This window comes from Canis lupus, chromosome 26 (assembly GCF_003254725.2).
Source record: "Canis lupus dingo isolate Sandy chromosome 26, ASM325472v2, whole genome shotgun sequence".
NCBI classification, from domain to species: Eukaryota; Metazoa; Chordata; class Mammalia; order Carnivora; family Canidae; genus Canis; species Canis lupus.
The window spans coordinates 23990494-25138066 of NC_064268.1; the positions used below are offsets into that span (position 1 = coordinate 23990494).

Genomic DNA, 1147573 nt, shown 5'->3' on the forward strand with positions numbered 1-1147573 from the left:
GCTCTGAGGAGCGGGAAATGACTGAATCCTACTCAAATCAATGGATGTTTGCTGAAAAAACCCAGTCTATACCATCCCAGGGGCAGCCAAGGGTGAGAGAGAAACGGAAGTTGGGACTCCGAGTTCCCTTCCCTCCACTGTGCTCACTATTCTCTGTGTCTTTCCCATGTCAACTTCAGAGTGTGGCTGTAGCAGTGACTCTGTCACTTTCCAGTTCAATTCCCCAGCCCCCTCTTGCTTTTTCAGGGTCCAGGGACACCTGGCCCAGCCCAGCCCACCTGCGGATTCTGGGCCAGGTGTCCAGACTGGCATAATGTGCTGGGACCATAAGAAGGGGTGTGGTGAGAGCACTGTCATGTCTGGTGCAGGGCCCCATAGTAAGAGACTGATAAACAAAGGCCCTTCCTGGGGACTGGGGACCAGGTTTGTGTCTAGCCTGCATTTGGATCTTAGACCTCCAGACAGACCACTTCCCCTTCCCCTCCATGAGATGGCGCCAGGGTTTGCTTAGCATGCTCATGCCTTTGAGATCCTAACACGGATGGGGAAATGGAGGCCCTAGCAGTGAAGTGATTGATCTAGGCACATGCAGTGATGAGAGGAGAGGTGCAGCCCAGTTGCCAGAAATGGGTTCTTCTCCTGCTCCTGGTGCTTCCCGGAGTCCCTCCCTGAATCACCCACTTCCCATAGCAGGTTGGGGCTCCAAAGAGCAGCAATCGGATCTGAGGGATTTGAGTCTGTGGGCAAAGGAAGGCTGCTCTGGGCAGGTCTGGGCTTTTGGATTGACCCCAAGGACAGTGAAGAAGCCCGCTGCCCCCATTTTTGCACAAGGTAATATCCTGTGGAGAGTCTTGCTGCTTACAAGTCAAGGCAGGTTAAAAACTGAGGCTCTGTAACCCTCACCAGCACTCAGGCTGCACAACCCCTGCTTTGAGCTGTGCCCTCAGCCTCCCCCTTGCCCCCCACTGCAGTGTGGGCAGCTCCGTCCATCCCACCATGGCCCACTCAGGCCTCATCTTGATTAATGCTCATTATTCATAGCCCACCCCTTATGAGGCAGGGCAAGTAGGAGCTGCTTTGTGGCAGTCTTGGAGGAGTTGTAAACACTGCCTACCACTCCCTGCTAACTCAGCACTGAGAAGGTCAGGGTGTTTACTAGTTTTTAATGTATTATTATTATTTTAATTAAAGGAAACTTCCTGGAAGATTGACAAAATCTCAAAAAGAATATAACCCTTAGGTGGCACTGACTCCTCCTCTTCAGGAAATATGGAGGGAGGGAAGTTGCCTCCTTGGCTGCCTTAGTTTCTCTCCCACAACCCTTTCTGGAGAAACCCTGTCTAAAAACCCTTTATTTTAGTCCTTGATCTGGAAATCCTTTGCCTTACAATCTGGGCTATTAAGCAGCTATTTGTAGGCTCCAGCAGGCATCGGAATCTCCAGAGGCAAATGCAAAAATGCAGATTCCTGGGCCCACCAGAGAGCGTGGGATTCAGCAGGTCTCCCGTGAAGCTGGGGGCAGGTGTGGGGGGAGGACACAGATCTTGTTCAATGATTATGAGGGGGCTTGGGGTCCACTTGTCATCCCGCGGTCTGACCACGAGGGGGCGCCGCGGACCGAGCTAAGTGGTTGACCTTTGAGGTCCTGTTCCTCCCGACTGGCTGCTGTCATCAGGACTTGCCGGTCAGACGGCAGGCTACGGGTGAGCCGTGTTCTGGCGGGCAGCTTCCGCGGGGAAGGACGCCCGATGTCAGGAAAGAGGCTTGCAGCTGGCAGTGGGCACCTGCCTGCGCCAGGCATTCCACCTTGGTTCTCGCGCACTGGGACTCGAGCTCAGAGACTCCTGGGTCCATCCTGGAATCCCAATCAGCTTGTTCTGCTCTGGCGTGCGCGGTTTACCCAACCCTGAGCTCAGAGAGCATCTGTCGTTCAGATGGGAAAGCAGAGACCCAGGCAGGGGCAAGGGCTTAGTGGCAGCTGCTCTGGCTCCCAGCCCACCCAGGGCTCTTTGTCCTGCTAGGGCTGAGGGCAGAGGGCAGACCCCAGAAAGACCAGCTATTGAGTCAGCTGAGTGCCCAGGGGACGGGACAGGGGCTGCTGGCCAGGGATAGATGCTGGCTGGTACCCCACTTCCACAAATGTGGGTGGCCTTGGTGATTCAGTTTCTCGGTGCCTGCCTAGAGGGGGCTGGCCCCGGGCTGGGAGAGGGAGGAAGTGCTGGGAATAGGGAAGGGCTATGGAGGGGCCTGAAGGGGCCCGGTGCTCCAACTCCTCCACATGCTGAGGTCCCAGGGAATCGCTGCGGCCAGAGATCGGGCGACCCCAAGATTGGTCCTGGGATGAGGGAGGGTCCCTGGGTGGGGGCCCTTGAAGATGCAGTCTCTTGTAGCTGGGGCTTTTATTGGGTTCCCCCAGAAGGCCACCTCATTGTCCCCGCCCTGTGTTGGTCTCCATGGGGGGCTTGCCTTGGCGCGGGGTGTAGAGGGGCCGATCCCGCCCTGGGGGCAGCGGGGCCGGGCAGCGGGGCCCTGCGCCGGGGGGCTCGGCTGGGGGAGGCCCTGCGGGGCGGGTGGAGGAGCGGCTGGGAGCGGGCGGCGTGGGGCGGGGCGAGACATCCCTCCGGCTCCGGGGGCGGGGCCCGGCCGGGGGCGGCGCTGGGGGCTCCGCTCAACTTTCCGGGTGCGGCGCGGGCGGTGGCGGGGGCGGGGCCTCAGAGCGCGGGGCCTCGCCCGCCGGGCCGGGGGGGCTGCATCCTGGCGGGAGCTGCTGCCCGAGCCGGAGCCGGAGCCGGAGCCGGAGCCGGAGCCGCCGCCGCCGCCGCCGCCGCCGCGAGCCGGAGCGCCCGGGAGCCCGAGCCGGAGCCGCAGCCGGAGCCGCAGCCGGAGCCGCAGCCGGAGCGCAGGCCCCGCCGGAACCTAGCCGAGCCCAGCTCACCGCCTGGCACCGGCGAGCGCGGGGCGGGTGTCAGCTGGCGCCGGGCCTGAGCGCACGGCCGAGCCGCGACCACCGGACACCGCCGGACACCCCGGGAGCTGGTGCCGCGATCGCCCTGCCAGGCCTGGGCCCGGCCGAAGCAAGCAGTAGGTCGCGGGGTCTGGACCGAAGAGAACAAGGAACGAAGACTCCATCTCATCTTGGAGGGGCTTAAAAGCGGGAAGGAGAGTGGGGACTTCACCTGGGCCTGGGCAGAGGTGCCCGCAGCCTCCTAGGCCAGGCTTGAGCCCCGGAGAGCCCGGCACCCAGCAGCGTGGCCTGGGTTCTGCCCTGGCTGAGCCAGGGACACGGCATAGCTCCTGGACCTTGGCTGGCACAGGCCTGCCACAGAAGCAGTGCCCTCACCTGTCTGAGGCGGGCCCCAGGATCTGGGGAACTGGGATCCGGCCTGGCCCACAGGGGGACTCTGGTGGCCCAGAGCTGGTCACTGGGGAGCCGTCCTCCTGCCCCAGACCCACTGGTACGGATGTGTCGCTGCCCGCTGGAGCACCATGACGGCAGGATGACCTCAGCCGAGGCAGTGGCAGTGGCTAGTGGTGCTCGGGTGGCTGGGTCCCCTGAGTGGCCCCCTGACACCCCCCGGACCCTTGGGCAGCCTGGCCGGGCCCGGGTGGCAGTGGCAGCACTGGTGTGGCTGCTAGCGGGAGCCAGCATGTCGAGCCTCAACAAGTGGATCTTCACCGTGCATGGCTTCGGTCGGCCCCTGCTGCTCTCAGCACTGCACATGCTGGCAGCAGCACTGGCATGCCACTGGGGGGCACAGCGCCCCATGCCCAGCCGTACTCGCCGCCAAGTGCTGCTGCTCAGCCTCACCTTCGGCACCTCGATGGCCTGTGGTAACGTGGGCCTGAGCGCGGTGCCCCTGGACCTGGCACAGCTGGCCACCACTACCACACCACTGATCACACTGGCCCTGTCAGCCTTGCTGCTCGGCCGTCGCCACCACCCGCTACAATTTGCCGCCATGGGTCCACTCTGCCTGGGGGCTGCCTGCAGCCTGGCTGGGGAGCTCCGGACACCTCCTGCTGGCTGTGGCTTCCTGCTGGCTGCTACCTGCCTCCGTGGCCTCAAGTCCATTCAGCAGAGTGAGTGCCTGGGTCACTGGCTGAGAATGTGGGGATTGGGGAAGGCGTGTGGCCTGGATGTCCCTGTGAAGAGTATGGCTATTATCCCATTTTCTAAATGAAGAAACGGAGGTCCATGACTTTGGAAGAGGCAGAAATGGAGGCTCAGAAAGGGCAGAGAATTCCGGGCCCCAAACTTAGGCTCTAGACCCCAACCAATATTTAGTAGTTGCCATTGATCTCTGTCTCATGTTTTGTCAAACCGCTTATCTTGTTGAATCTCTATACTGCTCTGATGAAGGAAGTCACTATACTGTCCCCATTGACAGGTAGAGAGACTTGCCCTAGGTCATGTGGCCTTGAGCAGCAGAGGCAAGACCTGAACCCAGGCAGTCAGACTCCATGCTGTCCATGTGATGTGGTGTAAGGCTCTGGACCCACAGGAACACCAGATCATGGGAACCCAAGAGAGAGAAAGAGGGAGGGACCTTGAGCTGGGATTTGGAAGGTGAAGGGTTTGGTTAAGTCTGGAGAATGGCTGATATTTACTGGGAGCTGCAGTGTAACAGGCCCTATGCTGGGTGTTGACCTTGAATTGCCATGGCAACCACAACCTTCATTCTCATTTGATGGTCCAAGGAACTGAGACCTAGAGTTCATGAATTTGCCCCACCTGACCTCTAAAGAAATGAGACAGGGGGGCTCTGGGCAGAAGGTGATGTGGAAGCTCCAGGTTGAGACCCTGCTAAATCACTGAGGGTAGAAGATGCCTTCCTCTCTGTCTTACGAAGGGGCATCTGAGTCACAGTGCCCCCACTCCCCCCGCCTCAACCTAAGGGAGATGTGGGGGAGGGCAGGGTGCCCAGTTGGTGTGGAGAGGCCTGGGATCCAGCCACGCCTTTGTTCATACCTGCTGGTCAACCTTGGGTCTTATCTGGGTCTTAGTCTCCCTGTGTGTGTTCAGAGGAGGAGGTTTGGAGTTGATGGAGTTCCAGGGGCCTCTTGCTTTCTCGCCCTTCCAGCTCCGAGATCTGTGATCCAGGCCTGGGAGGAGGAGGGGCTCCAAGGATGCTAGGCTGGGGTTGGGGGCAGCCTGCAGGAAAGGGAAGGTGGAAGTTAGAGCTCAGGGCTGTCCTGGCATCTTCAGAGCCAGGACTCAGAGGCCCTGTCCCCGTCCTCCTGGGCCCTGAGACAGGACCAAAGCTCTGTTCTATTTTTGCCCTCTAGTTACATGAGAGCTGGTGGCTGAGCTTGGGCCAGAGCTCTGGGCCTAAGTCGGCAGTGGGAAACCTGACCTCTTGCCCCCCACCCCCACCCCAGGCCTACAGCACGCCTGCTTCTCACCCAGGCCTCAGGCACAGCAGGTGCCTGGTCTTGGTCTCTTTCTTGGCTTCTGCCAGCTACCTCCTTCTCTCCCAAGTGTCAAGCACCTGGCCCTTGACGTGGGTTGGGTGCTTCCTCCAGGCTCCTACTGCACCCTCTGCTTCCCATCACAGCTCTGAATGTCCTGTATTGTAGCCACTTGGTTACCTATCTGCATCCCACCAGATAGGAGCTCTGAGAGGGCATGAATGGCTTTCGGCATCTCCACGTCCCCAGCACCTGTCCTGAAGCCTGGCGCAGGCAGGTACTCCCCTTAAGTGGTTGGGTTGTTAACGGCTCTGATGGCAGAAGTGGCAAGCTGGTTAGGCTACGTGGATGCCGTGGATGCTAAGGAGGGAGCTTAGGAGGCTGGAGGCCCCACCAGTCGAGATGGGAGCCTGGCAGAGATGGGGAGGAACAGACTGGAGCCAGGAAGTGAGATGGGGTTTTGATAAGAGGAGGTTTCTACTTCCAGGGGTGCATTTTCAGACTAGAGTGTAAACGGCAGGTACCAGCTCCTTTCCTGAGAGCAGACTCGAGGGGGTAGGGATGAGAGTCCAGGAAGAGGATTACCCAGGCAGCCGAGGGCAGGACCAGTAGCTTCTTTCCCACCTGGGCCACTTGCAGGCCCACAGTGGGGCTACACTCACAGAAAGGGTGGGAAGTGAGGTGCCAGCTTGCTGAACTTGCTTTCAGCTTTACCCACCTGCATCCGAGAGCAGCCTGACCTGATCTCTGCCTGAGCTCTCAGGCTGGTGGCAAGATGCACTCAGAGGCAGAGACTACACTGGTGGGAGAAAAGTTCTAGAATCAAGGTGGGCACAGGTGTGGGGGCGGGGTGGGCAGTTTCTTCTTCCTGGGGAGACCAGAGGAGAGGGCATTCTGGGAGTGGGAAGCAGGCCTTGCTAGGGCACAGATGTCAGCCAGCAGGAGCGGCAGGGAGGATCATGACAGCTGCCGTGGTGAGCGGTTGCCACTGGGCACCAGGCCCTGAGCTCAGCACCTTGCACCCTCCTGTGGCGGGGGGTGTTGTCACATATGAGGACACAGGCTGACATGCGTGATATTACACAGCTAGTGCGGGAGCAAAGAAAGATGGAACAAGCCAGCAGTCGGCGGAACAGAGGGTCTAGAGAACCTTTGTCTGTAGGGTCAGAAGCCTGGGTGCTTTCAGATGCTGAAACAAAATTGCCCTTAGAGGAGGAGAGGTTGAACTAGAGGGTTTGGTGGGGCTGGCAGGGTAGGGATCATTAGGGGGACAGGAAATGGAGTAAGTGGCCTGTGGCAGAGGATCACTGCTCTTTCCCTGGAGGGCCGGAAGGGGAGGCAGAGGGCTGGGTGGGATGCAGACTGTGCAGAAGGGGCTGGGGTGGTGGGGAGGTTAGGACCCTCCTGCCTGGCTGCCTCATGGTGGGCGAAATTCACCTAAACACCTTCCCGTGATGGGACCTCTAATGTATAAGCCACATGCTGCTTGTAATAGTGCTAAATTTGGAGTGAACGAGCAGGAGGCATTCCAATTATCTGTTCATTTCTAGAAATGCTTGAGCTAGAGGGACTGTTGCCTAGAGAACAAAGCCAAAACATCAAAATGAAACCGAGAGAGAAATACGGTTTTCCTCTCCTGGCCTATGAGTAAGCACCCCTGTGGCTCTTTGGAAATCGTGTGTCAGAAAATGCACAGAGGCTCCAAGAGCCCTGGGAGGGGGCCTGGATCAATTACTCATCTCTCTCCACTAAAGCTTGGAGAGGGCCCCAAAACAGCATCACCAGGGTGCAGATACTATCGTTTCACTGGAGCGCTGTCTGACTTTGAAGATGGGCATTGCTTCCTTTGTGAACAGCTGTGTCATAATATGTCTAAGCACGCACACACACACGCACACACACATCTGCAAGCTGGTAGGATCCTCTTTCCATGCAAAACTAAAAGGCTTCCTCTTAGTCCTGGATTCATCTTGACAAGCAGCCTTCGTGTTAGTAGCAAAAGATGCTGCAGATCAGTTATAAACAGTGAGTGACAGCCAAGTGCAAACAATGACTTTCTTGTTCTCCCATCATCCCAGGGGTCATAGTGAATGAAGCAAAGAATGAACCTGCCATTTGACTCCAATTTATTATTATAAAACTTTTTTTTTATTCTAGTAACTGGCAGAGCTGACCTTCTGCTGGTCTGTCTGCCCTATGGTGGTGGGAGCTGCAGGGTGGGGTAGCGGGTGGGTGAGTAAGGCCTGAGAACAAGAAAGGTGGGTCAGGGTCACTTGGCACAGGGCCTTCCGAGCTGGTTAAGAACCAAAGAGATTTTTCTCCAGGGCCTGGGGAGCCCCCGAAGACTTTGGGGGGGGGGGCACTTTTGTGTTTATTGATCATTTGGCTATCACAAGCAGATGACTATTTCAGCATGTGGAAGGTGGTTTGAAGTGGATGATAACCGGCTTATTTATTTACCTTTTTTTTTTTTAAGATTTTATTTATTTATTCATGAGAGACACAGATAGGGAGAGGCAGAGACACAAGCAGAGGGAGAAGCAGGCTCCATGCAGGGAGCCTGATGTGGGACTTGATCCCGGGTTTCCAGGATCATGCCCTAGGCTGCAGGCGGCATTAAACTGCTGAGCCACCGGGGCTGCCTTTTATTTACCTTTTTACATTTAGCACTCACCTTATAGAGGCTTTCTAAGTGTCATCTACTTTAATATTTACAACAATGCTACGTATTAGGTGTTCTCACCCAACGTTGCAGGTGATACAGAGGTTAAGCACAGGTCACAGTCCAGGTGATGTGACAGGAGTCTTGGCTTTCGTGTTATGGAGCAGGAGCCAGTAATTCTGCGGAGGGGTTGAGGCAGGCTTCCTGGGTGCTGGGCCCCGGAGCCCACGCCGAGTCGGCCAGGTGGCGGGGGTTGTCTCCCTCTGGGTGCTGATGGCTGCTGTCCTGGTTGCAGGTGCCCTGTTGCAGGAGGAGAGGCTGGACGCGGTGACCCTGCTGTACGCCACCTCGCTGCCCAGCTTCTGCCTGCTGGCGGGTGCGGCCCTGGTGCTGGAGGCCGGAGTGGCACCCCCGCCCACTCCCACCAACTCCCACCTCTGGGCCTGCATCCTGCTCAGCTGCCTCCTGTCCGTGCTCTACAATTTGGCCAGCTTCTCTCTGCTGGCTCTCACCTCTGCCCTCACCGTCCACGTCCTGGGCAACCTCACTGTCGTGGGCAACCTCGTCCTGTCCCGACTCCTATTTGGCAGCCGCCTCAGTGCTCTCAGCTACGTGGGCATTGCACTCACCCTTTCAGGAATGTTCCTTTACCACAACTGCGAGTTCGTGGCCTCCTGGGCTGCCCGCCGGCACCCCTGGCGGAGGGACCAGACTGGCAAAGGTCTTTGAGACCTAGGGGAACACCTGGGTTCCCTGGGACGGACCCTAGCCTGAATCCAACGTTGGCCAGTGGCCATGGGAAAAGTAGAGAGCCGGCAGCCACTGGAGCCAAGGGAGAGAGAGGGGCCTTCTGGAAAGGCCACCTTGGAGGCTCTGCCTCCCAGAGAGAACCATTTCCTGTCCCTGCCTGCCTCTCCTCACAGACCTCACTCACCACTGGATGGTGGGTCCAGACCTGGCACAATCACTGTGCTTGTCGGACTGATTATTATGATTAGCATCAACTACTACTCCAAAAATTGCTGGCCAAACTTTGAAAACCTCACCATGTTCTGATGACGACGATGATTCTTGGCGATTGCACAATCCTTCCTCCAGGAAGTGGGGGAGGCAGCTAGGGGGCCCCAGGAAGGGCTTCTTTGTTGCTGGGATCCCCTGGGGAGTGGGGTCATCTGTGCCAACTCTAGGCAGCTGCTGTAGCCTCACCCTTGGGCCCCCCAATTTTGGGTCTTCCATCCTCAAATAAACTATTTTTGCTTGTATACCTGTGTCATTCCTCAGGGTTACAGCCAAGGAAATACAGGGAGAGCTCAGGGCCCCCTGGCCGCTAGCTGCTCCCCCAGAAACCAGGACATCCTCCCTTTCCCATCATGCCCTGTCTGGGTCCCCTTCTCTAAAATCCCTCCACTGGCCGGGCTGCCATTGCTCATTTTCTGCATGGTGGCGGTGGCTTCCTCCCTGCTCTGCTCTGGTTTCTCCACTCCACCTTCCACACAGCTCTGGAATTCTCTTTCTAAAACACACAGCTTCTGGGGCTCTATACTGCTCTGGGGACAAAACAGAACTTCCTGCCCCAGACCACAGGACCCTCAAGATCTGGCCCCTGCGGCCTCACCTGGCTCCTATCTTGCTTCTCTTCTCCTCGGGCTCCACCTTCCATCCTCACCACCTTCCTTCAGGCACCCGGCCCACGAAGGACAGGCGCAGGGTTTCCTGGCCCTGGTCTCCACCCAGGCTGGCCTTTCAGAGGGGAAGTGGGCTCAGGCTGAGTCACTCACTACCCACCCTGCCTGTGACTCAGAGATGCCGCTGGCCCAGCCCTGTCCCTGTGCAGCCTGGGCATTTCCAACCTCCACTCTGAGGCCTGGCCAGACAGGACAGATTAGATGTCTCTGGGTGCAGGGCCTCACAGTACTCAGGACCCTTTCTCTTTCAAGGGAGCTCATTGCCATAGCAGGAGCCTCCCTCTCACACCTGCGTCCTGGTTCCTGGGCCCCCATGGAATACTTGGCTGAAGGGTGAGCCTGCCCCACTGCCCCCAAGCCCTGTCCGATCAAAGCCAGCCCTTGGTGGTTGTAGGGGAGGGCAGGGTGAATTGGAGTCATGCTTGACCTGGGTGCTGGCTTGTCACCAGACTTAGAGCTATCCAGTATTGAGGAGATTCCCCCTGGGCTGGGCTTATATCCTTTCTCACAGTGTGACCTGTTTGGCCTCTCTTGGTGCCACAGCGTCACCAGGAGTGGGCATTGCTGGAATCACTGGTGGGAAGGGCTTAGCAGGTGATTCCCATGCAGGCCACTGTCTCTTAAGGCTCTGCCTTTTACTAGTTGTCTCAGGCAAGTCACTCCGCCTCTCCGAGCCTCAATCTTTGTACCCAGTCCTTGCTGGGAAGCCTCTTCAGGATAACAGACGTCACTTTCCTTGGGAAGCTCTTTCCTACCCTTACCACTGCCCTGCTCCAAGCGAAGCTGACGAGAAGAAGCTGACGAGAATCGCAGCGAAAGGTCATCCCAGCCCCCCACACTTCAGGCAGGGCGCTGAGCACATCCCATTGTCAGAACTAGTCGACCAGAGCCAGACCGGGCTCTGGAAGGGTCAAGGCAGCTGTCCTGCTCACCGTTGTCTCACCAACACCAGCACAGTACCTGGCATGGGTAGAGTGGGTGGAAGAGAATACTAGTCAAGAACAGGGAGTTGGACCTGGGTTCAAACCCCCGGCGTGTCTAAGCTGTGTGACCCCAGGCAAGGGCCTTCTCCTCCTGTGCCTCTGTGTGTTCAGTGGGCACAGCAGTAGAGAACCTAACCCTGTCTAGCTCTGGGGGGCTGCAGTGGGCTAACGTATGGCAAGTGCTTAGCAATAGTGCCTGAAACCTAATAGGTCCTCAAGAAATGTCAGCAGACTAACAACAGAAACCCCAAGGGGTTCCTCGGCTTCCCCCAAAAGCTTTTCATACTAGCCACTTCCCTCCTACCCAGCCTTCCATCCACATTGAGAGTCCCCCAGGACTTGCTCTAAGAGCACAGTGGGAGGGATGCCCCAGCTCTCACCCTCTTGCCCGGCTTTGGAGGAAGCTGGGGAGGCTGGGTCTGTGCTGGGCATCCTGCCACTGTGGATTCAGAACAAAGCTCCTGCCTTGTCTTAGCCCCAGCTGCAAGGGGGCCCCTCCCTACCTCCCCAGGGGGCCCTTGGATTGTCATTCCAGGGGCCAGAGCAAACAAGGACTCTTCTTGCTCTCTGCTCTGTTCCCAAATCAGCTCAGGGATGCCAGAAGCTCCACCATCGTACTGCCCCTGCTCATTTGCCAATACTTCCTGGAAAGAACACAAAACACAGTGGAGAGCCAAGGGAGATTTTGAGCAGGCGAGCGAGCCATGATGTTCAATAAATGTTTCTTGATAGTGGCCTTTTAGTTTGGTCTGGATCTGACATGGAGGGGAAATAGACTGGAGGTAGCGAGATCAGGGAAGAGGTAGTATAGGTCCAGAGGACAATGGGGACAGTGTTGTGGGCACAACACAGAGTACCAGCAGTTGTATAGATTTGGGGTAACAAACTATCCCCAAATATTACACCTTAAAGCAACATGCATGAGAATCTCACAGTTCCTGTGCATTAGGTATTCGGGAGTGGCCTAGTGGAATAGTTCTGGATGTCACCCACGGCTGTAGTCGTAGGAAGGCTTGACTGGGGCTGGAAGGTCCACTTCCAAGAGATGGGTCATACACATGGCTGTTGGCAGGAGGCCTCGGTTCCTTGCCACATGGGCCTTTCCATAGGGCATCTTGAGTGTCCTCATGACATGGTAGTTGGCCTCTATCAAAGTGAGTGAGAAAAAAAGCAAAGAGCCACAATGTCCTTTGTGACCCAATTTCAAAAGTCACACTCATTTCTCTAACATCTTCATTTATTATGTAATTCTAGTACTGTCATTTCTCTGAGATGGGTCAATCCTATCCAGTATGGGCCCTCCAACTTTGACTATCCTAAGGGCATGAATACCAAGAGGAGGGGATCTTTGAAGTTAGCTCAGGCTGGCCACATCAGTGAATGTTTGTTGAATGATTGAGGGGCACACAGCTTGGGGCCATGGGGCCTCCTGCTCCAGGTGGGATTTTGTTGGCCGCACCTCTGCTGTGGGGTCCTGCCCACAGCGGGCACTTGGCAAATGTTTGCTCAGAGAGGGCCGGAGGCTGCTTTCTCTTTTTCTCACTTGCAGACAAGAGAAAGTCTGGGCTCCTTGGTCTGGTATTTGAAGCCCTGGATGCTCTGAGATCTCCAAGCCCATTCCCCATGATTCTTCAGCTATACGAGGCCACCCTTGCTCCCTGTGCCTGATGGAACCCTCTAGTATCTAGGCCTTCTCCTGCCCCCTCCTGACAGCCACAACCATCATGTGCCCCTCCCTCCTCTAATCACTGCCAGCATCCCAACTGGGTAGATTCCAGTGCCGGAGTACCTGCTGCCTGGACTGGGCATTTCGCTTTGTGTGTAACTTTGTTTGGTGTGAGAACCCTGTCCATGCATCTTATGTTGGAACCCAATATCAAACAAGCTGAAGCTGAAGCACCTTAGCTAAACCAGGAAACCCCTCACCACTGAAGCACATCTGCCAAATTTCCCACAAGCCCTGTTTGAAAGCCACAAATCTAGTTTAATCCTTGTCATACATATAAGGAGCCCAAAGAGGAGGAGGAACCAAGATGAAGATCTTAGTCACCAAGATGAAGATCTTAGTCTGTTCAGGCTGCTATAACAAATGCCGTAGGCTGGCCGGCTGGCTTACAAACAACAGAAATTTTTTTAAGGTTTGTTTGTTTGTTTGTTTATTTATTTATTTATTTATTTATTTATTTATTTATTTATTTATTTATTTATGAGAGACACAGAGACAGAGAGGCAGAGAGACATAGGTAGAGGGAGAAGCAGGCTCCATGCAGGGAGCCCGACATGGAACTTGATCCCGGGTCTGCTGGATCACACCCCAGGCTGAAGGCAGCGCTAAACCGGTAAGCCACTGGGGCTGCCCTATACAACAGAAATTTATTTCTTCCAGTTCTGGAGCTCAGGGTGCCAGCATGATGGGGCATGGGGCCTCTTCTGGGTCACTTTTTTGTATCCTTACATGGCAGATGGGGCAATGTGCTCTCTGGGGCCTCTTTTAGAACACTAATCCAATTCATGATGGGTACACTCTCATGACCTCATTATCTCCCAAAGTCCCTACCTCCTAATACCATCATCTTGGGCATTAGGTTTTCAGCATATGAATTTCAAATATTCAGGCCATAGCAAAAATCTGATGCAAAGGGGGGAGCAGCAGGGCTAGGACTTCATCTCCTAATTCTTGGGATCCTGCCATTTCTTGCTCCATGCTCTGCTCTAGAGAACAGAGCCAGCTGTGAAGTTATGGGGACCTGTAGGGTCTGGCCCAGGAGCATCTGCCACAGAAGTTGCCAGCCGGGTATCCCCACCTAGCTCAGTCTGCAAATATTTTTTTTTCAGGGGAAAAGCATTACAAATGTTTTGCCAAGGGGACATCTAGAAACATTTGTGGCAAGAGGCTTTTACATGTGTCGAAAGCTTTCTGCTCTTGGGTGTCTGTTGGCACCTCCGGGAGGTGGGCAGCATGGTGGCTTACTCTAGGTCCTCTGAGACGCAGGCACCAAGATGGAAGGAAAAGTGCAAGGGTTTTATGAAGGCAAACATTTGTGAGAGAAAATGGGAAGCGGACGGGAAAGGCTGGGAGAGCTATCAGACCATGATGTGAGCCAGAGTCTGAGTGGAGGAGAGAGGAGAGCAAGGCTGGGAGAAGCGGTCCTGACCACACTGCACTCCAAGGAAGGTTCAGCATCCCTAAGCCAAAGAAGCCAACAGGACAAGCTCCAAGTCTCCCAGGAGTGGGTCTGCCTTAGCACCCCTGCTATGCTCAGGAACTAGCTAGAAGGAGTCTGAGGGAAGTCTCGCCTCAGCATAAACATGCCCATAGATTTCACATGGCCTTTGGTCAGTTTTACTTTCTGTAATTGGAGGTCTGTGGGACACATTCTTGGCTTACCACAGATGCCATTGTGACTTTTTTTTAAAAGATTTTATTTATTAAAAAAAAAGATTTTATTTATTTATTTATGAGAGAGAGAGAGAGAGAGAGAGAGAGAGAGGCAGAGACACAGGCAGAGGGAGAAGCAGGCTCCATGCAGAGAGCCCGATGTGGGACTCGATCCCGTGTCTCCAGGATCACGTCCTGGGCTGAAGGGGGTGCTAAACTGCTGGGCCATTGTGACATTCTTAGGGTCATCACAGATGCCATTGTGACTCTCGTTTACACAGCAGACAGAATTCCAGAAAAACTCCAGGGTCTGACTGAAGTCACAAAGCAGGATGAAAACCCACCTCTCAGCTCCCTCTCAAGCTTCGTAAGTGATACTGGTTCTAAGTCCAGAGATGAAGGCTGATGGGTTCCTAGGGCTTTTGGATGAAACGTCCCAGGTACAGGTAAGCAGGACTGTGTACTCTAGGGTCAAGAGCGACCTGTCCCTGGGGTTTGTAAGGAGATCACCATCTTACAGAGGCTGTTCAGGGAAGTCCCCAGGGCCGCTAGCGTGTCACTATTTACCTGACAGGGTATTATGAACCTCACAGAAACTCTCAAGCCAAATTTAATTCGTTTAATTCATCATAAAGAAAGAAAGAAATTCTGGACTTTGAAAGTGGGAAAGTGAAAGGCTCATAAAATCACAGTGACCTGGAATTCCTGCTCCAAGACAGGGTGTTGGGCTGTGAGGATCATTTCATTCTTCCCCTATTACAGGATTATGTTAAAGCTTCAATATGACCTACTTTCCTAGGTTGTTTGACTAAAGGGCCACTCTACAGAGTCTGAAAGAACAGAGTGAACTATTTGGGAAAAGGACTTGGGCACTCTCAAGAGCCCTCAATCTCCACCTCTTCCGCTTAGGATATGAAATCTTGGTCCTACCACAACCAATTCTGAAAATTAAAAAGAATGATTTAAAAAGGAGGATCCAAAATTATATCTCCTCAACTATGAAGAAAATACATGGAAGTAAATGTACACAGTGTACCAAAATGTGGACTTGGTTATTGCTTCAAGATAGTATTATAGATGGACCATATTTGTTTTCCTTTTTCTACAAATGGGCATATATTTTTAAAAATAAACTTCTTAGGGTTCCAGTTCTGAGTAAGGTAGAGTGAGCATCATCTGTCCTTGCCCCAAATGCAACTAAAAACACTGGACCGGATGGAGCAGCTCTCTGAAGACTCTGAAAACGAAATGGTAGCAGGTGGTTTGGGAAAGGGAATCAGAACTTGAAATATAAACAATCTGGCGGTGAGCTTCCTGTTTTGTTTTTTGTTCCTGTATCTCCTGGCCTGGTCTCAAAGGCAGTGTGACTCCTGGAACTGTGCCTGGGCATGGAAGAAAAAAACTCCAAAAAGCCCTGTCCTCCTGGTCTGAAGAGTAAGAAGGAGGGCCACTTTAGGACAAAGTAAGGGAAACCCTTTTTATTTCCCCCCTTTTCTCTTCTTTTGCCCTGCCCCCCAGGAAGGCCTGATACTTGTTAAAACTCAGGCAGCGGCAGTGGCAATGGCAGTGGCAGCTGGCAAAGTACCTAAGACTTAATTTTAGGTCAAGAGCTGGTAGTGGTATGTTTCCTTCCATATGAACTGCTAGATTCCATGAATGGATCTGACTCAACAGTATTCCAATGAGTTTCACACTAGGTAGTCTGACTCATAAACTAGGTAGTCCACCCAGATTTCAGACCGGTCCCTGGGTGGCACAAACTTAGGACAGATTTAAACTACATTGCCAAAGTTTTGAAAATTGAACTCACATTGGAACTATGGCCCTTTTATTTTATTTTAAAAAAGATTTTATTTATTTATTAGAGACAGAGAGAGAGAGAGAGAGGCAGAGACACAGGCAGAGGGAGAAGCAGGCTCCATGCAGGGAGCCCAATGTGGGACTCGATCCTGAGTCTCCAGGATCACACCCTGGGCTGAAGGTGGCGCTAAACCACTGAGCCACCTGGGCTGCCCACTATGGCCTTTTTATTTATTTATTTAAAAAATTTTTTTTTAATTTTTATTTATTTATGATAGTCACACACAGAGAGAGAGAGAGAGGCAGAGACACAGGCAGAGGGAGAAGCAGGCTCCATGCACCGAGAGCCCGATGTGGGATTCGATCCCGGGTCTCCAGGATCGCGCCCTGGGCCAAAGGCAGGCGCCAAACCGCTGCGCCACCCAGGGATCCCCAACTATGGCCTTTTTAAAACCCAAAATTCAACTGAGTAGATTTCAAAGATCTTATTGGCTTTATTCAATGATTCATGAACCTAGCAGCATCCAATCTAGCAGAGAGAAAGGTGCTCCAAGGAGCTATACAAAATGGAAGACTTCTATAAGCAGAAAGGAACAGGTACGAGGAAGTTATTTTAGGCAAAAAAGTGGGTAGGTTATTGCAAGGTTATTTTTCCTTCGGGGACAGCAAGGATCTGTCAGGCCGATTATCTAACTAGTGCCAATCAGGCAACTTTTGATTGATTGGTTTAAGATTCCATTTCTGGTAGAGTTAAAACTATAATTAAATTAAGTCTCAATTTGGTGGCTTGGGGCTTAGCATAAATGACTTCATTTTGTGCTTATAGTGTTGTTTTTAACAGTCCATAGGAGGCAGATCAGAACTGAACCTCAATGGGTCAACTGCCTCCTAAAACAAAAACTCATCATTTTCCATAGGATTTAACCAACACCTAGAGTCTCATAACATAATATTCGAAATGTTCAGGATACAATCTCAAATTACTCTACATACAAAGAACCAAGAAAGTCTGAACACTGAGATGATCTGGATGGAATAGTCAGAAAAAGACTTTACAAATGAAAAGATAAAAATAGAAAGATACAGAAAAATAGAAGATACAGAAAAATAACCAAATAGAAAAATTTAAACTAAGAAATTACACTCATCAAAAATTGAAAATATACTGGATGGCCTTAGTAGCAGAATGGAGATGACAGTTCAAGTCTGTGAACTTGAAAATAGATCAATAGAAGTTAACTGTCATAGGCAGAATACCCATCCTTTCCAAAGATGTCCATGCTGTATTTCCTGGAAATAGTGAATGTTGCTCTATATGACACAAGGGACTTTGCAGATCATTTGAAGTTTTGGACTTTAAAATCAGGATTATCTGGATTATTGGACAGGCCTAATCACATGAATCCTTAAAAGCAGAGAATTTCTCTGGCTGGATTTAGAGAGATGCAACAGAAGGAAAAGTCAGAGGTATTCAAAGTGTGAGAAGGACTCAACCCCCTGGATAGCATTTGAAGGAATATGGGCAGCTTCTAGGAGAAAGGACCAGCCTCCAGCTGATAGTTAATAAGGAAATGGGGCCCTCTATCCTACAACTACAAGGAACTGAATTCAGTCAACAACCTTAATAAGCTTGGAAGCAGAATCCTTACCAGAGCTTCCCTGTAAAAAGAAAAAAAAAATGCACATGATTTCAGCCTTATGAAACATTTTGACTTTGGCTTTGTGAGACTCTCAGCAAAGGATTCAGTCAAGCCCAACCAGACTTCTGACCTACAGAAATTGTGAAATATTAATAGGTATGGTTTTAAGCCATTAAGTTTGTGGTAATTTGTTATAGCAGCAAAAGAAAACTAACACATTATCCACTGAATATCAGAAGTGGTTAAGATATTAATTCTAAATAGATTCTGAAAAATTAAATACATATAATATATTCTCTAGTGTAACCTCTGAAACAACTACATAAAATCAAAATGGAATACTTTTAAAATATTCAATAACCTCTGAAACAACCATATAAAATAAAAATGGAATACTTTAAAGATATTCAATAATCCAGAAGGCAGCAGGAAAAGGGAAACAAATGGAAAACAGAGGAGACAAACAGAAAACAAAATGGTAGTCCTAGATCCAAATATTGATAATTTCGGTCTAAACACACCAATTAAAAGACAGATTGGATGTGTAAAAAAAAAGGACTCAAATCTATGGCGTCCATAAGAAATCCATGTTCGATCTAACAATATAGTAGATTCAAAGTAAAAGGATGTAAAAAGGTATGTCATGCAAATACTAAAAACAAACTAAAAAATTATTAATATTAAAATATTAATATTTGACAAAGTAGACTTCAAAAAATTAAGAAGGGGACGCCTGGGTGGCTCAGCGGTTAATGGTCTGTCTTCGACTCAGGGCATGATCCTGGAGTCCCAGGATCGAGTCCCACATGGGGCTCCCTACATGGAGCCTGCTTCTCCCTCTGCCTATGACTCTGCCTCTCTCTCTGTCTCTCATGAATAAATAAATAAAATCTTTAAAAAAATTAAGGATAAGGAGACAATTGCATATTGAAAAAAGATCAATTCACTATGAAGACATAATAATCCTAAATATATGTATATACCTAACAACAAAGCTTAAAAATACATGAAAAAATTAATAGAATTGAAAGGAGGTGTAAACAAACCTACAATTTTAAATACTTCAACACTCTTCTCTCAGTAACCAATAAAACAAACAGAAAATTAGGATAAGTATGAAAGAATCAAAACCACCATCAATCATCATCAATCAATAAACTGACTTTTATTAGCCACTCTATCCAAAATAACCTTTTTTTCCTCAAGAGCACATGAAACATTCACCAAGATAGACCAAATCCTATCTGATAAAGTAAACATTAACAAATTTAAAAGAAATAAAATCATACAACTTATGTCCTTTGATCATGATGGAATTAGAAACCAATAACAGAGATGGTTGTAAAATTTCCAATACTTAGAAATTAAACTATACACTTCTAAATAATACATGTGTAAAGGAGGATATTTTGAGAGAAACTGGAAAATATTTTGAAATGAACAAAAATTAAAATGCAACACATCAAATTTGTGGGATGCAGGTCTAAAATCTAAGTTTCTGCCTTATAAAATTAGAAAAGAGAACAAGATAAATTTGAAATAAGCAGAACCATGGAAATAATAAAGAACAGAAATCAATGAAGTAGAAAAGGGAAGAACAAAAAGAGAAAATAAACAGGGTAGGTAATTGTCTAAAAAGATTTTAAAAAATTGATAAACCTCTTGCCAGACTAATAAAGAAATAAAGAGAGAAGACAAATTATCAGCATGAAGAATAAAAAGGTGATATTTCTGTGGACTCTGCAGATAATAAAGATAATAAGGAATACTACAAATAACTCTCTGTGCATAAATTTGACAACTTGGATGAAATGGAGCTAATCCTGAAAAATCACAAACTACAAAAACTCACCAAAGATGAAATAGGTAACTTGAATAGTCCTAATGACTAAAAGAATGGAATTCATTGTTGAATTCTTTTTTTTTTTAAGATTTTATTAATTTATTCATGAGAGACAGAGAGAGAGAGAGAGAGAGAGGCAGAGACATAGGCAGAGGGAGAAGCAGGCTCCATGCAGGGAGCCCAATGCAGGACTCAATCCCAGGGCTCCAGGATCATGTCCTGAGCCAAAGGCAGGCGCACAACCACTGAACCACCCAGGCGTCCCAGTTGTTGAATTCTTCTGAAAAAGAAATCTTCAGGTCTAGATGGTTTCACTGATGAATTCTACCAAACATTTAAAGAACATTTAAATTTACATCACTTTCAGTAAGTAGAAGGGGAGACAATACTTTCCTCCCTAACTTCCTTAATTTAACAAAGGGCTTCCTTAACTACAAAAAGCCTATAACTAACATCATAATTAATGGTAAAAGGCTGAACACTTCCTAAGACCAGGAACAAAGAATGTCTGTTTCATCACTCATATTCATCATTGTACTAGAAGTCATAGCCAAGTAATAAAATAATAAATCAAAGACATTCAGGATGGAAAGGAAGCAATAAAACTATTTCTATTTGTACATGACAAGACTGTCTACATGTAGATTGCAAAGGAATCTACAAAAATGTTCTTAGCAAGGTTACAGGACACAAAGTCAAAATACAAAAATCAACTGTGTTTCTATATAGCACCAACAGTGAACAACTGGAAGCCAACATTAAAAACTTTTTTACACATGTCCTTCCTCAAAAGAAATACTTAGGTATAAATACAGTAAAATATATAAGATTTACATGCTGAAAACCACAAAACACTGATGAAAGACATCAAGACCTAACCAATGGGGAGGCATACTATATTCATGGATTGGAAGATTCAACTGAGTAAAAATGGCAATTCTCCCCAAAATTGGCCAATAGATTTAACACACTTTCAATGGAAATCCCAGGAGGTGTTTATTACTGTTGTTGATACAGACAAGTTGGTTCTAAAATTAATATGAAAGGCAAAGAAATTAGAATAGCCCCCCAAAACTTCTTGTAAAGAAAATTGGAGGACTCATACTGTCTGACTTGAAAACATATTATAAAGCTACAGTAATCAAGATAGTGTGGTATTGGTGAAGTGAAATCACAGGGAATAAAAAGTCCAAAACAGACCTACACAGAGGAGCAAAGGTAGCTCAATAAAGGACAGTTTTCAACAAATGTAGTTGAAACCATTAGATAATTACATGAAAAACTATGAACCTCAAACAAATCCTCACAACTTAAACCAAAGGACCATAAAAATAAGTGAAAAATTTAGACCCTCAAACTGAACATAGGAGTAAATCTTTGTGATCTGGGGTTAGGCAGAGTTCTTAGACATGACACCAAAAAACAATCCATAAAAGGAAAAATTGGCAAGTAGCATTTCATCAAAATTAAAAACTTTGCTCTGCAAAAGATACTTCTAGGAGAAATGAAAAGATAAGCTAGACTGGGAAAAATATTTACAAATCTTTATCTGACAAAGGACTTGTATTCAGAATATATAAAGTATTCTCAACACTCAAGAGTGAGAAAACAGCCCAATTTTAAAATGGGCAAAAGAATAGACACTTCACAAAAGAAGGTATGTGGAAGGCAATTAGGCACACAAAAAGATATTCAACATTAGGAAAATGTAAATTTAAACCACAATGAGCTAATACCACACACCTATCAGAATGGCTAAAATAAAAAATATTGGCAGTACCAAATACCAAATACTAGTGTAAAAATGGATCTCTTATAGTGGAATGCAAAACAGTATAGCCACTCTGGAAGTCTGGCAGTTTTTTTAGAAAGTTAAACATAACCTTTGCCATATAACTGATCAGTCCCATTTGTTGGTATATAGCCTAGATAAATGAAAACTTATGTTCACATAAAAACCTGTAAACAAGTGTTTGTAGCAGTTTTATTCAAAATTAGAATAACGCAAATATCCTTCAGTGGGTGAATATGAAAACAAACTGTGGTTATCCATACAATGAAATACTACTTAGCTATAAAAAGCAACATGTATGAAACTCAAAGATATACTGAAAGAAGCCTTTAGAGGTTACATCCTCTATGATGCTATGTATGTGACATTCTAGAAAAGGCAAATCTATAGGAACAGAGATCAGATTGGTATGTGCCACAGGCTGGGGGCAGGGCAAAGGTTTGACTACAAAGTGGTGGCATAAGAGGATTTTTTGGATGATGGAACTGCTCTGTGTTCTGATTGTAGAGGTAGTTATACAGATGTGTTAAAACAGAACTGCACATATAATTAATTTTATCGTATGTTAACTCAAAAATTTTTTTAAATGAAGATAAGATATGTCACAATCAATTTCTCTCTAAAAAGGCTCTAAGAGAAACTTTCCATCTGGGTTTCTTCCAGAAAGACTGCTTTGTGGGGGCCCTGCCACATCAGCCCTGGTGTTCGTGTGTCTGTTTGTTCGCCTGTGTAATGAGAAGTCAGTCCAAAGCAGTGATTTTCCTTCTCCTCTTCACCCTAAAATTGCACCCCTGGGCATGCCCTTTATGAAAGTGGCAGTAGGGTAGGTTTGGAGGGAGAAGGCAAAATTTGGCCTCCACTGGGCTCTGGATTCACAGAACAGTTGTGCTTTTGTCTGTCTCATATAAGGTTCATCTGAAAACCTCTGGGTTAGAATAACTGGTCTTAAGTCAGATCCTTAGGCCCCTACGAGGTTTGAACAATCCTGGACTTCAGGGCATATAGCTGGGGCTGACTCATTTGTCCCTTTGGCATGTGCCCCCATGGACCCAGTGGTTAGCCGGCACCCACATTAATGGTCAGCAATCTAAACAAGGCCTTTTAGAGGAAGCTGGAAGTGTGTTCCTTGCTTTAGGACCAAGATCACACGTGGATTGAACACAATGGGAACTCGGAAAAGGCTACGAAGTTTAGGCCTCTTCTAAGGTAGGGTCTGAAAGAACCTCAGACCATTTTTTTTTTTTTTTTTCCCACACAGGATGACTTTTATGAAGAGCATTTTGTAAACAGTGAAAGGCTGTGTACGGATGGTTTGGAAATGCTATCATGAGGATGACCACACTGACCCAGACCAGCAGGGCCAAAGCAGCATCCGTAATGAGAGTTGCTACCATAAAGTACCTACCACGTGCCAGGCGCCGTGTTAAGGGATCGTTGAATCTTCATGACAACGCTGGGAGGAAAGGGCTGTCAGTGGTTGGACAGATGAGAAAGCTGAGGTGCCAAGAGGTCCTGATCACATGGGGGAGGAAGTGACAAGGCTAGGTTCCGGTCTGCAGCTCTGGCTTTCCAAATCGAGACCTTTGAGGGGAACCCCTGAAGCCTGATGTCAGGTCTGCTCTTCACATGTGCCTCTAAGAAGAAACTAATGCCATCCCCCAAAAGCTGGCAGGGAACGGCCAAGGATACTTTGAGATCTTGCCATGTATGACAGTACTCAAAATCAAATATATTCTTAAAAATTTTATGACTATGAAATGCTTTCTTTGAAAAACTATGTCATATGTAAATCAAATCCAGGAAACCAGAGTTGGGCCCCTGTGGGTTGAAGGTGGAAGCAGGGTTGGCCTGGGCCCCCAGGACCAGTGCACTACCCAAAGGCCACTTATCTAGGGGATTGGCACTTACTGTGAACACCACAGGAGGCACCATGATGGTTAAGGCTCTGGCTTTGGGTTTGAAAGAATAAAGTGGAATTGTGGCTGACTCATTCATTCCTGGGTTAGTCGGTCTGGTGGAGGACAGCAGGATTCTAGGCTTGCTAAACGCGTAAGGTGCTGGACTTTGACCCGGACACTTGCCTCACTCTCCCCTCTGGCCAGCAGCCGTGACATGTCACTTAGAGGGTTGGAAACTTCTCTGCACCAATGGGCAGTTAGTGAATTTCGTCTTTGAAGATATGGATAATAAGGTTAAAATCTACAGCACCTTTCCTTTTTTTTCTGACCCTCATAAAAGGCATCATCTGTTTTGTCTGTACCAACAAAAGGAGAATGTTTAAGTTCAGATCGTGGTGGAGGGTCTACAGCAGATCTGCACCCCCGACCTGGGTGCGGGGACTGGTAGGATGGCTCACAGTGGAATCATCAAATGGACCTCCTTCTCATAGATGTCAGGGATCACTCCCATAGGGGAGCTGACCATGTGCACGGTATTCTTGCCAAACAGCTGGAATTCGTAGTGGATGAGCTGCTCCCAAAACCCACTGTTGGGTCGGATGATGGGCCGGCATGACTTGGTCCACGTGTGGGCATCCAGCAGGGACATGGCGTGGTACTTCATGAGGTAGGCCAGGCAGAGGGCAGCTGAGCGGCTCACACCAGCGGCGCAGTGCAGGAGCGTGCGGCCCTGCTTCATCTCTACACTGTGGATGTGGTCGGCTATGGGATCAAAGAAGTCACAGAGACGCGAGATGGGTGTGTCAGCCACAGGCACCTGTACGTACTGGATGTCCTCGTATAAGGTGTTTACCACTTCCACCGAGACGTTGATGACCGTGGTGATCTGGTTGCTGGAGAGCATGAGCTTGTTGTTGGCGGCCACTCCATTGCTGATATACAGGCTGCTGGTGATCTGTGAGAGGCCGCTGACCACGGGCTGCCGGAACTGAACCGGAAAGGTGCACGGGGGTGCTGTCATCAGGCCAGGCGGTCAGCGGCCAGGGAGGCACAAAGGCTACATCTTTCTGTTAGGCCATGCCATGGAAAACTGCAAGGAGGGAGAGAACATTTAAGAGAGCAGGAGGCCAGCCGGGCCAGAAAGCCAACCCCAGGGGATTTCTGGGGAATGGATAAATGGGTCAATACTGGATCTCCAAAGTAGTCCTCTGACCATCCCAGCAGAAGTACCCAAAGAACTTATCTACAAGTCTGGAACTCGAGGCCTCCCTTGAGGGGCTCCACATCTCTAGCTAAGCAAGCTGACTGGTGTCCATCAGCTGGGCCTTGGCCCCTCTGCCTAGGTTCACAGCCCTCTTCTCCCTCTAAGTGGGAGGAGCCACAAGCAGCCTCTTGCTTCTCCTCTGACTTTATGCTCAAATCATGAGATTCTGAAGCACTGACATGGTGCTAGAGCCTACTGTGCTGGAAGTCACTGGTGGTATAAGAGAAAGGGGGGTCTCAGATTCCCCCCTCCAAGAACCATCCCTCTGAAGAGATAGGTTGTGCTTCTGTGAAAGTGATGTCAAATTAGAGAGTCCTACATTAACGAAGCTCTTGCACTTTGCCTCTAAGGAGAGGGACTGGGGAAGAGGGTGGCTGAAAGCTTCCTGGAGGCCAGCATGAAGGGCACTAGAGCAGCTCCCAGAGAAACAGAGGGGCCTCAGGTAGACAAGCTATACCAGCATGATGCTGTGTGCAGCAGGGCTGTGGCAGGCACCCCAGGGAGGGGCACACCCCTGCTTTCTCCTAAGAAATCCTAGGCCCAGGCAGCCTGAGTAGCTCAGCGGTTTAGCGCTGCCGTCTTCGGCCAAGGGCGTGATCCTGGAGACCGGGGATCAAGTCCCACGTCGGGCTCCCTGCATGGAGCCTGCTTCTCCCTCTGCCTGTGTCTCTACCTCTCTGTCTCTCTGTTTCTCATGAATAAATAAGTAAAATCTTAAAAAAAAAAAAAAAAAAAAAAAAGAAAGAAATCCTAGGCGCTTCATTCTCCCAGTCTTGAACAAAGCTGCAACAATAGCACATTTTCATATGTTCCACTGAAACAGGAGTATTTGGATTTAGAGCACACTTCTCAAGGCCAAATGGCAGTCTTCATCAGGCAGAGACAAGTGAGGAGCAGAAGTTCTGTTCCCCTGCATAATATATTTCACTGGCTGGGCAGCCCTGGTGGCGCAGCAGTTTGGCGCCGCCTGCAGCCCGGGGTGTGATTCTGGAGACCCGGGATCGAGTCCTACATCGGGCTTCCTGCATGGAGCCTGCTTGCTTCTCCCTCTGCTTGTGTCTCTGCCTCTCTCTTGGCTCTCTATGAATAAATAAATAAATCTTAAAAAAAAATATATATATATATATATTTCACTGGCTGCCCACTGTCAGGATGAGATGGAACCCCTTAGCTTGGCTGTCAAGGCCATTTGTGGTCTGGCTCCTGCCCATCTCTATCCCTTCTATTAGCTTTTCCTACGTCCTGAAGGACCTCAGCTAGGCTGAGCCATGTACAGTGTCACATGGACACCTGGTCCTCCCTGGTCCAGGGCCTTCATCTTTGCTGCTCTCTTGGCCTAGAACCCTGTTTCCCTACCAGCCTATGACATCATGATCTGTTCCATTCAGCAGAGGACTTGGGATCTTAGCCAAGGGTCACTTCCTGAGGGAAACCTCCTGGAACCATACCCCTCCCCTATGTTTAATCAAGTCCCTGCTCCTCCAGGCCTTCTAAGTCTTATGTGCTCTTCTTCCTACTACTTCCTGAAGATGTGTTTTTTTTTTTGTCTTGATTCATCTGTGAGTTCTATTGGGATTCGCTATAACTATCTTTACTCCTACTCCATCACCAATGCTAAGTTCTGCGTCCGTACAAGTAGTTGCTTGATACATATCTATTGAATGAGGAATGACTCCAACAGCCATAACTCTGCCTTCTGAGAGATCTGGAAAGGATGAGTTCTCTGTCTTTGTTCATCTGAAATTTGGGGTTGGGGAAAGGGCTTGGTGGAGGTGAGGGTGGTTCCTAAGCTGCTGGAAAGCAAGGCCAAAGGCTACATAGGAAATCCTATCGGCCAATGCCCTAGAGTCAAATACAACAGGCTCACCCCAGGAAGGCCAGATGGGGTTGTTTGTTCTAAGGGTCATGTGGGGCAGAGAAAAAGCCCCCCAAAAACTCAGTTGAAAGCCTAAATGCTAAGGGATGTTCATCACGCAAAATGGATTCTTATCACCCGAAAGCCCAGAGAAAAGTGCACTGCGGGTCCCCAAAATTAGTGCCCAGTAGGAAACAGAAATAGAGGAAACTGCTATCCATCCCAGTGACAGAAAGTTAGCAAAGAAGACATTTCTCTTGAAGGTAAGGGTAGCAATGGGAAGAGAGACATTTTCATGCTAGTTAAGAAATATTTTTCAGGCTCTGTATTAGGGGCTGGAGATATTGAAATGTAGACAGTCATGGCCCCTTCTTTCACAGAGCTCAAAGTCTAGTGGGAGAGGCAGATATTAAATAGGCAATTGTAGGGCAGCCCGGTGGCAAAGCCTTCAATCCAGGGCATGATCCTGGAGACCCGGGATCGAGTCCCACGTCGGGCTCCCTGCATGGAGCCTGCTTCTCCCTCTGCCTGTGTCTCTGCCTCTCTCTCTCTCTCTGTGACTCTCATAAATAAATAAATAAATAAATAAATAAATAAATATTTAAAAAAAGGCAATTATAGGCACAACAGAGCTGGAAAATAAGAATAATAGTGCCTGTCTTATAAGACCTTCTGAGGATGAAATGAGGTAACCCAGGTAAACTAAAGGGCCTGACACAGAGTAAGCCCTCTATAAATGGTAACTCTTCTTTTTTTTTTCTTTAATGGTAACTATTCTTACTGCTGTTAGGGACGTTGAAACGTAAAGCTTTATGGGAGGGAAGAATAAAGGGATTTATTTCAGGCTTGGGGCCAGGGAGTTGCAAAGATCGCCTCAAGAAATGACACAAAGATTTGAAGAACATTTAGCGTGGGGGGTGGGGAGGGGGGTGGTGACTAGTTTCACCGTTTTATAGCCTATAAAGCCTCTGGCGTCCTTCATCTGGTTCTGTTTTCAAGCAAACATAATAGGCCGGTGTCTGTAACTAATATCTTCGTTTTACACAAGGGAAAGTGAAGTAGAGGAGAGAAAAGGGCCTGTCTAGGGTCACAAAGCACGGTCCGAAAGCTGGTCTTTCTGGTCTCATTATGTGTGGGAAAAGTCGGCAAGCACCGCGGGGCGTTCATTAATATTGGCTTATAAGCGTGCAACGAAGCCCGCGGGTTGACAAGAGCAAAGAGCCACATCCAGGGGTGAGCCGCCCAGGCTTCCTGCGCAGCTGACGTTGGCCTGCGCTCCCTCGTCTGTTGGGCGTCAAGACCCCCCCCAGTCTTACCTCTCTCCCGTTCGTTCAGGAAGCAGCCGCGCCGGAAGCCTCGGCTGAGGGTCTCCGGGTGAGGGAAGATCTGTCACCATCCGGGCGCCACCATCCCTGGCTACCCCGCGCTCTGGTTTCCATAGCAACAGTCCCTCCCCGCGGGGAGGAATCAGTAGTGCCGGGTCCTCAGAGAAAGCCCGGCCTCGTCTCAGCTCCCTGGAGCCGCCCCCCCACCCCCGGCCTTACTCGGTTACCCGCCCCGCGATCACGCGGGGGCCGCAGGAGTCCTAGCCGAGAGGTAGTGTCAGCTCAGCGCGCCGCTGCCCGCTCTGTCACGCGCAGCCCGTCTCCACGGCAACGCGCCCGGCTGCACCACGGCGGCCGCCGAGGGACAATCCTGGCCGCGTCCGCAGCCTCCTAGACTTCGCGCACACGTCCCGCCCCGCCCCCCCCCCCCCCCCCGCAACCTTCCGTCACGCGTCTCCCGGGCAACGCGCCGAGCTCAGCTCCCCGCGTCTGACCTGAGATTCACTCTGCGTCCGCGCCGGCGCCCGCCGACTCTCGTTCCGGAGTCGTTCTCGAGCATGGTAGACTCGGACTCGGCTGCCCAGCAGTCCAGGCCCTCGGTCACATGGAACCTGGGCTCGCCGTCCGGTCATTCGGCTGCCGCCCAGGCGACCACCAGCTCCGACGCCAACCCGGCCTCGGCCTCCCGGCACGTTAGGTTCAGCAGCCAACCCGAAATCAAAATAGGGGCCCACCCGCAGATCTGCTTCCTGCGGCCGCGGACCGTGCAGCGGCCGGTGCTCTTCAGGTGCGGCCCGGGTGCCCGGGGCTCTCCTCGGCCCCCAGCTCTCTTCGACCCCCCCCCCCCCCCCCCCCCCCGCTCCTCCAGCGGCCCTGGGGACCTCGGCCCTGGCTCTCCCCGAGCCCCGAGCCCTTCGGAGCCTGGCACTTTCTTAAACCCCGAGAGAGCCTGGATTTCTCACAGATGCGAGCCCCCGGTCCTTCCCAGTCCAACCGCTCGCACCTCCGGGAGCCTGGGAGCCCAAACTCTCAGCCCGGACTCCCGGGGAGAATTGCCATCTCCCACCCGCATGTCCCCGAATCCCCCCGGCCTGTTAGTCTTCCAGGCTCGACATCGCAGCAGAGCCCCGGGGTCCCCAGCGCCCTTTGGGTCACCCTCTAACTCACCTTAGAGCCTAGCGAGGCCCAAGGCCCCTCAAGCCTGACACCCCTCTCTGCAGCCCCAGAAGCCCTGGCAGTGCCCCTCAATTCAGCCACTACCCCTCCCTCCCTTCCATCCCACAACCCTGGAAGCCTCCTCCCCTAGAGGCCTTGCAGTTGGAAAGCATTGTGGTTCAAAATGACCATTTATTACTTGAAAGGAGGTATTTACAGTCACTGCCCCCAACCCTTTAAAACTTTTCCAAGAAGTGTTGATAAATTTGGTTCACCCGAATGAGTAGGTTCAGAGTATTTTATGTGTCTTTAAATATTTACAGTATACAAGGGAGACGTTTGTATGTGAGCTGCTTTTTTGTATGCGAGCCTTTGTATTTTCATGCCTTTGTTGTCAGAAAGATGTACATGGGAGACTGGGGACATTTGTTTAAACTAGTCCATAAGTGTAAAAATGTAACTCCAAATTGGCAGAAAATTAATTAGAAAAAAAATTTTAGTCCTTCAAAATGTTTTAATCTTTAAAAATTATCCTTTTGGTCCTGTCAAAGTAGTATACGCTTTTATAGGAAAATCAGACAGGACAAGCAAGCAAAATGAATGGCCACAGACAATCACTGTTAACATTTTTGGTGTATATTCTTTCAGAACCATTCATATATATGTACTACAACATGGTGATACATCTTTTGGGGGAAAAATTTGTCACAAGAAATTTTACTATTGTGTTACCTAGCACACCCCCCCCCCCACCTAGTACCCTGTGGATATCTATTTTATTCATGAGTGCATAGTATTTTATTCTATGACCTAATTAAAATTTATTCCATTGCTTCCTATTGTACATTTAGTTTATAAATTTTAGGAAAAAGTTTGAACAGTTATTTTGAAATGGGCAAAAACATTTAAAGGTACATATTTGCAAAACCATTTCATGCTGTAACTAAATTATCAAAAAGCAAAAATCTGGCGTTATCCATTCTTGACCAATTCTTCATTTTGGCCAAATTTTTATCTGGAGTTTCGCCTGGATCACCTGGCTCCGTTCCGTACCCCGCCACCCAAACCCTCCCATTGCATCTTCTATCTCTTAGGAAGTCTCCTCAAACTTTTTCCTACACAGCTTCCCTCCCTATTCCAGACTTTTTCCAAACCCTCTTCCCTTAGAATCCCTCTATTAACCAGCCTAACCTGTAATCTTCTCTTTTTCCCTGCTTCCTTTGATCCCTCCCCCTGCCAATCTTTCTTAGACCTAGGCTCTGGAGCAAGTGCTCCCCACTTCACCCCCCTCAAATTCATCCTTCTGAACCCTACCATACAACTTTTGTTCTTCTCTAAGATCCCCACCACTCATCTCACCCTACTCTTTCTCCTTGAAGATGGCTGCTTCTGAGGGCAGTTCTGAGTCCTGTTCACACTTTTCTTATGGACTGCTGTGGGACTTTCTACATCCTTCTCAGGATGACTTTTCCTCTCAGTATCCAGAAAATACCTCTTTATTTTTTTTAATATTTTATTTATTTATTCATGAGAGACACAGAAAGAGAGACACACACACAGGCAGAGGGAGAAGCAGGCTCCATGCAGGGAGCCTGACGCGGGACTCAATCCTGGGCCTCCAGGATCATGACCTGGGCCGAAGGCAGGTGCTAAACCACTGAGCCACATGGGCTGCCCGAAAATACCCCATTAGTGCACATTTTCTGCAAGAGGAAGCCTAGGCCTACTCCCTTGCTCCTCAAACAACTATGAGAGCTGTGCCTCTCCTAAGAATCCTGGGAAAGCCTCAGTCACTCCCCTAGGACCCTATCAAATCAGTGCCTGTCCTAGCCCTGGCCCCAGCCGTCTTACCGCATGCTACTTTTCCCTCCCGCTTCCAGCTTAATGAATTCCAGTGAAGCAGCGGTGAAAAAATTTTTACCGAAGAGCAACTTATCTCGGGTGATTATTCGTGACAACCTCAATGCACGACGACGAACCTATGAGAGGGAGGTAAAGTCATCAAAAGCTTCTGCATTAGAGGGTGTTCGTGGCTTGACCCATGTTCAGTTCACTCTCCCCAGTAGTCTGGGCAGGAAGTGGTGTGGAATCACAGATTTTAGAGGTGATTGGGAGCCATCAATCTGCTCTAAAGCCCCATTTTACAGGGGAGGCAACTGAGATTCGAGGTAACTGATTTGCCCCAGATGTCACAGCTCTTCCCCTGGGCCAAGGGAACCAGGGAGGATTCCATATTTCTTGGCTCTTGTAGCATTATTTTCCCCCTCCAATCATATTATTTCTCTAGGGACATGGATTCCTACCATCTCCTATAAAAAGAAGTCTTGGGTCTTGGAGTTTAAAGTGGCATCAACACCCTTTGGCTTTTTTTTTCTCTCAGGGATTCCCTCTGTGTTATAGGGGAGAGCTGAGGCCCTTCCCCTTTTTGCTTATGGACAAGTAGGGTTGGACCTGCTTACCCAAAAGCCCGCAGAAGAAGGGGAGGGTAAACAATGTTGTCACTGCACAGACCCAATTAATTAATTCATTAAATGCATCATCAGAGGCTGCATGGGATAGGCACTGTGTTGGGCATGAGGAAGAGGCTAGGGCACACAATGGACTGTGAGAATGTACTCATTTTTTCAAGTGGAGCAAGCAGCCCAGAGTGGCTACTACCCCCTTCTTTTTTTTTTTTCTACCCCCTTCTTGATTCTTGACTTCCCTCCATGTTCCAGGGCCAATCTGGATGGGCCTATGAGACTCTAGTATTAAGAGTAGAAGAGGCTTAAGAGATGGTGCCAAATCCTCTTAAAGCCAAAGAGACCAAAAGAAGAGCAGGGATCTGGGTTTTTCTCCCTTTGCTAAACTTCAGTGGCATGGTGTAGTGGAAAGAGGGTGGGCTTGGCAATGGACAAGCCAGCTTTGTGTGACCTCAGGGAATAAACATTTCCTCCAGGACTCTCTTTTCTCATTTGTAAAATAGGATCTATTAGGATCCTCAGTTGCAGGTGACTCAAACTGATCTTGTAGTAGAAGTAAAATAGAGAATGATGTGTTTATATAATCAAGGATGGGTAGGGCAAGGTCCCCAATGTTTGGGATGAGAGGAGCCAGGAGCTCCAGCACCATTGGATGAGTCCTCACTTTCCCTCTTCATCTCTTTTCTGTGTCTTTGTGCATGTTGGCGTCATCATCAGGCTGGCTGTCCCTGCTAAGCATGGCCACAGGAAACCTTGGCCCATAGCCTAGAAAGGAAATGGAGTGCTTCCACTGTTGCTCACATTAGACAAATCCTGGAGAAACTCCAGCTGGCCCAGGGTGTGTCACTGGCCCATCCTTGTCCTAGTCAGTGTGGTCAGGTGGAATGTGCTATTTTAAATGGCCCAGGATGGATTGGGGGCCAATTTCTATGACCAGCGGGAGAGGGGACGTTATACTTCTGGCAAGTGGGGAGAGGATCTGTAAGATGCTGTAACTGGAAACTCTCCTGAGGTGCTTTTTATATACCAGAGGTCTGTGCCACCCTCCAGCCATCCAGAAGTTCTCCTTTTATTTTTTTCTAAAGATTTTATTTTATTTTATTTTATTTATTTTAAGATTTCATTTATTTATGAGAGACAGAGACAGAGAGGCAGTGGAAGAAGCAGGATCCATGCAGGGAGCCCAATGCGGGACTCGATCCCGGGACTCCAGGATCACGCCCTGGGCCGAAAGCAGGCACTCAACTGCTGAGCCACCCAGGCGTCCCAAGATTTTACTTATCTATTCATGCGAGACACACAGAGAGAAGCAAAGACATAGGCAGAGGGAGAAGCAGGCTCCCTGGTCGGAGCCTGATGCAGGACTCAATCCCAGGACTCCGGGTTCACAACCTAGCCAAAGGGACATACTCACCCACTGAGTCAAAGGGAGGCATTCAACCACTGACACTCAACTGAGCACCCCGGAAGTTCTCCTTTTAAAGCTGTATTGAGCCCTTACATGTTTTAGGTATTCAACATCCATTTTGTATTATTAACCCACTTAATAGTTCAGGAAACAGACTCGAGAGATGGAGTAACCTCACTAAGGTCATACAGTACATCATTCTAGAGTTGTAAACCTGGGTCTGACTGACATTTTCCCTTAAGGATGAGACTTTCTTCTCCTTATTTGTAGACCTGGTGACTTGCTAAGGGCCCAGCTTGTAGAAGCTCATGGATTTGAGGCTTGAGGGACAGTATGGCAGTGTTTCTGCCCCCCCTCTCCAAAAAGTGCTCAAAAAAGAGGCACTGATTTCTCAGGACCTTGACAAGAACAGCTAAGATTCTGTATCTTGGGAATCATCTGAGCACACTCTAAGAACACACCCACCCTCCTTCTTCATCCTTGTTCCCAAAACCCACTTAGGTTTTTGGTTCATCCCTTGTTCCCTTTGTCAAATAATCATGGCAACACTGACTGGCCTTTATGGAGCTCTCCTTTGCTTACATTGTGCTGGGTTTTGAGACAGTGTCAGTGCTTAGAATGCCCAGGGGAGTTTGTGAAAATTGTTGGCTCCCAGGATCATCTCCCACCTGGTTCTGTTTTCACATGCCCAACACTTCCCCATCCTTCAAAACCCAATCCCAATTTATATGTCAACCCTCTGTGAGGCTTTTCTTGATATCTCTCTTCTTTGAACTCTGTACTTCTTTTAGGGATGTGTCACTCCCTGCCTCACTTAGAAATATTTAGGCACGTGCCCGGCCTTCCTGACTATGTTGAAGTCGCTATGAAGATCTGTGGTTGATTTTTGTTAGTGTCTGCTTCAGAGCGAGCTCATGGGAATAGGCAAATGAGCAAGTAAGATAAAGGATGTGCTTTCCTAGAGCTTCCAGTCTCATTGGGGACAGGACAGAAATGATATGCTAGACAAAACAAGCAGAGGTCAGTGTGATGTAGGGGATGTCAGAGACAATCTGTGGGAAGCACTAAGTGAGTAATCGGGGCAGGGTGATAGGATTAAGGAGGAGGAAGAACATGATGAAACTTTTCTCCACCCTCCCCACCCCACATCTCTTTTTGGCTTGTTTTCAAATAGAGATGTTGAGGTTAAAGTCAGGCTTCCAGCTGCGGACTGTCAGAGGTACCATAGGGGTTATGTAGCTCAATGGCCATGTTTTGCAAACAGGGAAACTGAGGCTCACTCTGAGTCCATATATTAAAATTTTTTTAAATTTTTATTTATTTATGATAGTCACAGAGAGAGAGAGAGAGAGGCAGAGACACAGGCAGAGGGAGAAGCAGGCTCCATGCACCGGGAGCCCGATGTGGGATTCGATCCCGGGTCTCCAGGATCGCGCCCTGGGCCAAAGGCAGGCGCCAAACCGCTGCACCACCCAGGGATCCCTGAGTCCATATATTTATGAACTATTGAGCCCAGCTAGCACATTTCCCACCTCCTTCCCCACATATCCCCAGCAGCACAGATGTCTTTTTTTCTGTGAAGTAGCTTCTTCATCCTAACAACAGCTCTGTTTTTTTAGATAAGAGCTTCAGAAAGGACCAAGAGAAAGATAAGCCACTTCTATGACCACCTGAAGAAAAAGTTCATGACAGACCAGCTCAGGAAGCTGGGCCGCTGGAGAAGGGAATCCATAAACATCCAGCAGTACCTGGATAGCATCCGAGTGTGCAAGCTCTAGTTCAAACTCCATTCTAGCAGGAGAAGCCAGCCACCCTAATCAAGGCAGAATGATCTGCCCCTGGGCCACAAGGACACCAGGGTACAGGAGGAAGAGAGGTAGACACTAGGCAGCCGACACCATCATAGAACAACAATAAACTGAGACCAGTGGATAGTGGAGCACAAAACCCTTCAGCCACTGTAATATTCCTTGCCCTGCCCCATCCCATCTGTTCTGGTGGATGTGCTCCTGACGGTCCCGTAGCTACCTGATTGGGAGGAGGCTGAACCAAGCCAGCTTCCATGGTTAAGGCAAAGATGGACCTTTGCTACCCACATGTCTGAAGTGGAATGCTGGGCCAAGTGTCCAGGGACAGTGAGTGGTAGCTTAGATGGGAAGGATTCAGTAGTGCCACTGACTAGTGGTAAGGGGGTCAAGGTGAGACATCGGACACACCTAGGTTAAGTGCTATAGCTGCCACCTCTCAGCTATGTGACTTTGTAACCTCTCTGAGCCCCTGTTCCCTTATCTGAAAGAATGGGGTCGTAGCGAGGGAACCTGCCTCCAAGAACCGGTGTGAGGATGTGGAGTGCTTCACCCAGTGCCCATCACTGCCAATGGCTCTTATCATGAGGGGGCCTCCCTGATGGCTTCTGGCCTGCCTGCTGTCCCAGCTATACCCTGACAATCCCTACATTGTACCTTTACATGCGCAGGCCCCTCATTCAGAAGACCCTTTCAGCACCCCCAAGGGCTCTCAGGAAACTCTTCATCCTTCAAAGCTTATCTCAATGCCATTCTCTGCAAAGGTTTTCTGACCTTCTGCCTGCCTTCTGCCTTTCCCCTCTCTGCCCCCGCCTCTCCCCACCACCCCTACCTTTGTCACATAGGTTTCCCCTCCCCTCTGAACTTTAATTACCCAAGTGGCTTAATTCTGCCTTGTGTGGTAGCTAATTGGGCATTTGTCCTAATCCCTGCTTAGATGGTATGGTCTTTGAGAGCAGGGACCAAGGATCCTCCAAGACTCAGTCCAGGCCTCTTCTGTGACACTTCTCCCAAACTGGCCCCAGTAAAAAAGGCCATGCCTTCCTGTGCCCACACCTCTGTCTGCACCAAGTGTGTGGTTGGCCATTTCTTGTTTGCTCAGTCTCCCTAGCCAGATTGTGAATGTCTTAATGGCAGGGATGCTTACTCATCTGTAACCACAATGCCTAGTAAATGGAATAGTCACTCAATGTTTTCTGAATAAATGACTATTCCTCTTTGTATTATAGCTTTAGCACAGTGCACAGAGCAAGGACCTAGTATAAATATATTATATATATTAAATATATAAATATATTAAATATATTTATAAATATAAATATATTTCCAGATGAGGAAACTGAGGCCTAGAGAGGTGACTTGATTTGCCAAGGGTCCTGCAGCAAGTTAATGGTAGAGAACTAGAAGCAGGTGTCCTGACTGCCATGGAATGGTCATTCTACATCACAACACCTGCTAGGTAAGGACATCAGTCCTCTCGTGGCTTTTTGGAAGACTTCCTTAGGAAGTCCTCCTCATTCATACTCATCCTCATCACGCCCCTCTCCAGGCTTGTTGCCTGGCAGCAGGCCTTCCTTTAAACTGAATATCTGGGGCAGCCCAGGTGGCTGGGCAGCCTGGGTGGCTCAGTGGTTTAGTGCCGCCTTTGGCCCAGGGCCTGATCCTGGAGACCTGGGATCGAGTCCCACGTTGGGCTCCCCGCATGGAGCTTGCTTCTCCCTCTGCCTGTGTCTCTCATGAATAAATAAAATCTTAAAAAAAGAAAAACTGAATATCTGGGAGCCTCCAGCCCAGTGGGCTGGGTGGCAAAAGGAGGGAGATGTTCATGATGTTTTTCTTTTCTTCCTTTATGGTTTTCTTTTGAGAACTGGGGCATGCTACTTTTCAAGAAGAGTCAAAACAGTCTGTTCCCAAGCTTTTCTCTGTTTTTTTGCCTGATTACAACTGATTAGAATTTACACTTTATCATACAACCAAAAACCTCTTCTGTTAGATCAACCACTGCTAGCACTTTGGTGTCTTTCCTATATTTTCTGTGTTTGTTTCCTTTCAACAGATATTTTTCCTTGACCATCAGCTGATGTGCCTGGAAAGGGGAAATGCTCTGGGGACCCTGGAGTCTTCAGAGGGCCCACAGAGCAGCCCCAGTCTCTCTTTCTCCAAACTGTCCCTGGGGTTCTCCCCACCTCCAGGATCTCACTTAATGTAGTCTCCCTGAGCCTTACTCCAGTCTAGCCTCCTGCCACATGCACTCTTCTCCCCTGGATGTCTGGCCTTGGCTGAGAGTCTTTGCATCTTCATGCTGTGGCCCAATGGACTGAGGGTTCCCTGGCAGTGAGATGTCAAACCAATGGGTCACTTTATAAATCACTAACTCACCTCTGATTGTGTGGATTCAGTCTTCCCATTTTTGCATTAAAAACCAGGGGATATGGGGATCCCTGGGTGGCGCAGGGGTTTGGCGCCTACTTTTGGCCCAGGGCGCGATCCTGGAGACCCGGGATCGAATCCCACGTCGGGCTCCCGGTGCATGGAGCCTGCTTCTCCCTCTGCCTATGTCTCTACCTCTCTCTCTATCTCTGTGTGACTATCATAAATAAATAAAAATTAAAAAAAAAAAAAACAGGGGATGGGGCACCTGGGTAGCTCAGTGGTTGAACGTCTGCCTTTGGTTCAGGTCATGATCCTGGGGTCCTGGGATCGAGTTCCCATGGGGAGCCTGTTTCTCCCTCTGCCTATGGCTCTGCCTCTCTCTGTGTGTCTCTCATGAATAAATAAATTAAAAAAAAAAAAACAAAAAACCAGGAGATGTTACACTTAAGCAGGGAACAAGAAGTGATGGAATTCTGGAGAGGCCGCTTAATTGTTGGGAGGGAAAGAGAAGAAAAATCAGCAAGGGAAGAATGGGGGTGAGGTTGTTGGATGAGAAGGTATTGTTCGAGAAATAGAATCTTGAAGCTAAGGAAAAGTTTTGAGATTCTTTAGTTCAGTGGCTACACATACGCATATGCAGAACTCTTAGTTCAAATGAAATCTTGCCCACAAGCCTATTCCAACAGTCAAGACTATTGCCATATTAACATGTATTCAGCACTCACGTGCCAGGCACAAGGCTCAGCTCTTTCCAAGCATGATTCATTGGATCCTCCCAATAACAAAATAGGTAATTTTAATAGCCTCATTTTATAGGTGAGAAATTGAGGCTCAGAGAGTTAAGAATCCCACCTAAGGTTGGGCAACTGGTAAGTGAGAAAAGCCACCCTAAGCCTATCTCACTCTGCAGACCATCTCCTAGTCAACATGTAGTAAGTTCCCCATCTTTATTATTCTAGTTGGAAGTGGAGGGCCTGGGACCTAGAGCCCTTCTGGAGTGTGATTTTACAGGTGATGTTGTAAGGGCCTCAGTTATAATGTCAGCTAGGCTAAAACACAAGTGTCCCTTCTACCAGGTGGCTAGGAAGACCTGGATATAGGATATAGGATAGAGGCTGTTTAGGGAGATCTAGATGAGGGGGATGAAATAGGGCACAGGATTCCCTTCCACTGCCCATTAGCTGTGAAAAGATGTTCTCAGTTTCACCCCCAGAAAATCTCTGTGGAATATCCTTTGTGTCTGAAGAACTATGCTGAGGGCAGGAGACAGATGAATGATACTCTCTTTTGAGCACACTTTTAATTCTTGCTGAAAATACATTTCATTCCCTCCTCTAACATCACATGCATGTTACTACTTTAGAATGCTTGGGAAAACCTCCCAGTTCAGAAAACTTGGTGGGGGCACAGTGGACCCTGTTTTCCTTCCCTCTCCAGAATTTCTCCTTGACCTGGAACAAAAAGAGGGACGTTCTATTTACTGAGCACCTGTTACAATGCAAGGCACTTCATATCTTACCTCATTCAGTCCTCACAATGGTTGTCCGGTATTGTGCCCATCTTACAGGTGAGAAAACCAAGGTACAGAGAGGCTAAGGAACTTGCTCAAAGTCAGTAGCTTTGAGCCAGGCTTGAGATGCAGAGGGCACGTTTTCCGAATCATCCAGTTACTGTGGTGATCCTCGGCCTCATCGCGAGCACTAAACTCAATTTTAGCCATTGTTGGTGGCAGAAACTGCTTTGTGAGGGATACTTATGCTTTGGGCCTGTTGGTGGCCCTGGCCCCGGCCCCTGACTTTCCTCCATAGAGGTCAGTGACAGGGCAGGGAGGAAGTGTTGGATTAGGATTTGTTCCCCTCACAGCAGGGCCCTGCTGCAGGCTATCAGGCCGGAGCAGTGGCTTCAAAACCCCAGCAGGTAAATGTGGAACAGGCTGTCACAGGCTAGGCCGCTAGAATCATAGCCACAGCTTGTCAGGGAGCAGTCAGCTGCAGCCAAGAGTGAACACAAAGTTCTTACATATCCATCCCATCAGTCCACCCATCCATTCCTCTGTCTATCCATCCATCCAACCATCAGTCCATCCATCCAACCAACCACTCAGCTGTCCATATGGCCCTTCAGCACACAATCAGAACACACAGATGGAGGAATTAGTTTTCTTGTTTGCTGTGATCCTCTCAGTTTTCCTGATCAGTGTGGGGAAGTGGGGTGACCTGCTAACTGGGAGTGCCTCTACCTGGATTCACTGCAACCTTGGGCAAGTCATCCCTTCACTCTGAGAGTTTGTGGGGCTGAAAATACCTTAGAGCTGCCTTGTGCAAGGTCACTTCTTTTATTTTACTGATGTATAACTGAGGCAGGGAGTGGGAAACTCGCTTGCCAAGGACAGGTAAGGAATTAATGGTGGATTTGGGACTGGATTGCAGGACGCTGCCACTCATTTGTAAAGTGGAAGTGGGGATCCTGTTTCTCCTTGCCTTCTGGGATCATAGGGAGGAGCCCATGGGGTAGTAGTGGTAGGAATCGCTTTGAGAGGCCAGAGTGTCTCTGAGGAGCCACCGAAGCCCTGGCTGCTGAGCCTGGACAGATCCCACAGTAACCACAAGGGGTCAGCAGATACTTGTGCGCTCCATTAGGATCTGCTGGAAGGCACAGCCTTGTGAGCTGGGGTCTGGGAGGGAGGCCAAGTCATTTAATTCCTGAGGATCCATAACACGAGTAGGTGGGGACATATCCCAGTTCAGCCCCTTGTGAAATTGAGAAGTGTTACTCTGGGTGTGATAGTACAGAGCCTGGTCCAGCTGCTGACTTTGGAACTCTGCAGGGCTGTGAGAACTGAGGGGGCAGAGCCATGAGCAGACCTGGGACTCCCTACTCCCCATGTAACCTTTCTTTGGGCTTTAGCTTTCCTACCTGCAACCTGGTGGCTGATCTCTGCACTCCTTCCAGTTCTCAGATCCTGAGATGTGGCAAAGGGCTTTACACACATGATGCTCCATAAATACCTGCATTTGAATGGATGGGAGAAACTCCTGCTCTGAGTGAAGCCAGGGTTATAAGGACACCTGGGTGGCTCATTTGGTTAAGTGTCTGCCTTTGGCTTAGGTCATGAACCCAGGGTTCTGGAATCAAACTCCCTGTTGGGTTCCCTGCTTAGTGGGGAGCCTGCTTCTCCCTCTCCCCCCTGCTCTTGCTCTCCCTATCTCTCTCTCAAATAAATAAAATCTTTTAAAAATGTCAGGCTTATATAAAATGATAATTCAGGGTGAGTTTGGCTTTACTAGTGTATTTATTATTTGGCAGAATGATTTCTGATGAGATCATGGTGGGCACTCTGCTCATCTGGGAGCCTTTTCAAGGTCCTGTCACCAAGTCACTGTCAGCTACTGGAATGATCTCCACCGAGAAGCTTTGTGTGATGGTCTTTATCAGTTCCCCTCGTACCTTGTACCTCGCCAACATTCACCTTCCACTTCATTCAGCACGTGTTTTTTGAGCTCCTTGTATGGCACATTTGTAAGTGCTAGAAATCACCTGTGAACAAAACTGACTCAAATTCCCTGCCCTCAGGGAGCTTATATTTGAACGGTCCCCTAGGGGTAAAAAATGAATCAAATGAAAACCCTGGCTTGTTAGTGGCTGGTGCCTCCTTTGGGGTCTACAAGGGTAACTATTTGGGCTTCATTTGCCCTGTTCAACCCTTTGGCCACTAAAAAGGCTGCCCACAGGCCTGGAAGGCTGCATGTGTCATCATCATTCCTCTCTGCTGCAGTAAGTTTTCGTTCCTCTGATGTATGCGGGCTCTGATTGGATGACTCTGAGTAGGAATCTCAGCTCTGTCTCTCAGGAGAAAGTCATTTTACCCTTCACCCACCCTCCCTTGGAGCTTCAGTTCCTCATCTGAAAATGGGAAATAATTGTGGTATCTACCTTATAGGCTCGTTCTGAGAACTCTGAGTGAATGCTCACACCAGGAACCCAGCATTAGGCCTGGCCCCTCCTGGGGTAAATGTGAAAGGGGTTGTGGTGTAATTGTAATTGTTGTGATGTGCTTGGAGTTGACATATAAACCTCAAGAGGTGGCCTGGTGCTGGAGAGTGAGCCTCTCAATTTGCTCTGAGACCCTGGGCAGCATACATCCCATCTCTGTTCTTGGGCAGACTTCCTCTTCCCTCAAATTTCAATTAACCCCTCAGAAGGAAGAAGCTGGACTGAGATACACCCATAGCCCATTAGGGCCCTGGGCCCCCTGTAAATCAGTGAGTGCCTGCTGGGAACCAACCTGGCCATGGAGCAGCAGTCAGTCATGGGGGCCCCAACCAAGCCTTCCTCTGGTAGTTCTATGGGGCTGAGTACCTGGGGCTCTACAGAATGAAATGGTCACAGGGAAAAATGGTTTCTTAGCTTTGTTCAAAAGGCAAATTAGAGGACCGGGAGCACCTGATCCCATAGAACCCAGCATTCCAAACTTATTTCCTGTACTTCTTCCCATGTGCCAAACCTCATGAATTCTCTCTCTTCTCCAAAGAGGCCTCTTGGTTTTCTACGTGGAACCTTTGATCCGCTGTTTATCTTGCGAGGAATATAGCTCCCCCTCCTCTCCACTGAGCCACCCAGGGGCCCCTAAACTTGTACTTTATACAAAAGTGAGATGTACAGTGTATATAATAATACAGGCACTCCCCTCTTGCTCCTCTCTGAGACCACCAAGTTTCTATATATCTCTCCAGAAATGTTCTAAGATCACAGGTCCTTAAGATGAAGTTCATGGTCTTCACAAATTGTATGTAAAATTTTAGATGTAAATGCTGACTTGTATATTCTGTAGGTTCCATCATCATCTTACAGGGGTCCACAATCCCCTCCCACACACATTAAGAACCACTGACTCTCAGACTTCTAGTTCAGGATGTTCAACTAGCACCCATGTTGGCCTCTCATCCACTGAAAAAGAAGTTATAGAAAATTAAAAAAGTACTAAACACTCAACAGCGAAGAGAACTAGAAAGAAAATCTTATCCAACAAATATTCCTTGAATTCATATTATGTGCCAAGTCTTCTAGACCCTGATGGTAGAGCAGTGAAATAAACCTGACAAAAATTCCTGACATCCTGGAGCTTACATCCTATTAAGAGGAGACAGAAATAAACCAAATAAATCATTTAGAAAGTGACAAATTTTGTGGGAGAAAGAGAAAACAGTCACGGGGGCTTGGGAAAGCCATACTGGAGGTTGTTTCAGTTTTAAAGAAAGATGGATCACTGATGAATGAGATTTCAACAAGTGTTTAGAACATGGAAGAAGGGGATCCCTGGGTGGCGCAGCGGTTTGGCGCCTGCCTTTGGCCCAGGGTGCGATCCTGGAGACCCGGGATCGAATCCCACATCGGGCTCCCTGCATGGAGCCTGCTTCTCCCTCTGCCTGTGTCTATGCCTCTCTCTCTCTCTCTCTGTGATGACTATCATAAAAAAAAAAAAAAAAAAAAAAAAAAAAAAACATGGAAGAAGATGAGAGTGCTTCCACACAGGTGGAAGTGGCAGCCAGCAGCCAACTAAAGAGGAAATGGGAGTCAGCTAGCTTGAAAGAACCCAGGGAAGCTTTGAGCTCAAAGTCAACAGGCTATGGAAGAAGGAAGAAGGAAGGGGAACAAAAATAGGGTATTTTATTTCTTAAGCTAGTTAGTAAGCTCCTGGGTGTCACTTGTATTGATATTCTTTTGTATCTACTTAGTATATAATAATCTCACACACAACCTGACTCAGAGGGGGATTTAGGGTGGTGGATAACTGCTCCAATCCACTGTCCCACCCCTCTTTACACTCAAGTTTCCAAAGCGCCAGTAACAGTTCTCCCAGGCAGAAAACAGGATGGCTTTTCCCTAAAGAAATTGAACTCAATATCTCAGGTCAGCTAGAGCTTGCAGTGTGGATGTTGGTACCACAGAATAGAGGCCTCCTGACTACCCATGCAGGGCTTCTAGCCAGGTATTCTGATTTAGCAAAACAACCAGAGGTAAACCAGGCCTAATTGTGTAATAGAAGAAACCTATACCAACTCATTTTACAAGGTATTCACTAATGGGCATTCAGCCAGAAGGCCCTCAATCTGGAATTCTAACAGAGACCTTCCTTCCTAACTTGTGCTCTTAGCTCATACAAATCCTTTCCTGGGTACAATGAGACACAAACTACTATCAACATTTCAATCTGTGCCCACAAGCTTAGAAGAGAATCTGGATTTTGAATAAAGACCAATGGGAAGTGAAAGGCCTGGGTTTGTTTTGGTTTGGTTATTTATTTTTTTAAAAATAGGCTCTATACCCAACCTGGGGCTGGCTTGAACTCACAATCCTGAGATTAAGAGCTGCACGCTCTACTAACTGAGCCAGCTAAGTGCCCTGAAAGGCTTGGGTTGTTATCCACTTAGCATTGTGACCTTGGGCTGACCTCAAGTAGAAGTGATGGCTGTGACCAGTTCTGTGGCATGAGGCTGGATCGGCTATCCTGGTCTTCCCACCCACAAGGGCCATCACTGGTTGTCACTCTTTAGCTTTTCCTGTTCCTAAGGTCTGCAGGGGCAACCTGGCAAGACTTCTTTTGGGGGTGGAAGGCAGGTCTCTGGGGGCTGGTGTCTGGTGTCTATTCTCTTATGACACAGGTGGACTGGCTTTGGGGCTAGAGAACCTTTTGTTTTGTTGTTGTTGTTGTTGTTGAAGATTTATTTATTTATTCATGAGAGACACACAGAGGCAGAGACATAGGCCGAGGGAGAAGCAAGCTCCCTATGGGGAGCCTGATGTGGGACTCATTCCTGGACCCCCAGATCAGGACCTGACCCAAAGGCAGGCGCCCAACCACTGAGCTATCCAGATGCCCAATAACCTTCTGTTCGAATCTTGGCTCCCCATTTAACCATAGTGTGACTCCAGGCAGACCTTTAGCCCCATGAACCTCAATTTCCTCTTATGTAAACATGGGGGAACTTATGGGGTCTTTGGAAAGGTAGGAGGTGAGGTTTGTAAAAGGCCCAACATTTGTAGAACAAAGGTGTTTCGTGGTAATTTTCAAATTTACATGACAGCTGAGAAAACAATATAATGTATTCATGTATACCTATCACCTGGCTTCAACACTGTCAACCCCTGGCAATTTGTTTTTATTTTTTAAAGATTTTATTTGTTTATTCATGAGAGACATAGAGAGAGAGAGGCAGAGACACAGGCAGAGGGAGAAGCAGGCTCCATGCAGGAAGCCCGATGTGGGACTTGATTCCGGGTCTCCAGGATCATGCCCTGGGCCAAAGGCGACGCTAAACCACTAAGCCACCTGGGCTGCCTGCCATTTGTTTTTCATCTGCTCCCCACCCACCTCGTTTTATAAAAAGCTGTATTATTTGAAAGTAAATCCAAATATCATATAATTTCACCTGGAAGTACATCAGAATATATCTCTAGGGATAAATCCTCTAAAAACTACAGTACCAAAAAATATTACAATACCATTATAACACATATAACAAAATTAACAGTTTCTTAATATTCCTTAAAACCCACTCTTTGTTCAATATTACTCAATTGTCCCTGAAATATATGTTTTGCAGTTGGTTTGTTTTTTTTTTTTTTATGTTTTTTTTTTCTTCTTTTTTTTTTTTTAATTGGTGTTCAATTTACTAACATACAGAATAACACCCAGTGCCCGTCACCCATTCACTCCCACCCCCCGCCCTCCTCCCCTTCTACTACCCCTAGTTCGTTTCCCAGAGTTAGCAGTCTTTACGTTCTGTCTCCCTTTCTGATATTTCCCACACATTTCTTCTCCCTTCCCTTATATTCCCTTTCACTATTATTTATATTCCCCAAATGAATGAGAACATATAATGTTTGTCCTTCTCCGACTGACTTACTTCACTCAGCATAATACCCTCCAGTTCCATCCACGTTGAAGCAAATGGTGGGTATTTGTCATTTCTAATAGCTGAGTAATATTCCATTGTATACATAAACCACATCTTCTTTATCCATTCATCTTTCGTTGGACACCGAGGCTCCTTCCACAGTTTGGCTATCGTGGCCATTGCTGCTATAAACATCGGGGTGCAGGTGTCCCGGCGTTTCATTGCATTTGTATCTTTGGGGTAAATCCCCAACAGTGCAATTGCTGGGTCGTAGGGCAGGTCTATTTTTAACTCTTTGAGGAACCTCCACACAGTTTTCCAGAGTGGCTGCACCAGTTCACATTCCCACCAACAGTGTAAGAGGGTTCCCTTTTCTCCGCATCCTCTCCATCATTTGTTGTTTCCTGCCTTGTTAATTTTCCCCATTCTCACTGGTGTGAGGTGGTATCTCATTGTAGTTTTGATTTGTATTTCCCTGATGGCAAGTGATGCAGAACATTTTCTCATATGCATGTTGGCCATGTCTATGTCTTCCTCTGTGAGATTTCTGTTCATGTCTTTTGCCCATTTCATGATTGGATTGTTTGTTTCTTTGGTGTTGAGTTTAATAAGTTCTTTATAGATCTTGGAAACTAGCCCTTTATCTGATATGTCATTTGCAAATATCTTCTCCCATTCTGTAGGTTGTCTTTGAGTTTTGTTGACTGTATCCTTTGCTGTGCAAAAGCTTCTTATCTTGATGAAGTCCCAATAGTTCATTTTTGCTTTTGTTTCTTTTGTCTTCGTGGATGTATCTTGCAAGAAGTTACTATGGCCGAGTTCAAAAAGGGTGTTGCCTGTGTTCTTCTCTAGGATTTTGATGGAATCTTGTCTCACATTTAGATCTTTCATCCATTTTGAGTTTATCTTTGAGTATGGTGAAAGAGAGTGGTCTAGTTTCATTCTTCTGCATGTGGATGTCCAATTTTCCCAGCACCATTTATTGAAGAGACTGTCTTTCTTCCAATGGATAGTCTTTCCTCCTTTATCGAATATTAGTTGCCCATAAAGTTCAGGGTCCACTTCTGGATTCTCTATTCTGTTCCACTGATCTATGTGTCTGTTTTTGTGCCAGTACCACACTGTCTTGATGACCACAGCTTTGTAGTACAACCTGAAATCTGGCATTGTGATGCCCCCAGATATGGTTTTCTTTTTTAAAATTCCCCTGGCTATTCGGGGTCTTTTCTGATTCCACACAAATCTTAAAATAATTTGTTCTAACTCTCTGAAGAAAGTCCATGGTATTTTGATAGGGATTGCTTGCAGTTGGTTTGAATCAGGATCGAAACAAGGTTCACATACTGCATCTGGTTGATATGTCTTTTTAAAGTTGATAACATTTGCCTTTTCCCATTTTCCCCTAGGCCATGTATTTATTTAATATGATAGATTACTTGAATATCGATTTTCCTATTTTATTTTATTTTTTTTTTTAAATTTTTTATTTATTTATGATAGTCACAGAGAGAGAGAGAGAGAGAGAGAGAGAGAGAGAGGCAGAGACACAGGCAGAGAGAGAAGCAGGCTCCATGCACCGGGAGCCTGACATGGGATTCGATCCGGGGTCTCCAGGATCGCGCCCTGGGCCAAAGGCAGGCGCCAAACCGCTGCGCCACCCAGGGATCCCTCGATTTTCCTATTTTATTAATTTGACTGATTGACTCCTTGAGTCATTCAGCATGTTTCTCTGTCCCTTGCATTTCTTTTATACTGATAAGGCTAGAAGCTAGCTTAGATTCAAGCTAAGGGGTTTTTTGGAGGTGAGAGGAGGGGATAAGTAAAAATACTTCATAGGTGGTGCTATGTGTTTCCTACTAGGTCATCCAGAGGCACATAATATCCTGTCATTGCACTTCTGGTGATGCAAGATCGATCTGTAGATTCAACTGACATCACTCTGATTCATCCTTTATGAAGTTCCCCATCTATTAAGGACTGGATCCATTATTTCATTTGGGGTTGCCAAAAGATGACATCTTTTAATCTTATTGTTCCTTCTGCATTCATTAGGTAATTTGTCTATAAAGATGTTTCCTTCATAAACTCTTAGGTTACTATATAGAGTTTGTATAAGACAGGAAGGATACAAACTTAATTCTCTCCCTTTATTATCAGTTTTCAGAATAATGAATTGGTGCTGGTAAACTAATGAAGGTAACTTATGAAGTTTTTTTTTTCTTTATGTAACTTTAGGTATTTGTGGGCCCAACCTACGGATCTTCACATAGTTGATGTTTTGACCCATTGTAATCATTATTATTTTTTTAAGATTTTATTTTATTCATGAGAGACACACAGAGAGGCAGAGACATAGACAGAGGAGAAGCAGGCTCCCCATGGGGAGCCTGATGGGGGACTTGATCCCTGAGATAACGACCTGAGCTGAAGGCAGGTGTTCAACCACTGAGCCACCCAGGTGCCCTAATCATTATTCTTTTGGATGCTCTGGCCTGTCTTTGGCCTGTGGGAGCCCCTTTATAGTTGGCTTCAGAGTCCTTAATAGCCTCTTTACTTTCTGGTGTGACAAGATGTCTCAGGCAGGCTCATCTTGCATATTTTCTGCTCCAGACTTGCAGACAGCCATTTCTCCAGCAGGTGGAATCTGGCATTTTTATTTTTTTTTTAATTTTTTTTTTAATTTTTATTTATTTATGATAGGCACACAGTGAGAGAGAGAGAGAGGCAGAGACACAGGTAGAGGGAGAAGCAGGCTCCATGCACCGGGAGCCTGACGTGGGATTTGATCCTGGGTCTCTAGGATCGCGCCCTGGGCCAAAGGCAGGCACTAAACCACTGCGCCACCCAGGGATCCCCCACTGCGCCACCCAGGGATCCCGGAATCTGGCATTTTTAAATTTAAAAAACTTCCCAGGAGATCCCAGTGTCCAGGAGGCCCACTTTCTGTAGGATACAGGGTATTCCTGATTGTGTGGTATCCACCTAGCTCCCTGTCTCATCTCCTGCCCTGCTCTTTCAAATATGCTGAACTCTTTGTTATTTCTCATACAAAATGTTTTCTTCTGATCTGGGGCTTTATGAATGCTGATTCCTTTGCCCTGAATGGCCCTCCACTGCCGGCCCTTCTGACTCAGTGCAAACCTTGTGCTTTCTGTGATACCTTCTTCACTCAGTCTGGCAGCTGACTTAGATCCTATCATCCATTTATTGCAGCAGTCAAAACATATCATTAAACTTTTAATAGTTGGCTTCCTTCCTTGGGGCTGCAAACACATCTGGCACATACATAGCAGGCACTGAGCTTTTCCCATTGTTGTGGCTGTGTTCCAAGCCTACTAACCTTGGTCTCATCTGTTTCTGCTCTGGCCTCTGGTTAATTCATTTCACCAGACATTTCACAGAGCTAAATAACTAGAGAATACTTACTGAGCACCTACTATGCCAAATGTGCTTTATATACTTGATTTTATTACTCTCAACCAGTGAGGTAGGGATTATTCTCCTTTTACAGAGGAGCAAGAGGAAGCTCGGTGAGGTGGCTGAAGGTCCCATAGCTAGGGAGTGGCTGGGCTGGGATTTCCATAGTGGATTGGATGCCCAAAACCTAAGATTTTCCCTTCACATCATTGTCCATCAAAGTGTGGTCAATGATCCATCCACATCAGAAGCCCCTGGGGAGCTCATTAAAATGCATGCTCCTGGATTCCACCCCAGACCTACTGACTCAGAATTCCAGGAAGATGGGGATGAAAAAACTGAATTTCCAGTAAGCTTCCTTGGGATGAGCTGAAAAAATTATTATTTTCTCAATAGGTGAAACACACAGTGAAAACATTCAAAAGGTTCAAAGGGTATAAGTGAAAGGCAAACACCCCAACTCCATCCCACTGTTGCCCAGTTCACAGAGGTAATCACTCTTTCTTGACTCAAACTGAAGTTTGAGGACCATCTTTGTTTTTACGTGATATACCAAGATAGGGAGGTCTCTGCACTCCTGAGCTCACACAAAACTGCAGGTAAGACCACCATTCACCGGCAGGTGCCCCAGGAAGGGATCCCAGTCACCAGCAAAGATGGCAAGGAAGTTCTGTTTGGGAAGCGCCTGCATTACTTGTTTCTAGGACTTTCCAGTCTGCTCGGCTCAGCTATCACTGTAGGAGGCTGGTCCCTGCACAGGCAGTCTTGTCACAAGCAAAGATCAGGAAAGAACAGTGGGCAAAGCGAGGATAAGACAGGTTAGGATGAACAGAGAGGAGCCTGGGCAGAGGTCTAGAGATGGAAGGGTCTGGGTGGGAGGCCCAAAGCCAACATTTCCACTTGTATTTCCCATTATTTGTGGTAACCATCGACTTTTCCCTTTAGGAGAGTCTTTAAAATATCTAACCTTTTTGGGATAACAGACTCCTTCGGGAATCTCATGAAAACCAGGGACCTCCTCCCTAGAAAAACGCAGAGACATAAAATTCTGCAGATGCAGAAGCTTCATGGACTGCCAGCCAGGATCCCCCAGGTATATCCAGGAGGTCCAGGAAGTCTGCTTTTAGATGTTCCTTGTTATATTTAAAACGCTCAGTTTACAAAAACTCTTTCTATATTCATTTAGAGCCTAAACTATGTCGCCACTTGCAGCAAAATGTGCCGGCGCATGAACTAGATAGAGGCCAGCAGCTCAGGAGGCGGCCTGGGTCCCAGCGCAGGGTAAGGACCTAGGCGGGGTAAGGACCCATAGACAGGTAATGAGTCCCAGGGGGGCAGGGGGCGTCCTCCTCAGCTCAGCGTCATCCGGTTGGGCCCCGGTGCTTCGGGCGCGTCTCGTGGTCTCTGAGCGCGGCTGAGGGCTCCCCCACACCCCACTCTCCTGGGTTTCGGGGGAGCGAGCCTACCCGGGCCGGCGGGGGGCGGGGGCCGGGGGGGCGCAGCGCGGGGCTCGGCAGGCAGAGCTGCGCCGGGAGGCGGCGGGCTCCGCATTCATCATTGTTCCCCCGGCGCCTGGCACGGGTTGGGGCGCAGGCAGCGAGGGTGGCCTGAAGCTCGGCGTCCCCTCCGCGTCGCCCGCCCGCGAGGCGCCGGCGCCACAGGTGTTTCCAGGGCGCTTCCAAGGGCCAGCCCTGAGCCGGGCGCTGGCGACGCGAGCGGGGGGACGCGGCCCCAAGCGGGGAGGACAGCAGCCGGCGGGCGCTGGCGGCTCGGGGCGCCCGGGGCCGCGAGGGGAGCTGCGCGCCAGGGGAGCTGCGCGCGCCCGTGACGGCGCCCCCGGCCCCGCCCCCGGCCGCCGCCCCCCGCCGCCGCCGCCGCCGCCGCCCCCGCCCCCGCCCCCGCCCCCGCCCCGCGACTCGGCCGCGCTCCGGGCGGCGGGCTCTATGGGGAAAGCGGCCGCTCTGTGCCGAGGCGGCGGCTGTGGCGGCCGCTCCCGCGGACTCTCGTCGCTGTTCACGGTTGTCCCCTGCCTGTCCTGCCACACGGCGGCGCCGAGCATGAGCGCTTCCACGGCCGGCCCGGGGCCGGAGCCCAAGCCCCAGCCCCCGCCGCTGCCGAAGCCCGAGCGGCAGCCGGTGTCAGAACAGGTGTCGGAGCCGGTTCCCGAGCCGGTGCCAAGGTCGGAGCCTGTGTCCGAGAAGACGTCTGAGCCAAGGCCGGAGTTCAGACAGGGAGCCGAACTGCTGCTGGGATTGGGGCGGGGGTCAGGGGGCCGGCAAGAGTTGGGCTCCAGGGCAGGGGCTGGGCCCTACTCCGAGGCCTCGTCGGAGCAGCTGCCGGCGCCGGGGCCAGGGGTGGGCAGCGCGCCCTGGGCCAGACCCGAGCCGGGGGCGCTGCCAGCGTCTAAGCCCCTGCCCCTTCTGCGACCCAGTCAGGTGAAGGCGTCCCTTGGGGTTCCGATGTCAGGGACTGGCACCACCGCCACTGCGCCTAAGGTCTTACTGCCTCTGGACAGCTTCAAGGGCTGGCTGCTCAAATGGACCAACTACCTGAAAGGCTACCAGCGCCGTTGGTTTGTGCTCAGCAATGGCCTGCTGTCTTACTACAGGTACGGACAAGCCAAACCGGGGCATCTGAGGTTGGGAGGCTGGTGATGCTGCAGTGATGGTGACGGCGTGTCTGCGGCTGGAGGACACTGCCACTAGCCTACGGGTGTTTGGGACATGGACCAGCAGGAGAAGTAATATCTCTGACCAGCCTCCCAGGGTTGGGGGCCTTGAACTGGGACAGGGGAACCCCCTGTGGACAGGACCTCTGACAAGCTTGGGCTAAAGGAGTGAGTTGGGAGGTGGAGTGAGAGCGTGACCTGGGGCCTCAGGGCCGCTCTGCTCTTCATAGCGCTGGAGTCTTGGGCAGCCAACCAGTGTCAGTTCCCCTAAGTCTTTGATTCTGGTTCAGGAGCTAAGATCATTGTGTTAGGGATTTAGGGGGACAATCACCTTGTCCAGTCTTTGGGACCCACTCTGGGAAGGAGTGCTTGTTTTCCTCTCCCCCAAGTTGGTCACTTAGTTTATTTCCCACTTTTCCTTACACCCCTGGTTGCCAGGCCTTGGGATGGGCACAGCAGACTTACAGATGTATCAGATACAGCCTGTTTTTTAAGGGCCCATCTTAGCATTGTGTGGCGAACCAGAATCTTCCTGCTGTCACTTTATTGCAGAAGCAGCAGATTCAAAATTGAAGTCCAGTGGTAAGATAGCTAACACTGCCCCATGAAAGGGAGAAAGGTACTGAAGTCTTCTCTCCCCCTCTTTGTTTTTTAAAAAAAGATTTATTTATTTGAGAGGGAGAGCACAGAGGGAGAGAAAGGGAGAGGGAGAAGCAGACTCCCCACTGAGTAGGGAGCTCCATGTGCGGTTCAATGTGGAGCTCGATCCCAGGACCCCAGGATCATAACCTGAGCCAAAGGCAAAACGTTTAACTGACCAAGCCACCCAGGCACCCCAGACTTCTTTCCTTTCTTACTGACTGTTGCCTTGGTATGTTTCCTGGGGATGGTTGGTTTCAACTTTGAGATCTCTGGTCACTCTATGCCATTGGTTCTCATACCTGAGCTGGTATTAGAATTCCCTGATGGGCTTGTTGAAACACAAAATACTTGCCTCTCTACTGAGTTTCTGACGCAGAGGGTCTAGGAGGACCTGAGCTTTGGCATTTCTCCCAGTTCCCAGATGCTGCTGCTCCACACCACGGTCTGAGAAGGAGTGCTCCATTGTCATGGTAAACAGGAGGGCCCTGCCTTGATGTTTGGTAAAACTCAGGTCTCCTTGGTCACTTCACTCAGCCAGGCAGTATCCCTTCAGGTCACTCACTGTATAGTTTATATGATCCTTCCTAGCGTTTTTGGAACACAGCATCTGGAGAATGGTCGAGTCTATGATGCCCCTGAGAATTTGGCAGCTCCGCTGAATTCAAATGATGGTTTCCACTACAAAATGGGGATCACTGTCAATTCCTGGCAGGGAAGAAAATTGACAAGTATTTCTCAAGTGCCTTTCTCAGGTGATATCCTGGTGCCCCTCACCCCACTCAGCTGCGCCCTCCAGATCCCACAGAACAAGGCATTCTTAAGAGTCAGGCGACCAAACAAGAAATGATTCTTTTCCAAACAGTGTTTTTATTCCGCTTATCCTTCTCTGTCAGGTGTGTAAACATTTCACCAAGACATGCAGTGATAGGGGTCATCGGTGATTTGCTATGAAATATGTCACTGTTGGCTATGAACCACACACTCTGTTTTATGTTACATTCATTTCATCCTCACAGCCACACTGTGACATGAGTTCCAGGATTGTCCTCTTGGACCAATGAGGTGTTCTGAGGTTTGACGGGAGGATGTAGTTTGTCAGAAGTCACTGGCCCCATAGACCACAGAGAGAGATTCTGACCTGGGCCTGTTGTACTCCATGGTCTGTGCCTGTCCCAGATGTGTGTCCTAATGCCTGAGTTAGTGTTGTTGGGTTATCCGTATTTACCAGGTATTTACTACTAACCTGGAGAGGCCAAGGTAATGTTTATGAGTATAGGGTCCCACAGTTCTAGTAGAAATAAAACCTGATCTCATGCAGTTTTGTTTTATTCTACTCAAAAGATCAAAGATGCCCTATTTTCTTTTCTTTAAAATAACTGGGTGTAGACAGTTGGCATTTCTAGGTTGTCTTAAATGTGCAGAGCCTCTGGCCAACCAAAAAAATTCTTACTGCTTGCTGATAAAGGTTGTAGGGACAGATACTAATTTATGGGAAGGACGAAGTGGGAACAAGTTTCATGTGGGTATGCTTGCACAGTTCATCTCTGTAGTTTTGTTTTTGGTCATTTCTAGAATCCAAAGTGGACAAAATTTGTTGCTTGACTTGTCTGGGTGGAATGAATGATTCCTGACATTAGTACAGCCCTGTGCTGTCATTTAGTCCCATGTGAGTCTTTCCATGAATACGGCCTCATTCCCGTTTTAGAGGAAAGGAAACTGAGACCAAACGAACAAACTTCAGTGGCTCACCCAGAGGTGCCTCACTTGTGGGTGGCACCCAAATGCCAGTGGAGGTAGGTAAGTCTCCAAGTGCAGAAAAGGCCCTTCTGACGTAGAGCCCAAATGGCCACTTCTTCCTTGCACTCCTGTTCTGCCTCCTGGAAAAGCCTTTGGTCTGCCCCTCCTTGTGCTTCTCAGCACTTCAGATGTTTGACACAGCTCTCCTGTCCCTGCCTCTGATCTGAATGGTCATCCTGCCTACTGGGGTCAAGGACAGAGCACCCTCCAGGCCTGTCGCTCATAGTTCTGACAGCAGCAGGGTGGGTTATCCAGGCTCTGTCTGTGCCCAGTGCTGTACATATATACCCTCCTTGGAACCCAGCTCCCACTGATTCTCCAAGTGTGTGTGGCTAGAAGAGAGGCATGACTCAAGTGCTTGTGAGCTAAAGACAGAGTGAGAGAATTTTTATTCATGATCTTTCTCCCTTAGGGGCCATGTAGAGCCAGATTTAACCTATTGGGGTGATGCGCCTGGTGGAGAAAGAATCAGAGCTGTTTCTCTTGCAAGCTTCCCTTTTGGAAAGACCACTCTAATTTTATTATGATTTAAAGATACTATTTATTTATTCATGAGAGACTCACAGAGAGAGGCAGAGACATGGGAAAGGGAGAAGCAGGTTCCCTGCGAGGAGCCTGATGTGGGACTCCATCCCAGACCCCGGGATCACTTCCTGAGTCAAAGGCAGACACTCAACCACTGAGCCACCCAGGTATCTCTTTTTATTATTATTTTAAAACTAAGTGAGGCCTGGTGTTCAGAGCAATATCATCAGAGAAAATGTGGGCACATATTTTTTGTGCTCCCTCTCCTAGCTCATCCTGCCCTGCTCAAGGGTAACCACCATCCCAAATTTGGGTTACTATCCTCTTTCTTTCCTTTTTATTCAGTTTTATCTCATCTATATGCAGCTTAAAAAGCCCCATATTTTTCATTTCAACCATTTTTAACTTTATAGAAAAGAGTATTGTACAATATATGATTTGGGGGGACTGATTCTGATTGCTTTATAGCAGTCTGGAATGTGAGTGTACCTCTTTTTATTTTTGCATTCTCCTCTTGATGAGTGACCATGACAGTTCTTGTACACATGCAGGAGCTTCTCTTGGGTGAAATTGCTGGGCTCTAGGCATGTGACTGTTCACCTTACATAATGCCAAACTATTTTCCAAAGGGTTGTACCAGTTTATACTCCCACCGACAGCTAATAGATTTTGCGAATCTGCATCCTTTGCAACACTTGGTATGATCAGCATTGATTTTACCAATCGAATGGGTATACTATGGCATCTCATAGTATAGACCTGAATTTCTATCCCCATTATTTTTATCTTAATATAAAATCAGTGGAGGTTTGGATTAGAATTTCTCTGTTAACTATGGCTTTCTCAGGTACTTCTGCCCTGGATTTTGCTTCAGGAGCTCATTTGATCACTGAAGCTTATTCTAAAAGAGAAAGTACCTAGTGTCAATAGCTGGGCTTGGTAACAGTCCTATTGTCAGGATTAAAAAATGGCCTTTGTAAATATTCACATATAGAAACAATTTCCAGGAAGTTTTTTTTCTTTTCTTTTTTTTTTTTTTTAAGATTTTATAATATTTATTTGACAGCGAGAGAGAGCACAAGTGGGGGGACTGGCAGACAGACTGCCAGCACAGCAGGGAGCTGGACTGAAGGACTCAATCCCACGTACCCCGGGATCATGACCTGCACCAAAGGCAGATGCTTAACTGACTGAGCCACCCAGGTGCCTCTTTTTTTACTTCTTTCCAACAAGGTGCAAGGAATCTAAATAAATACAGGAGGTGAGGTTCTTATTCCATTGCTGACATGCTTCATCACATGTCTGTTTGAAGACAAAGAGAATATAGTTTGTGCCTGCTTTTTTTTTCTTTTGGTTGTTAGTTCCCATTTTAAAAATCTTATCCCCAGTTCTCATCTCATAGAGAACATGTCATGACGTGAAATTAAGGAAAAATTCCTAAATGATGTGAAATTTTCAAAGACATCGCTTTAGCAAGTCCTTAAGGCAAGAGTGTCTCATGCGTGAGCTTTCTCAGCATTGATGACAAAATTGATTTGGTTAAGTAAAATTCTGTTTTGTTTATACCAGTTGCCTATTTGGTGACACTATAAATGACGTTTGTTTCCCAGGAAGGGAGTTCAAACAGAAGCATTTGTTTTCATTTATTTGTTGTTCAGACTGATCTGCATGGGGAGGCATGGCTAAACCAGTTAGCAAGGAAGGCCCCAAAGAAATTAGCCTGGGTCTGTAAGAAAGAAGGCTTCGGTCAAGTAAGAGTACATTTTTTTTTAAAGATCTTATTTATTTATTCATGAGCCACACACACACACACACACACAGAGAGAGAGAGAGAGAGAGAGAGAGAGAGAGAGAGAGAGAGAGAGGCAGAGACAGGCAGAGGGAGAAGCAGGCTCCATGCAGGGAGCCTGATGTAGGACTCGATCCTGGGTCTCCAGGATCAGGCCCTGGACTGAAGGCTGCAGTAAACCACTGAGCCACCCGGGCTGCCCAAGAGTACATTTTGAAAGTCCCCTGGTTGAGGGAGACCACTGAACATTTGGTGAGCCGGCCCCCTTTGGGGTGGTGCTAGATCAGGTCAGAGAAAATGGCGCACCCAGACATCTTAGACTCCAGGATGGATTTTGTACTCATTCTTCCCATGCGACCATCTCTCAAAGACAAACTCTCATGGAGACTGGGTGCCAGGAAATAGTAGTGTTCTCAAACGTCACTCTAGGTAATACTTGAGGGACAGAGATGGGAAAAACTCTCCAGTTGCCAAGTGTCCGTTAGAGTGCATGTCTGCAGGTTAAGCCACTGGGGTCTTTACCCTAGAAGATGGGCCTTATCATATTGGATTCAGCTTTAATTTAAAATATCATTTGTGGGGCGCCTGGGTGGCTCAGTCAGTTAAGTGTCTGCCTTCAGCTCAGGTCGTGATCCTAGGGTCCTGGGATGGAGCCCCGAGTTGGCTCTCCGCTCAGCAGGGAGCCTGCTTTTCCCTCTCCCTCTGCTGCTGCTCCCCCTGCTTGTGCACACACACTCTCTCTCTGTTACATTAATGAATAAAATCTAAAAAATATATATCATTCAGTGTTTCATACCTTAAGACTATTAGAAGGCTGAAAGGGAATGCACAGGTTGACAACGTGTCCACATTTGTTTGAAGTGTATTTTCTTAACATTTAGCAGAAGGGTGTGGCAAACAGGTCATGGATGGACTGGCAGCATATTTTGGCGGAACACGGTACACACCAGTGTTCTTAGCAAAGTCTGGTGACACAAATTATAATTTTCCCCACCGAGCCTGCTCCTCCTGCTAACTTTTCTCTTTCTATGAATAGCTGAAAACTTCTGAGTCATGCTTGCTGCCTCCTCCTTCTCTATTCCAACATCAGATGGAATTGCGAGCCCTGCCTGTCTTTCTCCTCTAGTCCCTCCTCTCCATTCCCAGTGCCACGTTGGGTTTCAGGTCTGCCTTCTGCTTCACTGGCGTCCCAGCTTCCGACTTGTGCCCTGGACAGCGTATCCCCACCGTGGTGCTAGCTCCCCACCCAGTCGCCCTAGAGTTGACTTGTCTTCTCCAGGATTCTTTTTCAACAGTTCCATCCTTTATGTTCATACATATCCGCTTTGGTTTTCTCCTATCTGAAATACCCACAGTGGCCCCTGACTGACCCAAAGACCATGTCTTCTCTGGGAACCATATACACAGGGTGCCTGTGTGGGCATCTCTGCAGCAGCTTTGTGCCAAAGGAATACCATGGCCAAGTTCGGCAGCTTCTTTGTATTCTGCACGGAGCCTAGGAGGTGCTTTGCCACTGATATGTTCTCAGTAGCTTGGCTAATCTGAATGGAAGAGTGAGTGAATGAATGAGAATTGCTTGCAATTTTATGAGATTTCAGAAAGCCAAGTATGTTAGTGCCAAACTTGGATTTTTCTTAATTTGTTTTCAGTTTCAAAAACTTGTTTGCTGGAATGAGATTGGGATGATAAGTGGGAGATTGTGGCTTAAGCCTGGAGTGCAGAAAAGCTGCAGTTATGAAATGCAGATTATCTGGATATATTATGTTGACAGATTTGACTGTGTTGAAATAGGCTCTCCGGTGAAATAGTAGCCTCTCTCTGTGGTCCTCATTTGTATTTCCATAGGGTTGCAAGTGTTTATACATGTGGTCTGTATATACCTAGGATGACTTGTCACTTTGTAAAGTGTAGAGGTGGTTGAAGGAATGGGGAACAAAGGTAAAGCTATTAAAAGGGCTTTTCTCAATCTTACAGCTCCCTCAAATAGTTTTACATGTACTGGAAGGTTTGCTCTGTCTGCACTCCATGTGTAAGACCCTGTGGGAAGCTGGCCATTGATCAGAGGCAAGGCCTTCATCCTAAAATGTTAGATCCAATTGAATAACAGCTCCTCACATCTGTGGGGTTGGGTGCAGGTGTCAGAACAATGTCCAGTTCATGCTTTCAGTGAGGAGTACAGGACAGAAGTGTTGTTCTGTTATACGGAACAAGTGGGAGTTCAGGATGGTAGTATGGATAGCTCATGGACTCCACCCACCTCATATGGTGGAGACCTCTGACTATGGTCCTTTTGGGATCTCCAAAACTAGCCCTCCAGGTTCCTTAAGGAGCCAAGAGGACTCTTAGGACTCGGCATCCCTTTGTGTTCACAGCTGTGCTTTATTACAGTGAAAAGGGGCAAAACACCATCAGCAAAAGGAAAACAGGTACGGGGTAAAGTCTGGGAAAACCACGTGCAAGCTTTTGAGGGTCCTTTCCCAGTCACAGGACACGCTCAGTTCCTCCAGCAATGAGTTGTGACAATATATGTGAAATGTTGCCAGCCAGAGAAGCTCATTAGAGACTCAGTGGCCATGTTTTTAATGGGGGCCGGCTACGTGTTCACTGTCTGCCTGGTGCATACCCAAAGTCCAGACTGCCAGGATTAAAGCAGGTATTCAGCATAGACCATAATTTTGTGCAAGTAGTTTAGGCACAGTGAGCCACCTCTAGCAATTAGTGAATGAGGCCCCCACCCCCCAAATCCAGACTCCCAGATGACAGCCAAGGGCAAATCTTTCAAAGGATAAGTGGTCTTAGGCCAACTATGTCATTTCTATTCTGCATTGCTCTGACCTCTTTCCTCCTTGCAGACTTAAGTAATGTCAGGCAGGGTTAAGGGCCAACACTCACTTTGGTTTAGGGAGGAGGAGTGCTTACATTTGGCGTTGAGTGGCAGAGTGGCTTCTTATTACCTATCAGAGAAGACACATGCCAGTCTTGCAGGGCATCAACATGGCCTGCTGCTCTGTATGCTTGACGGCCTTCTCTGTTGAGAAGAGAAGTGTGGTTCATGTTGTTCCTTTATAGTTTCATAGACACTTTCATAATCTAGACCTTTCCTGAAACCCTTTGGTGACTTGACTTTGCATATGTTCTTCCTTCCTTTACAAGTACTTTTGTGTCTCTGATAGAATGTCTGGTCTGAGTTCTTCAGCTGCTGCTGACCCTTGTGACTTCTTCAGGGAGGGTCTATTAATTCAAGACTGGGGCCTGATGAGCAGTCTGGAACATTTGTGACAGTAAACATATACTAGCGTTGGTTGTATCATTTACTGAGGGCCAAAAATCTATAAGGCAGTGTGGGAGATGGACATGCATACCATCATAAAACAGTGGTGTGGAGAAGGAGGGAGGAAATCCGTACCCATCCTGGCCATTTGGTAAAAGGCCAGCAGGTTCAGACACAGTGCATTGGGGGAGCTCCCTGGGAGCTGGGTGTTCAAGACTGCAGCTCCTGTAGTCTTCTGGGATATAGTTGGCAAATTATATCAGCAAAGACAGATATGTCTGTGAAAAGAATGTGGGGTTCCTTAACCAAGATCAACGTCTGCTTATCCTGGGAGAGAGAAATACACTCCACTGTAAACTGACATACAGAGAGTAGGAGATGGTAAGAAACACTCTGAACAAATTGAAATTGGCAGCTTTGATGTGTGGTGAATCACACATACCAGGTGCTGCCACACAGAAATGTGGCTTTAGGAGGCTCCTTTCATAATCAGACACATGAAGCAAACTGTCAGTGAGTTTCAGAGTCATGCTGGGTGCTGTATATTTTTTTCTTTTACATGGGACTCTTTCCTGCGTCTGTTTCTATTTTTAGGAGTTCTGATCACTAAGCTTCACTCCTCTTGACACCTCAGCACATGCTCAGCCACAGCTCCATGCATTGAAGGCTGATTTAACAATCTTGACTCACACCATTTGATCTGCATTGCTGGGCTATTTGCCTAAACCAAGAAGAGGGCATATGGTGTTGCTGAGCTTGCACAGGACACTGCCAGAACGTGTTGTCCTTTGAAGCTGCAGTAGGTACTCTCTTCCTGAAATACAGTGTGTGGCTTTCCTGGGCACACCACTCACTGCCCTTCCAAGTTGGGTGCCTCCCTCTCTCCCTCTCCCTTGATCCCTGGGCCTTGATCCATCTTCTATCTAACTTGCCTTATTCCCCTTCTGCAACCAACATGCTGTTCAGTCTCTCCTTCAGATCTCTGCACTGGACATCCTTTCAGCAAGGAGATCCCCTCTTCATTGCTATAGACATCCTAGCTGACAATCTTAATTCCAAGTCATCTCAAGATGAACCTGCCTGGATTCCCCTGCAGTCAGCTGGGCTAGCAGAACCATCCTTCCTCTGATGTCCTTTGGTGTATTATGTCATTTGGCCATATACCCCTATTAGCAGGATGTTGTTTTATTTCCCTCCATTAGATTAAAAACTGGCTCCTCCCCTCCAGAGCCTGAGGCTGCGTCTTCTTGACATAGTGTCCCCTGGGGTGCTGGGCAGTCACTTCTGCTTAGTAGATTCTCAAATTTCAGTGAAGACTTTTTTTTTTTTATAGAAAGCACTTTGTAATTTTAATCTTTTTATATGTTATAAAGACCCAATATTAAGTTTAGACTATTACAGTAGCCCCAGGGGGAGTCACTGTTTGCCAGGAGAATAGAGTGACCATGGAAGCTACTACACAATGCTCATATTTTCAGCTCCTTTTCTGAGGCTTAGCATGAGCCAAAGAGATGTGACAGTATTGAGAACTCATTGTACTCATTTGTATTTAATATGAATAGATAGTAGTAACCCCCGTGTACCCCTTACCCAGTATCAACAATTATTAACTTTCCAGCCAATCTTATTTCATCTCAGTCCTCCACCTGCCAATACTATTTCAAAGTGAATCCCAAATATCACATTTCACCCCTAAATGTTTCAGTATGTAGCTCTAAAGATTAAGGATTTTTAAAAACATATCTATAATACCATTGTTATACTAAAATTAATAATTCCTTATTATCAACAAATATCCAGTGTTCACAGTTTCAATTGTCTGAAATGTCCTAAAATTTTTTTTGATACATTTGTTTGCATCAGGACCCAAGTAAAGTCTCCCCACAGAATTTCTCACAGTCTGGGTTTTGCTGATTGTTTTTCTTGGTGTAGGTTAACATGTTCCTCTGGCTTCTGCAATTCTTCAACTTGGCAGATGGATCTAGAAACTTGATCAAATGGTAATGTGTTCTTCCATCAGGAGCTCATAATGTCTGGTGGCTTTTTGGTTTGTGATGTTAGCTGCTGGTGATCATCAGTCTTCAATGAGTGTAATTCTATCACTCCTTCCTTATTTATTAGTAGGAATACCTCTAGAGAGAAACTTCCCATCTTCTACTACTCTGGTTACTCAGGGGTATAGTTCACACAGGAAAGGCAGAACAAATTCTTGATTCTTTCCCTTTAATCACAAGCTCTCAAAATCATGAACTGGTTCTTATCTTCAAATGGTGACAAATCCATGTTGTTTGTTTTCTCAAAAACACTATAATCTCATGGACACAAACATGTTTCCTGTGTTTGCCTATGTTCAGCCCACTGTTGTATTGCCCTTAATGATGCTCATACTGTCCTGCCTTGTCTTTGCCCTCCCAAACCTGGAGCTAGTTAAGCTCCGATTTCATTCTTTTGCATGTAGACATTCAGTTTTTCCAGCACCACTTGTGGAAGAGACTGTCTTTTCCCTACTGAGTGGTCTTGGTACCCTGGCACTATATATGTAGAGATGAAAGATTTGAAAAACATCTATACTGATTGGATAGGACACCATGCCATTTTCAGGGTCCACCTGCAGCTCTGTCATCTGGGACTGTGGGAGGTTAATCTGAGAAGACAGACCTCTTAAGTTCACTTCCATGCACATCTCTAGATTTCTGCAGCTGGCTAGTAAGCCCTCCACTTACTAGTGTAAAAAGAATGATTGTGATAGCCTAAGAGAAGGTGGGTAGGAATTAAAAGCAGACAGTTAGGTTGCTGACAAAGATTGCTGACATTTTGGCACAAGAGACTCCTTTTTCTTTTTCTTTTTTAAGATTTTATTTTTTTATTCATGAGAGATACAGAAAGAGACAGAGAGACAGAGGCAGAGACACAGGCAGAGGGAGAAGCAGGCTCCATGCAGGGAGCCCGATGTGGGACTCGATCTCAGGTCTCCAGGATCAGGCCCTGGGCCAAAGGTGGCGCTAAACTGCTGAGCCACCCGGCTCCCCAAGAGACTTCTTTTTCATCTTCCCCTCATCCCAAACACATACAGCCACTGCTTATCCTCAGGACCAGCTTCATCTCTGCCTTTCCAGGATAATCTTTGGTTTCTTCCTCTACTGTCACACCCCAGGGACAATGGGCTCTGTGTACATCCTAAGAGGGGAGGAGGTAGATGAGAGTTAGAACTGGGCCCTCAGCTCACTTGTGCTCCTGGATAAGGCAGCCCCCAAATAAATCACCCCAAAAACTCAGAATTTAAAGCAAGGGTGGTTTATTCTTGCTTGCATGTCTGCAGATGACTAGAGCAGCTCTGCCTCCAGCAGTGACACCTGGGAGGCTCCTCTGCCTTGAACGAGTACAGTAACAGAATCAGTCTTCTCCCTATGATGGTAGAAGTACAGGGAGCGAGCAGGAAAGGAAGCACCCCAGTTCAAGCCTGCACACCTTCACTCTGGTCCATATTCCATTGGTTGAATCAAGGCACATGGCCTTATCCAATATTGGTGGGGCGAGAGGGTACCCATTGCCTACTATGGTGGGTGATCCTGCAAAGTCCTATGATGAAGGGTGTGGACATGTAATTGTAATTCAGGGAGGACATTAGGGATTGGGAAAAATGTTTCAGTCTTTACCAGCTTCTAACCTTCCTTCCAATAATCACACTCTTCATCTGTAAAGCAAGGGGGGTAGACTGGGTGGTCTGTGGAGTTCCTTTTAGCCCCAACCTCCTGGGAATTTGATGAGGAAACAATTGGAGGAAGTCAGGGGAGAGATGAGATATCAAAGATGATCTCTGCCTGGTGCTGGGCTTGGCACAGAAATGTCTATTGACTTAGTGGCATGGAGATCAGACTCCAGGCAGCCGCAAAGCTGGTGCTGACCTAGTAGAGAAAGAATGGGTGAAGCTTTTGCTGAGCCACAGATGGGCTAATGGTGTGTTTCCTGTTCCCAGTTTTGGGAGACTTGCAAGCAGACTCGGGGCGGGGCGGGGTGGTGGTGGTGGTGGAGAACACTGTCTTTTGCTGCATTGCTCACATGCCTGACAAGAAAGACACCTTCCTTGAATTTTCCATTTTTAGAAAATGAAATTATTTTGCCAGTTGCAGGCACAGAAGTAATTTTCTTCTTCTGAGCCCCGCAGTTCTCCTAAGTTTGAATTTATTTTGCCTGCCAGTTTACTGAGTCATTGCCTTCTGGAGATGGGATTAGGGCATTCCTAGCCACTAAGCAAATTCCCGTAGTGCCTTTTGTCTCCCTTGCATTTACCTGAGTGCCTCGCAACATGCCCTGCCTTTGCAGCCTTCTAGACATTAATGGTTTCGGGCTGCAGGCTTCCTGCCTCTTTTCTCCTGTCAGCCCTGGTTTGTACTTGGTGACAATATGTCATTCATGGGCATGTGCAGCTCTTTGAGGGTGGGACCAGTAGCTCAAGTGTTGTCTGTTTCCTCCCAGAACAAATCAGTTTTCAGTAACTGTTAGCCAGATATACACTGTACAAGCATGTCATCGGAGCCTAGGAAGCTGGTGAGCAAGATTTTCCAGGTCCTTGGGTAAGTTGCATAGTGTAGAAAAATCTCTGGTAGAAAGGAACTTAAAAGTTGTCCAATCCAACCATCTCTCTGTCTGTTGACTTCTTCCTATGACATCTTTGCCCCATTAGCACCAGCCTCTGAGCAAATCTCTCCAGTGACAGAGAGCAACCTGTATCTCCCAAGACAAGCTGGTATTCCTTGAATAATTCTGGCTATTATAAACTTCTTCCTCTGTTGAGCTGAGATGGATTTCCAGGCAACATCTGTCTTCACTGGGTTGTATCTCTGTCCCACACAGCCATACTCTTCATCCTCACTGGCTGGCTTAGCATCCCTGTGTATTTTCTCTTGCTCTGTAACAAATCATCCTGAAATTCAGTGGCTTAAAACAATAATAAACATTATCTCACAGTTTCTGTGGGGCCAGAATTCATGTGTGGGTGGTTAGTTGGGATGATTCTGGCTTGGGATATCTCATGAAGGCTGCACTCACTTGAAGGCTTGACTGGGGCTACAGGCTCCATTCTCAAGGTGACTCACTTATGTGCTTAGCAAAGCACTTGTTGGCTGTTGATAGGAGTTCTCGGGGCCTCTCTTTGTAGACCTCTCCAAAGGGCTGCTTGAGTATCCTCACAACATACAAAAAGCTGGCTTTTTCCAGAGAGTGATCTGAGCGAGCAAGCAGAGAACACAGTGGTTGGGTTGTTCTTGTTTGTTTGTTGTTTTGTTTTATTTTTTAAAATCTTTTTGACTTTTTTTGACTCTGTCATTTCCACAGTATCCTGTTGGTTATACAATTAGCCCTGCCAGTGTGGGGGAAAGTCTCTAAATCTCTGTGGCCCCCACTTTTATCATCTATAAGCAGCCATACTTGGCTGTTTGAAACAAACCATGAGGAAGTACTTGGTAAACACTTTCATCACTAAAAGGGATGTTTTGAATGTAAGGATTTTGCTAGTAGTAAATGCTTAACTGTTGAAAACCTACCATTTAAGCTCACACTTCTGTCTATCATGTACAGTCAAGGAAACCAGGGATGGATTTGCCAGAGGATGAAGAAGACATATTTGAAGGCTCTTTTGGGTATAGCCAGGCTGTAGTCTATCCTTCTGGAGTTCAGGAACCTTTTCATAGGAGAGTGCTCTGTGCTGATGAGGCCCTCTCTTGTTCAGCCTAAATGATAGAGGAGAGACAGAAAGTCATACACTCTTGATGGATTCTGTGGAGGCCCGAGAGAGCCACCACCCCATGAACCTGGACCTTCATCCTATGTCTTCTTCATCCAATTCATCATCTGTTTTCCTCACTGATCTGAACAAGTGGCTGGCCTGTCATACTGACTGAATGAAACAGTGAACATGACGAGGAGGGGTGTCAGTTGTTTTAAATACAGTCTCTGGGAAGTTGGTGACAGCCTGTGGTGTGAGGCCTATAGTTTCACAGGCTGCTGTCATGTTTTGATAGGAGTTCAGCCATTTTTGCTTCACTTGAAACCTGGAGGGAGTCAGTTTTACATAAGATTATTCCATCTAATATTAATATCAATGTGCATCATCTTGGAGGCCATGAAAGGAAGAAGTAGAATTCCTGAATAAATTACATGTCTCACCATCAGATCTGTAAGCTTGTATTGTAATCTGTGCATTTAAATTTGTAATTGGCCTCAGTGTGTTAAAATTCCATCCAAGTGTTTCCTTAATTGACTTCTAATTTGTAGTGTTTCAGTCTTTTGCTTGGCTTGCTAACTGGTTTTCTTTTTTAGAACCTCCTTTGCTTAGTGTAGTATTTTTGGGGGGTACGTTTAGGGCTGCTGAAATTTTAAGCCAACAGAGCACTTATAAAAGGAAGAATCTAGGTTGCTGGAACATTCTGTAGATTATGGCTGCAGCTACAGAGACTGTGTGATGATTTAAAAAAAAAAAAACAAATCTGTTTTCAACTATCCTGAATGGTTCTGTGCCCATGACTAGGTCTTGAAATAAATCCAGCCCTGTGCCCTGGGGACCTGTCATCTTTTATCTCCTCCTGAGACACTCAGTGCACAGCCTCATTCCTGTGCCTGGTCACTGGGATTCAAGATGTCCCCTTCACCATCAAAGTAGTTCAACTTAGCGGCACCTGACTGGCTCAGTTGGTAGAGCATGTGACTCCTGATCTCAGGGTCATGAGTTTGAGCTCCATGTTGGGTATAGAGTTTACTTTAAAATAAATAAATAAAATCTTTAAAAAGAAAAAAAGTAGTTCGGACTGCTGTTGGTCATCACTACACACAGTGAAGAACTTAAAATGCAATGGATTTTTTTTATTATTATGGGGAATTTCAAACATATAAAAGTAGAGATGTTGGTATAATGAGCCCCATATCCCCATCACTCAATGTGAGCAAGTCTTACCTTTAGGTCAGTCTATAGCCTCTCCACCCTCACTTAATTTGAAGCAAGTCCCAGACATCTTTAACCTAATTTTAATAATTAGTTTAAAAATAATTTTAATAATAATATTTATAAATATTTCAGTATGCATCTCTGTAGAGATGAAGGTTTTTTAAAAAAAATCAAAATGGCATTAATATGCCTAAAAGTTTAACAATGATTCTTTGATAAGATTAGATATCCAGTCAATATTAAAATATCCTCATTAATTTAAAATCATTTCTACAGTTTCTAGAAATCAGGATCCAAATAAGATCCATTCATTGCAATTATTGATATTTCTCCCAGGATTTTTTATTTTTTTATTTTCTTATTTTTTTTAAGATTTTTATTTTTATTTATTCATAATAGAGAGAGAGAGAGAGAGAGGCAGAGACACAGGCAGAAGGAGGGGCAGGCTCCATGCAGGGAGTCTGACGTGGAACTCGTTCTTGGGACTCCAGGATCACGCCCTGGGTGGAAGGCAGGCGCTTAAACCGCTGAGCCACCCAGGCTGCCCTCCCTGGATTTTTAAAAATAAACTTTTTGTTTTGAAATAATTTCAAACTTAGAGGAAAATTTCAAGAATAGCACAAATAGCTCCTATGTACCCATGTACTCTCAGATCCCCCAATTGTTACTATGCTCTACATTCTCTATGTCATATTTATACATCTTATTTCTTAAGATTTTAAGAGTAAGTTTCAGACATAATGCCTATTACACTTAGTGCTTCAGTGTGTATTCCTTAAAACAAGGGCATTCTCCTATATCCGCAGTGTAAACATTGATACAATGCTATCATCTAGGGATGCCTGGGTGGCTCAGTGGTTGAGCATCTACCTTCAGCTCAGGGCGTGATCCCACATTAGGCTCCTTACAGGGAGTCTGCTTCTCCCTCTGTCTCTGTGTTTCTCATAAATAAATAAATAAAATCTTTTAAAAAAATACTATCATCTAATCCATGGATGCCATCCAGATTTTTCCAGTTGTCTCAATTATGTCCTTTAGAGGTACAAGAGCCAATTCAGGATTGTTGATCGCATTTGGTTGTCTTACCACTTTAGTTTCAGTCTGGAACAGTTCCCCCATTTTTCCTTGTTTTTTATGACCTGGAAATTTTTGATAAATATATGCCAGTTACTTTGTGGATTGTGCCTCAGTTTAGGATTGCCTAGTGTTCCCTTATGTTTAGATTCAGGTCCTACATTTGTGGCAGGAATACTGCAGGATATACTACCATGTCCTTCACAGTGCATCGTATCAGGAGGCACAGGATGTTGATTAGTCTTGCTAGTAGTGGTGTAACTTTTATCATTTGATTAAGATGGTGTTTATTGCCAGATTTCTCCACTGTAAAGTTGACTTATAATTATTAATAAGTAATTGATCAGAACCAATGAATTAATAAGTAAGTAATCAGAATTAATAATTAATTGGAATTATAAACAATTAATTAGAACCAGCAAATAATTGATTAGAATTAAATTATAATTTAGATACTTGGAATAACCCCAGAATAAAACTAGAATATAACTAATGTGATAATTAATTAATAATTAAATTAGAATGTATTTTATGGGGAGACACTTTGAGGCTAGGTAAAACACAATTCTTTAACAAATCCCACTGGTTTTTAGTACCTTTTGGTTATTCTTGGCTGAATCAAATAAGTTATTGTTTTGATAGTTGCCAGTTGGCGATATTTCTTTTTACACCATTCCTTTCACATTTATCAGAAGGCATTGTACTATAAAAGGAGCTTTTTATTTAATTATCTGTTCATCTATTCATATCAATATGACCTCATAGATTTTTGTCTCATCCAGTGGGTTATTAACAGTAACTCTCATTTATATTGCTACTCAAATTTTCCCAGCTTTGGGTAGGAGGAGTCGTTTTAAATTGGCTCCTGTATACTTTTGACATTACCCATCACTCTGAACATTTCCTTACTTTTGGCACAACAAGATATTCTTTTTTTAAAAGATTCATTTATTTATTCATGAGAGACACACAGAGAAAGAGGCAGAGACATAGGCAGAGGGAGAAGCAGGCTGCCCGCAGGGAGCCCAATGCAGGACTCCATGCTGGATCCTGTGAGCCGAAGGCAGATGCTCAATCGCTGAGCCACCCAGTCAGCCCACAACAAAATATTCTTGGTTTGTCTTATACTGGAATGTGCATTTCTCTAATGAACCCCATCCCTTTTAGTGGAAAATGATATCTAGAAGCCCAGTTCTGGATGCTGGGTATACTCATTGTCACTGGGACATCATTGCTTCTGGCTCTCTCGGTGGATAGAGATAGTTTTTTTCTCACTCTCTCCTTCCATTTTTCCTACTTCAAACTCTGACAAAAAGAGCTCTGGCTCCCACTATCCTCAATATATTTAAATATTTGCTCAATTTCAGGTATGAAACTACTCTCTCAGCCATGCTGACCAAGTTCCGTCTGTTCCTTCACACCCAGTCATGCTCACTGAATTTTCTTGACCTTAGTGTTGCTCATCTTTGATGCCAGCCATACCTCTTTGCCTCAAGGCCTGGCTGCCCTGATGCTGCTGGTTGTGCTGAGTCCCCATGGCTGAGCACTGCCTGGAAAAGAGGAAGGAACTCCCCCGTCTCTTTTGATTTACAGATTCTCTTTCTCCCTTTTTTTCCTTTTGCAATTTATTGGTTGAAGAAACTAGGTCATTTGTTCTGTAGTTTGCCACAGACTGGAATTCGCTGATTACATCTCCATAATGTTGCTTATGATACTCTTCTATTTCCTTTATTTCCTATAAACTGACAGCTAGAGATTCAGAGTAAGATTCAGTTATATTGGCAAAATGATTCATAGGTATATTGAAAGGGTATGCATGTTGTCTGATTCTCTCTCTCTCTCTCTTGCACACACACACACACACACACACACTAGCAGCTACCGTGGACAATTTCCTAGACCCATTAGTTCAGTACAGGCTACAAAATGATGATATTCTATCATTCCTTTTGTAGTTATTAGTGAAAATAATTCTATAAAGAGAAATTTCCCCTCATCTAACCATTTGGTTACCCAATAGTTTTGCTAAAATATAAATGGTAGGGAAAATGTTCTATGCTTTCCTTTATTCACCAGTTATCAGACAAATGAGTTGGACTTTTAGTATCTCTCCAGGGTTACTAATGACTTATTTTTTAGTATAATTATACATTTCTTGACTTGAAGCCTTTCAATGTATTGCAGTTGTTATTCTTGTTCTGACCTTTAAGATATGATCTACATACTGTGCAAATAACCCACTTAAAGTATACAACTAATGGTTTTTAATATATTCACAGATATGTGCAACCATCACAGTCAATTTTATAACATTTTCATTACCTCCAAAGGAAACCCCATATCCTTTAGCTATCACTACTCTGCCCATCCCTCTCCCTCCAAATCTTCCCCTAGCCCTAAGCAACCACTCATATACTTTCTGCCTCTATATGTTTCCCTAGCATGGACTTTTGTATGAATGAAGTCATATGGTATGTGGACTTTTGTGGCTGGCTTCTTTCACTTAGCATAGTATTCAAGGTTTATCCAAGTTGTAGCATAGACCAGTAGTTTGTTCCTTTTATGGCTAAATAATATTCCAGTGTAGGAATGATTCCATTGTATAATATACTATTTTGGGGGTTCATTCATCTACCTATGGATATGTGGATTATTTCCACCTTTTATGTGTAATACTGTTGTAAAAGTTTGTGTACAAGTTTTTGTGGGGACATATATTTTCATTTCTCTCAGTTATATATCTGGGAGTGGAATCTGGGTCATATGATGACTGTATTTAATTCTACAGTGCTTTGAGTATCTCTTTGGATAACATTTTTAGTGATTCTTCATATATTACATTATATATACATAACTTATCAGATCTGCTGATGTCATTTAACCAGTTTCAATGAAGTATAGAAAATTTACTTCCCTCTAAGTTCCTTTACCTGCCCCCATTTATAGTCTAGTAGTCTTAAATATTCTTCTACATACATGTAGAACCACATCATACCACATCATACAGTGTTTAAATTTTTGCTTCAACCATCAAATATAATTTAGAAAACTCAAGAGAAGGAATATCTATTGTCTTAAGCCATAAATTTGTTTAATGTTCTTTCTTCCTTCCTGATGTTCTAAGATTCTTTCTTTTTATCATTTCCTTTCTTTTTAGAGAATCTTTCTTTTGCCATTGTTTTAAGGTAGATATGCTGGTGACAAGTTCTCTTTGTTTTCCTTCATTTCAGAATGTCCTTTTCCATCATTCCTAGAGGGTATTTTCACTGAATTCTGGGTTGGCACTTCTTTCCTTTCAGCCTTTGAAAAATGTTGTGCCACTTTATATATCAAAGTGCGTTAAAACTTAACATTTAAAAGAACAGGGATGGGGGATTCTTTCATGGCAGTAGAGGCAGCAATGACTAGTTCTCAAGGGCAGCAGAGGTAGCAGAGCCCTGGGAGCATCAACATCCAGTGCCCAGGTGGCAATGTCCTCTCCAGGACATGACTTTGGTCTGCCAAAAGTGGCTGTCCAGCCTGCCTTGTTCTCGTCCCCCTCTGACACCTCTATCCTCCTGCCTTTTCAGAAATCCTATGAGCTCCTATATAACCTTTTTTGCTTAAAATATCCAGAGCTGGGTTTCTATTGTTCTTGATTGAGAACCTGCTAGTACAGGTGGACAGTGGCCACAGAAGGGATGTCAGAGGGCAGAGAGGGCAGTGAAGAGAGTCTTACAAGAGACACAGGCAGGAGAAACAGTAGATTTCTATTCAGGAAGAGCTGGTAAGTCATATTCAGGAGCAAGGACTTTGACTCCTAGTCCTGAAGGAATAGGAGAGTTGTCGAAGGGTTTAACGCAGTATATTGACAGATTCAGAATGAAGTTTTAGAAAAAGGTAGCTCTGCCACAGGGGAGTGGCAGAGGCTGATGAGGAGACTATGGGTGTGTCTGAGTGAGGGATAACCGTGGCCTAGTGCAGGGCTGAGCGGAACAGCTGCAGTGTAGAGGGTGGCTTTGAAGGAGATTGAGGAGGCAAGCTGGAGAGGACTTGACATTCTTTTCAGTGAAGTCCAGGTCAGCTTTCGCCTGACCAGCCTCACAATTTAAAAGGGTAAATAACTTGGAAAAACGTTGTGGCTTATTGTTACTGCATTGGCAGCAAAAGTGACGTGTTCATCCATTTTCTACCTGATGAGGCATTTTAGTCTAAATATGAGATCTAAAGCATTTGTCTAATATTCTGTGACAGGGTTTCCATTTAAGAATCTTAGGAACCACCTTAGTCATTGATGGGTGGTACATGGTATTTTGACATTTTGGTGGAACCACAAAAAGAGTCTTGTTAATTTTCAGTGAGTGATGTGGAAGGGTGAGGTGTTGTTATCCTGCTGTTCCACCTTAAATGTGTGAGGTTGGCAGGGCTTCAGGTGGCGCTGGGGCTGGATCATCTCCCTGGGTTTGTCTCCCTGCTTGTGTAACACTCATGCATGAATTCTCGCAGCCAGCCCACCACCTCTGAGTTCTCACCATGCATCAGCTCTGAGCCAGGTAAGGACAAGATAGGCCAGTTCTGTCTCATGGAACTTATGTTTTCACTTGCAAGCGACAAACAGAAGTAATGACCAGAATAAAGCATTTCCTGGATGGATACCTTAGGATTCTCCATGGAAAGAGCCCTGTGTTGGTGGCAGAGATACCCAGTTCCAGTTGGCTTTATTGTTTACCAGTTTTATGGATGAGGGCACATGATTTACCTTTTCCTGGACATGATTTACCTTTTCCTGGCCTCTTCTCCTTTCTTGATTGTAAAATGAGGCTAATTCCCTCCTGCAGGTGCCTGCCATTTGGAATATACTTGATAAATATTTGCTAAGCAAATCAACATTTGCTTAAATATTTGCCCACTTTATGGGTTCTTATGAGGATTGAAGGAATCGTGTTGGTGACAGTCTCCTGTGGAAAGTGAAGTACTATCTAGATGTAAGTTGTATGGAGAAATGTGCTGGCCTTTTATAAATTGCTCTCTGTCACCATCTATTTGTGTAAACATGTAGTGATGTGAGTTTCAGTATTTGGAGAATGCTCCCAAGTCTCCTTTTTTATTAAAAAAACTGCATTAGAAATGTCCTTCCTATAGAATTTGCAGCAACAATTATTTCACATTTCTCAAGGGAAGCTTTAAATGGAAAAGAATGAGGCCAGAAGCCAAGTGAAACAGTGTCAGGTCTCGTGGTGATAGTCTCATCCATGCAGTAGATGCTTCTGTTCGATTGGCCACTTCTGACGGTTGCCATATTGAGCATTTTCTGGATGGTGCTATTTAACCAGCTCTGATGACTTTTTTTTTTTTATGATAGTCACACAGAGAGAGAGAGAGAGGCAGAGACATAGGCAGAGGGAGAAGCAGGCTCCCTGCACCGGGAGCCCAACGTGGGATTCGATCCCGGGTCTCCAGGATCACGCCCTGGGCCAAAGGCAGGCGCTAAACCGCTGCGCCACCCAGGGATCCCAGCTCTGATGACTTTTGAAAATAGAAATGAAGCGTGGGGACGTGTCCATGCACTCCCGTGGGTAAGAGACAGGGCTGCAGGTGGATGGATGGGCCTGGCTCTAGTGGCTTGGTCCTCTGTGGGACCTGCAGTGAGCTGCCCACATAGCCAAGCCTTTCAGCCTCTGCATCTGGAAGGTAACATTCCTGAAAGGTAACATTCCTGCCTTTCCTATCATATCTTAAGTGGCTAATCTATGTGAGACACTTCTAAGGTAAGCCCTCAGGATGTGGTAGATAGAACGAATAGCCTGAGCTTTGTTACTTAGACCTGGACAGGTCCTAACAACATCCTTGTGTCCGGAGAGGTACAAGAACCAAAATCTACTGTTTCTCCTGCCTATGTCTCTTGTATGACTCTCTTCACTGCCCTCTCATATCCCTTCTGTGGCCACTGTCCACCTGTACTAGCAGGTTCTCAGTCAATAACAATAGAAACCCAGCTCTGGATATTTTAAGCAAAAAAGGATGTATAGGAGCTCATAGGATTTCTGAAAAGGCAGGAGGACAGAGCTGTCAGAGGGGGGCGAGAACAAGGCAGGCTGGGCAGCCACTTTTGGCAGACCAAAGTCATGTCCTGGAGAGGACATTGCCACCTGGGCACTGGATGTTGATGCTCCTGGGGTTCTGCTACCTCTGCTGCCCTTGAGAACTTTGATTCATTGCTTCAGCAGAGTCACTGCTGCCTCTACTGCCATGAAAGAATCCCCCATCCCTGTTCTTTTTAATGTTAAGTTTTAATGAAGTTGGATATGCATAGAGACAAGTGGCAGGTAAGTGTACAGGGGATGTTCCCAAAATGAACACAGTGAATAGCCGATTCTCCTGTAAAGAGAAGAAGTAAAACATGACCATTCCCCACTCCCAGGAGCCTCCCACTTGTCCCCTCCAGTCATTGCTTCCCACAGACAACTGCTGCCTTGATTTCTTATCACAGAGCTCAGTTTTGCCTGTTACTGTATTTTCTCTCTAAGTAGAGTCTCACAATACATTTTCTTTGTGTCTGGCTTCTTCTGCTCAGCATTGTAAGGTTCTTCCAGCTTGTTTGTGTATGTTCTTATGCATTTATTTGCATTGCTGTATAACACTCCGCCATTTGGATAAGTCATCACATGGATAAGCCACCAGTTGTTTATCCATTGAATATCTATATCCATATCCATGATGGATATACGGGTTGGTACAGTTTTGGGCTTTTAGGAAGAGTACTGCAGACATTCCAGGACATGTCTTTTAATAACCACAAGTATACATACGTCCCTAATGGGGAAGTCCATAGGAGTGGAACTGTTGGATCATGATGCATACATATGTTTACTGATCACTGATGAAGTTGAACACTTTTTCATATGTTCATTTAGCCACTTGGAGATCGTCTTTTGTGAAGTATCTGTTCAAATCTTTTGCCTATGTTTAAATTGGGTTTTTGGCTATCCATTTTGCATCTCTAGATCCAGATTTTAAAACCTCTGCAAAACAAAACAAAACAAAACCCTCTGCAAATGCATAGAATTGGCCTGTGTGTGCCTTGGTTGCCAGAGATCTCAGGCAGCACATATCAGCACACATCACAAGATCTGCAATCTTGATTGCAGTCACGGGTATTCATTCTGAGATGATGTAGCCTCTGGGAAGGTGCCTTGGCCAGAACTCAGCTGAGCATACCAGAAATGACTCTGGCTAGTGTTAGCCTAAAGGCTGTGCTGTCAGGAGTGAGGTAGCTTCCTAGTCCCTGGGAAGGCTGGAGGAGCAGCTGCTAGCTGAAAGGAGCATTGTAGGTCCTCAGACTCTCACTAGCTCTGCTGGAGGCAGCAGATGCTGCTGTAGGGAGCCACAGAATTGGGAAGCCGATGGCTAAAAAGCCTGCTCCCTCTGTCAGAGTCCCTGACACCACAATGGATAACTTTTCTTCTGCTCACTTCCCTCTTAACTTACTTCTACATTTAAATCTTGTGTTAATGCATGTCATTGGTGAAACCTGAACCTTGGAATCTTTGCTGAAGGCCATTTTGGGTGCTCCAGCCTCAGTGGTATAGGAAAATGGAAAAGCTCTGAACTGCAATGGGTAGTTCTGGGACAGAGCTGCTCTAGGAACAAGAGGAGCGATATGGGGAATCCCTGGGTGGCTCAGCGGTTGGGCGCCTGCCTTTCGCCCTGGGCGTGATCCTGGAGACCCTGGATCAAGTCCCACGTCGGGCTCCCTGCATGGAGCCTACTTCTCTCTCTGCCTCTCTCTCTCTCTCTCTCATGAATAAATAAATAAAATCTTAAAAAAAAAAAAAAAAGAGGAGTGATATGGGTGCTGTGGTGACAGACTGTTCTAGGTAGGGACTGGATGGAGAGTTGAAATGCAGTCCCATGATTGATACGTAGGAATAAACCAGCTGCCAGACATGGCAGCTTCTAGAAGGCCATTCCTGTGCTCATCTATCTGTTCAGCCATCATGTTTAGTGTCCTAGGGATACTGTGATAATGCACCATAAACTGGGTGACTTAATACAGCAGAAATTTATTGTCTCACAGTCCTGGAGGCTAGAAGTCCAAAATCAAGGGATTAGCAGAGTTACACTCTCTCTGAAGCCTCTAGGGGAGGTTCTGTTCCAGGCCTGGCTAGCTTCTGATGTTTGCCAGTAATCCTTGGTGTTCCTTGGCTTGTAGATACATCACTCCCATCTCTGCTGCCTTGTGTCTGTGTTTTTCTTCCTCCTCTTATAGGGACACCAGTCATACTGGATTAGGGCCTACCCTAATTACTTCATCTTAACCTGATTATAACCTCAAAGACCATATTTCCAAATAAGGTCACATTTGCAGGTACTGAGGATTAGAATTTCAACATATCTTCCTGGTCAATAGAGTTTAACTCATAATACCCATTATCAAGCCAGGCCATGTCTGGACTTCTTTGGCTGCCTTGGATCCTGAAACTTTCCTAGAGCCACACCCTCCACCCACATCACTGTTCTGGGTTGGTCTGACCCTCCTCCTAGCCTTTGCCTGGGCAGAGTCCCCTCATTGTTTGAAATTCTGTTCCAGTGTACCTTCTTGATCCCCCTAGGACAGAAGGGGTCGTTCTGTTTTCTGAGCTCCCACCACCGGCAACCTATTCTTCCATTTTTAGTTTGTTTTTGAAACAAACTTTTGGGATGCTTGGGTAGCTCAGTGGTTGAGCAGCTGCCTTTGGCTCGGGTCATGATCCTGGGGTCCTGGGATCGAGTCCCTACAGGGAGCCTGCTTCTCCCTCTGCCTGTGTCTCTGCCTCTTCTCTGTCTCTCATGAATTTAAAAAAAATAAAATAAAACTTTTTTTTGACAACGGTTGTATCTGTAACACACAATATACTATATGTGTGTAACATACATGGAGAAAAGTAGGTAATTATAAGTATACAACTCAATGAATTTTCCTAAAGTGAATACTCCATTTTGAATTTATTTTCCTCTGCCTATTAAAATAGTAGCTTGCCATTTACAGGCCTGTCTCTTTCACAAAATGGAATGTTCTTTGAGACCAGAAAATGTGTTTTATTTATCTTTATATTTACCCCCTCTCCAATTTCTAGCACAATTCCTATATATAGTGACCCATAGGAAGTACTACTGAATTTGGGTTTGGAAGATTGGAGCAGACTTTGCTAATGAATCAGACTCAGCTTGAGCTAGCATTGAATGAAAGTCACACACAAGGCTAAGTGCTTTGCTCTAAATTAGTAGCCTTTGTCTTTCTGTGGATCTTGATCTGAATTTGCTGCTTGTCAGTTATTATTATTATTATTATTATTATTATTATTATTTGCCTATTTTTTATGAAGGTTCTAGAAAACATAGACCAAGGCAAGGATTAAAGAGCTGACACTTTGTGTTTTCTTTCTTTTTTTTAAGATTGATTTTTTACCTTAGAGAGAGAGGGAATGAGAGAGCACGAGTAGGGGGAGGGGCAGAGGGAGAGAATCCCCAGGCAGACTCCCCTCTGGGTTCAGAGCCTGATGAGGGGCTTGATCCCACCACCCATGAGATTATGACCTGAGTTGAAGGCAAGAGCTGATCACTTAACCAGTTGAGCCACCCAGGCACCCAAGATCTGACACTTTATGTACAAGGCGCAATCCCAGGGGGGAGAGGTAGAAATGGGAAGTGGACAGGTGAGCTGCAGAGAGATACAGGAGGCCTGCCATAGGGACATCTCCAGAAGATATGCAAGGAGAAAACATACCTCTGAGCAGTCTGCAGAAGAAAGAGTGGAGGGGGAATTGATCTGCGCCCCTTTTGCTTCCACCTTCTGTTTCCTACAAAACATTTCACAAAAGTCCAGAAGTAGAGGGACAATCAGGCAAGGTTGAGGTAGCGACAGAGAGAGACAGGGAAGGAGGTGGCCAAGGGAACCTGAGAAGGTGCACAAAGGTTTGTGTCCAATACGCTCCACACCTTGTGCTACTCAGGTCCACTCATGCCCTCCCATGGTGTCAGCTCTCCTACTACAATGTGGGAACCCCCATTCTCCTAAGAGAATGAAGACATCTTTACCCCTTCCCTGGGAGGGGAGGTGCAAATCTGAGCAGTTACAGATGCCCCTTCCTGGTGGCCTGCTGGGGTTACCTGGCAGAGGGAAGCAAGAAGGCCACGACACAAGCTCATTCACTGCTGTCCTGTCTGTCCTGACACTGTAATGGATATTCATTATCTTCCTCCTCCACCACCTGTTCTAGATCCTCTTTGCTCTCTACTAGCACTCTGGCAACTTCCTTGTTGCCTTGCCTATTAATAGCCACTGCCAGACATGGAAGTGTTAAGAAAGTCCTCAGGGACTCCCCTCAGATCAATTCCAGGCATTCCCCTCCCATCCCCATATGTGCTACTAACCTAACTCTTCATGGTGGTTAGCATCAGTAACCCCAGCAGTATTGTTATTCTCTTCTTGGTCTGTTGGTCGCTGTTACAAGGGGCAGAAAGTGGCCAGAGGGCATCATCAGCTTCTGATTTAATGCATGCCTTATTGTGTTGTGCTTCCCCTTTTCCTGGAAGCAGAACCTCTAAACCAGCTGAGCCCAGCTGATAGGAAGCACTAACTTTGCAAGGTGTCACTATGAGTAATGGTGAGCAGGGCTCACGGGGACACATCTTCTGTAATTATATAGGACACAGCACCAGATATCAGCTGTCAGTTCAAGGCATATGCTTCATCCTGGAGGTTAGATGGTCAATCCCATAAGACATCTCCTCAGTAGATGCCCCAGCTGAGCCTTCTTTTTTTTTTCTTTTTATAAGATTTTATTTATTTATTCATGAGAGACACACAGAGAAAGGCAAAGACATAGGCAGAGGGAGAAGCAGGCTTCCTGTGGAGAGCCTGATACAGAACTCGATTCCCCCGGAATCACCTGAGTCAAAGGTAAATCCTCAACCACTGAGCCACCCAGGTGCTCCCAAGCTGAGCCTTCAATAGGCCATTCCATTCTTCTGTCAGGTTGGCTGCTCCTGAGTGACAATAGGGTTCACAGTGAGATCAGTGAACTCCAGTCAGGAGTCATTGTTTCACTTTCTCAGTTGAAATGGTGACTTTGAGGCTGTGTCATATAAGAATCCAGGCCAGTGAATGAGGATTCAATAACCGGACCATAGTGCTGCTGAAGGCAACACCATTACCAGAAAACACATGGATTCCAGTAAGGAAAAATCACTCAATACCCGACCCCTGCCCCGTCCACACACACAAGGTGAAAGTGATCTGATCTAGTTGGTGGCTATCTTGTTCTCCCCAAGGAGGGGGTCATGCCATGGAGGTTTTGTGTCAATCCCTCCTGCTGGCAAGCTGGACACTCAGCAAGATGAGCGTTGGTGATGTGGAGGCCAAAACCTAAAGAAAGGCAAGGCAAAGATCCAAAGTAATGTGAAACTTTATTGAGGTGGCTAACACTTCACAGCAAACTCAAGGGTCATAGACTACTCATGTTCTCTAGGCTCATGGACTTCTCCAGAAGGTTTGCAAAGATAAAACATACTTTAGGAAAGTCCACCGAGGGGAAAAGTGAGGAGTATTTACCTGCCTGCTTCCCATCTATTTCCCACTTCCCACTGGTCATTGTTCAGCCTGTGAGGTGTTAACCTTTTCACATTAGTGGGTTACAAAAATCTGGTCTCTCGATGGGCAATCGGGAAGCCAGATCTCATACTCTGAGATTCAGCGTCCCTGCCAAGCCCAGAAATGGAGGAGCGACTCAAGCCAAATGGGGTTCCAAGAGAGATAATAGAGGAGGTGGTGAGGGGACTCTGGTGTACAAGTTTTGTACCCAATACAGGTGGGTTAGTCACTAGCCAAAGTGCTACATTAACTATTACAGCTTAGTTAGTGTTTAGGACGTGCTATTTCACTATTACAGGCTTCTAAGTTCTGATAACTGGTATCATGGTCTCATCTCTGGCAAGGACATTGGCCATCAGAACTGCTGAATGTTATTTGGCTGAGAGTCAGTGTGATTCACTTAGAAGGGTATTAGTTATGGTAAGCTCTCTTATGGTTAAGTTTACAAGGTGTTCCATATTTTGTCTTGTTCTAAATACTTAAAATATCCACCAAATGTAAAGTAATGCCACAAAACATGTTTCTTTTAAAAACTGGCAGAAGATAAATGATCATGTGTGCTGGATATGAGCTCTGACATAACTGGCAGGCCCTAGGACATAGCCTAGTTTGTCTTGAGGCACTGAAGGTGCCCAGGGATTGATGAGAATAGATGGTTCTGGGTTGCTTTACACTTCTAAAGTTCCCATCCAGGGAAGGTAGGACAGGAGTTGCCACTGCAACTTACAGACCCAAGTACACAGTTTTCTATGAGTGGGGTTTTAACTTTTCCACTATCTGGGATGTTGGGTGGCCCTGGAAGGGTCAGCTCTCATAGAAGGGTTGCATTAGCCAGGACGCACAATGGGAGAAACAAAAACTCTTATATACAACATGGGTAGGTGCCAAAAAACAACCAGAATTTTAGGAAATGTCCTGAATTTTAGATACTTTTGGAACTTACTTTGAAGGCATTGAAATTTTAAAAAACTGAATAACAGAACAAAAAAAATATCACTTTGGCTACTGGTGGAGCAGGGACTAACCACAAAACATCTAAATGAAAGAAAAAAGAACATAGTTAAATTCTAAGACAAGCAAATGTATTTAATGATTTTAATGGGTGTTTAATTCCTAAATTCATATGTGCCCCTATATAATTTCTTCTGATACAGAACAAAAACTGAAAAATTAATCTCAAGTCATCTACTATATTTTCATTTGCTGAAATTCTCTGGTTACTTTTCATACCTACCTGTTCTTGTTTCATTTTTACCAGGTTTTTTTTTTTTTTTTTAGATTTTATTTCTTTATTCATTAGAGACACAGAGAGAAAGGCAGAGACATAGGTAAAGGGAGAAGCAGGCTCCATGCAGGAAGCCCAGTGTGGGACTCAACCCCAGGACTTGGGGATCACACCCTGAGCCAAAGGCAGACTCTCAACCATTGAGCTACCCAGGCATCCCTACCAGCTTTTGTTTCACAAATAATTGCTCTTTATTGATGTTTTTCCTTCATCTTTAATAATATTAAGCCTAGGGATCCCTGGGTGGCGCAGCGGTTTGGCGCCTGCCTTTGGCCCAGGGCGCGATCCTGGAGACCCGGGATCGAATCCCACGTCGGGCTCCCGGTGCATGGAGCCTGCTTCTCCCTCTGCCTGTGTCTCTGCCTCTCTCTCTCTCTGTGACTATCATAAATAAATAAAAATTTAAAAAAAAAAAATAATATTAAGCCTATTTATGTTCATTTAAAAATATTATTCTGATCCATTTTGTCTGAAGTGATTCATCTGCTGAGCATTTGACTTTGTTGTTTTCTTTGTTAGCATTAATTTTCTTCTTAGGTTTGAGTTTTGGTTTTCAGTTTATCTTCACTGGGAGATCCTCCCTCCCTCTCTGAGCCTTACCCACCACTCTACTCCTCTTTTTCTAGTGATTTTTAGAGTGCCTTTACCTCACTCTGTGGAGAGCCTTGTCCAGAACCAAGCTTTATGATGGGGGCTGAGTTAGGGCTTCTGTCCTTCAGTGACATTGGGAATATCTCCAACTCTGTCACTGAGCCTGATGGCAAGTGAGTTCAGGTTCTGGACACAAGATTTCATATCAGCTGTAGCCCTGGGCAGAGTGTGATGGCAGCATTAAAAAAGATTATTATTTTTTAAAAAGATTTTTTTATTTATTCATGAGAGACACAGAAAGAGAGGCAGAGACATAGGCAGAGGGAGAAGTAGGCTCCATGCAGGAGCCCAGTGAGAGACTCCATCCCAGGACCCCAGGATAATGACCTGAGCCAAAGGCAGACACTCAGCCACTGAACCACCCAGGTTCCCCTAAAAAAGATTATTTTTAATTTTGAAGTAACTTAGACTGCAGCTTGGAGAGTTTCCAGGTAGGTGAACATGTGGAGATTTGGGGACATGGCACACTCAGAGATGATGGAAACTCCATATCCTTTCCCTAAACCTTATCCTATGTATCTCTTCCATCTGACTGTTCCTGAGTTGTGTACTTTTATAATAAATGGGTTATCTACTAACAAAAAGAAGAAAAAAAGAAAAGAATAGAAAAAAGAAATAACAGACTTATAGAAGAGTTGCAGGTACAGAGAGTTCTCACATGCCCTTCATCTAGCTTCCCCAAATGTTAACATCTTATCTCAGCAAAGTACAATTATCAAAAGTGGAAAATTAGTGTTGTAAGATACTATTAACTAAACCTCCAACTTTATTCATATTTCACAAGTTTTTCTTTAATGTCTTTTTAAAAACTTTTATAATCCAATCCAGAATCCCACATTGCATTCAATGATTTTCTATTTCTATGATCACATTTATGTTCATTAAGAAAGATCTGTCCCTTCTCCCTGATTTATTTATCCCTTTGACTATGGACACAGGGATATTTATTTAGTCAATGGATTGTAATCCAATGCAATAGCCATTGGGTAACTTCCAGCCCAACCCTAATACCATACAGTGGCCAGGCTTCCATATCCCCATCTCACCCCAAGTACTTCTCTTCCCTATTTTCTATAGGAATTTCTATAATTCTTGGCCACCCCTGCTTCTTTCTTGACGTTAGGCCCAGGAGGCCCACTGTTTTTGTTTGAGATAAGTCTAAATATTTAGGGTTCAGCAGTTTAGCGCCACCTTCAGCCCAGGGTGTGATCCTGGAGACCTGGGATGGAGTCCCACTTAAGGCTCCCTGCATGGAGCCTCCTTCTCCCTCTGCCTGTGTCTCTGCCCCTCCCCCCCGTGTCTCTCATGAATAAATAAAATCTTTAAAAAGAAAAAAAAGTAGGGGGTCCCTGGGTGGCGCAGCGGTTTGGCGCCTGCCTTTGGCCCAGGGCGCGATCCTGGAGACCCGGGATCGAATCCCACGTCGGGCTCCCGGTGCATGGAGCCTGTTTCTCTCTCTGCCTGTGTCTCTGCCTCTCTCTCTGTGTGACTATCATAAGTAAAAAAAAAAAAAAAAATTAAAAAAAAAGAAAAAAAAAGTCTAAATCTTTAGCATAATCTGCAAGGCATTACATTTGGTTCCTATACAATTTTCTAGCTGTATCTTTTTCTCCTTCACTCTGTTGTTCTCAATGCTTCAGCCACATGGAACTTTTTCCTGTTCTTTGAAAGCTATATACTCCACCTAGCCTCATGGTCTTTGCCACTTCGGTTCCCTCTGTCTAGAACAGTCATCCTCCCCTCCTTTTTCAGCTGAGCCAGAGTGGCATTTTTGGATAATTACTATAATGTTAATACCTGAACAGTCTAGGGCAGCCCCGGTGGCTCAGCAGTTTAGCGCCTCCTTCAGCCCAGGGCGTGATCCTGGAGACCCAGGATCAAGTCCCACGTCGGGCTCCCTGCATGGAGCCTGCTTCTCCCTCTGCCTGTGTCTCTGCCCCTCTCTCTCTCTCTCTCTCTCTCTCTCTCTCTCTCTCTCTGTGCCTCCCATGAATAATAATAATAATAAAATACCTGAACGGTCTCTAGCCTAAAAATCCTTTGATCTAAAAGGTAAAGCCTCCAACAGGCATGCCCAACTTTGCCAGTTTTGTAAATTAGGAGTCTCCTTCAAGTGGAATATGTCAGCGTCTATGAATTGGACCTCTCCTCGGGTATAAACTATGTCATCTTCTCTAAGGAATGTAACCACAGCAGAAGAGAATCGGAAAAGGAGGCTACTGTTCACATGAAAGCTGAATGTCTTATTGTCAAGTCATTTGACTTTAGAACTGGTAGAAGAAGGGTGCCTCAGTGAGTTAAGTATCTGACTCTTGATTTTGGCTCAGGTCATAATCTCAGGGTTGTGAGATCAAGCCCTACATCGAGCCCTGCATTGGACTCTATGCTCAGTGGGGAGTCTGCTTGAGATTCTCTTCTCCTTCTCCCTCTGCCACTCCCCCTGCTCACCTGTGTGCTCTTGCTCGCTCTCTCTAGAAACAAACAAGCAAATATTTAAAAAATAGAACTTCTAGAAGAATCAAGAAGATAACAGATGAGGAAGAGCTAGGAGAAATAAAGGAGCATCAAAAGACAGCAGAATTGCCAAATGAGCTCCTGTCACTGGCAGTGTTACATACTGACCAGTGGCTCTTCCTTTTCCAACACAGTCTATGGAAGGAGATTTGGTATGTTGTGAGGGTTCTCAATTTCCTTTGAGTGTGTGAAGGAGGGAGTTAAGTAGATCCAGTCTCCGTTTTCAAACATTGATCAGAGCTGGAAATGGCCCACACTCAGTCACCTCTGCTTCCCCTTACTTTGGTACTGTTAGCTCCATAATCTTGTAACTGGCAAAGGGTCAGTGTCTGTCATGAGTTCACACTGTGTTAGCCCAGCCATTGCCTTCTTTCATTTCAGGGTCTCTCCAAGCTTGAAGGGTCTGAGACTCTGAGGATTTGCCTTGAGGCTTTCTTTAGTCAGAGCTATTGAGTTTGGGAGCCTCACCTCATACTTTCTCTTACATCCTACAGAAATCAGGGTGAAATGGCCCACACCTGCCGTGGCACCATCAACCTGTCCACTGCGCACTTTGACACGGAGGACTCTTGTGGTATCGTGCTGACCAGTGGGGCAAGGACCTACCACCTCAAGGCCAGCTCGGAGGTGGAGCGGCAACAGTGGATCACCGCCCTGGAGCTGGCCAAGGCCAAGGCTGTCCGCATGATGAGCAGCCACTCAGGTAGTGAGCACTTGGTGAGCGGGTATACATGCAGTGTCATGGTTCTGGAGAAAATGGGAATTGAAAGCGTTTGGGGGTGTTGGTGACCAGGAGACCCGGGCTAGTCCAGACCAACCCTGGAAGGTGGAGGTATGTGTTCACCCGTCCCACCCAGCTCCATGTATCCTCAGCAGTGAGAGGCTTAGGTAGTCAAGGTTGGCTGGCAGTTCTGGGGATAGAAATATTTTCAGTGAGCAGGACCGTGTGTGTCTCTCTTTGGACAAGTCTGGTTTCTGGACTTCAGCAGACCCTTCAGATGCTGCAGTGGGTGAGACCCAGAGGCAGCAGCAGGGGTGGGAGTCCAGGATTATACACCTGTGCCTGGGACCAGACTTTCTCCCAGGCCTATTTTGGAAATTGAAAAGCCAGAGCTGCTGCCTTTGTTGAGGTGGAAGGCCAGCTCTGATATCCTGAGCAAGACATTTAATTATTTACTTTAATACAGTTATTTTCTTAATATGTAATATCTTAATATGATTCATAAAGCAGCAGTTTCCAAAGCACATGCAGTGACGCCTGCCCTGGACTCTCATTCCCAGCCACCCACCCTGTCATCCCTCCTAGAAGCAACCAGAGCTACCTTGTGTCTTTTACGTATATATTAAAATTGGTACTTATTTTAAAATAAATGCAGTGTTCCACCTTGCTTTCTTTCCATTTAACAATATATCTTGGAATTTTTTTCCCTATCAGTACATGAAAGTTTCCTCCTTGTTTTTACAACAGTATAGCACTTTGTTGTATGGATGTATCATAGTTTATTTAACTCAAAGCCTGTTGATGAACATTTAGATTGTTTATTTTGCTATGACACACTGTGTTGAAATGAGTAACCTTGTATTTCATTTCAATTTTGCAGAAATATAAATGAAGTATATAGTCCAGAAGGCAGGATTGCTGGGTTAACAGGAGTGTGTTCATTTGTAATTCTGAGAGATTGTCAAGCTGTCCTCCAAAGGGGTTGTACTACCAGATGCCTGTAGCAGTGTGTGAGAATGCCTGCCTCCCACAGCCTTGTCCACCCAGAGGGATAGCAAATGTTTCTGATGGGTGAAAACTAGGTCCACACACACACAGGGAGGACAGATTGAGAAGCTGTGATTCTTCTGAGGTTAACACAAAATGGTGTGTGTTTCCTCAGACCCATGTGGGGTTCTTTTAGGAAGGTAGGGCTCCAGGTATTCTCACAGCCTCTGCTCTCCAGGATTAGCACACAGTCTGGTTGGGGAGACAGTGAATCCCATGGAAGGAGCTCTAGCACAAAGCAGGATGAGGGGTGCTATGATATCAACCGCCAAACCCCATCCCTAGTCGGATTGTGTTGGGGTCTCACTCAGCAGTAGCTTCTCAGTGCACACTGAAGGTCATTGAATATAGTCTGATCTTCTTTTTTGGTCTCACACATTTGGAGCATGGATCGCCCTGCCCTCCTCCCCCTTGTGACTCTTCCTTGGGGTCAGCACTTGTGTGACTCTGGTGTGTCAACAGTGATGCTGAGCTTGGCAAGGGGTCCCTAGGATACCACACCATTTCCTACTGAAGGAGGATGTTGGGGTCATTTCAGGCATGGGGTATGGTGAAACCCCCAGTAGAGTCTGTGCTTTCTGTTTGGAGGTCTATGGAAACCTCTGCGGTGAATGTTAACTCAGCTGGGCAGTGCTAGGAATTGCTCAGCCTGGACTTCCCCTAGGGGAGGTTGGGACCCCTAAAGAAGTTGCCTCAGGCTCACCTTGCTTCATTTCATACCCCTTGGCATTTTCAGGGGCTGGAGACACAGCACATGTCTTGTGTTCCCCAGGGTTAGCTTGGTAAGGACACAGGATAAACATTCAGGTACAATTCAAGGTAGTACTTGCTATATGTTGATGAGAAATGGTAGGATTCCTCTCCTTTGAGTATTTTGAAATATAAATGAACTAATGTGTGTGAAAGAGAAGCCTTCAGGAAGATACTGTGCTTTTATAGAAAGGCTGATTGTTTCTTGAAAAATAGTTCTTCTTGTGGTAGCATTCTCTGCAAGGCAACACCCTTCTCCCACTGTTCTCAGGCTGTTGTTGGAGAGTTGTGGTTTGCAACGTTTCACATGGAGTAAGTTTCAGGCAACCCTGAATGAAGGAAGATAGCCTGGTGTAGTTCTCTGACTCTGGCTGATAGTGACCAAGGTAGGTCAAGGGCACAGACAGTACTCCAGAAAGACCCCCTGCACGTCATCCTGGGGCCTATCTGTTCCTTCTTAGACTGTGGACCAAGTATCTTCTAGCAAAAAGCCTACTTCCTACCTCTACCTACTTCTTGAAAACATCTGCTACTCCCCAGCTTTTCTGCCTCCCACCAGTCCAGACACCATCTCCTCTTACCGGGACATCTGCAACAACCTCCTCACTCTCTTCCTGTGAAGTCACTTCTCCAAACCACAGGCAGAATGACATGTTAAAAAATGGGAATTTAATCATATACTGGCACTGCTTAAACTCTTGGGTGCTATAAATCAACTAGACTTAACAGACATATACAGGGACGCCTGGGTGGCTCAGTGGTTTAGCGCCTGCCTTCAGCCCAGGATGTGATCCTGGGGTCCTGGGATTGAGTCCCACATCGGGCTCCCTGCATGGAGCCTGCTTCTCCCTCTGCCTATGTTTCTGCCCCTCTCTCTCTCTGTGTCTCTCATGAATAAATAAATAAAATATTAAAAAAAAACAGACATATACAGAACACTCACCCAACATCAGTGGAACACATACATTCTCCTTTTTTTTAAAAAAAGATTTTATTTATCTATTCATGAGAGACAAACACATACAGAGAGAGGCAGAGACATAGGCAGAGGAAGAAGCAGGCTCCATGCAGGGAGCCTGATGTGAGACTCGATCCTGGGACCCCGGGATCATGCCCTGAGCCAAAGGCAGATGCTCAACTGCTGAGCCACCCAGGCATCCCCACATACATTGTTCTTAAATGCATGTGGAAAATTCTCCATGATACGCTGTTAGGCCACATAAATCACACAAAGTATCTTTTTTCATGTGAGGTTTTCACAAAAAGTATTTTTTTTTTTCATTTCACTACAGTGAAATGAAGCTAGGAATCAATTACAGAAGAAACACTAGAAAATTCACCAATATGTATAAATTAAAACACTCTTGAATGACCCATGGTTCAAATATAAAATCATAATGGAAATTAGAAAATACTTTGAGTTTAATGAAAATGAAAATACAACATACCAAAACTTATAGGATACAGCAAGAGCAGTGTTCAGAGAGAAATTTATACCTATAAAATATACATTTAAAAAGACAAAATCTCTGGGGATCCCTGGGTGGCACAGCGGTTTGGCACCTGCCTTTGGCCCAGGGCGCGATCCTGGAGACCCGGGATCGAATCCCACGTCAGGCTCCCGGTGCATGGAGCCTGCTTCTCCCTCTGCCTGTTGTGTCTCTGCCTCTCTCTCTCTCTGTATGACTATCATAAATAAATTTTAAAAATGTTTAAAAAAAATAAAAAGACAAAATCTCAATAGCCAAACCTTACATCTTAAGAAACTAGATTAAGGAGACTAAACTAAACCAAAGCTAGCAGAAGAAAGGAAACAATAAATATAGAGTTGAGATAAATGAAATAGAGAATAGAAAAATAATAGAGAAAAATCAGTGAAACCAAAAAAGTTGGTTCTTTGAAACAATCAACAACATTGGCAGACCTTCTACCAGACTGATTAGGAAAAAAAAGAGAGAAGACTCCAATTACTAAAATCAGAAATGAAAATGAGGACACTACTACTGATCCTACAGAAATAAAAAAGGATTATAAAACAATACTATGAACTATTTTATGCTAACAAATTAGACATCGTAGATAAAATGGACAAATTCCTAGACACACAAATTACCAAAACTGACTAAAGAAGAAATAGAAAATAATAAGTAAAGAGATTGAATCAGTCCTAAAAAATCTCCCAACAAGGATAAGTCCAGGACCAGATAGTTTCACTGGTGAATTCTACTAAACATTTTAAAAAGATTTTTATTTATTTATTCATGAGAGACACAGAAAGAGGCAGAGACATGGGCAGAGAGGAAAGCAGACTCCCTGCGGGAAGCCTGATGTGGGACTTGATCCCAGGACCCCAGGATCACAACCTGAGCCAAAGGCAGACGCTCAACCACTGAGCCATCCAGGTGCCCCTCTACTAAACATTTAAAGAAGAATTAATGCCAATCCTTCTCAAACTGTTCCAAAATATGAAGAGGAGGGAAACACTTTCTAACTTACTCTGGGAGTCTGGCCCTGTACCAAAGCCAAACAAAGACATCACAGGGGGAAAATAAAAAAAGACTATAGGCCATTATCTCTTATGAATATAGATGTAAAACTCCTCAACACAATATCAGCAAACAAAATCCAACAGCATATCAAAAGGATTATACACCATGACCAAGTGGGATTTATCCCAGGAATGCAAGGGCAGTTCAAAGTAAGAAACCAATCAGTATATTAGACTACATTGATTGAAGGGAAAAAAAAACCTCACATGATCATCTCAACTGATGCAGAAAAAGGACAAAATCCAACACCCTTTCATGATAAAAACATCAGCAAACTCAGACTAAAGTGTAACTTCCTCAACGTGATAAAAGACATTTATGAAAAACCCCACAGCTAACCTCATATTCAATGGTAAAAAAAAAAAAAAAAAGAAAAAGAAAAAAAGAACAAAACTGAGAGTTTTCCCCTAAGATCAGAAACAAGACAAGGATGTCTATTTTCACCATGGATATTCTATACTATACTGGAAGTTCTAGACAAGAAAAGGAAACAAAAGGAAAAATTGGAAGGGAAGAAGTAAAATTTCCTGTTAGAGGATGACAAAATCCTATATATGGAAAATCTCTAAGAATACACACACAAAAAAAAACTATTAAAGCTAATAAACAAATTCAGCAAAGCTGCACAGCACAAGATCAACAACCCTCACTGGTATTTCTCTGTACTCACAATGAAGAATCCAAAAAAGAAGTGAAGAAAACAATTCCGTTTAAATATAATCACAAATAATAAAATACTGAGGAATAAATTTAACCAAGGACATGAAATCTTCACTGAAAACTGAAAAAAAAATTACTGAATGAAGTTAAAGAAGACCTAAGTAAATGGAAAGACATTTGTGTTCATGGATTGGAAGACTTAATATTATTAAGATGGTAATGCTGCCCAAAGCAATGTATAGATACAGTATGATCCATACCAAATTCCAATGGTCTTTTTTTCTTAGAAGTAAAAAAAAAAATCATTCCAGGGAACCCAAAATAGCCAAAACAACCTTGAAAATGAAAACAAAGTTAGAAAACTCTAATTTTAAAACTTACTATAAAGCTGCAACTATCAACAGATGCCTGGGTGGTTCATCCAACTCTTGGTTTTGTCTCTGATCATGATCTCAGGGTCATGAGATCGAGCCCTGCATCAGGCTCCAAGCTCAGCACAGAGTCTGCTTGAGTTTCTCTCCCTCTCCCTCTGCTCTCCCCTCAGTGTACTTTCTCTAAAATAAATAAATCTTTAAGGAAAAACCTACAACAATCAAAACAGTGTGGTACTGGACTGAGGATAGACATACAGATCAATGAAATAAAACTGAGAGTATAGAAATAAACATAATCTATGGGCAATGGATTTTCAACAAGGATACCAAGGTCACTCAATGGGGAAAGATAGTCTCTTCGACAAATGATGCTGAGATGACTGGGTGTTCACATATAAAAGAATGAAGTTGGACTTCTACCTCACATCATGTACAAAAACTCAAATGCATTAAAGACCTAAAAATATAAGGGTTAAAACCATAATACTTTAAGGGGGAAAAAAAGGAGTAAATCTTTGTGACCTTGGGTTTGGCAATGGTTTTTTAGATATAACACCAAAAACACAAGCAGCCAAAGACAAAATATATATATATATATATATATATATATGTAAATTACTTTATTGAAATTTAAAACTTTTGTGCATCTAAGGATGCTTATTGAGAAAGGGAAAAGATGGGGTATCTGGGTGGCTCAATGTTTGAGCATCTATCTGCCTTCTACTCAGGTTGTGATCCTGGGGTCCTGGTATTGAGTCCCATCGGGTTCAATACCCTGATGCATTGGGTTCCCCAGAGGGAGCCTGCTTCTCCCTCTGCCTATGTCTCTGCCTCTCTCTGCATGTCTCTCATGAATAAATGAATAAAATCTTAAAAAAAAAAAAAAAAGAAAGAAAGAAAGAAAGAAAGAAAGAAAGAAAGGGAAGGCAGCCCTGGTGGCTCAGCGGTTTAGCACTGCCTTCAGCCCAGGGCATGATCCTGGAGACTTGGGATTGAGTCCCACGTTGGGCTCCCTGCTTGGAGCCTGCTTCTCCCTCTGCCTGTGTCTCTGCCTCTCTCTCTTTCTTTCTCTCTCTCTTTCTCTATATCTCTCAAAAATAAATAAATAAATAAATAAATAAATAAATAAATAAATAAATAAATAAAGTCTTTTAAAAATTCATTAAAAAAAAAAGAAAGGGAAAAGACAACCCACAGAATTGGAGAGAATATTTGTAAGACATGTTTTTGATGAGTCTAGAATGCATGATATTAATGGACAGAGTACTTGAATAGACATCTCTTCAAAGATTTACAAATGGCTAATAAACACATGAAAGATAATCAACATTGTTAGTCATTAAGAAAATGACAGAACATGAGATAAAACTTCACACCCATTAGGATGGATATTATCAAAACAAAGACCAAAACCCAGCAACAATGGAAAGTAAGCATTGACAGGGACATAGAAGATTAGAACCCTCAAACATTGCCAGTAAGAGTGTAAAATGGTGCAGCCACCGTGGAAAATGTCTTAGTAATTTCTCACTAAGTTAAAAATATGACCACTCATATGACCCTAGCAATTTCACTCCTGGGCATATACCCCAAAGAATTGATAACAGATGTTCAAACAAACACTTGTACATAAATATTCATAGTATCCACTATCCACAAGAGCCAAAAGGTGAGCATAGCCCAAATGTCCATCATCAGATGAATGGATGAACAGATGTAGTGTATCCATACAACAGCATATTACTGAGCAACGAAAAGGAATGGAAGTACTGATACATGCTACAACATGGATGAACCTTGAAAACACATTAAGTAGAAGAAGCCAGATACAGGAGGCCACATATTTTATGATTCTGTGTATAGGAAATGTCTAAAATAGGCAAATCCAGAGAGATAGAGAGCTGAGTAGTGGTTGCCAGTAGCTGGAGACGGGATGAGAAGTGTCTGCTTAGTGGGTACAGGGTTTCTTTTTGGGTGATGAAAATGTTGTGGAACTAGAGGAGATGGTTGCATAACATTTGAATGTACTATCACTAAATTATATACTTAAAATGGTTAAAATGTTAAATTTTATGTGTATTTTGCTACACTTACACACACATATGCAAAGTAATCTCAGGTGGCTTGTCAGTGTTCTCAGGGTAAAGTCAGAGCTCCTTACCCTGCCTGACAGTCTATATGGTTTTCTTCCCTCACTCTCTCCCTGCTTGCTATATTCAGCTCCTGCCCCAGGACCTTTGTGCTCACTGGCCTCTCCTCTCTGCCTAGAAACCTCCTGCTCTTACTCTCTGCCTGCCTGGCTCTCATCCTTCAGGTCTCAGCTTAATGACCCTTCAGAGTGTTTTAAGTTGGTCCTTTCTCCTAAGACAGATCCATGGTAGTATCCTTTTTTTTTTTCTTCCCTGCAGTCTGCCATCATTAGTTGACTGGCTTGTTTAGTTACTTATTGTCCATCTCTTCCATAAAACCTTATTTCCTCCGGGGCAGAGCGATCCTGTATTATTTCCATGGTGATTTCAGGGCCCAGACCTAGGTTTGGCATTGGGGTCAGTTCCCAGTGAGGGTTTGTTGTGGGGCCAGTGTGCACAGCAGGCAGGACACCCTTGTCAGTGCTAGGACTGTCCCTGGAGAGGAGGATTGGGGTGTCGTGGTTTCTCTGTACCTGTCACCACTGGAGCAGATGAAAGGACTCATGACATGTAATGACATGTAGAAAGGAAGGCCAGGGAGAGCCTACTCATATTGCAAGTTTGAAGGATCAGAGCATGTGAATGAGAATGCAGATCTGTTCTTTGCTTTGGTTTTTTTTTTTTTCTTTTTGTGTGTATGTGTGTGTTTGTGTGTGTGGCACTGGGAGGCACAGCAGAACCAGTGGTAGAAGGGGTGAGACCAGTTTCTGCTTAATCTGAGAAACAAACCAGCATTTGTTACAAAAGAGAGGAGGGTGGTCAGGGACATGATGAGAGGTTCCAGCAGAGAGCTGGGCTGGGGGTGGGGGTCCCAAAGGTTCTTCAAGACTTCATCTTTGTCCTTCTGGGCTAACTTTGTGTTTCTTTTGCCATTCACTTTCCAAATTTGGTAAAATGTTCTCTGGCACTATGGACAGGATGCTGAGCCAAGGAGGGTCAGATTTGACCTTGGGCAAATGATTGTTTCTCTTGGGACCTCGATCTCTTTATCTGTAAAGTGGATGGTTGGCAAAGCTTCTTCTTCTTCTTCTTCTTCTTTTTTTTTTTTTTTTTTTTTGGCAAAGCTTCTCCCTGAGCTCCCGTCTAGCTCTAGAGCCTTAGTCAAACCAGTTAATCTTTCTGAGTCCCAGATTTCTCATCTTCAGCACTCCTGCACAGCCACCAAGAGGATTACATGATAACATATGGGAAACGTGTGGTGCTATGGATGTGACCAATTGCGTTCATCTCAGCACTCTGGTCAGGGAGTGTGCCCCAGCACCCGTAAATCATCCTACCCACAGCTGGTAGCGGATAAAATGACAGAATCATCTGCAGAAGGTCAAGCACCCAGGGTGTTTGAAAAGCTTTCACGGTCTTAAAATGACCTACCTCCAACAACATGGGGTTCTCTGAAATGTGGCACAGTAGCTCCAGCAGGCTGCATCTCCTGGAAGGCAGCTGCCCTCCCCTCTGCCTGCGGACGTGCTGCTGGTGGGTGCAGAGGGACAAGTCATGATCATCTTGAGGGTGTGCCTGCACCTCCTGAAGGAGTGTCTGTGTCCCACAGTGCTGAGTGCTGGGACAGTGGCCCTTCCGCCAGCCGTGCCCCAGCTCTGGATCTTCTCCAAAGCCTGGGACCTGGACACACTCTGGAGCCCAACCCTCAGCAGCACATATCTGCTCTCTACAGAAATAACCAACCTCTTGGGTACCTGAAACTTGGCCTTTTGAGCTTTTCAGTTTTATATTTGGAGCACCCGGATGGCTCAGTTCATTAAGCTTCTGCCTTTGGCTGAGGTCATGATCTCAAGGTCCTGGGATCAAACTCTACATTGGGCTCTCTGCTCAGGGGAGAGTCTGCTTCTTCCTCTCCCTCTCCCCTAACCCCCAGCTTGTGCATGCACACACTCTTTCTCTCTCTCAAATGAATAAATAATAAAGAATGAAAGAATTAAAAATTTCACATAAAAAAGAAGGAACCACCTATTTCCAGGCCACAGTAATTTTTGTTATACAAAAAATAACCCCTGGTAGACCTCTGCACGGTATGCACCGTTATATATTAACCTTTCAGAGGAAACAAACATCATTCAAATGGCACAGTCCTACATGAACTCAAACTTGATGAACGAGGCGTGACAGCTCCCATGGAGGTTAGAGTGATTTGCAGGGGAGGCTGTCACCACTGGGGTAGGTGGGAGAGAGGAACAATGTCAGGGAAGGCTACTTATAGGAGCTGAGACCTGAGCTGGATTTTGAAGGACAGAGAAGAGTTTGAAATGTGGAGATGGAGGTGAGAGGAGAAAGAAAGAAGGAAGACTATCCAGACAGTGGGAATGGGAATGTCTGGAGCAAAGGAATGGTTGTGTTCAGGGACTGTGGGGGTTCTCTGTGGCTGGGGACAGTGTGTATTCAGGCTGTATCATCTCACAGTCCAGTGGTTACCAAGGGGAGGTTTGAAATCAGTCAGGTAGGGATGGCCTTGGCAAGATCTGGGGCTAGGGCCTCCATCTGGCTGGGGGTACAAGTCTCCTGAAGGGAGGACAGTAGCCAGAAGGGCTGACTGATTCAGCAGCCAGAGCACAGAAGCCACCTGCCCGTCCCAGGATACCTAAGCACCTTTGGTCAGCAGCAGAAGCCCGCATACAGCAGAATGGCCTACTTTCTGCCCAAGGACCTTGCATCAGATGGTTTGAGCACTTCAGTTATTTGGAGCCCTTCGAGAAGGGGTTTGCTTAACAGCTGCCATTGGGCTCTTCTCCGGGAAGGGCTGATTTGCCTGCACCTCTTCAGAGGGAAGCAAATTGCTTGCTGAGACATATTTCAAATTATAAGGATTTGAAAGCAGTGAAGCATGATGTCCTGTCAAATGCCCTGTAATCCCATGGTCTTTTCTCTAGTCAATTTGTATTCCCTTTGTTTTGCTTAGTGAAGACTCTCAGATTCCCTCTTACCTATGTATTTGGGGTGCAGATTTGGGGTTCCTTGTTTGAGTTTACTTATCCTTATTTGTTATACCTGTTATGTCACAATCAAGCTCTGAGAGATACAAATGACATTGACACAGTTGTCAAATCTTTCTGCTACATGGGGAGAAAGACTTTTCTTTTAACCTTTTTGTGAATAATCACTAAAGAAATGAACTTTAGCCAAAAATTGGGCAGACTTCTCCAAGTGCACGGGGGCATCGTGGGGGGGGGGGGAGGATGTTCAAACTCCCTAGATGTTGTTTTTGCTCCCTCTGTTTATGGTTGCTTTTTATTGTTGACACTAGGCTTCTTTTCTGTCTGTGAAAGAAAGCAAGCAGTACAATAATGGGACATCGCTTGAAGCCAAAATGTTCCTTATATGCTAAAGTGCATGTATATGTCACAAAGGGCTCTGGTGGGCATCCTTTTGTGTCCTGGGGACTGAGCCATGTGTGGGTAACTCAAGAGATGAACAGGCACAGGCTTGGACTCAGCCTTGGAGGGGCTCTCTGGTTGAGGTGGAGAGTAGGCAGCCTGGATGCACCTTACCCTTTAGAGGGAGAAGTGAGGTAGAGTAAGAGGCCAAGAACATGGGGACACCTGTCCCAGAACCTGTTTCTGGAAAAGAGAGCTGCCATTGGACCCAGTGGCACCCCAGCCCAGGCCAGTACTCCCACAAGGAGGAGGCACAGGTTATAGGAGGAAGGGTCAGGCTGAGCATCCCTATCAGCTGGAGCAGGTTGAGAGGCCTTCCACAAGGGAACAAGGGAAGGAAGTATTACCGGGCAGCCACAATCAAAATGACCAATCTGAACCAAGAACAAGAGAGAGCACAGATGTGGAGTCCACTGTGAGGGCGTACTCTGACCACTGCCCCTCACTCACTCCAGGCCACATGGCTCACTTCTCTTGCCTCTGCTTTCTCACTGGGTCCTGGCCTTCCAGCTGCTGTACCTCATCCCTTTGGCCTGCTGTGCTCTAGGGAGTTAGGCCCCAAAGCTGACCCTAACTTCTAAAGATGCCTCCAGGGATGAGGTCAGCAAGCCAAGGCCCTGCGGGACCAGTTCTCACTAGGTCTGGGGCTGGCTTCCCTGGTAGTTTGGGAAAGCCTGGGGTCTGCATGCAGCTGCCATGTGTACCTGATCCACAGGACCCAGAGGTGCTCTTGCCTTCCATGTCCACTTTATGGTGATGAGCACAGTGCTCATTTTGGCAACTACCTTGGTTTTGTTGGTTTGTTTTATTTTGGTTTATTTTCTTTTAAGTTTTCTTTTATTTAAATTCGGTTAATTAACATATAGTATATTACTAGTGTTGGATTTATTTATTTATTTATTTATTTATTTATTTTTAAAGATTTTATTTATTTATTCATGAGAGACACAGGGAGAGAGAGGCAGAGACACAGGCAGAGGGAGAAGCAGGCTCCATGCAAGGAGCCTGATGTGGGACTCGATCCTGGGACTCCAGGATCAGCCCTGGGCCGAAGGCAGGCGCTAAACCACTGAGCCACCCAGGGATCCCCTGTTGGTTTGTTTTAAACGAGGTTCTCTTTTCCTTATTTATCGTCCTTACTGCTTCTTAGGAAGACAGGAACCAACCTGTCCCTACTATCCTCAGCCACTGTCCTCTCTTTCTCCTCTTGGCCAAAGGCCCCTCCCTCCCTAACTTTCACCCTATGTTCCTCACTCACACCCCGCCCTGTTTGTGGCAAGCCTTGTGCCCCCCTCCCCTGTCCTTTGATCTTTCTTGGAGGAAGCTTGTCTCTGGTGTGTACCTGCCCTGGTATAGCTGATTCCTTTACCAGAAGCTGCTCTTCAACGCTCCTGCTCCTCACCTCTCACCTCCTGCAACTTCACTGAAGGTGGGGTCAGGAGAAGGGCATAGATGACCTGTCCAGCCTGGAGCAAGTTCTGGCATCGTCTTTGGCCACATTCTAGGGCTGTCCCCTCTCCCCCTTCCTACCTCTACAAAGCCTTCCATTGACATGTTGCCACATCTTGCTCCCTATCACTGATCATCCCCATATGTGTCTTCAAGCTCCCAAAGATCCTGTCCTTCGCTTTCTTCTGTCCACCCAAACTTCCCACTATGCAGCCTTTCCCATGGATCCCCTGTGCAGCCCCTACCTTGCCAGGCCCTTCTTGGCCTCTTGACCTTTTAGCACATCCACCTGCCAAACCCCAAGCTGCAATCATCCTGCTTGTGTCCTCCCTTGGGCCTCTGCCCTGCTGCCGTGGAACGCTGGAGACAATGTCTACACATACGCAAGCCACAGCTACTGAATGGTCATGCTTTCTGCCTCAGGCAGCATGCCAGGCCTGGGGAACCTAAGAGCAGTGAGCACAGAGAGCTCTAGGAGGTCAAGTCAGGTCAAGTCTTGGGCAACTGATCAGGTGACCTTCCAGTGGGGCTGGAAATGGGCAGGGACCTGTGTCACAAGAGAGAGCAGAGCTCACCAGCCTTCCAGGACAGTCTTCCTTCATCTCAGATTTATAAGATTTTTCTCTTGTATTATTAGAAGAATCTGTGTGAGGAACAGCATGAAGTCTTCTGGTATTCTTTTTTTTTTTAATTTTTTTTTAAATTTATTTATGATAGCCACAAAGAGAGAGAGGCAGAGACACAGGCAGAGGGAGAAGCAGGCTCCATGCACTGGGAGCCCGACGTGGGATTCGATCCGGGGTCTCCAGGATCGCGCCCTGGGCCAAAGGCAGGCGCCAAACCGCTGCGCCACCCAGGGATCCCTCTTCTGGTATTCTGATGAGGAGCCAGGCAATCCCAGGACTGGCTGATTTACACTTTCAGTAGCTTCTGAAATGTGGGCCTCTCTTGACAATGGAAGGCTTTATCTGGTGTCTGCAGCTGCCATCTGGTGGCTGGATCAAGGCCCTTCTGAGGATGTGCTGGACCTGTGAGGGCTGGTTTGCATATGTGCCTTTGCTCACTCACTTGTCTTTTTAAAAAGGTCCGTGTAGGGTCATCAGAATGTGGTACCTTTGGGGAGAAGAACACAATCAAGAGAATGAATTTACATCTGGACAGCCCCCTGCTCTGAGAGGAGCAAGTGACCAAGGCCAGGGTCATGCCCACCTCCAGCATTTGCCTCCCTGTGCCACTCGTTCAACCAAATCTTGGCATTTTGATATTCCTATTGGGATTGCTCCCCGCCATCTCAGCCCCAGGTCTACCCGGGCCCTCAGCCAAGGAACTTGTCCTTAAGTTCCTGGGCCTTGTCTTCTGGTTGACATACCCTTGCACCGTTAGCTGTGCCCTGATTCCACAGATCCTGTCTGCCTCCTATACATGGCTACCTCTGCACCCTGGGGCTCAGGCTCAGTAATTTGAAGTCGGAGTCTGACCTCTTTTTGGCTGCCACATCAGCTACCCTCTCAGTACCCTTCTGGACCTCTGGCTCTTCCTCTAACAGCTGCCTTCTTTCCTATTCTCTCTTGCTTGGCCTGCCCCAGGATCTGTCCCTCAGTCCCTACTGAGAGGGGTCTTCCTCCCTCGCCTGATTGTCTAGCTTCCATCACACCCACACATCCTTTGGCAAACCATGGAGCAGCCTGGAAACCAGACAGTCCTGGGCTTTTCCTTTCCAGCTGTGCCATTTCCTAGCTGGGTAACTTTGGCAAAGTTGCTTGACCACTCTGTGCCTCTGTTTCCTTACCCTAAAAGCATGTCTATTGATAAAGACCACATAAGGTTGTCAAGAGGAATAAATTAAATATTATAGACTGCTCAGCTCAGCAACTGGGGTGTGGTGGCTGCTCAAGTTGACAGCAGTGAAGCTATTGCTCTTTTGGTGATGACCCTTCAGTTCTGCATATTCTGTCTTCAGGCAGGAGTAATAGGGCCCCTTCACTGAGCCAAGGTACATATACCACACAGCCAGCTTTGGGAGTAACCCCTCCCTACCACATGGATCAGCATACCCTTAAACCCAGGGCTTCTGTGGGGCCTTTATCAGTACCTCCCCAGTGTGGGTCCCCTGACAGCTTCCTTTCCTATCTTTCAGTGGCTCTTGAAGTCCTTGCCACTCTGTATGTCCTCGCTACCCCAGCAAAAGACCTTGTCTCCTTCCCATTCCATAGAGCAAAAAAGTCCACCTTCCACACCACCTCAGCTCTCTACCATCAAACTTAGCGACCTCCCTGCATCCACCCCTGTGTGACTCCGGTGGGACCTGGTTCCATTACTATTCTTTCTTTCCTGTAGCCTCAGCTTCTCTCCTGGCTTTTCCCCACTGCTCCATCTGACCCACTACCCACTGCCTTGAGACTGCCCTCATCACAGTCTTTGGGTTACCTTCCAGACCTGGAAGTCGGACCAGTAGTAAACCCGAGTGTCCTGTTTACTCCTGCCCTACTTCACCTCTCACATTCAGCTGTCCTAAGATCCTGTGAGTGCCAGCCCTGAACAGTTTTGCATCTGCCTGCTGCCCTTCATCTGCATGGCCTCCACCTTGGTTCAGCCACCTGGCCTCTTAGGTTCTGAACTCCAGACTCTTCCAATAGAGACTCCAACAGCCAGAGTGAGTCTGCTAAAATGCATTTCAGCTTGATTCCTGTTCTCAGTAGGATGAAGTGAAAAGTTCACTGTGCAGCTAGAAACCGTGAACAGAATGCATAGGGCAGCTACTTAAGCACGTTGGAAATTAAGTAGCCACAAGCATATTGGAGAAGACCATAATTTGAGTGTTCACCACAGTGAACAGGTGGTAAGTTTATAACTTTTTTTCCTTCCAGTATTTTCCAGTCTGGACTTGGGGGATACCCATGAGTGAGCAGACGGAGAGAGTTCCAGGATAAGCCCTCTTGTTCAGGCCAAAGGAGCAGGAAAGTTCTCCTGGCAGTAAGAGTGGCAGCAGGGGGGCTGCAGGTGCCCAAAGCTTTGAGGTAAACTCTCCCCTCCAGGAGAAAGAGTTGTGGTCCCAAGAGGGTGAGTGAGAATCCCTGTTGCATTCTTCTCTTTCTCCTCCCATCCACTTGGCTTCAGATGTGGGTGCAGTGATGGGAAATGGGCAGTGGAAATAAATAAATAAAGCCCCAGTCTTGGGCCAGAGGGCAGAAAGAAGGAGCCCTTGGGAATTGGAAAATACTGAGATATCACAGAGAGGAGCTTGGGAAAGTGACCCTGTAAAGTTGTTTATGAACTTCAAGGTTCACATCCAAACTACATGTGCATGAATCAGATCCTAAACTGCATACTTGGAAAACTGAACTAAAAGCCACATGAACATCAAAGTTCCAGTGGCCACTAACTGGCACAGATGAGGGAGAGATTAAAATAGCAAAGGCATTGAAAGAGAAACTGATAATGGAGCCATCACTAGGAGAAGTTTGGTCAGAACTTGTGGCTTGAACCCAACTGCCTGCTAAAGTGAACCTAAGCCAACTGCCTGCTAAAATGAAAATATCAAAGTGCTCACAGACAGGAATGAAAGAAGCAATTAGCAGTATAGATTCCACAGACATAAAATAATAAGGAATACTACAAATAACTTTACCCACAATTCTGACAACCTTGATGAAATAAGCTGATTCTTCAAAAATCATAAACTTCAAAATGCACCTAAGATCAAGTATATAACCTGAATAATCTAATGACATTGAAAAAACGCATTCATAGTTTAAAACCTTTCAAAAGGGATCCCTGGGTGGCGCAGCGGTTTAGCGCCTGCCTTTGGCCCAGGGCGCGATGCTGGAGACCCGGGATCGAATCCCACGTCGGGCTCCCAGTGCATGGAGCCTGCTTCTCCCTCTCCCTCTGCCTATGTCTCTGCCTCTCTCTCTCTCTGTGTGACTACCATAAATAAATAAAAATAAAAAAAAAAAAAAAGTAAAACCTTTCAAAAAAAAGAACAAATATTCAGACTCAGGTGCTTTCACTGGTGAATTCTATCAAGCATTTGAAAAAGTAATTAACACCATTTGCTCACAACCTCTTCCAGAAAATAGAAAAGGAGGAAACACTTCCCAGTGCATTATCCTGATATCAAATGGGACAAAGACTTCAAGAAAAAAACTTCAGATCAATATTTCTCATGAACATAGATGAAAAAGTCCTAGTGTATTGTAGCAATATTTAAATAGAATAATATGTAAGTAGCAATATATAAGTAGAATAATATACCATGATAGAGTGGGATTCATACTAGCTGCACAATATAGGTTCTATATTTGAAAATCAATCAGTGGAGTCACCATATTAATGGTCTAAAAAATTACATGATCATGTCAATTGATGCAGGAAAAAGCACTTGAAAAAATTCAGTATCATTCATGGCAAAAACATTCAGCAAATTGGGAGTTCTTCCAAGTAAAGGAATTTTGTCACCTGATTAAGAGGAATTTTAGTGGTGAAAGACTCCTAGATCATTAACAAGGCAAGGATGTCCATTCTCACAACTCATGTTTATACTCATACTGGAAGGAAGTCCTAGCCAGTATAATAAAGCAAGAAAAAGGAACCAAAGACATTCATATTAGAAAGGAAGAAACAAAAACTATCCCTATTTGCAAATGACAAGATGGCTATGTAGAGGACCTTAAGAAATCTAAAACAATACTCTCAGAATAAGTGAGGTTAACAAAGTTACAGTATACAAGATCAATACACAAAGGCCAATCATATTTCTATGTCCTAACAGTGAGCCTTTAAAAACTAAAATTTTAAAAAATAATTATAATGCACCCCCATGAAATACTTAGGTGTAAATATCACAAAACATATATAATATCTGTATACTGAAAACTATAAAATGCAGATAAAAGACCAAAATGAATAGAAAGACAATGTTCATGGATCAGAAGATTCAACAGAGTAAAGATGTCAGTTTTCTCCAAATTAATGGATTTAATGCAATTCCAATAAAAATCCTTTAGCAAGACATTTTTTTCAGTGTTGACAAGCTTATTGCAAATTTATACGGAAAGAAATAAGAACCAGAATAGCTAAAACAATTTTGAAAAATAAAGTTGGAGTAACTACCCAATGTTAAGACTTATTATAAAGAAACTGTAATGAAGATAGTATTGTATTAGCAAAGAGACAGACACACATATTAATGAAACAGAATAATCCAAAAATGGACCTACACAAAACAGTCAGTAGGATTTTGACAAAGGTACAAAAGCAATTCAATTGAGAAAAGATCGTCTTTTCAACAAGCAATGTTGGAACAAGTGAACATTTATATGTTAAAAAAGTATCTTGATCTAAACACAAAATTATAACACTTTTAGAAGAAAACATAGGGGAAAACTTTTGTGACCTAAGATTAAGCAAAGAGTTCTTAAACATGACATCAAAACCATAATACATAAAAGAAAAAAACTGATAAATTGAACTTCATCAAAAATGTGAAACATGGGCAGCCCGGGTGGCTCAACGATTTAGCGCCTGCCTTCGGCCCAGGGCCTGATCCTGGAGACCCGGGATCGAGTCCCACGTCGGGCTCCCTGCATGGAGCCTGCTTCTCCTTCTCCCTCTGCCTGTGTCTCTGTCTCTCTCTCTGTGTGTCTCTCATGAATAAATAAATAAAAATCTTTAAAAAAATACTAAGTTAAAAATGTGAAACTCTTACTCTGCAAAAGACACTGCAAAGAGACTAAAAAGTCAGGCTATAGACTAGCAGGTTGTATATTCAATAGAATATACATTGTGTATATAGATTGAATATACACTGCATATATTGTTTGCAGACAATGTAAGGAGTTCTTTTTTTTAGCGATTTATTTATTTGTGAGAGCATGCATGTGAGTGGGGGAAGGAGTAGAGGGAGAGGGAAAGAATCTCAAGCAGACTCCCTGCTGAGTGCAGAGCCCAACATGGGGTCGATCTCATGAACCTGAGATTATAATCAGAGCTGAAATTGAGACTTGGATCCTTAACTGACTGAGCCATCTATGCACCCTGGGACAATGTAAAGAATTATTTGAACCAACCACACACAAAAAAACCAAATAACCCCCTAAAGTGCATAGATCTAATAAGTGAGTTCAAGAGGGTCGTAGGATATAAGATCAACACATAAAAATCAACATATAACTATATATTGGAATGTGGGAATAGAAATTTAAAACACAATACCACTTATAATTGCTTCCTCAAAATGAAATAATTAGGCATAAATCTAACAAAATTTAGTATACAGAATCCGTATGCTAAAAATTACAAAATGCTGATGAAATTCAAGACCTGAAGAAATGGAGAGACATACCATGTCCATGGACTGAGAGACTCAATAAAGATGTCAGTTTTCCCTGAATTTATTTATATACTTAAAACAATTTCTGTCAACATCCTAGAAAGATACCTTGTAGCTTAATCTAAATTTTATATGGAAAGCTAAAGCAGTTTTTAAAAAGAATAAAGTGGAAGAAAAAAAAAGAATAAAGTGGAAGAAATCAGTTTACTGAGGTAAGACTTACTGTATAGCTAAGAGTAATCAAGACAACATGATGTCATGATGTTGGTGAAGGAAAAAAAACCTATAAATCAATTTAACAGAATTAAAACCTCAGAAATAAACACAAATACACCAAATTGATTTTTTGACAAAGGTACTAAAGCAATTTCCTTTTTTTTTTTTTTTTTTTACTAAAGCAATTTCGTGCAGGTAAGGTAGTCTCCTCAACAAGTGATGCTGGTAAATAAATTTAAAAAAAATTAAAAAAAAAAAAAAAAAAGGGATCCCTGGGTGGCGCAGCGGTTTAGCCCCTGCCTTTGGCCCAGGGCGCGATCCTGGAGACCCGGAATCGAATCCCACGTCGGGCTCCCGGTGCATGGAGCCTGCTTCTCCCTCTGCCTGTGTCTCTGCCTCTCTCTCTCTCTGTATGTGACTATCATAAATAAATAAAAAAAAATTAAAAAAAAAAAAAAAACAAGTGATGCTGGAATCATTGGACATTCATAGGCAAAAAAAAAAAAAAAAAAAAGCCTCAACCTAAGCATCAAATGGTATACAAAAATTAATTCAAGATGGGGCATGGATTTAAATGTAAAACTATAAAACTTTTAGAGTACATATAGGATACTTTTGGGACCTGGGGTGAGATGAAGAGTTCTTAGACATGTTTACAACATGAGAAGCACACTCTACTCAAGAAAACATTAAGACTTGCACTTTAAATTTAAAAACTTTTGTATTGCAAAAGACCCTATCAAAAGATGAAAAGAGGGACTCCTGGGTGGCTCAGTGGTTGACCATCTGCCTTTGGCTCAAGTCGTGATGCCAGGATCCTGGTATGGAATCCCACACTGGGCTTCTGGTGGGGAGCCTGCTTCTCCCTCTACCTGTGTCTCTGCCTCTCTCCTTGTGTCTCTCATGAATAAATAAATAAAATCTTAAAAAGGATGAAAAGACAAAGTACAGACTGGGAGAAAATATTTGCAAATTACTTGTCCAAGAGAGGACTATACCTAGAATATACAATGAAGTGCAAAAACTCACCAATAAAAAAACAATCTAAATATAAATGGGAAAAAAAAAACCAGAGATTTCACTGAAAAGAAGATACAGGCAGCAAATAAGCACATAAAAGGTGATCATTATCATGAGTTATTAGAGAAATGAAATTAAGATCATTATGAGATATTACCACACATTTATTAGAAAAACTGAAATAAAAAATAGTGATAATACCAAATGCTAGCAAGGATCTGTCCTATATGTTGCTGGTGGGAATATAAAATGGTACAGTTATCTTGGAAAATAGTTTGGCAGTTTTTTACAATACTAAACATGCAATTACCATATGACCCAGCAGTCACAGCCTTGCACATTTATCCTAGAGAAATGGAAGCTTAAGTTCATACAACAGCCTGTACACAAATGTTCAGAGCAGCACTGGTTTTAATGGCAAAGTACTGGAAGCCACCCAAATGTCCTTCAGTGGGTAACCAATTGAGCAGACTCTGGTCCACAACACAATGGAATACCACTCAGCAATAACAACGAATGAGGGCAGCCTGGTGGCTCAGCGGTTTAGGGCTGCCTTCGGCCCAGGGCATGATCCTGGAGACCCGGGATCGAGTCCCACGTCGGGCTCCCTGCTTGGAGCCTGCTTCTCCCTCTGCCTGTGTCTCTGCCTCTCTCTCTCTCTCTCTGTCTCATGAGTAAATGAACTTAAAAATCGTAAAAAAAAAAAAAAAAAAAAAACAACGAATGAGTTATCCATACATACAACAACTTGGATGAATCTCAGAGGTATTATGCCAAGTGAAAGAAGACATTCTCAAGATGTCCTATGACCCCATCTATATAATGTTCTGGGAAAGGCAAAAACTGTAGAGATGGAGGACAGATTTGTGATTGCCAGGGGGGAAAGCTGGAGGGAGGGTGTGATACAAAGTTATAGCATGAGGGAGTGTTTTAAGGGTAAAGGAACTGTTATGTCCTAGTTGTAGAGGTGTATTATGAATCTATACATGTGTTAAAATGCATAGAAGGCAGTAAAATTTGTTATTCGAAACAAATTTAATTTAAAAACAAAATGCAATTTTGACTTGTATTCTTTCTTTGGCTCTCCCCTGCCCTCCAGATCTACCCAGCTTCCTGACTCCTCATCAGCACACTGTCTTATTGCCAGACATGCTGAACCTCTTCCCTGCAAACCCCTAGCACCCAGCCTCTTCCCACACCCTGCTTCCCCTTAGGTCTGCTTCTCCTTTAAGGAAAGGGTCATTCTGGAAACTTCCCTGAACCAGCCCCCCCTGCGTGGGCCAGATGGTTGCTTCTCTGTGACTTGCCTTAGCTAGTGGTTAATGTGAATATGGGCTTCCCAGAGCCTCAGATTCCCTGTTGTCAGTCCATTGGAGGCTTTTATTATGTGCCTCCCAGGATCCTTGCAATTCAAAGATTTCTAAGTCCGTGGAACCAGGCTCGCTGGGTTCAAACCAAGGCTCCCTTACTTATTAGCTACATGACCTTGGACAAGTTGCTTGCTGTCTTTTGCCTCATTCTCTTCTCTAAAATGGGCTTAATAATAGACCCACCTCTTTGAGGTGCTGTGAGGATTAACTTGAATATTGCATGAAAAGAATTTAGCACTTGAATTGGCAAATGCTCAAGAACAGTTAGCTGTAGTCATTGATAATAGCCACCTTGGCAGCTTTAAAATAATACGGGTTCCCAGGTCCTGATAAATCTGAATGAATGAAAACAGTACTGGGTACTCCTTAGGAAGGAGTGCCAGAATTAGCACATAAAAATACAGGCCAGGGGATCCCTGGGTGGCGCAGCGGTTTGGCGCCTGCCTTTGGCCCAGGGCACGATGCTGGAGACCGGGGATCGAATCCCACGTAGGGCTCCCGGTGCATGGAGCCTGCTTCTCCCTCTGCCTATGTCTCTGCCTCTCTCTCTCTCTCTGTGTGACTATCATAAATAAATAGAAAAATAAAATAAAATAAAAAATAAAAATACAGGCCAACCAGTTTGATCTGAACTTCCATGTATACAGCAAATAATATTTTAATGTAAGTATGTCCCATATAATAGTTGAGACATAAACCAAAATGTATTCAGATGTAAAGATTGTCTTGTTATCTATCTGGATTTAACTGTATCCTGGGAGATCTTGACACTCAACCCACTTGAAAGTTATGCTCCTGACTCCTTGGGTAGGGTCGAAAGTTAAACCTCCCAGTCAAAAATAGTAGTTTTTCACTTGACACAGGGGGGAGCTAGAGGATAGTTGTTCACTTTCTTTGCTCCTAAATTGTCTAAGGAAGCAGGCCTGTGGGCTGCCTTGTGACTTACCTCTCAGTACTTGTGAATCATTTTCAGAAGATCTGCAAGCCTGTGTCCCAGCAGGGTCTGGGAGGCTATAAGAAGTGAACACAGAGCCAGCTAGCTCTCTCTCTTGACCCTACTTCCAAGAGGGTTAATCCATCCCCTCAGAGTCTTCATCTCTTCTGCCCTGCTTCCCCCAGCCTACTCTCACATTGATGTCATATCCCTATTTTGACATCACAACCCCATGCTTGGAATTAACCTAGGCAGCCTAGATTCTGCCCTTAGAGCAACCAAGGCTGGCATTTGAACAAGGGGTGAGGGGATTTTTGGTTGGCTGGTAGCCCTAGGGGTTGACCCTAAAGAACATCTGGGCAGCCTGCCATCCAATTGCTCCAAAATGAAAATCCTCTAAAAGGTAGGACTTCAAGGGCTTTCCTTTTGTCCCTGTTGGCTGTGGTCCTCCAAGGTAGAAATAAATTCCTGGGGAATGTGGATTTGTTCTGCTCTGTAAACAACTCCTGGGAAACCTGATGCCTTTGTGCCTTGGGATGCAAGTGGCTTAGAGAAATGCTGGTCTCTCCTTGGTCCACTCAACACTCTTCTCTTCCCATTTGAAGGAATGACTTCCTGAAATGCAGTTTCCTACTTGTTGCAGGGGAGTTGTTCCTTAGTGTTTGGAGAATGCCTGCAAGTACTAAACCACGGTGTATTCTTCTGTGGCCACTTCCTCTGTCTTCAATCCCTAGAGGCTGGGCGGGGACAGGGCTGTGCCCTTCTCAGCACAAAGGGAAAATGCAGCCACTTTCCAGCTATTAGCTCTCAGATCCCTCAGTCCCAAAGAGAAAGATCCCCCATCTGCTTAGCTGGCCCAAAGGTGTAATGAGATCTCTTGTGAGCTTATTAAATTAGTAAAATATTGACTGGCCTTGATTAAACAACACACACACAAAACCATGAATAACTTTTCTTTAACTTCCATGTGGGCATGAAGTCCCCTGGGATGAGCACGTTAAAAATCTTAGGGGAGGACTACCAAGATTCTGACGTGATGGTTATGTGGTGCCTAGGAACCCCCATTTTTAATAAGCATTACACACAGGGCTCATGCTGGCCTCCCATGGATCTCATTTTAAGAAATGTCATCTGTTCAGACTCTTTGGATTCTTTACCACAGCTGGCTTGCTTCCCCTGTTTCCAAATGTCATGGTTTCCATTGAATGGGGATTTAATTCCATTTTACTCCCACATACTTATTTAATGCACTGGATAGAGAGAGACAAAAGAGACGGTGTAGGGTGAACACCAGGTACATTCATATCCGATTTTTTGTCACCTGTCTTCCAGGCATAGATGCAGCCTTTTCTCTACCTGACAGGGGGGATTGTGTCTACCTTGGAAGTTCTGTACCCTTTACTCATCATAGTCTCTTCATGGTCCTTCCCTGAACTGAGAGAATGGAAGCAGGAATGTGAATTATTGGTTATTGAAATCAATAGTGGTAAAGCGTATTGCTGACTGAAGGGATTAGCTTTGTTTCTGTGGTGGCCCCAGGATGAACATTTACCAATCCCTGGGATGGTAGCCATTGTCCTTAATAGGTCAGCAGCTCAAGGTGGGCATTCCTTCCCCACTTGTGCTGTGAATTCAGGCTTCCTTGAGAATGCCTCACAGACTTCTGAACAAATCAACACATTTGTGCCTATTTGGAAGAGAAATCAGTTTCTGGTTTGGAGTTCTTTGGATAAGGCAGTGTCCCACATCCAGGTGTTAGGGCCTGGATCCCCTAGTGGTCTCAGTGCTGCTCTCTATGCTGCTGGTCCAAATGGGAGGCAGGTAGTGTCCTGGCCCTTGGTTCTTTGTCTCAAGTTATGGTGTGGAAGGATTGACCTCACCCAGATCCTCCAAAATGTGGATGGGTCGGCCTTTCTTTTCCCTGAAACTCTTCTCTGCCCTGACCCATCCCAGGGCTGTCTCATTCAGTAGGAGTGAGGGAAGAACAGAGGGAGTTGGTATCCTCTCAACGATGCTAGGACAAGAAGCTGGGCTCACTCCCTTCCACGTGGCCAAGGAAGGGGAGGCCCTGACTGCCCACTCTGGTTTTGGGGAGTAGAGAAAAACCACTGCCCAATTTGAGAAATGGAGCTTTGGGAACTTCGCTAAGATAAAGGACAGGACTGTGCAGGACAGGACAGCATCCTGAGGGCTCATTTCAAGTGGGGCCACTTAACTCTGCAGCTTCAACCTTGAGAGTAGTAGATGCTAGTAAACATGTGCCAGTGGAAAAGGATGCAAGGAAAAGGTCAGGTGGGACAGTTGGACTCAGGGATGCTCCAAAACCCCCGGGATGGGGTTTTCTAAAGCCTTTTCGTTGTTACAGAAAATTTAAGACAAGAAGAGAAGTGGGCAGGAGAGTCTCAGGAACCCACACATAGCTGTCACTCAGTTATCACCTCAACCTTGTCTCTATGCCTCTATCCTCTTTCCCCATCTTTTTGAAGCCAGTTGCAGACCTTATGTAATTCCATTTGTCTGTATTTCAGGATGTATCTTTAAAAGAGTAAGGATTAAAAAAAAGAAGAAGAGGAGGAGTAAAGATTCATTCTTAAAAATTTAACATAACCAAAATACTGTTATCACACCTAAAAAATGTAGAGTGCTTTGGAATGAGGTTTACTTAAGGGAACCAGTGCTCTCTCTGGTGTCTAAGAACTAGAACTAGGAATGCAGTGGCTAAAGAAGGGGGGCACACCTGTGCTTCCAGCTGAGAAGGCAGGGCTTTATTCAGAGTTTGAAGAAACCAAAGAGAAAGTTAACATCCTTCAACTGGTAGAAAATTCTGGCCTGTCACAAAGAAGCAAGGTGTGGCGAGGCTCAGGAGGACGCGGAAAGGTGGAGACTCCCATTGGTTTGGCCTTGTCAGGAGGCCCTGCAGGGCAAAGAGCAGGGCTTGAGCTGGAGTCAGTTCTCAAGTAGCAAAGGCAAGAGCCACCAGAAGGGGACTTAGCACAGCAATGGTATTTATTCTGTAGGGGGTTTTGACAATTTGGATTTAGATGTTACCCTGTGACCCATACAGATGGCAGCAGCTTACCCCGGAGGGACTCATATAAATCAGTGCTAGCCGAAAGAGGCCCAGGGTAAATGGGTCACCAGCAAGTTTGAATGTATGTGCAGAATTTGAAGAGATTGATGTTCAGTTCTCAGAGAAATTGAATTGGATTTTCACAGTGAGGATGACAGGCTGCGTCTGTTCTGACTTCAGCTCTTCCCTTTGGACCCTCTGCCTGCCCACCAAGCCTTGGAGCCAGCCAAAAGATGGTCCCTTATCTCAGTAGAAAATAGGCATTCTAAGATGTTAGTGTTGGGAGGTGGTCATTATAAGAGGATTAGAAGGTCAGAGTCATTGACTAAAAAAGTGGACTAAATGGTCACCATCTACATTTGATACAATCTTACCATTAAGATGGTTTGAGCATCATTTTCCTGCCAGGGCAATTACCTTGATTATTAATTGCTTTCTTCATAACTAAAGGACATAATAGCACTTTACTTTTTAATTATTAGAATCATAAGGCTTATGCTTTGTTACCATTTTTTTAAAAAGATTTTATTTATTTATTCTTGAGAGACACAGAGATAGAGAGGCAGAGACATAGGCAGAGGAAGAAGCAGGCTCCTCGCAGGGAGCCTGATGAGGAACTTGATCCTTGGACCCTGGGATCACAACCTGAGCTAAAGACAGTTGCTCAACTGCTGAGCCACCAGGTGCCCTTACTTTGTTACTGTTTAGATATTAACCTGCTTGTGTATCAGTGGGCATGAGTGCCAAGCTCTGACATAGGTGAGGCTGTTGGCTCATTGTGTCACTAGCTCCAAGGCAGAGGGCCCTGGGGACCAGGTCAGAATGTGTGACCGAGTCCTAAAGGCACACTAGGCTGGGACATCTTCCAGGGATCCTCCCGCACTTCATTTTGCCAGTTTGAGCTTTGATTTGGAGATAAGCTTTGAAAGGTCAAGGCTAAGTATTCTAGGATATAGACCTGTAAGCCTGGGCTCTGCTGGACTCCCAGGCAATTTCTGAGTCTGTTGCATGGTGGAGTGTGGCTTAGTAAAAAGGGTGCAAAATTTGGAATCCTAGATTTGCTCTGAGTCCCTTTGTGACTTTGCATGAGCACTTCAAAACCTCAGTTTCTCAGTCCATCAAAGGGAAGAATTATGGCTATATCACAAGATGGTTATAAGGATAAATAACAAGAACAAACGCAATAAGAAAATACAAAACAACCTAGAGAAGGAGCCATGAGGCACAGCTGACAGGTGCCAGTCATTACCACCACCCACTGTCCCTGACTCTTCAGTCCACATCCCTGGTTGACAATAGATCTGCATGTAGTGGTCTTATGCACGTGGGGATGCCTTCTAACTGCACTGGAAACACTATTATAGATAGGACTTGTTTACTAATTCTTTCTTTACAATTATTATTTTGTCATGGTTTTCTATTCAGGGTCAGTTAGTGACAGGGAATGAAAACCCACTCAAACTGTAAAAGTAGGGAGTTATGCTCAGGGTGTGTCCTGGAGGGACAGAATGTGTCTGCAGCTGCTCCCGATTTTTCCATTTCTGGTTCTCTCCTGGTTTCCTCTCTGCTTTCTTTTCCTCTGCAGATGGGCTTCTGTGTTCTTCTATGACCTTGTTCTGCTGATGGGGCTGACCTGCCCTGGCTGTGCTGGCCTTTGTGCTGCTGTCTCTGTGCCACAGTTTCAGATTCTTGGGCGAGAGGTCCCAGAGCTGCTCGTAGAAGGTACCCAGTCCCGGTCCCATCAGGTGTGGCCAGAGGAGGCAGGGTCATACCTGAGGGCACCTGAATGTGTTTAGTAAGGGAGAAATCCTGCCTCCTCTTGGATCCTGCCCCCTTTTCTGCAGACTCTACCCTGACCATGTCCAGCCTCCATCCAGTGGTTCCTTACTGTCCCCTCCAGGAGCAGAAAAAAAGGACAGGAGGTTAGACAGCAGATGTATGGGTTCTACATGTTCTGTGGCTGCCCCTTGCCCATATCCATCCCAGACCAGAGAACCATGGTGAGCTCACACCCAGCTCTGGAGGGAGGCCAGGCGAGCAGGTGGGTGTGACAACATGAATTGTGGAAGGGAATCATTGGGGGAGAAGACAAAATCCCCTGGAAGCAGGGGCGGGAGTCATGGAGCTTCTGGAGGCCCTTCACAAGTGGACTGTGTAGTCAGGGAGGGCCTTGTGAGCACAGGAAGAGCTGGGCCCAATGGAGGCTGGCTCTCAGCAGCTTGGTACTCATGTGGCACAACTGGGCACAATGGCTCTGGCATCCCAGGGCCTCAGAGTAATTCCTGCACCTTGGGCTGGTGTGGTGGGCTCTGGGCTGACCCCCTTCCACTCTGTCAGACTCAGTAGCTTCCCTTGTTCTGTGTCTGGTGGTCTCTGGTGAAGATATCTGTTTGAAAAATGGATTCCACTACAAAAAGTTTAATAACAATTGGTGTAGAGCTGTTACATGAGGTCAGCACTAGCTTTGAAACCAAGGCTGAACCTGAGGGTGGCAAGAGCATGGACAAGGGGCAGGGCCTGGCCATTTTCATGATCTCCCAAAGGAAGCTTGTAGGGGCACCTCCTTGGAAGGCTTCACAGTACTTGGCCTGGGTTTGCCCTTGCAAACTTAGCTGGCATTACTCTGCAAGGGCTCCCACATCAAGGGTCCTTTCTCCTCCCATGGAAAGGACAAAGGCTGTACCCATGCACAGGCCTTTAATGCCTGGATGCAGAAAGAACATTCGGTACAGCACTCAGATGTTTTGTGTGTACAGGGCTGCATGCTTGTAGGCTGCCTTTGTCCAGGTGGGAGTAGGGAAGAACGAAGCTGGGCCAACAGGCAGCCCTGAGGCCAGAGCCCCAGGCTGAATGCAGGCCACCTCTGGCTGCTCAGCTCCTGCAGCCTTGGGCGCAGCCCCCTATAGAGAGAGAAGAAATCATCCTAGTGGGTTCATGTGGGGCCAGGACGGAGACTGCACTCTGGGATTCTGGTGGGCGAGTTCTGCTTTTAGATGACTGGGTGGTGGATTTTCCTCTCCTGCCAGCACCACCTCACATTTTTCTATAGAAGACAACGGAAACACTTGACTGCTCAGACAGGGGGTGGCCTCTCTTGAGGAATGGGATTTTCATTTTAATTAGGCTCTCCAGTCATGGTGTCATGCCTGCCTTGGAAGAGTTGCAGCTGCCCATCTTTCTTCATCTCTGTTAGACGCTAGAAGTGGGGAGGCCAGACTGGTTCATGGGACGTCTTGTCATTGATGAGGCAGCTCTGTGTTTGCAGAGAGATCCTATTCATAGCTGTTTTGCGAGCTCAGCCAGAAGAGTCACCTTCAGGACCTGGCTGCAGAAGCCCTGGGGCCCCAGCCATCCTGGCGGCAGCTGTGCCAGCTCTAGGCAAGCCTGTGACTGGTTAGGCCCGGCTTTGAGGCTGCTGCCAGGTCTGGCTCTCCGTCTCAGCTGAGCACTGTCTTCTGTTGCCTTTGCTTTTCTGGAACTCAGGTTCCTGTCTGTAGAAGAGAACTGACGAGAGCCCCTAGGCAGTTAGACAGCTGGTGTGAGCCGCACAGGCTGTGCAGTGTCGCGCACACACACACACACACACACACACACTCACAGGATGTGTGACATAACAGGATGGCTGTTATGTCAGGAGTGTTCTTCTGCAGGACACCTTCCAGTCCAGCTCAGCCCGGCTGCTTCCCACACTCAGTGGGTGGGCTCCCAGGCCCTGGTGCCTCTGTTTCATAGCACTCAGTACAATCGTGATTGTTATTTACTTGTGTACTTACTGGTTTTTTGTGTTTTTTTAAGATTTTGTTTATTTATTCATGAGAGACAGAGAGAGAGGCAGAGACATTGACAGAGGGAGAAGCAGGTTCCCCACAAGGAGCCTGATCAGGACTCGTTCTCGGGTCCCAGGGATCACACCCTGAGCCAAAGGGACGCTCAGCCCACTGAGCCACCCAGACGTCCCTGTATACTTACTGTTTAATGTCTGATTTCCCCGATAATCCTGGCCTAGGCCTTATTCATCTCAGAGTAGACATGCAGCAACTATTGGTTGGGTGGATAAAGGAAGGGATGGAAGGAGGGAGGATGCATGAATGTAGAAGATGCCTGTGCTTTGGCCAGGCACAGGGGTTCCTTCCATTCATACATTCTGGGTACTGAGCCTTTAGGCCATTCAGATACATTGCACAAGGATCCTCACAGAGCCAAGTTTGAAAAGCATGTCCGTCTGAAGGGCATTACCAAGAGTGTGGGAGATCTGGAAGGACTCTAGGCAGCTAATCTGGAGAGACCACAGGGGAGCATTGGTGGCCTCAGCAATGGGCAGTTCAGCAGTAGTCACCATATTTAGCTCTCCAGCTGCTGCTGTTCACATGAAATGCCGTAGGAACGGGAAACACTTGGCTGTGAGTGATAATACAGGACTTAGGGTTTTTGCTTCTGCATGCAAGATCAATGTGTGGTGGTCTTTACCCCCTGTGTGTAGGACTGGCCTCAGCCCCTAGCAGCAGGGTCCTAACCACCAAAGAGGGGTGGTTCCTGAGAGAAAAAAGAGTCCATGTGGGGGTGGGTCCTGTCCTGGTTACTCAGCTGTGGTATGTGGGCACTGGCTTTAGCATCATCCTCACTGAAATGGGGACAGCCTCAGTGCTGGCCCAGCTGACTCTGCAGGGTAGCTATGAGGCTGGGTGTATAGGAGAAAGAGTTGCTAGGGGGCACTGTTGGGGTTGTCACTGGCAGAGGTGTCCAACAAAAGTTGGGCCCTCTTCAGTCCCTCCATGGGGTGGTGGTCTTTATAGACAGTCATTGTCATTGGAGTAAGTGCCAGGTGCCAGGCGGCTTTTGTTAGGAATGTGCTATTATGCAGGACCAGTCAGAATGCTACAGGTGAAAAGGGTATTTCTAAACATGTCTGCCTTTTAAGAAGAAAGCTTTATTGTTTTATAAAAGTATACTCAGTGGAAAAGAGAAGAGTAAACCATATTGAAAAATGGATAAAAGGGATACAAATCTCCTCAAATCTACTAACCCAGAAATGGCCACTTTGAAATCTGTACTCAACAGCATTACAGACATTTTATTTATGCATAGATGTGCATTTAGATCTAGGTATATACTTTCTTTTTAAAATTTTATTTATTTATTTATTCATGAGAGACACAGAGAGAGAGCAAGGACATAGGCAGAGGGAGAAGCAGGGAGCCTGATGCTGGACTCGATCCCACAACCCTGGGATCACGACCTGAGCCAAAGGCTCAACCACTGAGCCACCCAGGTGCCCCTAGGTATATACTTTCACATCATCAGGGGAAATTTCCAAGGTTCAGTTTTGCAACTGACTCATCAAACTCAGCATATTATAGACATCCCATGCTGACAAATATATATCTGTGGCATGGCTTATTATGGAAACTTGGTAGCAAGTTACATGCATGTGTACACACACACACACACACACACACACACACACTCTTGAACAATTCTCATGGCCAGTCTTATTTCATCTCCCCCCATCTTCTGTATCCCCTATTTTTGTGTGTGTGTGTGTGTGTGTGTAAAGTACATGTAACATAAAATTCACCATTAATGGCATTTAGCACATTGACAGTGTCATGCAACTGTCACCTCCATCTAGTTCCAGAACATTTTCATCACTCCTGAAGGAAACCCCATACCCATTAAGCAGTCACTTCTTATGTACCCTTCCTTCCACCCCTGACAACCACTAATCTGCTTTCCCCTCTATTTTTTTTTAAAAGTCCCATTTGCAAACATTTTGCTGAGTATCTCTAAAAAACAAAGACTCTTGTAAAAACACAAATCCAAGACCACTAACACACCTGGAATAACAATTCTTTAATATTACTTGTTTAAATGTCTAATTATAATGTCATTTTTAATCGTTCATAATATTCCACTGAATGGATATAGCAGAATTAAATTGATAATTTGTAGCCATTTAGGCTGTTTGCAATGTTTCCCATTATCAAAGAAAGCACAGAAATGTGCTTTTTTTTTAATGACAGTAGTGTGATTTCTGAAGGGTAAATTCTTAGAAAAGAGATTACTGGATCAAATACATGTTTCCCATTTAGATATCATTGCCAAGTTATCCCCCCATAAAGCTTCCACTTTATACTCTCCTTAGCAGAAAATGGATGGCTTGGTTAAGAGAAGGTGTTCCCTGGAAATATTCACGTTAGTCCTTTGCCATAACTTAAGTAAAAGTACCACTACTTTCCCATTTGTATAGAAATGCTCTGTCGCACTGGATGAAGGGTCTCCCAGATGCCATGGTAGCTCAAGGCCCTCAGTTGATAACCAAATGTAGGAGAAAAATGCCATGTTGCGGCATCCACAGTGACAGCCCCTGGAATCGTCAGCCAGGGAAGGACTCGGAGCTATTGGGGAGAGTGTTGGCAATAATATTGGAGGGCAGGAAGGCAGAGGGCCCATTAGTGGAGCCAGGGACTGGTTCCCAGATGTGCTTATCAGTCTGGAGGCTGGGTGGTGGGAAATTGATACTCTTTTGGAAGAGAGGGAAAAAGAGAACTGGTGAGAATAATTATCCTCTGCCATTCAGTTAAACTTGATTTCCTGTGCTATTAAAGACATTACTGTGATATTAAAGGACATCAAAAAGAAGAAATAAAAACATAATCATGATTCTGGCCATGGCCATGCCTTTGGGGCCCCAGTCACATCTCACCCCTCCCACCCCCACACACAGCTGAAGTTGTAGTGACCACCACACATCTTATCTCACTTGGCATCACAGTATCAATATTCAGCAGCACTGCAGCCTTGGTTGTCATTTTTTTAAAAAAGATTTTATTTATTCATGAGAGACACACAGAGAGAGGCAGAGACCCAGGCAGAGAGAAGCAGGCTCCATGCAGGGAGCCCGATGTGGGACTCGATCCTGGGACAAGATCCTGGGACTCTAGGATCACGCCCTGGGCTGAAGGCAGGCACTCAACCTCTAAGCCACACAGGTGTCCCTGGTTGTTATATTTACGCTTGCTTCTAGTCCTAGTTTTCGTACCCTGCTGTCCTTTGACTGGACACTTGAACAGCTTCCAGTTATGGCCTGTTATAAATATAGTGTCCATGCATGCAGCTATCCTCTCTTTTGTGATGCTTTCCTAGGAAAAGTTGTGTCTTGGGGGAGGGGCTGTGGAAGGGGACATGCAGGTGGTATTGTGGCTCTTGATTCTACTGTCTTCCAACGCAGTTGTTTTTAAGGAGGGGAATGCCCTGCAGGAGGGAGGGTACCAGATCATAAAGGGTTAAGTCAAGTATACAACATGTGTATAATCTAGAAATAATTATTATTAATATATTGGGGCCAAATAATAAAAAATAATTTTTGGATGGGGTGCATAATCCTAACAGCTTGGACATCTGGCTTGAGTACTATGAGGACCAGCACCACCTTCTCCTCGTTCTCTGCCCACTGCCCAGCACAGAGTGGCATTCCATAAACATTTGGCAAAACTTCTAAAAGGTGGTCCCGGGCAGCACTGCTCCCTGGCCTGCTCCTGAATGGCTGGACTTCGGCTTACTCAGGGAATTGATGCCCTGCTGCCTTAACTGCCTTGGCCTCCCCACACTTCATAGGTACACTTGTTGCTGCAGTAGCTAGATAGAAGTGACTCCAGTTGACAAGTATCACATATCCTGCCCTTCCCTGGGAGAGGTCCAGAAGGGAAGTACTTTTTTTTTTCTTTTTAAGTATCCCCAGTTCCTTTCCAGAATGAAGTTGAAATGGAGCCAAGGGAACAAAGGAGGGGTTCAGTTTTGTGCTTAAGTGGCAGGGACCAGACTCAAGGCAGAAGGATCTTGGGCCCCTTTAGTGGTTGGGTATTCTTTTCCCTGGTCTCACTACCCACCCTGGCCCACCTGGGTGGCCCTGACCTTAGCTTGTCTTCTCTCCCTCCCATTAGCTCTCAGCTCCTCATTTACACAGAAATACAGCTCATTCCCACTCCTCAGGCTTTCCTCTTATCCTTCAGTATTTCTTTGCTCATCATTTTCCCATTCAGATGTGTACTTTGGTGTGCCAGTCAGATTCTCATTCAATATGAAGCAAAAACTGTAATCTATTTGTAGTCTATTTAAAACCAAATGAAGGTGCCTGAATTGGATTATTCAAGCTGAGCATTCAGTCCTTGATGGGCTCACAGCCCTGGGTAAGCAGAATGGCACAGTTATTTGATGTTATCTGAAAATTGAGTCATCTCGTATTGTTTTCTAGATGGCAGTACCAATGCGTTTGCAGTAAATATGCTACAGTGATCCATTTCTTCTTGAAACAACAAAGTGATTATCCTGTAGCAGGTCCTGGGGACAAATTAAGGCAGCAGGGAGTGGAAAAACAGCTGAAAATCTCATCAGTGAGCTTTACTTAGCCCTTACTCTGTGTAACAAGCCAACGCTTGTGAAATACCAGTGGGCTGTGACTCTGACTTTCCACTATCCATTGTACAGACACCCTGGCCACTAAGATACTGTTACACTATTTTCATCAAATCCCTTTGGCATTTGTGGGTGCAACTTCTGTCAAGTCAACTTCCCATTCCTTAGGCTTTGGTGCACTCCTTTTAAGCAACCCGAAGAGTAAATTCCATGTACTAATTTTATTTTAATATAAAAATCATCCTCAAAAGGCAGCCATTCCTGCATTTTAACTTCATGGTTGCTGCTACACATCTGTCCCTTGGCTCAGGCCTCAACTTGAGTTGTGATTGTGGAAAAGCCAGTGAGGAGCCTAGGGGTCTCTTGGCCAGGACATCCACCTCTCCTTTGGAACCTGCACTCCCCACAGACACACTAACTCTTTGTGTTTCTCTGTGTAAAAAGCCCCTGAAGTGGGTTGGAGCATTCTGAGCTTGGGCTGTTTGGAGGGAAGGAGACATTAAGGGATGTCTGTTCCCTGTACCCAGGTACTGAGACTGACCATAGGTGGTGCTGGGTCCTGTGCAAGACATGATGGGGCACTATCTCAGTGACTCAAGCAGTACCATTGAGAGGGAGGGAACATTTTCCTGTTTATAGAAGAGGACCTCGGTGCCTTTTTGGAAATCACTGTTAGGAGGTAATGACATTTTGATTGCCATCTAGCTGTTTAGCTAGACAGTCTACTTCAAAAAGACTGCTGAGGGCAGGGTCCACCACACAGGAGATGCTCAGGAAAATGTCCACTGAATGCAAGGTGGCACGGAAATCCAAACAGAGACTTTTGCAGCTTCAAAGCTAGGTCTTCTTGCATCCCCTAGATGAGAACATAGTGAAAGGCAGGAACACATAAGGATGATTTTCTTTGTTATTTAGTAGGGGACACCCAGGAGTAGGGACATTTGCTCAATAGATGGCCATGGAGCTCTGCAGGCTTAGGAGAGTTAATGCTGCTTCCTAAAAGTCCAGGTGCTTTCCTGCTTTTTTGAAATAGCAGTTTTATCACATCAGAACTCAGGGAGAGGGAAATAAAGCATAACTGTTAAGTTTTTATCAGCTATAGTGCTGGTGTCCAGCCTAAAAGCAGCCCAAGAAGGTGATCTACAGTCACAAATAGAATTCTATCAGGACACCTCTTTCTTCTGCAAAGGTCCGAGCCAGTTGGTGAGGGGCAGGGAGGATATCCGTGGAACGTGAACAGTGGCCCTGGGTGGACGGTGGACTATGCACTGGCTTTGTGTAGGCTGACGGGAGAGGAGGACCTGCCTAGCAGAGGAAGGTGGGGCTAGCAGCCCCAGTGAACCAGGAGATCCAACCACAGGAAGGTGCCAGGCCTCATGGCCTTGGTGGCTTGTAGCAGCTCTCCCAGCTGGAGCACAGGGCCTTTTGATGGACAACCACTCTTCTTTGGTCTTCCGTATGCGTCTTTAAAAAAAATCCTGGCCTGAGATATAATCGATACTCATATCTCGCATAAAAACAAATTCCAGGACATAACTTAAAACATTAATGGTCCTTCATTGCAGTAAACTGCCTACATTTAAAGTGCCTAATTTGAGAGACGCCTGGGTGACTCAACGATTGAGCATCTGCCTTTGGCTCAGGGTATGATCCCAGGCTCAAGGATCAAGTCCTGTATTGGGCTCCCTGTAAGGAGCCTGCTTTTCCCTCTGCCTATGTCTCTGCCTCTCTCTCGGTGTCTCTCATGAATAAATAAAATCTTTGAAACAAAGTGCCTAATTTGATAAGTTTTGACATATGTATGCATCCGCGAAACCAGCACCACAGTCAAGATGATGGACGTATTTGTCTCCCCAGTGTCTCCCCCGTCTTTTGTGACTCCCGTTCAGCCCCTCCCTCTTCCCCAGGTAACCACTAATATGCTCTCTGTTTGAATTTTCTAGAATTGTATAAAAATGGAATCATACACTATTTACTCTATTTGGCTCCCTTACTCAGCATAACTATTTTGTAATCCATTCACATTGTGGCATGTATCACAAGTTTGTTCTTTTTCATTGCCGAGTGGTATTCCATTGTTTTTTTTAATTTATTTTTTATTGGTGTTCAATTTACCAACATACAGAATAGCCCCCAGTGCCCGTCACCCAATCACTCCCACCCCCTGCCCTCCTCCCCTTCTACCACCCCTAGTTCGTTTCCCAGAGTTAGCAGTCTTTACGTTCTGTCTCCCTTTCTGATATTTCCCACACATTTCTTCTCCCTTCCCTTATATTCCCTTTCACTATTATTTATATTCCCCACATGGATGAGAACATATAATGTTTGTCCTTCTCCGACTGGCTTACTTCACTCAGCATAATACCCTCCAGTTCCATCCACGTTGAAGCAAATGGTGGGTATTTGTCATTTCTAATAGCTGAGTAATATTCCATTGTATACATAAACCACATCTTCTTTATCCATTCATCTTTCGATGGACACCGAGGCTCCTTCCACAGTTTGGCTATTGTGGCCATTGCTGCTATAAACATCGGGGTGCAGGTGTACCGGCGTTTCATTGCATCTGAATCTTTGGGGTAAATCCCCAACAGTGCAATTGCTGGGTCGTAGGGCAGGTCTATTTTTAACTCTTTGAGGAACCTCCACACAGTTTTCCAGAGTGGCTGCACCAGTTCACATTCCCACTAACAGTGTAAGAGGGTTCCCTTTTCTCCGCATCCTCTCCAACATTTGTTGTTTCCTGCCTTGTTAATTTTCCCCATTCTCACTGGTGTGAGGTGGTATCTCATTGTGGTTTTGATTTGTATTTCCCTGATGGCAAGTGATGCAGAGCATTTTCTCATATGCATGTTGGCCATGTCTATGTCTTCCTCTGTGAGATTTCTCTTCATGTGTTTTGCCCATTTCATGATTGGATTGTTTGTTTCTTTGGTGTTGAGTTTAATAAGTTCTTTATAGATCTTGGAAACTAGCCCTTTATCTGATAGGTCATTTGCAAATATATTCTCATATTCTGTAGGTTGTCTTTGAGTTTTGTTGACTGTATCCTTTGCTGTGCAAAAGCTTCTTATATTGATGAAGTCCTAATAGTTCATTTTTGCTTTTGTTTCTTTTGCCTTCGTGGATGTATCTTGTAAGAAGTTACTGTGGCCGAGTTCAAAAAGGGTGTTGCCTGAGTTCTCCTCTAGGATTTTGATGGAATCTTGCCTCACATTTAGATCTTTCATCCATTTTGAGTTTATCTTTGTGTATGGTGCAAGAGAGTGGTCTAGTTTCATTCTTCTGCATGTGGATGTCCAATTTTCCCAGCACCATTTATTGAAGAGACTGTCTTTCTTCCAATGGATAGTCTTTCCTCCTTTATCGAATATTAGTTGACCATAAAGTTCAGGGTCCACTTCTGGGTTCTCTATTCTGTTCCATTGATCTATGTGTCTGTTTTTGTGCTAGTACCACACTGTCTTGATGACCACAGCTTTGTAGTACAACCTGAAATCTGGCATTGTGATGCCCCCAGATATGGTTTTCTTTTTTAAAATTCCCCTGGCTATTCGGGGCCTTTTCTGATTCCACACAAATCTTAAAATAATTTGTTCTAACTCTCTGAAGAAAGTCCATGGTATTTTGATAGGGATTGCATTAAACATGTATATTGCCCTGGGTAACGTTGACATTTTCACAATATTAATTCTGCCAATCCATGAGCATGGAATATTTTTTCATCTCTTTGTGTCTTCCTCAATTTCTTTCAGAAGTGTTCTATAGTTTTGAGGGTATAGATCCTTTACCTCTTTGGTTAGGTTTATTCCTAGGTATCTTATGCTTTTGGGTGCAATTGTAAATGGGATTGACTCCTTAATTTCTCTTTCTTCAATCTCATTGTTAGTGTATAGAAATGCCACTGATTTCTGTATCCTGCCACGCTACCGAATTGCTGTCTGAGTTCTAGCAATCTTGGGGTGGAGGCTTTTGGGTTTTCTATGTAGAGTATCATGTCATCGGCGAAGAGGGAGAGTTTGACTTCTTCTTTGCCAATTTGAATGCCTTTAATGTCTTTTTGTTGTCTGATTGCTGAGGCTAGGACTTCCAGTACTATGTTGAATAGCAGTGGTGAGAGTGGACATCCCTGTCTTGTTCCTGATCTTAGGGAAAGGCTCCCAGTGCTTCCCCATTGAGAATGATATTTGCTGTGGGCTTTTCGTAGATGGTTTTTAAGATGTTGAGGAATGTTCCCTCTATCCCTACACTCTGAAGAGTTTTGAACAGAAATGAATGCTGTATTTTGTCAAATGCTTTCTCTGCATCTAATGAGAAGATCATATGATTCTTGGTTTTTCTCTTGCTGATATGATGAATCACATTGATTGTTTTACGGGTGTTGAACCAGCCTTGTGTCCCGGGGATAAATCCTACTTGGTCATGGTGAATAATTTTCTTAATGTACTGTTGGATCCTATTGGCCAGTATCTTGTTGAGAATTTTTGCATCCATGTTCATCAGGGATATTGGTCTGTAATTCTCCTTTTTGGTGGGGTCTTTGTCTGGTTTTGGAATTAAGGTGATGCTAGCCTCATAGAACGAATTTGGAAGTACTCCATCTCTTTCTATCTTTCCAAACAGCTTTAGGAGAATAGGTATGGTTTCTTCTTTCAACGTTTGATAAAATTCCCCTGGGAAGCCATCTGGCCCTGGACTCTTGTGTCTTGGGAGGTTTTTGATGACTGCTTCAATTTCCTCCCTGGTTATTGGCCTGTTAAGGTTTTCTTTTTTTTTTTTTTTTTTAATTTATTTATGATAGTCACAGAGAGAGAGAGAGAGAGGCAGAGACATAGGCAGAGGGAGAAGCAGGCTCCATGCACCGGGAGCCCGATGTGGGATTCGATCCCGGGTCTCCAGGATTGCGCCCTGGGCCAAAGGCAGGCGCCAAACCGCTGCGCCACCCAGGGATCCCCTGTTAAGGTTTTCTATTTCTTCCTGTTCCAGTTTTGGTAGTTTGTGGCTTTCCAGGAATGCGTCCATTTCTTCTAGATTGCCTAATTTATTGGTGTATAGCTGTTCATAATATGTTTTTAAAATCGTTTGTATTTCCTTGGTGTTGGTAGTGATCTCTCCTTTCTCATTCATGATTTTTTTTTATTTATTTATGATAGTCACAGAGAGAGAGAGAGAGGCAGAGACACAGGCAGAGGGAGAAGCAGGCTCCATGCACCGGGAGCCCGATGTGGGAATCGATCCCGGGTCTCCAGGATCGCGCCCTGGGCCAAAGGCAGGCGCCAAACCGCTGCGCCACCCAGGGATCCCTCATTCATGATTTTATTAATTTGAGTCTTCTCTCTCTTCTTTTTAATAAGGCTGGCTAATGGTTTATCTATCTTATTAATTCTTTCAAAGAACCAACTCCTGGTTCTGTTGATCTGTTCCACAGTATTCCATTGTTGAATGGAAGATCTGCTGTTTCAGTTGATGGGCATTTGAGTTTTTTCCAGGTTTTGACTATCACCAGTAGAGCTGCCATAAATACTCATGTCCATGCCTTTGTATAGACACACACTTTTTCTCTTGGGTAAATACTGAAGAGTGGAATGACAGGGTTATCGGGTAGTAGGTATGTGTTTAACTTTTTAAGAAACTACCAAGTTGTCTTCCAAAGCGGGTGTACTATTTAAATACCACCAGTAGTGTGAGAGGGGCGAGGCTGGGGGACACTGGAGTCAACCACCCCAGGACAACCTGAGGAAATGTTGAGCACACATTTTCCTGATGAACAGTCATTTTGCCTTTAAAAAAAAAGGATTGTATGTTTTCTCAGGCATTACAGTGCCTTACATGTTTTCTTTGTTTCAAGGAGTAGGAGACCTGTGTACATAGGGTCCTAGTCATTGGTATCCATGGGGGAATCAGTGAAAGCAGTTTACTGAAGACGTAGGTTCTGTTTTCATTCCCCTGGGATGAGAAATACCACATTTTAGAGGCAGGGAGGCTTGTTCAGAGAGCATATTTCTGTCCAAAGGTAAATGAATAACTGCATAACACTCCTAGTACTATTGTTCCCCAAATCACCTAAAATCTTTGCCTTTGTGAATTTTTACATAAGAACTTTATGGGGAGTCTTTATTGTGGAAATAGAAAAACTGTGGCACCTTGAGGCAGAATGTGTCTTTTTTTCTCTAGCTTGTTTTTCTTTCTTTTCTTTTCTTTTTTTTTTTTTAAGATTTATTTATTTATGATACACAGAGAAAGAGAGAGCGAGAAGCAGAGACACAGGAGGAGGGAGAAGCAGGCTCCATGCCAGGAGCCCGACGTGGGACTCGATCCCGGGACTCCAGGATCACGCCCTGGGCCAAAGGCAGGCGCTAAACTGCTGAGCCACCCAGGGATCCCCCTCTAGCTTGTTTTTCATCACCAACATTGCCCAAGAGCCCCAGAAGCTTCCCAGAGCCACGCCTACTAGGTCAGGCAAGCTGATGATGGATAGGGGAGCATGGGTCTCAGAGATGTCCACCATAAACACTCAAGACTCTTGTTAATTGAAAGTTGTCTTCCGCGTGTATCTGCAGAATGACTGTTCTTCCCATAGAGAAGCTTCAGAAGCAGGGACAGCATTTTCAGAGGTGGGCATAAGTGTTCGTGCTCCGGTGGATAGTCTCACAGAGCCAAGCCTGTGGTTGCTTATTAACATGTCATGGGTGAAAATCCTTGCTTTTCATTCTTAAAACTAGAATGGCATCTCCAGAAATAGATTTGCGTATTTACAGGAGTTCACTTAGTGATAAAGATGCTGCCATTCAAATCACTTGGGCAATGAAGGACCATTAATAAGTATGTTTTAAGTTATGTCCTTCTGGAATTTGTTTTTATGCGAGATATGAGGTAGGCATCTTATTTTTTATGTTTTCCAAAAGTATATTTCATTTTTTCTCAGCAGAATTTATTCTGTTTTTGAACACTACTCTCCCAAGTTAGGTCACTGTAGCTTTATGGTAGAGTTTGACAGCTAGCTGGATAAATCCTTTCTCACTGTACTTTAGTTTCAAAAATTGGGATCCCTGGGTGGCGCAGCGGTTTGGCGCCTGCCTTTGGCCCAGGGCGTGATCCTGGAGACCCAGGATCGAATCCCACGTCGGGCTCCCGGTGCATGGAGCCTGCTTCTCCCTCTGCCTGTGTCTCTGCCTCTCTCTCTCTCTCTCTGTGACTATCATAAATAAATAAAAAAAAATTTAAAAAAATTTAACCATGGAATATGTGGACTGCGTTTTGTTCTCCAAATAATTTTAATTGTATATCTAAAGCAGTGTTTAATATTTCCGAGTTAGGAAACTTGCTTCCTTGCTAAACTTTATAGAGCTTAGTATATTTTAAGTCAGTATACAATAAATATTTACTGCACATCTCTCTGTGCCAGACAATGCTAGGAGATGAGGATTTAATGGAAAACAAAATGAGTCACTGCTGCTGTGGATCTCATACCTGCTGTGAAGAGGCAGACAACAAAAAATCACAGTGGAGGGTATATGTCCCAGCAAAGGACACAGAAGGAGAGGTACCTAGCCCCCAGTTCAGGGAAGGCTGCCTTGAGGTCAGGGAAGGCTGCCTGGAGGTCAGGGAAGGCTGCCTGGAGGTGATGTGTAAGCTGAGTCCTGAAGGTTAAGGAGGAATTTGCCTGATGAAGCACAAAGACTAAAAGTAAAAATGAGGCCAGAGGTGGGGAGGAGCAGGACGGTCTTGAGAGCTACAGATAGTTCAAGAGTAGCCCAGACAGGGAGGGCTGGGATGGGCTGGGCATGTCCCAAGATGAGGTTGGAGGGGCCATATCATGGATTAACGGCCTTCCCAGCCACATTCCCTGCTGGATCCCAAGAAGGGCTGAGTCTCCCAGAAAGGTGCTACTCTGGAGCCTGGCACTCTCAGCTTTGCTCCTCTGGCTACAGGGTAAACAGTGTGTCCGAACAAGGCAAGACTTGTTGACAGGGCATGCTGGCAGTGGGAAAGGAGAGAAACACTGGGATTAGAGAGGTTCAGGGGGCAGAGCCAAGCTCTGTGTCCTGTTTGTTCTTTATAGTGTCTGCAATACCAGAAGCCACGCAAACTAGGGTCTCAGCTGTGTCACTTCCCAGCCACACGACCTTGGACAAATGATCTAAACCAACCCCCAATCTTCCTGAGCCCCAGTTCCATTATTTGAAGAATCAGATGATTGTGAGGATGTATAAAGTATCAACACTCTGCTTGGCCTGTATGGCACCAATACAAGTGACGGTAATGATGGGTGGTGGTGGGGACAGTTTGATCAGCTGCGAAATGTCCTGCTGAGTGGGGAAGGGGAGAAGGGAGTGATACCCTTCCCTTTGATCTACTGTTTCTGTAATGCTATGGCGATTTCTGAAAATGTAGAATCCCACCCAGATCCCATGGGAGATCTTCTTCCAAGGAGAAGCTTTCAGTATAGAGAAGCCAGGCCTCTTTAGTGTGGAGAACTGGTGGTGGATGGTGTGCTCAGAGCCAGGCCCTGCCCTTCTAGCCACGTTATTCCCTTTTCACTTGGGGCCCTCAGTCAAAAGGCTGAATGTGCTCTGGGATGACTGACAAACCAGCCAAGGCATTTGGTATGATTTAATCTGACAGATTCAAAGAGAAGCATAAAATGATTTTGCTGTGGCTCAGACTTGCAGAGCTCCTGCAATTACACATCTCCTTTCATGTAAAATTAGATTAGCACCATGGCTCCAGTGTAATGAGTCTCTAATGCCAGAGACCATGTTAATTAATAAGTTGTAAATGTTTACTTTTGATTCAGGCCTTCTTTGGGGGTGAATAATTAATTTTTAATAGCTTCAGGCAAATCTACATGCAATACCACGAAAGGGCAAAAATCGCTTGGCATGAGGCCATCGACATGTATGGCCATCTCAGAAACTGTACCCTAAAGGAAAAGTGAAAGCGAAATGTTGGCTCTGGTATTAGCTGGTGAAACATCAGCTTTTGATTGTCACACCGTGTTAGAAAGAACTGTACTATTTTTTTTTTTTTTAGCTTAAATGGAGGATCTTGGAAGATTTACTGTTCCATTTCTGAGATGCATGCTAGATGCTGCAGGGAGGGGCTCTGGAAAGAAGTCCAAGAGAGAAGTCCAAGAGAGAGCCTGAGTCTGGCCAGCAGGTGGGGACTGCATCCTCTGTGGCTTCAAATGCTAGGATTCAGGGCAGTGAAATCCGCTTCCTCTTAGAAATGATTTGGGCCATCTTCTTTCCAGATTGCACGGCTCCCAACCAGTTCCAGAAGCCAGTAGTTAACACAAGTGAATGAGGTCTCCCTTCCATTGACCCACAAATTCAGCTCAGATACTTGCAGAGAGAATCAACCTACAGGACACATAGAAATCGGGGCGGGGCGGGGGGAGAACAAGAAAACCCAAAAGAGCCCCAGGACAACCCAGTACCCCTCTTTGGGGTTCACCACATAGAAAAAGCATTGGCTGAGGTTCCCAAGTCCGCTTGAGGCTCCAAGTCTAGGGGAAAGAAATGATTTGATTGGAGGTGGTTTGGGTATAGCCTTTTGGAAGGCAGCACCAATGACTAGAGGTGGATAGACTTCAGTTCTAACTCTAACAACAAAAGGCAGGATGAACTTTTCTCTAAGAACAGGACCTGCTCTTGAGATTCTTTCTCTATAGCAGCTTTGGCTCCTCTTCTGTTTCCATTTTAGAGCACAGCTTTATTTTATTTTGTGCCATGCTATCTGGGGGTAGAAAGGATGTGAATCTCAGTGAGAACATGTGTTGTTTTGTGCATCTCTCTATATGTGACAATAGCTGTCATCAGAAAGAAGCAGGGGTGGCAGAGGTGACTCCTGTGTCCATGCTACAAGATGACTGGGCTCAGAAGGATGTGGGCCCCATGAGGTCAGCAGACATGTATTTCATTGCAGTATCTGACTGGGTGTGGGCTCCTTGGGCTGGAGGCAGTGGTTGGCCAGATGACCCTCAGGGCTTATTGTCTCTGTTCTTTCCAGTGTCACCCTCTGCTTCCACATATTCTCAGGTTCAGGAAAAACTTTGGATATGTAGCCTCATGAAAATATGTGGCACTGCTGTTTGAACCCCCTTTTTAGGGAGAGAAGGGATAGAAGAGATTTGACAACTTGAAACCACATCACTCATTTGTAGGAGTTTGGGTTGCACACCTAATTTTTTTTTAAAGATTTAATTTACTTATTCATGAGAGAGAGAGAGAGGCAGAGACAGGCAGAGGGAGAAGCAGGCTCCATGCAGGGACCTTGACATGGGACTCGATCCTGGGACTCTGGAATCATGCCCTGAGCTGAAGGCAGATACTCAAACGCCGAGCCACCCAGGGATCCTATATTAGGGAATTTTATGACCAGTCCTTTTTCTTTACCATATCTGTGCCAGTCTTGTGAAATACACTGTCAATTGTAATTTCACTTTGTCAATAGAGAAAAGCAAATTGTAGACTGGCAGAGTGCCTTAGCTAGCCCAGAGCAGTGTGACTGAGAGGGTCAGAGTCATGTCCCAGGGCTGGGTCTAGGGCAAGGGGGATTTCAGGAGCCTTTGTAGTAAATAGTTTTTTAAAGAACCCAGCTAGCCTCCTACCGTGTTTCCAGATCAATGGATACATAGATATCACTAAAATATAGAAATAGAGTCAAAATACTCATGATTTAAAAATCCATAAGCATTTATCAAAACAGCAAAAAACTAAGGATTTAGGAACCATGTACAGAAGTTGTGATCACCATGATTTGCATAAGTTTATGAATGCAAGCACTTTTTTCAACCGTCATCTGCAGTGCTGTTGACTAAGAAAGCTGAGGTTATAAACCTTCTTCAAATGCCTCCTGCAGAGTTTACTTGCAAGCCCTTGGGTAGAAGTTTGCATTTCTATTTTTTAATGAATAGTCTCTATCGGGTTTAATTAGTCATTGTGTCTATGCATGAATCATTCATAATCTGGGCTTGCCACCAGCACATGGCATTTAAAGTCAGATGAACAGAAACAATATTTTTAAGTAAAATGTAAAATACACTTTGGCCAATTATCATTGGTTGACAACATGTCTCATAGAGATAAAAGTTGATTGGCAGCTGTTAAAAGTTTGTTTTGTCTTCTTGCTGGTTGGGGAAGAAATGAACACTATGAAAAGCATTAAGCCTCAGGCATCTTCTTCAGCAGCACTTTGAAGGCTCAAAGTCTGGAACACACCTGACATCAGAGAGCTTCTCTGACCTGGTGGAAGTAACATGAGTGATTGCTGCCATGGGCACCTGCTGTGTGCCTGGCATTCTTGCATGTGTTGTTTAGCCCTCCAAGAAACTTACTAGCCACTGAGCTAGTATGTGGCAGAGCCTGCTTTGAATCCAGGTCTATCTGACTTTAGGTTCTCTGGTTTATCCTGTCTACTACATTGTCTACACACTGAAATGTAGATAATCTAAGGTAGACTCCTCAGTGATGCGGATCATAGAGCTCAATGTGGGGCTTAATCTCACAACTGTCAGATCATGACCTGAGCCAAAACCAAGATTTGGACACTTCTAATTAAAGATTTTATTTATTCATGAGAGCCACAGAGAGAGAGAGGCAGAGACATAGGCAGGGGGAGAAGCAGGCTCCTCGCAGGAAGCCCAATGTGAAACTCTATTCCCGGACCCAGGAATCCCAAGAGTTGGACACTTAACGAATTGCTCCACCCATTTGTCCCTCTCTTTTAATAAAAGAGATTATAATGGGGACGCCTGGGTGGCTCAGTGGTTGAGCAACTGCCTTTGGCTCACGGTGTGATCCTCGAGTTCTGGGATCAAGTCCCACATCAGGCTCCTGCGAGGAACCTGCTTCTCCCTCTGCCTATGTCTCTGCCTTCTCTGTGTCTATCATGAATAAAAAATAAAATATCAAAAAGAGATTATAATATGAATCTTTGATATATTAGAATCTTCTTTAAACTATTACTTTTACGACTTCACAATTTAAGAACTCCACAAGTTAAATTCCATTTATCTCCTCTTGCTTTTCTTATTGTTCCTATATATATTTAGTTATGTTATAAATTCCACAGAGCATTATAATTGTTGATGTTTAAAGCAATATTTATACTTAGCTTTATTTTAAAAAGCAATTCTTTTTTTTTTTTTTTTAAAAAGCAATTCTTATGTCCTTTATTCTTTTCTTCCATCTAGGACCATTTTTCTTCAGTGTAAAGAACTTGAATAGTTCTTATGTGTGTCATCTGGCAGTGAATTCTTTGTTTATTTTCCTATTTTGCCTTAAAATATCTTTATTTCATCTTAAGTTTTGAAGGCTCTTTTCCCTGGGTGTAGAATTCTAGATTAGCAGTTTACCCTACCTCCTTTCCTCCCTCCCTCTGTCTCCTCCTTTTTTAGCTTTAAAGATCCTATTGTTTTCTTTTTCTCTATTTTATATTGAAAAGACAATCAGAAAAAAAGTAGATCTATTTTTTTCTCCAGCCGCTTTTGTTTTTTCCTCTGTATTTGATTTTTAGGGCTGACTATAATCTACCTAGGTAAGGTTGGATTTATAGTTCTTAGGGCTCACTGAGCATCTTGAATCTTTGGGCTAATGTCTTATCAGATTTGGGGAAATTCAGTCATTTCTTCCGTGACTGCTTCTGACCTATTCTCTTTTATCTCTCTGTGGGGCTCAAATTACATGTACAATAGACCTCTTGATCACCCACGTGACTTTTATGCTCCGTTGTAAGTCTTTTCCATCTTTTTTCTCTCTGGATATTTTTGATTGACCAGACTGAGTTGTTTTTTTTTTTTTTTTAAAGATTTATTTATTTATTTATTTATTTATTTATTTATGAGAGAGAGAGAGAGGCAGAGACACAGGAGGAGGGAGAAGCAGGCTCCACGCCGGGAGCCCGACGCGGGACTCAATCCTGGGACTCCAGGATCGCGCCCTGGGCCAAAGGCAGGCACCTAACTGCTGAGCCACCCAGGGATCCCCCCAGACTGAGTTCTTTAATCCTGTTTTCTACTTTATGCATTCTGCCATGAAGCCAAGTCAATGAATTCTTAATTTCAGACACTGTATTTTTAAATCCTGGAATGTCCATGTGATTACTTCTATAGATTTCCAGTTCTGTTGAAATGTTACATCTATGGATCCATTTTGTTTTTTTTCCTTTAAACTTATTATAGTTATTTTGAAGTTAGGTTCTTACCAGTCAAACTTCTTAGGATGCACTAAATATGCCAAGTAGCTCATCTCATGGCTCTTGACATTTCAGCCATCTGTATTTTTGAAGGTTTACATTTCTCTCATGTAGTATTTTCTTAGGTTTCCCTAACTGCCCATGGGCTTCATGCAGGGAGAATATTACGTCTTTGAGAACTTATCAGGAGCTATGGGGACCCAGGGCTCCCAGTTTATGTAGATGTGGTTGCTTGGTGACTGCTGAGGGAAATCTAGTCTCCTGGGCTTGGATCCACCTAACAGAGAGCTCCTTGGTCAGTCAAAGCTAAAAGCATGGTATTCAGGGTTGAATTTATTGGTTTTTCCTGCTTTTAATCCTTGTATATCACAAGTTTTTATACATTAAAAACATATTTACAAGGGAAATAACTGATATCAAGCTTAATTGACTATGTAGTATTTTTAAAAATTCTCTTCCAGGGGATCCCTGGGTGGTGCAGCGGTTTAGTGCTTGCCTTTGGCCCAGGGCACGATCCTGGAGACCCGGGATCGAATCCCACGTCAGGCTCCCGGTGCATGGAGCCTGCTTCTCCCTCTGCCTAGGTCTCTGCCTCTCTCTCTCTCTCTCTGTGTGACTATCATAAATAAATAAAAATTAAAAAAAAATTCTCTTCCAGGACACCTGGGTGGCTCAGTGGTTGAGCATTTGCCTTTGGCTCAGGTCATGATCTAGGGGTCCTGGGATGGAGTTCTCCATCAGACTCCCCCACAGGGAACCTGCTTCTCCCTCTGCCTATGTCTCTGCCTCTCTATGTATCTCATGAATAAATAAAATCTTTAAAAGAATTCTCTTCCACTGCTAATATATATACTTCAGTTAAGGATTTTGTTAATTTAATAGTAATTAATATTATTATATTACGTATTTGAAATTTTAACCATTTTTAAGTGTATGGTTCAGTAGTATCAAATACAGTCATATTGTCCAACAACCACTACCATTCATTTCAGAACTCTTTATCTTGATAAACTGAAATTCTATATCTAGGAAATATAAACTCATCCCCCCCGCCCCCCCGCCCCCATCCTGTCCCCTATGACAACATTCTACCTTCTATCGCTATGAATTTCACTACTCTGGGAACCTCATATAAGTGAAATTATACAGTATCTTTCTCTTGGTTACTGGCTTGTTTCACTTAGCATAATGTCTTCAAGGTTCATTCAAGTTGTGGCACATGTCAATATTTCCTTCCTTTTCAAGGTTAAATATTACATTGTATGTGTATTTCACATTTTACTTCTCCTTGCATATGTCAGTGAACCCTTGGGCTGCTTCCATCTTTTGGCTGTTATAAATAATGCTGCTATGAATGAATGTGGGTATAGAAATATCTCTTTAGGGCAGCCCAGGTGGCTCAGCGGTTTAGCGCCGCCTTCAGCCCAGGGCCTGATCCTGGAGACCTGGGATCAAGTCCCATGTTGGGCTCCCTGCTTGGAGCCTGCTTCTGCCTCTGCCTGTGTCTCTGGCCCCCTCTCTATCTCTCATGAATAAATTATGTTTTTTTTTTTTTTTAAAGAAATATCTCTTTAAGAATGCTGCTCTCAATTCTTTGGGTTATATACCCAAAAGGAGGATTTCTTGACCATTATAATTCTATTTTTAAATTTTTGAGGAACTTGCACTGTTTTTCATAACAGCTACACCATTTTATATTTCTATCAATAGTGTACATGGTCCGCAATTTCTCCACATTCTCCCCAACACTTATGTTGTTTGGTTTTCTAATATTAGCCATTCTAGTAGATGTGAGGTGAGATCTCATTAATAGTTTTAGATTTGTATTTCCTTAATGATTGGTGATGCTGAGCATCTTTTCACGTGCTTGCTTATTGCCTATTTGTAGATCTTCTTGGGATAAATGTCTAGTCAAGCCTTTTTGCCCATTTTGAATCAGGTCAGTTTTTGTTGCCCAGTTTTAGGAGTTCTTTATATATTCTAGCTATTAGTCCTATCTCAGATACAATTTGCTAGTATTTTCTCTTTCTGTGGACTGGCTTTGGACTCTCTTGGTAGTGTCCTTAGATGCACAAAAGTTTCTAATTTTCATGAAGTCCAGTTTGCCTGTTTATTCTTTTGCTTCTTGTGCGTTTGGTGTTATATCTAAGAAGTTATTGCCAAATCAAATGTTGTGAAGCTTTTGTCCTATGTTTTCTTTAAGAATTTTATTGCTTTAGGTCCTACATTGAACTCTTTGACCCATGTTAAGTTAATTTTTATACCTGGTGTTAGGTAAGGTACAACTTCATTCTTTTGCATATGGACATCCAGTTTGTCCAGCACCATTTGTTGAGATAATTGTCCTTTTCCCCATTGCATGGTCTTGGCACCCTTGTCAGAAAATCTTTGACTGGGATCCCTGGGTGGCGCAGCGGTTTGGCGCCTGCCTTTGGCCCAGGGCGCGATCCTGGAGACCCGGGATCGAATCCCACATCAGGCTCCCGGTGCATGGAGCCTGCTTCTCCCTCTGCCTGTGTCTCTGCGCCCCCCCCTCTCTCTCTGTGACTATCATAAATAAATTAAAAAAAAAAAATTAAAAAAAAAAAAAAAGAAAATCTTTGACTATACATACAAGGGTTTATTTCTGAAGGGCCATTGAGTTTTTAGAGGAAAAAGAGACTGCCAGAATTAGTTAATCCAGTACCTTCTTGTTATAGATAAGGACACTGAGGCCCAAAGTGAGAAAGCAACTTGCCCTGGATTTCATCACTAGTGTATGACAGAGCTAGGAGTCCATCCTTGGCCTGATTTCACATTGGATACTTTCTAAACGCTGATTGCTAGTTTGCTTTGTTCCTAGAGTAGAGTTATGCCAGTTACTACTTTGATGAAAGCAGCAAATCCACTCTCCAGTCTGCAGAAAACCAATTGTGGCTTATCCAGCCCCTCACCACTCCTGTGGAGCAGTCACTGGCAACAGTTGTGTTTTTGAGGCATCGCTATAACCTATATATTGACAGGTTACTCAACCTGTCACTGGGTTCCAATTTGCCCTGTCATCTGGTTTGCAGAATTACTTGAAGGGTCCTGAATACAGCTATGTAATAACATACCATGGAAAGCCTTATCAGTCTTGTCTTTACCACCCACTGGCAACTTGTTCTGTGAATTCTCTGGCAGCCTAGAGCCTCTTTTCTCCCCTGCCTGCCATCCCAAGCTCAGCTTGGCAGGATGTGGCCTGGGGGTGAGAGAGAGAAAATACAAATTAGATAAAATTCAAAAGCAGAGGGACACCTGTGGCTCAGCAGTTGAGTGTCTGCCTTTGGCTCAGGGCATGATCCTGGAGTCCCAGGATTGGGTCCCACATTGGGCTCCCTGCCTGGAGCCCACTTCTCCCTCTGCCTGTGTCTCTCATGAATAAATAATATTTTTGAAAAAATTCAAAAGAAGAGATAAAATTATCCCTTTCTTGGTATTATCCATGATGAATTTGCTCATTTAAGAACTATTGAGCAAAAAAAAAACAAAAAAAAAAAACAAAAAAAAAACAAAAAAAAAAAAAAAAAAAGAACTATTGAGCAACTCAATAGCACTATGAACATTTTGCTAGGAAGTGACAGGCCCCCCAAAAAACAGAAGTCAAGGGCTCCTGTAGACTTTCTGGAGAGGTAAGATGACTGGGCATGGACAGGCAGATAGTGGTATATAAATGGTTGGAAAGATTAAGTATCTGGTGCATGGTACTGTCAGGGAGTGCTCTAAGAGCTCAAGGAAGTAGAAGTGTGGAGGCCAAGGTGAGGAGCCATGCCCCAGAACAATAAGCATGCACTGCCTGGCACCAGACCCAGCACTGTCTGAAGCAGCACTTGGGAGCACTTCTGTATTAAGAGCTTTGCAACTCCAGTAGATGGACAGGGGACTTGAATGCCAGGGGCAGGATAGTAGCATCGATACTCAGAGTTGGCATGGGACAGTCTAGATCATGAAGCAAAGACTTGAGACATCATGGCCAGAGGTCAAAGCTGTTACTAGGGGGCTTGGGAAATGGGATAGAGAGGGCATGTCTGCCTATGACTCAAGAGAATTAGGCTTAGCAATTGAACATTGGTTAGTAGTAAGATGGTGGCATTTTAGTCTTGTAACAGTAGGGACAGGCTGTACCAGGTATCTTAGGAGTCATACGGCCAGAGAGGTTAAGAGAGGGGGCAGGGGGGACAGCCCAGGTGGCTCAGTGGTTTAGCGCCACCTTCAGCCCAGGGCCTGATCCTGGAGACCCAGGATCGAGTCCCACATCAGGCTCCCTGCATGGAGGCTACTTCCCCCTCTGCCTGTGTCTCTGCCTCTCTCTCTCTCTCTCTCTGCATGTCTCTCATGAATAAATAAAATCTTAAAAAAAATGAGAGCAGGCAGGGGCCCAGGGAGGAGGCTGCCATGGTGGACCAGGGAGAAGGGCGGCTAGGTCCAGGTCCCCAGTTGATTGAGCAGAAAAGACTGGGCTAAGGAAGTAGGGTGGACCTTGGGGCAGGCTTCTTGTAAGGGAGAAGGGATGAGCCAAGGACATGCTCATGTTTTCCCCCATTGCATGGTCTTGGCACCCTGTCCTGTTATCCCCACAGAATAAAAAAGAAGATTGTCTATGTGAGCTATTGTGGCAATTTCTCTGAGGTTTACCTCAAGTTGTCTAGGTTAGGTAAACACTTAAAGACAATCAGATCCAGATTTTTACATTCATGAAGGTGTTATTGAAAACAATTTTTCTCTCTAAAATAATCCTCATTTCTAGAGATAGTCAAGACCAATTTGTGAAACGATTCCAATTTTAACAAACTCGGCCTCATTATTTACATAAGCTCAGCAAGAATGATTGATCATATAAATCCTTCTCGAATCTGCTTTGCTGGAACTTTTTATGAGGAACCTCTAGGTTGAACTTTTAGTAGCCTCTCCAGGCCAGAAGCTAAGCCAAGTACTTGCAATCAATCAGACATGCCTTCAATATCTGTAGATTTGGGCAGATTTGTCTTCACAAGGTCCCCAAGTGACATTCTTTCTTCTTCTTCTTCTTCTTCTTTTTTTTTTTTTTTAAGATTTTATTTATTCATGAGAGACATAGAGAGAGAGGCAGAGACACAGACAGAGGGAGAAACAGGGTCCATGCATAGAGCCTGACGTGGAACTCCTCTGGGATCATGCCCTGGGCTGAAGGCAGTGCTAAACCGCTGAGCCACCCAGGCTGCCCCCCTCCCCACTCCAAGTGACATTCTTTACTCACCTGGTGAGGCTGCGGGTAACTCTGTAAGCAAGATAATCGGGCTAACATTTCCAAGTGGCCTATGGCTCCAGGTTTCATAAAGTCAACTTTAGTTCCTTAAAGCTGTTTGGTCATATCTGATTCTATGCAAGTCTCTCAAATATGACATTCTAGTCAAAGCGTTGGTAAAATAACCAATATTTCCAATGGTGTCCTGTTACAAGAACAGATTCTTATTGAACTTATGCAAATGACTATGATTGCCATGGACGAATATTTATTGAGACCCTTTGAATTTCAGGGGATTCAAGTAGAGACAAAAGTTAATGCTTACAAATGAATACTTTATCACATTTCTGTAAGTCATGGATATTTTAAGTGAGTGTTTTCTTAGCTTGGAAGAGCAAATATTAGAGAACCAGCAATGTTTTAACCAAGAGTACAACAACTATATATAATCATTTCCCCCAATTTACTTAGTGTCCCATATTAGGATTTTTGATTAGTTTGAATGCAGTTTAGTTCTGGAAATTATTACCCATTTCAGTTTTAAGATTTTAAAGACATTGAATGTCTGTATTTAAAGATCTCAAGATCTTTTATGAATCTCCTTGAAGATGAATCTCATTTTTCAAGAAAATAAGAACAATTATAAATGACAAGACTGAAAAATGGACATGGTTAAAAATCTGATATGTTACAACATAGCTGGCAAGGAAATCTAGTTATTTCTGTGACACATAACATTTCAATGATCAAAATATCAAGTGATGACCTTATATTAAAACATATTGAAGCTTTAGGAATTGCATGTAACCTCTAGAATAGTTACAGCATTTACCCAAACATAACCTAAGGCTTATATAACAGTGCTTCCAGAGTTAACATACCAAATAAAAAGGCCTAGTGAGTTAAAGAGACTTCGCTTACAACTCAAATCTTGGGAAGTTTGTTAAAACCTTAGAAAGTTGTATTTCCATTCCTTAGATCTTTCTTATAGATAGCAGTACTTCCCTTATTTTCTTTGCAGTAAGACATCCAAAGCACAAACCTACATCCAGTAATCAATGTTTTACCACTTTATCCTATTTGGAAAAGACCTAGATTATCCAAGCAAAACTTTGTAAGGTTTCAGGTTGCCAAAGACTTTGAAAGTTGTCCTAACAATTACTTATGAAAACTTTGAGACAGTTAACCATTATTTCAAGTTTTCTTTTGCTAAGAAATTACAGAGATAACATGAACTTACTTTGACCTTAACAAACCTTGGTAGAATAAAAGTTTCACATTTAATGCTGGTAACTTTAAAGACAGTTCTACCTTAAACCACTTAAGTTAGTTTACGTACCTATTTATCTTCCACCTGGATCCTTCCCATTGTCAATTTTTACCTGAAACACTGGTGGGGAAATCTGGAGTGGGCGTTTTTAAGTCCAGAGGGTGCTCCTCTTTGCTTCTTGAGAGCAAGGGTAGGAGGAGCTAATGGTGCTGGAGGATGATATAGAAGCCAGTTATGTGGGCTGCACCAAGGTGGTACAGAAACATGAGGAGGGGGGAGGGAGGCAGAAGAGGTGAAGTGCCGTCAGAAGGCAGAGAAAGGGTTCCTGGTTCTAGAGCAGACACTATGTTTTCCCACCAACAAGGGGGTGGGGGGGATAGGCAGTCCATGTCAGATCGGAGAAGACAGGGAATTTCCCTGAAACAGTTTTGGCAGCTGCTTGGAAGTATTCCTTAAAGTCCCTGTCCTGAGGTAGACTAAGCACAGTTGGCTCCAATTATAGTCATTAACCAGGGAAATGAATGAGGGAGGAACCCCCATATCTATTAGGGGGAACAGAGAGTCAGAGTCCCTTTTGTCTGGGATGGCCTGTATTTCCTCCAGCAACCTGGGTTTACTTGGAGGAGGCCTACCTAGATCATTATTATCCAATGTCAGAAGGGAGTTTACTAGCCAACATGTTTGGACCATTTGCCCTATTTCCTGCAGAAGAGATCTAATGGATAGATCCCGCTGAGGCCATGCAGTGTTAGTTAGAGCTCAGTCCTTTTCTAAATTTTGCAATCCGAATTGTTTCCAATGGGTTAAAAAGCACCCCAAAGGAGAGTCCTTGGGGACTGAAGAGAGGAGCTCCCATGCTCCTAAGGAGTAAAGAAGGTCCATTACCAAAGAAAATCCACGCCCCCCCCTACTGCGGGGTGGCGTCCCATGAGCAGGATATGTCAGAGGTTTCTAGTGTCAAAGCAACCTGAGGCATCCCCCAAACAAAATTGCAAATGATCACTGCAGCCGTTAAAGGCTCCAGTAGGAAGGAGGCCTGCCCATGGACTGAAATACCATGCCTTGAAGGTCATGCTATGAAGGTCACGCCTTATTTTACCTTGCCTTGAAGGCAAAACCTGCCATTTTTAACTCATGGAGTGTTGTGCCCAAGATTGCATATCCGAGAAACCACCAAGGAGCCGACACCAATGCAAACACACGAGGGCTTATTTACAAGCTCGAGCTTGGGTCCAAGTATACCCGACACAACAGAGCAGGGGCTTGGACCCCGAGGTTAAGAGGTGTAGCAGTTTTATAGGCGCCGGTGGCCAATGGGGATTGTAACACATAAAGAAAGTTACATAGTCATGTCGGTCCACAAGCAGATGGCCAATTGAATTACAATTCATCCTATAGGGTCCGTTTGAACTAGCCTGTTATTCTGGTCAGAATTGGCGCACGGGTTTGGCGGGCAAAGAGCAGAGTTTACATTCTTCGGTGGTTGGGGGGTTCCACAGTCCTATATGAGCCGGTGGCTTGACTAGAGTGGGGAGTGATTTCTTCCTGTAACCGGGATGGGGTTCAGTTCTTGGTCTGAGATGGCTGACAAAGTACAATGTTAAACCCAATGGCCCCAATTTCTCGCCCTTCACATGGAGAACACTAGAAAAGTTTTACAAGGGGAAATTACCTAATTTTGTAGTTTAAGTGGTTACTAGAGGACATTGACGGACAACAATAAAGAAAGAAATCCATCATGGTCTATGCGACATTCCAACACGTGTAATTCTTACAGCCAACTTCCCTAGGAAACGGTCCCCAGTTGGTTTTAATTCCATTGAGCACTAGTTTCAGCCAGCTCACAGTAGAGATCTCGCAGCTAGAAACAGCTAGACCAGGGATGTGGAGGGGATCACATTAGACCAATGGGGAGGAAACCTCACACAGGAGTCTTAAGATTGGCAGCCGTCCTGGTTACTTAGCTGGCTGTCCCATGCCCAAGACAGACAACTTTGTATAGGGACAGGAATAAAGAGAGGGCATTAAGTTTCTGGGTCTTATTACTATTCTGGCTAGGGTACTTACTAACTACCAGCCAAAAGGCAGGCTTTCTCCTCCCCGTAGGGTAGCCATGGGCTAGAGGATTGCAGCCAGAGCAATCAGCATGAAAGTGTTCCAATAAGACTGTACTCCTTGAAGGGCCCCTGGAATGAGAGTAAAAGGAAGAAGAGAGAAAGTACTCACCAACCTTGCACTGAAGCTCAGAGTCCAGATGTAAAGATTCAAAGCCCCATGTAGGGTGCCAAATGACGAAATTTCAGAACATAAGTGAAGTTTGGTGGGGTGCTGCGTCAGGCTTGTGAGGGGTAGCTGATTATATACCCAGGGGGTGGGGGAAGGTAAGCAAAAGGGAGATTTCAAAAGGATTTTTATATGCTAAGGAGGACCTACAGGATACTGGAGGCTTTGCCATTGTCAAGTTAAAGGTTGTTTTTCCCTCTAGCAAGGCATTAACATTAAGACAATTGGAAACTTCTTGAAGAATGTCACACATATCCCACCCTGGATGGGATATCCACCGTGCTTTGTCCTCAGCTAATCCTGTTCCCTCATCAACTGGGTCCCTCACTGATTTCCTGGAGATGAAGATGCAGACTCTGCTGGTGATTGCTGAATGTGCCATAAGTTAGACAATTAAAAGAGTTAAATTGAAGGAATTCTCTGTCTCAAAATCCTCAAGAAATTCCATTCCAAATGAGGAAATGCACAAAGAAAGACCTGAGACTTTCCTCCTAAGTGTCAACGTGTCCACTTGGCAAATGCCAGATGTTTGCAAGGCAGACAGGCAGCCCATACTCCATCTGATGCCTGTGACCAGTGCAGCAGGAAGCCCACATAACCTGGTGTCCCTGGAACCTGACTCGCTTCTTGTCTGTGTTTTGATGGTATGCTACTAAAAAAAAAAAAAAAAGTTAAAAGACTGTAGAGGTAGTGGTTTTGTTTCTTTTTAAAGGCACCACATGTGGGTTGTGATTCTTTTTCCTTGATGTGGAAACTGGAGGAGCCCCTCCTCCCTCCCCCCACTTGCTGCATTTCCTGGATGGCAAATGCTCACTCCTGTTCCTGCTGTGCCCTTCCTGAATGTTTCAGCTCTGGGCTCTTTGTGTAGCAGCCTTGATCTGTGAATGTTTGAGTGGAGTGCCTCATGCTTGCTTGGATAGCATTTATTAACCTCGACTAGAACTCATTCTATTTGATCTTCCCCTTTCAAACCAGGGGCTCAACCAAATGGTAAAAAATCAACATGTCTTTGGATTTGAATTAATAAGGCATAAAAGTTGTGGTTGCCTTAGAAAGAATTAAGCAAGAGTTGCTAGTTTTGGCAGTGGGCTTCCTCATTTTGTACATGGAAAGGCCCTAGGGAGTCCATGAAGTGAGTTTCGCTGGGGGTGGCTGCCCAGTCTGTGGATTCTCCTGCTTGGCCAGGCAGACAGGCTGAATTATCTCAGGCTTGGAGCCAGAGGTAGCTCCATCCTTACCCCTACATCCCAAGAGGAGAAGCGGAGGTTCACTGAGGGCAGAGGTCAGGGTGGCCCAGGTCATGTTTCTGGTCTGTGGCAGAGGCTCTCAGAACCAGGGCCCATCATCTCAGTCTCGACTTTCCTGGCAGGAGACAAGGACTGGTGGGAGGGATTTTAACAGAAATGAAAAATGTGGAAGCGTTCTGAATGATGTCACCAGGCTCCAGTAGTCCCATCTGTTGGTTGATTGAGGCTCTGGCACCAAAGATGTGGAGGAGGGACTTGGATTCCAGGTGGGGATGGAACCCCAAAGTCTCTCCCTCTCCCTAGTTCCCAAGACACTCTAACTGGTTAACACCTTACAACTCCAGGATATATGACAGCGGAGAAGTGACGGCTTGAGCCAAGAGCCCCTCCCACACTGGACCCAGGTGAAGGGCCAGCCCTCTTCGGCCTGATTGAGCCGCGATAGCACGCTTAAAGCCGGGTCGGGTTCCGGGCCATGCTCCTGCATTTTAAGAGGCTGAGCTGAGCTTTCCGTCGCCCGCTGGTGTTCGACACCGAGAGCTCGCCTTTGTCTAGCCCGCGGGGCGGGAGGAGAGCGCTAATCCCTGCTCCGGCCCGGCGGGAGGAGGCGCGTCCCGTCCTCCGCGGACTATCTGGGGGCCTGGCGCGGCGCCCTCTGCTCTTGGAGCGGGGCCCCGAGGGACGGAGGCGGCCTCCTCGGGCGGGTGGAGGAGGAGGAATGAGGACGCGGCGCGCCGCGCCCCTGCTGCGCTCCGGCTGACTGACCCGCGGGCGAGGCGGAGGGGCGGAGCGGGGCGCACGGCTCCTCTCGGCTGGGCCGCCCTCGGAGCGCACGGGCTGGCCGCTGTCCGCGGTGCTGAAGGGGCGGCCGCGGTGGGGAGGCGGGCCGGGAGCCGCCGGCTAGCACACACCCAATCCGGGGACCGCCCTCCTCCTCCCGGCTCGGCGGTGGCAGCCGGCACTGCACGGAGATGCACTGAGAGCGCGGCGGCGGGAAGGCGGCGGCGGCGGCTGCAAGAGCCCCTGCAGCCTGGGGGCCAGACCCACTTCCACACTCGGGAGCCCCTACCTGGGGTGAGTTGGAGCTGGCGGAGCAGGCATGGGGCGGGCGGGTCCCGAGGCATGGGATCTCTTGGGCTTTTAAATTTTCCTTAGCCATTGTAAATTTCTTCCAGCCCCGATCTTGAGCAGCCTACAGGACTGAGGGCTCAGATGTCTCTGTCCTGGTACTTACCCAGTCCTGGGATAGAGGGCAGTCCCTCTGCCCTCACAAGCCAGGGGACAAAGGGTTTAGCTAGAAGTCTAAGGGCAGTCACTAAGCATGTCCTCTTCACCACCCTGGGTGCTGCTCACTATATGACACTGAGAAGGGATGTTTGCCCAGGTTGGTGTCCCAAGGGCAATACTCTCCTCTGTCTGTGCAAGGGACTGGCCCTGTGTAGACCAGACACTGGAATTCAGCCCAGACAGAGGCCAGCCATCTTTTAGCAGGGAAGGCAGGCTTGAGCCTTCCCCAGGGGCTGCAAGCAAGAGGTAAAGCCCTTTCCCTGCCTTCCTCCAGTCTCCTTAGACACCTGAGCTGCCATTACCAGGACTTCAAGGGCAAGGGTCACCTGAGTGCACCTGGCTGATGTGAGTGAGCCGGACTGAGGCAGATCTTTGGAGTACATACTGGGCAGGCACTCCCTGCTAGTGTGTGTGTGTGTGTGTGTGTGTGTGTGTGTGTGTGTTTTCCCAGCACGCAAAGGGGATTTTAAACTCCGGTAGTGCCTGTCACAGGAAAAGCCCTTCTCCAGCTGGCCTGTGCCTCTGAGTAAGCAGTTTGGGGTCACGCTGGGCAACTACCCAGCCAGGAGCCTTGGGCTTCTTTGGTCCTTAAAGCTGCCCCCCTCCTGCTTTGAGCCATCCACTGAAGGGGGAGATGTGTTTAAACTTGATGGGTCACCTCTGCCTTCGATCCCACCAGCATTCGGTTCCCATCTCCATCACCTGGCAAGGTCAGACAGATAGACCTCTTGACTCCTAGAACCTGATGGGTGGGCTGTTGGGGGGCTCTACTACCTTGGTGAAGGACTTTTGGTGTGTTGGGGAGGTGAAGGGGTGGAAGGAAGGGGGGTGGAGTTGGAGGGATCATTCTCCAGGGCCCCATAGAAGTCTAGATTCCAAACCTTGTAAAATGCCTGTTGTAACCAGGTGGATGTACATGAAGCTTCTGAATCTGAATAGGCTTGTTCTGGAGGATCCGGGTCTGGGTTTTGTTCTGACTGTCTAACCTAAGTTATGTGCATTAGAAATGACTCTAGTGGGCAGCGTCCGTGGATCGTTGGATACCTAGTGGTGTTGATTAACTGAAAGAGAGGTGGAAAAGATATGTGAGATGATGTGCTTGTTTTAGGGTCAGTGTGAGCTGCAATGATGCTGCAGTGCTGATTGAAATGTATGCCAAGAATGTGGTAGCATTCCTGGGTACCATTAGGTACCAGGTACCATTTATCTCTGTTCTACAGTGTTCTGTAGAGAGGAAAGATCATATTGGGGAAAGCATAATAATTGCATATCAAACATATACTTGATTTACATTATTCATGACCACTTTTTTTTCCATCCCAAAGCATCTTTGTTTTGAATAGGTAAGTTTTGACCTACCATCTAAACACTTTGTATTTTGGCCAGATGAATAAACCTCTTTAGAGAGTAGTTGTCTGGAAGGATGGCTGACTCATAACTGTACTTTGACATCCTTGCTGACTTGGTTCCTAAAATTATGAAGTCCAAAATACATTAACTGCAGGCTTGCTGAGCAGCAGGCCATTGCTTTTGCTTTGGAAAAACAATGTATTTGAGCTTTGCATGTTGTTTGTTTTGAAAATACATTTATAGGCCTAAAGTTTTCTTTAACTAGATCAAGTTGTATATAATATATATATACATATATATATATATATATTTTTTTTTTTTTAGCATGCTCTAAACCTGTAATGCAATCAGGCTACCTATTTTTATTAACAATCTTAGCAACTTAAAACCTCCTCAATAATTAAGGTGGGCTCAAGTTCTCCTCTGTAACTGAGAAAGATAACATTTGAGGGTTGTCTAGGTGATACATAGTCCTAGATCCAGTTCACGGTCACTGTTCAGAAGTCCCACACTTGGTTATATCCCATGCAAGCCTTCATCTATATACAATTATAAAATATGCATGAAAAATATGAACAGAACCTTTCTGACTGGATTTCTCAAGGCCAAGGCAGAAAATAAAGATATAGTGATGAATATATGGCAATAGAACAAGTTTCATTTTGGTGAAAATAATTCATCCTGGGTTCCTGCTAGAGTGCTATTAGGAATGATGATAATACCTATGTTGTGCAAAGGAGTGAAAAAAAGGCCTCATTTTGTAGATTAAGAGACCCCAGTTAAAATTCCCATTTCACCTCTTATTAACCATATGCCATGATTTAGTCTCTCTCAGCCTCGGGGTTGGCTTTTTTTAAAAAATAAGATTTATTTATTTATTTATTTATTTATTTATTTATTTATTGAGAGAGAGAGAGAGAGAGAGAGAGAGAGAGAGCAGGGGGAGGGGCAGAGGAAGAGATGCAGACTCCCTGTTGACTGCGGAGCTTGTTGAGAGATTTGATCTCATGACCCTGGAATCATCACCTGAGATGAAATCAAGAGTTGGACACTGAGCCATCCAGGTGCCACCTGAGCCTCAGTTTTATCATTTGTAAGATAGAGAAAGTAACAGCTGTGTGGTATGTCAGCTTAGCACAGGATTGTAGGGGCTCAGTGTTATCCTTGATATGTCTTGCCATAGTCTACTGCCACTGGTTACTAGAAAAATCTGAGCAGATTGGGACAAAAGTCCCCACACACTGATGTTTTTACTGAAATCATGACGGCTGTGAAAGGACTCAGTAGTTTGCTTTGGGATAGCCTGGTCCTGCTGGAGGTGGTGTTCCTGAGGTGGGGGCTGTCTTTGGGTCTGCTGTCATCTAGGGACCTTGGCTGGCCAGCAATGAAGCTCTGGCAAAAGACAAGGGGAGTGTTCCCTCCAGGAAGAAGGGAGCCTCCATGCCAAAGGCCATGAGGGGAGTTTCTGTGCAGAGAAACCCCTTCCAGGAGACGCTATGTGGCAGGGGACATTTTCTTGTGGGGTGAGGCTACTGCTGTCTCCCCTGAGGTTCTCTCTCTCTCTGATACTGGTTGTCCTCCAACAATGTGTGTCCTGTTTATGTCCCCAATACCCTGTGGTAATAGCAGCTGACACTGACTGGGCTTTCCAGTCCTCATAACAACCCTGTGAGATGGAACCATTACCATACCCTATGATATGCGTGAGATTAGATCACACGTGTCCAGGTTCTGACTGTGGCACCTGCCTGGCTGGCATGGGGAGAAAGCCTCAGAGAAGAGCTGATGGCATGAAAAGGGCGACCAAGCGACACACCCATAGTCCCCTTGATCACTAGGGTCATAATCCAGTGCTCCCTTCTCGCGCTGAGTTGATGGCCACCCATTGCCGAGTGGCTAGAGGAGAAAGAATAAGCAGGGGTTAGGATCAGCTGTACAGAATCACGACTTGGAGCAGTTAGTGTCTGAGACCTTCCCTTTTAGGCTTGCCGGGTCTTCCCATCCTCGCCTGGGGATGAGGCATGTTTGTGATTGGGCAGCAGGGACAGCAGCCACAGCGGTCAGCAGGGCTGGAAGGTAGAAGGGCCCTTGGAAAACAGTGAGGCCATCCTCTCCTGATATGAAGAGCCCAAGGCCCAGGTGGAATGAATCACCCCTGAAGGTGGGAGGAGTGGAGAGAAGGGTCTTTATTCCATTCCCCAAGGCAAGAGTCTCTCCTAATGCTGTGCCTTAGTGGTGCCTCTCCAAGAATTCTGGGGTGTTGCTGGTAGCTCTGTCAAAAAGGGCATCCTAAGTCCTGGGACCTCCTCTGATCCCAGAGATGCCCCCGAGGTGGACAGATCCCACTGCCCCTGGCTCCCCTGCCTGGGAACCAACTCCATCTGGCCTCCACTGGCACACAGTAGCCATTTGCACACTGTATTGATTTCCATTTCCTGAGGCGATACAGTAATTTAAAGGTGATTCAGTTGAGTTTCTAGTTCCCTTGGCTTGAGACCTTTCTTCCAAAATGCCTGCTGCTAACAGCCTGGGTACTAGGCATTGATATAAAAAAACATGTTTGTTGCCCATAAACCTGAATTATTTATGAAGAATGTGGACTCACAGCTGCTTTGTACACTCTTACAGCTGCCCCACCTCAGCAGTTACTTAATGAGCACACCCATGAGCTTGCTTCTTAAATTGCATGGCATTTCATGACGCTAAACCCATTGCCACTCCTGCCAGCATGTTACTCTCCTTCAGTCACTGGCCTCATGAACCCCAGCTCCTGCAACCTTCAACTCCTTCCTCTCCTTGCTGCCTGAGGTCATGCCCTGTCCATTCTGTCACACTTTCTCTGGATTCTCTCCTTGTCCTGCCGCCACTGCCCTCATTATTGGTGACTCCCTGCATCAGGAGGGCCCTTTTAGACATGCCCCTCTATGCCTCAGGCAGAGTTATGTTTCAGGAACACTGGTCTGCTCTTGTCACTGCTTTCCTGTTGAACCTTCCCTGGCTCCCTCCTGCCCTGGCCCCCTACTGCCTCCAGGGTACCAGGGCAGATGCCGCAGCACAGCCTGAAAAGCCTTTCTGCAGGCTGGCTCAGCTCCCTGCAGCACAAAGCACAGAGCCATGGCTTCTTGTGCAGCCCGACTCTCCCTCCTCCCCCATGCTGTGTTCCTCCTTCCACCTGGACATGTCCCTTCCCTCTCCCACCTCCTCCAGGCCTAGCTTCAGAGCTACCTTCTTCAAGATGCCTTCCTTCTCTGACTGTTCCTCCCCTACACAGACCCAGAGCACACTGGCTAAGTCACCCATTAATGATTTTGGGCAATAGTGATGCCCAAGTGAGGGTTATGGGTTGTATTGTGTACCCCCCCCCAAAAGATATATTAAATACCTAACCCCTCAGTACCTGTGAATGTGACTGGAACTAGGGTCTTTGCAGATGCATCAAGTTATGATGATGTCATGAGTGGTACATAATCCAATACAACTGGTCTCCTAATATGAGGGAAATTTGGACTCAGACACAAAGGGGATGGTCATATGAAGATGGAAGCAGAGATGACACTTATGCTACTGTAAGCCAACAAACTTCTGCGACCACCAGAAACTAGAAGAGGCAAGGAAAGATCCTTCTCTATAAACTTCAGAGGGAGCATGGCTCTACCAGCACCTTGATGGTAGACTTCTAGTCTCCAGAATTGTGAGACATTAAATTTCTGTTGCTTGAAGCCATCTGGTTTGTGATGGCCCTAGGAAACTAATACAGTGAGTACCCCTCCTCCCTGGCCCTCAAGGTACTGACCATGTATTTGCAGGTGGACAGTCAAGATCCTTATGAATCAGTGTGATGAGTGCAGCAAGTGATGAGTGAGGGTTTGATGAGCACCCTGAGGAGGGGTCCTTCCACCCCTCTCTGGGGTGGCAGCTGTCAAGTAAAGCTCCCTTAGGGAGGGGCCCACACCCAGTTTCCAGAGATGACAGCAGCCAGTCAAGGGAAGGAAAGACCAGGCATCTCAGCCAGGTGAGCAAAGGCAGGGGCAGGAAGAGCAGGGGTGAAGCCAAGGAGTAAGAAGTGAGGAATTTCTGAGGCCCACAAGGCTTAAGCTCCTTCCTTCTGCCTTTTGGCTGTGGGCTGTGCTTTTCCAAGGAGTTTGAATTTGAACTTGCTGCTGTGGGTATCAGGGAGCCATGGAGGGGAAGTGACAGCAGATGTTGTATTTTCAGTAAATTGTCCCTATGGCAGCTTGAAAGATGGATCAGAAGGGGTAAATGTTGAAGCTGAGACCTTGGAAGTGAGCCGGGGCATGTCTTATTCCTCCCAGGTGCAGAATAGGGTATGGATTTGCAAAACATTTTGAAGTTAACATCCTTAGGACTTGGGGCCACATTGCGTGTAGGGGCCCCAAGGTGAGGGAGAAGCCATAGGAGCCCACCCTCAGGTCCTCAGCCTGGTGCCTGTGGCCAGAAAGAATTGTCTGGAGGGGGAAAGGTTGTCATGAAGGAGCAGAGGAGAGATGCTGGGCTCAGTTGGGGACAGGTTGAGTGTGGGGGATATCTAGTTGGCCTTGGAAATCTGGAGCTTGAAGGGGAAGACCGTAGCAATGGTATGTATGGGGAAACATGAAGAGGGAGACAGGACAGTGAGCCATGGGCATGGGCACCATTACTTGGGCCCCACCCAACAAGGAGTGAGAAGGACATGGGAATGAGGACTGACTCTTGCCTGGGAGGGGGTAGAGAGGAGGTTGGAGGGCAACCAGTGTGTGATTACACGACCAGGAAGTATGGGATTTCAAAAAGAGGCCTCCGGTGTGACTCATGCCTGCCACACTAAGGGCACTAGAGAGGGCATCAGATGGGGCTGCTGCATTTAGGGATGGCTCTTTTGAATAGCATCTGTCACTTCATCCCTGCATCTTCAGTCTACACTTGCCTACAACATCCTCTCCTTTTTTGACACTTCTCCTGACACCTCTCTGGACCATGCAACCTAGAGCAGTCCTGGTGAGGTGAGCATAGGTGGATGCCTGGCCATCCACATGGTGGCCTCTCCTGAGCCTCATCCATGAGCCACAGCTGCTACTCTCAAGGTCACTGGTGTCGTACCTGTGAGTATCTGCCAGCAGCCTTGTGGCTGAGGGTGGGGTGAGGCCTGCAGCCTGGCCGAGTGACAGGTGCATTTTTGCCTCCCAGACCTGGTTGCAGCTATATCCGTTCTTTGCAGGGCCCGTCACCATGGGCGGCTCTGCTCCTCCGCCTCATGGGGATTGTGCCACGGGTGCGTCAAATGATCCAGCCCCTCTCTGATTGCTGCCTCCCAGGTTTGTCTGTGTGCACTGATGTGGTGGCTTCTCTGATGTGACTTCTGGGTCCTCCTGCCCCCAAACTCACTCATTATGTACCTCCCTTCATGCCTGACCTTCTACCATTAGAGAGTCTTTCGTAGGGTCTCACAGGTTTCAACATGAGCAGTAGTTGATTCTGGCACACTCACCAATTGTAATTTGTTGAGAGATGACATTTGTTAGGAAATACAAGATTGTAAAATATTTAAATGACTCTAAAATATATAACATAAAATTTAGTCATCTTTCATTACCTCCCTCCCAAGAAATATACACACCCATTGGTTAGCAGGGTGCTTTTCCAGATCTTTTCTCATGCTTTTACAAAGCCATGTAAGTACACACACACACCCACACATGTACTTACATATATGTAAATGAGATCATATTGTGGATGTTGATAAGCAGCTTGCTTTTTCCCTTACCAATATATTTTGGAGATCTTTTTTGTTGTTGTTGTTAAGATTATTTATTTATTTATTCATGAGAGACACAGAGAGAGAGAGAGAGAGAGAGGCAGAGACACAGACAGAGGGAGAAGCAGGCTCCATGCAGGGAGCCTGACATGGGACTCAATCCCGGGTCTCCAGATCACGTCCTGGGCCGAAGGCGGTGCTAAACCACTGAGCCACCTGGGCTGCCTTATTTTGGAGATCTTTACATGTCAACACAAATAGACCTATGTCATTTTTAAAATAACTGTATAGGGGATCCCTGGGTGGTGCAGCAGTTTGGCGCCTGCCTTTGGCCCAGGGCGCGATCCTGGAGACCCGGGATCGAGTCCCACGTCGGGCTTCCGGTGCATGGAGCCTGCTTCTCCCTCTGCCTGTGTCTCTGTCTCCCTCTCTCTCTCTGTGTGTGACTATCATAAATAAATAAAAATTTTAAAAAATTAAAAAATTAAAAAATTAAAAAAATAAAATAACTGTATAGAATTCTGAAGTATATCACAATTTATTTAATTATTTCCCTCTTGATGGACAGTTAGGTTCTTTATGTTTTACTACTATTTCACGGAGTGCTTAGTGGACCTTCTTGTGTGTACAAATTAATGCATGTGTGTATAGATTCCTAGAAGTAGAATTGCTAAACTACAAAAGGATACCCATGGTGGATACCAACAGACACTATCAAATTTTTAGCCAAAAAGAGGGCATAAATTTATATCTCCCAATGGTACGGATTATCAACAGAGGCTACCCCATCATTCTTTTTATGCTTTGTTGCTCTGATGTGTGAATGATAAGGCATTTCTTTGCTCTGTTTTGCATTTTCCTTATTACCAATAGAGATTGAGTATACTTTTATCTCTTTATTGACCAATCATGCACATTTTGTGACTTGTATGTTCATATTTATTGCCATTTTACTGTTTAGATATTTGTGTAAATATTACTGTGTAATATTGTGTAAATATACTGTTTAGATATTTGTATAAAAATATTGATTTGTAAAAAAAATATTGATTTGTAGAAGCTCATTCTGAGTTATGGCTATTTCTCCTTTGTCAGTTATTTATTTTTCAAGTATTTTCTGTGTTGCTTATCTTCTAACTAGATTTATGGGGGCTGTGGAGTTTCTAAACCTTCGTGTTGTAGCATCAATCAATTAGAGCCTTATTTTTTAGTAGTGGGGAGAAGTGGAGCTTAGAAGTTTAAGATGTTGCATCAGTGACCCTTCTTGGTTTGTACTTGCTCTTTGACTATTTTTTTTAAAGATTTATTTATTCATGAGAGACACAGAGAGAGAGGAGAGACATAGGCAGAGGGAGAAGCAGGCTCCCTGCGTGAAGCCTGATGCGGGACTTGATCCCAGGACCCCGGGATCACAGCCCGAGACAAAGGCAGATGCTCCACCACTGAGCCACCCAGGTGCTCTTTGACTTTGAACAGAACACCTTAAATTGACTAAACTTTCATTTTGTACAGTGCTGTCTGTCCTGCCCAGCCCCATTCCGGCTGCGATGGGGATCACGGGAGAAGGTATTTTGCAGGACATCATAGTCGTTCTGAATGTCACAATAGAATGAATTCATTGATAGACATTGGGACCCAATTTTCCAGCACAGACCTTTGTCTGAGGCAGTGGTTTTCAGGACTCCCAAGACCCTGCCTCAGACCTGGTTTATGTTTCCTACGTGTCTTTTGAGTGCCTGCCTTGTGTTGGTGATGTTGTCCTCAGGGCTCTTCAAAGGGAGGTATATTTGTTTGCTCAGGTTGCCATCAAATACCATAGACTGGGTGGCTTACGCAACAGAAATGTATTTTCTCACAGTTCTGAGATCAAGGTGTCAGCAAGTTTTGATTCTTCTGAGGCCTCTCTCCTTAGCTTGTAGGTGGTTGCCTTTTCACTGTCTCCTCGCATGGTTGTCCTCTGCTCTGTATGTGTCTATGTCCTGATCTCTTTCTTATAAAGACACCAGGCCTATTGAATGGGGGCCCATCTATATGACCTCATCTTACCTCAGTCAACTCTTCAAAGGCTGTGTCTCCAAATATAGTCACATTCTCAGGTACTGCAGGTTTGAACTTCCACATAGGAATTGAGGTGGGTGGCGGGGAGGGACACAGGTCAGCCCATAATAAGGAGCCAGCACTCTGGCTGAGAATCAGAGAAACAAGGCTCAGAGAGGCTCCTGGACTTATTTCACATCACCCAGCGAGCAGGTTGCAGCTCTGTGCTCAGACCCACACATCTGACCCCTAAACGCAGGGCAGTCTGAGTGATGTTGAGACCTGCTTTGGCTCCGCTGCTGTGACTTCCCATTCATTGGTCCTATTCTGTTCCCTCGCCATCCTGTTGCCTCTTACCCCATGCTGAGCAGGGCACCTACTCCCAGCTGACTCCTCTGTATTTCCTTTGGCCCCTTGGGAAAGGGTTTCAGATAATTCATTTGATTGAATGTAGCTTGCTCAATTTTTGTTGTTGTGGAGAAAGATTGATTGTGGAAAAAGTAAGATAAAGAGCATTTGGAATATAGGTAACTCCCTAGGAATCTCACACCCTCACAAAACTGTTTTTGATTTTGCATGTTACCTTCTCTTCTGCAGCCTGCACATACACCTATATCTCATATCTTTGGCATGATATTACACATGGCCATCATGCTCTGCCTTTTTCACCCCACCTTATAACTAACAGTCTCTCTGTCTTTATAATGATCATTTTAATGGCTGTGTAGTATTCCACCAAGTTGATGTACTCTAATGTTCTGAATTATCCTCTGATTTTTGTGAATTTGAGTTTCTCATTTATGCTATTACAGATAATGATGCAATGAATGTCTTTGTACTGAAAGCTCTCTGCTTCTCTTGAATTATTTCCAAAAGGAATATTCCCAGGAGTCAGATTACTGAGTTAAGGGAAGCAACATCATCACAGTGCCTCCATGAGTTATAATATCTCTTTCTGGAATGAACATACCGCCGTTCCGTGCCACCAACAATGAGCATACCAGCTTCACTGTCATCTCACTTGCATTTAGTGTTAATAATTAAATACCTTTTGGGCCATTTTAATATACTTAAAAGGATACCTACATCAAGGCTGCTTTAATTTGTACTTTTTTAATAACCAAGCAAGGAGGAGGAGCATTCTGCAGTAGATTTGTATTTTTAATGATTTCTGTTATCGCTCTCTTTAAAATAATTTTTTTTTAAAAAAAAAGGAATAATTGAAGACCAGACAAATGGATAATAATCCCCTGGGAATCCCAGCTCTTTGATCATCTTGAGGGATTTGTTGGTCAAGTGATATTTAGACCTCAGCAAGCAAAAGGCCTTTTGGTCGATAACTGGTGTAAGCAATTGAATGGGCCACCTGGGCCAGCCACTTCTGGGAGCAGAAAGGACTAAAAAGTGCCAGCATCCTCAGAGCTGCCTGGTGGGATGTGACCCCAGTTCTCATGGGGTCCTCCAGCAACCTGGCCCTCAGGCAGGCCACTCCTTCCAAACATATGTGCAGGGATACAGGGCAGCCCCTGGGTCACTCTAGAACAAAGCCCACCAGGCTCAGCTCCCAGAGAGGTGACCTCTAGGGCTGCTACTAGCAGCAGAAGGCACATGCAGGCAGAGTCATGCCAGGCACCATTCCTAGTGAAATCTGTCGCGTGTTTCCTGTTTTTCAAACTGGTTTGAATAGTGTGCTCTCTCCTACTCCATCTTTCTGATCTAAAATAATCAACAATTAATTGAAAATTTTTCCCCCTCGGAAGTTTATTTTAATTGCCTAGCAACACATTATTATAAATTGCTCTCAAATTAGTTCTTTGGCTTTGGTGCAGACTCATTTATTAATGATGAGACCAGTCAGCATCTCTGTGTGGCTATTCTTAGAACATTGCTGTTTTAAAGAGCTTCATTCTTAAGATATCTCCATAAGAAACTTGTATGCTATGCAGACCCTTGGAGTGCTTGATTCCCTAGACAATATAGGGGTCAGTGCCTCTCTCCTGTGGTCCTGAGCCATTAGTGATAAACCAGAGGCCCAGAGGGGCAATCAAATATTTCTCAGTTCCACAGCAATGGAAGGCCGTGGCCAACTCAGGTCAGGAAGCCACCATTGGATCTTGCCCCTGTAGGCCTCTCCAGTCTGTGCTTACCTCTGCATGGTCCAGTCGAGGTTTGGGCAAGGGCAAAGGTGCTGAGGGGAAGGGGCTGCATGGTGGTGTGCACAAAAAATGCCATATACAAGGGGCCATGGGGTGGGAAGAGAAGGGTGGTGATGGAAAGCTTGGGAAGGTAAGAAGGGGGTGTGGATGTGTAGGCTTGGCCAAGTAGGGCTCTTGATAAAGTGGCTTTCATTGATTGGTTTATCAATGAATTAATTTATATGTTTAGTCCTGTGCTAATTCATTCAATGTGTGCCTACCACATGCTAGGCCACCTGAGAGACTGGGAACAGTAAGAAAAGCCACAATCTCTGCCTTCAAGGAATTTGCAGTCTGGTGTGGGAAATGTCAAGTAAATAGGAACCCCCACCTTAGGACAAGGAAGGTCCTGGAAAAGAAAGAAACCCAGGGCATTCTGGGAGCCCAGACTGGAAGAAATTCGCCTGTAATCCTAGTATTTTAACATTTCTGGGTATGGATAGTTTTCACACAATTATAAATATATTGCATGATTTGCCTTTTTTCCTCAGCATTTTCTTTTTAAGCACAGTTTTTTTTTTACTTCTGCAGAGTCATCCCATATATAAGTTTGAATGGCTCCATGATATTCCATGAAGTTCATGAAATAAACATTTGCCTGCTCTTAGGGTCTTGGGTTGCTTCTAGGTTTTTGCAACGAATGGCATTGGATACAGAGCTTTGTGTTCCTTTCCCATTTTTTGCTTGTGATGAATCCCAGGGGATTCGCCATTCTGGGCTGGAGGATGTGGACGTGTGTTTGTGGTTCTTAGCTTCTACATGCTCCCTCACCCCTCCTGTGGCCTCATACCAATTTCCAGGGACCTGTTTCTCTGTTGCCTTCAGTACTGGGATGGGCAACAAATATACCCACCTACCCCACACATGCATGCATGTGTGAATTTTAGTTGAGTGGATATGTGTACCACTGAACAAAGGAGACTTACTGGAAACAGTGCCTGCATAACAATGTTCTGGTAGCAAGTAGAAGTTGGGGGGTGGGGGACAGCCTCCAGGGAGGCTGTTGCAGCAACCGCAGCAGCCCAGGGGGGGATGTGACATGGAATATGTCACCATAGACACAAGGGGAAGCCAAAAACTCTGGTGACCACATCAACTGGCCTCGATGTAGGGTCAGATACAGCCTAGAGGGAGGGTGGCAGTTGCCTCCAGGCTTGTCACTGCAGGGTATTTGGAGTGAGTGGATCTCAGGTAGGTTGCAGAGTTAGTGCATTTGACTTTCAGATGTCATGTTAAGGGTGTTGGTGGCGTGGCCGTCCACCTAGAGCTGTTCAGGAGCTGCCCTCCATGAATGAATGCAGATGGAGGGACAGGAGCTGGCTGGGGTTCGGCCTCACCCTCACACACGAGGACAGGAAGGAAACTTGGACAGGCCTCAGGGTAGTCAGCAGAGCTGTTGGAATTACCCATTGGTCATCTTACACTCTATCCCTTGGCTTTCTTGCTGCTAAGACATCTTGGCTAATATATCTTCTCCTTTATGGACAAATCGGCACTCTTCTGGCTGCCCGTGAAGCAAGGTGGCAGATTTTTAAAGTATTTCCCATGAGTAGAGTCTGATAATTGTTTGATGTGGCTAATAGCATAAAACAATTATGTAGAAAGGAGAAAATTTGTATGTATTTGCCTTAGTAGGACTGCATGATTTTCTTTCCTCTTTCTCTTTACTGTTTTGCTTTCCTCCCTGGGTGCGTTTTGTTCCCTAACTCCTCCACTATTCAGCTGTCAGCCAGGTGCAGCTCTGAGGGAGGGGGGTGGGGAGCCCAGCATCTGCTCATGGTGAGGATATGCATGAGGTACTCAGCCCCTCTGCCCTCCCTTCCTCAGCTCTAGGTGGAGGGCACAGCGCCACATTCGAAAGATTCTTCCAGTTTGCAGAGTCCATGATAAAGTATCTGGTTAAATACCCTGGGTTGGATTATTCTTCCACACGCAGATCCTTTAAAAATTCCCTATGTGTTTATAAATATTACCCAAAGCACTGTTCCAGTCTCACCGCACGTTTCCTGATGAGACCTCTGGGAGCCTGGGGAGCAGTATTCTGCTTAAGGAACCCCACAGAGCGTGGTTGAGAGTGTGCCTCCAAGGTCAGCCAGAAGAGGCTGGGTCCAAGCCTGGTGACCCTAGGCAAGTCACTTTACCTCAGAGCCTTAGTCCTTTCATCTGTAAAAGAGGTCTGGTAGGTTGGTGGAACCTACCAGAGGCTATTGAGTGGGGACTAAATGAGGCACTGCAAGAAATGTAGGTAAAGTTTGAAGCCCAGCACTCAGCATTCAGTCAGCACTCCATCACTGGTAACCATTTGCATTATTATGCTCTTCATTTTGTAGCCAAAAAATCAAGGCCCAGAGTGGCTAGATATGCCTTATATCCCCTGGGCCAGCAAATCTAATACAATTGCTCTAGATCAATTCTCTAGGTAGAAGAAATACTCAGTTGCTTCAAAGACCTAGAGGAAATAATTGGCACAGCACCACCTTCCCTGAGTTTATTATGCTGTAACCAGGAGCATCATTGTATATTTGAAAACCTTTAAATTGGCAAAACTTGATTCCATCTCAATAGATTACACTTGATACATTTCCTTGACTCCTCTCCTGTGAAGAGGCGGTGTTGGGATGGAGCACGGGCTAAAGTCCAGTCCCAGGGCCCAGAGTTTGTAGGCCAGTGGGGAAAACAAGACCTAAACCCAGCAGAATAAGGCAAGGCGGTGGGTGGGGGGCGCCAACAAGGAGGGCCAGCCTGGGTTTGGACTGCCTTCCAGTGACTGTGTGTTCAAGCCAAGTTGTCAGTGTGGCTGGAGTGAGGGAGGGAGGGTAAGAAGATGGGTATGCTTGTGGGGACTTAGAGGTCACTGAGACCACTTCACTGAGTGGAAGTGTTAGAGTCTGAGATACCTGGAACAGGATCTCTAGGCTGTTACATTGAGCGTAGGCTGTGGGGGCCAGGGTGAAAGTGGGAGACCTGCTGGGAGGCTCTCTCTAGAAGAGTCCACAAGGAAAATGATGGTGTGTCTGGCCAGGATGGCAGCAGTGGGGGTGGTGAGAAGGGAGGGGATCCTGGCTGTATTCTAAGAGTAGAACTTGTTGGGGTGTGCTGACCAATAGGAGGTGGGTCTAAGAGACATAGGAGTCAGGGATGACTTCTGGGTTTCTGTCCTAAGCAACTGGAATATTGGCACCACCCCAGCTGAGGGGGGAAGGACTGGCGGAAGGGCAAGGATACAGGTCTAGGAGGCCATTGGGCTCTTTGATTTGGACATCTGGGTTTGTGATGCCCATTACGCACATCCCATGGAGCACTCCTGCAGGCAGCTGGACAGGTGAACTGTGTTCAGGAGGTCTGGGCAGAGACAGACGTTTATCCCCAGGTGCCTGCAGCCCTGTGGCAGCAGCGATAGCTGGACTCCCCGAGGCCCGGCCTGTTGCCTTCCTCCGGAAGGGTGGACAGGTGTCTGCAGGTGGGCAGACACAGGTGCACCAGGCACACCAGGTGCCACAAGGGAATCAGAGGGTGACCAGGTCTCAGAGGTGACCCCGATTTCCTGGAATCACCGCCAGGCCCTGGGCCATCCCCATTTCCCACATGGCCCGTAGCTCTCAAGGGCATCTTTCTTTACCTTTGAAATAAAACGACGCCAATCCTGCTACTGCAGGAGGTGACACTTTTGCTCGCATTCTCATTAAAATGTGACGTTTGGCTGAGGAGCACACCCGACATCCGTCCGACCTTGGTGCCCCAGGGGGGTCGCAGGGGCGAGCAGGCGGCGTGCGGGGCGAGGGGAGCGCTCCTGGGAGAAGAGGGGGGGCGGCCGCAGCTCGCGCTCCGCTGGGCTTCCGCGGCGCCGACGGGGTTAAGGCCCCGAGCACCGGGCGGGCGGGCAGCAGTGGTGCATTGTGGTAACGCGGCGCCCGCACCGCCAGCCCGCGCCGCCTCCGCCGGGAGGCCCGCCGAGCTGCGCACGCGACCGCGGGAGCCCCTGCGCCCGGCGCCATGTAGCGCGCGGCCGCTCGGAGGCCGCCCGGCCGCGGGGATGCAGGGACGCGGCTGCTGGGAGTCGGCCTCCGTGCGCTCCTTCTGCAGCTCCGGCTGCCTGAATAAATTTAAGAAGGGTTAGTGCTGCCCGGCTTCCGCCCAGGCCAGGCTCCCTGCGCAGCCCACCGGAGCCGGAGCCGGAGCCGGGGCCGGGCTTACTGCATGACCATTCCACGCGAGCCCCTGATGTCACTCCCTTGCGCGCGGGAGGCCGGGGAGCCTAGGGGAAACCCCTGTCCCGCCCCGCCAGCCTGTGCTCTCCGGACTCGCGTCAAGTGCGGGGCATCTTGGAGAGAGGGCGAGAGACACATGCGTCTGATTAACCTCTGCGGAAACGAGAGACCATACAATCCAGAGCTTTCTGGAAATAAGGGGCGGGGGGTGGAGGGGTGGAAGAGGGAGCAGCAGGTACCTGTTTAAACCCAGCTTCCTTTCCCAGAATCTGCTTGGGGCCCTCGTGCCCCTGGAGTCCTGCCAGAATAACTGCTTTGTCCACAAGGGCCTGGTCCTGGGGCCCGTGGTGGCAGCTGTGCTCAGTGCCTGACCCCACCAACTTCTCTTTACCCTTTGAGCAAGCTGCGACAGATCAGGAGAGTCCGTGTAAGTGGCCGCCCGGGTGTAAGCAAGGACCAGCCTTGAGGATGCCCTCCCAGGGCGGTGCTCTTGAATGACACCAGGGCTTGCTCCTCTGAGAGACCTCGGGTCAGCAGCTGTTAAGGTTGAAGCCTTGCAAGCTGGTTAAGCCTCTGCCTGCAATTCCTAATGCTTGAAATTTGCATTATTGGAGATTTTACAGGAGTGAAACTTGCTGTTTACCTTGTTTCTGTTATAGTTTAAAACTCTAGGGAAAATATGGAATTCTTCAACTCTGTAGATATAGAAAGGTACAGACTCATTAAATTCACTTAACACTGATTTCGTTTGAAAGAATTCCTTTTAGAAATTAACTCCCTCTGATCTATAATAAGCCTGGTAATTAATTTTGCTGACTGGTTACACTAATGGCTTCGTGAGGCCCTCCCTGATGTAGGGCAGACATCTTCGAAGTTATAGACTCCAAGCCTCAATCTTGGAGTCAGGTTTAATCATGCAAATTCTGAAAACACATCTGAAGGGTGTTTGTAATTACAAACATTTGAGATTTATTGAGCTGGTGCTGTGACTTCATCTTGAGAATCCTTTACATAAACTGACAAGTGAATTTTATATAAAGTATGTCTTCTGATTTAAGATTAGTTTTAATTTCCAATTTTTATTTTACACAGAGTGTCCTTTTAAATAGTTTTTCTTCTGTTGGCCTGCCTGGTGATTTTCTTGGTTGCCATTCTCTAGAACATTTGCTGCTGGTAGGGAGCATTGGGCCTGGTGTCCATTCGCTTTCTGCTTTGTTGTGAGAGATGCTCACAGATGAGATGCTTTTTTTTTTTTTTTTGAAAGATTTTATTTGAGAGAGAGAGAGCATGCACAAAAGTGGGGAGAGGCAGAGGGAAAAGGAGAAAGAATCTGAAGCAGACTCCCCGCTAAGCGCAGAGCCCAGGGCTGATTGCACAATGGTGGAATCATGACCTGAGCTGAAACCAAGAGTCTTAACCAACTGAGCCACCCAGGCTTCCTGAGGATGCTCATTTTTGGTCTGGAAGGTCAAACAGCTGTACCTCAGAATTGTTGGCAGAGTAACCTCTGACTGCTAGATCCCTCCAGACTAGGCCTTCCTTCTTATGCCTCCTGTGACTCCCACTCTCCACAGTGGGTCTGGGGAAAAGAAGAGGAGGAGGTTGTGTGTGTGCGGGTACCCTGCTAAGCTCAGGGCCTGGAGCAGAGCTTGTTGGGCTGTGGGAGGAGGCCCAGGAGCCAGCACAGGGCTAAAGAGCAGCTAGGATTAGGCTTCTGTGTCAAGATGCCCTAGGGGCAGACTTCAGAGTGTGTCCCTCTGCTGCCCTGTGTGAGTCAACACCCTGCACCGACAAACAGAACATGTCTGTGGGCGGGATACTGCTTGCAAACCTGGCCAGCTAAAAAGAGCAGAGTGAGGAAAGCAGAGATGGGGACTTCAGGAGGCCTGGTCAGTGGTCTGTTCTGGGAGGTGGGAGCCTCATGGGCCCTTACACCGTGGGTGTGGCAGACAGGGAGGGGCATGGGGCCCTCATCCCCAGCTTGCAAATGAGGTGAGACTTGGCCTCTTCGTTTCAGACATTGAAAGGTATTGCAGTGAGAGGCTACTCTAGACACATTTCCCCTTAGAAAATGGTCCTAGTGAAATGGTGCAGGTTGAAGAACTAGCTGGGCTCACAGCCTGACCAGGGGATTAGGGGCCGATCTCTAGGCAGTGATCATTTAGGTGGCAGGATAGCATCTGAGCTTGTGGAGGCTCATCACATGGACTATTAACTCTGTGGGAGATGGTAGGGTTCCCACAGCGGATCCAGGGTGTCAGGAGACCTGAGCACCTATCCTGACTCTACTGCTGGGCTGTGTCACCATGGACAAGTCCCTATCCCCTTGTGGGCCTCAATAGCTGCCACCTCTGTAAATGACAGGGGGAGGAGTGGGTTGGAAAGGGCTGATGCCTGTCTTGCTCTCAGGTCCCGCCCTAGGGAAGGGGAGCCCTGGGGAGTCCATTGACAGGAGGCTGCTCTTCAGCCAGTAATGGCCTGTTCAAACCTCACCTCCAGTGCTTGCCTGACCTTCAGCTAGCTTCGTAGCCTTTTTGATTTGCAATTTTCTTGTCTAAAACATGACATTAGACCTACTTACCTGGCAAGGTTGCTGGGAGGTCAAAATGAGATAATATATATCTATACCTACTAATCCATCCATCAATCTGTGTGTCTCTGTCCTTCAAACAGAGCCGGGAACCACAGATGGAGAAATGCCCACTCGGGGTCTCTCATGAGCTCCGAATTCAGCCGTTGGCAGCTCACTCATTTACGTGTGTGTGTGTGTGTGTGTGTGCATGCACGCACAGTTGTGTTTAGGATTTCTGCATTTTTTTGGAATGTAAAGTTCTAAAAGCACAAAATAGGGACCCCTTGCCCTGGCAAGGTAGACTCACCAGGAGTCAGAGCCAGGTGAGCTTGGACTGCCCGTGGCACTGCTGATGTCACAATTACCCATTTGTGGCCTCAGAGAGCCCCTGTATACCCATGAGCTAGTCTGTGTGGCTGTGATGAGTGCCAGGGCCTATTGTTTTGATGAGGGTTGCTTGTTTGTTTTTGCATCTTTGAGGCCTAGGACAGATACCATTCTCAGAGAAGGAGCCTCATAGAACATCAGCTGAGAAGTGCTGTTGGGTATGGTGTCTTTCAAAAAGTCACAGTGCAGGTGGTTCTTTCATGTTCCTTTTGAGACTTGCTAACATGTCCCATCTTGTGTTCCCCTGCATTGTGTTCCCAGGTGTCTGCTGGAATCCTTGGGAAGAAGGACAGGGGCATGAAGTGAGGGACTAGCTCTCTGTCCTAATCCCTCCGTATGTGTGTACAGAATGGCCCCCCAGTGTGGTGCCCCAAGATTAGTATCTGTGACCTCATTGGGCCTGGCCTTACTGCCCACCCGGTCCAGCCTCCCACTCTGCTCTGCCCACTCGGCTGAATGTCCTTGCTCATCCCTCACATGTTAATCAGATTCATCCTTTGAGGCCCAGTGCCCATCCTAGATCCTCCTGAAGCTGCCCCAAACTCCTCAAGGCTGGAGGTGACCTCTCCCCTCAGACCTCTCCTGGGCCTCCCTTCTGCAGTAGACCTGGATTGAGTGCAAGTCTTGCCCTCTTCTGAGGCTTTAAGCACCCAAAGGTGAAGCTTGGGTTTCATCTGTGTCTGTGATGTGCCCCTGCACCCCCAGGACCTGGCATTTTGCAAATTGCTGTTCCATAATGAGCCTACCAGCTGAAAGTGAGTGGAGGGAAGAGCCATCTGAGGCTCAGTGGCCAGGAGCAATCTTGGCTGGGGTTTCCCCTTCCAGCCGGGTTCTCAACCTCCTGAGAACCCTCTGAGGGGTTTTCCTGGTTCACCAGAACTCTCTTGACTCAAGATTGGAGCAATGGGTGAAATCTGTCCTGCTCTGCCCCTTCTAGTGTTACTGTATATGGCAAGTGGCTCCCCTGGAACAGCAGAGGAAGCTCAGAGGTGTGAGGAAGGGTTCTTAGGTGAACGTGAGAGATCATAAAGAACTTCCTGGAGGAGGTATAACAACCAGATGGGTGTTGGAGGATGGGGATAGGCAGGTGTTCACTTAGGTTTGAGTGAGGCGTCAGAGCCCATGACTGGCAAGAGGTGGAAGAAGGCCTCACTTTTTTTGTGGGTTGGATCAAAAAAGACAGGTAGGCAGGCGAGGAGGTGAGCCCTGCTGGCTCTGCAGGTGGTGTATGGATTGTAGGAAGGAGGCTTTAGGGTAGCACTAACCCCATTTATGTCTTCCCTGGAAGACATCTGGCCTCATGAGACGTCACCATTACTTGGTGCAATACATGGAAGAGGACATTCTCTCACAGACATGTTACCTTGTGGGAGCCTCTGCATACCTGTAGGCTGGGGGTGGTGAGCAATATGTATGAGAGCACTCCTCCCCTCCCCTTCCTGGCACATGGTAGCTGCTCATCATTATTACTGTTACTTTTGTGGGCTTGAAATGAGGGGGAATTTGAAGCCCTGGGTATACATAAGGGGCTTTATTGGTAGTAGCAAATAAGATGATTATTCTATCATTGTACTGTATCATTTTTTTTTTAAGATTTTATTTATTTGAAAGAGTAGGAGCAGTGGGGAGGGGAAAAAAGGAGAGGGAATGAGAGAAGCAGACTCCCCGCTGAGCAGGGAGCTCCACATAGGCCTGATCCTAGGACCTCAAGATCATGACCTGAGCTGAATGTAGACACTTACCCAAATGGGCCCCCCAGGCGCCCCTGTACTGTATCATCTATATCATTCTATAGATGGAGATGCCAAGACTAGAGGACTTTCAAATCATAGGCTTAAGTGGGACCCAGAGCCTTCATGCTCTGCCAGCACTGGCAGTGGAATGGAGGGTCAAGGGGCAGAGGAGGGCCAGCAGGGAATGGTTATAGACTGAGAGTCTGCTAGACTCTGAACAAGCCTGGCCTGAATAGAAGCCACAGTGGGTAAGGCTGGTGGCTGAATTTTTGGGCCAGAGCTTGGGAAGTATAAAGTGTGGCAATTTGGCCGGTGGGGATGGGGGATTCCTTATCGAAAGAGGCTAAATGCAGGGCAGACATTTCAAATGTTTCAATGCTTTTGAGTCAGAGTGAATAACAATAAATGGTAAAAGAGAAAAATTTGTCTTTTCTGTTAAGCAGAAAATCTGGCTAGTCATTCACTCTGTGCTAAGAACTGTCCCAGTAGCTGTGTGGGGTACACCATGTCCACAGCCAGGTGGCAGGAATTCAGCCCAGAAGGCATAGGCATGCTGGAGCCTGGCATGCATACTTCTGATCTACCATGCCAGTTCCTCTCCCCAAGAAGGAATGGACAATGGGCAAGGCCCTGGCTGGCCAGACTCAGAACACAGGAGGTAATGCCCAGTAGAGAAGAGCTGTGGCTCTCAGGAGTCCATGAGCTCTGAGGAAAGAAGCTGCCAGAGGACAGTGAGGTGAGCGGTAGGTGTAGGCAGGGAGCCCAGCATGGAGGGCCTGCTGTGGGCAGCTAGCTGAGGAGTGAGTTAGATGGGTTCCGTGCAGGGGTGCCCCAGGTAGAGAGGGCAACAGGTTGAGGGCAGTGAGGAGGGCTGCACACAGGGGAGCATGTGGGTGTCATTGTGCGTGGGGGCAGGCCGGTCAGGTAGGGAAAGTGGAGAGCTAAAGGCAAGAGTCAAGGAGGAGGATGGAGAAAGGTGGGCAGAGCAGGTGTCCCCCAGTGCTGTGGACCTGCTGTGCAGAAGCCCATGTCTGCCAGTGGACTTCCTGTCTGTGCCAGCTCTGAGTCCTTGGGTAGCAGGTGGACCGCTATGCTGGATTTGGGGACTGAGAGAGGAAAGAGTCTTGAGCAGAAGTGACCTCTACTTGGAGGACAGTAGAGAATAGAAGCTGCCCCGGGCATTCGTGACTGTACCCTTGAACGGCAGCATGCCAGCGAGGAGGGTATTGGCAGTATGGAGGTAACAAGGCTGTAATGGGCCCTGGGGCTGCCCATCTGGGATTCTGGTGGCACTGGTGGCCCCAAGGAGTGTGGACAAGGTAGTGTGCTCTCTAGCTGGTTCATTGGTTTTTCACAGGTTGGTGTGTAGGGCTGCAATGAGCCCACTTGGTACCCATCTTTTGAAAACAATCTTTGACCTCTACTCATCCTGAAACTGTTGTAATATACTAAGTTTGTTAGAGCAACGCTCTTTTCTTTCACTTGCTATTATAATAAAAGCAAATCTACAGTGTCCATTATAAAAGGTGCCCCCTATGGTTGTGCAGTGAGCAACCTGCTTAACCATCCGCAACAGCCCTATTGATAGAAACACTTACCAGGAGCAATGTTTGGCTAGCCCTGAGGACTACACAATGACCTCTGTTGCCTCTAGGTGAAGAGAGAGAGAGGGCTGCCCAGGTGCCACGCCGAGAGAGGCGACTTCAGGGTCCTGCCATAGGCCAACATGGGAGAAGGACCCGGAGGGGCCATTTAAACTATGTGGGGGAGGCTTCAGCGAGCCAGCAAAATAGAGAGAGGAGAGCCTAAGCCACTGTGGAGACAGGGGCAGCCTGAGTCAGGCTGCATGGGGACTGAGCGGTTTGCTCAGATCCCGATCCAGAGGGGTTTGCTCTAAGTACATCCTCCTCTGACCTCAGCAGGAGGTGTCCTATAACAGGCAGCACTGCCCTCTGCAGACACGGGTGGTTCCTCTGCCGCCTGGTTTTCCAGTAAAGTGACAGTCAGCAGCAGCTGATTGAATAGATGAACAGTATGAATAAAGATGAAGTTATGGGCTTCAGGCTGCCAACGCTAAAATTTCCCTTTGTGTCCTGCTTTCCTCTGACGTATGTGTTGAATAATGACACCTGATGTGCATCTTCAGAAGTCGTAGCTGCTCAGGCTGGCTGGTGTGGTGAGGTCAAAGGAGGCCACAGGCTCAGGGAAGGAGGATCCCCACGTGAGCAGCTCCCTGGTCTGCCCAGTGTCCTCGAGGCCCTGGGCGGGAGTTGGTTAGTGGGCACATGTTTTCCCTGAGAGGCTAGAACTGACAGCCAGCAAAGCCCCCTGGGTCCCACCTTCTGCTGGGGATATATTTTTTAAAGATTTTATTTGTTCATGAGAGACAGAGAGAGAGAGAGGCAGAGACACAGGCAGAGGGAGAAGCAGGCTCCATGCAGGGAGCCCGACGTGGGACTCGATCCCCGGTCTCCAGGATCGCGCCCTGGGCTGAAGGTGGCACTAAACCACTGAGCTACCCGGGCTGCCCAGCTGGGGATATTTTTATATCAGAAGCAGTGCAGTCCATCTGGAGCAGGGCCCCAAGAGCGTGACTCTTGGTTCATTGACCATTTGCCTGATGAAATCCCACCCCCTTAAACCCACTCCTCACCTCCCCCAACACACACACACACACACACACACACACACACACACACACACATACACGCTTTGTTCTTGGCCAAACTGAGCTTCATCTGGGCTTCTGCACCCTGCACATTCATGATTTTTAAGGGTTGTTTACCATGAAAGCAACAATTCCAGATGTTCAAGATCCTGGTGTTTCCATAACTCCATTACCCTTCACGCCGCTGTTTTTAGGTCTCTATTTTTAGTTTTTTTTCCTTTATGTGAACATCCGTTTTACATCATTGAGAGACAAAAAAAAAAAAAATCATCATTCTCACGTGGCTGTACATCATAAGCATTTTCCCACGTTGCCACAGGCTTAATATGTATCTGTTGAGTGGCTGTGGAACATCTTTTCCTTCTGTTAGGCATTTCGGTTTTTCCCAGATTGTCACCACAGCCAAACTGCCGCCTGAGCATCTTTGGCATGTAAAATTTTTCTTGGGTGTCTCTTCCCGGGACAGATTCCCAGGAGTGTGATTGCTGAGCCCAGGGGCGATGTGACTGCTTCCCTCTGGCCCTCCATGGCCCTCAGCCGAAGTGTTGTGCTTCTCTCCACCTGCCCTCCACTAGCCTTCCATCATTCTGAGAGAGCATTTTTTAACCAAGCATAAAATTGTGCCTTGTTAGTGTTTTAGCTTGCATTTGACTAACCAGAAAGGATGAATTCATCCCCTCCCATCTCCCTCCTCTGCTAAGTTTGGTTATTATTTGTGGTTTACCCTTCTGTGGCTCATCAGCTGCACCTTTTCCTGCCCTTGTGCGGAAACCCAAAGGGGAGCGTTATGAATGTTGTTGCTTTCTGTCGCACCTGGCTGGAACCCAATCCTGACAGGACTTCCCCGGACCCCAGCACTACCCTACTTTGCTTCATGGGTGGGGTTCTGAGAAATGGTCCTTGGATTTGTCCGTTCCCTGGCCAGATCTGCTGCACAAACTTGTGGCGTTCTTGTTTAAAAATTATTAAGAGTTTCAAGAGGGAGACAGCTGTATGTTGAACCAAGCATGGGGCCCTTCTGACTTTGGGTCCTGAGAGATGGTACAGGTCACATGCCTGTGACAGCCTCCCTGCCCCCACCCTCTGGACTCCTCTAATTAGAAGTGGACCAAGTTTGGAAGTGGCTTGCCTGACTGCTGTACCCATAGTCCAGCTTCCCCAGGACCCGCTCCAGATGCAGAGGTTCCAGATCCAGATATAGATGGACTTCTGACATGGGACCCCACCTCCTGCTGCTCTTGACTGACAATGGCCATGCATCCTGCCAGGTCTGCTCCACCCTAGACTTAGTCATCTTTACCTCAGTGGCCCTTTCTGTGCCCTCATACACCTCATGCTGACCCCTAGAGGCTCTTTCTGGTGGAGAGCTGTCCCTTCTGGTCATCTTTGTCTTAACTTTCGCCAAGCAAAACAAGCAGCATCTCACTGCTCTGAATATTTGGTGCTGTTCTTCCTGTGTGCGCTTTCACCTTTGCCTCTCCCACTTCTGTCTTACTTTCTCCCTCCTGAGCCTTTCCATGTCAGCCCAGGGCCAGGAGGAACTGTTAACACTTTATGTAATGAGAAGCTGCTCATCCAAGTGGCAGCAGATAACTGCTGAGAATCAGTAGCTAGTTGCACTTGCTGGTAATTGGAAATGTCAGGCTGTCTCCCTGGTCACCTTCCTCACCTTTCCCCACCAAACAGTATAGGTTCCAGGAGTGGGGATAGGGGAGGGAGTGTTAACTTTGCGGGGCAGGGAGGATGGGCATGAAAAATGGTGGCATTCTGAATGGAACAAATGGATTTCCACCGAAGGAGGGTATGTGAATCCTGTTGTGTGTTCTGAGTAGTGGCATTCTGCAGGGGACTTGGGGGGGCAACTCCTGGGATGCGTCTCCTGCCTTCTCCCTGTGAATTACATAGAATTTAGAGCTTTTTAAATGGCCCTTGGTTTGATTAAGCTCTTAGTCTCATGAGAAATGTGGCCTTACACGTGTGGGCTTTTGTTTTGTATTGTTTGTTTTTACGTATTTGAAAGTTGTTTTTTTTTTAAAGACTTTATTTATTCACTCATGAAAGACACAGAGAGAGAGAGAGAGGCAGAGACACAGGCAGAGGGAGAAGCAGGCTCCATGCAGGGAGCCCGACCTGGGACTCGATCCGGGGTCTCCAGGATCATGGCCTGGGCCAAAGGCAGATAGATGCTCAACCGCTGAGCCACCGAGGCATCCCCATATTTGAAAGGTTGAATCAGGAAGGTGTCTATGTGAATTTCAGAAGCATTCAGTTACCCACACAAAGGAAAATCGTGTAGCCACAGAATCCATGACTATCACAGTTGGAGAGATCTTGCAAGTGATTTGCCCAATCCCCATGGTACAGACCAAGGGAACTGAGGCCTGGAGACACACAGTTGGGCACAGTCGGGAATCCACAAAGCCAGCCATCCACTGCTAGAGACCACAGGATGCAGTCCCAAATTATTGCCATTTGGCTGTTAAAATAATTTTTGACATTTTTTTCTAGATTACAAAGATAATTCATGCTCAGTGTAGAAAATTTAGGAAGGAAAAAGCACTTTGAAGAAAATAAAAAGTACCTTTAATTCTACACAGAGAGAACCACAAATAATTTTAATCAGATTATTTAATGCATCTTTGAGGACTGACTTTTTCTCTTTCAACATTATGTTTCTAAGATTTATCTACATTGTTGGATATGGCTGTTGTTCATTCATTTCCATGGCTTCTAATAATCTTTTGTGTGACTCTATCACAATACCATGGACCCTTCCTCTATTGATGGACATGAGATTTATTTCTGGTACTTAACAGTAATGAACTTTGCTGCTACCATTATTCTACACATCTCCAGAACACATGTGTAAAAGTTTGCTGGGGGATACCTGGGCAGGCCATTTCCAGTCATGGCATATATGAATGATGAGTTTTGAAAAATACCACCAGATTGTTTTTCAAAGTGGTTGTACTGACTTAACTTCCCATTAGATAAGTGTGGGTGAGTTCCCTTTGATTATCATCCTCTTTGACACTTGGTATTGACGTGTACTTTTGCAAATCTGATGGCCCTAAAATGGTATTTCTGTGTAATCTTATTTGGCATTTCCTTGGTATCAAAATAGTGTGTTTTATTGGTAAGTATATGTTTCTTCTTATGTGAAATGCACTTTTCTGTTAGTGGTTTGTCCTTTTCTTATATATCTGTAGGAGCTCTTTATATGATCTGGATACCAACTGTCAGTGATAAGCTTTTACTTTATTTTATTTTAAATATTTTATTTATTTGTTTATTCATGAGAGACACGGTGAAGCAGAGACATAGGTAGAGTGAGAAGCAGGCTCCCTGCGAGAAGCCTGACGCAGGACTCAATCCCAGGATCCTGGCATCACGACCAGAGCCAAAGGCAGATGCTCAACCAATGAGCCACCCAGGTGCCCCAGTGATAAACTTTTAGTTTGTATTTTTATATCATCTTGCTTATGATGTCTTCTGATGAATACATTTTTATTTTTTTATTTTTTTTTAAAGATTTTATTTATTCATGAGAGGCACAGAGAAAAAGAGAGAGGCAGAGACACAGGCAGAGAGAGAAGCAGGCTCCATGCAGGGAGCCGGATGTGGGGCTCGATCCTGGGTCTCCAGGATCACGCCCTGGGCGGAAGACAGGCACTAAACCGCTGAGCCACCCAGGGATCCCCTGATGAATACATTTTAAAATAGCTTTATTGAAATATTCATATACCATACAAGTAAGTCACTCATATAAAGTGTGTAATTCAATTTTTTTAATATAGTCACAGGGTGCACAATCATCATCACAATCTAATTAAAGAATATTTTTGTCCCTCCTAAAGGAAACCATAGCAGTCATTCTCAATTCTTTCTCCCTCTACCAACCCTAAGTAACCACTGATCTACTTTTTGTCTTTATAGATTTACCTATTCTGGATATTTCATATAGATGTCATATATTTTTGTGTCTGACTTCTTTCACTTAGCATATGTGTTGTTGTTTTTTTAATTTAAATTCAATCTGCCAACATATAACACCCAGTGCTCTCCCCATCAAGTGCCCTTCTTTAGTGCCCGTCACCGAGTCACCCCATACCCCCACCCTCCTTAACATAATGTTTTTAAGGTTTATCCATATTGCATGCATCAGTACTTTGTTCCTTTTTTTATCGACATGTAATATTTCATTATGTGGTTCTATCACATTTTATCTATTCATCAAAGTACAGATAGGCACTTGTGCTATTTCTCCTTTTTGGATATTATGAATAACACTGCTGTGAATGTCAGTGTATAAGTTTCTGTGTGGATGTGTGTTTTCATTTCTCTTGGGTAGATGCGTATGAGTGGGATTGCTGGGTCATATGGTCATATTGCTGAGTTGTGACATTTAACTTTTAAAGGCACTGCCAAACTCTTTGTTACAGCAACTGCACCATATTACGTTACCAAGGTCAGCAGTGTATTAGGGTTGCGATTTCTCCATATCTTTACCAACACTTGTTCCTTTCTGATTATCATTATTATTATTGCCATTTTTTTATTATTGCCATTTTAGTGGGTATGAAGTGATATCTCATTATTTTGATTTTCATTTTCCTAATGACTAAGAATGTTGGGCATTTTTCCTGTACTTATTGGCTATTTATATATCTTCTTGGGAGAAATGTTTATTTTAATCCTTTATCTATGTTTTATTTGAGTTATTTGCTTTTTATTGTATGAGTTCTTTGTATTTTCTGGATGTCTTTTATGAGATACATCATTTGCAAATGTTTCTCCCCATTCTGAGGATTGTCTTCTCACTCTTTTGATGGTATCATTTGTAGCACAAAAGTTTTTAATTTTGTTGGTGTCTGATTTATCTGTTTTTTCTTTTGCCACTTGTGTTTTGGTGTCATATCTAGGAATCCACTGCCTAATTCAAATTCATGAGGATGAAGTTTGGATGTTTACTTCTAAGAATTTTATACTTTTAGCTCTTAACATTTAGGTATATGATCCATTTTGAATTAGTCTTTGTATATGATGTGAGGTAGGGCTTCGTCTTCATTCTTTTGGATGTTTTCCAGCATCATTTATTGAAAACACTATTCTTTTCTCTATTTAATTGTCTTAGCATCCTTACTGAAAATCAACTGGCCATAAATGTAAAGGTTTGTTTCTAGATTCTCGATTTTGTCCCATTGATCTATAATATCCTAATGCCATTACTACACTGTCAATAGACACTCTTAATTTTAATGTAGTTGAATTTACCAGTCTTATGATAAATTCAATTTTAGGTTTCTGTCTAGAGATAACATATTTTTCTATATTTTCTTCTTAAAAGTTTTAAAGTTTCACAGTGAAGTCCTTAACACATCTAGAATTGGTTTCTGGATAGGATTCAAAATCTGTAGTTAATTTCATTTTTCTCCATATAATCAATTATTTGGCCCAGTACTGTTTATTGAGCAGTCCTTTTTTTCTCCCATTGATCTGCTCTACTACCTCTGGCAGCTATGAAAGTTCCACATAGGGGCAGCCCGGGTGGCTCAGCGGTTTAGCGCCTGCCTTTGGCCCAGGGCCTGATCCTGGAGACCCAGAATCGAGTCCCTCCCTCATCAGGCTCCCTGCATGGGGCCTGCTTCTCCCTCTGCCTGTGTCTCTGCCTCTCTCTCTCTCTCTCTCCTTGTGTCTCTCATGAGTAATAAATAAAATAAAATCTTAAAAAAAAAAAAAAGAACCACATATGCTTGGATCTATTTGGGACTCTCATTTCATAGTGCAGTTTTTCCCTTTTACCATTATCACACTGCCTTAAGTACTTTATTATACATTTTGATATCTTGTAGATCAAGTCTGGCAGCTTATCAGGGTGATGTAATATTTATTTATATTTTACATATGGGAAAACTGAGTCTAGAGAGGTTACATCCCAGGCCATACTGCTAGTGACTAGCAGAGCCAGGCTTGTTTAAACTTGGGCAATTAGGATTACAGTGCATGCTCTTAGTCTCTAAAATCTGCATACCTGAACAACAATCATATACAAATGGTACTTGTTCTACCAGCTGAAAGTTTAAGACTTTACCCTTTTCACTTTATTTGCCAGGCAAAGGGAAGGTAAGTAAATTTTAAATATAATAAGATCTGGTTCATTTGAGGTTTTAATCCTCTCGTCTTTCCCTACTTGGGATATTTCAGGGAAAGCTTTCCAAAGATATTTACCACCAGTTTGATATTTTGGGGTAATTTTCTAGGCAAAGATGCAGGTGTAGTCAAGAGAAGAGCTGCCTGGAAAGCAGGTAAGACATAGCAGGACAAGTAACCTGTGGTTAGGACAGAGTGGGCAGTTGGGACAGGAGAGACACCAGAAACCCCAAGAAGTGGTAATGACTGGAGTTCTGGGTTGATGTTGACTGGAGAATGAGGCGTGGGGACTTAATGATCCTTAGAGACTGCTGCTTGTGTCCCTGGCACCCCACAGGGTAGCCGGCACATACAGTCAACACATTGAGTGAGTAATGTGATTAAGGAACCAATTCAGCAGATTCAAGATGTGAAATTGAATTTCTGTGTCTCCTAGCTGTCAGCTATCAGTCTTTTTGAGTGATATGGTGTGCTGGGGATCAGGGGACAAAGTTCTCACTCCAATCCCAAAGTAGATAGCTTATCCTGAGCCCCTGTGGACCTTGGCTTCCTTATCTGTTACATGCTGGGGGGATAGGGGGCAGAGATATGGCTCTTTGAATTCCTGCAGTGATGCAGAAGCAAGGGAAACCACCAAAACCCCTTTTGCAGGGGACTCCCTGCCACACCCCTGTGAGAAGGAGGCAGGCCATGCATTCCAGTTGTGTGCTGGTTTATAGGTACAGCTTGTGGCCAAACTGTGTGCCAGCTGCTCACTCACATTGCACTCAAACAGAAACTGAGCTTGTAATGTGGTTCTTTGCAGGTTCAGGATGGGAGTGAAGCCCAGGAAATGAGAGAAGCAATCTGATCCATAGGATCATGGGAGCTAAACCTTAGTGCCAGCATTACCCAGGTTCCTTCCTCTGTAGTCCTCATCTGTTGATGGACATTTAGGTTGTTCTCATTTTGTGGCCACTATGAGTAATGCTACTATGTAATAAACATTCACACACAAGTTTTCGTGTAGACATATGTTTTCATTTTTCTCGGATGTATACTTAGGATAGGATTGCTAGGTTATATATAACTGCCAAATTTTTTTAAAAAGATTTTATTTATTTATGTTGACAGAGAGATAGAGCCAGAGAACACAAGTGGGGGGGATGGCAGAAAGAGAGAGAGAGAGAGAGAGAGAGAGAGAGAGAGAGATTGAGAGAAGTAAGCTCCCCACTGAGCAGGGAGCCTGACTTGGAGGCTCAATCCCAGGATTCTGGGATCATATCTGAGCCAAAGGCAGACATTTTACCAAGTGAGCCATCAGGTGCCCCTGTCAAACTGTTTTTTTACAGCAGCTGTGCTATTTTATATTCCCATTAGGCGGGAGGTTCCAGTTTTTCTGCGTCCTTACCAACACTTAATATTTTTTTCTTTTGGTGACTAATGATACTGAGCACTTTTTTATGTGCTTATTGGCTATCTATATATCTTCTTTGGAGAAATGTCTGTTCAAATCCTATTTTTTAATTTTATTTTACTATTTAATTACTTATTTTCAAATCCCATTTTTTTCTTTTTCTTATTTCTTTCTCTTTCTTTCTTTTTTCTCTTTCTTTTCTTTTCTTTCTTTTTTTCTTTCTTTTCTTTTCTTTTCTTTTCTTTTCTTCTTTTTGGACATGGAGCCAAATTCAGGACTTGAACTCATGACCATGAGATTAAGACTTGAGCCAAGATCAAGAGTCAGACACTTAACCAATTGAGCTACCCAGGTACCCCTCAAATCCCATTTTTAAATTAGGTTATCTTTCATTGATATTTGAATGTTAAACCAACCTTGCATTTGTGTAATAAACTTCAATTAATTAAGATGTATTATCCTTTTTATATACCATTGGATTATATCTGTTTAATACTTTTTTGAGGATTTTTGTGTCTTTGTTCATGAGGAATATTGGTCTATAAGATTTTTCCTTGTTTGTTTTGTAATGTCCTTGCCTGGTATCAGGTAATTCTAGTATCAGGTAATTCTGACCTTATGAAATGAATTGGGAAATATTCCCTCCTCTTTTTTTTTTAAATTTTTATTTATTTATGATAGTCACACAGAGAGAGAGAGAGGCAGAGACATAGGCAGAGGGAGAAGCAGGCTCCATGCACCGGGAGCCCGACATGGGATTCGATCCCGGGTCTCCAGGATCGCACCCTGGGCCAAAGGCAGGCGCTAAACCGCTGCGCCACCCAGGGATCCCTATTCCCTCCTCTTTAATCTTCTGACAGAGTCCATGTAGAATTGATATTGTTTTTTCCTTAAGTGTTTGGTAGAACTTGTCAGCAGATCCTTCTTAGCCCTGAGTTTCCTTAAAGATATTTAACTATAAGATCAATTTCCTTAATAGACTATTCAGATTATTTATTTTTTTTTTTTTACTGAGTAATTTGCAGTATTTTTGTGTCTCAAGGATTTACTTCATCTAAGTTGTTGAATCTGTGAGCACATAGTTGTTCACAATATTTCCTTCTTACCCTTTAATATCTGCAGTGATGTCCCCTCTTTCATTGCTGATATTGGTAATTGGTTATACCTTTTTTTCCTCCTCAAACTGGCTAGAAGTATATAGATTTTATTGATATTTTCAAAGAATCAGACTTTGGTTTTAATGGTCTTATCAACTGTTTTTCTTAAATACTCTTTAAAAACATATACATTGTAGATACCCTTTAAAAAGTAAATTGAGGGGATCCCTGGGTGGCTTAGTGGTTTGGAGCCTGCCTTCGGCCCAGGGTGTGATCCTGGAGTCCCGGGATCAGGCTCCCTGCATGGAGCCTGCTTCTCCTTCTGCCTATGTCTCTGCCTTCTCTCTCTGTGTCTCTCGTGAATAAATAAATAAAATCTTTTAAAAAAAGTAAATTGAATCATACTATAATACTGTTCTATCTTGATCTTTTTCTTTGACTATGTCTTCAAGTTTTTTTCATATCACACAGAAGCTCATGGATTGTTAGAGAACAATGTTAGAGAACATCTTTGTAATACTCTGTTATATGCATGTATCATAGTTTAGTAACCAGTCCATTCTAAGGGGCATTTAGGATGTTTATAGACTTGTTACTATTGCAAACAATACTAAAATGTAATTTTTTAAAGTTTTATTTATTTAAGTAATCTCTACACCCAGCATGGGATTTGAACTCACAATCCAGAGATCGAGAGTCCATGTTCCTCCAATTGAGCCAGCTAGGCAACCCTGAAATGTACATTTATTATATATCAGTCTTTGGTCACATCTGCATGTGTATCTACATATCTGTAGAATATATTACTACACCTGGATCAGTGGGTGGTTATCCGTTTTTGTCTTTTTAAATCAACTTTATTGATGTATAATTTAAGTACAATCAAATGTACTGACTTTAACCATTCTGTGAGTTTTAACAATGTATATATATACCTGTATAGCCACCACTCCAAATAAGATATAGAACATTTTTATCATCCCAAAAAGTTTCCTCATGCCCCTTTGCAGCCAATGCCCTTCATGCCTAGCTCCGGACAACCACTGATCTTTTTGCACTATAGTTTTATTTGTCTAGAATTTTATATACTGGAATCAGACAGGAGTGTGTGTGACTTCTTTCATTCAACACAATGTTTTTGAAGTTCATTCTTGTGTGAATACATAATTTATTCTTTTTTATTGGTAATTTTCCATATGCTACAATTGTCCATTCACCTGTTAATGGACATACAGGTTGCTTCCAGTTTGGGGCTTCTATGAGCCAAAAAGCTGCTATGAACATTTAAAATGCATGTATTTTTGTGGACATCAATTTTTACTTCTCTTAGGTATACTTATAAGAAGAATTGTGGGTCATCTTGTAAGTGTACGATTATCTTTATAAGAAATTGCCTGTTTTCCCAAATGGTTGGTACCACATTACATCCCAATTAGCAATGTATGGGAGTTCTGTTGCCCTACATCCTGCCAACACTTGCTACCATTATTTTTTTTTAAGTTGCCTATTCTAGTGAGCATGTAGCATCTTATTGTAGTTTTAATTTATTTTTCATTGATTAATGATGTTGAGCATCTTTTCATGTACTTATTAATTATTTGTATATATTCTTTCATAAAGTACCTTTTCAAATCTTTTGCCTATGGGGGGGGCTGTTTGCCTTATTATTGAGTTTTGGCAGTTCTTTATGTATTCTGAATACAAGTTCTTTTTCAGGAATATGTACTAAGAACAAGTTCTCCTAATCTCTGATTTATCTTTTCATTTTTAATGCTGTCTTTCTGAGAGCACAGGGTTTTAATTTTGATTAGAACCATTTGTCAGTTCTTTCATGATTGTGCTTTTTTTGCATTCTAAGAAATTTTTTTGGCCACTTCAAAATAGCCGCATTTCCTTCTGGATGTTTTGTAGTTTCAGCTTTTATATTTAGTTGTAAGATCCACCTTCAGTTCATTTTCTGTATGGTGTGAGGTAGTTGTCAAGGTTATTTTCTTCTCCATGTGAATGTTCAGTTGTTAAGTACCATTTTCTTTAAAAAAATAAAGCATTTCTCTCATTGACTTACCTTAACACTTTTGTTGAAAATCAGTTGATTACACATGTATAGGTCTGTTTCTGAACTCTATTATGTCCCATTATAAATTTATCCTTATGCCAATACTATACTGTCTTGATTACTCTAGCTGCATAGTAAATCATGATATCAGGTAGCCTAAGTCCTCCAGCTTTGTTCTTTTCCCAAATGGTTTTGGCTCTTCCTTGTTCTTTGATTTCTATATAAATTTTAGAATTGGCATGTCAGGGATCCCTGGGTGGCTCAGCGGTTTAGCGCCTGCCTTTGGCCCAGGGCACGATCCTGGAGTCCCGGGATCGAGTCCCGTGTCGGGCTCCCGGCATGGAGCCTGCCTCCCCTCTGCCTGTGACTCTGCCTCTCTCTCTCTCTATGTCTATCATAAATACGTTTTAAAATCTTAAAAAAAAAAAAAAAAGAATTGGCATGTCAGTTCCTACAAAAAAGTCAGCTGGGATGTTGATTGGGATTGCATTCAGTCTATAGATCAATTTGTGGAGAATTGACATCTTAATGACATTGAAGTTTCTAATTCGTGAACATGATATTTGTTTATTTATGTTTTCTTTAATTTCTCTAAGCTATGTGTTTTCTTGCGCAGATTTTGTTAAATTTGCCTGTCAGTATTTACTGGTTTTGTTGCTATTATAAACAGTATTTTTAAATTTTTATTTTCCAGCTATTTGTTGGTATTATAGAAATACAATTGTTGTATATAACCTTGTATTCTGCTATCTTGCTAAATTCACCTGTTAGTTCTAGTGGCTTTTCTTTGGATTCCTCAGGATTTCCTGTATAGGTGATCGTGTTGTCTGTACCTAAAGGCCTTTGACCTCTGCCTTTCTAACTTGTATGCTTTGGTTTCTTTTCATTTTCTTTTTGCACTGGCAAGGACCTCCAGTGTAATATTGAATAGAGGTGACTTGCCTTGCTCCTGATCTTAGGGGAAAAAGTTCAACTTTTCATCATTAAGTATGAAGATAACCGTAAGATTGTCATAGATGTCTTATGTAATGGTGGGAAAGTTTCCTTTTTCTTCCAAGTGTTCTGTGTTTTTGTCTTAAATGGGTATCGAGTTTTGTCAAATGCTTTTTTTTTTAGTATTTATTGTGTTAATTATATATTTTTCTTTATACTGTTAATATGAATTGTATTAATTTAAAATGTTAAACCTTGCATTCCTGAAATAATCCCTACTTGTTCATAAGGTATTATCCCTTTTAGCTGAATTTTTTTGGCTAATATTTTGACAGGGAATTTTGCTTCCATATTCATGAGGGATCTTAAGCTGTAGTTTTCTTGTATTGTCTTTGTCTGCTTTTGGTATGTGTAATACTGGTATTTCATAAAATGAGGTAGTAGTGCCTCATAAGATAATTGAGAATTGTTTCTCCCTCTTCTTCTTCTTCTTCTTCTTTTTTTTTTGACAAAATTTGTATACTAATTGTATTACTTCTTCCCTAAATATTTGGTAGGATTTCACCAGTGCAGCCATTTGTACCTGAGTTTTCTTTGAGGAAAAGGTTTTTAATTTTAAATTCAGATTCTTCATAACAGGCTTTTTTAGTGTGTCATTTCTGGTAATCTCTTCTTTCAAGAACTATTCCATGTCATCAAAGGTATTATACTTATTGGCATAATACTTTACATAATAGTCTTTTAATATCCCTTTAGTGCCAATAAGAGTTGTAGTGATGTACTTCTTTCATTTCTGTTATTGGTAATTTGCATTTTCCTTCTTTCTTGATAGTTCTAGCATGTCAATTTCCTGATCATTTCAAAGAAAATCTTTTCAAAGCTTTAAATCTTTCCATTGTTATTCTGTTTTCTATTTCACTGATTTCTGCTCTTTATCATGTTATTCCTTCTACTCATTTTGAGTATAGGTGCTTTTCTTTTTCTAGTTTCTTTTTTTTTTTTTTTTAATTTTTATTTATTTATGATAGTCACAGAGAGAGAGAGAGGCAGAGACACAGGCAGAGGAAGAAGCAGGCTCCATGCACGGGGAGCCCGATGTGGGATTCGATCCCGGGTCTCCAGGATCGCCCCCTGGGCCAAAGGCAGGCGCCAAACCGCTGCGCCACCCAGGGATCCCTAGTTTCTTAAGGTGGAAGCTTAGATCATCCAGAAATAGTTCGTCATAAATAGATTTTTTTAGATCTATTATCACCTTAGATCATCATAAATAGATCTTTTAAACTTTTCTTCTTTTGTATAATAATTACGTAAATCTATGCATTTCCCTCCAAGCACTGCTTTAGCTGCATCCCACAAAATTGATATGTTACATTTTCTTCATCACTCATTTCAGAATATTTTCTAATTTCCTGTGTGGTTTTTTATTTGATCCGTCAGTTATTTGGAAACTGACAGACACGGAAGTGTGTGTATTTGAGTATTTAACAAAGAACACACATTTTATAATGTAAATTTAAGACCTGATTTGTGGCCCAGCATAGGCACTGATATGGTAAATGTTTAATGTATTGTTGAAAAGAATGCGTATCCTGCCATTGCAGCGTTGTAGTGTTCTATAAGTATCCATTAGGTCACGTTGACTGATAAAGGATACTTCGAAGATTCATGTCCTTATTCAAATCCTTTTTTTTTTCTTTTTTTTCTTTTTTTTTTTTTTGGTGTTCAATTTACCAACATACAGAATAACCCCCAGTGCCCGTCACCCATTCACTCCCACCCCCGCCCTCCTCCCCTTCTACCACCCCTAGTTCGTTTCCCAGTTAGGAGCCTTTACGTTCTGTCTCCCTTTCTGATATTTCCCACACATTTCTTCTCCCTTCCCTTATATTCCCTTTCACTATTATTTATATTCCCCAAATGAATGAGAACATATAATGTTTGTCCTTCTCCGACTGACTTACTTCACTCAGCATAATACCCTCGAAGATTCATGTCCTTATTCAAATCCTTATTCACTTTATCTATTTCTATCAATCCCTAAGAAAGTAGTATTGAAATCTCTAACCATAATTGCAGGTTTGTCTCTTTTTCCTTTCATTTCTGTTTTTGTTTCCTGTACTTTTCAAACTCTGCCAAAAGTTGCCTGTGCATTCAAGAGTTTGGGTTGTTTTGATGAATTGGTGTCTTTTGTCATTCTGAAAGTTTCCTCTTTATCTCTGTCCTCAAGCCTCCTTTTGGATGCTGATCTTGTAATTGCTGTTATTGCTGTTTGCCTGATGTTTCTTTTTTCCAGTCTTTTACTTTCAGCCCCTTGGAATCTTTTTTTTTTTTTTTCCCTTGGTATCTTTAAAGTTGTGTTTATTGTAGAAAGCATATAGTTGGTTATTTTATCTATGCTTTTATATTTACAGGATTCTTTGTAGATAGCATATCATGAGTCTTGCTTTTTTTCCCAGTCTGATAAAGTCTCTGACATTTAATTAGAGTGTCGAGACCATTTTCATTTAGTGTAATTATCGATATGGTTGGGTTTAAATCTACCATTTTGCTATTTGTTTTGGTCTCTTCTATTTCCAAGCACTTTTTTTTCCTCCTTGCCTGCCATCTGTGGTATAATTTTTGTATTCCATTTTTCCTCTTTACTAACCCATAACTATACATCTCTCTTCTTGGTAGGTTGCTCTAGGGTTTACATTACATATCTTTAACATATCACAGTCTTCCTTCAAATCCTTTACTATTTCAGCTCTTAAGAACCTTATAATGATGCTCTTCTATTGCCCTCATCTTCTCCACTGTGTTTTATTTTACTTTTAAAGATGATATAAAACCTACAATATACTTTTTTCTTGCTCTATACAGTCATTTATCTCAATGTGAAATTTAAAAGTGAGAAAACCAGCATCTTTTACATTTACTCACATATTTATCTTTTTTAGCACTTCTCATTCTTTTGCTGGGATCTGAGTTTCCATTTGGTATCATTTTCTCTCAGATTGAAGAACTTCCTTTAACATTTTACAGCACAGTTCTCAGCCAGCTGCAGATTCTCTCAGGTTTTATCTTTCTTTCTACTTTATTTTTGAAAGACTTTTTATGAGCTATATAATTCTAGGGTTTTTTTTCTTTCAGACTATAAAGAAGCTGTTTCTTCTTTGTCTTCTGGCTTATGTGCCCACTGCCCTGGCATATCCCTTCTCAGGAACCCCACAGCTAAGTCCCAGAGTCAAAGCAGCCCACAGATGACTGTAGGCAGGCACCTCACTTCATGGCACGTCAGCATCCCAGACATTTAAGGCCAGTGGAGCCCGCGGCACAGCGGAGCAGTGTGGTGAGCCAGGGGGGCACTGTCTGGCAGAGTGCTTAATGAGTTGTAAAGTAACTTGTGTTGTCAGCAGGCAGTGGCCACTGCTGTTGTTGTCCAGCTCTCTGCCTCAGGCTCACCTGCTCCAGAAAAGGGACTCTGTAGGACTCAGACATTCCAAGGTTCCAAGGCCCTCTGGTCTTAAATGGCCTTGGATATTCCTCAGCACAGCCCCCAAAGACCTCACGGCCCCCCATTCCGTCATTCTCTCCCCCCCAGTAGGCCTAGAGCAGGGACACCAGAAAGTTCTCAGCCACAGAATGACCTAGTTAAGGGGAGCATCACCAGGCCACCATGGAGATGAGTCTTGGGTGGAAACTTGGCCCCAAGATGTTGGCTTTCTGCAGGCTGGTTGTAATTCAAGCCCAGTTGGCTGTGGAGTTTGGGATTTTGCAGGATCATATTCTGACACCCTCCCAGCCTACATGGTGTGTGCATCTTTGGGGGTGTTCGGGTTTCTTTCTCAGCCCCACAGCCTATGTGAGCAATCTCTGAGCACAAAGTGGCTCTGCAGTTGAGGGGAACGTCCCAGCCAAGCTCTGAGGGTCTGCTATTGCTCAGGCTGTGAGGAGCCCCCCTGCAGGCTCAGGGAGCAGCTGCTGCGTAGTGGGGTCCCCAGCCAGTGGCTCTGAGATAAGGTTCTTTGCCACTCTTGCCATCCCTACTCCACCTCCTCCCTGGCCTCACATAGCTGTCACTTCCACCATATTACCCCCCACCTTAGGTTCCCCGAGGTATTTCCTGCCCAGGAATCAGCTCCTGGTCACCAGGACTTGGCAGTTGGAAACAGCTTCAGCTTTTAGGAACAGTCCCCTTTAGTTTCTTTACCAATATGATCCCACATGTAGGAATTTCTAAATTCCATTTCTTTTAGAAAAAAAATTATTACCTTACAGTAAAAAATGTAACTGCCCAAGAACCTGAGAGTGATGCTCGCTGACCAGGAGAAAGCAGTTCCCCTCTAAAGGAAGCTGGGCAAGCAGGTGGTCAGAGCTAGGGGCTGCAGGGAGGCTGGGATCATGGCCTTCACTCAGCCTCTTGAGGAAGAGGCCAGCTAAATCCCACCTCATCTGTCTTTGGCCAAGCTCCTGGTAAGCAGTTTCCTTCCCAAATATGGACTTTTTCTGCCTCATTATTTTCTAATTGATTTTCCTCTTTAGCAACAACAACTTGGGTAGCTTTCCCACAAGCCAAGTCTTGGAAGCCACCTTCTCACAGCGGTGTTTGCACTGGTCCTGTTGGTAGGTTCCTCCTGAGCTGTGGGCAGTGACTGCCCACCCTCAATCCAACGGGTATGGGTACAAGGGAGATGGGGCAGGGAGGTGATGCTGAACCTAGACAGGGATGGCAGCTGCTTCCATACTGACCAATGGAGAAGGAGCAGTGCAGAGGGGAGAGGGTGCTAGTGAGTGACTCTTCTTGAGTCTTTTCTGCTGCAGACCTTTCCTCAGCCCCTCTGCCTTCTCCCCATTCTGGATCTGGGCCCTGGTGCAGAGTCCCCAGGTGGCAGATCTGGGCTCAGCCTACCTGGCTGGATGCAGTTACTCTCTGTCAGCTTTCTGCTCCATTTCACAGTGGTGGGGGAGCCCATAGATCTTGGCCTCTGGCCTGGCTCCCAGGATTTCCTCATAAATGAGCAGTTCTGCTGAATTGTCAAATCCAGGGGACGCAGTTGTTTGCAGTTGTTTACACGGTCATGTCCTCCTTTTCCCACTCCCAGAGCACAAGAACCTGAGTGTGTCATCGCTCCCCTCTCCCACCCCCCTCACCCCAGCCCTGAGGCCCTGGACTGGAGTTGGCAGGCCTTCTGCAGAGGGGTGGGTCTGCCCAGTAGAGGGCCTTCTCTTACAGGAGCAAACACTGAGGAAAGGGACCTGCTCAAAGTCACACAGCCTGTTGGTGTCCAAATCAGCACTTAAAGCAAGGACCTGCCCACCCAGTGGTCTCCCTAATGACCTAGGGATGCAGACAACAGAAAATAAAGAACTCTATTGGCAATTGGACAGGCCTCAAAGTCTTTCGGGTGTAGGAATACCTTCCACGTCCTCCCTGACCCTTGCATCAGCCTCTCCCCATCAGTTCTGGGTCACCCCCACAAAGGAGGGCTGCCCACTGCCCTAGATATCCTCCAGGAAGAATGTTCAGGTGGCAACAAAGATAGAGCACGTGCCAGGCTCCCAGCTGCTCGGACAGTGACCCAGAACTAGGAGAGGTATAAAAGGAGCTCTGGAGGAGCTAAAATAGCCTCCCCCAAAATAATCCCCACCCCCTCCACCCCTTCTCACAGCCTCACTCTGGGCTCGTTTACTTTGAACATATTCTGTCGCCAAGTGTACTTTCCCGGTGTTGCCATTAGAGGCAGGCCCTCCCGAGGTGGCACCTCTGCCTTCTGGTTCTCCACTCTGTAAGCCTGTTGTTTGGCTCAGGCTTCACATGCTGGGCAGGGCACGGGGATGCCTCCAGGGATGCAGATGGAGAGGGAGCTGGTAATGGAGGGAGCCTGGCTCCAGGTGGGCTGCGACCCTGAGCACAGGTCTTTCAAATGACGAGAGTTCCCACCTGCTCTCCTGGCCCCAGAAAGGCCTCTTATTTGGGTGTTTGTGGCCACCTGGCTGGCACGGAATTGGAATGAAGGAGGCAGCCCGTGTCCCATGCAGCACGTTTGAGTGGGCAGGGAGGGGTTGCCATAGCGTCAGACAGACAGATGAGGCTATCTAGAGGAGAACTGCTGGAGATTGTTTCTTTGCTACTTCCTGCTTTTCTCTATAGAGCTTTTCCATTTTTCTACAAGTGTGGATCGTTTTTATAGGCAGGTAATAACGCCTGATAATTGTGGCCTCACTGTAGGCCAGGCACGGTGCTAAGCACTCGGTAGGCATTCACCCATTTAAGATGTTACATAACTGTACAAGGCCACAGTGGTAAGACAGGTCAGTCTATTTGACTCCTAAAAGGGGAAAACATCTCTTACTTGGGCAATTAAACGAGAAGGGCTGCTTTATCCTGTTGTTTAAGACACACATTTGCCTGTCTTGCCTCACATGGAACACAGTCTGAGACTCCCCCTCCACAGGGACTGTGGGTCTCTCCCTCACCCCTTGACCCTGCAGAGCTCAGCCAGGGCCAGGGCCCCCTTCTTGCCACCCTGCAGTCAGAAGAGGAGGGAGGGCACCTGGAGAACGTGTGCAAGGTGGAAAAGAGGATCTTTGCAAGGAATGTGTGTGGACGGCCACGGACTAGCTAGAGCTACTAAACCAAACCAAGCTCGGACTTGCGTCCCTCCTTTACTCATAAGGCTCAGGAGCCCAAAGGGTAAATAGTTGGTTGACGCTTGAGAAAGGGCTTGAGCAATGGTTTCCGGAGCTCACTTTTACGTGATCACCCACATAATACAATTGATATAATGTGTTCTAGCCTGGTAGTAAAGTTAAATATGGGTCTGTGCTATTCTTACTGGTCTGTTAATCATATCTATTGTCCTTTTGAGTGTATGTACCTAGAATAGCATGTTTATCTATTAACTAGGACCCTCCTGTGTCAGTAGGGTTTGTCATGCATGTAGGTATTCCTTTATTTTTGTTCTGCTTGTGCTATATAATACCGTAAGAACCCTGAATAAAGTTGACACTGCTTGGACATCATCCACTGTGTCCCTCCTGTCCCCATCTCTTTACTTTTCTTTTGTTTTCCTCATCCCCTTACCCTCGGGACCCTGATCATGTTGCCTCAGAGCACGCAACAACTGTGCAAGGAAGTCTGGTCAAGGGAGTGGGTCACAGGGCAACTGGGTTGTGATTCACTTCACTTCAGATTCCTGTAGTAGCCCGAGAAAACCAGAGGCAGCGTAGAGGAAAACTCTGCACCTGGACCCCTCTCCTAATCCCAAAGCACCACAATCCTCACTGCTCCCACTTGTATGCTGCCACAGTTCACAAAACACTTTTCCAACCCATTGTCTCTAGTGTCATCCATTCTCTCAACAGATTCCTAGTTAGCACTTCCTATGTACCTGGCTCGGGATGTGGGGACCAATCGAGCTGACTTGGCTCCTAGGTAATAGGACCTTTCTCCCCACCCCAGGCCCCCTGCTTTAGCTCACTCCTTGTGGTGGACGCCTATAGGCAACTGCACGTGGAAAGTTCTTTAGTGTGATTACATGGACGTCAGATGGTTTCCAAGGATAAGCAGCTGTGGCTGTCTTCAGGCCAGGAAAATGTAAATTAATAGTTTCCAGTGACCTGCTCAACAGCGCTGGCTCCCTCTGGGACAGATCAGAGGGTTTTCAGGTGTGGGTTGCCAGACCCTGCTTTAGAATTTAGTTCCCCTTGCTTCCGCCTTGAGGTACATGTCTGTGCCAAGTGAGTTGAAAGACTCAGACAAGTGGGATTCCTTGTTGTCCATTAAGGCTCCTTCTCGCTGATCCCATGGCCACGAACCAAGGGCTCAGGTGGAAGCCACAACTCCTTGCCCCAGTCAGCTTACAACAGGTGAGTGGGCTGCAGAAGCACTAGGCCTGGCCCTGATGTACCTGCCTCGAGGTGGCGGTCATTCCCAGCCCATTTCTGCACCTTGGGGTCCTGGGGCAAGACTCCAGCCAAAATAAGGCAGGTGAGTGAACCGGAGGCCCTGGGAGGTGGTCGTCTCCCTGAATAGCACCTCTATTCCGTCAGAGAGACACCCCTGCCCCCCACCCGGAAACCCTGGTTAGAGTGGAAGCTAGCGGTAGGCTGGGCATGCTGCCGGGTGGAGGAGGCTGTGGGTGGCAAGTTGTCCTCGGCATCACAGTGGCTGCCATAATTGGAGCACGCGCCTCTATTTTTATGTTCCGTTTCTGTGCCAGTGTTTATTTCCCTGGAGGAGGTGGACCCTGCTTCCAAAGCTGTTCGTCATCCTGAGAATAGTGTGGCTCCTGGTCGCAGCTTTCTGCCGTGTCGGGGAGGCACCAGTTTCTGTGGGCATCCTGTCACTCATGTGTGCTTACTTTTCACCTTTCACTGTGGCTCTTGGCTTTGACCCTGGGCCCTAGCCCCCTGCAGTGAGAGAAAAGGAGATGGCTTTCTTTGCCCTTGGGGATTTTTGCGCCTTCTGCTTGCTGGAGTCTATAGCCAGTCGAGGGGTCCCAGGGAGTATTTTTCTGGCAAAGATGTGTCTGTAGGATGAGGGTTCTGACCCTTGCAGCTCTAGTAGAATGAAAGCAAAGCCCAGTTTCTCTATCAGCCCAGGACATCCATCCCTCAGGCCCTATCCCTGGGCCTTGCTGATAACTGTCCCTGGTTAGGGTGTCACCCCATATGCCTCTCCAGGGAAGGTTGCCAGAGAGCCCAGATGTGTCTTACCAGGTCCTTGATGCCCTTAACATACCCTTTGCTGGTCACCAATGAAAGAGGAGGGAAAATGAGCCACCAAAGTCTCATTTTCAAATGAGCCACCAAAGGCCAAGACTACGATGGTGCTCTGGTTTGTGTTTTCTATCTGCCTGCCAAGGTCTCACAATTTATTATTTATCATTATCTGATTTTTCCATCCACATAGATCCTGACACGCCTTCCAGTGCCCTCAGGTCTGAGCTTCTCTGAGTATTCAGTCACCTGCCCCTTTGGGGAGGGACATCATTCATCCTATTTTCCAAAGCTTTTTTTTTTTTTTTAAATCATCACTGGTTCCTTTTTTGCAGAGCTCTCTACAGGACTAGTGTCCCACAGGACCTACTTTGGGGAAGACAGGCCTGCTTTCCTTCCAGGGTCCCCAGTCAGGAAGGACTGGCAGGGCCTTGGTGGCCAATCTATGCCCACGAACCCTCAGTGGCCCCCTGTCACATCTGACTCGGGCCACATGCTTCATTCTCCAGGATGGAGCCCTCTGACCTGCCTCAAGCACTGTACTTTAGGGGTGCTCATACTCAGTGCTCCAACCTGCTGCTCCTGCTCCTTCCTTTTCCTGTAGGCGGCCTCCTAGGACCCCTCCCCAGACTTGAAGTCCCCTCTCTGACACCGTCACCAGGGATTCCTGAGCTTGATCTCCATCAGAGGTCTCAGGCTCCCTGTTCTCTCAGAAGCTCCCAAAGACCTCTCAGCCTTGCCTGAGTGTAGCAGAGGACCGGCAGGTCCTCCTCTAGGGCCAGGGACCAGAGGACCAGCATGAGCCCCTAGGCAGAGCTCATTTCCCTGCCCACGCCCTCCAGGCCAGGCCAGGGCCCCAGCAGGCATGGGCTTCACTCAGTGCCGGGTGCAGGCCAGCCTCTAGGATCTGTCGTGGCAGGTGCCACCAGGCTCTCTGTAAAGACTGCACTGCCAAGTCCAGCTCCCCTCTGGGGAGCCTGGGGTCTTGGACATGATCCTTAACTCTCCATGCCACCCTTCCCTCTTTGGGGTGTGATTCGTGCCGCATACTGTGTTGTATGTGGGAATGACACAACAGATGGACGCTCAGAGTAGGCAGCCATTGAGCAACCCGGCTGTTCATTCTCAGACCCACTGAAGTCATTTGACATCCCGTAGACCTGCCTCAGGGCCTGTTTCTCTCTGTTCTCAGCAGCCGGCTGATTGGATTCTGCGATCAAATTCCAGCAGCTTAACAAACCTCCCGAAATTTCAATAAAAATCACTAAACCTGCCGTAATTGGATTTTTGAGGCGCTAAGACTGTGGATTGGAAAAGGCTGTTTTTGCCAAGAGTGCAGTGCCCCCGCGGTTCCCATTTAAATGCGATACCTCTATGTCTATGTCTTCTCTGAGGCCCTGCAGTGAGGTGTCTATGCACAGCCAGACTGCAAAATACTAGGATGCACTCCCTGTGCAGAGACCTTCCAGCTCAGGATAGGACGAAAGCCCTCCTGCGGGTGTCTGGGAGGTGTGGCCACTGAGGGAGGGAAGGGAGCAGTACCTGTCCCCATTAACCGTGCTACTGGCCTATACCCCTGGGTCAGAGTTAGTCCTGCTGGTGATGTGAGTGCCCATCAGCTGTCACTGGACAGTTGGGTCACAGACCACAGGTGCAGTGGAGCCCATGCTGCATTAACACAGGCTCCCCCCACCCCATTCCCTACTGTGGCAGCGGTGGGATCCTTCACCACTCTCTTGTGGAAGGCCAGAACAGGGCCAGTGGGGCCAGCCTGGGGGAGCAAGGACACACAGACATTGAGACAATGTGTGTAGCCATCTGCCAGACAGAGTCGAGGGAGGAAAGAAATGCAGGGAATGGAGAAGTGGAAAAGCACAGAGACCGTGTGGTCTCCACGGGGGTGGGGTTGTGCACAGGGCAAGCCGAAGAGCCAGGAAAGAGAAAAGACATGGGACAAAGGCAGGTGCTGCCCCAGGCCTTGCTGGGCATGGAGCATGGGGTGTGGGGTGGGGAGTTCCTGCCTTTTTGGCCTTCTGAATGTTCCTTGACATTCCTCTCTGCTCAGGACTCTGGGGGGCCCCTGTGCTTGTTGCTGCACCTCTATAGTCTGTCCCCTCCCTCTGCAGTCAGGACCCATCTCAGCACCACCTCCATACTCCCCACCCCTACAACTCATCCAGCCTAGTGCTGGGTGCAGGTGCAAAGGGAGGAGTGAGTGCTGGACTTCCTCTGACCTTGACTTTGCCTGTCCTGAGGCCCCTCCACAGTCAGAGCTGTTCTCACTCATCTCCAGCACGGTGCGTGGCTACCTTGTGCCTTGTCCCCGAGGAGCTCATGGGCAGATGAAGGCAGAGCCAGGCTTCCCAGAGAAAAAAGCAAGAGATAGTACAAAATGGGGCACACATCCCCACCATGTCTCCCTGTCCCCTCCAACCCAGTCTGTGCAGCCTTTTGGTTTCTTGGTTCTAAGCTTATATTTGCTGCCCCCTGACAGGGCTTCCCCACCTGTGGAGGGGGACACAGAGATCCATTTTCCTCCAAAGATGAAAAAAAAAGCTCTATTTCTAAAAATAGCCTACCTGGCTCCACTGTAATGTTTCCATGGCAACCCACTCCTTCCCAGGAGTCCCCCTGTAAAAGAGAGTGAAACAGGGTCCCAGCCCTGGTGTGGGTCCCCACTGGGCTCCTTGGCCTGAGCTGATAATTAAAGGCATTGAGGAGATCGCCGAGTGGGGGACAGCGGCAGGGAGCACAGCCAGCACACCGGAACCCTGTTCAGCTCCACACCTCTACCATTTGAAGCAAACTCAAGACTGGTTCTGTGCAAGAGTGAATTGTACTGATAAGGATGACCAGGGTCTGGGTGGGCTGGGGACCAGTAAGTCCCAGCTCTGTTCTGGTTGCACACCAGTCACTTAACTCCTTTTCCAGAGCAGGTATGGCTATCCCCATGCATGTGGGTGAGTGTATTACCCAAGGCCACATGGGGTCAAAGCCAGACTACCTGGCCTGCAACCCTGCTCCTCTCTGAGCAGTAGGAAGACATGTGTGCCAGGCTTTGAGGGTGGTACACAGGGATTTGGGAGGTGTCTATGCCCGGGTAGGGTCTCCATGTTTAACGAGAGAACATCTAGGGACCACACCCCAGGGCAGTAAGTCAAACATGATGATCCATGACCGGAGCCTAGTGTTGAGCTCAGCCATGGCTACTTGGTGTGGTAGCTGAATAATGGCCCCCAAAGACATCCAAGTCCTAATTCCCAGAACCTCTGTGTAGATTACTTTATATGGCAAAGGGATTTGCAAGATGTGATTAAGGACGTTGGGATGGGGAGACTATCCTGGATTATCCAAGTGGGCCCAATAGAATCACAAGCATCGTTATAGGATGGGGGCAGGAGGGTCAGAGTCAGGGAGATGCTACCCTGTTGGCTTTGAGGAGGGGGTTAGGGGCAACAGCCCAAGGAATGTGGTTAGCCTCCACAAGCCCAAAAAGGTAGCCTCCAGGAGGAATGCAGCTCTGACTTTAGGGCCGATTTCAGGGCCCTAAAACACCTTGATCTTAAGACTCATGACTTCCATGGCCAGAAGGTAATGCATGCGTGTTGTTTTAAGCCACTGTTTGTATTTTCTAGGGCTGCCATAACAAATTACCGTAACTGGTGGCATAAAACCACAGAAGTTTATTCTCTCACAGATCTGGAGGCCAGAAATCTGAAATCAAGGTGTTGGCAGGACCATGCTCTTGGAAGGCCTCAGGAGAATCTGCTCCAGGCCTTTCTCAGCTTCTGGTGTTGTCGACAATCCTTGGCATTCTTTGGCTTGTAAACGTGTCTGCCCCACCAGTCTGTCTCTCTGTCATATAGTTCAGTATCTTTTCTCCTCTTCTTATAAGGACATCATAAGGCCATAATAAGGAGGTACCCTGTTCCAGGATGACCTCATCCTAACCAGTTACATCTGTAACAACCCTTCTAAAAAAGGTCACATTCTGAAATTCCAGGAGGACATGAATGGGGGCGGGGGAAGGGAGGACTGGTCAAGCCAGTATGGCAACTAAAGGTTGGAAACTCATACACTGGGAGAGCTGGCCATGGATGAGAGGCCACTGCCAGACACTGCTGGCCTGGCCAACGTGGACAGAGAAGTTGGGACTGCTGCCTTAGAATATTGGTAACCTCAGTTTTATAGATTTATTCTCTTCTTTTTTTCTCAGACTGAGAGAGTGGAGGGGGGCACAGAGGGAGAGAGAGAATCCTAAGCAGGCTTTCGGCCCAGCACAGAGCCTGGTTCGGGGCTCAATCTCATGATCCTGAAATCAGGATAAGTTGGGCCCTTAACTGACTGAACTACCCAGATGCCCCAGGATTTATTCTCTTCAAACAAAAAGAATCCATTCTTGGGTGTAGCTGGTGGAAACTGATGGGTATTTTAGGAATCAGTACTTTTCTAGAAATGGTGGTGTTCGAGAATAGGCTGGCCTGTTTGTTTCACATGGTCCCACTGACCCGAGGGCTGCCTGCAACTTGTTTTGAGCTCCGAGTCTGCCTCAGAGGTCAGATCGATTTGTTCTTTCATGTTTTGCAGTCTTAGAGCTGCTGTTTGCTTTTGTTGCTTTAGCCAAGGAGGCTTGGGAGTGCCACTGGCTGAGGAATGTCAGGCCAAGTTCCCTGGCAGTTACTGAGAAGTCATTTTCCTTAGAAAGTGCAGGCCCTCTGGCCCTGCTGCATTGTCTCTGGGGAAGATGAAGAGCAGTCGGCTTCTCCGTCTTGCATGTCCACAGTGCCCTTGTTTCCGAAGCCACAGCCTCTGCAGATGGCAAAGCCACTCCCCGGGCTCCTGCGTGGTCACTTTGCTGTGGAGGTTTGATGTGAGCATTAGAAGCATGACGGGCTTGGCGGTGCACACAGCAAGGCCTGAGGAAGCAGGACAGGAGTTCAGAACCATGCGCTCTCGCAGCACTGCTGGGAGGTACAGCAGGACAGTGGCTTGTCCTTTGCAAAGCAGGCATGACCGATGGCCCTGAGGAGGATGGGGAGGTACAAGTCCCCTGTTGCCGGCCTCCTGCCAGGGGCCCTCTTCTTGCCCCCTGCAGCTCTCCTGTCCTTCCCGCATCACAGTCCCTCCAGTTCGTCACTCCTCTGTGAATAGTGCCCTTGGAAGTCAGCAATGCAGGAATGTGGGCTCCTACCCTGACTCTGGTGGTCTTGGTCCAGAGGCCTCCTGCCTTGACCCTTGGCCCTCTTGTGGAGGAGGGCACCGTGGTGGGGTTTGTAGGGCACTCTCAGTGCAGACCGTCTGGCTCTGTCCTCTTCCTGGCAAGCCTGACAGTCTCAGAGAGGGAGTGAGATGATGCAGGCCAGCAGGATGAGGGCAAGGCGAGATGCTTGCATTAGTCCCATGAAAAAGAGAAACCACTGTGCAGGGTGAGAGTGGGTGGTCACCCCGGGACCAGAAGTCCATACATGGCCTCACAGAAGCCAGGGTGTCCTCTCCTGGCCGTATGGCATATCTCCCAGGCCCACTGCACAGAGATCCCCTCAGTGTGGCCTGCACTGGAGGATGGGAAATGGCCATTATGGCAAGGCAGGGGGGAACGTGACCTCCTAGCCCTGCCACTCACTCATGTAGGACCCATCCTGCTCTGATCTCAGTTTCCTCACTTGTAAAACGAGGGTACTAAAGGTGCAAGGTTAGGACACTGCCCTCTTATCCAGCTGCTTCATTGTTGGGCGATTGGAAGCTGCCTCTTCCAGCTTGCTTCCTGAGATGCTGAAACCCAAGTTGGGTCTGAGTGTAATCTGTGCAGCATTTCTGGAGGGCACTAGCTGGGTGCAGAGCCAGTCAGAAGCCAAATGAGTGAAGCAGAGCTGCTGACTGCAGGGAGTTCAGCGGAGGCAGGCAGTGTTGGGCATGTAGAGCCAGTGTGACGGGGCGTGTCCTGGAGAGAAGGGGAAAGATAAACCCCAGTGGAGGGGTCGGTATTTGACAGGAAGGATGGGCAGAAAGATCCTCACCAAGCAAAGGGCAGGTGCCATGTGCACTTCGGGGTCCTTTCACTGGCCCCTTTGCTCACACCTGCTGCCCAGTAAAGGCAGTCCCTCATCCTCTCCTGCCTGCTCCCACCCCTGGGCTGTGCTGAAGGAGAAAGTGAGCCCCAACACTCCGCCCCTGCAGATCTGAGTGCCCCCCAGCGCTGTGGGCTCTTGGTGTCAGCAGCTGATGGGTGTCAGTGACCAGAGGCTGGCATCCTGGGGAGGAGGCTCTGATGGCAGGGGTGCAAAGCAGTGCCCCCCACCTACTCCCCTCCTAGGAAAGGCATCTGGGTCATCTGCTCCAGGACCCAGGCTCTGAGCCTCCACAAATGCATCCTAGCCACTTGTAAAGAGCCTGCCCATGGTCAAGGCCATAGCTGACAGAGGAGGGCTCAGTAAGAGCTAATTACAACTGCCGTTGCTGCTGCTCCAGTGTCTGACCTTGACTAAGCTACTCTCCTCTGTCTGGCCTCAGGTTTCCCATCTGAAAGCAAAGGCATGGGCCTGGATGCCATGGGCATGACCTCAAGTGGTCCATGCTCCGGGGGGAGTTCAGGGGCCAGTCCTGGGTTCAGCCTGGCCACTCCGTCAGTGCTGTCACCTGATGGCCCAGAGAGGCTGCCAGAACACTTTTGCTACTCTGGTATCAGCTGACAGCACCTGAAGAAAATGGGAGGAGTGGAGCAGAAGACAGTAAGGACTGGGAGCCATGCTGCTCCATCACCTCCCCTTGTCCTTGGAGCTACCCTCAGTGTTAGACACTTGTCCTTTGTCTGAGGGCCAGAGTCGGCCTTCTCAAAAGTTCTACTGGTTGTTCTGAACAGAGACAAAACAGCAAAGAGGAGTAGAGGCCCAGAAAAGTAGAACATTTCCTGGTGCTCTGCACAGCAGCCCCGAGGGACAGACAACCGAGACAATGGGCCACCACGGCTCTGAGCCTGGGGCCAGCTCCCCGCCTCCCTCCCGGCCTCAGCACATCTGCAGTGCAGCTTTTCCACCCCACCCCCCACTCCTGGCTTCACCCCTGGGCCTTAGGCAGAGATACCACCTGCTAGGCATCCACAGGTTCCTTTCTGGTCTCCACTGAAACTTGGGTGGGCCCGAGCCCAGGTCTGCACTGTGTCCTGGCTGGTGAAACATTTCACCCTCCCAGGGCTCATGTAGACTTCCTTTCTTTAAAGGACCAGCTTTTTCTGGGAGGTAACGGAAAGGCACTGGGTTCAGCCGGCACATGAAAACCAGGGCGTGGGATCCCTGGGTGGCGCAGCGGTTTAGCACCTGCCTTTGGCCCAGGGCGCGATCCTGGAGACCCAGGATCGAATCCCACATCGGGCTCCCGGTGCATGGAGCCTGCTTCTCCCTCTGCCTATCTCTGTCTGTCTCTCTCTCTCTGTGACTATCATAAATAAATAAATAAAATTAAAAAAAAAAAAAAGAAAGAAAACCAGGGCGTGCTTCTGCTGGTGTTACATCTTGTTTCCCAGGCCAGACGCACAGAGATCCCCCTCAGTGTGGCTGTTGCGAGGGATAATCCCACCCGATGCGGCCCACTTGACACCCAGGTGCCCCCCAACCCCAGGATGTGGGTGTTGGTGTTCTTCTGTACACAGGAGGATTCCAAGGCTCAGAGAAGGAAGATAGCCCCACAAAGCCACAGAGTTCAATGTGAACCTGGAACTCAAGCCTTCAAGCCTGTTCTGACACCTCCTTTTTATACCACCCCAGGACACTCCGGCACCCTCTCCCCCAAAAGCTGCTCAGTGTACTAAGTCTTGGTCTTTACATGGGCTTAGAGGCAGGCCAGGGGCTGTGCCCAGGTGCATGGCTATGATGTGGCCTTAGATTTTGGTTGCTGTTATTCTTGTATTAAAATAGTTGTAAAACTTCCATAGGATTTTAATGTTTCTGGATAGGTTAGTGCTTGCTGGGTTGTGGAGACGCGGATTGAACAGAAGGGACGTGCAGGTCATAAAAGCTTGAGGAGCCCCAAGACCAGAAGCTTGAGAGCCACAGGCATGAACAGTTTTGTGCATACAAGTGTTTGCCTTCCTTTGGACCAAATTCCCTGCCAGTAGAATTCCCCCATCAAAGGAAGAAGCAGGCTCTTCCTTGTGGCTCTTGATGGGTATCTATCTGTTGGTTTATCCTTCAGAAAACCTAAGCTAATTCAATGCCATTCATTCTTTTTTCTTAATTCAGGTAGTGTCACATTCAATAGTTTTATTTATGTCTCTAGTAGTGAGTTTCATCTCTCTTTCTAATGTCAGTCTGCTCCTAGCAAGGATCCCTGACCCCAGATTGAAACCTGGAGACTCAGCATGGTCAGACTTCATCATATCAGAGGCAGAGAGTTCCCTTCGTGGTTCAGCTCTGCTTCTGCCCAGGCTTGAGTGGGGGGTTCACAACGCTATGCTCAGTAGGTGTCTGAATAGCCCATGACACTGTGGCAAAGTGAACAACGGGGCCACATGTCAGCTTCTGAGTGACACCTACCCCCTCCTCCTTGAGGACTGGACAGGGATGGGGACTGCTGGGGAGCATGGCTGTCACTAGACAGTTGTGGCCTTGGAGCTCGGTGGGTGCTGCCATCAGCACTTCTGAGCTGGGTTCAGAGGTCTTGTTCTTTCCAGCCCCTGGCCTCCTGTGGCTTCTCTGGCCCTGCCAGGCCTCTGGCCTCTCTGTCCCTTCAGTCTGCTCATCCTGCCACTTGTCACTGGTCTCATCTTTCCCAGGGATCTCTGCTCAAATGCCCACAGTCTCCCTCTTGCCAAGGGATGAAGCTTAGTCTCCTCAGCTGTGCCAGAGGCCCTTTACCATCCCCTCTCTCCAGCTGGCTCCTCGGTGCCTCACCCCTACTGTTTATGCCCATCTCCAGAGTCTGCCCTCCCATTCCTGTGTGTGACCTGGCTCCTCTGTGTGTTCCACTGAGAACCCCTGGATAGGCCTCCTGTGAAACTCCCAAGATCATTCATTCCTTCACTCACCCACTGCCTCCCTCTCTCTTGCCCCACCGCCACACCTGCCCTCCCTCACTCGCTCTCCTGATCTCACTGTTCCTCTGGGAGAGACTCTCCCTGCCCATCCCCATAGAACACACTGTGCTGCTGGGAACCCCTGACCCATAGAATCTTCCCATCCCTTCCCCAACAACACGGCCCATGACTTGGGAGCAGAACAAGTACATCCTCTCATCCCTGGCCGCTGGACCTGAACTTGGACCCTAAGAACTGCTTTTAAAGGCGTACTAATGAACAAGTTAAAGAGAAATGTGGTTACTCATCTCTGCCTACCATACAGGCAGATGCTCAGAGTTAAGCCACTTGTGCTTCTTGCTTAGAGCACAGGGGTGGGGGAATGGGAGGGGTCCCATTCAGACTGACCCACAGCCAGCGTGTCCCCCACACACCCCTCCCAGCGCACAGCAGCTTCTGTTCTGATCGGTCGGTGGTTGGCCATTCTGGTTGTTACATGTGTTGAACCCGGAAAGGTGACAGGAGATTGCATCATAAGTGAGTGATGCCTGACAGACCTGGATTCAGATTTGGCTCTGCCCCCTTATCAGCAGCACCCTGAACTGGTGGCTTGGTGTCCAAGAAAGTGCATTTTCTCATTTCTCACTGTCCACCCACCACTGTGAGGCTGTGTTCACACTGATCAAGCAAGTGGCCCAGAGGCAGGTGCAACACAGGTAGTCTCCAGACACCAGGGCATTTCCAAGCGGTAGTTGGGCTGGCTGTGGTGGGAGGACGGAGAGTGCCTGTTTCAAGCCTGGATGCTGACCCACGGCCCCTGTGACCAGCGGGAACAGAGTGTGCAGTGGATGCTGCGCCCCCAGCGTCCAACCCACTCAGGGGCCAAGCTGCTGGCTGTCCTGGCACTGCCACCAGCTCGGGGCATGCTCAGAGTAGAAACACAGCCATGGCCACCCCCATGCACCCTGTCTACCGTGGGAAGAAATCTGTTCCTTCACAGCATGTGTCTTTTTAAAAATTTTTGTATCTTGGGTTATAGATTTCCTTTACAAAAGAAAAAATGTTTTGTGCCGATTATTTCTAAAACAAGACATTGCAGAAACCCCTGGCAGTTATAGGCTCTGGCATTCACATGGTGGTGTCTGCCTCTTTATTGTCGTGTGCCTAGTGCTAAAGCGACAGCAGAGCCCCGCCAGCTGCCCCTGTGCCCCACCCGCGGCAGTGCGTCCCCTGAGGTCCTCATGACCCTGCAGCCCTTTGAACACAAGCAGGGCTGGCCGAGGGCTGGGCTCCAAGGCACCCCAGATTCCCAAGAAGGGCCATGCTGAGGGCGCCTGGGCAGCTCTGTGAGAGGTGAGAGGGCTCGGCCAGGAGACGAGGGGGCACACACCTGGTCCACTCACAGAGGGCCCAGCGGCCCGGCATAAAGAAGGTGGCTACAGAGGCAGACTAACCAGGTGGCCTGGGGCATGACTTCACCTGTCTGATCCTCAGCCCCCTGTCTGTCCCTGGGAGATAGTATAGTCTCTACCCTGACAAGGCCATGGAGATGCCACAGCCAGTGTCTGGACAGAAGGCATTCAACAAATGCCACAGGGGAGGCAGGTAGGGAGCTATAGGAGGATGGCACAGAGTGGCAGCAGGGTGGGGGAGCATGACTTTGGCCTGAGTGTCTTCAGGTAGGCTTTGAAGATAGGGGGCAGGGGGTTGAGGCTGGGTAGGGGTGAGGCCTCTGAGAAGGTGGGGTAGGTGTCAGGAGGTTCCAGGCAGTGAGGACCAGTGGGAAAGGCCTCAAGTGTTGCAGGGCACAGGGGGCCCCTGGCGTGGGTGTAGAGCTTTGGACAAAGTGAGGCCGGCAGGAAAGTGTGGGTCAGCTTAAGCTGGGCCTGTGATGCAGGGAAAAGAGGTGGCCTTTATCCAGGGTCTCTGGTCTGCAACAGGAGCTGGTCCTCACAGCAGTCTCTACCTCTCCAGTCAGCATGGTGCACCCTGGGCTACATGGTGCAGCTTAGGGGACTGGGGCCCTGCACACAGGCGGGTGCCTGCAAACCTGCCCCAGACAAAGTGCAGTACACGCACTGTCTGCGGGGCTGGTCCCCCCTTCCTATCCCCTCCCACTGACCCAGGAGGGCCTGTGCCCACCCTGGAAGGCTGGCTGGCAGTAGGAGTTGGCACCATCTAGGGCACTCTGTTTTGAGCGGCTCTATCTGCTCCTTCCTCCGGGGCCCTGGCCACATAGGCATCTTGGTGCCTGTTGGTCAGTTAACAACCATGGCAACTTTCTCTTTCCACAGATGACTCTGGGGACGACGACGACGAGACCACCTCTCCAGCTGACAAGAGTGAGCTACACTACACCATCAAGAGCCTCTCCGTGAAGTTGGATGACCTCAGTACGTGCAATGACCTCATCGCCAAGCACGGCGCTGCACTCCAGCGCTCCCTGAGCGAGCTGGACGGCCTCAAAATCCCCTATGAGAGCTGCGAGAAGCTGAAGGTCGTCAACGAGCGAGCCACCCTCTTCCGCATCACCTCAAATGCTATGATCAATGTAAGTGCCCACCCACTTGGCACAGAGCTTCCCAAAAGGGAAGTAGCTCCTTGTCACCAGCACCGCAGTCCCTGAGTAGCTGGTGACCAGGAGGCTTGACAAACCAGGGCTCCATTTTTTGATGGCTTCAGGTCATTTCCCAAAGCCCCCCTGCCCTCTTTGTAATTCTGGTGGAAACCAGAGTGGGGTGCAGAATCCTGATTGAGACTTGCTGATGGTTCGGGCCTAGGTGAGGAAGACCAGGGCCCTGAGTTGAGCAGATGGCTCCGCCCCACCCATTAGGAACAAGGCTGCCACACTGATCCACCACAGCTGCCGCTGCTCCTTTCCCTAGTACACCACTCAGAAGCAACAGGAGCAGAACCCAGTAACCACAGGGGCATGTCTGCAGGTGGAGGACCGGCGTTATGGGTTCCCTTAGCCAGAGGAGCTTAAAGATGAGCCTGCCATGGGTCATGCCAACCCAACAGTAGCCAAATGAGTAGCCACAGTCTGTAAACTGAGAGGCACAGCCCCGGGGGTCGCCACTTTCCACAGGATTCTGGAAGCCACATTGCTGTGACTGGGAGCGGGAGGGTCTCTCCATGGTGGCAGAGAATATAATGCTTCTGGCTTCTGGGCCCTTCTTCCTCCTGCTTGGTGAGTTTTTCCCCCCAAGATGTGTGTGCTCATCTAGGCCTCCCCACTGCAGACACAGGTCTAACTACAACAGCCTCCTCCCAAGGACAGCCCCCAGGAGCCACACATCAGGGCCAGGGTGGCACACTGGGAGCAAGGAGGTCCAGAGAGGGGAGGTGTGGGGACACGGAGGCCACCTCAGGGGAAGCAGCCCTGTCTAGAGGCTGCCTAGAGGCTGGCCAAAGACAATGGGCAGTACTAGTGCAGTACTGGTGCCCAGCTTCCAAATTAAGGTGGTCAAACCAGAGCAGGGCTAGGAGTCGGGACTAGGCTATAGTCCCAGAGCAGGCTGGGAAGGTGGAGGCTGGAGCCAATGCAGGCCAAGACCCCTGGGTGACACTGTGGGCATCAGAGACTTGCCCCAAGCTTGACTCACTGTGGCCAGTCCATGTGGGGAGTAGCAGCCACACCCACCACTCATACCCTCCTGCACCCACCCTGCCACTGGAGCCACTCCTGGTGCAGGAGGAAGCCTGAGGAATCCTCCCCCTCGGGCCTTGGCTGAGGCAGCATACCCTCTTTCTAGGCTGCTGGGACACGCCATCCCCAGGCGCTTGGCTCCCTGCACTGGGCAAGTACAGACCTCCGCCCACAGCGCTCAGGGCTGCGTCCGGGGCATGCCCACTGAGAGGCTGCTGAGCTGCAGCTGCAGCTGCCCTGCAAGTTGGTCTCATCATCGCTTTACACTGGCATTAACCACCACCACCACCACCACCGCCCCCCTCCTCCCCCCCCCCCCATTCAGCTTCTTGGGCCAACGGCCTCCTTACAGCCCCCGGACTCTAGGGGGTGGGATCACTGCACTTTTCCCAGTGACGGGCACAGATACAAGCATTTGATGACAGAATGACACACCTGTGTTCCCTGTCCATCCTGGAAGCCATCACCCGCTCGAGGCTTCCCTGGCACTGCCTTCCCTGCCTGCCAAGACCGAAGCTACTTTGTCTTGAGTTAGCAGTTTTGGCTTTTCCCAGATAATGAGCTTCTCAGCTGGCGTCTTTAGCAGAAATCTTTTATCAGGCATTAGAGGCTCAGTCTGTAGGAAGCAGTAAAAACAGTGAAAGTTTGCTATCTAAGCGCATAAATTGTTTTATGGGAAGCAAGCCCCTGGGGTGGGTTACAAAAGCCTGTTTGTGGTTCTAGCACCAGGAATGTGGACCCAAGTGAGGAGAGCTGTTGAGGAGAGCTGCAGCTCTAGCTGGGCTGGGTCCATGAACCTGATGCGAGGGCCTCTCCCATCACCTTCCATCATGGGGGATCACACAGAAGTGAGGTGCTGGCTCCCAACGGGCTGTGCTAGTAGCTCAGATTCTCATGGAGGTCTGTGTTTCCCTCGGGGAGCCTTCCTGATGTTTCTCTTCACCTGGCAGGAAGCAAGTCAGCTCTGGGTGGACAGTTCTAAGACACCAAATGTCCAAACTCCCACTGTGTGCAGAGGCCACCCAGGCAGAGCATCCCCACCCCTGGCCACCACCCATGTTATAGAAGGGGGTTGGAGGGATCCCTGGGTAGCTCAGCGGTTTAGCGCCTGCCTTCAGCCCAGGGCGTCCCAGGATTGAGCCCCATATCAGGCTCCCTGCATGGAGCCTGCTTCTCCCTCTGCCTGTGTCTCTGCCTCTATCTCTCTCTGTGTCTAATGAATAAATAAAATCTTTAAAAAAAAAAAAAATAGAAGGGGGTTGGACCAGGGATCTGTAAGGAAGCCATGCACATTCACACCACATACACTTACCCCTCCCTACAACCTCTTTAGTTAATACCATTAGGTATTGTTAGTGCAAAGTGGAAACCAAGGCTCAGAGAAGTCACCTGAGCTGCTCAAGGTCATCCAGCTGGTAGGTATTTGAGCCAAGATGCGAGCTCAGATCTGCTCCGTGTAGCTCAGAGGGGCAGTGATGGCCTCCACAGTCTCAGAAGCAGCAAGGATGAGACCCCCAAGAGTGGCAAGGACTCCCTCCCCTCTGAGATCAGCACATGGACTGGGTGCCTTTGCATCCACTAGGACACAGCCACCAGTCTCAGGAACCTGCGTTTAAGCTACAGCCCCACCAGGGCCCCTCCTGGGGAGCTGGGGACTCAGGATGGGTGGAAGCCACCCCCACTGTCCCCAGAAGGCATACACTTGGGTCACAGGCCAGTTCTTACTGTGAAGGAGAAACCTGTTTCTGCCCCCTGTTGAGATCCCTTTGCAATTCCACACCCCCCTTCTCCTGACCTGACTGATCATGCTTACTCTGTAGGGAAGCTTCCAGCATCCCCCATGCCTGACTTTGAGGCATTTATTCCCACTGCCACTTCAGGGCAGGCCCTCCTCCTATGGACTGTGAATGGCTGTGGGTTTTCCACCCCATGGGCTCTGACTGAGCCTGGGTCATACAAGTGGAACAGAAAATGAGGGATGGCTAGCCAAAGCCTTACAGGGAAACACATCCTTTAGAGGGCCCTGGGCAAGCAGCATCCTTCCCACACAGGGAGGGATCAGCTGCATCACCCTTACTTTTACCCAAGATGGCCAAGAATCTGGGGTTGTCCATCCTTCGGAGAAAAGTCAGAGGGTCAATCGAATCTCCTTCAAATTTGGGAAAGGCCACTGATATCACAAGCCTTTAGGTCCTTTAGCTCTCAGCTGGGTAGCGTGAGGGGGCTCTCTGACAATCCCTAAGACCCCAGGAGCCATGGTTAGTGATGTAGCCCATTCCCGGGCCACTGTTCACAGGGGGCCGGCACAGTAAGATTCACCCCGAGTGGAGCCCAGCCCCCTTTCCTTCCATAAGTGTTGGAGGCAACAAGATGCTCAGAAGTTTCTGGATCAGGAATGTTGAACAGTGCCACAGTGTTCCACCTCTTTGTGCCTTTGCTTGTGCTGTACCTTCTAGAACTTTCCCCACCCTCTAGATACCTGGCAGATCCCTTCTCATCCTTTAGAACCCCACACGGCCAGGAGGCTTTCCAAGCTCCTTGTCAGGAAGCCGTTCCTTCTAGCTAGAACCCCCTGGAGCCCCAGGCACTGCTGTGCCTCGCTGAGCCCGCTGTGCAGAGCTTCCCCGGTTACTTTGACATTTGCCCCTCATCAGGTTTTGTCTCCCCAAAGTGAGATTCAGATCTTAACTCACCTGTGTCCCCAACAGTAGTCCGGTGGGTGTGCTTAATATGTGATACTTGAACCAAAGTGGGTGTCGTATCTCAGAAAATTCTAAGCAGCCCACATCTCATGTTTGCCCGCTGTTAGCATTTACAAAGCCGTTCCTGTTCCATTTCCTCACCTGAACAAGGTCAGTGAGAAAGTAGGTCCAGCATCCAGCCCTCAGCCCGTGGAGCCACTTGTCACATCCCCACGCCACTCTTATCACTCCTCCTTGCAGGGAAATGATCCAGCCTGGTCGCAGAGAAATAGGAAGAGTATTTTATGAAATTAAGTCATAATTGGGTTTTTCACAATTATGGGCTGTAATGAACCCTGGCCTCCTTCCCTCCGCTTGTGGTTTTCGTTGGCAGGACTCAGAGATTGGCTCCTTGGAGCAGCCCCTCTGGGGGCAGCATCTGAGCAGCTTGGGATAGCACAGCAGTGAACCCAGGGCAACCCTCCCCTCTTCCCTTGTAGTGAGGCCATGAGCATGTGGCTCCTACAGTTAGGAAGGTTCTGCCTCTTGGGATTTGAACCCAGACCTGAGCAGCTTCCCATTGAGCCTTCCCCAGGCTCATGCCAGACGGGGACTGGGCCCTGCCCCTGGAGCTCACGATCCAGAGGACCCACATAGTGGTGCTCTGTCACACGTGGGTGCGGCAATGCAGCCCTCTCAAGGGGCCCTGGGGACCGCAGCTCACATGCCCACTTTTGAAGGCCAAGTACATAGAGGGTCTGGGGAAGGGGTGGGGAGGTTCACAGTTGGCCAGGAGGTAGGCTCAAGCCCAGATCATCACAGCCCCACCAAGAGAGTGACCCCTGGGTGCTAACTGTACATCTTGGGAGCCAGCGAGGGCCTGCAGAGAGCAGAGGTAGTGGCCACAGAGTGGGGCCTTTACAGGTGAGGAGGGTCACTCACAGGCAGAGAAGGAAAGTACGAACGATGGCCACATCTGTCCACGGGGCCACAGTGTCTGCAGCAGCGTCCCGCCCACCCCCCTGCTGGCCTGGGCACCCTGCAAGGAAGCCCTGAAGCTTCCATGTCTAGCACAGGGCCCGGCGTACAGGAGCCTTAGCAAACAGGTGAGAGCAAGCAGGTAGTGAAAACACAGGAGCGGCGGTGGCATGGTGTCGCGTGTGACAGATCTCCCCAGCGGGGGATTTTGTGAGTCTGATCAAAGGCGGCCCAGGGGTCCCCTGCATGAATTCCTGCTTGGGTAACTGTGAACTAGCCTGCCGTTGAGGTGGGAACTCAGAGCACCGATGAACAACTTTGGTTCTTAGATGGAGCCTGGAACCTCAGCGGCCCCATCATCCATCCGGCATCCTTCCTGGGATCCAGGACATGCTGGTGTGTAGTCGCATTGGCCTGGTCACATGGTTTAAAGGGGAGAATGACTGAATTAATACATATGACCAACTCATGCTTTGGGTGTTAGTTTCCATAAAGGAAAAGAATAAATTCCGGTTTCATTCTCTTTTCCTATAAACTTCTCTTTGGGATAAAGCAGAGTGCCCTGGTTTGAAGGACAGGCCTCTGGGCAGGTGGTGGTGTAACAACAGCAGTCTGCCCTGTTTCTTCCTGTTTGTTTGCTCCTCACAAGGGCCACACGAGGTTGGTGTTATCGTGGCTTCCTTGTCATCAGCATCATTTGTATTAGTAAGGTGTCACCTCAGACCCAGAGATGTCATTTTGCATAACGTTGCAGGCCTGGCTGTTATACGAGCTCTTGGGGCCACAGCCCCGGGCCCTGGGCCATCCTCAGTGCTGGCTGTGGCGTCTGCGCAGAAGGGCTGAGACATGTCACCTGTCACCAGGCCCAGCACACCTGCACTTTCCTGTGTGACCTGGGCTTCCCATGGTTACCCTGTGTTCCAGCCTCATGGTCCCTGCCCCCAGCAGAAGAAATCCTCAGTATTGCCATGGACATTCTGGGGGTGAGCCTGCCCCAGAGGGACGTGAGGGCCAGTCTCCCCTCCCTGGCCTGGGGAAGCAGGTTTTCTGGCAGGCCCCAGGCAGTGGAGCCTGACTAGGGACTTGCCTGCAGCCCACTTCCCTGCCACCAAGCCCACGGGACCTCCATATGCCACCCGCTCACATCTCCTCCTCTTAGCCCAGGCAGCCACAGTCCAGTTAGAAGGCATGGAGGGCTGAGTGGCGGGTGCTGGTGTCAGCTCCCTCCAGTTCTGAGCCCCTCCACAGGCTGGCAGCCTCTGGCTTGTTCCCCACCGGCTGCTCCTCCAGGCCCCTGTGGGGGAGGGGGCTGCCCCCAAACAAGGCAGTTGCTCCTGACACAGCCCCCACCCTTGAGCCGTGGGAGGCTCCTCAGAGTGTGTGACTTGGGTTGGAGCCCAGGACTCAGCCCCTCCAACCACATGGCCACCCCAGGGCCACCCCAGGGCCCTTAGGAGCCAGGAGTTCAGGTCAGCCTGGCTTACATCTGCTGAGCACTTTGCAGCAGGGTGGTGTGCAGCCCTCGGCAGACACGGAGGCATAGGAGGTCCTCCGTGATCCCTCTGTGATCCGAGCAGGCCCTGGTCTAGCCCTGGGGCACAGGGCGGACAAAGCCCAGCCTTGGGGAACCTGTATCCCCTCGGGGAAACCACCACACAGATGATAAGGCATGTCAGAGGTGAAGAGACCTTCAGAGGGGACAGAGCAGGCTGGGGGGCCGTAGCCCCGGGTACAGACTGGCCGGAGAGGAGGGGAAGGGCACCTGGAGGGAGGTGGGCAGGCCTGGAGCAGGGGGCAGCCGGGGTGAGTGCTGGCAGTTGTGGAGGGGCGGCCTGGGGAGAGGAGCTGCTCACAGGAGACTGCACTTACGCAGGACACTGCGCTTTGCACTCTGAATGAGGCCCCTGCAGCCAAGGACAGTGGTCCAACCCACATCTTGGCAAGAGCCCCTGCTGCTTGGAGAATGGACTACAGGTGAGGCAGGGGCAGACACTTGGAACCCCTTTAGGGGGCGCCTCGTTGTCCCCTATGGAGGGCTGGTGGCTCAGACTGCTGGGAGGAGCTGGCGCCACCAGCCAGGCTGCTCGGTGTGTTGAGAGCAGGGCCAGCAGAGCGGCGTGCAGGGAGAGATCTGGGCTATTAAGGGACTGTAAGGTGCGGGCATAAGCCGCTGGAGGAATGGGGGGGCCCTGGCTGTCGGATCCCCACCTCAGCCTCACAATGCTGGACTCAGGCCCAGTGGTCAGTCCCACAGATTCAGGTAGGATGCAGGAGGGTCCTTCCCAGAAACAGGTTTTGTGCAGCCAGTGAGTCAGCAGAGCTGGGCAGTGGGCGAGCCCCACAGGAAACCAGACAGTCGAGGTGCCCTGTGGGGGCAGGAAGTGGCACTGGCCCGCAGGCCCACTTCAAAGGGCCTGATGGGACAGGCCTCGCACTCTGGGCCTCTCAGTTTACTGAAGAAGGTAGTGGCTTGCTTGAGACGCTCTTTGGTGCCTGCAGTAGAGCTGGTTGGACAAGATGATGGTGTGGATTCTGGGGCAGGGACGCTGTGGAGAGAGGCACCAGCACAGCCAGACTGGGAGGGAGTTGGCTCCAAATCCGGTTGAAGGAGGCTAGAAGAGAAAAGTGCAGGCGTGGACAGGCTGGGGACAAGGAGGGCCAGGAGGGCCGGGCATGAGGTGTAGGATAGATAGACGGAGCAGTAGGCCAAGGCCTCAGATTCGGGGCATCATAGAAATACAGCCCCAGATCGGAGCTGTTTGCTGCCCGAAATGCTCTAAGGCTTCCCCTAGCCCCATTTGGAGATCACAAAGGGGTTCTTGCCCCCGACCCAAGCAGAGCAGTGGTGAGGGGCCCGGAGCTGCCCTCCCTTGTCCTTCTGGGGCCCGTGGGCAGGTTCCTGTCCACCTGACCACTGTTCTGCTCTTGACAGCTTGCTCATTTGGGGCTTGGGGGGATGAATAAAAATAGATTCCATAACTGTTTAAAATCAGTTGGCAAACTGGCGGCCAGATGGTGCTGGTTCCTGTGCTCAAGGGGTAAACTATTTAGAATGTGCAAAGGGCTATTTTAAAGTTTGAATTGAAGTGAAAAGCTGCCTCTCCAGTGCCCTGAATCATATCAAGGAGAAGCCATGACCGTCCCTTCGGTGTTTGGGAAGGGCTGGCCTCCGTGTGTGCTGAGCAGGCCATTCTGAGTGCAGTGTGAGGAGGGGACAGAGGCGGATGGCTGGCCTGGCCTGGCCTAGATGCTGCTCAGCCTCTAGGGGCCAGGAGGGTGCTGAAGACACAGCGTGGCAGCTTGGCTGGGCCTGACCTAGAGGGACTACCCCCCCCCCCAAAGCCCCAGGTTAGCCCAGCATGACCATCTTGGCTCCAGGGGTCCCCGCTCTTGGTCTTGGAGGCCTGAGATGGCTGTGCATGTCCTGCTGCAGCAGCCTCTGAGCCACGGAGGCCTGGCCTGAATCTCAGCACTGCTCCTTCCTGCCTTTGGGAGGTGTGAACTGAGGGCAGCCTCAGCTGCTCCTTGGTGAGGGGGAGAAGGAGAGACCCTGTTCCCCAGGCGTGAGCTTCTGGCCATGCACTATGGCTCGGGAAGACCAGGACTCTGCACCCCTTCGTTCTATTTGCTACTTTATGATAAAAGGCCAGTGAGAGGCAGGTCCACAGTCATGCTGGCCGTGTGAGGACCAGTGAGGTGGGGTAGTTGGTAGGTGGGCAGCGCCAGCAACGCTGAGAGTGGAAAGGCCCAACTACCCATCCACTTGGGGAGCCCTCAGGTCCCCGCTAGCCTGACCCCACCTCCTCCCTGAGTCCAAGGGCCAGCCACCCCAACGTCCAGCAATCCTCTGGCACCTTCCTCATGCACTTGTCTAGGAGGCGGTGACAGTGCAGGGGCCAGTGCTTCCCAAGCAGCCCCTGAAGGCCAGGCCTAAGCAGGGTCCTGGCTCTGCAGCCCCTTGTGAGAGCTCGAGAGGCTTCCTGGGCTACACACAGGACAGACATAGGACCCAGGACGGCTGACCCCATGCCCTGCTCACCTGCCTATATTTGGGGAACGGCGAGGTCGTTGTCAGGATTAGGATTAGGAGCAACAAAAGCGATTAGAGTTTGTCCTCCTTCCTCCTGGCACAGCTGGGCAAAGGTTTGCAGCTCGGAGACACTGACCCGCGGGATCCCTGTCAGGATGACCAGCAGCAGCTCCCCTTGGAGCTCGCACGGCTTGGGTGAGAGGCCTCACAGCCCCTTCACCAGCTGGGGCTTCTGAGCGGGGAGAGCCAGTAGTGGGTGGGCAGGCCCAGCAGCACCCCCAGCCTCCTGCTGAGCAGACCAGCTCCAGTACACAGGGTGCCTTTTCAGTCCTGGGCTTCTGGGTTCTCACTGCTTGCGGGCAGCTCAGCAGGCTCCCCAGCCTCCACACAGAGGTAAAACGGCACTACCCCCAGGACCCCACACCTCTTTATCTCGGGGACCCTCTCAACAGCCATGGGGGCAGGAGGAAGGGACAGGGCTGGGAGACCAGAACCTTGTTCCCACCCAGAGGGCGACCGCTCAGTGGGTCATGGAATCAGGGACTGTGCAGGAGGACACCAAGGCCCAGGAGGCTATAAGCCTGGCCCAGGGTAGGCATAGGCAGTGCCCATGAGGGGCCCAGAGGCCGGGCCTCTTGTTCTGCTCCATCCTGGTCCCTTGCATCACTTAAGAGCTAGTTCTGGTAGGGGGCTTCGGAGTGGCTTAGGAAACTGCTCTTGCTCAGGGCTGGATGCGAGTTCTCTGAGAGTCGTGGCCGAGCCTCAGGGGAAATGGGACGGAGTTCAGGGTATGGGTCAGCCAGGCTCCTCCCTGGGCCCACGGAAGCTGCCCCCAGCCAGCCCCCGGCGGGCCCCAGGCCTAATCCAGCTTAGTGAGCGCACAGTGCACAGCCCAGCTCAGCATTCCAGGGCAGGGGGGCCAGGCCGGCGCCGGCCTCTCTACGGCGTGGCTGGGATGGGCCCTGGAGAAGGCTGGCAGCAGCAGAGGAAGAAACCTTGGCAGTTGAGGAGGGACACCAGGTAGGCACGTGAGGGTGGAAGGGTGGATGACTTGTCCTGTTGTAAATGCCGGGAGTTCTATGAAAGCAAAGTGCCCATCAGTGTTAAAACTGGAGCTGTAGAAGTCGCCAGGGAGCTGTGGAAGGCATGTGTGCGGGAGCAGTGCTGAGGAGGGCATTGGCTTGGTGCGGCTGCCAGGCCATCCGGTGGGGGAGGGGGGCAGCATGCCACCAGGCAGAGCACCCACAGACCAAGAAGAACCCAGAAGACCATCAGGCACCCATTGTGCATCTTGCTCATAGAAAGGCCGAGTGCTTGGCACAGCCTAGGCACCTGCACCCTCACCCCGAGACAGGCAGGCCTGGCTCTGTGGGGAAGGCTGGCACTGGCGCCCATCCTGCTCGTGCCTTGGGGTGCTCCTTCTCCCTAGGCTTCAGGCTCGGGGGGCGGGGGAGGGAGCTGGCAAGGCGCTTTGCTGAAGCGGTGTGCCTGGCACCCATGCCCACCCAGGGAAATGAGGTGCTCCCCCTCCACCAGCACTTGGGCCTCTTTCTGACCTGTTCCACACACCCAGCTCCACAGGGCCTGGCAAGCTGCTGGGGCCAGCAGCCAGGTGGACCGGCACCCCTGAGGTGTGAGGACTCCTTCCTTGGTCAGCAAACCGGCAGCAGGATCTGAGACTAACTTGACTGGGCACCGTGGCTGAGCTTGGGGCTGTGGGAAAGCCAAGGAGGACTTGGGATAGGGATCTCGAGGGAGGGGCGACTCAGAGTGGCCCGAGCTCTGGGACAAGGAGCTGGGGTCCGGGTCTGGGCCTGCTGCCTCTGGCCATGTGACCTCAGAGCCTGTTTCACCAGGACTCCTATACGCATCTGGAACATTCTGAGGTGCCCAGAAGAGTACTCTGCCCACCACTCTACACCACTACTATTTCTTGTACCCACTGGGGCAAACTCTAGTCAGCCTTTGGAGTGGGTGGTCATGTGTCTGCCATCAGGGCCCCCACCCTGGGGTCTGCAGTGGTGAGAGAGGAGCAGGGGCCAGGGACAAGGCTGCTGGGGGATCCTGGGTGGTAAAGGCTTGGCTCCAAGTCACAAGCCAGGGAGCAGCAGAGTTGGGCCTGTCCTCATCCCCAAATTGCATGAGCTTCAGTGAATGGAGCCCCACACCAGCTGGTGAGCCTCAAAGATCCAGAATTTACAAACTAAAGAGCCCTGGCCTGTGGCTGCCTTGGGTGCAGCCTCTCTATGTCTCCAGAGCCTGATAAATGCATAAGGAGATTTCTCTACTCCTGCCCCAACCTGTGCCAGGTCACCTGCCTGTATAAATCCCTGCCCCTCCTGGAGAAGCGGGTTACAGTGGCTTAGGTGTGGCCAGGAGGGACCTTTCAGGGAGAGTGGGAAGCTCCTGAATCTGAGATGGAGTGAATACACCTCCTCCCCAGAGCCTGGCAGGGGAGCTGCTGGAAACTGAGCTTCAGTTTCCTCACATGTCAATGGGAGATGTTGCCACTCCTCCGACCTTGAGGATTGTGCTGGGCCCAGGCGGACAGGGACCTGTGAGAGCAGATATTACTGTTCTGTCTCACAGGACACAGGCTCAGAGGGGCAGCGTGGCCTGCGCAGGAGCGCAGGCCTGATAACAAGCCCTTTGACTCTCCTTTGCTGGTTTCCTTGGGCCTCCATCACATCTGCAGAATGGTGTGTGTGGGGATGGGGGGCACTCCTCATGGGTGCTGGGAGGGGAGATGAGAGGAGGGAAGGCTGAGGCGCGGGGTGCTGCTGGGGCCTGCCAGGCAGCCTGCCCTCTGGGGCCCCGGCTGGGGCCCTTCCCCGCAGGAGCCTGCCCCCTCTGGCGAGGCACCGTCCGTCTGTTCTCCCGAGAGGCCCCGACACCCAGCCCTTAGCAGGGTGTCCACTCATCCAGCAAATGTCTGGAGCAGTTTTTGAGTTTGGAGGTTCCATGGGACAAAGAGAAACAGGCATGGTCACTAGAGAAGCTGACGTGTAGACATGAGATTGTGGGGGGTGGAGGGGTGAATGAGGGGACCCGACCGAGCTGGCGCAAGTGCCATCCCTGGGGGGGGGACTGGTCAGAGCAGTGGGGTGAGCCGGTGGGCAGCTGCCGATGCCTGCGGGGTACCCCCCCACCCCGCACGAGTGTCTAGAGAGCACTCCTCGGCCTGGCACTCCACATCACCTTCCTGCCTCCTTCCTCCCAAGAGCCCTCAGGACAGGGCTGCATTGTCCTTGTGGCACGGATGAGGGTGCTGTGCCTCTCCCTCCAGCAGAGCAAGACTCCAACCCCCAGGGTCAGGCAGGGGTCAGACAGCGTGTGATGATGTGGAGCTGAGCAGAGCAGCGGGTGCCACAGGGCGTGGGGAGTGCTGGGGGCAGGGCCGGAGAGTGCTGGTGCCCGGTGGGCCGAGGAAGCCTGGCCCTTCACACTGAGTTAAAGGAGGCCGGGAGGGGCGAATCCAGGGGTCCCTGGCTCAGACCTCACTGCCTTCTGGGGACAGCTGAGCCCGAGCCCTCCCTGACGACAGGGGCACAATGACAACCCCTCCTTCGTAAGAGCGTAGTGGAACCACTACAGACCTGGGAAGCTGGAAGGAACCTGGGTGTCACGTAGGCCACAAGTTTGAAGGGGAACCTTACTTAAAAAGCAGATACAGACTTTGAGGTAACCTCGTGGAAAGGTCCAGTCTCATTTCCTGTGCCAGACAAGACCCTTTACCTCTCTAGGCCAGGAAGGATAGCCGAATGTGGCTTTCCTTCCTTCCGTGCCAAGGACAGAGACTGGCCCCAGAGCTGCATATACCTCGGGTTCTCATGGGGACAGGTTGGGACAGACCTCAGGTCCAGCACCCTGAGGATGCAGCAGCTGAACTCAGGCCCCGGCCGTCTGAAAACCTAGCGTCTGCCAGCCACAGCCCGGGCTTGGCACTCTCAGATGGCATCCTGACTGAGGGATGCCGCCCAGGGCAGATGCCTGTCCCCAGGCTGGCTCTGAGAAAGCCAAAGAGTCCCCATGTCCCCACAGAAGCCGAAAGGGCAGCACAAGTGTTTCGGAGCATCCCCACTGGGGGGGTGAGAGCACCCCAGGCCCTTCCTCACTGACTGGCAGGTGGGGTGTGGGGCAGACAGGCCCCTGCCCCAGGCCCCGTGCTCACCAGCCACCGCTCCCCCCACCCAGGCCTGCAGAGACTTCTTGGAACTAGCGGAGACACACAGCCGGAAATGGCAGCGCGCCCTGCAGTATGAGCAAGAACAGCGCATCCACCTGGAGGAGACCATCGAGCAGCTAGCCAAACAGCACAACAGCCTCGAGCGCGCCTTCCGCAGCGCCCCCGGCCGGACAGCCAACCCCACCAAGAGCTTCAGCGAAGGTGAGTGGGTGACGGCCACCAGCCTGGGCCCCATGCTCAGGGCTGCTCGGCCTCTGTTCATCCAACCTGTGCTCTGTCTACTGCTCGTTTTTTGGTGGTTTTTTTTTTTAAGATTTTATTTATTCATGAGAGACGCAGAGGCAGAGGAAGCAGCAGGCTCCTTGTGGGGAGCCCAATGCAGGACTCGATCCCAGGACCCCGGGATCACACCCCGAGCCAAAGGCAGACACTCAACCGCTGAGCCACCCAGGCGCCCCGTCTACTCCTCCTTCGGCCAGCTGACTCTGCTTACGCAGCCTCTGCCCCGATGCACATGCCTCTTAACGTGCCCGCATCTGGGCCTGCCTGTGTGCTGGTGTTTCCCACACCCACCACCAAAGGGCAATTATCTCTCTGCATTTAGGCTCCAGTTCTCACAAGAAAAGTCCAGTGAGCCTAACTCCCTCTGTGGCAGGGCTGCCCCGGCGCCAGGTGGCGGCCCACCTAGGCTTGGGCAGGGGGTGACAGGCCCGTCAGAAAGGGAAGCGAGACACTGACCAGCATGTTGAGAGATCGGGGGAGGCTTCCAGGAGGGAGGCCTCTGAGCCAGAGCGCTGAGCAGGACGCTCATTCGAGGAAGGGGAGCGAGGGCAGCCATAGCCAGGTTAATGCAGACCAGGTGACTGGATGACTGGAGTGGGGAGGGGACGAGGGGGCCTTGGGAGGCAGGGTCCAAAGCGGGGGGCACCCTTTGGGCTCTGGACTTCCTCAGGCAAGTGAGTGAGTTCACAGAGTTGCAAACTGAGGCAGCGGTTTCATGTGTGTCTCTAGGAAGCCTCTTAACTCCCAAAGGAGAAGACAGTGAGGAAGATGAAGATACTGAGTACTTCGACGCCATGGAAGACTCTACATCCTTCATTACCGTGATCACTGAGGCCAAGGAGGACAGGTGCGCTCTCCAGGCAGGGCCGGCCGCCCAGAGGGAGCCTCTCCCCCGTAGTTAGCCTTTCTCGCCTCCTTCTTCTTAGGCTCCACATACTCTCTGCACTTGGGGTTTCAAGTCTTGCTTCACATTATATTTTGATTCAATTTATCCTGTTCTTCCTTACATCCAAAATGCCCACAGAGAATTTGAATCAGGGTGTGACTTTAAGTGGAGGTGGAGGCGGGGGCCTTGGCGGGATCCAGTTCCAGCCAGCTGGCTGGGGTCCTGGAAGGCCTGGAAGGCCTGGAAGGCACTGCGCCTTCTTGCCTCGGAGCTGGGGCAGTCCCCACCACTCCCTCCACCACGCCAGCATTCCTGAACATACAGGACATGCAGGACGTCCCTCTTATTTTCTATTTCTAAGCCTTTCATTTTTTTCATAAAAGCCTCCTCTTTCAGGATGCTTCTAGATACACATTAGAACACAGTGGTAACTGGGACATTGTTGTCAGACTCTGGGATCCTCGGGAAGTGCCCATGGGTGGGACCATGCAGCTGGGGGCCAGACCCACAATAGGGAAGAAGCTGGAGACCTGGGTGGCGGGCTGGGTCAGAAGGCAGCACCCTGGGGCTTTGTGGAGATTTGCTCTACTTAGGAGTTGCCTCATTAGGCTCTTCTCATTACTTTGCTCAGGCCCTAACAGTAGAAGGGTGGTGAGTGGCAGCCCTGAGGGACACAGAAGTGGCCAATGGGCCCCACCAGTGTCTGGGGCCCTTGCCGTGGCCTGGGGAGGAGCTGCTGCTCCAAGTCCTGGGAATGGTGACATAACTGCCCACTGCCACCTTCACCCATGGGGCCAAGCAGAGTCAGAGCCTCTCATGCTCACCTGTGGGTGTACCCTGAGGCAGGGCACTCAGCCCCTCATGGACAAGGGACTACAGGCTTCCCAGTGGCTTTACCCCTTCCCTCCCCCCCGCATCTGTTCTGCTGTCCATCACAACCCACACTGCCTTCCGTGGGCTCCCTGAAGCCCAGTCCAGGGGAGGTGTGGGAAGAGGGCAATTAAAACCCCTGGCCACACATTTTTGGCCTCTGTGGACTGACGCATCACCACCCCCATGTCCTGGTTTCTTTCTAACCCCTCATGAAGTTTCTAGTCCGATCAACAGCGTATTTCCAACTCAATCACGGCCCACTTCCCAATAATATTTCAAAATTTGCTTATATTACTCTCAAAATGAGCTGGACTTGGCTATTCTGAATTTCCTTTCACTTTATTACCCAGCAATGTCACCCTCTCGGGCCCCTCTGGCTCCCTGCCCACCTCTCCCAATCCTGGAGTCCCCTGGGGCCTGGGCTTTGTGTCCTCCTTTGCACCCCCATCCAGGCCACCTTCCACACCTCAGCCAACAGCCCCAGGCCTCTCTGCTGCCACCCAACCAGCAAGTAGGTGACCCCTGTGCTCAACACTCTTCACTGGTTCCCTAGCCTCCTGACACAGCCGCAAGGCTCAAAGTGCCACCTTCCCTGGTTGTTAGCCACTCTGGGCTGCGGCTGGGGCTTCTGCCAAGGGGGCCCCTTGCCCTAATGCCCCAGTGAATTCTCCCCATTTCCTGAGACCCTGACTGCCAAGTGCCTGTCCCTTGCCCCAGCTGGCCCAGGTGCCCTGTCCTTGGGCCCCTCAGCCATAGCACCCCCGTCACTGCTCTGGCCAACCATCTCACCATAAGTATTTGCAGGCACAGGGATGTATCTGACCCACTTCCTGCCCTTCTGGAACCCAGGTCTAGTGCGAGAGTCAGACCAGCAGACAGTGGGGACACAGCAGGGCCTGTCTCTGATGGAGGGGGCTGGGAGGTCCCTAGGCAGCTCTGCCAGAGGAAATGGCCACCCCCAGCTTCATCCAGGACCTGGGTCAGCCAGTCCCAGGAGGGGGCTGTATGCAGAGACTTCGGGCCACTTTGCTGAAGTGGCTCCTCCTACGGGGCATCAGTGCATGGGAGCCCCTCCAATCACTGCCCCAGGCCTTCAGCCCAGTTGAATGTCCCAAACGGGAGATGTCCCCTTGGAGAAGCAGCCCTGGGGTGGGGCGCCCCTTGCACCTCATGAGGGGTCTGGCTAGGTCCCCAGGACGCCTCAGGATTTGTAAATAACTTGCCTCCCCTTTTTTGTTTCTTCCAGAAAAGCAGAGGGTGGGACCACAGGCTCAGTGGACTGGACCTCATCAGACAATGCAAGTGAGGGGAGACCCCAAGTGTGTCTGGAGGGCAGGCTGGCACCGTGGGCTCTGGGCCCCTGGGGGTGGCCTCGGTGCCCTGGCTGCCCACACCCTGGTCTGACCGGTCGGGCAATCAGCCTGCTGCTGCGCCAGCAACTCGCCAGTGGCCAGCTCGGTCCTCGGACTGCACTGGGTGGAGGTAGGGCCAGGGCTGGAGGGCTGGAGGGGCGCCCCGGCCTCCGCTAGCAGCCGCATTCTCTCTGGCAGGTGCTAGATGGCGCCTCGCTTGTGCCCAAGGGCCCCCCCAAAGTCAAGAGGCGTGTCCGCATTCCTGACAAACCTAACTACAGCCTTAATCTCTGGAGCATCATGAAGAACTGCATCGGCCGGGAGCTCTCCAAGATCCCCATGCCGGTACGGGCTGGGGCCGGCAGCCGCAGCAGGCTCCGCGGGCTCTTGGTGTGCGTGGGGGAGAGGTCCTGGCCTCTGAGAAGTACAAGCAGCCCAGGTGTTATTTTCTTAATGACACCGGAGGAGCATGTAACAAATGATCAAATCATGTTCAACGACGTTGCCAAAATCCCCCTGAGAACAGAGGTTTCAGGCTCTGGGGGAAGGAGCTAAGGGGGGGCGTGGGGACCCCCAGAGAGCACCTCTGCCCCTGGCAGGGCTTCATAGTATCCTGGCTGGCCCATCCTCGTAGAAGGAGGCAGCAGGGCTGGGCCGTCCCCTGTGCCCAGAGTGGTCTCTGGTGCCCATGCCAGTGAGGTCACACAGTGAGGGTAGAGCCGGCCTCCTCGTGCCACCAGGCTGCGATGGCATCTCCGGGGAGGAAGAGCTTTGGGTTCCGGCCAGACTTGGTTTCACTGTGTGCCTGGGGCCAAGCCCCGTCACGGCTATGGCCTGTGTGTCCACATCTGCAAAGCGGGGAGGGTCACAGAGGCCACACGACAGTGTCTGGGTCGTCCCTGTCCGAGGCCAGGATGGGGGGCCACCTACAGGAACTTTACCAGAAACCCAGCAGAACAGCTCAGAAGGAAGACCCCCTCATCCACCCACCCATCCACTCACTGACTCTGACTCTGCTGACCAAGTCAGAAACGCGGGCGTCTGTGGCATTCCCATCCTCGGAGGGGAGAGTGACAGTAACCACCAGCGCCAGGGTACGAGATAGAGCAGGTCAGAAAGCGGTGAGGCTGTGGAGAAACTGAGGCCGGAGGCGCTGGGGAGGAGCGTGCAGGGAGCAGTGGGTTGGAACAGGGCTTTAGAGCAGAGGAAACTCACGGTGAAAGCGCCCCCTAGCAGCGGTGCCCCCGACACCGGAGCCAGTGACGGTGCCTGCCGACCTGGGGCCGGAGCCGCGCCTGACCGCTGCCTGTCCGCAGGTCAACTTTAACGAGCCCCTGTCCATGCTCCAGCGGCTGACGGAGGACCTGGAGTACCACCACCTGCTGGACAAGGCGGTGCACTGCACCAGCTCGGTGGAGCAGATGTGCCTGGTGGCCTCCTTCTCCGTGTCCTCCTACTCCACCACTGTGCACCGCATCGCCAAGCCCTTCAACCCCATGCTGGGGGAGACCTTTGAGCTGGACCGCCTCGATGACATGGGCCTGCGCTCCCTCTGCGAGCAGGTGAGCTCGACTCACGCTCCGCTGATCCACTCCAGCCAGGCCCGCGCCCGCGGGGCCGAGCCAGTCAGCAGCTGGGGACAGGTCCGGGGACACGCCATCTGTCCCAGGACAGAGTCAGGGCTGGTGTGCAGGGCAGGGGAGGCCCCTCTCCTTGCTAGGAACCATGCAGCCATCGAGGGATATGTGTCTGGTGCTGTCGGGCAGTTCAGGTGGACCAGAGCGGGGGAGGTGGCAGGCAGAGGGGAGCCTGGTCAGTGATGGTGCAGGCTTAGAGTGTGAGGAGCTCCTGGGGTCCAGAGGTCCTGCCGTGGGGGGGGCAGGTCAGCTTGCCCTTATCCCTTCTCCATGCCTTCCCTACAGAGATGTGTATTCTCACGGGGCGGAGCCAGAACTGGGCCCTGAGGTCTGGGAGCCTCAGCAGTGGCATCTCAGCCTGAGCTTTGGCGCCCTTGTCTGAAAAGGGGTGACTCTGTTGGTGCCTCCCCTGCTGCTGGGAGGACCCAATTGGGTGCTGCATGAAGGCATCCAACATAGAGCTTCCCAAGTGGGCTGCTGGACATCAGCTGTGGGCCACTCACTGTTCTGGGCTTGGGACAGAGCTCAGAAAACAGACATTTCATGGCCAAGTGGCTAGTTTAAAAGGCGTGCTCCGGCTGCAGTGTAGCACTACAGGAGGGCGGTGGCCGTGACACACCAGGGCATGTGGGGGGCAGAGCACAGGCTGCTTAGAAAGCAGAGCCTGGGGATCTGCTAACTCTTTAGATGTGGGGTGAAGGAGGAGGGAGGGAGGCAAAAGAAAGCAGCAAGGATGAGCCTGGCGTTCTGGGCCTGAACTCCTGAGTGAATTCACTTCTTCACCGAACAGAGTTGACCCAGTGCCCCCAAAGTACCAGGTGCTGAGCAGACGGGGTGCCTGTTCTCCTGAAAGGGGCCGTGAGGAGCAGGTGCTGCGTGTGACGGATGGTTCTGGCTCCTTTAGAGAGCTGGCTGAAGTTGAGAGGGAGAAAGGAGCACAGGCCAGAGAGGAAGTGGGCAGGCAGCCTGAGGCCTCCGGTTTCACTGTGTGTGGCAGGTAGAGGAGTCTTGTGACACCTGACTTATTTTATGGGACCCCCCCGGCTGCCACAGAGAGTAAAGCCTGCAGCCGCTTTGCACCACCCACTCTGGCCTGGTGGGGGATGGGGCGGGTTCTAGATGTATTTTGAAGAAAACACAGCCAGGATTTACTAAGGATTAGAGGAGGAACACAAGAAAGAAGGCCAGGGATGACTCCGAAGCATCTGGTGTGAGCAGCTGTTATGACGTGTTCATCAGCCTGAGCAGGAAGCCATGACGCAGAGCTCCAGGCATGTGCTTGGGTTTGCCAGTGTGGAGGGCTCTAGGGCACTTAGGCCTTGGCCGTGGGCGACAAGGAGTGGTTGGTAGGTCTGACTTGTGCTTCTGAGGCCAGGGAGGAAGTGAGGTGCCACTTCCGGTGACAGGAGACAATGAGAGATGCAGGTGGGCACGTCAGGCAATCTGGTCAGTCCAAACAGCCACTTGAGTGGAACATCCGGTGGGCAGCTGGAGGGCACAGCTGGGCCCAAGCCTGCCTGAGGCCGAGCAGCAAGGTGCCCTGAGGAGTGAGGAAGCTGGGGGAAGGCTGAGTCCTAGGACCCTACCACCAAAGGAGCCATGGAGATGAGGAAGAACAAAGAAGGGGGGAAGCGGATAGGGGAGCACCGGCAGGTGAGGCAGCAGTAAGGGGTGCCCAGTGCCAGAGTAGAGTGGCGAGGGGCAGGGCTGTGCAGAGCTTGCTGCAACACCATCCACACCCGGGGCAGGCAGGCCGCTGAGGTAGATTCCCGCTCTGGAGCCTTGCTGGCCTGGAGGGAGGAAGGAAGTTAGAATGGCTTCCCTGGCCTGGCCCCCCCGTGCAACACAGCACAGTAGATGCAGCCCTTTGCAGATGAGTGGGGCAGCTAACTAGAGAGTGGGCACAGTAGCCCTCAGCACAGCCTGTCCCAGGGGCCTCCTTGAGGCCAGGCTCTGTTGTCCCCCCCATTCAGAGCCCAAGTCCAGCAGAGAGAAGCCTCGGCCCTCTTCTCCTGACCACAGCAAACCCAGGACCGCCCCGACTGGTCCCACTACCACACTCTTGCTTTTTCACTCAAAGCACCATCCTTCCTGGGGGCTGCTATGAGTCTGTGGTCCCTAGAGGAACAGGCAGGCCTGCTCCCAGAGCCAGGGAGCCGGTCGTGCTGAGCACGGGGCAGGCTGTCCCCCCAGCTGGTTGGGGAGCAAGCCTGGGCCCATGTCCAGCAGACGCTCATGTCCTGTGGGTCTGGTCTCAGGTGAGCCACCACCCACCATCAGCTGCACACTACGTGTTCTCCAAGCATGGCTGGAGCCTCTGGCAGGAGATCACCATCTCCAGCAAGTTCCGGGGAAAATACCTGTCCATCATGCCGCTAGGTGAGCTGGAGCCCTGTGCTCTCCAAGGACAGAAAGATGTTCTGGATAAGGGGGAGGGTTTTACCAACCCAGAAGCCAGCTTGGGGCCTCCATGAGTGACATTAGTCTCTCTGCAAATCGGCTTCCCACCTCCCTGGCCTATGTCCTGTCTCCAGTCTACATGAATATTGCTTCCAGTTGTCAGGACCCTGGGACTGTGGGCAGACGGGTTGGCTGGGGCCTAGCATGGTGAGCCATGACCTCTGACCCTGTATCTGGCTTCCAGGTGCCATCCACTTAGAATTCCAGGCCAGTGGGAATCACTACGTGTGGAGGAAGAGCACCTCGACTGTGCATAACATCATTGTGGGCAAGCTCTGGATAGACCAGGTCAGGAGGGTGCCCTCAGGGAGGGGCATGTGGCCTAGAGGTGGGCCGCTGATGACTACCCTCCCTCACCAGACAGGGGACATTGAGATTGTGAACCATAAGACCAAGGACCGGTGCCAGCTAAAGTTCTTGCCCTATAGCTACTTCTCCAAAGAGGTAGCCCGGAAAGTAAGCATGGCCACCCCTTAGGATCTTGAGGGGGAGGGGTGCTAGAGTGGGGTGTGTGCCTATGCTGATCCTGCCAATGTCCACAGGTGACAGGAGTGGTGAGTGACAGTCAGGGCAAAGCCCACTACGTGCTGTCAGGCTCGTGGGATGAACAGATGGAGTGCGCCAAGATCGTGCAAAGCAGCCCCAGCAGCCCCAGCTCGGATGGGAAGCAGAAGACAGTGTACCAGACGCTGCCAGCCAAGCTGCTGTGGAAGAAGTACCCACTGCCGTGAGTGGGGCTGCAGGGCGGGTAGAGAGCAGGCAGGGAGCGGAAGCTGGAGGCAAGGGGATAGAGGGCAGGCAGGGGATAGCATCCAGCCAGATAAGGGATGAGTGGCAGACACTGGGGTGGAGACGGAGGTTCTGTCCACATGTAGGCAGAGGCCGTGTTCTGCAGCTGACACCCCCATGTGGGAGACAGACACCCAGGTATAAGTAAGCATGGCCATATCAAGTGGTAGCAAGTCCTGTGAAGGCTTTAAACCGGCTGGTAAGGACAGAGTCAGTCCCACAGTCCAAGGAACAAAAACCAAATGCAAGAAACAGAAGACTATAAAAAATGGTACGGCAGGTTCCAAAGAGAGCAAAACAGAAGTTTTACAAAGGAAAAATTAAGTAACTGAACTTGAGAACCCCCACTGGGAAGGTTGAATAGAATCCATCAACTGAATATAGGTCAGCTAAAGAGACAAGACCTGGAAAAGACAAAAAGCTAACAGAGAGAAAGCTCACCACCAGGGCCCTGAGTGAGTCCCTGGAGCAGCAGCCCTGGGAGTCCAGAATCTCAGGAAGCCCCCTGGGGTGGCTAGCCACACATCAGGCTAGTGAGCAGAGTCTAGCAAACTTCTAGTCAGAGTCCAGGAGGAAAGAGACCATAGCTGAGGAGCAAACTGCAGGGAATCTTCCACACCAAATCTATAGTAGAAATGCTGAAACTAAGTCAAAGAGGAAGTATGAAGCAGCCAGTTGTGAAAAAGACACGTGTGACTTTCTGTGGAGTAGCAGAGTGACAGCTGTGTCTCCTCCACCTCCGCAATGATGGAGGCTTCGAGACCGCTGAATGAGACCTTCCACGTGCAGAAAGACTCGCTGACAGCGTACAGTCATACACACCCAGCGAGAACACCTTTACAGAATTTTAAAGTATTTTATTTTTAAAGTATTTTATTTTCAGACATATAAAAACTCACGTTGCCACCAGCAGACCCACATTAAAGGATACATCTCCTGTGGAAGGAAAGTGGTCCCAAATGGAAGCACTGAGTTGTATGAATGAAAAAAGAACCAAAACTATGTGAACCTAAGTGAACAGTAACTAAACAGGAATGGTGATGATGTCTTGTGGAATTTAGACTCTAAACATAAAATATAACTATGTGATCACTTAAGTCAGAAGAGGGATAAATGAAAGGAAACTTCTCAAAGGCCTTTGCACTACCCAAGAAGAAGGTCAAGAAGGTATGTTAACTTTTGGCTGTGTGAAGGCTGCTTGTTATAATTCCCAGAATAATCATTACAACAATGTTTAATTGAAATCCCAGAAGAAAAAGAAAGACAAAAAACAAGGGAAAAGAAAGAGAAATAATTAAATAATGCAGCTACATTTCCCAGAATAAGAACAAAGAGATGGGAGACCTTGCGTTGAAGAGCCTGTAGGGTTTCAGACACCAGAGGTAAAAGCTTTCACCCAAACCATACTACAGTGAAAATTTAAAATGCAAAGAAGATTCTAATGGCTTCCAGAGAGGAATGCAAGAAGATTACAATGAAGGATAAAGAATCAGACTGACAAATCAGAAAGATCAACATCTTTCAATAGCCAATGTCTGGAGTATATTTTCAAAGTAGAAGAAAACAAAATTAGAAGGTTAAGATTTTTATCCAGCCAAACTATCATTTAAATGTGAGAACATTAACAACAACAACAGAAAATGTCATCAGGCAAACAACCTCAGAAGGTTTGCCACACAAAACCCACAATGAAAATGGTATTAGGAAAAGCATTAAAAAAAAAAAAAGAAAAAGAGAAAGCATTTTATTTATTTGTTTTAGAGAGAGAAGGAATGAGAAAGAGAGTGAGTGGGGGTGGGAAGGGTGATGGTGGAGGGAGGGGAGGCCGAGGAAGAGGCAGAGACAGAGAATCTTAACCAGGCTTCATGCCCAACACTAAGCTGACCCGGGGCTCGATCTCATGATCTGAGATCGTGACCTGAGCCAAAACCAAGAGTCCATGCTTAACCAACTGAGCCACCCAGGTGTTCCTAGTACTTTGAAAGGGGGAGAAAAAAAATCCAGAAGCTGCTTTACTAAGACCACAGTAGAAGAGAAAAAACTCCCATACTAATCCAGAACTTAAGATGTAGATAATGTTAACATGACAGGGTCTGAGGAGAGTAGAGACGGCATCAAGGAATGTGAAGGATCACTATGTTCTTATTAGAAGGAAGAGACAAATATGTTTAAAATAGTAAGAAAAGATGAAAAGAAAAAAGGACAAATAAAAACAGTAAATCAACACAGTAGGAATAGGCCCAAGCACAACAAATAAAAACAGGTGAAACTCACTAGTCAAAAAGCAAAATACTGAGTGGATTTTTTTTTTTTAAAGATTTATTTGTTGGGATCCCTGGGTGGCGCAGCAGTTTGGCACCTGCCTTTGGCCCAGGGCGCGATCCTGGAGACCCGGGATCAAATCCCACGTCAGGCTCCCGGTGCATGGGGCCTGCTTCTCCCTCTGCCTGTGTCTCTGCCTCTCTCTCTCTCTCTCTCTCTCTGTGTGTGACTATCATAAATAAATAAAATTTAAAAAAAAAGATTTATTTGTTTATTTATTTATGAGAGAGAGAGAGAGAGAGAGAGGCAGAGACACAGGCAGAGGGAGAAGCAGGCTCCATGCAAGGAGCCTGATGTGGGACTCGACCCCAGGTCTCCAGGATCACGCCCTGGGCTGCAGGCGGCGCTAAACCGCTGTGCCACCGGGGCTGCCCTGAGTGGATTTTTAAAAATCCAAATACATGCACCTTCTAAGAAATGTCAAAAACAAAGACATGCAGAGGTTGAAAGTAAAAGACATCATGGGAATACCTAACTGAAAAAACTGTAAGAGCTATGTTAATATCAAATAAAATAGACTTTAATAAGACAAAAGCATCATTAGGGATGGAAGAGTTGCTACATGACAAAAGTTTGAGTTCTTCAGAAAATATGAGTTTCACTATGCATGTGATGAAACAGCCTCAAAAATACACAAAGCATATATTGATAGTAAAGGGAGAAATTGATATATCCATTACCACGATGGGAGACAGAGAGACTTCATTACACCTTTCCCACTTGTTGATCAGTCAAATGCAGAGTGGGGCTGGGAGGCGAGGGGATCAACAAGCATCTGAGGAGATCAAAACAGCACAGGATATCTACATACCTGCAGTTGTATCAGAGACTTTTTACTTTTTACCCCAGTAGACACCAAATGTATATGAAGATCTATTGTGTATTGAACCTTAAAGAAAGACTCAACAGATTTAGAGGGTAGCATACAGACAACATCTACGATAAGACAACTAAGTCAGAAGTTATGAACAAGATGACAGAAAGTCCCCACATGTTTAGAAAAAATTGTTAAGTTGCTAAATAACGCATGGGTAAAATAATAAATTAGAATGAAAAATTTAAAATACCTAAATTGGAGCACCTGGGTGGCTCAGTTAGTTAAGTGTCTGCCTGCAGCTCAGGTCATGATCCCAGGGTCCTGGAATCAAGCCCCAAGTCAGGCTCCCTACTTAGCGGGGAACCTGCTTCTCCTTCTCCCTCTGCTTGTTCTCTCTCTCAAATAAATAAAATCTTACCATAAAATACTTAAAATTTAATGAGAATAGATGTAACAAAGGTGATGCTTCATAGGAAATGGATTGCCTTAAACAGGCATATATAAACTCGTTCATTTTGAGACTTTTTTTTTCTGATTTTCTAATCTAAGAAATTAGAGAAAGGTCAACATATAAACCAGAAGAAAGAAGAAAGACTTTGTATTACAAAGATGTTATCATCTAAAGAGTAGATCAAACAAAATCCCAACAGTGATTTTCATTGCTTGATATTATGATTTTTAAGTTTATACTGAAGAATAGAGAGCCAAAACATGTCTGAAGAACAACAGAGGAATAAGCACTAGCCCTATTCTAGATATCATGACTTATTTTGAAGCTGCAATAGAACAGTGAGCCCAGGGCACTTGGGTGGCTCAGTGGTTGAGCTTCTGCCTTTGGCTCAGGGCACGATCCCACAGTCCTGGAATCGAGTCCCACATCGAGCTCCCTGCCTGGTGCCTGCTCCTCCCTCTGCCTACATCTCTGCCTCTCTCTGTGTCTCTCATGAATAAATAAATAAAAATAAAAATAAAGAACAGTGAGCCTGGGAAACAGACCCATGGATATATATATCTTTGGTATGTAACAAAGGTGATGTGAGATCATGTGGAAAGATGGCATTGTTCCCTAAAAAAAATTAGGAAACTGGTTATCCATATGGAAAAAGATTAACTGAATCTCTTCCTGACATTATAATAGAAATTGACTCTACATAAAAGTCTTAGAAAAAGTATTAAGCCTGATTTGCTGTTAAACAATAAGTTAAACTCTAAGGAGAAAATACTGATGAGTTCTTTTAGTCCTTAAGGAAATAGATCTTAAACAAGACACAGAACAGTACTGATGTACTGAACTATATTAAAATATTTTTTCATTAAAAGAAGTTTTGCTTATTAAGTGACAATTTAAAGTGAAAACACAATATATAAACTTGCAGAAGATAATCATAACACTTAATACCCAACAACAGATCAATATTGAGAATACATAAAAAAGTATTCAACCAAAGTTGAAAATAATAACTAAAAAAAAGTCAAGAATACCTAATACATGAATAAAGCAAAAGCAATCCGGAAGAAAAAGCCCAAGAGCCATGAGGAAGAATTTCACACAAGAATTAATACATGTGACCAGTCATCATATGAAAATGATCAACATCATTGGTAAACAGGGGAATGCAAATCAAAGCCACATGAGACCATCTTGCCTTCATTCAATTAAAGAAAAATTAAAAACCTGACAGTATCAAGTGTGGAAGAAGATGTAGATCCACAATATCTCTTACACATCGCTGGTGAGAATGTGAATTGGTGCCACCATGTTGAAAAGCAGGTTAGCCTTACCTCCTAAAGAAGCATGCCACGGACGCTATAGCCCAGCAATTCCACTCAAGAGAAATTCCTGCAAATGTACAACAGGAAACATGCATAATATTACTCCAAAGCAAAAACTTGTAAACAACCCAGATCTACCGAACGCATAACTGTGGTATTATTCACAGGAGGCAATATTACACAGTAATATTCATTCATTGAAACTAATGAACCACAGAAATATGCAACAATATAAATTTTAGTAATATAATAAAAAAAAGTCCGAGAAGGTTATTACATACATCATGATATTCTTTTTTATACGGTTAAAAATAAGGATGTAAATATATGTATATGAGTACACACACACACATACATGCACATTTAATACTATTTAAATATTCAATAAAATTATATTAAAAGGTAAGCAAGGGACTAATGAACCTAGGAGTCTTTCTGACAGCTGCCTGAGGAGGGGATAGATTGGTGAGTTTTCCATATGGTTAGATGTAGGTTTTGTCAGGATTCTACCTTTTGTTTAGAGGTTCTTCTGGTGGTTAAGTTGCATTAATACAAGCGAGGCATGCAAGGGCCAAGAAAAAGAGGGTGTCACATAAAAGGGGTCATGACTAATCCAAAGCTGTACACCTGACGTTCAAATAAGGTGAACAAAAAGGAAAAAAAAAAAAAGACTTAAATCCAACATATCAGTAATCACATTAATTACTCTCATTACAGGTATGAGATTTCAGATAAGTTTTAAAAATCCAACTATACCTGGTTTATGAGAGATACATCTAAGTAAGAAAGTGAAAAAAGACTGGAATAACAAGTTGGAAAAAGATATGTTCACAGAAATAAACAAAAGCTGCTGTAGCTATATTAATGTTGCAAAACAGACTTTAAAACAAAAGGTAAGACAGGAGCTAAGAAGGACATAATGATAAAGGCTCAGTTCACTAAGATGAGCTTTAAATCTGAACGTATCCTGTGCTTAAAAAACATAGCCTCAAAATATTAACAGCAAAAGTTGGCAGAGAGACAAGGAGAAAGGGATTAATTTACAACCAAAGTAGGACATTTTAACAAAACCCTCTTAGTAATGACTAGAAACAAACAAAATAAAGAGTTTAAACCATAGAATCTACTGGACAACTGTAGGAAACATTCTCTGCAGGTACACACGGAACATCTGCAAAAACTGATCATACACTGCGTCTTCCAGCAAATTTCAAAGAACTGAGATTATGCCAGTATATTGTCTGTCTCCAAGGCAATTATACTAGAAATAAAGGTGACTAGAAAAAAATCCCCAGATGTTTATAAATTCAAGAAATGTACTTCCAACTAATCCACGGATGTAAGAAGATACGGTGGACATCAGAAAATGTAACTGCATAAAGGGGCAGGGACTCTAAAGGCAAACTCAGTAAAGCAGAGAAACCTAAAAGAGAGTCAACAAAATTTCACCTTCAACCAATGAAGAGCGTGGAGGCACCTCGCCAGGCCTGCAGAGTGGGCAGAGGCGCGCGTAACCAACCTCACAGATGTGAAGGGAGGACATCGCCAGTCCCAGACGTGAAAAGCATTAGTGGTGAGATTAGAAACAACTTCGCATTGATCTAGTTGAAAAACTGGTGGAAATGCGCTGATTTTCAGGGGAGTAGAATGTAGCAAAACTAGAGGCAGGTGCGTGGAGCGGGCGAGGTAGGGCCAGGGTAGGAGGGAGGAGCGAGGCGGGAGCAGCGGGCGGGGCCGTGCAGGTGCAGGGCGCTCACCCCCGCTCACCCCGGCTCACCCCGCTCACCACCCCCCACCCCCACCCCGCGCAGGGAGAACGCGGAGAACATGTACTACTTCTCGGAGCTGGCCCTGACCCTCAACGAGCACGAGGAGGGCGTGGCGCCCACCGACAGCCGCCTGCGGCCCGACCAGCGGCTGATGGAGAAGGGGCACTGGGACGAGGCCAACAGCGAGAAGCAGCGGCTGGAGGAGAAGCAGCGCGTGTCCCGGCGCCGGAGGCTGGAGGCCTGCTCGCGGGGCTGTGGCGCCGAGGAAGGTGAGGCCGGGCGCAGGCCGAGAGAAGGTACCCCGGGGCTGGGGAGCGGCTCCTTCCTGGAAGGAAGGGAATGGGGCGCGGAGGGGTGCCCCGGGGACAGGGAGGGGGACAGGGAGGCGGGGCATGGGGAAGGGGGTGGACCAGGAAGGAGGCCCCCGCCCACCCCCCCGCCCGCCCATGTGCCCGTCCAGCAGAGAAGGAGGCCGATGTGTACATGCCGCTGTGGTTCGAGAAGAGGCTGGACCCGCTGACCGGGGAGACGGCCTGCATGTACAAGGGCGGCTACTGGGAGGCCAAGGAGAAGCAGGACTGGCACATGTGCCCCAACATCTTCTGAGCGCCACCTCTCCTGCAAATACAGGCGCCTGCACAGCCTGGTCCACCTCTTCTTTAATGCACTCAATTTAGTACTCAGTGGCCCTCCCCCCAAACCTTCCCACCCTCGCCTTTTTTTTTTTTAACACTTTTTTGGGGCTCCCACCTTGGAAGGAGGAAGTGCTGATCTGCATTCTCTTCAGCCCCCAGGTGCTCCGGGTCACCGGAGCCCCTTCATTGTGGACTTGGGTCCCAGTGGGACCCCAGCTCCCAGTTACCACAACTCAGGCAGGCTGGCCCGAGTCCTGGGCTGCCCCAGTCACCAGCCCCACCCAGGGAAGGCACTGGCTCCTCCTGAGGAGCCACTTTTGACTTTTTTAGAAAAAACTATCTCCATTTCTTTCCAGCCAAGACGTTTAGTAAATATTTTTAGTACAACACTTAGCAGACAACTTTCTAAGTGTGCTTTCTTGCCACAAATGTGTCCTGGCAAGAGCCCCTTCTTTTGAAGACATCAGGAAGCCAGACCCCTTTGAGCAGGGAGCATTTTGTAGCTCGACATAGCAGGGCCATGTTTGTGTCACGGCTGCCCAGTCACTGGGAGCACGGACTCCACAGAGAAGGGAACTGGAGGGGCCACCTGGCCCAGGAGACCACAGGTCAGTTGTCTCTGGAGCTACAGCTGCACCCACTGTGGGGGAGGAGGCACTGAGGGGCCCCCACGTAGATTTGAGGGCAACAGCCCCTTGCCTAGCCTTGGCCACGTGAGGGCTGCTCCCTCGCCCCAGAGGCCAGGATGGGCTGGGGGGCAGGGCCTGCAGGTGCTCCCCACCCCAGAACCAGGCCCCAAATCAGCAATAAGAACACTCGGCTCAGCCTGGGCTAGTGCCCCCAGACACCAGAGACCCAGTGTCCCGCCTCGGCCTCAGGCACCTCCGGAGTGCCCATCTCCACACCCCCTGAACTCCTTATTTGCCTGATTTATATATATATATGAGATATATTAATATATAAAAAATAGCTATTTTGCTTAAATTTCTATGGTATGTGAAAGTTAAAAAATGATGAAGACAGGGTGCACTCCTGTCTGAGTTTGGCCCTCCTGTCAGCTGTGCCCCGCCCTCTCCTCGGATCCCCTTCCAACGGCTCCTTTCGATTGGTGGGGGGACTGGGCCAGTATAGCCACTGTCCCGGCCCTTCAGAACCCCCACTCCAACCCCTCCCATTTAAGTTTGGTCCTGAAAATTCATCACAGGGGTTTTTTTCTGTATACTCCAGGACTGGTTTTGTTTTTATAAGAAAACAAAAGTGAAAACACCAACATATGAAATGCCTTAGGGTGCCCACTCAAGAGGCAGGGCAGGCAGGGTGGGCGGGTGGCCCCACCAGGCCTGCAAGTAGAGCTGTGCAATGTACCTCTTCTCACACTGTGAGGGAGCACCTTCTGACCGGTAATAAAAACCTTGGATTTGTTGTTTTCCAAGGACCTGTCCCTGAATGTGTCTGTGACTGGGTGGATCAGGGCTGATGCAGAACAGGTGACAGCCTATGAGGCAGCATGGGGGCAGAGCCTGGGACTTTGTTCTGCTCTCCACTGAGGCACGCAATGGAAAGTTGATCTGAATAGGGAGGGAAAAGAGGGTGGAAGACCTGTTGAGACAGGGTCTGGGACAGGAAGGCTGCAGAGGGCAGAGACAGAACTTAGGGGAAGGCTCACAGCTTTGCCTGGGGCTGTCTGGGGCCAAGCCAAGGCACCCACCGTGCTCTTCTCTCGTGCTCTTGTGCTCTTCTCTCGGAGGGAAGCTCACTTTGGTGAGTTCCAGGGTTACTCAGCAACCATGACCTGGAAGGCTTTTGTTGTCCCAGGTTGCTAAGCAACTCAGATCACTAGCTCCCAGGTCTGGCCAAGAGCACCTGGGCCTGGCCCACTGTGAGGGGGCTTTCCACTGCCAGTGCTTCCAGGTGAAGGATGGGGTCGGGGCAGGGCACCACAAGAGCATTGCAGCCAGGCTCCAGTCTCCTGCCCTGAAGCCCCAGTGCTGTGGGATCCAAGGCTGCCCCTGCACAGCTCCTTCCTTACCAGGGCCTTGCTTTCCCACCTGTGGGGAGGCAGGCACTGTGAGTCCTGCAGCTCTCACTGGCCAGAGGTGCACGGCAGGTGAGGCAACCCCACGGTAAGCCTGAACACGGGACAGTGGAAGAGAGTCTGCCAAGGGAGAAGATGGACTACGTGGGCAAAGACCAGAGGTGACAAAAGCCAGGCCACTGAGATAAGGTGAGGGAAGAGCCTGGAGTGAAGTCAGGCAGAGCTCTGAACAGGGAATGACACCAGGTTGATGTTCTTGAACCCCTCTAACCTGATCACAGGAGATGAGCCTACACTCAGTCTATCCACCAGCCATCACTGAGTAGACAAGGTCATAGAAAAAAGATTCTGCACCATAGGCTATAAGGGGCCTCAAAATACATCTGATAAAAAGATGCAAAGACCTTCATAGATACAACTTTAAAATTTTACTCAATGATAGAGAAGACCTGAGTTAAAAGGGAAAACACCATCTTCACAGATGGCCAGCTGTTGTGTGTTGTTCCCAAATCTATAAATCCAACAGGATCCAAATCCAAATCCTATGAATATTTTTAAACACTTGAGTGGATGATGAAATGTACATGGGAGAGTAACTGAGCAATTCTTGAGAAGGTAGAAGACATGGACTTGATCTGCAGATACCCGAACATGCTGGAAAGCTATCATCAAATTGCTTCCTTTTTCTCCACTGCACATCTGGCACAGTGTGTCATACTATATATTTTATTCGTTTGTTGACTGCCTCCCCCACCTCACAATGGACTGTGAGCTTCATGAGAATAGGAATCGTGTCTGTCTTACACACTATAGCATCCCCAGTGACTGAGGAGATGATCTGTAAATAGGTGTTGAATTAATTCCAGGCCAGAAGGCCCAGCCAGAGCAAAAGCTTAGGAGGATACTCCCTAGAGCCACTGGGAAGTGCGGCTGCAGCAGCAATTGTGAGAGGGCCTCAGAGATACAACTGGAAATTGCTGAACCTAGGAGCCCAGGAAACTCCTGCTCCCACAAACGTGAGAGTCCAAGTCCTTGCTCCTGACAGACTGTGGGGGAGGAGGCCTGACGTTCCCTTACCCCCAGGGCTGGTGCTCAGCATGACATGGGTAAAGGACACCAGATAGAAAAATGTCAAAGTGTAGCAGAGAGACACCCCAATGCAGTTTCTGATTCTTCTTATGAAGCTGGCCAACCTGACTTCAACAACAAAACCTGGAAAAGACAGCATGAAAATATAATATGTATTTCAAGCACCTGGGTGGCTTAGTTGGTTAAGCTTTTGACTTCAGCCCGGGTAATGATCTCAGGGTCTTGGGATCAAGCCCTGCATGGGACTCCTCAGTGAGTCTCCCTGTCTCTCTCCCTCTGCCCCTCCCCTGCTCATACTCTCTCAAATAATTAAATCTTTTAAAAAAATAGAATTTTCAAAAATCTAAATAGCAAAGAAAATCCTGCCACATACCAAAGATTGATAACTCAGGTTGGTAAGTCCATGCCCAACTTAACTTAGGGCTACCACAGAAATGCAAGAATGGGTCAGTATTGGGAAGCTTTTTATTGTAAATCATTAATCAACCACCCTTGTGTAAAACTAGGCATGCTAGATAAAATTTTAAAATATCTTAAAAGCATCCATGAGTTGGAAAGAATATAAAGAATACTCGGGCCAAGTAGTAAATGACTGTAGAAACGTGGAAAGGTAAGAAGAGCTCTGAAGTCTGCTTTTCCCTCATAGCCAATGAACTTAAGTTTCAACTGCCTCAAATGACCTTCCAAGGTAGGGTATGTAATAGGAGATGTCCTCTATAAAGCTGGACTCCCGAAGGTGTATACCTTTGATATAATGAATCCAAAATCAAATACAGGAAAATTGTTTGTCTTAAAGATTAGTCCTAAGCACAGCAGAAAAGAATCCCCTAAGAATTTGTAATCCAGAGCAGACCCTCACGTAGTTTGGTTTTATAGCAAAATATATACTACCTGGATATCCAGTAAAACCTCTAGCAGAGAGTATAACATGGTCTCAAATTGGCAATGTCCCCAGAGTCACATGAGAGAAGCAAAGAAATCCTCTCTGGAGGCTCTCCCCTTCATTCCAGGCCTTATGGAATCCCAAAGAGGAAGTTGTAAAGAAAATGAATACCTTACAGTGTGATATCTCTAAACATACAAGGAAACACAACACACAAGTTGGCCCATGAGCATAGGCCAACTGAAATAACAGCAGAATCAGACATAAAACTTCTCCATATAGGGATCCCTGGGTGGCGCAGCGGTTTAGCGCCTGCCTTTGGCCCAGGGCACGATCCTGGAGACCCGGGATCGAATCCCACGTCAGGCTCCCGGTGCATGGAGCCTGCTTCTCCCTCTGCCTATGTCTCTGCCTCTCTCTCTCTCTCTCTCTGTGTGCCTATCATAAATAAATAAAAATTAAAAAAAAAAAACTTCTCCATATAGTGAAATAATCAGAAGGTAAAATAAGCACACATAATATATTTCTAGAAATAGAGGTTTTCTAGAATTTTCATTCCTGAAAATGAATGAACAGTATTTTTACAAAGCTCTTTAAAAATCATTAAAAATAATAACTTTATATTACACTACTAAAGAGCATATTAGTGACACAGAAGTAATATCTGAAGAAAGTATCCAGAATACAACACAAAGATGTGAAAAATATGAAAAAGAAGACACATGGAGAGTAAAGTGAGAAGATCCCATATGTGTCTAATCAAAATAGAGCAGAACTCTAGCAATATCAAGTGTAGGTGAGGAAGTAGAGAAATGAAGAACTTAGTGAGCATGACAGCATGTAAACATTAAACATATACAAATGCTTCTGAAAATAATTTTTAATACTTTTTTTATTTTATTTTTTTTTAATTTTTATTTATTTATGATAGTCACAGAGAGAGAGAGAGAGAGAGAGGCAGAGACATAGGCAGAGGGAGAAGCAGGCTCCATGCACTGGGAGCCCGATGTGGGATTCAATCCCAGGTCTCCAGGATCACGCCCTGGGCCAAAGGCAGGCGCCAAACCGCTGCGCCACCCAGGGATCCCAATACTTTTTTTTTTAAAGAGAGAGTGCAAGTGGGGTGGGGCAGAGGGAGGAGACAGATAATCTTAAGCAGGCCCCACCTGGAGACCATTGGCAGGGCTTGATATCACGGCCTGAGATTATGACCTGAGCCAAAACCAAGAGTCTGAAGCTTGGGGCACCTGGGTGGCTTAGTCATTTAAGCTGCTGCCTTCAGCTTAATGATTTAAAAATTCCCAAGACGGGACGCCTCGGTGGTTCAGCAGTTGAGTGTCTGCCTTGGGCTCAGGGCATGATCCCGGGGCCTGGGGATCAAGTCCCACATCAGGCTCCACGTGAGGAGCTTGCTTCTCCCTCTGCCTATGTCCCTGCCTCTCTCTGTGTGTCTCTCATGAATAAATAAAATCTTTTAAAAATAAAAAACTATTACCAAGAAGTCATGAGAAAGACCAATATACAGAGTCAATCTCAACAAATCCTCATCAGGAAAATAAAAAGATATCCACAGCTAAATACAATACAGTGAAATGGCAAGACTCTTAAAACAATGAAATCTTAAAAGTAGCCAGATTTGAGGTGGGTGGTGGGAATGACTTCAATGAGCATTGATTAGGCAAGAGCTGACCTCCTAAGAAAGAAGGAAAAAGTTATTTCTCCAAAGTAGAAAAGATTAGTATTCCCAGTAAAAATATCTTTCAGGATCCAAAGGAAAATAAAGGTATTAATAAAAACTTACTAAGACAATATTAAGAGTCTTGAGGAGTTAGACTTCGGTGAGTTAAGTATTAGGTAAAAAGCACAGAGTAATTGCTAAAGGAAGAATAACAGATTTCCAAAACAAGGGAAAACAGTATATGTGTGTGTGGGGGGGGGGTGGAATTTCAGTCAATCTAAAAGGAAGAGGAAAAAGGAATGAAGATAGGTGGAATAAAAATTACAAAATAAGAAAAATAAGTCAATAATGCATCCAATACACAAAATTTAAGTAAGTTACATCTTTGGGTAAGAATAAAAATATCTGGAATAAAAAAAATCTCACTATATGTTACTTACAAGTATAAACTGAATACAGACAAGATAGATTTTAAAGAAATGTGTAGTTCTATATGTCCACTCCTAGAAATAAAAAAGTCAATTTATAAAGATAAAAGATAAAATTCACAAAGTTCTAAAACTTGTACACACCTAATAACATCTCAAAATAAAGTAAAACAGATAGAATAGTAAGGAGAAATAGATAAATCCACAATCATAATGGAAGATTATAATATACCTCTCCCTGTAGTGAGAGCTCAGGCAAAAAAATAACAGCAATGTTTCCAACAGCACAATTAACAATTGATGTAATGGGCAGATAACTGCAGAATACAGGGATGCCTGGGTGGCTCCGTAATTGAGTATCTGCCTTCAGCTCAGGGTGTGATCCCACAGACTCAGGATCAAGTCCAACATTGGGCTCCCTGCATGGAGCCTACTTCTCCCTCTGCTTCTCTCTGCCTCTCTCTCAGTGTCTCTCATGAATAAATAAAATCTTTTTAAAAATAACTAGAATATAGATTTTTTAAATGTACATGGAACATTTTTTGAGTATTAACCACATATTTGGACCAGTTTAAAGCCTCAGCAAATTTCAAAAGACTAGTATACAGATCACATTCTCAGACGAAAATGAAGACAGTTCAAAATCAATTAACAAAAAGGCAATTAGAAAATAAAGCCATTCTTGAACATTTAGAAATACACATTTAAATAATTAATGGATCAGGGAAGAAAAACAGAAATTATAAAATACAGTTAAAAATTAAAATGCTAAATATCAAAACAGGATAAAGCAGTACTTAGAGAAAAATATATAGCATTAAAAGCTCATGTTGTAAAAAAAGACTAAAAAATAATGAGCTAACCATCCAATTTGAGCAAGAAAATGAACACTAAAATGAACTCAAAGGAAATAAAAATCAGAAATTAAAGAGGAAATAAACATAACAGGACAATAAAATCAAAGGTTGATTCTTTGAAAACCTAAAATTGACAAATTTCACTAATAAGGAAGACAGAAAATGAAGGAGAGAGGAAATAGATGAACCTAAAAAACAGTATTTGAAGTAAAGAAGACATAGATGCTACAAACTGTCAAATAAGGATATTACAAACATCTTTTAACATTAACTTTAAAAACTGAAATGAAGTTCTAGACAAATCTAACTTAAAACTGACTCAAAAATTAGAAAACCCTGAGCTGCAGTATATCCATTTTTAAAAATCAGTTTAAAAACTTCCCTTCACACATATACATAAAAAACTACAGACACAGCTAGCCAAGGGATAACCAGCCTTACAGAAACTATTCCAGGAGTAGAAGAAATAGTCCCTAACTCATTTCTTGAGGCTAGTATAATCTGGTCACCAAAACCTAACAAGGACAGTAGAAGAGAGTAAAATTACAAACTAGTGATGGTATAACTCAAAACAAAAGTCTAGAAATATAGAAAATTTACAATCATTATTCTAGAAATGCAAAGTTAGTTTACCCTAAGAAAAACTGACAAATGTAATTCACTACATTAACTAAGTACACTACGTGGTTAGTTCTATGGATGCAGAATATACTTTAGATAGAATTCAACACACATCAATGATACTTAAAAGGAAAAAATGCTTAAAAATCGGAATGGAAACTTCCTTAATCTGATGAATGGTATCTACCCAAAAAGGAGAAGGAGAAGAAAGCTTTGTCTATGAGATAAGAAACAAACAAACAAAAACCCTGCTTTTACCCTTTACATTCAACATTGTACTGGCAGCCCTAGCCAATGCAATAAGGCAAGAAAAATACATGAAGTATGAGGATTGGCAAAATTATCATTGCTCACAGACGATATGCAAAACTGAAACGAATCTAAAGGTAAATTAGGGACCCCTGGGTGGCTCAGTCAGTTAAGCATCTACCTTTGGCTCAGGTCATGATCCTGGAGTCCCGGATCAAGCCCCACATTGGACTCGCTGCTCAGTGGGGAGTCTGCTTCTCCCTCTTCTTCTTCCTCTGCTTCTCCCATCTCCCCATCCCCACTCCACTCATGTTCTTCCTCTCACTTGCTCACTCTCCCTCTCAAATAAATGTTTAAAAAAAGAATACAAAGATAAATTAGAACATATGAAAATCAATTATGTATTATGTATTAGCAACAAACTGTCAGAAAATGAAGTTTTAAGTTTATTGTATAAATTACAATAGCATCAGAAACCACCAGGTACCTAGGATATATCTGATCAAGAAAATGTAAGACCTCTAAAGGGAAATGTATAGCATTTTCTTGAGAGACACTAAAGAAAAATCTAAGTTAATGGACAGTAATACTATCTTCATGGTTTGGAAGACATAAATATCAATTTTTCTCAAACTGATGATGTATAATTAATTCCAATGAAACTCCTGCAGGTTTTCTCATAGAGCCTGATTAAATGATTCTAAAATTTATATGGAAATGCAAAGGACCAAAAATAGTCAAACACACTTGAAGCATAAAGTGGTCAAACTGGCTCTACTAGATATAAAAGCTTATTGTTAAATGGTAATAATTAAATCAGTGTGGTATTGGCACAGAGAAAGAGATAACAGACAAATGTAACAATAAAAATCTAGAAACAGATTTACACATATATGAACATTTGATATATAAGAGATAGCATTGCAAATTAATAGAGAAAGGTAAGACTTTTCATTAAAGGGTATGGGGACAATCAGGAATTAGTAAGGAATTGAATCTTTACCTCATACCATACACAAAAGTCAATTCCAGGTGAATTAGAGATCTCTATGTGAAAGACAAAACTACAAAGGTTCTATAGGATAACATAAAATAGTATCTTCATGACTTCATCATAGGGAAGAACTTCCTGAAACAAACTACAAGAAATGCAAACTATAAAAAAGATTGGTAAATTAATCTACACTAAAATTAAGAACTTCTACTCATCAAGACTCTCTAAAAAGAGTTTCTAAAAGGAAGCAGTGGAAATCTGCAACATAACTTACAAAGAACTTGTATCCAGAATATACAAAAATACAAATAAATAAGATAGAATAACAGAAAAAATGGTCAAAAGTTTTGAGCAAACAACTCATCAAAGAAGAAATCCAAATTGTCAGTAGACAAGAAAAGGTGCACAATCACATGAGAAATCAGGGAAATGCAAATTAAACTATGACAAAACAAATAAATATAAATAAATGAATAAACATACAAACCACAATGACCTACCACCATATACCCATCAGACTGGCAAAAAAAAAAAAAAAATTCTAGTCTAGCAATATCAAGTGTAGGTGAGGAAGTAGAGAAATGAAGAACTTAGCATGAGAGCATGTAAACATATACAAATGCTTCTGAAAATAATTTTGACATTACCTAGTAAAGTTGAAAGGGGTATTACCTGTATGATTCAACAAGTCTCCTCCAAAGATAATGTATGCAACAGAGAGGACATAAACAAGAATGTCCACAGCTGTACTGTAATAGTAAAAAAACTAGAAACAACCCAAATGCCAGTCACAGAGACCTGGATAAAAGAATTATATGTTCCATTGTAGGGTGATTCATTGTTCATTACCTTATAATATTCAGCTGTGATAGAACACCATAAGGTAGTGAACATTAATAAATTACAGCTATATCTAACAACATGGATTTCTGGAACAATATCAAAAGGAAATAGCAAGTTGCAAAATAGTAAAAGTGATGTCTACTCGAGTTCAAAAACATGCAAAACAAAACAATTATTTAGGAATACAAACTGAGGTGGTAAAAGTTTTTAAAGAGCAAAAAACGGGGACACCTGGGGGCTCAGCGGTTGAGCGTCTGCCTTTGGCTCAGGGCATGATTCCAGGTCTGGGGATGGATTCCTGCATTGAGCTTCCTGCGGGGAGCCTGCTTCTCCCTCTGCCTAAGTCTCTGCCTCTCTCTGTGTCTCTCATGAATAAATAAAAATAATTTTTTAAAAAGCAAAAACAAATATGTACATCAAATTCAGGATGGTGGTTACTGTTGGGCAAGGATGAAGGGGGAGAGGACCCAGGAGAGGCACACAGATTTATAAGGTAAGTATATTGCTTTTCAAAAAACAAGATGATAGGTGTACACTGCATATTCTTTCCATATATTTTATACAGTATTCTTTTGTAGCAACACAATGTCTAATAAAAATGACTGTTAAAACAGCTTAAAGGAAAAAAAAACTCATTGTTTGACAGTTGAGGTTGTATGTCTGACAATTGTGTGCCCCCCAAGCCACGTTTCAGTCTATGTAACCAGCATGCCCTGGTACTCCACTCAGGTAAGACCAGCAGCCACAGCTCCATCCCTGAAACCCCAACATTAACCAGACAGAAACTCTTTCCACACCTTAAAAGGCCATTCACCAAAATCATCAGCTAATATTCTGCTCAACTCTAACTTGTGGATTTCCATCTCATCAGAAACAAGACCCAGAGAATTATTCACCATTGTTTCATCCATTTCAGAAGTTCTAGCCAAAGCAAAATGACAGGGCACCCAGGTGGCTCAGGCAGTTAAGCTTCAGATTCTTTTCTTTTCTTTTCTTTTCTTTTTTCTTTTCTTTTCTTTTCCTTTTCTTTTTTCTTTCTTTTCTTTTTCTTTCTTTTCTTTCTTTTTTCTTTTCTTTTCTTCTTTTAAGATTTTATTTATTTGAGAGAGAGAGAGAGAGTGTGAGAGCACAAGTTGGAGGGAGGGGGAGAGGGAGAAGCAGACTCTTGGCTGAGGATGGAGCCCAATCCCAGAACCCCAGGATCGTGACCAGAGCGGAAGGCAGCAGCTTAAATGACTAAGCCACCCAGGTGCCCCAAGCTTCAGACTCTTGGTTTTGGCTCAGGTCATGATCTCAGGCCGTGATATCAAGCCCTACCAATGGTCTCCAGGTGGGGCCTGCTTATGATTATCTTAATCTCCCTTTGCCCCACCCCACTTGCACACACTCTTAAAAAAAAGTATTAAAAAAATTTTTTAATAAAGTAAAATGGCAAATTGGTGCACTGGCAAATTTGCATCTATAAAAGAGTTTATTTTTTTTGAAACTACCAGAGTTGGGATCCCTGGCGCAGTGGTTTGGCACCTGCCTTTGGCCCAGGGTGCGATCCTGGAGATCCGGGACCGAATCCCACGTCGGGCTCCTAGTGCGTGGAGCCTGCTTCTCCCTCTGCCTATGTCTCTGCCTCTCTCTCTGTGACTATCATAAATAAATAAAAATTAAAAAAAAAACTACCAGAGTTCACAACAGAAAATACATTATTTTAGTATGCCTTTTTCTCTATTATTAATAATCAGGAACAGAGATGGAAAAAATATCCCATTCACAGTACTGACAAAAACCATTACACACTTAGAAATAAATGAGAAAGTATTAAAATTGTATGAAGAAATTATAAAATCTTATTGTAGGCCTAAAGTCAAACAAATGAAAAATCATTTTGTATCTCTGGGGAGATTTAAGGTAATAAAAATGTCAACTTTCCTATAACTTCATCTAAATTTAATGCAGTTATAATTTAAGTCACAATGGAACTTTTTTCTTTGGCGAGGATGGGGAAAATTAGGTAACATGATTTTAAGTTTCACTTAGAATAAATTCTAAGAATAGCCTGACAAAGTATTAAAAAAAAAAAAGTGAGGGAGGCTGATCCATCTATACTGATGTCCAAAATTCTAGTTTCAGCTGGGCCCGCACCCCTCACATCAGAATTACCGGTCCAGCTGCTATCAGGATGTTTCCAGTGACACGCCCCAGGGGCATCTAAACGGGCCAAGGTTGTGAGACGCAGGGCGTCTCGGCCCGGGAGAGGCCCAGGGGCCGGCAAACAGGCCAGACCTTGGCGGAGCATCACTGAACGCGGCTATTTGAAGACGTAAAACATGCCGCTTCCTTTCCAGGTCCTGTATCGTGCAGATATGAACGTGCTACACCACAAAGTCCTCTATTCAAAATACTTTCTGTAGTGGCAAAACCAAAAACCAAAAAACACACCAAAAAATAAAAAACCCCAAAACAGCTGAAAAACCGGGGGAAAAATTTTTTTTTTAATCTACACGCTTGGATTTAATATGCAGACGCCAAAAGAAGAAGAAAAAAAGCCACACCCACTTTCCCGCGGGGGCGGGGGCGGCCGCCCCCACCTCCGGCCTCCGCGGCCGGTCGCCGCGCAGCTCGGGTCGGTCCCGGCGCTTCCTCCGCCTCCCGGCCCCAGCCGGAGCTCACCGGCTCGTCGCGCTCGGGGCACGCACAGGGCAGGGGCGCGGCCCACGTGCCGGGCCGCGGCACCGCGCAGGCGCCGTTGTGCGCCCGCCTCGCGGGCTGGAGAAGCGGCCTGGGGGCGCGCTCGGCCGCCGCGACCGTTGGCGGGTCGGGAGAGGGCCGGCGCCCGGGGGCGCTGCGGCGGGATCTCGGCCGCTCCCGGGCCAGGTGAGGACTTGGAGCCGGTCCTCCAGCCGTGCCGTACGGTGGTGATAAACGAGGTAGAGTAAGAAACCCCCAACTCCCTCCCTGTTGGTCCTCCCCCGGCAGCGCCCACACCGTGGCAGCCCGCTGGGGAGGAGCGAGCGCCCAGGGCCTCGCTAGAGGAGCCTAACGGGGGGCGGCGGGACGGCAAATCCGGAGCGGGGCATCACCGCTGGCCACGGCTTCCCAACCAACCGCCAGTCCCACGGAAGCTTCTCAGCGGAGTCCACAGCGGGAGGGGGAAGACGTCCCTGGTCAGCGCCTTCTCTCCGCGCCCCAGTGGTGCGCGCTCCTCCGCTCCGCATGGCAGCCCGTGCTGCGAATGCCAGGAGGTACCAGGAGGTACCGTGAGCAACCTCCAGGCCAGGCCTGAAGGAGGCCGGTGGAAGCCCTGCCCCTTCTCATCCACAGGGTTAGGAGCCGTGAGGATGGCTCTGGGGCAACTCCCCAGGCGGCCCATTGAGGAAGCAGGGAAACGCTTACAGGTAGCACATAGGGACCAGTGTATCTTGGACACAAAAATTCAGGGTTGAGGCAACAAGAGGTTAGGACCTTCATTCCAACTTCAATCAGACCAGCCCCAGAATAGTGGCTATCTATATGCATCCCTGGGCAAATTTCAGGTGAAGAACCAACCTCATGGCATAAATGAGCCAAGATGGGCAGTGATTTGTCTGACGCTTTGTGAGCTGGAAGGAAATTTCTACAAGACCCACCAAGAGCACTAGTTAGGCCAGGCACATTCCAAGTCCCTGGATGAAAAAGGCAAGGGGCAGAGGCTGCTCAATATTTTGGTCCAATGCAGAGTGAGATGTTCCTTGCCAGGCCCTTCCTCTGTCCAGTCTGTCTTGCTCATTATGGAGAGGGTGACCCCATTAGTGCTGAGAACAGAAGAAACAATCTGAGGCCTCAAACAGGGTGGCAGAGAAAGCACGATCCCTTAGAGCTTTGCCTCCCTTGGCCAAAGGGAGGCAGTGGAATTCTGAGGATGTTTCAGGCACCTTGGCAACCACCCAACAGGCCCCCTTATAGCCTTGACCAGCTAGAGAACAACATTCCAACAGGGACAAGTAGCCATGGAGCCACTGCCTACTCGTCAAGCCTGTATTCTACATAAATGGCTAAGAAATCTGAGCTCTATCAGTCTTAGAGCTATGAACTCCTGGCTACCTCTGCTTGAACCACAGGTCTGAAAGGCAGTCATGTAAACATGGGGACCCAACAAGAGTCAAGAAGTAGTGTCAGATAGATGTAATGAAGGAACCCCAAGTTTTTCTCAGCCTATTAACTCATACCTTGAGTAAAACATATCAAACCTCTGTCCCTACCTACTAATACAGTATTGATCCTAAAGTAAGGTTTACAATCCTAAATCCATGGGACACTTAGGGCCTGAAGGGGTAGTATAAGGTGAAGATTTTCCGGAGGACTTCACCCTCTTGGTTTTCAGATTATACTTTTGTAAACACTTTTATAAAGTCCCTAATCCAAAATCAGAACTGCCGCCCTGCATCAGAGACACAAATGGCCAATGAAGGTCTCAAGCTTATTTAAGTTAGTTCAAACCAACTCAAAAGTACATCACTTTCCACCTTTTAGATTAGTACACAGGATGGAAGAGACTGCATACTGACAAGTGCAGTGGGGTGAAATACACTGCTGGCAAGAGTTAAAGTTGGAGGTCTTTTCTGGACCATCTTAATATTTTTAATATTAATACCTACCATTTGACACAGCCATTTCTCTTTGGAGTTTACCATACATACATACATACAGATCTGAGTCAATAATACACACACACACACACACACACACACACACACACACCACATTCATCAGGGCATTTTTCGTAAATGTTAACCCAAATGTTTTTAAGTAGGAGACTCTTAATGGTACATCCAAGACAATGAAATGCTATGGGTTTTGCAGAAGAAAAAAGTAGACCCATATTGGCTATTCTGAAACAGGTTCCAAGATACATTGTGGGAAACAGGCAGAAACTGAACAGAGTGGATGTGTGGACAAGTATGGATATTATTCTCAGGGAGAAAATAGGGGTCAAGGGTGAAAGGGCGTCTTGCTTTTCAGGCTTTCCAGCCTTTCTGTACTGTTTGAATTCTTACGGTATGCTGTGTCACTTAAAACCAAAGAAAGTCCCCATTGCTCCTCTGTATTCACCTGTTTTGCTGCCACTGTGCTAGGGACCCTTGGGCCACAGACCAGCCAGCACACTCCCTCTTCCCAAGTCCTCAGACAATTTCAGGCGGGTCCCATCCCATCGCAGTTTATCTTCCCAACCAGAATGGCAGGAGCTCTGCCTGGGACACAGGCTGCATTCAGTACAGCTGTGACTGGATTTAAACAGCAAAGTGGTTACACTGAAGTTCAAGCTAAAACATTTTAAGAAATTGAGCATTTGTTTCTGTGGTAAGGAGGGTGGATACAGAAAAAGGAAGATCGTGATGAAGAAATATCTGAAATCCGTTTAAAGCCACAGTGGTAGAAAGAATGAAGTAGAAGGTGCTAGATTTTACTAACAGAAGAAAACAGACTGAGTTCAGGAGTCTCACCAGCAAAAATTTTATAGTATTGCATTTTGATTACAGGTGTGTAAATAAAAAAGGTGGGTATTACACCCGCTGATAAAAATGCAGAACCAACTTCCTTTTAGATTCAAACAATAGGTTTGGGGACAAACATGAACCACATGCTGCCTGGGATGAAGAGAGTGAGCTGGAAGGAGAGTAATCACCAGCTCAAGAAACCCCGAGGTTCAGAGAATCTTCCAGAGGAAGAGGCCAAGTTCTGAGTGGTATGTCCCCAAATAACCCTCCTCCAGGGATGTGGTTTGGGGAAGCCCCAAACCCACAAGTTGCAGGTGCTTCTGGGCACACAAGTGGGTAAAGACTTCCCTCAACAGCACCTCCTAGTCTCCTGCAGAGGCCACGGAGTGGCATGTGGGCCATGATGACCTGAGGTGGATAGATGGCAGAAACACACCCAGAAAGGTTTGAATCCCAGACTAGCAGTACCAGGCCACAGTTCTTGTGCCTCTAGAAAACCCAAAGTCCCCAAATAAAGAGGAGAGAAGACAGTTGGGGAAAATCAAACCAGAATTTTTCCAGTGACTAAAGAGAAACTCAGCAACTCTTGCCTTTGTCTTTGACCCTGAGAAGTCACTTGAGGGACACAGCTGAATGACGCTGTGACTAGATGGGAGGGAAGGCATGGTGTGCTTTCTAAAAAGCTGCCTCTGGAGTCCCTGTGGCTCAGTGACCCCTTTTCCTGTCTAGCCCAGAGCAGGGATTGGTGGGGCCAGGCGGGGGGGAAACCGTAAAAGCAGCAGCAGCAGCAGCAGGCTCTCCAGGTCAGCCAGCACCATCTGGGCAGCGTGCTCCCTCCAGACCCTGCCAAACCCACCGGCAGAGGTCACCACCAGATCAGTACCAGGGGCACTGTCACAGAGGGCTTTTTCAAAAAGAATCCTTTGGAATTCAAACATTCATTCAGGGTACAGCCTACTAGAGTCAGATCTACTACTCCACCTGGACTTAGATTTTTGGGGTGGAAAACCTCACTATCCATGCATGGTTAACTGAGGAAATCACTGCCACAGGGAGAACTTGAGTGATGGATGGCGAGGTTGAATTGGAGGTCATGTCCCGGACCTGAGATGGGAGCTGCTCAGCACTGAGCCTCTATCCTGACCCACCGCCTCCAGGGGTCCCCTAGATCAGAGCCTCTAGGAAAAGTACCACTCTGGAGGGCTTGTTCCCTCCCCTACCACCTCAGATTTCAACATTGTTCATCCTCTAGAAGAGACCAGCCCTGCCCCTGGAGCCTCTCCGAATTATAGATGACACTGGGTTTACCACATCTTTAGGACCCAGGAGCCAAGAGAAGGAGCTTGGCATCCCGGTTCTCTGTCCTTTGCCCAGGAGTCACCAAAAGAAAAATGTATGGTCTCACAGCAGGCGCAGCATCTTATTTCTTTTAAAAAATAAATATTTATAAACTTAGGGAGGAAGATTCAAAGAATCAAGAGTATTTTTCCCTCCAAAAGCACAAATGTCTCATGTGAGTCAAACCAAGGTAAGTCCACCACCCATGAACAAAACACCACCCCCCAAGAACTCTGCCTTGAAGGGCAGAGGAGCTGATTTTTGTCTTGAGCCCCTTAGTCCCCCTTGGTGATCAGGTCCTCGATGTAGGCATCCAGCTCATCATCTGTGTTGATGTCTATGTCCTGGAATAGAAGGAAGCAGTCAGGTGGGGGCCAGAAGGCCGAAGGGGGGGCCCACCTCCCCATCCTTCTTGCAGGCAATGGAGCCTGAGCCCAGAGTCCCCTCCTCTCCCCCCTCCACCCTGGCTGTCAAGGCCTGTCCCACCTTGATCCTTCTCCCCCTTCCCATCCTCAATACACAGATGACGCCCAGATTTCTTGCTCCTGCCCTGCTCCTGCCCTGTGTGCCCCAGGATCCTGGGTGCCTTAGATGTGTTGCAGGCTTCTCAGACTCAGTACACTCAAAACAGCTCAACTGCACCACCCCACCCCAGGCTGTGCCCATCTCAATATAGGTCACCACCTTCCCTCACCCAGGGACTCAAGACAAATCAGAAGAATCACCCCTGTTTCCTTCCTTCCCCCCCAAATATTACAAATCTGCCTTTCACATGGTCACCAAGATTCAAGCCATCAAAATCGCTCATTCAGATAAGTATGGGAACCTCCTCACCCAAGTCCTGGATTCTAACTTCCACCCCACTCCAGGACTTCCTATAACCAACTAAATGTCTTAATCTGCAAACAGGATTGGGCCATACCCCTCCAGGGACAGCTCACCTCATACAGGCCCTGCCTCTTCTATTGCCTGCAACTCCCTGCCTTGAGCCTTAGGTCCTACCCTTTCCTCTGCCCAAAGCACTCACATCTTGTATGTGACTGATTCTACTCTCAGCTCAAATATCCCCTTCTCAGAGAGGCCACCGCTGAACACCCTCTGTGTCTTCCTTCTCTTACATGAAGTGTTTTCTTCATAGAACTTCCTGCCATCAATAATTTTGTGTCCTTCACCAGTCTGTTGGGCCATGAGTGTAGTAGGGACCATATCTTGCCTATCTGGTTCACCCAATATCCCACAGGAAACAAAGCAAGTCCCAAGTTTTGACTGCCTGGATGAAGGACTGAGACCCTAAAGGGGTACTCCTTACAATCCCAATCTGGGCGTCATCTGGAAAAGTGAGAATTTCTGTTTTATGGCTCGGAGGATTCTCAAACCAGGTTGTAAATCAGAAGATCTAAACAAGGGCAAAAATCTGATACCGTGGGTCTGGCTGGGATGAGGCCCAGGCAGCCGCACCACCTCCAGCCCTCCTGGTCAGGATGCTGTGCAGCCAGGGTTGGAACCACAGATTCCTGTGAGTGGGGAGAAGGGAGCAGGAGGTGCCCAGGCCCCCCTCCCTGAGACACCAGGTGGTCCAGCTGCAATGAGAGGGCTGCCTGGCTCACCTCCTGCACCTTTTGCAGGAGCGCCACGATGTTGGTCCTCAGCTTCTGCAGCTTCTCCTCTGTCTCTCGGAGCTTTCTCTCAGAAGTGCGCAGGCTCTCCTCGGAGGCCTTGGCCCGTGAGTCAGCACGGCTCTGGTAGGAATGGCACAGATTCTGGAGTCCCACTTCATACTGCTTGAAGTACTCTTTCTGTAGAGAGGGAACCCAGAGGGTAAGTGCATGAGCTTATAGGGGTCCCCAGGGCCTCTCTAGATGGGCTCCAGTATCCCTACGCAACTGGCTCAGTGTGAAGGGACGTCACAGACAAGGGATAAGTAGGCTCTCTAGCTCCAAAGTGGAAAAACCTGATGCCCATCTCATGAGGTTGCCATGAAGAAAGAGATGGGATCACCTATGTGAACCCTTCAGCCCTTGACAGCAAGCCATTAGTAAATGTGAGGGAGGATTCTTCCATTGCAGTTGGCACGAAAAGGACAAGTCCCTCTCCCAGCTGAATCACATGTTTCTAACTTCACCACAGTCCTTTTGGCAGCCCATCCTAAGTCACACCTCACAATGTCAGAACCAGAAGTTCTCTTCCAGAAATATTTATCAAGCACCCACCAACAGTGGATACCTCCAGATTTGTGTAGTATACTAATAAGCAACATTAGAATTTTTACTGTCTTTCCTAAGTACCTGAAATTTCCAAGGTGTGGAGTACTGATGTTAACTAGCAGTTTCTCAAGGCATGAAGCTTTTCAAACTTTTAAAAGCTAGAACAGTTGCTTCAAAAGAAATGTTACATGGAATCTAATTGGAAAAAAAATCTGTGCAGTATCTGTTTATTTTCAAAACTCAAACTTACAATATCATTTACTCATAAGTTACCCTTGAGAATAACACCATTCTGATGAAAATGAATGGTCCTAGCTGACCACTGTAGTCTTATCAACTCCTGGGTTTATATGCTTCTATAAAGATGTATGAGCTACCTGGCATTGACAGCTCCTGACTGCTGTTTTTATTTTTATTTTTATTTTTATTTATTTTTTTTTTTTTTTAAAGATTTTATTTATTTATTCATGATAGTCACACACACAGAGAGAGAGAGAGGCATAGACACAGGCAGAGGGAGAAGCAGGCTCCATGCAGGGAGCCCGATGTGGGATTCGATCCCGGGTCTCCAGGATTGCGCCCTGGGCCAAAGGCAGGCGCCAAACCGCTGCGCCACCCAGGGATCCCCTGACTGCTGTTTTTAAAAAGTGTTACTGGCAAGTACTTAACTGTGTCGTTTACCTTACAATTTAGAGTATTATCCTATTAAACCAGAATGGCAAGAGAAATTTGAAGTTCTCCATTAAAAATAATTACCCCGGTAGCAATTACCCCGGTAGCACAAAGTGTTTAGGCAGACTCCAAAATATTAAAACTCAGTATGTCTTGAGCCTATGATTTGAGTTAGTTTTAACTCTTCATTTATTATAAATTTGTACAGTTATAATACCTTTTAAAAACATATATGTTTAAATCTAGTATTTGTAGGACTCCTGAGGACTTTATGAAACTCCCATCCAGGATGATGGCAAAAAGGATGACCTTTCACAGACTGACAAGAACATAATGAACATTAGAAATCTCTGTTGTAAAAAAAAAAAAAAAAAAAAAAAAAAAAAAAAAAAGAAATCTCTGTTGTGTCCCTGACGTTAAAAAAATTAGTTTAGACCTTACAGTCCGCGGACTATAAAGTTGATGCATTGGTGGTATACTTCCTTTTACAAGCATAAGGTAGCTAATAGACTCTTTTATTAGCTCAGATGCTAATAAAAGCTCAGATGCTCCTGGCTGACCGTGTTTTTGGTCTGAACAGAGAAGATCCCAGTGGACCCAGGCTTTGCTCTGAGTCTGGCAACAACTTTAAACCACAAGCAACAAATTTGACAAGAGGATGCCAGGCCACCTACCTAAGCATCCTAATTAGTGGATTGTTCATGGGATTTGCAGAGGGCAGCTGCAGCCTCAACAAGGGCCAGAGCTGAGACACAGAGCTTTCTGAGGAAGCTTTCTGATGAGCTCTGCCATCCTCTAGCTTCCTCGGCCTGCACCTGCCCTCTCCTCTCATGGGAAGCAAGGCAGTACTGGAAGAAGGGCAAGCCCCGTGTCCTAAAGTAGTAGTACCTGGATTCAAATCTGGGTTCTATCACAACAGATTCTTCACCTGAGCCTCAGTTTCTTCAACTCCTAATACTCCCTTTTTTTCTTTTTAGTAAAATGAAGATTAAAAGCCCTATCTCTTCCTCTTTGGAAACCATCAAACACACAGCTGCCACACAAGGGCCCAATATCTACAGTTTCAATTCTAGTTCTGTTCTCTAGAAACTCTTCCCTAGAAAACTTAAGCTATTCCAAACATAAACATATCTGTCCCACTTGAGGAAGACAACTCCCAGATTCCATCTGCAGCCCTAACCGTCCCACCCCTCCAAGTGCCCCATCCCTGATCTCGACCTGCGCACTAAACATCACCAGAAATGCAGATGGCCAGTGTTCCCAGCCCAACACAAATCACAACTTATCACCGCTCTTACCCCCACTGTTTTCTCCCAGTTAATAGCTTTGTCATCACTTCCCACAGGCCTGAGACACAAAGAAGTACATGGCCTCTGCCTCCTCCCCCATCATTTGCCTCCAGTCAACCACCTCTGACATGGCCCTTTCACCCACCAGTCCACTCCCACCACTCTAACTCAAGTTCCCATTCCCTCATCTCTGACCTTTCACAACTCAACTGGCCCTCTTGCCTCGGCATCTTCCATCCACCCATCTCACCCAAACCTACTGCCATGAGAGCTATCCTCTTAGGGCAGGGTCAGCAGACTAGAGCCCCAGGCCAAATCAGCCTGCCACCTCTTTTTGTAAATAGAGCTTTACTACAGAACAGCCACATCCATTCCTTTACAAATGGTCTACTGCAGTGTCATAGTGTTTAGCTGCCACAGAGCTGAAAATATTTGCTAACTGGCCCTCTAGAGAAAAAGTTTGTTTTTCTGCCCTAGACCAGGTTCAGAATGACAATTCCCCTGGCTCAAAACTTTTGCTGGCCCTCCATTTTATACAAGGTTTAAACCACCAAGCCCCTAAGATCAGACATTCAAAAAGTACCATATCTTGACTCTCAGGGCCCTCTTCTTCCCTAAATGCTCACCACATAGTCTGCTGCCTTGACCTGGGAACTTCCATCCCTCTGAACCCCTGCTCACAAAGTCGCCCTGCCTCAAATCTTCCCTGTCACTTACACAGGCACTTGCAGAGACCCACATCTTCAGACTGCTGCTCCCTCCCCAAGGCTGCCACAGCCCAACTGCTTCCATGGCACTTACTGCTCTCAGTCTCATGTCCAGCTACCTAGTAAAAATTCAGTCTCTACTGAATCATAAGGCACTTGGGAGGCAGGATTCTCTACTGCTGCTCATGAAGAGATCCAGCACAGGGCCTGTGCCACTTTAGCATAACACCCAGTGCTTACAAAAAAACACTACCCACATCTCTACCTCACTGTAAGAGTCAAGTTTTAGGCACTTTAAGTCTAAGTTCTTCACTGTTGCCTGGGACAAGTTTACTCCCTCTGCTGAGGCGGAGGAAAACAGATACACTCTAGGAAATGTCAAACCAGGCCTGATGTCCCTAAGTGAGGACTCAGCCCCAGCATCTTATGAATGGTGTGGTTGGCTTCTGCATACCACAATCATAGCCAGCTTTGGCACTTTTTTCTACACGTTTTCTATTTCTCTCAGCAAAAGAGAGGCTGTGAGGGGGCATAGGGGAGGTGGGCAGCAAAATGGCAGGGGGGGGGGAAATGACACAAGAGCTGGCAATCACAATAAACATGAAGCTGAGGGACCATGCAGAATAAAAATAAAAGGCTAAACTCACCAAAGGAAACGATATTAGCTCATCTGAATTCATAGCACTCAGCTCCTTCTTGGAGATGGGGAAACTAGGAGGCAGGAAGTACCGTAAACAATTCCTAAAGAAAGAAGGTGGGAAGAGGAATTCAGAATAGCAAGAAGAAGGTAGAGAGCCAGAGTTAGCCTGACTGGGAAGACACATGTACCGGAGGATCTGGACGAGCAGGTCAATGGTCTCATGGTTGGTGCTCGGGGCAGTGGTGTCAGGCTCTATGCGGATGCAGTCAGAAGTAGAGGGCTCTGCCGTGGCTACAGCCTGTTGGGCCGCTGCCGCTGGCGGCGCCGGTGGTGCTGCCACTGCTGCCTCCTCCTCCTCCTCTTCCCCACCCTCCTGCTGCGTATCAGGGCTCTGGTACTCCGGAGAAGGGGGCTTCATCAGCCGCACATCCTCACTGCCTTTCTCCACCCTAGGAGGCACAAAGCACTTGTCATGTATGCCCCAGGCACCCAGGATGGGCCGCTTGCTGGGAGGCTGGGACAGAACCCCCCTGGCCTGGACAACTCTGTGGGCTTCTGGAAAGGGGCGTTACCAGCGGTCTCTCGGAGTGGTGTCTGTGGGCACGTAGTCAAACTTCACCTTCCACCGCACCACATGTTTGCCCACTTCCACAGCTGTGACACGGCCTGTGTACCACTCCCTGTTCACACGCACCTCCACGTGCAACCCTTTATCTAAGAGAATGATGATGGAGTGGGAGTCAGAAAATTAACGGAGTTCCCTACTCAGCTAGGGCCACCTAGAGAGGCAGTCCAAGGACTTGCTGGGACAAGAACCCCTAAATGCTTGCCAGTACTTTGCCAGGAACATGGAGCCCAGCCACCCTGGTCTCCTTCCCCATCTGCCATGAGGGTGCCAAAGAGCAGCAGGATGAGTGACTGCTAGAAGTGCAAGCCAAGAAATTTGTGCTAAAAATACACAGAAGGGTGTGCTATCTTCAGAATTCTTCTCGGGACTAGACTTGGAACCACTGCTACACAAGAGCCCAGAGCCAGGAAAGCCTCCAAGAACCTTCAGGATAAGTTGTTGCTGGCTGAGGGGTCCCGCTATCCCCTTCCCCCACAGGCTGCCAAGTACCTCCCCGAATTTACCTTTCTGAGCCCTCTTAAGGTCAGCTGGGTCCTCTTCCCCAGCACTGTCTGAGAGCTGCAAGGAGAACAATGTTAGTGTTAAAAGCATCCCCAGTGACCCTGATAAGCATATTTTTGCATGTTTGGCAATCCAGGGTCATCAGCTGTCACTTCATGTTGTCTTATGTGACTTTTTTTTTTTTTTTTTTTTTTAATTCATGAAGACACAGAGAGAGAGGGGCCGAGACACAGGTAGAGGGAAAAGCAGGCTCCATGTAGGGAGCCCGTTGTGGGACTCGATCCCAGGACTCCAGGATCACACCCTGGGTTGAAGGCAGGCACTTAACCGCTGAGCCACCCAGGTGTCCCTTATGTCACCATTTAAATCTCCATGTCTCACACCAAGACCTGCTCTCTAAATCAGAACCTTGAGTGTCAACCCTTCTGCCACTTTTTTTTTTTTTTTAATTTTTATTTATTTATGATAGTCACAGAGAGAGAGAGAGAGAGGCAGAGACACAGGCAGAGGGAGAAGCAGGCTCCATGCACCAGGAGCCCGACGTGGGACTCGATCCCGGGTCTCCAGGATCGCGCCCTGGGCCAAAGGCAGGCGCTAAACCGCAGTGCCACCCAGGGATCCCTTCTGCCACCTTTATAAACAAGACAGTATGCAAACGAAAGTCACAGACACAGGGATGCAAAGGGTTTCAAGCCTCCCTGATCTGTGGGTGACCTCCAGCCTGTGATGAGAGCCAAAAGCCAGTCTCACTCAGAAGCGTGCCTGACACCATGTTTCTAAATCACCTGTGTGACCAAGATCCTACAGAGATGAACTGGGCTTCTGGAAGGCTCAAATCAAAACAGAAACAGACCTGGTGCAGACTGCAACCCTGAGGAGGTTTTAACCTCAGACCACCTACCTCATTCAAGTCCTTCTTTTCCTCCTTCACAGCAAACTTGCCCCGCTTAGACCTTTCTTTCCTCCTCTCAGCCTCTTCCTCAGCTTCTTCCTCATCAGAGACCCCAAGAGTCCGCTTCCGACCAGGAGTGGTCTACAGCAAGAGGAGAGGGAATGTGAGGGGCCCTGTCAGCCCTTGAAGATTCTGTCAGGAAAAGATTCCATCTGGCCTAAAGAAGCAGTAACACTTGTGTGCTTCTCAGTTACCCCACAGCTGAGCCTCCCCTGACATTACTCAGTATACAGCAACCTCCTGGTCCCTGTGCCCACAAGGACCTTTGCTCAAAGCTGTCATAGGGGGAGCTTCTCAGTTTACTTCTCCTTTAGCCTCCCTGGCACCAGCTGTGCCCTCCCTGAAACATGCTGCCCACTGCTGCAACCCACCACGGCTTTCACCAGGCTGCCAACCTATGCCCATACCACAGAAGCTGGTGGAGGGGACTCAAATTTATGGCAGATCAAACACAAAGGGAATACTGAAGAGCTCCCTGGACAGGAAACCAACATGCTCTGTGCCCTGACCAGAGAAAGTCCCTTTGGCTATTGAGACTCCTCCTTAGGGGCAACAGGAAGCTTGAGGTTTGATCTCCAAAAAGGCTCCCCCAGTACAGCTTTGACACAGCCTGATACCGTTCCTAGACCACTGAGGGTAGGCTTGGAGCTGGAAGAGGAAAAGCATCTCACTGGGGAGAGTTTACTGGGTGGCTCTGGCTTCTTGACCACTGGAGTCTTGATGGCTCTGGGAGCAGGGACCTCCCGAGGGCTCTTGGCGTTGGGTAGCAGAGATGGTGACAGTGGCTGCACCATAGGAGTGGGCCGGGGCGCAGTCTTAGCCGGTGTGTTAGCAGGCTTTCGGGGTGCCTCAGGTGGTTGCAGCAGCCTGGATGTACTGGCCTCCTCCCGAGCTGCCAGGGTAGAAGGCTTAGGGGTACTGCTGATAACAGGAGCCTTTCGGGGCTGGCTAGCTGGCCTGGGAGCCTGCAGGGAAGGAGGTCTGCTTGGGGCATTCTTAATCACAGCAGGTAAAGGAGGCGACCGAGGTCGCTGAGGTCTACGTGCAGGTTCCTAAAAGAGAATGGAACAGAGTGAGAACACTTATCCTAGCACAAGACACCTAAGGAAAAGTCACCAACCACCCCCCCACACACACCTCCTGGCTTTACCTCTGTAGAAGGTCTGGTGGTCACTTCCAAAGGCAATTTCTTCAGGTCAGCTTGGGAGCGGATAGGTGTGGTTTTCTGCATGGCAAAAATGATGAAGTTGTTTGTATATCTTGGTACATTCAAGCAAACTCTCTGGATCCCTACTGTGTCTGGGACAGTGGGCAAATAAAAAAGAAAACCTAGACCACAGTCCTACTATTATAAGAGACTCACTCTCATTGGAGAGACAAAAAATACAAACACTAAATCATCAGGATTCTATGTGACTAATCTAGCAACTGAGAGACCAGGAGAAAGTGTCAATGGACTAAATTCCTATAAAAGCAGCCAGAAAAGTTAGGAAACGTATGATAGAAAAGGCCAGAAAGGACAAGTGGGATTCAGTAGGCAGGGAGGCAGGTGTAAGACATCCAGGTTAGTGCAAACATCTGCACAGACAAAGAAGCCAGAAAAGAAAAAGCCTTTTTTCTAATAAAAATGATAGAGGAGGGGGATCCCTGGGTGGCTCAGCGGTTTGGCACCTGCCTTTGGCCCAGGGCATGATCCTGGAGACCCGGGATTGAGTCCCACATCAGGCTCCTGGCATGGAGCCTGCTTCTCCCTCTGCCTGTGTCTCTGCCTCTCTCTCTCTCTGTTTTTCATGAATAAATAAAATATTTTAAAAAAATAAAAATAAAAACGATCGAGGAGTAATACCATAAATATGTCTCAAAAACTTGACAAATCAATTAAGAAAATGAGAATAAGCTATTCTGAAACAAATGGCAGAGTAAAACACTCTCCAAATCAAAAATAAGAAATTCAAATCATAAGATGTATATTTTTGCCTGTCAAATTTGCAAAAAATACTTTAAAATAAATGTACTGCTTACAAAAAAACCAAACTAGTACATCTCCTGGAGAATAACTTGGAAGTAGTTATAAAAAGCCACAAAATTTTACAAACCCTTTTGACCCTTTCAAATTCACTTCTAGAAAAATATCCCAAGTAAAGTATGCACTAAAAAAAAATGTGACATGTCATGGCATAGGATTTCCACTTTATTATATATATTCATGTGTACACAAGCAATCATAAAAAGTTAGAAGGGTATTGTCAGTTAGTGGTGGTTACCTCTATACTAGAATACTTATTTTCTGACCACGTTGGAATACATAAAACAGCAGTTTGATTTTTAAAAATGATGATCATGGTGTACTCAAAAACCAGGGAGCCACTGAAGGTTCCTGTTCCATCCCAGAGAGACCTGACACAATGCTGGCTTTGCCCACTGCCCACAACACACGCACCTGGAGGGCCTCTAGCTTCTCCTGCTGTTGGCGAATTTTCTCTGTCAGCTGCTTCTGCTTCTCTTCTTGTGTCTTCAGGTCTTTTCTGAATGTCCCCAGGGGAACCTTCTGCTTCTGTTCAGAAGCCTCACATCTGTAGAAAGAGAGTGTTAGGGAGGTTGTGCCAAAACAGAACCCTAGGCAGGACACGGTCCTCTTTAGCCAACCCATGCTTTCACCACAGCAATGACCTCAAGGTTCCCAAATGTACAGAATTAATACTCACTGCAGGACAGACATCTATTCTTACTTCCAGAGCACTTATTATTTGCAGCAAGACAGAGACATGAGGATATTAGCACTGACCTCAAGATGCACAGCAAATTATTTGCCCAAAGGGTAGAAGGAATACAGTGGGGGAGAGAGAAGATACCCACAATCTCCTTGTTAGAGCAAGTGCTCACCGGTCCTGCTCAGGATCAGGGTTCATGGAGCAAACCCAGGTGTCAGGGTAATCTTTTTCCACAGAACTCAGCTGGAAGGGGAGGGTTCGCCACTTCAGACACAAATCTATGACACAGAAAACATCCCCACAAACATCAGTCATGCCCGCTAACAGTATCTATAAGCAGGTTCCCAAGGCAAAGATGCTCCCAACTTTCCATGCAAAGATCTTTACTCAGGCTACAACCCTGCCTTCCTTGCAGAACAGTAATTCTCAGTGATTCCAGCAAGAATAGCCACTTTATATTGTGGATTCTCAATGTTCCCAGCCTCTCCACCTCCTCAAAAAGGATACTGGCTCAATCATCACTCGCACCATTAACAATGTGGTATCAAACCAAGTGAGGCTTGGCCAAGACACCTTCTACCTCATTCAGGAGGGACAGGTGGGACTTGACATAGCACCAAGACTGAGCTCCCAGGGCCATCACCAAACAGACTCATCCCCAGTGGGACCAAAAGTCCATGAATGTCAGTCAAGTCAGGAGGCCCGCAAGGGGAAAGAGAAAAAAGGCTCATGGACTGTGGTGGAGAGTCAGGAGGAGGTTCCGACCACCAGCTCACCACACTGGATGGTGGTTGGGATTTCCATAGCTCTCCGGCGCTTGTAACGTAGCTCACTGGATGGAGGCTGGTTCCAGTTGGCAGAGAGGTAGCCAAACTCATCCCAGAACTTGATGATTCCCCTCTGGGCTGGAAAGCAAACACCCACACAACATATCAGGAGGCAGCTTCTCACTCTTCCTAAATTTACACCATTGGGCACTAAGAGTATCCTAAGGTTGGAAGTGAACAGAAAGGGAATTACCAATGGCAATGTCCTTCCAATACTGTGCCAGATGCTCCCCCATTGCCCGCAACAGGTGCCGGTACTCCTTGGCATCAGCAAAGTCCTGCTTGTTGTGTGTAGGTTCGAGGACCAGGTAGGGCACATCAACAACCCCAACAACCCCACCACATGCCCTACAGGGAGAAGATGACAGAGCTCTGTCACCCCACTGACCAAACACATCCTGTCATCTGCCTAGGGCTGAAAAACTCTCTTTGGGCAATACTCACATGCCCCCTTCCAGCTGTGGGCCCACTTTCTCATACATCTTGATCAGGCGGCTACAGTTATAGATGAACATGCCATCCAGGTCCCGGTGTTCAATGTTGACCCCAAAAACAAAATTCAGTTCCTTAGGTTCTTTAAGTGCTCTGAGAAGACACAAGATGAATTTAAGCAGATCAACCCATTAATACAAAAACACCATGGTCTTTAAGATATGCTAGCTTAAGCTTAAACTTGAGACACGTTAAGAAAAAAAAACATGCAAGTTTTGCATTTCCAGTCAATGTGTAACTTGTTAGATTTGATAGGGATACAGTGCTGCACAGTGACTCTACGCATCCCTACATAAAAGCATAGGACTTTGGCTTCTGGTTACAAAACAGGATGGGTTTAGGTATGAATGGGATACTTTGAAGCTGCTGCAAACCTCTGGAAAGATAGTTACATGGTGGACTAAACACAAGGTTATACCTACTCCACTAATGTGACAGTAGTTAATTTTTAAAAAGTAAAAAATTCACCAGAACGAGAACATTTAGAAGAGACTCTCCTGTGATAAATAACAAAATCATGGAGCTGAAAAGAAGATGTATGAGCAGTGTACTGACTCAGAAGAATCCGGAAACCTATGCCTGTGGCAGGAAGGCCAAGCAGCAGCAATGCAGGAATTGAAATCCAGAGACCCGGGATCCCTGGGTGGCGCAGCGGTTTAGCACCTGCCTTTGGCCCAGGGCGCGATCCTGGAGACCCGGGATCGAATCCCACATCGGGCTCTCGGTGCATGGAGCCTGCTTCTCCCTCTGCCTGTGTCTCTGCCTCTCTCTCTCTCTCTCTCTCTCTCTGTGACTATCATAAATAAAAATTAAAAAAAAAATGTTTAAAAAAAAAAAAATCCAGAGACCCAAGAAGCTCCAAACATAAGATGAGACGTGGAGATAATCTAATTAGCTAGGATGACCCATTCTAGACGAAAAAGGTCCAGAACTCAACCTATGCATTATTCCACATTTGTATCCAGGGGTAAAATATTAAGAGTAGATATTACCAGATGGTACAAACATAAGCGAGTTTTAAAGTCGTATTTCTTAAAAAGGTATGTGTTTTATAAGTTTCATACAAATGAGCATTTTATAAATCCTTTAAATGAATAGGAGAAAAAAGAAGAAAAGAGAGGAGAGAGAGAAAAAATAAGAAAGGAAGAAGAAAGAGAGGGAGGGAAGATAGAACGGGAGTTGCCAGGAAAGAAGGTCTGGGTTCTCTATCAGGGATTGGCCCCGCTCTGCCTTTTCCTAGCTCAGGAAAAAAACCTGCAGTGGGCATTTAACAAGCATTTGGGATCACAACATCAATGGTGCTCTCAAAGCATTCGTTGTAATAAAATGGCAACCTCACAGGGTGGGGAGAGATTCCCCAAGCTCTTTAATTGTCAATAATGAGTGCTATATAACTAAAAAAAAAAACAAAAGCCAGCCCTGGCACTCACCGCTGTTTGGCCTCCTTGATCCGCTTTTTGACATCGGCTTCTCTGCGCAGAGTAATGGCTGTGTTCTGGACCTGCCTCAACATCACCTGAAAATGTACAATGGCACCAGGTGAGTGGAGGAGGGGCTCTGGGCCCGCAGCAATGTTATAACAAACATCTGAAATTTCTCATTTTAAATCACATGGATTCAAAACCACACTTAAGAGATTTACTTCTTTAAAAACTCAAACTGACAAACTCAGAAGCTGTGCTTCACTTGACTAGGCTGACTTGAAGGAACAAACACTCCAACTGAAATAGTAAGTCTACAGAAATGTATGTCAGAGAGTGGTAAAGAGAACTGCTCAGACCCCTTACCTACTGTGTGTGACCTGGGGCAAGTGACCATCTTCACTTCAATTTCCCTTTCCATAAACTGAGAATACTACCAGTGGTCACTTTATATGGTTGTCAGGATGTTGAAATAAATGATTGGCCAAGATTCTGCCACACAGTGTGTTCAACAGTGATTACGGAAACATCTTAACATCCCATTTTTCAGCTTTAGAAGGAGTTCATGACTAGCCTGATCCCAGGCCAGCTCTGAGATACTAATGCCAGAAATGCAAGAGAAGAGCTGTACAGATCAGGGGCCTTACCCTTGAGTCTCGAGTAAGGTCTCCACCTAGGCGAACTTCTAAGGTCCGAGCTTTGCTCTCCGCCTCCCGTGCCTTCTCCTCAGCTGAAATCCAGAAGAAATCACAGTGTAGATCACAAAGGTTCAAAAACACTTAGTCTTCCATCCTGAATGCCACAGTATAGCACTTGCTAAACAAGATGTATGTACACCGCCAAGGAACAGGAGTGCTAGGAGAGCAGCCTCCCTGGCTGGAATGCAGTCAGTACAAAAAGGAAAATCCTTTTGTTTGGAGGCCCCAAAGAAAACAGGCACTATTTATACTTGAGACATGTTTTTTAAACTTTACAAATGAACCAGAACAGGTCAAAAACTACCCAAGGCAACAGAGTTACATCCTCAGCAGGAGCTGGAAGTTATCAAAGTCCTCAGCCAATCACTCTCCATCAAGCAGCCAAGAAGCCCTGTCAGCATGAGAGACCTTGAGATTTTTGCCCTGCAGTCAGAAAAACCAATTTCACAAGTATTTGGGCCAGAGGATAGTGTGAGATTCTTCACTCTGGGCAAGCCAAGGAACTGACACTGTTTTAGATAAGTCCCTATAAATGGCTGATGAAGAGAAAGTAGAATCTGGGGAGAAAAACTGCTGAAAGGATTGGCATGCAGGGGGAGGGGTGCAAGAGGAACTAGACCAGTGGTTCAGGAGAACAGTTTGCCTCTGGATGCTAGACAGAGCTTTTTGTGGATCCTGCTTTGGCCACAACAAGTATTCCCCGGACAACCCCAACCTGATCCCCCTCCTGCCCAGTTGGGGTGGGGGTTTGTGCATTACCAATCCGTGCTACATGCTCAGCTTTCTTCACCTCCTGCTCTGCACGAGTCTTGAAACGGCTTGATGTGTACTTGTACATCCTGAACAGGGGAAAAAGCAACCTGAAGACTCAAGCAGCAGTGGGGTAGGGCAGCAACATGAGCAATGCGGGAAGCACCCTGCCTTCCTGCCTCCTCCCAAGTTACACTGTACTCATGATGAGTTAAAAACAAAGTTATTTTAGCAAACAACTCAATTCCTTATTCCACCTGCCCCTTGCTCCCATCTTTGATAAGCAACCCCACTACTCACCAGGTGTATCATTAATCCCACAGCAGAAACAAATCTCAGCAATCAGCCAGGGCCTTTGTTCTCCTGTGTAGTGTCTATAGGCCCCTTGGCCCTGAAGCTGAGAGGCTCAGACAGATCACTGTGCCAGGCAGAGCACCCTCCATGTCACAGAAGGCACTCATACTCAATGAACTTCACGAGCCAACCTCCATAGCTCATCAGCCATCTGTGTCCCTCCCTCAGGACTTAGAAGTTTCTACGCAGTAAATCAAGGAGCTTAAAGGCCCAAATGCAGACAACACTGTCAGAGCCTCTTATCATCACTCCTAGCATCACTCCAACAATGCCCCAGACATAGAGCCAAGGCCCCATCCTTAGCTCAAGGGAAACAGCAGACCAGGGTGGGCAGGCCCCTACCTGGGCTTATATAGGCAGCAGGAGAGCCTCTTGGTCTGCACCTTGTGCCCGTGGATGAAGATCCGCATCCGGGGATCAATATAGAGCACAGCTGCATAAGCGCGGAAGGAGCGCCGCTCTGGCTTCCTAGAGGTGGCAGGAAGAGGAGTGCTATCACCTACTCTACAGCCAGCTTGACCAAAAGTATGGCAGGACAGCCTCTCTGCAGGCTGTCCACCTCACATCTTGGCTTTTCTCACCAGCCTGAAGCGCTGCTCCCTCAGTGTGAGCAGCATACCCCTCACATCACCAGCATAAGCACTCCACAGACACCAGACCCAGCCCAACCACCCTAAACCCAGGAAATCCTTTCCCATCTCTAGGCTCAGTTTCCAAATCAAGGAGCTGGAGCAAGAGATCATCAATCTTTTCTTTTGACTTAGCTGAGGAGCTGCTATCCTATTCATCCTCCTACTTGTAAGAAAACACTGAGTGCTCAGCTTCATCAACTCCAAGAACTGAGAAATTCAGGAAATGAGCTCCCTCCTCTTTCCCTGAAGTCACCTTCTAAGCTCTCCCTCAGAGAGAAAACGAACATCAGTTCCAAACCTTCCCTCCCATTCCAGCCACACTCACGTGCCCTCTGGGGAAGTCTCTGCCATCTGGATATCTCTTGGATTTGAGATTATGTCTAGCTCTGGCTCTCCGTTATCCATGAGTTTGAGATTGAAGATGATCACCAGTGTTCCTGGGAAACAAATCCTCCTTTCATCCTGCAAGGCACCCCCTGCACATCCCCATACTATTCATGGCTCTGGAGCTCTTGGATTCTCGGAGCTGTAAGTTCAAAGCCTACTTACCACTGTCCCCAGGAATCTTCATGAACTGAGTCATAACTTCCTCCTCATTGCGGAAGGGAGAATACTTGTAGATGAGTTCTGTCTCGATGGCAAACTTCTCCACGTTGTCTGTGACAGGTTCTCGGGTCCGAGCATTCCAGGTGGGCAATGGAACTATCACCTATGGAGAAAGCACAAGCAGATGCTTTAAGGGAGGACCCAGAACAAGTTTCTCCCAAAATGTGCACCGATCTTGTTCCTTTCTCTCCATAATGGCTCCACATTGCCCCAGAGAGGAGGTCCAAGCTTTGCAGCCTACCACCAGAGACTCTGTGGCTTCTACCCCTTCCCAAGACTCAGCCTCATAGCACCAGGTCCTCTGGGATATGCTGATTTATGCCGTGGGGGTCCCTGCATGGGCAGTTCCCTCCTTGGGATAGCCCTGGCCATTCTCCTTACTTGGTAATTATTCTACTCTTTCTACTATTGAAGAGATACTTGTACTTATCTAGTGAATCTGAAGACACATATATACTGACAACTCATCAATTCCACTCCCAGGTTATAACCTAGAAGCTTCTGTACATATGTACCAGCAAACATATAAGAGTTAACAAAAATTTCAAATAAAGACTGGAAAAGTTGTATTACTGTATATTTATACGAATGAAATAGTGTGTAGTAATGACAATGGACAAACCAACAGCTACTAGCATCAACATGGATGAATCTCAAAAAACAATGTTATATACAGAGTGCCTGAGTGGCTCAGTCAGTTAAGTGTCCAAGTGTCCAACTCTTGATTTTGGCTCAGGTCATGACCTCAAGGTGGTGAGATCAAGCTCCGTGTTGGACTCTGCACTGGGCATGGAGCCTGCTTGAGATCCTCCCTCTCCCTCTGTACACCCTGTACTAAAAAACAAACAAAAAACCAGTGTACATGAAAATGGCAAAAAAACAGGAAAAAAAAACCCCACTGTATGTTATGTGCCCACTATATAAATGTCATAAAACAGACAAGATAAAACTATTATTCAAGAATGCATATATAACACAGATACCAAAACTATAAAGAGAAACACGGAAATGATCATTACAAAAATTACCTAAAGGCAGTTCCTTCAGAGGTGCAGTAAGGAATATTACTAGTGAGGGGCACACTGGGGGCTTCTAGTATCACTCCACTATGGCAGCTACCTGGGTGTTCACTTTATAATTATTCTCTCAACTGTACCTGTGTTTTAATACACACTATTCCATATTACGGAACAATCTATGTTTATGTTTTTAAATATCCTACCTGATTGATAGAGTGATAAAATTGCACCTCAATAAAACTGGGGGAAAAAAATCCTACTCTGTCTTCTAAAACCCTACCCTCAAGTGCCACACCCAGAGGCTTAGATGTGCTCCTCTCCCAGACAGCTGCCCACAAGCCCTGTGGATAGCTGACTGCTTGATTCCCTCTGTAAAGCTAACCAGTCCAGGCACCCCGAAGGTTCAAATCAAATTACCCACCCTGAGGAAAAAAAAGACTCTATTTTAACAAGTGCCAGAGTGATAAACTGTTAAGGGTTCTGAAACATTTTAGTTTTTCCTAAGAAGCTTTCTGCCTAATGGTATTCATCCCTGGAGCTGGTTTGGACACATTCCTACCCAGTCAAAATGATCTTATTTTGAAATCTTGGCTGAGTTTGCACTAGAGTACAATCCAAAATAGTGACCTTCAAGCACCAAGTAAGGAAAAAATTTCAACCTAGCTTTTTTACCCGGGGAACTGAGTTCCATTTGTGTTCTGTGAATGTGTACCTTATTCTGCAACTCCCATTCTTCACAGCAGCCCCAGGTGACAACAGCATTACTTTACACAGCATACACTTCCACTGGCACCCATCCTGGCCATCAGGACACTTCTTTAGTTTCAATGTCACCACTCCCCTGGTTTTCCTGTTAACCCATCTGGCCACTCCTATCTCTTCTGTGGCCGTCTCCTCTCCCTAGGAGAGAACATCCCTGAGATCTCAGGTGCTCTTCTCACTCTGCACACTTTTAGGTAAGCTCATCTGTTACCAAGGATCCCAGAGCCCAGGCCTCCCCACAAAAGCTCATGACCCAGACTTAACTTTCCAAGTCCAGGAGAAAATGACACTCTTCATCAAAGAGTAGGATGCCCCTCTCTTCCATTCTTCACTAGCTCCAAACAGCCCACCATGCCCCAGCTGCCACACTAGAACCTACATCATTCCCTTTTCCCCTCTCCACTAATCAAACACCAGATTTACAGGCCCCACATGTCAAAGAAATGACAATTCTTCCTAGCTCTCTCACCTTCCTGCTGCAGTCCTGGCATGCTACACACAGCTAGGGAATGTTAACTAGTCTACTCCAACACCTGTCTTTTCAATTCAGTTACCACACAATGACCAAACTGATTCTTTTTAAGAGAGATAAAATACGAGCAGGTAGAAAGGGGAAGAAGAGGGACAGAGAGAATTTAAAGCAAGCTCTACACCCAGCGTAGAGCCCAACACGAGGCTCGATCTCATGACCCTGAGATCACAACCTGAGATGAAATCAAGCCACCCAGGAGCACCCTGCCCCCCACCAAACTGGATCTTTTTAAAAGGGAATCTGATACTGCCACACCTTTGAAGGTTGCTGTTAGTAAAATCCCGCACTCACCAAAGCCCTGAGATCAAGCCTGACCTGGCCCTGCCTGCTCTCCAAGAGGCCACCACCTTTCTTCAGCTAGCCCCTCTGCCAAGTCCCTTCCCACAGCACATATGAGGCTTCAGGACCCTGAACACACCATTTCCATGAACTTGACCATCCTCCTCCCACTATCCACAGTCCATCAGAAAATTACTGAAAACCGAAGCCTGGACAAAAGTTCTTTTGCCCCACCTTCTCCCAGGAGCCTGCTTTTTCCAGCTATAGCACTTCTCTTACTGCATGCATGATAGATGAACTGATACAGTGCACCAAAAAAGCAAACAAAAACACTGGCTTGCCAGTGTTTGGTGGTGGGAAAAAAGACAGCTTTTCAGTCCCAATATGAACTAATATGCTACGATTTAAGCTCACATATAAACAGGGCCAGCACGAATTTAATCACAGCTAACCAAGAGAGATTAATCAGCTTGAAACCCTGACTGAGTTCACCTATTTACATGACATCTGTGGATTTCTGTCTGCAGACCCTCTCAGACCCCTCTCTAAAGTTCTGGCCACTTCTCACACATGAAAGGAAGAAAAGAGTCCAGTCTGAGGCTGGGCAGACTAAAGCTGTCTCTGATTCCCACAATGAAGAAGCAGAGACTTCACCACATCAGCTTTGTGGATGTCTGAACCACCACGCCGCAAAGAGAATCAACTGAGCATGTGTTTAGCTTACATACTTAATTACTGAAATGCTATAAAATCAAAATATTCTAGATTCATTAGGACTTCTTTCTAGCACATCAATGATGAGCTGGGGCTAAGTGTCATCTATCATTTAGCAAAGAGCTTACCATGATGTTTTCCATATACTTATCTGCTTCACTACCTGTCCAGGCCCTACAGGTATCTGACTCCACCTTCTGATATAAATGATTAAATCAACATATTTCTTCAAAAGGAAAATACCTTCATAACACATTCCACAAAATCACCAGCGTATGGAAAAAATAGTCTATTCCTAATATTAATTCCTATTACTATGGCAGGCTGTGATCTCTACCCACAGTCAAGTTAAAACACTCCACTTGATAAAACAACTCTTCATATTAACACCCTGCCAGACTGAATTCAGGCTGCAAGTCTAAAGAAGATACAAATCCAACTCTTGGTCCCTGCCATTTAATGGCCTCATTCTAATAGGCCTAATTCTATTCTCTGAAGCTTTGAGATTTTTACCTCCTCTCACACTAAGAGGTCTGCCTAACCCCTCAATCAGTTTGACTAACCAGCTAATCCCATAATGGGGCCATGGCTGCAATCCTGCAACCCCAATGAGCCCAGCATCACAAATAACTTAGGCAGACTAGGAAATGCGAGATGATGACTCAGACCACAAGGACAGAACCTACTTCATCAATGCCTTCCTCCTCATGAAAGGTCCGAGACAAGAAGAGGCAGGTCATGGTGTCTTCCTTCTTGGTGAAGAGTATAAAATCCTTCCCAATGCGCATTGAGCCCCTGAAAGGAAAGCAGAAATGGGTTATTCTCCCAGGGATTCAAAAACCCATCTGAAAAAGAAACAAATTCGCTCTCTGGACATGAGTGAAATTACCTTTCGAAGGCTCTCCTCAAGGCCTCCCTCCTTCCCAGGACCCTGAGATGATGAGGTCCACAGCCCTCATTTCCTCTACTCTTCCATCAGTTTTTGCTGTCCCTGACTCTACTTACCCACCTTACAGGGCTCCCTCACCACCCTTTTTGGACACATTCACCACAGATCATCAGCCCCAAGTTAGTCTCACCCCCAACCTACTGCCACAATGGTAAGTAATTCTGCTGCCCATGCATCAGGTTCATCTCAGCCACACAAGGGCTGCTGTACTCTTTGACTGAGCCACCACCAGATTTCCCTCCAGGAATCAATACCCTCAACACATCATCTTCCACACTGACCACATCCAGTTCCCACCTGATCCTTCCACCGTTGACACAAACTCCCTTCTCATTCAGTCATCAAATGGCAGCACCATCAAGGGTGTAGCCCACAATCTACTCTTATAAATCCTCAAAAAGAAACCAGTATGACCCTAAGGCTCAGCCAAATATAGGGGCTAACCATACACAACACAATTCTTAATCACAGTTTTTAAGAAGCCTATAATTGGCTCATGTCCTGTAACTACAATTACCTTCTCTCTCAAAACTGTTTTGCCACCTCAAGCTCATTATGCCATAGGCAGTCCCTACTTTTAGACACAAATGGTTTCTGGGAAATGTGCCTTGAGGCTGGGTTCCACAAGGCGAAAGTCCGAATGGAATCAACCGCTTCCTTCCTGTTTGGCCACATTAAATCTTCTGAGGAACAGGCAAGAACAGGCCTTTCTGGGCAACATGGAACAGGGCAGAAGTTCTAACAGTTCATTACCCGCTGAACAATGGGGCTGTTTAACTCCTTTCTTCTGAGCAGCTTCTGGGGCTTTATGGTTGTTATCTCATTAGCCTTCATAATACCCCAGGGAGGGGATGGTAGTGGGAAGCCTCATTACTCTCTTCTATGTACGAATACAAACCAGGTTGGCAAGCCAAACACATAAATGAATGCCATGTCCCATTTCCCCAAATGCTCAGGAAAACGCCCAGGACACTATCCAGAGACACCCTGGGGGCTGCCAAGTTCTCTTTCTCCTCCTCCAGTTCCAAAGATGCTGGCAACACTCCTGACAGATTTCACAGCCCTCCTCCTTCTTCTCTGAAGCTTATGGATAGCAAAATGAGGCACATTACCTTGTTTTCTGTCAAAGCTTGCTCTTGCCCGAATTTGGCAAAAACTCTCACTTTGTGCTTCTTTCTTCCCTCTTTGATCCTGACCTGGGAGGCTGAAGAGCAACAACCCCAAAAATGCCACCTCTCTGCTGGCTTCATTGCTTCTCAGCCCTATTCTCACCACAAATCACTCCCTCCTGAAACTTTTCAACTTCTGAATTGGTTTCAAAATTACACTTTCAACACTAGATGGCTCCAACTCAATGGGTTCTCTACAAAACTCATTCTACTAAAATACGCTAATGACAACACTCAACTTCCTGGTCTTCTAAGCATGGTCAGAGTCACATTTTGTTTGCTCCTCAAACTTGCTCTGTAAGAGAGAATGTCAGAGAAAAGGACCCCATTTTCTAGATTAGAAAACAGATATTCAGAGACATGAAATAGCTTGCCTGAGGCCACAGAACTGCTAAGACCAGGTAGAAGGAGGCTGGCCTACAATCCAGATAAGTTGGGGCTTCATCTTTCACACTGACTCTAAGAGACCTGTTATTGGGAATTTAGGGCACTAGCCCCAGAATCACCAGAATCCATAGACTCCTAGGCCCTACCCTAGATCTAGTGAATCAGGCCAGGAAACTGAATGGTGAGATCAAAGGAGAAATAAAACAATCCAGAAACTTGTCTAAGGCTCTCACAATAATAGGAGCATTTAATCCTTAACTTACCTAGCATGTATTACACTCCCAATTTACAAAGGAGGAAGTTGAGGCTCAGAGAAATAATTAAGTGGCTGAGATTTGGAATTTAATTTAATAGGACTGAAGTGAGATGGACAACAGCTCCAGCTTTGCAGCAGAAAGACCTGGTTCGTATCTCAGCTCTACACTCGGGCAAATATTTTTATACCTCTAGGCAAATCACTTCATCCCCATAAACCTCAATTTCCTCATTGGAAAATGATGATAAAAGGATTAAATGAAATCATCCTAGTAAAATTTTTAGCATAGTGCCTGGCACGTGGTAAGTACTTGTTATTACCATTTGGTTTCTCCCCTGAAAGACCAATTAAAAAGTCCAGGTACCATGTTCCTAATGTCTTTGAAAGCACACTCTTTCACTGCTACACATCCAAAGCACGCTGCATATGAGACACAACTGATTGTTGACTGACCAAAGCACCACCCTCTCTCAAAACAACACGTTTACTGGAAACGTGACTCAGAATCCCATTTGTACAAACTCCAATCCCACTAAATCTTATTCCATCCAAAGGTATGTACAGCTGGAAGTGAGCATTTCAGAAATAGAAACCTTTCTCTTGGGGCTTCACTCAAAATCAGAACAACACATTCCAAACACCAAACAAGTGGGAACCAAGGGCTGAGAAAGACCCAAGGGATCTGAAGACATTAGGTAAGTCCCTGCTACTGGGTCTAGCAGGACACAGGAGGAGAGATCATGTCCTCTGAGAGGGAGGGTTCAGATCTCTCTTACTCACCCTGGATCCCCCAGTGCCTGGGCTCAAAACATGACATGTGACAGGTGCTCAGGGAACACTGCTGAGAACACTGCTGTGCCATGAAGCAATTTCTCTACCATCTCAGATACTTCTAACCCTGCAAAACAACCACTTGCATCCTGAAACCATGGGGAAAAGTAAGAATTTTCGTCAGGAGGAGAGATGTGGTTCCAGAGCACATTGCCAAGAGAAACCTACAACTTGTTTCTCTCACCCCAAATGGTTTAGGCTGTTCATACTTTCAATCTGTAAGGAAAACTCGGCTAAACAACAGTTACTAAGTCCCCAAACTACCATTTCTTTCTGATTTTTCTTATGTTTCAGAGTTATACTGACTAAAGGATAAGGAATAGAAAAATTTCCATTGTACAGCAGCAGGAGAGCATGCTTGATTTTGTATTGAGTCCTATGATAGGCTTCTAGTATACTTACGATTTTAATCCATTCCCATACTGCCCAATCTGGGTGGACTCAGGTGTTCGCTTGGCTGACTTCCCAAACTGGATCACACTGGCAGCATCACCTAAAGTGGCAGGCACAAAAGAAAGTGAAATATTTGCATTTCTTCCCCAGGATCCTCACACAACTCAAAGGTCTCAGCCTTGTTAAATCTAAGCAGGGCTGCATGTCTACTAAAATCACTTTCCAAGGAAATTCACAACCATGAGGCAAAGGGAGGCAACCTCTGACTGGCCTGTCAGTACCGCCTATCACTATGACTTTCTTGTTACCAGAACATGGTATGAAGGCTGAGGGAGGCCTCTGTAGTTCCAGCTCCAGGATGTTGTGCAACCATGTCAAGAAACAGGTAATCTGACTGACTTTGGGTTGCCATTCAGATACTATCTACTATACTAGGACAAGACCTGGCAAATCCATTAGTGGAATTAAGCCTGAGATGTTGCAACAGACCTCTCTCCAGGTGGATCTTCTAGTCACAACGGTAAGGCAACAGAAAAACACAATGAGTATTCAGTAAAAAGAGTTACATCCTCCCCCAAAAGCAGTAATCATCTCATTACTTACTTGGATCCATTCCTGCTCCATCATCCAAAAAGCAAAGCATAAATCCTCCTCGAAGGTCCTCTCGCCTTTCTGTAAAAGAAGCAGTTGCTATTACTGCGAAATTACCTACCAGAGGGTAGCAACATGGGTAAGGTCAGAAGAAGGTGGGTCAATTTAACATCTGGGTACAAAGAGATTAGGACAAACCTAGCTCTTCCTTCTAATAGCCCTAGCTGGTAAATGTCAGGGCCCTTACTATCAAAGAAATACTTGGTCCACTAGACTAACCACACCTAGGACCGCTGAATATGCATGTATTTCCTTTTTCTTTTTAAAAATGTTATTTGAGAGTGTGCACACAAGTATGTTCATGGGAGGGGGGAGGTAGTGAAGCTGACGAGCCTGACGTGGGGCTTGATTCCAGGACCCTGAGGTCATGACCTGAGCCAAATGCAGACACTTAACTGAGCCACCCAGGAGCCTCTGAATATGCATGTATTTCAGGCAAACTTCAATCATCCTTCTGCCTCTCTCCACCTGGATTATTCCCACCTCTGCCCTCTGCTGTGGGCCCGATGCCACTAAAATTCTCCAAGTATTACACTGTCCTTATCAACACTGCTCAAATCAACAGGGCAAGTCCTTTGTGAGTTTGGGGTAGCCTTCAAACAATGTGATCATGTCAGACATGCTACAGGCTAAGGGTGTCAGCTACCATCCAGATGAACTGGTAAGTCTGTGTATGACTATCCCCAAGCTAACTCGAGTTTCTGGGCTATCTGTATTCACTGCTACCTCCTCTGCTTGATCAGTCCTTGAAATGGCCCCCCAACCTAAGAATGAGATGGCACAAGGTGCAGTGAGAGCTACCCACTTCCCAGTTGGACTTGCTTGACTAGAAAGAGGAACAGTCTTTTGACAAGAAGATTAAATCCTTTGATAGTGCAGCCGTGATAGGGCTTCCTGGTCAACAGGAAAGGAACAAAACAAACTGGCTGCCATTTTAGTGGGTGGAAGAAGAAACTCTTCTTTCAGGAGCTGTCTTCTGCAGCAGCAGGTGGTTACTCAAAGTAGTCTGGGTCTAAGCATGTCACAAACACTTAAGGAAGAGATGCTCAAATAGGGAAGAGGGCCATACTAGAATTCCCAAGGTGCCTATGACCAATGATGAGGATCATGTTGGTAAAGGAGGAACAGCACAGGATGCGGAATCAGGAGAGCACTTCTACCAAAAGGAAGATCTATATAAGGCACTACAGAAACAAGTTTGAGGCTGTTTTGGAGCCTAGTTCCTGAGTACTTTTTTTTGTCCCCTGCAAGCTGAAGTTCACCAACTTTATACAACGATCTAAGCTGAAGAATCTGTTTAAAATACTCTTTGTCCTCCCCTTGGGCTAAAGATTCAAGTGAGTCATCATCACCTTCTATCAAATGGACTAGTGTAATTTAAAATGTATTTCAAAAGTACTATAAACCACAGATTTTCAAGTATCATTAAGTGTTGAGGAAGCAGACTTTGCTGAAACATTAATAATAAGTGCTTTTTGAAAGTTCAAGAGCAAAGACCTTCCTGTAAATACTATCGGTAGCTAAGAAAATTTCTCCTTATGGAAGTGCCTTCTATCAGTGTGGAAATCTGGTAAGCAGGAGCAAGTGCAATAAAAGTGCAAAAAGCCTTCAAAGTTTCCTTCTGGAGGAAGCAAAATATCACATGGAGACTCAAACTAGGTCAGATACAGAGCATGGTAAAAGAAATCTAGCCAAGAGCCATCTGTTTTACACTTCAGCCATAAACATACATGTAGATTCTGCTTTGGGATCCAGAAATTGGTTCAAGTCAACTGCATCTGAAAAGTCCTCAAGGATCACTGGCATTTCTTGAACATCATATAGGAAGTTACTTTTAGGCCCCTGAGTTTCTTAGAACAGGATCTGCAGGCTGTCTTAACACATAATCATTACTTAACAGTGGGTCTAAAATCCCTTTCTTGTTCAAGGACTTCATTTAAAGATTTTTCATATGGTTTACAAAGGTAAGAGATCCACCGATAAAGGATCCTCCTGGCCACATAGTGATCAACAAGCCTATAAGCAGCTCATAGTACCCGAGTCCACAGGATCATATGCAACACTGCCTCAGGGTCAAGAGAGACCAGCTGGCACAGCAGTCACTTTGTAAATAAGCAATGTGGCCTCATCCCCTGGCTACTATGCTTATTCTACCAATCACTCATTTATTCAATGACTATTTACTGAGCATTTCCTCTGTGCCTGGCTCTGTGATGAAGACAAGATAAACAATGCAGATATGATCACTGCCCTCACAGAGCTTATGGTCCTATAGATGCTACTCTCTGTAGCAAATCAGTTAAGCAGAAGGGTTCAATCAGACGAGTAAGTAACAGCTAGAGCAAAATGTAGTGTGTATAAGAATCAGCTAAAGAACCCAGATTCTGGGCTCCACCCTGGAAAGTCTGTGTGGGTCTGAGGAGGTACCTAAGGATTTGCATTTCTAACAAGCTCCCACGTGATGCTGATGTTATCCATCAATGGACCACTCTTTGAGAAGCACTGAGCTAGAGAAACAAGAACTGGAAGGTTTTCCTGCTCAAAACTATCTTCCCAGACATTTCACCAATTACAGATGTATTCCTAACACCTGATACTTGCTTTGATCAATTGAGTGTTATCTGAAGCCTCCAAGCAAAGGATTTTGATGAAGGAGGGGGGAGTTCTAGAGATAGGAGACCAACCAGCTGCGAGTTGTATGGTCCCACTCCCATCGTACATCTTTGGAAGCAAGACAGGGAGAGAAAAGCCAAACTGCCTTCTTTATAGTTGTGCTTCAGATCCTGGTAGCAGCTATGTAAGATTATCAGAATGAGTTTGGAAAGATGCACATCTAAGCTCCCCCCAATATGGCTAAGTCTGGCTTATCCAAATTAGCCTGACTTCCCATCATCCAACTCCCACCAGGGAAAAGACAGGAAAAAGAAGAAGAAATGTAAAATGGAGATAATAAAAGAGATGATAAAATAATGTCCTTAGCAGAAGTTATAATAAAATGACACTCAAGGGCAGCCCAAGTGGCTCAGTGGTTTAGCGCCACCTTCAGCCCAGGGCCTGATCCTGGAGACCCAGGATCAAGTCCCGCGTCGAGCTCCTTGCATGGAGCCTGCTTCTCTCTCTGCTTCTCTGTGTGTCTCTCATGAAGAAATAAATAAAATCTTTATAAAAAAAAAAATGACATCCAAGTTCTTCATTATTCTTTTGAAATCTGGGTAATATTTATTTCAGTGCTCTAATTTCCCACTTACTAACCATGGTTTAGCATCACAAAGGAGATCTTTCTTTGAGGAGTTGCACTACCTATTTAAGGAAGTCAAGAGAGTCAATAAAAATACTGAATCTAAAAAAAAAAAATACTGAATCTACTTCTGACAGGCACATTATTGTCTGGCCCCATCTAATAGGAATGCTTTGGGTAAATGAACACCTCTGTACTTCAAGAGTCTGGTTCCTTTGTCACTCTTCTTAGGTTTAAATACAATCTTTTAAAAAATGACTTTTTAGGGAATTCAAACAATCTGATATTTAAGGGGATTTCCAAGCTCATTATCAGTCTAGTCTCAGAATGGGAGACAAGAAAACACTTTCCCCTGTGTACTGACAGTAAGAACTTTATGGTACCAGGTATTACTAATTCTACTATTGCACTCATAAACTGAGGTTGCTTTTATTCCTCCTGTTGAATGTGTTAATTAAACTCTGAGGTAGAAAAGTGTAAAGTTAAGGACATTTCACCCAAGACTCCCAATCTTGAGGTATTTGGAGTAAATCAAGTCTTCCTCTAAAATGCTATAGTGCTTAGTACTTCTATCACACCATTTAATCCTTAACTGCCTTGACAGTTCCCTCAAGATCAAGTTATTGTTCTCTAATCATCTACACAGTGCTGCCTCTCCAATTAAAGACTTAAGTTCTCTAATGAGAACTTAAAAAAGGCTCCATCACATCCTCTCTGGACTCTTCCCAAAGCACAATAGGAGTAAGAACACTGAGCACAGAATAAATACACAGCGGGCCTTTTTCATTTAAATTGAAATCCATTCTGTTGCAATCTAAGTGTAAAGGATTAAATTTTCTTCATGAAATTCACCCACCAAAGGTGGTAGGAGGAGACAGAGATGATGTGTTTAAAATGCTTTTTTCAAATAGACTCAGCTATGATGATTTGTCCTTTCAATATCACTTGGAGTAGACGCCTATTCTCTGCTTTACCATCTGTGCAACGATTAAAACAACATTTCTTTCAAAAGTAGCTGTAATTGCTCCTCATTAAAGCATACTTAAGATGTAAGATACACACTGTGACTTGGGAATGGTGCCTCCATTTGGCCTTAGGGTTTAAGTAACCATCTTCTAACACTCTTCTGCTGTGCCTCTGAGATGCATTCCTAACACCTGATATTTACTTTGTTCCTTTATTCTAAAAATAAAAGAAGTCTTATTTTCACCACTTTGGCATAGCCTTTTGAGCAGAAGGCTTTCAGAATTTAAGCAGTACAGCGACTTTTAGCTGTTCTGAATTATTTTCTTGCTCTAAAGTAATTCAGACATGAAAAATTTGTCATATAGGAGATTCTTCATAATTATATAACATTGGAGGTTCTGAAAATTATTTCTTAGTTGTGTGCTTTTTCCCATTTATCAAATGAATCCACAAAGAGGGGTTATTTGATAACTGCATATTCTCACAAAAACACTTTAAGTCTTCTCATAAGTTAGTGAGTGTTACTCAAGACTTCAGAAAAGTTTGTCAGAGAAACATTATATGCAGTCAAACTGGATTTAAAAGCCACCTTCCTCTATTTTGCTTCCAAATTTCTAGCATTCAAATTACCAAAAACATGCTGGTACAAACACTGAACAGGTAGCTAGAAAGCAAACTAAAAATAATAATTTAAAATTTTAAAAAAGCAAATGATGACTAAGAATTCTTCCACTGTTGTACCCACTCCAGAAAAAAAAGAAAGAGAAACTTACTACCAAACAGCAGAGCCAATTAAATAAGCAAAACAGGAAACATCATTAATATTTTTAAATTAGAGGGTGCCTTGGTCATTCAGTCAACTGAGCATCTGACTTCACCTTGGGTCATGATCTGGGGGTCCTGGGATCATGCCCAGGTCAGGCTCCCTGCTTGGCAGGAAGTCTGCTTCTCCCTCTCCCTCTGCCCCTCCCCCTGCTCATGCACTCACTTGCTCTCAAAGAAAATCTTTTTAAAAAGTCTTTCAAAAAAAAAAAAAAGTCTTTCAATTCCAAGCAAAGCAGCTGTCCTTCCCACCTGACACCTCTGCCTGAGAACATCTCCTCAGTAAAACCCCAGTGCCTACCCAGTTAACCCAACTATTTTATGCAACTGACACAGGCAACTCTCCAAGTCCTCAATGAGGTTTTAGAGAGAAAATGGCCTCTAACAAGTTCTCTCTTTGGCTGCAGGGACCAGTAAAATCAGCCAATCAGTAATCTAACCAGTAAAATCACCAGTACTTGGTCACTTCACGCCCCACTACTCTATCATCCCATTAAACTCTCAGTGGCTATATAAATAGATATAGGGGTGCCCCGAGGGGGGGTGGGCTCAGTCAGCTAAGTCAGGGGGGCTTTTGGCTCAGGTCATGATCTCAGGGTCCTGGGATGGAGCCCTACATCTGGCTCCCTACTCAGCAAGGAGTCTGCTTCTCCCTCTCCCTCCCTCTCTCACTATGTCGCTCTCTCTTTCTCTCTCTCAAGTAAATAAAATCTCTTTTAAGAAAATAAATAGATCTATAGATCTGGGCACCATGTGTGAGTTTCCTTACACCAATATTCTTGGTTTCTACTACATGCCTGACCAGGGCTGCCCTGCTTCTACCTATGACCTGGAGTAATCATGCCATCTCTCCCCAGGCTCTTAGGCATTTCTTCTTAGACACAGCAAAAAATGCATTCAAAGGAACTGAACATTAGAAGAAAGGACTGATGTCTGACTTACCAGCGTAAATATCTATTCTGGTTGCATCAGCATCTCTGCAAAATTAAAAGGAAAAAAATCAAGATCCAAATGAATATAAATATTCATATACATACTGAATATAAAATATCAAACATCAAAATGCATAGTATTTTAAGTATGATGCATACTATTTTGAGTTTATTTTTAGAAAGTCATACAGAAATTCTGTATCCATTAAAGTACTCTCCCACTTGACAACTCTATTTTCCTTATGTGTGAAATATATTTCCCTATGTGTGAAGCTCTAAATTATTTAAAATAACCACACGACACATAGGGCCTAGATATTTTAATATGGATTTCACAGTAACAATATCTATAGAATAAGGAAGAACATTCCCTCTTACATACTAAAAAATTACAACTGTGTTTCTCTCATAATTTGATAGCAAACATAGAAAATGTTCCAATAACTTTTCCATTTTTCTTTTGTGTAAGATACTGAGAACAAAGAAAAAAAAACCATCTGCCACAAAGCCTATGAAAAATCACATCTCATAGTATACACTATAGTCAGCAGACTAATTCACAAGCTTGGGATCCCTGGGTGGCGCAGCAGTTTGGCGCCTGCCTTTGGCCCAGGGCGCGATCCTGGAGACCCGGGATCAAATCCCACATCGGGCTCCCGGTGCATGGAGCCTGCTTCTCCCTCTGCCTGTGTCTCTGCCTCTCTCTCTCTCTGTGACTATCGTAAATTAAAAAAAAAAAAAAAAAAAAAAAAAAATTCTAATTCACAAGCTTGTAATCTTATCCTCCCTAACCTAGAAAGGAGGTTGGTGCACTATATTAGACTCCAACCACCAGCTGAAATACAAGTTCAGTCATCAATAAAAGCTTGAAAGTAATCTAGTCCAATTCTCCTAACTGCAGGCAAGGAAAATGAGGCACGGAGTGTTTCATCAGTTTTAAATGTAAAAAATCCATACAGTTCTACATGTATCTATTCCCCAAAACATAAAAACAGTTTCAAATATGAGAAAGAGGAGCAAAATGTGTGCATGACCAGGAACACATACTTCAGGAATCATCCGTTCACCACATGATAGACAAAAAGGCAGTCTGCCATAGCATACCATGGTCTCACTAAGTTAACAAGTGACAAAGCACACCATGGTCTCACTAAGCTAACAAGCTAACAAATTCAAACATAGTTCCATTAGGCTACATCATTTTTAAATTGAATACAGGGACACCTGGGTGGCTCAGTGGGTTAAGTGTCCACCTCTGACTCAGGTCATGATCTCAGGGTCCCGGGATTGAGCCCCACATCAGACTCCCTGCTCAGTGGGGAGCTTTATTCTCCCTCTCCCTCTGCAGCTATCTCCGCTTTTGCTCTCTCACTCTAGCTCTCTCTCAAATAAATAAAATCTTTTTAAAAAATTTAAATAGAATACAAAAGTTATGTGTCAACCATCATTAAAACAAAAATGGAAGTTTTCTGGTTAAACAATTTGTTAATAAGCACACTTCCATGTTATTCCAGGGAATAACAATAAAAGTAATAATGGTACAGGATTATAGTATAGGCATAAATACAGAAAAAAACAGCAAGCTCATTAACTGGGGATCTATTTAGAAAAGTACTTCTACAAAAAAGTACTTATCTCTTACCCTCTTCCTTCATCAGTCATCAACACTGGGTCAATAGCAATGTGTCTGAATTTTATGTTTGCATTCAGAAACAAAACTGAGATAACATTTTCATAATTATTAACAGAATCTTGATTTGGTTGTTGCTTTTTATCTTTGAGCCAACCCAAAGTTGTTTCCAGTACTGCACAGTAACAGTTATAGACTTCCATCACTAAGAACTCAGTGTAACACAATGCTAAAGAATTTCTTCAAGCACAGCTGCTAACAATAGAAAACACTGATCCATCATCTGACAATATACGTTTTAAAAACACACAGAACTCTGGCATAATTTTAAAGACTTTAGATGGTGTACTGTTCTGATAACTCAAATGAGATCTTAGCTATCACATTAACTTGATTCCTAAGTTTCTATCTTAACTCCCCCCAGCAGGGAGCCTGATGCAGAACTTGATCCCAGGACCCCGGGATCACGACCTGAGCCAAAGACAGATGCTCAACCACTGAGCCACCCCAGCGCCCAATTATCTTGCTCTAATACACAGTGGAAGATAACTTTGGAGGTCATAAGTTCACTATTTTTAGAAAGGCAATAAATGAATTAAAGTTAATCAAATAAACTGAAAGTACCAACTAACATGCTATTAAAAATACTTTTGGGGTAAGAGACCTCTTAGGAGTTCTTAGGAGTGAATTAAAACTGCTTACAAAATTGTCTTTCTCCCACATCTTCAGAAAGCAAAGGTCACAACGACCCAAAACGTTTTCAGGCAGAGACTGTAAGCTTAAAGACTACATACCTTGGGATCCCTGGGTGGCCCAGCGGTTTAGCACCTGCCTTTGGCTCAGGGCGTGATCCTGGAGTCCCAGGATTGGGCTCCCTGCATAGAGCCTGCTATGTCTCTGCCTCTCTCTATGTGTGTCTCTCATGAATAAATAAATAAAATTAAAAAAAAAAAAAAAAAAGACTACATACCTTGCATTATCAACCAGTTCGGCAAGAGCACCAAATAAGAATTCATGAGTAGTTCTAAAATGATAAATACAAAGAATCAGCAGAATCACAGAATTGAACTATGATACCTAATAAGTCAAGGTTATAAAATGTTTTTAGGAAAAAAACCCTAAAATTGCCATTTGCACTATCAATATACGCTAATCAAATTTAAACTTCCCGAAAATTAGAGCCTTTTAAGAACCTGCTAAACCCCCTCAAATGTTAACCAAGTCCTGCTATCTACTCATGTTTATTCGCTCTATGTTAAGAAACTCACTCTGAAGCAGTAAGATTTCTATGCGTACTACTGATTTAAAAGCAGTTTTTTTCACTACTCATGTTCTGCCTAGAAAAATGTCTGTATTTTATTTTTCACTGCCTTAACTAGCCGTCAGTTTCTGCATATCTCTAAGCATGTTCAATGGACAATTTGCTAACATTTTGTTTTACCAATGCTTGCATATTACCTATTGGTGAAAGAAGAAAACCCATTTGTTTCTGTGCATTTTATAAGCAAAATACTCCATTTGAAAGGGAAGAGAGAATAATCTATTCTCTGACATTTCACTTCTAGCTAAAAACAACTTTCACATTAAAGGATCCAAGACCCTCTTGTACAATTCCTCTTAGAAGGACAACAGCTTGGTGTGTTCCTCCTAGTGTCCATTAGCCCCTTTAAGGAGGTCATCTCTTTTCCAAGACGATGCTCAAAGTTGGGTTAGGTAAATACATAATTATCATATTATTCAGAACTCAACAAATATGATATTTATACATAAAATGTATCCTTAAATTCTTTCTCCATTTACATTCTCTTTAATTTGTGCTATTTCCCATAATAGTCTTTAGATATAAACGTACAATGTGTCCACCTAGAAACCTTGAAATGATTCAAAACATAAAATCATTAACCTAAATAGTACATTACCATCATCAATTTTTCAAAAATAAATTATTCCCACTGATTTTTTCACATACCATTTCAGCCAATAGACAAAGTGAAAATGTCTAAAAATTTAGAATATACTTAAATTAACTAACCAGTGTCTAGGATCTCTGATCACTTATTAAATCATGTAAAACAAAAAAACAAACTGTAAAATATTTGCTTATAGAATAAGCATCCAAAATTGAACTGTCCAGGAACCCTGGTTTTCCCTCAAGTAAACCTACAAATTTTTACAATTGCAAATTTTGAATTAAAACTACTAGTTATTGAAAAAAAAAATTCTTGGAATTATAGGAAGAACTTTTCCCATGAGATCAGTGACTATTTGCTGCTAATCCAAAGGCAGCACCAATAAATATGTCTTGGCAAAAAGTAGACATTTATCTCCAGTTTGCCTAGAAAATAGAGCTCTCAAATTCTTCTGACCAAACTCCAATCCTTATATTACTGAAAAGAAAAACAATTTTTTAAAGGAAAAACCTGCATAAAACATATTTTTAATTAAAAAATTTAAGTCTCTATAATCATCTTAAATTCTTCAAATTATCAATTAAAGATTGATAGCGTAGATTACTACGCTAAAGAAATAGGTTGAAATGTTAGAAAATTAGGATAATTTGGTAAAGATAATATAAATTAAATCTAACATTTACTCAAGCTTTCAACCAGTCATTTTCCTTAGAAGTGGCTTAGAAACTTAAAAATTGGGGATGCCTGGGTGGCTCAGCAGTTTAGCACCTGCCTTCCACCAGGGTATGACCCTGGGGTCCTGGGATCAAGTCCCACATCGGGCTTCCTACATGGAGCCTGCTTCTCCCTCTGCCTATGTCTCTGCCTCTCTGTGTCTCTCATGAATAAATTAAATCTTTTTTTAAAAAAAAGATTTTTTTTTTTTTTTTTTAAAAAGAAACTTGGGGATCCCTGGGTGGCTCAGTGGTTTGGTGCCTGCCTTTGGCCCAGGGTGTGATCTTGGAGACCCGGGATCGAGTCCCACGTCGGGGTCCCGGCATGGGGCCTGCTTCTGCCTGTGTCTCTGCCTCTCTCTCTTTCTCTCTCTGTGTCTATCATGAATAAATCTTAAAAAAAAAAGAAAGAAAGAAACTTAAAAAATGAATTAGTTTTCTATACTCTAGACTTTTAATTTTGAAGATTACTTAAAAATATAAAATAACAAATTCTATTATAATAGTTCTCATTCCAATAAGAGCCTGTATTTTAACTATAGTCAAGGAAACTCAGAAATACAGCTCCTGTAACAACAAAAAGAATATTACCATAATAAGAATGGGACTACAGCTTGTATGCAGCAATCTTTGGAATAAATATGTTTAAGAATGAAGTACTGGCCTTTGGTCGTGAGAATAGTGAATATGAATAATCTTGAAAACTAATTCTGAAATCCTTTGCCATCAGGCCAAGAAATCAAATAAAAGTGGCAACTGCTTCTCAGCAACATGTATGTCTGACTGCTTCACATGAAAATGAGAGACATTCAGAATTCAGTAAGATCTCAAAAGGGCAAGCACAAAGATCTCTGGCTAAGTTTTCACTGCTTTCTATACAACGCTTAAAAATATTGCCTTGTAAAATCAGAATTTAAAGAAAACATTCCAAATGGCCTTCGTTGTTCCACATAGTATCAATGCTGTTCCACACAAACATATTTCAGATATGTTAACAGATATCTTTAAAATATAGTTAAGGGATACTTTTGTGATGTGTACTGACACATCATAAAAGGGATCTTTTGTGACAAGGGTTGGGAAGGTCAGAGTCAATACTCATAATCTTCTCCAGACCTTCAACCAATTGATGGGTCCTACTAACAAAGTCAGAGTTCTAAATATTTCTTAAAATCTTAAGAACACGGGCAGCCCGGGTGGCTTGGCGGTTTGGCGCCGCCTTCAGCCCTGGCGTAGTCCTGGAGACTCGGGATCGAGTCCCACGTCGGGCTCCATGCATGGGGCCTGCTTCTCCCTCTGCCTGTGTCTCTGCATCTCTGCCTCTCTCTCTCTCTCTGGAATAAATAAATATAAATCTTAAAAAAAAAATCTTAAGAACAAAAAAAAATCTTAACAAAAAATATATCAAAGACATAATTTCTCTCCCTTTTCTTAAATAATATTCAAAGAGACACATTCATTGCTTGCTAGCATTTGAAACAGGTATTTGAATAAATATCAAAAGAAAATTATTTTCCCAGATGTAAAGATTCTTTGCACATTATCCAAGAAAGGCCAACCATCTGGAAAAAGATTTTTAGCAAACTCACTTTCAATTGGCTTTTATATCATTTGTGCCATGATCAAAATAGTTTTGCAGCTCAGCATTTCCAGTGACAAATTCATGAGTAAATCTACTCATTACATAAGGAAAATGGTGTTCCTATTTATATTCAATCTGAATTTAAACCAATAGATTATCCACAAGTCCATCACACAGTGATAGCTTCTGCTGTGTTCTTGGAAATATTGACAAGTTAATTGCCTTAATTGCTAGAAAATAAAGCTGAGAAACAAGAGCATCCATTCTACATTCAAATGGCTTTAATATACTTAGAGTGTAAACCCACATTTCAACACAATTTTAAGTCCCCAAAAATATTGTCTCTAGAGGTGACAGGTGCCTCTATATTCACTACATATATAGATAAAACAAGCCAAAAGTATATTGCCAAGATAATTAAATGTGCCAACAAGAAGAGACACAGAGAGAAGGCATCTTATACTTAAGCACCCTGCCCTATCAGACGACTTAGCAGTACTGCAGTGATGTAAGCTATGCATCTTATCACAAAGGAACATCACTACCACCACTATATCTGGAATCTAGGACCTAGATTGTTCATCAACTTTTTACTAGTAGTCACAACTAAAGAGCAGTAACAGCATAAAAATCCTTTTATCATTTCATACTAGCAACATCCTGCATTAAAAGAAAGTACCCTAAAACTTTCACACTATCATGAGAATTTCTCAGGCCTGCTTTAAATCTTAACGCTGATGTAACCAAAATAACCATCATCAGTTACCACAGACATCATACCAAAACCAACAACAACAAAACGACCCTCAGGACAGATGTTTACTGTCTCCAACAAATGCTCCAGAATTTACCAAGAATGTAATCTACCTAATGACTACCACCATAGAGCAAACTGCTACATTGGCCAACTTCTGGTTTATATAAATTATTATGCAATGAATAAACAATAAGCACCATCTATTCAATGTTTACAGTGTACCATGAATGAGCTATAATTACTTTATAAACATTATTTTACATAATCGTCTACTTTCAGATTAGCCCCCTTTTATAGATGAAGAAACTGAGGCTCAGCCTGCCCAAAGACTCAGCCAGGAAGCAGGCAAATCCAAGCTTGGCTGGCTCCCAAGCCCATGCATCCTCTATTCATTGAACCACACTGATTTCTATCCTTCTAGCCTGCCTGGGTTCAGCCTGCAAGTCCAAATCACATGGGAGGTAAGCAAAGGGCCATACTTTTCATAACTCACAATATGGCAATACTGTAGATATCAAACACCCTATTACGGTCTTACATTTTAAAAATTAGAACAAAGGAAAAGGAACTATAGACAAATTTTCTCATTTCTAAAGGTGACACCATCACTTAACAAAATGAGGATCCATCCACCATCACTAGGAGTAAACAAGTCACAGCTTATGAAAATTTAAAAACGTGTTTCCTCTAGAAATGAATTTCATCATATCACCTTGATAAACCTTGAAATTGATTATAAACTAACTTATCTTAGTATTCTAGGGTTTGTATTTTCTCCTGGTAGGTTTGGACACATCCAAAAGTAGACTTCAAAGGTGTGATCCAGATTAGAAAATCTAGAGCTTCCAACCAATGATACATCCAACCCGCAAATGTTCATGCAAGAAGGTGGTTCCAACTCAATATGGGTAAAGTCAAATTCACAAACTCTCCAATTTCACTTTAAACAAATGACTTAACTAGAGCTTGATTCTTTACCTTAGTTCTGCTCACCTATTAAGTTATAAGATAGCAAAAGAAACAATATTCCAGAACCTCAAATTAAAGGTTTTTGAGATAAACTGAACAGACTTTCCAAGTAGGAAGTAAACCCTTTCCTTGAAGCAAAACAAGCCCTTAAGGCAAAACTGACTAGAGTTAGCACTGACTGCCTTATAATGGTTAAAGACACTAACCACTGTGGCCAAATAAATCATATTGCCTTAAATCTGCCACTTAGCAGGTGTGTTTTGGCATGTTACTCAATTTGAGCCTGTTTCCACAAATGTAAAACAGGAAGAATCCTTACTCCAGCAAGGTTATTATAAAGATTACTTTACACATGTTTAAAAGTGATGGCAAGAAGCAATTAACTGGTTGTAACTATTATTTTATTATCAAATAAAGTCGTTGGGGAAAGCTAGAACAACCCACCCAGTTTTACAAGTGCCATTCATGGTCTTCCAAGATTATCATATAATCCACCATTCCAAATTTGGCCCCTCATTCCACAATTCAGAACTGAAGTAACCATTTATTAAATACAATCACCTGAGAACATCTAAGTGGCCTTCATGTGCTTGTTCTTAAACACGGCAGTCCAAATATAAAAAAGGATAGTGAAGATTTTGCCCAAGACTGTGTTATAAACTAGCTAAGCAAGCCTGATCTGCAACCTTATCTGAGTTTCGGATTCATCATCCATAACATGAGACTTCACCTAAATGGCCTCTACAGTATCTACTCTAAAACGTTCTAGTTCAATAATAAGCTTCCTAAACAAAAAATAAAAGCAGGCTATCACCATTTGGCAATTCACTTCACTACTCAGAAAAATTTTATTTCCTTAACTGGAAAAAAGAAAAAAAATTACAGATGTCATTGCAAATTAACATATTGTTCTTTCCCATAAAAAGCTAAATACTATTTTACTATCATTAGATGATTGAAGTCTATATTCTCAACCCTCAAGGTAGTTCTTCAGCTCTCTGGGCCATTCATGTAGCTGCTCATCACTTCTCCATCACTAAAATGGTAGAATACTTACCTTCATCTCAAAAGTGACAAACGAATGTGTGAAAAACACTGTGTAGTTATGATCCCACCAAATTACCTCCAAGAGAGTGGGCATAAGAATTAAGCCTGAAACATTCCCGATCAACATGGGATAATTATAATCTCTTCATGAACTCAAGAATCATAAACACGTTATGTGTTCTGTGATTTGCACATTTTGGGGGAAGGCTATTTAAATTATGGGTTTAAACAAGTTGCCATTTCCTGCTTAGCACATAAAATATTGGACGTAAGGACAGATCTCCCTAGATGATAGAGCCAACTGTTTGCTGAAAAGATAAACTAATAATTTCTTCTCAAAAGTTGTCATCTAAATGTCTTCTTTTTTTTTCTTGCTAGGAAAAAAAAAAGACTTGTTATTACCCAACTGTTTCGGCTTTTGTCACTAAAGAGAAACAGTTGATTCTAGAATAGTCCAACTTCTGGTGATCCAAAGAGTACTTGTTGGATTCCTATCCAACACTCAATGAAACAATTCAATATATTGACTTCAAAAAAGCTAAAATTTGCATATGAGCAAATATATTTTGATCCAACAAATGAAGATCACATTCTTCTGGATTAGCAACAAATATTTCACTGATCTCAGTTCTTCAACACAGAGCTCAAGGACTCATCCAGTGATACATCCCCAAAAGTAAAAACGCAGAATTTTCTGGGAGAAGGATCTCCGTATTATCAAGGAATGAGTTAGCAGTGACCTCAGTGGCACCTAAAGGATACTTACGAATTTGTATGCAGATATTCAAAGGTTAGCTGAGCTCGATTGAGACTGCTGTAATTTGTGAAAGCCATGAGTGCAGTGAGGTCTCCAGTCCTTTACCCCCTAACTGGGAAATAAAACCTTACGGTGTAATAGATTTTCCAGGATTCCTTCCAGTAAAGGTTTGGTAAGTCTGTGCTTCTGACGGTTAAAGAAGGTTTCCTAGTACCTATCCAAAACACATTCAAAGAGATGTCTAAAACTACAATTGATTCCTCCTTTTTTTAATCTTCTCAATATTTATGATGCAATATTCTGGGGGAAAAAACTATGTTATAAATCTGTAGTCTTAAAGTGCTTTAGCATTAAGTTGCGATAGTTCAAGGAGTCGAATGTGGATGGTCTTGGAGTAGACGGTATTGGGAGTTGAAGATTTATGACTGCTCCATCTTCACAAGTTCTTCAAGCTTTCTTTGTTCCTCTAAATTTCTGATCAGAAAATTTAGCAATCCGGAAATTTACCAACTTCGGTCATAAAACTGGACAGTCACCCATTTCTTCACCAATGAGCCCAGGATTCTTAAACAGGCCCCAGGCTGAGGACTACGAAGTCGATGGAGTACATACGGCGTTAGTTCCGGCTTCACCACCTCCCAACTGAAAGGTCTAAGCGCTGATGGCGATTTCTGTTTCCAAAGCCCAGAACCAATCTAGCTTGTGGTCCCGTCCCAATCTCCTCAGGGTAGTGGGCTGGTCAAATTACCTCACACTGACCCACAAAGACGCCTCAGAATTGACCCGCCCAAATCACCTGACGTGGGCAGCGCCCCTCCCCCACTTCCCTCAGACAGAGGCCTCTGGCTGCCGGGCCCTTGCCGGGCCTCGGTACCGAGGCTGCCTCCTCCTCTCTGAGAGGAGTTAGTCCCAGCTTTCAAGGCTCGAGTCGAGGGCAGTGTGGCGAGCGCACCACCCGACCGGGCGTTGCCCGGTGCTCAAAGCTGCCTTTGTCCCTCCCCACGGAATTGGAACGCAACAACCGCAGCGCGCTCTTGGAACCATGTGCTGCCTCCGCCTCCGCCGCTGCCGCCGCCGCCGCGAGACAAGCCGCCCACGCGCCGCGCTGGATGAGATGATGACAGGACTCAGCACCACGATATTCGGCGTTTAGGGCTGCTCTGCCGCCGCTGCCGCAGCCGCCACGGCCACCTCGGGCACCGCTTTGTCTCCGCTAGTGCACACAACCCGGGCCGCCTCGCGCACTCCCCGACGCCCCAAGCCCCCGAGGCCTCCGCGGCGCACTCAGCCAATCACGGAGCCGCAGCTCTTCCCGCCCCCGCCCTGATGCGACGCCTCCTGATTGGCGGGAAGCGGGTCTCCACGTGACCGGATCTTGTTAGCCGGGCCCGCCCCTGTCACGTGAGAGCGCGCGCCTCTCTTCCTGCTTTCATGACCCTCTCCGCCATTTAAAGAAACAGTACCGGGGGCGGGCCGAGCGACGCAGCCGGGACGGTAGCTGCGGCGCGGACCGGAGGAGCCATCTTGTCTCGTCGCCGGGGAGTCAGGCCCCTAACTCGAAGAAGCCCTGGCGCGCCCTCCCCCCCTCCCCGGTCTGGTAGGGCGAAGGAGCGGGCGCGCGGTCGATCGAGCGATCGGTTGGCGGCTCTTTCTCCTGCTCTGGCATCCAGCTCTTGGGGCGCAGGCCCGGCCGCCGCGGCGCGCGCCCGGTGGCCGTTGGCGCTCGCGCCGCGTCTTTCTTCTCGTACGCAGAACTCGGGCGGCGGCCTATGCGTTTGCGATTCGACGAGGAGTCGTCCGGGTGGTCGGCGGCGGCGGGCAGCTGCTCCGCCCCGCTCCCGGGGAGGCGGCGGCGGCGGCGGGATTTGGCGCGGCCGGGGAGGCGGGGGTGGCCGGGGCTGGCCTGGAGGCCTGGCGCCACCCTTCGGGGCCTGCAAGGACCCAGTTGGGGGGGCAAGAGGGCGCCGGGGGATGGTTGGTGGTGGGCTTTCTACTTTGCCTTTTTCTCCTTATGCCCCCTTAGTGAGGGGCGGGAGCTCTGGCGGCAGCTCCGGGGTGGGGAGACAAGCCCCGGAGTCGGAAGAGCTGGGTTTGCTTCCGGGCCTAGCCACCAGCTGGCCGAGTGACCTTAGGCAAATCACTCAGTAATTTGTCGGCGCCTCAGTTTCCTCCTCTGCCTATCAATGTTTGTGGGGTTGAAAGCGCTTTGTAAAGTATAAAGCGTCGGTATGTACGTAAGGGATGATTATTGTTTGTAACGGGGTTTTTTTGAGTTGTAAGAAAAGTTAGCAATTGCCCAGTTCTTGGATTTTGAACCTGGGAACCTTGGATTGAAGTTGGAGATCCCCCTAAACTCCTTGGAATTGTATGCAGAAATAGTGGGAGTGTGCATTTTTGGGGAATGAGGATCCATCGCCAGCAAGTTTTCAAAGGGGGCTGTGACCCAGAAGAGTTAAAAACTATGATTCTTTTATGCCACAGGGAGGAAACTGAGGCCTAGATGTCATTTGGGACCCTTCACAACCGATTTGAAGCCCCTGTTTGAATCCCTGGGATATGTGAGCTGTTTCTATGCATAATGGATAGTTGGGGTAACAACACTCCACTGCTTGGCTTCTATTCTGAGTCCTTTCCTTTTACCATGGGGTGCCTGAAGGGTGGCTGACACGTTGGTATGGCTCAATGGCACCCAATATAAAGCAGCTAAAACTAGAAATGGGTGTGTTCTCTACTATTAAGAAGCCTGTAGAATCTTTGGGCCAGCAATTCTTGGTTTTCTGCTGCTTATACTGGTACCTGACTACCTTCCTCTTTCATTGACAATTTTCCACAACCATGGTTGCCATCCATTACTCCTCAATATTCTATATCCTTAGTCTGTGCGGTTGGTAGTGAGCAGGCTTATTTTTAAATGGTGCTGCCGAGTCCAGCTAATTAATGGTGCAGGTGGATTTTTAGCAAGCTGGCTCACTTGGAACAGACTAAATCAGGCATGGAATTCCTGAAGATGTTTGGGGGTTTATGTTTCTTAATGGAAGGTTAACATTCTCTGGAAAGTTTTGTCATGACTTCTGCTGAACTGCAAAATCAGTAGATTTGGAAGTGTTTCAATGCTTAACTGTTTCCTGGCCTGCTTTGTATTCTATTTGCTTGAAAGTGTGTCACTAAGATGGCCAAAATGCTTCTTTGTTAATTGTCAGCTGCTTTTATCAAATTCCAGGCCATTGTCCAGCAAACACTATAGAAATGTTTGAACAGTTGGATTTCAAACATTTTCATTTTGTGGGGTGGTGCTTACCAGTGGTACAGCTCTAAGCAAGTGAACATAAACACATGTAAGTGTATTTTGTCTGGTTAGGCGTTTACCTGTTTTGCTATTCCATACAAATGTCTGAGAAAATCAATTGACTATTCCTTTTACATAAAGGGGAGAGACAAATGATCTCACTTCCAGAGAAATGACTGTTTTGGAGAAAAACGTGTTGGTCTTTTAGCTCTTTTGTTATTATCTGGATGTACCTCAAAAGAATCTTAAGACTGTGGTGATCTTATAAGATGCTTTCCTCCAGAAAAAGGAGGGGGAAAAAAACAACTGGAACTCAAAGCTTGAAATTCTGTGACAAAACGTGAGATGTCCAGGATAGGAGGCCGAAAAGGTTTCACTACGGTGTTCTGCACTAGCTGGAGCAGATGCTCTTCTGTGTAGCCATGACATGGACTCCAGATTTCCAGATTTTCAAGAACTGCACCTGCCACTTGAAGAGCTTGTCAGGATGTGACAGGAACTCTGGAGCTGAATATTTTTGTTTTTGAATTTGGGGGCTGTTGACCTTGCTTCAAGAAGAGACAACGACCGAGCAAGCACTGCCACCAGCACTATTACTGGGAATTCGAAGACCTGAGTTTCTGCCAGACCTTCAGTGCAAACTCTAGCAACACTCCATCAAAAGTGAACTACGGTACTTGATATTTTCCAAAATGCCTCACTCTTTACTTACCTACCATCTCTGCACTTTCCGTTCTTGCTCTCTACTTTGGGATGTGTTCCTCTGATTCTTCACTTGTCAAAATGCTGCCATTTCCTCAATATCTACGTCACATGTTCTCTACTTCATGCATCTCTTTAGCTTTATTTTTTCTTAAGTTGTATATTAAATAATATTTACATTATTTTATATTAAGTTGTTTACCTTTTAGCTACCTTTGCATAGCATACCTCGTAAAGTCCCTGGCAAGCATTTGCTTTTTCCAGATAGCAAGTGCCTTGAAAGCAAAGGCTTTGTCTTAGGGATCTTTGCCCACCTGTACTGCTACATGTGATGAAGCATTTTGTAGAAAGAATTAATTTAGAGAGCAGGCCATCAAAATAGATTCTCCGTAAGATGTTTGGTAATCTAAGTACTCTTGATTAGGAAAAAGATCACTATTATGGGCCATATTTCTTTCTGTGTTTCATGATTTTTTGTTTTTGTTTTTTGATTCTAAATTTAAAAGATTTAGGGAGCCCTCAGATGTAAAGAAAAACTGATATATTATATAGGGTATTAACAGAAGGGTGCGAATACCAGGGTCTTATTCCCTGGGTATCTTATTCTTTCCCATACAAGATGGAATCTTCTTAAAATGAAAGTTAAAGACAACTTTTAAAAGTATGAGGTGGTAGGATAATTTGAAGAAAGCATTGGAAAAGTAAGAAAGACCAGGTCTCCTTCGATGTTTGTATATAAATTTAAATTCAGTTCTTCATGTGCTGCCCATTGAGCTACTTCTTTCTCCCCCTTCAGGCACTGCTCAGCAGGCTGAATACAAATTACTCCCCCAAATTATGAGACTTAAGGGCAATTCCTGTTTGTTGCTACTCTGAGATGGTTTGTTCTCGAGTCAGGAAGCAGTCCCTGCCAGAGAACTCTTTGTTCTTATCATCACCAATTGTTAATCAGAAAGCTTTTTTTAATTCTGCATTTATCATTTGTCAGCTTCTTAGCTAGTCCTATCAAGAGTAGTACCCATCAGGCAGCTGATAGCTGATAGCACACTCACTCCAGTGTTAGAATCCTGTGTTTCTAATTCCATGCATTTGTTATCTTACCTGTTTTGTTCCTGTCCCTTCCAGTCCTGTGCCTCCTGATTGCTGAGTATTCATCTGGACCTTCTGACCACCTTCCTTGTACTATTCCATCAGCCTACAGATCTGGTACCTGGATTTTTGCCCTTGGTGATTCCTTCACCTTACTGCTGAAGAAGACACCATTCCAGTGGACCACTGTGATCCAGGAGGCATTCAACCATCATGATGTGGCCTTCACCTCCACTCCTGTTCCACTCAGATTCAGAACAGCCCTTTATAGTGAAGTCAAACTGTTTAAGCCAAGTAGCTGAAACTATATTGTCGCAACAAAGGCCCAATTTTTTCCTCGAGTGTGCATTTCATTTTTTCAGTTAAGGCCTTCAGAGACATGGTAAATTTGGACCAGGGGATTTTTAGTTATCAACACTGAAGAATGACAACATCTTGTCAAGAATGGCATTGGACCATACCCCACAATCTCAAATGATTGAAATTAATGAAGTGTCTAGGATCCTATCCAGGTCACTGGACCCTATTCTTTGTCCACTTCAAGTCTATAGTAGCCTACTGAATAGAAAGCAGATATTCTGACCAGCAGATATTGGGATTAAAACAAAGGCACAGTGAACTCACAGCATCTTTGGGATTACTCAGGAACCAGAACTTTTCACACAAATGTAAGAAATTCTACCAAGGAATCCCTTTACCTAACAGCATCTCACAAAGCTCCAATCAGATTCCAGAAAAGACCTCTTGATATATCCAGGTAGAACCTATAATGGTAATCCCTTATGTTTATTTAGCACTTTATAGTTTCAAAGCACTTTTACATTAATCTCAATTATCAAAATAACACAGTAAATTATAATCCCTTTTTGCAAATGAGGAAATGGAAATATAAAAGGTTATCCAAGGTGACACACCTATAAAGTGGTAGAGCTCAGGCCTTCTGACTCCCAGTCCAGTTCTCTCCATGAAATTAACTTAGCCTCCACTTTACCTGCATTGTTAATATGGTTGGAGATTGGTAACCCTGGAAAAGTTTCCAACTTCCTGATATGGTGCTCTCAGGATGTTTTAAGTGTAATCTTACGATGGCTGCACCTAGACCAGAATTCCATGGCAATAACTCTAAGGTTTAAGAACAGACTCTCCATAGTGGTAGACTATCTAGTCAACATGGCACACGTTCATCTGACAGTAAAACTATGTAACATGAAACACAAAGCTACTCTTAGTTGTTCCCATGGTCTTCCAAATGGGCTAATTAATTGGAGATCCCTATTCATGTTTTGTTCTCTTTTTTTTTTTTTTCCCCTAAGTCTTGTTAATAATTCCTAGACACCAAGATCTTATTATCTATGGTCCTCTGCCCTCAGACATTTACTTAATAGTTCTACTACATTTTTTTAGAGCAGGGCTGTTCATATATGTATGCATGTGTATATTTGATGCATACATATAATCTATATACATAGAGCTTCCGGAGTCCTGTAAGGTGGTAAAATATGTGTTCCCTCCCCTGATTCAATATAGTGTATTAAAGGCTCTAAGAAGGCTTGCAAACAGGGAGCCTCATTGAGCTGTTTAGCCCAGTATGTCCTAAGTTTAATCAAACACAATGTTATTTTTGCAGCATTCCTTTAAATGGAATGAGGGAAACTGCTTTAGAGCAGTATAGCCAGTGGTTCCTGATTGCCCTGGAGGCCCAGGAATAAACAGCATCTTTGAAGCCCTTCCCCCCTCCCTTTTTGTACTTTGTCAATAACTGCTTGAATTGGTATGTTTTAATTATCTAAGAGTCCTATATCTTGATCGTATTACCTCTATTTGTTAAAGGAACTGCTAGAAAATTTGTGGGAATATATGGGAAGGGAATGGGGAAAAGTTAATGTCCCCCAAGTTGGATGGATTCCATGACATTTAACAATATACTTGTCTGTCCTTAGAATTGTGCTGTAAACCTAGCCCAAAGGTATTGAATCTCACTTAAGTGGGTGAGATTGGGAAGGGAAGGGAGGAGAAGAAGAATGGAGAAAAGGGGGAGGGGGGATGAGAAGGAAATATTTTCTTAGAATTTGAATTGTGGCCCATTGAGATCTTAGCAGTACTTGAAAATAAGTCATCTAGCCATGGACTTGGGATAATATTTGCAAAGAAATGAATGCATTTTGCAGATGTATGCTGACAGCAAAAACTCTAGTACTATTGTCACTTAAAGCCAATTAGACTGTTATTTGATAGTCACAAACCCAATTTGAGGCCATCAATTTATAGCACACTTGAATGTTATAACTTCATCATTCTGTAATGTGGCCCATATTAGGGAAAGAATGACTAGGAAAACACCTTCTTGGCTTACCACAGCCTTTGCTCACAGTTTCTGGTTTCTGTGACCTATTTTTTGTATTTCAGCATTTTGTGAACAACTTATTCTTAGATCATTGGTTTTCCAAAGGCTTTGTGACCATGAAGCCCTTTGGAAGAAAACTATGTGGAAGCCCAGAGTAAAAGAGAAGCTGCTGTAGATGAAGCAGGAGTGGGGGGCCTGAAACCTGCCACAAGCATCTTCCTTTATCACCATGGTGACCCCTAAGGAGACTTCTTTACAACACCTAGAATTCTTCAGAACACTGTTTGAAAACCACTGCCCTAGACAACATGTGCAACCTGAATGGCATTCTGATCTGTACCTCTACCAACCAAGTCCATGTTCAGTTGATGCTACTCATCCTTAGGAATACTTACTGTGGGCAAAGTCAGAAAAGTACAAGAAGATGGGCATATCTTTGCCCCCTCAGAGTAGTCATGTGGGCTGAAAGTGGTATCAAATGGACTAGATCAACAGCCCTGTACCCCCAGATGGATATCAAGTCAGTGATTCCTGGGATTCAATATAGTCAGAGAGCAATTCATACGTACTCTACACTGACATACCCCCTTACCCAACTTCTTTCACAAACACCAGATGCTCTAGTGGTACTTGAAATAAATAACTCTGAAGTCTTGATCCTCTTTGGATACCTGAATCGCCAGGTATTGAAGCTGGTACTAAAGTTGATGATGCCTCATTGAGGCCATGTTAGACCAACTTGTATACGTTGGACCTCCCATCATCAGCCATGGTACTCTACTTCGTGTGCAAGGGATAACCATTAACAATGAAAGTAGAACTGAAATACTGGTAACATTACCTAGGGGTAATGGTTATTCATCTTATTCTCAAAACTCCAAGTCACTATGACTCAACCAGGGGCAGTTACACTGCTCCTTGGTTATTTTTCAGTTTAACTGCTGTTTTCCAAGATAAATGAGCTAACAACCTTAAAAAAAATAAAATTTTCTCCATCATTGGCACATCTCCAAAATTACGAATACTCTTCGCTAACTACATGTAACACCTGATCCACAAGAGACTATTTTTGGATATCCTCTCTCCTGTATATGATGTTAAATGTGATGCTTTGGAAAATTTTCTTCTAACCAATGAGAGGTACTCTTATGATGGATCTTTTGATGTCTGGTACCATCAACTACCAGGCGTTAGGGATATTTGGAGGTAGACCTTTTGACCAAGCCATGGTAGTTTGCTTGCTGGGCATCTCAAGTTGTGTATCATCTACCTTTTTGCTGGAAATGTAGACTGACTTGAAAATCTACAAAGCCTGCAGCTAAGATTTTAGACTCCCGAGCTTCCTGCAGCTTCTTCCTAATATTACAAGACCACAGTGTCTTGTCCTTGTGGATGTTTTAATGGAGTTTCATCTGTCTCAATACTGTTGTTTTACACTGATTCAGAGTGGCTGACTTCATTCCTTGCTATGAGATACTCTCAGGCATTAAGACAACTTAATCTGTTTCTGCAGGATGGATTCAATTCATGAACTCCCAGACAGATCATGTCAGACAAGTAGACTTCGATTTTTGTCATGAGAAAAATCTCAGTCCTTCACTTCACAGTCTACTTAAGGGCCAGCTATCCTCAACTATAATGAATGCACTGGTTAAATGTTGGGAATGATTTCTTTGTATCTTTGTCTCTTATTCTCTAGACTAACCCGGATTATGTGACTTTGTCTACAAATCATCAAACAAGGCCTGTGCATCCTCAACTAATAAAAATCTAACGACTAGCTTGCTTGTATATACAACTATTGTTAATAAGAAGTTATCTACAAACTCCATTTTCTACTACCTTCAAAATGTCAGCTCAATTTTTTTTTTCTGTACTTTACAGAAAAAGATACGGATCTACACTGCCAGTCATTCCGTTTAATCCTGTCAAACACAGTCAAAATGAGGGATTTAAGGTGAGGATCATCTGTTCGAGAGTCTAATATACACTGTATATAAAAATTGATGGTTGAAAATAAAGCCTAAAACTCAAATCTAGGGCTTTACGTATCTCCCTGCCTCAGATCTCAATCTAAGTCTTTCGGCAGCACTATCCAACCAACCTAAGGCCTTTTTTATAAGCTGATTCTCAGAGACGGGCCGTTTCAGAAGATGGAGACTTGATTACCAAAGAGAGTAGGGCCAACCTTCATGAACCTGGCTCTCCCAACCTTGTCATTCCCAGATGTAGCATAGACTCAACGGAACCTCAAGTCTGAATTGAGAATATATCCTTCTACTGAGCTGAAAGTTCTTGGGCAGATACATATGAAAATGAAAGCTGTATACGTGACTGATGAAAATGGTATCCAGAGGAAACCCTAAGGAATGACCCTGGAGTACTCAGGGTAAAAACTAATTTACAGAGCATTGATATCAATCTGCCTATTCTTCCAGATAACATCCTGGCTATTGGTGTGGCTAGCCCTGGTGAAGGTAACCTATTTGTCTGTTTTATGTAACCCAGCCCTGTCTGCCATTTTTGAAAATTTGCGATCAGACTGGCTGTGCTTGAGAAAACTACAACTGGTATCAGCCTTACACTCATTTCCACCCAGGAGTTTTGAATTGAAGCAACCTGCACCTCACCCCCACCCATTCCCCTGGACTTAAATGTTCACAACTGGAAGGACCATGCTATATACTACTTGACCAGCAGCTCTTTTTAAGTGCAGAGTAAGTCTCTACATATATATATTTGATCATTTTCAGCATCTGAGACCTTATACTAGATCTGAAGGACTACAGCAGATTGAAAGCACTGTCCATTCCTCTCTTCTGCAGTAATACAGAGATGACAGAAATGTACCAGTTCACCTTGACAAACAGCTAAAAAGAACACAAGAAAAGGTTTCCACTTAACTTAAACTTACCACTGACTTCAGCAGCCTCAGGACTATTTGCCAATGGGAGGCTTGTTCTGCTTTGTGTCAGCAAGATGGTTGGGCTCTCAGATTCAAGGCCACCGAGTTTACTTCTGTTGAAATGCTATTGCATCATCCAAAGTACTCTATTGGACATGATTATTCCCTTCAAATGGATTACAGGCTTCCTGAGTACAGGACAGACTTACTCCTCATGATGTTTTCTTCAAAATACTCTTATTATCAAGAAAGTAACAATGCCAGCTGTTACTGAACAGAGACTAAGCGAATTTTTCAGTATCTGGTCTTACCATTGACGTCAGTTGTTTTTGATTGACCAGCATCCATTGCACTCTTTATAACAACTCTGATGTTTCTTGGAACCACTTTTCCTTATTTCCAGTTCACATGGTTCAGACAGTCTGGCCTAACTTTAAGCTTCTTGGGTGTACATGTAATTCAGACCTGATCAATCAGCATAGTCCCATCTCTTTCACCATAGTGATTGGTTCTGGAATGGTTTGATTCAAATTGGTCCAGTGATACTCAGCCATAAGAGTTTTACTGAACTGTGGAGGAGAAGCTCCGAAGCTATCTTTACTGAGGTTGCTTGGCTTTGTAGTATGAAAGCTCTAACCAACAGGGCCCACCATATTAAATGAGCCAGAAAATGAAGCCAGTGCCGAGGAAAGCAGAGCCAAATGATGGAGAGACTTGAGTCCTGATGACAATGTTTGTGCCCCTGGATCCAACCGTGCCTGAAGCTAGTATATCCCTATGGACTTTTCAGTTATGTGAGCCAATAAATACCCTTTTTTGCTTTAAGTTACTTTGAGTTGGGTTTCTATTGCTTAATATTGAGTCAGTCCTGACTAGTATACTGTCTACCAATATCAAAGCTTAACAGATTCAAGTATTTATTAAACTGGAGGTCATGGCCACACTGAACTTACTTTTCAAACCAGAAGACAGAGTGAAACAGGAAGTGACAATGTTTAAGTTACTACAGACACATAAAAATTACATAGTAGAAAAATACAGAAGAAAACCTAAGTGTTTATTGGTAAAGGATTGGTTAAATAACACATTTCAGCCATGTAAGAAAATCTATATGGCTATTAAAATTAATAAACTACCTTTATTCTGTACGGACATGGAAAATGGCCATGATAATATTAAGTGCAACAAACTATTAATAGAAAAATGTATAGTATGAACTCACTTAAAAATTTGTGTTTATGATGCATAGAAAAGTCAACTAATGGCTTTCTTCAAATAGTGTAGTTTACATGAGACTTTCAACTTTATATGTTTCTGTATTGAATATTTTACACTACTCACATTACTTTTAAACTTTATTTAAAAATAAAGGATTTTAAAAATTAAATTTAGTACTTATTGTTTGACTTTGGCAGGTTACTTACCATTGAGCTTATTTTGTCAAGTAATTTTAAATACCCATCTTTATGTTAGTTAATATTTAGATAAATATATTCATCATCCATTACTGAAGCTGACAAGGTTGTTGTGTACCTTCTTTGAGAAACTCAGCTCAGTGTTTCTTAATTTTTCAAGCATATCTCTTTAAATATCTGAGTTGTTTTGGATGACCAGAATATCATAGTATCAGTGTTCACTACAGATTACTGCAGTGTTCACAGTAGCTAGTAAAAGGGAAAAACATTTTCCTTGAAATCCTTGAGTATTTTGATCTCATAGTCCAGTTCAGTAGTGACCTTCCCCCCTCACCCCTGCACCCACTTTAGGTGACACTTCTCATTTTCTTCCTGCCTTTCTGGCTGTTGCTCCATTGTAGATAGTCTTCTCCCCACCGTTTAAATATTAAGTGTAATGGCTATCCATTGATTTTTGCCTCCTGAGTCATTTCCCCTTTCTTTTAATGATAGATCCCCACATTTTCTTTGGAATGCTATTCCTTTCCATTCTGTGGTTTTAGTGAAACTATAGATTACAATATTACAGCCTCATACCCCCCTGGTTGATCATGTGATCCAAGGCTTGTCCAATCAAAATTCCCTTCTCACCAGGATTTTAGTCTTAACAGAGGTGACACAATCAGGAGCTGATTCATTCTAATGATAGTGTCCCAAGAAAACTATCAGAGTTGGTGCAAGGATATCCCCCCTGCCCCCATAGTGCCCTGGCTGTTTTTGTCAAGGCCTAGTTATCCAAATTTTCCTTTGATTCTATAGACTACCATACATCCTTGAAGTATGATCCCTTTTCATTTGTCAGCCAAAGCAAATTTCTTTTGCTTACAGCCGAATGACTAATAACAAATTGATACCAGAGAGTTAAATGGGCTTCAGACTCTCAGGAACATGGAAGATCTGGAATTGAATCTGAATCAAAGGCAGCAAAAAACTTTCCCTATATTCCCAGAGTAGGGGAAATGAGCAATTTATATTGGCAAAGGAGCCAATAAAGGTACTTCCCCCTTGTCAATTAGAAGCATATGCCTGTTGAAGGCAAAATTTAGATAACCAGGTAGCTGTTGACAATTTGAAATGGATGAGGAAGCCATTCTACTAGCAGTATCTTCTCACTAACATCTACAGGTGTGTGTTAGTGATGGTTAAATATGCTAGTGGATGTGTAAATTACAGATTTCAAGGTTTGGTTTAAGAACTCAAGGATAGTATCACCCAGAAGTTTTAGGTTTGACAGTGGATGTGATAAGTGGAAATTACTTTTTTAAATTATCTTCTTAGGGAGAAGAATCCATTTTCTACAGTGTGTTGAATTGGAAGCATTTATAAAATTACTCCTGTTGAAGAATGCATGTCCTGGGCAGCCAAGGAATAGAACATAGTGGACAGCTGCATTTACCTAACCAGTGTCTTTTCCCTCTCCTTTAAGAATAGCACCTCACCTTCCCTTTGGGAAGCAGCCTATCTCCCATACTACCCAAACATAATATGTAAATAGCATTTGAGTTCATGTTACTGAGGTATCCTCAGTTGCCCAGATTCTTGATTTTCTTGAATGTTAAGCTTCTCAAAAATTTTTTGTGAACTGCCTTATATCCTTCCTGTACATTACATTGGCTGTGCAGGCTGTTACATAGGTCTGAAAAAGATATCCCTTTACACTATGCGCAGAGGCCTAGTAGCCAGGGTCAATTTTTGTAATTTTTGTTACTTACAGAGAAACCCAACTGAATCAGTGTTGCTCCTCTGTCTTAGGCCTTCTTTTTTTTTTTTTTTTTTTTTTTTATTTATGATAGTCATACAGAGAGAGAGAGAGAGGCAGAGACACAGGCAGAGGGAGAAGCAGGCTCCATGCACCGGGAGCCCGATGTGGGATTCGATCCTGGGTCTCCAGGATCGCGCCCTGGGCCAAAGGCAGGCGCCAAACCGCTGCGCCACCCAGGGTTCCCATGTCTTAGGCCTTCTTGAACTATTCTGCAGAATCTCCCCCATTCCCATGGCTTTGGTTTCCAACTATATGTTGATAACTTCCAGATTCCTATTTTTAGTCCAGATATATTTCCTGAGCTCCAGATCTGAATGTCATCTGGATATTCCCCTGCTTGATAAACACACAGATCCTTCACACTGAAGGATCATTTTTCCTTCAAAATCTGCTCTTCTGGTGTTCTGTTCTTGATTAATGGCACCACCCTCCACCCTTATTTTCAAACCAGAACACAAGAATTAACTCTTGTCACTGAAGCTTCTCTTCTATCACCCCCGTCATCCCTATTAGTCATTAAGGTACATCATTTACATGATACACTCTCCTATGCTACCAGAACATAATATATAAATAGCATAATCCCTCTCCTAGTGTATCATGTAAATATACCTTAAAACTGTCTCCACTTCTATCAGCCTTGTCCAAGGTATCTATTCCTAAGACCATTGTGATGCCATTCTAGTGTCACTATCTCTACTGCTGTCCTACTACAGACTGTTCTTTGCAGAGCAGCTAGAGTAATCTTTGATACGAAATCTGATTGTGTCACTCCCCTGCCTAAAACCTTTTAACAGTTGCTCCATTGTTTCAGAATAAAATCTAAACTTTTATTCTGGAACTTTATACTTGTTTACAAGGCTCTTCATTGTCTTGCTCAAGCCTTTCACCACTTCAAACAAGGACAACTCAATTTTGTATGTTGGAGTTTCCTATAATATTTCATAGGAAAAAAGGATTCCAAATTTCTCTTTCCATGAACTTTCTAAATTAAATTTGATACATGTTACTACTATATAGAACTATCATAAGTGCCTAGAGAGCAACCAAATTCCTGCCTCACAACATAGACAATAGCAGAGAAACTACAAATTCAAATGTTAAAATGAAATATTAGAATTGTTAAGAGACTTTTTATAATTTTATGATAGGGGATCATAAGCAAAAAATCTAGAAGCTCTCAAGGAAATTACAGACATATTTGATTACATAAACAAATTTGGGGAAAACAAATCTTAGTTCTATAAAAGACACGTGAGAGACACATGAAAAATTTCCAACACAAGTGACAGATCGATGATTAATATCACTAACATACAGAGAGTTCCTACAAATTGATTATTACAAAAAGAAAAAAAAAAGTCACCCCAATAGAGAACAGTATTCTCCCTGTTGTACAGCTAAGAAAACAGGCTCAGAAGAATGAAGTAACTTGCCCAAGTCCTACAGTAGGTGATCACAGGTCTTGGGCTATGACACAAATTCAAGTGATTTGACTCCTGAGTCCACGCTTCGAATCATTTTTCTCTCTGGCATTTCAATAAGCATATGAAAGCAGATAAAGTGTATGCATGGTTAGTGAGATGTAAATCAAAACAACAGGGTACCATTGGTCACCTATCAGATGCAAAATTTTAAAAAGCACTGACTTCCAGTGTGGCAAAAATTAGGGTAAATGAAAACCTCTGTACATTGTTGGTGGCAATATGGAGTGTTCCCATCTTTTTAAAGGTAATTGGCCATAGCAATGACATTTTTTTAAATACATCTTTTAACCTAGCAGCCCCCCTTTGAAGAACTGTGTCTCAGAGAACTAAAAGCACTGCAATACAATACAAGGACACCAGTGCAAGAAGTTTGCTGCAACATGGCCTGTGGTAGCAGAAAACTGGAAACAACTTGACAGTCCATCAAAGGGAATTGGTTAAATAATTTCTAGAATTAAAAGCTGAAGTATTATGCAGCTTTTTAAAAGAATGAGACAGACCTCTAGCTTTTAACCTGTGGCATGTCTATGATATATACCATAAGTGAAAAGACAGAGTTACAGAGTAATGTATGTTGTGAACCCATTTTTGTGAAAACAAAACCTACAAATGTGTCAATGAATAAATGATCATCAAAGAAAGGTGGACACACAGCAGACATGATGTAACTTGAAGAGTTTGGAGAAACGTAGTACTTTGTACATATTGACATTGTTTCACTAGTTGTGGGCGGCACATGCCTTTTTTTTTTTTTAAGAAAAAATTTAGTCATTTCTAAATTTAAGTATATTTAAAGCAAATTGCAATTGGACATTTTCTAATTAGAATATACTGGGCAGCCCAGGTGGCTCAGTGGTTTAGCGCCACCTTCGGCCCAGGGTGTGATCCTGGAGACCCGGGATCGAGTCCCACATCGGGCTCCCTGCATGGAGCCTGCTTCTCCCTCTGCCTGTGTCTCTGCCTCTCACTCTCTGTGTCTCTCATGAATAAATAAATAAAAATCTTTTTTAAAAAAAAGAATATGCTAATAGAAGAGTGAGAATCAAAAAGTAGGGGAACAAAGAGTAATGGTTAGTTAAGTCTTAATATTTAGGATTGCCTTTTGAAGGTGCTTGTTTTCCAAGTGACTGGATAGGGCACTCTCTATAGTGAAGAACTGTACATTAGGGTGAACATTCTGACAAAGACTGATTGTCTCCCTGTATCTGTCCTTCCTAGAACAAACACATTTTCCAGCCTCCCTTGCATGGAAGTATAACCCACTGACTACTTTTTAGCCAATGGGACATTAGCAACTGCTGCAGCTTGTCCTTAAAAGAGTATGCCCATTTTCTTCTGTTCTACTGAGCACAATGTGGGCTTGGTGGCAAGAACTTGAGCATGTCACAGTTGGACCGTGGAGAAGGAAGTGTGTGCAGATGTCATGGAGCAACAAGTTAGAAGGAGCTAGGTTTATGATGAATGAGGAACCACCATACCAGGCCTGAACTCTTTACTTCTGGATGTTGTTTATAAGATAAATTCTGTCCTCTTAACATACTTGGTATTTGAGGTTTTCTGTCTCTCACAGCTGAACCTAATCTGCCCATGAATACTTTGATGGGAATATTTTTTAGGAACATCTCATTACATCTGTTCTAATTTTATGCTACTGAAACAACTTGCCCCTGGCTGGACTGACAGAAGTGCAATGTTCTAGGTGGATGACTGATTGAGCCACGAATCAGGCATATGTCTCCCATCAAAAACTAGTCAGTTGGCTTTATTAGCCAGGTGCCCATTCTTTATGCCCCCAGAATTCCCACTGCCATGGATATATATTGCTTTTTTTATTCCCACTATCTATCCCCACTTTTTTTGAATTGCCCTCCACCACTCTGTCTGTATGCTAACTATCCCTGGCTCCAGGGTGAGTACATAACCAAGACTGACCAACTAGAGCCCTGCAGCCCCTTGGTCAAGGTATTTAGATAAGGGATAAGCGTATGATCTAAGCCAAACCAATCTTATACAAACTAAAGTTAATCCTGAGAGGTGAGAGGGTGAGGGATGTTTAAACAACTGAGAAAGGCATTTCTTTTTGTTTTCAATCCACTGAATTTAGAAGTCTAAGGCTAACAAGTGTGGTACTGCTGATAACCATCTGACTACCATAAGAAGATGGTGTGTCCGAGAATGGAACATGCACAGGGACCTAACAAAGAGAATCCTTAAAGACATTGTTGCCCCCTGGATTCAGCCATGCCTGAAGCTAAACTAATCCTGGACATTTTTTGCAAGCAGTATATCCAACTTTCATCTAATTCGTTTTGAGTTGTCTTCTCTTTTCATGAAATGGACAGAGTCCTGACTGAACCATCCCATTTCAATTTATTAACAACAGCAGACATATAGTAAGTGTTAGAAAATAGTATGATATCAATTTATTAAGAGGCAGAAACTTAGAATTTGTTAACTCCAGTAGACAGAACCACAGAAATTTCTGCATTGGCAAGGCCAAAGACGCTGACATGCTACTTAACCTTTCTGAGCCGATTTCTTTATTCAGAAAAGTAGGCATAGCTATGGTCCCTATCTCAAAGAATGTGAGGATTAGGAGAAAGAATGAACACACAGCACTGAGCACAGTGCCTGACACCTAATAAGCCCTTAGTAAATGGCAGTTGTTAGCAATAATATTAAGGCATTAATACCCTGGAAGCCAGCCATTCCCTTGCCATCTTTTTAACCACAACTTGCCAGTGTCAATAGAATACATTCCATCATAGTCGATCTCTTTTATAAGGAAAACCAATTCCTTATTTGCCCTATCACCCTTGGAAGTGCTGGTGGCAACAAACATGTCACATTCCATTTCTCTCATAGGCTGAGGTCCTTGGATGCCACCTGTGCCAGCTGACCTGTTAGCAAATGTGACAGGAACCCTGGATTAAGGGTCCAATGAGGTCCAGTTCTCATTGATAAAAACATGTCCTTCTGGGATCCCTGGGTGACTCAGCGGTTTGGCACCTGCCTTTGGTCCAGGGCATGGTCCTGGAGTCCAGGAATTGAGTCCCACATTGAGCTCCCTGCATGGAGCCTGCTTCTCCCTCTACCTGTGTCTCTGCCTCCCTCTCTCTCTCTCTCTCTGTCATTAATAAATAAAATCTTAAAAAAAAATAAAAAAGGAAATATGTCCTTCCTCATCTCTGTCAGATCAGGTGGCCAATCTGGGCATGCTCCAGACTGATGAGTGTTTCACCACTTCACTAAACCACACTGAGACTCAGCACTCCCAACTGCTGCTTCTTTGAAAAAGAAAACAGGTTTAGGTCACGGTTAAGAATCCTGGTCCTTTACACCAACAAGAATAAAAGGTATCTTTCTGTTCAGGCGTAATTCTGAATATCTCAGAAGACCTATGGCTTTATCCAAGGTCACCTCCCTGAACTGCCAGGACTTTGGGTCAGGGAAAGTAACTGAAATCAGACCTAGTCACTAGGTCAGGGAAATGGGCCAAAGCCATGTTTCATGAAGTGGCAAGCACTGAGGGACCTTGGGGAGCCCCAGTCTCATCATTGATATTCTTCTGAGGCAATAGCAACAGAACAGAAACATCCTAGCCACATTTGCCTGATTCAATGCTTGGATGTTTTGGACAGGAACTCAATTTCTCAAGTTTAGAAGATGTCTGGGGCTACCTGGATTTGAGGAGAAAGTAGTTTTCCCAGAGAAAGTATTCAAGTTCAGATGCTGTTTTAGGTGGTCCAGGACTCGGGAAACATACACAGATCAGGGCTTCAAAGACTGTAGAGTTGATGGGAAGAAAAGAGGGGATGACAAGGGGATCATTAAGCCCAACTTCACTCTTACCACAAAGATTCCCTGACATGGTCAAAAAATTACAGCAATCCTCAAGGTGGTGTTCAACTTCTATCCCATCTTCATAACACACTGCCTGTAATGCACTATGAATTATATTTTAAAATAAATCCTTTGGTTATCTTGCAACCAGCAAAATTATGCTGCAGTATATTCTTGTGGGTATTTTACACTATTCATTTTACAATGTGATCATTTAAGCTACACCACAAATTTTTAAGAGTATGTGACAAAACAAGCATGAAATCAGAGTCCAAGGCTACACACATACATCTGCCACCATCACCATTGAGCTAAGACAGCCCAGGAAGCCAGCCCCGGAAGCAGGGCCCACCTGGAGTCTCCATGAAAGGCAGCCTGTGGCAGGAAACAGTCAGACCTTGTGGTCCTTACAGAGGATCTAAGTAGTTACATGGCTTCTCATCACTTCCTGGCCCAAAGCAAGACCCCCAGCTACTTAGAGATGTTTCATTATCTCTAATAACAGGAAACTTGCCGTAATCAAAAGTAAATGTGGAAAACTTTCAAGAAACCTCAAGTCCATAATAGCAGGCATCCTTGGCCTTGGCTGAGAAGCAAGTTGATACCAAGTTGTTCTTAGCACTTCGCCAGATGGATTGCTGTTTCCTCATGCCTTGGGCACCCAAAAAGGGAACAAGGGCTCAGGCTGTGTTTATGGCTCTTTGCCTGATACCTCTCCCAGTTCCCTCTTTTAAGGCAAAGAGCTCTGTTCTAATCATATTCTGCTCTCCAGAGTCTGGCCTTGCCTATGTGGACCTGTTTTGTGATAAGTAGATACTTTTGGCTTTACTTTCTGTGCTTGTCTTTGGGCCTAACAGCCTAAGGAGAAGCAGAACATGCTTGTTCCCGTTCCCCCTCTTGTTTCTCTCATTCCTTGGTCTTTCTTCCACTTAGAAAATATGAGTCAAGCTTCCATGTTCCCCACACATGGGCCTTACAAGAAACCAACCACTTCTTTTACCATCTGTAGGTACCACCAAGTCAATGTGGAGGAGACCCTCACATACTCTCCACAGCTCTGGATCCTCCCCCTTTTTCTAATCCTACAGTGCCCACCCTCTGCCCCTGCCTTGTGAAATTTCATATGGAGGAAGGCACTCAAGATATATAAAGACTCCTATGATAGGGACGCCTGGGTGGCTCAGCGGTTGAGCGTCTGCTTTTGGCTCAGGGCATGATCCCAGAGTTCTGGAATCACGTTCCACATCAGGCTACCTGTGTGGAGCCTTCTCTCTGCCTGTGTCTCTGCCTCTCTCTCTGTCTCTCATGAAAAAATAAAATCTTTTTAAAAAATAAAAAAAGACTCCTACTAGAAAAATGGCTATAAGAAACTTGAAAACTTTATCTACGGGTTGCTACTATGAACTTCAGCCAAGATGTAGTGTTACAGGACCAATTACATAATTTGTGGGGCCCAGTGTAAAATGAAAAGACAAGGGCCCTTGTTCAAAAATTATTATGAATTTCAAAATGGCAGCAGCAGATTATTAAACCAAATGTGAGGCCCCTCTGAGCACAGGGCTCTTCTAAGCATGGGGTCCTAAGTATGCATGCAGGCCCCATGCCCAGGAATCGCAAATACCCTTTGGTTAACAGTATGAACACATCCATGCACCCAGTCTTCCAGTTCTGACCAGTATCAATATTACAATATGTAGTAATTATCATTTACTAGTGCTAGGAATAGAGCTAAGCCCTCTGCCTATTAACTCAGTTAAAACTCCGTTGTTTTATTCCAGTCATTACAGAGGAGGAAAACCAGAGTCCCTCAGCTTGTAGGTGGTCTTCTACCCAGATTTCTAACCAAAACCCCATCTTCTAAATGACAGATCTCTATCAGCCTGTAAATCAGCGGGATCCATGATGGTAGATAAATAATAGAGGCATTATAGGCACTCAAACTAGGACTGCAATTTACATGCATCATCTCATTTGAGTGTGAGTTTCTGGTGTGAGATTTATTCCATAGCCCTAATGCAAGAAGTTTCCCATGCCTTTATCTCATTCAATACTGCCCTGAAGTCAACTTGCCCACACACAGCCCCACACACAGACCCACACACAGCCATGGACTCTTTGTGATGTCAGAAAATAGGTGCCACACGGAAGCTTCTCTGCCTACTCATGGACATTATGACATAATGGCCAAGGACTACTTTTCCTTCTGGTATCCAAGGACTCTAGCCTCAGTACCTCAGACCTATACCTGGACCTTCACCTTCTTCACTGCCAGTGATATATTTCAGCTTCTCCCTGAAGGAGCAATGTAAGGACAAGCAAGACCCAGGTCATCTCCATGTTTGAACATCCTCCAAATCCTATCCCCCTCCTGATTTCAAATTTTCCATGGCCTTGAAACACCAAACACTAAGGGCATGGGGCTGGGAGTATAAGGCAGAAATTCCAGCCTCCTTTTGCTAGGGCTTAGCTGGGGAAAGGAACTGCTGACACTGGAGGGTGTTTTTTCATTTTAGGAACTCACCATATTACATCAGGTTAAGAAGTTTTGACTGGAAAGAAGGATCACTGATCTAAGGTCCTATTGCTAGGAAGTAGCAGAGCTAGGAATTTGAAGCTCTCAGACTTTAACTTTCAACTGTGGGCCACCTACTCCCCCTCTCTTGTTTCTCCAAGAAACTCCATCATTAGAATCACTATGGAAAAGCTCATTGAAACTTCCCAGGTCAGAGACTGGCTTACAGAATGAAAAACTGTGGGGACAATCTGCATTTTTAAAATCCTGTGTGTTACCTACCAGCTTTCAGAATTTCTATTTGAAATTTCAGCCAACATCACAATATTAAGTGTGGGCAGACAAACTCTTAGGTGCCCCCACAATGATCAGTGCCTGCTGGCATTCACACTTGTCTTAACTCAGAGTGCCATAAGAAAATACCACAGATTGGATAGTTCATTCAACAAAAACTTATTCTCTCAAAGTTATAGAGGCTGGAAGTCTGAGATCAGGGTGACCCACCAATTTGGTTTCTACGGAGGGCTCTCTTCCTGGTTTGCAGATGGCTACCTTCTCACTCCATCCTCACATGGCCTTTCCTCAGTGTGTGTGAGGAGAAAGAGTGAACTCTTTGGTGCCTCCTCTTATAAGGACAGTAGTCCTTATCAGATGAGGGCCTTACCCTTATGATCTCATTTGACCTTAATTGCTTCTGTAGAGGCCTCATCTCCAAGGATAGCCATGCTGGGGTTAAGGTTTCAACATGAATTCAGTGGGGACACAAACATTCGGTTCATAACAATCTTTAAGTAATCCATTCTGCTTGAGTTGGACTTCTCCCTGAGATGAGACTTGTGATTTTTTTCTAACCAATAGCATCTGGCAAAGGTGATGGGATGTCCTTTTGTGATACATTACATTATATAAGACTCCATCTTGCTAGAAAATTTGCTCTAGAGGCTCTTCTTGCTGATTTGTTGAAGTAACCATTTTGGGAAAGTCCACCTGGCAGGAAACTGCCTCTAGAGGCAGAAGGTGGCTTCCAACCAAAGGAGAAAGCTGGGGCTGTCCATCTTATAGCCACAAGGAATTGAATTCTGCCAACTTGAGTGACCTTGGAAACAGGTTCTTCCCCATTTGTGCCACTGGATGAGGGTGCAGTCTGGCCAACACCTTAATTGGAGCCTTGTGAGTCCTTGAGAAGAGGAGTCAGCCAAGCCATGCCTGGACTCCCAACCCACAGAAACTGTGGGATAGTAAATGCATGCAGCTCTAAGCCCCTACGTTGTTTGTTACACAGCAATGGAAAGCTAATACATTAGAAAACCCCTCAATCTCCATTAACGAGGCTGCATAGATGGTTCCTCTCCTTTTCACTGTTACCTAGAAGCAACTTGTGTACTACTGAGCATGACAAAGAGCACGTCAAATTGCCTATTTAAAACAAATTTTTAAAATTTCTTGATTATGAAAGGTAATAGATACTCATTGTAGAACATTTGGAGGCACACCAAAAAGAAAATAAAAATTACCAGGAATAATTTCCTCCCACCCCCTTAGATAACCACAGATAACATATTGGCAAACCGCCTCCCCCAACTTGGTTCTATGCAGAGAGACTGGATAAAGTTACAAACAGAGAACAGTCTGTACGGACTGTTTTGTAACTTGTGCTTTCCACGGTGTCAGCCCACATTTTCTAAAGAATTTGAAATATCAGAGGGGTGAATTTGTTCCTGGGATTTTGGAACATTTCCAGACTCCACTTTTAATGGCCTCAGGTTTTTCCCAGGCTGGGCTTTGGGAAGGAGGACTCAGAAAGAGGAAACTGAGGCCCTATAATGGATGACACACCCGAGGCCAGATAGCCTGTTGTCTCCCAGAAATTTCTCCCCCCTTCAAATGCCTCATAACATTGTAGTTGAGCTATATCCCCAAAGCTCTTAGCCTTGGCCTTATTAGCAGAGTTCAGTTGTGTAAGCCACAACCTAACCTCTAATCAAGAGGGGTTCTCAGACAAGCTTGGAATAGCAGAAGCCAGCACCCTTCTGCCTGAGACTTGGGCAGCCCACCATCCATGAGTCCTGATTACCTGTCCCTCAGAGCAGTGAAAATGACCCCTGGCACACCGTTTCAGAACTTTTAGGGCTTAACCTTCTTTTAAATGTGAAAGGGAGGGGCACCTGAGTGGCTCAGCAGTTGAGCATCTGCCTTTGGTTCAGGTAGTGATCCCAGGGTCCTGGCATCAAGTCCCACGTTGGTCTCCCCGCAAGGAACCTGCTTCTCCCTCTGCCTCTCTCTGTGTGTCTCTCATGAATAGGTAAATAAAATCTTTAAAAAACGTAAATGTGAGAGAGAAAGCAGTAAGGAAGGAGATGAGAAAAGGAAGGCAAGAATCATTCATCCAGTAAACTTTATCAAGCTTCTGGAAGTGCAGGCCCTGAGCTAGATACTAAAGTCATGGAGATAAATACCACAAGGTCCCAACCCCTAAACAGTATTTTTGTATTTGAATGTGTTACAACAAACAGGTGTTACTTTTGCAATAATAAAAAAGTGTAGTAAGAATTTTGTTGGGGATGCCTGGGTGGCTCAACAGTTTGGCACCTGCCTTCGGCCCGGGGCATGTTACTGGAGTCCTGGGATCGAGTCCCACGTCGCACTTCCTGCATGGAGCCTGCTTCTCCTGTGTCTGTGTCTCTGCCTCTCTCTCTCTATCTGTGTCTCTCATGAATAAATAAATAAAATCTTTTAAAAAAATAATTTTGTTAAGAATACCTGAGTTGGGGCACCTGGGTGGCTCAGTCCATTAAGCATCTGCCTTTGGCTCAGGTCATGATCCCAGGGTCCTGGGATGAGCCCCACGTCGGGCTCGTTGCTCAGCAGGGAGCCTGCTTCTCCCTCTTTCTCTGCCTTCCACTCCCCATTCTCATGCACTCTCTGTCAAGTAAACAAATAAAATCCTTTAAAACATTAAAAAGAATGCCTGAGTTAGGGGCACCTGGATGGCTCAGTCAGTTGAGTATCCTACTCTTGATTTTGCCTTGAGTCATGATCTCAAGATCATGGGATTGAGCCCTGCATTAGGATCCCCACCCAGCAGGGAGTCTGCTTGAGATTCTCTCTCTCCCTCTCCCAGTGCCCCTCCCCTCCCTGATCTCTCTATCTCTTTCTAAAATAAATAAATCTTTAAAAAAAAAAAAAGAATGCCTGAGTTAAACATTTCTAAACTGTGATTCTTCCAGTTGTTTATCATTAAATAACATACCAAAACTTTGTGGTATAAAATAACAACCATTTTATATACTCATGATTCTGTAGGAACAGAAATGGGCAGAACATAGTATGGATGACTCCTCTCTGTGCTTAGATACCCTGGACACCAAGTGGAGTGCCTAAAATGGCTATAGATTGCTGGGACAGGAATGACTCAGATGTCTTTCTCATTGTCCATGCATGGCACCTGAGCTGAGAACAGGTGGATAGTTGGAAGGAGGTTGACATCTTTCTTGATCCTCCTTTTCCACATGCCTACCTTGGGCTTCCCCTCAGCATGGCAGTCTCAGGTACAAGTACACCCTTTGTACATGGTAGCTGGCTTCCCCCAGAATTTCAAGAGAGAGGAGATCCTCTTAAAGGCAATAAGACAGAAGCCACAGTGCCAAAGTCACACACCATTACTTCTATTTGTTTTCTATTCATTAGAAGCAAATCACCAAGTCTAGCCCATACTTAAGGGAGACAGAACTAAGCCCTATCTCTTGAAGAGCACAGTGTTAAAAGAGTTTGTGGACACATTTCTCCAAAAGTACCCTAACAGCCATATTCCACTACATCCTGGGCATTAGACACCCTCTCCAAGCCTCTGGTCTCTTGGAACCAATTCAAGTTCCTCACCTTGTATCCTAATGAGCAATATGGCTGATTTCTGTTTCCCCCTGGTCTCTCTCAAACACTCTTTCCTTCTCCTCTACTCACAAGCATTTATCAGTGTACATTTTCCCATCCTTTAAACAGTCCCTTCCCTTAAGTGAATTCTGATGCCAATTGTTAAAATATTGAAAATTCTGTTTCTTACATGAGACTTTTATAAAGAAAATCATTTTGAATGAAAAGTCCATGTCCAGCCATACCGTTAAGCAAATGTAAGGGCAAAAGAAGATATCCGAAGACAGGCTGGAACTACAAAACTTTCTCTTGTACACCCTCTCTGAAAAAAACTACTTGAGGATGTACTCCAACAAACTGATAAAGGAGCCCAGGAAAAAGACTAGGAAAAAAAAAAAGAAAGAGTGGAAATAAAGCAGGAAAAATTTTGAAAAAATTCCAACCTACAGCTATTCAGCAGACCTAAAATACAATCTATCAAACCTAGAATTGGATATTAGATGTCTCTGAGACAAAAACTGTAAGGATGTAATAGATGTCATTGTGCAAATTGAGTAAAAATCTGAAAACCATTAAAAGTGACATGAAGGTAAAAGACTCTCTGACTGCCATAAAGGGAGAGCGCAGTTGGAAAATCTGGGAGAGACACAAGCTATGCTGGAAAATCGTGGTAAGGGTAAAATACACATGATTTTGGACAACTGATTGTGTTTTTAAAAGTAGGAAACAAAGATCACCAAACTGAAACAAAGCTAAGTTTATTGCCTTTCTGGCAAAGAAGAGTCATGTCTCTCAAATGCAGATTCCATCGGTTTCTCTGAGCAAAAATTTAAAGTAAATAAAGAGAGGAAAAAAGAATGCATCAAATAAGGCAAGATTCTGATTTACAGTCTCTAGCTGGCTCACAAAGCAGATTGTCAAACCATGTTTGCAAGTGGTCACCTTTAAGTTCTATGTCACTGACAGTAGGAATCTGCTTTTAAGCAAGTCCAAGATGTTACAATTCCCCGGGCCTCAGGTCACTGAGCAGAGATGCTTGAAAGTACATGTTCAAAGCTTAGCAAGGTGTTGATTTTTAAACAAGTATGAAATTGCCCACCCATTATAGAACAAAATATTGAGGGAGGAGTGAAGTTAATATTCTGAGTTCATAATTAACTTTGTTGGGTTTAAAATAGATAGCAAGAATACATGTTTTCATAGGACGTCTAATGTTTTTTCCCTACAAGCAATCTGTCACTTTTATTGGATCTTTTCTTGGATCAGCCTTTCTCGAATTCTTTCTTCTAGTGGGTTCAGATTTTAATCTTTGCCCTGTTCAATAAATTTTTTAAAATGTGTATGTGTGTGTTTATTGTTTGCTTAACTGTGACAGTTGTCTTCTGAGTTTTATTTGACAGGTGACAATATTTTACTACATGGAAATTTAAAGTTATACCTATTAAGAAAAACAAAGTTTAACAAAAAACACAAGGTTCCCACTCTTACTATTTCACAATCTCTTTTTAAATATAGAAGGATTTTGGAGGGTGCAGGTAAATTGGTTTCACTTCAGTTCTTTTTCTTCTGTTAAATTCTAGCAAGATAAACATTTTATTTAAAAAACTAAGAGTTGGGCAGCCTGGTGGCTCAGCAGTTTAGCACCGCCTTCAGCCCAGGGCATGATCCTGGAGACCCAGGATCGAGTCCCATGTCACGCTCTCTGCATGGAGCCTGCTTCTCCCTCTGCCTGTGTCTCACATGAATAAATAAATAAAATTTTTAAAAATAATAATAAAAAAACTAAGACTCAATATACAGTGGTGATGGAATTATAAGGATGATTTTTAATTTTCATCTTTATGTGTTATATTTTCTGTAATTTTCTTTAAAAATCTAACCACACAGTTGCCTGGCTGGCTCAGTAGGGGGAGCATGCAACTCTTGATCTCCCAGTTGTGAGGTTCGAGCCCCATGTTGGGCATTGAGCTTACTTTTTTAAAAAATCCATTCTTTCCACCCTAGAAATAAATCATGTTTTTTAAAAAATAATAAGATAAAAAGAAATAAAAATTTAACCATAAATATACATTATTTTTAAGCCATAAAATATGTTATAAAAGAAAGGTAGTTTTACATGAAGGGACTTGGAAAAATATTAACCAATTGCAGAAAAATATATTCTCATTTTTGTGGGGTGTAGAGAGCAAGATGGAGTCACTCATGTCAAACAGTGACACAAGCAGCCAAGGGCTTTGCAGGTAGAACTAGACATCACTGAAACCAGCACAGGCTGGCAGCACTCAGAACTGATAACCAGCAAAACTAAAAGAGCCTGGAAGAACCAAGTGTTGATAAATAGTAGAACCAGTAGTGGCCTGCAAAGATCCAGGACTTATTAAACTCCTTTAAGAAGGGAGGACTTTTACAGCAAACTTTCAGACCCTCCAGATGCTGACCCTTCCGTGTCTGACTACATTTGTAAGGCAACATCCTCTAAACCTTATGCTCAATTGATCTCAACATAATAGAGATCCTCCGCTGTTTCAACATATAAATAGTAAGTCTCAAGAATGGACCTGGACAAGACCAAGTCCTCATTTCAACTGCATGCTCATGGAATGACTTTGTGCTTAATTCATTAACTTCTTACCCCTTATTGTATATTGTTTGTTGTGTTTCTTCATACTGTGCTTTGCTTTATGTGATGTGTATGAAGCTAAATGCCTAGTGAAATATCACTGAGTTTGGAATGTTGGTTAACAATTATGTTAACTTTGCTTTATGATTGAATAAGGCTGATATTGTGGAAAGATACAATTCATGTATGCAGAATTGTAGTGTGCTAGAGAAATAGGGGTAAAAAGAGTTCAATTACCCAAATATAATTCAAAAGGCTTGGAGATTGGGATGCCTGGATGGCTCCATGGTTGAGCATCTGCCTTCTGGTCAGGTCGTGATCCCAGGTTCCTGGGATTGAGTCCCACATCAGGCTCCCCGGAGGGAGCCTGCTTCTCCCTCTGCCTGTGTCTCTGTCTCTCTGCGTCTTTCACGAATAAATAAATAAAATGTTAAAAATTTTTAAAAGGCTTGGAGATTAAAAAGAGAGACATAGAGATAGAGATGCATATGCATGTATATTCACATATATGTAATATTTCAACCTGACCCCTAAATGCAAATTGATACTCAAGAGAAAAAAAGTGATTTCCTGACTTAGGAAAACTAGGTGGACTTACTAAAGGAGGTATAGTATATATGAAGATCACATATATTGAACTGTATGAAATCTTAAATATTTTAAGAGTAATTTTGACAAGGGATCCCTGGGTGGCGCAGCGGTTTGGCGCCTGCTTTTGGCCCGGGGCATGATCCTGGAGACCCGGGATCGAATCCCACGTCGGGCTCCCGATGCATGGAGCCTGCTTCTCCCTCTGCCTGTGTCTCTGCCTCTCTGTCTCCCTCTGTGTGACTATCATGAATAAATAAATAAAATCTTTAAAAAAAAAAAAGAGTAATTTTGACAAGAATAAAATTTTACATTATGAGCTGACTTTAGAAGCCATCACTTCACACCACATAGGATTTCACTCTTTGTGTGTGGACTAGAAATTAATATTTGATAACTGATGTTAAATTTTAGTTAATAGATGCTAGGGGACAAACTGTTACTTTTTTTTAAGATTTTATTTATATATTCATGAGAGACACAAGCAGAGGGAGAAGCAGGCTCCATGCAGGGAGCCTGACGTGGGACTCGATCCTGAGTCCCCAGGATCACACTCTGAGCCAAAGGTGGCACTAAACCGCTGAGCCACCTGGGCTGCTCCCCAAACTGTTACTTTTAATGCTTACCCACTAAAGCTCTATATAGTTAGGATTTGTTAAATTTATTCATAATTTATCATTTGCAAAAATTATAAGCCTTTATATAATGCATATTATCTTTCTGTATAAGTATATATTCATATAACACTATTTTTTAAAATTTTTATTTTCAGTAATCTCTACACCCAATGTACGGTTCAAACTGATGACTCTGAGATCACACTCTTCCAAATGAGCCAGCCAGGCACCTCATACTTTAATGGTTGCATTTAGTTGGACATTTAAGTCTTCTAATTTCTTGTAATTTATAAACATTCTCAGACATAAACCTTTGTTCATTTTTCCATTTATTCTTTTATGAATTCATCCTAAGGGGAGAAAAAAGGATATGCATTATTTAACATCTTTGTGAGGATAAAGAAAATAATGCATGAGAAGAGCCTCACTTCTGTAATGTTTCCGCTTGCCATTGGGCTTGTACCCAGATCTGAAAATCCCCAAAGGTCAGACAAACATCTGGGCCCCATTTCAGTTGCCACAGCCTGACTGGCCCCTGAATATACATGGACCCTGACCCTGACCTCAAGGAACTCACAGTCTTGATGGGAAAACTGACAGGAATAGTTACAAAACAATGCAACTCATGTAAAAAATGAAAATGCAGTGTCAGAAGTGGTATAGAACACTTCTCAAACCTTAATGTGCACACTCATCACCTAGGGATCATTTAAAAGGCAGACCTGATTCAGTAGGTCTGGGACAGAGCCTGAGAGTCTGAATTTCTACCAGTTCCCAGGTGATCCCAAAAATGAGATAATTTGTGGACCACACTTTCAGTAGCAAGAATATAATAGAAGACAAGTAGAGCTTTCCAGATGCCTCAACAGAATTTTGAACGATGAACATGGGGGCGCTTGGGAGGCTCAGTCAGTTAAGCATCTACCTTCGGCTCAAGTCATGATCTCAGGGTCCTAGGATTGAGCCCCGCATCAGGCTCTCTACTCAGCAAGGAGTCTGCTTCTCCTTCTCCCTCATTCTCTGTCTCAAATAAATAAATAAAATCTTTAAAAAAATAATAATAACATTTTTTAAAAATGAAAGATGAATATGAATTTCCCAGACAGTTAAGGAGGGAAAGGGTATACCCTGGCAGAGGGAAGGACTTATGGAAAAGTACAGAGGCACAAAATGGCGTGGTTTGTCTGAAAGTTCAAAAGTTGGTGGGCAGAGGGGGAGTTCAGAAGGATGTCTCCTAAGAAGCATGGATGGTGATGAAACAGAGAAGGAAGAGACTTCATGATGAATCCACAGGCTAGATAACTGACTGGATGTGGGAAGAAGTGGAGGAGGGCATGGGTCGGGGTGCCCCCTCCAAGAGAATGAATAAAGAACCTAGTGCAGGTTTAAGGGAGAAGGTAATGAGTTCATTTTGAGATTCATGAAGTTGGAGGTGGAGGAGTAGGAAGCAGTGAGGCATTAGTGAGCACTCCTGGGGACAGGCTGGAACAGGCAAGTTGTCAATGTTTTGGGTGGTCAAAGTCATGGGCTGAGAGTGGGGAAGGATTCTTTCAGCTGGAGGAACAGGCTCTCTGAGAATCTCAGAACCACCACCTTAAAGCTGCAAACCTGTGAATGATGTTTTTCATACTACAGCTGGACCATGGCTCATCAGGGGCCAAAGCCAGGTCCCCAGGTCCCCCCAGAATTAATCAACAACACCTTACACAAAGAAACCTCATGGAAATGTTTGCAGCAGCTTTATTCATAATTGCCCCAAACAGGAAGCAACCAAGATGTTTTTCAATAGATGAATGGATAAATTATGGTACATTTATACGATGGACTATTTTTCAGCAATATAAAGAAATGAGCTATTGGGATCTCTGGGTGGCGCAGCGGTTTGGCGCCTGCCTTTGGCCCAGGGCGTGATCCTGGAGACCTGGGATCGAATCCCACGTCGGGCTCCCGGTGCATGGAGCCTGCTTCTCCCTCTGCCTCTCTCTCTCTCTCTCTCTCTCTCTCTGTGACTATCATAAATAAAAAAAAAAAAAAATTAAAAAAAAAAAAAAAAAAAAGAAATGAGCTATTAAGCCATGTAAAGACATGGGAGAACTTTAAGTGCATATTGCAAAATGAAAGAAGCTGGTATGAAAAGGCTGTATCTTATGTGACTCCAATTGGACAACACAACACTGTAGAGACAGTAAAATAATTAGTGGATGCCAGATGCTATATTGTGATTTATAGCAAACAGTAAATATTCATTTGTCCCTGTCCTGACACAAAGCTCCTAAAACCCTTGGGATTTTCTAAGTGATGAAAGTGATAAAAATGTGTCTTTGTTTGGTGAATGAGGTGACTTTTGGAAAACTTCTAGGTCACCTAAGGGTGGGAGCTGGTTGCCAAGGGAAACAAACATGTGATTCAAGGGTGGGAACTTTCAGTGCCCCCCGCCTCCAGGGAGGGGAGAAGGACTAGGGATTGAGTTCAATCATACCTATGTTATGAAGCCTCTGTAAAACCCCAAAGGACAGAGTTTGGAGAGCTTCTAGGTTGGTGAACACATGGAAATGTGAGGACAGTGACACCCAGAAGACATGGAAGCTCTGGGCCTCTTCCCACATACCTTGCCTTATGCATCTCTCCCATCTGGCTGTTCCTGAGTTATATCCTTTTATAATAAACTGGTAATTTGGTTAGTAAAATGTTTTTCTGAGTTATTTGAGCCACTGTAGCAAATTAATAAAACTCAAGGATGGAGTCATGGGAATCTCTGATAGAGCTGATTGGTCAGAAGCACAAGTGAGAACCTGGACTTGTGATTAGCTTCTGGAGAGTTGGGCCAGGAAGGCTGTGTCTTGTAAGGACCGAACCTTTAACCCATGGGATCTTATGCTATCTCCAGGTAGACGGTGTCAGGATTGAGTTAACTGCCTGTGGTGTTGGAAAAACCACACACAACATCAGATCAAAGGTTCATAGAGAGGGATGAATAATGAAGTGCAAGGGATTTTAAGTCAATGAAATTCTGTATGATAATGTAATGATGGATGCAATTCATTATAGCATTTCTCAAAACTCAGAACTGTGCCACACAAAGAGTGAACCTAAATGTATGCAATTTTTTAAAACATCATTTAGGAAGTGGAGGGATCCTAGGAAGGAATGCAGGCTGTGGTAAGAGAATTTCACTATATGTATGTGTGAGCCTGTGAAACGCCTCCACTGAAGGGACATGGGTGCTGATCTAAGCAGATCTTTGAAATAAGTCAGTTCGAGCACGTGGGTGGCTCAGTTATTGAGCGCTGCCTTTGGCTCAGGTCATAATTCCAGGGAATAAATAAATAAAATTTATTTTAAAAGAGAGGAAAAAAGTCAGGTCTATAAGACTAAAGGCAAAAGGAACTGCACATAAGCACTGTACTCTAGTTAATACCATTGTGTCCTATGTGGGTACAGGTTAACAATTCAGATACCTGAATACTGGAATAGGGCAATTAAGTAAATGAGTATCAGATAATAGGAGGTGGGAATTTTCTGTGTTGGAATACTTTACAGATACCCAAGGGTAGAGGACTAGAATAATCCATGTAGTATTAGATGCATCAACATGAGTCCATGTTCAGCTTTATATATAATTTTTTTTTAAGATTTTATTTATTTACTCATGAGAGACACAGGCAGAGGGAGAAGCAGCTCCATGCAGGGAGCTGATGTGGGACTCAATCCTGGGACTTCGAGATCACGCCCTGAACCAAAGGCAGACACTGAACTGCTGAGCCACCCAGGTGTCTCTTTATTTTTTATATACAAAAAATTATATATAGAAAAATGCATAGCTGTGTATTCATGTGTGTGTATATAGTTAGTTAATTTGTTAACCACAAATATTTTTTGCTCTGTTAGCAGAGACCTAAAAGAAATGACACCCCAGTAGCTAGGAGAATGTTTAATGTCCATATCTTGGTTTCTAATCCCCTTCTCCAATAAAAGGAACCAGAACTCCTTGGAGAAATAGCCGATTCTAGGACAAGTATAGAAATATACAAGATGATCCTGGTTCCAGAGAATAAGGAAATACTAAAAAAAATTTTAATGAGAATATATTACAGAAACCAACTAAAATAGTTCCTAATGGCCAAAACTGAAACAATTTGAGCAAGAAAAAAAATAGTATTGGATCATGACCCAAAGTAAAAAATAAATATCTTTAATAAATATAAATGATTTAATAAATTAAGAAAGTGGAGACAGAGGACAAATCCCCCATGCAGAATAGAAAGGGCTAAATGGTGTCCCTTAAAAACTCATGTCCACTGGAACCTCAGAATGTGACTTTATTTGGAAATAGCATATTTGCAAATGTAACTAGTTAAGGATTTTGTGCTATCCTACTGGATTTAGAGTGAGCCCTTCATCCAATGATTGATGTCTTCATAAGAATAGGGCACAGAGCACAAATACACAAAGAAAGCCATGTGAAGGTAGAGACAGAGATTGGAGTTAAGCTGCCACAAGCCAAGTAATGCCTGAGGGCACCAGAAGCTAGAAAAGGCAGGAAAGGATTCTTTCTCAGACCCTTCAGAGGAAACATAGCCCTGCTGACACTTTGACTTCAGACTTCTAGACTCCAGAACTCTGAGAGAATACATTTCTGTTGTTTCAAGCCATCCAGTCGGTGGTTATTTGTTATGGCAGATCTTGGAAACTAATATACAAAAGAATTCTAAATAATTTATATAGATACTCTACTCTCAAGGAGGGAGAGCATAAATCTTAACCCATCAAGCACAGTCTATTATAGTGACTCCCTTTCCAAAGTGTACGATATAGAAAGAGGAACAGTGGAGGAAACCTGACAAACACTACATCAGCTAGGTGATCAAGGCCAATATCAACAGGCATAAATCATGTTGATAGTATGTATGCTTAATATGATGTAATGAAAATGGAGACCTCTGTGGTCTCCCTCCCAAAAATCCAAACTTATGAGGAAAAACATGAGACAAATCCAACAGTGGAGCAGCCTACAACATACTTGGCCAGTAGTTCTCAAATCTGTCAAAGCCATCAGCAACAAGAAATATGAGAAACTGTCACAGCTAAGAAGAGCCTAAGGAGAGATGACAGCTAAATGTAATGTGGTATCCTGGAGGAATCCTGAAACAGAAAAAAAGACATTAGGTGAAAACTAAGAAAATTTAAATAAAGTATGGACTTTAGTTAATTATAATGAATGAATATAATTCACTAATTGTAAGCAAATGTATCCATACTAATGGAAGATGTCAATAATAGGGAAATTGGACACAGGGTACTCTGTACTATCTTGTCAATTTTTCTATGAATCTAAAAGGCTCTAAAAATAAAGTGTATTAAAAAGAAAAAATTTAAACAACACAAAGGTAGGGAAAGTGAAGATCTTTTTCTTCTGTTATGAAGTCCTAATCCCCAGAAGATTAGGTTAACTAATAAGTTAATAAACTTGGTGCATATCCAAAAAAGAAAACGATTAACAACTTCCCCCAGGGATATGCCCCAGAGGGCCATGGTTGTCATCTCTGGCATCAACCTGTACATCTCCACACCTCTTGTCTGACTACATGAACAGGATGGCCCTGCTGGTGACCTATGCCTCTAGTTCTCAGAGAGTCAGAGCTCCAGAGCACCCTACTGAAATGACCCTCCCAGACCACAGCTGATTGGCCCAGGGGTGGACATCAAATTCCAGCTGAGCAAATCAGACTCTGCCTTGGGACTTGCTTATTCCCTCAAAAGTCAGCCCTACAGCATTGAACTGGAAGGACAACAAACACTTCAGTGGCCATCTGCTGGGCAGGCAGGGAGAAACAGCCAAGAGACCAGGAATCTCTTGGACAGACGGATCGTGCCAGCAAATGGTGAGAGTGAAGAATGCCATCTCTGGCAACAGCAGTTCCCCAGCAAGGAAAGCAACATAGCATTTTATAGAGAATGTATCCTATTTGTACACATGGCAAACAATGAGTATAATCCATTTGCTTTAAAAGAAAACCAAAAGATTTCTTCATAGAAGGATTTTCTAGAAAGTTCAGTGTTAGATTTTTGTAAGCAGTAATTTGGAATGTGCTGGAGGGAGTTATAGTTAAAGGAAGAAATCTTTGCACTTAGCATAATATTTTAAAACAATAATAATAATCTACTAGTTCCCAGTTGCCTTTATAGGAACCAGACTAAGTGTTTGATATATACTGTCTTATTTCATTCTTCAATAACCCCATGAATTAAGCCCTGATATCATCCCCATTTTATACACAAGGAAACTGAGGCTTGGAATGTTAGTATCTCACCCAAATCATATAGTGTTTAACTTGAGACCTGAGTCTTGATTCCAGGTCTGATTCCAGAGTCCATTCTTTTAAGGTCAGTTGATATAGACCTTTCAAAACAACTCATGGGTGGACTAAGAAGGCAAAGTCTTTGCCTCACTTTATGCCCATATAAAAAAAATATTCCTTATGAGGAGGACCTGGCTGGCTCAGTAGATAGAACATGCAACTCTTGATATCCGGTTCGTGAGTTCAAGCCCCACATTAGGAGTAGAGCTTACTTAAAAAAAAAAAAAAAAAAAACAATTCCTCATGAATAATAAATACCTATGATGATTATGAGAAATACAGCCTATAAAATGCATTCATAGTGTTTAGCACATAATAGGCACTTAAGAAACCTGTAATTCCAGTGTTAATTGAGTGTCAGATCCAACCAACAGAAATCTTAGTTGGCCCAGACAAGGACTGTGTATGTGTGTGTGTGTGTGTGTGTGTGTGTGTGATTTGGGGGTTCTTTTGTTATCCTACTCTTATGTTTATGAGAATATTTGAAAGAGTAAAACACACACACACACACACACACACAATTGCCATGTCTTGCTATGAAAAGCTACACAAGGGGCACGTGGGTGGCTCAGTGGTTGGGTGGTCTGCCTTTGCGTTGTGATCCTGGGGTCCTGGGATCAAGTCCCGTGTCAGACTCTCCACAGGGGATCCTGCTTCTCCCTCTGCCTGTGTGTCTCTGCCTCTCTCTCTCTCTCTCTCTGTGTCTCTCATGAATACATGAATAAAATCTTTTTTTTTTTTAAAAAGCTACACAAGGTTTTAAGATTTTGAAATTAGTTACAAACATTTCAAATTTAGGAGATCACACAGAAAAATATGGATTCCCAGTTTCTTTAGATAAATTGGAAGCCCTGGCATCACTCGATGCACATTCCACTGCATTGCAATCACGAGAGCAGAGAGATCTCCTTTAGACAGAGCGTGTGCCCTCTGTAGGCATGCGTGCAGTGTCTACTACCCCCAATGTTCCTACCATGGAGGCCTCTGAATTGGGTAACAATGTTTTTTTTAACATTTTATTGTGAAAAATATCAAACATACAGAAAAGTAGAAATAATAGTATAATGAACTCTGTATTCATTTCTTAAGGCTACCCTAAGGAATTACCACAGATTGGATAACATAAAACAACAAATACATCCATCTTTAAGGTTGTTGGTTTGTTGTTGTTGGGTTTTTTTTTTTTAAGAAATTTATTTTTCACAGTTCTGGAGGCCAGAAGTCCAAAATCAAGATGTGAGCAGGGCCATGCTCCCTCTGAAGGCTCTAGGAAAAAAACATTCTTTGCTTCGTCCTAGCTTCTGGTGATTCTCAGCAATCCTTGGTGTTTCTTGGCTTGTTGGCAATGGTCTCTGCCTGTCTTCACATGACATGTTGTCCCTCCGTGTTTCTGTGTCTCCAAATCTCCCTTTCCTTGTAAGGATATCAAATTATTGGATTGAGGGCCCCCTCTAATCCAGTATGACTGCATTTTAACTTGATTACATCTACAAAGACCCTATTTCCAATTAAGGTTACAACCATGAGTGCTTGAGCTTAGGGTTTTAACATATCTTTTTAGAAGACACAATTCAACCTGCTGTGACTCCCCATTATCCATTACCCAGCTTCAATAATTATCTATATATATTACCAAATTTGCTTCATCAATGCCTCCCCACCTACCATCTGCCAGTTATCGGATTTTTCCCAGCTTGATGGAAATACTTACTTAGGCAATAAAATCAACCATCACCACAATTATTTTAGAATATCGCCGGCACCCTAACAAGTTGCCCTGTGAGTGTTTCCACTCATCTCTACTTCTAACCTCAACCCTGGGCACGCATTGACCTGCTCTCTGTCTCTACAAATATGTTTCTTCTGGGCATTTCATTTATGTGGAATCATAATTTGTGACCATTTGTGTCTGGCTAATTTCACTTAGCATATCGAGGTTCACCCATGATGTAGCTTATGTCAGTACTTCATTACTTTTTATTGCTGAGTAATATTCTATGCCGAATAATTTTTCATTGTTACCATATTTCATTTATCCATTCACCAACTGGTAGACATTTGGATTGTTTCCAGTTTGTAACTATTATATATGATGCTGCTATGAACATTCATGTACAAGTTTTTATGTGGACATGTTTTCATTTCTGTTGAGTATATGTCTAGAAGTGTAATTGCTGAGTCATGTGGTAATTCTGTTTAGTGCCAACTGCTTTCCAAAGCAGCATGTTTTTTTTGCATTCCCATCAATGGCATATGAGGGGTCTGATTTTTTCACATCCTCACCAATAGTTTTTTTGTTTGTTTGTCTTTTAAGTAGGCTGCATGCCCAATGTGGGGCTTGAACCCATGACTCTGGGATTAAGAGTTACATTCTCTACCAACTGAGCCCGCCAGGCACCCAGTTGGTTATTGACTTTTTAATTACAGCCATTCTAGTGGGTGTGAAGTGCTATCTCATGGTTTTGATTTGCATTTATTTGGTGACTACTGAATTTGAGGATCTTTTCCTGTGTGTATTGACTATTTGTATATCTTTGGAGAAAAAGCTCATTCAAGTTTTTTGGTTATTTTTATTTATTTATTTTTTTTTAAAACTATCTATTTATTTATGATAGTCACAGAGAGAGAGAGAGAGAGAGAGGCAGAGACACAGGCAGAGGGAGAAGCAGGCTCCATGCACCGGGAGCCCGACGTGGGATTCGATCCCGGGTCTCCAGGATCACGCCCTGGGCCAAAGGCAGGCGCTAAACCGCTGCGCCACCCAGGGATCCCTTTGGTTATTTTTAAATTGAGTTCTTGGGCGTTTTATTATTGAGTTATAAAAGTTGTTTATATATTCTAGATACCAATCCCTTATCAGATATATGATTTGTAAATACTTTCTCCCATTCTACGGGTTGTCATTTCACTTTCTTGACAGTGTCAATTTGTCCAAAACCAACCCCTGTGCTTCAGAGCCAACATATAGCACAAAGACAAAGTTTGGGATAAAGAGAAACAAAAGCTTTATTGCTTCGCCAGACAAAGGAGGCTGCAGCAGGATATGGCTTTCAAAAATCTGCAAACCTGCCCAGAGGAAGGGGCTGGGGGATTTTATAGGGAAAAACAGGATCTAGCTGGTTTTGACAGGAATTGTGTACTTGCTGCCAGCCTTCTTTGTCCTGTCTTTAGGGTGGTACCAGGTTCCCGAAACAAAAAGCTAAGAAGGGAGGAGGGAAGGCTTGTGAAAGAGAGGAAAAAGGCTACTTTTAATTTTTTTCAATTTAAATTCAATTAGCCAACATACAATACATCATCAGTGTCAGATATAGAGTTCAATAATTCATCAGTTGCTATAACACCCAGTGCTCATCACAACACATGCCCTTCTTTATGCCCATCACCTAGTTACCCCATCCCCTCACTTCCCCTCCAGCAAGCCTCGGTTTCTTATAGTTAAGAGTCTCTCATGGTTTTTCTCCCTCTCTGATAACTTCCCATCAGAGAAGTTTTCCCTCCCTTCCCCTGTGATCCTCTGTGCTGTTTCTTATATTCCACATATGAGTAGAACCATATGATAATTGTCCTTCTCTGAAAGGCTTATTTAGCTCAGCATTATACCTTCCAATTCCATCAACGTCAATGTAAATGGTAAATTTTCATCCTTTCTGATGGCTGAGTGATATTCCATTGTATATATTACAACATCTTCTTTATCCATCCATCTGTTGAAGGACATCATGGCTCCATCCACAGTTTGGCTAGTGTAGACATTGCTGCTATAAACATTGGGATGCAGGTGTCCCTTTGGATCAATACATTTGTATCTTTGGGTAAATACCTAGTAGCGCAATTACTGGGTCATAGGATAGCTCTATTTTTAACTTTTTGAGGAACCTCCATACTGTTTTCCAGAGTGGTTTTCCCAGCTTGCATTCCCACCAGCAGTGTAAGAGGGCTCCCCTTTCTCTGCATCCTCGCCAACATTTGTTTCCTGACTCGTCAATTTTAGTCATTCTGACAGATGTAAGGTAGTATCTCATTGTGGTTTTGATTTGTATTTCCCTGATGTCAAAGAAGCCAACTCTCAGGGCACCTGGGTGGCTCAGTGGTTGAGTGTCTGCCTTTGGCTCAGGTTGTGATCCTAGGGTCCTGGGATCGAGTTCTGCATCAGGCTCCCCACAGGGAACCTGCTTCTCCCTCTGCCTATGTCTCTGCCTTTCTCACTGTGTCTCTCATGAATAAATAAATAAAATCTTAAATTAAAAAAGAGTCAAATTCTCACTCTTCATAGATGACGTGATACTTTATCTGGAAAATCCAAACGTCTCCACCTCAAAATTGCTAGAACTCATACAGGAATTCAACAATGTGGCAGGATATAAAATCAACGCACAGAAATCATTTGCATTACTATAAATAAAAATGAAACAGAAGAAAGAGAAATTAAGGAGTCAATCCCATTTACAATTGCAGCGAAAACCATAAGATATCTAGGAATAAACATAACCAAACGGGTAAAGGATCCATACTCTAAAAACTACAGAACACTTATAAAAGAAATTGAGGAAGACACAAAGAAATGGAAAAACATGGAAAAAAATCCATGCTCATGGATTGGAAGAATAAATATTGTTAAAATGTCTACGTTACTCAGAGCAATCTACACATTCAATGCAATCTCTATCAAAATACCATTGACATTTTTCACAGAGCTGGAAAAAATAATCCAAAAATTTGTATGGAACCAGAAAAGATCCTGAATAGCCAGAGGAATGTTGAAAAAGAAAAACAAAGCTGGTGGCATCACAATGCTGCAGTTCAATCTATGTTACAAAGCTGAAATCATCAAGACAATGTGATACTAACACAAAATTAGACACAAAGATCAATGGAACAGAACAGAGTACCCAGAAATGGACCCTAAACTCTAGATCAACTAATCTTTGACAAAACAGGAAAGAATATCCAATGGAAAAAGGACACTCTCTTCAACAAATGGTGCTGGGAAAAATTGGACACCCACATGTTGAAGAATGAAACTGGACCATTTTCTTACACCATATACAAAGATAAACTCAAAATGGGGTGCTTGGGTGGCTCAGTTGGTTAAGCATCTGCCTTCACTCAGGTCATGATCTCCAGGTCCTGGGATTGAGCCCCATGTTGGGCTTCCTGTTCAGCAGGGAGTCTGCTTCTGTCTCTCTCTCTTTCTCTCTCTCTCTCCCTTGGCCCCTCCCCATCACTCATTCTCTCAAAAAAATAAATAAACAAAACCTTTAAAAAAATTGTAAAGTCTAGACAGATAAATTCAAAATGGATGAGAGACCTAAATGTGAGACAGGAATCCATCAAATCCTAGAGGAAAACACAGGCAGTGGCCTCTTTGACCTCAGCCACAGCAACTTCTTGCTAGACATGTCTTCAAAAGCAAGGGAAACAAAAGCAAAAATGAACTATTGGGACTTCCTCAAGATGAAAAGCTTCTGCACAGCAAAGGAGGCAGTCGACAAAACTAAAAGGCAACCTACATAATGGAAGAAGATATTTGCAAATGTCTTATCGGATAAAGGGCTAGTATCCAAGACCTATAAAGAACTTATCAAACTCAACATCCAAAAAACAAATAGTATATTCAAGAAATGGGCATAAGACATGAACAGACATTTCTCCAAAGAAGACATACAAATGGCCGACACATGAAAAAATGCTCCACATCACTTGGCATTAGGGAAATACAAATCAAAAAGGTTACTTTAAAATCAAGCTTTGGGGCACCTGGGTGGCTCAACTGGTTTAAGTGTCTGCCTTTAGTTCATGTCATGATCCTGGGATTGAGCCCCATTTTGGGCTCCCTGCTCAGTGGGGAGCCTGCCTCTCCTCTCTCTGCCTCCTGCCCCACTTGAGCTCATGTGCTCTTAAAAAAAAAATCTTAAAAAAAAAAAATCTTAAAAAAAAAAAAAAAACAAATCAAGCTTCACTGAGGCAATAGTGCAGCCATTTTTATTTTTGTTCAACTTGTTGCTTTTAAAAGTGGTTTCACTTTGAAGTATAAAATTTTTCAGTTTTGGTGAAGTCCAATTTCTCTTTTTCTTCATGCCTTTTTTTTTTAATTTTTTTTTTAATTTATTTATGATAGTCACAGAGAGAGAGAGAGAGAGAGGCAGAGACACAGGCAGAGGGAGAAGCAGGCTCCATGCACCGGGAGCCCGACGTGGGATTCGATCCCGGGTCTCCAGGATCACGCCCTGGGCCAAAGGCAGGCGCCAAACCGCTGCGCCACCCAGGGATCCCTGTTCTTCATGCCTTTGGTGTCATATCTAAGAACTCATTGCCAAATTTGAGGTCATGAACTACAACCCTACATTTTCTTCTATGGGTTTTATACTTTTAGCTCTTCTATTTAGGTCTTTGATTTATTTTTCACTAATTTTTATATATGATGTGAGGTAAGAATCAAACTTCCTTCTTTTGTATATGGCTCTCCAGTCGTCTTAGCACTATTTATTGAAGACTGTTATTTTCCCATTAAATGACCTTGGAACCCTTGTCAAAAATCAGTTGGGGGATCCCTGGGTGGCGCAGCGGTTTGGCGCCTGCCTTTGGCCCAGGGCGCGATCCTGGAGACCCAGGATCGAATCCCACGTCGGGCTCCCTGCATGGAGCCTGCTTCTCCCTCTGCCTGTGTCTCTGCCCGTCTCTCTCTCTCTCTCTGTGACTATCATAAATAAATAAAAATTAAAAAAAAATCAGTTGGCCACAGACACCTGGGTACTTTTGGACTCTTGATTATATTTCATTCATCCATACATTCTTCCTTAAACCCCTAACACACTGTCTTGATTATTGTTGCTTTGTAGTAAGTTTTGAAACTATGAAGTGTGAGTCCTCTAACTTTGTTCTTTTACAAGATTATTTTGGTTGTTCTGGGTCTTTTGCAATTCCATATGAAATCTAGAATAACCTTATCAATTTCTACAAAGAAGCCATCTGGGATTCTGATAGAGATTGTGTTGAATCTGTAGGTCAGTTTGAAGAGAATTACCATTTAACAATACAGACTTTCTAATTCATGAACATGACATCTTTTCCCATGTATTTAGATTCTCTTCCATTTCTTTCAACCATGTTTTGTTTTCAGAGTGTATTTTGCACATCTTTTGTTAAATTGTTCCTAAACATCTTATTCTTTCTTATGCTATTGTAAATAGAAATTTTCTATTTTTAAAAAGATTCTGTTTATTTATTATTTGACAGAGAGAGAGAGAGAGAGTACAAGCAGGCAGAGCAGCAGGCAGAGGGAGAGAGAGAACTAGGCTCCCACTGAGTAGAGAGCCCAATGTAGGGGGGCTCAATCCCAGGACTTTGAGATCATGACCTGAGTCAAAGGCAGACACTTAACCAACTAAGCCAAACAGGTGCCCCTAGAATTGTTCTCTTAATTTCATTTTAAGATTGTTCATTGCAACTTTATAGAAATACAGTTGATAATTTTGCATATTGATTGTGTATCCTGCAACTTTGCTGAGCTCATTTACCAGCATTATTAGCTTGTTAAATGTATTCCTTTGGATTTTCTATATACAAATCATATAATTGGCAAATACAGATTTACTTTTTCCTATCCAATTCAGTTATTTTTCTTGCAAAATTTTTCTAATTAGAAACTCTAACACAATGTTGAATAGAAGTGACAAGAGTGGACATCTTGTCTTGTTTCTAGTCTTAAGGGGAAAGTACTCACACTTTCAGCATTAAGTATGATGTAGCTGTAAGTTTTTCATAGTTACTTTTTATCATATTGAGGTTCACTTCTATTCCTATTTTGCTTAATGTTTTTGTCATGAAAGGGTGCTGGATTTTGTCAAATGCTTTCTCTATCTGTTGAGATAATCATGTGGTTTTTTATTTAGTCTATTGATATTTTGTATTACATTCATTGATTTTTGGATCTAAACCAACCTTGCATTCCTGGGATAAATCCCACTTGGTCGTGGTGTATAGTTCTTATTATATATTGTTGGATTCTAGTTCATTTTTTAAAATTTTAGTGTGTTATTATTATTGAGTTGTAAGAATTATTTATATATTTATTATCAAATATATGGTTTGAAAATATTTTCCCCAAGGGTGCCTGGGTAGCAATTGGTTAAACATCTGCTTTCAGCTCAAGTCATGATCTCAGTGTCCTGGGATTGAACCTTGCTTCAGGCTCCCTATTCAATGGGGAGCCTGCTTCTCCCTCTTTCCTGCTCCTGCTCATGCTCTCTTACTATCTCTCTCTCTCAAATAAATAAATAAAATATTAAAAAAAAAAAGAAAATAAAATATTTTCTCCAGTCTGTAATTTATAAATGTGTCTTTCATAAAACAAAAGTTTTTCATTTTATTAAAGGCCAACTTATTTTTTTCTTGATCATCATTTTAGTGTTATATCTAAGAAATCGTTGCCTAACTCGAGAATACAAAGTTCTCCTCTGTGTTTTCTTCTATAAGGTTTATAGCTGTAGTTCTTAAATTTATATCTGTGACCCATTTTCAGTTCATTTTTCTGTATGATATGAAGAAAGGGTGTAAATTCATCATTTTTCATATTGATATTCAATCGTACCAGAACCATTTACTGAAAAAAACTACCTTTTCCTTATCAAATTGCCCTGACAGTTTGTGGCAAATCAGTTGGCCATAAACATAAAGGTTTGTTTCTAGGGTCTTGATTCTGTCCTATTGATACATATCTAACCATTTGCCAGTTGGTTTGTACTTGGGTAGTGTAAGTTCTCCAGCTGTTCTTTATTTTCTGAATTCTTTGTCTATTTTTGGACCTTACATTTCCAAATGAATTCTAGAATGTTTGACAATGTCTACAAAAATCCTACTAGGATTTTTATTGGGATTGCATTGAAAGTGTAGATCAGGGATCCCTGGGTGGCGCAGTGGTTTGGCGCCTGTCTTTGGCCCGGGGCGCGATCCTGGAGACGCGGGATCGAATCCCACATCGGGCGCCCGGTGCATGGAGCCTGCTTCTACCTCTGCCCATGTCTCTGCCTCTCTTTCTCTCTCTGTAACTATCATAAATAGATAAAAATTAAAAAAAATTAAAAAAAAATAAATAAAGGTATATTCACAAATTCTTTAAAAAAAAAAAACAGAAAGTGTAGATCAATTTGGGGGAAATTGCCATTTTAACAATAATGAGTCATGAACATGAATATCTCCATATATTTAGATATTCTTAAATTTCTCTCAGCAGTGTTTTGTAATTTTTAGCGTATAAGTCTTGCACTCCTTTTAATAAATTTATTCCTAAGCATTTTATTTTTTGATGCTACTGTGAATGGAATGATTTTCTAATTCCATGTTTAAAAGTATTTATTGCTAGTATAGAGAAATACAATCTCTTTTCTTTATATTAACTTTGTATACTTTACTAAACTTTACTTTACTAAACTCATTCATTAGTTCTAGCAGCTTGCATGTGTAACAGGAGTGAGATTCCTTAGGAATTTCTATTTTTTAATTTTTATTTATTTATTTTACATAATCTCTACAGTCAACATGCGGCTCAAACTCATGACCCTGAGATTAAGAGCTGCATTCTCCATCTACTGAGCCAGCCAGGTGACCGCTTTTACGATTTTCTATATATATGACCATTATTCATATGTAGACAGTAGATGGCTTTCCCAAATAGGTGGCTTTCATTACTTTTATTTATTTTTCCTTGTTACCTATCTAGAGCCTCCAGTACAATGTTGAATACAAGCTGAAAGTCTGGACAGACACCTTTGCCTTCTTTCTGATCTTAGCAGAAAGGCATTGCAATCTTTCACCATAATGATGGTAGCTATAAGCTTTTCATCAGATTAAGGAAATAACCTTCTATTCTAAGTTTACTGAGAGTTTTTATCATTACTAGGCATTGGATTTTTTTAATGATTTTATTCATTTATTTGACAGAGCACAAAGCAGGGGAATCAGCAGGCAGAGGGAGAGGGAGAAGCAGCCTCCTCACTGAGTAGGGAGCCTGACATGGGGCTCTGTCCCAGGATCCTGGAATCATGACCTGAGCCTAAGGCAGATGCTTAACCAACTGAGCCACCCAGGCACCCCTAGGTATTGGATTTTGTCGCAAGATTTTTCTGTACCTATTGAGATGATCATGTGAGCTTTGTCCTTTTATTGGTTTTTATTTTACTTTTTTATGCTCAATGGTTTCTTTCATTTATGTTGGCATCTTGGCACCTGTAGGTATCTGCATCACCCATGTCACAGTCAAGGGTCAGCCTTGTGTTCACTTAAGAAAGGATGGTAGCCATTCTTCTCTAGCCTGAGGATGCCAATGTCACTTCATAAGTGTTCTCTCTCAGCTCCTCCTGGTAAATTCATTGCAGAGGCAGAAGGCTGCTGCTTTTGCTAATAAACTTTTCCTCTGGGGCCTGCATCCTGTTCCTCAGTGTTGAGTAGGTTCTGGATGAAGCACTCTTGTCCTGCCTATCTGGCAGTGGTCTGCAACTTTCTTGGATTTCAGAGCCATTCTCCACTGAGCAAGAAGAATCTGCTGTCCAGGCCACTGCCCCTGTTGCCCTTTCCTCCCTTATGCAGCTTATTGGAGATATGAGGGCAGAAGGCAAGGTCAGCCTGTGATCTCACCAGTTTCCTAAAAGGTAGGAAAGGTCATTGGTTATTAGCTGGGTTGGGCTAGTTATTAGCATTCCTTCCCTTCACCTGCCCTGGGCCTATTCAGACAAACTTATTCTGTTACCTCATATTGGCCAGAGGGGATGCAGGGCCTAAGGGCAGGACAGTCATGCTGCTCTTTCTCTCTCAGGCTGCCCCATTCTTAACCCTAGCCTCTGGGAATACCTCCCACCCATCTCAGATCCATCACTCAGAGCCAGCTCCCTCACTGGCGTTGAACAAATCTAGGAGCTTATCCTATGTATCAGTGAGGCAGAGAATTCCACCCAAGAAAGATGGTTCCTGCTCCTTCATCCTGTAAACCTACATCAGAACCCACCTGCCTTTTCAGGATATCCACTCACCTTTGAGCCTTATCCAGTCTTCTCAAGTGGATCTGATTCTCCTCACTTCACAGATAAGAAAACTGAAGCAAAGACTGACCCAAAGTCACACAGCTTGTAGGTGACAAAGATTTGAACCCAGGATCCCAAAACCCTGTGCCCTTTCCATCAGCACAATGTCTAAATGCCATTTACTTTAATGCCTTCATGGTTTTTGCCATATCTGTGTCCCTTATTATTTACTTAAAATTTTTCTTTTAAAAAAATAAATAAATAAAATAAAATAAAATAAAATAAAATTTTTCTTTAAATCATCTCACTTTAAGAAGATGTTTTATTTTGAAATAATTATAGATTCACCAGAAGGAAGAAGAAATGTACAGGGAGATCCCACACACTCTTCATCCAGCCTCCCCCAGTAGCAACACCTTGTACAACTTAATGTATGGACCATGCTTTTGATATCAAAATCAGGAAACTGGGGCATATGGGTTGTTCAATCAGTTAAGCCTGACTCTTGATTTCAGCTCAGGTCATAATCTCAGGGTTGCGAGGTGAGGCCTGTCTAGGGCACCACACTCAGTGGGGAGTCTGCTTAAGATTGTCTCCCTCTCCCTTTGCCCCTCCTCCCCTACCCCTGAGTGTGCACATGCATGTGCTTGCGCTCTTGATCTCTCTCTCAAATAAATAAATCTTAAAACAACAACAACAACCAGAAAACTGATTATGGTACAACCCCCAGAACATATTCAGATATGCACTCCTGTCTGCGTGTGTGTTTATGTGGCACTATGCAATTTTATTGCATGTGTAACTAAACCATCACAAGACTCCCTCCCACCTTATTTTGTAGCCACACCCATTCTACTCCCCATCCATCCTTAACCTCTGGCTACCACCAATCTAGTCTCCATCTCTATAGTTGTTATTTAATGAATGTCACTTAACTAGAATTGTACACTATACTTCCTTTTGAGACTGTTTTTCTTTTTCATTCAGCATACATTCCTTGACGTTCATCCAAATGATTCTGCATATCAATAGTTTGGGGATTTTTTTCTGAGTAGTATTCCGTGCCATAGTTTCTTTTTCTTTCTTTCTTTCTTTCTTTCTTTCTTTCTTTCTTTCTTTCTTTCTTTCTTTCTTTCTTCTTTCTTTCTTTCTTTTTCTCTCTTTCTTTTTCTTTCTTTTTTTCTTTCTTTTCTTTTTTTTTTAAGAGAGCAAGCAGAGAGCAGGTGGGGAGGGGCAGAAGGAGGGAGAGAATCTTAAGCAGGTTCCACACCCAGTGCAGAGCCATACGTGGGACCCAATCTTATGACCCTGAGATCATGACTTGAGCCAAAATCAAGAGTCATAGGGGATCCCTGGGTGGCTCAGCAGTTCAGCGCCTGCCTTTGGCCCAGGGCATAATCCTGCAGTCCCGGGATCGAGTCCCACATTGGACTCCCTGCATGGAACCTCTGCCTGTGTCTCTGCCTCTGTGTGTGTGTGTCTCATTAATAAATAAAGTTAGACAAAAAAAAATCAAGAGTCAGGGACTTAACCAACTAAGCTACCCACGTGCCCCTAGATGTTGCATAGTTCCTTTGACCATTCACCCACTAAAGGACATTTGAGTAGTTTCCAGAATGGGAATATTATGAGTAAAGCTACTATGAATATTTGTGTATGTGTTCCTGTAAGAAAATAAGTTTTCATTGTTGGGTCATTTGGTAGGTCCATTTTTAGTTTTAAAATAAATTGTTTTCCAGAGACACTGTACCTTTTTATATTTCCACCAGCAATATGAGTGATCCAGTTTCTCCACATCCTTACCAGCATTTAGTGTTATAACTATTTATTATTTTATTCTGATAGGTGTGTGGTGATTTTACTTGCATTTCTCTAACAGCTAATGATGTTGAATATCTTTTCATATTTTTTGCCAACTGTATATATCCTATTCAATGAAATGTCTGTACACGTCCTCTCCCCATTTTCTTTTTTTTTTTTTTAATTTTTTTATGATAGTCACAGAGAGAGAGAGAGAGAGAGAGGGGGGGGGAGAGGCAGAGACATAGGCAGAGGGAGAAGCAGGCTCCATGCACCAGAGCCCGACGTGGGATTCGATCCCGGGTCTCCAGGATCACGCCCTGGGCCAAAGGCAGGCGCCAATCCGCTGTGCCACCCAGGGATCCCCCCTCTCCCCATTTTCTAATCAGAATGTTTGATTTTCTTACTGTTCAGTTTTGAGAGTTCTTTATATATTCAAGATATTCTTCTATGTCTGATATGTTGTTTGTAAATATTTTCTCCCAGCCTGTCATTTGTCTTTTCATCCTCTTAATGCTTTTCTGTAAAGCAAAAGTTTTTAATGTTGACAAGCTCCAATTTATCAATTTTCCTTTATGGACCATGCTTTTTAAAAATAAAAATTGTATTTATTTAAGGTGTACAACATGATGTTTTGGTGTACATATATAGTAAAACAATTATTATAGCAAAGCTAATTAACACATCATCTCACATAGTTATTACTTTTTTGGTGGTGAAAATACATAAAATATACTCTCTTAGCAAAATTCTAGTATTTGATACAGTATTATTAACAATAGTCATCATGCTGTGCATTAAATCTCTAGACTTATTCATCTTACATAACAGCAACTTTGTACCCTTTGACCAATATCTCCCCAACTCCCCACTCACCTGGCCACTATAACCCGTAATAACCACTGTTCTCCTCTCTGCTTCTATGGTTTGACTTTTTTAGATTCCACATTTAAGTGTGATCATGCAGTTGTTGTTTTCTTTCTGTGAATGGTTTGTTTCACTTAACATACTGTATGGACGATGCTTTTAGCATCAAATCTTATTTTTAAGATTTTATTTATTTGAAAGAAAGAGAGCATGAGAAGGGGGGGCGGACAGAGGGAGAGAAAGAAAGAGAGAATATCAAGTAGACTGTGGGCTAAGCATGGAGCCCCACACTGGGCTCAATCTCACAATAATCATGACCTGAGCTGAAATCAGGAGTCAGATGCTTAACTGACTGAACCACTCAGGCATCCCTTGGTGTCAAATCTAAAAACTTTTTTGTCTAGTCCTGGGTTCCAAAGACTTTCTCTTGTATTTTATTTTGCCTAGATGTTTTGTAGTTTTATGTTTTTACAATTTAGTCTGTAATTCATTTAGAGTTAAGGTTTATAAGATGTGAAGTTTTCTTCTTCTTTTTTTCTTTTTTGCCATTTAGGCACCATTTACTGAAAAGTCTGTCCTTCCTCCATTGGATTGTTTTTGCTCTTTGTCAAAAATTGATTGGGAATATTTGTGTGGATATATTTCTGAATTCTCCATCTTGGTCCATTGATCCATGTGTCTGTCCCTCCATCAGGTCCTGTAGCTATATAGTATGCCTTAACACTGGGAAAAGTGATTCCTCCCACTTTATTCTTTTTAAAAATTGTTTTGGTTAACCTAGAGTCCTTTCCTTTCCATATAAATTTCAGAATAAGATTATTTCTGTATATAAAAACTGGCTGAGATTTTGATAGAAATTTGGTAAGTCCATAGATGAATGTAAGCAGGACTGACATCTTTATTGTAATGAGTCTTCTCATTCATGAACATGGTATGTTTATCCAAGTATTTAGGACTTCTTTGATTCTTTCTTCAGAATTTTGTACGTTTCATCAGACAGATTCTGTTCATCTTTTGTTAGACTTATGCTTCAGTATATAATTTTTAAATTAATGATGGGTTATGTTCATTAATTTTTAAATAATGAACCAGATTTGCATGCCTTGAATAAATCCTACTTAGTGATAGTTATTATTCTCTTTAAACTTTGTGGGACTTGATTTGCTAAAAACTTTTTGAGAATTTTTGGGTCTAAATTTATGAAAGATCAATTTTGAGCTGCCTTTCTCTGTGTTTGGTATAGAGATAGTACTAGCCTTAGAAAATGAATTAAGAAGTGAAATTTCCTCTTTTATATTCTGGAAAAGAGTGTGTAAAATTGGCATTAATTCTTCGACTATTAGGTAACATTCTCCAGTAAACCAAAAGGGACTGGAGGGTTGGGTTTTTGTTTTTGTTTTTTAGAGCACTTAAATTAAAATTTCAATTTCTTCAGTAATCAAAGCATTATTGAAGTTATCTATTTCACCTTGACCAAGCTTTGGTAATTTGTGGATTTTGAAGAATTGGTTCATCTCTTCTAAGTCCAATAGTGTGAAGTTGTTTGTAGTATTCTTTTAATAGCTGCACAATTTGTTGTGGTATCTCCCATCCATTCTGATATTGATATTGATTTTTTTTCCCCATCTTGTTAGAAGTTTGTCATCTTATTAATTTTTCCCAAAGAAATCGCTTTTCGTTTCATTAATTTTCTCCGTTGTTCTTCAATTTTCAATTTCATTTCCCTCTGCTCTTATTTTTATTATTTTCTTTATTCTCTCTGCTTTGGGTTTATTTTTCTATTCTTTTTCTAGTTTCTTGAGGTGGAAACTTAGATTATTAACTTAGTGTCTTACTTATTTTCTAATGTAAAGATTTTAGTGCTATCAATTTCCCTCTTAACACTGCATTACCTGCATCCTACAAATGTTGTATTTTCATTTTCATTCAGTTCTATGTTTTTTAAGATTTTATTTATTTATTTATTTATTTACTTATTTATTTATTTGTGAGACAGCACAAACTGGGGGTGGGGAGGAGAAGCAGAGGGAGAGGGAGAAGCAGATTCCCCACTGAGCAGGAAGCCCAACTCAGGGCTCAATCCCAGGACCATTAGATCATGACCTGAGCCAAAAGTAGACACTTAATTGACAGAGCCACCCAGGTGCCCTCGTTCTACATTTAAAATTTTTTTCCTCTGATATTTCTTCTTTAACCTATGAATTAAAATGTATTATTTAATATCCAAGAGTTTGGAGATTTTCCTATTGTCTTTCTATTACTGTTTTCTAGTTTGATTCCGTTATGGTCAGAGCATGTAAGCTGTATGATTTCGTTTTTAAAAATTTGTTTAAGTTTGTTTTATGACCCAGGATATGGTTAATCTTGGTGAATGTCCCTTGGTCACCTTAAAGATATATTTTGTGGTTGGTAGGTGGAGAGTTCTATAAATGTCCATTACACCCTTTTGGTTGGTGTTGTTCAATTCTTCTATACATTTTCTGATTTTTTTGTCTAGTAGTTCTATCAATTGCTGAGAATTATATGTTAAAATTCCCAACTATAATGTGGATTTATCTATTTCTCCTTCTGGTTATATCATTTTTGCTTATATATTTTCAAGCTCTGATATTTGTTGCATATACATTTAGGATTGTTATATCTTCTTGGCAGATCGATCATTTTATCATTATATATTGTCCTTCATTGTTTCTTGTGATTTTCTTATTCTGAATTCTAATTTTTTGACTATTAATATAGTCATTCCTTCTTTTTAAAATTAATGTTTGCATGATGTAACTTTTTCCATCATTTTACTTTCAACCTTCCTGTATCATTATGTTTGAAATGAATTGCTTACAGACAGTACATAGTTGGATCGTAATTTTTTTCTGTTTTGCCAGTTTCTGTCTTATAATTGGTATCTTTACACCACTTACATTTTGAACTAACTATTGGTGTGTCAAGGCTTAAGTCTGACATTTTGTTATGTGCTTCATGTTTTTTTCCCTCTGTTGCTCATCCTACTGCTTTTTACTACCTTCATGTGGGTTAAGCATTTAAGTGACATTTTTAGAGTTTCAGCTTAATTTACTTATGATGTTTTTTAGTATATTGCTTTGAATATATACACAGTATACATACAAATTATACAATATATATTGAACAGAATGTATAATATATAAATATATGTTTGCAGTTTTTTTAAGATTTTATTTATTTATTTAAGAGAGACACAGAGAGCAAGAGAGGCAGAGACACAGGCAGAGAGAAAAGCAGGCTCCATGCAGGGAGCCTGACTTGGGACTTGATCCCAAGTCTCCAGGATCACGCCCTGGGCCGAAGGCAGGCACTAAACCACTGAGCCACCCAGGGATCTCAAATTTGTTTGTGGTTTTTCTAGTAACTGTTCTAGGTGTTACCATATAATTATGTAATTCATCACAGCCCTCTGGTGTTGGTATTTACCACATTGAATGAAGTATAGAAACTATATTTTTCCATTTGGATCCCTTTACTTTTCTACTTTTTCAATATAATTGTCTTAAATATTTCCTCTACATACATTGTGTACCATAATGGGTGGTATTATAAATTTTGCTTCAACCATAAAATATAATTAAAAATCATGAGGTGAATAATAGTTTAATTCTATTTTTATCCATTCCATTGTTCTTTAATTTCTAAACCTTCTGTTATTTTCTTTCTGACAAGAGAACAAACTTTAGCCATTCTTTAGTGGTAATTCTGCTAGCAGCAAATTCTCTTAGTTTTCATTCATCTTAAAATGGCTTTATTTCCCCCTTCATTCCTTGAGGATAGTTTCACTGGATATAAAATTTGGGGTTAACAATACTTTATTTTCTTCAGTAGTTGAAAAATGTACCATTTATTTCCTGACACTACGGTTTCAGATGAGAAAGTTGCTGTCATTCAAGGTGATATTCCTTTATAGGTAATGTATCATTTCTCTGGCTGCTTATAATATTTTTTGTCTTTGTTTTTAAAAGTTTAATTATGATGCACCTTGATGTGGATCTTTTTGAGTTTATCCTCTTTGGGATTCACTAAGCTTCATGTAACTATATTTTTATGTCTTTCACCAAATATGAATTTTCAAATATTATTTCTATGAACACTAGCCCCACACTCTTTTTCCACTTCTGGAACATGGTATGAAAGTTAGATCTTTTGTTATTGTCTCGCAGATCCGTGTCCTACAGACCCATGAGACTTTGTTCAATTTTTTTCAAAATTAAAGAAAAAAATAGAGGAGTTTTAGGTTCAAAGCAAAACTGAGATGAAGGTACATAGATTTTCCATATGTGCCATGCCCCCACATATGCATAGTCTCTCCCATTATCAACATCCCTCACCAGAGAGGTACATTTATTATAACTAATGAACCTACAGTGACACATCATTATCACCTAAAGTCCATAGTCATCTTAGGGTTCATTCTTAGTTTTATATATTCTATAGACTTGGACAAATGTATAATGATGTGAATCCTTTGTGCTCTCCATATACATCCCTCCCTACCCCCTATGTACTGTCTACATAAATTTTGCCTTTTCCAGAATGCACATAGCTGGGATCACATAATATGTAAACTTTTCAGATTGACCTCTTTCACTTAATTCTATGCATTTACGGTTTTTCCATGTCTTTTCATGGCTTAATAGCTCTTTTCTTTTTAGTGGTGAATAATATTTCTTTGACTGGTTGTACCACAGTTTATTTATCCATTCCCCACAAAAGGATACCTTGGTTCTTTCCAATTTTTGGCAATTATAAATAAAGCTGCTATTAAAATTTATGTGTAGGTTTTCGTGTGAACATAATTTTACAACTCCTTTAGATAAATAACTAGCAGCATGATTGCTGGATTGTATGGGAAGAGTATGTTCAGTTTTGTAAGAAACTGCCAAGATATCTGCCAAAGTGGTTATACCATTTTGCATTCCCACCAGCAATGAATGAAAATTTCTGTTTCCATATGCTCACCATCATTTGATGTTGTTTGGGACACTGATAGGCATGTAGTAGTATCTAATTGTTGTTTTGCATTAAATGTGAACATATGATGTAGAGCATCTTTTCACATGCTTATTTTCCATATTTAGATCTTCTTTGGTGAGGTGTCTGCTAAATCTTTGGCCTATTTTTTAATCAAGTTATTTATCTTCTTATTGTTGAGTGTTATTTGCATGTTGTGGATGAGTTCTTTATCAGATGTGTCTTTTATATCTATTTTCAGTCTTTTTTTCTCTCTGTTGTGTAGATTGAGTAGGTTCTATAGTCCTGTCTTCAGGTTCACAATTCTATTCTGTCATCTCCACTCCAATAATGAGAACCATCAAGCAAGATTTTTATTTTGGTTACTGTTTTTTTCTTTTTAGTTCTATAAATACCACTTGGTTCTTTTTATAACTTCTATTTCTTTGTTGAGATTTTCTTTTCTTTTTTTTAGATTTTATTTATTTATTCATGAGAGACATGGAGAGAGAGAGAGAGGCAGAGGCACAGGCAGAGGGAGAATCAGGCTCCATGTAGGGAGCCTGATGTGGAACTTGATCCTGGTCCCAGGATCAGGCCCTGGGCTGAAGGCGGTGCTATACCACTGAGCCACCTGGGCTGCCCCTGTTGAGATTTTCTATTTTTACATTTGTTTCAAGAGAATTTGTCATTATTATTGAAGCATTCTTATGATAGCAGCTTTAAAATCGTCAGGCAATTCAAACATCCTCCTCATCTTGTAATTAGCACCTGTTAAGTTTCTTTTCTCATTCAAATTGTAATTTTCCTAGTTCTTGGTAATAGATGATTTTTAAAATTTCATCCTGGGCATTTTGGTAATTGCATCAGGAGGCTCTTGATCCTGCTGAAATCTTGTATTTTGGCAATCACCCTGTTGAGGTGTAGGTTCTGGACTGTTTCCTTGGGCTTGAGTTCCAGTGGCAGCTTAATTCTCTGAACTCTTGCAAAGCTATTATCTGCTTCATTCTTCTGGTGATGCTGAGGCTCCTGCTCAATCTCTATTGGTGCCATGTGCTGGGGAAAAATGCTATTCTGGGTTATCTGCTCTCATTGAGGACATTCTCGTAGCAGTGGGATGAGCAGATGCCACTGGGTCCAGATCCCCCTATGCCATGGCATGGGAAGCAAGGAAACACAATATTTTGTTGCTGCTCACTGCTGTCACTATGGATAGGTGAGACCACCTGCCAGTGCCCTGGTTGTGGAATGGAAGTTATTATGGCCCAGGACTTTGCTCCTGCCACTACTACTAGCAACTCTATATGGGGTCCATATGGGCCCCAGTTGTGAAGTGAGTCAATTCATGTTTTAACTCAACAAAATGCATTACCTCTTTTAACTCATCCTAAGAAACAAAGGCCATGGTGATATCATGCATTTGGAGGGCCAGTTTTAAATTTTCCTATAAGATACATGTAATGGTTGATAGAAAAAAAAGTGTTTATCTTTGTACCATTCAAAATCACTTCATGGGCATCGAAGGCCACTTTAGGGAATGAGCCCTACAGCACACTGACACACTGAGGCTTTGTCTGCTCTGCTTGACAGTATGGTAAATAGAAATAATGTCCCAAATGACCCAAGGCTAGTTTGTGCTGAGAATACTCTAGAATGGGTCTTGGACGTTGTCACCTCACCACATTACAGGCCAAAACCATGATCTGGTTGAAATTCTGAAAACGGCTTGGTTCACATCAGTAGTGTGTGGAAGCTGCATGTCTCTCACCTCAAGTAGCAAGCCAAATACTCACATTTTTCCACATTTACCCATTTACATGCTAATCCACTTAATATGACTACCTGCTCCCATGTCTGTTTATTTACAAACTTTCTGCCCACACAATTACACGCTTCCATCCTGACCTAGTTGCTCAATTACATTCTTATGCACTTACCAGCTCACATGTTTACCTCCTTACATGCCCAACGCTTATCTCCTTGCACATGGACCTTTTACATGCTTGCACTCTCATGTGCTAACGCAATTACATACTTACTTGCTGATCTGCTTGCCCTCTTCCAGGGTTACCCTTTTACCTGCTTAGTCCCTTATGCCATTACACACTTATATGATTGCCAGCTTACACAATTCCATGCTCATCACCCACTTGTACAGCTCCAGATCCACATCTGGTGTGGTCTCAGCGGCCCAAATACCCAGTTAAAAAGGAAAGGAGGTTGGATTTCAGAGAAGGAAGGTTCTTAGTCACACTCCCAGCAGTCATCCCTGGCGCCGGCCTCATACCAGCCCGTTCTTGCAAGAGCCCCTGTACACACCTCTGGCAGTTGCCAACATATTTCCTGTGGTCTGAATATTTTTGTGAGATTTTTTTTCCCCTCATAGCCATGTGTGTCCGTTGGAAGAAAGAAAAACAACCAACGTTTGGGACACTTGCACATTCAGAGCTTTGTGTGTAGCACCCTGTGTCCATTCTCCTGCCCGGTCTTTTGGCAACTGGCCTGCTTGGCTTCATGTGGCTCCCTCTGGTGTGAGTCAGAACTGACTTTCAAATCAGGGGACACTAGCTTCATGGGTGGTGTATGCAGGGATTCTCTAGGGCAGAACACCCTGAGTGTGGCTGGTGGAAGAGAAAGAGAACTGGACTGGGGGTCAGTGTCCAGATGGGCCTCTTCTAAGCTGTGTACTTTGGGGGAGTCACTTATCCTCTCTGAGCCTCCGTTTCTTCATACAAGAGAAGGAATAACTGGAGACACAGAGAGGTAGAGACTGGGTCTTTCTGCCTTTCTCTTCTACCCCTGGGCCCTGGTATACAATAAACCAGTGAATGCTTTCCAACTGGAATAAGACTTGCCCAGACATTCATATGCCACCAAGCACCAGAAAAGTGACAGGAAAGCCATGGAGCACTATTCTCAAAGTGAGGTCTCCCTCCCACCTGTTTCAGAATCATTACAACACTGTTAAATACAGATTCCTGGGCCCTACCACCTCTGGGGATAGGACCCAGGAGTTAGCAATTTAACAACTTTAATAGAGAGAATCACATGCATAGTGTATGGGAAACAATTTCTGCTTCTTCCTTTTCTCCACAGAATGGATTCTTCTCCATCCTTCAAATGAGCTCCAATGTTACCTCCACCATGAAGCCTGCCTAGACTCACCTCAGACAGAATTAATTGTATCATCCTCTGTGAGCTCACTATTTTCTTCACATTTGTGTCCCTAGCACCTAGCCCAGGAGCACATGGCAAGGGTCATAATTAAAAATAGCCTCCCTCCCCTGGCCCATGAGGCCCTCAATGATATGATCCTTCCCTTTTCTACCTGCCTTCCATGCCCCCTCAGCTCACCTCTCCTGCCTCTGCCCTGATCCTCAATGTTCCTAGCACACTGACCTTTATTATGTACCTTAATCAAGCCAAGTTTTGTTCACCTCTCAGCCTTTGTTTTCAGTGCTTCCTCTGACCAAAGCATTCTTCCTTCAGATCTTTGCATGGCTGGCTCCTTCCTGCTGGACATTCCTGTTCTAGATCAAATATCATCCTCTCAGAGACACCTTTTCTGCTCATCCAACTCATCACCCCATTTTCGCTTTAGCACACATTTCTTTAAAAAAGAAATGTTTGTTGTCTGTCCCTCCCCAGGGAACATAAACTCATGAAATGAGAGATCTTTATAACTTTAGCTCAATAATTCTTAACCAGGGTTGATTTTTACCCCCCAAGTTCGGTTTGGAAACATTTGAAGACATTTGGAACTGTCACACTGGGCAGGAGCTACTGGCATCTAGCGAGTAGATACCAGGAATGCTGCTAAACATTCTGCAAGGCACAAGAGCCCCAAACAACAATACTGCCAGGGTGGAGAGATCCTTGTCTAGCTCATCTCTGATGCCCCAGTGCCTGGACCAGTGCCTGGCAAATCTTATGCAGTTCAAACATTTTTGTGGCATGAACAAATGAAATGTTTGAATTAAATGTTGGATTTAATTTTAAAGCTCCAAAGGTCCTTAGAGAGCAATTAAGCCACAAGTTTTCACACTCCACTTTTGGAAGCCTCAGGCTATGTAGCAGAGTTTCAGGAATTCTGTATACCGTGAAGAATTTCCAGCTAAATGCTGACGATGTACATTTTGTGACTATGGTCTGTTCTATGCATTGGGGTCCTGATTGACAAGTTCTACTTAAAAAAAATTGCTCCAGACCAGCCCCCTTATTTCACCAAGCTGGAAGCCAGGATCCAAAGAAGCTGATATAGTCCCTCAATATTACACAGAGAGCCAGGCCTGGGTCTCCTGAGTGGCAAGGGGAACACTCTAGAAAAAAAAAAAAAAGAAAGTAAGCTAAAGTTGTCCCCTGTTTATCCCATCTGTGTAATTGATTTGTCAATAACCCTTTCTCTCATGTTCATTATAGGAAATGTACTAAGTAATGAAACGTACTTAGTAATGAAAACCCAAATGACATTAGCACTGGCTGGCCTTGGTCACACACTGGCCACAGCTCTGTGATTCGCCAAAGACACAATTTAGGAGCAAGATGACGTGATGTTAGCAGGTACCAGCATCAGAGCCATATTGGGTGGGTTTTCATCCTGGCTCTGCCTCCAGCCAATTGTGTGGCCTTGGAAAAGCCATTTACCTCTTTGAGCTGTAGTTTCCTCCTGACGACCCACAAAATAGAGATCATGATAGTACCTCCCTTATAGGATTGTAATTCAGATTTAAAAAGTTAATATGTGAGGGGCACCTGGGTGGCTCAGTGGTTGGATGTCTTCCTTTGGCTCAGGTAGTGATCCCGGGGCCCTGGGATTAAGTCCTGCAACAGGCTGCTTCTCCCTCTGCCTATGTCTCTGCCTGTCTCTGTGTCTCTCATGAGTAAATAAATGAAATCTTTTCAAAAAATAAAAAATTAATATGTGAAACATGTTTGGAACGGCATCTAGCACATAGTCACTGCTATATGTCAGGTGGATGACCAACTCAACCCAGCTTGCCTAGGATTTTTCTGGTGTTAGCACTAAGAGCTCTGTGTCCCAAAAAACCACTAAGCAAAGCGGAACTGCTGGTTTTCCCAGGTGCACATGTGTGTTTGATTTTTTTTTAATTGTCTACATTGATATTCAGTAACCGCCTATGCTAATGTCATTTGGCTTTTCATTACTAAGTACATTTCATTACTTAGTACATTTCCTATAATGAACATGAGAGAAAGGGTTATTGACAAATCAATTACACAGATGGGATAACAGGGGACAACTCTAGCTTACTTTCTTTTTTTTTTTTTCTAGAGTGTTCCCCTTGCCACACATATGGTAATACATTAGTGACTTTTGCATTGATTTGTAGGAGCAATTTTCCTGGGTAGTATTTTTTTTTTGACACTTTAATATTATCTCTTTTCCCCCCACCAGTTTTATGGGGATATAATTGACATACAGCACTATGTACATTTAAGCTGTATAGCATGATGATTTGACTTGACCTACTTTCGAATAATGAAGCAAATGAATCTCCTGGTCTTTTTCTATCAAGTCATGCAAGGAGACCCACAGCACTTCTACTTAGAAAATACTTTTATAGCCATGGGTTTGTTACTGGATGTCCTCGAACAAGAGAACTTTGTTTCTTTTTTTTCAGAAGTCAGTATTTCCAACAGTTTACTGCTTCAAACTAAATTTTCCCAAGTAACACAGAATCTTGGAACTAGAAAGAAGTTTATATTTAGTTACAACTGTGCTATTTCCCAGATGGGAAAATTGAGTCCAGAGAAGCCTGCCCCCTTTTCTGAGGTCACACGCCAGTAAAGAATGACCTTGGAGCTCAGACCCAGGGTTCTTACTCCCGGGCCAGGGTGCTCTCAGAGGTTCTCAAACTGGGTTCCACACCCAGTGGCAAGTTTCACAGAGAAATGAGTGGCAAGGGAGTGAGAGGGAACCTATGCCTGTTGGCAACCTCACTCCTCCCCCTTCTGTCACAGAAACTCCACTTTTACCATTTGTATATTGAGCTTCAGCTTAAATGGCCTCTGCAAAAGGGTTCATGTGCTGAAAAAATATGTTTTTGAAAGCCACTCAATTATATCATAAGATTGACATATTTTCTTCCCTGGAAAATTTGCTCCCATGGAGAAAACTTAACTACTTCTTTGAATCACATTTTTCCTTCTCTAATAGATTTTACATGGTTGGAAAAATGGATGCTTGGCCCCTTAAAAGCCAGCAGTTAAAATGAAAGGCTCATTCACTCACAGGAACAAGCTGAGCTGGGTGAGTCAGGTCATTGGTAACAACTAGCCCAAATGTATAATCTCATGTCTATCACTTAGGGAAATGTTGCCATTAGAGAGCACTTGATAGACCTTTCAAGTGAGGGTCCAGGAGGACCCTAAAGAGGACATTCCCCAGGAAGCAGGATGGAGGGGGACAGATTGCAGTGAGCCCATTTCGAACCCAGGCCCAGGATGTTGGACAGGGGCAGGAGTTGGTGCTGGTGAGCTGTGCTTCTCCCCACCCCCTCCAATATTATTTTAAGCTGAAATAGACAAAATCCAAAGCTAGGAAAACATCCTGGGTTGACCCTCAAAGTAGGAAAAAGACAACAAGAAATGGCAAAGTGCACAACCTTTGTCCAGAGCGATTCTGGCTTAAAGGAAGGGGGAGGAGGCGTCAGCTGATTCCCTGTAGCAGAGGTGAAAGCTCATACTTGATACTCAGCAGATCTGGGTTTGAATCCCGACACAGCCACTCACCAGTTGTGCAACCTCAGGAGAGTTATCTCACCTCTCTGAGCATCCTTTCCTCATTGGTAAAATGTAGATTGTAATGGTACCTACCTTTTAGGGCCAATGAAAGATTAGGAAAAGGGGAAAGCTCTTCTCCTTACAATATTTCTGTGCCAAGGAAATAGTCATAGCCACTGTTTATTAATCACCTACTAAGTGCGTGTGTATGGATGCCAGAGTCTGAGCCCCTCACCACTGAGCTGTGTGGCCTCTGGCAATTGGGATTCTACGTGATACTGGGGTAGTTCACAGTAGGGCTGTCACCATTCTGAATTTGGAACCAAAATAGTCTGTACTCAAAGAAACTCCTGGGAGACTCAGAGTTCACCAGTCTTTGCCATGGGTTACTGTGTTTGGCCGGCCCTCCCCACACAGTAAGGGCTCAAGAAATACTTGTTGAATGAGTGACTCAGTGATGGAAGAAATTAATGAATCACTGAATATTGATGAATGTCTCCTACTGGATGAAGGGAGATTTAAAAAAAAACAACTCAGGAATTCATGAACATAATACGAATGAAATAAGCCAGATACAAGAGAATGTTCTGTGTGATAACATTTGCATGAAGTTCTAGAATGCACAAGATAAATCTGTGGTGATAGGAGTCAGAACCATGGTTACCTGGAGGCTGGAAGGAAGAGAGCTAGGAAATGGCCGAGCTGAGGTTTGAACTAGGGGCCCCTGCCAGCTAAGCCCATGTTCTCAACTTTTTAGCCAAACTGCTGCTTGGAAGCCACATAGCCCAGTTTCCCATCAGATTTTGAAAATTCCTTTATAGCCCCTCCCAAATGGCTGGCCAGGCTTCACTTACATACCTTCAGTGACAAAGAGTTCATTACCTATAGGCTTGCAGAGGAGAAGCTTGGGAGGAAGGGTTCTAGTCCCTGTACCAGCCTCTGCTTTCTCCTGCTTGACCTCAGCTATCTTGTAACTGCCCCAGCCTGGAGACTTCTATCCAGGCCTTTCTCCTACCTGTCCAGTCCCTCAAGCTCAATGGGCAGAGTGGGAGTCATGGTGCTATCTTTGTAGTGGATTCTCTCTCTCACTATTCTCTGTTCCTTTGAAGAGAAGGCAAGAGTATCATGGAGGATGATTTGGCAACAATCTAACAAATGTAAAATGTACATACTCTATGACCAAGCCATTTCTCTTCTAGCACACACACCCAAAGATGGATAGGTGAAGAATCTCAGACCAGCGGGCTTGTGAGAATAAAACCTTGAAAACAGGGCAGCCCTGGTAGCACAGCAGTTTAGCGCCGCCTTCAGCTTGGGGTGTGATCCTAGAGACCCAGGATCGAGTCCCACATCGGGCTCCCTGTGTGGGGCCTGCTGCTCCCTCTGCCTGTGTCTCTGCCTCTCTCTTTCTCTCTCTCATAAAAAAATTAAAAATCTATAAAAAAATAAATAAAACCTTGAAAACAATCTAAATGACCATTGACAGAGGACAGGTGACATCAGAGTTCATTTTTCCAGTGGAGGACACCATAGTAGTTTAAAAGGTTGGGATTGAGGTTATCTGCCCGAGAGAAATGAGAACACATGCCCACACAAACTTGTATGCAAACACTTATAGCAATATCATTTCTAATAGCCCCACACTGAATATGCTCCTAGAGTCCACCAACTGGCAAACAAACAAAATGTAGCATATCTAGACACTGGCATATTCGCAAGAGAGAGGATGATACACATACAGCATGGATGAACCTCCAAATCATGATGCTAAGCAAAGAAGTCAAATGCAAAAGAGCATATTGTAATTATTTCATTTATGTGAAATGCCCAGAAGAAGAAAATCTATGGAGACAGATCAATGGTTGCCTGTGGTTGAGGGATGTTGGCAAATGGGCCCAAGGGCACTTGTGGGGCAGGGCAGGGTGTGGAAATGTTTTAACCCCTTAACCAAACTGCTCTTTGGAAGCCCAGTTTCCCACCAGATTTTGAGAGTTCCTTTACAGCCCCTGACAAATGACTGGCCAGGCTCCACTTGTATACCTCCAGTGACAAAGAGCTCATTGTCAAATGGCATGGCCCTACACACTTGCCAAAGTCATTGAGCTATACCCTCAGAATAGGTGAATTTTATAGTATATAAATTATACCTCAAACTGTTTTTTAAAAAAGAGGTTGAGGGGCACCTGGGTGGCTCAATGAGTTGAGCGTCTGCCATCAGGTCAGGTCATGATCCTGGAGTCCCAGGATCAAACCCCACATCGAGCTCCCCACTTAGTGGGGAGTCTGCTTCTCCTTCTGACCCACCCTCCTTTCATGCTCCCTCTCTCTCACTCAGTCTCCCTCAAATAAATAAAATCTTAAAAATAAATAAAGAGGTTGATACAGCAAGAGGAATATAAGACATTAAGTAAAAAAGAGTGAGATGCCAACTATACAATTCTCATGTATGTAAGAAACAAATGCCATTAAAACCCTCCCATATTAACACAAATACACGTATAAATAAAGGCAGAGAATCCTGTCTTCAAAGCACCATTCCAAACTTTTGACAATAGATATTTCTGGGGAGGAATGTAGGAATAGGGAGCAGATGAGGGGGACTTTCATTTCACCGTGGAAATTGATTCCTTGAGTAATTGTTTTAATTTTAAAAACCAAGTAAGCTATCAAGAAAGAAAAGAAGCAAAAGAGCCTAGAGTTGCAGTCCATCCTCCAGCCCTTTTACAATTATTGGGCCCACAGATTTACAAAATTGGTATTTGTAAGCAGTAAATTGGGTGTGTCTAAACGTAAGAAGAACTTCAGGAATGATTAGTCCAGTTCCTTTGCTCTGTAGGTGGAGAAACTGAGGCCCAAGGAGAGACTAGGGCCCGTCCCACGCCAGAGTTCTTTGGGCTTGGGCCCGGGCTGAAGTCCAGGCCCCGGACGAAGCTCCCAGCTCTCCCCCCCACACTGTACTCTGCGCAAATTGTTTCGTGTCTCCGGGAAGGGGGAGTTTATAAATTTGGCCACATTTTGGAACAACAGAGCCATAAATGGACATGCCCGCGGAAGGCTGGGAGGTACCTGACCTTTGAGGCTGGGGGTGGGGAGTGGAAGAGAGAACGGAGCCGGCAGCCTCAGCCAGATACTCGCATCCCGGGAAAAGAAAACTGGAGAGAGGAGCTAGTCCAGAGGGAGGCTGCAGAAGAAGCGAGGAAACACGGAGGGCCACATGGACCTGGTCCGGGTGCCCCCTCTGCCGCTGTCTGCCTGCCTTCAGCTCTCTGAACCTCGGTGGTCACCAAACCCGGCAAATGATGAGAACATTTGGAAAGGTTGTAAAAATGCAGGTGACCAGGCCCCAACTCCAACTAACAGAGAATCGGACCCTTCCAGGATGGGTCCCTGGTGACTGTACTTTCCAGAAGCATCTCATAATAGTCTGCATCACTGGAGAACTGAAACTCTGGAGCAGGTGACATTCAGGATCTTGAAACAGACTTCTCAGCGTCATTATTTTTATCAGACTCTGTTGCCTCTTGATGAAAACCCAGAGTGCTTAGCACAGCACTCAAGGACTCGGATGACAAAACAGCTTCACCCCCAGCCCACCTCAGCCCTTCACATTCATTGCTCCACTGCTTCAGCAAACAAGGCGGAGTGTCCCCACCTTGTGGAGTGCCCCCGATGAAACCGGGTCTCTGCCTTTCCTGGAGTCCAAAGTGGGAATAAATTAAATTCTGCCCTCCATGACTGTCTTCCATTTCTCTTTTTTTTTTTTTTTTAAGATTTAATTTATTTACTCATGAGAGACACACAGAGAGAGGCAGAGACACAGGCAGAGGGAGAAGAATACTCCCTGTAGAGAGCTGGATGCAAGACTCGATCCCAGGACCCCAGGATCACAACCTGAGCCAAAGGCCAATGCTCAACTGCTGAGCCACCCAGCTCTCTTTCTTTCCTAAACACATTTACATTCACGTTTTCCAAGCCAGACAGTTCCTGCAAGTTGGACAGTCCTCCAGCCCATCTGGCTTCTCTTTTGATGAAAAACCCACCTTAAATCCCCTCTTCCATGACACTTCCTTATTGTTCTCTGCACCCCTCAACCAAATCCCTACCTATTCAGGGCTCTACTCTCCAAATGAATGAGTGAATGAGGGATATTCTCGATTGATTTACCTACTGGCCCTGGCACACTCTTTGTAACCAATACTAATGTTTGTTGCAAGTCAATCAACACTGGATTCTCTGAGTCAACTCTGATCTAAATGCAACTACCACTGGAAAACATTCAGTCAGTCAACAAACATATACTGAGCACCTACTATGCACTGGGCATATGTAAACCAGCCAGATCACTCCTGATAGGGTTAAGTGCAATGATGAATGTTTTGAGAGAGAACAGTTGAGAGGTGCTGTTTCAGAGAGAGTGGTCAGGAAGCCCCTTAGAGGCATTTGAGCTGAGACAGAGCTGGCCTGCAGCCCTAGAAGGGGTGGCCCGACTTGGGTTTGAGAAGAGCTCTTGGGTTTCTAGGTGGTAAGTGGAGGTGTGCTGGGGACAGTGGCCAAAGCCAAGTAATATAACTAACAGTGGTGTGGAGAGGTGGGGCCCAGCCACATAAAGACAGATGCCACAGGGGCCTGCAGCTTGGGTGGGACAGCTGATCTTTCAAACCTTAGATTCTTTGATTCTCTGAGCCTTATCTATATTTTAAACTCACACACACACACAACACACACAATTAAAGAAAACAAAATCCCTCAGAGCCTCAGAAGTTGGCTAAAGCCCATAGGATTATTTGTTTTTTTTAAAAATATTTTTTCCCACTGAATCTTCAGTTTTGTGTTTCCAGCAGCTGGCATCCACCCAAAGGGACAAGTTAGTTGAGACAAACAGGCTTCCGTCTCTCTGTCATTGTCCTCTGGATCGCAGCTCGTGGCTGCTAAGAGGGTCATTTCCTGAGGCCTCAGCAGGGCTAGGAGGGCGAGGTGTGGGGGCCAGGCCTTCCCACGGATGCAGCTGGGTCAGCTGCATTTCCCGAGAGGACACTGCTCTGGGGGAGGGGGTGGGGGCAGGGCAGGCGAAAAGCAGCCCCGGAGGTCAGGCAAGCAGCTCTGGCCCAACACTTCATTACTTAAATCAGTTACTTGAGGTTTAACAAAACAATGTGGTGAGGTTCCCAGGCTAGCCCATAAGACCAGCCTGTAGCTCTGGTATTAGAGTCATTCCTGTAGGAAGAGAGGGACTCAGCCCAAGAGGTCTGGGCCTCCTGATTTTCAAGACTCACCAAATTCAGGCCAGGTGACCTGGGAATGATCCTTTTAGGAGGGTGGCTGGGCTGTGACTGGAACACAGAAGAGCCCCTCCTCCACTGGGAGGGGCAGAGGGCCCTGACTCCAGAACAGAGGACTCCAGGCATGGGGCTCACTGAACTCCACGACTATCCAAGCCACACGCAGATTCTGAGCTTCTGGGTTCAGCCCCTCCTGGTTACAATCTGGTTTCTTAAGCTGATGCTTTGCCCTAGGGAGACAGGAGAGGGTGCCAAGGCTGTGTCTGGCCCAAACCCATCAAATACCTGCTACAAACCCATGAATCTTGTATCAGGATCATGCACCTTTCTCTCATACCACTATCCCCTTGCTCATTACCTTCAGTCACACCAACTTGCTTTGGGTTCCTCTTTCCTGCCCCATGGCCTTTGTCCATGCTGTTCTCTCTACCTGGAGCAAGGCAAAGTGCTTCCTAGATCTTCTTGTTCCTTCCTAGAGATAACTCCAGCTAGCAAAGTGATTTCTGTACTAATTTGCATGACACTGTCTTCCACCAAAGCACCATTAAAGACATTCCACCATCAGCCCCTAAATAAGCCATGGAAAGGGAAAATAGGAAAATGCACAGTATGTGGCAGGTCTTGTTTTTTTGTTTTTGTTTTTGTTTTAAAGATTTATTTATTTATTCATTCAGAGAGAGCGAGAGAGAGGCAGAGACACAGGCAGAGGGAGAAGCAGGCTCCACGCAGGACACCCGATGTGGGACTCGATCCCGGGTCTCCAGGATCACACCCCGGGCTGCAGGCAGCGCTAAACCGCTGTGCCACCAGGGCTGCCCTTGTTTTTGTTTTTGCCCAAGTCTGGAGGAGCCACACAGCCATTCTGCTCACATTTCACTCTCTGGTATCAGCACATGGCTCTTCCTAACTATAAGGGAGGCTGGGCAATGTGGTCTAGCTGAGTGTCAAAGAGGAAGACGTGGATATTCTAGCTGACTATCACAGAAACGGGGCTCCCCAACACAAGAAGAAAGCGGGGATGGAGGCCCAGACAGGAAAAAGCCCCTGCTGTTGCAGTGAACACACCCTTCACATCCTCCCCCAGAGAGGGGGAGTCCTGTCTCCTGGGCCCACGTCCACCTTTTCCTGTGAATGTAAAACCAATTAGTGGTCAACTGGAACAGACACCACCCATATCCCACTGCAATCACCTCTACCCACCAAAAGCTGCTCACTGTCAATCCTATAACTCTGCCTGACAGCATTATTCATTCTAGCCTCAGGAGCTCTCATGACTACATGCGGGTAAGCCGGAAGTGCCAAGAACTAGCAGCCCTTGACCACTGAAGGGTGGAAAATTGGTGGGTAGACACCCCAGCTCCCTAAACCTTTGGTTGGGATGACTGAGGTATGCCCAACACCGTCTCTGAGAGGTCCCTAGTGGGGCTGAGCTCTAGCTATCCACCCCAGTGACTACCTTGATAATGCTTCCCTTCCTGGCAGACTTCTATTCCCTGTCTCATTTCCTTACTCTCCCACAGGGATTCATTTCGCAGATAGACTAGTGACACTTAAATATTTGTCCCAGGGTCTGCTTCTGGGAGGACTCAAACCAAGGCAGCCCCCCAAGCATAGGAACAATGACCCATACGGTCCTCTGCTACCACGTCCAGCTTCATGGGTGCACAGACATCATTTTAAAGTACTTTTAGAAACACACAAAACACATGTCAATGGATTGGTCATCTTGGCCAGGGCATCGAGGCCAGGGAGACGGCCTCATGCACTTGAAAATAAGCCTCGGAGGATTTATCTGCTCATTCTGTTTCTTTCCCACACACAGGAAATCCTGGGCAGGCACAGCTTCCTGACCTGAGGAGTGGGGGTGGGGGTGAGGGAGCTTGAAGACCCTCTTCCTCATGAGAGAAAATGTTTGGGTGGTTTGAGGGAACTGATGTTACCTTCCTCACTGCCTGGAGAAAGGAAATGTTCAGAGTTCTGGGTTCTAGTCCTCACTCTGCCATTAGTTTATCGTGTCACTCCCACTGTTCCTGGGCCATAGATGCCCATCTACACAAGTGGAATAACTGCGCATCAGGATATCTTAGAATTGCCAACATTGTGCATCTCCTCTGAACTCAGATCCAGGCCCAGCACAGTATTTAACTTGTGAAAACTTTCTTAAGAGAGTCAGGAAGTTAAAGCATACAAGTATTTGGGGTATTTTGGAAACCAGTATTAGCAACAATTAAGAAGAGTTAGAGTGATTTGTTCTGTTGCTGGAATTTTCCATGGAAAAATACTTCGAAATATATATTTTCTTAATAAATTGGCATTCCCTAGCAACTTTACTCTTTTCCTTTTTCCAGGCTTGCTCTGGTCTCTACAGCCCAAGTTGCTTGGCCAATCAGATCATGTTGCTCTCTCTCTTAATGCTCACTTATGGATACCCAGTGTCATGCACAGCCTCCCACAGTGCTTTGTACAATAACAAATGATTGATTATTGAATTGAATTTTATTTCTAAGTTCCTGTGCCTGGGAAGATACCTTAGGATTGGCTTGTTAGAATTGGGTCTAAAGTAAAAGTTAAAAGGCTATGAGTGAAGACCAGGACCCACTTACCTAAGGGTAAGGTGGTTGGTATGGACATTGTGGTATTGGTTTTCGTGTTCAGTTGGGCTTTCAGCTTCATTTCAGATTGTAGATAAGTAAGTCATCACACAAGTTACTCCCAGTAAAGTGAGGTGCTATTGTGCATGCTGATTATTTTGGTTAGGAATGCATTAAGCTGCAAGTTGCAGAATACAGTAGCTTAAACCATAAGCACATTGATTGTTTGCTTGCCTGCATATCCAGATGCAGGTGGTCATGGAATCATTCTACCGGCTTAATGATGTTTTAAAGTGCGGGGCACCTGGGTAGCTCAGTCAGTTGAACAGCCAACTCTTGATTTCTGCTCAGGGTCCTAAGACCAAGCCTTAACTTGGGCCCGGTAAGCATAGAGTCTGCTTAGGTTTCTCTCCCTCTATTCCTCTCCCCACTCATGGGCATGCACTCTCTCACTCCAAAATAAATAAATACATTTAAAAATAAATAAATAAATAAAAGTAGGGCATCTGGGTGGCTCTGTCAGTTGAGTGTCTGCCTTCGGCTCAGGTCAAGATCCTAGGATCCTGGGCAGGCTCCCACACTAGGCTCCCCGCTCAGCAGGGTGTCTGTCTCCCTCTCCATCTACCCCTCCTCCCTGCTCATGCTCTCTCTTGCTTGTTCTCTCTCTCTCTCTCAAGTAAACAAATAAAATATTTAAAAATAAATAAAAATAAAAGGCACAAGTGCTTTTTACTTTTTCACTCCCGTATCCTTATTTTTAGTGCTTCCTGGTCCCCCAACGGCTGTCATTTCTCTAAGCATCATCCTTGTTCAAGGAGGGTGATACCCCTCAGCTCGCCTCTCCCTTCTGATTCTTTTATGAGGAAAGCTTCCTAGAAACACCCCAGCATACTTTCCCTTATGTTGTACAAGTCAGAACACAGTCACATGACCATTCATGTTAGTTACCCATTGTTGGGAAACAAATTACCCAAAACCTAGTTGCTTAAGACTGGAAACATTTTACTGTCTCTCAGTTTCTGTGGGTCAGCTAGGGATGGCGAAGTTATGTGGCTCTGGATCAGGATCTCTCAAGGGTGATTTGTGTCTGAGTCCTAATTTATCAAGATGACTACATGACAACACGGAAAGTTCAATGCCACTGAAGGCAATGTTGAACATTACTCATAGTTCTCCTAGAAACAAGAGGCACAGCCTACCATGCAGGGCCATAGATAGGAGAAAGCATCAGTGTCAGCCAGGAGTCAGAAAGGATCAAAAGAAGGCCAAGGCCACAACCTCCATTGGGGTTTCTGTGGGAAAAGCAAGGCAGGGCAGGGCAATGTTTGCCTAGTTTGGATAATTCCAGTGGACTTTGGGGCAGAGGGGCTGTCCCTAGTTGTCTAGTACCTGGCCCTAAGATGATCTAGGTCAGGGGAAATATTGGCTTGGTGTGTGAGTTAGATAAGGAGGTGGCTGGGGGTGTGGACTCAAGATTAGTTGATTTATGTATGAAAGGTGGGCTCACCAACAGGCTGTTTACTGTCTCCAGGAATCAGCCAGCCCTAACTGGGAGGGGCAGTCTTTTCCCAGCCAGCAAGGCTCTCCAAAGATGCTTAAAAATCATAAAATATATAAAATTTATTTTTTTTTTAATTTTTATTTATTTATGATAGTCACAGAGAGAGAGAGAGGCAGAGACACAGGCAGAGGGAGAAGCAGGCTCCATGCACCGGGAGCCCGACATGGGATTCGATCCCGGGTCTCCAGGATCGCGCCCTGGGCCAAAGGCAGGGGCCAAACCGCTGCGCCACCCAGGGATCCCAAAATATATAAAATTTAAAATATGATTAATACAGGGGCTCTTGGCTGGCTCAGTCAATAGAGCATGCAACTCTTAAGTTCGAGCCCCACATTGAGTGTAGAGATTACTTAAAAGTAAAATCGTTTTTTAAAAAAGATTTATTTATTTATTTATTTATTTATTTATTTATTTATTTATTCATTCATTCATTCATGAGAGACACACGGAGAGAGGCAGAGACACAGGCAGAGGGAGAAGCAGGCTCTCTGTGGGGAACCTGATGCGGGACTTGATCCCAGGACCCCGAGATCATGGCCTGAGCTGAAGGCAGATGCTCAACCACTGAGCCACCCAGGTATCCCTTAAAAGTAAAATCTTAAAAATAAATAAAAAAATAAACAAAATAAAATCTTTAAAAATATACTTAACAGAAAGATATCTCTGGCTTATGCTGCAGTCAAAATGTCGGCCCATACTGCAATCATTCAAAGGCCTGACTGGGGCTGAAGTCACTTTCAAGGTGTCTCACTCACATGCCTGGCATGTTGGTGCTGGCTACTAGTGGGAGGACTTAGTTCCTCCCATGCGGGCCTCTCCACAGGGCTGTTGAGTGTCCTCATAATATGGCCGCTAGTTTCCCCACAGAGTGAGTAACCCAGAAGAGCAGGCCAGAAGCAACAATGGTTTCTATGACCTACTCTCAGAAGTCACTCTTTGAAATGAGTCATTAAGTCACCAAGTCTAGTCAGTAGTCAAGGTTGTGGGGATGAGTCTCCACCTTTTCAAAGGGAGAGTGTCAAAAAATTTACAGACATATTTTACAGCCACCAGATCATTCCTGACTGCAAGGGAGTCTGGGAAGGCAAAGGAGAACAGGATTGTCATGACTACCTTAGACTAATCATGATTGACTCATCACCTGGGACATAATGCCACTCCAGACAAAGTCAGGGTTCAGTTAATGAGGAAGGAGAGGGAAGACTGACGGGGAGGCACTGTATCTGCCACAATGATGATGAGAAAGATGAAGAGGATTAAGATTGCCAGATGCCCCGATATTGCATGAGACATATCTATAGTAAAACATTTTTTGTTTTTTAAGAGCGCCTGGATGGCTCAGTTAAGCGTCTGCCTTCCACTTGGGTCATGATCCCAGGGTTCTGGGATGGAGCCTCATGCTTCTCCCTCTCCCTCTCCCCCTCCTCCCTGCTCATGCTCTCTCTCTCTCTCAAATAAATAAATAAAATCTTCTTAAAAATTAAAGCATTTTTTGTTGTTTATCTGAAAGTCAAACTTAATGAGGTGTCTCCTCTTTTCATTTGCTAAAAATTTAGCACCTCTTGGTAGGAAATAAGTCTTTTTTTTTCTTTTAAGATTTATTTATTTATTTATTCATGATAGAGAGAGAGAGAGGCAGAGACACAGGCAGAGGCAGGCTCCATGCCGGGAGCCCGATGCGGGACTCATCCCAGCAGGCGCTAAACTGCTGAGCCACCCAGGGATCCCTGGTGGCTTATTGAAATAAGTCTTCAATTGTCACAGGAGGCCAGTTAGGGGGTGGCGCTTCTTACAAAGGGAGTGATAAAGGAAGCCTGGGATTGCCTAGGGTAGCTTCCTTTGTTGGAGGAAAGGGTATCAGGGGAGTGAGGTTGAGGTCTCCTGTGGTCCCAATCTCTCTTCTTTGCTCCCAGGCCATCTCCACATCCACCACCACCACCATCAACAACAACAACACCGTTACCTCCACTCTGATCTCAAAAGACATCCAGGAAGGTCTCTAGCTAGAGGCATCTCTCTTCCCAACACCTAGAAAAACCAACTCACAAAACCAAAGTGGGGGCTGAAGGTAGTGTTGCAAAATGCCATATGAGTGTTGTGGGAACTCAGAGCCTTGCTGTGTGACCTCAGGCAAGGCCCTCCCCTCTTTGGGCTTCCTTTTCTTTCCTTGACTTTATAATGAGGGTTGGTCTAAATCATCTCCAAGGGCCTTTTTACTTAGCCTACGTGTCTTCCTCCCAAAAGGAAAAACTAGAGGGAACAAAAAGACATGGGTGGTTTCCCTCGAACTGTCTCCAAGCCAAATTCAGATGAAAACGTCCAGTGTGACATAGATTTAATATAAACAGTGGTGCATTGATACTCACAAATACCCCAAAAGGAGTCCCAGATGGGCTATTTTTATGCCTTAAAACACACACACACACTCCAACCCCCCTCACTCCCACCCATACATTTCTCCAGTTGGTTTTTACAAGAAGACAAGAGTTCCAGTTAAGAACACTAATTAAACAGCTTTGACTGTGGGCAGGAGGGAGGCTGGCGCGAATCTTCTCCCTGGGCATGATGTCATCACAATTGTGCATTTCTCATGACCCAAGAATGTGAGTGTGTTTGCACTGCACATTGAAGCCGGTGATGCAAGCGCTGCCTGGTAAACAGGCCCCAGACAGGCAGGCCCTGAGAGGAGGAGCTGCTGCTGCTGCTGCTGCTGCCACCGCCTTGCAGAGGCCTGGCTGAGGCCCAGGATGCTCTTAACTCCTTCCTGGCAGGACTGGCTGGTGGGCCGCCCAGGGTTGGCTCAGGAGCCTTCCCTACTCAGCCCCTGCTTCTCTCCCAGCCAGGGGCCCTGCCAGGCACCAGCTCTGAATCTGGAGTCATTGAGACCTGTCATCCCACCCACTGGCACCATTTGCTTGCTCCAGGGCCGTGGGTATGTGACTCCTCTGCCCTGAGTCTCAGTTTTCTCGTCTGAGAAAATGGGGAGATGAATCAGGGCTTCAATCCCTTGTCTCAACTCGAACAGTCCACAAAGCCGAGACAACCAAAGGCTTTTCTGGGTATTTGAAGGAAACTCCTCTGGAGGCAAAACCTGACCCTGGTAGACTGGGGCTGAGCAGAACAAGTATTTACCTCACTTCCACTCAATACTCACACTTCTAATGACAGCAATATTCATAGATTTAATTGGAGACGAGTGGGCCCCACTGGATCACCTTCTAAAGCCCCCCCCGCCCCCCTCCAGGGCAGCCCGGGTGGCTCAGCGGTTTAGCACCACCTTTAGCCCAGGGTGTGACCCTGGAGACCCGGGATCAAGTCCCACACTGGGCTCCCTGCATGGAGCCTGCTTCTCCCTCTGCCTGTGTCTTTGCCTCTCTCAGTGTCTCAAATAAATAAATAAATAAATAAATAAATAAATAAATAAATAAAATCTTTTTTAAAAATTAAAAATAAAGCCCCCTCCCCATTCTGAGTTCTGAAACCTGCTCAGCCCCGGGTGTTGATCAAGGGTTGTGGGCTGGGGGCAGCTGCCTCTGGCTCATTGGGAGACTTACTGAGGGCCTGCCTTCTGCTGGAAAGTCAGCCCCAAGGACAGGGCTTAGCTCTGTCCTGGCTGTATCTCAAGTGGCCAACTCAGGGGCTGGCACCCAGCAGTCACCTACCACCTGTTGAATCAACAGCTGGAGTTACTCATACCCCATATGAGTGATCATGGAGAAACTGAGGCCCAGGCCTGGATCTTCTCCCACCAGAGTTCGGACTTTCCCCAAAAAAGGTAGCTGCTCACATTTCTCTGCTGGCCTGCTCACAAACAGCTTGGTGACCCCCCTCCGACATTCCAGGGCAGCCTCCTCCCCGGCTGGCTGGTTTGCGGGCATCGACGAGTTTTCTTTGGCAGAAGGTTCAGCTGATTGAAAAAGAGGGGGAGCACGTGGAAAGCTGGAGGGGTGGTCACGGGGTGGAGTGGGGGCTGAGAGGTGTCTGGGGAAGCTGAGATCTGCTGGCTGGCCTGAGACCATGGACCAGACTCCAAGACCCTTCTGAGGTGATTGTGTCAGTCAGCTCCTGTCTTAATCTTAGAGTGGAGCATTATCCAGACCTGTGCAGATCTGCCAGGATCGCAGAGGCCTCCCCACTGTGGTCTGACCTGCCCCCAGCTGCTGTGGGGCTCCGCGTAACTTCTCTGGGCCTTAGCATGATAAGGTTGGAGAGCAAAGGGTATAGACACAGATCTGAGTCCAGGCCCAGACTCTTCCTCTGATTAGACAGGAAGTTAGGGCAAGTCACTTTCCCTCTCTGAGTCTCAGTTACCTCATCTGTAAAATGGCACTGAGTTATAGGTATGGTGTCCTGGTGGATGTGCTGGCACACAGTACTGATAAAGGAATGTTAGTAAATTAGACTTGGCCTGGATAACCCTCCTGATCTGAGGTTCTATGTTAGGAACTTAGCACAATAATAACCTCATTGTCTGAGCACCCACTATGTTTCAGGCACTGTGCTAAGTGCTTCTCAACCATTATTTTATTTCACCCTCCCAACATCTCTCAGATGGGTCCTAGCACTGCCCCATTTGTCTGAGGAGAAGACAAGGTTCAGAAAGGTGAAGTGAGGGACGCCTGGGTGGTTCAGAGATTGAGCCCCATGCCTTCGGCTTGGGGCATGATCCTGGAGTCCCAGGATCGAGTCCCACATCGGGCTCCCTGCATGGAGCCTACTTCTCCCTCTGCCTGTGTCTCTGCCTCTCTGTGTCTCTCATGAATAAGTAAGGAAAAAAAGAAAAGAAAAGAAAAGAAAAGAAAAGAAAAGAAAAGAAAAGAAAAGAAAAGAGAAAGAAAAGAAAAGAGAAAGAAAAGAAAAGAAAGAAAAGAAAAGAAAAGAAAAGAAAAGAAAAGAAAAGAAAGAAAAGAAAAGAAAAGAAAAGAAAAGAAAAGAAAAGAAAAGAAAAGAAAAGAAAAGAAAAAAAGAAAAGAAAAAAGAAAGGTGAAGTGACTCTCCCAAGGCTGCACAGCTAGCAAGTAGCAGAGCTGGGATCTGCTGCATTCTAAGCACTTCATATCGTGGTTTCAGGAAAGACCTAGCAGCTAATTCCATGCTCAGCTCCTTGAAGCAAAGCCACCTCCTAATGTGGTATATGACCAGTGCAGGGGCCTCAGTCTCCCATTCAAACCATGGGGAAGATCCTCTCTGCTCTGCTGTTCCCTACAGGGCTGAGGTGAGGATGCAACTGACCTTAAGAAGGACTTTGCAGTTTATGAGACGGGACAGGCACTCTCAAGGGCTCATAAAGGAGGATCCAAGGGAAAGAATTAATCCTCTCTAGCCACCCTGGCAGAGGTCAGCTCCAGTCACAGAGGGGCTGGAGTAGGGAAAGTGAGGGATAGCTGCCTCAGAAAGGCTCTGAGTTAAGCTGAGACCTGAAGAAGAAGTGGTCTCAGCCCTCCCCCCAGGACCTGACCCTCACCATGGTCTGTACCTCCATTAGGAGTTGGGCACTACTGCCTCTAGAGTCCTACAGATTAGGGTTCAAGTCTCAGCTCTGCTCCTCTCAGCCGTGCATCTTTTGGATTCCCCTCCCCCGCTTACTGTCAGTCTTCCCAACATGAAATGGAGGTGATAATGAGAGCTTCACTAGCACTGTAGTGAAGACAAGCCTTGGCCCATGGATAGTGGTTGAATAATTATCTTCTGGCACCTGGTCTGCAATCTTCAAGAGGCTTCTAGTCTACAAGGAGAGACTGTACATAAAGTGGCTGGCACAGGTAAGTACCGACTGGATGGAAGGAAGGAAAGATGGAAAGACAAAAAGAAGGAAAAAAGGAAGAAAGGAAAGAAGAAAAAAAGGAAGGAAAGATGGAAGGACAAAAAGAAGAAAGGGGAAGGGAAGGAGGGAGGAAAGAAGGAAGGGAAGGTGGGATGGATGGATGGATGGATGGATGGATGGATGGATGTGATGAGTGTCTTGCTCCAGGTCACACAGTATGGAAGTAACTCTTCCTGATACACCACACTGGACACCAAAGAATGCACAAGAGCAATAAAGGAGAGAGGCATCCTGGTGGAGGGGCCTGAATGAGCAAAGGCTTGGAGTTAGGAATTATTGCAGCATGGATGAGACACGGGTCTCACATATTCTCCTTCAGTAACTTGCTCAACAAGATCCCATGAGGAAGAAGGTCTGAAGAGAGGCTGTCCCAGAGTCCACTGGGGCAGAACCAGGAGGTTGTATAGGGAATAGGGCCCCACAAGGCAGATGAGCAGGCAGGAGCAAGCCCAGCCTGGGGGTCGGGCCTCAGAGGGCCTGGTCTGGCCATATTTGGTTTTCAAGGAACTGGGAGGCTTCCTGCCGGCTCTGCTGCCCACGCACAGGAGGCAAGGCCACCCACAGTTGCTGAGTCAGGCAGGCAGCTGGGGTCGGGAGCAGAGGCCCCACAAAGGGGCAACTGTATCACAGTTGTTCGGAGCCTGGCCTCTAGAGTCAAGATGGGGTTCAAATCCTGCCTGACTCCAATAACTGTGTGACTTGGCCAGCCACATCACCTCTCAGAGACTTTGTTTCCTTTATGGGTAAAATAAAACAATAGCAGTAAGGATAAGCACCATGACCAAGTTTGCCATGTGCCAGTTCAAGCTGAGGCTTCCATCTGTATTATCTTGTTTAATTCTCATCATGATAGAGAAGTACTATTATTATACCCAGGAAACACATCACAAGAGACCAGTGTTTCTCATCCAATCCGCAGTAATTCCTAATCCCAAACCTTTACTGCAGCCCCTTCCACCCAGAATGCCTCTCCCTCCCTAACCAGCTCTGTGTGTACTGCAGTGCCCAATGTGACATCCTGACCATGGGGCCTGACTCTTTCCAGACGAGGAAACTGAGGCACAGAGAACTGAGGTCACATGCAAGTAAGAGACATAGCTAGGAATAGCTAAGAAGTACTTAACAGCTTCTCTACTTTCCCATTCCTGTGATTTCATCCTTTCCTACTCAAATACCCCCAACTGGCCCTGTAAAACAACTCCTGGCATCTCTTTCTCCCTGCCTCCACTTCCAGATTGTCGCCAAAGCCTTACTCAGCCCCTCATAAGAGCCCCATGCAGAATGTAGGCTAGGCTGCGTCCCCATTTTACAGATATGAAAACTGAAGCTTGGAGAACTAAAGCCAAGTTGCCTGAGAGTTAACAACCAGCTAGAGGGAAAACCAGAGTTGGATGGCGAGGCTATCTGACTCCCATCCCGGTACTCTCTCCCCACCACAGCAAGTTGACCCTCCGTATTCTGAGAGAAGAGTTTTCACCTCTCCTCCCAGTCAAGCCGCCCCTAGTTGATGTAAGGATAAAAGAGAAAATTAATCTGAGGTCCACTTGAAAGGAAAGGTCAGACAGGATGAGTGGGGCATTTTGCAAATAGATAAAGAAATCTGGCCTGATTTGAAAATCATAAAAGAATGAAGTGAATGGACAAGCTATAACAGTTCTGAATCAGATCACCCCCGCGTGACAGGCAGGAGACCAGCACAGCTCTCTAAACCCATTAGCTCATCTCACTGGTTTCCAAGGTACCTCCCACCCTCGTGTATCAGGAGCAGGGCTGAGAGCTAGGCAAGGGCTCTGGCCCAGAGGAATCACTACCTGGCCAGTGCTTCCCAGACTCTGGGATTTTACATCCCTGTAAAGTGTCCTCCCCAAATGGGGCAATACTTTGTTATTTGTCAAAGAACATTAAAAAAAGGAAAAACAAAGCATTACTTTCGATTGTCACCATAAAATTTAACAAGGACTAATTTCAGAATTTAGCAATTAAAAAAAAAATTACCTTTATAACTCACCGCATTGTTCTAGTTTTCTCCTTAGCCACACGCCAGTGAAACTATCTAAATGGGCCTTTAGCAATCCCCAGATGAGTGGGAGACATAAAACATTTACGGAAATAATTCAGAGTAGCTATATTCTTTGAGTGTCTTTGGGTTGAGAGTTACATAAAACTATCCTGGTCAGAAGTTGGAGTTGGGAATTATTGCAGCATGAGTGAGACACTGGATTCACATGTTCTCCTTTAGTAACTTGCTGAATAAAGTAAAAAAGAGTTATTGGAAGGAAATTTTATTGGGAGATTGGATTCTGGGGATTATGTAGTAGACAGTAGGGTCAACCAACCAATCTATACTTGGCAAGGACAGAAAACTCCAAAAACAAATAGAATCAGGTCTCTCCCGCTCTCACTCTCTGCTTCTCTCTGTGTTGTCTTCCCTCTCTAGTGATAGACAGGGTTCCCCCACGTAGCAGTGAAAGTGATGGCAAACACCTTCCACATCTCATAACTCAAAGCACCACCACAGAACAATTGAACTTTTCAGTTCCGGTGGGGGGGGGGGGGGACCCGGGAAGGTGTTTGATTGGCCCAGCTGAGTCAGATGTCTAGCCCTGAAACAACCAACTGTGGCTTGGGACAGGTCTGTAAACACATGGCAGCTCCCATGAGAAAGTTGTGATTGGAGTCAGAAAGGGGAAGAGGAGCTAGGCAAGAGGAATGGATGGGAAATATCATAACTGTCCATTATGGAGATGATAAATGCCCCACTAAAGGTACAGATAAAGTATCACAGGAGTTCAGGGGAAGAAGACATAACTTCTAGCTGTGGAGATCGAGTAGATCTTCTTGGATGACATGGCATTTGAGCTGAGATTATGTGGAACGTACAGAGATTCTAAATGCCATCTCAAATTAGAAGAGAAAAATAAGCACTGGTGGAGGAGAAGTTACCATCTGAAGAAGCTATATATTAGTGCTTTACTTTGTCAAGAGTTTTATTATTTTTAAAAATTGAGATATAGTCTATATATCATCACATGTATCAAATGTTTTATTATGAAATAATTTTCGATTTACAGAAAGTTGACAAAATAGTTCAGAGTTCTGCTAAAGTCTTCACCTTCAGTACCCCTCACCTAGCTTCCCCTAATATTAACATCTTACACAACCTTAGTGCAATGATCAGAACCAGGAAATTAACACTAAGGTAAGAATCCTATTAACTAACCTACAGACCTTGTTTGAATTTTACCAGTTTTCTTATGTTCTAATTCGGAGTCCCACATTGCATTTACTTTTTATGTCTTCTTAGTCTCCTCCAATCTGTGACCGTTCGTCAATCTCTCTTTTCTCTTATGACCTTGACACTGAAGAGTGCTGCTAAGTCATTTTAGAAAATATCCCTCAATTTGGATGTCTGATGTTTTCCCATGTTTAGATCACGATTGTGCATTTTTGGCAAGAATACCACCAAGCGACATTGTAGTCTTATTAGTGTATCATTCAGGGGCTACATTCTGTCAACAAGATTTATTCCTGGTGATGTCAACATCTATCACTTGACTAAAGAGGCATCTGCCAAGTTTCTCTGTTGTAAAGGGCCCCTTTGTAATTAGCAAGCGTCTTGTGGGGAGACACTTAAGACTATACAAACATAAATTTCTCATCATTTGAAAAGTGTTATCAAATGCATACTCTCTACTTTTATTCCACAGATATCAGGTGTACACCCACTAAGCAACAGTCTAAGATGCCTAGCTTGGTTATGTGTAGCTCCATGACCTTACTAGACCTTAGGATCTTTATCTGTAAAATGGGAGTAATTCTTTTTTTTTTTTTTTTTTTTTAAGATTTCTTTACTTGAGAAAGAGACAGAGATAGCAAAAGAGCACAAGCAAGGAGAAGGAGGCTCCACACTGAGCAGAAAGCCCGATGTGGGACTCAATCCCAGGATTTTGGGATCCTGATCTGAGCTGAAGGCAAATGCTTAAGCAATGGAACCACCCAGGCACCCCAAATGAGGATAATTCTGTCTTACCACTCAAAGATAAAGGAGGACAGTGCTTGTAGAAGTGTTCCACAATACTAACCGGGATAGTTCATTCTCTTCCCCGGGATCTCAGCTCTGTCATCACCACCACCTATTGTCAGGTCTCTGTTTCCATCCTGCATGCATCCATGCCTGCAGGCTTCCATCTGTCCTTACTGGCCAGACTCCCTCATCCCATTTGCCAAGCCTTCTTTGTGATGTCATTTAATAAGTTTTGGAGACATAAGGTGAGCCCTGTAGAGAATGACAATCTCCTTCTGAAATCTCTAATTTTGGGAGCCGCCTTGAAGTGCCAAGTGACACCTGGAACCTGTGGCTGGCAGGTCGGAGATCCTTTCTCTAGTGGCAGAAATAAGTGGGAGAAGTAGGAATTGCCTTCCTCCAATAATGTGTTGGCCCTGAAGAGGAAACTCACACCCCACAAAGTATTGAATGAGCTTGGATGGATACTCTTCTCTTACAGAGAGCTCTAACATGGGCATACTTTAAATTAACAACTTCAGGGATCCCTGGGTGGCGCAGCGGTTTGGCGCCTGCCTTTGGCCCGGGGCGTGATCCTGGAGACCCGGGATCGAGTCCCACATCAGGCTCCCTGCATGGGGCCTGCTTCTCCCTCTGCCTGTGTCTCTGCCCCTCTCTCTCTCTCTCTGTGACTATCATAAATAAATGGAAATTAAAAAAAAATAATAATAAAAAAAATAAATTAACAACTTCATAAAGTGAAAGGATGAGCTCAGCCCTGACCCAACCTCCTAACTCAACAGTACTTCTAATTTAAGAACAGAACTTGAACAAACCAAGAGGGAGGTACAAGTTAAGTAGGAGCTCTAACTAAACTTAGCTGTTACAGTCACTCCTGGGGTTGAACTCAACCCTTGTTAGAGGCAGGAGCCATCTATGCTTGACTATTTCTCTTTGGTCCTTTGTATGAGACCCTTATGAAGATCAAATATGATAAACGGTGAGGGAGCTTTGAAACTCCCTATAGAGCCAAGTCAATATTGCTACTTCCATTCTGTGCCCCAAGGGCAGCTTTTAGGAACTGCTTGCACAGAGCAAAGCAGGAAGGTTGAAGGTCCCCAGCTCTGACATCAGCCCAGGCCATCCTCTGCCTTACTTCAGCCATGCAGATGAGTGTTTCAAAATAGAGCTCCCTAAGTAGAGACCCAGCAGCATACAAGGTGTTCCCTCTAGGGTCCAGAGCAGTCTCCTCCTTGACAAGTAACAGGCCTGCGTTTCTCTGGCCCATCTCCACCAGGGAAGCCAGCTGCTGTAGGCTGCACTCCTGCCCAGCTAGCACCTGGGCAGGAATTGGTGGCAGCAGTTCCAGACTATTGTCTATTTTTTTAACCTCTCCCCAATGGACCCTGGAAACCATCCATCTCCTTGGTAGACCACCAAGGCAACAGCTCTCCTCGAAGGCCTAGGAACCTTCAGGTTTATGAAACATCTTCCCTCGTAGCCATAAACCCAAACTATAATGTGTACATGAATCACTCTGAAAATCTTGTTGAAATACAGATTCTGTTTCAGTAGGTCTGGGGGGAGGCCTGAGACTCTGCATTTCTAAGGGCCCAGGAGATGCCAAAGCTGCTGGTCCAAGACCACATCTCAAATGCAAGAAGTGCGTACTTCTAACTAACAGGCTGATCGTGAGGAAGTCTGGAAACCAGAAAACAATTTGGACTAAAACAACAAGTTTGTTGTTTCTACCGTGACATTTTTATAAACTTGATATCACTTCTGATGGCCTTCTAATAAAGTCCCCCTTTGCTCAGGGTGATCCAGGGAGGTTTCTAGTTTTTGCAAAGAACCTTTCCTAATACCCAAAAGTATTTTGCTCCCCAAAGTAAGAAAGGCTTACTCTTCTTCAGCCCTACTCTGTACCATCCAGCCCCAACCACCACAGCCTGATTAGACACACCTGCTTCTCAAAGGGACAAGACCTTTGTTGGGGAGCTTATGAACATTTAAATCTCCTTCCGCTACATTAAAGAGGTTTTCGAACATTACCCTGGGCATTCCTCATTCCCCTCTCTCAGTATTTTTCCAGAAAGAGACTGAGGTTCCTTTCTGAGCTTCAGTCCCTTGTTCTCCTCCCAACCCCTGAGCTGTATTGTGCATCAATTAGCTGGTAACTAATTACTCCCTAATTGTGAACCAGCTTACCCATTACATACAGGCTCTCACCCACACCAACAACACATGGTCATGGGCATTCCTCCCTCTTCCCGTTGGCAGAGGCTGAGAGCAGTTTACTTTTCTGGGCCCCACCCCCAGAAGGAGGAATTATTCACCTGATTGGTCAGATTCCAGAATCCTGATAGCTCCTTGGTGGTAAATAGGGCGTTCTTTCTTCGAGGTCCAAAACCCACAGGCCTGATAGGGGCTTAGGGCGGAACCCCTTTGGAGGATTGACTTCACTTCAGAAAGGAGCAGCTAGCTACCTTGGGAAAATCCAGATCCAAGCTGGAGACTACAGAGAAACAAAAATGCAGATTTCCCTGTGAAATTTCCTGATTTTTAAATGTCAACGACAATTTCAAAAAGCTTTTAAAAAGCTGTGTGTGGGCCAGACACATGCCTATAGGAAGTACCTAGCCTATCGGGCACCCTGGGGGTACGGTAGGGGAGATGGAGAGGAGGAGTCAGGAAGGAAGCTAACTACATCCTGGACCCTAGAACACCATTACCCTGGGAAAGATGTGCCCCAGAGGAACTCACTGCCATAGGCATGTATTGAGCAGCTACTATGTGCAAGGTTCTGTTTTGGGGGAGCAGGGTACAAAGCACAGTGAGGCTTCACACCCTCCGAGGCAGGGTGGGCAAAAGTCAGAAGACCTGGCTTCTAGTCCTGACTTGCCCTCCTATAATTGCTTTGTGTCCTCAGGTTAATTCATCATCTCTGGGATTCACCACACAGCCTGTGTTGGCAACAGGTTAACTAAATCGTGTGAGGGCAGGTCATGAAGGACCTGGAGTGTCTGTGTAGGGAGTTTGGGCTGGATCTGATTAGGGGGTGGAAGCCATTGCAGGTTCTTGAGCAGGAGAATGACCCTCTGAGTAAAATATTTCAGAAAATGAATCAGGCCACATGTGCCCAGAAGAGGGTCACATACCATCCAGATGTGGTGCAGTAAGACAGCAACAAAAGCTTATGCAAATCAAACCTTATCACCCCTAACTCAAAAGCCTTCATTGGCTCCCTCCAGGCCCCACAGTGAAGTCCTTCCTTCTTACAGTGGTCCACAGGCAGGACCAACTTCACAGGTGTATGATCTGTGCAGTTCCACAGGACCTTATGCTTGGTTTAATGCTCTACTGTCACCATTTTGAAGTTCTTTTTTTTTTTTTTAAGATTTTATTTATTCACTTGACAGAGAGAGAGAGCACAAATAGGGGAAGTGGCAGGGAGATGGAGAAGCAGGCTCCCCACTGAGCAGGGAGCCTGAAGCAGGGCTCAATCCCAGGACCCTGGGATCGTGACCCAAGTCAAAGATAGCCGCTTAACCAACTAAGCCACTCAAGTGTCCCGACCATCTTGAAACTCCTAATAATTTTTGAACAAGGAGCATGTTTTCATTTTGTACCAGACCCCACAAATTATATAGCCACTTACCACCTATAAGGACCGTTTGGTCTGGCTCCTGTTCCCCTCTCCCTTCTCATTCCCATCCTACTCATCCTTTACCCTTCAACCTCCAGTCACATTGGTCCTCCATCAGTTTCTGCATTTGCACAGCCTGTTGCCCCTGCCTGGAACACCACCCCTCACCCCAAGGCCAACTCAGTTCTTTGTTCAGCAAATTTCTTCTTATCCTCCAGATCTGAGCATAATTATCTCCCAAGAGACACTTTCCCTGACCTCCTAGGATTATCCATTCAAAACAGAACTTTGAAAATAATGTAAAGTGGGCCCCCAGGACGTGCTCCCATTGTGACATGTAGCCCCTCCTTCACAGAGCTCACCCTAATCTGTAGTGATAACTTTATATGGTACTCTGTTTGCTGAGTCTGTCTCCCTATCCAGACTGTGAGTTCCATGAGATCTGCCAAGTTTCAGCATATGCTCATGAACCTCTGTCTGGCTGGCTGCAAGGGGAAGCTCAGAGATGGATTACATTGGAAAAAAGGAGGGGAAGCCACTTCTTACCCATCTTGGACCTTTCCTTCCGTGTGGGCAGACATTTTCAAAATGCCCAGACCACACACCCAGCAGGGTCTTCTCTGACTCTGGCCTTTCTCCAGTTGGAGCCCATTAGCTCCAGACCCTCTCACCCTGCCCCTTTCTCAGTGATGGGACCATACTTTTTTTTTTTTTTAAGATTTTATTTATTTGCTTGAGAGAAAGAGAAAGTGAGAGAGCATGAGCAGAAGGTGAGGGGCACAGGAAAAGCGTGAAGCAGACTCCCCACTGAGCAGGGAGCCAGATGTGGGGCTCCCAGGAACCTGGGATCATGAGCTGTACCAAAGGCTTAACCGAGGGAGCCACCCAGGCACTCCAGTGATGGCACAATCCTAGGGGTGGGTTGGGAAGGGGATGCATTTCACAGGGCCAAGCTTTGAGCTCAAGGGCTAAAGCCTTTAGCTTTAGTCTAAAGGAAGCAAAAATGAGGGCGTTTCAGACCTCTGTCAGCAGAACAGCCATGGGGGTTTGGGGGCTTTGTGTTTATAAAGGTTTGAGTGACTAATATCCAATTGAGGAAAAAATTTCTTCTCTTAAATAAAACCATGCACATCACAAGAGGTAAAGGGAAGGGACAGAATTTCTACAAAACAGAATAAATGGGGCAGCCGGGATGGCTCAGTCAGTGGTTTAGCGCCGCCTTCAGCCCAGGGTGTGATCCTGGAGACCCCGGATCGAGTCCTGCGTCAGGCTCCCTGCATGGAGCCTGTGTCTCTGTGCCCCTCTCTCTCTCTGTTTCTCTCATGCATAAATAAACAAAATCTTAAAAAAAAAAAAAAAAAAAAACAGAATAAATGTGTTGACCCTGGCAAGGTAAGATCAAAAATAACATCACATCTGCATAAGTGGCTCATATTTATTTTTCACAATTGTTTTTTTTTAAGATTTGCTTATTTATTTATTTATGATAGACATAGAGAGAGAGAGAGAGGCAGAGACACAGGAGAGAGAAGCAGGCTCCATTCTGGGAGCCTGACATAGGACTCAATCCCGGGACTCCAGGATCGCGCCCTGGGCCAAAGGCAAAGTGGCTCATATTTATTAAGCAGTGCCCATGTACCGGGATCTAAGCTAACCTTTTGGGACACCTGGGTGGCTCAGCGGTTGAGCATCTCAGGGCATTATCCTGGAATCCTGGGATCGAGTCCCACATCGGGCTCCCTACATGGAGCCTGCTTCTCCCTCTGCCTGTGTCTCTGCCTCTCTCTCTCTTTCTGTGTCTCTCATGAATAAATAAATAAAATCTTGAAAAAAAAAAAAAAGCTAACCTCTTGACACACACAAGCTCCTGAATGCTCACTCAAAACTATTGAGGTTGAAACTATTGCTCTCCCCATTTTGTGGATGAGGAAACTGAATCCCAGAGAAACTAAGTGAGGAAGTGACACAGTGAGGAAGTGACAGAGTTGAGACTTATATACCCAGACCTCTCCAACCCCAGATGTGTCCTGAACCCTTCTCTACCACAAAACAGCTACCCAACTGGCTCGCTGAATGATTTGGGGCACATTTCTCAACTTCTCTGAGCCTCAGATTCTTTTTTTTTTTTTTTTTGAGCCTCAGATTCTTCACCTATAAATTGTCCCTTATTCAAACCACCCTGTGCTAGGTGCTAGAATTAATTCTTTAAAGATGTTAATTCTCTGCTTGACCCCTCATGACAGCCTAGGGAGAAAGGGAATGTAGAGAAACAATGCTTTGTGTTTCCCAACCTCTTCCCTCTTCCTGGGTACACAGGAAAGAGCACAGCCTCATCCTTGGCTTGCATTGAGTAGAGTCATGTGGCTACATTCTGGCCAATGAAATTACACATCACCCCTGGGCAAAGCAATTAAGAGTGAATGAGCCTCTTTTGATTTTTAGGCTCCCTTCCCACAGGCAGAAGACTCAAAAATGGATCCCAGGGAGGGACAGAGGGAGTCACTGCTTGGAAGAGAGGTGCCTTCCAAGAATGGCTTAGGAGAGCCCTGCTCCGCCCCCCCCCCCTTTTAAAGATTTTATTTATTCATTCATGAGACACACAGAGAGAGGCAGAGACATAGGCAGAGGGAGAAGCAGGCCCTGTGCAGGGATCCTGATGTGGGACTCGATCCCAGGACCGCAGGATCACACCTTGAGCAGAAGGCAGGTGTCCAATGACTGAGCCCCAGGTGTCCCATCCCTGCCCTTTATCAGCCTTTGTGTCAGTGAGAAATAAACTGTGATTAGGATAAGCCACTGAGATTTGTTATTTGCTACATTAATTACACTGAATAAAACTGTATACCAGGGGCTCCCGGCTGTCTCAGTTAGAAGCACATGCAACTCTTGATCTCGGGGGTCATGAATTCAAGCCCTACATTGGGTATAGAGATAACTTAAATAAATTATTATTTTTTTAAAACCCTGGATACCAGTTATTGCCACAGCAATGCTGCACAACAAATCACCCCAAACATAGTGCCTTAAAACAGCAACAATTTATTTAGCTCATAATTTCACAGATTGGCAATTTGGGCTGGGCTCAGCTAAGGGTTCTTCTGGTCTCAGCTGGGCTTATGCATTCATCTGTGGTCAGCTGTTGGATCAGCTGGTGACTGACTAGCACAGCCTCAGCTAAGACAACTCATTCCTGCTCCGGTGGTCTGTCATCCTCAAGCAGGAGAGCCAGATTTGTTCACAGCCAGCTGAGAAGGCTCCAAGAGAACGAGCAGAAGCTACAAGATCTCTTCGGGTCCAGGCTCAGAACAGGCAGTGTCACCTCCTCTGCATTCTATTGACCAAAATAAGCTATATGGCTGAGCCCTGATTCAAGGTTGTGAAGAAACAGATTCTGTCTCCTGATGGGCAGGGTTTCAAGGTCTTGCAAAGGGTGTGCTTGCAGGGAGGCAATTGCACTGAAGTTATTTTTGCAAACAATCTACCACAGGAGGTATTAGTGCCCTCATCTGAAAGACAAGGAAACTGAGCCCCAGGAAGATGAAGTAGATAGTAAATGGAAGAATCAGGATTTAAGCAAAACCTGAAGATCTCTTCATGCCCTGAGCTTTGCTGGTGACTCTGAGGACCAGTCCTCTTTGGCCAGAAGGAACCTCTCCAACTCTGCTAGCTGAACCCAGAATCCAGCACCCTAACCTCCTGGGGAAAAGGTCCCAAAATCTGGATCTTGGCCTAGCCTTTGGAAGAACAGAGCATCTTTATAGAAATTTGAGGCTAGGGAATATCTTGAGCTCCAAAGCTGAAGAAGCTATGACTTCGGTGAATTGGGACTGGCAGACTGGCGTCCCCCTCCTGGCAAGTACACATCAGATGTCCCTAAAGATGTACCTTGCTGTGTGACCCAGGCATAGCCCATACCCTCTCTGTGCCTTAGTATCAAAGGCAAAGTGTAAAGAAATAAGAGCTCAGCCTCTGGAATCACAGCACTGAGCTCCAATCCTGATTCGCTTGCTATTTGTACTGGGGAAGTCCCTTTCCCTCCCTGAGCCTCCTGTTTCCCTCTCTTCTGTAAAACAAGTAGGAAAGGAGTCCCCACCTTCAGGGCTGTTGTGAGACTTGAATGAGTGGATGCATCACATCAATGCACAATTTCAACAACCTACTATCCCCAATGTGGACTTACTATCTGACAGGTGATATAGGATCATCTCAGCCAAACCCCCATTTTTAGAGGAGAAAACAGAGGCTTGGGCAGGCGATGCAATTTGCCAAGGCCAGACAGCTAAGGAGCAGTGATGTCTTCAGCATACTCAGGTTTGTCTGATTCCAGAAGCCAAGGTCTTAACTTCCCTAGAGTTTGGGAGTCCAGGGCTTGAGTTTCGACTCTGTCTCTTGAGCCATATAACCTTGAACAAGTCCCTTTTCTCTCTGGATCTTTTTTTCCCTCATCTCAATAAGTGACAATCTGCCCATGATGCATCATGCAGTTTCCTCAAATGCACAGCGTCCAGGACAGACATGCTCATCAATCAGAAGCTGCCATAGTCATCAGAGGCAAGTTGCTTAACTCTCTGTGCCTCAGTTTCTCTAGCCCTCAAACAGGGCTAATGACAGTCTTATCTCATGAGGGGGTCCATGAGGAATAAATGAGTTCCTGTGGGCGTAGCCTTAGCACAAAGCTTGGCACAGGTATGTACTTCATAAACACTGGCTGTTATTTGTAAGTTCTGTTCCAGGCCAGCACGACACAATGGAGGACCCTAGCCCTCCACTGGCTGCAGCTCCAGGCACTGCCTTTGCTGCCACTCAGCTATTATTAAGCACAGAGTCCTCATCTCAAATCCAGATGGGGAGCTAGAAGGGTGGGCAGGGCCGGGCCTGGCGGGCGGATGGCTGGGAAAGCTGCTCCGGAGGCCGGTTTGGGTTTGGGCCCCACCCCGCCTGCCCTCCCTCGCCTGCAGCGGGTCCAGCCGCCACGTCTCCACTTGGCTCTGAGGTCTGCACCGAGCACTCCCTCCCACCGTGGCCGCCTCCTCTGGGAAGGTTCAGAGCATTTCCACAGCCTCAGCACTTTTCTACCCACCCCAGAGAGGCCAGGCCTGCTTGGAAACTGCCAACTGGACCCTGCTCACCTCTGGAGCCTGCAAAGGGGCCACCCACCCTCCTGCCTAGAGGTCTTCTGCGCCTTCAGTGAGGACTAGTGGGTCCACCAAGGGGAAAGGGCCACACCCCTGGGTTCAGATCCCAGTCCTACCACCAGGATGCTGTGTCAACTTGGACCAGTGACCTTCCCTCTCTGAGCTTCAGTGTCTTTATCTACCAAACGGATATAATCTGAGCACCTACCTCACAGGGCTGTAGTGATGATTAAACGAGTGGATGGCACATAAGAGGCACTCAATATCCGCCAGTTAATGTTATTTCATGCTTGGATGTGCCAGGCCAAGAGGGAAAGAAGGGATTTGGGAAGCTGGGGATCTGCAGAGTGGTATTCCACCTCCAAGTTGCTATGTGACCTGAAGCCTGGTCCTTGCCCTCTCTGGGACTCAGATTACCTATTTGGATCACAAGGGGGCCACCTAGGACTCCATGATGCCAAGATTCAGCTGCTATGCTGAATAGTCAATAAATAGGACAAGGGCCCATGTGGCAGATGGCAGATCCCAAACAGCAGACGGTGGGATACTATAGTTAAGGATTCCAGGTTCGGGAACCCTGGGTGGCGCAGCGGTTTAGTGCCTGACTTTGGCCCAGGGCACAATCCTGGAGACCCGGGATCGAATCCCACGTTGGGCTCCCTGCATGGAGCCTGCTTATCCCTCTGCCTGTGTCTCTCCCTCTGTGTGTGTGTGTGTCATGAATAAATAAAATTTTAAAAAATTAAAAAAAAAAAAAAGGATTCCAGGTTCAAGTACTGTGTGAGGTGTGGGCATGGCCTGGCCTTGCTGAGCCTGTCTCCTTCTCTATAATCATGGTCCTACCTCACAGGGCTAGAGCTGTGAGGGTCTTGGTAATAACAAATTGCCACTCTTGTATTAGAAGGGTGGTCTGGTGCCAGGCTCCAACCTACTGAGCAGCAAGTACACAGGGCCCCTATCATGAACCTAGATAGATGTCAGGCATCAGGGAACCAATCCCTGAGAAGTCAGAAGAGGTCCAGGCCAGCCCATCCAGAATCCTCTTCTTTCTCCATGAGAATGTGTTCCTGGGGTTCACAGGCATCTCAAGCCTCCTTCTCCTTCCCAGAAGCCATTTGCCTCCAAGTTTCCAAAGAAGAGTCACTCCTTTCCCAACCCTCAGCACTTAAGGCCAGGCCCCCTTCTCCAAGGCCGGAAGTTTATCCAGCACTGTCGCTCAGAGAACACAGCAGCTGGATGACATTACAGAGGAGACAGCCTTGCCAAACTGGTTTGCCAAACAGGTCCCCAGTCCTGCTTCAGGGGCTGCTGGCCATGAACCATGGGAGCCTCAAGTTCTGCCCATGAGGAAGAAGGTTACAGCTCTTGGATCCTGCCAACCCCAGTAAGGACCAGTTCTCAAGGACCTCCTGCTCTAGCTTCACCTGCTTGACTTTTCCCCCAAAAAAGCCCTCAACAGTCCTACCTTCCTTCCTTTGTTCATGCTGTTCTCTTCTCCAGATGGCCTTTCCTGATCCCTTCCTCACCATGCCAAACATCAAGTGAGGACTTCATTCTGTACAATTTTCAAAGGCCAGATACTGTGTCTCCCCCTACTCTGACCAGGCTGTGAGACCCCAGTGGCAGGCCCAACTCTGACTCACATTTAACCCTCCATTCCTCCCCATGCCAAGCGGTCCCCATGCCCAGCCCAAGGTTCTGGCCTTGGCCAGCCTCACAGCCACATGTAAGCATACCCCAAGGGGAGGTCTCCCTGAAAGCCTTGGGATTTTATGTTGTGTAGTCTAGGGAGAGGGCTTAGGGAGCTCAGGCCGTAATTCCTCCATTGTGCAGATAAGGAAACTGAGGGGAAGTACCAAAACTTTGCCTGGGTCAGGGCCCCAACTAAGACCTGTCACCTCGCCTGCCTTCTGCAGGACCCTAGCTGGGGGGAGGGGAAGCCAGGTTGATTCAGGGATCTGGCGCTGCCAGCTTGGTAAAATATTTATTCCCAGACTCAGGCACTGGAGCAAAATATTACCCTTGGCCTCTGAGCTGCTCTAGCCACTCCCCACTCTGCCAGTCCAGGATTGGACCTGGAGGAATTCAGACCCTTCTGTTATATCCCCTTGCCCTGGGAGGGCCTGAAGCAGACCAATCCAATCCCCTCATTTTGCAGATGGAGAGACTGAGGCTGGGGCCTCTCTAGTGCCTACAAGATATGTGCACTTTGCTCACCTGGCATTCAGGGCCCACCCCCATCTCCATTGCCTGCTTCATCCACAACCCATCTCTCTCCTTTTTCTACTTACAAACCTCCCAGCCTTTACTCACACTATTCCCCTGCCACAAATACCTTCCATGCCTTTCCCCCATCTTCTCTGTATGATAGATTTTTTTGCACCCTTCCTCAAGGATCAGTTTGCAGATCACCTCCTCCAAAAAGTCTTCCAGGATTTCCCCCATGCTAGAGGCAGCAGGCTGGAGGAAAGGACCTTAGGTATGGAGCAGAACTCCACTCAAGTTTGAATGCCATTTCCAGCCCAAAGTGCCTTCACCTCCCTAAGCTGCTTCTTCTGTAAAATCCAGGTAATACTTATCTTGCCCAGTGTCCAACTTGCAATAGGTCAAACCTTGTGTCTGACATGCAACGGGTGCTCAGTTAATGGCAGACCCTCTTCATGGGATGTTTACTCCTTCCTGTGCTGTGGCTGGAAGCTTCCCAGGTACTGCAACTTGTTACCCTTTGATCTTTGTTTTGCCACCACCATCATCCTGCCCCACCCTTGGCAGGGAGGAAGGAAGAGTCAGGCCAGTAGGTCTGGAGGAGGACCCCAGCTCTGAGGGTTTGACGGTGGGGTGGGACCCACACACCTCTTCTGTACTGCCAAGACCTGGTGAGCGCGTGTGCAACATATTAAGTCCTAGGGCACAGACACACCTGTGTAGTTCCTCCCAGCCTGCGGGACCGAGGGGCAGGGTTAGCAGGAAGCAAGCCATTCACTGGAGCTGACAGCCTCCACACAGGCAGGCCTTGAGAATCCCAGGTAGCCTAGGTGTGCCCCACCCCAACAGAAGTTCCCAGGGCCACACGAGGTTTGAAGTAGGACCAAGTTGCCTTGGAGGGTGCTCACCCTCATTCTGGAGAAGAAATGGCACCTAGATCAAATAGAGAGGGCCTAGATGGGGCCTACCCAGAAGAAGGGGACCTCAAACCATGGCCTCCAAATGGGCTCCGTTTGCTCCTCCTCCCACGTGACCTTCACAAGTCTCTTCCCTCCCTGTGCCCTGGTTTTCCCATGTGTAAAGTGGATGTGGGGAGGAAATAAGATGACACCTTTTAAGAGTCTGGGAGTGTATGGGCCTTTTCTCTAGATGGGGGTGAGGTGGGGTGGGTGGGTGGTCACAGATCTGGACAGCAGGGCTGCAGAGCTCTGCTGGGGCAATAAGCTGAAACCACTTCCCCACAACCCCACATCTCGGTGAGTAAGAGCAGAATCTGGGCTCAAAAGGTGCTGGGATGAGTCACAGTTCCACTACCTATCAGCTGTCGTCCTCAACTGTAAAATGGGACAGTAGCCCTGTGCTCAAATGGTTGCTATAGGGATTATATACCTGGTACACGGCAAGTACAGAATAAATGTATTATTTTTATTTGGCAGACAGGACTCCAGATCCTACCTCCGGCCTCCTTGAACAGGCAGGGTTCAATGACCCTGGATCTATGGATTGGGAGGGCCCTGGGCCTCCAGCAGCAGATACAATGGCTTTCCCCAGTGGATCTGAGCTCTTGGGTTCCCTGGCTGACTCCTGCTGTTGTCTTGGGCATGTTGGCTCTCTCTGGGCCTGTTTTCCCCATTTATTGAATCAGTGTCTGGACTTCGTATTCCTTATTAAGGACTCCAGCGCCACCAGAGGCGGACCCTGAGGGGCCTCAGAAGGGAGAAGCCTGATAGATGAAGGCAATGTCTGTGCAAAGGTGTGTGGACTGGGGAAGGGTTGTTGTGATTGATCCTGCTTCACCTGAGATGCTGCTTGAGATGCACCAACATAGGGTCGACGCCCTGCTGGTCACAGTCCCTGCTCTGAGGTGGCCAGGACCAGGTGTCCCAAACGTAGGCTGGGCTGCAGCCAAGCCCAGATGCTAACGCGAGAAGGGGGCGGAGTCGGGGGAAGGGACAAGGTCTCAGGAACAAAGAGGAGGGCGGAGAGGGGCTGTTCTGAAGACTCCGCGGGTAGGACGGTCCCGGGCCACTCACCCCGGCTTTGGGTGCCGTCCCCAACTTTGGTGCAAAGCTGCGTCCTCCTGCCGACGCCCGCCCAACCAGCCAAGGTCGGGGCGGCAGCAGCCCCAAGACGACAGCCCCCAACCTCCCGGCCCGCGCGGGGCGGGGCCTGCCTCGGGGCGTGGCCGCCAAATTGAATCTCCCCAATGGAGCACGAGGGTGGGCGGGACCGTCCCTAGAATTGGCTGGTGTGGCGGCGCGGGGCGGGGCTGGCGGGGCCGCCGGCGCGGCTGGACGGGCGGCGCTTGCAGAGGCTCGGGGACGGTTGCTGAGGGGGACTGGGCTCCCGGTCGCGGCGCCTTCCGCCTGACGGCTCCCAGTCTGTCTGTCGGATCCCGAGCGACCTAGGCTGAGCCCGCGCCCAGCGGGTGGGCCGGACGGAGAGGTGGGTGTGCAGGCCTCTGGGAGGCACCGCGACCCCCGACGGGTCCTGGGGGTGGAACCCGGATATCTGGACAGGGGTTCTGGGACTCCCAGCCACGGGGGCTCTAAGCCATGGGACAAGGTTCTAGACCGCGGGAAAGGATACCATGGACCTTCTGGAGGCTCCACGACCCCCTAGGGGTCGGGGGTCAGGGTGGGGGGCACACACCTTGGAGAAGGTCCCACGTTCCTCTGAGGCCTCTCTCAATCCCCGGGGACCCCAGACTGTATGTGTGACAAGGAGCCCTGGAACTGAAGTGGGGCAGCGGCAGGAGTCTCTAAGGAGAAATACTTCCTATAGTCCCCTGGGCGTCCAGGCTTAGGCATTAGGGACTCCTGCCCCTCAGTAGACATGGAGGAGCTCAGAGTGTCCACAGAACCTAAGTCTGGTGATTACGGAGTGACACTCTTGGGGGGCACTACTCCCAAAGTAGACAGATAAGAGGCAAGGACCCCACCAGAGGGAAGATGGGTAGTTACACCCATCCAAGCCTAAGGGGATGGGAAAAGCAAGCAGCCACTTGAATAGGCAGGGTCTGAAGAACTCTGTGTGGATTAGGACCCCCCCCCCCCATCAGACACCTTCACCGGATGGGGTGACTCGACAAGTGACTGTTCTGGGGAGGGGGAAGGCATGACTGAGGGATGAATCAATGTGGGGTGGTGGGGGGGAGCATTTCAGTCAACATACATTAACTAAGCACCAACTGTGTGTCAGGCCGTCAAATTCCATAAAGACCTGAGGACTACAGAAAGAAGGAAGGAGCTGAGAGGTTGGGCCAGGATTTAGGAGACCATTTTGATGGGCAGTGATGGGGCAAGAGGGAATATCTTGAGCCCCTAGGGGCACTTTGGAGGGGGGCTTCAGGAGCCAGAGATGGCCACGATTTTGATTAAATCCAGCCCTGCCCTCTAGGTCTTTGGGATCCTCCTTCCCCCTGTGACAAATCCCTGGCCCTCTTCAGTCCTCGCATTGCCTATCCAGAGGTTGGACAGATCAGGTTCTGAAGGCCATTCTATCTAGAGAGTTCAATTCTAAGTGTGTAAATTGTTAGGAGGAGCTGGGTACCTGGACACCTGGCTTCATGAGGTTTGGACAATTGGCATCAGGGCGAGGGCAGGAAGGAGGAGAGTAGTGTATATTGAGAACTGCCCTCAAGAAGTGGAAGACAGGATGTTACCTCCGATGGATTAGATCACCTGGAGAAATGAGGGGTAACGACAGCTAGGATTTGGATATAGGTGAAGCCGGCAGCCAGGGCAGCCAGAGACCGAGCTTTTGGTCAGGGAGGGGGCTGGGCAAGTCCTGAGGATAGGTGGGTGGGGCAGGAAACTGGAGTCTGGCGGGCACCCCCTGGTGGTGAGAACAGCCTGGTGGGCCTTCTTAATCCAGGTCTCTGCTCTCCCGGTTTGATGCTTAAGATAGGCCCAGTTTTGACCACACAGCTGGCATCAGGTTGGCTGGGCTGGAACTAGGGACTTCCACCCTTGGTTTGTTAAATTTTCAATACACCAGCCTAGGGCAGAGGGCAATTCCCAGCCAGGATTTAATCAGGTAGCAAGGATGAGACACCCAACAGATGATCATGGGTTACAGAGGGAAACTGAGGCACAGAGCCCAAGTGTCTGTGGTTTCCAGAGGCCCCAGCAGGCCTGATTCATGTCTGTCCCCTGCAGAATTCCCTGAGCTGGTGTCAGGTGCCACGGGCACTGGGGATCTCACCAGGAGGGGACGGACAGAGCTAGGGGCCAGCAAGATGGCGGATGAGGCCTTAGCCGGACTGGATGAGGGAGCCCTGCGAAAGCTGGTAAGTGGCCCAATCATCCCCACTGTGATGACAGGCAAGCCAGGTCAGAGGCAGGGCCTGTCCAGGCTACCTCTCAGCTGACAAGAGGAGGGGTGGGAGGAAGGGGCAGGGGGAGGGCCCATGGGAACAGGACTAAGCCTGTTATGCATGGCTGATGCAGAGGACCCAGTAGCATGTGCCTATCCATGCCAGGTGCTAAGGCCTGGTCCCTCCCAGCCCCCCACTGCCACCACCTGTTTAAACAGTAACTCCTGAGGACTCACCCATGTGCAACTACAGGTGTGGGGAGGCTAGATTTGCTCACCCAAGCAATAGCCTGGGCAGTAACTGCCCCTGGAAGCTGGCCCAATGATATAGTAAAGCAGTGATAAAAAATGCTGGGGGAAAAGGGGGGTGCCTGCGTGGCTCAGACTCTTGGTTTCAGCCCAGGTTGTGATTTCAGGGTCCTGGGATTGAGCCCCATGTCTGGCTTCCCACTCACTGGAAGCCTGCGTGAGGATTCTCTCTCTCTCCCTCTGTCCCTCCCCCTGCCCCCACACACTCTCTCTCAAATAAATAATAAATAAATAAATAAATCTTTTTTAAAAATGCCAGGGCACAGCAGAGGTCAGGTTTGGTGCTAGACCATCTCACAGAGGCTGTGACCACAGCAGCAGCTCCAAAAGCCAGGAGGGCATTATGGCTCAGAGAGGTGAAATCACCTCCCCAAGGGCACCCAAAGAGGGTGTGCCAGGATCCAAAAAAAAAAAAACCTCAATGAGGGTCATGGGGGACCGAGTCTTGGGTACTTACCCAAAGCCAGAAGAGCCCATAAAGAGAAAGACCTTAGGGGCCCTTATAAGCTCTGTGACTTCTAGTGTGTCATTTTACCTCTCTGAGCCTCAGTTTCTTTACCTGTAAAATGGAAGGGGGAAATCTGTGCAAACATTTATCTAGGTCTTAGATTTGGCATGGGGATAGGATGAGGCATGGACCCAGATCTTAGGATGGAATAAGGATAGTCTCATTCTCTTCCCAGCTTCTTGAGCGCCCTAACCGTAGCCCACCCATCCCCATGCACAGAAGGGCTGTAGGGCAAACACAACGGGGCAGGCCTGTGCCCACTATCAAGGGCAGGGAGCTTCGGAACTGCAGGAGGGGCCAGAGCCCCGCCCCCCACCCCGCCCTTGACCTTTGTGAGGGTGGGCAGTGCGCGTGTGTGTGTGTGTGTGTGTGGGGGGGGGGGGGGGGGGGGTTAAAGATTTACCTTCCCTAGGAGAAGGCGAGTGATCAACCCACCCCCATACCATTCTTCTGGAGGCAGGGGTCACTGGGCAGTTGGCCAGCGCTGCCACGACCTACCCAAGGGGTCAGCCCGTGTGGCCTCGGACCAGACCCTTAGGCCGGCCCTGAGCCTAGACTAGGGTGTCAGCCACCGCCGCCGCCGGCTGCGTGCCCGACTGGTTTCCCACAAGTTCCCACCACGTCAGCTCAACCTCTTTGCGGGAAGTCAGCCGGGGATAGTAGAGGCAGAGTTTTCCAGAAAGAAAACCAAGTGTCCGCGCACCCCCATCTGCAGGGGTCCGCTGTGAGGCCCTGGGTTCCCACGTCGCCACCCCCACCCCCACCCCCACCCCCACGTGGAATTTCGGAGAAGCCACAGCGGGAGCAGCCGTCCGCCCCGCCCCGCCCCGCCCCGGCCGGCCCCGCCCCTGGGAGAGGACTAAGCAGACGCGGCCCCTCGTGTCGCGACCGCGAAGCCGCCCGCCGTCTGCCCACGGCCGGCGTCCGCCATGGCGTCGCCCGGGCCCCGCGAGGGTCCCCGCCCCAGGGCCGGTCTGGCCCCCGCCGGCCTCGTGGCAGCGACGGGGCGTCCCCGGCCGGGCTCCTCCCCGCGGGGCCGGGCCTTATAAGGGAAAGCTGGCGGGCGCCCCAGCCCCGGGCCGACTCGGGGACCGGGCAGCCGCTTCCGCCGCCGCTCCCGCACATTCCTGGGGGCCGGGCGTGGTGCCTGCGCGGGGCCGGGGCTCGTGGGGGCGCGCGCCGCCTTCCGCCTCGGTCCTGGGTTCGAGTTCGGGCCCGGCGCGCCCTGGCCGCGTGACCCCGGGAACTGCTTAGGTGCTAGGAACCTCGATTTCCTCCCCGCGACCAGAGACCTTAAAGCAGGCGGTGGCCGAGGTGGGGTGGGGGGCTTCCCGTCCGGCTCGCAGCCGGGCTCCCCACCGGGCGCCTCGCTCGGGGCGGCCCGGGGAGGCGGGCGGGCGGGCGGCGGATCCGGAACCCGCGGGCGGTCAGCGCCCCCTGGCGAGGCCTCGCTCGGCGGCCGGTCCTCGGGGGTGGCTGCAGGAGCCCCGACTGCGGATGCGGAGGTCTGGCAGGTCTTCTGCGCTGTGCTGAGCGGGAGACTGAGGCCCAGAGAGAGGCCGGGGCCTGTCACGCCCCGCCCCCCACTCCCCAACAGCGAGGGCAGAAAGGCCCCGAGACCGGCCCCCCGGGAGGAGGAAGTGCCCTCTTTCCTCCCGGGAGAATTTCACTGGGCAGTTTCGGAAACCGCCCTATCCCCTTCCCCTTCCTTCTGGTAGACAATGGCGCTTTATGCTTCCTTCCCTCCCTCCCACAGCCACCTCCACACACAACAGGGGGGCCTGAGAGGGCGGGAACATAGGCCACACAGCAGGGATACTGTGGGCAGGCAGTATCCAGGCTCTAAGGGAAGGGTCATGCTGGGGGTTGGCCAGTGGAATGAGGTTGTCCTTCCCCCAGCCCCACCCCACTCATTTGGTGGGGGGATCGGACAGAGGATCCTATTTTCCAGAGGGGGACAGTGGTAGCCAAGTTTCCACATCAGGCTATTTTCAGGGACGAAAACCCCATCTCTGCAACGGAGGGCATTGAGAAGGGATACCCAGGAGGCAGCTGGCTAGTCATTGCATCCCTCAGCCTCTTTACCCTCCTGTCCAGGGGGACTGAGCCAGTTGACCCCTCAGACCTCCCATCTCCAAGTGTACCACAGAGGGCTCTAGGCCTGAGGCCAGGACTGGGGGGTGAGAAGGGGAGCCTCATTCTCCCTCCTGCTGCTCTAATAGGCCCCCTTTGGCCATTACAGTTCTCTCTAGTCCAGGCGAGAGGGCTCCTTACACAGTGGTACCCAGGTCCTTGAGGTACCCACCATGGCAGACAGACCCCAGCACCAGAGCTATCTTCAACTCAAGGGAGACCCTGGAGTCAGAGAGACCTGGGTTCAAATCCTGGCTCAGTGCATTTGGCTGTGAACAAAAGACTTCTGCCCCTCGCACCAACAGTTTCCTCATCTGTCAAATAGGAGTAATAAAGTACCTAGGGTTTCTGTGAGATGAGGACGAACTGGGGGCTCAGTGCAAGATTTGTCATATAGGTTCTTGATAAATGTCACTGATGCCTCATATCTTGTACTCACTTGCCCTTGCTTTTTTACCCCCTCCTGAGTGGCTGGAAACAAGGAGGGGGTGACATTTACTGCATGCATAGCTATGCCAGGGGACCCCAAGTCACTGCCCCCACCCTCACCCACTGCCCTGAGGTAGGAGCCATTGTTCCATTTGGCAGATGAGAAAACCAGGACACAGAGAGGTTAAGGACATGCTCCTGACTACCCAGCCAGGAGTGGACTGAGGCTGGAGCAAGCTGAGAGTTTGACCTGAGCCTCAAGGGACGCTCCCATAGCTCCTCAGAAATGTGGAGCCTGAAGGAACCATGGAGGGATCTGTCCCCCAGAGCTCTCTCTACTCTTTTCAGACTAGGACAAGTGACCTAAAGGCAGAGTGGGGCCAGCCCATACACCCTGCTGAAACCTATCCCCACCACCATGTGGTCCCCCATCTGGGAGTAGGAAGGAATGATTGGGGAGGAGGCTTAAAGGAAGGAGGTAGAAGTTTCCTGGACCCTATCCCTGAATTATTTCCCCAAGCCAGGCCTGTCTCTCTTGAGCCACAGAGACCATAGGGAGGAGAGGTGCAGGGAAGGCAATAGAATTAGCTGAATCTTGGGATGCATGGGTGGCTCAGTGGTTGAGCATCTGCCTTTGGTTCAGGCCGTGATCCCAGGGTCCTGGGATCGAGTCCCGCATTGGGCTCACCATAGGGAGCCTGCATCTCCCTCTGCCTATGTCTCTGCCTCTCTGTGTGTCTCTCATGAATAAATAAATAAAATCGTAAAAAAAAAAAAAAATTAGCTGACTCTACCCAGAGAAGGTGTCCTTTCCTGAACCTGGTTAGACCAGCTACCCCCAACTTCCCAGGGATTGAGGAACTAAGAAACCGGTGGGAGCACCTGTTCCCCATTGATGCCCTCTCTGGAGCCCTGGGTAGACCCTAGTACAGTTGTGTTATCTATCTGGGGAACTGACCCTCCTATTCTCGGCCCTGGCCCCTTTGATAGTGGTTAGGACTGGGTCAGTACAGAGGAAAACAGCCCCTAGCCAGGCAAGAAACTAGGACTCCTGGGCAGGTGCCCCTGCCTCAGTTTTCCCATCAGTCCAATGTGGATGAGGCTGCCACCCACATCAAGGCTATAGTGCTTTGGGACCAGAACATGGCTTCCTCGCTCACAGGGTGGATTCCAGCTGCCCTAATCACCCTTTCCTACCTGGGGACACTGTTAGGAGCCCATAGGGTGGCCTCCTTCCTCCTGACTCCCAGGCTCTTGGGGGTTTGATGAAGGACTCAGACAGGAGTCAAATCTCAGGAAGCAGTGCCTGGCTTGGCAACTGGCACAGGTGGGCAGTTGCTGGTTGCCCATCCTGTAAACCATAGTGCACAGTGGGCTGTCCAGAAGCTCTGGTTCCTTGAGCCCAGTCTCCCTGAGACCCTTGGGTGGGTGGTAGGGCAGGCTTGTGACAGGCATGTGGCAGAGAGAGTAGAGACAGACCACTCATTGTGGCCCAGGCCAAGCTGTGGGCAGCTGGTGCCCGCCCTCCGCCCCGGCAGCCAAAATGACTTGCCCCTCACCCCCGCCTGCCCCACAGTTGGAGGTCACAGCGGATCTGGCAGAGAGGCGGCGCATCCGCTCAGCCATCCGGGAGTTGCAGCGGCAGGAGCTACAGCGTGAGGAGGAGGCCCTGGCATCCAAGCGCTTCCGTGCCGAGCGGCAGGACAACAAGGAGAACTGGCTGCAGTGAGTGGCCAGGGGACTGGTCATATAGGTGGGAGGAGTATGTATCAAGGCTCAGCTTGTGTTGTGCAGGCACAGGTGTGTCTGCTGCCCATCTGGGCGTGCAAATGGCAGTACCGGCAGGATCTGGAATGCACAGGGATGTTTACGGGCCTGGACCACTCGCCAGGCATGGAGGCCCAGACACACCCATGTAGATAGCACAGCTGAGCCTGCACTCATGTAACATGGGCATGCGTGGGCCAGCGTGTAGCCAGAGGGTGTGCACAGCTACCTGCCCCTCTGCCAAAGTTCTGGGTACCTTGTCCTGGCCCCTACCCTCAGCCCACATCCTCCAAGATTTGGCTATGGCAGTGGGAGTTATAATCATGATGTCCCTGCAGCTCTCAGCAGCAGGAGGCAGAGCAGCGAGCTGCTCTGGCGCGGCTGGCAGGGCGGCTGGAGTCCATGAATGATGTGGAAGAGTTGACTGCACTGGTGAGGCCCAGGCCACGGCAGGGGCTGGGGCAGAGGCTGGGGCAGGGCAGGTAAAGCCCTGGACTCCACAATCCAGCCCTGTGGCCTGCTTCTCATCCACAGCTGCGAGGTGCCGGTGAGTATGAAGAACGCAAGCTGATCCGAGCTGCAATCCGCCGCATAAGGGCCCAGGAGATTGAGGGTATGTGCCCTGCCTGGCCCACCCTGTGCCTTGCTGCATGCTACCCACAGCACCTCCCAGCCACTCAGCTGACATTTTTTCCTTCCCTTCCAGCTGCCACGTTGGCTGGGAGGTTGTGCAGCGGGCGTCCCAACGGTGGCTCAAGAGAGGAGAGCAAGGGGCGGGCAGCACACAGGCTGGAACAGTGTGAGGTAAGGGATGTGAGCAGGATGGGAGGGTAGCCCAGTGTCCTGTGTCCACAGATGCCAGCAGCAAAGAGCACCTTTGTGTCTTTGCTAGACTGGTACTTGACTGGAGGTGGGGGGTGTTTGGGGGACTTCTGGCCAGATGTCCCCCAATCCAGACTTTGCATCTACCCAGGCCTTCCCCTCAAAGCTACTCTGTCTATCCTACTCCTGAGTATGTCTCCCATTACCACCCTGCTGGTCTCCCTACTTCTGTGCCTACCTCTTACCTGCCATGGCCATCCAGCCTCCATTCAGTAGCCAGTGCAATCTCCCTGAAATGCAAAACTGACCCTGGTACCTCCCCAGCTTACACCCATCCTGAAGCTGTCCCTCCCTGTCCAGACAGCCCACAGCCATACTTTGGCTTATCAGGACTTAGGTATTGCACCCCAGCTGACTCGTGGAGCACTGTTCACAGAGTTGACTATTCTCCAGGGGCTGTGGATGAGAGATCAAGCCACGTAGATTCCCTAAGTGGCCAGGAGAGGCCGCTGGGTCCCAGTCCCTGAAGGACTACCCCCACATACACACCCTCTGATTAACCTGGCTAGGATCAGGAGTCAGGGGCCTCTGCTCCAGGGATATATTAAGACCAGGAATCGCCAGCAGGTCTCCTGTCATCCCAACCCCTGACATAGGATCTGGTCCTCTCTGAACCACCCTTGACTAGACATTGCCAGGAGGTTGGGAAGTGAGAATCAGAGACCGCCCATGGTGTGCCAGTGTTCATGCATAAACAGGTGTGCCCACAGGAAGCTATGCCTAGCCCCTCTGCTTTGCATGCCCTGCCCTGGGCACCTGCCAGCCTCAGGAGCCGTTGCTGCATCCTGTGGGTCACCCACAGGTGCCAGAGCAAGAGAAACAGGAGCAGCACACAGAGGTCCCAGAGCCAACCCCAACCCCTCAGGGCACCAGCCGGGATGTGACCACAGTGACACTCCTGCTGCGGGCCCCACCTGGGGGCACACCCAGCTTACCTGCCTCACCTGTCAGTTCACCCACCACTGCTTCTCCTGAGCCTCCACTAGAGCCTGCTGAGGCCCAGTGTCCTGCTGCTGAGACTGTGGGCAGCCCCGAGCCACCCTCCAGCCCACCCAGGGCCACCAGCCCTGAGCCCCAGGAACCGCCAGCCACCCCCAGCACTGAGAGGCAGGTGGTCAGCAAGGTGAGTCTGGATAAGGGACAGGGATGCCAGGCAGGTGAACTCCTTGGTTTGGGAGTCAGGCCCTGCCAATGCTACGTCTCCCCTGCAGCTCCTGCCTGGCCCCACAGAGCCCCCAGCTGTCCAAGGCCCCACCAAAGATCCCTCCAACACAAAGAGAGCAGGTGAGGGTCCCAGGAGGGGTAGCTACAGGCCTCTCCTTCCCTGTCTGGAAAATGGGCTCTAGTGCCTAGATAGCTTCAGCTTCTTCAAGGCTAGGCAGTCCCCGACACTCCTCCCACTGCCCTGAAGTATCCCCACCCCTCCTGCCCCGCCCCCCCCCCACCCATGGGCAGAGGCCTCCCTGCAGCCTTGAAAGGCAACGGGCCTCAGGCACATTCTTTTCCCCAATAAGGGAGCGCACCCATCTCAAGCTGAGGCCATGGGCAGTGCTGGCCAGGGCGGGTGTCCCCCATCCCCATCAACAGGGAAGATCTGGGCACCCTTCCTCCAGCCCAAGCCTAGCCACAGCCCCCAGGAGTGTCCAAGTCATCCCAAGGTCAGTGCAGGAGGAGGAGGAGGAGTCTATAAGAGAGATACAGTTGAGTGGGGAGGCCAAGAGCTAAGGAGGTATAAGACAGGATGGGGAGGCTGGAGTACAGGAAGGGCCTGGGAGGTGTGGACGAGAGGAGGTGTGGACGAGAGAACTGTGAGAGGTGGAACCCCCATATCCACTCTCCTTTATCTTCCCCCACTTGGCCACCACCATTTCTCCAAACTGCCAGACCTGGCCGGATCCCGTCCCTGCCAACGCTCGCTGTCTGTGCTCAGCCCCCGCCAGCCAGCCCAGAACCAAGGTACCTCCTATTCTCACTACTGCAGACTCAGGGCAGCACCTGTCCCACCAAGTCACTGATAACCCTCCTATCCTTTCTAGAGCCCCCCAACCCTGCCAGCGGACCTTCCCCATTCCAGCGGGCTGGCTCTGTGCGGGATCGTGTGCGCAAGTTCACATCTGATTCTCCTATGGCTGCTGGGCTCCAGGATGGCCCACCCCGGTTGGCCCTGGGTGCCTCAACCCCCACAAGACTCCTGGGCCCCTCCCACATCAACACTACCCCTGCCTCTTCCAATGGCTCCTCCTCACGGGCCCCCAGTGACACCTCCTCCCGATTCAGCAAGGAGCCACGGGGAACAGCCAGGCCCCTGGCCCAGCTTCAGAGCTGCCCCCGGGAGGAGGGCCCCAGGGGGCGGGGCTTGGCTGCCAGGTCCCTTGAAAACAGAGCAGGGGGGCCTGGGGCCCGCTCAGAGGAGCCCAGTGCCCCGCTTCCCGTGCCTGCCGGCACTGCTGAGCCAGGGGCCAGTATGAAGACCACATTCACCATCGAGATCAAGGATGGCCGTGGCCAGGCATCCACAAGCCGAGTGCTGCTGCCCACAGGCAACCAGAGGGCAGGTAGGCCTCCCTGCTGTCTCCCCACTGCTGGGGATGAGTGCCTGCAGCCAGCCACCCAGCTCTGTACATAGGACAAGTGCTGTGGATTCAGGGTGCCTCTGAAGAGGGTGTGCTGGGAGCAGGGGGCACCATTAACCATGGCTGGCATTGCCCTCACCGCAGCAGATCTGACAGTAGCCCTTCTCCCCCTCCAGAACTGACGCTGGGGCTACGGGCGCCTCCCACCCTCCTGAGCACCAGCAGTGGGGGCAAGAGCACCATCACCCATATCAGCAGCCCTGCGACCCTGGCCCAGCTGGGTAGCGTCACTCATGTCACCAGCTTCAGCCATGCTTCCCCTGGTAGCCGGAGAGGCTGCAGCATTAAGGTGAGCCCCCTTACTCCCCCGCCAGCCTCACCGTCCATTAATCTTCTGTAGACTGCTTCAGGATGTAGGGCTAGCAGGGCTTCTCTGCTCTGCTCCTCCTCCATTGCACACACAGGGAAACTGAGGCCTAGAGAGAGAAGGTGGTGGTGCCAGTTGGTGGCAGAGCTAAGGGCAGACCCTAGTGGATCAGCCACTAGGTATGTTGGAAGCTTACTCTGTACTGGCTTCAGGCTTCCCACATGCTGATCTCTGGTCCTTACTACAGAATTGGTTGGTTCGTTCTTAATGAATAGATGGGAAGATGGAAGCTCAGAGAGGATGGTGAGGGCTTGCTTCCTCTTCCTGTGGCAACCCCAGTGCTCCTGCTCCTACTCCACAGTGGAACTCAGCCCCAAGAAGCAAAGCTGCTGATCTGTTCATCCAAGATCAGCCTGGCCTCTTAGGAGATTGAGATTAGTGATTACCATCTGCGTCAACATCTCTGGGGAGGTTGGGCAGAAGCATCGATGGGGGGACAGGCAGGGGGTGCCTAGTCAGGTGAGGCAACAGCCTAGCAGGTGCCACGGGAACTGAATACGCTGCACCCTTCCATTATTCATTCCCAAGCCTAGGATCAGCTGGCTGGGAGCTCAGCTGGGGAAGGGATCCCCAGTGGGCTGTCCGACTGCCCAGGTAACGTCCTCTGGGCTGCACTGGGGACTGAATGGGACTTTGGTTGAGGTGAGATGGCTAGAGCCAGCTTTGGGCCTTCTCTGGGGTGGCAGGCAGAGGGTGGGGGCAAGAAAGCACCCTTTCCCCCACAGAGCAGGACCTAAGTGCTCTCTGCCAAGGGGGTGAGGGGATGGTGGCAGAGGTGGCCATGGGGTGTGGGTGGGAGGTGTGACAGTGAGCCCTGCATCTTATACCACCGACTCACCTCAGTTTCCCCATCTAAAATCAAGGGGAAGCAGAAAAGTGCCTGAAATGTGCTCAAAATCTGTGGTTGGATCCAAGGGCCACAGGCAGGCCAGAGGATGTTTATGTCAGGGACGAGACACTTGTTATAGCAGATTGCTCAAAGTCCCGTCTCTCTGTGCCTCCATTTCTCCCATTTGTTCAAGTCTTTCTAAAACCACATGGCCTAAAGGCAAAGGCGTGCAGGCTCTGGAGTCTGGCAGACTGGATCCTCACAGCTAATGTAAATGGTGGCCCAGGGAGGCCCATTCCACACTCCGTGCCTCGGTTTCCTCATCTGTGGGGCCTGGGGCTGTGGCCTAGGCAGTCCTTCAGAACCCGTGCAGCTTTGCTGTGCTGCCAGTCTGTGATCTCCGCAGGGCCAGGGCCAGGCCTGGCGGTCTGCCTGCTTGGGCAGGCCACCCCTCCCCCACAGCCCCCTCCACGGGGAGCCCAGAATAGGTTTCTATTTGGGCCACAGCCCCAGCTGGCGGGTGGCAGGCTGGGAGGCCGGGAGGCCAACAGGGGCGGGGCAGGCCCACTGCCCTTGCCTGCGCCCTCAGGCCAGCTGCAAAGACTCTGACACTGCCAGCCAGAGGCGACTGTCCCTACCACTGTCCCCATCGTCACCCCATCATAGAGCCCCTGCCATCACCATGCCGGGGGTACCGGGGCCTGGGTCTGAACTGGCTGCAGCCCTTGAGGAGCGACTGGGCTTGGCATTGGAGGAGCTGCGGGCAGTGGCCGAGGCAGGCCGGGCGGCAGTGACCCAGGCAGCTGAGGCAGCTGCCTCAGCCATGGAGCCAGTGGCCCGGGCAGCTGAAGAGCTGCGGGTGGAGACAGCAGCACTGAGCCGGCGGCTGGATGCGCTGGGCAGGCAGGTGGAGGTGCTGAGTCTGCGGCTGGGGGTCCCACTTGCGCCTGACCTTGAATCTGAGCTGGAGCCCAGTGAGCTGCTCCTGGCTGCTGCCGACCCCGAGGCCCTCTTCCAGGCGGCTGAGGATGCTGGGACCCCCGTGGCCCACCCGCCTGCCTTCAGCACCCGCCGCCGCTCCTCTGCCGGCCCTGCCCACAGCAGCAGTCTCGTAAGTCCCTACGGGCTGGGGAGAGCGGGTGGTTTTGAGCAGATTCTGCCTCTGCTGAGGGGCCTTAGGTGTGCCACTACCTTCTCTGGGTCTCAGTTTACCTATCAGCAGAGGGACTGGGATGCTGGTGCTCCAACACTCAGGCGAAAGGGTGCCAGGCTCCTGGCCCTGAGGCATGCGTGGTGGCTGTCCTAGCAGCCCCTGGCCAGGGCCCAGCCCCCCACCCCCACCGCTACTCTGCCTCAGCTGGGCTGAGTCGCCCTAAAGCAGCTGCCACTTCAGCTCTCCTTACCCTCACAGCAGATAGAGAGGCCCTGCCAAGAGGGGAGGGGCTGTGATAATTGGGCTGGGGGCTCGTCCGCAAGTTGTTGGAAGATGGCCTGGCGGGGAAGGGTGCTGGGTTGGGGCTGAAGGCCCCTTAGAGGGAGCAGGGAATAGGGGCAGGCTTCGGAGAGGACTTGGCTCTGGGCAATCCCAGTCAGACACCTGGTCAGGAGCCCAAGGGCCCTGGTCCAGCCCCTTTGGTGTGTGTGTGTGTGTGTGTGTGTGTGTGGCATGTGCTGCCTGGACATTGGCCCAGGAGGACCCAGGCCTTGGAAACTGCCAGGATGGAGCACAGCCTGCCTGGGAGGGGGCTGGGAATGAAGCAGCAGAAAGAACTCAGGTTCAAGAGTTAAGCTACCTTCACCTCAGACCGCAAGCTACATCACACTTATAGAATGACTGTGGGCAAGTTACACACTACCCTGAGCCTCAGTTTTCCTTTATGTTCCATGGGGACAGCAAAATCCCAAGCAATTATTCAGTGCTTACTACCAAATTCAAATGACCAGTATTGGCACCACTAATTGTATTAGCACAATTCCAGGTAGATGGGAAGCCCTACAGCAAGGCTGTCAGTACCTCTTCCCTGAATCTGACAACAATATGACCATCCTTGCACGGGCAGTCTAACCGGTTAGTGGTTATTTCCAGGCTGTGCCCGCAGACTCAGGGCCCAGTTCCCTGTCTGCTGGGGGCATGCTTGGTTTCATCTATACCCCTCCTTAAAGCCCATGCCCTCTCCCTATCCTGCAGATGGAGCCAGAGCCAGCAGGGCCCCCCTCTGCGGCAGTGGAAGTGGCTAATGGCGCCCAGCAAACCCAAGTGGACAAAGCACCAGAGAGGCGGAGCCCCCTAAGCACTGAGGAGCTGATGGCCATTGAGGATGAAAGCATCCTGGACAAGATGGTATGGCCAGATCTGGTGGACTAGGGGTGGCCAGGGGCCAGGGACCAGGTGGGTAATGACAGGGGTTCTATCTGCAGCTGGATCAGACTACAGACTTTGAGGAACGGAAGCTAATCCGGGCTGCACTACGTGAGCTCCGACAAAAGAAGAGAGGTAGAGAGCCACTTGCCCCACTCCAGATCCAGCTGCCCCATTTCCCATCTGTTCCCCTTACTCTGGGGTCCACTCATGGGCACTCCAGTTCAGTAACTGCCCTACCCAGCTTCTTCTCTAGCCCCAGATGGATCTGGCTTCTCTCTTCCCTGGCCCCTTCTTTCCCCCTGGCCACCCCAGTTATACCATCCCCAACCAGCTTTTCATCTCCTTCCCAGACCTAGTTACTCCCGCTCCTACCTCCTCTTCCTTGGATCCCATTGCTTCCCTACGTACTGCCAACTACTCCTTCCCTGAATCCAATACTCCTTCTCCCAGCTGCTTTTCTCTCCTTGAGATCCACTGATGATAACCACTGCCTCTGCCCCCTGCTCCCAACCAGCTTCCCCTTCCGTGAGCACAGCTACTTCTTGGACCCAGCTATTCTTTCCCTCAGATTCTAGATTCATTTGCTGCTTCAGATACTCTCTGAATCTGACTGCTCCCTCCAGGCACCACCGAGGATCACCTAGCCCCTGTGCCCACCCACCTACTTCCTTAGGCCTCATTGCCAGCTTCTCTCCCAGCTACTCTTTCCCTGGATTAAATTACTTCTCACATACCTCCAATTCCTCCCTCCTTGGATCTAGATATTTCCTCCTCTAGCTGCTCTTCTCCCACCTAAGACCCATTTAAAGGCCCACGCAGCAACTAGCCTCACTCAGCTTCTCCTTCCCTGAACTCTGCTACTTCCTCCCTAGATCTGCCTATTCCCTCTTGAATAAGCTCCTCATTCCCATAGAAACTCCCTTCTTGGATTCAAATGCTTCCCCCTTTGAGTTCAGCTATTCCATATTCCCTTGTCCATTTCCCTGAATCCATTGCCACACACCATACCCCACCACCTCTTCCAAGTGAGAGCTACCCGCTCCCCCTCAGCTACTTCTAAAGAGGGCCCTTGTCCCCTGTGTCTTCAATATTTCTAACAAGTTGCCCTCCACCCCATCTTGTGTGCCCTGTGTGCCCATGCATATGTGCTGTGTGGGTGATGGGTGGCCCTTCTGGGCATGCATGGGGCATCCCCCTGCCCAGACCAGCGGGACAAGGAACGGGAACGGCGGCTGCAAGAGGCACGGGCCCGGCCAGGGGAGGGCCGTGGCAACACAGCCACAGAGACCACCACGCAGCACAGCCAGCGGGCAGCCGACGGCTCAGCTGTCAGCACTGTCACCAAGACTGAGCGGCTCGTCCACTCTAGTAAGTGACCAAGCAGGGCTCAAGGGCTCCAGGTGGGAATATATTCACCCCACCAGCCCCATGCCTCACATTCTTCCTCTCACCCCCTGGCCCTTCCAGATGATGGCACGAGGACGGCCCGCACCACCACGGTGGAGTCAAGTTTTGTGAGGCGCTCGGAGAGTAAGGCTGCCTGGTGTCGCGCTGTGCCTGCCTGCCTACCTCCTCAGACTCTTCCTCAAGCTCTCTCTCCGTACCTTCATCTGTGTGTCTCTCTGTCCAGCAGTCACTTTCTCTTCTCTGCCTGTGGCTACCACCTTTTGCCCTAAACCCCCGCACCCTATCTCCTGATGTCCAGCCTAAGCCTTCACCCTGCTCCACTTCCCCTTTCTTGTAGATGGTGGCGGCAGCACCATGGTGCAAACCAAGACCTTTTCCTCGTCGTCATCCAAGAAAATGGGCAGGTGAGCACAGGTACCCATCCCCAGACCACAGAGGAGTCAGTGGCACATGGGACCCCACTGCACACCCATTTACAGAAGGTAGACCACAGTGTGGGAAGGTGACAAGCATACAGGCAGGGAGAATCAGAGTAGGAGTCAGACCTCTCCTGCTCCTCTTGCGATCTCATCTAATCCTCAGCCACACCACTGGGGAGGCCAGAGAGTTGCTCAGGATCTCACAGCGTGAGTGGCAGCGATAGCATTGAGCCCTTAGAGAGGCCTGCCTGCCACTGAGCTGCCTGGTGGCACTGCCACTTCCCAGTATCTGCAGACCATGTCCCATGTCACAGAACACTTTTGCACCTTATTCTTATGATAGAGGGAGGACATCTATCATACAGAGTGTATTGGGGCTGTTGGATCAGAATTGAGGCTGGGAACCAGAGGAGTCCAAGACCTGTGTTCAAGTTCTTGCATTGCCCTCCCATGCCCTCTGAAATCTGAGGCCTGATTTCCTCAGAGGGGCCTGTTTCCTCATATTTAGTGGAAACGATAAGGGTCCCTCCTTTCCCTTGTGAGGTTTAAAATGGCACATAGGAAAGGCTCAATAGACATGAGCTGTTATTATTGCCATCATTATGATCGTGCTGGTGGGCGTTATTAGTTGATAGCACCCAGAATCTGAACTCACCTGTAACTCAATCATAGAGTGAGGCTTCTCAGAGAACTCCCCAAGGGCCAAATGCGTTGAAAAGAGTGGCTCCCACCTTCTTGTCCTTTGAGCCTCAGTCTGCTCTATAAAATGGGTATGATATGGACACCTTCCCTGCTGGCGAGCATTGCGGGTCATGGATATACCGCAGGGTGTATGCGGAGTCTGGGGCACAAGACCCCTCCCTTGGCGAGGGGGGTCGAGGCTCAAGAGCAGCCAAACAGTCGCCTCCCGACCCCTCAGTATCTTTGACCGCGAGGATGAGGCCAGCCCACGGCCCGGCAGCCTGGCGGCACTCGAGAAACGCCAGGCGGAGAAGAAGAAAGAGCTGATGAAGGCGCAGAGCCTGCCCAAGACCTCAGCCTCACAGGCGCGCAAAGCCATGATTGAGAAGCTGGAGAAGGAAGGCGCGGCGGGGTGAGTGGCAGGGGGCGGGGCGGGGCCAGAAGCGGGAAGCCGCGGTGGGAGCTGTGCTGGCCAGGCCTGGAGGACCGGGAAGGCGGGGTCTGGGGCCGGCTGGGGGGCGCCGGCGGAGGCAGCGCCCCCTGCGGTCGTGTGACGGGCTCCGACGCGCCCCTACAGCAGCCCTGGGGGGCCGCGCGCAGCGGTGCAGCGCTCCACCAGCTTCGGAGTCCCCAACGCTAACAGCATCAAGCAGATGTTGCTGGACTGGTGCCGAGCCAAGACACGCGGCTATGAGGTGAGTGCTGAGAGGCCAGGCAGCCTGGCTTCTTTCTCCTCCTCCCAGCCCGGCCCGCAGCTCTGCACCTCCCTCTTGGCGGAGCTCCTCACCCCCTGTGCCTGGCAGCGAGGATGGAAGCCCGCTTTGGGGATGAGGAAAGGCTCAAATAGGACACACAACATGCCCTAGATTCCAGAATAAATGATTAAGTGGCAGGGTCTAATGAGGGCCCAGTTCAGAGCCAGACCTCACCCTTGAAGTTCCCTCTCATTGCTTTTGGGAGGAAGGAGTGGGGGCTGGGTAAATTTCTATAAGTAAGGGAAGCAGTGAAGGAGGCATGACCATGGTCTTAGCTGGGTGGAGCTGGTCCTCCCGGTTGCTCTGTGCCCATAAGTAGCAGATATGGAGCTGACAAACTGAATTGAAGGACGTTCATGTTACCACTGCCCAACTGCTGTGCAGCTTTGGACAAGCTACAGGGCCTCTCTGACCCCAGTTGCCCAACTCTTGGAATGTCAAATGCTGGGGGCATAGCAGTTATGGGGAAGCTGACAAGTCCTCCCACCACCTATACATAGCACGTGGACATCCAGAACTTCTCCTCAAGTTGGAGTGATGGGATGGCCTTCTGTGCCCTGGTGCATAACTTCTTCCCTGAGGCCTTCGACTATGGGCAGCTCAGCCCACAGAACCGGCGTCAGAACTTCGAGGTGGCCTTCTCATCTGCTGAGTAAGTGTGGGCCCCAGCCCAGCTGGTGTCAGCTGGGCATCTGGGGCTGTGCGTCTGGGCCAGGCTCAGCTGCCCCAAGGCCCCTGGAACTGGCCAGCTGCATTGTCAGACAGCGGCTGATACCCCCTTCCCGAGAAAGCCCCTGTCCTCTCCACCCTGCCCACCCGCTGCTGAGCGTGCCAGGTGCCCGCCGGAACGAAGGAGCCGCCCGCCCGCCTACCAGCCCGGGCCAAGGCCCACCAGGTGGCCCTGTCCATATCCTCCATCCTCCCTCTGCCCCCTCCTCCCTCCTCTCTCTCTCTCTCTCTTTCTCTCTGCCTTTCTCTGTTCTGCTCTCCTCCCTATCATCAGAGCTTCCTGCTCCCACGGGATCCCGGCTGGAGATTCCAAAAGGAGGCTCCTGGCCCGGGCACCGTGCCCGCCCAGCCTATATAGGTGTTGCCAGAGGCTTATATAGGACATCAGCAAGCCCTCCACTTTGGAATCGTTACCCTGTCTGCTCACCTCACCCTCAGCACCCTCCATCTGTCTTTCCTTTTCTCCTTTTCTCTTTCTGGTCCCCCCAGATTTCTTCCTCCTCCCCCTCCCCCACCTCCTCTCACGCCTCCCTCACCCCCCCTCCCTGGGGCACAGCCCTCCTCTCCAACCTCAGTGCCAACGCCATTGCCCCCACCCCGTTCCCGCTTGCCCCAAGAGTTCTCTGCACCTGTGACTGGTCTGGCCCCCCACCCCTGTCTGCATCGCACACCATTAGTGACGGGTAGTGAGCGGCACGTCCACGATGGGGAAGGGGCATGCGGGGAGGGCCGGCAGATTGCAGCACTGAGAATGTAACTGAACTCTTGTCTTTGTGTGTGTGTGTATGTGTGTGTCTCTCTGTTCTCCTCCCCTTTCTCTTCTCTGCCTCTTCCCCCTCTTCCCCTCCTGGGCCCTGCTTCCCTGCCCCTTCCCGGCCCCCTACCCTCCCCAGGACCCATGCGGACTGCCCGCAGCTCCTGGACACAGAGGACATGGTGCGGCTTCGAGAGCCTGACTGGAAGTGCGTGTACACGTACATCCAGGAATTCTACCGCTGTCTGGTCCAGAAGGGGCTGGTAAAAACCAAAAAGTCCTAACCCCTGCTCAGGAGCCCCACGGTGAGAAACGCCGCCTCGCCCACCTGCGCTGTATGCTGGAATCTGACCAGAGGGGCACAGAGAGAGACCTGGGAGGGGGTGGGGGGCGCAATGGGACCCTGAGAAGAACCAGAAGGAGCCAGATGTGGCCCCACCTCTGGTAGTTCAGGGCCTAGCAAGCAAGACCATTCTTCTAAAGGGTCCTGCTCATGTGATGACCCTACATGAGCAGGCCTGAGATGGAGCAAGCCCAGGAAGGAACCCCAGAGGAGGCATCTGACACGGCCTGCAGGTCCAGGACAGCTATCTGAAAAAAATGCAAACCTAGCTGGGATTTGAACAAGTTCAGGCTAAAGGAAGGAAAAGGAGTCCCAGGTGGATGGATGAGCCTATGCACATGGCTACAGGCGAGAGAGATGGAGAGCATGGCACAGCCAGCAAGGGAAAGAAGTTTAGTCTGGGTATGAAGGGAAGAAAGGGGCCACAGGAGTTTGAACTTTCTCCTGAGGACAAGAGTCCTAAAAGATTTCCAAACAGAGAAGGAATATGTGTTGTCCGGTTAGCATTCTAGAACAAGGATTGGATGAGGGATGAGGAGGGAAGGAATGGGCTAGATAGCTGGAGCAGCTTAATAAGAAGTAGGACAGGCTTCCTGATGTATCCAGTTGGGGAGAAAGAAGGAGGCTCAAGGAAGTCTGCTAGGCCTCCGGTTTGGGCACTGGGGAATTGGTGGTATCACACTCATTGGAGAGCTCAAGAGCAGGGCCAGTTTAACAGGAAGATGTTTCTGGATCTTTAAACCAGCTCTGGCATTTTCTCTCTAGTCACCTCACCTCAGGGCCACAGTAGAGAATTCAGGTCCTGAGCTAACTGTCCATTCCAGACAATGCTGCTCAGAGAAGGAGAAAGGTGGTTCAGTGTCCTGGAGGTTTTAGGTCAGAGACAGGGCCAGAAACTAGAATTCCAGGCTCCCCACATAGTGGCTCTGTTCCTTATCGCATCACTTTTCCCAACCATTGTGTAGAGAGAAGGAAAGACAAGAGCTCAGAGGGTATAAGGGAATTGCCCAAAGTAATGTGAATCAGGGACAGAGCTAGTGGTGCACTCGGATGCCCCTTGGGGCTTGGAGCCACATGGTGGGCAGCCCACATGTGTACACATATATCCAGAGAAGCCATACAGGTGAGGGGAGGATGGGCTTGGTTCTGTCTCCAGGTCATATATGGACTTAGGAGCTGCTGCCCAGCAGGCTGGCCTGGAGGGAGAGGGGCCCTGATCCAGTTGGAAAGTGTGACTCAGCCGTGCTATTGCTCGAATTGCCCTGTGTTTGGCCTGTCACTGGGGCAGCTGGAGCCCTGAGCTGTGAGCCCCAGTGTAAACAATGGCTTTATAAGGTCTCCAGGGAAGACACCAGAGATGGGAGGGAGTTCCACGTTGGGGAGCCCAGGATCCCTGGGGAGATAGCCACAACTTGAAGAAGCTGCAGAGAGAGGCTGCCTTTTTCATCATAGTATAGCTGGGGAAATGAATCCAGAGATGACCTCAGGGACACATAGCACATCAGCAACAGAGTCAGAAACTCCTTCATTCATCCTAAGTGCTCCCAAGGTCTCAAACGAGGCAGAGAATTTGTTGTTTTAAAGATGGAGAAACTAAGTCACAGAACAGGGGAGAGCTTTATCTAGTACATACAGCTGATCACGGGTTTAGCCTGGGCTGAAACAGAGATCTCCTGCCTCCCAAGCTTCTTCCATGAAGGAGTCCAGGTGAGCTGGGAGTAGGCCCCAACCCTACCATTGTCCCAGGTTTGACCTTGAAGGCACAAGATGGGAGGAGGTAGTCGTGGGTCCCTTAGTGTGTTGGCAATAGGAGCAATTCATGCCCTTGCACCTTCCCTGCCAAAGGAATTCAGTTAACATGGACTGATGGGAGGAAGCAAGGCAGAAGAGGTCTTGCTTTGGGACAGGAAGGGGGAAATGGAGCCAAGGAGCAAACTTCAGCTTTAGAGCTCTGGGACTATCAATTGCTTAATAGGCCACAGCCCATTCACCCCAGAGTGGGGAGATGGCCCCTGCAGTAGGGAAGATGGGGCTCTAGGTGGGTATCAACACCCGGGGCTAGGGTGCTTGAGTCACAGGAGGCCCAACCCTGCACCTGCTAGGCTATGGGGCTTGAAACATGATTCCTGCTCTGTGACTCAGTTTCCCTCTCTGTAAAGTACATCTGGCACTCTGGAGGACAGAAGGGCAGCCCCATCCTTAAGCATGTTGTAGATGGGCCTGTCTGTATTGGTTGAGACCCTCATCTGCCTCCCCTGCTCTACCCAAAGCAGGTGGTAAGGGTTAAAGAACTACCCCCCACACACATACCCACACACACACTCTGTACTCCATCTCACGTAGCAGGATTGTCCCCTGGGCCTCTCTGCAGGAGGTACCAGGCCAGGCATCTGGGAGATAATCCAGGGCACAGAGGTTCACTGGGGGCAGGTCCTGGCTGCAGAGCAAGATTTCCCATTGGTAAGGCCCCTCTGGATCCAATGGCCCAACCCAGAGGCTCCTGCCAGCAGGAGTCTGCAATGAGGGTGTGCAGGAGGTAGTCCTCCAAAGAGAACATGGGTGGGGTCTGGAGTCTGGACCTTGTCCAGAGTGGAATGGGGGGCATGGCTCTCCTCTCCCATCTTGACCTCCACTTGCCTGGACTGGCTCCCCATAGTGACGTTTCTAGGCTTGGGTGAGTGGAGCCTGGGGTTTCTTGTCTTTCCGGAAGGCTTTTACCCCGTCAGTCAATCAAGAATCTGGAGTTTATGGAAGATCAGCAGGCTGCCAGCAGTGAAAAGACTTCCGGGGAGAGGGTAGCTGCAGGCGGCAGGAGGCGGGCTCGGTGCTGACAACCACCCCGGTACCCCCTTCCTGCAGGATGCTGGTGGACTGCGTGCCCCTGGTGGAGGTGGAGGACATGATGATCATGGGCAAGAAGCCCGACCCCAAGTGCGTCTTCACCTATGTGCAGTCGCTCTACAACCACCTGCGGCGCCACGAGCTGCGCCTGCGCGGGAAGAATGTGTAGCCTCCCTGCGCGCACGGCCCGCCTGCGGCAAGCTGCACCCACCATCCAGGCACCATCCCCTCCCTGTGCGCCTGCCCACTGCTGCCCTGTCTGTCGCGACACCCTCCCCTGCATACACACGCTGCGTTTTGATAAATTATTGGTTTTCAACGATCCTGACTCCTCTCTACCTCTCTGGGGGGTGTCGAATGGGGGGGGGCAGCTTGGCAAGGTGTGCAAAAATACCCACTCCAGCGGCTAAGCACTTGGGGATGCTGGTCTCTCGGGCATATGGGGGGGGGGGGGCTCCTGTTCCCCACCCTCCCGCAGCAAGGACGGAGTCGAGTCTCAGTTAAGGCGGAAGAGGATTTATTTAATCGAGCTGGGTATGGGAGAAAGGGGGGTTAGGAAGAACCCCCACCTCCATCTCTGCCGGCTCTGGGACGAGGCATCGGCCCTCAGCGAGGGAGACGCTCCCGGGACGCTGAGCGCTTCATTCTGTCCCCAGGGCTCAGGGGAGGAGGAGGCGGGCCCGCGTCCCCGGACCTTAAAGATCAGCGCGGTCCGGAGCGCCTTCTGCGGGCCTGGCGGGCGCCCGCAGGTACTCGGGGGGAACAGCTTCGTCGGGCGCCGCCTTGCGGTAGAAGCCGAGCTCCTGCACCAGCTCATTGATCTCCTCCCGGGTCATTTCGCTGAGTGGGATTCGCTGAAGCAGGAGGGGTGGGGTCAGCGCGCCCCGCCTCGCCTCGCCCCCCTCCCGCCCCCCGCCCCCACCCCGGCCTGGCTTCCGAGGCCTCACCTCCAGTTCTTCGTAGTGGTGGCCCAGGAGGACGAGCTCTGGGTCAGCCCCTGGGAGGTGTTTCATTACCAGGTTGTGACTGGAGTTGTTGTTAAGGTGGATAGTGGTGGCCTGAGGCAGGCGGGGTCTCCCACCTATGTACAGCAGGTGAGCAGCACCGCCCCTTTTGCCCAGGTAGGGCAGGGATCCCCATTTACACTCGAGGAAGTTGGAGTTCCTGTGTCTGTGGCAGTCATCACTAGTCAATCTCTCATGCCTACCACCTACGAATTCTCTGGACGGTCACTATCAATCAGTTCCACTTGTCAGATGAAAACCATGTGTCATCTCTATCTGTGAAGTTAAGTGGAAGGAGATTTTCCCAGATCCCCCACCCCTTCTTCCTCCCCTAGAACAGAAAAAGGATACTATAAAGGGATGTCCTGGGTGACAAAGGCCTTCACCTGGGGAAGAACCAGAGCATCAGACCCCAACTCCCTCCAGATACCAACGAGAAACTGAAGCCTGCTGAGGCCGCACACTCTTGACAGAGTCTGTAGGACTCTGTTACTCATCCTCCAAGAGGCTCAGTGGGGACAGAGCTGGAGACCCCTTCAAACTTACCTCCTTCAGAGGTGCTTGGGTCACTCAGTCTGTTAAGCAACTCTTGATGTCGGATCAAGTCATGATCTCAGGGTTGTGAGATCAAGCCTGGAGTCAGGCTTTAAGCGGGGTGTGGAGCCTGCTTGAGACTCTCTCCCCCTCTCCTTCTGCCCACCCCTACCCTCAACCTCCCTCTTTTAAAAAAACCAAAAAAACAACAATACAAAACTTACCTCCTTTAGGCGATTCAGCTGTCATCCCCCACAGGTCTGGAGGGGGACAAATTGGGTAGGTCAGGAGTCCTTCATACCTGCCCAACCACACTCTCAAGACCACTTCACCCTCCTCCCAGAGTTTGGTGGGGCTGTGAATTACCCCTGGAACAGCAGTCCCCAAGGTGTGGAGATGGAGGTCCCTTATGAGCAGAAGGGGGAACTCTGTACAGATAGGAAAACTGAGGCCTACAGAGATCAGGGAAAAGAGGAGCAAGACCTAAAAGGCACTTACCAGCCTTGGGGCTCTTGCCTGCCTACCTTACTGACTGTTGACTTACTCCCAATGCCCCCCCCCAAAAAAAATGATTATTCTACTTCTCTCAGGCAGTAGGGATCTGGGCCTGAACTTTGGCCCCTAGAACCTCAAGGTGGAGGCAGGCCAGAAGAGAACAGCTCATAATTGCCCGTGGAGACCCTGTTAGATACCTGCCATCTGGTCCCTACCTAGCCCCATGCAGAGCTGGGCCTCCATCTGGTGGCTTCCCCAACATGGGAGGGTGTGTGGGCCCAACCCGGCATTCCCAGAGGGGAAGGGCACCTCCCAGCAGAAGTCCAGACTCCAGGGCCACCTATTCTCGTCCTCCTCGCCTCCTCCCCGTCCTTCAGGCAGACAAAACTAAGGCCCATAGAGGATCTGTGATGATTCAAGTCACACAACCAAACGAGAACTCTGACGGGTAACTTTCCCACAGAGGAGGATGGGGACCTGCTGCGAGTGTTAGTAATGCAGTTGGCTTTTGCATGGTGGGGCAAGCGCCCAGAAAGTCTTCCCTCCGACCGCAAGGGAGAGACCAACCGGAACTGGGGTGGGGGAGGAATTCCAGGAAAAAGTGAAGTGATGGGAGGATGTAAAGTTAGGCTCCAGGGGGCAGGTTTGGAAGAGTCTTAGGCCAGGAGTAGAGTTAAAGGACAGGGCCAGCGTGTCTGGGGGGCCCGCTGTCCAGCCGGATGGGAAACTAGGGAGGAGTTCAGGCTTCCAGGCCGCAAGAGCGGTGGTGTCTCGGGCTTCCACGGTGGGTGCTGGGGCGTACTGAGGTTGGGGAGCGGGAGGGATGGTCCCGGCCCCGAGAAGGACGTGGGAGTCGGGAGGGTCCCGGGGCCAAAGTGAGCGGTGATGCCAAAGCTAAGAGGCCACAGGGTTGGGGCAGGGGTCCCTGAGCCAGGGACCAGCGCACTCACCTCTACCCGAGCGCGGGCCAGGCCGTGCAGACGGTTCCAGTCGGGCCGAAAGGTGGTGACGGCGGCCGCGAGTGCCGCGAGGAGCAGCAGCAGGGGCGGCGGAGGCAGCGGGAGGCGCATCGGGACCGAGGCGCAGACGATCGGGGAGCAGGAGGCGAGCCGCCTGGCCGCTGCGCCACGTCTGGGTCCACGGCTGGCCCCGCCCCGCCCCGCCCCGCCCCGCCGGGGCCCACGCCCCTCGAGGTCGGTGTCCGCCCAGGGCCGGCGCTGGGGCCTTCAGCTCTCTTCCGGAGAGGTTCGGAACCTTCTCCGGCTCAAGATCTTCTCTGGCCCCGAGGCCTTTATTTTTCTAGCCCCGAAAGAGTGTCCGCGCTCCTCCTGCGGACGGGAGCGCGGCCGCTGTGGCGGGATGCGGCCAGGTGGTGCCCACTCGCGCCGGTAGGGGGCGCGGGAGGGATGCGGACGGACACCGGAGTGCCTGGGCCGACCGCGAGGCTTGAAGAGGAAACTGAGGCTCGGATAATTCTTGTTTGTGCCTTTTCTTTGCTTGGTTGAAATTCCGATCTGGGTTTCAAATCCCTGGAACACACATTACGGAGGAATGTGGAATATTACGTACTCTGTAGGGGCTGGGAGAATAAGAGGGTTAATACACCTAAAGCCCTTTGGAACAGTACTGGGCACGGTTAGCTTTCAGGATTTCATTTCTTACCTCATAGAGGCCCCGTGAACTCCCTTTTGCAAGTTGAGAAACAGGCTCAGAAAGGTAGACGTTGTGGACGTGGGAACTGAACCTGAAACATCCCTGTGCTCATCTCATCAAACCAAAGATGGCTAGATAAGGACGCCACCTCCCCTCTTTAAGCCTGGGGCAGGTACGGCAAATTGATCACAGTGCTCTTTGTTGTTGAATCTGGACTGGGAATCAGAATCCCTCTCCACATCGAGCCAAAGCTGCATTACAGTTTTAATGGACTCTTAGGCATTTTTGCCCTCCTGGGCCTTTTCTCCCTATTAAACAAACATATGTATTAAAAATTGCATTTTACAACTGCTTTAATTTTTTTTTAAGTGAATATAATCCTGGCTGGATTCATTATTATATGTTTGGGGGTTTTCTTTCAATTTTAAAAGAAATTAATATTAAAGCATGTTCAGAACCTCTAAAAGTTATCATGGGACCTCAACACTAAGCCTAATGGATTAAGTCAGGTTTGCACAGAGCTCTTTGCTTATATCCTGCTACCTCACATTCATTGACTTGATTGTAAAGGTATAATAATAATGGGCTTAGAGTTGTTTATTTTTTCAAGATTTTATTTATTTATTTATTTATTTATTTATTTATTTATTTATGAGAGACAGAGGCAGAGAGGCAGAGACACAGACAGAGGGAGAGAAGCAGGCTCTCTGCACGAAACCTGATGCTGGACTCGATCCCAGGATCCTAGGATCACAACCTGAGCCAAAGGCAGAGACACTCAGCCACAGAGCCACCCAGGTGCCCAGAGTTGTTATTTAATACCCATTTTCTGTAACTACATTAGGGTACTGTAAATATAACTGGTTTTGTCCAGACTATTGACATATGTATTAAAAAAAAAAAAAAAAAAAACAGGGATCCCTGGGTGGCTCAGCGGTTTGGCACCTGCCTTTGGCCCAGGACCTGATCCTGGAGACCCGGAATCAAGTCCCGCATCGGGCTCCTGGCATGGAGCCTGCTTCTCCCTCCTACTGTGTTTCTGCCTCTCTCTGTCTATCATGAATAAATAAATAAATCTTTAAAAAAAAAAAAAACTCCACTGTTTATAATGGTGAAACTGGAGACACAACCTAAGTATGTCACCTCAGGGAATTAGTTAAATAAATGATGGTACCGCCCTAGGATAGAAAATCATGCAATTGTTTTAAACGATGCAGCATAGGGTTGAACAACATGGAGAATGTTCATGGTTATGGTATTGAAAAAAAATGTAAGCTGTAAAACAGTAATAGCTGTTTGGGAGTTCTGATGTTCTGGGCTGCAAATCACAGAAACCCAAAGTTAAACTGGCTTAAACAATAAAGAAAATCTGTTGGCTCAAACAACAAAAAAGTCAGCAAAAGGGTTTCAGGTGAGGCTTGATCTAGTTGATAAAGGCACCAAGACCTGATCTCTCTCCATTCTGCCTTCCATAGTGACAGCTTGTCATGAGGCCAATTACCTACACCGTGTCAAGATGGCTGTCAATAGTAACAAGGACCACAGACTTCATCATTTATATCTAGTGAAGGGGAAATGATCTTTTTTGGTAACCTTCTCAGGAAAGAAAGCAAGATTTCTTTTGCAAAAGTCTCTGTGTATCTCACTAGTCAATCCATTATCCAATCATGTGACTAGGGGAATGGAAATTGCTCATTGGTTTAACCAGTTGGGAGTCATTCCAGAAGCCTATCAAGGATATGGGCTGCAACAGATGTTGTAGCATCAACAGAGTAGCCAACCAATTTTATAAACTATAAAGATATAGATATATCTGCCTAGACCAAATAAAATCTGGAAGGAAACAACTCAAGAAGTAAAAATGGTCATCTCTTGGTAGACAAAATTATAGGGTGAATTTTTTCTCCTTTATATTTTTTTCTGTATTTTCTAAAATAACTACGTATTACCTAAATACAAACAGTAAACCTTGTTTACAAAAATAATGGGACAAATGTCATGGATTCCCTCAACCTTAGCCCATACCCCAGCAAGAGCCTCAGAGTGGCTGAAGCCAGAGGCCCCATGGAGCCTGTGGCTTTCCTGCTGACAGAGCCAAACCTCAGTGCCTCACGGGCCCACGTTGTTCACTGGACAGATGCCACCAAACCACTCTCATTGCATTAACCTAGATGCTGTGGCCTAGAGGGGCCACAGCCCGGGCTGCTGAGGGTTGACTAGCCAGCCAGTGGAACCAGTGGTAGAGACACTGGCCACAACAGTACCGGGAACATTCTGGCATCAGCTCCCATGGGAGGCTGAGGATGTCCCAGAACAGATCTTTGCTTGTAATCCATGCCCTTATGTGGCATTTTATAATCTAGGCTAGCAGGCTTCCTCAGATGGGGCTATGTTTGGGGTTTAGTCTGTAATGGGGTCAGGCTCAGGGTCAGGGTCAGTCCTTGGCTTAAAGCCAGATTTAGAACCGAGTCTGGAGCTGGAGTCAGATCAGGGCTCAGTCAATAATTGGGCTTGGACCTCAGTCTGTGACCAAAATCATAGCCCAATCTGCCACCAGTTTCAGGATTTAGTTAATGACTAAACTTGGAGTTCTCTAGACCTGGGGTTGGGGTTCAGTCTAAAATCAAGGGTTAGTCTGGACTGGGGTTAGAATTCAGTCTATGACTATGGCTCAGTCTTAGATGAGCATCAGGGCTCAATCTGGGTCCAGAATCAAGGTCTCAAGTTGGGATCAGCCATAGTCAGGCTTGGATCAGGCTCAGTCCATGGGTAGAGTCAGGGCTCCATCTAAGGCTACAGTGAGGGTATAGTATAGGGTCAATCTTGGCATGAGATCAGGGCTCAGTTAACACCAAAATTAGGGCTCAAATTGGATCTGGGATCAGGGCCAGGGTTTAATCTGGTGCTATGCTCTGTTCTGAGCTCCAGAAAAGCAATTTCTGGATACATGATACATACAGGGCAGGTTGGTAGGCAGGAAATGAGAGCCCCCAGGCAAGCTTCCATTCTTGCACTAAGCCTCCTCTTTCCTGCTGAAGCTGGTGTCCTAGAGCCTTCTAACCTACATGGCTCTGCTGCCCAAGATCCCCTCGCACCAGAATAAAAATAGCTGCTCACTTCAGAGCAGCTGACAGCGGGTGCTGGGCTGCCTGGGAGGAGGGGGAGCTGTCGAGAGGGAGGAGGGATGTCTGAGCTCAGCTCCAGCTGTGTGACCTTGGGAAAGTCACTCCTCTTTGAACCCATTTCCTGCAGGGCAGGATGGGAGGTGAGGATGACACCTGCCCCAGAGGGGGAAAATGAGGAGACAACGACATAACATGTGGTACTCAGTATCAATAAGGAACCCTGGAGTGAAGGGAGGAGAAATGTTCCTCTGTGCCCTGAATGCTTCCGCCTCAGGGAAGCCCTCCTGAATGCTTACCTCTTCTACCTCCCTACAGTACCCTGTGGCACACTCTACATCTCAAGAGATTTATCAGCTAGAGGCCCCAGTGTGACCTCCTTCACAGTGGGCCTGGGCCAGGTTGATCAGGGAGCCAAAGGAAGGAGGACAGACCCTTCTGTACCATTATTATTCTCAGGTGCCCCCAGGAGATGGCTCAAGGAAGAGGAGGAGGAGGAAAGAGAAGTCTCTCTCTCTTCCCTGTTTATGATGAATTTACTCTGAGCCAAAGGACATGAGGACACATACCCAGATTCTGCATCAGCCACAGCCTGGACTCCATTCTTTTGCCCCTGCTCCTCCCTCTGCTGCCCAGGGCATTTCTCTCTCCCTCTCTCTCCCTCTCCTCTTTTTTCCAATTTGGCAACACTGACTCTCCTTCGGAGGAGTTCAATGGTCACTTCTATGGGGGAGAATTATCCACTGTCTCCTTGGGAACCCCATGCTCTGTCCCCTACTGGCTGTGTAATCCCTAAAGCTCAGTTTCTTCCTCCATCGAATGGGGATTTCTTACCAACCTCCCAGGGTTACTATGGAGAGTAAGTAAGATAATTTGTCAATCATCAGCTCCCTCCTTTCCTATTCCTGACCTAAACAGCCTGAAGGGTAGTACTAAGAGTTTCCAAGAGGGGGGTTGGACCAGATGTACCTTCTGCCTCAGTACACCACCCCCTTACTCCCTGGAGTGAGGGAAAGGAGGGAAGCAGGAGGGGCCTTTGGAGACAGCCGTCTCCAGGGGGGCGGTTCTCCCTGGCAGCTGCCCCCAGCCTGCCACCCAGAGCCCCAGAGCCTGTTATCAACCTCCTTAGTCATCACACCAGGAGCTCAAATATAGCTCTTACCCTGCTCCCTTCTCAGCCAGGGTCCGCCCTCCACCCCCTTCCCCTGGCAAAGCCATGTCTGGGTCTCAGAGCTCCTGTCCCTTCCCCTCAAGGAACGAAACTAACACTGGGCCTCAGTTTCAGCATCCACCAAATGGGCAGGTTGGAGCAGATGATGATGCTGATGGCACTGGTGACGGTAACTCCAGAGCAGCTGCCCTCACCGAGAGCTTGCTTGTGCCAGGCTCTGTGCTAAACACTTCATATATGTCATCTTGTTGAACCTTCACAGCAACCTTAGGGGGTATCTACTGTTTTTATCTTCCTTACACAAATCAGGAATCTGAGTGACCTCCCCATGTAAGTCAGTGGCAGGGCCAGAAACAAAGTACTCTTGGGGGGACTGTCCCATGGGATCTGACTTCAGGGAGGGAAGATGATGGGAAATCCTGCGCTGCCAGCAGTGTGCAGGAACCCTCTGCACACTCATTTGCATGACATTTGCCTGGCTTCCAAAGGACAGCATGCCCCTGTCTGAGCTCTGGATGGCTGAACCCTACAACAGACCCTAGGAACTGGGATCTGTGCTCCCCCAACTAACTTCCAGGATTGCATTAGAGGCTAGTACTCAGGGGAGTTTCTCATCTACGTAATAGGAGTCAGAGCACTGGGGAGGGTGAGTCCAAATTTTCCTTCTCTCTCTGGGGACCTGAGTGCCACCACCATGTCCACTCTTACCTCCTCTGTCACCACCATCCCCACGTTCACCTACAGCTCCACCACCATCTCTTCCACCATCAACATAATATCCCTGCTGCTCCCCCACCCCCATCTCTCCTCCTCCGTTACTATCACCTTCATCACCATTACCACCATCCCTTCATTCTGCTATCTCGACCATCCCCAATATCTGTAATTTTGTCATCACCTCCACTACCTCCATTTATCTGAACCATCACCACCACCTCCATCATCAGTGTCACTCCTCCATTTCCATGATCATAATTACATAGGTCGTTATCTCCACTATAATCACCTCCCCTGTAACCACTCATCACTTCCACCATCCTTCATCACCCCAAATCCTTCCTACTCCAGAGCCCTAAGATGGCCTGGGTCTCTGCCCCTACAAATTCCAACCTCACAGAGTCACTGGCCAGGGAACACAGACTAGAACCAGAGATAGTCAAGCAAAGGTAGGAAGCCCATCCAGGAGAAGGGGATGAGGCATCTGTCCATGCAATTTTCATACAGGGGACAACACAGGCCCATGAGGATACAGAAGTGACTGTGGACCACCCAAGAGCCCTGGGTACAAAACTCTGGACATTTCCTGGCTAAACTAAGTGTGATCATTCCTCTCAAAGCAATCCAGCAATTCTGGAGAAATCAGGATCTCTTAGCAGATAAGAGTAAGAGAGAGAAGAAAGCAGAAGCAGAGGGCCCACAGCCATCCCTGGCCACATCTGAGCCCTGTCACTCATTCACTTTCCTTACTCCCTGACTGAGTCATCCGTTCATTCAGCAAACATTTCCCTGGACCCTGTGCTGGGTCCTGGCCATTGAAGTTTCCCAGGCCTGTTTTTGACCTTCCTGCCAGTCTATTCCTCTACTGCTGGGCCTTTCTCCACCTTAGTTCCCTTCCCCTAGACACCCCAATTGGCTCCCATGGGTCTTGGGTTACTGAGAAAGCTCCCCTCACTGTAGCTCTTAAGATCTCCCCACCTTGCTGGGTGACCTTGAGCGAGTCCCTCTAGCAAACCACATCCAGTGCATACTGGAAAGAGGAAAGGTGAGAGGGGCTGGGCTGTGGAGACATCCAGGGCAGATGGCCAGGTGTGTGTAAAATAGCAGGGGCGGTGCTGAGGCTCCAGCAGTTGGAGCCTGAGTGTCTGGTTCTCCGATGGGAAGGATAGAGCAGGCAGGGGGGCTGGCACCAAGGCCCAGAAATGGGGCAAAGGTGAGGGCAAAGCAAGCCCTGGGCTGGCAGGGAGTCAAGCTCCCAGGATCATGGCAGGGACTTAGGTGTCTCTGTGGCCTTGGAGAGGGTGCTGACCTCCGAGCTACCTGTCTCTACCTTACCTGTCAGGTGTGTCAATACCCCACCCTCGAGTGAGAACCCACCAGGCCTACTGGCAGGAAGGTGGGGACAGACAGCCAGCCTCCTCCATGTTGCTGGTCGGGCCCCAAGCCAGGCCAATGGGCACACTCTCCACCCTGCCCCACGGCCATTTCAGCCTCAGCAGTCAGCCTGAAGGGCTCCCAGAGTGTAGGCCACCTTGCCTTGGCCACCTCTAGGCTGGCAAGTAGGTGCCTGTGTCTTTAAATTCTCAGCAGGTTGAAACGGCTGATGACATCACTGGTTCCCGGGAGCGGAGGAGCTAGAGCCGGAGCCCGAGGGAGCCCGGGCTGCTAGGGGCTGCAGACATGGAGGGCCAGAGCAGCAGTGGCAGTAGGAGGCCAGGGACCCGGGCTGGCCTAGGTCCCCTGCCCGTGCCTGTGCCCCATGGGGTTTCCCAAACTGGGGCACCCTCCAAGGTAAGACCCCTAAAACCTAGCACCCCATCCCTGATCCTTGGTCCCACACACCCCCACACACGGCAGGCACCCTGGTGCCCCTGGCTGAGGGGCTGGCACTCTCCTCTACCCACCGAGCAGGGGCTAGGCAAACAGGGCACTCTGGGGGCTGAGGGGGCAGTGATGGGACACCCAGAGAGAGATGGAGTTCGCCATCTCCGGGAGCCCCCAGCGAGCCCTGGACTGGGTGTCAGGGGATCCAGCTGTGCTCCAGCTTTGCTGTGTGACCTTGGGCAAGTTGCTTGTCCTCTCTGAACCAATGCAAAATGAGGAGGCTTGTTCCTGAAAACTAAAATGGTGACATCTGGGATGTCTAAGTTGCTAGTGCTGGAGGTGGTGTGGTGGTTGGGGGGACACTTGGAGCCGAGGAGGAAGCCTAAAATGCAGTCTCAAAGAGCTAAGTTTGGGGAGGAAGGTGGAGGCAGAGTTTCAGATTCTCTGAACCGAGAAGGACACGGGACACAGACAGAGCTGCATGTCTGGAGGCAAGGATGGGGCCACCTCAGGGCGAGTGTAAACCTTCTGCCCTCCCTGGCAAAGGACATTTTATCCCGTCTTCTGGAGATAGGGGCATCAGAAACAGAGGACAGATGGGAAAGAGAGAGGAGGTCCCTGCAGGGCCTCACGTTCCCCCACTCCACCTGCCCCCACTCCACCTGCCGGACAAAAAGAGGATACCTGCTTGTCTGTCCTCAAAGGTGAGGGACACAGGGGAGAGGGGACAATTGGGCACAGAGAAGTGCAGTGCCAGGATCTGCCAGGATCCTGGACTTACACAGAATGTTAGAATCACACTTGATGAGGACAGACTATTCCATGGGGTTCAAATGGAATCCTAGAAAATGTTCGGCTCATAAACGCACAGAATATGAGACCAAGGCTTCTCAGGATTCCATCATTTTACAGATGAAAACTGAGCCCCTGGGCAGAGAGGTGCTTGTCTAAGGTGACAGAGAGCTGGGCTTAGAATTGACATGGCTAGTCTTAGCCCTAGGCTCTTGCTTCTATATGGAACTCTGGGAATGGGTGAGGAGGACAGGGAGGACTGTGGCCAAGGAGTTTGGGATCCTTGACAGGGACAAAGCTGAGGGTTCCTGGAGGAACTATGGAGGAAAGGAGGGAAATTTAATAGGCTAGACCCAAGGTGTCCAGAGAGGGCAGATCCGGGGTGTTAGGTCGGTAGCCCTTAGCCAGGGGAGCAGGAGGGAATGCAGGGAGAGCTGCCCAGAGAACCTGACTCCAGACACCCAGCCCTCCAGCGCGACCAGGGAGTGGGCGTCAGTCAGCCAGGAAGGCAAGGGAAGAAACCTCGGGTTTGGCTCACACGCTGCCTCATTTGAGTTGGGGGTCTTAGTTTCCCCATCTGTGAGAGGTGTCAGACTTGAGAGAGGGAGATAAGGTTCTGTCTCCTGTTTCCTCCAAAAGAGAAGCTGATTTGCAACAGAATGGATTGAAGTGAGAAATTAGGAAGAACTTCCTTGCAAAGATGTGCCAGAGTATGCTGGGGTCTCCATGGAAGCCGGGGCCCGAGCCCCTGGTTAGGGTTACCCTGAGTCTTTGACTGGTCTTCTTCCAGGTGGACTCAAGTTTTCAACTCCCATCGAAGAATGCAGCCCCGGCACCCTCAGAACCGAGATTGGCCCTAGCAGCCGTGGGGCCACGAGCGGCTGTGCCACCTTCCACAGAGGGGCCCAGGTTGGCTCTGGCATCTCCCCGACCCATCCTGGCTCCGCTGTCTACCCCCGGAGGACAGAAGACAGCTCCTGCCCGCCGCAGCTCCAGCCTGGCTCCAACATCTGTGGGCCAGTTAGTCGTGTCTGCCTCGGCTGGGCCAAAGCCTCCTGCGGTGACCTCAGGCTCGGTCCTGGCTCCGACATCCCTGGGGCAGCTAGTGATATCTGCCTCAGCGGGGCCGAGGCCTCCCCCAGCCACCCTGCGGCCCAGGCTGTCTCCAACATCCAGGGACCAGAAGCAGGTGCCACCTGCCTCCGTGGGACCCAAGCCAGCACTGGCTGCCTCAGGCCTGAGCCTGGCCCTGGCATCTGAGGAGCAACACTCACAGCCCCCCTCCAACTCTTCCCCAGTGCCCAGTCCAGTCTTGTCGTCCTCTCAAGAACAGGCCCTGGCTCCAGCTTCTGTGACCTCAGCCTCGACCTCTGTGGGACAGACGCCAGCTAAACAGAAGGCTGCCCCAGCTCCTAAACCTCTCCCCTCTTCTGAAGCGCATCTGCAGCCTTCAGCTCCGGCCTCTGGTCCCACAGGCTCCACATCCTTGATCCAAAGCCCCCCAGACCCCCGGATCTCCCCCTCATTCAGAGCCCGGCCTGAGGCCCCCCGTAGCAGCCCTGAGGATCCTGTCCTGCCCCGGCCACCCCAGACGCTACCCCTGGATGTGGGCCAGGGCCCTCCAGAGCCTGCCACCCGTTCCCCAGGACTTCTGTCCCCCACCTTCCGGCCAGGGTCCTCCTCAGCCCAGACTGTGCCCCCACCTCTACCCAAGCCACCCCGGTCTCCCAGCCGTTCCCCCAGTCGCTCCCCCAACCGCTCCCCCTGTGTCCCCCCGGCCCCTGAGACAGCCCTCCCCAGGCCTGGCAGCCAGGGTGTGGGGCATAGTGGGCACTTGAGCCCCAGCCTTCAGCATCGAGAAACTCCAGCTCCAGTCACCACCTCCCCTTCTACCTCCACCTCATCATCCTCTTGGTCAGCTCAGCCTACCTGCAAGAGCGACCCTGGCTTCTGGTGAGGGGGCCTTCTCTCAAGAAAGTGGGGCTTGAGCTGTGAAGTTAGCCGTCCTTCCAGGGTGGCTTACCCTACACTGCCCCAGTTTACTTCCCTGAGGAGGATTCTTTGGGAGGTACTGGGCCTACTCTGGAACCCTCAGGAGACAACATCTCCTCCTAAGGGACTTGCCCACCTCTGCCTCAATGGCTTTCCCCTGGGAGAGTCTGGTAGGAGGAATATTGGCTGGGCCCACTGTCCTTCTCCTGAGAGCTTACACCCACACCTGCCTCAGTTTATTTCCCCCAGAAAGATCCTTGTGGGAGGGAGGCCAAGGATGAGGGAGTGGTGCCCAGTGGTAACCCCTTCTCTACCCCCCCCAGGATCACTGTGGTCACATGGAACGTGGGCACTGCCATGCCCCCTGATGACGTCACATCCCTCCTCCACCTGGGCAGCAGTGGCGATGACAGTGATGGGGCAGACATGATTGCCATAGGGTGAGGGGGCCGGGCATGTGGACCCTGCTCAGGAACCCCTTGTGCCTCCCAGACCCTTGCCCACGGGAGGGGCTTCTAGGGCACCCCCAACCTGACAGCCGCTTCACCCCCACCTCGACTCCCAGATTGCAGGAAGTCAACTCCATGATCAACAAGCGGCTCAAGGACGCGCTCTTCACAGACCAGTGGAGCGAGCTCTTCATGGACGCACTGGCACCCTTCAACTTCGTGCTGGTAACGTCTCCCTCAGCCCCCGGAAGGGTGGAGACCCCTGGATCCCTGGCCCTAGCTCTGCCTTGACTCACTGTGGGGCCTGCTGGGCCTCTGTGGCCAGGTCTGCGAAATGGGAGTTCTGAAAGACTGGGGGAAAGCGCACAGCGGGGCGGAGGGAGGGGGGGTTGTGTCCAGCTCTCAACCAGGTCACCTCCTGCCGCAGGTGAGCACCGTGCGGATGCAGGGCGTCATCCTGCTGCTGTTCGCCAAGTACTACCATCTGCCCTTCCTGAGGGACGTGCAGACGGACTGCACGCGCACTGGCCTGGGTGGCTATTGGGTGAGCATGGGAGCAGCCCCAGAGGGGTCTATAGATTAGTCCTCCGGTCCCCCACACACTGGCAAGGTCCCCTCTCCGTCTCCACCCCCGACTCTGAGGCCTTCCTCTCCCCAATGCCGCCCCACACCCCACACCATTTTCTAGACCAAGCCCCCTTCCTGTCCCTGCCCCATCCAGTGCTCCCCTCCTAGAACCCACCTGCTCTAAGCCTTGTCCACCTGCGGGCTGGCCTCGCCCCTCTCGATGCCCCGCCCAGTGCCTCACCTACTTGCCGAGGCCCCACCCTTGACTCTCGACCAACTTTGTCTCCCAAGGGCAACAAGGGTGGAGTGAGTGTGCGACTGGCCGCCTTCGGGCACATGCTCTGCTTCTTGAACTGCCACTTGCCTGCACACATGGACAAAGCAGAGCAGCGCAAGGACAACTTCCAGACCATCCTTAGCCTCCAGCAGTTCCCGGGGCCTGGGGCACACGGCATCCTGGATCATGAGTATGGGCTGTGGCCGGGCCAAATTGAGCGTGGGGGTGGGGGGGAGGCTAGTGAAGGAGAGGTAGGCCTCAGAGAGCGGAGTCCCAAATACTTGACCACAGGAACCTGTACCAGCCTGGGTGGGCCTTGTGGGGAGAGGCAGATCCTATGATCCTATGACGGGTACCCTCAAACTTCATCTAGGAACACGAATTTAAGTTTGATGGGGCCAGAGCCTGCGGGGTGGAGTTTGTTGAGGGGCAGGGCCTTGCTCAGGGTCCAACCTAACATTATTCTAGATTTATGCCCCTGCTGTTCTTTGGCAGGCGGAGAATCTGCTGCCACCCACTCCACCCATTGCGTCATTACTAGGGTCATCCAGTGCTGTTGGTTAGGTAGAGGTGAAGGATCTGGGTTGGGCTTTCATCCCGTGGACCTTGATGACTCCCACCCCGGAACAGCCTCGTGTTCTGGTTTGGGGACCTCAACTTCCGCATCGAGAGCTATGACCTGCACTTCGTCAAGTTTGCCATTGACAGCGACCAGCTCCACCAGCTCTGGGAGAAGGACCAGGTGCAGAATCCCAGCCCGCACCCTAAACACCAAGCACACGGAGCATGACCAGCACACCTTTGTATACTAGGCTCTGGCTCTTCCCTTCACTTGCCCTGTCCAAGCCATTGTCCAATTCTACCCTTTTGGACCTTCACAGCTCAACATGGCCAAGAGCACCTGGCCCATCCTGAAGGGCTTCCAGGAGGGGCCCCTCAACTTTGCGCCCACCTTCAAATTTGATGTGGGTACTAACAAATATGACACCAGGTAAGCTCAGCACTGGGATGAGGTGGACACATGGGCTGAAGTCTTCTGGATAGGGAAGAAAGGGAAGAGGATTGGCAAGAAGCAAAGCTGGGGGCTGTGCCTCAAACCCTAGCCCCTGAAACTTGGGTCACCCCTGCCCACTTCAGTGCCAAGAAGCGGAAGCCAGCCTGGACAGACCGTATCCTGTGGAAGGTCAAGGCTCCAGGAGTGGGTCCCAGCCCCTCAGGACGGGAAAGCCATCGGCTCCAGGTGACCCAGCACAGCTACCGCAGCCACATGGAATACACTGTCAGTGACCATAAGCCCGTGGCCGCCCAGTTTGTCCTGCAGGTGAGTCCCAGCCTCATCCTCCTGTCATGACGTCCCCAGATTCAGCTCAGCATCCCATGGCCCACCAGTAACCCCTTGATGGGGGCAAAGCCTGCCCTCAGCAGCATCCATTCATTGTAGCAGAGTAGGGGTGGGTTATGATCTCTATTTTCAGATGCAGAAACCAAGGCTCAGAGACACAGCATCACATGCTGCTGAACAGAAGAATTAGGATTTGAACCCAAGCTAGTCTTCAGAGTCCTATACCTTCCCCACAAATCCCTAGCTCTGTTCTTCTGAGAAAGGATTAGGACAACATTTGTTAAAATTCACATTATATAGTATAGAATAAGACCAGAAAAATCAAAATATTTATTCAAACCCCATATTTATTTATTATTTATTTACCATTTGCCGTGTGCCAGGCACCATGAATGAGGTAGTCATGGGGAGGAGGAGTAGAGATATGAAAAATACAAAGCTAAATTGTAAGGGATTACTGTAATTTAGCATTGCGTTTAAGGTTGAGGTCTCTGGTTGGCAAAGTAAAAAACAGAAATGCTAGAATGTCAGAACCAGACCTGAGAGACTATGTAGCCCAACACTCTGTTTTTCTCAGGGAAAACTGAGGCCCCCAGTAGGGTAGGCATGTTCCCCAAGCCACACATATGCTCAGCAGTGAGGGAAGGTAGATCCCATCTTTCTAGTCCTGAAACCCAACTCTGGGCTCTCTGATTCCCTTGATCTGATAAGAGAGAGCCCTGCAGCCCAGAGAATGTTTTCGCTGGTAACTTTGTCATGTGGTCAGTCAGTGGGACATTGGCCAATATCCTCAGTTGGGAATGGAAATCTGCCCAAGTCTGGCCTTCCATGACCTTTGGTAAAAGACTTGGGTGTGAGATTTAACCCTCAGTCAGGGGCCTCACCTTGAGAACCACTCCTTTTGGGTAACCTACCCTGACCTTCCCTCCTTATCAAGGACTCTGACCCTTGCAGAACGTTAAACTGTCGAGCACCTACTACATGCCAGGCCCTTTGGCTGTCACCCCTTTGAATGCCTTTTTGGCCCTGAGATACCAAATTCTCCTCCTTGTTTTACTGAGGGGAAACTGAGTCTCAGAAAACTTGAGTCTCTTCATGAAAGCAACACAATCAAAACGAGACTTAGTGACCTTGACCTGACAAGGCTCTGGAGATCATTTCCAAGAGGCCACCGGGCACACCTGCTGTTAGGAGCCTCAGGACAGGAAGAGGATGTGCCGGTTTCTTCTGGAACAGCCTGGCTCAAAACCTGAGGAGGGAGGGAAACCTGAAACCCAATGAACAGAGGAGCAGACAAAAGCTTGAGCCTGACACACCATCTGGGTCCTTCCCTGAGGGACAGCAGCAGAGGAATGACAGAACCAGGGCTACACTATTCACCTCCAGGCTGTGTTCTCACTGCCCAAGGAGGCTCTGGGCGTAAGGAGCCCTGAGGTGGGATGTGGGAAGCCTGGCATTTACCCTAGACCTGTTCTGCCTTGGTTTCTCAATCTGCAAGGTGGTTTCAAAGGCCCTTTGCTGACTCAGGCCCAAGGGCCCTAGGTGTATAGGATACTTAGAGGGTGTCCCCCGATGTTGCCCCTGCCCCTGGGCAGTTTGCTTACAGGGACGACGTGCCACTAGTGCGGCTGGAGGTGGCTGATGAGTGGGTGCGGCCCGAGCAGGCCGTGGTGAGGTACCGCATCGAGACTGTGTTCGCCCGCAGCTCCTGGGACTGGATTGGCTTGTACCGGGTGAGAAGGGCAGGGATGGTCAGGGACTCTGGGAAGGGAGGACCTGGAGGAGCAGCCGGGCGCTCAGGGGGATCACTGGCTTCTCTGGAGTTTGCTCCTACACTGGCGGGGGGGGAGGGGGGGGATGCAGTCACATGATAGGAGACACAACCCTGAATCCTTTCACCCCAGGTAGGTTTCCGCCACTGCAAGGACTACGTGGCTTATGTCTGGGCCAAACACGAGGATGTGGATGGGAACATCTACCAGGTACTGAAGGGGAAGCAGAGAGTGGGAGGAGTCCCCCGTTGCCTTTGGGGCTCGGGACGTGGCTTGGACAGTCCTTGAAGCTGCCTCCTTGACCCTAACCTGAGCCTATGCCCTGGGCCCATCAGGTGACCTTCAGTGAGGAGTCATTGCCCAAGGGCCATGGAGATTTCATACTGGGCTATTACAGCCACACACACAGCATCCTCATCGGTGTCACTGAGCCCTTCCAGGTGAGTAGTCAGATCGCGGGGTCGGGGGTGCTAAAAGACCCTTTTCAAATGTCACAGCCTCTACATTCTGCTCCATAATCTCCTACAAGTAACCTGACCTTCTTGGGTCTGTCAGTGGGCAGGGTTGGAGTGGTTCAAAGATGCCTTCAGTGGCTAGTCAGGGAGTGGGGCACCCCAGTAACCAGCCTTCCCCCCAGATCTCGCTGCCTACCTCGGAGTTGGCCAGCAGCAGCACAGATAGCTCAAGTGCCAGCTCAGAGGATGAAGATGACAGTACCCTGGAGCTGCTTGCACCCAAGTCCCGCAGCCCCAGCCCTGGCAAGTCCAAGAGACACCGTAGCCGCAGCCCAGGCCTGGCCCGCTTCCCTGGCCTTGCCCTGCGGCCTTCATCCCGTGAACGCCGTGGTGCCAGCCGCAGCCCCTCACCCCAGAGCCGCCGCCTGCCCCGGGTGGCTCCTGACAAGGGCAATGATGGTGGCAGCCGGGGCAGTAGTGAGGAGGGACCCTCTGGGCTGCCTGGTCCTTGGGCCTTCCCACCATCTGTGCCTCGAAGCCTGGGCTTGCTGCCTGCCTTGCGACTGGAAACCGTCGACCCTGGTGGTGGTGGCTCCTGGGGACCCAATCGGGAGGCCCCAGCCCCTAGTAGCCTGTCTACTAGTCCTCAGGGCCGACAGGGGCTGGAGGAAGGGGGTCTGGGGCCATGAGGGTAGGTGGGCACATGGGCCCAGGTGGCCCCCACTGTGCCCCAATCTTCTGCAAACCCACCTATGTCCTTCTTGCTGCTGCTCCAGCTTTCTCCACACCTGCCACTCTCTCCTGGCCAGGGGTGGCCAACTGGGGTCCCCCAAACTGAGTCCTGGCACCTCAACTGTGACAATCAGCAAAGCCCTGTTGGCCCCCATCTGGGATGGGGTGGGGGGCAATCCTGGAGGTCATCAATTAGAAATTAAATTCTCCAACATCACTCCTGACTCCTTCCTAACTTGTTAGCAGCCTGGGGGTTGAGGTTGTCAGAAGAAGGGACTAAAGAGGCAAGAGGATGATAGATCTGACAATTACCAGGCACCAGCTGTATGCATTACACATGCCATCTCTTTTAATCTGCATCACAACCCTGAGTTGTGGTGCTGAGTTCAGTGCAATTCTTAGACCTATTTTGCAGGTGGGCAAAGTGAGGCCTCCAGGAGGTGAGTCTATCAGAATCACACACCTATCCACAGTTTGGCTATCAATACATTAGAGGGAGGGTGCTAAGCACTCTCCATATATTATTTTACTTAATCCTCAACAATCCTATGAGGTAGGTTCTGATTACACGGCCCTTTTTCAGAGGAGGAGACTAAGGCTCAGAGTGGGGAAGGTCCCTCACTCAAGGACACAGAGGAGATTTGAATTTAGGTTTAGAGTAGGAAAAAATGGGCCAAGGCTGTGCCAAGAAGAGCACAATAGCTGTTAAGAGAAGGGATCCCCCAAGAAGGAGAGTTGGGAAGCCCCCTCTGGCCACCCTCCCCTTTCCTGGATATAGACACAGGCACTTCTGTGACAGCTCATTCCCTACCTGCTGCCTCAGGCGTTAGCAAGTTGGTGCTGGGGCTCCCCAGGACAGATTTTTGTATTAATTTTGCAACCTGGAGATAAATGTACCTCATCTTGGTACCTCCTGAGGCTGCTGTAATAAATTACCCCTTCCCCATTCCCATCTGGCAAGGCCTAGGCCCAAGACATCAGAATGAGCCTCCTGAACCTCACATCCAAGCACAGAGGGGTCGTGTCACCAACTCAAGAGCACTCAGCACAGCAGGAGACATGGTCCAGCATTTCAGCCTTGCCTCCCCTTCACTCCTCATCCAGCCCCCTGGCTGTCCACAGGGGCCCAAGCCATGCTTCAGTCTAACATATGGAGAGGAAGCCAAGACCCCGTAGGGCTAAGCAGAGCTGGGGGCAGGGTCCAGTCTGGAACTGAGATCAGTGGTTCTAGGATTTCTGCTGCCAGTTGGGTCTTCAGGCTGCCTGGGTCAGCTGCAGGCAGCGGTCATAGAACGATATGGGGGCTCTTGTGTGATCTGAAGGCCGCACCTGCCCTTCACCTGTGCCCACACCCCAGACCTGGAGCCGCCTCTTTTGAAGTCGCCGCAAGTGTCGGGCTGACACCTTGATGGCTTTAGGGTCTCTGGAACAGCTGTGGGCAGAGAAAAGTGGGGCAGGTGGTTAAGGCTGCCAAGGATCCCGCCCTCCTCTGCAGACAGGAGCATTGAGCCTAGAGAGAAGCAGGGCTGGGGCCAGGGAGAGCTGGGTTACTTCTCGAAGGGGGCAAGAGAAACCTGGGCTGGCATCAAGAGGCCCCTGTTCTGCTACCAGCTGGCTGTAGACACCTGGGCCAAGCTGGGCCTCGGTTTCCTCACCCATGAAATGGGGAAGGTAATGAGGGTTTTGCTCTGAGAATCCGAACTGAAATGAGATTTTAGCTCAGGAGTAAGTGTTAAGTAAGCATTTTTACTATGTGTCAGGCAGGCCTTGGGCTATATGTGTCACACACACCATTTCCTTGGCTTCCACAAGCTTTTTACAAAGAGAATGGAGGCACGGAGAGGTGACTGAACTTGTAGGTCCCACAGGAAGTGACAGAGTCAACATGGACCCATATGAACCAAGCACAGAGCCATAGCTGGGCACCCGGGAGTAGGGTGATGGTGACGATGGAACTCAGAGGTGCCTTGACCCCTTTCCCCATCCCCTGGTCCTGGCACACAAAGGGAAGACAGGTGACCCACCCCCTGGCCAAATGCCCCCTCCCTCTTGGCCTTACCCTTACTTACCCCTTGCCCTCAGCACAGTCCAGTGGAGAGGCCAGCTCGAAGCAGGTCATGCCTAGCAGCTCCCAAAGCATGTTGGTGCCCGCAGGCGGGCTGTGGAGCCTCAGGAAACGTGCCAGACTGAGGGCAGAGGCAGGCTTAGACTAGGGCAGGGTCTGGCCACCCGGACCCCCCCTTTCAGTGACTGGCAGTAGGCTGCCCACCCCCAAGGGCCCAAGCAGGCCTCACCGACGCGTGCAGTTGCAGTGGAAGATGGGCTCATGGGCGCTATTGAGTAGCTGGAATTTGGTTTCCTGAGGCCCGATCTGCTGTTCACACTGATCCAGGCGGTGGAAGCTGCGGCAGGCCCGGCGGGCATCTGGATTAGGGTGAGGGACATAGTAGTGAGGGAAGCCCGGTCCCCCAGGAAAGCCCCACTGATGCCCACTGCCATTTAGGAGAAACATGGGTTCATGTCCTCAGCCACACAAACAGTATCCCTCTCTCTCATGCCCTTCCTGCCCTGAGAATGATGCACACATCACACACACACACACACACACACACACACACACACACAAACACCCACATACACAGACCAGTGCCACCATATAGCCCAGATAGCCCAGAGCGTAGGTCAGGAAATGCTTTTGGGTGGTAGAGACTGCTAAGTTGAGACAAGGAGAAGACAACTCGGAAGAGTGCTCCAGGCAGAAGGAACAGCATGTGCAAAGGTCCAGAGGTGAGAGCAAGCTGCTTTTGAGGAACCAAATGAAACTTGTAAGACTGGAGTTTCAACTGGGGAGTAGGGTCTGCAGAACCAGCACCTGAGCACCCCTGGGTATTGAGACATCATGAGCCGTGGTGGAGGCTCAGTGAGGACTAACATAGTCAAGTTTGGGGTTTATGAAAATCCTTCTAGCTGCAGCATGACTTGATGGGAGAGGTTGGGAGACCCCAGGAGGAGTTTGGAACAGGAAAGGAAGCAACAGAAGTAGGGACACCTTCCCACACCAAGAGCCCTCCAAATCAGGTTCTGAGCTCACCCTGAGGTTTGAGGCCATTCTGTGACCCCTGGAGGCCTGGATGGGTGACCTCCAGCCAGGCTGTGGGAGATATATCAGGTTTGATGGAGGCCACGGGGACCTGGAGAGCTGTAGTGTTGGTTTTGTTGGGACGCTTAGACCCTTTCCGTTGTGGTGGCCGCTTCAGAGGACGCTGCTTCTGTCGAGGCTTGCTGGGGGCTGGGCTCTGGAGGCTGGGACTTGGAGGGGTGGCCAGGGAGCTCCAGGAGGCATTGTAGAAGGTCCTGGGCTGGAGGCGGGCAAGGGGTACGGAGCCATACGTTCTACACCTACAAGGTGACAATTGGTGGCAATTGGTAACTCCTAATCCCCTCTCCCCAGAAGCCTCAGGTTCATCTCCACGGAGACCAAGGCTCTGACAGTCCCATCCCTTGTCCCACTGGGCTGTGTGGAGCCTCCAGGGAAGGTCTGCATCCTGGGCCCTGCCCTGAGGAGAGGACAGGGAGGATGAGGAATCATTTGCTAGAGGATGGACAGACAAGCCTCCCTCCCACAGCTTGGAGCCTGGGTTCCACCTCTGACTGGGCAGGGGATTGAAGGAGGCAGCCACATACCCTCCCCACCAGTACCACGCCACACACGCCTCCTGCTCCTCCAGCACGAAGCAGGGGATCTCCAGCACGTTGAAGAAGGCCACTCCCATGATGTCTGAGATGGAGTCCTGCTGGTTCTGCAGGCATTGCCGGAACCTGTCCAAGAGCTGGCACTCAGGTTCCTGGACCAGGGGGCCACCCAACTCCTCCTCCAAGCCCACCCAGTCACTGCCATACAGGAGGTTTGAGATCCAAGAATCTCTTCTTCTCCGAGGACTCAGTTTTCCAGCCTGCACAGTGGGGTCTGGCTGGCTGATCCTTTAGGATTCTTTGGAATCCCAGCCTCTGCACCCAGGAACTACCTCACCCCTGAGCCCCCAGCCCTCTTTGCCCACCGCCAACCTCGTATCACAGTCACAGTGGGAGATGGTGTGGAATCGGTAGTTTCGGATGCCATAGTTGTACTGGAGGGGCGAGATGTGCTGTGGGCAGCGGTCGTGTTCCCGGCAGCAGAGATCAGGACCTTGGAAGACCCCTGCAAGAAGCAGAGGGGGCCCCAGCTCAGCAGGGTTGGGGGTGTCACACGCTGGCTATGCCTACCCAGTGCAGGAACAGGGACCTTGTTCTTGCTCCAGCCCTGCCACAGACACCCTGGGTGGCCTCAGGCCACTCTCCCTCTGGAGGACTCTCAGTTTCAAAGCTTGAAAAGAGCAACCAGGCACAGCCTTTATTGGGCAGCTGCAAATGCCAAGCAGCCCACCCAGGAGCCCTTGTCCAGGAAAGGGATTTCCTCAGGGGAAGTGAAGTCTGCCTCCAGAGCTCCCAAGCTCATGCCCCAAATAAAACTCCAAAGTTATGAATGTGTGTGCCATGGAATGGCAAAGAGGCAGGGTGCAACCTTTCTCGCTGGCATGATGAGGCATTGCCAGGATGCCAATCTGCTCTAACTCAGGTGCCAAAGCCTTCCCCCAACCCGCTATATACATGCATGCAAAAAGACAGCAGTATGGAGTGCAAAAAAGTCATCCAAATTTGTTACCAACTGAGCAGTAGTGCCTTTTACTGAGCATTTCCCAATTGCCTGGCACTTCCCACACCGAAGCTCACAGCAGTTCTGTGAGGGAAATGTCACTTCCAGGTACAGGTGAGGGAAACCAAGGTTCAGAGAGGGGAAGTGACTTGTTCAGCTTGAATTTGCTAACCCAGGCCTTTGGGCCTTGGCGTCCACTCCCCTGGGCATCCTGTCATCATAAAGCCTCCTCTTGGGTAATGGCGTTTTGGCTCACCCAACCTTGGACTCAGTCCAGTCCAACCCTTCCCTGGGAGGGTGATTAATGAGGATTCCAAGGTTTTGATTAGATTTCCCATCTGTGACCTAATTTAAGCAACCCATGATGAGACTTATGGTCACCCCCATTTTACAGATAAAGACATTGAAATTCAGAGTGGTTAAGTCTGAATAACTTAGATTCCCCCAAGGGCTATAGCCTGAATGAGTGGGGGGTAGAGCTGAAAGCCTGCACTTCCCTCCCCTGCCCCTCAGTCCACATTCCCATGGCTCACCCAGCTCCGAGGAGTTCCCAGCAGAATCCCCTACTCCACACCACAGCGTGCCAGGAATGGTCCAGCCTCTCTTCACCCGCTGGTGTCCTATGCTGCCAGGTGCTCCACTCAGTTCTGCTTTCTCGTCCCTGGCCCCTGCTGCTCGCTTCTCCCTAGCCCCTGCTGGATGCTCTTCAGGCCCTCGGCAGGCCCCCCACTGACTCTGAAGCGTGGCCAGGGTTCTCTGCAGCTTGGGTCCAGGGGTGTGGATGAAGGAGCCCCGGGTGATCTCCCCAGCACAGAGGGCACTGAAGGCTGCGGTGAGCTCTGGCTCATCTTGCCGGCTACACGCTTGCAGCCTCCCCTGCCTGTCCCAGTGAGTGTGGAACAGGGCCAGTCCCTGGGCATCCTTGCCCAGAAAGCTCAGAGTCCCCAAGGAGTTGCCAGGGATGGGCCTGGCCAGGTGGCAAGAGGTGCTGTCCCAGAGAAGGTCAGAGGAGCCCCCCACAGCCACTCCCAGGAAGCTCAGCATCCCTAACAGCGCTACTGGAACCCCCATTACGTCCCGGATCAGCCGACTCAGACAAAGCCCCCAGGACACCTACCCCTGGCAGCCCACGAGGCAGCAGCTTTAGCAATTGAGCAGCAGCTTTAGCAATTGAGCGGAAGCAGTGCCCTCCAGACCCAGTGCAGCGGGGCCAATGAATGGAGCTTTGGGAGGAGTAGGAAGGAGGCTGGAGTATGGGGTGATCTCGGGCTTGTAACTCAATCCACCGGCTGGGCAGGCTGCTGATTGGCCAAGGAGTGCACTTGCCAGGGCCCACGCCCCCATTCACCACGCCTTTCTCATCCAGTCACCTGCTGCCAGCCCTGCCTGCATGGGGACTGTGGGAGCCAAAGTCTTGGGCCCTGAGGCAGGGGGCCAGGAGGGGATCTCTATCTCCCTGGGGAGGGAAGAGGGGTCAGGGGCACTTAGGAAGCTCCCAGAACTCGTCCTCAGCTCCTGCCCCAGTGGTGGCTGCCACACCCACCTCTATGAAGTTGGCAGAGGGCCACGGCCTCTACCAGAGCGGCATGAAGGAGGTGAGGGCAGGACTGGGGCCCTGTGCACCCCCCCAACTCCGGGAGTCCAGAGGCTTCTGGGAAAGGGAGTGTCCATCCCCTGGCCACCTAGGGTGCACCACCACCCATCGCTGGTTCTAAGAAAGCCTCTCAGCAAATCAGGGGACAGCGCCCCAGGGCTCTCCACTTCCTGGGACTCAGAGACACAGGACTGGCCAAGCAGCAACCCTCCTGGTCCCATAGACGGTACAGACACAGCCAGAGCAGGCCTTGTGAGCAGGGCACGGGGCAGGGCTAAGGCTCTGGACTTGAAGGGACTATGGTCTCTAGAGGAGCAGGGGGCTGGGCAGAGGGCTGAGTCTGCAGCCATCTCCGTCCTTGGACTGTAGCCACCGATGGGACACAGCAGGCATCGTGTGTTCCGCAAGAGACAGGAAGGGTCTCTCCATCAGGGAAGGACTACCGCCAGCACGTGTTCCTGTGTCCCAAAGCTGATGTCTTACCCAGCTCCCAACTACCCGGAGAAGCTGGAGTGCTTATACACACAGGAAAGGTGAAGAAACTGAGGATCACTGAGGGTGAGGAAACTTCCAGTGCCTGGCAAGGGAGGATAGTAGTAGAGTTCTTGGAAAGCTTTGCTGAGAGGTCAGGACTGGCAGGAACAGTGATTTGTCTGTCTAACCATCTGCCCGTCAGCCTACTGCTCCCCCAACATCCTTCTCAACCTCCATCCCAGTGTCTTCCAGGAGAGCGAGCCCCAGTGAGGCAGAGCCACAGGCAGAGCTGGGAAAGAGAATCTCACTGTATGTACATTGGCAGGGAGAAGGGGGGCGCTGCTGGGAGTGCCCAGGAGCCAAACTCGTTCCTCCAGAAGCTGGGGGAGGGGGTGTGAGACAGAGAGAGAGAGAGTGGTGGCAGGAAAGGTAGGGAGACCTAGGGTTCCCAAAGGTAGGGACATCACTGAACAAAGGTAGGTCCCTCTGGGAAGAACTCTATTGTTTGGAAATCATGATTTGATAATTTTTCCCAGTTGTAGAAATGGCCACCCACCTCTGCCCCCTTTACCATAGTACAGAGCCTACCGTCCAGGAAGGGTAGGAGGTCCCAGGAACCCAACTTTCAAGGTCAAACAGACCTAACTTGGGTCCCGGCACTGTGTGACCTCAGGCTTTGGAAGTCTTAACTTCTCTGAGCCTTAGTTTCCTTATCTGTATGATGGGCATAATCATAGTAGTCAGTTCATGGGATGTTGGGTAAGACTGTGCAGTAACTGGCATCCAAGACACTGTCACTAAAGCCTCAGGACATCCCTGGGTAGGAAGCAATTTAGCCAGGAGAAACCAAGTTCCCAAATTTTCAGGCCACAGCATCCATGAGAGCTAGTTCCAGCTAAGCTGTGACCTGGTTGTATGACTTCAGACTTGTCCCTGCCCCTCTCTGGGCCTCAGTATCCTCCTTTGTGCAGTGAAGAAAACAGTGAAGGTGACCTTTGAGGTCTCTTCCTGTCTGGGCCCTAAAGGAAGGCAGGTTAGGGCTTGCCTAGGCCTCAAGGGGAGGTGTCACTGGGTTTTCCCTTCAGATTCCACCCCGTGGCCTCGTCAGTCAACTTACAGGATAGACTTTGGAGCCCTGCCTCCCACTGGAGTGCCCCTCAGAGGCTTTGGCACAGAGATCGCAGAAGCCAAACCAGCAGGACAGGACAGGCCCAGCCTTGCAGACAAAAGGGGAGTTGAGGCTTTGCTCTGGATCCCCACCTCTCTGAGGTGAGGAAGGGTACACAGTAGGTCCCAGGGGGATGAGAGGCAGGGGTCCCCGCGATCTGATCACTTATCCCTCTCTCTGTCCATGAGTCCCCATTGCTCTGGCTCCTTTGGCTTCTCTCTCATCCTTCCATCTCTTGGTCTCTTTCCCTCTCTGGCTAATTCTCCTCATTTCTATCCCTCCCTCTCCATCTTCTCCTGACTCTAACTCTTCATCTCATTTTCTTTCTCTTCTTTCTTTTTCTTTCTTTCTTTCTTTCTTTCTTTCTTTCTTTCTTTCTTTCTTTCTTTCTCTCTCTCTTTCTCTCTTTCTTTCTTTCTTTCTTCTCTTTCTCTCCCCTCTCTGTGCCACTCTTCGCTGTCCCTTCTTCTCCCCTTCTTCCCTCTCTATCTCATTTCTTTGTGCCTTTCTGGCTCTGAGTATCCCTGTCTCCCTCTTTATCCTGTTTCTCTTTTAATTTTTTCCTCTCTGTTTTCCTCTCTTTTTGTTTCTTTTTTGTTTGTTTGTTTCTTAATGTCTTCTCATTCCTCTCCTCCCTTCCTCTTCTCTTTCTCACTCATTCCCTCATTATGTCTCATGGTTTCCTCCTTTGGTGTCCCTATGTGTCTGTTTCTCTCTCTTCATTCTTCTCTCTTCCTTCCTTCTCTGCCTGTTTTCTCCCTCCACACCCTGACCCCAGGCCCAGGACCCAGTGTATCCTGCCCTTTCCAAAGCATGACCTCATTTGGTGCTCACAACCCCTGCCTCTCCCTAGGGAGACAGGCAGGGCAGGGCTTCTCATCCCATTGTTGAGATGGATGGAGTAAGGCTCCAGAAGAGGAATAACTTGCCAGGAGTCACACAGTAGATGAGGGGAGAAGATAGGTCAGATTTTTCTTGGCCTGTGGGGAGGACCTCCTGTGACCCTGGGTGGCTCTTGGCTCCCTTACCACCTCCCCATCTTGGAGTCTTCCTCCCCACTGCCTAGAGCCCTGGGAGCTTGCCTTCTCTACCCCACCTGGAGGTCGCTCTCAGCTCTCTGTGCCAGGAGAATGATGCAGGCAGTACCTAGCTCCAGAGCATTCTGCATTCATTCAAAAACAAATAGTCATGAGTGTCTACTACTGCCAGGTACAGGGGGAAGGCCCTGAACAGAGAGAGAAGGGGAGGAGGGACAGAGCATGCTCAAGTTGGGAGATGGAGAGGAATACATTCCCTGCGGGGACAGGGTCTGGCAGCCCAGGGGAGCCAGGGCCTAAGTGTCAGTTGGGTCCTCTAGGAAGCCACCATCAAGATGGAGTTAGAAAGTGCAAGAGATATATTGGAGGAAATGCCTGTGATCGATAAAGGGGGTGGGAAGGAACCAGGATTGGGCAGAGAAAGCCTTCAGACTGTTGCAAGTGTGACATCTATGGGAGAGAGTAGAAGGGAAGGAGAGCTGGGTAAGAGCATCATACTGTGGTGCCATTCTGAGCAGATCTCAGCCAGCCAACAGGGAGCTCTGGTGCAAAGATTGCCCACACAAGAGCTCCAACTGGGCAGAAATAGGCAGGCCCTAGTGACCTGATTATGCCCAGTCATTGGTTGGGGGCTGCCCAGGAGGACAGTGGCATCCACTCCAATGCTGCTGCAGATGCCGAAGGACTGCAGCTGATGCTGCCGCATCTGGGAATTTATCCCATTCGGCTGGGGCAGATCAGAAGAAACTCAATGGGCAGATGAAGTCTGACATCTGGGAGGAGGCCCAGAAGGCAGTCTTCTTCTGGGAGATCCCAGGACTAAGGAGTAGGAATCTGGGTATAGGACTATCCCTCATAAGATTTCGAGGTAGGAGTTCAGCCCCAAGCATACAGGCATAAACTGAGCCCAGCCCCGGGTCTGAGGGAATAAGTAATGAGACACAACTGTGTTTAAAACTAGACATCTCAGGGGCACCCATGTGGCTCAGTTGATTAAACATCTGCCTTTGGCTCAGGTCACAATCTCAGGTCCTGGGACTGAGCCCCATGTTGGGCTCCCTGCTTAGTGGGAAGTCTGCTTCTCCCTCTCCCTCTGCCCTTCCCCCTACTTCAGATGAATGAGTACAGCACCACCTGACCTCTCCCACCCTCCACCTTTGATAATAGCTTTATTGAGATATCATTCGCATACCATACAATTCACCCATTTAAGGTATACAACTTAAGAGTTTTAAGTATGTTCAAATTTGTGCAACCATCACCACTACCTAATTCCAGAACATTTTCATCATTCCAAAAACAAACCCTGCAACAAATAACAGTCATTCTGCCTTCCTCACTCCCCCTGAGTAGCAACTAATCTACTTCATGTCTCTATAGAGCTGCCTATACTGTACATCTCCTATACATGGAATCATACAATATACGGCCTTTGTGACTAGCTTCTTCCACTTAGCATAATGTTTTTAAGGTTCATTTGTGTTGTAGCATATATTAGTACTTCATTCCTTTTTATGACTGGATAATATCCCATTGTATAGATACACTTCACTTTATTAATTTATTCATTAGCTGATGGACTCTTGGATTGTTTCCACTTTTTGGTTATTATGAATAATCCTCCCACCAACATTAATGTAAAACTTTTCATGTGAACATATGTTTTAATTTCTCTTAGGCACATACCTAGGAGTAGAATTGGTGGATTATGTGATAATTCTATCTTTAACCATTTGAAGAACTGCCAAACTGTTTCCAAAGTGGCTACATCATTTTACATATTCACCAGCAGTATTTTGAGAATTCTGATTTCTCCACATCCTTGCCAACATTTATTATTGTCTATCTTATAGTCATCATTAGTAGGTTTAAAGTGGCATCTCATTATGGGTTTTGTTTGCATTTTTCTGACATATAATGATGTTGATTGTCTTTTCATGCTTACTGGCCATTTGCATATTTTCTTTGAAGAAATCTGGCAGATAACTTTACTGTAACCTTGCGAGACCTTGAGCCAGAATCACTCAACTAAGCTACTCTTTAATTCCTAACTTTCAGAAATTGTGTGACATGATAAATGTTTGTTGTTTTTGAGATTCTAGGTTTTGAGGTATTTATTACACAGCAATACATAAGTAACACAGAAAGATTCAGGTATATGTCATGTGTACCTAATATTAATGCTACTGGAAGTCCCAGCCAGTGCAATAACATAAGAAAAAGAAATACAGGGGCACCTGGGTGGCTTAGGCAATTAAACATCTGCCTTTGGCTCAGGTCATGATCTTAGAGTCCTGGAATCAAGGCCTGCTTTGGGCCCTTTGCTCAGCAAGGAATCTGATTTTCCCTCTCCCTTTGCCTTTCCCCCCTGCTTATGCTCTCTCTCTGTCTTAATAATAATAATAATAATAATAATAATAATAATAATAATATTGTCATGTCTGAAATGGAAGAAACAAAACTGTCATTGTTTGTAGATTGATTTATCTATCTAGAGTGTGTATCCAGTACCTGGGATGGGGAAAGCTGGGTAATGGAATAGAATAAACCCAGGACAGACCCAGATTTGAGTCCTGGCCTCTCTCTTACTTTCTGTGTGATCTTAGGCAAATCCTTTCTTTTTTTTTTTTTTAAGATTTTATTTATGCATGAGAGACACACAGAGAGAGACAGAGACACAGGCAGAGGGAGAAGCAGGCTCCATGCAGGGAGCCCGACATGGGACTCGATCCTGGGTCTTCAGGATCAGATCCTGGGCCAAAGGTGGCACTAAACCCCTGAGCCACCCAGGGTACCCATGGCAAATCCTTTTGCCTCTTTGTGCCTCATTGGTAAAATGGAGATAAGAATAGTACCTATACCATGAGGATTAATGTGAGTGCATATAGGGTACTTCAGTGGCCTTTGATAAGTAGGAGGGGATTTGAAGGCAGGAGGCAGGCAGGATTGCAGTGTAACTAATTTAATGTCCAGTTCCCCACGCTGCAGAATGTGGGCTCCCTCCATTCTCCCAACTGACTCCAGCCTGCTAGTAGGGTCTTAAGAGGTTCAGTAGATCCTTATCCACACCCTGAATTCAACCTTTAGCTCCACTTCTCACTGGGCAGCTTGGGGCAAATCCCTTATCTTGGCTGAATCCCTATGATGTAATCTATTGATTGGTAAGCTCATGCCTACCTTTTCTGTTTTTTGGTTTTTTGGTGTTTTGGTTTTGGTTTTGGTTTGCTTTGCCTTTTTTTTTTTTTTTTTTTTTTACTTCCCAGGGATTATGGTAAGGATCAGAGAATGGAAAACAAGCTCACTGACATTAGGTCATGAGTAGCCCACATGAACTGGGCATGAGATCCCACCCCCAGAACTGTTGGGACAGGAACAAGGGGGCAGAACGGACCCTGAGAGCTGTGTCTAGCTCAACGTGGCAGCCACAGAGGGCCTTGGGGTTATAGGACAGAATGACATTGAGGGCAAGAATTACAACCCTCCTATTCAGATGGCACTTGACATTTATATTCTGACCAAGCCCAAGTGGTAGGGTTGTCAGATAAAAGAGAGAAGCCCAGTTATATTTGAATTTCAGAAATCAGCAAATAATTTTTAGTGTAAGTGTATGCTCTGGACATTGAAATTATTTTTGATTATCTGAAATTCTAATTTAACTGGGTATCCTGTGTTTTTATTTGCTACATCTGATGACCCCACCCAGCAGTGAAATGAGAATAGGAAGGCAGTAACTCTTCACCCCACTTCACAGTGGAGGCACAGGGAGGAGATAGGACTGGCCCAAAGCTCTGCTGCGTATCCATCTTTTCATTCTACACAGGCTGAGGTTGAAACCTGGGTTGTTTGTTGGCTCTGAGAGACCTTAGCTCATAATCCCTCCTTCCCTCTTGGGGTTAGACTGGCCCTTGAGGCCCTTGAGAGGCCCTGGGAGTCTAATTCACTCAGCAGGATTGAGAGGGTAGGTGGGGAGCATAAAAGAAAGATCAGGAGGCCAGAGGGAGATCTGACTGCAGAACTCAGGCCCAATAAACTAAATAATAAATCTCCCATTTCTACAGCCAAGGACTCAAGTTCTCAAGCACAGTTTTTTATCTGTGAATTTGACCAAAGTCAACAGCAGATGGCAGTTAGAGCTAGAACCAGACTTTGAACCTCTTGGCACCCAGTGGTCTTCCTGCTACTCTTGGGTCTGGACAAGGGGCCCCAGGGAGGAGCCCCTTCAAGCCCAGACTAGGGAGGTGGGAGCAGGAAGGCCTGGTAAAACAGCACTGGGGGCCCTTTCAAGGTCCACAGTGTTTACTCCAGCCTCTGCTGCCATCTAGTGGGCACCTAAAGCCAGCACCTCCTAGGGAAACCGAACAAAGAAGGTTGTCTTTGAAAGTTTCTGGTCCCTTTTGCACGTCCTGGTCCTTCCTGTCTGGGCTCTACCCTCTGACTCGCTGTAGAACACTAACAAGCCCTTTGCCTCACAGGCTCTCAATTTTCTCTCTTAGAATAACGATTCTCGGGCAGCCCGGGTGGCTCAGCGGTTTAGCGCCACCTTCAGGGCGTGATCCTGGAGACCCAGAATCGAGTCCCATGTCAGGCTCCCTGCCTGGAGCCTGCTTCTCCCTCTGCCTGTGTCTCTGCCTCTTTCTTTCTCTCTGTGTCTCTCATGAATAAATAAATAAAATCTTAAAAAAAAAAAAAAGAATAACGATTCTCCAAATCACAGCAGGTCTAATCTTTCTAAAACACAGCCCTAGCCAGGTCTGTCCCCTGCCCCACCCTGTTCTTCAGGTTGAAGACTGTCATACCATGCAGGATCTGAGCCTACTAGATCCCTCCCCCCTTCTCTGCTCTAGTGACATAGAGCTGGTTTAATTTCCTCAACCACTAGTCCCTCCTAAGGCCTTTGTACGTGCCATTTCCTTTGCCTAAAATATTCTCTTTTATCTGGCTTATTCCTATTCATCCTTCAAGTGTCAGCTTAATTATCCCCTCCAGGAAGCCCTATTCCTTGATGCTCCCAACACAGAATGGGCAAGTGTACTGTAGATCCCCACAGAAGATTTAGGTCTCAAAGAAGATATGACCGTGGAAGAGGTCAAATAGCAGTCCATCCAGTCTGTTCAGTCCATCCATGGGCTCAGAGTTCAAACTAACCTGATTTCCCATCCCACTCGGCCACAGTGTGGTAGAGCAGCGGGCAGTGTGAACATCAGCTCCACCTCTTTGAGTTCCTTTTTCACAGATGAATAAATCAGACTCTGTCTACACCAGTGCTCGAGAGTAGAACTCTAGGGTGAGCCACAAATGTAATTTGCAACTTTCTTTTTAAAAAGATTTTATTTATCTATTTATAAGAGAGGCAGAGACACCGGCAGAGGGAGAAGTAGGCTCCATGCAGGGAGCCCCAGCAGAACTCAATACCAGGACCCAGGGATCACACCCTGGGTGATCACACCCTGAGCTGAAGGCAGACACTCAACCACTGAGCCACCCAGGTGTCCTGTAATTTGCAATTTTCTAGCCACAGTTTAAAAACAAGGGAAATTAATTTTAATAATACATTTTATGTAATCCATGCATAAAATATTATTTCAACATGTAATCAATATTTTTAAATTATCAATGATCTATTTTACCTTCTTTCCTCATTCTGTCTTTAAAAATCTGGTGTGTATTTTATACTCAAAATGTGTGTCTCACTTTGGATTCCACATTTCAAGCACCCATGAGGCTAAAAGCCATTATACTGCACAGCACAGGTCTGTGTGGGTATTACATGAGTGTGTACAAATCTAAAAATCTGTGGAGCTGAACACTTAAGACTTTGACCTTTTTTGTATGGGCTTCTAGGGGCTCAGGGCAGAGATGGGAGGCCCAATTAGTGCCCCGCCTCCCTCCCTACACTGCCTAGGAATTGGACCTCATGATTTCTTAGTGCCTTCCAGATTTTTCCTCTCCTTCACTAGTTTCTCCCTTCCTTGGTTTTCTAGCCTTTTGTCCACGCCTCACATGTTGGGAACATCCCAGAATCCTCTGGGAAGAGCCTATCACCCAGGAATAAGGTCTTCCTGACTCAGATCCCAGAAGATTCCAGAATATGGCCATGATACCACCTTGTGGCCATGTTCCTAAACAAATAATACTATCCAGACCCGAACCTAGGAAGCAGCCTTTGTTCACTCTGCCCTCAGCCAGCAGGTCACCTTATGGGCAGAATCCTAGGCCAGGCTCCAAGAGGAGACAGAAGAACCAGACCCTGAGCTGTCCTGGGGCACAAGGCTTAATGGCCTGAGGCATGCAGCAAATATTTGCACATTTGCCCTGGGTTGGGTAACTGATGAGGCCATGTTCCTAACCCACCAACCTCCTCTATGGAAGGGTTGGAATTGAGAAGGATTAGGGGATGTTTTCTCTAGCTTTTTCTCCCTTTTGTCTATACACATGGTCTTCCTCTCTGAGCTTCCTCTACCCATGAGGGGAGGCTGACCTCATCCTAGGATGAGGGTGGGGATGGGCCAGGCCCAGGATATATTCTCCCCCATGTCAGGTGAAGAGATTGGAGGAAAAAGTGATGGCATCTACCAGAGCTGAGCTGGTTCCTAGGATCTTGGAATCTTTCTTCCCTGCATTGAACAGAAGAGAAAACTAAGGCTTCGAGAAGGGAAAGGACCTGTGAACTTCAACAGATCCAGTAAGCCAGAAGGTCTACCAGATTTCTTGCCTCTCCTCACCTGGCAGATACATATCTGAGGTCTCAAGTCCTTAATCATAGTTTTCTCCTACCCAATTACTTGCCTTTTCCCACTATTCAACCTCCTTGGCCCTTCAAACTCCTTGACTGATGGTCCTGCTCCCTCGAGTCTCTGCAGTGGCCTCCTACTTGTCTTGTGCTCCTAGTCTCCACTTATCTTCATAGAGTCTACTCCTCTGGCCCAGGGTGGTGATGCAGCATTCCAACAGGAGCAGGCTTTGTAGGCAGATTCCAATCTTCAGCCTCAGCTGTGAGGCATTGGGTATGTTGCTTAACTTCTCTGGGCCTCTTGCTCCTCACGTGTAATAATAGTTGATTCATGATTCAGGGTTGAGGATTAAATTGTATAAAACCCTTAGCATAGTATGTAGCACATTAATAAACATTCAATAAATATTAGCTGCCAGTATTATAGTATTAGCATCAGAAGATTTTTTTTAATTTTTTTATTTATTTATGATAGTCACAGAGAGAGAGAGAGAGAGGCAGAGACACAGGCAGAGGGAGAAGCAGGCTCCATGCACCGGGAGCCCGATGTGGGATTCGATCCTGGGTCTCCAGGATCGCGCCCTGGGCCAAAGGCAGGTGCCAAACCTCTGCGCCACCCAGGGATCCCTAGTATCAGAAGATTGAGGGGAGAGGAAGGAAGGGGGCAGAAGGAAGATTTGAGCTGTTAAAATGAGAACCCTTGGGATGCTCAGAACAGGCACAGGAAGAAATCAGAACATTTCTATTTATTCTATTCTGTCCCACAGGACTGAATATTTTTTACTCATCATAATTTGTTGTAAGCATTAAATAATATTAAATCTATGCTGGGTCCTGACAGGATAGATGCAAACATCACCAACAGGGTGCTTTTGTGGTCCACAAGTGCCTTACTTAGTGTGCTAAAATAGAGAAGATATTACTTGATATATTCTTGAAGCTGAAGTGTTTCCAAGTTTGCTAGTTCCAATTCTGTTATTTCTTGGGAATGTCTTTAATAACAAGAACAGGAAGAAATAAACAGTGTTGGTTCCCTAACATTGAAGTTTCAGGAATGTGGTTTTTGTTTTCCAGAAGAGACTATGAGAATGACCTCATTTCTGACAAAGGAAAAGTTGAACTCTTGCCTTTAGTCTGCCTGTTGAACCCAACAAAAACAGCAAAGGAGAATATATTTGGCAACTTTGTCTTAACTGAAGCTAGTACTCCCTTGTCTTTTCATAATGATGGTACTCTGTGACTTTTTCTAAGGAGAAAGCTCAAGCAGGAATTTTTTTAAGGTATACTGAGAGCTCATTCAGTGCTAAGCCTGTTCTATATCCTTACAACAAACTTCCGAAGAAATAAATTTCCCCAATAAACAAATGAGGAAATGGGGACTTCTGTAAGTGAAACTGCTCATCTAAATTCATATAGCTAGTAAGCATGGGGACTTTCAATGCCCTTCAGTCGAAGACCACCAGGAATACACCTGTGGTTGGATGGGTTGGGCTTATTACTGGTTATCAGAAAGTGAAGGATGCAAACCATGAGGAATGATGGAGTATCTCAATAACAGAGGGTTAGAAAGGACATTTAGATTTGGGGCTTATGTTAAATAATTTGGGGGAGAGCATATATTCAACAGGAGAACATCAAGGACTACCTGTGAGTGCCAGGCTAGCTCTGGGATATCAAAAGCTGCTTTTATTTTTCTCAGAGCCTGAACTCAGATCCAGGTTTGTGTGGCTATAAACATGTCCTGTGTTACTCCCTGTTCACAGAAACCTGAAAAGAAGACCAGCAGATGAGGAATTTCATCTATGAGTTTATTTCATCTACTACCTTCACCACCTACTCAGACTCAATCTCTACTACAGCCTGTGGGATAATTGTAGGCAGTTAATAAATGTTTGCCAAAAACTCCAGAGAACAACTGCCTAGGTACAAATTGCATCTCTACCAGCTATCAGTATGTGAGTTGGACATTTTTAATTAAGTGATAAAATTGTGTAAACTTTTTAAAAGATTTTATTTATTTATTCACAAGAGACACAGCGAGAAGCAGAGGGAGAAGCAAACTCCTTGCAGGAGCCTGATGTGAGACTCAATCCTGGAACTCCAGGATCATGGAGCCAAAGGCAGATGCTCAACTGCTAAACGACCCAAGCATCCCAAAATTGTGTAAACTTTAAAAAGTTTTCCTTTATCCATTTGTAAAATGGAGATAAACACCAAAACCATTCAAAGGACTGCTGTGAGGGCCAAATGAACTCTTGTGTGGAGTGTGTTTAGTTAAGCTCAGCAAATGTTAGCTATTACTATCTTCAGGATAAGTAGCCTGTTAGTTTTGTGATCACATGTTCAATACTTTTCCCACTAGACATGAAAGCAAAGATTTTGTCTTGTCTCTTACTGTATCACCAGTGCTTAGCACATAAACAAATGTTTGATAGATAAGTACATTGGCTAAGACCCAGGAACTCCCCCCATTTTGTGGGTAAATTTTAATAATTTAAATAAAAGTCGCAACAACGATATAAGGAACTCCCATGTGCCTTTTACCTTGATTCACCACTTGTTTATATTTTGCCTCATTTACTTAATCATTCACCCGCCCATACACACACACATCCACTTTTTTCTGAGTAATTTGAAATGAGGTAGAGTCATTGTGCCCTTTCACCCCTCAATATTTCAGGGAATATTTTCTAAGAACAAAGACATTCTCTTAAACACAATATAGTGATCAAATTTAGAAAATTTAATGTTGCTACAATAAGGATTAATAGCTAGTCCGCAATCTATATTCAAATTTGTCACTTCTCCCAATATTGTGCATTACACTTATTCTGCTTCCCATCGCCCTCAGAATCCAGTTTAGAATCACACACATTTTGTGGTCATGCCTCTTTAACCTTTTTAAAACCAGGATAGTTCCTCAGCCTTTCTCTTTCGAGTGCCCTCGATTTGGGTTTATTTCATGCTTCCTCCTGAGATTTGGGTCATACATTTTTGACAGAAATACCATAGAAGAGATGTGTGTCCTTCTCAGTGCAAATTATTGGAAGGAACATGATCTTTACTTGAGCTATAATTGGCAATGTTAGCTTAATCACTGTGATTCACTTGTTCTTCGAGGTTATACCTCTGTAAAATTACCATTTCCCTTTGGTAATCGATAAGTAATTTATGGGAGACCCTGTAACTGTGTATTTACCCTGTTCCTCTAGTTTTACCATTCATTATTGATCTAACTCCATCAGTCTTGTTAGTTGGCATTCTACTAAAAGGAGAGGTCTTCCCTTCCCCCTCTTTATTTACTTATTTATATCAGCAGAGAGTCGTGGGTTACCATTTTATTCCATTAGTTATATTCTGTCACCATCATCATGTATTTTGATGCTCCAACTGCCTTGATTGGACCAGTGGTATTTCCTTCCGGTTAGCTCCTGCGTCCTTTAACATGTTCTCATCGTTCTGCTTCTCAGCATCCCTACGTCCTGATGCAACAAGATGTTCCAAGCCTACCTGGTACTTTCCTCGTCAGGACCCAGGCTCTTTGAAAAGCTGCCAAAAAGCCCGTTTCTCCGCTTCCTGCCCCCAGGCGGAACCTTAGAGCCCCTGATCCCTGATCTGGGCGGGAGAACCGCGCAGCGGACCAGCCCTTTCCGGTTGCGGCCGGAAGTCCTCGGAGGGGGGGCAGTTCTGCGTCAGGTGACCCGAGTGTGCGTAGGAGGGATCGCAGGTCTTACCCGGCAGCCTGAAGGGACGCAGTGGCGGGGCGCCGGACGGACGGACGGACAAGCTGAGGTGGCCTCAGCGGCGTTAGCTGAACGGAGGCAGGTGAGTGTTGGGCTGAGGTGGTCGCTTAGGCGCTGTCGAGGGCGAGGGACGTGAGCAGGGGGTCCGCCTTAACCCGGCCCGCGGGCTGAGACACCTGGCCCGGCGGCGCAGAGCCCAACCCCGGCTCCGCCCGGGACCTTCCGCCGCAGGAGGGAGGTCCGGCTCGCCTGGCGGCCTTCTGTCCTGTGATTACAGTTTGGGGAAACTGAGGACCCGAGAAGGGAGAAGGCTTCCCACGAGCTCTCCTTTCTGGGCAGGGGCTCACTCTTAACCCTCCTGTCCCCGTCTCCAGACTGCCTCTCTCAGGTGGATGCGCTTTAAATGATTTTACCTCCGGTGGAGAGGCCGAGCCTGGGAGTCGGGGTGAACCGAGCTAGACCTTCGCTTTCAGCCGATTGTGCGTTATGGGCCCGATCCATCACCTGTTGAGCCTGAGTTTCCTCATTTGTAAAAATGAGACAGTGTTCTTCAAAATACGCCCCTTACACTGTCTGTTTTGAAATGTCCCGGGAGTCATGCTTTACAATGTAGGACTCAGATGAGACAGACCTCTGATTTAGAAGCTGGGTCGGAACCTGGGAACGTTTTGGACGTAAACCTGCTGTACATCCTGATGCTGGAAGTCCACTGATTTTAAGTGCTTTCCTGCTGTGAGTACTAGATACCCGTTCTTTTCTTTGAGGCACCTGGAGCCGGTTCCGGATCTTTGAAAGTATTAGGATGTTTAGCCTAAAAAAGAGAACAGTGGAAGGAAACTGTCTTTAAAAACGGCAAGAAAAAAAAAATGTTATGGTGAAGAGTGCTTTTATCTTTGGGGTTGAAAGTGCCAGAACTAGGACCCAAATGGGTGGATTCTATGGACTTAGAATGTGACCAGCAATGGAATGGATTCCCTCCAAAAGTAATGAATTCCCTATTGAAGGAGGTATATAGGTATTAAATGGAAGTCCTTTCCAACTTGAAGTGTCTGATTCTGAGTAACTATTTTCAATCTTTATGGTGCTGATTGACTTCTTTTTTCTGCCCTCTTTTCTTTCTTTCTTTTTTTACTTTTTATTTATTTATTTATGATAGTCACACAGAGAGAGAGAGAGAGGCAGAGACATAGGCAGAGGGAAAAGCAGGCTCCATGCACCGGGAGCCTGACGTGGGATTCGATCCCGGGGCCTCCAGGATCATGCCCTGGGCCAAAGGCAGGCGCTAAACCGCTGCGCCACCCAGGGATCCCTCTGCCCTCTTTTCTTGACACTTCCACCAAGCCTATGTTTTTTAGAAGTAAGGCCAGTGGGTATGAATTAATGTAATCTGTTCCTGGTTGTCCTGTGCACCATCCTTTTCCAGGACTTTGGAATGGCCCATATGATAAGGGCTTCTTAAATGTTTGTTAAATAACTAAGGAAGTACCCCACCCCATTGGGTCATGGCTTATGTTCTTAGAATAACTTGGAAATGCTGCTGAAGACTTTGTGTTTGATCAGGAGAAGCCAGTGAACTCTTTGGATCACAGAATTGAGGAGCCTCGGTCAGAAGGGCCCCTCAGGGTTGTTCAGGCCAGCCTTTCCTCCCTGGGACGCAAATCCCTCTTTAATCCTCTCCCCAACAATGTGTTGTATAGCTCTTGTGGCTAATGAGAGAATTTTTGCAATCTGTCAGTTAACTTTTCATCCAGCATTTAAAACCAGTCCTCTTAGGGACTTGACTTGCTAGTTCATCCTCCTACAGGTAATGCTTCTAGCATATCATTAGTTTTCTTTTCTTTCTTTCCTTTTTTTTTTTTTTTTTTTTTTTAAGATTTTATTTGAGAGAGAGAGCGCTTGTGAGCAAGTATGAGTGAGGGGAGGGGCAGAGGGACAAGCAGACCTCCCGCTGAGCCCCAGGGCTCATCCTAAGACCCTGAGATCCTGACCTGAGCCAAAATCAAGAGTTGGGTGCTTACTGAATTAGCCACCCAGGTGCCCCTAGCCTAACTTTAGTTTTCTAATCAAACGTCAGAGTTCCTAAAACCAGATCACTTTTTCAAAACCTGTAAGAATGCTTACATTGTCTAATGGAGCAAAGATTCCATATTATGAATCAATTCTGCTCACATCCTACCCTCTCCCAAAAAATAGATTGGGTTTGAGCCAAGACTTCCTGCCTGTGTTTACCTTCCTGCTTTGTTTGTGTTTCCTAAGATTAAAAAAAAAAAAAAAAAAAAAAAAAAAAGTTGTGAAATGCTTATTCAGATATTGTCCCGGTGCTAGGTAAAATTATTGTAATTTAATGATGTCTCTAATACTTCTTAATCTGAAACTTTCCTTTATAAAAGTACCTGAATCGGCATTTCCAAAGTGTATTCTTCAAGCCACTAATTTGAAGAAAAAAGTGTTCCATAGTAAAAATAAGTTTAGAAAATGCTATATATCATTATCCTTTCTGGAACTTTTCAGTGTATAGTACCACATTAAATATACTGAGATGTTCTATAATAAACATATCTAACCTTGTTTAATCTAGGGTTGCCAAGCTTTTTTTTTTTTTTAAGATTTTATTTATTGATTCATGAGAGACACAGGCAGAGGGAGGAGCAGGCTCCATGTAGGGAGCCCGACGCAGGACTCCATCCCGCGACCCCAGGATCACACCCTGGGCTGAAGGCAGCGCTAAACTGCTGAACCACCCAGGCTGCCCTAGTGTTGCCAAACTTAATTATGAAGCACTTTTTTTTTTTAACTGAAGCACACATTGGCAAATTCTTCTTCTTCTTCTTTTTAATTAACTTGCTTAAATCTCTACACCCAGTGTGGGGCTTGAACTCATGACCCCGAGATCAAAAGTCACATGCTCTTCTGACTGAGCCAGCAAGGTGCCCCTTACATTGCCAAATTCTGACCTAGAGAGTCTGCAGTTTATGGCATGTGGGCCAAATCTGGCTCTGGTGCCTGTTTTTGCATGGCATGTGAGCTAGGGATGGACTTTACATTTTTAAATGGTGGGGAATAAATCCAAAAAAATAATATTTTGTGATATCTGAAAATTACAGGAAAATTAAAAACTATAAATAAAATTTTATTGGAACACAGCCACACCCACTAATTTACATATCATCTTTGGCAGAAGAGTTGAGTACTTGCCCCAAAAACCATATGGTTCACAAAGTCTAAAGTATTTACTATATGATATTTTACAGAAAAAACTTACCAGCCGCTGACTTGCATCATGTACAATTTTTAAATATTTTTCATGTACATTTTAAACTCTTTTTTACCTTTTTAACTTTTTTAACATTTGCTAACTTTCTAACTTTTGTATAATTTATTTTACTTTCAAATAACTTTAGACTTGCAAAAATAATATACAGACTTCCTGTATACTTTTCACCTAGCTTTCCCTAATGTTAACCTTTTTACATAACCATGTTAAAAGTATCTAAATAAGAAATTTAACATTAATGCAATATTACTAAGTAAACTATAGACTATTCAAATTTAATCATTTGTCCTACTAATGTCCTTTTTCTATTCCAGGATCCAATCCTGTTTCCTACATTGCATTTAGTTGTCAAGTCTACTGAGTGTCTAATGACCTGAGAAGTTCCTCAGTCTTTTTTGTCTTTCATGACTATAAACTTTTGAAGAGGAGTGGCCAATTATTTTGTAGAACATCTCTCAGTTTTCCTTTTTTTTTTTTTCTCAGTTTTCTTTTAAACAGAATTCACGTATCGTAAAATTCACCATTTAAAAGAGTACAGTTCAGGGATCCCTGGGTGGCGCAGCGGTTTGGCGCCTGCCTTTGGCCCAGGGCGTGATCCTGGAGATCCGGGATCGAATCCCACGTCAGGCTCCTGGTGCATGGAGCCTGCTTCTCCCTCTGCCTGTGTCTCTGCCTCTCTCTCTCTCACTGTGTGCCTATCATGAATAAATAAAAATTAAAAAAATAAATAAAAAAAAATAAAAGAGTACAGTTCAATAGTTTTTAGTATGTTCACGGATTGTGTAACCATCACCATGATTTTAATCCCAGAACATTTTCGTGTCCCCCAAAAGAAAACCTAATATATGTTAGCAGTCACTCCTTATTCTCCCCTCTACCCATCAACTGGCGGCCACCAAAATAGATTCATACAGTATGTGGCCTTTTATGTTTGGCTTCTTTCATTAAGCATATGTTTTCACAAGGTTCGTCCATGTTGTGGCCTCTATCAGTACTTCATTACATTTTTGGGTGAATAATATTTCATTATACTGTTATACCACATTTTGTTTATCCATTCATCAGTTGATTGACATTTAGGTTGTTTCTGCCCTTTGTATGTTGTGATTAAATCTGCTGTGAACATTCATGTATACATTTTTGTTTGAAAATATTTTCTTTCTAGATGTGTCTGCTTAGGAGTGGAATTGTTGGATCATATGACAACTCAATGTTTAACTTTTTGAGGAACTGCTGAACTGTTTCTACAGCAGCTGCACCATTTTACGTTCCCATTAGGAATATGTGAGGATTCCATTTTCTCCACATCCTCTTCAACACTTATTATTGTCCCTTTTGTTGTAATTATTATTATATCGACCCTAGTGGTTGGGAAGTGGCATCTAATTGTAGTTTTATTTTCGTTTCGCTAATGACTAATGATGTTGAACATCTTTTCATGTGCATATTGGCCATCTGTGTGTCTTTGGAGAAATGTCTATTCAAATCCTTTGTCCTTTTTGTAACTGAGTTCTTCATTATCATGCACAATTTTGTATGTAAATATTCAAAGAGTTTGCAGATTCCCTGTAACCCCTTGAAGTAACTCAGAGTGAGCTGAACTGCAAAATCGGAGGCAATGCTAGTAACTCCCTGGTCTGAATGGAGTTGGATTTGAACATGCTGAAGTGCAGAGTAATTGTCCCTTTGAAACTGCTGATCATTCAGAGCTTCTTCCAACCCCAACCACTGCTGATCATGCAGAGCTGGGGTGGCCATAGTCATGTAAAGGGTACTACAGTATTATTTGAAATGTGGTAAGACCACTAGGAGTCCCATCTGAGAGCTATTCTGGTGGTTGTCTGGTCACAGGCGAGAAGTAGAGGAGTCAGTTGGGGTTTGGAACACTCCGGACTTGTGATATTGAGCCAGCTGCTTGGGGTGGCAGAGCCACCAGTGCACCCAGGCCTCTTTTGACCCCAGAGCATTTGGCTATAACTAGATCATCTTGAGCATGTATTTAAAAATTAAAACAGGCGAGCCTGGATGGCTCAGTTGGTTAAGCATCCAACTCTTGATTCCAGCTCAGGTCATAATCTCAGGTTGTGAGATCAAGTCCTACATCAGGCTCTGCAGTGGGTATGCAGCCTGCTTAAGAGTCTCTCTCCCTTGGGGTGCTCAGGTGACTCAGTGGGTTAAATATCTGCCTTCAGCTCAGGTCATAATCTCGGGGTTCTGGGATCCAGCCGCATCAGGCTCCCTATTCAGCGAGGAGTCCGCTTCTTCCTCTCCCTCTGCCTCTCTCCCTCCTCCTTGCTGTGCTCTCTGCTCTCTCTCGTGTTCTCGCTCTCAAATAAATAATAAAATTTTTAAAAAGAAAAAAAGATTGTTTCTTCCCCTCCCTCTTTTTAAAAAAAGTTTGTTTTTTTTTAAATATCTTATTTATTCATGAGAGAGAGAGAGAGAGAGAGAGACGCCAAGGGAGAAACAGGCTGTTTCTGCAAGGAGCCTGATGTGGGACTCCATCCCGGATCCCAGGATCACACCCTGAGCTGATGGCAGACGCTCAACTGTTGAGCCACCCAGGAATCCCTAAAAAAAAAATTTTTTTTTTTTACAAAGAAAGCAGGTCCTTTAATTTTCAATGCTTTTAATGTTTTAAGCTACAGTAAACTAAACAAGTATTAATTTTACTTTTTTAATGGACTATACACGTATACCAATAATAAGAGTGTTTTTTTTTAATTTTTTTAATTTTTTTTAAAGATTTTATTTATTTATTCATAGAGATGAAGAGAGAGAGAGAGAGAAAGAGAGAGAGGGGCAGAGACACAAGCAGGCTCCATGCAGAGAGCCCGACGTGGACTCGATCCCGGGACTCCAGAATCATGCCCTGGGCTGCAGGCGGAGCTAAACCGCTGCGCCACCGGGGCTGCCCAATAAGAGTGTTTTTATTGTGATAATTTTTTTTAAGATTTTATTTATTTATTCATAGAGACACACAGAGAGAGGCAGAGACACAGGCAGAGGGAGAAGCAGGCTCCATGCAGGGAACCCGATATGGGACTCCATCCCGGGTCTCCAGAATCACACCCCGGGCTGCAGGCGGAGCTAAACCGCTGCGCCAGTGGGGCTGCCCTAATGTTCTTAATATGGTATTAAGTCTGAAGTTAAAGGGGAATAGTGTGCATTAGTCTTCTTGAATGATTCCTCTTAGTTGAATGTAAAGATTTTGTATTTTGGACGACATTTTAAAATTATGGGCGTGAATTCTACCAACAAATAAAATGCTTGAGGAAAATGCAGACAATCTTTAATTGGCACAGTAATACAGAAAATACAGAAAATAAAAATGCAAGCTGAAACTACAAAAAAGGACAAAGACACACAAACAGATCACTGAGGTGCTATCTGTTTTTAAAATTCACAACTGTTGCAATTTTTCCCATTGATCATTACCACTTTTTGTAGATCTTTTCTTTTTTTTTCTTTTTTTTAAGACAGTATTCACCCATTTTATTTTTCTTTATTTTTTAGTAGGCTCTATACTCAGTGTGGGATTTGAACTCCTGACTCTGAGATCAAGAGTCACATACTCCATCAACCGAGCCAGCTCAAATTTTTCCAATTTTTTATTGTAGTAAAATACACATAAAGTTTATCATCTTAACCATTTTTAAGTGTTTTCAGGGGTATTAAGTACTTTTATACTGTTGTGCAACTATCACTACCATCCATCTCCATAACTCCTCGTTTTGCAAAACTGAAACTCTATGCCATTAAACAGTAACTCACTGTTCCTTCCTCTCCTCTACCCCTGGCAACCACAATTCTACTTTCTATCTCCATAATTTTGACTACTCTAAATAACTCATATGAGTGTAATACTACAGTATTTTTTATGACTGGTTTATTTCAGTTAGCATAGTGTCCTCGGGATCCTTGGGTGGCCCAGTGGTTTAACGCCTGCCTTCAGCCCAGTGCGTGATCCTAGAGACCCGGGATCGAGTTCCGCACCAGGCTCCCTGCATGGAGCCTGCTTCTCCCTCTGCCTGTGTCTCTGCCCTTCTCTCTCTGTGTGTGTTCCCATGAATAAATAAATAAAATCTTAAAAAAAAAAACCTCTTAGAAAGTTTTCACCATAATTAGTTATATTTGTCATTCATTTTTTATACTGTACCTTCGGAATATTTTAGAGCTCTTTAGTTCAGGCTCAGGTAAAATCTGAATTAAAAAGATTTTATAGATTCTGTATTAATAAGGATTTATGACTACATGAAAACAAAAGCAAAACTCTTATTTTGAAAACTCTTCTAATAACAAAGGAAGAGCAGACAGTTATTCCATTCACAAGTGAGGACTCTGGCTTAGTGAGTGGCAGAGCTGAGATCAGACAAGGTCCTCTGGTTCCAGATTCTTCCTTTCAGTGTGTTATACTAGAAATCCACAGCCCTTAACTGAGATCTGTCCAATCTGAGCATGTTTTCCTTAATACAATATTTTATGCAATTGTATTTGTTTGAATTGAAATTGGCAGATTCCCCATTGTTCATTGACATACAGTTATCAAACATTTTACTTTGTGTCAGGCACTGTTCTTGGGCTTTAGGAGGTGTCTGACTTAGAGTAAGCAATAGATAGTTTGATAATTTTTTTTAAGATTTTATTTATGTGAGAGAGAGAGAGACAGAGATAGCAAGAGAGAGCACAAGTGGGGAAGAGAGGGAGAAGCAGGCTCCCCACTGAGGAGGGAGACGGTGTGGGACTCCATTCCAGGATCCTGGGTTGATGACCTGAGCCAAAGGCAACCAACTGAGCCACCCAGGAGCCCCAAGTATGATGAATAATTAACACTCTGTGTCAGTAATTATCTCTAATAGAGGGGATACCAATTTGGGAAAACCCAAACCTTTTCTGGTTGCAGATCCCTGATCTTTTTTAAAAATTTTCTTTTTCATTTGTTTCAGAATTTTGAGCAGTACTTACTTAAGAAAAAAATGACTCTAAAATGGTTATGTGATATTCCCAGTTCTGAAAACCATAAGGGTATTTTATTCTTTTAGGGTACTGATTTCCACAATTTCAGTTGGTTAAATTGAATCATATTAAGTTTATAGTTGTAAATACTCCTGGCTATCTGATCTATCAACCCACACACGTTTATGAGGTGTTCTTTAGTTGCCTGTCCCTGTGCTGAGTAAGGCACCTGGAAGCTGGGCCCAAAGACAAAGACACACAAACAGATCACTGAGGTGCTATCTGTTAAGCACATTGACTTGGGAGTTGGGAAGCTTTGCCTCTGACTGGCTCGGGTACCTTGGTCAAATGACCTAACTACTCTAAGCCTTAATCTAACACCCCAGTGGATGCTAACAATGGCATAGTAGTATTTATATTTACTTCAAAGACAGGTTATAAAATTAAATGAAATAATTCATGTAAAAGGCACTGAGGGTTAGCTGACATTATTCTTTTTTTTTAGCTGACATTATTCATGATGATAATAAATATTAAAAATGACTCCTGATTTTAAAATTTTGGGGGAAAATCTAATATTGCATGTATCAAACTAAGTGTGTCTCATTCTGGATTTTCTCATACACAGTTCTATTGTTTCACCTACTATGTCTTCAAAGAATGATCATCATTCAGAAAGGGATGTTGTGACTCATTCATTAAGCAGATTAACCAGGTACTTGCTGATTACATAGCTCTATAGGAAATTTAAAGAAGCAGTACACCTTCAGTCTACTTCATGAGACCTGACAGTGAAGGGGAGATTAACATTTCTCAAGCACTTAACTCTGTTGGCACTGTGCTAGTACCTTATTGTTTTATCTCTTTAACTTATAACTTATTTCTTTAACTTATCTCTTATAAACTATCCTGTGAGGAAGGTAATAGTTCCTTTTACACATAGTAAAACAAAGATACAGAGAGAAAACATCTGAAGTTACTAAGTGGCAGAGCTGAGATTTGAACCCAAAACCATCAAACTCCTTTGCTATGCTAGTTTTGTTTTTTGTTTTTTGTTCTTTAATGAACCCACATGCCCCTGCCATGCTAGTTTTTAAGTACAAAAGTCCACACAAAGTTAAAGAACATTTTAAGACGGTGATATAAAGGATGATAAAAGGCAGTTCTTGGGTGACCCTGAAAAGCTTGTGCCAGCGATCATCCAAATTTTGGCTTCACCTTTTCTTATGAAACCTGGCAGTCTTTAAGGAAAAGCATTGAAGGGAAACCTGGGTGGCTTAGTCGGTTAAGCATCTGCTTCAGCTCAGGGCATGATCCCAGAGTCCTGGGATTGAGCCCATTTCAGGCTCCCTGCTCATCAGGGAGTTGCTGCTCCCTTTGCCCCTCCCCCGGCTCATTTTCTCTCACTCTGTCTCTCAAATAAATTTAAAAAAATTTTTTAAAGGAAAAGCTTTGAAATGTAAGCCAAAACAAAGAAAAACCCTTTTGATTCAGAAGTACCGGAAGAAAACATGAAAAAGTAGGAGCATCTGATCCCAGAGTCCCCACTCATATATGAAGGGCACAAGGACTCTAAGGCCTTTCTTCCTGCCTCAGTCCAAGCTCTTGCTGCCTTAACATGACCATATGTGTCCTGGGCTCCAGCCATGTTGAACCCAGCAAGCACAGTAAATTGTCCATTTGTCCTATGTTGTGTGTTTCCCCAGCATGCCCTACAGTCATGTACTCTGTACATACTTCCATCAGCACTCAGCATGCTAGGCTACCTTTTTGTTTTACTTGTTTATGTTCCCCTTTAGTTGGAAACCCTTTATCTCTGTATCTTGAATGCTTTGCAAATAAGATCTTTAATAAAATCTTTAAAGATGGGGTGCCTGGGTGGCTCAGTTGGTTAAGCATCTGTCTGCCTTTGGCTCAGGTCATGATCTAAGTGTCCTGGGATCAAGCCCCTCATTGGGCTCCCTGCTCAGCGGGTAGCCTGCTTCTCCCTCTCCCTCTTCTCCTCTCTGCAGCTTGTGCCAAACAACTAACTTTTAAAGAATAATAAATCGGGACTCCTGGGTAGCTCAGTGATTGTCTGCCTTCGGCTTAGGTCATGATCCTGGGGTCCTGCGATTGAGTCTCACATTGGGCTCCCCGCAGGGAGCCTGCTTCTTTCCTCTCTCTGTCTTCTGCTTCCCTCTCTGTGTCTCTCATGAATAAATAAATAAAATCTTAAAAAAAAAAAATCTTTGAAGGTAAAGGAGTAGTTGGTTGAACAGAGAGGTTAAAGAGCACCATAGAAAAGGACCAATGCCACCCCAAATGAAAAAGGCTAGTCCTCTCAGCTTCCTCTGTCCTTTTGGACTTGGAAGGCCATTCATGCCCATGGTCCTATATTTGAGGGCCAGGCCTCTGTGAGCTAGCCTAGGGCCTACCTAAACAACATTTAGACTCTAAAATTTTTAGAGCCTGATTTTTTTTTAAATTTTATTTATTTATTCATGAGAGACACGGCACGGGGGTGGGGGGTGGGGGCAGAGACACAGGCAGAGGGAGATGCAGGCTCCATGCAGGGAGCCTGATGTGGGACTCAATCCCAGGTCTCTAGGATCACGCCCTGGACTGAAGGCGGCGCTAAACCGCTGAGCCACCCGGGCTACCCTAGAGCCTGATTTCTATGTGTTCCAAGTTCCAATCAACTTACTTAGATTTCTTCCCACTCCAACCTTCTGTGAGTGTGATGTAGATGTTTCCAGAATGCAGCTCTCATCTCTACCTACATGTGGTCCAGCAGCAGCCTAATGAGCAGCACAGATAGGCTCAGGCAAGCTATAGTTCCTGGCAGAAAGCTTCTGTATGAACAAAGAGGTCCCCACAGGAACAAGAACTCTGCTGGATATCCTCTTCGATTGTGCCAGTTACTTATCACCCAAATTTGCAATCTTCATAACTAGGATTAACATTCTTAGGTGCCTCAGCATACCCTGGTCCAGGGATTCTTAGAGTTTAAAGGGCAGAGAAGGCAGATTTTGAATACCTGCAATTCTCTAGAACCTGAAAACTAAACACAAGAATGCTACGAAGAGATTTCTTCATGAGGTCAAGTTCCCCAGTATTTCCTGAAGGGATATGCAACTTTTATGTTCTCTCCCTTGCTCAGTTCCTGTGAGGTAGACCAGGCCAGCCCTGGGAAGATAATAGGAGTGGGGATGCTGGGTCAGTTAATTTCAGCTTCCAGGCTCTGTATTCCTAAGGGATCATTAGATATTACAAATCTGCTTTAGTCCCAGCACCACATCTGCCACCCTGGACATGTCAAATTTAGGAATGTTTTTTGAAACTAGATATGAATTTGTTTATTTTAATGGTCAGCTCTGTCTTAGATGGACCAAGTGCTAGCTGGTTTGAGATCTCAGCAGACTTGTCCTCCATCCCCCAAGTTTATCTGACCTCTTTATAGTTTCTGTGTACTGTAGCTGGTGGTTGTATATTTTAAAAGACAGACCGTGAGGTCACTGTCCCTCCCAAACTCTGTGCTGTGTCATATTGCTTTGTGCTTTTGGTAGAGTCCTTCCCTATTTGAGAGCTTGGTTTCCAAAACTTCATCAAAGAATCACCTGGAGTGGAAGGTAGGGACACTTATTTGAAAATACAGATTCTTGGACACTATCCAGATTGAAATTCTATTTAAATCACTGAGGGGGGTCTAGGAACCAGATTTATGGGAGGGTGCCTTGTTTAGGAAAAACAGGCGAGTTTGATGGAGCCCCTTGTTAAGAATTCTTATCATTATTCATGTTTCTTTCTTAGCTCCTGTTCTAGATTCCAGAGTCTCAAGTTGGCCATGCTCTTCTTTGACTCTGTACACAGCTGGTAGCCCCAAGCCTTAAATGTAGTTGGTACTGTACCAACTACATTTGGTAGTAGAGGTGTAGAGATCTGTTGATTGAATGCATAAATGCATGCTTCACACACACTTCAATGAACAGAAATTGTAGTTACAGCATTGTATAATAAACTTGAGGGAAAACAAAGTCCAGGTATTTAATTTTGTAAAGCTACATGTTAAAGGGTAACATGTAAGAGTAAAAAGAGTGCCAGTGTTTTGTTGAAAAGTCTGAATTTGGCACTGGATGATGGCCTGGCCTTGGACAAGTCCTCTGACCTTCTTAGCTTGATGTCCTCTTCTGTAAAATGGAGTAAGGATCAGAGTGGTAATAGATGTGAATGTGCTTGAAAGGCACAAAGTAATCAGGAGTGAAGAATGGTCAGAGTAGGGATAGGGGCACAGAACCAACCACAACAAGGTTGCTATGTGGTCAGGTTGAAGTTCATAGTCCCTGACAGGACCAGGAGAAAGTTTTAGTAGGATGACAGCTCAGGCATGCTCTGAGTCTCCTTCCCTTTTATTCTCTCCACTTCCCGAGCCAACCAGGGCCCTCTGTCTTCTGAGCCTCTTCCCCACTCCTGCTGGGCCTAGGAGGCTGTGACCACATTCTCTTGTTCTGCAGGTGTTCAGTATACAGTCCCCAGGGAAGGTTGCTCATCTCTGCCATACTGCCTTGGGGTGGTGAGGTTCCTGTGCATGAGGGTAGGGAGGAGGTGAGAGGAGAAGCCTCCAAAAATAAGTGTGTGGCTCTGCGGCCCAGGATGTGTTGCAAAGAAGGGTTTGTGAGCAACTAGCCTGGAAGTTGACCAAACCAGTCACACGTGCATGCACCCACTCACTCAGCAAATATTTCTGTGCCTACTAGGAGGAAGCTTTAGAGCCTGAGTAGGTACCACGTGGTCAGTCTACTAAGAATTAGAACAAGAGTTATGCAGTTTGCTTAGAGTTGGGATGTGCAGGCCTGTCCCAGTGTCTAAACTGCTGCAACCCTGCTACTGTCTGCAAACTGAGCTGTCCTGTTACTGTCCCTTGACCATTCCCATCCCAGCACCTGCCTTGATGATGACCCTCCCCTTAAGCCTTGTATCCCTTAGGAGTATGAGCCATGCAGAGCCTTGTTGGGTCCAAAGAGTAGAGAGGGTAATGAGCCAGGGTAAGGGGTGTCTATGTACATCTCCCCAGTAGCAGCAGCCTCTTCCTACCTTGGACCCTCCGGGTCACTGTATTATCTCAAAGGACCACCTTTGCATGGGATCCCTGGGTGGCGCAGCGGTTTGGCACCTGCCTTTGGCCCAGGGCGCGATCCTGGAGACCCGGGATCGAATCCCACGTCGGGCTCCCGGTGCATGGAGCCTGCTTCTCCCTCTGCCTGTGTCTCTGCCTCTCTCTCTCTCTGGGTGACTATCATAAATAAATAAAAATTTAAAAAAAATTAAAAAAAAAAAGGACCACCTTTGCAGCTCTGAGGCATGACACCCTCACTTTTCAGATGAAAAAAGGGATTGTAGCCATCAAGTTATCAGAATAGTGGAGTCAGGACTTGAACTCAGAGCTTTTCAGGATTGGGGAAAACTGGAACATTGGGGGATTTTTTTTTTAAGGATTTTATTTACTTATTTGAGAGACAAAATGAGTGAGAGAGCACATGAACAGGGGCAGAGGGAGAGGGAGAAGCAGATTCCCCTGCTGAGCAGGGAGCCCAACATGGCATTCAATCCTGGGATCATGACCTGAGCTGAAGACAGACTCTTGACCAACTGAGCCACTCAGGCACCCCAGAAGTTTTTTTTTTAATGCACTCTTGCCATGTTTTCTAATTTCAAAATTAATACATGTAAAACTGTTAGTTTTGTAAATGGGGAGGACTTAGAAAATATGTTACTACTTCTAAGCCCCCAACAATACAGGTAGTCACTCTTAACAGTTTGGTATGTTTTTCCACATTTTAAAAAACATTTTCTAATATTTATATTTCATTATTGTAGTAATTATATATGCATTTTACAATTTCTTTTTTTAAGCGTTATTTTAAAAGTAATACCTGCTTATCATAAAATTTGAAAATAGGATAAGAATATAAAATTCAAAGTTCCCCAGCCTCTAATTCTAGAAATAATTATTGATAGTTTAGTGTGTGCCTTCTAGACATTTTCTTTGCCTTTGTGTGTGTGTGTGTATTCTTTTATATATTTTGTTTTTACCCAAATGCAGGCACATACTTTTTTGCAACCTAACCTTTTTAAAAAATTCCTTTTATTATGGAAATTTACAAGCACACATAAAAATAAGCTAATGGAATAAACCCCCATTCATCATCCAGCTCCAGCAGCCATCACCTTCCCTGTTTTGTCTTTTCTCTCCATTTTCGCCCCCAGAAGTATTTTAAAGCAAATCCCAAACATCATTCCTTCATAAATATTAAAGTCTATATTTCTAGGGGCACCTGGGTATTTTAAAGCAAATCCCAAACATCATTCCTTCATAAATATTAAAGTCTATATTTCTAGGGGCACCTGGGTGGCTCAGTCAGTTAAGTGTCTGCCTTCAGTCAGGTCATGATCCCAGGACCTACATCAAGCCGTATACCGGGCTCCCTGCTCAGTGGGGGATCTGATTCTACTCCCTGTGCCTCTTTCCTCTGCTCATGTGTGGTCTTTCTCTCTCTTTCAAATAAATAAAGTCTTTTTTAAAAGGTATATATTTCTAGCAGTTGAGTATTTTTTAAATTATGCAATGCCATAATCATAATAAAATTAACAGTAATTCCTTAATGTCAACTAATACCCAGGCTAAATCTAATTTTTGACAGTCATCTCACAAATGTCTTTTTATAGGTCGTTTGTTTGAACCTGGTTCCAGTGAGATCCACACACTTCCAGTGGTTGGTATGTCTCAAGTCTCAATTTAGAACTCCACGTTCTATATTATGCTATTTATTTTTTGGAGAACTTGGATTATTTGTCGTAAAAGGTCCCACATTCTGGATTTGCTGATTGCCTCCTGGAGTTGTTAAACATGTGCTTCTGTGCCCCATATTTTCTGTAAATAGGTAATTTATTTTGAAGACATGATTAGAGTTTATGTTTTAAAAGTGCTTCATTGTTAGTGATATGTACTTCCTATTGCATCACATCAAGAGACTATCATTAAGATTGATCAGTGAACCCAACTTTATGATTGTCTTTCCACTTCTCTACACAAAGTCCTTAATTTTAAAAGATAAACATATTTTAAAGAAGCTCACACAGGTCAGGTACTTGAGCCAGAATGACATGTGAAGGCCATAATATGGCCCCAAGAAGCAGACTCCATCCTAAGGAGAAGAGAACAGTTGTATGTGGAGAGAAGGAAGCACTGGGTCAGGGAGAGAAGGTCTTGGAACTGAGGCCAGTGAGGCACTGGTGCTGCCAGCAGCCAGCTGCCCTTCTGGGACATTATGTAAAATGATGTAACTGAGTGAAAAAGTGGCAGTGAGCCGGTCTCCTCTCCCTGCTCAAGTCACTGAGCTACTGTTGTGGTGAGAGATGCTTGTGAGTCCAGAGTTCAAGTTGGTGGTGTGTTGAAAGGCTTCTTAGTCTGAGAAGACTGGCTTTTTGGTCCTTACATCTTCAAACTTTGGAAGCTGGAATCAGAGCAGTCTTGGTGCTCCAGTGGTGAGTCTCACACTTGTGGTAGGGCCACCTTCCTTGGAAAGAATGGATGAGAATACTTGGAGCAGCACAGTCTCAGAGCTGGATCAGGACAACTAAAAGACCATGTAGTTCAGTGCTTCAGTTTACAGATGAGAAAACTGTGGCCCACAGAGGAGAAGGGAGATTCCCAAAACACCTAGCAAGCTGGAGGCACAACTGAAGCCAACATCCAAGCTGCTGGTTCTCTGGCTATGATAATCAGCCAGCATCTCCTAGGAATTTCTAAGATGGTGAGGGTGGCCAAACCAAGCTCTTGACAGATTCTTTTTTTTTTTTTTTTAAGATTTTATTTATTTATTCATGACAGACACACAGAGAGAGAGAGGCAGAGACACAGGCAGAGGAAAAAACCCGACATGGGACTCGATCCCGGGTCTCCAGGATCAGGTCCCGAGCCGAAGGCAGCACTAAACTGCTGCGCCACCCAGGCTGCCCTCTTGACAGATTCTTAAACTATACCCAGAATTTCTGGGTATCTTCCTGTTAGTCTTCCCTTCCTTCTTGTTCAGCTCCTGGCAGGTTCTTTGATTTGGAGGCAGTATCTCCCAGCATTTGGTAGCCAGCCTGATCTGTGGTGATATAGTGGTTTGAATACAGACTGGGTGTCAGAGTTCCAGTCTCAGCTCCACAGTAGTCAGTTAAAGGACAGGTCTTGGGCTGCAGTTTTCTTTTCTTTTCTTTTTTTTTTTTTTTAAAGATTTTATTTATTTATTAGAGTCACAGAGAGAAAGAAAGAGAGAGAGAGAGAAGCAGAGCGAGAAGCAGGCTCCATGCACCGGGAGCCCGACGTGGGATTCGATCCCGGGTCTCCAGGATCGCGCCCTGGGCCAAAGGCAGGCGCCAAACCGCTGCGCCACCCAGGGATCCTGGGCTGCAGTTTTCTAAAGAGATTGGATCAGATCAAGTTTGCCCAAAGCATTATAAATGTGCCAAATGATTTCAGTGTGAGAATAAACAGCTTTTCTGTCATTATATTTGTATTTATCTTTCACTTATGGTAACTAATACTGGTTTTCTGTGTACAGCAGTGACATAAACCTCCTCTTTAAATGTATTGAGGTCAAAAAGTTAATAGATTTAGACCAAATAAGGAAGATGGTATTCTAACCTGGCAGGAGGGGGAATGTAGAAGATTGAGGTATGGAAGACATTGAGCTGAGTGACTTGTCTGGTTCTTAGCTTCCTAGCTAGCCTTTCATAGTTACACTTATATTCTGACATATACCAGTCACAACCTTCTGGTCTAAGATTCACTTACCAATATAGAGGCAGTCCAAAGTTAGAGAACGGCTTGTGAACATTTAATTTTATTGAGCACATATTACCTGGATTGGTTATCCTGGGAGAATGTAAAGACATGTGAGAAAGGGTCTCAGTTCCTTTGGAGAGCCATCTGGTTGGAGCTTGCTCTGTATTTGTGCATTGTGTTTGTGTGGTATATTTTAGGCTGTGTTCATGAAAGTTTTTCAGTCATTGTTCTCTGAGTAGTGCCTCATGAGTGTCATCCTCTGCAAAGTCTGTTTGAGAGTTCAGTCATAATCTGAACTTCTGGAGCTGAGAGAAGATGGGGATACTGCCATGGAAGCCGGGGAGAGTGGGCTGGAGAAACAGGCAATCAAGGGCTCTCTGCCTTTCAGGATTTTCCTGGGGAGAATCTTCAGTCAGAGTTTGCTGACAGCCAAGGATGGCAAGCAAGGGGCCCTCGGCCTCTGCATCCCCTGAGAACTCCAGTGCAGGAGGGCCCAGCGGTAGCAGCAATGGTGCTGGTGAGAGTGGAGGGCAGGACAGCACCTTCGAGTGCAACATCTGCCTGGACACAGCCAAGGACGCCGTCATCAGCCTGTGTGGCCACCTCTTCTGGTCAGTATTCCTGCCACCACCCCAGAAGACACACGGCCAGGTTTAGAAAGCCTGTGTCCTAGGCAGCTTTGGAACAGGGAGTTTCCTACCCACTTTAGGCCTCCTGATACAATCAGGCCCAAGAGCCAGGAGACCTGGGTTCTTATCCCAGTTCTGTTGCTGATGAGCTGAGTGGCCTTGGGCAAATCGTGTCCCCACTCTGGACTCTGTACCCCCACGTCTAATGTGAAAATACTCACCAGTTAGTGAGCGATTACTATTTGCCACTTGCTGTGCTGACAAAAAGGCACTATGTACAGTGGATATACTGTGGTACACTGTATGGCAAAGACAGCAGAGCCAGACTTCCTTGTTCTGAATCCTGAATCTGCCACTTCCCTACTGGATGACCTTGGGCAAGGTGCTTATACACCCTCTGTCTCATTTTACAGGGTTGTTTGTGAGCAGTCAAATGACTCAAAATACATAAAAAGCTTAGAGGAGAACATAGCACACACTGAATACTATGTGTTAGCGATGATCCTGATAATTGTTACTATATTTTATGTGTATCAAAATGAAGTGGCAGCGTTAGTTTCATTCAGGCCTTCATCATTATTGAATAGTCCCTCCTGGTTCTGAGGTTCTGGGTAAATGTTGGGATTTTATTCCTCTCCCTTGATTTTGAGCTGGGCCTTGAAAGGTAAATTGAGGTAAGTGGAGGGGTAAGAATGACAGATAAGGCAAAGAGTATGTGCCCCCCAAGGCAGGCATTCTCTACGGATAGACCTGTGCACTCTTGGATATGAGATTTTGAGACCCCAACACTGCTGTGTACTTCACAGAACACCCTGGGTGGGGAGGTTGAGAAGTGTTAGGGGTTAAGTGAGGGTTAGGCGAGATTATCAAACCCAGATTTGATTGAGTAGGACATAAAGCTATGGGATATTTTTGATCAGGGAAGTGGTATGAAGAAAGGGTCATTTAAGCAGTATTTATTAAGGGAGTTTAAGATAAGATAGAGATAAATTTATTGAATAAATAGAATGGGACAGGTTGTTTTTGGCAGCTCTTGCCCTAATCATTAAGTTTGTTGTTTTTTTTTTAAGATTTTATTTATTTATTCATGAGAGACCCAGAGATAGAGAGGCTGAAGGACAGGCAGAGGGAGGGAGAAGCAGGCTCCATGCAGGGAGCCCGACGTGGAACCTCGATCACAGGTCTCCAGGATCACACCCTGGGCCAAAGGCAGGTGCTAAACCACTGAGCCACCCAAGCTGCCCCTAATCATTAAGTTTTATGCAGAAACTGTTGTTTCCTAGAAATTGGAGATTCTCCAGGGCATTATAAAACCTAAATTTGGGGACACCCGGGTGGCTCAATGGTTGAGCATTGGCCTTTGGCACTAGGCCTAGTCCTGGGGTCCTGGGATGGAGTCCCACTTTGAGCTCCCACTGAGGAGCCTACTTCTCCCTCTGCCTGTGTTTCTCTGCCTCTCTTTCTGTGTGTCTCATGAATAAATAAAATCTTTAAAAAACAAAACAAAAGAAGCCCAAGACTTGAAAATAAGTGACGAAATTAAGAATTAAATCAAGGTGCCATTAGAGAGAACACAGACTCTAATATGAAACAGATGCTTCCTATTAGTATGGTTTATCCCTGGGACAATTTGCCAGCCTTTCTGTACCTCAGTTTCCTCATCTGTAAAATGGAGATAATTATATTTTGTCATAGGTTAATATCATCTTCCAGTGACATTAACTAATGGAAATCTAGTCAGCCACAGCCTGGCACACAATAGTTGCTTAATAAATGGAGGTGATCACCACCTTTATTATAATTGTAAGCCTCTCCCTAAAAGAAAGTCACCTCCACTTCTCCCCGATAACCTTTGAGGGAAGTTGCCAGTGGAGATCTGCCATGATTTGGGGTACTTTGGGCTCAGTTTGGAATGGCAAGTCAATGTGGAAGTCAGATGTCAGAGGTGTCTCTTACATCCAGGGGGATTGCATGTCTGGATGGTGAGGCTAAACTGTGGCTCAGGAACTGGGAAAGGAATTAGCCTGAGTCCAAATTTTACTCAGCTAGAGGAGTCATGTTATGAGGGACATAAACCATGTCCCTCGCTGTCCATGTCCACATTTTCCACTGTCCTAGCACATAGGAGGTGTTCAGTGGATATATGTTAGTTGGATGAATAAGTCAAGAGAGAAAAAATGAAAAATCTAGAGTTGAGTAACTTTTCCTTCAATTCTGTAAATGTCATTTTTTGCACCTAGTGCTAGGTGATAGAAGGGACAATAAACAGGAAATCAGGAGACTGACTTTTTAGTCCTGGTGCCATAGGCAAGTCATTTCATGTTTCTGAGTTTGGTTTCCTCATTTGAAAATTGAGAAACTAGACAACATTTCATTATAGTACAACTCGTTAAACTGAAGGTAGCCCTTTCTGCCAAACAGTATCCTCATCCTTTTCATTACTTAAAGATATTTTTTATAGTAAACTTGAACTTTTAAACCACTTCCTGCCAGCCTGAAGATTTTTTTTAAAGGTTTTATTTTTTTGTTCATGAGAAATACAGAGAGAGGCAGAGACAAAGGCCAGAGGGAGAAGCAGGCTTCCTCCGGGGGTCCGATGGGGCACTTGATCCCGGGACTCGGGGATCATGACCTGAGCCAAAGGCAGATGCTCAACCACGGAGCCACCCAGGTGTCCCAGCCTGAAGATTTTCTTAAACCAGATCCAGAACCATGAATTGTGAGCCTTAGGAGGCTATGAACATACTTTCAGTAGAGTCTAAAATGGTATGTGTATGTATGTGTGCATGTGTGTATGAGAATGCCCCCATGAATTTTTCTGCACAGAAGGTCTTTAGCTTTTATTGGATTCCTTCAGGGGGTACCACCCCTCAAAGGTTGACTTGTAGAGCAGCGGGGTTTGGGATGGTCTGAGACCTGGGGGTTCTTTACAAGTAGGATCCCAGGGTTAGAAACTGGGATCTTGCCTCTATTGCCTAATTTTTCCTGTGAGTTTAGCCCAGTCTTTTCTAATTTCTGATACTAGTGATTTCCCCATAGACTCTCAGTGGGGTTGCACTGCTTCACAGTTCCACCCCGTGTTCCTGTTTTTGTGCTTCCACCCTCAATGTTTCTGCTAATGAAAGCATTTTTCTTCCTTTACCCCCATTCTCTTTCTCCTTGATGACTGGTTGCCCTGGGGACTCTGGCAGTTGGCCATGTTTACATCAGGTAAGATGCATTTCATTTTACTTTGTCTTTCATCAGCTATGGTTGCACAAGACACCCCTAGTCTCAGGAGACTACTGTCAGAAGCTGCAATCTCCCCTGTCTGTGGGCTCATTTGCTTGTTTTACCCCCACCCCTCTTTATACACCTGTCCCCTGATAGGCACTTGCTGAAAACAAGGGGTCAGTGGGATGGTCCTGACTCTGTTACCGATGGACTTTGTGGCTTTAGTAGGCCACACCTCTCTGGCTCACAGTTCCCCATCTGTAGATTGAGTTGGAGTTGATAGTATGTTAGATTTTTATTTTTGAGATTCTGTCTCTACAAAAAAGAACCTCCTATCATATCAACTGTTTCCCTGACCCTTAAATAAGGTCTTGAAAATGTTAGGAACGGGAAATTTTTCTTGGTCTCAACAGAGAGCTTTTATGAGAGGGGGAAGATGTCTGTTTTCCCAGCTTTAGATTATTATGAAAGCCAGTCAGTTAAGTATTCACCAAGACCCAGGCACATGCTTGGTGAAACAGCAGGGTCTGGCATTCACAGCTGGCTGTGAAAGTCACTGTGAGCTGACTGTTTGCAAGGTTATTGACAAAAGAGCCCCATACTAGTAGGTGGCTTAGGAATGTACGGGGAAGACAGACGTTCCAGAACTCTAGAGTCTCAAAGTCTAGGGCGGAGAAAGCAGCAGGGGAAACAAGAAAGGGGTTCCCACTACATTCAGGGCTGTGCATTCTGACTATAGCAAAACTCGGTACATTTATAAATTTGTCTGCTGGAAATTTATAAAAAGAGCATAACACATAAATTGTGAAGCTTTCAACAGTAGGATAAAGGAAATGAGATACAAAAATCATTAAATGCTGCTTTCTCCTTGGCCCTGAAATCCTAGATTCACATTTATATAATAAACTTTTTATCATTGGGTCTAAACATGCAATTTATGTTCTAAGATAAATGCTGAGAAATATTATACATGTATTAAATTATTCAAAGATACTATAGATAACATGGTTTTATCATTCTTCTTTTGTTTTAGAGAAAGTTAAGCAGAATATTTTTTAACCAGTAAACGAGCCTGGGAAACCCAAAACAGAATTCTGGTGTTTTTAATATTGAAAGAAATAGTTGAATGTAAAAATCAATGAAAGTACATTAGAAACTTTAAGTAAATTTAGATAATAGCAAAATCTATCTTTTAGCACATAGTAAATCACCAGAAAATGGTGAGGTTATTATGTCCAAATGCTGATGTCTGGGATACAAAGTAGTTGAAGAAACGCTGTAAAAATGAGAAATCACAGAAAGAAGAATTTGCCTGCCAGTGTAATACAGTTGATCTGTTGGGGAAGGCAGAGATTTAAGGTTCATTATATCAGCATGCACGGCCTAAACTGAGGCTGAGTCTGTCAGACCCATTAACACTGCTACAGACTTGCAGTTCCTTCCTGCTGTGTTGCTGAGAGCCCCTTAACTTAATGAAACATGAAGAAGTCTTTAATTATGAGGTGTTTAAAAGCAATTTTGAGGGGCAGCCCGAGTGGCTTAGCGGTTTAGCACCTGCCTTTGGCCCAAGACATGATCCTGGAGACCCGGGATCGAGATCCATGTCAGGTTCCCTGCATGGAGCCTGCTTCTCCCTCTGCCTGTGTCTCTGCCTCTCTTTCTGTGTGTGTGTGTCTCATAAATAAATAAATAAAATCTTAAAAAAAAAAAAAACACCAACCCCCCCCCCCCAAAAAAAAAGAATAAAAGCAATTTTGATTTCACCAGTAGTAAATATTTATTGAGTGCCAGGAGCAGGAATCAGAGAGTTGGGTTCCTTGAAGTATTCCCTACTGGTGCTGGTGTTTCCAGTTTGAGGTGTCCGGTCCATGTTTTTCTTCTGGCTGTGACCAATCTCTAGTGAGCTTATATCATTCATGCATTTTTCTCTCCTGTTTTCAGTGGTTGGAGACCAGACCTAACAGACAGGTGTGTCCAGTTTGCAAAGCTGGCATCAGCCGAGATAAAGTCATCCCGCTCTATGGCAGGGGCAGCACTGGGCAGCAGGACCCCAGGTGAGGCCTTGGGGCACCTCTCACATCCACTCCTCCCTTTGGACATGAATTCACTTCTATTCATCACCTTCGCACCCCATCCTTTACTTAGTGCTTACACACCCTCATTTTGAGGCAGTTGGGATCCAGATGGAAGTCCTTTAGGAAGGGAAGGAAGCCAAGTTGTTCCTCACTGGGCTGTAATGCAGATATCCACTGAGCTTCTACCAGCAAGCAGGCAATGTGTTAGGTAGCGCACAAGATACCACAATTTTAAGAGTGCAGAATGCTTTGAAGGAGCAGCTTGGGAAGCAGAGTGTCCAGCAGGAGAGTCTGCAAGGAAGGGGGTTGCTGCAGCAGTGATATATAAAGTACAGAGGGAGGAGAGGACAGAGAGGCTGAGAGGCTTTGTGGAGTTTGAGGTATGAGTGGGTCTGTCATTCACTAAACACAAGTTTTGAGAGCTCTTCATGGTCTGGTGCACGCATGCACACATATGCATGTGCTCACACACCCCAAATTCCCAAACAATGTCTCGTACTTTCTCTTAACCCCACCCCAGCATATCCTGTACACAGACATACTGGATTTCTCTTAAGGGAACTTACCCATTCACATTTATGAGCCTTTGTATTTGTTTTCCCTCTGCCTCTTCTGCCCTCCCCAGTCCTGCTCACATCCTCCTCACCTCCACTAATTTCTATCCATCTTTAATGAGCAGCTGTGAAATTACCTTCTCCTTAAAGTGGCCCACATTAGTTGCTCTCACTCATGCTTTCACCTTATGTAGTTGATACCTTTCTTCAGGAATTCCCTTCCCACACTGTATTGTGATTGGTTGTAAACCCCTTTGTGATTGGTTGTAACCCCCTTCAAACCAGAAACACCTCAAGAGTAGGGTCCGTCACAGTCTTAGTATTTGTAGTGTCCTGCCTATTGCATAATGGGTAGCAAGCTTCAGTCCAGTATATTGGGGATAAGTGACAGAAGGGGATAAGACCCAGAGGCAGGGCAGCCTAGGTGGCTCAGCGGTTTGGCGCTGCCTTTGGCCCAGGTCCTGGTCCTGGAGTCCCGGGATGGAGTCCTGCATCGGGCTCCCTGCATGGAGCCTGCTTCTCCCTCTGCCTGTGCCTTTGCCTCTCTCTCTCTCTCTGGGTCTCTCATGAATAAATAAATAAATAAAATCTTAAAAAAAAAAAAAGACCCAGAGGCCAAAAACAAAGTGTAGAGTACTTACCAAGGAAATAGTGAGGGGTAAAGCTGAAGTTAATTGGGGCATATCAGAGAGATCCTGAATCTCAGCCCTCTTTGCTGACAGGCCATTCTCTATTTCAGTTTGGATTTGGGATTTTTAACCTCAATGACCCCTATATCACATAGGTCCAGAGAAGATATCTGGCTAGCATTCATAATCAGTCTTGTCCAAGCTCCTGTGAGAGAAGTTGGCAGTATATAGTGCAATGTAATGAACATCTGAGATTTTCTCCTTGCTTTTCTATATAGTTGGAAAAACAATTACAAGTAGAATGAAGATTAAGATTTGGTTTAATTTGGTGTAAGTTCACATGTGGGCATGGTGGACCTGACTCTGTTGGTGAAGAGCATTATGATTATTTATTTTACAATGTTTCTGTTTCAGAGAGAAGACTCCTCCCCGCCCTCAAGGACAGAGGCCAGAGCCAGAGAACAGAGGGGTGAGAAACATTCTAGAGGCAGCTTCTAGAATGGCTTTAGGAGTTTCCATCTTGGCCCTACATTTTTTCTCCTTGATTATTAAAAGTAAAGGAAAAATTGTGAAATACACAAAGGAAAAGAAGGGGGAAATCACTTATAATCACACCATCTGAAGATAACTACTGGAAATATTTTGGTCTGTTCTCTTTTTTTGTTGTTGTTCTATAATTATATATACACACAAAAAGTTTTATAGATCTATTTACGTGTATGTATTTTATAGATGTATATACATATGTTCTTGTTTATTTTTTATGATACTTGGCTCTTGTTTTTTAACTCTTGTTTTTAAAATTTCATTCCTTCTATATTAAGTGCCTTCTGTATGCTGGGCATTATTCTAGGCACTGATGATAGATCAGTAAACATAGCAAAGATCCCTGCCCTTAATGGAGTTTATATTAGAGATGGGGAGACTTTTAATGATATATCATGAGATTTTACATGCCAGTAATACTTTATTTAAAGGCTGTTTAGGGGATCCCTGGGTGGCACAGCGGTTTAGCGCCTGCCTTTGGCCCAGGGCGCGATCCTGGAGACCCGGGATCGAATCCCACGTCGGGCTCCCGGTGCATGGAGCCTGCTTCTCCCTCTGCCTGTGTCTCTGCCTCTCTCTCTCTCTCTCTCTGTGACTATCATAAATAAATAAAAATTAAAAAAAAAATAAATAAAAATAAAGGCTGTTTAGTGTTCAGTTGTATGAACTTAACATTATTTGATCCTTTGTTGGACATTTAGCTGTTTCCCTTTTTCTTATTTTAAAAATACTCTGTTGAACTTAGAGATACCTTTTTGAACAGGTACATTTTTTTTTTAAAGATTTATTTATTTATTTATTTATGATAGAGAAAGAGGCAGAGACACAGGAGGAGGGAGAAGCAGGCTCCATGCCGGGAGCCCAATGCGGGACTCGATCCCGGGACTCCAGGATCGTGCCCTGGGCCAAAGGCAGGCGCCAAACTGCTGAGCCACCCAGGGATCCCCTGGTACATGGTTGTTTTACTAGGATAAATTCTTAGAAGAATCACTAGCTCAAAAAATTTGCTCATTTATTTTATTTTATTTTTTAAAGATTTTATTTATTCATGAGAGACACAGAGAGAGAGAGAGAGAGAGGCAGAGACACAGGCAGAGGGAGAAGCAGGCTCCATGCAGGGAGCCCGATGTGGGACTCGATCCTGGGTCTCCAGGATCACACCTTGGGCTGAAGGCAGTGCTAAACCGCTGAGCCACCCGGGCTGCCCAAATTTGCTCATTTAAATCCAATGTTACTGTTAAAATTTTCTTGTTAAAATATTAAAGAAATTATAAGAGCAAAACATTTATCCACACTACTGGAATCCCCAAACAAGTATATGTTCTCCAGATTAAAATATTAAAAATTTTGAGGGAAAATACTTATATCTGTATCTTGTCTACATACCTATATATTGTCCTGAGCATACTTATGACCATAGTGTTCAGTTTTGTCTGATAATTTCGTCATAAGAGTTTTTCAATTCTGCACAGAATTAAGAGCATGAGTTTTTGGATCATATTGACCTAGTTTTTGATCTAAATTCTCTCTTCTTGACTACCAGGTGACATTACTTTAACTTTCCTAGGCTCTGTTTCTCAACAGAGTCTCAGCTCCTACCTCAAGAAGCCAGAGGCTCTGGCCTTAATGACAGTGGTGTGTAGTTCTAGTGTAGACAAGTACTCGCAGCCACCAGTGATGCTTTCCTGCCTGCTTTGCCCCAGCAAATGTGAGGACTTGTGGAATTGTATAGAGGTTGCTGAAACAGAGACCAGAGGGTCAGTCTGCGGGATTGCACTCATTGAAGTGGTAGCTCCTGATGAAACAGTTGCACCTTCCTGGGTAAGGCAGCCTCGGTCCCAGGAGCCCTCAGACTCAACCATGCTGGGTCTGAGTAGGAGGCATCTCTGCACTGAGAAGATGGAAAACTGATTATTTTTCTTCTCTATAGGCTTGCTCTCTTGTTAATATATGCTGTTAGGCTTTATAGGTAGTGCCATTTGTAGCTGGATGCTAGGCTGCTTGGTATGGGATAGGGAACAGCCACTTTCATGACTTGGAAAAGACTCACAAGTGAAGGCCAGTCATCTCTTTGTGGAGAACAGTTGACCCCATGCATTTTCTTATTTTTTTTTTAATCATTTGTTCCAAAGATCGATCTAGAGATGTAGGGACGGAGAGAAAATTTTTTGTAAGAAAGAGCATAGGTTTTCGGATCATATTGACCTAATTTCTGTTCTGAACTTTGCCCCTTCTACTAGCTGTGCAACTTTGGTCAAGATAGAAAAAAGTTTGTTTATTCACAGTGTTGGTCAAGATAGAAAAAAGTTTGTTTATTCACAGTGTTATAATTCCTACTGAGTCTTTTCATATGAAAGATGGTGCCTTATAGAACATGTTGGAGGAGGGGAAAGCTGAGGTTGATATACCAAGCTGCTGGCAGTGACTATTGGGGAGAGCGTGGCCATGGAATGGTGAATAAGGAGACCTCTGGGGCAGGGCGGGGAAGAGACCTCTGACTTACTATGTTAATTAATCTTCTAATGTGTAAGTTTCTTATAACAAGCGTATATACCTTTTTATAATCAGATAAAAAATTAAGTGTTTTTATGTTTTTTAAACTCTTTGTAAAAGTATTAAAAGAAAACTGAGGGAAAATACTTACCTGTCTATATCATATTCCCATACCTACATGTCAGCATGTACTACAGTTGTGACCATAGTGTCCAGTTTTGTCTGGGGACCTTTGGTCACCAGAGTTTTTCTGTGTTGCTGCATAGTCAGCATCATGGTCTTTAGAGAGTGCGTGTATCAAGATTTTGATCATGACCTCCATTGTTGGTTAATTAGAGTTCCATTTTTTTTTTGCTATTACCAATAATGTACAGCTTGTTCTGATGTTCCCTTGTAATTGGGTGGAGGAGTTGTCGCCAGTTTTGTTATAAAGCATGTAGAAAATTTTACTGATTAGTGTGGGATTCTGGGAAAAAATCTGGTGCTCCAAGAGCCCTGACTTGCATCAGCAGATTGTTTTACTTTGGGCCAGAGCCAGTCCTTTCTGGCATTCACAGCTCCTTAGCTGGGACCCCTTGAAGGCTAGAAGGGCAGAGGAGCCACCAGGGTTTCTCTGCCTTGTACTCTAAATGGGAAGAAAAGATGTTCTGGGATGCCTGGGTGGCTCAGCAGTTGAGCGTCTGCCTTAGGGTCAGGGCATGATCCCGGACTTCTGGGATCAAGTGCTGCATCGGGCTCCCTGCAGGGAGCCTGCTTCTCCCTCTGCTGTCTCTGCCTCTCTCTGTGTCTCTCGTGAATAAATAAATAAAATCTTAAAAAAAAAAAAAAAAAGATGCTCCCCCTTGGAAACAGGTAGCAGAGGGTAGGGAGGAGAGGCAGGTGCCACTTGCAGGTGGCATGTTTGACAGGTGTGGGAGAAACATGCTTGTTCTTCTGAATTGTATTTCTTGCATACAGGGATTTCAAGGATTTGGATTTGGAGATGGTGGCTTCCAGATGTCTTTTGGAATTGGGGCATTTCCCTTTGGGATATTTGCCACAGCATTTAACATAAATGATGGGCGGCCTCCTCCAGGTAAGACCCCGCTTCCTTAGTATTTCTACTTGAAAGCTCCTTGGAATTCATTAGTATTAATATGACAATTATAGATAATTGTCACTGCTTGGTCAGTCAGCCTTTTCGAAACGTGAAGTCTTTTCAGATTACTGGTAGTCATGATAATGTATCTTGCCCACTTAATGTTAGGCATGTTCAAAGTGCTTGTCATCACAAACGGGATTCTCACCACAAGCCTTATGGGATGGGTGTGCATTTAGCTCTGTTTTACAAATCAGAAAATGCTCAGTGTGTTTCACAAGACTTACTCTGTGCATATAAAATGAAATAGAATAAAATGATTCTTTTTTTTTTAAATATGAAGAAAAGCCTAGTCCTGTGCATGTACCATTTGGGGGCAAGGAGGAGTGAGGCAACTCACCAGGATTCAAGGCCTCTCTATTCTGTGGCATGTCTGTCCAGCTTCCCTTAGGATACATGTGGGGCTGATCACAAGCCCCACCCTTTTGGGAACCCTTTCTCCCTTTTCTAGATCTGTTACCTGCTGCTCCCTTTCACTCTTCAGCCACCATAAAGGTGCCAGCTGCATTCCATGTTGAGCAAGGCAGCAAAGTGGGTGCCTGTACTTTATCCCAGTCTGACACTTGGGCCAAGATTCTTACCATGGAGTGTGCAGAGGTGCCGAGGTCTGTTGAGCTGTGCTTGCACTCATTAGAGCCTTGTGTGTGCTGGGCAGTGTGTGTGGTACAAAAGGGAGCAATGTATGGTTCCTGGCCAGGAGCTTTTGCTCTTAGGGACAGAAACCTACTCCTGGGTCATCCCAGTTTCCTCAGCCCTTACCCTGGTGCTTGGCACATAGCAGGCAATCAGGAAGTCTTTATTGACTGATTGCCTGTGTGAATCATCAGAGCACCTACTTGGGGAATAGTACAGCACCAAGAGATCTTGGCATGCCCTTACCTCCTCCACCTCAAAAGTTCTCCTTCATTTACACATTTTCTCAAAGGAAGGAGACTCCACAGGGCAGGGTATGCTCTGCCCTGACAAAGGGACAGGGCGCTGTGATAGCAGCAAGAACCTGCTTGGCAGCTTGCTTCCCTTCTTCCTGGTTCAGGGCTTACCCTGAGTTCTTCAGGTAAAGAGAGTTCTACAGTTCTGGATGGACTTGGATCACTTTTATCCCCCTGCCACAATCAGTTTTCCTTTGTCATATTTGATAAAATTTGCCTATCTTGGATATAGACTTTCTTACTCTCCTTCCCCCAAAGTCTGGACAGGGAGCTCTACATAGTAGCTTTTCTCAAAATAGGGAGGAATGGAAGCCTAGCTCTGCCCCTAGTTTGCTATGTGATGGGCAAGACAAGTCACTTTGCCTGTCTGGGCCCTACTTTTCTCCTCTGGAAAAGGAAGGCACTCTGCATGGGGCTCTCTGAGACCAGCGCCCCACCCACCCACCCACCCACACCAGCTCAACAGTGCCAGAATCTAGAGACTCCATGACTCAGAAGGGAGCGTGTAGAGAGGCTGAAAGCATGACTCTTGGGCTCTGCCACTAACTCGTAAACCTTGTGATCTTGGGCAGATCACCTTGTACCTGTGCTTCAGTTTCTTCTTACACAAAATGGGAATAACAGTACCCACCAAGCAGTAATGTGTATACAAAATTCTTAGCACAGAGAAGATGCTTAACAGCAGCTTTTCTTTTATTATTTCTTCTAAGAGTTTCCTGTTTAATTTACACCTGCAGACCAAACTCTCTTTGGATAAACTGGAAACCTTGTCCTCATTGTTATATTATTCCACATATCATTATAATTTCAATTTTGTTTTGCCTAATGTTATTTGGGGTTTGGAAATCTTTTTAGTGTGCAGAGTCCTACTGTAAAAAGATGAAGATTGATGCTCTCTACTTCTGGCCCAAATGGGCAGCGTGCACAGCTGTAGCATTCTGACAGCCTCTCTTCTCCCTCCTGTCTCTCCAGCTGTCCCTGGAACACCCCAGTACGTGGATGAACAGTTCCTGTCACGCCTCTTCCTGTTTGTGGCCCTAGTGATTATGTTCTGGCTCCTCATTGCCTAATGTTGGGCTCCCAGCCTATATCCATGGCAGGACCTCTGGACTGGTGACATTGGACACCCACTCTTGATGTTTGGCTTCCTGGCTAATCCTGACCCCTAGAATCGGGGGGTGGTCAGTAATACATCAAGGAGTTTTGCTTCCCCATCAGAGCTTAGGGACTCAAGACCAGTTGTCAAGGACTTTGGAGTATGTCCACTGCTGTAAACACCCTGCTCTAACCTCAGTCCTTGGCATTGAGTCATCTCTCATGAGTTACACCATGAAATCCTGTTCCAGCTCAGCAGGTCCTGACTCTGCACAGGGAAGAGGCAAGGAGAAACTGTCAGTACAATTTCACCTGAGTTTAATATTACAAAAACAAAGGGATGAACCAAGTAGAAACTCTTTTTCTCTTTAAATACCCCTTGGTAAGTGACCTCCAAAATCAGTGGACTTCTCATATAGAGAGGCTCCCCTCTATATCCCAGTGCTGCTCTGCCCTATTTCCTCCTCCTCCTCAGCAGAAATGCAAGAAATTGCTGCCCTATAAAGATCATAATTGCAGCAGCTAAAACTGGAGTCACTTTATGAATTCACCAGAGATCCAAAGATCTTTTATTGGCTCTGAGCCATGCTCAGTCTCTTTGGCTCCAGAGAGTGGCTTGATTGACCTCCTAGTTTCCTGGAGTAGATTATCCCCAGAGACATGTAGCTTCAGTCACAGATTTCCCATCATCTTTCCCTCCCCAAATATTTTCATCTGCCTCTCTGCCAGTGGACACACGGTGGAGACTACTGCTGAAGCTGGACTGACTCCTCATCAGGAGAGACCTGCCAGCGGGACTCTGGCAGGATTTGGAGCTCTGATGCAGGAAAAACTGAACAAGCAGCCCTGTCCCCAAGGCCACAAAAGCTCACCCAAAGGACACTGGAGGCTTTGTCAAGTCAGCTCAGCTGCATGTTGAAGACCATCTTCCCCAGAAGCCAAATTGTCCTTTATGAGGAGGCAGGAGTGGGGAGACCCACATGTGACTCTGATTTTGGTATGGCTTGGTGAATAACCCTGAAAACTCCTTGTATGTGTGCTAACAGCAGAGAAGCACACAACTGCAGAGCAGGCAACTCCTCTGATGATTTTTAAAGTGAGGCAGCAGGGCCTAGAGAGCCTCAGCATGATGATATAGTGTGGTCTTTCCCCAGGAAATTTCCAGGGGAAATTATCTTCCCAAGCCCTCGACTTGTTTTTCCACTTCACAAACTTTTTCCTCAGAATCTGATTGAGGGTGTGGTTCCAGGCAGGAGGACAGTTTACTTGTGAAATGGTTCTTGCTCTGCTGGTCAGCCCTCTTCCTAGAAATCCAGCCTCTTCCAGGAGATCCCAGGGGTTGAGGGAGAAGAACGTCCTCTGGGGCCCTCTCTGTCACTTTACCAGTCCACACTGCTCTGGGCTTACTCCCAGCCATAGCCAACAAGTAGTAGAAAGCCTCTCTAGTGCTTTTTTCCAGATGTGACTCTGCATAGCATGTGGAAACCAAGACCTTAAGGAAGATGAGGGAAATCTTCCTCTCCTCTCCACAGCCCCCACCCCTTCCCCTCTGTACCTGTCAATGCCAGAGTTCAGTGTTTAATCAGACAAAATTTAAGTATTGAATAGGTGGTTTGTTTGCCGAATCCATTTGGTAGGACTGAGCCACCAGCTTTACAGTGTCCCTGATGGATTTTAAACATTCTTAGGACACCCACGCAAGAGTGCTCTTTTTATTACCTCCTGGAAATCCCCAAAGTCAGTGAGGTGGGGGCAGGGGGTATCCTGAATTTTCAGCCCAAGTGCATTGGTGGGATCTTTTAGTATAGTAGCCCCACCTAGTGGTGAGAGAGAGGACTTCAGTCAGATGGGCCCAATAGAAATGGGTTTCCAGAAGAAAGGTTAAAAAAGGATTGTAGGTAGAAAGACAAATCACTTGGACTCTTTAACAAAGTAGTGAGCCCAGGAGAACACCAGCAAAGGCATCCCAGGAACCTGTCCATAAAGCCAGGTTGGTCACGTGCCCTTTGATTTTGAACCTTCTAGGTCCCTACTCGCCCTCTATTGGAGCTGGGGCAGGAGAGCCAACTTGGGACTGCTGGCCCAGCCCCAACAGGAAACCCCCTTCCCACCACCGTCTGCAGGCTCACCACCTTATCCCTCTGCCAATGCAGTTTTCTTTTCTTTTGTGTGTTATCTATGTTCTTGGCCTCCACCCGCTCCTACCACCTTTGTGGATTAGGACCAGGTCCCACCCACAGTCAGAAAATGACACCATGTACAGTGGCACACCTTGACCAGTCACTAATTTTCACTGTTGTGAAAGTGATTTGATCTAGAATTAAATGGTTTTACATTACTGTGAGCTGTGGACTTGTCTATATGAGGTAGTGGGGTGGGGCATGAATCGGTTGGGGAGTAGTCACACTGGTCTGGCCTCTGCGAAACACCTCTGCAGTGATGGGAATGTCACATTGAGGAGCAAAGTCTTCAGGCAACCATCAATAATTAGAGATGAGAAGTACAAGCTGGAGGCCTGGCTTCATACACAGCCCTGCCCAAGGTGTGACCTGACAGCCCTGGTCCTGACAAGTGTATGGAATTCCTAAGTTTGCAGGCTACCATGATGGAACTTAGCTTGTGGACAGTCAGAACCTTAAGGACAATCACAGATTATTCAGTGTCTGCATCTCTCCACAAGTTCCGCAACAGGGCAGGTGGGCCCCCGGCCAGGCCCTCTACTTAGAACAGTAGATGTACAGTTCCCTGAAGTTCCTCAGCACAATGTGTGATGAAAGATAGTGAGGTTACAAACCTGGCTCAGCCTCAGGCTCCCCAGCACACCAGAGCTACAGGTCATCGCTCTGAAAAGGTCTCTCTTCTCCCTCTCTCCCATTTTGACCTAAGTTACCAAGATGAATAGCACCAAAATTTGGTAGGAAATGCAAAAGAGGGATTTCCAAGAACTCCTAAGCCCAAAAAGAAATGGAAAACAAAATACATTTAAGTAAAATAGGATAGAAATGCCTCTATGTACCAGTGACCCAACCCCAATAATCATCAACTGTGTCCAATCTTGTTTCATCCCCATCTTCACACGGCTTCCACTCTCCTGCTTGGACTGTTATATTGAAGGAAATCCTAGTCCTGTGCCATTTAAGTATTTTAAATATGTATCTCAATAACAAGGATTTAAAACCAAAATACTATTTTATATACCTTAAAAATTAACATTAATTCTTTAACGTATCATATATCCAATCATTGCTCAAATCTTCTAGTTGTGTCAACTGTTTTTGTTCAGTTTGCTTGCTTTGAGACCCAAATCAGATCCATACCCTGCTATTGGCTGTCTCTGAAACCTGTTACATCCAGAGGTTCCTCTCCTCTTTCTCTTGCAGTTTATCTGTTAAAGAAACCAGTTCATTTGTCCTCTTGAGTTTCCCACAGTCTCAGTTTTGCTGTATGCATCACTGTGGTATTAATAAGCTCCTCTTACTCTTTTATTTCCTGTAAATTGGTTGTTATATCCAGAAGCTTGGCCAGATTCAGGCTTGGATTTTTGGTATAACTATGTCATAAATGGTAGTGTATACATCTTGTTGCATCATTTCAAGAGGCACATAATGCCTAGTAGTCCCTCTTTGTGATGTTAGCACCCCTTACTGAGCATTGTCTAAAATAGCACTGTCCAACAGAATTTTCTGCCATGATGGAGATGTTCTCTATCTGCACTGTCCAGCACAGTAACCGCTAGACACATGTGGCTAAGCAAGCACATGAAACATAGCCAATGGACTGAGGAACTTAATTTTCAGTTCTATTTCATTTTAACTTAGCCACATGTGGTTAATGGCTGTCATATGAAACAGTGCAGATTTAGATTAATTCACAGGGTTTGCAAAATGATATAACTGAAAATGCGTTAAGCGTTTAGAAACAAGAGTGCACTTCTGGGTAGAATAGGGCAACAAAATTACAGAGAACATGGAAAGGTTGTAGGAATGGGAGAGTGGTATAAGGGCAGAATTTATTTAGGAAAAAGCAGAGTCCTAGAGTGAAGGGAGTAGGGAAGAGAGAAGGCTGCAAAGTGAGACTGACCAAACTATGGTCAGGTAAGCAAACTGGTGACTTGGGTGCTCGAAACTCCCTACCCAGAACTTTTCTGTCCTCCAGAAGCCTCCCTCAAGTTCACAGGTGATCTTGGACTATTCTTTGGAAATATATTGGAACAGTCTCTCTTCGTTATCATTTCTACAGATTTCTTTCTTCACATTTCAATTTGCATTTCTCAAGCGTTAGCTACACTTCCCTGGAAGGAACTTGGGGGAGTCGGTTATCTCCCTGCTAGTGAACACCAGGAGGCTGGAGATGTGAAAGAAGTGGAATTAGCCTAAGGAGGAAGAAGAGACAGACCTAGGTGCCTTGCTGTGGGGCAGAGGAAAGGGAAGACAAACAGGGGTCTTGATTCCTAGGCTGCCAGGGCCTGCGTGCCTAGGAAAATCCAGCATAACCTCTTTGCATGTGCAGGGTAAATAAAATCCCTGCTCCTTTTGTGCTAGCCACAAGGTGGCTTGTCATAGTCTCCTGGACTCTTGACCCCTGTCACTTTAATTCAACACACAATACACTGTGGTTACTATACTCAGACCAGAGATTTCCTCAAACTGCAAAGCCAAGGGCTGGAGGGTTCCCAGGAATGAAAGGAAGTCAGGCACATCCCCTCCCCCACCACATCAGTACTTTCTCCACATTCAGGACTTCAGGGGCCACTTGCCACACCCAGAGGAGAACCAACTGACCTGCATCCGGTTTGGATTACAGAGGGCAGGAAAAAAGAGAATTGTGCTCACCTTTGTTTACTGGAGGGCTGGGACCAGATGCAGCAGGATTGAACTTTGTCCTTAGTGGGGGCGTCATGATCCATTTCCTTGGGCCCATTCCCTGCCTCTTCCTGGTCATTTGGACGCTTTTCTCATGACCTAAATCCAGTCTAAGGAAATGACAGTTGCTAAACAGTCAGCACCAGAAAATCAGATGGGAGTGACTGCAGGTCCAGCTATTGTAGCCCACCCTTTGTCACATGGAGGATCCTAATTCCCTCTCAAGCCCAGTGAAGGGAAGTGGTTCTCAAGGCCCCTCAGCCAGCTAGCAGCTGCCATGAACCAGTCTGATGTTCTAACTCCTTGTCCAGTGGTCTCTCCTCCACAAAGAGGAGCCAGTGGGGCAAATCCAGTTCACAAGTGTTTCCTTTGGTCTACAGAGCATTTTTAGCATTTCCAAAAGTCCCCAACATTTAAACAGCGGGAGGATTCACCTAAATACCTGGAGTTTTGGCCTGTCTTGAAAAATCGGAAGATCTGGTGTGCTGGATTCATTTATATACCTATTTGGCCTCAAGAAGGATCTGCCCCTGTAATGCTGGTTCCATCACCTTCACACCATCTTTGACCTAGAGATTATCTACCGAATGCCAGCTTACTTACAGTGGCACAGATAAGTGGCTTCTCTGAGCTAGAAGCTTCTAAGAAAAGTCCACCCTCAACCCCTAAAGTTTTGTGGGGTAGCTTCTCTATATTCATATTCCTTTTTTTTTCTTTTTTTTTTAATTTTTATTTATTTATGATAGTCACACAGAGAGAGAGAGAGGCAGAGACATAGGCAGAGGGAGAAGCAGGCTCCATGCACCGGGAGCCCGACGTGGGATTCGATCCCGGGTCTCCAGGATTGCGCCCTGGGCCAAAGGTAGGCGCCAAACCGCTGCGCCACCCAGGGATCCCCCCCCCTTTTTTTTTAAAGACTTTAATTTTTTTCTTAAGATTTTTAAGAGTTTTAAGCAATCTCTACATCCAAGGTGGGGCTTGAATTTACAACCCCAGGATCAAGAGTCACATGCTGTACGAACTGAGCCAGTCAGTTGCCCCATCATATTCATATTCTTGATCCCAAACACTCTACTGAAAAGAGCTTTTGCCTGGGAGTTAGAAGACCTGGGTTCCCATCTCACTTCTGCTTGTAATGAGCTAGCTGATCCATTTCAAGGTAGTCAAACTTGTTCCCTGGGGTCCTCAGCTGCCCCCATCTGTAAAATGGGCTGAGGATCCTCTTTTGAGACCTCCAGGGAGTCCCGGGGGTTTTCCTGAGGAGCCACCTCACGGCAGTGAACAACCACCCTTACCCGCAGCGGCACTCACCAAGGGGGCGGGTCGCGGTGGGAGGTGCCAGAGACCCCACAGAGCCCAAGCAGGGGGCGGGGCGTCGGCGGGGCGGGGCGGGGCGTCGGCGGGGCGTCGGCGGGCCGGCCGCGGTGCCAGGTGCGGTTTGGTCCTCCCCGGGCGCCGTAGGCGGTGCATCCAACTCGCGCCCGGGGCTGAGGTGCTCCCGCGCCTGAGGCGGCTGCGGGAGCTGAGGGGAGCTGCGGTGCTGCCCGCCGCCTCCATTTCCGCGTCTCCGGGACCATGGCCGCGCAGGCGGGTAAGGAAGGGCCTCCGCGTCCTGTCCCGCCGTGATCTCGGAAGCCTGGGCCCGTGAGGGGAGCTGGCAGCCTCGGGGCTTTCGGGCTGAGGGGACTCCGGTGGGTCCCGGCTCCTTAGCAGGAGAATTGGGGGAGGTTGTGAGGCTTCGGGAATTGGGGACAGAAGGTTCCGAGGGACAGGAGGGTTGGGCGGCTCTCTGAGAGTTGAGGTCCCTGGAGAAAGGGATGCTGGCTCCGTCAGGGGGCCTGCTTTTTTGGTGGATCTGATGACCCCAGGCCCTCAAATTAAAACTCTTAAGAAAGCTGGGGCCCTGGGTTCCCTTGGAGTGAGGGGTATGTGGAATATGGGGAGAGCGGGATCCTCAGGGTTCGGGGCCATTATAAGGGGATAGAGAGTTACCTTGGGTTTGGGGTTTTCTGTGGAAAGTGGAGGATAGTATGACTTTTCCGACCGGATCCAAGGCTTCTCGCGGATATCTTGGTGCCTGTGATCCCCTGGTCTTGCAGCTCTTTGCAGGATCCAGGAGTGTGGGTTCCCTTGGGGTTTAGGACACAGATTAGGGGTTAGGAAGAGATTGGAGCATTCTTCCTGGGGAAGGTAGGCCCTGTGGGGTTCTTTGCCCTCCTTGGGAGCCGGGTCCTCCCTTGGCCCCTCTGAGAGGAACTAGAAATGTGGCCAAACACCGCTTGGAAGGAAGAGATGTCCAAGGTGAAGGGTAGCTTCAGGGTTAGGTTAGCCTGGCCTGCAGTCCCTTTCCAGTCACGTCACACACCACGCTTCAGCTTCCTGCCCTCCTCTCCTGTCCTCCTTGCACCAGGACTTTCTGTTGACTATGTTTCCCAGCCACCTGTGTGGGTGGCCCAGCCTCTAGGTCGACCAGGTCAGCATCCAGAAGCTTTCTAGAGGTGGCAGAAGGGAATGGTGGAGGAGGGACGCTGTCTTGGATATCTGCCCCTACTTCCTGGCTTTCAGCCTGTGGACAGTCACTTCCTCCATCCTGAATACAAGGACCAGGCCACCAATGGGTCACTTCCTCCCATGGAAGCATGGGATTTTTCTCCTCATTCTTGATAATAGGCTTCTGGAGAAAGACAGCCAGGGGTATAGATATTCCCTGTCCTTTCTCTTTCATGTTTTTAGCCTCCAGAATTCTTCAGCTCAAATGATTTCCAGTGACTTTTTCTAACTTCTGTGTATGTAAGTTCCCTGTTTTGAACCTTGATTCTCAGAAACTTGTAAAAGATCTTAGAGTGTAATTGTGTTTATTAGATTCTCCAAGTGAACCAAAAAGCTTTCTGGAGGTATTAAAATGTCTGGGTCCGTTAGTTTAGACATTTGTCCATAAAAATATTTGTTGGATACTTCTGTGCCATGCACCTAACCAAGCGCTAAGTAGTATAATAATAAACAAAATGGACACAATCCTTACCTTTGTGGTGGTTACAGTCCTAGAGATGGATAGTAAATAATAGAGGTAACAATGGACATAAATGCTGTAATAATTGAGATAAACAATGGAGGTAAATGCTGTAAGAGTACACCAGGGGTGGGGAAAGTAAATAGAGAATACTTTTCCTTTAAAAAGCAAGTTTATAAAAAAAAAAAAAAAAAAAGCAAGTTTATGCTGATCCTTGAGGATAAGAAGAAATCAGTCCAGCAAAGAAAGGGCAAAGATCGTTCCAGGTAGATAGAACAGCATAAAAAGGTGCCTTTGAAGAGTTGAGAGTAGGCCAATATGGTTATTTTCATGTGTGGTGAGACTCAGGCTCCAAAATGGCCTGTTCAAGGTTCTATAGCCAAGTAAATGGCAATGGTCAGAGTTCATATTTTCCAACTTCAAATTCAGTGCTTTATCCTCTCACGAACACCAGAATGAGGTTGTCTCTCAGAGTCAGAAAAGGAAGTGGGACTTAAACTTTTACTTGTTCTGTCCAAACTGTTCCAAGACAACTCAGATTCCTGTGTAACAGGAGAATCTACAACAAAGAAACCAAATATTTACTGAGTACCTGTGATGTCTAAAGCACTGGGGTAGGCCAAGTTTTACCTCCAATAAATTTTAACAGATGCCAGAACCAGGACAGACTTAAGATAATGTAACTCTCCGTGTTTTACATATGAAGAAACCCAGGGAGAAAAATGAATTTGTTCAGGGTCACTCAACTAATGGTAGAGCCAAGACTAATCTAGGATCTCTCTTCCAGTGCTCTTTCTGATATTCTAGGCTGCTTGAGATATACAGAGTTGGGCACACAAAAAGAAGTCCTTAATAAATATTTGTGGAAATGAATAAATATATGGTTTGTCCCTTTGAGAGATTCACGTCTCTTGAGAGTAATTAAGAAAAAAATGGGCAAATCAAGACAAACTATTAGAAGGCCTGCATGTGACAACATTATAGAATTTCAAAGTAGGGGAGAACTCTATTCAAACATCCATTCCAACAAATATATATTGAGTTTGTACTATGTTCCAAGAACTTCTAGGCCCTGGGGGATATAGCAGGAAACAAAACAGACCAAATCCCTTTCCTAATGGAGTGTGTGTTCTGGTGGGAGAGATAGACAATATGTAAATATTTGAATATCAGACATCAGGGAGGGATAAATGCTCTGAAGAGAGAAATAAGTAGGATAAAGTCCCAGAACAGTGGGAGGTCAGGGAAGTTTCCCTGGTTAATGACATCTAAACAGAGAAATGAAGCAAAGGAGTGAGCCATTTGGATATCTAGATGAAGAACATTTTAGGCAGATACCTGGTAGAAAAACATTTCAGGCAGAGGGAATAAAAGGGAATGAGCAAAGGCCCTGAGCCAGGAATGTGCTTGGCATATTTAAAGAACAGCAAGATGTCCAGGGTGGCTACCAGATTTGATCAGGAGGTGCTGACCAAAATTTTAGGTCAAATTTGAGAAGTCTTAGTTACATTAAAAGTGGTGTGTGTGGGGAGGGGGACGTATGATATCCTGCTAGGGAAGAAACTTGAAGTAGGATGCATAGCTGGGCAAGTTTCAAGGTTTTCACAAGGTCTGGTGAATTGATAATATGTGGTAGAGGCAAGAATGCACAAATGGGGGATTATAGGAAGTAGAAGATAAAGCTGAGAGGGTAGGTAAAGCCAGACTGTGTAGGGTTTAATGCTAGGCTTGTGGAATTTTTCAGTCTACTAATGAGACCATAGGTTTAGAGGCAGGGAGAGTCATGGTGTATTTTGTTTTTAGACTATCAGTCTGGCATTGGTGGCCAAGATGGATTGGACAAGACTGATGAAAGCACTAATCTGTACAGTGGGCCTTGACCTGAAGTGTTAGTGATAAGAATGGGGAGGAAGGCACCAGCCATGGGAATTACCTCTTGTTGGGCAGGGCAGGGTGACTTGGGTGGCCCTGGATAAGAGATGGAGGGAGCAACATAGGATCGAAGAGGACCACAAAGTTTTAAAGCTGAATAGAAACCCATCATGTTCAAGGGGCTATATTAGGCTTTCCACATTCCTGGTGAGTTTTCAGTGTCTTCTGGAAGCTGGGCTGATTCCCGTTGCAGGGCTGGCTTCTGATCAGTGCAACCTGGAAAGGGCTAGGGTTTGGGGGCATATTAGGAAGGGGTGCAGCATCACTGTGGCATTTCAGTGAGGGGATCTGGAGTTCTAGAATTCATTTACAAGCCTGTCATCCATCTCACTCTTGGCCTTTGTTTATATAGCAACAAGAATTAAACTCTTTTACCTGTTAATCTATACCTGGCAGTAGCTAGAATATGAAACTATTGCCTAGTTCTATTACAGTGTACCTTGAGTACCTACCCTGGCATTCTGTTGTCAAGTCTTTCTGCCTGTAATTTCTTTTTTCTAGGAAAGAAAATCTAAAATATAGCTAAAGACATAGACTTTGGAGTTCGCAGACCTGTGGTCTAAACCCAGCTCTATCACTTGTTAGTTGAGTGTTTTAGTTCCATCTTCATAAAATGGAAACAGTAATAGTCCTCCAGTACAAGTCTTCATCTTGTAAAATCTTTATATTCTATTAGTTCATGCTTGCATGGTGCTTAGGACACCGCTGGCATTTTTTTTTTAAGATTTTTATTTATTTATTCATGAGAGAGAGAGAGAGAGAGAGGCAGAGACACAGGCAGAGGGAGAAGCAGGCTCCATGCTGGGAGCCCGATGCAGGACTCAATCCTGGGACTCCAGGATTGCGCCCTGGGCCAAAGGCAGGCACCAGACCGCTGAGCCACCCAGGAATCCCCATTTTTTTTTAAAGATTTTATGAGAGAGAGAGAGCGCCCAAGCAGGAAGAGGGGCAGAGGGAGAAGTAGGTTCACTGCTGGGCAGGGAGCCTGACATGGGCTCAGTCCCAAGACCCTGAGATCATGACCTGAGCCAAAGGCAGCCACTTAACTAAGCACCCAGGTGCCCCACCACTGGTATTATATAAGGAGACTCAAAATATTTGTTTTTTGTTTTGTTTTTTTTCCCCCATATCATTGACAGTAGTCAGAGAACTGCTGTTTGGGAATATATTAACTGGTTAACTAGTTCTCTGATAAGAAAATGCCTTCCACCAGATAAGAAAGTGCCTATTCATTCACAGCTAAGTAGACTTGTGGTTGGAAGGGAGAACCTGAGCGCTTGAAAGCCACAGGAACCATCTGTCTCATTTGTTTCTCTACCAGGTATCTTATTACTCTGCCAAGTTTGTCCCACTTCCAGCACCTGGTTTGTCCCTCTCTAACATGTTATTTCTGTTACACATCCTTGTCTCTTACCCCCTGTGAATACTCACCAAGGGCCCCAGAAGTTCATGACCTAGTCTTTGTCCATGGACACATGGAAAACATTTGCTGGATTTGTTTTGAAAATGTTCCTTTCAGATTTTAGAGGTTATTGTAATTCAACTCAACCTTTTCCCTAGCCAACCCCCTAGATATACAGGAAAGAAAGAAGAAAAGCTTTCAGTTGGCAACTAAGTGCCAGGCATTGCAGGAAGTATTTTCACATACATTAAGTTATTTCTCTTAATCCTCTCTGTAATCCTGTAAGGTAGGTGGTTATCCTCTTTTTAAAGATTAAGGGACAAGTTCAAAGAGGTTAAATAATTTGTCCAACGACACAGAACCAGGTTTCAAACCTAGGTCTAGCTCCAGTTATTCTGCTTGACCCTTACAGAGTTTTCCTAATAAAATAAAAGGCAGATGGGAACAACAGCAAGAGTGAAACCTTCTGAGATGTCTATGTATGTGCCTTAACCTGAAAAATGAGAGGCCCCAGGTTTGGTTTGCCGACTCAAAGCTAGAAGGAATAATTTGATCCCTCCTTTTATGAAGGAAGAATATAAGATTCAAAGATGTCCAAGAGCTCCTTTAAAAATCATCTAATCTTTTTTTTCCATAGACACTCCCTTTGTTAATATTTGGTAGGCTAGTGAGGAGGAAAACCCTTTGGGATATAGGGGAGGGTATCTAGAGGAATGTTAATCAGTCTTGTTGGTACTCACTTCATTAAAGTGTGATCTTTTCTCTCTTGGCTATTCGCCACCAGTTGCTGTCCTGCCTCTCTGCTTCCTGCTTTATCCTGGGACACGTGGGATTTATACCCCTGACCTGCCAGTTCCCAGGGGGCATAGCAGTTACCATACTAGTTGTTTTGTACTGCACTGAATTGCCTGGGTTTTGTTCCTGGTTCTCATTGTCTAGTGGAACATGAGAAGCATCAAAGATTTTTCTCAAATGAAAGGATAGGATCTGTGCATGTTGGTTCAGGCTAGGCTTTAGGGTCTCAAGAGCTTTCAGGGGGTAGAAATTTCTCACCACTTTGAAGTCTCAAAAGAACTAGTTTGCAGAAACCCAGCTCTTAGACCAAGATTAAGGTGAATGTTAATGTCTTGTGAGAAATGACTGGCACTGAGCTGGGGTACCAGCCTGAGCCCTTCCACTGAATAACTGTGCAGTCTTAAGCAAGTCCTAACTTGTCTGAGGCTGCATACTATAATAAAAATGCAACTGATCCGGTAGTTTCAGAACTTAGGTTTGAGCTCCTCCCGGACCAGCTTTTTAATGGTTAGGTAACTCGAATCTCCTCCTTCAAGCCCATTTTTCTTTCAAAAAAAAATAAAAGGACTGGAAGATGATTTTTAAAGGCACTTCCAGCTTTACCATCTGTTACTGTGCCTGCCCCAGTGGGTTCAGAGATTATTTGAGGGTCACATCACCAGTTATTAAGTTGGGAAAGAGAAGTGTATATAGAAACTGAATATAGGGCAGCCTGGGTGGCTCAGTGGTTTAAGCGCCTGCCTTCCGCCCAGGGCATGATCCTGGAGTCCCAGGATCCAGCCCCACGTCAGACTCCCTGCATGGAGCCTGCTCCTCCCTCTGCCTGTGTCTCTGCCTGTCTCTCTCTGTGTCTATCATGAATAAGTAAATAAAATCTAAAAAAAAAAAAAAAAAAACTGAATATATATATTTCATATATATATGAAAATATAATATGAAAAATATGTAGTTTTATATATAATATAATATAAAAAATATATAGTTTTAACTAAATATATCTTATGCCAGGATTCAAAAGATCCTGAAAGTGAGAACCTTTGTACTTAGCCCATTTGTTGTAGTTCTCACCCTGTTTGCATTGCACATTTGCAACTTCTTAAAAGCAGCAAATTCCAATAATAACTGAAAGCAGTTTTCTGATTATTAAACACCTAATAAGGGTACCTTATTGTTTGAGGCTGCTAGGGACATTTATTTAATCAAACTCCCTTTCTGGCTTCTGACAATCAGTAGCTACTGTTGATAAGTCTGCAAATATGTGAAGTAAACACTATAGAGGTAGAGGGTGAACGTCCTGGTACAATGAGGTATTTTCCTAGATGAAATATTTCCCAGGCAGACTGGACTCTGGATTGATCTTTCATCAGGCCTCACAGAAATCTCCAGAACTTTGTATTATTATATTTCTCTTGCATACCTTAGAATAAAGGTTGTTAAAGTTGAGACGCCTGGCTGGCTCAGTTGGTGGAACATGAGACTCTTGGTCTTGAGGTTTTGAGTTCGAGCCCCATGTTGGGTGCAGAGCCTACTTTTAAAAAAAAAGTTGTAAGAAAGTTAGGATCCTCAACTGTCAGGGCTGTGGGGAGCTGAAGAAGCCAAGAGTATTCTTTTGAAGAATATCTGGGCTTAAGAAACTGAAGGCTCTGGGTGAATATTTTTGCTCAGGTGCTTAACTGAAAAACAGTGTGAATGCTCAATAGATAAACTGAGGCCTGTGCATCTATGTGTGACTTTACCCATTGATAGTCATCCTGAGAGCTCGAACACTTATTCAATGGAATCACCCCTGCTGGCTGTTGGACCCCTGTTGGCTTTGGAAATTACCTTTGTAGTTGGCAGTTGGATCCAACTTTTCAGTTGGATTTGCCACACAAAGGAGTGTCTGTTCTACATCAAGTTTTATGGTAGACTCTGGAGATTTGAAGATGATCAAGATGTGGTCTTTGTCCCTTGAGCTAGGAGTGGGGATAGGGGACACAGAGAGGGAGGGCCTGAGGAAATAGAAACATAATGAATTATAATTACAGAACAGATGATATAAAGCAGGTATAGACAAAGTGAAATAAAGTCTCCCTTTGGGGGACCATCAAAGAAGGATAGAAGTATGATTCAGGGAAGAGGCGATAAAGTACCTTAAACACAGAATAGCTTGAGATGTGAATGTCAGGATGCAAGAACATGAATGTATGCGGCAGAAACAGAAAATCAAGATGTGATTAGAACATCCCTTTGTAACAGATGATGAGAAATAAAGGTTCTTTGGGGCTACCTTGTAGAGAGCCATTCATTCCTTTTGATAAATGTTTGTTGAAGGACTACAGTAGGCCAGGGACCTGTCTTGGTTCCCCTTGTCCTTTGGAGCTGAGAATAGCCAACTTTAATGATGTGTGAGGAGTTTGCATTCCTACCTCTGGACCTTTGCACATGGCCTTCCCACCGCCCTGTCCCAGACTCCAGGGTTATCCTTCCCTCCTCTTCTTTGCCTGGTTAATTCATATTTGTCCTTCAAAGCTTAGCTTGAAAACTACTTCCTTAAGGAATACTTGTTTGCCCTACCCCACCCCCATTTTCCTAGTTATGAACTTGATTTCTCCTTCATACCACTTGCCCCAATTATAGTTATATAATTGTTTAATATCTATGTTGAATCTTTTTCTCGTTTGCTGCTCTTTCCCCAGAACAGTGTGGGACCCATAGTTGGCATGGGATAAATATTTGCTGAATGACTGAAGTGTGTCCATTGAATTTAGCAACAAAACGGTCACTTTGGCCCTTGGTAAGACAGTTTCAGAGAAACCGTGGAGGTGGAAGTCAAGATTGCAGTGAGTGGGAAATGAGGAAATGAGGGCAGTGATGTGTAGATAACTTTTTAATATGTGTGACTGTGAAGGGGAGAAAGGTGGTAGCTAGAGCGGAAAACAGGGTCCAGGTTTATTTTTTTCCTTTAAGTGACTTTTTTTTTTTAAAAGACTTGAACTAATGTAAATGATCATTGGAAGGAGCCATCGGAGAAGGGAGTTGAGCCTTTCTTCTCTAGACACTCTTCAGTGTCCTCAAGGGAGTTGGTGGAGATAATGGAAAGAGCCCATCTTCTGAGAGGTGGGATAGGATGGAATCTAGAACAGGAGTGCTATGTTAAACAGTTGAGCCTTTCTTCTCTAGACACTGGGGAGTCTGGGTGAGCCAACTAAGACTGTGCAGAAGACAGGAAAAGAAGCCAAAGACCTGAATTCAGGCTGTGATGAAGGACAGGGAAGGATTGGAGAGACATTTGGAAGATGGAAACAGGTGGATATGAGAGAAGGGAGTAGGGCTCTTGATTTTTGAACCCCTAGAGCCTAGCACACAGCAGGTGCTAAATAAGTGTTGACTGGAGAAAGGGCAGGCTCCAGAGGGTGTGTCAATAACAAGTTATCTTAAGTATCCTCATAGTGGAAAGTCCTGATCATTTTTGAATTTTGTAAACAGCCAGAAGTCATTCAGGGCCAAGATGCTGAATTGTTGAATAAGTGGGTGGTCAAGTTAGAGACCATTCCATTGGATTAAAAAGTAAAAATAAGAAATAAGATGTGGTTTAAGGGTAGCCCTGGTGGCACAGCAGTTTAGCGCCGCCTGCAGCCCAGGGCATGATCCTGGAGCCCCGGGATCGAGTCCCACGTCAGGCTCTCTGCATGGAGCCTGCTTCTCCCTCTGCCTGTGTCTCTACCTCTCTCTCTCTCTCTCTCTCTGCATCTCTATGAATAAATAAATAAAATCTTTAAAAAAAAAAAGATGTGGCTTAAAGTAATGAGATTTGCTGGAGGTAGGATATGGCAGTTCACAAATTTACTTCCCTTTAAGAGTTCTAAAAATGTCTCAAACTTATGCCTCTGTAACTTGGGAAATTTATTTGGATGTCTGTCTTCATTGAAAACCTTCTTACTAATTCATTGCTTGCCCACTGTCTGTAACCCGATTTGAATAAGTCTCTCAGACTTTGTGCCATGGAGTTTGTGAGGATAAGGCACTGTCTCAGTCACTACCACACAAAAACCCAAAAAGGCCTCTCCTGAAAGTATGAGAATTTTAGATTCATATGGTGATGGGCATTTATATCCTATCACTCTGGAACTGGAAAAGAGGAGCAGGTGGGTCAAGGTTTTAAAGCTTTCTGCCAACTTGTCTAACTCATACCCACTGGGGTATGAGGATAGCTGCCTGTGTCTTGTTTGCCCCAGAATGCTGCTGGGCAATCTTGAAGTGTCCGGAGCTATGCATTGTCTATTCATGACCCCTGTGCCTGTGAAACAGGGTTCAGTGACTGTCACCGTGCCTGTGGCAGTCTGGAGTTACCCAGAGAGAACAAAGCTGCATACACGGAGTCCACAAGGGAGTCTTTTTTTTTTTTTTTTTAATTTTTTTTTATTTATTTATGATAGGCACACAGTGAGAGAGAGAGAGGCAGAGACACAGGCAGAGGGAGAAGCAGGCTCCATGCACCGGGAGCCTGACGTGGGATTCGATCCCGGGTCTCCAGGATCGCGCCCTGGGCCAAAGGCAGGCGCCAAACCGCTGCGCCACCCAGGGATCCCCACAAGGGAGTCTTGTAACAACTTTGTCCTGCTTTCTAGGGCTGAGTCAGGTACCACAGCTTGATCTCAGCTGCCTTCTTTTATTTGAAGAAGTTGGCATCTGAGCCACAACAAGAGTATTGTATTTTGTCCCTTTTGGAGGGACATGGATTCACTCTGTATTATTGCCCATGTTAATCTCTCAGCCTATACAGCCCTTCCCCATCCTTTCTCAGCCTCTGGCAAATCTTCCCCATCCTTCGAGGTTTAGCTCAAGTATTAGCTTCCCTTACAGAGACTCTCCTGACTTCCCTAAGTGGAATGAGCAGGAATCCACATGGTGGAGTGAGTGTGGAAAGGGCACAGACTTTAGGATGAGTTGGGCTGAGTTGGAATACTGAATCTGCTGCTTTGCCTTACAGCCCCTAATCCCAGGTTTCAATTCTCCCACCCCCTAAGTGAATTTAATACCTGTTTCACAGAATTGTTTTGGGAATCAAATAAAATTGGGTTTCTGAAAACAAAAGCCTTGGTATATAGGAAGTGTTCATTAAGTGTTCTTTCCCTTCTATACCCATAACTTCTTACTCCGAACTAAAACAGCACTTTCTTCTAACTCTGACATAACATCTAAGGGAAAAATTAAAAGGTGGAGGAAGGGTTCTTTTTCAGTGAATTTGCTTCTTGAAGAGCAGAGATGATGTTATCTAGCAGTCTCCTACATAGAGCTTCAAGAGGACCGATGATGTTGGTTGAATGAATGAACTCCTGGACTCAGTTATGGATCTATACAAGCCAGGGCTTTTGAGGAATAGGAAAAGGCAATAACATGTTTAGCCCAGAGAAGTTTTTCTGGGTGCTAGCTGGGAATAGTCATAGGAAGGGCTGACCCTAAAGAGAAAGAGACCTTGTTCATTTCATCTACTCAGAGCTATAATAAGCGAGGGCTGAAATTCTAGGAAAAGGCAAGTTTTGTTTCAGGGGAAAAAGGAACAATCAGAACCATTTCTAAAAAATGAATGAGACTGGGATGCCTGGGTAGCTCAGCGGTTCAGTGTCTTCCTCTGGCTCATGGTGTGACCCTGGAATCCTGGGATCGAGTCCGACATCAGGCTCCCTGCGTGGAGCCTGCTTCTCCCTCTGTCTGTGTTCTCTGCCTCTCTCTGTGTGTCTCTCATGAACAAATAAATAAAATCTTTTTAAAAAATGGAATGAGACTTAATTTTAAAAAATTTTTTTAAAGGGATCCCTGGGTGGCGCAGTGGTTTGGCGCCTGCCTTTGGCCCAGGGCGCAATCCTGGAGACCCGGGATCGAATCCCACGTCAGGCTCACGGTGCATGGAGCTTGCTTCTCCCTCTGCCTGTGTCTCTGCCTCTCTCTCTCTCTCTGTATGACTATCATAAATAAATAAAAAATAAATAAATAAATAAATAAAAATTTTTAAAGATTTTATTTATTTATTCATGAGAGACACAGAGAGAGGCAGAGACTTAGGCAGAGGGAGAATCAGGCTTCCTGTGGGGAACCCAATGTGGGACTCAATCCCAGGACCACGGGATCACCTGAGCTGAAGGTAGACACTCAACCACTATGCCACCCAAGTGACCTGAGACTTAATTTTTGAGGCCATGAATTCCTTGTCCTGGGGAGATGAGCAACCTGGGCTAGTGCTTACGGGAGATCTTGTGGAGGAGGGAATTGTGCATTTATCAGAGCACTGGCCAGCCCTTTCATTTTAAGTCTTAACTCAGTCTTATTCTGCATGATAGGAATCCTTTCCCTGTACCTCCTGCTACTTTGGGCCTCTCAACTTCCTGGTTTTGTGTGCAGGTGAAGATACCTGGAGGTGTCGGGGCTGTGGGGACCATGTTGCTCCAAGCCAGAGGTGGTACAGGACTGTCAACGAAGCCTGGCATAGCTCCTGCTTCCGGTAAGTGGGTCTGTCCTCCTGTCTTTGCCAATGCACTACAAGCCAGCCACTACTTGTTCTAGAAAATACAAAAACAAGGTTCTGACTTGAGAGTTTCCATTTTGAGGGGAAGGGGAGGGATGTGCCAGCGAAGAACACATAACCGAATATCAGGTATGAAAGTGGAAGAGCCATAAATGGGCCAGATATAGCTAGAAGTAGGATGAGGGGATGGGAGCAGTCCTTTCCAGGGTGTCCCAGCACCCTCACTTTACAGATTAGGAAACTGAGGCCCAGAAAGAATGATTTTCCCACAGCTACACTACTGAGTATGTAAGTGCCTCAAGGGTTGTTTTTAGTACAGTTGGCAGAGCCAGCCCTTCACCACAGGATGCCTCCCTAGTTTCCTGCTTTTTGTTATTTAATTTTATTATAGCCTTTAGATTATTGTTTGAAGGCAGCTCAGTTTCTTAAAAATACGTGACTTTAAGGTAGGATTCATTTCTGTTGTCTGAGACTCAGTGTCCTCATCAGAAAAACACGGATATTAAAAATTTATCTCATAGACTCGTTAAGATCAAATGAAATCATATATGCCAGGGGCCCAGCTCATGGTAGGCACCCACTGAATGGTTATTTATTTCCCTGTGAGATTGGAATCTTCAAGAGTGGGAGCTTGTCTACATTCTCCAGAACATAAAACAGTGCCTGGCCTACAGTCATTCCACATTGGAGGCTGGGTGGGCACGTGTGCCCTCGTGGTCTGAAGTGGTAGGGCTTTTGCTCACATCTTGAGAATGAGACAGACTGTAGACAGGCACCATGCGCTGTAGATTCCAGCTCCCACACACAGCTTGTGTTGCAAAGCATCCCCCGTGCTGATACCAAGTAATTTAATTGACCTTTAAGCACTTGCCTCCACCCAGGAACCATGTGGGGGGTTGGCCTAGAGAGCTCTGCCCTCTGGAAGAGTTAGAGAGGAACTAGCATTTTTCTGCCCTTTCAGCTCTAACTCCGAATTTTCCAGTCTTCTCTGTGGATCTAATTACCTTGGTTCTTCCTTTTACCCTCAGCAAAGTTGATTCTTAGTAAGCATTGGAGCAGAGTGTCAAAGCTATAATGGATACTATAGATAAAGCCTTTGGCTAGCCCTTTCATTTAGAACTGAAGCAAATTCTAATGAGTTCCTAGGCCAAGGCTCCCCTTGGCACCTAACCCATATGGTCATATTTATTTCTGCTGTTTTCCTATTTATGTTAATACTTTCTATCCAAAATAAGCAGGACAGAGTAGAACAAGCTAATTTTTGGAAATTCTGGATTCTCCTAGCACAAAAAATTCAGAAGCAGAAGAGACTACCTATTGTGTGACACAACCCCTCCATATCACAATTGAGAGGCCTGAAACCAAAAAGACAAGGAGCTACAAAGACAGGTCATGGATGACTAGAGCTGACCTTAGAACTGAAGTTTTGGGTCATTTGTGGGTCTGATCAGACGCTAGCTTGTTAGGGAGTGTGTGTGTGTGTGTGTGTGTGTGTGTGTGTGTAGAGAAAAACACACATACATGCTCAGAAAGAAGTAAGGTACAGGGATCCCTGGGTGGCGCAGCGGTTTAGCGCCTGCCTTTGGCCCAGGGCACGATCCTGGAGACCCGGGATCGAATCCCACGTCGGGCTCCCAGTGCATGGAGCCTGCTTCTCCCTCTGCCTGTGTCTCTGCCTCTCTCTCTCTCTCTCTCTGTGACTATCATAAATAAATTAAAAAAAAAAAAAAAAAAAAAAAGAAGTAAGGTACATTATCATGATGGATGAGTGCAGGCTCTGGAATGAGACTGGTTTTAAATCCTGGCTTTGCAATTTAACTGTCCTTGGGTGACTGCCCTGAACTTTAGGCACCTCATCTGTAAAATGGGGACAAGTACTCATCCCACAGGTTGTCAGAGAGAATTAAATGTGATAACCTATATAAAGTGCTCAGCATAGCATCTGACACATAGGATACAGATAATAATCAGTAGCTGTCACTTTGTATTATATAGTAAGTGTACGTCTGTATACACCTACATGCATGCATTTATTATTCTTATTACACACCCACTGGTCTTCTAATGTGGAGCCTCAGAGATTAAGGTTAACTTTGAACTACTCTGGCACAATTACACCAAAGATCATGCCTGTAGGGGAAGTAGAGCATCTGGGGTAGGTCTCCTATTTATAGCTTTGTCTCAAGGACATAGTCTCTCTAATCCAGCTGTATTGAAGGAGTGCATTTCCTGACTCCTGAGCTTTCCCATGGAAACTGGATGACATGAAGTCCTCAGATGGAGCCTGATAATTTGCCCTGGGGAGACTATCTACTTTGGACCCAACTGACTTTTGCCCAGATTGGGCAAAAGATCTTGGAGGAAGATCTTCAGGGCTGGGAACAACTGTATCTGACTACATAAGTAACCTGGTTATAAGGAGCACGAGGCATCAGCCTGAATAGTCTTTTAAAATCTCTGATGAATTCAGAGTGTCTGGACATAGGCTGCTGATAGCAAGACCCTCCCTTGCTTCCAGCCTTCCAGCCATTCGTACTTCATGATTCCCTTCCAGCCTTGCTCTTACCCAGTTGAGTTAGTTACAATAAAGGAAATGACTTTTCTTTTCCTCTTCCCCCACATCTTTGTTTTCCTAGTCACAGGGTGGAGCTAGATATTCAATGGAGAAATTGCTGGGGTTTGGCCCAAACTCTCCTCCCTTCTCCTTACATTTCCCCTCCCCCATCCCTCCATCTGCAGTCACATTTGCAATCCTGCCTCTGATAGCCTTCCACCAGGTTCTCAGGTGCCTGGGAGAATAGAAAGTCACTGAAGGCTGGAACCTGGGACTGTACAGCAGAGGCCAGCTGACAAACCTCCTGGAAGTAGCTTAGTCTGATGCAGTTGGGTTTTTGTCCAGGATCCTTCTGATCCCTGGATGCTTGTCTGTCTAGCCCTCCTACTTTCTCTCCTCAACCTTCCCAACAGGCCTGTTTGGACTCTAAGTACCTCTGTCCTCTCCTTTCCCTGAACAGTACCACTGGTTCTAGAATTGGGGCCATTGTCTCTGAAGCTGTCTGGAACTGGGGAAGGCCAAGGAAACAGCCAGACTGCATGTTGTTTGTAGCTGAGGTCAAACTATGGAGCTGGCATGTTTTATGGGGACTTGGCATGTTGGCAAACCAAAGAACCTTGACAAGTTTTCTGATGATTTCACCCTCAACAGAAGTACGTATCTAAAGAGGGGGAGGTTGTAGGAAGAGGGAAAACTGCCTCTATTAATTAGTCTTTATCACCCTTCCCTGGGACTCTCTTTCTTGACCTGGTTCCTAATGGCATTGTCAGAAGAAAAACAAACAAACAAAAAAAACAAAACCCATACTTAAGGCTCCCAGGAACCCTTCAGGGCCTCCTTTCTCAGGATCTCAGATACAGACTCTTTGAGCTTTCTCTTTTGAGAAGTGATTTCTAATGCCTGTGCTCTGGAAAAGGAATAATACAAAGAGAAAGCTGTTGGGAGCCTGGGTGGCTAAGTGGTTGAGTGTCTGCCTTTGGCTCAGGTCGTGATCCTGGGGTCCTGGGATCGAGTCCCGCATCGGGCTCACTGAAGGGAGCCTGCTTCTCCCTCTATCTATGTCTCTGCCTCTCTGGGTCTCTCATGAATAAATGAATAAAATCTTTAAAAAAAAAATAGAAAGCTGTTGCTGTTGTCACTTCATTGGTCAATAGACCATTTCCGCTAAATTTGTGACTCCAGGAAAGGCGAGTGAAGAAATTGTACACGTAGCAACCAGAGACTATGGTGTAATGGGCTGGGTGACAACAGGATATCTTCTTTTTTTTTTTTTTTTTTTTTTTTTAAGATTTTATTTATTTACTTATTCATGAGAGACACAGGCAGAGGGAGAAGCAGGCTCCATGCAAGGAGCCTGACGTGGGACTCGATCCCGGGACTCCAGGATCACGCCCTGGGCCAAAGGCAGGCGCCAAACCACTGAGCCACCCAGGGATCCCCAACAGGATATCTTCTATGATGCTGAAAGTCATGCTCACTTTTCTCACCCACACCCGCCACCTAAACAAGTGCAGTACATCATAATTATAGTAAGAGCTACCGTTTATTGAGTGTTTATTATGTATAGACACTGTACTAATAAGAATTACACATTTGAATAATCTAACTGAATCCTTTTTTAAAAAGATTTATTTATTTATTTGTTTGTTTGTTTGTTTATTTATTTCAGAGACAGCCAGACAGATAGTATGAGGGGGAGGGTAAAAGGGACAGGGAGAAAGAGAAGCTCAGCGGGGAGCCTGATGTGGGACTCGATTTCACAACCCATGAATCATGACCTGGCCAAAACCAAGAGTCAAGTCAGATGCTTAACCAACTGAGCCACCCAAGTGCCCCGTCTAACTTAATTCTTTTAACAGTGTAATAACTATAGTACTGGTCATACCTATTTTACAAATAGAGAAAGTTACTTACTCACAGTCATGGAGCTAGTAAGTAGCATACCTGAGATTTGAACTCAGGCATTCTGACTCCTTGCTTTACATTCCTGAATATGGTCGTGTCATTTAACCTCCCTGAAGTTTGCTTTCCTCTTCTGTACCTTCAGAGTAAAAACACTCACCTTGCCTGCCATACACTAGTGGTGTCAAATAACATCAAAGGGTATGGTGCAAAGGCTTTATGAACTATCAAGTGTCAATAAAAGTGTTGTTACATTTCTCCTGGGTCTCTGGCCTCCTGGCATGGGAGTCCGTGGAACAACCCTGCCCTCTGCTGTTGTAATGTTGATGTTGCTGCTGGATTTATGAACCCAAGCTTTTGATTCTAGTTTGCTTATTTGTCTAGTATATCTCTAAGGAAACAGCCAGCCAGCAACTCATTAAGGCTGGCTGTTAAACAGGGAACTGGGGCATGCCTGACAGGACAGCCACCTGGGCCTTCCTCAGCCTCCACAAGAGACTCCAGCTTGAACACACTGTGGGACTCCTAGTATGTAGCAGCAGTATGTGACCTTCAACATGCCTTAATACTGCTCTGTTTTTGGAAAGAGAGAATGAAGATTCCAAAGAAACCCCACAGTTACTGTCTGGGGCAGAGATGAAGAGGTGCAGGTTGGAGCCAGGGATGGATGACATATTTATTAAGCATTACATTGGGAATTTGATTAATAAATTTGCACTTTGATTATCTGATTCAACTCTTACAGTAACCCTACAACCCCATTTTACACAAAAACAGGAAGGTCCAAAAAAGTAGAACTTGCTCAGAGTCACACGCATTTGAACTCAGATCTCCCTGGCTCTGAAGAGGGTCCTCTTTCCATTGGGACTCCCCAGAAAGAGTAGTAGACTTGGCATCAGAAGAGCTAGATTTGAGTCTTTATTGAGCCAAGCTGGCTGTACAACTGTTGGCAAGCTCCTGTGTCACTATGAGCTTTAGTTCCTAATCAATAAGATGTAATAAAAGTAATCCACCTCATGAAGTAGTTGTGAGGATCACAGAGGTGATGGATAAGAAAACACTCTGAAAACCTGAGGATAGTATAATGTAAAGGATTATCAGCAAGCAGCATATAGGCAACTTTGTGCTGCTTACATTAGCAGTTCACATACAGTTTTGAGCATCATTTGCTATATTAAAGGCAGCAAATTAGATGCTATTCGGGATACAGATTTAGCATAGTAGCCTGGTCTCCTAACTGGCTCCCTCAGCTGAAAAACAGGTAATAATGTGGAGCATTTCTAATAATGGGCTCTGGTCTGGTTTCCATTCTCATTCCTTTGAAACAGTGTTCCCTTAGTAAGTTTCCAGGGGACAGCTGCATCGGTCCATCAGCTGCTCTTCAGGCTTTATTTTGTATGACCTCCCAAATTGCACTAGAGATTGTAGAGACAAGCGAATGAGAGTTTGGAGTCAACCTGTTTGAGTTTCCATCCCAGTTTATCTTGAGTCAGCTGACCTTGAATTTCTTTGCCTGTCTCCTCATCTAGAAAAGGGGAAATGAAATGCTTCCTACCTCAAAAGAGTGTTATGCAAATTTTTAAAAAAGATTTTTATTTATTTATTCACGAGAGACAGAGAGAGAGAGAGAGAGAGAGAGGAGAAGCAGGTTCCATGCAGGGAGCCTGATGTAGGACTTGATCCTGGAACTCTGGGATTATGCCCTGAGCCAAAGGCAGATATTCAACCACTGAGCCACCCAAGGTGTCCCTGTTATGCAGATTAAATTTGATCATGTATTTAAAGCCCTTCACACAGTGCCTGGTCATAATTAGGACTTAATAGACATTAGCATTTATTATTAGTGTCTTTGTCGCTCTTGAAACATTCTCTTCCCTTGGCTTCCATGACATTCCATACTCTCCTGGTTTTCCCCCCCACTTTTCTGGTCGTTCTACTTTGCTTATCTTCTATCCAGTTCTGAATTGTTGCTGTTTCTCCAGGCACAGTCTGTTTCTCCCTAGGCCATGTCACCAACAGCTATGGCTTCTATTGTCCTCCACACACTGAAGACCCCAATATTCATATCTACAGTCCAAACCTTTCCACTGGGCTCTAGTCCTGTCTTTGTCAATTTCCCCTGTCCATTTGAATGTCTTCCAGGCATTTCAGATCCAGCTAGCCTTTCAATCTTCCTCCTAAAACTAGCTTCTCTTCAGTATAACCTGTCCGGTTGAATGGCATGACCATCCGCCCTACTGCCTAAGTCAGAACCTGGAAGTACTTCTTAATACCTCTTTTCTCTTATCCCATATCCACACCTGTCAGTTTTATCTCCAGGTGATATTTTGAATGCATCCATGTCTATTTCTCTTACGACCACTCTATTCCAGGCTGCCATTGTGTCTTCCCTGGATAACTGCAGTCGCCTTCTAATCCATCCTCCATAAAGAAGCCAGAGTGAATGACCTTAAAAAAAAAATCTGACCATGTCACACTGCCATCTCTCCATCCTTATATTAACTCCATCACGTTGCAGGACTCTTAAATAAAGACCAGTCCTTAATGTGGTCTGGTCTCTCCTAGCCTCCTGCTCTCTCGCTACTTCACTCTCAATGTTCTTCACAAGGTCCAGAACACATCCTGCTTTCTTCTCAAAGACCATTGTTCCTGCTGTTCTCTCTGCCTGGAATGACCCCTCACTCTCCTTTGGGCTAATTAACTCCTGCTCATCCTTCAGATCTTTACTTGGATGTCAGGGAAATAGTTATAAAATAGGTCATGGCCCCTGTTTTATGCTTTATTTTTTTTTAAGATTTTATTTATTTACTCATGAAAGAGAGAGGCAGGGACACAGGCAGAGGGAGAAGCAGGCTCCTCGAGAGGAACCCGATGCAGGATTTGATCCCAGGACTCCAGGATCATGCCCTGAGCCGAAGGCAGACGCTCAACCACTGAGCCACCCAAGGCGTCCCTGTTATGCAGATTAAATTTGATCATGTATTTAAAGCCCTTCCACACAGTGCCTGGCCATAATTAGGACTTAATAGACATTAGCAGGGACACCTGGCATCCCTATTTATGCTTTCATAGACTTTCTGTTTGAAGCTTTTTTTTTGGTTTTAATTTTATATTTATTCATTTGATCATCTCCTTAATGACATCCTGAGACCTCTAATATTCTGTAAGTAAGTATAACCTAGTCATGGCTATGGGACATTTTGCCCCCCATTGTGTCACCACTGAGCACATTGTTGGCATGGGGAAGATATTTATTGAATGAATTGCCAGAGGTGGCCAAGAGATATGATGTAAGTGAGGCCTTTCCCTGCCCTTCCCCTTCCCCTTCCCCACATCCTTCCCTTAGCAGCCACTGTGGCTGCAGTTACTGTAAGTGGCAGAGAGGAGTAAGTTCCAGACATTGGGTTGTTTTGGAAAATTGCCTGCAAGTGTTGAGATGAGAAGTTAAAGCTTTGTCTTCTTCCCCTAAAGGAGACAGAGAGGATGACCTAGCAGTCTTGTCCAGTAGCAAGTCTTGAGCTGTACTTCTCTGTAAGTATCAGCCAGACACGAAGAAACTCTGGAGAGAACAGTAGGGAAGAATGAGTTTAGCTACTCTAGACCAAACTAATTATGAATTGAAATCCAGCAAAAATTTTAGCCATAAGTTTCAATTCTAGTCATAAGTTTGTTTGAGGGGGAGAGAGGGTAGAGGGAGAGAGAAAATCTTAGAGGGGCTCGATCCCACAACCCTGAGATCATGACCTGAGCCAAAATCAAAAATGGGATCCTTAACTGACTGAGCCATCCAGGTGCCCTATTTTTTTAACTTATTTATTTGAGGACGATAGAGAGCACAGGGGGAGAGACAGAGGGAAAGGGAGAGAGAGTCTTAAGCAGACTCCATGCTGAGCATGAAGCCCAGTGTGAGGCCCAACATGAGATTATGAGACAACAACCTGAGCCAAAACCAAGAGTGGGACGCTTAACCAACTGCCACCTAGGTCCCCCTATTTATTTGTTTTTTATATTTTATTTTATTTTTTTTTAATTTTTATTTATTTATGATAGTCACACAGAGAGAGAGAGAGAGGCAGAGACATAGGCAGAGGGAGAAGCAGGCTCCATGCACCGAGAGCCCGACGTGGGATTCGATCCCGGGTCTCCAGGATCGCGCCCTGGGCCAAAGGCAGGCGCTAAACCGCTGTGCCACCCAGGGATCCCTGTTTTTTATATTTTATTTATTTGTTTTATTTTTTTAAAATGTTTTTTTTTATTTTTATTTATTTATGATAGTCACAGAGAGAGAGAGAGAGAGAGAGAGAGAGGCAGAGACACAGGCAGAGGGAGAAGCAGGCTCCATGCACCGAGAGCCCGACGTGGGATTCGATCCCAGGTCTCCAGGATCGCGCCCTGGGCCAAAGGCAGGCGCCAAACCGCTGTGCCACCCAGGGATCCCCTATTTATTTGTTTTAAATATTTTTTTATTTATTAGAGAGAAGCGAGAGCACGAACAGTGGGGAGGAGCAGAGGGAGAAAGAGAAGCAGACTCCCCGCTGAGCAGGAACCCCCCCCCCCCCCCCAGTGTAGGGCTCAATCCCCGGACCGAGGTTCACGACCTGAGCCAAAGGCAGATGCTTAACTGACTGAACCACCCAGGTGCCCCTGTTTTTTATATTTTAGAAAGCTTTGAAGGACAGCATTAGGTGAAGATGTACAGTAAAGTATAGTGTGGGAAAAAGTGGAATACTTAATAATAATATCTTTTACTTATGGGTGATTTTTGGCAGGGAGGGGGGAGTAGGTTGGCGATTCTCCAAGAAGTTGGAAATGAAGTTTGTCCTCTAGGGTTTATTTTATTTTATTTTTTAAAGATTTATTTATTTATTTATGATAGACATAGAGAGAGAGAGGCGCAGAGACACAGGAGGAAAGAGAAGCAGGCTCCATGCCAGAAGCCCGATGTGGGACTCGATCCCGAGACTCCAGGATCGGGCCCTAGGCCAAAGGCAGGCGCTAAACTGCTGAGCCACCCAGGGATCCCTGTCCTCTAGGGTTTAAACTACTCAGATCTACATGTAATAAGAGCAGTATCATGTGGTCATTAAGAGCACAGACTCTAGAACCAGATTACTTGGGTTCAAATCCTGATTCTTTCATTTATTAGTTGTGCATATTGGGCAAGTTACTTACCTTTTCTGTCCTTCATATCCTCATCTCTAAAATGGAGATGATAAACCTTCTCCCTAATTCCTAATGGAGCGGTAAATGAGGAAAGTCCTGTGTAGTACTGGGTAGTAACAGAGTCTCACATGGAGTGAGCGCTGATAAGCGTTAGCCATTTGTTATTAGCTACTAGAGAGCCAAATGCCCCTCAGAGCTGAATATATGAATCGGTGATTGTTACGTATCTGAAGAAGTAATGCGTTTTTTTTTTTTTTTCAATTAAAAATTAGTTTAAAAGCCAGTGGAATAATGAGTGGCCAGCAGTGAAACAGAAAGTGAAAAGTTAGTGAAGCAAAACTAGTAGCATGTCCAGTTAAAAATATTGAATCTGGATTTGGTCTCCAGAAGGGGGTTCTTTGGTGTAGACAGGGCTGGTTTGGCTGGCTCGCTAGTGCCGTAATGAAATTTCTCTCCATGGATGCTTATTGCTCTTTAGGTTCATGCCAACAGAACAACCTTCTGATGCCTAATTCAGCTTCTTGGGCTTCTTGGTAACAGGAAGGGTCTGGAGATAGTACCTGTATAGAGGATGTAGGTATTTTAATTCCAACTGTGAATTTATAAATGGTCTGTGGGGTTGATAAACGATTAGAGCCATTGTAGGATGTCTAACCCTTGCAGAGTACCATGAAGTCCTGTTTCTGGACCTCCCAGGCCAAAAACGAGGCCTGAATTAGGGTCATTTACCAAGGTAATGATAGCCTTGGAGAGGTCTTTGGGTGGCCAGCCAGTCAACCTTTCTCTGACCACAACCTCTTCCTTGTGTCTCTCTTCAATATTGGCCTACTGCTGGAATATTTATTTACTTACTTACTTACTTACCAACCTAAATCCTTCCTTTTACAGAGGAAGAAATTAAAGCCCAGGAAAGTTTAATGGCTTGCCTCAGCTCACACAGCAAGTCTATTTTTAGCCAGCTCAGATTATCAGGTCTTCTCTTTCAGGCCAGGGCTCTCCTCCTGGCATTACCTGGAGACTTATTAAAGTATCCAAAGCATTTTTTTTTCTGGTGCATCCAGGAGAAGAATGTCTATATAAACACAGCTGTGGACACTGAATGTTGGACATTCAGTTATATTATAGAGCAACAGGAGATGATTATCTATAAGAGGTCACAACATCATTCTTTTTTTTTTTTTTTTTTCCACAACATCATTCTTAACTGCTTACAGCCCATACAGGCAGATCTCAGCTGTTAAAATGACCAGCTCAGTACAGATGTTGCTTGTTAATGAAGCTATAGTTTGCTGTTAGTGAACACTAGCTGGCCAGCAGACTTCATGTGGACACATCTGCAGCCAGTGTAGACTTGAAACATAAATGCCCGTTCAAGGAGACATATATATTGACAACTAAAGACCAGCACTGTCTTTGGTGATTTAGGCTTTATGTTCCATTCATTGGGAACCTCTGCTTGCTTAAACACCTCTGATAACTCTTCACTGCCTGTGGGTGACTCTCACCTGACAGATCTGCCTCTTGAGGATCTGCCCTTGCCCTCTCCCACCATCCTAGCCTCCTCTCTGATAATCCTTCACACATGCCCTGCACTGCATCTTATGGACCATACTCTGTTATACCTTAGTACATTTACATATGTTGTTCCTTCAGGCTGAAATGCCTCCTGTCTGCCTGGTAATCAGCCTTTAGATTCAACTGATAGATCTTGTCCCCTGTGAAAGAGCCTTGCCAAATCCTTTTTTTCTTTTTAAGATTTATTTATTTATTTATTTATTTATTTATTCACAAGAGACACAGAGAGAGAGGCAGAGACACAGGCAGAGGGAGAAGCAAGCTCCATGCAGGGAGCCCAATGTGGGATTCGATCCCAGGACTCCAGGATCACACCCTGAGCCAAAGGCAGATGCCCAACCGCTAAGCCACCCAGGCATCCCAGCCTTGCCAAATCTACCCTGAACCTTCCCCATCAAACAGAGGAGACTTTCTTCCTCTTTGTTATTATTATACCTCAATTATTGCCCTGTCGATATTTGTTTACACATCTAACATCACTCTTAGCATAAGAAATTCTCTTTGTATCTTAGAGCTTAGCCGAGTGCCCAGAGTGCCGTGGGTGCTCAGTGTTTGTTGGACAAATGATGTTTTTGTCAAATGACCACCTTTCTGTTTGGACATGTGGATGAAGCCCTTTCAGTATGCATCATCACCATCATTTTTGCTCTGCAGTATTCTCCCAAGCAGGAGCTTTCCTTCTGAAATGAGAGTATGGAGTAAGATCTCTGTCTATAAATGTCATTATAAAGCCTGAAACCATCAAAGCTCAAAGGATGGCATGGCTTCTACATTGTGGCAGCTAATTTGCCTTGAATTTTTCCCCCAAGGACTAGAATCCCCCTTCCTGGGCAGTACTGGAGGGGTGCTAACAAATTCTCCTTCATGTTCGTCACTATTACCAGTAAAAAACTTCTGAGTACCTCAGGCCAGGTTTTTTATTTATTAGAGAGAAGCGAGAGCACGAGGTTTGAGGATAGTTTTCTTCTGTCAGTCATCTTCTGGTCATATCTTCCTGAGGCTGCTCTGTGGTGATCCTGCTTAGATCAGAGGGTGTCCACTGGGCTCCCATCAGTAGCACTGACTCTTACAGCAGCATCAGCTATTTCTGAAATTGACTAATTCAGCCCTTGTGTTTTGTTTCAGTTCCAAAGGTGGTCTTTTCATGAGATCACCCTATATACTGGAGTCATCTTTTCCTACAATACCCTGAGTACCACTACAATGTCACTGAAAAAAAAGAGAGGCAGCTATGGGGTTACAAATGAGTAAGAATAGCACCAGGATGGTGAAAGTCCCCAGCGATCCAAGGCTTTCCAAAATTTCAACCACTAAACATTTATTTTTTTTTTAAATATTTTCTTTATTTTATTCATGAGAGAAACAGAGACAGAGACAGAGACAGAGACAGGCAGAGGGAGAAGCAGGCTCCATGTAGGGAGCCCGACATGGGACTCGATCCCAGGTCTCCAGGATCACGTCCTGGGCTGAAGGCGGCGCTAAACCGCTGAGCCACCTGGGCTGCCCCTAAACATTTATTTTTTAAGCTTAATTCAGAATAAGAAAGTGAACAACTTATCTTTGAATCATTTCCTCATTTGTAGCTGGGAGGGTAATAGCGATCTATCCTGCTCACCTCTCAAGGTTAGTAGTGTGAAGGCAACCGGGTGGCTCAGCAGTTTAGTGCCGCCTTCGGCCCAGGTGGAATCCTGGAGACCTGGGATTGAGTCCTGTGTTGGGCTCCCTGCATGGAGCGTGCTTCTCCCTCCGCCTACGTCTCTGCCTCTCTCTCTCTCTCTCTCTGTCTCTCATCAATGAATGAATGAATGAATGAATGAATGAATGAATAAATAAATAAATAAATAAATAAATAAATAAAATCTTTAAAAAAAAAAAAGGTTAGTGTGAGAGAAGGATGAAATCAAGTGGAAGAGCCCATAAGAAAGAATAAAGTAGTAGATTCAGTATTCAGTGTGCCTCAGAGATACTGGGGCTTGTTTAAAATACAGATTCTTGGACACGGTCTCAGCAATCCATACTATGTAGGCTTCAGTTAAGGCCCCAGAATCTCATTTTCAGCAAACTGTCCCTGAGAGTCTGATGCACTCTTCTCTCTACCACATTTCAGAAATACTGTTGCAAATCAAATAGCAAGTGTAAAATAGTTATTTGAGACAACTTTACTGCTTGAACCTGGAATCCAAAGATTTGGGTTAAATCCCAGCTCTGCCAATTCCTAGACCTGTGACCTTGAATCACAGCCTTCTCTATGAACCTTATTTCCTCATACATAGAAAGGAGATGGCAACCTCAACCTCACCAAGTTTCAAGAATTAAATGAAAGCGTATGTGAGCAAGCCTACCTCAGTGCCTAACTCATGGAACTTAGTGTTTTGCAGAGTGGGAACCAAGTGTCCACAACTTCTGGAATGTGGTGTCATATTAACAAACACCCAGCAAAAGATAATCTTTGGCATCCATCTTAAGTGTCATGGAAATCTGGATAGAACCTTAGAGAGTTAGTCCAATCCTTTGATTTACAGCTCATGAACTTAAAACTAGGAAGGGAGGATGGGAAGCTCAAGATGCATAAGGATACCCAATCACATGAAATGTGTTTAGTTTTTAGATGGAAAATTATTTCCCAGTATACTGAAAAAAGAAAAAAAATGAAAAATCTTTGTAGCATAGTAGTGGAACCACTATTAGTAACTTTTGAGAAACTTCAGAGAATGGGGACAGTATCCAAGTATTTTGATTATTTGATCCACACCTGCTATATAACAGGGATCCATTAGCAAAATAAAGGCAGAAATAGCTAACTGATTCAGTTTTCAAAAAGAAGGAAAAAGTAAACTCATAATCCTTTTGACTTTTGATCAAATTAATCCTTTTGATCAAATTCTAGTGAATTCTATGGAATTTTGCAGATGATAGAATAGATGGACAGTGAACACTTAGAAGAGAGCCCATCACTAGGATTCAGTGGTAGTGAATTAGTCATGACTTCATGTTTTCACTGGATTGGAAGTCATGAGACACTCTCTTGATTTCCACAAGGCATTTGGCAAGTTCTGACAGTAAGAATGTGAGCAGGAAACCTAGAAAAATCAGGTGCAGGAATTCAACACACCCAGCAGTTTGAGGCCCTGTATTGGAGAGGTGAGATTCCTAAACACCTTGCTAGGGCTCACGCTGAGAAAAAGGCATGGGATTTGAGGTCAGCAAGGCAGCTTTTAATCTCAGTCTTGCACTTCCCAGCAGTAACCTTGGATGAATCACCTAACACCTCTTGACTTCCCTTACCCGGTCTGTGCTATATAGGTATACCTTGTGAAGTTGTTGCAGGGATTAAACTAGATGAAGTATTTTCATTTTCTGTAAACTGAAAATGCTTTATAAACCTTAGTTACCATCATCACTCTAGTACTGTAGTTGCTCATAAGGGAGTTCCTGAGTCATATGTTTATGTAGTGGGCATCTCTGGGTGCAATGTGAATCTGCTATGGGCCGCATGTAGTTTGATCTGGCACTAGACAGATACTGGCTTAGAGCCCTTCCTGTGTGTGGTGCTTAGGGACACATGAAGGGAACTCTTCCCGGAGGAGATGGAGTGCTCTGTTGGAACTGGACCTGGAAAAAGGAGGAGACATCCACCAGCCTGAAGATGGAAGACATTACAGGAGGAACTAAGATGGCAAAGGCTTGGGAAAACCTATGTGGCTGGGTCAAGAAGTGGAATGGGGCAGGAGGTAGCCAGCTTAACCCTAATGGGGAAGCTGGATATATAGCCCCAGGAGAGTAAGTGGCTTAGTCAGTTAAGTGGCCAACTCTTGATTTCAGTTTAGGTCATGATCTCAGGGTTGTGGGATTGAGCCTCATATCAGTGGGGAGTCTGCTTCTTTCCTCCCTCTCCTTCTGTCCCTCCCCCTGCTCTCCTGTGCACCTTACCCCCCCCCCCAAATAAATAAATCTGGAAAGAAAGAAAGAAGAAGAAAGAAGGAAAGAAGGGAAGAAAGAAAGAAAAAGAAAAAGAGAAAGAAAAGGAAAGAGAAAGAAAAGGAAAGAGAAAGAAAGAGAGAGAAATAACCCCAGGAGTCTGAGGTGTAGTACACCAGGTAGGCTTTGCCTTTGGACAGGGGTACTAGGGGGAAAATGTGAGGAAGTGGGACTTGGGGCTCCTTTTTTTTTTATTTAAGATTTTATTTATTGGGCCATCTGGGTGGCTCAGTAGTTGAACATCTGCCTTTGGCTCAGGTCAGGATCCCAGGATCCCGGCATCGAGTACCACATCAGGCTCCCCACAGGGAGTCTGCTTCTCCCTCTGCCTATGTCTCTACCTCTGTCTCTCTTGTCTCTCATGAATATAAAAATAAAAAGCACACATAAGTGTAAAAAAAAAAAAAATGGAAACAGTATCAAAATGGGCAGCCCCTGTGGTACAGGGGTTTAGCGCCGCCTGCAGCCCAAGGTGTGATCTTGGAAACCCAGGATCGAGTCCCACGTCAGGCTCCCTGCATGGAGCCTGCTTCTGTCTCTGCCAGTGTCACTGCCCCTCTCTCTCTCTCTGTCGCTCATGAGTAAATAAATAAAAAATCTTAAAAAAAAAAAAAAAAAAAAAAAAAAAGGTAGAAAATGAATGCTATTTTTATCCCTGCCTCTAGATGTCTCACTACTTGAAAGGTGAAACAACCAAGCAGTGGAGTCTTCCAGATGATCTCTAAGGATTATGCACCTAGAGTTTTTAAACAGTGGGATTATAGTATACACTGTGTCTGATACTTGGATTTTTTTATGTTACATCTCACTCAGGACAACTTCTGTTTCAGTACCTGGAGTCTACCTCATTATTTTTTTTTAAGATTTTATTTATTTATTCATGAGAGACACACACAGAGAGAGAAGCAGAGACACAGGCAGAGGGAGAAGCAGGCTCCAAGCAAGGAGCCCGACATGGGACTCGATCCCGGATCTCCAGGATCACACCTCGGGCTGCAGGCGGTGCTAAACCACTGTGCCACCGGGACTGCCCTACCTCATTATTTTTAACAGCTGCATAATATTCTGTAGTAGCATGTGTAATTGTATTTAGCCCACTCATTATTGGATACATGACTGTTCCTAATCTTTTAGTATTAAAAAGTACTAGATCCATGTCCAAGCTCATTTATAGGAATATTTCTCAGGGCAATTTTTCTTTTTTTTTTTTTTTTTAAGATTTTATTTACTTATTTGAGAGAAAGAGTACAAACAGGAGGAGCAGCAGAGAGAGAGGGAAAAGGGAGCCTGCTGTGGGGCTGGATCCCAAGATCCTGGATCAAGACTTGAGCTGAAGGCAGACGCTTAACAGACTGAGCCACCCAGGCACCCCATCTGGGCAAAATTTCTATCGGTGGAATTTCCAGGACTCCTGTTTTAGAAAGATGACTGCTACAGTCATGTTGAAAGAGAGGAGGAGCAGAGGCTGGACAAATGGTCAGTAGAGGAAGGTGGCAATGCTCACCTTTCAAAGCTCAGAAACTATGGAGTCCCCGGGAGCTCCCTTTCTTGGTTGGAGTCCTCCTGGCCAATAGAGGGCCCCACATGAACACAGTTCCTTGGACTTCAGATTTTTCTGACCAGAGCTGCTTTCTGAGGAGAGGTCCTGGTGATTCATAGACTACTCACTGGAGTGCTCACTTGGGGCTGCCAGCCTGGAAGGCTATTGCCTTCAACCTCTTGCATCTCAGCTGATTCTTCAGAATCAGCTTGCTTGGCTCCTCATCAGGTTTTCAACTTGTGAAATGTGCAGGAGATTAGTACCTCTCCTGCCATTTTATCCTGTCCGTAACTGCCAATCCAAGGATCCTTGCAGTTGCCTCTGGCATCCATAACTGCTGAATCCTCTGCCTGCTGCCCTAGGGACCTAGAAGAGCAGCTTTCCGTCCAGGGCCAGTATCCAAGGACACAAGGGGGATGTATAGTCTCCAATGTGACCTTTCACCTCCCAGTTCTGGGTGGTTTAGTCCCTTTGAAGTTGTCCTTGAGGAACCACACGCTTGGGTCTGAGCAGCCAGCAGCTTATCACATCTGGTGATCAGTCCTTCAGTGGTTCCTCCTGAAGGCTGGATTTATGGAGGTCAGATGGATTCCACCTAGGAGGGGCTTCCGCTCACGACATGCAGAGAGGCTGCTCCCCTCTTTAAGGAGGAGGCCGTTTTCATGGCTTTGAGAAGCCCTCATACTAGTTCCCCACACACCCACCCACCTACTGAGTCCTTTGTAAGCTGAGTGAGGGGGAATAGAGAACGCCTGCAGCCTCCTGCTCACATTCCTAGACACCGACTCACTGCGCCCGCCGCCGCTGGAACAGCAGAGCTGTGTGAAATGTCAAGAGGAGTTATGCTCATGGGCTCCCTGGCCCCAGTCTCTTTGTGGCTTTCATTTTCTTCCATCTGCACTCTGTTCATCAGATGAAAATCAGAGGGTGCAATTAGAAGATAATTTGCTAGTTCCAGACTTAATTTGGGGCCCCCTTCTTGCCTGATCGAATTACAAGAGAACATAATAGATTTTTGGTGAGAAACAGTTGGCTCTATTGCTGGGAGAAAGAGAGCTCCCAGCTCTCCAGCTGGATGAGCCATTTAGTATCCTGTGTGTTGTTTCCCTTTTCCAACCTTCCTGACCTCTTCTGTGGCTCCTGTGTGGCCCTCAGGTTGGGATCTCAATCACCTCAGAGCTGGCTCAAGAGGTTTAAACTCAACTTGAGATGCAAGGAAAACAGGGAGCCCTCTGCACCCTTATAGGGTTGACAAATGTTGAAGCCGGAAGCTATTTAGAGACTTAACCAAGGCCCAGACAGAGGCAGTGACTTGCTGAAGGCCACATAGCTAGCTCATAGTGGTAGTAACAATAGTCTTAATGATATTAGCAGCTAACATTTATCAACTCTTAATGTGTTCCAGACTCTGTGCCAAGGGCTTACACACAGTGCATTGTCGCATTCAGACCCAGACATTCTGGCTCCAGGCCCAGACCAAACTCTAGCATAGTGATGGTGGAGCTCAGTATAAAAAGCCTGGGTTCGAATCCTGACTTCACCTCTCACTTATACAGCTGAGTAACCTCATACAAGCAATTTAAACTCTGTACTTCAATTCCTCCCTCTGTGAAAAGGGAGAGAGCATAGCACTACTGACTAGTGTGGGTTAAATTCATTCGTATGTGTGAGTGCTATGAGCAGTGCTTGGTGCAGGGTGAGTGCCCGTCCAGTGCTTACTCCCTGCTGGCTGCCTCTGGGGCTGGAGTGTGGTATCTGTGTGCCAGTAGATAGATGTGGCTGAGTTCTGCAATTGTGCCAAAAGCTGGTCTTCACTATTAGGGCAGTAGACAGAGTGGTTGAGTTCCTTGGCTGCAGAACAGTTGACAAACTATATTCCATTGCCTGTTTTTGTATGGCCTGTGATTTTTACATTTTTTAATGATTGGGGTTGGGGAAGCAAAAGAATATTTCATTGCACATGAAAGTTACATGAAATTCAAATTTCATTGTCTATAAATAAAGGCTTATTGGAAAATAGCCACATCGATTTGTTTACATTTCATATATGGCCACTTTGGCACTGCAGTGACAGAGTCTATATTTGTGTAGGCCTGCAAAGCTTAAAATATTTGTTCTTTGGCCCTTTATGGAAACCCCTGATCTACAATCACACTGACTAGGTTTGAAACCCAGCTGTACTGCTTACCAGCTGTTTGTCTTCAGGTTATTGACGAAACCCTTCCAAACCTCAGTTTCCTTATCTGTTAAATGGGGATAACATCTACCCCATATATTGGCAATTTAAGTCAGATAATTAACAGATGGAGAGCAGTTAACACAGAGCCTGGAACATACAAAGTGTTTAATAAATGGTAGCTTATAACAGGGTGCAAACACAATCTCTCTTATCACATTCATTGTTACCTGTGTGCCCAATCAGTAGAGGAATAGGAAAATGTTCCCTTGTAACCCAGCCACCACCTTTGCCATAGACTTTCCTTTCACAGTGACAGGGTGACTTCAGTAGAGAAGAATGTGTGCTTGGTGGGAGAGAGCTGCTCAAGTCCAACAGAGGGGTCTGGATGTGTCCCAATCCAGCAACCTTGCTTCTCCCCTCACAGTCCTGCAGCCAGAGGGATAAGGGGCTTTCCTAATGGTGGACTCTGGTTTGGTCATCCCCTCAGCTGGTGCTTTTCAGCCAGGCCGCCCCTCCAGATACTTAGGCCCATCATCCGCACAGGCACTCCCAGCTTTGTCCTCCATTATGCCCCATTTTTCAGCCTGGTTGCCATGACCACAGCAGAAGAAGCACCACTGCCCCCTGAGGCCAATGGATGGTGTTCTGGCAATGAAAGAGAGGTGATAGATGACCTGGACTCCGGTTTGTGCTGTCTCCAACTTGCAGAAAGGCTTTGAGGGAGATATTTCCCCTAAAAGAGAATGAGCTCTGGGCTCACATGGGCCTACATTTAAATCCCAGGCCTGCCACTGACTAGTATTTTGGCCTTGGGTTAGTTAGCTAATCTCTCTGAACCTTGCTTTCCTTGTTTATGGAGATAATTCCCATCTTGGAGCAATAAGAGAGTGCTTATACAATGCTTGTTACATGGGGAAACTTCAGGTGTCACTTAACCCTCTAGGCCTCGTTTCCTCCTGCTCAGCACAGCTCTGCCCAGAAATGGAGTGGCAGCCCCCGTCGGCTAGTTCTGGGGGCTGTCCCCAGGCCAGGCAGAGGGAAAGGATGAATGGGGACCCTAGTGCCAGGACCCAGTAGATGCCAGCTCAAAGCATCTAGAGGGCAGTTCTCTGGACCTGGGTCTCTAGACCTGCCTCCCCTGCCCAAGAGACATCCCCCCCCACCGCCTTCAGGGGGGCGTGGTTTGGCCTGGAGTTGGTATCCCGTGCTTTCCTTCACCTCCGAGCAGAATTAACTATGCTTTGGGCAGCTCCTCAGGCTGGGGACACTTGGGGGTAAATGTGCTCTCTCTCTTTCTCTGCCCTGCCCTTCCCGGAGCTCAGGGATGGACGCTCAGCCAGTCCTGGTTATTGTCTGCGGCGCTAGCCTGCAGCCTCCCTCCAGCCCAGCTCCACCCCTTGCCTGCAAGGTCTATTTCCTAATAGCTGCTCCAACCACACACCTCGGTTCCGCGAGGAGCCCCTCCTCTTCCTCCCTCCCTCCCTCATCAGGGGAGGGACTGAAGAAGAAGGCTAACTTGACAGCAGCGCTTCTTTCTTAGCTAGTCACCGGCCCCAGCCCAGGAATCCCTGTGTGTGTGTGTAGCCTCTGCAGAGAGGTGGTTCTCTCGGAGTCCTGAGGATCCACCGGAGCTTCCGAGAACTGGGGAGGAGCCATCCCAGCCATGACCCCCTGCAGGAATCTGCCGGGGGGCAAGTGGCCCGGAGTTCTCACGTCCCTCTGGCTTCTCCGGAGGGAGAGGTGAGCCCTGGGCAGCCCGCCCACAGCCAGAGGTGCCGAGAGCCGTGGGCCTGTCATGGTGGCCGTCTGCAGCCAGCCTGAGGCACTCCCAGACGGGTTTGCAGCTGAGCTTGTTTATCTGGTGTGGGAAGAAGATGGGGAGTTACTTGTCCATCCCGGCTTACTTCACCTCCAGAGACCCCTTTCGGTGAGTTGGGCTCTGAGTCCCCCTCTCCATCTCCTTTAATGGCCCCTGGTCCTGAGGGGAGGGCAGAGGCCTCCCTGAACCTGCTTCTCAGATTTCACGTGTCCCTTGACCACCGTTTTCTGTCAGGCAGAAGCTCTTCCCAAGCAGAATAGGCCTGGTGAAGCCTCCCACCATGTTCTAGGAATGGTGAGGTGAGGGATATGCCCAGACGGAGGTTCCAGGGGAACTCCGGCTCTCCTTCCTTCCCAGGCATACCTGAAAGAGCCTCCAAAAGATGCCAGTGACCCTGCCTGTTCTTGGTGTTACTGCTTCCGGGGGAAGAGCACAAATAGGGTGCTTTCTTCCAGCTTTCACGTGTCTTACCTGCAGGCCGTGCTGTCTGCCAGGAATTTGTCCCAACAAGCAGGATGGACAGGTTTTGTCAAACAGCATGGAAGAAGCTGGCAAGGCTTGGGTGTGGGCAACCTGGTACACAGTAGGTGCTCTATAAATGTTTTTTCTATTAAGGGCAGGCACATTTGCCTCTGGCATTAAGGGGTTCTGAGCTCCCAGGTGAGTACAGTTGCTAGGGAAAGGCCTGGCCAGGGCTTCCGAGAGTGGGGCAGTTGGCTTTAGACTGTTCTGAGCTTCTGGCCACCACTACCGGCCCCCCTCGGCCCCCGCCCCCCACAGTCCGGATCTCCAGGCCTGAGACCTCTGCTGGCCTTTTTCTGTGGGGTTTCTCAGAGGGAGATGTGGAAACTTTCTACTTCTGACCTGCCTTTCTTTGCACTCCGCCCCACCCTACCTCCAACAGAAACTCCCCAGGGGGTTTCTGGCCCTCAGGGTCCCTCCTGAATGGAGCCATTCCTGACCAGGGTGGGGCTTGTTTTCATTCTTTGGGAGCAGCCTGTTGTTCCAAGGGCTGCCTCCCCCTTACCAGTGGTCCTGGTCGACCTCTCCCTTTTGGCTTCCCCAACCCAGCTTCATGCCCAGACCTCGCTGCCAGGATACTAGTCAGGTGGCCATGCTCTGAGCAGAAAAGCAGAACACCATGTGGTTTCACGGAATTACTGGACCCTGGTAGAGTGGTGGGAAGCCTTTGGATTTGGGGGAGGGAGAAGAGAACTAGTCCTCAGTGCTGACTCTTCCAGGCATCCTGCTGGGCACTTTACCCTTTGATTCTCTCAAAGCCTGCGGGCAGTATGTATCCCCATTTTAAGGAAGCAACCACTTTCAACAGAATTAACATAGGAGGTCTCTGGTCAGCCTTTCCCATCTTCCTGCGTTTGTTTTCATTCTTCAGGAGGCTGCACCTTCCTCTGCTCACACCTCCTCCAAGGGCAGTCTCTGCTTTCTTCTCCCAGCAGAGAGAGTCCAATAAAAGGGCCCCCATAGTTTGCCTAGCACATTGAAGGGATGGCAGAGCTTCTTTTCTGAAGAGCCAGTGTGAATTGATCTTGAGTTTAAGAGCAGATTTTGCCATGTGGAATCTAGTATTTGAAGTAGCCACTAGTTTAGACCAGGGCCTCATTAATCCCCCTTACTCTTAATCCTGGAAAGGCAGCTTGGGGGAGGGGTTGTTCCCTTAGGAGCAGGGAATGCTGTGCCCCTCTTAATCTCTGGGGACAGGATATAACTCAGGAGCTAGAGCAGATAATGAACTCTGAACCTGGCCTTTTTTTTTTTTTTTCTTTAAGATTTTATTTATTCATGAGAGACACAGGCAGAAACATAGGCAGAGAAGCAGGCTTCCCATGGGGAGCCCGATGTGGGGCTTGATCCCAGAACTACCAGATCACTGAGCCACCCAGGTACCCCTCAACCTGGACTTTTTGAGGGTCATGCCACCAGTGCCCCCCCCAGGTTTGCCTATTCTTTGTCCTGCTCTGTCTCCGTGCCTCTGGGGAGCCTGACTTCCCTCTCTACCCTAGTTCTTGTTTGCCCAGCTGGAGTCGGGGGTACTGACTCATTTTAGCCCCCTCACCTCCCCCAAATGAGAGGCCGCATTCCTGGAGCCACTTTTGGAGAGATGGCCAGCGTGCAGGGCTCTGTACCCCACAGGAGGGACCACCCAGGCCTTCTGCTCTCCCAGGTATCAGTCTAACCAAACACCACAGTCACTGGTCAGAATACTGCTCCCACCATCAGCTCCCTCCCTTATTACAGGGCATCCCTCAAGGGCTCCTCTCTGACCAGGTGCCAGTCCCCTCCCTGGGCTTCAGTTTCCTCCACTGCAGAGCATAGGAGTTGGACTTTCTGGGCTTCTGAACACAACTCTTGCCAGATTCTGTGAAACAAATTAAGTCCTTGACCCCAAGTGTCTGGGGGAGTACAAAGTCCACAGGAGTTCTAGGGCTGTGGTTGCAGGAAAGTGACGCAACCAAATTCCACGGGGACATGATCAGGCGTGACAATGCACAAGGGAGGGACGAGGGAGCGGGGAATGAAGAATGTAATTTCTGTACCCTGTACACCCCCTGCCTGCCTGACAGACTGCGCTCAACAGAGTGCACAGTTCTCCGCCAATGCCACAAGTGGGGGGGGCACAATTATAGGTGTGCTCCCGAGTAAGAAAACGCCTCAAATTGGAATTTACAGAAGAGGTAAATTAAGGAGTGACTTTTGTCTGACATCTTTAAAGAATTTTTCTTCTATAGAATTTCCCTTATTGTCCAACATAGAATTTTTTTTTTTTTTTAATTTATGATAGTCACAGAAAGAGAGAGGCGCAGAGACACAGGCAGAGGGAGAAGCAGGCTCCATGCACCGGGAGCCTGATGTGGGATTCGATCCCGGGTCTCCAGGATCACGCCCTGGGCCAAAGGCAGGCGCCAAACCGCTGCGCCACCCAGGGATCCCGCCAACATAGATTTAATGGGTTTGATTTACACATTGCCTCTTGAAGAAAACAAGTGCATCTTTTTATTCTAAAGCAACCCACATTTAAGGGAAAAATTATTCTTAACTCTGCCCAGCTTAGCAGTAACATTTGGCAGCTGCCTTAGTTCCTTTAGGACTCTCTTACCTGAAAAGTGAAGGACTCAGATCAGGTGAGTAATTCCTATAACTTCGCAACTCCTGTGGCTCCTCAGAGACACACAAGCTCTTCTCTATTTTTTCCTAATCCCTTAACTTTTGTATGATGGCACAAATTACTTGAATATACAGGTTTCTTGGCTTTTGGTTGGAACTGAATCAACACACTTTGGTAACACTTCTTGCTTTCTTGCTGATCAGAGGCTTATAATGTGTTAGGTTAATTTTTCTTTAGCAGGGTAACAGCATAGTCCATAATAATTACAGTCTTATTGACAGCCTGTTTCAATCTACAGGGTCTGCAGGAAAAAGGAATAATAATGAAAATTCAGTGGCAGGAGACTGGGCTCTGGTGGGCCAGCATCTCTAGACCCCTGTTATATCCACCCTTCTGTTCCTAGAGAGGAGTTGGCATGCCTGGTCACAGTACCCTCAGGCTGTGGCAGAAAGACCTGCCCATGTCCCCTTTTTTTAGCCCAGTCAGAGCTTAGAGGCAAGGGGCTGGAAGCAGCTTCTCCCCAACAGTCTTTCTGCTCATTCCAGAGACTAAATATGAACATCCAACCAGGCCTTTACCAGGACATGGGAGGGCTTATTCTTTAACCTTTGAAAATCCATTGTAATAGTGACTACTTCAACTACCTAAGGTTGAAAACTTACCTGTAAACATTTAGTCTGAAGAATTTGCATGTGAGTGAGGGCGGGCCCATGTCTTGTCTCACTTGGCTTCTCCCAGCATAGCACCTTGCCTGTTTGGTCTTGCACATCCTAGATACACAGTAACTATTTCCCAATTGATAGGAATTGATAATAATCAATTGGTTTCTCTTTTTTTTTTTTTTTTTTTTTTAGGTCTTATTTATGAGAGACCTATATAGAGAGGCAGAGACATAGAGGGAGGAGCAGGCTCCTCGCAGGGAGCCCAATGTAGGACTCGATCCCCTGGATCCCCTGACCCAGGATCACGCCCTGAGCCAAAGGCAGATGCCCAACCACTGAGCAACCCAGGCGTCACAATCAATTGGTTTCTAATTGATTAGATAAATAATTCATTTTAGGACCTTCTCTACTCACAGAAATCTGTTTGGTTCTGGGCCAAGATACAGATCTATATTGCTTAGGCATGGGAGGAAAAGGAACCTGTCTGCTTTTGCCCTTGGTGTTCTCAAATTTAAAAAGGGAGGGAAGGAAATGAACATTTACTGGGCACCTGCTGTGAGCCTGGGATCATTCTAGATATTTGTAAGTAATTCTCATAAACTCATGAGATTTTATCATCACCAACGTACAGATGTGTAGACTAAGGCCCAGAGTCATGAAATAACTGGCTTGAGGTGACATAGATAGTAAATGGCAAGCAAGGAAGGAATGTGGACCCAGGTCTTGAGATATTTGTAAGAATTTCAACCTGATTATCTTTTTTTTTTTTTTTTTTTTTAACCTGTGTGTTCCTTGCTGACTCAAAAGTCCTAAGTTTTGGGTCCCTGGCTAGATTGATCTATGGAGCATGTGACTCTTGATCTTCGGGTTGTGGGTTCAAGCCTCACATTGGGTATAGAGATTACTTAAAAATGGAATTGTTAGGGGTGTCTGGGTGGCTCAGTCAGTTAAATATCTGACTACTGATTTCAGCTCAGGTCATGATCTCAAGGTCCTGGGATCGAGCTCCAGATCAGGCTCCATGCTCAGTGGGGAATCTGCTTCAGATTTTCTCTCTCCTTCTCCTTCTGTCCCTCCTCTGCCTCCCCTCTGCTTGCGTACTTGCTCTCTTACTATATCTCTCTAAAAATAAATAATTTTTTTTTTAAGTCCTTAGTTTGGATCTGAGCTACCCACTGAAATAACCATCAAGGTTCAGTTCACTTTGTGGCTACCCAGGCCCTCTATAGTGCTTTGAGAAAGGAATTTTGGATATTGTTCTTAGTGCATGTGGGCTCTCCATGATCTCTTCTGGCTGGAGGGTTTTAGCTTTGTTCACTCTGGTTGCTTGGGAGAGGTTGGTAACTGATGCCTCAGACCTCGGTTTAGGGCTCTGCCACCAACTCCACTACTTCTAAGCTGGATGCTCTTGGGCAGCCTGCAGCTAGGGTAGATTTTGACTTTCACTTGAAACCTTAAGAAACAAAGCTGGAAAAAAGCCTTGGCTTTGGGAGAAACATATTGTTGCTGTGGCCTCCAAGAATCTGAGGGGGGATTTTTGGGGGTAGCACCTTAAATTTCCAGAGTGTGTTTTGGATTCTCAAAAAGGCAGAGACTGCTAGGGAACACAAGGCTGTGGGCTAAAGGAAGGAAGAGAATCATTGTGCCATTTAACATTCAGTACTTGGATCTAAGGAGAAACCTTATGAAGCTCAAAGGGACTTGAGCTCTTTGGGCTCCAGCCTCCTTATTTTCACAGATGCAAATCCTGAGGACCAGCTTAGTGGATGTGCTGCATTACTCAGGTGATGTGGTCTAGTGAAAATGGCCAAGTACACACACGTTATAACTCCAGCTCCATCATGTATGTGTTGGGTGACTTTACAAAAGTGACTTAACTCTGCTTTTCTGTCTCTGGTCTATAGAACAGGGATAATCCTGTCATCTTGCAGGATGTGATCAAGATTAGAGATCATGTAAGTAAGGCACCTCATACAGCACCTAGAATATGGTTGGCATTCAAGTAACAGGTAGCAGTAACTTCTTAATATCTAAACTCAGTCTCTTAAGTCTCCCACTCCAGTGAGAACCAATTGTGTTCTGTGACAAAACAGCTTAGAGACCCATAACCAGCCCTCCGATCAGCTGTTTCTTCAGACACCTGTAACAGCTGACTTTGACTCTGTAGCTTGCCATACCCTTCAAAGGCATTCCTTGACACAGATGTGTGCACTGGTAATGTCGTTCTCCAGGCAGGTGTTCTTCCCAGAAGCCTGGTGTGGCTCTCCTGCATGTCTGCACTCGTTTGTCTCCCCACTCTCCTAGGCCTGGCCAGGGCTACTTGCAACAAACAAAAGCAGGATATTGGCAGTAGAAAGGAGGACGTGTTCTGGTACTCCTGTGCCCTGCAGCACACATACCATTGAGAGGGTGTAACAGGGCCCAGGCCTGCATTTGGGTGCAAATACACATGCATAAGCTCTTCTCCACTGCAGACAGGAGAGGAGCAAGACCTGGTGACTGAGCCACAGAATGTTCGCAGTCCCACCTGGACTGCTGGTTCTTGCCACTCCCACCATTTTTAGTTTGGAAACATCTGCAAAGGGCTTACTCTCCTGTGCCCTTTGTTAGGTGCTGAATCTACCAACAGTAAATGGGACACTGCTCCTGTCCTCAAGGAGCTCACAATCTAGTGGAGAAAGACGGGTACCTGGGAGCTTCAAATCAGAAGCTAGGAGGCAAGAAGGAAGCCCCTCACTTCTAGTGCTGGCCCTTTGCTAAGCTCCTCACACTTATTCAGAAGTGGATTTAATGTCCTCACTGTTACCCTGAAAGTAGGTAGTGATGTCTCCATTTCACAAATGAGAAGTGAAGCAGCCAGCCCAAGATCAGTTGTGGTAAGTGGTGATTCTGAGATTTGAACCTTGGATCATTTAGGGAAAGACCCAGATATGCACAGAATTAGGGGGATCTGGGGTATGGTCTAATTCCTTCATTTTACAGATGGAAACTATACCCAGAGAGAGAAAGGGCCTTGTCCGAGGGCATGTAGCTCCCAAGAATTTGAACCAGACCTCTTTCTTCCCAATTCAGAGCTCATCCATTATGCCTTTTATGTTGAGAGGAATTTGAGCTGCATGCCCAGAATAGGGTCTTCCCCACCATCTCCTATAATTCATAATTCTTGCACCATTCTAGGTACTTCGTGTCCATACTCTTCATGCCATACTCAGCTCTTAAGTCCCTGAAGTTCATCATCCAAAGAACAAGAAGAAATGCTATAGGATAACAATGGCTGATGGCAGAACCTATCAGTGTTGAACAGCCAGGGGGGAACTGGATACTCCATAGAGAGAGATCCTCAGGGTCCTGCTTCTCTAGACCTCCCTAGCTCAATTGCTTTCTGTAGCTGCTTCAACTCCTTCCTGTCTCCCTCCTCTACCTCCTGCAGTGCCCAGAAGTAGTAGCACCCATTGTGATCTCTCACCTTTCATAGTTAAGTTTTGTTTAGACTTTCTCTTCCCCAATTCATTATAAGCTTTTGGAAAGTGGAGTAGGGAAACTTGCATGTCTATCTCATATCTGCAGTGCCTACCAAGCTACTATAATAATACCTTGCTTTGTTCTTCACAATTTGCAAAAGGCTTTCTTCATACATTAGCTCACTTAGTCTTCACAGTGCTCTTTGTAGCAGGATGCTATTAGTCACATTTTGTCAAGGAGGAAAAGCGACTGAGAAAAGTTGTCCAGAGCTATCCAGCTAGTGGAGGAAGTGGCAAATAATGTGAGCAGCTAGCATTAGCATCATCTTTAAAAGCAGTTAACACTGAGTTCCTAGTGTACTTAGCCTTTACATAAACATACATATAGTTTGATACTGCTTCATTTTCACAGTAGTCCATTTTACAGATCAGAAAACTGGGTCAGAGAAGTGAGGTTAACTTCCCCAAGATGTCATAACTTGGCAGGGTCAGAATTCACACTAAGGCCACTCCATCCTGCCTCTCAGGAGAAAGGATGTGGCCAGGTAGGTGGTACAAAGTCTTGACAACAAGAATAGAATCTTCACTGGGAAGATTCTTAAGACCTTAGCTCTGGGTGCTGAGAGGCTCAGAAATGAGAAGCTTATCTTGTGTAGACTTGGCCCGAGAACACATTCAACCTGATGGAGGAGTGGAGCTTTACAACCAGATAACTGGAGGAGAAAGGAGCTGTGGGTCTAACATGTATATCTTGCACAGTGCTAATGGAATTTTGCCCCCCCCCACACACACACACGTTTTAGTTTGAAAATTTTCAAATATATAGAATTGAAAGAATAGTTCAAAGAATACCCATGTATGCTTTACCTAGATTAGTTGACTTTAAGTCACTTTCTCCAAGTATGTACACACAATGTATTTTATTTTTGCTGAACTGTATAAAAGTAGGTTGTAGATATCTTGACCTTCACCCTTACTGTTTCTTCTAAAAATTCTTCCATATAACCAAAATATCATTGTTGTACCTAAGAAAAATGGGTAGTAATTTCACAATATAATCTAATGTATAGCCCAAACTCAAATTTCCTCAGTTCCAAAAATGTCACTCAAGGCTGTTTTGTTTTTCTTTTTCTTTTTCTTTTTTTTTTTTTTTTAAGATTTTATTTGTTTATTCATGAGAGACACAGAGAGAGAGAGAGAGGCAGGCCCCATGCAGGGAGCCGGACGCGGGACTCTACCCTGGGACCCTGAGACCACGCCCTGAGCCGAAGGCAGATGCTCAGCCAATAAGCCATCCAGGCATCCCTGTTTTGTTTTTCAATCCAGAATTGTATCCTAGTTTTAGGTGTTAAATTTGGCTGCTGTGTCTCCAGGCTTTTTTAATCCCTGTACCTTTTTCCCCTTATGACATTAACTTTTTGGAAGAATCAAGACCAGTAGTCTTACTGAATGACCCACATTCTGGATTTGCTTGATTGTTTCTTAACACAACGTAATTTTTTTTAAGATTTTATTTATTCATGAGAGACACAGAGAGGCAGAGACTCAGGCAGAGAAGCAGGCTCCATGAAGGGAGCCTGATGTGGGATTCCATCTCGGGTCTCCAGGATCACTCCCTGGGCTGAAGGCAGACCCTGAACCGCTGAGCCACCCAGGCGACCCTTAACATAATTTTTTTTAACAAAATTGTTACATCAGCAGTGGTGTTGGCGATGGGTATTTGAAGAACAGAGATGATTGAGCTTTGGTTCATCAAGATACTTGTCTAGACCAGAGATTTCTTAACTGGGGCCATAACCAGGGTTCAGTCTTTGACACACACACATACCATACCTAAATAATATGCACATTTTCCTCGTATGTGTCTTTTTCTAAGAGGGTTCTTTACTCTTTAGATTCTCTAAGGGCTTCAAGACCCAAAAATATTAAAAAAAAAAAAAAAAAAAAAAAAAAAAACCACTAGTGTGCTAAGTGAGGCAGGCAATATAGAACTTGTTTCTGGGATCTCCACTCTGAATTGACTTTCCTTTGAGAGAAGAGCAGTAAACTGTACTTTCCCCCATCCTGGCTTTGGATCAAAGAGAGATCTGTCCATTTTGTTGTTAAACCTGGGAGCTAGAAATGGCCTGTGTAGCCTGGTTCCAAGGATCCAGAAGAATTTCTTGTCTTGCTTTTCAGGTGTTCAGAATGCCAGGATTCCCTCACGAACTGGTACTATGAGAAGGATGGGAAGCTTTACTGCCACAAGGACTACTGGGGGAAATTTGGGGAGTTCTGCCATGGGTGTTCTCTGATGATGACAGGGCCCGTCATGGTGAGTGAGTGAGTCCCTCTTGGCCATCAGAGTCCACTCTGGTTCCCCATGGCCTTTCATCTTCTAGTCTTCCATCAGCCAAGGCCTTCCCTTTTATTTCTTCAATCATTTAACAGATATTTGTTGAGTACCAATCAAATGCCAGGTAAGATTTTTCCTGTAAAAACTTAACAATCCAATATTGGGAGTGGGTGAGTGGATGGGCAGGGAGGATCTCCAATACAATGGGATGAATGGCTCAAGGGAGCACATTATAGGTGATGGGAAGATACACCACAATTGGGTGCAGAGAATCGGAATGAGTTGGAATGGGTTGTTAGAGGTTCCACCTCTCCTCCCTGTTCCAGAAAAGGGCTTTAAGCCTAGTTACAGATTTGCCAACCTTGTGTTAGAGGAAATGTGCCTTTCTGGTGAGGATGATGACTTCTGGGAACTTGTTATCATGGCTAAGACCAAAACAGTTTTTTGTAATCTCAGAAATGACAGGGAAACCTCTATCTGATCCTCTGGAAGCTCTAGGGCAGGGAGTGCAAAGGTGGATTGTGACTAGGACCTGTAGATCCTAGATTAGAGGTCATTCATCCACCCCTGCCCTCCAGCAACAGTGACGACTCACTTCCTCTGTCTGTCATCTGTCTACCTTTTCCCCCACCTCTTCACAGGTGGCCGGGGAGTTCAAGTACCACCCAGAGTGCTTTGCCTGTATGAGCTGCAAGGTGATCATTGAGGATGGGGATGCATATGCCCTGGTGCAGCACACCACCCTCTACTGGTAAGGTGGTGTCCATCCTCCTCTACAAGAGTGGCCAAGAGAGAGAACCAGGTGGCAGTGCAAGTTGAACAGAAGCAGTACAAGGGTATCAGAGCACTGGACTCCTATCACAGCAATGTCTAGAATCACATATGTAATCTGTAAGCAAGAAAATTAACATCTCTGCCCTCTGTCCTTACCTGCTATGAGAATAACGACACTCTGCCTGCAATCCTCCCAGAGAATTTGGGAAGTGCTCTCAGAGAAGGATCCCAGAAAACTAAAGGCAAAAGCCCCTTGACTTCACTCAGTCCAATTGCCTCCATTAATAAAGCAGTCAGGCTAAGGCCCAAAGAGGGGATGGGCATTTGGTTCTCATTATGAGTCAGAAGCAGAGCAAAGAGAACCCTGGCAATCACACCCACACTCCCAGCCTACCCCAGAGACCCTGGGCTCCTCATTCTGAGCGGCCAACTGGAATCATGGCAAGGGCGGTAATAGTGGGAATGGGGGTACTATTGCTTGAAGCCACGTGGTGCAGTGGTTCCTGGAGGCTTTCAGGTGTGGCTCCAGGATCTTAGCCCCTTTTATGTTCCTCTTTCCAGCGGAAAGTGCCATAATGAGGTGGTGCTGGCCCCCATGTTTGAGAGGCTCTCCACAGAGTCTGTGCAGGACCAGCTGCCATATTCTGTCACACACATCTCCATGCCAGCCACCGCCGAGGGCAGACGGGGCTTCTCGGTGTCCGTGGAAAGCGCCTGCTCCAACTATGCCACCACTGTGCAAGTAAAAGAGTGAGTATTTTGAGAACCTCTAGAGTAGGAGCGGTTACAGAGTCCATAGATGGGCCACAGGGGCTGCAGAGCTCCCTTCACCTCCATTTCATATCTTCCTCCTGGAGCTCACTATGCTATAACCCACTTGGGCCTTAGCACTTACTCTCCCTTTGCCTAAGGTGTTTCACCAGATACTTAATGCCAGAGTTGCTCACCTTTCATGTGCCAAGTTTCAGATCATTCTTATTCTTTGAAATTATCTGGCTTGATTATGTATATTCATTTATCATCTGTCCTCCTGATTAGTTTCTTCTGAAACTTAGTCTTAATCAGTATTGGATGCCCAGGACCTAGAACAGTGCCTGGCATGTAGTACATGTTCATTGATTACTGTTTTGTTGGTTGAGTAAATGAATGGAGGAAGGAAGAGAAAGAAGTTAAGACTTCATCCTAGGTCCAGGCCAAAGACCAAATGGGGAAAGAGTCTGTGTTTGTCTAATAGCATTAATGAGGCACCTGTGGCTACCAACCCTGTAAATAGTGATTATACACTTACTGTGTGCTGAGCACTAGGTGCTTGCAGTCTAGGTGAGAGAGTTACTAGAGTTGGGGAAGTCGGCAAGAGGGGAGATCTGCACTAAAACTTCATTAGATAAAAAGGGGAGGGAATTGTGTTCAGTGCAGAGGTGGGAGTCTGTGGTTGTGTCTGGTGTAGATTGGGTGGTTGGGAATAGCCAGAAAGGGGCTATTAAGTCATGTAGGGCCTGGATTATGAAGACTCAGCAGGTCTTTTGAAGGATAAGCAACAAAGTGATGCAACCAGGTTAGTTCTAGAAGGATTGCTGGCATGGGCATCGAATGGGAAGGGAGTAAGTTTGGTAGTGTATAGAGACCATTTAGGAGGCTATTGAAAGATCCAGGTGAAAGATGTTGGTAACTATGGTAATGAAATGAAGGCAGGATTTTTGAAGATAGTGAGGGTTGGGAAGCAGTGAGAGAACTCCAGATAGGGAAGATGCCATCCAAGTCTCTGGGTTAGGCCATTATGTGAGTGAGGGTGCCCTTCACTGAGACAAGGCACCCTGTAAAGGGCGTTGCATTTCCCCAGTGAGTGGTCTGGGTCTTGGGAGCTGGGCCAGTAGGAGCCTGGGATATGGCGAGCCTGCCTGCACAAGTGAAATTGGTCAGGTACATTTTTAAGATGTCTTCTTCCTGCCTCAACTCTTGTCTGGCCTAGGGTCAACCGGTTGCACATCAGTCCCAACAACCGCAATGCCATCCACCCTGGGGACCGCATCCTAGAGATCAATGGGACCCCTGTCCGCACACTCCGAGTGGAAGAGGTACAGTGTGTGTCCAGTTTGTTTTGTGGGGGTGGAACATGGAACAGGCCCTCTGAGGCATCAGTCTATGGCCTTTGCCTTTCTCCACCCCCAGTGTATCTCTTTGTCTTGCCACTGAACCTATGATCACTGGTGACCTCCTGTGTCAGCCTGGCATATTCCCAGGGCAGCAGGGATGGCCTGACAAATGGGATATCTGACAGGATGCCAGGGAGAGGGCACTATGGGGCCGCTGGCAGCTGGAGGCCACCAGTAGCCAAGTTGAACATTGGCCATACACTGCTTGGGTCATCTGGGCTGATGGTGGGTGGCCTGGGTTGGGACAGCCTGTAGGAGCCAACTTTACACTGCTCTTGGCTACAGGTGGAGGATGCGATTAGCCAGACAAGCCAGACGCTTCAGCTCTTGATTGAACACGATCCTGTCTCCCAGCGCCTGGATCAGCTGCGGCTGGATGCACGGCTCTCTCCCCACATGCAGAATGCCGGACACTCCCATAGCCTCAGCACCCTGGACACCAAGGAAAATCTGGAAGGGACATTAAGGAGACGCTCCCTGAGGTGCTGCCTCCTATCCTGATCATGCTGACCATGCCTATCCCCCAGATGAGGCTGAGCGGGCTTTGGGAGGCCAGCGGGGAACCGCTGGGCAGGGACAGGCCATGAAGATTGTGCTGACCCAGCTTCCCCCATAGGAATCACAGTTCATAGCCAGGGCCTGTGTGTGATCTGACCCAGCTGCCTGCCAGGTTTCCTTAGAAACCAGAGAGTCAGGCCCTGCCCACTGAACTCCTGAGCTGGACAGGGAGCAGCAGTGTTAGCCCCTAAAGGACCAGCAAAGGGAGATGTGGGGCTCAGAGGCCAGAGTAGGGGCACAGAGAGGATTAATAAGTATAAATAAGAACACTGAAAACTATAAAGGAAGAGATTAATGCAAGCTGTTTTAGATTTGAGGGACCAGCAGTCAAAACCTCAGAGTTGTCCAGGTTGATGGGGAGGGAGCAGTCCCCCTGGATTCAAGTACCAAGTAGGGAGACTGAAATAACAGGAGTCTGGAACAGTGGCTCTCTAGACAAACACACCCATACCATGCCTTTGAGCTGAGCTTCCTCCCTTCACAAATCATATCATCTGAGCTCCTGTTTCTGCATCTATGAAGTGGGATTGTAAGATAATTGTAGCTGTCTCACCAAATGTAGCATGTCTCACCATGTAAGGATTCAGTGTGGAAAGGGATGCAAAGTAACACAGTGCCAGCAAAAGATCAGCACTAAGTGAGTTGTTAGTATCACTAGGAGTCAAGTTCTCTGTCCACCCTCCTGATCAAACAGACTGAATCAGGGCCTGTTTCAGATACCTGGCATCTGTTGGAAGCAAGGCTCCCCGCACAGGTTGCTGGGCATGAACTTCTTGCTGCCTCTTGGCCTTGGCACAAGTGTGCTGGTAGAGTTAAGGTGCCCGAGGGCAGAGAAGGCCTGAACATGGGGGTGGCCAGAGAGCTGCTTAGACATTTGAAAGTCCATTATGCAAGAAAGCAGGCAGCTCACCTTGTGTGCTTCTGTGGACATGGTGGGAGGCAAAGCAAAAGAGCAAGGACTAAGAAGTCTGTGGGCGGTCCTTTCTGGTAGTCCAAGTGAAATCGAATGTGCTGGAGAGAAGTTTGCAGGGTTGCAGTTCACCTGCAGTGCTGTGGACTTCAGCCTTCTTGTCCCTTCTTCAGGAAGTTGGTAATAGTTATCAACCATTACTATTACTGGCTGCTTTAAAAAATGTAAACACACTGGCTTTATTGTTCTAAAAATCATGCATGCTTATTATTTTAAAATTTGGGAAATATAGACAGGTACAAAGATGAGCAAAATAGCCAGAATCCCATTTGGTCTTTTTTTTTTTTTTTTAAGATTTTATTTATTTATTCATGACAGACACACACATACACACACACACACACACACACACACACACATACACAGAGAGAGAGAGAGAGGCAGAGACACAGGCAGAGGGAGAAGCAGGCTCCATGCAGGGAGCCCAATATGGGACACGATCCCAGGTCTCTAGGATCACACCCCGGGCTGAAGGTGGGGCTAAATAGCTGAGCCACCAGGGCTGCCCCCCATTTGGTCTTTTTTTTGGATGATGGTAGGCTATCACTCTAACCCATTTAGCACTTCAGCTCAAGCAGACATGGAAAGTGACAGATTACCATCTTATGGTGCTATCATGTATTGAACACTATAAGCTAATTGAGTCTAGTCAGTCATTCCAGCTGAGTACCCAGGGTTCCTGCTTTGAATGTTGTTTTATGATACTTAAACTACTGATGTTTGCAGCCCCAAAATGGCACATCTGTCTGATGTAAGAATTCCCTCCTCTCATCATAGCACCTGAACTATAGACCTTGGGATGGGTAGGGTGGTCAGGTGGCCTTGAGATTTCTACCTCCAGGGTTTTACTGGCAGGTCTCTGAGGACTACCTTAGCCCTACCCTCTTCTTTCCTCATCTTCAGGCGCAGTAACAGCATCTCCAAGTCCCCTGGCCCCAGCTCCCCAAAGGAGCCCCTACTCTTTAGCCGTGACATCAGCCGCTCAGAATCCCTCCGCTGTTCCAGCAGCAACTCACAGCAGATTTTCCGGCCATGTGACCTGATCCACGGGGAGGTCCTGGGGAAGGGCTTCTTTGGGCAGGCCATAAAGGTGAGCACAGGCATCAGTCGCTCTGCTCCTCTGCCCCCAACCCCTCTCTCACCTTCTTTCGGGGAGTTCTTATCACATGATCTCACTCCACACCCTACAGGACACCAGGCCCCCTTCCTGGCTACAGGTGATGGTGTGAGGGCTACACTCCTGCCCTCCCAGGCCACCTAAGGGTAGCGTTGCTGTCACAGTGAGCTTGGTGAACCTGGAGACTTAGTTTGGGATGAGTTGTGCCCATGGCCCTGCCACCTCCAGTCAGCAGGTGTATTTAGGTGCCTGGAGGCCTCAGTGCTGGGCATATTGCAGGGAGCACACAGGGGAGTGGCTCCTGCCTCCCTGATGGAACCATCTTGGGGACTAACCTCTCTCTCTTTCTCTTCTCCTCCTCTGCTGAGAGCTGGGAGGGGGGGTCAGGTAAGCCATGTGACTCAGCTTTCAGGGCATTGGGGCTTGAGAGCTCACCCTGACCCATCCAGTTCCCTGGTGCATGTCTGTGGCACTAACCCTCCTGTCCTCAGACTTCTGTTTACCCAAGGGACTCACTCCTATGTCAGATGACCAGAGCCCCTGCTTGGCTTGGCAGTGTCCCCTCCTGCCTCCTACACTTTATTTTTCTGCATTCTCGCCTTCCCTGTATGCATGCCCAGCTCTCCAAGGAAGAGGGCATGCTCCCCTCTGAGGCCCCTGCTGCCTCGTGCTGTATCTTCTACATGTGAACTCTGTCAGTCTGATCTGGCTCAGTGTGTCTTCCAGGAGATGAGATGGCCAGTTGTATATATTTTCATATAGTCCCCCAGAATTCCACACCAGTAATAATTTCCCTCCTTGTAATTAGGTAACACACAAAGCCACGGGCAAAGTGATGGTCATGAAGGAGTTAATTCGGTGTGATGAGGAAACACAGAAGACTTTTCTGACTGAGGTAAGAAGGTGGAGTTGTGGGAGTTAGGAGTTTGGTATCACTGTTGGAAGAGAGATGTTACTAAATAACAGTTTCAGGAGGAAACTTATTTTAGAAACACTTTTTAAAAAGCTGAGCAGAAAAGAGCACTAGAGGAATGCATAATTATCTGTTCAATGAACATTTACTAAAGACAACATGATCTGGATACAAGGGATACAGTAACAAATAGGATGTGGTTCAGAGGAGCTTACAGCTAGTGGGAGTGATGGACATGAAAACAGACCAATTTAGGACAACTGGGTGTTATACTCACCACCTGAACACCCTGCTAAAGGAGCCTGGAGTTCTGGGCAGGCCTGCCAGTTCTCTGGGCCTTTGTTTTGCTCATGGACCCTCCCACTCCAGCTACCCCCTGTACAATTCCTAGAATGGCAGGATCTCAAGGGTGAGGGCTGTGAGGCATCCCTATCCATGTAGAAGTGTTCTACCCCTTTACATAAGATTAGAGGTAGGAGATGCAGGTAGCACTTGTCAGACTGACTCCCTGGAGGGAAGGGGTAAGGAAGACATAGTGGGAAGTAACCATCTACTCTCCTTGGCCTCTACCACCCCTAGGTGAAGGTGATGCGCAGCCTGGACCACCCCAATGTGCTCAAGTTCATTGGTGTGCTTTACAAGGACAAGAAGCTGAACCTGTTGACAGAGTACATCGAGGGGGGCACACTGAAGGACTTCCTGCGCAGTGTGGTAAGCATACTGCCCTCGCTACTTTGCCTACAAAGGGTCATGCTGAGCAGGACCGGGACAGGTGGTTCCCTGGGTGGGGCCTGAATCCCAAACGGGACAGGGCCCCCAGTCTCTGATGAGCATTTCCCCACCCCATAGGACCCGTTTCCCTGGCAGCAGAAGGTCAGATTTGCCAAAGGCATCGCCTCTGGAATGGTGAGTTCTGCCAACAACCCTGCCAGCAGTAGGAATGGTGGCAAGGTGGTGATAAGGAATCAGGATAGGTACAGGGATTTCAGGCAGGCACTGGAAGGCAAAGACCCCATCCTGGGGAGCTTGTATGGGCTGAGTCAGTCAGCAACTATTTATTGAGCTCGTCTCTATGCCTGTGAAATTGCCCCAGTTGCCTTTTCTTAGCTCACAACCTATTCTCAAAGAGCTCTAAATCTTCAAAGGCAGACAGGGCATGGGTAAGGCAAACTAGCAGTGTCCAGCTGTTGAGGGAGCTTGGAGTAAGTAGAGAACCTCATTGCCTATGAAATCAGGGAAGGGGGAAATGTGTTCTAGTTGAACCTGAAGGGTAGGTCAGAATGGATAAAAGTTCTCTGGCAGAGACGCCCCAAGGTTGAGGTGATGACTGCAGCAAAGACTGGGAGGAGAGAGGGGGAAAATAGTCTCTTTCACCTGGGAAAGAATGAGACCAATTACAATAGTGATACCAATGACAGTTGTTGAATGCTTTCTATATGCCAGGCACTGAGCTGAGGGACTAACAGGTGTATGTGCATTCCTCGTGACAACCTCGGTTTCCAGATGAAAAGCTGTGCTAGGAAAGGACAGAGCAAGGGCTAGTCAGTCTGACCCCAAGCCTGAGACTTTAATCACTGCTCTTCATGTGGGGTCCGTGAAGACTATGTTAGTCTAGGGGTACATTAAGGTCCCTATGTTTCAGACTAAGGAGTCTGGATTTTATTTAGGAAGCCAAAAAGGCCCGTGTAAAATTTTGATATTTAAGCAAGTAAGTTTGTGAGCAGACCTCTGTTTCTTGAAAGTGAGTCCTGTGTGGTCAGTAGGTTGGTAGACTTAGGAGAACTAAAGGCAGGGAGATGACTGAAGGGGCTAGTGAAACATTTCACATTTCCAAATTTAAGGTATGGCAGTAGGGATGGGAGACTGGGAGGCAGGATGTGGAGAGACTGGTTGGCAGCAAGGGAGCAGAGGTAGGGGGACGAGGAGTTGGGGTGGTTTGAGGTACCTAGAAGAATGGTGGTGCCATTTACCAGATGTTTGTGGAGGCAGTGATGTTGGGAAAACAGGTTTGGGAAGAGCTAGTGTTGGCTGAGGCTGGTGTGCAGTTAGTGGGGATCAGCATGTATAGAGAAGGTGGCTTTGAGGAGGCTGGAAGGAAAATGTGGGCACACAAAAGTTTCAGGAACAGGTAGCAAGGGAGAGGTGTGGGCAGCCTTTGGAGAAAGAACAGGCAGGTCACAAGAGCTATAGCATTCAGGAAGAGCTCCCTGGATGTGAGCAGAGCCAAGAGCCTAGGGGATGGAAGCAGGACTGCAAGGGACTAGAGGGAAGGGGACAGGTAGATCCTTCCACATATCCTGGGGAAGGGAAGAGAGAAAGAAAAGGAAGTGGCTGCAGAGAGTGAGAAGAGCCAGGAGTGGAGGCCCGGGAGAGGTGGGGGAGGCTCTGGATAGCAAACAGAGACTTGTATGAAAACACTGGGGAGGAAGAAGTTAAAGTATACACAGGGAAGAGCAAGGAGGGTGCTAAGTCTCAGAGAAGGAGAATATCAGGAATACAGAACCAGCTGGCCAGCAGGAGGTCACTTCTCCCCCTATCTCAGACAGGAAGGATCCAGGGTGGTGGAAGCCAGAGATTGAGGTGGGATGGCAGCAGTGAGGGGCTAGGAGCAGTGCATCTAAGGGTGCTCACTTCAGGTGGCCTGGATCTATGTAAAATGGGTAGAGTGGCTGGGGGCAGGCAAGGGCCAGGGCCTGTAAGAGTTGGGGACTTTGGGAGGGAGCAGTGAGGGTCTAGAGCAGCCACTGGGTTGGGGGTCAATGAACAAAGGATGGTCAGGAAGTGGTAGCAGGGAGAGAGGGGAAACCCAGGCAGCCTTTGGCTTTCTTTTGGTGTTGGGACAAGGAAGTGTCAGCAGGAGGCCCTTGCCCTAGGGTCTAGGTTGGGTTGTGAAACTGAGTAGGGATGGTCTGGGAGAAGAGTAGGCCCTCAGCTCGAGTCTGCATCTGCTTAAATTACTGGTCATTGGCCTCAGCTTGTACTTCTGTTCCAGGCCTATTTGCACTCCATGTGCATCATCCACCGGGATCTGAACTCACACAACTGCCTTATCAAGCTGGTATGTCCCACCACTCTGGGTCTCCCTGGGGCCAAGCCTCTTGCCTTGTCACAAAGGAGATTGACTGTTCCCTTGTGCTTTAGACCTTAGGTGTCACCTAGGGTTCCCATCTTGCCCTTTATGCTGCACCTGATGCTCTATTCTGTCTTCTGAGGGCTCGCAGACACATCCAGACACAATGACACATCCTCTCAGTTAGCAGCCTTTGAAATCCTTTGGTTAGAGGGAGCTTCCGAAGTTCCTTAGCTGTATATAGAGCCCTGTTGTTTTTCCTGGTTTCACCACATGATAGTTCTGTAATACAGCTCACTACAGACCCTATTCTACAACTGTGGTACCTTGAAGCCTCACTCTGAGGCCACAGAGCCTCAGGTATGTACAGTGGCCACAGAGCCTTATGTATGTACAGTTTGGGACCAGCATTTTTCCCACCACCCATTGGCTTTGGTTGTTAGCATGTCATTTCTCCTGTTAACTTGCAATGTAGCTCTGTGGATGTCCACTAACTGGCCCTGGCTCTTCTCTTCAGGCCCATACTAAATAACCTTAACCCTTTTCCACATGACTACCCTATAGCTATTTGAAGAGCTTATCTCCCTCCCCCCCCCACCAACTCCCTCCACTGATGACCTCCACCTTATCTTTTTCTGTCTTAAACTGATTCTAGCCATGCCTTAAATTTTTTGGGAAACAAGGCAGAATGGGTTTAAAAAACAAGGAATCCCTTTTCCTGCTTTTGAGATCCATTCTCCAGGTCCCAGAGCCTTACCCGTCCAGGCTCCAAGAGCTCTGCTGTGGACACCCACAGATCTGGAGAATTTACAGTGCAGATACCAGACTGTTAGAAAACAAATAACCAAGCCTCGTCTGCCAGAGAGAGCTTTAGCTGTGATGCACCTTTGCTATGTACCTTTTCTCCCCTCCTCAATGACTTCTCTTGGGAATGTCCTCACCAAGTCCTGACCTGGCCCTTGTCCTACCAGGACAAGACTGTGGTGGTGGCAGACTTTGGGCTGTCAAGGCTCATAGTTGAGGAGAGGAAAAAGCCCCCAACGGAAAAAGCCACCAGCAAGAAACGCACCTTGCGTAAGAATGACCGCAAGAAGCGCTATACAGTGGTGGGAAACCCCTACTGGATGGCCCCTGAGATGCTGAACGGTGAGTCCTGACACTAGATAATGGAGGGGACATGTCCCCAGAGGGGAGTTGGGGGCCACTCCTTGCAGCAGTCTTGGGTGTTCCAGGGGAGGCCTGTGAATTGTTAGGCCAGGTACCCACAGCTGATGGCTAGACGATTTTTATCCCTTGCCAGACTGGACCACATAAACTCCTCTCTGAGCTCCTGGGCCTAGGGTGAGATCTGACTGGCTTTTATGCCGCCAAGGGTAGTTGAGAGCTCAAGCTATTTATTGCTGGAGATTTAGCCTTTCCTTTCACACTGCTGAGAACTGAAGTATGGTGCCCCCTTGTGGATAATGGTCAAATCAGCCTGAGATACTGACTGGAATTCTTTTTTTTTTTTTTCTAAGATTTTATTTATTCATGAGAGATGGCAGAGACATAGGCAGAGGGAGAAGCAGGCTCCCTGCAAGGAGCCTGATGTGGGACTCGATCCTAGGACCCTGGTATCACGACCTGAGCCAAAGGTAGATGCTCTGGGCAGCCCAGGTGGCTTAGTGGTTTAGGGCTGCTTTCGGCCCAGAGTGTGATTCTGGGGACCTGGGATCGAGTCCCACGTCACTCACACTCCCTGCATGGAGCCTGCTTCTCCCTCTGCCTGTGTCTCTGCCTGCTCCACCCCTCTCGAATAAATAAATAAAATCTTAAAAAAAAAAAAAAAAAAAGGTAGACGCTCAATCACTGTGCCACCTAGAAGGCCCTGACTGGGATTCTTGAAATGCACAGGGTTGTGAAGCCTCAGAAATGGCCTGATTCAACCCTTTTTTTTTTTGGAGTCTGAGGCCCAGAGTTCATTGGTTTGCCCAGGAACATACAACTACCTAATGACAAAGTCCAGGTGAACCCTGATCCAGTTCTCTTTGTCCCATGCAGTTTCATTTTGGGCAGTGTGTTTCACAAGATCTTCTAAATAGCCCACACAGGGCTGAGGAAGGATGATGTTCAGGGGGTGTCTGTCCTTGGACAGCCTTTATGGCATCTCTGTGGAGCCTATTCTAGCTCTGGTTCTTGCCTGTGGCCTGGTTTGGCCCCAGGCTCGGCACAGAGTAGATAAGAGACCAAACCTAACAGCCTACTCTCTGTGTTCCCCAAGGAAAGAGCTACGATGAGACGGTGGATGTCTTCTCTTTTGGGATCGTTCTTTGCGAGGTGAGCTCCAGCGAGCACAGAGGCCAGGCCTGAGGCATTGGTCTAGTAGCTCTGTCCTGCCTCAGAATGGGGACTGCTTCTCCTAATGATTCACCATAGTGAATCATAGTAGTTCACCATAAAATCAACATGAATGGTATAGGATTGTGCAGTTTATTACATATTTGTTGACACATTTGAGTCTCATCGGTCCCGTGAAAAGGAACAGGCTGGTTTTTTTCAGGTGGGGAAACTGAGGTTCAGGAAGGGGCAGCAGCTTGTTCTTAGTCCCACAGCCAATAAGGGGCAGATGAGAGTGTCCTTACTGTTTTCTGTGTAGCTTTTGGGTCAGATGCAACCTTTCCCTCTGGTCCCTCTTCCCAAGGTCCTTAGTAGTGGCCTTTAGCCCTACAAGTGGAAGTAGCCACTGCAACAAGTGCCAGTCTGTCTAGCACAGTGCTGAGCACTGTGGGGTGGATTAGAGTGAGTCTTAGAAAGAAAGATCTTTGCCTTAGGATCTTAGCTCAGTGTGTCTGGAAGCATTCAGCCAAACACGTATGTTCAAAGTCTTCTGTAGTTCCTACAAAATGGTGAGTGGTAGAGGAGAGACAAAGGACAGTTGGAATAGAGGGGAGGTGTTTTTTGTTTTTTTTTTTTAATTATTTTCTTTGATAGAAATCAGTGGAGCATTTACTGTCTGCAAAGCAATAGGCTGGCACTAGAAGGTTTCAGACATGAATCAGACCCAGGATCTCACTTCACAGAGCCTGAACTCTGGCAGGGTACAGAGAAACAAGGGGACATGGCAGGGCAGGGTGGAATGTGTGGAGCTGTCTCTCCAGATTTGGAACATCATGCTTCTGCTGCAGTGAAGCCTCTTCCAAACCCTCCTCAATAACCAGACTCTCAGTTGAAAGACCAGTCTGGATTAGTGTGATTTGGACTTAGAGGAGTACAGCTCTTTAACTTTGATTTTTACCTCCCTCTTCTGCCCATCCTTCCTATCCATACACCAGTATCCCACTCCTCTGTGGCTGCACCCACCATAGTCCACTCCTGACCATCTTCTCATCTGCAGATCATTGGGCAGGTATATGCAGATCCTGACTGCCTGCCCCGAACACTGGACTTTGGCCTCAACGTGAAGCTTTTCTGGGAGAAGTTTGTCCCTACAGACTGCCCCCCCGCCTTCTTTCCCCTGGCCGCCATCTGCTGCAAACTGGAGCCTGAGAGCAGGTTGGTATCCTGCCCCCTTCTCCCAGGTACAGGGCTGGCAAAAGCTTTGAGTTCAACGATGCAGCTCTCATCCACTGAATCCACCCTAACAACTCTGACATGCCAGGTAGGGTGGTTGGGGGACAGGGCATAGCCATGAGTGACCCGGCTATAACACAGACACAGCCATAAAGAGAAATTGTAACAGGAGAAAAGTCACCCAAACCTATGCCATTCGAACAGAATAAGTGTTTTTCATGTTCATCTATGTCCAAACACATACATTTTTTTTTTTTTTTTTTAATTTTTATTTATTTATGATAGTCACAGAGAGAGAAAGAGAGGCAGAGACACAGGCAGAGGGAGAAGCAGGCTCCATGCACCAGGAGCCCAACGTGGGATTCGATCCCGGGTCTCCAGGATCACGCCCTGAGCCAAAGGCAGGCGCCAAACCGCTGCGCCACCCAGGGATCCCTACATTTTTTTATATAGTTATAATTTCAATAAAGGAAAGTTTTGTATTTTGCCCTGCATTTTCCTTGTTATTATCCCCAGTCTTGTTTATCATTTTTGTTAACTATCTGAAATTCAATTAAGAGACTGTCCGAATATATTATGATATACATAATGTAGATAGGTTTTTTCAGTTTCTTCTTATAATAGGTATTACTATAGTGAACATCTTTATGCATTTAGCTAATTATCTCCTTTAAAGAAAAAAAATTAAATGACCATTATTCATCTCAGGTTATGGTTTTCTTTAGCAACATTACCCCACTTCTTTCCAAGTTTGTGCATTAGAAAACTAGAATCTATTTTCTTCTCTTAAAAATCTTGTTTCTTTTAAACAAATTTAAAGAGCACCTGGCTGGCTCAGTTGGTGGAACCCTCTTGATCTCAGGGTTGTGAATTTGAACCCCAGGTTGGGTGTAGAGATTACTTAAGTAAATAAATCTTTTTAAAAATTCAAATATGGGGGATCACTGGGTGGCTCCATGGTTTAGCACTTGCCTTTGGCCCAGGGCATGATTCTGGAGTCCCGGGATCAAGTCCCACACCGGGCTCCCTGCGTGGAGCTTGCTTCTCTCTCTACCTGTGTCTCTGGCTCTGGCTCTGGCTCTCTCTCTCTCTGTCTCTCATGAATAAATAAATAAAATCTTTTTTAAAAATTTTCAAATATGACTAAAATATATAGCACAGAAAGTGCACATTTTCTATGACCATCTAACCATCGTGCCCCCGAGCACTACTTACTCTCCTACTCTATCCTTTCAAGATAACCAGTTGGCACACAGCCTTTATTTTAAAATGGTTTCCAAAGGTCCACTTAATGGGATTTGCTGGTGGGAGGCTCTGCATTTCGTTCCTTCATGAACCAAAGGACTGCAATAACACCAGAGTAAGAGCATGAGGAGAAAATATGAAGCTACACAGTATTTGTTTGCTAATATCCCTTCCTAGTCATTCTAAATGTCTGTGTTTAATTCACTCAAAAAAGACTGAGTGCCTGCCATGTGCTCAACCCTGTCCTGAGCATATGGGTGAGCAAAGCAAAGGTGCCTGCCCTCCTGGAACTCACATTCTAACAAGGATAGATGATAAACAATAGATAGAATGCCCTTCATTGAATATTAGGAAGTGAGAAATGTTTATGGAAAAAAGAGCAGAGCTAAGGAAAGAGGATGTGTAGGGTGCAAGTTGTAATTTTAAATATGGTGGTGACAGTGGGCCTTGCCAAGAAGGTGGCAAGATGGTTAAACAAAAACATGGAGGAGGCAGAGGAGTAAGCCAGAGCTGGCTTAGGGTTCCAGGACAGCTAAGCTGTTTCCACAGCACTGGGAGCCCGCTGTTTGTTTTCCCCTTGGGAAGAGCTGCTGAGTCCATGAAATGTCTCTTCCTGAGCAGATCCATTGATGTGGAAACAGTCTGAGGACTAGAAAGAATCTTTAAAAGGCACTTAGTCCAATTGCACCTTTGATAATTGCATTTTCTCCAAGACATGAGACAAGCTTTTTTCTCCCTGGACTCTTTTTTTTTTTTTTTTTTTTTTTAAGCTACCCCCTTGAACAAGGTCAGCCTTCTCACAGTGCTGTCTTCACAGCAACCCCACACAGTAGCTATAACATATCATCCCCATTTCCTGCAGAGGCACGAGGTTAAGGGGCTTGCCCAAGGTCACACAACTAGGAAGTGGTTGAGCTGCAGGCCTGGGTACCTTGCATAGCATCCAGTGGCCCTGCCCTTATCTCACCTGCCTCCAACTTACCCCTTTTCTTTCTAGACCTGCATTCTCAAAACTGGAGGACTCCTTTGAGGCTCTCTCCCTGTACCTGGGGGAGCTGGGCATCCCGCTGCCTGCAGAGCTGGAGGAGCTGGACCACACTGTGAGCTTGCAGTACGGCCTGACCCGGGACTCACCCCCCTAGCCTTGGCCCAGCCCCCTGCAGGGGGGCGTTCTGCATCCACCATTGCCCCCTCTGCGCCCTGTCCCTGCTGTGGGCAGGACCGTCCGGGCTTCCTGTGGATTGGCAGCTTGTTTAGAACAGAACAAGCCATCTTTACTACCTCCCCAGGAGGCGAGCGGGTGCAGCACCAGGGAAACACATCACAGGTTTGGGGGCCTGGTTACTGTCTGTAGATCCAACACTCGCCTGAAAGCTGTGAAGAAAGAAAAAAAAGGAAAAAAAAGAAAGCCTGGCCCATGATCCAGGAAGAATCTGTTACTCATGACCACTTGGGAACCCCTTGGCATTGGGATTCTGGAAGGTTCTTCCTTACACTAATCAGCATGACCTGGACCTGCTGGGCAGGATTCCAGGGTGAACCTGCCTGTGGGCTCTGAAGTCTCCGGTCTAGCTAGGTACAGGAGGACTTCAGGTGGGAGTGTAGACAAGAGAATGGTGGCCAAGTGGCTATCCAAGGATGTGAAATGACAGTGGTGCTACACACCCCCTTCCACTGTGTCCCCCTTCCCCTGTGAGGGGGCAGGTTTTGAAGAGTCCCTGAATTTGTGGTGGAACTGACCAGGAGTCAGCGGAAGGGCTAGTTTGTTCATCTCCCAGGCCTAGGGGCCACATCACTGTGAGGGGGATCTTCCACCTCATGTTCTCAAACTGTACTGCTAGAGGCTCGCTGAGAGTTCCTGGGCCTCTCTACCTGCAACAAGCACTCACCCACAAGTGCGGCATGAGGCTGGGGCCTGGAAAGAAAGGTGTCCTGCCTTCTATAAAGCCCATATCCTGGCTGCTGTCATTCATACCTTGGTGGGCACCTCAGGAGCCCGAGGCATTTAAACTTAGTGCTAGATGGGTTCTGGAGGATTGTGTGGCTTGCCCCAGGCCCAACATATGAGTCAGGGAAATGGGAATCTCAGCAGTCTCTTGGCCCTTCCCTTGTGGCAGCCATTGCTCACCCTTCACCATACCTGGTCTAGGCAGCAACGAGGTGGTGGCAGAGTCCCGGAACTGGGATGCTGGGAAAGACCACTCCCTGAGCTGGGCTTTCTGGCTTCTATTTCCCTTGTTGGTTGGCCCAGCTCACTAGCTCCTGGCTTCAGCTTCTTGACAGTTATGGGCAATGAAAAGCCCTGGAGGCATGCTCCACCTTGGCTTCCGAGAAGGCCAGGGACATTCAACACAACAAAATTTGCCTCCTCCTATGTGTCTGTGAGCTTGCACCATATTTAACAAATTGGGAATGGGTTTGGGATATTACTGCGATGTGTGGTGGTTGTGGGGTGGGGGTGGGGGGAGGCAGTGGCGGGGAGTGATCCAGGAGAGTGGTTGATGTTAATACTGTTTTGTTGCTCTGTTGGGTGATATGTGAAATACTGTACATAGGCCTGATAAATTGTGGGATTAGATGTCCTCTCTGGACAGAGTTTACCTGCTATATAGACCATACTTACGTGTGGAGTGTGCAAGCTTGCTGTAGGGTTGAGCCCTGGCTCCCAGCAGCTCTAAGTCAGCATTTTGTGGCTGGTTGTGCCTCAGCTGTCCCCAGCAAGCATGGGAGTGGTGGGCCCACTGTGGGCCATTGAGCAGACCAAATAAATTAAACAGTTAACATAAGTGAGTGATGTTACTGAGAGTGAAAAAGTGAATTGGAGCCTGGCTCAGCAGGATACACGTGGGAGGTCTGCTGGCCACTTTCAGGCCCCTGCTCCATGACTCCCCACAGCAGGGGACTTTTTAAGCCCCTGCGCCCCCCCCCCCCCCCCAACTCTAATCCCCTCTTCTTATGTAGACACCAATCTGCTCCAGAGAACAAACACATCCCACCTGAGGCAACCCAGTCCTTGAAGCAGGTCTGATTCTGACCTGCAGGCCAAGTGCTTCCTTTGGAGCCATACACTTACACCCTCTGAATGCCTGGATATCCTCCCTGCAGGGCCTGGTTCCACAGTCATAAAGGGAAGAAATAAATGCAAGTCACCTTCACCCCTTGTGTTTTTCTTCAAGTATTTGAGAGAAGACTTGTCCTTGCTTTCTACACATGGGAGATGTGGCACATTGGGCAGGATGAGATCTGGCTAGTGGGATCCTGGGTACAGTATAAATCCATATACCCAAAGGTGATTTCTCCCAGAATTTGGGAAGTTCAGTTAAGGACAGAATCTGGTTCCTGGCAAAACTGATAATATATGGTGCCCCTTGTTTCTAGAACTATACAGCAATGCCTGGGCATGGGCAGAGGTCACCCTGGGTGTTCCTAGAAGCAGAGAACCTGCTGCTGAAATCTCACGCTGAAAGTCCAACAATTTCCTATTGGTAGCTTCTTCTCCAGTCCTAGGAGTCACCCCACAGGGACCTTCCTCTACCTAGAGCTGCTTCCTGCAGCTCAAGGACCCATTCCCCTCTGCACACCTATCCTTCCCTTTGGCTGCTACAGCACCACCACCCATCACTTCTATCTCCAGCCCCTGCAAAGGGCTCCCTGGATGTTCATTTTAACTACTTCCACCTCCAGAAGAATGCTGAGGGGGGAGAAGATTTGCAGTGACTGAATCACCTACGGGGAAGCCAGCATACCCATCTTTCCTACAACTTCCACCTGAATGATTCCTAGTGATGCCAGAACACAGCAGTTACCCGCATCAGTTACAGGGCCAGGGTTAATGAAAACACAGGTGTGGACAAGGTAACCAAAGCTAACCAACTTATGGGAGGAGTGTCCTGGCACCCCGTAAAAACTTGACAATACAATTTTTTGTTTTTTTGTGTTTTTTTTAAATTTATACAAGTCAAATGCAGAGCAATTTCCTGCACTTTATATGCAGGTATCAGAATGAGGTATATAAAACATGTACACAGAGAAATGCTTTTATAGAAAAGTAGAAACCAGTAATGTACTGTTCTTTTCTTCGGTATCAACTAACACCAAGGGACCCTTGAACCCTAGGTCCCCTCAGCAAACCACTCCCAGGAATAGTCTGCTGAAGAGAATGGGCCCTACTGACCCCTCCCCCCCATGTGGGGCAGTGGAAAGGCTTTGGGAAGGAAGCTCTGGATAGGGAGCACTACTAAGGCCTCCAAGTGTGACATCAGGGCTTGGAGGCCCTGCTGACCCACTGGCTCAGTGCAGCACAGTGCTGTGGAGAAATGTTATTCTCCTCTTGGCCATGCCAGTAGCTTGCTCTATGACCTTAGGCATCACTTTACCCCTATGGGCTCCCAGAGGGTCCTGTGTCCAAAAGGCTTGAGGAACCCTAAGGTCCCTCCCAATGGTTCTGATTGTTTTACAAGTTAGGGGTTGTGACCCTAGCCCTACTATCCCCAGGAATGCACTAGCCTGGAGGCTACAGAGCCACCTGCAAACTCAAGCCACTGCCGGGGCAAGTCCTGACGTACTTTACTACCTTGCCTCTGAGCTTAGTTTCTGGGTTACCCTCTCAGAAGCAGCTCACAAGGACCCACAGTGTAATCCCCATAGGTTAATTGGCTCTTGTCTTACCCCTGCAAAATGAAAAGAGGTCATTGTCCACCCTGAACAGAAACTGTCTAGGGTACCCCAGGTCCCCTCAGGTCCTGTGGCCTAAAGCAGCCGTGGATCCTTCTCTACCCTCTTCCCAAGTGGAATGTTCAGTGCAATTCTTCCTTTCCTTTTGAAACAGGAAGAGTCCCTGGGCCTGGGCCCAGGCCCAGCCCATGGTTATCAAGGCACATCACTGCCAGCAAAGCTGGAGCACCCCCAGGAGCCCCCAGCCTAGATCCCATTTTCAACCCACAGTTTTGACTTCTGTACAAACTCGTTTCTGGTTCTCAGAGGTCAGTAGGGAGTTCCATCCCAACTATTTTAAAAACTAAATATAATTTTTAAATCCTGACTCTTGACCTACTTGACCTGAACTATGGATAACAGTATGCGCCACTCAAGCCCACAGAGAACAGACAGGAGGGTGGAGACTGAGGCCATCTTAGATAATAAAGCATAGAGGAGCCTTGGGGAGCTCCCTGTCTGTCCCTGATTCAGTTCTGGGGCATAAGCAATGTTTGGAAGCCCTGGTCAGCAGCACTGCTGTGGAGGCCACCGCTAACTCCATCCACAGGCAAAATCCTGCTCCAAGGATGGAGGAGGAGCACTGGTAGGATCCTACCCAGCCTTACCCTTAGCACAACCTCTGCTTCTGTTTTAGAATTCACCAAAAAAAAATTAAAAAAAATAAAAAAATAAAAAGTCAAGGGAGGGTTTTAACCACAACAAAAACTATAGATCCTCCCAGCTGTAGGAGGGTAGGCTGTCCTGCACCAGTGTCTGCATGGGCTACTGCCCATTAGTGGCAGCTCAGGCCCCAGGCGTGCCTGCCTGGCCCATGAGGGGAGCGCTGCCCTCCTGAAGGTCCACTGGAGTCTGGTTGGTGTGGACCACAATAGTCTTCTCATCCATGATCTCACAGGTGGGGTTGGTGAAAGCAGACAAGGGTAGGGTAATTCGTTGCATCTCCCTCTCACACACTTGCTGGTCATGCTGCTCTTTCAGGTCCTTCCCCCTGGCAGGAAAAGAAGGAAGCATTCAGGCTGTGAATGCCACCCGCGTGGCTTTGCTCATTAAATAGCTTTGCTGGGGGATCCCTGGGTGGCTCAGTGGTTTGGCGCTGGCCTTCAGCCCAGGGCGTGATCCTGGAGACTCCCATGTTGGGCTCCCTGCAGGGAGCCTGCCTCTCTCTGTGTCTCTCATAAATAAATAAAATCTTAATAAAATAAAATAAAATAAATAAAATAAAATGAAATAAAATAAATAAAATAAAATAATAAAATAAAATAAAATATAAAATAAAATAAAATAAATAAAATAAAATAAAATAAATAAAATATAATAAAATAAAATAAAATAAAATAAATAAAATAAATAAAATAAAATAAAATAAAATAAAATAAATAAATAGCTTTGCTGTACCCAGGCAGGGGTAAGGGCTAACCATGGTCACAGTGAATCGGTGGCTGATACACAAGATTTCCATTCTGCCAGGTTATCTTAACAAGAAGCTCCTGTACTTCTAGTCTCTGCTTCCTCATCTGTAAAATTGGTGTAGTAGCATGAACCTCAACACGGCTGCAGACAGGCTCAATGAAGATAGCGTAGAGGAGAGACTCTTAAAGCAAGATATGGTTTGTTCTTTCAGCCAAGGGCTTCAGGAGACCCAGAGAACCATCTCAGTCCTATCCCATAAAGTCGTGCAGAAAGCTGACCTAAGGCAGTTGTCTTATAATACAGTCCTTGGAAGGTATGAGCCCTGGCTGGAAACAAGGATTGTCCCCAGCCCATGCAGGGGGGCAAAAGGGGCTGGGGGCTGCTCAGGTCAATGGGAAACAATGAGACAGTGACCATCAGATCCCTCCATGTTCACACACACCTTTGAATTCTCATGGTGCTCAGTGACCATGTTCACACCTTTGAATTCTCATGGTGCTCAGTGACTCAAGCAGGCCATGGTGTTGCCCCATTTTACTCAAATGGAGTATTCACTCCATGCTAAGGACTTTGTGTACATTATCTTACCTCATTCTTGGCTGAATCCTAGGAATTAGGTCTTATCATTCATTTTACAGATGAAGAAATAGCCCAGTGAGGTGAAGGAACTCTCCATTAACATAATGGGTTCAAATCCAAGTTTGTTGGACTCCAGATAATAATCAGAGAAGTTGACCTGACCAGGGTCACCCCAATGAAATGGTGGCATAGGGACTCAAACCTAGTCTTCTGGTGCACATGTAGGGTCCTTCCCACTGGCCTGGACCATGCCCATTGCAGGCCAAAGGGTTTGGTGAATGCCTAGCACACTGCACACCAGAACCAACACCCAGGAGGACCCAGATCAGCTTACTCTGAAATCACAACTAAACACATGGGCTCAATTGTCAGAGGAAATCCTCCTAGAAGGAGCCTGTGCCAAAGAGGCCTTGAAACAGGCATATGATTAATAACTTGGTGAAATAACACAGGCCTACTTCAGACAGCAAGGAGATAGCTGAGATCAGGTAGATTACACATCCATCATATGAGGTACAATGACAAGTTTCTAGAGACTGAAGGATATTGAGAAAAAAGCAGGGCCTGGAGGGGCTGAAGTCTGCAGAGGTGCCTCAGAACTGCCTTTAAATCAACCAGTTCTCTTGCATTTTAGTACCAGCTTAGCCTTGGCTGTGTGACACCTCGCAAAACATTTAGCCTTGCTGAGCCTTGGTTTCCTCATCTGTGAAATGGGGATAATATCTGCCTCAAAATAGGATAATGAATGTGAATGCATGTTGAAAACAGTGGAACTGCTGTAAAACTCATAGAGGAGGTTATTATGATTTTGCCCTGAATATGACTTGACTCACCAAGCAATGTTATCTTAATCTGGTTTCCCAAGGAAACTCCTACTGACCAACCAAGGCAATTATTGTTTATGTGACCTCCAGCAACTCCTCTCTGGACCTTAATTTTATCATTTGTAAAACAAGGACTTGGGCTTGATAACCTCCAGGGCCCCTGACATACTGTAAAATTCCTCACATGAGATGTACTGATTCCCTGTTTTTCATTGTAAGGTCACAAAAGGCAAAGTTGTGAGCTCATCTCCTTGAGTCACCCTGGGTGACTGAGTTTTTGCATGTGCAAGCCTGAGGCACTCGCCCCATCCTTATCATTAGCCCCTGTACTGGACACCACCACCTCCTACAGCAGAAGAACTCCCAGAGCATCCCAAGAGGAAATGGAGGGACATGGGAAGATGGTTGTCTGGACCAAGTGTATCCCCACTCAGCCTAAGATTTATTTTGCCCGTGGGCACTGCTCATCAGTTTCAGCTGCCACCACATAAGGAAACACTTCCTTCCATAATAAAACAAAAAGCCAGATCCTTCAAGGTTGCCCATGTAGGGAAAAACTTTGACAATCTGGATTTAATTTTACTAAGGGAGCCCCAAGGCAGCAGAAGGCCAAAAGGCAGTTAATGAAAGAGGTGGAATATGCAAGTGTCCTTTGCCAAGGCCTGAATTTCAAAATCTAAGGGGCTGAGGAGGGAAAGTGAGAACTCTTACATCCTGAGTACCCACTAAGGTGCCAGGAAATGACCTTCCCATTATCTAGGATGAAAAGAGCTACCTATGCACCTACTGGATATAACACACTTTATATATGTGCCACTTCACCACCAATTTTGTAAGATAGTATAATCCACATCTTATAGATGAAGAAACTGAGGCATTGGGAGTTGTCCTGCTTTCATCAGCTACCTTCTTTACCAAGCATCTGGCTGTGGCCAGCTATTGATAATTGTCAGGCTGCATCAGAAGTCTTTAGGGGAAAGAAATCAATTCATATTAATGGAGCAGAATAGGACTGGAAGAGGGATCCCTGGGTGGCTCAGCGGTTTAGGGCCTGCCTTCAGCCCAGGGTGTGATCCTGGGGTCCTGGGATCGAGTCCTGCATCGAGCTCCCTGCATGGAGCCGGTTTCTCCCTCTACCTGTGTCTCCGCCTCTCTCTCTCTCTCATAAATAAAGTCTTTAAAGAAAAAAAAAAAAAGAATAGGACTGGAAGAATAGCCAAGGGTAAAGGAAAGAGGTGCTGAGATTCATCTGGATTATGGTCTCATCCATTTAGAAGCTTCAAAACACACCCAACCCCACGGGCCTCCTGTTAATGGTGCCTAGGAGTGCTGGAGATGCAGAGGCTGTCCCCAATTCCTTTTAAGATCTGAGAGAGGCCACCAGGCCTGCTGCATTGACCATCAAGCAGCTCAGCCCCTTCTTACTGCCTTTGGGGGTAAGGGGTGGCCAGGCTGTTGTCTGGCAGCCAAAAAAGAACAAAAGGCTTATTCACTGACTCAGCTCCTCTCCTACGGGGGTAGAGTAGTGTTGACTTACAGTTTTTCCCTTGCCTTTTTATCAGAAAATAAACGCTCCCTCTGAATAGCACAGGCACTGCACTTTGGGCAGAGACAGGGAGCTTCAGACTGGCTGGCTGAACCTCGTAGCCTAGACAACCATGACAAAGACCCGACAAGCTGAGCCCTCACCCACACCCACCTGCGGCCCTTACTCCCCTGAGAGGAAGCTTGGTTCCTGCTTGCCCTTTCCAGGCAGGGAAAAGCCCAATCCCATTAGCCTCATGGTCCTTTGCAGAGTTCAAGTGTTGCAGTAATTCTATCCATGACTGCTCCAGAGCCATGATGGGGATCTGGGCTGGCCAGAGACAGCAGGTGTGAATGGCTGCTGCCTGCCTCTGACATCCTCTTTGAGGTGCTGAAAACACTCCAGACTTCCTTCAGGCAACACAGGTTTCTTCCAATTATTCTTTCACTATTTTCCCAGTTGGAAGTAGTGCTGTGCCATACTCCTGCTCACGAAAAGGTCCCCAAGGCAACTAAGGCTATGAACACAAACCCTATACCCAACTACGCTAATTTCATTCTCACAACAAACCTACATGGTATCTATTAGGATCTCTGTTTTAGAGATAGGAAGGCAGATGCAGACAGGTTAAACCATTTATTTAAACAAATAGCAGAGCTGGGATCTGAACCCAGTACCGTCTACTGCCACCAGCAGTTAATACTGCCCTTTTTTTTTTTTTTAAGGAAATACTAGAACTAAGAGGATCATTACTTCTAATCTGACTTTACCCTTTTTACAGATGAGGAAACGAGGGAAGGTAAAATACTTGTCTGGTGTCACACCTAGAACGGGCAGCAGTTGGAGAACTACATTCCTGGTTCTTTTGATTTCTAGACTCAGCTGTTTTATTTTGAAAGTTTCCATTTTTCCTACCGTCCTTTGCAATTCAAGCAAATTTTCATGAGCTGCTGAGCCTCGCTGGGCTTTTGGGAGATATTGGTAATCCTTAGACACATCTTACTGGCTGTGTAGCTTGGACACGGCACTTAACTCTTTTAGATCTCAGCATCTCACTGTAAAATGGTGTAAAAAATGAATCTTGTCAAGTGTGGTCATGAGGCTTGGGCCAAATCATCAGGGAAGAGCATTCAGTAGGGCTGTATTTATTTAAAAAGCATGCAATTAATTTTCACTGCTACTATGATTATCTAACCTAATTGGTGTTCTACTGCTTACATCTAATACTTATGATAATCTTGGGTGGGTGAGTATGGATGTACGGAGTGGGGGAGAGGACATATCCCCATTCAACAATCAAGAAAACAAAGTGCAGAGGAATAGCAGAACCTACATTCAACAGCTCTTTCCAGGACACTCTGTTCTCTGACAGAGAGAGATGAGAATTGAGAGCTTGCCTCTAGCCCACATGCGGTTTCCTGTTATAGTCTGTTCTCAGAGCACTTTTGCTGAGGAAAGGGGTGGTCCGGTGGTTAGTGACGGGGAGTCTGGTGACTTGGTGCCTTGCCCTAAGCTTACAGGACAGTAAATTCAAGGCCTCAGGGCAGTCCTACGACAGCCCAGAGAAGCAAATTTAGAAGAAAAAAGGCCTGGATTCCTTATTGGGCACAAGAACTAAGCTCAGAATTAAGAATGTTTAGTCAGTTCAAGCACCTGAAGGTGTGGAAATTGTCACAAGATCGGAGAGGAGTCAACTGCTATCCAGTGGCTGAGTAAGGAGGAAATATTTCAAGGTCTCAACTCAGCCAAGAGTTTTGGGTCTGATTGTGGATTGTAGGCCAGGGTTACCATATCATTTCCTCTAATTCACTGAAATGAACAAGCAAGTGTCCCTGGACCTGCCATGTTAACCATCCCACTGGGGCAATAGCCTCACGGAATGGAAGTCAGCAGACCCTCTTAGGTCAATACTTGGCTCTCTCTGAACCTCTGCTTCCTGAATCATAGAAAAACAGAGAAGGAACAAGGGCTCAGAGAGTGCTAGTACAGGACTCACATTTTACAGAAAAGAAAAAACAGCTGTCATTTACTGACCACTTACTGTGTGCTACACACTGAGCTAAGCTCTGCAGTAGGAAATAGGAACAACTTGCCCAAAATCACACAGATAGCTAGTTCATGGCAAGAGTAAGACGTGGCTCTACCAAATGCTAGGTGTATGACCTCAAGCAAAGTATATATCCTCTCTTTTCTCAGTTTCCTATTGTATAAACTAAGGATAGGGGGCCTGGGTGGCTCAGTCTAGCTCGGGTAGTGATCTCAGGATCCGGGATTGGGCCCCACAACATTGGGCTCCCTGCTCGGCAGGAAGTGCTTCTCCCTCTTGGTCTCCCTCTGCCGCATTCCCCCTCACAGGGGGCAGGGAGGGGATGTTCTCTATCTCTCAAATAAGTAAGTAAAATCTTTATAAGTAAATAAAATAAAATAAAATAATAATAAAATAAAATAAATAAATAAAATAAAATAAATAAAATCTTTATAAGTAAATAAACTAGAGCTAATAACAGCCTTTACCTTATAAGGGTGATTGTGAGAACTGAATTAAAGCATGTAAATTGCTGGAAGCAGGGTCTGGCATATGGTAAATGTTCACTTTTGCAGTTATTGTTGTTATTCTTAGCCAACACTTTTCATCTGTAAAATGAGGCTGACTACATTGTCTCTAAGGATACCCTAGGTTTATTTAATGCTGGGTGACCCACCAGGGCTGTGAGCTCAGACACAGCCCTTACCACTGGGAAATGCAGGCCACCATATCGCATCCCTTTCAGAAAGCCTTCTCAGATCATAGAAGAGAAATATCACAAGTACTCAGGGCTAGAAGTCAAGTTCCCTGATACTGGCCGGAATGGAAAATAATTTTTCCAGAACCAGCCAATGCTGTAAAAATGAATGCAATTTGGGGCTTATTATCAGGTACCCATCATGGACTTTGAGAGCCTTTTCCACATGATACTTCAGGGGGCCTCTCAAAGTGAGCACTCCTCCTCCTATTGTCCCAGCCACAGGTCAAATCTCTGAGTTTCCCAGGAGCCTCTTTGGCTTCCTCATAGTGGTGATGAGTAGCAAACAGGTTCTATGTCCTCCAACTCATTTTTCCCTCCTATTCTAAAGGAGATCCCACTGCTTATAGCCCAGGGAATTCAAGCCCCAACTGCAAAAGGAGTGGCTAGGAACCTTTTCTAGTAGGATTTTATTATGTATTTTTTTACAGGGGGAAGGGAGGGGTGGAGAGAGAGGGAGAGAATCTTAAGCAGGCCCCATGCCCAGCACAGATCTTGATGTGGGGCTCAATCTCACAACCCTGAGATCATGACCTGAGCTGAAATCAAGTTGGACGCTTAACCGGCTGAACCATCCAGGCACCCTTCTAGTAGAATTTTATAACTCACAGAAAGAATTCAATTTCTGGAACCCTGCAATGAGTGTCCAGCCTGATTCCTACAGTGCCACTCACTTCCATACCAGGCATGTTGTATTAGACAGCAGAGAATTTGATATCAAAACAGGGACTCCTGTGTAGCTCAGCGGTTGAGCGTCTGCCTTCAGCCCAGTGCGTGATTCCAGAGTCCCAGGATCGAGTCCCAAGCAGGCTCCCTGCATGGAGCCTGCTTCTCCCTCTGCCTAGGTCTCTGACTCTGTATGTCTCTCATGAATAAATAAATAAAATCTTAAAAAAAAAAAGATATCAAAAGAGCTGGCTTTGAACCTAGGCACTCCCAGGTACTGTGACCTTGGGCAAGTCACTTCACCTCTCTGATGAAAGTTTCCTCATCTGTAAAGTGGGAAACAAGAACTCCTACCTCACAAGGCTTTTGGGTGAGGAGTAAAGGCACCAAAGGAAAGAGTTTGTCCAAGGTCACCTGATAAAGACTAGAACCAAGTCTGTACATCTTAAGCTAGTTTTCCTCTTTCAATACTTGACTTCCTTTTTTGGGTATGTATGCCACAAAGAAGTCTGATTCAACTTTATGTACCTTCCTCCCCTCCTTTTAGCCCAGAAGAGAAGCTACTTACCTCTTATAGGTATAGCCCAAGACGATGCCAGCTCCGATGGCAATGATGATCACCATCATGGTAATGCCCAGCACATAGCCTACCAAGGACAGGACACAAGATCCCATTAGCCTCACCCCAGACAATGGGAAAATATTTATTGATGGTTCGCACAAGGATGGGGTGGGGCAATCATACCCAGGGTTCCCAGGTCTTTTTTCTCTTTGGAGTTGACCCGAACCCGTTGGCTGATCCCAATCACTGGCTGCACGGCTGCTGCCTCACTCCGGGCGGGCAGGGCATTGGCAGGAGGGAACAGCTGCACCTCATCTCCACTTGGCACTTCAGACGCCTCCTCAGTGTCTGCTGTGGAGGCTGGAGGGGATAGGGAAGTGGTCTCTGGAGGTGAAGTGTAAAATATGTCTCATTAGAGTAGCCTGAGTGAGTTCCGCAGCTGGAACTGGCCTGGAGTGTTGGGGGAGGAGAGAAGGGGGAATGGGTTCACCTTACAATCCCCACACACCCCAGGGACAAGGCCAGGTCTGAGGGGGCCACGCCACAGTTGGAACACGGCAAAGGTGGAGGAAGGACAGGAGAACGAGCCCCTCCTGCCTCCCACGTCATCTGCTCAAACCCTTGCCATCTCCCAAGGTCCGCTCAGTTGCCCTCTTCTCCAAGGGGTCCCCCTCCGCGCTTGGAAACAATTCCTGAATCCACACTATTTGCCAGTCCCTATGTTACATGCGCTACACATTCGATTTAATCTAATTTTAGAGAACGGCCTCGCTGCCTCGAGAGCAACTAGCCATGGCTCTGGAGTCTAAGAAACCTAGATTTAAGTCTGGACCCTGCCATCGCTTTCAAAATGTCGCTGAACTTCTCTGCGGCTCAGACCCCGACTCGGTCTCTGTCCAGGGGCGCCGTATGCAGAGTGCCTAACAGGGCAGAGCCGCTCCACAGACGGCCGCTCGGCGGCGAGGGAGTCGCTAAGGGCGTGGGGCCGGGAGTCAGGTCCCGTGAGCCGCCGGCGGCTGCGCACCAGGCCGGGAGCGCGCGGCCAAGGGGCAGGGCCTCGCCTCCCACGGTTGTTTACAAGGCGCTCGCGGAGGATGAGCTCACTCGGAGAAGCGGCGGCGGCCAATGGGCTTCGCGCCCCGCGGCCTGGAGACAGCCCTGGCCAATCGGACGGCGCGGGGGCGGGGCGGGGCCGGCCGGCGACGCGCGGACGCACGTGCGCGGCGGGTGGAGCGGCCGCTCCCAGGCCGCCCGGGGTGTGGGGGTCTGGGGGGTTCCGGGCTCCTCGGAGTCCCGGCCCGTACCTGAGCAGCGCAGGTCCTCGCAAGGCCGCTTCTCGGGAGCGCCGGCCTCGCCGCTGACGTAGCACCAGGGCCCGCGTGGGTCCCGGTCCGGGTTCCGGCAGAAGCTGTGGTTGCCGGCGTCTGGGAGGGGAGAGAAGGCGCCATGGGACGGGGCCAGGGCCCAGGCCGCGGCCGCCGCCCGCCGCGCGCCGCCCGGGGCCGACACTCACCCGCCGCGGAGGCAGACGCCAGGCGGCTCTGCGCCTCCAGCCAGTTGAGGCAGCGCAGGCCCGGTGCTGGGGAGGGCTGGTCCGCCCGGTACAGGTGGCCGTTGTCCCAGAAGCAACCTGTGAGGAAGAGGAGCCCCCGCAACCCCCAGACCCTGAGCGGCCGGCAGAGGAGTCGGACCTGCCCCGCCTGGGCGACCCTGGGCCCGGCTGGGCCTCCCTGACCTCATGTGGAAAACCCGAGCTGCCTTGAAGGGTGGTTGTGAGGCCGGAAAGAGAAGGAAGAGAAAGCGCAGAGAAGGAACAGCGCGTCCAAAGCCCCTTTGGTGTCCGGCCCTCAGCGCTCAGAGAATGTTAGCTTTTATTTTTGTAAGCCGGCAGGCGCTGCACAAGTGCACAGGGTTGTTACTCTGGAACTTATGGCCACTTTGGAGGAGCGTGCAGGGGAGACTTGGGTTCGGGTCCCTTTTTGGAGATGTTGGGAGTTTTGGGTCGGTGGGCGGCCAGGCCTGAAATTCATCCCTGTGTTGTAATTCCATGTTGCATAAACTGGGGTATTCCTTTCACGGATATGGCCACACTTGCACTGGCAACACTCCTCCCCAAGAGAATTCTACAAAAGCCTGGATTCAGTCAGGCAAAAGAGAGCCTCAACCGGAGGGAACCTGCCTCATCCACTGCTTGGATGGGATTCCAAATTCCCACTCCCCTCAGCAGGAGAGCCTGGGGGACGAGGGCCTGTGCTGCCAACCACACCAAGCAAAACCCCTGAAAAGAACAGGACTTAGGGAGTAGGGGAGATGAACCCCAAATTCCGTCCACTCATGAGCCACAGGCAAGGAAAAGGAAAGTAGCTACTTGCTTTCGTTAATGACAAATATGGAGCTGCAAGCCCCTGACAGGGAAAGGAGAAAAAAGGAGAGAGAAAAAGCCTTCATGGAACAAGAGAAACCAGCAACAAAGCTTCATTTCCTGTCATTTTGCTGTCAAGTCTGGCTATGCTTGGGAAATAGCTTTACCCGTTCTACTTCATTTAAGTTGCTGCAGGAAGGAAAGATTGTAATCTCACCTCCAGATCCATAGGCTTCTGCTAGGAGCATGTTGCTGATGAGGAATGTTTGCACCCAGGCCAAGAGCATCCTCACCTCCTTCATCTTGCAGGTGATTGACCAACCAGTGTCCAACTGGGTTCCCCTTGGCGTCGGCTCTGCCTCCCAGTCCCAGGCTTGCAGTCAGACCTGCCCTTGTTATGCTCTTCTGGTAAACAGCGTCTCTTTAGAATTGGGAGCTTCCCAGCTAGCTTGCTGCAGCGAGGTGTTTTTTCCGCTGAAAGGCGCCCCCTGGGTCCTAAGCCTCGTATGCCAAGCAAGATCACTAAGCCAAGAGAGGAACTCTGCCCACAGAAGAAAGAGGCAGAGTTCAGGTTGTGCTTAGCAGAGGATCAGTTTGAGATCTACACTGACTGCATCCCCGGGGCTTTTCATCTCTTCTGTTTCCATTTGTGTGAGTATAGAAAGAGTAACTCTGTCAAGAGGCATTATTGTGGGGAGGGTTTGAAATTAAAGTCACAAAGGCAGAACAATTTAGGACCTACTACAGAAGCAGGAGGAACTCAAGACTTCATAGTGGGCTCAAATAAGAGTATCCAGGTGGAAGGAACACTTTATATTCATTTTGGAAAAAAAGGGGCCTTTATGGTTTATACATTTTTATGAACACTGACTTTAAAAAAAAAAGTATAATAATAAAAGTATAATAATCTGATCCTGTGCCAGGATCAGATCAGTCACTTTACTTTGTTTATATTTGGGTTTTGGAGGTGTCATATATAGTAGGAATACGGAAGGGGTCTCTTTAGTTGAAAACACATGTTAGCAAACATTGGGACATTTGCTTGCTATATTTAATAGTCTAGTCTTTCTACCAGCCCTGAATTCATATAGAGGAAGTTAAGTCAAATGTTTGCTTTCTTTCCTCCACCCTGTGGGAAATCCATCGCAGTGATTTATAGCCATCATTAAACCTCACCACATTCATATGACTTAGGCCTTTTGGAGTTAGGCAGAAGGGTCCTCTTCCTGTTTGGCTGACAGTTTGAGTTCCCAGGCAGCCTCAGTAAATGGAGAGACAGAGCAGAGTGATTCTCCAAGATTACCTTGTGACTCAAGCAAATCTCAAAATAGAAATGGAAGACTGTTTCGATCTGAGGGCTTGTATCTTTAGGCAGTAATTTAGGGAGAAGAAAAAAAAACTTCACTAAATAGGTTTCAGAAGCTTTATCAAGGAAGAAAGCTAATGTCAATCCAACCAATCTGAAGTAAATTTGCATTTACTAGTCAGATTTCAGACATGGAAAGGACAGAAATTTAGTTTACTTTTTACAGAAGTTTGCTGACTGTGTTTGAGTCCTTCAGTCCATTTAATAAGACATGTTGCTTTGTTTTTGCAACCATACTCCTGTCTGCCCACACAAGCTTCTGATCTTCTGACCCCTGACTTGGCCTATGCTGGTAATCACACAGAATCTGTAAATTTATTCACATACATATACACAGATATGCCAAAATTTTACAATTTAATAATTGTAACACAGCATTAAGGGGGCCTTTTAAAACACTTTTATTAATTTTATAATTTTTTGAGAACTTACCACATACTAGATATAGTTCCAGATACTGAGAATGTATCTGTGAACAAAATACTTGAAATCTCTGCCCTTATGAGAGCTTATATTTTGATTGGGAAAGATAAATGATAAATATGTAAAGTGTCAGGTGGTCTTAAGTGTTGTGAAAAACAGTAAAACAGGGTCAAGGAGAGAATAATAGGGTGTATTTCACTTGCTAAAGAAAGCTAACATTTTCAGGGAATCAGGTGGATATTTCTATAGGCAGAAGGCCAAAGGGGAAGGGTTCTTTGCACACTTTTTCTTGCGGACTTACACCACTACAAGAAAAATACGATGTACATTTTGTTTCATTACATAAAATATATAAGCTTGAGAAAATGAGAATGCAGCTTTTAATTTCAGAGTAGCAGGGGGTTCTTTTGGATGGATTCCTAAGCATCTAATCTATTGCCTTTGTATGCAGTGAGTGTTCAGTTATTGTCTGATGAAATGCTCCTCAGACTCTGAAGGGCTACTTCTCCCAGATTATAATACTTTCCCCTCTGATTATAACAGAGACAGGCTACATACACAGGCCAGCACTTGTACCATTTTAGATTATCTACTGCACCCAGGTAGGGGTGCCGATATTTCTTCCTCAGAATTCCAAACCTCATTACCTGTTGCTGTTATCTAAGTTTTCTATTCAGAAAACTGCTATCTTCTGTAATTTACACACCTTTAGTATAGAAAGAAACCATATTTTGTGCCATATGTCTTATCAGGAACAGCACTACCTGTAAAAGATGTAAGACAGGCTAGAGGAGATTTTTTTCAGCTTAGTCATTTCTGCTTTTTTCTCGCCTGTAAGACATTTATCTGCGTGATTTGATTTTTTCTGGAATGACAGGCTTGTTCCTCAGTCCTTCAAAGGCATATTCTCTATTATAGTAGGTTCAGTATCTTCCTTCCTCAAGGAAATCAGATTTAGTTCAGAGATGTGCCTTTAATCATCATTGATGATGTTTTAGTCTTATGATCTCGTTTTGAACTTTGCTTCATGTATTGGAGCAATATGGCCATATTTTATGGCTTATAGTTACTCCAAACTCCATATTTATTTTGGAAATATTACTGCAATAATAATATGATACAGCACTATTCAAATACTCATTTTGTTTTGTTTTAAGTTTTTTTATTTATTTATGATAGTCACAGAGAGAGAGAGGCAGAGACATAGGCAGAGGGAGAAGCAGGCTCCATGCACCGGGAGCCCGATGTGGGATATGATCCTGGGTCTCCAGGATTGCACCCTGGGCCAAAGGCAGGCGCCAAACCGCTGCGCCACCCAGGGATCCCCAAATACTCATTTTGGATTGCATATATCCCTGAGGAAAACGTTGTGAGGTAGAGTACTTATATTTTACTAAATATTTCAGGGATGTTTGACTCTCAGTTTTATGTTAAATAATTACTGATCCAGAGAGACAAAGCCATACTGTTAACTCAGGAAATAACTTCCAGAGCATTTTCCAAGAAAGATGGGCAGTTCATTTTGATAATAGGGGATGTTAGTGGAAGAGTTCTAATGAGGAAGCTGTTACAAAACTTAAGAACAACAACAACAACAAAAAAACAAGAACCAGGCAGCCCGGTGGCTAAGAGGTTTAGCGCAACCTTCAGCCCAGGGCGGTGATCTTGGCGACCTGGGATCAAGTCCCTTGTCAGGCTCCCTGTATGGAGCCTGCTTCTCCCTCTGCCTGTGTCTTCATGAATAAATATAAATAAATAAATAAATAAATAAATAAATAAATAAATAAATAAATAAATAAATAAAACAAATTTAAGAACCTTGCACCTGGGTGGTTCAGTGGTTGAGCATCTGCCTTTGGCTCAGGTAATGATCCCTGGAGTCCTGGGATTGAGTCCTGCATCCAGCTTCCTGCGGGTAGCCTACTACTCCCTCTACCTATGTTTCTGTGTCTCTCATGAATTAAAAAAAACAAAAAACAAAACAAACAAACAAACAAAAAAAACCACTTAATCTTTTTTGTCAGCCAAAGAGGGCTAAATGTTGGTAAAAATCTTTGGAATAAGATCCAATGAAAAAAAAAAAAAAATCCAATGAGTTGGCTCCAGCTATTCTCTCCATATAATGCACCGTAGAAGTAGCTACTGAGATTTCGCTGAAAGATATTTGGGTGTATAATTGTAAACTGAGCAGAGGATGACTTTATGAAGCTTGTTAAGGAAATCATATTCCAATATCTAAGCCCCAAGGACATTTTCTTTGAAAGTATGGCCTTCAATGAGTTAGGTTATTTGCATTTTGATACACAGTTAAGTGTTTAATAAATGTTTGAGATAAAGAGGAAAAGCAGAGTACCACATAAAGACAAAGAGTCTAATAAGCCTACAGAGAATAGTAATTTTTTAAGGATAAACAATAAAACAGCCAAGAGAGTTTGTGGATAATAGGTTACTTTCAGAAACAAGACATTCTACACTGAAAAACTGAGGAGCCACAAAAGCAGAGAATTTGGGAATATCTCATAGCTGGTTTTGAGAAATAAAAGGAAGAGTAAATTTCTGAATGAGAGTAGCTTTTTACTTAGAGGTCAGTCTTAGAAAACATGGGTTTTTACATTGAGGAAAACACAGTATTTGGTATTGCAGGGATAACACTAGAGACTATAAACTTAATTGGCTAATAAGACTAGGCTGTTAATATTTAAGGTAAATTAACCCAGTAAACTACAGTGATGCCACTTTTGGAAAGGAATGTAATATTCTTCAATCTCAGTAAACTGGAGCTGCAGCTTTTAAAATTATCAACACCCAATATGAGCTTTAGTGCTGACATTTAAAGCAAGAGAAGCAGTATGTCAAATAATTAAGAATGTAGGCTTTAGGGGATCCCTGGGTGGCTCAGTGGTTTAGCACCTGCCTTCAGCCCAGGTCGTCATCCTGGAGTCCTGAGATCGAGTCCCAGATGGGTGCTCCCTGCATGGAGCCTGCTTCTCCCTCTGCCTGTGTCTCTGCCTCTCTCTCTCTGTCTCTCATGAATAAATACATAAAATCTTTAAAAAAAAAAAAAGTGTAGGCTTTAGAAAGACCTGAGTTCCAGTCTCAGCACTACAGTATAGTTTTGGATAAATTAGCATCCGTAATTCTAAATTTCCATAGCCTGTTATTATCATGATTAAGAGTACAGATACCAATGTCAGCATTCAAATCCCAGCTCTGCTTCTTATTAGCTATGTCATCTTAGGGAAGCTACTAAATTCTCTATGATTCAATTTCCTCAGGTGGAGGTTGAGAGAGAGAAAAAATAGTACCTATACCATTGGATTGTTGATATTCAGTCCTGAATAAATATTAGCTGTGTCAGTAACCTCTAACTTCAAAGTACTAGTATATATCTTTTTTTTTTTTAAGTACTAGTATATTTCTATCTTCCAGAAACTTAAAATCTGGTTATAAAGATCAGGCTAACACAGGAAAATAAAAACATTAAACAGCATTTATAAGTAGTGTTAAAGAGTATGATACAGACTATAAAGGCATATTGATTCAGTGATTATTAAACATCCACTGCATACCTAGCAGGCACTAAACTGAGTATCGAGGATATAACAGTGAACTCTACAAGGTCCTTTTTCTCAAGAAGCTCCTAATTTTGTGATAGAGCAGATACTAGTAGGCAAAACAACAGTGAAATAAATGCTACAGCAGAGATTAGTACTGGGGGCTGTGAGAACTCACAGGAGGGGCTTATGACCTACATTTAGGAGGTTAGGAAAGGCTTATCAGAAAAAGTAAAATCTGAATGGGGTAGGAATTAGTGTTCTTGGCAGGTCAGACAATGTGCAGAAGCCTAGAAATGTAGGCTATCACTATGACTAGTGGGGAATTCAGGGTGGTGATTAAAATGAGACCAAAAAACATGCAGCTGAAGAGCTGAATACTTACTGACCAAGTTATGGAGGTTTCTGAGTATAGATTTTATCCTGCAGGTGTGATCTTGGAGTCTCGGGATTGGGTCCCGTGTCGGGCTCCTTGCATGGAGCCTGCTTCTCCCTCTGCCTGTGTCTCTGCCTCTCTTTCTCTCTCTCTCTGTGTCTCTCATGAATAAATAAATAAAATCTTTAAAAAAACAAAACAGTTGCTTAGGAGTTCTAAGCTGTCAGGGAAAGGGAGCAGGAAAAGAAAAGTCCTGAGTTTGGAATTGGAGCAATTAATCTTGGCCGAATACTAGGCCTAGTCTAGGCAGTCATGTGGCATAGGATCTATGGGTTAATTTTAGGAAGGCAATGCTTTTGACCTAATCTTTGCTCTGTCTTCAAAATGTAAAAAAAAAAAAAAAATGTTCATCTGTGTATTTTAGGTGTGCCAAGTCCTGGACTAGGGTGTTTTCCATGAATTACTTTACCATTCAGGGTTGTAGTTAGCATTTGAATTTACATAAATGTGTAAATCAGATGTTTATCTATTAAATATATGCTGAGTCTGGGAATCAAGGTAGCTGGGAAATGTCTGTTCCACCTTTAGAATCCTGATATTTTATTCTCCTGCTACTGTTTATTCTTTCAGTCCCCAAACAGCTCTTGAGTATCCTCTGTGTCAGGCACTGCTTTTCCTTTTATCATCTATCTCAGTTCTCTCCTGGGTGTCATTCTCACTAGGCTGTCATGTGAACTATTCTCTTCAAAACTTTCTCTATTTATCTTTTCTCACGGTTGGCTCCATCCCATCTCCTCTTAAGAAATATCCTTTAAAGGATTTGTATGTCAGGGAATACTAATAAATATTATATATTCTTCAGACTCTGTTACAGTGAAATGGAGAGAAGTGAAAAGGAATCCCATAGGGGCAGCCTGGGTGGCTCAGCAGTTTAGCGCCACCTTCAGTCCAGGGCGTGATTCTGGAGACCTAGGATCGAGTCCCACATCAGGCTCCCTGCATGGAGCCTGCTTCTCCCTCTACCTGCGTCTCTGCCTCTCTGTCTCTCATGAATAAATAAATAAAATTAAAAGAAAAAAAGGAATCCCATAGAAGATCATAGAATGATTGTGGCTGGAAGGAAATGCAAAGACAGGAGAAATCAACATCTTAGTACTCTAAGGCCCACCCGTAAGAGATTGTTGCCCCAATTGCCTTTGCAAAGCCCAGATAACAGAAATGAGCAGTATTATATAAGGCATAAGGGGGTGTCATAAGTGGACTCAGATTGGCCCCAGCATGGCAAGACCCTGAGTCCAATAATAGAAGGTTAAGTACCAGCTTCAAACACTCAGTGTGTTCTCTGAGTTCCTAATGATATTTCTACCTGGAGCTTTCTTTTACATTTACCTTAATGGCTCAGTTGGAAGTCAGCCATCACTGCTAAGTGTCTTCTGTCCTATGCAGTATTGGCAGCAACTTCCTTATTATCCTGACATTAGAAATAGAAATTCTGCCCAGTTGCAGCCAGGCTGTTACTACCCAGGCAGTGGTAGAGCATTTCCACTTTCTAGGATCTTGTACTCTCCAACACTGAGTGGCCTAACCTTTTGTCACCTTCATAAGTCATCAGATTGATAAGAAAGCCTCCTATTCTTAGAATATTTCTGCCATCAGCCCAGAAACATGCTTTTTGCTCTGAACTTCTGCTCTCTTGGATATAGTAGGGAAATCTGCTCCAATAAACATTAAATTGTTAATATATTTAAAGCATTTAGTAGAGTACCTCACACATATTAAGAACTTTTGCTATTATTATTAATGTTGTTGTTGTTACTACCACCATCTAGGATTAGAAGCTAGAGTCTCACTGAACCTCTGATTTTGCTCCTGTTATGCTAGATAGTTTAAGCAAGTCTAAATTATCTGGAAATGGAGTTGAAATATTTGGTTTCCTCTGTTTTATAGCCATTGTCAGTTCAAGGAGTCTTAAAAAGGTCCAAGTATTATCTCATTAGTACTTTTACTTGTTAGAGTTTTAACATCTCCTCTCTGGATTCCTAAAAGACTGTAATCCTCACTTGCCAGTGAATTGGATAATCCAGCAATCTCTGCCTAGAATGATGTACATTTTATCCAGCCATCCAATGTTTACCAACAGTAGGTCAATATGGACAGAAATAAAAGCATCATAGCTAACATTTATTGAGCACTTAGTACATGCCAGATACTATTTTAAATGTCTTTTAAGATTTTATTTATTTTTAATTTTTCTTTTCTTTCTTTTTTTTTATTTTACTTATTTATTTGACAGAGAGAACACAAGCAGAGGGAACAGCAGGCAGAGGGAAATGGAGACACAGGCTTCCCACTGAGCAGGGAGCCCAATGTGGAGCTTAATCCTAGGACCCTGAGAACATGACCTGAGCTGAAGACAGATGCTTAACCACCTGAGCCGCCCACCCAGATTTCCCATAAGTGTGTGTGTGTGTATATACATATACATATGTATATACACACACACACATATATATATACACACACACACATATGTATATGTATACACACTATTTGTCATAAAAACCCTCAGTGCAGGCACAATTATTATCCTTATTTTATAAATGAAGAAACAATTATAGAGAAGTAACTTGCCTAAAGCAAAAGGTAAGTGGAAGAGCCAGGATATGTACCTAGGCAGTCTGATCCCATACCCTGTGTTACAAACTGTCTCACTGTACTGACAGGGAGAACCTGGATTTGCACAGAAGTGCAACCTGGTGCCCCTGGACATTTCATATCAATGGAATCATACATTTGATCTTTTGTGTCTGGCTTCTTTTACTAGAAGTAGTGTTTGAGATTCATCTGTGTTGTAAAATATGTCAATATTTCATTCCTTTCTATGGCTGAATAATATCCCTTTTATGGGTATTCCACATTTTGTTTATCCATTCATCAGTTGGTGGCTTTTTCCACATTTGGCTATTATGAAAAATGTTGCTATGGACATTCACATACAGGTTCTTGTTTGACACTTGTCTTAAATTCTTTGGGGTATATACCCAGGAGTGGAATTGTTGGGTGATTCTGTGTTTAACTTTTTGAGGAACTACCAGTCCATAGTGACTGCACTTTTACATTCTCACTAGCAGTGTGTGAGTGTTAGAATTTCTCCATATCCTTGCTAAAGCTTGTTATTCCCACTCACATCCCTTATTTTATTATTGTCATCCTAATAGGGTAAAATGGTATCTTATCGTGGTTTTGATTTGTGTTTTCCTAGTAACTAATAACAAGATGTTGAGTGTCCATGTGCTTGTTAGCCATTTATCTTCATTGAAGAAATGTTTATTACAATCCTTTGCCCATCTTTAAAAAAGATTTTATTTATTTATTCATGAGACACACACACACACAGAGGCAGAGACATAGACAGAAGGAGAAGTAGGCTCCTCAAACCCCAGACCAGGAATCACACCCTGAGCTGAAGGCAGATGCTCAATCACTGAGCCACCCAGGCATTCCTGTTTGCCCTTTTTTAAATTGGGTTGTCTTTTTTGTTGTGGTGTTGTAAGACTTCTTAATATATTCTAGATAGATTTTTTATCAAATAGATGATATATTTTCTCCTAATCTGTGGGTTATGCTTTCACTTTTCAAAAAAAATTTATAAAAAAAAAATTTATGTAAAGATTTATTTATTTATTTGAGAGCAAGAGTGTGTGTGTGAGCAGGGGGAGGGGCAAAGGAAGAGGGAGAGAGAATCTCAAGTAGACTCCTCACTGAGTGAGGAGCTCCCACTAGGCTCAATCCCAAGACCTTAAGATCATGACCTGAACCAAAATCAAGAACTGGACACTCAACCAATTGAGCCACCCAGGCACCTCTTTTAGGTTTGTTTGTTTATTTTTAAGTAATCTGAATATTCAACATGGGACTTGAATTCACAACCCTGAGATCAAGAGTCACATGCTCCACTGACTGAGCCAGCCAGGTGTCCCAATGTTTTCACTATCTTTTTAAAAATATATTTTTTATTTATTTACTTTATTTTTTTAAATATTTTATTTATTTATTCATGAGAATACACAGAGAGGAGAGAGAGAAGCAGGCTCCATGCAGGGAGCCCGATGTGGGACTTGATCCCAGGTCTCCAGGCAGCACTAAACCGCTGAGCCACCAGGGCTGCCCTATTTATTTACTTTAGAGAGAGAAGGAGAGAGAGAGTCTCAAACAGACTCTATGCTGAACGTGGAGCCAACATGGGGCTTGATCCCACAATCCCAAGATCAGGACCTAAACCAAAACCAAAAGTTGGACACTCAACCTACTGAGCCACCCAGGCATCTCCCTCTTTTTTTTTTTTTAAAAAAGACTTTATTTATTTATTCATGGGAGACACACAGAGAGAGAGAGAGAGAGAGAGGCAGAGACAGGCAGAGGGAGAAGCAGGCTCCATGCAGGGAGCCCAACGTGGGACTCAATCCCGGGTCTCCAGGATCACATCCTGGGCCGAAGGCAGGCGCTAAACCACTGAGCCACCCAGGGATCCCCAAAAGATTTTATTTTTAAGTAATCTCTACACCCAATGTGGGACTCAAACTCATAATCCTAAGATTAAGAGTCCCAAGCTCTATCCATCAACTGAGCCAGCCAAGCACCCCTGCTTTCACTTTCTTAATAGTCCTTTGGTGCATAACAGTTTTTAATTTTTATGAAATCTACTTTATCTTTTTCTTTGGTTGTTTGTACTTTTGGTGTCATATTTTGCATATGTCTATCCAGCTCTCCCAGCACCATTTGTTGAAAGACGGTCTTTCCCCAGGTCTTGGTACCTGGTGGAAAGCCAATTGTCCTTAGATGTATGAATTTATTTCTGGACTCTCAAATCTGTTCCATTGATATACACATATATAATCTTTATGCTGATACCATGTTGTTTTGATTACCGTAGCTTTGAATTCTCTACTTTTATTATGGCAAGCGTGTTTCTGAGTACATTTGTGTATTGTGATCGGTATTTCCGTTTAACTATTTTTGGAATATGTACTTCTTTGTGGATCATTTGTATAATTAGTACCCTTGTCATTTAAAATAATTATGAAGTGTTTGTTTTATTGCCTTGCTGCGCTGTGCTATTTTTGTTAAGCTCTTATTTCACCCTGTTTTCTGGGTTGCTTTTAACTTTTCTAGATAGCCTTGTTTGCACTGTTTCTTCTGGACCCAGACTCATTAGCTATCAAGCCCTACCCCCTTGATGTCAGAGAACGTTGGCTGCTGTTTTTAGGTCATCCTCATAGAAACTCGGACTACTCCCATCTGCCTCAGCTCAGACCCAGTACTTCCTGCCAGTTGTGAGTTGAGTTTCTGGGGGTAGAAGGCTTGCTAAGAAACCTCTTTCTTGAACCAGAGCTCTCCAGAGGTCAAGGGTGGCATCAACCTTACCATCTGCTATATGCTTATTTGTAAATAACCATTCCTGGGCAGCCCAGGTGGCTTAGCAGTTTAGCACCGCCTTCGGCCCAGGGCGTGATCCTGGAGACTGGGGATCGAGTCCCACGTCAGGCTCCCTGCATGGAGCCTGCTTCTCCCTCTGCCTGTGTCTCTGCCTCTCTCTCTGTGTGTGTCTCTGATGAATAAATAAATAAAATATTTTAAAGATAAATAAATAAATAACCATTCCTGAAATGTTATACGATGAAACATATGGGAAAGAACCTGTCTTTTGAACTCTTCTCGTGCTGCCCAAACAAGCATTTACAAGTGCTATTTTCATATGTAATATATCCCTGTCTTTAGAAAGGAGGAGCTTCCAGAGATCGTGGGATTTGTTCAAGGATGTCCAGTGACCTTATGCTGCTACTGGGAGCAGAATCTATCCCAATCCCATTGATCTCCTTCTCATCATCATTACCACATATTCCTTCCTTATTGGGCAATGGAGGACAGAATTTACTTTCCAGTATTTTCCCCAAGGGAGGCTGAGTTTCTTCTTCCCCACTTTGGCATATTACACAGGTAAGGAGCCTCAGTGAATAACTTGCATTCACTGTGCCATTCTTTGAAGGATCAAGATATGGGCTCTGGCAATAGATCTATGAGAGAAAGGGGGACAGGAGAGAAAATGTCTACAGCCTCAGTGAACTCTTTAGGAATTTTGGATGAGTGGAGATGTTCAGTTTTCCCCCATAACAAATAGGGTGTCTTCTATGAAACTTGACTGTAGTGGGTTTTTTTTTTTTAAGATTTTATTTATTTATTCATGAGAGACACAGGGAGAGAGAGAGGCAGAGACATAGGTAGAGGGAAAAGCAGGCTCCCTGAGCCAAAGGCAGACGCTCAACCACTGAGCCACCCAGGTGCCCTGACTATAGTGGTTATTGATCAAGTTATTGATATATATGAACTTTTCCTATAGGAATTTTCAAAGATATGCAAAAATAAAGAGAATAATGATTAGCAAGTACCTGCCACTCAGCTTGTAGAATCATCAACATATGGCCCATCTTGTTTTATCTCTACTCCCATTTACTCCTTCTCCCCACTGAATTATTTTGAAACAAAGTAAGTATATTGATCAGGGTTTCACTTTCTACTTGTTGAAGCCATTTCCCTTAGATACTGAGATGTATGCTGTCATTTATATTGCTTTTAGCAGTTGTATTGGGCCTGACATTCTTTCTCTGGCAGTTTTTTGCATTGGTAGAATTACAGGAGTTTCCTTTTTTTTTTTTTTAATTATTTATTTATTTATGATAGTCACACACAGAGAGAGAGAGAGAGAGGCAGAGACATAGGCAGAAGGAGAAGCATGCTCCATGCACTGGGAGCCTGACGTGGGATTCGATCCTGGGTCTCCAGGATCGCGCCCTGGGCCAAAGGCAGACGCTAAACCGCTGTGCCACCCAGGGATCCCTTACAGGAGTTTCCTGGTCTCAAACCAGTTATTTTGTCTCTCCCACTCCCAGAGTCCTATGAACCTGTCAAGCATCTTCACTTTGATCCAAGTACCTAGACCTCCACTTACCTGTTCTCCTAGTTTACTAACTTTAATGTATGAGGTTAGGGACTTCAGCAGTCTTTGTCATTAAATACTCTATAGGCAATGCCTAGCCTGGCATGTAGTAGTAGGTGCTTAATAAATAGTTGTTGATGACTGAATGGATGAATCCCATTTGGCTTTCCACTCACCTGAACCTCACAATCAGCTATTTTAACAGTGCACTTGATTCTGTGTATCTTAAATGAGAAAGTTACCTGAACCTCTTGAGAAGTAGCTTTTATCCATGACCCTTTTTGTCTAGCTGAGGAATCTGAATTTTCCTGGCTCCCCCTGCTGGTCTCTCCTGGGTAGTTGCATACAGGTACCTCTGGTGGCCAATGATTGGAGCCAGAGCCAGGTTCTGCCAAGGGAAAATAGAACATTGTTGTGGAGTGCCCTAGCCAGTCCAGGCAGGTCTGAGGAGGAAGAGAGAAACTTACTGAAAACAGTTCAGGGAAGTGCAGCTTTCTGTATAAGGGACCGGGAAGGTAGCCCAGTGCCAGCTAAGGTCAGAGCAGAGTTAGAGCCTGCTAGCACCTGAAGAACTTGAGTATCATGACTATATGGGCCAATAAATAAGCTGGTCCTTGTGTAGGGATCAGCCTCTACGTTGAGAATAGAGATGTGCTCCTTTTCCCCTTAAGACAAAGCACTTTGAGGTGAGACATGGTCACCACACAGGCTGAGTAGCTACACAGTTTTATTTTGGCCTCCTGTGAAAGTTGTCCCAAGTGGGGTGGTGAATATAGATGGGAGTGTCCCTAGAGTTCATGGTCTTATGTGACCCCATCTCCCAACTAGAAAGACCAGTAACATATCTGTGGAACTCTGGGTATATGCTCTGCTAGCACCTCCTCCCTCCACCCTCTGTAAATATAATAAATGCCCCACACCTGCCTGCTTCCTAGATGACATTTTGGTTATTTACACATATTTGTCTTTACCACAGTGTAGCTTCCCAGAAAGTGAGCTGTGAGAGAATGCCTCTTGCCAGACTCCAGCCAGCTACAGACATCAGAAGAAGAGTTCAAGATGGTCAGACACTAAGGGCAAATCCCCTCTTCTCCTCTCCAACCCCAAACCCCAAGGGTCAGGGTAATTACACTTAAAGTTGAACATGGAAATAGGCTTTTGTTACCCTTCAGGACCTAGAAGGAAGCATGTGGTTTTCTCACATACACAAGGAAGGGAACCCAATTCAGAAGAACCCAAGGGCATGAAAATTGCCAATGGATTTGGGCAGGTATATCTATGAAATGGTCATGATAAAGAAATGTTTGGAAGGAATCCATTTCTTTGCTGAGTGTTGGGATGGGGATGTAGCAGTGGGCAAAGCCCTGCATTTTAGTGGGAGAAGGCAGACCATAACCAGGTAAATATATAACATGTCAGGGGTGCTAAATGTTAAGAAAGGAGAAAAGCAGGAAAGAGGGATAGGGCAAGAGTGTGTTGTTTTAAACTTGGTGACGAGGGAAAACAACTCTGTTGAGGTGAGGGGGCAAGTCCTGTGATCATCTGGATAAAAATAATTCATGGCAGAAGAACCAGAGAGGGCAAAGGCCCTGAGGCAGGAGAATGGTTGGCTTGTGAGAGGAACAATAAAATGATGGAGTGGCTGGAGCTTGGTGAGTGAAGGATAGAGTGGTAGGAGCAAGGTCAAAGAAGAAACCAGTGGCCAGATCATATGGGGGCGTACCCTAGGTGGGTACACCTTGACAAGGGCTTTTGGTTTTGCTTTGAGTAAGATGAAATGCCACTGAGGGGTTTAGAATCAAAAGTAATGTGAACCAACTTAGGTTTGATAAGGCTTACTCTGGCTGCAGTGTTGAGAAGATCACAGGGAAGCAAGGGTAGAGAAGGAAAACCAATTGAAAGATAGTTGTCAGAGATAGGTGAGGTATCTTGGAAAAAAGAAGAAGCTATTGACCTGTAGATTTGGTTTAAAAGTATAATCAGCAAGGTCTGCTGATGGATTGGATGTGGGTAGGGTGTGAGAGGAGGAGAGGGCCACGGCCATCTGCAAAGGGTTTGGCTTGCATCACTGAAAGAATGGAGTTGCTCTTGAACTGAGATGCGGAAGAGTGGGAGAAGAGCAGGTGGGAGGGGGGACGAAATTCACCAATTCTATTTCTACCTATTAAGTGAAATACTTATTTGATCTCTAAGTGGAGGTACCCATTTCTTTTTCTTTTTTTTTTAATTTATTTATTCATGAGAGAGAGACAGAGAGAGAGAGAGAGGTAGAGACACAGGAGTAGGGAGAAGCAGGCTCCATGCAGGGAGCCCGATGCGGGACTCGATCCTGGGTCTCCAGGATCATGCCCTGGACTGAAGGCGGCGCTAAACCGCTGAGCCACCCAGGGATCCCTGGAGGTACCCATTTCAAATGATAGTAGATATTCCAAATAACAGGCTCCTCAGAATAATCATAATAGCAAATATTGTTTACATAATGCTTTACAATTGACAGTGCTCCTGCATGCATTATCTTATTCTGTTTCTACATCACCCACATAAGGTAGTTTATTTCCTTTCTATTTTACAGGTGAGGAAGCTGAGATTCAGAAAGATTCTGCACAAGAGAGCCAGTGTTTGGATGTTGCCACACAGAGGAAGAAGGCAACCAGCAGCCAGTTAGCTTTGAAGAGCAGCAACTAGCCAGCAGAGAGACCACTGCTTCCCCAAGGCTGTCAGGTAGGAAGACCTGGGCCTTCCTAGTCCTGTCCCCAGCCCTCCCACAGAGAGGAACCAGCAGGGAAGTGGAGGATGGGGCTGTGTTCCCCCACTCTCCCCTCAAACCACCAGAGCCATGGCCAGGTCTAGCATCCCTGAGAGGGGGCAGGGCAGGAGCTTTGAAGGGGAACTTGAGATGGACACTTCAAAAATGAATGTTTTATTGTGTAAACATCTAGAATTAATCTTAAATGACAAGAGACTATTCTAATTCCTGAAAGTAGCTTAGAATCTATTGGCATCCATCATTAAGGTACCCAGTGAGAAAAGGGGGTTTGACATGGTGTCACTGAGGGCAGCTATCAAAAAAGATAAAAAACCTTCAAGTTTATACAGGATAAGATGCCTGGATAAATCAGTGGCAATTGCATTTCCTTCCAGTCTTTTTCCCAGGTGTCTTTTTAAAATTGTTCAGATCTCACCACCTAGGCAATTTTGTTTTTCCATAACCTGCTGTTTTCTCATCACCACTTTTGATATAAACATTTACCCCCATGGTACTAAACATTTTTTGTAATCATCATTTTCAAATGACTATTTTTTTTAATTTTTTTAAATTTTTATTCATTTATGATAGTCACAGAGAGAGAGAGAGGCAGAGACACAGGCAGAGGGAGAAGCAGGCTCCATGCACTGGGAGCCCGACGTGGGATTCGACCCGGGTCTCCAGGATCGCACCCTGGGCCAAAGGCAGGCGCTAAACCGCTGCGCCACCCAGGGATCCCTCAAATGACTATTTACTAACCAACCATTTAGGCTGCTTCCACAATTTATATACATCTTTATGCATTAAGCTGTTGAGAGTTACTTTGTTAGATATCTCCCAAAAAGTAGAATTATTGGCTTAAAAGATATAAATATTTTTAGACGTTTGATAAATTCTCATAATTTTCCAGAAAATTTCTGCCATTGGCATAGAAAAGTAAGGGTGAGCCTTGGAACTAAAATCTTCTGATTCTAAATCTCGGGCCTTTTTTTTTTTCTCTGTGCTGGATTTATGAGCTTTGGTTTTCTTCTTGTGAAATGGAGACAAGTGCATGTGTCATGATCACAAGAATCAGAACTATGTCCTCAATAAATAGCAGTAGTTCTTGTTATAATGAAAGAATATTTGCAGAATTCCCCTAGGAAATTGTCTTTGTTCAGTCACCCACACTGGCCCCCACACTAGAGCACAGTCTGCCCTGACCTTCTTCTTCTCAATCTGTTCTTCTTCTCAATCTGACGGTTGGCTGACTTTTCCCAGCAGCTCCTACACAGTCTGAAATGGTCCTCTTCTCCCTCACTGGCGTGAAGGGATTTGTCACTTTGATCGTCTGTCAACTGGTATCTGGACTTCAGATACTTCAAGGCTGGTATCTGCCCATGTCCTTCCTTCTCTGAACCCCCTTGCTCCTCCCCCATCCATCCTACATCATCAAGTCCTAAGGGTGTTGCAGGGTCCTACTCTAGTGGTATCTTCTCAGGCCTGGCTGGCACTTTATCCTTCTCCAAATCATCAGAACATTTATTTCCCCTCACTTCTCATGTTACATTCTCTCTTGTAGTCCAGACATCTGTTTATGTGTATGTCCCATGCATGGCCTGTACTACTCTGTATGCTTAGGCTCCTTGAGAACAGGAATTCAGTTTTTCTTAGCACACAGTAGCCACTCAGAATATCTGTTGAATGAATTAGTGGTTGCTCAGCGCCAAGCACTATTCTAGGTATTGAGAATACAAAAATGACAGAAATGAATTATCTTTGCATGAATCCCATTTGCAAAGGAACCTGGTCTCATATGGGGAGATAGATTCATAAAAACATGATGCAAAAGTAAAAATATGTGCAGAACAGGGAGATGCCACAGAGGGAGACACAGTAATGGAGCCCTGGGCTCCAGTCTGAGCAGCTCAGGATTCCAGTTGGCTCTGCCAACTTCATAGCTATGTGACATTGGCATTACTTGATCTCTCTGGCCCTCAATGAGAATAAAATAACTTATACCATAGAGCTGTTGCCATATGTAAGGCCTCTTGCACAGAGCATGGCATATAGTAGTGATATAATAAATGAAAACTCTCTTCTGGAGGAAACAGAGAAAGCTGTATAGATGAGGGGCTATCTGAGCTGAGCTTTTTGAATAAAAATTCCTCAGACAGGCAAAAGATAAAGACTTTATTATAGGCAGAGGAAACTACATGAATTAGCAAATAGTTTATAATCATCCAAAAAAAAAAAATTGAACACAAGCTCTGCCACTCATGGAGTTTGTGCTCCTTACCATGGGTGCCAAAACATTCAGCAGGCTCAAGGCACAGATTTTGACTCAGAAGAGGAGAAAATCAGAAGAGAATGCCCTTGAAGGAGGGAGGGAGATGTGAATAATCACGCAGTGATTGCCACAGGCTTTGACCTATGCCTAGTATGGACTGGCCCCAGGGTAGGGCACCAGATTTACAGAGGGCAGCAGAATTTCCCTGAAGCAAAAATAAGTTATTTTCCTGTTGTACCCATCCATAGTGATACAAAGAAGCTTTATTCAGAGGCACCTACCTCCACGCTGCCCTGTCATCAAAGGAAATGTGTTTTGTTAGGATAGATTTCTTCTCTTAGATAAATATTTGGCATTTCCCTTCACAGCAGTTTAGCAAGAGATGCAAATCCAGACATTTAGTGCTCTGCCCTCCACCTCTCCACCTCAGTGAGAACTGCTTCACAGGGTCTAAAGGCACCCTATACTCTTGGAGAGATTCAGAGGAGGGGCAGAGGTGGTCACAAGAGTGGGGAGAGGAGGAGTATGTAAGGACTAGAATTCCGGAGGCTCTGCTGCCAGGCATTCAGTGGCCAGGCATGATTATGTAAATTGGAAGAAACCCCAGCAGCCTGTTTTCTCCAAGGCCCAGGACAGATTTTAAAGATGCTGGTGAGAGAGGGCAGGTTTTAGGTAACTTCAGGGAGAGTGCTGACTACCGTCCTTTAAATATAAGAGGGGACATGACTATGGCATTTCCTCCTGCAAGGGGCACTCAAGAGAACTGTGAAATTCTGAATTCACTGCTCAAGCTAGCAGCCTGGTGCTTCATCCCTGGTGCTTTAGAGTCCAGACCTTTCAGAAAAGCCAGAAAGCACATATAAATAAGCCCCAAGGAAGAACTGAAGGCAGTAACAGAATTCATTCAGCATTTCCTCCAACTCCTTCCTTTTGCCAGCTCCCTGCCTACCCTCTTCTCCTGTCCTTCCTCCTCTACTTCTACCCCCAAAGGAGACCTAAATGAAAACAAAAGAACCAGAAAACTGGATAGGTGACCTGGGCTGGCAGTTCTTGTTCTGAGCACATTAGGCCCTTCTGTGCGTGGGCTCGAGTTCTTGGAATGACCTTGGTTGGGGGATGTGGAATTACACTCTGCATGGATCGATGGATTGATCAGCAGACCAAGAAATCACAAGCTCTGGGTGTCAGAGTAGCTTAACTCACAGGAACTGTTAGCCCATGATAGGCTGGGACCCCAGTCAGGGTGAAATCCAAGATTTGAAATCAGGTGAAGGCCTGGAGAAATAGCCTTGGGCCATGGTCAGCAAACTCTAGTCTTGGGCCAAGTCCAGCCTGCCACCTGTTTTTGTACAGCCTGTGAGCTATAAATGGTTTTTACATTTTTAAATGGTTGGGGGAAAAGTCAAAAGAATATTTTGAAAAATGTAAAAGTTATATGAAATTCAAATTTCAGTGTCCATCAGTGAACTTTTATTGGAACACAGCCATGCACATCCGTTTATGTATTGTCTGTGCCTGACTGCTCTCACACAATGACAGAGTTGAGTAGCTGTGACAGAGACTTTATGTCCCACAAAGCTAAAAATGTTTACCCTTTGGCTCTTTACAGAAAAAGTTTGCCTATGTTCATTCTTATGAGGGTATAGTCTGGTGAAGGAGATACTCCAGGTAAACTAAATGGGAGCTTTTGGGGTGTTTCTTAATATGTTCATAGATACCAGTCCCTGTAATCCTCACAGCAGCCTTGTGAATGGGTACTATTTTCCTTTTCCATACAATGAAAAAGAGACATACCTGCCAAAGGGCTACCCAGTTGGAAAGTGGTAGTGATGGGATTTGCACCCAGCTGGAGACCACTGTGAACCAGGGCAGTGGTGATGACCCAGAAGAGCAGTGGCAACAAAGGCTGAGAAAAGGCTAAGATTCAGATGCCCAGAGATGCACAGAAAGAGCTTTCCAGGTGGCAGGTGTTCCATGGGTAAAGGTCTGGCGCTGGGATTGAATGGTGTGCATGGAGAATGGAAGAGGCTGAGTGGGAGCCCCCAAGCTGGTTGGGGTCAAGCCATGGCATTCCCAAGTGGAGGGCAACGATGAAGAAACACTCTGGGCCTAGGTTCAGATCCTCAGCATGCCACTTAAAGCTGTGTGTTTGGGGCAAGTTGCTTAACTGTAAAAATAGTGCCTACCTCCTTAGGCAGTTGTAAGGGTACACTGAATTTAGTCTATGTGAACTGTTTATTTTTATTTTTTTTAAGATTTTTATTTATTCATGAAAGACACAGAGAGAGAGAGGCAGAGACACAGGCAGAGGGAGAAGCAGGCTCCATGCAGGGAGCCCGATGTGGGTCTTGATCCCAGGACTCCAGGATCATGCCCTGGCCAAAGGCAGATGCTAAACCGCTGAGCCACCCAGGGATCCCTAGGTGGACTGTTTAGAGGGCAAATGGCACTTGTGTTAGTAAATACAATATATGTCATTATTATTAAGGTTATTATTGTCCAAAACTGGATGTGATTTGAAGGTTGGCATAAATAAAGGCCTGATACATGGAAAAGGAAAGCACAAGTGGGGCCTTGTGCTTGGGGCATACTAAGTAGGAAATGTGAGATGGGAGCCAAGGAAATACAGAGGAGGCAAGTTGCTGTGCAGTAGGTTTGGGGGGTCCCCCAAGGATCTAGAGGGACAAACGCAGAAGAGAGCAGGAACAGAAGGAGCCAGGGAAGGGGCAGACATTCATTCTCACTCATGGGGAGCTTTTTGCCCAGTACTTGGTATGTTATTAATCCTCACCAGAATCCTTCTAAGTCAGTCCTGTCATCCCCACTTTATAGGTAAGGATGCCAAGGCTTGGAGAATTGCCAGAATTGTAAAAAGTATCTCACAAAGTATATCCTGAGACTGGCTACAGCCCCAGACCTGCCAGGTCCCCAAGTCCCACCCACTTTTACCTATCAGTGGTCCCATTTCTCCATAGCCCCCTATGGCAGGGTATCCTTGGTGCCATGGGGCTTCCCTCATCTCTGCTTGGGGCAGAGGTGGGTGCTCATTGCTGTAGGGAAGTGAAACCTGTGCCCAGTCTATGCCTAGGTCATCAGGTAGTGGCTGGATAGGTTCCTGGTGTGACAGCTCTGCCTGGAGCAAATGACTTGGAGTGGGGTGCAAGGCAACCCAGGAGTCACCCAAGCATGAAGAGTACTTACCCACAAAGGGGCACTCCTTCTGCCACTGACCCTGACTTCCTCCATGGCTTTTTTCTACTCCACTGTGCAAATCCTTGACCTAGGGACATGGCAAGGTAAGGGCCTGCACTATGCCAAGCATGGTAGTAGGGATTTACATGTATGTAAAGGACTCTCACTGGAGCTTGGGAATAAAGGTTCTAGAGTCTGAGTTTGTATCCTGGTTCTGACACTAGGTGACCTGGAGGCACCTATAGGGGTGGGGTGTCCCTATATCTCTGAGTCTGTTTCATCTGCAGAAGTTGGTAATGGGACCAACTTCACAGGTTGTGCTGAGAATTAGGCACAGAAACTGTTAGCTCACAATGGTCTCCTTTAAGCTTCAAGCCTGTTTTACTGAGGAGGAAACTGAGGCTCAGAGATTTGCCCAGGGTTGACAGTGAGCAGATGATGGAGTTGGACAGCCAAAGCTCAGGCTCTTTACCCTTCTTCCAAGTTTTGTTACCTTGACTATGGCAATGTTCTATGCAGCTTTCTTCCCTGTGGTCTGATGGGCACAGGTGGATAAAGGAAATACATTAGTTGGTGGGTAGGGGGCAGACAGGGGGCCTCCTCTTGCTGCTCAGGCCTTAGGTGAGTAGTGCTTTGGAAGAAGCAGCCTGCTTACTTTGTTGTTCCCCTCCTGCCACACACAGGTACTACTTCCTAACTGTGGTCCCTACCTGTCCATGGACATGATGAGGGGCTGTGAGGGGGACAGGACTGATAATGACTTCAGTTTAAGGCCTGGTTCTCTGCTTTAACGCCTGACGAGTGCCACCAGGTGGCAGATCTTGTGGTGGTCACAAGGCCTCAGCATTTTAGCATCACCCTTTCCTCTGACACTGATACTAAATGGCCCGAGCCTCCATCCCACACACTCCACAGAAACCAGCAACTTACCCAAGATTTCATGTAGATGGCTTAGAGGTGTTTTAAAAAATCCAGCTGAGTCTTTGCCTTAAACCAGAACAATGTAATTAATGATACTAATGTGGGTCTCAGTCATTTCATGCTTTGTTTATTTCTCCTGGTCTATGTTGATTTTTCTCTTTTATCACTTTTTCCTACTTCTTTGGAGGTTAAATACTATTTCTATTAGTCTAGGGGTCTGCCTCTTCCTAGAGGCTTCTCAAGAGGACTGGGCTGCTTTAAGTTGGCTAGCCCTCTCTCGCTGCAATTTTTGCTCCCATTAAATTCCTCACTGTGCTCATTTCTTGCCCCTTGTTTGCTGTCCTCTTCCCGCCTTTCCTTCATACATTTACGACAAAGCACGCAACAACCTTTTACTTAACCCTGTACGTAACATGGGGTTTGGGGGGTTCACGTTGCTGAGCTTCTTAGAGCCCCTCAGCCATGAGAATTTTCTCCCTACCCATGTGCCTCCTTGGGTCTTAGCTGGTTGCTATGCTGGGTCCTAACTCTAGGTCTTCTCTCCCAGAGCCCCACTCCTTGCCCTTCACCATCCTGGACTACCCTACCTACCCTCCATCACTATCACCACCTTGCCCAGTTTTTCTCCCTGGATGTTTTGTTACCTGAACTCATGGTTAAATCTGCTTACTTGTTAACTGTCTCTTTCCTAATAAGCTTCATGAGGATGTCCTGCTCACCAAGGGTGTCTGAGGCTGGGGCTGGCACGCAGCAGTAGAGACAGGAGTCAATATTTGTTGAACAAATGGGTGAATGCCAGCAGCTGAATCCTCAGTGGGAACGTGCACCTATCAGTCCCAGTGCAGTGGGTACAATGAGGAGGAAGAGAGGTCTCCTGGGATCCCACCCCCACCCCAGATGCCCACCCTCTGGGTCCCAAAGGGCCCCCCACCCAAGGCTGAAAAACTGGACTCAGGGGAGCAGATACAGTAATGTACTAACGTTTTTAATACAGTCTGATCAGATCAATTCACATCACCAGGTCAACCTGGGCCTGCTCACATGTGACACAGCCGAGGTACACAAGGTCCCCACCTGCCAGCTCTCCTTCCTTCCTGGCTACCAACAACACTGAAACCCCCTATACCTCCCTGACCAGACTGGCATTTTTAAAATTTTGCATAAAACTATTTCTTCCATAGACCTCAAACAATCAACTAGCCAAGTTAATTATGATACATCTAAACAAAGTTTAATACTAACCCTAACGTGTGACTGCGGTTTACAAAGAGCTCTGTATCACCTGGGATAGCTTTCAGTAGCAATTCACTACAACTGGTCCTAAAAAATAATAACAATAATAATAATAATTAGAGAATTAAAACCCAACAGCAAGTTGAATGGTTAAAATCACGTACGAACTGGAATTTGGGGTGGTGTGTCCTCAATAGCTGAGCTTGTCCTAGTAGCAAAATACTACCTCCAGGTAGGGCTCAGAAAGGTCTGGGGCCCTCCAGGTCAAGGGTCAAGCTCAGGGGCTCTCGGAGGACACTCACCCCATGGTCCATGGGATGCTGTAGGCTTCCAGCTTCCTTCAAAAACAGTTGGGCATCAGCATTGTGTAAGTGGGTGGCGACCCTAATGTGGTTTCTCTTGAGGGATATGAGAAGGGGGAAGGGACCCAAATCACTGAAGTCCCAGAATGCCGTCAGGTGTGGGTTTGGGATTGGGGTCACTAAGAATTGAGCACCAGGAACTCCAGCTTCCGCCCATTAGAGAAACCGAGACTGGTGTTGCCTTGGAGGCCTATGTAGTGTTTTCTGCCCTTATCCCATACCAGGTCTTGCAGATATTCCTGCAGGGTATCAGATGAGAATCTATTTCTAAAGACCACTGAGGGGATGGGTGGTGGAAAGGGAGTGGGTGGGGTGACAGGTGGGGAGAACGGGGAGTTAAAAACGAATAAAAATCTCTCAGCTACAGAACCCAAAGACATAACTTCCCTCCGCATTCACAGCATTTCTCAGCAGTCCCCAGTGGCCATTTCCGTGGGGACACAGCATCTGCCTCACTTCCCCTCAGGCCCCATGGGCTGCTGGTCAACCTCAGGATCTACTAAAGATGATGCAAACGCCGACTGGACAATCTGAAACCCAAATGACTCGAGAAGAGACATGTTCTGCTGGGGAGAGAAAGGTGAGCCGAGGGCAGGACCCAGGTCCCCCAGAGGGCCCCCAAGGGCCCGGACATGCACCTTCTGGATGTGTTTGTTCAAGTAGGACTTAGAGCGGAAGAAGCTCCCGCATTCAGGGCAAGGGTACTTCTTCTCCCCGTCAGACTCCATTTTGTTTTTGGGGACTGCCATGTCACAGGAGAAGGAGCCATTGGTGCTCTGCTTCTCGGGTGTCTTCAGGTCACTGGCGTCCGAGAGGTCACCATAGGAGTCGGAGCTCTCAATCGGATCCTGATGTGAGCATTTCTGGCCTTCTAGGAAAAAACAAAACACATAGGAAAGATGAGGCCAGGCTTTGGAGATGCCTCCTCCTGGAGGGGTCGGGAAGGGCCAGCTCACAGGCCTGTGGAGGGCAGCGGATGGCCAGCCACCACCCTGGCAGAACCTATGGAGGTTCAGCTGCTCAGTCTGGGAGCCTGGTGTGCCTACGGGGTGAGACAGCAGGGCCCTGGGGCTGCCAGCCTCCCTCGCCGCGGACTCTTCATGCAGGTGCACGTGTATCGCTCACCACCATCTCAGCCTGCTTCAAGAAGAGGGTATGGAGAGGGGGCCTCCGCTGCTTCCATCCAGAACAACTCAAGGACCCCCAGCTCCTAGGCACTTTGTTGGCTGCCCCTGGGGGTAAGACGGCTGTTCTGAGGATGCTGAGCAGGTACATCAATGGCCTCACCTCCACACCAGACTAGCTGCACTCTAGCAAGGCAGAACCAGAGCCGAGAGGTCCTCAACCCGCGGAGCCCACTGACGGCTGAAACAGAAACCAATCCTTTTCCCAATGCTGCAAGAACACAAGCCCTGTCCTAACCGCCTTCTTTCTGCCGAAACCCATCCAGGGCCGAGCGGCCAAAGCATAGAGATTAAAAAGCAACTTTGAACAACTTAGTCAGCTAACTGTCCCCACACAGGGCTCAGGACAAGCTGGGCCTCGAGACAATCCTAATCGCTCTGCCTTGCCCTGCCCACACTGCAGTCCTCCACCAATCAGCAGCTTCCTGCCTGGATTCAGAGAGCCATGCCGGGAAGGGAGCTCTGTGATGGGAGCGTGGAGCATGCCATCTCTGCCATTTCTGCCATCTGCCAAGCCCCTGGCATCATCCCCAAGGCAACAACTTCAAATACCACAGAACAACCTGAATCAACAAGTGAAGGTGGGGCCTAGGGAACTCTCCGCAGACCAACTCCAAGTCAGAGGCAGTCACGTAGCTCATTTATTGCCATGCATCTCACAAACGCAGCCAGAGGCCCTCCAGAAAGGGCCGCTCACAGCAACCAGTCACCCCTATAGAGGGGGAAGCCAGCCCTCGGCTCCCCCTTGTCCACAGGGTCGAAGGAAAATAAAGCATTCAGCGCAGCTCCACACAATCCTTAAAGGGCCACAGGCAATGGACAGGCCCAGAGTGACTCATCATGCAGGGCTCCTCTTCCAGCCTTGGGCCCGGGGCATCCCTGCAGGGCTCCAGACAGTGAGGGCTGGCCAGGAGCAAGGGAGGAGGGCTAGGGAAGAGGAGGCGGGGGCTGGATCTTGGCAGTGCCCTAAAGCCTCACTCACTGCCCTGGAGTGAGATACCCACTGTGACTTTCGTCCTGGAGGCCACTGCCACTCAGATCTCAAAGCCTCCTTGAGGCGGCCAGCAAGCCGGCAGCCTTCCCGCCTCCCCACGCCCGGCCCAGCGCCCCCACAACACAGTCTGCGCAGAGAAGCAAAGTGCAGAGCAAGGGGTCGCTTGCCTTTGTTGCCATAGGTCCTGGCGCAGTGGAACGCTGCTCCCCCATTCGGGATGGGCTCCTGGTGCCTGGAGACCTGGGGAAGGGGAACACCGTGGTGGGTTTTAACATGGACCTTTAAGTAGGAGGCAGAGGAGAAACCTAAACAAGACAAAAGGAGATGAGATCCCGCGGCCAGCACAGAGATACCTCTCTGCTTCCCCCACGCCTCTCCTCTGGCCGCTCTGGCTAGCATTCCCAGGTCAGCTGCACCTAGAAGGGGCCCCCTTGTTGGCTCAAAAACGGCTGCAACCACAGGAGCCACCTGGCTCAGGATAGGTGGCACTGTCCTCGAATTGGCTTCTCTGCAGAGCCCACTCTGCAAGGCTGTGGTGGAGGACCCAGGCCAGCTGCCTGGAGGGATGACCTGAGATCCTGCTCCTGCCAGTGCTAGAGGCCAAATGCCTCTAGGCTTGCTTGATGCCTCAGTAGTGAGAGGTTGGAGATGTCCCACAGCCCCAGGTCAACTGCAGAGACCGCAGCTAGAAATGTAGTCAGAAAAGTCATGAGGCTCAGGGGCAGCCACAAGACTCCAACCAACAGAATGCCTGCTTAACACTTGTAAAGGTAAATGCACAACAAACCAGATGGAGGCAAGATGAAATCCCAAAGGAATGGCTCCAGGAGTCTCCCTTCTTCTACCTAGCAGGACATGTTCTATTTTGCTAATTTTCTCACTTTTAGAATAACTGGATTTAATAACTCTTCAGACCTTCTGAGGAACAACAGAAATAGCACATCATGTAAAAGGGGCTCAGTCAGCTCTTATTCACAGTCATCTTTTTGGTTTGGTTTTGGAGCATCCATCAGTTTCACTTAAGGAAGAAACAGAGATCATCCTTGTCTTTATTTTGGAGGAGGGGCAATCCAGCCATCTTGAAACTGCAGCAGCCCAACCCAGAAGCTCCGGTCAGTTTGACCCATGCAGTATCTCAGGCTGGGAAGAACAGATCTTGGGCCCATTTCCACACCAGCTGCCAAGTCTGAAGACATGAAACCAGGTAGGCCAGTCAAAGGATACTGACTTGGGTTTTGCAGGAAGTTGTGTCCTCCAACTGCACCATGGTCAAGGATCAAAACATGCCTTCAGCAGGAACTAAAGCGTTTTAGCATAAGGTCCACTTGGAGTGCTAGTGCCCTTTAATCTACTCCAGATGTGGTTGACACATTCTCAAGTGCTTTTTATTCCCCCTCTAAAATTACAGTTCTAGGATAACAGTGGGATCCACTTTTAATAGGTCAGAGGCTGCAGAGTACTGTGTAATGTCTGCACAAGACTTGTTTTAAAAAATATGATTTGGCATGGCCTTTCAAATACTGCTGGAACAGTAATAAAGGTTCACTTTCAGCAAGAGATAATGGTATGCCAGCGCCCAGCACACCATGTGCATTATTCTGTAGAATTCCCCCAGCCACCCTATGAGCTGGGAATTATTAGTATACTTGTTTCATAGATGAAGAAATAAGAGGGTTGGTAAGGTTAAGTAACTTGCAGGCACATGTGCAGCTACTATATATATGGCAGAGCATGGAGTCCAACCCCAGGACATGTGCCACTATGTGGTCCTTAAGCACTGAGCAAACTCTTCAATGGGCCCTGGCCCTGGGGAAATCCCTTAGATTTCAGCAGTACGTTCATTATCACCGTTTACACTTCTGTGTTTCTCTGCCATATTGGTGGGTTAGAATGGAAGCCACTAGCAGACAGGAGCTAAACTGTGGAAAGCTTATTTAACAAATACTCCTCTGATGATAGCAGTTGATAGTTTTGGAGGAAAGAAGGACTAAGTGAATTGTCCTTTCTTTCCTAATACAGCTACTTTACAGACCGGCTGGTCCAGTTACTGGTGTCCTACCCTGCCTAGTAGAGTGACCTGTCCTGTGCTGTGACTCAGTAGACTGTCTGGGGTCAATCACAGGGGACAGACTGGCTTAAGAGGGTCCCATATAGGGGTGCCTGGGTGGCTCAGCGGTTTGGCACCTGCCTTTGGCCCAGAGCGTGATGCCGGGGACCCAGGATCGAGTCCCACATCGGGCTCCCTGCATGGAGACTGCTTCTCTCTCTTCCTGTGTCTCTGCCTCTCTGTGTCTCTCATGAGTAAATAAAAATCTTAAGAAAAAAAAAAAAAGGGTCCCATATAAACATTCCTAAGAGGGAGGGCTGTTGTCGGGAATGAGGATATAAGACTAACAGGAAAGAGGACCTTAGCCCTGCCCCTGGGATTGGTGCTGTGGCCCCTGGCAACCAGCATAAGATATCAGGACTTTCGAATGACACCAGAACTCCACTTTAAAGGGGATTTTCTGGGACACCTGGGTGGCTTGGTGGTTAAGCATCTGCCTTCAGCTCAGGGTGTGATCCCAGGATCTGGGATTGAGTCCCACATCGGGCTCCTTGCAGGAAGCCTACTTCTCCCTCTGTGTCTCTGCCTCTCTCTCTCTCTCTCTGTCTCTTATGAATAAATACTTTTTTTTAAAAAAAGGGATTTTCGTTTGTTTTATAGTCCCTGTAGAGCCTCTACAGTGGTGTGAAGCCCTCTCCACGGTGTACCAGAGCAGGTCCACTGAGATGAAAAGGGATGGGAAAGGAGGAAAGGAGCACCAAGAATCATATTTACTCCTTGTGGAAAGAGCTATACTAGGGGAATACAGCAGACGCTCAATGAAAATCTGCTGTGTTTTCCTGAAAAACACATGGCTAGGTCCTCTTGACTTTACCCCAGCTGCAGACTGTACTATCTATAGCAAAACCACATGGCAGGGTGGTAGGAGTAGATCCACAGCTGCCACTTAAAGCCCAGAACTTAAACACAGAGCAACTCAGCAGCCAAGTGTTGGGATAAAACAGAAGTCGAGTTTCTGAGAAGAACACATCTTTGAAGCCAGAAATATGTAGCCGGAATTCTGAACTCACCTACGCATTCACCCCTGATTAACCAAGAACCAAAGATGCAGCTTGATCCAGGCACCAGAAGGATGAAGGCAGTGAGCACACTTGTGACTTCACTACAACCAACAAACCACCCTCCCTTGCACTCCAGAGATGAAGAATTTATAACCAAATTTATAAGTACGGATCCTCCACTGCATTTTCTTGCTTAGTATGCTGGAATTTGCACTCCAGAAGCAAATCTCCTTTTGCAAGTTTTACGTCCACACAGGGGTCAGGGACTGCTTTCTTCTTGTCCAACTCTGATTGGGTCTTGCCCAACAGAGCTGTGCTGGAGGGAGACACTAAGTAGGTTTGTATTAGCTCAGTCCAGGGGAATGGCAGGCTGTCTGTGTTCATGACTGGCACTGGTGACAACTTGTATGCTCACCTCTGACCAGAGAGAAGGCTTCTACCTTTAACCAATGATGTTGGAGTTCAAATGTTGAATTGTCATTCTGTCAAAGGCAGATTTCCAATAAGCTATCCATCCCTCTTTCTCATACAAGTATGTGTGCATATACAAAGACCCTGCTACAGAAATTTACAAAGGAAGGAGGAAAATCATGGTGATTTACCAGGTCCTTCTCTCCTTTCCACCATTCAACTCAACTCATTTCCTTGATTTGCAAATAGGGAAACAAGCCTTTCTAGCCATCGTTAACTCCTTCCACTACAAGTTATCTTCTTCTACAGATGGTATGACCCACATCCTGGTATTGGTATGTCTCTAAGACAAAGACAAAGTCATCTGTCTCAAATGTGGGGCTAGAGCAGCCAGGCTGCCTCTGTTCTTCTCATTCTTCATGGGCAAGAGTCATTTGCATGGCAGACTGGCAGATCTATAAGCAGTTAAGTCGAATGCTTGAGAACTGTTGGGATTGAAGGGGGTTGAAAGGGCACCTGATCCAACCTCAACCATCTGACCATCTGGCTGACATCAGCCTTTGCTTGAACCCTTCTGAAGATAAGTGTACATTCATTTATTTGTGCACCTCTTCCTGTATCAAAGCCTTGGGGGTGGGCAGGATGAAGGATGATTCAGTTTTCTGCTTTCTGACTCCAGGGTCTTGATGTCTTTGGTATCCTTATCCTTTTCCTGGACAAACTACCTTCCTCTTCCTCCTTTTTCTTTTTCTTTTTTTTTCCTCAGGAGTCATCTCCTCCTATTTCTGCCCAACAAATGAGTCTTGAGGTAGAAGCCTGATCCTTCTCTTCTGATAAAGATCAAAATTGTTTTCTTTCCTTCTGTATGCCTAGGGAGGGCTGGACCAGAGCCCTCTTTTGTCTTCTTGAAGGAATGGGATTTCCCATTCTGATTCTAGGACTCAAAGGTGTTTAGCCTATAATCCAGATATAGTCTTGGCTTTACTGAGAAAAGGTGGGCTCTGGTTTGACTCTTCTGGTTCCCCCAGACCGGTCACATGGCCAGTGGCTGCTGCCCAAGTCTCGACATACAACAGTTGTTGGGTTTGCCACATCAGCTGTCTCCTAACTGGGTCGACTTTCCCTGCTGTTCCCTGCTGCTCTCAGCTCTTCTTTCCTCCTGAGCTGGGCCCCCGGGGGCTCTGGCCCTGGGCCTCCCGTCCAGTTCTTGCCCCACTCTGCAATCTGAGCTAAGCTCTGAGTTTCATCATTAACATCCTTCTCCACTCTCACTGGTTTCCTGCCTCTGGTCTCTGACCTCAGTTCTCAGATGGAGAACTTAGGCTTGAAAACTTTATCAAGCACCTGCTGACTGCACATTGCAGGTTTAGTTATTTGTGAGGAGCCAGGGGAGAGAGGGGTGCTGTCAGGAAGCCAGGTTAGGATGAAACCAGATAAGAAACCATCTTTTTTAGAGCTGGGGCAGCCACGGTCAAGATGGTCAGCCACAGCCTGATAACTCCCTGCACACACAACCCCACTGCTCACTATTCAGGGGAAGCTCCTGCCAGAAAGGGTTCGACTGACATGTCAGAAAATAGGACGGAAGCTTAATCAGTTTTTATTACCGCCTCCCCTGCTATCACAGCAGGTTTCCTGGTGGTACAAACATCAATATCCGTGGCCTTCATGGCAAACTCCAGGTGTGCAATCCCAGAGAGGGACCCAGCTCCAGGGCATGAAGAACACTCAGCTACTCAGCAGTCTTTCTCTACCAGTGACCTCAGGGCATGTGGAGGCAGCACAGGCACCCAGAGACTCCAGCCAAGGACTGCAAGGGTGTTGTGCCTGGTCCATACCAGAGTGTCAGCCAGCTGTGTCTTTCCTAACATGGTTACAAAGCGTAAGGCCGGGACTTCCCAAGTGGGTAGCTTCTTGCGGGGAGTTCAGAGAACTTTGACCTACCTTGTCTCCTGGGATCATCACAACCACCCTATGCGGTGGGCAAGGTGGGGTGTTCTTAACCCCTCTTAAGTGACGAAGAAACCGAGGCTTAGAAAGGGAAAGGGAGAGCTCAAGGTAACAGAGTAGGGCCAGGTAGGAGGGGTGTGGACTAAACACTGGATCCCCTAACCACCTCAGTCCTCAATCCACTAAGCCATACCCAAGACTTCCAGAGGCACTGGGACAACACTGTCTCAGAAGAAAGGACTTCCCAGCAACGTCCCCACCTGGCCAAAGCAAGCGCACCGTGCAGAAGCATCTTCACACCCACCACAGACAGCTGCCCCGACCTCCTTCAGCACAGATACGGCGCAGGCCTCCTCCACTGACACTGTGCTTGCACAACACAAACCTTAGCCCTCCAACCACCAACAAGCCTTGGCAGAAGCTCAGGGGCAGGCCTAACTTCATCACGACAGCACTGAGGCCACAGAGCCAGACCCCACCTAGGCCAACCTCAGCCTCAAGCGCACTGTCCTGCTCAGAGCACCTTCCACCTTCCTGTCTCATCAAGACCACAGTCTACCTGGGTTTGGGCTCTTTTCTGACCGTTCGTTAGAAACTTTCTGCCCCTTGTCCATCTCCAGACTCAACCTCCTTCCTTGGTTGTTGAAGTTCACATGCCAGTGAATCAGCCAGCAAAAGCTCTCAAGCAGGACCGCCTTTTTCCTACTTTTCAGTGCCTAATGCCTCTCCTGCCAACCTCAGGAGTTCCGTGGTGTCTACAGAATATATCCATCCTGCCATCCACACAGCACATGTTATGAGCCCAGGTTTGGAAACAGTACTCTCCTTCTGTTCCCATTTGCTGATCTCTTGGGAACTCCTATTCCAAGCATTCCAAGTATGGAAAGGAAGAGGTGTAGCTAGCTGGGCAATGAAGGTGTTTATTGTTCAGTGGGAAGGGAGGGCCAGCCGTGCAAGGAGTGGAGTCTGAGGCAAGGTGATCAAGACACCCCTGGCCTCCCATGCAAGCTCAGGCCCATCCCCTGGAAGTGAGGAAATAGCAAGGAGATTACCTCGGTTACAGATGCTGCAGAAGTTGCTGGGCCCCTCACTGTGCTTCTTCAGGTGGTCTGCCATGTACGCTGCCCGCAAGTACTTCCCACACACCTGGCAGGGCACCTTATCTTCATGACAAGCCAGGTGGGAGCGCAGCCGGTCTCGAGTGGCGAAAGAAGCATTGCAGGTCTGAGGGCAGAAAGGAAAACAGAATGAGGTGAAAACTGGCATTCCACTCCCGACTCCCCACCAAGCACACCAGGAAACAAAAAATGTTTTGGACCAACACATGGAATCCCTGTATAAAGAGAGCTTTACGTGCTGCCCACACTTTCTCCCCGGAATGGCAAGTAAGTTGCTCTTATTTCCCATGATGCCCCCTCATGAGACACTTGAGTTGGAATTCTTGGTTCCAAGTGGTTACTACAACATGCCCAGAACATGGTACACTACGTTTCACACTCCTTTACAAAATAAAGATGAGGCATTCACTCATTCTTAAACATGAAGAACTGACTTTAGTTGGACGGACTATAACTGAACTTACAGAAGTAAATTGGCATATGAACAGACCAGTCTTCCTGTTCTCCATCCTGGATTTTCCCTACTTGCTTTATAAAAAGAATTCAATTTATCCACTTTATTCAAAAGTGACGTTAGTCTTGGCCACAGGGGAATGAAAGCGAAGGCAGGACAAAGCACAGAGATTACTCCTTGTAATATTCTTGTGAGTTTGTATTGAGAAAGCAGCCCATAAAATGATAGCACGTTAGCAATTCTGCTAACGTGAGAATTAACAGAGAGAAAGAAGGCCACATGATTCAGAAGCATTTATGATGTCAAGCTGGGGAAGTGATGGTAATAACAAGAATGATACCACCCCACATTGATCTAATATGCATTCTATGCCAGGCAGGCACCATGGTTAGCCTTTCAGAGACACTGATCCCATGCAATCCATCCATACAGAAGCCCTCTGAGGCACGCTGGTTCTCACTCTCAAAGAGTGTGGCCATAGAAAGCTGTGGTATGAGCACCAAATCCTAGCCAGATCCCAGGAGCAGATGACTCAGGAGCTGTGGGTCAGCACCAGAGCCCTGGGAGGCAGCCCCAGGTCCTCAGGCATTTCCTATACCTGAGGGCTTACTTGACTCAGTCTCAGTCCCTGACCTCCCCACAACAGTCCTTCCTCATCTGGAGGTTTGCTCAGGTACTCCAGCCTTGGAGGTCACAGAATGTCAGGGAAGTCCTTGAGGGAGTTCAGTCTGGAGAGTTTAAAAACTATTTGGATTCCATGGAGATGTTTCAGAGTTTCACGTTAAGTTTGATTCATTGTTCTATGTGTGTATGTGTGTGTGTTTAACTATTTTAGAACTCCCAAGAGAAAGCAACATTCACCTTCAGAACGAATGTTAACCCACTGAAGACCCACCACCCCATTAGGTCACTAGAATGGAGCTGCTCCTGCTGTCTAACAGAAGCACTTCCTGAGATCCTGAGACCTCGAGGTAAATGTCTGAACGCCATTACCACGTACAAATGTTTATCTCCTTACTGTACGTGCTCAAAGTGAGAAACCAGTGTATGCGATACTGTGGAGGCCAAAGATGCTGCTGTTCCTACTCCAGTCCCCAATGTCTGTGTGCATCAGGACAGGCTCTCTGGCTCTCAGTCATCGTCTCTTAAGAAATAGCTGCATATCTGAACAGAACACCTTATGCTAATGAAATACTGCCTTTATCTGTTTTACACATTGAGTTTATTCATTTGACAAATGAGGAAACTGAGTTTGGAGAATGATTTGCCTGAAGTACATGACTCAGCTGCTGGCCAGTACCCTGCTTCCCCTCCCAGCTTCCCTGAGGTATTTGTCCCTTACCCACTTTATAGCCAGGCAGACAGAGGCCCAGAGGGGATACAAGATGACTGGAATATGAACCAGCAGCCCCTGTGCCTGTGCTCTGCCCATTTCCAGACTCAGCAGGGATAGCTTCTGGTGAGGGAAGGGTACTTATACTTTCTAACACAGTGCAGGGTGGCCAGGACTCCCCAGAAAGGGAGAGGTGACAGCATTTGTGCAGAGAAACTCGAACACAGGTGACTTAGGAAACATCATAGGCACTTGGGTCTTGGGCACAGGTGGGCCCCTCCTCAGTCAGACTTCTGGACCCAATCACCGGCAAAAGTGTGTGTGGGGGATTCCATCTTCCACCCAGCCCACCTGCCTGTAAACCAGAGCAAGGGTGCCAAAAACACCCTCGGGAGAGAGGGGTACACCTGACAATTATCTGGGGATAATTTGCCAGCTTTGCCAACCAGTGACCTGAGGACCAGCCCTCCAACAATGAGAGGCAGTGTGGTCAATGCCTAAGATCTCAAAGGAACCAAACATGGACCAGGTGGAAGAAAATGTGAAAGCACACATTCAGAATTCCAATTTCTGTGGTCCCTGGGAGAGGCGCCACTAGAAGGATGTGAAAGTGATGCCTTGTTTCTCCTGCCAACCTCCTTTGGGGTCTGTCCTTTAAAGCACTGCCTGTCATACTGTGCTACCTAAAGATAATGGACAGCCAAACTTCAATTATCCACAAGTGGATTATCCATTTGAGGGATTAGCTAGGCAAAATTAAAATCTCAGACCAAGCCGACTTCCCCCACCCCCTCTTCCATTGATTATCTCTGAAGGAATGAAAGCTAACTTTACCCTGAGCAAACATAATTAGGAATGTAAATCTGCTGCTGGGGAAAAATCCCCCACAAACACAACAAAAACTTTCACTATATTACAAAGCCAAGCTGGAGTTGGCTTCTCTGTGCCAGAAGTAACCCTTCATGGCTACAGTCCCTAGAGTTTTGGTGGGGAATTGTCAAAGTGTAAGTCCGAGTCTAGGCCTGTCAGAAGTTTAGACAACACAGAACATAAAGAGCTTGGTCACACAATACAGAAGAGTGGCCAAAAGAGAGATCTCAAAGAAGGGGATATCTAAAATCTATATACTGGGGCAACTCGGGAGAAAGGTGCTTCTCATCCTGGAGACAGAGAGAAGACAGTGCGACCCTGATGGGAAAAGAGTGGGCCAGCATAGCATGCTCTGATCACCACTGATGTTTGGAATGGCCACCACTTCCCCCTCGGCCCTGTGCACAGACAGCCTGTTGTTGTTAGGAGCACATCTGCCAGGTCCCAGCCCAGCCACCCTGAGCTTGGGTCTCCTCTGGTCTTCCCCATTCAATACTGAGTCCCAGCCATGCTCCCTTCACTCCCCTAACAGTTTCTCCCCATCCCAGAATTCCTAAAGCTTTTCCTCCCCAGGGTTAAGCAACTCAAGAATGGTGCCCAAATGGTATCAGGGCCACTAGTGCACAGCCAACCTTTGGTGGCCTTTGTGGGGGGATGGGGTATGGTCTTAAGCAGTCTTTTTTATAGCCCTGGAAGAGTAAAGGCAATACATGGAGGCCCAAGGCCATTGGCCTCGCTGGTCCCTTTCTTCTTGGGGGTGTCAGCTCCCTTGTTCCCAATTCATCCCTTCTCTAATGAGCTACCCCAGCCCAAACCATCCCAACTAGCCCCTGAGAAGTGAGGCCACTACAAGTAACAGGAGAGGTCTTGAGTTGCTCTAGTCTCTTGGCTTCAGGCTGAACTCCATGTGGGGGAGATGGCCCAGCCCCACTGTAGTTATTAGGCTAGCAGTGCCTGAGACATCTGAGCCAGTGAGGGGCACTCAGGCCAAGCCCTGGGGAGATGTGTGTGTCACTGCCAAGCCTGAGGCTTCATGCCCCGACACTCAGATGGTCTTTTCACTCAAGCTGGGGCACCAGTGTCCGTAACTGGCCCCTTCTGTCATCTGTGGTATTAGGAGGGGTGGAGAGGTATAGCTCGGGCCCAGCTCTTACGCCCAGAGAGCTATCTCTTCACCTCTGATGCTTTCAGAATACACACCATGCAAAACTCATGCCCCTGTTGTTTAACCAAGCCCAGGCACACTGGCCAGCCAGCCCAGACAGCCCAGCATGTCTGCACCTGCTGGCTCATCCTTAGGGGAGTTCTGGCTAATGGGGCTGGAGGTAGGGGCTGCAGGTCTGTAAGTGTTGGAGGAGCAGGGCAGGAGTGGGCTCGTTACGTACACCAAGGGACAATGATGTCAGTGTTATGACAGAGATCAAAGACAAAACACACAAAGCCTCAAATGTTAGAATGAAAACTTTTATCATCACTCCTGTTACCCCCGTGGAGGCTGGGGGCGGGGGGCTAAAGGGCATATCACTGGGATCTAAGGTGGGGTCTACACCTGCTTTATCAGCCCCCAAAACAATATACTGGGGTGATCCAATATAAAGCTACTGGTTAGTCTAGTTCCTGAGCAGACCTGCTAATAAACCTCAAAAACACAAAAGTCTAACTCACTAGCCAGAAATAAAAGCAGGACCTGTCTGAGTGGGAAGGGACAAGGGCGGCACAGGTTGACCCAATCTCCTCTGGAGGGGGACTCATCCTTAGAGGAGGGAGGGGGGATAGCCAAAGCCCACACCTTACGGGAGGTGATGCTAAGGGAGGGAGAAGCACGTAAGCCCATGACTTAGTTCTTGGGAAAGCACCAACCCCTAAAATCACCCAGGCAAGGACAGATACCTAGGGGTGCCAACTGTTAAAGGGGGAGAAAAAAGCAAGAGAACCCAGAAAGAAACCTACAGCCTGTGGGGGGACCCAGAAAGGAGCTCCTTACTACCCCTGGGGTCCCTGAGCTGGGAAAGACTACAAATCACACAGGAAGGAGCTGGGCATGGTGGGCAGGAACCATTTTGCTGGCCTCTCCCAAAAGCAGGGGTCTCAGAGCAACCGCCATTCCCGTTCCCCTCCACAGAAAACCCTCTCTGGGGAGGCGCCGGCTAGCCTACAGGCCACTGGGTAAAGGCCCGGCTGCCCTCTGAGGCAGTCCAGCCCTGCCTCAGATATCCCGGCGGGGCTGGGCAGAAGAGAGCGCTGCTGGAGTGTGCTGGGCCCAGGTTTTCGAGGGCTGGGAATGATTTTTTTAGAGAAAGGGAAAAGGCGGTGTCAGGAACCGAATGGGACGACCTCCACAAAGCAGGCTGGGCAAAGTCCCATGATGGCAGGTCGCTAGGAAGAGATTCCAGGGGCGGCAGGCCGCTGCTGCTCCCAACCCACACCTGGAAAAAGGGCAGAGAGTGCAGGTTACCCCCCTCGGCCACCGGGCTCGCCCCCACTGCCCTCTGGGCTCCTCCTACTCTGCCAGGCTGCTCAGCACACTACCTGGGAGAGTCACAATGTGCTCTGTGATGAGAGACTCAGAGACAGAGAGAAGGCAGCAAGGCACAGACAGATCCCAGCATGCCCACCCTAGGTCAACGTCCTCAGGGGAGGCCACCTGGCCTGGCTGGCTGTGAACAGCTCCACACCTGAGCCCTGGGGGCTCGCTGCCCTACCTACAGCACGTCTGTTCCTCCCTGCAGGTCTCCCTGAACCCCTCCCTCCTTGCCACCAACAGGATAAGAGAAACACGTTACTCTACCAGAAGCTATAACAAGCACCCCCCGACTCTCTCCCCCTCAGATGGCGGGAACGTGGCAGGGGAGGGAAGATAGCCAAGGAGAAGATACAGGTGTTCCACACAGGAATGCTCAGTGGCCAGGAGAGGAAATTCAATTTCCTGGGTACCAGAGGGCCCCCAGATACTGTTGAAACAGACACACCAAGGGTGAGACTTTTGCCCAGCCTTCCCTGCTACACAAAGAGCTCACCAGGAGAGGAAACCACCTTCCTCTCCAGTCCTCAGAAGCCCTGGCTGCTTGCACACATGGCTCAGATGGGTTAAACAGGTGCCAGTGCTCAAAGAACGAGACCATTCACTCTTGTCCTCCTTTGCTGTCGTTCCCACTGCCACCCCTCATGCCCTGAACTCAGGGGACCCCAGAAAGTCAGCCTGCCTGGCTGACAAGGGAAAGAGCTGTTAGCTGGACCACCAGGAGCTCTTTACAAACCCTTCCTTCTCCGCAGTGGCTCCTGCAAACTGCTGGGAACCAGAAGCCAGGCCCAATGGGGAGCCAGTGCCCCCAGGACGACACTTGTGCAACGTGGCCCACCGTCCAAGGAGCTGGCAAATGCCAGGAGAGGAAAGCCAAGCAAAAGAGCGAAGACAGAGACAGGGTGGGAACCAGGACCCAGCAACCAGGAAGGAGGGGACATCAGCGGTGGGGGGGAGGGGGCCAGGGGGGAAGAACAAAGGAGGAAAGCATACGGAGGCTGGAGGGACAGAGGGGGAGGTGTGCACAGCAGTGGTGGTCAGTTAGCGGCCCAGCACACACATCAGCTGGCTTGTGGCTGGGCTGGGAGAACAGCAGCATTCTCTTTCAGCCCATCTTGTCCCGGCCCCGACCCCTACCTGACACTTGTGAGGCCGCTCAGAAGTGTGCACCTGCTTGATATGTCCATTCAAGTGATCAGGCCTGGAAAAGAGAACCACGAGACACTTTAAAACAAGACCTTATAAATGGGGCCACAAACCTGGCCAGACCCCTGACCCCTACCTACCTACACACACACACATACCGCCCCCCCCACCTCCCCATGGAGAGGACTCCCTCTTCCCCATCCCATCCCAACAAAGACAAAGTCACCACCCAGCTCCACAGGCCCAGGCCTCTCTGCCCTGCTTTTCTCTAGAGGGGGAAGGGGAGTGTTTGTCTCTGACCTTGCCCCAACCCCCACCCCCAGAAGCTCAAATGATTTCTGGGACCAGGGGAGGTGGCTTTAGAATGAGACAAGGCTGCACTGCAGCCTTTCTGGAAGGGGGTATGTGTGATTCATTGTCCAGACTAAAGCCCCTTAGAAACTCAGTGTTCCCCTCCCCCAGCCTCTCCCACCAGGGCAGCCAATGAATGCCACCCGGATGGAATTCAGTCCCCAGAGGCCACGGGATAGAGCCTTAAGTCCCCAGCTGGGCTGGTAAACCAGATGCCCGTGGAGCAGGTGGGCAGGGGCTGCCTGACCGGTAAGACTGGTTCCTGGCTGGGGCCCCTCCAAGGGAGTTCTCCATCCGTAGGTTCACAGACACACACGCTTCTCGGTATCCAGGCAAGTTAAAACCAGCCTTTTATTCTGAATATTATCTTACAAGGAAAAGCAAAATAACCCTCTGCTCCCAGACAAGTCTTCAGTTCCCTATCAGGCTCGCTAAAAAGTGACTCTAAAAACGCACCCTCTCTGTCCTGAAAGCATAAAGGGCATCACTGGGTTCAGTTAGGCTCTAGAACCACCAGGTCAGAATAGGTCAAAGATTTTGGTGCTAAGAGACTCGGTGCAGAACTCTGTGCTCCATGATCCCAGGAGGGTGTGAGGGCCGAAGCTTGAGTCTGCCTACCCAGGACGGCTGGTGCCTGGGGAGGGGGGGATTTAGTAGCATGGAGTATAAGGAGTCCCAGATGCACTTGTTTCACTCCCTCCCTGGGCAGCCATTCAAGCAGGGAAAGTCGCTGGAGGAAAAGCCTCCAGTCCCCAGAGGGGGCCCCACGCCTGGTGCCAGAAACACAAAGGGAGCCCAGGGAGAAGAATGGTGAGGCCCGGTGGCTGTGGCCTGAGGAATCCAGCCCCTTCCCAAAAGGCCCAAAGGAAGACAGACAGTAGGGCACGCCTAGTGCCAGAGAACTTCCCTGCAGGAAGAGAAAGCAGCTCTTGGCCACACAACTGGGGCCAAAATACTCTCCCCAAACCTGATGTGGCCCTAGAGGATCGAGTGACCCCCACAAATCCCACTCCTCCCAAATCTCAGCAAGAAACTGTCCCATGAGCCAGGAAGAGAACAGGTCACGGGGTAGGGGGCACTATTCCTCACCTGGAGAAGCCTTTCCCACAGCTCTGGCAGATGTAGGGCTTGCCCACCGACCCATCGTGGGACCGCACATGGTAGGACATGCGATCTTTTCTCTTGAACCGCAGCCCACACACCGGGCAAGAATAGGGCTTCTCTCCCGAGTGGGAAAGCTTGTGCCGATTGAGATGGTACACGTCACGGAAGATCTTGCCGCAGATCTCACATGCCACCTGCTTCCTGGTCCGGCTCCTCTTTCGGGGGCCGTCGGGGTCCTCAGAGATGGGGAGCCCATTCTCACCCAGCCTGGGTGGAGGAAGGTCGATATAGCCCAGCTGGAGGCTGGTGACACCATGCTGGGCCTCATGCTGCCGGAGCCGGTTGGCATCAGTGAACACCTTCCCACACAGGCCACATGGAAGGATGCCCGCCTCCCTCAGGCCCCCTGGGGACCCGAACATTGAGTCCAGCAGGTTGGCCTTCCGTGGGCGGCCCCGGCCTCGCTTGCCAGTCAGGGGAGGGGCACTGGATGCCACATTGGGGAACGGGGAAGTCAGCAGTTGGGGGGACAGGGGTCCGGCCACCATGGGCAAGCGGTCCACCCCGGGTAACACAGGCAGGGAGGCTTGGCTCGCAATGGCTGCACCAGCAGCCCGGGCTGCCTCCTCCTCGGGCTGCATGCTGCCTGCGATGCCATTGCTGTTGGCTGCCAAGGCTGCCCCGTTGGTCATGTCCAAAGGGAAGCCCAAGTCCGAGGTCCCAGGGGGACGAAAGAGCATGATGTCTGCCCGGGCAGGGGGCACCAGGATCTGCACATTAGACTGTTTGATGACTTCCTGGCAGATCTCAATGACCGACCTCATCAGTAGGAACTTGGCAGCCGTCATGAGCTCGGGGAAGCTCTCCAGGCGAACCACGATGCGGGAAGTGTACGCGAAGTCCAGGATGTCCCCGAACACCTTGGAGCTTATGGTGTGCATCTCCAGCTCCCGGCTGCCCCCAGCCCCGCCGCCTGGGGCCGCCGCTGCGCCCCCCACGTCAGCGGGACCCCCGTCAGCAGCTCCGCCGTCGCCCAACTGGGCGCTGAACACCGACTCAAAGTACTCGCTGCAGGCGGCCAGCACGGCGCGGTGCGCGGGGAAGCTCTCGTCGCCCACCCGCAGGAGCACGTCGCAGAAGCGCCCGCCGTTTTTGCGCTGCTGGTTCAGGTTGTGCAGCATCTCGGTGCTGTGCCTGCTCACCTGGTAGGTGTAGCAGCCCGATGGGCCGCAGGAAGCGTCGTTCACCCGCTCCATGGCCGCCGCCCCCTCCCCACAAACCGGGCCGCGGCGCTCGCCCGCCCCCCTCCCTTCCCCTAGGCAGCGAGAAGCCGGGCGCAGCGGACGGATCTACACTCCCCACACGTGCCGGCCCGGGGCTCTGTAGTCTCGCAGGTGCGCCGAGCGCACACGCCCCCTGCCCGGATCGGACTGTCTAGACCGCAGGGCGCACCACCTCCCACATAGCTGCCCCCACCCCTGCTGGACCGAGCGCTCCTCTCCCCTCGCCGCCTGCCCGCCTCCCCTTCTAGGTCTACCTCCGGGGGGTACGCGAGCAAAGAGGTGCGCCCCTCCCGCAATCGCGCCTGCCACCTCCCCTCCCGCCCGCCAGGCGGCGCCGGCGCGCAGCCAAAAGGGGCGCGCGCGCGCGGGGAGGAGGCGGAGGGGTCTGCCGCGCAGGCGTGCGCGCGCGCGCCGCGGCTTTCCCGGGCCCGCTGGGGGCGCGCGCTGCGTCCCCTGCAAAGCGCGAGCCGGGGCGGGGGCGCCGGAGCGGAGGAAACAAAAGGCGAAGGCGGCGGCGGCGGGGCGCGCACGGGGGCGGCAGCGCGGGCCTGGTCCCGGAGCCTGGCGGGCGGTGGCGACGGCGAACGCTGGAGCGAGCGGGCAGTGGCGGCGGCTGGGTGGGCCCTTCCCGGGGCCGGGCGAAGGCGGCGGCGGAGCGGCGGCGCTGCGGCCCCGGCCTCCGTGTGTTCGGAGCGGAGGAAAGATGGCAGCGGCTGCACTTCCTCTTGCACTTTCACCCCTGGGGGGAGGAGAAGGAGGGGGCGATACCAACAACACCCCCCCCTCTCGCTTGCAAGGAAAAAAAAAAGAAACGGCGAGCTCGGCGTGGGGGGCCCCCGGCGCCCCCGGCCCTGCACGTGCGCACCCGGATCCCTGGTCCGGGCCGCCCCGCGCTGCAAACTTTCCACTTTCTTTGTGCCGAGCGCCCCCCCCTCACCCAGCCGAGGATGCACGTCCCCCCTTCCCTATTTATACACCCCCCCCGCAGCTCCGCTCCCCCCGCTTCCTGCCCCCCCCTCCCCATTCCCCAGCTCCGCCAATGCTGGCGCAGACTGAGCCCCCGTCCGGCCCCCGCCTCCCCACCCCGCCCTCGGGGCCGGGGGCTGCAGTCTCAGCCCCCCCGGACCAATGCAAACGAAGCGCCTAGCCAGCAAACCAGCTCCCGCTGTCCCTCCCTCCCCGCCGAGAGTGGCGGCGAGCGGACGGGAGGGAGGGGTGAGGGGCCGAGGGGTGCAGACCCGGGCCCCCCAGCCTGTGGTGTGCACCCGTAAGTCGAGCGGGCGTCGGTTACCCTTCGGAGCCCCACTTTGATGCGCCAAATCCCCAGAAGTCGCCTGCGACCGCCTTCCCGCTCGCAGCGCCAGCGAGGGCCCGGGGTCCTGGCCGGGGGCAGGCCGAGCCTCCGGAGCTGCTGCTGCTGCACCCCTCTCACGGGCCGAACCGAGGGGGCTGCGTGCCCGGGAGAGCTGCGGAGAGGAGGTCACCGTCCAGCCCTTCTCCCAGACCGCCACACGTTGAGCTTTGTGCCCCGGGGAGCGGGAAGTCACTGGCTCGGGGAAGCGACCACACGGAGGCAAGGGCGGTGGACAGGCACGGGGGGGCCCCGCGCGCCCCGGCAGCCCCCAGACAGCCGGGGGTACTGGCGGGCCCGGGGAGCGCCGTAAAGCGTCCCGAGGCCGGGAGCATCCCCAGCGCCCGCAACCCAGAGAGTCGCCGAGCGCTCCAGCCGGGGCCCCGCCGGCAGGCCAGGGCGCTTTGTCCCCGGCGGGCCTGGGGATGCTGCCGCGCGCGGGTTGGATGCCGAGGTCCGCCTGCCGGGGAAGTGCTGGCGGCCGCCACCAGCCGGCTCGGAGCCCGGGGCTGCGGGCACCGCGTGCGCGGGGAGGAAGTTCCCACAGTTGCGAAGAGGGAGCAAAGTATGTGCTCCAAACTTTCCACGGTTCCAAACTGAGCGCTTCCATTAAGAGAAGCGGTGTGCGGGGAAAAGCATTCTGGGTATTAGCATGCAAATGAACGGGCCCGGCTTCCAACTCCGCTCGGGATTCCCGGCGCCGCGCGCCTCGGCCGCCCCGAGCCACGCGCGCAGTGGGCGGCTTCCGGGCGGGGCGCCGGGGCGGACCCGAGTTCGAATTCGAGACCTCAGCTCCCCGGTTGTGTGTTCTGGTGGCTCCCGGCTGTTCTGAAGCCTCTGTTCAACAGAGCCCGTTCCCTAATACGTGCACTCGGGACCGCAGCACCTGTCTCACGAAGTGATGAGGATTCAGGGGGCGCTTCGTTCTGTGCTGGTGGGTCTCTCTCCTTACGCACCTGCGCCCTTCCTAGGGCGTAGTAGGTGCCCAGTGACTGTTGGGAGAGAATACAGGAACGGAGGGACTTGAGGGAAGTTCCCTTTATCGGGAGCCAGGCGATCCGCGTTCTCAGCCCGGACTCGTGGTGTCACCTCAGGCTGGTGCCTTATCCTCTCCGAGCCACAGCTCAGAGATCCGTGGGCGGATCCCAGGCACCGCCAATATTTGTGATCGAGAGGGGAGGGCCGCAGGGAGCAGCCATAAAGCGGAAAGGGACCTGATTATTGAGTGCTTATGGTATACACTCCTCCTCTCTCTAAGGTAGATGTAAACACTCACATTCTACCGCTGAACAAACAGGAAGATGAGTGACCCCGGGGCCACACAAATCCAACCAGTTAACCTGAGTGTGCTCTCTCCATACCAGTACCTACCCGATGAACCAGGAACTGGCTCTCATTGCACCAGGCTTCTTTTAGGAGACACTGTCCTGTGATTGACTTCATACCAGAGGGTTCACCCGAGGAAGATGGATTCACAGAGTGCTCTCAGGACCTTCCCCCACAGTGCAGTGAAGATAACAGAAGATGCATCAGCCCCATTCTGCAGATAGGAAGCCTGAGGCTCAGGGAGCTTGAGTGAGTGGCCCGGGATCCCACCATGGAGAAGTGGCTAGAGACGGGTCTGAAGCTCAGCTCTGGCCCCAGCTGCATGTCATCTTGGCAGTATAATTGTTTGGGGGTGGCAATGGGGCTGCTGTGATGATCTCTCAAATTCATTTCACACTCATCCTTCAATTTTGCTCATCTCTTAGGCTCCCAAGATTCCATCCTGTAATTTCAGGTGTGCTTACAGGACACACACACCCCTTTTCTTTCTTTTCTTTTCTTTTCTTTTCTTTTCTTTTTTTTTTTCTTATTTTTTTCATAATTGAGGTGAAATTCACTTTATGAAAATCTACCATTTTAGAGTATGTAATTCAGTAGCACGTATTACATTCACAATGTTGTACAACAACTCCTCTATCGAGTTCCAAAACATTTTCATTACTCCAAAAGAAAATTCAGGGCATCCCGGGTGGCTCAGCGGTTTAGTGCTGCCTTCGGCCCAGGGCCTGATCCTGGAGACCTGGGATCGAGTCCCACTTTAGGCTCTCTGCATGGAGCCTGCTTCTCCCTCTGCCTGTGTCTCTGCCTCTGTGTGTGTGTGTGTGTCTCTCATGAATAAATAAATAAAATATTAAAAAAAAAAGAAAAGAAAATTCTGTTCCATTAGGCAGTCCTTCCCCACTTCCGGCCCCTGTCAACCACCACGGTGCCCCTGTCAACCATTATGTCTCTGGATTTACCTGTTGTAGATATTTAATATAAACGGAATCACAATATTTGACCTTTTGAGTCAGGCTTCTTTCACTTAGCATAATGTTTTTGAGATTCTTTTTTTTTTTAATTTATTTATTTATTCATGAGAGACACAGCGAGAGAGAGGCAGAGACACAGGCAGAGGGAGAAGCAGGCTCCATGCAGGGAGCCTGATGTGGGAATCAATCCCGGGACTGCGGGATCGTGCCCTGAGCCAAAGGCAAATGCTTAACCACTGAGCCACCCAGGGATCCCTGTTTTTGAGATTCATCCATGTCATAGGACAACTCGGTGCTTCATAATTTTTAATGGCTGAATTCCATTATATGGATATACCATCTTTATCCATTCATCCATTGGTAGTCTTTCAGCTATTGTGAATAGTATTGCTATGAACATTTGTGTACAAGTATTTTTTTTAGTACCAGTTTTCAATTCTCTTGGATATTTACCTACCAATGGAAGTGCTGGGCCATATGATAATTCTGTGTTTAACTTTTTGAGAAACCAAACTGTGTTCCAGGGCTATTGTACCATTTTACATTCTTACCACACACATCTTTTTTTTATATAAATAGTTCTAGAGTTCATCAAATCTCCCATTTTATAAAGGAACATGAGGCTCAGAGAGGTTAAGTAACCTGTCCAAGGTCACACAGCAGGGTCCAGCCTAGAACCAGTCTTTCCTGAGTCCCTAGCCTTCCACCCACTAAGAACCTCCCACCTTCCTTCAAAGACCCAAACTACCAGCCTGAGGACTGACTCATTGATATATTTGATAAACCTGTACAGTGAAGAACTGAGTTAACCGTATTTAGGAAGCTCCTTCCCTTCCCTCAGTATTTGTTGAAAGCGCCCACTGCCATGGGCGCACCTTGAAAAGATGCAGAGCTCACAATCCCTGCATCTGCCTCCTGCTGCTGGCCGCAGCCCCTCTCCTGTTGCCATGGAAACCATGCACCTCGGTTTTGGCAGTGCACCAGCTGGACAGGGAACTAAGAGTATCCTTGTTTCCCAGGCTAAGTGGAGCTGTCAAGGTTATTCACTCACTAGATCCGTATTTATTGAGCACCTACTAAGCACCAGGTTTGGGGGGTTCTTTGTTTTAGATGCTAAAGATACAGCAGTGAACAAGCCAGACTGTGGACGATGCCCCCAGGAGCCCACAGCCTAGGGGAGGAAACAGACAAAACACAAAGAAATAAAGACTTTTTCTGGCTCCCATCCCCAGTTCTTCAAATTCTCCTTTTTCTTTTCAAGCCCTGCTCAAATCCCACTTCCCCTGGGGCATCCTCCTCACAAGCTCAGATCCAAGTGATAGCTCCTCTCAGCTCTCCTAAAGCTTTTTTTTTTTTTTTTCTGATTGCAAATGACATGTGCATTGCAGAAAAATGTAGAAAAGATATGAAAACACAAGGAAAAATAAGGATCTCCTGTAATTTTACCACTCAAGAGTTAAGCACTGTCAGGACGCTTGAGTGGCTCAGTAGCTGAGTGTCTGCCTTTGGCTCTGGGTGTGATCCCGGTTCTGGGATCGAGTCCCACATGGAGCTTCTTATGAGGAGCCTGCTTCTCCCTCTGCCTGTATCTCTGCCTCTCTCTGTGTGTCTCTCATGAATAAATAAAATCTTAAAAAAGAGAGAGAGAGAGTTAAGCACTGTCAACATTTCCTTTTCATCTTTTCCCCTTTCTACATATATATAGTATTTTTAGGTTTTTAAAAATATAACTGGGTCCTATTTTAGATATTGCTTTATAATCTTGTCTTACAATAATATGTTTTCTTCCCATTGGGAAGAAATGTTTTGAAGTTCCCTGAGGGCAGGGACAGGGTGTTGATAGTCACAGAAACCACTTGTTGAGTGCTAACTGTGTCAGCTGTGGTACTGAGTAAGGTTCATTACCTAGTTTACCCTCTATAATTCTCAAAACGCCCTTCTGAGGTGCCTACTCTAGGATTCTCATTTTGCAGTTGAAGAGACTGAGGACTAGCCAGGTAAGGAAGGGAGGGGATGGCAGAAAGCATGCATGAAACAGAGAGGCCCCTGGACCTTGGTTTGCTTCTGGGACCTTCCCCCATGAACCCCTGATGCCAGGCTTTGTTGAATGGTTGGCCATGAGCCAGGGACCCAAGGGGAGGAGATGATAGAGTAAAGCACAGGAGAGAGGCCCCGTCGTATCTGAAGGATAGCAAGAAACCACCCGACTCACCTTTATTTTTTTAAGTTTCTAATTTTTTTTTAGTGATCTCTACACCCAATGTGAGACTCGAAATCACAACCCTGACATCAAAAGCCCCACACTCTTCTAACTGGGCCAGTCAGGCACCCCCCAACTTGCCTTCATTGGGCTTGCTTAGAAGGCACTAGGCTAACCCACCTCCTTCGTCGTTGACTCTCTTCAATGCTCGGCTCTCTAGCTCTCTAATAGCAATAGTGACAAGATAACCCATGGTACAATCATAGTGCCTTGTGCAGGAGCAGAGCTCTGGGTTGAGAGCCAAACAGACATGGGTTCAAATTCTAGCTCTGCCTCTTGCTGATGGTGTAGCACTGGGTGAATGTATTTAGTCCCACCAGCCTTCCTCTGAGGGTAGAATGCCCCCTTTTTAGAGGTAGCTGGGAAGCTAGGTGGTTCATCCAAGCCTGCACCAGCAAGGGGTACGGGCCTCCCTGACTCCTGACTCCAACAGCCAGGCTCTTTCCACTGAACCCTGGGCCTCTTTTCTTTCTCTTGACAATTGGGTTTTCTTTGTCACTAGAAGGAGTGTGCAATTGCAATTCATCTCCCTACTCTGTTCTTGCTGTTGTCTTTGAGCCTCACCAAAGATCCTGTAAGAGGCACAGGCACAGAAACTCCTACCCCCTGCCCCCACCAGGGTTATCTAGGGCCCTCTGTGCTGTGGTCTTCGGGGGTGACAGTGCTCTTGTGGGCCACAGTTTATCATCAGCAGTATTTCCTGTCTCTGTGTCACCAGCAGGACCTTAACTCTTTTTTAGTTAACCAGGAACAAGAAAGGAAAAATTCCTCAGGTGCACTTCTACATTTTCTATACTCAAATTTATGAAGATTTTCCTTTCTGTTCCTAAAGGACAGTTTAGGTGCTGCTTGTGACACAGGGCAGGAAAACATGGCTGGTGATAAACTACAGAGCACACGCACACACACACACAGGAAAGGCAAATGGCCAGCTGAAGAAAACAATATATATCACAGAGAAAGAGTTACTACCCTAAAAGTCAACAGAATTCTTAAAGATGGATTTACAAAATCAAGATATTTGTTTTACTCCTTTTTTAGGCATTTTTCAAAATAAATTAACTTTGAAAATTGTGAATGAACTTAAATGTCACTGACTTGTACACTTTAAAATGGTTACAATGGTGACTTTTATATGTGCATTTTACCTCAATTTAAAATTTCTTTTAAGGGATGCCTGGGTGGCTCAGCAGTTGAGCGTCTGCCTTCACCTCAGGGCCTGATCCCGGAATCCGGATCGAGTCCCACATCGGGCTCCCTACGTGGAGCCTGCTTCTCCCTCTGCGTGTGTCTCTGCCTCTCTCCCTCTGAGTGTCTCTCATGAATAAATAAATAAATCTTTGAAAATAAAATAAAATAAAATTTCTTAAAAAAAAAAAAAGAATGCTCCAGGAGCACCTGGGTGGTTCATTCAGTTAAGCATCTGCCTTCAGCTCAGATCATGGTCTCAGGGTCCTGGGATCAAGCCCCAAGTGCAGCTTTCTATGCAGGGGGGACTCTCCTCCCTCTCCCTCTGCCCACCCCCCCCCCCCATTCATCCTCTCTCTCTCTTTCTCTCTCAAATAAATAAGCAAAATATTTTTAAATGCCCTAAAGGAAAAAAAAAAAGTGCAAAGAACACCAGCAGGCAACTCACAAAAGAGGAAATACAAACAGCCTACAAAACCTAAATTCTATTTCCAACTAATTGGTTTCTGCTTAAAGGCGGCTTCCTCAAAGAGGCCGCCCCAGACACCCTCCTACTAAGTCCTGTTAAGTTTCCAGCAGCACCCTGAGCTTCCCCAACACGGATGCCACTGCTCCTTAGGGTAATAATTACCTGCTAAGTTGTGTTCTCTCCCACTGGACAGAATTTCCAAAGGCAAGTCTCCTACTGGCTTGACCCTGTGGCATCTCGGTTGCTCAGCGCAGTGCACGGTTCTCATAAATATTTGTTGAATGAACACATGAAAAATCATTTTTGGCTATCAAGTTATTAAATATTGTGCGCCCTGCTACTCTGGCTGGCAATGGCCTAGAAGGACACAGGGTCCTCATATCCCACTGCTGGGAAGGGGCAACTTTCTGAAAAGTGGTCTGGAGACATGTTTTATTTATTTATTTTTTATTTATTTATGATAGTCACACACAGAGAGAGGCAGAGACACAGGCAGAGGGAGAAGCAGGCTCCATGCACCGGGAGCCCGATGTGGGATTCGATCCTGGGTCTCCAGGATCGCGCCCTGGGCCAAAGGCAGGCACTAAACCGCTGCGCCACCCAGGGATCCCTGGAGACATCTTTTAAAAGCCTAAGAAGGGCAGCCCTGGTGGCGCAGTGGTTTAGCACTGCCTGCAGCCCAGGGTGTGATCCTGGAGACCCTGGATCTAGTCCCACGTCGGGCTCTCTGCATGATGCCTGCTTCTCTCTCTCTCTCTCTCTCTCTCTCTCTCTCTCTCTCTCTCTCTGTCTCTATGAATAAATAAGTAAAATATCTTTAAAAAAAAAAAGCCTAAGAAATACACTTACCCTTGGACCCAACAATTTCACTTGTAGGCATCTGATGAAACAAGCACAGCTGTGCTTCACAATGTAGGTTCAAGAGTGTTCGCTGGAGCACTGTTTCTACCAATGAAAATGTGAAACCCTCTAAATGTCCAAGAGTGGGGGCCAGTTGCATGAATGAAGGTGTTGGTGCTTGGACTGAGTTAAGGTTTTAGCTGAAGATTCGAGGTGCCGTGTGATTCAACCAGCAGCTCCTTCCGGTTGGATTTGTGTGGCTCAACCACACTGTGGGAAGGCAGGCTAGTCCCTGGGGTCCACTCTGGCTCAAGAATTTGGGGTGTCAGGGATGCCCGGGTGGTTCAGAGGTTGGGCATCTGCCTTCGGCTTGGGACTCGACCCCAGGGATCGAGTCCCACATCGGCTCCCTACATGGAGCCTGCTTCTCCCTCTGCCTGTGTCTGCCTCTCTCTATGTACCTCTCATGAATAAATAAATAACATCTTTTAAAAAAAGAATTTGGGGTGTCAGTCCAAACTGGTTAATGGTCATCAACCTCAATCCCATGCTGGGGTAAGGATAGGTGGAGATACAAGCAGAAGTTTGCGATTCATAGTTTACGTTTACAAAAACATTGTAAAGCCCTTTGAGGTTCCTTCCTGGGATGACTCCCCAGCCCTGATCTGTGCAGACCTGACACTTCAAGATTCACGTGGAGAACCTGGAAAGCCAAGGTGATGGAGTAAATCCACATCCTCAGGACTTCAGGTCTCACTTGGTTCTGAAAATCTGTATATAGCAACTGTAGTACAGAAAATCAGCTGATGTCAGCTTCTTGTCAGACAGAGGTCTGAACCCACTCCCAGTCGTGGGATTTGAGGGAAATTTACTTTACTTCCCAGAACCTAGGGGGTCCTTATGGGGAATTAGTGAGAATGTTATTATGCCCCGTTGTAAAGTCATATGCAAATGCTAGCTATTTTGTTGTTATTGTTTTTTTTTTTATTGTTTTCAATTCAATGTTAAATGTTGAATTGAATTGGGATGAGAGAATTGATGAGGGAAGCGCAGGATGAAAACTCAACTCAGAAAAAAAAAAAAAAAAAAAAAAAGGGATCCCTGGGTGGCGCAGCGGTTTGGCGCCTGTCTTTGGCCCAGGGCGCGATCCTGGAGACCCGGGATCGAATCCCACATCGGGCTCCCGGTGCATGGAGCCTGCTTCTCCCTCTGCCTGTGTCTCTGCCTCTCTCTCTCTCACTGTGTGCCTATCATAAATAAATAAAAAAAAATTAAAAAAAAAAAAAAAAGAAAACTCAACTCAGGGATGATAAAACTCAGTCTAGGGGAGCAGGCAAGCCTCCTACAGGACGCCACTGACACATTCTGAATGGGAAAGAATAAGGGCCCAGGGTACTTCTTTTCTAGATTATTCTGAAGGAGAATGTAGCACATTCCAATACCAGGAGATTCCCAAACCTGGCTGGGGTGGGGGTGAGAAGGTGAAGGGGTTGGGGTGGCGAGTTACAGCTGGGGAACTGCTGTTCCATTCTATCCTGGCAAGGCTTTCAACCTTCACCTCAGGCCTGAGGACTCCTGGTTCTCTGGTCCATGGCTTGTTCTCCAAAAGATACACAGAACTGGGAATTGTACCCTGAAAACCAGCTGGGGTCTCCAGTCTTTGCGACCCCAGCTAAGTCCCTTCTCTCTAGGGTTCAGTTTGCAACCTTGTAGAACATGCTGGTCAAACTCCCATCCCCCCGAGACCCCTAGGTAACCTGGTGAAGTGTGTGGACCCACTGGGGGTTCCAGGGCTGAGGAGGATACTGCAGAAAGAGGCAGCCAGAGTCCAGCCAACTATGGGGATGTAGGCCCATTGTCGTCAGGTCTTCCTGTTTCTCATGAAAATCTAGAAATTTGAAAACCTCTTGTTTTTAAATGTTTGGTAACTGGTCCAAGCTTTTCAATAAACATTGTGCTAGCCAAATGAAACAGGCCTCTTGGCCAAAGTAGTTTTCCAGCCCCCAATTTATCATCCCTGGATGGCTCTTCTCAGAGTCCACTCATTCACAGTTTGCCATTTTATGTGCCTGGAAATTGTTCTCGGGATTCCTGGGTGGGTCTTTCTCTGCCGATAGTATGTAGTGGCTGACCTTGGGCTGCGAGGTCAAGTGCTCTGAGTCTGCAGGCTGTACCCCCACCATAGATAGAAGCGCTCTGAGACGGGACCTGGGCCTTCTAATAAGTCCCTGGTAGCCTCACAGAAACTGAGATCTTTCTTACAAATTCCTAGAAACCCTGGCAGAGTCCCCCAGCCTTGGAAGACTCATCTAATCTATCAGATCCAGGGTGACAGACAAATTGTAAGTCAGAACTTGGATTCACAGGGAGTAAGCCTGGACTGAGTGGTAGGTATCATCTAGTTCGATGACAGCATTTCACAGACCCAGAGTGGGAAGGAATCTGCCCCAAATCCAGAAAGGCCCAGATCCCTGAAGAAGGGACAGTGGTCACTAGTGAGTACTTAGAGGAGTCAGACAGACCCAGGTTCATTCTTTTTTTTTTTTTATATATATTTTATTTATTTATTCATGAGAGACACAGAGAAAGAGAGAGGCAGAGACACAGGCAAAGGGAGGAGCAGGCTCCCCGCAAGGAGCCTGATGCAAGATTCGATCCCAAATTGCAGGATCAGGACCTGAGCTGAAGGCAGATGCTCAACCGCTGAGCCACCCAGGCATCCCCCAGACCCAGGTTCAAATCCTGCCTTTGTCACTCGCCGGATTCTGATGTTAGCCTTTTTTAAGGTAAAGAAATCTGTTCCAAAAAAAAAAAAAAAAAAGAAATCTGTTCCATAATGCACTTGTTTCTCACTTCTACATCCTTGCCTTGCTCGAATTCCTACATGAATTCCCCTTTCCCTACATTTTTCTCTTTTTTTAAAAATATTTTATTTATTTATTCATGCGGGACACAGAGAGAGAGAGAGGCAGAGACACAGGCAGAGGGAGAAGCAGGCTCCATGCAGGGAGCCCGACGTGGGACTCGATCCCGGGACTCCGAGATCACACCCTGGGCCGAAGGTGGTGATAAATCACTGAGCCACCCGGCCTGCTCCACATTTGTCTCTTAAAAAAAAAAAAAAAAAAATCCTTGTAATTTTTCAATAGTCTGTTCAAATTTCACCACCTCTCTGAAGGCATTCACCGATCTATTCATTTGAATAGGTAACATATTCACAAACATTCAAAATTCAATTGCAGTGAAATCCTTTTTGATTTCTAGCCTCTATCCCAGTGGTTTTGAGCTTTCCCACCATTAAGTTTCCCCAGTGTCCAGAATAGGGTCTTGCAATGAAGGAAGAATGGTTGTGAAAATAAGATTCAGCTCTGGGAGGAAATCCTATGTAGCCATTAAAAATGAAATGGACAGATTGGGGAAAATATTTGCAAATTGTTGCTGAGTTGAAAGAGTTGGTTACCCCTTCCTGAAAAACAGTAGGATTCTAATTTTGCCAGGCAAAAAAAGACCTAACTTATGGCTTTTAATCAGAGACAGAATTATAGTTTTTTTCTGTTTCCTTAAAAAAAAAAAAGATTTTATTTATTTATTCATGAGAGACACAGACTGAGAGAGAGAGAGAGAGAGAGAGAGAGAGGCAGAGACATAGGCAGAGGGAGAAGCAGGCTCCTCCCGGGAAGCCTGATGCAGGACTCGATCCCGGATCCCCGGGATCATGCCCTGAGCCAAAGGCAGATGCTCAACCGCTGAGCCACACAGGCCTCCCTCTACTTCCCTTTTCATGTTTTCTTTATTTTCAGAATTTTATACATAACCATGTATTCACTTTGTAGTCATAAAATAACTTCTTTACATCATTGAGTCTCTTATACTCTGTGATCACCCAACAACTCCGGTGATCAGTAAGGTGAGGACTGGTATCCCCATTTTACAGGTGCAGAGACCAAGATTGGAAAGGGGCCGAGGGCTTGCCCAAAGCCTAAAGCTAAGATGCATAGCCACAACGGAAACCCAGATCATCCCAAGTCCTATTCTTTGCTTTCTTAAGGGAAACCCCCCAGTCACTTCCTGCATTCTCTTAGCCGTGCACATGTGGCATCTAACGATTGTGCAAGGGGCAGAGAGGCTGGTAAAAACAGACATGAAGTCACATCTTGTAATAGGGCCAGGGGAGTTTTGTCCAGTGTTAACTTTCACAAACAAGTGAGCATATGTCGATACCTTTGTTGATGCAAATGTGTTTTGGTCAAAGCTCTTTTGGAAAAAACAGCAAAGACCTATTTCAACTAGCTTAAGTGAACAGAATATGAACTTACTGGAAGGGCACTGTCAAATCTTACGGATCCCAAAAGTAATGGGGTCTCAGAGGCCTAGAGAGAGACAGAGGAAGGAGTCAGGAATCCTGACAATCTGTTAGAGCTCTCTTGGGTGCAGGTAACAAAGTCAATTCAAACTTGGTAAATGAAAAAGGACTCTATTTGAAAGACACCAGGGTGTTTTCTAGAACAAAATAGGAATGCCAGAGTTCCAGAAGGAGGGACAAGAGCACTCTGGGGATCGAGGTTGTTCTTTCTCTCCATCATTTATCTCCAACATGCTTTTCTCAGGCTGTCGACCAGTTTCTCTGCTTCTCTGGTCTCAATGGGGAATAGAACATGTGTGCCACCCCCATCAGCTCCTTGGAGTCACATGTGTAGTTCTAGCAAACAGAAAGCCTGGACCTCTTACTAAATTCCTAGGAGAAAGACTAACTGGCCAGACTTGGATCTGCTGTCACATGGGTCCAGTCAGGTGTGGTCAAAGGCAGGATTCTACAAACAGAGCTGCCAGGAGCCAGCTCTTGTTTCTTCTTTCCCTTGAGCATCCTTGCCCTCTACAGATTGGTTTTACAAAATTTTTTCAAATTTTGTTATGTTCCTCATCCCAGCCACACTAGAAACTGACTAGAATTGCTGAGCTCATTGCTGAAGCCCTTGGAGAGAGAACTGGATGAGTCCAACTCAGATCCCTTATCCACCCTGGTGCCAGCCTGTGGCTCGGAGAAAGGGAGGGGTCTTGTCCTACCAAATGGCTGCCCTGGCCCCCACATACGGAGAGGGCAGTTCTCAGAAAATGTGGATTGTAATGATCTGGTCAGATACCTCACAAGATGCTGGTTCTTCCTGCTGCAATTACTTCATGTTGCGCTGCTAAGCCTGAAAGCATCTTCATAAATGAGGCGCTCGCTTCATTATCTTCTCTTGAAGCCCCAGAAAAACTAGGGCGTCTTTTCATTTCAAGGACACTGGCATTAGAAACCTTTGTGCACAGCAACTAATTCAATTTGGCCAACATATTGAGCGCCTACCTTAAGCTAGGCACTGTGCCAGGCCCTGACCATCCAAAGACCATCAAATATCATCTCTGCTCAGTAGATTCCTCCCTCTGCCCCCATTATTGTGTTTATATCAGTCAAGCTCATTTAGAAATCTGTTATTTCCGACACAGCTGCTTTGGAACTTCCATCTGACTGCATTAGGAGGCACTAAATTGCATGAATTCATCTGAGAGTCAAGATCACAGGAACTAATAATGTACTTGATCTCCTTACTCCGAATCATCATTTTTTAAAACAAAAATATCATGAAGGCCATTGACAGTGGTGAAATTAATATCCGTTTGGGATTTCCCAAGCAGCCGTGGAGGCCCGTCATTATGGAGTGGAATCTGGGCCAGACACACTCGTGATGCTCTCCGGTGTCTGAGTTGGCTTGTTGTGGTATGAATGGTTCGGCTGAAAGAAAGCATGAGGAGAACACACACAATACGGTAGGCAGAGCTCTCTGGATGTAAGTCCTGACTCTTCTGTGTATTAGCTGGGTCACTGTGGATGGCTCATGCCCTCTCTCTGAGCCTCGGCCACCATCTGTCTGGAAGAGGGCACAGAACCACAGATTAGCTGCTGATTCTTCTGGGAGGAGTGAAAATTCCAGTGAGCAGCAAAAGGAAATTTTCACATATTGCTTCATCAGATGTTGTCTGAATTAACTACACAGAGCTGCTGTTTCTGTGAACATTTTCAAAACAAATTTTTATTTTTATTATTTTTAAAATATTTATTCATGTGAGACACACACACACACACACACACAGAGTGAGAGAGAGAGAGAGAGAGAGAGAGGCAGAGGCAGAGGGAGAAGCAGGCTCCATGCAGGGAGCCTGACGTGGGACTCAATCCCAGGACCCCAGGATCACGCCCTGGGCCAAAGGCAGTGCTAAACCGCTGCGCCACCCAGGGATACCCTTGAAACAAATTTTAAAAACTCAGAGTAAGATAGACAAAGGCAGGTTTAAAAAAAAAAAAAAGTTGCATATCAGCTTTTTTTTGTTTTCTTATGAATCGGGTAGCATCCCATGCAGCAAACGGAGAGACTCTCTACATATTCGCTTTTAACATGTCTAGGCACAGATTGCTGCTAATCTCATCTTGTACTCAAGCCAGATAAATGGTGCTGCTGCCTCAGCTGGGCTTTTTCTTTTACCTTGAGCATCTCACTCAATGGCAGAGATCCTAGGATTTCTTGGATCTCAGCTGCCCCCAGGGCTGGCTATGTAATTTGTGGGATCCTATGCAAAATTAAAACGTGGGTCCCTTTGTACAAAAAGCAGAGAAAGGTGCTGTTAAAAGTAATAACACACACACACACACAAAGTAAGAACACATATAGACTTTTCCTTTCTTTTGCAATCTCTCTCCACTTGTTGTTTCCTATTTATTTGCTATTAACATCCTTCTCAGGAAAAAAAATAAAATTTTAAGTTATTAGCATGAATTTAACCACTCATGTTTTATGGCATGTGGTGCCGGTTTCAAACACAAAAAATATGAGAATTTAACTCATGTGTGGAATCACCAGATTTACACAATTGACGTAACTTGCAATGCATTTGTATTTTGCTCTAGCTGCAGTAGTGGAAATGCTGCACAAAACAAACTCAACTTTTTTTTTCTTAAGATTTTTATTCATTTATTCACGAGAGACACACACAGAGGGAGACCTAGGCAGAGGGAGAAGCAGTCTCCCTCTCAGGAGCCCGATGTGGAACTTGATCCTGGGACCCCGAGATCATGACCTGAGCAGAAGGCGGACGCTCAACCACTGAGCCACCTACCTGCCCCAAACTCAACTGTTTTATTTCACTTCTCGATACATGTACATTCTACCAATACTGTCAGTTCACCAATGAGTGGGGAAAGATTGAAAGGAAAAGCAACTATGAGTTGTCTATCTCTCCCTTTTATTCTGGCATTATCAGTATAAGTAGTTAGCTAATACGGATAAGGCACATGTGTAAAAAAGAATATGATAGAGTTCTTTGGTCATTCATGTTCTTTTTGTTGTTGTTGTTTTAAGATTTTAAGAGAGTGTGTGCAGGAACAATGGGGGAGGGGCAAAGAGAGAAGCAGGCTTCCCACTGAGCAGGGAGCCCAAAACAGGGCTTGATCCCAGGACTCCAAGATCATGACCTGAGCTAAAAGGTAGATGCTTAATCAACTGAGCCACCCTGGTGTCCCAGTCATTCATGTTTCTAGGAGCATTAGTGACTTCTTTCTGTGTTCAAACAAGTTCTGATTCAACTGAAGGGCATGTCTTCTCAGGGCTGTGCCCCCACTTACTCAGTCTTTGAGCACCCCATCTACCTTGTACTTGCTTTGGTCTTGCTGAATTCCCATGCTGTTGGGGGGTCCACTGGAATTCTGTGCTCATGGGACATCAAGAATGCTATGACCATTCTTGATATATAAGTATATATAGTCAGATATAAGAGCATGGGTATTGTACTTATCTCCTTTGCTCCATCTTCCCATGTGATTTAACTTACAAAATGCCATTTCAGGGATCCCTGGGTGGCGCAGTGGTTTGGCGCCAGCCTTTGGCCCAGGGCATGATCCTGGAGACCCAGGATCGAATCCCACATCGGGCTCCCGGTGCATGGAGCCTGCTTCTCCCTCTGCCTATGTCTCTGCCTCTCTCTCTCTCTGTGTGTGTGACTATCATAAATAAATAAAAATTAAAAAAAAAATTAAAAAAAATTAAAAATAAAAAACAAAATGCCATTTCAAAGATAAAATTATTAAGAATTTCTGGGGCGCCGGAGTGGCTCAGTCTGTTAAGTGTCTGCCTTCGGCTCAGGTCATGATCCTGGGGTCCAGGGATTGAGCCTCACCTCAAGCTCTCTGCTCAGAGAGGAGCCTATTTCTCCCTCTCCCTCTGTGGCTCCTCCTGCTTGTGCTTGCTCTCTCTCTCTGTCAGATGAATAAATAAAATCTTTTTTAAAAAATGTGAGTTGAAAAGAATTTCAAGATGGTGACAGCAGGGCATTACATCCCAAGCTCAAGGCCTTTCTACATGAGGAGCCCTGTGGGACTGCACAGGTTGCACACCCATGATGCCAGCCTTGGCTGTCCCCTCCTCAGCACAGTGGAATCCACACACTACATGGGCCACAGTCAAAGCTTTGGGTGGAGAGTTAGGAGTCACATTCTGGCTCTAGAAATGCTGCTTGTTTGGGCAGGAACTTGGATTAAATATCTTTACTTCATCAGCTTCTGGATAAACCTAGAAGATTATTCCTCTGCTAGCTCCAAAGCCTACCCCTGCCTCCTCTTGGTTTCGGGTCTCAGTTCAACTGTCATGTCCTTACAAAAGCTTCCCTGGACTATCCAAAAAATCCTGCCCTCCACATTGTTTTTATCACTACACCCTCTTTAGTTTCTTCAGAACATGTTCTCCAAATTGTGGTTATTTAATGATTTGTGTGTTTGTTTTTTTCTACCTCCTCTACCAGAGTGGAAACTCTACCAGCCCAGGTAATATGTTGGGTTGGTTTCTGGTTATAGCACAGAGCAGGTGCTCAGTTAATATCTGCTTGAATGAGAGTTTAACTCCAGAAGCATTTCTGCACAGGGATTCTAATGAGCCAAAAACTGTTAATGAAGAGAAAAAATGTTCATGACATAATATTGAGTTCAAAGAAATAGGGGTAGGAAACTGGTTATGAAAAAATGATCCCCTGGTGGTTTCCAGAGGGAAGGCAGTAGGGGGATAGGTGAAATAGGTAAAGGGAATTAAGAGGCATAAACTTCCAATTACAAAATAAATAAGTCATGGGGAAGAAAAGCACAGTATCGGGAGCATAGTCAATAATACTGTGATAACTTTATATGGTGACAGAAGGTAATTACACTTCTTAATGTATGGAATCGTTGAATTACTGTGTTGTATACCTGAAGTGAATATAATATTGTATGTAAACTATACTTTGATTAAAAATAAAAGTTCCAAAAAAAGAAGAATGATCTCCAATTTTGTGCAGGCTGCAGGCTACATGTGATCTTCATCTTCTTTTTGGGTATCTGTGTTTTCTAAAGTTTCTGTACTGAACATTTATTACTTTTGTAATAAGAAAAAAATTAAATCTGAGCTACTACATACATGTGCATTGAAAGAAGGTCTATAAGAAAACATACAAAAACTATGATAGTGGATGGTGCGGTTGTAGGTGTTTTACATTTCCTTTAGATTTATACCCTTGAGGTCCATCCATGCAAATGGCAAACTCTCATTCTTTTTTATGGCTGAGTAATATTCCATCACACACACACACACACACACAAACACACACCACATCATCTTTACCCATTCATCCATGGGTGGAATGGACACTTGGGTTGCTTCCATGTCTTGGCTATTGTAAATAATGCTGCAATGAATGTAGGGGTGCATATATCCTCTCAACCTAGTGTTTTTGTTTTCTTTGAGTAAATAGCAAGTAGTGAAATTACTGGATCATATGGTAATTCTATTTTTTATTTTTTTATTATTTATTTATTTATTTTTAAATTCTAGTTTTTAAAAATATTTATTTCTTTATTTGAGAGAGAGAGCACAAGTGTGCACGAGCAGGTGGAGGGGAGGAGGGAGAGAGGGAGACTCTCAAGCAGACTCCTCGATGAGCATGCAGCCCGACACTGGGCTTGATCCCATGACCCTGAGACCAGGACCTGAGCTGAAACCAAGAGTCTATGCTCAACAGACTGAGCCACCCAGGTGCCCTGGTAATTCTATTTTTATTTTTTTTGTGGAATCTCCTTACTATTTTCCACATTGGCTGTACCAGTTTTCATTCCCACCAACAGTGCACGAGGGTTCCTTTTTCTCTGCATCCTCACCAACACTTGTTGTTTCTTGTGTTTTTTATTTTAGCCATTCTGACAGAGGTAAGGTGATACCTCAGTGTGGCTTTGATTTGCATTTCCTTGATGATTAGCAATACTGAGCATCTTTTCCTGTGTTTGTTGGCTGGGATCATTGGCTGTACCAGTTTACAGAAAATCTGAGGAGATGGTAGTATAGAGAGAGGTCCCATAAACTACACACCCAGTTTCCCCTATGATTAACATCTTACATTAGGATGGTACATTTATTATAGTTGATGAGCAATATTGATATGTTAACAAAGGTCCATAGTTTACTTAAGATTTCCTTGGTTTTTAACCTACTATCCTAGATCCTATCCAGGATATATTATGTTTAACTGTGAAGTCTCCTTAGGCTCCTCTTAGCTGTGACAGTTTTTCAGACTTGCCATGTTTTTGATAACCTTGACAGTTTTGGAGGAGTACTTATCAGGTATTTTGTAGAATGTCCCTCTATTGGAATCTCTTTGATGTTTCCCTCATAATCAGACTATTGGTTATTGGTTATTGATTTGGGGCAGGAAGTTATTGGTTTGGGGCAGGAAGACTGTAGAGGTAAAGTGCCATTTTCATCACATCATATCAAGGGCACGTATTATCTACATGACTTACCACTGATTATTTTGATATTGACCTTGATCACCTGGCTAGGACAGTGTTTGTCAGGGTTCTCTGCCAAGGAACTCTCTGCCCACCCCCAGCCCCCATACACACTGTACTCTTTAGAAGAGTCATCATGTAGAGCCCACACCTAAGTACTGGAGATTTATGTTCCCTTTCCTTGTTGATGGAGTGTCTATATAAGTTTTTATTTTACTTTATTTATTCATTCATGAGAGACACATATAGAGAGGTAGAGACAGGGAGGAGAAGCAAGTTCCCCGTGGGGAGCCCAATGAGGGACTCGATCCCAGGACTCCAGGATCACAACCTGAGCAAAAGGCAGACGCTCAACTACACATTCTAAACAACTATCTTTTAAAGAAAATAAGAAAACAGGGGCTCCTGGCTGGCTTAGTCGGTAGAGCAAATGACTCTTGATCTTGGGGTCCTGAGTTCAAGCCCCATGTTGAATGTGGAGCCTACTTAGAATAAAAAATAAAAAGAAAAGAAAACATAAAAGACATTTTCCAGTTTCACTGAGATATAGTGTTAACCTACAATAGAGAAGATAGTTTTTAAAATATTTATCTACATATTTATCATTTCCAGTGCTCTTTATTCCTTATTGCAGATCTGAGTTTTATCTGGTATCATTTCTATTTAGCCTGGAGAATTTCCTTTAGTATTTCTTATGTTTGGCAATGGACTATCTTTAACTTTTGTTTATCTGAACACATCTTTATTTCACTCTCTCTTTTTTTTATTTATTTTTTATTTTTTAAAATTTTTTATTTATTTATGATAGAGAGAGAGAGAGAGAGAGAGGCAGAGACACAGGCAGAGGGAGAAGCAGGCTCCATGCACCGGGAGCCCGATGTGGGATTCGATCCTGGGTCTCCAGGATCGGGCCCTGGGCCAAAGGCAGGCGCTAAACCGCTGGGCCACCCAGGGATCCCTCTCTCTCTCTCTTTTTTTTTTTTTTTTTAAAGATTTTATTTATCTATTCATGAGAGACCCAGAGGGAGAAAGAGAGGCAGAAACAGGCAGAGGGAGAAGCAGGCTCCATGCAGGGAGCCCGATGTGGGACTCGATCCCAGGACTCCAGGATCACGCCCTGGACCAAAAGGCAGGCGCCAAAACGCTGGGCCACTAAGGCATTCCTGGATTGACACTTTCTTATTTCACCATTTTTATCTATTTTTTTTAAAGCTCTCTCTCAACCCAGCGTGGGGCTCGAACTCACAACCTCAAGATCAAGACCCGCATACTCTCCTGGCTGAGCCAGCCAGGTGTCCCCCTATTTCAGCATTTTAAAGATCTTGTGTTATCTTCTGGCATTTGTTTTTGTCTTTGATGAGAAGTGAATTGTCATATTTATTATTTTCTACCTCTATGTAAATGTGTCTTTACCCCTCTGGCTACTGCTTAGATTTTTCTCTTTAATTGTAGTTTCAGAGCTTTGAATATTGTGTTCCTAAGAGTGTGTTTGTATATACCCTACTTGAAGTTTGCTGGGCTTCTTGGATCTGTAGGGTGATGTTTTCTGCTAAATTTGGGCTCTTAATTCTTCCAATGGTTTTTCTACCCCTTTATCTCTCCTTTACTTTTGGGCTCTTATTACAGATAAGTTACAGTTTGATATTGCCCTATGGGACACTAAGACTCTCTTCATTTTTTTCTCAACTTTTTTCCCTTTGTTTTTCAATTTAGATAATTTGTTTTGATCCTTCAAGCTTATTGAAGCTTTACTCTGCACTTCTTCATCTTTTGTTAATTATACATGGTGACTTTTTCATTTCAGATATTTTATTTACTTGCTCTATAGATCTCATTTTTTATATTTTCCATTTCTCTGCTGAGTGGTTACCTCATTATATTTATTTTTTTCCTTTAAATCATTGAACATGTTTATTATAGTTGTGTTAAATCCTTTTCTAATTCCAACATGTAGGTCCTTTTGGGGGTCTTTTTCCACTGACTTTCTTTTTTTTTTTTTTTCCTTTTTTTTTTCCACTGACTTTCTGATTGCTTATCTCATTTTCCTTTATCTTTGCATATGTAATAATTTTTTATTGTATGGTAGGCATGAATGACACATCTAGGGAATCTGGATTTTATTGCATTCTTTTCAAGGGTTTTGAGTTTTGTTCTGGTAGGTAGTTAAATTACCGGTGGAGTCTCTCTTACTTATCAGGTTTGGTTTTAAGTTTTGTTTGCTACTGTCTCTTGGTTTTTGTCTTCAGTCCTAGGCTTTTGTCTTTGGTCCTAGGGCATGGCCCTTACTCTAGGACATAGTCCTTACTCCTATAACATGGCCTTTTGGGGGCTCAACTGAATGCCCAAAATGTTTAGGATGTCTACTCTGGTTGGGCTTAAATTCTAACATGTTCCAACATTGAGCAAACTCTGCTATCTCTGATCAGCTCTCTCCCCTGAGTGAGCAGTTGTTCTCTGCTAAGCCTCACTGAGTCTCACTCTACATACACAGCCCACAGCTCAGCCTTCTTTGGCCAAAGACTCAAGAATTCTGATGTAGTCTTTGGGTCTTCCCACCCCCTGTTGTGTTTATTCTCTGCTTTTCTGTATCCTGACCTGAAAATTCCTCCTGCTTCAGCACCCCCAAATACTGATTTCTGCCTCTTAAACTCAGGAAGACCATTCTTTGCTTGGGATTCACTGTAGTTGGGAAATTGTCCCCAGGCAGAAAGCCAGGACAAACATGGAACTCATCTAGTCTATTGCTCTTTTCTCAAAAACCATAGTGTTTGCTTCCTGTTTTCCAATGCCTGAAAACAATCATCTCCAGTTTTATAGTTGTTTAGGATTAGAGGATTAGCTCATCAACACTAGAAGTGGAAGTCCCACTTTCTTTGTCTTTTCATAAACATCTTTTAGGAGGTATCATTGACATATAATACATTGTACATATTTAAAGTGCACAAGATGAATTTTGATTTATGCACATACCCATGGACCATCGCCACAATGAAGAAATGATAGTGAACATATCCACCACCTCAAGTTTCCTCTTGTTATTTAAAATCAAAGACGTCAAGGGGCAGCCCGGGTGGCTCAGTGATTTAGCGCTGCCTTCAGCCCAGGGCAAGGTCCTGGAGAACCGGGTTCGAGTCCCATATTGGGCTCCCTGCATGGAGTCTGGCTGTGTCTCTCCCTCTCTCTGTGTCTCTCATGAATAAATAAATAAAATCTTTTTAAAAATATTAAAAATAAATAAATAAAATCAAAGACAGACATCGGGACGCCTGGGTGGCTCAGTGGTTGAGCAGTCTGCCTTCTGCCCAGGGTGTGATCCTGGAGTCCTGGGATTGAGTCTGACGTCGGGCTCCCTGCATGGAGCCTGCTTCTCCCTTTGCCTGTGTCTCTGCCTCTCTCTCTGTGTCTGTCATGAATAAATAAATAAAATCTTACAAAAAAAAAATCGAAGACATTTCAGGCTTCCGGGCTGGCTCAGTCAGTTAAGTGTTTGCCTTTAGCTCAGGCCATAATCCCAGGATCCTAGGATGGAGTCCTGAGTCAGGCTCCTTTCTCAGCAGGAAGCCTGCTTATCCCTCTCCCTCTGCCCTTCTTCTGCTTGTGCTCTCTCTCTGTATGTCAAATAAATAAATAAAATCTTTTTTTTTTAAATAAAATCTTAATAAATAAATAAAATTGGCAATATCTCCATTGTGAAACCATCTGTACCTGATGCCTTCTTAGATAATTGATAATTACCTTTCTAGTCTCTCTCTCCCCTCCTTTTTTAAAAAATATTTATTTATTTATTCATGAGAGACACAGACTGAGAGAGAGAGGCAGAGACATAGGTAGAGGGAAAAGCAGGCTCCTTGCAGGGAGCTTGATGCAGGACTTGATCCTGGACTCCAGGATCATGACCTGAGCCGAAGGCAGGCACCCAACAGTTGAGCCACCCAGGCATCCCTCTAGTCTCTTTTATCATTAGTTTACTTAGGCCTTCTTTCTCTTCTTGGAGTAATTACAGGTTGGGTGGGGTTTTTTTGTTTTTTGTTTACCAGGAAGTTGTTATTTCCTCTAGATTTTCTAATTATTTGGCAGTGAGTTACACATACAACCTCTTTTATTTTTTTTTATTTTATTATTATTTTTTTTATTTATTTATGATAGGCACACAGTGAGAGAAAGAGAGGCAGAGACACAGGCAGAGGGAGAAGCAGGCTCCATGCACCGGGAGCCCGACGTGGGATTCGATCCCGGATATCCAGGATCACGCCCTGGGCCAAAGGCAGGCGCCAAACCGCTGCGCCACCCAGGGATCCCATACAACCTCTTTTAATTAGTGTTGTTGGTGGTTATATTTCCTTTCTTATTCATGATTGCTGTTTATCATTTTTTCTATACTCTACCCTTTATTTAGTCCTGCCAACATATTTTTCCCTTCTATTTTATTGATCCCTTGAAATCTTTTAAACTATTTTTGACAAATTGTTGTTTTAGATTTAAATTTAGATTTTAGATTTTAATTCTTTTTGAATTTTCCTTTGCTCTTATTTTGGTTTACATGCTTTTTTTCCCTCCAAGATTCTATTTGTCTCTTCCTGAGACACACAGAGAGAGGCAGAGACACAGGAAGAGGGAGAAGTAGGCTCCCTGTGGGTAGCCTGATGCAGGACTCAATCCCAGGACCCTGGGACCACGACCTGAGCCAGTCAGATGCCCAACCACTGAGCCACCCAGGCACCTTGAGTTACATGGTTCTTTTTTTTTTTTTAATTTTTATTTATTTATGATAGTCACACAGAGAGAGAGAGAGAGAGGCAGAGACACAGGCAGAGGGAGAAGCAGGCTCCATGCACCGGGAGCCCGACGTGGGATTCGATCCCCGGTCTCCAGGATCGCGCCCTGGGCCAAAGGCAGGCGCTAAACTGCTGCGCCACCCAGGGTTCCCTGGTTCTTATACTATTTTAAATTTTGAATATTTAATTCATTTATCTTTTTTTAAACAATACAAACCTTTAAGACTATACAATTTCCTCTGACTACAGATTTAGCAGCATTCCTGTTTCATTTTCTTTTTAAGATTTATTTTATTTATTTATTTATTTATTTATTTATTTATTTATTTATTTATTTATTTATTTATTTATGAGAGAGAGAGAGGCAGAGACACAGCCAGAGGGGAAACGGCTCCATGCAGGGAGCCCGACGTGGGACTGGATCCTGGGTCCCCAGGATCATGCCCTGGGCCAAAGGCACCGCTAAACCGCTGAGCCACCTGGGGTGCCAACATTCCTGTTTCATATGAAGTGTTTTGTTGTTGTTTTGTTTTTAAGAGTTATTTATTTATTTATTTATTTATTTATTTATTTATTTATTTATTTATTTTAGGTTGTGGAGAGAGTAGGGGGAGGAGCAGAGGGAGAGGGACAAGCAGACCCCACACTGAGCCTGAGCCTAGAGCCCTAGGAGGTGCTTGATGTGGGACTCAATTCCATTACTCTGAGATGGTGACTGGAGCTGAAACCAAGAATCGGATGCTTAAGTGACCAAGCTACCCAGGAGTTCCTGGTTTGAAGTGTTTTATTCGTAAGATTATAGATGATTTGAAAATTTACTTTTTTGTTTTTACTTTAGGGAAGTGTTTCTTATTTTCCAAGTGGTTACATTTTCCTGCTGCCTTTGCTGCTGATATTTACTGGATTTTGTTCAGAGAATGCAGCCTGTGTAATCTCTACTTTTTGGAGTATTTGAAAGATTTTTTAAAACATTCTTGCCTTTTTTTTTTTTTTTTACTACATTAGCTTTTAGTGTATTTACAAGGTTATGCAGTTATCAACACAGTCAAGTTTATAACATTGTCATTGCCTCAAAAATAAACCTTATACCCCTTAGCAGTCATTCCCCCCAGCACTCACCCACCAAACTGTTAGGCAGCCACTAGTCTACTTTCTGTCTTTATAGATTAGTCTCTTCTGAACATTTCATATAAGTGGAGTCTTATCATATGTGATCTCTTATGGTTGGCTTTTTTCATTCAGCATAATATTTTTAAGGTTTATGCATATTATAGCATGTATCATACTTCCTTCCTTTTTCATTGTTGAATAATATTCCATCCTTCAGTTGATACACATTTAACTGATTTTCACTTTTTACCTATTATGAATAATGCTATTTGTTTTTTGTTTGCATTTATTTGGCATATACTTGACCATGTATGTATCAATTTTCATTCATTAATTCATTTTTATTTATTTTATTTTTTTATTTTTTTTAAATTTTTATTTATTTATGATAGTCACAGAGAGAGAGAGAGAGGCAGAGACATAGGCAGAGGGAGAAGCAGGCTCCATGCACCGGGAGCCCGATGTGGGATTCGATCCCGGGTCTCCAGGATCGTGCCCTGGGCCAAAGGCAGGCGCCAAACCGCTGCACCACCCAGGGATCCCCCATTAATTCATTTTTAAAAAAGATTTTATTTATTTGACAGAGAGAGAGAGAGAGAGCACAAGCAGGGGGAGCAAGAGAGAGAGAACCAGGGAGGTGGAAGTGGGGCTCCATCCCAGGACCTGGGGATCATGACCTGAACTGAAAGCAGATTCTTAACCGACTGAGCCATCCAGGCACCCTGTTCATTCATTTTTAAAAGTAATCTCTACATGCAACATGGGTCTTGAACTTACGACCCCGAGATCAAGAGTCACATGCTCTACGGCTTAGCCAGCTAAGCACTCCCATTTGTTTATTTTTAAATTTTTAACCTTTCTTTGTCACATTGTTTAGATGGGTTATGTATATATATATATATATATATATATATATATATATATACATACATATACCATATTGAGTGTAGAGATTACTTAAAAATAAAATCCAGCTAGATTTAAGAAAAGCCAATTTGACAATATCCGTTTGAAAGGGGAATTCGACAGTTTATCACATAACAGATATTTTGGATATTATTCCTTTCATTCTATTTTATGCTTACTATTTATTCTACATTATTATTCCCTCTTTATCCTTTTCCTTACTTTTGCTGCCTTAATCCCATTTCCTTATATCCCTGTTATTTTAGTAATCTCTGCACCCAAAGTGGGGCTCAAACTCATGACCCTGAGATCAAAATCTCATGCTCTTCTGACTGAGTCCACCAGGCACCCCCTTTTTCCCTGTTATTTTAGAAGCTCTATAATGCTTTTGAATTCTACCATTGTTACCTTCCCATTGCTAACCAATGTGTATTTCTTTATTAACATACTACAATTAAATAATGACTAAGCCTTTAGGACATATTTATTTCTCTATTCTTTCTCACTCTCAATGCCTCCATTTTGCTATACTAGATTGACATGTGTAGTCTGGGTTTTTTGCTTGTTTTTTGTAGTCCACGGTTTTTATCTTTAGTTCATTTAATCTATTTTGAGCATATTTAAGATCAATTACGTTTTTCAACATTTTTACAGCTTTTTCAAAAGGTGGCTATGGAAGAAAAGTGAATTTTTTTGGTAAAATAGTATTTTGTTTTTTACTAAAAAAATATATGCCTGTGTGACCATATTGATAATCTCAGGTGAAGAGGATGTGTGCTGATGTTCAAGAATAATTTTCTGGGGTATATGGGTGGCTCAGTCACTTAAGTCACTTAAGTGACTCTGGCTCAGGTCATGATCTCAGGGTTGTACGATTAAGCCCCGTGTCCGGCTCCAAGCTGAGTGAGGAGTCTGCTTAAGATTCTCCCTCTCCCTCTGCCCCTCCTCCCACACTCCACTCTTTCTCAAAAAAGAAAAATTAATAACTTTCTGTTTTGGGTCAGCATATACAATCTCATCAAGCATTTATGGAGAATCTAGATGTGTATGGTGCCTCCCTTGACTCTGCCCTTATTCATCTATCTGGAATGTTTCCTTTCTACTATCTCCATTTCTATCTTCCCAGGCTCCTCTCTTTCAGAGCCCTTTTCTGACCCAAACCAGATATGGCACTTCTTCCTTTGAACCCTACAAGGTTCCTTGTTTATATCTCTTCTGACACCTCCTTCACTGGGCCTTGTATTCCTGAGGTTTGAGTATTTACATACCTTTACTTCTCCCCTCTACTCTTTCTAGAAGGAAAAAAAAAGTATCTTGTCTTTGTATCACCAGTGCCTAGCACAGTCCCTGGCACATAATACATATTGAACTTAAATGACCAGAATGTACTATATGGGTCAAAGAATCACCCACTTGGCAAAAAAAAGCAGAGTGTGATTTATTTAAGACTTTTTAGGGATCCCTGGGTGGCACAGCGGTTTAGCGCCTGCCTTTGGCCCAGGGCGCCATCCTGGAGACCCAGGATCAAATCCCACGTTGGGCTCCCGGTGCATGGAGCCTGCCTCTTCCTCTGCCTGTGTCTCTGCCTCTCTCTCTCTCTCTCTCTCTCTCTCTCTGTGTGACTATCATAAAAAAAAGACTTTTTAATATTTTATTTTTAAAGATTTTATTTATTTGTTTATGTGAGACACAGAGAGAGAGGCAGAGACATAGGCAGAGGGAGAAGCAGGCTGCTCGAGGGGAACCTGATGTGGGACTCAATCCCAGCACTCCAGGGCCATGCCCTGAGCTGAAGGTAGACGCTCAACCACTGAGCCACCCAGGCACCCCAACTTTTTTGTATTTTAATAATTTGCATCTAAGAAACAAAATGTAGAAAATTGTCATCATGCCCTAAATGATATTCTTTTTTATTATTATTTTAATTTATTTTTTTTAATATTTTATTTATTTATTCATGAGAGACACAGAAAGAGAGAGAGAGAGGCAGAGACACAGGCAGAGGGAGAAGCAGGCTCCATTCAGGGGGCTTGATGAGGGACTTGATCCCAGGTCTCCAGGATTATACCCTGGGCTGAAGGTGGCGCCAAACCGCTGGGCCACGGGGGCTGCCCTTTTTAAAATGTTTTAAAAAAGGTTTTATTTGTTTATTCATGAGAGAGAGAGAGAGAGAGAGAGAGAGGCAGAGGGAGGAGAAGCAGGCTCCATGCTGGGAGCCCCATGCGGGACTCGATCCTGCATCCTGGGATCAGGCCCTGAGCCAAAGGCAGCCGCTCAACCGCTGAACCACCCAAACATCCCATCATGCCCTAAATGAGCACATTCTCCGGAAAAGTGCTCTAAAAGCAAAACATTTATCACTCACTAATAATATGAATAACCATCCTTCATCAAGGGCTTCCTAGAACTCACTACTGCTGCAGCATCCTGGGAATTTTCATCTGTTTAGAAGCTAGGCTTGGAAAAGTGGTAACATGGATTTTTCATGTGTAATCGTGTAACTTTCTCACTCCATGAACAAGAACCAGGTGTTTAGATCTTAATTACCATGGTGTCTGTAATAAAGTATAAATGCTCATTTAGGAGGATAAAAAAAAAGCAATTTAAATACCTCTTCTGCGTCTTAACATTTTTTTCCGGTCTCCTTGTTTTTATTCCCATTTATTTAATAAGTATGTTTCAAGAGCTTGGTATAGCTGCCTCCACGCTGGTACTGGAGATATATATATTGATTCTCCCTCATGGGGTCATGGGTTAGCGGAGAATCAGACAAGCAAACAAGCAGAGTGCACTCTGATGGAGGGAAAATCTGTGACTGGAGAACCTAGAGACAGACTAAGGATGTTTCTCAATGATGTAAAAGTCTCAGAAGATTATAAGGTTGAGGATGAGTTAGCTACCCTTGGGTGGGTGAAGAAGAAAAGGGTGGGAAAATAGGAGTCTGAGCAGAAAAAACAAGGGCCAGAGAACACCTCTGTACATTTGAAGAAATGCAATTATTTCAGATTGGTTGGAGTGTCCTGGAAAGAGATGAAGCTTTTTTTGTGTCTTCTGTTTCATTAAAAAAAAAAAAAAAGCTTTTTCTTTTCTTTTTTTTAAAGAAATGCAGTGCCAAAGCACTAGTGGTTTAGCCATACAGCAAAATAGATCCTCTGTTGCAGTTGGTATCAAGTGCTCCTGGGCTAGCTATGGCTCTTAGGAGCTGAGCTTTAAGGCCTGGCCTTGGCCTCCTAACCTAGATATTTCTTAAGTGCAGAGACAGTGTCTGATTCACTCTGCTCTGTTCTTGGCCCTGATACAGTGCCAGGTAGCAGTCAGAGCTCAGTAAAAATTCTGACTGGGATGAATAAGATGGTCACCCAGAAACTTGGGGGAGATATTAACCTTTGGCACAGCTTGGGACCCCTGAGGTGGGTCCTGGGTGTCATTGAGCAAAGAAGTTAACTCAGCTGCAGGCCTCCTCCGACAGATTTGCTAAGGGAAACCTACTCACTGAGCAGTGATGCCCTTGACACTGTCACCCAATTAATTCCTAAGTACTTCGAGTTAGGAAAGGCCTGCTGATTTGATTTCATCTGTCTTTTAAGATTGATCTATCATCATTCCCCATTCCAGCTGGACTTCCTCTCCTCTTCTTCCCTCCTCCATTACCGATGGTACAGGATCTAATTACCTCATCACCCCTTAATTTATTTATGAAAACGCTGAGGTTAAAGAAAAGAAGAATGAAACTCCTGGGTCCTTTAGGGACCTTCTGGAAAAGCTTTCCTTTCCCCATTCCCTCCCTTACGCCTGATAAAACCTCTTTTTCTGTTTCTGGCAAGTTGGAATTGTTCTTACTTACAAATTTAAATAAATAAACTTCCCTCCCAGGGCTGAGTGGAGGCCAGCCCTGTGGGTTAAACCTAGCCTGCGGACTCCCAGTGGATCAATCAATCTATCAACAAGAATTCATTGATCCCACAGGAAGCCGCTTTCAAAAGCAGCACATAGCTCCTGAATATCCCGGCTTCCTCTTCACAAGACACTTGGGGAAGAGGATTCTTTTGAAATTTTAAATTTTATTATTACACAAGTAATACATAGATAACATTCATCTTTTAAGTAATTTAGAAGACACAGGTATGTAGAATAACAAGTGAAAAGTCTTTTTCCCTCTTTCCTTGCATTCCACCCCACTGTTGAGAGCCTGAGACTGTATGCTTTAATTCAGACCTTTAAACAATGCATTTTCATACGTGTACACGTATATAAACAACTCATTTTAAAAAATTTTTTATTTACTTATGATAGTCACACAGAGAGAGAGAGAAGCAGGCTCCATGCACCGGGAGCCTGACGTGGGATTCAATCCTGGGGACCCAGGATCGCGCCCTGGGCCAAAGGCAGGCGCCAAACCGCTGCGCCACCCAGGGATCCCTAAACAACTCATTTAAGAAATACATTAAGTGGGATCACAACGTAGGTGCATTTATTCTTTTGTAAGCAGTATGTCCTGACATCCTTCCAGTCAGACCACACAGATCTGCTTTAACGACTGCAATACTTTTTTTTTTTACAGCACACAGGTGCCATTTATTTATCCATTTCCCTACTGATGAGCCTTAACACAGCTTCAAATTTTTCAGTATTACAAGCTATGTTGCAAGCACTGGTTCTCGGGCAATTATCTAATCAATCACGCACTTACTGCAGGCTCACCATGTGCCACGCACTGTACTCAGGGCTGGGGATTAACAAAACAGACCCCTAAATATAGCTTTGAGTGACCGAAAGGGTGCATTTTCTTTTTTCAAGAGGGCCAGACAGGCTGAAGATCGGTCTCTCTTCAATCCAGGAGGCCGAGGAGTCCGCCGGGGGGTCTCCCCGGGTGTCAGAAGGGGGGGGCTCAGGACCCCTCGCTGCCGGCGGAGCCGAGTGGATCGCCTGAGAGCGCTTTCCGCTCCCGCCCCGCGCCCACGCCCCGGGTCGGAGGCTGCGGGTGCAGCCGGCAGTAACCAGAAACCGCTCCTCGCACACCACGAGCCGGGCGCCGGGCGCCGAGCAGTGCGTGGGCGCAGGTCCGGCGGGGCGGGGCCGAGCGGCGCGCGACCCTCCGCGCGCTCGGGGAGGTACAGACCCGGGCGGCCTCTCTGGCCCCCGCTCCCGCGGGCTCTATGACACCGCGCTGGCTCGCGGGACGGGGCGGGGTTGGCTGAGGGGGGAAGAGATCGCTCCAAGCCGTACGTCTCGCGGTGAGCTGCGCCTTGAACTCTCTCGCGAGACGTAGGAAGTCCCGCGCTTGCGCGCTGCGGTAGCGCCTGCTGGCCTGGGCAGGTCCGCCGGCGTTTGTGTGAGGGGTGGTCATCTGTGCGGAGGCCGCTACGCTCCCCAGCGACCTCCCAGGGACTCGCCATCATGAGCAGCACCTTAGCGAAGATCGCGGAGATCGAAGCCGAGGTAATGGGCACAGCTGGCGCTTCACTCTCCCTCGGAGTGTTCTTTCTTAGGTAGCGTTGCTCTTGCCCGTACTTTGTTCAGCCGCGTCAGGACCGGGCCTGCGTTCTCCTACTCCCCTCAGCCGGGCGCCGAGCCCCCCGACTCCCCTCAGCCGGGGCCCGCGTTCCACACCCCTGCTGCTTGGTCAGTGCCCCGTTCTAGTGTTCGGCTCCTGTCCGAATATCGCTCTTCTCAGTCTTCTTTTCTGTGAGCAGCACAGCCCCCCCACCTCCTCCCTCCTCCAGCCCTGACCCGCTCTCGCACCCCAGTATCTTTCATCATCTCCCAGAACCCGTCCCCCTTTCCCCAATCTCTCTACTCGGTAGACCGCGTTTCCCAGAGTATTGCTCCTAGGAATGGATCTGGGATAACATCTGCGGTAGCCTGTTGATTCCACCTGAACCAGCTGTGCTTCTGTTGTCTGAAGCTCTCAGTTCTTTAAAATCTGGAGAGTGGGGCAGCCCCCGTGGCGCAGCGGTTTAGCGCCGCCTGTAGCCCAGGGCATGATCCTGGAGACCCGGGATCGAGTCCCACATCGGGCTCCCTGCATGGAGCCTGTGTCTCTGCCTCTCTCTCTCTCTCTCATGAATGAATAAATAAAAAATCTTTAAAAAAAAAAAAAAAAAAAAAAAAAAAAAAAAAAATCTGGAGAGTGGTGACCTTGTCAGATGGAGCATACCACGTACAAGCGGTAGAGAAGGACTCCGCAGCCGAGTTTCACTCTGATTTGTGGATGTTAATTTCAGTGACCTTGGTTGGTCTGTCCCTTCTACTTTGGGCCTCAGTTGACCTCTTTGTAATGAGGGGAATGGGCTGGGTGATGAAGAGGGTGAATTTTGACTCCAACTCTGACTAAAATGGGTATATTGACCTCAGGATCTAGAAAAAAAATCATTCACAGTTGGGAGAGCATTCATTCTGGATATTTTACCCTGTAAGAACTGCTTCTGATTTATAACTGTGATTCCTCCCTTGCAGATGGCTCGGACTCAAAAGAACAAGGCCACAGCACACCACCTAGGGCTGCTTAAGGCTCGCCTTGCTAAGCTTCGTAGAGAACTCATTACCCCAAAAGGTGGTGGTGGTGGTGGGCCAGGAGAAGGTTTGTGTTTTTCTTCAATGTTGGTGTGTTTTTTTGATGTAATTTCTTTCAAAATAATACAGGTGTATGGTTTAAAAAGAACTTTAAGCTGTCATATAGAAAAGTGTAGATGTGTATTTTCTAATCCTAAATTCTTGAGTGTGTTTAATTCTGCTGGTTTCAAAGGCCAATGAATGTTGTCTAAGGGATGAACTAGGGTTTTATACTGTATTTTTTTTTTTTAAGTTTATGTTTTTTACACACAACGTGGATCACGAACTCAAGATCCTGAGATTGAGATTTACGTGCTCCTCCAACTGAGCCAGCCAGGCACCCTTGTGTATATCCCATGGTGATCCAAAATAGGTTTTCATTGGTTTACAGGAATACATAAATACTGTATTCCTAGAGGAGGGCCACGAATTTGGCTTTGACGTTGTTTGAGGCCATTATTTAAAAAAACAAAAACAAAACAAAAACCCGGTCAGTCACACAGTTTTTTTTTTTGTTTTTTTTTTAAAAGATTTTTAAATTTATTTATTCACGAGAGGCAGAGATATAGAGAAGTAGGCCCCCTGCAAGGATCCCAATGCGGGACTCGATCCCAGACTCTGAGACCAGGGCCTGAACCGAAAGCAGGCGCTCCACTGCTGAGCCACCTAGACATCCCTCCCACAGAGTTTGTAAGACAAAAAAGAAACCCATTTTTCTCTTATTTAATCTTTTAAAAGCTTTTATTTTTTACTTAAATTTGTTTTTAATTCTAGCATTGATTTAACATAGTGTTGTATTACTTACAGGTATACAGTATAGTGCACAATATAGTGATTCAACACTTTCACTTTTTTTTTTTTTTTAAAGATTTTATTTATTTGAGAAAGCGCGAGTAGGGAGGGCCAGAGGGAGAGGGAGAAGCAGACTCCTCACTGAATGCAGAGTAGGGTTCAATCCTGGGACTGCAGGATCATGACCTGAACTGAAGGCAGACACTCAATTGCCTGAGCCACTCAGGCACCCAGTGATTCAAGGATTCTATACATTACCCAATGCTCATCACAAGTGCTCTTAATCTCCTTCACCAGTTCACCTGTCTCCCCACTCACCTCTCTTCTAGTGACCATCTGTTTGTTCTCTATGTTTAAGAGTCTGATTTTTTTTTTCTCTTTTTGCTTTTGTTTCTTATATTCCAATTAGGAAGAAACTCATTTTTAAAATATTTATTTGAGAGAGTGTGTACACATACAAAAAAAAGGGGGGTTAGGGACAAGGACAAGCACAGAGGCTGATATTGAGCTCAGACTCTTAACCCTAAGATCATGAGCTGAGCCAAAATAAAGTCACCTGGCAGCTTAACTGACTGAGCCACCCAGGTGGACCACCCATTTTTTTAGATCAGTTATTATATAATCTTTGAGTCTTAAATTCTGTGCGTACTGGAAAGGTGTATGACAGTGTAAGTAGAGGAAGAAAGTTTCTAAATAAATATTCCGGGATCCCTGGGTGGCGCAGCGGTTTGGCGCCTGCCTTTGGCCCAGGGTGTGATCCTGGATATCCGGGATCGAATCCCACGTCGGGCTCCCGGTGCATGGAGCCTGCTTCTCCCTCTGCCTGTGTCTCTGCCCCCCTCTCTCTCTCTCTGTGTGACTATCATAAATAAAAATTAAAAAAAAAAATTCCATTGAACAATGTTAATTGCTATTTTGTGTACTTAACCTCTGTAGAGGTAACCTGTAGAAAGTTTGAGAAATATATCCTAGATGGGTAGACTACCAGAATGTGAAAGGAATTTCATGAATCTCAACACTTCAAGAGATAACTTTCCTCTTCTTTTTGATATTTATTGATGTTTTAGGTTTTGATGTGGCCAAGACAGGTGATGCTCGAATTGGGTTTGTGGGTTTTCCATCAGTGGGGAAGTCAACACTGCTTAGTAACCTGGCAGGGGTATATTCTGAGGTGGCAGCCTATGAGTTCACTACTCTGACCACTGTGCCCGGTGTCATCAGATACAAAGGTGCCAAGATCCAGGTGAGTCAGGCCTGCAGGCCACAGAAGGGAAGAAATCCATTGTTTTATTCATTTAAAAAGCACTTATTGGAAGCGTTCTGTATGCCAGGCCTGATCTTTGATCTGTGAGGCCCCTCCTGCCTAGCAAGGGAGATAGAGCAGTATATAAAGACAATAATACAATGGGATAGTGCTTGTTAAAACACAGAGAAAGAAGGGACCGCTTTTTCACCTAAGGATATTGGGGAAACGTCTGGTAACACTAGAAAAGCTTCATGTAGAAAATGGCAGTGCAGATGGGTCTTGAAGTTCAAGTAGAATTTCATCAGCTAGAGAAGGTAAAGGGCAGTTTCAGGTAGCCATAGTGGTAAATAGCTTGCTGTGGTGCACGCTGTAGTGTAGATAGGAGTGATAGAAACCGAATCAAGAAGAGTAGGTTGGAGCTGAATTATGAAGGGCCTTCTGTGCCTGGTAAGGAAGTTGAATTTTATCTTCTATGTAGCCAGGAACCGTCAGAACCTTTTTATTTTTACTTATTTATTTTTCATCAGAACCTTTTTAATAACGTGGTAAGATCCTTTTTATCTTTCATTTTTTTACTTTTTGATAAGTTCCTTTTTATTTTATTTTACTTTTTAAAAGATTTTATTTATTTATTCATGAGAGACACACAGAGAGAGAGCACAGATACAGGCCGAGGGAGAAGCAGGCTCCATGCAGGAAGCCTGATGCAGGACTCGATCCCAGGTCTCCAGGATCGCACCCTGGGCCGAAGGCGGCGCTAAACTGCTGAGCCACCCAGGCTGCCCGATAAGTTCCTTTTTAGAAGATAATTCTTGTCTGTGAGGCCTAATGAAATTGGTGTTTAGAGAAGTTGTTCGTAGATAGGTAGTGGGTTTAGGGCTCCCAAGTGAAGAGTCCCTTTGGGTTTGAAAGAAGGTGTATGCAAGCTTTAATAGGTCATACTCTTGTTGGCTGCACAGCTAAGAAAGCAAGATTCTGAGTTCCATGGCATTTGAACTTAGGCTGGAAGTTCCCAGACCTTCTCGTTTCAAATCACCCTAGTGTCTCAGGAATTATTTCCTAACACCTCTTCTTGTCCTGGTAATTTTTTTATTAGGCCAAAAGAAATACTGAATGATTCCATCATTAGGTCCAAACAACTTAAATATTTATGTCCTTACAACCATAGTTATTTACCAATGGGATGTGTGCACTGTTGGAAACCATATCAGTTCTCAAACCTTGGAATCAGATTGGAAACCACTACATATGTCACATTGGTTTTTGTGTGGCGCTTTTTATTATAGCAACTGGTAAAAAATCTAACTTCCCAGACATTTGGATATGACATAATTGAAAGCAATGTAATAGGATGTAATGTTGAAATTGTGAGCTAGGGCAGCCCAGGTGGCTCAGTGGTTTAGCACCGCCTTCAGCCCAGGGCATGATCCTGGAGACCGGGGATCGAGTCCCACATCGGGCTCCCTGCATGGAGCCTGCTTCTCCCTCTGCCTGTGTCTCTGCCTCTCTCTCTCTCTGTGTGTCTCTCTTGAATGAATAAATAAATAAAATCTTTAAAAAAAAATTGTGAGCTGTGTGGAGCTAGTAGTTCTTTCATTGTCTGACATCTATCAAGAATTGCTGTTTCTTTTCTTTTCTTTTTTTTTTTTTTTTTTTTTAAATTTTTATTTATTTATGATAGTCACACAGAGAGAGAGAGACAGAGACACAGGCAGAGGGAGAAGCAGGCTCCATGCACTGGGAGCCTGACGTGGGATTCAATCCCGGGTCTCCAGGATCACGCCCTGGGCCAAAGGCAGGCGCTAAACCGCTGCACCACCCAGGGATCCCTCTTTTCTTTTCTTTTCTTTTTTCTTTTTTCTCTTTTCTTTTCTTTTCTTTTTTTTTTTTTAAGATTTTATTTATTCATGAGAGACACTGAGAGAAAGGCGGAGACATAGGCCATGAGAGAAGCAGGCTCCCTGAGGGGAACCTGATGTGGGAGTCTATCCCAGGACCCTGGGATCAGGACCTGAGGCAAAGGCAGACACGCAACCACTGAGCCACCCAGGTGCCCCAAGAATATCTGTTTCTCTTGAAAATTTAGGATATCTCATGGCACCCTTAAGTTCTCTGTGGTGCCCAGAGTACCTTGGCTTGTTCTTTGAGAACTATTAGTGTAAGCATCTGTTTTCCCTCTTGCCGAACTACACAATGAGTTGTGAGGTGCATTCATGCTTTTTCATTAATCTGAAGTAGGAAAGGACCAGTGTCCTGGTGGTATTTTCAGTGTTTGTTTTTTTTCCTGCCTATGCAGAGACTGTTGGGGCATGGGCCTTTCAGGTACTCCTGTGTCCAAAATGTATATAACTAGAGTGAGGATGCTTAGGCATATATATCTGGACCACTGCTTGATGCCGTCTGGTTTTAGCGTCTTGGTGATAATCACAGTTTTGGCAGCTCCGAGAATAACTTCTTTCCTGATGAGATGCTGTTGATACCTCTTTCAGGGCTTTGAAGTATATCAGAATGGGAGCTACTTAACCCTCTCTTTTCTTGTCTTTCTCCTAAAGCATTCATTTCAGTGTCTCCTGACCTTTTAGGGGTTCCCCCCCCTTTTTTGCATGATGCTTTCTTTTCTGCCTCTGCACTCTTTCCTCCCCTTCTGACTTTCTCCAGAAACTAAGTTAAGGTGTACATAGCAGGGTGAAGATGACCACTCTTGAATGTTCTTTAAATAGCTGTTTTGTGGCAGAGCACTCATCTGTGAAATGGAGGGAGAGGTATACAAAATTAGAACCATTTAGTAAGAATTAATATGGAGGGAGATTTCTGGTTTTTTGTTATGAAGGATGTGCCTAAAAATGGAACGGTACCTCTGAGGTAATGAATTACTGTGTCTGGAAGTGTTTAAGTAGTGACTGAATCACCACGTATTGGGGATGTTCTAAAGAAAACTGATTTTTCACACAAGTAGAGATTAGCCTGCAAGGTGGATATTCAGCTTCAAAAATATTTATGGGGCTTATTTTCACCTTGCTTGGGTCCCTAGGATTTGTGTTTTCCTATATAAATAATTGCACATTTAACTTAACTGCTTTAATCTCTAAAGGCATTTAGTTTGAGTTAGTTTAACATTGAATTCTTAAAATCTACAGTTTCACGATTTAAAGAAATATTTATCTTTTGGATCTAATATGACATTTAGATGCATAAAGCACGGGTTATTTTATTGAATGAAATTTAGTTGCCATGTCTACAGCTATAGCACCCTGAATGTGCCTGACACTCTCTGGAATTTAGTTGCTATGTTTAAATAGTTCCATGTAACGTTAAAAAATCTTTCCCTGTCAAGAAAAGCTAAATTTAGGTTGTTTTTACTTTTGTAGAGGCTTCAATAAATTTTCCCGTTTTCAGTTGCAGTAGTTAGAAAACCTGTGCTGTTTTTTCTTACACTAGGAGAAATATGGTCTTTTATAGCCATGTTCTAGGTTTAAGAGTTTTAGATTATCCAGATGGATTTTCCTTTTTGAGTTCTTGATAACATTAACGAGGCTTAACATACACTAAAGCCTTTTGCTGATGATATATATATATATATATATTTTTTTTTTTTTCTCAGCAGTTCTATATATATAGCAGATACATGTGTAGCAGAATGGAATTTACTAAGTGTTAGAAATAGATTCTAGAATCTTTGGGAGAGTTGAAGAGCTATTAGACTCTAGACTTAATTTCTAGGAACAACTGATGATGAACTTTTTGTTTTTTCAGACATCTTTATTGAGGTATAATTCACATACAATAAACTGCAGATAAAGTATACAGTTTGGTAAGTTTTGACATAGCTATATACTGGTGAAAACATCATCATAATTAAGATCATGAACACACCATCCCCAAAAGTTTCTTCATGCCCCTTCCCTCCTGGTTTCCTTCATCTCCAAGCAATTACTTATTTATGTTTTATTACTAAGATTAGTTTATATGTTGAATTTTACATAAATGAGACCATGTGTAAATATAAATGTATTCGCTTTTGGTTGGCTTTTTCTTTTTCTTTCTTTCTTTTTTTTTTTTTAAAGATTTTATTTATTCATGAGAGAGACAGAGAGAGAGACAGAGGCAGAGACACAGGCAGAGGGAGAAGCAGACTCCATGCAGGAGCCGTGAACATCCTACATGATCACAGAGGTAGTATCAGGAATAGATTAAGATTGAGGCAGTCATCACTAAACTACAGACCTTATTCAGATATATATATATGTATTTTTTTAAGATTTATTTATTTATTCAGAGAGAGAGAGAGAGACAGAGACACAGGCACAGGGAGAAGCAGGCTCCATGCAGGAAGCCCGACGTGGGATTCGATCCCGGGTCTCCAGGATCACACCCTGGGCTGCAGGTGGCACTAAACCGCTGCGCCACCGGGGCTGCTCCCTTATTCAGATATTACCAATTTTCCCACCAATGTCCTTTTCCAAGATTTTATCTGGGATCATCCCACGTTGCATTTGTTCTTTTTCTTTATTCTCTTGCCATCTGTAATAGATACTCAGTCTTATCCTTTAAGACTTTGATGCTTAAAAAAAAAAAAAAAAAGACTTTGATGCTTAGAGTATTGATTAATTGTTTTGTAGAATATCCCTCAGTTTGGGTTTGTCAGATGTTTTCTCACAATTAGACTGAGGTATTATGTATTTTTGTCAAGAAGACACGAAATGATGCTGTATCCTCAGTGTATCTTAGAGAATTCATGACGTTGTATGTCTTAATTGGTGATGTTGACCTTCATTAGTTGGTTAGGGTGGTATCAGCAGGATTTCTCTACTGTAAAGCTACTATCTTTCTTTCTTTTTTTTAAATTTTCATCTTTCTTTTCGTAGTTAAATACCTTGGGGAGGTACTTTGAGAAGATATAAATCCTATCTCTCAAACTTGCCCACTCATTTTAGCATTCATCTGTGGATCCTATCTGCAGCAGTTATTCTGCTTCTTGACAAATGGTGATTCTTTTTCTCTTTCTTACTACATGTTACTACATGTTATTAATTTACCTATTTATTCGATAATATGTACCAGTGTGGGTTTGTGGATATTTATTTTATGGGTTATAATCCAGTATTGCCATTATTTTATTGTTTTGTTCCAGCTTTGACAATTAGGAATTCCTTCAGGTTGGTTCCCATGTTCTTTCCATAAGCCCCCATCTTTGTGAGTGTTTTCTTATTTGTTGGCATAACATGATGTTCCATGCTAATCTTAGGTTTTTCCCTACTCTGGCCCTGAGGTCAACCACTTCTAAAGGAGCTCTAAGTTTTTTTTTTAAAGATTTTATTTATTCATGAGAGACAGAGAGAGAGAGAGAGAGAGGCAGAGGGAGAAGCAGGTTTCCTACAGGGAGCCCGACGTGGGACTTGATCCCGGGTCTCCAGGATCACTCCCTGGGCAGAAGGCAGGTGCTAAACTGCTGAGCTACCCAGGGATCCCCCTCCAATTTCTTTTATTAGAAAATAGTGATTAGAAATCAAGATCTGGTGTGTTCATTACTTTCCATGTATGTATTATGTGTAAATCAGTGTAACTAACGTTTCCAAGACAGGACTGATGTATTCAACATAAATTATAAAAGGGTAGCTCAGTTTGGTGTATTAGTCTTAGAGGATATAACATTATTATGTAGTGAAGAAGAGGGAGGAACTTTGAGTAGGCTTTTGAAAGGAAAAGTTGACTAAGTGCCTCCTGAATTAGTTCTTTTTCATTGTGTTTATTTATTTAATTATTTTTAAAATTTATTCATTGTAAGTAATCTCTACACCTGATGTGGGGCCCAGACTCAAGACTCAGAGATTGAGAACCAGCCAGGTACCCTCATTGTGGTTTATTTAGTGGGAAGTATGTTTGTATAATGTCAGATAGACTTAAAGCTAAGACTAATTAGAAAGGTTTTCTTTATTCATGAGAGACATAGAGGCAGAGACACAGGCAGAGGGAGAAGCAGGCTCCCTGCAAGAAGCCTGATGTGGAAATTGATCCTGGATCCTGGGATCACGCTCTGAGCTGAAGGCAAATGCTCAACGGCTGAGCCACCCAGGCATCCCAAGCTAAGGCTAATTTTATTTTATTTTATTAATTTTTAAAAAAGATTTTACTTATTTATTCATGAGAGAGACAGAGAGAGAGAGAGAGAGAGAGAGAGAGGCAGAGACAAGGCAGAGAGAGAAGCAGGCTCCATGCAGGGAGCCTGACATGGGACTCGTCCCGGAACTCCAGGATTACACCCTGGGCTGAAGGCAGATGCTCTACTGCTGAGCCACCCAGGCATCCCTAAGGCTAATTTTAAATGATGTTTTGATAAGCTGCCACTCTGTTCCTGGTTCATTCATGTGGATAATTCAAGATTGGCCATATAGTGGACCCTTGGTATTTTCAGATTTTATATATGTTCTCAATTGTTGTCAGTCGCCTCTAATAGTTTGTAATTTTGCTGAGATGTGCATTTGAATTGTGTGCTATGAAGTTGGTTTTTATGTTCACATTGTTATGTACATACACTATGACTTCTATGAAGTTTTCTGTGAAGTTTTACCTTTACTGCATTATCTGGGCAATTAAGCAGTCATTTTTCAACTGAGGACACACATCAGAGTCAGCCATGGAGCCTTGTGAAGTACAGATCAATATATGAACCCTACTTTGTCCTTTTAAGTTAGAATTTGTAGGGATGGATGAATTGTTAATGGTTTTACAGGTGATTATTATATGCTCACCTGGAATGGCTGCAGAAACTTTTGTGAATTGAGGGATTTGGAGGGTTTGCAAAAGCTCTTAATGTGTATTTTGTGACTATCAAGATCCATTACCTACATTAAGGAATTGGTATGGAGGCTCAACCTGAAAAAAAAAAAAAGGGACTATTAGAAGGTAGGTATGTATGTGTATTTATTTAGAATAGTGGAGGGATCCCTGGGTGGCGCAGCGGTTTGGCGCCTGCCTTTGGCCCAGGGCGCGATCCTGGAGACCCGGGATCGAATCCCACGTCGGGCTCCCGGTGCATGGAGCCTGTTTCTCCCTCTGCCTGTGTCTCTGCGCCTCTCTCTCTCTCTGTGACTATCATAAATAAATAAAAATTAAAAAAAAAATAGAATAGTGGAGAGGAGCAACAAATAGTGGTGAGGGAGAGCAACAATCTTAAGTAGGCTCCACGTTGAGTGTGGAACCCAGCATGGGGCCCAATCTCACAATCCTGAGATAATGACCCGAGCCAAAATCAAGAATTGGACACCTAACTGACTGAACCGCGCAGGCACCCCTAGAAGAGATTAATGCAGAATAATGGGTTTGGCCCTCAGAATGTGAGTTATAATCTTACTTGATTTATTAGGACTGTGATTTTGGGCAAATCAGTTAACCTCTGTGAACCTCAGCTGATATCTCAGAGTTGTTAGGTATTTTAAACTAGGTAAAATATAAAAAGGTATATAAAAAACCTAACATTGAAATACATAGTAAAAGTAATATTCAAGTTATCAGGAGGTTGGATTTGGATCTTTTATACTTTGGATACTTGAAAAATCATTCTGTTTCACCTGTTCAGATTTGTGGCTTCTTTTTTCCTTCTCTCCTTACCCTGTCCTTAATTTTGCAGCTCCTGGATCTTCCAGGTATCATTGAGGGTGCCAAGGATGGGAAAGGTAGAGGCCGTCAAGTCATTGCAGGTGAGTTGTCCAAGGCTACCAGCCTGGGATATTATCCCTTTATTGAGTACTATTTCTTTAGTTGGAGACTAAAGACCCTGGACTTAGACCTTGGACTTAGAGATTTTATCACAGTGAAGGGCATAGTTTTACTTGACTTCTTACTGGAATAGAATGTCAGAACTTGAAGGGACCTCAGAAAATAACAGTCCAGATCTCCATTTGAGGAGAAACACTAAGAAAAGGAGAAGTGAAGTGCTTTAGTCCATTGTCGCACTGGTTGTGGTTATTTAAAGTAAAATATTATAAAAGGCTAATCATAAATTGGCAACAGTCCACTACTCTACCTTTCCTCACTTCCACTGTCATTCCCCATTGGCAACTATTATTAACTTTTCAGCTGTTCCTTTTGTTATTTACCTTCAGATTTTCAAATATTGTGCTTATATTGCTATCTCACGATTAATTTTAGATGTCATCTATTGGTTTCATGTTATGGTGGAGAGTTAGCTTTCTTATACTCTATACCTTTTTACCCATTTTTTTTTAATTTCATTTTAAGTAATCTCTACACCCAACATGAGGCTCTCACTTAAAATCCCTAGATAAGAGTCACATGCTCCACTGAGCCAACTAGGTGCTACCCACCCCCCTGTTCCTTTCTTTCAAACAAATTATATCAAAATTTTTAGTTAACTTATCAGTTACAGTTTACATTATTATGTATCAAATATGTAACTTTTGTTCAGTGCTAAGATAGGTGGAATATTATGACTTGGTTTCTTTTCTCTTAAAATCTGTTTTTGAAATTTGTTTTTCATGTAGTGGTTTCTTTTTTTTTTTTTTTTTTTACTGTATGTGTTTGCTAATATTTTTCAAATGTTCTTTTTTTTTTTTTTTTAAGATTTTATTTATTTAGGGATCCCTGGGTGGCACAGCGGTTTGGCGCCTGCCTTTGGCCCGGGGCGCGATCCTGGAGACCCGGGATCGAGTCCCACGTCGGGCTCCCTGCATGGAGCCTGCTTCTCCCTCTGCCTGTGTCTCTGCCTCTCTGTCTCTCTCTGTGTGGCTATCATGAATAAATAAATAAAATCTTAAAAAAAAAAAAAGATTTTATTTATTTATTAATGAGAGACACACAGAGAGGCAGAGACACAGGCAGAGGGAGAAGCAGGTTCCGTGTGGGGAACCCGATATGGGACTCGATCCCGGGACCCCAGGATCATGCCCTGGGTCAAAGACAGGCACTAAACTGCTGAGCCACCCAAGGATCCCTGTATTTTTCAAATGTTCTAAGAGATCAAATGCCCATCAGTCAGTGTTTTTCTAGATAGTTAAATAATAGCTTCAAATACAATCTTACTGATTTCATTCTTTCCCCACAACCCTGGCAGTATCCTCCTGTGCCCTCTTTTCTTGCTTTATTTTATATTTTTTAAAGATTTTATTTATTCACAAGAGACAGAGAGAGAGGCAGAGACACAGGCAGAGGGAGGAGTAGGCTCCATGCAGGGAGCCTGATGTAAGATTCAATCCTGGATCCCCAGGATCACGCCCTGGGCTGAAGGTAGCACTGAACCACTGAGCCACCCGGGCTGCCCTCTTTTCTTGCTTTAATCTGGATTGGTTGCTTTCTAGATGAGCACTGTCCAATAGAAAAAATGGTCTGAATCTGTGCTCTCCAGTATGGTAGCCCATAGACACGTGTAGTTATTGAGTGCTTTAAATGTGCCTAGGGCAATTGAGGAAGTGAATTTCAAATTTTATTTCATTTTAACTAGTTAATATTTTTAAAAATGTAAACTAACCTATGTTGACAGAAAGCAGATCAGTGGATGAATTGGAATCAAGGGGAAGATTGATTTCAGAGGTGATGGAAATGTTCTGCATATTGCTTGTCTGTGGTATTTATACAGATATATAATATATGTTTTTTTTTTTTAAGATTGTATTTATTTATTCATGAGAGACACAGAGAGAGAGAGAGGCAGAGACACAAGCAGACTCCATGCAGGGAGCCCGACATGGGACTCGATCCTGGGGATCCAGGATCAGGCCCTGGGCCGAAGGCGGCACTAAACTGCGGAGCCACCCGGGCTGCCCTATGTTTGTCATTAAACTGTATTTAACACGGACACTATTTGTTTTTTGTAAATTACACTGATAAGATATATTTGTATATATACATGATAATGCTGACAGTAAAGTTGACGAAAAATATGCCAAACAGATAGTCTTACGTTTTTAGAATTTTTATTATTTTAAATCTGACTTTTTCAGGGATTTAAGTTATTGCCTGGTTTTTGCCCTCATTCTGACTTGTTTTTCTGCTAGTCTATCTAGAAGTTAACATATCTTCTAGTTACACCAGTGGAAAACAAGGCACACGTTGTATATTGACTTCTGGCATAGAATTTGGTAACCTTAACTTGATGTGTGTCTGTGTATTTATTAAAAAAATCCTTTGTCTTAATGGAATTCGACTGCCTCCCTCTCCCCAGCTTTTGAGTATTTGGCTTAGTAAAATCTGTATTGAGCTGTGCTTTGTATAAATTATTTTTTCCATTCTTCAGTGGCCCGAACATGTAACTTGATCCTTATTGTTCTGGATGTCCTGAAACCCTTGGGACATAAAAAGATAATTGAAAATGAGCTGGAAGGCTTTGGCATTCGTTTGAACAGCAAACCCCCCAACATTGGCTTTAAGAAGAAGGATAAAGGAGGCATTAATCTCACGGCCACTGTAAGTGGAGGGGATATGGGCCAGGCTTCTGAAGGTACTGGGGTAGAGAATAGATCGAGGTATAGGGATGTTGAACTTTGGAAATCACCTGGCTTCTGCCAGCACTAACTGAGGTAACGAAATGACCTTGTAGTGACTGACAGATAGGAAAAGAATTAATCTCAGCCTTAATTTCATTTCTTCTTTTGGGTTATTTGATGTGGTATGGGACCAGCCTTCATGAAGTAGATGGCTGCTAATATCTTGTGTTTTCATTTATTTAACATAACACAGATTTATAGAGTGCCTATCCTGTGCCAAGCATTCTTTTAGGCTCTTGTTTGGTAAGGGAGTAGGTTAGAAGAGAGAGCAAAATAGACAAAAGTCTCTGTCCATACATTCTATGTGGAAAAGTAGTGAACAAAACTAATGAGTTAATACAATATATTAGATGATAAATCTAAGGACAAAAACAGGGAAAAGAGTGTTGGTGGGAGAGTTGATTAGAGAAGTCTTCACTGAGGTGACATGAGGGAGTGAACAAAAGGACTGTCTTGGGGAAGAACATTCCATGTAGAGGAAACATCCAAGTGTAAAGCCCTGAGAGGTACAGCATGCTTTTGCATGTTTGGGGAATAGCATAGTGAGCAAGTAGGAGAGTGGTAAGAGATGAAGTCATAGCATAGGACCATACATGCTTTTACTTTGCAAAAAATGGATAACTCTTGGTTGGGTTCCAATTTATGGAGTGAGCAGAATTTGATTTAGGTTTTGGTGGAATCAGTCTAGTTTGTTGAGATGAGAAAAGATTGAATTGGGTTAAGAACAGAAGAAACCAAAGCAGAGAAGCCATTTAAGAGGTTATTAAAAAAAAAAAAAGGGGGGGGGGGGTTATTTCAGCAATCCAGTCAAGAAGTGATAGTTTTCAGAGCAGAGTTGTAACAATGGGGGAGATAAATGGTTGATTTATCAAAAGATTTTGAGAGTAGCTGGGTAGGAATTACTTGTGGATTGGATATGAGTTGTGAGAGAGATGACTATAAGTTTTTTTTTCCTGAGCTAGAAAAATAGACTCCCATTACTAAAATGGTAAGACTTTGAGTAGGATGGGGTTGGAGAGGAGGGGAAGATTAGGATGTTCAGTTTGAGATGCTAGTCAGACACCCAGTAGGTATATGAGGAATTATCTAGGCTTGGAGAGGTATACATTTGGTGTTTAGTAACTCTGGAGCCATGAGCTTATCTGAGATAACTAGGAAATGAGTATAAATAGAAAGTAGGTTCAAGGATTTCGCTTTATGTTCCCTTCAGTGATTAGAGGTTGGGAGATGGGAAGAATCAGCAAATAAGACTTTTTAGACAAAGAAGAAAGAAAATCAGGAAAACCAGTTTCTTTACTTAGTTTCCAAGATTGGAGGAGTGATCAACTCTGTCCAGTGCTGCTTGCTTCTAAGTCATATAATTGAAGATTGAGAATTTCCTGTAACATTTAACATTCTAGAAATCCAGATGATATGACTAGCACAGAGTTAAACTGTCCTGCTGAGGAGATCTTTCTCATTATCCTTTCATAATGTTTAAATTTGAACATTTAATGTTTAATATTTCTGTATTTATTTGCTAAGGCTGCCATAGTAAAGTACTGTAGATTGGGTGGCTTAAACAATAGATACTTTTTTTTTTAAAGATTTTATTATTCATGAGAGACAGAGAGAGAGAGAGAGAGAGAGGCAGAGACACAGGCAGAGGGAGAAGCAGGCTCCGTGCAGGGATCCTGATGAAGGACTTGATCTCGGAACTCCAGGATCATGCCCCGCGCTGAAGGCAGGCGCTAAACTGCTGAGCCATCCAGGGATCCCCTACTTATTTTATTTTAATTCTGGAGGCACTAGATGTCTGAGATCAAGATATGAGCAGGATTGGTTTCTTTGAGTTCTCTACTTGGTTTGTAGATAGCTATCATCTTCCTGTGCCTTCACATGGTTTTCCCCTCTGTGGGTCTATATCCTAGTCTCCCTTTCTTGTATGGACATTAGTGCCACTTGAATTAGGGCTTATCCATATGACTGATTTCATTTTAACGTAGTTACTTCTTTAAAGACTCTATCTTTAACCCTCACAGTCACATTCTGAGATACCTGGGATTTAGGAGGTCAGCATATGAATTTGGGTAGGAGTGATTCAGTCCCTAGCATCTTCATTCGAGTTTGGAAAGATTAATAGTTTTGAAGTATTTTCTAATAAAAGTCAATTACTCTCATCCAGAATAACAGACTTTAGAAATGAATTTTTATATCTTAGGATTATCCAGGTATAATGATAAATACTCCTGGGAGATTTTTTTGCTCTGTGACCAGTTACTGTCTTCTCTGCACATTCAGTGCCCTCAGAGTGAGCTGGATGCTGAGACTGTGAAGAGCATTCTGGCTGAATACAAAATTCACAATGCTGATGTGACGCTGCGTAGTGATGCCACAGCAGACGACCTCATCGATGTGGTGGAAGGAAACAGGTACTGACCAAGTGTATGATCTGGTGTCTGAATTTGAATTTGAAGCCTTATAGTGGAAACAACATTGGATTATGAATCTGTAAGACATTGATTCTAACTCTAGGTCTGCTACTATCTCATAATAGTGGGCCTTGGTTTTGTTAGCTGTAAATTGGAGGGTTGGTTTTAATTTCTGGCATCCTTCTTTGCTCTGAAATTTGATTACGATGGTCGAATTCCTCTTTTCTTTCTTTTCTTTTCTTTTCTTTTCTTTTCTTTTCTTTTCTTTTCTTTTCTTTTCTTTTCTTTTTTTCCTTTCCTTTTTCCTTTTTCCTTTTCCTTTTTCCTTTTCCTTTTTCCTTTTTCCTTTTTCTTTTCCTTTCCTTTCCTTTCCTTTCCTTCCCTTTCCTTCCCTTTCCCCTTCCCTTTCCCCTTCCCTTTCCCCTTCCCTTTCCCCTTCCCTTTCCCTCCCTTTCCTTTTTCCTTCCCTTTCCTTTCATCTATTCATGGGAGACACAGAGAAGGAGAAGCAGGCTCCAGGCAGGGAGCCCCATGTGGGACTCGATCCCAGGACTCCAGGATCACACCCTGGGCCAAAGGCAGACGCCCAACCACTGAGCCACCCAGGCATCCCTAAATTCCCCATTTCTTTTTTTTTTTTTTTTAAAGATTTTATTTATTTATTCATAGAGACACACAGAGAGAGAGAGGCAGAGATACAGGCAGAGGGAGAAGCAGGCTCCACGCGGAGAGCCCGACGTGGGACTCGATCTAGGGTCTCCAGGATCACGCCCTGGGCTGCAGGTGGCGCTAAACCGCTGCGCCACCGGGGCTACCCAAATTCCCCATTTCTATTACTTTTTGTGAATTAGTCTGTCCCCTACCTAAGCTGTGTCATAAGATGGTGAAGAGAGTAGTTCTCAATCTGCTCTCCCAGAATCCATCTGAGAAATTCTATAGGGTACCTATAGAATTCAGAGCATGCTTGGCTGTATATGTTCTAAGGGTAACCTAAAGATATAAACCTAAAGATAGCCAAAGGCAGCTAAAGTACCATGAAAAACTAGTATTAGTATTTTAAATTAAATAATAATTTAAGCCACTATTAAAGTTTTTCCTGGCATTTGAGCATAATATTTTTTTTTAAAAGCTTATTTATTGGGATCCCTGGGTGGCGCAGCGGTTTGGCGCCTGCCTTTGGCCCAGGGCGCGATCCTGGGGACCTGGGATCGAATCCCACGTCGGGCTCCCGGTGCATGGAGCCTGCTTCTCCCTCTGCCTGTGTCTCTGCCTCTCTCTCTCTCTGTGAGACTATCATAAATAAATAAAAATTTATAAAAAAAAAAAAAAGCTTATTTATTTATTTATGAGACACACAGACTGAGAGAGAGAGGCAGAGACATAGGCAGAGGGAGAAGCAGCCTCCTGGCAGGGAGTCTGATGTGGGACTCCATCCTGGATCCTGGGATCACGACCTGAGCTGAAGGCAGGCGCCCAACCGCTGAGCCACCCAGGTGTCCCATGAGCATATTTTTTAATTGCTTTCCTGTTTATTGGATGCATTTATTCGATTCTCATTTGAAAACAAAAGCCAATTCTTTGAGTTAGGCATTGTATAAGTGAGGCAATTGAAGCCTGAAAAGTTGTGACTTGCTATAAATTAATAGTAACCTCAGCTGCCGTATTGATATGGACATTAGGATTGTGACATTGTTAGATGTTACATTTTTTATTTTAAAAATTGAATATATTATTAAAAATACATTTACAATTCATAAAACAACTTTGTGGGAAATTGACTCTGAGACTTGCCCAAGGGATTTAGATCTAGGAAGTAACAGAGCTGGGAGTAGGTTTTTGTGTGATTCCAAAACTTGTGTTCTTATGATGCATCTCAGTAATTACCTGCATGGTTCAGACAGGGTTTGAGTTTTGTTACATCTCAACTCATAGTTCACTTTTTGGACATTGTACTTTATTTTGGTAGGAAGCCTTTTGGGGGCAGGGTTGAGGGGTTGATCTGCTTTTTATGATGCTTTTTATGAGTCTCTGATTTGGCGTTCTGGGCTTGGAGATGCTCATAATCGCACTGACAGTCTTTTCAACAGCTCCAGACTAATGTCCTATTTTTCTTCTATTTCTGTAGAGTTTATATCCCTTGTATCTATGTGTTGAATAAGATTGATCAGATCTCCATTGAGGAATTGGATATCATCTATAAGGTGCCTCATTGTGTACCCATTTCTGCCCATCACCGCTGGAATTTTGATGACCTATTGGAAAAGATCTGGGACTATCTGAAACTAGTGAGGATGTAAGTCTTCGTGGAAAGGTCATATGGTTGTAGGAATTAAAACAAAGTGTCCTAAAATGATACTATCTGGAGCTCATTAACACAGTTTGTCTCATTTTGGAGATATAAATAAATAAATATCTGCTAGGCCATATTGAGGGCCTTCTTCCTTAATTGGAGGTTATCTGTGTCTGATCTTCTCAGGGGTGATGGAGGGTTGATTTGCATTCAGTACATTAAGCATTCCAAGAAGTAGGAAACCTCTGCTCCCTCTTTGTTCTAGTTACACCAAACCCAAAGGCCAGTTGCCTGATTATACATCTCCAGTGGTGCTGCCTTATTCCAGGACTACAGTGGAGGATTTCTGCATGAAGATTCATAAAAATCTTATCAAAGAATTTAAATAGTAAGTATCATGGGCATGTAGTGCCTTCTCTTCCCTGTGGGCTACTGATTCCACAAACTAGCAATTCTTAGGGTAGCATTAAGAAAATGGCATCAGGGGGTTGCTAAAATGCTTGCCTGGCTAGAATTCTGCAGTGTCTTCCTATTTATTCATTCATTCATTTGAGACATGGGCAGAGGGAAAAGCAGGCTCCCTTTGGGGAGACTCAATCCCCGGCCTCCAGGATCATGACTAAGCCAAAGGCAGGTGCTCAACCCTGAGCCACTCAAGTGCCTCTTCAGTCCTAAAACCATGCTAAATTGGAGCAAGAAGAGCTTTAGAAGCCTTGTCAGGTCAGGATGGCTGACAGTACACGGCTCTGATTTTCTCTTGTTAATTAGTTTCCCTCTTGGCAAACATAAACGTCAATTCTTCTTGCCAGCATCATACTGGCCTCCTGTGGGTGCTGAGACCCCCTGTGGACCTTAAGCATGGGTAAATGCCCCTAAATCTCCTACATATACTTTCATTGCTGTTACAGGCTGAAAGAAATTTATAACATCTTATTTTGAGCTAATTGAGCTAATTTTATTTCATTTTTTATTTTTATTTTTTATTTTTATTTAAAGCTTTTATTTATTCATGAGAGACAGAGAGAGAGAGAGGTAGAGACACAGCAGAGGGAGAAGCAGGCTCCATGCAGGGAGCCCCACGTGGGACTCTATCCCAGGTCTCTAGGATCACGCCCCGGACTGCAGGCAGCGCCAAACCACTGTGCCACCGGGGCTGCCCTATTTCATTTTTTAAAGATTTATTTGAGAGAGAAGTGTGCTTGTACACACATGGGTAGGGAGAGGGACAGAGAATCTCAAGCGGATTCCTTACCGAGCACAGAGCCTGACAGAGGGTTTGATCTCATGACCTTGAGACCATGACCTGAACCAAAAGCAAGAGTCAGATTCCCAACCAACTGAGCTACTTTAGGCACCCCTGAGCTAAGTTTAGATTTACAGAAAAGTTGAAAAAATAGTGCAAAGAATTTCTTTATATCCCTCACCACTCTTCTAACATTATCAGCTCACATAACTATAGTAATCAAGAACAATTTTTTGCCCATCAATTGATGAATGGATGGAGAAGATGATGTGTATATACATACAATAGAATATCAGCCATGAAAGAGAATAAAATCTTGTCATTTGCAATGACATGGATGGAGCTAGAGAGTATTATGCTAAGTGAAGTAAGTCAGAAAAAAAACCATATGATTTCACTTATATGTGGAATTTAAGAAACAAATGAGCACAAGGGGAAAAAGGAGAAAACAAGAAATAGACTCTTAATTATGGAGAAGGAACTGATGGTTGCCAGAGGGGAGATAGTTGGGATGGGTGGGATAGGTGATGGGGATTAAGGAGTGCCCTTGTGATGAGCACTGGGTGAAGCATGTTGAATCACTGTATTGTACGCTGGAACTAATACAACACTGAAGTAACTGGAATTAAGATAAAAACTTAAAAAAAAAAATACTTGTTTCTGATCCTGAGAATACCGAGAGTGAAGACCTTTATTAAACTTCACATTCCTTTCATCGAAAATAACTTCTAAGTGCAGGTGCTAATTTCCACTATCCTCAAACTGTTAAGTTTTGGCATATACTTGAATCAGTGAAGGAGAGTCTTGTAAAGTTAAATATTTTCCTTTTTCAAACCTTAAAGGTTTCTTTTTTTTTTTTTTTTTTTTTTTTTTTTAAGATTTTATTTATTCATGAGACAGAGAGAGAGAGGCAGAGACACAGGCAGAGGGAGAAGCAGGCTCCATGCAGGGAGCCCAATGTGGGACTCGATCCTGGGTTTCCAGGATCACGCCCTGGGCTGAAGGCAGCACTAAACCGCTGAGCCACCAGGGCTGCCCACCTTAAAGGTTTCTGTATAGCTCTTGCCTTCCATGGTGGCAGAACACTGACGCCTCTAGAGTTGTAAGTTAATGAGGGAATTAAATGAGAAGGGAGGAAAATGTTTTGGAGAAGAGACATATCAAAGCAGTTAGAATTTTATTTGGTCACTGTTTTTGTTTTATTTTGTTTTGTTTTTTTTTCCCCATTATGGAAGAAATAGCACTTTAACTATCTTAATAGAAAAACATGTAGCGGGCAGCCTGGGTGGCTCGGTGGTTCAGCGCTGCTTTCGGCCCAACGTGTGATCCTGGAGACCCAGGATCGAGTGCCACGTCGGGCTCCCTGCATGGAACCTGCTTCTCCCTCTGCCTGTGTTTCTGCTTCTCTCTCTCTCTCTCTCTCTCTCTCTGTCTCTCATGAATAAATAAAATCTTAAAAAAAAAAACAAAAACATTTAGCTTCAGGCCTACTAATTATGACACTTGTCCTTGTTGCATTCCATTTGTGTCCTTGAATACATGCACATCCTTTGATCATTATGTATTTTCTGTGTTAAAAGAGTCACATCATGTAATCACTTTTTTTTCCTATTTGTTGCTACTTTACATAGTTTTCTTGACTTCACACAAAAACTTTTCCTTTTTAATTTCTTTAATCTGAGATTCATGATAATAAGGCCTTTGATATGTTTTGCTGCATTGCTCTCCAAAAAGGGCTGAACCTTTTTACATTGCCAGCAATAAAATGGAAGGCACTGATGTTAAAGCAGGCGTTAAATATGATTGTTAAAAACTAGTTTTCTGGGCAGCCTGGGTGGCTCAGTGGTTTAGCGCCGCCTTCAGTCCAGGGTGTTATCCTGGAGTCCCGGGATCGAGTCCCATGTCAGGCTCCCTGCATGGTGCCTGCTTCTCCCTCTTCCTGTGTCTCTGCCTCTCTGTGTGTATTATGAATAAATAAAATCTTTAAAAACAAAACAAAACAACTAGTTTCCTAGTTCAATATTATAAAATGGTCACGTGCATTTATCTTGTTAATGCATTGAAAAATTTTATGTGTGTTTTATTAATGCTGTTAGTAAAATGCTGTTTTATCTTTTTTGGCAAAGTGAAGTGTTCAGTGTTTTTTTTTTTTTTTTTTTGAACGTAGATTTTCATCACTATTTTTTGAGATTCACTTATTTATTTTAAAAAGAGAGTGTGAGGGTAGAGGGGTGCAGAGTTCTATGTGGGGCTCTGTCCCACAGCCCTGAGATCACTACCTGAGCCGAAACCATGAATCGGACTGTGCCACCTACATGCCCCAGAACATAGGTTTCTAAAGATGTTTTGTTGCAAAGGCAATATAATAACAACGTGGCTGTCATTTTCTTTCCTTTGGTATATAGTTCTTAGCCTCTGTGAGACAGATCTCAGTATCCTGTTAACCAATTTCCATCACTAGCCCAACGTATTTTTAGTATTGGAGGCCTATTGATAAAAATTCATAAATGCTAAAAAATCAGGAGAACATTAGGGTATCTTGGGAGGGAGAATTTTCCTAGCATGACTGAGGAGGAGGGCCCTATATTTATTAGTACCCATTGATGGTTTTAGTAGACCCAATAAAAACTGGTATTTATAATAGTCTATAACTGATATTGTAAGAATCAATTTCCAATCTGAATTATTTGAGTATTTTTCTATAACAAACCCATGCTTTCTTCTTTTAATTTTAAACTAGTCACATTTCTCATTTGTGTTTTTTTCTCTGATTTTGCTAAATTGGTTCTGGAACAAGAGGAACCGCACAACTTCCGAAAGTGTTTGCCACTTTGCATCTGAAGGCTCCATTGTGCTGTACTGCAGGGGAAGCTAATGCCTTTGGGCTTTGAATGTGGTCCTTGACTGGGGAAAGGGGATGTTGCAAGCCTATGGTGCTTAAGAGCTGGAATGCTAAATCTACGCAGAAAGGTGGCACCCAGGTAGAGTAGAAGCTAGGTGATTATTTACACTGACTTTTTTTTTTTTTTTTCTCCCTTCCATACAGCGCTTTGGTTTGGGGTCTGTCTGTGAAACATAATCCTCAAAAAGTGGGTAAAGACCATACGTTGGAGGACGAGGATGTCATTCAGATTGTGAAGAAGTGAAACCTTCTGCCCATCTGCTGGGCCAACCATAGCAGCTTTTCCCGTGACCAAGCACCCTATCCCAAACCCCTTCCGGCTTTGGCAGCCAGTGGATCAGGATTCAGGGGAGGGAGATGGAGGCCCTCAAACTGGAACTTTACTTGTCTTATCTTGGTGTCCCCTTATAAATTCAACTGCATAAAGGACCTGGTAGGCCAGCCAGCTATGTGCAGCTCATGTGTCATTGTCAGAATTTGTTTGGGGATGGACTGAATGAGGATGGGTATATACAGTGAGGTAGCTGCAGAAGGGGTTACTTGGGAGCCTGGTCTTAGATGTGAAATGGATTAAAATGTGACTGCAATATCTCAGTTGATGTTTAGTCCTGGGAAACTCTTCTAACTGAATGTGGCTTTCACTCTTCTCAAGTGGTCTTTCACAGGTGATACTGGAAAGAGGAAGGACATGATGTAAATTAACTGAATATTCCCTGCAAGGCTAGCCCATATGGGAGATAGTGTTGTGTGGCAGTTGTAAAGTACTCTGGCCATACACATCAAAAGTTTGAAATGTGTGGCCACTTATAATTAGCTGTGAAACCCTGCATAAATTACACAACCTCTAAACAGTTCGTTTTATCCTGTAACGAGATAATGCACTTACCTTTTATTTATTTTTAAATGTTTTACTTTTTTTTTTTTTTTTTAAGATTTATTCATGAGAGACACAGAGGCAGAGACACAGGCAGAGGGAGAAGCAGGCTCCATGTAGGGAGCCCCATGTGGGATTCGATCGCGTGACTCCAGGATCATGCCCTGAGCCGAAGGCAGACGCTCAAACGCTGAGCCATCCAGGCGTCCCTGGCACTTCCCTTTTAGAGTGGAGTTTGTTAGTATCAAGGGAGAGGGTACTTGTAAAATCCTTAGCACAGTATCTGGCATGTAAATACTTAGTGAATGTTGGCTCTTATCTCTGGTCCTTTTCCTTTATCTGAACAGAGCAGGTTTGTGTGTAAACGTGTACGTATGGAGGTGTGATGTTAGAAGGAAAGGTGGTGTCAAGACTGTTTAGGAGGGTACTAAGGACATAATGAGATGTTTTGGGCTGGGAACAGGAATATAAAGGAGTCACCCCAATACTGGGAAATTGGTAAAGCAATCTTTGTGCAGTAGACTGGGTTAGTGAGAATAATGGCAGAGGGAAGGTGTAGTCATGTATGTACAGAGAAGTCTAAACTTGGTAATTGATTGACTTGCTCTTGAGTGAAAAAGAAGTGAGATAATTTCAGTGTGGATTACAGGGACAATAGAGAAGGGTAGTCCCTTAGAAAATCAGGAACGGAAACAGATGTGCAGCAAGACAGAGTTTGATTTTTAGATCAAGTGAGCTAGCACTTCTAGCAGGTTGTGAGGGATGGGACTGTGGGATTATCCACATACTCAGCCTTTTCCAGTACTTGTTATTCATGCTACCTTAGTAACAATTGTTTTTCTGATCGTCTTCCTGGAGCTTGGGTTTATTAGCACTATCTCCACCAAGGAGTTAAGCCTAGTATCCCCATCACTTTGCAGGATATAGACCTTGTATCACTGGTGCATTCATCAGAGAGGCCATAATCTAGAGCCTACCCAAGCTCTTAGAAAAACATTGGCTTTCTGAGCTACGGGATTTCCAGCAAGGCTTGCTCTCCAGCCAGAGCAAATTCTAGGTTTCGGGGAAATCCTCATGCTCAAATTCACATCATTGAGCAAGAATTTAGCACTGCTAGGGTGTTGGGTAGAGGAGGTTATTGAAATCTAGTTCATCAAGGACCTCAGGATGTGCTTTGAATAGGCCTTGCTTCCATCATTCAGCATCCTCTCCCTTTGTCAGTGGCCCCCTGATACTTGAAGAGAGCATTACCCTACCTTTTAACTCTTTCCTTTTTGGGCTCAAACTTGAGAGTTCTGGGAGAGGAATAGTGTCTGGGATAGGACTACTAAGGAGGGGCAGTCCTACAATTAAGGCTTTCTCTTTATGAACTCTTAAGACTATAGTTCCTTGAACCATTTCTTTCCTGAGTTTGTTTTATTTATTTAAAAATTTTTTTTAATTTTTTAATTTTTCTGAATTTGTTTTAAAGTTTACTTAAGCAACCTCGGGCAGCCCTGGTGGTGCAGCGGTTTAGCGCCGCCTGCAGCCCGGGGCGTGATCCTGGAGGCCCTGGATCGAGTCCCTCGTCAGGCTCTTTGTATGATGCCTGCTTCTCCCTCTGCCTGTGTCTCTGCCTCTCTCTCTCTCTCTCCTCTCTGTCTCTATGAATAAATAAAATCTTAAAAAAAAAAAAAGTTTACTTAAGCAACCTCTATATCCAATGTAGGGCTTGAGCTCATGACCCTGAGATCGAGAGCTGCCTACTCTACCAGCTGAGCCACCATGTGCCCCTTTCCTGGTCTTTTTTTAGCATAGCTTAACAGACTCCCTGTCCTGTGTCATTAGTTACAACACTTTTAATTTTGTTTAACAGCAAACTAACATGACCAGCTGAAGTAGAAGGAAACCTGGTCTCTCATGTAAGCTGTCTGGAGCTCAGATGGGCTTATGGCAGCTGAAATCCCATTGAAGATCCAAATTTTTTCTTCAGTTGACTCTGTCCACTGCAGTTCGTTGGCTTTGCTGAACACCTGGCTCCTCTCACAATCACAGAATGTCTGCTGCAGTCCCAGGCTTTACACCCAGCATCCAGAAGATAATAGGACTATTTCTTATCTTTTTGGGAAGGTATTTGCCAGAAACTGCCCAAATTGTCCTTGTGTCATGGCCTAAATTGGGTCACAAGCCTATTCTTGAATCAACTGTTGGTAAAGAGAATTAAGAATCAGAGTTTACTCCTATAAGTTATCTTCATTCCTGGATTTTGTGCTCATTTCCTTCATTTACAAAGAAGGGCCAGTGGACCTGGCTACCCTTCTATCTTAGCTACCAAGTATCTTTACAGAGCTCTGCTGCCTCCTGAAAGAAGGGATGCGTGTACTAGCCAATTTTTTCCCCCACTTCTCACCGGTACACTGACTTCCAAAGTGAGCTGACTGCTCAGCTGCTTCTTTTGAGAGGCAGTTTTTCCCTCCTCCTACCCGGCCTCCCTCCTTAAAAGTAGGTCTTCCATGAGGTTCTTTGTGGTGTTCCTCTGTTGTACTTTGAGGTGGCCTTCTACATCCTTAGCTTTTTTAAATTATAGTTGATGCACAATGTTACATTAGTTTCAGGTATACAGTAGTGATTCAGCAAGTCTACACATTATGCTCACAAGTGTAGCTATCACCATACAGTACCATTTCCTATATTCCCTGTGCTGTATCTTTTATTCCCGATTCTCTTGACCTCTGTGTTGCACATTCTCCTAGACCTGATTGCTTCCAAACTCCTCTCTTGACTGTTAGACTTCCCAAAGTTGCTCCATGTACTCCTCTTAGCCAATATATCATTTTCTCCTTCCCTGACCCTTTTATCAGGCTCTTAGCTCCTGGAAGATTGCATTAGCTTCCTCTTTTGCTTCCACTCCCTCCCCTGCACCAAATAGGTTTAAAATCTATCTGCCTTCTGCTGTGCTAGTGTTAGCAACATTCCCTTCTTTCTGGCTCTGTCTCCCCAACCACTGGCAAATAGCTTTGCCCATCGCTTGGTGCCTACATTGTGCATTTTGGTCCCGTCAGTTTTTAGCCTGAAAAGAAGCCCTTACTGGGAAGCTCCAACCCAATTCTTCCCACCAAACACAACTTTTGGTTCAACACAAAGAGGAAGTGAAAGGAGAGGTGGAATTGGATTCAGGTGTGTGTTCTCACATTGTTACTTGAGACTGCTTTTTAGCTTCTACCTGTGGAAACAAAGCATTTGCAAGAATTCTAAACATAGGCTTTATTTCTGAAGCTAAGGAATCCCACTGAGTGCCTGGGGAGTGGGAGGACTGATAAAAGTATCAGTAAGAGACCTCCTGCTCAATCCTCAAAGCCAGGTTCTGCTGAAAGGCAACCTAGTTTCTTATGTTCCTGGAAGTACTAAGTCAGGGTGGGCAGCTCCAGGTTTATAAGTAACACACCTAACACTGAAAACTCAGGCTGTTTTTTTTACCCTTGTAGTCAAAATCCAACTACCTTGGCCTTCACCTGTGAGAACCACCTCATTCTTTGATCCTCTAGTATGAATCAGAGTAGCTTTGGTGGACAAGTGTTGAGAACTAGGGCAAACTGAGTTTGAGAAAAATTTATTACCTTAGAGTAGGACTGAAAAAACTCCAGTCAGGAAAGGAGACTAAAGATCATACATACATATAGTATTCTGGTAGAAGCCTCTTCTCTAATGCTGTGCATATGTACTTAAGAGGAATGAAAATAACTGAGCTGAGGAAAGATACAAAACACAAGGAATCCACTAACATACCAGTCTTGAGGGCAGTTTGATATGAAAGACATTAATGGGTTGAATGAGAACTCTCAGGTCCTGTTTTTTCTTTAGAGGGAGCTTCGAGCTGGAGAACAGGATGCCAACAGACTATTCACTTTTACCCCAGTAAATGTGGATTTGTTTGGGAGAGACTACCATACACATGATTACCCAATCAATCGTTTTTACTAGGTGGTTTTATTTATTTATTTATTTTTTTTACTAGGTGGTTTTAATCTATGATAGTACACATTATAATCTGGTGTTAACCACAAGGCTTCCTGTAGGGTAGGTCCAGCTTAAGTAGCCATTTGGGTCGATAAGGCTCAAAAAAGGCAGCCCGTGTTGCTTCCTTCTAAATGAGATCAAGAGTTCAGTTCTGAGTTTCAAAGAAAAATTAAAGCTTCAGATCATTTCACTACTGAACCTCACAGGTCAGCTGGTTGTAAATGAGAAGGAATGAATTCAGCAAGAAATAAACACAAGCCATTAAGTTCATTCACACACTTAGCATATGCAACTTTAATCAACCAAAAGAAAAAGTCCCAAATGTACAAGTGGAAAAAAAAAATGTTGACACAGGCTTAACTAGTATCAGCTACTTTTATGTACAGCTGTATAAGTTCAAAAAAGCTATCCTATATGTATATACAAAAGTTGTTTATACACAAGTCTGTACATAGGGTCTATACATTTATTTCCTCAGAACCCTTAGGTGCCACCTTTTGGTGAAGACACCAACACTTCATTCACATATCTTACAAAAAAAAGACTATTTCCAGGATTGATAGCAACATTGCATCCTGGATTCAGACCATGTAGGCTCCATTCCTCTGTCAGTGCAGACCACACCAGGTGCCTGGGCTTCCCTAAATAGTTTTGCAGAGTCCTCCAAAGTGAAAGTCCGTAAACCAACCCGAGATGAAGAAGCAGAGTCCTAATCAGGGTGCCACCATAGGTCCAGGCATAGGTGAGCCTGCCTGCCCTGTTCATTGACGGTACTCCAATTCATCTACACTGATGACTTTGGCAGGCATGGAGGGCAGGGGTTGCTGTAGCACATCTGAGCCAAACCACTTAGCGAGGCCTACTGGGGAGCTGCTCCTCTGGCTGGGGCGATGTTCCAGCTGGGAGTGCACGTGGGGCAGGCCTGACCTGGTGGGCACATTCTGAGGGGTTGTCTGAACGCTGACAGCTGCTGCCGGGGAACCAGAGCCTGGAAGATGAAGAACTATGGGGATAAGAAGGTTATCATTCAGAGCATGTGGGGGAAAGTAGTTCTGTGAAATGAGGCCTTGCCTCATTTCAAATCTTATCCATAAAATTCCAAACAAAATTCTTTACTGGAGGGTTTATTCTAGGGTTTAACTCCTTTACAAAATGCCGGAATACAGTACCTTGGAAACCAAAGCTATTCAAAAACCATCTGTATTGAGAAGCCACCCTAAATGACATGACCATTCCTTCCCACGACAAGCAGCCACATCACAGAAGTACTAACAGATAGTGAGAGGGCATCTACTCTGGACAGTCTCTATGCTAAACCTGTCAGGATTCTCAGCCTTCTCTAAGAGGCAGATGGCAAAAATATGCCAGAGCATAGTCAGCTCTCCCACTGTCTTTATAGGGAGAGAAATTCCAAATCCCATAGAGGTTGGTTTACTTCATCCAATTCTCTGGCTATCCCCTTACCCAATTTTGTCAGGATAAATTAAAGAATTAATTGTGTTTCCACCAGAAACTGGTCCAAAAGCTTTAAGCCTATTCAGGCCACCCCCAGCTCCCCTGGCCCATTTCTGAACCTACCTGAGCGCTGTAGTTGCTGCTGCATCATTGCCAGATGCAGAGGTGTCCCAGGGCGAGGGTTTAGGAGAGGGTGACTAGCCGTAGGTAAAGGGTAAAAGGGTTGACTCAGGATTGGGCCAGATATTCCCTGTAAAGGAGTCAGGTCGATTCCAGGAGGAAGCACACCTGTTGGGCATGGAAAAAAAAAAAAAAACTGGTGAGAAGTAATCTGGAAAATTTTAACCTTTGTTGATTTACAAAGTTTAATTGACAATGCTTATACTAGGTTCTTCACCTTTAAAGGGACAGTTTGGATTCGACCCACTGCCCATCAGTTAGAAAATTCTAGCAACACTTTTTTGAGGAATAAAAAACCTCTTACAGTATAGTACATCATCAGTTCTGGCAACTGCTGTCCTGCTAGGTGAGAAACTCACCAGCCTGGAGCAAACTTGGAAGATGCTGTGGATGTACTCCCTGGGCCAGCATCCTCTGGACCAACCCTGGGTGAAGCTGGTGAGTAGGCCGAACGATTGGGACATGGGGGACAAGGGGAACTTGGTGGACAGGTCGGAGAAAAGGTGTTCCTGGAACTGGGGATGCCAAGGTGGGGGTTTTTCTCCCAGTTGCTTTAGGTCGATAATCTTGTTCTTTGGTGTAACGGTTGGTTTGAGACAGTGGGGTAGAACACGAAGACCGCTGCAACGTTGAAAGTTTGGGATTTGTAGTAGGAGAAGAGTCACGATCAGCGCTGGGCACAGAGTTAGATGACAGCAGATTCTCTGTAAGGACCCAGACAGAGAATATTTTGGTATTGGCAAACTTCTCTCAAACATGTTCTTCCCAGTGATCTAGCAAGTCTCATTTCTTAAAAAGTTTATAATCCTTATTTGATCCCCTCAGCAAATTTAGAGAATTATATCATAGGAACCACCATATGTGTTATGAACAGGCCTAGTTAAGGTCACAGGGGTAGTTAGGGACAGAGCTGGAACTAGACCCTAAGATTTCTAGTCTCCAAATACATTGCTGGAACAAAGTTTATTTTTCTTAAAATCTTCTCGACCCAGGAATAGCTATGGGCAAGTGAGCCTGGCTTAAGACCTGGTGGTCTAATTTAGGCACCTTGCTCTGCCTGCCCATATGGTTGTGGTTCAGATCTGTGTGGGAGCTAGTAGTCCCTGGTCAATGCCTGGGATTAACCTGCTTTTTAAACCTAAGGGAAAGATCAAATAAAAGTATAAAATTATACAAATCCATTACAACAGAAATAACAGTCTAGTGAAGGAATGTGAACTCCTTTTAGTGGGACCAATACGATTTCCTTTTTCCAGATTTCTCACAGCAAAAAGCTCTCAGACCAGTATTACAGACATGTGTAAACCTAACTTACTAGAACCTATTTCACATCCTTGATAGTCCCAACTGCAATTCTTAAAAACCTCGTTCATGGTTTTCTATATACTTCCTTAAAAAAAAATAAAAATAAAAAAATAAAAAATTTATTTCGTGAGAGAGGGGAGACAGAGTGCATCCAATGCCACCATACAAGCGGGAGGGTGGGGGGCACAGGGAGAAGGAGAATCTCAAGCAGGCTTCTTGAGCTGAGCATGACCTAAGCTGAAATCAGGAGTTGGATACTTAACTGAGCCACCCAGGCGCCCTTTTCTATATACTTCCAAAAGGCTCTCCACACTTTATGCTTCACCCATTGTACAGATTTTGTTCGACAGTCTCCATAGACTAGAGAGAATGTTTCAGAAGTAAAACTGGTTGTACCACATTAATTTGCCAAATAATTGTACTAATAATTTAACTTTGAAGCCCCAATAGGGACATCTGGGTGGCTCATGGTTGGCATCTGCCTTCGGCTCAGGTTGTGATCCTGGGGTCCTGGGATGGAGTCCCACATCAAGTTCCCCACAGGGAGCCTGCTTCTCCCTCTGCCTATGTCTCCGCCCCTCTGTCTCTCATGAATAATCTTAACAAAAAGAAGCCCCAATATAGATTCTAAACTATAAACTAAAACTCACTCTTCCTCATAATAGCACTCATACCACTATTAGATTGGTCAGAATTTCAAGTGGCTAAGAAATTATGAGCTGCTGGGGATCCCTGGGTGGCGCAGCGGTTTGGCGCCTGCCTTTGGCCCAGGGCGTGATCCTGGAGACCCGGGATCGAGTCTCACATTGGGCTCCCGGTGCACGGAGCCTGCTTCTCCCTCTGCCTGTGTCTCTGCCTCTCTCTCTGTGACTATCGTAAATAAATAAAAATTAAAAAAAAAAAAAAAAAGAAATTATGAGCTGCTGTAATGCTTCTCACGGTCAGACACTGAACTGTGGTCCAAAGCAGGAAGGGAGGAGCTTTGCATAGGGATTTGCAGAGAATCAGGTCAGCTGGTTAACACTTAAGCCCATGCTCTGTCACATACTTTCTTAGGCAGCACACCCTCAACGGCTCTGCAGTACCTTCACTAGCCTTCTGAGTGTCTTCTTTACTGTCACCAAGAGCTGCTTTTCCAGATGCCGGCTCCTCCTTGCTTTTTTCTTTGCTCTCATACATCTTACGAATCACTGAGGTAGGGGTGAAGGAAGGAGAAAGCTGCAGAGAAAAACAGTATTAGCATGTTCTCTAAATGCATTTCCTAAAGCCAGGCTTAACTGGTTAAACTACTTAACAAGGTGAAGAATCCCCTTATTGGCTACATGTGGCAGAGACCAACTCCAATGTTCTGGGGCCTAGCTGCTGGAGGAAAAGAAACAGGGTGGGCCAAATAGATGGTGCCCCAAGTGTGTCATCCCTTGCTCACATCGCATTTTCATCAAGACCTTTAGCTCCAGCACAAAGGTAGTTAAAGCACAGAACTTCAACCTACCCATCTATGTCTGTGGTGATAGGGGCCTACCTATGCAGTCTCTGCTTCAGTCATTTCCCCAGCCCGGGATTAGTCTGAGAACAGGGAGGAACATGGCCAGAAGTATACCCTAGAGCAAGAGTCTGCCTGCTGGGAAAGGACAGTTCAGAACAACTACGGAACCCAAATTTCTCTTACTCTTAATGTATCCCATCTTACCTTGGCTACCAGAAAATTCAATTATCTAAATATTCTCCTCAGCCCCTAGGATTCACCATTTGGGGTCATTTGTTCCCAACTCTTCACTGCTCATTTTTACTTTGATGATTTTATTGTGCATGTGACTTTCTCACTAACCCTAAATAACTGATGGCATGAGACAGGGCATGAATTATGAACAAGAAGCCCTTCAGATCCTGTCTTCAAAGTACTTGGTGCAAAGATCCACTTGGGGTCCTGAAGCAGAGTAACAGATTTTCCTCTTGTCTATCAGCTTTGACTAGATGATACAGGTTTCTGGGGGATAAAACTTCAAAACAAAACAAAAACAGCTAATATGCATCAGTTGTAAAACTAGATTTATCACCACAAATAAGCAAACTCCTTTGTCCTAGCTTTTTTTTTTTTTTGTCCTAGCTTTAATTCATATCACAGATCTGAATCTGTGAAGTCCGTACCATGTTTCACTGGATTCTGCATGATCCAACCAGTTCACCCCATCTAGCTCACATCCTATGTTTCACTCCTATCATCCTCTACACTCTCTACTCCAATTGTTCATTTGTTTAAACACATTATATCACCTTGTAAGTTGTAACCCATATTCCTCTATCTGGTGAAACATACTTTCCCCAACGTAGGGGCTTCACAAGAATCCTTAAGAGTTAGAATGTATACTGAAAGGGGAAGATCTAATAAATAAGCAGGTTTTATTAGGTCAGTTATTCCTATGGAAGGCACTTATGGACATTTTGGGGTACACAGTGGTAAGACACAGGCACAAGCAAATGGAGAAGCCTGAAGTCATTCACAGAAGCAAAGGTCACTGACCATGCTTGTGATGGAGGCAGCAGGGGCAGGGGAAGAGGAATTCCCTCGGTGCACGGGTGCTGGTGACTTGGTCACTCGCTGTTGCCTGTGAACAAACCAAGTATCAGTATGAGCTCTGAGTTGCTCAAACTCCAAATCCTAAAACCAAAGACTAGAATACTCAAGAGCAGCCTAGGACTTTATTTTTTAGATTTTATTTATTTTATTCATAAGAGATAGAGAGAGAGAGAGAGAGGCAGGCAGAGACACAGGCAGAGGGAGAAGCAGGCTCCATGCAGGGATCCCGATGTGGGACTCGATCCTGGCACTCCGGGATCAGGCCTTGAGCTGAAGGCAGAGGCTCAACCACTGAGCCACCCAGGCATCCCAGCCTGGGACTTTAATATCCCATTTCCCTCATCCATTTCAATTTCCCAAGCATTTATTAAGTGCCTAATATATGCAAAACCACATGGTAATTTCTGAGGGAAGACAAAACCTTAAACATGGTTCTGGGCCTTGCAGGAACTCTTGTCTAGTGGAGAGACACTAAGCCAGGGCAAACTAAGGCATGTACATATAAGATTAACAAGAAGGTGGAATGGGAAAATGAGGTATAGGAGTGACATGATACTCCTCCCGAAGGGACTCTGGGAAAGCTTCTCTGGGAAGGAGCTGCATTAAATTGAGTGTGACCAATGAGAAAGCTCAAGGTGGAGAATGAGGACTCCGGTAGAAGGATCAGGTACAAGGCCTTGGGAACGTAGGGTTATCCAGGGCTGGTATACGGTTTATTTGTAGATTGTGCCGGTGGGGCAGGCTAAGAGCCTTCATTCTGTGGGCAAGGCTGCGCTCCAGAGAGTAGGCAGCAATACTGACGAGCACAGGGCCTGGCACTGAACTGATGCTATGTAAGACACTGTTTCAAATTAGAGGACCAAGAGTCAAGAGTTTCAGCTATTCCAAGACCCAGTCATATGCAGCATTGCCCATCACTCCTGGTCCACACACAAGGTTGATACCAGGCCTCCCAAGTTAAGCTTAAAAGAACAGACTTTCCTTTTTTCCCCATTTTACTCATTCTCCCTTCACTTGGAGAAAACAGGAAACAATTGATGAAGATGTAAAAAGGCTGAGAGAAGAATTATAGGAGCTCACTGGCTAATGAGAGTTTTGCTGCATTTTAGCTGTCGGACCTTGTACCACGAGGGCCAAAGCCTTAGTCAGTGATTCTGGGAGTTCCTAAATCATAAACAGATGAAAATCCTAAACCCATGGCTTCTTTCCAGCCTGTCCAGGTAAGCCCCACTGCTGCCACACTGAGAATCTAAGGAGAAAAGTGAGGGAGAAGCAGGTCAGCAGTACTGAGAGATCTGGAGGAAATCCTCAAGTCTGGTGGTTCTGCACAACCTAGCATTTATTCCTTCGGATGAACATACTTGAGCACCTGCTATGTGCTAGACACTAGGCGAAAGTGCAAGGCATACAGCAATAAACAAAACACAAAAAAAATCTCTGGCCTCATTTTTTTGGTTGCAGGATAGAGGGGTTACTATGGGCAGAAAGACAAAAATAAATAGTAACCCAGAAGGTGTTAATTAAAAAAAAAAAAAAAAAAGACAAGGAGAAAGGTAGGTCTGTTCAGGGGGATACAAGTGTGCATGGGTGTTTAGGGAGGGCCCAAGAGGCTGACATTTGATGAATGAGACATTCATGAAACAGCATGAAAGTTCTGCTGACACCGACTTAGGTCTACTTATTCGTTTTGAGGAGTTCGCATTTAAAAAAAAAAAATCTAAGTTTCTATATCTATAAAATGCTGTTATTTATACCATATACCTCACAGGATTAATGCCGAAAGCAAATAAAATTCTGGATATCAAAAGTGCTTTGAAAATCAATAAATTGATTGGGTGGCTAAGGCATGGCTCCATTGGGAGCCACCTGGGTGGCTCAGCCGTTGAGTCTCTGCATTTGCCTCAGGACATGATCCCGGAGTCCTGGGATCGAGTGCCGCATTGGGCTCCCTACATAGCGCCTGTTTCTCCCTCTGCCTGTGTGTCTGCCTGCCTCCCCTCCTCGTTATCTCTCATGAATAAATAATATCTTTAAAAAAAAAAGTCAATAAATCAAGTCAATTCTTAAACTATATTATGCTACAGAGAGAAATCCAGTGAGGGACTCAGCAGACCAGACCTGAGCTCTCTGTTCAGGCTGAGAACTACTATATATAGAATATATTTATGCAACGATACAGGGTACTTACTGGTTTCAATGTTTTCTGAAAGTGTCAGCACATAAAACCAGCTGGAGCAAGACAATGAGACACTGATATGACAGTTTTAAGAGTCCTATCAAAACTAAGTACTTCTTAATTACCAGGTATACAGAATGGGAAGGACTTAATGTTCAGGGATAAACATTTTGGCGATAAAACTGAAAAAATGAAGGTGGTATTTACTTAAAATTTTTTTTTTTTTTTTTAGTAATCCGTATACCCAACACGGGGCCTGAACTTACAACCCCATGATCAAGAGTTCACATGCTTTTTTGTTTTTGTTTTAAGATTTTATTCATTTATTCATGAGAGACACACAGAGAGAGGCAGAGACACAGGCAGAGGGAGAAGCAGGCTCCAGGCAGGGAGCCTGACGCAGGACTCCATCCCAGGACCTCAGGATCATGACCTGAGCTAAAGGCAGATGCTCAACCACTAAGCCACCCAGGTGCCCAAGAGTTCACACGTTTTGACCGAGCCAGCCAAGCACCTGGATATTTACTTTTTTTTTTTGATATTTTAATATTTTTATTTTTTTGATATTTACTTTTAAAGGTTGGATGCATCTGAGGGAGGGAAGAGGTATTACTGGGACAGGGCACATAGGGAGCTTCTGGGTAGCTAACAAAGGAGTTTGTCTTGTAATAAGCTATACATTTGTTTAGCACAGTTTTCTGTTTTATTTTACAAAAAGAACAGTAGTGTCACCCCTTTCCTCTAATTTATGATTCATTTTACTACTTGCTGCATCTATAGGAAGGAAGAGGAGGAGAGTGAAGTTAGTGTTCATTTGTTAATAGCTTTGATCAACAAATAGCAAATCTGCATCAAAGGACAGTTTGGTAACTAAACAAGGAATCTGTAGGGGAGGAAGCTAGGTGGAGTTTTACTTTTCATCATCTTGTAACAACAAATAAGGAGCTATGCTAGCTAGCTACATTTGTAAAAATGAATCCTTTAAATCAAGAATATAAATAAAATTATGTAGAATGAAAAGCCTATGCCCCTGCAGAATTTAATCATACTGCTTCCTCGACTGCACACTTGGAGATGGAATTCTCACCATACACTGTGCAAATATATCGGTGTAGTTTTACTGTGGATAACTAACTTGTTTATCTGTAGAAACTAATTTGCAGATCCCCACAAGGGTAGGATTAGTTAGTAACTTACCTGTTTCTGAATCCATCTCTGGTTCTGTCCACTTGTGGCTTGCCAAAACCAGGTTGGTAAAAGTTTGCTGCCTGCATTGCAAGGTCGTGTGGCAGGGCCAGCCCCTCCAAAGCTGCCTGTTGCAATTCTAGCTGGCTCATCTGCTGAATAGAGGGGGCACAGGAAGATCAGAAAAAAATGAGGATAGTCAATACACTTTCTACAGAGGTCTCTCTTCACTCTTAGAAAGGTATATTTAAGCAGCAGCTGAGAGAAATGAGGCACTGCGAACTCGTGCTGCCATCCACTGAAAAGGATTTTAATAAAGTAGGACTTTAATTGTTCACCAATTTTCTAGCATTTACTGAGCTCAAATTGTAGTTCAAAACCACTTCCAAGCATTGCAACAATTTTCCATCCCACAGTCAATAATAAGGATGAAAAGCAAGCAAAAAACTTAGAGAAAAAGTTCAGACAGACCTGGGCCGTGACCGGGCTCATGGGCTTGCGCATGCCTTGGAATGGATCTCCAAGTAGCTGCTGTGGTCCTGGTGTGAAACCTGATGGGAAAGTTGGCAGTATCAGTGAGTATCAAGACAGCACACATCCATTAGAGAGGTATTATCACTAGTACATGCTGCTGCTTACTGAACACCATCTCTTTCAAGCAAGTACTGACTCCAGGCTGACAACGTCCCTCTTCTTCTGTGCCCCTACACTGTCCTATGTGGACCTTAATTAGAGCATTAATGAACCAAATTGCTGGTGTATCCATCTACCCCATTAAGCTGTCAGCTTTGTCCCTTTCAAAACTGAGACCTCTGAGAGAAAAGTGCTTTTCTAGTCAGTGATTTGGCTCACTGTCGCCGAGCCAGCTGATAACCAAAGGAGAGTCCAGGAAGGACTACTATAAAAACTTATTCTCAAGATTGGCATGAGCCAGAGTGGCGAGCAGCCTAAAGTGGTCCAGGGTGACAGGAACACTGAGATCTGCACAACACTTATGCTAAGTCCAACACTTCTGGAAGTGCTTCTTCTATTCACATTCTGTATTAGCCATGAAACCTCACAATTGGTTGTGTACCAACTTCATTAGGTTGGTAGAGAGCCACTACCCTGACTTCTCCTCTATCAAGGAAAAACCTTGGAAGCCAAATTATGTTTGAATTGAATTCCCAAAATAAGGAACAAGACTAAAGAGCTACATCCAATGTATACAATTTTGATCAATCTTACAAAAAAAAAAAAACCCCTATATTTATCTAGAAGGGCAGCCAGATAAACTATCTTCCAATCTTGTACCTCACCTCCCGCCCCCCAAAAAAAGCACAAAAATTCACACATTTCTTTTTAAACTCTTCACGGATGCCCATGAAAAAGACTTCACCAATTCTAGGGGACAAGTATGACCTTTGTAGGGGGTTGGGGGAAAACGGACAGACATCTAAGCACAACATTTACCAACTGGTGATGGTATTCTAGGACGAAGGTAGTCTGCTGAAGCTGCTCGTGTTTGAAACACCTGTGACAAGGGAGGAGAGGGTGCTCTTTGGCCCAGTAAAGGTGTTGTAGGTTCCAAACTCCCCATAAGGCCACTCAGAAGATTGGAAGAAGCAGGTCTCTGAACTGGTGGACCCAGAAGTTCCTAAGGGCAGAAAAAGTCATCCCTGTGAACAAACCAAGTTCTTTTTCCTAGTCAGAGGCTGTGAATTATGGATTAACTTTTGGAAGCCAACGATGAATCTCCCTCATGCTCCACTGAAGGACTTGGCACATGTACATGCAACACACTTCTCTCATCGTTCAGGTAGCAACATTTGGTTTAAGTTAGTGCTACAAATATAGGTTAGATATTTTAGATTTCTATAGAAACTGAAGCCTGTAAACTGGAAATCAAGGGCTTACTTTGTTATCTTCAGCCACCTCCCCACCCCATGATGAGTTTAACAGCAACACAGAACTAGGTCTGGCAGCAACACTATCTTCGATTGCCAGGCCTCACGGATCATTCTCTAAGGCCCAAAGCTGGACCACTACACAAAACCAGTTCAAAGGACTAGTGTTGGGGCAGCCCCGGTGGCTCAGCAGTTTAGCACCACCTTCAGTCCAGGGCGTGATCCTGGAGACCCGGGATTGAGTCCTGCGTCAGGCTCCCTGCATGGGGCCTGCTTCTCCCTCTGCCTGTCTCTGCCTCTGTGTCTCTCATGAATAAATAAATAAAATCTTAAAAACAAAAAAACAAAGGACTAGTGTTCAGGACTCCAAGGCCTTGGTGTAAGATGGTGAAGTACCTGCAGGATGTTCTTAGGGACAGGCTGGCCTGGAATCTCAGCAGGGGACATCAAATGGCTTTCAAGGTTTCGCTAAAAAAGTCAAAGGAAAACTGGTTTTAACCTTCTTACACACTTAACTTACAGGTTCACTGGGGACTACAAGAAAGCATTAAAAACTCCCCAGGGAGTTGGCACTTAAGCAGAATGATATCCAAGGCACAGAAAACTAACTTAGATCCACTTGTTCCACTTGCTCATCACACAGGTCCAAAGATCTGGAAATGCAAAGAATCTTCACATGCACATGCAAAGTTCACTCAGAGACTCTCAGATGGTCTTTTCCTCCCTGTGGTAACCCTAGTGCATTTCACTGTTTCTAACACTGTGACCAAAAGAAGGGAGAAAGAAAATGGTGAAATAGAGGAGCACTCCTAAGAAGCCACAAGTAGGAAACTAATTTATAGATTTTAATTTTCAAGGCAACCTTTGCTATGCATTATCTTTGAAATAAGATTTATCAACCACAGATGGCAGTTTAAAACTAGTAAATAACACAAAAGTTTGGCCAGAATTGTTATATTTCAGAGTTTCATATTTCAGGAAATTTAAACGTTATTATTTTTAAACAAGCTGTTCCAAAATGGGTCTCACAGGGCAAAATTCAGATCCTCCCGCTCTTTATTCTTTTAATGCAGTAGCAGTTCCAACTGAAATTACCTCCTTCACTTTAGGACATCCTTGTGCCCATTTAGCTTTGCCTGAAGTGCTTTCTCTGGTACAGTTCGCCTTCCACTAGGTGAAGATGCAGAGGTCCACAGCAATGTCCTCAGGTGTGACAAAGAGCCCAAAGATAGCCCAGAGTTTTATTGCGGTTTTAGAATTAGGACTGCTTTTTCTTTTTCTTTCTTTCTTTTTTTTTGGTAAGTAGGCTTCATGCCTAGTGTGGAGCCCAATGCATGGCTTGAAATCAAGACCCTGAGACCAAGATCTGAGTGGAGATCAAGAGTCGGATGCTCAACCACCTAAGCCACCTACATATCCCCTGATTTTAATAAGCGATGTCCTCAAGAGTCATTTAATTCCACCTAACAAAAATGGGCAGCTTTATACTACATGGCTTACTACATTTGGACGGCAGAGTCTCTACAATTCAATTTGAAATGGAGTTTAGATTGAACCAACAGGTCCTATTTTGGTGATGAAACAGTATGATTGAACCTAAACAGATGGAGGCAGATCAGAAATAGTATACAACACACACACAGCCATAGTGATTGCAGACTTGATTTTAGAACAGACCATGACTTAACAATAACATGCAAGTCAAGCAATATTTTGGGATAATACTTGGTGTGTTTATTACATTATTTTCCTTGGTGCTTTCTTTTCTAGGTTTGTGTTACTTTTTGTGTAGCAACTTAAATTATATCATCATCCCAAACAGGTGTTTGAGGCTCACTGCCTTAGCCACATATATTTCAGAGCACTAAAACCTCAACATCAGTTACCCTCACAGCCCAGGATTTCAAACCCCAGCATTGTATCTGAAACAAAATATTCAAAACATCAGGTAAATTATTGAGTTCCCTTGCTCCCACTTCTCTACTCCTTCACACTAAAAGAAGCTACTTACAAGATTTGACCCAAGCTACTTACAAGCACCCAATCACCAAAACACACATGAGCAAGAAAAAAGGATAGCTTGTGATCTTTTAATCTGGTCCTCATTTGAAAATATCTATATCTAATAATTCATTGTATGGAAATATCTCAAGTAATTCATTATGACAGTGGTTTAAGGGAAACATTCCCCTATAATTGGCATGGTGTGGTCAGATACAAAGAAATTAGTCTACTTGAGATGCCTCCTTTCAGAGGTAGATGTCAGTCCTGGCATTCAGGCCAGGAACAATGGTACCTCTGTTGGCATCTATCACCAACTGCTGGTCAAATATAAAATACCAGTTGCCTTCCTTTGGTACAAGGCACAATGAATCATGACCAACTTGTAGTTCCCAGAAGAGATGTTAGGAGAAAACAAGAGGCAAAACTCCGTTTAATAAATTTGCTGTAACTTAGCAACAAGAATAAATCTATTTTTTAAATGTTTTTTTCAGGTTTGCCCAGCTTCCTCTCTCACCTTGTATCATCAAGGGACAGCAATACTGACACAAAGGCCATGGCTGAGAGTCACCGCTAACGTGTTATGATAAAGACCAGTATTTGATACACACCTGTGTTTATTGACATGTGGTCACCGCATAACCCAATTTCGTACCCCAAAATGTTTTTACGAGTCACAGCTTTTTTATTTAATAAATTGACAGAATGCAGCTATCCTGAAAAATACTCATCATAGGTATTTTACAAATGATACATAGAACTGCCAACTGCCTAATCAAGAAAGCAGGTAATTCCAGGTATGTAACAGTGATTTAAAAATGTGAAAAGACTTCAATCTAAAAATATGGTGAGTTATTTTGGCTTAAGTAGCTGAATAAACAGAAAACTTTCTCTGAATTGCACTCAAAAAGATGTTTATATACCTTTTTAAGCAGCGACTTAAAGTTATATCCAAATCTTTCAATCTTTATACCGTCACCCACAAAACATATGGATTAACCACAGCTTGCTTTTTCTAGTAACAAATAGCACAATAATTAAAGAACACACAAAAGCATTAAGGACCAAATGACTATTAAAGAACTTCCAACTTACTCAGGATACCATTTTTTAAGTCCATTTATTATAGTGGGAAATGGAATAGAAAAAGGGAAAAGGAAAAAAGGCTGGGGTTTGTGCCAAATACTTACGCTGACTTTGGGCTGAGAAGGCAAAGTTCCACTTGCCTTCATGGTGCTCACTAGTTTGTTGAATGCAGTCATATCTCCATCTTTCTTAAGCTGTCGATTGCTGGTTACAGCACTCAAGGTCTCCTCTAAGTGTTCTGCCATGAAGGGAGTCGAATTCTTCACTTGCTGGTCCACCTTCAAGCCCTTGAGCCCTGCTTCTACCTCTTCCACTGACAGCACAACTCCTGAATGTGCTGAAAGATTGAGAAAATCCACATGAAGCCAAGCAAGTGAATATGTGGTAGGAATTCTCTTTGGCTACCATGATGGTTAAAGTGAAAATAATTTATTTCACAGCTGAAGGGAGGCTGTCAGAAAAGGCTGATGTCAAAAATAGGCAAACTGAAGACTCTTAAAACCATGGCTGCTCAGTGGAAATAAAGCCACAATTATGTACTTAGTAAGAGAGGGCATAAAATAAACCTAGAATGTTTAAATGCTAGAAGCTGGGGGACCACACCATTGGGTGTTGTGCTTTAAGACTTGGTAAAATCCTAATGTGCATCCTGCTGGAGGACCTCTCATAATGAGTCTTCTGTAGACCTGTTACCAGGGACAAGACTCCCAGGTAGCTCTATGTTAGCAAGACTGCTACCTTCACTATGGTCATTATGTCAGTAAGGTTTATGCTGAGGGCACATGACCTAAGCAAGAACATGGCAGACTGGGGCAAAGGTGTGAGAAGCTGACAAGTTATGCCCAGGAGGACTACAGCATTGACTGGAGTGTAACAACCAGACTCTAGGTAAGGAGGAAGACTTGAAGGAGAAGCCCATGACTCACTGACTAGAGATTTCAAGGAGGTGGTACTGTTTGATAAAAACTATGAAACATTAAATAAAACCCATTGATTTAACTTTTAAAACAGCAGTATGTTAGAATGAACTGCCTTAAGACTGAGATGCACACTTCAAATGCCTAAAGCAGACTCTAATAAACACTTACAGCTTTCCTTAAGCTTTTCTTTATTTGCAGAAAGACTGGAAAGAAGAGGTTTTAAATCCACTTTGGCCTTCTGCAGCATTTCTAAAATATCCACTTTATTTTCAGTGTGGTCTTCCAGTGGGATAGGAGCAAAATAATTCCCCGAGTTCTGTCCAGGAGAGAGGATTGCTTGTTCCAGACCTAATATTACAAGTAAATATATTTGTAATTGATTGGTCCCAATAAAGCACTGAAATATATCAACAATATTAAATGGGCACAAATTAAAGGGTTTTCTTTTTGATATCCAGAGACCTTTTAAATCTTAATGGACCCTAACTAATGAAGATAAGATGAACCAGGTCAGAGAAAGCTTAAATCCACATTCAAAGTAAGAATTTGTAGCAATTTTACCTGCTAGTCTCTCCAGTTCTTCATGTGGTGTTGACCCAAGACTGCTGGATCGGCTTCCTGATCGGCTCGGATTAGAGAACCATCTACTGAACCGACTTGCAGAGACTGATCCTTCTCCCAAAACATCTTCTATCATCTAAAGGGAAAGACAAAAGGAGCTAAGATGATGGTTTCTAGGTGAAAAGGACAACAAGATTCAAATTTTAAAAAAAGGTCACTTACTTTGAAACTTCCTTTGGTGCTGCTGACCTGAAGGTAAACACCCGCAGAATTTATGATTTTCAACATCTTTAATTTTTCTTCCCCTCCAGGGTCATTTCTGAGTAACCCAAAGGTGGGCATTACTGACCATATACTTTCTAAGCATATAATGAAAAACCTCTGTGTCACAGAGTATGTTCGGCTTTTTATCCTTTGCCTCATTAGAAAGTCCATGAACTACTTAATGTTCTCAGAGGATATAGTTTCAAAATCAAAATCAGCACCACAGTAAAGCATTCCACTGCCAAGCTGATTAGTGGCCTTCAACTAAATATCAAGTATGGAGAGATGATGAAAGAAAGCCCTTGCTTCAAACTTCAACTTTCTCAAGGTTGTGATGAACATGATAAAATTCAATGGTGAGAATTTCAGAAACTAAAAAGTAAAGCACACAGAGATCGTAATTCCAGTCAAAGTTCTGAAAGTGTCAGAATGTGAAAGATGAACTTTAACTGATCTCTAATATTTGTTTGAACTTAACAGGGAGCTTGCAGGTATTTGTTTTCTTTTAAATCCAACCTCAATAGTTTTCAGTTTGGTAAGGATAATTAATTGATGTGCTATGATCAGAAATAATTTCAACACTATTTCATAATAGTTATTTCCATGATCGATCCTTAAAAACTAGATCGATACATTAAAAGGTATATTTCAATTCTACTCTATCACAAATCCAGTTACATATCTAAATTGATCTTATGCAGTATTCTTATCAATATTTAGAAAAGACAAAATAAAACAAATGTTAGTACAAAAAAATGAGGCATATCCTAACAGGCATAAACTTTCATTTTTATACTAATGATAAGCAGAAAATAAGTTTTCCTCCAAACTCATACATAGGTGGCAAAGTTAGCAACTGTTTTATTTTATTTTATTTTATTTTTGCAACTGTTTTATCTAAAGACTGGAACCCACAATTTCCAGTCAAAATTCAGCAACGGGTTAAATTATTTTATTCTCATACGAATTTTTTCATAATGTACCCAAAGTAAGCCATGAAATACTTTTCTTGAACACAAGAATAAGAGATTTTAATCCATGACACTAATTCATTACTTGTGGTACTTCTGTTTCCTGAGGTATTATTCAGTTTCAATTGTTCACTTGTAGACTCACACACCTTAAATAATGCTGACCTTCCAGTGTACTACTTTTATCATAATTAAAATATAAGAAGCATTACTAGCAAGTGTTTTACTGTGAAAAATTGAGAATTGTACCTAAAACATAACAACCTTAGGGATAAATAGGAATTATTTTAAAACTAAAAGCTATAGCCATGAAGAAGGTTTTAGCGTTGAAAAGAATTTGGAATTTTACAAATAGCAACAATATCTCTTTGCATTTTAATCCTTTTATTTCCTCTGATCATAGTGTATATGAAAAAAGTTAGAAGATACACAAAAAGAGCGTGAATATAAAGTATCTGGACATTTTCTAAAGATATGAGAGTAAGTGTTGAGAAAGTCATTTCCATATTTTGATCAGTGACCAACTTTGTTCCTGTTAGAGCTGTTCTATTATAAGCTACAACATAAACAGTAAAAACAAAGTTACTCTTACACATAAATGCCAATTTCAAGAGGCTAAAGTGTTTTAAGCCCCAAAGAAATCCTAAAAAGGATTTATCTAGTCAGTCATTTTTGCCACACAGCAAGCAGGGATGATCTACCAGCAGTTAGATTTCCTGTACCTTGGCTTGGTACAGAAAATGGAGAGGAGGACCTGCTGCTCTGATTTCCTTGGTCAAGACATGCTCTGCAAATGTGTTGTCAGCAGCCATCAGCTAGTCAAGAAGAGGAGCCTTATGAACTGTAATCTGGTATGTTTAAACCGTTCTTTCTACATTTTTAAATAACATTTTAAGGTAACTTATGACTGTTAGCCTGCTCCTTCAAACAAGGTCACTCAGACAAGCCATATTTTATGATTCATATTCTGTCAAACAGATACTATATTTTCTCTCAATTACTAGGTTTTACTGATCAGTGTTCTTCTTCTAGTACCTTCCACTTTTTTTGTGTGTGTACCTTCCACTTTTATGGAAATGTCTACAGTTTTGTATTTGTTTCACTCTAGTTTGATTTTTGGGATTTGTAACAAATGTACTTAAGGCTATACATTTTCTTCTGAGCATACTTTTGGTTACGCCGCCAGGGTTTTTCTACGCCATGGTCTTTGTTCATCACTCTAAACAGTTTGCGATTTCCACTTTCATTTCCTTTTTCTTCGTTCAACATAATAAGCACCTGTTATATGTCAGGCACTGTAATAAGGCTCGTATCCTATCTAAAATAAACTTATTTTTAATTATTTAACCAAAATTACTTGCACATGTAATCCAAATGTTCAGTTTGAGATTTTTATGACTTTCAACTTATAATGTGTAGTTATGCCAATAAACATAACCTAAAATATAATCTGTTTTTATCTATTAATACCTAACACTGGCAGAGCTTACTGAGTACCATGTACTATTTCAAACACTTTATATAATATTTGTCAAGTGATACTCAAATCCTATCTAGTTATTACTTTTCTTAATTGGTCATTTACTGAGCATAGTATTAGAGTTAACAGCACATTCAAGGGCATTTGTTTTTAACTGATCCCAGTTTAGCTTTTAAGTGAATCAATCATAGAATATATACCTTAATGAGCAGGACCTTCATGAGAAACATGGAGACCTCCTAACCTAGTATCAACTATTGCTCAAGCTTTAGCCAAATTTTGGTTGAGGGTGAGGGCCAGAAGATAAGATACTGTGAAGCTCCTATACCTCCTTTAATGCTTTAGCGGCAGTATAGTTATGAGGAATTAAAAACAAAGATCCTTAACTGAAACTGCATGAATCAAAATTCAGTATCTACAACTGACTAGGTTGTGTGACTTTGGCAAGTTATTTAAGCTTCTGTGCCTGTTTCCGCATCTGCAAAATGGAAACAGTAACCTAATTTACAAGGGTTTGTGAGGATTAGATGACATTATTATATGTAAAGCCTAAAGCAATCAGCACTCTACGCATGTTACCTATTATTAAAAGTTTGGCTTTGAATTCTTCCTCTATGTAGGCACATGGGTTAAGTCTCAGAGGTGCTCACATTTGGAGCTAAGAAGAGGCTTATAAATTCTGACCTTTTCCTGGGAAAACTTCACCTGAGAGAGTGAAGGGGAAAAATAAGTGACTAATGTCTCCTCAAAAGCAAAGAATTTTCCACCAAGGAAACTAAGCTTCTGTCTAAATGCAACCCTTCTGCTCACGGTGAGCCAAAGGACTATTACTGACCAGCTGACCGTCAGTGAGATATCTGGCTAGGAGCCTTACAGCTAACATTGCTGCTAGAACTTAAGGAACAGAACCAACCACACAGCTGTCAGTTGATTTAGAGCCACATCGCACAAGCTCCTGAAGGATGCTCTAGACAAATGTACTCTTGGACAATATGGAGACAAGTTCAGAGAGTCAAAGTAAATGCTTAGAACTTTTATAGCAATTTGGCACTGCCATGACTTTTGTATTTTATACTAAAGTATAGGTTCTCATGGACTGGAAATATAACTTGTGTCTCTCATCACAGAGTATTTCAAATGCTACCCTAGAACTCACCTATAACCCTATTCTTAGCAGTGCTATGTTGTGTCTGCTCTTCTATGCTAGGTGGCCATCTTTTGGGGACTGGGGCCACAAATGACAAAGGAGACGAGCCAGTATTATTTTGTTGTGTCATGCCCCGTTCTCTCTGCTCATGCAATAATCAAACAAGGAGCTGCTACAGTTAAGACGAAGAGTCATTTAAATTCCACAAACCACCAATTTTAAAGGACTGTCAAATGTATTTGCTGTAATTGGTATTGTAATTGGGACCTCTAGAACAGAGATGCTTTTTGGGCAAATGTGGGTTTTTTGTTTTTTAAAGGGGGAGAGAGAGATGGGGAGGGGCAGAGAGGGTATCTTAAGCAGGTTCCATGCCCAGTGTGGAGCCCCTTGTGGAGCTCAATCTCACAATCCTGAGATCATGACCTGAGCTAAAATCAAGAGTCTGATGCTTAACTGACTGAGCCATGCAGGTGCCCCAAATGTCTCCAAAAATTGTTTCATCACGATTCTATGCATTCTTTCAACAACCACAGAACAATCTCATTTCTGTATGCACAGGTCAGAGTTCTAGCTTTTCTACAACCTGTTGAGGCCACAGTAATCCCTAAGGACCAAAGAGAATATAGGCGGCGCAAGGGCAGGTAGCAAGTGAAGATTTGGAATGTCTTACGGTTTCTACTTTGAAAGTGGAGAAAAGACTGGACCTCAACGGTTTAACAGCAACACTGATAGTATTCCAAGGTATTTTTCACTAAAGGTTTTCAGAACCATCACACCACAAAGTTACCACTTAACTAGTCAACCTTACCCAAGGAATGCAGATCAGCATGATGCTAATCACCAGTTATAAAAATCCATCTCCACAGAAACAAATACTTAACTACTTAAAAATAAAAGCAGATGATGTTCTTCACATCTGAAGAATTCTCAGTCCAACGCTACCAGCCTAGAAAAAGAGGTAACTGGTACAGAATTCTCACTTGGTCATTTCCACTAGGCCTCTCAAAGCCACGAAAACTCAAATGATACTTAGGAATAAAAGCCAAAATTCCCCAAACATCTAGCAAAACAATACTTTAAAAAGATACTTAATACTCAGGTCAAATTTAACCATAGTTGCTCCACCTCGTTTGTTAAGTGTGCTGCTACACTCACCGAAGCCAAGCCTGGCACTTTATCAAGGTTAAAGAACTCATTAAAGTCAAATTCTCCTGGGGACTGCTCAGGCAAGACGGCGTCCCTTGGCACTTCCTGATCAGCAGCAGGCTCCTGTGCGAGGATGACCTCCACCTCATCCTCTTCGGCCACTCCTCCATTGCACTCGACTATGCCTGAAAGCAAAACCAGGACAAAAATAGTCTGATCAAGTGAACCGCTCTAGACTTATTGTGTGGCCTCAGCCATCATCACATGTGCAAAAGAGCCACAGACAACTTTAAAAGCAGACCTCGTGTGCCAATACAGCATGCAACAGCACGATTCCTTTCCTATGGCTAAGGGAGGAAAAAAGCCTTAATAACAAGCCAGAATGCCAGCACAGTGCAAGAAGGATGATGCACATTCTTTTTCTAATGGGATTTTTTTTTTTAAAAGATAGTTTCTGCAAGTTTCTTACTGCGTAAAAATGGAACCAAATTAATTTGCCCCTGCCTTCATCCGTGTATCTGCATTATCATTCTAAATCAGGGTTTGGCAATCTAAGGTATTCATGTGAAATCTAGCATGAGGGCAATTTTCACTTGCCTTCAGGTTGGCTGTAGCTCATACTTCAAGGCAAAGCTTCTGGGAAGCCTGACCTGCTTATTCGTTTTTACCATGCCCAGAAAAATTAATCACTGCCTTCTTTATAACCTTTATGTTGTCTCTCAGAGTACGTTGTCTCTCAGAGTATTTATCACACTGTATTGTAGTAATTGTCTTGTGAGACTGAGCTCTCTGAAGACAGGTAATCTGCTCTAATCAGTTTTGTTTTACTCTGTAGTGCCTGGTAAATTTAAAACCAAGTATCATTCACAGTTATTGTTAGGATATGAAGGTAGGGTGTAAGTGAAGCTACCAAGTGTTAACATTTAAGGAATCTAAGATCTTTGTTTTAGCAGGAATATGGGCAAAAGGCAAAATCCTTGGGATAAAAAATGTTTTTCTTTCAAATAAATGCACTGTAAGATACTAGACTTTTTGATTTGAAGAACAGAACTCCCAAAGTGTCACTCTGCAAAACCACCTATGTAAGAGCGGCCTGTAGTTTCAAGATCTACAACAGATAAGAAAGACCTTCGCGGTGGCAGAGGGGAGGGGAGGGAAGGATTACCATCTCCTGGGCCCATCCCTTCTTAAAAGTCCCCAGTAGTTACCTCAGTCTCGTTATTTTTTTATTTTTTTTTAATTTTTATTTATTTATGATAGTCACAAAGAGAGAGAGAGAGAGAGAGAGCGAGAGAGGCAGAGACATAGGCAGAGGGAGAAGCAGGCTCCATGCACCAGGAGCCTGATATGGGATTCGATCCCGGGTCTCCAGGATCGCGCCCTGGGCCAAAGGCAGGCGCTAAACCGCTGTGCCACCCAGGGATCCCTCAGTCTTGTTATTAATCAGACCAAGAGATGCTAAATGCTATCAGTTGCTTTCATTCTAGTAATGCTTCAAAAGCTAGACAGCAAAGCAGGAGACTAGGACTAAAGGGCTTGTCTCAATACCAGCCAAATGGCAGAAACTTCAACCCTAAGATGGCATCAATACCGTTCTACACCATGCCGTGTGTATTAAGGCAGCACCATTCCTCCACAGGGGCAGCTGCCACTTAACCACCCTGAGCCTTCTGGAGCCTAGGGCAACCAGTAAGACAAACTTTGTAAGCCACGGACAAGGCAATCAGCAGTCTCTCCATTGGGTTAGCACATGCTTACTGCCAAATAGAAGCAGATACTATTCCTTAAAGACTGACATTTACGTTTGTTTATTATTTATTTATTTATTTATTTATTTATAAATAATAAATTTTTTATTGGTGTTCAATTTGCCAACATACAGAATAACACCCAGTGCTCATCCCGTCAAGTGCCCCCCTCAGTGCCCGTCACCCATTCACCCCCACCCACCACCCTCCTCCCCTTCCACCACCCCTAGTTCGTTTCCCAGAGTTAGGAGTCTTTATGTTCTGATATGTCCCTTTCTGATATTTACTACCCATTTCTTCTCCCTTCCCTTCTATTCCCTTTCACTATTATTTATATTCCCCAAATGAATGAGAACATATAATGTTTGTCCTTCTCCGATTGACTTATTTCACTCAGCATAATACCCTCCATCCAGTTCCATCCACGTTGAAGCAAATGATGGGTATTTGTCATTTCTAATGGCTGAGTAAAGACTGACATTTAAACTAAAATGACTGCTTTGGTGGAGATAGTAGCCTCACTTTACAAAGAAACAGAGTCCTGGAAAAATGAACATTTCAATAGCCTGATCAATGCCCAGTGTGTATTCTTGTCCACTAGAACACTGTTTCTCCCTGACCCACTTTACCTGGCTGAAGCTGCCTGCCCACCTTAAACTGATGAGGAACATTTTGCTGCTGTTTTGGGTCCCAACTTAAGAATGAAAGGTGGAAATGAGGGTCTGTATTTGGCTCATACATTTGCAAAAGAAACTTTAATATATCTTCTATTCCTCTTATTTTGTGTTAATGTGGAACATCTCAACAGATAAATAGCTTTTGCAAGCTGTAGCAGTGTTCTATATGCAATTTTATGCCACTGTCAAGCTCTGGAAAGCAGATGGGGGCCTGTCAACTGAGAATGGGTCTAAGTGGGTAGGGATGTGTACTGGCAGACAAACACAACTGGCCATTTATGATAATACACTCAAAAGGTAGAGACCCAGGAAAGAGAACTAAGGGGAAGTTTTATCACGTTCAGAAGGCCCACATACTTTCATTAGAGAGAACACAATTTTTTTTTTTTTTTTTTTAAGACCGAAAACATGCGAGCTGTGCAAGGAGGGGCAAAGGGAGAGAGAGAGAATCTTAAGCAGGCTCCATGCCCAACACAGGGCACGATTTCACAACCCTGAGATTATGACCTCAGCCAAAAATCAAGAGTCAGACACTTAACTGACTGAGCCACCTAGGCACTCCTAAAATGTTCTTTTCAATCAATGGAGGGTTTTAACCATATCTGACTTCTTTTTTTCCCTGGTTACATGTGTTAATGCATATTCAAATTGTTTTATTACCATTTATACATCACCTAGCACTGGGCCCCATGTAGAGTGAGTAGTTCATTACACATCGTTCTTAAAATCATACAGGAAAGGAATAGGTTTGCTTTGTTTACTGCTATACTCTCAGCACTAGGATGTACCTGCAGAGAATGGCTACATAAAAAAATTCCACAGAGGGGTGCTTGGGTAGTTCAGTAGGTTAAGCGTCTAACGCTTTGATTTCGGCTCAGGTCATGATCCTGGGGTTGTGAGATCAAGCCCTGAGTTGGGCTCCATGCTTGGCGGGGTGTCTACTTGAGATTCTCTGACTCTGCCCCTTGTCCTGGCCCCACTCGCTCTTAAAAAAAAATTCCATTGAAAGTTAGAATACAGATACAAAAATGGACTAAAAAGCACTCATCCCCCCCCCCCCTTTCATTCTTGTAGCCAAGATGAAATAATGGGATACTGGTTTATCCTAAATACACTTGCTAAAATAGCCTGTGGACCGTCTGCAATTAACTATTGGGGTGAGTGAGCTAGGGCCCCTGGATTTCACTTGAGACTCTGCCATGAAATCCATGTGACAGGGTCTTAGGTTGTCCCCTCTTTCCAGGTCTGTCTCTGTGTGTATAAGATAAGGAGGGGACATTATCACACCATTTGGCTCATCCACTTGTTGATATAATATGAATGGGTGAAATTTAGATTACACCTCAGTTGAGAAAAACATGTGCCTTCCCCTCACATACCCAGCAGCAGCCTTATCTTTATCATTATGTGAAAAGACCATGCTTGGCTGGTACTGCTTTAGCCTGAGAATGACACAAAGGCATGTCTCAAATGCTATTTAAGAGAAATATCTCGCAAGTTACCCATCACTCTTCTGCATCACCCCAGGGAACAATGTGTAACAGCATAAAGATAATGATGATGTCTATTGTGTCTTAAAGATACTTAAAAAAAAAGGGGGGGGGCAAGTGATTTCTCTCTTTTCCCTAAATAAATTCCACTAGCTCACTTTCTGCTTAAATATATTTTAGCCTCATAATTTTAAGGTGGCACTGATTAAACACTTATATTAAAACAGTTTTCTACTTTTGTTGACTAGTATCGGCCAAAAGGTGTTTTCCAACTAAATCTGAAAGCTGAAGAGAACTAGAATTTACTCAAGAAGTGCCCACAAGAAACTAAGCTCTCATGTTCACATCTGAACTTTAATGCTAAAAGTAACCCTTGATATTATGAAGTAGGCACTATCTTCACCTTACAAAGAACCAAGCCCCCTATCAAGAGTTTTAGCAAAGATTATACATTTGGTAAGCAGAACTCCAATACTCAAACTCACGCTAGCCAGCCTGGCTCTTCACTACCACTTCTCAGGATCATCAGCCCAAGACTGGCCACCCTAAAGCCAGGCTACTGCCCTGAAAATGAGTAGTGGGCCCCCAGCTCTGTATCAGTCACCTCTCACATAGTAGCTCTGGCTTTTTCAGTTTGATAAGGAGATATCCCACCACATCTCATAGCTAACGGAGTCTAGAAGCCAAGTCACAAACAACACATGTAGGAAGTTCTAAAACCACGGTGAAGAAGGTGGGCTCTGAAGTACAAAAGGACTTGTTCAACTCCCAACTTGACTAATTACTTCCTCAGTGTCCACAGACAAGTCCCTCAAGCCTCTTGAGTCTCCATTCACTCAACCACAAAAGTACCTGCCTCACAGGGCTGTTAGAAGGATTATACAGCCAAAACACTTAGCACTGTGCCCAGTTCTCAATTAATGAGACTCCTTCACTATTTCTACCACTTTTCTGATCTCTAGGGAACCCTTTTGTGTACACAGTGCTCTTACAGGGCAACGTGAGACTTCTCTGTTTAGCACTGCAGGCAGAACAAGTTGAGGATGTAATACACACCTAGTAAATTCACCTGACACTTCCTAGCAATTGGTACAGTTATTCCTAAGTGCATAATTAAGACAATTAGAAGCACATCTCATATTAGAAGAGTAAGCTTCCCTCTCAAAGTTTTTGCTTACCTTCCTTCACGGAGGCCGTCCTTCGCCTTGTTCTCTTTCTCCCCTTGTGATCTTCTTCCAGTATCTTATCATCAAAGCCAGTCAGCTCAATGGTTTCAGATTGACTTGTGGGTCCAGCTGAGAACCATTCTGGTTCTTCTTCTGTGTAGGAATCATTTCTTCTTCGCTCACCAAAGACACGCTTACTATCCCCAAACTCCCTCTGGAAAAGTACACAATGCAAGATAAAAAAACAGGTTCTACTTAAGGCGTTTCAACCTGAGTCAAGGTCTTGATGTGTTAGGTAATGGTCAATTGATACTACGATTGATACTGCAGATACTATGCTGCAGACATGGAGCCCCTCCCTGCCCCCAGCACTCTGAGCCTCTTTATCTGGCTGAAGAATGGGCTGTGTTCATCTGGCATCTCAAAATAACCTGCTAGAAATGAAGTGCATATGAAGTCCCTAAGCACATGTGGGGTGAAAAGATCTAGAAGACAAACCCTGAATCGCTTGTCCTTATAGTCTCTCTCTCGGTCTCTGTCTCTCAAGTCCCGCAGCTCCTTATCACTAAGACGGTGATCCTTCTCAAAGGTCCGAGCAGAGATTATCCTCCCACTGCCAATCCTTCGTCCGCCAAGCAGGCGAAGCCCATCATTTTCTTTTTCCAACGGGCTTCCTGAGTGCCGGGAACTAACAGCAGCCGTCACGTGGCAGCCCCCTCCAAAGCTTCGTCTTTGTGGGCTGAGAACAACATCTAAGTCATCTTCTTTCACGCGCTCTCGTGGATCTGGAAAAACACCAGAAAGAGAAAGTTAAGCAAACCAGCAGGGTACTTTTCCTTTCTTGGTAGTATGTCCATGATTAGTGGTGATGAGGGTTTTGGAAGAGTCACCACTGAAACAGGTACAGAATAATGTGCATATTTAAGTAAGACTGAGTCTTTTGCTTTTTCTCTCTGGAGCAATAAATGTACTTCATAATAAATGATTTTCCATGATTGGTCTCCATAATCCCTTTATTTTTGACTAAGGCCTTATCTACATAATTACTAGAAAAATAATTTGCCAATTATAGTAGGTGTATTTGGAAAAAATAACTACCTAAAAAGCTGAAGTGTTTCTTCAAAAAATGGTATTTAACAGGTGGATATCCACATGCAAGAAAATGAACTTGAGGAGCCCCTGGGTGGCTCAGTGTTTGAGTGTCTGCCTTTGGCTCAGGTTGTGATCCTGGGGTCCTGGGATTGAGTCCCACACATCAGGCTCCCCACAAGGAGCCTGCTTACCCTCGCCTCTCTGTGTCTCTCATGAATAAATAAATAAAATCTTAAAAAAAAAAAGAAAATGAACTTGAATTGATACCTGGTACCACATACAAAATGCAAAATAGATCATAGATCTAAATGATATAAAACTTCTAGAAGAAAATAAAGGAGGAAATCTTTGTGACACTGGGTTAAGCAGAGTTTTCTTAGGCACAACACCATGACCACAATATATTAAATGAAAAAACTGGGCTTGATCAAAATTTAAAACTTCTTTAAAAAGCAAAATAAGATCTAAAGCAAAATAAAATCTAAAGCAAAATGAGATCTTTCAAGGATTTTATTTGACAGAGAGAGAGAGACAGAGAGAGAGAGACAGAGAGAGAGAGACAGAAACAGAGCAAGCGCGTGCACATGCACGCATAAGGAAGGAAAACAGTAGAGGGAGAAAGAGAAGCAGACTCTCTGCTGAGCAGGGAATGTCATGCAGGGCTCCATCCCTGTACCCTGAGATCATTCATGACCTGAGCCATAGGCAGATGCTTAAATTACTGAGCACCCAGGTGCCCCTGAAAGATACTCTTCTAAGAATGCAAAAACAAGCCATAGACTGGAAGAAAATATTTCAAAGTATATCTGATAAAGGAAGGACCTGTATCAGGTACATATAAAAACTCTTCAAAATTAAAACACAATCGGATTAAAAAATGGACAGGGACACTTGGTTGGCTCAATGGTTGAGCATCTGCATTTGGCTTAGGTTGTGATCCCGGAGTCATGGGATTGATCAAGCTCCCCATGGGAAGCCTGCTTCTCCCTTTGCTATGTCTCTGCCTTTCTGTGTCTCTCTTGAATAAATAAAATCTTTAAAAAAAAAAAAAAAGTGGACAAATGCTTTGAACAGAGACTAGAGGATATATGGATGGCAAACAGGCATAAGAAAAGATACTCAACATTATTAGCCATTAGGGAAATGCAAATTAAACCATGATACTATTACACATCTAATAGATTGGCTAAAATCTCAGACTGATCATTCCAAGTGGTGACAAGGATGCAGAATGAGTGAACCTTCATACATTGTTCATACATTGCTGGTGGAAATGTAAAGTGGTATAACCATGTTGGAAAACAGCTTGGCAGTTTCTCAAAACGTTAAACATACATTTACTATAGGACTCGGCCATTCTACCCTTAGGTATTAACTCAAGAGAAAAGAAAGTATACACCCATATAGAGACTTATACATGAATGTTCATAGCAGTTTCGGTTAGTAGTCAAAAGCTAGAAACAGGGATCCCTGGGTGGCATAGCGGTTTAGCGCCTGCCTTTGGCCCAGGGCGCGATCCTGGAGACCCGGGATCGAGTCCCACGTCGGGCTCCCGGTGCATGGAGCCTGCTTCTCCCTCGGCCTGTGTCTCTGCCTCTCTCTCTCTCTGTGACTATCATAAGTAAATAAAAATTAAAAAAAAAAAAAAAAAAAACCTAGAAACAACCCAAATGTCCATTAACAGGATACATGGATAATCCGTGGCAAATTCATAAAACAGACTACTACTAGGCAATAAAAATGAACTATTTATACAACCAACATCATGACCAAATCTTAAAACTACTGAGTGAAAGAAGCCACCCAAAGGGTGCACACTGTAGGATTCCACTTATATTGAATTCTAGTAAATGTAAACTAATTTGTAGCGACAGAAGGCAAATCAATGCTTGCCTGCAGGCGAATGGGGGCGGGGGTGTGTGTGTGGGGGGAGTATGAGGAGGGATTCAGAGGTACCAGGGAACTTTTGGGGGTGATGGAAAAGCTTATTGCTTTGATCATGGTAATGGTTCCAGAGGTGTATGCATCTATCAAAACATCAAATGGTACACATTATGTGTAGTCTATTGTCAATTATACTTCAATAAAGATATGAGAAAATCAAACCTGTCACCACACAAAAATCTTTCCTAGAAAAACCAGAAAACTGAAGTCCAAGTGAGAAAATTCCTTCAAACTTTTCACCAGAAACAGTAACTAAAATGCTATGTACTTTTCCAGAATTTTCACACCATGTCTCCATGTTTTCCAAAAACAAGACACAGTATGGGCGAGTTCTTAATTTACAGCTGAACAACTTAATATTTCTACATATGGACATACCAAAGTCTACGTAACCCATTTCTACCCCTAGACATTGAGTTTGCTTACTAGTTTTCATCATTTAATAAAATCTCTGAGCACATCTTTAATGATTCTCCTAAAATAAATTCTCTGCTCGAGGGATATCACTGCACTAAGTGTACTGTAAGATTGTATAGAAGGATCTTCTATCTCAAACTAGAGTCACCCCTATCTTCTTTGCCCAGTCCCAAATTTGTTTTATAATGGGTTTTCCTCTTATCTCAAAAAAAGTTCTTGCAATAAGTTCCTTGACTAACTTCTATACTGCTAGTCCTCCACTTCACATTTTCTTTTTTTTTTTTTTTTTTTTAAGATTTTTACTTGACACAGAGAGAGGGAGACAGCACATATGGGCACACACAAGTTAAGTAGGCAGAGAAGCAGAGGGAGAGGGAGAAGCAGGCTCCCAGCTGGGCAGAGAGCCTGATGTGAGGCTCAATCCCAGGACCCTGGCATTATGACCTGAGCTGAAGGCAGACAACTGACTGAGCCACCGAAGCACCCCTCTTTTCTGGCTGAAATGGGAAAAAGTATGGAAAACCAAATTTGAGCCCAGTTTCAAACCATATCCAAACCATGTATTCAGACCATAATCCACTATTAAGAATTGTTATTTATTTATTTATTTTTAAAGATTTTTTATTTATTCATGAGAGGTAGAGAGAGAGAGAGAGGGAGGCAGAGACACGGGCAGAGGGAGAAGCAAGCTCCATTCAAGGAGCTCGATGTGGGACTCGATCCCGGGTCTCCAGGATCACGCCCTGGGCCAAAGGTGGAGGTAAACCGCTGAGTCACCAGGGCTGCCCAAGAATTGTTAGATTTATACCAGAGAACTAGTTTCACATATGAGACTAAGCATAACTGGATTTCTAGCACAGCCTTATGCTCACTACCATGCTCCCTTATCATATTCTTACTCTGTTTCTGCTATCAATGAGGGACAGCACTACTTTTAATTCCAAAGCATACAGTCTAATGCTATCTACTTGCCACTGCTCTATATAGGAAAGCTGATTTTTCTCTACGTAGCAGATTGATAAATCAGTTTCCTGATAATGACATTTTCTCTGAATGTCATTTCTCTGATAAAACTCTCAGCGAAGAACGACATTTTCTCTGAATGTCATTTCTCTGATAAAACTCTCAGTGAAGAACGAAACCAGTGACAAAGAAATCTGCAATTCCAAAACTGGTCTCCGACTTAACTTTGCTCTCCAAAACCGCTGCCTCAACTTCTACCTCTCACCTGCTATTCTGCGCACAAGAGAAGGCCGCTCTGCATCCAACTCTTTCTTCAGACTTTCCACTGGCGAGTTCCGCCCTGAAGCTGGGTAGAGAGAGGCATGCCACTTTTCAGGGTCCCAGACACCGTCACTACAAATCAAAAGGTACCAACAGTTAGCACCCAGGAACCACATACGTGGTCTAATTCCTAAATTTCTTTAGGTAGTAAGTTATGGAAACCCCTTTCCAATATAACACTTGTGGTTGCCATCAGAATGGTTATCTCTTTTAAGATGAAAACAAAGAGCTACAGACAGTCCCTGACTTACAGTGGTTTATTTTTTATTTATTTATTTATATTTATTTTTTAATTTTTAAAAATTATTTATTTATTTATAGTCACACAGAGAGAGAGAGGCAGAGACACAGGCACAGGGAGAAGCAGGCTCCATGCACCGGGAGCCCGACGTGGGATTCGATCCCGGATCTCCAGGATCGCGCCCTGGGCCAAAGGCAGGCGCTAAACCGCTGCACCACCCGGGGTTCCCACTTACAGTGGTTTAACTCAAGACGGTTCTACCTTGCAAAGGTACACATTCAGTAGAAACTGTATTTTTTTTTTTTTTTTTTTTTGAAAATGTGCTTTGGGGGATCCCTGGTGGCTCAGCGGTTTAGTGCCTGCCTTTGGCGCAGGGCACGATCCTGGAGTCCTGAGATCGAGTCCCACGTCGGGCTCCTGGCATGGAGCCTGCTTCTCCCTCCTCCTGTGTCTCTGCCTCTCTATCATAAATAAATAAATCTTAAAAAAAAAAAGAAAGAAAAAGAAAATGTGCTTTGAATTTTGAAAGTTTGATCTTTTCCCAGGCTATCAACATCTGATACAATAACCTCTCGTGATGCTGCACAATGGCCGTGAGCTGTAGCTCCCAATCGGCCACTGAGAACCCAAGGGTAAACCACACCATTCTGTACCCAACTATTCTGTGTTTTACTTTCAATACAGTATTCAGTAAGTTATAAGATATTCAACACTATTATAAAATAGGCTTTGTGTTAGGGTGATTTTGCCCAACAGTAGGCTAGTCTAAGTGTTCTGAGCACTTTTAAGATAGCTAGGGTAAGCTATGATGTTCAACAGGCCAGATGTATTAAATGCATTTTTGACTAAATATTTTCAACTTATGATGGGTTTACTGGAACATACCCTACCGTATGCTGAGGAAGATCTGTATTAATCCAATAATATTTTGTTGTTTTTCATACAACACCAATAGTCAAAGGTGAGTCTGTGGTTTGTGTATGAATGAAACATGAGACCACAAACCCTGGGGTGCATGGGGAGTATAGTAACCATGCCTGTCCTACAGAAAGAAGATGCTCCATGAATATTGGCTGGGTTACTGAAGGAAAAAAAAACCAGTTGACTGAAGATTAGTATACAGGAGGGAGAAAAAGCTCTCACTTGAAGTAGCTCCTGGAATGCTTGATATTTTACTTTTCCAGAATTTCTATGCATAGTCTGTTTTTCCCCACAGGCAGAACAGACAGCACTCAAGAACATAAAAATGTGTGATGTGGCTGAGTGAAGTAAGTCAGTCGGAAAAGGACAAACATTATATGTTCTCATTCATGTGGGGAATATAAATAATAGTGAAAGGGAATATAAGGGAAGGGAGAAGAAATGTGTGGGAAATATCAGAAAGGGAGACAGAACGTAAAGACTGCTAACTCTGGGAAACGAACTAGGGGTGGTAGAAGGGGAGGAGGGCGGGGGGTGGGAGTGAATGGGTGATGGGCACTGGGGGTTATTCTGTATGTTGGTAAATTGAACACCTATAAAAAATAAATTAAAAAAAATTTTTAACCTCAAAAAAAAAAAAAAGAATAGGATTGGGTGGAGACTTTCAACAGAATAGTGCAATGTCCAGGTGTTTTCAGTTGAGGATACTCTAAATTCATTTTAACATGGATTTTTTTGATATCTCATTTTTTTTTTGCCATCTCACAATCTCAAGTTGTGTTTGTAAGAGTCAAATAGCAAGTGTATAAGTAAAAGCAGCAACATAAATACTTTCCAGTGAGATACATTTCAATAACTTTGTTTGGTAAGATTCATATTTATCATTAAAAAATGTAATAAAATAAAAAAAATGTGTGATATGGGTTCTATTTTGTTACTCCCTAATAATAAGGTGGCAGAGTGCGCAGAGCAGAAGTTCTAGAGTCCGATGATCTGAGATGGAATTCTAGTTTTGCCGTCACCACCAGGGACATCCTGGACAAGTTAATAAGCTATATCCTTGAACTCTTCTTTTGAAAGGACTTCACAACCCCCAGATCAGATCAGGCTGTGCTAAACACTATTAGGGTACTCTGTACTTGTCCTTCACAGCCTGTAATGATGGTAATGATAAACTCTTGAGTATTTGTATCCTTCCACAGACCAATGCTCCATTAAGGCAGTATTTGATAGCATCTGACACAGTATTTGCCACAAAGCAGCAGGTACTGACTAAACATTTTTTAGGATTTTATTTATTTATGAAAAACAGAGAGACAGAGACAGAGACACAACACAGGCAGAGGGAAAAGCAGGCTCCATGCGGGAAGTCCGATGTGGGACTTGATCCTGGGGCTCTGGGACCATGCCCTGATCCAAACATAGATGCTGAACCGCTGACCCACCCAGGCGTCCCTACCGACTAAACATTTCTGGAATAATTGAGTCAACCTCTCAATCTCAAACTCCTCACAATAAAGGAGATATTACCCATCTTCTGGTGTGGTTGTGAGGATTACCTGGAATTTAAGAATCAAATTTTAATTCTGAGAAGAGAAATACTGGGATGGGAAGCTCTTTCCTCTTATTTTTCATTACTATTAATAGCATGTCTCCATTTCAGAATAAAAGTGGATATGTGTACCCTAATAAATTTTATTTTATGCCAAGAAGAAATAGTTGTAACAAGAAAATTCAACTTGAAGCATAAAAAAGATGGACAGTTTTATGAAAAATAAACAAAAAACTCCCAGCTTATCTGAGACTCATGAAAAAATCCTAACCAACTGGAACAGCCATTATTCAAATACCATCTTCATCAGGGGAATGAAAGTGGTGAAGAATTGAGACTTAGCAACCTTTTGAAGAGAAGATATACAAATAAAAATAGTATGTCCTATTCAGCTAAGAAATTAAATATAATACACTTTATATGTTAAAAATGTGGGCCATATGAACCATCTACCTTGATATTTAAGAAATAACCTTAAAGTCTTAAGGTGACCATAACGAGTGCAATATAGGGTTATTGTAAAGATTTTCAGACCATAATTTAGCTCTATTCTTCTCAAACCAAAGCCTTCTAACCTCTTATAAAGCAGCCCAAGATGCAAAAGAGCTAATCTGAATAGCTGAATGGGTTTTTTGGCTAGGGGTAGGGAGTGGGATGGAGTAATGCCACAAGGCTCAGAAACCTCCTGATCAGCCAACGCAGGGCAGGCCCTTGAAGGAACCTCAAAGAACAGTGCAAATACTACTACCGCCAGCAGAGACCCCGAAGGGACTCCTGTGTTTTTGACTATGTGCCTGGAGGGACTCCTGTGTTCAAGTCTTAATCCTCCTTTTTGACTATGTGCCTCTGACCAACTTCTTTTCTTTCTTTTTTTTTTTTTTTTAAAGATTTTATTTATTTATTCATGAGAGACACAGAGAGAGAGAGAGAGAAAGGCAGAGACACAGGCAGAGGGAGAAGCAGGGAGCCTGACGTGGAACTCGATCAGGATCATGCCCTGGGCTGAAGGTGGCGCTAAACCGCTGAGCCACCCGGGCTGCTCCCAACTCATTTTCCAACTTTAGTTCCATCATCAGTTCATTGAAAGGGAGTTGGTTTAGTTGTCCTTAGAGTCCCATGAAGCTCAACTTTTTGAATAGTTTAAAAGCTAATTAATAATAAAACTGATGAAGACAATGCAGTAACGTGCTACTTAGTCCACAGTTTATCTGTGATGTATTTGTGCAGGAGCCCAAAGTCATTATCCCGGAAATCTCTCCACTCATCATTCCAACAAAAAACTCCAAAACAATTCCTAAATTACCAAGTTTGGTGTAACAAGAAGTTGACTAGAAGGAGCATACCCCTCCCCCTGCCCCCATACCTGTCATATTTTTCAGAGAGGCATGATGGTCTTTGTTTGGAATGAGGGCGTTCTTTTATATCCAAGAGCTCCTCCTACAAAAAGAAACCAAAAAAAAAAAAAAAAAGAAAACAAATGGTAATTTTGAAAAATATTTCTCATGCCATATATTTTCAACTTATATTTGTTGTAATGACTGGACTATCTATCTTAAGCATGTTACACGGTTCTTATTTATTTATACTTTGACTTAGTCCAGAATTCTTGATTCTTACAAGAAGCACCTCAGGCAGAATTGGGAAATAACTTCATAGTGATCACTTTTTCTTGCTAAAACACAATTCTCCCATAAATTGCTTACCATCCAATAACGTAAATAGAGTCTACAACACTGAATGCTCATCGAGGTATAGAAGCTTCAGGCTTAAATAAAACCTCCAGTTAATCTTAATATTCTTAAATGCAATAGATGCCAATTTACAAGCAGATAGATTTTTAAATGTAAAGTTGCAAGAAAACAAAGCACCAAAAACATCCATTTACCTGTTTTGATTTGCCTGTTAACATTTTCTCCCATTTACTTCAGAATTTGGGCTCTCTATACCCCCCTTTTTTCCCCCTAAAGCCACAGGAAGAGTAAATTGTGAAAAGTCATGGTCCTTTACCTCCAAATATTTCAGTGCTTATTTCTCAAGAATGAGGGTATTCTTTCATAGTCTCTTGTCCAATTTCATGAGAGAATTAAGCTCTACAGAAAATAATTTGAGTGACTAGTTTTCCATTCTTCCAAGGATTATACTTGGCCAGTATCAGTGTAGATGCACAGAGGAGAAGCAAATCCATTACATACAACATATATCTTAGGGCATAAGGGCTTACTTTTGTAGAACCTGGTTGAGAAGGGCTACCAGTTTTATAAAATTAGTTACTAATATTACTTTTATCCTAACCTACCCCTCCAGATTCCGATTTGTCAACTGACCCAATGTCCTTTATATTGCTTTAGCCTCCAACAAAGGATCCAGTCTAGAATCAGATATTGTCATATTTCTTTGGAATCTCTACAATTTCTTTTTTTTCTTTTTAAAGATTTTATTTATTTATTCATGAGAGACACAGAGAGAGAGAGAGAGGCAGAGACAGGCAGAGGGAGAAGCAGGCTCCATGCAGGGAGCCCGACGCGGGACTCGATCCCGGGTCTCCAGGATCACGCCCTGGGCCGAAGGTGGCGCCAAACCGTTAAGCCCCCCGGGCTGCCCAATCTCCACAATTTCTTTCAGGTTTTAGTACATTGACATTTCAAAGGATACAGCCTACTTCCCTCCCCCCGCCCCCCAAGAGAACATTATTCATTTGCAGTTTAATGTTTCCTCATGACTACACTGAGGCTAAGCATCCACGGAATACTAACCTCAGAGATGTTGAGTCCATCTCCAAGCATCACCTCTGGACATCGATGACATCCATCTAGCTTTTAGTAGTGATGCTGATTTTGACCAAATGGTCAGGTTGTTCTCCAGTTTCTCTGATGTTCAGTTACTACTTTCCTACTTGCAATTAGTGTGTGATCCGTGGGGGAGACTACAAATATCTGGATCTTCATCAAAATTTCCCCTGAATTTAGCACCTAATGATGGATTTTGCCCCAAACAATCCTGATTTCCCAATTCTAGGCCTCTCTCTCCATATTTACTAGTCAGCAGTTGGCATTTCACTGAGAGGGAAAACACAACGCCCCCTTCCCCCCAATGTATTTACCTATTATTGGCACGGGCTCACAGATTCCTAGTTTTTCCAGTGGTATCTAATTCATTCATAACCTTAATTATTTGGGGGTTTAAATTGCAAGCCTCTTCAAGGTGGTTCCTGTGTCCTCTGGACATGCCCTATCATTTTTTAAAAAGCACTTCCTCACTCTGTCTTATCTTACTCATCCTAGCCCTACTGTCAGCCATTTCTTGGAGAAATTGGAGTTCCTTTAAGTGAAGAATGGTACAGAAACCAAAGTCTGGGAACTAGATATCCTCATCTGCTTCTCAGTCCTTTGAGCAGAGCTGGGAAATACATGCAATTACCCATGCATACATATACACATACACACACATGTGTTTACACATATCTGCTCATACATGTGCATAGACACAAAAAGCCATGGCCTCCTGTTATTTACATTTCAACAATTTCATAATAAAGTATAAAAGGCAATTCCCAACCCTTTAGTGCATAAAATGCTACAACTGCTGCACATAAAAGTATGTGACTGTGGTGTCTGTTTGATACCCCCATCACAGGCCTCACAGCAGAATGCTACTCTATTCCCATATCTTAGTATAAATATAAGCAAATAGATTTACTCTTAGCCTACAGGAATCATTGCACATAAGCATGCCATGAGTTTACTCAGTGTCTTTAGACATTTGAAGGATCTAAATATTTTCCGATATCAAAATGCCCTAGGACCAGATGACATTTTAGTTTCAAAACAAGCATATCAATCATCTGCATTTTTTTAATCATCTGCATTTTTTAAAGGATTTATGAATTATGCATTTTTAGTTGGGAAGAAATACCTAGAAAAATTTAGAAGTCTGAGATAAACAGAATTCCAAATACAAGAAAGTATCTAGAGACTGCCCAAAATTCTGAAAACAAAACAAAAAACTGTCAAATGACCTAAAACCCAGAAATCACTAGTCAAGAGAGTCCAGTGAAATCTGCAGGACAGTGTCAGTGGTGCAGGGTGGAGGGAGGGTAGTTGGACCAACAGTAGTTATAACGATAGTAAATATTACAATACAGAAATCCTGAGGACAGGAAGGCTTAAAACATATTCCAGTAGAAACAGGAAGGACCTTGTAATATAGGAAATATTTATACATACACTACAGGAAAAAATATTGCAAAGCAATTTTCTATTAGAAGCAACCCAAAGATTATTTCAGACGAGATCGGGTGCGTTCAGGGTGGTATGGCTGTATTCCCTTTTCCTTACCACCCTCAAATCCAAATATTAAATGAAGAAACCTTATTATACTATTAAACCAAGAGCAACATATTTTAACCTTAAATATGTATACTCTCAATATATAAAAGTTACTAAATAATAAGGCTTTGTTTGAATCTTTTAACTCCCAAAGATAATAGAGAGCCCAGGTGATGGGTGTCTTCTATTACTACTACACCTGTTTGCTGAATCTAACAATTTTATTTCGGAGTCAACTGGAAAAGACTAACATTTTAACATAGCCATAAAACACGGATGACCAAATGTTCTTCTATTCATGGGGACCAAAAAAAATATTTTCACAAGGGTTAACAGTCTTACAAAAAGGGAAATGGGGAGACTAAGGAGAAATGACAATTCTATTTAATGTGGAATCCCAAACGAGATCCTGGGACAGAAAAAGAACATTAGGCAAAAACTAAGGACAGGTGAATAAAATGTGAACTTTAGTTAATAACAATGTATCAACATTGCTAACTGTAACATATATCATCTATTAATAGGGAAAACTCTACTATGTTCCCATGTTTTCTACAAATCTCACACTGTTCTAAAAAAATAAAGTTTACTTCTACCTCATACTATATACAAAAATGAACTAGAAAGATTTCAAAGACCTAGACATAAGAGTTCTAAGTATAAAACTCCTAGAAGAAAATGCAGGTGTAAAAAGTTCATGACCTCAGAATAAGCAATGTTTCTTAACTGGGACACTGAAAAAGCATAAGCAACCAAACGAAAAAAAAAAAGATATGGTGGACTTTTAAGTTTATGAACTTTTGTTCTTCAAGTGACTATCAAGAAAGTGAAAAGCCAACCCACAGAACAGGAAAAAATATTTACAAATCAGGGTCTGGTGTCTAGAATATGGAGAGAACGTGTACAACTCAAAAACACAGCAAAACAACCCAATTTACAAACAGGTAAAAGATTTCAATAGATTTTTCTCCAAAGAAGATACACAAAAATGGCCAGCAAGCACATCAAAGATATTCAAAATCATTAGTCATTAAGGAAATACAAGTCAAAACCACAGTGAGATGCCACTTCATGTGTACAAAGATGGCTATTAGAAAAAAGGGGGACTGGGTGGCTCAGTGGTTGAGCATCTGCCTTTGGCTCAGGGTGTGATCCTGGAATCCTGGGATCGAGCCCCACATCAGGCTTCCTGCATGGAGCCTGCTTCTCCTTCTGCCTATGTCTCTGCCTCTTTGTCTCTCATGAATAAATAAAATCTTTAAAGTAAAAAATTAAAAAAAATAAAAAAAGGGGAAAATAACAAATATGGACAAGGATGTAGAGAAAACCGGAACCTTTGTGCATGGTTAATGGGAATGTAAAACAGTGTAGCTCCTGTGGAAAAAGGGGCAATTTCTCAAAAAGTTAAGCACATTTTACTCTATTACCCAGCAATTCCATTCCTAGGTATATATCAAAAGGAACTGAAAAAATTAAGTCCACACAAATGCTCATAGCGGCACTATTCACAATAGCAAAAAAAAAAAAAAAAAAAAAAAAAAGGGAACAACCCTGTATGCCCATCAACTGATCAACAAAATGTGATAAACCCATACAATAGATTATTTGGCAACAAAAAGGAATAAAGTGCTGATATATGCTATAATACAAACCTTGAAAACATGATGTTAAGTGAAAGAAGCCAGACAAAAAAGGCCATGTACACTACGATTCTAAACGCAAAGTTTGGAAAAGGTAAATCCCTGGAGTCAAAAAGTAGATTAATGCCTGCCAGAGGCTGGGGAAAGGGGATAACAGGAGTGACTACTAATGGGTACAGAGTTTGAGGTGATGAAAATATTCTAGAATTAGAGAATAGTAATGGCTGTATAACTTCGTAAATTTACTGACCACCACTGAATGGTACACTTTTAAAGAGGCGAATTTTATATGAACTATATCTTAATAAAAATTATTTTTTGGGATTCCCTGGGTGGTTCAGTGGTTTGGCGCCTGCCTTTGGCCCAGGGCGCGATCCTGGAGTCCCGGGATCGAGTCCCACGTTGGGCTTCCGGCATGGAGCCTGCTTCTCCCTCTGCCTGTGTCTCTGCCTCTCTCTCTCTCTCTGTGTCTATCATAAATAAATAAATCTTTAAAAAAATTATTTTTTTTGTTGTAATAAAAATTATTTTTAAGTAAACTATAAGGTATTGTTACCAGAGGTTAGTATTTTATTTAATTTTTCTTACAGACTTACTGCTCTAATCATAGATTGATGAATGCTAACAACCCTCAGACAGGAGTTGCTCAGTTGGTAAAAATGTTTTTATTTTTTTACCCTCCCATATTATTCCTGTTTTATTTGTTGACTTTATATGTTTGGCATATAGTAGATATGAATAAACATCCCAGCAATTGATTGTACAACAGGCCTATAAAAGCACAGGGTAGGGATCCCTGGGTGGCGCAGCGGTTTGGCACCTGCCTTTGGCCCAGGGCGCGATCCTGGAGACCCCGGATCGAATCCCACATCAGGCTCCCGGTGCATGGAGCCTGCTTCTCCCTCTGCCTGTCTCTGCCTCTCTCTCTCTCTCTCTCTGTGACTATCATAAATAAATAAAAATTAAAAAAAAAATTAAAAAAAAAAAAAAAAAAGCACAGGGTAGAGGAGGTAGCCAGTTGTACACACTGGCATTAACCATGCCAGCAGCACAAATGGTGCTGCCAACGAAGTGCTAATGGCTGAAACAGCCCACCTGTTTATAGAGGATAAAGAGCCATTTTCTTTGGTAACACACTGACAACTGGGAAAACAATAGTTCTTGAATAGTAAAAGCTGCTGGGAATAACTTTAAACATCTAGGTAAAACTATACTTACTATTCTTGAAAGCAGAGCTTCTTAAACCAATTTCATGGCTTCAACGAAACCATATGCAAAAAACTTGTGCATTTCTGCAATTTCTGCAGTGAGTATTCATACCTTCAAGAAATCTCCAATGGACCCCACAGAGGGTAAGAAGCAGGGTTTTAAATGTATGTTTCTGAAATGTGGCCCAAAGTCCACTTGGACATTTAGGGACAATGAGAGGCCCTCTTTATGGGGTTTAGAGAGTTAAATCTGTTACCTTTCATCAATGTCTGAAATTGCTTAAGATGATATCCCAGGCTAAGAAGGTTCCCCACATAAGTGGGGAATAGAGAAACTATGCACTAATACAAAAATTGCTCTTTTCATAGCTTTTGAAACATTTCCTGTTGCCAGGCTCTGTATCTAGCATATGCAGATTACTCTTGGCCCCAGCCTCATGGCTCTCCAGTCTCTCAAGAGAAGTGTTCCTGAACTTGCCATCATATCAAGAGCACTTAAAAGAAGCAATATTCCTGAAAAAGCACCCCTTTGGGATATTTTCAAAGAAAACCTTCAACTTTGGCTAAAGGCAAAATACATGGAACATGCCCACTGAGCTGGGAATGCTCCTTCCCTATGAATAGTCCAGAAGGGAATAGATTACCCTTGTGTAGAGTTCTAAGAACCCACAGGAACTTACTAATTATAAAAAAAAATTCACTACAATCACCATCTTGACAAGAAAAGAGTTAATATCTGAAACCTTATTTTTTGCACAGGTTTTAAAACCTGACTAGGTAAGAATAAACTACTAATTGCCCAAGAGCAACACAGCCAAAAAAAGTATAAACATTTTCTTAGTTTTAGCAGCCTTCCTTAAAAGAAAATTTGTCGAGGCTCCCAAAACAATCTATTTGGGACCTACTAATATGTACACCCACTTTTAGTGATTAGTATTAAAGTAGAAAGGAAATGAATCTGACTATAAGCCCAAAACAACAGTGGTTAAAATCCACATCCAGTTTCCTGTTGCAGAAATTCCACGGAGAAGCAGCTATGCATTCTGATGACATTCTGACACTATAAAAGAATTTCACATGAGTCACTCACATAAGATGAAAGGGAAATATTCTTTACCTTTGTAAGTTGAATTCAATTCATAAGAGTAAAAAGCTCAACTTTTAAAAAATTCACAGATGTTTTGTAAAAAACCCAAAGTTTTATTTCATTCTTAGTAGTCAAAGCACTCTAGGAATGACCTAGTACCTTACCTCTGTGTGTGTGTGTGTGTGTGTGTGCGCGCGCGCGCGCGCGCCCGGCTCTTCCTAAAGAAGGCAAATGTCCCCAGAGCAGTGTTTGGGTTGGGTCATCTGCCTTTGACCTCCTATCCCAGTCCCCACCCTCCACACACCCAGTAGCATTGGGGTTGGTCATCAAGCTCTTAGATGGTTGCTGACTGACCAGATATTCATTCTGCTGAGTCAGACGACTTTTCTGAAAGGATTAGAAAGCTGTTAAAAATAGATCACAACAGGGTAATGGTACCCTCAGATGATAGCCAATGCAATGGTGAACTAACAACATAGAGAGTACATGGGATACATTATACCATCCCCCATTAATGTTTGTTGCTATGGGCACCATTTAGAACAGCTCTTATAGAGAGATCAGAATTTGAACGATCCTGCAGAACTGTTAAGCAGAATTTCACACCTGGATTCATCTAAGCATCTAACGGTGGCTGATTTGATGCAAAGACTTTCTTCTATTAAAAGATCTGAAACTAAGGAAATGGAAACGGGGAAAAAAGTGTTTTCTCTGTTGATCTGGCCAACACAATAAAAATAAACTTTGGCTTTTAAATGTGTTTATACAACTCATAAAAACAATATAAAATGTTAAGTAGGTAAACACTAGAAGAAATTTAGGAAAACCATTTTCAGGGTAGTAGCATTACATATTCAATAGGGCTTTCTAGTTTCATATTATTATTATTATTTTAAAGATTTATTTATTCATGAGAGACACAGAGAGAGAGGCAGAGACATAGGCAGAGGGAAAAGCAGTCTCCTTGCAGGGAGCCTGACGTGGGACTCAATCCTGGATCCTGGGATCAGGCCCTGAGCCGAAGGCAGACGTTCAACCACTGAGCCACTCGGGTGTCCCACTAGTTTCATATTAAAATCTAAATGGTTACTGTGACATTTAAAAAATAAGCATCTTGATCTAAAGTTGGTATCTAAAGAAGGCTGTATCATTTCTACATCATAAACAGTTTTCAGCACTTACCGTATGCCAGCCACTTTTCTAAGCGCTTGGTGTGCATTTTCTCATTTATTCCCCACAAAAATTCTATGAGGTTGGGATGCCTGGGTGGCTCAATTGGTTAAGCGTCTACCTTCAACTCAGGTCATGATCTCTGGGTCCTGAGATCAGGCTTCTTGCTCAGCAGGGAGTCTGCTTCTCTCTCTCTCTCCTTCCTACTGCTTATTCTCACTCAAATAAGACCTTTAAATAAGATAAAATCCTATGAAGTAGATACTACTCCACCCACATTCTACAAAGGAAGAAGATGAGAATCAGAGAAGCTAAGTGTATGGCTGAAGGCCACACAGAGTAAGTAAGTGGTAAAGTAGGGGATCCTAAACCAGGCAGTAGTGGGTCTCCATGCCCCTTATCCTCTCCTCTTCACTACTTCTCTTGAGAGGACAAGGGAAGGTGTCCTGCACCTGTCACTCAGGGTTGGGTTTGTCCTTGTCCAGTGGGACTACTGGGAATCCTGAATCAAACTGCCACATGCTTGGGCAGGCTGCCCTTAAGCCAGCCTCCATTCATAGCACCCTTTCCTGAATCAAAGGTCCTATCCACAAATTTCTATGTTAAAGGTTCCAGTTGTAAAATGACCGATTCCTTATCTAGCTAGAAGTTCCCACAATGAGCAAGTAGGAGAGGATACTCATGGGGGCAATAGCCCTGGATCCCAACTTTTCAAGATGACGTGAAATTGAAACAGGTAGTAAACAGCAATTAGAAGACACTATCGGGATCCCTGGGTGGCGCAGCGGTTTGGCGCCTGCCTTTGACCCAGGGCGCGATCCTGGAGACCCGGGATCGAATCCCACATCGGGCTCCCGGTGCATGGAGCCTGCTTCTCCCTCTGCCTGTGTCTCTGCCTCTCTCTCTCTCTCTCTGTGTGTGACTATCATAAAAATAAATAAATTAATTAAATAAAATAAAAAAAAAAAAAAAAGGAGACACTATCTATGGTATTGCCAGCCGACCCCCTCTAAGAACTTCCAGTTAGCTAGGTTTTCTGAACGGCTAAAACATCATACTGTATGATTTTTCTTACCATGATTCTCCCTTCCCAATATGCATCTTTATGTTAGCTTAAGAAGTTTGTAGCAAAATAGGTCACTGAAATGCCACCTGTTAGAGGTTACCTCTCAACTCAATTTTTGAAAAATATCTATGAAGTTATCAAATGAGATCTCTGTATACTTAAATCTGACTATCTGACTACTGACTTCAATCTAGGATTTAAATTCTACTTCCTCTTTTCTCAGAGGCTGGACTTCAGTCCTGCAACTGATTCTTTCCAAGAAGGCTAGAATTACTTAAATCCATCCACTTCAGGTGCTTGTCTATTTTTTTAATGGTTGTAAAGCAAAGACATAACCATGGCTGTATCACTGTAACTAACCGCCCATCTGCTACAGATCAGGGTGGACTCCTCTGAAGATCCCTACAGACACTGATGACTAAAATGGTGCCAATTTATAACTAGTCAAGGCAATGAAAAGCACACATGAAATTAAACTCAGATAATCCAATGCCAACTCTTTAGCTGGTAGATCTAACATGTATGATTAACACTGGTCAGCATCAAACTGAATGTTATGAGTGTCTCCTTTTATACCCTGTTCAACTGGCAGGTAATAACACTGAATAAGGAATTAGTGGCAAGATACAGGAGCAAAGGAGGAACAGCACCAAGAATGTATACTCTAAGAGCAGTCTGTCCATTCAAAGAAGAATGTGGATCTGAATAGTGGAACAGCCCAAAGCATTTCTACTCTGTATTTGAAGCAGAAGATGGTATCATTAACAGTAGGTACTACACCTTAAGAATAGGTATAACAAGGACCTCTGATGAAGGTAAGTTAATGGGTCCCAAAGTTTTCCCATTAATAAGCATGACCATCTCATCTTGCTTTCTAAACCAATGGCTCTCAAATTTGAATTAGAGTCAGAATTCCCTGAAAGATTTAATACATGTGGATGCTGGGCTCTACCTCTAGAGTCTGATCTAATACCACCGAAATGGGGCCTGAGATTTAATATTTCTAACAGGGTACCAGGTGGTGCTAAATGCTAGTTTAGGGACCATTCTTTGAGAACCACTGTCTAAAGACATTTTTTTAAAGATTTATTTATTTATTCATGAGAGACAGAGACAAAAGTGGCACAAAGACAGAGGGAGAAAGCAGGCTCCATGCAGTCCCCAACATGGGACTCGATCCCAGGTCTCCAGGATCACACCCTGGGCCAAAGGCAGCGCTAAACCGCTGAGCTACCCAGGCTGCCTAAGACATTTTTAATCTATGATTTTTAGGTGAGATCTCACTCTGTAGCCTCCATAAGTCCTTCAACGTAATTCACTTTATAATGGCACACTTAAGTACCACCAAAACAGTTTTTGGTCTTAGGAATCTGGCCTGGCAAAATGGGCCTAAGTGGGCTTATAAATTAAGGGCTCAAGACTCTCAGGATAACAGGTGCATATGATAAATCCACTTATAACCATCCCAATTAACCATCACTGAGGCCTAGAGGTAGGCCTGAAAATATCTAACATGACTCTAACTTTACTTCCTGAGACATTCATAGAAACACAATGGACACCAACTGAACCCCAAGGAGTAATTACACATCTGAGTTGCTTGACAACATCAAGATCATATGTTGTTCTGCAAGGAAGACTAAAGCCTTGCTACTCAAGTATGGTCAGGGGACTAGCAGTATGGGCACCACCTGGGAGCAGGCTAAAAAGCTGGATTTTGAAGCCCACTCATGACCTAACCACCAAAATTCACACTTTACAAGGGTTCATAGGTGATCCCCAGACATATCAATGTTTAGGAAGCATGCTGGACTAAAGAATGTCAGAACACACATGAGACTGTGATATGTAACCCTGAAAAGCACTAGGCCAAACTTCTGAACTCCTCCACCCTTGTGGAAAAAACCCCTAGAATTCTGAACAGACCATTAATGTCATCTCATAAATCAAATGAATGCTAAACTAAGAAAGGTCAAAGGTTAAGGAGCCCTCTCATCTGGTGAATGTGTTTTTTGATCTTGTAGTAAACATCCTACGTTTGCAAGTTTTCACAAAACACATGGCTTATATATAAAAATTACTGAGGACAATTTCCTTCTCTTGCTTCTAAACTTTCTAGCCCATGAACTTGAAGTGGCAGAAACATTACTAAATGCTTTATTTATTCTAATAGTTTGATCTCAAACTGGAGATAAGAAGTAGGATGGCTGAAGTATAATTCTAGTTGTGCAATACCTGACCATTTATTACAATTCTTAGAACACAGAATGGCTTCAAGCTTTCTTCAAAGAGAAAGGCTCAGTTTGCCTCAAGTTACCACGTTACTAGAGCGTGAGAAACCCATATATAAGAAAAAAAGCACCACCCAAAACACTGCCTAAACATGATCCTAAACACTGCCATTAACTAAATCTTCTCTAATGGAGTGGACAGTAAATGAACTTCCAACTAAATTTGGTAGAGAAGACTGTCAACCTAAAAAATTGCTTTTCTTAATCATTTCTTTGAAGCACATTTATCTAAGTATGACAAAATTCTGAGAATGGACTATCAAATGGGCAATGCTGAGCTTCTTAATCTTTACTGTAGACACACATAAGTTCTAGCCTAGGAGACACCAATATCTTCTCCCAAAATGACGTAAGCCTAAATATGGACATAAAGAGGACATATACATGCTACCCTCTGATCGGTGTGAAAGGGACACAAAAGCCTCTCTGTGTGGACTCTACAAGTAGAATACTAGGAACAACTTTAATTCAAAAAGTGCTAGGAGAGTTGAAATCATAAAAGTTTATGAGAGCAGTTCAAATTAGTTCCCCTTCATTTAATAAGCTTTTCTCCATTCAGAATTCACCTGTCAACATTTTAGGTAATGAAGTTGTGAAACATATTCAAGCACTCTCAGGTTTGAGGAAAAACTACATTTGGAAAGACCAAATCTGAATAAATACAATGCTATCGTTTTTTTAATGCTAAAAATGAATACTCCTCTGACAGCACTAGATACTTTACCAAGTAGGTACGAGCAGTGGCACTAATACACAAACAAAACCTGACTTCAAACTTTACCCAGTCACTATTCTAGGAAATCAAGGACAATAACCACATCAGAACCCTTGATTGGGTCCATACTTAGGAAACAGAGATATGGGACCAACTAGAACATGACTCTTCTCATCAACAGTCCCAAGCACATTTTGGTACTCTGCCTATCATTTCAGGGAATAAGAAATGAACTCACACCTCACTGAGTCCTGTCAACCCCTTCAGAAACATTCAGGCACCAACAAGATACTGAAGCAATAGCTTCTGTAAATAGAAGACCTTGAATTATCTGCATGCCAAAACTGAAAATCTTATTCTATAGCATATAAGTCAGTAACATACACAGGTGCTAAAGAACATGTGTGTCAACATATGCCGATCCACAAATTCAAATGCCATCTGAGCCAATATTCCCTTCACCCAAAAGCTAATTAGAAGCAAATTCTAGTTTAAACTGCATATTCACACTTGCAGAAAAAGAAATTCAAAGCAACGCTTTACTAGATCTAGTTAATATTTAGTCTATGTAGTCAGAATAAGACTCCCACTCTAGATAATACTAATGAAATGCCTACACAATGTTACTAATCTCCCCACCTATAAAGAAACACTATTCCATTAGTAACAAAACTTACTTTTGTATAGCGATGGGGGGATTTGGAGGCTGGTTGCTTCTTCAGGTCAAGGAAAGCATCTCCGTTTTCTGTTTCACCAACACTTCTCCTATCCATGGTTCCTTGGTCTACAATTCTTTGCACCTGGGAGATAAATCAGCGAAACTGTCAGGGAGAACAATACGTTTTCAGAAGTCTTGACCGTTTAAAACACTGACTCTCTTCTCTCTTAAAAGGACTGTTTTTAAAAACCAAAACAAAAAGCCTCACTCAACAAAACCAGAACCCATTTAGAAATAGAACGACTGGTACTTAGCTGGGGTGCTCTAAGCATTAAAGGGGTAAGGAAAGCATAAGTGGAAGGTACTCGAATCAGGGTACAGCTTTTAAGCAGATTTAAGACAAAAAGAAACCAAAATTAGTCACTGCCACCTATGAGGACGTTCAGACAGTAGTGGGGAAGTTTCCTGAGTGGGGGCAGGTAGGAGACCGGCCGGGGTTGGGGATCCGGGAAGTCGGACTGTGGTAAAGTGCCTGTCACTTGCCAATGGACGGCGCCAGCTGCCCCTTGTTATCCAGGGGCCAGGGAGTGGGGCTGCGGCCCGAGCGCCCCTCACCCAGCCGGCGGCACCTGTGGCCATGTCAGGGGCGCCCGTGGCAAGGAAGGGGCGAGCTCCGGATCCAGCTCTGAAACTCGGCTTTCCCGGGCCGCGACCCCAACCACCGGCCTCTCGCGCAGGCCCCGGCCCAGCGGCCTCCTTCGGAAGAAGGGCGGGGACTGTACTCACGGAGGGGAGGCGGGCCGGAGGGAGCGGGGAGGCCGAATCCCCCGGCCCGGCCGCTGCGAGCTGGAGCCGGCGCAGGCCCGCCGCCGTCCGCCCCGGCCCGCCCCGGCCCGGCGGCTCGGGCCCCGCCAGCCCCGGCCCGCCTGCTGCCCGCCGGCCGCCCCGCCGGCCTCGCGCCCCTGCCCGCCCCCCGCGCGCGCCCCGGCGCTCGCTCACGCACGCGACCCCGGGAGCAGCGCGCCCGCGCCCCTGCCCTCCCTGTGCCCTGGGCGCGCGGCGCCCCGGCTCCCGCCGCCGCCGGGCCCTTACTCGGTGCCTCCGCCGCTCGGCGGCCCTTCAGCTCGGCCGCCGCTCCCCTCCTCGCCGCCCGCGCCGGTCCGAGGGCTGCTCCGCGCGGCCTTCGCTCTCGCCCCCCCACCCGCTCGGACTGTCTCTCTTCAGCCGCCGTAACCGCGGCCCAGCCCTCCGCTCCTCCTCCGAGGCCCCCTCCCCCTTAATAACTCCCTCCACGCACCCGGGCCCCAGCGCCGCGTTCGCCGCTGCGCGCCCGGATGTGAGGTGGCCGCCGCGGTGCCGGGCGGAAAAGACAGACATCGCGGCGCTCTCCCCAGGCGCCGGCCCCAGCGCGCGCCCGGCGGCGGGGAGGCGGAGGCGGAGGCGGGGGCGAGATGGCGGCGGCGGGGAGCGGGCTGGCGCGGCGGCGGCGGGAGCCCTTCCCGGTGCGCACAGGCGGGCGTCCCGGGCAGCCTCGGGGAGGACGCTGCGTTCCCACGCGCGCTTCGAGGCGGGGCGGAACGGCGCGGAACGGCGCGGGCGGTGCTCGCAGCCCGCAGCCCGCAGCCCGCAGCCCGCGCCCGGCGGTTCTGTCAGGAAGGCGGTGGCTTCAGCGAGGTGGGCTGGGGTCCGCGGCCGGGTGCGACTGGGGAGCGCGTCGGCTGCCGAGTTCGCCCGGTTCGCGACGGCGGGGAGCCCTGGGGCTTCGGCGGTGGCGGTCTGAGGCGAACCTGGGGCGTGTCTTTTGAGCCTGGCATTTGTGGGCTCGAGTCTCGGGTTGTTGGTTAGCAGTGTAATGTTTGGGCAAAGCCCTGACTTTTTCGGGTTTTCTCTCTCCTCCTTTCCAAAACGGCCCCTCTCTGTAAGTTTGTGGGGTTGCGTATCGTTGCATTGACAAATTTGCCACGATTGCTTTTGAATGAACGGAAGGCGTCTGACAGACTCGTTGGACGGCTTCCCCCGCCCACTTACCCGATGCTTTCCGTAACCTGCACGGGAAGGGGAAGTGCGAGTGTGTTCGGGTGAACTGAGCCGGCGAACGTCAAGCGCGTAGTACACAGTGGCGAGACCGGCGGACGGGAGCAGAGCAGTAATAGCAAACATAATTTCCCCGCTCTGAGAAATGAGGGTAAATGCCGTGCGGAGGAGGAGTGATCCGTAAAGATTTCACGGAGACCCCACGTGAGCCCGGTCTGCAGGAACATCCCCAGTCCTGGTTTTTGCCCCACGCGACCGCCCGGGGTTAGTGTGAAACGACACATAGGCGGAGAGGGAAACGTAAATTTTCTCACCAAGGGGTAGTGAAGTCTACATTTCTCTGAAGGGTTCTACTGTCTTTGAGCTTCACATGTAAAGTCAGTGGATTGGGCATTGAGTGATCGCTAAGTTCCCTTAGGAGTCTTGGCAACCGAGAAAATTACGAAAACATTTTCCTTCTATAATATTGAATAAAAGGTGTTCCCCCCCCTTTTTTTTTTTTTTTTGAATAAACTGTGTTTCTTACCTATTTTTGCAGGCGAGAGGCAGAGGGAAACGTTTGCAAATTGGGCCCGAGTTTGCATCCCAGCTCTACCACGCTCTACAGGCTGGGGGAGAATTAGGCCATTTCATTATCCTTAGCCTTGGTTTTCTAATCAGTAAAATTGGAAAGATAACCCACTCACAGGGGCTGTTGTCAAGACTACAAAGGATAAGGTGGGTAAAAAGCCTTATACAACATCCATAAAGCTTCTGGGTTGTTGTTTTTTTTAAAGCCTGTTCAGAGACACGTTGCAGGTAATGAAACAGCGCTTGTCTGAATTTAGGAATCAAGCTGCTTTTGGAATTCAGGTTCTTCCTGAGGCTGTTGAAATAGTATAATCCTTTTGCTATCAGGAATAATGAAGAAGGCCCCTTCTTTGAAGCTCTTAAATCCTGGTTCCACCCCTTGGTGTGAAACCTGAGCCAGTCATACCATCTTTCTGGACCTGTTTATTCCTCTGTCAAAAAGGGATAGCAAGCAGTACCTACTTTTCAGGCTTGTCGTGGGAATTCGAGATGAGATAATATTAAAAACACTGTTCTAGTCATTTATTGCTGTGTAATAAACCCCGTCAAAACTCAGTAGCTTACCTCAATATTTTGCTCTCAAACCTGCAGTTTAGGCCACTTCTAGCTGGGACACCGGGTCTCTACTCCATTCAGATGGGTGGAAAGTTTGGGGCTAGGATCATTTAATGGCTCACGTGTTTGGTGCTTGATAGTGGCTTTTGGCTAGAACATTTATATATGCCCTTTCTCTGTGGCCTGAGCTTTTCTCACAACATGGTGGCAGGATTCTAAGTGTGGCCAGTTGCTGAACTCTCTTCTAACCTAGCCTCAGAATCACTCTGTACTGCCACATGCCATATTCTATTAGAAATCACTATGGGGAAGGGACAGACTGCTTTTATGTGGGAGAAGGGTCAAATAATTTGTAAGCATATTTTTAAATTACCACAATACACTTAAAATCTGTTCAAGGCATTGTAGCTGGCATGATAGAGGCCTGGCCTGGAGCTAATTTCCTGGACCCTTTGGTCTTTCCTCGTTGGGATACACACTCTTCCACCAAGCTCTCCTTTAGTATCCTGTAGAACCCTGGTCTCAACTCATTTCTATCCCAGAGACTCAATTTGTTCTTATGAAAGGAGTTGCAAATTAGTACCTGGGAGTAAAGGTAATAATTTACTAATGAAGAGCATCTATGAATGTCTCACCCATGTCATGCAAAACCTAGATGCTTGCAAATCCTTGTTTCATTGTAGCTTTTGAATGTTTTCGGTAGGAATGACTGTAGTTCTAAATGCCCCTTTTTTTGCAGTTAATAGTGAATTTTCAAATATCCACATGAGAAGCCTCTTTGAGAGAATAAGAAATTATTTACTCTTATTCTTTACTAAAGATAAGATTTTAGTTTAGGTTCAATTGTTGGTTCAAAGTTTGGCATAAAGGAACTCCAAAGTTGAGTCAGTTGGGGAAAGTAGCAGTTCAAGAGCAGTAGAGAAGCAAATGAAAATATTGAAATCCTAGTAATTTTGAGAGCAGCCTCATCTCAGAATGTTGGGATTATACCTCAACTAGCTGGTGCCTCTCTAACTGGGCCTTTTTTTTTTTCTTTTTTTCTGTTCAGTTTTTCTTGCTCTTAGGGTAATCCCAGGTTCTAAGAAAATGAGATGGCAACAGTTTCACAGGTGTGTGGCTTCATGTACTCAGGTTAAGGACTATAAGGAAATTAAGGGACTTTTAGAAGACCAAAAAACCAAATTCTTTGCAGAGCCCCCATACTTTCTGGTGCTTTACATGTTTGATTTTATTTATGGGAAGTACTACAAACAGACCAAACTGAAATCATGTAAGTTCTGCTGCACTAGCTATTGTTAGTCTATACTATTATGTTCTAATCTTTCCTGACAGGAGTAATTACTTGCATTATAACTCAAGTGAAAATGTCTCTCATCCCATCCCAAATTAGTCAAAGTCGAGGGTAGTAAAGGTACATGAGAGGAATAAAGCATCAACAAATCACCTAAAAAACACAAAGTACTTATAAGAAAGACTAATTTTATGGTTAGTAAATATCAGTGTTAATTAGGACTTCAAAACTCCCTAAATTAGTCATCCCTAGAAGATTGCTTCCCGTGTCCTGCTGAAGTGGAACTTCTTTTAAACACCTGTTTTTTAGTTAGACATTAGCATATATGGAAAACAGCAAAAATGCAAATGACCTGTTTGATTCTATTCCCGGGACATCCAACAAGTTATTTTCATATTTGTGATATAAAATCCTTCAAACATTTAAATACATAATGCTAGCCTTAGCTCTCTCCACCAGAAATATCAAGTGCCTTTTTTTTTTTTTCAAGTGCTTTCAAATGTTTAACAAAGCACAGGAGAAAAGCATATGAAAGTGCCCCACCCATCTTCCCTCACCCCTATTTTAAAAAGATGATCAGAGTTTTAAAAAATTTAACTACCATTTACTAGCAATTAGTACTTGTTAACTATATTTTTAAAGGAAGGGTTAAGAGAAGATCCCAGCCTGGGATAATTTATAAGTTCGGGGTCAGCGGAACGACCCCTCCCCCCGCCCTCCCGATTGACAACCTCCCCGATACACGCATGCGCGCGCCTTACTCCTTGGCGGCATAAGGACCCCCCCCCCCCCCCCCCCCGCCGCTCACTCGCTGGGGAACCACGGAGAACCAAGAGCCAGAGAGGCTCACGCGGGAGCCTGGAGGTGGGGGGGAGGACGTCCGTCAGCGTGGGCCTCCAGACGGGAACCTCATCCCTAGACCTTGACGCGCGAGGCGTAGCTCGGAGACACTATTCTATAAAGCTCCTGCTCTTGTCGAAGAGGAAGCTGAGCTCTGAGAGGAGCGAGTGGGCCAGGGAGGCCGAGAGCCCACCTTGAGGCCGCTCAGACGGTGCATCCATCTACGCTCTTTGGGGGCAACTTGGCTTTGCAGCTGCCTCTCAGCAGTCAGAGGGAGGCGTGTCGCCTACTCGACGGAGGCTGCGCGAACTGCGAGTCCCTGGAGGGGCGTTTCACAGGCACGCCGCGTCGCCGTGGAGACGGGGGGCGGAGCCGGCGCGAGACTGTGTGCGGGGCAGGCGCGGGAAGCGCTGAGGCGGCCGGGGCCTTAGGGCGGGAGGAACCGGGGCCGCGTCTGCCGGCTCCCGCAGGGACTTCCTGAGGCGCGAGGCCCGAGTGCTCGACTAGTCAGGTATGAGGCCCGGTCCGAATCGTCACCAGCCTCTGAGAGGCTCGTCTTCCTGGGTTTGGAGTCCGGCGGCGAGCGCGCATCCCTCCGAGCTGGGCCCTCTGCCTCTCCTCGGAGCCTCCGCTTCCTTCTCTAGAAGTGCAGGCGATGCCGCCTGCCCACGGACTGTGATCTGGGAGTGGAAGCGGCGTGGAGAGAGCGCGCAGGACTTTGGGAGCCCGCCTTGCTCGCCCTGCGCGGTGCTCGCGTGCTCCCTACCGATGCTGCTGCCCTTCGGCGTCTGGTCGCCCGGGCCCCAGGGGCGCCGCTTCATCCCGCGTCTGGTGCGCTGCAGCCGGGGCTCGGTGCCTGCGTGGGTGCAAGGCTCTTTAGCATGCTCGGCTCCGAATGGGAAGATTCTGGGTCCCTGCTGCGTGGCCACGGTGGGGGGTGGGGGGTAGTGTGCACACACCTCAGGGGTCCCATCTGAACCCAGAGGGCCCAACAGAGCAAAAACGGTGAAGTCGCCCCAGCAGTGGCAGATAAATGCTTCGTTTTTATTTGTAGGACGAATGATGTTAGGGACCTGAGTACCAGTCGTAGCCCTCCTACTTAGCTGGTGGCCTCAGATAATTCGCCTGTAAAATGAAATGGCTACCATCTGTCTGGGTGGTTGTTAAAAAGCAGGTTATTAATGAAAAATGCTTAGTTCTATCTATACCTGACACAGATAGATATCGTGGTACCCGCCTAAGTACCACGAACGTATGAAGATTGGGAAGCTTCCTGGAATAAGTAGTTGAAACTTATTCTGGGGCTTAAGATAGAAATTAAATTTAAAATTAAATGGAGTCTTTCCTTGCTTTTCTTTAGGAAGATCGTTGATTTTTCAGTTATTGTTAGCAGCTGCAAAATACTGTAGAAACTTCTTTAAGAAGTTAACTTCTATAATTTTTCAAGTTAACATACATGACTTTAAAAACCAGTATTAAAGGCTTATGATAGAAAACAGCCCCACATCCATTTATAATTTCCATTCCGCTAGCTGTTTCTCCTGATTTTATTCACAAATTGGAAATAAATATCCTTATGGGCGATATTTCCTGATTTTTTTAGTTTTACACATAAACTGTTGACTGTTATTTGTGGAAGATAAGTGCTTAGCTCGAAGTTTTCCTTCTATCATCTCACCAAAGTAGTTATGTTAATTTGTTGTTAAATTGATAAGTGTCCTGTAACATTTCACAGCCATACCAAGTCCTGCAGCTGATCTTTCTTGTACATCCCATTATATTTTCTCAAAATTAATAATTGTCTTATTTTCTCATTTGCCTAGTACTCATGCACAGGTCATTAAATTCTTTTTCCTGAATATGTCAGCATTTCTCATGCCTAATTTTCTTTCTTTCTTCTTTTTTTTTTTTTTGCAAAATTACTCTAAAAACTGGCCATTTCATCTTTTACCTGGAAATCTTCCTCTGCTCTAATCTGATCTGGTGGCTTTGTACCTGCTATACTCAGTTCTAATCCAGAAACTTCTTTTACATCTATTCTGGGATTTGCTTCTTTTTGTTCTCTTACTTTGAATTAGCTGTTGCCTGGGTTCCTTTTTTTCCCCTTAATTTGCTTCCTTGGTTTTTAGGACACATTTTCCTTTAATAACTACTGCTTCTACTTCCTCCTCCTCCTCTTTTTCTTACTTTAACAGCTTTATTGCAGTATAATTCACATAGAATACAATTCACCAATTGAAAGTGTTCCATGGTTTTTACTATATTCAGTTATACAACCATCATCATAATCAATTTTAGAACATTTTCATCACCCTGAAAACAAGTCATTACTGTTAGAAGTCACTCCCTTTCTTTTCAATCCTTCCAGCCCTAGGCAGCCAGGAATTTACTTCATGACTCTAGATTTATCTGATCTGGACATTTCATATAAGTGGAATCATGATATATGGTCCTTTGTGATTGGCTTCTTTTACTTAGCATGTGCCAGCATGCATCCTTGTTTTATTTTAAAGATTTTATTCTTGAGAGACACAGAGAGAAAGAGAGGCAGAGACATAGGCACAGGGAGAAGCAGGCTCCTTGCAGGAAGCCTGACATGGGACTTGATCCTGGGACTGTGGGATCACGTCAGTGAGCCAAAGGCAGGTGCTCAACCCCTGAGCCACCCAGACGTCCCTGCATCCATGTTTTAACATGTACTAGTACTGCATTTCGTTTTATGGTTGCATGATATTTCATTGTATGGATATAGCATATTTTGCTTGTCCATCCATGTGTTGGTGGACATTTAGGCTTTCCCTTTTTTGCCTGTTATGAATAATGTTGCTGTGAACACATATAAGTTTTTGTGTAGACACTTGTTTTAGATTCTCTTATCTATGTACCTAGGAATGGATCTGCTGGATCAAATGGTAACTCTGTATTTACCTTTTTGAGGAATTGCCAGTTTTCCAAAGTGGCTGCACCATTTTACATTATCACCATAGTGTATGAGGGTTTCACTTTCTCTACATCCTCACCCAAACACATTACTATCTTCGTTTTTTTTTTTTTTTAAGTGTATTTATTGAAGTAATCTCTACATCTAGCATGGGACTTGAACTCATGACCTGGAGATCAAGAGTCACATGCTCCTCTGAGCCAGCTAGGTGCCCCAATCTTTCTTTTTTATTGTAACCATACTAATTATTATCTCATTGGGATTTGATTTGCATTTCTCTGATGGGTAATGATGTTGAATATCTTATATGCTTATTGGCCACTTATGTATTTTGGGGGAGAAATGTCTATTCATGTCCTTTGTCCATTTTTAAATCGGGTTGTCTTTTTATTGGGTAGCAGGAATTTTTAAAAATATAATCTAGATTTGTCACTTAGCAGATTTGCAAATATTTTTTCCCATTCAGTAAGTTGTCTTTTCACTTTCTTGATGGTGTCCTTTGAAACACAATTGTTTTTAATTTGACAACATCCAGCTTTCTGGTAACTTCTCAAGAACAAGATAGCTTAAGTTTTTTCTCCTTGCATGAGGGAAAAAAGTATTTAATCTCTAACATTTGGCCCCGTGCAGGACATCTCATCTGAGAATTTGCATCTTTCAGTTTTGAGAGACTTTCTTCATTTTTTAAAAAATTTATTTTAGAGAGTGTGTGTGTGCATGTGTGCACATGAACCTGGGGCGGGGCAGAGGGAAAGGGAGAATTTCAAGCAGACTCTGTGCTGAGCTCAGAGCCCAACACAGGGCTTGATCTTATAACCCTTAGATCAAGACCTGAGCTAAAATCAAGAGTCTAACGCCTAACCAGCTGAGCCACCTTGGCGTCCTGTGTTTCATGTTTTTTGTTTGACAGTTGGTTTGTAGTTTATTAAAATCAAGATCCAAAATCAAAGTCCATACGTTGCATTTGATTGATCTACATCTTTTTTTTTTTAAGATTTTATTTATTTATTCATGAGAGACACAGAAAGAGAGGCAGAGGAAGGAGAAGCAGAAGGAGCCCAATGTGGGACTCAATCCCAGGAATCCGGGATCAGGCCCTGAGCCAAAGGCAGATGCTCAACCACTGAGCCACCCAGGCATTCCTGATTGATCTACATCTTAAGTATCTTTTAACATATAAGTTTTCCCCTTTCTTCTTCAGTTTATTTGTTGAAGGAACTGGGTCGTTAGTCCCGTGAAGTTTCGTACATCATTGATTTTGCTGATTGCAGAATCATTTGTTCCCTGTATTTTTTGTAAGTTGGTTCTTAGTTGTAGATGAGGCTTAATGATATTTAGACTCAAGTTCTTGGCAGGAATGCATCACAGACCGTGATACTTCCTCAGATTCCTTTGTTTTGGTCTCTTTCTTGTTGGAGGTCACGTCCAAATGTCTTGTAATTCTTGATTGTTCATTCTTTAGCGTCAGCAGCTGAGAAATTAGTTAAAAGGTCCCAGTATCTGGGCAGCACTTGTAGGTTTAGGAGCTCTTTTTGGGGGGGGGGGGGCAAGCCTGCTTTTTCACTGAGGGAAGTAGAGCACAGAAGTGAGAATCTTGAGAGCTTTTAGTTCTTAGCTTCTTCTGCAAAGATTCTTCCAGTCTCCTGACTGGGAGATAACCAATCTAATTGCCAGAATTCTGAAAGCGGTTTGTGGAGAAGAAGCTGTATACTCTGCCTGGCAGGGTTGTGAGAGAGACCAGGGGCCCCAGCCGCTCACCATATAGACTTCATTCAGTCCTCTCCTTTGTGGCCTATAGCTACAATTCTGGGAGCCATTCCTTGTTCCTTCTAGTTCTGAGCTCTTCTGAGATTCTGTAGGCCTGCTTCTCATTGGTATCCCACTTTGGAGGTATTCCATAGAATCATTATAACAAGACATAAACCCAAGGCAATGACCAATTTATTATAGCAATGTTTAACCAAATATCCTTACTTGAATTATCCTTTAATTTTAATTTACAGAAATAGTCACTAAAGGAGACCTTTATTACTCGGAGTGTGATACCAGAAACACAAGGAGGAAAAATGTTTGATCTCTGTAAGGACTATTTGTTTTGTATGGATTAAGTGTTTTCTGGCGAATTCCTTCTCTGATTGTCATTGAAATATGTGACCTTCAGTATAAAGGGTGGTTTCATTTTTTTAGAATGAATATTTTATTATGAATGCCTCACAATTACTCAACATAGGACAAGTCAACCTTAATAGCTTTCCTCCACCACCTACTTAAATCTTACTTCTTGGGCAGCCCAGGTGGCTCAGCGGTTTAGCGCCGCCTTCAGCCCAGGGTGTGATCCTGGAGACCCTGGATCCAGCCTGCTTCTCCCTCTCCCTGTGTCTCTGCCTCTCTCTGTCCCACATGAATAAATAAATAAAATATTTTTAAAAATTAAATCTTTTTTCTTTTTCTTACTACTTGAATTAGTTTTCAAAGGCTGCTCTGAGGAAATAGTGTAAACTTCATGGCTTATAAACAACAGAAATGTATTGTCTTTTAGTCCTGAAAGCTAGAAATCTGACATCAAGATGTCAGCAGGGCTATCCTCATCCTGAAGGCTTTAGAGGAGGGTCTGTTCCATGCATTTCTCTTCTGGTATTGCCAGCAGTCCTTGGTGTTCCTTGGCTTATGGACACATCATTCCAGTTTCTACTTTCGTCATCATGTGTCTGTCTTTACATGGCATTGTCCTTCCTGTGTGTGTCTCATCTCCTCATTTTATAAAGATGCCCATTGTATTGGGTTAAGGGCCCACCTTATTCCAGTGTGGCTTCATCTTAATTACATCTGCAAAGACTATTTCCAAATCAGGTCAATTCATAGGTACCAGAGGTTGGGACTTCAGCATATCTTTTAGGGGGACACAATCTAACCCACAACATTGCTACTCCTTGCACTAAGTAATAAATAAAAATGATGTTACTTTTTTGGTTCATAATGAATATTATGGGTAGAAATTATACCAAATGAAAATGGAAACTATATAAAGTAATTTACTATTGACCAAAAGTGCCTGGAGATTCTTCTAGGTAACATTAACAACCAAAAAAACTAATCTAGGCAAAAAAAAAATCTTGGCCTCTTACTAGTGCCCTTATGAAGGGAAGTTTAAGGTATTAAACTTCCCACTCCTTCCCTAGAGTACCTGGAAGAATGAGCCAATTAGAGCCTTTTGAGTATCATTCTCTCTCCTCCCAGTTTTCTTTCTTATAAAATAACTTTTTAAAAATTCAGTTTAGGGATCCCTAGGTGGCGCAGCGGTTTGGCGCCTGCCTTTGGCCCAGGGCGTGATCCTGGAGAATCAGGATCGAATCCCACGTCGGGCTCCCGGTGCATGGAGCCTGCTTCTCCCTCTGCCTGTGTCTCTGCCTCTCTCTCTCTCTGTGTGGGACTATCATAAATGAATAATAATAAAAAAAAATTAAAAAAAAATTCAGAGTGCCATTACTAGAGAGCTCTGTGTGTGACTATCATAAATGAATAATAATAAAAAAAATAAAATAAAAAAAATAAAAATTCAGTTTAAAAAACTTCATAGACTTTCTATGCTCATCTAGTGTTGAATTAAGGAGAGGAGATTAGGAGGTGGCATATAGCTTTTCAGAAATGTGGCTCATGGGGTGCCTGGATGGCTCAGTCAGTTAAGTGTCTGCCTTCAGCTCAGGTCATGATCCCAGGGCCCTGGGATGAACCCTACGTCATTGGGAAGCCTGCTTCTCCCTCTCCCTCTGCTGCTTCCCCTGCTTGTGCTCTCTCTGTCAAATAAATCAATAAAATGTTTTAAAAAAAATGTGACTCCTAAAAGGCTTCAGATAATTTACTCTCCTTTTCCCTCTTTTTCTTATGGTTTAGAAGGGGAAGATAAAAAACTTTTTGATTCATGAAGAATCTGCTTACTAAGAAGTATATATCAAGCCACTGGCCTAATTTCCATCAAAAAAGAAGGAAGCTGAGAATGCAGAGGAAGGTGGACTCCAGGTAAGTGATAGGACTTAAAATTAAAAAAAAAAAAAAAAAAAAGCAGGGGGGCCCTGGGTGGCTGAGTGGTTGAGCATCTCCTGTTGGCTCAGGTTATGATCCTGGAGTCCCAGGATTGAGTCCAGCATCAGGCTCCCTGGAGGGAGCCTGTTTCTCCCTCTGCTTATGTCTGCCTCTCTCTGTGTGTCTCCATGAATAAATAAATAAAATCTTTAAAAAAAAAATAGCTGAAATTGTGGCCCATATAAACCTGTAAACATTTTTGTATAAAAATGATAAATAATAAAAAAGTTTCTTCCTAAATCATGAGTGGTAAGAAAGGAACTTTGGGTAAGATTTTTTTGTTGATATTTTGGGTTTATCTTCTAGAGTGCAGAATATAATGCACATTTCATACATCATGTTATGGTTCAAAACCATTTTGAGTGTCTGGAAATATCACTAAACTTATGATTCTGAGCAAGAATGAGGATGATTTTGCTGAAGTTGGAAGTTCTTTTTTTTTTTGTCCCCTTCCCCCCCACACACAAGTACTTTATTGAATTCAATTGCAGACTGATGTGTATATAAAATGCTGTGAGAGGAGTGACAGCCTCAGGCCATGGGCAGCTGCTAATAGCTTCCATAATGTTTTATGACCTCTGAAATTGCTTAGAAAATTATCAGTGATCCAGTGGCAAAAATAACAGTAAATGTAATGATCAGAAGGAGACCCAAGACCAGGGGCCAGATGTTCAGGCACTTGGCAATGGAGGCACAGTCTTGGGCCCGAATCCTATCACCCACCATCTTTTCTGGTCCTTAGACTTCATGGAATAGATGAATTCTGGGAAGCCCCGTACAAGTTCATGAAGATTTTGTTAAAGAGGGACCAGACTATATGGTTGGGGACTGAAGTCTTGCTGCAGATGTTGATCATGCTGGTAGCCACAGGAGCTGAGCTCTAGGGCACCCTGAGTACAGCCACCTTGTGCTCCTCCTTGAGCATCTCTTAGGTTGTGGAGATGCCGGTGTGGGCACTGGGGAAGAAGGGGTGGGAATTGCAGTTCATTAAACTATTAGATAGAACATGGATTCAGAAAGATGCATAAAATGTACTGTTTACTATATCATTTTGAAACAAACATGTAACCATTACAGGGTAAAGAAATAGTGTATTGTCAACACCTCAGAAGTCCCTTTTTATGTTATTTCCTAATCACTCCTGCTCCTTCCCTAAACCACCATCCTACCTTAATAGTAATCCTTTTCTCAAATTTCTTTATAGGTTTACATCTCAGAACAATATAGTTTAGTTTTGCCCCTTTGTCTTTATATAAATGGAATCATATTACATGTATTCTTTTGTATCTTGATTCTTTCTTTTAAGGTTTTAAGATTCCTTTATGTTGTCTGTGGCTGTAGTTCGCTCATTTTCCTGGCTCTGTGATACCATGATATAAGAATATTACACAGTTTATCCATATGCAATATTGTTGATGGGCATTTGGGTGTTTCCAGTTTTTGAATGTGATGAACATCTCATATGCATAGAGTGACACGCAGTGGCTCTCAAGTTTGAGCCTGCAACAGAAAGAGATTGCTGGACTCTGCCATCAGTTTCTGATTCAGTAGATCTCGGTCAGACCCAATGGTTTGTATTTCTAGTAACTTCTAAACTGATGCTGTTGGTTTTGGGATCTCACTCTGATAAGCAGAATTGGTTTCTGGGCCAGAATAGAAGAGAATCTTCAATTTTGCTAGGTAATTGTTTTCTAAATTGGTGTACCAGTTTGTGCTCTGACTGGTCATGTTCGGGTGTCCTTGTTGCCCCACATCTCCCCAATACTGTGCTTCTGTGGTAGGGTTGTGGTCATAGCTCTCTGTGCTTTTTATTTGTATTTCATGATTTCTGTTGTTGTTGAGTACCTGTTTTGGGGCATCTGGATTTTCTTTTTTGAAGCACATATTCAAGTCTTAAACCCACTTTTCTTTTTTTTTTTTTTTGTAAATTATTATTTATTTATGATAGTCACACACAGAGAGAGAGAGAGAGAGAGAGAGGCAGAGACATAGGCAGAGGGAGAAGCAGGCTCCATGCACCGGGAGCCCGACGTGGGATTCGATCCCGGGTCTCTAGGATCGTGCCCTGGACCAAAGGCAGGCGCCAAACTGCTGCGCCACCCAGGGATCCCTAAACCCACTTTTCTATTCAGTTGTGTATTGAATCTTTCCCCCATTTGATATATAGAAATTTTTGTATTTCCAAATATAAATTCTTGGAACGCCTGGGTGCCTCAGAGATTGAGCATCTGCCTTTGGCTCAGGATGTGATCCGTAGTCCTAGGATTGAATCCCACATTGGGCTCCCTCTGCCTACGTCTCTGCCTTTCTCTTTGTGTCTCTCATGAATAAATAAATTTAAAAATCTTTAAAAAAATTACAAATTCTTTCTATATTTTATGTGTTGCAAATATCTTTTCTGTCTTTGTAGCTCACTTTTTTCATTCTGGTATCTTTTAATGAATTATAGTGTTTTAAACTTTAGTAAAAATGATCAGTCTTTTTAAATATATCTAATCTGTCATGTTTTAAGGGATCTTTTCCTTTCCTGGGGTCATGAAGGTATTCCGAATTGCCTTCAGTGTTTATTATTTTACCATTCACGTTTTTTTCTCCAGACCATTTGAAAGTGATTTGTGTGTGTCATGTGAGTTTAACTTTTTTTTTTTTTTTTTGCCTCCCATGTGGATATCCAGTTGTGCCAGCACAATTGAAAAGACTTCTCTGCAGTGCCATGTTTATCATTAATCAAAAGTCCATTCATTCAAGCTCAGGTCTGTTTCTGGGCTTTCTACTTTGTGCCTATGGTTGGAATTGTCCTTGCCACAAAATCATGATGTCTTGATTATATAGCTTTATAATAAGTCTGAGATCTAAGTAGGGCTTTTTACCTAGTGCTTTTAAGCACTGTAGAAAAAAGATTTTATTTTGAAGAAATCTCTACACCCAATATGGGGCTCAACTTAATGACCCTGAGATCAAGAGTCACATGCTCTATTAACTGATCCAGCCAGGCACCCCTCATCAAGTACTTTTTAAAAAAAATGACTGTAAGCTATTCTTGGTCTTTGCAGTTCTATATAAGCTTCAGAATCAACTTGACAGGCCTTTTTCCCTCCCTACAAAACAAAAACTGTTGGGGTTTTAATTGGGATTACTTTGAAGCTATAGATCAGATTGGAGGAAATAACTATTTTGGTGAGTCCTAAAATTTTCCCTACAGAAATGTTTACAACTTTTTTTTCAGTAAGCCCTTCATCTCGTGTTGACCTTGAACTCACAATCCTAAGAGATCAAAAGTCACATGCTCTACTGACTGAGCCAGCCAGGCACCCCAAATGTTTACAACTTTTTTTAAAGATTTATTTATTTGAAAGAGAGAGAGCATGTGCATGCAAGAAAGCAGGGAGAGAGGAGACAAGCAGACTCCCCACTGTGTGTGGAGCCCTACATAGGACATGATCCCCGGACCCTGAGATCATGACCTGAGTCGATATCAAGAGTTGGGTGCTTAACCGATTGAGCCACCCAGGCACCCATACAACTTTTGTTAGATTTACTCCTGTAGTTGGTGTTTGTGGTTTGAAAATAGTATATAAATATAGTTTTATTTTTGTTGTTAGTCTATAGAAATATATACAGTTGATTCTCGTTATTTGCAGATCCTGAATTTGTGAAGTAACATAATCTCCAAAACTTATTTTATTTATTTATTCATGAGAGACACACAGAGAGAGAGGCAGAGACACAGGCAGAGGGAGAAGCAGGCTCCATGCAGGGAGGCGGATGTGGGACTCGATCCTGGAGCTCCAGGATCACACCCTGGGCCAAAGGCGGTGCTAAACCGCTAAGCCACCCGGGCTGCCCTCCAAAACTTATTTTAATCCCCAGATCTCTGAGCAATTTCTCGGTGTTCTCAGGGTCATTCTTGGATATGGGTAGAGCCTTACAAGATTTGAGTTGCTCAATAGGCACATTCTCAGCTGAGATGAAACAAGGAGTGTTCTGCTCTCCTTTTTAAAGTTTTTATTGAGGTATGATTGAGGTACAACATTGTTAGTTTCAGGTGTGCAACATAATAATTCCGTATTTGTACATTTGTTCAGGAAATGCTCAGCACAGTAAGTCTAGTTAACTCGCCATACATCGTTACAGAATTTTTTCTTGTGAGATGGGGAAGGGCTAGATATAGATAGGAAGCCAACAACTTCTAGCTGCCTGGTGGATGAAGTTGTAGACTTATCCAAAGGCTTGCACCTTCTTCCTCAGTGACAGAGTCTTTTTTTTTTTTTTTTTTTTTTAATTCATGAGAGACACAGAGGCAGAGACATAGGCAGAGGGAGAAGCAGGCTCCCTGCCAGGATCCTGATGCAGGACTCAATCCCAGGACCCTGGGATCACCACCTGAGCTGAAGGCAGATGCTCATCCACTGAACCACTCAGGTGCCCTGAATTTTTTCTTGTGGTGTGAACTTTTAAGATTTACTCTCCTAGCAACTTTCAAATATGCAATATGGTTATTAACTATCACCATGCTGTACATTTTATCCACATAACTGACTTATTTTATAACTGGCAGTTTGTAGCTTTGATTCCCCTCAGGCATTTTGACACCCGCCTTGCCACACCCCACCTGTGGCAATCACCAATCTGTTCTTTTTGTCTGTTATTGAACTTGTTATTTTGTTCTAAGATTCCACTATATATAAAGGAGATCATATGGTATTTGTCTTTTTCTGACCTGATTCATTTAGCACAGTGCTGTCAAGGCCATTCATGTTGCAAATGGCAGGATTTCATTCTTTTTTATGGCTGAATATATATATATATATATATATATATATATATATATATATATATATCACATTTTCTTTATCCATCTGTTAGTAGACACTTAGGTTGTTTCTGTATCTTAGCTATTATAAATAATGCTGCAGTGTACATGGGGGTGTGTATATATCTTTTAGAGTTAGTGGGGTTTTTTTTTTCCTTCAGATAAATCCCCAGAAGTGGAATTGTGGATCATATGGTAGGTCTGCTTTTTAATTTTTTGAGGAACCTCCATATTGTTTTCCATGGTGGCTGTACCAGATTGCATCCCCATCAGTAGTGTACAAGGATTCTTTCTCCACATCCTTGCCAACAGTTGTTATTTCTTATGTTTTTGACAGAGTCATTCTCACAGATGTGAGGTGGTATCTCCTTGTGGTTTCAATGTGTGTTTCCCTGGGCATCTTTTCCTGTATCTGTTTACCATTTGTATGTCTTTGGAAACATGTCTATTCAGATTCTCTGCCCATTTTTAAATTGGAGTGTTTGGATTTTTTTTCTTTTTCTTTTTCTTTCTTTCTTTCTTTCTTTCTTTCTTTCTTTCTTTCTTTCTTTCTTTTTTTTTTTTTGCTATTACGTTGTAAGAGTTCTTTATGTAGTTTGGATGTTAACCCCTTATCAGACATATGATTTGAAAATATTTTCTTTCACTCAGTGTATGGCTTTTTCATTTTGTCAATAGTTTCCCTTGCTGTGCAGGAAGCTTTTTAGTTGTAGTCCCATGTGTTAATTTGTGCTTTTGTAGCCTTTGCCTTTGATGTCAAATCTAAAAATTTATCACTGAGACCAATGTCAAGGAGCTTACTATCTGTTTTCTTCTGGGGTTTTATGGTTTCAGGTCTTACATTCAAGTCTTTAATTCCTTTTGAGTTAATTTCTGTGTATGGTGTAAGATAGTGGTCTAGTTTTATTCTTTTGCATGTAGCTGTCTGGTTTTTTCAATATCATTTATGAAGAGACTGTCCTTTCCCCACTGTGGTTTCTTTATCATAATTTTTAAAAGATTTTTGATGAGAGACCCAGAGAGGCGGAGACATTAGGCAGAGGGAGAAGCAGGCTCCCTGTAGGGAGCCCGATGCAGGACTTGATCCCAGGACCCTGGGATCATGATGAGGCAAAGGCAGATGCTTAACCACTGAGCCACCAGGTGCCCCTCTTTATCATAAATTAATTGACTAAATAAGCATGAGTTTATTTCTGGACTCTCTGTTTCATTTATCTGTGTATCTGTTTTTATACCAATGTCATATGGTTTTGATAACTATAGCTTTGTAATATAGTTTGAAATCAGAACATAGTGTCTGCAGCTTTGTTCTTCTTTCTCAAGATTGCTTTGGCTTGGGATGCCTGGGTGGCTCAGCGGTTGAGCGTCTGCCTTCATGCTCAGGGCGTGATCCTGGGATCCCGGATGGTGTCCCACATAGGGCTCCCTGTGAGGAGCCTGCTTCTCTCTCTCTGCCTGTGTCTCTCATGAATAAATAAATATTTTATTTTATTTTATTTTATTTTATTATTTTATTTTATTTTATTTTATTTTATTTTATTTTATTTTATTTTATTATTTTTATTTATTTATGATAGTCACACACAGAGAGAGAGAGGCAGAGACATAGGCAGAGGGAGAAGCAGGCTCCGTGCACCGGGAGCCCGACGTGGGATTCGATCCCGGGTCTCCAGGATCGTGCCCTGGGCCAAAGGCAGGTGCCAAACCGCTGCGCCACCCAGGGATCCCAAATCTTTTTTTTTTAAAAAAAAAAGATTGCTTTGGCTCTTCAGGGTCTTGGTTCAATACATATTTTAGGATTATTTGTTCTGTTTCTGTGAAAAATATGACTGGGATTTTCATAAGGATTGCATTGAATCTGTAGATGGCTCTGGGTGGTATGGATATTTAAACAATATTGATTCTTCTAATCCATGACAAAGAATATTTGAGGTGACCATAGACTATAATACTGGAAGTAACAAGAATTGACTATATGTATATTTTTGATATTGCCTTTGTATCAAATAGTCTTGCTAAAAACTCATACATTTTAGTAATTTACCTGTAAAGTCTTTTGGGTTTTCTACATGTATAATCACATTATATGCAAAATGACAGTTTATTCTCCCATCTCCAGTCTTTACGACTATTTTTTCTCTTTTTTAAAATATTTATTTATTTGAGAGAGAGAGTGCAAGAGAGAGATAACACAAGAGAGGGGAGGGTCAGAGGGAAAAGTAGACTCCCTGCTGAGCAAGGAGCCCTATGTGGGGCAAAATCCTGGGACTCTGGGATTATGACCTGAACGGAAGGCAGGCACTTAACAACTGAACCACCCCGGTGCCCCTAATTTCTCTTTTTTGCTTTACTCTGCGAGCCAGGATCTCTAGTAAAATGTTGTATAGAAGTCGTCCTGTTCATAATCTCAAAGGGGGGCACCTGGGTGGCTCAGTCACTTAAGTGTCTTCCTTTGGCTCAAGTCATGGTCCCAGGGTCCTGGGATGGAGTCCCTCTTCTCCCTCTTCTCTGCCACTTCCCCTACTTGAGCACACTCTCTTTCTGTCAAATAAATAAATCTTAAAAAAAAAAAAATCTCAAACGGAGAACCTTAAGTATGGTCTCTGAATAAGTTTTTCTTAGGTATCCCTTATCAGGTTTCTCTTTCTAGTTCAAGACCTTTTTGTCATGAATGGGTATTGAATAGTTTTTAATCTGTCTTTTTTTTTGTATCTATTGAAATGATTATATGATTTTCTTAATGACTGATATTTCTAATGTTAATCTTCCCTTTTCCTGGAATTAAGTAAACCTCTATCATACTGTCCTTTTTCTATGTTGCTGACTTGAGTTAGCTAATATTTTGTTTAGATTTTTATATATGTATTCATTAGTGATATTGATGTAAATTTTACCTTCTTAAAATGTCCTTGTTAGGTTTTGTACTAAGGTTATGGCCAGGGCAGCCCCGGGTGGCTCAGCGGTTTAGTGCCACCTTCAGTCCAGGGGGATCCTGGAGACCTGGGATCGAGTCCCACGTTGGGCTTCCTGCACGGAGCCTGCTTCTCCCTCTGCCGGTGTCTCTGCCTCTCTCTCTCTCTCTCTCTCTGTTTCTCATGAATAAATGAATAAAATCTAAAAAAAAAAAAAAATAAGGTATGGCCAGTTTCCCCAAATTACCTGGTTTTATCTAGATCGGGGTGGGTAGTGTTCTTTTTTTCAAAAAGAATTCTGAGGGGGCGCCTGGGTGGTTTAGTTGGTTGAGTGACTCTTAATTTTGGCTCAGCTCATGATCTCAGGGTTGTGAGATCAAGTCTCATGTCAGGCTCCGTGCTGTACATGGAGCCTGCTTGAGAGTCTCTCTGCCCCTCCCCTGTTCTCTTTCTCTCTTTCTCCAATAATAATAATAACTTAAAAATAAAAAAAATTTAAAAGATTTTATTTATTTATTCATGATAGACATAGAGAGAGGCAGAGACACAGGCAGAGGGAGAAGCAGGTTCCATACCGGGAGCACAACGTGGGACTCGATCCCGGGACTCCAGGATTGCACTCCGGGCCAAAGGCAGGCGCAAAACCGCTGAGCCACCCAGGGATCCCATAAAAAAGAATTCTTAAACTAGTTTATGTGAGATTGGCATGAATTTTTCCTTGCACTTTGGTAGATCTTGACAGCAAGACCATCTAGGCCTGGAGATTTTGTTGCAGGAAGGTTTTTATTACTGTTTATTTTTGCTAATGGTTATTTTATACTTGTGTAGTTTTGATAAGTTTGCTTTTCTAGCTGTTTATCCATTTTACTTGTATCTTCAAATTTATTTTTATCATGTTTACAGCATCTTCTTAGGATCTCTAATGATGTGTTTCCCTTTTCCCCCCAAATATTGGTTTTCGGCCTTTACTCTCTCTCCTTGATGAGTTTCATTGACTGTTAATTTTATCTGTTTTTAAAGAACTAACTTTCCTTTTTTTATCTTCTCCATTATGTTTGTTTTCCATTCATGCAAAAAAGAATTAACATTGCAGGCCTGAGACTGTTTTCCTTAGAAAGTCCTGCTTGCAAAGTTGGCTCTTGACTGGTGTCTAGAAACTTAAACTTCGGGAAGGTTCTCATCATTCCCTGCCTCATAAGAGTAGTTAACTGTGCCTGAGCTGTTTGTACAAACAATGTGGTTTATACTGAGCACCTGCTTCATTCTAGGAATCTAAAATTTTGGTGTGTGATAGGCAGAGGATGCCTGTAGGACCAGCTCCCAGTGAGAACTTTGCCCCCCTGAGTCTCTAATAAGTTTCCCTGATAGACAACACTTCACATGTGTTCACATAATTCAATGCTGGGAGAATTAAGGATACCCTATGTGACTCCCCTGGGAGAAGACTCTTGGAAATATGCACCTAATTTCCAGCAGCCTTTGCCCCATGCCCCTTTTCTCTTTACGGATTTTGGTTTGGGTCCTCTTGCTATAATAAATTTTAGCTGCGAGTACGAGTATATGCTGAGTCCTTTGAGTCCTATCTAATCATCACTGGGGGGGAGTAGTTTTGGGTATGGTTGACACACCATTGTGAATGGTAGGTATTTCTATCAGAGATTGAGCTGCTTATTGTCCTTGAAGCATAGTTGGTTTTTTTTTTTTTTTTTTTGAAGCATAGTTATTATTAGTCTGAGTCCTTGGGCTTATTTTTTTTAAGATTGTATTTATTTATTCATGAGAAACACATACACAGAGAGAGAGGCAGAGACATAGGCAGAGGGAGAAGCAGGCCCCATGCAGGGAGCCCGACGTGGGACTCGATCCTGGGTCTCCAGGATCAGGCCCTGGGCCGAAGGAGGCACTAAACCGCTGAGCCACCCAGGTGTCCTTATTTGTTTAATTTCACCCGTGTTAAAAGATATTTTAATGCAGAGATAATTTGATTCTCTCCCTTTCCCAATTGCTCCTCAAATTTAAGGTCTTTTAGGGGTGGTGCAGTTAAGAAACCTTATCCTCCAAAGATATCGGCCAACCAGAAGTCTTCTACCCTCTTGGGGATCCGGAGTGAGATACCTAGTGCCAGTCATCCAGTGCAGTGTCATGCCTCGCATGGTTGGACCCGAAAGAACCGGTTACGAGAATTGCGTATCAGGTGAGCTTATAAGTTGTCATCTGCCTGCAGTGGCTTTTCCATTGTTCTCCCTTCTTGGTTAAAATGAGGGGATGATTCTTATTGTCCTTTGTCAATTAGTCAGAGACTTTGATGGCAGAATGTTCAGAAGAAAAGGAGATTTAGGAATCTGCAGACTTATAATCTATCATTCTGTTTTCATTTACATTCTTTAGTTGTGCCCACATGTATAAGCTATAAAGAGTCTTCCAGAAAAAGTCCAAACATAATTCGAGAAAAATTATCATTTCCCAATACTCTTGATTACGTCCATCAAAGGCATTTATTTATTCATTCAACAAAAATGTATCAGGCCTTCTCTTCCTTAGAGCCTCCTTTGGAGGTGGTAGCCATACCATACTTGGTTGTCATCATAGCCTGCCTCTGACCTCTGGTGAAGCCCAAGATCATTACAAAGAGGACCAAGAAATTTATCTGCCACCAGTAAGACCGGTGTGTCAAAATTAAGCACAACTGGCAGAAATCCAGACGCATTGACAGTAGGGTGTGCATAAGATTCAAGAGCCAGATCTTTTTTTTTTTCTTCAAAAGATTTTATTTATTTGAGAGAGAATGAGAGAGAGGGTACAAGCAGGGGCAGCAGTAGAAGGATAAGAAGCAGGCTCCCCACTGAGCAGGGATCCTGATGTGGGGCTTGATCCCAGGACCCCAGGATCATGACCTGAACCGAAGGCAGATGCTTAACTGACTGAGCCACCCAGACGCCCCTCAAGGGCCAGATCTTGATACCCTACATAGGTTGTGGGAGCAACAAGAAGAAAAAACACATGCTGCCCAGAGGTTTCTGGAAGTTCCTAATTCACAGGGTCAAGGAGCTTGAAGTCCTGCAGATGTACAACAAATCCACTATGCAGAGATTGCTCACAATATCTCCTCTAAGAACTGCAAAGCCATGTCGAAAGAGCAGCCCGGTAGGCCATCAGAGTCACCAGTCCTAATGCCAGACTGTGCAGCAAAGAAAATGAATAGTCAGCTTATGTGCATATCATATTTGTGTTAATAAAACCATAAAACTACACAAAAAATTATCAAGTGCTTACTTGGTCAGGTGGTGTGCTCAGTGCTTGAGCATACAAGGTGAATAAGACATTCTTCGTCCATGACCTCATGAAAACTTAAAATCATGTTGGCTTGACAGACTGTTAAGTCACACCAAGAAAGCATGATAAATGCTTTAAGACAAGAGGATGTCGTACTGCAGGCTCACATAGCTAGAACAGCCCCATTAGTGTAGCCAGAGGAACTTCTGGAGGAAGTGGGGTTTAAGTTGAGTCTTAAAGGATAATGTAAGAATAAGCCAGATAAAGGGCATGAGGAAGAAGAATGTTCCAAGCTGAACCTGGAAAAGACAGACCTTGAACTGGCCAGGACAAGCCACCTTTTTTGTGTGTGTACCAGGCACTGTGCTGGGTACTTGGGATACTATAAGACATGGTCCCCGTTCTCAGGGGCTCACAGTACAGAGTGAACAACGGGTCCCCTGTGAGCCTATTGCTGAGGCTTGGTGTCATAACATTATATTACAACAAGAGTGTTGAGGATACAAAGCTACTCACTGTGTTTGGGTTGGGGAAGGTCCAAGAAGGCTTCACATGGGAGCAGGCATTAAAGATGAGCCTTGATGGATGGGTAAGTGGGCATTTGCTAGGTGTTTTAGGCAGTAAGAATAATGTGAATAAAAGCATTATCATGTACTTCCTTTCCCTCAACTCTGAAGTCTTCACTGACAAAAGACTTCATATTGAAAGTATTTTTCAAAAATAATCAACTTGGGGGTACCTGGCTGGCTCAGTCAGTAAAGCATGTGACTCTTTTCTCGGGGTTGTGAGTTGGAGCCCCACAATGGGGATAGAGATTACTTAAAAAAAAATAATAAAAAATCATCTGCTTGATCTTGGCTTTATAAATCTGTCCCATCTTATGCTCTATTTGATTCAAGATTAGCTGTAATTCACCTTGTGACTCATGCTAGCATCTCTCGCCCTGGGACCTTAGTTTCCCTATACTGTTCAGAAAATTGTTGACCCAAGTCAAATGGAGTTATAAAATGTGTATATATCCTTTCTTCCCTTCTTTCAGATGCGTGGCCAGAAAGTTCTTATATTTGTGGATTCGAATGACTTTTGGAAGAGTATTTCCCTCTAAAGCCAGGTAGTATTAGCTCACACCACCAAACTTTTCTGAGTTCATTCTAGGTTTTTGTTTTGTATTAAGCCCACGTGTAACCTTCTCCTCCTACCCAGCCTCTAGTAGGCATATGATATAATGGTACTAACATACATTAGTTTGACCGAATGAGTGTATGAAGGAATCATAAGTAAACCAGGATAGCTAAGACCATCTCTGAAAAAAAGTATTTGCCCAAAAGTAAATAATCTCTTTCAGGGCACTGTTGAGACTTGTCACATTGATTTGATCTAGGGCAGAACCTGGGGGGAAAGTTGGTGCTGGCAAGGGGCATGAAATTGTAGTTGAGAGAATGTCCCTGGGCCACAGCTTCACTGTGTTTGAGCCACTGCCCCTTGCTGCGGAGTTTGGCTAAAAGTTCTTCAGCTGCAGCATAGAGAGTATATTGCAAGGGGAGCCAGCAGGCTCAGGGACACATGCATGAGGTAGTGGGGTTGGAGGAATGGTAGGGTCTATTTTAGAGGAGGAATTGGCAGCTATTGAAATGTAAGCTTTTTTTTTTTTTTTTTTTTTTTTTAATGGCAGTGTTGTGGGTTCTTAACCCCTCTACTCTTCCCTTATTACAACCTTTCTTGTTTCACTTTTCTGACATCGTGGCTTTCCTAATCTGGAACATCATCCAAATCATCCAAATCTTTTCATTCAAAGTCATTTAAGCAAATTTGGCCTGTGGGTGTCCTCTGAAATCTTTTCTCTGAATATACCACATGGGGGGCCAGGCTGTTCCCATCTCCTTTGTGTGTCTTTATAAGAGAGGCTCCCAGTGTGATAGCAATCCATCCCAGCTGCAGGTGTTAGTCATAGTTCACCTCTGCTTCTCCTTCTTCTCCTGGGCCTTGGCCCTGTCCTTTTTCACTTTCTTGGCAGCTTTTCAGTGCCTTTAAATAAAGCTGGGTTTTTTTTTTTTTTTTCATTCAGTTGAGTCTTTTATTTATCACTGTCCACCCCCACGTTAGCTTAGAAGTTTTATACTCCTGTTCTTTTTACTGAAAGATATGTATTTTAACATATACCCTAAAGAATATTATATATATATATATATCTTTAATTTATCAGTCTAATATTAATTGGCCCTTTTGCCCTCTTCCCAAAGAAGGCAAGGTCCTTAGAACACTTTAATTCTGTCCCATCCTCCCTTATATGCCCTTATTGTAAGATATTTAATTCGGTTTATATTTTAAAATCAGCAGGGCACCCAGATGGCTTAGTTGGTTGAGCACCCAACTCTTGATTTTGGCTCACCTCATGATCTCAGAGTTGTGGGATTGAGCCCCAAGTCAGGTTCCATGCTCAGTGGGGAGTCTGCTGGTGATTCTCTCCCTCTCCATCTGCCCCTCCCCCTGCTCATATACACATCCTCTCTTAGATAAAGAAATCTAAAAATATATATAAAATAAAATTTGCAAAACATTATTCTTGTTTTATATAGTTAACATTCATTTAGACTTATTCACATATTTACCCTTCCTCTTCTTGTTCTCCCTGCATTTCCAGGTTTCCATCTGTGATTATTTTCCTTCTGTCATTGGGACATCCCTGATCATTTGCTTTAAAATATATTTGCTTGTGATAAATTCTCTCAGGTTTTGTCTAAAAATGTTTTATTTCACTTTCATTTTTGAAAGATATTTCCCTGTATAGAGAAAACTGGGTTGCCAGTTTTTACCCCCAAATATTTTGAAGATATTTCATTGTCTTATGGATTCCATTTCTAAGTTGTTAGTCTAATTATTGCTGTTTTGAAGATTCATTATCTTATTTTTCAGAGTTTTAATATGATATGCCTAAGTGTTGACTTATTTTCTTAGAGTCTTTTAGCTCATTCTGAGATAATAGGTTACAGAGTTTTGTATTTTTTGCTTTGTTTTGTGAATACTTCTTTCTGGCTTACTTTCTTTGTCCATAGGCATGTTATTCTCCCTTTCCTTTCTCATACAATAACTTTGTAAAGGATATGACCTCAAATTCTTTGTTGATCTTTTTTTTTTTTAATTTTTATTTATTTATGATAGTCACACAGAGAGAGAGGCAGAGACACAGGCAGAGGGAGAAGCAGGCTCCATGCACCAGGAGCCCGACGTGGGACTCAATCCTGGGTCTCCAGGATCACGCCCTGGGCCAAAGGCAGGCGCCAAACTGCTGCACCACCCAGGGATCCCTTTGTTGCTCATTTTTATGTGGAATTGATCTTTCTGAACTTTTTAAAGTGAGTCAAGATCAGTTAACTTTCCTATTTCACAGATTCCCATTTCAGTTTCATTTGTAGGGTTAAAAAAATATGGCAGCTTGCTCTATGGAATATCTGGTTCTGTTTCCCTAAAACATTTGGTCTGATCCTCTATTCTTGTCTCTTTTGTCCCTCTCCTGCTCAATTTCTATTTTACTTCCAACAGTTTTTCCTCATTTATGAAGCTCTGTCCTAAAAGAGAACCTGGCATGTATGTTGGTTCTGGGACTACAGGGGCTGGAATGCTCCAACTATTTCAGTTATGTTCACATGAGCCTTGGTAACAGAGAGGAGAAAGCTCCTCTCAGGTTCAGCAGCTAGTCTCAGATGGGGCCTCTTGCACTTTGCAATGACTGTTTCGAGGTTTTCTCATTCTCATTTGAGGTAGCGTTAGATGCCACTCTCATTGCTCTTCCTTCCTCCTGTAGAAATGTAATACCTTGCAGGTCTTTTGACTATGGATGGTTTGTCTTGGCCTGCTTGCATTTTGGATTCTGGGGATACCTTGTCACCTGGTTTTGTTGTGATTGATACATGAATTTTTTATTTTGCTACCTGTTTGCTGTATTTTATGGGCATTCAGAGACTAGAAAAACTATGTTGTTCCCTCTACTCTCTTCCCCAAATTCTTTTCCTACTTAATTTTACTTAATACTTGACCCATATTTAACTAGAAATGTCTGTTTAAGTAATACCCATTTATATTCTGAGTAGCTGGAAAATGCTGATTATATTAGTTAGAAATGCATCTGACTCTAAGAGAAAGCCTGACAGTGGCTTTAACAAATTGGGATTTGCTTTTTCTCATAAGCAGTCTGGAGGTTGGTGTTGGTTTAGCTGCTCAGTGAAGCCATCAAAGACTCAATTTTATTACCTTTCTTAGTTCATCAATTTAACATATTGGCCCTTGATCCTCAGAGATGACGCGGCATAGTTACAAAATGACTATTCTGTTTTACACAGGAAGGAGTAAGGAAGGATGGTGTCAGATCTTTCTTACTCAGAAAAACACTTTCCTGGAAGCAATCAGCTGCATTCTGCTTCTGCCTCATTGTCCAGAGCTGTGTTACTGGCTACCTTCTGCTACAGAGCAGTCTGGGAAAGAAACCTTTCTATTCTCTGCAGGGAATACCTGTGAGGAGGCAGAGGCTTCACAGTGGGTGTTGGGTTAGCCAGTGACTAATGTCTGCTTTAAAATAACCGCTTTATACTCTTTACTTTCTTTGCTCTTCAGTGGCAGCAGGGTCTGGAGGAAAGAATACTACATTGGAATTTGGGAGACCTGAGTTTTGGCCCTAGCCCAGACCCTAGCTAATTGTTTGATCTGGGGATAATTATGGCTCTGGGCCTTAGTTTCTCAAATTGTAAAATGAGAGAATAAAAATATTGCTTTTTCTCTAGGCATCTACCAGAATTAGAATTTTGATACTGTGTTGACTTAGAAATTTAGGATAGGGCAGTTTTTTGTTGTTTTATGTTGTAATCTCTTTTTAAATCAAGTGGGTTGTTTGTTACTTTGGGGAAAATTGGACATATTGATGTTTGCTTTTTTGTTTTGGTATTTTTCATGTTATTTACTACTCACTTTTTGGAATATTAGAGGAGAATTATATCATACCAGAGAATGCAGAATAATGTCTTTATGTTCTTAGAGATTGTTTTAACTTTTATAAACTGCCATTGTTTTGTCATTAATAAACTGAACCAAAATGACTATCAAACTAGTAGGGCAAAATAATGCAGTATATGTCCATATATAAGATAGTCTTAAATATGAGATAGTTACTTATTTTCCTGAAGAGATTGGAACAAAATTTTTTGGTTAACTTGGGAAGTAAGTAAAACAGTCATGTCCATTTACAGTATTTAATTCATCAAGATTTCTTCCTCAGCTAATGGCCTTGCTTCCTATTTTCTTGATAGAAACGACAGAAGAGACCCTCCTGAGTTCCCTCCATCACATCCACCCACTGCCAACATCTATCACCATGCAACCTGCTTTCCCACCATGAGGCAGGTGAACTGTCCTTGCTCTCAACTGTGGCAAAATCTTCGACTTTTGTGCCATGTTTCCTTCATGACTCCTCAAGGCCATTACCCTACCAATTTTTTTTTCTCTTTTCTGCATCAGTTTTTCACTCTTTACTGGATCGTTTGCACCAGAATATGATACCCTTATTTCTCTTATCCTGAAATTTAAAAAAAAATCTCTTCAACCTTATGTCTTCCTGCAGCTAGCACTCCATCTCTTTGCTTCCCTTTATATCAACTCCCCTGACAATATTCTGTGTCTCCAACATGTCTTACAGTCTCTCTTAAATCCATCCCACTAGACTTTAGATTCTATCCCTCCACCAAATTGTTTTTGTTAAGGTCACTACATTTGTCCAAACCAGTGATAAATTTGGAAACTTCTTCTTACTAGGCCTACCAGGAAGCACGAGACAGTCGTTATTCCCTTCTCCCATAAGCCCTCTCTTCTTCCAGCTTCCAGGTTACACCATCCTCCCATGGCTTGCCTTCTACCTCTTTGACTGCTCCTTCTCTCTTTTGTCGATTCCTCCTCATCTAAATATCCTGCACTACATCTTTGCATTGCTTCTGTGTACCTCACAACTGTGATGATCTCATCAACTCTCAGAATGATTCCCAAATATATACACCCTGCCCAGACCTCTCCCTTGTCCAGACTGCTACATATGTGACAACTCCACTGTGTGTCTCATAGATGTCACAACTTAATGTGTTCAAAGCCAAAATCGAAATCATCCCCACAAACCTCTCTACCAAGCTTTCTCCCTCCCAGTGAAAGGGAACTCCAATATTTCCAGGAACTCGAGTCAGAAACATGGGAGTCACCTTTGACATTTCTTTTTCTCTTACATCCCAATTTACAATGTCAAATACCAAAATTGTGCTGACTGAGCTTTCAAAATGTATTCAGACTTCACCTCTCTTCAGTACTTCCAGTTACTAACACCCTGGTCCAACTCATCATCATGTCTCCCCTGAATGACCCTAGCAACCTTTCAGTCTTCTGCCTCAGTCTATTCCCGACAGGTATTTGGAGTAGATCAAGTCATGTCACTCCTCTGCTCAGATGGCAGGTAGCTTCCCTCTGGCTGAGATTGCATAAAAGCCATAGTCCTTGCCTTTTTGTTTTTACCTATCTATGAATCTTTTTTTTTTTAATTTCTTCTGTCCTATTTTAAATTTCCAACACATCCTTTTTGTTCTCTGCATATTCCTTTATTTAAAAAATAGCATCCCAGGGATGCCTGGGTTGGTTCAGCGGTTGAGTGTCTGCCTTCAGCTCAGGTCATGATCCCGAGGTCCAGGGATCGAGTCCTATATCAGGCTCCCAGTGAAGCACCTGCTTCTCCTCCCTCTGCCTATGTGTTTGCCTCTCTCTCTGTGTCTCTTGTGAATGAATAAATAAAATCACGAGATAATAAAATAAAATTTATTTATTCATTCATTGCAAGTTTGGCCCCTTGGAGGTGGGTAGTGGTGCCCTAAGCTTGGTTGTAGGCACAGGAGAGGGAATGTGGGCCTCGTAGAATATGTGGACTCTGCTTAAGACCTTCTCCAGAGCTCTTCCTCGTTTTCTGCAGTCCATCCAGTGCCTCTCTGTTCAGCCTCTCCAGAGAGACACCGGAGTCTCTGCTTGGGTGAATAACAGTACCTAGGGGCCTAACCATTTATGCCTAAGCTTGCAAACAATCCTGTGCTTTTATCTCCACCCAAGGCTCCCTCATTCCTTATGCCTCCTGTTCTCTGCCTTTCTGGGGTCTGTGACACCAGCTGATTGTTCCTTGATTCCCTAAGCACAGGACACTTAGCTGTTCCTCTGCTTTCTCTGATACGCTGATTCAGACACCACTTGCCTGTCTGTTCTCTGTCACCTAAAATTTGTTGGTATCTCTTGTCTATTGTCATTGCTCCTATTCTGTCTTTGTGGGCTTACACCTTTTGAAATAATAGATGTTGGGCAGCCCTGGTGGCCCAGCAGTTTAGCGCCACCTTCAGCCTAGGGTGTGATCCTGGAGACCAGGGATCGAGTCCCACATTGGGCTCCCTGCATGGAGCCTGCTTCTCCCTCTGCCTGTGTCTCTGCCTCTCTCAGTGTGTCTCTCATGAATAAATAAATAAAATCTTTAAAAAATGTAATATAGATGTTATTTTAATGGGGTTGGGGGAAGAGAAGGAGGTAAATGGATAGTGGTAGATGGTAGAAGGAAGTACCTGTGTGGATGGAAGTGATTCTTTTCCATTAAAATTTTAAAAATCATGAACAAAGTTGTTTAAAAATTTTTCAAACTATAGATACGTGTAATAGGAAACACCAGTCTCCTACAATCTCTCCCTGAATGATAACCACTGGTAATAGTTTGGTATACTAGAAACCTTTTCAGGCAATATGTATAATATGATGATTTGTAGATGTACACACAGTGCATGCATATATCCATATATATGTTTTTTATCTATGTATACAAATATGTATGTATATATTATATATAAATATATGTTAATTTGGTATGTATTTTTTAAAATTTGGTATGTATTATATTGATTCCAACATATGGGTCCTGGAAGTACAAAAAGAATTAATTTTAAAAAATGGTGTCATACATACTATGAGGTAGCTTTATCTTTTCACCTAACAACTTCTCTGGAACATCTCTCCATTTCAGTATCCTTAGGTCTACTTCATTAACAATGACTCGGCAACATTGATTGAATTTAACCTATCTCCTGTTGAGGGACATTTGTTGTAATTTTCTCTCTCTCTCTCTCTCTCTCTTTTTTATTTTTTTTTTATTTTTTATTTATTTTTTTTTAATTTTTTTTTTAATTTTTATTTATTTATGATAGTCACAGAGAGAGAGAGAGGTGCAGAGACACAGGCAGAGGGAGAAGCAGGCTCCATGCACCGGGAGCCTGATGTGGGATTCGATCCCGGGTCTCCAGGATCGCGCCCTGGGCCAAAGGCAGGCGCCAAACCGCTGCGCCACCCAGGGATGCCCTCTCTTTTTTTTATTATGAACAATAGTGAAGTGAATTTCCCTATGTTTATTTTTGCTAGGTAGTCTCTTTACCACGAGTGGTAAGGAGGAAGGACATGTTAGTAACCTGCAGAACCATGAAAAGAAATTCAAAGTGATGGGCAGGCAACAGAGTTCAAATTATCTGTCACCTTGATAGCACCTGTTAGCATCCACACAATCTGCCATTGCTCTCTTTTTCTCTTATTACCTTTGGCCTCCTCTTTATTTCTTCTACCTATATTTTGCTGTTTTCATAACTTCTCTGGCCAGATTTCAGTTAAACTGCTATACTTTGTTCCTGTAAGTACTAAGAATACCATTAGGTATTTGCTTATAACTTTTAATCTCCTGTATATGTAAATGTGTATAGCTACTACCGCTTTTTACTAATCAAAAATGTTTTAGTCTGATGAAGGAAAAAAAGCCTTGAGAATAATTTTCAACTCATTTATGGTATTTGAAAAGTCAGATTTTTATTCTACTTTAACCTCTTTAATTGGTAGAAATCTGTAGTATAATATTTTTTAGCTTTGTTTCTAGTTTAAGTAGTTCTAAGATTTTGATCTGGAAAATAACTTCTTTTATTCTGGTGTTGTCAGAGAATGAGCCACACTTTTCTATGAGAAAAGTATTGGCAGTATGAAACTAATTGGGGAATAAATATCCGTTCCCACATCATCATGGATCTCTCTGAATTTTGTTCTTTGCCAAAGGTTTTACTATGAGCAAAGAATACTACGGAAAGTCTTTGAAGAATGGAAAGAAGAGTGGTGGGTTTTCCAGCGAGAGTGGAAACTCTGTGTTCGAGCCGACTGTCACTACAGGTCAGGTTTCATGTTCTATTACTTTAATTTTACTGCTACACATCATCAAATAGTTATTTGTTGGCATGTTTCTGGTCAGAAGGGGGAAAGTTTTTTGTCCAGAGATTTTATTGAGATATAGTTGACATACATCACTGAATGAGTTTCAGGTGTACAGCATAAAGGTTTGATTTACATATATTGTGAAATGATTATCACAATAAATTTAGTTATCCATCATCTCATACAGATTTAATAAAAAGAACTGACATAAAGAGAAAAAAGCTGGGGTGCCTGGGTGCACAGTTAGTTGAGTGTCTGACTTCAGCTGATGTCATGATCTCAGGGTAGCGGATCCGGCTGGCATTGTGCTCCCCACTCAACAGGGAGTCTATCCCTCTCCCTCTGCCCCTCCCCCACTCATGTGTTCTCTCTCTTACTTTAAAAAAAAGCTTTTTTAAGTTATAATGGAAAGTCTTAGGATTTATTCTCTCTCTTTTTTTTAATTTTTATTTATTTATGATAGAGAGAGAGAGGCAGAGACACAGGCAGAGGGAGAAGCAGGCTCCATGCACCGGGAGCCTGACATGGGATTCGATCCCGGGTCTCCAGGTTCGCGCCCTGGGCCAAAGGCAGGCGCCAAACCGCTGCGCCACCCAGGGATCCCAGGATTTATTCTCTTAACAACTTCCATATATTTCATACAGCGATGGTAACTATAGTCGTCATGTTGTACATTTCATCTCCAGTACTTACCTATTTTATAATTAGAAGTTTGTACCTTTTGACCACTTTCCTCCAATTCCCTCTCCTCCTACCTTCCCATGGCTCCCTCAGGTAACCACAAATCTGATCTTTTTCTATGAGTTTATTGTGTTTGCTTTTAGATCCACATATAAGTGAGATCTTATAGTACTTGTCTTTGTCTGACTTACACAGCATAATGCCCTCAATGTTTGTCCATGTTGTCACACTTGGCAAAATTACTTTTTATTCCATTTTATACACACACACACACACACACACACACACACAATAACTTTATCTGTTCACTCATCCATGGACACTTAAGATTGTTTCTGTGTCTTGGCTATTATAAATAATGCTGCTGTGCACATGGTGGTGCAGATATCTTTTTGAGTTAGTCTTTTCATTTCCATTGGATATATTCCCAGAAGTGAAATTGCTGGATCAAGTGGTAGTTCTATTTTTAATTTTTTGTGGATCCTCCATACTGTTTTCCCTAGTGGCTATGGCAATTGACAGTCCCACCAAGAGTGCACAAGAATCCCTTTTCTCCACTTTGACACCAGCATTTGTTATCTCTTCTTTCTGATGGTCATTGTGTGAGATGTGTGTGATGATAGCTCATTGTGATTTTGATTTGTATTTCCCTAATGACATAATGAGGTTGAGCATCTTTTGATGAACCTGTTGGCCTTTCATGTATCTTATTTGGAAAAAAATCTATTCAGATTCTTTGCCTATTTTTTATTTGGACTATTGGGGAGGATTGCTATTGAGTTGTATGTGTTTTTAATATATTTTGGATATTAACCCTTTATCAAATATATGGTCTGCAAATATTTTTCCCATTCCATAGGTTTTCTTTTTCATTTTGTTGATTGTTTCTTTTGCTGTGCATAAGTTTTTTTTGGTTTGATATAGTCTTGTTTATGTTTTATTTCATTGCTTTTGCTTTAGGTGTCATATCAAAAAAAACATTGCTAAGACCTATGTGAAGGAGCTCTTTTCTGGTATTTTCTTTTAGGAGTTTAATGGTTTCAGGTATATGTAAGTCTTTAATCTATTGCAAGGTACATCTTGTGAATGGTTTAAGATAGGAAGCTAGTGAGTGAAATAAGTCCATCAGAAAAGGACAAACATTATATAGTCTCATTCATTTGGGGAATATAAAAATTAGTGAAAGGGAATAAAGGGAAAGGAGTGAAAATATCAGTGAGGGTGACAAAACATGAGACACCTAACTCTGGGAAATGAACAGGGGTAGTGGAAGGGGGCGGGAGGTTAGGGTGACTTGGTGATGGGCACTGAGAGGGGCACTTGGTGGGATGAGCACTGGGTGTTATGCTATATGTTGGCAAATTGAACTCCAATAAAAAAAAAGATAGGGAGCTAGTATCATTCTTTTATATGTGAATATTGAATTTTCCCAGCACTATTTATCAAAGAGATTGTCATTTCTCCATTGAGTAGTCTTGGCGCCTTTGTCAAGTATTAGTTGACCATATATACTTGGGTTTATTTCTTGGGCTTATTCCGTTCCATTGGCCTGCTTTTATGCCAGTACCATTCTGTTTTGATTACTATAGCTTTACAGTATAACTTTATTTTTTTTTAAAGATTTTATTTATTTATTCATGACAGAGAGAGAGAGAGAGAGAGGCCGAGGGAGAAGCAGGCTCCATGCAGGGAGCCTGACATGGGACTCGATCCCGGGTCTCCAGGATCACACCCCAGGCTGAAGGTGGCGCTAACCCGCTGGGACACCAGGGCTGCCCTACAGTATAACTTTAAATCAGGAAATATGATACCTCGGGACACCTGGGTGTCTCAGCGGTTGAGCATCTGCCTTCGGCTCAGGACGTGATCCCATGGTCCCTGGATCGAGTCCCACATTGGGCTCCCTGCATGGAGCCTGCTTCTCCCTCTGCCTATGTCTCTGCCTGCCTCTCTCTCTCTCATGAATAAATAAATAAAATCTTAAAAAAAAAATAAAGGAAATATGATACCTCTGGCTTTGTTCTTTCTTAGAATTGCTTTGGATATTTAGGGTCTTTTGTGGGTCCGTGAAAGTTTTAGGATTGTTCTACTTCTGTAGAAAATGCCATTGGAAACTTGATGGGGCTTATATTGAGTCTATAGATGGATTTTGGTAGTATTATCTTAATAATTTTAATAACATTTTAATAGTTTAATAGGATTTTCTCACTGACTACCACTTCTATATAATTTCTAATCCTGAGAGTATTCTTTGTTTCTTAAGATTGAGTATTCCTTTTTTTAAATAATAAGTTAAATTTTTTTGATTATAAGAGAAAATATATGCACAATATGGGACATTAAGAAAATAGAAGTAGAAAAAAACTAAAACTTAACATTAGTATTTGCAAAGATAAGTAGAGGTAAAAGTAAAAATTGGAATTATATGAAGTACACATTTTATATCTTTTATAAAATAAAATTAATGTATCTTAGACATTGTATCTTTTAAAAATAGTACTTACTCTCATAATCACTTTTTTAAAAAATATTTTTTTTATTTATTTGATAGAGCACAGGCAGGGGTGCAAGAAGCAGAGGGAAGGGGAGAAGCAGGCTCCCCACTGAGTAGAGAGCCTGACATGGGGCTCAATTCCAGGACCCTGGGATTGTGACCTGACCCAAAGACGACTGTATAGATATGGCTTTTTTGTATCAGAAGCATCCATGTTAATTTCTGAGTACAGAATGGACTGTCTTAACCAACTGAGCCACCCAGGCACCCCATAATCACTTCTTTATTTAGGTTCTTTGGATCAGGGTTTCTGATTTATGGGTATTTCAGATAAAATGAAGACAATGTTTAATCATTCTAGTAAGCTGGTAGAGCATGAAATCAAGTCTTAGGAAATGGGATAGAGAAAATATGGAGGGACTGACAATCTTAATGTGTTTCCTTCTCAATACAAGGAAAAGACAAAGGAAAAGTGTCATTGACTATGTTTTGCATAGAGGAGAGGTGATGTTTTACATAATATGGATAATTAAGATGATAAAGATATGACTGTCACAGCTTTGTGAATGCTGAAGGTGAAGTTATTATCAGATAATTCAAGCTATTTTTCCTCAGTGATACTGTAAGGTGAGAATAACTCTCCATCAAGGAGAGTAGGTTTCACTGTGGCTATGGGAAATAGAATTTTAGCTTCAGATATAGATATGGCTTTTTTGTATCAGAAGCATCCATGTTAATTTCTGAGTACAGAATAGACTAGGTATATTGAATTAGGAGTTTTTTAGTTTAGGGGATCCCTGAGTGGCTCAGTGGTTTAGCGCCTGCCTTTGGCCCAGGGCGTGATCCTAGAGTCCCAGGATCGAGTCCCGCATCTGGCTCCCTGCATGGAGCCTGCTTCTCCCTCTCCCTGTGTCTCTGCCTCTCTCTCTGTGTCTCTCATGAATAAATAAATAAAATCTTGTCAAAAAAAAAAAAGGAGTTTTTTTGTTTAAAGAAATGCCATTTGGCGCACCTGGCTGGCTCAGTCTGTGGAGCATGGGACTCATCATCTCAGGGTTGTGAGTTCAAGTCCCATGTTGGGTGTAGATATTATAAATAAATAAACTTTAGAAAATAAGTAAAGAAAGAAATGTCATTTTTTTCCTTCCTCAGATATTACTTGTACAACCTGATGTTCCAGACTTGGAGGACCTATGTGTATCAGCAGCAGGAGATGAGGAACAAGTACATTAGAGCTGAGAATCATGGTAAGAAAAGGAAGTACAAAAAAAAAAAAAAAGAAAAGAAAAGGGAGTACATGTCTAAAGAAAATGCCTTCATTTATTTGATTTTCTTTTATGAAGACTTAACTTTTTGAGAGCAGTTTTAGTTCATAGCACAAAATTGAGGGGAAAAGACACTGATTACCCATATATACCTCCTCCCCCCCCCCCCCCATGCATATTCTCTCCCACTATCAGCATCACTCACTAGAGTGGTACATCTGTTACAGTGAACCCACATCGACACATCAGAATCTCTCAAAATCCATAGTTTACACTAGGGTTCACTTTTAGTGTTGTACCTTCTGTGGACATTTATCCATCATTATGGTATCATACAGAGTGTTTTAAGTGCACTAAAAATATTCTGTGCTCTACCTATTTAGCTCATCTCCTCCTCCCAGCAACTTTTTTTGGGGTAAAGATTGATTGATTATTGATTGATTTTAGAGACAGCACAAGTGTACACAAATGGGAGGGACAAAGGAAGAGGGAGAGAGAATTTCAAGCAGGCTCCACACAGAGCATAGAGCCCGATGCAAGGCTCAGTCCCATGACCCTGAGAGCATGACCTGAGCCGAAACCAAGAGTCAGACATTCAACTGACTGCACCACCTGGGCCCCTATCCACTCCACCCCCAACAACTTTTTACTGTCTTCATAGTTTTGCCTTTTCCAGAGTGTCATATAGTTGAAATCATATGGTATATAGCCATTTCAGTTTGGCTTCTTTTACTTAGTAATGTGCACTTAAGTTTCCTCCATATCAAAAAAAAAAAGTTTCCTCCATATCTTTTGTTGTTTGATAGCTCTTTTTAGTGCTGAATAAATATTCCATTGTCTGGATGTACCACAGTTTATCCATTTTGAAGAAGGACATCTTGGTTGCTTCCAATTTTTGGCAGTTATGATTAAAACTGCTGTAAATTTCCATGTGCAAGTTTTTGTATGGACATAAGTTTTCAGGAACTTTGGATAAATACCAAGGATTGCAGTTGCTGGATCATATGGTAAGAATATGTTTAGTTCTGTGAGAAACTGCCAAACTGTCTTCCAGAGTGGCTATGCTATTTTGCATTCCCACTAGCAATGAATGAGAATGTCTGTTCCACATGCTCACCAGCATTTGGTGTTGTCAGTGTTCTGGATTTTGGCCATTCTAATAGGTATGTAGTGGTATCTTGTTTAATATGTATTCTTTGATAGCATATGACATGGAGCATCTTTTCATATACTTACTTGCCATCTGAATATTTTTGCTAAGGTGTCTTTTGCCCATTTTTAAAATTGGATTTTTTTTGTTGAGTTTTAAGAGTTCTTTTTATATTTTGGATAATAATTTTTTTTTTATCAAATGTGTCTTTTGCACATATTTTCTCCCAGTCTGTGGCTTGTCTTCTCATTCTCTTTTATATTGTCTTTTGCAAAGCAAAAGTTTTTTCATTTTAATAAAGTCCAGCCCATCACATTTTTCTTTAATGGATCATGTTTTTGTTGTTATGTCATACCCAAAGTCATCTGAGTTTTCTCCTATGTTATTGTCTAGAAGTTTTATAGTTTTATGTTTTACATTTAGGTCAATAGTCCATTTTGAGTTAATTTTTATGAAGAATGTAAGATCTGTATCTAGATTCTTTTTTTTTTTTTTTGCATGCCTAAATCCAGTTGTTCCTGCACTATTTGTTGAAAAGACTGTTTTTGCTTCATTGTATTTACCCCTGCTCCTTTGTCAAAGAGAAATTGGCTATATTACATGGGTCTGTTTCTGGGCTCTCTCTTCTGTTCCATTGATCTATTTGTCAGTTCTTTTCACCAGTATCATTTTATTTTGATGTCTGTAGTTTTTTAGTAAGTCTTGAAGTCATTCCTTCAATCTTGTTCTTCTTTAATATTATGTTGGCTATACTATGTCTTTAGTCTCTCTGTATAAACTTTAGAATCAGTTTGTTGATATCCACAAAATAATTTGCTGGGATTTTGTTTAGGATTGCATTGAATCTAGAGATCGAGTTGGGAAGAGTTACATCTTAATAATATTGGGTCTTCCTATCCATGAAAATGGAATATCCCTCCATTTATTCAGTTCTTTGATTTTGTTATCAGAGTTTTACAGTTTTCCTCATATTGACATTTTATATATTTTGTTAGATTTATACATGAGAATTTCATTTTTGGGGGTGGCTAATGTAAATGGCATTGTGCTTTCAATTCCAAATTCCATTTGTTCATTGCTATTATATAGGAAAGCAATGAACTTTTGTGTATTAGCTTTGCAGCTCTCAACTTTGCTCTGGATTGTTTATTAGTTCTATGAATTTTTTTGTTTTGTCAATTCTTTTGGGTTCTTTGCCCAGACAGGTGTGTCACCTGTGCACAAAGACAGTTTTACTTCTTTCTTCCCAATCTTTATACCTTTTATTGCTTTTTCTTGTCTTGTTGCATTAGCTAGAACTTCTAGTATGATGTTGAAAAGGAGTAATTGAGGGTGCCTGGGTGGTGCAGTCCATTAGGTGTCCAACTTTTGGTTTTGGCTCAGATCTGATCTCCGGGTTGGTTGTGAGATTGAGCCCTGTGTTAGGTTCTGTGCTCAGCATGGAGTCTGCTTAGATTTTTCTCTCCCTTTCCATCTGCTGCTCCTCCTGCCCCCCGGCTTGTGCTCGCACTCTCTCTCTCTCTCTCAAATAAGTAAAAATAAATCTTTTAAGAGAAGAAAAGGAGTAGTTGAAGGGGTCATTTCTTTTTTGTACCTGATGTTAGTAGGAAAATTTTGAGTTTCTCACCATTAAGCATGATATAGACTTTTGGTAGATATTCTTTATCAAGTTGAGGAAGACCCCTCTCTTTTTCCTAGTTCACTGAGAGTCCACATTTACTTTTTCAGAAGCTCTTGGGGAAGACATTACATTACAGAGAGAGAAAATAACTCTAGGTCAAAGGGAACATTTTTCTGATCCCCTTTCCTATTATGCAAAATGTTTATCTCTGCACAAGAACTATACAGTCATATATTTATAGTTTTCTCCATATGGCATGGTTTAGGCACCCACAACTCATTTAAGCATGAGTTCTCTGAACCAGCTATTCTTGCCCTCCCATAGCACCCAGAGCTGTTGTCTCTCTATCTGTCAAGAGTCAAGTTGCAGGACTCACTTCTGGTCATCATTGTCCAGGTTGTTCCTTAGTGATCTAGTGGCCATTTAGCCCTGGTCAGTATTTGGTTCCTCTGTGAGTTGAGTCCAGAAACCCATGTTGGGAGTCTAAGAGAAAATAGCACCAAGTTTCCAAATGATCACGCAGCCTGTATTAGCAGCTGCCTCATACTCATTTCACATGCATGTCCTGCAGGCATCTCAAACTCAGCCAGTTATAAATACAGCTTGTCAGATGCCTCATATTTAGACCTGCTTTTTCTCCTATTTTTCCTAGCTGACTGAGAAACCTTACTGAGACATGGCCTATCCATTTCTCATGCCTCACATTATTCAGTTATCTCTGTTTATAATATGGCTCTCTGATGTGTCACTTGCATTCATCCTTTCTTTTTTTTTTAAGATTTCATTTATTTATTCATGAGAGAAATAGAGGCAGAGACACAGGCAGAGGGAGAAGCAGGCTCCATGCATGGAGCCCGACGTGGGACTTGATTCCAGGTCTCCAGGATCATGCCCTGGGCTGAAGGCGGCGCTAAACTGCTGAGCCACCTGGCCTGCCTGCACTCATCCTTTCTTTGTCACTGCCCAACTAATTCTTATCTTTCCCCCAAAGTTTTGTAAGTTCCTCTTCTTTCATCTCCCTGCATTTATTTTCTCCCCCTTCTCCTTATCCACATGGCTATACTAGTGGTAAGACATAGGATCGTGTCACTCCTGCACATAAAGATTCGTTTGGCTCCTCTTTGCTAATAAAGTCAACACTCCTTCGGATAGCATACAAGGTATTCACCTATTCTCTTCTGTCCCTTCCATACACCCTACACTCTATACCCTTGCCACACTGAATGTGCACTTCCATATCTTTCCATGTTTGTCCCTGCAGTTCCTCACATTTTAAATATCCTCTTCCCCATGTATTGTTTTCTTCTGTCCCCCAGCACTGTGAGTTTTTACTTCCCTTGTCCGTTTGCCCAAAATGTAAGAAGCAGTTTCTGAGGCCTCTTAGTTATAGCACTGGATGCATTTTTTCAGTATTTGGCTGGCAAGTTGCTTATGTTTTGTTGTTTCCTTTATAATTTACACAAAATGTCACTCTTTTTGGTGTATAGTGTTTTTTTTTTTTAAGATTTTTATTTATTCATGAGAGACACAGAGAGACAGGCAGAGACATAGGCAGAGGGAGAAGCAGGCTCCTTGAGGGGAGCTTGATGGGACTCCATCCTGAGATTCTGGGACCACGCCCTGAGCTAAAGGCAGACACTTAACCTGTGCACAAAGGTAACTGAGTCCCTTAGTGTATAGTTCTTTGAATTTTGAGGAATGTGTAGTTGTGTAACCACTACCACAATCAAGAAACAGAAAGTTCCATCACTCCTGATAGACTCCCTTGTGCTAACCCTCTATAGCGCCTTCCCTCTATACCAGATTCCTAGCAACCACTGATCAGTTCTTTGTCACCATTGACTTTGCTTTTCTAGAATGCAATATAAAGGGAAGCATACAGTAGGTAGCATTTTGACACTGCCTTCTTTAGCATAATGCATTTGAGATTCATCCAAGTTATTGCATGTATCGGTAGTTCATTCCTTTATATTGCTGAGTAATATCCTGTATACTCCATAGCAGAAATGCATGAAAGTTTATTTGCCATTCACTGATTGAAGAACATCTGAGTTGTTTCCAGTTTTAGAAAACAGTTATAAATAATAAATCATAAACCTTTGTGTATAGTTTTCCATGTGAATACTTTTCTTGGGTAGATTAGGCATAATTATCTAGTATGATTAGGTGTAGGATTGCTGGGATCTTACAGTAGGTGTATATTTAACTTTATAAGAAATTGCAAACTTTCTCAAAGTGGCTGTACCATTTTGCATTCTTACCAGCAGTTTATGAGAATTCTACTTGTTTTGCATCTTATCAGCACTTGTTATTGCCATTTAAAATAAAATTTTAATGGAGTACCTGGGTGGCTTAGTCAGTTAAGCATCTGCCTTTGACCTGGGTCATGATTCCAGGGTTCTGGGATCCAGCCCAGCACCAGCATCAGGCTCTCTGCTCAGCAGGGGGTCTGCTTCTCCCTCTCCCACTTCCCTGCTTGTGTGCATGGGCTTGCTCTCCTGTGTGCTCTCTCTCTGTCAAATAAATAAATAAAATATTAAAAAAATAAAATTTTGACTATACAGATAGGTGCATGCTATTTCATTAAGGTTTTAATTTGTATTTATGTAATGATTAATGATTTTGAATATCTTTTTCTATGGTTACTTATTATTTCTCTTTTTGGTGAAGAGTCTATTCACGATCTTTTGTCCTTTTAAATTGATTGTGTTCTTGTTGAGGATTTTTTTTTTAAGATCTTTTTTTTAAGATTTTTATTTATTTATTCATGATAGACATAGAGAGAGAGAGAGAGAGAGAGGCAGAGACACTGACAGAGGGAAAAGCAGGCTCCATGCCAGGAGCCCGATGTGAGACTCGATCCTGGGACTCCAGGATCACGCCCTGGGCCAAAGGCAGGTGCTAAACCGCTGAGCCACCCAGGGATACCCTTTTTTTAAAGATTTTATTTATTTATTCATGAGAGACAGAGAGAGAGAGAGAGGCAGAGACATAGGCAGAGGGAGAAGTAGGCTCCCTGCAGGGAGCCTGATGCGGGACTGGATCCCAGGACCCTAGGTCACGACCTGAGCCAAAGACTCAACCACTGAGCCACCCAGGTGCCCCCTCTTCTTGTTGAGTTATGTTAAAAATATATTCTGGTTATTACAAGTCTTTTGTGAGAAGCATAATTGGCTAATACTTTTCTCCCAGGATATGGCTTGTCTTTTTCATTCTCTCTCTCTCTCTCTCTCTTTTTTTTTTTTTTTAATTTTTATTTATTTATGATAGTCACACACAGAGAGAGAGAGAGGCAGAGACACAGGCAGAGGGAGAAGCAGGCTCCATGCACCAGGAGCCCGACGTGGGATTCGATCCCGGGTCTTCAGGATCGGGCCCTGGGCCAAAGGCAGGCGCCAAACCACTGCGCCACCCAGGGATCCCCTCTCTCTCTCTTTTTGTCTTTTCATTCTCTTGTCTTTACAGAGCAAAATTTTTTAATTTTTATAAAGTCTAATTTATTAATTTTTTTGTCTTATGGATCCTGTTTTTGATACTATGTCTAGGAATTCCACCTACTTCGAAGTCGCGAAGATTTTCTCCTGTTTTCTTCTTCTTTTTTTTTTTCTCCTGTTTTTTTCTAAAAGTTCTGTGGTTTTACATATGGATTCTGCAACCTTGCTAAGTTTATTAGTTATAGGAGGTTTTGTTGTAAATTCCATGGGATTTTCTAAGCAGATAGTTAAGTCGTATGTAAACAGAGACAGTTTTATGTCTTCCTTTCCAAATTATTTTTATTGCACTGGCAGAGCGTCCAGGAAAATAATGGAATAGGAGTGATCCCAGTGAACATCCCCACCTTGTTCCTGAACTTAAGGGAAAAACATCCAGTGTTTAATCATAAAATATGATGTTAGCTGTAGGTTTTTTGTAGATGTCCTTTGTTGGTTAAGGAAATTCTCTTCCTAGTTTTCTGAGCATTTTTATCAATAAGATGCATTAAATTTTGTCAAATGATTTTTTGTATCTAGTGAGGTAATTCACCGCTTTTCATTTTTAGTGCATTACTATGGTGAAGCAGCAATTTTCAAATTTTGAACCAGCCTTACATTCCTCATGTTGATGCCATTCTTTATATATTGCTAGGTTCAATTTGCTAAATTTTTTTGTTGAGGATTTTTACATCTGTGTTCATGAGGATATAGGCCTGTACTTTTCTTTTGTTATAAATGTCTTTGGTTTTGGTTCGGGATAATACTGACTTCATAGAATGAGTTGGGGATTATTTTATTGTCTTCTATTTTCTAAAAGGGATTTGTAAAATTTGTATTATTTCTTCCTGAAATATTTGGTAAAATTCTTCAGTAAACTCTTCTGAGCCTGAAGTTTTCTTTGTTAGAGAGGTTTGAACTTTGAATTCAAGTTTTTGAGTAGATGTTAGACTATTTAGGTTACCTGTTCCTTCTTGAATGGGTTTGGTAATTTGTTTTTCAAGGAATTGGTCCATTTTAAATATGTTGTTGAATTTCTGGTATAGAATCATTTGAAGTATTCCGTTATTATAATGTTAATGTCTGCAGGGAATGTAGTGATAGCTCCTTTTTCATTTCTAATATTGATCATTTATTTTTAGCCTTTTATGTTTGGTAAGTGTGGTTAGAGCTTTATCAGTTTTATCCACCTTTTCAAATAACGAGCCTTTGTATTCATTTTCTGTTGTTTTTCTGTTTTCAAGTTCCTTGATTTCTGTTCCTGTTTTTACATTATCTCACTTCTGCAAGGTTTGGTTTTAATTTGCTTTTTCCTTTTTAGTTTCTTAAGATGCAAACTGAGATTATTGATTTGAGGCCTTTCCTTTATTTCAACACAAGCATTTACTGTAATAAAGTTAGTTATCTTTAAGCATGAGTTTAACTGCACCCCACAGATTTTAATATTTGCAATTCTGTTTTCATTCAGTAGGAAATGTTTTCTAATTTCCGTTAAGACTTCCTTTTTGACCCACAGATTATCTAGAAGTGTGTTTAGTCCCATATTGGGGACTTTCTAATACCTTTCTATATTTATAGAAATAGTTCAAAATATCCTTACTGATTTTCTAGTTTACCCCATTATAATGAAAAAACAGACTTAGTGTGATTTCAGTTCTGTTGGTTCAGATTTATTTTTGTTTGTTTCAGAACATTTATCTTGTGAATATTCCATATTTGAGAAATGCACATTCTGCTATCTTATATTACTTGCAGTTATAATAAATATAGCTATATTATGAAATAGAACGAAAAGTCACTTGAATTCTTCAGATAAAATTAGTTGTTTTTGGAGGCACCTGGGTGGCACAGTTGGTTAAGTGTCTGACTCTTGGTTCAGGTTGTGATCTCAGGGTCACGAGATAGCAGAGTCTGCTTAAGACTCTGTGCTCTACCCCCATGCTTGTGGGTGTGTACATGTGCAGCTGCTCTCTCTCTCTCTCTAAAATAAATAGATAAATCTATTTATTCATGAGAGATACACACGGGGGCAGGGGGCAGAGAGAGAGCGCGGGGCTGGGGTGCGCAGAGACACAGGTAGAGGGAGAAGCAGATTCCTCCCAGGGAGCCCAATGTGGGACTCAATACTAGATCCTGGGATCATGCCCTGAGCTGAAGGCAGATGCTCAACCGCTGAGCCACCCAAGCGTCCCTAAATAAATCTTTTAAAAAAAAATTGTTTCTGATGTATGACAGTTGTCTCAGGCCATGCCCATAGACCTCAGGGGGTGTCGGTTCACTCTTGTACTGTTTTTATTTTATTTTGTTTTATTTTAATTCAGTTAATTAACATATAGTGTATTATAAGTTTCAGAGATAGAGTTCAGGTTGTATCAGTTGTAAAGAACACCCAGTGCTCATCACAACACTTTCCCTCCTTAATGCCCATCACCCAGTTACCTCGTCCCCCAACCCCTTCTCCCCTCTAGCAACCTTCAGTTTTTTTTTTTTTTTAATTTATTTTTTATTGGTGTTTAATTTACTAACATACAGAATAACACCCAGTGCCCGTCACCCATTCACTCCCACCCCCCGCCCTCCTCCCCTTCTACCACCCCTAGTTCGTTTCCCAGAGTTAGCAGTCTTTACGTTCTGTCTCCCTTTCTGATATTTCCCACACATTTCTTCTCCCTTCCCTTATATTCCCTTTCACTATTATTTATATTCCCCAAATGAATGAGAACATATAATGTTTGTCCTTCTCCGACTGACTTACTTCACTCAGCATAATACCCTCCAGTTCCATCCACGTTGAAGCAAATGGTGGGTATTTGTCATTTCTGATAGCTGAGTAATATTCCATTGTATACATAAACCACATCTTCTTTATCCATTCATCTTTCGTTGGACACCGAGGCTCCTTCCACCGTTTGGCTATCGTGGCCATTGCTGCTATAAACATCGGGGTGCAGGTGTCCCGGCGTTTCATTGCATTTGTATCTTTGGGGTAAGTCCCCAAAAGTGCAATTGCTGGGTCATAGGGCAGGTATATTTTCAACTGTTTGAGGAACCTCCACACAGTTTTCCAGAGTGGCTGCACCAGTTCACATTCCCACCAACAGTGTAAGAGGGTTCCCTTTTCTCCGCATCCTCTCCAACATTTGCAACCTTCAGTTTGTTTCCTATGGTTAAGAGCTTGGGCTCTTTCCACAGTTTGGCTATTGTGGACATTGCTGCTATAATCATTGGGGTGCAGGTGCCCATTTGGATAACTGCATTTGTATCTTTAGGGTAAATATCTAGTAGTACAATTGCTGGGTTGTAGGGTATCTCTATTTTTAACTTTTTAAGGAACCTCCACACTGTTTTCCATTGTAGCTATACCAGCTTGCATTCCCGCCAGCAGAGTAAGAAGGTTCCCCTTTCTCACCAACATTTGTTGTTTCCTGACTTGTTATTTTTTATCCATTCTGACTGGTGTGAGGTGGTATCTCATTGTTTTGATTTGTACTTCCCTGATGGCAAATAATGTGGAGCATTTTATCATGTGTCTGTTAGCCATTTGTATGTCTTCTCTGAAATATCTGTTCAGGTCTTCTGCCCATTTCTTGACTGGATTATTATTAATTTTTTTAGGTGTTGAGTTTGTTAAGTTCTTGATAGATTTTGGATGCTAACCGCTTATCTGATAAAACATTTGCAAATATCTTCTCCCATTCTGTAGGTTGTCTTTTGGTTTTGTTGACTGTTTCCTTAGCTGTGCAGCAACTTTTTATCTTGATGAAGTCCCAATAGTTCGTTTTTGCTTTTGTTTCTCTTGCCTTTGGAGACGTGTCTTGCTAGAAGTTGCTGTGGCTTAGGTCAGAGAGGTCACTGCCTATGTTCTCCTCTAGGATTTTGATGGATTCCTGTCTCACATTTAGTCTTTCATCCATTTTGAGTCTATTTTTGTGTATGATAAAAGAAAATAGTCCAATTTCGTTCTTCTGCAGGTCTGTCCAACTTTCCCAACACCATTTGTTGTCTTTTTTTTTTTTTTTTCCATTGGATATTCTCTCCTGCTTTGTCAAAGATTAGTTGACCATAGCATTGAGGGTTCATTTCTGGATTCTCTCTTCTGTACCATAGATGTATGTGTCTGTTTTTGTGCCAGTAGCATACTGTCTTGATGATCACAGCTCTATAATATAATTTGAAGTCTGGAATTATGATGCCACCAGCTTTGGTTTTTTGTTTCTGCACTCCTCTGGCTATTCTGGGTCTTTTCTGGTTCCATACAAATTTAGAATTATTTGTTCCAGCTCTATAAAAAATGTTGATGGTATTTTGACAAGGATTGCATTGAATGTATACATTGCTCTGGGAAGTATAGACAATTTAACAATATTTGTTATTCTAATCCATGAGCATGGACTGTTTTTCCATTTCTTTGTGTCAAGTGTTCTATAGTTTTCAGCCACTCCTGCACTGTTTTTTATTTAACAGTAAAAGTACTTTGAAAGTAAAAGTACTTTCAGGCCTTAGGGAAGTGTGGTTCTCAGATTGTCCAGAATCATGGCAGACACCATTAGTGTAGATTCTTGGGTACCACCCTCAGAAAATAACAGCCTGCTTTTATTAGAGACACTTTTCATCAGTGATCTCATTTACTCTTGGCAAACACATCCTTAAGGAAGGTGCCATTTTGCAGATGAGAAATTTGTGCGAGGTTACTCAGCTCAGTAACAAACTCGGTATTCAAACCTGGTTTGTCTTAATTCAGGAACCCAAACTCTGAACCACAGCAGGTTGCCCAAGCGGCCTGAGGAAGCTGCATGTTAAGTTCTCCATATTTTGATTTGTTAATTGCTCTGAAATATAAATATAGCTCTCCTCCTACTGATCACATCTTGGAGAATGTCCTGAAAATGGTTGACATAATTTTGTTTTCTCCTTTGTATTCTAAAAAGAACAGAAATTTATTTCATTAGTGATGACTTTCATAACAAAAAATGGAATTTACTGCAAAGGGAGATCTGTGGACCTTTGTAGTTCCTATATCTAGTAAATAGTAAAGTCTCTTTTCTCCAGGATCAATATTGGTCCTTTTCATTCTGTTTTCCAAGTAGATCTAGATAGTATTCTTCTTCTTTCTCTTATTCTACTTTAGAATTATTGTTTCGGGATCCCTGGGCGGTGCAGCAGTTTGGCGCCTGCCTTTGGCCCAGGGCGTGATCTTGGAGACCCAGGATCGAATCCCACGTCGGGCTCCCAGTGCATGGAGCCTGCTTCTCCCTCTGCCTGTGTCTCTGCCTCTCTCTCTCTCTGTGTGACTATCATAAATAAATAAAAATAAAAAATAAAAATAAAAATAAAAAAAAGAATTATTGTTTCAAACAGCAAGTTTATGACATGATTTATTCTTCTGTAACTTTATACTGTGGAAAATTTTAAATTGACAAAATTGAAAGATGGAGTAATGAATCTCCATGTACCTGTCACCCAGCTGCAATACTTACTAGCTCAGACCAGGCTCACTTCTCTGCTTTTTGTTAATCAAATCATTTTATCTGTAAAAATTATAGAACATATCTCTAAAAATAAGGGCTTTAAAACAAAGGATTTCTGAATAGTGCAGTATATTGATTTCCCTGTAAGTGTATTTTGTAAATGCCATCACTTAAATATCCATTCTTCACATGTATCTGCATCCTTATTTTTTTTGTAGAGCTTCACAACTTTTCCACCAGGGGGCACTTGAAGGCTGGAAGAATTTAGATATTCAAAAGGAGGGATGATTACAGAGAGCCCATGAGCTTTTATCATAACCCAGAGTAATCTCTCTCTTCCAACTCCTTTTTGAAAATCTTTTTGGTGCATCTAGATGCAAAGCAAAAGATGCGGCAGGCCTGGAAGTCCTGGCTGATCTACGTGGTTTTTCGTAGAACCAAACTTCAGATGCAGACCACCGCCCTGGAGTTTAGGCAGCAGAGTATTTTATGGTGAGTGTGCTCTTTTGCTCTGCAGATCAGCAGTCATCATTTTACCTCAGCCTTGTTTTACAAAACATGAAAACCCACCTTGAGAGCAGTGTTTCAGGGATGCCTGGTTGGCTCAGCGGTTGGGCAGCTGCCTTTGGCTCAGGTCGTGATCCCAGGATCTGGGATTGAGTCCCTCATCGGGCTCCTGCAAGGAGCCTGCTTCTCTCTCTGCCTGTGTCTCTGCCTTTGTGTGTGTGTGTGTGTGTGTGTGTGTGTGTGTCTCATGAGTAAATACATAAATCTTTAAAAAAAAAGCAATGTTTCAAACATAATTGATGCTTAATAAATAGTGATTGACAGCTTTTTCAGCTATATGATCAAGTTTTCACACAATCAGAAGTAACACTAATTGAGTACTTACTGTGTTCCAAACCCTGTGTTAAGCTTGTGTGTGTTAATTTTATAATGTAAGGTCTCATTTAATCATCACTGTTTTTGTAAAGATGAAGATACACATAGAATCTCAGAAAGGTTGAGTAACTTGTCCGAGCTCAGATGAGTTGTAACTAGCAAAAAAGGGCTCATCTACTCACCTTTCTGATGCCAAAGCCTATGTTCTTAACTGCCCCACACTGCATTTCATCAGCACTGTCCACACTTTGGAGGGACAGGAGTTAGATGACTTTGAAAGCCAGACATATATAACAGTGAGTTACTTTTTATAATGGGACTGATCCCACTGTATCTTCTCTATGGTGGTCCTTTGGCATCCTGAGTGGAACATATTAAAAGCTCAAAAGAGCTGGGCCCTCTATGTAGCATGGATTAGGGCAGAGGCTTTGCAGTTAGACTGACCTGAACTCAAATCCATGTTTCGACGTGTATTGTTGGGTCCTTTCCCTCTCCACATTTCTCCTTCCTCATGTGTGAGACAGGCATACTGTTAAGTGTCTTTCAGGGTTGTTATGGGAAATAAATATGGTAATTGCTAAAGTATTTAGCACAGTGTCTTCAGAACATCAGTACATCTAAAAATTCTTTATTTTATTATTATTTTTTTTATTTTTTTAAAAATTTTTTTATTTATTTATGATAGTCACACACAGAGAGAGAGAGAGACAGAGACACAGGCAGAGGGAGAAGCAGGCTCCATGCACCGGGAGCCCGATGTGGGATTCGATCTAGGGTCTCCCGGATCGCGCCCTGGGCCAAAGGCAGGCGCCAAACCGCTGCGCCACCCAGGGATCCCTATTTTATTATTTTTTAAAGATTTAATTTATTCATGAGAGATGCAGAGAAAGAGTCAGAGACATAGGTAGAGGGAGAAGCAGGCTCCCTCCGGGGAGCCTGATGTGGGACTTAATCCTGGAACTCCAGGATCAAGCCCTGAGCCGAAGGCAGACACTCAACCACTGAGCCATCCAGGCATCCCTTATTTTTAATTTTAAATAACTTAAAGAAGTTATTTTAAATAACTTAAATAAGTTTTAAGTAACTTAAATTATTTTATTTTATTTATTTATTTTTTTTTACTTAAATTATTTTAAATAAGTTCTTTAAGTTATTTAAAATTTACTTGGCAAATATTTTTTTAAAAGATTTTTATTTATTTGGGGGCATTAGCGGGAGGTAGGGGCAGAGGGAGAAGCAGACTCACCACTGAGCAAGGAGCTCTATGCAGGGCTACATCTCAGGACCCTGAGATCAAGACCTGAGCCAAAGAGAGATGCTTAACAGACTAAGCCATCCAGATGCCCCTTGACAAATATTTTTAAATGCTTAATAAGTATGGGTTTCTATTAGAGTCAGTGGGGAATATTTTTACATATTTTTATTTATTGAATATATATTTCTTGGGAGCTTAAAATGTTCCTAGTACTATAGTGGGTGCTGGAACTGCATTCAGGGAACTTGTAATTCCCTAAATGCTTAAAAATATAAGTAGTAATGCAAGATAGCTTGCGATTTTGAAGGGAGTGATATAGCTAAGCCTGGCCCAGGTTCGAACAGAGAGATGTTGCTAGGTTAGAATAGCCAGGCAAAGTGAGTGTTTCTGTACAAAGCAGAGCTTGGAAACTCTCATTTCCTCATTACTGTTTTCCAATAGCTAGCTAACTAGAAAATAAGCAGAAAAGAAGCCAAGATCGGAAGTCAAAAAGCCATGTTTTTTACTGATTATTCTGTAAAATCTCCTGATTTTTTAATGTTGTCAGTAATTCATAGATATATTTTTTAAACCTGTGTAGTTCCAAATAGAGCATGTCTATAGTTTCCAAGGCTGCGACCTTAGGAACTATCAGTTTCCAACCCTTAATTGGGTATTTTAGAACTGTTTCTCGATCTTTTTTTTTTTCCAGCAGTGACCAAGATGTCAATCAGGATGGCACAGTGAGGGATAGGGACTTGAGCCAAAGGTCTGAGGCCCAAGCCTTCACTGCCCTTCTCTTTTCTGGGTGGCCTTTTTTGACTGGTTCTATCTTTGATTTGTTCCTTGACAGGCTCTGGTGGAGGCGGTGGAGGCAACAACTGGGACAGGTCTGTGTGGGCCGTGCCCTGCATGCGTCAGCCGTGAAGCACAGGGCCCTGAGCCTCCAGCAGCAGGTGAGCACAGCTGACTGTGGCTTTGGTGTCAAGCCCCACACCCAGAGATGGTGGGGTTGGACTCCCAAGCGGAAGGCTGGCCTTCATGCTGCTGCCTCTGTCCTGGGCCCTCCCTGGGTAGGGGGTGAAGGCAGAAGCAACATGGAAGGCTGGGCTCAGTGGGTAGGGACTGCTATTAGGAATATGCTAAGGTGATTACCAATGATATGTATAGTGTGTCTGCTAATCATGGTGCTGGAAAGGGATTTATGAATTAGTTATAAATATGATTAAAGAAATAGCAGTATATTCTTTATTTCGTCATTACTATTTTCCTACAACAAGTTGGAAAATAATGAGGGCAGAAAAAAACTAAGGCTGTAAAGAAAGCCTGGCTTCTAAATATAATTTTGCTTGTATTAGAGGAAGCCACTAGCTTTTGGTCAGTGATAAAGGCCTAACATCTAACCAAGACTATGCTGTGGTGAAGTTTTCTTATGATCTTTGATAGACTGTGAGTTTCTGTCACTTTTTTGGTCTGCTGGGTACTTCTGGGTTTTCCAAGTAGTTATAGAGAATATAACAGGGAATAGGTCAAAAAGAAGTGTCTCTTACTATACATAGGAGTAAATCTCTTTTTAATCTGACATGTTGAATGGACCATGCAAAATATATGCAGTATTGTGGAAATCACATGCATATAGCATATACAATCATCTGGGTCCGGGGTCTGCAGACTAGCCCACAGGTCATATTTGGCCTGCTATCTGTTATTGCAAATAAAGTTTTTTTGGGATGAAGTTATACCTCTTCATTTATGTATTGTCTAAGAGTGCAGCATTGAGGCTACAAGGACAGAGTTGAGTCGTTTCCATAGAGACTGTGGTGTACAAAGCCTAAAATAGTTATGATCTGACTTTTAAGAAAAAATTTGCTGACCTCAGAACTCATAAGGTCTTCAGAGACAATAGCAAGGACATTTCTTGACAGTGATAATAACAGTAATAAGAATAACAGCAACAGCAAATAGCATTTATGGTGGTCTAGCTTATGCTAGGAGCTGGACTAAGTGCTTTACGTGCATTATCTCAATTAATTTTCATAATTCTTTTTTTTAAGATTTTATTTATTTATTCATGAGAGATACAGAGAGATAGAGAGGCAGAGACACAGGCAGAGGGAGAAGCAGGCTCCATGCAGGGAGCCTGATGTGGGACTTGATCCCGGGACTCCAGGATCACGCCTTGGGCCAGAGGCAGGTGCTAAACCACTGAACCACCCAGGGATCCCCCCTAATTCTTTTTTTTAAGTTTGTCTTTTTTTTTTTTTTCTTTTTTTTTTTTTTTTTTTTTTAGTAATCTCTACACCCAATGTGGGGCTCAAACTCATGACCCTGAGATCAAGGGTCCCATGCTCTTCTGCTGAGCCAGCCAGGTGCCCCTTAATTCTTTTTTAAAATCCCATAGTATTATTATTATGGAAACTAAGGAGGTTAAATAACTTGAATGAGAGTCAGACACCTAGCAAAGGTCAGAACCAGGGTTTAAACCCAAGCAGCCGGGATCCCTGGGTGGCGCAGCGGTTTGGTGCCTGCCTTTGGCCCAGGGCGCGATCCTGGAGACCCGGGATCGAATCCCACATCGGGCTCCCGGTGCATGGAGCCTGCTTCTCCCTCTGCCTGTGTCTCTGCCTCTCTCTCTCTCTGTGTGTGACTGTCATAAATAAATTAAAAAAAAAATCTTTAAAAAAAAAAAATAAATAAATAAATAAAAATAAACCCAAGCAGCCTGACAACTACAGAACCTTCTTTTAACCATCCTGCTGCATTGTCCTTAATAGCCTTGTAATCTCAGGAAGGAGAGGGAGCTGACAAATGTGAAAGTGCTATGAACATGGAAACATAACGAGACTGATTTTCTGCTCTTGAGGGACAAGTGTTCTTTCTTTCAGAGAGCTGCTCTGAGGGCCTATAAATGAATTCTGCTGGTACTACTGTTGCTCAGAACACTTCCAGAATTCCCTTTTGACTATTGTCTTGAAAGCTTGGAACAGCAGATTTGATTGAATATTTCTAGTGATAAAAAAAAAGAATATTTCTAGTGATAGTAGGTTTTCATGGTCAGCAGTTGGTTTTAACATCTGAAATAGCCAAGAGTCATTCAGAATCAAATCCAGTGAAAAATATGAGTCATCAAGATCATATTGATATGGACCAAAAGCTGTGTGAGACTCTAAGACCAGATTTTATTGTGTGGATTATAAGCAATAATGCCTCATGTCTGCTAAGTACCATATGGCTTACCAAGAACTTACACATAAGTCATTTCTTTTAACCCTCACAACATCTCTGGACTAGACAGGGCAGACATCATGAATTATGGGAAATGGTTACAAATATATATACTTCAAACATAGAAACACTAAATATAATATGTTTATAAAAACATGAATAAATACCCAAGTACCCACCACCCAGATTTAAAAGGTCTTAGCATTCTCCACTCTTGCCCAGACATTGCTTAGGTGCCCCCTTCCCTCCCTCCTGCCACCAGTCCTCCTCAGAGATGGCCTCTGCAGTGATACAAGGTCATTCTCTCATCTTTTTTACTTGTAAAAATGTTCACATACATACCCACAAAGCAGAAATGTTCTGGTTTTGTGTAGCTATGACATTTGTGAATGGTGTTTCTACTGTATATGGACTTTGCAGCTTGCCTTTTTCATGCAACAGTTTATTTTTGAGGTTTATCCTTGTAGGTGGGTATAGATCTATTAACCTTGTACACTGCTCTTGTCTGAATAAGGCACAGGTTATCTGCTTCAATAGTAGTCAGTACTAATACTAATGATGGATTCTTGATGACTTGTACATTTTTGCAATTACTAACGGTGTTGCAGAGAGCATTTTTAAATATATATCCTTTTTTTAAAAAGATTTTATTTATTTATTCATAGAGAAAGAGAGAGGCAGAGGGAGAAGCAGGCTTCTATGTAGGGAGACCGACGCGGTACTCGATCCTGAGTCCCTAGGATCATGCTCCGGGCCGAAGGCAGCACTAAACCGCTGAGCCACCTGGGCTGCCCTTAAACATATATCCTTGTGCAAGAGTCAGAGATTCTCCAGTTTCATTCTTAGAAGTGACATTGTTGGATCATTGGGTATTCCATCTCTCCATCCTTACTAAGGATTACCAAGTGCTTTCCAGTATTATGCCAGTTTATGTGCTGACATTTCACTTCCCGTTTCTTTCAGCCTCTTCAGTACTTTGCACTGCCAGACTTGGTCCTCTTCACCAAATGGATAGGTGTGGAGTGGTACTTCATTGTTGCTTTAACTTGTATTTCACTGTTGCCTAGAGGAGCCCAGCATCTTTTCAGATGCTTGTTTGCATTTGGGCTTCTGCTTTTTTTTTTTTTTTTATTTAAGATTTTTATTTAATTATTCTTGAGAGAGACAGAGAGAGAGACACAGGCAGAGGGAGAAGCAGGCTCCACCCTGGGAGCCCGATATGAGACTCGATCCCAGGTCTCCAGGATCATGCCCCAGGACATGGCAGGTGCTAAACCGCTGAGCCACCCGGGCTGCCCTAGGACTTCTGCTTTTGAGCTTGCTTATGTCCCTCACTCTTTTTTTCTGTTATTTGGCTTTCTTTCTTTTTTTTTTTTTTTTTAATACTTATTTGTGGACATTGTTGAAGATTCTGCTTCTTCATCTTTTAAGTGTTACATACTTTACAGATGTTTTCTTCCAGTCGATAGCTTGGATTTTGCTTTGCTTATGGAGCCTTTTTTTTTCCCCCCATAAAGATGTTATTGATTTCAACTTAGCCTAATTAATTCTTGTATCTCCAGTTTGGTCTTTAATAGGTCTTGGGTTTAATTTTCAAACTGTGTGAAAAAAGTCTTAGTTTGTCACCTTCCATATGGATAATTAATTGCTGCAGCACTGTTTGGTGATTCATCCATTCTTTATCTTTTTTATACTGATTATTAATCTACCTTCATTATAGAGCAAAGTCTCATTTCATCATGGGTCTGTCCCAGGCTCTCCATTCCACTGGTCTGTATTTCTGTCTCTAAGCCAATACCACACTGTTGTAATTGTGATTTAATGAAGCAGGTAAGGAAGAGCAGATTCTTCCATCAGACCACACAGGTTTCTGCTTCCATGGCCTATTAGCTTTGTACCTTTGAATGAGTTACTTACCTTCCCTATTCCTTAGAGTTCATATCTGTAAGTAGATTATAATAGTACCTACCTCATAGGGTTGTTGAGGATTAAGTAATATACTTAGAGCATTATTAATGTAATATGTAATATAATATACTTACAACAATGCCTGGCATATGGAAAGCTCAGTAAGCGTGAGCTGTTTATTACATCCTCACTTTAATGATCTCTCTCTTAAGTCTTTTTTTAAAGTTGTATTTATTTAAGTAACCTCCATATCCATCATGGAACTCAGACTAATGACCCCAAGATCGAGAGTCCCATGCTCCTCTGACTGAGCCCGCTGGCCACCCTTATCTTTTAAGTCTTTATATATGGAAAAAGATAATCTTTTTTATGTTCTTTTTAAAATTGTCTTGGTTGTTCATCTTTACTCTTTATTAATTTTATTTTTTAAAATATTTTATTTATTTATTCATGAGAGACATACAGAGAGAGAGAGAGAGAGAGAGAGAGAGGTAGAGGCACAGGCAGAGGGAGAAGCAGGCTCCATGCAGGGAGCTTAATGTGGGACTCTATCTCGGGACTCCAGGATCAGGCCCTGGGCTGAAGGTGGCGCTAGACCGCTGAGCCACCCAGGGACCCCCACTCTTTCTTAATTTTAGTATCAACTTTCAAGTTCCACATCAAAGCCTACTAGGATTTTTATTTATTTATTTTAAAGATGTTATTTATTTATTCATGAGAGACACAGAGAGAGAGAGGCAGAGACATAGACAGAGGGAGAAGCAGGCTTCATGCAGGGAGCCTGATGTGGGATTCGATCCCGGGGCTCCAGGATCATGCCCTGAGCCAAAGGCAGATGCTCAACCGCTGAGCCACATATGCGTCCCCTACTGGGATTTTTAATGCCGACTTTTTACTTTAGATTGGAGGAAATTGTCATGTCTGTGATACTGTGAGTCATCCCATCCATGAATTTGATTGATATATCTTGTGATATCTTGATGAGCATGAAAGAGAGAGAGAGAATGGGAAGAATTAGGTCATGAGGTAACGAGGAGAGCCTAGGGCCTTGCAGGCTATGCCCATAAAAGCTTTACATTCTCATTCCAGTGGAGGTGAGAAGCTGCTGGCTTTCAGTGAGGGTGATATGACCACACTAACTTCTTAATGGAATCCCTCTGGTTCTTTGTGTGCTGCCTTTGGGGAAGAAAGGGAGTATATGTATGTGTGCGTGCGTGTGTATGCACTTATATTTTCAAGAAGATATAATGGAAAAATAAATCCAAAACTAATAAAAAGTGATTACCTATAGTGGGATGGAGGAAACAGTGTGGAAACAAAATGCTTCTGTGAATTTACTTTGTTATACAATTTTAACTTTAGAACCATGTAAATATTCTATATAATTAAAAACGCACATACACATAAGTAAATCAAAAAGGAACAAAGCAATTCCCAGAATTTTAAAACATACTGAAACAAACTTAAGTTCATAGCCATGACTACATAGAGAAAAACATTGTTTAAAGTAACTTTATTTTTTTTTTAAGATTTATTTATTTATTTATTCATGAGAGACACAGAGTGTGTGTCAGAGACACAGGCAGAGGGAGAAGCAGGCTCCATGCAGGGAGCCCAACGTGGAACTCGATTCCGGGACTCCAGGATCACACCCTGGGCTGAAGGCGGCGCTAAACTGCTGAGCAACCTGGGCTGTCCTTAGAGTAACTTTAAAATACAGTATTTTGACTGTTAATCCCCAGTGGGATGCATTCTAAGGACTCAGCTGCTAGAAGATTCAAAACCTGCATTCAGTAGTCTTACTGTAAGTGGCAGGTTTAGAATTCTTATGTTGAAACTATTATAGCTACATTGAGAGATAAAGCAAGTTACTATGACAGTGTCGTTAGGAATCATGATCAATGTGAAAGAAAAGATTACAGATATAGAAAATGAAATAAAAGGGATGCCTGGGTGGCTCAGTCAGGTAAGTGTCTCCCTTCAGCCCAGGTCATGATCCTAGGGTCCTGGGATTGAGCCCCTCATTGGGCTTCCTGCTCAGCGGGGGAACCTGCTTCTCCATCTCCCGTTCCCTCTTCCCCCGCTCAAATAATAAATGAATGAATGAATGAATGAATGAATAAATAAATAAATAAATAAATAAATAAATAAATATCTCAAAAAAAAAAAAAAGAAAAGCCCTTTAATTTGAGAATGGAAATATAGGGATCCCTGGGTGGCGCAGCGGTTTGGTGCCTGCCTTTGGCCCAGGGCGCGATCCTGGAGACCCGGGATCGAATCCCACATCGGGCTCCCGGTGCATGGAGCCTGCTTCTCCCTCTGCCTGTGTCTCTGCCTCTCTCTCTCTCTCTCTCTGTGACTATCATTAATAAAAAAAAATAAAAATAATAAAAATAAATAAAAAATAAATAAAATTAAAAAAAAAAGAGAATGGAAATATAAATATCAATATGGATTTAGGACATTTTTAACCTTAAAAATATATTTCTCATGTTATTTACTGAAAAGTTAGAAGCAGTGAGCAGCAAGAATAGATGGCATTTAGCATTCCCAGTGCCCAAGTTGTGGCCTCTGTTTTTTCCTGGCTAAAAGGAACAGAGGCTTCTTGGCGAAATAGCTGACTCTCTGTCTATAGCAAGATATGCACATCATAGGTCTAGGATATAGTCTGCTGGAGAATGAGGGATTGTGTCAGGAGGACTTGGGAGCCAAAGGATTCTCCTAGACTAACAATAGAACAATTAGGGCATCAAGAATAATGACTGCAGTGAATTGAAAACACATCCAATATATAAAAATTCATGCATGTATAATGAGGGTAAGGGAAGGAACTCACTGGTCATGTACTTGGGTTGTTAGAGCATTAACTCAATTTGAAAACTAGTGAAGGCAAAAATCATGCCTTTATCCTGCCTTTCCTGTATAAATTATATCTTTGCAAAATCCAAGGGTTAATGAGAGAGTGGACTTCTTCATAGAATTCTAGTTAGTAGCTGAGGAAGGATTACTAGAATGAGAAAAGTGCTGTTTTGCCACTCCAATGAGAAAATGGACCTAAGGAGCAACCACAGAGTGCTAAGACAGTGGGGGAAATACAATGGAGGGATCAGGCTGGCACAATCTGAAGCCACAGACGGTCTTGACATTGTTAAAAGTGTGGCAGCCAGCTGTGATGTGCCTCATGATGTGAGGTAATGGGATGTCCCAGCACCACTTGAGAAGTGTTCTTTCCTAAAAATTTGAACATGGTTTCAACCAAGCCTAACATGAATCTGTCAGTTCCCAGAAAGTACAAGAATCAGAGGAACAAATCAAAGATAACCTTGAGGAGACATCTGTCAAATCTAAAATGTGGGATAATTTATAGGATAAATGACCTAGTTTCTCAGAAAAAAAAAAAAAAATGGTGGCATGTAAGAGGAAAACCTGTCCTATAAAAAGGAGAGATTTAAGTGATGTAACCAAAACAAACCAAAAAAGGATCACTCTGGCTTTGGAACCAAACAACGTGAGAGTTCATCCATGCGGTGCACAACAAGCCAATAAAAACTGACATGGGCTTTTGCCTTGAAGAAGATAGGATGTTTATTGGTGTGGTGCCACCCAGGAGAGTAGGGAGCTAATGCTCAAAATCCCTGACTCCCTTATGACTTAACAAGCAGGGGTTTTTAAAGGGTAAAATTCAAGGTAAGGGTCTCAGGGTCTTGGATCATGCTGATTGATTAGGGTTAGGTCAACTATAACATTTCCTTTTCTTTTCTTTCTTTCTTTTTCTTTTTCTTTTTTTTTTTTAAGATTTTATTTATTTGTGAGAGACAAACACAGAGAAGCAGAGGGAGAAGTAGTACTTGATCCCAGGACTCCAGGATCACGGCCTGGGTCGAAGGCAGACTTTCAACCGCTGAGCCACCCAGGTGTCCCAACATTTCCTTTCTTGATCATCTCTCTTCTGGCATCTCCCTGTGTGGTTTCTGTGTGATTGTAGTGAGGTGGTCATTCTGCTTCAGGGATCTGATCGTTCCACTTTAGGGGCCTAGAGCTGTAAAACATTCTTAGCAGATTGCATCAGCAGTGTCATCTCAAGGGTATAAAGGCAAAAGTTCTACATCCTGTGACTGTCACTGAACTGCAAGTTATTATTATTTTTTCATGCAAACACAGCGCATTATGTTTGTTATCTCAGGCAGAACATCATCCCACAGACTTTTTGAGAGGCAAGTTTATGTTTTTCCCTAAGGCACCTTTACAGGTTTTTAAAACATTAAGTAAGGGCTACATGCCTCTGGTCAGAGGCAGTTAGAAGCCATATGTCTAAATTGTGGGGCTGGGGCGGGGGGCGGCTTGCATTCCTGGTTTCAGCTGTTGGGTTAGGAATAGATCATAGAAGATCAAGGATGAAAGCAGGGAGAACAGTCAAGAAGCTATTACAATATCTTAAGTGAGATTCTAGACAAGGTTGATAACAAGATGATGTTGGAGTCTGGGTATACATGGAAGGTAGTGCTGACAAGACTTGCTAATAGATAGTTAAGACATGAAGTTTCAGAAAAGAATCCAGAGTGACTCCAGGTTTCTGGCCTCAGTATCTGGAACAGTAGAGTTGCCATTTAGTAAAATGGGGAAGATGGAGGGAGAAGCAGATTTGTCAGAAAAGTTCCATTCTGAGCTCCACATCTTCAGCCCGATATTTTGAAGAACCCCAAGGAATTGCAAAGGAAGCAGTTGGATATAGGGGGAGTATGGAGAACTCATCCAGACCTAAGATGTAAATTTGGGAATCCTTGGCATGCAGCTCGTATTTACAGTCATGAGACTGTGAAAACACAAAGGGAGTGAGGGTAGCTAGCTAGTGCAGGGGTCCTGGGACTGAGCCTGGGAGAAATAATGGTGAGATTCCAGGTAACCTGGAGAATCCACAGGTCTGATTGGCCACATCAGTTGCATGTGGCAGGTCAGGGAAGGCGAGGAGTGAGATTTGATCTTTGGATTGAGCAATATGGAGATCATTGATGCGCTTGGGAAGAGCAGTGTCCATAGGCCTAATGGGAAGAGGGTTCATGAGAGCTTGCCTGGGGGAAGAGAAATTAGAAAACCGACTGCTCTTTTGAGGAGTCTGGAAAGGAAAGGAAAAAACTTGAGTATTAGCTGGATGGCAGAGTGATCTAGTGGTGGTTTGCTCAAGAATCTGATTTATTCCTTTGAGAAAATATTTTTGTGACAGGAATCTTCTCCCCCCAACTTTCTATTTTTAACAAATATCAAATGATAGAAAAGGGAGATGCTGTATTCTCTTCACTGACTTAACCCATTGCTATCATCTTGCCTCATTTGCTGTCTCTAAGTATATCAATATATTTCTTAAATTTTCTGAATTGCTTTAAAGTTGCAGACATAAAAGTTGACCCTAAGTACTTGAGCTTATATCTCCTAAAAATAACGATGTTCTCCTATATAATTGCAATATCCTCTTATCCAAGACTTTCAACGTTGATATGAGAATATCCTGTCATATCGTATAGTACAGTTCATATTCTAACCATAGATAACTGCTATTTTAGTGTCAGGTCCAGGAACCAATCAGAGGTCGTGAATTGGTTTTGTTTGTCATATCCCTGAAGGGATTTGCTTTTGAGGATGGGAGAAATTGCACACTCATATGCTGATTTTAAAAACCTAGTAGAAGGTGAAAACTAGTGATGCAGAAGGGAGGAAGTTGCTAGTGATAAACTTGAGAAGGTGAGAGACGATGGGATGTATCCATTGTGGGGGTGACTTTTTTTTTTTTAAGATTTTATTTATTTATTCATGAGAGACAGAGAAAGAGAGGCAGAGACACAGGCAGAGGGAGAAGCAGGCTCCATGCAGGGAGCCTGATGTGGGACTCAATCCCGGGACTCCAGGATCACGCCCTGGGCTGAAGGCAGCACTAAACCACAGAGCCACCGGGGTTGCCCTGTGGGGGTGACTTTTGATTGAAGGGAGCATGGACACTTTGTTCAGAGTAGCCAGAGAGAAGGCAGAGCCTGTGGGCAGAGGTGGGTGGGTAGATGTGGGAGGAGCTTGAGAAAATTCTCTTTTGATTGCTTTTATTTTCTTGGCGAAATAGGAAGAATCTTATTCAGCTGAGAGGAAGGAAAGGCAAAGAGGTGTTACAGGTTTAAGAAGGTATGAAGTCATTGTATGAGACCTTCATCTTCAAACTAGGGATGAATATCGCTAAGCACACATGAAGACTTAGCTGAGGGTGCACATTTATAGACAGTCTTCAAGGAATCCTTCTGTAGACCCTCAGCTGCTGTGGGTAACACTTCCCAGAAATGAATGTGCCTGAGACAATAGGCTTCCTCCTACTTGGAAGAAAAAGGCATTCCAGTTGTCCTGAACCAGGTGGGCGACTGTTTCAGGGGTTTTCTCTTTTGCCCAATCTCCACTTAATAAAGTTCTGAGAGCATGAAAAAAAGAAAGGAAGAGAGAGAGAGAGAGAGAGAAAGAAAGAAAGAGAGAGAGAGAGGAAGGAAGGAAGAAAAGAAAAGAAAAAAGAAAGAAAAGAAAAAAGAAAGAAAAGAAAAGAAAAAAGAAAAGAAAAGAAAGAAAAAATAAAAAGAGGCAGACCCTCACCTGTCCCAAATCTGATTTAAGTAGATCACTCCTTAGGATAGTCCCTGCTTCTTGTGTACTCATTGATTGTATTAGTCCTCTTTTTCCTTGTTGTTCTTAACCCGGCAGGGAAAAATTACTTTCTAGAAGTAGAATGCTCTTCCTAAAGAGCCTTTCACTGCAAATTTCCATAGATCGTGATCCTTGGGGGTTGCCACTTCCTTGTTTCTACTTTGAGCTTTTCCAATGTGTCTCTCTGTTCCTCTTTTCCTTCATCCGTACCTCTCCTCTGTTTTCCTGCCTCCTTGTTGATTATTGCCTCTTCCCTGGTTTTCAGGCTTGGTCACAGTGGTGGGAACAGCTCCTGCATGTCCAGAGGGAAAGACAGAAGATGGTCTCTGCAGTGAAACACCATCAGCACTGGCAAAAGTGGAAATCCCTGAAGGCCTGGCTCAAATATGTGCAGGTCCGCAGAGTGAAGAGGCAGCTGAACGGTGAGCAGGAATGTCCCAGGCTCTAGAGACAAAGGATCCCATCAAAATGTCCACTCTTCTGCCAGTGATGCTAATTTATTAAGGAAAGATAAAAACATATTATGCCACAAATGTTGGAAAAAAAGAGATTGAAGACAAACATACATCATCCTCAATTCACATTTTAAGTTATTTCCTTCTGGTCTTTTCTCCCACACATATTTTTTTTTCAATAGGGTTTAATTATCCTATAAATACTGTGATTATTATGATACGAACAACTTCGGATCTTGCTTTTTTTCCCCCTACAACTAACAACGTTTTCCTGCATCTCTAAGTAGTCTTCATAAATGTTATTTTTTATTATTTTTTAATGTTCTTTATTATTAATGATTGCATTTGGTACGATGGCCTACCTTAATCTACGTAGCCGTTCTTTGATGGATGTTTGGATTGTTTCTGCTTCTTCCAATTAGGCAACCCCTGTGATTTATGATGTTAATTTTTTTTTAACACTATTCTTGTAGTTTGGTTTCTCAGTTAGTGTTCAGAACTAATAAAATATAGGTCACAGTCCTTGGTACTTTTTGTTACCTTGGTTTCTTGAGCCCTCACAGAAGTGAGTCAAGCAGTGTGCCAGACGCCAGCTGGCTTTCACCTTGGCCTCCCTGCAGAAACCTTCTGGGTTGGTTGCCAGGCCTGTACTGTCTCTCTGGAGAATTTGAATGTGTCTCTTTGAGGATAACGGTGGACACCCCGTGTCTGGTTGCCCAAGTCTGGAAGCTGCAGATATTAAGTTCTTTAGCATGATAAGCTGCAGACTAATGTGCCTCTCATTTCAGCATTTAAATTCCAGGACCAATTTCCTCCCACTTCCTGGACTTAAGTTCATCGGGTCATTGGCTAATTAGTGCAAGTGACCCTGGCAGTTAGGAGGATCTGCCTTTGCCAAAACACCTTTGCTAGCATTGTGACCAAGTTGTAATATTGACTCAGTCTCTAAAGTCCTACCTGAGAGACATCAGTATTAAGAAGCAAAAGTAAAACAGTTGTCTTTGAAAGCAGCAGCTGCCATCCTGCTTCTCAGTAGTCAACTAAAAGCCTCAACACTTTGATATAACTGATTTTGTAGCATCCTCCCTAAAATTCTCTTTCCTTGGAGAGAAGAGGTATAGCTAAGGGCTCCTTTTTTTTTTTTTTTTTTTTTTTTTAAAGCTAAGGGCTTCTAAATAACCCTTCCATACCTGAAAAAGCTCTTATTTTAGGCTTCCTTGTAAGAATAGCCTCAAATCTCTGCTGTCAATAGTAGGATATAGCTTATCCTAAAGATGCTTTCAGTTCATCTCTCAGCCTTGCAAGGGGCAGCACGTAGTGATTTTCTCTGTTGCAGAGATGGCTGAGCGATTCCATCGGGTCACTGTGCTCCAGACACACTTCTGTGATTGGCAGTGGGCCTGGGAACGGAAGGAGAGATTGTCTGCCCAGCAGGCCCGGGTGGAGGGGCTAGCCAGGAGGATGACTCTGCGGCGGGCCTTTACTCACTGGAAACACTGTATCCTTTTCAGCTGCCCAGTCCTGTCCACCCCCACAGCCAGGACAGCAGGAGCTCAGGAAGGCAGAGGGTGGGGGTAGATGGGAAACAGTTACTGAACAATACAAGGTGGTCCTGATGTCTGTTGATTTCTTTTTAAAAATTTCTTATTTTAACTGGAAGTATGCTTACAAAAATAGTATGTATGATGTACATTTACAGTTTAATGAATAGTAATAAAATGAACAACTATGTACCAAACTTCAAAATTAGAACATTGCTAACACCATGTCTGCTCATCCCTGATTGCATTCCCTTTCCTCCCTCTCAGAGGTAATGCCACTGTCCTGAATTTTATGTTGTCATTTCATTGCTTTTCTCTACCCACTAGGTGGTGGAAATAGGCATGGTGGTCTTTTTTTTTTTTTTTTTTTCTTTCCCCAGCTCTAACAATATGATCATGGCTTCCATTTATTGGGCTTTTACCAGGGGCAGACATTATGCATTATCTCTTTAATCCTCATAGCAACCCTGTGGAGTAGATGTCACTGTCCCCCATTTTACAGATGAGGAAACAGAGATTCAGGGGGGGGCTAAACGATTGTCAAAGTCACAGCATGTCATTGGCCGAGCCAGGAGTTTTAAAACTAGGCCTTTGACTCCAGTGTACATGTTCTTAATCACTGCCCCTACTATATTTTTTTCCTTTTTTAAAAATTTTAAATTCAATTTAATTGATTTTTTTAAAGATTTTATTTATTTATTTATAACAGACACTCAGAGAAGGAGAGAGGCAGAGACACAGGCAGAGGGAGAAGCAGGCTCCACGCAGGGAGCCCGACGTGGAACTCAATCCCGGGTCTCCAGGATCCGGCCCTGGGCTGAAGGTGGCGCTTAAACCGCTGAGCCACCTGGGCTGCCCAATTTAATTGATTTAAATTAATTTAAATTCAAATCAAGGGCAGCCCCAGTGGTGCAGCGGTTTAGCGCTGCCTGCAGCCCAGGGTGTGATCCTGGAGACCTGGGATCGAGTCCCACGTCAGGCTCCTTGCATGGAGCCTGCTTCTCCCTCTGCCTGTGTCTCTGCCTCTCTCTGTGTGTGTGTCTCTCATGAATAAATAAATGAAATATTTTTTTAAAATTCAATTCAACAAAAAATAAAATAAAATTAAATTAAATTCAAATAGTGTAACACCCAGTGCTCATCCCATCAAGTGTGCCCCTACTATAATATGTGCCCAGGTGTGTAGATTCAGACTGCCCTAGATGTTCATCCGCATGTTCACTTGTTCAGAAAGCTCTTGCTTTGTTTTAAGCTCCTGCCTAAGTTCTGGAATATGGGGAAACTCAAAGACGAATAGCAGTTCGTTGTCTGTTGGGGTATTCAGACATGAAAATGAGGCTTTACAGTGTGGTGTGGTAAGTGCAATCAGAAAGGTTGTATCAAGTCCTGTGAATGCTGCTGTGCAGATTCAGCTGAGGAGGTGGCACTTGAGCTGACTTTGTCCTAGAAGATGACAAGGTCACCTAGCAGAGAGGCTGGGAAGGGTTTTGGGTGAAACGAATGGTATTTACACAGGCACAGATGAGGAAAAGATCCAAGGACAGCGAAGGGGGTCTTTCATGAGTTGTGGGTGCGTGGACTGCAGTAGGGCAGCACAGGTAGATGCAGGCTGGGGACCAGCTTGTTGAGCCCGACATGCCGTGGTCAGGAGTTTGGACTTTCTCCTGATGGCACTGGGGATCCTCTAGAGGTATTTAAGAAGAGAAGTGATACAGCAGGTTTGTACTTAGAGAACAGATCTAGATTACAGGGGCAAAGCTGGCACAGGGGGAGCAATTATGCCAGACCCCGCCTGTCTGTGTGAGAGCAAGTCAGATGCACTACAGGGCGCTGGGGGCGGGGACAGAAGAGCAGGAGAGATTTCAGAGGAGAGCAGATGGACTTGGCAGCTCATAGATGGAGGGAGTGGGAGGAGAAGGTTTGAAAATAACTCCAAGGCTTTTAGCTGAAACATCTGACTGGGTTGTGGTGCCAAAACAGAGGATGCAGAAAGAGAAGAATGCTTTAGATAGCGTGATTTGGAAATGTTTATTGTAATCTGTGGCAATTTATCTCAACTATTTTTACCGGCCATCAAATGGCACAAGAGGGGAGAAAGGCAAGGCCAGCCTGTTTGATAAGCAACTCGCAGGAGTCATGAGGATGAGACAGGTGGATCTCTGCTCACCTGGCCTGCCTCTTATCCCCCACAGCTGAGACCCTTCGGTAGGTCAGTAGGATCGCAGTGTGCGAGGGTGGGAACATTTTTGAAATGAGAAGCCTTAACTCCCTGGCAGATGTGCTGCTGTGTGCCGAAGAAGCGGCCCAGTGGAAGGTGGCAGAAGATCACAGTAGGTGCAGCTTGTTGGTAAGAGCATGGAAGCTTCATGAGGCTTTTTTCTTTGCAGGAACCACCCAAGTTTTAGTGTTTAATATTTAACAGCACAGTTGGCCAAGGTCCAAGATGTGAAGTTACCATGTTCAAGAAACTAAAGGGAAATGTCACTCTATAAACTCTATAGTATGTGATAAGAAGAACCCACACTTTATAATAGAAAGCCTGTCTACACATAGTAGGTGCTTCAAAAGGCCGTTCTTACCAGGCTTGCTCAGGCATCCATTTTTGGAGTACCCAGGCACACATCATGCTGTTCAAGTGCATCTGGTTATAAGATTAGCTTCATTCATGAAACCCCTGTTCCATTGCAGGTGTCCCTGTTTTCATTTTGGATCAGAAATGGCAATGGTGTGGGATCAGGGAGGTCTGGAGCTATAAGGGAGTCTTGGAGGTGATCTAGTCCTGCATTTTTTTTTTTTTACATGGCGGGCCTCTTTTTTATTTTTTGAAGATTTTACTTTTAAGTGATCTCTACATCCAACATGGGGCTTGAAGTCACAACTCCCAGATCAAGAGTCCTATGCTCTACTGACTGACCCAGCCAGGTGCCCCTTTATTATTTGTTTCTAAGTAACCTCTACCCCACCATGGAACTTGAACTCATGACCCAGGGGCAGGCTCCCTTTTTAATATTGGGAGCCTAGTCTGTAAAATCAATCGAAGTAGAGATGGTGTGGATAAAGCAAGTTCTGAGAGTAGTCCCTGTTGTACTACTGCTTTCCCCTACCCTTACCACATGAGAAGGTCCTCAAACACCTTGAGGAGCCTTTGGGGTTTCATAGAACAATATGAAAGCCCCTAATTGCTTCACTTCTGTCTCAGAAAACTGGAGCCCAGGACATTGAAGAAAAGGCTTTGTTTGGGTCACGTGTGAGGCAGTACTGATGGAGCTGGAGCCAATCCCACATGTCTTTGCCACTACCCCAACTCCCCTACTCACCAAGGCTTCCTTCTCTTCCTTCTAGTCTACTCTTGCAAAACTGCATTTGGAATTGTAGAAGTGTGCACATTGACTGCCCCCCACCCCACAACATGGCTTAAAAAAGAAAACAGACAAACCACCATAAGTTAGAAGTCTCTATTTCTGAGAGGCAAAGTTAATGTTTTTAATAACCTTTGTCCATAGTGTTCCCATCTGGGCCACGAGGATCTCTCCTGGTCAAAGGCAAGGGTGTGTTTGTTCCTGGGCAATATCAGTGCATAGCGGGGAGCAGTTCGTCGGCTACTTATTAAGTGCCTACTGGCTTGCGTCTGGCTCCCAGCTGAATCTGAAAGCAGAGAAACACTCCAGGACACGGGAGCAGCTGTGAACATTCATGACCAGGCCTCTTACTGCTAGACTTGGGCACTGCTCTTCCTTGTACAGACACTGCTAATTTGTTAGCTGGTTGTTCCCTCCTTCTGTTCACAGCATTTCTGTTTTCGAGCCCTAAAAGAAAATGTGACCCATGCTCATCTCCAGCAAATAAGAAGGAATCTCGCTCACCAGCAACGTGACATCACGGTGAGGGCCATCTGTATGAAGGGACCTCTGATGGCCTTTGTCATTTCTTTTAACCTTTGTGCTTGTGCCTTGAGATTTATCCAGATCTTTTATTTTATTTATTTATTTATTTATTTATTTTTTGCTGTCCAGATCTTTTAGATGCCCAAACCTTACTGTCCATTTTCTCTAGTTAGCCATACCAGCTGACAGAGTAACTCTTGGTTTTAACTAGTTTAATCCTGTTTTTTTATCTGTTTGTGAAGAAACTTGATAGTTGACTCAGAGGTCAAGGACTGTGGATTCCAACCCTGACCTAGGGAATACACTTTGAGTCTTGCATTCCAGGCGGCTTCGATTGTGTTTGCACTGTACATCTGTTGTCTTCAGTGGTTGGTTTACCTGAGGGCAACAAACATTCTATCTCTACTTACAGATCATGTTTCTGGGTATAGGAGTATGGGTGTTTTTTTGTTTTTCAGTATGAAAATGTTCAAACATACAGAAAAATATAAAGAACAGTCTAATAAACATCTGTATACTTACCATCTAAATCCAAATATTAGCCAGTTGTTAATATTTACTTTTTTTGCTGAATCGTTTCAAAGTAAATTACAGACATCGTGACACATTACACCTAAACATTCTGGCTTGCATTGCCCAAAAATAACATTTTCCTTCATAACCAAAATATCATTATCATCCCTAACAAAATGAACAATCATTCCCTAATTTTATCCAATACCCAGCCCATATTCAAATTTTCACAGTTGTCCCCAAAAGGTCTTTATAGCTGTTCCTTTTCAAACCAGGATTCGAGGCCTTGTTTTCTTACTGTATTTGGTTATGTCTTGTAAGGCTCTTAATAACAGTTCCACTCCACCCTTCTTTTGTTTAACACATTTATTTTTTAATTGTGGTAAAATACATATAACAAAATTTATCATCTTAACCATAGTTAAGAGTACAGTTTAGTGACATGAAGCACATTCACATTATGCAATCCTCACCATCATCCTTCTCCAGGACTCGTTTCATCTTGCAAAACTGAAATTCTGTCCCCATTAAACATTAAACTTCCCATTCTCCTCCTTTCCCCCACCTCCAGCAGCTGGCAACCACCTTTCTCCTTTCTAGCTCTATGAATTTGACTACTCTTGGGACTTCATATTTACAGTACATGCCCTTTTGTGACTGACTTCTAGTTTACTATATACTTTTTTTTTTTTCAATAACACTGATTTTTGGAAAAGGAAGGCCAACTATTTGGCCTCATACAATATTCCATATTCTCGATGTATCTGTTTCCATTTAATGACATTTGACTTTCCTTTTTTTAAATGTTGCTCTTATAAATTAGAGTTTTGATCTAAGGGCATGATTAGATTGAAGTTAAACACTTTTTTTTTTGCAAGATTACGTCACAGAGCAGTAATTTGTGATAAGATCAATTTTAACTCTCAAAATGGTATTGTTTTCTGTGAGGTCCAGATTAGGAACAGCTTCATTCTGATTCCCAGAGACTGTAAAATCTATCTTTTTGCTTTTTATATTGGCCTAGAATAGCCCTGTATAGCTTAGCCATAACTATTTTGTAAGCCTGTTATACGTTGAGTATTCCAAATTGTATAATTCCACCTTTGAGGAGGCTTATAGTCTCTTGATAGTAAGGATTTGTTAATAGGTTAAGAGAGCATTTTACCTTCTGCCTTAAACTTCTATTTCTTTTCTGTCTTGCTTCAGCTACTACACAGGTTCTGGAACCTCTGGCAGTCTCGGATTGAGCAGAGGGAAGAGAGAGAGCAGCTTCCCTCACTGTGTGCTGCCTGGGCCCACTGCAGGTAGGGACCTTGGCCTTCTCCTTAGGCTCTCCAGGGATTTAGTCACTGTTCTCTAGGAAAGAGCACTTACCCTTCCACTCATTACTAGGCAGATTCAAAAAGGTCCCGCTATAAACCAGTGGTTCCTAAGCTTATGTTTTCCTTTTGGCTGATCAGATGAGAGATCAAATAAAGATGATTGTACTGGTTCTTGGTCACCATAGTTTGAAGTATGTGCCCGCTGGTCCCCTGCCTCAATCCTTTAGGCTTTAGTGATGTTCACATCTTAGAATTCAAGCATCGATAGTGTCAAAAAGAAGTCTCAGGCAGGTTGGGTATTTATGGCTTGGTCTTGAAGAGTGTAGAGTCTCCTGAATTGCAAATAAAAGCACCACATGTCTATGAGGAAAACTCAGTGTATAGGAAAGTAGATATAAAGTGAAAAATAAAAGTTGCCTGGATCCCTCCCGCTGATCACTTAGGCTTATTCTTCAGAGGTAACCACTCTTCACTTTATTGCTGCCAGAAATGTTCAATATACCCTCCTCCCACCTAATGATATAATCAATTTAATTTACATAGTTATAGGTCCCATTTTGGAGTCCTTTTTTTAACGAGTCAGTGAAAATCTCAATATTTAATTAAATTTGGAGTTATCAGGGTCTATCATTATTCTAAATCCTGGTTTACAGAACTGAATGTGGTTCTCACTCTCATATCACTATTAGAAAGGAGCTTGTCACAGACCCAGGTGGTCCCACACAAGGCTCAGAGTTTCGTCATAAAACCAGCAAGTTCAGGATAGTTAGAAGATTTTATACATACTACCTTAATTAAGTTCCAGAGACATGGTGCTTGGTGGTCTAATTAGGTTTATAAGAGAGTTGTCAAAATTTGGGGCAGGCCATAGCTCCAAATAGGGGCTGACAGATTTTGCATTGAATAATAGGTTCTTACTTCCCTGTTTCCTAGAGTAAAACCAGTGAGGTGCCTTTAACGCTGAAGATGTAACTGCACTCAGATTTTCTGGCCTTAAAAACAAACATTTTAAAAACTCTAAACCTGAAAGTACAACAGGCAGTATGTGTTATGTGTTTGATTTCAGAATGACATTGCTACGCAAGTGTATCAAATCATGGTTACAGTATACTCAGAAGAGGCGGTACAAGCAGGTAAGTAATTCATAGCAGGTGGCTCCACAGGCTGACATTCTTGGACCCATTTGTTCTGGAGAGATTCTCGGAAAGGACCTATGCTAAGAGGTCGTGGTAGTCTAATTTGGAAGAGAGGCTGCTGTGAAAAGCTCTAAAGTATTTCCCCAGATCCCTTTAGTGATATCAGAAAGTCTGCATAAGCCCCATTCCTTCATCTGCTGTGAAAATGCAGGTGCTTTCTGAGAATGATGAGCTCTTACTAGCCATTCCATTCACATCATTACTCACGTACTATATTAGTTAGCCAGCCATCAGGAAATACTGAGAAAAGTACAGAACATAAGTGCCATGTTCTCACACTGAACAGTGAGACAGGTACCCACAGCAGGTGGGAGGACATGGGGATCAGTCTGGTGAATTAGTAAAGGCAGATTGAGAAAGGATTCAATTCCATTTTTTTTTTAAGTTTTATTTATTTAAGTAATCTCTACACCTGACATGGGGCTCAAACTCAACGACCCTGAAGAGTCGCATGTTCTTCTGGCTGAACCAGCCACCAGCCATGTGCCCTAGATTCAGTTCCATTAAAAAAGACTCATTGAAAAAAAAAAAAAAAGACTCATTGAGGGACGCCTGGGTGGCTCAGTGGTGGAGCGTCTGCCTTTGGCCCAGGACGTGATCCTGGAGTCCTGGGATCGAGTCCTACATCGGGCTCCCTGCATGGAGCCTGCTTCTCCCTCTGCCTCTGTCTCTCTCTCTCTCTCTCTGTGTTTCTCATGAATAAATAAATAAAATCTTAAAAAAAAAAGACTCATTGAGCAGACACTGTGCCTCAGACACTGTGCTAAGCACTGATTGTACAGTTGTGATAAAAAGCAGATAGACTTCCTGCTCCCACAGGTCTTGTATTTTAGCACCAGGGTGGCAAATACATGTGATCTGGCAGGCCAGCTCTAATGATGGTGGCAGCTGTTTGAGTGGTGAACCAGGAAGGGTTTCAAGGCCACATTTAGGCTTAGAGGAATTTTGTTCCACCCATAGTGCGCACATGGGCATTGCAGTGGTTAGTGTGCTACCCATGCCTTGTTTTGGCCATCCTTGGTGAGACGGGAGACACAAAGCAAACTCCTGCCAGTTATTTCCTACTGCTCCCTCCACCCTCACCTCCATTTGCCGCTAGAGTCTAACAGGTGAATCTAAAGAATTTGGCTGCTCCCTCCTAATATTGGGAGAGAATCTGAATTTTCTAGCAGGGTCTATAAACTCCTTTGGGAGCTGGTCCCTGGATTTCTCCACACTTTCCTGTTACCAGCCTCTTTGTTCCTTCACAACTGTACTCTGGCCAGTTAAGTGGCCGGTTCTTCCCTAACTGCACTTCTCATTGTATTTGCAGTCTGTGTCCCTCCGACCCTTTCAGCTCAGGCTCAGATGTTACTTCGTCCTCAGACCCTGTCTCCTGTGTGGCTTTGTCAGCTTGTTCTTGGCCTAGGTGTTTCCTGGCTTGTTTCCCTGCCAGCCTGTGAGCTACTTGAGGGTAGAACATGTGTCTTTCTTCTCCTTTAGCAGAGTGTTAACCGAGGGTAGATGCCAACTAATATTTTAATGAATGAATGAACAAACAAGTGAACAAACGGACTGCCACGGGTTGCTTCAGAGTTTTCCCTAAGGATCATCTCAGTTCTTGGTGTTTACATGATGCCAGCCCAGGGCATGGTTTGCCTTCTCCACCTGGAAAATTCTTAGAATTGCTGCATTCTTTGACATTCCTTTGGATTATGTGGCTGTTTCTGAAAGGACGTTGCCACTTGGTCTTTTAAGCTCATTTAATGTACGCTCAACCAAAGATAGAGACCTTTTAGAAAAAAACTGAGTGCCAGGGTCGAAAGGTTGTGTTTATTCAAGGTAGAAAAGAAGCAGAGAGTCTTTTATTTTCCTCCTAGAAAAAGAGCCCCTTGACATGGGGACCCAGCATTGGTGGAAGGTCAAGGGTCAGTGTTCTTATCTCTGCACACTGCTTTTGCATGGCCTGTATGATATAGAAGATCTGAAAAATAGTAAGAGTCCTGCTTAGTTGCTGTTGTTTTTTTCAAATCTTTAGCTAACAATCTGAATGTCATCTAAGGAGATGACATCAGAGAACATCAAGTTCTTTAAAAAGAACATCAATTCTTTCTATTTCAGGAAAAGAAAAATATTACTTATTGTGAGTTTCTTTTTAAAAAGCAATACTTAAAGAATGGCAAAATGTTTGCTAATTGTTGAAACTGGATGGTAAGTTCATGGGGATTCATTAAACTGTTGCTTCTACTTTTATTTACATTTGAAAATGTAAATGCCCTAAAGCAATATATAGACATTATAATTTGAGAAGTGTAGGAAGAGATAAAAGAAAAAAATGAAAATACCCATAATCTTAAAATAACATTTGGTGAGTAAATTTGGTATCTTTTTCCCTCTGTGTGCGTGGGAGAATGTGTACCTTATATTCTCACACACACACGCTCACTGTTCAGTTTTCTGTTTCCATGTGAAAAATCACCCTAAACTCAGTGGCTTAAGAGAACAACCATGTTGTTGTACCTATGGGTTCTGTGAGTCAAAAATTGAAACAAGACATAGCAAAGATGTCAGGTCTCTTCTCCATGATTACAGGGGGCTCAGCTAGTTCTAATGGCAAGGCATTAGGATACTCTAGGAAGTTTCTTCACTCACATGGCTGGTTCCTGGGCTGGAATAACTGGAAGACTGGGCTCATCTGGGACTGTTAACCGGAGAACCTACATTGGGCTTTTCTAAGAGGCTTGAATTGCCTCACAGCATGGTGGCCTGAGGGTAGTCAGACTTCCTATGTTGTTGCTCACTCCAAAAGTGTCACAGTGAACAAGACACAAGCTGTATGGCTTTTTTTTTTTTTTTTTTTTAAGATTTTATTTATTTATTCATGGGAGACACACACAGAGAGGCAGAGACCCAAGCAGAGGGAAATGCAGGCCCCATGCAAGGAGCCCGATGTGAGACTCGATCCTGGGTCTCCAGGATCAGACCCTGGGCTGAAGGTCGCCCGGGCCACCCTGTATGGCTTTTATAAAGACCTAGCCTCAGAAATCACATGGTTACTTTCACCATTCTGTTAGTCAAAACAGTCACTGTCCCGCCCAGATTCAAGGGGACTTCTTAGTGAAGGAGGAAATCCAAAGAATTGGAGGTCCTGTTTTAAAAAGCCCCACACAGGGCAGCCCAGGTGGCTCAGCGGTTTAGTGCTACCTTCAGCCCAGGGCCTGATCCTGGAGACCCAGGATGGAGTCCCATGTCGGGCTCCCTGCATGGAGCCTGCTTCACTCTCTGCCTGTGTCTTTGCGCCTCTCTCTCTCTGTGTATGTGTGTGTCTCTCATGAATAAATAATAAAATCTTAAACAAAAAATAAAATAAAAAGCCCCACACATATGTATATGCTTTTATTCCCACACACACACACAGTTTTGGATCATGGAGGTGTACATATATTTTTATGTCAGTTGTTGGTCTTCCTACTGATAATCAGTGAAATAGTAGTAGCCTTTCATAATCACATAAAAATTTACAGAATCTTTATTACAAATAAACATCACAGGAACGCCTGGGTGTTGACATCTCATCCCCTCAGCAGTTGAGCATCTGCCTTTAGCTCAGAGTGTGATCCCAGAGTTCCGGGATCGAGTCCCACATCGGTCTCCCCACAGGGAGCCTGCTTCTTCCTCTACCTATGTCTCTCTCTCTCTCTCTCTCTCTCTCTCTCTCTCTCTGTGTCCATCATGAATAAATAAATAAAATCTTAAAAAAATAAAGAAACATAATAAAATCAAAAGATGTATTGCGGGGTGGGAACAATGTTGGTAACACATGTGACAAAGGACTGATACATTTCTTAAGGTTCAAAAAGCCCATGTATATGACTGAGTTAAATACTGGCAGTCATGGGATGCCTGTGTGGCTGAGTGGTTGAGCATCTGCCTTTGGCTTGGGTTGTGATCCCGGGGTCCTGGGATCAAGTCCTGCATCAGGCTCCCTATAGGGAGCCTGCTTCTCCCTCTGTCTATGTCTCTGCCTCTCTCTGTGTCTCTCGTGAATAAATAAATAAAATCTTTAAAAATAAGTAAATAAATACTGGCAGTCAGTAAAACAGGCAATGGGTATGAACATTCACTACATAGGACAAAACGTTTAGATACATGTACATACACATGCGTGCACACACATGAAGAGATGCTTAACCTATTTTAATTAAAGTAAAAATTTTTTCCCTATTGTATTTCATTTTTCACCTGTCATGTTGACAAAGTAAAAATAATGATTTTAATCTTTTTCTCAATTTTGTATAGAAAGCAACCGTCTGTCAGAGTGTGACCCTGAAAGGTCATTTTTTAAATAACGTAAAGTACAAATAAAGGTCATTTGTTGTTACTGTAGCGGCTGCGGTCCAGAGCAGACAGTCACTTCCAACAGAGAGCCCTGCCTGCGGCCTTCAACACATGGAGAAGATTCTGGCGATGGCACCAGCAGGAAAGTGTTCTCAATGCAAGAGCAGCACGCTTTCACAGGTATGCGGTATGCTCCTGCCTGTGCTGGCTTCTTAGGGCTGGTTTTGCTGCCCACATGGCCATTTGTGGTGGTTTTTTTTAGCCTCCCAGCCCCCTAGGCCCTGGTTCTTCCTGGTTTTTCAATTAGGTGGGCCTACTGATTTCATCTAGCAGGAAAAACCAGCCAGTATTTCCCCTGGGAAAGCTTTTGCTCATCGTTATTGCAAGTGCTTTCAAAACAGCCTGAGTTTTATGCCCCATCCTCATTGCAAGCCAGTGTGAGCTCCATTAAAGCTGCCCATTAGCTTTCTGGATCAGAACGTGGTTAGACCTTGGCAGGCATTCTTGAGTGTGATTTCCCTGAAATGTTTGCTTCCTGTTCTACTAAACCTAGCTTTTTGAAGTCTTGAGATACAGTCATCAACGAAATTAATACGGGCAAGGAGCAGAGCTATGTCTTTTTAGCTCCCACAGAGGCAAACTTGCCCATAGCGGGTCCTTGCCACAGGTTAGCAAAATGTAACAAAGAAATTATAATTGCTGACTCTATGTCTGCTACTGTGGTGGGTATGGTGTGATGGGAGAAAGGAAACAAATATATAAGCTTATTCGCCTATGACGACATCACCTTCATTAATAATTTCTTTCTCACAGCAGTGCTGAGAGAACAGGCTCAAAATGACTGATGACTCCCCATGTGAAACAAGCAATAAGTGGCAGAGCCAAGAGTTTAAATTCACATCTCCTTGACTCCAGGGACTTTCTGCTAGATCAAAAGGAAGATCTTTTTGATGACTTTGTAGAAACTTTCTTTGTGAGGAAGTAAGAATGATACACAAGAAACAGTTGAAGAACAGTGCCAGAGAATAGATGTGTGTCCCCAGTTTGTCAGCCCTGAGTTCTAGAGCTCAGAGCTAGTGTTGAGGGAAGTCCCTGGGAGAGGCATGCTGTGAACTGAGGGCTGAGGATGGATGGGAAGAGTGTGCAGGATGACAAGGGCCAGACTGAGGGGATTGCCTAACCCCAGAAAAAGGTAACAGATAGATGTTTGAGCAGGTATGTATAACTAGTAAAGTGATGGTTTTGGAAATTGCCCTGAGAACAGTGTCCTGTCAATTTAGGACAGAGAGACGAGAGGGAGGGATATGGGAGGGACGCTGGGAGAAGTTGTAGTGATCTTGACTTTGAAGGAGTCTGAATGCTAGTCTGAGAGGTTCAGCCAGAACTTTAGGAGTCCTTCACACAAAGTCCAAGAAGTTTGTAGGAGGCAGTCTTGGGGAATTGGAGGCTGGCAAGGGGATAGCCCTCACCTCTGCCCTTTCTGCAGAGAGAATGACTTCACCTTTCCCTGCTTCCTGTATGAGGCCTGGTATAAGATTCTGTTTGAAAAGTGGCTTTACTACTTAACACACACTCTCCTTTGTTTCTTTTACAGACAAAGTCATGATTGGTTCTGTTACTTCTTTTGTATTTTGGCATGCCATAGGGATTTTCAAAGGTTGAGGGTACTTTCAAAACAACCAAGAGGAGTTTCCAAAAGGATTTTTGTTGGGAAGCATTCCTGAGACAAAGGGTGAAGGGTGAATTGGAGATGGGGAATAGCCAGGAGGCTTGAAGGGTTACCGAGGCCTGATTTGGATTTTACCTGGTTTTGGTTTAGTTGGATCTTTTTAGAAAACTTAGTTTTTTAGGTTCCTGCCTTCCTGCTCACAAGGGAGCAGAGTAATGGAGAGCCTAGCTTGGAAACTGGAGAGGCCTGAGTTCAGACCCTTGCTCTACCTGCCTGCCAGCTCTGTAACCCTGGGCAAGCTACTCAGTCTCCCTGAGCCTGTTTCCTCAAATGTAGAATGGAGATGAGTTGACAGTAGTCCTATTTCATAGGGTTGTCATGAAAGGTAAGTGAGATGATCCATGTGGACTGCAAGCAGAATGCCAGCTCAAAATGTCACCCTTCCCCTCCCCTCCCCCCTCTAACCCCTAGAATTGATTTGTGACTCTCCTGGTAAATGAATATTAATAGGTTGGGTTTGAAGTTTAGCAAATCAAAGTTCCCCCAAAATGTGTATGTTCTATCTTTCTGTAATTCTTAGGGTATTTGTTTATTTTTTTTTTTTTATTTTTTTTATTTTTTTTTTTTTTTTTTTTTTTTTATTTTTTTTTTTTTTTTAGGGTATTTGTTTAATATTTTAGTAATATGGACAGAATTTAATAGTGAGATTAACGAAAAATGGTAGTTACTTCACCTACCAGTGAAATAGTATACTGAGAATGAGACAGGACTGGTTTGTTTTTTTAATTGAACTAGAATTCATAGTGAAAGGCACAGATGTTAAGTAAACAGTTTGATGAGTTTTCACAAATGGTATACCTGGATAATCAATAGCCCAGTCGAGGTATAGGACATTTCCATCACCCCAGAAAGCTCCCTCATGCCCCCTTCTAGTCCGTTCCCATGCCACCCCCTATAGGTAACTACTGTTCTGATTTCTATCATCCCAGGTTAATTTTGCATATTTTTGAACTTTAAATAATGGGATCACACAGTAGTTCTGTTGTATCTGACTTCTTTTAAAGTTCGGCGTAATGTTTTGGAGATTGAGCCATATTGTCAGGTAGTAGTTCAGTCTCTTCTTTGCTGAGTGGTATTGTATGAATATAAAACAATGGGGACACCTGGGTGACTCAGCGGTTGAGCGTCTGCCTTCAGCTCAGGGCGTGATCCTGGGATCCTGGGGTCCAGCTTCCTTCATGGAGCCTGCTTCTCCCTCTGCCTGGGTCTCTGCCTCTCTCTCTCTCTCTCTCTGTCTTTCATGAATAAATAAATAAAATCTTTAAAAAAATAAATAAAAATTTAAAAAAATGTTTTGATCCATTTTAACATATAAATAGTTTCCAGTTTGAGGCCATTGTGAATAAATCTCCTATGAACATTTAAGTGGATTATGTTTTCATTTCTCTTGGACGGATACCTAGAAGCTGATTCGGGTTCACAGGGTGGAGATATGCTTCATCTTACAGGGGGTCACATCATCATACACCCACCAGCAGATAGAATTCTAGTTGTTCACATCCTCATCAACAGAAATACAACCAATCCTGTGGGTTTTTTTTTTTTAATTTTTTATTTATTTATGATAGTCACACACACACAGAGAGAGAGAGAGGCAGAGACATAGGCAGAGAGAGAGGCAGGCTCCATGCACCGGGAGCCCAATGTGGGACTCGATCCTGGGTCTCCAGGATCGCGCCCTGGGCCAAAGGCAGGCGCCAAACCGCTGCGCCACGCAGGGATCCCAGATCCTGTGGTTTTGACAGTCTTTTTAATTGAACCATTCTGGTGGATATGGAGTACTGTGTTACTTCCCTGCTAACTAATAATGCTGAGCATCTTTTTAAGGCCTAACCAGCCAGGATCAAAATCCTGTCATTTTACCAAGTCAGACTGATTGCCTTGAAGGAGGGAATTCCACAGAAATTCTGGGATGGTGCTCCTCCTGAGGGAAAGGAATTTGTAAGTTTTGAGTTTCCACTACAGGATTCTGAAGAGAGGAAAGAGAAACAGAGGTTGATTTTGGATTGGTCACTATTCCTGAGGCAAAATTGGGAGGGATGAGAAATGTGGTTCACTAGGGAATACTGTTATGTGTGCCCTTAGGAATAAGTGGAAACAACAAAGTTTGTCTGGGGCATCCTTGGTAAGGAAGCAGTAACCACTCAAAAGAGGCCCTTTTGAGTGGCATTTGACAACTGCTGCCTAGCCTTGGGAGAAACCATGTTTCCTTGTAGCTGGCCTTATCGGTGTCTGTTCTGATCTGATTAATGGTTGGGCTGCTCTTTCTGAGTAAAATAGTCTGAGCTAATTTTCTTTCTTTGAATTCCAGACAGATTTTGACTGATTCAACCTTTATCATGTGCTTATCGACCATTTGTGTATCTTCTTTTGCGAAGTATCTATTTAGTTCTTTCCCCTTAGCTTTTATTTATTTATTTTTAAAAGATTTTATTTATTTATTCATGAGAGTCAGAGAGAGAGAGAGGCAGAGACACAGGCAGAGGGAGAAGCAGGCTTCATGCAGGGAGCCCAATGTGGGACTCGATCCTGGATCTCCAGGATCACACCCTGGGCTGAAGGCAGCACTAAACCGCTGAGCCACCAGGGCTTCCCTCCCCTTAGCTTTTTTTTTTTTTTTTTTTTTTTAAAGATTTTATTTATTTATTCATGATAGACATAGAGGGAGAAAGAGGCAGAGACACAGGCAGAGGGAGAAGCAGGCTCCATGCAGGAAGCCTGATGTGGGACTTGATCCCAGGACTCAGGATCGTGCCCTAGGCCAAAGGCAGGCGCTAAACCGCTGAGCCACCCAGGGATCCCCCTCCCCTTAGCTTTTAAAAAAAAATTGGTTTCAGGAGTCTTTTTTTAAATTATTGATTTCTCAAAGTTCTTTCTATATTCTTGTATTGAAAATATTTTCTTCCAGGGGCGCCTGGTTGGCTCAGTCAGATAAGCATCTGACTCTTGGTTTCACTCAGGTCATGATCTCAGGATTGTGAGATCTCAGAGCCCTGTCTCTGACTCCGTGCTCACCGGGGAGCCGGCTTGAGATAATCTCTCCCTCTCCACCATGCTTGCACACTCTGTGTGTCTCTCTCTCTCTCAAATAAATACATAAATAAATCATAAAAAAAGAAAAATATTTTCTTCCAGTAATGTAGCTTGCATTTCCATTTTCTCAGGTATTCTTTTTCTATTGAGAGCAAAGTGGTTTTTATATATATGTATGTTCTATATATATATGTTGAAACGATCACAGGGTGTGGATGTATATATTGGTTATATATATACACATATATATATATAATGTATACATGTATATATATATAAATAAGAGTATTTTTGATGAGCAGAAATGTTCAATTTTGTTACAGTCCAGTTCATCAATATTTTTCTCTTACGATTAGTGATTTGGGGGTTTTATTCCTAAATACCTTATTTGTTTGATGCTATTGTGAATAGAATTATTTTTAAATTCATTTTCCAACTGTTTTCCTAGTATATAGAAATACAACTGAAACTTTCTGTTCTATGACCTTTCTAAATTTGCTTTCCGGTTTGAGTCTGTCTTTTTTTTTTTAATTACATAGGCTTTTCTGCATAATCATGCCATATGCAAATAAGGACAGCTTACTTTATCCTTTCCAGTCTGTATGCTTTTTTTGTCTTTACTGCATTAGCTAACATCTCCAATACAGTATTGAATAGAAGTAATGGGAGGACACATACTTGTCTTTTTTCCAATCTTAGGGGAAAACAAAAGCAGTCAGTATTTTACCATTGAGTATTTTTATAGATACCCTTTATTAGATTGAGAATGTTCCCTTCTATTCATAGTTTATTGAGAGTTTTTATTATGAAGGGTGGTTAAATTTTGCCAGATGCTTTTTCTGCATTTATTGAGATGATGATATGGTTTTCCTGATTTCACATGTTCAATCAACCCTGTATTCCTGAGATAAACCCCACTTGGCCATGATATTATCTTTTTCACGTGTTGTTGATTTTGTTCTGTTAATGCTTTATTAAAAAATTATACATGTACTTTCATGAGGGATATTGGTCTGTAGTTTTCTTGTAATGTGTGTCTTTGTTATTTCTTTAAATTTTTTATGGAATTTGCTAATGAAATTATCTGGACCTAGAGTTTCTTTTATGGAAATGTTTTTGATTACAGATTTAATTTTGAAAATAGATATAGAGCTACCAAGAGTTTCTTTCCATGTCAGTTTTGGTATGCTGTTTCTCAAGGAATTTTTCATTCTCTTCAAGGTATCAAATATATTGGCATAAAACTGTTCAAAACTGCCTTATTATTCTAATAATGTCTTTTTAAAAAATATTTTATTTATTTATTCATAGACACAGAGAGAGAGGGGCAGAGACACAGACAGAGGGAGAAGCAGGCTCCACACAGGGAGCCCGATGTGGGACTCGATCCCAGGTCCCCAGGCTGCAGGCGGCGCCAAACCGCTACGCCACCGGGGCTGCCCTCTAATAATGTCTAGAATCTCTGATGATACTACCTTGTGCATTCCTGATTTGGGTAATTTGTATTTTTTTCTCTTTTTTTCTTGATCAGTATTGCTACAAATTATCAGGATTTTGCTTTTTTAAAAAACTTTTGCTTTGCTAATTTTCTTATTATATATTTTTCTTATATTGATTCCACTTTTTCTTTTGTATCTCTTTCTACTTTTTTTTTTCTACTTACTTTGGATTTAATTTGCCTTCTTTTTCCTTTTTAACCTTCTTAAGATAGGAGCACAAATCACCCTCCCCTTTTTTTTAGTTTTTTAAAACAATCTTTACACCCAGTGTGGGGCTTGAACTCACAACCCTGAGATCAAGAGTTGCATTCTCCTCCAACTAGGTGCACCCACCTATTCTTTTTTTGTTGGGGGTAACTTTTCAATTTTAAATCTTTCTTTTTGAGAAAATTTTAAGCTGTAAGGTTTCCCTCTGCTTTAGCTTTATCCCACAAATTCTGAATTCTGTGTTTTTATCATCAACTAAAAATATATTCTAATTTCCCTTGTAACTTCTTCCTTGACCTATGGTTTATTTAGAAATATGTTATTTAGTGTTCAAATAGGAATTTCCACGGCAGCCCAGGTGGCTCAGCAGTTTAGCGTCTCCTTCAGCCCAGGGTGTGATCCTGGAGACCCGGGATCGAGTCCCACGTGAGGCTCCCTGCATGGGACCTGCTTCTCCCTCTGCCTGTATTTGTGCCCCAACCCCTCTGTGTCTCTCATGAATAAATAAGTAAAATCTTTTTTAAAAAAATAGGAATTTCCTTGATACATTATTGTTTTTAATTTAATTCCATTGTGACTAGAAAACATACCTTATGTAATTTCAGTTTTAGAAATGTATTGACATGTTTTGTAGTTAATATATGTGGTCTGTTGTTTTTTTTTTTTTTTTTCTTTTTTTTATGTGGTCTGTTTTGGTGAACCTTCTATGTGCACTTTATTTTTTCCTATGTGCACTTTAAAAGAATGTTCATACTATATTAGCTGGGTGTGAAGTTCTATAAATGTCTGTTAGGACAAGTTGGTAGTCATCTTCAAATTTTCTGTATCCTTACAAGTTATTTGTCTACTTGTTCTATCGATTATTAGAGAAAAATGTTAAAATTTGCTAGCTATGATTATGGATTTATCTATTTTTCCTGGTAATACTGTCAGTTTTACTTCATGTGTTTAGACGCTGTTATTTGGTCCATATACAGTTGGGATAGTTACATTTTCCTCATGAATTTTCCCTTTTATCATTTTGAAATGAATCTTTTTATTTTTGTTATATTTCTTTTCTCTAAGTTTGCTTTGATTTATAGTAAAATATCCTCACTAGCTTTTTTTGTATTTACAGTTTATGTGGTTTACCTTTCCCACTCTGTCTTCATATTTAATAAGCTTGTCTCCTGTAAACAGCATATAGTTGTGTCTTAATTTTTTATGTAGTCACAATCTCTGCTATTTTTAAAAAGATTTATTTATTTTTTTTAAGATTTTATTTATTTATTCATGAGAGACAGAGAGAGAAAGAGGCAGAGACACAGGCAGAGGGAGAAGCAGACTCCATGCAGGGAGCCTAACGTGGGACTCGATCCCGGGACTCCAGGATCATGCCCTGGGCCAAAGGCAGGCGCCAAACCACTGAACCACCCAGGGATCCCTAAAAAGATTTATTTATTTACTTGAGAGAAAGTGGGTGAGTGAGGGAGCATGGGAGGGTGAATAAAGAGGAGAGAGTCTCCCGTGCAGTCTCCACACCAAGTGTGGAGCCCAATGCAGACCCCAATCCCATGACCCCGAGTCAGACACTCAACTGTACCACCTAGGCATCCCTGACAATCTCTGCTTTTTAATTAGAGTGTGTGATTCATTTATATTTAATGTAATTGTTGGTGCGGTTAGGCTGAAGCCTACATCTGTTTTTTGTTTCTCTGTTTCTCCTTTTCTGCCATAGTCATTTAGAATTTATTAGTATTACGTTTTATTTCCTGCATTGACTTTTTAGCTCTATACCTTTTGTATTTTTTAAATTGTTATTCTAGGAGTTAAAGTACACATTGTTAACTTTTTACAGTTCTGTTCAGTTCTTTTGTACCACTTTATGTTAAAAGGAAGAGCATAAAAACAGTAAAATTCCTTTCCATCCTTAATGAGCTTCATTGTCACATATTTCGCCCATGTAATTTTTGCTTTAAACAGAATTCTTGGGATTCCTGGGTGGCGCAGCGGTTTGGCGCCTGCCTTTGGCCCAGGGCGCAATCCTGGAGACCTGGGATCGAATCCCACATAGGGCTCCCGGTGCATGGAGCCTGCCTCTCCCTCTGCCTATGTCTCTGCCTCTCTCTCTCTCTCTATGACTATCGGGATCCCTGGGTGGCGCAGCGGTTTGGCGCCTGCCTTTGGCCCAGGGCGCGATCCTGGAGACCCGGGATCGAATCCCACATCAGGCTCCCGGTGCATGGAGCCTGCTTCTCCCTCTGCCTGTGTCTCTGCCTCTCTCTCTCTCTCTCTGTGACTATCATAAATAAATGAAAGTTAAAAAAAAAAAAAATCTCTCTGTGACTATCATAAATAAATAAAAATTTAAAAAAATAATTCTTTTTTAAAAATTAAAAGATAAAAAATAATTTAAAAAAATAAAAATGATTTTTATATTTACCCACATATTTTCCATATCTAGTATTCTTTGTTTCTTCCTGTAGATGTGAGTTTTCATCTGTATGCTCTTATCCTTTCAACCTGAAGATCTTTTAGCACTTTTGTCTGTAAGTCAGCTGGAGATAAATTATCCTAGTGTTTGTTTATGGTTATTTCACTCTTGCTCTCATTTTTATTTATTTTTTATTTTTATTTATTTTTTAAGATTTTATTTATTTATTCATGAGAGACACAGGCAGAGGGAGAAGCAGGCTCCATGCAGAAAGCCCTATGTGGGACTCCATCCCGGGACTCTGAGATCACGCCCTGAGCCAAAGGCAGACTCTCAACCGCTGAGCCACCCAAGCATCCCTTGCTCTCATTTTTAAAGGACCTTTTCCTGGCTATAGAAAAATTAGTTTCTCTACCCCTCACTCCTGGGTCTTTTTTTTTTTTAAAGATTTATTTATGAGAGATTGAGAGCATGAGCAGGGGAGAGGGACACAGGGAGAGGGAGAAGCAGACTCCCTGCTAAGCAGGGAGCCCAATGCAGGGCTTGATCCCAGGACCTGAACCAAAGGCAGACACTTAATAGACTAAGCCACCCAGGTGCCCCCCACCCACCCACCCACCCAAGTCTTTAAAGACATTCTTCCCTTGTCTTCTGGCCTCCATTATTTCTGGTATAAAGTTACCCATCATTTGTATTGTTCTTCCCCTGAAATGTAATCTCTCTTCTGTTGCTTTTAAGATGTTTTTATTAATCTTTGATTTTTCAACAGTTTAGAGTATGATATGGTTAAGTGTAGTATTCTTGTGTTTATCCTGGTTGGGGTTAGTTGAGCTTCTTTTTTTTTTTTTTTTTTTTTTTAAAGATTTTATTTATTTATTCATGAGAGACACAGAGAGAGAGGCAGAGACGTAGGCAGAGGGAGAAGCAGGCTCCATGCAGGGAGCCCGATGTGAGACTCGACCCCGGGGCTCCAGGATCAGGCCCTGGGCTGAAGGCGGTGCTAAACCACTGGGCCACCGGGGCTGCCCGAGCTTCTTGAATCTGAGGTGTTTCCCCCTCCCACCCCCCACTCCAACCAAATTTGGAAAGTCTTTTACTATTATTTCTTTCAATAATTTATCTTCCCTGGGGCAGCACCTGGGTAGCTCAATCAGTTAAGTGTCTGACTGTTGATTTAGGCCTAGGTCATGAGATTGGGGTCCACACATGTGCTTGCTCACTCTAAATTAATTAACTAGTTAATTCATTAATTTATCTGCCCTATGTTCTCTCTTCTTTCTAAGTCTCTATGTTAGACCAGGTGATATTGTCCCATGGGTCACTGAGGCTCTGTTTAGTTTTTTTTTTTTTTATTCCTTTTCTCTCCATTTTTCAGGTTGGATACTTTCTATTGCTCTTTCAATAGAAAGTCTTCAGTGATCTCTTTCCTACAGTTTCTTATTTGTGGCTCATCCAATCATTTTTCTCCTTCAGGTATGAAACTTTTCAGTTCTAGAATTTTCTTTTTTTTCCCTCAATCATGGTAAACTATACATAACATAAAACTTACCATTTTAGTAATTTTTCAGTACACAATTCAGTGGCATTAAGTACATTTGCAATATTAGCCATCATCGCTGTGCATTTCCAGCACTTTTTCATCATCCCAAACAAATTCTGTATCCATTAAACACTAACTTCCCATTTCCATCTATTCCAAGCCCCTGAGAATCTCTACTCCACTTTCTGTCTCTGAATCTGCCTATTCTGGGTATCTCCGATAAGTGGAATTGGATAATATTAGACTTTTTGTGTTTGGCTTATTTCACTTAGCATAATGTTTTCAAGGTTTATTCATGTTGTAGCATGTATCAGAATTTCATTCTTTTTACTGAATAATATTTCATTGTATGGATATACCACAGTTTGTTCATCTGTATGTTAATGGACATGAGTTGTTTCTACCTTTTAGAAAAATGCTGCTGTAAACATTGGTGTACATACATCTGTTTGAGTCTCTGCTTTTAATTCTTTTGGTTATATACCTAGAAGTTGGATTACTGAATCAAATGGTAATTCTATGTTTACTTTTTGAGGAGCCACCAAAACATTTGGTTCTTTTTTGTAGTTTCTCTTTCTCTGCCAAGATTCCTTGTCGGCTAATTTTGTTCATCCTTCATTTAAGTACACAAACTTATTTATAATAAGTGTTTTTTAAGTGTTTGCTGATTCCAACATTTGGGTCATTGTTTTTCCAGACAGCAGTTTTTCCTTTAAAGGGTTTTGCATTTTATTCTGGTAGGCAATGGTTGCTATTTATTCTGGTGATTCCTGTTGATTCTATCAAGTGTGTTTCTATTCTTTGTGCGGGGTGTGTGTGTGTGTGTGTGTGTGTGTAAGATTTAATTTAATCTCTGTGCCGATTGTGGTGCTTGAACTTACAAACCTGAGATCAAGAGTTGCATGCTCTCCCAGGCACCTCATGTGTGGGTCTCTTTTTATTTTTGTCTTCAAAGTTAAAGCATGGCTCTTATTGCTGAGGCTTTGCCTTTCTGAATTCTGGGGTTCTCAGCAAAGTCTCTCTATTCAGACTGGGCTGAAACTCCATCTTCCCAGGCCTCTCTACCCTGTGCTAATCTCTATCCAGCAATCAGCCCTTAAGAGGCCACCTTGCTAGGCCTCATGGGGCCTGCCTGTACAGCCTTACCTGTGGACTGGGCAGACTCAACATAGAATTTTGGGTACTGCCCTTGCAGTGTGTGCAAAATGTCTGTGAGCATGCCTCTGGGGCAGGGCAAGTTCTCCACCTGCCCAGGTTCAGGAAGGCCACAGGTGCCCAGACCTTCCACTGCAGTCTTGAACTCTAATCTCTGCCTCAACTCAGCGAGACTGTCCTACTCTGCTTGGACTCCGTCCATCTGGCCCTGGTGTTCAGAAGAAAACTCAGGCAGAAAAACTGGGCAGCCAGGGGGCTCACCTTGTTTTTCAACTCTAAGGATGACAATCTGTGTTGCCTCTTCTCCAGGGCCTGAAAACAGTTGCCTCATATATTTTGTCCCATTGTTTTGCTAACATACAGCTCCTAGTGGCTGTTGACTAGTGGACCTGATTTTGTAGGCCTTCACGTCATTATGCTGAGTGGGGAGGCCTAAGCAAAGGTGACAGAGCAGGGGTTCTCAAATCTGTCTCCCCTGTCTACCTCACATGGAACACTTGTTTTAAATCCCGTTTCCTGGGGCCTGCTTCAGACCTGCTCAGTCAGTCCTGGAGACCTGGCATCTGGCTTTAACCACTTCCCCCAAGGAAATTTGTGTAGCAGCAGCCTGGCTGATCAGCACAGACCAGCTTTCACTACTGATTGTTGAGTACCATTGGTAATTTAGTGCAGAACTGAATTGAGGAGCCAGGGTCTTAAAGTCCGTCTTATTCATACCATGGCTGACACCAGAAATAACTTGGAAAGTACTGGGTTGTTTGGGGGGGGGGGTTTGATTACTGCTGTCTGCTTTCCTTCCCCTTCTCTTTCCTTTCTCCCCATCTCAACTTACCTCTTAGTAGCTTAAGAGGAAAAATCCAACTATTTGGAACTTCTCATTGCTTTTTGTAGTAATTTTAAGTGCTTTGTTTCCCATTATTACTATTTATCTTTTTAGGGAGACGTTGGAGAAGCAAGTATTTGCTATTTGGTGGCAGAAGATGTTTCAGCATCGAGAAAACCGCTTGGCAGAGAGAATGGTAAATGGCTGTCCTTGGGCAGGACCTGCTTCCCACACTGAGGGGTTGTCCTGCCTGTGACCAGGACTCCTGTTGACTTTGTCAGTGGAGTTTACATATGGCTTCTGGGCCAGGGCAGCTGTCAATGCCCATCTCTTTAGCCTTGGTCATTATCTGTGGCTTGTAGATTCTTCCTGGCTTCTGTACCCCCAGCTACTTGACCCATTGTGTTCTCTTCCTGCCATCCTGCCCCAGGCCATCCTTCATTCAGAGCGTCAGCTTCTGCAAAGGTCCTGGTCCATGTGGCATCAGCAGGCAGCAGCACGTCACCGGGAATGGCAGCGGCAAGCAGTGGCCTGTGCCCACCACCGCCACAGACAGCTCAGGAAGGCTTTCTGCATCTGGAGGGAGACTGCCCGAGGGCTCAGAACTGAGTGAGGAGTTGCTTCGGCCTCAGAAGCTTTTCCCATCTCAGGCCATCTGTGACCATAGCAGTAGTACCTCAGTGCTGAGTGCCTGTCAGAGGGTCATGTTAGCCTAGACTCTGGTTTCAAGTTCAAGAAATTCTGCCTAATACAGTCTATCTAAAACCAGGGCTGTAGTGGGAGGATCCTGGGGGACATCATGGAGCCAAAGGCAGGTGCTCAGCCACTGAGCCACCCAGGCATCCCTCTAGCTACATTTAATCTTCTCCCAAGTGGCCTGCACATGAATGTACTTCAGTACACTTGAGCCCTGTCAGGTGGTCTGCAAAAATTTGATTAGATGCTCCCTTTCCTGAGGGAAGATCCCAAGTCCTTTGGCAGCTTTTCAGAAAAGGTCTTTTTTTTTTTAAGCTTTTATTTACTTATTTGAGAGACAAAATGAGTGAGAGAGAAGATGAGCAGAGGGAGAGGGAGGAGACTCCCCTGCTGAGCAGGGATCCTGATGCGGGGGCTCAATCCCAGGATCCTCAGATCATGACCTGAGCCGAAGGCAGAGGCTTAACTGACTTAGCCACCCGGGCTTCCCCAGAGAAGGTCTTGATTCCTCCCTCCCCACCAATTTAAGCACCACTTGGCAGGGGCTAGGGACTGTGAGGGGTGCCCATCGAAGGGGCCTTGGCCAGGTCCAGGCTGCTGTGCTGACTCCAACCCTCCCCACAGGAAGATGGGCCTAGTGCTGGCTGCAGAGTTCCAAGCGGCCCGGCTCCTGCACTGGGCCTGGAGCCGGTGGAGGGAGGTAAGGCTGTGACACAGAGGCCACCCACATGTGGTTGTGGACAGGTGGAGCTGTGTGTCAGTGTAACTCAGAGCAGACATGGGGGCTTCTCTTCAGCCCCTCGGCAGCCACCTGCTTCTGAGCATGGGAGACAGTCTGGGCAGTAGAGGAGCAAGCACTAACCTGCTTAGTGAGGTGACTGGCTGAAAAATCCCGTGTTCTTTGGATATTTGTCCCAACTCACTGAACCTAAAATTCCTGGTCTAAGCATCGCAGGCATCCTGCTCAGGGTAAAAGTATTTAAACCACTGCCATTGCTTGGACACTTACCCTAAGTCAAGCACTTGCCCCATCTGATCCTCACAAGTTCCCTGAGAGATACCTATTCACAGATGAAGCCTTGTTAGGGTGGAGGGTAGGGGAGCAGTAGAAGAGGGAGACGTGCTGAGCCCCTCCTGCCCCGGGCCCCCCTCTGTCCACAGTGCCTGGCCCTGCACGCTGCTGAGCAGCGGAAGCTGATGCGCGCCAGCCTGCACCACCAGCAGGCCTTGCTGCATGGGACACTGCAGACCTGGGCGGTAGGGGCTGCCCCGTGCGTCCACCTCTCCTTCCGCAGGGTGGGGGGGATGCTGGGGATGATGTCTCCCTCCCTAGTTCTCCCTGCCCTTCCCAGTCATTCCACAAGCCTCACACGGAGCAAGTGTGAGGTCGGTGGGTCTTAACGGCCATGGGGCTGAGCTTTTATCCTGGCTCAGCAAAGTAGACACGAGTGCTATGTGGGGAGTACCAGCCTCCCCATCAAAGTGGCCCCTTGTCCAGGAGCCCATTGGCTTGACTTGTTAGGTGAGGACTTAGCGAGACCATCCTCTTCCCATTGTCCAGGTGCTCTTCTAGCCTTGGGACTTGGTGCTCTTGGCCTGTGCCCCCGTGTGGTGGGTGCTCTGGGCATCACAACACCTGTGAGGCATACCTGGGAGTAGGGAGTGGCACGGCCCCCAGGGTGGCCTCTAGTCCTCTCGGTCTCCTACAGACTTACCAGAGCCAGGTGCGGAGCATCCTCCAGGAGGTGGCAGCCAGGGAGAGCCAGCACAAGAGGCGGCTGCTGCGGTGAGTCTCCCAGCGTCTCTGAGCCCTGCCTGAGGAACGGGGCACATGCTTCAGACCCAGGCAGGTTGGGGCATCCTGACCAGGGCTAGAGGGAGTGCAAGCCTGGCTCCTCCTGCTGCTCCCAGTGTGGCTTTGGCTTCTCCAAAGCTGCTGTGTGTGGAGTGGGGCCTTGGGGCAGCAGCTGTCACCTGGACCTCTGTGACAGCTCCCACTTGTCTCGCTCCTCTAGACCCATCCCCTCCGCAGTGTCTCCTGCTCCAGAGCTGCAGTGACTCCCTTTGCTTCCCCGCCTGGCTCTCCAGGCCCGTCACTGACCCAGAGGCAGCTCTCACACCCTTGGAGGTCTCACCCGCTCACAGCTCCAGCTCCAGCTGCATCAGAGCCCATCGTCCAGCTCCTGCGAAACCGGGCTCTGCACTCCCTCCCCCCATGGGCCGCCCTCATTCTGCCCCCCCCCCCCCCCATTCAGCATACTGTATATGCCAGACTTCCAGTGGGTGGCAGGCCTCGTGGCCTTAACACCTCACCGTCCTTCAGGGAAGTGCCCATCCAGCCCCTCAGTGAATAAATTGGAGAGGGAATAACTGAACTTACTATGTGGCTAGCGCGTTGCTGAGGCTGGGGCGCCCTTTTGCCTCCTTCCATCTCTTTGGGCCTCATGATAGCACGGCTCCCCTGCGCTGCCCCCCACCTGCTCACTGCTCTATGTCCCCCTGCGGCATATACGTGTGCCAGGCTGTGGTATTTGGTATTGTCAGCACAGTGCCCCCAGCGCTCCCCCGGTGCCTGGCACAGAGCAGATGCTCACCTACCATGTGTCGAGTGTCCACGGCAGCATAAACACAGCTCTTGGTGAGACTGATATCCTTAGGTACAAGGAATCTGCACTTGATTGAGGAGTGAGCTGAAAAACTGGGAGGAATCCACAGAAACCTCACACTGTCTCTCTGCACTGGTGTCACCCCCAGCCCCTGGGCCTGTGTTCCTGCAGGAGTGTGTTCCGTCGCTGGAGAGAGAACACCCTGGCCCGAGTGAATGAAGCAAAGCAAACCTCCCGAGCAAGCACTCACTATAGGCGAACCTTGTGTTCCAAGGTGAGGCACGAAGAGCCCAGCTGGTCGCCCAGGAGGGTTTGGGACCTTGCTCCTGTGAGGGGGCGGCACCAAAGATTTGCACTGAACAGGGAACCTAGGAAACGGGCTCAGTCCCCCTCCTCCATACATACATACGCCCGTGGGAGCTGCCAGGTTTTATTTATTTATTTGTTTACTGAATTTTGAACCAATATCCATTGAAACAAAAACATGGTGAGCAAGCTGGTTATTATTAGAACCGTTACTTCTACACATGTGAAATATCCCCTGGGACAAACTAAGCATGCCTTGGTCTCTTCATCTGTCAGAAGAGGATGCTCACTCCTGCTCACCATGGCCGGTTTTGCAGCTGCAGAGGCTTTCTGAAAAGTGTAGAAATCCCAGGAACAGGAGATTGTTGGGAAGTGGCCCCCAAATGCCACCACACGGGGCCTACCCTATGCAGTAGAGGAGAGAGGGCATGCCGGGACACGGCTGTGGGAAGGAGTGTTACAGAAGACTCAGCTGGGGATGTTTTAGAAAAAAGCATTTTGCCCAGAGCTCTGAACAGCAGCAGTTCACCTGCTGAAAGGCCCAGCCGGGGGCCGGGGGGACTGGTCCTGACAATTCTGAAGCCCCCTGAGGGTGAGGAACAGTGACATAAAGTCAAGGCCCAGACTGTTGTCAGAGGGCTCTAAACCAAGCCCTGGAAGGAGGGTCAGGACTCTGCTTGGCTTCATGGCTCAGAAGGGAGGAGGCCTTTTTTGCAGGCAATGGAGTTTGTGCCTGGGAAGCAGGTGTCCCCCAGCTGCTTAGCTTCTTTTTAAAGGGTTCTGTGTGATTTTGTGTGTGTCTCAGTTTGAAAGTCTGCGTGCACATAGCCTGTAATTTTGTTTAACAAATGATAATAGAACAAAAGCCCACGTGGTGACTTGACTTCTCGATGGCCTGCTAGGAAGTTTAATTCCTATAGAAGGAGATACTGGGCTTCCTGTGGGAACTGGGGCCTTGGTCCATTGCCTGGGGTTTGTGGGGCGGGCTGCCGTGTCCCAGAATGTGTGTGAGGGCCGTCACTGCTTGGGCTTGTTCCACGAGGAGCTGCCCATGGAGCTGGGTGTCCCGGGAGGTCAGGATGTGCCGTGATCACTCTCTGCTCTGCATCTGCCCCATAGATCTTGGTGCAGTGGCAGGAGGCTGCATCAGTGCAGATATATTACCGACAGCAGGAGGACTGTGCCATCAAGGAGGCCCAGAAGGTGCTGGAGAGGGGTAAGTGGAGCTCCTGGCCACTGGGGCGAGGAGCGTGAGGACACAGAACTGTCTTGTGTTCCATTTGCTTCCCCTTAGTTTCTGTATTCTTCTCACGTGTGTGAGTTTCCTGTCGCTAAGATAATAGTACCGTGGACTGGGAGGCTTCCACCAACACAAAATTGCTCTCTCCGCGTTCTGGAGGCCACATCTCAAATCAGGATGTCAGCAGAGCCTTGATTCTTGTGAAGCCCAGAGGGGAGGAGGCTGCCTTTGCCTCTTCCAGCCTCTGACGGCACCAGCAGGGCACCTCTTGGCTTGCAGACACATCCCTCCAGTCGCGGCCTCTGCCGGCACAGGGCTGTCTCCCCTGCATCCGTGTCTGTTCTTAGACCCCAGTCCTCCTGGATGAAGGGCTCGCCCTACTCCAGATGGAGTCAGCTGATTGCACTGACCGTCTTGCCAAACAACATCAATTCTGAGTTCGGGATGAGGTTCTGGGTTTGGGAGGGGGGTGAGCATTCTTATCCCAGCCAGTGGTCAACCAGTTTATATTCAAATGCAAAAAAACAAGACTTAAAAACTGATTTTTTTAAAGATTTTATTTATTAATGAGAAACACACGGAGAGAGAAGGGCAGAGACACAGGCAGAGGGAGAAGCAGACTCCATGCAGGGAGCCCGACGTGGGACTTGATCCCCCGTCTCCAGGATCACGAAGTTGGCACTAAACTGCTGAGCCATGGGGGCTGCCCTAAAAACTGATTCTTAAGGAGTCGAGGGTGGGGTGGTTTTGATGGGAAGGTCTTCTAGGGACTGCTGCTTCTCAGCTCAGCCGTCATGTAGGGTCCTGCCTCCTTGTGTGGCCGGGCCCTGATCTGTCTAGGGAGCAGTGGCCTTGGGTGGGCAGTCTGACTCCCTGCTGCACAAACAGCCCAGGGATGATGGTCTAGACAGGAGCAGAGATTTGATGCAGGGAAACTGAGGCACATGGCCCTGCCATGGGGCATCTGGCACTCCGAGGGCACAGTCAGGGGTTAGAATAAATGAAAATACAACCGGAAATGAAAACAAACAGAAGTGGTTTAAGTCAGACGGTAGGGAAAACACTTCAAGTTGTTGGTTTAGTTGTTTAGTTCCAGGACAGAAATTGATCAACTTTGGTTTGGTTCTGACTGCAGTGTTTGTGTTGATAAACACACCTTTCTGCTCTGGATGGAACCTTGGGGTCAAACATCCCACACCTCCTCCACCCCTAATGTGCGTCTCTGTGTCCTCTCACTACCCCCGGACCTCAGAAACCAGTGCTTGTGTTTCTAGTTCACTCCCAAGAAAGAAGTGGAGGAAAAAAAAAAAAAAAAGAGTGGAGGGCTTCAGGCCATCCTGTGGCCTCTGGACGGAGCTTTGGCATCCAGCGCTATAGAGGCCTTGCTGGTGGGGGTCAGATGGCCACAGTGGGTGTTAGAGGTGACAGGCCCGGGGTGCAGCCTGGAGCTGCTTCTCTCACAGGACTGAGGGGAAGGCAGCTTTCTGTAAAAGGGGGACCCTGGGGTTGCTGTGTCCATTACAGGTGGTACAGAGGGTTCTCTGCACAGCAGGTGCACACTCAGTACCTGGGGAACCATGTCTGGGCTTAGTTGAGGCCTCGAGTCTCAGGTGCACGCTGGCAGTCTGGGGGTGAGGCTGCGTGCTGGGGGAGGACGAGCTCAGGGTGACGTGTTGGAAGACACATTCAACACAGTGCCTAGTACAGGCGGGGTCAGATGCTGGCTGTGCAGCCTCGGCAAGGCCTCTCCGTGCCTCAGTTTCTCCGTCTATAAAATAGGGATAACAGTACCTGCCTCTTAGGGTTGTCATAAGGATCCAGTGAGATAGACACACTTGAAGCAGTACCCAGGAAGTTATTAGCACTTGGTACTAATGCTTCATCTCCAGGCATGTGAATCCTCCTCCTCTGCCCCCTCCAGCAGGTCCCAGAGGACACCCCATCTTGGCATCAGTGCACTGGTAGCAATGCTCTTCTGTTGTCTCTAAAAGAAATGTGTCTCGGGGCCTAAGAAAAGGGAAAAACGTAAAAGAAAAAACCAAGAAACAAAAAACCAGAAGAAAGTGCTTACCCTCCCTCACGAGAGAATCTGGTGACACAGAAACAAAATGCATGCTGTAGCCAGCCCCTGCCTGCCTGCAGAGCGTGGAGTGTGAGACACGGCCCGCAGACGCTGTGCCTCCTCCCAGGCCAGGCTTGAGCTGCCTGGACTCTCTAAGCCTTGATTTTGTCAAAATAGGGCCGTGCCCCCCACTCCCTCCGAGAGAGGGTCTTAGAGGGTCTTCTCATCTGCGTGCCCAGCAGTGTCCTGTGAGCCACCGTTCCTCAGGCCACTGCGACACCCGGCCACCGGGGACAGGCTGGTGGTTCTGGCAGGCCCTCAGGAGCACAGTAGTCCACAGCACTGATCCCGGCCCCCTGCATGCTCACAGCCACTGAAGGTGGCCAGAGCTGTCGTCACAGAGTGTCCACTGTCCACACGTGGAGGTTTTACTGAGCGTGGGCTGACATCCATCTCTACCCCCACATGGCCTTTTCAGCTCTGAACCTTGACTGTTCTAGATGGGTTTGTAGAAGCCCCCCTAAAGAGCAAACTCTGACTCTGATTTGCCCTAGGCTGTCTCAGGATGTGGTTTCGGCGCTGGCGGGACCAAGGCCAGAGGGCGGCCCAGCAGAGAGTCCAGCTTAGGCGGGCAGCTGGGCATCACGGCCGGCGGCTGCTGCTGCAGACCATGGCCCGGTGGAAGGCGCACCATCTCGGCTGTGTCAGGAAGCGGGTGAGGCAGGCAGCGGCTCCCCAGGTGCCACTGTGCGGGGGCTCTCCGGGCTGGGCGACCACCACCTGGGGAAGAGGAGGGCTCTCTGGCAGAACCCACGACCACCAGGATGGGTGCTGGGTGGTTGGGGTCCAGCGGCCGCAAGGCTGCAGGAGCCTTTCTGGGAAGGCTAAGGGAAGCTGGCCTCTGGGTCGGGTCTCCCTCAGGCAGCAGATGGCCCAGCACAGAAATGTGGCTCATTCTGAACCATGGGGTGTCAGAGCTGGGAGACATCCAGAGTCACCTAGATGCTCCTGCCCAGTGCAGGAGGCCCTTGGCTTCATCTAAGACTCCTCTTGGGGACCGGGAGGCAGGGTGAGGGGGGCAGTTCTCTGGGCCTGGAGCCTCTCACCCCGAAGCTGCTCCCAGGTGATGGGACGTGGGGCCCTGATGGCTTTTCACTGCCCTCTCCCCAGCTCCTACAGAGGCAGGGCGCCCAGCTCCTGGCCCAGACTCGCAGCCGGGCCTGCTTCCACCAATGGAAACAACAGGTGGGAGCCAGCAAGAAGCCCCTTCCCCTTCCCACTGCCTCCTGAACCCACATTTAACTTTTTTTTTTTTAACTATTTTTATTAAGTAATCTCTATGCCCAACTTGGAGCTCAAACTCCTGACCCCAAGATCAAGAGCCCCATGCTCCACTGACCAAGCCAGCCAGGCGCCCCCACATTTAATGTTTTTAATTCCACCCTCATCCCAGGGCTCCCCCAACCCCAGTCATTTCCCAGCACTGCCAGCTCCTTCCACCTGTGATGGTACAAGTCCAGGTCACTTCAGGGCCCTGTTTCCGCAGTGTCACATTAAAATATATTTTAGGGTAATATTTCAAAAATTAGTATGAAATGCATTTTAAGTCGTTGCCAAGGACTTGATAAGACACCCAGCAGCAAACCTTCCTGTGCACATGTCTGGTGAGCGCGGCACTGGCTCCCCTTGTTCCCTCCCCCAGTGCCGGGCTCTTTGCCTTTGATCTTCCCAAAGGATCACCTTCCATGGCCTCAGGGCCAGGCAGCCTTGGGCCCTTGCAAGCTGAGGGCAACAGCACCTTTCTGAACAGGGTCTCTGGTCCTGGTCAGAGTGGCCTCCCTGCAGGCAAGACTCCCATCATCTTCTCTGTCTGGCCCACAGCTGGCAAACAGGAGGCGGGAGCAGCAGGGCACAGCACGGGCCCTGTGGTTCTGGTCCTTCTCACTACAGGCAAAGGTAATGGGCGCTCCACTCGCCACCACCCCTGCCTCTCCCGGGAGAGGACTGTGCCCCTGTGGAGGGCAGGGTGGGTGGTGGGCACAGCCCCGGGGAGACCCTTAAGCAAAGAGAACCAGACCTCATCTCCTCCTCTCCCCGGAGGTGTGGGCCGCGTGGCTGGGCTTTGTGCTGGAAAGGCGGAGGAAGAAGGTGCGGCTGGAGCGGGCCGGGCAGGCCTACCACCAGCAGCTCCTCCGGGAGGGTGCCACTCGCCTCTTGCGGTTCGCAGGCAGCATGAAGGCCTTCAGGCAGCAGCTGCACGCCCAGCAGCAGGAGCAGGTGAGCCCTGGGTCCCGCACCCCTCCTCACGGGCAGCAGGTGGGACACGGCATGACCTGACCAGAGGCCTGTTGCAGGCGGCTCACAGTCTCCACCGTGCAGTCCATCGCTGTGCCATGCTCTGGAAACAGAAGGTTCTGGGCCAGGGCAAGGAGCCTCGGCCCCTACCCACCATGCCCCGCAGGAGAGTGACATTTGACAGTCCCCTTCCCACCTGTGTTGCTGCTGGGGCTGGGGATGCCACCCTGGAGACCAGGAGGCCAGGAGATCCTCATGTGCCCTGGGGGGCTCTGGGCAGCCTGTCCCTGGCTGCCGGGGACCCCCAACTTCTAGAGCTGTGAGTAGCCCATCCCTCGCCTCTTGCTCTTCTTGGCCTGGAGCAAAAACTTGGCCGATACAGGAGGAAAGTCATGGCTGAGCCACATGGATCCCTATCTCCAGCAGGATCCTATCCCTCCCATTCCATCAGGCCCCCAACGAAGGGACCCTGGCCTGTTACTGCAGAACATGGCGGGGAGAACACATAGTTTAAGAAAAAAAAAAAAAAAAAGGAATAGGCTACAGGGTAGACCCGCCAGTCTCCTTGCAAGCTTTGCCCCTTACAGCCAGGAAATGGGCTCCCTCTAGGAAACCCCAGTTCGTGACCTGGTCCATCCCCGCACACCGGGCTGATGCAGCTCTCGGCTCCCCAAGCGACCAGCATGGCCTGAGCTTGGCGGAGGTCCCCAGCGGGGTGGGGGACTGGCCTGCGCCTTGGCCTGCTCCACTTTCCTTGCCATCCGACCCTGACAGGGCCTGACCCTGATGAGGCTGCTCCCCCTCTGATGTGGGAGGAGCACTTCCGTCGCCTGGTTTGCTGTCGAGGTCAAATGAGTGGGTGAGGCATCCCCCATGGCATCAGGCTCACTTCACTGGGATTACCGGACGTTCTGTATGGCCGAGGCCCACCCTAGGTGGTGCCCCAGGTCACCTGCCAACCTGGGGCAAGGGCCTTTCCTTCTCTGGCTGCCAGTCTCCCTATAAGATTGGAGGGATCAGACTGGATGCCCCAGGCAGCTGAGAGAACAGGCCTGCATTTCTTCCCAGAAATGCTACCCGCTTGGCAAGAAAGCAGCCTCGACGTCCACATTTCCTGCTGGAGCCTGTGCAGAGCCAGAGGCCCCAGGGGTGTGGCAGCCTCAGGGGAAAAGGGTATGTTGTGTGGGCTAAGGTGGGTGGCCTCCTTTCCTTCCTGCTCCTCATGGGGGGACCTTGGCCTGACCAGCTCCTGCCTCCTGCTTAGGTCTGAGGCACCTCAGGAGTGTGACCGAGGCCTGGTCTGGCCAGCAGGCCCTTCCCTGATGAGGCCTTTCCCACCAGAGGCCTGGATGGCACTGGTCCCAAGCAGCCCTTCACCCCAGCCCAGGGCCCTGCTGGGTCGCCCTGGCCTGAAGCTGCCCCCCACATTGAAGACAGGCCCAGAGCTGCTGCCCCCTTCATCCTTCATGCCGTGTGGAGTGGAAGCACCTGCCAGGGTGAGTCCTCCCGGTCACCTGGGGGTCATTCTTTGGTTGGGCCTTCGGTGCTTTTCCTCAGGTACTCGGTGCTGCTGCCACAGCTGAACTCATTGCTGCCAGAGCTACTCGCGCCAGAGGGCGCAGGGAAGGCACCCACGTTCACCACATGCAGGTGCCCCCATCCTAGAGACATGGTATGGAAAGGCTGCCCAGGCCCCCACTTGGGAAGCTTCTATCCTAGAGGTGGAGCCCCAGACACTGCAGACCGTGGAGGGTCCTGCGGGCCCTGGGGAAGCATCTGGATTTTAAGAAAAGTAGGAAATGGTGGGGGCTGGTTTGGCCTGCTCTGCCCCCATGGCCCAGCAGGTGCTGGGAGCCAGGAGTAGGTGGTGGCTGTGGTGCGGGCAGATCCCATCGTGGGAGGCAGAATAGGCAGGACCTGCTCCGATGGGTCTGATAAGGGTGAGGAAGGAATCCAGGATGGCTCCTGGGTATCTGGCCTGAGTAACTCCAGGAATAATGAGTTCTTTTACTGAAAGAGGGAAGACGGGGGGTGGGGGCTCAAGGGCTTGTTTGGGGTAAAGCCTGGAGAGTCTGTCTTGAGCCTGTCAAATTTGAGATCAAGTACCAAGGTTCTGAGTGTGGCCTTCAGAGAGCAAGTCAGGGCTTGAGAGCAAGAGAGTCTGCAATGTACATTGAAGGTTAACTCCTGGGAACCAAAGAGGTCACCTGGGAGGAAAGGGGCGGTGGCTCCCTGGGGCAGGTGACATCCAGGTGGAGGAGTCCAGGCTGGGATGGCACGGTGGTATGGGAGGCCCACGTGCTCAGAGAGAAGACAGCGGCAGGGTTGGGCCATGCCAAGAGCTGGTGCTGAGGGGAGCTGGTCAGTGTCACTGGAAGGTACTGGAGGGTTGTAGATGTGTGGTCTGACCAGGACGATTGCCTTTGACCACCTTTCCTCACTGATGTGCAGGGTCACGGTTCAGATCAGGGTCAGGGTAAAACTGCTGCTTGGAGAGGTGCTGAGCCAGGCCCTGGAGCAGGGGTGGGACTAGACTGCACAGGTGAGGGGTGTTCCTCGGGATCCTGCGGGACTTCCTCCCTTGTGTCGGGTCTGAAGAAAGGGGCAGGGGTCAGGACTAGACTGGGTGAGCTGGTCAGGTCAAGTCCTACAGCCTTACCTCCCCACGCCCTGCAGTGGGCAGCCTGGGTGCCTCCCCCAGCCTTCCTCCCAGCTTCTGTGCTCACCCGTCCTCCCTTTCCAGGCCTCTGCACAGCCCACCACTCCTGGGCTCACACTTCAGGCCTCGCCATCCCCAGCCAGTGTCCCTCAGTCCCGCCTGCTGCTTCCTGGGGACTTCATGGGCACTGGGCGCAGCTCTGGAACCATGGGTGTGCACCCAAAGCCTGTCAGCACTGCGAGCACTCGGGCCGCTCCTGGTGCCTGGGCTCCCTCCACTCAGCCTTGGCCTAGCCGAGAGGGGGGTCAAGATCAAGCCTGTTCTCCTATCACCGCGGGCCACGACGACCTGGAGGCTGAGCTTGAGAGCATCCAGCAGCAACTGCAGGACTACCAGACCATGAAGCAGAATCTCTCGTAAGACCCAGAAAACCCCAGGTGTTTCCCCACAGCTGGCTTTGGGGTGGGGGTGTCCTTGGGCAACTTGGGCCCACCCAAGTTGCTTGCTGAGCTGGGTGGTGGAGGACAGAACACAGCCACCCTCCCCACCTCCCATCAGAAGTAGCAGATGTGCCGCTTCCTCCCCTGGAGGTGCTGCCACAGGCCGGCCAGGCCAGCAGCAGGTGTCTCACTCCCTCAGGTCCTGCCAGCGGCAAGCAAGAAGCCTGCGCAGGTGGCTGGAGCTGAGCCAGGAGGAGCCCAGGCCTGAGGACCAGGAAGCAGAGCAGCAGGTGCAGGAAGAACTACAGGAGGTGAGGCCTTAGGCAGCCCTGGAACAGCTTTCTCCCCTCCTATCTCCGCGCTTTGTCTCCGCTCAGCCTCCTGCCCCTCCCCCTGTCCCCAGGTGGAGCTGCAGATCCAGCAGCTGGCCTCTGAGCTCCAGGCCCAGCGCCAGCCCATCCGCGCCTGCATCGCCCGTGTCCAGGCCCTGCGGCAGGCTCTGTGCTAGTCACTGCCCCTGGGAGGCCTCAGCCCACCTCCAGGAACAGAACGCAAAGCTGCAATGAGTTTAATTTTTTTATTTCAAAACGTTGCAATTAAATGAATTACTGTTCAGAAGTCTCCTACTTTTCATACAAAAATACTGTGCTACTGATACAGTTGAAAGAGTTCAAATGGCTTCTCCTGCAGGAGAAATTCACAGCGTCCCCAGGAAACCTGAATCCTGGCCCCACCGTCAGCGGCTCCCTAAGGACTGTGTACCTATTACCTGGGGACAGGTGTTGTAGGCACTGACCTGCCCCCCCCCTTTCCCAATACACCAAGGCTCCTTGGCCTCCAACACCAGCCCCTGAATCAATAGCAGCAACTTACCATGTTTCTGTAGGTCTGGGTAGGAGGGGAGGATGAGCTTCCCCCGGCCCCTCCTAGGCCACCACTACCTGCCTGTCCATTCACTTGGGACACCATTCAAGGGGCTCAGTAATTGGTCCTGCCACTGGAAAGAGGACTCGCCAGCTCTGGAGAGTCCCTCACTGGGGCCTGTAAAGCGCCATGCCATGGTGTCCCCCCCAGAAGATGCTGGCGGAGCCAAGGATGATGTGTTCGGCCACAAGTGCAAAGAGACAGCTTTTCTCAAACGAGCAGGGTGGGTGAATTGGGAACAGAAAGCGGTTGTGTTAAAGGCCACATGGTGCTGCTCTGGGGGCAGCACAGCCCAGTCGGTGCAGGCGAGGCAGATGGGGAGGCTGGAAAGCAATGATGAGAGCAGCAAGAACACACATAACCACTTTTCTGTCTTACAACAGAAATCAAGACCAACGGGACATCCAGCCAGGAGACGTAGGGTCTCCCAATTTATACAATAGGTTAAAAAATATCCAAAAGGGAATTTGAGATCATCTTGGCCTGCACATTCTCTCTTTTTAGGGTAGGAAGAGGGAACGACGTAGGTCCAGGGTCGACAGGGACTCTGACCTCATCTACACCTCGGGGACGGCAGGAAGCAGTCACCCAGGTCCTGCCTGGTTGGACCCCACAGGCTTGAGACTGTCCCCTTCCCAGACAGCCATGGAGGCTCCCCCTAAAAGACCCTCCCGTTTCTGTCTGAAAAAGCTCCCTCAGTAGCCGTTGCCAGGAAGGAGGCCCTAGAGTGAGCCCAGAGCCTCTCCGAACCGGATCTTCTGTCCCGCTTTCAGCTTAAAGTTGAAATCCTTGGGGGCCTCAAAGATGAGCACGATGGTGGAGCCCAGGTTGAACTCGCCCAGGTGCTCGCCCTTGCGCATGGGGATGCCCTCCTTGTTGGCGTGGGTCACGAAGCTGAAGTCATTGTAGGAGCCCTTGCTATAGCGTGGGCTGTTTGTGTGCAGGTCCTGCAGGAGGTCAGGGGCAGAGAGTGTGGAGTCTGCTCCTGGACTCGGAACACACCTCTGCTGCCTGTCCCCAACCCAGCCTGGAGAGGGAGCTGGGGACAGTGACTCAGCCCATAAGCCAAGTCTAACAAGACAGTCCCCAGACCCAGCTGTGAACTAGGACATGGGGGCCACAGAGGAATCAAACCCCAATCTTCAGCACCCAGAGCTGGCCAGAGGCAGTCGCAAGCTGCCACTAAGAAGGGCAGCCCCCCACCACCCAGGGAAGGGTGGGCACCAGCCGCCCTTCCCATCCGTATGCCCCACCCTGAGCTTGACATTCCCCCTGGGTTCCCCCTCCAGCCATCTCTAGCCAAGCAAGTAACAGCACATCTGGCATGGGGACTGGCAGAGTGGGAACCCAGGGCCCAGCCCCTCCTTGGGGCAGCCGCTCCACAGAACGAGGCCTGGCAGGGGACGTGCCCTTCTAGAACTCACAGTACCGACGGACCTGGCTCCATGGGGAAGGGGGTGGGGGAACCCCATGTGTCCCAGCTCTTGGGCCTGGCTCTGCTTACCCGGTCAAAGTAGATGCGTATAGAGCCCACGTTGGTGGCCCCCACAGCCGTCAGCGAGAAGAAGCCGTGTTTCCAGTCCCCAGTGAGGACCACCCGCTCGTTGTGGCAGAAGAGCTCTTTGATCCAGCGGGCCATGCCAGGGTTCACGGACATCAGGGAGCCTATGGGGACAGGGACACTGCCATTTGCCACCTGCAGGGAGACCAGGCCCCCCCGGAGCCCCACGTCCATCCCCTGCTGCCCACACCCGGCCAGACTAAAGCAGTCGCCTTCTGGCCTCTGCACCCTGAATGTGGAGCCTCTGGCCGACCTGGGAAATGGCGCCGGTGGGAAACGGTCCAGTCAGTGGGAGAGTGGAAGCAGTGGTAGTCCCCAGGGGCCAGGTAGATGACACAGTGGTAGAGCTCATTCCCTTCTCGAGTGACCAGCTGGTTCCTGAAGGAGCCGCAGGGGGTGGCTGCGGGAGGCAGACACGAGCACCAGGCTCTCAGATGGGTGCCTGAGCCTGTGTAGCCTCACCGTGGGCTTCCGGGAGCCCCAAAGCTCCACGCGGCCATTCCTGGCCCTCCCTTCCCTCCCCATGCCCCCATCCTCCTTCCTGACGACCAGCCCAGCCACGCCAAAACAGGGCCCCAAGGCCACCACCAGGCCGCAACCCACCTGGTGCAAAGGGCAGGTCATCTGTGGACGTGCGCGGACCCAGGAAGGACTCCAGTGAGTAGGTGACCCCCTTCACCTGCTCGACCTCACAGTTCTTCACCTGCCCAAAGTTCAAGATCTTCCCATCTGAAGGGCTGATCTGGAAGGGCCGAGAAAGGCTTGCTGCTAGGGAGGCAGGGGGACTTGGGGCCCAGCCTAGGAGGAGGACCCACGGGCCACCCGTGGAGACTGCCGGGACAGGTTCCCAAAGGCCCAGGTAAGAATCCCACTTCTGGAGGAGGGAGCACAGGGCGGGGTGGGGCCTCACCACGCTGTGCAAGCCACACACAGGCCGGGCCTGCGGCTTCAGCTTGCGCCGGAAGAACTCGCTGAGGTTGCGGTAGTGGTGCAGGTCCTCCACGGCGGCCTCCTTCATGTTCACCCCGAAGGTCCAGATATACAGGCTGTAGACAGGCCGGCGCAGCCAGTGCGGCAGCTCCACCTGGTTGAGGCGGCCCCAGGCCCGCGACAGCAGGCGCGTGGGCACCGACTTGTACAGGGCCACCTGCAGGCCGCGAACAGGCAGGTGAGCGCACCGGCCCGCATGCCCCCAACACCTCTGCCCCGGGAGGCCTAGGCACCCCTCGATGGCTTTGTGATGTGGTTGCTTCCCACTAGGAACCAGACTGAGCTTCCTAAACACTCACAAAGCGAGTACTGGCCAAGACTGACACAGTTGCTTAAACTCAGGTGCCTCAGTCATTTTACGCACCGGTCCAGTAGCAAGAGTCCCGGGCCCCAAGGAGGGAATGCCAGCACGGTCTTCCTTCTTTAGGAAGGCAGGGTGTCAATGGCTCTGCTACCTGCACAGAGAGGCTGTGGCCCAAAGGGTACACAGGCCAGCCTACAGCCCAGAGCACATGTTCTGGCCTGAACAGGACGCAGAGGAACCCCCTCCATACCAGGTCAGGGACTACGGCGTGCACAGTACCACTGTCACCAGAGCCGGCACTCCAGGCCTGGCCACCGAGCTGTATGCACCTGGGGCTACTCCCTGGAGGTAGAGGGGAATCGGCCCCCTGGCCTCCCCCCACCTCCCTGCTGCTGTCTGCTGGCACCCCCAGCCAAACTCTCAGGGCCAGGAGACCTGGAAGTGGATGCCTCTTAAACCTCGGGTGCCGCCACCACAGCAGGACCTGCCTCTAACCAGTGGCTGCGGCTGTCAGCCCGACCTAGACATCAAGTCCCCAGGGTGTAAAGGTAATTTCATTCCAACTTTAAACACCTCTACAGTGTACTGAGTGGCGCCCCAAACTCCTCCCAGCTGACACCCATCGGAGCCCAGGGTTCCTGGCTTGAGGTCAGCCTGCCCAGAGACCCCAGGGAGCTAGGCAGCCCTTCCCCAGCCCTGCCTGGGGCTCTAGGTCCATCCACACCGAAGGGGCCCAAACAGGCCTCGGCCTTCCAAAATCATCCCCTGGTAACCCCTGAATTAATTTGCACTCTTCTCAAAATCACCCCTAAGCTCTCTTCTGCCTGAACATGGGAAATCAGACACCGTTTTCTGAATGCCCAGCATGGGTTCCTCCCAGAAGCAGAACCCCCAAATGGCACAAATGCAGGCAAGGAAAACAGGCAGCATAGACAGCAAAGCCGTCAAGGCCACCAACCAGCCCGTCAGGGTGACCGTCCCAGAGGGCTCAGCACCCCTATCACCTGCAATCTGACAAATGTCTCCTCCGTTTCTGTGTCCTGGGTTGGGGGGGGGGGGGGGGATCGGGAGGGGTGAAGGCCGGGCCAACAGCCTGTGCACTTACCCTGCTCACGGGCCTCCATCCCACCCGGCTGAGCGGTCGGAGGGCACCGAAGGGCAGGAGGTAGTAGAGGACCGTCAGGGGCCAGGAGCGCAGTTTCAGGGCAGGTCTGGACATACAGCTCAACTGTCCCAGCCTCCGCCTCAGGGCCAGCTGGGGGAAGTGCAACCTGCAGAGCAGATGTCCATGCATGGCCAGGTCAGCGGTCAGGGGCTGGGAGGCCCCGCCCCACCCTCCGCAAGTCTGCCTCTCCACGGAGGCCAGCAGCACTGGCTGTGGCCCCTCCACCCAACACCGTGCTGCGCTGGGGGCGTGGCTGCCTTTGTTGGGCCCACTTCCATCCCAGTCTCGCCCACCTGCCTACCAGCTGAGGAGGACCGGGAGTCAGAGGCAGCACCGGGAAGATGGGGTGTGCAGCCTGCATCACAGCCCCCCCACTCCTGGGACCAGCTCTGCCCGCAGAGGCACCAGGGAGACACAGTCTGATCTGGAGCTCCAGCCGAGCAACAGCACAGAGCGGTGGGGAGTTACTGCAGCCATTGCACTGCAGGTTCTTGGCAAACCTCTTCATGGCACCAGGCCTCATCTCCTCATCTGATAAACTAAAGGGTTGGGCCTGACAAGATCCCAAAGGGAACCCTCCACGAGCATGCACCTGCACACATGTGCACCCAAAACAGCTGAAGTTCCATCCACCTGCTTGGTCTTTTTACCTCAGATCAGGTGTTCAAAAACAGACCCAGAGCCTGATGGGGGGAGCCTCCCCACCAACCCTCAGACCACCCTCCAGGTCTGCTGGGGCTACACACACACCTGAGCCATGCCCCTTCTTTCGGTAAAGGTAGTGGGTCTTTCCCCATACCCCACCAGCCCAAATTTAGTGCATCCAGCAGAGGCTCAGCCTTGTGGGGATCCTAGGGGCTGGGTGGGCCTTTCCACCAGAACTTTGGCCTCCTGACACCCAAGTCCCCTGGTCTCAATACCAGGCACTAGAAAATGCTCCTGAGGGGCAGCCCGGGTGGCTCAGCGGTTTAGCGCCACCTTCAGCCCAGGGCGTGATCCTGGAGTCCCGGGATCGAGTCCCACGTCAGGCTCCCTGCATGAAGCCTGCTTCTCCCTCTGCCTGTGTCTCTGCCCCTCTCTCTCTCTCTGTGTCTCTCATGAATAAATAAATAAAATCTTAAAAAAAAAAAGGAAAGGGAAAGGGAAAGGGAAAGGGAAAGGGAAAGGGAAAGGGAAAGGGAAAGGAAAGGAAGAAAACGAAAATGCTCCTGAGGCCCAGTGCGGCCACCAGGAGACCACATTCCTACCCACTCTGGGACGGTTCCTAGGCCTCAGTTTCCTCATCTGCAAAAAAAACTGCATTCAACTGGAAAAATCTAAGGCTCCCATCTGCACCTTTGTGCTCTCAGAGGAGCCACGTCCTCTTGCCCCCAGTTACTGAATAAACCAAGGAACAAAGAGGTATCTCAGCTGATACTAAAAAAGAAAAAAATAGAGGAGAACCAAGCTGATGGCCGGGCACCTGCTGTTCAATGATGGCACAGCTCTCCAGACTCCCTCCCTGTGTTCCTTGTCTCCCACCCCACCCCACCCCACCCCACCCCATCATGTTTACAAAAGGTCCGGGAAGGTGGTAGGGGCTAAGCAAAGCTGAACAAATCCCCACTGTCCCCAGGGCTTCCCCCACCGGCCCTGATCACTGCAGAAGCTCAGGAACCAATCCCAGAAGAGCGGCAGCTTTCCCCAAGTGGGGGGGGCACCCGGGGTGGGGGCCTGGGTGCAGCAGACACTAGGCCACCAGCCCGCTCCGCCTCCCCAGGTACCTGAAGCGGGCTCTCCGACTCAGGCCCCCGGGGCCAGGCCCCTCCAGCCTTGGGGGCTGATCCCCTGGCCCCCTGCTGCCACTTCCACGGCGGGGCCGCTGGACGTGAACTCTGACCTTCCGGAGGTCGTGGCGGGGCACAGTGGGGTTAGGACGGGGCCGGCGGCATCTCACCATTTCGCCGCTCCGAGCTCAGGTCCTCGCCGTGCCTCTGACTGACACATGGTGGGCGGCGCCAGGCACACTCGCCTTTGTTTCTCCTCCTTCCTCCCTTCCCCCCAGCCAGGAGCTCCTGCGCTGTCACCACTCCTCCGGCTGGCAGCCTGGTGGCTGGTGGGCGGCTTCCCAGCTTGGTTGGGTCCGGGCCAGCTCAGGGGGCGCAGGTTAAAGGTCGGGGCTATTGCAAAGACAGGCACTGGTCACACATGCTCGGGAAGCGGCGGGGGCCCGGGACACAAGCCCCTGCCCTCTGCCCACTCTGTCCCCAGGCTCAGCCACCTGCCCACTCCAGGGAGCTGATGGCAGGGAAGGGACCAGGTGCCTGTGAGCCCAAGAAGCACAAGTGGGAATCTGAGCCCGGTGCTCCAGGCGGGCACCCAGCGTCAGCCTGTCTGTGGCTGGGCAGCCCCTCCCTCGCCAGGACCTGACCCATTTTCCATTCAGGTGACGAAGTAGCATCCGAGGAATGAGGGAGCAGGAAGGCAGGAGAGGCACAGGGGGTTAGACGCTGGACACCTACCTGCTCCAGCTCTTTCTTTACTGTCCCCCTGGGCCTCAGAGCCGCCCATCCCCGGTACCAGCCCTCCCCCCGCCGCCCGCAAGGCCTCCTCAGATGAGCACACATATGACCTGACCTGAGGGAAAACCAACCAGGACAGAAGCCCAAAGCAGCCCCCCCTCCCCATCTTTGCTTTGGACAGCACTTTGGCCCTGCCTGGTGATCTGGGAGGACACGCCCAGCCTCCACAAGGCCCTCACAGATAACAGGGAAGGAGAACAAACATTCCACAGTTGCTGCTGTCTAAGCCCAGGGATAGTCAAGGCCCCACCCAGCCTGGCCTCCAATCCCAACTGCAAGCCACAGGGGACAGGCGCCTGCCACCGTTTTTAGATGCAAAGATTCGGGCTCTGAGGGAAACTCCCAAGGCAGAGAATGGACCCAGCCAAGGACTCAGTCCCAGGCCAGCGCTGACCCTCACACAGCCAACTGACTGACCGAGCAAAAGGCCCCACTCAGACATGGCTCCACTCACACCAGGGTGAAATGTCCGATGCCCAGGCAAAGCCACCTCAGCCAGAAGTGAAGATCCCAGCCCCTGGAGAGTCAAGTCCCTGGGAGTGCAGTGTGCAGTGGGAGCCAAGGCTGACTAAGGTCCGAAGGTCAGCATGGATTTCCAGCCCTGACCAAGGAAGTGGCAAGGCCTGGGCTACCCCGGGCCTAGACCCCTCCAGCAGAGATCATCTCCCCAGGCCACTAGCCTGAGTGGCAGGACAGCTCACTGTGGGTGAGCCAGGACGATGCCCATCCACCCAGCCTCACCCAGAAGCAGCTATGTACACAAGTCTCCTCTGTCCCAAGGGCCAGGCCCAGGGACCCATGGACAGCCCCATGTCTATCCTCCACCCATGCTGAGCCTCCTGCTAACTTCCTCATCCGTGACAGGTCACCTCATCTATATTGCTCATGTACTGAGCACACACCCTGCCACTCCATGGCCCATCAGGCCATGGCGCCGCCCCACATGGACCTTCTGTCAGCATCCTGGGGAAACCGGCCCAGAGGGGGTTAAGGGCCAGCAGGGTTGGGCACAGCACCTGGCTTCCAGGACAAGGCTCTTCCCCCACTCTAGAACGCTCAGACTGAGTACATACTTGAGATTCGCAGTGGGCAGTGAGGCCTTATGGGAGAGGACAGGAGCCCCAGTCTCCTCTTGCCCATCTCCCTCACTATCCTACCACATGGGGCAGTGACCATGGCAGCATGCAGCCAGAAAGGCACATGCTGGAGCACCCTAGCTTGGCCCAAAACTTCAGGTCCTCAAAGCAAATTCCTGTGTGTGCCTCTGCCATTTCACTCAACCTAGGGCCTCCAGTCCAGGGACTTAGGCAGGCCACAGCCCAGGAGAGCAAGGTGGGCCCTCACCCTTCCTCCTGTAGTGCAGGGTGCTCGAGGGGCGCACAGCTTCTAGACTCTAGAAACTGCCCCCAAAGGCTGGAAGGATGTCCCCTGTCTCCATCACCACTCTACTTCCACTTCCAAAATGGGACCGGAACCAGACTGTCAGGCTTCTTTCAAATCACCATGCATGCCCCCAAAGGTCCCCAGGGAGCAGACATGAATTCACCTGTCCCCCCAGCCAACAGGCCCGGCACCCTCTGTCCAGCTCAAAGCTGCAGGATGGAGGGAAAGGGATCCCTAAGGATCATTCATTCCTTCTTGCTTCCCAAAGGCTGAGCCACTTCCTGGGCCAACAGTGCTCCTGCCCTCCCCATTTCAGTGCCCCACTCTCCCCCACACTTGTGATGACCCTTGGAGCCCAAGCCAGAACTTTCTCGCTCTCAGGCTCCCTAGGGTGGGACTAGGGGCTCAGGCCAGATGAGGAACCTACAAGGAGGTCACCCTGAGGCAGGGAAGTACAGACACCTTCCCTCTGTCACCAGTCTCAAGGACACTGTAGAGAAGAGCTGTGAGCTGTGACCAGTAGGAATTTAAAGTTATCACAAGGCCTAAGGGCCAGCCACGATGAACAGGAGAGTTCAGAGGCTTTTGTAGGGGACGGGAACAATCCAGTTACTGCAATCCTGGCTGCCTTGCTGGCCCTGAGAGCTGGTACAGGCCTTGCAAGTCACAGGTGCTCTGTGGCTACCAGTTTCCTCATCTGAAAAACGGGAAGGGTCACTCCTCCTGCTTGCCCCCTCGAGGCTCAGATCATAGCAGTGACCTTGGTCCAGAACTCTACTCTGTTCAGAAATACCACGCCTCACTTCCACCCAAGACCTTGGTGCAGCCTCATCCCCTGGACCAAATTCCTAACACCTCACCTTCATTTCCAAACCCACACTCTGGGAGGAGAGAGGTTTGCTCCCAAAGGCAAGATTGAAGGCACGGAGTAGAGGCAGCAGTTCTGGAAGAGCCCAAACCCAATGGCCCTAAAGGACCAAGTAAAAGGGTCACCTTTGTCTGGATGTCCTGTTCCCGAGCGGTGATCAACATCCCCAAGTACCCCTCATAGCTTGTGATGAAGGCAACACTACCCCCTCAGTGGAATGGAACATTCCAACTGAAGTTAGATGGATGGACCCAGGCCAGTTACCAGTTACGAGAGGTGTGGGGGGCAGGGAAATTGCAGGAGGCACGTTCCTGCCTGGTTCTCTCGGACATTGGTGGATTTAGGTGTGGGTTCTGGCAAGGCCAGGAAGGCAGGAACAGAGTCAGGACTGTCTGCCCACACCTCCCCCCCATTACCCCCAATTCCCTGAGCACCAAGGGCCTTGCATCCAGGTCCATGTTCTGCCTACCTGAGAAATTTGCTCTTGCTCCCTGAGCAGAACTCTCCTTGGGTGCCAGGATCACTCCTCCTGAAGCCTCAGCCGAAAGCCTCGGAGTCCCCAAGTCCTATGTGCACCTGCCTGCCTTTCTGAGCCCACTTCCACCCTGGAAGGCAGGGCTACTTTCCTCCCCCAGCTCACCTGAAGCATGACACAGGCACCTGTATCCAGGGGGACCAATCACCCCTTCCTCCCTGTGTTCCAGGGCCAGAAGCAACAAACTTCAAACACAGGGAACAGGGAAAATGGGTTCTCCCCAGGAGAAATGGGTGAGCCATCTTGGGGAAGCCCTCAGCAAGAGAAGAGGAAGCAAAGAGAAGGGCCCAGAGACGTTTCTTTCAAGCCGGTGGCCAGGGAAGGGCGGGTGAAGGATGGGATAGTACTCCCCACAGCTCAGGGCTTCCTTAAATACCCCAAAGGAAAGGAACCTTCTCAGAGACGGGGCTCTGCACAGAGCAGCGTGTCACCCCCTCTAGGCCCCCGAGGTGAGGAACTGGGAACACCTCCGGTCCCCACCCAGGAACAAGGCACTTCCCTCCCCACTGGTGCCGCCCGCCCGCAGGCAGCACTGAGGAAGTGGCCCGGAGCTCTCAGCGCGGGAGGGGACAGGAGCCCCAGCCCAGCGGTTCCCCTTTCCCCGCGGGAGGGCGGAGGGGGGGTCCGCAGGAGATGCTACTCGACGCGGCGGAAATGAGCTCATCCGGCACAGCCCGTGACCCACCATGTGGGGCAGGGGAAGCCCGCGACGGGATGGAGACGGCGGGGGGGCTCTCGGCCCAGTGCCCCCAGCTCCGAGGGGCGAGCAGCACCCAGCGCGGCCGGCGCCGGCCCCAGCGCTCGCGGGCTCACTCACCGGCAGGTGGTCCTGTCCCTCCGGGCTTCGGGCACTGACTCTCAGGGAGACTCAGGGAGGCACCGCTCGGGAGGAAGCCTCAGCGGGCGGGCGGGGATTCGCTCGGGCCACTCAGACTGCCCAGGGGCGGGGGCAGAGGGCGGACACCAGACACCGGCAGACAGACACGCTCCGCCCTCGGGCCCAGGCACGGCCACCGCACCCAGGGCCCCTTTAAGAGGAGGGGCTGCGGCCAGGGGACCTGCCCCACAGGTCACGGGATTTCTCGGCAACACCTCCTGGGCCAGGGGGCTGTCCTCCCTGCCCACCCCCACCCCAGGGTAGTCCCAGGCCCCCACATGTGCGTGACATCTCCCAGGGTCAGCTTCCTGGGACTGAGCAGAAAGCCACCTCCAGCCACCTTTTCTAGCCCTTGAAATACAAAGGCCTCTAAGTCCTGGATCCTTCCCACACCCCATCCTGAAGGCACAGGCTGCCCCCAGCCCCACCCTCGCCCCGCTCCTCCTGCCACACTATATCTGGTGTAGACCAAGGGACCAGACCCAGTAAGTAAGGTCCCCTCCAACCTCGGGCTGCGAAGAACTTGTGCAGTGATTCGTGCAGTGTTTTTCTTCCCTGCTAGATGGCAGGGCCCAGCCTAGGGGGTCAGCACCTTATCCCCATGCCCACCAAGCACTCTCGCTCCACTAGAGAAAGAAGAAACCTGCTTAACATTTTCTAGATGAGACAGTGTGTCTGACCAGAACACAAAAGAAAGAGTGTGGAATTCGGGAGCCGGATTAACACCTGGCTGGGAAGGTCAATACCCCCTCCAACAGTCAGACTGCCTCAGAAGGCTCAGTCTTCTGCTCTAGACTACTGATCAAGAGTAGGAAGTTAGGGAGTAACTTCCTAACTTCCTCTGACCACTGAGAATTTGGTTTCTAAAGCAACATCTGGAACAGGAAGAAAGGGCCTTTTGGCTTGTGAAGAGATGGGCAGCTGAGCACAGGCAGCCTGGAACAGGACATGGTGCTGTGCAAAGGCCCCCACACCTGTCCTCATCTGGATCCACCCCAGCAAGTGACAAGCTACAAAACTGGGATGCCGCAGCATGGAGAAGGCCAGAAGACAATTAAGGTCCCTCCTCATGGACTTCTAGAATACTGGACACCCACAATGCAGAGTAGGAACAGGGCAGCAGCACTATGTAGAGTTCCAGCCCTCTGGGGTTCGGGTTCCAGGACATAGCTGGTGAATATCTGACATGGGCTACACTTCAAAGTCTCCTAGCCTGGGCCCACTGCATTCTCTGAGCCTTCGTGAGACTTAAGATCCATTCTTACCCCAGAGCTCCAAGCAAACACACTGTGACAAGGATAAAAATGAGTTAAAGCGAAGGAAGTTAACACAGAATCCAGGTAACACTAAATTCCAGAACCAGAGAGATCCTGGAGGACCATTCTAACTTCCTCAAAGCTGCCAGTGTTTCCAGATCAGGCTCAGTCCAAGTTACCCTAAAGAGAGAAAAACAAAAGCCCAGGTTCTGATTTGCTGAGCAGCCTGTGAAGCACCAATGCTCTTCCTGTAAAATGAGCAACAGGGCCCCTGCACATCTACCAGAGTTCCTTTATAACCATTCTAAGCCTCTCAGGCAGATTGGTGTTTAGAAAACTCATAAATTCAGGATCCCTGGGTGGCTCAGTGGTTGAGCATCTGTCTTAGCCCCAGGGCGTGATCCTGGAGTCCTAGGATCCAGTCCCACATGGGGCTCCCTACAGGGAGCCTGCTTCTCCCTCTGCCTGTGTCTCTGCCTCTCTCTCTGTTTCTCATGAATAAATAAATAAAATATTTTAAAAAAAAAAAAGAAAACTCATAAACCAGCCCTAAGTCTGTCTTGACATCAGCCTTCTAACCTGGCTTCCACCACGTATGTTTCAGTAAGGAAATGCCTTCTAGATTCCAGACAATAGTTAAAAATGACCTCTGGGAAAAACAAAAGCCCTTTGGTAAGTTTACATTCCCACCCTCAATCTGGTCCCATCTTACTGGGACGCCCCTGTGTGGGAGTGCCACCTAGCGCCACTTCAAGGCTCTGCAGGCCCCAGGCCATTTGGCCACCAGCATCTGTGAAGGGGCATCCCAGGACAGTGAAGCCACTGTAGCTCCCTGCTGAAGGGATTTCAGGCACTACTGTGCCAGGGGATGAAGGTAACGGTGGGGCAAGGGTGGCAGGTGCTGTCTGCTAATTCCCATTCCCTGGGGGCCAGAAGAGGCCTCCTGAGGAAGACTGGTGATGGCTGGTGTCTCATGGCTGGCACAAGAAGCCATGGGCAAGTTAGCCTCTCAAAAGTCCGGGCAAGGAGCCAGAACAAGCATGACTTGCCCTCAGGAGATTTCCTCATCTGAAAGCTTCTCCCAGCCCTTGCCAAATTCCCCCCTCAAATCTATGCATGTTTGTTAGTCCCACCAACAGCTCCTGGAAGACGGGTCCTGGAGGAGGGGTGGTCTGCAGCATGATAAAGGAAACAAAGTGATCTTTGGCAGAAGAGCCTAGCAGAAAGCTCCACACAGGGCCCTGAAGGTGGAGGATCCAGTCCAGCCACCCTGGACTCCTTCCAGCCCCAGAGCTCAGCTTTGTCTTGTTCCTCATCTTCTTCGGGCAGAGTCCTGGCTCTCCCACACACTGGCTGCCCAAAACCTTGGGAGGCAAGTTGTTCCCGAGAGGTGAAGGATACAAAGAGCTGTCCTGGGCTGGAGAAGGCAGGGAAGAGGTAAAGGCCCGAGGAGGGGGGCCTGGGGCTGGCTGCACTCCGGCAGAGCCTGAGTGACCTGGAGGAGTGGCTGCCACAGCTCCTCGCGGGGAGGGGCCCTGAGGCCCCTGAGATACCCTCCTGCCCTTGAACGAGCCCAAGATCCTCTGAGGACAGAGCTGGGCTGTAAACTATACCTGAGCGGGCGAGAGGGATCTACTTCACTGCCAACTTGACTGTGCCCACTTCAACATCCACATTTCCTCAACACCTCTTAGGTAAGAAGTAAAACAGTCTAGGCATACCTTGGAGATATTGCTGGTTTGGTTTCAGCCTACTGCAATAAAGCAAATACCGCAATAAAGCAAGTCAAATGAACTTTTGGATTTCCCAGTGGATGTCAAAGTTATGTTTTACATTTATACCATATATTAATATATTAAACACGCAACAGCATTGTGTCTAAAAAGCAATGTACACGGGCACCTGGGTGGCTCACCACATTGGGCTCCCGGCTCAGTGAGGAGCCTACTTCTCCGTCTCCCTCTGACTCTCCCACCCCGGCTCATGCTCTCTCTTTCCCTCAAATAAATAAATAAATAAAATCTTAAAAACAACAAAAAAGCAATGTATGTAATTTAAAAATATGGCTAAAAAATGTTAGCCACCATCTGAGCTTTTAGCAACTTGTAGTCACTGATCACTGTAACAAATATAATAATGAAAACATTTGAAATATTGCAAGAATTACCAAAATATGACACAAAGTGAGCAAATGCTGTTGGAAAAATGGCATTGACAGACTTGCTAGACTCAGGGTTGCCACCAACCTTCTATTTGTAAAAAGAACCCAATTATGTTTGAAGTGCAATAAAGCAAAATGCAAAAATGAGGTGTGCCTGTACGTACTGAATCTCTACTCCCTGCCAGCATGGGATGAGGTATCTACACATACATCTTTCTCATTTAATAACCTTATGAGGGAGTTAATAGCAGCCTGTTTACAGATGAGAAGAATAAAGCTATAGTAATTATATAAAGTTGTAAAAAGTGCAGAACATGTTCAATACTGTTCAGGGTCCCAGACACCATAGCACAGAGGAGCATGCCAAGTGCAGGCCAATGGGGCTGCAGGTGGGTGGGCAGGACACAGGGACAATGGGCACAGGACAATGTGTGGGCACAGGCTGATCTGTCCTCATTCCTTTTCACAAACTGGAATGCAGCACCATACATTTTTTTATGGTTCTAAACTAAGGCTGGAAATAAGAAAGCAGTGCTAATGCAGGGCATGAGCGTTTATACGCACCCAGCTGCTCCTGACTGAGGCCTATTGTCTACGCTGCGGGTCCCTGAACACCTCCTTGCCACAAGCCCCATGGCCAGTCCGAAAATGAACAACAAAACTAAGCTGTTGTTATGCTTAAATACAAACTGCAGTATTTAGAATTGAAGTTTCATAATGACTGCAATGTACTTTCAAACATTTCAGAGAAAAATAAAAAATATATATACACATACACAGAGATAAAGTAGATATGATAAAGGTGTGTATGTGGGTATAACTTTATTCTCTCAACTTTCCTACTCTGTTCTAAAGTGTTCACATTATAAGAGTTGGAAGAGTTTGCTTTAAACTACAGAAAACACTTAAAATTCTGTTACTGGGTAGAAAAACCCAAGACCACATTCCACATGCAGAGCTTCTACTGCTCTTAGTGAGACAGTACAGCCAGGCCCATTCTCAGCATCCTCTGCTGCTGCTTCACACTGAGGACCTCAGGACTGAACCACTTACTTGCTGCCCACTCAGCCCAGGTATATTCATCACCCTCAAGTGCCTGGCTCCATGCTGGGTGCTGGTGCTGGGTGCTGGTGTTCAAGGCGAGAGCCCTTTGCACGTAACAGAAGAGGCCAGATGCCAATCATGGCTCGCTCTGCAGCCATCAGTCCATCCCTCTCTGTGGAGTCACTTCAGAGGCTAGCAGGAAGAGGGACAGGAGGATTGCTTCCTCCCCAATGGGCCCATCATTTCCATCAGGCCAGCTTTCCCACCATATGCATCTTTGTTCTTAGGTCCAATAGTCAAGGAAAAAAGGACACCTTGGAAATGCTAGACCAAGGAGTCTATCACCAGATGTCAACCTGCATGGAACTCAAATCACCTTAGGTGTTCACAGGAAACCCTGGAGGTGGCAGGCTGCACAGCTACGCACTCCTCCCCACCCCACACCCCCACACCTGACATCCGATGTTACCTGGTAACTTTAGGTTTATAGGTGTGACACACCTTCCACCCCTCTTGTTAAGAAGTGCCTATGAAGGTTTTGGTTCCCTTTTTGACAACGAGGACAAAAGAACAATGAGGACATAAAAACGCGTATCCACAATCACAACTGCGACACAAACTCAGAATACATGACAGCTCCAGGCACACCTGGTTGGCTTCTATCCTCTATGCTGTTCACTCAAAGCCAGCTCTCTGCGGAGATCCGTGTCAACCACCCTCCTTTCAAGGCCAAACATCAGACCTGCACAGCCTAACTGAACAGGCACTCTGACCACAAACCCAGAGCTTTTCCAGGACATCATGGGTTCTTGAAAAGAAACTCCTGGAAGCAGCTCTCCTCCAGGCTCTCTGACCACCTCAGCTCCTGCTCTAAGGGCAGGGAGTCTTCGTGGTTTGACAAGGCTGGGAGCCCTGTTTCTGGAGGAGCATGGATTCCTTGTTCCATGCCATTCAGTGTAAATGTTAAATTTACAAATACTCTGAGCCAAGATAAACATAGAACAAATGTGAAAAATGCTGAAGTGGACTTGCATTTAAGAAAAGCAAGTTACAAACTGAATTAAGGTACCAGGGTCTAGCTGTTCCCTATTTTTTCTACAGCTCTATGTGAAGAGAGCTACTCCACCTCTCCATCCGCTCAAGTCAGAAATCATGAGTCATTTCCCATTTCCCCCCAACCAATCCCTCAGTGCATCCTGTCCACTCTCCCCTCAAAATACACCCAGAATCAAGCCCTTCCCCCACTCCCAGCTCCCACTCTGACCCAAGCCACCACCTTCCCTTGCTGGGATACTATCAGATCCTCCCTCAGCCCCCCTGCCTCCACCCAAGCCTTCCCGCAATGTATTTCCTCAGCAGCCAGAGCAACCAGATCAGAACATGCATCATTCAACCCTCACTCAGAGAACAGGCCCAGAGTGATACAGTCCTCCAGGGCTTGTACTGCTCTGCCCTCTGCACCTCCAGTCACAAAGGCTCTTGCTCTTCTTCAACAGTAACAAGTATACTGTCCATCTCAAGACTCTGCCTGGACTGCTCTCCTCTCAGATGCCCCTTGGCTCACCCTTCTTGCTCCTTCAGTCGCCATTCAGGGGACACTAAGCAACACACCTTCAACACACCTACTACCTACCTACCAACCTACTTCCTTTCTTCTCTCCCTCCCAACCTACTTCCTTTCTTCCCTCCTTTCCTCCTTCCCTCCCTCCCTCCCTTCCTCCCTTCCTTCCCTGAAAGCCTCAGACCAAGCATGGCTCTACCCAACCCAGATATCTGTGCCCACTACCTGTCTGAGCCTTCTACATGGCATTTGAACCACTGGACATGTCCATGTGTCCATTTGTTTCTTATTTGTCTCACTCACTAATAAGGGAAGATCTGAGGACAGAAGCTCTGGTTCTACTCACTAGTGTATCTCCAGTATCTCAATAAGGCTTAGTGTATAGATGGAACACAAAAATATGTTGAATGAATGAGTGATTTCAAAGGGAATCATGTTCATCTATGACAACTTCTGTTTTGCTAATACCCAATGTGGTTCATATACTCAACAATGCCAACTACAAATAAGCACAATAATTTTAGAAGCCACACACATACCACAATCCATGGTAGGCATCCAGAGAGAGCAATTCTATACATAGGCATTTGCCCTAATGAAAAAGCTTATGTGTGAGGATGTGCTCTACAACATTATTCATAATGGCAAAATCTACCAGTGCACCACAATCCACTGTGAAAATACTTAAGATTCTTTCATGCCACCTTGCAAAATCATCCCATATAGCAATGCATATAAGGCAAAAAGGTATAACACAAAACAGGTGTATCTACTTACAGAGAGACAAAAAGTGAATGTATGAAAAATAAAGCCCAAGGTTATGCACTCATAGTCATATGGTGGGAAGGAGAGGGGATCATGACTGTCCTGTTTTTCAACATTCTCTCATAGTGTTATATCATCTCTGTCATTTTTTAAAAAGATTTATTTATTCATGAAAAACACAGGGAGAGAGGCAGAGACACAGGCAGAGGGAGAAGCAGGCTCCATGCAGGGAGCCCGACATGGGACTCGATCCCAGGTCTCCAGGATCACAGCCTGTGCTGAAGGTGGCGCTAAACCACTGAGCCACCCGGCCTGCCCTCATCTCTGTCATTTAAAAGAGGAGAGATGAGAGATGGTGAGATGGTGAGATGAAGATTGGTGAGATGTGGAGAAACCATAATCCTTCTGTATCGCTAGTGTAAATGTAAAATGGTACAGCCACTGTGGGAAAGTCTGGCAGTCCTTCTGAAAGTGAAACACTTATGACCATATGATCCAGCAATTCTACTCCTAGGTATATACCCAAAAGAACTGAAAGCAATGACTCAAGCAGATACTTGTATACCAGTGTTCACAGCAACACTATTCACAAAAGCCAACTACCCAGTGGATATGACCAAGTATGGATAAATAAAATGTGGTACAAATCCATACAATGCAGTATTATTCAACCTTAAAAAGAAATGAAACTCCAACAGATGCTACAATACAGTTAACTCTTGAAAAACATAGGGCAAATGTATGATTCCACTGACATGAAATACCCAGAATAGGCATATATGAAATACCCAGAAACAGTGGTGATTAAGGGCTGCAGAGGTGGGGGGCAGGAGAAAAAAACAGTATTGTATAATGGGTACAAAGTTTCTGCTTGGGACAATGAAAACGTTCTAGAAATAGTGGTAATGGAATGTACTTAATGCCACTGAATTGTGTACATTTAAAAGTGATTAAAATGGGAAATTTTATGTCAATCTCCCACCAAAATTCGTATGTTGAAGTCCTAACTCTCAAAGGGAAGGTGACTGGAGATGGGGCCTTTGGAAGATAATTAGGTCATGGGGGTAGAGACCTTCTGATTTGATTAGTGCCCTTATAAGAAGAGACAGGCGAGAGCTTATTCCCTCTCTCTCTCTCTGGCATGTGAGGACACAGTCTACAAGGAAGAGGGCTCTCATCAGAACCTGACTATACTAACCACCCTGATCTCAGACTTTCCAGCATCCAGAACTGGGACACAGTAAATTTCTTCTATTTAAGCCACCCCTGTCCATGGTATTTTGTTACAGCAGGCTGAGCTAAGACAGTCCATTTTATCAAAAGTGAGAAAAGAGAAAGAATCTTTTCTTTCTCAAAAAAAGAGAAAGAATAAAGAGACCGAGACTGTGGGTAAATACACAACACAAAAATATTCTGGAATGGTTTCTGTGAGGAGAGGAAGAGAGGGTACCGTTAGAACAAACAGCAAAATGACTCAGAAGAAGCTGATGAGAAGGGAGAGATGCCAGAGGGGGTTTGAGGAGAGCACATGGACCAACACAAAGACAGACACATACACAGAGGGTAGAGGCAATGAGGATACATGGTGTACAACAGGAGCAACATGAGGAGTAAGGGTGGTCCCCATATCCCTCTCCTTTAGCTGCGCTCCCCAGAAATCATGGATCATCAGTTTCACGTTAATATGACCTTGATCTCTCCTTTCCTCCCAAATACTTCTCTCAGCCAGTGAGGAAAGTGAAGTCCCTGTTACACATGTAAGGGACTTGCTGGATGGCTGCAGCATAGGGAATGGGGCTCTAGCTGAGCTCAAAGTACAGGAGCAGAGGGCAGCCGATGCCTTATCACCCCAACAAAGGGGCAGAAGGGCAGCCGGTGCCTTATCACCCCAACAAAGGGGCAGAAGAGCCTTAAATGGTGGTAACAGCTTCTATAAGCAGTCATTCCTGAAATATAAATGTGATATTGTGATTTGTAAAAAATATATATTTGGTCATTCATTTGAGCAAAACATATTTGTTAATAACAATTGGTCATGGTTCCTGGCTCATAGCTCCCCAAACCTGTGGAATTTCCTGAGTGACAAGAACAATGGAAGCATCTTTTGTTATACCATGTAGTCTTTTGTCCTCAGCTCCTAAAATCAGTTCAGAGCCATAAAGGTAAAATGGGTGTCCTGTTATTCATAAAATTCCCTTTCTATCACTACTGGGTTTATGTTAACAAGGTGACTTTGGGAAATCCTGTAAGGATAGGGAACCAACAACTAAAGAGGGGGGAACTTTCAGTTGCAACCCCTGACCTGGGAGAGGGGTGGGGAACTGGATGTGGAATCAATCACCATTCGCCAATGGTTTAATTAATCATTCATGTGTATGTAATGAAACTTCCATAAAAACCCAAAAAGATGAGGTTCTGACTGCTTCCAGGTTGGGGAACCAGAAGACTTCCATGTGCCACTGGGCAGAGCCCCAAACTCCATGAGAACTGAAGCTCCTTTGCGTGGGACTTCACCCCAGGTATCTCTGTATCTGGCTGTTGATTGGTTATCCTTTAATATCCTTTGTGATAAACTGGTAATCTATCAAGTAAAATGTTTCTCTAAGCCCTGTGAGCTGCTCAGCAAATTAGGTGACCCTCTTTTTTTTTTTTTTCTTAAAGACTTTATTTATTCATAGAGACACACAGAGAGAGAGAGAGAGAGGGAGGCAAAGACACAGGCAGAGGGAGAAACAGGCACCATGCAAAGAGCCTGACGTGGGACTTGATCCAGGGTCTCCAGGATCACGCCCTGGGCTGCAGGCGGCACTAAACCGCTGCGCCACTGGGGCTGCCCAAATTAGGTGAACCTAAGAAGGCAGCGGAAACCTCTGATTTACAGCCATTCAACCAAAAACATCAGGACTAGGAAGCCTGGGAGGCTCAGTGACTGAGCATCTGCCTTTGGCTCAGGTCATGATCCCCAGGTCCTGGGAACGAGTCCCACATTGGGATCCCCACAGGGAGCCTGCTTCTCCCTCTGCTATGTCTCTGCCTCTCTGTATCTCTCATGAAAGGAAGGAAGGAAGGAAGGAAGGAAGGAAGGGAGGGAGGGAGGGAGGGAGGGAGGGAGGGAGGAAGGGAGGACCACCAAGACTTGCAATTGCCATCCAAAGGTGGTTAGGGTAGCAGTGTTGTAGGACTGCGTTCTTAAGCTATAACTCAAAAAAAAAAAAAAAAAAAAAAAAAAAAAAAGGCTATAACTCAAGGAGGGGGTGGTTGGAACCTCCAATCTATAGCTAGTCGGTCAGAAGCACAGGTGACAACTTTTGATGGCATCTGAAGGTGGAGGGTGGGGCAGAACAGACAAGAGTCTTGTAGGACTTGAGCCCTTAACCTGTAAAATCTGATGCGATCTCTAGGCAGATAGTGTCAGAACTGAGTTGAACTGTAGGACACCTGGTTGGTGTCAAGAGAACTGCTTGTTGGTGTAGGGAGATACAATCCCCCATCCACAATCACATATGTTGGAATTGGTTCTAGAACCCTTTAATGATAAAACAGACCCCTCCAAATGTCCCTGCTGAAATGAGTTTTGCTTATTTGTAATGAAACCAAAGTTACTATGTCAATAAATAGCTAGGTTCTCTAAGGTGGAGAAAGGAGGGAGCTATCCAGAGAACTTCATAAATCTACAGAGGGGTCTGGAATCCCTGGCTGAGGATTAAGCAATGTGTGTATCTAGGGTTAAATTCCATGAGACACAAAAAATGATCAGAGAGCTATAAGGCAAATGATTCCCAGAGCTCACACAAGACAGGAGACACTTGCATTTCAACCAGCTAGATGGAAAGTACTCACTAAATACTCCGGAGATTAGGAGATAGCCCAGAAGGGTCATACTTTAGTATACGCAGTAGGGCTAGACTAGTCCAGAGTAAAGGCTATGTATCCTAACAAAGCATCAAAACAAGCCTAAAAGGATCAAAGTGATCCACAAATCAGTTAACTACCTTCTAAAATAAAATCTATCAGTGTTTGATGGAAAACAACAAAATCGAGCATTTGACAAAGTAAAACTCACAATGTATAGTACTGAATCAAAATTACTACACACGTAAAGAAGGAACAACCAAGAAGGGGGGAAAATATCAGCCAGTAGAAGGAGACCCAGAAATAACACAAGATGATGAAATCAGGAGAAAAGGACTTTGAGACATCTATATAAACAAGCACAATAAGCTCAAGGACTTGTAGGAAAACGAGCATAATGAGAAAAACAGAAGACATAAAAAAGAACCACTTCTAAAATGAAAAGTGGTATATCTAAAATGAATTTTTCTACCAAAAAGCTTCTAGAATAAGTGAATTTAATTTAGCAAGATCACAAATTCTCACATATTGCTAATGGGAATATAAAGTGGTTCAATTACTTTCAAAATAGTTTTTTAATTTCTTATGAAGTTAAATATATATACTTCCCTATGACCAAATAATTGTACTTTTAGGTATTTACACAAGGGAAATGAAAAAAAGATGCCCATATAACATGTATGCACAATAGTCAAAAGCTGCAACCCACCCAAATGTCCACAAATAGTCAAAAGCTGCAAACCACCCAAATGTCCACCAACAGAAGAATTAAAAACAATTTGGGTGATAGTCACCCAATAAGAAACTAGTTAGCAATAAAAATGAATGAAATCCCAAAAAATGCAATAACATGGATGAATCTCCACTTCATGCTATGAAATAAACCACATATTAAAGTATATTCCATTTATTAAAACTTCTTAAAAGACAAATCTAATCCATGGTGACAGAAAGCAGATGAGTGATTGTCTTGGAACCATGAGTGGATACTGACTACAAAGGGGTACAATGTTCTCTATTTCAAGTATGGTAGTGATTACACAGTATATACATTTATCAAAAAAACCAATGAAATGACACATATATGAATGGCACAGAACAGAGCGTCCAGAAATAAACCCACCTTTACACAGTCAATTAATCTACAATAAAGGAGATAATAAACAATGGAGAAAGACCATCTCTTTAAATAGTGCTGAGAAAACTAGACAGCCTCATGCAAAAGAATGAAATCGGCCCATTTCATTATACCATATACAAAAATAAACTCAAAATAAATAAATCCTACAAGTAAGACCTAAATCCATAAAACTCCTAAAAGAAAACATAGGCAGTAAACTCTTAAATGTTAGTCTCAGCAATATTTTTTTTTAATCTGTCTCCTCAGGCCAGGGCAACAAAAGCAAAATTAAACTGGGACTACATCAAACTAAAAAGCTTTTGCATAGCAAAAGGAACCATCAACAAAAAAGAAAAGGCAACCTACTGAATGGGAGAAGATATTTGCAAATGATATTCCTGGTAAATACATAAAGAATCCCTACGACTCAACACCAAAAAAAAAAAAAAAAAAAAAAAATCAACCAATTAAAAACTGGTCAGAAATCAAGATCATTAGTCATCAGGGAAATGCACATCAAAACCACATGAGATATCATCGCCTCACACCTGCCAGAATGGCTAGTATCAAAACAACAAGAAATAAATGTTAGCAAGGATGTGGAGAAAAGGGAACCCTCATGCACTGTGAAATGTAGAAATGTAAATTGGTGCAGCCACTGTAAAAAACAGTATGAGGATTCCTCAAAAAGTTAAAAATAGAACTACCAGGGCACCTGGGTGGCTCAGTAGCTGAGTGTCTATCTTTGGCTCAGGTCACGATCCCGGGATCCTGGGATTGAGTCCCACCTCAGTCTCCCCCACATGGAGGTGCTTCTCCCTCTGCCTATGTCTCTCTCTCTCTCTCTCATGAATAAATTTAAAAATAATAAATACATACATACATACATAGCTACCATACAACCCAGAAATTCCAACCCTGGGTATTTATCTGAAGAAAACAAAAAACACTAATTCAACAAGATATATGCATCCCCATGTTCACTGTAGCAGTATTTATAATACCTAAGATATGAAAGCCATCTAATTGTCCACAGACAAATGAATGGATAAAGATGTAGTATATACACACAGTGGAATATTATTATTCAGCCACAAAACAGAGTGAAACTCTCGCCATTGTGACAACATGGATGGGCATGCAAGGTATTATATTAAGAGAAATAGAGACAATATCATACAATTTCATTTATATGTAGAATCTAAAACACAAAGGAAAGGAAAACAGAAACAGACTCATAAATACAGAGAACAAAGTAGTGTTTATCAGGGGGCAGGAGGCTTGGGGGATAGGTGCAATAGGTGAAGGGATTTAAGAGGTGTAACAATTAGGGATGCCTGGGTGGCTCAGTGGTTGAGCATCTGCCTTTGGCTCAGGGCATGATCCTGGGTCCTGGGTTCGAGTTCCACATGGGGCTCCCCACAGGGAGCCTGCTTCTCCCTCTGCCTATGTCTCTGCCTCTCTCTGTGTCTCTCATGAATAAATAAAAAAAGTTTAATATTAAATAAGTCAGGTACAGCAGAAAGAACAGTCAATAATTTTCTATGGTGACAGATGGTAACTTATTAGGCACTTATTTTGGAATATACATAAATGTCAAAGCATGCTATATGTACAACACTAATATAATATTTTATGCCAACTATATTTTAAAAGCAACAATGAGGGCAGCCCCGGTGGCACAGCAGTTTAGCGCCGCCTGCAACCCAGGGCGTGATCCTGGAGACCCTGGATCAAGCCCCGCGTCGAGCTCTCTGTATGGTGCCTGCTTCTCCCTTGTCTGTGTCTCTGCCTGTCTCTCTCTCTCTCTCTCTCTCTCTCTCTCTGTGTCTCTATGAATAAATAAATAAATAATCTTTAAAAATAAAAATAAAAGCAACAATGAACTGTATATTTAAAAAGGGTATGTTTTACTGTATGGAAATAATACCTCACTAAGCGGACTTTAAAAATTAAAGCATTATTTACAGTGGCCAAGACATGGAAACAACCTAAGTGTCCAACAGATAAACAAGTTGTATGTGTGTGATACATATACACATGCACAGGACATATATACATACATACATACAATAGAATATTATTCAGACAGAAAAAAATGAGGAAATCCTACACTTGCAACAACATGGATGTACTCCAAAGGCATTATGCTAAGTGAATTAAGTCACGCAGAGAAAGACAAATACTGTATGATTTATTTATATGTAGAATCTAAGAAAAACAAAAACAAATAAAAGTTAAAAAAAAAAAAGAAAGAAAAGAAAAAAGAAAAAGAAAAAGAAAAAGAAAAAACCAAACTCAGAGGAAAAGAGATCAGACTATATAGAGTAAGGGGAGAAAGGGAACTAGAAGGACAAAAGGTACAAATTTTCAGTTATAAAAGAAATAAGTACTAGAGATGGAATGTACAATATGATGCCAATAGCTAGCACTGCTGTCTATCACATAGGAAAATAAGAGAGGTAATTCTAAGAGTTCTCATGATAGGAGAAAATTTTCCTTTTCCTTTCTTTTTAAAATCCTATCTATTAAAAAAAAAAAAATCCTATCTATAGGGATACCCAGGTGGCTCAGTGGTTAAGTGCCTGCCTTCGGCTCATGAGTATGATCCCAGGGTTCTGGGATCAAGTCCCACATTGGGCTCCCTACAGGGAGCCTGCTTCTTCCTTTGCTTATGTCTCTGCCTCTCTCTGTGTCTCTCATGAATAAAAAAATAAAATATTTTAAAAATTAAATTAAAATTAAAAAAAATCCTATCTATAGAGATGACGGATGCTAGCTGAATCTATTCTGGTAATCATTTCAAAATATATGTAAATCAAACCATCATGCTGTATACCTTAAACTTACATAGTGAAGTATATCAATTATTTTTCAGTAAAACTGAAAAAAATTAAATCAGTTTTGAATAGCCAAAAAATATGTAAGTAGAGTGAGACATTCTGGAAAGACATACTAATGTTAAAAATGCTTGCTTGCTTTGGGAGAGTGCAGATGGGATTAGTAGGTGAGGCAGAGTGGAAGACTTTTTTATGTAAACCCTTCTTCATTAGTATTTGAATTTTTACATGATTGTGTTTCATTAAAAAAATTTAAAACTATCTCATTAAAAATAAAAATTAACAATACATATTCCTAAACACCCAAAAGCCCAGAAGGTTAGTTCCTCAAAATATGAACTGTGGTTTCCTGTGCATTGTCGGATCCTGGGTCATCACTGTTTCGTCTTCCTATTTTGCAATGCTTTCTGGTTTTCAAAAAATGAGCATTGCCTGGGCGGCTCAGAGGTTGAGCATCTTGTCTGCTTTGGCTCAAGGCGTGATCCTGGGGTCCTGGGATTGAGTCCCGCATTGGGCTCCCCATAGGGAGCCTGCTTCTCCCTCTGCCTATGTCTCTGCCTCTCTCTCTGTCTCTCACGAATAAATAAATAAAATCTTTTAAAAATAAATAAATAAAAATTAAAAATAAAAATGAGCATTTATCTGTATAAGAAGACAAATAACAAAGCTATTTCTACACTGAGGAAAGTGATGCCATATATAAAGAGAAAAAGAGTGGAGCTGCTGGAACCTGGATGCCTCTCAACAGGCTACTTCTTACTTTGCTGCTAGTTACAGAACTCCCTTCATAGGTTTCATTTCTACTCAGCCAACTGCATGAGCTTTTTTCCCTAACATGAAAAGAACATGACTCTTAGAGCAAAGAACTTAAAAATATTTTCTTAAATGTATAAAAAAACAGAAATCAGGAAGATGAAACAGCTCACCCAGTGCCACAGCTGAGCTCAAGTCTCCTCACACCATGTCCCACACCCACCTGCCCGATGCCCCTCTGCAAGAGCTGTGCCCTCTCCCCACACCCAGAGTAGAACTTGCAGTGAGTAAAAGTGGCACAGATTTTGGAGTTATGGTTTCTTCTATACTGTTGGGAAGCGAGGAGAAGGGAGAAGGCAGAAGACAAGGCAAGACAACACAAGGCAAGGCGGGAGAAAGAAAGGTAGGAAGGAAGGGAGGAAGGACTGACAGACTTAAATTGAAATAAGGGAAGATATGGGCATAAATCCTTAGCCCCAGGGGCTCATCTCGGCACAACTACCAATCTGTCCTCTCTTGAGCTCTTGAGATGCCAGACTTGACTGAGGGATATGAAGAGATTATATTCCAGCAAAATCACCAGTAGAATTTTCATTTGCCCCTTAAAAACACAGCCCTGACAGAAACCTTACAGCTCATCTGCCCATGGTTCCTAAATCTGGCTTATCAGAATCACCAAAGGGACTTTTTAAAAACAAAGATCTTGAGCCTTGCCCAAACTTTCTAAATCTCCAAGGGTGAGACCAAAGAATCCATAGTTTTTAAAGCTCCCCAACAATTCTGATGATCAACCAGATTGGGGTACTCTCATTTTTCCTGAGATGGACAGTGATTCGGTGGGGGCAGGGGTGGGACTGGGATCCAGCCTGCAACTGCCAATCAGCACTCTCCCTTCTCCTGACCTGCTGCCCCTCCTGAAATCCTACAATGTCTACTCAGAATCCAGACCATATCCCTTTCATAAAGTGAAATGCTGGCATCCTGCCTATAAATCCAGCAGTCCTGTGGCCATTTTACTCAAGCAAAAGAAAAATATCTAACTTAAACCCGGCTCTTAACCAGTAGAGGCTTCTGATTTCACGCTGAACTAGGCCACTCTGATCCAGTGTTCTATTACTATCCAGGCCCTAGAGTTTATAAGCCAATCAACCCCATCCTCTTTACAAACCATCATCTTTCAGGTATTGACTCATACAAGGCAGTAATCCTAATTATACAAATGGTGAATGCTAAATACTACTGACATTAGTCTTTTATGATTTTGGAAATCACAGATTTCTTCCAAATGTAGATTCTTTTGGAGACCTTTGAAATTGGTGGGAGTGTGCTGAAAGCATTGATGGGCTTAATACAATGGAAATTTAACGGACTTATATCTTATTTGGAGTCATTTTCCCCATCCTGAATTTAATGAATAAAAGAAATTTGACATGGGATGCCTGGGTGGCTCAGCGATTGAGCATCTGCCTTTTGGCTCAGGGCGTGATCCCAGGTCCTGGGATTGAGTCCCACATTGGACACCCAGCAGAGAGCCTGCTTCTCCCTCTGCCTATGTCTCTGCCTCTCTCTCTCTGTGTCTCTCATGAATAAATAAAATATTTTTTTAAAAAAGAAAGAAAGAAATTTAACACATTAAAAAAATAAAAAAATAAAAAAAGTATGACTCACATACTACACAATTATCCTTCACCAAAAGGATTTTGTCATATACTACCAGAAGACAGAAGGCTTTTTTTTCTCTTGCTCTGACATAGGCTATTATAAAGCCCAAGGCATATGAAAAGGCTAAAAAAGGGCAGATATATATGGGCAAGCAAAAAGGGATTTCTTCGGGTAACAGTCACATCTGGATCTTTATGGCCAGCTGACTAAATCAGTTTTACAGGACTACTGGAAATCAGATGAAATCTTTACACTGGATTCTACTGGAGGAAGAGGGTCAAAACCAAAATCCAAAACAAGTCTTTGGGAGGAAGCCTATAATGTAGCACATAATGCCAATGCCAACAAATATTCCTAGATATACTATGCTAAAGCTAGAAGGAATCTCAGATGGGTTCCAATCCAACCGGCTTTTTAATTGTTTATGCTATTTATAGCATAGTCACACACAGAAGACCAGATGGCAAGTGACAGGTTCAAGGTCACAAGGCTCCTAAAGAACATGGTTAGGACTTGCCTTCAGGACCCACATGCTCTGGCCACTGGATTCAGCTGAGCGAGATTACCAATATGGAGAGGCTCATGAGGAAACCCAAACACATCATTCCAAATGCCATAAAGTCTCTACTTTCACCACCACCCCTTTTTCCCAGGCTATCAGATCTACTGATATTTCACACTTCTCCTTTGTTAAATTATGGCTGAAAAGAAGGCATTTTTAACTTTACACCTTAATATTCAATTTCAACATTTACTGAATGTCTACTCTAAGTTAGGTATCATCCTGGGCCCCTGGAGGGCAACTGAGTAACAGAGCTCATTGTACGTCATAACATGGTTCAACAACATTAAAGCCTGCCTCTACTGTGTGGCCCTGTTGTGGGGGTAGCATTTTGAGCAATAGCAATAAAAGAATTTGATTATTTCAGTCTGGTTCCTGGTAAGAACTCATCCACATCACAAAGGCCGACAGTTTCAGCTTATTAGAGCAGTACATGAACGAGTAGGATACCAGCCCCAACATAAGGCATGAACTCTGAGGATTTTAATAGCAGATAACTTCTCAGAGCCCTTGGGGAAATCAAGGGTAGGTCTGGATGCAGAAGGGAAGCCCAACATAATGCCAAAGACATAACATCTGTGTCTGGCCAAAAACCCACAGGAGACATGAGCTCCAAAAAAGCACATTTCACTTTTTCAAACATTTCAACTTTGGGGCAATTTAAAAAATGACAGATTAATTGTGCTAAATGAGAACTCAAGGTGGTTCCACTTTGGTCCTACCTCCCAGTGACCAGCAAGTTTGGGTGGAATCTCCAACCCCAGCTTCTCCAGCTCTCGCTCCCTGTACTTCTCATACTGCCGGTAACCTGCATAGCCACTGCCTGTCACCAACAATATGGGCAGGGGCCGTAGCAGGAACAAGGTGCGGGCAGAGGCAGTGTGGACTCTTCTGGCATCTGTAACAAAAAACAGAACATTTTGAAACTGGGAGAAGGGACAGGGATGGATCATACAAGCAGCACTAAAACAAGACCCAGGATATGTCAGTGCACCTCCAAAGTCCTCATTAAAGGTTACTGGACCCTGAAGGGGTTTGACAGGTGGCTGCAACCTTGAGTCACTATTAAGACCCTTCTGGGGGGGGGAAAAAAAAAAAAAAAAAGACCCTCTGTTTTCAAATTCTACCAATAAGTAAGAGACAAGCATCTTTCCTATCAAATTATAATGCACCTCAACTGCCACCATAGCCAGAGAATTTAAGATGAAAACACTGAATCACAAAGAGGTCAAGTAACTAATCAAGGTTGCCCAGCTGGCTACCACCCGGTCCAGGATAAGAAGTCAGGGACCATTTCTCATTCAGGACTCTCTAATCTTACTTTTACAATCCAGGCCCAATTCTGACTAGACACTAGTATTCTCAAATGCAAACTCCCATAAGCTCTTACAATTCAATAATAAAGAAGACAACCCAATTTAAAAATATACAAAGGGGGGGCGTCTGAGTGGCTCAGTCGGTTAAGCATCTGACTCTTGATATCGGCTTAGATCATCATGTCGGGCTCCGTGCTCAGCAGAGGGTCTAAGGATTATCTCTCCCTCTCTCTCTCCCTCCCTGGTTCATGCTCGCTCTCATGCTCTCTCTCTCTCTCTCTAAAATAAATAAATAAATCTTTAAAAATTAATAAATAAATAAGATATACAAAGGATCTGAATAGACATTTCTCTAAAGAAGATACAGAAATGGCCAATGAGCACACAGAAAGATGCTCAACATCTATTATGGGTTGAACTGTGTCCCACCCCCCCTCCAAATTCATATGCTGAGTCCTAACTCCCAGTAATACAGAATGTGACCTTACTTGGATATAGGGTCTCTAGAAAGGTAAACAAGATAAAAATATGGTCATCATGGTAGGCCCGAATCTGATATAACTGGTATCTTTACAAAAAAGGAAAATTTGGAGACAGACATGCTCATAAAGAGAATGCTGTGTGAAGATGAAGGCAGAGATCAGGATGATGCTTCTACAAGCCAAAGAAGCCAAAAATTGCCAGCAAACCATTAGAAGCTAGACCAGAGATATGGAACAGATTCTCCCTCACAACCCTCAGAAGGAAGCAACACTGTGACATCTTGATCTCAGACCTCTAATCTCCAGAATTTGAGTAAGTTTCTACTACTTAAGCCACTCGGTGGTACTTTGTTAGAGAAGCCATAGCAAACCAATACAACATTGTTAGTAATCAGGGAGATCCAAATCAAAACCACAGTGAGATAAATAAAAAAAAAAAAAAAACCACAGTGAGATACCACTTCACACTCACTACAATGGTTATAATCAAAAAGACAACTAGGTGTTGGCAAGGATATAAAGAAAGTAGACATTCATGCACTGCTTAAGGGATTGAAAAATAGGACAGCCACTTTGAAAAAGTTTGAATGGCAAATTCCTCAAAATGTTAAACATAAAATTACCATTATGACCCAGCAACTCTGCTACTAAGGATATTCCTGAGAGAAATGAAAACTACATCTACACAAAAACTTGTACAAGAATGTTCAATAGCGGTCAAAAAGTAGAAACAACCTAAATGTCCATCAACAGGTGAATGGATATATAAAATGCTGTATATCCATACAATGGAGTATTATTTGATAATACAAAGGAATGAAGAACCTTGAAAACATTATGTGAAAGAAGCCAGCCACAAAAGGCTGCATATTGTAAGATTTCATTCACATGAAGTGTCCAGTATAGGAAACATACTACAGACACATAGATTAGTGGTTGCCAGGGGCAAGGGGTAGGGAGAAATGGGGAGTGATGGTTTAATGAGTCAAGTGTTGTTACTGGCTTGGGGAGGGAGCGTGGGGAAAGAGTGAAAATGTTCTAAAATTTAATAGTGGTGATGGTTGCACAACTCTGAATATACTACAAACCACTGAACTGCACTTTAAAAAGATGAATTTTATGGTATGCAGATTATATCTCAATAATGCTGTTATTAAAATCTGAAGAGCTGGGCAGCCCGGGTGGCTCAGCAGTTTAGCACCACCTTCAGTCCAGGACATGACCCATGTCGGGCTCCCTGCATGGAGCCTGCTTCTCCCTCTGCCTGTGCCTCTGCCTCTCTCTCTGTGTGTCTCTCATGAATAAATAAATAAAATCTTAAAAAAAAAAAAAATCTCAAGAGCTAAATTAAAAAAAAAGGTTAAATTCCCAGTAGCCTATACTAAACCAAAGTATACCCTTCTTACTGCATCTTGACTTCCAATGGGAGGAAACCTTCCTTTTTTTTTTTTTTTTTTTTTCTTTTTTATGGCGGGGGGAGGAAACCTTCCTGTTCCCAACATCACTATCCCCCTACCACATTTTGGCTGTTGCTGTTTCTTCTTTTAATGAGCAAGTATGGATGTCACTAATCTCTCCCATCTTCTAATTATTCCTAATGAACTCTTACTATTTCACAACTAAATATTATACCTCTGACCAAGAAAGACTGACCAAAAAGCAAATTTTTTTTCCACTTTCTGAAATATTTGCTGACAAGAGATCTGTTGTACCCTCCTCACTGCAGTGAGCCACTATCCTAGACTGACTAGTCACACTCTACTGAATGCTGTCTGCTACACTAGCCCCTTCTTCAGTTATATCTCTCACCTTCTCAAAGGCTTACTTTGCCTCTCCAAAAAGTAGTAAGTAGAGAGAGCCCTCCACTACTGACCACCCCTCTGCTGGGCTTATCACTTTATAAATACACAGCTTCTCTGCAGATCCAAGACCATGGCTCAATTTCTGAGGGTGCCTCCCTTCTATCCTTCATGTGATTCCTACATGCTCCAGGATGCAAATCCTAACTAAATAAGTAGCACCCAGATGTGCTATTAACTACCATAATAAACATTTGGTTTTTGCTCTCTTTAACCAATTTATTTTACTTCCAAGGTACTCTCACTAAACAATTCAAAATGCCTTCTGGTATGATCGAATAAAAAGGATATCTAGATAAAGATGACAGAAGATTTTTGTACGGATTTAAATGGCTGCTTACAAAACCAAAAAAGTTCATAATCTACAATTTTGATGAGGGTATGGGGAACTGATGTACTCACGAGCACTTTCTGCTCATATGCATGTAAGCTGGGACAACCTCTCTGAAGAACAATTTGGCCTAAATACCAACTTGTAAAATACGTAACTCTTTTGATCCAGCAATTCCAGCTCTATATATCTGTCCTAAAGCTATGCCAAGATATGTTACCACAGAAATGTCTATAGTACAAAAAGCCTAGAGACAAACTTAAATGTCCAACACCAAATGGCATTCAACAGAACACTATGCAGCCAATAAAAATGATGAGGTAATAATCATTAGCACTTCAGTGATAACTACATGCCAGACACTCTAAGCACCCCACAGATATAAAATCATTTAATTCTAATAACAATCCTGTGCAATAGGAGCTGTTTATCCCAGTATACCAAGAAGCAAACTGAAGCACAGAGAGGGCAGCACCACCTTTAATTGCTACTTACTTGTATAGAAGGCTCTGACAGGAAGCTTCCTTAAGGGCTGTAGGAAATGGCTCATGGTAGTGTTCTCACAGTGAAGGAGGCTACAATTAAGCAAAAAGAACTATTAAGCATTTATCTTAAAATAATTTTTTTTAAAGTAGGCTCCACACCCACGTGGGGCCTGAACTCAAAACCCTAAGGATAAAGACCTGGGCTGAGATCAAGAGTCAACCACTTAGCCAAATAAGCCACTCCAGCACCCCTATCTTAAAAAAAAAAAAAATTAAGATTTTTTTTTTTAATTAATTAACTTACGTATTTGAGAGAGAAAAAAAGAGAGCAGGAACATGGGGAGGAGTCCCTTTCCCACTTGTGCTCTCTCTCCCTCTCCAATAAAATTTTTTTAAAAATTACTAAAAAAATACGATGGGGTGCCCGAGTGTCAGTCGGTTAAGTGGCTGACTTTGGCTTGGGTCATGATCCCAGGGTCCTGGGATCAAGCCCTACATCAGGCTCCCCACTCATGTTCTCTCTCAAATAAATAAAATCTTTAAAAATATTTTTAAAATGTGCATCAATTGGCAAAACTTGGACATAATGTATAAATTCAGTAATAGTCTTATATCAATGTTAATTTCTTAGTTTTGACCACTGTACTGTGGTTGTGTAAGAAAATGATCTTGTGGGGAAAAAGGCTGAAATAGTTCATAGTAAAGGGGTATGTTTGTAATTTTCTCTCAAGTGTTTCAGAAAAAAAATACACATAAAGAGAGGAGAGGGAGAGGAAGGGAGAATGGTAAAGCAAATATAGTCGACATTTGGGGAATCTTCGTAAAGGGTATTTGGGAATTCTATTATTTTTATAACTTTTCTGTAAGTCTGAAACGATTTCACAATAAAGTCATTTTTCTTAATGAAGCCCAAGATCATAATAGCCAGTACTCTTACTCAAAGCCACATGTTTCTATACCACAAAAGAACTGTATGCAGTCTTGTAAACATCTAGCCCCTACTGGTTAAAGAATTTTTTTTTTTTTTTTTTTTTTTTTTTTTAATTTATGATAGTCACACAGAGAGAGAGAGAGAGGCAGAGACACAGGCAGAGGGAGAAGCAGGCTCCATGCACCGGGAGCCCGACGTGGGACTCGATCCCGGGTCTCCAGGATCGCGCCCTGGGCCAAAGGCAGGCGCCAAACCGCTGCACCACCCAGGGATCCCTGGTTAAAGAATCTAATACTGGCAGCTGAAATTTTAAATTTTAAATGTTTGACCTGGAAAAAAAAATGACACAAACAAACCACATGGAACTATTCTAATTTACGTCAAGACACCTGATATAGAATTTTTTTTTTTTAAGAAATAAGAACATCATTTTTTTTTAAGATTTTATTTAAGGGCACCTAGGTGGCTCAGTGCTTGAGCATCCACCTTTGGCTCAGGTCATGATCCTGGCATAGAGTCCTGCATTGGGCTCCCCACAGGGAGCCTGCCCCTCTGCCTGTGTCTCTGCCTCTCTATGTGTCTCTCTCATGAATGAATAAATAAATAAATAATTTTTTAAAAAAGATTTTATTTATTTATTCATGAAAGACAGAGAGAGAGAGAGAGAGAGAGAGAGAGGCAGAGACATAGGCAGAGGGAGAAGCAGGCTCCATGCAGGGAGCCTGACATGGTACCCGATCCCGGGACTCCAGGATCATGCCCTGGGCCGAAGGCAGATGCTAAACCGCTGAGCCACCCAGGGATTCCCCAAAATATTTTTAAAAATAAATAAAAATAAAGGTTTTATTTATTTGACAGAGAGAACACAAGCAGGAGGAGCAGCAGAGGGAGAAGGAAAAGCAGACTCCCTGCTAAGCTGGGAGCCCAATGTGGGGCTCAGTCCTAGGACCTCAGGATCATGACCTGAGCCAAAGGCAGATGCTTAACTGACTGAGCTACCCAGGCATCCTTGATTTGGAATATTTTAATTCTTCTTTGTGGTTACTTTGCTATTCTGTCAAGATACTTTGACAGCCTTCTCAGAAAAAAAAACAACCAATGACTTTTACAGCTTTCCATTCTAAGAAAACATTATTTCTGATTTTAGTTTGTTTCTGTTTTTCACCTTCAACCAGGGAAGGACATCTTCCCAGAGGCAGTAAGAAAGGACTGCCAGAAAGGAAAGCATTTATGAACTTTTACTTAATAACTGGATCTCTCCTAATCAAAGAGCAAACATCTCTTTCAATTCAGATAGCATTTTGGTTTCCCCAAATTTTGTGTTTTGTTTTGTTTTTTTAAGATTTTATTTGTTCATAAGAGACAGAAAGAGAGAGGCAGAGACATAGGCTGAGGGAGAAGCAGGCTCCAGACAGGGAGCCTGATACAGGACTGGATCCCAGGACCCCAGGATCACAACCTGAGCAGAAGGCAGAGACTCAACCACTGACCCACCCCCCTGGGCCCCTCCCCAAATTTTGACCTAAAATCTTAAGTAAAGGGACTATGTACTTGTCAGTAAGTGTTTCTGTTTTTACTAGAGCCCTTTATGATAGAAGCAATAATTTAATAAAACTGTCTACATTGCTACTTTTGTGGAAAATAGAACTGCATTTATGACCTTCATGCAATAATATTTACTTTCATGGATATTTAGTAGTTACACCTTACACAGATACCCTGCAAACAAGATCAGATTTAGGCATCTTCATTTTTTTTTTTTAAACTTGAAATTGACTTAAAAACACCCTCATAGCACAGTGCTAATAGGGCTAATGTGATGAATCTGATTCTCTGATTGGCAAGTCAGGTCTGTATGGTGAAAAAGTATGGGACCATGATAATCACCCCACTAAGGCCAGAGAGACATACAGCTATTAACACAAAGAGGGTAATGTTTCAGTATATGAATGTTCTTTCAGCACTGAACAATGCTCATCTCTTAGACTGGAAACTCCCACTATAAAAGCTAAAAGCCTCCAACCCTGCTTTCCAAACAGAATTAGAACAAGAAATATAAAAACTGACTAAAGGTACATTGTTGTGCTCTGTACACTGCTGTATTATGTCTTCCAGAATGAATGCTGAACCAAACTAAAAGAATGCTTGCAAACTTTTGAATAAGGCTTTTTTCCCCTTTGGCTGGGGGAGGTATGAATGAGAGATAATTGTCTATCCACTGCAACCAGACACATAGCACTCAGGTGGTTTCTCTTGCATGTGGGTCTTCCCCCTTTGGCCACCCTGTCCCAGAACAGATTGCTTGGCTTTCTTGTATACCACTGTAGCCCCAACTCCTAGAAAAAAATGCCGGCAAATGCATCATTACACCAACTTGTCTTTTACTACTGGATCACTTCTATCTTCATATAAATGCTGTACTTTCTCCAATCTTACATAAACACTGTCTACCATGTATCCTCCTCCAGCTTCCACACTACTTTTCTTTCTCTCCTTCATAATAAGCTCACTGTCAACCATAAAAATCCTAGAAGAGAACACATGCAGCAACTTTGTTCTAGATAGGCCCTCTGAGGTGAGGGAAACAAAAGCAGAAATAAACTACTGAGACTACATCAAAATAAAAAACTTCTGCACAGCAGAGGAAACAATCAACAAAACTAAAAGGCAACCTATAGAATGGGAGAAGATATTTGCAAATAACATATCCAATAAAGGGTTGCTATCCAAAATATATAAACTTATAAAACTCAACACTCAACAAATAATCCAAATAAAAAATGGGCAGAAGATATCAGCAGACATTTCTCCAAGAGGATATCCAGACGGCCAAAGTCATATGAAAAGGCCCTCATCGTTTGTCATCAGGAAATGCAAATCAAACCTATAATGCAGTATCACCTCACACCTATCAGGATGGCTAAAATCAACACAAGAAACAGGTGTTGGCGGGGATCCCTGGGTGGCGCAGCGGTTTGGCGCCTGCCTTTGGCCCAGGGCACGATCCTCGAGACCCGGGATCGAATCCCACGTCAGGCTCCCGGTGCATGGAGCCTGCTTCTCCCTCTGCCTTTCTCTCTCTCTCTCTCTCTCTCTCTCCCTCTCTCTCTCTCTCTCTCTCTGTGACTATCGTAAATAAATAAAAATTAAAAAAAAAAAAAAAGAAAGAGAAAAGATACAGGTGTTGGCAAGGTTGTAAAGAAAAAGGAATCTCTTGCACTGTTGGTGGAATGCAAACTGGTGTAGCCACTGTGGAAAACCATATGGAGGTTCCTTAAAAAGTTAAAAATAAAACTTATGATCTAGTAATCACACTACTGGATATTTACCCGAAGATTACAAAAACACTAATTCAGAGAGATACATTACCTCCATGTTTATAGCAGGATTATTTACAATAGCCAAGATATAGAAGCAGCCCAAATATCTATCTACTGATTAATCGGTAAAGATGATGTGGTGTGGGGATGCCTGGGTGGCTCAGTGGTTGAGCGTCTGCCTTTGGTCAGGGCATGATCCTGGAGTTCTGGGACTGAGTCCCACATTGGGCTTCCTGCATGAAACCTGCTTCTCCCTCTGCCTATGTCTCTGTGTCTCTCATGAATTAAAAAAAAATAAAATCTTTAAAAAAAAAAGATGTGGTATGTGTATACATAGATACATACATATAAATATATGGATAATGTATACACATACACACACACATATACATATAGTGGAATATTATTCAGCCATAAAAAAGAATGAAATCTTGCCACTTGCAATGACATGAATGGAGCTAGAGGGTTATGAAATGTTAAGTGAAATAAGTCAGAGAAAGACAAATAACAAATGATTTCACTCATATGTGGAATTTAAGAACCAAAACAAATGAGAAGAAGGCAAAAAAGAAAGAGACAAACCAAGAAAGAATTTCCTAGAACTATAGAGAACAAACTGATAGTCATCAGAGGGGAGGTGGGTAGAGGAATGGGTTAAAAAGGTGACAGGGATTAAGGAGTGTAGTTGTGAAGAGCACTGTATGTTATATGGAATTGTTGAATCACTATATTATACCTCTTTTTTTTTTTTTAAGATTTTTTTTTTTTTAAGATTTTATTTATAGGGCAGCTGGGTGGCTCAGCGGTTTAGCGCTGCCTTCAGCCCAGGGCCTGATCCTGGAGATCCAGGGTCGAGTCTTATATTGGGATCACTGTATGGAGCCTGCTTCTCCCTCTGCCTCTCTTTCTCTCTCTCTCTCTCTCTCTCTCTCTCTGTGTGACTATCATAAATAAATAAAAAAAATAAAAAAAAATAAAATAAAATCTTTTAAAAAAGGAAAATTAAGGCAATATCCATGTACTTTAAAAAAAAATTTTTTTTAAGATTTTATTTATTTATTCATGAGAGACACACAGAGAGAGGCAGAGACACAGGCAGAGGAAGAAGCAGGTTCCTTGCAGGGAGCCTGATGTGGGACTCAATCCCTGAACTGGGATCATGCCCTGAGCCAAAGGCAGGCACCCAACTGCTGAGCCACCCAGGCGTCCTGGGTGTCCCAACAGGCACACACGGATGGGTCAGTGGTGAGTGTCTGCCTTTGGCTCGGGGCGTGATCCTGGAGTCCCAGAATCGAGTTCCACACTGGGCTCCCTTCATGGAGCCTGCTTCTCCCTCTGACTATGTCTCTGCCTCTCTCTGTGTGTCTCATGAATAAATTAAAAAAATCTTAAAAAAAAAATAACTGGAAGTTTGTACCTCTTGATCTTCTCACCCTTCCTCCTTCCTGAAACATTCCCCTCATGTGGCTTCTGGGACCCTGATTTTCCTCCTAGCTCTCTGGTCTCTCCCCTAACTTCAAACTGTTGCCATGTCCAAGGTTCGGATCTCTTCACCGAATACATGCTCTTCCTAGAGTTGCTCATCCAGTCCCCAGCCTTTATTTATTTTTATTTTAATTCCAATATAGTTTCAGTTGTACAGTTGTACAGTTGTTCAGTTTCAGGTGTACACTATAGTGATTCAACAATCCATAAATCACCCAGTACTCATCACAAATGCATGGCTTAATTCCCATCACCCATTTCACCCATTTCACCCATTTCACTCCCCCAGTCACCTATCTTTAAATAGCCACACCTGATGATTCCCTCACTACTCTTTCAGAGATGTCCAGATCCATTATTTTCAACTGGCTACTCAACATCCCTACTCTGCATCATCTCAAACTGAGTTTGTCCAAAACACGATTCGCCTTCAACCTGCTCTTCCCCATAGAGGAATCCATCTGTGGTGAGACTAGTCAGATATTTATCAAATCTACTTCATCTTCTCCCTGGACACCCAAAAACGTGGTGTTTCCCAACCTCCTTTGCAGTAGGGTGTGACCAAAAAACTGCATTCTAACCAATGTGAAAGCCATTCAGGTTTCCCAGGCATCCACACCCAGGCTTTCCCCTTCAGCCTGTTCTCAGCAGACAAACATGAAGAACTTGGAGAGCCATGTGCTAAAGACAGCAGGAGCATCCTTGCATTACTGTTGCCCAATCAGGAGCACCCACTGGGACTTTAGAAAATCAAGACATAAATTTTTACTGTGTTGTCACTGAGATCCTGGGGTTTACCTGTTACCATAGCAGCATTACTATAATACATCATCTCAGCAAAAGGTACCACCCTCCAGACAGCTACACAAATCAAAACCCTAAGACCCATTCTCATAGAAGTCTCTTCTTTCTCACTATCCATATTCAGTCCACTAGCAAGACAGGAAGACTCTTCCTTTAAAATATATCTTTATCTGCCTAGGGGCACCTGGCTGGCTCAATTGGAATAGCATGCAACTTGTTCTCAGGGTCGTGAGTTCAGGCTAAGTGTAGAGATTTTTTAATTAAATAAATAAATAAACTTAAAATATGTATACGTGTATCTTTATCTGCCTATTTCTTGTTGCCATCACGCCCCAGCCCAAAACACCAGATTCTCTTAACAGATGACTGTGAAGGCCTGTTCTCCAGTTTTCACTCTTGGCCCTCTATATTCTACTCACTGCAAAACAGCCAGAATGATCTTTTCAAACCAAAAAATAAAACCAGACCCTATATACTGGTCCTTGCTGGATTCTCAAATATCCTGCTGCTTTCCCTCTCTTCCTTATTCATTCCTGTTGACACTTCTAGTACCTACCACACCTTTGCCACTTTCCACACCTTTGCATTTGATGTTTGTTCTACTAGGCACACCCTGCTATGTGGCTCACTCCCTTATCAGCCAGTTCTCTGTGAAGAGTTTTCCTCCTCAGTTTGGCTCTCCTGAATACCATATGTCCAAGAGTTACCCCTCTCAAGCACTAACCCTTTAATTACCTTATTTTTTTTTAAGATTTTTATTTATTCATTCATGAGAGACACAGAGAGAGAGAGAGAGAGAGAGGCAAAGACACAAGCAGAGGAAGAAGGAGAAGCAGGCTCCATGCAGGGAACCCAACGTGGGACTCGATCCCGGGACTCCAGGATCAGGCCCTAGGCTGAAGACAGGGGCTAAACTGCTGAGCCACCCAGCGATCCCCACCTTATTTTTTTTCATACCACTTCTCGCTACCTGGAATGAACAGATTACATATGTATGTGTACATATATGCATATATATACATGTATATTTGTGTATCCACTTGTTTACTGTCCATATTCCTTGATGAACATAGGGGTTTGTATGCCTTCACTGAACTCCAATCTCAATGGTGAGATTAAGCCCCAGAGAGATGAACGGATAAATTCAACCAGATGTCTATTCTAGGTGGTGACTCATGTGGGCATCCTGTAAGCAGGTGATTAAAGCCTATTAGTGAGCACACAAGTCTGACAGTATGGCTCATTGCCACTCACTAGCAGTATGACTTTAGAAACGTAATTAATTCTCAGCCTCAATTTCTCCACCTGTAAAAACAGGATCTACCTCATTAAGATTATGTGAGACAATCATGAAAAACTGGTACCTAGTTACATATTACTATTATTTAAAGTAACAGAGTTTATATTCAGCTGGCACAGGCTGGAACGCCTGTATCAATTATCTATGACTAGGGGCACTTGGCTGGCTCAGTCAGTGGAGCATGTGACTTGTGGTCTCAGAGTCGTGAGTTTGTACCCTAAGATGGGGGTATAGATTATTTATATATATATATATATTTATTACATTTATTTATTTATTTATTTATTATTTATTTATTTATTTATAGATTACCTAAAAAAAAAGTTGTCTATAACCAATGTCCATGCTGATTGGTCTATGCCCATCATTATATAAAATAACATTATCTCTGGTGGTGAATGCTTTAACTGTGGTCTTTCTATCTCCCCTGCTTTCTGAAGCTATGAAAAGCTCTCCTGAAAAGCAACTGGCAGATCTGAAGAAGGCCTTATTCCACATTCTATCTTGCATAAGTGTGGAGTGTTTTCTCTTTCTTCTACTAAACCACAAAGTTCTTTAAACACAAAGCTGATTCCAAATGCTGTATCCTTTAACTCCTCTCCTCCCTCCCTTCCTCCATGGTCCCTGGCACTGTGGTTTGCAGTTGGAATGAATGTCATAAATACTTCTGAAAGTCTTGCATAAGCAACTTCTCCCTAGGTACTAAGTCTACACTTACATGAACCTAAGAATCATCTGGGGCACTTTCCGTCCCAACCTACTACACCAACTAAATCTGAATTTGGCAGCAAGGTGGGGATATACCTGGGAATCTCAATTTCTAATAAACATCCACCCTATTATTTTATCAAGTTTGGAAAACATGGTCATTAATTATCACCCAAAATATTGCTTTCTCTTTGTTCTGTCACCTGCCACACATCACCCAGTTACTGAAAACTCCCCTCCAATATGAGGCTTTCATTTATATGTTTCACAGACATGCTTTACTTAAAACTTAAGAAAATGTTGTCTGTTTTTTGTGTGTATCAATATATGATACCTTTGAAATTAGGGGTTCTTATTGTGCCCAAATCCTCATTCCTTCCAACCACTACACCTAAATCCAGCCTCATTTATCTCCACTGATACTAAAGTAGGAGTCCCTGTTTCCAGCCCCCTTTTTAATGACAAGTGAGTGAGTACATCCTCTACATCATCATTAAAAAAAAAAATATCTGAAGAGTGTCATTTTTGTGAAAATATCAGAGAGGATGACAAAACATGAGAGACTCCTAACTCTGGGAAATGAACAAGGGGTGGTGGAAGGGGAGATGGGCGGGGGGTTGGGATGACTGGGTGACGGGCACTGAGGGGGGCACTTGGCGGGATGAGCACTGGGTGTTATGCTGTATGTTGGCAAATTGAACTCCAACAAAAAAAATTTTTTTAAAAAGAGTGTCATTTTTTAGTCTTTCTAACTGACACAGTTTAAGTAAATTCACAGCTGACTCATACACAGCACAGCTGGTATTAACATCAGAGAACCAGAGACCCCTCAGTCCAAATCCTAACCGTTACCCCACACTGATGAGCCCTCTTCTGAGAGAACTACACCATTTCTGAAGAGTCCATGATAAGGGAGAAAAGCTTTCATGGTAAGGCCAATCAGTTTCTGTTCCCTCTCAGCCCAAATCCAGTGCCCTTTGACTTCCCAAAATTACAATGACAGGTCACCACCTCTGACCACAGAGCAAGTTTTGGTTAACGCTGACAAAATTAACCCTGCCAGAAAAACAAAGATCACCACGCATTTCTCAAACCCTCGCCCTTTGAAATGACACCAAGCAGCAGACTCTGAGTCATATCTACCAACATTTTAATCCATTTTCTGAGAGTCTAGATGCTCCCAAGGTATTTCCGAATTAAATGCCCTCATGGTGGGCAGCCTGGGGGAAAGGTCCTTGCGTGACAGAGGTAGCCTACTCGAGGTCCTGGCTCTACTAACGGGCTGGGTAACCCTAAGCAAGTCCCTCACACTCTCAAGGCCTCAATTTCGCCAATTCCAAAAACAGCTGGATTTAGATGACCCCTCATGTCTCTTCCAACAAGAGTTGGGAGCCAGTCCCCAAAATAACCAAACTCTAATTCCTTATGGACTATTTGCGATTACCGAATCCAACCTCTTCGCTTCAAAGATCAAGAATCCGAAAGGAAAGCCCCTGACTCCCAGTTCCAAGCTCTTCCCACATCTCACCGCCCTTCCAGGAACACCACCCCCGAAAGAGGCGTGCAGTCCAACCTCGACTCTACCGGGGGACAAGCAGCTGATTCTATCTGCTTTGTTCGTTTGGGTTGTTGGGGTTTTTTGTTGTTGCTGCTTGTCCCCTCTGCACTTCCACCTACATGGAAAGGGCAACGCGAGAGCGCTTAAGCCAGATCCTAAATAAACCCAGACCTCCCTACGCGCCGGCAGGCACACCAGCTCCTGAGCTCTAGGTGAAGGTGGATGGCTCTGCCTTCACTCGCCCCCTCCTCAGGTCGAGCCCGCAAAAAAACAAACGATTTCTTCCTCCCGGCGGCCCAGGCCGCCTCCCACCTTTAGACAGCCTCCCCAGGTAGCTATACCTGCTCCGCCACGGCGTGACCCCGCGTAGCAACCTCAGACACCGCCACCCCACGGACGCCGCCATCTTGTCTCCTCCTTCTTGGCGGACCACGCCCCCTTCTCACACTCGTGGCGCATGCGTGTGACGTTGACGAGCATCGAGCTCACGGGACCAATGAGGAACGCGGTGGGCTGTGGGCGGAGACGGCTAAGCCCCGCCCCATCGATGCTCCCCGCCCCATCAGCCCGGCCGTCTGGGAGCCTCCAGGGCCAGGTGAGGTAGGTCTGCCTCGTGCGAAGTCAGGGCCTGGGTGGAGCGTAGCCACTCTTCCTTCTTCCCTGTGGCGTGCGTTTCCTCGTGCGCCTGAAAAATGAGTCACCCAGGATCCAAGAATATATCAGCTTGGATGGAGAAGCTAAGGCCAGCCACGACTGGGATACCATTTATTCTGGGCTTTCTAAGCGCCAGGCTCCATTCTGAGCTCTTTGCCTGTATGGTGTGTCGTTCTTATTTTCCCAAACTGGGGAAATACAGCTCCACTTTTTCCAACCCCAGTCTGCTAATCATAGTTGTCTTCACCAGATATTTGATACAAGAGGGATATATTGCCTGGTGCCTGCAGTTATTTCTGTGTGGTTATTTAAGCTCAACTAGTGTACAACCAGCCCCTCCAAGAAACCTAAGGTTTCCTGTTGGAGGGGAGGCACCTCCTTCAATGGGCCTTTAAAGTATGGGGAGGGGGAGAGTATAGAATTGGTTTTACTGTTCAACTAAGACTAATAACTCAAAAGGAGTGGGTGGGGTTATTTAAAAATAAAGTGCATTCGGGGGATCCCTGGGTGGCGCAGCGGTTTAGCGCCTGCCTTTGGCCCAGGGCGCGATCCTGGAGACCCGGGATAGATAGATAGATAGATAGATAGATAGATAGATAGATAGATAGATAGATAGATAAATAAATAAATAAATGCATTCGGGAAAACTGAAATATCCTCATGCAAAAGAATACGGTGGACGCTAACCTTATACCATGTATAAAAAGTAACTAAAATGAATTAAAGACCTAAACTTAAGAATTAAAACTATAAAACTCTTTTTTTAAAGATTTTATTTATTTATTTATTTGTTTGTTTGTTTGTTTGAGAGAGCAAGAGAGGGGCACCTGGGGTGGCTCAGTAGGTTAAGTAAGCATCTGCCTTCTACTCAGGTGGTAATCCTGGGGTCCTGGAATCAGCCCTCCCTCCCTCTGCTCCCCACTCCCATCAGAAGTGCGGCTGCTTTTCTCTGCACCTCCCCCCTTTCTCATGCTCCCTCTCCTCTCTCTCTCTCAAATAAATGAATAAAATCTTTTTTAAAAAAAAAAGAGACCACGGGGCAGCCCTGGTGGCGCAGACTGCAGCCCTGGTTTAGCGCCGCCTGCAGCCCAGGGCGTGATCCTGGAGACCCTGGATGGAGTCCCACGTAAGGCTCTCTGTATGATACCTGCTTCTCCCTCTGCCTGTGTCTCTGCCTCTCTCTCTCTCTCTCTCTCTCTCTCTCTCTCTCTCTGTCTCTCACGAGTAAATAAATAAAATCTTAAAAAAAAATAAATAAATAAAAAGAGACCACGGAAGGCGGGGGGAGGGGGCAGAGGGAAAGGGAGAAGCCGACTCCCTGCTGAGCAGGGAACCCCCCACAAGGGGTTCCACTCTGGGCTCATCCCAGGCCCCTGGGATCAAGATCTGAACCCAAGATAACCCTTTAATTGACTAAGCCACTCAGGCACCCCAAACTATAAAACTCAAAAAAAATATAAGGGAAACCTTCATGACTTTGGACTCGGCAACGATTTTTTGAGTGTAACATCAAAACACAGGCAACAAGAACAAAATAATATCAATTGAACTTCATCAAAATTAAACTTTTGTCTGCGGCCAATTAAGCCGACTGTGCTCTTTCTCCATGGGGGCCCAGTGTGCCATGGCTGCAAACAGTAGCCTCCTTGGTAGTGTATGCAGCCTGTTGATTGTATGGGTTGCCCTAAGGGACCTTGGAGACAGCCCTTTGTGGTCGACTTTGAGGTCTGACATAAGGCTATCTCCAATCTAGGCTGCAGACAGGTATGCGAGGTGCCTTTGGGAAGCCCCAGGGCACAGTAGCCAGGGTCCACATTGGCCAAGTCATCATGTCCATCCGTACCAAGCTACAGAACAAGGAGCATGTGATTGAGGCCCTATGCAGGGCCAAGTTCAAGTTCCCTGGCCGCCAGAAGATCCACATCTCCAAGAAGTGGGGCTTTACTAAGTTTAATGCGGACGAATTTGAAGATATGGTGGCCGAAAAGCGGCTCATCCCAGATGGCTGTGGGGTCAAATACATCCCTAATCGTGGCCCCTTGGACAAATGGAGGGCTCTCCACTCATGAGAACCTTGCACCACCCGAACCTTACTCATGCCCACCAATAAATCCTGCTTCCTGTCAAAAAAAAAAAAAAAAAATTAAACTTTTGTGCACCGAAGGACACTATCAAGAGAATTCAAAGACAACCCACAAAAAGCAAGAAAATATTTGTAAATCCTAAATCTGATAAGCATCTAGTATCCAGAATATAAAAAGAACTCCTAAAACTTAATAAAAAAGGACAAAATAATGAGCAGACATTTCTCCAAGGAAGTCATACAAATGAATATAAGATGCTCAACCTCACTAGTGATTAGGGAAATGCACATCAAACCACAATGAGATACCAACTTCACATACATTAGAATGATTATAAATTTTTTAAAAGATTTGATTCATTTATTTGACAGAAAGAGAGAGAGCAAGCAGGGGGAGCAGCAGGCAAAGAGACAGGGAGAAGCTGACTGCCCAGTGAGCAAGGAGCCCAATGCAGATCTCGATCCCAGGACCCTGGGATCATGACCTGAGCCAAAGGCAGATGCTTAACCAACTGAGCCACCCAGGTACCCCCAATTTTTAAAAAAATGTTAAATAACAAGTGTGTGTAGGGATGTGGAAAACCTAGAATCATTGTGTATTGCTAATGGTAAGGTAAAATAGTACAGTTCCTATGGAAAATGATTTGGTGGTTCCTCAAAAAATTAAATATAGAATTATCATATGATCCAGGAATTTCACTCCTAGGTATATACCCAAAAGAACTGAAAGCAGGGACTCAGATAATTTGTACACCAATGTTCATAGCAGCATTATTCACAATAGCCAGAAAGTGGATTTATAGATGAATGAATAAACAAAATATGATATATCCATATAATGGAATTTTATTCAGCTATAAAAAGGGGTCAAGTGTCAATACATGCTACAACATCTATAAACTTTAAAAACATTATGGTAAGTAAAATTAGCCCCCCACAAAAAGACAAATATTGTATGATGCCATATGAAGTACCTAGAATAGGAAAATTTATAAACGGAAAGTAGAATAGAAATTACCAGAGGCTAGGAAGAGAAGAGATTGGGGAGTTAATGGGTACAGAGTTTCTGTTTTGGATGATAAAAAAAAGTTCTAGAATAGTGGCAATTGTTGTCTAACATTGTGAACATACTCAATGTCACTGAATTTTACACTTAAAAATGTTATGTATACTGTAGCAATTTTTTAAAAGTCAGTTGAGGGGTGCCTGGGTGGCTCAATTGGTTGGGCTCTGCCTGCAGCTGGGGTCATGACCTCAGAGTCCTGGGATAGAGTCCCACATCAGGCTTCCTGCATGGAGCTTGCTTCTCCTCTATCTGTGTCTCTGCCTCTGTGTGTGTGTGTCTCTCATGAATAAATAAATAAAATATTTAAAAATAAATTTAAAAAGAGTTTTTTCTAGGTATAACTCCTTTATCAGATACATGATTTGCAGATATTTTCTTCTATTCTGTGAATTGTCTTTTCATTTCTTGATGGTGTCTTTGAAATATGAAGTTTTTCATTTTGATAAAGTTCAATTTATCTACTTTTTCTTTTGTTGCTTATGTTTTTGATGTCATACCTAAGGATGATTCATCAAAACCAAGGTCGTGAAAATTTATATCTATATCTTCTTCTAGGAGTTTTATAGTTTAAGACCGATTCATTTTGAGTTAAGTTTTATACAAGGTGTGAGGTAAGGATCCAACTTCATTCTTTTGCCTGTGGCTGTTCATTTGTCCATTGACTGACTTCCTTAGCTTTTTTTTTTTTTTTTTTTTTTTGAGATTTTATCCATTTATTTGAATGAGAGAGAGAGAGAGCACAAGCCAGGGGAGAGGCAGAGGGATAAGCAGACTCCCCACTGAACAGGGAGCCCAATGCTGGGCTTTATCCCAGGACCCCTGGGATCATGACCAGAGCTGAAGGCAGACACCTGACCTACTTAGCCACCCAGGCACCTGATATTCATAGTTAAATCAACCTTGCATTGCTGGTCATAGTGTATTATCCTTTTTAATATATTGCTAGATTTAATTTGCTAATATTTTATTTAGATTTTTTGCATCTACATTGAGAGAGAGTAAACTATTATTCTTTCTCTCTTTCTTTCTTGCGCCTTTCTCTGGTTTTTGTTATCATAAATTAATGTGCACTTCTCTTTTTCAATTATCTGGAAAGTGTAAGATTGGTACTACCTCTTTCTTAAAATTTGGAAAAATTCATCAGCAAAGCTATATGTGTATGGAGGGAGATTCAATTATGGATTGAATAAGTTTAATAGATGTGGGGCACCTGGCTGGCTCAGTCAGTGGAGCATGCTACTCTTTTTTTTTTTTTTAAGATTTTTATTTAATCATCAATGAGAGACACAGAGAGAGAGAGAGGCAGAGACACAGGCAGGGGGGGAGAAGCAGGCTCCATGCAGGAAGCCCGATGTGGAACTCGATCCCGGGACTCCAGGATCACGCCCCTGGCCAAAGGCAAGCACTAAAACGCTGAGCCACCCAGGGATCCCTGCATGCTACTCTTAATCAAGGGGTTGTGTTTGAGCACCACGTTGGGTGTAGAGATTACTTAAAAATAAAATCTTAAAAAAAATTTAATAGATGTAATATTTGCTCAGGTTTTCTATTCTTGTGTCGGTCTGGTAAATTGTCTTTTCTTCTAGGAATTAATTCATTTAACCTAAAATTTCAATTAATTGACACAAATTTATTCCTAACATTCTTTTGTATTCTTTTTCATGTCTATAGGATTTTTAGTGATGTACTCATGTTCTTTCCTGACACTGGTGAATTTATGAATTCTCTCTTTTTTTCTCTTCTTGGTCATTCTCGCTAGAGGCTTAAAATGTTATTAATTTTTCAAAGGACACATTTTAATTTTGATTATTTACTCTATTATACATTCATTTTTCTTATTTTATTATTATCTACTGAGCTGTATTATTTCTTTCTACTTTCTTTGGGTTTAATGTACTGTTCTTTTCTAAATTTTTGAGAATACTTAGAGCATTTGTTTTTCAGTATTCTTTTCTAATATATGCATTTTATGTTTTTAAAAGATTTTATTTGTTTATTCATGAGAGGCAGAGACATGGGCAGAGGCAGAAGTAGGCTCTCCGCAGCAGCCTGATGCAGGACTCGATCCCAGACCCCGGGATCATGCCCTGAGTTAAAGGCAGACACTTAATTGCTGAGCCACCCAGGCGTCCCTAATATATGCATTTTAGGCTATTACTTATTTCTAAGTACAGGCTTAGCTATACCTTCTATTTTGAGCTACCATGTTTTCAATATTATTCTGTTCAAAATACTTTTCTTTAAAGATTTTATTTTTAAGTAATCTCTATACCCAACGTGAGGCTTGAACTCACAATCCCGATATCAAGAATCACATGCCCCATCCACTGAGCCAGTCGGGTGCCCCTAAAAGACTTTTTAAAAAATCGTTACTTTTTTAAATTGAAGAATGATTCACACATTACATTAGTTTCAGGAGTACAACACAATGATTTGATAATTCTATATGTATTAATCTCAATGTATTAAAGTACATTGTGGGGGCACCTGGCTGGCTCAATTGGTGAAGCATGTGACTCCATATCAGGGTTATAAGTTTGAGCCCCATGTTAGGTATAGGGATTACTTAAAATCTTATAAGAACTCATAAAGTAGGGGCAGCCCCGGTGGCACAGCGGTTTGGTGCCGCCTGCAGCCTGGGGTGTGATCCTGGAGACCTGGGATCGAGTCCCACATCGGGCTCCCTGCATGGAGCCTGCTTCTCCCTCTCCCTCTGCCTCTCTCTGTGTGTCTATGAATAAATAAATACAATCTTTAAAAAAAAGAATTCATAAAGTAAATTATGATTTATTCTTTGACCCTGAAGATAACCATGTATTGCTTAATTTAAAAAAGACTTTGGGGGGATCCCTGGGTGGCACAGCGGTTTGGCACCTGCCTTTGGCCCAGGGTGTGATCCTGGAGACCTGGGATCGAATCCCACATCGGGCTCCCGGTGCATGGAGCCTGCTTCTCCCTCTGCCTGTGTCTCTGCCTCTCTCTCTCTCTCTCTCTGTGACTATCATAAATAAAAAAATTTAAAAAAATAAAAAAAAATAAAAAAGACTTTGGGTTTATCTAGTTTTATTTTTATTTGTAACTGATATTTAACACAACTCCACTGTGTTCAGAGAATTTACTTGGAATTTCAATCCTTTGTATTTGTTGACATCTGCTTTGTGGCTCAAATATGGTTAACGTTTTTTTAAGATTTTATTTATTTATTTATTTATTTATTTTTATGATTTTATTTATTTATTCATGAGACAGAGAGAGAGAGAGAGAGAGAGAGAGGCAGAGACACAGGCAAAGGGAGAAGCAGGCTCCATGCAGGAGCCTGATGTGGGACTGGATACCAGGACTCCAGGATCACTCCCTGGGCCAAAGGCAGTCACTAAACTGCTGAGCCACCGAGGGATCCCCTATTTATTTATTTTAGAGAGAGAGAGAGAGAGAGAGAGAGAGCACATGAGCAGGGGGAGGAGCAGATGGAAGGAGAAAGCAGACCCTTCACTGAAAGCATAACTCGATGTGGAGCTTGATCCCACGACCCCAAGACCATGCCTGGAGCCGAAACCAAGAGTTGGCCACTCAACCAACTAAGCCACCCAGGTGGCCTGGTTAATTTTTAAAATCTCTCTCTCTCTCTTTTTTTTTAAAGATTTATTTATTTATTCAGAGAGAGAGAGGCAGAGACACAGGCAGAGGGAGAAGCAGGCTCCATGCAGGGAGCCCGACTTGGGACTTGATCCCAGTTCTCCAGGATCACAACCCGGGCTGCAGGCAGCGCTAAACCACTGTGCCACTGGGGCTGCCCTAAAATATATATCAATTAGGTTAAATTGATTAATACAGGTTTTCAGATTTTCTATAATCTACTAATTTTTGTTTACCTGTCCTATCAGTTGAGAGATGTTCATATCTCCAACTATAATATAGATTTGTCTATTTTTCTTTTTAGTTCCATCTATTTTTATTTAACGTTATTTCAATATTTATACAAATTCTAGATTGTTATATTTTCCTGCTGGGTTGGGCCCCCCCCTTTTTTTTTTACCATTATGAATGTTCCTATTTGTCTCTAGTAATGCTATTGCCTTGAAGTCTAACCACATCTGTTTTTTTTTTAATTTTTTGTTTATTTATGATAGTCATACAGAGAGAGAGAGGCAGAGACACAGGCAGAGGGAGAAACAGGCTCCATGCACCGGGAGCCCGACGTGGGATTCGATACCGGGTCTCCAGGATCGCGCCTTGGGCCAAAGGCAGGCGCCAAACCGCTGCACCACCCAGGGATCCCTAACCACATCTGTTATTAATACAGCTATGCTTTTTGCTTTTTGTTTGTTGTTTGCATAGTACAACTTTTTCATCATTAGGTCTTCAGACTCTGTGTGCCCTTGCATTTATAGTGTGTCTCTTTTTTTTTTTTTAAGATTTTATTTATTTATTCATGGAGACACACAGAGAGAAAGGCAGAGACACAGGCAGAGGGAGAAGCAGGCTCCATGCAGGGAGCCCGATGTGGGACTCGATCCCGGATTCCAGGATCATGGCCTGAGCCAAAGGCAGAGGCTCAACCACTGAGCCACCCGGGCGCCCCTATAGTGTGTCTCTTATAAGCAGCATATTATTGGGTCTTGTTTTTTAACTTAGCCTGACAATATTTATCTTTCAATTGGATTTTTAGGCCATCAATTAAATTATCAAAAAATTGGATTTAAATAGACTTTCTTACATGTATTTTCTATTTGGCCAAATGTTCTATATTCTCTTTTTGCTCACCTACTTGTGGATGCATCAAGTTTCTTTAATAATTACTCTACTCTTTCCCTTTTGTTAACTGATAGTACCATTTCTGTACTAGTCTTTCAGTGGTTACCCTAGGAATTAAAACATATATGTTTGTCCTTTTTTGTTTAGATAAAATTCACACATACAGAAATACACAAGTCTTTTTTTTTTTTAAGATTTTATTTATTTATTTATTTATGACACAGAGAGAGAGGCAGAGAGAGCCCAACATGGGACTCGATCCCGGGTCTCCAGGATCAGGCCCTGGGCTGAAGACGGCGCTATATCGCTGAGCCACCTGGGCTGCCCCACAAATCTTAAGTATAATTCAAGCCATACAACCGCTAAACCCAGGCAAGATATAGAACCTTACCATTATCCCAGAATGTTCCTTCAATCTCTTTCACACTATCTCTGCTATCCATCAGCAATCACTGTTCTGACTTTTAGCACTATGTTACTGCAGCCTGTTCTTGGATTCACAAAAAATGGAATCATTCTGGGGTGCCTGGCTGGCTCAGTCAGTAGAGCATATGACTTTTGATCTTCAGGTAGTGAATTCAAGCCCATGTTGTGATAGAGATTATTTTCAAAAATTTAAAAATTTTTCGGCGCCTGGGTGCCTCAGCAGTTGAGTGTTTGCATTTGGCTCAGGTCATGATCCTGGGGTCAAGGGATTGAGTCCCTCAGGGAGCCTGCTTCTCCCTCTGCCTGTGTTTCTGCCTCTCTCTCTGTGTCTCGTGAATAAATAAATAAATAAATAATTAATCTTTAAAAATAATAATAAAAGTAAAAAAATAAAAAAGCTTAAAAGTTTAAAAAAAAAATCTTGTTTAGGGCAGCCTGGGTGGCTCGGCAGTTTGGCGTCTGCCTTTGGCCCAGGTCGTGATCCTGGAGACCCAGGATCGAGTCCCGTGTCGGGCTACCTTCATGGAGTCTGCTTCTCCCTCTGCCTGTGTCTGTGCCTCTCTCTCTCTCTCTCTCTCTCTTTCTGTGTCTTTCATGAATAAATAAATAAAATCTTTTTAAAAAATCATATTTATTTATTCACGAGAGACACACACAGAGAGAGAGAAGTGGAAACACAGGCAGAGGGAGAAGCAGGACCCTCCTCATGCCCTGAGCCTAAGGCAGACGTTCAACCTCTGAACCACCTAGGTGTCCCCCTGCAAAATTTTTAAATGGAATCATTTAGAGTGTTTTCAACCTCTTCTGCTTAGAATAATGTTTTTGAGATGCAAGCATGTTATTTTTACTACCAAGTAATATTCCATTATACAAACACACCACAGTTTGTCCCCTCTCCTACTGATAGGCATTTGAGTTCTGGTTTGGAGTTATTATGAATAAGACTACTGAAACTTACTTGTACAAATACTTTTGCAAACAGAAATTTTCATTTTTCTTGGGACTGGAATTTCTGCATTGTAGGGTAAATAGATATTTTATTTTATAAGAACTTAACAAAAAGTTTTCCAAAGTGGTTGTATCATTTTACATTCCTACCATCAATTAGGAATGTTAGTTTGGTTGCTCCGTATTTTCACCAACATTAATTTTAACCACTCTAATGCATATGATGTGATATCTCTTTATGGTTTAAGTTGTATTATCCAGGAGATTAATAACATTGAGCACTTTTTTATGTGCTAACTGACCATTCATATATCTTTATTTGTGAAATGTCTGCTAAATCTTTTACCCATTAAAAAAATTAGGTTGGGGCACCAGGGTGGCTCAGTCAGTTAAGCATAGGACTCTTGATTTTGGCTCAGGTTGTGATCTCAGGGTTGTGACATGGAGCCCCACATAGGGCTCTGTACTCAGCAGAGTCTGCTTGTCCCTCTCCCTTCTCCTCTGCCCCTCCCCCTGCTCATTCTCTCTCTCTCTCTCTCTCTCAAATAAATAAATAAAATATTTAAGAAAATTAGCTTGTTTGAATTTTTGTTATTGAGTTTTCTGGGTTGTTTATATACTCTGGATATAAGCTCTTTGTTAGAGATATGTATTGCAAGTATTTCTTCTTGTATTATTAATGGAATCTCTTGATAAGCAGTTTTTAATTTTAATGGAGTTTAAGTGATTTTTTTTCTTTAATAGGTTTTTTTTTTTAATCCTAGGAAAGGCTATAAAGATATTCTCCCACATTTTTTTCTAGAAGTTTGCAGTTTTATTTTTTATATTTTGGTGTATGGCTTACCTCAAACTAATTTATATGTATGAAATTAGGTTCATTTTTCTATAAACTTATCAATTTTTTAGCACCAATGCTAAAAAGATTTTCCCTTCCCCTTTGAATTGCCTAGGCATCTTTGTCAAAATCAGCTGATCATACATAAGTGGGTCCATTTCTGGATTCCAATGATCTCCATTTGTTCCGTTGATCTGTCTTAATTACTGTTGCTTTAGTGTAAATCTTTTTTTTTTTTTTTTTTTTAGTAAACTCTGCCCAACAGGGGGCTTGAGATCGAGTCACAGGTTCTACTGACTGAGCCAGCTGAGTACCCCTGTTTTGGCTTTTATAAGTTCTTCATTTCCACAAAAATGTTAGAATCAGTTTGGGAATTTCAACAACAAAAAGCCTGTTGAGACTTTTATTAGGATTGTGTTGAATCCAGAGATCAATTTGGTGAATAATATTGAGGCTCCCAATCCATGGACTTGACAAATCTCTCCACCTTTATTTTTCACCCTCAAAAGTATGGTAAAAAGTACAAGTTAGTACTTTTATTCATTCCTAGTCAATGCAAGCATCTTAGAACATTTAAAATTCCATTACCCATTTTTACCTTTTCTGTTAATGCTCTAATATACCTTTATTCCACTAGATTTTGTTTCATTTTTACAAGAATGTATATAGCAGCTATACTCATAAGGTTCCCAAACTAGAAACAACTCAAATGTCCATTACAAAAGCATTACATTGAGCAAAATAAGTCAGATACCATAGAGTAATACTGTCTGATTGCAAAGATACAAAATTCAAGAACAGACAAAACTAATATATAGGGATGGAATACTGAGTAGTTGCTACCCTGGGGGGCAGGAGTAATTAACTGGAAGGATGAATGAAGGAACTTTCTGGGGTGATAGAAATATCTGAGTGGTGGCTGGATACGTGTATACATTTGTTGAAACTCATCAAATGATAAATGTAATTCTTCAGTGGTTAAATTATAATTTAATCAACAAAATGAAAAAAATCTGGGAAAGCCAAAATCAAAGACAAAAATTACTAAACTAAGCTTGGCTAAAGAAATTTGCTCCATGAAAACCTCTCCTCATGTCTCTCATGAATAAATAAAAGAGGCGGAGACACAGGCAGAGGGAGAAGCAGGTCTCTTGCAGGGAGCCTGATGTGGGACTCGATCCCAGGACCCCAGGACCACAACCCAAGCTGAAGGCAGATGCTCAAACATTGAGCCACCCAAGCGTCCCAATAAATAAAATTTTTATTTTTAAAAAAGATTTTATTTATTTATTCATGAGAGACACAGAGAGAGGCAGAGACACAGGTAGAGGGAGAAGCAGGTTCCTCACAGGGAGCCCGATGCGGGACTCGATCCCCGAAATGGGATCACGCCCTGAGCCAAAGGCAGATGCTCAAACGCTGAGCCACCCAGGCATCCCAAATAAAATTTTTAAAAAGAAAGAAAGAGAAGAAAGAAAGAAGAAAGAAAGAAAGAAAGAAAGAAAGAAAGAAAGAAAGAAAGAAAGGAAGGAAGGAAGGAAGGAAGGAAGAAAGAAGAAAGAAAGAAAGAAGAAAGAAAGAAAGAAAGAAAGAAAGAAAGAAGAAAGAAAGAAGAAAGAAAGAAAGAAGAAAGAAAGAAAGAAGAAAGAAAGAAAGAAAGAAAGAAAGAAAGAAAGAAAGAAAGAAAGAAAAAAAAAATGCAGCCTCCTTAGAAGATTCACATTTACTTAAGTTGCATTTAGAGACAATCCCCAGTACAGTGTCTGCCTCTAAATAAATGCAGACAGCATGAAAGATGCTGACCAAGTAAAACTCTCCAAAAGTTCTGTTCTGTCTCCCAACTGTAAAACCTGGAGCATTACTGTAATTCTCATTGCCTGAGATGCCCATCTCAACAATGGGAAATCCAGATAAACAGGGTTCTCCATACTGCTGGGCCACTGCTGGAAACCAACTGTCCAACTAGTTATGTGGCCCTGGTTAAATGCCTTAAGCACCTTGAGTCTCCGTGACTTATCTGGACATTGGATATCACTAAGTGCATGGGATTGGAGGATGAAATGACACAGGACAATTTCAAAGCACCTGGTAGGTGTGAAGCATTCAACAGCTACCCGGCGTTCATTTCTTCCGAAATTTCCCTACTACCACTTGGGGGCAGAGTTAGCCTAGGATCTAAGAACCAATTTGCAATCCCCTGAGATTCAATTTTCTTTTAAGATTTTATTTATTTGAGAGAGCGAGCGAGCGAGATAGCGCGGGGGGGGGGGGGGGGAGGAGAAGTGAAATTCCACGCTGAGTGAGGAGCCTGACATGGGGTGGATCCCAGGACCCTGGGATCATGACCTGAGCAGAAGGCAGACACATAACCCACTGAGCTATCCAGATGACCCAAACAATTTGGAACTAAAAAATAAACTAACAGAAATTTATTTATTTTTAAAATATTTTATTTATTTATTCATGAAAGACAGAGAGAGAGAGAGGGGGGCAGAGACACAGGCAGAGGAAGAAGCAAGCTCCATGCAGGTTGCCTGATGTGGCACTCCATCCTGGGACTCCAGGATCACCGCCGGGGCAAAGGCAGACGCTAAACTGCTGAGCCACCCAGGGATCCCACTAACAGAAATTTAGGAAAAAAAAAAAAAAAAAGCAAACAACAACAGCAACCAAAGGAAAAAAAAAAATCTCAGTGTACTGGGCTCAGCAACAGAATAGGGGGGAGAGGCAAAAGTAGAAATTACCCAATCTGAAAGAAATGTACTATATCTTAATGGAAATTGTCTTGCCTATTCAGGCTGCTATAACAGACTAATTTATAAACAATAAAAATTTATTTTCTGCAGTTCTGGACAGTGGTTGAGTCCAAGATCAAGACGCCAGTTTGGTCAAGGTCAAGTGAAGCCTATCTTCTGGATTTTAGACTTCATCCTCACATGTTGGAAGAGGCTAGGGAACTCTCTGGAGCCTCTTTTATAAGGCACTAATCCCATTCATGAGGGCTCCACCCTCATAATTTAAGCAGATCCCCAAAGGCCCCCCATACCATCATCTTTAGGGGTTAGTATTTCAACATATGAATTTGGGAGGCCATATTCAGAGCATAGCAGAAATGTACCATTAGCTTGACTGTATCAATGTCAGTGCTGTTGTGATATTGCAGTTTTGCAAGATGTTACCATTGGGGAAAACTGGCTTACTCTGTATTATTTCTTGCAGAATGTGCATGTGAATCTACAATTATCTCGAAATCAAAATGTTTTATTTGGGTTACCTGAGTGGCTCAGTGATTGAGCATCTGCCTTTGGCTGAGTGTGATCCCGCGGTCCTGGGATCGAGTCCCACATCAGGCTTCTTGCAGGGAGCCTTCTTCTCCCTCTGCCCATGTCTCTGCCTCTCTCTCTGTGTATCTCTCATGAATACATAAATTCTTTAAATAAAAGTTTTATTAACAAAACTCTTGGGGATGGGGTGATGAGCACTAAGGAAGGCATATGATGAAATGAGCACTGTGTGTTATACTATATGTTGGCAAACTGAATTTAAATAAAATATATATATATATAAGATTTATTTATTTATGATAGACATAGAGAGAGAAAGGCAGAGACACAGGCAGAGGGAGAAGCAGGCTCCATGCCCGATGCGGGACTTGATCCCAAAACTCCAGGATTGCGCCCTGGGCCAAAGGCAGGCGCCAAACCGCTGAGCCACCCAGGGATCCCCTAAATAAAATATATTTTTAAAAAAATCTCATTCCAGGGGCGCCTGGCTGGCTTAGTCTCTTGATCTCAGGATTGTGAGTTTGATCCTTGATCTCAGGATTGTGAGTTCTATGTTGGGCATAGAGATTACTTAAAAAATAAATAATAAAAATAAAGACTAAAAAAAGATTTTCTTCTTTAAAAAAATATCTCATTCTGGACAGATTTGAGCTGCCTTCTGTCTCCTCATTCAGCTGCCCCTGGAATAAACCCTTTCTTTGATGAAGTTTTTAAAAATATCACTCTGGCTGCTGTGTAGAGTTGGATTGAGGGGAGCAAAAGTGGCTGTGGGTAGATCACTTTTGTTCAAGTCTTTCATCTTAATGAGGTCATATGACTTTCTAAGGTTTATGGGGTCAATAAGTTAAATGGCTGAGCTATTACACCCAGATTGTCCAACAATTTTTCAGGATGACTTTTTATGAATTCTATGCTTTCCAAAGAATACTGGGACAATGTGGGTTCTGAAGGGTAACAGATAGAACTCTGTTGCTGGTAACTGAATCCAGAGCTAAGGTGGAGGGCATGTGAGGAATGCCAAAGGCATTTAACTCCATTCAGTAAACACAAGTTTTGTTACATAGTTGCGGGAGCTTTAACATCTGAATGATTTGCAGAATGCAGTGGGAGGAAGAAATTCCAAGGGTCCTGGCTGAGATTTTCATTTTTGTGACTTTGAAGCTGGGGCCAAAAACACTGGCAAAAACTTGTTTGGCAAATCAGATTTTTTGATGTTCATAAGATTACTTCTCAGGTAGAGCAAGTTTTTGGCTATTTCTGTTCATAACTGTTATCAATTTTGTTTTCTTACATTCTGTGGTAGGTTGAATTATTACCCATTTATCCCAGTTCTTCATACCTCCCTGTATTACATTCATACTCTTTCCCTTGTGGTTTTGTGATTCTTCCCACTATGGGTGGAATATTTCCCCCTGCTCTGATGATCTTGAGGTTGATCATCTGACTTGCTTTGGTCATTGGAGCATGGAATGATGAGAAGAGCAGAGGCCTTAAATGTGCTTGTATGGTTTGGCTTGGTTCTTTTGCTCTGGGGAGCTATTGGTGCAAGAAGTGTGAGAGACACTTGGACCAGATTAGTACCCAAACTACAGCCAAGCCCAGCTGACCTGAAGTCCGAAGCAGGGCCACTGAACTGAGCCCACTCTAGATCAGCCAAGCCACAGGTGACCTATATAGATCCACAAGGATAGTAAATGCTCACTGTTGTTCTCCACTGAATTTAGGGTGGTTTGTTATGCAGCAGTATTGCAAGAATAGCTCACTAATACAACTAGGAATGCTCATCTAATTTAGATTTCATACATAGAATGTATTCTATTAAACTTTATATATTATTTTTATGATTTTTCTTTCCAAAGGAGTTCTTTCAAAATGTATAACTTGACCTTCCTCATTTTTTATTTCAGTCTAAATCTTGCTAAAAATCTTATTAACAATCCAAAATGGGCAGTTCTTTTTTTTTTTTTTTAAGATTTTATTTATTTATTCACGAGAATACACAGAGAGGAGAGAGAGAGAGAGGCAGAGACACAGGCAGAGGGAGAAGCAGGCTTCATGCAGGGAGCCTGACGTGGGACTTGATTCCATGTCTCCAGGATCACGCCCTGAGCTGTAGGCGACGCTAAACCGCTGAGCCACCGGGGCTGCCCTGGCCAGTTCTTTATAGGAAAGTTTCTTTTGAGTTTTGGAGTTGACAGATGTATCACTTATTTTATCATACCCACCTGGAGCATCACAGAGAAATGGGGCAATTTGCTTAATGAGGATGTAGTCTCTTATTTTGAAAGTTCCTTTTCTTCCAAGGCCAAGAAGAGATATCAAAACTTTGACATCTTTGTTCTAATGATGTGCATATGTTCATACTCTTTAATTGGAAAGTCCTTTTCCAAAAGAACCCAGTTTGGCATTGCCTTCCTGAAGCAGAGGTCTCAGATCATTCCAGCTCTCCTCCAGTAGACTGCACCATCTCTCTGAATCACTACTGGTGTAGAAATTCTCCAATTATGCTTCCATGATGGTCTACTCTACAACAATGGAAAGCAATGACCTGGGACACCTGGGTGGCTCAGCAGTTGAGCGTCTGCCTTTGGCTCAGGGTGTGATCCCGGGCCTGAGGACTGAGTCCCACATAGGGCTCCCTGCGAGGAGCCTGCTTCTCCCTCTGCCTGTGTCTTTGCCTCTCTCCCTGTGTCTCTCACGAATAAATAAATAAAATTTTTTTTTAAAAAAAGAAAGCAATGACCCATATCTATGTATATCAAGCTGAGTAGGTCTCAAAAATAAAATGTCAGTTGAAAATGACCTAGATGCTAAATGATGCATACTCAATATATGATCGGTGCACATATATTGAAAAACAAAAATACAGGGAGGCCTGGGTGGCTCAGTTGGTTTAGCATTGAACTCAGCTCAAGTCTTGGTCTCAGGATTGTGAGTTTGGGCCCTGTGGAGGCCGAGAAAAATTAAGGTCATTCCACCTCAAGTTTAGCATTAGCACAAGTACAGCCATCTTAGGTCCCTGGGAATAAGAGCTGAACTTTACAGGAAAAACTGCGAATTCCTAGGCAGGGAATCCCATATTGGAAAGCTCAGAATGCCCTTGGCAGAGAATCCCGTATCAGATCTTAAGAAACTCCCTCACCCTTTCCCCCATATTGGAATGGAAAAAATTCCTCCATCCCTTCTGAAGATCCCCTAGACCAGCCCATATAAAACCCAGCTGTAACCCACTTCGGGGTCCAAGTCCCTGCTCTGCTGTATGGAGTATACGTGGACCCAAGCTCGAGCTTGTAAATAAACCCTCACATACTTGCATCGGTGTTGGCTCCTTGATGGTTTCTCGGATTCGCAATCTTGGGCACAACAGGCCCCACACTGGGCTCCATGCTAGGTGTGGAGCCTACTTTAAAACAAAAAACAAAACAAAAAAAACAAAATACACATCCTTTCAATCTGCAGATGCTGGCAAGCAGGCATCATTCAAGTCTCTCCTCCTCCAGTGTGTCTGTTAGCCTCCAAAGATTCTGAACAGTTGCAAAGCTCTTCATGGGATCTTTAGAACAACTGATGAGTCTGAGGAGCCATTCTGAGCAATGGGGAATGATCACGGACTGTGTGGTAATGAGAGATCCAAGAGTGTTTGGAGATGAGGTGCTTCAGGGGCGAGTGGATTGGAGAGTTACGGGACCAAAAAGAAGATTCTCAAAAACCTGGTTCCCACTTACCTGTGAAAAAGATCTTGCATGAGTGGTTCAGTGGTTGAGCAGCTGCCTTCAGTTCAGGGTGTGATCCGGGGATCCCAGAATCAAGTTCCACATCAGGCTCCCTGCAGAGAGCCTGCTTCTTTCTCTGCCTATGTCTCTGCCTCTCTCTGTGTGTCTCTCATGAATAAATAAATAAAATCTTAAAAATAAACTTTTGTTGGTGGCATTAAAGTAAGATGCTGAAGAACATCACTTAGATTATTTTGAACAATATGGGAAAATTGAAGTCATTGAAATCATGGCTGACTGAGGCAGGAAGATAGGCTTGCTCTTGTGACCTTTGATGACTATGACTGCCTAGCCAAACTATCATTCAGAAATATCATGTTACGAATGGCCACAATTGTGAAGTGAGGAAAGCCCTATCTAAGCAAGAAATGGCTACTGCTTTGTCCAACCAGAGAAGTTGAAGTGATTCCAGAAATTTTGGTGGTGGTCATGGAAGTGGTTTTGATGGGAGTGACAACTTTTTTTTAAGATTTTTTTTTTAAGATTTTATTTATTATTCATGAGAGACACACAGAGTGAGAGAGAGAGAGGGGGGAGAGAGAGAGAGAGAAAGAGGAGAAAGAGAGAGAGAGGCAGAGGGAGAAGCAGGCTCCATGCAGGGAGCCCGATGCAGGACTTGATCCCAGGACCCTAGGATCACACCCCAAGCCAAAGGCAGGTGCCAAACTGCTGAGCCACCCAGGGATCCCCATGGAGTGAGTGGAATAGTGGTTGAGGGGACTTTGGTGGCAGCCATGGTGGTGGTTGCATATGGTGGCAGTGGGGATGGCTATAATGGATTTGGTAATGATGGAAGCCACTTAGGAGATGGCAGAAGCGGTAATGATTTTGGCCATTACAACCAATCGATCTTCAAATTGTGGACCCAGGGACACCTGGGTGGCTCAAAGGTTGAGCATCTACCTTTGACTCAGGTCGTGATCCCGGGGTCCTGGGATCGGGTCCCACGTCGGGCTCCCTGCATGGAGCCTGCTTCTCTCCCTCTATGTCTCTGCCTCTCTCTCTCTGTCTCTCTCATGAATAAATAAAGTCTAAAAAAAATAAATAGTGACTGAGCACCTGTGTGCCAGGAATATTGCAAGGAGCTGGGGATAGCAAATGAGACCTCACTCTCCTAAAGCTCTCTCTCCTAAAGGTCCCCCCAGGGACAGAGGGACCCTGGGGAGTAAGCAGGCAGTTCAGAGGGGGCGCAAGTGTATGGGCTGAGGAAGCATCTAAGAGGGTGCCTACCAGGGCAGTGGTAGGGGCACAGTGGGAAGGGTCTGGGAAAAGCCCCCAGACATCTGAAGAAGTAGAGGCATTCCAATGAAGGGGTGGGAGAAAGAATATTTCCAGCCAAGGTCACAGCTTTAATGCAAAAGTTTCAAGGCAAGAGGCAGCTTGGAGGATCTGGGAAACTAAAAAGAAATTCAGGGTGGTGGTGTTTCAGAGGGAAATGAGGCTGGAGAGGAAGCTGTGGGCAGAAATGTTGGGTTTGGTAACACAGTCTCATGGTCAGGAGTAGACTTGGGCTTTAAGCCTGGTTCCTTATCTACAAAATGGGGATTAAAATTATCTACTTTGAAAAAAAAAAAAAAGATCTACTTTGGAATGCCTTGGTGGCTCAGTCCGTTGTGTCTCTGCCTTTGGCTTAAGTCATGATCCTGAGGTCCTGGGATTGAGTTCTGCATCAGGCTCCCTGCTCAGTGGGGATCCTTAATGAAGATCCCTCTGCCCCCTGCTTGTGCTCTCTTAAATAAATAAATCTTAAAAAAAATAAATAAATAAAACGATCTACTTCAAGATGCTATGAGAATTCAAGGAGGTAATATGCCCAAAATGCTGGGGCCTTGGGCAGGGCTCAGTGAATGTTAGTTACTATCTTTATTTGGGGGTAAGGAGAAAGCCATGGAGGGATTTTTAAGAGGTGGTTCTGACAAGTGCGAAATTGTGTTTTACAAAGACCTCTCTTAGGCAGGCAGCAGTAGGGGAAGGCAGTCCAACTCATCAACTGCTGCAATGCTTTGGGATATTTGCCTCTGTGCGTGCACTATTTCAGGGACCATTTCACCATCTTCAAGAGTCTGAGATTAAAAACGCAAAAGGGAGAAAAGTTCCCCAGAAATTGCTATGCATGGGAGTCTCTGTCTTCCAGCACCCCACACTTAAGTCCTTGGGCCAGAGATGCAGGCTCCAGGTTGGGGTGTATGTACCACCCCCCAGGTATGTGACTCCACCGCCTGCCGCCTCGGTTCTGGGTAATTCCTCAACCGACCCTTCCCACCTGTGAGCTACAGCCAATCAGAAGACACGAGGCCAGCTGTGGGTGTGACTTTCAGCCAGAGCTGGGTGGAGCAGGGGCCTAAGAAGAGACTAGTTCTTCCTCCTGTGGCTGGGCAGCTGCTGGCCACATCCTTTGAAGAGTAATTGAAAAGAGAATATCAGGGCCTTCACATATTCAGTCAGGGAATTTAAGAGGACTTCACCAGGTCTGTGCAGCAACAAGTTCTGTGAAAACAGCCATTTGTTCACCTGTGTTTACACAGCTCCTATCAAACATATGAGGCACTGTTTTAGGTGCTTCAGGAGCCAGGAGAGCCCAGAGGGAATAAAAGTCCTTGACCTCAAGGACCTTACATTACAGTGATGAAAATGTACAAAGTGGTAGTAAGTGCTGTAAAATATAAAGTATCACAAGGGTGATGTAGAATGGGAGGGCATACCCCATTAGGAAAGGTGATCTGGGGAAGCAAAGATCTAAGAGAACATGTGGAAATGTGGGACAACATTCTGGGGACTGGAGGCAGCAAATCAAGTGAATGTATCATAAGGTGGGAGCATGCGTGGTCTGTCCTAGGAACTGCAAAGGGCTTGTAAGTTTTTATTTAGATTGCTTCTAACTCCTCAGTGAAAAGGGAGAAGACATTGAAAGTTTGAGGTGTTATAACTCACCTATGACCTTGGAAGTTACTTAAAAATTAGGAATTTTCTAGAACACTTCTCAAGCAAAGTCCCAGAGGAACTGCAGAGATGAGGTCCCATCACTGCAAGAGGGCAGGACGCCACAGAGGATTCTTAAAAGCTGCGTGGACCAGTCCTCTTATTCTCAGGAGGCCCTATCAACCCAAGATTCTAATGGGAGATGCTAAAGAAAGAACACTTAATAGATGATTAGCTTCTCCCTTCTAAACAAAGAAAATGTGTAGGAGAGTACGCTTCCCAAGTAGCTGTGAAACCTAACAGAAGCACAGCTGTGAGGCAGACTGCTCTCCAAATGTAAAAGACTACATGGGCGGAATTCTGTGTCGTAGAAACCCAAGAATTGGAAAAAGCCAAGAAGGGACACTGGGCATGGCTTTTCCTTTGGACAGAGGAAGAACACCCTCAGAAATCATGCTTCTTTCTGGGACAAGTCATTGTGGTGTTAGCCATGTTTTCAGTCATTCATTAGTTGCCAGTGGCTAAAGAGAGAGCTGAGAATGGACTCACAGCCTAACCTCATGCATAGCTAGGATGTGATACAAGGCAAGATCTCTTTTTTACAGTTAATGTACTTATTTATATTCTCTCCCTTGTAGTCTCATTAACAAGTCAAACTCTTATTCCAAATAGGTTAATAATTGAAACATACTTTTTTAAAAAGATTTTATTTTTTCATGAGACACACACACAGAGAGAGAGAGAGAGAGAGAGAGAGAGAGAGAGAGAGAGAGAAGGCAGAGACACAGGCAGAGGGAGAAGCAGGCTCCACACAGGGAGCCCGATATGGGACTTGATCCCAGGACTCCAGGATCATGCCCTGAGCCGAAGGCAGGCGCTAAACCACTGAGCCACCCAGGGACCCCCTGAAACATACTTTGACTTGAATTTATAACTGCTTTCTTCCTCCTCTGCCAAATGAGAAAGCTAATGGGCACTATTTAAAAATCACACCTCAAATACTTGCTCAGGTACCCTACCCCACTTAAGTGGGTATGACTCAGATCTGAATGAATCTCAGTGTTCTCAAATACCAAATTCTCTCACATGAGATGATTTGCTACCACTGAGTAAATTTTATTTAAGATTTATTTATTTTAGGGAGAAAGAGAGCGAGTGCGAGGAGGAAGGGGCAGAGGCAGAGGGAAGCAGACTCCCTGCTGAGCATGGAGCCCCACACACGGTTTGATCCCACAACCCCAAGATCATGACCTGAGCCAAAACCAAGAGTCGGACACTCTACCAACTGTGTCACCCAGGCATCCCCACTGCGTAAAATTTTAAAGGTTCACTGCAGGCTCAGAAGGTCACCCAGAGGTGGAATCTTATGCATGTTCTGAGCACAGGACAGTCTTCAGAAAATGGTGAAACCTCACAACATTATAGGTAAAATTTTAACTTATTACCAAGCCACTAGAATAAAGGGGGTGCTTGGCTGGCTCAGCCTGTGACTCTTGATCTTGGGGTTTTAAATTCAAGCCCTGTCTTGGGTGTAGAAATTACTTAAAAATCTTTTTTAAAAACATTTTTATTTATTAATTTTGAGAGAGAGCAAGTGAGCAGAGAGGCAGAGGGAGAGAGAGAATCTCACGTTGAGCACAGAGCTCCATGTGGGGCTCAATCTCACAACCCTGAGATCACAACCTGAGCTGAAATGAAGAGTCACACTTAACTGGCTGAGCCACCCAGGTGCCCCCCTTTTAAGAATAACAGTCTTGAGAATTATTTGAAAGATTTTCAAAAAAAATTTATTTTCATAAATTAACACACAGAACAGTGGGAATTTTAGAGTCACAAACTACCAAACAGAAAAGGAACTGCAGGGGCATCATGTATGCCAATGTTACCAAAAATGTACAAATTTCACTGAACTATTGACCATGATAATATATAAACACTTCAGGCAGCTATTTACTGGCCCAGACCAGCCCAAGGAGATGCTGAGGCCTCTCGCCAAGAATTCAAATCCAATTCAGCACCAGGGAGGGGCTCATGAAGACACACAAAGAACAAGCATCAAATCTGAGAATATGCTCTGCTAGATGGTGGGCTATATGGGGACCCTCACTTTATAATCAAATTGGCATCTGCTGCTCAATTTGTGGTTAGATGATAATATAAAACTTTGATTTTTGTAAAAGTAAGCCTTCCTCTGCAGCCAGCTTTTTACATTAGAAGTGCAGATGTGGTCAGGAGCCCTTCCCTCACATGAACCTGGGAAGGCTACTCCATACCTCTGGCCAATTTAGACTTTGGATACAGCCACCCACAATGTGGTATTTAAGAGGTCCTTTCCATGATACCAGGGGAAAAGCTTCCAGAAAAAACAAAACAAAACAAAACAAAACAAGGGAATTAAAGAAAGCACCAACTGCATACTTCTCCCTCAGGTGATGGGAGAAAAGCATCATTGACTAAAGTTGGTCTTTCGCGGATCTTAATGTACATGGTATTAGGAGATGGAATCCCACCCTGGGGATGAAGCACTGGCTGTGCGTTCCATTAGGCTGCACCAAAGCCCTGGCTCTGCTGCCCCCGTTCTGCACACTCCACACTGCTCTGGGTCTGGTGGGCAGGGAGTGAGCCCTGGGGGGGAAGGATCATGCCCAGATGGTAGGATCTGGAATTTACCTCAGGCTGGCTCTGGTGCCCACGCAAAAGACCCTTTCAGGCAAAACTGTGACAAAGTGTCATGATTTTCACAGCTCTTAAAGGAGCACTGAGTTTTGGGATTCACAGCATGAGTTTCTAAGCTCTTCAGGCTCCAAGTAAGGCAAACGCTACATGTCTTTCCACTGTACCTCCCTCAGCTGTAGCTCTTAGAGTAAGGTCAGTAAGAAAAAGTGGACATAATCTGCTTTAGGGGGTTGAGGTACATTTAAACTAATGGAAAAATGAAACTGGAAAGGTGACCAAAAGAGGAGAGATGGGGAAAGGGGGTGGAGAGCAGATGAAGGGCAAATGTAGCTACAAACTGAAATATGAAAAAACCCCACAAACCCATAGTTGAAGTTTCAGTGAAAAGCTGATGGGCAGAACCCTGATTGGACCTGAGATTTCTCCTCTCTTTCCCATAGTAAAAACACTATACCTCTGGAGTTGCGTCACAGCTGAGTAAATCATAGTTAATTTTAACTTCCCACCGCTTGGGGTGGGAAGTCCTCATACTCAGAAATTGTACCAGCCCCCAACCCAGAAGTAGACCTCCTGTAGCTCTGGGCAGGTGGTGTGCCAGCAGCCGACTAACACCTCCCATAGTGGGTAGCTTCCACAGGCTCCGAGGACCACAGATAGCGTTGCAGCTGGCCAGGCCAATGAAGAAAATGGATGCTAAGACAGGTGTGGCTGAGCGCGACTAGAACTTGAGGTTTCGACTTCAGGTAAGCAATTTCAAGTTTGCAGTGGGGGCCCCTTCTTAACTTTGGAGCAGGGGAAGGCCCCTAGTCAGAGGGCAGGGCAAGAATTTCAAGGAGAGGGAGGGCTGCCTCAGAGCTACTTCTCTCTGAGTGCCAGGACCAGGAAAGAGGCCCAGGCCTCTACTTCCTCCATCCCTCCAATGTTCCAAATCACTGCTCCTGGTTCTTGCAAGTGCCATGCCTATAAAGGGCAAACTTGAAATTGTATCTCTATAACAGTGGTGATGCCAAAGTTGTGCCCACTCAACTTCAGTATGCTGGATGACATGGCTGCCACATTGTTGATTTGTCTACACTGGCAACGGAGCTGGCAAGTAGGGCTCTGTTGATTTGGTTGGGAGTTTGCAAGCTGTCCAGCAGCACTCCCTAAAAACGTGTCGGAGGGTGCAATGGATTATTAATCCCACTTCCTTAGGCAAAAAGACAGAGAGAAGCATTTAGTGTCTGAGGACCCTGTCCCAGGAAGGGAGAGGTACTGAGGTGAAACACAGGTCGTGTCTATACAGTCTGGGCAAAGCGGATGTAGAACGACGGAATCTGGTTCACATCATTCGGAGCCAGTACAGAAATGTGGCTCTCTTCTAATGCTATTTGGCCATGGCCTTAGAAGCCTCCGTGGGTCACCAGGTGTGTACTTCACTTACTAAATGCTATGTCTGAGGCAGTGGGCCTAGAAGACAGATGTGGCACTTTTTTTTTTCCTTGCTCATGTCAGTTCTTCTGCTCCAGTGCGGCATAGACTGTCAACCTGCAAAGGAAAGGCACATAGAAACCCCCCGCCCCCACCCCATCTCCCCACCCACTCACAAATGGGGAGACAAAGGAACCCTAAGAGACACACTCTAGGACGGCACCACTCACTCTTCTCTAACAGACTGGCTTTGAAAATATCTCTGGAGTTCTGACAGTCCCCATGGGTGGATGCTTCCCAGCAGCAGCTCCTAGGAGAATGGGAAGAGGTGACCAGTGTCCTGAGGCTGGACGTAGCATCCCACTCACCAGCCAAGGAATGTTAATTCTCTGAATTTTTGTTTTGAAAGCAAGAGAGAAAGAAAGCTAAAACACAAGGGAAGGAGCTGGAGGGAAGCAGGGCAAGGGCACACAGGAGTTAAGTGGAAAAGGAATGACACATCTGGGTCTGGCTGACCCACACAGCATCCCTCTGCCCAGACTCCCACAGGCCCAGATGAAGGAACTCCGCTAACTCTGGCACTCTACAAAATTTCCAGTAGGTTTGACATAGGAGCCCCAAATATGATGGTGTCCTCAGAGAGGGCTGGCTGTGGAACTTCACGATCCCACTGCAAGGCTGCATTACTGGGTCTGAGCCACATCCTGTCTCACTCCTCACTCTTGAAGCAAGTTGCTCTGACAGCTGCAAACACTCTGGGTTGACCTTTATCACCGCCTGAGCTGTGGTACCCAACACTGTTATACTACCACTTCAGATAAAACCCTTTAAGACCACACCCAACATTCATATTTTTTAAATGATTGGGAGGAAAATCTGCTCTTACTTCCATTATTAAAATAAACATATCTATTTAGTGAGCAAGAATGAGAACCCAGATGAAAAAATACTCCCTCTAATGAGTTACACCAGAAGGTGAAGATGGAGAAGGGGCGCTTGAAACACATGATGGGAAAATGTCTCTTCATCGTCCCATACCATGCACTGATATACTGGGTCAAATGCCTGTCATATATTCAGAAGACATCTATTGTCTTTCTCCTTAATGTCTTAAAAAATTTTCTTTTGAAATCACATTTAAAGGCTCCAAACATGCAGCAATAAAAAATTAAAAAAAAAATAAAAGGAAATAAAACAAATGAAAATAACACCACAACATTAAAAAGTGCAACTTACTTCAAATGGGGCCTGGACGGGCTCCTCTGGCACTAGTGACCCACAGTCACAAAGGGGAGAAAATGATGGGAAAAAGCCACACACACACACACACACGCACGCACACGCACACAGTTCTGGACAGACGGACTCAAAGGATTAGGAAACAACAGCTCATCTTTCCTCAACTACTGAAATGAGCCGGTGAGACCACACAAGACAGGACGCCAGGTCCCCCTCCCTAGGCCACGTCTCTAAATAATCTTGGTCTAGCACCACCGTAAACAACGCAGAACGTTCACACAGACGTGCAAATGCTGTGAGTCCTTGGAATCCTAGTGTTACTGAAGGTGTGCTGTGTCCTCCTCCTGTGGATGGCAAGTGGGGGGAGGAGGCCAGATGTCATTCAGGACCATTTCCAGGAGAAAGGGAGCATTCCTGAGGTTCAATACTCAGCAGTAGAAGTAGAGGACCCTCCTTCGCCATTTCCTAAAAAGGTTGCACCTTAAAATAGGTAAAAATCCATGGACTGCATTTTGAGTAGTTTGGGTGGTAGGGCAAAATTAGGCAACCTCTTCCAAGGAGCCTGGAAAATCTAAAATTGAGACCCTCCCAAACTGAATTGCTTCTCAACAATCAGATGATCGCTCCTGCTCCTCCTCTTCCTTGGCAAAAAAGGTCTCCAATTCCATTAGTTTCTGTATCAACAGAGCATCCAGCTCTCGACTCTGCAGAGCCGCCTTCTGGGCCCTGGTAAAGCTGCCTGCCACCTTGATCTTACCACGAGCTCTCCTCTTTCGTGGGACTGTAAAATCCTGAAATTCTAGAACTCGTTTTCTCTTCTGTTGACTGATTGAGATTAGCGTACCATTTCGTTCCTTGGGTTCCTCAAAGATGGTCTCCAAACACCTGAGGGTGGAGCACAAAAAAGAATCAACACACTGACTCACATGGTCCATCTCCCGGGCCACCAACCCTTTGGGTCAACCTGAAGGGGCTAAAACAACTGACGACTACTTACTCAACTGTTTCCTCTGGCCAGTATCTATCTTTTTAGTATGAAAAAGAAATATTTATAGATACGTAACATATGAACACAGTGAAAAACCTGCAACTGGACAAGTCTGAACTGAATTGAGACTTAAAGAATGAAATTCATCTGTATTTGGGTTTGGAATCATATCTGAAGATTGACAATTATTAGTCCTGAAGAAGACAGCGGACATATTTGCTAAAAACGTTAAGTACAAACTGAAATAAGACGTTTTCTGTACCTACCTAACTCAACACATGTTCCTGTCCCATCCTACCACCAGCCCCAGTTCAAATGCTAGGAAATAATATCAATTTGTGTTATTTCCAATAATTAAACATAAAATCCTTTCTGAAGTAAAAGGATTGGAAGTTGACATCCATCACTTCAGAAGCCTTCCCAGCCCCTATCAGTTCCTATTTATGAACCCACCTGTTTGCAGGAGGAGACTTATAATTCTTGTTGGTATAGATTTCTTCTAAACTAAATTCCTTTTTCTTTAACCTGAAAAGAGAACAGAATAAATTCCTAATGACTTCTTTTTTTTTTTTTTTTTTTTAGATTTTATATATTTACGAGAGAGTGTAAGCATAAGCAGGGGGAGAAGCAGACTCCCTGCTGATCAGGGAGCCTGACACAGGGCTTGATCTCAGGACTCGGAGATCATGACCTGAGCCAAAGGCTGATGCTTAACCAACTGAGCCACCCAGATGGCCTTCTCCATGCTCTCTTAAGAGAGCTAAGACTGCCTTCCCAACTTGATGGGCTCGTTTCATTTTTCAGCCGTTCTGTAATGAATTTTAGATGTGTCTCTGGTACACAACACATACTGAATTTTCTTTCTAGGCTGCCAATTTTCAGCTTTATGAAATTTAGTCCATTTATACTTACTGGCAATTTATATCTATTACCATATTTTACAGCTTTTTTTAGTCCTACCTTTTCACTATTTTTCTTCTCCTTAACTGACTGCTTGCTTTCTCTCTTTTATCCTCCCCTTTAACGGCTTGGAAATCATACACTCCCCTTTTAGTGATTGGTAAGAATTTTGTAAGTATATTTAACTTGGAAACTGAAGCGCATCAATATTTTTACCCTTCTCCCAAAAACAGGTCCCTGGAACTCTGAATTCCCAATCAATATCATCTCAATTTATATGTTACTAGTGTTCTATTTTGTCTTTTTTAAAAAATATATATTTGGTGATAGTAAATATATAATATATATTTTATATATTATATAATATATAAATGGCTTGGTGAAGAAACCAAGCCATTTGACCTGTGGCTTCCCCAGGCTAGACTTTTTTGATTACACCCACATAGTATCATTTAACTTGTTCCTCTGACTCAAACATTTAGGAAATTCTATTGGTTTTTCCTACAGATTGACAATTAGGTATAGAGGCATAATCAGATTTAGGTGTTTTGATAGGAAGATTTTTAGATGATGGTGTATACTTTCATCATGAGGATACCTGTCTTCCTGTAATATTAAAAGCCACTGAAGAACGCTGACTATATTTATTACTCCTTTAGGGTCATACATGGTAATAGTCTATAACTCCTTAGGTAGAATTCTTCTAAATTGAACCTTCATGCTCATGAATTACTTGGTAATCCTGAGGTACAATTTGCACAGGAAAAACAGATCATGCTTGTTTTTTTCCCTTTACTTACTGATTTCGAAAGTTAATTAATTGGTTCTCTAATCTCATCCAAATATGACCAATGCATTGTTTTAAAAGTGTCATTATAAACTATTGTATTTAAACATATTTCTTGTGCTTCAATCTACTGCCGTTATTATTCCTTTTGATGCTCTGTTTCATCTGTGGCCAGTGAGAGTTCCAAATTGGTTCCTGAGTCTAGTAGTCTTTGAGAGCTTTAGCACTTTCTGGTAAGACAAGATGTTCTATATTCAGCTTTTTTTTTTTTTTTTTTTTTAAGATTTTATTTATTTATTTATTTAAGAAAGAGATAGAACAGAGGGAAAGAAACTAAAATACGATGCCAGAGTTAACTGACATGCTCTGGGATGCCTAGGTGGCTCAGCGGTTGAATGTCTGCCTTCAGCCCAGGGCGTGATCCTAGAGTCCCAGGATTGAGTCCCACATGGCGCTCCCTGCATGGAGCCTGCTTCTCTCTCTGCCTATGTCTCTGCCTCTCTGTGTCTCTCATGAATAAATAAACAAAATCTTTAAAAAAAAATTTTTTTTTTAAACTGACATGCTCTGCAGACTTTATCTGAATGAGACAGGCTTAAGAAGTGAGACAGAAACTTTGTGGTGATTTGCTCTTTTATAATAGTTAATATAAAAGTTATGCTCTCTGAAAATAAGTTTCTACTGAGATAAGTGTGGTGACCTGGGATCCCTGGGTGGCGCAGTGGTTTAGCGCCTGCCTTTGGCCCAGGGCGTGATCCTGGAGACCTGGGATCGAATCCCACGTCGGGCTCCCAGTGCATGGAGCCTGCTTCTGTCTCTCCTTCTCTCTCTCTCTGTGTGACTATCATAAATAAATAAAAATTAAAAAAAAAAAAAGTGTGGTGACCTGAAGCTATTATCTTCCACGTAGTAGCAAAAATGAATAAACAACAAATAAATTGAATATACTCATAAACGAATAAATAAAGAGGTGAATTTTATGCTCTATGAACCAAGACTCCTCAAAGACTGATTAAAGGTTTACAGCAGGAAATGTACAAAATGAGTAGGGATACCAGGATGGCTAAGTTGGTTAAGCGTCTGATTCTTGATTTCTGCTCAGGTCATCATCTCAGGGTTGTGAACTCAAGCCCCACATTGGGCTCCATGCTCAGCAGAGTCTGCTTGTTCCTCTCCCTCTTTAATATTCTCTTGTCAATTTGTAGAACCCTGGTGTGTTCGTGTGCATGCACATGTGTGTATGTATGTAAATCAGCCTTTTGAGATAGGAGTTTGTGGTTTCTTAAAATTTTACTGTTTTTCAGCTTTATTGGCATAAAACTGACAAAACTCTAAGATATTTAAGTGCACATCTTGAGGATCTGTTACACATATACACTGTGAAAGGACTCCTCCTGTCTGGTCAATTATAATTTTTTTAAGTATTTATTTCACATAAAGGATGAATGGTAGAAGGAGAGGGAGAGAATCTTAAAATCCCTGCTGAGCATGGAGCTGGACATGGGGCTCAATCTCAGGACCCCAAGATCATGACCTGACCCAAAATCAGGAGTCGGATGCTTAACCAACTGAGCCACCCAAGTACCCCCAAGTTGTGTTTTGACTTTGTTTATGGTGTCTTTCTTTTTTCTAGCAGAAGTACTAGATTTTTATGAAATATATTTTCAGACTTTCATCTTACGGCAATGGATTTTGTATTCTAGTTAGCCACTCCAGTTAGAAATTTCCTATGGGCAGGGGCATCTGGCTGGCTCAGTCAGTGAAGCATGCAACTCTTGATCTTAGAGTCATGAGTTCAAGCTCCATGTTGAGGGCAGAGTTTACAAAAAAAAAAAGTTCCTATGGTTTCCTCAACTATTTCTTTTTTTTTTTTTTTAAGATTTTATTTATTTATTCATCAGAGACAGAGAGAGAGAGAGAGAGAGAGAGAGAGAGAGAGAGAAAGAGAGAGAGGCAGAGGCAGAGGGAGAAGCAGGCTCCATGCAGGGAGCCCTACATGAGACTCAACTCCGAGTTTCCAGGATCACGCCCTGGGCTGAAGGTGGCGCTAAACCACTGAGCCAACTGGGCTGCCCTCCTCAACTATTTCTATGGTCTGATTTGTTTCCACCTAATTCTGATTTATTTGGAATTTCTTCTGGTAAAAGGCCTAAAATACAGATCCAACTTTCATTACTCTCATTTTTTGTTTTGTTAAAGATTTTATTTTTACATAATCTTTACATCTAACACAGGGCTTGAACTTACAACCCCCAAGTTCAGAGATCAAGAGTCACATGATCTATCCACTAAGCCAGCCAGGCGGCCCCCAATTTTCTCACTCTTAAAATGGTTACCCAGTTGCCCCAACAGCTCTTTACTGACTAGTCCATCTTTTTATCATTGATTGGAGGGGACACCTTTGTCACACACTAAATTTCCCTATGTATTTGTGTCTATTTCTGGCCTTTCTCTTTTACTTTACCAATTTGTATGTTTATGCTCTGGTACTACACTTTTCTATTTATTGAGACTTTACAATATACTGTAGTATCTCTTAGGATTAGTACCTCTCTTATTTCACTCCTTTTCTGAATTTTTCCCCCATCATTGGTGCAGGTTTGTTGGGATGTTAAGGAGAGGGCTAAGCCTAGCTATGTGGACAGAGCATGCAGTCCCTCAGTGCTCTGGCAACCCTAGCCTGGTGATCATGTTACATGTTTCCTGACATACATGGCACTCCAGGCCATCCTTGTATCCCAGCTTCCTAAGGACTGTTTCCTGTGGCCCTCCTGAAAGAAATACCACATGCTCCAGGCCTTACATCCACAGTAGCACCCCCACTCCCTTGCCTGCCTATCTCAGCTCGTCTGCACCAAAGTGGTTGCTATTTCCTGCTTGCCTAGCTCTAGCCTTTGCAACCCAGCCATCCAATGGGTTGCAATCATACCCTTTCCAACAAAGTCTAAATGCCAACCTAGGGAAGTGGCCGCCCTTCCAAGTTTGTCCTTCCTTGAGTATTTTCCCTCAGTCTTAGGGTACCCTTCAAAATTCTCTATACATCATGTTACTCTCTTATTATAATTTAACATTTTATATTAAAGTTCCCCTACTTAAAATACTGTGTAGTTTGTCTCCTGATTGTATCAACAGACACATGAACCCCCAAGACCTAAATAAGGTTGCTATTAAATACCCTAGACCAGGGCAGCCCGGGTGGCTCAGCGGTTTAGCGCAGCCTTCAGCCCAGGGCCTGATCCTGGAGACACAGGATCGAGTCCCACGTCGGGCTCCCTGAACAGAGCCTGCTTCTCCCTCTGCCTATGTCTCTGCCTCTCTCTCTCTGTGTCTGTCATGAATAAATAAATAAAATCTTAAAAAAAAAATAAAGGGCAGCCCCGGTGGCATAGCGGTTTAGCGCAGCCTGCAGCCCAGGGCGTGATCCTGGAGACCGGGGATCGAGTCCCACATCAGGCTCCCTGCATGGGGCCTGCTTCTCCCTCTGCCTGTGTCTCTGCCTCTCTCTCTCTCTCTCTCTCTCGCTCTGTGTCTCTCATGAATAAATAAAAAATAAAATCTAAAAAAAACAAAAAAATAAAAAATAAAAATAAAATAAAAAAATAAAAAAATAAATACCCTAGACCAGTGGTATTCACATTAGTGTACCAGAAGACATGCCACAGAGTACAAGAACACCCAGTTTTAGCAGAATCAATCTCCCAATCTTTAATTTCCTAAGTCATATGTTTGAGAAGCATCCTTAAATGTTCATGCAGATTTCTCCATTCCCACAAATTCTTGCAAAGCAGCACTTATCCATCCTGAATGCCACTTCAGTATATGAATCACATCACTGATCTTGCTGAGCCCTCTTCAGTAATTAATGAAATCACAGTAAACTTGTATTGGACTGGTCTTTCCCCATTACATACAGTTCCATTAAGAGAGGAGTGGCTTTAGAAATAGGGTACTTTGGCTGGTGTCCGAATATTCAGATTTCAGATATGCTGCAGAGTGGGTTTGTCAGGATGACTGTCTCATTTATTTCCTGATTGTAATCAAACAATGCTTCCTTAAGAAGGAGGTCCTACCTATGAAAGAGACTTTGAATACCAACATAGTATCTTCATGTATTTAACTGTACCCAATGTTTCTTCCAAACTATTCTCAATTTTCATTGATAGTCTGTTATCACTTAGAAAGTTCCACTCAAAAGTCAATTCTTTTTTAAAAAATAGAACTGAGGGGCACCTGGGTGGCTTAGTGGTTGAGCGTCTGCCTCCAGCTTAGGGCATGATCCTGGGGTCCTGGGATGGAGTCCCACATCGGGCTCCCTGTGAGAAGCCTGCTTCTCCCTCTGCCTATGTCTCTGCCTCTCTCCCTGTGTCTCTCATGAATAAATAAATAAAATCTTAAAAAAAAAAAAAAGAATTGAAATGTTTACTAGAACTATCAAACATTTGAAGATAAAGTGTGCAAAACCCACAGACAACAATTTTAAGTAATTTCCTCCAGTTAGGGAATAAACTTTTATTTATTTATTTTTAAAGATTTATTTATTTATTCATGAGAGACAGAGAGAGAGCGAGGCACAGATCCAGGCAGAGAGAATAAGCAGGTTCCATGCAGGGAGCCTCACATGGGACTGGATCCCAGGTCTCCAGGATCACACCGTAGGCCGAAGGCGGTGTTAAACCGCTGAGCCACCTGGGCTGCCCAGGAATAAACTTTTAACAAATCACATAAAGAAATACTTAATCCAATTATTTAATCCTCATCTTACTTTGGTTTATAAAATGTTATAACTTCTCCTGTTAACAGCAAAAATTACATGATATTGCCATGCAAATTGGTTTCATAATACATCTGTATCTACATTAAACATTGAAGCAATTCTAAGATTTACATACATTACTAGATTTATTGGATTTTTTGCATGACTCTTAATTGTTCCTAAAAGTCCAATAACATTGTTTCATTCCTGTATGCATACACATTTACTGAAGTATTATCATGATTTCTACCATACTTCTCCCTTCCTAGTTTATTATTCTAGCTACACATTACATTGGTTTATTACAAATCCAATAATGAGAAACAGCATTACCATGTTGTTTTAATAAAGCAGTATTAAAATAAATTAATATTTGTTACATATGATTTTATTTTTTAATAAAGGAGGTTTTACTTATTTATTTTTAAGATTTTATTTATTTATTTATTCATGAGAGACAAGAGAAAGAGAGAGAGGCAGAGACCCAGGCAGAGGGAGAAGCAGGCTCCATGCAGGGAGCCCGACGTGGGACTCGATCCTGGGACTCCAGGATCAAACCCTGGGCTGAAGGCAGCGCCAAACCGCTGAGCCACCCGGGCTGCCCAGATCAGCATACAAATTATTGGGCATCTGACACTTACTGGTCAGATCTTGTTGGTATGTTGCTCATACAATGAGATACTCACTGCTTCAATGCCTGGTAACAGAACTTATGTAAGTCAACACTTTTCTTTTCTTTTTTTTTTCAAGATTTTATTTATTTATCCATATAGACACAGAGAGAGAGAGAGAGAGGCAGAGGCACAGGCAGAGGGAGAAGCAGGCTCCATGCAGGGAGCCCGACGTGGGACTCGATCCAGGGTCCCCAGGATCAAACCCCGGGCTGCAGGCGGGGCTAAACCGCTGCGCCACAGGGGCTCCCAGTCAACACTTTTCAATCCTTTGCTTTAAAAAAAAATTAGGTGACAATCATTAAGTATAATTTGATATAACAGACCACTCTGTGCTTTTTTTGGCATATTACTTGAAAAAAGTTCAAATGATTGAATGTCATTACTATATTAAAACTCTACTCCCAAGTACTTACTTATATTAAAAACGTTTTTTAGAACTTTTATCTACATATATATGCAAGATAGAATACATTTAATTCTGAATCCTATTTCATTCTAGCAATAAGTACCATTCAACCTAGGATATCTGAAGTATTTAAAAATTTCTCTTGTAAAGACATACGGTAGGATGATCAATAAAAGAATTTATATTTTTAATACCTTAGTATAAAAATATACTAAGACAAAAATTATGTGGGAAAATGGAATGTCAATTATGATCATAGTAATAGGTAATTAAGGCTCTTGTGTTGTGTGAAGCAATGTAATACACATTTTTTCCTCAACTGGACTGTACAGCAATCTTAAGTGTTGGGAATTCTTACTACACTTTACAGACATGCTCTTGAGGCTCAAAAATGTTCAATAACTTACCCTGGGTCTACTTTAGGGTCTACTATTAGGCTTCTATTTGCCAATGAGAAATGAAGGAATGAAATCCACCACAAGAAAACATAACTCTGGAGATCTGGATACTTTTTTATAAAATGTTTCTATTTTTATAGGGCGTCTGTGTAATATATAGTACACCAAATACATAATTTGGTAACTTGATTTTTCTTTCCACTTCCCTTTATAAGGTTAGTAATTATCTAACCTTATAAAAAATAAATGTTTAGAAACCAAGTTTTTAAAGGCCATGATATAGACCATAGCACGGATTGGGCATTTTCCTTAAAAGAAAAAAAAAAAAAAGCTTCTTCCCCTCATGACATTTATGTCCCTTGTCAATTCTGCACGCAGAATGCTGTAAGCATGGGCTATGGGGTTGGGTAAAACCTGTGTGAGACAGAAACCACCTGACATGACCAATGCCATGGCCTACCATGGGTGTCTTAACCACTGGGCCTCAGCAACCTCATCTAAACCTAAGGCTGACAATGGTGCTGACCTCCCAGCACCATTGGGAGACGAAAAGACTATGTACGCAAAGGGACAGCACAATATCTGGCATAGTAAGTTTGATTAAAGTGATTGAGAATGCATCACAATATCCCTGGCATGTAAATCTCTGGTCACATTACCAATTAATTCTTTTGGATAAATTCCTAGAACTATAATAAATAGCTCAGAATATATGACCATTTAAAAGGTCATTATATTCTACCAAATGATTTTCCAAAAAAGCGACCCTATGTGTATTTGAGAAGGAGCTCACCTTTTGGGTCGAGGAAGGCCCATGGGGGTAAGGTTAGGGTCTGGCTTAGGAATGGTTTTCCGGATACGAATCTGTGAGACTTTCTTTGGCCTCTTCTCTGGCTCAGCCTATTTTTAAGGGTTAAGAAGAAAGATGGTAAAGTTATAAGACATTTTAAATACATAAAGTTCCTTGTCTTAACATGCTAAGATTGTGCTTTCTCAGCTTATAGATGACTCTAATGTGTAGTTTATGACAAAGTTCTACATATTCCTGCTGACAGCAACCATTCCCTTTATATTATTAGAAGAGAATCGTACATTCAACTCAGATAGTGAGATTAGTAATATGAAAGCTGTCTCTGTTGGAGACAGAGATTGCAAAATTGAAAAATACCATTGTTCACTCATCTTTGAATGCATGAAGCAGATCTTTGGTCCAACTCTCTAAATAATATTAAATGCTATCATCATGAAAAAAGGATCTAGAAAACAATGTAGATTATGAGACCCAGAGTAGCTTTCAGTGGCCAAGTAGAAAAACTCCTGCCTTGGCAATCTCCAGCACTCAACTAAAGCTAAGGTGATAAGCAAAGACACTCAGGGGCCTGTGTGCACCCATCATGTGATCTGTGGTCCTCAATGGACACTTCTAGTGCTGCCCCAACTCTATACCAGCACTTTACATTTACCTTCTTCTGTTCTGGAGGGCTGCTCTGTGGATGGGGGCATGCTGCTGCCACACTATCCAGCTCATCAAATTCAGGAACCTGGAACTCGGAGGCTGAAAGCAGGAGCTTGCTGACAGCTGAATCTGCTACCAAGCAAGACTTTGGTACCAAGGCAGGGAATGGAGGCTCCAGTCTAGCACCATGGAAAGAAAAACAGAGAAAGAAAATATGATACAGGTTTCACTTTCTACCTTGGCACATCCAACTTCTTAATATTAGACTAAGGTTGAAGATCTTCCCTTTTCCTAGCAATGACATTTCAAGTCAATCTGTTCTCTGGTTACTTCTGGACACAGCCTGTGTCTATATACGAAAATTACAAGGATGTGGTCAATGCATTTCTCATTGGTGTAGAGCAATTTTATAAAGAAAAATGTAAAAAGGTACAGACTTTTGGAAGGAAAAGGCATTTAGTAAAATGAACAAATGGACTGCTCAGATGAGATCAATCCCATTAAGGCAATGAAGCTGGCTCTATGAGCAAGAAATAGCTTGAGAGGGAACCGGTGGTACAATGAGCTGGCTAGTGATTTTGATTTTTTTTCAATAAATGATATTGATTACACATCCTTAGTTGCTACTTAGAATAAAACACATCTGAATCTTGGATCAGGTTTAGAAGGAGAACAAAGTGTCATAATCATGCTGTCCTTGACCCATGCCATCCGATAACATGCCCGCTCAGGTGCTGTGTTTGCTTGTACATTCATTCTTTTTCCACGCGTGCGCGCGCGCACACACACACACACACACTGCAAGCCCTTATGTTCCAGGTGCTGCTGGAGACTTACCTCATCTGATTGCCACTGGTGTTGTAAGTAGCTTCCAGGCCTGGAAGAGGCACATATGGTAACATGGTGTGGCTGAAGGGAAGCAAAAGTACGAAAGCAATAGGTTAGGGCAATGGACAATGGGAAAGTTTTGATGCCACTGCAGGTACTCAAAGGTTTTAATACCATTGATGGCACATGATATTCGATTAGACCTTAGAAAGACAAGAAATGTCAGTCACTCAGAAAGAAGAACTTCGCCTCACACAATCACAGAATTACATTTATGTGCCCGTCACTGGAATGGAGAGAGGCTGATGGGAAGCTTATTTTCTAATATGTAGAGAAAGTAGACAAATAAAGAGAGGATAGTAAAAGAAAGGAGGAGAACAGGGCAGCATGGGCTGCTCAGCGGTTTAGCGCCGCCTTCAGCCCAGCGCCTGATCCTGAAAACCGGGATCGAGTCCCATGTCAGGCTCCCTGCATAGAGCCTGCTTCTCACTCTGCCTGTGTCTCTGCCTCTCTCTCTCTCTCTCTCTCTGTATCTCACAAATAAATAAATAAAATCTTAAAAAAAAAAAAAGAGGGGAACAAGAATGATTTTGAGTCTTATATCTTCTAATCAGGTTGCTGAATATAAAAAAAACTTACATATAAAAAATCTTGCATTATTCATTTCTATGTTAATGCCATTAAAATAATATCTAATTTCCATACCCTTAGAGAAGACTATGAAGAAACCTTATTTCCTTTACAGCCAAGTTCCACATAAAACATGGTTATGGGGGCATCTGGGTGGCTCAGCATGTTGAGCGTCTGCCTTGGCTCAGGTTGTGATCCCAGGGTCCTGGGAACAAATACCACATCGAGCACCACATCAAGCTCCCTGCTCAGCAGGGATCCTACTTCTCCCTCTTCCTCTCCAGCACCCCCTGCTTGTGCTATCTCACACTCTATCAAATAAATAAATAAATAAATAAAAATAAATAAATAAATAAAAACATGGTTATATAGGAAAAAAACCATTATCAGGGTTAGCACCTTTATAATTAAGCTTTTATTTTTATAGATGATGGAATGGTATTCATCACTTATAGATACATCAATATGATAGTGGAGAGCTTTTTGTGCCTCTTAAAGTAAAACCCTATCAGTTTCTACTGAATTTGGAACACAGTACAGGCTTAATTAGTGAGGCATATATACAAGAACCATAATACAATCCATCTCCTCTTATAAGTAGATTTGCTCAATGTCTAGAAAACATAGGTAATTCAGATTTTTAGAATGCTTAGCACTAACTCAGGATTCCCTGATGGGAACTCAAAGGAAAAAGGCAGGGTATATATTCCTGAAAAGGATTTGACCAAATCAGAAATCAAGGAGACCCTGATTAGCTGAACACTAATCTGATCTGGGTTAGAAAAACCCATGTGCCTCAGGCTCATCATCTATAAAAACAGCAAAAAAGAGGCCCATTCAACCTATATTAGAGACTGCTGAAGGTTCAAATAAGAAAACCCTTTGGGAGTGTCTGCTTGCCTCAGTCAGAAGTACAGGCAACTCTTGATCTTGGGGTCATGAGTTCAAGCCCTACATTAAGTGTGGATTAAATAAAATAAAAAAAAAATAAAACTTAAAAAAAAATCCTATGGAAACAATAAATTAACATTTGTTAAGTCCTGCTTTCTTGGGCTACCCAAAATTTATCATGCTTAATATTTCTAAGTATGTTTAGAAAAAGATCAAACTTCTAAACTCAAAGCCAAGGTGTATGATGTTAAGGCACTTCTAGAGCTAACGAGAAGGAAATATTCCTCAAAGTGCCCCCCCTCTGACATTCCACTTGAATTAAAATAAATAAAATAAAATGTTGGACATAGGAAGGAAAGGAGAGAAAAAATATTCTACTCTAGGAAACAGCAGTTAGGAGAGAAAAGTTCTGGATGGAGAAAAAAGGCCAAAAAGCCACACATCTTCAGAGGGTAAAGAATGAGCCTATATTCTAACCTCAGGCATGAATACAGGGTAGAGAAGGTAACACGATTTAAAGTGTCTGCATGTCAGACACTGAGCAAAGTGTGATTATGAGATTATAGAGGCATACTGACAAATTAGACAAAATAAAAGCAGTATACGACCATTCAAAACAATTTCACTAATTGCAGTGTATTTTTTGTAGCTGCATTGTAAGAATATCTATTACCTAACTATAGGACAAGTACTTATAAGGCATTCATCTTTCAATTTCAATCAGCCACATTCAGGTTCTGGGGTGTTTTTCTGAAACCTTTTTTATTTAGTTTTCTGCTAAGATGCTCAGGGAACTTTGTAGTATGCACAAGAGTTTTAGTGACACAGAATGATTCTGGATAAGAGATTGTACAGTTACACAAAGAACAAGGTCTCTCTCAGGCTATTTGTAATTTTAAGGCTTTGCTGGTGTTGAATTTTTAAACTGTAGCAATGATGAGGGCCAATTAAAGTTTTTTAGTTTCTGCTTTTTTGTTTATCAAATTCTTTTTCCTTTTATTTCTAATAAGGAGGTAAAATGAAAGGTGCCTAGGTGGCTCAGTCAGTTAAGTGGTCCATTCTCTATCTTGGCTCAGGTCATGACCTTAGGGTTGTGGAATCCAGCCCCATGTGGGTACCGTGCTCAGTGGGGAGTCTGCTTGAGATTCTCTTTCCAACTCCCCTTGCCTCTCCTCCTGTTCTCTCTAATAAATAAGTCTTTTTTTTTTTAAAGATTTTATTTTTTTATTCATGAGAGATAGAGACAGAGAGAGAGAGAGAGAGAGGCAGAGACACAGGCAGAGAGAGAGAAGCAGGCTCCATGCAGGGAGCCCAATATGGAACTCGATCCTGGGACTCCAGGATCATGCCCTGGGCCAAAAGCAGGAGCTAAACCGCTGAGCCACCCAGGCGTCCCAATAATGAAGTCTTAAAAAAAAAAAAAAAAAGGTAAAATGATATTGGTGAAATTATTTTTATGTTTTAAAAGATTTTATCTATCTATCTATCTATCTATCTATCTATCTATCTATCTGAGACAGAGAGAGAGAGAGAGAGAGAGAGGCAGAGACACAGGCAGAGGGAGAAGCAGGCCAGGCTCCATGCAGGGAGCCTGACGTGGAACTCGATCCCGGGTCTCCAGGAGCAGGCCCTGGGGTGAAGGTGGCGCTAAACCACTGAGCCACCTGGGCTGCCCTCGGTGAAATTATTTTTAACTATTCTAAGTGGTCAAACCACTCTTCTCCAGTTCACTTAAAATTCTAGCAACTGTACAACTATAGTATGTAAATGTCAATTTTTAAAAGATTTTTATTTATTCATGAGACATACAGAGAGACATACAGAGAGACATTCAGAGACATACAGAGGCTCTCCTACAGGGAGCCTGATGCTGGACTCAATCCCAGGACTCCAGGATCACGACCTGAGCCGAAGGCAGATGCTCAACCACTGAGCCACCCAGGCGCCCCTAAATGTCAATCTTTGAAGCCTCTCTGCTCCAGAGAGAAATCCAGAGGTTCATGAAGTAGATTTGGTGATACCTACATAATTGTTTATTTACTTAAGTATTTAAGTATCTTTTATACATCAAACACCAAATTAGATGCTGACTGTGTAATATTTTGTCAATAAGTTATAGTTACAAGCCATTGTTTGTCACTGTAAGTCTTTAACATGTAATGGTGTTTGTTTTTTACAAGGCGGGGACAAGGGTAGAAAAGAGATTTGAAAGATTTGACAGTTTGCAGAAGAATGACACGGATACAACAAAAAAATGGTAAAAATACAGAGGTAGATTCTGCAGGAAAATTAAAGAGGTCTACACTTAAGACTTATGGCTATATTTTCTCAGCAGAGATTTAAGGTAAACAGAAAACGCAGACACAAAATCTCTAAAGAGCCTTGCATTCCAGTCCTCAACTCTCCCCAGAGGTTGAAGCAAACATGGGACATTTGAAAAGAAGATGGATTTACCTGCTTATGGTGCTTAGAGCTGGCTGCCGCTTGCTGTGAGCGGAATGAAGAGTAGAGATTTCGAAGGGGCAGGCAGAAGGCCCATGCTGGCTCCAAATGGATAGCACTCGGCCCACCGAGTAGGGAAGAGAACAGAAGACCTTGTCTGCTATGGAGGCTGGAGATCTTAACCCTTTTAAGCCCTGTGTAAACTGGGTCATGAAGAACCTCTGCATGGTAGGCATGTGACTGGAGAAGTTCCGTTTTTTTGTCCAGATTCGGTAACATCCAGGAGAACAAAGTGCTAGAAGTGTGTGAAGGCCAAGGACAGAGCAGCCTGCTCTGGTCTGAACTATGGCAGTGCCTCCATAGTCCTGAAGAGGACCTGAAGGCTGTGAAGGAGCCTGGGCACCTGCCTGACCACGGAGGCCAGTATCTTCCCTGAATGTGGCCATCCCAGGGCAACCGTGAGACAAGAAGAAAGAAAAGGTCCACTTGGGAGGCTGAGACAGGCACCTGGGGGCCTCTCCTAAGGCGAGCCTGGCTGGAGCACAGTGCTCAGGAAAAGTCCTCGGAGACTCGGTCATGCACTCAGATCCCGATTTCATGTGAAAAGATACCGGGAAAATTTCAGAACCAAACAGCAGTGACGGCACCTTGTTGCTCAAATCTATGAAGCTCATTTTGATGGCTTCAAGCGAATAAAGTGTCAAGGGCTTACTGTTAAGCCTCTTGTCCCATCCACTAGCTGCCAAATATGGATTCAGCTGCATTAGATTGTATGAAAATCCATCCAGAAGTCTTTTGTATCTGTGCTGCTTATAGCTTTTAGTCACTGGAAGAAGTTCAGAGGAACACCGCCGATATCTTAGTTTCTGGGTCTTTGTGGCTGGGACCAGTTTGGAGGCAAGAATGGACAGCTTGTTGAGTAAGGCTGATTCTTTGGTAGGCTTCCTAACATTCAGGCTCCTCAAGGGATGGCACAGAGACGCCTTCTGCTTTGGTATGTGGCTCAATAAGCTTCTGGTTGGTACTGTTTCGGGTTCCAACTGTGCGGGTGCAGGCACAGCACGTGAACTGAGAAACCTGTGTGCTTTTGTGGGGATGGTTTCAGAGGAACTCTTTAAAATGGCCGAACTCCTGATTTTACTTATTTTTTTCCCCAGGTTGACTTGCTCCTGACAGGAAACTTTCTTACATGTTCGATGGGGCTGCTTCTTTAAGGGAAGCACTCTCTTCTGATGTGAAATGTTTCCAAAGGCACCATGTATTTCATCACACCCAGCACAGTTGGGGTCTTGTGCTTTCTGAGGGGCACCATGAAGGTAAGGACCTGTGCACGACTCCATGTCCTTTTTAAATGGACGACACAAGCTTCCCTCCTCTGGATCTTCCAACTTCTGAAACTGTGCAGTAGTACCACCCTTGGCCAGCTTTGCTAGGGGGATTTCCTTCATCATGGTAGACTCACTTTTGCAATGCTTAGCTTGGTTCTTCTCTTGCAACTCATCTGACAACATATGAGATGAGGTGCATTGTTTTGGTGTCTTGTGTGCTTCTTTTTGATGTATATGTTCTTCATTCTGCAACATGTAGTCCAAAGCCCCCTGCCTTTGCTGCTCTGCAACATCACCAAGCATCCTCTGGGATTTCAAGTGGGTCTGAGAAATCTCTCTTCCTTTGTTACCATGACCACCAGCTTCTCTGGTAATCATCTCCTCAGACTCTTCCATGACAGTTAAATGACCCAGGGGTCCCCTCTGATGTTCTTCAGTTTTTTCGCCTTTCAACTTAGTTTCTGTTTCCACTGTCAGAGGCAAATTTTGCACACCGATGTCTATTCTGACTTCTTCATTAGAATTACTCCCATCCCCTGGTGCTCCTTCCTTCGTCTCAAGCAGGACTGTGCGGTGCTCTATGCTTTCACAAAGCATTTCTTCTGGTTTATAAATATTTTCCAGGTCAGTTTCCTCACTATTAACATTCCTTTCTGAATTTTTGTGAGAAGACAGATACAAAGGCATTATCTCAGTGGTTTGCAGGCTCCCTGTGGAAATAGGGTTCTCATCTGGGCATTGAGAAGGCAGTAACTGTTTCAAGGAAATTCCAAAGGTATTTTCCTCCTTGTCAAACTCAGAATTTATTTCTGGTCTTGATCCTTCAATCGTTCCTTGTGTTTCTCTACGGGATGCTTCTTTAAGTTGCTTTTTATGATGAATATAATCTAAGGATACATTTACTCTATCCAATGTTCTTAAATTTAGTTCATGATCTGCAATAGACTCTATGTCATGCGCACAAGAGTCTGGACACACTTCCATTTCACAATCTTTTAATGACCTGTATACTTTCTCTTCACATGATTTTTTAATTTCCAGAGGCTCCCCTTTAGAGGAAGCAGCATCTGGAAAATCTGAGTCCTGGCCAATCATTCTGATAAATGCAGCATTTAGTTCTCCTCTTTGAGATTGAGTACTCACTGAGGTTTCCTGTAATGTCAGTCTGTCTTGCCTTGTACCACTGTCAAGAATACTAGATGCTCTTAAGTCCAACACACCTTCTGGAGACATATTACTACAATTTGTGTAGATGATGTCTACCATGCCATCTGTGGATGCCTCACAACCAGAAGTACATTCAGAGTCTCCTTTCAAATAGCCTTTCTTTGAACTACCACTGGACAATGGGTTGTTCCTGTCTGAACCAACTAGCAGTTCATTTTGGTTGTGGCTTATCTCTCTGTTAAGTTCTGTGACAGTCTCTCTTTTGTCACCACCTAGTATCTCCTTAGCTGGTTTATCTTCACTTCTGCATTCATCTGGTCTGTTTTGGTTAACCTGGCAGTCAAGGACTTCATCTGCTTTCTGATCAAGAGTTTCAAATGCTTGGCTCAAGTTTTTGAAACTGGGAAACATAATACTAGGAGACTGGTCCAACAATTTTTCAGGGCTTGGAATGTTTGCAAATAAGTTTAGTTCTGGTGTGGCACAGTCAGAGACATTATACTTGCAAAACACAGTCTCTTTAGGTACGTCCTGTTCCTTTCCTTCTAGCCTTTCCTCACTGAGCTGGGTGTGATTGGTGGTGGGAATGGTCTTGTCAGAAGCTTCACCATTTAACACGTCTGCTGCCATTTCGTTTCTCATCTTATTTTCTGGGAGGCTGCCTCTAGTTTCTCCCCTAGCAAGTTCACTGTCCTCCAATGTGTAACTCACTTTATGGGTGCTACTTTCTGTGGAGTCTTCTCTTCCTTGGGAATGGCGATTGCTGTGCTGAAATGCATCTTCACACGTAGTCATCAAAGAGTTCTCAACGTTTGGGATGATTCTGCTGGACTCAAAAGTAGCACAAGCAGAACACATGCTCTTTTCTTGTGCATTTTTACTTACATAATGACAGCTAGAGAGAACCTGAGATTGAGCACTTTGACATTCCATAGCAGAGACCTCTTGAAGCAAGCCTGCTGCTTCTTTCTTACTTGAGAGAAGTCTGGAATGTAGATCTACTATTCCAGAATCAGCCATTTCTTTCTTTGTTTCTAGGCTTCCTGTTTTGATGTTTAAGGTAGGGTTGCTTGAAGAGGCACCACAGGTTTTGTCACCTGATGGAGAGATGTCTTTCATTTTTGTCTTCATGGAAATGGTTTGGGTATCAGCAATGACATCTACTCCATCCTCTAATGGAGGGTGATGGCTCTGTTGGGAATCCTCGCTTGTTGCTAAAGGCATCTCTTTATTAGCTGGCAACTTCACGTGGTCTTGAGAATTAAGGGGCACTTGATTTAAAACACATTCACTTTCTATTTTGTTTACAACCAGTTCATTGGTGCAAGGAAGTTCATTCATCTCATAGGCAATGTTCCGTTCACCTAAATGTGAACTATCATCCTGGGCAGTCTGTATAGCTTGTTCTAACTCAGGTTTATAATCAAATTCTAGGGATGGTGGTAACTGAGCAACATCTTTCTTGGGTTTTGATACCTCATTCATAAGACTTATCTGGTCCTCATGCATTAAACTCACAAGGGATTTTCTTTCAGTCGGAAATTCATTGTGTAAAACTTCATTTAACTGGGTGTCATCTTCTAGATTTCTCTTGGAGCAGAATGAATTAGAGTCTTTACTATAAATCTTTTCAGTTACCATATTGGGCTCTATAGTGGTTGTCTGTTCTGGCTCTTCAATCTGCATTGAGGAGGAAAAACTGCTCTCTTCAGTGTGTCTGCCTGAATGGCTCATACCAGTAGAAGTTTCTCTATGGTCCTCATGGTTTGTCAAACCACCCTGAATGTCTAACGTGTTTTTCAGATCATTTTTTTTAAACATTACTTCTGTGGCTTCAGTGAACAATTGGGGCATTGAAGAACTAGAGCTGTCTGTATGGATACTGCCTTGAATGCAACAGTTACTATGGATATTCTCTTTGGAGGAGGCAACAGTCTCTTTTTCACCAGAACGATGACCACTAGCATCCTCTCTTGGTTGCCTGGCATTACCAAGAAAGAGTTCTCCTCTTTCACTCCTGCGGTTCAAAAACTGCTCATTTTCTTTTCTAGTAGCTATGTTCTTGCTTTGATCATCCCCATCAAAACAGGAATTGTCTGTCTTCTCAGCAGATCCCTTCAGCAAGCCATCACCTTCAAAACCACATGTTTCTAAGGATGGTGTTCTGGATTCTGGACCAGACAAACTTGATGAGAAATAGGAAATGTCAGAGTTTTCTTCTAAGGGTTCTATAACAATTACATTTCTTGTGGCTTTGGGACTGCCATGGGCAGAAATGTGTTTTTCATTATGGTGGCTGTGAATCTGTTGGTGATTGTCATCTGCTTCACAGACAAGGTTTAACTTACACACCTCTTCCTTCCCATTGTCCACTTTGGAAATGGCACTGCTCCCTGGTAACAATGACAACCAAGAAGGACAAGTTTTTAATTCTTCACATTCTTTTTCTTTAGAAGTTGCTTCTGTTATTCCAGGGTCCACAAAGGTTAAAGGCTCTAGGGAAACTAATGTGCTGGTTTCTGAAACCTCACCACTGGTCATGATTTTGTCTATCTCTGGGTATTCGCTGAACCCAGATGAGAGATCTTTACTCACATTGCCATTCTTGTGTCCTTCATTATAATCCGTCTTAGTCCCATTGACCTTCATACCTTGTACTTCTTCAGTAGATTTTAGCAGAGTTCCAGTTGTAAGTTGTACATTTTCTTCTGCCCAAAAGAAATAAATCCAAATTAGTACACAATCATAAAAAAAAACCCATGTGCTACACTTTAATGAATTTAATCATGTGACGAACAGCAACAAAAAAGAACCAACTCAAAAAGCGAATTGCAACTTAAAAGTAAGTGCACTGTACCATTGGTTTTGTTCTTTTATACAAAACATGATACCTCTGAACTAAAGTGTAATTGGTACAAACAGCTAATTTTGAACAACTGCCTTTCTTTAAGTGTTACCTACTTAAATGTACTTACTTAACTGGACAATTGAATATGGAGATATACATGTAATCCAGGGTCTTAAGAAGCTTCCATTGTAAAACATTAATAAAACAGACCCACAATACAACCCTTATAAGTTAGTCATAAATAAGTTATCTCTTTAAAAAGAACAATTTTACACAAAACCTATATAAAAGAGATAAATGTGTACGGTGAATATTAGTTTTGAAACAAATTACTTGTAGTAACTACTTCCCTAAAAGACCAGCCATAAGCTAATAATTATGAAGCTGAGTGACAGATATATGTAGGTTTAGTACATTTTCTACTTTTTAATAAATTTAAATTTTCTACTATGAAACATTAAAAAACAAAAAATATTTTTAAGCAGAATGTAAATGCAATTCATAAAGAAGTTTTACTGTACAGTGTCTCTTGAAATCCTAGGTAAAAGATGAAGTATAAAGAAGCTCCCTAAACTTGTTAATCTACAGAAAGTATTTTTATCCTTGCTCTTTTTGGAAAACACCAAGCTATATATATGCACATGTGTATATGTATATTTGGATGCCTACACACGTAACAAAATACCTGCACTAAACAGATAAAGCTAAATGTAAACCAACCTAAAGATCTAATTCTCACTAGAATATAAATTCCATGAGGGTAAGGATCATGATTGTCTTGATCTTTCTCCTTCCCTACTGCCCAGCATAAAACCCAGTATAAAATAGCACTCAACCAATGCTATCAATAGTGTTTTCTTAGAGCTTCTCTACCCATGTCTCAACTGGTACTAAGAGCAGCAATTCTGAGAGAAAAGAATGGCAACGCTGAAGGCAGGTGGGCTCTGTGATAGCACTTACCTCTCTGAGTAAGTTTCAGTTTCCGCCTTTGAAAAAGAGGGTATGAAGTACACTTACCTCAGTGCTACTTTGAGGATTAAATTAAATAATATATGTAAGACACCACCTGGTACAGTGCCTGCCATTTAAAGAAAAAGTGCTTTTCCTTTGCTCTGCTTTCTTTCTTATCTTACTGGACCTGAGAACAGTTAAAATGATAAACTTAATAACTATGCTAGGATAGGACACAGTGTTTAAAAATATCTAGAGTCAACAAATACTAGATGGATCAATGTGTACTGGATTCCACAAGCTTGCACAGATTTCAATTATTGACATAAGGCAGCCTTGAAATCCTAATGCCCCACAAAAAGCACATATCTTTTTGAAATTAGCTTACTAATTCATAGCAGACACATCATAGCAGACAATTCTATCTCATTCACAAATTTCTAAGCGCATTTAACCCAAATGGTTTAGTGAATCTTTTCACTGTACGCTATGGCATTCATTAAGCCATTCCTGTAAATTCTGGCCCTTTCCATTCTATTGCAGCACCATCCTAGTTGAATCCTTCATTTTATCTGCTCGGAAAACTTCAAAATTCTTCACCCATCCCCAAACTGTTGACTGTGCAAGTTATTCTACCCCAGAGTCTTTACCTGCTGGAAGAACACCGGTTTCTCAACTTAGCTGAGAATCTTAGGGAGGAAGCAGGGGAACAGTCATTTATCTCCTAGGTGGTGCAATGCCAAAGGCTGGGTGGGAAACAGGTTGTGTACACTGACTTTAAAATCTCAAAGAATTTTAAAGGAAAGTTTGAGGCAATTACATTTATTAGAAAGCATTCTAAAGGCTATGGAACACTGACCCAGGCCTCTTCTGTAATATGGGGACAAAGATGATACCCGCTTTGCAGAACTTATAAAGACGAGTTAATACATGTAGAGCTCTTAGAAGTGCCAGAGTCCACATTTGGTTGGGGTTAGCCACTCCCTTGGGTTCCTACTCCCTTGCACAAATATCTCTAGTAAAACCCCTGTGATAGTGTTTTCTCAGTTATTTGTTTAATATATCACCTCTGTGAGACTGGAGCACTGACCTTGGCACATAGCAGGTACATAAGAGATACTGTCTGAATGAAGAATGAGAAAGTTAGGGAAGTTGTTCAAAGTATTAGGTTTACTCCATCTAGCAACTCCACTTCTGGGTATATATCTAAAGGAAATGAAATCACTATTCTGAAAAGATATCTGCACTGTCATGTTCACTGTAGCATTATTTACAGAGGGTGAGACATGGAAACAACCCTAAGTATCCACTAATGAATGAATGGATAAAGAAAATGTGGTATATTAAAAAAAAAAAAAGTATTTAGGTATCCTAGAGGGTGGAACATATAACATACTCTGTGAAGTACAGGCCCATTTTCAGAAGTACAGGCATTTCATGACTTCAGCTGAAGGCCGTAGATTTGTTGTTTTATAATAACTGTTTAAAGAGTGCTTATATTTGCAGAAACTGACAAACTAATCCTAAAACTCAAATGAAGATGCAAGAGACATGTAACAGCCAAAATGATCTTGAAAAAGAACAAAGATGGTAGATTTACACTTTCTGATTTCAAAAACAAAGTTGCAGTAATATAGGCAGTGTGGCACTGGCAAAGGATAGATTTAATAAAGAGCAAGGGAATTAGAACTGAGAATCCATAAAGAAACTCTGACATTTATAGTTAGTCAACCGATTTTTGACAAAGGAACCAAGAAGAACAGCTTTTCAACTATTGGTACTGGGACAACTGGATATCCACATGTAAATAAATATATTTGGACTCTGTCTCACATCACACACACAAAATATTAAAAGCAGATCAGATAACTGAATGTAAGAGCTGAAACTATAAAACTCTTAGAAGAAAACACAAGAGTAAATCTTCATGATTTTGGTAATGATTTCTTAGCTAAGATATTGAAACACAGTGATAAAAAGAGTAAAAAGAAGACTGGTATGTTGCATTTCATCAAAACTAAAATCTTGGGGAGCCTTGAATGGCTCAGTTGGTTAAGTGTTTGACTCTTGATTTCGGCTCAGGTCATGATCTCAAGGTCTTGAGATGGAGCCCCATGTTGGGCATGAAGGCTGCTTAGGATTCTGTCTGCCACTCTCCCTCCGCTCCACCCCCCCTACAAGACAACCCTACAAGCTATTGTCACCTCCTTAGCTTCCCTGACCACTGAACATTTGGCTTTCCAAATTACAAATGAATTAACAATGAAAAAGGATTCAACTCCTTAACTGGAGCTCATATATTGCTGGTAGGAATCCCAAAGGGTACAACCACTCTAGAAAACTTATAAACACATTTTCCAAATGATCCAGCAGTGTCATGCCTAGGTATTTGCCCAGGTGAAATCATAATTCATGTTCACGTTAAAACTTGTACACAAGTGTTCAATGCAGCTTTATTCATAACTGCCAAAACTGGAAACTCCAATTTCCCTCAAATGGGAAATAAACAAGCTATGATACAACTAGACAACAGAATATTCTTCAGCAATAAGAAGCAATGAAGTACTGATACACACAGCTGTATGGATGAATCTTAAATTCTATGCTAAAGAAGCATAGACTCAAAGGCTTCTCCTCTATGATTACATTTATAGGACATTTTGGAAAAAGTAAACTATAGGGACAGAAAAAAGATTGGTGGCTGCTAATAGCTGAGGCTGTCAAGAGGGATGCACCATAAAAGAAGCCTGTAAGAAATCACTGGAGTGATGGAAATGTTCTGTATCTTGACTGTGGTGAAGTTACATACACAACTGTGTTTGCTGAAACTCACACGGCTGTACAGACACAAAAAAGCGTAAATTTTATTTTATTATTTTATTTTTTAAGAGATTTTATTTATTTATTCATGAGAGACACAGAGTGAGAGAGGCGGAGACACAGGCAGAGGGAGAAGCAGGCTCCATGCAGGGAGCCTGACATGGGATTTGATCCTGGATCTCCAGGATCATGCCCTGGGCTGAAGGCGGTGCTAAACCGCTGGGCCACCTGGGCTGCCCCAAAAGCGTGAATTTTAGTGTAGTTAAGTTATACCTTAATTTAAGAGAAGTAAAAAAAAAAAAATTCAGTTCCCAAAATGTCTACACTTCTTTCACATTGTCTATTAAATGGGTGTGGTACTGGCTGATAATTCAACTTTTCCCCCCTAAAATGTGAACTGTAGGAGGAAAATGACGTAAATAGGGAATATAAACAAGAAATATTCTTTCCAAGTTATATATATATTTAAAAATCAATAAACTGCAAGAGTCTAGATGCATACAAAGCATAAGGAGTTTATTAATGGGGTTCATTCCATCTACCCATAATGCTTAATTTATTCACATGACAGACATACAGGGTTTTAAAAGATCATTTCAACTTTAATTCTTTCAAATAATTCAAACTATATAGTTCCCAAACTTATATATTTTTTTCTCTCCTTGACGCTTTCACCTCTACATCAAAATGTATTCCTTCAAATGCTCTTCCGATTTCTTGTGACTCTCCTACTTCAGAGAATTCCCAAATGAGCCTTCATGGAGATTGCTACTGTGGGAATTAAGTCACAACCTTCCTAAACCAAGCCAGTTACAAGGAACTCTTGGGGAAAAAAAATACAATAGAAACAAACAAAAAAACTTTAATATAAAATATTAAACAGAATTATGGCGAAAAAGCAGCAGAAAGGGAGAGACAGCAGTCAGTGCCTGACAGGAGGACATACTCCCTTTGTGAAATGGCCCCTCAACCAACACCCAACACTGCTCCCCCATGCCCAATTCTCATGGATCTGCCCTCACCAATAGAGAAATAAGGAACAATCTGTGAAATAGCATCCCACCAATTAAAGATGACTTTAATTAACATATTAACACAAATGCCCTTTTATTTTTTTTATTTTTAAAGACTTATTTATTCATTCATTCATTCATTCATTCATTCATTCATTCATAAGAGACACAAGAGAGAGAGGCAGAGACATAGGCAGAGGGAGAAGCAGGCTCTTTGTAGGGAGCCCGATGTGAAACTCAATCTCGGATCCCAGGATCACACCCTGAGCAGAAGGCAGATGCCCAACCGCTAAGCCACCCAGGCATCCCCACAAATGTCCTTTTAAAGTGTTAAGCTTGGGGCACCTGAGCCTTTGGCTCAGGGCATGATCCCTGGGTCCCGGGATCGAGTCTTGCAACGGGCTCCCTTCAGGGAGTCTGCTTCTCTCTCTGCCTATGTCTCTGCCTCTCTCTGTGTCTCTCATGAATAAATAAACTATGTTTAAAAAAAAAAAAAGTGTTAAGCTTGTTCTAATTTCACCTAACTGAGCCACAGCAGAAAGGACTGTAAAGAACCTTAAAATTCTGCATACTAAAATAAATAAATAAATAAATAAAAATAAAAATATCTGCATACTATGCTAACTTGGAAGTACTATGACTAGGACATTTATTTAGAGAAGGCAAAACAATACATCAAAGGGAGAGTGTGGTAGCCTTAGGTTCACTTGCTGAACACCTCAGCGCAGGGGAGCCAAATTCATTCCTCGGGAAATTTATAAATTATCACACGGCACTGGACCTTCCAGGTGCCTCCATTTAGAAAAAGCAAAACTGAATATAAATAAAACTATATAAGCAATTTGTGCAGCATTCAACAGAGCAGATACTTAAAGGTAGGAAGGACTTACTAGTTTTTATCAGGAAGATCTACATCTAATATGTGCAGGGCCAGGATCTGGGGCAGAGTGAAAATTCTGCAGCTGGGGCCCCCAGAGAGAGTGTAAAACTGTTTCCAAGAAACATTACTTACTTCTCAATTCTGTAGTAAATGAAAAGGTTGCCAGATGCTTGACCTTAACCCTGGCAAAGCGAGCTGAGATGCTGGCCAGACTACAGTAGAGCATGTGTATCTGTTTAATTGAAATCCAGGGCAGCAGCTTGTATGTTCAATTCTTTCAAGAACCTGCCTGTATAGAACCTTCCTTTCTGCCTTGGTATGATTGGTTGGGCGGAGCCTGTTCCCTTGTGCTCAACAAAGAGACACATTGGAAGGATCTTTGGAGACTGAATGGAAGAACATATCACAGTTAGGCACTAGGTCACTGCTGCTAAAAACTCTAGTAGAGCTCCTGTTTTCAAGTTCCTCCGTCTCAAACTGAGAACCGTGCACACACAGCTTTGGGCAAGAAAAGTAATTCGTTTTCCCAATTTAAGTCATTAAAGAAAAATGGTGGGGATCCCTGGGTGGCTCAGCAGTTTAGCGTCTGCCTTTGGCCCAGGGCGTGATCCTGGAGTCCCGGGATTGAGTCCCAGGTCAGGCTCCCGGCATGGGCCTGCTTCTCCCTCCTCCTGTGTCTCTGCCTCTCTCTCTCTCTCTCTCTATGTCTATCATAAATAAATAAATCTTTAAAAAATAAATAAATAAAAAATAAAGAATGGTATTAGGATAGGAAGAAAAGTGCCACAAAGTAGTTTATCTGAAGATATTGAAAAATATCTTCTGAAAAGAAGAGCTCATCTTATCCATGTCCAATGCAGACCAGACTTTTAGGTAAACAGTAACAAAGTAAGTCTGAGAAGGCAGATTTCCTCATAGAAAATAACTGATTCTCCTGTTTTTGTTTGTGTTTTTTTTAAAAGATTCTTTTTTTTTTTTTAATTTTTATTTATTTATGATAGGCACACAGAGAGAGAGAGGAGAGAGAGGAGAGAGGCAGAGACACAGGCAGAGGGAGAAGCAGGCTCCACGCACTGGGAGCCTGACGTGGGATTCGATCCCAGGTCTCCAGGATCGCGCCCTGGGCCAAAGGCAGGCGCTAAACCGCTGCGCCACCCAGGGATCCCAAAAGATTCTTTTTTTTTTAAAGTAATCTCTACACTCAACATGGGGCTCAAACCTACAAACCCAAGATCAAGAATGCATGCTCTACCAACTGAGCCAGCCACGTACCTCCTTTTTTTCTCTATTAAATAATTTCTATGATCAACATGGGGCTCAAAAACTCATGACCCCAAGATCAAGAGTCACATGCTTTACCGACTGAGCCAGCCAGGCACCCCCTAATTCTCCTGTTTAACGGTCACTTCAGTTTTGTTTTTTCATTTTAAGATTTTATTTATTTATTCATGAGAGACAGAGAGAGAGAGAGGCAGAGACACAGGGAGAGAGAGAAGCAGGCTCCATGCAGGGAGCCCAATGTGGGACTTGATCCTGGGATCCTGCCCGGAGTCAAACGCAGATGCTCAACTGCTGAACCACCCAGGCCTCCCATCAGTTCAGTTGTTATATGAAATGTAGTTCAACAAATAGAACCAAACTTTATGCTAAGATGTGGGTGAAAATATACCAAAGACTCAATACAGCAATGCTGGAACCTTGCTGAGAAAATATTTTGGGGGGGGAAAGGGGCTAAAATGGTCCCAAGTAAGGTCCTAGGAACTGAGTGAGACATGTACAAAAGGACATTTCTCATCTTCAGAGTTTTAATCTATACTGGACAGTCAAGTCTTTGAGCCACAGAGGAAATATCTAGCAGCGGAAGCAGGGTGATAAACTGGGACAAGTGCCCTTTCTCTTAAGGACAATTTGTGCTTCCTTTTCTGTCTAGGCTGCCAAGAAGCAGAGAGTCAATTCTGATGTTTTATCACAGTAACAAAATGTTCATATAATTACACACACTTGCTCTATTTTCTCTGTTTTTTGTAGTTTTGATTACTCTATATTTTTAACCTTAATTACATAATATATACACATAATTCTCTCTAAAGTCACCTAAAATTATTTTCAGCCTGGGGAGAAAATCTTGGCTCAGCATTCTCTTTCTTTGGGTGTCAGTTTCCTCCTCAATCAATCAATCAATCAATCAATCAATCAAAAGGTGGTATCTCAGATGACTGTATCCATTTATTGTTCTGAGAAGCAAAACAAAGTAATGGAACTGAAACTGCTTCGACAATTCTTTTTTTTTTTTTTTTAAGATTTTATTTATTTATTCATGAGAGACACAGAGAGAAAGAGAGGCAGAGACACAGGCAGAGGGAGAAGCAGGCTCCATGCAGGGAGCTCGACATGGGACTCGATCCCAGGTCTCCAGGATCACACCTGAGGCTGCAGGCGGCACTAAGCTGCTGCGCCACGCCACCAGGGCGCCCTGCTTTGACAATTCTCAAGGTGACCTGTAGTGAATGCTGCTTTCTCCCTTCCCTGCCCAGGGGAACAAAAACAGGATGCACTTCACAGTGCTGCACTGGACTGGGTCAATTCCTCCCCTTCCATGTTAACCTTTCCAAACAGGCAGTTTAGTTTAATAAAATCAAATAAAAGATTTCACACTAATAGGGATTCATTATATAGAAGGGGGAAGCAAATTATTGTCAAAACTAAGGCACTCCTTGGGGTAGCTGGCTGGCTCAATTGGAAGATCACATGACTCTTGATCTCAGGGTCGTGAGTTCGAGCCCCATACTGGGGGTATAGTTTATTCAAAACCAAACCAAACAAAACCAAACAAAAAACCCCCAAGAGAACCTAAGTCACTGCTTGATAATATTAGGTGTCTTCAAGTATGTCAATGGGTAATAGCAAGATTTTCCATAGTTAAGTCCATCTTGCAAGGCAGGGACTTGCAATCCCAATGCAAAACAGAAACTGTGAACTAAAATAATGAGTGTAATAAGTGGAAAAGGAAAAGACTAGAGAAAAATAAATACCTTTGCTCCTCAGACAATCTTCAGGGAGGCCCGTGCATAAATGTTCTTTGCTTGACTGCATCAGGAGGTCTTCCTGCAGAAAGAAAATCCAGTGGTCAGAGGGGATTCAGATACCTGAGCTCATGCAATTACCATCTGAGAAACTTGTTTATGACTCTTGGAAATTTGCTAGCAGCCACAAAGATTGGCAACTGAAGGAAACCTCAAATTTAAAGAAATCAATAAAAACTGACACTTCTCTAGAATTTGAGCTTGAAAAGCCAAGTTTCCTGAGGTCTAGACAATAACAGAGGCTTAAAATGCTGACCTGCAGCTCTAAACAAAAACCTATTAAATACCTTCTGAATCAAGAAACACGTTGCAATGTAACCTTAATTTCACCTGAAAGGAAATATCACCCAAACTAGGGATGCCTGGGTGGCTCAGCGGTTGAGTGTCTGCCTTTAGCTCAAGGTGTGATCCCAGAGTTCCAGGATCGAGTCCCACATCAGGTCCCTGCATGGAGCCTGCTTCTCCCTCTGCCTGTGTCTTTGCCTCTGTGTGTGTGTGTCTCATGAATAAATAAATCCTTAAGAAAAAAAAAAGATAACCAGTTTTCTCCTACAGAAGGAATTCAGAAAAATGGGAGAGGTCAGTGGCAGAATGTGCATCTAATGGCAGCAAATGGCTTCAAGCCCCAGGAGGGAAGGGCTTACCAACTAGGAGACATTGACAGACCTAAGATCCCTGCTTATGCTAAAGCTCTCCTTCTGAGTCACCTCTTTTCCCCAGCCCTAAGATTTAAGGGTTTTTTTTCACATTGATTTAATTGTTAAGTGAAAGATACTGACATGGTATGTTTCTAAATCTACAGATAGTAATACCATTACCACAACTTTTGATAATTTTTACAGCACTTTGAACAAACAAACCCAAAGCAAGCAAAAGTCATTTGGACCCTAAGCAAAGTTCTGTAGTAGAAACAGAACCCAGGACAGGGAGGGAAGATAAAAACAATGGCAAGAACAGGTGGATACAGGCAGAAATAAAACATTATCTTTGGAACTCAGAGCATAGACTATCATATGTGAAGCAGAACTATTCTTTCATTTCCTTAGTGTGGAATACTTTTGCAAAGCATGAACTTAAAAATAAGTATCTTCCAGATAACTTATGGTAACACTACCATGTTTGACAAAGAAGTATGAGTTCTAGCATGATGTCAGACTGAACTTATTTGTAAAGAAGAGAAAGCTCTTACTTACCATAGAAGGAATGATGGGATTATAAAATCACCACTGGGCGACCATCACAGTAATAATTATTTCAACCAAGAATCATCAATGGATGTTAAAACTAGTGGCTAAAAGTTTGAATGAGAAACAAAAATATTTACATAGTCTCAAAATCTCTCTCCACAGATACTTAATAATTCCATAGGGGAAAACAGTAACTTCAGAGTGGAGAAACCTAGCTGACTCCATCTGAACTAAGCAACCAACTTCACTTCCCAGGAACGAAGCACCCTAAAGCCATGTGCCTCCTGAGAGAACGCACCAAGCAACAACATCATTTCTGTGGAATTCTTGCTGCCAAAATGCATAATCAGAATCTAATCATGAGGAAACATCAAAGAAGTCCAAATTGAGGGAAATTCTACAAAATAAATGGCCTGTATTCTTCAAAAGTGTCAAGGTCATGGCTGAGGAATTGTTACATATTATTGGAGATTAAAGAGACGTGCCAACTGAATGCCACAAGTGATCCTAAGATTTTTCCTAGACCAAAAAAACCATTTTCTTTTCTTTTGCTACAAAAGACATCAATACAACAATTGCCCAAATTTGAATATGGTCTGTAGATTAAATAAATAAAAATGCGTCGATCAGTGTATTTTTGATCTGCTTTATTTTGATCAATATACTGTGGTCATGTAATAGAATGTCTTTGCTAGGAAATACACATTGAAGTATTTAGGCATCATGTCTGCAACTATACTCTCAAATTATTTTATTATTTTATTTTTTTACTCTCAAATTATTAAAAAAAAAGCAAATGTGGCAAAATGTTAAACTGAGGAATCTGCATGAAGGGTATTATAGGAATTCTTTGTACTATTTGTGCAACTTTTCTGTAAGTCTCAAATTATTTCAAAATTAGAGGCTATGGCAACATCTTTATTTGTTGTTATTTGATCCTTTCTCCAAAATGATTCTTCTCTCGGTGTTCCAGTTCTCAGGGTGAACATCTGGGGTATGGCATTAGATGCTATTTAGAATTATTTTTTTCAGGTTAATACTTTATAAAAAAAGGCAGAGTTCTGGAGTAAAAGATTATGGAATGAGGAGTCAGACAGGGCTCTGTTTCAACTTCAGGACTCCTACCTACTAGCTATACGCACTAAGAACAAGCTTAGTGGCTGTAAGAATGGGGACCATAGTAACACCTAGTAAGATGCCCTGTCAGCACTGGTGTTCCATAAAATAGAAGCTCCCATCATCCATTAGACCTTAGACACTTGTTATCCCCTTCTGTGAAAAAGGCCAAATAGGACTATCACCGATAGATCCTAGTATGTTATCCGGAGTGACTAAGCTTTTCTGGGTCTAAAAGGACCTCTGCAAATTGAGAGCTGAGCTCCAGTCAGCAACATACAGCTTCCATATAGTTCCTTCAGAATAAACTGTGATGAGCTTGTGCAACTAAACATATTGGCTTCTACCCTTGGAAGGGTTGCTAGAATTTTAGTTTTGCTCTACCTGCTACTCCAAGGTTCTTAGCTGAACACTCAAAATACCCTGGTGGAGTGCCAAGCCAACTGCTTCAGTCACATCCCCTTCTCCTTGGTTAGTCATGATATGTAGTAGGGAAGGAGAGAAGCAGAAGCTAGAAATAAGTGATTTCCCTCTCCCTCTGCCTTGCTGACTTTTCTTAAAAGGTTCTGAGTTAAGAACTCTTAAATGGCTGAAGACCCTATAAAGTTTGAAGTCTCAGATATGATCAGAAATTGACTGGGTTAAAAAGGAAACAGTGTGAGGCTGAGGTCAGATATGAGAGACTCCTGCCCCCCTCAATTACCACCACCACAGTAGTGGGTAATCTCCATATCAGGTAGGAACTCTACCAAGTCTGGGCCTCAAATGTAGATGAGAGAACAGAACAGCCCACCTACAAGCAGTGGACATGTAGCATAAATGATCCTGTAACTCCCCCAACCCCCTCGATATCAGCTAATCATATAATAAACAGTTGCAGAAATTTATCAATTTCTTTTTCCTATAGTACTTTATCAGCTAAATATTCTAGCTTTCAGGATTTTTAGAGGTAGAGTCCTAAATATTTCTTCTTCCACCTAGATTCTGCAAAATCTGTTTTGAATGAATCAACTTCCAAGATGAAAGTTCACATGGATCCTTCTTTCACCCATCAAGTGAGATAACTGTTATAGTTTATAATACTCTATTAGGTGCAAAAAGGAAGAAATGACACACAGAACAGTACAAATTAATCTTTCAAATCAACAGCAAACAGATTCTCTGCCTTGCACATTCAACATATCCTCCTCCTGCCAAGTGCTTTGAATCAAAATCAACTTTTTTTTTTTTTTTTTCAAAATCAACTTTTGATACTTCAAAGTTGTGGCAGATTTTAGAAAGGTCTTGAAAAACTGTTCTTACTCTTCACCTAAAATCTTATTTCCCGGGCAGCCCCAGTGGTGCAGCGGTTTAGTGCCGCCTGCAGCCCAGGGCGTGATCCTGGAGACCCTGGATTGAGTCCCACATCAGGCTCTCTGCATGGTGCCTGCTTCTCCCTCTGCCTGTGTCTCTGCCTCCCTCCCTCTCTCTCTCTCTCTGTCTCTATGAATAAATAAAAAATCTTAAAAAAAAAATCTTACTCCCCATTAAAAGCTGTATGTCCTGGAAAAGATGCAATTCTCTGATTTGTTGCTTTGAATCTAGTTTAGAGTAGGAGAACACAAATATCTAAAGGAAGGAAATGAATATACATCAGGTTATTCAGCTTTTATAAGTAGGCTAGTTACAATCTCCTCAGGGCCTGATTTATCTCTGAGCTGTGAGCCCTGCTTATAACCAAACTCCACTGAGCTCCTCCAAATTTGAGCTTCCTGAGCTGGAGGCAGAGGCAGATAAGTAAGGAAGGGCAGTGACTGCCTCGTCTTCAGATGGGGCTGTCTATACACTGGAGTGTACAAAGATAGGCTAACAATATGGCACAAATGAGATACTTCCTACAACCTGGCTTGTAGAAATAGCCATTTATGTTCATAGTAAAGAATACTCTAGGGCAGCCTGAGTGGCTCAGTGGTTTAGTGCTGCCTTCGACCTAGGGTGTGATCCTGGAGACCCAGGATCAAGTCCCACATTGGGCTCCCTGAATGGAGCCTGCTTCTCTCTCTGCCTGTGTCTCTGCCTCCCTCCCCCCCACCCCCGCTCTCTCTCTCTCTCTGTCTCTCATTAATGAATAAATAAAATCTAAAAAAATAATACTTTGAAAATAAAAGAAACTTTCGTATCTCTAGATGGATCTTTGTTTCCTACCCTTGCATATTTAGAAAGGAACTGCTGTAGAACAGTAATTTTAAATCATCTTTACAGAGCTTAAAAAAGAATTTTCCTTCGTGTATTTCAATTCAGGGAAACAACTGGTAATTTTAAATAAGGCAGAGATCACCTTGGCTTGCAAAGGCATCTGATGATATTCCCCCACAATGATTATCTGAGAGCTGCTATAATAATTAGGAGAGTTCTTTTAAAAAAAAAAAAAAACTTTATTTATCCATGACAGACACAGAGAGATAAAGAGAGAGAGGCAGAGACACGAGCAGAGGGAGAAGCAGGCCCCATGCAGGGAGCCCGACATGGGATTTGATCCCAGGACTCCAGGATCACGCCCTGGGCTGAAGGCGGCGCTAAACCACTTAGCCACCCAGGCTGCCCAATTAGGAGAGTTCTATGTCTCAGTAACATGCCACTAGTGCTTTGGGCAATTGTCTGTCACTTTTAACAACAGGAGATGTCAGGGCAAACCATCACTGTGGGGATGACAGTACCCTGGCAGAACTGGAGAACAGGTTATGGCCACCAGTTTAACTACTAATAGCATGAAGTTCAGATTTTTTCCACCTTTAAATATTCCAAAGTGAATTCCTTCCACCACGATATCCCTTTAAGCAAATAGCAAGCTCCTATACACTACCGCAAATTTCATCTAAGACCACAGATTCTTAGGATAAGAAGTAAATAAGCTTAATGGGCATTTACTTCAATAGCCTTTAAGTGAAGTCACACAAATTGCACAAGAATGGGTCTGATTAGGACGTCTGGGTGGCTCAGTGGTTGAGCGTCTGCTTTTGGCTCAGGTCATGATCCCAGGATCTGGGATCAAGTCCCACACTGGGTTCCTTGTAGGGAGCCTGCTTCTCCCTCTGCCTATGTCTCTGCCTCTCTCTGTCTCTCATGAATAAATAAAATCTTAAAAAATATATATAATTGGGTCTGATGAACATGCCATTAAAAAACCAGTTTCTCCAACAGCATAATATGGTTCAAGTGATCAACAGCCATTGTGTGTCTTTACATAATGTCTTCTGTCCAGATAGCTTCAAGTATCGGTCAAAAATGTATACTGACTTTTCATGTACACAGCTAACAGATAATAGACAATCAGAACTTTTCTGTGTCTGTTTTGAGTACAAATAAAGTTTCAAATCCTGGAACCAAAGCTTTTATAACACATTCAACCTAGGCACATCAACTGCTGAGAGAAAAAGAAAAAGTAAAATAATAAACATCCTACAACTTATACCTAAGCACCAAGAAAAACAAACAGAAAATGAAGCATATGGAGGGGACAAAAACCCCACACTGTATAGTTTTCAATGTTAAATCATCTACATGGAATATCACATATCCATCTCTATCTTTTTTTAAAAGATTTTTAAAAAAATTATTAGAATGCACACAAGTGGGGGGAGGAGCAGAGGGAGAAGCAGACTCCTCGCGGAGCCAGGAGTCGAACTTGGGGCTTGATCCCAGGACTCTGAAACCATGACCTGAGCTGAAGGCAAACGCCTAATCAACTGAGCCACCCAGGCACCCTGTACCCATGTCTTATTCTTAAATAACATCAATCTGGTCCACAACCCGGCCTGTAACATCTGCATGCACCAGAGTTGTCGACCTTTGTCCCACAAGTGAGTTCAGAACTGAATTCTTTCTTTCACCATTCAGTCTGGCTCTTGCAGCTGTCCCCGCCACTGTGCCTGTTCTGATACCTTTCCCCTCCTTCCTTTTTCGCCTTTCTTCTCTCCTCCTCAATAACAGAGTGGTTCCCGATCAAAGCTCCAAATTATTAGTTATAAGCTTTTATGCCTTTTTGACATAATCATAAGGCAGGAAAGAATTATTTTTGCTGGCTTTCTTTTTAATGATTGAAGTATTTCATGATTAGAAGATTTAAAATTTTTTTAAGTGGATCCTTAAAAAAATGTCACAAAAGGACAAAGAATATAAAATTCCACTATGATGAAAGTCCCTAGTATAGACGGACTCTTAGACAGAAAGGAGAATTTTACCACCATAAAACAAGCAAAAAAAGTTAGCACCAACATTAAAAAGTTGCTTCATAACACATATTTTGTTGTTTTTTCTTTTGACAACAACAACAAAAATCTATAATTACTTTAAGTGAGATAAAGTGAATGAAATGAATATTTAACAAAATCTGTTTAAGTTTCATCAGAAACCATGATATAGGAAAGTACAAACTTCTAAAAATTGGCACAGTCCTTATCCTTGAACTGGGAAATTCACCAAGTAGATCGGACTCTGTTAAATTCATTCGTTTCATATGATGCACGCCCTGAAAGCCTGGGTCTTTCACAATTACAGCAAGTTCTTATTGCTGGAGTCAGGTTCTACTGAAGTCACTACCTTTCCTGTCATGATGGATTCTGGTCCAGAGAGAACACAGAGGAGTGGGTAAAGTAGAAATCTTTAGGTACTCTCCTGCAAACCAGAGCCAGTGCCCAACTATGGGTCTCTTTGCTGGTTTGAGATGCAGAACAGCTGGAGGAAAAGAACTTTATGGAAAGCTGCTCAAGGCTATTAGAAATAAATCACAGAACCCTGGGATGGGAAAAGAACAGCACTCAGGTTGCTTGTCCAAACCAGAAACCCCTCTGCTATATTCCTGACATTCAGTCATTCAGTCTCTTCATAAACATCACTTCCCTACACAACCTATTTCTAGACTGGTGGAGATGTTAAAAAGTACCTTTTCTACTGACTTAAATTCTGTGTCCCTCAAGCAAAAAGGGTTTTTGGTTTTTGTTTTATCATTTTTACTATTATATAAAAAGTTTATATTATAAAGTTTTAAATGTTTTTAAACAATTTAGAGGTAATTTCTCTCAGATGTATAAAAAAGTCTGCAAATATTGTTCAAAAAATTTCCTGTAGTCTTCATCCAGCTTTCCTTTTTTTTTTTTTTTTTAAGATTTTTATTTATTCATTCATGAGAGACACAGAGAGAGGCAGAGACACAGGCAGAGGGAGAAGCAGGTTCCATGCAGGGAGCCTGATGTGGGACTCAATCCCGGGACTCCAGGATCATGACCTGGGCTGAAGGGAGCACTAAACTGCTGAGCCACCAGGGCTGCCCCATCCGCTTTCCTTAATGTTATCATCTTATACATAACCACAATAGAGTTATTAAGGTCAATAAACTATTGATACAATTCTAACTACAGAATTTACTCAAATCTTATTAAAGGCTTCCTTAAGTTCTTTTTCAGGACCTGTATCCAATGATGCATTTAGTAATCATGTTTCAAGTTCCCCCTTAAACTGAGATAGTTCCTCGAGGAGATATTCATCTTTTGTGACTTTGACACTTAAAAAGAAAGTCCCTTGATCTGGGTTTGATGTTTCATCATTAGATTCTGGTTATATTTGGGGGGCAGGAATCTCACAGAAATGATGCTGGTTCTTGGTCATTCCTCTTAAGAGGTACATGGTTTTGGGGTGTCTCACTCCTACGGAGGTGAACTTCCATCACTTGGTTCAGGTGGGGTCTGTCAGGTTTCTCTATGGTGGAGTGATTCTCTTTTGTATACCTTGTAATGATTCTGTTACTTTGTAATTATTTAATATTTTATATGAGACATATTTAGAGACAATGTAAATACTTGTTTTTCATTTAAACTTTTAGTCACGAGTTTTAACATCCATTGAGGATTCTTTTTTTTTTTTTTTTTTTTTAATTTTTTATTTATTTATGATAGTCACACACAGAGAGAGAGAGAGAGAGGCAGAGACATAGGCAGAGGGAGAAGCAGGCTCCATGCACCGGGAGCCCGACGTGGGATTCGATCCCGGGTCTCCAGGATCGCGCCCTGGGCCAAAGGCAGGCGCCAAACCGCTGCGCCACCCAGGGATCCCTCCATTGAGGATTCTTGATTGAGATGACTATTACTGTAATGGTTGCCAAATGGGAGATTTATTTCCATAATTCCATTTATGAATCAGAATTCTTTAAGAGCTTTCTTTTTTCAAGTTATTTATTCAATTATTTTATATCTGCATGGGCTCACGATACTTGCCTTATTTTATGGGTTGTAATTCATTATTATCTTATTTAAGCTCAAATTGGCCCAGTGTTAACCACTGGGAGCCCCTTCACATTGGCTCCTGTGTCCTTTTGATATGTCTCCATAATTTTCTGAGTGATTAACCACAAATTGTTCCAGGCTCATCTTGTATTTTTCCCTGTGCTAGACTCCAAAACATTTCCCCAAAAAGTCTTGGTTCCTTACATTGGAATATGTTATTTAGAAACCAAGAACTGGGTGCAAGGTGTACTCACTGCTATAAGATGTCACTGCCTTTATACTCCACCTCACATTCCCATACATATATAGTATTTCTGTACCTATCTACATATATTAAAAACCAGAAGTTCATACTGCTATCTCCAATTCTATTTCCTCACCACTAGGACCAGTTCATTCTAGCCTCACCCCCGCCCTCACCTGTAATTTCTGCTAGTGAGAAACCTAGCTTGCTCTCATTATCCACCATATTTACCTATTTGCTCACTCCTAGAACACGCATACAGTAGTTTAGGAGTTGCTAAGCCACATCCCTGTGAAAAACAAATTTACTAAAATTTGGAGCACACGGGTGGCTCAGTTGATTAGGCGTCTAACTCTTGATTTTGGCTTAGGTCATGATCTCAGGATCAGGAGAGAGAGCCTCACGTCAGGCTCTGTGCTGCGTATGGAGCCTAGTTAAGATTCTCTTTCCCTCTTGCTCTGTCCCTCCCCCCCTTTCGCCCTGCATATGTGCTCACGCTCTTTCTCTCTCTCTCTCTCTCAAAAAAAAAAAAAAATGTTTTGGGTTTATTGGATTTAGACTTAAAAGTCGAAATACTGTTTCCCAAAGCTATTTGGGTCACTTTTCTTCTTCATCCCCCCCTCCCTTAGTATGGTTTCATTATTCATTTGTTAAGAGTCATCCGTTGGAGTTTTTATTCAATTTTGGGTTCCCTCACAACCTGGTTGTCTAATTAGTTATTTTTTCAAGTAAAGCCTCAGAACTATACTCAGATGTATAGTTGTACCAAACATGTACTCAGAATAAGATGTACTCAGAGAAGTATACTTCCTCCTGTTCCTTCTATCCCATTCCCATGCTCTCTACCCTGCTCCCACTGGCTTCAAACCCATTCATTTCTGGTTTATCCTTCCTGTGTGTATGTATATGTGTGTGTTTTATACAAACGAGGAGATACTTGTATACTCATCTCCCCTACTTTCTTGAATGGGAGGATACAGTAGATGTTTACTTGCCCTTTGCTCTTTTCATTAACCAGTATATCCTAGTTTGAAGAAAAAAAGTTAACATAGTAAGCCTGTTATCCTTAGAAAGGCCTGCTTGCAAGGGGGGCCTGGGCTCATCTGGGAACTTAGATTTTGGGAGAGTTTCCAACATTTTCTAAGGATAAGAGTGGCTTGGTGCACCCATATGACAATGGTGTTTGTGTTGAACACCTGCTTTCCTTCTGGAAGTCTGGAATTTTGTTATGTGCCAGGCAGAGGATGCTCATATGACCAGCCCCTAGTAAAACCCCTGGGCTCTAACAAGCTTTCATGGTAGACATTTCATATGTGTTGTCATTGTTTGTTCTTGGAAAAGACTGTGTGTGTGTGGGGGGGAGGACTACCCTGGGAGAGGACTCTTGGAAGCTATAGCACCTGATATTTTCTGAACTTTGCACCATGCTTCTCCTTTGCTGATTGCTTTATACCCATTTGTTACAATTAATCTTAGCTACAAGTATGACCATGTGCTGAGTGAGTCCTATGAGTTCCAGTGAATCCCCAAACCTGGAGGTGGTCCTGAGGAGCCATGACACACCTGGAAATCACCCCATATCAGTACATGGAGATCCTCAATTCTTTATTACAGGAGCATAGTGCCCCATGTATGGATGCTCCATATACACACTACAGTTTATTCAGCCTCTTCTCTATATGTGGACATTTACATTGATTCTAACATTTTGCAATGCTACAAACAGTAACTTTGGGTATATGTATTTCTATAATTTGGAGGTGTATATTTGGGGTAGATTCCTAGAAATGAGAGTGCTGGGTCAACAGGTGAGAGCATATGCATTCTGGTTAGGTGTAGCCAAATTCCTCTTCTGAAAGGTTCTATCAGTATGCATTCCCACCAACAACATGTGAGAACACCTTTTTCCTCACAGCCTTGCCAATAAGATATGTTGCCATAATTTTTCATTTTCTCCAATCTGTTAAGTAAAAAGTGGTATTTTGATTGTTTAAAACTACATATCTCTAATTATAAGTGAGATTGACTACCTCTTCATGTGTTTAAGAATACACACATCAACATACACACACACACACACACACACACACACAAACATGAATCATCTATTCAAGTCTTTCCTTCATTTTTCTATTGGGTTTTCTTTTCTTTCTCTTTCTTTCTTTCTTTCTTCCTTCCTTCCTTCCTTCCTTCCTTCCTTCCTTCCTTCCTTCCTTCCTTCCTTCCTTCCTTCTTTCTTTCTTTCTTTCTTTCTTTCTTTCTTTTCCTATTGGGTTTTCCATTCCTCAATCAAAGAGTTCTTTATATATCAGTGGGGAGCTGGTCTGCCTTGGTCAGTAGAGCATTCAACTCTTGATCTCAGAGTTGTAAGTTTGAACCCCATGTTGGGTATAAAAAATACTTAAAAATAAAATCTTAAAAAAAAAAAGAGAGGGAGAGCTCTTTATGGGGTGGCTGGGTGGCTCAGTTGGTTAAGTGTCTGTCTTTGGCTCAGGTCATAAAGCCAGGGTCCTAGGATTGAGCCCTGCTCAGCAGGGAGCCTGCTTCTTCCTCTCCTTCTGCCCCTCCCTCTGCTCACACGTTCATTGCTCTCTTGCGCATGCTCTCTAATAAATAAACAAAATCTTTAAAAAAGGGAGTTCTTTACATATTAGAGAGGGAAGTCCTTTATCTGTGATATATATTGCAAAATATTCTCCTAATTCATCAACTGTTTTTGTCTGTTTGTTCTGCCAATCTAGCAAGAATTCTTATCTTGATATCCAAAGATGCCTAGGCTCTAAAAACCTTCTAAAATAGTGGTATCCTTTTCTGAGAGATCAGAAAAGCATTCATTCAGATTTTCAAAGGGTCCTGTGACCTGAGAATGACTGAGCTACATACACTATATCTTCTACAGAGCCTAACTGTGCCAAACAGAACCACTTCTGCTTGACAGCTCTCCAAATTATTGAAGGCTTCTCTTACTTGATTCTTCTTTTATAGGACACACCCTAGCAACTGGCCTCCAATGCTTATTTTCAGTTTTCTGTCATTAGTGCTAATTCTTTTTTTTTTTTTTTTTTTTTTTTTATTTATGATAGTCACAGAGAGAGAGAGAGAAAGGCAGAGACACAGGGAGAAGCAGGCTCCATGCACCGGGAGCCTGATGTGGGACTCGATCCCGGGTCTACAGGATCGCGCCCTGGGCCAAAGGCAGGCGCTAAACCACTGCGCCACCCAGGGACCCCCTTTTTTTTTTTTTTTTATGTGCTAATTCTTTATCATGAATGCATTTCTGGCTTTCTATACTCTGCCTACACATGATACGTGACACCAGGCTCAGCATGGGGAGGAGAGGACATGATCACTTTGGCCAGTGACCCCAACACTGACACATTCCTTGCTTCCCCTCTGCCCTCTCCACCTCCAGGGGCATCCTAAGCTAATCTGAGTGCTGGGGGGAGGAGAGAGGACTGTGAGTGTGATATTCTAGGTACACAACAGAGTATGTACTGTCTATGCCTGCTTTCATGCTACAAGGGCAGAGCTGAGTAGTTCTGACAGAGACCCTATGGCCACAGTAAAAAGTAATACTGGTCCAGGGACAGATCCTATATTTATTTTTATTTTTATTAATTTTTATTTATTTATTTATGATAGTCAGAGAGAGAGAGAGGCAAAGACACAGGCAGAGGGAGAAGCAGGCTCCATGTACCGGGAGCCCGACGTGGGATTCGATCCCGGGTCTCCAGGATCGCGCCCTGGGCCAAAGGCAGGCACCAAACCGCTGTGCCACCCAGGGATCCCGAGCCCACCATTTCAAGAAGAAACTTCTATCTAGATCTTGAATCTATTACTTCACTTATATTTTTAAGGGCAGATCATCATAGCATAAAATCTGTTATGTTACTTAATTACTTCTATCTAAAGATTAATCTATTCTTAACTATGGTCAACATATGAAGCCTACTAACAACAATCAATTGCCCTGTAACCTATGTAAACAAATGACATATTTACAAGGTGGGAAATAGAGCTTAGTCCGGAAAGCCCAGATAATATTAATTTATTTGTGGGTCTAGAGTGGGGGGTTGGCAAACTATAGACCACGGGTCAGTACCTTATAAAAAAGGTTTACTGAAATAGAGCCATTTATGTACTATCTATGCCTGCTTTCATGCTACAAGGGCAGAGCTGAGTAGTTCTGACAGAGACCCTATGGCCTACAAAGTCTAAAATATTTACAATATGGCCCTGTACAGAAAAAAAAGTTTGCTGAACCCTGGTCTAAGGCATCATCCGTAGGAGAAAGTAAGTTTTCTAGTGTACTTAGCAGGTATATTCCTTTAGGAATCTGGGTTCCTCGGGCTACCACAGCTCACTAATCATTAGTCCTACTTATGTAAACCGTATTAATTTCACACTTACAGAGACTGATTTCCCACATAGGCTTGCCTACAGGGAGAACACATACTGACCAGCCAGTGTGACCATTCCTACCAAGTAATGATTCCACTTTTCACTATGAATTAAAGAAATGGCTTTCTGACTTATACTTTAGTCTCTCATGAGGTAGATTATTAGCATGGGTCAGTCTTTTGGAGACAATAACCTCTAATATGCTTGAAAATAAAAGTCGTTTCTAGACCTACAAAATTAAGGACCAGCTCCTAAAATATGGAGGATCCTAAAATATGGAGATCCCTCTAGGGACCTATGAAGCCCTACCTGGGTTAGCAAAGTCCCTCAGAGATTTCTCTGTGATATGTCCCTCCATCCTATTCATGATGCTACCAAAACTTAAGGAATGAGTACCCATCATTTCTTAAAATCAGATGCAGAAATATCACATAGAAACTCAACATTCCACATACAGTAGCTGCTTCAGAGAAGTGACACTTTTTCATTAGATAAGCACTTTCTCTCAAGTGTCTCATGTGACACAAATGTTTTAAAACATCGTCAAAAGAAAATTAACATCAAAATCAACATTTTGGAAATGTTTCAAGAAAAAATCATAAGCTACCTGTCAGCATCTGTACTTTATCAAGTGAAGTGTTACTCTGGAAAGCTGTCATTCACACTCATCTGAATTGAGATCTCATGTCTTACCTGACTTAGGCTGATCTTTTCTTCAGCAGCTGTGGAATGTTGATGTGGGTCTTCCTTTGCTCCCTCACAGGGGTCTCTTACAATTTCCGCCTGGTCCCCTTGATCTCTGAAGACCTTTAGCTCCACGCTCTTGGTTTTCTCTTTCCTATCCAAGATCCCAGAAGCCACAGAACCTCCTGCTGTGGAGTCCACCAGCCCACACCGCCCAGGCTCACCCCCATGATCCAAGGTGCCAGAAGTTTCTTCACAACAACTTTCCGCACGAGTCCTCTGCAGCTCCAAGGGCACTGCCCTACTCTGACTTATAAGAGAGCTTGAGGCTCCAGGTTTTACATCTGGAATCACACTTGGCTCAGGGTCAGCATGAAGCTCTTTGGAGACACTCACAGGGAGTTCAGAGTATAATTCCTGTACCACGGCAGACATGGAGGAATCAAGTGGAACTGGCTGAGTCTCTACTCCGGATGACAGCATTAGGGCAGATGGAAGATTATGGAGTCAAGTCTTTTACATCAAACGGTTCACCCTGACACAAATCAAAGGAAGGGATAAAAGTTTAAAATCTTACAGGGTAGAAGAAAGCTGCTTCAGCTAAAACTGGCTAAAATAAGGTGAAAAAATTCCACCTCAAATGCTGGCAACATCTGGCACCAAACATCCTCCTTAAAGACTGTGAGTAGAAAAATAAATATCTTAAACCTTTAATAGACATTTGTCTAATCTCAACTCAAATACTGCCTTATAAACAATTCCAATTTAAACCTGGAGGGCCAGCAAATGTAGATGAGAATAAGACAAGTCTAAGCACCCAAGGATAGAATTGATGTAAATTAGAAGATAAAGATGATTGTCTACTTGTTTTCAGGGCATGAACCTTGCCTATTCTGTTCATTGCTATTTCTCTACTGCCTGGGAGAGGTGCTTGTCATACAGAAGGTATTCAGTAAATACTTGCTGAATGAACATATACTGAGGGATTCTGAGGAATCTGATATACTGACTTTTCCTCAAGAAGAATTCTCTATGAAAGAAAGTATAGAGACAACAGAATTCCATTCCTTTACTGCTTACCAAACACTTGAGCTGTATCTATCCAGACTGGCACAAGACACTACTAAACCAGATCTTTAGCAGAATCCTCTCTGACTGATTCAGCATCTTGAGATTTTCCAAGCGCCTTCACAGATACAACATATTTGAATTTCACAACCCCGTGAACAAAGCAGAGCCACTATCACCATCCCACTACAGATCCTAACATAGGATCTGAAGAGGTAAAAGTGACCTGCCTAAAACATTACAGGGTTCTCCGAGGAGGGGGCAGGGGAAACCCAAGGGACTTTAACAGTGTTGGAAATGTTTCAATTCTTGCACCGGAGAGTGGAAACGGGTTATTTGCTAAAATACGTATGCTTGTGTAGTTCATAAAAAGACATTATTAAAGTTAACACACACATGCAAGCACACAGGAGCATGCATGCACACGCACACACAGACACACATACAGCTAGGAAATAGTACATTTGGAACCAGGGTTTCATGATTGGTAATTTTTCCATTTTAGTCTACCAAGTGTGTGTAGTTTCCACAACAAAATCCACTTTGACTTAGCCAAGGTGGAAACTAGTTAACCAAATAAGATACTATATGCTTTCATTCTTGATACCTTCCCTAATCCTAACAAAAGGAGAGAAAACGTAAGCAATTTCTGGCAACTGAGTTCATAGCAAGGATTTATCTGAGGTATTGATGGCAAATCCCTTTGGCCAAAACATACACAGGAAAGGATATTTCAAAGAGACAGCAGATTTCTACTCCCTACCACTTACTAACATCCATCTTTACCAAAATAAACCTATTACATACAAGCAAAATCCATTGCTGGCTACCAAACTGTTTTGAGTTGTCTTACCTTCTCTCCACTGATCACATTCAGATTTCTGAGCAAGAGGGACTCTCCAATATACCATGTAAATTTTTACAATTCAGTTCCCCTGGACCCTGTTTCTATTCCTGCCCTGAATTTCTGGGGGAGTCTACACATGTCACTTAAACAAGACACTTGGCTCTGCCTCTAGGTTAAGAAGTAACTGCTCCTTGAATATTCCTGGGTTTAAAGACTGAAAGATTGTAATACTTCCTCCTTGCACAGAAGGTCCCATCTTTTGACCTGTGCTATCAAGACTGAAGCTGGGGGGCGGGGGGGAGAGGGGGCACCTAGGTGGCCAGTGGTTGAGCATCTCTGCCTTTGGTTCAGGTTGTGATCCTGGGGTCCTGGGATCAAGTCCCTCATCAGGCTCCCTTCAGGGAGCCTACTTCTCCCTCTGCCTATGTCTCTGCCTCTCTCTCCGTGTCTCTCATAAATAAATAAAAAAAAATCTTAAAAAAAAAAAAAAAGAAAAAGAAAAAGACTGAAGCTGGGGGCTGAGGTGAGACAGATGACAGACAGGTCCTTTCATTTTGGGCCATTCTGTCTTTCTTCTGCTTTCCCAACCTGTGGTGGATTATTTACTTACTCACGTTCCTATGCTTTCATCTACTGGGTGTCCCTAATGTTTTGAAGGACTCCTCCCCAAACATAAAAGTATGTAACATTACACCACTAATTTAAATACTAGAAATTACAGGAAATCAGACTGCTAGTCCATTCAGTTTAAAGAACACAGGAGGGCTGATGGAAAAATTTTAATCCAAAAAAGCAGCAAGGAGGGCAGCCCTGGTGGCGCAGCGATTTGGCGCCGCCTGCAGCCTGTGGTGTGATCCTGGAGACCCGGAATCAAGTCCCACATCGGGCTCCCTGCATGGAGCCTGCTTCTCCCTCTCCCTGAGTCTCTGCCTCTCTCTCTGTGTGTGTCTATGAATAAATAAAATCTTAAAAAACAAAACAAAAAAAAGCAGCAAGGAGAAATAAACTGTTGTGTCCGGGAGTATGGTGATAATCAAAAGAGACACTTTCATAAATGGTGCTCACAAAATGTATCATTTTTGGGGCTACAATCCTCCCCTTTTTCCTCTAGCTCCTGGATATTTTTAGGAGCACCTTTATTTATTTTTTTAAAGGTTTTATTTATTTATTCATGAGAGACACAGAGAGAGAGAGAGGCAGAGATATAAGCAGAGGGAGAAGCAGGCTCCTCGCAGGGAGCCCAATGTGGGACTTGTTTCCAATACGGGATCACGCCCTAAGCCCAAGGCAGACAGATGCTCAACCAGTGAGCCACCCAGGTGTCCCTTTAGGGGACCTTTAAAGTTTAGGCCACTTAGTGTGTGTGTTAATAGCTGAAGTAGAATTGCTACTGCACACCAAAAAAAGGGGAGGAGGTGCCCAATTTTCATTTGGTTCAGTTTCCCTTTCCCAACAACAGACCCAATCTAGTTTTTGGTTATCACCACATACAGACCGGAAGAATAAGTGCAGGAAAGGATACTGTCAAACAGCAGGTTTGTTGATGGAGATAGGCTCCCTGGCTCTCTATTATCACATATGCAAGAGGTCCTCTCGCTTGCCTGCACAAAAGTGTGAGCATTCTCAAAAGTTTAATCCTTGACACACCTCCCCATTCCAGGCTTCACTTTTTTGATGACCTCACCTCTTTTATAACCTTTCTACTATGCAGATGACTCAAAACTATCCCTTTAAGTATAGGTGACCACATGAGCCAACAATTCTACTACTAGGTATACATGCACAAAAACTAGTACCCAAATGTTTGTTAGCAGCACTATTCACAACAGCCAAAAAGTAGAAACAGCTTACATGCCCATGAACTGATGAATGGATAAACAAAGTGGTATATCCATACAATAGTATATTACTTGGCTGTAAAAAAGGATGAAATACTGATCTGATACAACGTGGGTGAACCTTGAAGACATTATGGTAAATAAGATACCCAGTCACAACGAATCATATATTATAAGAACTCATTTATATAAAACAACCAGAGGAGGCAAATCTAAGGAGTCAGAAAGCGAATTACTGGTTGCTCAGTGAGAGATGGGAAAACTGGAAGTGACTGCTAACAGAGTTTCTTTTGGGGGCAATAAAAATGTTCTAAAATTGATTGTTGATATGGTTACAAAACTCTGTGACTAGGCTAAAAACCAATGAATTATATAAGTTGATGAATTGTATGACATGTAAATTATATCTGAAAGCTGATTTAAAACAAAAACAAAAATAAAAATATCTGTCCCCAGCCACCATCTCTTCTCAAATTCCTGACCAATATTTCATTTATAAGGAAGGTACCCCTCCCAAACTTAACATATCTATGATGGAACCCATTTAACCCGATGAATAATTGAGTCTTACTACATACAAACAGCTATGAGAAACGAAGATGAGTAAGATGTTCTCAGTAAACTTACATGTTTATTTTTTATCATGTTGCCTCTCTTGGTAACAACACTCCCATTATTCTAGGGCTCAGACTTGAACATCTAGACAGAACTATATCTGACCTTCTACTTGTCACATTAGCACTTGCAGTCCATGGACTCAACTCCTACGGTATCTCTAACAAATCACACTCCTTTCCATCCCCATGGTCCCAATTCAAGATTTGTTCCAAACACAGGACCATGCACAAAAACATATTTGCTAAACAGATCTGTATCATGAAGAGGCAATACCGATAATCACATAGAATGGTTCAAAATATTCTTCAAGGAATACAGTGCCATTACATTTCCTATGCATCTACACTGTAAACTGGCATTGGCCAAAACAGAATTTTAAAGCTTTGGTTCCCCTGAAATAACATCCAATTTACAAAAGCCAAACACCACAAAGCTATCATCTCTTGAAACCTGTTTGTTAAAGATATCGTTCTAAGAATTTTCAACCTATGAAACAACTAAGCACACTGGCCATTGAAGCAAAGCAGACTTCTCTCCTTTTCTCCTTGCCCCATCCTGGGTCCTCAAGTTTCTGAGCAGTATCTGAAGTTGAGTCACCCAGAATAGGTGAGTGTCTCGCTGGAACCATGAGAGTTGAAGTATATTTAGATGCAAGCTTAGAGTAGCAGATTAAAATTATTCTCAGCTCACTAGCCTGTACCACCAAACTCTTATTTTAGCCATCTATCAAAATACTGGTAATACCACAGACTGCAGGATCAGAACAAAATTTTAACAAGATATTCAAGTTCTTTAAAACTTAATTTCTAAATACACTGGAACAATTAAAAATGGTGTAGGGGATCCCTGGTGGCTCAGTGGTTTAGAGCCTGCCTTCAGCCCAGGGCGTGATCCTGGAGTCCCGGGATCAAGCCCCACATCAGGCTCCCTGCATGGAACCTGCTCCTCCCTCTGCCTGTGTCTCTGCCCCTCTCTCTCTCTGTGTCTCTTATGAATAAATAAATAAAATCTTTAAAACATAATAAAATAAAATAAAATAAAATAAAATAAAATAAAATAAAATAAAAATGGTGTAAAGAAACAGAACTCTACAATACAAAGAAAGCTCTCTGGGATAGTTTATCAAACTAAACATCAGAACTCTTATTTTGGTAAAATATGCACATAGGAAAACTGAAAAAATATTATCAAATATTATATTAAAAGTATATTAACAGTATTACCCTGGGTGATAGGATCACAAACAACTTATATGTTGCAGTTTTTTTTTTGTGTGTGTGTGTGTTTTACAATAAGTGTGTGTTACTTCTGTTAAAACACTTTTTAAACATTATTTCCCAAGATCCAAATAGGAATAAAGAATAACCAGTAAGTGTATTATCCCTTTACTTTATCAATATCTTTCTAATCAGTTCTCTGCCTCAACCATAAAAGTTTTTACAGTAGAGTGTTAAGTAAACTTGAAGAGGAAACAGTGAATAACACATGTTCATAAAATGAAGGCAGGGATTTATAGCTTAATTCTTACTAATGACTTATAACCAACCTACTGGGTGAGGATACTAGGTAATTATCTAGTTTGAGGTATAAGCAAAAAATAAATCATAGATTCAAACAACTCTTACCAGCTGCTACTGGCTTGTCATCCTTACTGTGACACAAATGAGAATTAGATTGTTTAGGGAATGGACTTATTCCTGTAAAAAGCTCATATTTATACGGAGTATGCAATAAAGTTACCCCAATAAAAGAAGAAATTCTTTTGAATTTAGAACAATCATCTCAAAACCTGTGTATGTCAAATGCAACAGCAGTGCTGGGAAGCAATCTAGTTGCTGGTCTCCAAACTAGGAGATCAGGGTCCCCATCCTGCAGGCTATACGGCCTTGAATGTGTCACTTAACTTTCCTGGGCTTGTTTTTCACACGTAAAATGAACAAATAAAACAAAGTAACCTCAAAGGGTCCTGCCACCCATAAAAATCCCGTGACTCTAAATGATAACTTTTCTATTTCGCTTTGTTCCTCAAAGTACTTCTATAGATACCAACAATGGTGGTAGAGTTCTAACTAAGCCCCACTGCACGTACTCATGGCATAGGAAGTAATTTAAGGAACACTTTACACACAAAAAAGATGGAAAGCTTTTTCATAGAGGCAGCGTTAATTCCTATCCCACCAAATAACAAAAACATGAAAAGAAAAAAATAAACTACCGGTGAAAGATTAACACTGCAACTCTCAATCTCATTAGAATACATTTCATAATACTAAAATTCTGACAATGTGGCCCTTTCAGTTAACATTCCCTAAAACAAAAAGTTCTGGGGGGTACACAGTTTACAGCAGTAAGTAAAACGTAGAAAAGAGGAATCAAACAAAGAAAACAGCAGAGGAGAAAACCATGTGCCCAATAATCCCCAGTCTGAGGGTCTCCCCTCCCTTTAATTCCAATGCAAAAGGGCTGCTCAAAACGAAGAAGGGAAGAAGGGTTGGGTTAGTAACACCCCGGCGCTGCCACGCTTGTGTCAAAGGACAATACTCACAATATCGATCAGGCCCTCAGAAGTTCACAACACTCCTTTCACCTTGAGAAAGGGGCTTTCTTTTCCAAGACTCGGACACTGTAGCCAATGCCTCCATGAGGGCATTCGGAGAAGGGGCCTCTTCTTGAGGGACAGAGAAAGAAGAATCTTTTAACAAGATCTCTAGACAAACAGAAAGTCGGGGAGGGAAGTCTATATACTACACAGGGCCCAGCTCTTCAACATGGAGTGTGCAGGAAATTTCAAAAGCATCAAGCACTGTTTCCCTTTCCCTTCCTTTATTAGCATGCAGAAAAAGGATCCCTCTGTCTCCACATGGGGAGTGAAACAGCGAAAATGCTCCTAATGTCTGACAAAGGCTTTCTGCATAAAAGATTTTCATTTCTTTTTCAAAGGAAGAGGAGAAGGAAACCATCTGTGCCACTCTAAATACACTACAGGAAAGAGTCTTCTTCTCAAAGGTAGAGAGTCTTATTTTTCTTGGGAGAGAAAGAGAGAAAAGAAGTTAGAAGCTCCAGAGGAGGGGGGAGGTGTGCAGATAAGCAGGAAGCTTTTTAATCGCTACAGCAGGTAGGGGGAGTGGGAGAGGACATCTCTAACCACTCAGGAAGAAGTGATAGCTTCTGTGGACAAAGGGAAGGCTGCCTTTTAGTAGCAGTTCCCCCTCCCTCTCGAGTACAGACCTGTTTCCAAAAACAAAGTCTTTTCTCCTGATTATTCGGAGACCCTCTTTGTTCATGGGGAGCATGGAAGAACCTAAACGGAGTAGAAATGCCTCTTTCTCCACCCCAGGGTGGGGGGAAAGTCTCCTTTACTAGTGAGAAAGGCTGGGGCTGAACACCTGTGATGTGGGGGTGGGGGACGGGAAGAGGCCTGCAAGGAGAAATCTGCGTCTCTATGGGAAGACATTAGTTTGCTTTCTTCAATAACAACGACAACAAATTAAGTATCGATGGCAGCAACAATGTACCAAATGCTTTACTATGCCCTAAGCACTTACACAAATTCTCCCTTAGTCCTCAAGACGACGCTCTACAAAGAGCAAAATTAGAGAACCCAAGTTAGAGATGGGGGGGAGGGGTGATCGGGACTCAGAAAGGTCCAACAACCAACCAAGGTCACAAAGATGGGGAAATGGGGACGTAGACTTGCCACTACCATATTCCAGACGCCATGCTCTTCACTGTGCAAGGGGAAGGAGCTCACTGCACACCCAGAGACCTGAGGGAAGAGAAGGCGAGGCCCCCTCGATGGACGTGATGGGAGGCGGGGGGCTGCGGGGAGCGGGGAGCCGGACTTCTAACACTAACTACCAAGTCAATTCAGGGTCTATCTCTTTGTATCTAGGAGTAAAGGTGAAAAATAAAAGGAAGAAGGTACGTCTCTCTTTTACAGGGAAGGAAGACACCCCCACCCCCACCCCGCCCCAACACCTGCAGGCAAGTTGAGGCTCGCCACTCCGTCTGGGGGGGCGCTGGCCATATCCGGGGGCTATCTACCACCCCGCCTACTGAGATAAGTTGAGAATCCCACCCCACCCCCCCCACCCCGCACCCGGGGAGCGGACACTGCGCCGCTGACAAACGCACAGGCGCGGGGGAAGAGCGTGCGCCCACGACAAGGGGCGGCGCCCTCCCCGAAGTTGGGGGTCCCCCGCCGTAGGGAGGTGGAAGAGGAGTATCTCTCCCCCGTCGGAGCCACGACTCGGAGGAGCTGCCGCCCCCCCCCCCCCACCCGGCGACGCGGGGCCTGGTCCCCTCCCTCTCCCCGGGTTGTTCGCCGCCCGCAGAGCAGCCTCCGTTCCCTTCGGCGCCCCAAGAGGCGGGGAGGGGGGGGCGGCCCGGGGACCCCTCAGCCTGCAGCGCCCGGCGGAGGGTCCCCTCAGGGTGCGGCGGGGCGGCAGCGCCCGAAGCCTTCCCGCCCCCGGCCTCTTACCCTGGGGCCTGCTCCGCGGCCCGCGCTCGCCCCGCCAGCCCGGCCTCTGCAGCCGCAGCCCCGTCGCCGCCAAAGCTACCTGAGCCTACCGAGCCGAGAGAGCCCGGGGGCGCTCCAGCCGCCACCGCCTCTTCGTCTCTATGGTCTTCTTCCTCCTTGCTGCCCCCCCTCCCAACCCCACCCCGCACTTCCTCATCCGGGGCCCGAGCAAGCCATGCGGGCTCGCCCAAGTCCCGCCCCCGAGCGGCGCGCGCGCAATCCGAGGGGCGGCTCTTCCCGCGGCAGACCTCGCGTCCTGGGCCGCCTCTAGCCGCCCGCTCTGCCTCGCCCCTGCAGCCTGGCTTCTTAAAGGGGAACACACCTTTTGCACAGGCGCCTACCGAACCGCTGCTACCACCCCAGTCCGGGCCACTGTCTTTTCTGGTGCGAATGGCTGCAGTTCTAGGGGACTCTCTGGCAGCTCAGGAGATCTTTTTATAACTTGAATCAGTGTGTTAATCGTGATAGTCCCCTGCTCCTTTTTTTTTTTTTTTTTTTTTAAGATTTTATTTATTTATTAATGAGAGACGGAGAGAGAGGCAGAGAGACACAGGCAGAGGGAGCCGGACGTGGGACTCGATCCCGGGTCCCAGCATCAGGCACTGGGCTGAAGGCGGCGCTAAACCTCCGAGCCACCCGCGCTGCCCCTCCCCTGCTCCTTTTAATCACACTGAGCACTAAATCTAAATGGGACCTCTGCCTCCAGTCCTGCATGGCATCTTGTTTTAATTTCTTCAAGGCTTAAACACTGGCTGAAATTGTCACGTTGCGTCTCTTTATTGATTCGTTTATCATCTGTCCTTTCCCATGCTTGTTCATCATTCTGCGGTCAGCACCTAGCACGGTGTTGGGCACAAGCAGAAACATTTGAAGGAAGGAAAAGATTTATTCAAAAGGGAATCAAAGGAGCCCCTGGGTGGCTCAGTCGGTTAAGTGTCCAACTCTTTTTTTTTCTTCTTTTTCTTCTTCTTCTTTTAAAGATTTTGTTTATTCATGTGAGACAGAGAGGCAGAGACATAAGGCAGAGGGAGAAGCAGGCTCCATGCAGGGAGCCCAAAGTGGGACTCGATTCCCGGACTCCAGGATCACGCCCTGAGCTGAAGGCAGATGCTTAACCACTGAGCAACCCAGGCATCCTGTAAGTGTCCAACTCTTGATTTGGGCTCAGGTCATGATCTCAGAGTCATGATCACAAGATCCAGCCCTGAATTGAGCCCCATGTGGGGCTCTGAGCTTGGGGGGGAGTCAGCTTGAGATTCTCTCTTCTTCTCCTTTTGCCCCTTCCTCCTGCTTGCGCATGCACGTGCACTCTCTCTCAGATAAATAAATCTTTTAAAAAGGGGAGGAGGAATTAAGGAAGTTTAGGGAATGGAGTGAACTTGATCCAAATCATATAGCCCTGTGTTAAACAGAAATCTGTTGCTTTTTGGATCTTATGAACCTGGCTGACTATAGAATTAGAGATTTGGAGGTTTATGGGAGATTTTAATTCTCTCTTGTCTGACCAGGATATCTTTGAGCCAGTCAAGATGTGGACCATTTTGGCCAAGATAGTGTTTTCCTTACTTTTGGTTAAGGCTGGAGATCTATAAACCCAAATGCCAACCCTATTATTTTACAGCCTGTGAGTCCATAGATCATCTGTATATGTGTACAATTCATATATAGGCTACTACAGATGTTTTGGGGATGATTTAGCTAGAAATTTACTTCAAAACATTTCTACTTTTACAGCATCCAACATTGTCCAGTACTTTCTCAGGCAACTACGGACCTAGAGAAGGGGATCTGAGAAACCCACTATTACTGGTTTTTCTGTTTGCCTCAGGTTCTAATATGACATTGCAGCACTATTATTGATCTTAAATTTATTTCATTTTATTTTAAAAGATTTATTTATTTATTTAAGGGGGAAGGGCAGAGGGAAAGAGAGTCCTCAAGCAGACTCCCTGCTGAGTGTAGAGCCTGACATGGGGCTCAATCCCAGGCTCCTGAGATCATGACCTGAGCTGAAATTAAGAATCAGTCACCCAACTGAGTCACCCAGAGGCCTTGATCTTGTCTTTATTGTAAAATGTGACATTTTGTTAATAGTATTTTTTCTATTAATTTTTACTTTTAAAAATTATATTAAATGCTGTTTCTCTTGCTCCCAGAAGTTTTTTTCACACCTCCTTAACATTTTGTGCCCTAAGGCAAGTGTCTCAGTAGCCTGACCCGCCTCACCCTAGTCCCAACTCTGCTCCTACCTCTTATAGTAGGCACAAAGAGGTCCAAAAGAAGCAGCATATATATCAATCCCCTGAAAGTCGAGGAGAGTCAATTTCCAGATAATTCCATGCTTTTGGTTAGTCAATAATTCTCCTCATTTATATATACCATTTAAAATTCTTTTAATTTGAAAGACTGGGGCGCCTGGGTGGCTAACTGGGTTAAGTGTCTGGTGCACCTGGGTGGCTCAGTGGTTGAATGTCTGCCTTTGGCTTGGGTCGTGGTCTCAGGGTCCTGGTCCCAGGGTCCTGGGATCGAGTCTCACATTGGCTTCCCCATGAGGAGCCTGCTTCTCTCTCTGCCTATGTCTCTATGTCTCTCTGTGTGTCTTTCATGAATAAATAATTAAAATCTTAAGAAAAAAAAAAGTCTGCTTTTGGCTTAGGTCATGGTGCCAGGGTCCTGGGATGAGACCTGAGTTGGGCTCCCTGCTCAGTGGGGATTCTGCTTCTCCCTCACTCTCTGCTCCCTGTACTCCCATGTGCTCTCTCTCATTATCTCTCTCTCTCTCAAATAAATTAACTAATTAAAAAAATAATTTGAAAGACCTAATGTAACATGTCTCTCATTTCATTTGGACCTCAAACACCTGTGAGGAAGGAAATACATGTGCTTTTTTTTTTTTTAAAGATTTTGAATTTATTTATTCATGATAGACATAGAGAGAGAGAGAGAGGCAGAGACACAGGCAGAGGGAGAAGCAGGCTCCATGCCAGGAGCCTGACGCGGAACTTGATCCTAGGACTCCAGGATCACGCTCTGGGCCAAAGGCAGGCACTGAACCGCTGAGCCACCCAGGGATCCCCTACATGTGCTTTTTAAAAAATATTTTATTTATTTGACACAGAGAGAGCAGAAGTAGACAGAGTGTCAGGCAGAGGGAGAGGGAGAAGCAGGCTCCCCACTGAGCAGAGAGCTCCATGCAGGGCTCATGACCTAAGCTGGACAGCTGCTTAACCGACTGAGCCACCCAGGTGCCCCAGAAATACATGTACTTTTAATTTCCATCGGACAAGGTAGAAAATTGAGAAAAGAGAAGAATTTGGTGCAAAGCCACACTGCCAAAAACAGGCTATTGTGCAGGTAGTTGTAGCACAGCAGTCTTAGAATCAAGGATCCCCTAGACTAGATCCCAAGTCCAGGAACTAACCATTTTAGCCTTCCCTAACTCTAACCAGCCATTGAGTTTTTTAAAAGTTCAAAACCTGTCAATATTTTTTACATGTTTTTTGCCAAATTAAAACATGAAATATTGCCATTTTTTGAGATAGGACACCAATTATGGAGATGCCTGGGTGGCTCAGAGGTTGAGCTTCTGCCTTTGGCTCAGGGTGTGATCCCAGTCCCAGGAGAGAGTCCTGCATCAGGCTTCCTGCATGGAGCCTGCTTCTTCCTTCCTTCCTTCCTTCCTTCCTTCCTTCCTTCCTTCCTTCCTTCCTTCCTCCCTCCCTCCCTCCCTCCCTCCCTTCCTTCTTTTTTTTTAGATTTTATTTTTTAGGGATCCCTGGGTGGCGCAGCGGTTTAGCACCTGCCTTTGGTCCGGGGCGCGATCCTGGAGACCTGGGATCAAATCCCACATCGGGCTCCCGGTGCATGGAGCCTGCTTCTCCCTCTACCTATGTCTCTGCCCCTCTCTCTCTCTCTCTGTGTGTGTGGCTATCATAAATAAATTAAAAAAAAAAAGATTTTATTTTTTATTCGAGAGAGAGAGAGAGAGAGAGAGGCAGAGGGAGAAGCAGGCTCCATGCAGGGAGCCTGATGCGTGACTCCATCCCAGGACTCCAGGATGATGCCCTGGGCCAAAGGCAGGCACCAAACCGCTGAGCCACCCAGGGATCCCCTCTGCTTCTCCTTCTGCCTGTGTCTCTGCCTCTCTCCGTGTGTGTCTTTCATAAATAAATAAAATCTTAAAACAACAGGACATCAATTATGAACATCTCTCAGGAGATGGAATCAAATTTCCTTGAGGGCGAAGGAGAGAGAATTCCTCTTTAGGCCCTCTGGGTTGAAAGGACTTTTCCACTAGCTACTGCTGCTACCAAAACAGTCAGGAGTATCCGAATCCGTGCCTTGCATTAGAAACATTACAATGTAAAGTTAACATGTTATCCCTGAAAGTTTTCGCAACAGTTGCAGTCCACTTGATTACATGTTTTTATTCATAAAAAATTACAATTACTGTATAGTTCTTTAACTTTTGAATCCTTAAGGAAGCTCCTGTCTTGCCCACCTCCCACCCACCTTTGCCCACTCCTGTCTCCCTTGCGGTATGCGATGCTTTTTTTCTTTAAACATTCAGAAATTTCCCACAAAGCGTTAAGTCCATTAGTTGGAGCTGGCAACTTGTCAGGAGCCGTTGGGGAGTTTCAGGCACAGGCCGCACAGCTCTGATTTTCTCCTTGACAGCAGAACGATGTCCTGACCAAGAGCGGCTTGGGCTGAGTTCCTGGGTGTGAGGAGGATGCTGGTTAAAAGCTCAACCTTCAGAGCCAAGTTGGACTCAACTGGGTCAGGATCCGTCCTTGCTTCCTTCTGAGGAGTTCCGTGTCCCCGGCCTGTCTACCTGTTTGTGAAGTACAACAGTATCTGCCACCTAATAGGGATGCGACCATTCCCTAAGGAAGTCTGTGAAAGCTATGCCAGCTAGTAGTATTAATAACTAGGGAGGCACGGAATTCATCTGGGGTTTAGAGGGATTTGAAAAGCAGTCCTCGCCCTCAAAGTGAATACTTTACAGCAGGGTCCATCGCACTAAACCGCAAGTGCTCAGCGCTTTGCATTTTACAAAAAGTTCTTCCAGAAACGATACGGTGCTTCTCAGTCGCCCCAGGAGGCCAGGCGAGCGGCCACAGCGCGGTTCCGAGACCCAGAGAGGCTCGCCCGAGCTCCCCCTGTTGGCGGCTCGGCAGGTCGGAAACGAAGCTCTTGGGTGTGGATGTGAGAAGGTCTGTGCGGAGACGGATTTCCTCCGCTGCGCGGTCCGCCGTCGCGCCAGCGGGCGGGGAGCGCCGCGGACAGCCGGAGCCCCGGGCCACACGCGACGCCCCGCCCCCGGCGCGGGCCCCGGATGGGGAAGTGGCGCGGCCACCGAGACGAGGCGGAGGCCCGGCCAGAGCGGCCCGGGGCCGGGGGGCGGGAAGGGGGCGGGGCCCCGGGGCGGAGCCACCGGAGCTGCGCGGGTTCTCAGGTGAGCGCTCTGCGGCCGGGGCGGGCCGGCAGGCGCCTGGAGCTCGGGCTCGGAAGCCGCGCGGGCCGTGGGGGCGTCGGCGGGGGGCGTCCCGGGGAGGCGCCGGGGGCCTCGGGAGGCTCGACCCTCGGAGCCCCGGCCTGAAGAGGGAAGGGGCTCCGGAGCTGTGGGTGAGTGGCGCTGCTCACCGGGCCCCGGGCGTGTGGAGCCCGAGGGAGGGGGTGGTGGCCCAGGTTCGAGTCCTGCCCTGGCTCCGCCTCCCGCGGTGTGGTCTTAGGCAGGCCCCCGTGCCTCTCTGAGCCGTAGTGGCCCCCGCTCAGCAGCGAGAGTGGGAAGGCGGAACCGCCGAGAGTTTGTACGGATGGACGTCCAGGGCACCAACCCCTGCCCTCCTCCTGTTTATGCTCTCCCTAAAGCGGGACGGCGGGGAGTGCCTCAGTGTCCGAGTGACCTTGGGCAAGTCCCTTGCTCTGGCCCACTTTTCCCTCTTCCGCAAAATGAGTGCGCTAACCTCTTTCAAGATCTCTTTAGTATTTGGGTGTTAGCTTGGATAGAGACGAAGTAGTGAGTGCCCAATTCTGTACAAGTTTTCCCTGGAGGTTGGCATGCACCCTGACCCGAATTCCCCTTAGTTCACAGATTCTGTTTTTGTTGTTGTTGTTTGTTTGTTTTTGTTTGTTTTGTTTTTTTTGTTTGTTTTTGTTTTTCCTCCAACCCTCCTTGTAATCCAAGCAGTGGTTGCATCCAAGGGCTGGTGCGACCCTCTCATCTGAACAATACCGGTATATACTCACTGGTCTGAAATCAAAGAGCAGTCGCAAGGAAAAGTCTGACATTCTAGCTTCTTTGTGTTTCAGTGACAGAGAGGCAAGATGACTTCTCTCCCCCAAGCGTGGAACAGCTGAAGGAAACAACAGTACAAGATGAGAACAACAAAAGTCTACAAACTTGTCATCCACAAGAAGGGCTTTGGGGGCAGTGGTCAGTATTGATTGGTCTTTGGGCGTTATGTAAGTTGGCTGAGGTCCTTGTTGTATGACACACTGACTTGTGTGACACACTGACTTGTGTGACAGTAGAGGCTACAGGCAACTTAACTGAGTGAAGCAGCAGGTATGATACGATTGCAGGGAGGGCAGTGGCACCAGAGAGCACAGGCCCCTTCTAAAAGCATTTGTATTCTGACTTTTAAGGGACATTGTCAATGTTGCCAGTCTACTACCCTTCGTTTATTTGTATTTTATATTACATATTTACTGCATATGTTTTTTTTTTTAAATATTTTATTTACTTATTCATGAGAAACACACACACACAGAGGCAGAGACATAGGCAGAGGGAGAAACAGGCTCCATGCAGGGAGCCCGATGTGGGACTCGATCCCGGGATTCCAGGATCGTGCCCTGGGCTGAGGGCAGGCGTCAAACCGCTGAGCCATCCAGGTATCCTACTGCATATGTTTTATAAAATCCTAGTCTGCACTGGCTTGGCAGCTAAAAGAAATTTATGAGAGCAGTTGTACATACACATTAGACAGGTATGATCAAAATATGAACCTTTGCCTGGCTCAGAGGCTTAGTGAGGAAGGACAGGACAAAGCATATTGTTCTGTACTAAACCAGATTTTTCAGCTCTGCCTCTTTCCCTGTGACCTCAGGCAAGCCCCTCATTTACCTTATCTACAACTTCAAGCACAGTAGAACATTTTCTCTGTTTTTCTTAGCACCTGAGTGTATAAATCTGCAGAATAGGATGGCAATTAGTAGTATAATTTTTTTCCCTTTTTGTAAAGGAGTAATTTTCTTTTCTGTCCTGACAACCTTATTTGCTTCAGAAGTTGGAATTAACAACACAATGAATCTTTTTAAAATTGTATTTTACTACATGTTTGTTCTTGTGTATGTATGTGTATGTCTCTGAAGGGCAAAGACTCCCCAAAAGGGGAAACACTAGTTTCTGTATGATAGAGTTTGTGAGGATTGAGTAAGATGATGTATGTAAAGTATTTAGTAGAGTACCAGGCTCAGTGCCACTCAGTAAATGTAACCATTATAATTACCAGGACAAGGATACACCAGGCATTGCTATATTTAAAACACAATTTCTGCTAAAATGCACAGTCTGTTAATACTAGACTTTGTATGTGGTTGATGCTGCCTAAACATTTGTGGAGTAGAACTGAACAGACAACAGAAATAACTTTTGACAGAGGGAAGGATACAAGGATAAAGTATATACAGTGTATATACAATGTATGCAAGTCTACTTTTTCATGTGTATGAAACAAAGTCAGGTAGGTCCTATGCTCAGTCTCTTACAGGACTATAAATAAAAACACATCAAACAAAATTAGGTACATATCTGTGATATATATAAAGATTATGAATATGACAAGGTCCCTTGTCCCTAAGGAGTTTTTTTTTTTTTTTTTTTTTAAGATTTTTATTTATTTCACAGCACAAGCAGGCAGAGTGGCAGGAGAAGGAGAAGGAGAAGCAGGCTCCCTTTTGAGCAGGGAGCCTGATGTGGGGCTTGATCCCTGGGCTCTGGGATTATGACCTGGGCTGAAGAGAGACACTTAACTGACTGAGCCACCCAGGTGCCCCCTAAGGAGCTTTTAGCCTGATGAGACAGACATCCAAGAAAGGAAATGATAAAATGAAACGGTGGAATTTGTTCTCAGGGATTTTAATTCAGACTATGAAAGGTAGGGCAATGCATCACAGAGGATTTGACATAAAACTGTCAATGAAAGCAATATACCAAATAAAATTTGGGATTAACCCAGTGCTTTGCTTTATTAGGCTGAATTTTTGTTGGGTTTGATTATATTTGAAATTTAGATATATTTACTTATCATGTTTTAGCATAATTAAAGGCCATATCTTTTCCTCAAAATTAAAACAGAAAAAAAAAGTCACTCCATTTTGGGGTGCCTGGGTGGCTCAGTTGGTTAAGCATCTGTCTTCGGCTCAGATCATGATCCCAGGGTCCTGGAATCAAACCCCATGTCGTGCTCCCTGGTCAGCAGGGAGTCTGCTTCTCCCTCTGCCCCTCCCCTGCTTGTGCTGTCTCAAATAAATACATAAATTATTTTTTTACATAAATTATTTTTTAAGATTTTATTTATTTGTTTGAGATAGAGATAGTGAGAGAGAGCATGAGTGGGGAGGAAAGGGAGAAGCAAGCTCCCTGCTGAGTAGGGAGCCTGACATGGGGCTCAATCCCAGGACCCTGGGATCATGATCTGAGCCAAAAGCAGATGCTTAGCCAACTGAACCACCCAGGTGCCCTGATAAATAAAATCTTAAAAAAAAAAAAAAAATCACTCCTTCATTATGATTCTGAGTTTGTTATATGTGAGTTTTTCCCAACTCCAGTAAGGGTGGGTAGGGTTATATAAACATATGAAGCTATGTCCTCCCTGTATTTTAAGAGTCTCATTGGACCCTAATGTGAACTGATATCCAAAGTTTTTCCCTGATCAAGTGTTGCATTTCAAAATCTAGGTCATTTTACTTGGCTTGTGGTTTTTGTTTTGTTTTGTTTTATGACATATGAGAGGTGGTGGGCTTTAGGCGGAAGAAACCTTGGACTAGTTATCAGTCCTGCCTCTACTGTTATTAGCTGTTTATCCTTAGGCAAGTCACTTTATCACCTAGGTCATTTCTTCACTTCTGTTAGATCCAAAGATTTATTGTGAGCATCTTTGGAAATTCTTTGAACACTGTAGAAGTATAAGGAATTGTGCTCCATTTGTGAGACTCAAACTATTTTGTTCCTGGTATATGCTAGGTATATGATAATTTGAGGAAGTAAAGTGTTAATCATGAAGGTTTAATTTCCAGAGAGCAAGGGGCTTCTTTTTCCCTGTGATCAGTGGGATGGTAGTAGAAATAGCGTGGGCTCTGAAGACAAAGTTCCCTGAACCACTGCCCCACTCAGCTACTTGCTAGCTTTGTGCCCCTGTGTGAATGCTTTAGTTCATCTGAATTGCGATTTAAAATTGAACCTCATCCTCGAGATGGGGTGCTAATACCAACCTCATGAGGTCACGAGGACCTAACATGAGAATGTATGTACCATAGCCTGTCGCCCAAGTGAGTCTCTTTTCTGCTTGAGATTACTGAATTGTCTTTCAGATGATGAGCTAGTCATGAACCCTAAAGTGTTTCCTCACATCAAGCTTGGAGACATTGTGGAGATTGCTCACCCCAATGATGAATACAGGTAAACATCTCATTAGAATCAAGGGAACTACCAGGGCAGCGTCCTGTTTCAAATATTTTGTTTAAGGGGCTTGCAAGGCAGGATAGCCTTTATGTAAAACTGTTCCTAGCCCTCTAGGTTTTAATAAACGAATAATCTTTTTAAAAGCTTATTCTTTTTGTTTTTAAAATCAAGATGACAACTCTTTGAAAAATTGTGTAGCATTTATCTATTTCCTGGAGGACAAGTGGAGAGTTTCTTTGTTTCTAAGAGAACTCCCCTCCCCGACTTGTTGTGCTATAGGTAACAGTATGTCCACAGGGATCTGTTTGCCTTTTGTGGGGGGGTGAAGAAAGTTGGTTAATTACCACTTATGGCATCCTATCTCTTTGTTGGTTTCTCCCCCAGCCCTCTGCTTTTGCAGGTCAAGTCACTTAAGGAAGATCTACAGAAAGGTAGGAATTCCATTTCTCTTCTCTACTGTTTTATTTTCACACTTAGAGAAACTGTTCCAGAAACTGTAAGGAGCGTCTCTTCATAATTTCAGGGAATGAGGACATAGTACTTCTTTCTTTGTCAAATTGTGTTCCCCTAAAAAAGATTGTCAGATATCAAAACTGCAAAGGAATCTCATTTGTCAGCATCCTGAGGGCACTGAAGAAAAACCATCTTTATTGTCAGAAGCAAAGTTAACCTGAACAGGTGAAGCTTTATACTTAACTCAAAAAAAAAAAAAAAAAAAAAAAGGAAAAGAAAAAGAAAAGAAGAAAAATTATTGGCAAAGCATGCTTTCCTAAATACTGTTTTTTTTTTTTTTTTTTTTCACAAGATGTTTGTTAAGTACCTACTCTGGGTGAGGGAGGATAAAGAAACATTTCATGATTACCTATCACAAATGCAAGGCACTGTACTGGGAGCTTTTTGTAATGTCTCTTTCTTTTTATCTTCCCACACAACTCTTGACTGTGGGAGGGAACTTAGTCTCAGCAAGGTGAATTGGCTTTCCTGACGTCAGGAGTTGAGAAGCCAGAACAGCCATTCTACTTACTCATTCTGGATCTGACCCTTTCTTTTTTTTTTTTTTTTTTAATGACTGTACCATGCTGATCAAGGAACCAAAATGTTAATTGATAGCAAATAAGGTAATTCCTTAAATAGTGCTTAAAAGAAGAAAAAATCTGATTCGCTCTAAAGGATTATGATGTCCACAGCTTTTATAATTCAGTATGATGGGGAAGCATTTTATAAAACCCGAGTCCTAAGGGTTTCCTCCTTACTCTCACCACATTATCTCCTGCCATCTGGTATGTTTCTTACTTACCAGATGTAAGGGCCCATTGAAAAGTAACTCGGCTACTTTCATTCCAAATGAGAAATGATCTCCTTCCTCTTCTGAATTTTTACAGTTCTTTTTTATGTTGCTCCTTAATTTCTTTATTTTTCCTCTTTCTGTCTCTCTTATTTTTTAATTGCTGAAGGGTCAGGTCTTATTTCACCTGCTTGTTTCACCTAAAAAGCAGAGCATTCTAAGCTTTAAGATGCTGGAAGGCAGAGAGTGTTTCTTGCCCATGGTCAAAGATCATTGTGTTGCTTGTCAAATGACTGAGTGTTTATAGATTAGAATATATTTACCTGCTTTTTTCAGAATATGTTATCTGATCCAGATTTCTTTTCTTTCAGAAACTATTAGTGTGGACCAGACTGTGACTCAAGTGTTTCGACTAAGACCTTATCAAGATGTTTACGTGAATGTAGTAGACCCTAAGGTATGTCTTTGTTCTGGACTTGAATATCTTTGGGGAATGAGGTGTTTGTTCTTTTTTTAAGACTTTATTTATTTATTCATGAGAGAGAGAGAGAAAGAGACAGAGACACAGGCAGAGGGAGAAGCAGGACTCCCTGCTTCCAATGTGGGACTAGATCCAGGATCTCGGGATCATGCCCTGAGCTGAAGGCAGATGCTCAATCACTGAGCCACCCAGATTTTCTTTTGGGAATGATTAATACCATTCCTAAAAGATTAGGTCTCTAAGGAAATAATGAGTTATTGGGCAGCCCAGTGGCTCAGCGGTTTAGCGCCGCCTTCAGCTCAGGGCGTGATCCTGGAGACCCGGGATCAAGTCCCACGTTAGGCTCCCTGCATGGAGCCTGCTTCTCCCTCTGCCTGTGTCTCTGCCTCTCTCTCTCTCTCTGTCTCTCATGAATGAATATATAAAATCTTTAAAAATTTTTTTTAAAAATTAAAAAAAATAAAAATCTTTAAAAAAAAGAAAGAATGAGTTATTTAAGTATAGTGTTGAACTATTAAATATGTAGTCACACATAGGTCACTTAGATTCTAGGTATTCTCTAGGTTGCATTTAAAGCCCTCACCCTTTTTTTTTAAAAGCTTTCCTAAAAAATATATATACATATATATGTATGTATATGTCAAGGTCAGTGTGAAATTTTCTATTAAGATGCTATAATTTCTCTGTGTGTTCTCATTTCTTTTTTTTCTGGAATGAGAAATGATGCTATAATAGGTTAAAAATCATTGTCTAAAATATATTATTGACATTATCTGGGAAAATAAAGCACAGATTTCAATGTCCTGTGCATGTGCCAGAATTAAGACTAAATGCAGAATTATTTCTTTGGTACTCTTTGCACTTACTCATGATCCAGCTGCTGTAGCATCTGTTGTAGACTTATCATCTGTACTCAAAAGCCTTTTCTGGGAGGATGACGTGCTTTGTTAGTGTTGTGTTATCAGATATTCTTCCAGTAGTTTTCTTGTTTGCTTAAAGATTTCTTCATGCTGAGTGTACATTATCTTAAGACTATGAAGTGTGGCAGAGTAACACAGAGAGGTATGTTTGATTATCCCTTTTAGGATGTGACCCTTGACCTAGTGGAATTAACCTTTAAGGATCAATATATTGGCCGTGGGGATATGTGGCGATTAAAGAAAAGTTTGGTAAGATGTGATTAAAAAAAAGAAAGTATGTTACTTTTCCCATTATGTTGAATAATTTATGTTCCTTGTAGAGATTTAGTAGGGAGAGGGTATAAAATGATTTCTAATTCCAGTATCACAGATAATTATGGTAAACCCTTTGTGTATCTTCTTCCATTCTCTTTGTAGTTTTTTTTTTTCCTGAGCTTTGTTTTGCTTGTTTATAGGTTTTTACTCCACATTTTTTATTCGAATGGGAAATTGTTATTTTACAGTTGAATGGAACTTTAGCTTTCATATGTTCATGTCACCTCCCCATGGACAGGTATTTATTACCCTTAATTTATAGGTGTGAAAACTGCGATTGAGAGGACAGCGATTACCCAAGACTAAAAAATTATAGTCAGTGGTTGACACCAGGTTGACCCAGATCTTGTTGCTTCCCAGTTAGACTGCTTTTTGCTGTATTCTCCTCCCATTTTCCTGATTTATTTATTTTGAGTTAACATTTTCTACTTAAAATGATCTGTAAATTGTGACCTGGTGCTGAAAATTCTTCTTATTGGGCATTTTGAGCATGATAAAGCAACAAATTATAGGTAGAATTTCCATACAAGGAATATTTTAAGAAAAAAATGTTTGCTCATTTTTTATTGGATAGGGGAGGGCTCCATTCTAGAAAATGAGAGCTAAAATGAGAAATAAGTGTTCTGTAATTAAGTGAGTATGTAAATAAAGATATGTATGCAAACGTATGTGAAGATAAGTGTGTTAATGAAAGTGGGCACTTATTTTCCACTTGGTCTTTATTGTCTATACTTGTCACAGTCTTAAGAACCTACTGTTATTCCTGCCCCAGCAGGTTTGCTTATGGGGTAAATCTATTACTCCCATGTTAATTGAACCTTGGGTTGTTAGAAGAAATTAAAAAGGCAGGAGACTTTCTTTGTAACTTTTTATGGCCTTGATGTATTGTTGAATCTCATATTCTCTGTCTCTCTATCTTCCTTTAGGTCAGCACATGTGCCTATATCACTCAGAAGGTGGAATTTGCTGGCATCAGGTAGGTATTACATCACTATTGACTTCTCAACTAGTACCTGGGAGTAGGATCTAGTGCAGTAACTGGGCTATATATGGCATTTGAGGCATGGGATGTCCATATAATAAAATGCACTGAAGCTTAAAAGGTTAGATTGCTGTTGCTAAAACAAACCAAAAAACCCCAAAATCCACTATAGTAGATTTTTTTTTTAAAGATTTTATTTATGAGAAACATGGGGCTGGGGGTGGGGGGGTGGCAGAGACACAGGCAGAGGGAGAAGCAGGCTCCATGCAAGGAGCCTGATACAGGATTCGATCCCAGGTCTTCAGGATCACGCCCGGGCTGAAGGTGGCGCTAAACCGCTGAGCCACTAGGGCTACCCCTATAGTAGTTTTAAGGCGAGTGGAAGTTGCTGAAGCTGCATGGTATTCTGTAACAAAGGAGGTATAGCCTCATAATTTTAGAACTAGAAAAAGCTGGAGATAAATATAATTAATCAGACCTTTTCACTTCACAGATGAAGAAACAAACTTGTAGAGACAAAATGACTAGCACAGTAGTTCCTGATTTGCTGCCTTTTTAACCATATTGCACTGCCCTTGATTTATTTTTTTTTTATTTTTTTATTTTTGCCCTTGATTTATTAAAATTACTCCTAAAATTCCGTTTATAAAGAAGAGAGTAAAATGAAAGTCCTTTTAATTCAAAAAGCACAATGTCCACAGAGTAAAGCCTTCAAACAGTGCAAAAAGGTATATAATGAAAATTCTTCTCCTTAGAAGAAAGTTTTTTTCCTGAAATTTATCATGTATAACACAAGCATGTTTACATTTGGTTAACTCACTTCTTTTTTTAAAAAAAGATTTTATTTATTTATTTTAGAGAGAGTGCCAACAAGTAGGGGAAGGGCCAGAGGGAGAGCGAGAGAGACTCTCAAGCAGATTCTGTGCTGAATGTGGATCCCAATGTGGGGCAAGATCCCAAGACAGAGACTAGGACCTGAGCTGGAATCAAGAGTCAGATACTCAACCAACTGAGCCACCCTGATGCCCCTGGTTGACTCACTTTTAATAGCACCAGGATTGACCAGTGGGTTCTGGTGAGGTAGTCTGGTCCACTAAAAGTTCCCTATCGACTTTTCACTTAATGGTTTCACCAATTGATAATTGTTGCAAGATGATGATATTCTAATTCGGTCATTTCTTCTACCTTTATTAGCCAGAATCCTGTCTGTAAAAAACATTTCATCAATTAGGGCTATTTGATTGGTCTGAACTACTGGTCCTAACGAGAAGAAAGGATAAAGGATTATTTTTTTTTTCCCAAAAAGGGGATAGTTCAAAAATTGGAAGGTCAAGAGTCTTAGCAAAAGATTTTAAAGCACAGCCCAAGAAGTGACTAAGCCTTGAGCAAAACAAGAAATGCAAACTAGATTCATGCTTTCCAGTATAACATAGTCTCTCTGAAGTGGTGGGCCAGGAGTCAGGAAACCTATAATCTACTCCTGCACTACCAGTGATTAGCAGGGTGAGTTGGACAGGTCAGGGGGACTCTGAGTCTACTCCTCTGCAAAATGAAATGGTTGGTTTAAAATCTTTTTCTGTAAAGGACCAGAGAGTAAATATTTTACACTTTGGGCCACATGGGTCTTAGGTCTCTGTTGCAAATTCTTCTTTTTTTTTTTTTTCTGACATTTAAAAATATAAAATCCATTCTAGCTGTTGGCCACATAAAAATAGGAGATGGGCTGGATTTGGCAGGCTATAGTTAGCTGAGCCCTTGTTTAGAAACCCACTCAGATACCTTTCATTCTTAAATTTCTTGTTTTTCTGTGCAAGTGCCCATATCCACATGGTGCCAGACATAGAAATGAAAACCCTGATATAACATCAGGTTTAGACTTTAAAGATATGTCCTAATATTTTGCTCATTCATGGTTAAATGTAAACCACAGTCTTACTATTTCTCTGGAAGGCTTATTTATAGTCTGCCTACACGGGATCAAAAGTCACTTTCTTTCCTATAAGGAGGCATGCAAATTAAAAAAAGAAAGAAAGAGAAAAGATGCTGTGGACCTCACATAACAAAAGATAGTCATTATTTACATAAAGTCATAATTATTGAATTTTTCTGTAATTTAGCCTCTTTACCCAGTAATTTAGTTAATACTTAAGAATATATGAGAGTTTCATTACCTTGAAATCTTGCCTTTAAAACATCATTTTTCCTTCAAATATAAACATTTTGATTTTCTCTGAATAAATTCTCAAAATATTCTTCAAAATGTTTAGTGATGCCTGAATGGCTCAGCGGTTGAGCTCTGCTTTTGGCTCAGGACGTGATCCTGGAGTTCAGGATTGAGTCCCACAATGGGCTCCCTGAGGGGAGCCTGCTTCTTCCTCTGTTATGTCTCTGTCTCTCTCTCTGTGCCTCTCATGAATAAATAAATAAAATCTTAAAAAAAAAAGTTAAAAATAAACCCTGCAGTGTATTTTTTAAAATATTAAAATTTTAAAAATATTAAAATTTTAAAAGAAAAATATTGCACTAAAATCTTATCTCCTAAATAATAGCATTTTGTTTTTTTAAAACATAGAACTTAGAAACCTTGTTTATTTGATCTTATCGTGAAGAGATCTCATTTTTTTCCAGATAGAGTTTTGGGACTGCTGACTAGCTAAGGTTTCTTTTTTTACTTAAAAAAAAAATTTTTTTTCTGACTCACACTCCAGAGGGAGCAGCACTGAATAATTTCTGGCCCTGACTTCTCAGCTGTCCAGAAGAAGACAGACTTGTGTGGAGAGTCACAGTTAGAGCCCATTAATATACCCAGTTTGGGTATTTTCCTGCTAGATCTTCCATACCTCAGAGATCTTCTGGGATCTTCTCTGACTTGAGTCTGATTCTGCGGTGGCCATTCTCTTAAAATGTCTTTCCTAATTATAGAATTAGTACCAAGTACCACTTGTTTATCATGTACTAGATATTGGGCATATACTAAGTATTACTTACTCCAGGTAGGCAGTTTGCAAAATAGAATAAAGAAGCAGAAAAAATAAACAATATTTCTACTCAGAATCAGCCACTATTAACATTTTGACACAGTTCTGCCAAAATATTCTGTCTTCCTCTCTACCCTCCCCACTTTGACTTGAGATAATATAGTATACATGATTTTATATACTGTTAAAAAAAGAAAACCCAAAAACTCTATTTTCATTATTTGAAAAAAAAATAAGACATTTGGGTAATAGAGTATAAAGAAGAAAACTTGGGGCGCCTGGGTGGCTCAGCGGTTACGCATCTGCCTTCTCCTCAGGCCCTGATCCCAGCTCAGCAGGAAGTTTGCCTCTCCCTCTGCACAGCCACCCCTCCCCGCATGCTCACATACTCCCTCTCAAATAAACAAAATCTTTTTTAAAAAAGAAGAAAGCTGAGGTAGTCCTGGTGGCTTAGCAGTTTAGCGCCACCTGCAGCCCAGGGCGTGATCCTGGAGACCCGGGATCGAGTCCCACGTCGGGCTCCCTCCATGGAACCTACTTCTCCCTCTCTCCTCTCTCCTCTCTCCTCTCTCTCTTTCTCTCTCTCTCCTTCTCCCTCTCCTTCTCTCCCTGTCTCTAATAAATAAATAAAATCTTTAAAAAAAAAAAGAAGAAAACTTACAATGGAATATAAGCCAACTGTGTACAGATAACTACTATTAAATTTTAGTGTAACCTTTCAGTATTTTCTTTTCTTTTTTGAAATTTTTGAAAATTAAGTAACCTTCATGCCTAAAAAGTGGGGCCTGAACTTGCAACCCAGAGATGAAGAGTCACATGCTCTATCGTCTGAGTCAGGCACCCTTTTTATATATTTTTAAAATTATTCATAAATTATGCATACATGTATTTTTACTTAGATGATAGTGTGTACTATCTTGTATCCTTTGTTTCCACTTAAAAGCTTATAAGCATTTGTGAAGTTAAAACTCCTTGTAAACATGATTTTAATGGTGCCATGATATTCTGTTGTCTGGATACATAATAATTTACTTAGCTTGTCTGCCATTGTTGGACATTTAGGTTTATTCAAGGTGTGTTATGCAGATAACACTACAGGTATTATATTTTGCATTTATTTTAACTTTGTATTCACAGAATGATGAAATTTAGTTGTAAAGGGTAGTGGAGATCACTGACCCACAACAGCTTGCTCCATAGAAAAGGGAGGAGAAATGCCCTGCCCACACTCCTACATAAATCAAGGACTAGTACCCGCCAGGTTTCCTCCTTCATCCTCAGGGCTTGGCAGTGTGTCATTCTGCCTCTTTTTTTTTTTAAGATTTTATTTTTTATTCATGAGAGACAGAGAGGCAAAGACCTAGGCAGAGGGAGAAGCAGGCTCCCTGCGGGGAGCCTTATGTGGGACTCATTCCCAGGACCCCAGGATTACCACCTGAGCCAAAGGCAGATGCTCAACCACTGAGTCACCCAGGTGTCCCCCATTCTGCCTTTCATGCAGGGAGCCATGTGCACTCTTGGGCTTTGTCCTGAGGATGGATATTTTGAATCTGTCACTGGCAGTTTTTCTTCCCTTGAACCACCAGAAAAGAGAAGAGAAGCTACCTCAGGGCCATTCTCAGTTCCCATTTGGGTAAGGGCAGATTTTAGGTTTAGGAGCAAAGGTTAAGATGGCATTTTCTGTGTTTGTGTGTTTTATAAAGAACCATTTACGTTGGAATAATAACTGGTTTACAGTTCACCAAATCCTCTCATTTACAATATCTCATTGGATCTTCCCAAGAGCTGTAGAAGATGGATGGGGCAGGGTTCTTATTAACCACATTTACTGTTTTTTAAAAAACTGGCTCAGAAAGATTGTGGCTTGACCTCCACAGACAGTGGAGATGCTAATCTAAGCTCAGATTTTCTAACACTACTTTGTCTATACATACTAGCAGAAATTGGTACGTTAGTGTGGTAACAATGAGCTCATTTTAGAGGTCTGGATAATCTGGTATTTAGTGGCCTGTATGCAGAGTACTTTGTGCTAATAGAACTCAGAGATCATGGGAACATTGAATCCTTCCTTATGTTAAAGAAACAGAAGTCTCTTCTCAGGTAAGCTTGTTGGAGTTGTCCACTCACAGACACACTTGAGCAAAGGAGTACCAAGAGGTAGCACTTTTGGTGAAAGCAGAGCTGGGAAGCATATTTAAAAGCAAAACAAAATATGGGCTTGGTCCAGCTTTCTTCATTTTACAGACAGGAGGGAGGGCCAGCAAGGCTGACTGATTGTCCAGTGTTTCTCAGGTAGTCTGAGCTGTGACTCATGGTACACGGCATTTTCCTCGCTTTGATTTTATCTTTTCTTCTTTTTTATGAGGACTGATTGCTTAGGGCCAGGCAGGAATTTGCATTGGGGTTGCTAGAAGAGAAGGGCTTGAGTGGTTGGTTGAGGGATGATTACAAGGTCCTCAGATAACAGCTACCCCTCTCCAGGATAGCATTTTGTATTAATATTTACCATTGTTACAGTTCTTGCTAATATAAGTAGCCACTAATACTCTTAATACAAATAGCTGCTAGTACTCTTAACTCTAGAACCTTCTATCCCAGCACTGTCCCGAACAATTTCTCCACAGTATCTGGTTTAATTCTTAGGACAGCTCTATAAAGTAGATTTCATTATTTCCTTTTTTTAAGATAAGGGTGCTGGGCCTCAGAGTTATTTCCCTATGGCCATTCAGCTCCTTAAATGACCCTCAGAACTGAGATTCCTGCCGAGACTAGTTCCAGTCAAGGCTGGTCAGCTCAGAAGGCTCTGCTCTTTGAACTGTGCTATTCATTTTATGCCCTTAATACATTTCAGAAGAAAAGACATTAAGCCCCCAAAGTGTAATATCAAGTTGCCATGAGAATTTTTCCACAGAATAGCCTCCATTGAATAGGGACTCTGGCCCTACATTCCTCCTGACTGCTTGTCTTCTAATCCTGATATTAAGATGGATTTTGTTTCCGTTGAAACTCATCATATCAAAACTGGGATTAGCAAAATTGTTGTCAATCCTTCCTGTTTTTGTGACATGGACCCTTTGAGATTTGACAAAAACTGTAATTCTCTGCCTGGAAAACTTTGCACGGTTTCAGAGGATTCATGGATTTCCTGAAGCCCTTTCTGAGACTTGCGTGTTGCCTATGGACTCCCAGATTAAGAATGTCATACAAATTCAAAATTCAATACACTCTGAGAATTCTTTATGTTGTATAATCTGTTCATGACATTCTCTCTGGAAGGAAATCTATAACTGGGCAGGTCATTTTGGGATAAGTATCAGAGTACAGTGATCCACCCTGAAGTCATCCCTGTTTCTTTGTGTTTTATATAAGACTTGTAATAACTCTTGTGTGTGTGTTTTTCAGGGCACAGGCTGGTGAGCTGTGGGTCAAGAATGAGAAAGTCATGTGTGGTTATATCAGTGAAGATACCAGGGTGAGATTAATAAAATGCCTTTTGGTTTTGTTTCTTTTTTTTTTAAGATTTTATTTTTATTTATTTATTCATGAGAGACATAAGACATAGAGAAAGGCAGAGACACAGGAAGAGGGAGAAGCGGGCTTCTTGTCCATGCAAGGAGCCCGATGTGGGACTTGAACCCGTGAATCCGGGATCACGCCCTGAGCCAAAGGCAGATGCTCAACCGCTGAGCTACCCAGGCATCCTTTGGTTTTGTTTCTTCATATGATTACATCTGAGTCCTGAAACCAACAATAAGACAGAAAAAAAGCAAAAACTTGATAATCTCCTGATGGATACTATCCATCCAGGTAGATAATATTGTAATATTTGTCAAGGACTCTTGGAATTCTAATGTTTTACAGTTGGATCTCTATAGTTTGCAGTCGATCATTGTTTTCTTTTCTGAAAGAAGTCTGAACCATAGCTATAGTATCTAGCTTTCAGACTTCAATGCCTGCTGATGCATAGCAAAAGTTATTAAACTCAGGAGAAGAATTGCAGTTAGTAAATATCAACAGAAACCTTTGCAAAGGAATCCCCTCTTTGGCTCTATTCTGGTTGGAAAAATCCAAAATGAACAGCTGTAAACATTACCCATGCTGGTGAAACCACCTGTCTGTTTTTCCTTGTTCTAGTCCCCTGCTCCTTTGAGAGCAGTGGTTTGAACAGGGAGTGATCTGGTTTCCACAGGGGTTTTTTGGCAATGTCTGGAGACATTTTTGTGTGTCACAGCCAGGATTTTGTGAAGCATGTTGCTAAACGTGTTACAGAGTATAAGGAAAATCTCCAGAACAAAGAATTACTTGGTCCAAAATAGCAATAATGTGATGGGGGGGCTGTCTTACACATTATGGGACATTTAGCAGCATCCCTAGCTTCTGTACACTAGATATCAGTAGTACCCTGCAAGTCATGATAAATAGAAATGTCTCTAGACATTACCAAGTACCTCCTGGAGGAGCAAACTTGCCTCTAGTTGAGAACCATTTGCCTTTATAGGTAACCACTATCTCAATTCTTTTTTTGTATTTTTTCCTGTTTATGTAGTGTTAATATATATGTGTTTTATCTAAACAGTATGTTATTTGTTTCACTTATTTTTGAGCTTTATAAAAGTGAAAAAAATACATGTAATCCATTTTAGTTAGCTTTTTTGTACCTGATACTATATATATGTATGTATATGTGTTTATTATTATTATTTTTAAAGAGTAATTTATTTGAGAAAGATCTAGTGCAGGTGTGTGAGTAGGGGAAGGAGCAGAGGGAAAGGGAGAGGAAAAGAATCTCAAGCAACTCCCACTGAGTGCAGAGTCTGATGCAGGGCTTAATCTTACAACACTGAGATCATGACCTGAGCTGAAATCAAAAGTCTGACACTTAACCAACTGAACCACCCAGGCGCCTCTCTCTCTATATATATTTAAAGATTTATTTATTTATTTATTTATTTGAGAGAGAGAGAGAGCAGCGGGGAGGAACAGAGGAAGAGGAAGAGTCCCAAGCAGACTCCGCCCCAAGCACAGAGTCCATCATATGGCTTGATCTCATGACTCAGATCATGACCCTAGCTGAAACCAAGAGTTGGACACTCAACTAACTGTGCCACCCAGGTGCCCCCCTATATATATATTTTTAATCTATAATTAGGAATATATGGGTCATAGGTAAGATAATGGCAAATTAGTTTTCAAAGTTTTTGGACCAGCCTATATCCCTAGTAGCAACATATAAAATCTCCTATTCTTTTCATTTTTTTCAACATTTGTTGTTAGATTTTTAAGGTTTTTGCAGCTCTAGTGGGCACATTTTTTTTTTTTAATTTATTTATGAGAGATACACTCAGAGAAAGGCAGAGACACAGGCATAGGGAGAAGCAGGCTCCATGCAGGGAGCCTGATGTGGGATTTGATTCCGGGACTCCAGGATCACGCCCTGGGCCAAAGACAGACGCTAAACCGCTGAGCAACCCAGGGATCCCCAAACTGTTATTTTATAGTGATCTTATTTTGCTTTTCTAGAAATTCACTCTTAAGCATGATTTACAAAGACCATGATAATTTGACATGTGCTTACCTCTTCAACCTCATTTATAATGCAGAACATTATCCATGAACATCCTTCATTCTAGAGGGGAATTCAAAGTGGGGAATTCCCATTCAATGGGGATGCATGAGTGAACAGCACAGATGAGATCCCTCCTGGTAAAGAGCTTACACCCTAATGAGGAGACAGATATAAGCAGACACCCAGAGCTTGTATCTACACAGAGTAGATATAAGTTCATAAATGTAATTACAGATTATGATGAGTACTCCAAAGGAAATTAATTGGTTAATAAGAACGATTAACTGAAGGTGGCCTTAGTAAACAAATGAGATAAATTAAACATTCTTAGGGAAACAGAATGTTGTGATAGAGAATAACAGATCTTCTTTACAGAGGTGGACAGGGAGGCGTCTGAGAAAATGCCAGAAAGGTGAAATTTAGCCAGTATATGGAGGTTGAGGCAAAGAGCTTTTCCAGGTAGAGGAAACAATTGTGAGAGGCCAGTGTAGTAGAAGTATAGGAGATGAAAAGGGGAATGATGTCGGTGGGAACATGGACTGGTTGCAGCCAGTTCACGCAGGTCCTTGTAGCCAGTGTAGAATTTGTTCTAAAGACAATTGGAATCCATTGAAGAATTTTAAGTGGGGGAGTGATTCCCAAATTATGCATTCAAAAGATCATTTATTCATCCAGTTGGATCTTGTTGTTGTTATATAAGTTAACCTATTTATTATAGGCTAGTGATGTTTCAAATGGTGGAACTTCTACTGGTCTTTGAATTCCTTTCATCCACTTATGGCCCACTTCACTGTGATGGAAGAAGTGGTGGTAGGTCCAGGCACCACTAGCTACTGTTTCCATGCAAGAACCATAGTGTCAGATGCCCACAGCTCGTTTTTTTCATTAGTTTTGCCACAGAAGGAGCATGTGTACTTGGTGTGCTGCCTTTTTAAATTCCTTCTCCATCCTCCTGAGGGAGACACCATAACAGGTGCTGTATTTACCGATGATTCTGACCTTCATGATGTGTTTGGCCGTGTCACCATAAGCTAGGTCCAAGTTCAGAGAGCCATTCAGTTGGATTTTGTTGAACAACAACAAAAAAAAAACCCAAAGTAACAGTGGCAAATTGATGCTCCAAAGTAAACTTTTTCTCTCTGGTGAAAGAAGTCCATGGGAGGACCATTCCTGGCTGGTATGGCAGTTGTCACCAATTATTGGTGATCTAAGACTCATTTTGTCCTTCTGTTCTGCCTTCCTCAGGACTGGGCTTCTGTGGTATAGCTGGAACTGCTGTAACCACATTCATATTCTAAGTAGAGGAGAGAGGAAGGGAAGAAAGACAAGAGAGATACACCTTTCAGTGATGTCAGCTTCAGGATGTGACATTTCTGTTAACATCTTACTGGCCAGAATTTAGTCACATGTAGCTGCTCAGGAAGCTGAGAGGTTTAGTCTTTTGATTGGGTCCCTTGCCTCATGGAATAGAATCAGCTTCTCATTACTTAGGAAGAAAGGATGTGGCATAGACACCTGTAGTACTCTGGCTCTGTATAGTGCATTGTTTGTAGGGGCAAGGGTAGAAGCAGAGAAACAAGTTAGGAGGATAGAAACTGTGGCATAGACTAAGGTAGGAACTGTAGCAATGGAGAGATGTGGGCAGACTTGAGATACATTTTGGGGTAGAGTACACAAAACATACTGATAGATTGGATATGAGGAGTGAAGGAAAGAGTACTGATCAGGTTGATAGACAGATGGTGGTGTCATTTTTGAGGTGGGGTAGACTGGGGAGGAGATATTTGGGAGGAATAGGAATTGAAAAAAAATGTGAGATACCTGTTGGACTTCTGAGTGTAGAAACCTGGGGAGGTAGTGGAATCTGGAGCTCATTTCATCTCTTTTTTTAAAAAATTTATTTTTATTTATTTTTAAAAATATTTTATTTATTTACTCATGAGAGAGAGAAAGAGAGAGAAAGGCAGAGAGAGAGAGAGAGAGAGAGAGCGGCACAGACACAGAGAGAGAAGCAGGCTCCATGTAGGAAGCCTGACGTGGGACTCGATCCCAGGTCTCCAGGACCACGCCCTGGGCTGAAGGCAGGTGCTAAACCGCTGAGCCACCCAGGCTTCTCCATCATTTCATCTCTTTTCCCGTATGTTCCCTCGCTTTACCCTGTCCTGCCCTTGGAAACCATTTGCTATTCTTCAAACATGCCATATTCTCTCTTTCCTCCGTGTCTTTGCACATACTGCTCTCTCCTGCCTGGAGCATTAGGATCCTGCCTTCTCCCCTTACAAGCTACTCATCCATCCCTCTATACTAGTCTCAGGCTACTTTGCTTCTGGGAAGCCTTCCTGGTTCCTTGAGGTAGTCTGAGTGAAGGGCATGTATGATGTGAATTATAATTTAGAATTTATTAGACTGGGAGCTTATCAACTGGGATGTCTTAGTCCAAATTCTGCATTCATAATGAGGTTTTCTTGACTTTCCTGGGTAGCTTTACTGCCCTTTTCCTACGTTTCTTATGGGAACCTTCATGAAATGTTTGTATATGGTGCAGTCTTTTGCATGTCTTAATCCTCTGCCATAAGCTTCTAGAGGGTGGGGACAAGATCTTCTCTTCATGACTTATGATGCCAGGGATGAAGCTTGCTTTTAGAAGTCTCATGTCACAATCAAGAAAAATCTTTCATCATTGTTTTTTTTTTGGGGGGGGATGGTAAAAAATATATACAATATTTTATTTGTTTTTTAAGATTTTGTTTTTAAGTAATCTATACATCCAATGAGGGGCTCAAATTTACAACCCCAAGCTCAAAAGTCACAGGCTTTCCTGACTGAGCCAGCGAGGTCCCCCACCCTGTCTTAACATTTTATTTAATTTTACCTTACCTTATTTTTTAAAAAGATTTTATTTATTTATTCATGAGAAACAGAGAGAGAGAGAGAGAGAGGCAGAGACACAGGCAGAGGCAGAAGCAGGCTCCATGCAGGGAGCCTGATGTGGGACTCGATCTCAGGTCTCCAGGATGATATCCTGGGCCAAAGGCGGCGCTAAATCGCTAAGCCACCAGGCCTGCCCTATTTTACCTTATTTTATTTCATTTTATTTTTAGAGAGAGCCAGGGTGAGTTGGGGGAGTGGCTAAGTGAGGGGAGAGAGAGAATCTCAAGCAGGTTCCAAGCCCAGTGCAGAGCCCCATGAGGGGCTTGATCTTAAGACCCTGAGATCAGGACCTGAACTGAAATGAGGAGTCAGACACTTATTGGCTAAGACATTCAGGCACCCCTGTCTTAACCATTTTAAAGTGTATACAGTTCAGTAGGGTTAAGTACATTTTCATTTACATTGTTATGAAATGGATCTCCAGAACTTTTTTCACTTAGCACACCTGAAATTCCATTCTTCAATGCTTCTTAATGCAACTACGTTTTTGTTTATTTCAGGTGGTGTTCCGTTCTACGTCGGCTATGGTTTACATATTTATTCAGATGAGCTGTGAAATGTGGGATTTCGATATTTATGGTACTGTTCTTAAGTGCTGGTTGAAGCTCTCACTGGATAGACATTTCTGGTTTCCCCTAAGTTGGTATCATTTTATAGTAAGCTACTGACATTCTCTAAAAATGTGTCGTAAGATCTTTACAAATCGTCAATGCCAAAATAAATCGAAGGTAAATATTTTACATATATATATTTACATGGAGTTCCCGTAATGGAAAATCTGACTTCTCAGATCTTTAATCATTCTACATGTACAGGTTGGAAGGTCATAAAGTCACTCGATGCCTAGGAACCAATACTTTGTTTGATATCGTTCATTTCTCTTCCTATCACTCACAGAAATCTTCATGTTTGTCTTATTTTATTAGAGTTACTATGTAATGAGTAGAGGGCTGCTATGAGATGTGGTTACAGTGTCCAACACACCAGTCATATGTACATACAGTACATGTATTTCAAATTTGTGGTTAGCAAAATTACAAACTAATTTCTGTTATGGGTCATCAGGGTCACTCAAGAACAGCAGAAACTGCAACTGATAATTTGGTGAATGCCCAGGGTCATCTTCTAACCAACTTTAAGCATCACTGTGAAAATACGCACTTTTAGGGGTTAGATGGTTCTCTCATTCTGAAGTTAACACTGCATTTTTCAGTCATCAAAGTATTTTCAATCTTGGCTTTTACCTTAGAGTCACAGCGTCTACAGAGTGAAGCAAATATTAAATTTGGCTCAATTAGAAAGTCTAGAAAGTCTATAAACTACTTTTATACATCTGGCTTTTATGATCTTGTTTTAAGATATAGCAGAACCCACCTTGTCTTTGGTCCTATTCCTGCTACTTTACTGAGAGAAGATATTATAAACAAGAAATAAAGATAATCTTCACCCTCTTCTCATTGTTGCTTTTCAGGGGATCTATATTTTGAGAAAGCTGTGAATGGTTTCCTTGCTGATCTCTTTACCAAGTGGAAGGTATGTTTCTTATGCACTAAATCTCATTGTATAAATATTACTCATTGCAGATTTTAGAAATACACTATTTCTAGTAAGCTGCCTTTTTGTTTTTTAAGATTTTATTTATTTATTCATGAAAGACCCAGAGAAAGAGGCAGAGACATAGGCAGAGGGAGAAGCAGGCTCCTTGAGGGAGCCTGATGTGGGAGTTGAACTTGGGACCCCAGGATCACGCCCTGAGCCAAAGGCAGACCCTCAACCACTGAGCCACCCAGGCGTCCCTATTAACCTCTTTAGTTAAAGTATCTTAAGTAAAGCCTAAATTGATAAAACTCTGTATTTACATTGCTTTGACCACCTCAACATGATAAAGGTCATTTGTAGAAAACCCACAGCTGACATCAGACTAAATGGTGAAAGTCTGAAAATTTCCCCTTTAGGATTTAGGAACATGGTAAAGATGCCTGCTTTTACCGCTGGTATTCAGTGTTGTACTGGAACTTCTAGTGCACAACAACTAGGGAAGAAAAAGAAATAGAAGGCCTCTGTATTGGAAAAGAATACGTAAAACTATTTCAGTGCACAGATGAATTCTTATATGTAGAAAATCCTAAAAAAATCCACAAAGAACTGTTAGAGCTTATAAATGGATTTAGCAAAGTTGCAAGGTAAAAATCAACACACACAATCAGTGTTTCATCAGTGATGAACAGTCTGAACAGGAAATTTAAAAAAAAACAAATTTTAAAAAGGTAATTATTAAAAAAAAAATTCCATTTACAAGAGCATCAGAGAGAATCAAATACTTTGGAATATTTACCCAAGGAGGTGCATGATTTGCATACTAAAACCTATAAAACCTTGCTGAAATAGATTAACAAAGATATAAATAAATGAAAAACAACCCATGATCATAGATTGGAAGGCTTAATATTGTGAAAGTGGTAATGCTACTCAAAACAAACTATAGTTCAGTTCCTATCAAAATCCCAATGGCCTTTTTTTTTTTTTTTTCACAGAAATGGAAAAACTGATTCTAAAATTTATGTGGAATTGCAAGGGATCCTGTATAGCCAAAACAACCTTGAGAAAGAATAGCAAAGTTGGAGGACTCTTACTTTCTAATTCCAGAACTTACTACAAAGCTAACATAGTCAAAACAGTGTTGTCCTGGCTTAGAGATAGATATATAAATCAATGGAATAGAGTTGAGAGTACAGAAATCACTCCATACATCCATGGTCAGTTGACTTTAGACAAGGATGTCAGGTCCATTCATGAGGGAAAGAATAGTCTCTTCAACAAATGGTTCTGAGTCAACAATTGAGTGTCCAAATGCAAAAGAATGAATTTGGACTCTCACTTCATAGCCATATACAAAAATTAACTCAAGGTGGGGTACCTGGGTGTCTCAGTTGGTTAAGCATCTGACTTGTGATTTTGGCCCAGGTCATGATCTTAGAGTTGTGATATGGAGCCCTGTGTTCAGCTCCCCACTCAGCAGGGAATCAACTTCTCTCCCTCTGCCCCTCACCTCGCTTGAATGCTCTTTGTCTCTCTTGAAAATAAATAAATAAATAAACAATAATCTATCTATCTTTTAAAAAATTAACTCAAGGTGGATCAAAGACCTAAATTGGAAAGCTATTTGAGGTCACATTATATGGTGGGAAAGAGCGTGGAGTTTGGGTAAAAACAGACTGAGTTTAAAATTACAATTCTACTCTGATTTGCTTTATTTTTCCTTTTTTTTTTTTTTTTTTTTTTTTTAATCTTGGAGTAGTCAGTCTCTCTGGGCCCCTATTCCCTTTTCTGTAAAATGGAGGTAATAATAGTTCCTGCCTCACAAGATGTGCATCTATACATAATAAGGTCTCAATAGGATCCTGGTCTCAATTGAATCTAAGTCCCATCTTCCTTAGCAACACAGGAGCAATATCCTTCAACTCTGAAGGGTACAGAAGTAGAAATACAATGCTTGCCCCCAGAAAATTTACAGACCTGCTAGGGAGCTTGCATCTCCGTATTTGAAACAATAGCAAACCGTGTGTTTTAGGGGTTGGAATTTTATTTACCTTTGAATTTGGGCCTGGAAGGCTGAGGAAGGTTTGGATGGTTGGAAAGAAAGATGGAGAGGGTGTATCAGATGAACAGTTTGAGGAAAAAGATTTAGACAGGTGTGAGAGTGGGGTGTGGTCTTGGCACTTCACAGAGAGTTTATGTGGAGAATAATTAAGTAATGAGATGGATTAGAAGGATAGGGTCTCATCAAGACAGGTAGTTTGGACTTGACAGAAGTGTGGGAGTTATTAAAGATTCTCAAGCAAGAGACCAGTATGATCAAAGCCAGGGAGCATTTGAGGAAAGAAGAGTACAGCATCCAGGAGCAATTTGGTGAAGGGACATGCTGGAATTAAGCAGCCCAGCCCAGAGTCTTCTGCAGTTATGAGGCTTAACAGTGATCAGTTCTTTTTGACTGAGTACAGCACCTGAAGTTTGGTGAGTAGGGGCTGAATAATGATTACCTTGAACCACATAATGGCCATTTCAGTATTGGGACTGTGAAAACCTTCAGTTCAAGTCTGGCTGAGTTGCCCCTTAGATGTCCCCTAACCCAAGATTCTGTGAGTGGATATATGTAATTAGATGTAGGGGAGGGATTTGGGTTAGACTCAGTCATTAGTTTACAGGACTTCGTTCTTAGGATTTGTTTATATTTTAAAATCAAGATATTTATTTTATTTTAAGATTTTTTAAAAAACATTTATTCATGAGAGACAGAGAGAGAGAGAGGCAGAGACACAGGCAGAGGGAGAAGCAGGCTCCATGCAGGGAGCCCAATGCGGGACTCGATCCTGGGACTCCAGGATCACACCCTAGGCCGAAGGCAGGTGCCAAACCGCTGAGCCACCCAGGTGTCCCAAGATCTTGATTTTAAAGCAGGAGCTTGAAAATGAATGAAAATAACTTCCTATAACCACTCTATTGATTTAAGGATGTTTGGTGAAGGTTGTTTATTCTTTATACCTCCTATCTAATAAGTTAAAGCTAGAACTGTGGACAGCAGGATTGGATATGGGAGTTTATGAATTCATTTCAGAGCCCAAAATATAGTGATGATGGGAGTAATAGTAGTAGTAGTAGTAGTCCTAGTTAACATTTATTGAGTATTTTGCCATACTAGGTATCTTGATAAGTGTTTTATCCACATTCTCTCTCTTAATCCTCTTGCCCCTGTTATACAGAGAAAGTACAGCTTAAAGAGGTTGGATAACTTGCCCATGATTAACAGTATGTTAAAGCAGAATGAAGATTCTAATCTGGTGCCATCCGTTTACCGAGAGCTAGCCTGAGGTCATAACCTCTGTGCTGTCCTGTCTGTATTTTTATAACCCCAGGCCATATCACCTATTGAATGGTATCCTCATCATCACATGAGTTGAGAGGTTCATATGCCCACACCAGCCCGTTGTAAGGCATTTTTTTTTTCTATGTATCACTTATACCAAAAGCACATAAATTTGGAGTTGAGTTTGGAGCACTGGGTATCCACTACATTATTTGGTGGCTAATGAAGATCTGCTCTTTCCTAGCACTCTCCTCTTGGTGCTATGTGGCTTGTATTTAGGAATTTCTGTCCACTTATGATACATCCATGGGGGAAAGTAAGGTGGTGTAATGTACTTCATGTTGTATATATACCCTACGTGGTGAATGCTGAATTGTGTAGTCAGTGAGTATGGTGGGTTAGAAGTGGTCAGTGTAGGCTCTCATCTTCGAAGATCTGGGAGGAACTGAAACTGGGCTTGTTGGCTCACTGATGCAAGCCAGATTTCATGCCATCTGTAAACACCCTCTTTCCAGAACGTTGATCTCCAGACTGTATGGAAATGTTCATTCTCACTAGTCCCTATTCCAATCCAAAGGTACTTCAGTGCTTTGGCTTCGACTCCTGCTTATTTAAGCAGTTCCCAAGCCTCATTTTTTAACAGTGGTAGGATGTGGGGATGTATTTGAGTCTCACATCCACTAGCATGGATTCTCTTCTTGTTTCCTAAACTACTGTTGTGAAGAAATTTTTAAAACACCGTAAAGCAGGTATAAATACCATGATCCTTTGACCCTGCGGTGATCTAGTTCATGCTGAATCAAGAGCTAGGAGATAGTGACCCAATACTTATTGGTGATTTCCTGTTTTTAAAGCACTTTTGCATTCCGGGGACTATAGGTAACTTGTCCAAGTCACGTAGTGGTAAATTTCAGAGCCAGAACTCAATCCAGATCTTCTCATTCCAGCAGTGCTGTGTTCACTGAATTATGCAACCTATAATTATGTGACATCATCCAATATAGTGTGCTGCCACTGAGCCTCCTAAAATTGGGAATATTATGTTAATGTAGGCCCCTTCATCGTGAAGTGAATAAAATAAACATGAGCCTTTTTCTCTACTCATTCCTAGGAGAAGAACTGTAGTCATGAAGTGACAGTGGTCCTATTTTCTAGAACTTTTTATGATGCAAAATCTCTTGGTGAGTAAGTCTTTCTCTTATAGTTCTTTCTTATTAAGCTAGCCACCCATTCCTTATAACTTTCCCTTTGCAGTGCTCATCTTGCCCATGTTTTCTGTTATGAGCATAGGGTAAAATGGAAAATAGTCCATTAGTGGATGCATGAAGTCTGTGGCCCATGATTCATCTTAAAGCCAACCTGATACTTAATTTTATTCATTCATTCATTCATTCATTCATTTGTTCATTTGTTTAAGTGTTGCAAATTTTCAACCCAGAAGAGGGAGCAGAGAAACTGAATTTCTCTTCTCACTCTGATCTACGTGTGTTGTTTTCTTTTTCAGATGAATTTCCTGAAATAAACCGAGCCTCAATTCGACAGGATCACAAGGGACGGTACTATGAAGACTTTTATAAGTATGTTTGAGTGCTTTACTAGGCCTTTTTTTTCTTAGATTTCATTTATTATTTGAGAGAGAGCGCATGAGTGAGCACGAGCATTGGGGCAGAGAGAGAGGGAGAAGTAGGTTCTCAGCTGAGCAGGAAGCCAGATGTGATGTGATGTGATGCATCCACCCCAGAACCCCGGATTCATGACCTGGGCCAGAGTCTTATGCTTAGCTTAACTGCTTAACCGACTGAACCACCCAGGTGCTCTCTATTCATTTGTTTGTTTAGTTGTTTCTTTCCTAACTTAAAAATAAATTAACCTTTTCATTTTGGAATAATTCTGGGTTTATTGAGAAGTTGCAGAGATAGCCCAGAGAGAGAGAGAGTTCCCATATACCCTTTATTCAGTTTTCCTGATAACATTTCATAACTAAGGTGCATTTGTCAAAACTGCAAGATTAGCCCTGGTGTATTACCATTAACAAAATTTCAGGTGGTTCTCAGATTTCATCAGTTTTTCCACATTATGTTCCAGGATCTAATCCAGGATACACATTGCATTTAGACTTTCCAAACTTTGTTCTGTGAAAAATTTCAAACACCCAGAAAAGAAGAATAAATAATACGATGCATTCACATACCCAATACCTAGATTTAACAGTTATTATTATGCCTCATTTATTTTATCTGTTTTTGTTTGTTTCTTTGTTTCTTTGTTTTGCTTCATCTATTTTTTTTTTGGCTAGATTTTATTTTAGAGTAAATTCTAGATATTGTGACATGTTGTTCTTCTGCATATCTAAAAAATAGGAGCATTTTCACACATAACCACAATATCATGGTCACATTGAACAAAGGTAATTCTGTAATTTCCAATGTCTAATATTCAGATTTCATTAATGTCTCTGAAATAACTTATGTTTGATCTGCTTGTTAAATCTAAATCTAAAGCAGTGAGAGCCTTCCTTTTTGTCTCCAAACATTGGATATACTGAAGAATCTGAGTTAATAGTCCTGCCATACTTTTCCACACAGAGAGAGGCAGAGGCATAGGTAGAAGCAGGCTCCCCATGGGGAACCCGATGTGGGACTCAACACCAAGACCCTGGGATCATGACCCAAGCCAGAGGGGCAGACACTCAACCACTGAGCCACCCAGGTGTCCCTGTAGGTTTTAAATGGATTGTTTTATTCTTCACTGGGGTACCGAGATTTTATGTTTAAGTAAAAAGCAACTCCTTTGATATGAAGTACATTTCCTCACCTTACTACATGTTTAAGCCCTTAGAGACTGCTTTTCTCAAACATATAACTGTCTTATTGGTTCAGTCTTGCTGTCTCAGACTATTTCCTTCTGCAACAGAGGAAGAACCCTTTGCTAGTTTCCCTTGCTACCTCAGACGAAATCAGTGTCTCTCTGTTTTGCAGTAACAGTTTACTATGTGGGTTTAGTTTATGTCTCAGATGGCCAGTCTTCTCCCCTACCCCCAACCTGGAGCCTTAATCATATTTCTTTGTAGCTACTTCCTTCCTAAGTCTCATGCCAAATTTGGCACCAAATGCCAATTTGTATTTTTCTCCCTTCTCAATTTTATGATAGCATTCTTAGAGAATATATCTTTTATTCTTTTATGGTTATGTATATATTTTTAAAACTGATTGTGGATAAGCCACAAAGAGTCACAGAAGTTATGGAAACTTTTTAGGCAGTTTTTTGAGCAACTTTTTAACTTTTTATTTCAAAAAATTTTAAATTATTAGAAAGTTGAAAGAGGAATATAATGAATATCTATATACTTTTCACCTAGATTTATCAGTTGAATAGACATTGAATAGACATATGATATCTTATATTTCATTATCTATCTCCTAAGGCAAGGACATTGCAAAAGAATATCAGGTTTTGGGGCACCTGGGTGGCTCAGTGGTTGAGCGTCTGCCTTTGGTTTAGATCATGATCCCTGGGTCCTGGGAACAAGTCCCACATCTGGCTCCCCACAGGGAGCCTGCTTCTCCCTCTGCCTATATCTCTGCCTATCTCTCTGTGTCTCTCATGAATAAATAAATAAAATCTTTATTAAAAAAAAAAAGAATGTCAGATTTTGCCAATTGTCCTAATATTCTTTATTGAGATGTTTTTCCTGATCCAGATTTCTTTCTAAAGTCATGCATCATTTTTAGCTTAGATAATTGTTTTTACAATATGTTATTATAAAGTTTTCAAAGATAGAGACAAGTTGAATGAATTGTATAGTGATTACTTGTATACCTACCACCTGATGTTCCATAATTAACATTTTGCTATGCTGTTGACCCTTGAACAACATGGATTTGAACTGCATAGATCCACTTATACATGGATTCTTTTGATAGATACAATACAGTACTGTAAAGATATTTTCCTTATGATTGTCTTCTTTTTGAAAAAGATTTACTTATTTGAGAGAGAGAAAGAGAGCCTGTGCACACACACATGTGAGCAGAGAGAGGGAGAGAATCTCAAGCAGACTCCCTGTTGAGCACAGAATCGGATTCAGGGCTCGATCCCACAACCCTGAGATCATGACCTGAGCCAGAATCAAGACAGACACTCAGCTGACTAAGCCACTCAGGCACTCCTCCTTATGATTTTCTTTTCTTTTCTTTTTTTTTTTTTAAGATTTTATTTATTTATTTATTTGAGAACAGAGAGCACAAATGTGGAGTGGCAGGGGAGAGGGGCAAAGGAAGGGGGGGAGAAGCAGGCTCATCACTGAGCAAGGAGCTTGATGTGGTACTGAATCCCAGGACCCTGGGATCATAACCTGAGCTGAAGGCCGATGCTTAACTGACTGAGCCACCCAGGTGTCCCTTCTTACGATTTTCTTAATAACACTTTCTTTTGTCTAGCTCATTTTATTAAGAATATAGTATAAAATACTTATACAAAATATTTTAATGGACTGTTTATGTTATCAGTAAGGTTTCTGGTCAACAGACTATTAGTAAATGTTTTGGGGAGTCAAAACATATGCAGATTTTCAGTTGCACAGGGCAGGGTTATCAGTGTCCAATGTTGTTCAAGGGTCAGCTATATTTCCTTTATAACTTATCACATTACCGTTTTATATAATTTAAGAAATAATGCAACTTTATTGTAGAAATTTTGAAAAATCTATAGAAGAGCATAAGATAGAAAATAAGAGTATCTCCCTCTCCTATTCAGATGGTAATAAGATTATAATAGTTATCATTTGTATTCTGGACTTACTATGTATGGGACACTCACTATTCTAAGCACTTTAGTATCTTGGTTTCATTTAAATATCATAGTGTTCCTTGTGCTTATTGTTACCCCATTTTACAGATGTAGAAACTTGGACATAGAGTTTAAGTAACTTATCCAAAGTCCATGGAGGATTAAGTGATGGAATATGTACTTGACTCAGGTAGTCTGATTCAGACTTGGTGCTTTTGACCACTGCGTTCTTCAACCCCATACTGACCATACTTTAAATTATTTATGGATCTTCTTTTGGGTCCTGTATCCCTATGAGAATTTCATAAAAGTAATGGACCATTTCTTCCCCCAGCATCACCATTTATCCCTTCATGCTGTTAAATTCTTCATACCACTTCAGTGGATTCCTGGAACCTTTTTTAAAAATATTTTTTAAGATTTTATTTTTAAATACTCTCTACATGCAACATGGGGCTTGAACTGAGAGCCCTGAGATCAAGAGTTGCATGCTCTTCTGATTGAGCCAGCCAGGTTCTCCTGATGCCTGGAACCTGAGAACCTCTTTGGCTTAACAGTATATGAAGTTATTTCTACCTAATGAATATGAATGTATGAATTCATTTGAGTATAATTATGGACATATTAAAACAGATAGTATTAGGTTCTTGGGTGGCTCAGTCAGTTAAGTGTCTGCCTTTGGCTCAGGTTATGATCCCAGGGGCCTAGGATCAAGTCCTGCATCAGGCTCACAGCTCCACAGGGAGTCTGCTTCTCTTCTTGCCTCTCTCCTCATTCATTCTCTCTCACTCACTTTCTCTCTTGAATAAATAAATAAATCTTAAAAAACCCAGGTTGTATAAAGCATGAATGTATGAGTTATAAATATAGATTTACATGTGTATAGGACTATATAATTAATATATTAAAATTTTCCTCACGTCGTTAAAAAGTCACCCCTCAACATTTTTTAGATCAAAAGAAGCTTTGGTTGTGTTTCTCTTACTATAAAAACAATACAAGTTTATTTTAGGAAAAAATCACAAAGTATAGTTACGTAAATGATAATTCAAAACACCCTCAATTCCACCTTCCAGATGCAGTCACCATTACATGGCTGCATCAAACCCTATTCTCTGTTTATAGAGACAAAAAGTAATTTTCACAGAGGTGTGGTCACAGACTCCTATGCTTTTTTTTTTAAATTATTTTTTAAGATTTTATTTATTTATTCATGAGAGACACACATAGAGAGTCAGAGACATAGGTAGAGGGAGAAGCCGGCTCCCTACAGAGAGCTTGATGTAGGTCTCAATCCCAAGACACCAAGATCCACAACCTGAGCCAAAGGCAGACGCTCAACCACTCAGCCACTTCAGCGCCCCACTCTCATGCTTTTTTCACATGATGTTTTTTTTAAACCAGCATTTTTCACTTACTACATCGTAAATGCCATTCCATGTCAAATACTCTATTTCTACAGCATCGTTTTTATTCCTATGTAGACGTTACATTTGCTAACTAGTATTAGTTGTAACTAGACGTTACAACTGCTAACATTTGCTAACTAGTATTAGTTGTAACTAGACGTTACAACTGCTAACTAGTATTGAACACTGAAGTGATTTTCAACTTTTCACTATTGTCAAAAGTTCTAATGAATGGTCTTACAGTGTTTAAGCACAACCTTAGTGTAACCTTATAACCTTAGTTATAACCTTATAACTTAGCATAATTTTAAGGATAAGTTCCCAGAAATGGAGTTATTGGGTCAAAAATACTATATATCTGTTAAGCTTTTCATTTGTATAACCAAAATTGCCCTGCAAAACCACTGAAGTAAAAAATCCTATTTTCCCACTAGCAATGTTATTTCTCTGTCCTTGCCAACACTGAATACTATTCTCTTCCTTTTTTTGACCCGTTCCCAATTGGAATGGAAGAAAAGTTATCTCCTTGAGTCTTAATAGTCATTTTTTTTTATTACCAAGAGTAAATGTTTTCTCATGCTTTTTGGCCTTTGTATTTCTCTTTTGTGAATTATATATTCATCTTCTTAGCTAATTTTTTCATTTTTTCATTTTCTTTTTGTCTTTCCACTTGTCTGATGTTACAGTCCAAAGGGAAGTTCTTTTAGTACTGTGGTATGTTTCTTCAGATCTTTTTTTGTTTAGCACATTTTATTTTATTTTTTTAAGATTTTATTTTTTCTTAAGTAATCTCTGCACCCAAATGTGGGACTTCAAACCTATGACCTCAAAATCAAGGGTCACATGTTTTACTGACTAAGCCAGCCAGGTGGCCCTGTTTAGCCCATTTTAAAATTGGATGATTTTTTGGCTTGTTTTTTTTTTTTTTTTTTAAGATTTTATTTATTTATTCATGAGAGAGGGAGAGAGAGAGATTGGCAGAGACACAGGCAGAGGGAAAAGCAGCCTCCATGCAGGGAGCCTGACATGGGACTCGACCCTGGGTCTCCAGGATCATACCCTGGGCTGAAGGCAGCGCTTAACCGCTGAGCCACCCAGGGTGCCTGCTTGTTTTGTTTTTAAAAAAATCAAATATACTTGGGTAGAGAGAATAGCATTGTGAACTTTCATATACCCATTACTCAAACAGTTATCAAAGAGGATCATTTCATTTTTTGATACCTATAGGATATTTTGTCATAGTCTGAAATTTTATCATAATTTAACTAATTCCTTGTTGGATATTTACTCTTTTTCTAATAAGAAAAAGATTTACTTATTTATTTTAGAGAATGCATAAGTGGGAGGTGCAGAGGGAGAGAGAATCTCAAACAGACTTTACGTTGAGTTTGGTGCTCAGTGCGAGGCTCAATCTCTCAACCCTCGGATTATGACCCTGAGATTACAACCTGAGCCAAAACTATGAGTCAGATGCTTAACCAGCTGTACTACCCAGGCACCCCAATCTTTTTCTAATTTTTAAATTCAACTATGTATCACTGTGATAGATATATAGTTAATGCATTCTTTATTGTTTTTTGCCTTTTTTTTTGAACAGTTTTGTGTTCATAGCAAAATTGAGAGAAGGTATAAGGATTTCCCATACACCCCTTTTACTTACACATACATAATGGCCTTCTCTCTGTTATCAACCACTTTTACCAGACAGATACATTTATTACAATTAATGAACCTACACAGATGTTTCATAGTCACTGAAAGTCCGTAGGTTTACCTTAAGGTTCACTCTTGGTATTGTACTTTCGGTGGGATTGAACAAATATATAATGCCATGTCTCCCATCATTAATATCTTACAGTGTATTTTCACTGCCCTAAAAATTCTCAATGTCCCACTTACTCTTTCCTTTCCCCCTATGACATGATGTGGAACATCTTTTCATGTACTTATTTGCCATGTATATCTTCTTTGATGAAGTGTCTGTTCAACTCTTCTGCCTATTTTTAAATTGGGTTTTTTTATTGTTGAATTTTTAAGAGTTATTTATGTATTTTGGATGACAGTCCTTTATTAAATATGCCTTGTCTTCTCATTCTCTTAACATTGTCTTTTCTAGAGCAGAAGTTTTTAAATTTTAATAAGGACTAGCTTATCAATTTCTTTCTTTCATGGATTGTGGCTTTGGTATTTAATCTAAAAAGTCATCATCCTACCCAGAGTCATTTAAGTTTTGTGCTATGTTAGCTTTTAGAAGTTTTACAATTTTACATTTTATAATTAGGTCTATGACCTATTTTGAATTGCTTTCTAAATTTTCTGCCAAAACCCAGGATCGAACCATATTTTTAGTTAATTTTTATGAAGAGCGTAAAGTCTGTGTCTAACTTTCTTTTTTTTCTTTTGCATGTGGATGTCCAGTTGTTCCAGCACCATTTGTTGAAAAGAATGTCTTTGTTCCATTATGTTGTCTTTGCTTCTTTGTCAAAGATCTGTTGATATATTTTAAGGATTCTGCTTCTGGGTCCTCTGATCTGTTGCATTAATCTGTTTGTCTGCTCTTTCACCACTGCCACCCTGTCTTGATTACTGTAGCTTCTTGAAGTTGAATAGTGTTAGTCCTCCAACTTTGTTCTTCTCTTTCAATATTGGGTTGGCTATTCTGGGTCCTATGTGTTTTTTCTTTTTTTCTTTTCTTTTCTTTTCTTTTCTTTTCTTTTCTTTTCTTTTCTTTTCTTTTTTTTCTTTTCTTTCTTTTCATTTCTTTTCTTTTTTTCTTTTCTTTTCTTTCTTTCCTTTCCTTTTCTTTCTTTCTTCCTTCCTTCCTTTCTTTCTTTCTTTTTTTCTTTTCTTTTCTTTTAGATTTACTTATTTATTTTAGAGAGAGGGAGCGAGTGGGTGTGGGTGAGGGGGGAAGCAGAGGAAGGAGAGAGAGTCCTAAGCCGACTTAGCACTGAGCATGGAGCCCAATATGGGGCTTGATCTCAATATCCTGAGATCATGACCTGAGCTGAAACCAAGAGTCAGACACTTAATTGACAGGGGCCACCCAGATACCCCCTGTATATTTCTCCCCCCCCCCCCCCCCCGTATATTTCTTTAGGATAAGTTCATAGCATTAAAATTACTAGATTAATGCAAATGTATATTTTTTCTTTAAATCTAAATTTTATTTTTAGTAGTACATCCACATGGTTCAAAAACTTTAAGGTTGAGGTCTGCAGTAAACTGATTCCCACCCATCACCCCCCCCTTTATTTTAAGATTTTATTTTTATTTATTGTATTGTATTGTATTGTATTTTTTAAGATTTTATTTTTAAGTTATCTCTATCCCCAAAGTGGGGCTCAAACTTACAACCCTGAGGTCAAGAGTTGCAAGCCATACTGACTGAGCCAGCCAGGTGCCCCATTTTTACTTTATTTTATTTTAAGATTTTATTTTTAACTAATCTCTACACCTAACATGGGGTTCAAGCTCACAACCCTAGATCATGAGTCTCATGCTCAACTGAGTGAGCCAGCCAGGTACTTCTGCAGTCCCTTTCTACTAATCTAGTTCCCTGACCTAGATAGGTTTATTGTGTGTGTGTGTGTGTGTGTGTGTGTGTGTGTATACATATATATATATATTAACATACATATATGGGGTGCCTGGGTGGTTCAGTGGTTGAGCGTCTGCCTTTGACCCCAGAGAACTATTTTGGAAACCCGTGTGCCATCAGCCTGTCTTGGGGTCTTGGGATCGAGTACCGCATTAGGCTCCTTGCCGGGAACCTCTTTCTCCTTCTGCCTAGGTCTCTGGCTCTCTCTGTGTGTCTCTCATGAATAAATAAATAAAATCTAAAAAAAAAAAAACCCCAACCCATACATATAGATGTTTTCTTTTAGGCTTTTTATAGACCACCTAATTGTAATTCATTATGTGAAAATTTCATATTCCTACTCAATGCTAGGCATTAATATAATCTCATGGCAATTTTAAAATGCTTTCTTTTTTGTTTTCAGTCTATGTGACTGTTGATGTGATTACATTTCTTTGCTAATGTTTGTTACACACATTTGACTTTTATACTTATTATTATATGGTAAATTACCCTAATCTTGGGAATCCCATCTTCTCCTTTCCTTTGAAACCCTGTGAGTGGCCTGATGTATGTGATAGCTGTTTAGTATTTTATGACAATATTCCTTTCAGAGTGGTGGTGCAGAATGAGAGGAGAGAAGAGTGGACGTCACTCCTTGTGACCATTAAAAAACTCTTCATCCAGTATCCAGTGTTGGTACGACTGGAACAGGCAGGTACTGCATTCATATGATAGAAGGTGTGGCAGGGAAAGGAAGTATAGGATGGAAGCTGGGAAATGAAGTAGGTTCCTTCCTACTTCTGGGCATAGTTTCTGCTTCTAGTCAGGTTTCTTTCTTTCTTTCTTTTTTTTTTTAATCTAGTCAGGTTTCTATTTCCAGTTGGGTCCAGTTGTTCATTACATATGCAGTAAGTTCAATAATGTCCCTACTACAGGGTGGGAGGCCCTGCGGAGCCAGACACTTTCCACTTGGTTTTTAGAGTTCATCTTTCATGAGATACTTTTCCTTCTCTTGTGTCATTTGCTTCAGAGGGCTTTCCTCAAGGCGACAATTCTACCTCAGCACAAGGAAACTACCTAGAGGCCATCAATTTGTCATTCAATGGTGAGTAAGGGATGCCAACCATGGGAGCTGGCATCTTGCTTACCACATGGCTATGGACTTCTTTTTTACTAATGTCCAAAGATCCAGAACCAGTTGATGATCTCCTCACCTACCTACCCCAGAGATGAACTGAAAGCAGTAACTTCTGATTGGATGGTTATAATGGCCAACATTTAGCTCTTGGGTTTTTTGTTGGAAATTAATGTGCTATTCTCATCTGCTTCTCATGGTAACCTGAGAGTAAAGAGCTAGAGGGAATCTTCCTTGGACTGTTTAACTAAAAACCTTGTTCTTGCTATTTTCTACCCCATCTCTCAATTGCTTCTAAGTAATTAAATTTTTTTTTAATTATAAAAGGAACCTATGTTTCTAGAATTCAAATAATCAGAGCTATATTAAGTAAAAATGAAGATCTCCCCCCTCCCACTACTGTCAGTTCCCTTCCAAAATGGAACCTTGTTAACAGCATGGTATTGATTTCCTCTGAATGTTTGTCCCTGCATTAATGTGTTAGCTGATATGCTTTGTTTGCAAATAACAGAAACCTACTGAATTGGTTTACACAAAAAGAGAAATTTACTCTCAGGATGTAGACACCTGGCACGGCCACCAGGAAAGGCTTGAACATCATGCAGACGATGGTGGGGACCAAAGTGGCTCTAGGAACTGCAACAGCAGGTATTCCTAGAGCAGTATTCAGCTCCTAGCTCCGCTGTCAGCTCTCTACTCTCTGTTCAGAATTCTGTGTTCCCAGCGGAGTGATTGGCCTAGCTCTGGTTAGGCATCCCTCAGCACTGGCCAGTGGTAGAAGTGATGATGTGTGGTTACTTCACTGTGCGTATAACCTGCCCATGTATCTATAGACCCAGGTGCTGGGGATTTTAAAGCACATGGTCTTGTATTAGTAAATCTTTTTGTCATATTGGAATATCTTTGGTTTTCTAAAGTAAGGACTGTATAGGACAGAAATAAAAATTAACTTGCCAGATTTACAAAGTCTACTCTTTTAAATATTATCTTAAATTAATATTTGATTTTTGTAAATTTCAATGGAGACTCATTTATGTATTGTTTAAATTAACAACATGAAATTTGAGCATTTAAGGCTGCACAAGGCAAGTATTAGGCATCAATGAGAGGATGTTAACGAAGGCAACAGTAAGGTAGTCTTGTGTTCAAGCAGTTCTTTTTTTTATTTTTTATTTATTTATGATAGTCACACACACACAGAGAGAGAGGCAGAGACACAGGCAGAGGGAGAAGCAGGCTCCATGCACCGGGAGCCCGACGTGGGATTCGATCCCGGGTCTCCAGGATCGCTCCCTGGCCCAAAAGCAGGCGCCAAACCGCTGCGCCACCCAGGGATCCCCTCAAGCAGTTCTTAAAGTAGAAGGGAAGAGGCAGATATGCACATGACTAACTAGAATTCAGGCTATTCCTACAACAGAAACATGGGCAAAATACTCAGATCACAGAGAGGCTTGCCAGTGGCTGGTTTCTGAAAAGTTGTAACATCTTCATTCAAGAACTTTTGCTTCCTTTGAAGTGTTTGACAAGCACTACATCAACCGCAACTTTGACCGAACTGGGCAGATGTCTGTGGTGATCACGCCTGGGGTGGGTGTTTTTGAAGTGGACCGTCTACTTATGATCTTGACCAAGCAGCGGATGATAGATAATGGTAATGCTCCCTGGGCTGCACTGTCTCCAAGGGTTTAGAGCCTGACTTACTTTTAGAGCTCTGAGCTTTCCCTGGCTCTGTGTGTCAGAGATCCTGGGGATATGAATAATGTTAGGCAACAAAAAGAGTTCCATGATCAAATTGGTTTGGGAAATGCTGGGTCATACACAGTTTAGGCAGATTCCCTAATTGCAGGTTTTAATATGTTAGTGTATCTTGTCTATCTCTAATGGGCATAACAGGTGCTCAGAGTTTCACAAACATATATGACCCCAGAGAACTATTTTGGAAACCCGTGTGCCATCAGCCTGTCTTGGGGAGAACCATCAAATCATCTGATCCAGTCCTCCCTCCATGATGTGCTATGCTTCCCTATTTTGTACCCCTTGTCCCATTAAATTTATGCTTCAACAACAAGATGGAGGTGGAATGTAAATCCTGATTGCCAATAAAGCAGCTCCGTTAAACGATATGGATTGTTTTGCCTTTTTATTGAAATTACAAGGTTTCGTTTCCTTTCTGGCCTTGAAACTTTAGTAATGGAGTCCGGGGTTGTCTTTTTGACAAATCATGATCTACAAAGCAGTCAAAGGCTAATTGTCAAGCATTCAGTAATCGCAGGATGTGATGGGACCTGGTAAAGAGGAAATAGACAAAATGCATCTATTTACTGCTTTGCTGTGTAGGCGAATGAGGTTATAAATCATAGGATAGGAAGTCTGCTTTGACTCATACCCTGACCCAGTTTAATAGTATTGTTAATAGAGTGAGACACTTATTTCTGCTTCTTTCCACCCTCACCCCAAACTCTTTTTGTCTTTTTTTTAGGAATTGGTGTGGACTTGGTGTGCATGGGGGAGCAACCATTACATGCTGTCCCGCTGTTTAAGGTCATTAGATTTTGGATTGCTTAATAACGGCCAGTTTCTACTACTAGGGTGATCTTGAGAACACTTTATTTTTATTTATTTATTTATTTTCTTTTTTTTTGAGAACACTTTAAAACAGAAAAGTTGGAGCAGTTCCACATCCTGTTTGTTTCCTAGCTAATCTGTGTACTGGCTTTTTCTCTTCCAGCTGCATAATCGAAGTGCACCTCGTGATTCTCGTCTGGGCGATGACTATAATATTCCTCACTGGATAAACCACAGGTGGGTGTAATCTTGATTCCTGGTAGATGATAAGGGTTTTGAATAACTTCCTTGCCACTTTTTTCTTCACATTTGTTAAGTTCCAACTATTAAAGTCTTTTGTCAAGAAAACCAAAGTTCCAGCATTTGCTTAGAGCTTCTTTCTGTACATGCAAAACAGTGGCAGTAATATAAGAACAGTCTAAGAGTAAAAAAAAAAAAAAAAAAAAGACCAATTTGAAGGTCTTATTTCTATTATTAGCTCCAGCTCCTATGATTCCCAACTCCCACAGACCATAGCAGAACAACATTGTGCCTGGCATTCTCCGTCTGTAGAAAAATCACTGTGCTCTTCTTCATGTGGGACAAGAGATAGGCCTCAGTGTTTCTTCTGATCAAAGCTCAGGGTGGTATCTCTTGTGCCTTTGTCAGTACCACTGCTTTATCCCATCCTTATCTTTTTTAATAACTGTGATAATCTTAATAGTATGTCTGCTTCTGATCTCTCTTTCAGTCCATCCTTTAGACCAGGGTTTCTCAACCTGGACACTACTGCCCTGTGCATTGTAGGATGTTGAGTAGCATCCCTGACCTCCACCCACTAAAAGCCAATAGCACTCACTCCAGGGTGACGACCAAAGTGTCTGCAGGAACTGTGGCTAAGTGAATTTTCCTATCAGAAAACCTGGAGGGATTTAAACGATTTCTTGGAAATTTGCTGGTAGAGCTCATAACCTCCTGGAAACTAACTGTGAGAACTAGATATTCTCAAACCTGCCAAAAGTGAAAAGCCTTGGGCTATTTCTTCTTTATAATGTTTTATGATTTTTATTTTTTTTAATTTTAGTTTTTAAAAGATTTTTATTTATTTGAGAGAGAGTGAGAGCAAGAGAGATCACAGAGGGAGAATGAGAAGCAGACTTACCACTGAGCAGGGAGCCTGGCGCAGGGTTCAATCCCAGGATCCTGAGATCATGACCTGAGCTGAAGGCAGACGCTAAATGGACTGAGCCACCTAGGCACCCCTGTTTTATGATTTTTAAAAATGCCTTTAGGCTTATGGAAAATGCCGTTGAAACCATTGGAAACTGGGGAGGAAAATCATTTAGACTTAAAAACAAAAAAAAATTAAAAATACAAAATGTCTGTTGCATTGCCACATGCCTCCTAGGTGGCAGGATCCTCCCTCATCCCTACATTGAGAATCAGTTTTTTAGACCAATGGTTTTCTTCTTTCCTTTCTAATTTTTTTCTTAAGCAACAGCCACCCTTGCCCCCTCCTTTTTTAGGTAAAAGTCTTACTTTTTTTTTTTTTTTTAAAGATTTTATTTATTTATTCATGAGAGACACAGAGAGAAAGAGAGGCAGAGACACAAGCAGAGGGAGAAGCAGGCTCCTCACAGGGAGCCTGACTTGGGACTCAATCCCGGGTCTCCAGGGTCACACCCTAGGCTGAAGGCGGCACTAAACCTCTGAGCCACCCAGGCGTCCCAAGTAAAAGTCTTACTTGCAACCAAATATATAGTAGTGAAAAAGTCTTAGTGTTCCTCTGTGTCCTCAGTAGGCCCGGATATGGCACCAAGGGACCCTGGAGGTCTGGGACCAGTGTCTGTCAACCACTGCCATACCTGGTTACCAGAGTCATTTTATGAAAACTAAATCCTGTTGTTCTTTTTCTCTGATTCCTCCTGCTGGCTTGATGAAGACTAAAGTTTTTGATATCCGAGGCCTCCTCTTCCACCTCTTGCCTTCTTTTATTCTGCATAGCAGATGTACATATCTCACTCTTCTGAGCCTTTCTGCCTAGAGGGCCTCTCCACCTGCCCTCTTCTTCACAAATGCCTGTTATCCTCTAAGACCTGGCCCCGACATCTCTTTTGTGAGTCCTTCCTGTGCTGTCCTGGGTAGCCAATAGCCACTTTCTTGTTAGTGCTTCTAGAGCATTCTGCTTTACTCTGTGTTGTCTGTTTTAAGCTGACACTCCATGAGGGGCAGATGATCACTGGCTCATGCACTAAGCTTAAAAAGAATCTTCCGTTTTGTTTTCTGTTTAGTTGTAAATATTTTCTAGAGACCAGCTTGAAAATTCATCACAGATGTTGATTTCAGCCTTGAGGTTTTTCCTTTATCTTTGTTATGGGCCATAGTGTCCTCGTGTGGTGGTTGCTGCCGGTCAGCTGTAATCATTCATAGGTGAAGAACCAACAAGGAACAGTGGCCTGGCCAGCTGTAAGGTCACCCAGTACTCCTGTTCTGAGTATGCCTCTCTCAGGGAGCCCAGTGAGAGACTCTCAGGCTGGTCATCCGTGTTATTCCGTTTTGTGCATGTATATGTGACTCTTCAGTGATGTTCAGTTTTTTATGTTGTCATTGAATTGCTTGACGAAGTCACTTTAAGAAAAAGTGCTTGCTTCCTAAGAGGATGCCTTCAGGATCTTCTTTATCTTGTATTTTTGTTACTTACTATCATTTCAAAAACTGATTCAAGTAAAATAATACTTTGAACTTTTTTGTTTTCACTTAATTCAGAGCACAGTGTATCTTCTTTTTTGTCAGCTCTCTAATTAGTTTTGGATTTGTAATCTTTGAATAGACATTCAGATGCTTTGGCACATAAGAAAATAGCTACTGTTTAATTATACACCATATTTCGGGGTTTTATGTTTAGGAAATAATTAAAGGACAGAGTAGCTGTAGCACACAGAAATTATATATGAATTTAAGCACTGTAATTTCCTCGGATTTTAATTAATAATAACTTGAAGGTTTCCTGATTCATCACTTTATTTTACATCCCAAATTGGCTCTCTGATGGCATTTAAGATGGACAATAGATTCACACAGGTGGCTTCAGAATCTGAGAGCTGGGATGGCCTGAGGTCTGCTTTTCACTTCTCAGTGTGAGCCTTGTTTGCTTGAGCCACTCAGGGACAGGAGCAAAGAGGGCTCATGGCCTGAGATACATGGCTCCTCATAGGGGCCATTGTTCTCATCCTGTCCTCAAGCTTCTTCAGAAGCCTCTCACAAGGCCAGAGAGCTTACCTGAAGCATAATCAAATTGTCTTCATTGAAAAATTATCACTCTCAACGTATTATTGGCTAGTAATGAAAATAGATGCAAAAAAGTAAAATAATAGAGGATACGTAAGAGTTCTAAAACTGGAATGTGGGGGATATCACAGATGATACCTGGAGTCTGTTGTAGAGATCATAAAGACCCTCCAATCACACAGTATAGGTGAGGAACCTGAGTCCCAGAGAGATAAAGTGGCTTGCAAGAGTTGGACAGGGAGTTTAGGATGACTGGCTCAGCGGTTGGGCGCCTGCCTTTGGCTCAGGTCGTGATCCCAGGAAACGGGATCTAGTCTCGCATCAGGCTCCCTGTGAGGAGCCTGCTTCTCCCTCTGCCTGTGTCTCTGCCTCTCTCAATCTGTATCTCTCATGAATAAATAAATATATCTTAAAAAAAAAAGAGTTGGACAACAAGTTCATGGCAAGCTGACGCTCTTGGTTTAAACCATTTGAAATTGTGGTAGTAGACTGATTTTGACCTTCAAACAGCAACTTCATGTAGATAAATCTTTTTTTTTTTTTTTCATGTAGATAAATCTAATAGAAACCCATTCTTCTGGCTAACATCATTTTACCACTCAGATCTTTTTATTTTTATTTATTTACATATTTTTTCAAATTTTTATTTAAATTCTAGTTAGTTAACATATAGTGTAATATTGTTTTCTGGAGTAGAATTTAATGATTCACTTCTACTTACATCTTTCTTTCACATCTTTCTTCTCTACATGGCGATTTCCTTGGTACCACTCTTAGGGGTCAAGTGCCAGGGGCTGGTTGGACTCCAGGCCTGATTGCAGTTAATATTCTTATGTTCTTATGAACATAAAGTGTTGGTTACTAGGATTGCCCTACAGTCTACTGGTTAACTATAGATACTGTTTTTTTTTTTTTTTTTATGATCAGAGTTATGATGGAAGGTGTGGATTGGTTAGTATTCAAAACATCTTTCTCATAAATTAATTATAGATAAAAGAGAGTACAGAGACATGCCTGAGAAATGGAAAAGACTGTACAGCCTCTATTTTACATTCATTCAGTATATCCAGGGCCAAATCGGGTTTCCCAGTTTTCTTGTGTGCCTGACATTACTGCATTAATATACGATTTTCAAAGGGATAGGAATTTGATGGTTTGATTTCTGCCTTCCTTCCTTCCTTCCTTCCTTCCTTCCTTCCTTCCTTCCTTCCTTCCTTCCTTCCTTCCTTTCTTCCTTCCTTCCTTCCTTCCTTCCTGTAGGTTCCATGGCCAGTGTGGAACCCAGTATGGGGCTTGAACTCACAACCTGAGATTGAGACTTGAGCTGAGATCAAGAGCCAGATGCTCAACTGACTGAGCCACCCACACACCCCATCTTTTCTTGAGACCACTTTTTTCTTTCCTTGCCTGAGCTATTCTTGCTTACCAAATGCTCTTCAACCCATGACTGAAAAGGATCAAGGTGCAAAAGTATGATGTGAATAGAATTAATCCCTGCCACAAGGAGGAAATTCTCATCCAGTTAGGAATCAGGGTTAGTGTGAAACAGTTTATGGAAAATAAAAGAACAATGATTAAAACTGTATTTAATGTCTTATGGTAATTACAGAACAAGTTAGAATCAGAGGAATCAGTGAAACCTGAGATATAGGCAGTTACAAGAGGGCTAATCCACAGCTGGGGTTTTAACTGTCTTGAAGTTTAAAATGAAAGGGGCTTACATTAATGACCCTTTTTTCTTTCACAGTTTCTATACGTCCAAAAGTCAGCTCTTTTGTAACAGTTTCACCCCACGAATAAAACTGGCGGGAAAGAAGGTAGGTGTCACCAACCTACAGAGCCTTCAGAGACTGTTCCACACCAACATGGTTATTTTAATCCTGAGATATGCCCTTCTCCCCCATGGTCTTGAGTAAGTTTAAGAAATTTGACTTAGAACTTTATGATTTTCCACATTAGATACATCAATAATAAGGCAAACCTCAGACTTATGATGTGACTCATTGATTCAAATACTGGGACCTCTCAGATACCTTTGGGGACAAAGACATGGGCGTGCATTACAACTAAGGGGAAATAATGATGAAAAGAGCAAATCTTAGTAGTAATAAAAGAATTGCAAATTCAAACAAGAATAGAGATTATTGGGATCCCTGGGTGGCGCAGCGGTTTGGCGCCTGCCTTTGGCCCAGGGCGCGATCCTGGAGATCCGGGATCGGGTCCCACGTCGGGCTCCCGGTGCATGGAGCCTGCTTCTCCCTCTGCCTGTGTCTCTGCCTCTCTCTCTCTCTCTCTCTCACTATCATAAATAAATAAATTAAAAAAATAAAGTCCACATTGCTTTAAAAAAAAAAAAAAAAAGAATAGAGATTATTGGGGCACCTGGGTGGCTCAGTGGTTGAGCATCTATCTGCCTTTGGCTCAGGTTGTGATCCCAGGGTCCTGAGATTGAGTCCCATGTTGGGCTCCTTGCGGGCAGCTTGCTTCTCCCTCTGCCTGTATCTCTCCCTCTTTCTGTGTCTCTTATGAATAAATAAATAAAATCTTAAAAAAAAGAATAGAGGTTATTATTATTATTATTTAAAGATTTTATTTATTTATGAGAGACACAAAGAGGGAGGCAGAGACATAGGCAGAGGGAAAAGCAGGCTCCTTGCAGGGAGCCCAATATGGAACTTGAACCCTGGACCCGGGATCATGCCCTAAGCCAAAGGCAGATGCTCAACTGCTGAGCCACTGAAGCATCCCGAATAGAGATTATTTTTTGCTCACCAAATGGGCTTATTTTATTTTACTTTATTTTTTAAAGGTTTTTATTTTTAAGTAATTGCTACACCCAAAGTGGGGCTTGAACTTACAACCGTGAGATCAAGATTCGCATGCTTTACTGACTGAGCCAGCCAGGCACTCCTGCATACCAATTAGGCTTAAAATAATTCTACCAAGTCCTGGAAAAAGTGGTGACATTGGGGCTTGAGTACCTGGTTGATATACCATACTTGTGAAAAGCAGTTCAGCCATGTGTATGAAAAGCAGTGCAAATGTTCTTGCCACTTGATCAGATAATTCCATTTTTGACTATGTGGTCTAAGGAAAAACTTGAGGATATTGAATGGAAATAAGGTCTTGGTTCAGTACTATTTATAATAGTGAGAAGTTGAAAATAGCAGGGAAATCACTAAATAAACCATGAGCTATCCACTCAATGGAATATATTCACAGCCAATAAAAATGCCAGTTTTAAGAACTTTAAAAGGTGTTTTTTTTTTTTAATTTATTTATGATAGTCATCACAGAGAGAGAGAGAGAGAGAGGCAAAGACATAGGCAGAGGGAGAAGCAGGCTCCATGCAGGGAGCCTGACGTGGGATTCGATCCTGGGTCTCCAGGATCGCGCCCTGGGCCAAAGGCAGGCGCTAAACCGCTGCGCCACCCAGGGATCCCAAAAGGTGTTTTTTAAATAAAATTATTGCAATTTTTTTAAGGGTTTTATTTATTTATTCATGAGAGACACAGAGAAAGAGGCAGAGACACAGGCCAAGGGAGAAGCAGGCTCTCTGCAGGGAGCCCGATGTGGGACTCAATCCTAGCACTCTGGGATCACACCCTGAGCTGAAGGCAGACACTCAACCATTGAGCCACCGAGGTATCCCTAAAGGGTGTTTTTGATGTCGTATGAAGAGAAAAAGAGACTTAGGTATACAGGTGGCATAGCAGAGTGTTCTCACCTATCTACCTGTTTCTACCAGAGCTGAACTCTGAAAGGTGTCCCATTGTGGCTGAGTATCAGGACCATTTCTTCCTTTTTTGGGGGGTGAAGGATTAATTTTACTCTTTTAATAAGGAAAATATTAATTTTGAGGAATATGAGGACTCCTAAAATAAGCCATGTCTAATAGTAAAGTGCTAGAAGAGGCTCTGCCCAGAAAGGGCACCTCCTGCCCTCTGAGGTTTTATGCTTTCATCACAACCCTTCAGGGCAAAATGGGACACAGAGGAACTTTTCTGCAACATGATTATTTTATCTCTTTTTAAAGATTTATTTATTAGAGAGAAAGCATGCATGGTGCATGAGAGCAGTGGGAGGGGCAGAGAGCAAGGGAGAGAGAGAATCTCCAGCAGATTCCCCACTAAGCATGGAGCCCAATGCAGGGCTTGATCTTACAACCCTGAGATTATGATCTGAGCTGAAATCAAGAGTTGGATGCTTAAACAACTGACCCACCCAGGTGCCCTTGCAACATGATCATTTTAAAGAAGAAAGAATGAGTATTGTTATGAAAAGTTTAAAGGGTCTTGAGGGATCCCTGGGTGGCGCAGCGGTTTAGCGCCTGCCTTTGGCCCAGGGCGCGATCCTGGAGACCCGGGATCGAGTCCCACGTCGGGCTCCCGGTGCATGGAGCCTGCTTCTCCCTCTGCCTGTGTCTCTGCCTCTCTCTCTCTCTCTCTGACTATCATAAATAAATAAAAATTAAAAAAAAAAAAAAGGGTCTTGAGAAAGATTTCTTTGGAAAGGAGAAAAGCTCTTTCCATTTTCTCTCTACCTCTGTATGGCATTTCAGCAAATTGTGTGATTTACCAAATGCTGACCTCTTGCAGGTGTAGGCAGACCAGTGAGAGTACCGTGCTGAATGGAAGAAGTGTGCATGCAGGGTTTGGGGTCAGGTGGAAGCTAGCCATAGGACACACACACCAGTGACTGACCAAGAGCATGAAGGACTGGGCTTGGATTTTGGCTCTGCCACCTGCTAACTGTGTGACTTCAAGCGAGTCCCCTTTTCTCTCTAGAATTGAATATCCTCTCCTGTGAGGTGGGGTACATGCCTCCATTGGATAAGAGTTTTGAGGGTGAACAAGGTATGAGGTGGGCCTAGTAGGGCCCAACACAGAGGTAGATGGGTCTCAAGTGTTCCCTCCTTACAGTGAGGGCCTGCTCTCTGTCCTGGGGAGCATCCACCTACATATTGTGCCTTGTGATAAGTTCTATTCTGGCAGAGGAGGGAGTGATTAATTATCTATTTAATTTTACAGCCTGCCTCTGAGAAAGCAAAAAATGGCCGTGATACATGTGAGTATTTTTGAGACCTCCTTTCCTTACTTTTAGAAACAGTCTGCTAAGTCATGGCAACAAGATTATGTGGTGTTGCATAAGTATTTCACAGTCAAGTTGGATACTTGAGTTGCCTTTGGAAGGTCCCTTAACGACTATGTATTTTTTTGTCCTGTCAGCTGCAAAATGGATGGTGACAAACCTTGTTTTTCCTTTCAATAGGTCAGTTGTAGGGATTGAGTAGAAAGTTTAAAGTACTAGCCATACTACATATTAGAATGATCTTTTTAAGTGGGGATCACATAAGAATGAAAAACTATCAAAACTTTTCCCTTTATTTAGTGCTATACTATTTTTTAAAGATTTTTTATTTATTTTGAGAGAGAGAGAGAGAGAGAGAGAGAGAGAGCAAGCGAGCAGGGGGAGGGGCAGTGGGAAAGGGAGAGACCATCTAAAATAGACTCCATGCTAAGCATGAAGCCCAATGTGGGGCTTGATCTCACAACTGTGAGATCATGAGCTAAGCCAAAATCAAGAGTCAGATGCTTAACTAACTGAGCCACCCAAGCGCCCCTAGTGCTATACTATTTTCTGTATAACTTTGACGTGTAAATCATTTACACATCAGATGAATGGGTTATTATCCCACTTTTCTTGGTGGGACATGATAGGGATCATCTGTGCCTTATGGATTTTGATGAAGGGCCTCTGAAAGTATCTGGTTGAAATGTGTTTTAATGATAATTCATGTGATTTATGCATTTCAGCTCTCGGGACTCCAAAAGAATCTGAGAACGCCCTTCCCATCCAAGTAGATTATGATGCCTATGATGCCCAAGTGTTCAGGCTGCCAGGCCCATCCCGGGCTCAGCGCCTCGCCACCTGCAGGTTTTTGCCACATTCACTTTGGGGTGGATATAAAAATTGCTTGGGAAAAATCTGAGGGCCTGTAGGGACTTTCATGAGACCAACCTAAAAAATGTCTTCAATTAAAATTAGCCAAAGGAAAGCTATACCATATAAATCATTGGGGATTCTGTTTCCAGGTTCTCTGGCCCACCCATTTTCTTAGCTATATTTACAAGAAGTATTATTCCCAGATAAGGAGAATGTTCTGCTTTTTCTTTTTTGTTTTGTTTTGTTTTGTTTTCTGCTTTTTCTAACCAAGATGGACAGGACAAGTCACAGATTTTAGAATCTTCTCACTGGGCTGCCACTAATATGTATAGAATTCTAGGGCCCACAGTTTCTTTTGGATTTTTTATTCCCAGAGAACAAGAAACTTTTTTCTTTCTTTCTTTTTTCTTTCTTTCTTTCTCCCTCCCTCCCTCCCTTTCTCCCTATCTATATTAAAGATTTTATTTATTCATGAGACGCAGAGAGAGAGAGACAGAGGCAGAGACACAGACAGAGGGGAGAAGCAGGCTCCCTGCAAGGAGCCTGATGTGGCACTTGATCCTGTATCCTGGGATCATGCCCTGAGCCAAAGGCAGTCGCTCAACTGCTGAGCCACTCAGGCATCCCAAGACTTTTCTTTCTTTACTGGCGTTTCAAATTCACTACATGGTATTTTGGTCATACAATCGTCTTTAATTGTGATATGGTGAGATTTACCAATATATTCATTTCTGATCTTATGTAAAAAAAGCCATCCTTAACCCAGGGCTTCCCTCCTCTGGTGGACCAAATACCACGAATCTATTTTCCAGATTTCTTAAATATGCAAGTTTATTTAAGCATGAGTGATTAGAAGAATATTCATCCCTTCATGTTGACAAATGAGCTTATAGTAGCCACATGATTGTCTTCTGTCCTTTTTCCTCATCCCATCCTAAGATGAAAGCATAGAGCACACAGACAAAACATTTCCTAAATGTTGGAAACATTTAGTGCCGTTGAGTATAGCTCTCCCACACATAAATGCTGCTTAGAGGCTCAGTAGTGCTTTCTTTTTGAGTATTTAATAATGCTTTCATGGTTCAAGATCCTTAGTTTTCTTTCTTTAAAGATTTTATTTATTTTTTCATGAGAGATAGAGAGGCAGAGACATAGGCAGAGGGAGAAGCAGGCTCCTTGTGGGGAGGCCGATGCGAGACTTGATCCCAGGACCCCAGGATCATGCCCTGAGCCAAAAGCAGACGCTCAACCACTGAGACACGGGTACCCTGATTTTCTTTATTCTCTCTCTCTCTTTTTTTTTTTTTTTTAAGATTTTATTTATTTATTCATGAGAGACACAGAGAGAGAGAGAGAGAGAGAGAGAGGCAGAGACACAGGCAGAGGGAGAAGGAGGCTTCCTGCAAGGAGCCCGATGTGGGACTGGATCCCGGATCCCGGGATCACGCCCTGAGTGGAATGGCAGACACTCAACTGCTGAGCCACCCAGGCATCCCTGATTTTCTTTATTCTAATAAAAAATGGCAAGACCCGGTATTTCAGAGACCTAGGTTACGTGTTCCCTGAGGGAGCAGACCATATTTTAAACCGTGCTTTGCCCTCTGCATAGGACTGAGCATACACTGGTGTCCAAATAATCACTGTTGCAATAATGTACATGCAGTCAGCCCAGGGATCTATTTTTAAGGCTGTTTAAACTCTGATTTAAGACAAAATCCTTCCAGGTGGGAAGAGAACAGCTCTGATGCCAGAGGGGAAGCCCTATCTGTAGTTACTAACTTTTCTATTCTGAATTTTTGTCTCCCCATGGGGCTTCTCCCCTTTTAATCCTTCCTTTTTACTGCTTCCAGAGGTTTCCCCTTTAGGGAGTTTTATGTTTTAATAAAGGTATACTGTTTTTTAAACCTTTATTAAGGAAATGTTCAGACATGCTCAAATAGAGTAATGAAGAATGATCATGTCTTCTCAGTCTAATTTTATTACTTCCCACATTTTACATTTTGCTGGAGTATTCTAAAACAAATCCCTTTTTTTAAACCTGTAAATATTATAGTATATGTCTCTAACATAAGTTTTTTTTTAATACTTTATTTATTTGAGAGAGAACATGAGAGAGAGCATAAATGAGGGGAGAGACAGAGGCAGTGGGAAAGGGAGAGGGAGACTCTTCACTGAGCAGGAAGCCTGACACGGGACTCGATCCCAGGAGTCATTGGGCTTAGGTTCATGACCTAAGCCAAAGGCAGATGCTTCATTGACTGAGCTACCTAGGCACCCCAAGGATTTCTTTTTTTAAGATTTTATTTATTTATTTGACAGAGAGATAGAACACAAGCAGGGGCAACAGCAGGCAGAGGGAGAGGGAGAAGTGGACTCCTCACTGAGCAGAGAGCCCGATGTGGGGCTCGATCTGAGGACTCTGGGATCATGACCTGAAGCTAATGCAGACTGTTAACCAACTGAGCCACCCAGGCACCCTCTAACAAATAAGAATGAAAAATGAATTTCCACAAGTACCACAATTAACAGTAATTCTTTAATATCTTCTAATAGCCAGTCTATATTCAGATTTCCCAGTGGTTTCAAAAATGAGTTTTTACAGTTGGTTGATTTGGGATCTAAAAAAGATGGAGACATTGTATTTGGAATGGCTTTTTTCTGTGACAGTAGATTGCATCACTTTCTTCATTTGGCTGATTGTTGTGTCATAATGTTTAACTTGTGCTCTCTTCTCTGGATTTCCTGTAAGCTAGCAATTACCTCCAGAGGCTTGATTAGATTTAGGCTCAGTTTTTCATGTAGGAAGACTCCAAAGGTGGCACTGTGTACTTTTTCTTGCATTGTATCATATCTTGTTCATTTGCCCCAATTCAGTGATATGAGATGGATTGGTGGGATCAAGTAGGGTCAGATTGGAGCAGTCACTGCTTTATAGCTATGACCATGGGACTTGGGTCATTTGAGAACTGTCAGTTCTGACACAGTGTCTCAAGCTGGTCAGGGCAGAATTCCCACTCATAGATCACACTGGGCATTTTTGGTATTGATTTCCCAAGTAGCTTGGACTGGAGATGGGTTTTGGTCTTTTAGTTCTAGGTGGGGCAGCATCACTTGCTTGTTGGTAAATCATTGCCTCTCACCTGTCAGGTCTGTGCGAGAACGGGACAGTCACAATCGAAAGAGTGCCAGCTCCTGTGATGTCTCATCCAGCCCTTCCCTGCCCAGCCGTGCACTGCCCACTGAAGAAGTGAGGAGCCAGGCTTCTGACGACAGCTCCCTGGGCAGGAGTGCCAATATCCTGATGATCCCACACCCCCACCTGCACCAGTATGAAGTCAGCAGTTCCTTGGGCTATACCAGCACTCGAGGTCAGAGAGCCAAAGTATGAGCGTAGCTGGGGACTGGAATATTGTAAGGCAGTACAATCTATAGGCCTCTTGTTTACTGTTTCTCTGTTGGGGACAGCTCCCTTCCTGTAGCAGGGGATGGGGGGATGGTGTGGGGTATAAGTCCCACATCTTAATTATTTAATTATTTCCATGCCAATGCAATGAGAATAAGTCACCTGAGCTGTATGTATGTGCCTTTAGCACCTTTCTCCCCCTCACTATAACTGTATACCTTTCCTTATGTTAATGTAGAGTTCTTCTTAGGCCTAGAGTCAAAGGTGTTTGCTTATTTCCTTATCATTTCCATTTGTGCCATCCCTAAAAACAGCCTCAGTCCCATATTCCACTTTTAAGATTTCTCCTTACAGTTACCTTACCTACTAACCTGGCTTGCACTATAAGGAGCACAGGTGCTGCTTTTTCTGTATCTTATCCTGCCATGCAGCAGTACCTGCAGCTGGAGTCTACAGACCCCTACTGAGTTTTTAAAATACTTTTTATTTTGAAATAATTATAGATTCGTGGGAAGCTGCTATCAGACACGTGCACACACACAGGGAAGTCTATGTACCTTTCATTCATTTTCCCCATGGTGACATGTTGTGTAACTATAGACAACATCAAACCCAGAAACGGACATCGGTACAAACCATTCAAATTCACAAGCTTATTCAGATTTCACCAGTGTTACCTGTACTCATTTATGTATGTGTATTTCTATGCATTTGTTTGTTTTTAAGTAAGTACCATACCCAACGTGGATCTTGAACTCATGACTCCGAGATCAAGAGTCATATGCTCTACCAATTTAGTCAGCCAGGTGTCCCTATGCAGTTTTATTACATGTGTGTAGATTTATTTATTCATGATTATCACGATAATTAAGTTACCAAACTATTCCATCACCACAAGGCTCTCTTGTGCTACCCCTTTATAGCTACACACTCTCACTAATCTCCTTCTCTATAATTTTGTTAATTTCAAAGATATTATGTAAATGGAACCATACCCCTTCTGACTTTTGATCACTGACTTAGGAATGCTGTATACACCCAGCTGCCACCTCTTGCCCTCCTGGAAGGATTCCCAAAGGGTGAGGAGTGTTTTCTATGACCCAGGACATTGAAGGAGAAGCCATCAGCTCCAGCACCATATTATTCACTTATGCCAATGGCCTAGGAAAACTTGACTATAGAAAAAAGTTTGTTTTTTAACTGGCTCAGAATATAAAAAGGAAATGCTGAAAGAGAAAGGAGCAGACATTTAATTACATGACTCTAGTATATAACCTATATCACCTATCATTAATTAGTTTTAGCATTCAAAGGAATTTTAATACATTTGAAATTTCTAGGTTAGCTTTTCCCACTTTCCAAAAATTTCTAAGTTTGCATGACAATTACTCCCATTTTGCTGAAAATATTCTTAGGGTCTGTAACAAAAGCTGAACTTAAAAGTTAAGTCTTTCAAAATCCTTGTTACTCTAAAAGCCAGATCTCTGAGGAAATAACACTGTAGCTTTGAAAATAGCTTTCTTAAAAATTATCTGAATGGTAGAATTGATTTCGATGTCCTTTAGTGACATTTGGGAGTTTATTGGAAAAGCCAAAAAACAATTCACTGAAATATTGTAAGGCAGTACAATCTATAGGCCTCTTGTTTTCTGTTTCTCTGCTGTGTTTAGAGGGTCTTAGCAATTTGCCTACTCAATGTAACATAGAAAACATTTCCCCTTTCCTCTACACATATTTTTGACCCACTTTATCTCTTACTCCTATTTCTCAACCTTTTCAAAGCATGAACTGATCTTTTTTAATTGGGTTTTCACCTTTTATTTTCATGAGAACTAACTAGACCATATTCTTTTTTATTTGGTAAACCAGAGCATCAATTCATTAATTAACAAGTAAAAAATATAGCTTTCATGGAACTCTGAATGTTCTCTTCTTGCATGCAAATCAGCTTTGAGGAATTAACTATAACTGTATACCAGATTATTTGGTAGGCATTGGCTAAATATTGGTGGGCAAGACAGTTCCTTGATGCCATGGAATTTGCATCTGTTGGACTCACTTTCTAACGTGGGTGATTGCTTAGTGAACATGGGATGTACATCAGGGGAGCTGGTTACGGGTTTTAGCTCTTTGATCCTCTTAGGTTACATAGCCTGTGCCCTCCATCTCTATAATAGGGACCTGTCTGCCATTGCACAGGGGACAGGTTGAGTCTAAATATCATGCCACCTCCTTGCCTGGTCAACATTGGATACATTCACCTCTTCATACTTTTCTCCCAAGAATTTTTTTTTTTTTAAACACTGAGTCAGTGGGAGGGTATTCTGATCCACCCAATCATTAGGGCCCCAGACTCCTTCCATCTTGGGATGCCATGGTCATTACCACTAGCCTCCAAAGCTGGCATAGTAGCGGAGAGAGAATGGATATCATGAGTGGAGATAGCTTTTGTGTTCCAGGCTTTCAATTAGAACGTGTCACTTCTACCTATGTTCTGTTGGCTGGAACGAAGTTATTATTTTTATTTTATTTTATTCTATTTTATTTGATTCCAGTATAGTTAACATACAGTGTTATATTAGTTTCAGGTATATAATATAGTGATTCAGTAATTCCGTATATCACCTGGTACTCCTCACAAGTGCCCTCCTTCAACCCCATCACCCTCCACCTCCTTTCTGGTAACTATCAGTTTGATTTCTATAGTTAAGAGTCTATTTCTTGGTTTCTCTCTCTTTTTCTCCTTTGCTCATTTGTTTTGTTTCTTAAATTCCACATATGAGTGAAATCATAATCATATAGTTTTTGTGTTTCTCTGGCAGACTTATTTTGCTTAGTGTAATATTCTCTAGCTCCATCTATGTTATTGTAAATGGCAAGATTTCATTCTTTTTTATGGCTGAGTAATATACCATTGTATGTGTATACCACATCTTCTTTTCTATTTATCTATTGATGGATGTTTAGGCTGCTTCCATAATTTGGCTATTATAAATAATCCTGCCATAAACATAGAGGTGCATGTATCCCTTTGAATTAGTGTTTTTGTATTCTTTGGGTAAATCCCTGGTAGTATGAATACTAGATCATAAGGTAATTCTATTTTTAATTTTTTGAGGAACCTATCTGTACTCTTTTCCACGGTGGCTGCACCAGTTTGCATTCCTACCAACAGGGCAAGAAGTAGAATGAAGTTATTTGGCCCCAGCTCAAAGAGGCTGTAGTCTTGTGTGCCTACACATTGGCTGTCTCTGCCAGGGTCTGTCCTTCTAGTCACCAAATATCTATCTTTATTGTTCCTTCCGCATATAGAATATACCCACTCTGTCTCCCAGGGAAATAACTCAAGTCATTGTATCCAGGTCAAAGTGTAATGTCTCTAGGCTATGTTTTGTCCTCCTCATCAGGTATTGGTATGGCTTCACTGGGCCAGTAATTTAGGAACCAGAACCCCTTTCTCCCAAGTATTTATTTATTTAGCATGGGGGAGGGGCAGAAGGAAAAGGATTGAGAATCCCAAGCAGGCTCCACCCCCCAGTGCTGAGCCCCACAAGGGGCTCAATCTCACCACCCTGAGGTCATGACCTGAGCTGAAATTAAGAGTCTGGCGCTTAACTAACTGAACCACCCAGGTACTCCTCTCCCAAGTATTTAAAAAGTAAACCAAATGTTTCATTTCATTATAGTTTGGTGATTTTACTCATTTCTCTCACTTCCTAACATGTTTGATGTCCAAGATTCTAGTCAGCTTGGCTAATTGCCTGCCTAGTCCTGGTTTCACCGTGGATCTGTGCTTTCTCTTTGTGCCTCAACTCCACAATAACTGACAGATGTCCTGGAGAACATGATGGAGCCACCACAGCGAGACTCTAGCGCACCAGGGAGGTTCCATGTAGGCAGTGCGGAATCCATGCTGCATGTTCGACCCGGGGGATACACGCCCCAGCGGGCGCTCATTAACCCCTTTGCCCCCTCACGAATGCCCATGAAGCTCACATCCAACAGAAGACGCTGGATGCACACTTTTCCTGTGGGTAAGTTGGTTGCCCAGGAAAGCCTGGGCTGGGAATTGCTAGTCCTGGTCCTTGTCACTAACCAACCATGTGGCCTCAGTCAAGCATCTCAATTTCTCTGCATCTCCAGTCACCATCCATGAATTGGGGATAACCATGGCCACTCTGCTTACCCCAGGGGTTCTGAGGGTCCTTGAGGACACATTTGGAAAGGTCTTTGTAACTAATGAGCTGTGTAAAGCTAAGGGCTTCTCATTTTTGTTCCAAAAGGACTGTACTCTACTTTTTTAAGGCTAATGCCCCTCATTCTTTTTTTTTTTTTTTTTTTAATGCCCCTCATTCTTGTTCATTCCTTCCACTCCTAGCTCTAGCTCTTTCTAGATAGTGATATTATTGTCTTGGTTACACAGAAGTTATAGTACTTTGTCTTCTCTCAGGGGTCTCTGACAACTGGAAAAAGAAACATTTTATGAGAAATGAGTGAACTTTTTTTTTTTTTTAGTTCAAATAAATTTTTAAAAAAGATAAAATAAGTGGGTTCTATTTTTTCTAATAAGATGCTATACAGAAATAAAAATGAACTACAACTACATCCAAACCTTTTAAATTTACAAACATAATGAAAGAAGCCCGACATAAAAGAGTACATTCTGTATGATTCCATTTAAATAAAGTTCAAAAGCAATCAAAACTTAAAAATTCAAATTCACTGTTTTTCCTAGCCCGTCCTTTTTGATCTGTGTTCTCTCCTACAGAGGATGACAGTAAGGTTTTATAAAGCTGTGGCTAAAATTAAACTTCAGCTTAATGGGTTCTGACTGGGCTGGGAAGGAACAGATGCATTAAACTACAGGATTTTTTCATGGAAGCAGTCCCACTGAATGCCTGCAAATATCTAGTTATTTCCTTTTCCACTTGCTTTTAGCGTTAAAAGTTAATTAAGTGAGAAATGAACCTGGTTGTTTGGGCTGTAATTGGGGGGGGTCACTCCCAAACTCCTTTTTGTCCCCCTTCTCCCTGCCATAATCAGTCACATGATTTATTTATTTCCGATTGTCTCTTTCCCTATGTTGTTAATCCCCATGGACTCCCTTTGAGTTTTCTTATGAGAACCATTGATGTTTGTTGTGTGACGACCTCCAGCTCTTCTTGCTCCCAACCATCAGGTACACTTTACTGAAACAGGACTTCCCAGCTCCACTTCCTCTCTTTCCTCCTCCTGTCCGCCTGGCCTGCTCATAGCTGAGACCCTCCTTTGCCCAGCACCCCAACTTTGCATTTCCTCACTCACATCCTCAGAGGTTCTGTTCTTCCCCAAGCTTATCTGGTAATCTCCTGCTTATCTTTTGCCTCCTCTACATTTGGGATTTCACATACATTACTACTTCTGCCCAGGTGCCCTCTCCTTTAGTTTCTACTAACCTTGCTGAAACTCATGTCTGAAACTTCTCCTTTCCAGAAGCATTTTTTAGTAGACATCTAATTGTGATTTCTCTCCCACCCACCCCATGTCTTTTCTGTACTTGTTCATCCTCTGCTGCTTAGAGTCACAGTTGTCACCGTCTTATGTATTAACAGAATCACTGGCGTTTCACTTGTGTGTTCCTTGTCATTTTGTTTGTGGGGCCCCCTTCTGGGAGGGGTCCTCTACTCCTATATGTCAGTATTTCTCCTCAGCGTCTCAGTTTGACATGCATGAGGCAGAGGCTCCTAAAGTATTCTTAGACTGAACAAGGTGGCAGATGTGAGGCCCCACAGGAGGATGAGCCCTGCCTGGAAGAGATGTCCTTTTGGGAAGCTGGGTCAGGCTACATGTGTAACATTCCCCTTGATGTGCTCTCCTCTCAGCCTCTCCCAGCAGCTGGACAGAAGTAAAGCTAAGTACAAGGCACTAGCTGTTGGGTGGGAATGACGCTCAGTGGATCTTTGTCTGGGTAGGACCATCCGGAGAGGCCATCCAGATCCATCACCAGACCCGACAGAATATGGCGGAGCTACAGGGCAGCGGGCAGAGGGACCCAGCTCACTCCTCTGCAGAGCTGCTGGAGTTAGCATATCAGGAAGCTGCTGGAAGGTGAGGATGTGTGTAGGGCTCCAGAAGGTACTTTGAGAAACTACCCAGCACCCAGCACCATGGCAGAAGAGTCTGCTGACTAAACATTTCTATTCATTAGAACTGAAGGGACAGTAAGAGATCGAGCCTTCCTTTGTCGGTGCTGTTGCTTTCACTGGGCCAAGTGCAAAGCAAGCAGCCTGACGCTGTTGCCACACGTGTTACCTGGGCCCTCCTTTAGCTTTAATTCCAAGCACACCTTGTAAAGCCTCAGACGCAAGTTTCATCTAGACCTCAGCCAACAGTGAGAATGAGCGCGGAGATAGGTGGTTCATGTGTGTTTCAGGCAGTCTGGCTGTGACTTCTGTCATTTTGGTCACTGAGAAATTCCACTCTTGAGGTTAGAAGTTGTTTATACTAAAAGCAATGGAAATCAAGGCCTGTGTTTACAGAAACAACCCTCCCTTTTGAACCTGAGTTCTAAACGTGTTACAAGGCATCAAGAGAGTCCATGCAGGACTAAAGTCATATAAGCCTTGACAAACATGAGCTGGGGTTACAGCTGGCCTCCCTGTTGCTGTGATGCTTTAGGAAACACTTTGCAAAAGGCGGTCTTTGGCCTTTTTTTCAATCACCATGTCCCATGGGGTAGATGAGAGAAATGGGCAGAGGGTGACCATCTTTACCAGCTTAAGTTGGTATGTCTTTTCAGTTACCTCATATCCTCCTGTCTGTGTTAGCAGGGGGAAGCATGGGACATGGAGGGGTGGACAGCCCAGTATGGCAGTGGGAGAGCAGTTTTGGGGGGCAGGACAAGCAGGCCACTGGAGGCTGGAGCTGGCACACATAGCAAGCACTGCAGCCTGGTAGCCTCTGATGTTGCTCCTAGTTGTTGTCAGACTGTGTTATGTGGCCAGATAGGCGGTGCTGTTTTTGATGAAAAGTCCTGGGACCCAGGGTGAGCAGGATAAAAGAGGTGATGATTTGCATTAAGCCAGGTGGCTGGGCTCTGTTCTCTGCAGGCACAGCACTTCCCGCCAGCCTGGTGACAGCATGTCCTTCTTGAGCTTCAGTGGAACAGAAGAGCTTTCTGTCAGCCTGCTTAGCAACAGTGGTGCAGGTAACCAGCCCAAGAGGTAATGGAGTTGGGATGCTCAAAGGTGCAGGCGCACATCTAGAAAAGACATGGGGAACAGAAAAGGAGGGCCAAGTCTATTTTGGGATCATTTCAGCCACAATTTTGGGTGACCTATTTAGAAGCAGTGCTCTATAATGCATGGAATTATAAATGGCCTGTGTGCTATGTTTTTAGCTGAGAATGCATTGGTCAAGTCACATTCATCATTGGCCTGTCAGTGAGTCGTGACCAAGGGCCACTTATGAGTTTGGTGTTGAGGGTAACACCAGGGACAGCAAGAGTAGCCTCTGCTCTGGTGGAGTTCTTAGTTCTGTGAGTAGGGGGCTCACCCAGCAGCATAAAAACAATCAGGAGAAGCCCAGAGGGGGAATAGTGTAGTTCTAGTTATGAGATTACAAAAGACAAGGGTGGCATTGGTGTTTTGAGAAGTGGGCACATACCTCACACTTGAAGGTATAGAATTTTGTTACCTAGAGAGTTACTAGGTAAGGGTTCTGGGTGGAGGCGGGGTGAGTATGAACTTATACAGGTTAGATTCTTTCTGGAAGCACGTATATTTCTACCCTATCATGCAATCATCCTGGGAAGGCATCTGGTATTAAATGTATGTTGCACATGGGGCGACTTAATGCCCAGAGGTGTAGAGATACTACATGAATCTCTCAAGCTCGTGGCCAGGTGTCTTGACTCGGACTGCTGGTCCTTGTTTTGACCACCCTGTTCAGAGTACCTTTAGGATGTGGGGGAGCAGGAGTTGGGATGAGTGAGGGTAGATTTTGGAAAGCCTCAAAAGACAGATACTGTCAGGATGACTGTGAAAATCATTAAAACTTCAGGGACAGAGTGGAAATGGGCCTGCTCTTCTATGTTTTAGTTTTCTATAACTAACTTGCTTTTCTAAAACTTAGCTTAAAGAAGGTGTAGTGAAAGTGAAGCTGTATGCAATTGGTTAATGAAGTATTCTTCCTTTCGTTGGTTGCTTCATCCAACAGTATTTCTAGAGGTCCTTGGCTAAGTCTTGAAAAGCAGTTGGTACTAAGAAAATCCCTAAGAGATTGTAATTGATTCATTTATTATTTATTCCCCCCTTCCTTTCTTTTCTCTCTCTCCCAGTTTCCTTCTTTCTTTTATTCTCTCTCTCTCTCTATTTATTTATTTATTTATTTATTTATTTATTTTTTATTCTTTCTCTTTAAATGAGAAAAACAAATTGAATAACAATTTGTGGATAAGAAAGATACTTTTTATGCCTGCACCCAGGGTTCTGAAAATGTTACTTGTAGAGTACCTTCAGGATATCACAATAAAGATAGTCTTTCCATTTTGTTAAACCAAGGGGCCATATTATAGGAACCCAGAGTCTGAACTTTCCAGGCTGTTTGGGGTGGAGTTGTACCAAGGAGGACTGCTCTGGGGCTCACAGGACTATAGCTTGAGCTAGTTTTACTGGTGACCTGAAGCAGGGGAGTTCTGGTTTCTAATGGTAACAGCACCAGGATTTACCTGAGTAGTCCTGGAGTGGTTCTGGGCCTGGGAGAGCTAAGGTAGACCAAGTGATTCCTCAGAAGATGAGTCTTTTGGAACTTTGAGATCTACTTTGAGGAAAATAAGGAGGTTTCAAAGAATCCTTATTTGGGGATGGTTGTGGAAGATCTTCTAATGACACCATCACGGAGTCCTCTGAGCCAAAGATTCCTGGGCACACATGTATGGGAAAAGCATTTGTTGCCACATGGATTCCTGGTTCAGCCTTCTCCATCTTGGACTTTTGCACCATAGATCCATATATCTGATGGGCCTCTCTGCTTGGATGACTCCTGAGTACCTCATCCTTAGTTCATTTACAATGAAAATCATGTCAAGTGGTTCTCACACCCACTTTCCCTCTTCTGTTGCCTCTTTCTTCAGACTCTGGCCTCTCCCCTCCATTCTCACTGGCACTGCTTTGGTTCATACCCCTGTCATTTCTGGCTAGGATTATGAAAACAACCTTCTAAGTGATCGTCCTGCTTCTGTTCCTGTCCCCTATGATTCATCTTCCATACTGTCACCAAGGTGATAGTTCCAAATGCAAATCTGATCAGCCCCTCTTTCCCATGTATAAAACTCTCCTGTGGTCCATGGCCTATAATGCTGGTCATTACCTGTCTCCTACCTGCCTTGTGTCCTCATTTGTCACCACTTCCACACATCACTGCATGGAGAAAGACTCAGACTGTAGACTCTTTGAATGTGAGTCCTGACTCCACTTCTAATGAGTAGTGAGGCCCTCGGGCCAGGTAACCTTTATGCGTCTTGCTATCATCATCTGTATCATTAAATGTGATAATCCACATAAGGTGCTTGGACCAGTGCCTGGTGTGCATGGGGTGTGCTCAATGCATGAGAGCTGCCATCGTTGAATACGTTATGAGAGGTGCATGTGTTACATTCCAGCCATTGCTTGGCTCCTCTGGAGATCTTTGTCCTCTTATTTCTTTGCATGGACTAGTCCCCTTGCAGGATACGCTTTTCCCCCTCTCTTCAACCCTCATTTTGCCTGGCAGACGTCAGCACAGTCTTTATGGTTCAAGCCCAACAATACCCTCTCTTTGAAGCCCTCGCTGGTGGTTCTCTCTCATACCCAGGCCTTCCCAGGAGATGGTAGGCATGTTTCCACAGAGCTCCATATGCATAACGCAATTGTACTACTTGGCATATCATGATCCCGCTGTTTGTTTCTATGTCTGTCTCTGCACTAGACTGAAAGAGCTTATCTTTATTCATCTTCTCCCCACAGTGTTTAGCACATTTATTGACAAATGAATTTGTGCTTCCACGACCAAGCTGCCATATGTGAGAAGCATTTGAGCAGCCCAGAAAATTATTCTCTTTAATTGGTATGCAAGTGCGCAATTACATAAATATGTTCTAGAATGTGTAGCTTCTTAGAAAAGTGGGCTCCTTGGATTCTTTTTCTAGTTAGGGTGAGAGAGTTAAGTAGGATCATCCTTACCTTTGCACAGTCCCTTTATGACCAGTAGCATGTATTTTCAAAGGGTCGGGGGTCATCAGGAGGTATATAAGCTATAGCATTGGGATCCCATAGGATTTGAAATCCCGTCTGTGATCTTGTGCTTCCTGATCAATTACGTTAGCTAGCCACAGAAAGAATTAGATAAAAATCATTCCAATTTTTATTATCCTGTACAATAACCAATAAATGTCAGATCTATCAGGATATATCTCGAATCTTTCCATATGTCATCACCCCCACCAGTCCTAGCCCTCTCCAAGGCACCTTCATCTTTTGCTTAGATTGTTACAGTATCCCACTGACTTGTTTCTCAGCTTCCTCCTTTTGCCCTTTCATAGTTTATTTCCAGCACAGCAATTCTGAGTGACCCTCTGAAAATAGAAGTCAGATCATGAAACTTCTGTGCTCAGAACCCTCTGGGGGCTTTCCGGTACACTCGGATTAAAAGCCAAAGGCGTTATAGTAGCTGACAGAACCCCCTGCCCTTTGTGACCCTTTGTTACTGTCAGACCTCATCTCCTGCTTTCCCCTCACGCATTAGTGAAGTGGTTTTCCAGCTGTCTTAGGCACACTGAATCTGAGATGCTTTCTCCTGCTCTCCCCTCTACTATTCCCTGGCACCGAAGAGCTTTATGGGTAAGGTCCACATGTCTGAGTTTGCCCAGGACAGTCGTCCTGGTTTGAATTAATTGTCCTGTATAATTATTAATAGTGTCTCCTTTCACTCTTGAAGGTGTCCTGGATTGGATGATAAATGCTATGGCCATCCTACCCATAGTTTGTTCTATTCCTTCCTTTAGGTCTTATCCAAGTTGCCGCTCTCTACCCTGGCACTCCCCATCCATCTTCCCTGCCTGTTATTTCCCCATTAGACCACCTATCCTACTAGATCTTTTAATTTTGTATTTTTTATTGTAAGCTCCAACAAGGCAAGGATTGTTTCACACATGGCTGTATCTTCAGAACTTAAAACAGTTCCTGGCACAGATCAGGTAGTTGAATGAATACTAACAGCTTTCTGAGGTTAGCTTTCCCTCCACTGAAGAATACTTTTCTTCCCTGTCTTATAATCTTGTTGAACAGTTAACTGGATTCCTTTTCTCAAATGCTTGGATAGTCTTTCTGCCTTGCTTGTGATTTTTTTTTAAGATTTTTATTTATTTATTCATGAGAGAAACACAGAGGGGGCGGGAGCAGAGGGAGAAGCAGGCTCCATGCAGGGAGCCCGATGTGGGACTCGATTCCGGGTCTCCAGGATCAGGCCCTGGCCTGAAGGCGGCGCCAAACCGCTGAGCCACCCGGGGCTGCCCACCTTGCTTGTTTTTTTTTTTTTTTTAAAGATTTTATTTTTTTTATGATAGTCACAGAGAGAGAGAGAGAGAGGCAGAGACACAAGCAGAGGGAGAAGCAGGCTCCATGCACCGGGATCCCGACGTGGGATTCGATCCTGGGTCTCCAGGATCGTGCCCTGGGCCAAAGGCAGGCGCCAAATCGCTGCGCCACCCAGGGATCCCCCACCTTGCTTGTTTTTAAAGTGACTTTTCCTTTCAAGCCATCCTCAATCTTCATGGAATACAGTTTGCTTTCTTTAAACTCACTTTACTCTTATCCATTCCAGAAATGTTTATTGAACTGTAGGCAGTGTGCTAAGGCCTGAGAAGAAACAAAATGATTAAGACACTAGTTCTTCTCATCTCAGGGAGCTCTGGCTCACTGTTCAAGTGGAATTCTATTTGATACAGTTTTGTGCAGGGTAACAATGATGAAAGAGAAGCCCTCTTGTGGGGAGCTGGTTACTGTGTGGTTTGAACATGTGACCTCTGCTACATTGTGATATGATAGATGAGGGAGTGCCTCAGCCCAGTCCTTCATGGTCTTTATAGAGTTTAGCATTCAACTTTTGCAGATGCTCAGGTTCATCGTCTGTGTAATTGGCATAAAGATCTTCACCTACTTACAGGATTGTTGTAAGGAGCAAAGGTAGATTGGGCTCCTTAAGGGCAAAATTGTCACAGTAGATTCTTATTTGGGGACAAAGTGGGGTTTAAATAAACAACTAGTTATCTTTTCATTCATTAAAAGAATAGAAAGGAAACAGAAGAACCTCATCTGTGACCTCACCTTCACCTCCTGGGCTTGACAGTTTGCACCATCTGCAGGCACTCAAGCGTGACTCAGATTTTCTTCTACCTTTGGACATGATTCATATGCGAGTCACGATTCACAGGAGTGGTGCCTCTGTGGGTTTCCCTCCTGGCCCTGAAGAATTTCATTTTGAGCATTGTCAGCTGGGGCTTCGTACCTGTACTCTTCACTTGTTTTTCACCATGCTGCCCAGCAGGGACCAGGTGGTTGATGAGATCAGGGAGATAGTTTTTTGTTTTGTTTTGTTTCTTCAAGATTTTATTTATTTATTTGAGAGAGCGAGAGAGAAGAAGCAAAAGCAAGCACAGGCAGGTGGAGGGAGAGGGAGAGAGAGAATCTTAGGCAGGCTCCCCACTGAGCCAGAGCCTGATGTGAGGCTCAATCTCATTTGGTTGAGATCATGACTCGAGCCAAAATCAAGATTTGGATGTTCAACTGACTGAGCTAGCTAGTCATTCTAGCTGTACCCCGACATTCAGATTTCTTGACTGAACAAATGTCAAAAGACAAAACTAAGAAGGTGATTTTCAACATTGGTTCCTCAAGTTGAATGTCTAGCTTTGAAGATCTCCTCACAAATGTTAGGTTGGAGCAGAGCTGATTGACCATGAGGTCTCACCTTGTAGGGCATGTCATATGCCAATAGCCAGTCCATCTGACTGAAAATAAAATCTTAAAGGTAGAGCTGGTGGGAGCAGCACTTTGTTGGGCTTGAAACTGCAAGGAAACTGTATAAAGAGCCTTATAAGAGAGCATAAAATATTTATTTCTTTAAATATTTTTCATTGATGTTTTTTAAAAATAAAGTTTGTGTGTATGTGTGTGTGTGGCATAAAAGGCTGGTGGCTTTAAATGTGCTTTTGTTCTGTAGGGATGGCACAGTTCTGCTTTTGGCCTAAGAACCAGAGCTGCTCTGAGAATCCCTATTGACTTGCCTCTTTGAGCTCAAAGAATTGCCCACACATAAGTTGAACTATTCCTTTATTAGTTTAAGAATTTCAGTTCTTATAGACCCAGTTTGGATTTGAGTTTTCTTTAAAAAAAAAGAAAAAAGAAAGAAAAAAGAGGCTCTAATGACCAAATTTAGCATCTAAACCTGTGAGGTAATGTATTTAATAATTTCCTATTGCTCAGAATGCTTTGAGAATACCAGTTTTGTAATTTTAGGTTCTTAGGCTGAACAAGAAAATCCACCTCATTGCTTCTTAATAGCCATGCTTTGTGTTTGCATGAAGATGGATGTTGTCAACCAAGATAGCTTTTTTAGAAAATTTAGCTCCAAGTGGCTTTTGCTTGTTGACAAAGAACAGCTAACATTTTCAGTAGCTGAAAACTGGTGCCCCAGATAGAAAGTCAGGAAATGAAGCATCTGTAGAGTTGAGCAGAGTTTAAATGCAGTTTTCACCTATTTATTGTGTGATCTTCCCTAAGTTAATGAACTTCTCTGGGCTTCAGTATGTCTCTACAAAATAGTACCTACTTCATACTTGCATCATACCAGGGGTTTGAATAAAATGAAACACTGTGTTTGTCTGACTTAATAAGTTGTACCTTCTTATTTTGATGACTATTAATAAAAAAAAGAAAAATCTAATGAAGGCAGTTCCAACAAAGAAGTTCTGAAATTGTTTTGGCCGAGTGACATCATCTTTTTAATTTTTAAAAAAATTATTAACTTTAAAATTTATATACAGTAGAAATCACTCTTTTTAGTGTACAGTTCTGTGACTTTTTAACAAATGCATATAGTCATCTACCAACAAACACATCAAGTTAGAGAACATCTCCATTATCCTCCAGATTCTGTTGTGTGGCCCCTTTGTACTCAACCCCACTCCCTGTCCCCAGGCAACCCACTGATATGTTCTCTGTCCCTCTAGTTTTGTCTTGTCCCAGCATGTCATGTACATGGAATCATACAGTATGTAGCTTATTGAGTCTTGCTTCTTTTATTCAGCAAATAATGCATTTGAGATTCACCCCAAGTTGCTAAATGTTCATTACTTTTTATTGCTGAGTTGCATGCCATTGTATGAGTGAATTAATTTGTTTATCCCTTCACTAGTTGCAAAATATTTGGGGTGTTTCCAGGTTTTGGCAACTATGAATAAAGCCACCATAAACATTCACATAACAGATTTTTGTAAACATTGTTTTTTATTTCTCTTGAGTAAGTTCCTAGGCATAGAATTGCTGAGTCAGATGGTAAATATCTTTTTAATTTTTATTATTATTATTTTTTTAAAGATTTTATTTATTTATTTTTAGAGAGAGAGTGTGCCTTCCAGCAGGGGGAGGAGCAGAAGGGGAGGTAGAAGGAGAGGAAAAAGAATCTTTTTTTAAAAAAACATTTTATTTATTCATGAGAGACACATACAGAGAGAGGCATATACATAGGCAGAGGGAGAAGTAGGCTCCCTGCAGGGAGCCTTATGAGGGACCCACCCCGGATCCCAGGATCATGCCCTGAGCCCAAGGTAGACACCCAACCGCTGAGCCACCCAGGCATCCCAAGGGGAAAAGAATCTTAAGCAAACTCTGCACTGAGTGCAGAGCCTCTCTCGGGGCTCATTCTCATGACCCTGAGATCATGACCTGAGCTGAAACCCAAAAGTCTTATTATCAACCAACAGAGTCACCGAGGCACCTCATTGTTATTATTTTTTAAAGTTTATTTATTTTAGTAATCTCTACACCCAACGTGGGACTCAAACTCACGACCCTGAGATCAAGAGTCACATGCTCCTCCAACAGAGCCAGCCAGGCACTCCTGTCTGTTTAACATTTTTTTTTTTTTGGTCTGTTTGAACTTTTATTTATTTATTATTTTTTATTTATTTATTTATTTATTTATTTATTTATTTATTTATTTATTTATTTATTTATTTTTTAGAGATTTATTTATTCATTCATGATAGACAGAGAGACAGACACAGGCAGAGGGAGAAGCAGGCTCCATGATGGGAGCCCGACGCGGGACTCGATCCCGGGACTCCAGGATAGCACCCTGGGCCAAAGGCAGGCGCCAAACCTCTGAGCCACTCAGGGATCCCCCGGTCTGTTTGAACTTTTAAAGAAACCACAAAACTATTTTCCAAAGTAATGCACCATTCTGCATACCATCAATGGATAAGGTTTTCTTTCCATTGCTACACATTTGTATTCGCACTTGATGTGACTTGGCATTTTAGCTATTCTAAGAGGTCTGTTGAGATAAATTCCCTAATGGCTGAGGATTTGAGCATCTTTTTGTGTGTTTGCCTTCTGTACATGTTTGGTGAAGTGTTTAGATCTTAGGCCCTATTTCTCATCAGGTTGTTTGTGTTCTTATTCTTGAGTTTTGAGGTCTCTATATATTTCTGAGTCAAGTCCTTTGCCAGATAGGTGATTTGGAGATGCTTTCTCCCATGTCATGGCTTGTCTTTTCACAGATTCCACAAGGGATTTGTACATACTGATTCTTGTTATAAAAGATGCAGATGACACACAAGTATCTAGAATAAAAACTACAAGTTCTTGTTTACCTCTCACCATCTCCTCTAGCTTTCTTCTCGGAGATAGCCACTGTTGATAGTTGGGTGAGGATTTTTTCAATCATTTTTATAGTATCATAATTTTTTAGTAAATATATTTGTTTGGAAAGGGATGTTTAAATATTGACATGTATTTAAAAATTAGTTCTGTTACTTTTCAGGCAATAAGTCTCATTTCAAAGAGTCTTTATTTTTCCTTTCAGACCACCTATAGGGAAAATCATTGTTTTTCTCTTAAAGTGGTGAGTTTTGATGTGTCCTAGGTCTTATTCCAGAAAGCCATGATCTGGAGAAGAAAATTCCAGATGATAAGGATGATGATTGAAATAAACTTTAAGTGGGTCATTTTGTATTTGCTAAAGATTTCTCCAGTGAGTTGAAATGACTTTGAAATGTGTCTATTTTCTTAAAATAAGTGGTGGGTTGCTTTTTGCTGGTGTGTGTATGTGCGCATGTGTGCATAAGTATATGAAAGCTAACAGTCTCATTGGGCAAAGAATGATATTGATAACCTCAGAGTAAAGCTCATTCCCAAATTTTAGATTGCTCATTTTTCTTTGATTGACTCTTTTGTGCTGTTTGAGATGTTCACAGAATTTGTTCTTGGTTCACATTTTTATTTTTAGCTATAATTTTGGGTCTTTTCAACCATAACTGTCCAGAACTTTTTTCTGAAGAATGAGACTTATTAAAACAACCTGTTTTCATCTTTCCATAGGTATGAATCCTAGAACTCAGAATAAGGATTCTCTAGAGGACAGTGTTTCTACCTCTCCAGACCCAAGTAAGAGGGGACAGCTGATTAGGGTGGGGTCAGGGCAGGGGTGGTCAGAGCATGAGGAAGCAGGGGGAAACCCTGTGGGCAGTCCAAACATCTCTGGGGTACCAGAAGGCAATGTGGTAAGGGAAAACTCTTTCTCTGATGGAAAGTGAGAGGGGAGTGGCCAAATAACCTGTTCTGGAATGTGATTCAGGGCACCTGGGAAGGGTAGTGGACTTCCCTCCCATGAGGTCCTTTCTGCTGGTCCAGACCTGGGTTTAGCCCGTAAAGGCCTTGTGATGGCTCTGGGGAACAGAGGAATAAGAGGGACTGAAACTGTTTACATACCCATAGTTGAAATTGCTTGACTGGGCTGCATTTTTTTATTATCTTTATTTATTGAAATATCTGTACAGGAAGAGCACATCTAAATATCTACACTAGCAAATTACCAGAAAAAAATCCTACCACCTGGTAGACTTTATTTTACTTAGCTGTAACTGGCAGATTTGTATCATTGAGTCTGTTTCCCACTTATGATTACCTTAGTGATCTTTTTGCTACTACTTCAGGCCCCTTGTATTAGTCATTTTTAATAGTATCAAACACATTACATTCCAATTTGAATAATCATTTATTATTGGTAACCATTTAGGTAGTTTCTAGTTTCTTAGCAATAATACAGAATACAGGCATAATGTATGGTGCGGTGGTGTATCTTTTCTTTCCCTTCACATCCTTGGAATATATTTCCCCCAAAGTATGGTTGACAGATTATTTTCCAGAAGGCTGCCAGTAGTAAATAGATGAACCTATTTCTTCTGTACAGCTCTAGCACTAGGTTTTGTAATATCCATTTGTCATTGTTAATTTAATGGTTTTGATGTGGGTCCTCTGCAGAGGCCCTCTTTATAGGGCCTGAAGATATTGGAGTTAGAAAGAGGCCACAGTCTTTTCCCAGGGAAAGAACATGATTAAACTAAGAATTAGGAGCTTTTCTCACCGTGGTATTTTGGACCAGGCATTTGAATTCTCTGGGTACACACCAAGAGTGTTTATGATCCTGAGGGTCAGGAAGCTAATGAGAGCTAGAAAGATCTAAGAGGGCATAAAGATACAACTGTCTTCTGCTTGTGGGTTCCCACTGTGGTTTTGATTTGGTGTCTTCCTTCTGCTCCTGGTCCTAATGAAGAAATAGGAACAAGCTCACCCCTTCATCTGCCATCTAGGGAAATTGGGGTGATCAATTAGGCTCTTTTGGGTTGTGTTTTCAATTCTTGAATTGTTAATAAGTTATCAAGGCCTGTGTATTGTCAAACTCATAGCATCGGAGAGTGGAATGGTGGTTTCCAGGAGCGAGAGGGGAATTGGAAGTGGGCAGTTGCTAATCAGTGGTACAAAGTTCCAATTATGCATGATAAATTCTAGAGATCTGTACAGCACTATACCCAAGTTAACCGACACTGTGTTGTACACTTAAATGTTTAAGAGAGTAGTTCTCACATTGTGTTCTTCGCACCCTAAAATGGAATTCAAACACACAAACAAAATACCCTAGACTTGTGTAGACCATGGAGTTAGGCCTGTTGCAGATCAAAGCATCTTTCCCAAGGCAGTGGTGCTACATGAGGCATGTTTCCTACTGTGACTTAGCACACAGGTCTTTTTCTTGTGCTTTAACCCTGGGTTCAGTGGTACTCTGTTGTATTGGGTAGTGTGTGTGTCTTTGTCACCATATGGTGGAAAGATCCCTAAGCAGAGAGGCTTCTGATCAAGTTTCTGGGAGGTTCGGCTTGACCAGGTGTTTATAGGGGTTGATGATGTTGCAGTACCTGCACCAAGGAGGCCATGTGAGGGCTGATGAGACAACAGGGCTGTATCACACTGTAAGCCACATTAGCACTGTGCAAAAGATATAAAGTGTTTAAGGTGTCCCTTGCTTGAGACTCAGAGGCAAAGGCATGGAGTGTTTCTGCTTCATATTGCTCCCCTGTACAGAGATTCGAAAAATAATCTTTGCTTAAACTACTTACAGGGATAACTGCCCTATTACTTTGATTCAGTGATTCTCAACTGGGGAAGTATTTTGCTCCCTGGGGGACATGTGGCAATGACTGCAGACTTTTTTTTTTTTTTTTAAGATTTTATTTATTCATGAGAGACACAGAGAGAAGGCAGAGACATAGACAGAGGGAGAAGCAGACTCCTCACAGGACAGCCCAATGTGGGACTTGATTCTGGAACTCCGGGATCACACCCTGGGCCGAAGGCAGGCGCTCAAGCACTGAGCCATCCAGGTGTCCCCATTTTTGATTTTTACAACCAGGAGATGCCACATCTAGTAAATATAGTTCAGGGATGCTGTCCGACATCCTGTAATACAAAGGACATCCCTCCACAACAAAGGATTATCCAGTCTAAAATGTCAGTAGTGCCAAGATAGAGAAACACTGTTTTAACCAAAGAACAAGCAATTCAGGGCAGACCCATGTGATTGTGCCCACTTTGCTGATTGCAGCTTTCCTTTCTAGATCGTTAAAACTCTGTCTTTTGAGGTTCTGGCCTTGTAACTTCCCAGACATCCTTCTTTGATTTCTCCTCCTACCCTTTTGGATCTACGACTTATTTTTGCAATTCTGAAAGTATTCCTAAATTCTGCTACCATGTGCTGTTCACTCCAAAATCTGGCTTGAGCTCTTGGAATGTTGATTTGCTTCGACATGTAACTGCCTGCGCTGCCCTGCAGTAACCTCACTGGCATTGTGGCTGTAGCTTAAGATCAGCAGAAAATGAAAAGTATCAGCTGTGAATCCCATTTGCATGATGGGATTGGATAAGCACGTGCACTGCATTGTCTAACAAACTCTGTTTCTCTCTTTCTCCCTCCCCACCCCCTTTCTTCCTCTCCATCCCTTTCCTGGCAATTTGATCACCTTTCACTGTGAACTCCCCCACCGCCCCACCCACGTCCCATACCTGCCCTGGTGACCACACGTACCTTTCTCCTCTGTTACACGAGGCAGTTCTGACACTGTCTGCTCCCCCTGTAGTGCCAGGCTTCTGTTGCACAGTTGGAGTGGACTGGAAGTCTCTCACTACTCCGGCGTGCCTCCCCCTCACCACCGACTACTTCCCCGACCGCCAGGGCCTGCAGAACGACTACACAGAGGGCTGTTACGATCTCCTTCCAGAAGCAGATATTGACAGGTCGGTGTCAGAGGAGGAGGGTTTCTGTATGTGTCAAAACACTGCATTTTCAAACCTGTCTTCCTTTTCTGTTTAGAGAATTTTATGAAGCCAAGAACTGTCCATTTTTTCTTTAGAGTTCTGTTGACATACCTTCTTTAACTTCTCCTTATTGTTGCTTTCTCATATTTTTCTGTTGCAGTTGTTCTGGACATACTAGATCTGATCTTCTTTTCTAAGATTAGCTATTTGTGCTATTCTAAGAATAGCTGTTAGCTATTACCTGACTTCTTCTGACTCTTTGAACTGATCATTTCTCCCAAAACTGGTTTATAGTTTGTTCGTTTATGAACCACCATAGAACGGTTATCAGGGCTGGCTTGTGGAATCAAAGCAAAACAGGATGGGAGTTTGGACTCTGAGTGTCACTCTGCCCTGGACCAGGCATATCCCATGTGAACAACCGTCTGTTTTCTCAGGAGGGATGAGGAGGGTGTGCAGATGACGGCCCAGCAGGTGTTTGAAGAGTTCATCTGCCAGCGTCTCATGCAGGGCTACCAAATCATAGTGCAGCCCAAGGCACAAAAATCCAACCCCGTCGTCCCACCCCCACTGAGCAGCAGCCCGCTCTATAGTCGAGGTGAGTTTTTTTCCTTGGACTTGTATTTTTTCTTTTCTACTAAATTTGTTTAAGTAGGTTCTTAAGATGATAGGGAATAGATAAATTGAGGAGTAATTATTTTGCAACAAATTTTGCAAACAAAATTTTTCTTTCTGAATTTTACTTACATGAAGAATAAAGTCTTCACTAGGCCCAGATTGATCTTAAATCCTCTTTAATCTACAGCTCCTCTTTTAGGAGGGGTATATGACCAAGCTCAGGAATGTTACAGCCTGACTTTAGCAAAACTTAGGAAAAGCAGGCAACTGAACCATGCATGAACTGTCAAAGTACATAGTGAATGTTTTAGACCTGATATTTATTTCTAGCATAGTACCTGGCACACAGCACGTTCTCAGATGTTACCTAAACGTGGAATTTATGCCTTTTCTCCTCTTGTTCTGGATTCATCTCCTCTTGTTTGTCAGTGAAGCTGAGCATGAACTCAGCAAGGATGAAGCAAGGATGGATCATCTGTGAGTGGTAGAGACTAATAAATGACAAAGACTCAGGCCGATTGAGTTACAGCTAGTCTCTGGAGAGCTCTTCTAAAATAAGTCTGGTAAATAAATAAATAAAATAAAAATAAAAATAAAAATAAAAAATAAAATAAAGTCAGGTAGAATAAAATGTGGGTGCCTAGAATTAGAAAGCAGTGATCACTTCCCAGAACAATCAGTGAGTAACCATTAGTCTCTGGCCTCCTCCTTGTAGCTCATGAGACTTCCCCACTCTCCTAAACTCCCAGCTCAAAACCTCAGATCATCTTTGGATCCATTAAAGTGCTTCGGGCCAGAGGATCAAAGAAGTGTGGATCTGTGAGGGGGAGCTTGGTGGTCCATCCAGTCTAGGCCTTGTTGCTTATGATGAAGCTTTGGACTCCTCTGTATGTTCTTTGAAAAGCCCATTATGATATTTATCACTCGTTGCCTTCTTTTCATGTTCTGCACTGAATAATAATCTTCCTGAGTGCCAGGACTATGTCAGTTTCATGTTTTTATCCTTTATAGTAGAAACCATTGTGCCTAGTGTACAACAATATGAGTTGATAAATATATGAATTCATTCATTCGTTCATTCAGCAGTATTTTTTTCCTTTTTAATTTAAATCCAATTTGCCAACATATGGTATAACACCCAGTACTTATCACATCACATGAATTCCCTAATGCCCATCAATTCAACAGTATTTTTGGTGTTTTTTTTTTGTTTCTTTTAGATTTTATTTATTTATTCATGAGAAACAGAGAGAGAGGCAGAGACACAGGCAGAGGGAGAAGCAGGCTCCATTCAGGGAGCCTGACGTGGGACTCGATCCCAGATCTCCAGGATCATGCCCTGGGCCAAAGGTGGCGCTAAACCACTGAGCCACAGGTTGCCCTCAACAGTATTTTTGAAGCTCCTACTCTGTGGGGCATTTATATAGCCCAGTGAGGAAAAATAACATTAGTCAGACTATGAAATATAATTCTTCATTGTGAAAATATTGTGAGGCAAAAATCAATGGGCTATGAGGATATTTAATACAGGACTTGAACTGGTCTGGGTTAGGGATGGCTTTTGAGGAGGTCATGTTTAATGTGAGACCTAACCTCTGTGTAGGGGTTACTAGGAAGAGAAGTAGGTTGGGAGTGGTGAGCAGGAGTAAGTAGGAAGAATATGCCAAGGAAGAGGGATTAGTATGTGCTTCTTCCCTGTGGCAAGAAGCTCTGTGATACTTTCTGGGCACCCAAAAGAAGATTGGTGGGGTGGAGCATAGGGAGTACAAAGATGTGTTTGGACATGTCAGCAGACCCAGACCTCACAGGGCCATGTGAAGGCTTTTGTTCTTTATCCCAAGAATAGTGGAATGAATTCACCTTTAGTATCAACGGCCCTATTCAGCCTTCCTACCTGTTTTTCTCTAGGATAACTGATCAGTGTCCCTTAGTGGTTCATAATTTCTCTGGCATCCAGTTCTGCTTTGGCTGATTCAGGAGCCTCATGTCATGGCTAGTTGGCCAGAATTCACTCACCTGACCATATCCTTTCTGGCTATTTTCTCCTTTGATAAATTTAATCCTTTTATTTCTGTAATAATAGAAATGGTATCTGGGATCCCTGGGTGGCGCAGCGGTTTAGCGCCTGCCTTTGGCCCAGGGCGCGATCCTGGAGACCCGGGATCGAATCCCATGTCGGGCTCCCAGTGCATGGAGCCTGCTTCTCCCTCTGCCTGTGTCTCTGCCTCTCTCTCTCTCTCTGTGACTATCATAAAAAAAAAAAAAAAAAAAAAAAAATAGAAATGGTATCATTGTTATAATTACTAGAAAAGTGACCATCATAAGTGAGATTTCAGGGTATCTGGGTGGTTCAGTCAGTTAAGCATCTACCTTATTATTTATTTTATTTTATTTATTTTATTTATTTATTTTTTTAAGCATCTACTTTAGACTCAGGTCATGATCACAGGGTCCTGGGATCCAGTCCTAGGATTAAGGCCCACCTCGGAGTCCCTGCCTAGTGGAGAGCCTCCTTCTCCCTTTCCCCCGCCACTCTCCTCACTTGTGCACATTCTCTTTCTGTCAAATAAATAAAGTAAAATCTTAAAAAAAAAAAAAATCTGTGAAATTGCATCTGATAGATTTGTTGACTCCTGGTTATGAGAGAGACTCGTTCTAATAGTTAACAAAACAGCATCAGCCCTGACTTCAAAGTTTATCATCTACTGGGTGAGACAGCTGTTGAACTAATAAACCACAGTATTTATTTGATTATAGATTGTAGAGTGCTGTGCAGTATTAATTTAGAGTGGGGTGTCAGTACTATGCTAGATGCTCATGAACATTATCCCATGACCTTGTTGTCTTCCTGCTAGCCAACAGGGGGTTGTTGTAAAAAAGAAGGAATGCAAGGATAGGGGGAAAGCTCTCTTTTTTTCTTTCCTCTTTTTTTTTTTTTTTTTTTTTAAGATTTTATCTATTTATTCATGAGAGACACAGAGAGAGAGGCAGAGACATAGGCAGAGGGAGAACCAGGGAGCCAGATGCGGGACTTGATCCCAGGACCCCAGAATCACGACCTGAGCAAAGGTAGATGCTCAACGACTGAGCCACCCAGGCGCCCCTTTCTTTATTATTATTATTATTATTTTAAAAAGATTTTATTTATTCATGACAGAAAGAGAGGCAGAGATAGAGGTAGAGGGAGAAGCAGGCTCCATGCAGAGAGCCTGATGTGAGTCTCGATCCTGGGACTCTGGAATCACACCCTGAGCCAAAGGCAGATGCTCAGCCGCTGAGCCACCCAGGTGTCCCGCTTTATTTTTATTAAAGATTTTATTTATTTATTAGAGAGTTTGTGTGCATGAGTGGAGGGAAGGGCAGAGGAACAAACAGACTCCCTGCTTCATGTGAGGCTTCATCCCAGGACCCTGATATCATGACTTGGGCGAAAATCAGACACAAGTCCTTTTGCTAGTTGTAGAAAGAGAGACTCAGGGAGATTTGGCACCCAAGGTCACACCACTGGTAAATAAACGTTCTGAGGTTAAACCCGGGATCCTCTGAGTCAAAGCCTGGCCTCTTCTAGGGAGCCTGCCCTTTCCTCTCACCTAGGAAATTTCTGCATTCCCAACGAAGGTCCTTTCAACTTGTCCTGACAACTCCCATGCTGTCTATACTGTGTGACTGACTGTCTTTCAGAACCACACTAGGGGACTGTTTAACCTGCAGATCAAGAGAATCTTGTCTTGGCGGGATTGGCCATCAAGACACTATTTTAACTCTCTTGAAAGCTTATATTTTCTTGATTGCTCATAATTTCCCTCTTTCTTTTTGCTTTTTAATTTTTTAAAAAGATTTTATTTGAGAAGGAGAGAGAGCCAGAGAGAGAGCACAAGCACGAGTGGAGGGGAGGGGTAGAAGAAGAAGTAGCCCCCTGCCCCCCCGCCACTGAACAGGGAGCCTGATGGAGGGGCTCAATCCCAGGATCATGACCTGAGTGGAAGGCAAACGTTTAACTGCCCTGATTTCCCTCTTTCTTATGCACAACTCATTTCAACTAATATTTTTCAAATACCTGCTCCGGGCATGGCACCTTCTCAGGTGCTATGGAAAATTTAAAGACAAACAAGATTTAGGCCCTGGCCTCCTGGAACTTCCAGTTTGTCAGGGTTTGAGATAGACACATGTGGAGCCACATCCAGGGTGGAATTCAAACTGCTGATGAATCTGCTAGCTTTCTAGAGGAAGTGGCATTTGACAGTGACCTTAAATGACCCATAGGCTCTTGCTGGTGGCTTAGGAAGAGAAGGCAGAAAAAGCAACAGGAGCAAATGTTTGGAGAAGAGAGGACAGTAGTCCTTTAAAACTGAAGCAGGGTTATAGCAATGTGAGAGTCATGGAATTAAAGCTAGGTTAGCTGCCACCCTGGGGTGAGGACCTCAACTGCCAGGATGGCAGCTTGTGCTTGAGTGGAGTGGAGTAGAGTTCCATTTCAGTCTCAGAGTTGACTCTTGGCCTATTGACATCTAATCCAGAATTTCCCTTCTCAGAGGCTGAGGTATCAGGCTATTCATCTCTGAGTGTGTCTTCTGGATGCTATCAGCACTTCTGGGCTCTAATCTGCTGCTGGCTGGTTTAGTAACAGAAAATTCTGCCGACTTCAGGACTTTAAAAATTTTTTTTAACCAAAAATAAGCCTTTTCCATGAAACTGCCCCTCAAAAAAAGTTGCTTCTTTTGTTTCTCCTTTCCTGACTGTATATGGAAGAGAAGCTATTGCCTATTAAAGGAATGATCTTCAACCAGATGGTGGAAATGATCCCCCCCCCCCCCTTCTATTAGGCCTTGTGTCCCGAAACCGCCCTGAGGAGGAGGACCAATACTGGCTGAGTATGGGCAGAACGTTCCACAAAGTGACGCTGAAAGATAAGATGATCACAGTGACACGTTACCTTCCCAAGTGAGTCCTTGGAAATTTTGGGTTTTCAAATACTGGCCTGAATGGTGTCCACATACTAACTTCTGTTTATAATGCATACTGTACACATAGTGAATTATGTGACACATAATTAAAACCAAGATAGGTTGAGTGGTTGGTTTTTCTTTTCTTGGAATTCCTTTTGTTTTCAGGGTTATTTTACTATTGTAGCTCACCTGCCTCTAAAAGGGATTTAACTCAACTTATAATGGTTAGCCTGATCCTTAGCAAGCCAATTAAAGATAAAGAAAGGGAGGATGAAAGAATGACAAAGTTTAAAAACTGAGAAATTTCCGTTACCAGTCCCCTGGGATGGGTTGCTTACTGCACTTGAGGATTGAATGCCAAGGATGGTGCTAACTATATTGAGATGGAAGGGTCCAGAAGAACTGGGGGAGTGAGGGAGGGGAGTGATTCTATTTCGGACTTCTGGGCATGCCCTTTGTTTTTCAGGTACCCTTATGAATCTGCCCAGATCCACTACACCTACAGTCTCTGCCCTTCCCACTCAGACTCGGAGTTCGTCTCTTGTTGGGTGGAATTCTCCCATGAGCGGCTGGAGGAGTACAAGTGGAATTACTTAGATCAGTATATCTGTTCTGCTGGCTCTGAGGACTTCAGGTCAGAGGATGTGCTTTGGTTTTCCATCTGGCTACCTTGGATGTGCCTGAATTTTAACACACCTGTCTTTTTTTCTGATTACAAGATGATCTTTGTTTTAGAAAAAATGGAAGAACAAAAGCACATCTGCATTGGGTTAAAAAACTCAGTGATAAGGGAATCCCTGGGTGGCTCAGAGGTTTGGCGCCTGCCTTTGGCCCAGGGCATGATCCTGGAGTCCTGGGATCGAGTCCTGCGTTGGGCTCCCGGCATGGAGCCTGCTTCTCCCTCCTCCTGTGTCTCTGCCTCTTTCTCTCTCTCTCTCTGTCTGTCTATCATGAATAATAAATAAATAAATCTTAAAAAAAAAAACAACTCAGTGATGAGGTAGATGGTGGTGATGGTTGTACAACAATGTGAATGTACTTAATGGCATAGAATTGTACACTTAAGGATTGTTAAAGTGGTACATTTTGGGATCCCTGGGTGGCGCAGCGGTTTGGCGCCTGCCTTTGGCCCAGGGTGCGATCCTGGAGACCCGGGATCGAATCCCACATCGGGCTCCCGGTGCGTAGAGCCTGCTTCTCCCTCTGCCTATGTCTCTGCCTCTCTCTCTCTCTCTCTCTCTCTCTCTATCATTAAAAAAAATAATAATAAAGTGGTACATTTTGTTATGCATGTTTTGCCACAAAACGATGACAGAAACTTCAGTGATGAAGTGCTCTTTGATAGAATGTCAGTGTAGATCATGTTCTTTTTTTTTTTTTTTTTTTTTTTTTTTTTTTAATTTATTTATGATAGGCACACAGTGAGAGAGAGAGAGGCAGAGACACAGGCAGAGGGAGAAGCAGGCTCCATGCACCGGGAGCCCGATGTGGGATTCGATCCCGGGTCTCCAGGATCGCGCCCTGGGCCAAAGGCAGGCGCCAAACCGCTGCGCCACCCAGGGATCCCTAGATCATGTTCTTAACCTTTTTCTTGACTACCTGTGGTGTCTCATTTTATTTTTAATTTCTGTGATTGTGATTTATGATTGTGATGATAAAAAGCCACAACCCCACTGGGTCTGGGTGCACAGAAGCATCCTGACATCTCTGGGATGGAAATTAAAAGCACCTTTTGTGGTCTTCTTCTAGATCTTGTGTTTCAAATGAAGCCATGAGATGTGGCATCAGATGAACATACTCAAGGGGAGATGGCCCTCACATACCAATTCCAAAGACAGGGTTGAAATGGAACCTTCATTGCAGATACTTTTTTTTTTTTTTTTTAAGATTTATTTATTTATTTGGGGGGGGGCATGTGTGAGTTGAGAGGAGGGACAGAGGGAGAGGGAGAGAAATTAACTCCATACTGAACACAGAAGCCAACATAGGGCTCAATCTCATGATCTGAGTTGAAACCAAGAGTCAGACACTCAACCCACTGACCCACCCAGGTGCCCCGGGAGTGCTTTTATTATCTGCTTGTGCTAACCATCACCTCTTTTCTCCCTTTGGCCCTTCACAGCTTAATTGAGTCTCTGAAGTTCTGGAGGACCCGCTTCCTGCTGCTGCCAGCCTGTGTCACTGCCACTAAGCGCATCACAGAAGGGGAGGCCCACTGCGACATCTATGGGGACAGGCCTCGGGCAGACGAGGAGGAATGGCAGCTCTTGGATGGCTTTATCCGCTTCGTGGAGGGTTTGAACCGGATCCGCAGGCGACATCGCTCAGATCGCATGATGCGGGTAGGGCTCTATGGGCCCCTTGGGGTCTGGGCTTGGTCTCTTCCTGTCTCGGGGCCCTCTTTCTGGCCAGTTTATTTACTCTACAAGTGTCCACCATTTCTCTTAAATCCAAAACAGTGTGTTTTCCTCCAGTGAAGGGTGAGGGAAGGAGGGATAGGGTCACCAGGCAGCCAGTGGGCAGTGTTGTGTGGCACCTGAGGACACATAGCTCCTTCATGTTCTTCCCAGGTGAGACACCATGTCAAGCCAGCTGCTTCTCCTGGGTTACTGAGCAAAAGTCACTTGAGGGTAACAGCAGCAATACTTGCCTACTCTTATATCACTTTTAGAGTTTCCAGTACCATGGGCATTCATTCACATACTACCCAGTGAGGACACTGAGGATCATGGGGTTGGGATATGTCTGAGGACACCCATCTAATAAAGGACAGGTCTGGAATTCTGGGCATGTGTATGTACAGTTCTATGAATTTTAACAGATGTGTAGATTCATGTAACCACTATAGCTATCATCAGGATGTAGAGTATTTCCATTACTCCCCCAAAACCCCTTATGCTACCCTTTATAGTCACCTTTGCCCCCATCTGTAACCCCTGGCAGCCACTGGTCTGTTCTCTGTCACTATACTGTTGTCTTTTCCAAAAGTCATGTGCACAGAAACATATAATGTAATCTTTTGAGAAATTGCCTTCTTTCACTCAGTATAATGCCTCTGGGATTCATCCAAGTCTGAAATTCCTTTTCAGTGTGAATAGTATTGCATCACCAACTGATTTTTTAACCCCAAGTTCAGCATTCTTCCCTGCACACTGGCTACCCTTTGTACATAACTTTGCTGATGATTAAAAACATCTCAAAAAAAAAAAAAAAAAAAAAGGGAAGAAAGAAAAAAAAGAAACATTTCCAAAAGACCTTGCATGGTGGAAAGAGCTTTGGTCTTGAAACCAGATGATTAGAACTTGACCTCCAGCTTCAGTGAGATTTGGGATAAGTCACTTAATTTCTCTGGGACTCAGTTTCTTCTTCCATGACTTAGGTAAAACATTATTTACTTCCTAGATCCATGGTAGAGTGGAATGATCTGTGGAATCCACCTCAAAGAGGCACTTTTGAGTCAACAGGCATTCAAACCTTCAGTTCAAGCAAAAAGCAGTTTTCAGGATTTACCAAATAAAAGGAGCCCATGTTGCTTGCCTCACTGAATTGGATTTCCAGAGCCTGAAGCACAACAGATGCAGCAGGCATGCTCTGAGGGAGCCCACTTGGGCTGATGGCCTTGTCTCCTTTTCTCTGCTTTAGAAAGGGACCGCCATGAAAGGTTTGCAGATGACTGGGCCCATTGCCACACACTCCCTTGAGTCGACCGGCCCCCCAGTTGGGAAGAAGGGAACCTCAGCTCTGTCCGCCCTGTTGGAGATGGAGGCCAGTCAGAAGTAAGTGCCTGCTTGGGGAAAGACTCATCCCCACCCCACCGGCTACAAAGGTTTTCAGTGCCTCACCTTGTGAGTGGGGGTGAAGTATGATTTCTGTCTGCAAGGAGTCTGAAATTAAGAAGATGTATGTATACATGAGCAGAAAGCTGGGTTAATACCCAGTAATTGCCAAATAACATGAAATATGCCAGAAATTATAAACTTGCAGTCTGGGGTTTAATTTGAACTACGGATACATTTGCTTTGGCCCACATAGTGGGGTTTCTTTGTTTGTTTATTTGGTTTTTTTAATAATTTTATTTTTTAGAGCAGTTGCGGGTTCAAAGCAAACTTGAGTGGAAGGAACAGATTTCCCATATATCCTGTCTCCATACCTGCATGGCATCCTCCATTGTCAACATCCCCACCAGAGTGGGACATTTGTTATAACTGATGAAGCTGCAGTGACAAATCACCATCACCCAGTGTCTCTAGTTTACATTACAAGTTACTCTTGGTGTTGTACATTCTGTGGGTTTCAGACAAATTTATAGTGACATGTAGCTACCATTACAAAATAGTTTCAGTGCCCTAAAGACACAAAATATTTTTAAAATATCTGAGCCATATTTTTTTAGTTTGAAGATTTCAAATGCAAATTGGGATTTTATATGAATTTGTATGTGAGAAACTGTATAGTATACACAACATGGTATATATCATACATAAAATAATATATTACAGATAATACAACATAACACCATATTATAGATAATAGATAAAAATCCAGCCTTTCTAGAAATAGAATAGCCTCAGTTATAGTACTGGGTCCACATGCATACCCAGCCAGGTGAGGGCTGGTACTTTAGAATGGGCATATACTTTCTGGTTTATCAGAGAACCAGCATACCCTCTGGTCCTGGACTTGTATGTGACCTGGCCAGCTTCTCTAGGCATTTGTGTGGTCCCTTCATAAACAGTTAAGTGCTCCATTTCCCAGGACACTGGCGGGGTCATGTCTTGCCTGGGAGAGCAGTGACAGCATCCCAGGAGGTAGGATTTGAGTTGGCCTCACAGGAAAGGAAGCATCTATACAGAGGGGTGGGGGCAAGAAGGCACTTGGGCAAGAGGAAGAAATAACTTTATGTACAGGTGGCACCCACTCTGGGAGCCTTCACTGCCCCTTCATCCTCCCAGCCAACTCAGATTCTGCTTCCTAGCATTCTTGGCCAACATCCGTTAGAGCCCTTACCAGAATTTTACCAAGATTTACTCACATTCCCTGGACCTGCCTGTTTTCTGAGGACAGAGGCTGTGTGTTGTGCTTGGCACATAGGATGTGCACAATAAATAGTCATGAAATGACAGAGGAAGAGTCCCTGTACAGATGTTAGGGGAGGTTAGACCTTGTCTGTCTGGTGTGAGAGGTTGTGTCGTGCCCAGCAGGAACCTGTGTGCATCAGGCTTTCCAAAAGTAACATCAAATGAGCTTGAGGCATACTCAAGACAGGTGGAAAGCTGGATGCTAAGCTGTCCTTTTATGTTCTCACTGGAAGAGAGATCCTTTGCAAGTTTCTTTTTTTTTTTTTTTTTAATGGAAAATTTCAAAACAGCTAAAGTTAACTAGGAGAATAAATCCCTGTTACTTATCATGCAGCTTCGATGATCATCAACTTATGGCCAATCTTATTTCATTCATATCCCACTTGCTCTCACCTTCCTTTTTATTCCTTATTAAATTTCAGCATCATATCTCTTCATCTATATTTCAGTATGTATCACTGAAAGAGAAGTACCCCTTTATTTTATTTTTTTTTAAGATTTTATTTATTTATTCATGAGAGACAGAAAGAGAGGCAGGCTCCAGGCAGGAAGCCCGATGTGGAACTCGATCGTGGGACTCCAGGATCACACCCTGAGTCAAAGGCAGATGCCCAACCACTGAACCACCAAGGCATCCCGAGAAGTACTCCTTTAAAAAAAAGTCCTAATACTGTCATTTATCTAAAGGGTTACAGCCATTTCTTAATATCATGAAATACCCAGTCAGTGTCTTTGGCAAGAAGTGTTTCTGGAGATGAGCCCCATGTACAGGAAGGCCCGGAAGATGGGCCTTAAGAGGTGGAGACCCTTGGTAGGCTCTTACTAGTCAGGCAAGAGGCCACAGAGGCAGAAAGAGGGTGATAATGAATGGAAAGAAAGGGACACAGGAAGAGAAGGGAACCTGGCGGGGACACTATGGTGGTGCGGGGCAAATGAGAGGAAGAGAGCAGAGGTAGGTTAGGCTCCTTACTGAGGGCACTAGGTCCTCTTACCTTCATCTGATTGAGAGAAGAGCCCAGATCTCAGCCCAGCAGGTTCTCCCTGTAACTAATCACAGATCTTTCCTGCTGGAAAAAAGAACAAGGAACATATGTTGCTGGGAGGGGTGTGAAGCTGGGGGTGGGGGGATCTTATTTTAATTTGTCAGTGAGTCATCATTTAGTACGCTCCAAGGAGCCTCTTTCTGCTCAGACTAGAAGAGGAAGGATAGTTGGGGTGGTAGTGTCCCCCACCCCCCAGGCAAAGGGAGAGACTCTCAGCTAACCCCAAAGGGAGGCAGGACAGAAAGACCTGAGACTTAATCTCTCCTTACTCTCTTGGGTGCTCTTGGGTGACTTGCTACGTTTTCTCAATGTAGGAGGTAGAGCAGAGGGAGCCAGACCTTTATATAATATTTGCTCACACAGTGTTTTTTATTTGTGTGCTTTTCTTTTGCTTTTGGTGCACCAGGCAGATCTAGTTTTGTTTATCATGAAAAATAATGCTATGGTGATATGGAAAAGAATTTTTGAAATTTCACCTGTAGTCCTGCCATCTTACCATAAACTGTCAATTTCTTCTAGTTCTCATCTATTCTGTATCTGAAGTCATGTATGTTTAGTCAGGCTCTCGAGGAAGGGAGGTCCCAGTAGTCTCTGCCTTCTGCCAATTGTCTGCATGGCAGGGACCAGCCGGGGCAGCCGGTGCTGGCTCAGCTGCTCCAAACAGATGAGATAACCCGATGACAGCCAAGTCAGGGCAGAGACCACCAAAAGGCAGTTGTCACTGCTTCTGTGGAGGCTTGGCTGGCAACCCGGTTCCGGCAGAAGGCAGTGTGCCTCCGTGTATGTTTTCACATATACACGTATATAATATAACTGGTGGTTTTCTGGCAGGTCCCCTTCTTCTAAATTTTTTTAAATATTTTATTTATTTATTAATGAGAGACAGAGAGAGAGAGGGAGAAGCAGGCTCCATGCAGGGAGCCTGACATGGGACTCAATCCAGGGTCTCTAGGATCAGGCCCTTGGCTGAAGGCAACACTAAACCGCTGAGCCACCCAGGCTGCCCGGTCCCCTTCTTCTGAGCTATTAGACAAGGAGCCTCCAAGGGCAAGGACAGGGTCTTACTTGCCTCTGAATCCCTGGTTCCTAGTCCACAGATTATCACAAGCAAGGCAACTCAGTAAATGGGGATTGTCATGTGCATCTGACACTGGGGGTAACCAGGGCTTCCTGTCCCCGCAGCCTCGGAGAAGTACAAGAGAATGTCACAGTGTGCGTTTTGCGGATGAGGCTCAGAGGAAAATACATTTCGATGTGATAGAGACAGTGTGGTGTAGGGACATGGGAAAGAATTGAGCATTTGTTCTGCTTTTCCTATATGAATTACACCTCAGAGTAACCAAGTAATTGGGGTAGGGCAGTTTGTCTTTTTTCAGCACTGCAGCTACTAGGTATAGAAGGAATGATAGACTGTTACCATGTTTGATCTTTAATGAACTTGTAGATTTCACAGAGATAACCAGCGGTGACTAATATCACCAGAGAGAGACCACCAGACCTTATAGGCCTCCAGATAGAAATATACAACACCACCTAAGAAGAAGAGTTCTTGCCTAAAATTGAACCTGAATCTGCTTAAGCCATTAGATATAACTTCCAGTTCCCAGGAAGTACAAGGCACAGAGGAACACAATAAACAGTAAAGGGAGAAAATCAGCACATCCAGACTCTGAATTTACAGGGCAAATGAGCTAATTTCTTTGACAAATAAATTGTAAAGATAAAGAGAAATGAAGAAGAACTTATGGCTGAAAAGAGAGCTGAGAGACATTAACTTACTGCAACGTAGGAACCTTCATTGAAACCTGTTTTGAACAAACTATACAAATAATTTTGGGGAGACAGTTGAGGAAATATTTGATATTAGAACATTTTTAAGTATATTGGAATTGTGGTTATGTTTTTTCTTTTCTTTTTTAAAGATTTTGTTTTATTTATTCATGAGAGGCAGAGAGAGAGAGAGAGAGGGAGGGAGGCAGAGACGTCGGCAGAGGGAGAAGCAGGCTCCATGAAGGGAGCCCGATGTGGGACTTGATCCCAGGACTCCAGGATCACGACCTGAGCCGAAGTTGGACACTCAACCGCTGAGCCACCTAGGCATCCCTGGTTATGTTTATTCAAGTTATTTTCTTTTGGGGATACAGTACATGCTGAAGTTCTTGTGAGTGAAATGATATGCATCAGTTTTGCTTCAAAATAATTGGGATGTGTAGGTAAGGGGTATAGATGAAACATGAAATTTTGGGGGAGTGCATTTGTAGGGATTCATTATCTTATCCTTTTTACTTTTGTCGGTGTTTGAAATTTTTCCATAATAAAAACTAGGGGGAAAAAAAGAGTATAACATGTTACCATGGAAACTGATTTTTAATCTCCGGTACAAGATTACTTGACAATCTGTAACAAACATGTCAGAATTTAAGAGTAGAGAAGTGACACAGACTAGGTTCTTGGGGGAGGCAGACAAGAGATGGAGTTTATTAAGGAGAGTCCTTGGGCTCAGCTTGTGTAGGAAGGAGGAGGAAGCAAGAATGGACAGAGGGAGAAGCCCAGGTGCAGTGCAGGCCCAATGACAGCCTTGGGCCACCTCATTCAAGCTCTAAAACTAGAACAGCCTTCAGAGATGAACCCAGTTGGACCGACATGGCCAGACCTGTACATCCCTTCATTGATCATTCCTTGTGCATGGGCAGCTGTGGGGGAGGGGGAGCAAGAGCTTGAACAAAGCTGCTCTGCACTTGGGGCTGTCCCTGAAGGGGCTGACAGCAGAGCCTGCTGGGCAATAGGCCCAGCTACTGTGGCAGCAAGGTCACAGCAGAGGTATCTGGGTGGTGCCTCACAGTGTCCACCACAAGAAGTCTTTGTTGCAATAATAATGAAGATTTAAGATTATAATGTGAGACTTCTGGAATCTACCAAATAAAAATTCAGTGATGTGTTGAAGCAACCTAATTTGGGGGAGCATTTAAGTTATACTAGCTCATAAATATCTTTAGTACAGGTAAAAGGAAAATAAACGTGGAAACATGCTTTTATGTACATTAGAACTGAGATGGGATAAAATATAAGAAAACCATAGTTTTCTTGGATTACGAAAGAGTGTCAGATTTGTGTGACTGAGAGGATATAAATGTGTGCGTTTGAAAAGTTAACATATAAACCTTCAAAATGTATGGAGAGTCAATTCCACATATAGTTTATGCCACATGTTAATGCAGCGCTAATTTTCAGAATGCTTCTACTGGTATATTTAATACAAACAGAACAAGTCTTCCCAGAGGATTAAAAAAATAATGATGTTCATGGATGGAGTCACTCCAACCTTGTCACTTGACCTTTCAAAGTAAAACCTTTCAAATCATCAGGTACTGCCATAGTGATTTTTAAATTGAGCTCTTTTCTTATTTATCTTGGGAGGACTGGTGATTGCTCAGGACAATGAATGTAATTAAGGGTATTGTGTTGGCCTGAAGGAGAAACAAAGCAGAAGTGTATGTTTCAGAGGTGACAACAGGACTGTCTTCATTTCATCTTGGCTAACATGGGCCCTTTACCAGGGGACTTTCAGCAAGCTACAGACCTGTGTTTTTCCATCTTTCAGGTGCCTAGGAGAACAGCAGGCAGCTGTGCACGGTGGCAAGAGCGCCTCCCAGCCAGCTGAGAGCAGCAGCGTTGCCATGACTCCCACCTACGTGGACAGCCCACGAAAGGTAAAGGGAGCCACTCCAGCAGAAAGCTGCCTGGTGCTCTCAGGGACCCAGTGTGGAGGGGAAAATGAATAGCCGTTCTAATCTAGGGATGAGTGTGCTGAGGATTTCATGAATTCTACCCTGAGCCCTCTTAAGCATTATGATTTCTATAGAAGTAGTTTCTGCTTGCAGTTTTAAGGAAGTTAACTGCTAGATAAATGCAGATGCAACATAGTCAAATTAAACTATATTGGTCAAGTCCCAAGATCTGGCTCAAGCTGTGAAATTGGCCATCTGGTTTTCCTTCAGCCTCATCTTTGGCTCTCCTAGATGGGTGGTAGAAAGCTACTGGGGCAGCTCCTAAGAGAACTCACTCTTTGATAAAGAAATTCCCATGAGTTTGCTTAAACTACTGAGAAATGTAATCAAATGGAAGCATCCTGTGGGGGAAAAGATCAAAGCCTGAGGCCTCTGTATGGAATAGCAAGTACAGTAAAGGGGCCAAAACCTCCATAGGTCATGCTTTTTGTATCCTTTAAGACCAATAAACATGGCTCTGTCTACTTATTCAGGGAAATTCAGAATGTGAGATCATTCTGGTATGGGAGGGTGAGCTACTGTGCATTCTCTTATCTGGTCTTTATTGCTAGGAGATGGAAGAGATTCAGTAGATGTATTTTATTTTTCAAAACTGGCCAATTTGTATACTTGTCGGTCTTATCTATGTATTTGTTTATTTCACTTCCATATCTTGAAAATTTTCTAGTCAAGTATTTTTCAAAAACATGATTTTAAAAAAATACATATTTCATCATATGGATAGACCTTCATTTATGACTTACTTTTTTGTTAAGAATGTAGATTTCTGATTTTTAAAAAGAATTTTGGGTAATTATCCCATAAGTTTTTACTTATGGGATAGTTTTTACAGTTTTTACAGTTATTCTACACTATATCACAATTATAAATAATACAGCAAACATCCTTGCACATAATTATTTAAATATATCTCTTATTATATCTTCAGGATAAATTTATCCCATGAGGATGCAGGGATTAAAATCTGAGAAAGAGTGTCAACTGAGGCTGTAGGCAGCTTATGTATTCTATAAATTAGAAGTTGGCAGACCTAAATAAATATTTTAGACTTTGTTAGCCAAGAGGCAAGATCAAGGCTATTATGTAGGCACTTTTTTTTTTTTAAACATAAATACTTGTACATCCATTTTAAATTTTAAAAACCATCCTTAGCTCACAGACTACAATAAACCAGTAGCCAGATTTGGCCTGCAGGTTGCAGTTTGCTCACCCAGCCCTGGGAAATGACTTTAGGTACAGTCCCAAGGATAGTCTACATAAAGAATGATCTGTCAGTCAAGGAAGAATCTTTTCACATTTATATAAATCTCAGCAGTGGTTAGCACCTCTGCTTCTATATGTTCTAGCAGAGACGGGACACAGATGAAACAATGAGAGTACATAAACACCCTGTGTGTAGCCCACTAGCTGTTACCCATACTTATTGCCATCTTTGAGAATTAAAACCAATGCCTGGAACAGTACTGAGAACTTACGGAACCACAAGCACTAAGGTTAAAATGCACCAATGGCCAAATAGTAGATTGCCCTTTGGAACATTCTCATTTTCCAACTTAACACCAAAATCTACATGGATGGTTATCATTTGTAGTAGATGTAGATCCCCAAGTAAGTTGAGAGAAGCAAAGATTTTATGAGATGGCCCAAGGGAAGACCTGTGGGTGCCATACTCAGAAATGCCAGCAGTCTTCAGTCAGCGTCTTGTGTTGGATGTGGAGAGGGATCCCTGAAATTGCATCTCCAGAGCCACATGTATCCATGGTTTGTTACTTAAATTTGAAGTGGTTGATGGGAAATGGCAGCAGTATTGATAAAATGGACACCCACATATTTCAATGATTCTACTTTGAGAATTGAAGAAAAGTTGTAAGAAAGCAGACCTGCAGATGTATCAAGTGCCATTTCCAAATTTCAGTGATAATGCATAAAAAGTAAAAATATTTTGAAGGGACAAGAGGTTACTTCTTAAGAAAGATGAGAAAGGAAGGGTCTTCACGAAAGTCCTCTGTGTCATTTTTGTTTCAAATACATGACAGCTTATATTCCACAAGAATAAGGTTCAGAAAAAAAAAATTAAAAAAAAAAAAAGCATAGGGTTCAGAGATGAAGGCAGTTTGAGATCTCCCCACCCCTACCCCATGAGTGCATATGTTTCTGACACTATATATATCTCAACTTCTTGGTTATTTTGTTATACAACCAGTGGAGGAGAAGGTATTGCTGCTTCTGGATCCCCTGTTTGCTTAAAAAATTAAGCACCAACTTTTCCTGCAGTGAATCCTCTTCTCCCATCTGGCTGCCATATTTATTAACAGGCAGAACTGAAAACCTCAAACTTCTGTATCTCTCCAAGAGGGGTGCTGGTCACCCAGCCAGGCGGGAGGCCAGGAAGTGACCCCTGAAGGCTTTCCCCCAGCATCCCCACCAAGCGGCTTTGTGGCCTTTTCCTCTCCCTTGACATAGGTCTGAATAAAGTTCAGAGCTATGTGGGAGGGTGCAATATCCAAGCCAGGCTCTGATGAGCCCTGAGGGAGCTTGGACACACCTTCTGTCCCTGTGCTTGCTCCCACACAAATGGGACGTTCTGCCCAGGAAGGTGTGAGTTCCTGCTAATGCTTTGCATTTGGATACAGTCTTTCTGGGTGGATCTCTCTCTCTCTTTCTCTTTCTTTCTTTCTTTTATCCCTCCATTCCCCTCCCATGCCCTTATTTCTCTCCTTCCCTCCTTGTTTTTATTTTTTATTTTTTTCTTTCATACCCCTCTCCTTCCCAATGATTCACCATGGGTCCACATTCGTCCCTTCGCTCCTTTGCATTTGCTGCTGCTGCCACCGCTGCTTCCTCCTCCTCTGACTTCAGGACGGGGCCTTCTTTATGGAGTTTGTCCGCAGCCCTCGCACAGCGTCATCCGCCTTCTACCCACAGGTCAGTCAAACTCAGAGGGCTTTGCAGCCCACGCATGCCTGCCTCATCAGCAGAAGCCTTCTGCTTGGCTCTGAACAGATGGAATGGGGCTGAAATTGAGTTTGAAGGGCAGCTGAAATTGAATTTGGTCTCAGAGGTGTGCATTCCCTACCATGGGGTTGGTGGTGGCAGTGGGGGACGCGAATGATTAATGCAGGAGAGCAGATGATTACGTCAGCATTGACGCACGTGTTTCCTAAGTCTACCTGTCTGTTCCACGTAGTTGCCACTGATATCTGCCACATCAGCAGCATCTTCCCTGTTAGATGTTCTGTCCATATAATATAAGCAACATGAAATAGCTTTCTTAAGGACTGAACACTTAACTTTTTTCTTCTCAGTACAACCTCATATATTCATAGCAGTGTGGCAGGAAGTGGTGCAAACAGCAAACACTTATTAATAGGCATATGCTTTGTTGTAGGCTAATGGTAGATGACTGTGGGCAGCTCACCTCACCTCTGGACTTTCCTTAACTCATTTGTCAAATAAAAGGTTCAGACTAGAGGCTTCCACAGGCCTTCCAAACCTAGTCTTCAGTAGCTCTATGCCAAACATGTAGTATTCTCTCATTTCATCCTTACTATGTGGCCTATGAGTTAATTTATCCCAAGTTGACACTTGGAGAAATTGGAGGACAAAGAAGTTCTGCTTTACACTGTGCAGGGTAGAGCTGGGATTTAAATCCAGGACCAAAAGCCTTGACTCATGACCCCTGCTCAGTAACTGGGTTCTCCAATTCAGTAATTCTGATAGGTCCTAGGGAAAGAGAAACTGGAATCCTTGCCCTTTATCGAGGCCTCTAAATATATGAAGTTAACTTAGTTACAGAGATTTTAAGGAGTTAAGGTTAATGCAGAGTCAGGCGGACTAAGGTGGACAGAACTTGGGAGGTTCAAGGGCAAAAGGTTAAGGAATCTCTATTTGGCAAAAGTGAGAAAACCAACATTGATTGAGTCCTCACTCTGCCACTTACTGTGCAAAAGGCTTTGCACACAGTCTTCACAACAGTCTATGAAGTGTAGGTGTTATTACCCCATTTTCCAAGTGAAGAAACTGAGGCTTAGATGTGGTCAAAGGCACACAAATCATAAGTGGCTGAGCCCCTGCACCATTTAGCACACCATGCCTGGAGGCAAAGGGGGTGTTGAGTCTTGGAGTCTTCCCTTTCTTAAGAGGTCCGATGGTGCTGTGCCTGTCTGTGCAGGTCTTCAGAGGTCTGTACTTGCCTTTTCCCAGTGAGCTGTGTGACCCTGGGCAAATCTCTGTAGGATCTCTGAGGTCTAATCCAAGAATCTCTGATCTCTGAGCGTGGGAGACATGCTGCATTTTTGGTTTAAAACAAACTTACGGTAGACTTTTTAACCTTTTACTTTTTTTTTAAGATTCTTTTTTATTTCTTAAGATTGTATTTATTTATTCATGAGAGACACACACACACAGAGAGGTAGAGACATTGGCAGAGGAAGAAGCAGGATCCATGCAGGGATCCCGATGTGGGATTCAATCCCGGAACTCCAGGATCACGCCCTGAGTCTAAGGCAGACATGCTTAACCACTGAGCCACCCAGGCGTCCCTAACCTTTTACTTTCTAATAAGAAACTCTCTTGTAAAAAGTTTTGGACTTGGATTATAATTTAACATAAGAAGAATCCCTGGGTGGCTCAGCAGTTTAGCGCCTGCCTTTGGCCCAGGGTGTGATCCTGGAGTCCTGGGATCGAGTCCTGCATCAGGCTCCCTGCATGGAGTCTGCTTCTCCCTCTGCCTGTGTCTCTGCGCCCCCCCCCCCCCCCCCGTGTGTGTCTCAAATAAGTAAGTAAGTAAGTAAGTAAATAAATAAATAAATAAATAAATAAAAATCTTTTTTTAAAAAAAAGAATTTAACATAAGAAAAATTAGCAGAGCCATAAGATAATTGTTTTATAAATCCCGTAATTAAATAGTAGTCCACATAGCTTCAGGTGGAACAAAAGTGGACAAGTTCCCACAATTGGAAATCACATGTAAAAATGAGCTGTTAGGAGAGGCACACAAAGTTTATATTACCTACCAAGAGTATTGTTAAGCTTACACATAAATCAAAAAATTTTCTCTGCTCATATAAAGGGATCCTCTGTACTTACACAAAATGAAATTATGCTTTGTTTTTGTTTATTATTGTTGTGTTAAGATATACATAACATGGAATTTGCTGTGTTTGTTTTGTGTGTGTTTGTTTTCTAACACACTGCATGGTGTGTGGAATGGGACGATGGAGTCAGAGGGCTCCTTTCAGATTTCATTTTCAGCCCTATATCAGGGAGCTGCTTTAGGCATGTTAATTAACCTCCTGAAGTTTCCTCATTTGAAGGAAATAAAAATATCTTCCTTGTAGGGTAGTTTTGAGGATTAGAAAAAAAATGCATTTCTCAACAGACTTCAAGGGAATGAAATACCATAGAGCATATTTCTGTGCATCATGCAGTTAAGTAATGGGTCAAGGACAACTAGGTAACTAAAAGAGCCAGACATGTTTGGAAACTAAGTAACATACTTCTAATAATGCAGGAGGCAGGAATAATCTTGCATGTTGCATGGGATGTGGTGGCTAGATACTAGCTGGAATTAAGATAGGATCCCTACTGTGCCAGGTTTCTGTGTCCATTTCAGACATCTGATTATTAGAGCCTGCTCCCTATTCCTGCAGACTCTGCTTTCCACCCTAATTCCCAGACTAGGAAGCACAAAGAATGGGTCATGAGCTCCCTTTTTTTTTTTTTTTTTAAGATTTTATTTATTTATTCATGAGCAACATAGAGAGAAAGGGGGCAGAGGGAGAAGCAGGCTCCCCATGGGGAACCTAATGGGGGACTCGATCCCAGGGCCCCATCATCACCACCTGAGCTGAAGGCAGACACTCAACCACTGAGCCACCCAGGCGTCCCTGGGTCATGAGCTTCTTAACAGAATGGGGCTACATGTTAAAAGACTGTTAGTGTGGAGGCTCTGGTGTCAGACTGGCTGTGAGCCTTTCAGCAACTGCACTAACCTCCCTGAACTTTGGACTTCTCATCTGTAGAATGGGGCTAATTGTGTTTTTTTTGTCAGATTGCTGTGAGAGGGAACTGAGATGAAACATCTGTGTGATTAGCTCAGACCCTGGCATGTAGTAAATTCTCCATACATGTACCTGTGTGGGGGAAAAGAGGGGGGAGAATAGGGGCTAGGGGGTACCAGGTGGTGAACCAGCTTGATTGGGCCAGTCAGCTGTTTTCCCTGAATGAGAGAGAGGGGAAGAGAGAGAGAGAGAGAGTGTGTGTGTGTGTGTGTGTGTATAAAAATGCACTGGGCCTGGGTGACCTCTCCTATGCCTCTTGTCTCTGAAAATCGGTGATGACCCTGTTGGACCTTGCAAAGTTAAGTCCTCCGGCCCTGACTGAGTCGCAAAGGTGATTTTTGCCCCTCACAACAGCTTTCTCCTGAGAAGGAGTTCCTTTTAGCCAAGGGTGAGGAGGGCATCACCCAGACTGGTTCTACTCAGGGAAGGAAGTGCCTGTAAAATTAAAACAGACAGCAGTGCACACAGGATTCCAGGTAACAGGGCAGTGTCTTGGAAAATAGTTTCATGTGCCACCAATTCATCATCCTAATGATAATGAACATGTCATTCTGATAACCAGAACAGAGCTACTCAGTTCTCTCTGTGCCCTGCTCTCTGGAAATCAATTTTTATCATCACAAACTGACACAAGAATTTGGAGGGCATGAGAAACCCTTGGTAATGAAATTTTCCTCAAAAGTCAGCCTGATGCCTCTAGTTTGCAGTTTGGAGCTTGAAGGAATATCATGGTCAAGGGGACCGGCTCCTGCCACCTGAGGCCTGAGCTGGTGTTAGGCTTTCTTCCCTCTCTCATCTCCTGACCCCCAGCCAGTGACTCTCACAAGCTGGCATGGCTCAGGGGCTCAGCCCAGCAAGGACTCACCTGCTTCTCTTCACTTCCATCACCACCACCCCACCCCTGGTCCCTGTGACCATTTCTCACTTTGGTCCTAAAGCAGTCTTCATCATGATCTCTGCTTCCATAATGGCCTTTGGCAGCCTGCATCCAGGGTTCACCTTTCCACAGTGTATTAGCTTGGGCTGCTATAATAAAACACCCTAGGGCAGCCCGGGTGGCTCAGCGGTTTAGCGCCACCTTCAGCCCAGGGCCTGATCCTGGAGACCTGGATTCAAGTCCCACGTCAGGCTCCCTGCATGGAGCCTGCTTCTCCCTCTGCCTGTGTCTCTGCCTCTGTGTCTCTGCCTCTGTGTGTGTGTGTGTGTGTGTGTGTGTGTGTGTGTGTATGTCATGAATAAATAAATAAAATCTTTAAAAAAACAAAACAAAACACCCTAGACTGGGGGCTTCATGAGGGCATTGACTTCTTACAGTTCTAGAGGCTGAAAAGTCCAAGATTAGGGTGCTGGCACATGGAGTTCCTGATGAGGGGCCCTCTTCTGGCTTGCGGATGGCTGTCTTCTGTGTCCTCAGGTGGCAGACATACGGAGCTCTGGTCTCTCTTCTTACAAAGACATTAATCCCATGGCCTCACCCTCATGGCCTCATCTAAACCTGATCAGTTCTCAAAGGCCCCCACCTCCAAATATAATCACTTGGTGACTAGGGCTTCGACATGTGAATTTTAGGGGCATCCATTCAGTCCATAACAAGTGGCTTTCTTTCCTTTAGGATAAAGGCCAAAATCCTTATGACGAACTGGAAGGTCCCGTGTCATCAAGGCCCGCCCTCCTCTTCTAGTCTCATCTTCTATCATTCTCTTCTTCACTCTTGGACCCCAGTGACAGGAGCTTTTCTCCACACTGCTATAGGCACCAGGTTTCCTGCTGTAGTGCCTTGGCACACATTGTTCCCGTGCCTGGTTAACTTAGTCATCTAGTCAAATCCTACATCTTAGATTCACAGAGTTCCAGCGCCCCTCCTTTCAGCTCTTCTCCCAGTTCTACTTTTGTGTTTGTATGACTGGGATTTGATTAGTGCTTTCATGAGACTGTAAGCCCATGAACTCCCACAGGGCAGCTGCGTATTGATTCTTCAGCACCTAGGCTGGCACTTGGGAGGACTTCATTAGGTACTGCCTTAGGCATACTGATGGGGAGATAGACACAAAAATGTTTATTTAAACAATGGAACAAAAAAAAAAAAAAAAGGAACCCTTTCTTTCCTAATGGATAATTTTTTTAACATTTTATTTATTCATGAGAAAGAAAGAGAGACAGAGACATAAGCAAAGGGAGAAGCAGGCTCCTCACAGGGAGCCCGATGCAAGACTCCATCCCCAGACCCCGGATCACGCCCTAAGCCAAAGGTAGACGCTCAACTATAAGCCACCCAGGCATCCCCCCAATAGATAATTTACACCAGACCCTGAACTATAACCCAACAAACATAGAACCATTAATTATGTGGGAGATTGGAGAAGGCTGCAAGCCCCCAGCAGGTGTAGGGTGTGATGGCCTCAGAGATGCTACCACAGGCCCCCAGGCTTTTGCAGAATGCACTTTGAAGCCACGGTTGTTAGGGCTGCAGTTTTCAGCATGCTCACCGGAACCCTGGGAAATCAGAGTCAGTGTGGGCTTTTTACCCTTTGATCTGTTTTCTGTCTTTGGAGACATGAGTAAACAAAAGACTCCTGTCCCCCAGGGCTCATTTCCCCCCAGAGAAACCTAGGGTCATCTTAATCAACCATTGCTCTAACCTAAACCATCCACCCTCAGTCAGGTTGTTATCAGAAATCTATGTGCAAGACTTTTGCCAAGAGCACAGTTTTACCTGCAGGACATTCATTTCATTCCCAGCTCCTGAAAACATGTTCAGCCTTGCTATGCATTTTTAATTTTTGAAGTGATTGGAAATATTTATAAATCAGGAAGTTTCATACAGAAACTGGTTTTCTGTCTTATATTGTAAAATAAGCTAGAAACTGGGCCTTGCTTCCTTCCCAGCGATAATCGCATGACCTTGGAGCAGCCTGTGGCCTTTCCTTTTTTTTTTTTTAAATACTTAGTCAGCTGTGCCAATATATATCTACCAGTCCCTCTTCATACTTTTGTTTGCCACCTTTGCTCTAGAAGAGTGTTGTCCAGTAGAACTTGTTGCAGTGATGGAAATGCTCTGTATGTGTGCTATCCAACACAGATGGCTAGTCACACCTGGTTAGTGAGCATTTAATAAGAGGCTGGTGCAACTAAGGACCTGAATTTTACACTTTGTTTTTTTTTTTAATTTTTTAAAGATTTTATTTATTTTATTCATGAGAGGGAGGGAGAGACATAGGCAGAGGAAGAAGCAGGCTCCATACAGGGAGCCTGATGTGGGACTCAATCCCAGACTCCAGGATCATGCCCTGGGCCGAAGGCAGATGCTCAGCTGCTGAGCCACCCAGTTGTCCATACATTTTATTTTAATTAACTTCTATTTGAATAGCTGCATATAGCTAGTAGCTACTGTATTGCTTGGAACAGGTCTAGACATTTTTTATTTATTTTTAAAGATTTTATTTATTCATGAGAGACACAGAGAGACAGACAGACACAGGCAGAGGGAGAAGTAGGCTCCATGCAGGGAGCCTGATGTGGGACTCGATCCCAGGTCTCCAGGATCAGGCCCTGGGCTGAAGGCAGCGCTAAACTACTGAGCCACCCGGGCTGCCCTTTTTTCTTTTTTTTTTTTTTTTTTTTTTAAATTTTTATTTATTTATGAGAGAGAGAGAGGCAGAGACATAGGCAGAGGGAGAAGCAGGCTCCATGCACCGGGAGCCCGATGTGGGATTCGATCCGGGGTCTCCAGGATCGCGCCCTGGGCCAAAGGCAGGCGCTAAACCGCTGCGCAACCCAGGGATCCCTTTTTTTTTTTTTTAAGATTTTTTTTTTAAGATTTTTATTTATTTATGATAGTCACACACACACAGAGAGAGAGAGAGAGAGGCAGAGACACAGGCAGAGAGAGAAGCAGGCTCCATGCACCGGGAGCCCGACGTGGGATTCGATCCCAGGTCTCCAGGATCGCGCCCTGGGCCAAAGGCAGGCGCTAAACCGCTGCGCCACCCAGGGATCCCCTTTTTTTTTTTAAGATTTTAAGATCTAGATATTTAAAACGATATCAGCACAGTACTTATTGAGACTCTGAATTTCACATTTTTTCCTACCCTTGTTTACTCTTTTTTTCACTTTTTTCTATCCTTGTTCCCTGGATTTTCTCATTTATTTAATCTTATTATATGTCTATTGATAACTTCTTCCTTTTTTTAGAGTGGTGCTGAGATATGAAAATATAAATAACCATTCAGAATCAGGGGTTGGGATGGACATATGGAAGAGGGAGGCTGTACTGTGGAGAAAATGTGGTTCAATTGAGATCGCACATCTCGAGCTTCTCCTGGGCATAGAGCTGTCCTAATATGGACATTCCTTGTGTCATGTCTGTTTTTCCTTCCCACTCCCAGATGGTAAGCTTCATGAGGGCCGGTGGGAAGAGGTTTGATTTGGAAAGATGTTACATCCTTCCCTGATAGTATAAACCTTGGAAAACCTGGTTATGGAGCTGAGAGTTATTCCCAAACTTCTCTGAATATGAAATTCTGTCACCAGTCCCTTTACGATGCCTCTAAATGCCCTAACGGAGCCAGGTGAGGGGAAACCAGGAATGCCACTTAGCCCATTTTGTCTCCAGGTAAGACAAAGTAACATGTTATGTCTACCACCCTCAAGTTACATTGGTAGGATTGGACTGGCAGACTTGGCAGCTTCCTGGTGGCTGCCGGTACTCCAGTGTAAGGCAGTGGGGCTGACAGGCACATGAGTTGGAGGGTCCTTGGGGGTGCCTGTTGTGGATGGTGCTAACCTCTAAGTCATCCCTCGAGGGGCTCTCTCCCTTATGTCCCGTGGCTTTGAGCATATGGGAAAGAGGAAGGAGACAGGATTGGTGTTACTGTTGAGGGCTTGGTTGTTTAATTAACTAAATACCAGACTTTATTTGGTTTCACCAGTTTTTCTATTAATGTCCTTTTTCTGTTCCAGGATCCAGTCCAGGGCACCAAGTTGCATTTCATTTTCATGTCTCCCTAGTGTCTTCTGGTCTGTGACAATTTCTGTCTTTCCTTGTTTTTTAATGACTTTAGAGAGTCTTGAGGAGCCCTGGCTAGATATCCTGCAGAATGCCTCTGAATCTGGGCTGGTTTGGTGTTTTTCTCATGGTGGAGTTAGGGGTTTTTGACAAGAATACCTCAGTGGTGAAGTATGCTTCTCATCACATCATACTAGGGGGTACATGGGTTCCACAAAACTTCGTTGGTTCGTTCACTGCAACTCTTGAAGGCAGGGGTGTCCACCTCTGTAGGGAGAGTTTTGGACAGGTTCTTTTTAAAAAAAAAAAAAAAATTATGTATTTGTCATGAAAGACACAGAGAGAGGCAAAGACATAGGCAGAGGGAGAAGCAGGCTCCCTGTGAGGAGCCTGATACAGGACTTGATCCCAGGACCCTGGGATCATGACCTGAGCCAAAGCAGATGCTCAATCACTGAGCCACCCAGGTGTCCCATTGTACAAGGTTCTTAAAATGGAGTTGCCTCCAGGACCTCTGGCTCGCTTAGTCGATGGAATGTGAATCTCTTGATCTCAGGGTTGTGAGTTTGAGCCCCACTTTAGGTGTAGGAATTACTTTAAAACAATTTAACAACAAAAAAATGGAGTTGTACCCAACAGCAAGCACCTCCCTCCACTTGCCTTTTCTAGGCTTCTGCTCAAAGACTGCACTTCTGTCCATCCAGCTTTCTTTGTCCTCCTATTTATTCCAAAAAGTTACTTCAGGTGGATTATGGAAGCAAATGCAACGTCCAGAATAAAATGTGACTAAATGGGGAAATTCGGGAAAAGAAAAACATAAGATAGAACATCATCTGAGGTCTTATAAAGCATCTAGAGTTTTGTGCTAAATTCAGTCCCAAAATATCTGGGAGCCAAAGAAAAGTGGGAAACCTCTATTCTAGGATTCAAGGTGGTCATAAGATAAAGACAAACCATTTGCTAGGGAGAAACATAACCTTTTCATGGTATTAAGATCTAAGCAGTCTCTTGAGAGATGGACATTGTAAGATACAGAGCAGGGGATCAGGAAACTATGGGGCAAATCTGACCCACCATCTACTTTTGTAGATAATTCTCACTGCAACAGGGCCACGCCCATTCATTTCCATTGTCTGCTACTCCTGTTCTTCATGCTGAGTGGAGTGGTTTCAACAGGGCCATCTAGCCCATAAAGCCTAAAATAATTACCCTCTGCTCCTTTACCAAAAATGTTTGCCAATTTCTGATTTAGAGGATAACTCCTTAACCACATACCTGCTAAAATAAAGCTGTAGGAACCATATACATTTCTGGTAGCTTAGGTTGGTGGAGCAGATCTCAGGTGCCATAGATGAGAGTTTACCCACTACAGGAGTCTGGAAGGTGGCACCTAGAGCTGGATCTAGCCCCCCCCCCACACACACACACAGTTAGCTTTTTCATTTAATTTGTAGTACCTGTTTCTAAGTCTTGCTGGTTAGTGGCAGATGGTGATTAGTGATTGCAAGCTGCTTCTTGATGTACTTCTCTGTGTATTTATGGTGTTAGCAAAGTCTGTGTGGTCCTTTTATTGCAAATCATTGAGCCTGATGTAGGGGAATGGTTCTTTTAGAACTGGAGGCAACTTTGTCTCCCAGGGCACATATGATTGTATTTGGAGATATTTTTAATTGTCACAGCTGGGAATGGGGAGTGGTGATGGGGGCTGGTGTTACTGGCATCTAGTAGGTGAAAGCCAGGGATGCTGCTCAACATCTTAAAAGGCACAGCTCCATCCCTCAAAAGACTGATCTGGCCCCTAATGGCAATGGTGCCAAGGCTGAGAAACCCCATTTTAGAAAGAGTGATTTTTACAACATCCAACAAAATATTTGGTTATAGAAAGCTCCATTCTGAAGTATTCAAGAACCCCATATGAGAGGGACTAGGAGTCAGATTTTTCCTGGAGTGCTCTGGAAGGCTTGCTATTCTCTCCAGATATCTGCCATGGGGTACAGCCCTTCTAAGCAAATAGGTCATACTCCCATGCTCAAAGATGTTTAAAAGGAATGAGACCAATATAAAACCATTACATGAAGCAGAATTTGGCAGCTGCCAGAAGAGGGTTATAGAGATCCAAAGGAGAGGGGGAGAGAGAGAGAGAGAGGGAGAGAGATGGTTCTTCTTTGGGATCTGGAGTGGAGTGAGTCAGAAAACATTTTACTGAGGGAGCAGCATTTGAAATGGCCATCAAGACTGATAGGTTTTTAGCCTGTGCTTGTAGGGAAGGGCACCTCAGGTCAGCAGAACACACAGGATTAAACACACGGGGTTTGATTTGGCTAGAAATATATATGTGGATGAATAGCAAGCCATGCAGGGCCATCACAGGTCAGGGCTGTTTGTGCTGGATCCACAGGGCCCTGTGAGTTTGGTAGCTCATGGGGAGACCTGAAAGATTTCAGAGTCATGGAGTGATGGGATTAGAACTGTCTTTTAGGAGGAAGAAAATGGAGGTGGCTGGCAGGTGGGGTCTCCAGGGGAGAGGCTACAGTTGAGGAAGTTGATTAGGAGACTGTTAGAACCTTCCCCTGGTAGAACAGGCATGACTTAGAGATACATGTGAGTCAGCAGGGACAAGGTCACAGGACTAGGCCTCTCTTTAGAGGTAAAGCTGGAGAAGGAAGGGAGCTATTAGATGCCCCTGAGATTGAGCCTGGGCGCTTAGAAGGTTGATTGTCCCGCTGACAGACACGGGAAAGCAGGATTGGGATGGAAAAGGGTGAACCATGGTAAGGGAGGGCACTAGCTGGGATATTCATCCATTTGTCTCTAATTGTGTTCTCTCTCTCCCACTTCTCAGTCTCATGCTTCTGACTTCCTTACTGTTTCAGTGGAGATTCTTCTTTGGTGTATATCTGTGATATACACTGTGGTAGTGTATATCAGGAATGCTTCTGACTTCCTTACCGTTTCAGTGGAGATTCTTCTTTAGTGTATATCTGTGGTTTGAGTCAGGAGCTGGAGCCATTTCTTTGGTTCTGGGGATTCACTGTGAACGATGGATTCCTGTCAGCCTTGGTGTGGGGTTCAGGAATTCCCATTGCTCTGATGGAAGGCACTCTGCACGAGACTGGGCTGGACTCCTTTAGCTCTTCTACCAGGGACCACTGGGGACTGGGAAGGAAAGAGGTATGGGAAGGACCACATATGTAAATAGCCTTAAAGAATTTTGTTGCTTTGTTCATTTTCAAATTTTCTACAGGTGTCTTTGGACCAGACGGCCACCCCGGTGTTAGACAGCACCAGTTTAGGGGTAAGCACAGGCCAGTCTGTGGACAGAGGCAACAGCCAGGCCTTTGGGAACTCCCAGAACTCAGGGGAACAGAGCTTCCCCTCTGCAAACTCCAGTGATAGCAGGTGAGATTCAGAATGCCCAAACTCATACTTCTGGCAGTGGGGATGGTCTGGCCAAAGGCTATGGAGCCTGGGGAGTCCAGAGTCCTGGGCCCAAGTTCTGACTCAGCCATGAGTTCTGCCTAGAAGCCCAGGCCAGTCAGGTCTTACCAGCACCTGTTTAATGGGGGCTAAGGATCTATGCCCTGCCTTCCTTACCAAACAGCTAAAAGGTACCCACAGAGACACAGAAAAGTGTCAGGCATCGTACAGGAGTGGGCTATGGGAAGGGGGCCTGGACCCAGTCTGTCCTGTTCATTATGGCACCTGGCGTGATGCCTGGTACATCATTGCAGGCAGTCAATATCTGCCACTTGAGGAAATGAAAAGCAGATAAGTTGCTGGTTGTGCTCGAATATGGCTGTTCTTTTCCTATTCTTAAGTATCCAGAGGGAAAAGAATCTGCTTGGACCTCAATTACTTGAGAAAGAGCCCCAGGTTGTTTTTTTTTTTCTTTTAAGATTTTATTTATTCATTTGTGAGAGAAAATGAATGAGAGAGCACAAGCAAAGGGAAAAGCAGAGGAAGAGGAAGAAGCAGACTCCGTGCTGAACAGGGAGCCCCACGAAACATGGGGCATAACCCCAGGACCCCGGGATCATGACCTGAGCTGAAGGCAGACGCTTAACTGACTGAGCCACCCAGGTGCCCCAGAGCCCCAGCTCTTAATGTAATTTGTCAAATCTGAAAAACTTCTTTTTGATTTCCTTCCCAGCTATGTTAGCCTTATAATACTGTGCCTACTTTGTTCTGGTTGCCTCACTGTACTACTGACTTGGGAAGTCCTTGGTTAAATGGTCTCAGATTTGACTTTGGCGTCCTTCATCTGAGAGCAGAAGGGCCCCTGCGACAGCTCACCTGGCAGGCCCCTGTCAGCAGTCACTCAGCGCCCTGTCACTTGGTCTGTACCAGTTTTCCTGCATCTGGTGCAGTGCACCTCACTCACCCTGGCCAGTAGGGATGATGATCACTTCAGAGGCAGCAAGCTGCCTAGACTTCTCTAGACTCTTCTGTCCCCCCAGACCTATATCCCTATCAAGCCCAGCTGATTTTTCAGCTCTGCACATGAAGGAGTTTGGAGGGGCTGCCAAGTGCACAGGGAGGGAGTGCATTTCTCTGCTTCCTCATTGAGCAGCAGGTAGTGTTCTGCTTTTGGAAGAAAAGGGGAACTGAGGATTCTTAGGCTGGAGATGAGAAAACCAAAAATGACACAAATCAGGACCAATGACGAAAATTACAAAGAACAGGTCCCATTTTGTGATAAAGAACTGCCTCAGGGAAATGGGCTGCATAGAGGAGCTAAGTTCTCTGCCATCAAAGATGTTTACACAGACGAGACAGCCTCTTGTCCAGACTCTTGTAGCAGGGACTCAAGCATTAGAAGGAAGTTCACTTTGTGGGAGGTTTTCACAGGCTTTTTTAAACCTGAGATTCTGAAATGCTCCACTGAGTCCTGGACCCTCCAAATAAGAAGAGGAGGCTGACACTGAGGAAAGAGAGAGGTTTTATGGACTTGAGGAGCTTGTAGAATAAAGCCCCAGATTTAGTGTATTGGGTGACTATGAGTATCCCATGCCTAGTGATCTGGGCTCAGCTGCTGAGTATTACACATGTTTAAAGGTATTGTCAGACCACTGAAGAAGAACTCAGGCAACAGGTGGTAGAAAGGTCTGGGCTCTGGAAACAGGCACACCTAGATTCAAATCCAGATCCTGACACTTCTAAGGTCTTTAACCATCACCTGTTACTTTAGCTTCTCTGAGTTTCTTTTTCTTTCTTTCTTTCTTTTTTTTTTTTTAAGATTTATTTATTTATTTATTTATTTATTTATTTATTTATTTATTTATGAGAGAGAGAAAGAGAGAGAGAGGCAGAGACACAGGAGGAGGGAGAAGCAGGCTCCATGCCAGGAGCCCGATGCGGGACTCGATCCCGGGACTCCAGGATCGTGCCCTGGGCCAAAGGCAAGCACTAAACCGCTGAGCCACCCAGGGATCCCCTTCTCTGAGTTTCAAAAGGTTGATATTATTATGTTCAGTACTGTTTACCATTTGGGACTTTGTGGGTATCAGCCCTTCTCTTGGTATTTTATACACATTTATCACAACAACCCCAAAGGATAGAAACGGTATCATCCCCCAGCTGGTAAGTGATGATACTGGAATTCTGTCTCTGGTGCTTTTACTCAGATTACCTAGCGTTTTCTGGTGAGGTTAAATGGTGGGGAAGGCCTTGCGGGTAACACCAGAGCAGTCCAGAGAGATCTCTTGGAAGTTGTTGAAATGTTAGTAAAAGCAGAGATACTTATATAAAGTGGTTGAGGCGTTATTAGAAGGGGAGATGCTTATTAAGATGTGTCCAAGTTTGGATACAAAATCACTTTGATTCTTTTTTTTATCTTAATGTGTATGCTTTGGAAGTAGGAAACCCCACGTTAGATATCCATAGGATGTAGCTGTCTAGCATTTGCTTGAACACGTTCAGTATCAATGTCATCCTTGGCCTCTAGCTGTGTAAGAACTAAAAATGGTAGTTCCTAAGGTTCATGCTCTTGATCGTGCATGTCCCCCCTTGCTTTGCTGACTGAACACTCTGTTTACAGCTCTCAGCAGCTGGCAGCAAGCTCTTTAACCTCATCCTCCACCTTGACAGAGATCCTGGAAGCCATGAAGCACCCCTCGTAAGTGGTTTGTCATGAGCGGGAGTACAAGGGCGGGAGGATCTCATAGCCCTGAGTCACAGGGATGCTCAGGTAGTATGATTTGGTGGATTCATACCTGGCTGTATTGCTCACCAACTGTGAGACCCTGTATAAGTTACTTTACCCCTCTGAGCCTGTTACCTTGTTTGTAAAATGGAATACTTGTGGCTAAGTCATAGGTTTGATGTAAGGATCAAATGAAATAATTACGTAAATTATCTAGTATAATGCTCAACAACTATAGGTAATTCTCTTAAGTGTCAGATCTTTCTTCCTTCCTCTTCTCCTTTTCCCCCTATAACACCTTCCTTTCCTGTCTTGCAGGTTTCTGTGGGTTTAGAAATAGGGTAGAGAAATTGTACCATGCAGAGCCTTACTTCAGAGATTAAATGCTTTAGTGGGAGTCCCTTCTTTTTCATGTTCTCTTTCTGCTTGTTGCCACTGTGCACACTTACCCTGCTCCCTGCCCGCCACATTGCATTCAGGACAGGGGTCCAGCTGCTCTCAGAACAGAAGGGCCTCTCACCATGCTGCTTCATCAGTGCGGAGGTGGTGCACTGGCTGGTGAATAACGTGGAGGGTGTCCAGACCCAGGCGATGGCTATCGACATCATGCAGGTGAGACCACGCTTAGCACAATGGAAGGACAATTCTGCTTATATCATTGCATTTGTCTCCCACCTTGACTGGGCTCCTTGAGGGCTAGGCTACCTCTTATTATCCCATTTCCATATCACCATACTGTTTGGCACATGGTCGGCACTTAGCAAACACTTGCTGAATTTAGTGACACTGTTCAGACCTGGAATTAAACTGGAGAGAAGAATAGGAAAGATCAAGTTGACTGATGTGGTTTACACCATCCGGTCCAGAGGCCCCCACTGGAAATCAGTACCATTTGCTGACAGCTGGTTTGTCATCCCTGAAATGTAAAACCAGTAACTAATTTGGATAAGCATGGGATCCTCTGTTCTCTCTTTGAGGGTCTCAGTAGGCAGTTTTGCATGGCCTTTGCCCTATTACTTATACTCCCATCTCCCTGTGAATCAGATTTCCTTGTTCACACAATGGAATGCTTTTATGGCAGTTAAAATGAATGAGCTGGAGGTACACATATCAACATGGACAAATGTTCAAAGCATGATGTTCACTGAAAATCCAGTGTACAAAATGATAATTGTATTATACCCTTTATTTAAAATTTAAAATCTCACAAAAATACCTCATATTCTTTATCAGTATGTGTGTGTATAATAAAATTTTAAAAACATGCATGAGAATAATATCACACTAACCATTTATTTCTGGTGAGAGGAAGAGGAATGGGGCATGGAAGAGTCCACAGGATACTTTTTTTTTTTTTTTTTTTTAATAAAAAGATCTGAAGTCAGTATAGCAAAACGTTAAGTTTGTTGAAGTTGCATAGTGGTATACCTGGATATTCTTTATACTTTGCCATATGTTTGAAATAATTGATGACCCTGTAATATGCATTTACATTGTGTAATATAATTTACATCAGGAATAACATTGTAGAGCAGTCATCATGACTGATGGGGTCTTCTCAATGTTCCCATCACTTCCTTGACTCTAGTGAACTAAGGACTGCACCTCTAAGATGTCCCTCCACAGGAATTTCAGAGTTTCAATGTCTCTCCTTCTAGAAAATGCTGGAAGAGCAACTCATCACACACGCATCTGGTGAAGTCTGGCGGACCTTCATCTATGGCTTCTATTTCTACAAGATAGTCATGGACAAAGAACCTGACCGAGGTCAGAGATGAGGCGAATGCTGTTACCCACAGGGGCAAGGGTTTTTCATGGTGGCTTGCTTTTTCAAATGATGGTTCTTCTTGAGTTCCTGGGGTGACTTTGTATTCTAAGTAGACAGATCTGTCAACTTCCTGAGCATTTGTACTTAATTTAAGTATAACTGGAGTGACGAGTATTTCTTAAAGCTATGGTATGTTTTTGGTCAGAACAGTGTGGATGGAAGATAAGCCTAAAAGAGGCCAAGGGATCTGGTGTGAGAAAATTCCCATGGGCCATTTTTTAGTTGCTATTTTTAATTTTAGTGCTCCTCCCCCACCCCCATCCAGTGCAGGTGGCTCTGAGTATAAGCTAACAGGCTGTGATCTGTAACTTACAGCACTTTTTACTTGCTGGCTCCATTTCTTTGTCCTTTATGTCTTGTCTTGTCTTTTCTTTTCTTTTCTTTTCTTTTCTTTTTTCTTTTCTTTCTATTTTTTTCTATCCTTTCCTTTCTTTTCTTTTCTTTTCTTTTCTTTTCTTTTCTTTTCTTTTCTTTCTTTTCTTATTCTTTATTTGGGAGAGAGAGGAGAAAGCAAAAGCTGGGGGAGCGGCAAGGGAGAGGGGGAGCAAGGCTTCCTGCTGAGCACAAAGCCCAATGTTAGGCTTGATCCCTGGGACTCCCGCATCATGACCTGAGCCAAAGGCAGACATTCAACCAACTGAGCCACCCAGGAGCCCTAGGCTCCATTTCTTAACCCAGAAAGACTATCAAATCCTAGCAAGTTTTCTGAGATACATTTTAACTTTCTTTTTCTTTTAATGAGAAAGCACAATTCCCAAGAGGAGACCAATATCCAGCAAGGTCAGAGCTGGCTCACAGTGCTGGAGTCACCCAGGATTCAGACCTGTATCTCCAGTCCACTCAGAACCCACAGGGACCTTGGCTGGAAGTGACACCCATCCTGCAGACAAATGGCTTCTCAGCCTCTGGGTTTCGGGAATCATACATATATCAGATGAAGCAGCTAGTGGCCCCTTGCTATGCTCTTTTATCCAAGAATATGTAGAAGTGGATCCGAGCAGACTTTTTCTGGTAGCCATAGTGTGTCTGTTGCTGCCTCTCCCCTTAAATTCTCACTTGGACTAATAGATACCTAGTTTACCTTCAAATAGGAAAAAAAACCTGGTTACTATTATCAGCTCCAAAATTAAAGGTATGAAACTGAGGATAAAAAAATCTTGTTTAATTGAAGGATAGTTCACGTAACATAAAATGAACTATTCTAATGTGAACACTTCACTGGCATTTAGTACGTTCCTGGTGTTGTGCAAACACCACCACCTCTGTTCAGGGTCCAAATCGTTTTCATCACCCTGAAAGGAACTCTGGTGCCCATTAACAGTCACTGCCAAACTCCTCCTCCCCACTGCCCCTGACCACCACCGATCTGCCTTCTGTCTCTAAGGATTGGCCAATTCTGGACATTTCATTTAAGTGGCATCATGTATCCTGTGGTCTTTTGTGTATGACTTCTTTCACTTAGCATAGCATTTTCAAGGTGCAGCCTTGCATCAGTAAGAAAATAAGTGTTTGTACTGAGGGCACTTTCTCTCCCCTTGGCTTTTCCCAGTGGCCATGCAGCAGCCCACCACCTGGCACACGACGGCGGGGGAGGACTTCGCCAGCTTCCAGCGCAAGTGGTTTGAGGTGGCCTTTGTGGCCGAAGAGCTGTTGCACTCCGAGATCCCTGCTTTCCTCTTGCCCTGGCTGCCCAGCCGACCAGCCTCCTATGCCAGCAGGCACAGCTCCTTCAGCCGCAGCTTTGGAGGGCGGAGCCAGGCAGCTGCACTTTTAGGTAGATGCTTGACCCAGACGGGGCTGGGGATGCATTGGTGGGGGGCCGAGGGAGAGTGGCAGTCAGCCAAGGGAACAGTGCCATGTGGGCCAGGATTGGAGCTCCTGAGGCTGTCATCCTGGTACTCGGTCTGCATTGTGGGCTCCTGTGCTAGCTCCCACTAAGTGGACAATAACTCATATTGTCCCAACCAATAAACAATGGTCATCAGCTCTCAAATAAGGCCCAGTGCTAAACCTGCACAAATAGGAGAGAATAGACAATGTGGCCACTTTTCCCAAGAAGAATCCAGACTACAGGGATGGTGAGCTGGTGCTCACTGCTGGCTAAGTGCCTGCCTGAAGCCTTCCCAGGACCTTAGTGTCCTAGGATCTCAGAAAAGGAAGGAGTCTCAGAGGTTAGGTTATCCATTTCAAACTCTGATATTAAGCGTGAATCTTCCCTCTGCCCTCTGCAAATGTGCTTACCACATTGAGGGTTGTAAACTGGGAGTCTTCCCTCCTTACCTTGATTCCTACAGCTCCAAGATGGGGGTGAACACCCACTTACTGAATGGTGGTGACCTCTGATAGGAAATGGGACCTCTACTCTCAAGGACTGGACTGATGGGTTGGGATGTAAACTGTCTTTAGACAGTGCATGCTCTAGGCAAGGTGTCATGAGATTTATCTTAATGGCAGGTTGGAGAGATCCTAAGAACCCTCCAGAAGGAAGGAAGGAAATGTAACATAGACCAAAGTCTAGGGAAATTCTACTTTTCACTTAGTTTGCTTGGATACGCCCAGCTAATTGGAATTCTAGCTAGTAGAATGGGAATGTTAATAGTCATCACAGTTTCCAGATCCTCAGATTCACTTGGATCCAGATGTGGCTTTGACCTCGCCTTATACCCTCACCCCAGCATGCTCTAGCACTGTGTGTGAGAACTGAGGGGGGCACGGAGAAGACAAAACTGTGAAGAGAGTGGCTCCTCTTTCCCCCAGGTAGTCACGACTTACCCTCTTCCTTGTGTTGCATTTCTAACTCTGTACTTCCTTGAAGTCCTTTGGAAACCAAGAGGCCACCTACTTCCCTACCTGCTAGTTACCAGTTGCACACCACCCCCCACCAACACCCAGTGCCCAATGTCCCCACTTACTCCTGGGCTCAAGTTACTGCTTCTGGAAAATGCTTAGGCACTGTCCCCCTTGTGTCATCATCCTGGTTCTGGAGGCTATCTTGACAATTTCTGTATGCACATTCTCATTTCCAAAGTCTCCTCCTTCCACAGGCTGGTAAAACCCTTTCCTGGCTGCTGTAATTCAAAGCCCAAGGGGAGATTCATATTATTTCAATTTAGCTTTTTTTTTTTTTTTTTAAGATTTTCTTTATTTATTCATGAGAGACAGAGAGAGAGAGAGAGAGAGAGAGGGGCAGAGACATAGGCAGAGGGAGAAGCAGGCTCCATGCAGGGAGCCTGATGTAGGATTCAATCCTGGGACTCCAGGATCACGCCCTGTGCCAAAGGCAGGTGTCAAACCACTGAGCCACCTAGGGATCCCCTCAATTTAGCTTTGATTCTTAATTACTTCAGAAAATTGCACTTAAAGAGGAGCAGCATGTGGAAAAATAAGTCATCTGTCTAAAACAGGGAGAGTAAGGGAGAAGAGAGGATTTATGTCTTCAGCAGGTAGTTTATTAAGCAGGTGTTCTTCACTTGGGGTCTGCACATGGGCATTAGGGGGTCAACATTGATTCTCAAACCAGACAGAATCTTACTTGTCTGAGTATTTTCTTGAAGATATCCTCTTATTAGCTTTCCAGTTGGCTCCCACAATTGTAGTACAATTTCACTCATCTGCTTCTTTTCCCATCACCCCTCCCACAGGAAGTAGGTTTCTTATCCTTGTAAACCCAACAGGGCATTATCACTGCTAATTCTATCCAGCAACATCCCTCAGACCCAGACCTCTGTGTTAGGATATGAGCTACTTCTTCCCAGTTTTGTTTTGTTTTGTTTTGTTTTTCAGATTAGAGTGTAGACTTGTGCTGTGTCATTTACTTAAGTGAGAAAAATGAGTTATCTTTGAATTGGGCTGTCCTCAGTGGGTTTTTTTTTGTTTTGTTTTGTTTTTTTTGCCTCAGAAAAAAATTAACATGATTTATAGGGAGAAGAAGGCCTATGTGTCATTTATGATCTCCCCCCCTTTTTTGTTTTTTTGTTTTTTGTTTTTTTTTTTTTAATTTTTTATTTATTTATGATAGTCACAGAGAGAGAGAGAGAGAGAGAGAGGCAGAAACACAGGCAGAGGGAGAAGCAGGCTCCATGCACTGGGAGCCCGACGTGGGATTTGATCCCGGGTCTCCAGGATCGCGCCCTGGGCCAAAGGCAGGCCCCAAACCGCTGTGCCACCCAGGGATCCCATCCCCCCCTTTTTTGTTTGTTTCGACATGTCTCTTTTTAAACATTCCTGATTCTCAATTAGAAATCAGTTTTTCTCAGCCAGAAGCTGTTTTAATATTCCTGATGGTGCAACACAGTCCTGTCTGCTCTGGCCCATGGTGGCTCCTACTTCTCCATTGATGTCATCCTGGGTCACAGAGCTGTGAAGCTACAGGGACATATGAGACCCACAGCACCACATCCTTAAGCCCACTCACACACCCACTGTTACTTCTCAGCCTTTTCTTGATAACCCCACTTGGATCTCAGGTTCAGAGGCTGCCAAGCACCTTGGTCCAAACCTTGATGCATGAACATTTTCCATCCCACTCCTAATAAGTAGGGTGCCAGCTGCTCCTTGAAAACTCCCACCAACAGGGCACTCATCCCTATGACTACTCTTTCCATTGTCAGGGAGCTCCAGTTGCTAACAGTGATCTCTGGTACCCTACCAGAGACTGCAGTCTCTCTCCTTCAGCAGCACTGATCCCCTTCCCAGCACACTGTGAGGCCCCTCACTGTGACCTGGGTGAAGGACACTCAGCCTGCTGCTCCTCTGAGTTTGTCTCTTTTTACCGGGACTCACTGTATCTCACTGTCCCAAGTGGATTAAATCTGTTCTTAGGCAACTAAGGAGTGATTCGGAGAACTTATTGAAAGCTGCAGCTCAGCTGGGGCCTTACACTCTTGTCAACATTGTTAGCCTACTGACTGTGTCCATACTCTCAAATCTCACCCCTGAAGTAGTGAAAGCCAGTGTTATCTTGAGCCTCTCAACCATTTGGCTGAAAAGGACGCTTCCTCAGACCAGCCTGTTGTGAACTGAATATGACAGATGGGAGAGAAGAGATGTGCAAGATCACTGCTGATGTTCATCAAGTGTCCTTTCTTTTGTGACCTGGGCTTTTCCCCCGGGGAAGAATACACTGTCCAAGACCAAGAATTAAGCTTGCTTTCTTTGACTGGGGCTATACAGTCAAAGGCCGTTAATCAGGAACGCCAGGCAGAAACAGAAACTAATTTTGATGAGACTTTTAGTATTGGTGCCACCGCCTCCTTTAGCCCAAAGTGTCACAGACAGCTGAGTAGTATCCGTGGGAGTCATGGACAGGCCTCAGATTGAACATTGGTGAAATTGTAGCTTAAATGGGGAAGAAGGAATGACGGGAGTTTTAACTGGGGTGGCTAAAGGAGAAGGTGAGAGGGGGAGTCTGGGACCTCTTGGCAGCCATGTTTTACTTGGTCCTCACCCCTCATCCATGAAGCAGCTGGGCAGGCACCCTCTTGGTTTGCACACAAGGAACGGAAATGAGAGCTGAAGCAGTGTTCTCGGGCACGTGGCTAAATGGCAGAACTTAGATCTTCCAGCTCCAGAAAAAGAACATTTCCCATTTTTGTATGTTCTGGTTTTGAGAAAATGATAAGCTATATACCCAGCAGCTGAATATCAGTCCACCCAGGTGCCATTCAGTGTCCTGGCTGTAGCTCCCCTGCCGTCTAACAGAAATTCACTAAAATTGCTGACTCAAGAGCCATTTCATCCTTGTCAGTGATAAAAGCCTTTCAGGGCTTCTACCTGTAAAACCCAGATGTAAGCTGACAGCTTCAGATAAAGAGATACCTTTGGATTCATGGAGGTAGGGGAGAATGAGGAGCTGATAATAGTTTGAGGAACCCTACATCTGGCTCTGCCCAGTTAGGCAGAGTGGAACCTGATCTTTCCATTACCTCTGAGCCTGTTTCAGGCCTTTAGTCTGGTCAGGAACCTGAGTGACTTGTCCTTAAAACATCCTTGTCTTGGGTTGAGTAGGGTTTCTGAGCAGGAGATCCAGATAGGATGAGCTAGTAGTTTGATACCAACCTGGAATCTGAGCCACACATAGTTGATGGATCAGGGTGTTGAGCTTCATTATGAGGTTTCATTTCTTGAGAAAAATTATAGAATTACTGTCTTCCTGGGTTGAAACCAGAAAAGCAAGACTTCCTCCTCACTGTGGTCTGGGCTGTCTGTCCTATGGTGTCCCTTTGTGGGTCACTGGAGGGGGAAGATCTGGGGTTCAACTTGGCTGAGGTTCCAACTCTGATTTTGGTCAAGGCATTTTTCCTCCAAGGGCTGCTGTTTCCTCATCTGTAAATTAAGGAGTTGGATCAGATTAGAGGAAGGCAAACTATGGCTTAACCAGCCAAATCTGGACCACCATCTGTTTCTTTTATAATAAACCTTATCTTTAAAGCACTTTTAGGTTCACAGCAAAATTGAGTGGAAAATACATAGAGTTTTCACATACTCCTTGCCCAAATACACACGCCACCTCCCCTACCATCCATGCCCTGCACCAGAGTGGGCCATTTGTTACCATCGATGAACCTACATTCACAAGCCATCACCCCAGTCCCTAAGAGTTCACTCTTGGTGTTGTACATTTTTGGTTTCGACATATGTATAATGACGTGTATCCACTATTATAGTATCATACAGAATAGTTTTACTGCCCTAAAAATCCTTCTGTTTTTGTAAATAAAGTTATACTGGAACACTGCCCAGCCTATATTATTTACATAATATCTCCAGCTGCTTGTGCACTACAGTGGCAGGGTTGAGTAACTGAAACAGAGACCACATTAGCCTTTAAAACCCAACCTATTATCTGGCCCTTTATAGGAAAAGTTGGCTGACCCCCAGACTAGATATTTTCATGAAGCTTCTAGGATCTGTGATTTTCCAGTAGGTAATTCTGCAATTTTATATCTGTTTGCCTAGTTGTTTGTTCTTCCACTTCATCCCACTCCTTCTTTTCCCTCTCTCTCCTGGGGCCTCTCCATCGTGCTGACATAGCTGCCACTGTCCCAGAGCAGAGGACTGTGACCCTGGATGTGGACGTGAACAACCGCACAGACCGGCTGGAGTGGTGCAGCTGTTATTATCATGGCAATTTCTCCCTGAATGCAGCTTTTGAGATCAAGCTCCACTGGATGGCTGTGACTGCTGCGGTCCTCTTCGAGATGGTAAGAGCCTCCTCATGTTGTGGTTGGGGCCTTGGCTCACCTTGCAGAGGGGCACAGTGGATGCTTGGTAGAGATTCATGTCACACTCCGATTACCTTTCACCTCGACTATTTGGAATAGCCTTGTAGAAAAATTTAAACACAGTAAAAAAAATTCAAACAGTTGAAAAGAGGATAGATTAGGGTTTCTCAACCTTGGTACTCTTGACATCTAGGGACAGATAATTCTGTGTTCTGGGGGCACTGTCCTGTGCATTATAGGATGTTGGGCAACATCAGTGGCCTCTACCCTAAAGGCCAGTAGCACACCTGCCTTGTGACAACCAAAAATGTCTCCAGATATTGCTACATGTCCCCAGGGAGGAGGAGTATTGCCCCGAGTTGAAAATCACTGGTCTCTAGTGAAAAGTAAGTCCCTCTCCCAACCATACCCTGTTCCTGGGACCTCCATCTAAAAACAACCACCTTGGAGATCCCTGGGTGGCTCAGTGGTTTAGCGCCTGCCTTCGGCCCAGGGCGTGATCCTGGAGACCCGGGATCGAGTCCCTCATCAGGCTCCCCACATGGAGCTTGCTTCTCCCTCTGCCTGTGTCTCTGCCTCTCTCTCTCATGAATGAATAAATAAAATCTTTAAAAAAAAAAAAAAAACCACCTGGAGGTGGTTGGGAGGTAGGTGGGGTTGGGCTAAATGGGTGATAGATATATTCAGGAGGGCACTTGTGTTGAGCACTGGGTATTATATGTAAGTGATGAATCACTAAATTCTCCTCCTGAAGCCAATATTACACTTTATGTTAATTAACTAGAATTTAAATTAAAATTTGGGAAAAAAAATACGAAAGATATAAGCAACCTCCTAGAGCACCTGGCTGGCTCAGTCAGTAGAACATGTAACTCTTGATCACAGGGTCATGGGTTTGAGCCCCACACTGGGTAAAGAGATTACCTTAAAAATATTTTTTTAATCAATTAATAAATAAAAGCAACCACCCTACCACTTTGTTGAGTGTACTTGCAGAGAGATTGTATGCATATATAAAGCTTTGTTACTTTTTTTTTTTTTAACAGTTATGGTAGCTTGGAATATGTAGTTAACAAACAACAGAGGGGTTAGGGATGCAGACTCTGTGTAGTCAAAACTCCAAGTATAGCTTTTTTTTTTTTTTAAGATTTTATTTATTTATTCATGAAAGACACAGAGAGAGAAGCAGAGACACAGGCAGAGGGAGAAGCAGGCTTCCTTTGGGGGGCCTGATGTGGGACTCAATCCCAGGACCCCCAGGATCAAGCTCTGAGCCAAAGGGAGATGCTCAACCACTGAGCCACCCTAGTGACTAGTCCCCAAGTATAGCCTTTGACTTCCCAAAAACTTAACCTGAAGCCTTAATGATAAGGCTGACTGATAAACAGTCAATTAACATGTATTTTGTATGCTCTATGTATTATATACTGTGTTCTTACAATAAAGTGAGCTAGAGAGAAAAAATGTTATTAAGGAAATCATACAGAAGAGCCAATGCCCTTTTCCACAACGGGTTTGTCACCAGAACACAGGTGTTGTGAAAACCACTGCTAACCCTAAACCAAAATGGGAAAGGAAAAGACTCACATCAACATCATCGTCATTGGACACGTAGATTCGGGCACGTCTACCACTACTGACCATCTGATATACAAATGTGGTGGGATCAACAAAAAAAAACTATCAAAAAATTTGAGAAGGAGGCTGCTGAGATGGGAAAAGGCTCCTTCAAGTATGCCTGGGTCTTGAATAAACTGAAAGCTGAACGTGAACATGGTATCACCATTGATGTCTCCCTGTGGAAATTCGAGGCCAGGAAAGTATTATGTGGCACCATTGATGCCCCAGGACACAGAGATTTTATCAAAAACATGATTACAGGCACATCTCAGGCTGACTGTGCTATCCTGATTGTTGCTGTTGGTGTTGGTGAATTTGAAGCAGGTATCTCCAAGAATGGGCAGACCCGTGAACATACCCTTCCAGCTTACACATTGGGTGTAAAACAACTAATTGTTGGTGTTAACAAAATGGATTCCACTGAACCACCCTACAGCCAGAAGAGATACGAGGAAAATGTTAAGGAAGTCAACACCTACATTAAGAAAATTGGTTACAACCCCAGCACAATAGCATTTGTGCTTATTTCTGGTTGGAATGGTGACAACATGCTGGAGCCAAGTGCTAACATGCCTTGGTTCAAGGGATGGAAAGTCACCCGTAAAGATGGGAATGCCCATGGAACCACACTGCTTGAAGCTCTGGATTGCATTCTGCCACCAACTCGTCCAACTGATAAGCCCTTGCGTCTGCCTCTTCAGGACATCTACAAATTTGGTGGTATTGGTACTGTCCCAGTGGTCAAGTGGAGACTGGTGTTCTTAAGCCTGGCATGGTGGTCACCTTTGCTCCAGTCAATGTTACAACTAAAGTAAAGTCTGTTGAAGTGCACCATGAAGCTTTGAGTGAGGCTCTTCCTGGGGACAATGTGGGTTTCAATGTCAAGAACGTATCTGTCAAAGATGTTCATTGTGGCAGTGTGGCTGGTGACAGCAAAAATGACCCACCAATGGAAGCAGCTGGCTTCACAGCTCAAGTAATTATCCTGAACCTCCAGGCCAAATCGGTGCTGGATATGCACCTGTGCTGGATTGTCACACAGCTCACATTGCTTGCAAGTTTGCTGAACTGAAGGAGAAGATAGATCGTTGTTCTGGAAAAAAGCTGGAAGATAGTCCCAAGTTCTTGAAATCTGGGGATGCTGCCGTTGTTGATATGGTTCCTGGCAAATCTATGTGTGTTGAGAGCTTCTCTGACTATCCTCCTCTAGGCTGTTTTGCTGTTCGTGACATGAGACAGACGGTTGCTGTGGGTGTCATCAAAGCAGTGGACAAGAAGGCAGCTGGAGCTGGCAAAGTCACCAAGTCTGCCCAGAAAGCTCAGAAGACTAAATGAATATTATCCCCAATACCTGCCACCCCAGTCTTAATCAGTGGTGGAAGAACGGTCTCAGAACTGTTTGTGTCAATTGGCCATTTAAGTTTAAGTAAAAGACTGGTTAATGATAACAATGCATCCGTTAAACCTTCAGAAGGAAAGGAGAATGTTTTGTGGACCATTTGTTGTGTGTGTGTGTGTGTGTGTGTGTGTGTGTGGCAGTTATAAGTTACTAGTTTTTAAAATTACTACTATTTTTTTTTAAGATTTTATTTATTTATGAGAGACAGAGAGAGAGAGAGAGAGAGAAAGGCGCAGAAAACACAGGCAGAGGGAGAAGCAGGCTCCATGCAGGGAGCCCAATGCAGGACTTGATCCCAGGACTCCAGGATCAGGCCCTGGGCTGAAGGCGGCGCTAAACCACTGAGCCACCAGGGCTGCCCCAAAATCAGTACTTTTTAATGGAAACAACTTGACCAAAAATCTGTCACAGAATTTTGAGACCCATTAAAACAAAAGCTTAATGAGGGAAAAAAAAGAGAGAGAGAGAATGCATTTATAGTACTCTGTTTATTAAAAAAAAAAAAAAACATTTGGGAAATGTTTGGGAAAACATTTGGGAAAACATTCCCACGTTTCAAATCTATGTTGTTCAAGGGTATTTGCGTTGTGTTTTGTCCTATTACTTATATATCCTCAGAATCAGCATAAATAAGTCTGCCTCATTGCTGTGTTTTTCTTTTTGTTTTGCTTCATCGTTTTTAAGGGCTACACAATATTCTGCTATTTGTAGCATTATTTACTTAACCAGTCCCCTATCAGTGAACATCACTGCTTTTAACCCTAATTCTCAACAGGGGTAGAGGGAGTGTGTGATTTTGCCCCCATGGGAGCATTTGGTAATATGTGGAAATAATTTTATCTGGCACAAATAGTAGAAGATGCCACTGGAATCTAGTGGGTAGACACCAGGGATGCTGTGCATCATCCTACGGTGCATCACATAGGACAGCCTCTACAACAAAGAACCAGCCCAGATGTCATGAGTGCCATAGCTGAGAAGCTGTCTTTTAATTGGTCTTATGCTGGTCTTTCCTCCTCCTAGTCTGCCTGGCCAGGCTGTCTAATCAGGTCATTCACTGCTTACACTGAGAAGCCAGCCCGGCCACCCCATCCACAGTCCCAAAGTTTGTAGAACAAACATTTCTGAGCCAAGCGGTCAGGATCTTCCAGGTGCCCTCTTTAACTATCTTTGCAGTCTTCCACTCCTTTTATACACTCACCCGTTCAACCCAGAAGAATGTTTTTCTATGGCTTTAATGAAGTCCTGCCCTCCTCCCACACTGGTGCGAGCATCTCATCACAGAGCCGACAGCAGCCAGAGGGTTCAGAAAGACTTTACAGAAAGCTAGGAGATGACCAAGGAAAATGAGCACAGCATCACCTGGCAATGTATTGTTTTTCTATCCACAGCTCAGAGGCCTAGTTTTGTCCCACAAGACATGATATCCGGGGGAAGAGTTGTGTCTGGGTCTCTGCCCAGCCCTGGTCTTCCTCTATATGGCATTAGTGCCTCTAAGGACCCCTACCCCAGAACACTGGAACATTCTTAAGACCCAAATCAAAAAAGATGCCCAGCAGGATGCCTGGGTGGCTCAGTTAAGTGGCTGACTCTTGATCTCAGCTCAGGTCTGGATCTCATGGTCATCGAGTTCAAGCTCTCCATTGGGGTCCATGCTGGACATAGAGCTTACTTTAAAAAAACAAAGAAGAAAAAGACAGCCAGCCATGTGTCCAGCTTAGCTTGCAGAGGACACTGGCGTGACCACTCCCTCCAGGCAGAACTAACCCTCTGACCCAGTAGGCTAAGCCTTCTCCTTGGAAGCCCTACCAGATAATTCTGTCTCAAGCAACCCAACCATAACATTCAGAGAGACACACATATAGTCACAGTTTGGCAGGAGGAAGAGTATCTCTTCGGGGGAATATAGCAACTATCTTTTCAAAATATATTTTTCATACCAATTCATGTAAAACCCACTGAAAGCTACTAATCCCTTTATCATTACAGTTTTGACCTTTGAACAACATGGGTTTGAACTGCATGGATCCATTTACATGCAGATTTTTTTTTTTTTTTTTTGGTAAATACAGTACTGTAAATATATTTTCTTTTCCTTATGATTTTCTTAATGTTTTCTTTTCTCTAGCTTATTATATTATAAGCATATACTATGTAATACCCATAATATACAAAATATGTTAATCAACTATCTTTTTTTTTTAAGATTTATTTATTTATTCATAGACACAGAGAGATTGGCAGAGACACAGGGAGAGGGAGAAGCAGGCTCCATGCAGGGAGCCCAATGTGGGTCTTGATCCCAGGTCTCCTGGATCACACCCCAGGCTGCAGGCGGCGCCAAACCGCTGCACCACCAGGGCTGCCCTATTTATCTTGTTGATAAGGCTTCTACCCAATGGTAGGCTGTTATTGGTTAAGTTTTTGGGGAGTTGAAAGTTACATTCAGATTTTTGACTGCACAGAGTTTTGGTGACCCTAACCCCCAGTGTTCAAGGGTTGATGGTATTTTGTTAAGTTTTTAGAAATCTCAAAAAAAAAAAAAAAAGTTTTTAGAAATCTCTAGTGTAGATTATCTTAAGGTAGTGTCCAAATTTGTTATAAGTCACATTTTATTATGTAATTTTAATAATATGTAGTATTTACAATATGGCAGTACATATTTATATGTTAAAATATGATGTATTTTAAAATATTACATAAAATAAAAAGAGACTTAGAAATTATTTTGATCAGGGGCACGTGGCAGGCTCAGTCAGTAGAGCAAACAACTCTTGATCTCAAGGTTGTGAGTTTGGGTCCTGTGCTGGAGGTAGAGATTACTTAAAAATAAAATCTTTAGGGGCAGCCTGGGTGGCTCAGAGGTTTAGCACCGCCTTCAGCCCAGGGCCTGATCCTAGAGACCCAGGATCAAGTCCCATGTCAGGTTCCCTGCATAGAGCCTGCTTCTCCCTCTGCCTGTGTCTCTGCCTCTCTCTCAATCTCCATGTCTCTTATGAATAAATAAATAAATTCTTTTAAAAAAAAGAAAGAAAAGTTATTTTGGTTAGAGACCATGGTTTTTGTTGTTGATGTATTGTTATTATGAGTGTTTCTGAAGAAAAAAGTCTAAGAGTGATTCCTTTCAATTTTTAACATAATTATGTTTGTTCAAGTAAAGTTATGGCTTAAACTATATATTTTTTTGAAATAACATTTGACACAAATCTCATCTGTGTGCTAGAGCCACATAAATTAGTTTTTGTTTTTTTAAAACTATATTATTTGCATGTAGTTTTATGGTTCCAAAAGTATAGACATAAAAAAAAAAGTATAGACATAGAAAATTGCTACTGTTCCCTAAGAAAATGGTACTGATGGGGAGTTTTGTCTTGCTGCCCCAGTTAACTTTTGTTCTGAGTCTTCAGACAGACAGCTTTTGGGAGTTTGTCAGAGAGTGGCTCTCATTACACCAGGTCAAGGCTTATCGCCTTTGGCCAGAGGCCACCACGGTCATTTTGCACCCTGCATCATGTCCCTTTCAGCCAGCGTGAATGGATTGTTTTCCTATTTGATACTTTGGGCTTAGTAAATTTTTGATAAAGGACAAATTTGGAAGGACTTAACTTATATCCTGTGACCTTCCTCCAACATCCTATAGAATGAGAAGGCTATTTAAAATGGAGGCAAGAAATAGCTCTCTCCAGTCGCTTCCTTCCAGAAGAAACACTGAAGTTGCAGAAGCTTGGGCTATGAGGAGGAGCTGTGTGCTTAACTCACAGTTTTTCATATTTGTCAGAGAAGGTTAAACTGTGCTATTTCCTGCCCAGAACCGGTTTGGAGCCAGTGAACATGAATAAATGAACATGCCAATCAATACGTATGCCGCCACAGTGGCCGCTTCACTCCTTGGGAAGTATTTTCTCTTGTCTTAATTCACTTAGAGATGACACTGTTTCTGTGCTTCCCACCAGGTCCAGGGTTGGCATCGCAAAGCCACTTCCTGCGGCTTTTTATTGGTCCCTGTTCTGGAGGGTCCCTTTGCGCTGCCCAGTTACCTGTATGGCGATCCACTTCGAGCCCAGCTCTTCATCCCACTCAACACCAGCTGCCTGCTCAAGGAGGGCAGTGAGCACCTGTTTGATAGTAAGAGACACCCCCTCTGGACTTTCTGTCTCCATGAGTAAGACCCTTCCCCCAAGGCCACCTCTCTAGGTTTTGAATCCACACAGGCTAGTGCACAGAGGGAGCCTTTGGACAAGGGGGCGAAAGGATCTGGGTTCCAGGCTGCTTCTTCACTTAGTGGCTGGGTAACCTTAGACAAGTCACTTAATGTCTTAAATTCCTTATTCCTCAAATGAGAGCACGTTAAAGTTTAAAGCTGCCTTGGCAACTTATGAAGACCCTTGTGAGGCCTGGAACAGATGGTGGGTGGGAGAGGGTGTGATGTACTGTAAATCACGAGCATTACTGGTATTCCCACACTCTCCTTTCTGTGCTCCAGCCTAACTGTGGGAATTTGAACCTTATGGGAGGCTTGAATCTGCTGTTTCACCTAAACAGGCTAAAAAAGGGAGACACTGAAAGCAAAACAGGATACAGCGGCCTATTGTGCAAGCTGTAGTGTGTCAGCACCTGGAACACTGCATGTGGCTTGAGTCCTGCATCTCAAGGAAGACAGAGCAGGAGGGGCCTCAGAGGACAGCCCTTCCCCTGGGACAGAGCTGTCAGTCTGATGGGACCCCTGCTGCTCCACCCTAGTCCAGCAGATCTCTGAGGGCAGGTGTGGGAAGGATCAAAGGACAAGTCTTACTTCACACAGCACGGAACTTTTTATCACCAATTAATTGCTCATTGGGATGAGCATATAAATAGCTCCTCCGATACAGTTCTCAGTGAGCTCACAAATGACCTGTCTAAAAACAGAAAGTTAGAATTGCTGCCAATACATCAGTAGCCCTTGCGTTTCTCAGATGTAGAAATTATAAATATGAAAGGAAAAACTTTTGGTGTGAGAGAGGTGGTTTCTTCCTGTGTGTGTCTAAGTCTGTGTCATGGTAGATAGAAGAGAAGCGGCCCAGGGGGGTGAGAGGTCTCGCTAGGTCAGGGAGGCCACACTGAGTATTCTCGCACTTTTCCTGTGACAGGCTGCCCCTGGGGTACAAACTTGTATTCCAAAGGCCCACCTGTACTTTCTTTGTTTACATCTTGGAAGACATTTTTACATAGACACAGTGTTTTCACTGATGGTTGGGGTTCCAAGAGGGCTTCACAGAACCACTGGAGGCCATAGATCCCAGGAGCCTCAGAGTTGACAAAGTGTACTTCTCTCTCTCTCTCTCTCTCTCTCTCTCTCTCTCTCACACACACACACACACACACACACACACACACACACCCTTCTTGTTTAACCTCACCATGGCTGATAGAGGACCATGCAGTCCGGAAAAGCCACATGATTATATTCGTATCTGATTATTTCAATCCAGGCAACTGCTTCATGCTGCTGTTTGTAATATGCTCAAGAGACACTTCCCCCACACCAGCTAGACTCTTCTGGGGTTTTCCACCTTCACTGTAACAGCACAGGATGGCTGGCAAGACTGGCATTGGAGGACATTTTTGCGTGAGCTACTGGTTTTCCCTGCCTGTTGTAACTCAGGCTTCAAGACCATCATCCTCTGTTGGTTGCCATGGTTACGGCTGAAGAAGGGAGTCCTAGTTTAAAAGAATAAAGGCTTGAATCTAAAAATTGATTTTCTTGCTTCTGTGCTTCTCTTCCTATTACCTCCCCTTCTAATAACAGTGGATTCAAAATCTTAAAAATCTGACAAGGAATCCACTGTGTGTTTTTACCTGTTAAAGCCAAAGTGTTTTTTCTTTTTTGCTCTTTAGTTGCCTAGAGCCCTCAAATGTATTCTAGATAAAAAAAACTCCAAATGCAGAGAGAGCAGAGAGCCCCTGTTCTTCAGGATAGCTTGTGTGGTTGCTCCTCCTCAGTCCTCAATCCCAAGAGCAGCACTGGCCTGTTGCCTGTTGCTGTGACAGCCTGCCTCAGCCCTCCACCTCCTCATCAGCTCTTGGTCCTCACACCAGCTCTGCAGAAGGAGTGAGGCTAGAGCAATGATGTGGGTGCTTGTCTGCTCCCCTGCCCTCCCCAGCCCATCACTTTTCCAAAAATAATTTTTATATTTATTTGCTTCAGTTTCCCCACCCCTAAAATGGAGCTTATACTATTGTCTTTCCTTGTAGGGAAATGGAAGATTGGTAATAATTTTTTTTTCTCTTCTCCTTAAAAGCAGATAACATGCATTTAATGCTTATCTTTTGTTTGTATTTTAATATCATGTTCCTTTCCACTTTTGGCATAGGAAATCATTAGAATGAGTCTCACATCAAGTTCTGGTAGCTCACTGGTTGCCGAGGACTCCTGTTTAGTGCCTTTCTACATTAGACCTGATAGAGCTTTAGGGAACGTGTAGTGAGAATACGCCGTTGTTCCTTGGGATGGAGGCTGGTCTCTCAAAAGCAGGTAGTGTGGAGAAGCAGCACTTAGACTCAAGGGGGAGGTTTGGCCAAGAGAGGTGAAAGAAACAGAGGCCAGACCCAGGAAGAATTACAAACCTTGGGATCACACTCTGCCTGGCACTTATTTTTTTTCTCCTTTCAGGCTTCGAGCCAGAAACATACTGGGATCGAATGCACCTTTTCCAGGAAGCCATTGCACACAGGTTTGTCCCCTAACAAGAGGGCAACATGAGAGGGTGTCCGTGACTGTCATGGGTGAGCAGTTACCAAACCCAAACCGGGTTTGTTTTCATTTCTGAAATGAAACATTAGCCCACCCATAAGGTTCATCTCAGAAAGAGAAACTAGTCCAATAAATAAGATTTTTTTTAATATTGTATTTATTTATTCAAGAGAGACACAGAGAGAGAGAAGCAGAGATACAGGCAGAAGGAGAAGCAGGCTCCCTGCGGGGAGCCCAATATAGGATTTGATCCCAGGACCATGGGATCATGACCTGAGCCGAACAAAGGCAGATGTTCAACCACTGAACCACCCAGGTGCCCTCAAATAAATAAAATCTTATAAAAAGAAAAACTGTTCCAGCTTCTCTGAATCCCCTTACTGTGGCTTCCCAGCTCCTCCTTCATCTTTGTCTGGGTGGGATGGGTGCCCCTCCCCCCACCTTCACTATAGTCCTGGCTTGAATGCTCCCCAAGTGGACAATGAGGAGGTCAAACACCATGTGGTTAAATTGCCATTTTAAAATTAAAGGTCTTCCCTGGTGACATAAGGAAGAGATGAGGCAAGATTCTGGTCAGGCTGATCCATGCTGAGTAAATAAACAGCCTTGGTTAAAAAGTAGAGGGGAAGAAGGATAATATCCAGAGCCATTCTTACACATGATAGAGTCAGCCTATAGAGATGGAGCTTGCTGTGCACGTTAGCTTACCCATTTAATTTGTATGTTTGACTTCATGTGTTCTTTGATAATTATTGAATGCCAGTCTAAAGATGGCAGTTGATATAGAGAACGCAACAAAAGGAAACAGGTATTTTACCTCCTTTGGTTCTGCCTACATTGGTGTCTTCATTACATAAACTCTCCGACTTAGGGCGGGAACCACATCTGTTAACACATCCTTTTCAGCACTTAGCAGGTAGAGCTGTAATAAATGTGTGTGATGGAAATAGAAAAACCCGGAATAGAACAAACCATAGATGAAAAGCAGAATCGAATAAGTCATAGATGAAAAGTGGCTCCTCCTGCCCATTTCCAGAACACAGTGAAGCAGAGAGCCCCAGATTCGTGTTCCTCATCTCTTTAAGAAAGGATTTCAATTAAGATAATTTCATTCTATTCAATTTAGAGCCTTTTGTAAGAACCTACTATGTGCTTAGCTGGGAGAACTAAGGGAAAGAGGTGTGGCTAAGGTGAAGTAAGATAAGGACCATCCCCCTCTCAGGTATGTGGGCGGGCACTCAATACCATGTAGAGTGCGGTATGGATTCCAGTGAGAGGCAGAGAATAGGTGTGGGATGGGACAAAAGCGAGAACATCCAGAAGGAAAGTCTGACTGGACAGCTGGTATAGGAGGGGCATGCAGAAGGGAAGGGTGATGGGCAGAGACATGGCTGATTCTGGAATGCAGCTGGCGCGAGGACTCTCAGCCACCTGGAGATAATGGGAGGCTGGGTGGGAGGATGTCTGGTGAGGGCAAAAATGAGCAGCCTGAATGTACTGTCTTTTTTTTTTTTTTAAGATTTTATTTAGGGGTGCCTGGGTGGCTCAGTGGTTGGGTGTCTGCCTTCGGCTCAGGTCATGATCCCGGGGTCCTGGGATCAAGTCCCATGTCGGGCTCCCTATGGGAGGGAGGCTCCCTCTGCCTATGTCTCTGCCTCTGTGTCTCTCATGAATAAATTTTTTTTAAAAAAAAGATTTTATTTATTTGGGAGAGAGGGAGAAAGAGAGAGCATGGACTGAGAGAGAGACAGATGTAGATAGAGAAGCAGACTCCCCGCTGAGCAGGGAGCCCGATATGGGGCTCAATCCCAGATCCCTGAGATCATGACCTGAGCCAAAGGCAGATACTTAATGGACTGGGCCACCGAGGTGCCCCCTGAATGTTCTATCTTGAAAGATCTTTCCAGGTCCCTCTAGCTCAGGCTGTCAGAAAGTCCTCTGAGGCACATTTGCTCCTCTTGTTGCTTTAGCTAAGAAGGCCCTAATCTATGTGTCTTCCTATCCTTCCCTTAGGTTTGGATTTGTGCAAGATAAATATTCCGCCTCTGCTTTTAACTTCCCTGCTGAGAACAAGCCTCAGTATATCCATGTTACAGGTGAGGCACTCCAGGCAAAATGTGGGGCAGGGTGGGTCCCTGCAGCCGGAGCCTGTGCAAGGGGAATCTTCCCCTTGATGGAGCCTGTGGCTGCAAAGCCTCCACAGCCACCCTGGGGGCCCTCCTGGAGGCAGTAACATAGGACCTTCCCTTGCTCCTCAGGAACAGTGTTCCTGCAGCTGCCTTACTCCAGGCGCAAGTTCTCCGGGCAGCAGCGGCGGCGGCGGAACTCCACCAGTTCCACCAACCAGAACTTGTTCTGTGAGGAGCGTGTTGGCTACAACTGGGCCTACAACACCATGCTGACCAAGACATGGCGTTCTAGTGCCACGGGGGATGAGAAGTTTGCTGATCGGCTGCTCAGGGATTTCACGGACTTCTGCATCAACCGCGACAACCGGCTGGTCACGTTCTGGATGAGCTGCCTGGAGAAGATGCATGCCAGTGCCCCGTGAGGCCGGGCTGCACCTGGGTCTGACGCACAGGGAGGATTCCGCTGTCACTCTCCACGTCCAATAAGAGCAGTCAGGCTTTGGGGGGCAGGCGGCAGTGCCACCATCGGTGAGTGGGGGCCATTGCTGCTGCTTCTTTCCCCCATCCCCCCAAATGTCCTTCCCCTTGAAGAGAAAGATTCAGGAAGAAACTGGCGCTGAGAACAGGTGGGAGGCCCACATGGTCCGTGGAAAGACCTCAGTCCTGAGGAAAGGGGTGAGCAGCCCCCATGAATGTCCTTGGAGAGGGGGTGGCTCCTGCGAGCATTCTTTCCCTCCACCAGCTGTAGGCATTTCGGAGCAGTCTGACACTTCCCGCCCAAAAGTGTGCACAGGATGTAAGATAATTTTGTGAAATAGTGTACCATAGGCTCATACCTACTGTATATACCTGTACATATCAGAAGCAGGAATAAAGTGCCACATGCAGCATCTCTGGCCCCAGCCTGATTCCTGGCAGCAGCGATCCTTTCTTTGGCTGGGCAGCCAGGCCCCATCGCCAGGGATGTAGTGGCAAATGAGGCAGCCACAGAAGGTGAGGACGTCTATAGAATTCATTGTCTTGGAGAGTCTGGCTGTGGATTTACTGAAAGATGTCTTTTCATAGGCCCTTGGGCAAGAGCAAAATAGTTTCTTTCAGACCTAGTGAGCAGAGCAGATAGTACCATGTGCAACTGCAGGCTTGTGCTTTTGGAGTGAATCTTGCTTCATGGGTGAGCCCAGTGTGGTGCATGGATATCATGGCATTCTTAAAAAAAAAAAAAAGAAATCAAAGGAAAAATCTCTATTGACTCCAAGGTTTAGAACCCACTTCTAAGATTCAGTATGGTGCCTCAACCTCAGCAACCTGCCCTAACCTGCTGGTGGCAGGGGTGAGGAGCTGCAGGACAGAGGAGACCTGACAGATACTGTCACTTCCTCCCCTTCCATCTCTCCACACAAGCCCTCCACAATCTCTCCCTTCTCAGTAGCTTATGAATCCACCCACTTCTTCCCGGGCCCTCTGCTGCTGCTCCCAACCCAGCCCCCCCTTCAGCTTCCTCTTCCTCTTGCATGGCTAGGAGAGCCCCTAATCTGTCTCTGTTTTTCCCCCAGTCACCCTTCACTTGGCAGGTTTTTATTTAAAAACCACTCTGCTTGTGCCCACCACTTATTTAGACCTCTTTGGGGACTTGAACTTCAAACATCTTAGATGTATGTAGCCATGCACAATCTGGTCCTGGGCTGTTCCCTCAGCCACTGGAACATCACAAACTCTTCAGCAGCTCAGATCCTTTGCACATGTTGTTCCATCTGCTTAGAACATTCCTCCTCTCTAGGCCCACTCTGCCTTGCTAACTCCTGGTCATTGCTCACCTGTTCTTCGCTCACATGTTGCTTCTCTAGAGAAGCACAGTAGGCTACCTGTCAAGTCTTTCCACAGAACTTTGTACTTCCCTGGCAACACTTGGCACATTTACATGCTATGCTAGCATGATGGAAGGTTGCCTATTTTGTTGATCTCTTTGTTCTTAAATGTGCAGCATTATAGTAAATGCTGGAGAAATGATGTTGGCTAAATACGTGGAGTGAATGAATGAACTCTGGACTCAAGGGCCAGGCACTGGGTGTTGCATCTGAATCTCTGCACACTGGGTTCGTTACCTAATGGAGGTCGTTTCCTCATTGTAAATTGGAGCTGTGTATGCTCCACATGTATGTAGAGATTTTAGATCTGTTCTAAAACACAACATATGTGAAAGCACATGGGTTGATTCCTGGTGTGAGGAACAGGTCCTTGATAAAAATCCCATTTTTTTAATAAGCATTTAGTAAGCCATATTACATTTATTTTTATTTTTTTAAAGATTTTATTTATTCATTTATGATAGACATAGAGAGAGAGAGGCAGAGACAGGCAGAGGGAGAAGCAGGCTCTATGCCGGAAGCCCAATGAGGGACCCGATCCCGGGACCCCAGGATCGCGCCCTGGGCCAAAGGCAGGCGCCAAACCACCGAGCCACCCAAGGATTCCCTACATTTATTTTTAATATTTAATTAATTTCATATTTGGCCACTCTTCTTTTTTTTTTAAGATTTTTTATTTATTTACTCATGAGAGACACACAGAGAGTCAGAGACACAGGCAGAGGGAGAAGCAAGCTCCATGCAGGGAGCCGGATGTGGGACTCAATCCCAGGACCCCAGGATCACACCCTGGGCCAAGGGCAGGCATTAAACCGCTGAGCCACCCAGGCTCACCCAGGTATCCCCAAAATCCCATTTCTTTTCATTTCTCACTTTCCCTTCCCTAGGACAAACTTTTACTCTTTAAGCATCAACATTCTTCATTTATAAAATGGGAGACTGTCTGCTAGGGAGATGGGGAGGACCATAAGACAGGTATATGAAAGCACTTACTACCCAGCAGGAGGTAAACAAAAATAAGCTGTTCTGACATTCCTGGATGGAAAGTCCTCTTTGCCATGTTTCTGAGCCAGCTTCCTACATGATGTTGCTGGATGCGGCAGCCACTGGCCTGTCTGGATCAGGTCATGTGGCATAGTCATGTGTTGTCCTCAGTTTTCTACTTTCTGCCCTCCTCTCTTCCAGAGATGATCTGGGAGAAGAAGACTCAGAGTGATTTGGTGGAAGAAGGCAGCTCACAAGCTAGAATGGGCCTGAAACACCCATGCCCTTGAACCCTAGTTCCTCACATTCTTCCTCTCTGATCAGCACCTCCTTCCACCCACTTGGCCAAGCCAGAATCTGGGAGTAGAACTCAATCCTCTTTCAACTCCACCATCACCTAGTCCTCCTACTGGTCCTTCAGGCCTGTCTATCCATACCTGCTGCCCAGTTGCAGAGAGAGCCCAGCCTGAGGAAGTACGTGGTTTGGTTAGACATGAGAGATGTGTGCATGCATATCAGAGGGCCCACACCAGGCATATAAATGTAAATAACCGTTTCTTGGTGGAAAAAGAGAAAGGCAGGAAGCCTGGGGCCAAGAGGCCAAGAGTATCTGGGTTTAAATCTCAGCCCTGCCATTTCTTCCCTGTAAGAGGTAGGAATGTTCTGTCTCCTGAGTGTGGTTCCTTACCTGTTGGATAGAGATGATGTGGCCTCACCTTTCTTCCCAATGCCCCCACACACACTTCTCTTAAGTGTTGCTCTTCTGTGCTTGTGACAATGGGCTGATAATTAATTTCTTCTGGCATACTCTCCAGTCACTGAGAGTTGAGTGAGTTTGCTGGTGAGACCAAGAGAGCAGGTACACATGGCAGGCCCCTCACAGGGTCCAGCACAAAAGAGGGCCATATGGACTACAAGGAGGATCTTGATGGGATCGCCATTCTGGTTCCCTAAATTAAGTCATAGAAGGCACTTATTCATGTTGAGAAATGAGGCCATCTAGACCTAGACACATACATGACATGCCTCAGGTCACCCCAGTGTAGGAAGGAATGAGGGTGGCCCAGTAAGACAAGGAGCCTTAGAGCAGAGGGGTTCTTGGAGATCTGGTCCAACTCTTTCATTCTCTCCCAGTTAAGGAAACGGCATGACCTGCCCCAGGCTCTAGGTGGAACTGGGACAAGGACCAGGTCCTCTGATTCCCAGTGTTTCTCTAAGCATTTGGTTACAGACAGTATGTGGCAGTTAAAAGGGCAGGTATAGGAGGCAAATGGCTGGATTCAGATTCTAACAGGGGCACTTGCCAGCATGTGAGACTAAGTAAGTCACTGCATCTCTCCAAACCTCGGTTTCCTCATCTGTAAAATGAGACACTAGTACCACTTCACAGGGTCTTGAAAACCACATGAGAGAATGTGGGTAGAGAGTGTGGACAGTGCCCGGAACATTGCACCTCCTGAAACATCAGCTGTTATAATGATGACAATTGCCTCAGACTCTGTGAACCTCAGGAGTTTAGAGAAGGGAATAATCAGAGAGCTGGAGTGGGCAAGCTAGTCTTTAAAGATGAAGTGGCCTTGGACCTGATGGGATGTATAGGAGTCAGAGTGGTCCCCACTTGGGCCAGAAGGCTGTATTCCACTAACAAGTTGCTGTGGTCATTCTGCCTTATATAGGTCCCAAGAACCTCTGCTGAGAAGTTTTTTCTGTTGGCAGAGGTACCACGTTGCTGGGAGCAGGAAGAGGGCCTTTTGACTATGCTGTCCTGGCTCCTTCTCATCGTGAACAGGGTCGTTGTGTGAAGCTGAGCAGCTCTATGAGACATTTCTGGGTTTTGTGGATGTGCTAGGGGGTCCCTAGGCCCTAGTACACCTGGGGCAGCACCAGTGGGCCTCCTGAATGTAGAAATGAATCTAGGGTGGGAAACCACACAGAGTGTGAGATGAAGAAAAACCTGATGGGAAAAGAAATGAGATAGAGTATCAAAGGAATGGAGATAAGCAAATAAGGCTGCAAAACAGAAGTAGTAACTATATTAGCCCCCCACCTGTAGTTCTCCAATGCTCCAGTGTGAAAGAGCTCACACAAATTGCTGATTCCAGAGCCTCTCCCAGAGATTCTGATTTGGGAGATCTGGGACTCTGCACTACAAGTAGACATCCTACTATTGGTGGTCCATTTGAGAAACCCCGTTCCCAGATTCCTTCTTGGGGCTTCTTCCTGAGTATTCTACACGCAGTTGCAATAGCCTGGAAATCTGATTCTCAGACCAAAGCAGATTAGAAGCCACACACCAAAGGCAACATAGTAGAGGCAGAGAACTTGATGGCTGAGAGAAATGGCAACTCACAGAAGCCCAAGAGCTGCACAGGGCCTCCCAAGGCACAGGACCACCAACACCTACACAGCTGGGCCAGGAGCTGCCAAGTACTATACTGGATAGGCACAGAAGCCTGTACCGCCCACCCACCCCCACCCCCACCCTCCATGTAGGAACAGACCCATCAAAAGAATTAATGGAAACTTCAGGTATTACAAGGAAGAAGCACATGATACATGCCTGGGACACTAAGGAAGTCTGTGAGGCTTTGCCAACATGGATAGGAAACAGGACAGAAGCCTGAATAGAAGCCAATTTGTAGTTAGCCCGAACATTTCAGGTACATATAATAATACTAGGATGTCCATTTCTTGAATGTTTGCTGTGTTCTGGGCAGTGTAGTATACATACTTGACATGCCACTGCATCGGGTAATCTAAACAGCCATCACACCAGATGAATGAAAAGCCCAGGCAGTGGAGCCCAGGGCCCAGCCTCCGCTCACTGTGCCATCCCCCTCAGCTGGGTCAGTGAGCATCGCCACTGCCCTGACCTGGGCAGGTCCTTGCTAGGACCCTTTACTCCTTTCAGCTGAGTATATGGCATGTGGTACAGCCCTGCCGGTGTACAGATGCTGTGTAGTGTGAATGTAGCCTCTCATACAGGTGCTCTGGTGGGAGCACACTGTGACTTTAAGCAGGTGCCAGTGGCTTTATCTCTCCTCCAGGCTCCTATGTGGAAGGCCCTGTCTGCTCCTTTCCTTCCAGCCCCACATCCCTTGATCAGCCTGCAAATGCTTTGGGCAGCTCCTGGCTTTCAGGCCATGCCACACACTTGCCCAAAGCCTGGCTTGGAATGCATGGGTTGTGGGGGGCAAAGCAAGCACCAAGAACTCATTCCTACCAGTCTTTAGATTTGTTCTCCATCTGCTTCTCTGGCTGCAGCAAGATTCATGTTTCCTCAGTGAATCAGTCCTTCCCGGAAGAAAATCTCTCCCCATCCTGGTGGCAAAGCATGGAGTTGCTATATGACCACCAGCAAACCCCTCTCTCTGAGCCCTGGCATTTTCATCTAAACACATCTGGCAGTGAGCCTGGGAGAAGCCTTGGGGATCACAAGATTTCAGATCTTTCCCTCCTTGACTAGAAGGATTGCTAAGTGCTAAGGGAATGGGAGTCCCTGTCAGTCTCTGAGGCAGCTGGTGGCAGCTGTAACGCAAGTTGAGTCCCTTACCTCCTCTCTGTGTACTGTGAATTGTACCAGATTGCTTCTCCAGGCTCAATTTCTCCCCTTACATTAACCCTCAGATATCTCTTGAAGAGATATAATTTTATTTTTAAGCCCAGAGCATCCTGGGAAACATTTTCCTAATGTCTTTGTTCATCCACCCCTAATATCTCACATTCTGGGTTCTTCTCCTCTCTACAGTCTGGGAGCAACAGGGAGGTGTGACCAGGTGCTATCCTAGGAAAGGTGACCCTTTACAAGGCGAAGTGTCCTGCCTCTCCTCATCCTGTGTGTCCTCAGAAGCTGAGTGGACACAGGCTTGAGAGGGTGGGCAGGGTTCTGCCAGAGGCAAGCCTGTGAAATTTTTGTTCTGACTCTGTCTCAAAGTTTCCACCCCTTTTCCAAGCTGTTGGAAAGTGCACTGGAGAAGAACCAGAAGCTAGCCAGGAGTTCTCAACTGGGGCAATCCCCCCACCACCACCCTTTGAGGGACATTTGGCAATGTCTGGAGGTACTTTTGGTTGTCACAACTGTGGGAAGTGCTACCAGCATCTCATGGTGCTTTTAAACTTAACACTTTAATGCATAGGACAACCCCTACAGCAAACAATCATTCAGCCCCAAACATTGATAGTGTTGAGACACCCTGAACTAGATTCTGATTGGGTAAGAGGTCCAGATGGCAGGTCCTTCCTGTGACTTTGGAGGAAAAGAGGAAAAGAGACTTGCCACTTGCCCCTGATTATGGAGATCTAAATCCTTTCTTGATGGCAGCCCCATCCCCAATCTATAGCTATTACTCTTGCTAAGTGCCAAGGGCACTGTGGCTAAGGGACTAATGCTTAGGGCCACACTGCAAGTTGTGGACAGAACCAGGATTACAACCCTGGTTGTACTTACTGTTTACATGCTGTGGCATGGCTCCTGTGTTTCTCTTTCCTTGTACACATTAGCTTGGCTCTTTAATAACATATAATCTCCTTGAGGGAAGATTGCTCATCTTTGTGTCCTCCACTCCAAGTGCCCATCACACATGGGTGCTCATTTAGAATTGGTTGAATTCATTCATTTGGCCAACAGTTATGCAAACCTGAACCAATGTCAGCCCGGCATTCTTGGTGGAAGGAAACAGACATGTAAATAAAACACTAAAGAAATAGAGGAGGAGGCCTAATTCTATGTAGGGGACTGGGAAAACTGGAGAAATGGGCATTTGAAGTCTGTGTAGTTCTCTGGGTGGGGGAGGGTGATGGGCTGGGGAAGGAACTCTGGGGAGTTGGAGGGCTTTGGCAAAATCTGATGGGGGTGGGGAGGAACTGGAGAGCAATGTCTCCAAATCTGCCTTACTCAGCCCACACTTTCAACAACTGATTATCAGAGGGAGGTTAGTGTTGTCAAGTTCCAGGGTACAAACCAGAGTGAAATGGTCCATTGTCTGGAAGCACTGAACCTGCCTGGGCCCTCAGGTCACACCTTGGGGAGGAGGGTGCAGAGACATGACACTTTGCTCACCTGTCAGGCTGTGTTCTTCCTGGTCCTGGATCTGGGTAGAAGAGCAGGCTTTAAACATACCCAGGCTCCGAGGAGGTAGCCTGCATCTCCGATGGGGCAAGCAGGGAATGATCCTCTTTCATTATTCCCTTTCTCTTCAGTGAGCCAGGCATCCTGCTCCCAGTTTCAGCCTGCCATTTCTTCCCTCGTGGAACCCTGCCCAAGCTCCCAAAATGGTGCTGAGTCTGGGGGATTGGTTGAGCTCCCAGGGGATAAGTGCTAGTGAAATATTTTGAGACCTTGCACAACCAGGTGAAGTCACTGCAGTTCTTGTCTGACCTCAGTGCCGATTACCTGTGCAATCCCGAGCAAGTCCATTCGACTCACAGCACCTCAAGTTTGGGGGTGGGGCAAGGACGGTGTTTCTTTGGTCTCCTTCAAGGGACCAGAGTTGAAGATCCAATGCCATCAACTTTGCAAAGTGGTCTGGGTGGCATAAAAAATATTCCATAACTTTAAGGCACCCCTGTAAATACTCTCCTGCTGGAGACCAAGAATTCTGTTATGAGTGTGTCTGACAGGTATGCCAAGAACCTGGTCCAGTATCAGCTAGTCTGAAGCTTGGGAAGGAAGAGACAGAAAGGAAACAGCAAGAGCACTTATACTGAACCCCAAGCAAGTATGTGCCCACGGGCCTAGTGCAAGAAGCTGGAGGACAGCCTGAAGGAGGCGGGGAGGTGGTGGTACCCCCACTCTTTCCAGGAGAAGCCTCAGGGAAGTAGAGGGACTTAGCTAAGGTTACTGAGCACACACATGGCAGAGGAAGGATCGAACTCAAGGCTTCTCTACCCAGGGCTCTTCCCTTAGAAGGAGGTATGGATATGGGATAAATAAACCCACTGAAAGTGGCTTGTATGGTGGTGCAGCCATGTCCCAGGAGGAGGGAGAACAGGGATTGGGGCCTGGGTTCCCCACATGGCAATGAGGGCCACTTTCCTAGGCTCTCCAGTGCCTGATGTCCACACTGGCCACAGTTGGTGGTTGATGCTAGGAGGACAGGAGCATTCCTAGATGGTCTGATACACAGGATATGTCTCGCCTCAAAGCAGAAGTGAAACGGTGCACTTCCCCTTGCAACACAAGAGACAAGTCTGACCACCACCCTCTGGCCACCATCCCCTGCAGGAACCAGGAGACTGGCTGCCCCTGCTGGGATCTGAGATGGGGGTGGGGGGCACAGAGAAGCCACCCTGGTCTGGGGAACTAACAACCCATGCAGGGAGCTGGGTGTCCACCTCCCAGCACACACGCTTAGGGTCTTCTCACACATGCCTCCTTGGGTGGTGTCCATGTAATTAGAAGATACTCTTTCTATCAAGTTCTATGATTTAGACTTCAAGATAGATGGCCCTTTATACAAATATTCTGTCTTCTGGCACCCAGCTCATCTCTGCAAGAGGGAGATTCATTTGTGGCTCATTCTCTCATTGTTCACAAGTTCGGTTGCTCTCCCATTAACAAACACTAGGAACCATCTATGTGCCAGGCGTCATGTGGATATAGGAGGGAGATGGGTGACAAAATGTTACACAGATCACTAGTGCTGTGGTTGTGAAAGAATTAGCTGTGAAAAGTGCAGCAAAGACCAAGCAAAGATCACTGTAAGAGGTTAAAGTGAAGCCCCCAACCTAGTCTAGGACTCGGGGAAGGCTTTCTGGGCATTTCCATGAAAATCTGATGGATGGTAGAGCTTGTGAAGGGTGGAGGTGGGAGGAAAGAGGGATAGTTCCTGCCTGGAAGATCCTAAGAGGGAAAGAAGCTTGGTAGGCCCTAAGGAGAGGCCAGGGCTGGTGTGGCTGGAAAAGGAAGCAAAGACCAGATCACACAAAATACAGGTTACATAAGGGATCCCCCCCACCCTTTTGATGCCTCTTCAAGAGAAGTATCTGGAAGGCCTGATGACTTTAGGCAAGGCTTTCTCTTCTTGGACCTCAGTTTCCTCATCTTTTCAATAGGAATATGTTCACCATCATGCAGGATTGCTGAAGAGCCCTTAGGTAAAGCACTAGTTCTGTGTCTGGCACAGTGGAGGTGCCTGATAAGTGACAGAGAGGCCAGGAGTCCAGGCTCCGGGACCAAATCCCACACTCCAGTGAGTGGCTGCCTTCACTCCTGGGCTGCTTCTAGGAGACATGGAGCTAGGTCACCAGGGCCCAGTGGCCCAAGGTCCAACCTGCTTTCTGATGCAACATCTCCCTACTATCCTATCATGGCACTTTGCCAGCCAAGTAAATGGAGCCTAGGAAAAGACTCCAGTCTATAGCTATGGCCAGCCCTAGAAGCAGATGCCCCTCTCCTGCCTCTCAGCCCCCACAGGCTCCAGCTGACTGACTAGTCAGTCTTAGCAGACTGCACCTGCCTTGCAGGTGATGGGCAGAGGTGGCACGGAGCTGGCAGTTGCAGGGCTGAGCGGCAGTAGAACTGCATCATTGTGCAAGGGTCAAGCCACTCTGGAGCCTTTTTCTTCTGATTCATGGAAGAAATCTTTCTGAAGGAGAAAGGAAGTGGCACTGACCACATGCAAGGAGCTGTGTGGGGTGTTTTACTTGTCACCTGGTTTATTTCTAGCAACAACTCCTCATAGTGGATATTACTGGCTACCTTTTACAGATAAGTAACTCTAAGGATCAGGGTCACCCAAGGTCACTCAGCTGGCAAGTGGCAAGATCTGTATTCTACACCAGGTCCCATAACCTTGTCCTGCCCCCTGCTCCTTAGTGGTGGGCCTTCAAGCTATGTTGGGTTTCTTCCAGCTCAATCCCACTGTAGGAAGCCTGGAAACAAAGTGGTCAAACCTGAGCTTTGATTTCTTCATCTAGCAAGTGGCCGCAGGAGTATCACACAATGATCAAGGGGGAGCCACCTCCTCATCCCCATTTACAAAAAGCAAACTAAGGCCTCGAGATGGGGACAACTTGCCTGAGACAACAAGGTTGCTCAGTGAAGAGCTGAGCTAGGCTGGATTCTCTCTGAGGTCTCCTTCACTGGCTGCCTTCCTCAGCCTCTCTTGCTGTCCTCCATGCCTCCATCCAATCTCCACACATGGAGGATCCCAAGCTGTGGGTCCTGGACCTCTGTTCTGCATTTCCTTCCTGGATGACCCAGTCCCTGTGATTCCAGCTAGCCCCTAATTACCATGCCCGTGCATCTCAACCTGAGATCTCTAGCCTGGCCCTACCTCTGAACTCCAGCCCGTCTGTCCAGCTGCCTTCTCAGCTTCTCCTGAGTGATCTCAAAGGATGACAAACTGGATATGTGTAAAACACAACTCTTGATTTAGCTGTGTACTCCCGGCTCCTGCCCAAACCTGCTCCTCCCACGGTCTTCCCCATTTTCGTCACTCTACCATCATCTACCCAGTTTTTCAGGCGGAAAGCCTAGAGTTATCCTGTATTTCCTTCCCTCAACCCCACCCACATCTAATCCATTAGCAAAAATATATTGTAATCTGACCCTTCTCACCACCTCCACTCGTCTGATGCAGCAGCAATCTGACTGGTCCTCCTGCACCCTCCTTTTGCCTTGAATGTATTCTCACAGTTGTGCTCTCTTTTAAACATAGAACAGGCTATGTCATTCTCATGCCTAAAACCCTCCAGTGACTTCCCATCAATTCAAGATGAAATTCCAACTTATTGTACAGCCCATAAGGCCCTATGGGGCCTGGGCTTCTAGAAACATCTGTCTCCATTCTCATCTCTTCCTGCTCACTCAGAACGATGCAGCATCTCCTGTCTGTGTTCTGTGAACACCCCAAGGTTGCCCCTGCCTCGGGGCCTTTGTACAACTCTCCCCTCTTCTTAGAGCCATCTTCCCAAGATCATGGCTCAGTTGCTTTCTCACTGTTGGTGTCACCTGGCATCTTCTCAGCAAGGCCTTCCCTGACCACTTTGTCTAGAGAGACACCACCCCTCTGCCTGTCACTGCCCATCGCACTACCCTGTTATCTCTGCCCTATAGCCCCTTTTTGTCACCTGAAATCACTTGCATTGTTTGCTCACTTGTGCATTGTCTTTTCTCCACACTGGAATATAAGTTCTGGGACTATTTTTTTGTCCCTGCCAAATTCTCAGGGCTTACCTCAGTATGCATTCATAGCACATGGTAGGTGCACAATGAGTGCTCCAACCATGTGGACTAAGAGCCCAAGTTACAAATCAAGTTTATCACAGGTTGCTGTCCCCAGATCTCTCTTGTATAGGGCAGCAGTTTCCTGGCCCTATGACTTCTTTATGAGAGCAATTTCTTTAGGTGCTCAGAGATCACTCCCTTATCTGCCAACTCTACTATCTATAAGCTGTGTGACCTCGGGCAAGTTACTTACTCTTTCTCTGCCTCAGTTTTGTCAGTTGTAAAATGGGGATATTAATAGTGCCTGCTTCACAGGGCAAATGTGAGGCCTGAATGAATGGATGCATAAAGAATGCTTAAAGCAGTGCATGGGACACAGTGTTCAGTAACATTAGCTCTATTATTAGTTTTATCAGTATTCTTATCACCGCCACTATCATCATTGCTGGTTTGTTTTTTAAGTAAGTTCCACACCCAGCATGGATCCTAACATGGGGCTTGAACTTACGACCCTAAGATCAAGACCTGAGCTGAGATCAAGAGTCAGACACTTGGGATCCCTGGATGGCTCAGCGGTTTAGTGCCTGCCTTCAGCCCAGGGTGTGATCCTGGAGACCCGGGATAGAGTTCCATATTGGGCTCCCTGCGTGGAGCCTGCTTCTCTCTCTGCCTATGTCTCTACTTCTCTCTCTCTCTCTGTCTCTTATGAATAATTAAAATATTAAAAAAAAAAGTCAGACACTTAACCGATTGAGCCACTCAGGCGCTCCTCATCTGATTTTTTAAATTGATAGACCTTGACGTAGAACATCATGTGAGGGGCAGCCCTGGTGGCGCAGTGGTTTAGTGCCGCCTGCAGCCCAGGGCGTGATCCTGGAGACCCTGGATCGAGTCCCATGTTGGGCTCTCTGCATGGAGCCTGCTTCTCCCTCTGCCTGTGTCTCTGCCTCTCTGTGTCTCTTTGAATAAATAAATAAAATCTTTAAAAAAAAAAAAAGAACATCATGTTAGTTTCAGGCATACAACCTAATGGTTCAATATATGTCTGTGTTTCCAAGTGATCAGCACAAAGTCTGGTCAACATCCATCCCGTTTCCCTCCTGGAAGAGGCAGGTGTGGTCAAGCACTAAGACTTATCTCGTGCCACCTTGCCTACTCAGTACCCTTCAGTGGTTTTCTATTTCAGCTAAGAAAAAGACCCAGTGCCTGTGAGCCCCCCACCTACCTCTCTAGCCTCATCCTCTTACGTGTCTTTCCTGGTGCTTTACCCGTCTGCAGTCACACCTGCCACATTCAGCTCTTCCCATGGGTATGTTTGTCTTACAACAGGCACTTGGCCTGCAAGTTGCTTTTGTTCCTTCTTCACCTGGTCAATCAATGGCTGCTCTTCATTCTCATCTCAGCTTGGTCACGACTGTCCCAGCCTCCGTGACTACTGATGAGCAGAATTCATGCTCTTGGGGCAACATATGCCTCCACCCCAGCACTTGTCACAGGCCTAAGTTTGCACCTATTCCTTACATTTGGGTTAATATCTGCCTTTCCTAATAGACTCTGAGCAACACAAGGACAGTAACCAAGTCATTTTTTGCTCCCTTTTGCACTGCCAATGCCAGCACAGTGTTTGCATACAGTAGGCCTTCTATAAATGTTAAATAAATGGGAGAATGAATGAGTGGCAAGGAAGCACCGAACTGCCCCAAGAGAAAAATCTGTTGTCGGGGATCCCTGGGTGGCTCAGCAGTTTGACGCCTGCCTTTGGCCCAGGGCGTGATCCTGGAGTCCCGGGATTGAGTCTCACGTCGGGCTCCCGGCATGGAGCCTGCTTCTCCCTCTGCCTCTCTCTCTCTCTCTCTCTTTCTGTGTGTGTGTGTTTATCATAAATAAATAAATAAATAAATAAATAAATAAATAAATATTTAAAAAGAAAGAAAGAAAGAAAGAAAAATCTGTTGTCTTCGCAGAACCAACCAGGCTTCAGACCAGCCTTCCACCCTGGAGCTACAGCAGTCCTCCTGCCTTCTAGTAGGTTCCACCTGTGAGTGACATGGTCCTGGGCAGCCCCTGCCTACCACACTGCTCTGTGAGGGGTGCCCCCAGAATTACAAGGGTAGGGAAAGCCTTTGCTCATCTAAGCCAAGACAGAAACTGGACATGAGGCTGTGGCACAATGGAGAAGTCTGTCTCACTTCCTGAGCTCAGCTACCTCAGAGTGCCAGATGAATTCAGCTTTTCCTTCCTTCTCGAAACAGTGTCCTGAGGGCAGAGTGCTCCGTTCTGGTTTTTCTGGCTGATGGCATTTTCTTTAATTGATTGGAGCTAAGATACTTGCAGGTTGTAGACCTGGGCCAGTCCCCCACAGGGTCTGCATCAGGACACAGTGAAATGAGAGAAATAGGGACAATGTAGGGAGTTTTCATAAAACTAAATTAATTCTCAGATTGCCCTACTTTTTATGTGTCAGGATGCCCTTTCTTTTATGAAACAAGGGTGACGGGAGGTGGTGATAGCGTTGTTGTTTTTTAATGCCCTTGCTTGTCAAATCACCTACTTAATTTTGTTTTGAAATGTACTGGTCTGTGGACAGTGGCTGAGCCTGGAGGAGAACCCAGGCTCTCTCTTGATCCAGGTTAGAGCTCTCTCTGCGGCCCCTCCCTCAAGAGGATAAGACACTGAGGAGAGAGAAGGCTTGAGAGCTGGTTGTAAATTACTGACACTCTGCCATGTGAAGGGGAGACATGCTTGCTCTGGGCACACAGGGGGCAGAATTGGGGTCACTGGGTAGCAGTTTCAAAGTCAAAATGTTCCTTTCTGAAACTGCTACCCAGTGACCCCAAACTTCACCCTGGTTTAGAATAAAGTTTCTGACAGGCGAGAATTCAATCATAGCCTAGGCCAACGCATCCTGGCAGCATCCAGACACAAATGGAACAGCTAGGTCTGGGGCTGTTGGAAAAAATATTCAGGCTGCTGGTGAGTGCCAGTTAAGGACCTTGGGCTTAGATTCAAACACACCTGGTTTCAGCTCTGGTTTTACCACTTACTATCTCTGTGACCTCATGCAAGACGGTTTCCTCCTATTGAAAATAGAGGTAATCGGGACGCCTGAGTGGCTCAGCGTTTGAGCATCTGCCTTCGGCTCAGGGCGTGATCCTGGAGTCCAAGGATCGAGTCCCACATCGGGCTCCCGCCTGGAGCCTACTTCTCCCTCTGCCTGTGTCTCTCCCTCTCTCTCTCATAAATAAATAAATCTTTAAAAAAAAGAAAAGAAAATAGAAGTAATAATGCCTCCCTCAAGCTCCTGTAAGGATTATGTAAGGGAGTGTGTGTACAATGCCCAGCCCACAGACTGGCCTTTCTTGAGAGTGAATCCTGACCCCAGGGAGCTTATTTAGAGTCTAGTGTAGAGGAAGAGACTCACAGCAAAAGGATAACATGAAGTAGTTTATGAGCAAGGATCAGCAAGAGCGGACTAAACTTATCTGCTGGGTGGTTCTAAGGATGGGAGGCACAGGCACAGGCACAGGCTGGATGATCAGGGAAGAATTCTTGGAGGAAGCAATACCTAAATTGACCTTTGAGGCACCGCTAGGGTCTGGCTAAGTAGAGAGGAAGGAATGTGCTTCCCAGAGGGAGAGCATACAGTGGTCCCTGGCACATAATAGTAATGGAAGTAGCTATTATTATCTGAATTGCATGGGTAGGGGCACCTGGGTGACTCAGTCGGTTAAGCATCCCCGACTCTTGATTTCAGCTCAGGTCATGATCTCAGAGTTGTGAGATCAAGGCCTGTGTCAGGCTCCATGCTAGGCATGGAGCCTGCTTAAGATTCTCTCTCTCCCTCTGCCCCTCTCCCCACTTGCACACATTCTCTCTCTCTCTCTCTCTCTCTCTCAAAAAATAAAAAATAAAAAAAAAGGGATCCCTGGGTGGCGCAGCGGTTTGGCGCCTGCCTTTGGCCCAGGGCACAATCCTGGAGACCCGGGATCAAATCCCACATCGGGCTCCTGGTGCATGGAGCCTGCTTCTCTCTCTGTGTGTGTCTCTGCCTCTCTCTCGGTCTGTGACTATAATAAATAATAAATAAATAAAATATTTAAAAAAAAGATAAATTGCAACAGCGTGATGATCCCTCTTTCCTTGGGCTCTGACAGCATTGTGGGTGCATTTCTGGCACATCAGACATGCTTGGTATATGTTGAATGAATAAGGGGAAGACAGGCTAACCATAGAATAGAGGGAGATATGATTAGATCTAGGTAAGCTGGGGAAAATGAGAGTATCCATCCATCCATATATCCATACACACACCCATCTACACAGCCAAACATCTATCAATACCCAGAGATGTACATACACAGACCCACTCACAGACCCCCATCCATCTATCCATCCATCCACCCATCCATCCATATGTTTAAGGCATGGAACAAGACAAAGCCATTGCCCTTATGAAGCTTATATCAAGTTTATATCAAGTGGAGCAGGGCTTATAGATATGAATCAAATAATTACATGGATAAGTGTAAAACTGCAAATGTGATATATGTTACAGATGAAAGGGGAACATGGTGCCAGGAGAGCCTGAAACAGGGCAATTTGACTGATTCAGGGAGGTCAAGAAAGGCTCCCCAGGAAAGTGACCATTGAATTGAGAGCCAGAATGTGAGTGGGAGTAACTGGAAGAATTGGAGGAGAGATGAGGATGAGAATGTTCCAGGCAGAGAGAGCAGAGCACATGGAAGGGCAGGTCTGACACTGTCAGCCTGAGGATGCAGGGCTCCAGGGCCTATTAAGGATTTTGATTATTATGCTTTAAAGCCCTAAGCAAGCCTCAGGTAACATGATCAGATTTGTATTTTTAAAACATTGTCTGTCTGTGGTTATAGAAAATGGAAGCAGGAGATGGAATGAGCAAGTGCAAAAGCAGGAAGCCTGTGAGAAGCCAACAGGAAATTCATGACAGAACCTTAGCTGGGGAAAGTGTGGGGGTGGGGTGGGGTTGGTGGTGGGTGACTCAAAGCCATTTAGGAGATGAAATAATTAGGCAGTGGGTTCGGTGGGAAAGATGAGGGTGAACGAGTGGTCTCCAGGATGAAACCTAGGTTTCTGGATAGGATGGTTGCCAGGCAACAGAGTGAGAGACTGGAGAAAGTGGGGAACAAGTTGGACATCCTCTTCCTTGAAGTTATTATGCCTGGGTTTGCAAAATAAGGGGTGTGGGAGCATGGGCATGCATGGCTCCCTGGTTGCCTGCATGTGGGTGAGAAGGCTAGTTTAAGGAAGTTGCATGTTGCAAGTTGAAGAGCTGGGCCTGGGAGTTAGGGCTTCTAGCCTTGACTCTGCATCTAGCTAGTTGTGTGACCTTGAGGGAGCAGCTTCATCCCTCTGGGCCTCGACTCTAAAACTGATGGCCTTGCTAGTCTGCCATTTTAAGGGCACAAGACAGCCTGAGTCTTAATTTGTGTCCGTTGACACTATTTGCAAAGCTCCCCCTTGGAAAGTTATTTCTTGTAGATCTACTTTTCCAGATCCAGAGCCTGAAGATTAAAACAGCGTTAAGTCCAGAATGTGAGGTCTGAAAGGAATCATGGAGCCCATTTGCACCATCTTCAAATTTTACAGAGGGGCAGCACCTGTGTCTGACCTTTTACTTGATCCTCCTGCATACCCTGAACCTGGCGGAGAGGTGGGGCAGTTGGTACCAAGCCACAAAGCTCCAGGGTAGAAAAGCATCCTTTTGGGGTAAGCCCTGTGTTCCTTTTCTTACTTTTGGGATTTTTTTTCCCCCTGCAGTCTACAGCCATTTCTTAGGATAAATGGGGCTAGGTAGATCCGTGGGAATGGGCTAAGATCAAAAACACAAGTGATGCTGAGGAAGCATAATGAAGGGAACATCTGAAGCTGTGCTGTGCTAAGCTGGGGTCCTTTCTCTTTGAAGATGCCTCTTGTCATGCACCCCTATTGTGACTCCTGAATGTCCTCCTGGGGCAGCAAGATGCTCTTCGCCAAAAAGGAATGCAGAAAACCCAGCCTACCCCCCGCAAACGAGGCATGGAGACAAAACGCAGTTGGAACCATCGGGCTGAGGTTTCCATGGTGGCCCCACTCTGCTGCTCTTCCCATTGGCCAGGCGTCTTGCTCCAGCTTTAGCAACAGAGGCTCAGATACCCATCTCCTTCCTGATTGGCCAGGCTGTGCTGCAGCGCCATGGCAACAAGAGCAGAGGGACCAGTCTCTGCAGAACGACTCGAGTCACCATCTACCTGGGGAGGAGCTGAGATCCAGAGGGGTGCTTATAGGGGATGCAAAAGGAAAAAGTAGCCCCCACCTCAGCTCACAGTCAGGTGGGGAACCCTCCTCCGTGGGCTCCCCCGGGGGTTGGGAGGCTGGTAGGCTTCATTTCTTTATCTCATCTATCTTGTATCTTACAGCATCTTCCTAGCCCTTCTTTTGCCCCCGGGACTCCTGTCTCCTGCAGAAGAAAAACTAAGCCCCTGGCAATGCCGGAGGTTAACTCATTTGCCCGGAATCATGCAAGTTGCAATCTAGAATTTGGACTCATATTATATTGCTCTATTTAAAAGCTTTAAAGGGTTTTTGCTAGAGAATCCAGGTTTTTTTTTTTTTTAATAGACCTTTTTTTAAATAGACTTTATTTTTTTAGAGCAGTTTTGGGTACACAGCAAAATTGAAGAGAAGGTACAGAGATTTCCCATAGTCCTTTATGTTTTAATAATTTTATTCACTAGCAAGCTAATGCTTCCCAAAGCATACTTGCATCTGAATCGTTATCTGATCCTCCCAACCACCCCATAGATTTGGCAGGTCAGAGATGAATGACCCATTTTATAAATGATGACACCAGGCAGAGCCCAGAGAGGGCGAATGATTAATTCCATGTCACACAGCTTATTAGCTGGGCCTCCAACCCTGGCCTCCCGAATCTCCAAACCATTGCCTTATCTATAGTAAGGGGGCTCCAGAAGGGTTGGTGGGCTGCCCTGAGGCATCCGCTCATAAGGCTAGAGAACAATGTTAAGTAAAATCAGGCATTCTAATGTTTCCAACATGGACCAAGGGGTTCACACTGTAACCCTAAGTCCCTGCCAGGCAATCCCCAAATGTGGCTCCATCCCCAGGAAAGGTCCGTGTTTCACTCAAACCTTGCTCTCCACATCCTACTGCTCCAACCCCAACTCCTGCCAGGACACAGGTTCATTTCTGTCCTTGAAGTTGTGTGAAGCATGTGGGATCTCACTGACTCCTCATCACAACCTTACATGTTCAGTCTTCATTGTACACCATCTATAGATGCAGAAGCTGTGCTCAGGAAGGTTGGGCAGCATGCCAAAGTCACACAGCTACTCAGCAGTGGAGTCAGAATTTCAACATGAGACCACCTGGCTTGAAAGCAACCTGGTTTGGACAGTGGTGATACGCTCTCTGCCCCCACAGAATGCAGAATGGTAGCCTGAAGAAGCATCTGAGAGCAGATTCTTTTGCTCTTAAGTGTGCAGTTTTTCCTAAATTGAGGCTGTGGCTTTACCTATTTTTTGGCACTGGAGAAAGCAGGCTCAGAGGATCTGCTTTGTGTAAAGGACTCAGAAATCCTTGGCCTCTGAGGAGTGACTCAGTGTCTTCCATAGTGTCTCCCATTGCCTGGATTCTCAGCTTTGTGATTTTTCAGGAGACATGGCTGGGCTGCTGGTAATCGGCAACAGAGAGAGAAAGCCAGTGACCTCGTTGGTCTGAATCTGAGCCCCTGCTGAAAACGAACATTTTGGCAATTTCCTTTTGTTCCTACTCAACCCGGGCTTCCCTGAAGCTCTCGCCCCTGACACCAGCCCAGCCATCTGGTCTGACTTCCTGACCTCACAAGGGCATTGGTTTTGGAGGATGCAGCAAGGTGGGAGCTCACGCCTGCCACTCTACCCCTCTGAGTGCAACACCAGCTCAGGGGCAGGCACGTGATTTCACCATCAACAATTTGTGGCCTCCTCCCTGTGCTGGGCCCCACACGGGAACTAGGGAGAAGGCCAATCATTATGGCTCCTGACCTTATGGAACCTGCTGCCTAGTGGAGGAGATGGACAAATCCATGAATGAATACATCATGTTTTCAGATGGTGATACGTGCCTAGGACAGGATGAAACAGGATAATGGGATAGACAGCAGTTGGTGAGGAGTATGCTACTTTAGCCAGGATCGTCGGGGAAAGAACTCCCTGAGGAGGTGACATCTGAGCAGACACCTGTGTGAAGAGGAGGCAGTTGTATGTTATTGACGCCCACGTAAAAAAAAACCAAACTGTCTAACAAACCCCAAAACTTAATGGCTTATAACAACCATTTATTATTTCCTGTGAGTCTGTGGTTGGCCTGGGTGGTTCCTCTGCCCATTTCTCCTGTATGCAGCTGGAGGCACAGCTGGGTTATAAGATCCAAGAAGACCTCACTCAGCCGTCTAGTAGTTGGTGCTGGCTGTTGGCTGGGGCACCTCAGCTCCCTGTCGCACAGCCTCTCATCCTGCAGTTGGCAAGATCAGCTGGTGACCTAGGGACAGCGTTCTAAGAGGGTGGAGGCAGAAGCTGCATGACCTTTTAGGCTTAAGCTCTGAACTCAAAATGGGTCACTTCTACCATATTCTGTTGTTAAAGCAAGTCACAGGGTCAGCCTGGATTCGAGGGATGGGGAGAGACACCATGTCTTGAAGGGGCAAATGGCAGAGTATTTGTGGTCATCTTTAATCTGCGACATCACCTGAGCAAAGATCTTTGGGAAGAGTGCTTCAGGTAGAGGGAAGAACAGTTGCAAAGGCGAAGGCACTGAGGTAGGATGGAGTCCAGAGACCTGAACCACAAACTATTGGTTCTTCCACTTTCTCGGTTTGCCGTTCTATCAGTTGGGAATTAAAGATGCTTCCTTGTCTCCTTTACAGGCATATAGGATGTAGGAGGCTTTGCCTCAGGGTAGTGTTAGGACTTTGGTTACTGGCCTCTGAGTAGGAGGAGAATCAAACACAAGAGCTTGGCTTAGTATCCTCCAAACTCACTGGGATTTGTTGACCACCATCTGGCAGGAAGGTAACAGTGCTGGGCCCTGCAGATCACGGGAGAGTCTGAGGGGTTCTGATCTTGCTGAGCTTATGGGCTGAAAAGATTGCTCACTCCACTGGAGGATGACTCAACTGGCAGGATTGGGTCCTGGGGGAGGCCTAGAGGAGGTAAGATTCCAACAGGGCTTGGAGGGCAGAGAGAATTTAGCTGAAGGAGGGAAATTGTTGATAGCAGAGGTTCAAAGGGCTGTGGAATTTAGCAATTCAATGCAATAAATGTTGAAAAACCTCTACTCTGCACCAAGTGAACAAGACAGGTAGAGGCACCATGGGAACCCAGGGAGGTAGCATCCAGGCTTGGAGAGCCAGAAAGCCTACCAGGAGAAAACAGCAATGCTTGCGAAGCCTGAGGATGAGTCAAGCACAGTGAGGGCAGTCACAGGAGGAAGAGGTCCCAGTGGAAAGGACAGCATCTACAAAGGCCAGAGGGGAGGGAAGGCTTGGGATTTTTTTTTTTTTTTTTTTAAGGCTTGGGATTCTTAAGGCAACAAGTTGTGTCTGAAGCAGGGAGTTCATGTGGAGGAGAGGAAAGGATGAGCTTGGGGCTAAAATGGGCCTTGTGGGCCAGTGAAAGACTCTGACCTTCTTCCTGAAGCCTGTTTGTGGAGGACTGCCAGATTTAGCAAATACAAATACAGGTTGTCCTGTTAACTTGGAATTTCAGATAAACAATGAAGAATGTTTTAGTGGAACATTTATTTGGAACATTCTTATACTGAAAAAATCATTTGTTCTTTACCTGAAATTCAGTTTTAACTGGGTCTCCTGTATTTTCTCTGGTGGCCCTAAGTGTGGGAACACAGAAAGGCTTTAAGCAGGGATGCCATGGTCGGATTTATACTTTGGGAAGCTCCTAGGACTTGCAGGGGTACATACTGGAGAGAGACCAGGAAGGGGTGGAGGATGAGGGTCCTGCTTTGTTTGGGTTAGAGAAGTAGAGGCACCCATCAGGAAGAGGGGCATCTATCTCTTCATCATCACTGGTGGGGAAGGCAGGCAGGCAACTACAGACCAGGTCAGACCCCAGCTCTTCTGTGTGAGCCTCTGCTCCCTCCTAGGCCCTTTCTCTTCATCTGTCTATGAAGGGTCGACGATCAGAAGAGATGGTCCACAAGGGGCCCCTCTTTTCCTGCCATGCTACCTGGTGAATGCGTGAAGCACCTTCGGGTCTCTTCTCTCCAAACTCAGGCCCTGCACCTGGCTTTGGAGAAGCATTTATTGAGGTCCTGGCATATGCTGAGCTGAGTCCTCTTTATATCACTTGTTTAATCTTCTCACAACAGCACCTCAGGAAGGTATTATGCCCATTTTAGAGATCAGAGAACTGAGGTTCACTGGTACAGTTGCTCCCCGGTCACATAGCTGCACAGCGCAAAGCTGGAGTGGAGTCCAGGTCCAGCTGGTGCCAATGCTCACCCTCCCAGTGTCTCCAGGAAATCTCCTGGGAGCCCCTAATCCCCTATATATTATCACTTGGGCTCAGTCAGCAATCTCCTTGTCCCACTGCAGGCACATGCTGCTCTGGCTCTTTCTGAGTTAAGCCAGGGACTAAAATGGACCAGTGTAATGCTCCTCTGCTAGGGGCTTTCTGATTTATGCACCCTTTTCCATCTGTGCCCTCCCCACGACCCCATGGAGATGCTGCAGGGCCCCCTCTGGCTCTTCTAGCCTGCAACTCTGCCGCAGTGAAGTCCACATTAAATATTAATGGGACAGCTCCTGGCACTGCTATGACATCAGTTACTGGGCTGTTTGGTGAGGGCTGTGGCTGCCTTTCCAAGGTGAAGCAGTGACCGGAATTCAGCTGGCTCAAATGGCATCCCAGGGGGCTGGCTGTAGGACTCAGAGAAGATGGTGCTAATGTAAGGAATGGCAGGAGTCCAAAAGTCTTCCTCCCATCTCCCTGGCTCCTCAGGGCCTAAGTGGCATCCTGATGCTAACATGATGCATCCAGTTATTTGGCAAGTATTGACTGAGCACCTGTTGTATGCCAAGCACAGTGCTAGGTTCTGGGGATACAGCCATAAGTGTGACAAAGGTCCTTGCCTCCTGGGACTCCCTGGCTGGCAGAGGAGAGAGAGACAGTCTCCATGCAGAGGGCCACAGCAGGTGCCCGCTCCATCCTGAGGCCGAGGGATCCTTCCAGAGAAGCCAGGGTTGTGCTGAAACCTGAAGGAGGAGCCCGGGTTAGGGAAAGAGGAGCTAAGTGTTCCCAGGCAGAGGGAACAGGATTGGAGCTCACATCCTGGTTCCAACCCTTCCTAGCCATTTATTTGCAAATTGAGTTCCCACCTCACAGGATTGCTGTGAAGAGTAAATGCAGGGCAGCCTGCGTGGCTCAGCGGTTTAGCGCCGTCTTCAGCCCAGAGCATGATCCTGGAGACCTAGGATCAAGTCCCGCATCGGGTTCCCAGCATGGAGCCTGCTTCTCCCTCTGCCTGTGTCTCTGCCTCTCTCTATCTCTCTCTGTATCTCATGAATAAATACAATCTTAAAAAAAAAAAAGAGTAAATGCAGCCATGCTGGTGACAGCACGGGGCTTGGGGCATCTTGAGAGCTCAGGGGTAGCTATTAGGAAAACAGTCCTGTGCCTTCATGTAATCCCTTTGCTCTGCCAGGAATCCTGACCCCCATTTGGTGAGTAGGGAAACTGAGGCGCGGAGGGGCAGCCTGACATGCCCGGGGTTATATTGTGGATTAGACTCCAGGCACATGCATGACCCTGGGCTCTGACTTGGGCTTTTTGCCATTTGCCAGCCCCTGGCATGCAAGCAGTTGTCTTAGCTCAGTGAGACAGAGTCTCACCAGTAATCCCAGCGAGTTCCTCAGCGGCATTTCCAAGGCCCATCTCAGCCTTTTGAGGTAAGACTCCAGCTGTTCCAAGGATAAGTCTAGGTCTTGGTTTTGGAGGCCTGGGCATAGACCTGTTTGTGCTGCTTACCTGCTGTGTGACCATGAGTGAATGACTTTGCCTCTCTGAGCTTTGGTGCGCCATAGTAAATACTATTACTGCCTGGGTCTCTGATTCTCTCAACAGAGCTATGGCAAAGGAATTATATTTAATTCCATAATAAAGATGAGGAACCATTTTCGGGGGGGGGGCAAAATGACATGTATGAGGCCACACAGCAAGTGGGTGCTGGATTTGGAACCAGGCCCATCTACCAGCAGCTGGTCATCCATCCACCATGCTGTGCTGTCTCTCAGAGTGAGAAAGCCAACCTGAGTTGTCTCTAAGACGCTTGTTGTGAGTCTGTGATCCTGTGAGGTCCCAGCTGCCCCCAGGCTTTTAGGGCCCAGAGATTTCATGGGGAGGGCATTTCAGGTTGGGCTGATCCTCCACCTGTCCCAGTAGGCAGCACCCACCCTCTCCCTCAGCACAACCTCATTCTTCCTGGCGGAAGCCCAGGGTATCCAGCGTGAACAGCAAGCATTGTTGCAACAGGCCCATCTTACAGAGGTCAAAACTGAAGCTCAGAGAGGTACAGCCCCTGGCCCAGGCTTCCCCAGCTACTGTGGAAGAGCAGGATTTGAGGAAGGTCTGAGTAACTCTCAACCCGGGAGACCTCCTCTGCCTTTCAGCCTCCTCTGACCTGCAATCTTGCCTTCCTCCCCCTTGCTCCTTCCCTTATCTTATCTCCCACCCAGCTGTCAATTAGTCAGTTAGCTGTCCGCCAATTAAAAGTGCTCTGCCTCCTGAAAGACCTTGCCACTCGCAATGAGGGCTCTAGTGGAATTTCTGCAGTACGCGAGAGTTGTGATCAGATTCAATTAAGCATTTGTGGAGAGGCGCGTCCCGCCCGGGGGTGGGGGCTCAGATGAGGAATGATTCCCCAGTGTTTACATTCTGCAAGGGAAATGGCAACTTCCTTAGAAAGTGGGAAGCAGGTGGTGTAGGTGACAGAGTGTGAGCTTGACAGAAAGACCTGAGTGCACATCCTGACTGCCCCTACTAGCTCCATGTGGATCAGACTCCAGGCTAATGACCGAGAGTAAGTGAGCTTCAGTTTCCCTATCCGTTGGAGTGGATAGAAGGGGAATCCCCACCTCATCGTTGTCATGAGGATGAAATGAGACTGTATGTGAAACTGCATAGCATCATGCTTGATGCCTAACAGCTGGCCAATACACATCACCTTACCAAAATAACTATGCACGAGGTGGATATCAGAGTCCCGAGGGGAGCTGGGGGAGGGGCAAGTGCTTCCTGATGAAGAACCTGGAAGGCTCCCTAGAAAAGGTGAGGTCCCAGCTGGGCATCAAAGGGCTTCAAAGCAGAGGAAGAGGCAGCAGGATGGGAAAGGATCTTTGAGTTGGTAGAAACTCATGGGTGGAGTCTGGGAACTTGGTGAACCTAGGATGCTCAGGGAGTAGGTCATGAGCATGGAAAGGTGGCCAAGGGGCATGTGACCAAAGGCCAGGAGGGAGGAACTTATATCTTTTAAGCGGAGAATGGGTCCTACCTATGACCTGGGTGGGCCTGCACTGTGTCTGTGTCTCCTGTGTCTGCAGAGGCCAGGCCCCTGGGGTCAGCCTTCTCCTATGGCTTTGGTCCTCCCAGGTCCCTTTGCTTCCTGAGTCAGGGCCAGCCCACCATTCTTGTCTGGAAGAAGACAGAGGGCTGTAGCAATCTGCTCACCTCCTACAAACATACTAGGTAGGAAAAGATGGTTTTTAGCACAGTTGCCTAGCAGAAACCTTGGTGGAAACTCCACGATCCTTTCCCTTACTTCCCAGGGTGTGGCTTAAGTAGCAGTGGCGGGTGGTTATGCTCACAGCTCAACAACCAAAACGTTCTTAGGTGTTCAGGGGCAGCAGTGGAAAGAATGGTGAGGGTAGAATGGGTCTGGACGCTGGCTCCTGCCCCCTGCTGTCTGTGTTGCAGTTGTGCAAGACACTTAACCTCCTTGGGCCTCGGTTTCCTCGTCTGTAAAATCGGAACCACAATACTGACCTAACCTCACTAAATGGGCATGCACTGGGACACTGCTGCCCCTCAGCCTGCTACTTGCTATGGAGTAGGTCCCTGTTGCCCTCCTCCACTCCACGTTTTGACGGGGTCCAAACACTGGTCCTTTGAAGCCTCCCTGTTTCATCCTCTTGAGTTGCCATACCGTTGTTTGCTGAACCGCCACCGGTGAAATATCCTACCATCCATCAGCGCAGCCTCCCATTTTGCAGACAAGAAATCCAAGGCTCAGAGAGAAGCTACAGCACTCTCATGCCACGCAGCTCACCTGGTTCCACCTCAAGTGGGAATCACACAGAAGCTTGAGGCAATTACCCAGATGGTTCCAGCCAAAGGATCTAGAAAATTCTGGTTAAGAAACACAAGCTCCTTGACCATCTGCAGAACTGAAGTTAAAAGCCCTTTTTTGCCCTTATTCTAACTGTGGTCCCTTGGGGGACAGCTTCGCCTTCTTCCCTCAGAGCTGAACTCCTCTGAACCAGCTTGTGGGGGGGTGGGTGCTGAGAACGGGCTCTGAGCTCTCCACTGGCTCACAGATTGTCGCTACCAGGACATTTTCACACTTCATAATACCAAAAGCTGCGTTTGGGAGCTGATCTGCTCCTGAAGTGGGCTTTGACAGAATAGTGGAGGACTCTGGATGGTCCTGAAATCTGTGGGCTCCGGCTGGTCTCAGAGCAGTGGGTGGGAAGGGATAGGATGCAATTTGGGATCAGCAAAAGGACACTGGGGCCATAACAAATGACAGAATGTGGGCATGGGTGGGAGGCTATGGGCAACCTTTCTAGGTCTCATTTTCCTCATCCATATAATGAGGATAACGACCTCCTTCCAAGAGTTATAAGGATTTGGTGAGATAGTTAATATGAGGGGAAAACTGTTGAACCTTGGCCAGCTACTGCTCTTGCTGGTGGTGGTGGTACCATTGTTTGGGGTTGGCAAGACTGCCTGGGCAGCAAGAGGTCTGCATTTGGGGAAAAAAAAAACCACTAAAATCCTATCTGCGTGACATGAATCTGTGGGCAGGCAGCACGTACTGCTCAAGATGGTAACCATGCCGACAGTGTGAAAGCCATCTTTCCAGAGCAGTACCTAGGTCTCCTTTGTAGTATGTCCCTTGGTGTCCAGACTTCTCAGGGAGCTCGGAATGTCCCAGAGTACCCGAGGGAAAAAAAAAACAAAAAAGCAGGACGTGCCTTTTCTGGGTCACCTATTCACTCAGCTCTGGCGAGGGTTCTGGCATTGCTTTGGAAATCCAGTCCTGCAGGAGGAGCAGTCATCAGCCCTTGCTCAGGGTGGGATGCAGCAAGGAATCATCTGTTCTATGGTCATGATGGCTGGTGCCTCCCGTGTGCTGCCACGGTGCAGGTAAGGAACATAGGTGCTCTTGCTGATCTCCGACCCAAAGAAATAGGTATCGTTAATCCTGTTTTAGGTACTTGTCCAAAGGTACTCAGCTGGTAACTGGCAGAGTAGAATTTGAAACAAAGTTCAGATCCTTCTTCCCCAACATGCACACCACTCACATGTCCTTGGGTAGCCAGGGGCAGTTTGCTCTGTTCCCTGAGCGAGACCCTGTACCAGATGAAGATGCAGCAGACCTGGCCGCTGCACTGAGGATTTGCTCTGAGCTCTGGGCAACACAGTGTGTTTGGCCTTAAGCATTAGTTTCCTTGACCTGGTTTGGGGGCTCTCTGGAGCTGTTCAAAGGCCATGTTTACTGATGGGACTTAGAGCCCTGGGAGTTGATGTCCTGTCCAAGGCAGCTGTCCTGAGCTTTATTTATGAGAGGCTTTCAGGAGTTGGCAGCCCTTTCCAGAGGGTGAAGATGGGTGCTGGTCAGAGCCTACAGGTAGGGGGGCTTGTGGGTACTTTTTACAATCTGAAGGACCCTGAAAGGGAGTCACACCGTGAGCCCCCCCCTTTTTTTAAATTTTATTTATTTATTCATGAGAGAGGCAGAGACACAGGCAGAGGGAGAGGCAGGCTCCATGCAGGGAGCCCGACGTGGGACTCAATCCCCGGTCCCCCGGATCACGTCCTGGGCCGAAGGTGGCGTTAAACCATTGGGCCACTTCTCAGCTAAAATCACAGAGCAGCTGTATGACTACTCAAATCATGGAACATTTTTAAACCAGTTTCCTCATCTGTAAGATGGGAATGGAATCTGTACCTACCATACAGAGGAATCTGTACCTACCTTACAGGGGAATCTTGAGGGAAAAAAAATATACCCATTTCTGCAAAGCTCCTTGCCCAGAATATGGCATATGTTCTTTCAAGAGTGGGAGTGGATGAAGTCACCCAGGAGAGGATGGAGTAAGAAAAGCAGAGGGCCTGGGGCAGAGCCCTGCAGAACCCCAGTATTTTAGGGCAGGCCGAGAATACAAGCCCACATAGGAGACCAGAGAAGAGGAACAACAGAGCAGCAGAGGGAACCCAGAAGAATACAGGGTCATGAAAGCTTGGAGGAGAGCCTAAGAAGGGGGAGCAGTTGTGCCCAGTGTATTCAAAGGGGCCACGAAGGTGAGAACTATGAAATGACCTTGGAGTGACAATAGGAGGCCACTGGTGGCCACAGTGAGAGGGAATAGAGTAGGAACAGACCCAGAATATACTGAGCTTGAGGGATGGTGGGAGGTGAGGAAGTGGAGGCAGCGAACTTTGGTAAAAAGGAAAGAAAAGCTTCATGGGAGAACCAAAGCGTCCCCCATTTGACAGAATTAGAATGCCCTAGTCTACCTAATTTTCACTGTTTTGAAATCAATCTGAGCCCAACATGACCAGAAAAGCTAGAAGGGCTGTAACCTCTCTAAGAGCTGGAATGAACCACCGAAATCCTCCCGTCAGCACTGACCCTCCTCCCACCTCTCACTGGAACCCCATTTTCATGGAGGGTGGGGTGGACAATTAATTATCATTTATCATGTTCTTTAAAGATATCCACCAGGGGAAAGATCAGCCTAGTTTGTTAACCTCAATTCCATTTGTAGTTAGCAAAGGTGACTCTTTAAAGCACGGTGAGGGATCCCTGGGTGGCTCAGTGGTTGAGCATCTGCCTTTGGCTCAGGGCGTGATCCCAGGGATCGTGTCCCACGTCGGGCTCCCTGTGAGGGGCCTGCTTCTCTCTCTGCCTATGTCTCTGCCCCTCTCTCTCTGTGTGTCTCTCATAAATAGATAAAATCTTAAAAAAAAAAAAAAAAAAAGCACGGTGCAACCTGCAGTGGGAACCTTCTCCCAGATGCACACTCAAATCCTGTTTCATGGGTACTGAGGTCCTCATTATAGCATCACAGTGAGGAGAAGGTGGCTCAGAGGCAGGAGACCTAGTATGGGGACCCCAGCTCTAACTCACTGTGCAAACTGAGGTTCACCTCTTCTGCCCCTAGTTTCCTGCCTCAGTTTCTCATGGGATAAAGGGTCAGATGACAGTGACTCTAAATGTCCTGGCACCTTGGACATTTTAGGATTTCTCTTCTACGGTGCATTTAACAGTCTTTCAGGTTTAATTGCTAGATAGTAAAACTAAGGTCCAGTTCCCGTCTTCTCCCTGCAAATGCATCTTACTCTTCAGAGCAAGATTCTTGGCTCAAAATACGACTTCCACACCTCTTCTGGTTCCCAGGGATCCAGGGATAATGAGTCAAATCTTCAGACTGGCACTTAAAACACTCCATTATTTCATTTTGCCCAACCTCATTTCCCACTGCCCACCTCTCAGATTTTCTGTCCTCACTGCCAAGCCTTTGCCTGTGCTGGACCCCACTCCCTTATACCTTTTCCGTCTCATCTCCCACAAGGTTCAGCTTACCTGCACTTACGTATTTAGATATAGCTTATGAGACAAGAGGATGTATCCTTATTCTGTAGCTACTCCTTCCCCCAGTGCTGAGCACGCAATAAAATTCTCAAAGAGACTAAGGTCCCTTCTCCTGTGCTACCCTTGGGATACCCTTGTACTTGGGTGAGGCTATGTTTCAGTCATTGAGATTTTCCTAGTTTGTCCGAGGCCCAGCCTCTGGGCCTGGCATGAGCGGCCCTCAGCAAAGAATGCCACAAGTGGGGCGCCTGGGTGGCTCCGTGGTTGAGCCTTGCCTTTGGCTCAGGGCGTGATCCTGAGGTTCCAGGGCTGAGTTCCGCATGGAGCTCCCTCCCTGCAGGGGGCCTGCTTCTCCCTCTATGTCTCTGCCTCTGTGTCTCTCACGAATAAAAATAAAATCTTAAAAAAAAAAAAAATGCCACAACTGGGAGGGCTTAGAGACCAGTCAGCCCATCCAACCCCCTCTTTGCCACAGAAGGAAGTTCAGACTGGGTTTGAACTCAGATCCTGGCTTCACCACATACAGGCTGTTTTAACCTTGAGCAAGTCATTAATCTGGCTTGAAAATGGGGAGACCAGCTGTGCCCACCTGAGGGGTGTGGGTTGAGAGGATTATGTTTATGCCGATACGGGCCTACCACTGGGCTGGGTAGGTAGGTCGTGGACATTACTCCTCCCAGCCCCCCCCCCCCCCCCCCCCCCCCGGTCCCTCCTCTGGTGGAGGCCCAGGGCTGCAGCCCGGTGGGTGTGAGGCGGGCGGGGTGCTGTCCGCAGAGTCCAGACCCGACGGTGCCCTGGGCAGCACAGATGCTCCCGGTGCAGGGCGCGTCCCCACGGGATCTAGGCCTGCAAGGCGGCGGGGCGGTCCCGGCCCGCCCCCTGGGGCACACGGCCTCCTGGCTTCTCAAACCGTACGGTTATCTGCTTTTTTGGGTCCTTCTCAAGGCAGACCTCCAACCTGGCCTCAGAGACGCCCTGCGAGGAGGAGCCATGGCACTGAGCTACCTACGCAGCCGCCGTCACCGCGCCCCCTCCCGGGCCCGGGCCCGGGCTCCGCAGTCCCCACCCCACTCCCTTCTCCCACCTCCACCTCTGCGGCGGTAAAATGCAGCACTCGCAGAGCGCCTGCGCAGCTCCCGGCCCCGGGGGGGGGGGGGGCGGCGGCGGAGGTGGCGGCGGCGGCTATTTATAGTAGGTGACGTCACCTTGAAATAGACCGTTAGGGCCGGCCCGCCCTTCCCCCCTCCCACTCCCGCCGCTCCCCGCCGCCCGGCCCGGCGGCTCCCACTGCGCAGGCGTCCTCCGCCCTCCCATCCCCCCCCGCGCGGCCGCCTGTCCTCCCTCGGCGGCGGCGGCGGCGCGAGCCACAGCGTGCGGGGCGAGCCAGCGAGAGGGCGCGAGCGGCGGCGCTGCCTGCAGCCTGCAGCCTCGGCCGGCCGGCGAGCCAGTGCGCGTGCGCGGCGGCGGCCTCCGCGGCGACCGGGGAGCGGACGCACGGACCGGCGAGCGGGCGAGCGGGCGAGCGGTGCGGGCGCGAGGCGAGGCCGAGCCACGAGCGACATGGGCGACCGAGAGCAGCTGCTGCAGCGGGCGCGGCTGGCCGAGCAGGCGGAGCGCTACGACGACATGGCCTCCGCCATGAAGGCGGTGAGCGCGCCGGGCGGCGTAGGGGAGGGATGGGCGGCTGGGCGGCAGCTCCCTCCGGGCCCGGGCCGATCCCGCGACCTCGCTGGGCGCGGCCGCCCGCCCGGAGCCCGCGCTTCCCGCGCCGCGCCGCGCCGCCCCGCCCCGCCATTTCCTGCGGCCGGGCCGGGGTGGGGTCGGGGGGGACACGGCCCCTCGGGCACGGTTGGGCCACAGTGGCCCCTGGCGGGCCGGGTCGCCGCGTCCCAGCTCGGAGCCGGGGTGGGGGGAGGGGTGCCCGCACTCCTCGTCCTAGACCGTTCCGCCCCGGCCGGGGCTCCCCTCCCTTTCGCCTGCCTCCGTAACCCCAACTTGCAGTACGGAATCACCCAGTGAGCGGCTCCCCGCCTGCCGCGACCTCGGTCGGCGAGATTCCGATCCGTAATACGCCCCGCCCGCCCGCATCGTTCGCGTTCCGTCTTCCCACGCCTGGCTCCGGCTTTGTGTGCGAAGACCCCCCCCCCCCACCACCCCACCCCACCCCACCCCGCCCCCCTGCAGTCTAGACGTGCACGCCAGCGCGAGGGCGGAGGGCGGAGGAGCGCGGCGGGTGTGGGACCCCACTCCCAGGTTTTCGAGGCAGCGGGCATCTGTCCGGAGATCAAATGGGACGTGACTTCTTGGCAAGACAGGGCTGTCTGTGCCTTTGCCTTCCCGAGACCCACCCGCCTCCCTCGTCCCCCCTCCCCCCTCCCTAGATTGATTCTGCAGCTTGATTTCCGGCGAAGGAGTCGTGCCCAGCCACACCCTAGCACATACCGTGATCAGGCACCTGCATAGATGAGTCCCCGTTATCCTCTTACTGCCCCTCTGTCTTCTAACTTTATTTTACGTTTTCTCTAAATGAACATTACTTCTCCGCGTCAAGGTCACACAGTGGTAGAGCTACAACTGACGGCCACCAACCTGCTATGTTCAACCAGTGTACCTCATCCTCCGGAGACCTGGGAGGATCCGCCTGGGCCCCACCTTAGACCTAAAGATTCTGCAACTCTAGGGGTAGGACTCCGAAATCTACACCCTAACCAGCGCTTATGGCCATCTTTAGCAGGCTGAAGCTTGACAATTACTCGACTTAAGGCTCGCTTGTCCTCTTGCTGGCCTTGTGACATTTCTCATTCATCTACAAATTGAGAGGCTTGCTAAAATTTCAGAATCTTTTGAAAAGCTGCTTTTTCAAAAGCTGCTTTTAAGGCTTTTGATATTAATATCATTTGAAATATGTTGAGGAGGTCAGTATTTAGGATTAACCCGCTAAGGAAGACACTTGAAGAGGTATCTTTCCTGTGGTGTCCTTGTTACACATGGCACTAGGTGTGTTTGGAAACCACTACTGCCACTCATTTGTTGATTCATCGGTGATCCTGATCCGAGCACTGGCATGGTGTCACGGGTTAGATAGTCTAAACCAGGGACACTCTAGATCTGGGATCTGAATGAAGTCTTTATAATTCAGGGGACCTTCTTTAAGGACGTAAATGTAAAAATATATTAATTTTGCAAATTTTACAGAAACAACTGTAAATGTATTTTCTCTGAAGGTTCTGAGCTTAATTTCCTTTGGGATAAGAGCCACTTCCGTTCACACAGCAAGCCACACTTGAATGAGTGTCTTTTTCCCCAGTAACGAAGTGGTAATAGGATTGTGCAGGCTGAGGCCTCTCTAGACGTTTTAGTGAGGCCCTTGTTCACCCAGTGAATGGGGCTTAAATAAAGGTGAGTTGAGTGTCTAGGAAGAACATTCTGGAGCTCTGGGAAACCTGAGGCACCTTGAAATGGGAAGTAGGGAAAGGGTTGAAAGATGTAACTAGAATAAAATACAGTTTAGAGAGAAAAAAAATTGGCTTTCTGGTCTTCATAAGCAGGCTTGAATCATGCTATCCTGTAGCTAGAAACTTAGGTTCACAGATTTTCCCTGAGGCCCAAAGGTAGCATTTTGCAAACTAATAGACCCTTCTGTGTGTTGAGAATCTGTAATATCTATCTGAAATGATTGATGGGTTGGATAAGCCATCCAGCATTGAAAAATCAATCCAAGCTCCAATGATGTCATCTGAGAATTGTGATCAATCATTCCCTCAATGTAATTCCTTTTAAAAAGTCAGAAATTCTTTTGTCATCTAAATTAATGGAATATATTCATTGGAAAGGACTTTGCAAGCTTTAGTGGAAGACTGTTTCTTAGGCTTTACCTATTAAGTTGATATTTGTACATTCTTAATGTCCTTGGGGAGACTCAGTCCCCATTTTATTAATATAGTAGGCTTAAAGTAGAGCTTTGGAAAAAGGGAAACTCCAGTAACCCTTTGGGTTTATGTGGGCTTTCTTCAGGGTAGTGGAAGGGAAGGTAAGTAGACTGCTCTAGGGTAGATGGAGCAGCACGCCCGAGTGAGGAGATGTTCTGATGTCACCACTCTGTAACCTCGAAACTTAACATCTCTTGGCTTCCAGTCCTTTGCAGGGTAAAACTAGTAATGTTGGGGTTACTATCAAGTCATTTTTCTGTCTTTATTCTTCTAATTTGTTTTCTGTTCTCTTTATAATTTAAATGGTCACCTAATAATAATGCCTGCCTGTAATCATTGATGTTCATATCAGCATCACCTGGAGGATGGTGTCGGTAAGCTTTAAGAAAAATCATCCGTATTGGAAACAATGGTGTTGCCTCAAGTCACTTGAGAACCGAAGTTCCCTGCCTTACCCCATCCTTTGAAGAGGCAAGAAATCCTTCTGAAGTGAAGTAAAGGAGGGTCTTCAGGATCTCTTCATCTCCTACCTAGCAGCTTACAAAGAGTGTAATAGTGGAAAGAAGCATTGTGAAAGATTGTAAGAACTTAGGTCCTCTCTAGGCTGGGCTTGGAATGACCTTACCCAAATCGTAACCTCTGAAAAACGGATACTATACCATCTTGTGAGAAAGTGAAATAAACTGGAATAAACCTGTAAAGGGGGATGAAAGAGTCCGTGCATTAGACTAAGTGATTTAAGGAAAGAGTGTAAATAACCAGATTACTGGTGAATGAATACTCGTGGGTAGACGTAATTCATTCACATCTCTTATTGCCTTAAGTCATCTATTTTATATAGATTGTAATTTTGAGTTTATAAAACATCAGAATTAGTTACGAAAGCATGGTGTATTTTAACATTGATACACAGTTGATTACAAAAGTTGGCAAAGAAAAACAAAACAAAAAAAAGTTGGCAAAGGACAGAGAAATACATCTGAAGGCTTGAAGAATTATCTATAGAAACCTTGAGTGCAGGAACAAAGCTGCAGCTTAAAGAAACAGCCTGAGAGGAAGAGGCACTTGGCCTAACCAGTGGCAAAAACTCTTATTCCAACAGCTGTGAGTTTATGGGAAGTGGGGGAATGAGCAGGTTGTGTATAAAAGGAGAGCTCGGCTGAGTTGCTCAGAGTGAGACATAACCCGTGTTGCAGATATTAGAACTAAGGATGATTTTGAGGTGTACCAAAATTGTGGTTAGTGTGAAATCTTAAAGCCACATCAGTGCTGTAGTTAGAAATACATATAAACTAGGGAGTACTATTTCCCACCAAGTGGTCATTTGTAATGTAAGTATTGCTTTGCCATATACTGGCTGAGGAAGAAAAGGTTCTGGATTCTTGCAGTAGCCTGAATTAAAAGGACTTCAGATGGTGAATAGTTCAGAGCCTTGCCTGGAATTTCATATTAGTGGTAGATGCAGTGCCACATTTTCAGAAATGGTTTGGGAGGAGACACCCCAAATGTGTTTCATCGAGTTTATGGAACTTAATCATTTTCCGAATAGCCATTCAGTAAATGGTTGCTGTTACTCCATGTGTACATTCTCAATTTTCATAACTCTGGATGGGCTAACTCGGGATAGTTAACTTCGTTTTACAAATGAGATTTATTTATTTTATTTTTTTTTAAAGATTTTATTTATTTATTCATAGAGACAGAGAGAGAGGCAGAGACACAGGCAGAGGGAGAAGCAGGCATCATATAGAGAGCCTGATGTGGGATTCGATCCAGGGTCTTCAGGATCACGCCCTGGGCTGCAGGCGGCGCTAAACTGCTGCGCCACTGGGGCTGCCCTACAAATGAGAATTAAAGAGGTTAATTTTCTCGATGTCAGGTTGTAAAACCAAGATTTGAACTCTTTAATTTAGAACTCTCACTTTAACCTTGCAGGCCCTTTACACAGGTGGGCTTAGTGAACAAGTAATTTCATCTATCAGAAGTCATTTTTGCCAGGTTTGACTTCAAACAGAATCTACCACTGTGGTTCTTAGCTATAGCAGGGGAGTGTAAAAGGCAGTCTAACACATGGGATTTGCTTGTTCTCCTGAAGAACAGGAGTTGTCTTTTTTTTTTTTTTTCTTAAGCTTAAGAAGCAAAGTATTAATTGAATTTGAATTCTTGCTATGAATTAAGAAGTGCAGAACTATGTTAAGTTGTACTTGGGGTATTTTAAGAAATTGCTTGGCACAAGTTTTAAGTACATTTTATAAGCTGATGAGTCCTAACATTTCATTAGCTGGGTTATTGGTAAGATTCCTCCCAGTATCCAGGTTGGAGCCACCTGTCTTCTACCCCACCCCCCCGGGTGCTCTTTTTGCTCCTGGCTGCAGTGGCTTTTCCCTCGGGGTCGGGGGTGGTGGCACTTCCCTGCCATCGGAACCTGGCATAGCTTCTGAAGCTTTTGGTGCTGCTGCCTCCAGGGATGGTAGCATGCAGTAATGCCATTCAGATGGCTTGTATTTAATCCCTGCCAATTCCTACAAAAATGTTCAGTTTTGTCAAGAGGAAGAAAAGGCAGTCTCTCCATGATACAAAGGTGGCTCTTTTGACTAATGTTAAGCTTTGAGTGGACATTAACTACCTGAACTCAACTGCTCTAAGCTTGAAGTGTAGCTTCTCTTTGGCTTTCTAGAACTGCACCCTCACCCTGGTGAGGACAGGGAGCAGTCTTTCCAGGCCTGGGCAAGTGGTGACAGATGGGTACTTTACCAGCTTGGGACTAGGCAGTCCTCACTTTGAAGGTAGTAAATTGGGAAGAGTCTGCCAAAACTTTCATCCCCTGCCTCATGTTTTTTTTTTTTTTTTTAAATAACAGGACTCTGCCAAAGAAGCTTGAAGATTTTATGCTGTGAATATGTTTACCTAATTGTTCCTGAGAATTATTTTCTCCCATTGTAAACTCTTCTATCAAAAGCAGGCTTGTTGGTAGCAAGTGGGTGTGGGTAAAAGTATAAAAGATGGGCTATAAAGGATGGGAGTGCCCTTCAGAAGTAACATTTACCCTGACTTTAGTGATGCGGCCTGGCAGTCCAGGGGTGGCGTTTTTTGTTTGCTCAGTATTACTTTTGAAGTTGAATGTTTCCCAGATTAAGAACTTTAAGTTTCCCAAATAGTCCCTGTGCTATTTTTGGCAGTGGATCTATTTTTACTCACAAACACATAGTTTATTGCCTGGTGAGTTAGTGGGAGGAGGCCCTTAGGGATTTTTGAGTAAGCGAATGGTGTCATAGGAAGATAGATGAGTTAGTAGCCTATCAGGTTATTTGTAACTTAGTACTGCTGTGTAGTCTCAGAGCAGAGGAAATGGGGTGAAATGAGTACCCACCCCCACCCCCTGGCTGGGAGCTGGTGCAGCCAAAGGCAGCAGTATGGTATGGACATCAGTCAGATGGCTGGCCTGGCCTGGAGTCCAATCCTTTTTTTTTTTTTTTTTTTTTCCTGGAGTCCAATCCTTAAAGGAAGTGGAGAGATGGGCCTTTTTAAATGGGGACTGGTCTGGTGACTTAAGGTTTTCAGAGACTGTAAGTGGGATTAAGTGGGGTGGGAGGTGGGCAGGCAAACAGGAAGGCAGAAAGGCTGTGAACAGAAGTGAGAAGCCTGTTAGAGTGGTGCAGCCGCATGAACTTAGTGTCTGGAATGGCTGGCTGCCCTGAGGGTAGCTGATGTGTGGCAGAAATGAGGGTGTGTTGAAACTGGTTGGAGTAGAGAGCAGATTGAGAACCACTGGGCAGGTCTGTCTTGAAAATTCTGTCTTGTTTTTGCTTCATGTTCCCAGTTAGAAACCATTTGGAAACTTGAAATTGTAAAGCTGCACTAAATCATCTCCGTAGACTACCACATGCAGGTGACCATCCAGCTGCTTTAGTATCCGTGTGGTTGGGACTAGTAGTTTTTGTTTCCTTTCCATTGCACTACATTGCCTCCCAGTGTCTGCTGCTCTTAGTGTGTGTCCAGACTATTCCTTCGCTTTCCTACCTCCAGTATGGAATTGGAAATATTGGGAACTGATGCTGACTAATACTAATAAAGGTTATTTGTCCTAGGTATCACCAATCAAGACTGGCTGCAAATCTTGTTTGTTTTAATAGGCCATCTGATTTCGCCTCAGTCTATACTTTTCCAATCTAGGAAAAGCTCAGTTTCCTTTCGTTATCCAGTCAAGTAATGATCTTCCTCCCATAAGTTTCCCTTTCTTAACTGAGTTGTAACTCAAGAGTATTAAAAGTACTATTTAAACGTATCCAGTTTTTTCCTAGTTAGGGCCTGGCTGGGTTCTAAGAACAATGCTTGCTTAGCTGTTAGTCACACTCAGCTGATGCTGATAGTGATTCATTCAGACTGGCAGGAACCCAGATGATTGTTACATAAACACTAATATTCCTAGTAAATGATTTTTCTTGTGAAGGTGTCATACATATTGCCCAGTAGCCTTTTTGGGTAGTTTATTCCTGATGCAGAAGGGCTGCATGAATTCTTGAAACACAGATACAACTAAATTTCATTTACATTGATAACAACCTCATGCCTTCCCACACCTTTTTATTTTGCTCAGGAAAAATGGAATCCTAGAATATTAGAACTGAAGAGGTCCTTGGAAATCATTTAGGCCATTGGCCCTTAGGTTACTTCTGATCCCCAGACAGCGTCATATAGCTAGTTCAGGCTAAACCCCACAGCTTTCTTAGTTTTGTTTTGTTTTTGTTTTTGCTTTTGTTTTAGTAATGATACTGTCCATTGTACAAACACCCTGTGTGATATGTAAAGATATTTCACATATACACTCAATTTTAAAGATACACTCTGGGGAGTTACGTTGATATTTCTTTGTGACAATCTGATAAGCAGCTTTATTAGCCACAGGGTGAAATCTTAGTGACTCCTTATGGATATCATTTGCACTTTTATGTCAAGTGCCCTTAGATACATTTACTGCAGGATCTAAGAAACTCTTAGTTGTGTGCTTGCCTTCTGTTTTACTGAATATTGTCCTGGAAAAAGTGACTCATTTGAGAGGATTCAACAATCTGAGATTTGTCAGAGGATCAAAGTCGGAATTTTGATTGATAAGGGTTCTTTCTTAAAAGACCAAATTAACAAGTATCTATAAAGTCTCTATATTCCCAGTAAACAAATGGGAGTGTTTGAAGAAACTCCCTGGAGGAGAAAACCAATAGGGTTACAGGTCTTCACCTGGATTTGAAGGGAGCGTGGATTTGGGGTTAGAAGATTACCCAGGACTGGGGCAGATAACCTAGAAAAAGTGAGGGGACCACTCACATCTGTGTGAGGAGGAATGAGGAACCTGGTATGTAGGCAGCCCTCCTGGGGATGGGCAGAGGCAGCCTGTGGCCAAAGACCACCCTGAAGAACAAAGTGGGGTTGGGTTGATTGAGTAGGCAGAGGAGGAAAGAATCCAGGCTGGGGATTTGCAGCAAAAGAGTAGGGGTGCTGGGGCCAGGGAAATAGGAAAATTAGAAGATAAAATTGGTATTTTTATTGGGGAAGGTGTTGCTGGTAGACAATGAAGAATGTGGCCTTTACACATAATGATTATATTTGTTGCTTATGTTCTTGAATTAATTTTTTTGATCTTTTTTAGAATTTCTGATTCTCCACTGCTCAGTCTTTCAATCCATGTTAAAGCATGTCTGTTTTGATATGCTGTTAATAACTTTCTCCCCTGAACCTGGCTTTTCCCCCTGTCCCTCAATTTCAGGAATTTCTTTTTTCTTTGTTGAGTGTTTTATGGTTTCCTAAGAGTTTTCTTTTTTTTTTCTGAAAATTAAAGACCTTTACCGGTAAGTCATAATTAAGGAATTCCCCTACTTTATAGAGGGCAGTTTAGAAAATTCGTGGCTTTCCTGGACCACAGACCCAGGTTTTTCTGATTCTAGGTCTGTATTAGTTTCCTTGGGCTGCCAAAAAATGTACCACACGCTGGGTAGCTTTTTTTTTTTTTTTTTAAGATTTATTTATTTATTTATTCAGAGAGAGAGAGGCAGTGACACAGGCAGAGGGAGAAGCAGGCTCCATGCAGGGAGCCCAATGTGGGACTCGATCCTGGGTCCCCAGGATCACACCCCTGGGCTGCAGGTGGCGCTAAACCGCTGTGCCACCGGGTCTGCCCGCTGGGTAGCTTAAAACAGCAAATTATGCTGTTGCATTTGGGAAGGTTAGAAGTCCAAGATCAAGGTGTCAGCAGGCTGTACTCCTTCTGAAGGCATTAGGGAAGAACCTTTGCCTCTCTCTTAGCTTTTGGTGGCTCTTGATAATCCTTGGTGTTTCTTGGCTGATAGACACATCACTCCAATCTCTGCCTCCATCATCACATGGCATTCTCCCTATGTTTGTGTGTCTCCAAATCTCCCACTCCTTATAAGGGCACCAGTCACTGGATTTAGGATCTAGCCTAATACAGGATGACCTCATCTTGACTTGATTACATCTGTAGAGGTCCTGTCCCCAATAAGGTCACATTCACAGGTCCAAGGGTTAGTACTTCAGTGTAACATTGGGAGACACAATTCAACAACACAACAAAGTCCAGCGCCCTTAGTATTACATACATAGCTGGCTTGCTTGGAGTTGGCATCATGAACTACCTAAAGAAAGTTACAGCTTGTAAAATTTAACATTTCTCCTTAACATAATTGATGCTTCCATCCTTGATGGCCGGTCAGGGTTTCCTGTTAGGTAGGTCAAAGTAGAGCTTATAGCTGAGGAACTTTGCTTCCTTTGAGCAGCGGCTAGGGACACGTTACTGTCACTAATGATTTGGCAAATGAATTGTACGATCTTAACTCTTGATATAATACCTTTTGCAGAATAACTGAACCTCAGGGGTTTTTCATCCCCCACTAGGTACCACCACAATTTTTCCATAATTGTCTTTATCCCCAAACCTCTGCAAGATGAAGGCAACACCTTAAAAGACCTGAATTATGAATTTCTCAAATCCCTTATCACTGAATATTTTATTTCAAGTATTTATTCTTCTTTTTAGACTACAGTCTTCTTTCAGACAGGATCTATGTCTGACTGGTTTGTCTCTAGCTTGTCTGTGCTGGTTGCTGATGAGGTTCAAAGGAACCTCATCTTTCTAAGATTTTTGGATTTGAATCTTAGTGTTTATCTTTTGGGGATTTTGCAGGTGACAGAGCTCAATGAACCTCTTTCCAATGAAGATCGAAACCTCCTCTCTGTGGCCTACAAGAATGTGGTTGGTGCCAGGCGATCTTCCTGGAGGGTCATCAGCAGCATTGAGCAGAAAACCATGGCTGATGGAAACGAAAAGAAATTGGAGAAAGTTAAAGCTTACCGGGAGAAGATTGAGAAGGAGCTGGAAACAGTGTGCAATGATGTCCTGGCTCTGCTTGACAAGTTCCTCATCAAGAACTGCAATGATTTCCAGTATGAGAGCAAGGTATTTTATCTGAAAATGAAAGGCGATTACTACCGCTACTTGGCAGAGGTAGCTTCCGGGGAGAAGAAAAACAGTGTGGTCGAAGCTTCTGAGGCTGCCTACAAAGAAGCCTTTGAAATCAGCAAAGAGCACATGCAGCCAACGCACCCCATCCGGCTGGGTCTGGCCCTCAATTTCTCCGTGTTCTACTATGAGATCCAGAATGCACCCGAGCAGGCCTGCCTCTTAGCCAAACAAGCCTTCGATGATGCCATAGCTGAGCTGGACACACTAAACGAAGATTCCTATAAGGACTCCACGCTCATCATGCAGTTGCTGCGAGACAACCTCACCCTCTGGACGAGCGACCAGCAGGATGAAGAAGCAGGAGAAGGCAACTGAAGAGTCTTCGGGTCTTAGGCCCTTCCCTTCACCCACCACCCCCCATCATCACTGATTCTTCCTTGCCACAATCACTAAATATCTAGTGCTAAACCTATCTGTATTGGCAGCACAGCTACTCAGAGCTGCTCTCCTGCCCTTTGGGAAGCAGTTTCAGATAAATCTTCATGGGCATTGCTGGATTGATGGTTGCTTTAAGCCCACAGGGGCTCCCTTTTTCCGAATTGTGCAGACAAGTGCGTTCTGAATGAGGCATTCTACTATGCCTGTTGATCTATGTGAAATCCAAGCAAAAGCAATGGGGAAGTTTAGAAAGGAGAGTTAGCCAACATAGGCTACAGTTGATATTTAAATGATCCATTTAAAACAAGCTGATAGTGTTTTGTTAAGCAGTACATCTTGTGCATGCAAAAAATGAATTCACCCCTCCCACCTCTTTCTTCAGCTAATGGAAAACTGTTAAGGGAAGCTGATTAAAAAGAGACCACTTGCTCCTTTCCATCAACTTTATAAGAAACTGTTTAACGTGAGGTTTCAGTAGCGCCTTGTTTTGCCTCTTTAAATTATGATGTGCACAAACCTTCTTTTTCAATGCAATGCATCTAAAGTTTTGATACCTGTAACTTTTTTTTTTTTTTTTTTGGTTGCGATTGTTTAAGAATCATGGATTTATTTTTTGTAACTCTTTGGCTATTGTCCTTGTGTATCCTGACAGCGCCATGTGTGTCAGCCCACGTCAATCAAGATGGGTGATTATGAAATGCCAGACTTCTAAATTAAATGTTTTGGAATTCAGTGGGTAAATAAATGCTGCTTTGGGGATATTCTGTCTATGTGTGGTTTTCATTTCCCCCCCTCTCAAGGAGCTCTCTTACCAGGTTACCATTTTGAATCCTGGTTTTAGTTTCAAGCACCGAAGCATTTTTAGCACAGTAGGTTTTCCTGCTCTCTGATTCCAATACACATTTTGCAGTATACACATAAGACTCATGAGTTTTCAGTTTTCTGTGAAACCATTCCACATGGCCTCTCATCCACTCTTCCTGATAACTGGTGCTTCTAGTATGGAAGCTGAACAGACCAAAATGCTCAGTCTTCCTCTGTACAGCACCTGATCTGGTGAAAGGCCAAACCTTTGTTTAACTTGGGAAGGTGTAGCTTGACCCACCCTACTGAAATGTTGGTTGATATTTAACACTCAAGGTAGATACCGTGTCATACATGTCCTCATTTTCTTCATACCCTTTATTAGATATAATAAAATGGGTTCCTGAAATAAGGTTTAGTTAAAAAAAAAAAAAAAACTTTGAGTATTCTTTAAAGTAGAAGAACTTCCATCTGCACTTAAAAAAGGAAAAGGCTAGACACCTTAAATTCTCTCCCATCTGTCTACCCCAAGTCTTCTCTTTTTTTTTAAAAAAAACTTTTATTTATTTATGATAGTCACACAGAGAGAGAGAGAGAGAGAGAGGCAGAGACACAGGCAGAGGGAGAAGCAGGCTCCATGCCCCAGGAGCCTGATGTGGGATTCAATCCCGGGTCTCCAGGATCGCGCCCTGGGCTGAAGGCAGGCGCTAAACCGCTGCGCCACCTAGGGATCCAAGGCTTCTCTTGAGGCTTAGCATCCCTAGCTAGACTTCATTCTCTGGTGATAGGGGCTCGAACCCCTCGAATCCCTCGCAGTTCTGCAACTTGGTGCCCAGAACCAAACGTGCTTGTTAAGTGGATTGGTTCAATTTCACAAAGGTGTTAAGATACCTTTCTTAATCTTGACTAAAGCTTGACACTGGATTGGTGAGAATGGCCATGATCCAGTCTCTGTCCTTGAGCTTCGATTGTGGTGGAGCACAGACCTTCTAAGCCTTAGAAGTTTACCCTGTATGCTTATCCTGAAGTAGAGGTATGACCCATGTGCTCCTAACATACTAGAAAGCCTGTTTCAGGTTGTCCTAATTGCTAAAGTGGTTATTGAGTTTCACTTTAGTTAGTAGGTCAGGGTTTTTTTTGTTTTTGTTTTTAAGATTTTACTTATTCATGAGAGGCAGAGACACAGGCAGAGGGATAAGCAGGCCACAAGCAGGGAGCCCAATGTGGGACTCCATCCCAGGTCTCCAGGATCACACCCTGGGCTGAAGGCGGCGCTAAACTGCTGAGGGCCACCCCCACCCCCACCCCGGGCTGCCCAAGGTCAGTTATTTTAAAGCTACCAGCTTTATGTGGCCAAGATACTTAACTGTTATAAACCTGTAAACATTAAAACTCGACTACATTTGAAATGCCCTTCACAGAAAGAGCTTTAGGAAAAGAACTCATATTTTCATTTCATAGGTGTTTTATGAAATTTCGTCCCCACCTTGCAAATGAAGAAAGCTGAGGTGCAGAGGTTGTGAGTGAACCTTTGGCATTCATGCAGCTGGTAAGCCAGAGGATGGCCTAAGACTTCTAATCCAGAGTTCTAAGTGCCCTCCTGGGTTCTGACAGTGTCATGCTACAGGCAGCCTTGACAAGCCACACAACTTTTTGAGACTTCTATCTCTTGTTTTTTAGTAAGTATAGGATTTGTAGTATGTTTTCATTCAACTCAAAGTACTCTGTAAGGCATCTTTGGGAACGGGAGTATGGGAATGTAAGCACACATAATTACACTTCAGCCCCGCAAGTGATAAATAGTTTTGAGAGCACCTGGGGGAACTATAGATTACATATGCCATATACCTGGAAGGCTTCTCTATTAAAAAAATCAAATCTTTCGTTTTGCACACTCATGTTTTAAAACTTGTCAGGATAAATTTATGAAATGATAGGGTCGTCTCAATGTTACAGGAGGGGTGATGAAATGGCTTTCCCAGAGTCATACCGGAAAATTGGTAATAGAACCCAGACTAGCATCCAGATTCTTTAAGTCCTCTTTACTATGCTCTTGGGATGGAGAAGGAAAAATGTGGCATACATTCCATTCTGGGGACACTTTCACTGCTTTTAATGTTTTCATTTGGAGTTGAAGGAATTCTACTAGCCCCGTACTGGTTTCCCATTTTCCCCTACAAGCCCAAAGCTTTTTCTTCTTGCTCCTGAAATATTTTTCTTCTTTTAATATTCTCCTTGCATTGCCCCAACACCCAGATATTAAATTGGTGCTGTTGCTTCAGATTTTCAGTAACTCCTCAAGCCCTGCTCAAAAAACCATTTGTTTCAATTGGAAGAAAGGATATTGGATTCTTTTTTTTTTTTTTTTTAAGTTTGTATTTTAATCATCTAGTGCTCATGACAAGGAGTGCTCTTCTTAATTGCTATTACCTATTTAACTCCCTCTCACCTCCCCTCTGGTGACCATCAGTTCTCTATAATTAAGAGTCTGTTTCTTGGTTTGTCTCTTTTTCCCTTTGTTTGTTTTGTTTCTTAAATTCCACATACGGAGGATCCCTGGGTGGCTCAGTGGTTTAGCGCCTGCCTTTGGCTCAGGGTGTGATCCTGGAGTCCCGGGATTGAGTCCCACATCAGGCTCCCTGCATGGAGCCTGCTTCTCCCTCTGCCTGTGTCTCTGCCTCTCTCTCTCTCTGTGTCTCTCATGAATATAAATAACATCTTAAAAAAAAATTCCACATATGAGTGAAATACAGTATTTGTCTTTCTCTGATTTATTTCACTTAGCATAATCTCTAATTCCATCCCTGTTGCACATGGCAAGATTTCATTCTTTTTTTATGACTGAATATGGCTGTGTGTGTATCACATTTTCTTTATCAATCAGTGGACATTTGGGCTGCTTCAGGGTATAAGATTCTTGATAATGGAGCTATTGTCAGGTAAAAATGTTTGGCTATCTTAAATCTCTCCAGACTGGGGAGTCCTAGATGTCTCTTGGGTCTGTAAATGAGGCTGTACTCTGACTTTGGGGTCCGCCACACCATCTTCTATACATTCTTACAGACAGTTTTCACTTCTCAGGAGACCCTCCAGGGAAGCACAAACCCAGAATCACAGCTGGCTGGGACTTAACAGATCATCTTCCTTTATAAAACCCAGTCATTAGGCTGATGAAAATAACCTTTTCAAATACCTACTATGTTCTGTACACTTTAGGTGTGTGGTCTCTGGATCTTCATGGCACCCCTGGAAGGTAGGAATGATAATTTTTTAACATGAGGAAAACAGGTATCAGGTGGTATGAGGTACACAGTAAGAGTAATACTGAGATCAAAACTGAGGCAGTCTTCCAAGGCTCTTTCCACTATACCATGTTTTTAAAATTTCTCTCCATTTGGAGAAAAGGAGTCGTAGGAAAGTACAATAGCTTGCCTTCCTTCCTCTCTTGTCTCTCCTCTTCCTTTTCCAGTCTATCCACCATCCCACTCAAATCAAATCCTTTTTTTCATATCAGAAAGGGAGACAGAACATGGGAGACTCCTAACTCTGGGAAACAAACAAGGGGTGGTGGAAAGGGAGGTGGGCAGGGGGTGATGGGCACTGAGGGGGGCACTTGATGGGATGAGCACTGGGTGTTATTCTATATGTTGGCAAATTGAACACCAATAAAAAATAAAAAATATATATTTAAGAAAAAATATAAATAAATAAATAATCCTTTTTTTCAGGCCTAATGAAATGCTGTCTGTTATGAAACCTCTGATCTGTCTGGGAGCCTCCACCGGTGACTTTGGATTAATCTTTGCATTATTATTCTGAATTCCTGTGCACCTCTACTGGGCCATAGAACTCTTGTGCATAGTGGAGTAAGGGCTCCAAGATTTGGGTGAGTTAAAGAATGAAGAAATCCACTGTCAAGTTCATTTTCCTAAAGTATAACTTCCATGCCGTTTGGGAAGGCAGAGACTGTACCAGAGAGGAAAGGGAAAATAATATTTGCTGACTGCCTTCTGTGTGTGACTTAAGAGTCACCCTGCTAAATGGGGCTTTACATACATATTGAAGCCAACAATCCTGTGAATGAGATTATAGCTGCAGTTGAGAGGCTCAGTGAGGAACAGACTTCCACGTGGTCACACAGCAGGGAAGTGGCAGAGCAGGTCCTGTGCAGGTTCTTTTCATGAGCATGTTGTCTTCAGGCAGAGACTGGAAGCCTGATATTCTAGGTCTTCCTTGATGGGACCCTTTTCTTCCTTGTCAGCCAGACTTCTCTTAGTTACCTTCTTTACATTTGCCTCTTCAAATCATTCCCTGCCCCCCCCCCCTCCAGGAATATCCAGCAACATGGGACTTTAATGCCTTTCTTCCTCCTAATCCTTGGAGCTCCTTCCAGAAGGGAGGATGCTTATAGGTGGTACAGCTACAGTGTGACTCAAGGGGTGAGCCAAAGCACCACTAGGTGAAATCTCTGTGCAGCTGGATCCAAGCCGCTTAGCCTACTCTCACGTTGGCTCAGGCCATTGCTCTTCTCTTCTGGAATATCTTTCTTCTCTTGACCTATCCAAATCCTGTCTATGAAATCCCATTTGAGAGTGATTTACAATCCTCTCTCTGGGTTCCTGCACTATGGGTCTATACCACACAATGGCATTGTCGCTCCATCTTCACTCATTCAACAAATACATTGAGCCCTTACTATATGGTAGACATTGGGCGGGGTGTTGTATTGCCTGTCCTCGTGGGGCTAACACTAGTGGGGGAGATACAATCAACATAAAATAATAAAGTAACCATGAAAATGTCACCCAGGTTCTTTACAGGGCCTAGCATACAGCACACAAGAATTTCTTGAATTCATGAACAATTGATTGATTTTTAAATCAATTTAAATTTTTAAAAAGAAATGACCAAAAGGAATCCTTTATTTCACCACCCAGATCTATCAATGAGCCACATAAGAAACAGAGGGTCATGATGCCTCAGGCTTTGTTTTAACATCATTTGTAAATTAGTGGTATGACCTTGAGTAAGTCTTGGCTTCTCAGCAACCTCTAAAAATGAGGTGGGTCGGCTTTTGGTGGTCTTTGCGTGCTTTTCCATTTCTGAGATTCTGTTATTTTCAACTGCTCTGGGATGGTCCTCATCCTCTTCCTGGCCTTTTTTCCTGTTACCCCCCCTTTCCTTCCGCCCTTCACATTTGTCCCTTCTGCATCCGCCCTCCACCCCCCTTCACTTTCCTGGCTACCCCCTAGTTTCACTGAGATGGTTACCATGGCAATCACCTCCTGGAAATGACATCACTCATCTCCTAGGCAACTGTTTCCAGGGCAGTGACATCATTCAATCACCATGGCAACTCTCTGGGAGGACAGTTTTGCAGAGAAATGGGCAAACAGTATATCTGGGGGTTGGGGCAATGCAGGGAGAATATTAAAAGAAGAAAAATATCTCAGGAGCAAGAAGAAAAAGCTTTGGGCTTGTAGGGGAAAATGGGAAACCAGTATGGGGCTAGGAAAGAAGCTCTGGGGTGAACTTTTTTAAAAAGATTTTATTTATTTGAGAGAGAGAGAGAGAGTGGGTGAGAGAGAGGATAAGCCCGGGGAGGGTGGTGGGGAAGAGGGAGAAGGAGCAGCAGACTCTCCACTGAGGAGGGAGCCTGATGTGGGGCTCAATCCCAAAGCCCTGGGATCATGACCTGAGCTGAAGGCAGATGCTTTAAGCCACCCAAGCAGTGCTCTAATAACTAGGCTTGACCATACAGTGTATCACTAAACCAGGACACTTGAGAGTGAAGATGGGCACTATTATTATTATTATTACATCAGGATGACAGGTAAACACTGGGCCTATCTAAGTAAATGAGGGAATGTGCCCCCCCCCCCCCCGCCATAATCAGGCAGATGCCTTACTCCCTCACCTATGTTCATCGAACAAGCATTGATTCAACTTTGTGTGTGGGCACCAGGGAGACCATAGTGAACAAAACCAGCCCAGGCCCCTGGACTAATGGAGCTCACAGAGGTGTGTGTACTAGGGCTGGGGAAAATCCTGCGGCCACCCAATGAATGCTGAGGTGCAGACTGCAGTGCTGGGAATGGAAGGCATAGAACACCAGAGACGTGTTTAATGGGAGTATGTGAAGCAGCCTGGGCAGGAGGGGAGTTCACTAAGCCCCACTGAGGTGGAGTGGGGAGAAGTGTTCTGGCAGAGGAAATGGTATGTGCAAAGGGAGCATGCAGAGCGCCAGGAACTAAAAGGAGGCCAGATAGCTGATGAAGAATTGGAGGCAGCTGGGTGGGTGTTGAGGCTAGAGAAGATGACAGGGACGAGGCCTTGGAGCACTGGGAAGCCTCATGGAAGTGTTTTGAGGAGTGGGAGACATGATCCTGTTTGCATTTTAGAAATCTTGCCCTTGCTGTCGTGTGGGGTAGAGTGGGAGGGCAGTTTGCCAAGGAAGTTGATTAGGAGGCAGGGACCTGGGTGGTGGCAATGAGAGAGAGACATAGTGAGTAGAGCTGACAGGATTTGCTCAAGGACTAGATAAGTGTGAGGGTGGGGTTGGCCCCCCCCACCCCGCCCCGGGAGGCTCAGGGTCCAGCCTGCATCAGGCTCCCTGCTCATCTCTCTGCCCACCTCCCCACCATGGCCCCCACTCCTGTGCTCTCTCTCTCAAATAAATAAACAAAATCTTAAAAAAAAAAAAAAAAAACAACGTGAGGCTGAGGACGGACTTGGGATGACACTTGGGATGGCATGAGTGACTTGGAGTGGGGGTGTGACTCTGCTTTCTCTCAAATAAGGAAGCAGAGCAGGCAAGAGAGGTGCCCAGGGTGCAATATTTAAGGAGGCAGACAGTATCAGGGGCAGCCTTTAAAAGGAGTGCCTCCTTAAATGCTGAGCCTTGGAAGAAGGATTTATTTTGTTTTATGTTTTTAGGGGGTAGGGGACCATATCTGGGGAGCAGTAATAGCAATCTCTTGTGTTTAGAGCACAGAGCCTTCATTTTCACCAAACCCCTAATAGGTGTGGAGAGAGCAGGCTGGAGGCCTGAGTGCTAATGCATGCCAGCTGCTTTACTGTCCCCACAGGAGGCCAGGGAGGGAGCTCCTCACCGGCCCACCTCACTGATGAGGAAACTGAGGCTCAGACTTGGTCCAGAATTTGGAGGAAGGGAGGAAAGGAGGAAGGGGGGAAGGGAGGAAGGAAGGAAAGGAGGGAGGGAGGAAGGACCCAAGGAAGGAAAACCAAGTGCTTTCAGGCTGTCCACCTACTTGATCTTCACCACAACCATTTCCTGGGGAGCAGAGGGTCTGAGATGTGGTGAAACTCCACAGTTCAGCGAAGCTTTGCTATCACAGTTGCTTTCTTTCCACCACAGCTGTTCTCAGCTGACCTTTAAGGTTCTGCCCTGGGCAGGTCTCCCCAGAAGGAGGAACAGGCGGAAGGCTGAGAACATGGCTCTGTGCCTCAGCCTCCTCCTCTGTAAAATGTGGATAATGACAGCATTAATTTCCATCTCATAGGTTTGTGCTGAGGTTTAAGTGACATGAGGAAAGCACCTGGCACAGTGCTCCTCATAGACAGTAATCGATGAATGTTAGAATCAGGGTGGGAGGGCAGAAGTGTGGGTGTGCACATGACACAGGGATGTGGGATGGAGGCGGGAGAGGCAAGGTACAGAGACGTGTGGACCAGTTGGTTGCTGAGGGAGAAGCCTCCTCCTCACCAGCTGGCTCTCAGGGAGACAGCATGGTTATACCCCTTATTCCTAATCCTACACCTACTTCAGCGGGAGGAGGATGAGTCTGGTCTCCCCTGGGAAGAGGGGACTGTAGAGGAAGCCCAGAAATAAGCAGGTGGCATCCATGAGGTCTGGTAGAGGGGAGTAAGGGGCCTATACCTGGGCCTTCCATTCCCATCCACATCCTAGACCTACCCTAGGCCTATCATTAAACAACTAAAGTTTTGCTATGGCCCCTAACTATAGGACTCAAAGGCACCCTGAGTTTAATAAGGAGTGAATAAACACAAGGACTGGGCTCTGTGATCCCAGCATGCACATGTGCACACACATACACACAGACTCCTCACTTCCTCTGGGTATTAGGGTTCAACCAGAGAAATGGTAGTAATAGGAGATGTATATTAAAGAATTTATTGCAAGGAGTTGGCTCATGATATTGTGGGGCTGGCTAGGCAAGTTTGAACTCATTAGGATCAGGCTAGAACTCTTGCCAAGGGCAGACTCTTCTGTCCACAGGCAGAATTTCTTCCTCAGGGAACTCCCAGCTCTGATTTTTTTTTTCCCAGCTCTGATTTTAAGGTCTTTCAACTGATTGAGTCAGGCCCACCAAGATTATCTAGGATAATTTCCTTTAAAGTCAATTTATTTAATTGCATCTACAAAATACCTCATCACAACATTTAGACCTAGTGTTTGATTGAATAACAGGAGTGTAACTTGGCCAGGTTGACACATTAAAAAAGAATATCCATTACCCTCGGATACCAGCTAGGTGTTGTCTTGGTGGTCTGTAGAACACTGCTTTACTACTTCATTAACTTACTATGTACTGAGCACTTACTAGGCGCCAGGTACCGTCCTAAGTGATTTCCATGCAGCATCCAGTTAATCCTCAAAACAAACCATGAAACAAACCCTTCCTTTTTTTTTTTTTTTTTTTAAGATTTTATTTATTTTTGAGAGAAAGAAGAGAGTGCAAGCGAGAGTGGGGGGAGGGACAGAAGGAGAAGCGGATTCCTCACTGAACAGAGTCTGATGCGGGACTCAATCTTACTACCCTGGGATCATGACTGAGCCACCCAGGTGCCTGAAGCAGGTATCCTTCTTGTCCCCAATTCTACAGGTAAGGAAATGGAGCCTCACACGGGTGAGGCGGCTCCCAGGGTCACACCTGGCGGACAGCAGGTCTGAGCGCTTCTGCGCTCCGAGCCAGCACTTTCTATGGACCCTCCCTGTTAGCCTCTCCTATCGCTGCCTTGTCTTCTCTTCTCCTGGAGCAGGAAGTTGGAGTTCAAACCGCTTCGTGATGTGAGCATGTTCCTGACGCTCTGGACTTCACTTTCCTCCTTTCTGAAGGGACTCAGTCCTTCCCAGCCTTTCTGGTATTGGGGCGGAACGGAGGAGCCCTTTGGGGACCACTTTCTCGGGGCTTTGCTGCCACCTAGGGGCTCTACAGTGTTCACCACGCTCTAGAAGTCTGGAAAGTAGTGAATTTGCACAGGAGCTGCTGAGGTCTAGCGGGATGGGAGGAGGGGGCAAGCGGCGGAGAGGGGGCAATTCTGGGCCCCGTAACAGAGACATTGCAAATTTCCCCGGCTCTTTCCCCCACCTGCTCACTCGGTGTCCCCCAGGCCCCTGCAGAGTCCTCAGAGATTTCCGGGAGCCCTGGGGTAAAAAGGGGATTTCGACCCTCGACGTGCTCTGCTGCCCGGCGGGGCCCCGGAGGCGTCGGCGCCCAAGCTTCTAGGGGATCTTAGGGGCAGCGTGAGCCTCTCTCACCGCATCAGGTCACTGGACAGGTCCTCGGTGCGAGGCAGGGTCCAGACGGGCCCGCCCACTCCGACGGGAACGGAGGACGGGGAGACCCAGCGCGGGGCGAAGGCGGAGGTAAGGGCAGAAAAACAGAAAAGCGGGCCCTGGTGTGCGGACTCAGCACGCAGGTCCTCCCCCGCGGCCGCTCCCCAAGCCCCGCCCGCGGCCTTCCTTCCGGGTGCGGCCACCGGGGGGCGCCGCGAGCCGCGCAGGGGCCCCAGCTCGGCCCCTGTAGAGAGCTGCCTCCGCGCAGCTCCCGCCCTTTGGTTGAGGAGCTGGTTGGTGGCGGGAGAGGCCAGTAAAACCAGCCCATCACTCAGCCTGTCAGTCAACCCCATCTTCTCTTGTCGGCCGGTACAACCAACCCGTCAGTCAGCCGGTCAGTCAGCCGGTCAGTCAATCCCATCCGCTGTTCTGTCAGCCAGTACAGCCTGTCAGTCGATCCCGTGGGCCAGCCTGTCAGCCGGTACTACCAACCCGTCAGTCAGTCAGTCAGCCAGCCTGTCAGTCAATGTCAGTCAATCCCATCGCTGTCCTGTCAGCCGATCCGGTGAGTCCATCGGCAGGCAGTCGAGTCCACAGCGGTTTTCCCCTCAGTCCCTCAGCGGTGGTTGACTGTCTTGCTGGGCGGCAGGGGGGCCATCCCGGTGTCCTCGTCCCCAGCGTCCCCTGTGCTGGCCCTGCGCAGTGAGGGCGGGTGACGGGAGGAAGCGGGCGGGCCTCTGGGAGGAGGGGCAAATGTCGGGGAAAGGGTCTGGGGCGGAGCTCGGGTGGCAGAGCCAGGCCCGTGCTCGGGGGGCTGAGCCCGGAGGCGCCGCCCAGCCTGCCCTTGCTGTGCAGATGGGCTTCTGACCCGCGTTGTAGGCCTAAGCTGCTCGCCTCCTTGGACGTGGGAGCCCGTCTCGGGGTGGCCCAGAGCCTGTCTTCCAGGGGCCTCACCGCGCAAGGGGGCTCCCGGCCTGCGTGGAGAGAAGACTCCTAGCTTCTGGGCTTGGCACTGCTTCTGCCGCGCAGTGTCCTTGCGGAAGCCGCTTAGCCATCCTGGGCTCGGTGTGCCGGTGCCCCTCTACCAAGTTGAGACAACCTCCGCACCGCCAGCGACTCCCCACCTCTACTCCACACTGTGGTTGGAAATGACACCGCGGAGGTGAAGGCCCACGTGTGAAGAGGTTACGTCGTTTTTCTGAGGTGAGGGAGGGAGCATGGAAGAAAGAAGAGGCAGAGGTGGCTTGAACCTCTGGGTTACCGGGACGCTGGCCCGTCACCTCCACCTGGGGGCCCCAGGGTTCTGGCCTTGGCTGTGCGACTCTGGGCAAGTCCCTGCTTCTCTCTGGGCTTCTGTAACAGGAGTGTGGATTCCATGATCTCCAAGGCCTGAGACTCGAGTGGAAGTAAAATTCCTGAGGGGGGAGCTCCCTCCAAGAACACTGGAATTCTGACCAGCCACAGTGTAGGGATCGGGGAAAGACTTGCTATTTCCGTGTGGTAAAGGGAAAGGTTAAAGTGCCTGGCCACGCGTCCAGACCACTGGGGGTGGGAGTAGGTACTGGGGAGGGTGGTAGCTGGGTTGCAGGAGTCAGAAGTCTTCCCTCAGCCCAATAGGGATAAGCTCTTGGGGCCCTGCTGGGAGGAGGTCTCTGTTGACCCTGGCAGAGGGAGGGGAGGAAATGGACAAACCTCAGCCATGCCCTGGGGGCAGTGGTCTTCCTTCTGCTCCAGTCTCTTCCCTTACTTCAAAGCTGGGTCCCCAGATCGCATCATGCCCAGGCCTCCTCAGTGGTCCAGTGAGGTGGGAGATGCAGTTCCTGGAAGCTGGAGGAGCCCAGACAAAGCAGGCTTCTCGTAGGGATCTGGTGGGATAGTTGTACTACGTGGCTTACTGGGCATGACTGGGAGGCACCAGGAAGAGTTGGTTATTCCTTCAGCAAGTATACTGTGTGTGTGTGTGTGTGTTTTAAAAGATTTTATTTATTTATTCATGAAAGATACAGAGAGAGAAAGAGGCAGAGGCAGAGGCAGAGGGAGAAGAAGGCTCCCTGTGGGGAGCCCGATGTGGGACTCGATGTCAGGACCCCAGGATCACGACCTGAGCCAAAGGCAGACACTCAACCACTCAGCCACCTGGGTGCCCCTCAGCAAGTATATTGGACATCCATCCCATGCCAGGCTTTGTGCTAGGCAGTGCATGGCAAGAATGAACTGTACAGATGTTACCCCTGTTTACGAAGTGCAGAGTATATAGAGGTGTTAGGAGCAATCCAAGAAAGACAAAAAAGAGGGAAAAAAGTCAACACATTGGCTATATTTAAAATTGTGTTATGAAGGTAGCAAAGAGGATACTGAGGTAGAAAATCAGTAGGGCCATTTGGGAAGGTTCTCTGGGCAGGTGACACCTAATGTAAGACCTGAGAGAGAAGGAGCAAGCCATGGAGTGGAGACAGTGTTCCAGAATGAGGGAATACCATTCATTCATTCATTCATTCATTCATGTATGCCCATGTTACTATGTGCCAGGTATTTTTCTAGAATAGAGAAAGAGAGATGAACAATAGAAGTTAAATCCTTTCTCTCATAGAGTTTATGTTATAGTGGAAGGAGACAGAAAATGAACAATTCCAGGGAGTGATGAATGCTATGAAGAAAATGAAAACAACATTTGAGATAGAAAATGACTAAGTATGAGAGGAATATGATAGATAGGGTGGTAAGTAAGGGAAGGCCACTCAGAGATCAAATAGTGAGAAAGAGCCAGCCAGGCAAAGGTCTGGAGGAAGAACATTCCAGACAGAGGGAGCAGGAAGTGGGAATGAATTTAGCAGGTTTGAAGCATGGCTGATGGGAGAGTGATGGGCAGTGAGGTGGTGGGAGCAGGTAATGAAGGCCATGGCAAAGCTAGGTGAGTTTGGATTTATTAGAAGGTACTGGGAAGCTGGTGGAGGGATGTGGGCAGGGGAGAGATCTCATAACTCTGGCTGCTCAGTGTGGGTGTGTAGTGAGAGGGTGGGAAGGTAGGAGTGGAAGCAGTTAAGACGCTACTCTAATAGTCCAGGCAAGATAATGTTGGCCCGGACCAGGGTAGTAGCAGGGGAGATGGAGGCAGGTGAACAGGTATAAGTATGGGCTGGATCGAAAGGATTTGCTATTTGGATGTGGGGCAGAGGTGAAGGAAAAGGATGACTCTTTGGATTCTAATTCCAGCACCTGGATGGATGCTGATGCCATTGACTGAGTTGGAGTGGGTTGTAGGGATAGGTTTTGGGGTGGAAAAAGAGAATGCAGTTTTGGAGAACTTAACAAAGATTTCTGTTAGGCAAGTGGAGATGACAGGCAGGCAGCTGGTCAGACCCTGGAGCTCGGGGGAGAGGATTGGTCTAAAAGTGGTGTTTGGCTTGGGGCACAGGACAGTGCTGGTCAGGCCAGCAGGGGCAGTGCTGTTCAAGGAATTGGACAGCTAAGCTGTCCAGCATTGTGGCCACGAGCCATATGCAGCTTTGGGCACTTGACATATAGCTTGCCTGAATTGAGATGTCCCCCAAGTGTAAAATACATACCAAATTTGGAAGATTTACTATGGAAAAAGAATATAGAGTGTCTCATTAAGAATTTTAAAAAATTGATTACATGTTGAAATGTATTAAATGAAATATATTATTAAAATTAATTTCACCTGTTTCTTTTTACCTTTTTAAATGTGGCTACCAGGACATTTAAAATTACACTTGTGCTCACAGTATATTTCTGTTGGGCTGTGCTCCTCTAGAGGATGGGGCTGGTGGAACATTGTAGGCTGTGGCTGTTCAGGGCATCAGGGAACAGGAGTGGTTAGGAAATTGAAGGGCACCTCCAAAGAGTGCAATCCTACATAAAACCTAGCATAGGGCCTGTTGGCCTGGTTCTCCTTTGCCCCATTTCCTGGGACCTTGTCAGGGCAGAACTGAAGCACACCCCTCTGGACTTCCCAACCTCTTGGCTGCCTCAGAGCTGAGGAAGGGGCAGAAGGGGTGAAGGACTCAGAAGGTGCTAGTACCTCAACTGCTGAATTCTCTTTCTGTTCATATCACCCTGTCTGGCATTACCCTGCCAGGGGAATATTTCCACCCCCTGGCCTGAGCAGGGTATGCCAACCAACAGCTGGGTAATCAAGGCAACCAAGGCCATAAAACTCAATCATAATTTGTATGAAATAAATGTGGCTGCAACCCATTTTCATCCATTAACATTCTAAACACCTTGTTCAAGCTGTGCCTGTAGTGTTTCTAGTTGGCAGGATAACTGCAATTAGTGGAAAAGAGCAGTGAGATGATGAGAGATTTAATTCACTTCAGTTAGTTTGATGTGATTTTTGTAAGTACCACTGTGTGCCATGTGCTGTGCTGGGTGCTTTGGGTTGTTTAATTCTCTGTCCTTAAAGAATATATATCCAAATACCTTCGCGTAGGGACAAATGCATGGAGAAATAGAGATGCATGAGAGCTCAGAGGAAGCAAAATTAAGGCCAGTGTGTGTGTGTGTGTGTGTGTGTGTGTGTGTGTGTGTGACTGTGAACTCAGGGAAGATGCCATGTAGTATTAGAGCAGATGAGCAGGATTTGGGCATGTAGTAGTGGAGGGGTGGGGAGAGGATTTTCCAGGCACATTGGGCAGCAGGAAAGGACATGATTCAGGAAAAGGCAGGGAGAGATATTTGGCTAGGATGTTGGGCATGTGAAGCAGAGTCTTAGGAAAGAAATATTGATGACAGATCTTGAGAGGCTTTGATTTCCAGGTTAAGGAGGTTTGGCTTTAGATTGTTGGCACTTGGGGGTTATTGAGGTGGGACTGATCTGAACAACACCCTGCTTAGGAAGAAGAAACCACTTGTCTGGAGATTTTGAGGCTCAGAGAGCTTGTGTGAGGAAAGGAGAGAGGTAAAGAGCCTTTCTGGAATTAACCCTGAAAATAATGCAGTGTGGTGTAGTAGTTAAAAGCATTGGTTTGGGGCCTGGAAAGACCTGAATTTGAACCATAGTGTTGCAATTTTTTTTTTAGTAGTAGCTTTATTAGAATATAATTTATATACCTACAATTCACTCATTTAAAGTATACAATTCAGGGCTCTTGGGTGGCTTAGTTGGTTAAGCATCTGCCTTTGGCTCAGGTCATGATCCCAGGTTTTGGGATCCAACTGAGCCCCTCCAGGATCAATCCCCACATCAGGCTTCCTGCTCAGCAGGGAGTCTGCTTCTCCCTCTCCCCCTGCTCTTTCTCCTGGCTTGTGCTCTTTCAACTCTCTCACTCTCTCTCTCAAATGAATAAATAAAATATTTTTTAAAAGAAGTTACACCCTGAGACAAAGGCAGATGATCAACTGGTGAGCTACCCAGGCATCCCCCCTTGGTGTATTTGTAGAGTTATACAACCATAACTACAGTTAATTTCTCTTTTTAAAAATTGAGCTATAAATGGGATGCCTGAGTGGCTCAGCAGTTGAGCGTTTGCCTCCAGCTCAGGGCATGATCCCGAGATTCGGGATCGAGTCCCACATCAGGCTCCTCTGCCTATGTCTCCGCCTCTTTCTCTCTCTGTGTCTCTCATGAATAAATAAATAAAATCTTTAAAAAAGTTTAAAAAATTGAGATATAATTTATATATCATAAATTGACCGTTTGAAATGTACATTGTCAGTTTTTTAAAAAAGATTTTATTTATTTATTCATGCAGGACACAGAGAGAGAAGCAGAGACACAGGGAGAGGGAGAAGCGGGCTCCATGCAGGGATCTGACATGGGATTCGATCCGGGTATCCAGGATCACACCCTGAGCTGAAGGCGGTGCTAAACCACTGAGCCACCTGGGCTGCCTGATTTGTGTTTTTCTAATTATTAGTGATGTTAAACATCTTTTCATGGTGCTTGTCGTCATCTGTTCCATTCTTGTCTTGAGCTGAGTCAAACCCTGATGGATAGAACTGCATCAGCCAGAGGAGTTTTTTAGATGTGCCTGTGGCATAGTTTGGGGTTCTTTTGATAAAAGTCTAGTAAATTCTTTCCAGGTCCTATATGAAAATCTTGCCCTGTGGTAGTTCCCTAAAGTGCTCTAGGGATAGTGAGACTTAGACATTAAGCATTCAGTCTAAGTCCCTTCCCTGTGTCCTGGTTACCCCTTCTCTACGTGGCCTCATCTCATTCCTTGCCTCAGGCATTGGGCCTTTTCTGCTGGCTGTATCATTCTCAAGGGGGTAACGGTTGTATCTTTGGGAGCTCTTCTCCTTTGCCCTCACAGATTCTGTATTGTTTGTTTATCTGAAGTTTATCCACTGTAGCCTATGTCCATTTTGGCCTCACTGAATTCTCTCCACCACCTACTCATTCCCAGTTATCTTAGATTTCTTGGCCTCCATGGTTTCCTAGACTCTACCAAATGGGGGCACCCCCTCCTGCTTTGGCACAATTAGAGGAAAAGTCGGAAACCAGCTTGCTGGCCTCCCCAAGGCAAAGAGTGTCAGGATGGCAGATGATTCATATTTCAGTTATCACTAGAAATGGTAAGGAGGGCCCTGGCTGTGGATTAGGAGGAGCTCACCATCCCAACCCTTATGGTAGGAGCATGACTGTGATGACAATATGTATGTCATTTGTCAAGTGGTCCGGTTTGGGCTCAGGGGTTCCTTCTTTCTGCAGGATGGCTCTCATGTTCTTTGATCTCTCTCACTCACTCACTCACTCACTCACTCTCAACATACTTTTGAGCACTATCTCGGCAAAGCACTGTGGCAGGCCTAGAGACTAGAAAGCTGAGCATTTGAGGACCTCATAGATTAGTGAGATAGACAAACATATAAATTCAATATTATGTGATGTGTGTTATAATTGAGGTATGTGTGAAGTACAGTGGGAATACAGCTGAAGGAGGAGTACTTGTGCCTTGAGAGAAAGAATGGGGAGCTTCAGCTTCAGGGAAAGGTAACATTTGAGCTGGGTTCTGAAGGAGGAGAGGCGATATGGGGAAGGAAGGCATTCTAGGTAAAGGACTCAAGGATTCTTTGCATAGATTCACATCAAGAGTGATTCTGGTGGGGGGCACTTGGGTGTGGCTTTGGCTCGGGTCATGATCCCAGGGTTCTGGGATGGAGTCCTGCAGGGAGCTTGCTTCTCCCTCTGCCTATGTCTCTACCTCTCTCTCTGTGTCTCTCATGAATTTAAAAAATAAATAAATGAAAGAGTGATTCTGGGGGACGTTCAGAAGCCCACTGCTTTTCCTTTCTTGTGCCTCTCCCTTCAGTTGCACTAGGGAAACCTTGAAGTCAAGAGACCCTGTCTTCTAGAGAAGTGGCCCAAGTCCCAGACTGTCTGTTAGCCTCCCATGTAAATTCATTTGTCCCTATGTCCTCCCACTCACTCTAGATGCAGTCAATTGATGTGAGAAACTCACTCATTCTAAGTATTACTGGGAATGGATGGCTTAGTCAATTAAATAGATAATTGACTCATCGAGTATTTATTTTGGCTTACTAGATACAAGGCATATGAAAGATCATAGTGTGGTGCTTAATGGGCAGGACTAAATTAAAATGGCCTGGTTTTCAAAAGACATGAACAGAAATCTCACAGAGGAAGACATAGACATGGCCAACAGGCACATGAGAAAATGCTCAGCATCACTTGCCATCAGGGAAATACAAATCAAAACCACAATGAGATACCACCTCACACCAGTGAGAATGGGGAAAATTAACAAAGCAGGAAACCACAAATGTTGGAGAGGATGCGGAGAAAAGGGAACCCTCTTACACTGTTGGTGGGAATGTGAACTGGTGCAGCTACTCTGGAAAACTGTGTGGAGGTTCCTCAAAGAGTTAAAAATAGATCTGCCCTACGACCCAGCAATTGCACTTCTGGGGATTTACCCCAAAGATACAGATGCAGTGAAACGCCGGGACACCTGCACCCCGATGTTTCTAGCAGCAATGTCCACAATAGCCAAACTGTGGAAGGAGCCTCGGTGTCCATCGAAAGATGAGTGGATAAAGAAGATGTGGTCTATGTATACAATGGAATATTACTCAGCCTTTAGAAACAACAAATACCCACCATTTGCTTGGACATGGATGGAACTGGAGGGTATTATGCTGAGTGAAATAAGTCAATCGGAGAAGGACAAACATTATATGGTCTCATTCATTTGGGGAATATAAAAAATAGTGAAAGGGAATAAAGGGGAAAGGAGAAAAAATGAGTGGGAAATATCAGAAAGGGAGACAGAACATAAAGACTCCTAACTCTGGGAAACGAGCTAGGGGTGGTGGAAGGGGAGGTGGGCGGGGGGGTAGGGGTGACTGGGTGACGGGCACTGAGTGGGGGCACTTGATGGGATGAGCACTGGGTGTTATTCTATATGTTGGCAAATTGAACACGAATAAAAAATAAATTTATTAAAAATAAAATAAAATAAAATAAAAAGATACAAAGTAAAAAAAAAAAAAAAAAAAAAAAAGGCCTGGTTTTGAATTTGAATTCTATCCACAACTGGGAGACCCCACTCAAGATATTTAACCTCTCAGTTTTCTCTTTGGCAAAATAGAAATAATAGTGCTCTATTGTGTTGTGGAATTTTATATAAGATAGTAAGCACACTGAGTATAGTGTCTGATATGGTAAACATGAATTAAATGGTGGTATATACAGTATATACATATAAAATGTATTATATATATACCCATAGAATATATATATATATATATATATATATATATATATATATATACACACACGTATATAAAACCTCCCTATTCCTTTTTTAAAAAAGATTTTATTTATTTGAGAGAGAGAGAGAGAGAGAGGGAGAGAGAAAGAGAGAACAAGTAGCAGCGGGGAGGGGTAAGGGGAGAGAGAGGGAGAAGTAGATTCCCCGCAGAGCAGGGATCTCCACATGGGGCTTGATCCCAGGACCTCGGGGTCATGACCTGAGCTGAAGGCAGAAGCTTAAGTGACTGAACCACCCAGGCGCCTCCCAAAACCCCCCTACTCTTGAATAGTTTAAACACTTCAGATAGGAGGGAAAAGTACTCAAACTATAAAATAATACTATATGTTTCCCAGGTTATATATTAGCATTTGAAATAGGGACCTTCTGGAGACATTAATCAAAGACAATTATTCCCAGGAAGATTTATTTTTTGAAAGGGAAAGTAGGACCAAATATACTTTGTAGACCAATGAATGGAAGTTGCCTGGAGGTAGATTTCTTTTTTTTTTTAGATTTTATTTTATTATTATTTAAATTTTTTTAAAAGATTTTATTTATTTATTCAGAGACAGAAAGAGAGAGGCAGAGACACAGGCAGAGGAGAAGCAGACCCCATGCGGAGAGCCCAACACGGGACTCCATCTAGGGTCTCCAGGATCACGCCCTGGGCTACAGGCGGCGCTAAACCGCTGCGCCACCGGGGCTGCCCCTGGAGGTAGACTTCTGTCCTAGTATAAAAGTGAAATTCTTAAGAGAGCATTGCATCTTAGAGGTAGTGAGCTTTTCATGTCCTGGGAAGTGATTAAGTAGTGACTGGCTGATCTGTTGGTAGAGAGGCTTCCTGGATCCCTTAGAATGATGTAGAGGGGATGCTGGGCTGCTATGGGACATTTTGGAAAGTCTCTCTTTTTCTATCCCTATTTCCTTTTTTTTTTTTTTTTTTAAGATTTATTTGTTCATTCATGATAGACATAGAGAGAGAGAGAGAGAGAGAGAGAGAGAGAGAGAGAGAGAGAAGCAGGCTCCATGCAGGGAACCCGATGTGGGACTTGATCCCGGAATTCCAGGATAGCGCCCTGGGCGAAAGGCAGGCGACAAAACAATAAGCCACCCAGGGATCCCCTCTATCCCTATTTCCAAAAGCCCTTGCCTTTTCCTGTTAGGGTGGCTCCCTCATTTGGGAGGACCTAGAACCCTGCAGTGCCTGGGGCAGCTGTCAGAGCAGGTGCCTCCTGTAGGTGACCTGGCATCTTATCTCCCCTGCCCTCATCTCTTCCCTGCCTTTTCCGGCTTGCCTCCTAAAGTAAAAATAACTCCGGGCCAAACATTAACTGTGAAACCATAAATACACGTGAAGCTCGGGTGGCTTCCAGGCTGGACTCTCATTGCCCTGCTATCAGGTGCTGCCTCATCTCCCTATGACTGGGGAGGGTGGAGTGGCTGGAACAATGAGGGGGGCCCCACTACTTTAGCCTTCCACCCTGGCAGAGTGTGGAGAATGTATCCATTGCCCAAGGCTCTGGTGAGGCCTGTTTAAATCTGATCCTTGGGGCTTGGGGAGAGAACATAGCATTTTTCCACACCAACAGATGATGTGATCTCACTTATATGATCAGGAACTTCCCTTGCTTGATGTGGGTCCCAGTGTACACATACATATGAGTAGTGATTTCATAGACAGCTACATAGTACTGAAAAACACGTCTGTCACTCAAGCATTGTGGTGCATTTCCCTTCATTCTGTGTCTTATTCATGCCCAGAACCTTGCACAGTGACTGCAGCATCAATACATCTTTGTTGAACTGATGGGTGACTGGTGAGTGAGCAAATAAATACTTATGCTCACTCACATACTCATTCGCACATATACACATTTTCAGGAGGGTGCCTGCAGATACACGTGGATATTCACAGTATATCAACAGAACACACACACACACAGACACACACAAACTAAAGTCAATAGCATAAACACACCTTCCAAACACACCTTCACCTAATAGCCATTTGCATATTAACTTGTACACATATTTACAGGTTTCTGAACGACCCTGCTAAACAGCAAAGTTGGCTATGATGATATGGTTATAATGCTGGTCAGGGGAAAAATGATATTCTGGCTGGAAAGCCCATCTCCAAGTTGGGTTGGGATGACTGCCTACACTAAAACCTTTCACCTGCCTCTTCTCCCCTGGAGCCCTGTGGGAGGAGGGAAGGGGCTGAATGGAGCATACTAGAGCAAGTAGGATCAAGCTCAGTGTCTCCTGGCCCCTTATAATCTCTTTCAGAAAATATATTGATCTGACTGGGAACTGCACTGGGCTATTTTCCCCTTAGAGAATGGTGATAAAGAAGGGGAGAAAAACAGCCCTAGATTTAGATGTGGAGCCACATGCAGGCTGAAGCCAGCATGAAGGTATTATAAAATGTATGTGTGTTCATATGTTGATATAGAAGTGGCAATAGGCTGCAGTTTCTTAAAAAGAGGATGAGGCTATGATTTCACTGTGTACTGGACCCCCCGAAAGCCTAGGAATGGAGGGCAAGAACTCTGGCATGTGATTTGGGCTCTATCACCAATTTGTGAGCTAGGCTGAAAGGAGATTGCTCCACTTTAGTGGTCCCCTGCCTCACAGGGCTCTTGTGAGAATCCAAGGAGCTAAGAGAGCTTACAGGTGCTTTGAAGACTTAAGAACATTTCTTAGTGGTCAGGACTTATTTCAAGAGTTTGGTGAAAAGCATTTCAAGTGTTTCAGCATCCTCAACCAATGAATCTGTGAATTCATGAATTTTAGAATTGATCTAGACCTAAGAGGCCATTGGATCTAATCTTTCACTCAGAGCTGGAATCCCCTATGTAAAATTTTAGATAAGCATAATTTCGACTCCTAAGGAGAGTAGCCAATTAGGAAGAGGTATCCATAGGAGAGGTCACTAAAACCCCCGACAGTTGGTGTTAAATGACTTATACTAGGATATAGTATAGTACAGTGAGGTGGTCACAGGGCCATGGGGAATCAGAAAAGGCTTCATGGATGAAGTGAGGACTGGGAGAATTAGTCAGGGGGGAAGGGAAGGGGGAATGGAGCACTCTGCGAAGAGGGTCAGGGGATGGCACATGGGCCTTGGAGGCTAGAGAGGAACGATGCCTCACTGGAGTTACTAACGGTAAAGATTAAAAGGGAAAACAGGACTAACCAGGTTAATTTTTGAGTACTTTCTGGAACTGGCCCAGCTCAATAGTTAATCATTTGACCCTTTAGGAATTACCTGGACCCTGTCCCAGTCATACATACATACAACTGGAGGATCCAGTGTGTCCCAGAGTAGAGATGAGGGGGAATTTGGAAGTCACCTTGTCTAAGCCTGACTCTTTTCCTGGGGCAAAACTGAGGCCAAGAGAGGACAAAGAGAGGCACTGAGGTTTCCCAGGGAGTCAGTGGCAGAGCAGGGATTTGAATTTAGATCTCCTGAGTCTGAGTCATGATCACCTGGATCTTAAAAGTGGGTTTGGGAGGCTTTTACCTAGTGTTGGTTAAGGCTGCAAGTTTGGATCCTGATTTGTAAGTGTAGCTGTATGTATTTGTTAATTTTTTCTGGGTTCAGAGACCAAGATTGTATACTGGTTAGGTTCCTGCAAGTAACTGAGGTAGGCTGTTACCTGTGCCTCGGGATTTCAGGGATGACCAGAAGGCTCTCAGGTGTTCCTACCCGGTTAACTAATAGTTAACATTCCACTGGTAGACCTTTATGTCCACAGCTCTAGGCTTTGATCTGTTTTGAAAGGCTCTTATGCTGTAGGAGGAAGAACATACTCAGTAACCTGTGAATCAATTGACAACAGTTCAGTGTAAATGGGGCGAGCAGATCCTTTCCTGAGAGCCAATATCGATGGGGAAAGAAACTGAAGGTATTCAGAGCTACAAAAAGATAACATTCTGAGCTAGTGGAGGTTAAGACTTCAACATATGAATTCCGGAGGGGACACAATTCAACCCATAGCAAAGTTGATTGTGCATTTGGCAAGAGCCAAGGAATATCTTCTTGGGGGCCTGTGTACAAGAAGACCTTGCTTCTTTGTCTTTGAACTTTTGATAGAAGCTGTCCTCCAGGGAAGCTTCCAGAATTAGGAGGCAGGAGTTTTGGCTTCCAGTTCTGCTCATCTGAGGGAGGGATCTTAGATAAATCACTATCTTGAGACCTTAGTATCCTCCTGGTCTTCAGTTATTTCTGGCAATCTATGATTCCCAGGTGGCAAAACAAGGTTAGTTTTTGGTTAGGTCTTAGCTTCTATGCCCATCTTATAGACCTTTAATTTATGCTAATGGGATCAAGGTTGGGAATCTGTTTTTTGAGGGACTCATTGATTTTTTTTCTGTGCTTTATCAATTTTTAATCAATCAATCAAACTCTTATTGAGCATCTGTTGTGTACTAGGTGTTGTATTCAACGGGACAGGATCCCAGACTTTCTGAACTTCCTTTGGTGGGGAGACAGATTACATAACCATATAATCAGAAACACATTTGGTGAGTACTGTTGCTGTACTGTAACTGTCATGTGCTGCGGGTCCTTAGGATAGTGAGGTGGGTGATCTTCCTGGTGTCAAGGAAGGCTTTGGCAAGGAAATGAACTCTATCTTAAAGGTTGAATAGTAGTTCTACAGGGAGAGAGGGCCAGAAGGGGAATTTTAAGTAGAGGGAACAGCTTGTGCTGCTCCTGATAGTATGAAAGAGTAGTTTGATATGATGGTGCTCTGAGATTTGTGGACGACAGGGTGGGAGACAAGGCTGAAAATATGGCTTCAGACCACACTATGAAGGATGTTATTTAGACTTCACCCTGAGACAAAGGAGGAACCATGAGAGGTTTTATACTGGGGGAGTTATATGTTTGCGTGTTTGCTTTGGAGATCTCTCTGATAGCAGCCTGTCAGAGGTACTGGTATTGGAGGTGAAGAGGCTGGAGACAGGGTAAAACAGTTAGGGGCCAGTCCAACAGCTCAGGCCAGTGATGATGAGGACTGAACAAAGATAGGGGTTGTGGCGATAGAGGACAAGTTCAGGAGATACTTAACAATACTTTAATTTGGGCCATGGGGTGTTTGGCTGTGCAGTGGCAGGTCAGGGAAGAGGACGGGAGTTTGGCTGGAGAAAGTAAAGACTTCTGTTTTAGACATATTGCATTAAGGGGTCTGGGGACCACTCAGACAGGTCTGTGCAGTCAGCTTGTGAACTATAGGTCTGGAGCTCTGGAGAGGGGCAGAGACCATCTCATGTCATCTCTTCCCGCTAATTGCTCCAGCCACACTGCCCTTTTGTCACTTCTTAGATCATGCTAGCCAAACTCATTCCCACCTTCCCACCTTAATTTCATTCTTCCTCTGTTTTTCTGCATGGCTGGATCCTCTCATTCTTCAGCTCCTCATTCTCAGCTGGCTCCTCAACTCCATTTAGAGAGGGACCTCAACTGTTCTATTCAGTGCCATAACATCAGGGCCAAGCACAGAGCCTGGCACATGGTAGCTGCTTAATGAATGTTTGTTGCGTGACTAAGTGAACCATCACTAAAGTCAGGGGATAAAACAGGGGTAAAGGATGCACATTAATCTTAAAGGAATCTTAGAGGAATCTGAGGGTAATCCCCTTCACAGTTGGAGGGGAGACAATGAAATCCTTTCTGTGTTATTATTTTTGTTGATAACAAAAATATTAAAAATAACAGTGTCAGAGAGTGCTTGGGTTCAAATTCTTCTCTTACTAGTTATATGACCTTGGAACATTGCCTTGGTTTCCTCATCTGTAAGATGGGAATAATAATGGTACCTACCATACTGGGTTGTTGTGAGGATTAAATGAGATGATGCCTATGTAGATAGGCATAGAGTAAGTGTTCAATAAATAGTAGCTGTTATTTTTATTTATTATTATTTTTAAAGATTTTATTTACTTATTCATGAGAGACACAGAGAGAGGCAAAGAGAGAGGCAGAGACAGGAGAAGCAGGCTCCATGCAAGGAGCCCGATATGGGACTTGATCCCAGGACTCTGGGATCACGCCCTGAGCTGAAGGCAGATGCTCAACTGCTGAGCCACCCAGGCATCCTAGTAGCTGTTATTATTAAGTGGACATTACATTATATTAGGCACTGTGCTCACGACTTTCAATGCAAGTTTTTGCTTTAAGATTTTTATTTATTTATTCATGAGAGACACAGAGAGAGATAGGCAGAGACAGAGGCAGAGGGAGAAGCAGGCTCCCCCAGGGAGCCTAATGCAGGACTCAATCCCAGGACCCTAGGATCACCACCTGAGCCAAAAGCAGACACTCAACTACTGAGCCACCCAGGCACCCCTCAATACAAGTTCTTAATGAATTTCTTTAGTAACTTGGTGAAATAGAATTTTACTTTTATTTATTTATTTTTTAGAATTTTACTTTTATTTTATTAAATGTTTATTTATTTATGATAGTCAGAGAGAGAGAGAGAGGCAGAGACAGGCAGAGGGAGAAGCAGGCTCCATGCACCGGGAGCCCAATGTGGGATTTGATCCTGGGTCTCCAGGATCGCGCCCTGGGCCAAAGGCAGGCGCCAAACCGCTGCGCCACCCAGGGATCCAGAATTTTACTTTTAAAGAATAGTTTCCATAGTTGAGAAAATGAGGCTCAGAAAGAGGAAATAACTGAATCACACATTTACTAGCTGGGCAATGGAGGCACTGGAATTTAAACCCAAATTTGCCTAAGGCAGCTGCATTAACCGTTGTGCCACACTATAGGGTGACCCTGGAATTCTGGTGTGGTCAAGGGAGCTGGCTACAGAGGAAGATCAGAACTCAGGGGTTCTGCCTCCTAGATGTTAGCTATCTTGCACCTGTAGAGGACCTCTGTGGAAGGGCAATAGAAAGCCTATCTCAACACAAGGGGCACCCCAAGATCAGTCTTCCTACCTCTGACTGGGAAGGCTGGGCAGGGCACTTGGGACATCTTGTGGCATTTACAGCCTTACGAACCTATAGATCAGAATGTTTATAACTAGTCATCACATTTCTCTCCAATATCTAAACCTTTGGTTTGGATAAGAGACTTCAATTAAAACAAAAATCTTTCCCTTTGACCAATCAATCTAATTATCTTTCTACTTATTAACCTTGGTTGATACTGTGATAAGTAAGAGAAAATGACTTTTGAATTAGTTGATTGACAACAAAGTCTTATAAGGAAACAGTGCTTTATATATACACAGATACACATGTATATACCGCTCAGCTGCAAACATGTGCCTCCCCAGACATGTGTCCATTTATGCCTGGGAATACAACCTTGCAAGGAACTTGCTGCATGTGCAAGAACTCTTATCTAGCCAATTTGTACACATGGCAAAACATAAAACAACCACACAGATAGACAGATGGAAACCCTGAGGTGACTATTAAGTTTGGAAGGACAGAGATTAAGTAGAAAAATAATAAGAATATTAGTTTCCATTCATTTTGAGTGCTCACTGAGTGCTGGGGATTGAGTTTAGCACTTTACATATACTGTCTCATCTAATCTTCACAACAAGGGCACGGGCAAGGGAGTTGACCATAACTATCAGCATCCCCTTGTTTTCCACATGGAGACTGAGGCTCTGGAAGAGCTTAGGTGCCCCAGGTGTCTGTATATACAACAAAGTTTGGAAGCCTTGTGGTATAGGTTGCTGAGGGTGATACAACTAGTAAATCATAGAAACAAAACCTGAACACAACTGTGTTATGACTATAAAACCTTTGTTCTTAACCACTAAGATGTTATCTGTCTGTATTTCCATGACAGGGACAGAGAAAAGAAACATGGCTTTAATTTTTACTGCATAGCAGCATGAGACATCTTCCATAACCATCATCTTCATCTTAGAAGGAGTTGCTATTAAAAAACCAAACCAAACCAAACCAAACAAAACAAAACAAAACACCATTGTGGTAAAATATACAGAATGTACAATTTACCTATTAAATCATTTTTAAAAAGATTTATTTATTTATTCGTTCATTCATTTGAGAGAGAGAGAGAAAGAGAAAACAGTAGGGAGGGGTGGAGGGAGAGGGAGAGAGTCCTAAGCAGACGCTGCACTGGGCATGGAGCCCGATGCAGAGCTGGCTCTCTCAACTCTGAGATCACAACCCAAGCCAAAACCAAGAGTCTGACGCTTAACCAACTGCACCACCCAGTCGCCCTGTATTAAATCATTTTTAAGTGTATAATTCAATGGCATTAAGGACAATCATGAAGTTGTGCAACCATCACCATTATCTATTTCCATGACTTTTTCATCATCCCAGACAGAAACTCTGCACCCACTAAACAATTAACTCCCTGTTACTCCTCTTCCCTAACCCCTTGGTAGCCACTATTCTACTTTCTATCTCTACAAAGTTGCTTATTCTAGGTATCTCACATAATGCTGGATGTTTTCAAGATTCACCTATGTGGTAGCATGCATCAAAATGAGAAGAAAGAGCTTTAAGAAAAATCAAAAGCCATGTTTTCTTTTACTGGACGAAGTTCACATAGAGAACATTATCCCAAAATGATGCTATAGTCAGAAAAATCAAACAGACTCAGTATGAGTTTATTTTATTTATTTTTAAAAAAAATTTTTTTAATTTTTTTTATTTATTTATGATAGTCACAGAGAGAGAGAGAGAGAGAGAGAGAGAGAGAGAGAGGCAGAGACACAGGCAGAGGGAGAAGCAGGCTCCATGCACCGGGAGCCCAATGTGGGATTCGATCCCGGGTCTCCAGGATCGCGCCCTGGGCCAACGGCAGGCGCCAAACTGCTGCGCCACCCAGGGATCCCTCAGTATGAGTTTAGACACATCTGCTGTCCTGGATGAGCATTCCTGAACTGGTTAGAAAGAGGGATTCAGAAGGTGTGGAGAAGGTGTTCATGAATAAAGATGATCCCAAGATGGACACCCAGACTGTCTCCTGGATCTCTGGCTTGAGGACTTTGCCTCAAACAGCTTCTGTGCTACTCCTTTTTTTTTTTTTTTTTTTTTTAAGATTTATTTATTTATTCGAGAGAGAGAGAGAGAGAACGAGGCAGAGACACAGGCAGAGGGAGAAGCAGGCTCCATGCAGGGAGCCCGATGCAGGACTTGATCCTGGGACTGGATCCTAGGACTGGATCCGGGGACTCCAGGATCACACCCTGGGCCGAAGGCAGGTGCTAAACCGGTGACCCACTCAGGGATCCCCATTCTGTGCTACTCCTTGCTCCAACCCTGGTAGACTTCTCGAAGGAATTGGGAGGATCTGGTCAAGAACTTGACTCTTGCCTAAGGTTGCCTGAAGTTACAAAGAAAGCAGTGTGACATAATCATTACAGCATCAGAAGAGGAGAGCTTCTGTCTGGCTCCCTCATTCCCCACTGTGTGATTTATGACATTTCCTGTCATTGAGCCCTTGTTTCCAACTGCAGAGGACACTGCCACAGGGACTGTTGTGAAGATCAAGACGAAATTGGAGGGACTGAGTCTGATGGCTCAAACAGATGGCTTTTTCTCTGATATCCCCAGTTTTATTCATGGAGGGTGCCCAGTCTCAGGCCCCAGGCTCCAAATTTTCCTAGAAACCATATGAGATGACAGGTTGTCCCTCTTGCCTCAGACTTGTTTGTGGGCTGGAGGAGGAGAGAGGTTTACGAGAGGAGGTATTGAGTTATTTTCTCATTTCCTTTTTTGAAACCACCCAGGAGTTTGGGGGAAGGTGATTCAAGTGAGAGAGAAGCAAGGCAATTTGAACCAAGGAAACAGTGAGCTTTAGTGCCCTTATCTGTAAAATGGGTGGGAATGTTTTTTCATGTTGTATGTGTGTGTGTGAAAATTAATGAGGCAGTGCATATGAAGTGCGCTGTGAGAGAAAAAGGCACTGAGTTAAGTGGTTATTATGAGCTTGCTAATTGGCTTAGTAAAGGGGCTGGGCTGGAGGTTGTGTGTGTGTGTATAGAACCTGAGCAAGTAGGTTAACTTAGAAGCACTAGTCTGGAAGTTCTCAAGGGCAAGGACTACACTGTCTTACCCTTAGCTTCTAGCGCAGCACTTGGAACATAGAAGATCCTCAAGAAATATTTGTTGAATCAAAGAATGAGCTAAACCAGAGTTGAAAAATTATAGTCAAGCCATTGCCTTCTATTTTTTTTCTGATTCCTTTCTCCACTTGTGTGATGCTGCCTTTTCTTTCTTTCTTTTTTTAAAGATTATTTATTTATTTATTTATTTATTTATTTATTATTCATGAGAGACAGACAGAGAGAGAGAGAGAGAGATGTGGTGACACAGGCAGAGGGAGAAACAGGCTCCACGCATGGAGTCCGACATGGGACTCGATCCTGGGACTTCAGGATCACACCCTGGGCTGAAGGCAGATGCTTTAACTGTTGAGCCACCCAAGGATCCCCTTTTATTTCTTTCTATTCCTCCAGGAAAACATTCTTAGGGCAAGACCTAATGAGAAACTGTGGAACAGTAGAAAGAGCCCTGGACCAGGGAATCAGGAGACCAGGATTTCATCCTGACTTTGACACTGGATGATGATAGGCCAGGGCTCATGTTCCACAGGGCTCATGTTCCACATCAGTATTGTAAGAAGTTTGGCTTGGCTAATATTTAGTTTTGTTCCGGTTTTAGTGTTCCAGGTTGGATGCTATACTCACATGAAGGTAACAGTGTTATTCTTCCAAGAATATTTGCATTTATTTTATTTTATTAATTTTTAACTTGAAAAAAATTTTTTAAATTTGTTTTTATTGAAGTTAGATTTGCCACCATATAACACCCAGTGCTTATCCCATCAAGTACCCACCTCAGTGCCTGTCACCCAGTTACCCCAACCCCCCGCCCATCTCCCCTTCTGCAACCCTTCGTTCATTTTCCAGAATTAGGAGTCTCTCATGGTTTGTCTCCCTCTCTAATTTTTCCCACTCAGTTCCCCTCCTTTCCCTTACGATCGCTTTCACTATTTCTTATATTTCCTGTATGAGTGAAACCATATGATGATTGTCCTTTTCCGATTGACTTACTTCACTCCTTTCCCTTATTTTATTTTTTTTAAAAAGATTTTATTTATTTATTATTGAGAGACACAGAGAGAGGCAGAGACATAGGCAGAGGGAGGAGAAGCAGGCTTCATGCAAGGAGCCTGATGCAGGAATTGATCCCAGGACCCCAGGACCCTAGGACCATGCCCAGATCTGAAGGGCAGATGATCAACCACTGAGCCATTCAGGTGTCTCAAATATTTGCATTTAAAAAGAGAACAGAACCTTAAGCCAGAGGAAGGAAGGGCTGATGGTGGAATGTGAGGCTTTCTTATGTGGCTGGGAGAGAGAGGTATTTCCTTGTCATCACCAATCTAGGAAAGTACACATAAGGTGGGTCCTGAACCCAGCCCCTGCAACTCACCAGCTCCTAAATTCAGCCCTGACTCATACTCAAGGAAGTGGTGGAGGATGCTGTGGAGCAATCTCTGAGAGCAAGGCCTTGTGCTTGATTGATCTGAATCCCTGTGAGGAGCTGGTGTGAAGGGGCCTTGGTTTCCTGGACATTCCCTGGGACTTCACTGGAGATTAGTAGGCGTGAAGGGTAAGAGGAAAGGATTGCAAGGAAAGAATTGGTCATTGGAGAGCAGGAGGATTGGATTTAGTCCTGAGTCTGTTGCCTACTTTGGTAGTTGTGTGAAGGACAGAGCCAGGTAAGTGGTATAGAAAATGGGGTGAGGGAGTGTTCCAAGTGGGCAAATGCCCACAGAGAGAGATTGTGGTGGCATCTGGGGAATTGGAAGGTCCACATGGCCAAAGCATGGAAGAGATCAGAGGGTTCAACTCCCTGTTATATATAAGGAAACTAATGCCCAGTGAGAAGGGATTTTGCTCAAGTCACACAACTACCAAAGCAGGCAACAGACTCAGGAAAAGAAAGAAAAGGCAGCAATGTAGGCAGACCCTACATTCTTTCTTTCTTTTTAAAAGATTATTTATTTATTTATTTGAGAGAAAGAGTAAGAGGATGAGTAGGGGGAAGAAGCAGAGAGGGAGAAACAGACTCCCTGCTGAGGAGAGAGCTCAATGTGGGGCTTGGTCCTGGGACCCTGAGATCATGACCTGAGCTGAAGGCAGATGCTTAGCCGACTGAGCCACCCAGGTGCCCCTAATGCAGCCTTCCCTACTACACTGTGAACTCCATTTGAGCAGATACCTAATTATTTTATCCTAACTCTATCCCTAGCCTCAGCACAGAACTGGCACATAGTAGGTGTTCAATAAATATCTGTAAAATTAGCAAATGAGTGGATACCTAATAAGTGATTGTTGGGTGGATTATTGTGAGGGTAATTCAATGATGCTGTTTGATTTCATTTTATTCCATTCTCTGACCCTGAATAAACTGTAGCACCAGGCTCCCAGCTAATGATTTAAACTCTTTAGATTCCTGCTTACCCAATTTGTCTCGTCAAGCCCCTAACATTTTATTTTATTTATTTATTTTTATTTTTTAAGCCCCTAACATTTATAAACAATTTCCTCCAGTTCCTTCAGTGGTGTTTAGATTGGGGAAGGCAACTAGCAACTCTGGAGTCATTACCTTTCTTGTTCATCCAGACAAGACAACAGAAATACTTGTACTATCTCACACTTATATAGTTTTAGGTATTTCAAATCCATGGCCTTTTTTTTTTTTTTGTGAAGTAGGCCTAGCAGGCATAAATTATCCTCATTTTATAGTGAGAAAAACTGAGACTCAGAGGTTAGAGCTACATAGAGATCTACAGCAATAGAACCTTACCTAGAATAGGTGTATTGTTATTCCTCCCTCCCATACTTGAGACAGATGTCAGTCATTAGTGGCCTTCTTTCCACTGAACTCAAATTCTGCCTCAGAATCCTACTTAACACAGCATTCTAGTCAGTCATCATGTAGTTGAAGTTGACATATGAGATGAAGATTATTGGCCACCTGTAGCTGATAATCCTTGCCTCGGCTATCAGGCAGTTATTTATAGAGAAAAAGTTAATTTATTTTTGAAGAGGGTCTGAGGCTCATAGATAATCAATACCAGCTCATTCTACCATGAAGGGACATCAGTACTATTATACTGTTCTTTCTGTCTGCCCCCATTTCATTAGCCTTTTAGGCTTTCTAATATTGGTGACATGTCCTGATCTTGCCAGAAGTATGTTAGGAAGAAGGGTGGCCTTCAAGTACTTCTAGGGAGCCCCAAGTCTGGCTGCAGGGGCCTCACTGCGGGCGTCTTGGTCACCCTGTCCCCCAGGGTGGGGGCAGCTGGGGCAGGGCTCGGAGCCACCCTGGCACCCTTTGTCCATGGAGGCCAGATCTGTTCAAGAAGGTGCTGCCCCATCAGTGCCTGGGCTCCATCTGGTCCAGGTGGAATAAGCCTGGCAATGAGCACCTGGCACGCACAGTCCGTGCCACCATCACCCTGTTCAATGGTGTGGCCAATTGCGTCTTCACCACCTGCCTTGGCAACCCAAGCATGACAGCCTAGGACAGGGCCATGGTGGTGGAGCACTGGATCAAGGTGGCCAAGGCCTGTCAAATTCTGCAGAACTACTCCTCACTCTATGCCATCCTCTCTGCTCTGCAGAGTGCCTTGATTCACCGCCTGAAGAAGACAGTGGCCAAAGTTTCCAGGAAGAGCTTTCAAAAATTTAAGCTTGAAAACCCACAGAGCAGGAAGCTGCTTGTCCAGGAGCGGCCATCTGAATTTGGCACCCTGGGGATGGATGTCCAGAGAGAAGGAAGAGGGGTTGGTAGAAGAAGGGTGTTGTCCCTTCCTTGGCACCTTCCTTACTGACCTGCTGATGTTGGACATTGCAATGGAGGAGTACCTGGAGGGCAATGCGATCAACCACCAGAAGAATAAGCTACATCCTATCCTGTCAGCTGGAGCCCCGATCCTAGCTGGCCAGCAGAACTCAAGAACAGGAAACACTGGCCACAGTCAACCTCAGGGCTGAGCCAGTGTCCAGTGGCAACGCTATGCACATGGAACCCATCTGCTCAACACCTCTTCCTCCCATGTCTTTACTTTTTTGGAGGGCCAATATTTCATTGTCTTAAATAGTAAACAGTACATTTTAATATTATTATATTAAAGCCCATTTTATCTTATTTTTTTTTAAAGATTTTATTTATTTATGAGAGAGAGCGATTGAGAGAGAGAGAGAGGCAGAGACTCAGACAGAGGGAGAAGCAAGCTCCACGCAGGGAGCCGGCTGTGGGACCCGATTCCAGGTCTCCAGGATCACACCCTGGGCCGGAGGGAGGCGCTCAACCGCTGAGCCATCCAGGCCTCCCAAAGCCTCTTTTATTTTAGGAAAAAAAAAGGGGGGGGGGGGTGTGTGGGAAACCCAGAACAGGGCCTTCTGACTCCTGGTAATGTCTGTGGTTTATTCTAGTTCTTCGCTTCTGCTGACTAGTGAGTCCAGACCCAGAAAAGGCACATAGCTCCGCAGAACAGCCCTGGGTGGGGGAGTCACCTCAGTGCAATGCTGAATATCACCACAAGGTGACGCTGTAGCTTCCTTTGCTTTTAGTTTCTACCCTGATGGAAAATGTTTAAATTTGCACAATATTCAACAAATAGAACTTTGACTTACGAACGGCTTCCCGAATTAAATACATGACTTAACTGTTCTAGTTCAAATTCTATCAGGTTTCAGATGGTTACAAATCTGGAGCTTCCCAGGCTCATGAATCTTTTCTTTTGTCATAGCTCTTTGCTTGTTCTGATACTATCGCACTTTCTCTTTGTCTTATTCTTATTTGTGTATGTGTTTTTTGGTTCAGACATCTTTGTCCTTTTAAAAAATAATTGAACTGTGTAGCTTCAGCTAAAGGTCTGTCCTTTGGGCAGCCCTGGTGGCTTAGCGGTTTAGCGCTGCCTTCAGCCCAGGGTGTGATCCTGGAGATTCTGGATCGAGTCCCGATTCGGGCTCCCGGCATGGAGCCTGCTTCTCCCTCTGCCTGTCTCTAATAAATAAATAAAAGAATCTTAAAAATAAAATAAAGCTCTGTCCTTCAACCTTTCTTCCTGCTTTCCCAGAGGTAACTATCTTGAAGGTTTCATTTATTGTTCCTATGTTTATTTATTTTTTTAAAAAGATTTTAATGTAAAAAAAATAAAAATATTTTATTTATTTGAGAGAGAGAGGGAGATAGAACACAAGTGGGAAGAGGGGCAGACGGGGAAGGAGAGGGAAAAGGAGATCCCTGATGACTGTGGAGCAGACATATGTATGTCCCCATAAACTTCTTTTTGTTTCTCCGTGTTTCTCTCTCTCCACACACACACACAGGTATGTGGTGCTTTATTTTATTTTATTTTATTTTTTTTAATTTTTTATTTATTTATGATAGTCACACACACAGAGAGAGAGAGAGAGAGAGAGAGAGAAGCAGGCTCCATGCACCGGGAGCCTGACGTGGGATTCGATCCTGGATCTCCAGGATCGCGCCCTGGGCCAAAGGCAGACGCTAAACCACTGCGCCACCCAGGGATCCCCTTTATTTTATTTTTTAAAGATTTTATTTATTCATGAGGGACACACAGAGAGGCAGAGACATAGGCAGAGGGAAAAGCAGGCTCCCTGCAGGGAGCCAGATGCAGGGGCCAGGATCACAACCTGAGCCAAAGGCAGATACTCAACCAATGAGCCACCCAGGAGCCCTAGTTTTAGTGCTTTAAAATACACATAGGGTCTCCTGGTTGGCTTAGTCGGAAGAGTGTGTGACTCTTGATCTTGGGGTTGTGAGCTCAACTCCCACCTTTGATGTAGAGATTACCAAAAAAAAAACAAAAACAAACAAACAAACAAAAAAAAACCCTTAAAAAAGTACATATGATGCAAGCATACCATAAATTCCTTGTAGCGTTGTCTTTTTTTAAAATTTTTATTTATTTATGATAGTCACACAAGGGGAGAGAGAGAGAGGCAGAGACATAGGCAGAGGGAGAAGCAGGCTCCATGCACCGGGAGCTTGATGTGGGATTCGATCTTGGGTCCCCAGGATCACGCCCTGGACCAAAGGCAGGCGCCAAACTGCTGCGCCACCCAGGGATCCCAAGCGTTGTCTTTTTCACTCAATATTCTGCTTTTGAGATTTGCCCATGACGACATATATTTTGGCTATTTGATATTCTCTTCTAAGGAAAAGTGATTTACGGTTGCATTTTGCTTTTCCTTTTATTACTACAGGCAGACCTGCAATGAACATTCTATGTATGTCCCTTTGCGCATATGTATAAGATGTAAGAGTTTCTTTAGAGTAGGTACTTAGAAATGAAAGTGGTTAAAGCTGTATGCATGTTTTTACTTTTATTAGATATGGCCAGATTTTATCCAAAGTATTTGTACTAAGTTATACTCCCATCTGTACTCTTTCCATATTTTGGCTAATGTGGACATTGGGGTGCATGTGCCCATTTGAATCATTGTGTTTGTATCCTTTGACTGAATACCTACTAATGCAATTGCTGGGTGTAGGGTAGATCTATTTTTAACTTTTTGAGGAAACTCCATACTGTTTAGGATGAAATTTTATTTTATTTTTAAAATTTTTATTTAAATTCCATTAATTAACATAGAATATATATTGGATTCAGAAGTAGATATCAGTGATTCATCAGTCTTATATAGTACCCAGTGCTAGAATGAAATTTTAAACTGTATATTTCTTTTATTATTATTAAAGTGAATTCCTCATTTTAAATCACCTATTCAGACAAATACCCACCATTTGCTTCAACATGGATGGAACTGGAGGGTATTATGCTGGGTGAAATAAGTCAATTGGAGAAGGACAAACATTATATGGTCTCATTCATTTGGGGAATATAAAAAATAGTGAAAGGGAATAAAGGGGAAAGGAGAAAAAATGAGTGGGAAATATCAGAAAGGGACACAGGACATGAAAGACTGCTAACTCTGGGAAACGAACTAGGGGTGGTGGAAGGGGAGGTGGGTGGAGGGTGGGGGTGACTGGGTGATGGGCACTGAGGGGGGCACTTGATGGGATGAGCACTGGGTGTTATTCTATATGTTGGCAAATTGAACACCAATAAAAAATAAATTTATAAAAAAAAATAAATCGCCTATTCATCTCCTTACCACCTTCCCCTCTCCCTGGAGTAATTTTTAAAAAAGATTTTACTTATTTATTCATGAGAGACAGAGAGAGAGAGAGCGAGAAAGGCAGAGACACAGGCAGAGGGAGAAGCAGGCTCCATGCAGGGAGCCCGATGTGGGACTCGATCCCAGGTCTCCAGGATCAGGCCCTGGGCTGAAGGTGGCACTAAACCGCTGAGCCACCTGGGCTGCCCCTCTTTTTATTTTTAAATATTTATTTGAGAGAGTAAGAGAGAGTGAGAGTGCAGGGGAAAGGGCAGAGGAAGAGGGAGAGAGAATCCTCAGGCCTACATGCCCCAATGAGCATGGAGCCTGACACAGAGCTCAATCTCATGACCCTGAGATCACAACCTGAGCTGAAATCAAGAATCAGATGCTTAACTGACTGTGCCACTCAGATGCTCCCTGAACAACAATTTTTTTCTGTCCAGGACCTTCAACTTTTTAGCATTATTTAGTGTTCGTGAAAGTGAAATGGAATTTCACCTCCATTGCAGAGGAGAGGTTTTGGCAGATAGGACCTCTTAGCATCTCTCAAATTTTATTTTTATTTTAAAAAGATTTTATTTATTTATTCTTGAGAGATACAGAGAAAGAGGCAGAGACACAGGCAGAGAGAGGAGAGCAGGCTCTAGGCAAGGAGCCTGATGTGGGACTTGGTCCTGGGAATCCGGGATCACGCCCTGAGCCAAAGGCAGACAGACATTCAACCACTGGGCCACCCAGGTGTCCCAACATCTCTCAAATTTTGCTCAGCTAAAGAGTCCAGGGGAATTCAACTTCCTCTGGGCAGTGCTTGGAATTTTGTGAATTTTAGAATTGATCTAGACCTAAGTAAGAGGTTATTGGATCTAATTTTTCACCCAGGGCTGCAATGCCCTGTATAAAATCTTAGATAAGTGGCTAACCCACTTCTGCTGTTTAGTCTTTGAAGCTCACTCCTTCAAGACACATCCCATTCTATCTGAAGATTAACTGTTGTTAGAACTCTTTCCTATATTGAGCTCTGTACCCTTTCTACCAATTGTTTTCTGCCTGCCCACTAGAAACGCAAAAAATATGTTTTTTTTCCATCTGATCACCCTTCAACTATCTAAAGACAATAACTTTGCATGTTTTGAGTCTCCTTTTCTCCAAATGAAACATTTCTAGTACAATCAGCCTGCACTTTCATTTTAAGACATTCATGGATCACCTTTTCCAACTCAATGGGTCTTTGTTACTGACCACCTGGGTCAGACTTATTTTCTTGAGGAAACTGAGAAGAAAAAGTAGCCCTGGGGGATGTATATACATTTGTGGGAAAATAACTGCCTTGGGCTATGGTTTATTATTATTATTTTTTAAAGATTTTATTTGAGAGAGAGGGAGAGAGAGAGAGAAAATGAGCGGGGGCGGGAGGGGCAGAGGGAGAAGCAGACATCCTGCTGAGCAGGGAGCCCAATGTGGGGCTCTATCCCAGGGCCCTGGGATCATGACCTGAGCAAAGGCAGATGCTTAACCAACTACGATGCTTAACCAGGCGCCCCTGAGCTATGGTTCTTAAACTTTTTTTTTCTTAAACTTGATTGCATATTAAAACCACCTGGAGAAGTTTTTCTCTTAGTAAACCGTAAAGAAATGTTAGTTTATTAAGTCACCTTTGCTCTAAATCACAGATATTTCACTGCAGTTTAAAAAATTATCATTGTTCTTTTTTAAGATTTTATTTTTAAGTAATCTCTACACCCAATATGGAGCTTGAACTTACAACCCTGATATCAAGAGTCACATGTTTCACTGACTGAGCCAGGCAGGAAACCTCCCATGCAAATGATTTGTAATATATATATATATATATATATATATATATATATATATATATATTAAAATTCACTGTTTTTGGATGTTTAGTTCTATGAATTTTGACAAAAACATACAGTCATGTAATTATCACCACAAACTAGATACAGAAAGCTTCCATCATCTCCCTAATTCTATTTGTAGTGAGCCCCCACCCCCAACCACTGGCAACTACTGATTTGTTGTTCATTGCTATAGTTATGTGTTTTCTAGTATCAATGAAATACTATGGTATATAGCCTTTGACTCTGATTTCTTTCACTAGCATAATACATTTGAAATCTTTTATTTTTTATTTTTTATTTATGATAGTCACACAGAGAGAGAGAGAGAGAGAGAGAGAGAGAGAGAGAGAGAGAGAGAGGCAGAGACATAGGCAGAGGGAGAAGCAGGCTCCATGCACCGGGAGCCCAACGTGGGATTCGATCCCGGGTCTCCAGGATCGCGCCCTGGGCCAAAGGCAGGCGCTAAACCGCTGCGCCACCCAGGGATCCCACATTTGAAATCTTTTATGTTGTTCCATATATCAGTAGTAATTTGTTATTTTTTATTAATGAAATAATAATCCACTTTATGAATATACTATTGTTTATCTTTTTCCTAGTTGAGGGACACTGTTTCCAAATTTTGGTGTGTATAGGTCTTTGTGTGAACATAAATTTTCATTTCGCTTGAGTAAATAGGTATGAAGGAGATTTCTGGGTCACATGCTAATTATGTTTAATTTGTTAAGAAACTGCCAAACTGTTTTCCAGAGTGACTGTACCATTCTATATTCCCACTGGCAATATGTGAGAGTTTCAGTTGCTCCACATCTTCTCCCAATACTTGGTATTGGTAGTTTTTTGAAAGGGTCATTCTAAGATTGTAGTGGTATCTCATTGTGGTTTCATTTTGCATCACTAATGCGTAGAGATGTTGGGCATCTTTTCACGTGCTTATTTGCTGTCCATATATCTTCTTTGATGAAGTGTCTGTTGAAATCTTTTGCCATTAAAAAAACTGAGTTTTCTTATTTGAAAAATTAAAAAAAAAGATTTAATTTATTTATTTCAGAGAGACAAGAGAGCACAAGCTGGGGGAGGGGCATAGGGAGAGGGAGAATCAGACTCCCCCATTGAGCACAGAGCCTGATGCAGTGCTTGATCCTAGGACCCTGAGATCATGACCTGAGCTGAAGTCAGATGCTTAACCAACTGAACCACCCAGGTGTCCCTGCATACTCTTATTCTTGAATTTAGAAAATAATATATTTTGGATACAAGTAAGTCCTTTGTCAGATAATGTGATTTGCTAATATCTTCTTCTAAATTGCAAGTGTCTTTAGAAAACAGTTTAAAATTTTGAAAAATCCTATTTTATTACTTTTTCTTTTATGGACTATGCTTTTGGGTAATATCTAAGAACTCTTGCCTGATATAAGATCACAAAGATTTTCTCTTTTGATATCTTTAAAGACTATAGTTTTGCATTTAGGTCTATGATACATTTAGAGCTTTTGTTTGTTTGTTTAAGGTATGAGGTATAAGTTGAAATTCATTCTTTTGCATATGGATGGTCAATTTTCCCAGAACAAAGTGTTGGAAGTACTATTTTTCTCTATTGAATTGCCTTTGCTGCTTTTTAAAAAATCATATGGGGGGTGCCTGCCTGGCTCAGTCAGTAGAGCATCTGACTCTTGATCTTGGGGTTATAGGTTTGAGCTCCACATTGGGTGTAGAGATTACCTAAAAATAAAATCTTTTAAATAATCTTTTCTTTATTTATTCATGTTAGACACACACACACACACAGAGGGGTGGGGGGCAGAGGGAGAAGCAGGCTCCATGCCGGGAGCCTGATGTGGGACTCGATCCCAGGACTCTAGGATCACGCCTTGGGCCAAAGGCAGGTGCTGAACCGCTGAGACACCCCAGGATCCCCCTAAAAATAAAATCTTAAAAAAATCAAATTAACATGTGCAACACTAAAGACTAATGAAGATGTAGAGCAACAGGCACAATCATTCACTGCTGGTAGGAATGTAAAATGGAACAGACACCTTGGATGACAGTTTGGAAGATTCTTGCAAAACTAACCATAGTCTTACTATAGGTCCAGCAATCATACTTCTTAGATATTTACACAAATAAATAAATAACTTATCTCTACACAGACCTGAACGCAAATGTCTATAGAACCTTCATTCATAATTGCCAAAAATTGGAAGCAGCTAAGATGTCATCCTTTAATAGGTGAATGGATAAAGAAACTGATACATCCATACAATGGAATATTATACAGCAATAAAAAGAAACAAACAATGAAAAGACATGGAGAAAACTTTTTTCTGTATATGTTTTTTTATTGGAGTTCGATTTGCCAACATATAGCATGACACCCAGTGCTATATGGGGGAAACTTAAATGCATATTGTTAAGTGAAAAAAACCCATCTGTGAAAAAAACCCATCTGGAAAGGCTACATAGTGTATGATTCCAATTACTTGACATTCTAGATAAGGCAAAAATATAGCAACAATAAAAAGATCAATAGTTGCCAAGGGTGGAGAAGATGGGGGAGGTTATGAATAGTGGAACATGGGATTTTGAGGGCAGTGAAACTATTTCACATGATACTATAATGACGAGTACATGATATTATGCCTTTCACAAAACCCATAGAATTTTACAACACAGTGAACCCTACTGTAAGCTCTGGACTTTTTTTTTATATTGGAGTTCAATTTTCTCAACATATAGCATAACACCCAGTGCTCATCCCACCAAATGCACCCAAGCTCTGGACTTTAGTTAACGATAATGTATCAGTATCAGTTCATAAGTTGTAACAAATGTAACACACTAATGAAAGACACTAATACTGGGAGAAACTGGGGTGAGGAGAGAATGAGTATATGGGAACTCTCTGTACTTTCGGTTCAATTTTTCTGCAAGCCTAAACTTCTCTAAGAAATAAAATCCATTAGTTAAAAATATAATCAATTGGCCATATTTGCATGGGTCTATTTCTAGACTCCTTTTTTCTTCTGTTGATCTATCATCTATTTATCTATCTATCCATCCATTATCTATTTACCTGTATACCTATCCTTTCATCAATACTGTCTTGATTCTTGTAGCTTTATATAAAGTAAGTCTTGAAACAGACTGTAAATTCTCCAACTTTGTTATTTTACCTTAAAATTCTTTTGGCTATTCATATTCCTTTGCCTTTCTAAATTATAGAATAATATTGTCAATATTTACAAAAAATTTTACTTCGTTAGTAACTTTCTTCTGCTGGGATTTTTGACTGGGATTGTGTTGAATCCATAGATGTATTTGGGAAGAACTGACTTTTTTTTTAAAAGATTTTATTTATTATTCATGAGAGACACACAGAGAGAGGCAGAGACATAGGCAAAGGGAGAAGCAGGTTCCTTGTGGGGAGCCTGATAAGGGACCCAATCCCAGGACCCTGGGATCACGCTCTGAGCCGAGGGCAGATGCTCAACTGCTGAACCACCCAGGTGTCCTGAATGCTTTTGATCTTAAGAACTCTTTGCCTAGCTCTAGATACTAAAGAGTTTCTCTTATGGTTTAAAGTTTTATAGTTTTACATTTATATCTATAAAATATTTATTTAGAGTTTTTTTTTTTTACTGGCACTGCCACTGGCAGCAGATTATCTTGAGTTTTATTAATAATTTAAAAATCTAAACATTTTATAGAGGCCTGGGAAGCCTATCTAGAAACACTGGCTTCTGTCATTTCCAACCTCCACATGTCCATATACCTCACAGCACTGCACACCCACCCACCCCTGCCTGATGACAGACAACTTGGCGGCACAGTGAATGTCATATTTTTACTGTTTGTAGAAAACTGGCATTTAGATTTCAAGATTTATAGTATCACAAAATTACGGGCAGCAGTCTTAAGCATTTCAACAATTCTTATGAGCTCCACTTTGCTGACTCAAACAAGGCTATTATTCCAAGTTCAATAAAACAGGACTTGTCCCAAGTAGGCATATTATACATCCTGCAGATACTTGGGTCACACTGCTCAGGACCCATTTGTGACCGTGTCTTCTTCCATCTCCTCTTCACCATCATCAGTGGGGCCTGATCTGCGTTCTCTGCCAGGTATCTGACCAGACTGTAGCAAACCCTTCAGCTGCTCCACCTCAGCCAGAGTTGACACATTTGCTATAGCATTCTTGATTGCTTCTACATCCCCTGGAGATGGCCCACACCTTTCTTTTTTTTTTATATAAATTTATTTTTTATTGGTGTTCAATTGGCCCACACCTTTCTTTTTGTCAGTTGGCAAACCAGCACCTGGACTGAAAGTTTTGCTTCTCCTGGCAATATCCTTTGCAAGTTGTGTACCCCGTTTGCCCTTGAACATTTTCTCTGCTTCCTGAGGCTCTTTTAGTTTCACCTTCTGGAAATCTAATACTCTGACTTGTGGAACTTCATAAATTACATACAGTCTATAATGCTTCTTGTTTGTTACAGGATTTCTCAGAATACTTAGGTAAGTCAGTGATTTGAGAGATGCCAAAGGGTCCAGGTCACCCAGTTCCACAAGACTCTATTGTTGGTGAGAATGAGTTCTCTCAGACGTGGTAGAGCCTGATCAAGTCCCTCACCGGTATGGCACATTCTATTGTTGTTCACTAATAGTGTTTTCAGCCTTCTCAACAAAGGAAAACCATCCAGTTTCCTGACTTTGTTGTCAGAAAAATCAATAGCATCAAACTGGTCTAAGGTAGCACCCAGATTTTCAATGACAGGAATTCTATACCCCTGGAGATCCAGCTCACGGTCCTGCACGGCTTGGTGTACTGAGCCATCAGCTTCACCATCCTGCTGCCTCCTGCTGCCGGTGCCGGTGCCCAAGATTCTGTTTTTAAGCGATCTTTACACCCAACATAGGGCTTAAGCTCACAAACCCAAGATCAAGAGTCCTACTCTACCAACTGAGCCAGCCAGGTGCCCCGATTTTGAATTTTTATATAAAGTGTGAGGTTTAGACTGAAGTTATTATTTTTTTGCATATGAATGTCTACTTGCTCTAGCACTATTTGTTTTATTCTCTAAAGTTTTAATTTAATTTTTTTTTTTTAGTCAAACAGAAGTAACTTTTATTAGTCTAATGAGCAGGGATCAGTGCCAATGTCCCAACTATGCTCTTCTCTAACTCAATGCTTCCCAGACCTTCATGTGCACATGTTACCTGGGAATCAGTTTAATGCAGCTTCTGATTCAGCAGGTCTGGGATTGGATTGAGACCCTGCATTCCTTTTTTTCCTCCCCAGCATTATTAAAAATTTTTTAAATCAATTTGCCAACATATAGTATAACACCCAGTATTCATCACATTGCATGCCCTCCTCAATGCCTGTCACCCAGTTACCCCATTTCATCACCTACCTCCCCTTCAGCAACCCCCAGTTTGTTTTCCAGGGTTAAGGGTCTCTCATGGTTTGTCTTCCTTTCTAATTTTTCCCCATTCAGTTTCCCCTCCTTCCCTTATGGTCCCTTTCACTATTTCTTATATTCTACATGTGAGTGAAACCATATGATAATTGTCTTTCTCCAACTGGCTTATTTCACTCAGTATAATACTCTCCAGTTCCAACCACATCGATGTAAATGATAGATATTTATCCTTTCTGATGGCTGACTAATATTCCACTATATATATATATCTCACATATTCTTTATCTTTATCCGTTCATCTGTCCATGGGCATCTCAGCTCCTTCCACAGTTTGGCTATTGTGAATATTGCTGCTATGAACATTGGGGTGCAGTTGTCCCATTGTTTCACTACATCTGTATCTTTGGGGTAAATGCACTATATGTTTTAATTTGGAATTCCATAGTGAAATATGATGTTGAGCATCTTTTCTTTTTTTTTTTAAGATTTTATTTATTTATTCATGATAGTCACAGAGAGAGAGAGAGAGGCAGAGACACAGGCAGAGGGAGAAGCAGGCTCCATGCACTGGGAGCCCGATGTGGGATTCGATCCCGGGTCTCCAGGATCGCGCCCTGGGCCAAAGGCAGGCGCCAAACCGCTGCGCCACCCAGGGATCCCTTGAGCATCTTTTCATATGCTGTGTTCCATCTGTGTATCTTCTTTCGTGAGATATTTGTTCATATCTCTGGCTTATTTTAAAAATTGTTTGTTATTATTATTGAGTTTTAGGAGTTCTTTGTGTATTTTGAATGACAATCCTTTATCAGATGTGTATTTTGCAAATATTTTCTCAACTATGGCTTGTCTTCTCATTCTCTTGGCAGTGTCTTTTGCAGAGCAGAGTTTTAAATTTTAATGAAGGGATCCCTGGGTGGCGCAGCGGTTTGGCGCCTGCCTTTGGCCCAGGGCGCGATCCTGGAGACCTGGGATCGAATCCCACGTCGGGCTCCCAGTGCATGGAGCCTGCTTCTCCCTCTGCCTATGTCTCTACCTCTCTCTCTCTCTCTGTGACTATCATAAATAAATAAAAAATTAAAAAAAAGTTTTAATGAAATCCAGCCTATCAATGATTTCTTTCATGGGCTATTCTTATCTGATTGTATCTAAAAGGTCAGCACACCTAAGGTCACCTAGATTTTCTCCTATGTTGTCTTTTAGGAGTTTTATATTTTCATATAGGTTTATGATCCATTTTATTTTATTTTTTAAGTTAATTTTATTTTATTTTTTATTATTTTAAGTTAATTTTTGTGAAGTGTAAGGTCTGTGTCTTTTTTTTGAAGATTTTAAAAAAATTTATTCATGAAAGACACACACACACACTCACACACACAGAGGCAGAGACACAGGCAGAGGGAGAAGCAGGCTCCATGTAGGGAGACTGATGTGGGACTTGATCCCAGGTCTCCAGGATCACACCCTGGGCTGCAGGCAGCACCAAACCGCTGTGCCACCAGGGCTGTCCCAAGGTCTGTGTCTTGATTCATTTTTTTGTTTTTTGCATGTGAATGTTTAGTTTTTTAAAAAGATTTTATTTATTTATTTGGGACACAGAGAATGCACAAGCAGGGTGAGCAGCAGGCAGAGGGAGAAGAAGAAGCAGGCTCCCCACTGGGCCGGGAGCCAGATGTGAGTCTCAATCCCAGGATCCTGGGATCATGACCTGAGCCAAAGGCAGATGCCCAACCAACTGAGTCATCCAAGCTCCCTTTGAATGTTTAGTTCTTTTAGCACCATTTGTTGAAAAGACTACTTTTCTCTATTGTATTGCCTTTGTACCTTTGTCAAAGATCAGTTGATTATGTTTCTGTGCGTCTATTTCCAGGCTCTCTATTCAATTCCATTGATCCACTTATCTACTTTATAAGTATCACACTGTCTTTATTCCTGCAGCATTTTAGTAAGTCCTGAAGTCAGGTAGTGTCAGTTCTTCAACTTTGATCTTCACTTTCAATATTGTGTTGGCTGTTCTTGGTCTATGGCCTCAATTTAAATCTTAGACTCAATTTGTCAGCATCTACAAAAGAATTAGGGTTTTGATCAGTATTGCACTGAATCTATAAGCCAGGAAGAATGAACAATCTGACAATGTTGAGTCTTCCATGAACATGTATTATCTTCTTGAAAGAAGAACATGTAGTTCTTTCATTTCCCTCCTCACAGTTTTGTAGTTTTCCTCATGTAGAACTTGTACATATTTTGTTAGATTTATACCTAGGTATTTCATTTTTGGGGATGCTAACGTAATGTAAATGTTGTTTTTAATGTCAAACTCCACTTGATCATTGCTGGCATACAGGAAATCCATTGATTTTTGTATATTTACTGTGTATCCTTCAATTTTGCTGTAATGGCATATTAGTTTCTTCAGCACCATTTGTTGAAAAGGTGCAAAAAGCTATCTTTTTTTTTTTTTTTACACTTTTGTGAAAGATCATTTGGGTATATTTATGTGGGTGTATGTTGAGTCTTCTAACTTATTTTTTTTTAAGATTTTTAATCATTTATTCATGATAGACACACACACACACACAAACACACACATAGGCAAAGACACAGGCAGAGGGGGAAGCAGGCTCCATGCAGGGAGCCTGATGCAGGACTTGATCCTGGGACCCGAGGATCACGCCCTGGGTGGAGGGCAGGTGCTAAACCGCTGAGCCACCAGGGATCCCCGAGTCTTCTAACTTATAAACATAGATTTTAATTTATCTATGGGCTCTTTGGCTTTATCTCCTTTTCTTTTAGTTGGTTGTTCTAGAGATTATAATATGCATACCAAACTCTTCATGGTCTGTTATATTTTATTTTATTTATTTTATTTTATTTTTTAAAAAAGATTTATTTATTTATTTTTGAGAGAGAGAGAGAGAGAGAGGCAGAGACACAGGAGGAGGGAGAAGCAGGCTCCATGCCTGGGAGCCTGACGTGGGACTTGATGCCGGGACTCCAGAATCGTGCCCTGGGCCAAAGGCAGGCACTAAACCGCTAAGCCACCCAAGGATTCCCATTTTATTTTATTTTTATTTTTAAAGATTTTATTTGTCTATTTGAGAGAGAGAGAGAGAGAGTGTGTGTGAGGAGGGGCAGAGGGGGAGGGAGAAAAAACCTGAAGCAGATTCTGCACTAAGCACAAAGCCTGTTGCAGGGCTTGATCCCAGGAACCTGAGATCATGACTTGAACTGAAATCGACAGTCAGATGCTTAACTGACTGAGTCATCCAGGGCCCTGTTTAATTTTAGAAAAAGATAAAAACTTGACCACCATATAGATTCTTTTACTTTCTCCCCTTTATATTATAGATGTCATCTGTATTAAATATACGTACATTAGGGGTCACCTGGAAAGATGCCCCAGAAAGATGATTTTTTTTCTTGGAGTTTTTTCTCTCTGTGCCCACTATGCAGTTTTCCAACTTGATTTGCCCTGTGTTAAAGCTAGGAGGTAAAGGAAGAAAAAAAATCCAAGGAAATTCACCACCACCATTTTGTCATTCTTCAGATTTTGACTTCCTTCCACAATCTTTTTGCTTTACTTTTCAAAGTCCTCAGATAGTTGCTCCCCTCTGTCCCTAGCTTTATTGAGTTAAAATTGGTATTCAGGGGCACCTGGGTGGTTCAGTTGATTAAGTGTCTGACTCTTGGTTTTGATTCAGGACATGATCTCAGGGTTGTGAGACTGAGTCCTGTGTTGGGCTCCATGCTGGGTGTGGAACCTACTTAAGATTCTCTCTTTTCCAGGACACCTGTGTGGCTCAGTGGTTAAGCATCTGCCTTTGGCTCAGGGTGTGATTCCGGAGTCCCAGAACCGGTCCCACATCAGGCTTCCTGCATGGAGCCTGCTTCTCCCTCTGCCTATGTCTCTGCCTCTCTCTCTCTCTCTCTCTGTGTCTCTCATGAATAAATAAATAAAATCTTTTTTTTTTAATCTTAAAAAATTCTCTTTCCCTTGCAATCTATGCCCCTGCCCCCCCCCCTTAAAAAACCCGGTATACAAAAAACTGCACAAAATTAGTGTATACAATTTGGTGAGTTTGGACATATACACCTGTGTTCCATAACCACAATCCAGATAATAAGATATTCATCACTTCCAGAAGTTTCCTGGTGTCCCCTAACCCCCTTTTCTGGGTAAGAGCACTGAACATGAGATTGACCCTTTTAACAAATTTTAAGGTGTACAATACCTTATTGTTAACCATAAGCATGATGTTCTCTGTAGCTTACTCATATTGTGTAGCTGTAACTTTATATTCATTGAACAACAGCTCCCCACATCTCCCTCCCCCATTCTCTGGTAGTCCAGTAAGTCTATATCTTGGACTATTTTATTTTTTATTTTAAAAAATATTTTATTTATTTATTCATGAGAGACACACACACACACACAGAGAGAGAGAGAGAGAGAGAGAGGCAGAGACACAGGCAGAGGGAGAAGCAGGCTCCATGCAGGGAGCCCGACGTGGGACTCGATTCTGGGTCTCCAGGATCACACGCCAGGCCGAAGGTGGAGCTAAACCACTGAGCCACCGGGGCTGCCCTCTTGGACTATTTTAGATGCTTCATATAAGAGGAATTATGTAGTATTTGTCCTTCTGTGACTATTTCACTTAGCACATTGTCTTCTAGGTTCATCCATGTAGCCCCAAATGGCAGGATTTTTCTTCTTTTTAAAGGAAGAATAAGATTCCTGTGTGTGTGTGTGTGTGATATTTTCTCTATTCATCTGTTGATAGAAACTGTGGGTTGTTTCCATATTGTGAATACTGCTTCAATGAACATAGGAGTGAACATATCTTTTTTTTTTTTTTTTGTTTTTGTTTTTGTTTTTTTTTTTTTGAACATATCTTTTTGAGATTTCCTTTGGATATATACTCAGAAGTGGGATTGCTGGATCATATGGTAGATTTATTAATTAATTTATTAATTAATTTATTTTTTATTTAAATTCAAGTAGCCAACATAAAGTACATAATTTCAGATGTAGTGTTCAATGATTTATCACTTGCGTATAACACCCAGTGCTCATTACATCACATGCCCTCCTTAATGCCCATCACCAAATTGCCCCATCCCCCACCCACCACCCTTCCTTCACTCAATTTGTTTCCTATAGTTAAGAGTCTCTCATGGTTGAAGGACAAACATTGTATGTTCTCATTCATTTGGGGAATATATATAATAGTGAAAAGGAATATAAGGGAAGGGAGAAGAAATGTGTGGGAAATATCAGAAAGGGAGACAGAACATAAAGACTCCTAACTCTGGGAAACGAAGTAAGGATGATGGAAGGGGAGGAGGGCGGGGGGTGGGGGTGAATGGGTGACGTGCACTGAGGGGGGCACTTGACGGGATGAGCACTGGGTGTTATTCTGTATGTTGGTAAATTGAACACCAATAAAAAATAAATTTATTATTAAAAAATATAAAACAAAACAAAGCAAAAGAGTCTCTCATGGTTTTTCTTCCTCTCTGATGACTTCCTATTCAGTTTTCCCTCCCTTACCCATATGATTCTCTGAGCTGTTTCTTATATTCACATATGGGTGAAACCGTATAATTGTCTTCCTCTGATTGACTTATTTCACTCAGCATAATACTCTCCAGTTCCTTCCATGTTGATTTATATAAATGGTAAGTATTCATCCTGTGGTAGTTCTATTTTTAATTTTTTGAAGTATCTCCATATTGTTTTCCATAATGGCTGTAATATTTTACATTCTTACCAAGTGTACAAGGGTTTCAATTTCTCCAGAACCTCTCTAACACTTTTTATTTATTTTTTAATAACAGTGATCTTAACAAGTGTGAGGTGATGTCTCATTGTGTTTTTTAAAGAGATTTTATTCACTTATTTGACAGAGCAGAAAGAGAGAGAAAGAGCATAAACAGGGGAGCTGCAGAGGGAGAGGGAGAAGCAGGCTCCCCATTGAGCAGGGAGGCCCGATGTGGGGCTGCATCTCAGGAACCCAGGACCACAACCGGAGCTGAAGGCAGACTCTCAACCAACTGAGTTATCCAGGTGCCCCTCATTGTGGTTTTAACTTGTATTTCTCTGATGATTAGTGATATTGAGCATCATCTAATATACCTGTTGGTAATAATTTACAAGTGTAAAAATGTTTAGATCCTTTGAACATTTTTAAAGTCATGTTTTGTTGTTTGTTTTGTTTTTTTGCTATTGATTTGTAAGAATTCCTTAGATATTTTGGAAATTAACCCCTTATCAGATGTATGGTTTGCAAATATTTTCTCTCATTTTGTAGGTTGCCTTTTTCATTCTACTGATTGTTTTCTTTGCTGTGGCAGAAGCTTTTAGTTTGATGTTGCCTCATTTATCTATTTTTACTTTTGTTGTTGTCTATGCTTTTGATATCATATCCAAGAAATCATTGCTGAGACCAGTGTCAAGAGGATTTCCCCTATGTTCTCTTCTAGGAGTTTTATGGTCTCAAATCTTTTTTTTTTTTTTGGTAAATTTATTTATTATTATTTTTTTAATAATAAATTTATTTTTTATTGGTGTTCAATTTGCCAACATATAGAATAACACCCAGTGCTCATCCCATCAAGTGCCCCCCTCAGTGCCCGTCACCCAGTCCCCCCTCCCCCCGCGGACCCCCCCTCCACCTCCCCTTCCACCACCCCTAGTTCGTTTCCCAGAGTTAGGAGTCTCTCATGTTCTGTCTCCCTTTCTGATATTTCCCACTCGTTTTTTCTCCTTTCCCCATTATTCCCTTTCACTATTTTTTATATTCCCCAAATGAATGAGGCCATATATGTTTGTCTTTCTCCGATTGACTTATTTCACTCAGCATAATATCCTCCAGTTCCATCCACATCGAAGCAAATGGTGGATATTTGTCATTTCTAATGGCTAAGTAATATTCCATTGTATACATAAATATGGTTTCAAATCTTATATTCAAATATTTAATTCATTTTCAATTCAATTTATTTTTTAAAAAAGATTTTATTTATTCATTTGAGAGAGAGAGAGAGAAAGTCAGGAAGAGAGGCAGAGGGAGAGGGAAAAGCAGACTCCCCGGTGAGCAGGGAGCCTGATGTGGGGGCTTGATCCCAGGACTCTGGGATCATGACCTGAGCAGAAAGCAGACACTTAACTGACTGAGCCACCCAAGCGCCCTATTTTCAATTAGTTTTTTTGTGTGGTGAAAGATAAGGGTTCAATTTTATTCTTTTGGATATAGATATATTAGTTTTCCCAAAGTATTTATTTAAGAGACTATTCTTTTCCCATTGTGCATTTTTGGCACCCTTGTCAAAGATCAATTAAGTATATACTTTTGGGTATATTTCTCATTTTTATATGTCTGTTTTTTAAAAAAAGATTATTTATTTATTCATTCATTCATGATAGACATAGAGAGAGAGAGAGAATGGCAACACAGGCAGAGGGAGAAGCAGGCTCCATGCCGGGAGCCCGACGCGGGACTCAATCCCAGGACTTCAGGATCCCGTTCCCGGCCAAAGGCAGGCACCAAACCGCTGAGCCACCTAGGGATCTGCTATATGTCTGTTTTTATATCAATACCATACTATTTTTATTTCTGTAGCTTTGTAATATATTTTGAATCCAGGAAATATGATGCCTCTAGCTTTGTTGTTCTTGACCCAAATTGCTTTAACTTTTTGGGGTCTTTTGTGGTTCCATATGAAACTTAAGATTGTTTTTCCTATTTCTGTAAAAAAGTCTTTGGGAATTTGATAGGGATTGCATTGAATTTGTAGACTTCTTTGTAATTCTTCCCAACCATGAACATGTCTGTCTTTCTATTTAGGTAGTTGCTTTTTATATTTTGTCTGGAGCTTTTAGTTTTAACCAGTGGAAGAGATAGGTTTCATTGGGTTTACTCTATCTTTATCAAAACCAGAGGACTTAGGAATTTTTCTTTGAATTAAAAAAATATTAATAGATGCAGGAAAGACTTGAAGCACAGCTAATATGAGTCTTTGCAGAATGCCTAGCCATCCTCCTGGAACACTAGAGGATGGGAGACCTTTGAGGTGCTATGAGACCACCTCCTACTTACCTTCTTATCCCCCCTGGGAGTCTGTCATGAAACAGTTTTTCATTGCCTCCCAGAGTCTGATGAGATATGGGGCTTACTGTTCTGCACCCTCTTAGAATAGAGCTGCAGAACTTAGAACCACTTAGCTTGAGTCTAGAATTAGATCCTCAGCAATGGGATATCCCACTTACATTGCAATCATCTGGTCCCTTTTATTTTGTTGTGTAGGACAAATACTGTGAGAAGCTGGCACATTTGCCAGCACTTCTTTTTGTTGTTTATGTAAGTAATAAACTATCTGAGTCTATAAGTGGCTCATTGTATCTTTACTGACTGAAGCAGTCAGGCCTTAATCTTTGCTTTACCTTGTCTTGTTTGTGGTCGACATTAATCAGTTATTATAAACTTTCTATTTTTTTAAAGAATTTATTTATTTCTTCATGAGACACACACACACACACACACACACACACACACAGAGGCAGAGACATACACAGAGAGAGAAGCAGACTCCTGACAGGGAGCCGGATGTGGGACTCGATCCCCGGACCCAGGATCATGCCCTGAGCCAAAGGCAGATGCTCAACCACTGAGCCACCCAGGCATCCCTAAACTTTCTATTCTTTTATTTTCTTCAAATGGGCTCAGATACCTACTAAAATCCATTGTTTGACAATTAAAAAACATTTTTATTGTGGTAAAATAAAAATAACACAAAATTTATCATTTTAACCATTTTCAGTGTGCAATTCAGTGGCATTAATTATGCTTAGAATGTTGTGCTGCCATCACCACTATCCATTTCAAGAGCTTTTTCATCATCCTAAACAGAAAATCATCCTAAACAGAAAATCTGTACCTATTAAGCAATATTAAGCAATAACTCCATTCTGCCCTACTTCTATCCCTTGGTAATCTCTCCTCTACTTTCTGTCTCTGAATTTGTCTCTTTTAGATGCCTCATATAAGTGGAATCATACAATATTTGTACTTGTATGTCTGGCTCATTTCACTTAGACTTTCCTCCGTGTGTTTCTGCTTCAAATACATACTGGGGGGCTATAGGAAAGTTTATTTTATTTATTTATTTATTTATTTATTTATTTATTTATTTATTTATTTATTTATTTTTCTTTATTTATTTATGATAGTCACACACACAGAGAGAGAGAGGCAGAGGCACAGGCAGAGGGAGAAGCAGGCTCCATGCACCGGGAGCCCGACATGGGATTCGATCCCGGGACTCTAGGATTGCGCCCTGGGCCAAAGGCAGGCGCCAAACCACTGCGCCACCCAGGGATCCCCCAGAAAATTTATTTAATACAAACCCATAAGATTATATGGTGGCCAAGAGTTTCCTCTTCAATTTATGACTTTCCACAAGACTGTGGGATGTGACTCTGGTTCAGTATCTGGCTTGGCTGCCTCCTTTTGATTGGGTCTGGTGTGAGACAGGTCTCCTCCTGTTAGCTGCTCTCCCCTGTCATAGGAGACTGAATAATGGCCCCCAAAGATACTCATATTTGAATCCCCAGAACCTGTGAATGTTGCCTTATATGGGACTTTGTAGATGTGATTAAGGATTGAGATTATCCTGGATTATCCAAATAGGCCTAATGTCATCATAGGTACTCTTGTAAGGGAGAGACAGAGGGAGATTTGACACAAAAGGCAATGTGGTCATTGCAGCAAGATGCTTCAAGTTTTTTGCTTGTTTTGTTTTGCCTAATAGAGTTTAAACTGGGTTCTATCGCTTGAATCTAATCTGTGTGTTGTTTTAGGATACCAGGTTTCTGGTAATTTGTTACAGCAGCTATAGGAAACTAATACATGTGCCCACTGCCATATTCACTCCTCTTCCTTCTTGGAGCAGCTGGATATTCAAGATCCTGCTCTTGCATTTGTCAATCATAATGTGGGCTATGGTTGAGATGGACTCTATCACTCCTTCTCTAGGACCACATGCAGTACTGAACCAGTTAGTGAATGGAAGGAATGACCAGATCCTTTGGGTTATATGATGCAAACAATTCATCAAAAATTTCATCAAATACAATGAGCTTTTTTCCTAAGTAGCTAATACTGAATTAAACTATAGTTATACTGTATTATATACTTAAGAGTTGCTAAGAGAGTAGATTTTAAATCTACTTTTGTTCTTGGCACAGTACAAAATGGTAATTATGTGAGGTGATGGAGGTGTAACTAACTTTATTATGGTTATCATTTTGCAATATACATGAATCAAACCATCACATAGTACACCTTAAATTTATACTTAAACTAACATGTTACATGTTAGTTATATCTCAATAAAACTGGAAAAATAGGAGGAGGGGCAAGATGGCTGAAGAGTAGGGTCCCCAAATCACCTGTCTCCACCAAATTACCTAGAAAACCTTCAAATCATCCTGAAAATCTACGAATTCGGCCTGAGATTTAAAGAGAGACCAGCTGGAACGCTACAGTGAGAAGAGTTCGCGCTTCTATCAAGGTAGGAAGACGGGGGGAAAAAGAAATAAAGAAACAAAAGGCCTCCGAGGGGGAGGGGCCCCGCGAGGAGCCGGGCTGAGGCCAGGGCGAGTGTCCCCAGGACAGGAGAGCCCGGACCTGGAGAAGCAGGAGCTGCACCAACCTTCCCGGGTAGAAAGGCTCCCGCAGGGAGTTAGAGCAGGACCCCAGGAGGGCGAGGATGCCCTCAGGCTCCCTGGGACACTAACAGACACCTGCGCCCCGGGAGAGTGCGCCGAACTCCCTAGGGCTGCAGCGCGCACAGCGGCGGGACCGGAGCAGCGGCGGGACCCGGAGCAGCTCGGAGGGGCTCGGGCCGCGGCTCCGCGGAGGGGGCTGCGGGACAGGAGCACGAATCCAACAGCGCAGGCCCCGGAGCACAGGGCGCCGGGACACAGCCCAGGATCCTGCCTCCCCCCGGGACAGGCAGAGGCCTGGATGGCCCAGGACAGCAAGGACGCTCCTGCCCCGAGCTGAGCAGAGCAGCAGCCCCGCCCGGAGCCTCCAGGCCCTGCAGGCGGAGTGCTTCAGAGTTCCTGTGGGGGCTGAATCCAGGTTTCCAGAGCTGGCCCCGCCACTGGGGTTGTTCCTCCAGGGGCCTCACGGGGTAAACAACCCCCACTGAGCCCTGCACCAGGCAGAGGGCAGAGCAGCTCCCCCAAGTGCTAACACCTGAAAATCAGCACAACAGGCCCCTCCCCCAGAAGAACTGCTAGACGGACAAGTTCCAGGGGAAGTCAAGGGACTTAAAGTACACAGAAACAGAAGATACTCCCCCGTGGTTTTCTTTTCTTCTTTTCTTTTTTTTCTTTTTGATTTCTGTTTGCTTCCCCCACCCTTTTTTCCCTTTCATTCTTTTTCTTTCTCTTTTTCTTCTTTTTCTTTTTTTTCTTCCTTTTTTCTTTTTCTCTTTCCTTCTTTCTCTTTTTCTCCTTTTCCCAATACAACTTGTTTTTGGCCACTCTGCACTGAGCAAAATGACTAGAAGGAAAACCTCACCTCAAAAGAAAGAACCTGAAACAGTCCTCTCTCCCACAGAGTTAACAAAATCTGGATTACAATTCAATGTCAGAAAGCCAATTCAGAAGCACTATCATACAGCTACTGGTGGCTCTAGAAAAAAACATAAAGGACTCAAGAGACTTCATGACTGCAGAATTTAGATCCAATCAGGCAGAAATTAAAAATCAATTGAATGAGATGCAATCCAAACTAGAAGTCCTAACGACGAGGGTTAACGAGGTGGAAGAACGAGTGAGTGACATAGAAGACAAGTTGATGGCAAAGAGGGAAACTGAGGAAAAAAGAGACAGACAATTAAAAGACCATGAGGTTAGATTAAGGGAAATAAATGACAGCCTGAGGAAGAAAAACCTACCTTTAATTGGGGTTCCCGAGGGCGCCAAAAGGGCCAGAGGGCCAGAATATGTATTTGAACAAATCATAGCTGAAAACTTTCCTAATCTGGGAAGGGAAACAGGCATTCAGATCCAGGAAATAGAGAGATCCCCCCCCCCCCCTAAAATCAATAAAAACCGTTCAACACCTCGACATCTAATAGTGAAGCTTGCGAATTCCAAAGATAAAGAGAAGATCCTTAAAGCAGCAAGAGACAAGAAATCCCTGACTTTTATGGGGAGGAGTATTAGGGTAACAGCAGACCTCTCCACAGAGACCTGGCAGGCCAGAAAGGGCTGGCAGGATATATTCAGGGTCCTAAATGAGAAGAACATGCAACCAAGAATACTTTATCCAGCAAGGCTCTCATTCAAAATGGAAGGAGAGATAAAGAGCTTCCAAGACAGGCAGGAACTGAAAGAATATGTGACCTCCAAACCAGCTCTGCAAGATATTTTAAGGGGGACTCTTAAAATTCCCCTTTAAGAAGAAGTTCAGAGGAACAATCCACAAAAACAAGGACTGAATAGATATCATGATGACACTAAACTCATATCTGTCAATAGTAACTCTGAACGTGAACGGGCTTAATGACCCCATCAAAAGGCGCAGGGTTTCGGACTGGATAAAAAAGCAGGACCCATCTATTTTCTGTCTACAAGAGACTCATTTTAGACAGAAGGACACCTACAGCCTGAAAATAAAAGGTTGGAGAACCATTTACCATTCAAATGGTCCTCAAAAGAAAGCAGGGGTAGCCATCCTTATATCAGATAAACTAAAATTTACCCCGAAGACTGTAGTGAGAGATGAAGATGGACACTATCTCATACTTAAAGGATCTATCCAACAAGAGGACTTAACAATCCTCAATATATGTGCCCCCAATGTGGGAGCTGCCAAATATTTAAACCAATTAATAACCAAAGTGAAGAAATACTTAGATAATAATACACTTATATGTGGTGACTTCAATCTAGCTCTTTCTACCCTCTATAGGTCTTCTAAGCACACCATCTCCAAAGAAACGAGAGCTTTAAATGATACACTGGACCAGATGGATTTCACAGATATCTACAGAACTTTACATCCAAACTCAACTGAATACACATTCTTCTCAAGCGCACATGGGCTTTCTCCAAAATAGACCACATACTGGGTCACAAATCAGGTCTGAACCGATACCAAAAGATTGGGATCGTCCCCTGCATATTCTCAGACCATAATGCCTTGAAATTAGAACTAAATCACAACAAGAAGTATGGAAGGACCTCAAACACGTGGAGGTTAAGGACCATCCTGCTAAAAGATAAAAGGGTCAACCAGGAAATTAAGGAAGAATTAAAAAGATTCATGGAAACTAATGAGAATGAAGAAACAACCGTTCAAAATCTTTGGGATGCAGCAAAAGCAGTCCTAAGGGGGAAATACATCGCAATACAAGCATCCATTCAAAAACTGGAAAGAACTCAAATACAAAAGCTAACCTTACACATAAAGGAGCTAGAGAATAAACAGCAGATTGACCACGCCCAGCAGAAGAAGAGAGTTAATTAAAATTCGAGCAGAACTCAACGAAATCGAGACCAGAAGAACTGTGGAACAGATCAACAGAACCAGGAGTTGGTTCTTTGAAAGAATTAATAAGATAGATAAACCATTAGCCAACCTTATTAAAAAGAAGAGAGAGGAGACTCAAATTAATAAAATCATGAATGAGAAAGGAGAGATCACTACCAACACCAAGGAAATACAAACGATTTTAAAAACATATTATGAACAGCTATACGCCAATAAATTAGGCAATCTAGAAGAAATGGACACATTCCTGGAAAGCCACAAACTACCAAAACTGGAACAGGAAGCAATAGAAAACCTGAACAGGCCAATAACCAGGGAGGAAATTGAAGCAGTCATCAAAAACCTCCCAAGACACGAGTCCAGGGCCAGATGGCTTCCCAGGGGAATTCTATCAAATGTTTAAAGAAGAAATCATACCTATTCTCCTAAAGCTGTTTGGAAAGATAGAAAGAGATGGAGTACTTCCAAATTCGTTCTATGAGGCCAGCATCACCTTAATTCCAAAACCAGACAAAGACCCCACCAAAAAGGAGAATTACAGACTAATATCCCTGATGAACATGGATGCAAAAATTCTCAACAAGATACTAGCCAATAGCATCCAACAGCACATTAAGAAAATTATTCACCACGACCAAGTAGGATTTATCCCCGGGACACAAGGCTGGTTCAACACTCGTAAAACAATCAGTGTGATTCATCATATCAGCAAGAGAAAAAACAAGAACCATATGATCCTCTCATTAGATGCAGAGAAAGCATTTGACAAAATACAGCATCCATTCCTGATCAAAACTCTTCAGAGTGTAGGGATAGAGGGAGCTTTCCTTGACATCTTAAAAGCCATCTATGAAAAGCCCACAGCAAATATCATTCTCAATGGAGAAGCACTGGGAGCCTTTCCCCTAAGATCAGGAACAAGACAGGGATGTCCACTCTCACCACTGCTATTCAACATAGTACTGGAAGTCCTAGCCTCAGCAATCAGACAACAAAAAGACATTAAAGGCATTCAAATTGGCAAAGAAGAAGTCAAACTCTTCCTCTTCGCCGATGACAGGATACTCTACATAGAAAACCCAAAAGCCTCCACCCCAAGATTGCTAGAACTCATAAAGCAATTTGGTAGCATGGCAGGATACAAAATCAATGCCCAGAAGTCAGTGGCATTTCTATACACTAACAATGAGACTGAAGAAAGAGAAATTAAGGAGTCAATCCCATTTACAATTGCACCCAAAAGCATAAGATACCTAGGAATAAACCTAACCAAAGAGGTAAAGGATCTATACCCTCAAAACTATAGAACATTTCTGAAAGAAATTGAGGAAGACACAAAGAGATGGAAAAATATTCCATGCTAATGGATTGGCAGAATTAATATTGTGAAAATGTCAATGTTACCCAGGGCAATTTACACGTTTAATGCAATCCCTATCAAAATACCATGGACTTTTTTCACTGAGTTAGAACAAATTATTTTAAGATTTGTGTGGAATCAGAAAAGACCCCGAATAGTCAGGGAATTTTCAAAAAGACAACCATATCTGGGGGCATCACAATGGCAGAATTCAGGTTGTACTACAAAGCTGTGGTCATCAAGACAGTGTGGTACTGGCACAAAAACAGACACATAGATCAGTGGAACAGAATAGAGAACCCAGAAGTGGACCCTCAACTTTATGGTCAACTAATATTCGATAAAAGAGGAAAGACTATCCATTGGAAGAAAGATAGTCTCTTCAATAAATGGTGCTGGGAAAATTGGACATCCACATGCAGAAGAATGAAACTAGACCACTCTCTTTCACCATACACAAAGGTAAACTCAAAATGGATGAAAGATCTAAATGTGAGACAAGATTCCATCAAAATCCTAGGGGAGAACACAGGCAACACCCTTTTTGAACTTGGCCACAGTAACTTCTTGCAAGATACATCCACGAAGGCAAAAGAAACAAAAGCAAAAATGAACTATTGGGACTTCATCAAGATAAGAAGCTTTTGCACAGCAAAGGATACAGTCAACAAAAGTAAAAGACAACCTACAGAATGGGAGAAGATATTTGCAAATGACGTATCAGATAAAGGGCTAGTTTCCAAGATCTATAAAGAACTTATTAAACTCAACAGCAAAGAAACAAACAATCCAATCATGAAATGGGCAAAAGACATGAAGAGAAATCTCACAGAGGAAGACATAGACATGGCCAACATGCATATGAGAAAATGCTCTGCATCACTTGCCATCAGGGAAATACAAATCAAAACCACAATGAGATACCACCTCACACCAGTGAGAATGGGGAAAATTAACAAGGCAGGAAACAACAAATGTTGGAGAGGATGCGGAGAAAAGGGAACCCTCTTACACTGTTGGTGGGAATGTGAACTGGTGCAGCCACTCTGGAAAACTGTGTGGAGGTTCCTCAAAGAGTTAAAAATAGACCTGCCCTACGACCCAGCAATTGCACTGTTGGGGATTTACCCCAAAGATTCAGATGCAATGAAACGCCGGGACACCTGCACCCCAATGTTTCTAGCAGCAATGTCCACAATAGCCAAACTGTGGAAGGAGCCTCGGTGTCCATCAAAAGATGAATGGATCAAGAAGATGTGGTCTATGTATACAATGGAATATTCCTCAGCCATTAGAAACGACAAATACCCACCATTTGCTTCAATGTGGATGGAACTGGAGGGTATTATGCTGAGTGAAGTAAGTCAATCGGAGAAGGACAAACAGTGTAAGTTCTCATTCATTTGGGGGATATAAATAATAGTGAAAAGGAATATAAGGGAAGGGAGAAGAAATGTGTGGGAAATATCAGAAAGGGAGACAGAACATAAAGACTCCTAACTCTGGGAAACGAAGTAGGGATGATGGAAGGGGAGGAGGGTGGGGGTGGGGGTGAGTAGGTGATGGGCACTGAGGGGGATACTTGAAGGGATGAGCACTGGGTGTTATTCTGTATGTTGGTAAATTGAACTCCAATAAAAATTATTTTATTAAAAAAACCTGGAAAAATATTGAATTGATGAAGTTGATTAATTTTATATAAATCAGTACTTTTCCCTTCAAAATGATTGTTTTAAAATGTAATTTGTTTCTCACCAGATTAATTAAATTTACATTCATGGAAGTTGCTTACTTTTACCTTGAATTCAGTGATTGCCCCTTTTCTACTCCAGGTGTTCTGTGAAATAGACTTTGAGGACAATTAGCTCCCTGAAATATCTGGGATCCTCACCCCAGTTGTGAAAAGGAAAATTTCCCAGGAAGAGGGTGTGACAGTGCTTATAAGGTGATCAATGTATTTTGCTTCAGAGACAGGTATGACCTGAAGAGGGTGGTACCAGCCTCTTAGGCCAAACTCTTCCTGAATTTAGCAGGTAAAAACATGCCCCTGCCTGACTCAGCTGGAGGAATGGAGTACTATCCCAAAACTTAGTGTTCCCTTCCAAATCAAGCATCATGGAACTGGGGTTGCCCTCATGGATCATCTGAGGACAGGGAGTTCAGGGCAGAAGTGAGACTTATTCAAGTTTACATGCCATAACTATGGCAGAGAATCCCAGGGCTCTGCCCTTGAACCAGTCAGCCTTTTATTTGGAATACTTATTGAGCACCAGCTGTGTGCAGGATGCAGTGGTACTCCAACTTGCCTCTATGCTCCTAGTCATACTGTACCTTCTCGCCCTCTAGCCCGGTTAGCTCCCTTCCCCTGGATCATTATCAGAGATCTTTCATGACATTGCTTTCATCACTCTGGTGGGGAGCTTTTTCTGACCCCCTGCCTTCATTAAATGCTGTATATAAAAGCTCTAGAGCACTGTGTCAGTCTCTTTGTCATAGCACTTATGACTTATCAAACTGGCTGAGGGGTGAAATGAGGGCCAATATCACCTTGATGGTGGCAGCATGGGAGCAGAAGCCTTGAGTTCTGGTTCCAGCTAAGCCAGGAGGCCTCACTGGGCCTTAATGTCTCATTTGTGAAAGGTGGAGAATGAGTTATGCCTTCTCTAGTGAACTTTCCAGGGCTCACATTTAAGCTCTGTAATTTCCAGATCTTCAAAAGGAGTTTGGCAAGTTGCAACGTAGGAGAGCAGATTTAGAAATGCAGACCAGCTGGTTTTCTGGGTGCAGTGAGCTGGCTTTCCCAAGACTTTAGCTCTAGACTCCTCACTGAGGTAGCTGAGGAGCCACAATGGCTTTGTTACACGTGTGTAATCAGGGAGCTGTGATAACAGTATTCAAGACTCTGCTCCCATTAAACATTTTTACAGTGGAGGTATGTTGGCATGACTTAGGTTATCACATAAATTATGTACCTTCTGAGAGGGCAGTGTGTGGTTTATTGACCTCTGAAAGAACCAGACTCATTATGAGATAAGGTTCAAGTTATGAGCCTTGCTAAAGGTCGCAGGGAAAGAGCCAAGGGTCCTGAGCTGAGCAGAGCTCCCTGGAATCTCCTCTCCAACCCTCTACCCACAGGTCATCAAGACTTTGGGCCCCTGTTAGAGCCTAATTCTGGTGCAGCTAGAAATGTGGGGAAAAGGGTAGTAGCAATGATGTTGGGATCTCTGAGAGGATGAATGAGGCCCGTGGGCTGAAGAGGCAAGGAGATTCTGGTGGAACTGGGTTTCTGAGAATCTCATGGTTTCACAAAGGACCAGTAGGTCAGAGAGGGGAAGGGATTTTCTTTTGGGTGACATGGTAAATGAGAAGTGAAGCAAGGACTGGAAGCAAACATTCTGAGTTCCTGCCCAGAGTTGTTGTTGTTACTGGTTTTCTCCCCTGAATACCTTCTCTGGGCACATTTTAAAAAAAATAAATTTATTTTTTATTGGTGTTCAATTTGCCAACATATAGAATAACACCCAGTGCTCATCGCATCAAGTGCCCCCCCCCGTGCCCGTCACGCAGTTACCCCCCGCCCACCTCCCCTTCCACCACCCCTAGTTTGTTCTCTGAGCACATTTTTAATTTTCCTATCTCCTACCCACTTTACTTAGGTATAACTGACAAATAAAATCATATATATTTAAAGTGTGCATTGCAATGATTTGATATATGTATACTTTGTGGGCATATATTTTTAATGCTCGGTTAAGAGCAGTGGGTTCAAATTCTATTTCTATCCTTTATAAGTTACTTAATCTAAGTCTCAGTATTCTTATCTACAAATTGAGGATAATATCGCCTATTTATTTATCATGAAAGACAATGAGAGAGAGACAGAGACACAGGCAGAGGGAGAAGCAGGCTCCATGCAAGGAGCCCAATATGGGACTCGATCCTGGATCCCGGGATCACGCCCTGAGCCGAAGGCAGGTGCTCAACCGCTGAGCCACCCAGGTGTCCCCACATAGGGGTATTGTAAGGATTAAAGAGGAGGGTAATGTTTGTAAAGCACTTGTTACAGCGGTCAATAAATGATAACAAGCCATTGCTTAATGATAGTTCTTTTGTTGTTATTCTAACAATGGTCTCCAGAGAATCATTGCATTGGGCCAGGAAGTGGGGGTTTGGTACAAGGCCTTGAACTTCACCCTCTTCTCTGTCTCTGCTCTGTGGCCTGTACATTTTATCACCTTTCTCCTGAAGATTAGGACTTGTCTTGGCTGTGACTGTCCCCTAACACGCACACATATGATGTCAGAAATCTGGAGGGTTTCAGGCTATCTCAGGTCATGTAAGCATTTTTTAATAGATGGTTTCCAAAGATAGTCTCTTTCATACTCTCTGAATCCCGCATTCTGGCCTTGAGTGGGGGCTACAAAGTGATTTTGGGGATATTCGTGCTTCCAAGTTTTAGGCAACTAACTTTCTCATTTAATACCTTTAAAAAGAGAGCTTTCTTCTAAATGATGAGGGTCTCTTGTTCTCCCAGCCCTTCTATGGGTGTTGCAGTCATACCCTTGCCCTCTTTGAAAATGTGCCTGTTCTAGACACTTCTACATCCTCCACCTTCCTTTGAGCCTCCCCTGAAGATGGATGGTTGCTTGCATTTAATGCATGTGAAAACTGAATCTCAGAGTTGAAGTCACTAGCCCAAGGTCAAAAAGCAAATTAGAAGCAGATTTAGGACTTGAATCCAGGAATATTGACTCCTA

General features: G+C 44.8%; 22 protein-coding genes, 9 long non-coding RNA genes, 1 other non-coding gene and 1 pseudogene across 139 annotated transcripts; 18 read left to right on the forward strand and 15 right to left on the reverse strand.

Annotated features, from left to right (window-relative positions):
* Positions 1-2865: 2865 nt before the first annotated feature.
* On the forward strand, positions 2866-9333 carry SLC35E4 (solute carrier family 35 member E4). The gene is made up of 2 exons (XM_025474565.3): positions 2866-4080; positions 8367-9333. Exons 1-2 carry the CDS (start codon positions 3462-3464, stop codon positions 8798-8800), a joined length of 1053 nt encoding a protein of 350 aa, XP_025330350.1. The 5' UTR covers positions 2866-3461; the 3' UTR covers positions 8801-9333.
* On the reverse strand, positions 8026-27866 carry DUSP18 (dual specificity phosphatase 18). Of its 6 annotated transcripts, XR_004809237.2 has the most exons (5): positions 27527-27866; positions 22599-24181; positions 11243-11885; positions 10518-10716; positions 8026-8371 (listed from the first exon to the last, which is right to left on the reverse strand). XR_004809237.2 is itself a non-coding variant. In XM_025474567.3 (2 exons), the coding sequence occupies exon 2, from the start codon at positions 24110-24112 to the stop codon at positions 23546-23548; it is 567 nt and encodes a 188-aa protein (XP_025330352.1). In that variant the 5' UTR covers positions 24113-24181; positions 27527-27866; the 3' UTR covers positions 21372-23545. The 6 variants fall into 6 exon arrangements, 1 of the variants encoding a protein (XP_025330352.1); XR_004809240.2 differs by lacking the exon at positions 11243-11885 and having other exon boundaries at positions 8026-10716; positions 23102-24181; XR_007406270.1 differs by lacking the exons at positions 10518-10716; positions 11243-11885.
* Positions 27867-28092: 226 nt separating this feature from the next.
* C26H5orf52 (chromosome 26 C5orf52 homolog) lies at positions 28093-34507 on the forward strand. Its single transcript, XM_025474568.3, has 3 exons — positions 28093-28322; positions 30571-30682; positions 34180-34507. The coding sequence occupies exons 1-3, from the start codon at positions 28093-28095 to the stop codon at positions 34336-34338; spliced, it is 501 nt and encodes a 166-aa protein (XP_025330353.1). The 3' UTR covers positions 34339-34507.
* On the forward strand, positions 30568-226634 carry OSBP2 (oxysterol binding protein 2). Of its 7 annotated transcripts, XM_049102070.1 has the most exons (15): positions 49259-49334; positions 50485-50661; positions 83315-83523; positions 196363-196619; positions 209601-209793; positions 210604-210721; positions 212880-212931; positions 213184-213330; positions 214302-214547; positions 216881-217001; positions 217267-217370; positions 217443-217538; positions 217625-217809; positions 224595-224821; positions 225013-226634. In XM_049102070.1, the coding sequence occupies exons 2-15, from the start codon at positions 50513-50515 to the stop codon at positions 225156-225158; spliced, it is 2250 nt and encodes a 749-aa protein (XP_048958027.1). In that variant the 5' UTR covers positions 49259-49334; positions 50485-50512; the 3' UTR covers positions 225159-226634. The 7 variants fall into 7 exon arrangements, with proteins under 7 accessions (XP_048958028.1, XP_048958027.1, XP_025330343.1 ...); XM_049102071.1 differs by lacking the exons at positions 49259-49334; positions 50485-50661 and adding an exon at positions 30568-30682; XM_025474558.3 differs by lacking the exon at positions 49259-49334 and having other exon boundaries at positions 49980-50661; positions 225016-226634.
* Positions 198371-200167, reverse strand: LOC112676819 (uncharacterized). Its single transcript, XR_003146730.3, has 2 exons — positions 199795-200167; positions 198371-198660 (listed from the first exon to the last, which is right to left on the reverse strand). It is a non-coding gene; the product is annotated as an uncharacterized LOC112676819 (long non-coding RNA).
* On the reverse strand, positions 213314-224520 carry LOC112676820 (uncharacterized). Its single transcript, XR_004809242.2, has 5 exons — positions 224233-224520; positions 222793-222850; positions 220874-220968; positions 213988-216412; positions 213314-213833 (listed from the first exon to the last, which is right to left on the reverse strand). It is a non-coding gene; the product is annotated as an uncharacterized LOC112676820 (long non-coding RNA).
* On the reverse strand, positions 225038-226934 carry LOC118352314 (uncharacterized). Its single transcript, XR_004809243.2, has 3 exons — positions 226854-226934; positions 226553-226755; positions 225038-225170 (listed from the first exon to the last, which is right to left on the reverse strand). It is a non-coding gene; the product is annotated as an uncharacterized LOC118352314 (long non-coding RNA).
* Positions 226935-237637: 10703 nt separating this feature from the next.
* On the forward strand, positions 237638-241506 carry LOC118352312 (uncharacterized). Its single transcript, XR_004809235.2, has 3 exons — positions 237638-237785; positions 240440-240580; positions 241385-241506. It is a non-coding gene; the product is annotated as an uncharacterized LOC118352312 (long non-coding RNA).
* Positions 240333-282306, reverse strand: MORC2 (MORC family CW-type zinc finger 2). 5 transcript variants are annotated; one of them, XM_025474571.3, is made up of 27 exons: positions 281029-282306; positions 274255-274308; positions 271665-271699; positions 265649-265717; positions 265055-265145; positions 261747-261855; positions 257698-257857; positions 257474-257585; positions 256859-256984; positions 256172-256251; positions 255362-255444; positions 254724-254809; positions 253246-253386; positions 252995-253149; positions 252751-252879; positions 252147-252252; positions 251704-251836; positions 250414-250488; positions 249935-250315; positions 249213-249344; positions 248314-248368; positions 247755-247896; positions 247371-247631; positions 247190-247283; positions 243287-243466; positions 243092-243154; positions 240333-242014 (listed from the first exon to the last, which is right to left on the reverse strand). In XM_025474571.3, exons 1-27 carry the CDS (start codon positions 281094-281096, stop codon positions 241946-241948), a joined length of 3189 nt encoding a protein of 1062 aa, XP_025330356.1. In that variant the 5' UTR covers positions 281097-282306; the 3' UTR covers positions 240333-241945. The 5 variants fall into 5 exon arrangements, with proteins under 5 accessions (XP_025330356.1, XP_025330355.1, XP_025330354.1 ...); XM_025474570.3 differs by having other exon boundaries at positions 243278-243466; positions 281029-282305; XM_025474569.3 differs by having other exon boundaries at positions 243092-243184; positions 243278-243466; positions 281029-282305.
* Positions 282307-282574: 268 nt separating this feature from the next.
* TUG1 (taurine up-regulated 1) lies at positions 282575-292170 on the forward strand (the record flags this gene model as incomplete). The annotated part of the gene is made up of 3 exons (XM_049102133.1): positions 282575-284978; positions 286133-286853; positions 288503-292170. A coding segment is annotated over one exon (468 nt), but the record flags the coding sequence as incomplete, so codon positions are not given.
* Positions 292171-326374: 34204 nt separating this feature from the next.
* LOC112676824 (uncharacterized) lies at positions 326375-352138 on the reverse strand. Its single transcript, XR_003146735.3, has 4 exons — positions 352047-352138; positions 349743-349908; positions 347134-347369; positions 326375-327096 (listed from the first exon to the last, which is right to left on the reverse strand). It is a non-coding gene; the product is annotated as an uncharacterized LOC112676824 (long non-coding RNA).
* On the forward strand, positions 341781-345592 carry LOC125753749 (uncharacterized). The gene is made up of 2 exons (XR_007406223.1): positions 341781-342567; positions 344697-345592. It is a non-coding gene; the product is annotated as an uncharacterized LOC125753749 (long non-coding RNA).
* Positions 352139-374389: 22251 nt separating the features above from the next.
* On the forward strand, positions 374390-396891 carry SMTN (smoothelin). 13 transcript variants are annotated; one of them, XM_025474578.3, is made up of 21 exons: positions 374390-374549; positions 376265-376395; positions 381377-381525; positions 381906-381999; positions 382102-382180; positions 382274-382371; positions 383252-383572; positions 383661-383733; positions 384334-384405; positions 384486-385004; positions 385199-385371; positions 387297-387389; positions 388467-388619; positions 388697-388772; positions 389844-390008; positions 390108-390170; positions 390385-390451; positions 391386-391559; positions 391725-391842; positions 392403-392554; positions 396588-396891. In XM_025474578.3, the coding sequence occupies exons 2-21, from the start codon at positions 376345-376347 to the stop codon at positions 396736-396738; spliced, it is 2841 nt and encodes a 946-aa protein (XP_025330363.1). In that variant the 5' UTR covers positions 374390-374549; positions 376265-376344; the 3' UTR covers positions 396739-396891. The 13 variants fall into 13 exon arrangements, with proteins under 13 accessions (XP_025330363.1, XP_035562195.1, XP_035562200.1 ...); XM_035706302.2 differs by having other exon boundaries at positions 391728-391842; XM_035706307.2 differs by having other exon boundaries at positions 383426-383572.
* A 178-nt stretch (positions 396892-397069) lies between these two features.
* On the reverse strand, positions 397070-399762 carry SELENOM (selenoprotein M). Its single transcript, XM_025474586.3, has 5 exons — positions 399553-399762; positions 398332-398367; positions 397925-397959; positions 397517-397595; positions 397070-397423 (listed from the first exon to the last, which is right to left on the reverse strand). The coding sequence occupies exons 1-5, from the start codon at positions 399670-399672 to the stop codon at positions 397265-397267; spliced, it is 429 nt and encodes a 142-aa protein (XP_025330371.1). The 5' UTR covers positions 399673-399762; the 3' UTR covers positions 397070-397264.
* Positions 399763-406779: 7017 nt separating this feature from the next.
* Positions 406780-415684, forward strand: INPP5J (inositol polyphosphate-5-phosphatase J). Its single transcript, XM_025474587.3, has 13 exons — positions 406780-407056; positions 408672-409834; positions 410197-410313; positions 410439-410547; positions 410750-410866; positions 411181-411356; positions 411797-411908; positions 412048-412157; positions 412304-412487; positions 414104-414241; positions 414413-414490; positions 414616-414720; positions 414918-415684. Exons 1-13 carry the CDS (start codon positions 406946-406948, stop codon positions 415422-415424), a joined length of 3027 nt encoding a protein of 1008 aa, XP_025330372.1. The 5' UTR covers positions 406780-406945; the 3' UTR covers positions 415425-415684.
* A 42-nt stretch (positions 415685-415726) lies between these two features.
* On the reverse strand, positions 415727-421386 carry PLA2G3 (phospholipase A2 group III). Its single transcript, XM_025474588.3, has 7 exons — positions 420694-421386; positions 419533-419665; positions 419152-419286; positions 418559-418866; positions 417762-417891; positions 417537-417653; positions 415727-416899 (listed from the first exon to the last, which is right to left on the reverse strand). Exons 1-7 carry the CDS (start codon positions 421229-421231, stop codon positions 416722-416724), a joined length of 1539 nt encoding a protein of 512 aa, XP_025330373.1. The 5' UTR covers positions 421232-421386; the 3' UTR covers positions 415727-416721.
* Positions 421387-434643: 13257 nt separating this feature from the next.
* RNF185 (ring finger protein 185) lies at positions 434644-467587 on the forward strand. 7 transcript variants are annotated; one of them, XM_025474605.3, is made up of 9 exons: positions 434832-434988; positions 443765-443851; positions 449842-449892; positions 452337-452559; positions 455769-455787; positions 457732-457844; positions 459463-459517; positions 463045-463162; positions 465127-467587. In XM_025474605.3, exons 4-9 carry the CDS (start codon positions 452384-452386, stop codon positions 465222-465224), a joined length of 579 nt encoding a protein of 192 aa, XP_025330390.1. In that variant the 5' UTR covers positions 434832-434988; positions 443765-443851; positions 449842-449892; positions 452337-452383; the 3' UTR covers positions 465225-467587. The 7 variants fall into 7 exon arrangements, with proteins under 7 accessions (XP_035562488.1, XP_035562489.1, XP_025330389.1 ...); XM_025474604.3 differs by lacking the exon at positions 443765-443851 and having other exon boundaries at positions 434830-434988; XM_049101918.1 differs by lacking the exons at positions 434832-434988; positions 443765-443851 and adding an exon at positions 435616-435638.
* LOC112676836 (uncharacterized) lies at positions 457838-475624 on the reverse strand. 5 transcript variants are annotated; one of them, XR_004809544.2, is made up of 5 exons: positions 470082-471418; positions 468448-469621; positions 468044-468197; positions 461194-461732; positions 457838-458156 (listed from the first exon to the last, which is right to left on the reverse strand). It is a non-coding gene; the product is annotated as an uncharacterized LOC112676836 (long non-coding RNA). The 5 variants fall into 5 exon arrangements; XR_004809545.2 differs by having other exon boundaries at positions 457838-458174; XR_007406233.1 differs by lacking the exons at positions 457838-458156; positions 461194-461732 and adding an exon at positions 472104-475624 and having other exon boundaries at positions 465969-468197; positions 470082-470221.
* On the forward strand, positions 471518-531551 carry LIMK2 (LIM domain kinase 2). 3 transcript variants are annotated; one of them, XM_025474591.3, is made up of 17 exons: positions 471537-471702; positions 483632-483731; positions 485040-485144; positions 513891-514026; positions 514689-514798; positions 515383-515571; positions 516791-516896; positions 517260-517456; positions 519406-519592; positions 520428-520514; positions 521112-521243; positions 521382-521438; positions 523525-523590; positions 524574-524748; positions 525863-525918; positions 526976-527133; positions 529394-531551. In XM_025474591.3, exons 1-17 carry the CDS (start codon positions 471687-471689, stop codon positions 529536-529538), a joined length of 2022 nt encoding a protein of 673 aa, XP_025330376.1. In that variant the 5' UTR covers positions 471537-471686; the 3' UTR covers positions 529539-531551. The 3 variants fall into 3 exon arrangements, with proteins under 3 accessions (XP_025330377.1, XP_025330376.1, XP_025330378.1); XM_025474592.3 differs by lacking the exon at positions 485040-485144 and having other exon boundaries at positions 471518-471702; XM_025474593.3 differs by lacking the exons at positions 471537-471702; positions 483632-483731; positions 485040-485144 and adding an exon at positions 500131-504573.
* An 881-nt stretch (positions 531552-532432) lies between these two features.
* On the reverse strand, positions 532433-544175 carry PIK3IP1 (phosphoinositide-3-kinase interacting protein 1). 3 transcript variants are annotated; one of them, XM_025474603.3, is made up of 6 exons: positions 544041-544175; positions 542975-543091; positions 542766-542885; positions 541645-541812; positions 541468-541546; positions 532433-534100 (listed from the first exon to the last, which is right to left on the reverse strand). In XM_025474603.3, the coding sequence occupies exons 1-6, from the start codon at positions 544123-544125 to the stop codon at positions 533896-533898; spliced, it is 774 nt and encodes a 257-aa protein (XP_025330388.1). In that variant the 5' UTR covers positions 544126-544175; the 3' UTR covers positions 532433-533895. The 3 variants fall into 3 exon arrangements, with proteins under 3 accessions (XP_025330388.1, XP_025330387.1, XP_025330386.1); XM_025474602.3 differs by having other exon boundaries at positions 541645-541821; XM_025474601.3 differs by having other exon boundaries at positions 541645-541845.
* LOC112676834 (uncharacterized) lies at positions 543993-577690 on the forward strand. 10 transcript variants are annotated; one of them, XR_007406228.1, is made up of 6 exons: positions 544335-544474; positions 551836-552185; positions 554715-554875; positions 557513-557598; positions 559109-559257; positions 567661-577690. It is a non-coding gene; the product is annotated as an uncharacterized LOC112676834 (long non-coding RNA). The 10 variants fall into 10 exon arrangements; XR_007406227.1 differs by lacking the exon at positions 554715-554875 and adding an exon at positions 555321-555539 and having other exon boundaries at positions 557513-557658; XR_007406226.1 differs by lacking the exon at positions 554715-554875 and adding an exon at positions 555321-555539.
* PATZ1 (POZ/BTB and AT hook containing zinc finger 1) lies at positions 566629-585063 on the reverse strand. 6 transcript variants are annotated; one of them, XM_025474599.3, is made up of 5 exons: positions 583789-585063; positions 582340-582403; positions 575959-576130; positions 569605-569677; positions 566629-568130 (listed from the first exon to the last, which is right to left on the reverse strand). In XM_025474599.3, exons 1-5 carry the CDS (start codon positions 585057-585059, stop codon positions 568097-568099), a joined length of 1614 nt encoding a protein of 537 aa, XP_025330384.1. In that variant the 5' UTR covers positions 585060-585063; the 3' UTR covers positions 566629-568096. The 6 variants fall into 6 exon arrangements, with proteins under 6 accessions (XP_025330384.1, XP_025330380.1, XP_025330379.1 ...); XM_025474595.3 differs by having other exon boundaries at positions 566629-568127; positions 569605-569742; XM_025474594.3 differs by having other exon boundaries at positions 569605-569742.
* A 31324-nt stretch (positions 585064-616387) lies between these two features.
* DRG1 (developmentally regulated GTP binding protein 1) lies at positions 616388-639646 on the forward strand. The gene is made up of 9 exons (XM_025474609.3): positions 616388-616561; positions 617579-617702; positions 619534-619709; positions 627340-627409; positions 629962-630131; positions 632492-632622; positions 634748-634915; positions 635178-635300; positions 639202-639646. The coding sequence occupies exons 1-9, from the start codon at positions 616520-616522 to the stop codon at positions 639299-639301; spliced, it is 1104 nt and encodes a 367-aa protein (XP_025330394.1). The 5' UTR covers positions 616388-616519; the 3' UTR covers positions 639302-639646.
* Positions 639647-644193: 4547 nt separating this feature from the next.
* EIF4ENIF1 (eukaryotic translation initiation factor 4E nuclear import factor 1) lies at positions 644194-692191 on the reverse strand. 11 transcript variants are annotated; one of them, XM_049101847.1, is made up of 20 exons: positions 692053-692191; positions 690980-691102; positions 678164-678237; positions 674031-674158; positions 669848-670134; positions 669362-669563; positions 664278-664453; positions 659483-659509; positions 659261-659396; positions 658868-659047; positions 657884-658116; positions 655089-655160; positions 654259-654442; positions 653278-653357; positions 652819-652961; positions 649389-649473; positions 647953-648085; positions 645922-646266; positions 645506-645670; positions 644194-644930 (listed from the first exon to the last, which is right to left on the reverse strand). In XM_049101847.1, exons 2-20 carry the CDS (start codon positions 691073-691075, stop codon positions 644689-644691), a joined length of 2988 nt encoding a protein of 995 aa, XP_048957804.1. In that variant the 5' UTR covers positions 691076-691102; positions 692053-692191; the 3' UTR covers positions 644194-644688. The 11 variants fall into 11 exon arrangements, with proteins under 11 accessions (XP_048957804.1, XP_048957805.1, XP_048957806.1 ...); XM_049101848.1 differs by lacking the exon at positions 692053-692191 and adding an exon at positions 691747-691896; XM_049101849.1 differs by lacking the exon at positions 692053-692191 and adding an exon at positions 691590-691700.
* A 312-nt stretch (positions 692192-692503) lies between these two features.
* On the forward strand, positions 692504-792176 carry SFI1 (SFI1 centrin binding protein). Of its 10 annotated transcripts, XM_025474611.3 has the most exons (34): positions 692504-692634; positions 693533-693711; positions 703083-703208; positions 713017-713190; positions 715309-715380; positions 719567-719656; positions 723408-723518; positions 727888-727982; positions 740084-740201; positions 742679-742781; positions 753893-754049; positions 755419-755580; positions 757900-757970; positions 759412-759504; positions 761227-761324; positions 762409-762475; positions 766905-767035; positions 779369-779450; positions 779685-779863; positions 780575-780650; positions 781112-781207; positions 781660-781736; positions 782728-782830; positions 783982-784078; positions 786719-786879; positions 787335-787409; positions 788046-788120; positions 788265-788441; positions 788519-788778; positions 789528-789632; positions 789724-789955; positions 791203-791534; positions 791758-791869; positions 791962-792176. In XM_025474611.3, the coding sequence occupies exons 3-34, from the start codon at positions 703111-703113 to the stop codon at positions 792064-792066; spliced, it is 3984 nt and encodes a 1327-aa protein (XP_025330396.1). In that variant the 5' UTR covers positions 692504-692634; positions 693533-693711; positions 703083-703110; the 3' UTR covers positions 792067-792176. The 10 variants fall into 10 exon arrangements, with proteins under 10 accessions (XP_025330396.1, XP_025330397.1, XP_035562531.1 ...); XM_025474612.3 differs by lacking the exon at positions 693533-693711; XM_025474610.2 differs by lacking the exons at positions 692504-692634; positions 693533-693711 and adding an exon at positions 696603-696761.
* PISD (phosphatidylserine decarboxylase) lies at positions 792122-835363 on the reverse strand. 8 transcript variants are annotated; one of them, XM_025474628.3, is made up of 8 exons: positions 835223-835363; positions 824786-824865; positions 821025-821200; positions 794954-795190; positions 794647-794785; positions 794297-794443; positions 793987-794147; positions 792122-793429 (listed from the first exon to the last, which is right to left on the reverse strand). In XM_025474628.3, exons 1-8 carry the CDS (start codon positions 835285-835287, stop codon positions 793205-793207), a joined length of 1230 nt encoding a protein of 409 aa, XP_025330413.1. In that variant the 5' UTR covers positions 835288-835363; the 3' UTR covers positions 792122-793204. The 8 variants fall into 8 exon arrangements, with proteins under 8 accessions (XP_025330413.1, XP_048957807.1, XP_048957808.1 ...); XM_049101850.1 differs by lacking the exon at positions 835223-835363 and adding an exon at positions 796443-796608; XM_049101851.1 differs by lacking the exons at positions 824786-824865; positions 835223-835363 and adding exons at positions 796443-796608; positions 798439-798661 and having other exon boundaries at positions 821025-821155.
* LOC112676330 (60S ribosomal protein L10-like) lies at positions 835339-843004 on the forward strand. The gene is made up of 4 exons (XM_049102134.1): positions 835339-835481; positions 837123-837184; positions 837273-838143; positions 842815-843004. The coding sequence occupies exons 1-3, from the start codon at positions 835339-835341 to the stop codon at positions 837602-837604; spliced, it is 537 nt and encodes a 178-aa protein (XP_048958091.1). The 3' UTR covers positions 837605-838143; positions 842815-843004.
* Positions 837108-837241, forward strand: LOC112677061 (small nucleolar RNA SNORA70). The gene has a single exon (XR_003146830.1). It is a non-coding gene; the product is annotated as a small nucleolar RNA SNORA70 (small nucleolar RNA).
* A 14381-nt stretch (positions 843005-857385) lies between the features above and the next one.
* On the reverse strand, positions 857386-913124 carry PRR14L (proline rich 14 like). 14 transcript variants are annotated; one of them, XM_035706215.2, is made up of 11 exons: positions 912933-913100; positions 910998-911120; positions 904091-904616; positions 890142-890214; positions 881249-881305; positions 876115-880990; positions 872149-872220; positions 871319-871490; positions 870649-870755; positions 862391-862462; positions 857386-861834 (listed from the first exon to the last, which is right to left on the reverse strand). In XM_035706215.2, the coding sequence occupies exons 3-11, from the start codon at positions 904562-904564 to the stop codon at positions 861555-861557; spliced, it is 6183 nt and encodes a 2060-aa protein (XP_035562108.1). In that variant the 5' UTR covers positions 904565-904616; positions 910998-911120; positions 912933-913100; the 3' UTR covers positions 857386-861554. The 14 variants fall into 14 exon arrangements, with proteins under 14 accessions (XP_035562108.1, XP_025330424.1, XP_048957809.1 ...); XM_025474639.3 differs by having other exon boundaries at positions 876115-881305; positions 913022-913124; XM_049101852.1 differs by lacking the exon at positions 910998-911120 and having other exon boundaries at positions 913022-913116.
* Positions 913125-918366: 5242 nt separating this feature from the next.
* On the forward strand, positions 918367-1043467 carry DEPDC5 (DEP domain containing 5, GATOR1 subcomplex subunit). Of its 14 annotated transcripts, none has more exons than XM_025474645.3 (43): positions 918367-918429; positions 919287-919410; positions 922572-922659; positions 923047-923093; positions 924319-924404; positions 925514-925597; positions 926590-926639; positions 933026-933095; positions 938621-938699; positions 939592-939653; positions 944096-944165; positions 944489-944561; positions 953376-953479; positions 953795-953869; positions 955416-955550; positions 956379-956440; positions 956628-956701; positions 961479-961548; positions 964762-964798; positions 965548-965668; positions 968825-969045; positions 972911-973114; positions 975032-975167; positions 976169-976266; positions 985697-985762; positions 988762-988945; positions 989404-989564; positions 994408-994525; positions 994997-995164; positions 996653-996872; positions 998173-998306; positions 1004253-1004361; positions 1007299-1007364; positions 1018751-1018905; positions 1021544-1021621; positions 1022128-1022260; positions 1023307-1023415; positions 1025026-1025250; positions 1030509-1030678; positions 1037672-1037843; positions 1040368-1040428; positions 1042462-1042544; positions 1042707-1043467. In XM_025474645.3, the coding sequence occupies exons 2-43, from the start codon at positions 919353-919355 to the stop codon at positions 1042997-1042999; spliced, it is 4809 nt and encodes a 1602-aa protein (XP_025330430.1). In that variant the 5' UTR covers positions 918367-918429; positions 919287-919352; the 3' UTR covers positions 1043000-1043467. The 14 variants fall into 14 exon arrangements, 12 of the variants coding, with proteins under 12 accessions (XP_025330430.1, XP_048957626.1, XP_025330432.1 ...); XM_025474644.3 differs by lacking the exon at positions 918367-918429 and adding an exon at positions 918450-918599; XM_025474646.3 differs by lacking the exon at positions 918367-918429 and adding an exon at positions 918450-918599 and having other exon boundaries at positions 988789-988945.
* A 30473-nt stretch (positions 1043468-1073940) lies between these two features.
* Positions 1073941-1085102, forward strand: YWHAH (tyrosine 3-monooxygenase/tryptophan 5-monooxygenase activation protein eta). Its single transcript, XM_025474655.3, has 2 exons — positions 1073941-1074149; positions 1083627-1085102. The coding sequence occupies exons 1-2, from the start codon at positions 1074063-1074065 to the stop codon at positions 1084278-1084280; spliced, it is 741 nt and encodes a 246-aa protein (XP_025330440.1). The 5' UTR covers positions 1073941-1074062; the 3' UTR covers positions 1084281-1085102.
* Positions 1085103-1088765: 3663 nt separating this feature from the next.
* On the forward strand, positions 1088766-1102969 carry LOC112676846 (uncharacterized). Its single transcript, XR_007406127.1, has 5 exons — positions 1088766-1089033; positions 1094015-1094199; positions 1094679-1094778; positions 1095125-1095891; positions 1100403-1102969. It is a non-coding gene; the product is annotated as an uncharacterized LOC112676846 (long non-coding RNA).
* Positions 1102970-1126415: 23446 nt separating this feature from the next.
* LOC112676364 (U2 small nuclear ribonucleoprotein A'-like) lies at positions 1126416-1130310 on the reverse strand (annotated as a pseudogene).
* Between the last annotated feature and the right edge of the window lie 17263 nt (positions 1130311-1147573).

Coding starts and splice junctions, on each gene's coding strand:
- SLC35E4 (XM_025474565.3), top strand. CDS start 3,462: ATGTGTCGCTGCCCGCTGGAGCACCATGACGGCAGGATGACCTCAGCC. Junction 4,081..8,366: donor CCTCAAGTCCATTCAGCAGA/GTGAGTGCCTGG, acceptor TCCTGGTTGCAG/GTGCCCTGTTGCAGGAGGAG.
- DUSP18 (XM_025474567.3), bottom strand. CDS start 24,112: ATGACAGCACCCCCGTGCACCTTTCCGGTTCAGTTCCGGCAGCCCGTG.
- C26H5orf52 (XM_025474568.3), top strand. CDS start 28,093: ATGGTAGACTCGGACTCGGCTGCCCAGCAGTCCAGGCCCTCGGTCACA. Junction 28,323..30,570: donor CAGCGGCCGGTGCTCTTCAG/GTGCGGCCCGGG, acceptor TCCCGCTTCCAG/CTTAATGAATTCCAGTGAAG. Junction 30,683..34,179: donor GACGAACCTATGAGAGGGAG/GTAAAGTCATCA, acceptor CTGTTTTTTTAG/ATAAGAGCTTCAGAAAGGAC.
- OSBP2 (XM_025474557.3), top strand. CDS start 49,997: ATGGGGAAAGCGGCCGCTCTGTGCCGAGGCGGCGGCTGTGGCGGCCGC. Junction 209,794..210,603: donor CACCAAGAGCTTCAGCGAAG/GTGAGTGGGTGA, acceptor GTGTGTCTCTAG/GAAGCCTCTTAACTCCCAAA. Junction 217,539..217,624: donor CCAAAGAGGTAGCCCGGAAA/GTAAGCATGGCC, acceptor CAATGTCCACAG/GTGACAGGAGTGGTGAGTGA.
- MORC2 (XM_025474569.3), bottom strand. CDS start 281,096: ATGGCTTTCACAAATTACAGCAGTCTCAATCGAGCTCAGCTAACCTTT. Junction 252,253..252,750: donor CCCAACCACCATCCAGTGTG/GTGAGCTGGTGG, acceptor TCTGTGTCATAG/ATTTGTGTCTGAAGTGGCGA. Junction 247,284..247,370: donor CTGCTCGTCCAGATCCTCCG/GTACATGTGTCT, acceptor TTCTTTCTTTAG/GAATTGTTTACGGTACTTCC.
- SMTN (XM_025474578.3), top strand. CDS start 376,345: ATGGCGGATGAGGCCTTAGCCGGACTGGATGAGGGAGCCCTGCGAAAG. Junction 382,000..382,101: donor TGGAAGAGTTGACTGCACTG/GTGAGGCCCAGG, acceptor TCTCATCCACAG/CTGCGAGGTGCCGGTGAGTA. Junction 390,009..390,107: donor TGAGCGGCTCGTCCACTCTA/GTAAGTGACCAA, acceptor TGGCCCTTCCAG/ATGATGGCACGAGGACGGCC.
- INPP5J (XM_025474587.3), top strand. CDS start 406,946: ATGGAGGGCCAGAGCAGCAGTGGCAGTAGGAGGCCAGGGACCCGGGCT. Junction 411,357..411,796: donor CACGGCATCCTGGATCATGA/GTATGGGCTGTG, acceptor ACCCCGGAACAG/CCTCGTGTTCTGGTTTGGGG. Junction 414,491..414,615: donor TGGATGGGAACATCTACCAG/GTACTGAAGGGG, acceptor TGGGCCCATCAG/GTGACCTTCAGTGAGGAGTC.
- PLA2G3 (XM_025474588.3), bottom strand. CDS start 421,231: ATGGGGGTTCCAGTAGCGCTGTTAGGGATGCTGAGCTTCCTGGGAGTG. Junction 419,287..419,532: donor CACTGTGACTGTGATACGAG/GTTGGCGGTGGG, acceptor GCTCTTGGACAG/GTTCCGGCAATGCCTGCAGA. Junction 418,867..419,151: donor GCGTGGTACTGGTGGGGAGG/GTATGTGGCTGC, acceptor GTCACCTTGTAG/GTGTAGAACGTATGGCTCCG.
- RNF185 (XM_035706595.2), top strand. CDS start 434,659: ATGTTCCAAGCCTACCTGGTACTTTCCTCGTCAGGACCCAGGCTCTTT. Junction 457,845..459,462: donor ACTGGGCAGCAGGACCCCAG/GTGAGGCCTTGG, acceptor TTTCTGTTTCAG/AGAGAAGACTCCTCCCCGCC. Junction 463,163..465,126: donor TGATGGGCGGCCTCCTCCAG/GTAAGACCCCGC, acceptor CTGTCTCTCCAG/CTGTCCCTGGAACACCCCAG.
- LIMK2 (XM_025474591.3), top strand. Junction 514,799..515,382: donor CAGCACACCACCCTCTACTG/GTAAGGTGGTGT, acceptor TCCTCTTTCCAG/CGGAAAGTGCCATAATGAGG. Junction 520,515..521,111: donor AGAAGACTTTTCTGACTGAG/GTAAGAAGGTGG, acceptor TACCACCCCTAG/GTGAAGGTGATGCGCAGCCT.
- PIK3IP1 (XM_025474601.3), bottom strand. CDS start 544,125: ATGAAGGAGGTGAGGATGCTCTTGGCCTGGGTGCAAACATTCCTCATC. Junction 542,886..542,974: donor GGCGTCTGCCTCCGCGGCGG/GTGAGTGTCGGC, acceptor CTCCCCTCCCAG/ACGCCGGCAACCACAGCTTC. Junction 541,547..541,644: donor AAAAGACCTGGGAACCCTGG/GTATGATTGCCC, acceptor TGTCCTTGGTAG/GCTATGTGCTGGGCATTACC.
- PATZ1 (XM_025474594.3), bottom strand. CDS start 585,059: ATGGAGCGGGTGAACGACGCTTCCTGCGGCCCATCGGGCTGCTACACC. Junction 576,131..582,339: donor AGCGGCCTCACAAGTGTCAG/GTAGGGGTCGGG, acceptor TTCTGCCCTCAG/ACCTGCAATGCTTCTTTCGC. Junction 568,131..569,604: donor CAGGACCTATGGCAACAAAG/GCAAGCGACCCC, acceptor GTTTTTTCCTAG/AAGGCCAGAAATGCTCACAT.
- DRG1 (XM_025474609.3), top strand. CDS start 616,520: ATGAGCAGCACCTTAGCGAAGATCGCGGAGATCGAAGCCGAG. Junction 617,703..619,533: donor TGGTGGTGGGCCAGGAGAAG/GTTTGTGTTTTT, acceptor TTGATGTTTTAG/GTTTTGATGTGGCCAAGACA. Junction 635,301..639,201: donor CTTATCAAAGAATTTAAATA/GTAAGTATCATG, acceptor CCTTCCATACAG/CGCTTTGGTTTGGGGTCTGT.
- EIF4ENIF1 (XM_049101847.1), bottom strand. CDS start 691,075: ATGGATAGGAGAAGTGTTGGTGAAACAGAAAACGGAGATGCTTTCCTT. Junction 678,238..690,979: donor CCCCCCATCGCTATACAAAA/GTAAGTTTTGTT, acceptor TTCTTTTTGTAG/GAGGAGCTCTTGGATATAAA. Junction 658,117..658,867: donor AGAAAAGCTTAAGGAAAGCT/GTAAGTGTTTAT, acceptor TCAATCTTTCAG/CACATTCAGGAGTTGTGCTG.
- SFI1 (XM_025474611.3), top strand. CDS start 703,111: ATGAAGAATCTGCTTACTAAGAAGTATATATCAAGCCACTGGCCTAAT. Junction 719,657..723,407: donor ACCTGCTTTCCCACCATGAG/GCAGGTGAACTG, acceptor TCTTTGCCAAAG/GTTTTACTATGAGCAAAGAA. Junction 779,864..780,574: donor GCCCGAGGGCTCAGAACTGA/GTGAGGAGTTGC, acceptor CCCTCCCCACAG/GAAGATGGGCCTAGTGCTGG.
- PISD (XM_025474627.2), bottom strand. CDS start 799,052: ATGGGCGGCTCTGAGGCCCAGGGGGACAGTAAAGAAAGAGCTGGAGCA. Junction 798,662..799,003: donor TAAAGAAAGAGCTGGAGCAG/GTAGGTGTCCAG, acceptor TCTTTGCAATAG/CCCCGACCTTTAACCTGCGC. Junction 796,609..798,438: donor GAGCTCGGAGCGGCGAAATG/GTGAGATGCCGC, acceptor TCTGCTCTGCAG/GTTGCACTTCCCCCAGCTGG.
- LOC112676330 (XM_049102134.1), top strand. CDS start 835,339: ATGCGTGTGACGTTGACGAGCATCGAGCTCACGGGACCAATGAGGAAC. Junction 835,482..837,122: donor AGCCTCCAGGGCCAGGTGAG/GTAGGTCTGCCT, acceptor CGGCCAATTAAG/CCGACTGTGCTCTTTCTCCA. Junction 837,185..837,272: donor TGCAAACAGTAGCCTCCTTG/GTAGTGTATGCA, acceptor GTCTGACATAAG/GCTATCTCCAATCTAGGCTG.
- PRR14L (XM_025474639.3), bottom strand. CDS start 904,564: ATGCTGTCATCCGGAGTAGAGACTCAGCCAGTTCCACTTGATTCCTCC. Junction 881,306..890,141: donor AGATTGTCTGAGGAGCAAAG/GTATTTATTTTT, acceptor TCTTTTGGGCAG/AAGAAAATGTACAACTTACA. Junction 870,756..871,318: donor GCCCTCCAGAACAGAAGAAG/GTAAATGTAAAG, acceptor CCTTAAAAATAG/GCTGAGCCAGAGAAGAGGCC.
- DEPDC5 (XM_025474645.3), top strand. CDS start 919,353: ATGAGAACAACAAAAGTCTACAAACTTGTCATCCACAAGAAGGGCTTT. Junction 964,799..965,547: donor AAAAAATGGCCGTGATACAT/GTGAGTATTTTT, acceptor TATGCATTTCAG/CTCTCGGGACTCCAAAAGAA. Junction 1,018,906..1,021,543: donor GCAAACTCCAGTGATAGCAG/GTGAGATTCAGA, acceptor CTCTGTTTACAG/CTCTCAGCAGCTGGCAGCAA.
- YWHAH (XM_025474655.3), top strand. CDS start 1,074,063: ATGGGCGACCGAGAGCAGCTGCTGCAGCGGGCGCGGCTGGCCGAGCAG. Junction 1,074,150..1,083,626: donor TGGCCTCCGCCATGAAGGCG/GTGAGCGCGCCG, acceptor GGGATTTTGCAG/GTGACAGAGCTCAATGAACC.